Source organism: Neofelis nebulosa, chromosome X, assembly GCF_028018385.1.
Source record: "Neofelis nebulosa isolate mNeoNeb1 chromosome X, mNeoNeb1.pri, whole genome shotgun sequence".
Taxonomy (NCBI): Eukaryota; Metazoa; Chordata; class Mammalia; order Carnivora; family Felidae; genus Neofelis; species Neofelis nebulosa.
The window spans coordinates 17,122,588-18,146,038 of NC_080800.1; the positions used below are offsets into that span (position 1 = coordinate 17,122,588).

At 37.5% G+C, this 1,023,451-nt stretch overlaps 4 protein-coding genes and 3 pseudogenes across 14 annotated transcripts; 2 read left to right on the top strand and 5 right to left on the bottom strand.

Moving 5' to 3' along the window:
- Positions 1 to 4,191: 4,191 nt before the first annotated feature.
- LOC131502771 (uncharacterized) lies at positions 4,192 to 521,718 on the bottom strand. Of its 4 annotated transcripts, none has more exons than XM_058713727.1 (4): positions 521,024 to 521,718; positions 513,992 to 514,081; positions 210,241 to 210,453; positions 4,192 to 4,275 (listed from the first exon to the last, which is right to left on the bottom strand). In XM_058713727.1, the coding sequence occupies exon 1, from the start codon at positions 521,716 to 521,718 to the stop codon at positions 521,044 to 521,046; it is 675 nt and encodes a 224-aa protein (XP_058569710.1). In that variant the 3' UTR covers positions 4,192 to 4,275; positions 210,241 to 210,453; positions 513,992 to 514,081; positions 521,024 to 521,043. The 4 variants fall into 4 exon arrangements, with proteins under 4 accessions (XP_058569710.1, XP_058569711.1, XP_058569709.1 ...); XM_058713728.1 differs by lacking the exon at positions 4,192 to 4,275 and adding an exon at positions 99,539 to 99,648; XM_058713726.1 differs by lacking the exon at positions 4,192 to 4,275 and adding an exon at positions 154,887 to 155,225.
- A 111-nt stretch (positions 521,719 to 521,829) lies between these two features.
- CNKSR2 (connector enhancer of kinase suppressor of Ras 2) lies at positions 521,830 to 821,808 on the top strand. Of its 6 annotated transcripts, XM_058713719.1 has the most exons (22): positions 521,830 to 521,935; positions 589,524 to 589,687; positions 608,121 to 608,323; positions 622,567 to 622,654; positions 650,454 to 650,495; positions 667,829 to 667,948; positions 676,428 to 676,487; positions 679,258 to 679,326; positions 694,067 to 694,213; positions 704,259 to 704,392; positions 709,025 to 709,236; positions 726,615 to 726,704; positions 728,243 to 728,457; positions 752,739 to 752,787; positions 753,209 to 753,381; positions 756,138 to 756,211; positions 756,503 to 756,574; positions 764,259 to 764,326; positions 770,949 to 771,049; positions 774,616 to 775,168; positions 816,102 to 816,298; positions 819,385 to 821,808. In XM_058713719.1, exons 1-22 carry the CDS (start codon positions 521,872 to 521,874, stop codon positions 819,598 to 819,600), a joined length of 3,111 nt encoding a protein of 1,036 aa, XP_058569702.1. In that variant the 5' UTR covers positions 521,830 to 521,871; the 3' UTR covers positions 819,601 to 821,808. The 6 variants fall into 6 exon arrangements, with proteins under 6 accessions (XP_058569702.1, XP_058569704.1, XP_058569705.1 ...); XM_058713721.1 differs by lacking the exon at positions 726,615 to 726,704; XM_058713722.1 differs by lacking the exon at positions 694,067 to 694,213.
- LOC131502773 (ubiquitin-conjugating enzyme E2 variant 2-like) lies at positions 772,762 to 773,338 on the bottom strand (annotated as a pseudogene).
- KLHL34 (kelch like family member 34) lies at positions 812,532 to 826,346 on the bottom strand. Of its 2 annotated transcripts, none has more exons than XR_009257183.1 (2): positions 826,085 to 826,346; positions 812,532 to 813,000 (listed from the first exon to the last, which is right to left on the bottom strand). XR_009257183.1 is itself a non-coding variant. In XM_058713725.1 (2 exons), the coding sequence occupies exon 2, from the start codon at positions 824,891 to 824,893 to the stop codon at positions 822,938 to 822,940; it is 1,956 nt and encodes a 651-aa protein (XP_058569708.1). In that variant the 5' UTR covers positions 824,894 to 825,519; positions 826,085 to 826,345; the 3' UTR covers positions 821,718 to 822,937. The 2 variants fall into 2 exon arrangements, 1 of the variants encoding a protein (XP_058569708.1); XM_058713725.1 differs by lacking the exon at positions 812,532 to 813,000 and adding an exon at positions 821,718 to 825,519 and having other exon boundaries at positions 826,085 to 826,345.
- On the bottom strand, positions 817,809 to 817,919 carry LOC131503250 (5S ribosomal RNA; annotated as a pseudogene).
- Positions 826,347 to 886,024: 59,678 nt separating the features above from the next.
- Positions 886,025 to 941,037, bottom strand: SMPX (small muscle protein X-linked). Of its 2 annotated transcripts, none has more exons than XM_058713087.1 (5): positions 940,825 to 941,037; positions 936,194 to 936,250; positions 924,607 to 924,693; positions 918,321 to 918,465; positions 886,025 to 886,429 (listed from the first exon to the last, which is right to left on the bottom strand). In XM_058713087.1, exons 2-4 carry the CDS (start codon positions 936,230 to 936,232, stop codon positions 918,331 to 918,333), a joined length of 261 nt encoding a protein of 86 aa, XP_058569070.1. In that variant the 5' UTR covers positions 936,233 to 936,250; positions 940,825 to 941,037; the 3' UTR covers positions 886,025 to 886,429; positions 918,321 to 918,330. The 2 variants fall into 2 exon arrangements, with proteins under 2 accessions (XP_058569070.1, XP_058569071.1); XM_058713088.1 differs by lacking the exon at positions 940,825 to 941,037 and adding an exon at positions 936,599 to 936,655.
- Positions 941,038 to 1,020,289: 79,252 nt separating this feature from the next.
- On the top strand, positions 1,020,290 to 1,021,751 carry LOC131502306 (keratin, type II cytoskeletal 8-like; annotated as a pseudogene).
- Positions 1,021,752 to 1,023,451: the final 1,700 nt, after the last annotated feature.

Consider the following 1,023,451-nt stretch of genomic DNA (forward strand, 5'->3'; position numbering starts at 1 on the left):
ACAGATGTCTTTAGGTCTAAAATGAGTCTCTTGGAGACAGTATATAGATGGGTCTTGTCTTTTTTTAATCCATTCTGACATCCTATGTCTTTTGATTGGAGCATTTAGTGATTATTGATAGATTCATTCAGAGTAATTATTGATAGATATGTATTTAGTATCATTTTATTAACTGTTTTGTTGTTGTTTCTGGAGATTTTCTCTGTTCCTGTCCAGTCTTTGTTGTTTTTGGTCTTTCTTTCCCACTCAAAGAGCCCCCTTTTATCATTTCTTTTAGGGCTGGTTTAATGGTTATGCATTTCCTTAACTTCTGTCGGAGAAATGCTTTAGCTCTTGTTATCTTCTGAATTATACCCTTGCTGGATACAGTATTCTTGGTTGCAGAGGTTTCCCATTCAGCATGTTGAGCATATCATGCCACTCCCATCTAGCTTGCCAAATTTCTGTGGAGAGATCTGTAGCTAGCTTTATGGGTCTCCCTTGTAAGTTAGGGACTTCTTTTATCTTGCTGCTTTTAGGATTTTTTTCTTTATTACTATATTTTGCAAATTTAACTATAATATGACTTAGTAGTGGCTTTATATACCCTACATATGAGTCCTTTACCAGATATAAGGTTTGCAAATATTTTTTTACAGTCTGTAGGTCATCTTGTCATTCCCTTAACAAGGTCTTTCACAGAACAAAAGTTTTAAATTTGGAAGTCCAATTTTGATTTGGTTCTTTTATGAATTATGCTTTTAGTGTCATGCCTGAGAACTTCTCACAAAGCCTTAGATCTCAAAGATTCTGTCCTGTGTTATATTCTAAAAGTTTTATAGTTTTAGATTTTATATTTAAGTCAATGAGTTAATTTGAATTAATTTTTGTATAAGGTATGAGATTTAGGTTGAGGTTCACCTTTTTGCCTATAAATATTCAATTATTTCAGCACCATTTGTGACAAGACTATTCTTCCTTCATTGAATGCCATCACAATTTTTCAAAAATTCAATTGGCTATAGTTTTGTGGCACTATTTTTGGTTTTTAAATCCTGTCCCATTGATCTCTGTGATTTATGTGTCTATCCTTTCACCAATATCAACACAGTCTTGATGACTGTAATCAGGTAATGATTCCCAAAATAGGATAGATTGATTCCTCAGTTTATTCTTCAAAATAATTTTTTTAAACTAGTCTATTCCGTCAGTTGTTCCACTTGAATTTTAGAATAATGCTGTCTATACCTACAAATAATGTTATGCTGGGATTTTGACAGGAATTGGTGTTCCACCTGTATATCAATCTGGGAAGAATTGACTTATTTTTTGTCCATTTTGAGTCAGCCATATCATGAACATGGTATGTTTGCCTCTTTATTTGGATCTTTGATTTCTTTCATCAGCATTGTGTAGTTCAGCATACACAAGTCCTGTACATGTTTTGTTAGATTTACACTCATATATTTCCTTTTCTTTAGAGAAATTATAAATTGTTTTATATGTTTTATTTTGCCTTTCACAGTTCACTGCAAGTTGACAGACAGTTAATATACATTAATCTTATATTCTGTGGTTAGGATATTTCTTGTAATTCTCTGCAAATTACTATGTAAACTATCATGTCATCTACAAATAATAAGTTTTATTTCTTTCTTTCAGATATGCATGATATTTATTTCCCTTTCTTATCTTATTGTGTGGGCTAGAAATTCTAGTAACAGGTTGAACAGCAGTCGTGAGAACAGACATCCTTGCCTGTTCCTCATCTTAGAGCAAATTATTCAGTCTTTCAAAATTAAGTATCATTTTAAATGTATACTGTTTTTATTTTGTTATAGATATTTTTTATCGAGATGAGAAAGTTTTCTTCTATAATTAGCTTCCTGAGAGTTTTTATCCTGAATAGGTGTTGAATTTTGTCAAATACTTTTTCTGCGGTTGGTATATTTTTTCTTCTTTAGCCTGTTAGTATGGTTGATTCCATTGACTGTTTTTTGACTACTGAATTAGCCTTGCATCCCTGGAATAAACAATTTGTTATGGCATATAATTATTTTAATGTATTAATAAATACTATTTTTAAATATTTTGTTAAGAATGTTTGCATCTCTATTCATGATGGATATTAGTTTGTAATGGTTTGGGAGGTACTGTCTTTTTTGGCATCAGGTTATTTCTGGCTTCATAAAATGAATTTAGAATTGTCCTCTAGAGATTTCTTTTTAAGGAATTTTAAATTATGAATTCAATTTCCTTAATAGCTTTAATATGTCAAATGACCTATTTCATATGGGGTGAATTGTGACAGTTTAAACTGTTAAAAAATTTGGACCATTTTGTCTAAATTGTCAAATTTATATGAGTAGTGCTTTTTACAGTAGTCCTTTATTATCCTTTTGATGTACATTTCTGAGGTTATTAATTTGTATCTTCCTTCTTTCTTGATCAGTCTTGCTAAAGGTTTGTCAATTTTATTGTTCTTTTCAAAGAATTAGTTTTTTCTTTCATTGTTTTTCTTTATTACTTTTATGTTTTCAATTTCATTGATTTCTGCTCTTATCTTTATTGTCTCTTTCCTTCTACTTGCTTTGGGCTTATTTTGCTCTTATTTTTCTAGTTTCTTGAATTAGTGGCTTAGACTATTGATTTGAGGCTTTTCCTCTTTTATAATGTAAACATTTAGTGCTATAAATTTCCCTGTCAACACTACTACAGCTGCATCTCACAAATTGTGTTATGTTGTATTTTTATTTTCATTTACCTCAAAATATTTTAAAAATTTGTCCTGAGATTTTCATTTTGGAAGCATGGATTATTTAGAAGGGTGCTGTATAACTTCCAAATATTTGGAGATTTTCCTGTCCTTTCTGATTTCTAGTTTGATTCTATTGTGGTCAAAGAAGGCACTCTGAATGGTTTAATTCCTTTAAATGTTTTGAGGTTTGTTTTACAGATCAGAATATATTATATCTTGGTATATGTTCCATGGGCTCTTGTAAAGAATACACATTCAGTTGGTGTTAGATGGAGTGTCTTATAAATGGTAGTGAGATTCTGTTGGTTAATGGTGTTGCTAAGTTCTATAACCTTGATTTTTCTCACTAGTTGTTCTATTAATTTTTGAGAGAGAAGTACTGAAGTTTCTAATTGCATTTGTGGATTTATCTACTTCTTTCAATTCTGTAAATTTTTGCCTCACATATTTTGAAGTTCTATTGTTTGCATATATATTTAGGATTACTATGTTTTCTTGGTGGATTGACCTATTATCATTTTGTAATGTATCTCTGTGTCCCTGGTAATTTTCTTTGCTCTGAAGTTTACTTTAACTGATATTAATGGCCACTTGTGCTTTCTTTTGATTTTATTTGTATGATGTATTTTTCCATCATTTTACATTCAACCTACCTATTTCATTTTATTTGAAGCAAGTTTCTTGTAGATGGCATACAGTTGGGTCATTTTTTAAAGCCCCTCCAATCTGTGTTTTTTAATTGGTATATTTAGATCATTTATAATTAATGTAATTATTGTCATTCTAGGACTTTAGTGTTCCATTTTATTTTGGAGTTTTGTTTTTTTCTTTGTTCTCTCTGTTTTACATTTCTCTGTTTTCTTTTTGCTACTTTTTTGTGGGTTACTTGACCATTTTTTATAATTCCATTTCTATCCATCTAAAGTTTTTCCAGTTTATTTAGTTTTAGTTTATCTCCTTATATAGCTTTTTTACTAGTTGCTTTAGGTATTTATGTATCTGTCTGTGTATCTATCTATCCATCTATCTATCTATGTCTATCTATAGATATATCAATCATCATATATCTATCTAAACTCAGTCTAATGGTATTATGGACTGAATGCTTGTGTCCCTCCAAAATTCATATGGATGGTGGTGGTGACTAATTTGTCACTGAGACTCTAAAGAGACTATGGGAGCAGCTTGGAAACTGAACTTGAGGGCTGAGGCCTAAAACAGGTAGGCAGTACAGGGCTCCCTGTAATGGGACTTTAGGATTACTAGAGCTTGATAATCAGTTTTAAGTGTTCTTTTTTTCTGTATTGTAATTCATTTAGAACATCCTGAAAACTTCATTAGTTTGGAGTCAGCCTTGTGTTTTATTTGTGATACTTAGGAGACTCAGAGGAAGGTGTTATAACTACTTTTTTTTAATCATCCAAAAAGAATTTTCTGTAGCTTAATACTTCCTTACCTTTTAGTTTACCTTATTGTCCATGTTGTTGGTTACAATACAGTAAAACCTTGGATTGTGAGTAACTTGTTCAGCAAGTGTTCTGCAAGATAATCAAACATTTATAATACATTTTAACTTGATAAACAAATTATGTCTTGCAATACATCATTGCAGTAGTATGTGATGCCGAATATCACATGATCACAACTGAGCCAATGGTTCTTCTCTCTCTCACTTGCTGTGGGATTGTGGGTGATCGGCTCCCATGATCAGATGCTTGGTCTCATGCTGCAGTGTTTGACATAAAGCAGTGATTTTTCAGAATGTTGGAAGGTGCCCACAACTGGCACTAGTATATTTTTTGTCACTTCAAAGAACCTATGGGCAGTCCTTGCTTTTCCATACAAGAGTAAGCCTAGGAATGCTTTGCTTCATTCTAGGTCAGGCTGCCTGCAGATAGAGACCCTTTCCTCTGCTGCCTTGTTGCCAGTTACATAAAATAGAGTATATGACAAGAGTTTATTGCTGGTGTACCATAGTCAATATCCGTGCAAGTGTATACAGTGGCCCCCACGCAGAAAAAAATTCCATTAAGCCAACAGATAGCACGTATTCCGTTAGTGATAGTGAAAACTGTTCTACACAATAATCCTCCTCTCTCATCTCCCTCACAGCAGCCATGAAGGTTTTCAAAGGTAAGTGCAGGTTAATTTATTTTTCTTTATATTTTGTATTTTACTTATTATTTTTCATTATATTACAGTACTGTAATCATTTTATATGAATATTTTTGGGGTTACAGAAGGAATCATCTGAGTTTCCATTATGTCTTATGGGGAAATTCACTTTGATACTCAAGTGCTATGGATTACAAACATGTTTCTGGAACAAATCACAAACCAAGGTTTTACTGTACATACTTTATTCAAGAAGGCTTATGGAACTTTATAGCTGTCCATTCTTTGGAGATATATATGCACACATTTTTGGATTATTTTTATAGTCTCCATTAGTTCCTAATCATTAGTGATTTTCTTCTTGGATTATTGAAGGGGAAAATTTTCAATTTTTCCCAGACTGTTATGGTGGAGAGATCACAGGCACTGGATGTAAAAGAACCTGAATCAAATTTGGCTGACTGATCTTTGGCAAATCCATTTGACTTGACATTGACTTTATCTTCTGGCTATTCTCACCTTAAGCATCATTCTCGAACTATTCTCTAAAACATCAATTTGCTGCTTAATGGTGGGCAAATTAGATTTGCCTTTTCAAAGTACAGTTTCGCTGTTTGTGGAAAAGATAAGATTCTAGAGAAAAGGCTTTGAAATAAGGAGGATGTCAGAAAATTCATTCTGTGAGCCTAGAAATCACACTTTAAAAGGCTTTCAGTAAAATAGTCATCTGGTAATAATATATAAACACTCCCTCTAAAGACTTCCTTACAAAGTCTATGAGAAAGTTGAAACAAGAAAAATTCATCTGTGTTTAAAAAATATGAGCCTTAATTGCAAAACCTCTCTCTGCCCTTACTAAAATGTAACACCCTCCAAATAACAGCCATATGAAAGTAAAATGTTTGTTTGTATCAATAGGTGGTTTGGTTTAGAAGCAATATGGCTAAATAATTTCTTTAAAGGCTGCAGTGCCTGGTTTGAAATGTTGGAAATCTTATTTGGGGGGACTCTGCATGGTAATCAGCTCTAAGGATGACATGACATCGTTAATAATGAAGGTATTTAAAATAGGACTTAGGCAAGGCTGACTATTTACAGAGCTGCCTGACTGCTGTGAATCTGCACAGACCTATTTCTGGGCCTTTGTTTGCAATTCATGGTAATTTACACAGTAAATGCCTTAGGATTTGCAAAATGGAACAACAGCCTATATAGATTCAGGGGGCTAAATGGAACTTTTCCTCTTTGACACAAGGAAATCGGTATATGATGAATAGCTGATGGCTGGGTTTTCATGCTCTTGCATGAAATTCAGTTTAATTTCTTTGGGTTTTAAATCAACTCATTGATAATGTGGGAAAATGAATAAAAGAGAACTTATTTACTCTTTAGTAGATGCTATTTAATAGACAAGACTTAACTTATTTGCAATAATGAATTGTTTTCTATGACTATCACATCCACCATTACTGTAGTGCAATATAGTGGAAGCAACACTAAAGTAAGTAAATATGTGCATACAATATAAAAAGGGTACACTTATTGAGCACCACTAGGTGCCTTAGGCATTGTGCTAAGCAATTTATATTCATTATTTTTTTCACCTGTATTCCAGTTCTATTTCCACTTACCAGCAATTCTCCCCTAAGCAAATCATTGAACATCTTTGAAAACATTTTTATTTTGTCTCATCTCTATTGTAGAAACCTTAATAAGTGTCTTGCTTTCTCATTCACTTATCTATTAATGCAACAAATATTTACAGAGTGCCTATTACATACCAGTAGTTGTATTAGGGGCTGAGGCTACAATGACAAATAAGACGTTTTCCCTGCCTAAACAGAGCTTATAGTTTAGTTTCCTAAACATGATGTATGTAGAAATGTATTTTTTCCAACACTTGTTCAAAAAAAAATAAAAATCTTTTAAGGTGGTACATCTAACAAAGTTGTTAATTCGGATCAAATGAAATAATGTACATGAAAAGTACTTGATAAATGATAAAAGGACATAAACCTACTTTGATTGGAAACTGGTCTTAACAGTAAGTCAATAAATTCCTTATGGATAATAAATACTTTCAGGCTGATATTTTAGATTAAACTCTGGAAGAATGTATTTTTTTATTTAATTAACTTGAACTGCAAACTATTGTTGGAATAATTAAAATATGCCTAATACTCATCAAAGACTGATTCTCAGTAAGATTATAATGTGAAGATGATGTTAAAACTGGTCCTCCTTTACAAAACAAACTGGACTTGATTGTCAGGTTAAAGATACCATCCAAATGAAGAAGCTTGTGTTAATTTGAATGAAAGCATCTTTATTCAAATAAAGCTAATAATGCTGAATGTCAAATTCTTTTGAAAGGAACATTTGACTTGGAATAGGTACTACCAAAAATATAAATCGATTGATTGATTCATTCATTGCTTCATTTGATAATAAACTTCCTCACTCCACAAATAATTTGGACCCCAACTAGTGACCTTATATCTTTCACTTTTAATGGCAGGTAAAGGAAGTACATGAAAGCTGGAGGCAGTTAGAAGATATAGCAAAATGAGACCATCTTTTTTTTTCTTTTTTAACAGAAACTAGATCTTCAGTTTTCCTTTGTTTCAGACTTTATTTTGTATTGTTTTTCTTAATTATCACCAATTGGTTGTTTTTCAATTCTTAAATTTTGATTGCTTCTCCTGATGTTTGCTCTTGAGACACAATACTGGGGGAACATGAGTAACCAGTGAATTTTTCTCCAAAGTGAAGTTTTTGCAAATTAGAGCCTTCATATATTGAATTTCCCTTAAGATAAATAAGGCTGACAAGCTCCAACACAAAATAGCTATAAATTAAAGTAGGTAATGGCAAACTGGCTCAAGGGACAAATTTCGCCAATTGCCTATTTTTGTAAATAAAGTTGATTGGAATATGGCCAATCCCACTCATTCGCATAATTTCTATGGCTGCTTTCACACTACAAAGGCAGAGCTGACTAGTTGTAACTAAGATTTCATGGCCTGCAAAACCAAAAATATTTATTATTGAATTTTTACAGAAAAAGATTGTCAACACCTAAGCTAAACAGTTAACTCACTTTAGATATATATGACCGTTTTACAGATGTATACTGGGTATAGCACTTACATAACCATCGTGGTTAATTATATGTTTACATTCTTTTTTTAAAAATTTTTTAACATTTATTTATTATTGAAAGAGAGAGACAGAGCATGAGCAGGGGAGGGGCAGAGAGAGAGGGAGACACAGAATCCGAAGCAGGCTCCAGGCTCTGAGCTGTCAGCACAGAGCCCCATGCGGGGCTTGAACCCACAGACTGTGAGATCATGACCTGAGCCGAAGTTGGACACTTAACCGACTGAGCCACCCAGGCGCCCCTATATGTTTAGATTCTTAAATAAAGTTATTTGTGAGAATTATTTTTAAAATATCTAAGTGGGCATTTTTCCTTCAAAGGCAGAATTCTATCCTCTTCCCTCCCCCAACTTTTTCTACCATTACTAAAGCAGCAGGAGTGCTGGTTATTTAAACATCTTAATTATAGTGCTAAAGAAAGAAGACATGATCATTTCTCCCCCAATTGTTCAGCAAAATCATTGCCTTTTCAACAAGAATACTAAAGGAATAGCTACAGAGTGATATAAAAGAGCTGTTGCATGATATCATCAAATTAAATTATATATTTCATAATTTTAGTATAACTCAACCTAAAGTTTGATATAGAAACCATGCCTTAACTTTGAAAACCCCAAATCTTATAAGGGAAAGGATCATTTTCATTAAGAGAATGTAATTATAAAATTTCCACAATAATCACAAACTATTCTGGCTGAAAAGTACAGCTCTATTCAATGCTTTTTAAAGGAGAAATGTCAGATCTTACTCTTCAGACTATAGCTATTCCAAAGATATTAATTTAATATGGCAAAAGCAGAGTTATTTTAAAAAGTGGGGATGTTATATTTGCCAAGTGAATCAATGAATCATAACACCACTTAGTTTAGGTAATTCACAAAGTAACTGCATCATTTGTTTGCAGGGACATGAAGACTACCTTTGTTCTGAAATATTTTCTGATATATCTCTGAACCTGAGTGTGGGTACACAGGGAGTAGACATTACCCTCAACGAAATGAAACATCCCCTTGACTTTGGTCCACTGTGTTTACTTAGTTATCCTTCCAAATCAATAACTTGTTCCTCTTTGCCTTCTGTACCTATTTGTTTTCCCCCTCTCTTTTCCTAAATGTAGGCATTCCCCAAAGTGCTTCCTCAGCACTTCTTCATAAACAGACACACACAAACACACACACACACACACACACACACACACACACACACACACACAAACTTTTTATTTTGCTATCATCTCAAGCTTAGAGGAAAGTTACAAGAATAGTACAAGGAATTTATAGTTTGCTCTATTTGCTTTATCAGGCTCTCTCCTTGCTTCCTTCTGTCTCTCAACCTTCCTCCCCCACCACCTACCTATATATCTCTATCTCTATCTATCTATCTATCTATCTATCTATCTATCTATCTATCTTTATCTATCTATCTATCTATCTATCTATCTATGTGTATGTATACATATGTAGGTGTGTGCATACTATTTTTTGATCCATTTAATAGCCTTGTACCCCTTCACCTCTAAAAATTTCAGTGTGTATCTTCTAAGAACAAGTACCTTCTCTTACATAACCACACTATAGCTATCAACATCAAGACCTTCAACATTAATCTACAGTCCATATCTAAATTTTATCTATTGTTCCAAAAATGTCCTTTATAGCTATTTTTTTCAGTATAGTATCCCAATCCAGGATCATGCCTTTCATTTAGCCATGGTGTCTCTAATTTCCTTTAATCTGGTATAGTTTTTCAGCATTACTTTTTGTTTCTTTACCTAGACATCTTAAAATAATGTAGGCTAGTTATTTTATAGGAGGTCCCTCAGTTTGCTTTGTCTGATGTTTTCTCAGCAGCTATCATTTTATTCTTTCCCAATCAACCTATCTTCTGGATCTCATCCAATTCCCCAGCTTCAACATCTTCCTGTCTATGTCATTAGTTCTCTTGTCTCCTCTTGTCTTAAAGATATACCATGACTTCTATTTCTGGCAATGCAGAAGAGTAGCTATTTTGGGGAAAAAATAAAGCCCTCAAATGTAAAATGTCTTGATGTGCTGGAATAACATTATTTTAAATGCATAATTGAGCCTACAAAAAAGTTTTAAATGCCCCAGGGGACAAAAATACAATGATAGCCAGAAACTAGGGTGGTAAACTATCTCTGATGATCTGCAGGGTAAGATTTGGGTCTGAACTGAGATTCCTCAAAAATACAGTATATGGGTACATAGAGAAATGGTGAAATAGAATAAAGAATCTACCAGCAAAAGAAAATTACAAAGAAATTTGTTTGCATGACAAATTGATCTGGGTTCTGGATACAAAAACAAAATAAATTTAAACCCCTCTTCCCTGAGAATTGTAGACCCTAGGCTTGCTTCTTGCAGATTTGGGATTCAAATTTAAACAACTTCCATATTTTAAGAAGCCCTAAGTCAATGTAAGAAGTTAAAGTGGTCTTGAGTTTGTCTGGCAGAAGCAAATTCAAATCTTAACAGAAGAGTCACATTCCAGTCCTTACAGGATTCCCTTAGATAAAGACTAATCAAATACGAAGTCATAATCCAAGGTTAGAAAACACATGGAGGAGAAAACCTATCATGAATAAAAATCAGAATTCAACCCTCCAAAAATTCAGATGATAGAATTATTGGTATATACCAATAATACCAAATAGGTAGACCTGAAGTGATTAAAGACTAAGAAGATACAAGTAAGAAACATGACTCAGTGTAAAATATTACCAGGCAGATTTTTAAAAAAAACTAAATAGAACTTTTAAGAATAAAAAAACATAGTCATGAAAGTAAACAAAACCAAATAAACAGATGGTTTAACAGCAGATAAGATATGAAAAAATTATGATTTCAACACAGAGATGTAAACATAGCAAATATAAAAGAGATCAAGAGACATAGAGGACAGAATAAGATCTAACATATTTCTCAACAACAACGGATTAATATCTTTTGTATGCTGAGAGAAAATAACTGTGAAACTACAATTGTAATATATGATACATTATTATTCAAGAATAATGGTGAAATATTTTTCAAAACTGAGAGTTTACCTGCAAAGTTTCATTAAAAGAACTTCTAAACTAGATGCTTTAAGAAGGAAAATGATCCCAGAGAAAGGAATGAATTAAAGATAGTGAACAAAGAAATTGAAAAATATGTGGGTTTAGAAAATCATGCAATAACAGTAACCTTAATTTGAACACATCCTAACTTGCTTAAGTTTGGCATACTCATTTCCTTTTACAGTATCCTGAAATTTCACTAAAGCAAAGACAAAGAAAAATTTTTAAAGGCATGAATTCATTATGGAAGATGGAAAGCAGAGAAGAAAGTATTCACTAATTTAGCAAACCTGAGAGAACCTAGAGCAATCTGATTTGTATCAAGAACTCTGAATGGAGGTATGAGTTACCTCTGGAGTTCAAAAAAAGAGGATTTACTGAAAGTTTGTTTAACAAGCAAAATCTCATATCCCCCTCCTCCTATTACTCAGCCAGGCAACTACCCCTCTGAAAGCAGGGTCTTTTTTTTTTTGTTTTTTTTTTTTTTTGAGAAAGTAAAACAGAGGTTCTGGACCTGCAAACCCAAGAGTATTGTATTTAAAAAGAAGATCAAGTCTAAATTTACATACAAAAAGACATCAGCTTTCGTCTTTCACCTAGAACCAAGAATGCTAACAAGCAGCCTTGTACCATCCAGTCAAGGGTACTGGAAGTTTCTTCTCAGGATTATCTAACCAAGCTGAGAGAAAAGGCCAAAAGATAATGACACAAAGGACTCTTCAAGGAAATGGCTCAGCCAGATTATCCTAGAATGAGTTTAAGCATATTGAAAAGAAATGTATATAACAAGGGGAAAGTTTGGGCTTGAATTTGTAAGTATGTAGACAACTAGGTAAAACACAGTACAGAACAAAAAAGCAAAAACCCTATTATCTTCAGAGAAAACAAAACCTTTTCCAGAAAAGCAAATGTGACCATGGCCTGCTATCTAGCCTCAGATGAATTATTAGCATTTGTGTAGTCATAATAACATAAAGTTGAATATTGGTGTAACATCCTGTCTTTTACAGTGGAAGGACCAAAGAATCACTGAAGCCAAAGAATCAAGAAGTAGCAGTATTTTTCTATTTTTTAATGTTTATTTATTTTTGAGAGGTGGGGGTAGGGGCAGAAAGAGGGAGGCACAGAATCTTAAGCAGGCTCCAGGTTCTGAGCTGTCAGCAAGGAGCCCGACGTGGGCTTGAACTGAAGAACTGTGAGATCATGACCTGGGCCAAAGTCGAAAGCTTAACCAACTGAGCCACCCAAACGCCCCTTTATTTTTTTTTAATGTTTATTTATTTTTGAGAGAGAGAGAGAGTGTGTGCATGTGAGTGAGCGGAGGAGGGGCAGACTGAGGGAGACACAAAATCTGAAGCAGGCTCCATCCAGGCTATGAGCTCTCAGCACAGAGCCCCAAGAAGTAGCAGTATTTTTCAATATTTATTTAGAGATACGGAGGTAAAACTGGGGCACCTGAGTGGTTCAGTGAGTTGGGCAACAGACTTTGGCTCAGTTCATGATTTCACGGTTCCCGGGTTGGAGCGGTGAGTGGGGCCCTGTGCTGACAGCTCAGAGCCTGGAGCCTGCTTCCGATTCTGTGTCTACCTCTCTCTGCCCCTCCCGACTTGTTCTCTCTCTCTCTCTCAAAAAAAAAATAAACACAAAAAAATAGAAAAAAAGAAATACGGAGGTAAAACCAAAAGAACAATTTTTAACAGCACTGAAAAGTAGTCGCTTTGGGGGCTCAGAAAATGATGGGGAGGGATAGGGCATGGCATCGTTTCCCAGGAACTTTATAGGTTTTTTGGACTCTAAGCCATTTTACATGGATAATGTTGATATCAAATAAGACAAATTAGAATATAATAATACAAAACCAATTAATGGCCTAATTTGGATATTAACAAGATAGAAATAAAATACTGGAGAAAATATGTAAGAAGAAGGGGTTGAGTGGAATTCAAATATTCATTATATAGTAGGAGATATTCAGTTTAGTTTTTTTGATGATGTATTTTTTTTAATGTTTATTTATTTTGAGAGAGGGAGAGAGTGAGAGAGAGAGAGAATGAGCACGTGAACAGAGGACAGGCAGAGAAAGGGAGAAAGAGAATCCCAAGCAGGCTCTGCACTGACAGTGCAGATGCACGACTCGATTCCACAAACCATGAGATCATAACCTGAGCTGAAATCAAGAGTTGGATGCTTAACTGACTCAGCCACCCAGGTGTCTCTTTAATGGTGTATTTTTAAATTTTAAGAAATTTGAGATAAAAAGTATAATCTCCATGTCAACAGAAGAGAAAAATTAAATTTACCAAGTGCATAAGTATATTAAAATACATATAAAGATATAAGTATAGATGGGTAAGATAGAGATACAGGAGATATACAAGCACTGCTATCACAAAGTAAGGACTTCTATTACAATATCCAATATTTGAGTCATCTTCCAATTTCTTATTAACCAGTTAATTCTAAATTTTTTTCAGCTGAGACAAAGACTAAGTGGACTATTACTATAATTTTTTTATAATGATAATAATAGCTGTGAGTTGTGATATTTGTTTTAAATTTGCTTCAAAGAAGAATAAGAGACTTTTAAAATAAGTGTGTACAATATGAATATGAGTAAAAATATCCCTAAATTAAGCCATAGGCTCAATCTAGCACCTACTGAGATTAGATTACATTTGAATAAAAAATAGATATCAGATGAACCATGCCCCATATATGCAGCCTCCCACTGAAGGAAAGCAAAGATTTTTGTTGTTATTCTGTCATTAGAAGTTACTGTACAACAAAATCCTATTGAATAGTGGGACTATTTCCAGAATAATTCATCAAATCATCTATTTTAGTTCTAAGATAAATTTTAGAATCATGATGAAAAGTATTGGAAGGGAGTGTTCTATGTATTTTTAATACAGAATCCACCAAAACTGGTATATTTTATGATAGGACCTACTAGCAAGATAGGAAGCCACTTGGGAACTTTTGTTTTCTTTTCTACTTTTGTTTTAATGGATTAAATACAGAAAACAGAAGCTGAAAGAGTAGGTCAAGCAGTACAAAACAAAGAAGTGATTGCATCTGTATTTTATGCCAAGGGTAATGTGAACACAAAACAGTCTCATCATTTCTAATTTGCAAGTTGCCTAAAATATTAGACCAAATTGAACAAATTGTTAGAAGGAAAACAGGATGCATTTCGTAGCATTGTTTTATTTTTTCATTAAGATTCTGACTACATGTCACTCAGTGCTTTTTATAACTGGTATAAGGCTTATCACATAGCAACCATTTGTCCAGTTTTACTTCAACCAGTGGTTCTTAAACCTGATTGTAACACTGGAATTGCCTGGGATACTTTAGAACCTGCTGACACCTGGGCCCCACTCCCACAGATACTGTTGTAATTGGTCTAGAGAGCAATGTGGGCATTGGTTTTTTTTTACTCCCCAGGTGATTCTAATATGTACCAAAGAAATGCTGAGAAACAATGAGTTGGAGGGTCCAACTTAGGCTTCACATAACTTCCAAACCCCTGGGTTTCTAAGTGCTTCATAAAATTAAAAAAGTTCATTTCTTTGGTCAAAATTATTAATGTTAAACAAAAGGTCTCCTTTTTTCCCTTCCTTTAAAGTTAATGAGGCCTGTAACTCCTCTCTCTCTCTCCCTCTTCTTGTTTCCCACCCACTCTACTTTCCCAACCATTTAATATTTGCCATGATCCCAGGCAGTACAAAGAGTGGACACCCAGCCCCACTTTCCACACCATGACTCATCCTAAAAGCAGTTTGCCAAATGGCTCTGGTTTTTGTTTCAGACTTCGTGCAGGGGCATCCACAACCCTGTACAACAATGCTTGTTCTTGCTCTACTCCCCCTCTGTCCCCGCCCAACCTCCTACTCTCTATTTAAAACCATACCAGAAGAAAAACAACGCATTTGTCCCCAACAGTTTGCAAACCAGTCATGCTTTTCTAACATATGCAAGGCTAGCATTCAACAATCCAGGATTCATGAAACTAGTTTCCTAAGCATCTATCAAATAAACTTGGAGATCTCTGAGGACATTCAGAATTTCCTGCCTCCAACTAAGGATGGGATAGGGCTTTCACAATGCTTATTTTAAAAGATTTATAGGACTCCTGTATATTCTCATATCTCTAGGCAGCATATAGAGGCCCCTTTTAGAGTATTTGCTGGGAATTTGCACCAAACTCTCCTATGAGAGCTCTATTTGCCTGTGTTATATATAGAGAGTTATATATTTACTGGTTAACCACAGAGGAAAGCATGATGAGGATTTGGGACAGAGAGATAGAGCTAGATCTACCCAGTGGACCACAGTGAAGATTAATAGCTATTGTAATTTTCATCATTACACTGATAGGTGAACTCTAGCAACCAGAGGGTGACTAAGACACAGTGGATGGTAGTCCCGGCCTGACATGGGAACTAAAAGGAAGAAAAAAGGCTGACAGATGTCTGAAACACAACAAAGAGGAATCCAGCCCTAACAACCTTCTGAGATCCAGGAAGGCCAGCAGGCACTATTGGGTCAATCTCTTGATGACCCTCACTCCACTCCTTGAGAATGAGATGGAGTATGAAATGGTTTAAGGTGGCAGTAGAGTAGAATAGTGTACAGTAGGGTTCTAAGCCTCTAGGGAACTGGACAGGGGCTCTGTAGGAATCATCATTAGTCTGTCTTTTTTTTAAAAATTGAAATATAGTTAACTCAAAATGTTATGTTAGTTTCAGGTATACAACATAGTGATTTGACAAGTCTATACACAATGCTATGCTCATCACAAGTGTAGTTACCGTATCTCAGAATACAATGCTATTACAATACCATTCACTATATTTCCTATGTTGCACACTCTTTATTCCCATAACTTATTTATTCCATAACTAGAAACATGTATCCCCCATACCCCCTCAGTGACTTTGCTCACTTCTCCACTCCCCTCACCTCCAGAAACCATCAGTTTGTTCTGTGTATTTATAGGTTTGTTTCTGCTTTTTGTTTGTTTTGTTTTTTAGATTCCACATATAAGTGAAATCATACAGGGTTTGTCTTTTTCTGTCTGACTTATTTCACTTATATCTAAGTCCATCCATGTTGTCACAGATGGTATGATCTCATCCTTTTTATGGCTGAATGACTATTATTCCATTGTGTATACATATATGTGTGTATATATATATATATATACACACACACATTATTCAATTCTGTATAAATATATGTATGTGTATATATATATACACACACATATATATACACACACACATATATATACACACATATATACACCACTTCTTTTTCTATTCATCTATCGATGGACAGTTGGGTTGCTTCCATATCCTGGTTATTGTAAATAATAGAATAAACACAAGGGTGCATATATCTTTTAGAATTAGTGTTTTCATTTTGGTGTGTGTGTGTGTGTGTGTGGGAATATCCAGTAGTAGAAATACTGGATCATATGGTAGATCTACTTTGAATTTTTTGAAGAGCCTCCATACTGTTTTCCAGAGTGTCTGCACCAATTTACATTCTGACCAACAGTGTACAAGGGTTACTTTTTCTCTACATCCTTACCAATACTTGTTATTTCTTGTGTTTCTGATTCAGGCCATTCTGACAGGGGTGAGGTGGTATTTATTTGCATTTCGCTGATGAATAGTGATAATGAGAATCTTTTCATGGGTCTGTTGGCCATCTGTATGTCTTCTTTGGAAAAATGTCTATTCAGGTCCTCTGCCTACTTTTTAATTGGATTTTGTTTTCAGGGTGTTAACTTGTACAAGTTATTTATATATTTTACATATTAACCCCTTACCAGATATATAATTTGTGAATATCTTCTATTAACATGTCTTCTGTCTCAGTTCAAGATATAGCTATGAGAGAAAAAACATCATGTGAAGGCTCAGAAAATGGTGGAGTAAGAGAACTCAGCTCATTTCTTCCCAAAGATACAACTAGATAACACATCAGAGTAAATAACCCAGAAAATGACCCAAAGGCTGGCAGAACAAACTCCACAACTAATAGTTTTGAAGAGGCCACATCTGTTCAGCGTGCTGCATTGGAAAAATATGCAGCCAAGAATTCTTTATCCAGCAAGGCTGTCACTCAAAATGGAAGGAAAGATAAAGAGTTTCCCAGACAAACTAAAACTAAAGTTCATGACCACTAAACCAGCCCTGCAAGAAGTTTTAAGGGGGATTCTTTGAGTGGAAAAAAGACGAAACAAAACAAAACAAAAAGACCAAAAGCAACAAAGACTAGAAAGGACTAGACAACATCACCAGAAATTTGAACTATACAAGCAACACAATGGCATTACATTCATATCTTTCAGTACTCACTCTAAACGTCAATAGACTAAATGCTCCAATCAAAAGACACGAGGTATCAGAACAGATAAGAAAACAAGACCCATCTATATGCTGCTTACAAGAGACTCATTTTAGACCTAAAGACACCTGCAGATTGAAAGTAGGGGAATGGAGAACCATTTATCATGCTAATGGTCATCAAAAGAAAGCTGGAGTAACCATACTCATATCAGACAAACTAGATTTTAAAATAAATACTGTAACAAGAGATAAAGAAGGGCATTATATCATAATTAAGGGATCTATACACCAAGAAGATCAAACAATTGTAAATATTTATGCCCCCAACGTGACAGAAACCAAATATATAAATCAATAATCACAAACATAAAGAAACTCATTGATAATAATACCATAATAGGAGGGAACTTCAACACCCCAGTTCCAGCAATGGAAAGATCATCTAAACAGAAAATCCACAGGGAAACAATAGCTTTGAGTGACACACTGGACCGGATGGACCTAACAGATATATTTAGGACATTTCATCCTAAAGCAGCAGAATACACATTCTTTTCGAGTGCACATGGAACATTCTCCAGAATAGATCACGTATTGGGACACAAATTGGCCCTCAACAAGTACAAACAGATAGAGATCATACCTTGCATATTTTCAGACCACAAGTTTATGAAACTTGAAATTAACCACAAGAAAAAATGTGGAAAGACCATGAATACTCAGAGATTAAAGAACATCCTACCAAAGAATGAATGGGTTAACCAAGAAATTAAAGAGAAAATTAAAAAGTACATGGAAGCCAATGAAAATGAAAACACCACAGCCCCAAACCTCTGGTATGCAACAAAGGTGGTCATAAGAGGGAAGTATATAACAATCCAGGCCTTTCTAAAGAAGGAAGAAAGGTCTCAGATATACAACCTAAACTTCCCCCCCCCAAAAAAAAAACTGAAAAAAGAACAGCAAATAAATCCCAAAACCAACAGAAGAAGGGAAATACTAAAGATTAGAGCAGAAATCAATGCTATTGAAATAAAAAACAAAACCAAAAAAAAACAAAACAGTACAACAGATCAATGATACTGGGAGCTGGTTCTTTGAAACAATTAGTAAAAGTGATAACTCCATAGCCAGATGGATCACAAAGAAAAAGGAAAGGACCCAAATAAATAAACTCACAAATGAAAGAGGAGAGATCACAATCAACACCACAGAAATACAAACAATAATAAGAGAATAGTATGAACAATTATATGCCAACAAATTGGGCAATCTGGAAGAAATGGGACAAATTCCTACAAACATATAAACGACCAAAACTGAAACAGGAAGTAACAGAAAATTTAAACAGATCCATAACCAGTAAAGAAGTTGCATCAGTAATCAAAAATCTCCCAACAAACAAGAGTCCAGGGTCAGATGGTTTTCCAGGGGAATTCTACCAAACATTTAAAAAAGAGTTAACACCTATTCTTTGAAGCTGTTCAAAACCACAGAAATGGAGAAAAACTTCCAAACTCATTCTACGAGGCCAGCATTACCTTGATTCCAAAACCAGAGAAAGACCCCACTAAAAAGAACCATAGACCAATTTCTCTGATGAACATGGATGCAAAAATTCTCAACAAGATACTAGCAAACCAGATCCAACAATACTTTAAAAGAATTATTCACCATGATCAACTGGGATTTATTCCTGGGCTGCAGGGCTGGTTCAATATCCACAATCAATCATGTGATACATCACATTAATAAAACAAAGCATAAGAACCACATAATCCTCTCAAAAGATGCAGAGAAAGCATTTGACAAAATACAGCATGATTTCTTAATAAAAACCCTCAAGAAAGTAGGGATAGAAGGATCATACCTGAAGATCATAAAAATAATATACAAAAGACCCACTGCTAATATCATCCTCAATGGGGAAAACCTGGGTGTGTTCCCCCTAAGGTCAGGAACACAACAAGGATGTCCACTCTACCACTGTTATTCAACATAGTGTTGGAAGTCCTACCTTCAGCAGTCAGAAAACACAAAGAAATAAAAGGCATCCAAATTGGCAAGAAGGAAGTCAAACTTTCACTCTTCACAGATGACATGATACTCTATGTGGAAAACTCAAAAGACTCCACCAAAAGACACTAGAACTGATACATGAATTCAACAAAGTCACAGGATGTAAAATCAATGTAGAGAAATCATTTCCATTTCTATACACCAACAATGAAGCAGCAGAGAAATCAAGGAATCCATCCTATTTAACAAAAATGCATCAAAACCCATAAAATACCTAGGAATAAACCTAACCAAAGAGCTGAAAAATCTATACACTGAAAACTATAAAAAACTTATGAAAGAAATTGAAGAAGATATTAAAAAATGGGAAAACGTCTTTTCATGTGCCTGTTGGCCATCCAGATGTCTTCTTTAGAGAAGTGTCTATTCATGTTTTCTGCCCATTTCTTCACTGGGTTATTTGTTTTTTGGGTGTGGAGTTTGGTGAGCCCTTTATAGATTTTGGATACTAGCCCTTTGTCCGATATGTCATTTGCAAATATCTTTTCCCATTCCGTTGGTTGCCTTTTAGTTTTCTTGGTTGTTTCCTTTGCTGTGCAGAAGCTTTTTATCTTCATAAGGTCCCAGTAATTCATTTTTGCTTTTAATTCCCTTGCCTTTGGGGATGTGTCGAGTAAGAGATTGCTCAACGTCGCTCCTTATCAGGGAAATGCAAATCAAAACCACACTCAGATACCTCCTCAAGCCAGTCAGAGTGGCCAAAATGAACACATCAGGAGACTATAGATGCTGGAGAGGATGTGGAGAAACGGGAACCCTCTTGCACTGTTGGTGGGAATGCAAATTGGTGCAGCCACTCTGGAAAACAGTGTGAAGGTTCCTCAGAAAATTAAAAATAGACCTACCCTATGACCCAGCGATAGCACTGCTAGGAATTTACCCAAGGGATACAGGAGTCCTGATGCACAGGGGCACTTGTACCCCAATGTTTATAGCAGCACTCTCAACAATAGCCAAATGATGGAAAGACCGTAAATGTCCATCAACTGATGAATGGATCAAGAAATTGTGGTTTATATACACAATGGAGTACTACGTGGCAATGAGAAAGAATGAAATATGGCCCTTTGTAGCAACGTGGATGGAACTGGAGAGTGTGATGCTAAGTGAAATAAGCCATACAGGGAAAGACAGATACCATATGGTTTCACTCTTATGTGGATCCTGAGAAACTTAACAGAAACCCATGGGGGAGGGGAAGGAAAAAAAAAAAGAGGTTAGAGTGGGAGAGAGCCAAAGCATAAGAGACTCTTAAAAACTGAGAACAAACTGAGGGTTGATGGGGGTGGGAGGGAGGGGAGGGTGGGTGATGGGTATTGAGGAGGGCACCTTTTGGGATAAGCACTGGGTGTTGTATGGAAACCAATTTGACAATAAAGTTTATATATTGAAAAAATAAATAAATTTAAAAAATGTGAAAACATCCCATGCTTGTGGACTGGAAGAACAAATATTGTTAAAATGTCGGTACTACCCAAAGCAATCTACATACACAATGCAATCCCTATCAAAATAACACTAGCATTCTTCACAGAGCTAGAACAAACAATCTTAAAATTTGTATGAACCAGAAAAGACCTGAATAGCGAAAGCAATCCTGAAAAATAAAACCAAAGCTGGAGGCATCATAATTCCGGACTTCAAGATGTATTACAAAGCTGTAATCATCAAGACAGTATGGTACTGGCACAAAAACAGATGCTCAGATCAATGAAACAGAATAGAGAACCCAGAATTAGACCCACAAACATATGGCCAATTAATCTTTTACAAAGCAGGAAAGAATCTCCAGTGGAAAAAGACAGTCTTTCAGTAAATGGTGTTGGGAAAACTGGAAAGCGACATGCAGAAGAATGAACCTGGAGCACTTTCTTACACCATATACAAAAATAAACTCAAAATGAATGAAAGACCTAAATGTAAGACAGAAAGGCATCAAAATCCTAGGGAAAAAACAGGCAAAAACCTCTTTGATCTTGGCCACAGCAACTTCTTACTCAACACATCTCTGGAGGCAAGGGAAACAAAAGCAAAAGTGAACTACTGGGACCTCATCAAGATAAAAAGCTTCTGCACAGCAAAACTAAAAGGCAACCCATGGGATAGGAGAAGATATTTGCAAATGACCTATCAGATAAAGGGTTAGTATCCAAAATCTATAAAGAACTTATCAAATCCAACATCCAAAAAATAAATAATCCAGTGAAGAAATAGGCAAAAGACATGAATACACACTTTTCCAAAGACATGCAGATGGCTAACAGACACATGAAAAGATGCTCAACATCACTCATCATCAGGGAAATACAAATCAAAACCACAATGAGATACCACCTCACACCTGTCAGAATGGCTAACATTAACAACTCAGCCAACAACAGATGCTGGTGAAGATTCAGAGGAAGAGGAATATTTTTGCACTGTTGGTGGGAGTGCAAACTGGTACAGCCACTCTGGAAAACAGTATGGAGGTTCCTCAAAAAATTAAAATTGAACTACCCTATGACTCAGCAATTGCATTACTAGGTATTTATCCAAAGGAGACAGGAGTACCTTTTCAAAGGGGCACATGCACCCCAATGTTTATACCAGCACTATCGACAAGAGCCAAAGCATGGTAAGAGCCCAAATGTCCATTGACAGATGAATAGATAAAGAAGATGTGCACACACACACATACACACACACAATGGAATATTACCTGGCGATCAAAAAGAATGAAATCTTGACATTTGCAACAATGTGGATAGAACTAGGATGTAATATGCTAAGTGAAATAAGTCAGAGAAAGGCAAATATCATATGACCTCACTCATATGGAATTTAAGATACAAAACAAATGAATACAGGGGAAAGGAAGCAACAATAAGATAAAAACAGGGAGGCAGACAAGCTCTAAGAGATTCTTAAATACAGAGAACAAACAGGATTGCTGGAGGGGTGTTGGGTGGGGATGGGCTAAACGGGCAAGGGACATTAAGGAGGACACTTGGTGGGATGAGCACTGGGTGTTATATGTAAGTGGTGAATCACTAAATTCTATTCCTGAAAACATTACACTATATGTTAACTAACTTGGATTTAAATTTTAAAAAATAAATAAATAAATATTTAAACAATAACAAAAAGAGAAGGGGCCACATCAAAGAGGGTAGGAAGGGTGGGGATGCAGTGGGGAGCTAAATGGACCACAGTGGGAAGGTAAATGGCCCACAGTGGTCTGTATAAGGGAGGGAGCCATAGGGGCAGAGAGGGAGGAGAAACAGACCCTCAAACTGGGGAACCTACATAGGGAAGAGGAATCCCTATAATATTTAGCTTTGAAACCGAGAGGGGCTGAATTTCATGAGTTCTTACAACCAGTGAGACTTAAAGCCTGGATTTTTAAAAATCAATGGGCTCAGTTCTGGGAGAGCCTAGAGGATGATAAGAAGCTAAGCCTCTGCCCTTTAAGAGACAGCATGACAAACAGGACGTGGACATATAGAATAAAAGCAGCAATTTGAAAAATGCCTGGGATATATTGGGGGGAGGCTTATTTACTCATCTCAGAGCATGTTCTGGAGGGGCAGGGTTCACAGGGAGACTCCCCCAGGAACAAAGGAGCTGGCAGATGCCATTCCACTCTTCTGCCCCGCTGCCAGCACAAACATATGGCCACCTGCAGGAACCAGTATAGAACATTCACTACTTAACTTGCTTATACCAAGTCCCATCCCATGCACTTGGTAAATCTGCCCTTTCTACTCACATTTGTCTCAGTGCCACCACTACTGGTCCACTCCTAGCGAAGGCCAGCACAAACCTTGCCAACACCACATCTCCCAACATGTGCATTTTGCAGGGCCTCAGTCCCCACAATGGTGGTGGTAGTTCCTGTAGGAGCCCTACATGCACCTTGTTAAAATTGCCTGTCCCTCAAAAAAAATTGCCACCCTTCCACAAGTGCTTTTTGGATCTGCCTAGGCCAGCTCCAGTCCCACAAGTGGTGCATGGTCTCATTTTCCAAGCAGACCACTGTGCACCTTGTTAAAACTGGATTCCCAACCCCAGCTGGGAACCAAACACTACTCACAGCTGGCAAATAAACCTGCTTCAGATGACTCGACTGAAGGAAAAGTTGCAGGAACACAACAGCAGGGTGCATGCAACACACATAGGAGACATCCCTGAAAGGCCAGGTTCCAGTGCAGAGAGGACACTGAACTGCAGGACACTATAGGACCTCTTCTTCATAAGGCCTACTATCAAGAGAAGAAGATGTAGCTGACTCTCCTGACACACAGAAATAGACACAAAGAGACAAAATGAGAAGACAGAAGAATATGTCCCAAATGAACAGGACAAAACCAGAGCAAGAGACCTAAGTGAAACGGATATAAGTAATATGGCTGATAGAAAAGTTAGTAATGACCATAAAGATACTCACCAGACTTGAGAAAAGAGTGGAGGACATCAGTAAGACCCTTAACAAAGAGATAATAAAAAAACAACCAATCATAGATGAAGAACACAATAAGTGAAATTAAGAATACACTAGATGGAATAAACAGCAGGCTAGAGGAAGCAGATGAACGATGTAGTGACCTGGAGGACAGAATCATGGAAAGTAATCAAGCTGAGCAGGAGAGAGAGAAAAAAATATGCAAAATGAGACTAAACTTAGGAAACTCAGCAACACCATCGAGTGTAATAACATTTGCAGTATAGGGATCCCAGAAGAAAAAGAGAGAGAAAAGGGGGCAGAAAATTTACTTGAATTGCTTAAAATGTCCTTAACCTGGGGAAGAAAGCAGATATCTAGATCCAGGAGGCAAAGAGTTTCCCACAACAAAATCAACCCAAGGAGGTCCACACATAGTACTTTAAATGGCAAAAAAAGAGTGACAAAGAAAATTTTAAAAGAAGCAAGAAAAAAGAGAATAATTACATGCAAAGGAAACCCAATAAGGCTATCACCAGTTTTTTCACCAGAAACTGTAGGCCAGAAGGGAGTGGAATGATATATTAAAAGTGCTAAAAGGGAAAAACCTACAGCCAAGGATATTCTATCCAGAAAGGCTATCATTCAGAATAGAAGAAGAGATAAAGAGTTTCCCAGACAAAAGCTAAAGTAGTTCATGACCACTAAAATAGCTCTAAAAGAAATGTTAAAGGGGACTCATTAAGTGGAAAGGAAAGGCTGTAAGTAAGAGTAAGAAAAATAGGAAGCACAAAAGCAGTAAAAATAAGCATATCTATAAAAATCAGTCAAGACACTCACAAAATGAAAGGATGTAAAGTATGACACCATATACCTAAAATGTTGGGTTGGAGGGAAAGTGCAGAATGGGTTCAACTTAAATACCAAATTCATATAGACAGATGTATGCAGAAGATGTCATATACAAATTAAATGGTAGCCACAAATCAAAAACCAGTAATGGATGAGCAAAAATTAAATTGAAAGGAATCTAAGTATATCACCAAATAAAGCCAGTCAAGCATAAGAGAAGAGAGCAAGAGAAGAAAGGATAAGCGAAGAGCTACAAAAACAACCACAAAACAAGTAACAAGATGGCAATAAATACATACCTATCAATAATTACTTTGAATGTAAATGGACTAAATTCCTCAGTCAAAAGACATAGGGTGACAGAATGGATAAAAAGCAAGACCCATCTCTATGCTGCCTATAAGAGACTAATTTGAGACCTAAAGACATATGCAGATTGAAAGTGAGGGGGTGGAAAAACATTTATCATGAAAACGAATGTGTTAAGAAAGCCAGGACAGCAATACTTATATCAGGCAAAACAGAATTTAAAATAAAGGATAACAAGAGACAAAGAAGGACACTATATAATAATAAATGGGACAGCTCAACAGGAAGATATAACAATAGTAAATATTTATGCATTCAATATGAAAGCACCCAAATATATAAAATAGTTAATAACCTCCATACAAGGATTAATCTACAGTAATACAATGATAGTATACGACTTTAACATCCCACTTAAATCAATGTATAGATCACGGAAACAGAAAATCAACAAGGAAACAGTGTATTTGACTGACACACTGGACCAGATGGATCTAATAGATATATTCAGAACATTCTATCTTAAAACAGTATAAGACACATCCTTTTCAAGTATATATGGAACATTCTCCAGAATAGATCACGTTAGGTAACAAAACAACTCTCAACAAATTCAAAAAGACTGAAGTCATACCATGCATCTCTTCTGACCACAAAGCTATGAAACTAGAAATCAACCACAGAAAAAAATCTAAAAAGAGCACAAGTTCATGGTGGTTAAATAAAATGCTACTAAACAATGAATGGATCTACAAAGAAATCAAAGAAAAAATAAAAAAATCACAAGTAAACAAATGAAAATGAAAACATAATGGTCCAAAATTTTAAGGATGCAGGAAAAGCTGTTCTAAGAGGGAAGATCATAGCAATACAGGTCTACCTCAAGAAGCAAGGAAAATCTCAAATAAACAACCTAATCTTATACCTAAAGGAGCTAGAAAAAGAAGAACAAAAAAAGCCAAAACCAACAGAAGGAATAAAGATTACAGCAGAAATAAATTAGACAGAAACTAAAAAAAAAAAAAATACAAAAAAACAAAAACCAGAACGTATCAATGAATCCAGGAGCTGATCCTTTGAAAAAATCAACAAAATTGATACACCTCTAGCCAAACTCATCAAAAAATAGAGAGAGAGAGAGAGAGAGAGAGAGAGAGAAGCAGGACTCAAACAAAATCACAAATGAAAGAGGAGAAATAACAACCAACACCATGTAAATTCAAATGATTGTAAGAGAATATTATGAAAAATTACATGCTAACAAATTGGACAACCTAGAAGAAATGGATAAATTCCTAGAAACATATAACCTCCCAAAACTGAATCAGGAAGAAATAGAAAATTCTAACAGACCAGCAATGAAATTGAATCAGTAATCAAAAAACTCCCAACAAAAAAAAAGTCCAGGACCACAAAGCTTTACAGGTAAATTCTATCAAATATTTAAATAAGAGTTAATATATATTCTTCTCAAACTATTCCAAAAACTAGAAGAGGAAGGAAAACTTATTTATTCTATGAGGCCAGAATTATTCTGATACCAAAACCAGATAAAGACACCACTAAAAAAGAGAACTACAGGCCAATATCTCTAATGGACACAGATTCAAAGATCCTCAACAAAATACTAGCAAACCAAACTGAACAATACATAACAAAAATCATTCACCACAATCAGATGGGATTTATCCCTGGGGTGTAAGGGAGGTTCAATATTCACAAACCAATCTATGTGATATGTCACATCAATAAGAGAAAAATAAAAACCATATTATCATTTCAAAAAATGCAGAAAAAGCATTTGTTATAGTACAACATCCATTCATGATAAAAGCCCTCAACAAAGTAGGTTTAGAGGAAATATGCCTCAACATAATGAAGGCCTTATATGAAAAATCCACAGCTAAAATCATCCTTAGGGAAAAATGGAGTTTCTCCCCTAAGGTCAGGAATAAGACAAGGATGTCTACTCTCACCACTTTTATTCAACATAGTACTGCACATCCTAGCTACAGAAATTAGACAATGAAAAGAAATAAAAGGCATCCAAATTAGTAAAGAAAAAGTGAAACTTTCCTATTTGTAAATGACATAATACTATATATAGAAAACCCAAAAGACTCCACTAAAATCTACTAGAACTGATAAAGAATTAAGTAAAGTTGCAGAGTACAAAATCAATGTATAGAAATTGTTGCATTTCTATACACTAGCAATGAGGCATCAGAAAGAGAAATTTAAAAAATCCCATTACCACTGCACCAAAAATAATAAAATAACGAGGAATAAAGTTAACCAAGGAGGTGAAAGACCTGTCCTCTGAAAACTATAAAACACTGATGAAATAAATTGAAGAAAACACAAAGATATGGAAACACATTCCCTGTTTATGGATTGGAAGAACCAATATTGTTAAAACGTCTATGCTACCCAAAACAACCTACAGATGTTGTGCAATCTCTATCAAAATACCAACAGCATTTTTCCTAGAACTGAAATAAACAATCTTAAAATTTGTATGGAACCACAAAAGACCACGAATAGCTAAAGCAATTTTGAAAAAGAAAAACAAAACCGGAGGTGTCATAATTCCAGACTGCAGATAATATTACAGAGCTGTAGTAATCAAAGCAGTGTCATACTCACACAGAAATAGACACAAAGGTCAACAGAACAGAATAGAAACCCCAGAAGAAACTCACAATTATATGGTCAATTAATCCTTAACCAAGGAGGCAAGAATACACAATGGAAAAAAGAGTCTTTTCAAGAAATGGTACTGGGAAATCTGAACAGGTATATGCAAGAAAATGAAAATGGACCACTTTCTTACACCATACACAAAAATAGACTCAAAGTGCTTTAAGGACTTAAATGTGATATCTGAAACCACAGAACTTCTAGAAAAGGGCATAGGCAGTAATTTTTCTGATATCAACCATAACAACATCTTTCTAAAAATGTCTTCTGAGGCAAGAGAAACAAAAGCAAAAATAAACAATTGGGGTGACATCAAAATAAGAAGCTTCTGCACAGTGAAGGAAATAGGCAACAAAAGTAAAAGACAACCTACTGAATGGGAGAAGATATTTGCAAATTACATATCCAATAAAGGGTTAGTATCCAAAATACACAAAGAACTTATCAAACTCAACACCCCAAAAACAAAGAATCCAATTAAAAATGGGAATGAGACATAGATATTTTTTCAAAGAAGACATACAGATGGCCAATAGACACATGAAAAGATGCTCAACATCAGTCATCATTAGGTAAGTGCAAATCAAAATCACAAGGAGATACCACCTCACACCTGTCAGAATGGCTAAAATCAACAACACAAGTAACACAAGGTTTTGTCGAGGATGTGGAGAAACACAAGGTTTTGTTGAGGATGTGGAGAAAAGAGAACCCTGGTGCACTGTTGATGGGAATGCAAACTGGTGCAGCCACTGTGGAAGACAATATGAAGGTTCCTCAAAAAAATTAAAACTAGAACTACCCTACAATCTAGTAATCACACTACTGGGTATTTACCCAAAGCACACTAAAAACACTAATTCAAAGGGGTATATGTACCCCTATGTTTATTGAAGCATTATTTACAATAGCCAAACTATGGAAGCAGCCCAAGTGTCAGTCGATAGAGGATTGTGGTATAATATATACAATGGAATATTACTCAGTCATAAGAAAGAATGAAACCTTGCCATTTACGATGACATGGATAGAGCTAGAGAGTATAATGCTAAGCAAAATAAGCCAGTCAGAGAAAGAAAAATACCATATGATTTCACATATGTGGAGTTTAAGAAATCAAACAAAGGGAAAAAAAGAGACAATCCTAAAAACAGACTCTTAACTATAGAGAACAACTGATTTTTACCAGAGTGGAAGAGGTTGGGGATGAGTGAAATAGGTGAAGGAGATTAAGAATACACCTATCTTGATGAGCACTGAGTAACATATGGAACTGTAGAATCACTATATTGCACACCTGAAACTAATATAACACTGTATGTTAAGTACACTGAAATTAAAAAAATACACACACACACACACACACACACACACACACACACACACACCTAGGAGTACTTGAGAAGTGACTTAACATTTTGAGCCTCAACTTTGTCAACTTTAAATTGGGTGAAGTAATACTTCTCAAATCAAACTTCTCAAGAGCTTGATAAAGATTAAATGGCATGATCAATGTACAGCAATTAAATGGCATTTGTGGGGTGCCTGGGTGGCTCAGTTGGTTAAGTGCCTGACTCTGATTTTGGCTCAGGTCAGGATCCCAGGGATGTGGGATCAAGCCCTGTGCTGGGCTCCGTGCTGGGCTCCATGCTGGGTGTGGAGACTGTTTGGGATTCTCTCTCTATCCCTCTGCCCCTCTCTCCTGCTCACGCTTTCTCTAAAATAAAATAAAGAAATTTAAAAATATACTTAAAAATAGCATTTGTGGTAGATTTTATATAAAAATGGCCTCAACTATCCCTTTCTTTGTATCCATACCCCATTGTAATGTGACTTTGTAGCTCTTTATATTAAGAGATGAAGTCCTCTCTTCACCCTTTGATTCTGGGATGGTCTTGTGACTTGCCTTGGACAATGGAATGTAACATTAGTGTTCTATACCTGGGCCTCAGAAGGCCCTCTTGCTCTCTTGGAATGCTGCTGCTGCCATGTAAATAAGCTCAGGCTAGCTTACTATAGGACAACAAAAATGTGGCCTCATTACCTGGAACATCTGAGAGGACAGCTAGCCACCCCCCCCTCCCAGAGAATAACCACTTAGCCAACTGAAAGTTAACCTTAGATATATCAGGAAAACAGCCAAAGCCAGAAATGCCCAGCTGAGCCCAACCTCTGTTGCAAACCCAAATTTTGAAATAAATAAAAAATTTTCACTTTAAGCCATTGGGGTGGTTTTTATGCAGGAAAGGCTAACTGATATAATACCTGCAACAGATTAAGAGCCTAATGATGATAGCTGCTGTTATTAATAATAATATTAACTGAGTACAAGATGGGAGACTTAGAGTCAAATGAAATTCACAGATGTATATTGTGTGGTCTAAACTGGTGGCTATACATTGTAAGCTTTTAAAATTCATGGTAATATTTTAAAATTGGGAGCCTTTACATCTTTACATAAAAAATTGGGTAATCTAGGTCTCCTTCCTTGGGCAACAACTGCAAGTTCTGAGTAGTTGCTGCCCCTTGAAATGGGGCAATTGTACCCTGGATGCTCCAGTTTTCACCATTTCCCATTGTTTCTAATACACAATTATTCACTCAACAAATATTAGTTCAGTTCCTAATATGTGCCAGACATTGTTCTAGGGTCTAAGGATACATGACAAACAAGAAAACAAGCGTGCTACTTAACCATGGAGTTCATATGTGTGTAGAAGTTCATATGTGTTAAAACACAAAGAAGTCCATAAGTGCTATGGACTTGGCTGGAAGAATGGAGGTTGTATAGTGGCTTGGAAATAGATCAGAGCTAAGTCAAAATTTTTTTTAATGTTTATTTATTTATTTATTTTGAGAGAGAGAGCATAAACAGGGGAGGGGCAGAGAGAGAGAGAGAGAGAGAGAGAGAGAGAGAGAGAGAGAGAGAGAGAGAGAATCGCAAGCAGGCTCTGTGCTGTCAATGCAGAACCCGACCTGGGGCTCAATCCCACAAACCATGAGATCATGACCTGAGCCAAAATCAAGAGCTGGATGCTCAATTGACTGAGCCACCCAGGTATCCCTAAGTCAAGTTTTTCATTATGCCAAAAAAAAGCCAAAAATAAATAAATTTGTTCATTATTTCTACAAGCAAGATAGCTTAGAAAAGAAAGAATAATAACAAATCATTTGCTGAACCAGAGATGGTTTGTTGAGAAGGGTATTGTGGCCTCATCCAAACTTAAAGCAGTGTTTCTCAACTGAGGCTACTGACATTTCAGACCATATAATTGTTTGGTAGGGGTGCAGTCTGTGAATTACATGATATTTAGCAATATCCCTGGCCTCTACTCACTACATGACAGTAACACTCTAGACATTGCCAAATTTCCCCTAGTGGAGAAAATTGCCCCTGATAGAGAACCACTGACATAGAATGAATGAGTAATATGATGGACAAGAGCTGAAAAAGTAAAGGTCCATGTTTTCCATCTGCATTGGTTGGGATAAAGCTAGCTGCTATAACAAATAAACTCTTAAACTTAAATATCATGGAAATCATTTCTTGCTCACAGAACAGTTCAATATGGAATTCCTGGAGAGCAGACAGTATAAATGGCTTTCATGCTCATTTGCATCAATTCAGCAAATGAAGAAAGAATATAAAAAATAGCACATGGGGTGTTTTATGGGTAATGCCAGAGGTTGTGTATATCAATTCTGCTTATATTCTATTGGCTAAGATTCAGTCACATGGTTTCACAGGAAGCTGGAATAAGTTAGTTCTAGTTATGTGCTCAGAAAGAAGAAAGAATTTTGGTAAACAGTTTTCAATTTTCCCCATCATTCTTACACTAGACTATATAGGACACCATATAGAAAACACTTCTATAGAAATTATAAATAGAAATCAATAAACATTGAGTCTTTCACTGTATTCTTCATTTTAAGGAGATTTACTGACCTTCATATTAACAACACACTGCTAATCAAGGTTGTTGGTCCAAGTCAGATGAGACCAATTTAAAGGACAAAATGAAACAAATAAGAGGCACAGCATAGGGAATATAGTCAATGATACAATAGTGTTGTATAATGACAGATGGTTAGTATAGTAAAACCTATAGAGATGTTGAATGACTATGTTGTACACTTGAAACTAATGTAATATTGTGTGTCACTATACTCAAGTTAAAAAATTAAATTAAAAACAAATATATTCATATATACAAATCTCAGAACCAAGCATAAAGACTTCCTTTCTGAAAGCAACAGCATAAAATTAAAGAAGCTAGAAAGGCTATTGACTTATTTATGGAGGGGGATGATAGCATGTTATTGTTGGCCAAGAGGATAACAATGAGATTTCTATATATTACCCTTGGATAAAACGCCTATGTGATGGTTGCATGACTACATACTTATTCTATGACACTTCTACATACAAAAAAAAAAGGCTTCTTTTATCTAAGTCTTGCTGGGAAAAATGACTGTAATGTGAGTAAATTAAAATTCTAACAGCTTTCGCAACACCTTTTGTCCCTTTCTCCGGGTCTCACAGGTGTAGGCCATGCAGAACTGAGAAGCATTCTGTGCAAAAAAAGTATATCAAATGGATGTGCAATTTGAGATGTGAGTACCTGTCCTTTTGCTGTGTTTGATATGGAATCTGTCCCATTTTTATAGCATCTAATTCTCATTACTGTCATTTATATTAAGTATAGAAATGATTTCTCACATGATGATGTTTCTCTTCCTCTCCTCATTCTGGGCTGTGGGGGGGGGTGGGAGCAATAAATATGCTTACTCATTTTCAAATCCCTTTAATTTTGTAATTCACCCATCTCACCAAACTGGAACTAGATTTTTTTAAACAGCTGCTGTGAAATCATTTTAATATCTACAAAATGAGGCTCTGTGCTTTAAAAAAATCACCTTTTCCTGGTTGAGTTGAAGATCTGTTCTTCATGTTGTTTTAATGTTGATGTGCAATCATCCCCTCTAATTTTGTCACACAGTGTGCTCTACAGGAAGCCCCCATTGCAGGAGATTTATGTGATACCTGGTGAGGGATTTATCAGAAACTGGAGAATGTAAATGAGCAGAGGAATTGGTGTTGTCTACCTTTACTTGTTTATTAGAATTTTCTTGAAAGATCTCTTACTTCAAGTTTCCATATTACACAAGAAAAAAAAAAGAATCAGGGGTTTCCTGGATTTTATGATTAAGAAAAATCTATACTGCACTAACTCTTTTTAAAAACCACCCCTTTCCACTCCTAAAGTAGTTTTATAAGTTCAAATACCCTGGATAACAATTTAGCAGAAGTTTTCTTTCTAGTTATACTGCAGGGGCTTCTCTCTGCTTTACTCACCTCTCAAGAATGGCTCCGAGAGAGTCTAACCTGAAAAACTATGATGCAACATCTTAACTATAAAGCTGTAAAGGATAATGCTATCTACCTTTCACTAAGCTCCTACTATAATACACACTTTAGTAGGAACATTATATCTATGGTAATTCTTAGAACAGCCCTCTGAATTTGTTGGTATTATGTGTATTTTAGAGGAGGAAATGGAGGTTCAGTGAAATGAAGAAACTTGGCCAGAATCACACAGTGGTCATTTGGTGTCATAAATCTAGGTTGATCGCCTGCTAAGACCTATGCATTTTTCAGTTGTCCACTAATGAAGAAGCTCCTATCTTTCTTCATTTAAGGATATTTGGAAGTAAGCCATTGAGTAAACCTTGTGTTGTTAATGGGTAGTGCTGAAAATGATGGTGCTTCCAACAGCAGGCTTTTCCTTAAGCAAGGGTTATCTCTAGAGGCTATTGTTGCTCTTTAGGTATTCTACAATGTTATCATTCAAAAATAGCCACCTCCCTGTTTGAATGTCTCTTTGTCTGAAGGAGTAGGGGTCAATTCCCATCCTAGGTTGACATTTTGCAGAATGCTATGAGGAGCTCTTCTACTCAATGCTTTGACCTTAGCTTGCCACTTTTTTTGTTTAAAAAAGGCTCTGAATATTACTCACTTTATTAGTTGATTGATATCTCATTTTTATCTATCTAATGTTTATTAACACTGGACTAAAAGTTAATACCTGCTAATGCACATTCAAAAATGAAACTTTACTTTCTTACTAGCATTTTTAATTCATACAACCAGGGATACCTTATGTTGATCCTGCTATCAACATAATCCTTGTCTATTTCTTTACATTGAAGTCCACCATGGAAATACACCCTCATAATATCAACAACAGACATAATTTGTAAAGAAAAAAATTATTCAGGAGCAGCAAACAATAGTTTCTCTTGTGGGAACAATTTCTTCTTTCCCCTAAATCTTGAATGAGCTGTAGTCAAGCAAATTTCAATTAATTACTATGCAGAAGAGTTAACATAGCAGGCCTATGACTACCATACTTTAAAAGGCTTGCTTGCAAGGTTGGTCCTTGGCTGGCAACAGCGAACTTGGATTATGGGAGTGTTCCTATCACCCTAACTAATAAGAGTGCCTAGATGTGCATAAACTTTATGCAGAATACCTGCTTTCCTTCTGGGAGTCTGATATTTTGGTATGTCCTGGACATAGGGTGCTGATGTGATATTTCTCCAATAAAAACCATGGGTGCTGAGTCTCTAATGAGCTTCCTTGGTAAACAACATTTATATTAACCTGTTTTTAAGCCCATGGAGTCTGTTTTCAAATATGTCCAGTCTACTGATGGTTCCATTGAGGGAATTTTTCACTGATGTTGGTTGATCTTCAGTGGGATTTTCCTGGGCCTTCCTCAGTGGTAGGCAAACTCTGGTTGGTACTGGTGTAGGATCCCAGGCCCAAGATCGTTTTCTGCCATACTCCAGGGGGAACAGATTTTTTTCCATATTTTCCCCAAGTTGTAAGGTTTTGAGGGCAGAGACTGTGCCTAGCTAGTCTTTGCATTTCACATTGCTTAACACACAGCAAGATCTCAGTAAGTGACTGTTGGATAATGAGTAGTTTTATCAGCTACCTATCATGTTTCTAAAATAATGTCAAGAAGAAAAACAGAGGATAATCTGAAGAAAAATAGTCCTATGATCTTAAGAAATGTGTCCTATTGATAGACAAATTAAGAGTACATTAAACATTAAGACCAATTAATTCAGTTTGCCTTGCAAAGTAAGATTTTCTCAATATGTTAGTTCATTGTTAGTGTGGTACTTTGACAAAATATCAGCTGATTATTTCTCCAAGAAGTATAATAGTTACTGATCTTTAAAATTGTGCCTGGAACAGTGGACAATATTTTATACATTACAAAGAGTTTTAGCTAGAATTGAGAGTTCTTAAAATTAGGAATACATCATATTATTGGCTCATTTTCTCAACTACTGTTTCACATTCTCCAAAGGTTTTTTAAGTGCACAAATTCATTTTGCCAAAAGGAATATATATCTCCTTTTAAAGGAGCATATTTTAACCAAATTAATTCCATAAATAGCAGGGCAATTTATAATGCTTCTTTTTATAGATAACATTTTTTCTACCACATAAAATGATTTGCATTTCCAATCTCCTCAGTTATCTTTGGCTTTGTAACAAACGACTCCAAAACTTAGTGGCTTAAAACAACAACAACAATCTATTATTTATGAAGGTTCTGTGTGTTGATTGGGCAGTTCTTTTGCTCTGTGTAGTGTTATCTGAGCTCGGTCATGTGATTGAATTCAGCTGGTACCTGATCTGATCTACAAGGGCCCTGAAGGCTTCTCTCTCATATCTGGGGCTTGCTGCTGATCATCGCCTGTGGTACTTCAGTTTTACCCCATGTGATCTCTCTCTCCACATGGCAGCTTATTCTGTAGGGCCTTGCCACACGTCTTCTATCTCCACCGGGGCAACTAGGTTCTGATGAAACAAAAGTATAAGCTGCCCCCTGGCACAGTAGCACTTTTGCTATATTCTATTGGTCAAAGAAAGTCATTGACCAGCCTATATTCAAAAAACAACAAAACAAACAAAACAAAACAAAACAAAACAAAACAAAACAAAACAAAATGGAAAGCCTGACCCTTGATCTTTATGAGAGGAACAGCATGTAATTACAGGGAAAGGAGAAATTTTCACAAACGTCTTTAGAGAACATCTACCATAATTCACTCTTTAGCCACAATTCACATCCCTTCCTCATGAAAAATACATTGAGCATCCTCAAAAATGCCATACCATTGTAGCATTAGCTCAAAGTCCAGCATCTTATCATCTAAAAAATGTTTAAATATGGACCCTCATGTGTTTTGTGTGTGTGTGTGTGTGTGTACATGCAGATGCTTCAGTATAGTTCCTCTCAAATAAGAAAACTGCAAATTAAAAATATAATTTATTTGTCCCCCATATACTCACTACACAAAAGTGAGACAAGGATAGGAAAAATCACAATATATACCTCCATCCAAAATGGAGGAGATGAAAGGTACAGCAGTCACTGGACCATAGTAATTCTGAAATCCACCCAGTCACATGATGTCAAGGTCCCCTACTCTGGGAAACCTGTAGTTTTTATACTTAATCAAATATTAATGTATTCCATTACAATAAAGCCTACAATTTTTTGCTTAATGGGCTTTCTCTACACTGGACTGTGGTTAAAGTATTATAGGACAATGCCATTATGGGTTTTAAAAGCCCCTTTGTCTAGCTGATAACAAGATTTTTGAGGTACTTGATTAAATGGTTAAGCCTCACTTTTGATTTGATCTTGACCTTGAGGCTATAGACTATTGGTAGCATTCTGATATTCATATTCTCCCTGTGTCCATTTTGAACTGTTTTCTCACTGTTTGGCAGCTCATCTACCATTTGAGAAGACTGTCTTGAGCACTCTATATTACCTTTAAATTCTTATTAAAAACTTCAACAGTTTCTTCTTTAGCTTATCTTTTTCTCACAATATATTATACAGAGCTTAGAGAAGCCAATTGTCATCATTGACATTCTTCCTGGAAATTTAGCCAAATAACACAAGTTCATTAGGTTTCATCCTATCTTCCAAGGTACTGCAGGCAAGCATCTTGCCAAATATTTTGCCAGTGAATAGCCAATTCCCTATTTTCCAGCCTCCAGTAGCAAATTCCTCACTGCTTTTCCACCTTTTACCTTCTGCCAAGTCTCAAAGCCAATGTAACATGTCAGAATTATCTTTCCTTTTTTTTTGTCTCTGCTATTTATTGATAGGTAACAAACCACCCCAAACTTAATGGATTAAAATAATAACAATTTTTTATGTATTATTATTATGTGGATTTAATGGTTCCACATTATGGAACATAAATATTATAAAATAGTGGGATCATACATGTGGTTGCATTGGCTGGGCTTGAAGGTACAAGATGGACTTGCACTTCTGAGGTCTCAATGCTGACTGTCATTTGAGTCCTACTCAGTGTGTCCTCTCTCCATATGGCAGCACATCCTCCTCATTCTGTAGGGTCTTTCCTAATGTTTTGTCTCTCCATCAGGACAGCTTGGACTTCCTTACAGAATGACAGTTGGATTCCAAGAAAGCAAAGGTGAAAGCCATTTTTAAAGGGCTAAGCCTGGAACTGGGAAATTCACCAGTCACTCTACATTTAAGGGAAGGAAAATAGATTCTATGTCTTAATGGGAGGAATAAGAAGAGTATCTACATATAGGTTGGGAAGACATTGCTGGCAACCATGTTTGGAGACTGTCTACACACATTCTTTAGCATGTAGCCAACAAGGAAAGATTTAAGATTTTCAAGTTTTAAGTTCAACTTTAAAAAAACCTGTAAACATATAATGTATTGCTTCTAAGTAGAAGAAAATATATATTTTTATTTATATATTTATAATATTAAAATATAATAGATAATATATAATTATATATATTATATATAATAACATATATAATAGAATAATATACAATATATTATAATATATAAAATATAATATATATATGTATATATAAATGCCTTTAGGTAAATCTTATAATATGCTTAAAATTATTCTTTCAGATGGAGATTTTATTTTATTTTATTTTATTTTATTTTATTTTTGAGACAGAGAGAGACAGCACATGAACAGGGGAGGGGCAGAGAGAGAGGGAGACACAGAATCAGAAGCAGGCTCCAGGCTCTGAGCCATCAGCCCAGAGCCTGAGCGGGGCTCGAACTCAGGGACCGCGAGATCGTGACCTGAGCTGAAGTCGGACGCTTAACCGACTGAGCCACCCAGGCGCCCCAGAGATGGAGATTTTAAATACACAAAGCAGGAAGACATGAAAGTTTGACTTTGACCTTGGAATTCAGTCAATTTCTTGTTTTCAACTTGTGCTTTGACTGTGGCCTTTGGAAAGCGAAATAATCTCTTGCCTTCTTTAACATCAATTGAAGGATTGTAAATTGTCATTACATATACTTAGTGTAATAGTAACAGTAATATAAATAATAACAGTACAATAAGATAGATCATCAGGATTTATTGTTAATTTTTGATATTCACTTACATATAAGCATTCTAGGTATAACATGGAGTTAAAATCTCCTTCTGTACTTTAATTGTTGAAATCCTAACAGTCAATTGTAGCATAAATATGTATTTATTATTGTGGGATTAAAATGCTATAATAATTAAGGATAATGGTGAAAGCCATTAATTTTTATGTACAAGACAGTTATTAAGACCTTTCAAATAGTTAAATTAATAATGAAAAGATGGACAGTTTTTGTATATAGTATTAAAGTGCATGAGGAAAATAACTTAGAAATAACTTTTTTCTTTTTGACTAATAACTTTTTATATAATTTGAATAATAATAAAAGACTGAAGAATACATATTCAATTACATATTAACTCTAAATCTGTGGAATTGTTTGGTATATGAACAATTATAATATCAAATAAAATAATCTTTTAAGAATTTTATTTAAATGTAGTTATTTACTTCTATTTAGGGAGAGTACTTCAAGAAAAAAATCCTGAAATGATTCATCACATCTTTGGAGGATGATTTAAAATTTAATGTCAATTTTGCCACCTCAAATTATCACAAGCAGAAAAAACTAACAGATAAACTAAAAGTTAATTTAATAAATGACTTTTGATTCTATTATGATAAAGTATATAAAGAATATACAGAAGGAAAATGTTAGAAATAAAGTACCCCAAACCTATTTTTTTCTTACCATCAAACTTTAAAATAATAGATTTTTAAAGAATACACTTTAAGAAGACAATCCTTTATAGTTTTAAGTATTCAGAGTCTAAAACTTTTGGGTTTAAACTTTTAAACAAAAAACTTATTTACATTATCCCTATAGAGTGCCAATCACTTCTATGAGTTAAAGAGAAAGGAAATCTGAGCTCCCCAAATTTGGACATTAAAAAAAATCCCAGGTACAAATTTCATCTAGAAAACACATTACTGAAAGAAATTTTTTTCTGAATTATGTTCTATCAATAAGTCTAGTGGTATTATTGAATGTGTAATGTCTGCTGTATTTTGTATCAGACAACTGGTAGTTCAGAAATCAGTAGAAGTCTCTTAAATTTAACAACTTGGTGGATCAAGGATGAATTCAACTGTGCTTCTGCTTTACTTGCTTGTCAAGGGATTTCTAGGTTTTACACAACAACTAACATAACCCATTTTACTGAAAAACTATTTGTAGGATAGAGAATCAGGGTATAAAATTATCATGCAATTGTCTTCATGAATTTAACAAATATAAGGTTATAAATCATTCAGGATCTGCAATCATACAATGTTTTGTCCACTCACTTCACTTGTGTGTTCAGAAAGAAATTATAGGACAGCAGAATAGTGAGATACCTTTAGCATTCTTCAGCAAGTGACAGATTCCTCATCATAAAAGAGATTTTGGAGTGATATGTTACATAGAGTTTCAAGCTATGTTGGAATTGCCTTGTCATGTGTTTTATGTGATGTCCAAATGTAATGGAAGGACCACTACTACGTGCCTAAAAAGGTAGCTTGAATATAAAAATGCCTTAATGCCATACTTTGGAAATAATAGCAACATTGCAGTGCTTAATAAAAACTGATGGTTGCTTGTGGGGAAAGTCATTACGTTACTGGAACCTGTTGGAGACATAACATTGTGTCTTGAGAATGAAAGTATTTCTTATATGATAGCTGATGGAAAGGCACTTCTATGATTCCTCTCTAGTCAAGATGGATATCCTGGAAATGAAATCTAAAATGCAGATGAAAATTCAGGGATGACTTTATCTTGAAAGTTAACTACTTAATTCAAAAGCCAATTATTTTGCCCCATTGCAGATTTAAGGTACAGAGACTTTTTATAAGTTATTGTTTCAAGTAGCAAATGCATGGAAATATTAGAAATAAATAATATAGTGGGGGCATCAACTGCATCTGTGCCTCTAAAAGTATTTAGAAAACTTCTTTAAATAGGGCACAATATTTCCATTTGTGGGATTACTTTAATCCATTAGCACCATCACCATCAACCAAACATCATGACTGGGAGTTAAAAAGGAGAAGTCTTTATCTTATCCATTTACTATTAGAGAGGAAGTAAAGTATGAAAACTTGGTGGCATCATCACCATTAGTATCTTACACTGGCAAAGCTAGCAAAGATGATCTTGTTCCTTTACTACTTCAGTTGAAAGGGAGAGTATTTATTTATTTTTATTTTTTTTATATGAAATTTATTGTCAAATTGGTTTCCATACAACACCCAGTGCTCATCCCAAAAGGTGCCTTCCTCAATACCCATCACCCATCCTCCCCTCTCTCCCACCCCCCATCAACCCTCAGTTTGTTCTCAGTTTTTAACAGTCTCTTATGCTTTGGCTCTCTCCCACTCTAACCTCTTTTTTTTTTCCTTCCCCTCCCCCATGGGTTTCTGTTAAGTCTCTCAGGATCCACATAAGAGTGAAAACATATGGTATCTGTCTTTCTCTGTATGGCTTATTTCACTTAGCATCACACTTTCCAGTTCCATCCACATTGCTACAAAAGGCCATATTTCATTCTTTCTCATTGCCACGTAGTATTCCATTGTGTATATAAACCACAATTTCTTTATCCATTCATCAGTTGATGGACATTTAGGCTCTTTCCATCATTTGGCTATTGTTGAGAGTGCTGCTATAAACATTGGGGTACAAGTGCCCCTATGCATCAGTACTCCTGTATCCCTTGGGTAAATTCCTAGCAGTGCTATTGCTGGGTCATAGGGTAGGTCTATTTTAATTTTCTGAGGAAACTCCACACTGCTTTCCAAAGCGGCTGCACCCGTTTGCATTCCCACCAACAGTGCAAGAGGGTTCCCGTTTCTCCACATCCTCTCCAGCATCTAGAGTCTCCTGATTTGTTCATTTTGGCCACTCTGACTGGCGTGAGGTGATATCTGAGTGTGGTTTTGATTTGTATTTCCCTGATAAGGAGCGACGTTGAACATCTTTTCATGTGCCTGTTGGCCAACCGGATGTCTTCTTTAGAGAAGTGTCTATTCATGTTTTCTGCCCATTTCTTCACTGGGTTATTTGTTTTTCGGGTGTGGAGTTTGGTGAGCTCTTCATAGATTTTGGATACTAGCCCTTTGTCTGATATGTCATTTGCAAATATGTTTTCCCATTCTGTTGGTTGCCTTTTAGTTTTGTTGGTTGTTTCCTTTGCTGTGCAGAAGCTTTTTATCTTCATAAGGTCCCAGTAATTCACTTTTGCTTTTAATTCCCTTGCCTTTGGGGATGTGTCGAGTAAGAGATTGCTACGGCTGAGGTCAGAGAGGTCTTTTCCTGCTTTCTCCTCTAAGGTTTTGATGGTTTCCTGTCTCACATTCAGGTCCTTTATCCATTTTGAGTTTATTTTTGTGAATGGTGTGAGAAAGTGGTCTAGTTTCAACCTTCTGCATGTTGCTGTCCAGTTCTCCCAGCACCATTTGTTAAAGAGACTGTCTTTTTTCCATTGGATGTTCTTTCCTGCTTTGTCAAAGATTAGTTGGCCATATGTGTGTGGGTCTAGTTCTGGGGTTTCTATTCTATTCCATTGGTCTATGTGTCTGTTTTTGTGCCAATACCATGCTGTCTTGATGATGACAGCTTTGTAGTAGAGGCTAAAGTCTGGGATTGTGATGCCTCCTGCTTTGGTCTTCTTCTTCAAAATTACTTTGGCTATTTGGGGCCTTTTGTGGTTCCATATGAATTTTAGGATTGCTTGTTCTAGTTTCGAGAAGAATGCTGGTGCAATTTTGATTGGGATTGCATTGAATGTGTAGATAGCTTTGGGTAGTATTGACATTTTGACAATATTTATTCTTCCAATCCATGAGCAGGGAATGTCTTTCCATTTCTTTAAATCTTCTTCAATTACCTTCATAAGCTTTCTATAGTTTTCAGTATACAGATCTTTTACATCTTTGGTTAGATTTATTCCTAGGTATTTTATGCTTCTTGGTGCAATTGTGAATGGGATCAGTTTCTTTATTTGTCTTTCTGTTGCTTCATTGTTAGTGTATAAGAATGCAACTCATTTCTGTACATTGATTTTGTATCCTGCAACTTTGCTGAATTCATGTATCCGTTCTAGCAGACTCTTGGTGGAGTCTATCGGATTTTCCATGTATAATATCATGTCATCTGCAAAAAGCGAAAGCTTGACTTCATCTTTGCCAATTTTGATGCCTTTGATTTCCTTTTGTTGTCTGATTGCTGATGCTAGAACTTCCAACACTATGTTAAACAACAGCGGTGAGAGTGGGCATCCCTGTCGTGTTCTTGATCTCAGGGAAAAAGCTCTCAGTTTTTCCCCGTTGAGGATGATGTTAGCTGTGGGCTTTTCATAAATGGCTTTTATGATCTTTAAGTATGTTCCTTCTATCCCGACTTTCTCCAGGGTTTTTATTAAGAAAGGGTGCTGGATTTTGTCAAAGGCCTTTTCTGCATCGATTGACAGGATCATATGGTTCTTCTCTTTTTCTTTTTGGTTAATGTGATGTATCACGTTGATTGATTTGCGAATGTTGAACCAGCCCTGCATCCCAGGAATGAATCCCACTTGATCATGGTGAATAATTCTTTTTATATGCCGTTGAATTCGATTTGCTAGTATCTTATTGAGAATTTTTGCATCCATATTCATCAGGGATATTGGCCTGTAGTTCTCTTTTTTTACTGGGTCTCTGTCTGGTTTAGGAATCAAAGTAATACTGGCTTCATAGAATGAGTCTGGAAGTATTCCTTCCCTTTCTATTTCTTGGAATAGCTTGAGAAGGATAGGTATTATCTCTGCTTTAAACGTCTGGTAGAACTCCCCTCGGAAGCCATCTGGTCCTGGACACTTATTTGTTGGGAGATTTTTGATAACCGATTCAATTTCTTCGCTGGTTATGGGTCTGTTCAAGCTTTCTATTTCCTCCTGATTGAGTTTTGGAAGAGTGTGGGTGTTTAGGAATGTGTCCATTTCTTCCAGGTTGTCCAATTTGTTGGCATATAATTTTTCATAGTATTCACTGATAATTGTTTGTATCTCTGAGGGATTGGTTGTAATAATCCTATTTTCATTCATGATTTTATCTATTTGGGTCATCTCCCTTTTCTTTTTGAGAAGCCTGGCTAGAGGTTTATCAATTTTGTTTATTTTTTCAAAAAACCAACTCTTGGTTTCGTTGATCTGCTCTACAGTTTTTTTAGATTCTATATTGTTTATTTCTGCTCTGATCTTTATTATTTCTCTTCTTCTGCTGGGTTTAGGCTGCCTTTGCTGTTCTGCTTCTATTTCCTTTAGGTGTGCTGTTAGATTTTGTATTTGGGATTTTTCTTGTTTCTTGAGATAGGCCTGGATGGCAATGTATTTTCCTCTCAGGACTGCCTTCGCTGCGTCCCAAAGCGTTTGGATTGTTCTATTTTCATTTTCGTTTGTTTCCATATATTTGTTAATTTCTTCTCTAATTGCCTGGTTGACCCACTCATTCTTTAGTAGGGTGTTCTTTAACCTCCATGCTTTTGGAGGTTTTCCAGACTTTTTCCTGTGGTTGATTTCAAGCTTCATAGCATTGTGGTTTGAAAGTATGCATGGTATAATCTCAATTCTTGTAAACTTATGAAGGGCTGTTTTGTGACCCAGTATATGATCTATCTTGGAGAATGTTCCATGTGCACTCGAGAAGAAAGTATATTCTGTTGCTTTGGGATGCAGAGTTCTAAATATATCTGTCAAGTCCATCTGATCCAATGTATCATTCAGGGCCCTTGTTTCTTTATTGACCGTGTGTCTAGATGATCTATCCATTTCTGTAAGTGGGGTGTTAAAGTCCCCTGCAATTACCACATTCTTATCAATAAGGTTGCTTATGTTTATGAGTAATTGTTTTATATATTTGGGGGCTCTGGTATTCGGCGCATAGACATTTATAATTGTTAGCTCTTCCTGATGGATAGACCCTGTAATTATTGTATAATGCCCTTCTTCATCTCTTGTTACAGCCTTTAATTTAAAGTCTAGTTTGTCTGATATAAGTATGGCTACTCCAGCTTTCTTTTGGCTTCCAGTAGCATGATAAATAGCTCTCCATCCCCTCACTCTCAATTTAAAGGTGTCCTCAGATCTAAAATGAGTCTCTTGTAGACAGCAAATAGATGGGTCTTGTTTTTTTATCCATTCTGATACCCTATGTCTTTTGGTTGGCGCATTTAGTCCATTTACATTCAGTGTTATTATAGAAAGATGCGGGTTTAGAGTCATTGTGATGTCTGTATGTTTTATGCTTGTAGTGATGTCTCTGGTACTTTGTCTCACAGGATCCCCCTTAGGATCTCTTGTAGGGCTGGTTTAGTGGTGACAAATTCCTTCAGTTTTTGTTTGTTTGGGAAGACCTTTATCTCTCCTTCTATTCTAAATGACAGACTTGCTGGATAAAGGATTCTCAGCTGCATATTTTTTCTGTTTAGTACACTGAAGATCTCGTGCCAATCCTTTCTGGCCTGCCAAGTTTCAAAAGAGAGATCAGTCACGAGTCTTATAGGTCTCCCTTTATATGTGAGGGCACGTTTATCCCTTGCTGCTTTCAGAATTTTCTCTTTATCCTTGTATTTTGCCAGTTTCACTATGATATGTCGTGCAGAAGATCGATTCAAGTTACATCTGAAGGGAGTTCTCTGTGCCTCTTGGATTTCAATGCCTTTTTCCTTCCCCAGTTCAGGGAAGTTCTCAGCTATAATTTTTTCAAGTACCCCTTCAGCACCTTTCCCTCTCTCTTCCTCCTCTGGGATACCAATTATGCGTATATTATTTCTTTTTAGTGTTATCACTTAGTTCTCTAATTTTCCCCTCATACTCCTGGATTTTTTTTATCTCTCTTTCTCTCAGCTTCCTCTTTTTCCATAACTTTATCTTCTAGTTCACCTATTCTCTCCTCTGCCTCTTCAATCCGAGCTGTCGTCGTTTCCATTTTGTTTTGCATTTCGTTTAAAGCGCTTTTCATCTCCTCGTGACTGTTCCTTAGTCCCTTGATCTCTGTAGCAAGAGATTCTCTGCTGTCCTCTATACTGTTTTCAAGCCCAGCAATTAATTTTATGACTATTATTTTAATTCACTTTCTGTTATATTATTTAAATCCTTTTTGATCAGTTCATTAGCTGTTGTTATTTCCTGGAGATTCTTCTGAGGGGAATTCTTCCGTTTGGTCATTTTGGATAGTCCCTGGAGTGGTGAGGACCTGCAGGGCACTTCCCCTGTGCTGTGGTGTATAACTGGAGTTGGTGGGTGGGGCCACAGTCAGACCTTATGTCTGCTCCCAGCCCACTGCTGGGGCCACAGTCAGACTGGTGTGTGCCTTCTCTTCCCCTCTCCTAGGGGCGGGATTCACTGTGGGGTGGCGTGGCCCATCTGGGCTACTTGCACACTGCCAGGCTTGTGGTGCTGGGGATCTGGCGTATTAGCTGGGGTGGGTAGGCAAGGTGCACGGGGGCAGGAGGGGCAGGCTTAGCTTGCTTCTCCATAGGTGATCCACCTCAGGAGGGGCCCTGTGGCAGCGGGAGGGAGTCAGATCCGCTGCCGGAGGTTTGGCTCCGCAGAAGCACAGAGTTGGTTGTTTGCGCGGAGCAAGCAAGTTCCCTGGCAGGAACTGGTTCCCTTTGGGATTTTGGCTGGGGGATGGGCGGGGGAGATGGCGCTGGTGAGCGCCTTTGTTCCCCGCCAAGCTGAGCTCTGTCGTCCGGGGGCTCGGCAACTCTCCCTCCCTTTGTCCTCCAGCCTTCCCACTTTCTGAGCAGAGCTGTTAACTTATGACCTCCCAGACGCTAAGTCGCGCTTGCTGTCAGAACAGTCTGTCCAGCCCCTCAGCTCTTGCCAGCCAGACTCGGGGGCTCTGCTTGGCCGGGGAGCCGCCCCTCCGCCCCGGCTCCGGGAGAGACTATTTAGTATCATGGGAACAAACCAGTAATAAGCACATTATTGTTCTTGCCCTGTATTATCAAATATTTAAAATATAACCACAAAATTTATGTGGGGGTGTAGTTTACATGTTTGCATAGCAGAGTACCAACAAGGCTGTATTGTTTTTCCTAATTACAATAGTGAAATTTATTCTAAAGGTCAGACTTCACATAGTATTTGCAAACTTCTGGTTATCTTCCCACCCAGAGATAACCACTATTTACAGTTTAGTGTTTATTTATTTTTTTAATAAGGTGCCCTGTCATTGGATATAAACCACTTGCTGAACACTACCAGTTCTATGCCTAGTCCCTATTATCAAATGTGGGCAAGTCAAAGATCATACTGGGGTATGGGGGTGGAAGAGGATTTGGAAGTGACCACCTAGCTGGGACTTGTTCAGTTCAATGAGAATATTTTTTACTTTAAAAAAAATCAACAAAAGTATCAGTGTGAAGCTTTCTAGTGGATGGAGACAGCCACCATGTCAACATCAGTCTGTCCTAGGATCCAACTCATATACAGAACCTGGCTCATCTCCCTTTCCTTCCACCCCTACCTACTTTTATGCTCATCTCTGCCCTGTAGTTGGTCCAAAGCATCTTGTTGCTCAGATTTCCTTCCCTTTTTCTGGACTAGACCAAAAAAGCCAGCACAGCTGCCTGCCTAGGAACCCCATTGGGGCAATACCACCTTCAGGTCTTGGATGCACAAGCTTGAACCAAGTTCTTGGAAGATATTTTTAAAAATTTGTTTTCATTGTATGTGGGATTTAAGAAACAAAACAAGCAAGCAAAGGCAAAAAAGAGAGAGGGAGAAACCAAGAAATAGACTTAACTATAGAGAACTTACAGTTACCAGAAGGGAGTTGGTTGGGGCGGGTGGATGAAATAGGTGATGGAAATTAAGGAGTGCACTTGAGATGAGCACCAGGTGATGTATGGAAGTATTGAATTACTATATCATACATCTGAAACTAATATAATACTGTATGTTAACTATTCTATAATTAAAATAAAAAACTTTATGGGACGCCTGGGTGGCTCAGTTGGTTAAGCATCTGACTACGGTTTAGGTCATGATCTCACGGTTTGTTAGTTGGAGCTAGGTGTCAGGCCCTGTGCTGGCAGCTCAGAGCCTGGAGCCTGCTACAGATTCTGTGTGTGTGTGTCTCTCTCTCTCTGCCTTCTCCCCATCACACACACTCTCTCTCTCCCTCTCTCTCTCTCTCTCTCAGAAATAATAAATAAATATTAAAAAAATAATAAATAAAACAAAAAACTTTATTGGGGCACCTGGGTGGCTCAGTTGGTTAAGTGTCTGATGTCGGCTCAGGTCACAATCTCACAGCTCATGGGTTTGAGACTCTCATATGGCTTTCTGCTACCAGCACAAAGCCTGATTCAGATCCCCTGTCCCCCTTTCTCTCTGCTGCTCCCCTGCCATGCTCACTTTCTCTCTCTCAAAAATAAATAAACGTTAAAAATTTTTTTTAAAAACCTACTTTATTAAAATCTGGTTTTTGGAGTGCCTGGGTAGCTCAGGCGCAGGTGCTTAAGGGTCTGACTCTTGATCTCAGCTCAGGCCATGATCTCATGGTTTGTGGGTTTGAGCCCCACATTGGGCTCTGCGCTGACAGAGTGGAGCCTGTTTGGGGTTCTCTCTCTTCCTCTCTCTGCATTTCCCCCACTCATGCTTTGTCTCTGTCTCTTTCCCTCTCAAAATAAATAAATAAACCTTAAAAAATTCTGGTTTACATCAATCTTGCAGTGATGCAACCTTCCATTTTATGGGATGGAAATTTTTTGACTCTATTTATAGCATTATGGTAGAGTTTGCTGGTAGTCCAATATTTACTAGGAAGTCATCCATTTCCTTTAGATTTTCAGTTTTGTTGCCATGGGCTTCCATATCACCTCTTATAATTTCTTCAGTATTTTCCATTTTTGTTGCTATAATATCCACTATATTCCCAAACTGGCCTTCAAAATCTCCTTTGGGGAATTTATTAAGGACTTCTCAGTGTCCAATAAATAATTGTTTTTGTAAGTGTTATATCACAAAATAAATGAATGTGGACTTAAGTTTCTTATATTATTCTAATGTTGTGCCTTTACTTTTTGCCAATTTAATTTGTCAAAATTCTGGAAGAATATTTAATCCTTTTATCATTATTGTACTCTTTTTATAAAGAACTTGTATTTCTGAGAGATTTTGTTGCCTGTATCTGGCTTCTGTGATATTTGGTGCATATTCTCTCATGAAGCAAAGCTGGTATTGTTATAAAATATCCTTTGTTTTCAAAGTTTAATTCTTTTTTTTTCCTGTAAAGTATTTAAAGTTGTTTATTAGTATTTAATTCTTTGTGTGACATAAGGATGTATGTCATATTTTGTAATCAAAGATGGAAAGATATGATTCATGTCAGAGCTAAAGGTGTTTTAAATTTTCTCTTTCTCAAGGCCTCATCACAATTAGAAGTTTATAAATTATCTGTGTATAATTTGTTACACTCAGTGTAACGCAAAGGAGATGAGCTCATCTTTCTTTGTCAGCACTTATTATAAAACAATATAAAGACAATGCAGCTGAACTAATATTTAACAGATATCTACAGTATTTGCCTGTTTTTGTTTTCTCTTTTTTCTTTTTACCTTTGAACTACCTTCACCTATTTCTCTAGCCTCCCACCTCCTGCTTTTGGCAGCCAACAGTCTGTTCTCTGCATCTTTAAGCTTTTTTTATTTTAGATTCCACACATATGAAAGATCATACAGTTTTTGTCTTTCTCTGACTTCTATCACTTAGCATACTGCTCTTGAAGTCTATCCACATTATCACAAATGGCAAGATTTCATTCTTTGTATGGCTGAAAATTATTCATATATATATAAATGGAATATTATACACACACATACATGTATGTCAAGGGACACTTAGGTTTTTTCATATATTCTCTAATATAAATAACGCTGCAATGAACATAGGGGTGCATATATCGTTTTGAGTTAGTGTTTTTGTTTTTTCTTTGGATGAATACCCAAAAGTGGAATTGCTAGATCATATGGGAATTCTATTTTTAATGTTTTGCGGAACCTCCATACTGTTTTCCATAGTGACTATACCAATTTACATTGCAATCTTCAGTGCACATGAGTTCTCTTTTCTCCAAATCCTTGTCAACACTTGTTATTTTTTTGTTTTTGTTAATAGTGATTCTAACAGGTGTGAAGTGATATCTCATCATGGCTTTGATTTGCATTTCCCTGATGATGAGTGATGTTGAGCATCTTTTCATGTATCTGTTGGTCATCTGTATGTCTTCTTTGGGAGAATGTCTATCCATTTCAGCCCATTCTTTAATCAGATTATTTGATCTTTTGCTATTGAGTTGTATGAGTTCTTTACATATTTTAGATATTAGTGCCTTATCAGATTTATGATTTGCAAGTATTTTATTGCATTTAGTAGGTTGCCTTTTTATTTTGTTGATGGTTTCCTTTGTTGTGCAGAAACTTCTTAGTATGATATACTCTTGCTTATTTTTGTCTTTGTATCTTTTGCTTTTGGTGTCAGATTTAAAAAATCATCACCAAGGAGCTTACCACTAGTAAGGTCACAGGATACAAAATCAATATACAAAAATTTGTTGTATTTCTGTACACAAATAATGAACTATTAGAGAAATAAAGAAAACAATTCCATTTACAATTGTATCAAAAAGAATAAAATACCTATGAATAAATTTAACCAAGGAGGTGAAAGACCTGTATGCTGAAAACTACAGGACATTAATGAAATTGTTGAAGACACAAGTAAATGGAAAGATATTCTCCCCTCATGAATTCAAGGAGTCAATATTGTTCAAATGTCTGTACTACACAAATCAATCTAGAGATTCAATGCAATACCTATCAAAATCCCAACGGCATTTTTCAAAGAAATAGAACAAATAATTGTAAAATTGGTATGGAACCACAGAAGATCCCAAACAGCCAAATCAGTCTTGAAGAACAAAACTGCAGGCATCATACTCCCTAATTAAAACAGTATGGTACTGGCATAAATAGAAAAACACAGAGATCAGTGGAACAGAATAGATAGCCTAGAACTAAATGCATGCACATATGGTCAATTAATTTATGACAAGAGTCAAGAATATACAGTGGGTAAAGAGCAGTCAGTCACTTCAACAAATGGTGTTGGAAAAACTGGACAGCCACATGCAAAAGCAGGAAACTTAACCATTATCTTAGACCGCACACAAAAAATGAACTCAAAATGGATTAAAGAATGTATACCTGAAACCATAAAACTCCTAGAACATAGGTAGTAAGCTCCTTGATACTAAATTTTTAATGATAAAATTATAATTTTATAATTGTAATAATTAACATCTATCCCAGAAGGTAATTCTATGATGATGATATTCAGCTTTAGGTGAATGTTTATTTTAGAATTTGGCATTTGCCATTTTGCAAGATGTATATTTAGGGCATCTCTAGCAAAAGACTAATCATGAAGGTATGGTGAGTTTCTCAGCACAGAATGTAGTCACCAAAGCAGAAAGTGATAAATCAAGGATCCAATCATTGAAAATGAAAATGCAAATCAGAGTGAGCTACTGGAAAAGCTACTACATGTACATACTACACAATGTTGAACACCTGCCAAGAAGTTCCTTAATCAACCTTCCCACAGGCCCAAGTAGATTCAGAGATCAAACAGAAGACACAAAGTATTTGGGGGACTGTATCAATTATCTATAGCTGCATAACAAGCCATCCAAAACATAATGGCTTAAAACAACAATCATCTGATTGACTTAACTCAAGATTCTGTGGGCCAGCAAGTTAGCTTGGGTCAGCCAGGTGACTCTGATTCTAAAGATTGTCTGGTTGTTATCTGTGTGGTCTCTCATCCTCTAGCAGTCTACCTGATTCTTGCTCACATGTTAGCTAGCTGGATTCTAGTTGGTGAACTAAATTCTTTTTCTTGATGGTAGGAGATACCAATTCACATTGTAAAGGGACTGAATACAAGGAGGGGTGAAGAATTTTGGCCATTTTTGTAATCAATCTACAACAGGTCCATTGGCTACAAATGTGAGGACTGGAGGATCTGGAGACAAGGATGGCCAGGTAGGTCTTTATAAGACATCAGCATTTAAATTGTTTCCCAAAGTAGCTGAAATGTTTTAATGAAATCTGTTCATTTTGAGTGGAAAATTACTTCAAAATCATCCTTTAGTTAATGTCTTCAATTGTGAAATTATCTTATTCATGCTTTTGAGGCTCCTCTCATAATTAGTTTATTGGAACATCACAAGTGCTCTGCTGAGAATGTGTTGTTACACTTATTTTCCCTTTGAGGAAACAGAACCCAGAATAGTGGTCCTCAAAGTTTGCATTAGAATCATTTTCACAGGCTGTTAAAAATAGAAGTTTCTGGTTTACACCCTGGACCTGTTCTATTAGTTGACATTTTGTGTTGCAAGCAACAGAAACTGTGTGATATAAGCAAATATCAGATGCATTGGTAAGTCAATAGTAGCTCACAGAGCCAGGAGGAAAGAAGAATAAGGTATAGAAAATGGGCATTCCCAAGGGAGGCTAAGGAGGTATCTGAAGAGGGCACCACTGGGGCCATTGCCAAATACTGTACTCAGGAGTCTACACCACTGCCCCTGGAAATTTTACACACTGGGTACCACCACTGACCCCTCCCTCTTACAACAGCTTCTCTGGAGATAGCGCTGCCACCACTACCAGCCAATGCCACAAGATTTAGTTTTCTATTAACCCAGCTTCATTGTGTTACTTGCTCCAGATTCAACATCTCAAGCAAGAGCATGCGATTGTTGGGAAAACTACCTTCAAAAGAGGCTTGGAAAATGAGTATCTCCTTTTCTCCGCTTCAATTCTAGAAGGTGAGCTCTGTTCCTCCCCAAATTTGTGGGTTAGGGAATTCTTCAAACATAGAAAGGTGGTCTAAATTCTAGAGAGTAAAGAAAAAAGATTAATGTCCATTCTATCTTGTGGATACAAAATTATGGTTGGAAGATATAGCACACATTATTGTGCTTCATTCTTATCCGCTCAGCTCTCACCTTCACATATCATCAAAAGCTGCTTTACTTCAATATTCATTACTCTACCCAAGTACTGCTTGTCTGCCCAATGGCAAGCCAGAGTGCCTATAGTTTATGGCCCCAGCAGTAGTCATTCCACAGAGAATGGACAAGGAGTTAGTAGATTAATACTCCAACTAACTCACACCTCAGCTGAGATAATTCTGAGGCATATTCTTATATTAGCCCCCAGAGTCCCTTAGGAGGATGGAGATACAGTTTCCCACAGTGATGGATGTTGTGGTAACATACTACATATAGGATTTCTTCCTTTTGCTGTCTCACTTGCTGGCTTCTTTACCAACGTTTCCTTCTATCATGCTCCAATCACACCATTTGCACTTACAATTTGGTCTTAGGGTCAGTTTCTGGGGAAACTCAAACTAAAATATGGGTACATGGTATTTGAAAGTTTTAAAAAGTGATTTATATGATCCAAAATGTGTTCTGAAACCAAAACTTTGAGAACCAATTAACCTGACAGATGGAAAGGCTTGCCTAACTTTCCATTAATGGTCAGGATTCTATATCAAATCTTAAAACCAACTCTCTTCCTTTTTAGTTCTTCGGCCAGTTCTCTCATCACTAAATTATATTCATGGCAAAAAAAGTAGACTTTTATTTCCAGATGACTTTATGTGAGGAGGGATTTATGAGGCAACCAACATAACCATGTCCAGATTTCAAGAAATATATAATGTCACTCTTGACTTATTCTTTTTAAAAATATAATAACAGTCGTTCCTCTTTGTTTCTTTTTTTTTTAATGTTTCTGCCTTTGAAAATTCTTTGCATAGAATTAACCTCCAATATTATTGTTTTGATTAACAATTTTATTTCCATTTTAGAAAATCTGAAAGAGACAAATATAAAATGAATTACTCATCAAAGAATGAACCTTTATTTTTAAAAAAAGAACACTTGCTTTGTGATGTTTATAAAGAGAAATGTACTTGTTATTATTGTACCCTAATGTTAGCGGCTTGTCTTTATAAATGGTATTGTACAACAATATTTTTGAAGGGGGAAACAAAGGCAGAATGAAATACACAGTGGTGGCCCACAATGATTTATGAGTAATAGTATAAGAGGAAAAAACCCTATATATTAAATAAAATTGAGATGGAGCCAGAGATAAATAATTAGAAACCAAATGTGAGAAGAAATAACTATGATATATCCTGAGAGTATGGACAGAATATGTTTAGGGTTGTTCTTTTCATACATCAATTAAATAGGGAAAGTAAATTAAAATCTTCAGTAGGAATGAATGACTCAGTTGTTTGGCTTAGTTGTTTCTATTAGATTATATTTTTCTTAAGCTATTTTAACCAACTTCCCAGGGATTTTCATCCATTTGAACCATGTCCTCATTTGCTTATACCGAAGGTTTTCTCAAATGTTCCAGTATGGCACTGGGGCATACATTTCTAATCTTTTATGGGATTGTAACTAGTGTCAGGACCTACCAGTAAATTTGATCTTGGCCTAGAATCATACAATTTCTCAGAACTTTGGTGTTTGCCTTTTAAATGACCATATACATAATAGTTTCCATTTTGCAAAGGTATTGTATGAACCAAATGAGATAATATCTGTTCAAATACTTCATAAAATACCATACACATATTATCATTTATTGTTTTATTATTATTAGCAGTCTTCCTTGGTTGATGTATCAAGTACATGTTTACAGCATGGACTATGGGATCTGAAAGGCCTGGAAAAACCTTGATTCTTACAAGTACTAGCTGTGTTGTCTTGGAAAAATTAAACATCTCTTAGCCTCAGCTTTCTTATCTGGAAAATGGAGATAATAATGTTTTTCTTTGAACATAGGAAGTGCTCAAATAGAAGAGCAGATCAGTGATGATGATGATGATTATGATGATGGTGATGATTTGCCATAACTTAGGGGCTTTTTATGTATTTTTCTACTCTCATTCCCCACTATTTCTTGGATCATTTTTCATAAGTAGTCACATTCAAAGTCAGATAACAATATTCAGGGCCAAAGTATGCACTTAAAGACTTATAAACTATTAGCTTAATATGTTAGCACTGGACATCAGTTTGTACTTCTGCAAGGTTATAAAAAATGGTGGTATCCTCATCTCAAAGTTCCCTATAGTTCATCATTATCAAAAGTATCAGTAAGCTACAGCCATAACAGTGCTGCATAACAAACTGCCCCCAAATCCTGAGATCTACAGTCATTGGTGTGTGTGGTGGTGGGGGGTTCTCTCTTCCAAACATCTCTCATCCACTCTGGACCAGTGGGATAGTTGGTGGCATGTACTTCTTATAGCACTGATAGAGGTGAATTATGTGAGTAGAAATATGTGTGATTTCTTAAGGTCTAATCTCAGACCTGGCACTTCATCATGTCTGCGCCATTACATTGACCAAAGCAAGTCACATGGCTGAGTCCAAAGTCAGGTGGGAAAAGGAAATATAAACTCTTTCTTTAGGGGTGCCTTGTGTGGCTCAGTTGGTTGGGCAACCAACTATTGATTTCAGCTCAGGTCATGATCTCACAGTTTGTGAGTTTGAGATCCACACTGGACTCTGCACTAATAGTGCAGAGCCTGCTTGGGATTGTCTTTCTCCCTCTCTTTATGCCCCCCTCCTCTCTATCTCTCAAAATAAATAAATAAACATTAAAAAAATTGTTCCTTTAGTGAGAGGGATAGCAACATCACATGGCAAAGGAACTGAATGCAGTGAAAAGTAAATAATCAGGGCAATAATGGCAATCAATAATAGTTATAAAAGACTAAACTAAAGTCCTTGAGAAGAGTTCAAGTCTTGTTCATCAATGAACTGGTGTTTCTAAGCATTATACTAGAGCTGAGAATATGCAGCCTAGAACAAAGACCCCTCACCCCATATAAATGAGTTCAATGAAGAGCTATAGAAGATTGTAATTAAAGCCCATATAGGTCTTTGTAGTGAAAGAAGTGGTAGGCACATGTAATAGGTACCAAATACCTATTCATGCTACTAGGTTTTGAGAAAATAGTTTTGTAGAAATCAAGCAAGCAGGGGTACCCCTATGCAATGAGGGGTAAGAGTGGTAAAAAGCTATCATTTTTTTACTTCTTTAGAAAGGACTTGAAATTCTTTCCTATTTATGGGAAATCCCTACATATGAGGACTACCACTGAGTTTTCCTACAACTACAGAAGCCAAAAATGCTAAACACTTTTATAACCTCCTTGGCTGGTAGAGTGTGGCCACACGATTCCCAATCATTTGTACCCTCTCCAGATTCTGAAACTAATGGACAAAGAAGCACGGCCAATAGGTAACTCATTCATGTGCAGACAAAGCTACATCTACTTTCCATGGGTAGCTGTAGTCATAGCTCCAAGCAGTAGTGTAGTGTCCAGAATTGGTGATTTTGGCTATGTAATCCATTGTGCCTGAGTCCTGTGACAGTAATAACTATATCTTCACGGGGCCAATTCTGAAATTTTATTTTGGACATTGATCTTGACTCCAAACTGGGTTCTCCAGCTCTCATGGAAAATTGCGATATCTTTAAATACATTGCTTTGCTGTCTCAATTGGTCAATTTTTTTCTTTCTTGCAGCTAAGACTGACATATCAGAGGGCTAGAGTAGAAATTGATAGAAAAGTCGAAGTCAGTGAAAAGGTAAAGTGAGATCAATAAATGAAAGAAAGATGAGATGGTAAAACCTCAGGCAAGTAATGATTGAGTTGGAAGAACCCTAAGAAACCAATGGGAGAGGAGTTGCAAGTCTTTAGCTTCTACCACAAACCATAACTTATATCAGTTTGGCAGCCTTGGCTGAGCTTTGAATTACTAGGTAATTTTTAAAAATCCCAATGCCATCACATCCCAGATAACTTAGATCAAAATCTCATATAATAGTATTTTTAAAGCTCTCCCAATGACTAAATGTACAGCCAATGTGCATCCAAGGCTGATATAGGATTAGAGGAAGCTAGAACCATAGATGGAGAATAAAACAGGTGCTCCTGTCTGGAGTGAGGAATGAAAAGGAGGAGGCATAACTGATAATGACACAGGATGAACACACTGATTGGATGCATTGAATCATATATGGTGTCTAATACAAATTGCTGACCTCATCATGTCCCATCGTTTTTAATTCTACAGTATATATCCAAACCACTCTTCTTCAAATCCACCTTCTGCCCTCTGGTCCCCCCCTCTCTCTCTTATCATCTCTCATGTGGCCTATTGCTACCACCGTCCAGTTGGCTTTCCTGCCTCCACTCATCCTTAACTCCCATTCATCTAATACAATACTACCAGACTATAATAATCTTTATAAAAGGCAAATCTGATTGTGTTATTATACAGGGTAACCCAGTACAAGAGATTCCCCAAATACTTCCAGATAAAACCCAAACTTTTTAGTATGGTTTAAGAATCTTTATGCTTTGTCGCTACTTAAGTTCCCAGCCTCATCTTCTGCCTCATCCTTGATCTCCAGCCATCCAAGCACTCACTTGTTCCTAAATATATCATCATCTTTCACATCTTCATGCCTCTTTGTTGATATACTTATTCTTTCATTGAATTGGGTGTGAATGTAAGATTATCTTTTATGCATTTGTGGTTTACTATTTAGATTTTTTTAATGTTTATTTATTTTTGAGAGAGAGAGAGAGAGAGACAGAGTAAGAGTGGTGGAGGGTCAGAGAGAGAGGGAGACACAGAAACCAAAGCAGGCTCCAGGCTCTGAGCCATCAGCACAGAACCCGACACAGGGCTCAAGCCCACAAGCCATGAAAACATGACATGAGCTGAAGTCGGACACTTAACCAACTGAGCCACCCAGGTGCCCCACTATTTACATATTTTGATCCATGTAACAGCATTCACTGAAAAGGTTAGAAGTTTCTAGAATGCATAAACTCTGCTTTCTGATCTATAAAAATATTTTCTGATGATTCTGATGTGTTTAACAGTGATGAATTTGATGAAGGAAAATGGTACAATAGATGTTACGTGTTTTAAAAAAGGTCAGGATGAGGGGAAGTTGACTAATTTTTCATGTCCCAGGGAAAATGTGAATGAACCTTTAAGGAATAGAGAAAATGAAATAATTTTTGAAGTTGTAATAATTACATTATTCACTTATTGCCATAAAATGCCAGAATGGGTGATCTTTTATGTCTTCTGAAATAGATTATTTCACCAATGTGATTATTCCACCCATGTTTTTTTCCACTACTAAAATGATGTTCTAGCTCAATGTTTTATTTATGTTAAATCTGAAAACATCAAGTTTAAATAGCTTTGACCAGCAGGCAAGAGGGTTCATATATAATAAATATCTGATTTGGAGTGATATTTTCCAGTTTAAAAGAAATTCAGAGTTTTATTTCTTATAAATCATGAAAGATCCTAGATTCAGCAAAGTTGCCTCATTTCAAATTGTTTGTCTTCACCTATGCACTCAGTCTTCACTATCATTTCCATTTGGTTTCAAAGGAAATTTTTAAGTGCCTATATATGCTAATATTAATTTATGTATTAGAGTAATTAAAATAATTTCTATATGTATGGAATTGGAAAGTGTCATTCTTAACTATTAAAAGTATCTAATTTTTAATATTTAACCCCAGATTTGTATGCAGTTTACTTGCTTAGAACTCTAAGCGCATGTAGGATACAATGACACATGGGGACCAAAAAGTGTAGGGCCACAACTGATCTCTGGTTTGCCAGCTCTATTGTCTATGCCCTAAGTGTCTTGTAATTCCATACTTATAACATTTTTTATTTTAAAGGAGGGTTTTCTCATTTTACAATTCTATTGTTCCAGTGTAGAATACCTAGCCGTAGGTTCAATTAAAACTGATCAATTTAGCACTTCCACATGTGAGGAGGCCTCAGCTGTAAAGTTCTCTCCTGAGAAACAGACCATGCTAAAACCTTGATCTTGTATTTCCCAGCCCCATAAGTGTGAGAAATAAATTTCTGTTGTTCATAAGCTCCTCAGTTTATGATAGTTTCTTACAGCAGCCTGAATGGACTAACACAAAAAGTTGGTACCAAGAAGTGGGGTTGCTATACAATAATAATGAAGCAGCAGAAAGAGAAATTAAGAAAACAATCCTATTTACAATTACACCCCAAAATAATAAGGTACCTAGGAATAAACCTAACTAAAGTGGTTAAAGAAAAAGTATCACAATTCCAGACTTCAAGTTATATTACAAAGCTGTAGTAAACAAAACAGTATGGTACTTGCATAAAAATAGACATGTAGATCAATGGAAAGAATGAAAAACCCAGAAATGAACCTACAACTATATTGTCAATTAATCTTTGACAAAGCAGAAAAGAATATCCAATGGGAAAAGGACAATCTCTTCAACAAATGGTGTTGGGAAAACTGGACAGCAACATGCAAAATAAAGATATTGGACCACTTTCTTACATCATACACAAAACAAATTCAAAATGGATTAAAAACATAAATGTGAGACCCAAAACCATAAAAATCCTAGAAGAGAAAAGGGGCAATAACCTCTTTGACATCAGCTGTAGCAACTTTTTTCTAGACGTGCCTCCTGATGCAAGAGAAAGAGAAGCAAAAATGAACTGTTGGGACAACATCAAAATAAAAAGCTTCTGCATATCAAAAGAAACAATCAATAAAACTAAAAGGCAACATACTAAATGGGAGAAGATATTTGCAAATTATATGTCCAGTAAAGAGTTAGTATCCAAAATATATAAATACTTATAACTCAACACTCAAAAAACAAATAACCCAATTAAAAAATGGGCAGAGGACATGAACAGACTTTTCCCCAAAGAAGACATATATAGATGGCCAACAGACACATGAAAAGATGGTCAGCATCACCCATCATCAGGAAAATGAAAATAAAAACTACAATGAGATATCACCTCACACCTGTCAGAATGGTTAGAATCAAGAACAGAAGAAACAGCAAGTGTTGTTGAGGATGTAGAGAAAAGGAAGCCTGTTGCACTGTTGGTAGGAATGCAAACTGGTACAGCCACTGTGGAAAACATCAAAGAGGTTACTCAAAAACTTAAAAATAGAACTACTCTATGATCCAGCAATCATACTACTGGGTATTTACCCATAGAATACAAAAACACTAATTCAAAGGGATGCATGCACCCCAATGTTTATAGCAGCATTATTTACAACAACAAATTATGGAAGCAGCCCAAGTATGCATTGACTGATGAATGGATAAACATGATGTGATTTTATATATATATATATATATATATATATATATATATATACACACACACACACACACACATATACACACACATATACACACACACACACAATGGAATATTAGTCATAAAAAAGAATGAAGTCTTGCCATTTGCAACAACATGGATAGAGGTAGAGAGTGTAATGCTAAGCAAAGTCAGTAAGAGAAAGACAAATGCCATATGATTTCACTTATATGTGGCATTTAAAAAACAAAACAAGTGAGCACAAGAAGGAAAGAGGAAGAGAGAGAAACCAAGAAACAGACTCTTAACTATAGAGAACAAGCTGATGGGTTACTATAGGGGAGGTGGATGGGGGGGTGAGTGAAATAGTTGATGGGGATAAAGGGGTGCAATTGTCATAATGAGCAATGCGTGATGTATGGAAATGTATACCTGAAACTAATATAACACTCTATGTTAACTATACTGGAATCTAAATTTTTTAAAAAAGAGTCTGCTTCTGCCAGATGCCACCTCACATGAAGGCTCCACTCCCTGAATTCTAGCACCATATACCTGACCACCTCAGGTGCAGGTTTTGCTGTGCCCAGCAAAGCCCCAGGGTATGGCTGTCTCAATCTGGATTTCAAAAGATGGAGCTACACAAGTCTGCAGTCATACAACACTGGCAGAGAGTTACTGTGGGGGCCAGGGTCACCACAGAGAGCCCCCACTAGGGCACAGTGGATCCACGCAGGTGGGGCCACCCTTGAGACCTCAAATCTGTAGAGCCACCTGTGTGATCGCTCCCTGAGAAAGCCACAGGCACCGGACTCCAACACAAGACCAGTATGTGTGCCCAGCAAAACTTGGGTGTGGGGCCAACTAAGAACCCTGGGGGGCCCAACTCCCACCTCCATATATCCAGAAGATAGGAGTGCAGCCTCAATGAACCTTAAAGTTTTGGACTTGTTCAGGACCTGTTACCCCTTTCCTCTTCCCCACTTCTCTCTTGTGTATTTTTTTTTCACTTTAAAAATTATTGAAATATATTTTACACATAATGCTGTGTAAGTTTAAGATATACAACATGTTGATTTGATACATTTATATATATATATATTTTTTTATTTTTATTTTTGGGACAGAGAGAGACAGAGCATGAACGGGGGAGGGGCAGAGAGAGAGGGAGACACAGAATCGGAAACAGGCTCCAGGCTCCGAGCCATCAGCCCAGAGCCTGACGCGGGGCTCGAACTCACGGACCGCGAGATCGTGACCTGGCTGAAGTCGGACGCTTAACCGACTGCGCCACCCAGGCGCCCCTACATTTATATATTTTAATACAATTGGCATTGTGGTGTTAGCATTTAAAAGCTTTCAGAATGAGCTTTCCTAAAATGTGCCACTTTGGCATGTAGATTACTTTTAGCTGAAGTCAATCAAGCCTCAAAAGAATCAACAAGAGGTTTTATTTACCCCTTACCTCTCTAAAATAAATAGCCTGGTCTAAAAAGAAAACTATCACCAGAGATATAACTACAAAAAATATGGGCTAGGTGCGGTAAGCTTTCTGTGTTCCATTGTCCCTGCTTGGCATGGCAAATATTTACCAAACATTTGTTCTTCCCATCTTCCTGTAAATTTGTCATCCTACCTACCCTTTGAAATCCCAGATCTCTACCCACTTCTTCTTAGCTCAGGATGGCATATAAACCTCAATTGCCTCACTGTGTATGGGTCCTATTCTTTTTTTATGGGGCTCTCATACATGTGTAATTCAAATGTTCTCCTATTAGTCCTTTGTCAATTAATAGAATAGCCAAAGGGACCTAAAAATGTAGATGAAAACCTTTTCCTCCACTATAATCTTTATCATATCTTATAATTATTTATTTATTTTTGTGTGTGGTGGGAATACTATTTATCCTTTTTGGAATTGGAGTCGTTATCCTACTCCTATCCCACCTTTGTATTTTGGAAGCACACAGCATGTTTGATTTCACAGGTTCACACCTGGAGAGCAATTTGACTTAAGATGAATAGTCTCAACCATATCTGATTTTGATGATATTTAGTTAAGACTTTAGACTTAGACTCCAGTTGGTGACATGTGAGAAGAACATGAATTTCAGGGGGCCATGAGTGGAGTGCTATGGTGTGAATGTATCTCCTTAAAATTCATATGTTGAAATCTTAATGCTTAATGTCATAGTATTAGGAGGTGAGGCCTTTAGAAGGTGATTAGGTAGTAAGTGTTGCCCTTATAAATGGGATTAGTACCTTTATAAAAGAGGTTTCAGGGACACCTGGGTGACTCAGTCAGTCAAACGTCCAACCTCGGCTCAGGTCATGATCTCATGGTTTGTGGGTTTGAGCCCTGCATTGGGCTCCATGCTGGTGATACAGAGTCTACTTGGGATTCTCTCTCTCTTCCTCTCTGCCCCTCCTCAACTCATTTTTTTCTTTCTCTCAAAATAAATGAATAAACTTTGAAAAAAAAAGAGGCCCCAGAGCGATCCCTTGTCTTTTTTACCATGTGAAGACACAGCAGGAAGTCCCCGGCTATGAACCGGGAAAAGGGATCTCACCAGAATGTAACCATACTGGTATCTTAATCTCAATTTTCCCAACCTCCAGAGCTATGAGAACGAAATTTCTATTGTTTATAAGGTAAAAAGGTAAAACTGACCAAAATAAGAAGTATTAATGCCAGAAAAGGTGTGTGTGTGGGGGGGGTGGGGGGGTGGGGAGGTGGAATTTGACATAGGAAGAGTTTTACATGAAAGGGAATTTAATCATTGCACATTTCTTGGTTCAGATGTGAACACTCTTTACAATGTAATAATTTTTAAAATATAAAATATAAACTTAACTAAAAATTGTGATATAACTAATTGCAAGCAGGAGAGGAGACAATGCATGATGAGAAAGAGATAAAATCCTCATCTATTTCAGAAGGAAGTCAATACCTGTAGGAGGTCTTCTATTGCTACTGCAACAATTTTACCACAAATGCAATAGCTTAAAACAACAAAATTTATTATCTTACAATTCTAAGCTCAAAAGTCCAGTATGGGTCTCAATGAACTAAAATCCAGGTATTAGCAGGCTACATTTCTTTCTAGAGGTACTAGGGAAGAATCCATCTTCTGCTCAAAATTCAGCTTCTTGGAATTATAGAAGCAAGTCTCCTGTTTTCTTACTGGTTGTGAGCTTAAGACTGTTCCCACCTTCCAGAGGTCACCACATTCCTTGGCTCATGGCTGCCTCTCTCTCTTTTCAAAACCAGCAGTGGTGTTTTGGGGAAAATAGAGGGTAGAGGTAGGGGTTCTTTCTCATATCCATCTCTCTGATACCCTCTTCTGCCTTCCTCTTACACTTTGAGAGACTCATGTAATTAGATTGGGCCTACCCAGATCATTCAGGATAATCTCCCAATCTCAAGGTCCTTAACCTTTATGACATCTGCAGAGTCCCTTTTGCCATGTAAAGTAACAAATTCACAGGTTCCAGGAATTAGGACATGATCATCTTTGTGAGTTCATTATTGTGCTTGCCATGATATCTAGTGTCTTACATGGATTAATTTTAAAAATATATATACATATTATTTCCAAAGGAGAAGAAATAGCAAAAAAAAAACTGTAAAAAGTTTGCTTCTATAAAATGTGACTGCCTTGTGTGCTTGTGGGTGGGGACAGGAGGTTTGAAATAAGGTAGTAGTCTTTTTTTGTTAAAAATCCTTTATATTTTCATTTTTTAATGTTTATTTTTCAGAGAGAGAGAGAGAGAGACACAGAGTGTGAGTGGGAGGGGTAGAGAGAGACACACACACAGAATCCAAAGTAAGCTCTAGGCTCTGAGCTGTAAGCACAGAGCCCAATGAGAGGCTCAAACCTGTTAACCACAAGATCATGACTTGAGCTGAAGTTGGACGCTTAACCGACTGAGCCACCCACATGCCCGTGTTAAAAAGCCTCTAAATGCTACTCGACTTGTTAAATCATGTGCAAGTACTACTTTGATAAAAATTAAATGCAATTTTAAAATAAAATAAAGATTTTCCAATAACTGTTTTAGAAAAAAGGAAATCAGGTTTGCAAAGAAGGATGTAGTTTAGGAAAAGTTACTCAACAGCTTCAGTTGTATATACTGTCCTTGCTAAAACTTAGGAAGGTGCAGACTTCTATATTTCTCTATGGTTTGCAGGGAAAATCTGTTTCCTGGTTGTCCGATCTTTTAAACGTAATCATACTTTTGAGTAAAATGGGGTGTTTGGGCCTACATGCCATAAACTAATGTGGATTTCAAAAGAACACACGATTCTTCACTCTTCTGGTGTCCTTAAAGTGAGATTTTTGCAGCTGTTCCTACTAAGACATAGAGTCTGTTTCCTCTCTCTCTGAACCTGTAGGCTTGGGATGACTTCCCACTGGGATGAAGTAGGAATGACAGTGTGTCAATTCTAAGCCCAGTGCCACAAAGGGTCTTGCTTCTGCTCTCCCTCTCAGGCTTAAGTCTGCAAAATAAAAACATACCTAGGCTACACTGCTGAAAGATGAGAGATTACATAGAACAGAGACAAGCCATCACAACTCAGGCCATCTTAGACCAGCAACTCAAGAAAAAAATGCCATTTTTACTCCTGAAATGTTTTTTTTATCAATATTTTATTTCTGATAGCATTCTATTCTTTTGTGAGTTTCTAGAACAATTTTATATACTTTTATGACAGTGCTTTTTCTACCCTCTAGAATCCTGTTTGACTTCCAAAATTGGAAACTCATATTCAAGAGATAGGGATTAAGAGGACCTTTTCCTAGGATAAAGCACAGTATTATGAGGGCAGTAGAAATATAAGAAATGCTTATTTCTATAACCATATAAAGTAGCAACATTTAACTCAAAGAGAAATTGATTTTTCCTTACAATGTGAGGAAGAGTTAAAGAGAGAAAACAGAAAGGTTCTTCCAGTGTTTTTTGTAGTACTTTTTAGAAAATAATATTATTACATTCCTAGAGAAACATAAAGAACAACATAACAGTTGCTTATAATCCTGTTTCCCAGAGGTAGTTAATATTTTAGCACATTTATTTCCATGTTTTGGATATGATTTTGCATAGCTTTAAAATATTTTATAATGCTTTATATGCTTTTTTCCATAAAAATAAATTTTAAGCAGTTTCCTATTAAATTTTTTCTCTAAAATAATTTTAATACACATATAATATTCCATTGGGTCTAGTTTATAACCCAATAAAATTATTATAATTTAGGTTCCCTTGCATTGTAAATTGATATAAATACTATGTTGATGAACATTATTATGCATAACTCCTGAATATATGTTCAGAAAATATGTTTCTAATTATTTTATTAGGATATACACAGAGAAGTAGAATCATCAGGAAAAGAGGAATTAATATTTTTAAGGCTCTTGTAACATATCAAATTGTCCTCCCAAAAAGGTGGCAAAAGTCCCTACTTCTAACTGCAGTGAATGAGAGCTTCTTCACTAGTATTAAGTACATGCTTATTTAAAATTCTGGGATATTTTGAAAGAAAAAAATTACTGCTTTAGTTTACATTTTTATTACCAATACCATTAACTAGTTTTACAAAAAATTATTACTAATTTTCATTTTCATATTGGAAGAATTTCAAAGTATATTTTCTTCATTTATTGAAAGCATTTTAATTCCTGTGAGCTCTTTGTAAATTGAAAATTTTGATCTTTTTTTCTCACATTTCTTGCATATAGTACTCTGGTTTACTGTCTTATTTCTAAATTTGATGAACAGAAGACTTACATTGTTATGTAGGCATATCTATTGCAATTTCTACTTCATTTTTTTTACTTTCAAGTTAGAAAAATTTTATTTATCCCAAGATCAGATAATTATTTGGCTATTTTCTTCTATGCTTTATATGTTTTAATTGGGGAGGGGAGCTTCTGAATATTTAATCAGTGGGTAAATGATAGCTGCTAATAATTATGTGTTTAGGAAAAATGAATCACCCCAGGAGATCTGTAGTAAAGGAATCTTTCTTTCTCCTCTTTTAGGAAATATACACTTATAAAATTGTGATGAAGTTAAAAGATATTTAGTTTAACTTAGTAGAACTTTTTTGTCATACAGTTGGGCTTTTTCTCTCTAATCCAGAGAGATGACCTAGATTCATTATGCTTAACAGAAGCCAGTTGAGAAAAAAGTAAGATCTGTTTCCACATCAGTGATCAGTCTGACCAATGTGAAGAGAAGTTGGGAACACACATACATTCAGGAGGATGGATGGACAATATAGTCTGTAGGAAATTGGCCTTGATGTTTTTTGTCTTAATAAAATCACTTCCTCCTCTTAATTGCTTCCTAATGACTTCCTAATATAACAAATAATTTTATTTGCTCAAAATATCAGCTAAATCCATACTTTATTGCAATATGCTTGGATATCATTGCAATAAAATTTGAGCTAGAGTAAAATAACTTATTAGCAGCTTTGGAGGTTTTATAGAAATTATGTATCTCTACCTACTCCCATCTCTAGAACAGTTTACAGAAGTTTAGATACTATGAATTCAACAAATCTATAATTATTAAAGGGGAAGTACCAAGTAATGAGAAAAAAGGGCTGGGAAGGAGATGAAAAAGACAAGAATGTAGTAACTAAGGTAAAAAAAAGAGTCAAAGGAAGCTATATTTAATAAATTAAGTAACCCTAAACTTTCTGGAAGCCAAGGGAGAAAGAAAAAATATAAGGGTTACAAATATAAGGGTTATCTAACACAGGGAGACACACAAATAACCAAGGGAGACCAATGGTAGCTCAGAACTCTGAGAGAAACTGAACACATAAAGAGGGAACTAAACAGTATAATGAACTCAACCTTCAATAGCAATTTTACAACTATAGAGACCTTCATATGCCCATTTTTACATTGGTTCTATGTAAAAAACGAAAGCATGATGTTAAAAGTGATTTTGTGAAGGCATTTCTTGAAGAATCAGTTGAGAAGATAATATTGAGCAAAGGGAGGATTTACAATGAGGATCTATAGCACAAAGAATGGTTGCAGGTATTGGGGCTAGTTAGTAGAATTGGGATTTGGGAATTCAATCAATTCAGCAGCACATGTACATGTTAGTTGAACATCATGGAAAGAGACATAAAGCCAAGTTGGGGGAGAAGAGAAACGGTAAACTATAGGAAGCCTGTATTTTGGCTGCAGTATCCACTGTCCACCGTGTTCTTTCATGTGGTTCAAGAATCTGCATTATTAATGGGTACCTTTTTACTTCCCACACAATAAAGAGGTAGATTCTCTTTTTCTAGCCAGTGATCAGGATACAGAATTAAATTGAACTTAGATGTAAGAGAAGTTATTTATGAAAATGATCATCTTTTGACAGAGTTGACATTTTTAACTTGGGACCCTCTCTTCTAATTTCCCTGGATTCTTATATAAGCCCACTTCTATCTATTTCTCCCTTATTTTCTGGCAAAATTAGGCACATTTTTTACTAAATATATACAAGAATGAGAGAAAATACATATTCGTAGGTACATGACTTAAATACAATTCTATATTCAATTTGGATAATCTCTTCATATGAATACCTTTTAAGTTTCTTTTTAGGGAAAATTTCAAACACAGAGAAAGTACAGGGAAGGGTATAATGAATCCATTAACTACCCCCTTGCTGCACCAGTTATTGACATTTTTGTCAACTTTATTTCACCTCTCCTATTTCTAACTTTCCCCAACACTATTATAAAATTTTCAAATATAGAGAAAATTAGAAAAAATTGTAAAATGAATCCTCCTATGTCCACTACCTAGAGTCTACATTTTTTCTTATACTTGTTTCATATATATCCTTCCTTTCATCTATCTGTCCACCAATCTCTCTTATAGTTTGATGTATTCCTTTTTTTTTTAACATTTCTTTATTTATTTTGAAGGAGAGAGCATGTGGGAGGGGCAGAGAGAGACAGAGACAGAATCCCAAACAGGCTCTGCACTGACAGTGAACACTGACAGTGCAGAGCCCGATGTCGGGCTCGAACTCATGAACTGTGGGATTCTGACCTGAGATGAAATCAAGAATTGCACGCTTAACCAACTGCATCACCCAGGCACCCCTAGTTTGATGTATTTCTAACTAAGGTGTACACATCAGTATATCTCTCCAAAATACTTCAACTAGCATATTAGTAATAGAGCTTAGCATTTGTTCACAGTTCCTTATTTTGAGGTATATTTTACACACAGTGAAATTCACAAATCTTAAGTTTACCATTTGAAGAGTTTTGACATATGCATACACCCATGTAGCCCAAAATCTTAAGACATAGAACATAAACTTCACCCTAGAAAATTCCCTCATGCCCCCTTTCCAGTCAATTCATGTCTCCACCCTGAATCTAAGAGACAACTACTTTTCTGATGTTTTTCACCTTAGATTAATTTTCCCACTTTTACAACTTCATGTAAATGGGATCGTGTAGTATGTGCTCTTTTGTGTAAGTTTTCTTTTGCTCAGCACTAGGTTTTTGGCATTTATCCGTGTTGTATGTACAAGGAACTTATTTCAATCCCCTTCCTAAAAAAATTTATTTTGATGAACTATTTTAAAGAAACCCCCAACATGATGTCCTTTTGCCCATCAATGCTTCATTTCATCTGAATTCTTGTTTGCACATAAGTGTAGTCTGCCTCCTTTTTTTTTTTTCATTATAATCTTTTCACTTACTTCCTTCTGGGAAGCCACAAGTCACCCAATAGTTTTGCCTGCATAGACTCCATGGTGCTGACATACTTAGGTTACCAGACACTTTCTGATAATAGCATGATTAAGGAAAATTTAACACTTTTTTCTTGCTGTTAACATTTTTTGCTATATTATTCTTTTAAATTTTCCAGAGAACCATTTCTTTTACTTCCCTAGATCTTTCAAAAAACTTTCTGCCAACTTAGTTTTCCCACTCCCATCTCTGTGTGCATCACATCCAAATCACAGCATTATTGCACTCATCTGTGCTCTATAACAGGAACTCTTTTACATGAATGATTCTATTCTCATGGATCCTTTGCTTCTGTCATCCATAGATAGAAAAAAACCACAGCAGTTAGAGTACAGAATCATGGTGGGCTAAAAGTGTAATTTTTACTCTACCTGAGAGCCCCTCCTTTTCCTGAATATTTTGGTAAAACTTCTAAAGATATTGTTTTTTACTTTGTTAATTTGAAATATTTTACTCTCAAATTTCAAGAGATAAGCTTCTGAACTGAACTACCAGCAGTTTAATTGTGGGACTGAGAATGAACAAGGTTAGTCTATGTTCCGCTTCACCACAGATGTCAAGTTAATTAGTAAAAAGCCCAGAAGGAGCAGTTTGGGGATTTGATTTTCATCACCCAATGGAGAGAAAAACATCAGCTACTGAAAGAGTGTTTTCAGTGTGTCTGCACCCTGTTATTCCTCCACTTAAAATTTGACATCCAGAATAAAATGCACCCTCTTGGGGGATAACATGTGGTGGTAAACACATTTGCTTCTTCTTTTGTGAGAAGTAGAAAAATGCAAGTGACTTACTTACTTCTAAAATATACTGGCACCTAAAATTTTAAGCAAAAATAAAATACAAAAATCAAGATTTTATATATTTTTAATGTTTATTTTTAGAGAAATAGAGAGCATGAGCAGGGAAGAGGCAGAGAGAGAGAGAGGGAGAGAGAATCCCAAGCAGGCTCCACGCTGTCACCACAGAGCCTCACATGGGGCTCAAACCCACGAACCATGAAATCATGACCTGAACCAAAGTCAAGAGTCTGACACTTAACTGACTGAGCTACCCGAGCACCCCCAAGATTATATTTTTTAATATCTCTTGTATAATTATATAGTGTATTACATGGTACAATTAATACATACTTTAAGCAAAAAGTAAATAGTATATTCTTTGAAAAATAAAATAGCTTGAACCAACTTACCATAAAACATGTTAAAATGTCTAAACTGGAGACAATTGTAAAAATTAGTGTCCCAGGACTTGGTAGATTTTCCCATCCTCTATTTAGAAATGGCCACAACAGGGTGTGTAATAGCACAAAATTGCTATGATAATGGCATTCCACTTTGGCATAAAAAGAAATGTCTGTTGAAAATAACATTTCTCCTCCCTTTTCCCATGTTTCTATCCTCTTTTCCCACAATGTTTCTGTTCTGTACCTTAACAAATGCTTGTTGAAACAATAAGTATAAATAAGTAAAAACTGTATGGACAGAATAAAAGAATAGAATAATAAAAGCTGGCAACTAACTGGATCTATCATTGAGGGGGTCAACAGACTATGCTTAGGTTCATTATCATTTTTGATGTGTTCAAAATTCATGAAGTATACAGAGTAAATGAGGCTCAGTAATGTAGGCTCGGTAATGTTCACTGATTTGTCCAAGGTCACAGAGCTGTGAGAATCAGAACTCTAACGTTGGTCAACTGAGCTTACAATCTAATTTCCTTCCTCTTATATCAGACATTTCCTTTAAAGATAGAAGACATATACACACACAAGTAATTATGATACCAGAGACAACAGATAATGTATATGCAATATAGAATTCCACACATCATGTTCAGGTAGGATTAACAGTAAGCATCTGGGATGACATTGCATCAGTCCTTTCTTATTGAAGAGATAGGCTGAATTTCTCTCCCATTCCAAAACACTTATGGTTTCTACATTTCTATTTAAATGAAATGTGCAAATGTTTGTGTGTCCTTTATAAACATAACTTCCTGTTGGATTTTAGGAAGATTCTAAAATGACTTAAATGACTTCCTGTGTATTAAATAGCTCATGAAGAGCAAGATCTTGATGAATTATGTGTAATCAAAAACACAAATTCAAGACATGAATTTTAAAACTCCCCTAAGACACACATGCTTCAAAGAAGCAGAAGGTAAGATTAGCTCACTAAAAAATGTTATGGGGTTTTCCCACTTCTTAAATGGTCACAAATCCCATAAAAGTTCAAAGGTCTAACACACAATATTGCCTGTTAGTACATTTTGCCCTCAAGCTCACTTTTGGACACATTTTTAATCCTTTCAAGGCTTTAAGGCAAATGATAGCTAGACATACACTAGAGAGGCTGAGAAGTCTGCATCAAATCCTCCCTTCCACAATCCATGATCTGATGGTTATTGTGGGATATTGGCCTCCAGAAAGTGAGGTCACTGGACTTCTTCAGCCAGTGTCCCGATTTTGTACGTTTCTATATGGAATGGCAAAAGAAACAAGGACACAGTACCACTAACAGAAAAGCAATGTTGTAAGCCTGGAGTTGTGGTCAGAGGAAGTTTGCTTTTATCACCTCAGTCTCCTCAAATCACTACTCACAGTCCTTCTGTGTTCTCTACACCCTCAATGGGGCTATTAAACACCATGAGAAATTAGTTCCCTTCCTATTAGTTCAAACAGTCTTGGCTTAAAGGCCCCTGAAAAACCCTTCCTTCCTCAGCATAACAATGCCCCAGGAACAACCCATCCTTCTCAACTCTCCACATTATTTCTATCAGATGTAGCTGTGGTTCTTCTGCTTCTTCTGTGGACTTCTGTGAAGCTTGTGAGTGCTGGCAGTCACTGTCCTCAAGCCCCTAATCCAAAGCTGGTGCACCAAATATGTAAAGTAAGATCCAATAGTTGGGAAAGAGAGAAATTGGAAACAGTTAAAGTGATGTAGGAAAATGGCAAGATGAGCACAAATGTCAAGATGTGAGTGAGAGGTAAGGAAACAAAGAGGCTTATGTGGAGAGGAGGAGATGACACACTGCCTCCTGAGAAAATGTTCCTTGCTGTATGAATTCTTCAAAGCCTTTGGGGATGCTCAGGAAACATTTACTGAATCACAAACCTCAATGGAAGAATTTTAGAATATTTCTTCCACTTATATTAGGAAAAAATAATCTTGGGTATGAAACTGATCAAGCTTCTTAAGTCAACAGGCCAGCTTTTTGCAACAGACAAGTATACATTGTATATAAGGAGTATGTACTAAAATACATACTTTTATGATAATCAAATTCTAGTATTAGATGTCCACCGTTTTTCTTATAATAAAAATATAATAAAGTTGGTATTTTTCAGACTCCATACTTTCCATATTTTTAATCATCTTTATCAGGTTTAATCATCTTGTGGCCAATATCATTCTCTAGTCATTGTAAAGCCAGACAAAGAGTGAAAATGATATTATATATTTGCTGATCTTTGTAACTGGTAGATTTTGTAGGTGTGAAGATGTCAGTATTTATAGGTTAATTGTTTTAAGGTTGAAGGCATCTCTCTACTTAACATTTTGTATGAGAGGAGAAAACAGGCAAAAACCTCTTTGACCTCAGCTACACAAACTTCTTACTATAGTTATCTCTGGAGGCAAGGGAAACAAAAGCAAAAATGAACTACTGGGACCTCATCAAGATAAAAAAACTTCTGCATAGTGAAGGAAACAAGCAGCAAAACTAAAAGGCAACCGGTGGAATAGGAGAAGATATTTGCAAATGACATATTAGATAAAGGGTTATTATCCACAATCTACAAAGAACTTATCAAACTCAACACCCAAAAAACAAATAATCAAGTGAATAAATGGGTAAAAGACATGAATAGACACTTCTCCAAAGAAGACATCCAGATGGCTAAGAGACACATGAAAAAATGCTCAATATCACCCATCATCAGAGAAATACAAATCAAAACCACTATGAGATATTACCTCACACCTGTCAGAATGGCTAGAATTAACAACTCAGAAAACAACAGATGTTGGTGAGGATGCAGAGAAAGGGGAACCCTTTTGCACTACTGGTAGGAATGCAAAGTGGTGCAACCACTCTGGAAAACAATATAGAGACTCCTCAAAAAATTAAAAATAGAACTACTCTATGATCCGGCAATTGCACTACTACTAGGCATTTATCCAAAGAATACAAAAATGCTGTTTCAAAGAGGCACATGCACCACAATGTTTATAGCAGCACTATCAACAATAGCCAAAGTATGGAAAGGGCCCAAATGTTCACTGACTGATAAACGGATAAAGAAGACGTGGTATATATACACAATGGAATATTACTCAGAGATCAAAAAGAATGAAATCTTACCCTTTGCAACAATGTGGATGGAACTACAGTGTATTATGCTAAGTGAAATAACTTAGAGAAAGACAAATATTATGTGACTTCACTCATATGTGGAATTTAAGAAAAAAGAAACAGATGGACATGGGGAAGGGAAGCAAAAATAAGATCAAAACAGAGAGGGAGATAAACCATAAGAGACTCTTAAATACAGAGAACAAACTGAGGGTTGCTGGAGGGGTGTTGGGTGGGGGGACGGACTAATGGGCAAAGAGCATTAAGGAGGGCACTTTTTGGGATGAGCACCGGGTGTTATAAGTAAGGGATGAATCACTAAATTCCATTCCTGAAATCATTATTGCACCATATGTTAACTAACTTGGATTTAAATTTAAAAATTAAAAAAAAATAATAGCAATTAATACCAATTATAATAAAAAAATTTGTATGACCTCCTGCAATACTACAGTAGAAATTTACATTCTTGATTTTCCTCAGTATTTACAATGAAACTATTATGGTCTTGGAGAAAACCAGTTTGGGCTTCTCATAAACCCGACTTAAATCCAATCAAGATAAGAGGTGCCTGGGTGGCTCAGTTGGTTAAATGTCTGACTTTGGCTCAGGTCATGATCTCATGGCTCATGAGTTTGAGCCTCACATAGGGCACTGTGCTGACAGCTCAGAACCTGGAACCTACTTTTTATTCTGTGTCTCCCTTTCTCTCTGCCTCTCGCCTGCTCGCTCTCTCTCTCTCTCTCTCTCTCAAAAACAAATAAACATTAAAAATAAAACAATGAAAATCATGTCTGTAAAGGTGAAAGGACCAGAGAGGATTGAACACTTACTTACTCTGAGCTAAGTGCTTTCATACAGATTTCCTTGAATTCATAAAGCAATCTCTTCCAGTTAGCTTTATCCTTCTTCACTTGAGAAAACGGAGCCCCACATTGCAAAACAGTCACAGAACCAGTATCTGAAGTTGTATGTCTCTAATTCCAAGATATATTCCTCTTTCACTATAACCTATGATCTTGTTCTATAAAACAGTGTACTATTGGTCTTGTTTAGAAAAGAAATTATACACTACGCCAAAATATTCCTTCTTTTGGATCTGTCCAGCAGAAGGGGAAGATGCAGTGGGTGTGTTCTGTAGCCCTTCACGAATTAACTCCTGTATATACTTCTATGGAAAGTTAAATGGCCATTTAAAGCTTTCAACCATTAACTATTACTTCTAAAATGATTTTTCTTTCATTGTATTTAACATCCCTGCATAAAACGTTAACAATTATACCGTTATTCAGAATTCACATTACAAAGTATATTTATACATAATAAAGTATTGTGACTGAAGATTTTTATCAGTATTTTGATTTTTGGTTATGACTTGTTTTGGCCCCATGGGGTCTCCTTTTATGAGAGCACAATTTGTATTGTTACCCATATTTGGTATTAAATGGTACATAACTTTTGAGGGGTTGCCCTGCAGTAAGGTTTCCACAGAGATTTTATGGAAGAAATAAGCTGCAAGTAAACTGGAATACTTGTAATCCTGAACGTTGCAACCTTAGATTTAAATTAAGCTTGTACTTAATTTAATGACTATATTACTTAATAGTAAATTTTTAAGTAAATTTTACTTAATTTAATTTACTTAATTTAATGACTATAACGGACAACTTAATCATGATAGTGTTGCACTTTAGCTAAAAGTCCAGAAATATAAAAATAAGAAACATCAGGACTTAAGGAATAAATCTAAACTAGTTAGAGAAACTGCCCACTCTATACCATTTTACTCCTAAAATTGCCTTTATATGCATAACAAGTTGTAGATCTTTCTTCTTCTCTAGGGAAACCTACTTTTCTCTAACAACAATTCTACAAAGCTAATTACTGCCACAAAGATGTATAGTGCAGAGAAAGGTATTGATCTTGATAATCCTGAGAAAAATAAAACACTGGAAGTATTTTGTAGAAAACTATTGGTTTGGGTCAATTTTGTGTGAGAACATTGAAATATACATATATGATGCAAACAGGTAAGCATTTCTTGACTGTTTATGTATCAAATACTTTGAAATAGCCAGTTGCCCACTTTTGAGTTGGAAGACATAATATGTCCTTTATGAGACAGAGGGACATTCTGCAAATAAAAAATAATTTCTCAAGTGTTATAGGTGGACATATGGTTGCATTGATCTAAAAATGCTTAACTGAATTAGACATCTAGAAACTGGGAAAATAATTATCCTGGTCAAAGGTTAATATGTTGCACTGCAATACTTGGCACCAAGAAGTACATTCTAATCATTTTTGGTACCACAATTGAGTATCAAGTCCAGTAGTGGGTGTGCAGTTGATTGTATGCCAGTGGCAGGCTGCTGAGATGCTATTTTAGTTGTGGCCAGCTTGCAGTTATTATAATGATTTGACACCTCTGCCCAAATTTAGTGTCAGAAAAGTTGAAATCTCATTTCTGAGGAAGAGTATCTGAGGTATGGGGGTTGTGCTTTCTGAATATGACTTGTTCAATTTAATTTTAGAACAAAAGCCACATAGTTATTCCAGTTGTATCAATTTGATCCAAATGCTTATGAAGCGGTCATATTCAACACACAAAGTTTCTGGCATTTTTTTGTTGTTGTTGTTGATGAGGGGCTCCTTTTGGAAAGTGATGAAGAAAAGATTATATTAGCTTGTACAGATCTTGGATTCTATCACTGGTGATTTTGGGGGGTGCCATTTCATCTTCTTACATTTTCCCTCCTATTTATAAAATAGTGACAATCCACAGTCCTGAAACTTTATAAATTTTCTAAGACACCATCTTCCAGTGTAATTTCTATAGTGTAAACTAGAACCTATCTTACTTGACAAAGTTCCTTTCCCTGAATTTGCGTGTGTGTGTGTGTGTGTGTGTGTGTGTGTGTGTGTGTGTGAGTTGACTACCAAATTAAGACTACAATGTATTTGTCCTTTTCCTCTCCTTTTGGTCCCACAGCATGCACTCTTACATTCCTCCCTGCAGCCACTTTCCACTTAACCTCTCAGGATATTCTTATAAAAATGCAAATCTGATTATATTCTCTTCCCCTACTTTCCAAGCACCAAAGCCCTCCTTCCAAGACAGAGGCTGGGGAGATGGATGGCCTTTGTCTAATAGCTAATTGGAAATTTTCAAGAGGCAATTTCAAGCTTTAACCAGGTCTTTCTGTAGCTAACTGAGTGGTCATTAAGAGGTATATGGCTTAGTAATAGGCCATTTCTTATTCTTGGCAGGCTCAAGCAGGTACAATTTGAGAGAAGGGGATAATAGAAAGGAAATAACACCGCTTTGCATAATTATGTACTGTACTAACTCCATTGTGAAAGATGTGACCTTGTAAATTATGGAAACTTAGGGAATTATATTGCCTTTTCCTTCTTATAGGGCTTGTTTGTACTGTCTCCACCAAACAGCATTTGTCCTCTGAAGACTATAGGTGAGTGTATGTGAGTACACATAAGTATGTCTTCCAACAGTTAACCATTGAGCAATCGGAAAAGTAGAGATTTGTATGCAACTCATGCTGGTGGGAGGAGCTCAAGTTAGAACATAAGAGTGGTGCCAATGCACACCTGGATGTTTCTATGGGATGTAGAATGTCAAAGATTACTATGGATTGTCCTGCAGGACCTTTGATCACAGTTACAGATTTAATAACTCATATTTAGGGAAACTGGTAGGAGCAGAGAGATATATCCTGAGTTGAGAATAAAACATGTGTGCAATGGAAGGCTGTCCTGAAAGGTCAGTAAAGATTTTCAAATGGATATTAGAAGGTTCTCTTGAAAAAGAAGTGAATCTGAGAACATGGGTGTGGAATTTGGACACCCTTCCCCATATACATACTAGGTGCTTTCCCTTTGGGTTATATAGGTAAACATATTTGTTGTGCTCTTTTAGATTTTTTCTTTCCTGCTCCACTATAATTCTCAACCATTAAAGAAATTCTAATATTCATATAGATTTAAGGGGTGGAACTATTGGGATAATTGGACAGAACAAAAGAGGAAAATGTGTTCTTCCTCATTTCTCTTTCACTGGGGCCATTTGAAGGTGCTGCAGCCCATCAGGGAATTCTGCCTAAAGTCCAAGCTTTAACTGTAGTGGAGTGAGCACAAGTGAGGCAGCACAGAGAAGTGGCTTGCAATTTACAACACTGAGGAAACTTGTATGTGGACCAAGTCAGAAGCCAAGTCAGAAAAGCCCTCCCCTCTCTCCAAACTGCAGAGGAAGTAAATGCTTACTAAAGATGTCAACTGCCATTTGCGTTGCTGATTTCGTTACTGTCTGATCAGACTCTTCTAATAGCTTCCTACTGCCCTTAGAAAAATGGACAAAATACTTGGTTGTCTATAAAGCTTTACAAGATGGTGCCCCCACCTTCCTTTCACTCCACCTGTTCTACATGTGCTAAGGCATCATTTTCTCTACGTTAGGACCTTCACACGGACATGCCTTATTTCTCTCCTTTCAGTAAACAAACTCCTTCTTAGTCTTTAGGCCCCAGACTAAAAATAACCTCTTCAGGAAGGTCTTTTTTATGGTCCTCAGATTCTGTTAAATCCCCTAGTTCTGAGCTCCATAATTCTGCTTAATTAAGATCTATCGCAATTAGTCAATGTTTCTCATCTTTGCTAGACTCTAAGCTCCTTGAGACAGCTATTATGTCTGAAGAAATCAAAATATGGCACCCCCAAATATGCTACTTTGGCAAAAGGATTCTTTTGAACGAAGGTAATTAGCTCTCTGCCCTCCCCCTTTCTATCTAAAAGTAGGACATAAATTTTCATTTGTAAAGGTGTATCCATGTCTACTAGGAAGAGAACAACTACAGAGATAACTGGTAGCACCTGAGATAACTCTTACCTGCATAACAAACCTTAACAAACAACCCTTATTTACCATACATTTCCTCCCCAGACCTTCCCATAATTTATCTTCTGCCCTCCCACCAGGAATCCCCAAACCTCTTTTCTTTTTTCTAGCCTAAAATGGTATATAAGCCCCAAATTCTAACACCTTATTGAGCCAAATTTCTTTGTGAGCTCCCATAGATACATATGTAATTAAATATTTTTTTCTCCTGTTAATATGTCTTTCATCAGTTTAATTCATAAGGTCCACTATTCCATTCCTATTTATGTCTTGTTCACTGTCTTGTACCCATCCCTCAGTGTCTAGTCAAGTGCCTAAAATCTAGTAGGTACTCAAAATTATTTGTTAATCAACTGAATTAATCAGAACAACAAACAAAAACATATGTGAAAAATTATAGATTTTATTATTAAAATTTTTTAAATGTTTTATTTATTTTTAAGACAGAGAGAGACAGAGCATGAGTGGGGATGGGGCAGAGAGAGAGGGAGACACAGAATCGGAAGCAGGCTCCAGGCTCCGAGCTCTGTCAGCACAGAGCCTGATGCAGGGCTCAAACTCACGAACTGTGAGATCATGACCTGAGCCGAAGTCGGATGCTTAACCAACTGAGCCACCAAGGCGCCCCTATAGATTTTATTATTTAAAATAACAAAGACTTGGATATATTATACATGTTTAACATTGGAGAAGTGACTAAATTATATGCATATGCTAGAATATTATTTGTTTACAAACCATTTTTAGACTATCGATAAAGATCATTTCAAAGTTTCTTATTTCTGCAAATATATTAAGAGTGTATTAAGTATTAAAAACATAACTGCTTTTCATCCCTTTTCACCATCAAGTACAAATATCAGTGTCAGACTTTTAAAAAGGTTCTGACTTTTTCACCTCACATTCATTTCAAGATATACTACAATATGCAATCGGCCCCCATCACTTTTATCATCTGCAACGTCCTTTGAACTATTTATTCTATTTGATTTCTGCTGAAGTCGATGCCATTGGGCAGTTTTACTTTCAAAACTACCATTGTACAAACTACTACAATAATTCTGGAGGTCAAGGGAGGGGGACTAAATGGAAAGGAGCAGGAGAAAACTTTCTGTGGAGATAGAAATGTTCTTTTTTTTTTTTTTTTTTTTAAATTTTTTTTCAACGTTTTTTATTTATTTTTGGACAGAGAGAGACAGAGCATGAACGGGGGAGGGGCAGAGAGAGAGGGAGACACAGAATCGGAAACAGGCTCCAGGCTCCGAGCCATCAGCCCAGAGCCTGACGCGGGGCTCGAACTCACGGACCGCGAGATCGTGACCTGGCTGAAGTCGGACGCTTAACCGACTGCGCCACCCAGGCGCCCCAGAAATGTTCTTTATCTTGATTTGGGTGATCAAGATAATATTTGTACATTTTACTCTATGTTAATTATACATCAAAAAGTCTTGCCACTATTTGTTTATTTATTGTACATGAATGCTCATAGCAGCTTTATTTTATTTTATTTTAATTTTATTTTAATTCTAGCCTAGTTAACATACATTACCTAGTGCTCCTCATGATAAGGGTGCTCTTAGTATCTTCCATCTATTTCACTCATCCATCCTACCACCTCCCCTCTGATAACTACCAGTTTGTTCTCTAAAGTTAAGACTCTGTTTTTGGTTTGTCTCTTTTTTCTTTGTTTGTTTTTTAAATTCCACAATCCAAGTGTTGATCGAAAGATGAATGGATAAGGATAAAGAAGAAAAGGTGTGTATGTGTGTATACATTGTGTGTGTGTATGTATGTATGCACACTATTACTCAGCCATGAAAAAGAATGAATTCTTGCTATTTGAAACAATATGGATGGATCTAGAAGGAATAATGCTAAATGAAATAAGTTAGTCAGAGAAAGGCAAACACCATATAATTTCACTCACACATGGAAACAAAACAAATACAAATGAATAAAGAAAAAGTGAAACAACAACAACCAAAAAAAACCCAGACACTTTTGTATAGAGAACAAACTGGTGGTTGCCAGAGGGGAAGTAGGTGGTGGTGGGGGGGGGTCAGGGGTGGGGGGGTATAAAATAGGTGAAGAGAATTAAGAGTTCACTTATCTTAGGGGTGCCTGGGTAGCTCAGTCAGTTAAGCATCCAAATTCAGCTCAGGTCATGGTCTCACAGTTCATGGGTTTGAACCCTGTGTGGGGCTCTGTGCTGGCAGCTAAGAGCCTGGAGTCTGCTTTAGATTCTGTGTGTCTCTCTCTCTCTGCCCCTCCCCTGCTGGCACAGGAGCAAATGAATAAATGAATAAATGTAAAAAAAATGAATAAATGTAAAAAAAACCCTTTTTTTAAATTAAAAAAAAAGGAGTTCACTTATCTTTATGAACACTGAGTAATGTATAGAATTGTTGTTACTATATTGTACACCTAGAACTAATATAACATTGTATATTAATTATACTGAAATTTTAAAAATAAAAAAATTTTAAGAAGAAACAATAAGCAAAAATGCAGTGATAAAAAAGTTCACAAAATAGGATTTGATACTCTTGTATACTTTGGATAAATTCCTAGTAGTGCTAGGGGCACATGTACCCCAATGTTTATAGCAGCACTTTCAACAATAGCCAAATTATGGAAAGATTCTAAATGTCCATCAACTGATAAATGGATAAAGAAGATATGGTTTATGTATACAACGGAATACTACTTGGCAATGAGAAAGAACGAAATCCTGCCATTTGCAGCAATGTGGATGGAACTAGAAGGTATTGTGTTAAGTGAAATAAGTCAGTGACAGAAAGATATCATATGCTCTCACTCATATGTGGAACTTGAGAAACTTAACAGAAGACCATGGGGGAAGGGAAGGGGAAAAAGAATAGTTATAAACAGAGAGGGAGGGAGGAAAACCATAAGAGACTCTTAAATACAGAAACAATCTGGGGGTGGGGGAGAGGGGAAAATGGGTGATGGACATTGAGGAGGGCACTTGTTGGGATGAGCACTGGGTATTGTATGTAAGTGATGAACCATGGGAATCTACGCCAAAAACCAAGAGACCACTTTACATACTGTATGTGAGCTAATTTGACAATAAATTATATTAACAAAATAGGACTTGACATAATAAATAGATGTTATTTTAAGATGATATGTGATCATTTATAAACACCAAGGAAAAATAATAAAGCATTCCATTCATTCCTTAAAAATAAAATAAAATTTCCAACTCTGATTTTTTTTCCATTCTCCCTCTTAGTTCTCTAAGTTTTTTTTTTTTTTTTTCGTATAGTAAAGCTCTGTTATTAGATAGAGGCACATTTAGGATTGTTCAGCCTTCTCAATATATAGACTATTTTTCTATTTCTTCTTTTCTTTTAATATTTTTTCATATTTGTTTATTTATTTTGAGAGAGAGAGAGAGAGAGCATGAGCAGGAGAGGGGCAGAGAGAGAGGGAGAGAGCCTCCCAAGCAGGTTTTGTGCTGTTAGTGTTAGAGCCCAACATAGGGCTCCATCTCACAAACTGCAAGATCATGACCTGAGCCCAAATCAGGAGTTGGAGACTTAACTGACTGAGCCATCCAGTGCACTTTTCTTCTTTTCTTTTAAAATATCCACTTTATCCCTGGTAACACTTGTAGTCTGCTTTTTCTTAGAGAAGTCTACTTTGTGTGATGTCAGTATAGCTTCATCAGCTATCCTATGCTTCCTGTCACTTTTTGTTTATTTTTATTTCTTTTCATGGCCAAAAGTCCTAGAAAAGATGCTTTGCTTATCCTATAAGATTTATTGAGCAGTATCCCCTAGTAGCTCTTGTTTTAGATGGTACCATTCAAGTCATTAGAACACCATAGGATTGTTTTTCCCCAGCATTCAATTGAGCTTTCCATTCAGTGCCTCTCTTAGGCTGTGTTGAACCTTAACATGGTGACTACTTTACACCTGAATGATGTTTCATTTCAATAATATAATATTCTAATCAAGATTTAAAGTGAATCTAATAAAAAATGTACATACACAGAACAAACTGATGGTTGATGGGGGTGGGGAAGAGGGGAAAGTGGGTGATGGGCATTGAGGAGAGCACTTGTTGGGATGAGCACTGGGTGCTGTATGTAAGCCAATTTGACAACAAATTATATTTAAATAAATAAATAAATAAATAAATAAATAAATAAAGTACATATGGTTTATGGTGAGATTCAGCACCACAAAATGCACCACAGAATAATCCTCCTTGTTCCTAGTTATTTTGAACAAACAAATGCTATTATGATTTGAGGAGACTGGTGCCCAAGAAAGTGACTCCAAGAGGTCCTAGAGGAAGAAAAGTTTCAACATGCATGCATGCTTTGAATAATGGAGAACAATGTTGTGGATGTTAGGTCACATACTTGAGCGTGGTTTCCTTCTGCTTAGGCTAAGATAGCTTAAAATCAGATCTGTTGTAACATAACTGATGATGTGGCATTATAATACAGTTTGCTCACAACTTATATACTCATTGATGCATAGACACAAGTGAAGGACTCTGAATTGTGATGGCAGCTTTTTATGTGAAAAATCTCTCAGGAATTTAAATGAGAATGCATTATATATTCACAAACTCCAATTGGTGCTAAACATCCTATAACAAACTAAATCTATAAGTCTAGTGACAAGTAAGACACAAGAAGCTGTAGAAGAAATTTTTAAATATGTCCACAGTTGTACAGGTGAAAGAAGAATGGTTAGAAGCATAAGCACTGGAATAAGACAGAAATGTTTTGCAATCTGGTTGTGTGCCCTTAAGTACGTTTCTTAATCGAAGATTCAGTTTTCCTATTTGTAAAATAGAGATAATAATGGTAATCTGATAGATTTTTGGTGAGGATTAAAAGAAATAATCCATTTAAAATACTCAGCACAGTTCCTGACACATGGTAAACATGCAAAAATTTGTAATTTTTTATTATCATCATCCCCTTATTATTATTGTTATTATTATTATTACTGTTACTAGTACTATGTTTTAATGGTCTAATCACCAATGACATCATTAAAGGAACTTTTACTTCCAGGAAAAGGAAAATGAACACAGAAGTAATGTATGAGATGAAAGAAAGAATGCTGAGCAAATAAAATGGTCAATACATAGGTAAAATTAAGCACATATTGATATCAATAGTATATAATTTTCAGAGTTAAAGACAAAAATAGAATTATGTGGTTGTAAGGTCAATAAAAGCATAGGAGTTGTGAGTAGGGAGTGATTAGCATTTAAGCTTTAATGTACTTGAATTATTCGGGAAGATAACATTATTGATTTACTTTAGACTTGATAAATAAGCATATGAAAAATTCTAGGGTAATCACAAAAAGATTAGAAAGAGTATGTTTCCAATCTAGTAGAAGTGAAAAATTGGAATCTGAGAGAATAAAAGCAAAAACTAAAATTCAATCAATGTATAAGGAAGTAAGAAAGAATTTGAAGGCATTATGCCTATGTGTACTACTTCAGCCAGATGGACAAGATACTCAATAAAGGTTACATTTTTTTTTTTGATAGAGTAGGAAAATACTGAATAGGTTGGCTTGTTTCTGAAGTTCAAGAATGAAATGGCTTATATAATCCAAATACCTGGTTCATTTGCAAATTAGAACATGGGCAATGATGTCCTGCTCCACAAGTTCTCCTTGACCTACCCATCTGAATTCAACACATCTTGCTTTGAAGGAATCAGACTAAAGTGAGTTGGATCCAAGTGAATCTGAAGCAGCTAAGAAAGTCTGACTAGGCTTAGACCAGAAAATCTCATACTCTTAGATCCTCTGTATATTAGGAGTTACTCTTAAGATCCTGGCTAGAACCAACTCCTAATTCTACACTACAGAAGATCTAAATTATTTCTTGACAGATTTCCAGGTCTTTACAAGTCAGCAGACAGGTGGTAAGCTAAGATCCCCTAGTTACCCACTAGAATGTAAAACCTATGAGAATGAGAATTTTTGTTTCATTCACTGGCATATTCCCAGTCTATGGATAAGTGTCTGATACATAGTGGGTTCTCAATAAATAGTTTCCCAATTAATAATTTAATAAATGATACAGTTAGCATTCTATGAAAGGTGACACCATGGGATGCTAGAACTAAAAGGATCATAGAGAACATCTTGTCCAACACCAGTAGTTTACTTTACCAAAAAGTTGGCCAACACAGTCTCCCTGGACAACTTCATTCTGTATAATTGTTCCGAGAGCCACATGGACAATGAAACACTTATGTGTTTCTCTAGCACAGGCCAATTTCTGGAGCATCAAACTCATGCATAGAAATGTTATTGATATTTCTAGTTAGATTCCTACAAACACCTAAACACAACATTCCAGTCAGGCTCATTAACTCCTGCTTTTGAGGGTAATGATTATAAAACTGATGTATAGCAGAGTCGATCAACTATACACCAAATAATTTTTTTTCATTTTGGCTTCCAGGGTAGCAGCTGCTCATGCCCCAAAAGTTTGGTTTATTTATATCTTATTTACATTTTAGCCCATATTTCCTAATCTAATTTGTATTCTCCCTAGTCCTAGTGCTTTATTTCTTATTTATTTAACTACTTTTTTCCTGCGTATTTTCTGCAAGCCACTTCAAGTCCTTCATGGTATTCAATAAACTATGAATTAAAAAAAACAAACTTACAATCTCTTCCTGAAAATTTGTTCCCCTTCATGTATTCTCTACTATGGATTTTCCAGGCATCTCGTTTTTCTGGCTCTATCATACGAGCTTCTCCATTGGTCCTCCTGTCTCTCTTGAGTCTTTCTCATACCTGGTTTATATTCCATAAAGTTGCCAGAAAAAGCTTTCTAAAACACATCCTTGGTGATATTCCTTGCCTGTTCTAATCCTTTCATTAATGATCCTCCACTCCCTAGGAATGAAATCTAGATTCCATTGTATGAAAGTCAAGGCCAACCTTTGAAGATATGCCTCTGAATGCAAATTTCTTACATCTGCCAGGAATTCCCCATGCTGTTCCACATCCACATACCTCTACATAAGCTGTCTTCTGTGTTTAAGCACTGCTTTGACTAATCAAGTTCTACAGCCTTCAGGACTCAGTTCAAGAGTAACTAATATCTCTTGGGGAGACTTCCCTAAACCCACTTTATGCTGTTTTTTATAGAACCCATGTACCTTCTATTTTCCTTTCATATAGCTCTTATCCCACAGTTGCACAATTATTTATATCCATCCTTCTCTATTGTTCTATAAGTTCCTCAACCACACTGTTTTCCATTCATAGTTTTCACCCAGAGCACTTAGGGCATTGCCTGGCACATAGGAGGTGATCCATAAATTAATACTGAACACAATAGCCAACATTTATGAAAATATACTATGGAGCAAGCCTTATTCTACTCATAATAACCACAGGAGATATTATTATTAAACCCATTTTGTAGATAAAGAAACTGAAGCAAACATATAAGTAACTTACCCAAGGTCACACAGTAAGTCCTGGGGCCAGGATTCAAACCCTACAATGTGGCTCCAGAGCCACTGTTATTAAATACAATGAGATACCCATATAGTAAATGATTCAAAATGAACAAAACAGAGCTGCAGAGAATTTAAGGGACATCTCTCAAACAAATAATAAATCAGTGGTAGGTATTCTAAGATAGACACATATTAATTTTAAAGATCAATGATGTTGTTGGCTGATAGTTGATAGTAGGCTTCAAGTTCTGACTCTGCCAGAGTAATCAGTAGTTTTGACTGTTGTGTTATTAGCAGACTTCTTCAGGAACTTCACTAAAAATGAAATAAATCTTAATAGAATTTTAGTTTAGGTTTCAATGGAACCCCTAAATGACAGCCACAGGGAAAATGCTTTCTTCAGGTTCCAGGTCTGCACCTGAATTGTGGCAAGTGTGTGATTATACACATTACTTAACCTTCAATGTCTTGAACACATTACAAAATATTTGTGTTGGTTTGGGTCTTTTGAGGAATAGATGCCAAGAAAAGATTAAATGCTCAAGAAATGTATTAGGGGACATGCTTCTGACAGAAAATGGAGGGGCAGCTGGGAGAGACTGGAAGAGTCACTAGACTGCAATGCAGGTCTGAACCCAAGGGAAGGACAGAGTGAAAGAAGGAAGTTTGAGTGGAAGCATCTTAGTCTGCAGTGCAGTTCTAAGAGAGTCTGGCAATACTATAAAGGAGTCCGTGAGCCTAAGTCACCCCTGAGAGGAGTCCTGCATCTTCCAGGAATGTGCTTGCTTTAGTACCCTTGCTGCACTCTGTCATTAGCTGGGGATGGCCCTGCTAAGCTGTCATTGATTGGGAAGTGTGGTTTTGGAGCAGAATGCAAACAGATTTCATAATGCAGCAGCTAGGGCAACAAGGCAATTGAGCTCCACAGAGTAGAAGATCCAAGAGGCATTCTCATGGCCACCACACTATTTCATTAGCCTTCTGTCTTTGAAATCGGCTAAAATCTTTGTTAAGTTTTGCTCTTGAGTTACAAAAGTGACTTACCAGCCTGATTTTTGCAAGGACCACAGGTTTTTAAAATTCTGGTGAAAGGGAAGAATATTATAATACTGTTTTTATTCATAACACATTAAAATCTAAGGAACTGACTTTACAAAGGACAAAAGAACCACTATTTCAGAAATTTAATTTGTGTGTCTTTAAGTAAGTTACTTAATATATTTTATACTATGTTGTTGGATTTCTAATTAAGTGAAATTATTAAACGCAAATTTGCTTCTAACAGTTCCTAAGGTGGAGGAAATAAGTGAAAGAATGGGTGTAGAACATTGGGAACCAGGTGCTTTCACAAATACCAAAGTAAATATTAGCACTCTTCTTCTAAACCAGACTATCTTCTGAGACTTGACTTCATCTTCCTCTCTCTAATTCCATATTTTATTTCTTCACTATATTATTATGTTCTCCACTATATAAATTTGGAGAATGTTTTTAGAAATATAGACAATCAAATCAATCAATATTAAAACAATATAAAATCCCATGATCTAAAGATAATTACTGTTGACATTTTGGTATGATCTAATATTTTCCAATGAAAATACATACATGTAAAAATTATAATCATACTATAATTAGTATTATGTAATATAATTTTCATTTCTCAATTACAAATGTTTTTCTATTGAGTAAATATGGATATGAGTCATCATTTTTGATGGCTGCATGGTATTCATGCTTTGTATTATGTACTCAAAAATATTGGGAGCAATTTCCTATTGTAAAACATTCAGACATTTAGTTTGTTTATGGTTCTTCACTATTAATAAGTAATGCAGTAAAATATCTTTATGTATGTGTCTTTTTAACTTGTCTGATTAGTACTTTAAGATTAATTCCTCAAAATAGAATTGCTGGTTCAAAGAGTATGAAATTGGGGCACCTGGGTGGCTCAGTCGGTTAAGCGTCCAACATCAGCTCAGGTCATGATCTCACAGTTCATGAATTCAAGCCCCGCATCAGGCTCTGTGCTTACAGCTCAGAGCCTGGAGCCTGCTTCAGATTCTATGTCTCTCTCTCTGCACCAGCACCCCCCCCCCCGCATCTGCCTTGCTTGTGCGCTCTCTCTCTCTCTCTCAAAAATAAATAAGCATTAAAAAATTGTTTTTTTTTTTAAAAGAGTGTGAAATTATTTAAGGAAATGTGTTAGGATATAAAACACCTTAAAGTTATGTCTTGAGTGGTGGTCAATATTAGCAAGAAAAAGCTTAGTTTTAACTGTATATTTCCCATTTTTTGAGGAATCCAAAAGATTTAGGCCTGCTTCTTGTCATTCCAAATAATGGTCTCTTTTTCCTTTTTGGTGGCACCAGGGGAGGATTCTGAGAACCTCAAGCAGATATACAACCTCTTCAGGATAGAACTAGAATGCTAGGGAAGAAGAGACATGTAGGAAGTATCAAAGTGACCATAGAAAAAGGGACAAAAGATTGGGGGAACAGAGAAAGAGATGATGAGGTCTCTAAGATGCCATATGAAGTATATTCTGTATATACTGAAAGATAACCTAAAGCAAATGAACATTTTACACATCCTGGACTCTCTGTATGTGTGACCATATAATAGATAAATAGGATTTTTCTTCTAGTGATTGTTCCTGAATAAGCTGCCAAACATTAATAAGCATAACAAAAGTATTACAGATTGTACAAGACACTGGTTATTTGTTCACCAATCCATGTTCTCTTCCTTCTGGTCACATGACTAAACTACTTTTCCCAGAATCCCTTGTAATTGAATTCCGGCCAAAGGAATGTGAGCAGAAGTGATGTATTCTACACCAGCCTGACTCCGAAATCTTCCCATTGTTTTCCATGTTCTCTTCTTTTGTCTGATGCTGGAGCTACATGATAGAAGAAGTCATTGGTCCATTACACTCCCTGTAGATGATGATTTAAAAGGTGTTCTCATACCTACCATAAGAGAAAATGGGGGGACATTCTTGGCAATTCACTAGGTCAGTAGGTGTAAATGAGGGCTGTTCTAGTAGAAAAATGACATAAGGATACTTTCTTCATGGCCCACACTTTAGAAACCTAATGGTTAAGAACATGAGCTTTGTAATGATGATAAATGAGATTGAAGTAGTTTTCAAACTAGTCTCTCTAATTTAAATATCACTGGTTCCTTGGGCAACCTAGTTAACCTCACTAAAATTCAGTTTACTCAATGGTAAAATGGGAATATAACTAATATAACTATTGCAGTTTGTTGTGTGAAGAAAAAAAGCATAAAGCAATTAATATAAAAAGGGCTCAATTAATGATACTGTTAGTATTTTTCTAATTTATCTGAAGAGACCATGTACACTAAAAAATATTGTTCATGCCTTCCAGCTCCAATTTACACAATGCAACCAGCCCATGAGGTGTCAGCATTGCAGATCTGAGGACTGGATAGTGGCAGACAGACCTCTGAATCAGAAATAACTGGGTAGAAGAGTTGACATTTGAACAACAATTAGTAGAGCAACCTCACCTCTATGGGGATAGCATTGTTTAAGGAGAATGATTAGCTCTTTAACAAGACAGGGATGGATAGATTCTCCAAGTTAGGTCAGAATTTTTTCTAGCCTGATATAAAATCCACTAACTGGCATTTTAATAAAACTCTTTCCTCTCCTTCCCATGTCTGAGCGCAAGAGACAGCAATTCTTACACCTACAGAGTATATAAAATGGTTTCAGAGAGTAGGCATTTTTAATCCTCTTGCAACAATACACAGAAACAAAATTAATGGGATTAGATATAACTCTGTACATTAAATTAAGGATACAGGTTATAAACTAGTCAGATATGTCTGAGGGAATTTTTTTTTGCTAATATGCATCATTTCAAAGGAAACACTTAAAACTCTTAATTCTTTTAATTTACAAGTTTTCTTTTGGCAGTAATGTTATAGATAAGCCCACTCTGTAAACATATATCTACCATACTACTAAACCTGACAGATTTTTATAATCATAATTAGCTAAGAATGCCCTTTTTGAACTTGGGTTGATTCCAGCTATTAATTTACTCCCTGGAGAGTAAACCTGCCCAACATTCTCATTACCTGTTCTTGTGAACAAGTAATTTAGCCACTGGCACCCCCAGCACTCTTCTCTACAAGCTTTTGGCCTCTTGTCTCTCAATGATCCAAATGTGTGTCATGATAGAGGAATTTTTTTTTCTCTAATAGATGATTTTTATTAGTCTTTTTACAATATATATATTGAGATATAATTCACATACCACACAGTTCACCCATTTAAAGTGCACAATAAATGATATTTAGTATATTCACAGAGTTGTGCATCTATCACCGCAATCAACTTTAGAACATTTTTATCACTCTAAAAAGAAATCTTGTACCCCTTAGCTATCAGCCTCAATTTCCCCATCTCTCTCAGACCTAGGCAATTACTAACCTACTCTATATATTTATGGATTTTCTGATTATTTACATTTCATACACATGGAATCATACAATATGTGGCCTTTTGTGATTGGCTTCTTTCACTCACTATAAGTATTTTCAAGGTCCATCCATGTGGTAACATGTACAAGTACTTCATTTCTTTTTACTGCTTAATAATAATCTATTGTGTGGATATGCCATATTTTATTTAACCATTCATCAGTTGAGGGACATCTGGGTTGTTTCCACTTTTTGGCTTTTATGAATAATGCTGCTGTGAACATTTGGGTCCAAGCTTTTATGTAAGCATGTTTTCATTTCTCCTGGGTATATACCTAGGACTAGAATTGCTAAGTCATATGGTAACTCTAAGTTTAGCCATTGAAGGAATTGCCAGACTGTTTTCCTAAGTGGCTGAAACATTTTACATTTCAACCAGTGGTATATGAGAGTTCTAATTTCTTCACATCCTTGCCAATGCTTGCTATTAGCTGTCTTTTGGGTTATAGCCAATCTAGTGTGTGTGAAGTGATATCTCATTGTGAATTTAATTTGTATTTCCCTGATGATTAGTGATGTTGAGCATTTTTCCTTGTGCTTATTGGCCATTTGTATACCTTCTTTGGAAAAATGTCTATTCAGATTATTTGCTCATTTTTAGATTGGGTTGTTTGTCTCTTATGATTAAGTTGCAAGATTTTCAAAATATATTCTAAGTTTTTTTATAAGATATATGATTTGCAAATTTTTTTTACCTATCTACTTGTTGCCTTTTCATTTTGTTAATAGTGTCCTTTAAAGCACAAATTATTTTAATTTTGATGATGTCTAATTGTTCTGTGTTTTTCTTTTGTTGCTTGTTTTTGATATTGTACCTTGACTAATCCAAAACCACAAATATTAATACCTGTTTTCCTCTAATAACATTATAGTTTCAGTTATTACAGTTAAATCTTTGACCAATTTTGAGTTAATTTTTATATATGGTAATGAAGTAGAGATCTAACTTCATTATTTTGCATGTGGATATCCGGTTGTCTTGCAACAGGTGTTGAAAAGACTATTGCTTCCCCTAGTGAATTATCTTGACACCCTTGACAAAAATCAGTTAACTATAAGTGTTTATTTATCAACTGTAAATTCTATTCCATTGATCTATCAGTCTATCCTTATGCCAGTACCACATTTTGTTGGTAATTGTCGCTGCATGATAAATTTTGAAATTGGGAACGTGAGTCATTCAACTTTGTTCTTCATTTTTGAGATTGTGACTATTTCGGGTCTCTTTAATTTCCACGTGAATTCTGGGATAAGCTTGTCAAATTCTGCAAAGTTGGCTGGAGTTTTGATAGGGATTGCACTGAGTCTGTAGATCACTTTGGGGAGTATTGCTATCTTAACAATATTGAGTCTTCCAATTCATGAGCATTAAATATCTTTCCATTTGTTTAGATCTTCTTTAATTGCTTTCAACAGTATTTTGTAGTTCTCAGAGTATATGTTTTATATTCCTTTGTTAAATTTATTACTAATTATTTTATTCTTTTTGATGCTGTTATAAATCTAATATTTTGATTTGTGAAAGTTTCACAAAAAGCTATTTCTATGAACTTCAGGTTGAAACTTTAGAAGTAAAAAATTACTACAAACAATAGAAAAATCTCAGTTCTAGCTTACCCCTTACAAAGGGATGCTCAAGCAGAGCAATATGCTGTCACATTTAAGACATGGCACACTGTTCTAGTTGCTAAGAGTATCTCTATCAATTACTGTTTGCAAGGAAGCTTCTATTAATAGGTTGTTTAAAAAACAAACAAACAAACAAACAAAAACAACATGGGGCTCAAACTCATGACCTTGAGATCCAGAGTCTCATGCTCTAACAACTGAGCCAGGCAGGTGTCCCAAGGCAGCTTCTCTTCAGACTTAGGAAGAGATGAGGTTTGCATTGAGCTTCTCAACTCCTCTTTCTTTAGAACCTTATCCACACTTCTCGAGAGTCTCTTAAGTCATGCCAGCTTTCTCGGTATTCCTTTGTTAACCAGTGGACACCAATGTGATCTCCTACTTAGGCTCGCTTTTGTTCACCACAATTCTGAACCCCCCACTACTCATTCTACCAGTTCCCACTTTAAGCTTTCTGTGTGATATTCTTCTTAGCATAGAAAGCAGCGTATTAGAGGGTTAATGTATTGCTTTCCAGAGGTAGTGGAAGACAATGACTAGGGGATAATAGGGGCAGGAGATGTGGCCACGAATGCAGCATCATAGGCCAAGTGATGCAGGAAGACTTCAGTGATAGATGCATTCACACACGCAGAGGGAAGATACAAGAATAAGGTCATGGAAAAATGGCCACAAATAGGAATCAAGGCAGCAATAGTCAATAGGGAAGGCTGAGATGTCATCAAGTGCAGGGGTGAGGGCAGACTAAAAACATAAGTCTTTGAACAAAGGATAGGAGTCAGCAATGGAGCCAGACCTTGAGACACTAGCAAAAGAAATGACTATCAGGTCTAGGCTGCTTCCCTTAGTTACTATCAGTTAAGTTCCTTTCCCTTGAGGTGCTCCTCCAAGTTCTTACAGAACCCAGGCTTCTAGTATCTGTCAGGTTTTGATATGGAAAGCCTAATCAGTAGGCAATATCTATCCCTTTCTCCATCTTTATCACTCTTTTCCTATTAATATCTCTATATATAGCTACATTTATGTATTAATATCTATATCTATGGATAGCAATATTAAGGGATTTATTATAGGAATTTTACCCTATGGACTTATGGAAGCTGTTAAACAGCCCATGTGAAGCTGTTGCTTTTGACTCTCATGCTGGAGTGCAAACTCCCAGGGCCAACATTCAAGAAGGGAAGACAAACGTGAAGTAGGAGAAACAAAGATAAATTAGAACCTGTAAGGCTGAGATGAAACCTACACAGATGAACTGGAACCATGTTGGTCTCTCACCATGACCTTTAAGCCTCCATCTTTGATGATGGGGGTGGGTTGCTTACTCCCATCTCAAGCTAAATCTCAAAGCTAAATACTCAACTGTCCCAGGAGTTGGAAAAGCCATACAAGTCAGGAGCTAGAGAATCTGTGAGCTCAGCTACTGCCTCACATCAACAGGGTGAGGCAGATAAGAGAGAACCTGTGTGGGAGTGGCTGGGTGGCTCAGTTGGTTAAGCATCCAACTTAGGCTCAGGTAATGATCTCATAGTTCATGAGTTCAAGCCCACATCAGGATCTCTGCTTTCAGTGCAGAACCCACTTTGGATCCTCTGTCTCCCTCTCTCTCTGCTCCTCCTCCACTCTCTCTCTCTCAAAAATCATGAAACATTAAAAAGAGAGAGAGAGAACCTGTGTGACCTGCAACAACACCTTGCACACTATACTGATCTTTCAGGATAAGAAGATGGGTCTGCTTCATTTGTATTTTCCTAATCTGATATAAAATGTCTCTTGTGGCCCACCCTAATGCAGAACCACACAGGGAAGGAAATTCTGGAGAGATGTAGTTCCAGCCTAGCTAAGTTGACACTGAACAAATCTACAATTCTTGTCAACACAGATGATTTTCTCAGTGAAGAACTCCTCCTCATTCTTCCAGGAGCATTTGATGTCCCATCTTCAGAAAAGAACCCTCACTCTGTGGAGCTCATGTTCCTGGTACATGAGTAGGAACTGCCTCAAGGCCTTTTGGGGTGAGAATTGTGGTAGCTGGGATCTTAACTAAAGATCTAAGAAGCATTTTCCACTTAATGAGCTACCTTGAAAGACTGAAGAAATATAGCTAAAAGGATGGATTTTTTCAGCCAAATGATATCAAACAGGTATATAACTCATAAAGCTAGACCTTTATGTTCTCATGGATTATGGTACAGTCTCACATGCATTTTAACCACAAGCTGTCCTGTGACATTTGCTCTTAAATAATGGGGAATGAAGCAGGTGAAGAGGGAGAAGGGGTTGCTTGATATTTATAACTGGTCTTATTTAATGGATGTGACCATAGCTCTCTAAATAGGACTAAGAGTGTCTTGTTGAAGAACAAACAGATGTAGAGTGGAGACACTTCCCACACATTACGTTAGACAAATGAATTTCCTTCCTTCAGGCATTGATTTCAGATATCTTTACACTGTAAAAATAAATGCATCCAGAATCATGCATTTAATTTTCTTTATTGTTTTGTTTGTTGTCATCATTAATGAATGAAGGTAGAAAATCACAACAAAAAGAAAAAAAAACTACTGGTTTTGGATGGTTATATACAACCAGTTTAAACTTTGAAGGGATTCTAAGAATGAAAAGATTTATAGGTTAACTTTATAAATTGTCAGTTGTCCTGGGCCAAACATGACTTATGTGTACTGTAAAGGTTTCAGTTTATTTCTTGTTCTGTCTTAAGATTACATTTTCCTTCTAGTAAATATGACACCCTCCCTCCATACACATAAATATATCCCCATCCCCAGTAATTTTAAAAAATAAAAGCAGAGTTTTGCCTTGTTTGGATACTGGTAAATTTTATATGCTTATTTTCAATAAATGATCTGGATAGGTTTTTCCAGTAAACTACAAACCAAACATATTTTGTTTTCTTCAATAGGGAAAAATCTCTTCTTAAACACAACTGAACAAGATCATGATTTATTTATCTAAATCAAAAAAATACATTCTTCACCAAAATCTATAACTTGCATCTTTCTGTGGAGTAAGTAGTTATGATAACTGAATACCTGTATTTTTTCTTTACTTCTTTGCTACATAATTCTCCTTGTTAGGAACCTTTTTGGAACCAGAATGTTCTATATTCTTAATGACTTAGAGAGCCAGAATTATCCTTCTAGTTTCATCCCTGTTGAAATACCATTAGAAAACAACGGTCTAGGGGCGCCTGGGTGGCCCAGTCGGTTAAGCGTCCGACTTCAGCCAGGTCACGATCTCGCGGTCCGTGAGTTCGAGCCCCGCCAGGCTCTGGGCTGATGGCTCGGAGCCTGGAGCCTGTTTCCGATTCTGTGTCTCCCTCTCTCTCTGCCCCTCCCCCGTTCATGCTCTCTCTCTGTCCCAAAAATAAATTAAAAAAAAAAAAAGAAGAAAACAACGGTCTATTGTTACATTTCCACTGCAAATTACACACCTGATATTTCAGGACATTTAAAAATTAAATGAACAGCATGACTCTCAAATAACTATAAAACAATTTGACGTCAATTGACAAAGGCCTATACTTTAGATTCAATAGCTTCCAATCTAAGAGAAAAAGGTGCCAATAGCCATCAAAGAATTAGGTGGAGAAAGATACAACTGAAATTACTGTGGTTTGGGAAAAGACAGGCAATAAGAGTACAGGCCTTCCCTAAAAGTCTCTCATAATTGGGAACTGGGAATATTTTACACAGTGATTGGGATGGTTGTCCCATGCTCATGAAATGTGTCATATTTTAGTAGCCTCACCCAATACCACTTTTGATCCAATTTTGGGGGAGGGGTGTTTGTTTTATTTTGTTTTGTTTTGCAAATCCAGTGTCTGATGAGAAACAGACATGGTTCTTATCTTTAGAAAATACATAGTCTAAAAACTGGGTTAATGGACAGTCAAGGATAGTTAGAATCAGCAAACAAGTCATTAGCCTTTCTAAACTGATGCTAAATTCATACTGACTTTCCTCTATTATTCCCTCCAGGCCTGTGTATTTTCACTCTCCATTGTAAAAAATACTTCTGATTTCATTTTCTTTAGGCCTGAAATAAAGGAGCCTTGGCTGGTTTGTGGGTTTTTCCCCAAGAGCAAAACTTTACTTGTCTATATTACAGTCTTGGATAATCCAAATTATGTCTGTAGGTATGAGATTTCTCATCAGGAAAACGGGGATGGTCTTTGCTTGGACTGTTTCTTTGTATTCTGATGGCCTTGTAAAGAAGAAAGTATTTTCCACATTCAGAGCATAATGTGTAGCTAAGATGTTATAATGTGAGGCTGCATGTGGATGACAAGGCCATTGGGAGTCAGGAACATCTCATGATGAACAAATCTTTGGCCATGGTTTTCTCTAGGTTGATGGTTCTCAACCCTAGCTGCATATTGGGGAACTGCAAAAATTACTAATGCCTGAGTCCTACCATCAATGACTCTGATGTCATTGGTCTAGGGTGTGGCAAGGGCATCAGGATTTCTAAAAAACTCTCAGATGATTCTAATGTGTAGCCAAGGTCAAGAAATAATCGCAGAGTAAGGATTTTTAGATGACTGGTTCCTGCCTACACCTTGTGCTGCTTGTCTGGCATAAATGTAGACATGGAGAGATATCCTCCCAAGGCTTTGTTGGACTCAGCCATAGATCCATAGATGAATCACTGGGATAGGATCTGAAAATTTGCACATGAGTCCTGGATGTGTCATCTTTAAGCTGGGTGATTTGGGAAATTCATAACTTTGCCAATGATAATAACAATAAGAGAGCTAGTATTTATTGTGCAATGACTATGGACTAGTAATTAGACATTGTAAACATGTCTAGTCCCCAGTAACAACCCAAAGTGTGCATTATTATCCCATTTTACAGCAGAAGAAACTAAGGCTTAACCATATTCAGTGACTTACTCTCATTTTTCCTTATTTGCAAAGTGGATATAACAATAACCTGTCATACATAATGATCAGATGAAATAATATACATGGAAGTTCTTTGTAAGCTAAATCATTGTACAGAAATTCAGCAGACATATAGGGATATGGATAAAACATGAGATTTAGCTTCAGATGGATACGGGCTTCTATCCCAGTTCTCTCCCTTTAATAGCATTGCAACCTTAAGCAGTTTACTTAGCATCCTTTTGACTGTGTTTTTAAAACCATACAATGGAGATAATAATACTTCTGTAGGATTGTTGCAGATTACAGATAATTTACTTAAAGAGCAATGCATAGTACCTGGCACTTCAGCTCAATAAAAGCAGCTATTGTTATTTCCAACTGTTTACACCTCTGTAAGATCAGGTGGTTCTTGTTCCCAAACCTAAGATTAATAGTTATTGAATCTGGAACTCATTTTTGTTTTTGTTGTTTGTATTATTGGAATTCTATTTTTTCTATACTCCATTCTGAAATCATTAGGGTTGGGCTTTTGTCTTTGTATATACTCTACCTAAAAACCTGGTCTATCTCTACAGTTAAACAGAGCCTACTGTTTGGTCAATGACTTATTAGTAAGAGAGGACTGATGGTGCATCTCTACCTTCATTGTGGCAGGGCCTGAGAAGTCAGTGCACCTTGGCCATAATCCTCATTGCTTTGGTCAGAGTAACTGCTAGGAGCTTCAGGATTTACATAGAAATTTTCAGACACCAAGTCTCAGCTCCATTCTGCGTGGGAGGATTCAAATTATGTCTAATAGTTATTACAAGGAAATCTGAGCCCTTTCCCCACTTCTGGCTTTAAAAAATGAAATAAACTTTTAAACTGTTTCAACTAATTGAGACAAATTACTTCACCAAAAACATTAAAAAGTTCTAGAAGCCAAAAGGTCAACACTGTAAACTATCCAGTGGATAAGCAACTGTCCCCTCATGTTGCTCTGGGGTGAGGACTCATACACTTCTGCATGATTATTTAAATATTTTCTAACATATACATTAAACAAGAAGAACAAGGAGCATGATGTGTACCTACTCCTGCTTTAAAGAACCACCATGAGATTCTGTTCCTAGCAAAGTGTGACATGACATTTTACACAACTCATATGCTCCTTTGGTTCCATTTCATCATCCAGTATCTCTATACTTACTATAAATGCAACATGTAAAGGATATAGATGCCATGTACAATGTAATCCTTCTCAAGAAGTATGTAATTTATTCAGAAAGACAAGATTTCACATAGAATACAATTCAAAATAGGTACATAATTAAATGATTGCTTGTTTAGTACTAATGAGGTAGAAGTGCTGTTTGAATTTTTATGAATGTGACATCAATATGGGACAGGATGACTTGAGAAGTCTGTGTGGAGATGACAAAATGTGAGATGGATCTTGAAAGAATGGAAACAATTTGGTAACAAGGACAAAACATTCTAGATGACAGGAATTCTATGTATACTACAATAACTATACGACTACTTAGTGTTCCAAGTAAGTGTTTGCTCACTCTTGCTCTTTCTCCTTCCCTCCAACCTTCTCTTATTCTCCTCTTTTTTCCCCTCTCACAGGACAAGGCCAGTTACTAAGCCAAATAAAACTCTGAAGAGAATAAAAACATTGTTAACTATTGCTTCTAAAGGGGTCTGCCCTACTCTGCAGAGATACACTGGCCTTCTAGCAGGTATCTGCCTTCCTCACAAAGATATTTATAACAAAGCAGAGGATAGATAGCTACCATGCTAGGGGTCATGTTACTGTCTATCATAAAACTACTTACCTTGAAGTCTATCATAAAACTACTCATGATGTAGGGTCTCTTAATACTGTACCTTCATATCTTGGTTGTTCCTTGTTTCCTTGTAGGTCAGATAATATGCTAGTTACTGTGCTCTTCTAAGTACTCAGACCACACCTTTAAATGTTCTTACATCAACAGCATGGAAGCTTGTATAGTGACCATTGGCCTCTGCCCTGTGTTCCATTCTGGCCTTGTGCAATCAGTGTAGTCCACTAAATGCATGCAAGCTGTTCCAGCTTGGCGTAAGCACATTGCCTATAACTCTGGCTTTGCTTCTGTGTCCAGAGAACACACACTCTTCCTTTTTACTACATTGACTTCTCTAATCTCTAGTTGTGTCTATTTTCTTGGTCATTCACTTTTCACTCAAAATTGTACCCATGGCTTTTCTGCTACCTCCATACTGGCCATTCTCAAGTTTGGGTCTCCATCCCAAATCTCTTCCTAGTTCCAGATTGTAGAGATGACTGTTGGCTTTATATCTCTATCTATATTCAATTCAACATCAACCTATCCAAATTTATAGTCTTCCCCTCTCCCAAATTTGTTATTCCTTTCATTTACTTTCTCAATCCATACTACCACCATCTGCTTGATTATCTGTATTAAAATTTATTGTGGCTATGAGTGACAGCAACCCAAAGGAATGGAGGCTTAGATAAAACAGAAGTTTATTTTTCTTGCATGTAAATGAGAGTACTTCAGGGCTGAATTGATTCCATTAAGGATTCAGCCTAGAAGTTTTACATACCACTTTCATTTACAGCCACTGGTCAGAACTTGGTTACTTGGCTATAAAAAACTCCTGGGAGTGGTATTAAGCCTACTTCTCCTTAAACTTACCCTATGCTCCAGTCATAGAAAATATGCACTTTCTGGAAGACATGACATTCTGCCCTGTCCATTACCTTTTCCATGTGGTTCCTTTTGCCTAGAATATCCTTCTTTCCTTGTCTTAACAAATAAACACCTACTTCCCTGACCAGTCCCAGTGCAGACTTCACCTGCTTTGTAAGGTCTACTGACTCTCCCAGGCTAGACTGCCTGGCCTCATAGCACCTGCACCAACCTCCATACAAGCACATTGTCTTGGAATTGTATGCTTACATTTCTAGAATGTGAGCTCCAAGGCGGTGCCTTACGTATCTTTGAATCCTTACCCTCCAAGAACAGTGCCTGGGGTTCAATGGATGTTTACTGAATAAGTGAATAAAAAAACCAAATACCAAACTCATTAGGACTGTGTGCCAAGTTAGAGTACATAGACTTTGAATGAAGGCTTGAGGAGCTTTCCTATATATGAAGTGAATAAACAGTATATAGACTCAAAGACAGTTTTTGGAGTTTGATCCTTTTGAATTGCTTTCTGAAACTTAACTGTGCTATGGACAGTTGATACAATTATATAACTGACTTCTCAGTATGGAGTGTTATTATAACATGCTCAAAACTCAGCATAAGGAATGCAGCACAAAAAAGAATAAAAAATGTAATTCTTACCTTGAAGTCTATTGATAAACATCCTGGACAGGAGTCAGACAAGCTCCCTCCTGGTACTGGGTCAGCAACTAGCTTGGACAGGCCAGTTAACTTTTCTGGGTTTCAGTTGCCTGCAAATGAGAGATTTGAAAAAAGATAATGTCTAAGTTCTCCTTAAGCTCAAACATATTATAATTATATAAAGCCATGGTCTGAAAAGAAGGTTGATGTGTTTTGCATTACAGAGCATTGTCTGCCCTCGGTATTTTATTCTGACTTGGGAACATAAACTCTGGATCTCTTAAAAGAAAGATTATGAATGCAGGGGAGTAATGTTCAGGTAAAGATGGTCTTAAAACAGGAGAGCAACAGAGTGGAGGTGGAAAATGAGGTTTGTGACCCAGCCACTCTTTTCTCCCTCTAGCCTCACACTGTCCTATTTATTTTTTAGGGCAAGAGATAAAAAGTAGGTTGGACAGCAAGGGGGATGGGCAAAGGGGCATCCTGCAGTTGCAGTTTCCTTTCATGTTCCCCTTAAACCTGGTGACAGGGTGTAGGAAAAGCTAATTGAGGTGGGATAACTTCTGATGTGCCTGAGGGTCCTAAATCCTTTCATCTCCCCTTTCCTTATGAACCTTTCAAGTATGCATAATGACAAACACCAAGACTGCAATCCTGACAGGAGTGAGCTGAGAATTTTCAGCTAAAATATATGTACTTTCTAGACTCTGGGGCCTAGGGGGTTTTATGAAGGGAGACTGAGGATGTTGGCTGCCTCTCTCTCTTCCAGATGAAAAGGCACCTGCCTTTGGAATTTCTGTGTTGCTGACTTGACAGATATGAAAGTGGAAATACCTGTGATTGAGAAAACAAATGGAGAAGCTGATTTCTCCTAAAAGAGATGGGAACTGAACTCTCTGAGGAATGCACTGTGACGTGGGAGTGTCTGAACCAGTCCCCAGAAGGTTCTAACAGGATTCCCTCCTTCAATAATGTTTTTAAGCCCTGAGGCTCTGTCATACAAGGCTATGTTCTGCTAACTGAGTGTGCTCCTGAGGTGGTTAACAAATAGCTCTGTTCTTTGCTCTTAGCAGGCAGGAGTTTTTAGTTCAGCACTTACCCCTTAGCCTCTCTCCAGAATGTTTGGATTCTTGGTTTTGTTTTGTTTTGTTTTGTTTTGTTTTGTTTGTTTCTGATAGTTTAGGAGGTAGATGAATGGGGTAGTCCTTGAAAAAGACCTCCCAAGGTTCCAGTTTCCTTATGAAGTTGGGGAACTTGTCCATTGTTAAGAGGAGCCATTAGCTCTACCAAATAAGTAGCTATGTCCTTTGTAATGGTCTTTACTGTAGATAATTACCCCTGACCTCCTCACTCCAGACTGTATCAATGCCATATTGTTTGCAAGGTCTTTCTCAAGCCCTAATTTCCTTGCACATGGCACTTGGACAAATGCTGTAGTAAGTAGCAGGGCCAGTGGATATATTCTCACCCTCCCCAGTACCAGTTCTCTCTATGCGGCTCCCAAGAAGGGTGAGTTACCTTCCAAATGCCCTTTATGTTCACCTGGTCATTTTCCCTCTAAGTTTTACATTTTGCTTGATTTATGCATTTATGTATGTATTTATTTATTTATTGGATGGTTACTAAATTTCACATGGCACGAAATGAAAATGGTACAAGAGTATTTGGTTAAAAGTTTCTCTCTTACTCTTGTCCCGCAGCCTACCTGTTCTCCCCTTTAGATGCAACTAATGTTATTAGGTTTTCTGAATCCTTCTAAAGATATTCAATACTTATACAAGCAACTATGTATACAGGCTATTTTTATTTCTTTTTTTAAATGTGTATTTATTTTTGAGAGGGGGGAAGGACGGGTACAGAAGAGCCAAAGCGGGTTCTGTGCCGACACCAGAAAGCCTGATGTGGGGCTTGAACTCATGGACTGTGAGATCATGACCTGAGCTGAAGTCAGATGCTTAATGAACTGTGAGCCACCCAGGTGACGCTATTTTTATGTCTTTATAAACCCGAATGGTAGAATGCTATCCACAGTTGGCTCCTTCTTTGACTGGCTTAAGAGCTTTTTCCATCATTAGTCCATATACACATACCTCATTCTTTTTTTTATGGCTCCACAGTATGACATGGCATGGATGGGACATAATGTATTTAAAAAACACTGCTACAGCAAATAGTATTATTGCAGTTTCCTCATGTCCTGCTAGGGTAAGTTATGTGGTATCTGTCTCCTTCCAGGGGCACTAAGTTTGGTGCTAAACTTCACCATAGCCTGAAGCATGCACAGCCCCTCATCTCTCTGCCATGAGACCCTTAATACCTAGAATTGTTTTCTTTGCTCAGTGAGAAAACTGGATTTCTGACCTCTCAACCTAGACTATTTTATTAGCAATACTACTTTCATATAGTTTCTATTATTATGCTCTAGACTTGGGAAAAATTTGTTTCACCATTTCCAGGCCACTTAAGACTGCAACATGTCACTAGTATGTCATAGCAGATAATGGCCATGTTACCCTAACCCCTAGTGTTATACACATATGTCATCAGGTGACTCTACTGTAGCCAGACACATGTCACAGGTTACAGACAAATCACTGGAGCCCCCAGATTTGTTCTAGGAGTTGAATAATGACATTCTTTAAATATAACAATCCTTATATTGAAATGTGTTTATTAGTTCTTTTACACAATTTAGCAATATATACAGGGCCCAGACTGAGCTTCCTGGTATAGGAATCATCTTCCTTATTCATCTTGTTTCCCTCAGGGCCTACCACAGTGCCTGGCATCTAGTAAGTATTTACCATACACTAAAGTATTTGGGTATTTGGAAAAAATATTATAAAAGATAAATCATGTTGAGTTTTACATAAGGTCCTTGAATATTTTGGGATTTGATCAGAGAAGCAAAACCTTAAGCAATTACATAAAAAGAAAAGATTTATTATAGGAATTTGACCTCATACAATCAAAGGAGTGGATTAAATAGTTTTTGTGTGGCTGTTGCTTCTGCACCAGGCCCTGGATCTGAAGTCAGCAGGATAGGCAGTTGGAGAGAAAAGATGGATTCAAGGACAAGCTAGAACTTGTATGAGTCTAAGTGCCCCCAAGGCTCCAGTTCAGTGGTGCAGTGACAATGGAGAACCTGGCACCCTTCATTACAAAGCTAAACATGGATTTGACACAGTAGTCAGAGAAGCTGAAGATATAGTTGGAGCTCTACAGAACTGATTGCCACCTCAGAAGGCTCATGTATTGGCATAGGAGTTGGAGAAGCTGTAGAGGGTCTGGCAGGAATTAGAGCAGCTGTGGGTCCAGCTGCTGCCCCATACCAACAGGGTGAGCTAGCACATCACCAACAGCATGTGGGAATTACAACAGCATCAGTAATCCTGCACAGTCCTTCCAGGTATAAAAAAAGAATATGGATTTTGATTCACTTCCACCACTCAGATCTTACCCAAAATGTCTCCTGTGGCCCATGTTAACCAAAAACTATGCAGAGAAGGTAATTCTAGGATATGTAGTTGCAGGTTAGCTAAGTTGACAGTACAAATCTACCACAGATCCATCGGTAGTCTTTATTATCTTCTGATATTACCACAAATCATATTCTCTAAAAAGGAACATTCACATACTATAAACTAGCTTCCCAATTTAATCTTCAATATCTATGGAGAGGCAATGAAGAATGCTATATCTTCCTACTGCTCCCTAAAGATAGTATTTTTATCCTCATGGGAAATTCATGATTTTACTGGGAATACAATAAACACTCTGAAAGAATCTACTTTGTAAAAGCAAAGGTATTAATCTCCAGAATATATCATAGAGAGCAGTATAGGCAGGAAAAAAGACAATCATGTTTTTTCAGTAGCTAATTCTTATTAAGTATTTTTCTCAGCCCACTCAAGGTTAAAACAATGTGCATTTGAGCCCCTTTTCTCCCTTTCTTGAGTTAATTTTTATTTTATTCTTAAATTTTCTAAAATCAGCAAAACATCCTAAGAGTAGATTTCAGAGAATCTATTTATGCTTTAAAGTTGAGATATTTTCAGGCCATTCCAAAGTTGTTCAGTTCTACTTACATGCTGTGGGAGATTGAACAATTAGTCCCAATTACTCACTCCTTGTATCACATCTTTGCTTTGTGCCTTTGGAGTTCCTCTGATTATAGGGACAAAGTGTATTTCCTCACTGCTTGACTTAAGTGACTTGCTTTGGCCAATGGCATGTTGGCAGAAACCACAGTGGCCAGTTCTGAGCCTCAACCTTGAGTGACCTTGAATCTCTTACTTGTCCTCTTATAATTCTTCCATCCCATGAAAATAGCTTGTTGGGGGGGGGGTAGAACCGCTCAGATTGGTCCCCAAAAAGAGTGAACATGAAGTGGAGCTGATCTAGGTGACCCAAAGATTTGTAAAAACAAAGGAATGCTGTTTGAGGCCCATGAGTTTTTGGGTGGTCTGTTGCAAAGCATTTTAAAAAATTGTTTTTTAATGTTTATTTATTTTTTAGAGAGATAGAGACAGAGCATCTCTTCCCAGGGGAGGGTCAGAGAGAGAGGGAGACCCAGAATCTGAAGCCGGCTCCAGGCTCTGAGCTGTCAGCCAAAGCCTGATGCAGGGCTCAAACCCATGAGCCATGAGATCATGACCTGAGCTGGCTGGACACTTAACAGACTGAGCCATGCAGGCACCACTGTTACATAGCATTTTTATGGAAGTACTTGTTCTAGTTATCTTTTACTTTGTAATCCCCACTATTACTATAAGACAAAACAAAATTTAGTGGCTTGCAACAGCAACAACCATTTATTTGCTCATAGATTAGCAATTTGGGCAGAGCTCTGCAGGGAAGACTCATCTCTCCTCCATATGGAGCAGCTTGAATGGGGCTGGAACACCCACTTCCAAGAGACTTACTCACATGACTGGCAAGTTAGTACTGGCTGCCAGCTGCAGCTCATTAGGGTCTTTCACATGTACCTCTCCTTAGGTCTGCCAGCTTCCTCACACATGGTGGCTACATTCCAAGAATGAGCATCTCAAGAAACAGAAAGTAAAAGCTGTGAGTTTTTAACGCCTAATCCAGAAATTGGCCCAAGCTATCAAGCATTCCCAGAGCCTATATTCAATGATAGGGGATTTAGACTTTGCTTCTTGAGAAGTATCAAAAAGCTTCAATATTAGTTGGAGCTCTCATGAATGGAATCAGTGCTCTTATTTAAAAAAACACCCCACAGAATTCCCTAGCCCCTTCCACCAGGTTAGAACATGTCAAGAAGTCAGCAGTTTGCAAGCTAGAAGAAGGTCTTAACCATGTTCTAAAATTGCCATAATACATAACTGATATAGATTCCTTTAGACATAAACCCTTCAACCAACAATGGAAAACACATCTTTGAGGGTAAGAAATGAAAAGGATGAAATAAGGAAAACACAGAAAAGGTATGTGAGAAATATTACCTATCTTATACCTTTTTTTCTTAGAAGTTTCCCAGTTTTGAATCTAGCAACAGAGCAAAAGAAGAGACCAGTATTTAAGTGGCCCTCGTGACAATTAGAAACATTAAAAGAATTATGGACTCAAGGAGTTACAGTAGGAATTTGAGAAAACTCCTACTTGAGTAGCCCAAATTGAGAAATTTGGGCTACTGTGAAGTTATGGATAGAAAAAGAACTTTAATCACGTGATTTGACTCTGTCTTTATTCTGCACTGCTTTAGTGTGACCTCGGGAACATTACTTAACCTCTGGGTCTCAGGTCTTTCATCGGTAAAATCAAGTGAACAGGGTGGTATTTGAGATTTCTTCCTGTTCTGACAGTTTATCATTGTCACTTTCTTTATGATTCTGACATCCAGATGATGACCTAAACTTTCTATATTTAACTCCTCAGAATCTATTTTTGCTATATGTCCTCAATAATGAATGGCATTCCTTAATAAAACCAAACCTTACAAGGTCGGCACAATAATGAGCTTCAGAATAATGATGGCTGGGCTGAGTGGGGCAGTCACATTCGTGGCTGAGCACTTAATTCTCCCTACAACTGAAATAAAATGAAAATATTTATTCTTCCTCCACTTCAGCATAGAAGAGGCAGACTAATACTTTCAAAGAGAAGTTTACTAAAAAGTAGGGAAACAAAATAGAAATAATTGCCCCCCAAATAAAAGTAATGTAACAATATCCATTTCTAAATAGAGGAAACAAGCAATAAAGAGTTTTCCTGAGCTTTAAATTATTTTTTAAATTTACATCCAAGTTAGTTAACATATAGTGTAATAATGATTTCAGGAATAGAATTTAGTGATTCATCACTTACTTATAACATGCAGTACTCATCCCAACAAGTGCCCTCCTTAATGCCCCTTAGCTCATCTTCCACCGAACACCCCTCCAACAACCCTCAGTTTGTTCTCTGTATTTAAGAGTCTCTTATGGTTTGTCTCCCTCTCTGTTTTGATCTTATTTTTGTTTCCCTCTGCTTATGTTCATCTGTTTTGTATCTTAAATTCCACATATGAGTGAAATCATATGGTATTTGTCTTTCTCTGACTGAATTATTTCACTTAGCATAGTGACCTCCTTTCCCTATGGATTAAATCTGATAAGACCTGGGTTCAAATCCCAGCTCTGCCATTTATATCTTTAACCTGGGCTAAATTACCTTAGCATATCAAGCCTTAATTTATTCATCTCTAAAATGAGGATAATCATACCTGCTATGGACTGAATGTTTGTATCCCCCAAAATTCATATGTTGAAATCCTAACCCCCAAGGTAATGCTATTTGGAGGGAGGGCCTTTGGGAATTATTTAACTCGTGAGGGCAGAGCTCTCATGAATAGAATTAGTACTCTTATAAAAGAGACCCCCACAAAGCTCACTAGACTCTTCCACCATGTGAGGACATAGCAAGAAATTGACAGTCTGCAATTCAAAAGAGGGCCTTCACTAGAATCTGACTATGCTGACACTTCTGACCTCTAGAACTATGAGAAAAAAATTCTACTGTTTATAAGTCATCCAGTCTGTGATATTTTGTTATAGAAGCTCAAACTGACTAAGCAATATCTATTGCTCACAACTGTTAATATTAGATTAGATAATATAGGCAAAGCAACAGGCTCATAGGTTGACTTGGCTTGGGGTCCATGAAAAGCAGACCCAAATTAAAGTATTCCAGTGCATGTGGTTTTTTGGGGAAGTACAGGGAATATAGCCAGGGAAGTAGGGGCATGAAGGAAGAAAAGGTGGCCAATAAAGAGCATGATTTTTAAGACACATACCAGAGGGGGTGACTAAATCACACTGGGGAAGTTCTAGGAAGTGGTATAAAACACATGCTTCAGATAACCCTACTCAGGAATCAAGGAGGCTGGGATATTTATGCACCCACTTCTGTCAGTTATTGGTTGAGAGCTGCTCCTGGAATTGAGAATTCCCCAGCACTTATGGCTTGCTGTGAAAAAGTAGAGTGGTGCTCTGGAGAAAGCCCTCAGGCAGAAATAAAAATACTGGCAGGTGTAAGTTGTCTAGAGCACATTGATATGTAAGGTTCAGTGAGAATGAGTAGTTTGTGGATAGCATCTGCTGCAAAAGTACTCACCAAATGTTCATTCCTCCTTTTCCCCCAGTTTCTAACTCAAATTGATGGCACCAAGCTCAATTTCCTTTCCTCTAGATTCTTAATTTTATTTTATTATTAGAGAGGCATTTCTGATTCACAACTTAAAACACAACAGTGACTAACACCAATGCATTGAAGTTAGGTATAAAAGCTGCCATCATGGACTCCTTTTCCCTCTTCCCACTTCCTCAGCCCCAGCGCCATAAGCTAGAGACAGCTGAACTTCCATCTGAAGACTGATACCTATAACTTCCCAAAGAGCATTGTTAAGGGAGAGTCCTAATAAATGTCATTAACCAAGCCCAAGTGTTCCATTTTCAATACCAAGAACTGTGGAGTCCACCATGCTTCTCATATGGTCCACTTTATCACCCAGATGCAAATCTCTCTACCCTTTAATTCTCATTTATACTTCCTTAGGTATATTTGTCTTGCTCTTCCTTTGCTGCTCTAGTTGCAACCCTTCCTTCCAAATCATTTAGCTGTATCCTTTGGAGGCACCCAGTAGCCTCTAATTTATCACCTCCTTGCTTTACTAGAAACTTCATTCTTCTTGTCCTATAATTGGGAACACTGTAGTATTTCATTTCTGAATCTCTCCCCAAAATCCTCTAAGCCTGAACTGCATCATCATTGAACTTACCACGAAAGCATGTAGATTGGCACGGCTCTTAATTTCTGGTTTTCAACATTAAAATATGAAGAGAAATAAATGCAAAATTAAACTATTGGGACTCTACCAAAATAAAAAGATTTTGCATAGTGAAGGAAACCATCAACAAAACAAAAAGACAACCCACAAAATGGGAGAAGATATTTGCAAATGACATATCCAATAAAGGGGTAGTATCCAATACTCACAAAGAACTTGTACAACTCCAAAAAAACCCAAAATAAACCAATTTAAAAATGGGCAGAAGATATGAACAGGCTTCTCTTAAAAGAAGACATACACACGGCAAACAGACACATAAAAAGATGCTCAACATCATTCATCATCAGGGAAACACAAATCAAAACTACAGTGAGATATTACCTTACACCTGTCACAATGGTTAAACTCAAAAACACAAGAAACAAGTGTAGGTGAGTATGTGGAGGAAAGAGAATCCTTGTGCACTGTTGGTAGGAAAGAAAACTGGTGTAGCCACTGTGGAAAACAGTATGGAGGCTCCTCAAAAATTTAAAAATAGAATTACCATAGGATCCAGTAATTCAGCTACTGGGTATTTACCCAATGAATAAGAAAACACTAATTCAAAAAGATATATGCATCCCTATGTATCTTACAGTATTATTTACAATAGCCAACATATGGAAGCAACCCAAGTGTCCATTGATAGATGGATAGATAAAGATGTGTTATATACATGCAATGGAATATGAATCAATCATAAAAAAGAATTAAATCTTGCCATTTGCAACAAAGTAGATGGATCTAGAGGGTATAATGCTAAGTGAAAAAAGTCACAGAAAGACAAATATCAGATCATTTCACTCATATGTGGAATTTAAGAAACAAAACAGACAAACATAGAAAAAAGAGACGAACAAAAAAACAAATTCTTGTGTGTAGAGAACAAACTGATGGTGGGTGGTGGATGGTTCAAATAGGTGAAGGGGATTAAAGGCATACTTGTCATGATGAGTACTGAGTAATGTATAGCATTGTTGAATCACTGTATTGTACACCTGAAACTAATATAACACTGTACATTAAATATACTGGAAATGAATACATAAATACATAAATAAAATATCAAATAGATCCTTAGGTCAGGCATCCCTGGTCCATGGCCATTATTTCCAACATTGTCCATACTGCTCAGACTCCTGAGTCTCTCCTGGGCCATCATTCTCAGCAAATGATTTTGTTTCCTACTTCATAGAGAAATTAGAGACCATTAGTGAAGACTTTCTTATGTGTCCTATCATCAAATCAGTTCTCATCCTTTCATTTTTCCTTCTTTTTATGTTGGAAGAGGCTAATGCCTTTGTTCTCCTGTTGTCTGGACCCATCCCTTCCTACCCTACCTTCTCAAGAATCTTGCTATCTTAACTCTCATCTCATCTCATCTCATCTCATCTCATCTCATCTCATCTCATCTTATCTATCTTATCCAAACAAGACTAAATAAGTAAAATTCGCCCTCAACTTCATTGTATAGTAAAGAATTTGGCCTTTTCAAAGAGGATTATGGCCTTTATCCTTGGCTCCTCATGGGTAACCTTTGAACCCTTGGAATTTCCCAAGGGATAAGAGTATCTATGCTATTCAAGGTGGGTCCCTAGGACCATGTGATTTCAGCCCAATCTCCAAGGAAGGGGGAGCTGAAGACAGAGTTCAATTACATGGAAAACCATCCAATCAATTGTATCTACATAAATAAAGTTCTAGTAAACACTCTGAACACTACAGCATGGGTGAGCTTTTCAGGTTGGCAATACTATGTATGTATTTTCACACATCAATACTGGGAGGGTAATGTATCCTGAATACAATGGAAGCTTCACATTTTTTTTAATTTTTTTTTCAATGTTTTTTATTTATTTTTGGGACAGAGAGAGACAGAGCATGAACGGGGGAGGGGCAGAGAGAGAGGGAGACACAGAATCGGAAACAGACTCCAGGCTCCGAGCCATCAGCCCAGAGCCTGACGCGGGGCTCGAACTCACGGACCGCGAGATCATGACCTGGCTGAAGTCGGACGCTTAACTGACTGCGCCACCCAGGCGCCCCGAAGCTTCACATTTTTAATCCTCTCAAACTCTGCCCTACCTGTCTCTTACTTTGATTAGAATTTATGTACTTTCCTTATAATAAACCATAACCATGAGTATAATAGGTTTCAGTGAGTTCTATGTCTTTATAGTGAGTTATTGAAACTGAGGTTGACTTGGGGAAACTCCCAAACTTACAGTTGGTGTTAGAAGTGAATAGGTATAGACTCTCCCCTCTAATTTTGTAGTTAAGCCCTAACTCCTTGTATTTGGGGTCAAAAGTCTTGGACAGACTTGACAGTCTGAAGGACTATGTCCTCAACATTGCAGTTTGCTTACCTATGGCTATTCACATTCCTCTTCCAGATACTATTGGTGTTTCTTTTCCTTTTTATAGTAAATTTTTTTTAAGTTATACACAAAGCCCATCTTCATTGCCTTTCCTATTCATTCATAAACTCACTGCAATTGATTTGTGCTCATATGGTTCTAATATTACTCCCACATAGCTTACCAATGTCCACTTTGTCACTAAATACAACTGACAGTAACTTTCTCCTTTGATATGTCAGGGACATTCACCAGTCTGTCTTTGAATCACTCTTATCTCTTGGCTTCTGTGACACCACAACTCCTGATTTTTTTTAAGTTTATTTATTTACTTTGAGAGAGACATAGACAGCACAAGTTGGTGACAGGAAGAGAGAAAGGGAGAGAGAATCCCAAGTAGGCTCTGCACTGCTAGCACAGATCCTGACTCGGCGCTTGAACTCACAGAACAGAGAGATCATGGCCTGAGCCAAAACCAAGAGTCAAACACTTAACCAACTGAGCCACCCAGGCACCCCTATCCTGATTTCTTTCTTACCCCTGGCCACTATTTCTCACCTTTCTTTTTTGGTAGCTTTTCCTCAACCTACCCCACACATACTGCTATATTCTAGAGACTGCCTTGATGATTTCATGCTCTGGTGATTCCCAATCCTATATCTTAGCCTTAAATTCTCTCCTTAGCTTCATTCAAATATTGACATAATCTACTTGAATTTAAGCTACACTATATTCGTTGCTCTATTCCCAAAATATAGCATAGTGCCTGGCATGTAGTACACATTCAGTAAATAACTGTTGAATGAATGAATAAATTAGTGTATTATGTCTCACAGGCACCTCAAGCTCAATATGTCCATAACTGAACTCAATAGACCCCTAAATCTACATTTCTCCTGGAGTTCCCTGTCTCAAGTAAATGGTTCTGCCATCCTCTCAGTTGCCTCAGGTAGAAATCTTGGGAGTTTTCTCATTCACCTCCATATCCCATCTATCAACAAGCTCTGTCAATTCTTACTTCCTAAAAATCTTTCAAATCCATCTACTTCTTTCTCTCTCAATGGCAATACATTAGTCAAGTCACTATCATCCAACACTAGGACTACTCCAGCAACTTCCAGTGTTCTCCCTGTCTTAGATCTTGTTCTTCCTACTCATTCTTCACACTGCAGCCAGAGTGATGCTTCCAAATACAATGTTGATCATGCCATTCCCAAACATTTACAAGCATTTTTCTATCCTCTACAGAAAGCCCAAATCAATTAATTACAAGGGACCACCCAGATACCACCTTGGCCTTATTTTTAATCCTTCCTTTTACCTTCCCCCTCAATTTATGTTCCAGGCTTACTGAAGTTATTCAAACCCATCACACTCTCTCCACCTCTCACTCAAGGTCTTTGCATATACTGTTCTCTCTCTGGCACAGTCTGCACCCTTGAGGAATAAACAACTTTACCTTTCTGACCCCACTGACCGACTTTTACTTCCACATCCATCTTTCCCTCTTCCCATCCAGGTTTAGGCGATGAAACTCTCTCTTTCCATTCAAAGTCAGTGTCTCCACATCTACTCTTGATTTCAGTTTTTTCTATTTGCTCCAATGTCTTGTTTAATCATTTATTTTTCCTGTCCTATACCTTCAATTTCTCCCTCCCTGATGGCTTTTTCTCTCCTACCTATAAAGAAGTTTGGGTTCCTCCCAACTTAAAGAAGTTCTGCTGATCCTAGATTCCCTCTCTGACAACTGTAATAGTTTTCTGTTCCTCTGAACCAAGCTTCTTGAAAGATCACTATACACTCACTGTCTACATTTACTCACCTTCAATTCACTCCTCACCCTATTGATTCATCACTACTCCTGTGAAATGACTTATACAAAAGCCATCAATGACACCCATGTAATCAAACCAATAGACATTCCTCTATTATGTACCCCTGGACCTCTCTTCTACATTTAACCTGTTGAGCTCAGATTCCTTGCAACTCTAATTGTCTTTTTCTATATGCAGTGATTTTCTCCCAATTAGCCTTTAAATTCAATAAATTATCAACTCCTGCCAAACTGATACCCAGCATACTTTTGAGCCTTTCCTTTCCCCCTCCATCCCTCCATACTGCCACTGCCCTGATTTAATCTTTTACCATTTCTTACATGGACACTACAAGAGCTCTCCAATAGACTTCTTTGCTTCTAGTCTTGCCTAATTAAAAATTTATCCATTCTTCCACCATGGTCAGAAATTCTATCATAACATTTGACTGCATCACTTTTTCTCTAATACCCCAAATATTTCTCCATTTCTTATAAAGTTTAAGTTTCTCAGTATGGCATCTAAAAACTGCCATGACCTAGCCTCTGACTATTCTGCAAGCTTATCCCATCTCTTACTTCACACTTTGTCCTTTAATAGAACTTAATGACTTGTAGACACATACACACAATACTTCCAATCCATGCTGTGCACTTCACAGCTTTGATAACTCTGTTTCCTTTGTCTACAAAGCTTTCCCACCTTTATTGTTTAAAGGCTACTCATCTGAGATCCCATAATATCCTGGAAATGTCCCATATATGATCACTTATCATTATATTAAAATACCTATTGTAATATTTGTCTTTCTACTGGAATATAAGTTCTTTAAGGACAGGGACTCTATCCTCATCAGCTAGCATGTGCCTGATGTGAGCTGAGATTCCAAATTCTTGAGGAGTTGATTATTGGAAAGTCGGTTCTCTGACATTTCAGTTAACTGAATCAGTGACTCTTGCAGTTGGCAGGAACCTTTTGGGTCATTCGGTCAAGCTTCTCTTCACAGGAGACCCCTCTACAATAGGGGCCAAAATAATTAAGTTACATATGATAAAGGAATGCCAGCCTTGGACAGCTCTTATTTCCATACATATGGTCCCTTCTGGTGAGAGTGGAAATTGATACCACTTTTTAAGGAAGCAATTTAGTAACACATATAAATGTTTATATGTGTTTATATTTTTATATGTTTGTTTAAATTTTTATTCTCTTAAGTATTTCTATCTTTGTTCCTAGCAATGTTTCTTTCAAAAATTGCTTCTCAAAAAATTATGCATACATATGGGGAAAATTTATTAGATAATAATTTTCATCATGGAAATATAATAGAGAAAAATTATAGATAGGCAGAAGTTGGAGAATTATTAGGTACATTATGGTGCATTCATGAAATAGAATTTAGTTTATGATGTATTTTTAAGTGAAAATTCAAGATACAAAATATAATATTAACTATACAAAAGTGTTCAGAAAAATTCTCATTTTATCTTCCAAATTTTCTATATATGTATATATTTTTTAATTTTTTTAATGTTTATTTAGTTTTGAGAGAGAGAGCAACAGAGCATGAGTAGGGAGGGGCAGAGAGAGAGGAGACACAGAATATGAAGCAGGTTCCAGGCTCTGAGCTGTCAGCACAGAGCCTGACACGGGGCTCAAACCCATGAACCATGAGATCATGACCTGAGCCAAAGTTGGACACTTAACTGACTGAGCCACTCAGGTGCCCCTATCTTCCAAATGCTCTATAGTAAGCATGGATTATTTTTATTATAAGAAAAGTGGAGGGCGATCAAGATGGTGGAGCAGCATGGAGACCCTCAGCTTGTCTTGTCCCTGAAACACAGATAGATCAGCACCAAACCATTTTGCACAACTAGGAAACTGACCTGAGGATTAACACAACAATCTGCACAACTTGAGTCACAGAGCTCAGAAGGTATGAGGTGCAGAACAGTGAACTGGGGGAGAGAAAAGTCATGGAGGGTAGGGAGCTGGTTTTGTGGAGAAAGGGCAGAGAAAGGAGGACAGTGACATGCATCAGAGGAGTGCAAGAAAAACAGTACCTCAAAAGTAGCTGGAGAGAAAGAGAGAGAAAGATTGAAAACACTCACAGGGGACTGAACAAGAAATCTGTTCACCAAAACCAATGACAGAAAGTAAGGAGAGGGTTTCAATACCACCAGGATTCTATAAACAGTGGAGTGCAGAGTCTGAAATTCTGGAGCTCAGTGCCTGGTGGTGCTCTGGTGAGGAAGCAAGGTGAATCCCCAGGAGCAGGCAGCAGGGTCTAAGGGGTCTGTGTGCCACATGGGGAGAAGCAGTTCCCCTGCTTGGAGAGCATTTGGTAGAGACCATATGGCCTTCCCACAGGCAAAGGTCCCAGTGGACCCTGGAGAGCAGCCACATTTTCTGGTATTAGAAAAAAGACACCAGAGTTCAGTGAAACCTGGCACTGTCTGTGTATTGTGATTTGCCATAATTTCTGAACCTCTGCCTCTGTGTGACCACATGAATGTTTTCTGGGGCAAAGTGGCACCCGGCTATTTCTCAGTGAGACCCTCCCCACCGAGAGTCAGCATGGGTCCAAGCACAGGGGTCTCTGACATGTGGGGTTTGAAACACAACCCCATCTGAGATAAAATTCTGGAGGGAGGTGCCTTCTGGCCAGTGGACAGCTTGGACATGGACAGGGTAGAGGCAGGAAGTGAACAGAGGCCTGAGAAAAAGGAGGGATGCTTGATCACAGGTCGATGAGAGCACAAAGTTCCTGTGCCAGAGACTAGGGAACTACGTGAAGCCATTTCCACCTCTCCCATGCACGTGCATGTGTGCACACAAGCATGCATACCACACAGATCCACCCAGTAAGCTAAGCAGTGCCTCCTAGTGGAGAATGAAGCCATTACACCAAGCCCCACCAGCTGTGCCCTCCAAGCACATACTCTAGAAGACCAGCACAAGTCCTTCCACTTACTTAGTGAACAGATTATAGAGTGCTTCATAGTATCAGTTCTAAGGGAAACTGAATGTAACTTCATCTGGATTTCATTCTGTTTGCTGATTTATTTATTAGTTCACTTTTTTCCTTCTGTTTTCACTTAAATTTTTTTCTTTTTTTCCTTTTCTTTTTCTTGGATACAGAAATAGAAAATTTTATTTTCATTTTCATTTTCATTTCTTTATTCTTAATTTTCAAATTATTTTATTATTTTTTTACTTCATTAAAAAATTTTTATTCTATTTCATTTGCTTTTTTAAATTTCATTTTATTATATACATTTTTTTAATTTTTAAAAATTTTAAACTTTTTTTCCTTCCTTTTCTTTCCTTTTTTTCTCTATTCTATCAAGCTTCTGTCAACAACAAGAAAACACACCTAGGATCTAACTTCCTTTATTTTTTCGCTTTCTCCTTAATATTTTAATTTTTAATTTTATTACTTTTTTTTCTTCCTCCCAAATGAGAAAACAAAGGAATTCACCCCAAAAGAAAGAACAGGAAGAAACAAGAGCCAAGAAATCAACAGAGATAAACAAGATGTCTGAACTAGAATTGAAAGCCATGATATTAAGAACACTAGCTTCAGCTGAAGAAAGCATAGAATCCCTTTCTTCAGAGATACAAGAAGTAAAATCTAGTCAGGATGAAATTAAAAATGGTATAACCGAGATGCAATCTCTAATGGATGCCATGAAAGCAAGGATGGATGAAACAAAGCAGTGAATCAGCAATACAGAAGACAAAATTATTGAGAATAATGAAACAGAAAAAGAGGAAGACAAAGGCAAAAAAGCAATACAAGACTTAAATAACTCAGTGACTTATTAAAAAGGAATAACTTCCAAATCATTTGAGTACCAGTAGATGAAGACAGGCAGAAGATGAAAAAGGTGCAGGTTTATTTGAGCAAATTATAGCAGAAAACCTTCCTGGGGAAGGAAACAGACCTCAAAATCTAAGAAGCACAGAGAACTCCCATTAGATTCACCAAAAATCAACCATCAACAAGGCATATCATAGTCAAATTCACAAAATAAACAGGCAAGGAACAAATATGAAAGCATCAAGGGAAAAAAAGTCCTTAACTTTAAGGGAAGACAGATAAGATTTGTAGCAAACCTATCCACAGAAACTTGGCAGAACAAAAAGGAGTGGCAGGATATATTCAATGTGATGAATCAGAAAAGTATGCAGCCAATAATTCTTTATCAAGCAAGTCTGTCATTCAAAATAGAAGGAAAGATAAAGAGTTGCCCAGACAAACAAAAAATTAAGGGAGTTCATGACCACTAAACCAGCCCTGCAAGAAATTTTAAGGGGGACTCTGAGTGGAGAAAAGATCAAAGCAAACAAACAAACAAAAAAGACCAAAAACAACAAAGACTAGAAAGGATCAGAGAACAACACCAACTCTACAGGCAACACAATGGCACTAACTTTATATATTTCACTATTCACATTAAATGGCAATGGGCTAAACACTCCAATCAAAATACATAGGGTATCAGAATGGGTAAGAAAAAAAGACCCATCTATATGCTGCTTACAAGAGACCAATTTTAGACCTAAAGACAACTGCATATTGAAAGTAGGGGAATGGAGAAATAACTACCATGCTAATGGTCATCAAAAGAAAGCTGGAATAGCCATACTCATATTAGAAAAGTAGATTTTAAAGTAAAGACTGTGACAAGAGGTGAATAAGGTCATTATATAATTAAGGGATATATCTACCAAGAAGATCTAACAATTGTAAATATTTGTGCCCCCAATGTGAAAGAAACCAAATATATAAATCAATTAATCACAAACATAAAGAAACTCATTGATAATAATACCATAATAGTAGGGAACTTCAACACCCCAGTTCCACCAATGGACATATCTAAACAGAAAATCAACATGGAAATATGGCTTTGAATGACACACTGGAATGGATGGACTTAACAGATATATTCAGGACATTTCCTAAAGCAGCAGAATACACATTCTTCTCCAGTGCACATGGAACATTCTCCAGAATAGATCACATACTGGGACACAAATCGGCCCTCAACAAGTACAAAAAGATAGAGATCATACCTTGCATATTTTCAGACCACAAGTCTATGAAACTTGAAATCAACCACAAGAAAAAAATGTGGAAAGACCATGAATACTCAGAGATTAAAGAACATCCTACCAAAGAATGAATGGGTTAACCAAGAGATTAAAGAGGAAATTAAAAAGTACATGGAAGCCAATGAAAATGAAAATGCCACAGCCCCAAAACTCTGGAATGCAGGAAAGGTGGTCATAAGAGAGATGCAGATAGCAATCCAGGCCTTCCTAGAGAAGGAAGAAAGATCTCAAACAAACAACTTAAACTTACACCCAACACAGCTGGAAAACGAACAGCAAATAAAGCCCAAAACCAGGATAAGGAAAATACTAAAGATTAGAACAGAAATCAATGATATCAAAATTAAAAAAAAAAAACAGTAGAACAGATCATTGACATTGGGAGCTGGTTCTTTGAAAGAATTAACAAAATTGATAACTCCTTATCCAGATGTATCAAAAAGAAAAAAGCAAAGGACCCAAATAAATAAAATCACAAATTAAAGAGGAGAGATCACAACCAACACTGAAGAAATACAAACAATAATAAAAGAATATTATGAGCAATTATATGCCAACAAACTGGGCAATCTGAAAGAAGTGGACAAATTCCTACACACATATAAACTACCAAAACGGAAACAGGAAGCAATAGAAAATTTGAACAGACCCATAACCAGTAAATAAATTGAATCAGTAATCAAAAATCTCCCAACAAACAAGAGTCCAGGGCCATATGGCTTTCCAGGGGAATTCTACGAAACATTTAAAAAAGAGTTAATACCTATTATTTTGAAGCTATTCCAAAAAACAGAAATGAATCAAAACTTCCAAAGTCACTCTACAAGGCCAGCATTACCTTGATTCCAAAACCAGGCAAAGACCCCACTAAAAAAGGAGAACTACAGACCACTTTCCCTGATGAACATGGATGCAAAAATTCTCAACAAGATACTAGCAAACTGGATCCAACAATACATTAAAAGAATTATTCACCATGATCAACCGGGATTTAATCCTGGGCTGCAAGGCTGGTTCAATATTCACAAATCAATCAATGTGATACATCACTTCAATAGAAGAAAGGATAAGAACCACATGATCGTCTCATTAGATGCAGAGAAAGCATTTGACAAAATACAACATCCTTTCTTGATAAAAACCCTCAAGACAGTAGGGATAGAAGGAGCATACCTCGAGATCATAAAAGCCATATATGAAAGACCCACTGCTAATATCATGCTCAATGGGGAAAAACAGAGCTTTCCCCCAAGATCAGGAACACAATGAGGATGTCCACTCTCACCACTGTTATTCAACATAGTGTTGGAAGTCCTAGCCTCAGCAATCAGACAACACAAAAAATAAAAGGCATCCAAATCAGCAAGGAGGAAGTCAAATTTTCACTCTTTACAGACAATATGGTACTCTGTGTGGAAAATCCAAAAGACTCCATCAAAAAACTGCTAAAACTGATTCATGAATTCAGCAAAATCACAGGATATAAAACCAATGCACAGAAATCAGTTGCATTTCTATACACCAATAATGAAACAGCAGAAAGAGAAATCAAGGAATCAATTCCATTTACAATTGCACCAAGAAAACCATAAAATACCTTGGAATAAACCTAACCAAAGAGGTGAAAAACCTATAGAAAACTTATGAAAGAAATTGAAGAAGATACAAAAAAATGGGAAAACATTCTATGCTTATGGATTGGAAGAAAAAATATCGTTAAAATGTCAATACTACCCAAAGCAATCTACATATTCAATGCAATCCCTATCAAAATAACACCAGCATTCTTCACAGAGCTAGAACAAACAATCTAAAAATTTGTATGGAACCAGTGAAGACCCAAATAGCCAAAGCAATCTTGAAAAAGAAAAGCAAAGCTGGAGGCATTACAATTAAGGACTTCAAGATGTATTACAAACCTGTAATCATCAAGACAGTATGGTACTGGCACAAGAACAGACACATAGATCAATGGAACAGAATACAGAACCCAGAGGTCAACCTATAAACATATGGCTCACGAATCTTTGACCAAGCAGGAAAAAGTACCCAATAGAAAAAAGACAGTCTCTTCAGCAAATAGGCAAAACTGGACAGAAACATGCAAAAAATGAACCTGGACCACTTTCTTACACCATACACAAAAATAAATTCAAAATGGATGAAAGGCCTAAATGTAAGACAGGAAGCCATCAAAATCCTAGAGCAGAAAACAGGCAACAACTTCTTTGGCCTTGGCCCTAGCATCTTCTTACTTGACATGTCTCCAGAGGCAAGGGAAACAAAAGCAAAAATGAACTATTGGGACCTCATCAAGATAAAAAGCTTCTGCACAGCAAAGGGAACAATTAGCAAAACTAAAAGGCAACTTAAGTAATGGGAAAAGATATTTGCAAATGGCATATAAGATAAAGGGTTAGTATCCAAAGTCTATAGGGAATTTCTCAAACTCCACACCCAAAAAACAAATAATCCAGTGAAGAAATAGGCAAAAGACATGAATAGACACTTTTTCCAAAGAAGACATCCCGATGGCTAACAGACAAATGAAAAGATGCTCAACATCACTCATTATCAGAGAAATACAAATCAAAACCACAATTAGATACCACCTCACATCGGTCAGAATAGCTAAAATTAACAACTCAGGCAACTACAGATGTTGGTGAGGATGTGTAGAAAGGGGTACCCTTTTGAACTGCTGGTGGGAAAGCAAACTGGTACAGCCACTCTGGAAAACAGTATGGAGATTCCTCAAAAAATTAAAAATAGCCCTACCCTACGACCCAGCAATTGTACTACTAAGTATTTATCCAAAGGATACAGGAATGTTGTTTTGAAGGGGAACATTCACCCCAATGTTTACAGCAACACTATGGTAATACCAAGTTATGCAAAGAGCCCAAATGTCCATTGACAGATGAATGGATAAAGAAGATGTGGTGTGTGTGTGTGTATTTTATATATATATTTTATATATTTTTTATAAAATACATACACTCCACATCATATATATATATATATATATATATATATATATATATTTCATCATATGTATACATATACACATATATACATATATATATGGAATACTACTTGGCGATTATAAAGGATGAAATCTTGCCATTTGCAACACTGCTGATAGAACTAGAGTGTATTATGCTAAGCAAAATAAGTCAGTCAGAGAAAGACAAATATATAATTTCATTCATATGTGGAATTTAAGATACAAAATAATGAACATAAGGGAAGAGAAGCAAAAATAAGGTCAAAACAGAGAGGGAGACAAACCATAAGAGACTCTTAAATACAGAGAACAAACTGAGGGTTGTTGGAGGGGTGTGTTGGGTGAGGAGGATGAGCTAAACAGGTGAAGAGCATTAAGGGGGGCACTTGTTGGGATGACTACTGGGTGTTATAAGTAAGTGATGAATCACTAAATTCTATTCCTGAAATCATTATTGCACCATATGTTAACTAACTTGGATTTAAATTTTAAAAAATAAAATAAAAAGAAATTTTAAAAAAAGAAAAATTGAAGGTTTTGTTTTATTTTAAGTTTTGATGTTATTGTTTTTTAATGAACTATTACACTTCTAAGAAAAAAGTCTCTGATCTCTGAATTCTCTGGCTTCTGCTGAGTGCTTCCTTCTTGCTACTGTGTTTCCGCAATTTATCTCCTAAGCACAGCCCAACACACCCAACACAGTTCATGTCTTAAGACCAATGTAGTAGATATGTGTGTTCCTTTTCTTATTCTTGTTTTGTTCATGCCCTTGTCACTCTCACCTCACAGCAATTGAGACTGTACCATCCCCATCCCTTCTTCCACAAATATGCGTATGGTTTTATGCTATCTCTTCCACCTCCCCAGCAGAGCTGTATAAGTTATAGTCTCTGACTTGAAGGTTTTCATATCCCTTGTAAGAAAGTTTGTTATGTATGGTAAGTAAAGCAATAAGGGTGTTCCCAACGTAGGGGAAAAAAAAGAGACTGATACTTTCTCGGGGTATCAGAAAGGCTTCTATGGGCGCAGGATGCCATTGGGACAAGATTTTCTTCCTTAAAAATCACAATTTTACAGTCAATACAGTTATTGAGAATTTAAGAGAACACTTTCCAACCCAACTTCTTATTTTACAAATGAGAACATTAATGGTACTCTGAATTAAAGTGATGTGGTCAAGGGTTCATAATGAATTAGTAACAGATCCTTGACTAGAACTCAGGCCTTATGGCTACCATGACCACACTTTCCAGTGTTCTGCAATTTAGTCAACTAAAGACAGGACAGCTGCTTTCTTAAGCTTTTAGAGCCCTTAGCACAAAGTAAAACAACAAAGCAAAACAAACAGCAATAAAAACAAAGTAGGATCTGCAGGAATGAAAACAAAAATACCCTAGTTTCTGTTTTGGGATAAGATTTAGGAACTCTGAGAACTATTTTGACCCTGAGGTTATTCCCAGTGGGCATATTAGAAAAACGAACAAGAGTCCATTACATTTGACTCCAATAATCTGGGGGGGAAAGTTTGAAAACATTGCCTCCTTTCTTTTCTTTTCTTTTCTTTTTTTTTTTAAATTTAATGATTAATTTTTATTTTTGAGAGAGAGACAGAGAGTATGAGCCAGGGAGGGGCAAAGAGAGAGGGAGACAAAGAATCCAAAGCAGGCTCCAGGCTCTGAGTCTGCAGCACAGAGCCTGACATGGGGCTCCAACTCACCAACGGTGAGATCATGACCCGAGTCAAAGTCTGAGGCTCAACCTATTTGCCACCCAGATGCCCCCTCCTTTCTTTTCTTGAATACTGTTTACTAAAGGAGTTGCTGATTAGAGCTGTTATTTGGGAATGCTGATCAGCTCCAGGCAAGGACTCTGTATTCCAAGCTGACCCTGCTCCACCAGGAACAACAGAGTGAAAAGAGGTATTGAGCACACATTCCCAACTCTTTGCTACCCTCTGGAAAACAGTGTGTTTACTGAGATTGCTATAGAAGGTATTTATCTAATTAGAGAGCATTTCCCCCCTTTTATTAGTAAGCAATTAGACCACACTTTAGTACATTAAGGAGGTTTTGTAAATCCAACTGCAAACGTATAAATTCTGTAATTGTGTAATTGTATATTGGGCACAAAACCACAGAGTTTCTTCTATTTTGGCTTGACCATTTTTTAAAGCAATTTAGGGTTTTCTAAGCTAATGCTTATGTGGTGAGTGTTTTTTAAAGCCTAGGCTAATACATATAATTTAGCCATTCGTTGGTCTTAAACCCAAACCAGAAAATGACACAAAATCCACACAAACATGTATCAACTATTTGTTTGTTCTTCTTCATCTTGAAGCCTGGGAATAATTCTTTTGTTTCACAATGTTTTAAAGTACAATGGTAGCATAGAAACCACAGAATTCCAAATAATTCCAGAAACTCTCATTTAAACATCTGTAGCTCATTTATATGTGATTCAATTTATCTTAATTAAATTATGTTTGTAAGACAGGAGTGGGAAAGAAAAGTAAAGATCATATTAATTTGAATTTTTGCTTCATTAGGTTAGATATGATAATAAGTGGAACTATATTAACAATGCCAACATTTGACCATCTTTTATTTATGAAAATAGTAATTTTCTGTGGTTGAACTTCTATTAGGTATGTTGTCTCCAGTTTTCACAGGGACATAGTAAATACCAAAAATGGAAATTATAATTGATTTACACCCTTAATGAATAATTCATCTACTTATAAAAGGTGTCAAAAGAGTTTATAAGATACACAGATTAACATATATTACTACCATTTTACTACTAGATGCCTGTGGGACCTTGGGCAAAACATTAGGTTTTGGGGACCCTTTGTTTCCTTCTCTGGCAAATGAGTGGATTGTACTAGAATGAGAAAAAAATTTAAATTTTCATAAAATGCATATCACTAATCAAAATTAGGACTGTAAATAACTGTAAATAATTAGGACTGTAAATAAGGCTATTATGTTAAGCAAGTTGAGGTCTATGTCATTATGGAAATATATCATAGTATTACATTTTTATATGTTGTAAGAAATCTTTCAGTGCACTGAATTAGATAATAAAGAACTGATTCACCTATTGATTGAATGAAAATAATTAGCAATACTAATGAGAATAACTACCATTTACTGAGTACATGAGACACACACTTAAGCACAGTTTACATATTATTTCATATTAATTCTTACATCACATACTTGAGCAGTGATGTAGAGATAAATGCTTATCAACTCTTCCAGGGGACAAAAAGCCCTGATTTGTAGTGTTTGCTGATTTACATGGTGTAAATTTCCAGCTACACCATGTAAATTTACATTGGATTTACATTGGTTGATTTCCAGCTACCAACCTGACTTCACTGAACTTGGTGGGGGTGATGGAGGGAGTGGTGGTGGTGGTAAGGGGTGTCCTAGAAGAGAAGTACACTCTTATATACCATGCTGATATTTTCACCATGCTGATAGAGTAGACAAAAATAATCTCAAGAACACAGACCATAATAAAATGTAGTAAGCTATTTAGGAAGTGATGAGTTTGGGGTATTTATTATTTTTGTTTTAATATAATTTTAAGAGTCAGTTTATATAGTTTAATTTTTAATAATGGCTGTGTTTGATAATCAACTCACAAAATTCCTGAACATTTAGCAGTTTTTGTGAACTGAGGGCACTACTGTATGTGAGGTTGATTTCACTACCCACTTTCACTGAAAATAGGGAAGAGTAATATAAAAAGGATTAAAAAATTTGCCCAGGTTATCTATCCATTAGTAAATTCAAATCCCAATTTGCCATACAATAAGCCTTAATTTCTTAATTTTGAGGAAGCTTATACAATGGATTTTACAATATAACTTTGATATAATCCAAGAAATGTGTTTTTGATTATAAATGGAAACTAAGCAAGGCAAAAAGTGAAAGTAGAAAGCAAGATGAGTATTTAAAGCACTACCTTCTAGAAGAGGGCCTGTTGAGAGAAAAGATGTAGGTCATTGGTGACAGGTTTCTGTTTTGTGACATTTTTTAAGGCTAGTAAGAAAGAATTAGTAATTGAAAAAAGAGAAGTCAGAACAGTGAGCAACCAATCTGTTCTAAGATATCATGAAGGGGTACTGAGGTATGAAATTCTTGTGGGAGGGGTTCACCAGTCTGAAATGCTTCAAGGAATGTGGTTTCCTTTACTTGCCTGCACTGGAGTTCCTACAGACTGTGACAGATACCACCATACTTTCCCCCCAATTATTTCAGCCTATTTTCTCCAGATAAGAGAAGGAAAACTCTACATTCATATTGATAGCTTTTTGATCCCTAGGTAATTTCCACTATAGTTTATAAAACAATTTAAACAAATTTTGTTGCTATAGCATTCCATCTATTCAGAAGTTTTAAGTATTTTGATTAGGCAGTACTTCACTGGTACCATTGGCTAAGTACTCTGTGCTGAGTAGGAATGTGCCAAACTTTCACACCTTTCATGAAGACTCGGGTTTACTCCAACACTTAGTTACCAAACACTAAGATCAGGGTCTGCCCAGAGTAAGTGCTATACAATCATTAGTTATTAGCATTCTCATTCTTTTTATTATTATTCAGAACTGCTGGATTTCCGGTGAGCTCCAGGTTCAGGTTGTGGGCAGAATTTTCTCAAAATGCTTCCACCCAGATTCTCTTCATAAGCAATATATTAACCATGGGTTGCCAGAATTTGTTCTTTCCTAGGCTGGTGTGGCCAATGTTAGCAGTTGGTCTTTGGTGCACCTAGAGTTTTGGTGATAGAAATGTTTCATTTACCACTTTTGGGGGCCCTTTGTAAAAGCAACATTTTCCTCCCAAAGAGGTTCAGCTCCAGTTGTCTTATGATTTGGGCTCATAATATATCTGGATGATATTGGGTGATGTTCATTAATGTGAAAATTATGCTCTTGAAATGCAGCCAATGTATCTTTTGACCAGGACTGAGGTGAAATTAACTTCCTCATAAGAGCTGGGAAATGAGTTAGTTGATGGTCAACTCTTGCTTTGCAGTGGCTTCTAAAAGTCATTGAAGGGCTATGTGAACAAATTCATACTGCATCTTTTAGTGTTTACAGAAAACTGTAAGTTAAACTTATGAGTTTCATTACTATTGATAAATGGAAATGGTCTTTTTGTATAATGGATAGTGAGAACAGTGAGCAGTCTAAGGAAATCCTCCTTCTCAGACTTTCTGCGTGAAAGCTAGATCCTTCAGATTTATCTCATACTTTACTATTAAGTCTTACTCTTGCTTCCTGTAATTATATTGGATTCATGCTTATTAATTACTAGATTTGTAACAGCCTTATCAGAAATATCAGCCACCTGCATAACTTTATTTCTTTGAACATCTGTAATTTTTTCACCATCACAGCAGTCATTTCAAAAGAAATCTTTTTTTTTTTTTAACGTTTATTTATTTTTGAGACAGAGAGAGACAGAGCATGAACAGGGGAGGAGCAGAGAGAGAGGGAGACACAGAATCCGAAACAGGCTCCAGGCTCCGAGCTGTCAGCACAGAGCCCGACACGGGGCTCGAACTCACGGACCATGAGATCATTACTTGAGCCGAAGTCGGACGATTAACGGACCAAGCCACACAGGCATCCCTCAAAAGAAATCTTTTAAAAGCTAGTAAAGGACTTCAGATTCATTTGTTATAAATTTCTTATTTTACAGTTGAGGAATCAAAAGTCCAGTGAGGTTAAATGCTTTACCCTAAAACTCAGCACATCAGCATCTTACTAGTTTTGAACTTGCAGTTTTAAATGAATTATAAGTGTTGTGTGGAATATCATCCATTTGTAAAACGAATAAATTTTCTTTAGCAATTTTAACATCCTGAAAAGATGTTTCAAAAGGACATAATACAACATCATTGGAATCAATCATGTTGTCTTGATAGTTAATAAAACTTTAGGTGGTTACCCCTGAAGACACAAGATGAGTAAGGGTGGGGCACCTAATCTGTGTTGCTCAATACAATAGCCACTGAGCACATGTGGATAATTATAATTTTAAATTCAGTAAAAGTAAATAAAATTCAAAATTAATGTCCTCATTCCTACTAGTCACAGTTCAAGTGTTCAATAACCACTGTAACTAGTGACTACAGTATTAGCATAGAATAGAACATTTCTGTCATCCCAGAAAGTCTTATTGGATAGCACTAGAAGGAGGTTTGGACTTCCACTGAGCTAATTTTGTTGGGGGCTTCCAAAGTGGGAAGGTCCTTCCTTCTTGAAGTAGATGTCAATCTTGTCACCAGATAAATCTCTCAGGAAACAGACAAAGGCTTTCTGGAGTGATAATCTACTCAGTTCCTAAACTGTACCCCTCCTCCTTGATAAAAGAGTGAGACTCCATATCCCATGCTCCTGGCCCATCTTACCCCTGCCTGGTTTTGGGAGTGAGGGTGCAGGAATATGCATGAAGAAGAGAAGAGTGAAGATTTAGCATTTTGGAGGCATATCCAAAACTTTCTGAATCTTGTTTAACTTTTAACTTTTTTACTTCCTTTTACCAACAATTCCCAAACCCTCCAATCTCAGGAGATGACAGAGGTGTGGCTTTGATGAGGTCCAGCTACTGTCTGCCCCTTCAAAGTTAGAGGAAGTATTTAGACAGATGCATGGGAAAGAGATGAATGAAGATAGGAAACTCAATCAATCCCTTGCCAAGTTTGCAGTGGTCCTCAGCATGCATAGCCCAGTCAGCTCCAATTATTATGTAGCATGCAATGGAAATTACTAAGAGAGCTGAAAGCTATCAGTAGAAGGGGGAAGGGAAAGGGACAGAAACAGGGAAGGAATATGTTTTGTTTTGCAGAGCCAACAGTTCCAGCCAAGGGGGTGCCCAACTAGGTCTTTCACCTGCTAGCCCCTTACCTGAGCCAGTTTGACCTGGATTAGAACTGGGGACCTGGCAGAAGTCCCCTGAATTGTCCTAAAGTCAGTTTTACCTCACTATAATACTCAGATCTCCTCCTATAGGCAGAGTTTCCCCCATTTTTTGAATATATGATGTATGCACTAGAATGTTGACATGCTAGGCATGCACAATTGAACTGAAGTGCTTATGCAAGCTCCCTGTCTTGCCCCCTAATATACTGAATAAAAGCTTCCTGTACTAACCTTGTGGAGAGAAAGTGCATTGAGAGCTATCTCCCTATCTCTTTACTTGTAACAAGTAATAAAAATTTCTTTGCTTTCAACACTTCCTTGGGTTCTGTTGAATTTGATGCACCCCAAGGAGTGAACCTCTTGAGTTTAGTTGCATAGTGAGCATACAAAAATGGCAAAAAATCGCTTTATAGGGACTCCTTTCCCAGAGGCCCTTTTCATTTTCGGCTCCCCAAGCCTAATGGCCTGAGACTGGGACTTACTGTCAAGACCCCCCCACCCCCACTGCCACACCTTGGCGGTTCCTTGTTCCAAACCAGACAATGGATCCTTCTCCATCCTAAACTGGAAACACCATAGTAGTTCACAATAAATGATTAATGACTGAAAAATGTGCCTTGCCAGAAGAATTTACACCTCCACACCCTTCTCCTTTCCCTCCTCCCACTCCTTGTTTACTGCCCAGTAAAATGAGGGGTTAGAACTAACTGATTTCTAAGTCCTTTCTAAGCTTGTAAGTTTCAAGACCTGTTGCTTCTGGGGGATGCTCTTGCCTTATCACAAAGGAAGTCTTGCCCCTGGGATAATTCCTGGCAGTTTAAGTGTCTTCTTACCTCCATTCACATTTTTCCTCAAACTGTATTCTTATTTACTCCCTCTTTCTTCTTGTTTATGTAAATTCCCAAGTTAGAAGAAGAAAAAGCCCCCCCAGACACTCTCATGGTTTGGATTGTTAAATATAACATACTGGGGGCACCAGGGTGGCTCAGTTGGTTAAGCGTTCAACTTTGGCTAAGGTCATGATCTCACAGTTCATGGGTTCAAGCCCCTCATCGGGCTCTGTGCTGACAGCTCAGAGCTTGAAGCTTGCTTCAGATTCTGTGTCTCCCTCTCTCTCTATTCCCCTCCTCCACTCATGCTCTGTCTCTCTCTTTCTCTAAAAAAAAAAAAGAAACAAAAAACAAAAAACCCCTGAGATCCTGAAAGTACCTGACGGAAGTCATAAAAGATGGAGAAGCTGTCTCCTTGATCATCACCACGCACAAAGTAAACCATGGGTTTGAACAATGTGATTCTTTAGAAACCTCTAGCATAGAGCTTCTTCTTCAGAAAAACACTAAAACCTTAAGTGTTTCTCCTAGATAATAACAGTAGCTGCCATTTACTGAGCAACTATTATACACCAGGCATGACTCTCTATATACACTACCTCATTTATCCCAGTCCTAGTACAATCTCCATTCTGCAGATGCAAAAAAAGTTCACAGTCCTGGTAATTTACACAGAATCAAACAGCTAATATTCTGGAGCCAGAATTAGAATAAGACTTCATCAATTACTACAGTCCATCTATTGTTGAACCAACAATATGTATGGATCCAAACCCAATACTCTTCAAACTTTTTCTAAACACCCTTTAAATAGGAAATTGGGAAGATATAGGAAAGTTATGGTGACAACTAAATTAATGGTAGAAACAAAAATAGGTTACAGGATTTCCTTTCCTTTGCTATTATAAGGGTTTTGTTCTAATGTTCTAATAAAACATTCACTCATTTAGCCAGGGGTAAGGAAAATAGATCCTATTATTTGGTGTTAACTTATTTAAAGTTTTATTTTAAAAATGAGATCAATAAGCACGATTTATAATGAATATTTGACTTTCAGATAATTTTTCTTTGCTTAGCCCTGGATAGAGAATCAGTTTTTCCCCAGAGAAAAGGAAAAAAAAAACCCAAATTAATCAAGAACTAATAGCAACTTCATTTAATGCAGTTTCCATTAGAGTATAAAAAACACTCAAATTCCACACTTTTGAATTTAAATTCAGGAACAGAACATTCTTTCATAAGAACAAATAATATTATATACTTCCGTTCCTATGAAAGCTGAACCTTATGAAGTACAAGATGTGGTAAGAAAAATATTCGAAGAAAAGCAGAGCTGTTTAAGAGACACTATCTCTGACAAGCTGTGAGTGGGCTGTGAGTTCTGGGTTATTTAGCTATATGAGCCTGGACAAACTATAGAGAATTAGAAACTACAGAAAACAGAGGTTTTCTACTCTGAGAGCATCATATTGCTGTTCTGTGCTTCACTCAAATAATTTCTAGGTACCTCAGTTTCCTATTCTGTAAAATGAAGGAAGATGAATAAGAAGTAACCTGATACCATGGAAGGAACACTTGACTTGAAGATTGATATCCTGGATTTGAGCTCCCTTCTCCAATACCCACCCATTGACTTTAGGCAAGTCTATATCTCTTGTTCAGTTTTCACAAATTCTAAATTTGAAATTAAAATTCTGTCCAAATTTTATCACAGAGGTGTTGAGAGAAACTAAGAAAACAATGTATAGGCAAGTACTTTGAAAACAATGAAACATTTCAAGGGAGCAAAGGAATTACAATAATGGTGATGATGATAGTGATGATAATTAAGTACTTTTGCTCTCAAATTCTAGTTGAAAGGGAGAGCTTGCATTTGGAATAAGTGGAAAAGGTTATATTGGTAGAATGAGGGCCAAATTATGGAGACTCATAAATGACAAGGTGTGAGTTTACATGGCTTTTAAAAAGTAGAGTGCAATTGGTAGGATTGCCAAATAAAATATAGAATATTAATTTTTTTACATTTTTTAATGTATATTTATTTTTAAGAGTGAGCGAGCACATGAGCAGGGGTGGGGCAGAGGGCCAGGGAGACACAGAATCCTAAGCAGGCAGTCCTATTCAGTTAAATTTGAACTTCAGATAACCAACAGAAAATTTGTCAGTATAAATATGTCCCAAATATTGCATGGGACATATTTATACTAAAAAATTATCTGTTGTTTATCTGAAATTTAAATTTGATTGGGCATCTTCTATACCTTTTCACTACATAAGGCAACCCTAACAATTGAGGGATTTCTGTGAAGGGTAGCAAGTGATGTATGAAAACAGTGGTTCAGAACTGTTGTAGAAATATGGGGTTGGGGTGGGTGTCTCCCTCTCCCTCTCTGCCCCTCTCCTACTCACGTTCTGTCTCTCTCTCAAAAATAAATAAACATGGGGGGCCTGGGTGGCTCAGTCGGTTGAGTGTCCGACTTCGGCCTAGGTCATGATCTCAAGGCTGCTGAGTTTATATCCCGTGTCAGGCTCTGTGCTGACAACTCGGAGCCTGGAGCCTGCTTTGGATTCTGTGTCTCCCTCTCTCTCTGCCCCTAACCCACTCTCATTGTGTCTCTGTCTCTCTCAAAAATAAATAAACATTAAAAAAATTAATAAAATAAATAAATAAACATTAAAAAATTATTAAAAAAAGAAATATGGGGATCAGGAAGGAGTGGAATCAAAGAGACTGTCTTGATGTGAGTTTCGTTAAACACAGACACTTATGAAAGGAATTTATATGGGAAGTGAGGCTGTGGTAGGGTCCCCTCCCTAAGGAAAGAAAAAAATAACAAACCTCAAGGCAACCTGGCTATATGCTTACATGACAACATCCGTCATAACCTTGTAAGATGAGACCACTTAGTCAGACTACATGTTTGTGTGTTACCAAATAGGAGACACGTAAAAAATATATTAAAAAAACTATGCCACGAGGCATTCGGGGCTCAATTTTTTTGGTATGAACCCAACTGAGTGGTGCCAGCAGGAAGAAAGTTGCTTCCTGGAAGGAAAAGCTTTGGTGTTATGACTTTGTGTGAGAATCCTGCTACAAGGCCAGGAAACTTGGTAAGGAAGAAAGGAAAGTGAAAATCACTCTAAGGGTGTATTATATAAGTCGTTGCTGAAGGCAGTGGGAGCTAGAGTCCACAGGTTTCAATGAAAAGCCTACACAATGCCTCCTAGAAGGGAGGCTAGGACATTTGTCCATTAGCTTCTAGCTCCTATTGATTAAGGGTTGCCCCTGTGGAGTGAAAGGGATCAGAATATTTTGCCCCAAAATATTCTTCTTTGGCATAAGGATTATTTTGAGCTGAAGACAACTGAAAAACAACAGACACAGAAAAAAGTGCTCTACCCTCCCCCATTTGCCCTAAAGCAGGGCATAAATTTCCCTTTGTGAAGGTATTCCCCCTCCCCTCTCTCAACAGGAGGGGCAGAACTATGCTTAATCACTGGAGATGACTCTAGACTCTTACAGTTCCAATGAAGACACCAAGAGGAATCTGTGTAATAAACCTTATTAAAGAAACCATCTTGCATTAATTTTCCCCATACATTTACCTTCCTACAATTTACTGCCCTTAGAAGCTCAAAACCCTTTTATTTACTTACTTATTTTGAGAGAGAAAGAGAGACTGCATACCTGTGTGAGTAGGGGAGGGGCAGAGAGAGAGGGAGAGAGAGAATCCCAAGCAGGCTCTTCACTGTCAGTGTAGAGTCGGATGCAGGGCTTGATCTAACGAACCGTGAGATCATGACCTAAGTCAAGATCAAGAGTCAGATGCTCAACCGACTGAGCCACCCAGGCAATGCTCAAAACCCTTTCCTTTTGTCACTTCTCCAAATTTATGTAACTTTGTTAAAATTGTATATAAGCCTCCAGGTCTCACTGCCTCTTTGGAGTTTTCACTTCCTGCTCTTGTGAGACCCCCACACCATGTAAAAATATTAATATTAAACAAAAATTGTATGACTTTTCTCCCATAAATTTGTCTTTTGTCAATTTAATTTGACAAATTAATTTGACAAATTAGCATCCAGCAAGGCCCTGGATGCAAACTAAAAGGGTAGAGAAAAAAGGTTGTTTCACCAGTACACATCTGGGATGCATACACCCTTGGCATGAACAATTTCTAAAAGCTTCAGAACAATACGGAGGCATTTAGGCATGGAGAAGTTCAGGGCACCTGAGGTGGGATGTGTTGGCAGTAGTCTGATCCTACACTAACTATCCAGCACAGCTGTAACTGAAATAAGAAAAGAATAGAGGGAGTGTGATGCAGCACATCCAGAACATCTACAAAGAGGCCACTGATGCAGTGAAGAAGTGATAAAGTCTTGGACTAGGATAACTTATTCATTTGTTCCAAAAACACTTACTGAGTACCTAGTGTATGGTAAGTGTGTTCTAAACAATAGGAATCCAAAGAATAATACAGTTCCTACAAGGGATTTTCAGTCTAGTAGGGTAAAAAAGTAAAAAATAAATACAGTAGTTAGAATTTAGTGCGCTAAGTATTATCAAAGAGATATATTTAAGTATTATCAAAGTAAGAACAAGTGCCCAGAAAAAGATAGTGAAGGACAGAAATAGATTTTAAGGACTAATCAGTCAAATAAGGTAAATGAGTAACTCTCCCCTGTCTTTCACATCCAGCCTCCAAATGTGAATCCAAGATTTTGAATGAGAGTAACTGAGAAATGATAGAATCAATAGAACTAGGAAGTTAGAAAGATGAGCTTGTTTTATAATGAATGATAATGAAGTTATTTCTTCACTCTATTAAGTTGGAAGTGGTTAGGACCTGCAAAGATATCTTGGAGGTCCTTTAAGATAAAGTGCAGATGTCTGCTTTAAAGGCCAAGGCTGGAAATCATCTGAGAAATTGGTAGGCTTAGAGGACATTGAGAGCCATGGGCAGGGGATGCTCAATAAGTAAAATATTAATGAGAGAATCAGGTCAGTACCAAGGGTGGTGCCTCAGAGAACATCTGTGTACTAGAGATCAAAAGAGATGACATAGAGGCTGAGACAGAGTCAGGCATGTGGCAAGCCAAGGGAGAGTTTCTTTTTTTTTAAAATTTTTAATTTATTTTTGAAGGAGAGAGAGACAGAGTGTGAGTGGGGGAGGGGCAAAGAGAGAGGGAGACACAGAATCTGAAGCAGTCTCCAGGCTCTGAGCTGTCAGCACAGAGTCCGATGCAGGGCTCAAACTCACAAACCACGAGATCATGACCTGAGCTGAAGTCAGACGCTCAACCGACTGAGCCACCCAGGTGCCCCTCAAGGGAGAGTTTCAAGAGGGGGACTGAACAGCAAGAAGTCAAGCAAGGTTAATTGGTCATTCAGTAAACACCAAACTGATTTGATTGTATTGACCATGAATGGACAATAGCTTACTTGCAGTGTATGAATATTTATGGACAATTCAACTATCAGCCTTTGCAAATTAAGCAGAAGGAAGTTAAATGAAAGCAAATACGGCAAAAACACATGATTGCTAACACTAGCATAAGCCATAACCTACCAGAAGTTAAGTAGGTCCAGTGAGTCTCAGGCACATTTTTTTTTTTTTCTGGGCCTGGGACACGTATCCGTTCTTTGAATGGTCCCAGTAATTATGTGTGGTGGGCATTCTCCTGCACCCTCCTGATCCCCCTTAGATGAAAAACTTCTTGCCCCAGCTACTAAGGAACACTAATTGAAGAAATCTTTCAATTGCCTCCTTAGGGACTACCTTAGCTGTAGAGAGTCCCTAGGCCCCAGGTTACAGCCTTCTGAGGGGGCATACATTCCAATGTCTAATGGAAATGGAGGTATAAAGACTTGGCTATCTAAGCCTAACTAGAACCTCTCCATGAGGTCACCCATGACTGTCACTGCCTACTTCACAGCTTTACTTAGCCCAGTTCTGTTTCTTTTTACTCCTTTCCACAAGATACTGCTTAAGAAACCTCCTGTGAAGTAAACTTCAACTCTGAATCTACTTCCATGGGAAACCACCCTGTGGCAATCTACCTTATCAGTTAAGGGCTTGCAAGTAACAGACAACTCCATTTCAACTGGTTTGAACAATACTGTTATCTCACATAACCTGAAGTCCTGAGATGGGGTTGTTCCAGTTAGTTAATCCAGTAACTCACTAAAACTTTCAATCCTTAAGGTTTTTCTCTTTCTGCTCTCTCATTCTCAATATGGTGGCTATGTACCTCAGGCTAGCATTCCTCACAGTCACAGGAATGCATGGCATCACATATAGGTGTGAAAATGCCCTAAAAAAGGAAAAGGACTGATACTTCCCATGGGGAATATTTTTTAAGAACAAGATACCCTTTCTTAGAAGCTCTGTGGCTGACCTCCCCTCAGTCACTGGCAGAACTGGGGCTCACACATTCCTCCAAAATAATCACTGACAAAGAAATGGGATGACCAAGACTTGCAGAAACCAACAAAAACTTGCTCCTGAATCTTCTGAGGGATGGACGTATCCCTGAAAAAAACCAGGGTTACTACATTGCCACATCCTTAGAATGTGTTTATTCAGCATTTTCCTTCCAAGTAACTAATTTTACATAACTTAAAATCTAGGTTAGGTAGCTGGAGGGAAATGTTATTTTTATATAAAGCACCTGGATGGGCCTTCTGTGAACCTTCTAGCAAGGACAAGGAAATTACTTTTTTTTTTTTTTTTGCCAGTGGTAAGATACGTGGTAGTGTTTTCTAAACATCAGTGAGCTTTCTATGCATTAGATATACATGCATTTTTACCAGAGCCTGAGTTCAGCAAAAAGCAGCAGCACCTGACATGCTGCACCAATTTTAGAGAATTTGAAAGGAAGAGTTAAGAAGCACATTTTCAAATAAGCCAGTCAAAAAAGGACAAATACTAAATGATTGTGATTACATAAGATACCTAGAATAGTCAAACTAATAAAGAAGAAATAGAATAGTGGTCGTCAGGGTTTGAGGGTTGCAGGGAACAGGAATTTATTGTTTAATGAGTATAGTTTTAGTTTTGGAAGAAGATAAAAGTTCTGGAGATGCATGGTGTTCATGGTTGCCCAACAATGTTAATGTACTTAATGTCATTGAACTGTATACTTAAAAATGGTTAAAATGGTAAATTTTATCTTATGTGTATTTTACCTCAATTAAAAAAAAAAGAAGCATATTTCCAGAGAACACCTGTTGGAAGAAAACCCAATAGCTGAGGTCTAGAAAAAAAGGTCTTACTAGAAAAACCTTAATCACTGGAACTGCTTTAGCTTATAAACACCTATTGTAAGCATATTTTATTGTGTTGTATTTGTAAAATGGCTTTGAGGATTTTAAATGATTGTGGCTGTTAGCTCATCAGGTAGTAAAATTAAATCTAAACAGATGTTTGATTCAAAATGGTTAATTATTCCTAAATAAAGTCCCATTATTTTAATAATAGACTCCAACCATCCTATTCAGAAGACAAGATGAGCGGCTACTTATTTAAATCTTATTTATGTCCACATTCATGTTATTTTCTGAATTAAGTGAATATAATAACTGTGTTGAGGAAAAAAATGATCAAAATTGGATGAACATACTAATGTATTTTAATAGCTTGACTGGGAGTTTCAGAAACCTCATCCCTAACCAAAGTATGTCACTATAAATGAATTCCAATTTATCTCCTGCTCAGAAAAAAATATTTCACAGAAATATTTTTAGCTACTTAAAGCCAAAAAGGGATGTCCATCTATTGATGTAGAGCAATTTTTTTGCACTAGGGAGAGGCTGTGTTAGATAATTTCTAAAGGCTTTTTCAACTCCATGATTCTGTGATATGATGAATCTTTGAAAATGACTCTCAGAAAGGGAGTAAGTGACATTAACAAAATGGCAGTATAAGAATTTCCAGTGCCCACCCCCTCCCAGCAACATCAATTTAAGCAATTATCCACACACAAAAGTACCTTTACAAAAGCTAAGGATTCCAGGTAAGGTATTAACACACCTAAGTGAAGCATAGACATAAAAAAAGACACATTGAAGAGGGAAGAAGAGATAGATTCCCATTATGCTATCACCCCTCTCCCAAGCACAGGCAGCTAAGCATGGAGAGAGATACCCTCCCATGGGAGAAGAGTAAAATAGATGCCCAGCTTCAACACAGACCTCAGCACCAAACCAGCCCCCATAGACCCATAGACCAGCTCCCGAAAACCAAGGTTTCCAGCTGGCCTCCATGGGCACAGCCTCCAGGCCAGCTACTAAGAAACCAGTTCTCCTCTACTGGCCCCCAGGCACCAAGATACTGGGCCTCAGTGGTCTCCAATGCCTGGTTGGCTCCTTTGGACCCAGGATTCAGGTCTACCCACACAGACTGAGATCCCAGTCATATCACTACAGACTCAGGTGTCAGGTCTCTCCCAGTGAACCCAGCTTCAGGCCCCTGACCTGCTAACCCAGGAACCAGAATGGCCCCTGTGTACCCAAGCACTAGGCCTGCTAGTCTGCTGACTCAGGCACCAGATCTGTCCACCCAGGAACTCCAGCAAGCCCATCCACAGACACCACCAGACAATTCACATAGAATCTCTGAACAGGTTGACTGGGGAAGGGTTTTGCCTGCTGAAGCCAGTGCATAAAAACTGGAAGGGGTTCCTACTTCTTCAAATGTGCAGATACCAATACAAGGTCACAATTATTGTGAATAATCAAGGAAACATGACACCACCAAAGGAAACAAACTCCAATGACTGACCCTAAAGAAATGGAGATCTATGAACTGACAAAGAATTCAGAATAATCCTTTTAAAGAAATTGAGTGAACTACAAGAACACACAGATACACAATCATATGAAATTGGGAAAACAATGCATATACAAAATGAGAAGTTCAAAAAAAGAAATAGAAACCATTAAAACAAACCAAACAGAAATCCTAGAGTTGGAGAATACAATGACCCCTATCTTAACATCATTCAAAAAAATTAACTTGAAATGGATTAAAACATTAAATGTAAGATCTTAAACTTAAATGTAAGTACTAGGAGAAAACATAGAGAAAAAACTTCTTGACATTGGTCTTGGCAATGATTTATTCTACATAATACCAAGAGCATAAGCAACAAAAGCAAAAGTCAACAAGTGGGACTAGGTCAAAGTAAAAGCTTCTTCACAGAAAAAGAAACAATCAACAAAATGATAAGGCAACCTATGGAATGGGAGAAAATATTTGCAAACCATCTATCTGATAAGGGGTTAATATCTAAAATATATGAGAAACTCATACAACTCAATAGCAAAAAACAAACAATCAAATTTTAAAAATGGGTGGAAGACTTGAATAGACATTTTTCCAAAGAAGACATACATGTGGCCAACAGATACATGAAAATATGTTCAATATCATCATCAGTCATCAGGAAATGTCAATAAAAACCACAATGAGATATCACCTTACACCTGTTAGAATGGTTATCATCAAAAAGTCAAAGGATAACAAGTGTTGTCAATGAAGAGGAGAAAAGGGAACCCTTGTGCACTCTTGGTAAGAATGCACATTGGTGCAGCCACTATGGAAAACAGTATGGAAGTACTTCAAAAAATTGAAAAAAAACCAAAACTACCCTATGATCCAGTAATTCCACTCCTAGTTATATATTGAAAGGAAATGAAAACACTATGTTGAAGAGATATTTGCTCTTGTATTATTTATAATAGCCAAGACATGGAAACAACCTATGTGTCCATTGATGGATGAATGGATGAAAACATTTTGTATACATATACAATGGAATATTATTCAGTCATACAAAAGAAGGCAATCATGCCATTTGTGACAACATGGATGGACCTTAAGGGTATTGTGCTAAGTGAAATAAATCAGACAGAGAAATACAAATACTGTATGATCTTATATGTGGAATCTAAAAAAACCTTTTAAAAAAACCCCAAGCTCATAGACAAAGAGATCAGATTTGTGGTTAGCAAAGATAGGGATGGAGGGAACGGGGAATTTGGATAAAGGTGGTGAAAAGGAAGAAAACCTTCAGTTTTAAGTACTACAGATTTAATGTACAACATGGTAACTGTAGAAACAGTGCTGTATGATATATTTGGAAGTTGTTAAGACAGTTAATCCCAAGAATACTCCTCACAAGGAGAAAACTTTTTCCCCCTTTTTTCTATCTATATCAGATGATGGATATTAACTAAATGTGTTGTGGTAATCATTTCATAATATATGTAAGTCAAATCATTATGCTGTACACCTTAAATTTGTACAGTAATGTATATCAATTATATCACCGTAAAACAGCAGAAAAAATAGAACTACCATATGACCTAAAAATTCCACTTCTTGGTATATATTAAATGGAAGTGAAATCACTAATCTCAAAGAAATATCTGCACCCCTATGTTCAGTGGCATTATTCCTAATAGCTAAGACATGGAAACAACCTGTTTATACTGATGGATGAATGAATAAATAAAATTAGTACACACACACACACACACACAAACAATGGAATATTTTTCATCCATAAAAAAGGAAATCCTACCTTTCACAACAACATGGATTGACTTTGAGGGAATTATGCTAAGCGAAATAATTCAGACAACGAACAACAAATACTGTGTGCTCTCAATTATATATGGAATCTAAAAGAGCTGAACTCTTAGACAGTAGAATGGTGGTTGTCAGGGGCTGGGGCATGGGGTAAATATTGGAAATGTTGGTCGAATGGTACAAACTTCCAGCTGCATTGTCTACTTGAATGTTCTTAATCGAGTAGATCTTAAATGTTATCACTACAAAAAATGGTAATTATGTGAGGTGATAGAGGTGTATCAAATTGTCACATTACATATGTTATATGTCAATAATATCTCAGTAAATCTGGAGGAAAAGAAAAATAAAAAGAAAATAGAAAGTAAAAATGCGTGATAAGGTGGTAAATTTTTCATAACAGGCCATTGGGAAAAAAAGAGGCCTGAATCATCATGTTTGTCAATTAAGATGGTATAAATACTCCCAGTATGGTCAATTTTATGCTACTAACGTGATGTCACTGAACAAAGAGTGGAAGGAAAAATGTGCAAAATTGGGTCTCAAAGCTCTGGCCCTAGCACATTACCAATAAACCATCCTATTTGCTCATGGATGGAGCTAACCATCTCTTGGTAATGGGCAAGATGTCTTCTAAGGTAGATTGCCAAATAGCAGAGTGGGTAGGGAGATGGAACATTTCTATATAATAAAGTGTTATGGTTCAGTTGCTTCTATAACAGTGGATGTTATAGAGTGTAGTATTCATATTATGTTGATGAGGAAATCTTTTATGGTGGGCTAAAGATAAATGAAAGTTTGAATAAAGATAGGCCTCAATGATGGACAAATTTTGTCAACCCACCCAAAAAGTGGAATTTAACAGTCCAATATTAGATTTGCAGCTAACTTGATCAGAAACCATTATCCATGTTGTGAATATACATCTCCATTTTTTTTTCTTATTTTAGTTTTTAGTTACAAACAATAATGTAAGATAGTTTATTTTTCTACCATTACATATAGACAGATTTCACTGACAAAGAAAGCAAATATTCTATCCTACTTTTTTTTAAAAAAAGAAAATGACTCTCATCAGCACTGAACTAATAGAGATATACATTTGAAGGAAATTTCAACATCACTATGGTTCATACTAGCAAACCAGTGTTTCTCACATATTCTATAAATTAAGAGGCCACTGTTGTGGGGTCAAATGCCCCTACTAAAGTGAACTGAACTAGTTATTTCCATTTTCCCAGTTAAACTCATAAAATCTGATAGTATGACAGATGCTCCTCAGTATTTTGGGAAGGCAAGAATGAAATATGTAAGTTATTGGGTGCTGTCACAGGCAATTTCTGTAGCAGTAAAGTGAAACACATTGAGACTACTTGAAACATGATCAATATAGGTTCTATCAAGGCCCATCTATATCATTTTAGCACTCAGTGTTCCTGTCAATGGTGTCTTAATTCAAGTACATGGGATTATCTGTCTCAGAATTTCCTCTGGCCACAGGAGCATGCCCAGTCCACACAAGGGGCAGGCCAGAAGTGCCAAGGAATTAACCGTCTTGGGAGCAGCCATCTACCAACAATGATTGAGAGTGGTGAATAAATATCTCAGCTTCCTTTCCCCTTGTGTTGTCCTTTACACTGTCTTCCAGGGGTCCGCAGCATGTTGAGTCCCTGTTTCCTATAGCAGTAATATTAATGCTCAAAAACATACCTCTATTGGCTTCATTCCCTTCTCTGTCTCAATTCTCCACCCCTCTACCAGTGCTTCTTGGGATCACTTACCAAATAAACTACCTGTACTGAAATTCTTTTACTAAGATCTGCTTCTAGGGAAACTTCAACTAGGATGATCAGTAACGGACAAAGGATCTCATAGGAGTCCAAGAACTGGCACTGGAATGAGACAGTCTCATGGCAGATAGGTTTGGCATTGGGATCTTATGATTATTCACTATGAGTTTCCATTATTACATAACACATGTTGCTTTTCTTTATAAGTCTTTTCTCCCCTCTCCTTCAAACTAATTTCTCACCCTCTATTTTGCAGATTTTTTCTTAACTTTGGAGCTCCTACTTATTCATAAATTTGAGTTACTCACAATGTTGACTTACCCATGGCATATCCTGACCCTCCCACTTCTCTCTACTTCATGAATTTTCAGTTTCAGGCTTCACTGTTAATCACAGGAGTCTAATTTCATTTTTCAATTCAAATGGTAGAGAGTGAAAATCTAATATACTTAATCTTTGAGCAGGGCTAATTACAATAGATTACTGATGAGGAGTTAAGTATTATCCAATCCAGAACACCAGATTGCCTCTTCCACTCTGTGAAAGAGGCACTGTTGATAATTAATCCAGGACAGTAGGTACAAACTAGGACTATTCTGGGCAAATTAGGTTGTATGGTCACCTGAGCATATGACACTAATCAATTTATACTGACTTTTCTAGGATTGGTTTCTCAGTGATTGTCACATTAGTTATGACCTTTATGTGTGTACAGGGAGTGTGGGGGGTGACTGGCACATGATCATTCATTAAAGAAACCACTAATTTTCTAAATAAATAAAAATATGGTCACTGTTAAGTTATAGAACATTCATACTATAGGACAATGAGAACTGTTATGGATTATCAATGATTCCCATACTAAGCTTCACCAAAATTATCCACTCTTTGATGCACTATCAGTGCACATTCTAAGGCTCAAAATAACTTGGCCATGAATTCAGCTATGGCCTATTTTGTAGATATGTAAAGCCACTGGTAAAACATCATTCCACAACAGAACACTTAAAATAAGTATTGATGAAGTTAGAGCATGAAATCCTACTGTATCCACTCAGCATTAGGATTTATTAAAATTAATGATCTTGGTAGCCATTGATGTCTCAGATGGAAATTATCAGTTGGGATATAATTGAAATTAAAACATTCAGAACTATATTCACAGGTGTTTCAGATACAATGCATAGAAAGGTAAGTTATTGATATTACAAAGGAAGTAAATAGTTTCTTTCAATATCTTACCACTCTGAAAATTAAGAAGTTTGTTCAACCAATGGTTTACATCAATGTATTACAAAAGATTTATCTTTCTAGGTTGAACTTGTAAAAATAGTTTCTAAAATTATTTCAGAAAGATTTCAGAGAAGATCTATTTCTTTCTATGGAGTTTCAGATACACAAGGTACCTGACCTTTTTTTCTACTACGGGATAATAAAAAGATATAAGCTTTCAATATTCTCTTGGTATGTTGAGCAGTAACTAGATGAGATAGTAGTCAGGAGTCCTAGGTTCAAGTTTCATCTCAGCTACTTTTGTATCTAAATCTCTTTTTTCATCTGAGAAATGAGCAGAATGAGCTAAATCAGACTTTCCAACTGGGGCCTGCTGGTCTACAGAGTTCCATGTGTCACATTCTCTCTTATGTGCTTCAGCTACTTGAGTCTTCCTTTTGGGTCCTTGTACATGTCACTATCACTTCTGCCATAGGACCTTTGCATGAGTTATCATCTGCATTTGAAATGCTCTTTCTTCTACATCCCACCTCCAAACACTTTGCTTGGTGAATTCCTACTCATCATTTTGATGAAGTCAAGCGTTGGTTCCTCAGGGAAACTTTGCACAATCCTCATTTTGGGTCAGATTCCTGTTATTTGTACTTTTATAACCACATTCTATTCCTTATTCACTCAGTTCACTAATTTGTGTGATTATTTTATTAATAAATAAATTATCCAGTAGTTCTAACTCTGTAAGAACAAGTCTATCATAGATTGTATTTTGCAAAGATGGTTGCAATAATATTACCTATCCCACATGGCTTTCTACAATGTGACCTCGTGATTTTTCCATGAAGTGGAATTTAATTCCTCTCTCTGAATTGGGGCAAGCCTATGACTACTTTGTGAATAGAATACATCAGAAGTGACACTTCATGACTTCACAGGCTAAATTATAAAAGGCAATACAATTCCCTCCTTGTTCACTGGAATACTTGCACTTTGAACCATGAAGTACCATGTATAAAGTCCAACTACCCTGAAGCTCCTGTGCTTAAAGAAGCCAAGTACTCCAGTTGGCAGTTCTAATCTTCATATTATTCCAGCCATATGCCAGACATATGAATAAAAAGTCTTTGTTAATTCCAATCTCTAGCAATCAATTTGCCTCTAGCCATTGAGACTTCCTAGTTGAGGTCCCAGACATCAAGAAGCAAAGACAAACTACCCTTCTGGTGGTACTGTCATAATTACTAACCCACAGAATCCATGAGCATAATAAAATGTTTGCTTTAAGCTGCTAAATTTTGAGTGATTTGTTACTCAGCAAGAGGAAATGGAACAGAGGGTTGTGTCTGCCTTTCTTACAGAGGTGTCCCAATTGCCCAACACAATGTCAATGATACCTAGTAGGTGCTCAGTATATATTTACAGAAAGAATAAATAAATGCCCATGCCTTTGAGTTATTCTCCCAACACCTTACAGAAAGTTCTTTTCCCTCCTCTGTTATGAAGTCATATACAGCCTTCAGTGGCCAATCATGGAACTTTTAGTCAACAGTTTTAGTGAGTTCTGTATAAAACTATACATAATATAAAATCTCATGAAAAGCAATGAGCCAAAAACTGTTTGGTTTTTAAGAATTCTTCAATTAACTCATCTCTCTTCATTTCTATTATAATTATTGTTTCATCTTTACTAACAGCTTCTTTATCAGCTTATCCATCTCTTTACCCCTATCAAGGACTTGGAGGTTTTAAAGTGATATTGGCAAAATCACTATCTTTATGTGCTAAGAGCAATGGGAATTTGAATTTATGAATTGACTGTATCAGAAGGAAATTAAGCTGTGGAGACTGGGAGATCCTTACCGCTAATTTATTAAAGGCAAGGTCCAGTGAAGATGCAGAAGGGAGCATCTGAGAAAAAGTAGAAACAGACTTTGCCATGTGGACAGATAATCTTTTAAGCTGCTAGAAGGTGACACATTTAAGGAATTACTGGTAGCTTTCCTTGTATATTATTATATTAAAAAACAAAATAAAATATATCAGTTCTGTCTGATTACATAGTGATACTGTATGAAAAGAGGCTCTAGGACCAAAAATAGGCAACTCAACTGTGGTTTATTAAAAAAAAAAAAAGCCTGTTTTGCAGAAAGAAGAGAGAAAAAACTGAGCTATAACAGCTCTCCAAGAAGTTGTTTGGAGCGGACAAGCCTAACACTAAACAAAGATCTCAGTGAAAATTATCAGCTTCATGAACAGCTTTTACCAGTAAGAAAGGTGTGAAATGTGTCTGCATTTCTGGGTGCCATGTAATATAATTGTAGAGCTACCATACACGGGGAAACTATTCAAGAATGTTAATCTATTACTCACAAAATTAAGTTTCTGCTTTGTACTCCTTGTTTTTTCTTTCTAGATTGTACCTCCCTTTTAGATGAGACACAAAAGTGCTGGACTAGTCTGGTAATTCAGCAGCACACTCAGCATTGATGATCTAATTGTGTTTGCATGTGAGTTTCACATATATTTACATATGAAACATATATGGGCAACTATATGTATATATTATACTATATATTACATTATATATATGTGTATATATATATGTGTGTGTGTGTGTGTGTGTGTATATATATATACACCATAAATACATAATGAGCACCTAGTAGGTATCATTGTCATTATGTCAATGATACCTATTAGGTGCTCAATATATATTTCTGTAATGACTGAATAAATGCCTATGTCTTTAAGTTGCTTGCCCCAACACCTTGCAAAAAAGTACATGTATTTCTCTTTATCTTTAATCATATACACACAGACGCCACACATTTACTCCTTCCTCATTTTGGCAAACTATTCTCAAATATATAAGTTCAAAAATGCACAGATACCACTACAGAAATTAACAGTAGGATTTGCAAAATGTAGAAGGAAGGTAAATATCAAATTCATTTCCAAAGGTGTGTGTGTGTGTGTGTGTGTATGCGTGTGTAGGTTGCCATGCCAGTTATTTGCCTGTTTATTCTCAGATCCATTTCCTGCCCTTTTCTGCCTTTCTCTGTAGAGAAAGGAACCATGTGTCAAGAAAGGAATATGTGTAAAGGAACCACATATTCCAGACTCCATTGTTGACTGGATCCCAAGCATGATAAACCAAGTGGAAGCTCTGATGGAGGACTAGATAGTGGAAGGAAGGGAGAAGGAAGAGAATATCTCACCTTCTTTCTCTGTTTTTGTCAGTGTTTCTTCCATGGCTCCAAGTCCTGATACACAACCTCTCCCTCCCCAGTCCCAGCTTCCCCTGGTCAGACACGCCCTGATTAATTTCCCTTGAACTTCTCTGATTCCTGGGCTCTGGTAATACCACCTCCTCTGTTTTCCTTTCAAACCTTAGATGGGTAGTGGTATTGTGCTGTCACTAATCTCTGGGTTAGCTACCTGTCTCCTGTTTGGTTCCTTAGATCTTTATCATCTTTATGATAAGCTTCCTAGAGTAAGTTCCTCCTGTTTGAAATATTTAGCATAGTTTCCATCTCTTGACAGCTCTCTGATACAGTTCTTGGTATGGGGTAGTCCCAGCCCAGACCCTCAAAATGAGACTCTGTTTGGGGTTAAACACAATTATGACTTCCCTGTGGGTGAAAAATGGGATATCAATAAGTCATGATCCTAGTAGACCATGACATCATTCATAACTTGAATGAAGAAAAATCTTGCTAGTTGTAGTAATATAGGTCAGGCATGTTTATGATGACACAAATTAATATAGATACTTTGTGTTACAAGTTTTAAATGAGCCTTTAACTTGTGCTTCATTAAAACAATTCACAGCTGCTTGCTTTTTTTCTTTTTTAACTCTTCAGTCAAATGCTTTAGGTAAGAGATGATGGCATAGTAAGGGAAAAATTATCATTCTTTTAATAATTTTTGAGGGTTGTTTTTAAGGGCTTATCTCTATTCCCACTCTAACAGAAGACCAAGCCCTTACATCACAAGCATGAGCTGCGGAAGTGCAAGGGAGTAGAAAAAACATGTACTACAGAATCATGAAAGTATTTGCTCAAAACCTCAAATTTCGAAATCATATAGTACTGAGGAAATCTTTTTAGCCCATACATGTTTTTAGAACAGGAATATAGACTGAATAGAAGATTCACAGTCTAAATCCTTTGGAACATCTACTTTTAAGAACTATATCCTATATGTGGTCCTAGAAAGATAAGATAGTTAACAAAACATTCCCTAAATACAAACACATTGATCCAATGAATATATTTGAAATGGAAGAGTTAAATATTTGGAAATCCCTAAAGTTGGCTTTCTTGATCATCTGGAAAAAATGACATCCTTTATATCAGGAATGGGGTGTTCCTATTAATCACTGGGCCTTAGAAACCATCAATTCTGAGTCATGATAAATGACTTCACTCTTACTGAAAAATGACTCACAAACAACTTAGAGCCCAAGAGATTACTTTGTAAGCTATATTAAATCATTTGGGGGCGCCTGGGTGGCTCAGTCGGTTAAGCGTCCAATTTCAGCTCAGGTCATGATCTCACGGCTTGTGGGTTCGAGCCCCGCCTCGGACTCTGTGCTGACAGCTCAGAGCCTGGAGCGTGCTTCAGATTCTGTGTCTCCTTCTCTCTCTGCCCCTCCCCTTCTCACGCTCTGTCTGCTATCTCTCTCTCTCAAAAATAAATAAACATTTAAAAAATTAAAAAAAAATCATTTGGGGGCACCTGGGTGGCTCAGTCAGTTGAACGCCTGACTCATGATTTTGGCTCAGGTCATGATCTCATGGTTCATGAGTTTAAACCTTGCACTGGACTCTGCACTGACAGTGCAGAGCCTGCTTGGGATTCTCTCTCTCCCTTTCTCTTTCTGCTCCTCCCCCACTCGTGCTCTCTCCCTCTCCCGCTCTCTCTCTCTCAAAATAAATAAACTTATAAAAATTCATTTGGCTACTTTTCTTATTTAAAAATCAATACCTATATGAGCCTATAGATAAATACCCTTCCAGAACAGGTGATATCAACAAGTAGTCCATGAAATTCAAATGTTTGTAAGTCACTTTAGTATTACACAGAAGATTTTGTTGTTACTGTGTGGCCTCAAATTTTGTGAAACTGTAACTGCCTCTAATTTTCTTATTCCTCCCTTTGACACTCAGAAATTGACAGAAATTGGAAGAATAACATAAAATATTCCATGAGACCATTTTTAGATTATTCCCTAATTTAATTTAATACAGGCAAAGGATGCCATATAGAGCTTTATTTTCTGTGCTGTAATATATATTTATATGTACAGAACTATTCCAGGTGTTAGATGAGAAGAACAGCAGGAATTACCCATTAATCTACTGTCTTCAAGGTTAATCAGAACAGAAAAATAAAAGGAAACTATCTCCAGGTTTGCCAAAAGGTGAAAAAAACATTTTAAAGTTTAAACTTACATGATGAGATTTACAAATATGAAAAAGACTAATAGGACGCAGTGTTGCCAGAGATGGAGGGAAAAGGACAACTGCTCTTCCAAAGGGCATTTTGAATCAGCAAATCAATTTTTAGAATTTTGTCTTAAGGAAATGATCACATAGGTATAATAGGCCCAAGGATATTAATCAGAGCATTAAATAAAGGAAGGGTAATGAAAACAAAGTTAATATTTATAAATAGGGCACCAGCCAAGTAAAATATGGCAGTGTATGTCTTAGTTTGGTTTCTCTAGACTTGTGTTATCTAAACTGGTAGTCACTAGCCACATGTAACTAATAAAACTTTGATATGTGGCTAGATATACACCCAATGTCAAAGATGCAATATGGAAAAAGAATGTAAAATATCTCATTAATAACTTTTGTTTTGATTTTCTGTTGAAATGAAAATTTTTATGTATTGGGTTAAATAAAACATTGAAATTAATTCCATTTGTTTCTTTTTACTTTTTTAATGTGGCTACTAGAAAATTTTAAATCATATATATGACTCACATTTGTGGCTGAGATAATATTTCTAGGAATTGCACTGCCTAGAAGCAAGGCTTGAGAGAAGAATTTACATACAAGTAATTTATTAAGGAAGAGAATCTAGGAGAAACTAGTAAAAGATCAGGAAAAGCAAGATAGGGAATCAGAGGAAGCCGAGCCAAGATGTCATCAGATGAAGTCTCAGTCTCAGCCTATACTGCAGAGAGCTCTAGAGCATAGATGACATCTCAGAGTTTGTCCAACTTTGAGGGAAAAGAGGTGGGCTTTCATACCTTCGTATCAGTCACATCAATCCTTAGCTATGGGGGCACCATGAAGGTGTGTAAATACTCAGGAATTTCTGTCTCTCTGTGGCTTTGAAGCAGTTCCAGTAGCACAAGGGACACCCTTCTAAAGCTCACAGGTGCAAGTCACTGGAAGCAAAGCATATAGGAACTGGGGGATGGGGACACAGAATAAGTTATAGGGATCTCAAGGGTATAAAAGCAGGCCACTGACAGTATCAGTTACACTTTATACAATGGAATTCTATGCAATAATTTTGTAAATTTAGATTGTAGACATATAAAACACCAGTAACATAGAGTGGTATATTAAAAGCATGTTAGCAAACATATATAGTATGATCCTATGTATAAAATTATATACATATTCATATCTACATAAAAAGATGTTTGCAAGGATCTTCCACCAAAACATTAGTATATTTTAAGTCTGAATTGTGATGTTTCACTGTTATTTTATTTTTTATTTTTATTTGATTATTTTTAAATAACACATATGTTTCATATATTAGAAAAATAATAAAACTATTGAAGGCATTAATAACATGCAAGTGATAAGTAAAGCCTAAGATTTCAGATATAGGAACATTTGAAATTTTAATGGCCTTATGCCTCGATTATCTATCAAATGGAATGCATTTGGTAATGTGATCATGGCTGACATGCATCTGGTATGTACTTGTATGGTCAAATGGCCAGCATCTATTCTGGTTGGCCAATGTGTGCTGTGCTGATCAGTAACTTGATGAAGAGAATCTATAAGACATAAGTGTATATGGTCAAATCAGCCTTGGGTTAACTAGAGGATAAAAAAGGATGCTAGATCAGAGGACTCAAGATTCAGTACAAATTAAATAATATAAACAAACATCTTGAGTGACTACAGAACAAAATATCAACATTTTAAATAAAGATAGGAAGGGCACCTGGGTGGCTCAGTCTGTTAAGTGTCTGACTTCCACTTAGGTTTCGAACTCATGGTTTGTGGGTTTGAGCATCATGTGGGGCTCTGTGCTGACAGCTCAGAGCCTGGAGCCCGCCTCAGATTCTTTGTCTCACTCTCTCTGCCCCTCCCCAACTCACACTCTATCTCTCAAAAATAAACAAACACTAAAAAAAAATTTTAATAAATAATAAATAAAGATAGGATAAATAACAGTGCCTTGCAGAGCTATATTGAAGCCTGAGGCAAAAAGAAAAATCAGTAATACTTTGCTAAAAATGTTTACATTTTGTTAATGGTGAATTGTTGCATGAATTTTGATTTTATAAGGTATTACATTAAAATATTAATTATTTTGACTACTAAGGTTTGTGATGCCCCCATAAATTCTGCACCCTAGGTAAGTGCCTCACTCAACTCATTCACTCACTAGACTCTCCCTAGTCCAGTCCTGACTTGGTATCTCGAAATAACTTTAATCTAACTAATCATTTGTTATGTAAAGCCATCTTCTGCCATGTTACTTTTGAGATTGAGCTGGCAGAATGACATCTTAAAAACTTTGCTGTAAACCTTTCCTTTCATTAATGGTAATCTAACACTGTCTTTACCTAAATTACAAGAAGAAAAGAAAAAATATTTTATGTTTTAATGTTTATTTATTTTTGAGAGAGACAGAGTACAAGCTGGGGAGGGGCAAGGAGCAAGGGAGACACAGAATCTGAAGCAGGCTCCAGGCTCTGAGCTGTCAGCACAAATCCCAATGTGAGACTTGAACTCAAAAAATCGCAAGACCATGACCTGGCCCGAAGTTGGAGGCTTAACCGACTGAGCCACCCAGACACCCCAAGGTAAAAATAGTTTAAATTAAGAAGTCTCTACAGGCATTTGAAAAATTCCATGTATGTTTTGTTATGCTGCTGAGATACAAACCTTTCCAGATCTGTTTGGGAACCACTGACAAAGCAGTAAATAATTGGATTGTGATGAGGAAGTGCTAACATTTATATGTATGTTAATACAAAGAAAACAAAAGTAAAAAAGAAATACAATGGGAAAAATTGTTCAGACAGGCACAAAAATGATTATTAAAAAGGACACTCATAGGTCAGAATTACAGAGAAATAACCTCCAGCAAAGGATCTTTGGCAGAAATTCCAAATTCATTCTTGGCTCCATGGGATCTTGCACGAAGATGAATGGAAAGATGTGCAGGATCTTGTTGCAGTGAATTTTTATATTATTTGCCATTTTGTTTGCTCCCAGATATTTAGGTTCCCTGAGTATGCAGTATGTTGAGAGCATGGAAATATTGTAAATTGGTGACCTCACTCTCTTTCTCATTTACTTTCACATATACCTTTCATAAAACCCTTCTTTAAATAGTTGGCACTATAATGGTAAAAATAGAAATGTTGATACTCAAAGTTATTTCTTGGTGGTAGTTTTCTACTTAAAGATTTGTATTAAGTTTTGTATGCATTCACATGTTTATTCTTTTCCCAATATAGGTATGCCACTATGGTGTTTAATTTTTCCTCCTAACTTTACAGAACTGCATATTTTCTAATTACATTTCTAGTGTCGATCCCAAACCTTACAAGAATCCTTGTACTAAAAAAAATAGTGATTTATACTCTTGTTTAGAAATAAAATCTCAAATAGAGCTGATTAGTCATCTATGAAGCAGTTTAGAATTAATGCTTGATAATTTTCTTAATACCACATAGTTTCTCCACAGGAGAAAATATATATGAAATGTTTGGTTACTTTTGGGATACTTGATTTGTACTGTGAAAATCAGATCTTTAAGGAAATCCTTAAGAATTAATTAGCACTCAAAACCAAAAAATACTGTATGTCTATTTAGGAAAATCAATACAATATGAGTGGTAGGTAATGCTTAAAAATAAATATGTGTGGTAAAATGTACAGGATGACTGACTCTTTTACATGATCATTTTGAAATGGGCTGAAATGAAAAAGAACCTGTACAGCAGGAAATGAGCTCTGTAGCAGATGCTGTTGGTGCTCTGACCATATATCTCCTAGGCACACACTGTTCCAAAATATGTTGAGGGCACTGGAGGGAAAATAAATACCTCAGTATCCTTGCACTTTGTGGGGTAGAAAAGGGAGTAGACAGATCTTAGCTTGTTCTCCATTGTCTGCCAGATTTGCTCAGTGGAACTGAGCCCCATTTTCTAACAGTGACAACATGTTTGATAAAGCTCTCTGCATTGGCTTCCTTCCCTTCCCTGTTTCAATTCCCCCTTTCATACCAGGGCTTCCTGGGATCACCTTCCAAACAAACTACCTGCACTTGAACCCTTGGTGCAGCATCTGCTTTTGGGAGGATTCCAAAGGAAGATAATCTCCATGGAACAAATTAATGAAGAAATGAGTCTAGTAATTAATTCAGATTGATCACTCCATCAACCCCGAAATCCTTGAATTTGATGAAACTTTTCTGGTGTCTTTTACAAAAAAAAAATTAAAAAAAAAAAGAAGTGACAAGTATCTCATTTTGTAGACTTCCTTCCTCTCTTCCCAAAGTGCATCATGCTTGAAAACAACTTTGCATGGGCAGGAGTGTACAATCTTGATGTAAAAATATTAGGCACATAATAAAAAATGAATAATTTTGAACTACTGTCCTCAAAGCCTCTGTATGACGACAGCTTTTATGGCTCAGTGTTGATAAATGACAAATTCAGGCCAACTGTGTACATCCACAGAATAAACTATTGAACAGCTTCAGGGGTAGAATGTTTTTTTACAAATGAAACAGGCCTAGCTGAACAGAATTTGTTCAAAACTCATTAGCAACCTTTAGCATTTCATTTGGACTTCCATACGATTGCTATTGGGGCTACATTAATATTTGAACATCACACTAACAAAACACAGATGCATCAAGGCAGTGGAAAGACAAGATATAAGAAATGTCTTCCACTCTACCCAAATAAATCAGCAGGATAATACTTAGGATCCTACATATATCTGTGTCCTTTTAGAATATACAACAGAGAGACAAATGAGGTATGTTGCCATAAAGAGCAGGGGTCTTTGCATGTCCCAAATTGAATCCTTTGTTCCCATGTTGGAATCTAAATGTCCTGCCCTTTTATAATTGTTTTGTATCATTTGCCACTGGAAAATAGTGTATTATACAGAGGTCAGTCCAGTAGTATTTTAATTCACACCTGAAAATCCCAGACATTCCATATGTGAATGTTCATAGCTATATTCATGATAGCCAAAAAAGTGTACACAACCCAAATGTCCATCAACAGATGAATGGATAAACAAATCATGTTATATACATGCAATGAAATACTATACAATAGAAAATAACAACATAGATGAATCTCAAAAACATGAATTAAGTGAAAGAAGCCAGACACAAAAGGGTATATACTACATGTTCCATTTACATGAAATTCTAGAAAAGGGGAACCCAATCTATAATAGAAAGCCAAAGAGTGGTTGCCTGGAGCCAGGAGAAGATTGACTACAAGGGGACATGAGGGAATTTTTGAGGTGACAAAAATTTTCTGTATCTTGATTGTGTGGTAGTTACATGAGTATAAAAATATGTCAAAAATGCACACTTAAATTGGTACATTTTTGTATGCAAATTAATCCTCAATAAAGTTAATTTGAAACAAAACTTATCTGCATCTTCCTCTACCAGAACTTCAACTAACAAACCAATTACTATCATGTGGATAAGAGACTGAGGACAGTTACATTTTGCCAGGGGTTCAGACAGAATTGATTATCACCTTGCATTATAGGAGCCTAGATGAGCTTGGGACAAGGAAAAAACAAAAACAAAATAAAAAAAATACCCTGATGCCTTAAAGGCATCTCCTAGATGAATTCTAGGAGAGGTAGAAGGGAAATAGGTAGACAGAGAGGAGAAGGAAGGAGTAGAGGAAAACAAAAGCACATTTGATGTACTTCAGAATTTCGTCTGCAAACAATACTATTTCTTTATCATCATCCTGACTTCCCATGCACAAGAGTACCATTTTGGTGGTAGGGGTGTGGTATTGAGGAGGGCAAAAGGTGTTAAAGTATGGGCATGAATCTCTTGGTGATACCTTGAAGTCCGAAACTTGGGGATATACTTTAGTGTGAACCTGATCTAGATCAATGTTTCTCAAACATTAGTGAACATCAGAATCATGTGCAGAGCTAGGAAACATGAAGATGTCTGGTTCCCCACAGAGATCCTGATGCAACAGGTCTGGAGTGGGGCTGAGATTTTAAATTTCTAGCAAGCTTCTGGGTGATGTTGATGCTGCTGGTCAAGTGACTACACTGTGAATAGACTTGATCTAAAGCCCTAGAGGGATTCCAAAGCAAGAATAAAATTCCATACTTAATTATTGCTGAAAAGTTTTTTTCATGGCTAAGGCATGTAGGATCAGAAGTTTTGTAGTATGGAGGACTTACTCCAGAGAGCTCTGAGAGCTCCTTGCTCCAAATTTGGTCAGTTTTCAGTAAGAAATCTTTTAGTTTGTTGATTAGCGGAGACAAATTAACTTTTAAAATAGATTCTGGTCACTTACCATTTCTTTCTTAGAAAACTCACAGTGCCATTTGTAGGTATGTGAAGGTCCCTCTTGTCCTGCAGTCAGGATGCAAGAGCTGATTGTCTGGGCCATTTCAGATGGAAGTTAATGGTTTTGTGGTCCCCAGAATATATAATTAGTAAGTTTCACTATACTGATATTTTTAATGTCAACATCACCAACATCAGATGGGAGATGTCTGCATTGGGTGTCTGCTTCCAGTTAAGATCTTTAATATATGATAAATTAATATATTTCAATCATGTCTGCCTTGCATTCAGTGTATGCTTGGTTGATCAACTATAAAAGATGCCAGGGCTGTTTTGGCACACAATGAGAGACTGAGTCAGATCACAGAAGAAGGCTCACTATTTTTATGGCTCCTTAAATAATTATATTAAACCAGAAAATTTCAGAAAAGGGTAATAAATGAGATTTTTGGTTCTTTTCCATATATGTATGCAAATATTTGGAAAATAGGGGTAAAGGTGTTTGTAGATATCACCACCCTAACACAAACCCTAATAGCATTTAGGTATTTTCTCCCAGTCTTTGGACTATGCATAGAATCATTTAGAGTGGTATAATTATATATTGATTCCTGAAATGTTTTTCACCTTATATATTCTAAGCTTTACTATCTCCGTTTTTATGTAGTCTATTCCAATTATCTACTGCTGCATAGCAAATCACTCTGAAACTTGGTGGTTTAAAACAAGAAGATTAATTTGGATAAAGCATCTTTGATTTGGGCAAGGCTTGGCAAGATAGCTCAACATGGGTTATCCTAGCATTAATGTGGGTATTTCAAACGCTGGGGCTGGAATTATCCAATGACTTGTGCACTTGCATGTCCCTTGACTGATGATGGTTGTTGGCTTAATTAGGGCTGTCAGCAGAACCATATGTGATCTCTCCAATTGCTTGGACTTCCTCAAAAGATGGTTACTAGATTTCAAGGATGAGGTACTCATGAGAGTGAACCAGGTAGAAGCTGTATCATCTTTTATGAGCCAGCTTCAGAAGTCATACAGCATGGCCTCCATCACTTCTTATTCATTAGAAATGAGTCACTAAGTCCAGCCCATATTCAAGGAGAAGGAAATTACACTCCAGCTTTTTTATGGAGCATGGAAGAATTTGCTGATCTATTTTATAAAATGATGGCATAATATTCTATCAAGTTAATATACCAAGCTTAAATATTTCTTCTATAGTTACACATTTAGGTTGTTCCCATTCTTAGACTGTGATTAACATGTTTATTCAGTAGGTCTTCTAGAAGTAATTATATATTGCACTATACCAACTAGTTTCCAAAAGAGAATTTGTGTACACTTGCGAACACTTTTCATTTTGATTTTTAAAGGTCTAACTAGACCTTAACTAAAATAATATTGTTTTAAGAGCTAGGGCTATCTTAATAGGTGATAATCTTATAAAGAGATGAGAAAACAGACTAAGATGGACTGTCAAGGTCAGTGTTCCAAGCTTATTTGGCATTTGCAGGTATAGGGGCTAAACTGGTATGTCCCATGAGATGGGGGTCCAAATGTTGATTGACAAACACAATGTCTCTTCTAGGGTATATGGAAACACAAGCAAATATTTTTTAGGGTCTGTGTCTATATAAACAATTTAATTTAAAAATGTATGACAAAATTCATGGGCCCATTGGATTTGATAATGAATATTTAGAATATTGGGTAGAGAAGAGGCATTTACATATTTGTTTATTGTCCAGTCAAAGCACATAAAGATTCTTTTTAGTGTCTATGTACCTACAATCTCTGCTTGTTCAGATCCAGAAACCATATCCTCATGCTCTTTAATGTCAAATGTGCCATTCCTTAATAATTTCCTATCTCCTACCAGAAGAAATGGGTAATAAAACTGTTATTATTACAGCACCTTGACTCTTCATAAACCCTGTATTGAAATAATATAGATATTGTTTCTGTAATTCCCTAATATCTTGTATTTAATGGTAGTTACATCATTACTCATGATTCTACATCTCCATCATGCTGCTTGTGAATACTGGCTTCCAGTGATTCTCTCAAGTGTTGTTACTGCACTACATTGATGATGACCACACATACAAATCTTACCCAGAATATGCAGGAAAATATGAACAATTCATTTTCTGGTCACAATAAACTTACATTTCAGAATTTTACAGAGTAAATGTAGAACAACTCGTATTTCAGTCATGTATTTTCTTGAACCCCTCATTCCACAATTATTGCATTTCTAAAATATGATCTCTCTCAGTCTTGACTGCATCCCTTCCTACCACACATCAGCACCAATGGGGAGGATAGGGATCTTTTAGCAGAGTGAGAAGAGCAGAAAGAATATTCATTCTGGGTCTGGTCCAGGAGTGGCCCTCCCAGAAAGAAACTGCTGTCCCTGCCAGTTGCAGCCACCACAAGGCATCTTGGAAATTTTCAAGGAAGGTATTATAAAGCATGAGGCCCTTTGTGTAGCCTGGACTTAGGGGCCTGGGGCAGGGTTTCAGTTTTCCCAGGTTTAAGGACAGTTTTGAACACAGCTGTAGATGACAGAAGGAAGTTCATTGTTACAGATCAATGCCTTAGGGGAGAGTTTGGTAGTGGGTGTTACATTGTAGGATAGAAGAGTAGCCAGCATCAGGGCAGTCTTCAAAAGTGATAGGGAAAAAAAGCGCAAAATTTTATTATTAGCAAAAAAAAATTTTTTCATGATGAGTCATATGGAAGTGGACTCTATGAAGAGATTCAGACTAGAAAAGACTCATTGGATTTTAGTTCCATAGTTTTAAAACAGCACTGCAAGTTCTTCTACAGAGTTTTCTTGACAGTCAATTCTCAATCTTATTCTTTCTTAACCTATCAGTAGCATTTGACACAGTTTATTATTGTTTCTACCTGAAACATTTTCTTTCCTTTGCTTCCAGGACATCAATTTCACTTGTTTTTTCTCCCAACTCTCTGGATATTCTTTCTTTCTCTCCTGCTGATTATTCTTTGCCTCATGGAACTCTAATCATCAGATATTCCAGAGCTCGGTCCTTGGACTTAATCTCTTTTCTATTTATGATCACTGTTTTGGTGATCTTACCCAGTTTCATAGGTTTAAATACCACTTAAATGCTCTTGACTCTCACATTCATAATATTCATATATCCATTCCAAATGTCTTCTCTTAACTTCAGCAACACATGTCTCCACTTGGATGCCTAAGAGACATCCCTAACTAATATGTCCAAAACTGAACTCCTTGTATTTGATTCCCCCAACGTGATTTTATTTGATGATGATACCATTACTCCAGCTGCTCAAGAAATAAAAAATTGAGATCATCCTTTACTCCTCTTTTTCTCTTAATAACCAGTGTTGTCCTGGGGCTGGCTTGAGCTGACATATAAGAGCCAACTGTGGAAATCTTTGCCATCTCTGAACTTAGTACCTCCAGCACCTACAAGAGATCCTGACACATAAATATGTGCTCAATAAAAATTGTTCAAATAGACTTTATATAGCACATATGGGGAAATGGGCAGGCCAAGTGGGCAGTGTTCTGTGCTTTTGGGCCCTCAGTGAACCATTCAGCTCCACATTTTACATATTAGCCCCATTTGTTTTACATATTGGGTTGTTCATATAATTCTACTTGTGAAAAAAAAGTTTGTTGCATAAATAATAATAATACAGTTGACCCTTGAATAAAACAGTTTGATTGTGTGGGCCCATTTATATGCAGATATTTTCCCCACAAATATAGTACAGTACTGTAAATATATTTTATATTCTTTATGATTTTAACATTTTCTTATCTCTAGCGTATTTTATTAAAAATACAGTATATAGGGAGGAGGGGCCAACATGGTAGAGAAGTAGGGGGATCTGAATTTCCCTCGTCTCTCAAAGCAGTGTTGAAGCCAAAGGACTTTGAACTCCAAGAGTCTAGGAGGCAAAGAGACAGAGTCGCTTCCAGGGACCCACCAGCACAACCTGATGGGCTATAGGTGCATGATTGCAAATTGGAAGAGATAAAATTAACAGAGGGAAGGGATCCACTTCTGCTGAGAGACAAAGGGAAGAGAAAGCGAGACTGGGGAAGCATAGGACTGTATCTGGACAAGAGAGAAAAACTACAGACCGGGACAGAGAAAGATACAATCTCTAACTGAGGAGCTTTCCCTGGACTGGGGCCAGCAGCCCTGATCACACACCTGGGGAGGAGAGGAGCCAGTCCCAGGCCTGGTGGCTACCTCAGGGGTGCAGTCCACAGTGGGAGAGAGAGATTCCCATCATGGAGTGCTGTGAGAGGAGGGTTTGTATCCACTCAAAAGACAAAGACTGCTTGCACCCACCAGCCAAAGACCATATATCAAGCAGTGTGGATATATAATAATTACAGGTATATAATAATTACAGGGCCTATCCATCAAGAAAAGCTAACAATTACAAATGTTTATTCTCCGAATTTGAAAGCACCAAAATATATAAAACAATTAATCACAAACATTAAGAATCTTATTAGTAAGAATGTGGTAATTGCAGGGGACTTTAATACCCCACTTACAGGATTAGACAGATCATTTAGACAGAAAATCAATAAAGAAACAAAGGCCCCAAATGATACACTTGACCAGATGGACTTGACAGATATATTTAGAACTTTCTATCCTAAAGCAGCAGAACACACATTCTTCTTGAGTGCACATGGAACATTCTCCAAGGTAGATCATATACTGGGTCACAAAACAGCCCTCAATACATACAAAAGAATTGAGATCATACCATGCACACTTTCAGACCACAATGCTATGAAAGTTGAAATCAACCACAGGAAAAAGTTTGAAAAACCTCCAAATGCATGGAGGTTAAAGAACATCCTACTAATGAATGAATGAGTCAACCAGGCAATTAAAGAAGAAATTAAAAAATATATGGAAACAAATGAAAATGAAAACACAACAATCCAAACACTTTGGGATGCAGCGAAGGGAGTCAAGAGGAAAATACATTGCACGCCTGCCCTATCTCAAGAAACAAGAAAAATCCCAAATACAAAACCTAATGACACACCTAAAGGAACCAGAAACAGAACAACAAAGAAACCCCAAATCCAGTAGAAGAGGACAAATAATAAAGACAAGAGTAGAAATAAACAATATAGAATCCACAAAAACAGTAGGACAGATCAATGAAACTTAGAGTTGGTTTTTTGAGAAAATAAACAAAATTGATAAAACCCTAGAAAGACTTCTCAAAAAGAAAAGAGAGAGGACCCAAATCAATAAATTCAGGAATGAAAATGGATTTATCACAACCAGTCCCTCAGAAATACAAGGAATTACCAGAGAATACTATGAAAAATTATATGCCAACAAACAGGACAACCTGGAAGAAATGGACGAATTCCTAGACACCCACACACTACCAAAACTCAAACAGGAAGAAATAGAAAATTTGAACAGACCCATAATTAGTGAAGAAATTTAATCAGTTATCAAAAATCTCCCGACAAGAGTTCTGGACCAGATGGCTTCCCTGGGGAATTCTACCAGACATTTGAAGCAGAGTTAATACCTATCCTTCTCAAGTTGTTTCAAAAAATAGAAATGGAAGGAAAACTTCTGGACTAATTCTATGAAGCCAGCATTACCTTGATTCCCAAACCAGACAGAGACCTAACAAAAAAGCAGAACTAGAGGCCAATATTTCTGATGAACTTGGATGCAAAAATTCTCAATAAGATAGTAGCAAATCGAATTCAACGGCATATAAAAAGAATTATTCACCGTGATCAAGTGGGATTCATTCCTGGGCTGCAGGGCTGTTTCAATGTTCACAAATCAATCAGTGTGATACATCACATTAACAGAAGAAAGGATAAGAACCATATGATCCTGTCAATAGATACAGAAAAAGCATTTGACAAAATACAGCATCCTTTCTTAATAAAAACCCTCAAGATAGAAGGAACATACTTAAACATCATAAAAGCTATATATGAAAAGCCCACAGCTAATATCATCCTCAATAGGGAAAAGCTGAGAGCTTTCCCCCTGAAATCAGGAACACAAAAGGGATGTCCACTCTCACCACTGTTGTTTAACATAGTGTTGGAAGTCCTAGCATCAGTAATCAGACAACAAAATGAAATAAAAGGTATGAAAATTGGCAAAGAAGAAGTAAAACTTCCAGTTTTTGCAGACGACATGATACTCTACATGGAAAACCCAAAAGACTCCATCAAAAGACTCCCAGAACTCATGAATGAAATCAACAAAGTCACAGGGTACAAAATCAATGTACAGAAATTGGTTGCATTTCTATACGCCAATAAAGAAGCAACAGAAAGAGAAATAAAGAAACTGATCCCATTTACAATTGCACCAAGAATGATAATATATCTAGGAATAAATGTAACCAAAGATAAAAGATCTGTATGCTGGAAACTACAGAAAGCTTATGAAGTAAATTGAAGAAAACAAAAAGAAATGGAAAAACATTCCATGCTCATGGATTGGAAAAATATATATTGTTAATGTCAATACTACCCAAAGCAATCTACACATTTAATATGATCCCAATCAAAATTGAACCGGCATTCTTCTCAAAGCTAGAACAAACAATCCTAATATTTGTATGGAACCATAAGAGACCCTGAATAGCCAAAGTAATTTTGAAGAAGATCAAAGTGGGAGGCATCACAATCCCAGACTTTAGCCTCTACTACAAAACTATAATCATCAAGACAGTATGGTATTGGCACAGAAACAGATGCATAGACCAATGGAATAGAGTAGAGAACCCAGAATCGGACCCACAAATGTATGGCCAACTAATCTTTGACAAAGCAGGAAAGAGCATCCAATGGAAAAAAGAGTCTCTTTAGCAAATGGTTCTGGGAGAACTGGACAGCAACATGCAGAAGAATGAAACTAGACCACTTTCTTACATCATTCACAAAAATAACCTCAAAATGGATGAAAGACCTAAATGTGAGACAGGAAACCATCAAAACCCTAGAGGAGAAAGCAGGCAACAACTTCTCTGACCTCAGACGCAGCAATTTCTTACTCAACACATTTCCAAAAGCAAGGGAATTAAAAGCAAAAATGCACTATTGGGACCTCATCAAGATAAAAAGCTTCTGCACTGCAAAGGAAACAATCAACAAAACTAAAAGGTAACTGATGGAATGGGAAAAGATATTTGCAAATGACATATCAGATAAAGGGCTAGTATCCAAAATTTATAAAGAATTTACCAAACTCCACACCCAAAAAACAAATAATCCAGTGAAGAAATGAGCAGAAAACATAAATAGACACTTCTCTAAAGAAGACATCCAGATGGCCAACAGGCACATGAAAAGATGCTCAACATAACTCCTCATGAGGGAAATACAAATCAAAGACACAGTGAGATACCATCTCACGCTGGTCAGAGTGGCTAAAATGAACAAATCAGGAAACTACGGATGCTGGCACAGATGTGGAGAAATGGGAACTCTCTTGCACTGTTGGTAGGAATGCAAACTGGTGCAGCTGCTCTGGAAAACAGTGTGGACATTCCTGAAAAAATTAAAAATAGAACTACCCGGGGTGCCTGAGTGGCTCAGTCGGTTAAGCGTCCGACTTCGGCTCAGGACATGATCTCATGGTCCGTGAGTTCGAGCCCCGCGTCGGGCTCTGTGCTGACAGCTCAGAGCCTGGAGCCTGTTTCGGATTCTGTGTCTCCCTCTCTCTCTGACCCTCCACTGTTCATGCTCTGTCTCTTTCTGTCTCAAAAATAAATAAACGTTAAAAAAAAAAATAGAACTACCCTATGACCCAGCAATAGCACTACTGGGAATTTACCCAAGGGATACAGGAGTGCTGATGCATAGGGACACATGTACCCCAATGTTTATAGCAGCACTTTCAATAATAGACAAATCATGGAAAGAGCCTAAATATCCATCAACTGAGGAACAGATAAAGAAGATGTGATTTATATATACAATGGAATACTACTTAGCAATGAGAAACAACGAAATCATGCCATTTGAGGCAATGTGGATAGAATTGGAAGGTATTATGCTGAGTGAAATAAGTGAACCAGAGAAGGAAAGATGTCCTATATTTTCACTCATATGTGGATTGAGAAACTTAACAGAAGACCATGGGGGAAGGGAAGGGGAAAAAATAGTTACAAACAGAGAGGGAGGGAGGTAACCCAAAAGAGACTCCTAAATACAGAGAACAAACTGAGGGTGGATGGGGAGGTGGGGAAGAGGGGAAAATGGGTGATAGGCATTGAGGAGGGAACCTCCTGAGATGAGCACTGGATGTTGTATGGAAGCCAATTTGACAATAAATTATATTTTTAAAAAACAAAAAAACACAGTATATAATACATATATAATGTATGTGTTAATTGACTGTTTATGTCATTGGTAGGGATTCTGGTCAACAGTAGGCTATTAATAGTCAAGTTTGGGTGGAGCCAAAAGTTATACTGAGTTTTTATACTATAAGGGTGTTGGCATCTCTAAAACCTGTATTGTTTGAAGGTCAAGTGTAACGATAAGGTTTGAAATACACTTTCTAGTCCAGTACTCTCATTTTTCCTGTGTCAGAAACTGAGAATGACAGAAGTAAAATGCTTGCCTAAGGTCTCACAATTCTACCTTTACCTCCTATGCCTACTCTTTCATACAACCAAAATGGAGTGGAAGGAAAGGATTGCATAAAGTTGTGACTTTTTCACTCCACCTGAGTGGGATGAAGAAGCATGTATGGAATGAACATCTTCAAGTAGACACAATTTAGGAATTATATTAATTACATTACTAGGAACACATAAGTACACCGATAGCTTATTGGTAATTAGATGAAGATAAGTGACTTTTCTAATTAAGAAAACTACAGTAATGGGGCACCTGGGTGGCTCAGTCAGTTAAGCGGCCGACTTCAGCTCAGGTCATGATCTCGCGGTCCGTGAGTTCCAGCCCCGCATCGTGCTCTGTGCTGACAGCTCAGAGCCTGGAGCCTGTTTCAGATTCTGTGTCTCCCTCTCTCTGACCCTCCCCCATTCATGCTGTGTCTCCCTCTGTCTCAAAAATAAATAAACGTTACAAAAAAATTAAAAAAAAAAAAAAAGAAAACAATAGTAACAAGACATGGGAAAAACATAACTTTATTAAAAAGTCAAGATTTAAATGAAGTAATATGTAGTATGAAGTAATATGTAGTATGGCGATAACAAATAATATGTAACAAAGTTACACATTCACTAATCAGATAACCCAGGAAGGAAGAAAGGGCCATCTGACTCTCTCAATTCTTGTATAATCTCTTTGGGGTTACATTAAATTATAGTTCTATCCATTTATGCATGGTGTACTTGTTTATCCCTGGAAGTTATTTCCATTTTATGGTTCATTTTAATTATCAGCAGTTCTTCCCCCAAATCATCTCCCAATAAAATCATCTTAAAAGTAGGTTTTGGGGAGCTCCTGGGTGGCTCAGTCACTTGAGTGTAGGACTCTTGATTTTCTCTCAGGTCATGATCCCAAGGTGGTGGGATCAAGCCCCGTGTCATGTTCCGTGCTGAGTGTGGAGCCTGCTTAAGATTTTCTCCCTCTCCCTCTGCTTCTCTCTCCCTCTTGTGCATGGTCTCTCTCTCTCTCTCTCTCTCTCTCTCTCTCTCTCAAATAAAAAGAAAAAAAAACTGGGGTGCCTGGGTGGCTCAGTCAGTTAATCATCTGACTTCAGCTTAGGTCATGATCTCACAGTTTGTGAGTTTGAGCCCCACACCAGGCTCTGTGCTCACAGCTCAGAGCTTTGGATTTGTGTGTCTCCCCTTCTCTCTCTGCCGCTCCCTTGTTCACACTCTCTCTCTTTCTCTCAAAAATGAATAAACATTAAAAAAACTAAATAAAATAAAATAAATTATAAAAGTAGGTTTCAGTAAATTCAATCTTCAAAAAAAGTTATGACTTGGTTTGGTGTCATCTTTTTTTTTTTTTTTTTTTTTTAAATTTTTTTTTTTTTTTTCAACGTTTTTTTTTTTAATTTATTTTTGGGACAGAGAGAGACAGAGCATGAACGGGGGAGGGGCAGAGAGAGAGGGAGACACAGAATTGGAAACAGGCTCCAGGCTCCGAGCCATCAGCCCAGAGCCTGACGCGGGGCTCGAACTCACGGACCGCGAGATCGTGACCTGGCTGAAGTCGGACGCTTAACCGACTGCGCCACCCAGGCGCCCCGGTTTGGTGTCATCTTGATGCTTTTTGTTAGTGGTGTTTTTAAAATTTTTATAAGACAGTTGGCTTTTTAGGTTTTATAAATGTAAACTCATGCATATGAAGTTTCATGAATTTTTCTTTTTTTCAAAATCTAATAAAAATCCACTTTTTCATATTCACAATTTTTACTATTAAAGAAATCACTTAGGGGCGCCTGGGTGGCGCAGTCGGTTAAGCGTCCGACTTCAGCCAGGTCACGATCTCGCGGTCCGTGAGTTCGAGCCCCGCGTCAGGCTCTGGGCCGATGGCTCGGAGCCTGGAGCCTGTTTCCGATTCTGTGTCTCCCTCTCTCTCTGCCCCTCCCCCGTTCATGCTCTGTCTCTCTCTGTCCCAAAAATAAATAAAAAATGTTGAAAAAAAAAAATTTAAAGAAATCACTTAAAAGATATTGCTTTGGGTACCTATGTGGCTCAGTTGGTTGAGCATCTGACTCTTGATTTCAGTTCAGGTCATGATCTTGTGGTCATGGGATCAAGCTCCAAGTGAGGCTTCACACTAAGTGTGGAGCCTGCTTGGGAGTCTCTCTTGCTCTCGCTCTTTGCTTCCTCCCTCCCTCCCCCACTCACATGCTTTCTCGCTTGCTCAATCTCTCTCTCTCTCTCTCTCTCTCTCTCTCTCTCTCTCTCTCTCTGTCTCACCCTCAAAAATAAGTAAAGGGGTGCCTGGGTGGTCCAGTCAGTTAAGCGTCTGACTTTGGCCCAGGTCACGATCTCATGGTTCATGGGGTCGAGCCCCACATCAGACTCTCTGCTGTCAGCACGGAGCCTGCTTCAGATCCTCTGCCCAACCCCCTACTCCTATCCCATTCACATGCACGTGTGCATTCTCTCTCTACAATGAATAAACATTAAAAATAAATAAATAAATATCTTCTTAAATTAAAAAAAGAAAAGAACAGATATTGCTTGTTTAATTCCTTTAGTTTCACTTTAGTTGACTGTCTTCTGGTTATAGTCAATTAAAATTAAAGTTCACAATTTCTATATTTCTATTTAAAATATTAGCAGTGATAGTGCTGGATGGTAGAATTGTTTTTTTTTTAACTTGAGTATAGTTGACACACAGTGTTCTATTAGTATCAGGTGTACAACATAGTGATTCAACATCTCTATACATTACGCTGTGTTCATAAGTGTAGCTGTCAACTGTCACCATACATCGCTATTACAATACCATTAACTATATTCCCTACGCTGTGCCTTTTATTCCCGTGACTTATTCATTCCATAATTAGAAGCCTGTATCTCCTATTTCCCTTCAGAATTGGTTTAACACCTTTTTCATTTCCCCAAATTGTTTTCTAATGAATACCTATTAATTTTATAATCTGACATTTACAAATATTATAATTTTAAATAAGAAAGAACCAATTTGATTAAATCAAATATATGCTCAAATGTGCCCATACATATCAATAAGAAATTAAAATTTAATCTGTTTACCTCTTAAGATTTTTATCTAACAAAGAGGCTCTAGCTTCAGCAATGACCTTTACTTCATTTAAGGATAGACAGTAACAGAAAGGGTGGTTCTTCACAGAAAAGGCTAGAACTTTCCTTTCTTGCCACAAGAGCTAATAAAAACCATAAACTCTCCTGTTTGATGTGATGAGCTCATTCACCTTAATATTAGCAAAATGGAAGAAATTGGGGGAAGTATGCAACAACAGCAGCAGCTATTGCTGCTCCCTCTAACACTGGAAGGAAGCAGTACCATTCTTTGCAGTACCCCTCCCCTCTCTCCTTCCAGTTATTAAGGCCCCAGACTCACCTCTTCTTGAGGTAAAATTATCAGGGCCTTGAACTCAGCAAATTAAGGCTAAAGTGCTACAACATTATTAATCCCAGAGGTATTTACCTCTTACCATTCCCTTCTTTATTTATAATTTACAGTCTGATGACTCCAGGAAGAGGACTCACAATGTAGCATTTCAATAGGGAATCCTTGAGGACTAGAAACTCCAGAGGCTCAAAGGAATGCATTTCCAATGAGGAAATTTCTAGTATGATGGGCTTTGGATAAGGGGACTGTTCTGGGGAACTCATCCCATGTAGGTAGTTGTTGGCCTTCCCAATCAGCAAAACTAACCCTGGAAATATTTCATAAAAATATAAAATCTCCTAGGGGTGCGTGGGTGGCTCAGTTGGTTGGGCATCTGACTTCAGCTAAGGTCATGATCTCGCTGGTCAGAGTTCAAGCCCTGTGTCAGTCTCTGTGCTGAAAGCTCAGAGCCTGGAGACTGTTTCAGATTCATTCTCTCTCTCTCTCTCTCTCTCTCTCTCTCTCTCTCTCTCTCTGTATACACACACACACACACACACACACACACACATATATATATAATAAACATTAAAATAACTTTTAAATATAAAATCTTCTAGATTCATTCCTAAATCATTTTATATCCAAACCAAATATGGAAACAAAATAGTGGAAGATTAAGAGTGGGGCAGCGCTACTTGTGGATATATTGAGGAAGAAGAATGATTGCTTGGTGGATTTTGCTCTGTTTTCTTACAGTGTCTTTCCAAATACGTTTTATGTTTTTTAAAAATGTTTCCAGGGTCAGTTTTGTTGATTGGGAAGGCTAGCAACTACCCATGTGGCATGCACCCCTATGTTTATAGCAGCATTATCAACAATATGCAAATTACATAAGGAGCCCAAATTTCCATTGACTGATGGGTGGGTAAAGGAGATGTGATATATATATATATATATATATATATATATATATATATATATATATACACACACACACACACACACACACACACACACACAATATAATATTAATCATCCATAAAAAAGAATGAAAGCTTGCCATTTGCAATGACATGGATGGAACTAGAGAGTATTATGCAAAGCAAAATAAGCCAGTCAGAGAAAGACAAATACCATATGATTTCACTTATATGTGGAATTTAAGAAACATAACAAATGAACATAGTGGGGAAAGAAAGAGAGGCAAACCAGAAAACAGACTCTTAACTACAGAGAACAAACTGAGGGTTGCTGGAGGGGAGGTGCAGGGGGGCTGGGTTAAATAGGTGATGGGTGTTAAAGAGGGCACTTGTGATGAGCACTGGGTGTTGTATATAAGCAATGAATCACTAAATTCTACACCTGAAACTAATATTACACTGTTAACTAACTGGAATTTAAATAAAAACTTGGGGAAAAAAGGAATGAATCCCATTTCTCTTTTTGCTCTGCTTCTAATCTGGATCCCTTGCGCTTATCTTTAAGGATCATGCAGATCCATGTTTGACCCCTATGGTTATTAATAAAAATTCACCCTCAAGTGTTGGAGGCTGACAGGCAGAGGCAACATACAAATGTATGAGCCTGCAGGCCAACAGGAAACAAAACTTCTCAGTTTGTTAGAAAAGATGTTTGCCTTGTAAAAAAGTTTTGTTTACCATGTGGAATTTGCAGGACCTCAAAATTAGTTATTATTTTTGTTATTTTCTGTCCCACAAATAGCTTTGTAAACAATTTATATTTCTTTCTGAAATTTAACATGGAATTAGTTTGCCTCTCTCAACTAGGACTGAAAAATGTTGAATTATGGGAGGAGAGGAGAAAACAGTATAAATTAGAAGGGCCCAGTGGTCCAGGAGAGATCCCAGGTCTGACTATGTAGCACAGGAATGCAAACCTCAGGTAAAGATTTATTAGCTGGTCCTGCCACAAAGAAGGCCTGAAACTGTTCTACACCAACTCTCATAAACACATATAAGATGAGATATTAACTTATAAAAAATATTTCCTTGGGGTTTAATCTAAGAAATATTTTGAATAATAAATATATCAATTATAATTTGAACACTTATTTTAAGTTTTTAGAAATCTACCAACACTTAATCTTATATTTAATGTTCATAAATGACAATATTTTTAGTTAATATAATTTTCCATGAATTACTAAAGGCAAAGAATTTTTCTTTAATTCAGATTTCTATAGATAAGAAACTTACATGAATTGGCAACTGTTCATTTCATAATAAGAAATGCTTTCATTAAAATGGTTCTGCGAGGCTGCAAGATTCTGAGTCTACAAGTTAAACTGTGTTCAGTACAATGTTAGTGCTATTGTAGTTGGATATTTCTAATTGTTAGATATTTTATTGTAATTTAATTCTAATCTACACACTGTTTATATATGAGATACATAGTAACTCAGAGTTAACCAAAACATCCCAAAATTCTATAATTTTGTCATTTCAAGAATGGCATCATATAGTGTTAACCTTTTGGGATTGTTTTTTTCTTCCACTCAGCCTAATTCCCTGGAAATTTCTCCACTTGTTACCGATAGCTCTCATTCTTTTTTATTGCTAATTGGTATTCCATTGTATGGATATACCAGTTTGTTTAACCATCACCTGTTGGAGGACATCTGCATTGTCTCCAGTTTGGGCTATTTTGAATGAACCTATTATAAACATTTACGTACAGGTTTTTGTGTGAAAATTATTTTTGTTTCTTTGTTATACAAGAGTGTAATTAGTGGGTCATATAGTAAGTTCATGTTTAGTTTTGTAAGAAACCACCATACTTGTTACGAGAGAGGCTGTACCATTTTACATTCCCACCAGCAGTGTATAATTGATCTAGCGTGTCAACATTCCCGTAGCATTTGATGTTATCGGTAGTATTTTAGCAATTCTGATAGGAGTGTAATGATACCTCATTATGATTTGAATTTTCATTTTCTTAATGGTTAATAATGTTAAAATTCATTGCACGTGCTTACTTTTGGCATACCTTCTTCAATGAAATGTCTGTTCCTGCCATGTGCCCATTTTCCACTTGAATTGTTTGTTTTCTCCCTGTTGAGTTTTGAGAGTTCTCTATATATTTTAGATACTTGTCCTTTTTTTTGGAGACAGTGTTTGAAAATATCTTCTCGAAGTCTCTGGCTTATGTTTTCATCCACTTCACCAGTCTTTTGCAGAGAAAATGTTTTCTATTTGGATGAGGTCCAATTTATTAATTTTTCCTTTTATAGATTTTACTTTTGGTATTGATTCTAAAAATTCTCTGCCTAACCCATGGTCTCAAAGATTTTCTATGTTTATTTCTTGAAGTTTGTAGATTTATGCTTACATGTAAGTCCATAACCCATTTGAGTTAATTTTTGCATAAAATATGAGGTCTAGGCTGAAGTTCTTTTTTTCTTTTTTTTGCCTCTGGATAGGGATGCCCAATTGTACCAACATCTTGTTGAAAAGGTCATCCTTCCACTGAATTGCTTTGTCAGAATCAGTAGGGTAGAATAGACATTTTTCCAAAGAAGCTATATGAAAGGCCAACAGGTACATGAAAAGACACTCAACATCACCAGTCACACGAAAAAACACAAGTTAAAACCACAATGAGACATCACCTCATACATGTGAAAATGGCCATAATCAAAAAGAGAAGAGATAACTAAAGCTGATGCAGGTGTGTAGAAAAAGGAACCCTTGTGCATTGTTGGTGGGATTCTGTACTTAGTACAGCCACTAGAGAAAACAGCATGAAGGCTCCACAAAAAAATAAAAAATAAAACTACCCTGTGATCCAGCAATTCCACTTATGGGACTGTATCCAAAGTAAATAAAAATACTAATTTGAAAATATATCTGTACCTTCATGTTGATAGCAGCATTGTTTACAATAGCCAAGACACAGAAACAACCTAAGCGGCCATTGATGGATGAATGAATAAAGAAGGTGGGATATATATATAATATTCCATTGTGTGTGTACACACACAATGGAATATTATTCAGCTATAAAAAATGAGAAAATTCTATTTGTGGCAACATGGATGGGCCTTGAAGGCATTATGCTAAGTGAAATAAGCGAGACACAGAAAGATAAATATTGTATGAACTCACTTATATGTGGAATCTAAAATTAACAAACAAACTCATAGAAAAAGAGATCAGACTTGTGGCTATCAAAGGCAGAAGGTAGAGAGGGGGAAAATGGAGAAAGGTGGTCAAAAGATACAAACTTCCAGTTATAAGATAAATATTAGGAATGTAATGTACAACATGAGTAATATAGCTAACAATGCTGTACAACATATGAAAAAGTTGTTAAGACAGTAAGTCCTAAGAGTTGTCATCACAAGAAGAAAATTTTTTCACCCTTTTTCTTTTCTTCTTTCTTTTTATTGTATGTATATGAGCAGATGAATATCAGTTGAACCTATTGTGGTAATCATTTCACAATATATTTAAACCACACCCTCATGCTGCACACCTTAAAATCATGCAGTGATGTATGTGAATCATTTTTCAGTAAAACTTGAAAAAATCAGTAGAGCATATTTATATGTGTTTATTTCTTGGCTCTTTGTTCTATTCCCTAAATCTATGTGTCCCATCATTCTATTAATGCCACATTGTTTTGATTATTGTAGCTATATAGTAAGTTTTAACATCAGGTGAAGTGACTCTTCCCACTTTGTTATTCATTTTCACAATTTTTAGCTCTTCTAGGTACAGGGATTTCCCTTATAAATTTTACAATAAGCCCATATTTGTCTACAAAAAATGCTGTGGATATTACAGTAAAAATTGCATTAAACCTGCATATCAGTTTAAGAAAAATTGGTATCTTTCCTATGTGGAGTCTTTCAATCCATGAACACAAATGTCTCTCCATTTACTTAGGTTCTCTTTAAATTATTTCATTAGCATCTTGTAATTTTCAGGATACAGATCCTATACTGGTTTTGTTAGATTTATATCTAAATATTTTTTATTAAGCAACTGTAAGTGATATTTTGTTTTTAATTTGTTTCCAATATTTATTCTTAATGTGAAGGGGGTCCACACAGGGAAGCATCAGGTTTGGTCAAGAGGTGTGGTGGTGGAGAGGAAGATATGGGTATGAGCCTTAATTATGGTTTTTACAGAAAGGAACAGATAAGGCAGGGTAAACAGGTTTAGGATTAACTAATTTGAATAATTTCAGTGGGCTCTGGGGTAGAGGGGCTGTCCTTAGCTGACTGGCACCTGGCCCTGGGGTGATTAGGCAGGGGAAGAGTAGCTCTGAATGTGATCCCTCAATAAAGGAGGTCAATGGGTATGGGTTCCTGATTGGTTGGTTTGCACAGGAAAGTTACATTTGCAGGCAAACCATTTACTATATCTAGGAATTGGCTGGCCCTGGGGTGTGGGCAATTCCTCCACAGTCATGAAGTCCCCAAGATGTTAAAGCATCAAATACAGAACCTAGAAAATGTGATTATTACAAAAATTCTCCAGTAATATATTAAATTAAAATGGTGAAAGTGCACATCCTTCCCTTGTTCCTGTATAGAGAGAAAGCATTAAGTTTTTTTGTAGATTTTTTTTAACAAGTTCAGTGAGTGTTGGAGCTTGTCATATACTTTTCTGCAACAATTAATATGATCATATAAATTTTAATACATTGCTTGATTAGATTTACTGATGTTTTATTGAGGACTTTTGCATCTAAGTCCAGAAGAGATATTTGTTTATAGTTTTCTTTTTCTTTTTCTCTTTCTCTTTCTTTCTTTATTTTTTTGGCATGGTGTTTGTACAGTTTTGATGTAAGGGTAATACTAGCCTTGTAAAATGAGTTGCAAAATGTCACCTTCTCTATTCTTTAGAATAAACTGTATAAACAACTGGTGCTGATTCTTCTTTAAATGTTTGGTAGAATTTTCCAGTGAAACCAATCTGGGTCTGGATATTTTTTGTCTTGAAAGAATTAAAATTATAAATTCAGGAAGAAGAGAAGATGGCAGTGGAGTAGAAGGACCTTGTCTCACCTTGTCCCACAAATACAACTAGATAACTATCAAATCATTCTAAACACCCCCAGATATCAACCTGAAGACTTACAGAACAACTCCACAACTAAAGGTAGAAAAGAGGCACCATCAAAGAAGGTATGAAGTGCAGAGAGGAGATTTTGGAGAGAAACAGATCCTGGCGGCTGCAGAGGAAAGGGAGCCATAGTTGTAGAGAAAGATGAGAGAAAGACTAGCACACAGGAAAGAGCATGTGTAAAGCAAATCTCCATAGCATTTGGCTTGGAAAGTGAGAGGGGTCTAATTTCCTAACTTCCTGCAACTAGTGGGACTTAAATCCTGGAGTTTTAAAGGTCATTGGACTTGGCTCACATAAAGCCTAAAGGACATTGGGGCTGCTCTTGGAGAGAAGGCAGGGCAAACAGGCAGCGGACATAAAGCACAGAAACAGTCATTTGAAGAGTGCCTGGGGCACACAGTAGGGAGGTTATTTGTTCATCTTGGAGCATATCCCAGACAGGCAGCATTCATGGAGAGAACCCTCTGGGAACAAAGGAAATGGCAGGCATCATTTTCTCTCCTCCATCCCTCAGCATAAGCACAGGACCACTTGCAGGAATGAGTGCATAGCAGACACTTACTACCTAGCTTCCTTACACCAAGCACCATGCCCCTGAGCTCCAGTGAACCACCATTCCTAGTCATGCTTGTCTTACCCCCCAGTATGGTGGCCCCTCTCCACTAAAAGATGGACCCAAACCCTGCCAACAGTGCATTTCCCAACCCAGGAGTTTTGCAGAATCGTGGTTCTGGCACTGGTGGTGACAGGTCTCATTTCATAAGCAGACCAGAGCACACCTTGTTAAAACTCACCAGATTCAGGCCAGGGACCAAACACTGCCCACAATAGGCAAAGAGAGCCTCTGAAAATGACTGGCCTGAAGGATAAAGTAGCCAGGACACAACAGCAGAGCACACACAGCACACAATGAAGTCACTCCCTGAAGCTCCAGGGCCTGGGAAATAGGGAACAATACATGGCAGGGCACTACAGAACCCTTCTTCAAAACACCATTACCCCCCAAGAACAGGAACTATAGCTGACTTTCTTAACACAGAGAAGCAAGAACAGAGACTTAGACAAAATGAGAAAACAGAAATGTGTCCCAAATGAAAGAACACGACAAGGCCACAGCCAGAGAACTAAATGAAACAGATATAATTAACATGTCTGATAGAGAATTTAAAGTAATGATCATAAAGATGTTACCTGGACTTGGGAAAAAAGTAGAAAGTATTAGTGAGACCCTTAATACAGAGATAAGGACTAGCATAGCAAAAATAAAAGGGCTCAATAAACAAAATGAGAAACATGCTTGATGGAAAAAACAGCAGGCTAGAAGAAGCAGAAGAATGAATAACCTAGAACAAAGTAATAGAAAGTAATCAAGCTGAAAAAAAGAGAGAAAGAAGAATCTCATCAACATGAAAATAGACTTAGGGAATTCAGATATAAATAGACTTAGAGACTTCCCTCTCCCTAATCTGGGGAAGGAAACAGATATCCAGATCCAGGAAACACAAAGAACCCCCCAAAAAAACTTTAAAAAAAAGGCAGATTCACACCAAGACATAATGTAATTAAAGTGGCAAAATATATTGATAAAGAAAAAAAATTAAAACACCAAGACAAAAGAAGACAATAACTTACAAGGAGACTATCAGGGGATTTTTTAGCAGAACCTTTCCAACCCAGAAAGGAGGGGCACTGAATGGGAAAAATCTACAGCCAAGAATACTCTATATAGCAAGGGTATCATTCAGGATAAAAAAAAACAGATAAACAGTTTCCAAGACAAACAAAACTAAAGGAGTTCATGACCACCAAACCAGCCCAGGAAGAAATATTAAAGGGGACTCTTTGAAAAGAAAAAAACAAAAAAGACAGTATGGAGGTAGTAAACACAAAAGCAGTAAAAATGAATATTTCTATAAAAATCAGTCAAGGAATTCAAAAAATAAAAGGACGTTAAATATGACACCATATACCTAAAACATGGGGAGGAGAGGAGTAAAGAATGGGTTCAAACTTAAAAGACCATCAACTTATTACAGACTGCTTTATGCACAAGAGGTTATATACAAACTTAATGGTAACCACAAATCAAAAACCACAAATAAACATGCAAAGAATAAAGAGAAAGAAATCCAAAGATATCACTAAAGAAAACCAGCAAAGCATGAAAGAGAGAAAGACAAGAAAGGATCAGAGGAAATCAGAAACAATCACAAAACAAATAAGAGAATGGCAATAAATAAATAAATAAATAAATATCAATAATTACTTGGAATGAAACTGGACTAAATGCTCCAATCAAAAGATACAGCATGGGGGCGCTTGGGTGGCTCAGTCTGTTAAGCCTCCGACTTCAGCTCAGGTCACGATCTCACGGTCCGTGAGTTCGAGCCCCGCGTCGGGCTCTGGGCTGACGGCTCAGAGCCTGAAGCCTGCTTCCGATTCTGTGTCTCCCTCTCTCTCTGACCCTCCCCCGTTCATGCTCTGTCTCTCTCTGTCTCAAAAATAAATAAACGTTAAAAAAAATTTTTTTTTAAAAATAAAAAAAAAAGATACAGCATGACAGAATGGATAAAAAAGCAAGACCCATCTATATACTGCCTACAAGAGACTCATTATAGACCTAAGACACCTGCAGATTGAAAATGAGGGGATGGGGAAACATCTATAATGCAAATAGATGCCAAAAGAAAGCCAGAGTAGCAATACTTATATTGAACAAAATAGACTTTAAAACAAAATCTATAATAAGAGACAAAGAGGAAAACTATGTAATAATAAAGGGGAAATTACAGCAAAAAGATATAACAATGGCAAATATTTATGCACCCAAGATGGAAGCACTGAAATACATAAAACAGCTAATAACACACATAAAGGAAGTAACCAACAATAATACAATAATACTAGAGGACTTTAACACCCCACTTATAGCAATACACAGATCATCTAAACAGAAAATCAATGAGGAAACAATGCTTTGAATGGCACACTGGAAAAGGTGGATTTAACAGATATATTCAGAACACTTCATCCTAAAACGGCAGAGTACACAATCTTTTCAAGTGAGCATGGGACATTCTCCAGAATAGAACACATATTTAGGCCACAAAACAAGTCACGACAAATTTTAAAAAATCAAAGTCACACATGTATCTTTTCTGACCACAACACTTTGAAACTAGAAGTCAATCACAAGAAAACACCTGGAAGGAACACAAATATATGTAGGTTAAATAACATGATACTAAACAGTGACTGGCTCAACCAAGAAATCAAAGGGGAAATTAAAAAGTACATGGAAACAAATGAAAATGAAAACACAATGGTCCAAAACCTCTGGGATACAGCAAAAGGGGTTCTATGGGGAAAGTTTATAGCAATACAGGCCTTTCTCAAGAAGCAAGAAAAATCTCAAATAAACAACGTAAGCTTACCCCTAAAAGAGTTAGAAAAAGAAGAACAAACAAAACTCCAAACCAGTAAAAGGAAGGAAATAATAAATATTACAGCAGAAATAAATGATACAAAAACTAAAAAAACAATATTACAGATTAAAGAAACAAGGAGCCATTTTTTTCAAAATCAATAAAATCCATAAACTTTTATCCAGGCTTATCAAGAAAAAAAACCAGAAAGGACTTCAGTAAATAAAATCACAAATGAAAGAGGAGAAATAACAACCAACACTACAGAAATACAAACAATTCTAAGAGAATATTATGAAAACCTGTATGTCAACAAATTGGACAAGCTAGAAGAAATGGATAAATTCCTATGAACATATAAACTACCAAAACTGACACAAGAAGCAAGAGAAAATCTGAACAGACCAATAACCATAAAAGAAATTGAATCAGTAATCAAAAAACTCCCAATAAACAAAAGTCCATGACCAGAAAGCTTCATAGATGAAATCCACCAAACATTTAAAGAAGACTTAATACCTACTTTTCTCAAACTATTCCAAAAAAATAGAAATGGGAGGAAAACTTCCAAGTTCATTCTTTGAGACCAATATTACCTTGATACCAAAATCAGATAAAAACACCACACAAAAGAGAACTAAAGGCCAATATTTCTGATGAACATAGATGCAAAAATCCTCAACAAAATATTACCAAACCAAGGGGTGCCTAGAGGGCTCGGTTGATTTTGGCTCAGGTCATGATATCATGGTTTGTGGGTTTTAGTCCTGTTTTGGGCTCTGTGCTGACAGGGGGGCCTGCCTAAGATTCTTTCTCTCTCTCCCTCCCTGCCCCTCGTCTGCTCATGCTCTACCTCTCTCAAAATAAATAAATGAACTTAAAAAAATACTAGCAAACCAAATCCAAAAATACATTAAGAAGATCACTTAGCACAATCAAGTGGGGTTTATTCCTGGGATGCAAGGGTGGTTCAATATTCACAAATTAATCAGTGTGGTACATCACATCAATAAGAGAAAAGATAAAAAGCTGAATAATCATTTCAACAGATGCAGAAAAAGCATTTGACAAAGTACAACATCTATGATAAAAACCATTAACAAAGTAGATTTAGAGGCAATATACCTCAGCACAATAAAAGCCATATATGAAAGACTCACAGCTAACAACATCCTTAAAGGGAAGACTGAGAGCTTGTCCTCTAAGGTCAGGAAGAAGACAAGGATATCCACTCTCACCACTTTTATTCAAATAGTATTAGATGTCCTAGCCAAGCAATCACACAACAAAATGAAATAAAAGGCATCCAAATCATTAAGAAGCAAAACTTTCACTATTTGCAGATGACTTAATACTCTATATAGAAAACCTGAAAGACTCTACCAAAAAATTGCTAAAACTGATAAATAAATTAAATAAAGTTGTAGGATACAAAATCATTGTACAGAAATCTGTTGCATTTCTATACACCAATAATGAAACATCAGAAAGAGAAATTAAGAAAATAACCCCATTTACAATTTCACCCAAAATAATAAAATACCTAGAAATAAACCTAACCAAAGAGATGAAAGACCTGTACTCTAAAAGCTATAAAATATTAATGAAAGAAATTGATGACACAAAGAAATGGAAAGACATACCATGCTCATGGATTGGAAGAACAAATATTGTTAAAATGTCTATACTACTGAAAGCAATCTACACATTTAATTTTTTTTAATGTTTATTTATTTTCGAGACAGAGAGACAGAGCATGAATGGGGGAGGGTCAGAGAGAGGGAGACACAGAATCTGAAACAGGCTCCAGGCTCTGAGTTGCCAGCACAGAGCCTGATGTGGGGCTCGAACTCACGGACAGCGAGATCATGACCTGAGCTGAAGTCAGACGCTTAACCGACTGAGCCACCCAGGCGCCCCAGCAATCTACACATTTAAAGTAACCCCTATCAAAATACCAACAGCATTGTTCACAGAAATGAAACAAACAATCCTAAAATTTGTATGGAACCACAAAAAACACCAAATAGCAAAGCTATCTTGATAAAGAAAGGTAAAGCTGGAGGCATCACAACTCCAGACTTCAAGTTATACTGCAAAGCTGTAGTAATCAAAGCAGTAGGTTACTGGAACAAAAACAGACTCATAGACCAATAGAACAGAATAGGACATTCAGAAATAACCCCACAATTAGATGGTCAATTAATCTGCGACAAAGAAAGAAACAATATCCAACGGGAAAAAGTCTTTTCAACAAGTGCTGTTGGGAAAACTGGACAGCAACATGCAAAAGAATGAAACCAGACCACTTTCTTACACCATACACAAAAATAAATTCAAAATGGATTAAAGACCTAAATGTGAGACCTGAAACCATAAAAATCCTAGAAGAGAACACAGGCAGTCACTTATCTGACATTGGATGTAGCAAATTTTTTCTAGATATGTCTCCTGAGGCAAGGGAAACAAAAGCAAAAATAAACTATTGGGACTACATCAAAATAATATTCTTCTGCACAGTCAAGGAAACAATCAACAAAACTAAAAGGCAGGGTGCCTGGGTGGCTCTGTCAGTTAAGCGTCCAACTCTTGGTTTTGGCTCAGGTCATGATCTTGCAGTTTCATGAGTTTGAGCCCCACATCAGGCTCTGTGCTGGCAGTGTGGAGCCTGCTTGGGATTCTCTCTCTTACTCTCTCTCTGCCACTCATCCACTTGCACTTTCTCTGTCTCTCTCAAAATAAATAAATAAACTTAAAAAAATGTTTTTTAAAAACTAAAGGGCAACCTACAGAATGAGAGAAGATATTTGCAAATGACATATCCAATAGTGGGTTAGTATCCAAAATATATAAAGAACTTACACAACTCAACACTCCAAAAATTAATAATTCAATTAAAAAATGGGCAGGAGACATGATCAGTCATTTTTCCAAAGAAGGCATAGAGATGGCCAACAGACACATGAAAAGATATTCATCATCACTCATCATCAGGGAAATGCAAATAAAAAAAAATACAATGAGATATCATTACCTCACACTTGTCAAAATGGCTAAAATTATAACACAAGGAACAACAGGTGTTGATGAGGATGTGGAGAAAAAGGAACCTTTGTGCACTGCTAGTGGGGATGCAAACTGGTGCAGCCACTCTGGAAAACACTATGGAGGTTTCTCAAAAAGTGAAAAATAGAACTACCCTATGATCCAGCAATCACACTACTAGGTATTCACCCAAGGAATATCAAAACACCAATTCAGAGGGATACATGCACCCTTATGTTTATAGCAGCATTATTTACAATAGCCAAATTATGCAAGCAGCCTAAGTGTCTAGCAATAGATGAATGGATAAAGAAGATGTGGTATATGTGTACAATGGAATAGTATTCCAGAATAAAAAAGAATTAAATCATGCCATTTGCAATGACATGGATGGAGCTAGAGAGTATAAGGCTAAGTGAAATAAGTCAGAGAAAGACAAATACCATATAATTTCATTCATAAATGAAATTTAAGAAACAACAAAGTTGGGGTGCCTGGGTGGCTCAGTCACTTAAGTGTCTGACTCAAGCTCAGGTCATGATCTCATGGTTTGTGAGTTCAAGCCCTGCATCGGGCTCTGTGCTAACAGCTCAGAGCCTGGAGCCTGCTTCGGATTCTGTGTCTCCCCCTCTCTCTGCCCCTCCCCCGCTTATGCTCTGTCTCTGTCTCTGTCTCTATCTCTCTTAAAAATAAGTAAACATTAAAAAATTTTAATTATGTTAAAAAAAGAAACAAAACAAAGGAGAAAAGGGAAAAAGGAGAGAAAGACAGCCAAGGAACAGACACTGAACTATAGAGAACAAACTGATGGTTACCAGAGGAGAAAGGGATGAGGGCATGGTGATACAGGTGATGGGGATTAAGGAGTGCACTTGTCATGATGAACACTGGAAAATGTATGGAATTGTTGAATTACTATATTGTACACCCAAAACTAACATAACACTGTATAGTAACTAACTGGAATGAAAATATAGACTTTAAAAAATAAAAATAAAATATATAACAGGTGAAAAAATAAAACTATGAATTTAGTTTATTTAATGAGTATAGAACTATTCAGATTATTTCATCTTAGTTTATTCTGGTAATTTGTAGTGATTTTTTTTTTTTAGTGATTAACCTATTTTTCCCTAAGTTTTAGAATTTGTTTATGAGTAAAAATTTCTTTGTAGTATTCTCTGCTGAGTCAATAATGATATTAACTGTTTCATTCCTGAAATTGGTGAAGTTTGTCATCTTACTTTTTGTCATTATTTTTTTTTTAATTTTTTTTTCAACGTTTTTTATTTATTTTTGGGACAGAGAGAGACAGAGCATGAACGGGGGAGGGGCAGAGACAGAGAGGGAGACACAGAATCGGAAACAGGCTCCAGGCTCGAGCCGTCAGCCCAGAGCCTGACGCGGGGCTCAAACTCCCGGACCGCGAGATCGTGACCTGGCTGAAGTCGGACGCTTAACCGACTGCGCCACCCAGGCGCCCCACTTTTTGTCATTATTAATCCTCCTGGAGGTTTATCAGTTTTACAGATTTTTTTTTCTAAAAACCAGCTTTTTGTTTCATTCCTTTTTCACTATTCTTTCCCTGTTTTCAAATTCATTGATTTCTGCCTTATATTACTTACTTATGCTTGTTTTGGGTTTATGTTCATGAGATAGGAAGTTAAATTACTGATATGAGACTCTTCCTCTTTTCTGATATGTACATGCAGTGTTATAAATTTCTCTCTCAGCCCTCCTTTAGTTGTGTCCCTCATTTTGATATGTTGTATATTCGTTTGCACTAAGTTCTATGTATTTTTAAATTTTACTTTAATACTTCCTTTTTGATATATGGATTATTTAGAAGTATGAACTTACACAGCCTCATTTCAAATGAATGAAGTTGAAGTCCAGCTGCTCCCTTGGCCCTGCTTACACTTATTGTCACAGGGTGAGGACAAAAGCTCAGCTCCCAGCTGGGCCTCACTGAAACTGTCAGGTGGATGTGTACAATTCCTCACTGATGTTTAGCCAGAGTAGGGCAAGTATTGCTAAGAAGTTTACTGTTGTTAGCACATTTTTTCCCAGTCCTTTGAATAAAGGGAATAGGCTTTTCTTAGAGCTTTTTTTGTCTGTGCCTATTGGTGGGCCTGGGTTGGAGGTTTCTGTATCATCTGAGATATACTTGAAGCGATATGAAAACCCAAAGAACTTCACCACTGTGTCTTTCCATCAGTCCCAAACTCCGTAAGTAGTCTGCCTTCTTTCCACTTTTCGGTGTTTTCCTATGTTTGTTTATTATGTTATATCTAGGGAATTTTTGGTCATGGAACTGGGAACTGGGAAGAATGGGGCTATTCCATCTTGACTGGAAACAGAAGACTATGGTAAGTTTCTTTTTTTATATATTAGAGAGAGAGAGAGAGAACACAAGCAGGAGAGAAGGGGAGAGGGAAAGAGACAGAATATCAAGAAGGCTCCATGCTCAGTGTGGAGCCTGATGCAAGGCTCAACCCCATGGCTCCGAGATCAGGACCTGAGCTGAAATCAAGAGCTGGACACTCAACTAACCCACTGAGCCACCCAGGTGCCCCTATGATAAGTTTTTGATACTAAGAAGAGTTCTCATGCATGGAAAGTTGGGAGCCACTGCTATAGTATATTTCTTGCCAGATATTTTTGCATGTATACATTTTTGTGTATTTCTTGAAAATTTTTATTATACTATATATACTACTTTTAAATGTGCTTTTACTCTTAATATTATACCGGGCACTTTCCCCATTCTATCATAGCCTCCTTGTGAACATAATTTTAATGGTTTATTGAACTATTCTCCTAGTGTTAGTTACATAGATTGTTTCTAGCTTTGTATCATTATAAATAATACTATAATAAACATATATGAGCATAACGCTTTTTTCTAGTTCAGATTATTTGCTTCTATTTTATAAATGAAATTACTATGTTCAAGAATAAACATTTTGAAGTCAATTAGCATAATAGTTTTAATTTTTAGTATATTTTGACATGGGAGGGTACCTTTCTCACCTAAAACCCAGCATTATCTAAAGCCCAATTTAAATGGTCCTTCTGAACTGAGAAAAAAAATATTTTATATGAACTACATTGGAAAAACTGATATGAAATGTAGAAAACTGCCTTAATCCAAGAGAATCATTATGTATTTTTAAAAAATGTGTAGATACTTGAGAACCCTAAGGAAATATGCCTGAGAAGTTCTTTGAAGTAATCCAGATCCTGTAACATATAAAACAATAGCTGGCTGTGTTATTTATGGCGGCTGTTACTGAGGAAACCGAAGCAATGCCTTGTGAAATATGGGTTTGTTAGGATACAAAGCTAGTCTGATGCCATTTCTAGTTCCTAGTCCCCAAGACAACCAAGCATCATAGCTATACAGACATCAACATAGACAGGATTATCTCTGCCCCCAGTTACGGGTTCTGTATTGTTCTCTTGGAAGGTCTCACTACAGCTTGTTCTTTGGCACTTCAGCAGCTTAACCCTGCCTAACTAGTCAACTTTCATCTTTCTTTCAGACTTACACAATAAAAAACACAAAATATTGCTGGAAGAAATTAAAGAACAAACAAATAAATGGAAAGACATCCCATGTTCATGGGTTGAGAGACTTAACATTGTTTAAATACCATATTACCCAAAGGGCTCTATACATATTCAATGTAATCCCTATCAAAATACCAAAGGCACTTTTTTTTTTTGCAGAAATAGAAAAAAATAATTGTAAAATTCATACGGAACTACAAAGAATACCAAAGAGTCAAAACTATCTTGAGAAAAAAGAATAAAGCTGGAGGCATCACATACTATGTTTTCAAAACATATTATAAAGCTACAGTAATCCAAACAATATGGTACTGGCATAAAGACAGACATATTGACCAGTGGAACAGAATAGAGAGCCCCTAAATAAACCCATGCGTATATGGTTAACTGACCTTCAATGAGAATACCAGACTACACAATGGCTAAGAGATAGTCTCTTCAACAAATGGTGTTGGGGAAACTGGATATGCACATAGAAAATAATGAAATTGCACCCTTACCTTATACCTTACACAAAAATCAACTAAAAATGGATTAAAGATTAAAGACTTGAATGTAAGACCTGTAACTGTAAAACTCCTAGATGAAAAAATTGGGGAAAGCTTCATGAAATTGGTTTTGGCAATTATTTCTTTAACATAACACCAAAATCACAAACAACAAAAGCAAAAATAAACAAATAGGACTACATCAAACTGTAAAGCTGTGCAGAAAAGGAAAAAAAAGTTAAGAGTGAAAAGATAATCTATGGAATGGGAGAAGATAATTACAAACAATATATCTGATGAGGTCAATATCCCAAAAATACATAGAACTCTTACAAATCAACAGTAAAAAATACCAAATAACCTGATTAAAAATGGTTAAAGGATTTGATTATACATTTCTCCAAAGAGACATGGCCAACAAGTTTATGTTTAGATGCTCAACATCACTAATCATCAGGGAAATGCAAATAAAAATCACAATGAGATATCACTTCACACCTGTTTGGATGGTGATTATAAGAAAAAAAGAAAAACAGAAAAATAAGAAGTATTAGTAAGGATGTGGAGAAATGCACACTCTTTTGCACTACTGGTGGGAAAGAAAACTGGTGTAGCCACTGATGAAAACAGCATGGAAGTACCTCAAAATACTTAAAGTAAAACTACCATATGATCTAGAAATCTCACTTGTAGTATTTATCCAAAAGAATTGAAAAAAATATCTTGAAGAGATATTTGCATTCCATGTTCATTGCAGCATTATTTACAGCAGCCAAGATGTGAAAATAACTGACATGTCCATTGACAGATGAATGGATAAGTGAAATGTGCCAGTCTTAGAAGGACAAATATTGCATGATTCCATTTATATAAAGGTATCTAAAGTAGTTAAACCTGTAAAGGCAAAAAGTAGAATGGTGGTTGCCAGGGACTAGGAGAAGGGTGAAATAAGGAGTTGTTGGCTGTTCAATGGGTATAGAGTTTCAGTTACGCAAGATGAAAAAGTTCCAGAGATCTGCTGTACAACATGCATATGGTTAGCAATACTGTACTATATACTTTAAAATATATTAAGAAGTTAGATTTCATGCTGTATGTTTTTTTACCACAATAAAAAAATCCTCACCTCTCAGCACTATAGTGCTAAAAAAATCTTGTTTTTTGAAGCATTTCATGCTGATATATTGGCTTACCATCTTTTTACATATAAACATCAAGAGAATTACACAATATTGCTCTCCTGCTACTGAATAAAGCTAACTCACATTGATTGAACATCTACTGCTGTGTTATTTATAAGCTGTCTTATTTAGTTCTCTAAAGGAATCCTTCAAAATCAATATTACTTATGCATTCATTGATTCATTTAACAAATATTTTTGTGTATTTGCTATTTGCCTACATTGTTTACAGCACTGGAGATGCAGCAGTGTGTAAGACAAGCAAATAACCTGACCTCATGAAACTTAGGTTCCAGGGAAGGATACAGAAAATAAATAAATAGTTACACAAATTTTTATAAGTAGATATAAAAGTATGATACAATTTAATATAAAGTAATATAATACAATATAATTCAATATTATGTCAAGCTGTTAAAAGTGTTATGACAAATAATAAAGCAAGATGAAAAAATAGAGTTAGGAGCTTATAAAGGTCAGAGAAGCCACTCTGAGGAGGTAGCATTTATTTTATTTTATGTTATTTTAAATAATTTATTGTCAAGTTAGCTAACATACAGTGTATACAGTATAGTCTTGGTTTCAGGAGTATATTCCAATGATTCATCACTTACATATAACACCTAGTGCTCATCCCAGCAAGTGCCCTCCTTAATGCCCATAAACCGTTTTCCCCACCCCCATCAACCCTCAGTTTGTTTTCTGTATATAAGAGTCTCTTATGGTTTGCCTCCCTCTTTGTTTTTATTTTTTACTGGTTTGGAGTTTTTTTGTTCTTCTTTTTCTACCTCCTTCAGGTGTAAGGTTGGGTTGTTTATTTGAGATTTGTCTTGTTCCGTGAGGTAGGCCTGTAATTCCTATAAACTTCCCTCTTAGAACAGCTTTTGCTGTATCACAATATATTGGATTGTTGTGTTTTCATTTTCATTTGTCTCCATGTATTTTTTAATTTCCCCTTTTATTTCTTGATTGACTCATTCATTGTTTAGTAGCATGTTAGTTAACCTCCTTGTATTTGTGTTCTTTCCAGGTTTTTTCTTCTGGTTGATTTCTAGTTTCATAGCATTGTGGTCAGACAAGGTACTTAGTATGACTTCAATCTTTTTGAATTTTTTGAGACTTGTTTTGTGGCATCATATGTGACCTAGTCTGGAGAATGTTCCATGTACACTTGAGAAAAATGTGCATTTTGCTGTTTTAAGATGGAATCTTCTGAATATATCTATTAGTGTCATCTGGTCCAGTGTATCATTCAAAGCCACTGTTTTCTTGTTAATTTTCAGATTGGATGATGTATCCATTGATGTAAGTGGGGTGTTAAAGTCCCCTGCTGTTATTATATTACTATCAATTACTTCCTTTATGTTTGTTACTCGCTTCTTTATGTATTTAGGTGCTCCCATGTCAGGCACATAAATAATATTTACAACTGTTATATCTTCTTGTTGGATTTCTCCCTTTATGATTATATAGTGCCCTTCTTTGTCTTTGTTATACTCTTTCTTTTAAAGTCTATTCTGTCCTATATTAAGTATTTCTACTCTGGCTTTCTTTTCTTACCCATTTGCAAGATAAATGCTTTTCTATTCCCTCACTCTCAATCTGCATGTGAATTTAGGTCTGAAAAGAGTCTTGTATAGGCAGTATGTAGATGGGTCTTGCATTTTTATTCATTCAATCACCCTGTGACATTTGATTGTAGCATTTAGTCCATTTATATTCAAATTAATTATTGATAGGTGTGTGCTTATTAACATTTTGTTATTTGTTTTCTGGTTGTTTTTGTAGCTCTCTGTTCCCTTTTTCTGCCCCCTTTCTCTCTTCTTCTTGGATCCCAATAATGTGGATATTATTATGCTTGATGATATTGCTGAATTACCTAAACCTCTTTTCATATTTTATTATTATTTTTCTCTCTTTGTTGTTCAGCTTGATGGATTTTCTTTACTCTGTCCTCCAGGTTACTGATCAGTTCTACCGCTTCCTCTAGTCTACTATTTATTCCATCTAGTGTATTTTTAATTTCAGTTACTGAGTTGTTCATCTCTGATTCTTTTTTTATCTTTTTTATCTCTTTGTTGAGGGTCTCACTGAGGTCTCCCACTCTTCTCTCAAGTCTAGTGAGTATATTTATGACCATTAGTTTAAATTCTCTATCAGGCATATTACTCACCTCCATTTCGTTTAGCTGTCTTGTTATTTATTTGGCCTATTTTTTCATTTGGGACATATTCCTCTGTCTCCTCATTTTGTCTAACTCCCTGTGTCCATTACTACGTATCAGGAAAGTCAGCTATGTCTCTTGCTCTTGAAAGTACTGTCCCTATGAAGAAGAGGTCCTATAATGCCCTGCAGTGCAATGCTCCCTGCTCACCAGAACTGATGTTTTGGGGATGTCTCCTATGTGTGTTGCATACACCCTGCTCTTTTGGCTGAGTCACTTTTGCCTGCAACATCTCTCTTTGCCTGTTGTGGGCCTGGTTTGGTCCCCGTATTGTTAGTGGACCCATTTAGGCCCACCTTGGGCTTGAGTGAGTCAGACCAGGTGTTTGCCAGAAATGATGTAGCACAAAACTGCAGCCACTTTCCTTGTGTTGTCTCCTGAGAAGCTTTTGTTGGTGGCTAGGACCTCAAGTTAGATATGATGTCTGCCCCCAGCCCACTGGTGTCACAGTTCGACTGGTGTATGTGTGGTTCCCTTCCCCTCTCCCTGGGGTATAAGTCATTTTGGCTTGGTACTGGCCCCAGTCAGGGCTGCTTGCACACTGCCAGGCTTGTGGTACTTCTTTGGATGGGCTCCCGCCAAGGGTGTATTAGAGGAGGAAGTTCATAGAAGAACATGAGGGCAGGGCACTCAGTGATAGCAAGGTCCATGTTGGCTTGCTAAGGGAGGGGACATGTAATTGCATGGGAAAACTGCTCAGGCTTGGATAGAGGGGGCATTTCAGCAGGATAATGGTGGGGGCAAGGTGTCTTACTAGCAAGCTAGGTGGAGAGTATTAGCACTCTGCTGTTTCCTGCAGGTGTCCATGTATCTTGGCTGGGGTGTTGGGTAGATAGATGGAACTCACCAGCTTTGTTCTTGGAGAAGTCTCCCCAAAATCTCTGCTCCTCCAGCCCATGCTCTGAGATTAGTCAACAAATCTCCCTCCTGCTTACTCCAGGCAGTTTTCAAACTGTTGCTTCTATACTGTATTTCTGTGAGCTATTTGTTGTGCTATCTCTTTAAGGGCAGGGATTTAGTTTCCTATTAACCTCCCAGCTCTCCCAGAGCAGAGCCAGTTGATTTTTAAATTCCAGGTGTTAAGCTCTGCTTATTGTAAGAACTCATGAAATTATGCCTCTCTGGTTTTCTTACAGGTTTCCCATGCCTCGGGTCCTTGGTATGAGGGTCTGGTCCTCTCCCCTCTCTGCATGAGTGGCATTCTTCCCTCCCACAGACAGTCCCATAGATCCATTTAGGTCCTGACCATGTCTCTGCCCTTCCTACCAGTTTCCATATGGTCTATAGTCTCCATTTAGCTGTAGAGAGTCTGTTCTGCCAGTCCTCAGGTCATTTTCCAGGTTATTTACACTGATGTGGGTGTTACCAAGTTATATCTGTGGGACACGTTGAGCTTAGGATCCTCTTACTCTGCCATCTTCCCTGGTAGTCTTAAGTTTTTTCTTTTTTTAAAAAAAAGAAGTTTATTTATTTTGTGTATGTGTGTGAGAGAAAGAGCATGAGCACAGGAGGGGCAGAAATAAAGGGAGAGAGAGAGAGAATCCCAAGCAGGCTCTGAGCCATCAGTACAGAGCCTAAAGCAGGGCTTGATCTCACGAATCGTCAGATGCTTAACTGAGACACCCAGGCGCCCCTTAAATTTTCTTCTTAAAAAAAAGCCAACACTATTTGCTATTCTTATTTCTAGTGTCCTCTTACTAAATGAAGGATACCCTTAGTCATGTCATGAAAAATCCATAATTTTCAATTAAGAGTGAAAGCAAAAACTGTCTACAAATTTTAGGCCTTCAAAGAGTTAGGAAAAGCTGACATGTAATATTTACTGGTGTTTTCCTACTACAAAGTTGATGAGAAAGGAAAATATTACTTGAATATTCTGGCTGTCTTATTTGAGACTCATATTTTTCACAAAATTGCCATCTGGAGTGGAGAATAAAGTTCGTAAGGTGCCTTAACCACCTCAAGATGTGTATCAATAAAAATACAACATTTATGTTTATTTAAAAATTTTCCATGCACATCACTTCATTTACATAGCAAATATGCTAATCTCTTAATGCAATCTGTACAATATCTCATGAGAGTACTATTGAAGACCTTAAGGAATTTAATGGCCTTTTAGGAAACTTAACTTTTTAAGGGACAGATTAGAAAATTAATATTTCTGACCAAGTGTACATTTCCATTTTTTAAAAGAAATATTTGAATGAAACTTAGAATCTAAGATAAATAGGGTAAAACCATTTAAAAATATATTTCAATCATGGTGATTCATGCTAACAGCAAAAATTTTAAATATGTCTGCCCAAGAAAGATCCAGGCAGCTAAAGACTAGTACAAATATATAGATTTCCTTAATGGCAACTAGAAATGTTTCTATGTGATTTCTTTTTGAAGGAAAAATAAATAGGCAACTTTTATGGTTTTGCATATTCTATATAAATTCCCATCTATCAGTGTCAGTCTACTATTTTTACCTTCTTTTGAAGAAAGCTATCATTAAAACTCACAAATATGGACCAAGTTACAAGAAGGCTACAAAAAGACAATTTATTGTTTTCAAATTATAAGTAAAAAAAAAACAGAGAAAATTACCATATAAAAAGGTGCCTATAGGGCTAGAAAAGAAAAAAAAAACAATCCACCTGAAAAGGAAACCAGGAAAATTGCATTTTCCCCATTGAGGATGATATTAGCATTGGGTCTTTCATATATGGCTTTTATAATCTCAAGGTATGCTCCTTCTATCCCTACTTTCTTGAGGGTTTTTATCAAGAAAGGATGCTGTATTTTGTCAAATGCTTTCTCTTCATCTATTGAGAGAATCATATGGTTCTTTTCCTTTCTTTTATTGATGTAATGAACCACATTAATTGTTTAGCAGATATTGAACCAGCCCTGCATCCCAGGTATAAATCCTGCTTGGTCGTGGTGAATAATATTTTTTAATGTATTGTTGGATCCAGTGAGATAATATCTTGTTGAGGATTTTTGTGTCCATGTTCATCAGGGAAATTGGTCTATAGTTCTCCTTTTTAGTGGGGTCTCTGGTTTTGGAATCAAGGTGATGCTGGCTTCATAGAAAGAATTTGGAAGTTTTCCTTCGATTTCTATTTTTGGAACAGTTTCAAGAGAATAGGTGTTAACTCTTCCTTAAATGTTGGTAGAATTCCCCTGGAAAGCCATCTGGCCCTGGGCTCTTCTTTTTTGGCAGACTTTTGATTACTAATTCGATTTCCTTACTGGTTATGGGTCTGTTCAAATTTTCTATTTCTTCCTGTTTCAGTTTTGGTAGTGTATATGTTTCTAGGAATTTGTCCATTTCTTCCAGATTACCCATTTTATTGGCATATAATTGCTCACAATATTCTCTTATTATTGTTTGTATTTCTGCTGTGATCTCTCCTCTTTCATTCTTGATTTTATTTATTTGGGTCTTTTCCTTTTTCTTCTTGATCAAATTGGCTAGTGGTTTATCAATTTTGTTAATTCTTTCAAAGAACCAGCTTCTGGTTTCATTGATCTGTTGTACTGTTTTTTTGGGTTTTGATAGCATTAATTTCTGCTCTAATCTTTGTCATTTTCCGTCTTCTGCTGGTTTTGGGTTTTATTTGCTGTTCTTTTTCCAGCTCCTTAATGCGTAAGGTTAGGTTGTGTATCTGAGATCTTTCTTCCTTCTTTAGTAAGGCTTGGATTGCTATATACTTTCCTCTTATGACTGCCTTTGCTGTGTCCCAGAGGTTTTGGGTTGTGGTGTTATCATTTTAATTGGCTTCCATATACTTTTTAATTTCCTCTTTGACTTCTTGGTTCACCCCTTCATTCTTTAGTAGGATGTTCTTCAGTCTCCAAGTATTTGTTACCTTTCCAAATTTTTTCTTGTGGTTGATTTCGAGTTTCATTACATTGTGGTCTGAAAATATGCACGGTATGATCTCGATCTTTTTGTACTTGTTGAGGGCTGATTTGTGTCCCAGTATATGGTCTATTCTGGAGAATGTTCCATGTGCACTGGAGAAGAATGTATATTCTGCTGCTGTAGGATGACATGTTCTGAATATATCTGTTAAGCTCATCTGGTCCAGTGTGTCATTCAAAGCCATTGTTTCCTTGTTGATTTTCTAATTAGATGATCTGCCCATTGCTGTGAGTGGGGTGCTGAAGTCTCTTACTATTATGGTATTACTATTGATGAGTTTATGTTTGTGATTAATTGATTTATCTATTTGGGTGTTTCCACATTTGGCACATAAATGTTTACAAATGTTAGGTCTTCTTGGTGGATAGACCACTTAAGTGTGATATAATGCCCTTCTTCATCTCTTGATACAGTCTATTTTAAAGTCTAGATTGTCTGATAAAAGTATGGCTACTCTGGCTTTCTTTTGTTGACCATTAGCATGATAGATGGTTCTCCATCCCCTTATTTTCAATCTGAAGGTGTCTTTAGGTCTAAAGTGGGTCTCTTGTAAACAGCATAGAGATGGATCTTGTTATCTTATCCATTCTGTTACCCTATGTCTTCTGATTGGAGCATTGAGTCCATTGATATTTACAATGAGTACTGAAAGATATGAATTTATTGCCATTATGATGCTTGTAGAGTTGGAGTTTCTGGTAGTGTGCTCTGTTCCTTTCTAATCTTGTTGCTTTGGTATATATATACATATATATATTTTTTTTCATCTTTTCTCCCCTCAGATAGTCCCCCTTAAAATTTCTTGCAGGGCTGGTTTAGTGGTCACAAACTTTTCTAATTTTTGTTTGTCTGAGAAACTTTTTATCTCTCCTTCTATTTTGAATGACAGCCTTGCTGGATAAAGAATTCTTGGCTGCAGATTTTTCTGATTCAGCATAGTGAATATATCCCACCACTCCTTTCTGGCCTTCCAAGTTTCTGTGGATAGGTCTATTGCAAACCTGATCTGTCTTTCAGTAGTGGTAATTCCCCTGTAGTATGCCTGCCCCTTCGCAATGTGACCTTGCTGTTCTTTTCACCTAGAGATTCAGTCTGTTTCTTCACCCCCATGAATCTGGGCTGCACTTGGGACTTGCTTTCACCAGTCAAATGTAACAGAAGTGACATTCTGAGTTCCAAAGCCTAGGCCTCAAGAGGTCATATACCTTGCACCTCTCCATCTCAGTCACTACCCTGAAGGAAACCACAGTTTAGCCTACTAGAAGATAAGAGTCCACATGGAGGTTAAGAGACCAGTACCAACCACCAGGCATATGACTGAAGACATCTCAGACCTTCCTGACCAGCCAATCTTCCAGCAGAGCGCCACTTCAGAAATGAGTCCAAGTAAGACCAGCAGAACAACCCAATCAACTCATGGAATCATGAAAAATAACATATCAATGCTGTTTTAAGCCAAAAATAAAAGGAAGTCTTCCATTACTTTCCCTCTTGCTGATATTTTTAGGATAAGATCCAGGATCATTAATTTGGTTTCTGAGGTCCGCCATGACATGGTACTTTATCATATGGGTCATAAAAATTTCCACTAAGAGCCTAGATTCCATATATGATCATTGGAAATGTTTGCCTATTTTCCTTAAGGAAGAGGTGGAAAACATGGGAAGCTGTTTAGGCTGCTGTCACCATTTTATATAATTACAAAACTCAACAAAATAGCTGCCAGTGTGCAAAACAGCTGCCAATGTGCAGAGTCTGAAAAGGGAGCCTATCACACACAGGCTGTTTTCTGGATAATTCACAGAGAGCTATGCTGCGGTATGCAGGGCAGTCTGCAATTTATGTCACAGGCTATTGCCAACAGCTGTCATTGCTAGAATCCATGCCTGCAATCTCACACACACACACACACACACACACACACACACACACACACACATGCACGAGAGAGAGAGAGAGAGAGAGAGAGAGAGATTTTTTATGTTTCCATAGAGAGAGGCTCTTTATTGAATTAATTTTGGTTTAAAGATTGTTTTAGAAAATGTCTTCAAACTAACTTCTTAAAAAAGATCACAAGGTAAAAATTCTACAAATGCCACTCTTCACACTCATAAAACCCTGTTAGCATCCATTTGGACAATTATATTTCCTTTCTGAGATTTCCTTTTCTTATAATATAAAAGTAAGTCCCACATGAAAAGGAAAAGGATAAATTCCCCAGAGAAGAGCCAGAGACCTCATGGATTGTTGGGTGATACTGCTTTCTTCTGCCATCGTTTTCCTTCTTCTCACACAGTTAAACCCAAATCCAGATGTATGCTTGCTTTATGCCACTTCTTGCCAATTTGGGGCTATTAGAAGATAGTTTATTGAATGATGGTTGGGGATAAATACCAGTAATCAAGATCCATCACAAAACTTGGGGATTATCAATAGAGTGATTCACATGAAACAATGTGAGGAATGAAAGAAATGTTTTTCTTCTTTGGAGGTATCTCTGTTTATCTCCCCAGCTTTGTCTCTAGCCACTCCTTCTTTCTCAAATCACTGAACTTCTAGTGCACTAGCTACAATGTACTTCATTGTTTCTTATATGGTGTTAAGAGAAATATCATGAATTGGACCAGGGCAGCTTGAAGCCATAGACAAAACCCCAACCCTGGTTTAAATCCATTGTGTCACCTTTTCATGCCCCTCACCTCACTTTCTGAATATGAATGGAAAAAAGGTATGGAGATGGACTCATTTTAGATTTATGACTATGAGCTACACATGGATCTTCAGTGCTGTCTGGCAGTGCTGTTATACTTTCCTATGATGAAATCATTCTCCCATTATCTAAGATGATTAAGTTACATGGTTGCCTCCTGCTTCAAAACTCCACTTTTTCCCACTCCTCACTTTTAGCTGATGAGTACACTTCTTGTTTCACTGAAAAATCAATTTTAAAAAGTTGTAACTTCCATATCCTTCACCATCACATCTTCCAATCTCATTGCATCTGCACCCATACACTTTGCCTTCTCTCCAATTACAACAGGTAAACTGCCTGGCTTCTATCTTTATGTATTGTCACCCATATCCTTCTCACTACCTGAAGAACAATGCCTCTGTAACTGTCCCTCTTTTCTCCTGCAGCATCTATTTTGCTATCATTTTCATTAGCACACAAGTAAGCTGTAATAGATCCAATCACTAAAAACACTCCCTTGTTCCAATATTTTCAAAACTTCATTACTCCATTTTAATAGCCAAAGTCTTTGAAAATGTTGCCTATACAAACTTCACTTCTTTCCTTCCAACTGTTCCTTGAATCCACTACAACATGATTTTTGTCATCAACACTCCATTGAAATCTGCCTCTTTAAGTCACCTCCACATTTAAATCCAATCCTCATTTTCATATTCCTTGAGCTCTTAGCATCATTTGTCAAAGTTGATCATTCTCTCCCTCATGAAACACTTTCTTCACTTGGCTTCCAGGAACTGGTTTAGGTTCCCTTGATGGCTGCCTCTTCTGAGTCTCCCTTACTATCTTCTTGTTCCATATGTCTATGTATCATAACGCCCACATGTCAGTCCTCATACACCTTCTCTTCTCTATCTACACTCTCTAAATTATTTCATTTTGCTTTAAATACAATTTAATGTCTCCAGCTCCAACCTCCCCTGAATTCCAGCCTTCTATCTCTTACTCATTCTTGGATTTCTATTAAAGATCTCAAAATTAACATGTCCAAAAATGAACCCTAGATTCACTTCTTGCTCCTTCTCCAGTGTTTACCATCTCAGCACATGTTTCCCAACTCAAGAAATGGGACTTCTATAAACTCAATGTTTGTATCTGTTTCCCAAATTCATGTATTGAAATCTTAACCCCCAGTGTTATGGTATCAGAAGGTGGGACCTCTGGGAGGTAATGAAGGGATGAGAGTGGAACCTTCATGAATGAAATTGGTACCCTTATAAAAGAGACCCTGGGAATATCCTTCACCCCTTCTGTCATGTGAGGACATAGCAAGAAGACAGCTACCTATGAAATAAGAAATGGGCCATCACTATTGTTTGGAATTTGAAAAACAAACACTGAATCTGCCAGTGCCTTGATCTCAGACTTACCAGCTTCTAGAACTATGAAAAATAAATTTTTGTTATTTATAGGCCACCAGTCTAGGGTATTCTGTTATAGCAGCCCAAACAGATTAAGACAGGCACCATTATTCATACATTTGCTCAAGTCATGAAAGTTTTAGTCATCTTTTATTCCCTCTCTTACAAACTACATTTAATCTATTAGCCAATCCTATAGATTCTACTCTCACTCATCCCACCACTTCCACCAGTACTCCAGGTCGCAGCCACCATGATCTCTCATATTTTGGATTACTACAGTAGCTTCCAACCTTGTTTTCTACTTTTCACTCTTATCTCTCTATAGTGCATTCTGCTAGAGTTTTTAGAATGACCCTCAAAAAATATGTCATTACTATGTTCAAAACTTTCCAATGGTTTCCCATGACTTTTAGAATAAAACCTAGTCTTTATTGTGGTCTACTGAGCCCTTCACTTTGTGGCCTTTAGCTATTTCTCTGGCCTCATTTCCTACCACTAGCTCTCTTTTTAACCAAACTCAAACCACACACTGACCTCCTGCTCTTCCTCTAGCACAGCAAATATATTCCTACCTCAGGACCTTTGCACTTGACATTCTTTCCTCTCTCAGGAACTATCTTCCCTAATATCTTCACATGACTCACTCTCTCACTTCATTTAGGTCTCTGCTCAAATATATCCTCTACATTGAGGTCTTCCCTGATCACTCTACCTTAAATGCCATCACCCATACTTCTATTCTAATGCACTGATTAATTTCCTTTTCATAACACCACTAGCATCAAAATACATATCCACTAATCAACTTTATTCTGTTTCCTGCTGCATATTCGGTATCCAGAACAGTGATTTAACCTAGTAAGGCCTCAGTAAATACTGTTGAATTTATTAATCAATAACTTCCTGAACAACCTTGAGAAAGAGGACTATCTGATCTTGTCTTAATAGGGTATCAGTCTATGGAGGAAAGGTGAATGAGAATGTCTATTTTCTTTAAATAGTAGGTTCAAATCATAATGGGAAAGTCTAGGCACGAGCAAGGCTTTATTTACAAGGATCGTTGTAAATTAATTATAATATGTACACAACAAAATCTAGAATGTTTGGGAATTCCCAAGAATGCCCAAAATCAGAGAAGTTTTTCTGATTCCTGCTTGATACAACTATCTGAATGTGCCTTGTGGATATGCCATTTCAAACTTAGTTCACAGGACATTATGTATTCCAAACAGTTTCTGATTTGGATTTTAAAACAACATTTCTTTTTCCTAAGTGAAGGAAAGTTTTACCTAGTACTTGAAAATACAGAAGTTCTCACCAATAGGCCAGAAACTTTTTAAATAAAGATTCATCATATTGATTAAGGACTGTTTAAAGATGTTTCATTCTTCTGAGTAGAGCCACTAGGAGTTTCTCTTCAATGTGCTATTTGCTTTGCACCCCAGGAATTTTTTTCCCCACCAGACTAATTGAGGGTTTTTCAACTAAACTCCAATATTGGTGCTCCTTCTTCAATTCACAGGGGGGAAAGTTAGACTAAAAAATGGGAATTTTTCAATCTTATAATTCCATCAATAAATTCTTCTCACACTGACTGCTGGAAATGATAGCAAGTGACATTATTATTAAAGTGGCAGCAAATGCAGACTAGTGGAGTAATTCAGAAATGTTTTATTCACACATGTGATTGTGGTTATATATTTCAATCATAGGCCAAATTTACTTTGAGTAAAACTGCTCCTAGTTCATAAGATTGAGTAATATATGTCAGAATTTCATGGTGTTTCTCAAAGAGCACTATGATTCTCAGATGCTTCACCATCTAAAACAGATTGGCAAACTTCCCTTACAGATAAATAAACTAAAGTTTACCGAGAGTATGCTTTCTCTTCTTATTCAAATTTTTTAGCTTTTGAATTGCTTATGACAACCACATTTTATAGATACGGAAACTGAGGGTTTAGAAGAATAGATTATCTGTTTCAAGTCACAAAGGTGTAAGGGATAGAGAATCCACTGTGCAAACACATATAGATAAAAATCTATACTGAAATAGCAGCTACTTTGTGAGACTGGCTTATAGGTATCAGTACAATGCTGAAGTAGTATACTCAGCACTCTTTTCCTAAACTTAATATTTCAAAAATACAAAAAAGAAAATAATATAATGAATACCTGTGTATCAACTATCTAGTTTATGAAATAAAATATTATAAAAGAATGGAACTTCCTAAATATTCCTTTTCCCATTTCCCCCACCCCAGAATTTAGGTTTATTATTCCCATAGATGCCTTTTGATTGTGATTGTTTTAAATTCTTAAATTCATTTTGGGACAATTGGAATATTTATGATCATTGAATCTTCTCCATAAACATGGTACTTCTCATCATTTCCTTGAGTTTTCTTTAGTCTTGTAATAACAGTTTCTACTTTTTCTCCATTAAGGCTGTACATATCTTTTGTTAGATCTATTAGTGGGTATCTTTTTAAACTGCTGTTGAAAATGGCACCTTTCAAAAGTTACATTTTCTAATTTTTTTTTACTGATGAAATACAATAGATTTTCACATATTTAACTTTTTCCCGCTTTTTAATTTAAATTCCAGTTAGTTAATATTCAGTATAATATTAAGTTTCAAGTGTAGAATTTAGTGATTCAACACTTACATACAAATCCTGGTGCTTATCACAAGAAGCACACTCCTTAATCCCCATCACCTATTTAACCCATCTCCTCCTTTTGGTAACTGTCAGTTTGTTCTCTATAGTTAAGAGTCTGTTTATTGCCTTTCCTCTCTTTTTTTTCCCCCCATGTTTGTATGTTTTGATTCTTACATTCCACATATGAGTTTCACATATTAATCTTATCTTTTTTTAAATTTTTTTTTTCAACGTTTTTTATTTATTTTTGGGACAGAGAGAGACAGAGCATGAACGGGGGAGGGGCAGAGAGAGAGAGGGAGACACAGAATCGGAAACAGGCTCCAGGCTCCGAGCCATCAGCCCAGAGCCTGACGCGGGGCTCGAACTCACAGACCGCGAGATCGTGACCTGGCTGAAGTCGGACGCTTAACCGACTGCGCCACCCAGGCGCCCCAATCTTATCTTTTGTTAATTTGCTGAATTTTCTTATAACTTCTAATAATTTTCTATAGTTTTTCTTGGATCTTCTCTATAGACAATTGCATATTCCATAGATAGTGTTAGTTGAATCCCTTGCTTTACTTTTCTAATACATTTTATTCTAATTTTTTAATTCTTGTCTACCATACTGGACAGAATTTCCAGTGAATGTTGAAATGAAGTAAAACCAATGGTATCCTTGCCTTGATCCTTATTTTTTAAAATAAGGCTGCTATGATGTTTACTATGTAAGTTTTTTTTTATAAACACTATTTTTTTTAGATAGATTGCAAGCACAAAGGGGGAGGGGCAGAGGGAGAAGGAGAGAATTTTAAACAGGCTCCATACCCAGCCCAGAGCCCGACACAGGGCTTAATCTCACAACTGTGAGATCATGACCTTAGCTGAAATAAGAGTTGGATACTTAACCAACAGAGCCACCCAGGTACCCTTAATCAGGTTAAGTAATACTTTTGTATTGTTAGTCTGTAAGAGATTTCTAAGTCATAAACATATACTGAATTCTGTCAAATAATTCTTCTTCTATTGAGATAAAATACATTTTTGTCCTTTATTTGTTTATTGTATTGAATTACATGAATGAATTTTCCTAACAGTAAGCCAACCTTGTGAAACAGGATTTTAAAATGAAACTATTTCAGTCTCAATGTTGGCTGAAGCCCAAAGACAATAAACAACACATTCCAATAGGAGGTGTGAGACCACCATGCTGGTCTTGTAAGGGAGGTAATTTCAAACTGGTTTTGTGACCTTAGCTGACCACCAATTTCCAAAACTGAAAGAAGCTGGAGAAGACAAGAAAAGGTTTGGAAATTAGGAGAGAAATTGGAAGAAAGCTGTAGGCATTCTGTGTATCTAAAGCTCTCTCAGTGAAAGGTCTTGGGAGAAGGGCTTACATTTACTTTAGGCCTAAGGAATGGAGCTTCATTGGAAGCACTTGAAGGTTTGATATGTGCCACCCAGATCCCAGGAGACACAGTATATTGGTTGTCAACTCTGCCTGAGAAATAGGAGGGACAGAAAGGTCTCAGAAAAGGCCATAAAAATATTCCATAATAAAACAAATTGTTTTCTTTAATGTTCATTTATTTATTTTGAGAGAGAGAGAGAGCATGAGTTGGGGGGGGGGGCAGAGAGAGAGAAGAGAGAGAATCCCAAGCAGGCTCCACACTGTCACCACAAGTCCACTACATTAAGGCTCAGTCCCATGAACCATGAGATCACGACCTGGACCAAAATCAAGAGTCAAATATTTAACCAACTGAGCCTCTCAGGCACCCCGAAAACAAATTGGTTTTATTTTTATTTTTTTTTAATTTTTTTTTTCAACATTTTTTATTTATTTTTGGGACAGAGAGAGACAGAGCATGAACGGGGGAGGGGCAGAGAGAGAGGGAGACACAGAATCGGAAACAGGCTCCAGGCTCCGAGCCATCAGCCCAGAGCCTGACGCGGGGCTCGAACTCACGGACCGCAAGATCGTGACCTGGCTGAAGTCGGACGCTTAACTGACTGCGCCACCCAGGCGCCCCAACAAATTGGTTTTAAACATGAGCTAGATTCAGGCAATGTTGATACTGGTTCATGGAAGTATTAATCAAGAAAAAACTTATTTTTCTTCCTCTTCTCACCTATCCCCTCCTCTGGTGCAATTCCAGAGGGATCACAAAACCTCATAAGCAATATGGAGGAAAAGGGTTAGAAGTACTCTATGGAGAAAATTAAGAAGATACTGGCCACATCTCCTTCCTTACTTCTGCTGTCTAGCCCACAGTATGCCTAAGATGAAATGGAGGAAGATATAACTTTAAAGAAATATTGAAGCTTTAATTATGATTGATATTTTAATTAAACTGAGACTCTTCTGTGACAAAACATAACCAAAATGCTCAAGTGTCATGGAACTGCCTGAGCTTTGATCACAACAAAAGAAGATCTAATCCCACAGAGTAGACTTAAAGTGGCAATAGGTGGGGCGCCTGGGTGGCGCAGTCGGTTAAGCGTCCGACTTCAGCCAGGTCACGATCTCGCGGTCCGTGAGTTCGAGCCCCGCGTCAGGCTCTGGGCTGATGGCTCGGAGCCTGGAGCCTGTTTCCGATTCTGTGTCTCCCTCTCTCTCTGCCCCTCCCCCGTTCATGCTCTGTCTCTCTCTGTCCCAAAAATAAATAAAAAACATTAAAAAAAAAATAAAAAAAAAATAAAGTGGCAATAGGGGAATCAAAGTTGTTTTCTGATTATACCCCATGAGTCCCACTTATTCAATTTACTAGTTACACTTTCTTTTTAATTCCAGTATAATTAGCATACAGTGTTATATTAGTTTCAGGTGTACAATATTGTGATTCAATAATTCTATACATTACTCAGTACTTATCACAGTGTACTCTTTAATCTCCACCACCTATTTCACCCATCCCCACACCCACCTCCCCTCTGGTAACCATTTGTTTGTTCTCTATGGTTAAGAGTCTCTTTTTTGGCTTGTCTAATTTTTTCTTTATTTGTTTTGTTCCTTAAATTCCACGTATGAGTGAAATCATATGGTATTTGTCTTTCTCTAAACTAGTTACACTTTTGTGCTTGAGTTAATCCTAACTTGGTTGTATTGCATATTTTAAGACATTAAAATGAAAACATACTAAATGAAATCTTATTGGTAATATTTTTATAATTATTGGAATACTATTGATAATATCTTATTTAGGATCTTTTGTTTGTGTTAACTACTGAGATTAGCCAGAAATTTTCCTTTCTTAAAACGCCCATGTCTATTTTTATTATATTAGCCTCAAAAAAATAATTGAGCATTTCTTCATTTTCTAATAACTGGAAAATCTACAAATTAAAATTCTATGTTCCTTGAATATTTGGTAGAATTCCTCCATTAAATTAGTTTAACCTAGTGTTTTGTGCTCATGTAGAAGTGAATCTTTGGCAACTGACTCAGATTCTTTAGTGATTATGTTTATTCAAGTTCTCTGTTTAGTAAGTTTAAATGTTATATTTTTATAGGGAGTTGCTTGTTTTATCTAAGTTTTCAAGTTTATGATCATATAAGTTGATTATAGAATCTCACATTTTTAATTTCTGATGTATTTAACTTCCAATGTTTTGTGTCATTCTTATTCATAATATTGTTTAATTGTACCTAACCTTTTTTTCATTTTTGATATTTTATTCAAATAAAGTTATAAGAAATGGATATAGAAAGATACCATATACTCTTCACCCAGTCTCCTCTAATGGCAACATCTTGCATAACTATGGTACCATATCACAACCACAATATTGATATTAATAGAATCTGTTTTATTTAGATTTTATTAGTTTTTCATGCACTTACTTGTGAATATATCTATATAGAGATATATATTTGTATTTATTCAGCTCACTGCAATTTTATCACATGTGTAGATCCATGTGTGAAAGCCTTCACTCATGCACCATAAAGTATGAGGTTAGGGATTGATTTTTTTTTTTTTTTGTAAATTCTGTTTATCAATTTGAGGAGGTCTTCTCTATTACTAATTTGCTGAAAGGGTTTTGTTTTTTTCATGTATGATTGTTGGATTTCTGCAAATGCTTTTTCTGCATCAACTGATATAATTTTTGTTCATTAGCTTAATGATATGGTGGATTACCTTGATTGATTTTCAGATATTAAACCAGCCTTTCATACCTGGACTATTTTTGATACCTCATCTAAGTGGAATTATGCAGTATTTTTCCATCTGTGACTGGATAATTATACTTAGCACAGTGTTCTCAAGGTTCATTTATGTTGTTGCACATAACAATATTTTTTAAGCCTGTGTGATATTCCTTTGTATGTATAAATCATATTTTCTGATTTCCTTCATCCATTGATGGATATTTAGGTTGTTTCCACATTATGGTTCTTTTGAATAATGCTATAATAACCACAGGAGTACAAATATCTCTTCAAGATTCTGTTTTCAAATCTTTTGAATAAATACCCCAAAATGTGACAGCTGGATCATATGGTATTTCCATTCCTTTTTGTGTGTGTGTGTGTGTGTGTGTGTGTGTGTGTGTGCAGAATCCCTATAGTGTTTTCCATAAAACCTACATCATTTTTACATTCCCACCAATAATGTATTAGCATTCCAATCTCTCCACATCCTCACTAACATTTCTTATCTTCTATTTTTATTTTTGTTTTTGAAAGTGGCCATCCTAATAGGTATGAGATGGTTTTTCATTGTGATTTTGATTTGCATTTCCCTGAGGATTACTGATGTTGAGCAACTTTACATATAATTGTTATGGTTTCTATAGAGAAATGTCTAATCAAGTTCTTTGCCCATTTTTAAAAAAAAATGTTTATTCGTTTTTGAGAGAGACAGCATTAGCAGGGGAAGGGTAGAGAGAGACAGGAATGGAGGATCTGAAGCAGACTGTGTGCTGACAGCAGCCAGCCCATGGTGGGGCTCGAACTCATGAACTATGAAATCATGACCTGAGCTGAAGTTGGATGCTCAACCAACAGAGTCACCTAGGCATCTTCTTTGCCCATTTTTTAATCAAGCTATTTGGAGTTCCTTTCCCTTCTTTTCTTTATCCTCCTTCCTTCTTTCCTTCTTCTTTCCTTCCTTCCTTTCTTCCTTCCTTCCTTCCTTCCTTCCTTCCTTCCTTCCTTCCTTCCTTCCATTGAGTTATAGGAATTCCTTATAGTTTTTGGATATTAGCATCTTATCACATATTTGCATTATTTTCTCACATTCTATATAGGTTGCCTTTTCATTCTGTTAGTTATTTCCTTTGTTGCAAAGAAATTTGGCTTGATGTAGCCCCACTTGTCTATTTACTCTTTTGTTGCCTATATTTTTGGTATCATATTCAAGAAATCATTGTTAAGACCAATTTCATGAATCTATCCCTTACGGTTCCTTATGGGTGTTTGACAATTTCAGTTTGAGGTCTTACAATCAAATCTTTAATCCATTTTGAGTTGGATTTTGTGTATGGTGTAAGATAAGGGTTCAATTTTATTTTTTTCCATGTGGTGATCCATTTTCTCCAACACCATTTGTTGAACAGACTATCCTTTCCGCATTACATAGTCTTTGCACCCTTGTCAAAGATCAGTTCATCATATGTATGTGGGTTTGTTTCTGGGGTCTCTATTCTGTTCCATTGGTCTGTTTGCCTGTGTGTTTTGTTGATGTTTGTTTATTTTGAGAGGGAGTGTGTGTGTGTGTGTGTGTGTGTGTTCATGCAGTGGGGGAGGTGAAGAGAGAGAGGAGGACAGAGGATGTGAAGTGGGCTCTGCGCTGACAGTGTCGAGTCCGAGGTGGGGCTCAAACTCACAAACCACGGGATCATGACCTGAGCAGAAGTCAGACGCTCAACCAACTGAACTACCTAGTTGCCCCTGTATGTCTCTCTTTAGGCCAATACCATCTTGTTTGGATAACTGTAGCTTTGTAATATGAGTTGAAACCATAATGTATGATGTCTCCAACTTTGTTCTTCTTTCTCAAGATTGTTTTGGCTATTTGGTATCCTTTATGGTTCCATATTAATTTTAGGATTGTTTTCTCTATTTTTGTACAAAAATGCCACTGGTCATTTTATATAGACTTCATTGAATCTTTATATCACTCTGGGTGGTATGGACATTTAACAATATTAAGTCTTCCAATCCATGAACACAAGATATCTTCCCATTTACTTGGGTTTTCTTTAATGTCTTTAAAAAATATTCTGTAGAAATACAAAACTGAGGTTTTTCTGGAGAAGAAATTCTGTCTCAAGACTGGAACATCAATTCCTGCCTGAGTTTCCAGCTTACCAGCCTGCCCTATAGATTTCAGACTTGCCAGCTCCAACAATTGGATGAGCCAATCCCTACAAATAAATCTCAAAAACCCTAATTTTCTCTTCCCTCATTTAACAATTCATGCCATCAACTTCCTAGTCTCATAAAACCACCTCTTCTTCATCATCACTATTAGCAACTTATTTTTTACATAACTTTCCACGTATTAAAGACTGGCTCAGTCTTTACAAATCCCAGTGTCATCATGGATGACCCATCCAACAGCCTATCCTATACATTTCTTGACCCTTCAATTTTAGTGACTTCTATACTTCATATACACACACCCATGGTCATAACTTGAACTATTTGTATCCTCACTTCAAGGAATCTGGGTCACCATAGTAATCAACCCCAAAATTTTCAGTATTGTCAGATATGAATAGGATGGAGATATCTGGCACAATGCCAGAGTAAGCATGGGAGGGAGCAATTGCTACTTTTCAACTTATATCAAAGAAGTAGATAAGTGTTTATACCTAAGGAGGGAATTCATACTGGGAAACTTGGAGACCCAATGTTTTGGGAGACAGAAAACATTTATTTTATTTTATTCTTCCTTTTCCATCTAAACGAGTTATTGCCTCTGTCTTCTCATTTCCAAAACTAATTATTTTCATGTAAATATATTTCCTATTCTTTTTTTCTAGAGGCTTTCCCTTTCATCTGATTGTAAATTCCTGAATGGGACTCCTCTTTCTCCTTTCTGGAAGATTTGCAATTTATATGACATAGCACCCAATTCAACATCATAAAATTACAAATATCACAAAAATTGCACTGAAACTAGGGGGAAGTTCTTTTTTAAAAGTAAGAAAATGCAAGGTCATCAACCACTCTGGGAAATTTTGTTGAAATTCATACTTTCTTGTCGATTATAGTTGACAAGAAGGAAAAGGAGAAAATAATTTGTTTGCTAAAAGGATAAGAAGAAGTAATGGGGCTGGGGACTTGTGTTAAATCCTTAGGAAGAGAAAAAATAAAGAGATAGCACATTGCTTCTAAAAAGGGCCTAGGATAGTGAATAGTCAAAGGCAACTAGACAAACTCAAACTCATTTTGCTTTAAGCAGAAACAAATAAAAGTAATCGCTTATCTTTTCCTCTTCATCCCCAGAGAGTTAGAGAACTTGCAAAGGTAACTAATTCCTCCCCTTTCTAAGAAGTAAAGTGAACATGTGTTTCTAGAAATTTCACAATGACTATTCTTCAGCACCACTTTCAGAAAGCTAAAATAAAAAACACAAGAAACAAGAAGAGTTATTGAGGATGTGGGGGGAAAAAAGGAACCCTCATGCACTGTTTGTAGGAATGCAAACTGGGAAGCAGCCACTGTAGAAAACAGTATGGAGTTCCTCAGAAAGTTAAAAATATAACTACCCTATGAGTCGGTGCTTGCAGAACTAGATATTTACCAAAAGAATATAAAAATACTAATTCAAAGAATACATGCACCCCAATGTTTACAGCACCATTCTCTACAACAGCTAAATTATGGAAATAACCTGTGTCTACTCATTGATGAAGGGATAAAGAAGATTTTGGTGTGTGTGTGTGTGTATGTGTATGTGTATATATATATATGTACATATGTGTGTATGTATATATGTATGTATGTATGTATATATGTGTGTGTATGTATGTACATATATGTGTATGTATATATATATATATATATATATATATATGTATATGGGAATATTACCCATAAAAAAGAAAGAAACCTTGCTATTTGCAAAGACATGGATACACCTAGAGAGTATACTGTTAGGTGAAATAAGTTAGTTAAAGACAAATACCATATGATTTCACTCATGTGGAATTTAAGAAACAAAACAAACAAGGGGAATAAAGAGAGAGAGAGAGGCAAACCAAGAAACAGACTCTTTTTTTTTTGTAACTTTCATGTTTATTTATTTTTGAGAGAGAGAGAGAGACAGACAGACAGACAGACAGAGAGGGAGCAGGAGAGGGGCAGACAGAGAGGGAGACACAGAATCCAAAGCAGACTCCAGGCTTTTAGCTGTCAGCACAGAGCCCGACATGGGGCTCAAACCCACAAACCATGAGACCATGACCTGAGCCAAAGTCAGACGCTTAATGGACTGAGCCACCCAGGCTCTCAAAGAAACAGACTCTTAACTACAGAGAATAGAGTGAGGGTTACCAGAGGGGAGGTGGGTGGGGGGATGAGTGAAACAGGTGATGGGGAGTAAGGAGTGCACTTGAGATGAGTACTGGGTGATATTTGGGGAAGTGTTGAATCACTTTATACGTACAACTGAAACTAATATAACACTGTATGTTAACTGTACTGGAATTAAATTTAAATTAAAAAAATAAAAAAGCATATCAAGTGGATTATGATTTGGACACCAAGGAACTTAGCTCCTGAAATGGATCTATCATTCCTTGAATGTTCTAACTATACAAAACATTTTCTAAGAATGCCCTGGATAAAAGAACCACAGCACAGCTCTCTCATGGCTACAGACTAGGACACTGCACATGCCTCCAAAGCATGTTTGCTTTAAAAGTAGAGTTCAGAAGAATTAAGTTTGTCAATTTCTCCACCCCTTAGGAAATAACAAAATGCTAAGTTAACATGTTAAGCTATCCTTTCTCAGGGTCATTTGGTGGGGGATGGATAATAATACAGTTTCCCAGGCTCTAAACTTTTAAGCTGCCTTTGATACCCTTCTCTCTTCAGCCTCTCCTCAACAAGTCCTTTTACTACTTCTTCCTTTACACCACCCCTTATAATCCTGCCCTTATTTTCCATGTTCACTGCCAGCACCCTGGCTCTGTAACACACTCTCTCAAATCTCTCTAGAAATGTTGTACTAATACCTCAGCAGCCATATTCCTACATTTATTCTTTAGTATTCCTTCCAATTTATTATTCCCACAGAACAGAAATTCACATTTCTAGAAGATATCATGGCAGTCCCACATTCATAAACATTTAATGACTTCCCTTTAAATACAAGGTAAAGTTCATACAAATTGCAAAATGGTTTCTTGACTAACTTCAATAATTTACAAACAGCCTAATATTTTGATTTTCCTTAGCCATACCAGTTATTTTCAAAAGCAAAATAATTCTAATAATATTCTGCCAAAAAACTCTAATTCACACAGAAATATTGGAATTATCTGATTTTCCAATTTTAGGAAACTTAGAGAACTTTAAAAAAATATATGTTTCAAATCTCTCTTTATCAATCTGGCCCTAACACACTTCAATTTTTTTTCACCTGGCATTCCCTCAGTATAGTTTAAATGAGCTAACATATACACAGAGCTTAGAACTGTGCCTGACACACAGAAGTCCTATCCAAGTATTTACTGTAATTACTATATAGTTAGTAACGGGAAGCATGGAGTTTCTGGATGAAGACAGACTTAGGTTTTTGATTCTATGTCTGGACTCACTAGCTAGGTGATCATGGGTTAATCATTTAATCTTTATGGGCCTTGGTTTCTTCTTTTGCAAAATTGAGATAATAATGACTACCATGAAGAATTGTAGAATAAAAGATAATGAAGCCAAAATGCCTAGTATAGGACCTGGTACATAGCAAGCACTCCATAAGGGGAAGTTTTTACTATTATTATTCATTGCTGTACTTTGCTCTCTCCCTTACTTCTCTCTCTTCATTTGAACCCTATTCACCATTTCCTAAGAAACCAGACACAGAAGACTCATCCTTCTTTTCTCCCACTAACCATTTACCAGCACAGCTCATTTGGCTCATGCATGGCAAGCATATTCCATAGTAAGAACTTGATTCCAAATTTGCCAGATATCAAAGCCTTTTTTCAAACAGCTTTACTGAGATATAATTCACATGCTTCAAATTTATCCATGTGAAATATGCAATTCAATGGATTTTAACATAATCATAGTTGCCCATCCATCACCACAATCTTTAGAACATTTTCATTACCCCAAAAAGAAATCCCAGCCCCTCCTTAGTCAACAAACCCCCAGATCCCCCACCCTCCAAAAAGCCTAGGCAACAACTAACCTACTTTCTGTCTCTATAGATTTCCTTATTCTACATATTTCATATAAATGAAATCATATAATATATGATTTTCTGTGACTGGCTTCTTTCATTTAGTATAATGTCTTCAAGGTTTGTCCAAGTTTTGCCATATATTTATATTTCATTTCTATTCATTGCTAAATAATATTTCAGTGTGTGATTATAACATATTTTAAATTGTGCTTCTCATTGCCATGTGCTGCCTCTCAGAAGACACTCTCCAGACCCAAAAGATTTTACATGAATGCCTATACCAGGTGGTTGTCTAGTATATGTCATGTATAAAGGTATTCAAATATTGCCACCCAGCAACACACATCTTCAGGTAAAACTCATCCACAGCCCACTAGTTTGCTGCCTACTCCAATAGGCATAAAAGGTAGTATAATAATATAATCATTAATTAATTTGAGCACTTATTGAATGCTTCATATCTTAGTTTGAGTTCCCCTAGGAATAGCCCTTGAAACAAGAATTTGAGTGAAAATGGTTTTCTTGGGAAATGATCCCAGAAAATACAAATGGGGAATGAAGGATGGAAAGTGAACCAGGGAAGGGAAGACAGCTAATACAAGATAGGTGTTTGAAGTGAGTGGCACTGTTGGCAACTATAGCTTACCTGCACTGAGTAACTCTAGGGGATAATGTAGAACATGGAACTTAGAGTTATACCTACCAAAGGGGGAGAAAGCTGGAGTTTTAATCCATGAACTCCATCAATCAGCCATTAATTGTGGGCTCCTCCAAGAGAGTGCTAATTCTCTATTCTTTTGGCCTGTCAGGTACTGTAGAGCTGAATGGGCTCTGAAGGCCAAAAGAAATCCCTTAAGCAAAAAGATGTAAAATGCTCACAGTTGGAGGTCAGGCTTGTATTCTTGGGAGGAGTAAGGGCTGAGGGGATGTGGGGTGTGTGGACAGTGTCTGCTGTACTTCCTATCTGGACTGCCATACAAAATGAAACAAATATAACAAATACTAATTGAGTTTCTCCCATGTGCCAGACAGTGTTCTGGGCACCAGGGATACAGCTGTGAACAAAAAAGGAAAATCTCTGCCCTCTGGTAATTTATATTCAGGTGATAGAGAAACAGTAAACAACATAAATAAATTACAGAATCTATTGGTAAAGGATGACTACTAGGGTGGGGAGCAGGATAAGGAATCTGGGGAGTGGTCTCCTAAATAAGGTGGTCACTGGAAAAGTGACATGGAGCAGAGCTCAAGGGTCTTGTTCCACCCTCTATGTTCCCCCTGAAAGATGCTTAAGGATAATCACCAAGTTTGAAGGTTTTTAATATCAATTCCAGATCCAACATTCCAGAGGAAGAGCTTTTGTTAGTACTCAAAGACTCTCAGCAATCTTGCCCTCTAAATAAGCTATGAGATGGAGACAGCTAAGAAAACACTAGAAAGGGAAAATGGAAGCCTATTGTGGTGAGTTCTGAAGTTGGAAAGCAAATTCCCCACTCCTAATACCTGCCACCATCCCATGGAGCAAAATGGGCATGTTCACTGCAGCCTCCCAATGGATACTGTGCTCATTTCCAAAGCTTTTCCTGGCACCAGCAGCAAGAACCCACTGAGAGGAAAAATGAGCAGGCACCTCCAAGAAAAGCCTCAGTTAATGGAGAAATTCTTACCACATTTAGAACCAAATAGGAAGGCAGCCTGTCTTCCTCTCTAAAGAACTCTTGCCAGCTAAGGTCATGGCATGTTTCAAATGGTGTGTTTGCTCCTGGCCCTGGGGGAAACAGTGTCATGGCTGATATATCTACTGTGCTGTAATGTATAAATCTGTACAGTGAAACAAACTCCAGGGGGCTCTTGCCTCTAACACCTAATGCAAATTCTTTACCACTCTCTTTTGCCTTCTTTTTCAGTATCATCTCTTGCTGCTCCCCAAGGGGCTGCAGGGTTTGATATGGGAGATGCTGCTGACACACAGGACCATCAACTTTTGGAATATACCACCTCTGTAAAACCTTCCAAGATTATCCTACCGTCCTCCTCCTGGATCTTCTCACACACTTCTGGAGCAAAATCATTAGCCTCTCCCATTCTTTGAAAGATTCTTTATAATAATGTTTAGCGTTTAGCTCATTGTGTTGAAATTAATTTTACACCTCTCTTATAGCAGCTAGACTGTGAATATCGCATCCTTATTATGGCAACCAGAACAGTCTATCCCCTTCCTTCTTACACCAACACTTACTTCTTTCTACCACAAGTCCTTTATTCTTTTGTCCTCTTCACTTCCACCTAACTTGAAAATGCTATGATCATTACTGCCTTATATTATGGCTCACAAGTGATAATTATTGACATTCCATCCTTCTGAATTTTGAACCAATTGATAAACAGATATAGGAATGTAATAGGGGTCAAAATACCAACTTCATTGCTACCAAAACTGCTGTAGGGGCCAATGGCAGTCTGTCCCAAAATGTGGCATTTTGGCATACTGATTATTTTAAATATAAGTTACTTAAAAGACAGCCCATGCAAACACAATCAGACCCGTGTGCACCTGAAATTAGGAAAGAAATTTCCCATGTGAAAGGTACCACACCTGTACCAGGAGGTAAAGAGACATCCTTATCATCATCAGAGATGGGAAATTTAGAGCCAAAAAGTATGTATAAAAAAACCTTGCTACTTTATACTAATTTACTAAGCCAGCCCAATCATTTTTAGGTCTCAATTTCATTTTTGGGCGTGCATGCCCATGTGATAAAACTTTGAGTTATTTTCTCCTGTTAATCTGTCTCATATAAATTTAAATCTGAGATCATTTGGAAGATATTGAGGGTAGAGAAGAATTTTTCCTTCCCTTTAGTTGGCATAGTCAGCAGGATGCTTGACACACTTGCCCTAGACAACGCTGCAACTAAGAGATTCTGGGACATCAGACATACAGTCAACAGAAGAAAAGATTTCCCACCAGGTCAGCCTCCTGTAATCTCTGCCTGCAGAGTTATATGGAGCAAGAGTGGTGGGAATCTTTCTTTCTCTCTCTGAATTTAGATTAGCAAGAGAAGATAATGTGGAACTAGTTCCTTGGGCTTGGAGACTCTTGGTAAAAATTTGGTAGAGTAATTTTTGTTTTCTGACCCATTACTCCCAGAGATGGTCTTTGTTTTTCTTTTTCTCTGTCTTTTGTGCCATTTGTCATAAAAAGGAATTACCATAGGGCAGAATTCAGGTATAGGCTCTATAAGCCTGTTGTTCAAGCCAGACTCCAGACTGGTGAGTTCATAGTTCTCATCAGACCATTGTCTGTTCAGACAAACTTTGCTGTGGGATAATGCACACATGAGGTAAAGGCTATTGCTAAGGGACATCTTGGAAGCCAAAGCTACAAAACTGGTGGGCCTGGATGAAGCATTTAAAAGCTATTAGAGTGTTTGCCACCTAACTCAAAGAGTCCCATATTAGGATAAGTTGGCCACAGAACATGTTAAATTCACACTAGGTCACCTGCCAACCTCAAGAAAACTGTGCAACAAGGTACACTGTAAAGCAACACACCTCCCTATCCCTGAAGCACATCCCTTCTACATATTAGTGTGACTCCAAGAGATGCAAGACTTAGCCTAAGCTGTTAATGTGCATATAAGAAAAACTGAGTGAGGTTTTTCCTTTCATCTTGTTCTGTGTCCTAACAGCTTAGTTTTATGACTAGTGAGAACATTCTCTCTGGTCTCTGCTATTCAGAGGGTGCACTTACCAGGGTGTCCTTGGTGGCCAAATAGACTGGGGATCCAAGACACACATAGTTACAGATAGCACACTCCTTGTCCAGCCGTGCAAACTCTCAGGGGACTAAGTCATAAGAGGCCTCAGCCCACAAGGGGCCTTTGTTGTCTCAACCTTCATTGCTTATCACTGCTGGAAAAAGTGCATTCCAGTAGCACATGCCCAGTGCCACAGATGAGCAGGTCTGTAAAAGAAGGTAGCTCATGATTTCATGCAAGACTGGAGACACTATACTTACTATACTATCCTTGCCACCTGTGCAAAAAAAGGTCTACACTTTCTTAGACTAATTTTGGGAATGAACATTTGAATCATGGGGGCTCATCTATGCCCTCTGTGGATGCCTCTTGAATCTCTGGTTAAAGCATTAAAAGGCCTATTGGTTTGAGTCACTATTAATAGGTACTATTCACAAATAGCCAACAATGGCCAGACAATGGATCCTTTAAATTGGCTATATTTGAAAAAAAAGATTTTATAAAGATCTCTCAGTTGTCTTATTAGAATACTAGCTAGCCTTAGGGACTCCCTTTATAAGATAAAAGAATAAAATTAGACTTAAGACAGGGGAAACTGGGTAGCACAGTCAGTTAAGCATCTAACTCTTGATTTCGACTCTGGTCATGATCTCACCATTCGTGAGATTGAGCCCCACGTTGGGCTCTGCACTGACAGCGCGGAGGCTGCTTGGGATTCTCTCTCTGCCTTTTCTCTGTTTCTCTCAAAATAAAATAAATAAACTAAAAAATACATATTAGACTTAAGACAAATAAATGTCCACATCCACTGAAAATTCCCCTTCTTAAAATCCAGTTCCATCTGCCTGTTTTAACTTCCCTCTCCCTATAAGATTTTCAGAAAGCACTGTGGCCTAATCTTAAGGTTCAACATATCCAGGCTACGCTTGTAAATACTGAAGGCCAAAACTGAATTTAGCAAAAACACCTGAGACAGGCAGTATGGCTCAATTTGCTCTCTAATCAGGCTCTGGCAACTTCAGGCATTTCTATGCAATAACTTTCACAGATGTATCCAAACCCCACCGACACTACAAAGAATTCATATCCCCTGAACAGCAGAGGATCTTTTAAATTATAAAGCCCTTTTTCCTCCACTTTCAAAAGATCTGACCAAATTTAGAGAATAATTGGAGATTAATTGCTATTCACAACCTCATTCACAGAGACCTAGACTAGCTGCTAAGGGGAGTTCTTCCAGCCCAAGATTATATTATGATTATTAGGAAGTTTAGACTGCCCCCTGAAAAACCCCCTTCACAGAGGAAACATGATCAAAATTTCTCTTAGCCTCTCCTACATATGAACTGCAAAAGGTCAGTATTCAGAGAGTAATAGAAGCCAAGGTTGAATTGTGTACCCAGAAAGAAGGCTTTTGTTAAATTCATTATACAGATTTTACAAAGGCATAAATCTTCTGATTCCCATTTTAGTTAAAAATCTCCCTGACATAAAGAAACAAATTTAGTTGAAACTGTGGGTCAGTCCCTTGATATTCAGGCTGTAATCCAGTTTTGGGGGAGGTAATTAAAAACAACTGTCTTTGTTTTACAAGTATCTACAAAACTGGAGAGGCAACTCTAAAATCAAGTCAAAGCCCACCACCCATCTTTATAAATCTTACCTATTACTCTCAAAATGTTTGTGGATATTATAAAAGATCAAAATACTGCAACACAACTGTCTTATATTTAGAAAAAAAATCCTTCCTTCCTTTCTCTGTTCCTTTAAAGTTACAAATCTTACCATATTGTTGAAGTGTAAACACAGCACTTAGTCCACTTGAGACTAAAGAAAAAAAAGGGGGGAGGGGGAAAATACAAACTGCTTTTAAAAAATAGAAACTGCTGAAAGGGCTGTTAAGCCCAGACTCTAGCATCTCTCTGATAACAGGCAGATATGCTCCAAATCTCCACCTTAGAGAAAACTTGGATACTTTCTCAGTAAACCCTTCTACCTCTATCTTCTCTAGGACCTATGAACCGTTCTTTGAAGGCAAACTTTAAGGAAAAGTTTTTCATTAAAAGGAAGAAGAAGAAGAAGAAGAAGAAGAAGAAGAAGAAGAAGAAGGAGGAGGAGGAGGAGGAGGAGGAGGAGGAGGAGGAGGAGGAGGAGGAGAAAAAGAAGAACCAGCAGCAGCAGCAGCAGGCATTTGGAAATTGGGCCTATAATGTACTCTGCACAAATATTAATAAAATAAAAGCTATAAGAGTTTGCTTGCCTCTTGTTTGTATATTTGTATATGTGTCCATGTCTGCTGTAAATGTGAGATATTTTATCTACCTCCAGATGCTAATGCAAAAATTAATTTGTAAAAAAGCTCTGTTTAGTTGGTTTGAAGACAAGCACTTGTAAGGATTGGGCATTCTAAAACTCACAGAAAGACAGAAACTAACCCAAATATTTTACAAGTTCATGTTATCTGGGAAAATATTCACTATTAAAGCTAATTTAAGGTTGTTGGTTTTAATTAAAATAGACATGTCTTTAAGTTATTACATTAAAATTAAAACTTTTATTCTGCCTGTGTTTACTTAAAGTCAAATAAGTTATCTCTGTCACAAATTGTTTAAAATAGTAATAATTGCTTGAAAGGATGACTGACTTTGAGGTGTCTTGAAGTTTTTATGGGTAATCTAAGCATAATTTTTAAGAACAAATAAATAAATGTAAATAACATTAAAAGTTTTTTAAGAACAAATAAATAAATGTAAATAACATTAAAAGTTTTCAGATTGGGGCGCCTGGGTGGCTTGGTCGGTTGGGCGTCCGACTTCGGCTCAGGTCACGATCTCGCGGTCCGTGAGTTCAAGCCCCACGTCGGGCTCTGTGCCGACAGCTCAGAGCCTGGAGCCTGTTTCAGATTCTGTGTCTCCCTCTCTCTGTGACCCTCCCCCGTTCATGCTCTGTCTCTCTCTGTCTCAAAAATAAATAAACATTAAAAAAAAAATTAAAAAAGGGGCGCCTGGGTGGCGCAGTCGGTTAAGCGTCCGACTTCAGCCAAGTCACGATCTCACGGTCCGTGAGTTTGAGCCCCGCGTCAGGCTCTGGGCTGATGGCTCCGAGCCTGGAGCCTGTTTCCGATTCTGTGTCTCCCTCTCTCTCTGCCCCTCCCCCGTTCATGCTCTGTCTCTCTCTGTCCCAAAAATAAAAAACGTTGAAAAAAAAAATTACAAAAAAAAAAAAAGAAATGGTTAGCAAAACATGTTTTGTGTTTTATTGGAAAATTGTACTATGAAGAAACACATGTTTCTAAATTATGAAATGTATTAATAAATTTGCCAATTTAAAAATTCTGGCATAACAGTTCACAGTTGCTTACTATTTAGTTTGGACACAAGAAAATTAAGAATTAAGAATTCTAATAAATGTAATTAAGACTCCTAGAGACAATAAGAGAAACAACTCTGAATACAAGGAAAGTAAGATAAGAAAACATTTTAGAAACAGAAATACATTTTTATTGGGGCACCTGGGTGGCTCAGTCAGTTAATTGCCTGACTTGATTTCAGCTCAGGTCATGATCTCATGGTTCATGTGTTTGAGCCCCTGAGTCTGGCTCTGCACTGACAGTGCAGAGCCTACTTGGGATTTCTCTCTCTCCCTCTCCCTTTCTCTCTCTCTCTCTCTCTCTGCCCTTCCCTGGCTCATGCACATGCATGCTCTCTCTAAAAATAAATAAACTTAAAAAAAAAATACGGGTGCCTGGATGGCTCAGTCATCTGACTTCAGCTCAGGTCATGATATTGCAGTTCATGAGTTTGAGCAATATGTTGAGCTTTGTGTTGACAGCTCAGAGCCTGGAGCCTACTTTGGATTATGTGCCTTCCTCTCTCTCTGCCCCTCCCCTGCTCTCTCTCTCTCAAAAAATAAACATTAAATAAATAAATACATAAATAAATAAATACATTAAATACATTTTTGTTAAGGAAAAGAATTGCCCTAAAGTGAGGCTGGTTACTTAAAGAGGAAAAATTTAGGATAAAATCTGAATGTAAAATATAGAATTATAAAACATTCATAAAAAAAAGAACCTTAAAAAATTAATTTTATGTATGGTTGGTAATGGCTAAGATTAGAATAAATTTATTTAAAATTAGTTTTAATATCAACAGCACGCTGGTGCAAAATTATAGTTTGTTTTTTCTCTGTTAAAAACCAAGGTTTTCTTAGATTCTAATTTCTTTTTTTTATTTTTTTTTTAGCGTTTATTTATTTTTGAGACAGAGACAAAGCATGAACGGGGAAGGGTCAGAGAGAGGGAGACAGAATCTGAAACAGGCTCCAGGCTCTGAGCTGTCAGCACAGAGCCCGACGCGGGGCTCAAACTCACGGACCGCGAGATCATGACCTGGGCCGAAGTCGGCCGCTTAACCAAGTGAGCCACCCAGGCACCCCAGATTCTAATTTCTTAATAAGAAATGGTAAACAAAGTTTTCTCTACCTTTAATGTAATCTGCCTAAAAAACAAAAATCCTATGTTTTCTCTTTATCAAAACATTCATTATTCAAGAAAACTGAAACTTCTTAATACCAAAAGATCCAAGTTTTGTTCACAACTATGTAACCTTTTATCTTTGCCTTTAAAAATCTTCTATTGTCACTTTGGTTAAATAGATAAATAGTGTTTCATAATGATCTGGGATTCAATTTAATCAAATGTTCAAACCTTTTAATATTTTTTTTACATATTTCCCCAAATGAGATTCTAAAATGATATATTTTGACCACAATCTAACTGAAGTGCTCTAGAGACCTCCTGGAACATTTCAAAAATATTGTGAGAAATCAAACTAATTAGGCTTATTTGTTATGTTAAATTACATGGGAAGCATCATCAAATAAGTGATACTAAACACTCTTAAATTATATTTGGGTAGATATATGTTATTAAAATAAGTGTTCTACCTGGGGGCAGACAGTATGAAAAACGCCTGGGGCACACAACAGCGAGATTATTCACTATTCTAGGAGTGCTTCCTAGAGAGGCAGCCTTCAGAGAGACATGCTCTAGAAACAAGGGAGCTGGCTAGTGCCATTTTCCTCCCCCACTCATCTGCTAAGCATAGAGCCACCTAAGGGAAGGAGCTCAGCACTGAAACTAGCAGTTTTACTTGGTTACACTAAGCCCCACCCCTTGGCACTCTGGCAGGACTGCCTTTCTCAGTCAAGTTTGCCTCAGTCCCAGCACAATGAGCCCCTCCCCAAGAAGACCAGCACAAAACCCTGTCCACATCATACCTCCTGACCAGAGTTCTTAAGGGCCTTAGTTCTGGTGGAGATGGTGACAGGTCTCATTTCAGAAGTAGACCAGAGCACACCTAATTAAGACTTGCCACATTCAGGCCAGGAACCAATCATTGCCCACAGCAGGCAAGGAGAGCCTCTGCAGACCACTGGACTGAAGGATAAAGCAGTCAAAATACTATCGTAAAGCACATGCAGCACATGCTGGAGACACTCCCTGAAGTGTGAGGCTCTGGGCACTACTTGACCTCTTCTTCATAAGGCCATTACTTGCAGGAGCAGGAGACATAACTGGCTTTTCTAACACAGAGAAGAAGGCAGACTTAAACAAATGGCAAGATGGAGGAATTTATCCCTAATGAAAGAACAAGATAAGACCAAAGCCAGATATCTAAGTGAAACAGATATAAGTAACATGCCTGCCAGAGAATTTAAAGCAACAATCCTAAGGATACTCATGGGGCTTGAGTAAAGAAGACATCAGTGAGACCCTTACCACAGAGATAAAAGAGTTTAAAAAATCAATCAGAGATGAAGAATGCAATAAACAAAATTGGAAACAGGTTTTATGCAATGAATAGCAGGCTGGAAGAAGCAGAGGAACAAATTAGTGACCTAGAAGGCAAGATAGTGGAAAATAATGAAGCTGAACAAAAGAGATAAAGAAGCATTGTGTAACAAGAGACTAGACTTAGGGAACTCAGTGACTCCATCAAACATAGTAACATTCGTATTATAGGAGTCCCAGAAGAGAGATAAAAGGGTGAACAAAATTTATTTCAAGAAATAATAGCATAAAACTTCCCTAATCTTAAGAAGGAAACATCTATCAAGATCCAGGTGGCACAGAGAAATCCCATCAAAACCAACAAAAGCAGGCCAATACCAAGACATATAATTACATTGAAAAATATAGTGATAAAGGAAAACTCTTAAAAGCAACAAGAAAAAAGAAGTCCTTAATTTACAAGGTTAAACCCCTAAGGCTAACTGGAGATTTCTCAACAGAAACTTGGCAAACCAGAAGGGAGTGGCATGATATATTTAAAGTGCTGAATTGGAAAAATCTGCAGCCAAGTATATTCTATCCAGCAAGCTATCATTCAGAATAGGAGAGATAAAGAGTTTCTCAGACAAAAACGAAAGGAGTTCATGACCACTAAACCAGTCTTATAAGAAATATTAAAGGGAACTTTTTGAGTGCAAAGGCGAGACCAAAAGCAAGAAAGATAAGAAAGGATCAGAGAAAATCTCCAGAACAATGACAGAACAAGTAACAAAATGGCAATAAACATATATCTATCAATAATTACTTTGAATGCAAATGGACTAAATGCTCCAGTCAAAAGACATACGGTGTCATAATGTATATAGAAAAAAGACCAATCTATATGTTGCCTGTAAGAGACTCATTTTAGACCTAAAGACACCTCCAGATTGAAAGTGAGGAGGTGGAGAATGATTTATCATGCTAATGGATGTCAAAAGAAAGTCAGAGTGTCAATAGTTATGTGGAACAAACCAGACTTTTTTGTACTTATATTGTTTTTATCCTGCTTTGGTATCAAGGTAGTACTGGAATCATGGAATGATTTTGAATGTATTCCCTCTATTCTATTGTTTGTAAGACTTTGATAAAGATTGTCATTAATTCTTTTTTTTAATGTTTGGTAGAATTTACCAACGGATCCATATGGTCTTGGGCTTTTTTTGTGCTGGGAGATTTTTGCTCCCTTGTTCAACTTTCATTCTTGTTATTCTTCTAAGATTTCCTTCTTAGATTCAAGATTCACGATGCAACCTTGGTAATTTTTGAGTTTTTAGGAATTATCTGGTTTTTTTCTTTTTTTTTTTTTTTTTTCAACTTTTTTTTTTTGTTTGTTTGTTTTTTTTTTTTTTTTTTTTATTTATTTTTGGGACAGAGAGAGACAGAGCATGAACGGGGGAGGGGCAGAGAGAGAGGGAGACACAGAATCGGAAACAGGCTCCAGGCTCTGAGCCATCAGCTCAGAGCCTGACGCGGGGCTCGAACTCACGGACCACGAGATCGTGACCTGGCTGAAGTCAGACGCTTAACCGACTGCGCCACCCAGGCGCCCCTATCTGGTTTTTTTCTAAGTTATCTGATTTGTTAGTTTATCAATATTTATAGTAATCTGTTATCACACCATGTATTTCTGTGGTTGTTGTATTTTTTTCTCTACCATTCTCATTTTGGTTTTTGAGTCTTTTCTCTTTTTTTTTCTTAGGTAATGTAGTTAAAGCATTGCCAATTTTGTTTATATTTTTGGTCAGAACTTTCAATGTTATGTTATTGTTTATTCTTGTCTCTTTATTTCTAATTTTTCTTTGTTATTTCCTTCCTCTACTAAATTCATCTAAGTTTCTTCTATTTCTAGTTCCTTGTGGTGTAATGTTGTTTATTTGAAGTTCTTTTTTTTAATACAGGCATTTATAGCATAAATTTCACTCTAACATCTGCTTTTGGTGCATCCCATAGGTTTTGGAATATTGTGTTTTCTTTTTATTTTATTTTGAAACATATTTTGATTTACCATTTGTTATCTTCCTTACATTTGGGGAAGGCTTTTTCCTGTACCCCCAGGACAAAAAACTCTCCATCGTGATGTCAAAGGTGCTCCAGTATTGAGGATCTTCCTCCTGACCTAATGCGCTTTCTTTCCACAGAACTCAAGCCATCTCACAATGACTTATTCTCCAAGGAGTTAGTTTAAAGGCAATTTTTTATGTCCACCTCCTATTACCCCTGAAATTGACCCATCAAAATTGAGAAACTTTAAGAAGTTTTACCTTTGGGTTGTCTTCATTGCTCCAAAAAGGCTTCTTCCTTTCTCCCAAAGACTATGTCCATTTCATATATATATGTATATATGTATATATGTATATATATGTGTATATATATATATATATATATATACTATATGTATATATATTTGGACACAACATACACACACACACACACACACACACACACACACACACACACATACAATCAATGCTGAGTCTCTTTCCCAATTAGAAATTTGGTTTCAGGCTCTTTTCAAATTACATGTAAACAAAATATGTTATAAAACATAATCAAGATAAGTTAGATTTTTAAAATAAACTACCTAGTGTTACAACTCTCACTTGCATCACTGTACATAATAATATCTTGGTAGGAGAAAGTACCAAAGGTTGCTTAGAATCCAAATTTTTGTATGCAAAAACAATGTTGGTCTATATTGTATAAGTACTTTGAATTAATAATGGTCCATGTCCTTCCAGAATATTTACCCATCAGGAGAATAGTAGTGAATACAGAACTGTTTTGCCACCTAACATGGTTATCTGGATATAGGAAGTGGCTACTTTTCATTGTCAGCTGTTGTATGGCTCTGTTAATGTGATGTTACTTATTAAATGTCTCTGCTTCACTTCCCACTGCCTTTGCCTGCTCATTCAATGGAGCCTACCAAAGCTGACCAAAAAAAAAAAAAAAAGAAAAGAAGCAGAAGCTACACATACAAGCACATACTCAATCTGCTACAGAGACCTTTTTTCATCATGGTTTCCCAGGAGTTCACTGTCCAATGACAGCCAGTACTAGCAATGTAGATCAAGGAATACCAAATGTGTTAATAGTTCAGCAGGAGGAAAAGAGCCAGGAAGAGCTTCGGAATCATTCTTAACTAAATGTCGTGAAACGAGACAGTCTATAAATTGCTATTGGACCTGCAAAAATAATTTCCAGTTTATAAAGTTTTTGCTAGTCTTCCCCAGTTATCCATATGAACAGTAGTACCTCCTGAAGGTAAGCAATGTCAATGGGCTACAGAAACGAAAGTTTGAAGGCATTCACCTCCTACAATCTCCTGTTACTCTACACACACAGTCTCCCCAAAAGTGCTGTGGTCTTTTACTCACTATACAACATACAAAGTCCAGTTGGGGACATCCATACAAGAAGGTTGTGGTGGGCATAAAAATGTCTTTTCCTTTGCCATGGCTATGGTGAGAATTTCTTTTCCTTACCTTTTACTGTAGGGCAGGGATAAGCAAATTTTTCTCTAAAGGGCCAGAAACTAAAAATTTTAGGCTTTTCAGGCCCTATGAGACCCTTGTTGCATATTTGAAGTGTTTTTTTAAATTTTTAAACAACCTTTTAAAAATGTAAAAATCTTTCCTAGCTCATGAATCTAAAAAAATAAGCCATGGGCCAGAATTGCCTCACTGGCCATGGTTTGCCAACCTCTACTCTAGATGACTAGCTACCTAGTATATTACTTTGCTATTGACACATAATGCTATATAACAAACTACTCCAAAATTCAGTGGTATATAGCAATAAGCATTATTCCTCTTACTCATAGGTCTGTAGATCAACTAGAGTTGCTCTGTTCATTTCTCAGCCTGAAATAATACATGTGTATCCTAATTTTATTTTACCCATAGTCTCTGTTTTTAAAGTAATTTTGATACAAGAGAATATGGCTCTGTTAGAAAAATGCATACTTATTTATAAAGGAAAGTTACTAAAGTTGAGAGATTTCTGTATTGGAAAGGAAACATCATGCTGGCTGTATTTTATCTATATTTGCCATCTGATTTACTTTAAGTGATAAAGTATCTAACATTTATTAGCATATACTATGGGTTAGGGACAATTTTAGCCTTATAAACATATTAACATATTTAATCCTGCTAACTGTTATTCCCAAACTAAGGACACTGCCCGAGATCATACTTCTAGGAAATAGAGGAGTCTGTGAATCACCAGATTATATTGGCTCCCAGAATTTCCTTAAGACCTACAATAATCTTGGCACTTCTGCTGTATAGAATAATAAGACACATAAAAAACAGGAGCCTATATTCAGATTTTAAGTCTTAAAATTATTTTGTTCATAAAACTAACTCTCCTTGGAAGCAAGATAAGTGTTCTTATGAATTAGACTTACCGTGTTCATTACACTCACATCAGTTTATAAAGCCTTTAAACTACTTGAACAAAAGAATAACTGTATAATCATCAGCCATTTTTGTTATGCCAACCAATTAAGTCTTCCAAAGGCTGACTATTTTAGACATGCACATGTGTTGAACATTGAAACACATCTGGCTTTATCCATTTGAATGTAAATGGCTTAAATAAAATTGCTTCTGTGTTTGTATGACAGTGCATGTTGGAGTTAATTTTCTCTGGGATAAACACAGAGTAAACTATGTAAAATGCACCAATCTTAAGTATGCAGCAGGTAATTTTTACTGTATGAGTACACATTCCCCCCACCCCTGCAACCTTCCTTTTCCTCTTCCTATAACTATCACCCAGATCAAGATATAGAACATTTCCATTACCCTCCTTCTTTTTCCCAGTCTACACTCCCATACACATCGACCCCCCCCCCCCCCAGGTAAACAGCATTTGGTCTCCTGTCTTCGTCAAGTAGTTTGCCCCTTCGTGGATTTGATATAAACAAAATCATACATATGTACTCTTTTTATTTGGCTTTTCTCACTCAACATAATCCACATGGGGTTCATCCATGTTGTTATGTGTACTAGTAGCATGTTCTTTTTATTGCTGTGTAGTTTTCCACTGTATAACTATACTACCATTTATCCATTCTTCTGTTAACAAGCATTTGGCTTGTTTCTAGCTTTGGCTATTATGAATAAAGCTCTTATGAATATTCTTATGTATGTCTTTTCATGGACATATGCACTCATTTTTCTTGGGTATGCTGAAAAGTGGAATTGCTGGGTCATAGGATAGATGCATGTTTTGATTTATTAGAGTTTTCCAAACTGATTATGTGGAGTGACATGTTGAAATACCTAAGCAAGATGTGTAACATTGCTTAATGGTAATGCTCTCTTTAATGGTTCATTTGCAAATAAGGTTTTTACATTACACATACATACACAATCATATTAAATCTTCTGATGCAATCTTCTGATGCAAAAAAAATTTTTTTGACAGGGTGATTACTAAGTTTGGCAAATATGCTTGGGTATTCCATCTAATATCTCTTCATTCTCCAATTATGTACCTGATTTGAAACGAACCTCTCAAAAAGTAATTGCATAACACTCACTTTTCTGAGCCCAAGAGCTAAATTCTACTAGAACTTTTCTGTGTGATCCATCAGTCAGGGCACATTTCTGTTCTCTAGAGTCATTATGCAAATGTAAGAGGAGAAACACCAGGAATTTCTAGGAATAATGTATTCCATTTAGTTGGACAGCAAAACTCCTTGCTTTTGCTGAGTTAGACCTGGATGTTCCAAACTGAGGAAAATTTTGAAATTCTCTTATTTCCCCCTGTTGTTCTTCAGAACAGGCTATTTCGATTACGGCCTGCTAGATTAGGAGAAGCAAGAAGTAGACAAAAGTCATGACCTGGGAGGAAATTCATTCTAGAGAGGAAGTGAAGGCTATAGGTGGCAGAGCAACGAGGAAGACCTGACACGATATAAAAAGTTGTGCTAAACTTAGTGGTAACAACTACTATCTAAAATTTTAGATTGTCAGACCCTACTGGAGACCACCTTTACATTTAAGCCATTTGGTTTAGCCTTGGTCCTACTCTTATTTCATCAACTTTCTGTAACTGAAGCACCAGTCTGTTTTAAAATTTTTTTTTCAACGTTTTTTTATTTATTTTTGGGACAGAGAGAGACAGAGCATGAATAGGGGAGGGGCAGAGAGAGAGGGAGACACAGAATCGGAAACAGGCTCCAGGCTCCGAGCCATCAGCCCAGAGCCTGACGCGGGGCTCGAACTCACGGACCGCGAGATCGTGACCTGGCTGAAGTCAGACGCTTAACCGACTGCACCACCCAGGTGCCCCACACCAGTCTGTTTTAAAGTTAAACCCCCATAGGTCACTGTGAGCCACACATGAGTTCGTCCTGAGACAATCACATTCTAGGCTCATTTGAAGACCAGGATCCCTGAGAAACAATGTGGAGGCCTAGATCTATTTTCTCTTTCAGGTTTGGTTTACTAGATAGCTTTAATCCAAGCTTTGTCACTGCTATGAATCCCTCCCCTTCTCCACATTATGCTATGATTGACACAACTTGCAAAACTAAACTTTGCTCAAAAATCACAGGATGGGGCGATTATGAAGCTGAGGAGCGTCAGTTAATTACTCTGAGAAGCTTGGGAAGGCCAAAGATAAATAATAGAAGAGAGATAGCAACAACTAGGAAAACATGCAGATCAGGTCTGGACACATTTCAGAAAAGCAGCTAACCAGGAAAGACACCTTAGCTCAGGTCAGGCTGAAGCTTAGTAAAGCAGGAGTCTCATTCAATAAAATTTGTAATAGTGAGAAAGATCCTGGGAATTTTTATACACAATAATGCTCCCAAAATGTATTATATAATGGCAAAGGGTACTAAAATGTCAATGCCAAAAGAAAGCAAGGCACTGAAGAAGTATCAATGAAGTAGAAGCAAATGTCAAAGCCAAAGATGATAAATATTCATAGCACAGAAGAACAATGACCAGTCTCTCTTGAATGTGTCTGTATATACTTCACTAATTATCTAAAAGCAAATGAAGAAACTACACTCTCTAGTGAGAAGTAAAGACTAGTTCAAGAGAATAATACTCCCTAGATACAAACACAAGTTTTTACCAACCAAGGAGAAAAGTTACTTAAAGTAGGTAAATAATTAACTCTAGGAAATAATAGAATAGTACACGGAGTTTATGTATCTGCTGATTGTTCTTTAATTTAAAGGTTATGTTGAGATGAGCACTGGGTGTTGTATGGAAACCATTTTTACAATAAATTACATATAAAGTAATAATAATAAAATAATTCAAAGGTGAGATATCTTTCTCTTTATCATATCTTATATGGCTGCATATAAGAATTTTAGGTGAGTGGGTGGGAGCGATGGTCTTTAAAAAAAGTGATGCCTAGACCCCACTGCATACCAAGTAAGTGAAACTGGGGATGAAGCCTCAATAGCATCCAATCCAAATATTTGCTTACATATAGTCTGCTTTGTTCGTTAAAGGGTTTGAAGTGCTTCACAATTCTTAAGATAGAATTTAGTCCAACACAAATTTACCTTACTTGGCTTAGTTACTTCCACAATTTAGGCTATATATGGCAGGCATTAAAGTTGAGGCTTCAAAGCACTGATTGAACACAATAAGGAATATACAAATGATTTAGATATTCTTGCTCTCATAAAACTCACATTCTAGTAGAAGGAGAAAAAAAGTGGTTAATAATCATAATCTAATAGTAAATACAACATGTAGCAATGGAAAATGTACTCATGAAGGCAATTCAAAAGATAAAAATATCACAGATACTTCCAGAGATCAGAAAAAGCTCCATAAAAGCAGGTGAATATTCTTTCTAATGAGTGAAAATTTATTGCTTTTAACATAAACAATGTACTCTTAAGATCAACTAACAAAAACAACTAAACCAGTCAATATTTATATGATGGTTAAAGGTGTCAAACTATAAACAACAGGACTAGTTTAGCAGTTAAGACAAGCTATGAACAATATATTTGACATCTGTACATATAGTTTGCTACCCACACCAGGGGTCTCTGATATGCAATCAAATTCCCACATAATTCAAAATATTTTCCAGTAGTTTCCTAGATGATTTAAAATGTCCACCTTTACATTCATCCTTCGTTTTAAAAGCAAGGTTTTTAAAGTAATGGTCTATGAGAAACTATGTCCCACAAAATGTAGAAAATCCATTCCCAGATCTGCCCCACAAGAATATCTAAAGGTAACAAACAAGCAAACAAACAGGTGACCTATAATATAAATGTAAAAGGATAGCTAGTTCCTGACAGGCAGAGAAAGAGGGAGGAGTATTCCAGAATGCAGGAACAGCATAATCAAAAAGTGAAGACAATAAAGTGTGGGGTGTTTTCCAGAAGCAGCAAGTAATACATTTTAGGCAGGTAGAAAGAAGGAAAGAATAGACAGATGATAGTAATAAGAGAAATAATTTCAAATATGGTATATGATAAAATTATGCAGGACTTCTAAAACTAAGAATAAAAATCTGAACTTCATTCTGTAGTAGGGAAGGAGATTTTTTTTTTTTTGAGCAAGGGAAGCCAATCTCAAAGGAGTTCTTTGGAAAACTAATGTGGACATTGATCTATAGAATTCTTTGGAAGAGAAGGAATTTGGTGGTGGGATGAATAGCAAGGAAAAGGCTATTACAAAAACCTAGGTGACTAATAATGCCAAAAATTAGTTTAATGTCAGTAATCATGAAGGAAGAGCAATGGATTTGAGAGTAACTATAAAGGTAGATTTTGCAAAGCAAGGAAACTGTTTACATCGGTTTAGGATAAGGCTGAGGGAGAGGTCAAAACATGAGCTTGTGGTTTTGAACCAAATGAATGATATCATTTATAAGGAAGAAGAATAATAATAACACAATCCAGCATTTATTGAGCACCTATGTATATCAGTCTAAGTGTTTTATATACTCTATCTTATTTAATCCCCTAACAGTCTTTTGAGGATTAAACAAACAAACAACAAAGAGAAATAGACTCATGAATACAGAGACCAAACTAGTAGTTGTTTGGGGGTGGGGGTTGGTGGGTAATAAGCAAAATAAGTGAAGGGGATTAAGAGATACAAACATCCAGGTATAAAATAAATAATTTACAAGAATAAAAGGTACAGCATATGGAATATAGTCAATAATATTTCAGTAACTTTGTGTGGTGACAGATGGTGACTTACTTATTGTGAGCATACTGCAATTTATGTAATTGTTGAATCCCTATGTTGTACACTTGGCACTAATATAGTATTGTGTCAACTGTACTTCAATTAAAAATGTAAATAAATTGGGGTACCTGGGTGGCTCAGTCAGTTAAGCATCTGACTCTTGATTTCAGCTCAGGTCATGATCTCACAGTTTGTGAGATCGAGCCCCACATCTGTCAGCACAGAGCCTGCCTGGGATTCTCTCTTTCTCTCTCTCTCTCAAAATAAATAAATAGTTTTTAAAAATGTAAACAAATATATAGTGAAGATAAATCGAAGTGTAGAGAATTTAAAAATTTGCACAAGATCACCTAGCTAGCAAGTGGTGGGAGAGAATGATATAGGAGATGTATGTAACTAGTTTAGTAAACACTCTGAACTCAAGAGAGTACAAATAGAAAATGACTTTATTTTTCCTATCCACAGACTTAAGGCATTTGTCCAATATCTCATTTTCTACCTCTTTTTGACATGTCAGGCCACTATTAAGTTTTCCAGTCCCTTTCAGTCTTAAGAACAATTCCAATAACTATAAATTGCTCTAGAAACTTAAAAGATATAAATCAAGTCTAGCTAGTATAAATGAGAACTGTAATATAATGTCCAAATCAAACTTCCTCTCTTCCTCCATTTCAGGCCTGATCCATGGTCCCACATCAAGAATTGGGAATACTTGGTCCATTCCTTTTTTCTCTGTTAGCTCTCTTCTTTTCTGCCAAATATCATAGATTACTCTAGCCATTGTCTTGCTTTTGGAAGCAACTAAGTGAGAAGAAAACTACAATCTTTTTGATAATATATTCCCTAAAATCCTACAGGCCAATACCAAACTCTCCTAAGAAATATCCACATGGGTTCCTGAGTGGTTCAGTTGGTTAAGCACCTGACTCTTGATCTCAGCTCAGGTCATGATCTCAGGGTTGTGAGCTCAAGCCCTGCATTAGGATCCATGCTGGGCATGGAGGCTACATAAAGAAAGGAAATATCCACAGAAATATTCTGTGCTATTATAGGCCTATGAGTTTTGCATCTCACTAAGCATCCAGTTGGGAGTGATCTGCCAATCACTGCTTTTTTCCCCCCTGACAACACCACTGTCTTTAGAGTTCTCTCAAAGAAAACCCTGAGATAAGGATTCAAGTCCAAGTAGTTTATTTGGAAGGTGATTCCAGGAAACATTGGCAGGCAAGAAGGTAAGTGAGACCAAGAAAGAAAGGAACCCAAAAAAGGATATATAATTAAGAAAGCTACATCAGTGGGCAACTGGGGCTGGGGAAACTCAGGAGCTGATATAAAACATCAACTTCAAAGTTCTATATGAGATTCAAAGGAGTTGAGGTATTTAATACACAAGTGCCAGAGAGTCATTGAGGGCTGTGTCCTCAATATGTTCAGCTTGCCTTATACTGAGGTAGAGAAACTATCTTCAGCTTCAGAAAAACACATGCAGGTAAAGAGTATCAGATATGTAGTTGAAAACAATCCAGTGCACAAGACAGAGAAAATTCCTGAATGTATCTAACAAGGTCAACAATTTACTAAAATCTTATGAATAGCCTCTTTTATGGAATATCTTTCTTTAGTTTGCTCTCCTCAAATTACTAAGCTTTCTTTATGGGTTTTATGGGGTCATAGGGATGAGGGTCTACATCTGGTTAAATCTTGAGAGTATGTCTGGCATTATCTTGGCCCTGATGTTAGAATAGGGGATATTTAATACCTGTTGTCCTCAGTTTGGGAACTTCAATGGAAATTCAGACAACAGACAAATTTTCAGCCTCCTATTACAGAGCCTTTACCATATAGAAGTAGGAGGAGGACAAGCTTGACAGTGGTCCAAAAGAAGAGAGAATTAAACTACATGTGCAAGAAAGTAGCATTGTTTATCACTGTAAAAAAAAAAAAGAAAAGAAAAGAAAAAAAAACAACCTAAATGTCCACCAATAAAAGAAAGGTTAAAGAACTATTATGTCTCTACTTTTGGGAACATATTAAGTATGTAACACTTTCAGAAAATAAGTCTGATCTATCTGTACTAATTTGGAAAGGCTGCTAAGCAAAACATCAAACATCACATTACAGAATATAGAATAGTTTTAATTATTATATCTATGTATGTATATAACACAACTCATGTACACACATATTTATACTTTGATACACCACACACACACACACACACATATATATATATATAATGTATATATATAATCCACCTCTGTCCCTCTCCCACAATAATTTTCCCTTTCTAAGGAGGATTTTTACTTGTTTGTGTCTCTCAAATTCTGGGTCTTGGTAGCACTGCTCAGAGATAAAAGGAGGAAATACTAACTTAGCATAGATACTTTCATTTGATTCATATGCAGCAGAGTGTGATGCTACCTGGGGAAGAAATAGATGGGCTGTAGTTTCCAAGAGAAAGAGATGTCATGGTGACCTGAGGGAGAGAACTGTTTAAAGAAGAAATTTTGGAAATTTTGCTGTTTGTGTAAGTGTTGACTGGGCTGTTATATCCTAATTCCCATTCTCTATTCAAGAGGTTTTACTAAAAGCATACATTAGAGTTCAATGTTTTAGGAAGTTAAATTTGGATTCTTTTAAATATGGCGTTGCCATGAGATCAGTTTATGGTAGTAGAATAAAGGCCTTGTCTTATTTGTAGGATATATATGTTTTATATATATATATATATATATATATATATATGTATATAAGTACATGACATATGTACATATATACATACATATATGTATACATATACATGACATATATATGTATATGTATAATATATAATATACATTTCATATAATACATATTTCATATATATGAAATGTACATTATATATGAAATACATGTTGTCCCATATTACATATTATAGTATATATTATATAGGGTTTGGGTTACTATAGTACTTTTTATTTATCACATGTACTTTTTCTTTCTTTTTCTTATTATTTTTTTAATATGAAATTTATTGTCAAATTGGTTTCCATACAACACCCAGTGCTCATCCCAACAGGTGACCTCCTCAATGCCCATCACCCACTTTCCCCTACCTCCCACCCCCCACCAACCCTCAGTATATTCTCAGTTTTTAAGAGTCTCTTATGGTTTGGCTCCCTCCCTCTCTAACTTTTTTTTTCCTTCCCCTCCCCCATGGTCTTCTGTTAGGTTTCTCAGGATCCACATAAGAGTGAAAACATATCATATCTGTCTTTCTCTGTATGACTTATTTCACTTTAGCATAACACTGTCCAGTTCCATCCACGTTGCTACAAATGACCAGATTTCATTCTTTCTCATTGCCAAATAGTATTCCATTGTGTATATAAACCACAATTCCTTTATCCATTCATCAATTGATGGACATTTAGGCTCTTTCCCTAATTTGGCTATTGTTGAAAGTGCTGCTATAAACATTGGGGTACAAATGCCCCTATGCATCAGCACTCCTGTATCCCTTGGGTAAATTGCTAGCAGTGCTATTGCTGGGTCATAGGGTAGGTCTATTTTTAATTCTGTGAGGAACCTCCACGCTGTTTCCCAGAGTGGCTGCACCAATTTGCATTCCCACCAACAGTGCAAGAGGGTTCTCATTTCTCCACATCCTCGCCAGCATCTATAGTCTCTTGATTTGTTCATTTTAGCCACTCTGACTGGCATGAGGTGACATCTCAGTGTGGTTTTGATTTGTATTTTCCTGATGAGGAGTGACATTGAGAATCATTTCATGTGCCTGTTGGCCATCTGGATGTCTTCTTTAGAGAAGTGTCTATTCATGTTTTCTGCCCATTTCTTCACGGGATTATTTGTTTTTCGGGTGTGGAGTTTGGTGAGCTCTTTACAGATTTTGTATACTAGCCCTTTGTCTAGTATGTAATTGGCAAATATCTTTTCCCATTCCATCGGTTGCCTTTTAGTTTTGTTGATTGTTTCCTTTGCAGTACAGAAGCTTTTAATCTTGATGAGGTCCCAATAGTTCATTTTTGCTTTTAATTCCCTTGCCTTTGGAGATGTGTCAAGTAAGAAATTGCTGTGGCTGAAGTCACAGAGGTTTTTTTCCTGCTTTCTCCTCTAGGGTTTTCATGGTTTCCTGTCTCACATTCAGGTCCTTTATCCATTTTGAGTTTGTTTTTGTGAATAGTGTAAGAAAGTGGTCTAGTTTCATTATTCTGCATGTTGCTGTACAGTTCTCCCAGCACCATTTGTTAAAGAGACTGTCTTTTTTCCATTGGATGTTCTTTCCTGCTTTGTCAAAGATTAGTTGGCCATACATTTGTGGGTCCCTATTCTACTCCATTGGTTTATGTGTCTGTTTTTGTGCCAATACCATGCAGTCTTGATGATCACAGGTTTGTAGTAGAGGCTAAAGTCTGGGATTGTGATGCCTCCAACTTTGGTTTTCTTCTTCAATATTACTGTGGCTATTCGGGGTCTTTTGTGGTTCCATACAAATTTTAGGATTGCTTCTTCTAACTTTGAGAACAATGCTGGTGCAATTTTGATTGGAATTGCATTGAATGTGTAGGTAGCTTTGGATAGTATTGACATTTTAACAATATTTATTCTTCCAATCCATGAGCATGAAATGTTTTTCCATTTCTTTATATCTTCTTCAATTTCCTTCATAAGCTTTCTATAGTTTCCAGCATACAGATGTTTTACATTTTAGGTTAGGTTTATTACTAAGTATTTTATGATTCTTGGTGCACTTGCGAATGGGATCAGTTTCTTTGCCTTTCTGTTGTTTCATTATTAGTGTATAAGAATGCAACTTATTTTTGTACATTAATTTTGTATCCTGCGACTTTGCTGAATTCATGTATCAGTTCTAGCAGACTTTTGTTGGAGTCTATCAGGTTTTCCATGTATAATAACGTATCATCTGCAAAAAGTGAAAGCTTGAATTCATCTTTGCCAATTTTGATGTCTTTTATTTCCTTTTGGTGTCTGATTGTTGATACTAGAACTTTCAACACTACATTAAACCACAGAGGTGAGAGTGGACATCCCTGTCATTTTCCTGATCTCAGGGGGAAAGCTCTCAGTTTTTCCCCATTGAGGATGATATTAGCTGTGGGCTTTTCATAAACGGCTTTGATGATGTTTAAGTATGTTACTTCTATCCCGACTTTCCCGAGAGTTTTTATTAAGAAAGAATGCTGAATTTTGCCAAATGCTTTTTCTTCATCGATTGACAGGATTATCTTTTCTTTCATTAATGTGATGTATCACGTTGATTGATTTGCGAATGCTGAACAAGCCCTGCAGCCCAGGCATGAATCCCACTTGATCATGGTGAATAATTCTTTTTATAGGCTGTTGAATTCGGTTTGCTAGTATCTTAAAGAGCATTTTTGCATCCATATTCATCAGGATATTGGCCTGTAGTTCTCTATTTTTGCTGGGTCTCTGGTTTGGGAATAAAAGTAATGCTGGCTTCATAGAATGAGTCTGGAAGTTTTCTTTCCCTTTCTATTTTTTGGAAAAGCTTGAGAAGGATAGGTAGTATCTCTGCTTTAAATGTCTGGTAGAACTCCCCAGGGAAGCCATCTGGTCCTGGACACTTATTTGTTGGGAGATTTTTGAAAACTGATTCAATTTCTTTGCTGGATATGGGTCTGTTCAAGTTTTCAATTTCTTCCTGTTTGAATTTTGGAAGTGTGTGGGTGCTTAGGAATTTGTCCATTTTTTCCAGGTTGTCCAGTTTGTTGGCATATGATTTTTTATAGTATTCCCTGATAATTGCTTGTATTTCTGAGGGATTGGTTGCAATAATTCCATTTTCATTCATGATTTTATCTATTTGGGTTATCTCCCTTTTCGTTTTGAGAAGCCTGGCTAGAGGTTTATCAATTTTGTTTATTTTTTCAAAAAAACAACTCTTGGTTTCATTGATCTGCTCTACAGGTTTTTTAGATTCTATATTGTTTACTTCTGCTCTGATCGTTATTATTTCTCTTCTTCTGCTGGGTTTGGCATGTCTTTGCTGTTCTGCTTCTGTTTCCTTTAGGTGTGCTGTTAGATTTTGTATTTGGGATTTCTCTTGTTTCTTGAGATAGGCCTGGATTGCAATGTATTTTCCTCTCAGGACTGCCTTCGCTGCGTCCCAAAGCGTTTGGATTGTTCTATTTTCATTTTCGTTTGTTTCCATATATTTTTTAATTTCTTCTCTAAGTGCCTGGTTGACCCATTCATTCTTTAGTAGGGTGTTCTTTAACCTCCTTGCTTTTGGAGGTTTTCCATACTTATTCCTATGGTTGATTTCAAGTTTCATAGCATTGTGGTCTGAAACTATGCATGGTATGATCTCAATTCTTTTATACTTATGAAGGGGTGTTTTGTGACCCAGTATGTAATCTGTCTTGGAGAATGTTCCATGTGCACTACTCGAGAAGAAAGTATATTCTGTTGCTTTGGGATGCACAGTTCTACATATATCTGTCAAGTCCATCTGATCCAATGTATCATTCAGGGCCCTTGTTTCTTTATTGATCCTGTGTCTAGTTGATCTATCCATTATTGTAAGTGGGGTATAAAGTCCCCTGCACTTACCACGTTCTTATCAATAAGGCTGCTTATGTTCGTGATGAATTGTTTTATATATTTGGGGGCTCCCGTATTCGGTGCATAGACATTTATTATTGTTAGTTCTTCCTGATGGATAGACCTTTTAATTATTATATAATTCCCTTCTTCATCCTTGTTACAGCCTTCAATTTAAATTCTAGTCTGTCTGATATAAGTACGGTACTCCAGCTTTCTTTTGACTTCCAGTAGCATGATAGATAGTTCTCCATCCCCTCACTTTCAATTTGAAGGTGTTCTCAGGTCTAAAATGAGTCTCTTGTAGACAGTGAATAGATGGGTCTTGTTTTTTTTTTATCCATTCTGATACCCTATGCCTTTTGGTTGGACATTTAATCCATTTACATTCAGTGTTATTATAGAAATATATGGGTTTAGAGTCATTGTGATGTCTGTAGGTTTCATGCTTGTAGTGATGTCTCTGGTACTTTGTGGTCCTTGAAACATTTCACTCACAGAATCTCCCTTAGGATCTCTTGCAGGGATGGTTTAGTGGTGACAAATTCCTTCAGTTTTTGTTTGTTTGGGAAGACCTTTATCTCTCCTTCTATGCTGAATGACAGACTTGCTGAATAAAGGATTCTCGGCTGCATATTTTTTTTTCTGTTCATCACATTGAAGATTTCCTGCCATTCCTTTCTGGCCTGCCAAGTTTCAGTAGATAGGTCTGCTACTATTGTTATGTGTCTACCTTTGTAAGTTAGAGCCTGTTTATCCCTAGCTGCTTTCAGAATTTTCTCTTTATCTTTGTATTTTGCCAGTTTCACTATGATATGTCGTGCAGAAAATCAATTCAAGTTACATCTGAAGGGAGTTCTCTGTGCCTCTTGGATTTCAATGCGTTTTTCCTTCCCCAGATCAGGGAAGTTCTTAGCTGTGATTTGTTCAAGTACACCTTCAGCCCCTTTCTCTCCCTCTTCTTCTTCTGTAATTCCTATGATACGGATATTGTTTCGTTTGATTGCATCACTTAGTTCTCTAAAACTCCTCTCATACTCCTGGATTTTTTATCTCTCTTTCTCTCAGCTTCCTCTTTTTCCATAATTTTATCTTCTAATTCACCTATTCTCTCCTCTGCCTCTTCAATTCGTGCTTGGCCGCCTCTGTTTTGTTCTGCACCTCATTTATAGCATTTTTTAGTTCCTCATGACTATTACTTAGTCCCTTGATCTCTGTAGCAATAGATTTTCTGCTGTCCTCTATGCTTTTTTCAAGCCCAGTGACTAATTTTATGACTATTATTCTAAATTCCTGTTCCGTTATATTGCTTAAATTGTTTTTGATCAATTTGTTAGCTGTCGCTACTTCCTGGAGTTTCTTTTGAGGAGAGTTCTTCTGTTTCGTCATTTTGGGTTGTCCCTGCAGTAGCTCCAAACTGCAGGGCACTTCCCCTGTGCTGTCCGGAGTAACTTGTGTTGGTGGGCCCGGCTGCAGTCAGACCTGATATCTGCCCCCAGCCCACCACTGGGGCCACAGTCAGACTGGTGTGTACCTTATCTTCCCCTTTCCCAGGGGCAGTACTCACTGTGGAGTGGTGTGGCCCCTGTGTGGGCTACTTGCACACTGCCAGGCTTGTGGTGCTGCTTCAATGGGATCTGGCCAAGGGCGTATTAACTGGGATGGATCCGCAAGGTGCACAGGGTGGTTGGGGCAGGCTTAGCTTGCTTTGCCATGGGGAGGGGCCCTGCAGCACTGGAAGGGAGGCAGGCCCATTGGAACGATGGCTCCACAGAAGCACAGAGTTGAGTGTTTGGGCGGTGCAAGCAAGTTCAGTGAAGGGAAATGGTTCCCTTTGGAATTTTGGGCTGGGGGATGGGAGAGGGAAATGGCACTTAATCAGCTGAGCTGAGTTCTGTCTTTCGGGGCTCAACAACTCTCCCTCCCGGTGTCCTCTCACCCTCCCCGCTCTCTGAGAGCAGAGCTGTTGACTTTTAACATTCCAGATGTTAAGTCCCGCTGGCTGTCAGAATCACCGAGTCCGGCCCCTCTGCTTTTGCAAGCCATACTTTGGGGGCTCTGCCTTGCTGGGCAGGCTGCCCCTCCACTGCTGCAGCTCTCTTCCACCAGTCCGTGTAGCATGCATCACTTCTCTGCCCTTCCTACCCTCTTCTGTGGGCCTCTTCTCTAGGCTTGGCTCCAGAGAGTCCATTCTGCTAGTCTTCTGGTGGTTTTCTGGGTTATTTAGGCAGATGTGGGTGGAATCTAAGCGATCAGCAGTACAAGGTGAGCCCAGCGTCCTCCTACACTGCCATCTTCCCAGGTCTCCCTATCACATGTATTTTATATGCATACAAAATATCTGTAAAAATCATCTAACAAACTGTTGATAGCCAGAAATAGTTATTTCTGTATAACTAGATTGGGTGGGGATGTTGGATAAGATCTGAAATTTATATTTCGAATTATAGTTTCTTCTATACAATATGAATTTTTCACAAGGCTACATTCCTTTTACAATAAAAAAAAATAAGCAACAAAGAAAACAGAAAAGCATGACCTATTCTGAGATCAACTGGTAGAGCAGTTGTGTGGCTGGATTCTAAGTTCTTGAGATGGGAGGAATGTTTTAAGAGAAGACTAAAAATGGTAAGGTGAAAAGAGATTGTGTACCTTCATCTGCCTCATGAAGGGCTGTGAACTTAACCCTGTTGGTAATAGAGGGCTTTTAGAGGATATTTTACCCTTGTATCATTTCATCAGAGCTGTGATTTCAATAGAGGGTAAAATTTCCCTTCACAATGATTTTCTAACATCATTTTACTTACTACCTTTCCAATTCTTTACTTCTTTCCTTTGTGGCTTATTCTAGGTTTTCTATGTAACTATCTCATAAACACATTAACTTGGGGGTCACTTGAATAAATTATGTGTAGTAAATCCTGTAAAACATATATACATGTTATTTTATTATCATTATCTATAATTATTATTACCATATCATCCAGCCTTAATTCATGTCTTATGTATTTAAATCATAGTTTCCTGATTTATTTCCAGGTTGCCAATTATGTATTCTTTTTTTGGTATCTCTCAGTTTAGTCTTTAATTCCAATGAAATTTGACAGGAAGTGTGGAGATGAGTGAAATAGGTGAAGGGGATTAAGAATTTCAAGTTTCTAACTGTAAAATATATGTGTCAGAATGTAAATTACACCATATTGACACCATAGTCAATAATATTGTAATAATGTTGTATGGTGACACGGTAGCTAGACTTATTGTGGTGATTTCATCATGTATATAAATACTGCATCACCATGTTGTATACCTGAAACTAACATAATATTATATCTCAACTATACTTCAATAAAATTGTTTTCAGTTGTCTGGAGTTTTAAATAACATATCCATCCCCATTTGCTTATTCTTTCAAGGGCTATGCATAGCTCCCCTTTCTGCTTCATGTACTACTATTTATTATTTTTTGTTCTCATCATTTTTTATAAAACAAATGCTCACTTTGTCAGAGGAAGAGGGAATTCCCAAAGATCAGAAGGTGCCCTCTGATATATGCTATCAGAGGCTTGTGCCAGGAGAAAGAGGGGATTCAGAAGAAGAGCAGATTTGTGAGTAGAAGTGAAGTAATTGAAAGTCCTATGTAATGAAATAGGTATTTTCCAATCAACTGAATCTTAGCAAGCCTTCCAGTACCTTCCAAAACTCAGTGAAAAGAGAATATTAGGCATTAATAAATCGAATTCCTAACATATAGCAATAAGTAACCATGTATCTGAGGCCAGAGGAAACAAAAGCAGAGGTAGCTCAATCTGTTTTAAAACATGAATAAACGGGGCGCCTGGGTGGCTCAGTCGGTTGAGTGACCGACTTCAGCTCAGGTCATGATCACGCGGTCTGTGAGTTCAAGCCACATGTCGGGCTCTGTGCTGACAGCTCAGAGCCTGGAGCCTGCTTCTGATTCTGTGTCTCCTTCTCTCCATGCCCCTACCCTGCTTATGCTCTGTCTCTCTCTGTCTCAGAAATAAATTAACATTAAAAAAATTAAAAACAACATGCATAGACTCCTTTTTTTCTATGAGAAGGGGAGACCATTTTAATAAAAACATTAATCAAACTCCCACCCTTTTAAGAAAAGAAAGATCTACAGAAGCCAAGACTTGAGCTACTTAAGAAGAAGCTGTTTTCTCCCCTCTTGAAGGGCTTAATGGGAATTCGTTTCACCTTCAAGTAAATCCGACCTCAGTGCTTACTGCAGGCCAGAGGCTTATCCTAGATAACAATTCAGAGAAGCAAACAAATTTGCTGGATTCCCCTGTTAAGAAATTTTATTCTCCTGGAGAAATCATAGGTGGATTACTTCCAGAGAAACATAAATGATGGCACTGTGGTCCTCATTTGCCTTCCTAGGTAAGGTGAAGCTAGAGACTCCTTGCTGCTTTATTCTGTTGGTTGTACAAATGTTCCTGTTTGAAAGCTAGCAAAGGTTTTTCTATTCAGATTTGCCTGTCATGAAATTTGTTTATGCTCATATCAACTTATTTGAAAGTCTTTTTAGAATTGTCAGTATGGTATTTTACACATTGCTCATGGATATCCATTTCATCTTCAAATGAAATCATGTAGCTCAAGTTTTTAGGGGCACAAAATTTGAACAAGGAGAAGTTAGTATTTAAAACAAAACTGAGTAGAATAAATGCACTGCTTTGTGACTCATGAAGTTGTGTGTGTATGGGGGTGGTTTATGGTATTTTCTGGAAGGCTAGAGATTACAAAACAGATAGTTTAAAAACATATATAAGAAAACTTGTAAGACTTCCATTCTGGGCTGTAGGTGAGATTGTATATAGCATGAATTACCCTCTCTACCAAAACACTAAAATGCTGGATAAAAGAAAGTTCATCGTCATTGTTGTGTTCAAATAAAAGTAGAAGATTAAGGGAGCTCCCCCTTCAAAACAAGTTAAACCAAAATTAGAGGCAGAAGACATGGGTAGGTGGGAAGTGGAGTGCCAAAGCAGCTTTAAACCTTGGGTTTTTGTCAAACCTTGCAAATTTTGAGCTTCTTCCTTTCATAACTGCACGAGGTATGGAAGACAGAACCAGTATCATTCCAAGTGGAGTTTGCAGTAAGTCATCCTGCACATAAAAATGAGGCTACACAGGACCAAACCTAACACATACACAGAATAAGGGTGAATGGAAAATCATACCCCACCACAGAAGGAGACAGAAAACTTGCTTCTCTTGATCCTAATAGAGGACAATAACATGAAATATCCTCTGAGAATTCACAATCATGAGAAAGTTCTCTCTAGAGTTTACAGTTTAAATTCATACTACTTATATGGTCCAAAAAACCTCAAGTGGAAAATTAAGTTTAACATAGTCCAGGTTTAGTACCACTCCCAGCAGACTGCAGAAGCAAATAGAAATTTGTTCTGGAAGACCATGATTTCAATCAAGACATTAAAAATTAGCAAAAATAAATTTCTAAGGAAAATGAGTATCTCAGAGGTAAAAATTACAAAATACATCAGAAATAAAGCACCATGAGCAAGAACCAGAAAAACTAACAGCAATAGAAACAGATGCATAAAACTTGAGACACTAGAATTATCAGGTACAGAAGAGAAAATACTTATGTTTATAAAAATAAAAGAATAGGGTGAAAGCAGACATGAAAATAGTCAACTAGAACTTCTGGGAAGGAAAAACATAATATGGATTTCTCGTAACTTTTCATTTTAAATAATTATATATTCAAAGGAAGTTGCAAAGGTAGTACACAGAGGTCCAACATACCCTTCACCCAATTTCACCCAATGGTACATCTTACATAACTATAGTACAAAGTAAAAAATCAGGAAATTGACCTTGGAATACATTGTGTATACAGTTCTATGTCATTTTATCAAATTAATACATTCTGTAACCACCATGAAAATCAAAATACAGAACTATTCCATTACCACAAAGATCTCCTTTATAATTATATCCATCCATTCAACCTCCACCATCCTTAACCCTTGGAAACCACTTAATCTTGTTTCCTTCTTTATAAAATTGTCATTTCAAAAATGTCATAAAAATGGAATCATACAGTATGTGACCTTTTGAGTTTGGTTTCTTCCAGTAAGCATAATGCTTTTGAGATCCATCCAAGTTGTTGTGTACATCAATGTTTGTTCCTTTTTTATTGCTGAGTAGCATTCAATAGTATGGATATACAACAGTTTGTTAAACGATTCAGTGACTGTAGGACAATTCAGTAGTTTCCTGCTTTTGACTATTGCAAATAAGCTGCCACGAACAATCGTGTACAGGTGTATGTGTGTATGTGTGCATGTGTGTGTGTTGTGTAGATAAAGGTTTTCATTTTTCTAGTGTAAATGCACAGGTCTGTGGTTGCTGGGTCATATGGAACAAGTATGTTTAGTTTTTTTAAGAACCTGCCAAACTGTTTTCCAGAATAGCTGTATCATTTTACATACCCATATTTTCCCACATCCTCACCAATATGTGATGTCATTATTTTGTCATGAAAATGAAAAATAAGCATTTATTTTAGGTTCATTTGCAAACAAATATTATCTTCAATGTGTGTCCAAGTGTGATCAATACCCATGGGAAACAGCACAACAGCAAGATGAAATGGGAAATCCAGATTCTACAGTTAGAAAACCCGAGTTCAAATCCCAGCTCTGTCAATTAGCAGTAACTGAGTAAACTTAATATCATGAATCCACATCTGTTTCTCATCTATAAAATATAAGTTTTCTCTATGCTCAGCAAAGGGAGATTTGAATACTTTATCCTACATTTTACAACACTGTTATAAGGCAAGAATTATAGTTTCCATTTTACAGGGAGATTTCTGACTTCTTTATTTAAACAATAACTTCAATTTACACTCCACACTTCCTTTTGACCATAATCCTTCTTTATTGTTCTCCACAGCACAACTTACCATCTGATATACTATTTATCAACCTGCACGTTTAAATTGAAGTATAATTGAGATACACTATAATAGTTTCAGGTGTATAACAATCATTTGACATTTGTATACACTGCAAAATTATTACCACATTAAGTCTATTTACCATCTGTCACCATACAAATTTACAACACTTTTTCTTTTAATGTGAACCTTTAAAATTTACTTTATTAGCAACTTTCAAGTTTGCAATACAATATTACTGACTATAGTCCCCATGCTGTACATTACATCCTCATGACTTATTTATTTTATAACTGGAAGTTTGTACCTTTCAATCCCCTACATCTGTTTAACCCACTCCTGAACCTTCTTCCTCTGGCAGGCAACTAACAATCTGTTCTTTGTATCTATAAGTTTTGTTCTGTTTTTTTTGTTCATGTTTTATTTTTTAGATTCCAGAAACAAGGAACATCATACAGTATTTTTCTTCCTCTGTCTGATATCATTTAGCAAAATGTTTTTGAGGTCTATTTATGCTATTGCAAATGGCAAGATTTCATTCTTTTTTATAGCTTAGTAGTATTCCAATGTGTGTGTGTGTGTGTGTGTGTGTGTGTGTGTGTGTGTGTACATCTTCTTTATCCATTCAACCATCAAAGTCCATTTAGGTTGTTTACATATCTTGGCTATTGTAACAATGCTGCAATGAACATGGGGGTGCATCCTTTCAAATAAGTGTTTTCATTTTCTTCAAATAAATACCCAGAAGTAGAGTTTCTGAAACATATGATAGTCCTATTTTTAATGTTTTGACGAGCATCCATTCTGTTTTACACAGTGGCTGCTCCAGTTTATATTCCCACCAACAGTACAGAAGCATTCCCTTTTCTCCACATTCTCAGATAACATTTGTTATCTCTTGTCTTTTCGATAATAGCCATTCTAACAAGTGTGAGGTGATATCTGATTGTGGTTTTGATTTGCATTTCCCTGATGATTAATGATGTTGAGCTTATCTATTGGCCATCTGTATGTCTTCTTTGGAAAAATGTCTATTCAGATCGTCTGTACTTTTATTAATCAGATTGATTTTGTTATTATTAAACTGTAGTTCTTTATGTATTTTAGATATTAAGATTTTACCAAATATATGATTTGCCAAGTTTTTCATCCATTCAGTAGGTTGCCTTTTATTTACTTTTATTTTTTAAGAAAGAAGCACAAATGTTCCAAAAGGATGGGAGGGCACAAAGAAGAGGATGTGGATGAGAGGCTTTAGGGTTAGGGGTAAGTGCAGAGTCCCCTGACATGCAGAAGTGGGAAAGATTCAGCACCTAATCAGCCAGTGCTCTCCTCTGGCCTGGGAGCTCCTCTTTCAGAGCTTTAAAATCCTGCAGTGGCCCACTGTGGGCCCATCATGGCCCAGAGCCTAGACCACAGTGGGCAGGAGGTGCCATGTTCACCCAGGGCTGCACTTTAGTAGGTTGCCTTTTAATTTTGTTGATGGTTTCCTTCACTACACAGAAGCTTTTCAGTTTGGTGTAGTCCCATTTGTTCATTTTTGCTTTTGTTGCCATTACTTCTGGAGTAAGATCTAAAAAGATATCACCAAGACCAACATTAAGGAGATTACCACCAATGTTTTCTTCTAGAAGTCTTACGGTTTCTGATCTTACATTAAGTCTTTAATTCATTTTGAGTTAACTTTTGTGTATAGTGTAAGATAGTGGTCCGGTTTCATTCTTTCATATCTGGCTGTCCAGTTTTCCCATCACCATTTATTAAAAAGATTGTCCTCTTCCTATTGTATATTCTTGCCTCATTGGTCATAAATTAATTGACCATATATGAATGGGTTTATTTATGGGCTCTCTATTCTGTTCCACTGATCTATATGTCTGTTTTTATGCCAATACCATACTGTTCTAATTACTATAGCTTTGTAATACAGTTTGAAATCAGGGAATGTGATGTCTCCAGCTTTGCTCTTCTTTCTCAGGATTGCTCTAGCTATTCAGGATCTTTCATGGTTCCATAGAAATTTTAGGATTGTTTCTTCTCTTTCTGTGAAAAATGTCATTGGTGTTTTGATAGGGATTTCAGTGAATCTGTGGATGTCTTTGAGTAATATGGACATTTTAACAGTATTAATCCTTTCAATCCATGAGCATGGAATATATTTACCTTTATCTGTGTCATCCTCCATTTCTTTCAATCAGTGTCTAATAGTTTTCAGTTTACAAGTCTTGTCAACTCCTTGGTTGTATTTATTCTTAGGTATTTCATTATTTTTGATGTAATTGTAAAGGGGATTGTTTTCTAATTTCTATTTCTGATAGTTCATTGCTAGTGCATAAAAAACACAACAGGTTTTTGTATATTGATTTCGTATCCTGTAACTTTATGAATTCACTTTTTAGTTCTAACAGTTTTTTGGTAAAGTCTTTAGGGTTTTCTGTATATATTCTCCTCTCATCTGCAAACAGTGACAGTTTTACTTCTTCACTTTCAGTGTGGATGCCTTTTATTTCTTTTTCTAGGCTAACTTCTCTGGCTAGGACTTCCAATACTATATTAAATAAAAGTGGCAAGAGTGGTCATACTTGTCTTGTTCTTGATCTTAAGGGAAACGTTTTCAGCTTTTTACCATTGATCAAGATGTTAGCTGTATGTTTGTCATATATGACCTTTATAATGTGAAGGTACATTCCCTCTATATGCACTTAATGGAGAGTTTTTTATCACAAATAGAAGCTGCACTTTGTCAAATGCTTTTTCTGCATCTCTTTCTTGAGGTGATCATAGAATTTCATCCTCCATTTTGTTAATGTGGTGTATCATGTTCATTGCTTTTTGGATATTGAACCATTCTTTAACACTGGACTAAACCCCACTTCATTATGGCATATGATCCTTTTAATGTATTATTGAATTAAATTTGGTAATATTTTGTTGATGTTTTTTTCATCCATGTTTATTAGGAATATTGACCTATAATTTTCTTTTCTTGTGGTACCTTTGTCTGGTTTTGGTATCAGGGCAATGCTGCCCTTGTCAAATGAGCTTGGAAGCATTCCCTCTTCTTTAATTTGTAAATGTCTCATAAATAACCCTGAAAATACAGTAGTGGAATACCTATAAATCATGATAACAGTTCAATTAATCCTAAACTTAAAGTGTCATATTCCTCTCAGGATTTCTGAGTCTCCCTTTGACTACCATGTCAGCCTACAGTCTGGGATTAATCAGGGCCTAAATGCAGAGCCAGATGATTAAAACCACAGAGACCTGAACTAATTCTTTTGTAGTAATCTCTTTTAGAGAAAAGAAATCTGTATTATGATTGTGCTCAGAAGGAGAGAGCAGTAGAAGAAAGAGAGAAATATGCTTAATGAAGCCAAGAACAGGGTTAAGAGACAACAATAATCACACTTCAGCTTTGTGAATGGTACTGTGATTGGTGAAGCAATAAATAATATCTAGTCCTGATCCTCATAAAGTATATAATCTAATTAGGAAAATAAGAACTACTAAGTATTTTGAGGGGGATTAAATGATTCCCTATTACATACATAAACTAAAAATAAAAAATATAAGAAAATTCCCAATATACCATCTGATTTTTAACCAGTTGAATATAATTCAGTAAAGTCAGAGGAACTCCAAAGATGGAGCTTTTTTTTTTTTCATTATTGAAGTATAAATGACATACAATGTTATATTAGTTTCAGGGGTACAACATAGTGAGTCAACAATTCTATACATTACTCATTGCTCACCACATCAGGCTCTGCACTGGCAGTGGAGCCTGGTTGGGATTCTCTGTCTACCTCCCTCTCTCTCTTTCTCTCTGTCACTCCCCTGATTGCTCCCTCTCTCTTTCAAAATAAATAAATCATAATTTAAAAAAATTAACACATTTATATTGTTCCGGTAATCTACTAATATTTGAAAGTCAGGATGTTTGGGGATTCTCAAACTCCATAAGAGTAATAAAACTGTCTCCCACTACTGCTACACACATACTTGAGGACTCTTATTATGGTTGCATTGTAACTGTTATTTTAATTTTTTAATGACTAAGGATGGAGATGATTATTTAAATGCTTCAATGTGTCACAATTAAAACTGTCGCCAAAAGCAATGGTTATAAGGGCTATCATGCTCTGTGGAGTAAACACATGGGTTAGCACATGACACTATGAAGGGTTAGATGTCAGTCAAGGTTTGTAGCCATCTGACATATTTTCTTTTGTTGTAATTTAGTTTTCTTTAGTTAGCCAGTGCCACATTTCCAGTTTATTTTGTCTTATAAGTCAGAGTTTATTCTCAAGTCTATATCAGCTATAGTTTCAATAAAAAATACGCTGGGGCACCTGGGTGGCTCAGTCAGTTGAGCGTCTGACTCTTGATTTTGTCTCAGGTCATGATCCCAAGGTTGTGGGATTAAGCCCCACATCAGGCTCCACGCTGAGTGTGGAGACTGCTTAAGATTCCATACTCCTGCTCCTCTCCCCTTCTGACACACTTTCTCTCCAAAATAAATAAAAATAAAAATTAAATAAAAATAAAAATATGCCAAGTCATATCATATTTTGGCTCCAACTAATAACTTTGGTCCAGTGAAGTGCTCTGGAAGATGAATGGAATGACAGAAGTGTCAAGGAATGTACAGACATAAAGAAGGCAGGATGGTTACACACAGAGGTACCAAGACAGGCTCATCTTGACCAGATGGTGATTGCAATTTGGTTAGACACACAGTGGAGAGTGACATGAGAATCAATCAAGAAATCACATTTAGATGTGAGTGATCAGATCCCCTGTGCTGGGCACAAGTCAGAGACATTCAGAAGCTATCATATACAGGAAAGGAAACATAATTATGTAAGAGGAGAATCATTTATTCAAAACAGGGCAGGCCTCAAATTCTATGGCTGACAAAGTGGGGTTTAGTAAATAAATATATTACTATTACAAGGCAAAATGTACTGACTGTATTAAGAAAAATTCAGCCACATTTCCATAAAGATTTATATTTATTTGGTTAAGTCAGAAAAGGGTTCCTCCTATATGTGACCTTGAGATGGGCAGGATGGTAAGGCCTTGAAATTTCTCTTTTTAAGAAAAGTTTTGCAATACATTCCATAATCCTTTACCATTAATACTCTATTTAGAAGTCTAGTGGGAGGTCATGGTTTGAGAAGAAATGGTCAGAGAAATATTCTTTATGACAAAGTTGGTGGAAGCACATTAAGACCTGGAATTTCCAGTAGTCCAATGTTTGGGCAGGCTGTGTAATAATGTAACCATCCTCTATCCTCCCCAAGCCTTAAGTTAAAGAGTGATACAGGCAAAAACCTTCATTCACAGTTGTTTTGAGGAATCAGGAACAGGGTCAGTGGTTCATGGTAGGGTTAGCAAAGAGGGAAGAGACCTATCATTGGAAATAAGACATGAGAATATAGAGTTGTGCTATACAGTACATTAACTACTACCACATGTGGATACTGAACACTCGAATCATAGCTGGTGCCACTTGTTGAAATAATATTTGGACATACTGGGTTTTAAAAGATATTAAAATTAATTTCATTTGTTTCCATTTTGTTTTCATAACATGGCTATAAGAAAATTAAAAATTATATATGTGGCTTTCATTACATTTTTGATGGACAGTATTAGAGAATGTAGAGAAATGTAGGTATTAGAGCAATAGATGACTAGGAGAAACATATGCTTATGTAAGAATTCTTAGAGACGCCGAGAAATGCTAAGTCTCTCACAATATGGGATGTAAACTCAAGTCATTTTATTTAAGTGTTAAATTGAGACTATCCTCCCAAGATTGAGTAATATGGGACTATACAGTTAAGGGAATACATAAATGAAAAATTTTAATCCAATGATTTATTCATATTTTAATAAATTATACCATTTAAAATTTACTAATGAAAATTATAAATAATTTAATTATTTAAAAACCTGTATATTCTCATGAAATATCATGTTGTTCACAAGAAACTTCACTGTTCTAAGTGTAAAGATGTTAAAGATGTTCCCAGTTTTCTCTTTATAGATAGCAAAATTATCCCCTCACATAATATCTCTGTAGGACAGAAATGACAAGAGGCAGTCAATAAAACAGCTTGATAGGTAGAATTGTCCCTGCCTTTCCCCCTACCTTCCTGAAGCAAGAGGTACAAAACTGTATAGTAGAGTTAGCCCTTAGTTCTATAGAAACTAAAAAATCATATGATTGCTGCTTGTGCCTCTGCTTCCTCTCACCTGGATACAGCGGTAAGTAGCATCTGTTAAAAACAATGCCATTCTATCTGGGGAAACTCTGAGAAAGAGGTTGTGAAATGATGTTCCAATGTATCTTCCCTGCAAAATAGCACTGGTTTTTGTATGCAGAGATGAGGAAAAGGGATATAGAACCAACATTGTAACTATAATGTAACTCCCCTCAGAAAAGTTAAAAGAAATGAATGTGGAATTGTGGGATTTTAAGTATGGTGCAAAAGGCTACTCTTATTTACAATTAATCTATGTGAAAACTGATCACTGGATAATGCCTCCAGATTCATTTGGCCCACCTTCAGTACTTCAGATAAAACCACACCCCCTAGGCTGGACAAGTTACTTACAGAAACATCCAATGTAGATTCTAAGATAACCAACTTGCACTACTTGGGAATTCTTTCTTATATCTAACCTTATAGGAAGGTACTGTGCAAAATAATGTATTTTATTTTCTTTGAGCTGTTAGAATGAAAAATGTGCCTTTCAGTAAAAAGAAGTTACTGGAAAGCATGCTCAACACTACAATTAGAGTTCAGAATGCATAGCCCTTGTTTTTTATGGGATTATAACCAAGGTCCTACTAACATCATGCATCTCTCTATCCCTCCTTCTTGTATGATTGTCTTTGACTCTTTTATTTTTTAATCAGTTTCTCTCTCTTCCTCCTCCCAGGACCAAATACTCTCTCATAATCCTCAGTCTCACAAAAATATTTTCCTCTTCTTTGGCAATGAGTAACCATGACACCCATTAACTATCTTAAATGGCAATGATGTCTGTGTGAACTATTTAAATACCACTGGTATTTTTCCAAGAAAGTGACTGTAGCATCCAGTTTGGGTAGCCTCCCCAGGAGACTTGCCCCCTTCTTCCTTTCAAACACTATAGGACTACATGGCTCCTCCATGTGGTTCTTCAGTACTTCAGGGAAGGCTGGCTCCATCCCTAGCTTAGTGGGTGACTGGTCAGTGACTGGACAGTGAGATGTGAAAGGAAATCTTATCTTCTGGTCAGTTGTAGGGGGATACATCCAGGAAATGCTTCTTACAAGAAATAAGAAACATAAGAGCATTTTTATTTTTCTTCCTTTGAACTTAGGTATACAAAAAGGTGATGGTGGAGCTACCACAGCTATTTTACAACTATGAGGGGAAGTACCATAAAGAACATAAAGATAGAATGATAAAATAAATTATTGAACAATTAAAATAATAATAAATAATAATAATAATAATAATAATAATAATAAACTGTGGAGTATCCTACCTCTGGACTTTTTTTTATGTGAAATAATAAACATCCTGTGGCTTAAGTCATACTGAGATGGCTTTTTGGGGATGTGACAATGTAGTACATAACTTTGAAAACTGATGCTGGTTAAGTAACTCTATCTCTGCTTATATGCCATAATGATATTAATAGCTCTTGCTTTCCTCTAGTTTACAAATGGCCTTAGGAAAATCTCTGACTTTGGGTTTAAAATGGATAATCCAATGAATAAATAAAAATTTAGACACTTTTAAGGTAGGGAGAACAAACTGCTCTCTTTCTCTCTCTCATCATAAGTTTTATCATTCATTTTCTCTGCCCAAACATCTTTTCTATTTCCCCCACACTACAGGATTTTAAGTCCATTCTCCTGACTGCTTAATCACTCAGAGGCCTACTTGCCTAGACCCCTGACAGCTGCACCAAATATAGGCTGACCAACATGAGTAGTTGTAGTGGCAGGAACAACTGCTGCAGATGCTTTCCGGGAAATAGAACAAAGAATCAGGGTTGACTATTGGGAAAATTGAAAGCCAAGCTTATATGTAATGTCTGAATTGTATCTATGAAGAAGTCGCTTGTGTTTATAAAGTGTGCGATTCAGAGGGTAATATTTCATTTAAAAATTATCAAGTGCAAACAGAACTCAAAGGTGACTAGTTGAGACTTCTTAATTCTTCTTCAAAATTTGTCCTTAGAGGAACAAGTCACTTGGGCAAGAAAGATTTATAGTTAAGCAATTCCTTAACCTACAGATTTATTTCAATTCAACAAGCCTTAATTGAAAGCCTAGTTAGAGCTCAGCCCTGTACTAGGCAGTTGTCATGAGCATGGAAGATAAGAAAGAATTAATCTCTGCTCTCAAGATGCTTCAACTTCATCTTTAATCTAGCTAAAAATTGCTAAATTGAGGTGTAAATATCGTTCTTTATAAGCAAAAAAGGGTGCTGACTGGGGGACCAGAGAATATATGACAACAGTGGCATTGGAACTATATCATAAAGGATGAGTAAGATCAGTAGGGAAGAATAGAACCCAGGTAGGTAGATTGAGTTGTGCAAAAACCACTCCTGTAATGACAATAGAGCTGCAATTATGTTGTATGGTTTTTATGACTTCGTATTTGGAAGTTAGATAAACAATTAGACTCATTTTTTCATCTTCCTTTCCCTCACTTGCCAGCTGTTAGGATTTCTCCCATCTTTGGCTATTGTTCAGCTCCTCATTCTGAGAGCTGCAATTTCAGTCTTAATGTCTGCTCTTTGTGTGACAGTTCTTGCATAAAACACATTCTCAGTCTCTTCCATAGTATTTATTCTTGAGGTAGGCAGCAGATGGCAGAAGCCAAAGTTGTTTCTCTTTATGGACCATTCAAGATGTGTTGGACATAGATGTTGTGACATATGACTGTTACAGACATTTTACATTGTTTTTACTTCAGTCATTTTCTGGTTTTTAAGAAATAATAGCTATTTTTCCTTATTTATATTTGAACAAAAAAGCAGAAATAACCATCTATTCTCAGTCTTTTCCTAATCAGCTTTTCTAGATTTCAAATATGATGGTATGATTTAACTTAAGAATTTTTTTTTAATGTTTATTTATTTTTGACAGACAGAGCACAAGCAGGGGAGGGGCAGAGAGAGAGAGGGAGACACAGAATCCGAAGCAGTCTCCAGGCTCTGAGCTGTCAGCACAGAGCCCGATGAAGGGCTTGAACTAACAAACTCAGATCAGGACCTGAGCTGAAGTCGGACACTTAACTGACTGGGCCACCCAGATGCCCTGGTTTAACTTTTCCTACAGATTTAATGGCTACATTAAATTGTTCTTTGGCATTTTCTCAGTCTCATCCTCACAGATACTGATTTCTTCTACACATAATATACATATGTTAGGCACTACTGTTTGTTTGGCCGACGAAATACAAAAATGACTTCAGGGAGAGAAAGGACATTAAATACACTTAAGTAATATGATGATAATAAGCACTGGTCTAGATAAGACACAAATTTGGGTTCAAATTTGAGATCCGCTACTTGATAGCAGTGTTATCTTGAGTAAGTCATTGCAACTCTCTACACCTTAATATTCTGATGTTTAAAATAGAGATATCAATACTTAGTTCCTAAAATTACTATACAAATTGCTTAATATAATGTATGTATAGGACTTAACACAATGTCAGGCACCGAATAAATGATTACTACACTTATAATACACAGGATGCTATGCTCGTAATGTGGCCTGGTAAAATTAAGAAAAGCCTCATAGAAGAGACATTATTTATATTAAGACTAGAAGAATAAAGAGGGCTGCCTAGAGGACAGAGACATGAGTTTTCTCAGCAAAAGGAGCAGCATGTGAAAAGGCATGGGAACAAAAAAAATGGCTTCAGGCCATTTGGTGAAATAAAAGTATTTTGGTATGACTAAAACCCAGGATGAATTTAAAAGAACAGGATTCAGGAGAGGGGAGTAGGTAGATGAGGCCAAAGAAATAGGTGAAGGCCAAACACAAAAGCTTTTGTATGCCATTCTAAGATATTCAATAAATGACTGATCAAGAATAACAGAAGATTTTTAAATAGGAGAGTGACATGGTCATATTTTCATTTGGGGTCAAGGTGGTAAATGTTGAGGGGAGTGTAATTATCAGGGAGGATGACAGAAGGAGCAGAATGGCCATTAGAATCTAGCTATTGCAATAATCCAGTAAAGAAACTACAAGGGACTGAACTGAGATAGTTAATAGGGATCTACAAGAGGAGAAGGTTATGAATCAGCAAGGTCATCAAAAGCAGAGTCAATAGGACCTTATGAATTGGTGAGAAGAGAGAAACATATAGAATATCTCTAATCTTTTTAATCTTGAAAACTAGGTGGTTTGGGAGGTCATTAACTTACATTACAATAAGAACTCAGTTTTGAACATGTTGAGCTTGAGGGCTCTGGCACACATGCAAGTAGGAAGATCAATCTGGAAGTCAATAATTCAGAAGAGACAAGTGGACTGAATTTGTGGATTTTAGTGGTCAAATATAAATTAACTATGACTTAATCATGATGGTAATCTGTAATAAAGAGTTCAAATCCATTTTTTAATAATTTATTTTTTTTATTTACATCCAAGTTAGTTAGCATATAGTGCAACACTGATTTTGTTTGCAATCTACTCCTTGTTAAGGAGTAGATTCCTTAATGCCCCTTACCCATTTAGCCCATCCTGCTTCCCACAACCCCTCCAGCAACTCTCTGTTTTTTCTCTATATTTAAGAGTCTCTTATGTTTTGTCCCCTCCCTGTTTTTATACTATTTTTGCTTCCCTTCCCTTATGTTCATCTGTTTTGTATCTTAAAGTCCTATTATGAGTGAAGTCATATGATATTTGTGTTTCTCTGAGTGACTAATTTCACTTAGCATAATACCCTCTAGTTCCATCCACATAGTTGCAAATATCAAGATTTCATTCTTTTCGATTGCCAGGTAATACTGCATTGTATATATATATACCACATACTCTTTATCCATTCATCCGTCGATGCAATTTGGGCTCTTTCCATACTTTGGCTGTTGTTGATAGTACTTTTATACACATTGGGGTGCATGTGTCCCTTCAAAACAGCACACCTGTATCCCTTGGATAAATACCTAGTAGTGCCATTGCTGGGTCGTAGGGTAGTTCTATTTCTAATTTTTTGAGGAACCTCCATACTGTTTTCCAGAGTAGCAGCACCAGTTTGCATTCCCACCAGCAGTGCACAAGAGATCCTCTTTCTCTGCATCCTCACCAACATCTGTTGTTGCCTGAGTTGTTAATGTTAGCCATGCTGACAGGTGTGAGGTGGTATCTCAGTGTGGTTTTGATTTGTATTTCCCTGATGATGAGTGATGTTGAGCATCTTTACATGTGTCTGTTAGCCTTCTGGATGTCTTCTTTGGAGAAGTGTCTATTCATGTCTTCTGCCCATTTCTTCACTGGATTATTTGTTTTTGGGGTGTTGAGTTTGGTAAATTCTTTATAGATTTTAGATACTAACCCTTTATCTGATATGTGATTTGCAAATATCTTCTCCCATTCCATCGGTTGCCTTTCAGTTTTGCTGATTTTTTTCCTTCGCCAGGCAGAAGCTTTTTATTTTGATGAGGTCCCAATAGTTCATTCTTGCTTATGTTTCTCCTGTCTCCAGAGACGTGTTGAGTAAGAAGTACTGTGGCCAAGGTCAAAGAGGTTTTTGTCTGTCTAAGTCCATTTCTGATGTTTGATTGCTGACAGCTTTGAAATCCTGCCACACGCTCTTCCCTTACATCTGAACAAGTTGGTAAAAGGCCTTGATGCTCCCTACTTTGGTGCCAGGGGGAAATTCAAACTATGCAAGCCCCAGCCCATGCAAGGAAACCCTTCAACCCAGCCACACCCACTACCTTACCACAATAAATCCAAAGCCAACCACCCCTCCCTGTTCTTTCAAACCATTTTTGGATCTGCTTGGGAATCCACCTTTATTTCCCCAGAAAGTCTTATTATGTGGATGATAAATCTCTTTCATACACTCTTGGTGTATATGCGGTATCATCAGTCTCAATATCCAAACCAATTATAGGTGACAGGGGTTCCATTACATCTCTCATGTATGATAACAACAGGGCCAAACCTTGTCCATTATTTAAAAGTCCAAAATTGTTGTGTCTTTCTCATAATATGTAGCTTTGGGGTACCTAAGTGATTAAGATCATGGCAATGGAATCACCTAGAAATGGAATCACCTAATGTATATATATGGTTTTATATGTATATTTATATACAGTATGTATATATATAGTTAAAAGAGAAGTGGTCAAGGCATAGAGAACCTTGGAAGAAAACCAGCAATTAAACATGAGGCAGAAGAAGAGAAGTTCATGAAGGAGCCTGAAAAAGACTTGGCTGAAAACTAAGAGAAGGAATTCAAACAAGGAAAGCATTTTCAGAAGGGAAAAGAATTCATCAATATCAAATGTTAAACAGGATTCAAATCAGTTTAGAAAAATATTATGGGTTTAATATATACCAGGAAATGACTGGTAAAAAGAAATTACTGGCTGATTTACAGAACATCTCCATATGGGAAGGAACAACCTGTCCCTTGAAGTTTGGCCATTATTAACATTGGTCCATTTTCCTTTTGGAGAATTGGGTAACTTCCATCAATACAAGCATGTAAGCTGCTCTCAGTTTAATACCCCAGATAAATACGGATATTTGGCTCTCTTCCTAAAAATGATAAAATAACTGAAGAAGTTATTTAAACCATATTTCACTTAAAACTCAAAGATAACAAAGGACAAATAAACACAAAGCATTATGAAACCAGAATATCTGGCTCAGAAGGTATGCCTTGTTGGCCAGAAATCATAGCTTCTTTCCTGTCCTAAATTCTAGTCTATTCCAAGTACTCAGTACAAGCTTAGGATCCACCTAGGTATCTTCACTTAAAAAATTCTAGAGCCAGTAGAACCAGCATAAACTTGCACCAGGTTTGAGAGTTAAGACCTGCTGTAAGAGTGAAGTTTCACGATCTATGTAGGTCCACGAGTTCCAGTTTCATATTATCTTCCATTCTCAAATCAGTATCAGTGGTTGCCTAGAGTTCTAGGTTGAAGAGGATGCTAATGTCACAATGGAGTGTGCTGTGATTTCTGACTTTGACTTTTCCACAGTGAATAGGGATTGTTTCTATCATCTATTGAGTGACCATAACTATATCTTGCAGTACAGGTTGGCTCATAGCTCAACACTTAAAAAGCTAATCTGTTCCCTCTCCTGTTTCACAGCTATGGGATCTGTGTATCCTAGTTTATCACAAAGCTAGTATGTAGTTTCTGGTATTTACACAAAGTTCTGTTTTATACATTCTTGAACTGTGTAAGAAATAGGCAAAATTGTGATGTTGGGTTAAAGTGCAAGTTCAAAGTTGTTTGTCTTTCTTGTTATAATATATAGAAAATGTTTAGTTTTGCAGGTTAGGATCATTGTATATGGAATCAAGTAGACTTTTGTTCAAATCCAAGGTTGACCACACAAAAGCCATGTGATCCTAAGTGACATATTTAACTTACCTGAGATTCGGTCTCTACATATATAAAATAAGAATTAAAAAATACCTATCTCAGAGTTACAAGTGTGTCTCAGTATGTGTGTGTGTGTGTGTGTGTGTGTGTGTGTGCGCGCATGTGCATGCGTGCACTTATGGTTAGTGCAGCACATAGCACAGAAAAACACCTTACAAATGACAAATATTATAACATGAAAAACATAGGTGATAATAGCTAACATTTATTAGACTGACTTTATGTATTAGGAGTCTAAGGTTTGGAGAACACAAGCAAACTTCCTAAGGCTATGCAGTAAACTTACTAAGGTCGTGCAGCTAGGAAGCAGTGGGGTTGAGATTCCCAATTGCATCATTTGATTCCAAGGCACAGAGAATTCCCTTCAAAATGAACAAAAACATGTCAACACCACAACATATCATAGTGAAACTGGCAAAATACAAAGATAAAGACAGAATTCTGAAAGCAGCTAAGGACAAACAGGCCTTAACCCACAAGGGTAGACACATAAAGGTACTTGCAGACCTTTCCACTGAAACTTGGCAGGCCAGAAGGGAGTGGGGCAGGATATATTCTATGTGCTGAATAGGAAAAGTATGCGGCCAAGAATCATTTATCCAGCAAGGCTGTTAATCAGAATAGAAGGAGAGATAAAGACTTTCCCAGACAAACAAAAATTAAAGGAGTTCATGATCACTAAACCAGCCCTGCAAGAAATCCTAAGGGGGACTCTCTGAGTGGAAAGCAGCAAAGACTACAAAGGACCAGAGGCATCACAAGAAACATGAAATCCACAGATAACACAATGGCACCAAACTTATATCTTTCAATAATCAGTCTGAATGTAAATGGACTAAATGCCCCAATCAAAGGACATAAAGCATCAGAATGGATTAAAAAAAATGAGATCCATCTATGTTCTGCCTACAAGAGACATATTTTAGACCTGAGGACACCTACAGATTGAAAGTGAGGGGATGGAGAACCATGTTTCATGCTAATGGATGTCAAAAGAAAGAGAAATCATACTTATATCATACAAACTAGATTTTAAAACAAAGACTGTAACAAGAGATGAAGAAGGGCATTATATCATAATTAAGGGGTCTGTCCATCAAGAAGAGCTAACAGTAGTAAATATTTACACCCCTAACGTGGAAGCACACAAATATATAAATCAATTAATCAGAAACATAATCAAACTTATTGATAATAATACCATAATTGTAAGAGACTTTAATACTCCACATACAACAATGGAAAGTTCATCTAGAAACTCAGTAAGGAAACAACAGCTCCGAATGACACATTGGAGCAGATTGATTTAGCAGATATATTCAGAACACTTCATCCTAAAGCAACAGAATACACATTCTTCTCCAGTGCACATGGAACATTCTCCAAAACAGATCACATACTGGGTCACAAAACAGCCTGCAATAGGTACAAAAAGACTGAGATCATACAATGCATATTTTAGAATACAACACTATGAAATTTGAAATCATCCACAAGAAAAAATTTGGAAAGCCCCCAAATACATGGAGGTTAAAGAACATTATACTAAAGAATGAATGGCTTAACCAGGAAATTAAAGAAGAAAATAAAAAAATACATGGAAACAAATGAAAATGAAAACATGATAGTCCAAACCCTTTGGGATGCAGCAAAGGCAATCCTAAGAGGAAAATACATTGTAATTCAGGCCTATCCCAAGAAGCAAGAAAGGTCCCAAATATACAACCTAACCTTACATCTGAAGGAACTAGAAAAGGAGCAGCAAAGAAAGCCCAAAGCCAGCAGAAGATAAATAATAAAGATTAGAGCAGAAATAAACAATACAGAACCATCCCCCCCCAAACAAAAACCTGTAGAACAGATCAATGAAACTAAGAGCTTGTTTTTTCAAAGAATAAACAAAATCGATAAATCCTAGCCAGATTTCACAAAAAGAAAAGAGAGAGGACCCAAACAGATAAAATCACAACCAACACCACAGAAATACAAACAATTATAAGAGAATACTATGAAAAATTATATGCCAACAAACTAGATAATCTGGAAGAAATGGAAAAATTGCTAGACAATCAATAACCAGCAAAGAAATTAAATAGGTTATCAAAAATCTCCCAAAACATAAGAGTACTGGGCCAGATTAAGAAAATGTGGTATACATATACAATGCAATACTATTTGGTGTTGAAAAAGAATGAAATCTTGCCATTTGCAACAACTTGGATGGAACTGGAGGGTATTATGCTAAGTGAAATAAGTCAGAGAAAGACAGCTATCATATGATTTCACTCATATGTGGAATTTGAGAAACTCAATAGATAAACATAGGGGAAGGGAAGAAAAATAAAATAAAAACAGAGAGGGAGGCAAACCATAACAGACTCTTAAATACAGAGAGCAAAATGAAGGTTGCTGGTGGGGGGTGGTGGTTAAATGGGTGATGGGCATCAAGGTGGGCACTTTTCAGGATAAGCACTGGGTATCATATGTAAGAGATGAATCACTGGGTTCTCTTCCTGAAACCAAGACTACACTGTATGCTAACTAACTTGAAAATAAAAAAAAAGAAAGAAAATAACAGAACATCCCAAACTAGTTTAAACAAAACAAACAAACAAAAAAGGAATTAAAAGAATAAACTGATTCACATAACAAATCCAGAGACAGCCTGATCCAGAGGCAGGGCTGGCTACAAGGCACAGCTGGAGTCAGTGCTCAAAAGTGTCATCAAGATTTGGTTTTTCTCCATCTCACTACCTCAGGCCCCCTATTTTATTCTCTTCAGTCTCAGGCTCCTTGTTGTAGCAGTATAAGGGTAGTAATACAGACTCTACAGCTCCTTATGTTCAAGTAAAGTAGGAAAGAATGAATGTCTTCTCCCCAGAAACCCTGGGAAAGCCTCAGTGGGATCATGGGACCATCAGTGAACCAATCACTGTGTCCTGAGGAAATGCAATGGGTGGATTGACTTTGTTTCAGTCCCTTTGGTCTGCTATAACACAATGCGACAGACTGGGTGGCTTATAAACAACAGAAATTTATTTCTTGCATTTCTGGAAGATGGGAAGTCCAAGACCAAGAGGCCAGCATGGTCATTGTCTGGTAGGCACCATTTTCCTGGTTCATAGCTGGTGCTTTCTGAGTGTCTTCACATGGTGGAAGTGATGAGGGGTCTCTGTGAGGTCTCTTTTTAAGAACACTAACCCCTTTCATGAGGGCTCAACCCTCATGACCTAGACATCTCCCAAAGGCCTCACCTAATACCATTGCATTGGGCATTAACATTTCAACATATGAATTTTCAGGGAACACAAATACTCAGATTATATCAGGCTTAATATTGGCTATATTCTTCACCCTCGTGTTCCATTCAGATTCATGGGCTATAAACAGGAGACAGGTGAATCCCCAAATACCTTCAAAGATAGGATGAATAGATATCCAGCCACCAAAAAATTTTACCCTCACTTCTTTATGCTCTCCCATGAGTATCTTTAATGCACCTCTCCTCCTATAGGGAGGTCATGAGGTAAAGAATATTATCTCTAAATTCAATTTCTGTTAACAGGTATTCTTTAAGGGAAAAAATGCCCAAGTAGCAACTCCCAGAATACATATTGTAGGAGTTGGCTAATAAGACTCTTCTGTATTCTTCTGCCACCTGTCATCTTGGGATCTCTCACCATTCATTATCTGGTAGCAGGCTTGCAGTGTACAGATGGAAAAGTCACCCCAGAGGGAAGAGAGCTGTTATACTCTACCCCCCTTCTGGTTCCACTTCTGTGCAATGCTAATTTAATCGGGCACATGATTCACTCACTCACCTTAAACTCAAGCCAGACCTCATTCTATTTTTAATGTTTTAATTTTATTATTCACCCACAAATGTATCTATCTCAGCTTAGGTATATTTTTAAACAGTCAGAAATATAAGCTAAAGGAAAAGGGCTTCTCTTGTCACTCCTATTCTGTCCTTCCCAGATCATTCCAAATACTTTGTTCTAAGCCATGTATAAGATAAATACTTTGAAAGCATTAAAAGTTACCTTGAAGCCAGTAGTGGAGTGAGTGAGTAGCATACTGATTGGAAATCCAAGTGAACCTCCAAAATGGCCCTTTACAGCAATGACACTGGAAACAAGGGCCAAACAAGAGGGGAAATGAGGAGATTCACATGGGGCCAGGTGGGCATGTTTGAGTTACCATTCAGAAACTGAAAGCCTTTGGTTCCATTATCAGATTTGTTATGATAAATCTCATAGTTTACAATGTAGGTAGAGAAGTGGTAACAAGAGAAAGGAAGGTGGTCAAAGCCCAAGAAAGTTGTAATCACTACCTTTGTCTAATACAAATTCCAAAGCAAGAACCTAGGAAAGCTTTGAAAAATAAGAGAGCTGACTTGCAGGTCTATTTGACTGAGGTCTCCCAAAGCTAATTAAAATTCCTTTAGCCACAATAGTGACTGTGGGTGGGTGAGGGGTTATAATGTACTGCTGCTAATTAACCATTAAAACTTGGTCAATATCTTATGAGTCACCCTATTTCATTTTATAATAACAAATTATATTTGATTCAGTTATAAAGAAATGCTTAGCTGCACCTGTGAAATTCACACTATATAGATAAATGCTTCAATTTTATTTTCAACTTGAAGATAAAGATATGGAAAAAATATGATAATATTATTTGCTGTCACATATTTGCATGGTAAACTGGGTTCTGGTTATCTTTACAGTATTCTGATTTATGGAAGGAAGAGAAGTGAGGCTGTGAAATATGCAAGATAATAGTCATGTCTAGCAGCAAAATTTACATGAGACACCACCATGTAAACAACATTCTGAAAACATCACTCTTCAAAGATAGTCCCCTGCATGATAAATAGTTCTATGCAGAATCAATAATTACTTGAAGCACTAAAAATCATTTTATACATATCCTAAAATTCCATTACAACCTGTGAAATATCCAATAATGAAAGTTGTATTTTAATGTGTTTTACTGTATGCATTATAAATTAGCTAATTAAGGAAGTTATTTTAGGAAGAAAAATATAGTGTGGATTTTTAAGTAACTAATAATTTTTAAACATCTCATTGTAAATTTTCACATCTGATAACAGCAGTGTTTTAGCCTTACTATCTATTCACAACGAAGATATTAAATTTTCCATTCTGTGAAGTTTTCAATAGACATGGAAAATATGATTGAAGAGTTTCAGCATTTAAAGCTGTTATCTATATATCTTCAACATAATGAGAAACATTATTATACAACATTTTTCCCCATTCAATTAAACCAACAGTTATTGAATGCCTGGTATTTGGAAAGCAAATGACTAGGGGCTGTGGGAGATATAAGAGCATTTGGGATGCTTAGAAATTAGTATGAGAAAACAGACAAATGCATAAATAACACTTAAAACAAGGCAATGCTATAATAGAAATGCCATTATTTTAAACTTAAAGCAGAGAAAATAATATTCTTGTATTTAAGTTGAAATGATTTAAATGTTTATTTTTCTAGTTTGTCATTAACACTATCAGACATCCTTCTAGATGATGGACAATATTAATGGCCAACTAGAAAAATACTCTGGAAGCCCTTAAATGAAAAGTAGTATAGTATGATCCAATGGTTCTCAAATGTGAGTATGTATCAGAATCAAAAAGGACTTGCTAAAATACAGATTATTGGGGCCCACTCATGGTTTCTGATCCAGTAGGTCTAGGGTGGAATCCAATAATGTATATTTCTAACAAGTTTCCAGGTGATGTTCATGCTGCTGGTCTGGGGGACCACACATAAGAACCACTGGAGACCTCTAGTGCCAGATCACCCAAGTCTGAGTCCTGGCTCATTATTTATACCTGCATGATACTTGGAGTATGCCCCCATAATCTCATCCAAAAAATCTGCATAATGAAAGCACTGTGGTAGAAACTGCTAGCCAATGACCAAACCTTTGTTCTCTTCTTCCTGGGCCTACACCTACACAACTGTTCCCAGCATCCCTTGATATAAGTTAGGTGTGGATCTGTGACTGAGATTTAGACAAGGAATATGAGCAGAGATGATATGTATCACTTCCAGGCCTGAGTCCCACATAAGTCCTTCATGCCCTTTCCATGACTTCTGGCTTGCCCCAAATGAGCATGGAAAACTTTGAAACTATAAGCTGAACACAGCAGAACTATGAGATAGAAGAAGACTGGGTCTATGAACCAACACCTGGAAGAGAATGGCTCACCAAACAGCAACACCTATTTGGGCTTTACATGAGGGAAAATTTGAGCTATTCTTCCTGGTATCCCTGACAGCTAGCATGCCATATCAGACAGAGTTACTCAATAAATAATTGTTGAACTGATAAAGACAGAAGGAATGGATCAGTCTAACAGCAGACATGATGGGAAGTAATAAGCTCCACAACAATGGAGATATTTAAAGAAGACTAGATGGCTGCCATGAAAAGTTCTATAGAATGTGTTCCTCAATTGGTAGATGGTTATGTAAGATCACCTCCAAGGACCCTTCCAAATACAATATTCTATGATATTATGCCCTAAATTTAAATGAATAGGATGCAACTTTTGAGAGCTATATTTTTGTCTCCAGCTCCATTATGTTCCACTCCTTTTGTTTTCTTCTTTTCCAAATGTTTAATCTTTCCTTGTTAATTAATTAATCAATCAGCATTCACTCAGCATGTAAAATATGCCCAGGCCTATCCACAAGGTACTTGGCATCCAGCAGGGGAGAGTGCTTATGAAACAGCAACACATTTGAAACAATGAGTAAACAATATCAAAGAGATCATTAAATGCTACGATTAGAAGTTGTTGAGGTGTGCCTGGGTGGCTCAGTTCTTTAAGTGTCTGACTCTTGATTTTGGCTCAGGTCATGATCTCACAGTTCCTGGGTTTGAGCCCCAGGTCACAGGGCTCTACATGGACAGTGCAGAGCCTGCCTGGGATTCTCTCTGGATTCTTTCTCTCCCTCTCTCTCTCTGCCCTTTCCTCTAAAAATAAATAAGCATTTTAAAAAAAGTTGTTGAGGGAGTTGCTTCAAGTGTGTTACTATGCATGTTAAAAGCATGTCAGCCACAGACAATTAAAATGCTCAAACTCAGTTTTCTTTTTCTGTAGATAAGCTGTGCAAACGTGGGCAAATCATTTAACCTCGCTTCTCCCTTCTACAAAATAAAAATAACAATTCTGCCCAAATACTAAGGAGCAGGATGAAAAAAAAAGAACTGATTAACAAATTAGAAAGTATGATCTTTTGGAATGCAGTGCTCTATTTTGGAACCTTATGTTTCAATTCATCTTTATTTGCATTACTTGTTTTCTTTCCACATGTAATCAGGATTTTTGTTGTTAGTGATGGTTCACCTAAGAGTCCTTCATTTCACCTGCCTGTAGTACCCAGAAAACTCCATCTTTGATTATGTTAGAAAAGCACAATAGGCCTTTTGTCCTCCACAGCAAGGAATGGGATTAGAGTTCTTCACTTTGAACTTATGCCCCCTTCAGCAGCCAGTTGTTATCACTGTTGTTGACCTGCCACCTGCTTGAGTTCAGGGTGGAGACAACAAACTCAAATGTTTCAGCAGGACTTGTTAGGCCAGCTGCTGCTGACCAAATTGGAGATTATATTTCATGGTTATTTCATGTTCTGGTGGATATACTAAATATCCTTTCATACATAAAGAGATGGCAAAGAAAAGTTACAAAAAGGAACATTTAATGGTTTTCTAAATGAATATAATGTAATAATAATTGAAGTAAAATTAGGCAAGTTTGCCCTGACTAAACTTCTTCCCTGCCAGCTGTAAATGCTGCCTCCAGCTGCACTCTTTTCACGGGAAAACAGTTCAGTGTTGTACATTTTACCAGACTCATTTTAAAACCATTTCCAAAATGTTTTCCTCTAGTTCTGTTTTGAAGATTTTTGCATCTGTGATATACTTCTTAGATATTTTTCTCTAATTAAACCCTTTGAAAAATAAATGAATGAAAAGCTCTATTTCAGCTTTTCCAAAGTTTGACTCTAGTTCAGATGGCCCCTTTGGCCTCTGTGAGCTGTATTTATGAGAGGTCTTTTGTCTGGTAATTGTCTTTTGTATCCCAAACTGGTTACAATGTTATTAGTACAAGAACAGAGAGTAAGAGAAGAAAATTCAGTATCTTGCTGTTCGGTGTTTTTAATCTGGCTATAGGGGAGAGACTTTCCCACAAATGCTGTAAATCAGTGCCTCCTAGATTCTATTATATGTGATTCACTTTAGGATTTTGTTAAAATGCAGACTATTACTTAGGTGTTCTGGGGTAGGGTCTGAGATTCCACATTTCTAACAAGTTCCCCGATAAGCTGATGTCGCTGGTCCAAGGTTCTAAATTTTTAGTCAACTTTCATCTTCTTATTGCCCAGCCACGATACGTTCCATCCGTGTCTCAACAGATCTTGGGAAGATCTGTGATATTCAATTAAGGAAAGAAAACAAATCTATTCTGTATGGCATTCAGAAGTAGAGTAAACAAAATATTATTAGAGGTTGTTTTGTAAAGATCTATTCTGTTAGGGTTGGTACAACTTCTGGGTGAAATCTTTTTCCCAGGATACCAAGAAATATCCTCCACTAAAGTCTGGCTTCCTATTGAATTTAATTACTTGCTCAAGAGTGTAAACATAAACACAATGGTGCCCTTAATCTTTTTAATCCAAGAAGCTGTCTGGCCTTTGTCTCCCAATTTAGGAATCTCTTTCAGCAAATCTACAGATTGCTACAAATGAAAGTACTTAGTGTTTTATAATACTGTTATAATATCTGTTATAATATCCACACTGAAAGAACAGAAGTACTTTTCTCCAATCTCTGCCACTGGTGTCATTAGATGCCCATTTTCACAGATATTATCCAGTACTTTAATAACCATCAGTCATTTCCCAAGCAGATTTAAGTTTATTAATTATGGGTGTGCATTCCACAAGACTATAACCCCAGAGGGCAAGACAGCTACCTAAAAAAAAGAAACCATAATGATAAAAGGGATGTAATAAAGAGTTGATAGAAAATGAAGTTAATGGCTATTTTTCTTATTTACCCTTATTTGCAGATACTGCTCATACCCATCTTTTTTACCAAATGGCATGTAGAAAAGGAAAATTAGAAGAATCAAATACTTCTTCCTACCTATGTTTTCTATTACCTGTATTCTTTCTGCTACTCTTTTATTCTTTCCTTTTGTTTTAGCATAATTATGCAATCAGGTTCTATGTTATTACTAATTTTATAGACCCAACGGCTAGTGCAGTGCTATGACATATAATGGATGCTCAAAATATTTGCTAAGTGAATGAATGAGCATATTACACATATGGTAATTCATTATTTAAACCTTTTTGCACCTTTTCCTGACTCACTAAGAAAAAATACACATTGACATTTAAACACATATGTACACTGTAAAGTTGGAATGAGTAATCTATTTGGTTTTTATTCACAGTAAGGGATAATTTACTTACTCATTTATTTTTATTAATCATCTATTTTTGTTAATTTTCCTAATATTAATTTTGTTAATCAATTATTTTTATTAATTTTCTGAACAATAAGACCAGTGAAATAACTTCTCATACTTAGCAGAATCTCCTAGATATTTTCCCCAGGATGTGGTTTATAAATCAGAAAGAAGTTTTCCTCATTTAAAAATAAAAATCAAATCTCACTTATCTGACTTTGGACCTCTTGGTACTTTGAAACCCTTACTATTTGTGGTAGAAACTATGGTGTGCCATCCTGACTTCCTTTGAAAGAAGGACTTGTTGCCCCAGTTGCTGGCAGTGTTCTTAGCAGGCAACCTTCAGCTGTCAGCCCCTTTGTGGTTGCCTCAGCTGCAAAGAGCAATCTGGCCTAATATCAGTCCCCTAACCTGATGACTCACATCAAATGACCGATCAATGCAGAAATAAAAAGACCTAGCCATCTTGACCCAACTTGAAACAACTCTGAAAGGCCTTCTAATTTTCAGAGCTTTCTATGGGGTCAGCCATGGCTGTTGTTGCAACTAACTTGTACTTCAACCTATCCATATTCCCAACCCTGCTCTCTTCCCCTATTGCCCTAAGGGCACTCCCTAATAAATATTTTGCATGTTAAACTTCATCTCAAAGTCTGCTTCCTGAGGAGCTCAACCTATGATATTATTATTTCCATGCTACTTTTATACATAATACAGAAAATGTTTATAAGAATTCATTGAGAAAAAATTGCTGCATTTTATGCAGTTTATTCTCTGAAAAGACACTTATTCTAGGTCAGAGCTGTTTGACAAAAATCCACATTGTCAAGGTTACTGTTCCCTACAACTTTTTGACTTCATTATTGTGTTGATGACACGGGGGAGTAGACCAGGAGTTACAGTGCCATGGTAATTCCCCTGCAGTGAAAAGAACCAGGGTTAGAGTTGGTGCAATGGTTTCTAAACTGAGTCTCCTCCAACTAGGACATCCTGACATGAACGAAGCATTCAGAAACCTGTGACTTTTGAAGACGAAACTTAGAAATTCTCTCTGGATTGTTAAGTCACCCCATCACCAGTCATTCTGGAGCTCTAGCCTGCTTGCTTTGTAGTTGTCCCTCCCAAATTTATTTCTGTATCTGTTTATGTGATATACAGATAATTTGAGACAGAGATGGGTAAGAAGAGGTCTCCATGGTAAGAGTTTTTTCAGTTGTCTCCATGGTGATCCCTGCATAGCTAATAAATCCACAACTTAATTTCATTGCTTATCTTGAAATTACAAAGAGCTTAAGCTTTAGAATATGTGTGGGAGAAGCCATCAGGGCTCATACCACAATTTGTAAAGCAGGTAGTACCAAGCTTCACTGGAGACTCAGTCTCTCTTTTCTATGTCTTTTTTACCTTCCTTAGGAACCCTAGGTCCTCATATGCTTTGTAGTTTGTTTCCTCCTATTTCTTTCTTTATAAAAAGGAGACTAAGGTATAAATAAGTGATAAAGCAGCATATTACCTTCCTCTGGGAGAATGCTTTTTAAATGTAAACAAGGAGGGGTACCTGGGTGGCTCAGTCAGTTAAGTGAATGAATCTTGGTTTCAGCTCAGGTCATGATCTCACGGTCATGGGATGGACCCCCACGTCAGGCTCTGTGCTGACAGTGCAGAGTCTGCTTGGGATTCTTTCTCTCCCTCTGCCCCTCCCCCACTCACTCTCCTCTCTCTCTAAATAAAGAAACATTAAAAAATAAATGTAAACAAGGAAATGAATATTTAAGAAATTTTATAAAGTGAGAACGTCTGTGAATGGGAGAAAATAGCAAGAGGTTAAGTAACAAAGTCTATGCATTGATTACTCTGTGTTCCATTTTCCCCATCTGTAAAAGGGAAGAGTAATTCCCCATCTGTAAAAGGGAAGAGTAATATTATCTACCTCTGAGGGTCACTGTGTAGATTAAATAAGATGTGACAAGTAAAATGCTTGGAACAGTGTTTCACTTGCTCAGTTACTTCTATTTTTATAATATTGTTTTTTACTCATAAGGACAAATTAGGAAATGTTCCCTTCTGCACCTTTAACCTGAGGTATTAAATTACCAAAGTCTGACCTTTCCCTTTAGGGGGAAGCTGTAAAACCTTGCTATTCAAACAGTGGTCCAAGGACCAGAAGCATCAGCCACATCATAAAGCTTGTTAGAAGTCCATAATCTCAAGCCCCACTCCAGACATACTAAAGCAAAATTTATATTTCAACAATATTTCCAGGTGATTTCTACACACATTAAAATTTGAGGGACCCTGAAGTAGATACAGGGGTCCCAAATAGGGGCTTTGAAATCAAAGAGACTCAAGCTCCAATTTGCTAGCTGTGGGACTGTGAGGAAATTATTTAATTTCTCTGAGTCTGAGGTCCCTCTTGAGTAAAATATGGGATAATCACATCTATTTAGTAAGGCTGTTGTAAGGATTACATATGAAAATATGCAAAGAATTTACTGATGGGCATGCTGGGAAACTACCAAGTGTCTTCTGAACTGTGGCTATAACTACTCTCAAAACAATTGGTAGTTTTTTGAAACATGTAGTTTCAAGCTCCCAAGGACAAAGAACTTGATTTAACTCAGGGCAGGATTGTTCATACATTTATATAATTTTTAAAATACAAAAGGAATATTAGGGATCATCTTAAATAAATAAAAAATGGTTAGGTCTATTTTGTATTTGAAGGCTTGGCTGGTGAAGAAAGGATTTTCCTTCATCTCCCTAAATCTTCCATTGCCTTGCTGTGTAAGATACCATCAGGTTAGACACAAAGGTGATCAGCTGCCCATGACAGGTAGAGAAATACCAGCATTTCTAGTCAAGCGTTTGAGTCTTTTAGACATAATTCTTCCTGCCGGTGAAGGTGACTATCTTGATCATGTCTATGATACTAAAATGTAGTGATCCCCAAAACTCTAAAGACTGGAACCTGAAGTTGTTGAATTTGGATTGGCAAACACAGGTTCTATATTCTTAAATGCATTTCATATTCATCTTATGTTTAAGAGCAATGGCTCAAGCACCAAATCCCCAGGGTTAAAATTTTATCACTCGTAAAATAGAGATTATAGCTCCTCTCTCTAAAGATGTTTAGGAGAATTGAATGAGATAATTGATATTAGCACAGTACGTGGCTTACAGTGAACACTCAATAAAGGTAAGCTCTTGTTGTTGGAATTATCATACTTGCTGCAGCTGCTTTCCCTAGAATCCTGTATTTCATATATCTGACTCCAGCCTATTTTCTTGACCTCAACACTGATTTGGGGGCTACACCTAGCCTCTAACTAGATCTATTGTAATAATTTGGTTGGAAGAATTAGAGTTAATGTCACAACATAACAATGGAAATGTGACATTACTTTGTAGAAGATTTCCACATAGGGGCATTTCCTAGATGACTGGGCATTGGGAGAACTAATTTCAGTGTTGTTGAAATGCTAGTGTAGCCAGGCTGTAAGAGACTGTCAGCCATTTTCAGGCTTTTAATGAGTTCCCCAAGGAGAAGCAGAAGTTACCATCCCAGCAAGCCTTTCCCCATGCCCGTATTCTTTGTCATTCAGTTGTTGGTGCTCTAGAGACTAACATATTGGTACCCTTTGCTGCAGAATACTGAAACAATAAAATGTGACAAATTCTTGATCAACCAGTGCTGGAAATGCAGACTTATTTGGAAATGGAATGGAGTAGATAATGTGAAAACTTGAACTATATATCTACTGGAATTCCTGAAATACAATTCAGTAAGGATTTGAGAGACTTCAGTCACCTGAACCAATCAATTTAAACTGGGCCAAATGACAAGGTTTTGAATGGGCTTCTACAGCCTGATTGAAATATTACTTTGATTGTAATTAGTACTAGACATCAAAGGGAACTCATCAAAGGATTTCTGTGGTTTGGAAAGAAAGCTCCACCCCTCCTGCCTCCGTTTTCCATATTGCAATTCATTAATATTCCACCATACCTCCACAAAATAGTCTATGTATTCTACCTAACAAGAGAACCAACCTCATCTTGGGGGTATGAATCAAAAAGATGAGAAAAAAGGAGTGAAATGTAAAACATGGACTAAAATTCTGAAGAGCTTGTTCAGTCTGGCATAACTAGCTTTAATAAAGTTTATAAGTTTTTAAAAGTATTTATAAGTTTAATTTCAAAGGCATTTTTTGATGACAAAAATAATATATGCTCCTTGCTGGAAAGAGAATAGTATTGAAAAATTTTAACTACTCATAATCAAATCGCCTGAAGTCATCATTTTGATATATATTTTTTTTAATGTGCATTTCCGTATCATCAGTTCTTTTTTTTTTAATATATGAAATTTACTGTCAAATTGGTTTCCATACAACACCAGTGCTCATCCCAAAAGGTGCCCTCCTCAATACCCATCACCCACCCTGCCCTCCCTCCCACCCCCCATCAACCCTCAGTTTGTTCTCAGTTTTTAACAGTCTCTTATGCTTTGGCTCTCTCCCACTCTAACCTCTTTTTTTTTTTTTTTCCTTCCCCTCCCCCATGGGTTTCTGTTACGTTACTCAGGATCCACATAAGAGTGAAACCATATGGTATCTGTCTTTCTCTGTATGGCTTATTTCACTTAGCATCACACTCTCCAGTTCCATCCACGTTGCTACAAAAGGCCATATTTCATTCTTTCTCATTGCCACGTAGTATTCCATTGTGTATATAAACCACAATTTCTTTATCCATTCATCAGTTGATGGACATTTCGGCTCTTTCCATAATTTGGCTATTGTTGAGAGTGCTGCTATAAACATTGGGGTACAAGTGCCCCTATGCATCAGTACTCCTGTATCCCTTGGATAAATTCCTAGCAGTGCTATTGCTGGGTCATAGGGTAGGTCTATTTTTAATTTTCTGAGGAACCTCCACACTGCTTTCCAGAACAGCTGCACCAATTTGCATTCCCACCAACAGTGCAAGAGGGTTCCCGTTTCTCCACATCCTCTCCAGCAACTATAGTCTCCTGATTTCTTCATTTTGGCCACTCTGACTGGCGTGAGGTGATATCTGAGTGTGGTTTTGATTTGTATTTCCCTGATAAGGAGCGACGTTGAACATCTTTTCATGTGCCTGTTGGCCATCCGGATGTCTTCTTTAGAGAAGTGTCTATTCATGTTTTCTGCCCATTTCTTCACTGGGTTATTTGTTTTTCGGGTGTGGAGTTTGATGAGCTCTTTATAGATTTTGGATACTAGCCCTTTGTCCGATATGTCATTTGCAAATATGTTTTCCCATTCTGTTGGTTGCCTTTTAGTTTTGTTGGTTGTTTCCTTTGCTGTGCAGAAGATTTTTATCTTCATAAGGTCCCAGTAATTCACTTTTGCTTTTAATTCCCTTGCCTTTGGGGAGGTGCCGAGTAAGAGATTGCTACGGCTGAGGTCAGAGAGGTCTTTTCCTGCTTTCTCCTCTAAGGTTTTGATGGTTTCCTGTCTCACATTCAGGTCCTTTATCCATTTTGAGTTTATTTTTGTGAATGGTGTGAGAAAGTGGTCTAGTTTCAACCTTCTGCATGTTGCTGTCCAATTCTCCCAGCACCATTTGTTAAAGAGACTGTCTTTTTTCCATTGGATGTTCTTTCCTGCTTTGTCAAAGATGAGTTGGCCATACGTTTGTGGGTCTAGTTCTGGGGTTTCTATTCTATTCCATTGGTCTATGTGTCTGTTTTTATGCCAATACCATGCTGTCTTGATGATGACAGCTTTGTAGTAGAGGCTAAAGTCTGGGATTGGGATGCCTCCTGCTTTGGTCTTCTTCTTCAAAATTACTTTGGCTATTCGGGGCCTTTTGTGGTTCCATATGAATTTTAGGATTGCTTGTTCTAGTTTTGAGAAGAATGCTGGTGCAATTTTGATTGGGATTGCATTGAATGTGTAGATAGCTTTGGGTAGTATTGACATTTTGACAATATTTATTCTTCCAATCCATTAGCAGGGAATGTCTTTCCATTTCTTTATATCTTCTTCAATTACCTGCATAAGCTTTCTATAGTTTTCAGCATACAGATCTTTTACATCTTTGGTTAGATTTATTCCTAGGTATTTTATGCTTCTTGGTGCAATTGTGAATGGGATCAGTTTCTTTATTTGTCTTTCTGTTGCTTCATTGTTAGTGTATAAGAATGCGACTGATTTCTGTACATTGATTTTGTATCCTGCAACTTTGCTGAATTCATGTATCCGTTCTAGCAGATTTTTGGTGGAGTCTATCGGATTTTCCATGTATAATATCATGTCATCTGCAAAAAGCGAAAGCTTGACTTCATCTTTGCCAATTTGGATGCCTTTGATTTCCTTTTGTTGTCTGATTGCTGATGCTAGAACTTCCAGCACTATGTTAAACAACAGCGGTGAGAGTGGGCATCCCTGTCGTGTTCCTGATCTCAGGGGAAAAGCTCTCAGGTTTTCCCCGTTGAGGATGATGTTAGCTGTGGGCTTTTCATAAATGGCTTTTATGATCTTTAAGTATGTTCCTTCTATCCCGACTTTCTCAAGAGTTTTTATTAAGAAAGGGTGCTGGATTTTGTCAAAGGCCTTTTCTGCATCGATTGACAGGATCATATGGTTCTTCTCTTTTTTTTTGTTAATGTGATGTATCACGTTGATCGATTTGCGAATGTTGAACCAGCCCTGCATCCCAGGAATGAATCCCACTTGATCATGGTGAATAATTCTTTTTATATGCCGTTGAATTCGATTTGCTGGTATCTTATTGAGAATTTTTGCATCCATATTCATCAGGGATATTGGCCTGTAGTTCTCTTTTTTTACTGGGTCTCTATCTGGTTTAGGAATCAAAGTAATACTGGCTTCATAGAATGAGTCTGGAAGTTTCCCTTCCCTTTCTATTTCTTGGAATAGCTTGAGAAGGATAGGCATTATCTCTGCTTTAAACGTCTGGTAGAACTCCCCTGGGAAGCCATCTGGTCCTGGACTCTTATTTGTTGGGAGATTTTTGATAACCGATTCAATTTCTGCACTGGTTATGGGTCTGTTCAAGCTTTCTATTTCCTCTTGATTGAGTTTTGGAAGAGTGTGGGTGTTTAGGAATTTGTCCGTGTCTTCCAGGTTGTCCAATTTGTTGGCATATAATTTTTCATAGTATTCCCTGATAATTGTTTGTATCTCTGAGGGATTGGTTGGAATAATTCCATTTTCATTCATGATTTTATCTATTTGGGTCATCTCCCTTTTCTTTTTGAGAAGCCTGGCTAGAGGTTTGTCAATTTTGTTTATTTTTTCAAAAAACCAACTCTTGGTTTCATTGATCTGCTCCACAGTTTTTTTAGATTCTATATTGTTTATTTCTGCTCTGATCTTTATTATTTCTCTTCTTCTGCTGGGTTTAGGCTGCCTTTGCTGTTCTGCTTCTATTTCCTTTAGGTGTGCTGTTAGATTTTGTATTTGGCATTTTTCTTGTTTCTGGAGATAGGCCTGGATTGCAATGTATTTTCCTCTCAGGACTGCCTTCGCTGCGTCCCAAAGCGTTTGGATTGTTCTATTTTCATTTTCGTTTGTTTCCATATATTTTTTAATTTCTTCTCTAATTGCCTGGTTGACCCACTCATTCGTTAGCAGGGTGTACTTTAACCTCCATGCTTTTGGAGGTTTTCCAGACTTTTTCCTGTGGTTGATTTCAAGCTTCATAGCATTGTGGCCTGAAAGTATGCATGGTATAATTTCAATTCCTGTAAACTTATGAAGGGCTGTTTTGTGACCCAGTATATGATCTATCTTGGAGAATGTTCCATGTGCACTCGAGAAGAAAGTATATTCTGTTGCTTTGGGATGCAAAGTTCTAAATATATCTGTCAAGTCCATCTGATCCAATGTATCATTCAGGGCCCTTGTTTCTTTATGGTCTGTGTGTCTAGATGATCTATCCATTTCTGTAAGTGGGGTGTTAAAGTCCCCTGCAATGACCACATTCTTATCAATAAGGTTGCTTATGTTTATGAGTAATTGTTTTATATATCTGGGGGCTCCGGTATTCGGCGCATAGACATTTATAATTCTTAGCTCTTCCTGATGGATAGACCCTGTAATTATTATATAATGCCCTTCTTCATCTCTTGTTACAGCCTTTAATTTAAAGTCTAGTTTGTCTGATATAAGTATGGCTACTCCAGCTTTCTTTTGGCTTCCAGTAGCATGATAAATAGTTCTCCATCCCCTCACTCTCAATCTGAAGGTGTCCTCAGGTCTAAAATGAGTCTCTTGTAGACAGCAAATAGATGGGTCTTGTTTTTTTATCCATTCTGATACCCTATGTCTTTTGGTTGGCGCATTTAATCCATTTACATTCAGTGTTATTATGGAAAGATACGGGTTTAGAGTCATTGTGATGTCTGTATGTTTTATGCTTGTAGTGATGTCTCTGGTACTTTGTCTCACAGGGTCCCCCTTAGGATCTCTTGTAGGGCTGGTTTAGTGGTGACAAATTCCTTCAGTTTTTGTTTGTTTGGGAAGACCTTTATCTCTCCTTCTATTCTAAATGACAGACTTGCTGGATAAAGGATTCTCAGCTGCATATTTTTTCTGTTTAGCACACTGAAGATCTCGTGCCAAGCCTTTCTGGCCTGCCAAGTTTCAAAAGAGAGATCAGTCACGAGTTTTATAGGTCTCCCTTTATATGTGACGGCACGTTTATCCCTTGCTGCTTTCAGAATTTTCTATTTATCCTTGTATTTTGCCAGTTTCACTATGATATGTCATGCAGAAGATCGATTCAAGTTACATCTGAAGGGAGTTCTCTGTGCCTCTTGGATTTCAATGCCTTTTTCCTTCCCCAGTTCAGGGAAGTTCTCAGCTATAATTTTTTCAAGTACCCCTTCAGCACCTTTCCCTCTCTCTTCCTCCTCTGGGATACCAATTATGCGTATATTATTTCTTTTTAGTATATCACTTAGTTCTCTAATTTTTCCCTCATACTCCTGGATTTTTTTTATCTCTCTTTCTCTCAGCTTCCTCTTTTTCCATAACTTTATCTTCTAGTTCACCTATTCTCTCCTCTGCCTCTTCAATCCGAGCTGTCGTCGTTTCCATTTTGTTTTGCATTTCATTTAAAGCGTTTTTCAGCTCCTCGTGACTGTTCCTTAGTCCCTTGATCTCTGTGGCAAGAGATTCTCTGCTGTCCTCTATACTGTTTTCAAGCCCAGCGATTAATTTTATGACTATTATTCTAAATTCACTTTCTGTTATATTATTTAAATCCTTTTTGATCAGTTCATTAGCTGTTGTTATTTCCTGGAGTTTCTTCTGAGGGGAATTCTTCCGTTTGGTCATTTTGGATAGTCCCTGGAGTGGTGAGGACCTGCAGGGCACTTCCCCTGTGCTGTGGTGTATAACTGGAGTTGGTGGGAGGGGCCGCAGTCCGACCTGATGTCTGCCCCCAGCCCACCGCTGGGGCCACGGTCAGACTGGTGTGTGCCTTCTCTTCCCCTCTCCTAGGGGCGGGATTCACTGTGGGGTGGCGTGGCCCGTCTGGGCTACTTGCACACTGCCAGGCTTGTGGTGCTGGGGAGCTGGCGTATTAGCTGGGGTGGGTAGGCAAGGTGCACGGGGGCAGGAGGGGCAGGCTTAGCTCGCTTCTCCTTAGGTGATCCACTTCAGGAGGGGCCCTGTGGCAGCGGGAGGGAGTCAGATCCGCTGCTGGAGGTTTGGCTCCGCAGAAGCACAGAGTTGGGTGTTTGTGCGGAGCGAGCAAGTTCCCTGGCAGGAACTGGTTCTCTTTGGGATTTTGGCTGGGGGATGGGCGGGGGAGATGGCGCTGGCGAGCACCTTTGTTCCCCACCAAGCTGAGCTCTGTCGTCCGAGGGCTCAGCAGCTCTCCCTCCCTTTGTCCTCCAGCCTTCCCGCTTTCTGAGCAGAGGTGTTAACTTATGACCTCCCAGACACTAAGTCGCGCCTGCTGTCGGAACACAGTCCGTCAGGCCCCTCCGCTTTTGCCAGCCAGACTCGGGAGCTCCGCTTGGCCGGCGAGCCACCCCTCCGCCCCGGCTCCCTCCCGCCAGCCTGTGTAGCATGCACCGCCTCTCCGCCCCTCCTACCCTCTTCCGTGGGCCTCTCGTCTGCACTTGGCTCCGGAGACTCGTTCTGCTAATCCTCTGGCGGTTTTCTGGGTTCTTTAGGCAGGTGTAGGTGGAATCTAAGTGATCAGCAGGACGCGCGGTGAGCCCAGCGTCCTCCTACGCCTCCATCTTCCCTCCCTTCCCTCATTTTGATATATTTAATTCTGGACAATTTTCTCTGAATGTTGATATTAGTTCTAATTAACATAACTGGGGTTATTTGGAAATATGATTATTAATAGCTATACAATAATACATTAGGTGCTGCAATTTCAACATCCGTGGGCATTTATTTCCCAAACTTTTGCTATTATAAATAATACTACAAAAGATATCTTCTTTTGTAAAATTTTGCCTGGATGTATGAATGTTTCCTTAGATAGGTTCTTAGAAGTTAAATATTTCAGGGGCACCTGGGTGGCTCAGTTGGTTAAGCGTCTGACTTCAGCTTAGGTGACGATCTCACTGTTCATGGGTTCAAGACCCGCGTTAAGCTCTGTGCTGACAGCTCACAGCCTGAAGCCTGCTTCAGATTCTGTGTCTTCCTCTCTCTCTGTCCCTGCCCCACTTGCACTCTGTCTCCCTCTGTCTCAAAATAAATAAACAGTAAAAAAAAATTTTTTTAAGTTTAATATTTCAGTTAAAGGTTGGGAATATATTTAAGTTTCTCAGTACATTTGCTAAAGTGCTTTTCAAAAGGATTATTTCAATGTATCCTCCCATGAGCAGTGCATGAACATATCATTCTAAGGGCACCAGTGACTACTTGAGTGTTATCTTGGATCATTATTCTCTAATTTCATGTCAAAAATGCTACCTTATTACCTTACCATTTTTTAAGATGTAATTTATCATTTTACACATAAATATGTTGACCATTTTTTTTCTTTTCTTATTTGTTCATAATCATAGCCCATATCTTCTACTAGGCAGTTAGGTTTTTTTTTCTCATGGTTTCATTAGCATCTTTATATGTCAAAACATATTAATTCTCTACTATGTTTTTTGCATTTATATTTTAATTTGTGGTGAATTTTCATTGTTATTATTATACAGAAATTCGGAATTTTCATGCAGTCAAATCTATTAACCTTATCATTTATGACTTTTTTCACATTGCTTTTATTAATGTAAATCTTTCCCCATTTGGAGAACGAGTATTTACCCATATGTCCTCTTAACCAGCAAAACCAGTTTTACTAAATGTAAAAAAGCTTATTTTAAGGAAGAATGTGGTCAGAATGATTTCACTCACCACAACTAAGCAATTTATAAAGCACATGAATTTGGAAGCACTCATGAAATGAATACAGATATCATATTCGGACTTAAATGAAATTACCTCTAAGAAGATTATATAAAGTAGTTGAGAAAAAAAAAGAGTCAAAACCATGTCAGGGAAGACTAATAACTGTTATAAAAGTGAACTTGAAACTAGATGTTTTAGAGAAGTTCCATACTTCTGATTCATTGAAGGAAACACTTTCATATTATCCTTGTTTTCACTGTTAGCTTCATTTGCAACAAATATTTAACAAGTACCCAAATACTCAGATATTGTATTACAGTAGCAACCTTGTCTAATACTGATTGACTTTGCAAAGACCTTGCTTACAACAGAAAAAAAAAAACCATACTTCAAATTAATTGCAATATTACTACTGTAAATTTGTTAACAAATTTTATACCAATAATCCATGTTTCCATAACAAATACACAGATAAAGAACACATAAACTCTTTATAAAATAAACACATAAAAGGAAAAGAGGGGTGGAGAGAGGAGCGGTGGTAAGAAGACAGCTGAGAAATCAGTTGCATTCCTATACACCAATAATGAAGAAACATAAAGAGAAATCAAGGAACCAATTCCATTTACAATTGCACCCAAAGCCACAAAAAACCTAGGAATAAACCTAACCAAAGAGGTGGAAATTCTATAAACTGAAAACTATAGAAAGCTTATGAAAGAAATTGAAGAAGACACAAAAATATAGAAAAATATTCCATGCTCCTTGATTGGAAGAACAAATATTGTTAAAATGTCAATACTACCCAAAGCAATCTACATATTCAATGCAATCTCTATCAAAACAACACAAGCATTCTTCACAGAGCTAGAACAAACAATCCTCAACTTTGTATGGAACCAGAAAAGACCCCAAATAGCAAAAAGCAATCTTGAAAAAGGAAACTAAAGCAGGAGGCATCACAATCCTGGACCTCAAGATGTATTACAAAGCTGTAATCATCAAGACAGTATGGTCCTGGCACAAAAAAACAGACACTCAGATCAATGGAACAAAATAGTAAACCCAGAAATGAATCCACAAACTTATGGCCAACTAATCTTTGACAAAGCAGGAAAGAATATCCAATGGAATAAAGACAGTCTTTTCAGCAAATGGTGCTGGGAAAAGTGGACACCAACATGCAGAGAAATGAACCTGGACCACTTTCTTATACCGTATACAAGAATAAACTCAAAATGGATAATGGACCTAAACATAAGACAGGAAGCCATCAAAATCCTAGAGGAGAAAGCAGGCAAAAACTTCTCTGACCTCAGCCACAGCAACTTCTTATTCAACACGTCTCTGGGAGCAAGGGAAACAAAAGCAAAAATGAACTATTGGGACCTCATCAAAGTAAAAACTTCCACACAGTGAAAAAAACAATCAGAAAAACTAAAAGGCATCCTAAGGAATGGGAATATTTATTTGCAAATGACATATCAGATAAAGGGTTAGTATCAAAAATGTATAAAGAACTTATCAAACTCAACACCCAAAACACAAATAATCCAGTGAAAAAATGGGCAAAAGACATGAATAGACACTTCTCCAAAGAAGACATCCAGATGACTAACAGACACATGAAAAACTGCTCAACATTTTTCACCATCAGGGAAACACAAATTAAAACCACACTGATATTCCACCTTATACCAGTCAGAATGGCTAACATTAACAACTCAGGCAACAACAGATGTTGGCGAGGATGCGGAGAGAGAGGATCTCTTTTGCACTGCTGGTGGGAATGCAAACTGGTGCAGCCACTCTAGAAAACAGTATAGAGGTTCCTCAAAAAGTTAAAAATAGAGCTACCCTATGATCCAGCAATTGCACTACTAGGTATTTATCCAAGGGACACAGGTATGCTGTTTCTAAGGGGCACATGCACCCCAACGTTTATAGAAGCACTATTGACAACAGCCCAACTATGGAAAGAGCCCAAATATCCAGTGATGGATGAATGGATAAAGAAGATGTGGTGTATATATACAATGGAGTATTCCTCAGCAATCAAAAAGAATGAAATCTTGCCATTTGTAACAACATGGATGGAACTAGAGTGTATTATACTAAGCAAAATTAGTCAGCCAGAGAAAGACAAATATCATGACTTGACTCAAATGAGGAATTTAAGATACAAAACAGAAGAACATAAGGAAAGAGAAGCAAAAATAATATAAAAACAGGGAGGGGGACAAAACATAAGAGACTCTTAAATACAGAGAATGAACTGAGGGTTGCTGGAGGGTTTGTGGGTGGAGGGATGGGCTAAATGGGTAAGGGGCATTGGGGAGGACACTTGTTGGGATGAGCACTGGGTGTTATACATAGGGGATGAATCACAGGAATCTACTTCTGAAATCATTATTGCACTATATAGTAACTTGGATCTAAATTTTAAAATTAATTAATTAATTAATTAATTAAAAAAGAAGACAGCTGATAAAAGTCTGAAAATATTTCCACTCAAATTTATTCTTTGAAAAAGTGAAAGTGATGTGTAAGTCTGTGCCCAAATAAAGAAGTCACAACACAAAAAAGCAGAATCTACACTGGAGAGGAGGAGAGAAAAGCACAGGGTGTCAGGAAGTTGCAACAGTCTCTAAAAGTACCTTATCAGTGGGGCGCCTGGGTGGCGCAGTCGGTTAAGCGTCCGACTTCAGCCAGGTCACGATCTCGCGGTCCGTGAGTTCGAGCCCCGCGTCAGGCTCTGGGCTGATGGCTCGGAGCCTGGAGCCTGTTTCCGATTCTGTGTCTCCCTCTCTCTCTGCCCCTCCCCCGTTCATGCTCTGTCTCTGTCCCAAAAATAAATAAAAACCGTTGAAAAAAAAAATTAAAAAAAAAAAAAAAAGTACCTTATCAGTGATAGTTGGTTTGCAAAAGGTTACCTTCAAGGAACTGTTAATCAGAGAATAATGGGGACAACAAAAGGCAATGCTTCTCAACTATTTAGCACATTACTAGCAGTAGATTCTTGTGGTATATATACTACATATATGAATAGTGTGCTGGACAATATGCTCTCAATAAATATATAGTAGACTGCAATAGACTGTACTAATAGCCCCAATTTTTCATGTACCCTTGTATCCATGCCCTATGACAGTGCCCTCTCACACTGACTCTGGGCCTGGCCATGTGACTGCTTTGGACAAAGGAATAGTAACAAACTTGACCTAAGGAGAGGTTTGAAAAGGCATTTGTGTAGTTCTTTTTTAAAAAAAAATTTTTTTTAAACGTTTATTTATTATTGAGAGACAGAGAGACACAGAACATGAGCAGGGGAGGGGCAGAGAGAGGGGGAGACACAGAATCCGAAGCCAGCTCCAGGCTGTGAGCTGTAAGCACAAAGCCCAATGCGGGGCTTGAACTCACAAACTGCAAGATCATGACCTCAGCCGAAATCAGTTGCTCAACCAACTGAGCCACCCAGGCACCCCGCATTTGTGTACTTCTGATTTCATTCTTAGATCCTGTGACTATCAGGAAAACAGGTCCTACCTAGTCTGCTGAAAGATGAGATCACATGGAGCAGAAACAAGTTGTCCTAGACAAAGCCATCCTAGACTAGCCAGCACTAGCCAAACTGTCTGCTGACTACAGGTGCATGACCAAGCTCAACTTCGATCAGATGAGTTTGGCCCAGCTCATGAGAACCTCTTAGCACACCCTAGACTCATGAGAAACAATAAATGGTGGTGTTTTCAGCCTCAAAGTTTTGGTTGACTTGTTCCACATTAATGGCTAACTGATACAACAATTAATAAGAGAGTAGGGGCCTAGGATGTTAAAGGGCAAAAATGTAGTTACCAAAGGCACTTCCATAGAGAAGCGCAGAAGCAGGGTAGGGTTAAGGTAATAAGCCACCACAAGTACCTATGTAACCTCTCCCTAACCTGATTGAAAATTTCAGTTCCATGGGGAGGGCTTCAGAACCTTCTGTCTTCTTTAGGACAGAAGCACAATCAAAATGCATTCAACCAAAAGCTGATTTTCAGGAACAAATTTCTTGACCGTGGGAAACTCAAGGAGGAAACAAATAACTGCTTCAACCTGCAAGTTGCACTGGGACGGTAGATTTGACCTCTGTCTCCAAGGATTTTACAGAAACTTCAGCTAGCACCAAATGAAGTGACACAAGGATCTAACATGTTCCCACAAACACTTTTGTTTTGCTTCTGTCTTCAATGCAAGTTGCTGAATTTGGTTATTAAGAACTCTCTGTGACTTGAATTATGAATGCATTATAGGTTTTCCATCTTGTTTTATATTGGTCTGTAAAGGGAGATGAGATTTCTGGAGCATCATTCCTAATAACATTTGCTATAAAGAGCAATGGCTTTGCACCAGAAGTATGGATCAAAATTATAAGTGACATTTAATAAAACACACATGTTCCTAGGTCTCATCCCTGGTGTGGTAGATGCACTGCTCACACTCCACCTCAAGGAAGGGCTTGCTGCCCAGCTATCAGAAGTAGGGTTGAGAGCCTCCAGCAGTCAGTTCCTTCAGGGTCTGTCTCAGCTGCAGAGAGAACTTTGATTCTAGGTCACATTGTTCCCAGGGCAGCCTTTTTCCAGTGACTGAACAAGGCAGAAGTATACTAGCCATTTCAGCTCAATGGGCACTGAAAGGCCATACTTACTCCAGAGCTCCCTGCTGTGCTGGCTAAGGTTTGCCTGACCTACATTGCAGCTGTACTTCTCCTTCTGCATAATCTCATTTCCTACCCCGTCCTTTTACAGATATCAATCTCTAATAAACATCTTGCACTCAAAACTCCATCTTAGCACCTGATTCTGGAAAACCCAACCTAACACATGGAGAATCTCATTCGGTAGGTCTGGGATGAGCAGGGCTCAAGTATGTACATTATGAAAAAACTCCTTAGGTGACTCAGATATGCACTTCTCTTTTAAAATTTTTGACTTAGAATGTTTCAGAAACCCTGAAGACTGAACACATCTCAGGATTTCTATATAGTCTTAACATATAATTACCTGGGAGAACTTTTCATAGACATAGATTTTTAGATACTGAAAACACTTGAAATTATCCAAACTGTAGCACTAAGAAATAATATAAATTGTTTAAAACATGCAATTTTAGAGCTAAACATGTACCTAGAAACCCAACCTAGTTATTTTGCAAAAGAGAAAACTGAGTCCTCCTTAGGGAATAATGCTGGCACCAGCGCCAAATCCCAGAGCCCTTAGCCTTTTTGCTCTATCATAGGAAGTCTAAAAAGTTCATTTTCAAATATTAGTTTTAATGTCCTCTATTATTACTTCTCCATCAACTCTATTAACTTAATTAAAATAATTTGAGATTTATCTCCTTTCATTTTCTCTTTCCACTCAGAAGTAAAGATGTTAATAAGTGTAAAATGGTACAGATGAGTGTCTTCTAGTGACAAGAAGGAGGAGCAAAAATAGGACTTAGCATTTATATGCAGCCATAAGCTACACAAAGTTTTGGGAGGAAAGGGTTTTAGAGGAAACAGCATGTACAAGGCCCTGAGGCAGGACTAAGTTTGGTATGTTTGGGGAAAAAAAAAGAGGTTTATGTGACTTGAGTGAGGTAAAAGAGGCAGAAAAATAAAGATGATAAGAGAAAGATTAACAAGCCCTGTAATATAGTTATTTGGGTTTACCTCCCTCTCCCACAAGCAATTACTTGCAAGGTCTTTGATAATCACATAGTTTTCTAGAAAGAAATTTCCAATTTCCAGTAGTGGGAGACTTGGTTATTCTCACCTCTCCAGAGGAAAACAATGAAAAATACTGAGTGAAGAGTTTTTAAAAGCCTCTTAAAAATTAAAAATAGCTGACAACAAAAAGAAAATAAATCAGGAATTCAGATGGTTAAGTGAACAAGGAAGCCAATTTTACCCCTGGGGCATTGGATATTTCCCTAAAATACAAATATTTATTCTGATGGTCTCAAAGGAATAGTGGCATAGAGATCAAAGCCCCAGGCTCAGAGAAGATGGGAAGTCTATTCAAGACTTTCCCCACAAAAAGCTATGACCCCAAAGAGATACACCTTCAAGGAAGGGGTATGTGGTGCTTCAGCCTCAAATCATGTCACTTTTGTGGTCCAGGTAACTTAAAAACTAAAAATGAATTAAGGTGAACCTAGAGTGGTAGTAATTCCAGGGATTTGGTAAAAACAAATGCAAGTTCGTTCCAAGAAAGATACATTCATCCTATGATTTCAGTTACTCTTTCCGATAATTTTCGGGCACAATGACTACCAAATGCTCAAGGGCAACCAGGCACTCAAGGTAAAAAGTACACATGGGCAAAACTCAGCAGAATCAATAAACAATAGAAATAGACCCATAATAACTTTATATATTGGAATTATCAAATATAGACTACAAACAATGTTTACTATAAAAATTTTCATAGAATATTTGACACAGGAACAACTATATTTCCATCTTTGTAATCCCCACAACAATTACTATAGTATTTTATACATAAGAGGCATTAAATGAATGGTTGTGGATTTAACTCAATAAATATCTAGCCTTTTCCATGATATCAACTATCACTTCATATTTTCATTCACTCTTATCCAACAAACATTACTCCCTATTCATGGTGGTCCATACACTGTTTTAAGTATGAAGAATACAACAGTAAAAAAATATGTACACAGAGTATTTGTTCTCAGAAATTCTCATATCTAGTATGGAAGACATATAAATAGAGAGCCAATTATAATCTGGTGAGATTAGTAATCCCTCAAGGACTACAACATGACTAGATAATTATATGTACTCACAAGGCTCCCAAGAGTCTTCCAAGTGCAGCTCTCAAAGGTCCTTCTTATTCATCCAAGGATGCAAAAGATTTGTGTAATAAGTCTTTGTTTAGGGAGAGCCCCTAAAAGTTTCCAGCAGATTCTTCTATGATCCCCTAGACACATAACCACACCAGACTCTAAATGGTTACACCAGGTGTAAGGCATGAATAAAAAGTTCCTAGATCAGGAACAAGACAAGGATGCTCACTCTCACCACTCCCATTCAACATAGTACTAGAAGTCCTGGCTAGAGCAACCAGGCAAGAAAAAGAAACAAAACGGATCAGAATCAGAAAGAAGTAAAACTTTCTCTATTTACAGATGACATGATTTTATATAGAGATAATCATAAAGCTCCACCAAACTATTAGATCAACAAATTCAGTCAAGTTTCAGGATACAAAATCATCATTAAAAAGTCTGTAGTATTTCTATACACTAGCAATGAATTATCTGAAAAAGATGTAAAGAAAACAATGCCATTTATAATAGCATCAAAAGCTGAAATACTGACTTCCAGGGAATATGGTGGACTAGGAAGAACCTAAGCCACCATGTCCCATATATACAACTAGATAACCCCACATCAGTGTAAATAACCCAGAAAACAACTGGAAGACTGACAGAACAGACTCCCCACTGCTAAATGTAAAGAAGAGGCCACATCAAGAGGGCAGATATGCGGTCAGGAACTAAATGCACCTGTGGAACTCACCATAGGAGGGAGGGACACTGTCAGCACAGAGAGGGAAGAGAAACAGATTTTCACACCAGGGAATTCACATGGGGAAGACACATCCCCATAACGTTTGAATTTGAAAACCAGAGGGGCCTAATTTCACAAGTTCTTACAATCAGCAGGGCTTAAAACCTGGACTTTAAAAATCAGCAATCTCATGAGAGAGCCAGGAGGGTGAGAGGCAACTAAGTCCCCACCCTTAAAGAGACAGCACAAAAAACAGACCTGCAGAGATAGAGATAGGATAGGCAGTTTGAAAACCAATTGAAGTATTTGGGAAAGGGGAGATTTGTTTACTAATCACAGAGAGTGTGCTTGATGAGGAAGGATCCTTGAGAGACTTCTCCAAGAACAAAGGAGCTAGTGGGTGTATTTTCCTCCCCTGCTCCACAGCCTACTCACACCTGCAGGAACCACTGTTGTGAAACACTCACTACCTAACTTGCTAACTGCACTCTGCCCTAACTTGCTAACTGCACTCTGCCCATCCATTTTCCTGTCACCATGTCCCCTCCAGCCAGGCCACAGCTCCAGGTCCCCTCCCACAGCAAACCTGTGCAAACCTTGCTACCACCTGGCATCCCACCCCTGTGCACTTCTATTGATAAGCTGTCCTCCCACCCAAACTGTCTTGGTCCCAGGTGCTATAGGTCTCCTCCCACCAGAAGAGACCATGCTGGTACCATGTGCTGAACCCCCATGTTCTCCTGCAGTTTGGTGCTACTGAACCTCTGGAAAACACCTGGTCTGACTCAACTTAAGCCCAAGGAAGTCCCAGACTGACCCACTAACACACAGGGACAAAACAGTGCTCACAACAGGCAAATAGAGTTATTGCAGATGACTGGACTAAAGGCAAATGTGGCTCAGGGACAAAAGTAGGGCACCCACAACACATATAGGAGAAACACTTGAAATGCCAGGTTCTGGTGAACAGGGGACATTCACGACAGGGCACTACAGGACCTCTTCTTCATAAGGCCACTGCTTTCAAGAGCAGGAGATGTAGCTGACTTTCCTAAAACACAGAAGTAGACACAGAGGATTAGCAAAAAATGAGAAGACAGAGGAATATGCCCCAAATGAAAGACTAGGACAAAATCATGGCAAGAGAGCTAAACAAAATGGAGAAATGTAATATGCCTTATATAACATTTAAAGTAATGATCATGGGAGGATCCAAGATGGTGGAACAGCATGGAAGTTTTTTTTGCATCTCGCATCCATGAAATACAGCTAGATCAACACTAAACCATCCTACACACCTAGAAAACTGATTTGAAGATTAACACAACAATCTGCACAACCTGAACCACAGAGCTCATCAGGTAAGCAGTGCAGAGAGGTGAACTGGGGGTGAGAGAAGCCATGGAGGGCAGGGAGCTGTTTTTGCTTGCAGAGAGAGGATGGAGATGGGGAGAGTACAGGAAAAACACTCTCCCAAAAAGCAGCTGCAGAGAAAGTGGAAAAGTGGAAATAGCCGCAGGGACTGAACTAAAAAGGGAGAAAGGAGAAAGGAAAGGGTTTAAATTCCATTGAGACTCTATAAACAGGGGGAGCACAGATTCTGAAACTCTGCAGCTCAATAAGTCATGGTGCTCCGGTGGGAAAGGTGAATTCCCCTGGAGCAGAGTGGGGTCTAGGAGTCCTCAGGCCACATGGGGAGAAGCAGTTTCATGGCTAGAAGGACATTTGGTAGAGGCTGTATGGCCACCCAGTCCCAGGAGACCCCAGAGAACAACTACATTCACTGATGCTAAAACAAGGTCATTAAGGGTGAAGCCTGGGGCCAGATGTGTGTCGCGATTTTCCATAATCCCTGAAACACTGCTGCTACCCAATCACATGAACTTTTTCTGGGGCAGGCTGGTACCCAGCTGCAGTCTCTAAGAATCGGCAGCAGCAAAGTCCTGTGAACGTTCCTGGGTGCAGCTGGCCATTGCTCGGTGAGACTCTCCCCCATAGGATATGATTGGGTCAAAGCCGAAGTCCCTCAGAAGTGAGGGGCTGGAAAACACAGCCACATTTGAGATAAAACTCAGAAGGGAGGTGCTGTTTGGCAACCTGACAGCTTGGTCACAGACAGTATAAAAGCGGGGAGTAGACGGAAGCCACAAAGGACAGGTGTGCAACTGCTGATCAGGGAGAACAGAGTTCCAATACTAGAGACTGGGTAGTTGGTTGACTCCATTTTCAGTGCTCCCGTGCGTGTGCATACACACAAGCGCCACAACAATCCACCCCAGTAAGCTAAGAAGTGCCATCAGGTGGAGAATGGAGCTGTTACACTAAGCCCTGCCCAACTGGGCCAACCTCACTCTTCAGGAACACCACAAAACTCTCTGCCTGCTTAGTTTACGGACTATAAAGTACTTCATAGTTTGACTTCTAGGGGAAAAGGATGTAATTTCAAGGGTATTTCAGTCTGTTCTCTGGTCCATCTATTCAATTTCTTTTTTTTCTTTTTCACTTCTTTTCTTTTTCTTGAATACAGAAAGAGAAAAAAATATATTTTTATTTTCAATTTTTATTACAAATATTTTTTCTTTATTTTTGCTACAGTATTTTTTATTTTTGTAAATTTTTCAAATTCTATTTTACTTCCATCATTTCATTTTACTCTATTTAACTGTATTCATTTTCTCAAATTTTCAAACATTTTCCTTTTTTTTCTTGTTTTTTTTCCCTCCCCCTTTTTTTTCCTCCCTTTTTTCTCTAATCTATCAAACTCCTTTCAATAACCAGACCAAACCACATCTGGGATCTAGCATCCTTTATTTGATTTGTGTGTGTGTGTGTGTGTGTGTGTGTGCGCTGTTTTTAATTTTTTAATTCAAAAATTTTTAATTTATTAATTCCTTTTCTTCCTTCAAAATGACAAAACAAAGGAATTCACCCCAAAAGAAAGAGCAGGAAGAAACGACAGCCAGGGATTTAACCAACACAGATACAAGTGAAATGTGTCAACAAGAATTTAGAATCATGATAATAAGGATACTACCTTGAGTCAAAAATAGATTAGAATCCCTCTCTGTGGAGATACGAGAAGTAAAACCTAGTCTGGATGAAATAAAAAATGCTATAACTGAGCTGCAATCTCGAACAGATGCCACGGCGGCAAGGATGGATGAGGCAGAGCAGTGAATCAGCGATATAGAGGACAAACTTAGGCAGAATTATGCAGCAGAAAAAAACAGGGAGACTAAAGCAAAAGAGCACAATTTAGAATTAGAGAAATCAGTGACTCATTAAAAAAGAACAACATCAGGGGTGCCTGGGTAGCTCAGTTGGTTAGGCGTCTGACTTTGGCTCAGGTCATTATCTCAAGGTTTGTGAGTGTGGGCCCTGCGTCAGGCTCTGTGCTGACAGCTCAGAGCCTGGAACCTATTTCAGATTCTGTGTCTTCTTCTCCCTCTGCCCCTCCCCTGCTTGTGCTCAGTCTCTCTCTGTCTCTCATAAATAAATAAATAAATGTAAAAAAAAAAAAAACAACATCAGAATCACAGGGGTCCCAAAAGATGAAGAGAGAGAGAAAGGAGCAGAAGGGTTATGTGAGAAAATCATAGTGGAAAACTTTCCTAACCTGGGGAAAGACATAGACATCAAAATCCAGGAGGCACAGAGGACTCCCATAAGATTCAACAAAAACTGACGATCAACAAGGCATATCATAGTAAAATTCACAAAATACTCAGGCAAGGAAAGAATCATGAAAGCAGCAAGGGAAAAAAAAGTCCTTAACCCACAAGGGAAGACAGATCACGTTTGCACCAGACCTATCCACAGACACTTGGCAGGCGAGAAAGGAGTGGCAGGATATATTCAATGTGCTGAATCAGAAAAATATGCAGCCAAGAATTTTTTATCCAGCAAGGCTGTCATTCAAAATTGAAGGAGAGATTAAAAGTTTCCCAGAAAAACACAAATTAAAGGAGTTCGTGACCCCTAAGCCAGCACTGCAAGAAATTTTAAGGGGGATTCTCTGAGGGGAGAAAAGATGGCAAAAAAGACCAAAAGGAACAAAGAGTAGAAAGGACCAGAGAACACCATCAGAAACTCCAAATATACAAGAAACATAATGGCAATAAACTCATACCTTTCAATACTCACTCTAAACGTCAAAGGACTAAATGCTCCAATCAAAAGACTTCGAGTAACAAAATGGATAAGAAAACAAGATATATCTATATGCTGTTTACAAGAGACCACCTTTACACCTAAAGACACCTTCAGATTGAAAGTAAGGTGATGGAGAACCATCTATCATGCTAATGGTTGCCAAAAGAAAGCTGGAGTGGCCATACTTATATAAGACAATCTAGATTTTAAAATAAAGACTGTAACAAGAGATGAAGAAGGGCATTATATAATAATTAAGGACTCTATCCACCAAGAAGACATAACAATTATAAACATTTATGCTCCAAATGTGAGAGCACCCAATACATAAATCAATTAAACACAAACATAAAGAAACTCATTTATAATAATACCATAATATAAGAGGACATCAACATCCCCACTTACAACAATGGACACATCATCTAAACAGAAAACCAACAAGGAAACAATGGCTTTGAATGACACACTGGACCAGATGGACATAACAGATATATTCAGAACATTTCATCCTAAGGCAACAGAATATACATTCTTCTCCAGTGCACATGGAACGTTCTCCAGAATAGATCACATACTGGGACACAAATCAGCCCTCAACAGGTATAAAAAGACTGAGATCATACCGTGCATATTTTTAGAACACAATGCTATGAAACTCGAAATCAACCACAAGAAAAAATTTGGAAAGATAACAAATATTTGGAGACTAAAGAATATCCTACTAAAGAGTGAATAGGCTCATCAGAAATTAAAAAGGAAATTAAAAATTACATGGAAGCCAAAGAAAATGATAACACCACAGCCCAAAATGTCTGGGACAGAGCAAAGGTGGTCTTAAGAGAGAAGTATATAGCAATCCAGGTCTTCCTAAAGAAGAAATGTCTCAGATACACAACCTAACCGTACACCTCAAAGATCTGGAAAAAGAACATCAACTAAAACCCAAAATCAGAAGAAGACAGGAAATAATAAAGACTAGAGAAGAAATCAATGCTTTAAAAAAAAAAAAAAGCCAACAAAAACCAGTAGAACAGATCAATGAAAACAGGAGGTGTCAATTTGAAAGAATTAAAATTGATAAACCCCTAGCCAGTTTTATCAAAAAGAAAAAGTAAAGGACCCAAATAAATAAAATCAAGAATTAAAGAGGAGAGATCACAACCAGCACTGCAGAAATAAAAACAATAATAAGAGAATATTTTGAGTAATTATACGCCAATAAAATGGACAATCTGGAATAAATGAAAAAATTCCTAGAAACATATAAACTACCAAAACTAAACAGGAAGAAATAGAAAATCTGAACAGACACATAACCAGTAAAGAAATTGAATTACTAATATCAAAAATATCCCAAAAAACAAGAGTCTAGGGCCAGATGGCTTTACAGGGGAATCCAACCAAACATTTAAAGAAGAGTTAACACCTATTCTCTTGAAGCTGTTCCAAGAAATGGAAGGAAAACTTCCAACCTCTTTCTATGAAGCCAGCATTACCATGATTCCTATCCAGACAAAGACCCCACTAAAAAAGAGAACCATAGACCAATTTCCTTGGTTAACATGGATGCAAAAATTCACAACAAGGTACTAGCCCACTGGTTCCAACAATACATTTAAAAAATTATTCACCACGATCAGTGGGATTTATACCCGTGATGCAGGGCTGGTTCAACATCTGCAAAACAATCAATGTGATTCATCACATCAATAAAATAAAGGACAATAACCACATGATCCTCTCAATAGATGAAGAGAAAGCATTTGACAAAATACAGTATCCTTTCTTGATAAAAACCCTCAAGAAAGTAGGTATAGGAGAATCATACCTCAAGATCATAAAAGCCATATATGAAAGACCCACCACTAGTATCATCCTCAATGAAGAAAAATCGAGAGTTTCTAAGGTCAGGAACACGGTAGGGATGTCAACATTCACCATTGTTATTCAACACAGTACGGGAAGTCTTAGCCTCAGCAGTCAGACAACACAAAGGAATAAAAGGCATCCAAATAGGCCAGGAGGAAGTCAAACTTTCATTCTTCACAGATGACATGATTCTCTATATGAAAAACCCAAAAGATTCCACCAAAAAACTGCTAAAACTGATCAAGCAATCAGCAAAGTCACAGGATATCAAATGCATGCACAGAAATTGGTTGCATTACTATACACCAGTAATGAAACAACAGAAAGATCCCATTTACAACTGCACCAAAAACCATAAAATACCTAGCAATAAACCTAACTAAAGAGGTAAAAACTCTCTACACTGAAAACTATAGAAACCTTATGAAAGAAATTGAAGAAAACACACAAAAAATGGGAAAAATATCCCATACTCCTGGATAGGAAGAACAAATACTGTTAAAATGTAAATACTACAAAAAGCAATCTACATATTCAATGAAATCCCTATCAAAATAACACAAGTTTCCTCACAGAGCTAGAACAAGCAATCTAAACTTTGTATGGAACCAGAAAAGACCCTGAATAGCCAAAACAATCTTGAAAAAGAAAACCAAAGCAGGAGGCATCACAATCCCAGACTTCAAGATGTATTACAAGGCTGTAATCATCAAGACAGCATGGTACTCGCACAAAAAAGAGACACTCAGATCGCTGGAACAGAATAGAGAACCCAGAAATGGACTCACAAATGTATGGCCAACTAATCTTTGACAAAGCCATAAAGACTATCCAATGGAATGAAGACAGTCTCTTCAGCAAATGATGCTGGGAAAACTGAACAGCGACCTGCAGAAAAATGAACCTGGGCCACTTTCTTACATCATACACAAGAATAAACTCAAAATGGATGAAGGACCTAAACATAAGACAGGAAGCCATCAAAATCCTAGAGGAGAAGGCAGGCAAAAACCTCTTTGACTTGGGCTGCAGCAACTTCTTACTCAACACGTCTCTGGAGGCAAGGGAAACAAAAGCAAAAATGAACTATTGGGACCTCATCAAGATAAAGAGCTTCTGCACAGTGAAGGAAACAATCAGCAAAACTAAAAGGCAACCAATGGAATGGGAGAAGGTATTTGCAAATGACATATCAGATAAAGGGTTAGTATCCAAAATCTATAAAGAACTTATCAAACTCCACACCCAAAACACAAATAACCCAGTGAAGAAATGGGCAAAAGACATGAATAGACACTTCTGCAAAGAAGACATCCAGATGGCTGACAGACACATGAAAAGATGCTCAACATCACTCATCATCAGGGAAATACAAATCAAAACCACACTGAGATACCACCTCACACCTGTCAGAATGGCTAACATTAACAACTCAGGCAACAACAGATGTTGGTGAGGATGCGGAGAAAGAGGATCTCTTGTGCACTGCTGGTGGGAATGCAAACTGGTACAGCCCCTCTGGAAAACAGTATGGAGGTTCCTCAAAAAATTAAAAATAGAACTACCCTAGGACACAGCAATGCACTACTAGGTATTTATCCAAGGGATACAGGTGTGCTGTTTTGAAGGGGCACATGCACCCAAATGTTTATAGCAACCCTATCAACAATAGCCCAAGTATGGAAAGAGCCCAAATGTCTATCAATGGGTGAATGGATAAAGAAGATGTGGTGTGTGTGTGTGTGTGTGTGTGTGTGTGTGTGTGTGTAATGGAGTATTACTTGGCAATCAAAAAGAATGAAATCTTGCCATTTGCAACTACGTGGATGGAACTAGAGTGTAATATGCTAAGTGAAATTAGCCAGTCAGATAAAGACAAATATCATATGACTTCACTCATATTTGGAATTTAAGATACAAAACAGATGAACGTAAGGAAAGGGAAGTAAAAACAATATAAAAACAGGGAGGGGGACAAAACATAAAAGACTCTTAAATATAGAGAACCAACAGAGGGTTGCTGGATGGGTTGTGGAAGGGGAGATGGTCTAAATGGGTAAGGGGCATTAAGGAATCTACTCCTGAAATCATTGTTGCACCATATGCTAACTAACTTGGATGTAAATTAAACAGTAAATAAATTTTTTAAAAAAGGAATCTACTCCTATAATCATTGTTGCACTCTATGGTAACTTGGATGTAAATTAAAAATAAATAAATTAAGTAATTAAAAAAAGAAGATATTATATACAAACTGAACCATAACCACAAATCAAAAACCAGTGATAGATATGCAAACAATAAAGAGAAAGGAAACCAAATGTATCACAAAGAAGCCAACCATGAGAGAAGTAAATAAGAGAAGAAAGGAACAGAAGAACTACAAAAACAATCAGGCAACAATTAACAAAATGGCAATAAGTTCAAATCTATCAATAATTACTTTGTATGTAAATGGAGTAAATGCTCTAATCAGAAGACCTACGATGACATAATGAATAAAAAAGCAGGTCTTATGTATATGCTGCTTACAGGAGACTCATTTCAGATGTAAAGGTACATTCAGATTGAAACTGAAGGGATGGAGAAGCATTGATCCTGCAAATCGAAGTGAAAAGAAAGCTGGCATAGCAATACATATATCCAACAAAATAAATTTTAAACAAAGAATGAAATAAGAGACAAATAATGACATATATAATCATAAAGGCAACAATCCAACAAGATGTAACTATTTATACACTCAACCTGGGAGCGCCCAAATACATAAAGCAGATGTTAACAAATAAGTAACAGATACTAAAGCAGGTATTAACAAACGAAGTAAATGATAGTGATACAATAATAGTAGGTAACTTTAACACCCCACTTAAATCAATGGATAGGTCATCCAAACACGAAATCAACAAGGAAACAGTGGCTTTGAATGATGCATTGGACCAGATGGCACTAAAACTTATATTCAGAAAATTCCACCCTAAAAGAGCAGAATATACATTCTTTTCAAGTGTACATAGAACATTCTCCAGAATAGATCACTTGTTAGGCCACAGAACAAGTCTCAACAGATTCAAAAGGAGTAAAGTCATATCATGCATCCTTTCAATTCACAATGCTATGGAACTAGAAAGCAACCACATACACAAAAAAATCTGGACAGAACACAAATTATGGAGGTTATATAACATGGTACTAAACAATGAATGAGTCAACCAAGAGATAAAAGGGGAAACCAAAATACACATATAGACAAATGAAAATGAAAACACAATGTCTAAAATCTTTGGGATGCAGCAAAAGCTGTCTTAAGAGGGAACTTTATAGCAATCAAGCCTTATGGCAAGAAGTGAGAAAAAACTCAACAGCCTAACTTCACACCTAAAGGAGCTAGAAAAAGAACAAACAAAACCCCAAAGCAGTAGAAGGAAGAAATAATGATCACAGCAGCAAAAAAACAAAACAAAACAAAAACAAAAACAAAAACAAAAACAAAATGGAATCGAAACCAAAAAACCAATAGAACATATCAGTGAAACCAGGGCATACTTCATTGAAAAGATTAAAAAAATTGATAAAACTTCAGCCAGACTCATCAAAAAAAAAAAGAGAGAGAGAGAGAGAGAGAGAGGGCTCAAATAAATAAAATAAGAAATGAAAGAGGAGAAATAATAACTGACACCACAGAAATACAAAGGATAGTAAAAGAATATTATGAAAAATTATATGCCAACACATTTTTGTACTCAACCTGGGAGCACCCAAATATATAAAGGAAGTAATTGATAGTGATAAAACAACAATAAGTGACCTTAACAACCCACTTAAATCAATGGATAGATCATCCAAACAAAAAGTGAAAAAGAAAACACATCAATCAACATGATATATCACATCAACAAGAGAAAGGATAAAAACTATAAGATCATTTTAATAGATGCAGAAAAACCATTTTACATAGTACAACATCCATTCATGATTAAAACCCTCAACAGAGGTTTAGAGGGAACATACCTAACCATAATAAAGACCTCATATTAAAAAACCCATAGCTTATATCATTCTTAATGGGGAAAACAGGAACAACACAAGGATGTCCATTCCCACCACTTTTATTCAACATAACACTGGAAGTCTTAGCCACAGCAAACAGACAAGAAAAAGGAATAAAAGGCATACAAATTGGTAAGGAAGAAGTACAACCTTCATTATTTGCAGATGACATGATACTATATATAGAAAACCCTAAGACTCAGTCAAAAGATTACTTGAACTGATAAATGAATTCAGAAAGATTGTGGGATACAAAATCAATGTACAGAAATCTGATGCATTTCTACACACTAATAATCAAGCAGAAATAGAAATTAAGAAATAATTCCATTTATTTAAAAAAAAAGAAATAATTCCATTTATAATTGCACAAAAAATAAAATTCCTTGGAATAAACCAAGTATTTTCAAAGTTTATTCCAATAAATAACCAAGGAGGTAAAAGACCTGTACTCTGAAAATATTAAAACACTGATGAAAGAAACTGAAGACTACATAAACAAATGGGATGATAGTCCATGCTCATGATTATAAGAACAAATGATGTTAAAATGTCTACACTACCCAAATCAATCTAAGATTGAATGCAATCCCTGTCAAAATACCAACAGCATTTTTCACAGAACTAGAACAAATAATCCTAAAATTTGTATGGAACCACAAAAGACCCTGAATAGCCAAAGCAATCTTGAAAAAGGAAAACAAAGCTGGAGGTATCACAATCTAGATTTCAAGTTATACCACAAAGCTGGAGTAATCAAAACAGTATGTTACTGGCACAAAAAGAGACACATAGATCAATGGAACAGAATTGAGAACCCAAAAATAAATCCACCATTATAGGGGCACCTGAGTGGCTCAGTCGGTTAAGCATCTGACTTTGGCTCAGGTCATGATCTTGCAGTCTATGAGTTTGAGCCCCATGTCAGGCTCTGTACTGATGGCTTGGAGCCTGCTTTGGATTCTGTGCTTCCTCTCTTCCCCTCCCCCACTCATGCTCCTGTCTCTCTCTCTCTCTCTCAAAAATAAACATTAAAAATTTTTATTAAAAAAACACCATTATAAGCTCAATTAATCTTTCACAAAGTAGGAAAGAATATGCAATGGGAAAAAGACAAAGTCTCCTCAGCAAATTGTGTTGGGAAAACTGAACAGCTATATACAAAAGAATGAAACTCGACCACTTTCTTACACCATACACAAAAATAAAGTCAAAATGGATTAAGGACCTAAATGTCAGGCCTGAAACCATATAAATCCTATAAAGGAGAACAGGCAGTAAATCCTCTGTCTACATAGGCTGTAGTAACATTTTTCTAGATATGACTCCTGAGGCAAGGGAAACAAAAGCAAAAATAAACTATTGGGACTACACCAAAATAAGAAGCTTATGCACAGCAAAGGAAACTATCAATAAAACTAAAAGACAACCTACTGAATGGGAGAAGATACTTGTAAATGACATATCTGATAAAGGGTTATTATACAAAATAAATAAAGAGAGAGAGAGAGTGCAAGCAGGGGAGGGGCAGAGAGAGAGAGGGAGAGAGAGAGAATCCCAAGCAGGCTCCACGCTGTCAGTGCAGAGCCCAATGTGGAGCTTGAACTCATGAACGGTGAGATCATGACCTGAGCTGAAATCAAGGGTCGGATGCTTAACCGACTGAGCCACCCAGGTGCCCCTTATTTTATATTTTTTAAAGATTTTATTTTTAAGTAATCTCTACATCCAACGTGGAGCTCAAACTCACAACCCTGAGATCAAGAGTCATACTCTCCACTGACTGAACCAGCTAGGCACCCCAAGATTGGGCTCATTTTGGATCTGAAAGGCAAGATTTATTCTTATAATAACAAAAGTTACCTTTTAAATTTCTATGTGTTAGGTGCTTTAAGTGTGTTATTTGATTTTGACAATCACCCTGTGAGGTACCTATGTTTTGTATGACTTGTAGACAAGTCACAGACTCAGAGAGGCTACATAAGTTGTCTAATAAGAAATAAGCGCCAGGGGCACCTGGGTGGCTCAGTTGGTTAAGTGTCCAACTTCAGCTCCGGTTATGATCTTGCCGTCTGTGAGTTTGAGCCCCACAGGCTCTGGGCTGACAAATCAGAGCCTGGAGCCTGCTTTCGACTCTGTCTCCCTCTCTCTCTGCCCCCACCCCCTGCTTGCCCCCCCCTCTCAAAACTAATAAACATTTAAAAAAAATTTTTAAAGAAGTAAGCACCAAATTCATATCAACCTAAGTCCACAGACACTCCTCTAAGATTACAGCAGATGTTGTCACATCCCAGTCATATCTCTTCAGCACCTGTCAACTACTCCATGCACATCAATAACATTCTACTGCAAGGACCCATGATTCTCTATCTGCACAGGGCAGACCAGGAAAGCTGGGGACTTAATGTCCCAGAGAACAGTCCCCAGCCAGAAGAGACGACAATGAAAGACAGATGCCCTTGTTTCTTTACCCCTTGGGTAGGACAATTCTGAACTGCATTCCAGAAGTTCCTAATAAGACTCCTATCACAAACCACTTGCATTTAACTCCTTGACTGCAAGTCTACTTCAGGTGCAACCCAGATTAAGACCCTTGCCTTCCCTTTCAGCCTTAGTTCAGAAGTAATCTGTAAAGTTATCTAGCTCAGTCTCCCACTCACTGTCATTTTCTACCATATCATTGACAACCATCAGACTCTGCTTATAAAATTCTAGGAAAATAGTGCTGAGTATCAGCACAACAATCTATATGAAATGAGGATAGTGCTAGGTGTGAGCTAGTTCTTACATTTATTGAGTTGAGCTACTCTTGCATGTAACTTAAAACTTCTCATTGTAGGTCAGTCCTCTAGAGCTAGGGCAAGGCTATTTCCTCTTCCACTTGCCAACCTTTTGCATATTTGAAGCTATCCAGTCTTCCCCCAAATCTTACATATTCTATATTTTCAAAGTTCAATTTTCAATTTAAATCGATTAAAAGAGAACCAAAACTCTCAAAGCAACTTTTAAGAGTTATCTGCCATAGTCCCCTTTCTTAAATCAAGGCTAGATCTAAATCATCAAAGACAGATGGTAAAACTATGTAAATCTGTGCTCAATATAAGTTTTTGCACTTTTTTTCCTGGCCACTGTCCAGAATTATGTCCCCTTTTCCCCCACCCGCAGCTCCATTTCCTAAATATATAGTACAGAAAGAAGGCTAATTGGAATTCATCTATGGAATAGCAATTTGCAGTAAAATATTAAAATTCATTTTTATAGGATTTTCAATTTTAGGGTTTGGCAATGATGAAAAGCACACAGATCCTAGGGAAAAAAAAGAATATGATTGCTATCTAATTCTATGATCTTTCTAAGAGTAGAAAATGTATTTTTTCCTTTGGAAAAAAAACTGTCCAGATTTGAAGAACTCAAAATTAACATGCAACTACTTCTTTCATAAGTGTTAGCATTATCAGCTTTCAGAAAAATGAACTACTCTCCGTCATTATGTACAAATTTACATCATTATGTGAATATCATCTATCCATCTCCTAAGCTTTTTACAACAAATTCATCTTTTATTCATCCTGTGGTTGTGTGCTGGGCATTGTGTGCCATGTCCAAGATAGTCATTTTTGAGAGGAACATCTTAAGAATTTTGCTTTCTTGGCTTTCTGTTAAGGCTTTGTAAAATAGTTGGACTTACCTCATGTAACTGCAGTGTCCATTTCATTAACTTTCCAAGTATGTGTCTCTTAGGCTTATTCTAGCATTCCTCTTCTATTTAAAAATAGGTAAACTGTTAGTTTTTTATTAAACTCAACCCTTACTGGGAATGTGAAGAATGTACTAAAATGTGCCCATTCCTTCTGGGAGATGATGCCTCCTTTCCCTATCATGGACATTAGGTACCTTCTTACTCTCTCCCTTCTTACCTGTTCTTACTAAATTTTCTTCTATGAACCACTCACATCTTGGACATAATAAAAGAAAAAAAAAGCTTTTTACTTGATGTGAATTGGAAGGTCTTATCCACCTACAAATGTATTATAAAAATCAACCCAAAGTTAGTGAAGATATTTGGGAGGCACGAGTGTTCTTCTCCCTGCTCTCAAAATCACCTATGATTAGTCAGACACATACACAGAAAGAAGGTCCTGTTTTATAACCTCTGTGAACACTGGAAACCTCTAAGGATGTTCACAACACCAGTGCCAGACTGACCACATCAGTATTATGGGAATGTTTACAAAACTGAAATATTTGGGATGCACAACTGGAGATTCTGATTCTGTAGTCTGGGTAAAGAATCAAGGGATGGAGAAAAGGAACAAGAATGTGAACAAATAATTGTGATTAACTTCAGGTCCAATCTTTAGTAAGGATATGTGTGTCAAGCTTATGAAATTTCCTCCTTCAAAGCCTGTTCTGTAAGTTCATCTGATTCCATAAAAGGCTGTTCAGAATGCCAGAAGTCTCCTCACTGTAACAAGTATGCCTATTTGAGGGTGGAGGGAGGTAAGGATGAAAGAGAAGTGTGATAATCATCCTGCATCACAGAAAGCCAAGTATAGTGTTTCCCCAACTCAGCTACCATTATAAGTCCAGTGGTTTCATATTTAAACCTAGAATTCATAAAATTAACATAACAATTAAGACCCTAACTATAGTTTTTAATCTTCATTCTCTCCCAAATGGACATTTGTTGAGGTTTCTCTGGAGTGTCATATCAGGTGGATTAGTTATGATGCTTTTGTTATAGGATTTCCCAGATACTCTTGGAAAATGAGCAATAATTGGAAGACTGCAAAAAGTTTTCCACTGGGGATCAAGGAAACTCTTTGCTGTAAGAGAGCTGAAGATTTAGGCCTAGAGGTCTTCAGTCCCTTTCTGTTCCTCAACTCATTCCAGCTCTGCCTGACAGTTCCAACCAGATGTACATAAAGACATCCAACTAGAACCTTCTAATTAGAGACATAGCATGATCCAAGGCCTATTTTTGTGTGTGAAGCACATGCTATCTTGTCTCTAACCCTGCAGAGAATGTTCCCCTGTACTGATGATTAAAATCCCTTTATACTCACAAATGAATTCTGTGGGTAAGCTTCATCATTACCTCCGCCTCTTGGTGCTCTTCTTCCCTTAGTGTTTTCCTCTTTGCACTTCTCTTTTTCTCTTCACCCACTTGTGACTCTGTCTTATTTTTCTGACATTCTTGCTGCCTAATGCTGTCTCCTTCTTCTTCATAGATCTCTCATTCCCCACCCCCACAAACATATCTCACATCTTCATATAACTCATTTTTTTCCCCTTGGTCTTCCAGACTTTCCAAAGGGAATCACTCTCACAGCTGGATGCCCGGCTGTTCTCTCACCTCCAGTTTTCCCTGTGAACATCTAATATAGGAGTGTGTCATAATAATTTCGTTCTGTGTAATTTAGCCATACTATATTTTGTTTAATTAAATCAAAATGCATTTTACACCATCTTTTTATTTTCTAATATTACAAACACAGAGGCAGAAAAATAAACTGCAGTTTCCCTTCATCCAAAAAGAGTCCAGAGATGATAGCATGAAAGATTCAGTCCAATTTAAGTTCTATAGAAAGTACAGTGTAGGCTTGTGGTGTTCTATAAATAACAGTCACATTTTCCAAAGCTGTCCATCGTTTATACAGAGGACCCCAATTAAACTCAAAACAGCTAAAAAAATAAACCTGTCAAAGAAGATGCATTTATAGTGTACCAGGCAGGTTAGACTATGGAATAAGTCAAACTCTAATTTCCTTAAACTCATTGAGTTTTCATGTTTTGGTGAGATCAAGTCCTAAGTAATAAACTCAATTGATTTCACACACTCATACAAACTTTTTATTTTACAGGTGCTTTATAGTATTTTTTTAAATTAATTAATTATTTATTTCTTAATCTGCATCCAATTTAGTTAGCATATAGTGCTATAAAGATTTCAGGAGTAGATTCAAGTGATTCATCCCCTATGTATAACACCCAGTGCTCATCCCAACAAGGGTTTTCCTTAATGCACCTTACCCATTTAGACCATTCCCCCACTCACAACCCCTTCAGAAACCCTCAGTTTGTTACCTGTATTTAATAGTCTCTTATGTTTTGTCCCCCTCCTTGTTTTTATATTATTTTTGCTTCCCTTTCCTTATGTTCATCTGTTTTGTATCTTAAATTCCAAATATGAGTGAAGTCATATGATATTTGTCTTTATCTGACTGGCTAATTTCACTTAGCATATTACACTCTAGTTCCATCCACGTAGTTGCAAATGGCAAGATTTCATTCTTTTTGATTGCCAAGTAATACTCCATTACACACACACACACACACACACACACACACACACACACACCACATCTTCTTTATCCATTCACCCATTGATAGACATTTGGGCTCTTTCCATACTTGGGCTATTGTTGATAGGGTTGCTATAAACATTTGGGTGCATGTGCCCCTTCAAAACAGCACACCTGTATCCCTTGGATAAATACCTAGTAGTGCATTGCTGTGTCCTAGGGTAGTTCTATTTTTAATTTTTTGAGGAACCTCCATACTGTTTTCCAGAGGGGCTGTACCAGTTTGCATTCCCACCAGCAGTGCACAAGAGATCCTCTTTCTCCGCATCCTCACCAACATCTGTTGTTGCCTGAGTTGTTAATGTTAGCCATTCTGACAGGTGTGAGGTGGTATCTCAGTGTGGTTTTGATTTGTATTTCCCTGATGATGAGTGATGTTGAGCATCTTTTCATGTGTCTGTCAGCCATCTGGATGTCTTCTTTGCAGAAGTGTCTATTCATGTCTTTTGCCCATTTCTTCACTGGGTTATTTGTGTTTTGGGTGTGGAGTTTGATAAGTTCTTTATAGATTTTGGATACTAACCCTTTATCTGATATGTCATTTGCAAATACCTTCTCCCATTCCATTGGTTGCCTTTTAGTTTTGCTGATTGTTTCCTTCACTGTGCAGAAGCTCTTTATCTTGATGAGGTCCCAATAGTTCATTTTTGCTTTTGTTTCCCTTGCCTCCAGAGACGTGTTGAGTAAGAAGTTGCTGCAGCCCAAGTCAAAGAGGTTTTTGCCTGCCTTCTCCTCTAGGATTTTGATGGCTTCCTGTCTTATGTTTAGGTCCTTCATCCATTTTGAGTTTATTCTTGTGTATGATGTAAGAAAGTGGCCCAGGTTCATTTTTCTGCAGGTCGCTGTTCAGTTTTCCCAGCATCATTTGCTGAAGAGACTGTCTTCATTCCATTGGATAGTCTTTATGGCTTTGTCAAAGATTAGTTGGCCATACATTTGTGAGTCCATTTCTGGGTTCTCTATTCTGTTCCAGCGATCTGAGTGTCTCTTTTTTGTGCGAGTACCATGCTGTCTTGATGATTACAGCCTTGTAATACATCTTGAAGTCTGGGATTGTGATGCCTCCTGCTTTGGTTTTCTTTTTCAAGATTGTTTTGGCTATTCAGGGTCTTTTCTCGTTCCATACAAAGTTTAGATTGCTTGTTCTAGCTCTGTGCTTGGTAGTAATTTTTTGATGAGATCACCCATTTAGAACAATCACTATAAATAAAATCTCATCTCCCAAACCCTGAAAGTAAAAATCCAACCTATTAACTCTTATTTGATAATTAATACATGAACCTCAACTCCCTATGTTAATCTTTGTTTCTATGTTTCAAAATATTATAGTAGGACCCAGGTCAAAAATAATGTGCTAAGTTTCCAACCCCCAATTCCCTGGTATGTCTAGGTTAGAGTGTGGGGAAGAATGTGGGAGATGACAGCAATGAACACCTAGTGACTCTTGACTTCCATGAGCAACTTTATATTCTGATTTACTGAAAGTAGGTGGTCACAAATAATGGAGAAGAAACGTGGTAGCAGTGACTGGCTGACCTCTCAATGAAGTGCAGCAAAGGCCAACATTAGCCTTAGCAGGCTGGGGTGTTCCTATTTACAGAAATGCCCTGATTTGACATATCAATTCCCAAATTAGTAACCAGTTTTTTGATAAAACTATCCCTTTCTCTAGTTCTAGTATAAGGAGTTAAAAAATTCTTTTGCCTCTCAGCAGAGGCTGAATAAGAAAATTCTGTCTTTTAGTTAACAGGACAAGTTCACTGAGTGATGTTCTGTATAACAGAGTACTTGAATCATTCTTAAACTTCTGAGTATGATTCCTAACTAATATTAGGCATTTACACAAGAACTTGATCCTTCCTTCGAAACACAATCTCCTCCTCTTCCATTTGCTTTCCTGGGTTTGTCACACAAGAATATTGGTAATAAAGAGGTGGAAGTATTAAAATTGAATAGTTTTGTTCCCTAGCATGATACCATCCCTGCTACACCCACTTGCATGCCATCTTTTAAACCAACACTGATATTTCAGGAAAGCATGCTGGACAACCTTCTAAATCTGGTGTTGAATTTGTTTTAAGAGCAGATTTTCCAAAACGACCTCAGAGAAGGGGCTGCCAGTCCTTCCTACCAATTAGTATTTGTGTTCAGAGTCTTGAAAAGAAATTTGCCCATTTTACCAATTAGTTCACACTCATTTGGACACATATCAGACAGGGAGAACAATGTCTTCTAATCCACTATAGTTGAAAGACCAAATGCAGTAAAATGCAATAAAATTCAAGTTGTGAATATTTTGGAACTTGCTGTGCAAATTATTTCTTAGTAGTCATTACAGCAGTTTTCCCCAAAATATTTAGTTGGCAAATATCACAGTCAGTGACACCTGGCCCTCTATGTTCATTTACATCATTTCATTAATTTGTTTCATCTAACTGTGTCTATCCCTTTCATTTTGGTTCTACTAGACTACTGAGCTTTTTCCTGCATTTTATCTAGCTTCCAGACAATCAGCATTAATCCTTTATCCATTCAATCACCTTATTAGGTTCTGGGATGATATCTCTGCCTTCAACTTCCTTTTGAAACACTTACTGCTTTTCTCACTGTTTAAAATTGTGAAAGATTTCTGATATGCACATTTAGCCTGAGGTAGATGAATACAGTTCAGTAAAATAAAACAACAGGGTATGACAGTTCTTTGAAAAAAATAAAGTCCTTTGAAATGAGCTCTCCTAGGAATCTATTAACTCTTCATTCATATCTCTGGAATATTCTATATAAAACATAGTGCACTGCTGATAATAATCTCTGGAATGTTTCATTCTTTAATAAACAAAAATTAAAACTAAAGCTTATTTCTTTATTTTTGAGAGAGAGTGAAAGCATGCATGCTCATGAACAAGCAGGGGAGGGGCAGAGAGAGAGGGAGAAAGAGAATCCCAAGCAGGCTCCATGATGTCAGCACAGAGCCCATATGGGGGCTCGATCTCACAAACCATGAGATCATGACCTGAGCCAAAATCAAGAATGGGATGCTTAACCAACTGAGCCACTGAGGTGCCCCAAAAAACTAAAACTAAAGAAGGAGAGAGATTATCCTACAGAGGTGATATTTGAGAGCATAGCTAACACTTTAATTTCTAGGCACTGACAGGTTGCCTGTATATGGGGCAAGTGGTTTTTAATTCATTCATTTATTCATAATGTTTGAGCCCCAATCTGAGCCATGTACTGTACTGGGCACTGAGGTACACAATTATTAAAGACAACCCTTCACTTAGGTAGTGTCTGTAGCTAGTGCAGAGAGACAAGAAAATAATTATAATACCACATGTTGTTACAAGTTCAGAACAAGCTAAGGACTACGTGCCAGTTTAGGTATTGTGGAAAGGCCTCCTCAAGACTGAAGAAGTAGGAGTAAGGTAGGTAAGAGAGGAAGAATGATATTCCCGGCAAAGGGAACAGTATTTGCAAAGGCATAGATGGTAAAGGATAAATTGTATGTATGGGAGTAAATTTTAGGACAGCCTCCATCCTCTAGGATGCTTAGAATTGCAACTGGTATGCTTGCCTCAGGTTTCCCAAATAATTTACTTATAATATGGACCAGTGTTAAAATTATGTATAACAAACTAGTATACCAAACAGGCTTTTGACTGTTGGCATATACGGATCACATTAAGCTTTATATACTTGACTACTCTCAAGTGGTACTTGTTTGTAGATGCATTTGATAGGAATAGACAAGAAGGTTATTTATCTGATAAACCAGGTTCAAATTATCAACTCAGGGGAAAAACATATATTCTTTAGAAAAATTATTCAGATAAGACCTTTGTCTTAGACCAGCAGTTCTCAAACTCAAATGTATACCAGAATTCCCTGGAGGCCTTGTTAAAATACAGACTGACAGGCCCCAACCCCAGAGTTTTGTTTTATCAGGTCTGGGTAGGGACTGAAAATCTGCATTTCTAATAAGTTCCTAGGTGATGCAGATGCTTGAGGCCCACAACTACACTTAGAGAAACACTTGTCTATAGACTTCGTTGAAGACACTTACAGTCATAGGGCTGAAAATACCAAATCACATGAACTATGTGTTAACCATAAATCAGAGTTTAAAGCTCCCAAAATAACAGATTGCACCCAAGACGTTTTCCAACTGAAGACTTTAAATCTCATTCACTCCCCAGGCCCCCACCTCCTTAGCTTTGTCCTTTGGGCTTCAGGAAGCAATGTGATTTAAATAATTTATTCCCATACTAAAAGCCTTGTTTTTAACAAGGGCTCTCTCTCCTGCACTCTGGTGCTTTCTGAAATATTCTGTTATGTAAGGAACAAATTACTCCCAAATTTAAGCAGATGTCAATGGCTATTACCCTTGTGAAAGCTGCTTGTGAAAGTGTGGAGAGTGATCTTTAATGTTTTCTCTTTCTGGTAAAGGGGAAATCAAGCAAAATAAATGTCAGTCTGAGGGTCCAGATACTTTCAGTTGAATTTAAATAATGAAATAAAATGTCAATATTTTCAGGGAACATTTGTCTTCAAAAAAAAAAAAGGTTTTCTTCACTTCCCAAAACATATATGGCATTTTGGCTAAATGAGCTTGGGTTAATATATCCACTGAGCACATTCACAGAAACCTTCAAGCAAAACCAAGGTTCAGAGTAGCCCCAGGTTTTTTAAATGACAAAATGGCTGCGGTTAAACAAAACATAGGTGGTGAAGCTTCATTTTCACCCAGAAGAGCCTGTTTCCCACTTGCCTTGTTATGAAACCCTACTGGCTGAGGGAGCCTGTGGTACAGTGACTCTGCAGTTATTTTAAGTAGCCATGTGGGAGGAATGGGGAATGGGATGGACACAAGGTTGATAAATTCCCTTACCTACCTCTGGAGGAGAGGAACGCTGGGACCAAGGCCATCTTATTTACCAGGCAAAAAGTGTCATTGATTATATTTGGCCTAGGGAAAGGTGGGGGCAGGATAAAAAGGAAAAAGAGAACACTAAATTGAAAGTATTTATTTCCATTTGTCCATATTTTTTGAAGCAAAACCACATGGTAAGCAATAGAATATTTAAAAAAACATTTTTAATTAACATATCACCATTCATTCATCTTTTTTCCTGTTTCAGTGCTCTTGATAAATTGAGCTGAAATATCTGTGTAGCTCTTTTCATCTGTGCACAATTGGGGCTGTCAGAGGCATGATTCAACAGCAACCTAAGCCAAGCCAAGCCAGAAGCAACAGATTTCATGTTGGGCAACATTTTCTTTTTACCTAGAAAACACTTACATATACTATCTGTGGATCTTTTGGTGAGGTGATTTCTCCTAGGAAACTTGCTCACATCAGAACTTCCCTTAGTCTAGCCACTTGCAGAGGACATCCCTCTTCCTCTCCACTACCCTCATACCAGGTCAGGAGTCTTGAGCTTTGAGCTTTTCTCCAAGCCCCTCCCAGAACATCAGATGAGAGAGGGCAAGAAGAAATGAAAACAAGTGAAATAGCCACCTTCTTAAATGTCAGCACCCTGACACTGAAAACATGTAATTTAAATGTAGCCTCATAAATTTCAGACCCAAGCCATAATACCTAAAGAGTACCATAATACTGTAAATGCCATAAAATGCCTTTTTTAAATGCTTATTAATTAATTAAATGCCTTATTAAAGACAATGCCTTAGATAACAGAGAAGACATTTGTCAAATGCATAACATCAAAAAGAAATGAAGCATATATATGGATTAGTATGAGTGTCCATGCTATAGAGTTTGAGAGAATCTAGCCCCAAATAATGATTTCTGTTTTTTAATATACTGCAAGTTATCCATAACTAATGGCTTTGTAGAATAAATCCTATTGATATGAAACCACAATAACTGTGGCATTTCATAAATTGTAAGGTGCAGTATTTTACACATTTTCATATCTAACAAACCAGGATGCATCTTACAGTAAATAGTATATCATGATTTCACTGGCATTTAAAAAAAATTAGCGGGATCCTGGGAAGATGGTGGCATAAGAGGACGCTGGGCTCACCACGTGTCCTGCTGATCACTTAGATTCCACCTACACCTGCCTAAATAACCCAGAAAACCGCCAGAAGACTAGGAGAACAGAGTCTCCGGAGCCAATTACAGACGAGAGGCCCATGGAAGAGGGTAGGAAGGGCAGGGAGGCGGTGCGCGCTCCACAGACTGGAGGGAGGGAGCTGGGGCGGAGGGGCAGCCCGCCGGCTGAGCAGAGCCCCCGAGTCTGGCTGGCAAAAGCGGAGGGGCCAGATGGAGTGTGTTCCGACAGCAAGTGGGACTTGACATCTGGAAGGTTATAAGCTAACAGCTCTGCTCTGAGAATGGGAGGGCTGGAGGACAACGGGAGGGAGAGTTGTTGAGCCCCGGATGACAGAGCTCAGCTTGGCGGGGAACAAAGGCGCTCGCCAGCACCATCTCCCTCGCCCATCCGCCAGCCAGAATCCCAAAGGGAACCAGTTCCTGCCAGGGAACTTGCTTGCACTGCGCAAACACCCAACACTGTGCTTCTGCGGATCCATCCCTCCACGGGTCTGACTCCCTCCCGCTGCCGCAGGGCCCCTCCCGAAGCGGATCTCTGAAGGAAAAGCGAGCTGAGCCTGCCCCTCCCGCCCCTGTGCACCTTGCCGATCCACCCCAGCTAATATGCCAGGTCCCCAGCACCACAAGCCTGGCAGTGTGCAAGTAGCCCAGACGGGCCACGCCACCCCACAGTGAATCCGGCCCCTAGGAGAGGGGAAGAGAAGGCACACACCAGTCTGACTGTGACCCCAGTGGTGGGCAGGGGGCAGACAACAGGTCTGACTGTGGCCCCATCCACCAATGCACATTATTCAAGACAGCACAGGGGAAGTGCCCCGCAGTCCCGCACCACTCCAGGGACTAGCCAAAATGACCAAACGGAAGAATTCTCCTCAGAAAAACATCCAGGAAATAACAACAGCTAATGAACTGATCAAAAAGGATTTAAACAATATAACAGAAAGTGAATTTAGAATAACAGTCATAAAATTAATCGCTGGGCTTGAAAACAGTATAAAGGACAGCAGAAAATCTCTTGTACAGAGATCAAGGGACTGAGGAACAGCCAGGAGCTAAAAAATGCTATCAATGAACTGCAAAATGAAATGGAGACAACTACGGCTCAGATTGAAGAGGCAGAGGAGAGAATACGTGAACTAGAAGATAAAATTATGGAAAAGAAGGAAGCTGAGAAAAAGAGAGATAAAAAAATCCAGGAGTATGAGTGGAAAATTAGAGAACTAAGTGATGCACTAAAGAGAAATAATATATGCATAATTGGTATTCCAGAGGAGGAAGAGAGAGGGAAAGGTGCTAAAGGTGTACTTGAAGAAATAATAGCTGAGAACTTCGCGGATCTGGGGAAGGAAAAAAGCATTGAAATCCAAGAGGCACAGAGAACTCCCTTCAGACGTAACTTGAATCGATCTTCTGCACGACATATCATAGTGAAACTGGCAAAATACAAGGATAAAGAGAAAATTCTGAAAGCAGCTAGAGATAAACGTGCTCTAACATATAAAGGGAGACCTATAAGACTCGTGACTGATCTCTCTACTGAAACTTGGCAGGCCAGAAAGGAATGGCAGGAGATCTCCAATGTGTTGAACAGAAAAAAATATGCAGCTGAGAATCCTTTATCCAGCAAGTCTGTCATTTAGAATAGAAGGAGAGATAAAAGTTTTCCCAAACAAGCAAAAACTGAGGAATTCGTCACCACTAAACCAGCCCTACAAGAGATCCTAAGGGGGATCCTGTGAGACAAAGTACCAGAGACATCGCTACAAGCATGAAACCTACGCACATCACAATGATTCTAAACCCATATCTTTCTATAATAACACTGAATGTAAATGGACTAAATGCGCCAACCAAAAAACATAGGGTATCAGAATGGATACAAAAACAAGACCGATCTATTTCCTGTCTACAAGAGACTCATTTTAGACCTGAGGACACCTTCAGATTGAGAGTGAGGGGATGGAGAACTATTTATCATGCCACTGGAAGTCAAAAGAAAGCTGGAGTAGCCATACTTATATCAGACAAACTAGACTTTAAATTAAAGGCTGTAACAAGAGATGAAGAAGGGCATTATATAATAGTCACAGGGTCTATCCATCAGGAAGAGCTAACAATTTTAAATGTCTATGCGCCAAATATGGGAGCCCCCAAATACATAAAACAATTACTCACAAACATAAGCAACCTTATTGATAAGAATGTGAAAATTGCAGGGGACTTTAACACTCCACTTACAGAAATGGATAGATCATCTAGACACACGGTCAATAAAGAAACAAGGGCCCTGAATGATACATTGGATCAGATAGATTTGACAGATATATTTAGAACTGTGCATCCCAAAGCAACAGAATATACTTTCTTCTCGAGTGCACATGGAACATTCTCCAAGATAGATCATATACTGGGTCACAAAACAGCCCTTCATAAGTATACAAGAATTGAGATCATATCATGCATACTTTCAGACCACAATGCTATGAAGCTTGAAGTCAACCACAGGAAAAAGTCTGGAAAACCTCCAAAAGCATGGAGGTTAAAGAATACCTTACTAAAGAATGAATGGGTCAACCAGGCAATTCGAGAAGAAATTAAAAAATATATGGAAACAAACGAAAATGAAAATGCAACAATCCAAACGCTTTGGGATGTAGTGAAGGCAGTCCTGAGAGGAAAATACATTGCCATCCAGGCCTATCTCAAGAAACAAGAAAAATCCCAAATACAAAATCTAACAGCACACCTAAAGGAAATAGAAGCAGAACAGCAAAGACACCCCAAACCCAGCAGAAGAAGAGAAATAATAAAGATCAGAGCAGAAATAAACAATATAGAATCTAAAAAAACTGTAGAGCAGATCAACGAAACCAAGAGTTGGTTTTTTGAAAAAATAAACAAAATTGACAAACCTCTAGCCAGGCTTCTCAAAAAGAAAAGGGAGATGACCCAAATAGATAAAATCATGAATGAAAGTGGAATTATTGCGACAAATCCATCAGAGATACAAACACTTATCAGGGAATACTATGAAAAATTATATGCCAACAAACTGGACAACCTGGAAGAAATGGACAAATTCCTAAATACCCACATGCTTCCAAAACTCAATCAGGTGGAAATAGAAAGCTTGAACAGACCCATAACCAGTGAAGAAATTGAATCAGTCATCAAAAATCTCCCAACAAATAAGAGTCCAGGACCAGATGGCTTCCCAGGGGAGTTCTACCAGATGTTTAAAGCAGAGATAATACCTATCCTTCTCAAGCGATTCCAAAATATAGAAAGGAAAGGAAAACTTCCAGACTCATTCTATGAAGCCAGTATTACTTTGATTCCTAAACGAGACAGAGACCCAGTAAAAAAAGAGAACTACAGGCCAATATCCCTGATGAATATCGATGCAAAAATTCTCAATAAGATACTAGCAAATCGAATTCAACGGCATATAAAAAGAATTATTCACCATGATCAAGTGGGATTCATTCTTGGGATGTAGGGCTGGTTCAACATTCGCAAATCAATCAATGTGATACATCACATTAATAAAAGAAAAGAACCATATGATCCTGCCAATCGATGCAGAAAAGGCCTTTGACAAAATCCAGCAAGTTTCTTAATAAAAACCCTCGAGAAAGTAGGGATAGAAGGAACATACTTAAAGATCTTAAAAGCCATTTATGAAAAGCCCACAGCTAACATCATCCTCAACGGGGAAAAACTGAGAGCTTTTCCCCTGAGATCAGGAACACGACAGGGATGCCCACTCTCACTGCTGTTGTTTAACATAGTGTTGGAAGTCCTAACATCAGCAATCAGACAACAAAAGGAAAACAAAGGCATCAAAATTGGCAAAGATGAAGTTAAGCTTTCACTTTTTGCAGATGACATGATATTATACATGGAAAATCCGATAGACTCCACCAGAAGTCTGCTAGAACCGATACATGAATTCAGCAAAGTTGCAGGATACAAAATCAATGTACAGAAATCAGTTGCATTCTTATACACCAATAAGGAAGCAACAGAAAGACAAATAAAGAAACTGATCCCACTCACAATTGCACCAAGAAGCATAAAATACCTAGGAATAAATCTAACCAAAGATGTAAAAGATCTGTATGCTGAAAAGTATAGAAAGCTTATGAAGGAAATTGAAGAAGATATAAAGAAATGGAAAAACATTCCATGCTCATGGATTGGAAGAATAAATATTGTCAAAATGTCAATACTACCCAAAGCTATCTACACATTCAATGCAACCCCAATCAAAATTGCACCAGCATTCTTCTCGAAGCTAGAACAAGCAATCCTAAAATTCATATGGAACCACAAAAGGCCCCGAATAGCCAAAGTAATCTTGAAGAAGACCAAAGCAGGAGGCATCACAATCCCAGACTTTAGCCTTTACTACAAAGCTGTCATCATCAAGACAGCATGGTATTGGCACAAAAACAGACACATAGACCAATGGAATAGAATAGAAACCCCAGAACTAGACCCACAAAAGTATGGCCAACTAATCTTTGACAAAGCAGGAAAGAATATCCAATGGAAAAAAGACAGTCTCTTTAACAAATGGTGCTGGGAGAACTGGACAGCAACATGCAGAAGATTGAAACTAGACCACTTTCTCACACCATTCACAAAAATGAACTCAAAATGGATAAAGGACCTGAATGTGAGACAGGAAACCATCAAAACCTTAGAGGAGAAAGCAGGAAAAGACCTCTCTGACCTCAGCCGTAGCAATCTCTTACTTGACACATCCCCAAAGGCAAGGGAATTAAAAGCAAAAATGAACTACTGGGACGTTATGAAGATAAAAAGCTTCTGCACAGCAAAGGAAACAACCAACAAAATTAAAAGGCAACCAACGGAATGGGAAAAGACATTTGCAAATGACATATCGGACAAAGGGCTAGTATCCAATATCTATAAAGAGCTCACCGGGGCGCCTGGGTGGCGCAGTCGGTTAAGCGTCCGACTTCAGCCAGGTCACGATCTCGCGGTCCGTGAGTTCGAGCCCCGCGTCAGGCTCTGGGCTGATGGCTCGGAGCCTGGAGCCTGTTTCTGACTCTGTGTCTCCCTCTCTCTGCCCCTCCCCCGTTCATGCTCTGTCTCTCTCTGTCCCAAAAATAAATAAAAAACATTGAAAAAAAAAATTAAAAAAAAAAAAAAAAAAAAAGAGCTCACCAAACTCCACACCCGAAAAACAAATAACCCAGTGAAGAAATGGGCAGAAAACATGAATAGACACTTCTCTAAAGAAGACATCCGAATGGTCAACAGGCACATGAAAAGATGTTCAACGTCGCTCCTTATCAGGGAAATACAAATCAAAACCACACTCAGATATCACCTCATGCCAGTCAGAGTGGCCAAAATGAACACATCAGGAGACTATAGATGCTGGAGAGGATGTGGAGAAACAGGAACCCTCTTGCACTGTTGGTGGGAATGCAAACTGGTGCAGCTGCTCTGGAAAACAGTGTGGAGGTTCCTCAGAAAATTAAAAATAGACCTACCCTATGACCCAGCAATAGCACTGCTAGGAATTTATCCAAGGGATACAGGAGTACTGATGCATAGGGGCACTTGTACCCCAATGTTTCTAGCAGCACTCTCAACAATAGCCAAATTAGGGAAAGAGCCTAAATGTCCATCAACTGATGAATGGATAAAGAAATTGTGGTTTATATACACAATGGAGTACTACGTGGCAATGAGAAAGAATGAAATATGGCCGTTTGTAGCAATATGGATGGAACTGGAGAGTGTGATGGTAAGTGAAATAAGCCATACAGAGAAAGACAGATACCATATGGTTTCACTCTTATGTGGATCCTGAGAAACTTAACAGAAACCCATGGGGGAGGGGAAGGGAAAAAAAAGAGGTTAGAGTGGAAGAGAGCCAAAGCCTAAGGTGCATCCCTAAGCACCTTTTGGGATGAGCACTGGGTGTTGTATGGAAACCAATTTGACAATAAACTTCCTATATTGGAAAAAAAAATAAAATAAAAAAATAAAAAAAAATTAGCAGTCCATAAGACAACAATGCAAATTATATTCAATGGTGTCTTTGCTTTGGTGATACTTGTAATTACCTATGATAGGGAAAAACTTTAGCATGAAGCATTTCAACTAACAAATCATATTCTGAGTGAGTTACTATATGTACAAGGCATTGAGTTTAGGTTATGAGAAGGCAAAATTACATAGATTGCATCCCTGGTTTCAGAGTTAACAATATAGTAAGGGAAAGCCACAAACCACTAAATAAGTGCAAAATTTAGTGCTATGAGCACAAAGGAAGGAGAAAATCATCCTAATTAAGGGATCAGAGAAGGCCCATGGAGGAGGTGATTTTTGACACGAGTCTTGAAGGAGAGAAGGCTTCTGTCATGCACATTTGATGCAGGTGAATACAGATGCAGAAGACTGAAGAAGTAGGATCTAGCCCAGAGAAGAGGAGAAAAAAAATCTGCATAGTATGGAAATTGGTCAAGAAATATCAGAGAGTTTGTGATATCAACTGACTAAGGAAACCAACTGGCAAGCCCAGTTTGGGCAGCGGTGATAGTAGAATTCAGATTGTTTGGGACATGTAAGTTTGAGGTATTTATAGGACACTGTAGAATGGAAAAGTGAATGTAAGGAATGGAATAAAGGAGTCAAAACAAATGAATTGAATAGTGTTCACCTAGAATGAGATAAAAGGAATTTCAAGAGTAATTAATCCTTAGGATTACATGACTTTTGCAAACATACTTGAGAGGTTCGAAAAGGTGAGTAAATGAATAAGGGAGTGTACCCAAAGCTGCAGATTGCCCAGGCTGGCTGGATGATCAAGAGAGTAAAGAACTTTGGGGTTCTATTGAGATTTATACAGATGCACACTTGAAATCTAAGCAAGACCATTTACTTTGACATAAAATTTAGTATATTAAAATTTACATGAGCCTCTATCCCTTATTTAACACACAAAATATGTGAAATCCATACTATCATGTTGAAATCCAAAAGAATTCAATGACAGATAATGATGACTCAGAGGAAGAAGCTGTGGTTTTAAACCAAGAAATAATTAGAAGTGATTAGACTAGTGGCCAGAGGCCTAAATAATTAATTTGGTAATTCATCTTTCCTGTTTTCAGACAGACCGCATATCAGGTACTGGCCAAAACATACAAATTTGGATATAGATAAAAATAATCCCAATAAATACAGAATTCTAATTGTATCAATTATCCCTTTTCTAATTTAACAGGGAAAGGAAATTTCTCAAACATTGGTCAAGTTGATACATTCGTTCCCTTCTCCCAATTCAGATCTCTGAAGTCTCAAACTTCCCAATTATTTCTCAAACTTCATTCTAGCTACAAACTACTTCATAATAAATGTTATTCGTAACAATATTTATTTTATTTATTTTTTAAGTAAGCTCTATGCTCAATGTGGGGCTTAAACTCAAGACCCCAAGATAGAGTTGCATGTTCTACTAAATGAGCCAGGCAGGTGCCCTTATTTGTGAAATTAAAAAAAAACAAGGTTTCTCCAGAAAACCATGGTCTTGAGCTTTGTACTTTATGTTCTTTGAAATGTTCTCTTTTGACTTCTAGGGAAGGTGGTGGAGTAGAAGGACCCTACGCTCACCTCTTCCCATGGATACAACTAGGTAACACATCAGTGTAAATAACCCAGAAAACAATCCAAAGACTGGCAGAATAAATTCTCCACAGCTGTATATAGAGAAAAGGCCACATCGAAGTGGGTAGGAAGGGTGGAGTTGCAGTTGGGAGCCAAACAGACCAGTAGGGTGGTCTGTCAAAAGGAGGGATGCTGCAGTTGTGAAAAGAGGTAGAGAAATGGATTATCATACTGAGGAGCCCACATGGGAAGGAAAGACGTATCCCTATAACATCTGGCTTTGAAAAACAGAGGGGTAAAATTTCATAAGTTCTTACGATCAGCAGACTTATAACCTGGAACTTGTCAAATCAGTGGACTCAGCTATGTGAGAGCCAGGAGACTGAGAGGACACTGAGTCCTCGCCCATAAAGAGACAGCACAACAAAAAGCCCACAGAGATACAGCATAGAAGCAGCAGTTTGAAAACTGCTTGGGGTATATGGCAGAGGTGGGGGGCGGGGGAATTTGTTTACTAATCTCAGAGTGTGCTGAAGAGGCAGGGATAAAATCCTGTTTTGTTTTGTTTTGTTTTGTTTTGTTTTGTTTTGTTTTGTTTTGTTTTACATCAGCTCAATCTATATCCTGTCACGTTCTCCACTTGGGCAGGGCCTCCTCTCTGCCCACCTTGTTCTTGAGGTCCCTGGGTCCTAATTCAGTGCTTTGGATACACCAGCTAAGCTTTGTCCCTGAGGAGGCCAATAACCCAAGATTTTTCTGAAGAAAATGATTGAGTCTGTTGCCTGAGAAAGGAAGGTTACTGAGAGCCAAATGTGTGGGACCCCTATATTTGGCATTAGAAGTTTCACAGCCCATACTCTAGCAATATTTTGCCCTTTCCACCCCAACCTTTTTGTTTCTAAGACTTTCTTCTACCCTAGCCTCTGGCAGTTGCATTTATGCTCTTAGTGTCCTACTATCAGTGGAGAAGTGGTGGACCCAGGTTTTGTGGAGCCCTGAAACTTAGATATTTTAGGGACCCTCTTTAACAAAGAAGTTACAAAACCACAAATGCAAAACTAGGCACATGGCCTAAGAAAAGACCTATGTAATCAAGGGGCCCTGAAGCTTAAGTTCTTTTCAGTATATCTGTTAAGCTTATATAATAGGGACTATGGTACTACAGAAAGAGTGTTATATTTGGATTATATTTCTAGCCCCTTATCTATTACTTGCCAGCCTAGAACACTGCCATGGTAAGAGAAGCTAGGGGAAATGGAAGACCCCAGCAACCTAGGCACTCAGGTATCTCCACCAGAACACCATCTTGAGAAGGTTTGTTTGAGAATCTCCTATGACAGTTGATGTGAAGGGACTTAATAAACTGAAGAGTGCTAATAAAAATATGAATTGCAATTTTATTATACTCTAAGAAGTCTGGTTCCAGAGAAGTCTCTCTTTATAGCTCCCTGGCCACGAGACAATACCTCAGAGAAGATAGTGGTAGAAGTTGTGAGCATTGTCCTACCCCCATGGCTGGACCATGATGAGAGTCAAAGTCACCACTCCTTTTTTTCTTGATTTGCACCCCGAATGATCTCTATACTAACCAAATTTTAATTAAAAGGAAGTGGAATAGTAAGATATAATTTTTCACCTATAAAATTAGCATATAGGTGGGAGTATTATAACTTTCTTGGAAGGCAATTTGAGAAGCTGTTAAGAACTGAAAAGATGAACATGGATAAAAATGTTAAGGAAATAACTGGCCAATGAATATTTTGACAGGGTTATTTACCATTCTGAATAATTGGAAACCTAACTGTACAATGTCCAATATTAGGTGAATAAACAAATAAATTATAGTATACTAAAATAATTATAGTGTATTCAGATAATGGGCTAATATGTATCCACTTAAATAATGCTTTAAAATAATCCTTTAAATGAGTAAGTTTATGGGGCGCCTGGGTGGCGCAGTCGGTTAAGCGTCCGACTTCAGCCAGGTCACGATCTCGCGGTCCGTGAGTTCGAGCCCCGCGTCGGGCTCTGGGCTGATGGCTCGGAGCCTGGAGCCTGTTTCCGATTCTGTGTCTCCCTCTCTCTCTGCCCCTCCCCCGTTCATGCTCTGTCTCTCTCTGTCCCAAAAATAAATAAAAAACATTAAAAAAAAATTTATAATATAATGTTATAAAAATTATGCTCAGAGTAAAATCTCAAGGTTGAAAGAAAATATGGTAAAAGGTTAACACTGGTTATCTGTAGGTATTGGGTTTTCAGTAATTGTTACTTCCTTTCTTATTTTATGTATTTTCCAAACTTTCCACAATAGATACATGTCATTATTATAATCAGGAAAAATTTAATTTAAAAACATGAAAAAACTTCACTGAAAATGGAGATACCTATTGCTCATAAGAAGCTTGGTTTCAGATGGACTTCATTACCTGTATCAGTTAACAAGACTAAGACTTTGCTGGCAAGTGCCTGGGATGGGGTTTACTAGAATTTTAAAAAGGTCTCTGTCTGAGGGCAGTAGACAGGAACAGCTTAGTTTTATGACATGGTAAAAGAATGGGCAAATGGAACCTGCTTTTACCAGCCTGTCTGCCTTTGAAATTGTGTGATATTTGTATAACTGCTCATGCTTGGTTGACAGATCAAGGGGCACCCTGCAGATCCTCACATGGCAAGAACTTAGATGGTAATTTCAGGCCACAACAGATGGGAACTGAAAGGACAGAAGGTCATTCAAAATATTAGTTGCTTTATCTCTGTAGAGCAATGAAGAGAGGGAAGAGGTTACAGACCTGCCATAAGATAGTGTACTTGGTTCATTCCAGAATGCTCCTATCAGTAGGTTCAAAGGGCATAGCACACACCAAGGCAGACATTCAATTAAGGCACTCACAAAAGGCCATTGGGACCAAGCACAGAGAATAACAGTCTGGCCAAAAGTTAGAAAAAAAAACATTCAATTGTGGGTTTTCATGTAAATATAACATCAGAAATGGCTCTACAAACACAAAATGTATGTTGGAAAATGCATGTTACACTGTTGTTCTACTTAGCAATTCGGGGCCTTAAATAATTCAGGATGAGATTTAAGTGAAAAACATTTAAAATATTGGTACATAATACTCAACGTGCTCAAATTTGCTACTGAAAATTTCTTTAGAGATGAATTTTCCTTTTTAGGATTAAGATGGTGCCAGATTTTATAGGCAACAAAAAAGTGTTTCAGTGGTGGAGTTAAAGTATGAAAAATGTTTTCCAGATCTTAATAAGATGATTGAGTCTATGAATAGGATACTTTTAAATGAGTAAAAAATGATGAAGTCATAAGATGTGAGTTAAATTTAGAATACATGAAGCCAACTGGGCTTTGAGGATCATGGCTCATATATTTCCCCCTGCCTTTAGCTGAATTTAATGAAGACCTTTGAAATTTTCATACCTCTATCATTCAAAAGGCCTTTCAAAAAATGCTCCATTATAGAAAGGTGACACCACCATAGTCATATAATTAGATTAAGGAGAATAAAAACTGACAAATAGAACTAAGAGAAAAGAGAAGTAAAAATAAATAATTTAAAAGTTTGTAGATCCTTCTTTTTAATTTAGGATAAATTTTAAAAAGTTATTAAAGAAATATAGGCCAGGCTTTTATAAATAAAAATGCTTACTTATATATATTTTAAAATTAACATCTGATGTGTTGACATTTGCTATTTGATCTTCTAAATGGACTTTTCTTTTTTTTAATATAATTTATTGTCAAGTTAGCTGACAAACAGTGTATGCAGTGTGCTCTTGGCTTCAGGAGTAGATTCCATGATACATTGCTTACATACAACACCCAGTGCTCATCCCAACAAGTGCCCTCCTCAATGCCCATAACCCATTTCAAAATGGACTTTTCTTAAGCCTTAATGTGATATATACAGAAAATCTGGACTGTGGCTATATTTTTAGGACTATACTCCACAAATTTGAATGTTGGAACTTACAAACTATACAGAACACTCCCTTGAATAAAGTGATTGTAAAACATTTTTAGACTTGGCCTTGGCTTTTTTGACCACTCAAACACTTTAAGTGACATTTGTTTTAAGTGTGACACAAATACAGAATCTGGACTATGTACCTATGCTGTGAAGTTGAGTAGGGAGAGAGAGAATTTCTAAATATATTCCTTCTTTCAAAGTGTCTGTTTAACGTAGTAAATGTTTGTTTGGGTGCCTACTATGTGCCAAACACTGAAAGATGATGATAAATAAGACAGAGTCTACCCAAGCTGTTCAAAGGTCATGTTGACCTGCCTCACCCCCAAACAAGATATATAAGAAAAATGATGGTCTCCTTTGCTAATCATTGCTTTACTTGATTCTCAACTTAATATGCTCCATGACTCAAACCCATGGCCACAGATGATTAGACCACAGATAAATACATGGCTCAGGGTGGGCCAACCAGTCAAATTCTATTCTAAGCATAGGAATTAAAACTCTAATTAGGGATGGTGGGAACTTGAACAGAAAAGACATGTAAAGTTAGAACTAGAGTCAGTATCTGGGTTATGAAGCCTCTAGAATCAAGCCCAAAATTAATGACCTGACATTGCTTCCAACCAAGACATCCTGACTTCTCAAATCATGCTACTCCCATTAACAGCTATGTCCATTTATATTTATGGGTTTTTACTCACTTTTTCTCCCATTACCTTTTTCTTTCCAAGTAAATCAAAAGTTTTCCATCTTTCAAGAACAACTTTAAGCCCTATTTCTTGGCCATTCTGGACAATTTTTTTTCTCAAAAACTCCAGTACTAGTGGTAATCATAATTACAGTAACGATGGCAATAATAGCCAGCCTTTATTGATCATATACTATGTTGAGGCACTGTTTTAAGCTCTATACACATATCATGTATGTATGTATGTATGTATGTATGTATGTATGTATGTATGTATTTTGAGACTGAGAGAGCATTGTGGCAGGGGCAAAGAGAGAGAGAGAGAGAGAGAGGATCCCAAGCAGGCTTCACACTCTCAACACAGAGCCTGATGTGGGGCTGGAACACACGAAACATGAGATCATGACCTGAGCTGAAATGAAGAGCTGGATGCTTAACTGACTGAGCCACCCATGTGCCCCTATTACTTAATTTATAATAACCTTGCAGGCACTCCTATTACTTAATTTATAATAACCTTGTTCAACTAGTACAATTATTATCACCATATAATACACGAGGAAACTGAGGCAGAGAAAGCAATTTTCCCACTAAAAGATGATGCAGTACCTAAAGGCCACACATTAGATTTTATATATTGTCTCACCTTTACATATAATCTCTCCTTTAATCTTTACATGCAACTCTACTAAATAGGTTTTACTATCCCCCTGTTGAATATGAGAAAACTGAAGCCCATAGAAGTAAATGACATTATTCAAGGTTGCACAGAGAGTATGAAGCAATTCAAAATTAAAATCTAGATTACTTACCTACAATACATTCCTTTGATTCCTAAGCACTAGACTACTTGTAAGATTCTGAGGATCAGGTATACATGTTATCCTTTTGGACACAGTGCCAACAAAAGAATGCAATAAACAGAAACTAAGATACTCTAAAAACATTTGTTCTAATAAGGGACCTAAAAAGAAATACTGGATTAAGTTAGCCAAAACAATAACTGATTTTTTTGCTTATGATGAAAATGAAAATTATACCTTCTTCTGAAACCATAAAGCTCCTAAAAGTTAATTAGCTTTGTGTTAATATTTTGATGCATCTCTGCACTTGTTAATCTAACTGCAAATTATTATTACATCAGCCATTCTGTCTGTGGCAAAATGAAGAAGGATAGCACAGCCCCCAAGGTTGCTTGTCCTTGAAATATTTTCAGCTTGATAGTTTGCTTTTTGTTTCTTGGCTTATTTCAGCCAAGATAGAAAGAAAGGAATGATTATTGTGTGGGTGTTTTTGCCTCATTTCCTTGCAGTAGAACCATATTTCATCCACCTATCAAGGGGTGATAAACCTCAGCTTAGAAAAGGAGGTAAACACAACCCATTTTCAATAGAAAGAAAACAGATCAAGTTATATCTGACATTCAAAGAGCCCAAGGGAGTCTAGTATCCACCAATTAGAACAAAATTGAGTCTAGTTCTTTCTGCAGCTATTCTAAAGAAAGGTTTTGGGGTGAAGTTTTCTGAACCTTCTGTTCTGTTGATGAATGATGGGAAGCCATTGTTGATATCAAGGGATTAGTGGAAATGGAAATGAAGTACTGAGTCTCAAGTTTGAAGGGAACTTGGCAGTCATTTGGGTTTAAGTATCTTCCACAACTGGTCATTGCCTATACTTAAAATCATTCCAGAGAATGCTTGGATTCCAGAGTTGACTCATTCCATCTTTGGGTGGCTCTTGTCATATTGGAGTGAAATGTTTCTTCTTCTCCAGTCTCTCCATAGTAATAAATTATTACTCTAAGTTTTCCATAACTACATTTTATCATTATATTTATTACTGTTTTATACTTATATAAAATAATATCATAGTTGTATCTGCTAACAAGATATTTGACAAGTACTTCCCACACATAGAAAATACTATGTTTATGGAGCCATGATGATAACAGTTCATAAACATTAGTCATTTTATTGTTATTGAGCACTTAGGGGATTTTTGAGGCATAACACTAAGCACATTATAGATACTCATGAAATCCTCACAATGATATTATGAGGCAGATGTCATAATCTCTGTAATGCAGATGAGAAAGTTGAGACTCAAAGAAATTCAGTCTTTCTCAGTCATATAGCTAAATGGTTGAGCCAGGTTTTTTTAGGTCCTAAGTAGGTGCTCAAAAAAAAAAAGTAGTCTGTACCACCTCCCAAATCAAGATACTAACTCTATACAAACTCTATGCAAACTCTTCTGTTTATTGGAGTTACGTCTGTCCACAAGGCTTTACATAGTATCAGATAGATTAATAGCATGTGTATTAAATGCTTCTGTATGTATGTATGTCTAATGGCAGCCAAGTACTTAGAAAAAATAAAAACCTCACGTCACAAAAGCAGATTATTTTGCCAATGCTGCTAGAAATCACTAACTAGGGACATGTCCTCAGTTCACACTTGTCTGCCATATTGGCAGACAAGAATATGTCAGTATTGTATGTCAACTACACATCAATTTAAAAAAGAAAAAGTCATAGCTTTTATGGCTGTGGTGACTATCCTTTGTTTCAGCTCGAGTACATCCCAAATCCTTCTTTTCTACTTTCTCTGTGCTAAGGGGCAGAGAAACATTGATTTGACATGAAGTCAGCGCAATATATCCACCCAGAGTTGCATGTAGCCTCAGCCTTACAAACAGAGAATAATATCTTAAAGTAAAAGAAAATAAGAAAAAGCTCATGTTTCATCTTATAGCACACAAATATACTTTTTTGCTAGATTTTGAAACTCTATTAAATATGTAGTGGTTCATTTTGATGTTGCTTCAGGTATTCTTCCAGCCACTATTGTAATAATCTTGTCTCTACAGGAATCATATGTTTTAGTTTCCAATTCTACAAATCTCTAACCAGTGTCTTAAGTCAATTTTTTAAAATGTGATTACTTATTGTGTTACTGTATTGGATCTCATCTATAAAGTTTGTTTAGTTGTCTACTATGAATGTTTGCTTGAATGAATGTTTGTACTTGAATGTTACGTGTAGCCTACTGAAAACCTTGCAAATTAAGGCCAATTCTTGGCAACAACATTACTCTCCAAGGATCTTGCACACACAAAAATACTGTCCTTTTGAGATTATAGGAAAATTCCACCAATAGTATCTTTAGAGCTAAGGATTGAGCACAGTATCCAAAAGTATGGTCCATCACCATTGTCTAGTCACATCTCACTTTCACGAGGAAGCCTGGATTAGAAAGTTGCTCTTGAGGGGTTTCTGGGTGGTTCAGTTGGTTAAGCATCTGACTCTTGATTTCAGCTCAGGTCATGATCTCACGGTTCACAAGATTAATCCCCACATGAGGCTCTGCACTGACAGTGCTTGCTCTCTCTTTGTCTCTCTCTCTCAAAATAAATAAATAAACATTAAAAGAAAAAAGAAAGTTGCTCCTGAACCACTTCACACCTATGATACTGGCTATAATAAAAACAATAGGAAATAACAAGGGTGGGAAAGGATGTGGAGAAATTGGAACCCTTGTACATTTCTGGCAGAAAAATAAAATGGTGCAGATGCTATTAAAAACAGTTTGGTAGTTCTTCAAAAACCTAAGCAAAAAATTACCATAGGACCCAGCAATTCCACTCCTGTGTATATACTCAATGGAACTGAAAGCAGGGACTAAAAGATATACTTATACACTAATGTTCAGTGCAGCATTATCAACAACAGCCAAGAGGTGGAAACAACCAAATATTCATCAACAGATCAATGGATAAACAAAATGTAGTGTATCCATACAATGGAATATTATTCAGCCTTAAAACATGAAGTACTAACGTATGTTACAGCATGGATGAACTTCAAAAAAATTATGTTCAGCGAAATAAACCAGAAACAAAAGGAAAATGCTGCATGATTCCACTGATATGAGGTATCTAGAATAGGCAAATTCATAGAGGCAGAAAATAGATTAAGATTAACAAGAGCTGGGGAAAGGGGAAAATAGGGAGTTACTGCTTAAAAATTTCAGAGTTTCTGTTTGGAGTAATAAAAAAAAAAACTTTTGGAAATAGTGGCAAAGGTTGCACAACACTGTAAATACATTTAATACTATTTAATTATACATTTAGAAATGGTTAAAAATTCAAGTTTTATGTTATATAGACATTTATCCACAGTTTAAAAATATTGATAATGTAATATACCAAAAACCATTGAATGGGTGAATTATATGTTATGTGAATTATATCTCAATAAAGCTGTTGAAAAAATGCTACTGAATTAGCAATGGTAACTGTGATGACGATGACAAAGATGATAATTCTAATAAAAGCAATAACTACCATTTGGCAAGCATCATGCAAGAGCTTTACAGGATTTTGCCTTACAACAGTTCCTTAAGTTAAATATAATAATATCGTCTCACGTTTCACATGAGGTGCAGGGAGCTCAGGTAGCTGATACAACTTGCTGAGGGTCAAGAGCTGATAGTGGTGTTGCTGGGATTTAAATTCAAGACTGAATCAAAAATTCCTTCTCAAACTACCTTATCAGACCCACATACCTTGAAATTTTGAGTATTTGGTAAAATATATTCCTATAACTCCATTTTTGGGAGGAATAAAAAAGGAGTCCCACTCTTTCATTCTAATAAAAGGAAGGCTAATGCCTTCATGTGGGCATTTCAAACTCCGGAATGTTGCTGATCCTAAGTCACATACATTTCTGAGACAAAATCTGAGTTGGGATGAAAGATATGGGGATGACTATAGGTATGGTAGCCTAATAGGGACTAATTAGGGTGGAAGAATGCTGTTGAAGTTAGGAACTTGGGTTCTGCTGACAAATAGACTTGCATTTCAATCATGTGTCTGCCACCTTCTAGCTGTGTAGTTTTGTGCAAGTCACTAAACCCCTCTGAGACTCAGTTATCTCATCTATAAGATGAAATTAATAACTCTACTTCTTAAGTCTGATGTGAGGATTAAGGACAGTAATTTCTATAAACCATTTGGAACAGCACCTGGCAGAGAATCAACACTCCACACAGGGCACCTCTTAACATTACAGTAGAGGATGGGATGGGAACTTTAGTAAAATGAAGAGGTAGAAAGTGTATTAGTGAAGTAAGACACAGAAATTAGAAGATGGGATAAAGTCAATATAAAAAGAAAAGAAAAGAAAAGAAAAGAAAAGAAAAGAAAAGAAAAGGAGTGTTTTTCTTGTAAGTGTTTTGATCTAAAGAATGGAAAGAAGTTAAAGTCATTCTCCAGAGATACACAGGACTAGAAGAATCTGAAGTTGCCTTCTGAGGATACAAATGAAAACATGGTGGGAGGGCATGCAGTTGGAGAAACTGAAAGGACATGGGGGAGGAGAAAAGGGGCAGAAGCCATAGCTGTAAGGGTAACGTTGTGTGGACACTTAGGACTTTATAGTAACAGTACAAAATTGTCTTACCCCAGCTTCTACACAATGTATATAGTGTATATTGAAGGTAATTTTATAACTTTATCTCCCCCCCAATTTTTAATTTTTAGCAATGAGCTGTAAGTACATGTCATCCCAAACATTAGAGACATAACTAAGAGATATCTGAAGGGTTACCGATATTATTATCATTAATAGTAGAGAGCACCCAGTTTCCAAAGATGATATAGGCCCTCCTCAAGTGGTTCCCATGTCTCCTAGTTATCTAGAGATGAAATGAAGGGGTTTAGGAAGGACACTGGCAAACCCTGTCCTGTCTCACTTTTTGAAATTACAAATATAACATTTACATATGGGAATAAAAATTTAAACCATACAGAGGGAAATAAAAAGAAATTTTACACTTTTTCTCCTTCCCACCTCTGTGCCACTCCCAATCATAATTTCCAATTATATTATGGATTTTGCTATATTTTTATGTTAATCTTAATGATGTTGTTTATTTCCCTTACTATAAATCAGTGGTTCTCAAATTGTTGTGTACATAAAAACTACCTGAAAATCTTTCTGCCTGCTTAAAAAGATTACTGGGCCTCACACTCAAAAGTTCTGGAATATAGCCAAGGAATCTGAATTTATCAAAACTACCCACAGTGTATTTGATTCAGGTAGTTTATGGGATAAACTTTGAAAGAAAGTAAAAATATAAGAAGGGAAAGATTGAGAAGATTGAACCATGCTAAATTCCTGGAAATAAGAAAGGTATGAGGGGATGAACTTACGGAAAAAAATATATATTTCCAAGAACTTACGTTGTCTTTCTCCTTTATGTTACAGAAGATTTATTATTTTATTCCAGTCTTTTTATTCATTTTATAATTTGGGCAATAATATTATGAAACTCTATGTCTCTCTTCTTTGTATTCTGATTACTCTTTTATTTTAGCAGGTGAATTTTATTTTGTATATAGAACTTCTTCTCAAATGTCTCTGAGATAACTCATTAGAATTTTTTAAAAATTCTCTGAGCTGATTCTACTATAGATATATTTGCTCTGTTTATTCATTTTTGTGCTGTTGGCTTTTTCCAAATGTAGGATAATCTTTGGTGTTCTTTAATTGTCCTCCAAAGCCACTTCTTTCTTTTTTTTTTAATTCATGTTAGCTAACATATAGTGTAGTAGTGGCTTTAGGAGTAGAATTCAGTGATTCATCACTTACATATAACACCCAGTGCTCATCCCAACAAGTGATCTCCTGAATACCCATCACACACTTAGCCCATCCCCCCACCCAACTCCCCTCCATCAACTCTCATTTTGTTTTCTGTTTAAAATTCTCTTATGGTTTGCCTCCTTCTCTGTTTTTTTTTTAATTTTTTAACATTTATTTATTATTGAAAGAGACATGCAGAGCATGAGCAGGGGAATGGTAGAGAGAGGGGGAGACACAGAATATGAAGCAGGCTCCAGGCTCTGAGCTGTCAGCACAGAGCCCAATGCGGGGCTTGAACTCACAAACTGCGAGATCATGACCTGAGCCGAAGTCGGTCACTTAAGCGATTGAACCACCCAAGTGCCCCTTCCTCCCTCTCTGTTTTTATCTTATTTTATTTTTCCTTCTCTTCTCCTATGTTCATCTGTTTTGTTTCTTAAATTCCACTTATGAGTGAAATATGTTATTTGTCTTTCTCTCATTGACTTATTTTACTTAGCGTAATATACTCTAGTTCCACCCACATTGTTGCAAATGACAGGATTTCATTCTTTTTTATCAATGAGTAATATTCCATTATATATATAACATATATTATATATATATGTTATATATATAATATATATTATACACACATACACACCACATCTTCTTTATCCATTCATTAGTCGATGGACATTTATACCCTTTCCATAATTCAAATCCACTTATTTGAATAAGAGAGCTAACTAACAACCTTCAGTTGTGATTAGGACACCATTAAATGGCAGCCCTCACTTCAGGGTACAGAAGCAAGGTAGCAGACAGGCAGGCTGCCTGCCAACACTTTATCAAATAAATTTAGGGGTTGATTTTCAGGTAAACTGATTAGATTGTCATTGTATTTAATTCTTTTTTTTTTTTTTTTAATTTTTTTTTTCAACGTTTTTATTTATTTTTTGGGACAGAGAGAGACAGAGCATGAACAGGGGAGGGGCAGAGAGAGAGGGAGACACAGAATCGGAAACAGGCTCCAGGCTCCGAGCCATCAGCCCAGAGCCTGACGCGGGGCTCGAACTCACGGACCGCGAGATCGTGACCTGGCTGAAGTCGGACGCTTAACCGACTGCGCCACCCAGGCGCCCCATAATTCTTAAAGAATTAATTTTCTTTTTGTTCATTTGTACTTGAATTGTTGTTGTTATTCTTCACAGAAATCTTTTAAGCTATTTGTCAATTTTGTGAGAGTCACCTTGATTATGATAGGTTAATATAGAAATTATAATTGGGGGCACCTGGGTGGTTCAGTTGGTTGAGCATCCGACTCTTGATTTTAGTTCAGGTCATGATCCCAAGGTTGTGGGATCAAGCCTCACTCAGCGTGGAGGCTGCTTGGGATTCTCTCTCTCCCTCTGCCCCTCTGCCCTGCTCATGTGCTCTCTCTCTTTCTCTTTCTCTCTAAAAAAAAATAAAAACAAAAATAAGGAAATTATAATTAGAGCACACTTAAAGTACAAGCTATCACAGTATGCTGAATATGAACAGATGAGTGAAGTTCTTTCTTAGTTTGGGGTCCCTCAGAAGCAGAGCCCAAGTAAAGGATTTGAATGCAAATAGTGTATTTGAGAAATGATTATAGAACACTCACTAAGAGAGAGAGGAGATAGCAAAGGGAAGAAAACCAATAAAGCATACATTATCGAGCAACTTACCACTGTGGGTGGCTGGGACATAATCCTGCTAAGTTCTTGGGGACCATGTAGGTTATCTTTTAGGGTTATATACTATACAATTTAGAGTGTCTACTCACTGATACTCTGGTTTTCCATTTCCCCTTCATTTTTGATGCTGAAGGATTTCCTTCACTTACTTGCAATCTCAGCTATGACTTAAAAGATGTTTGTAATAGTTTATCCAGATTTTCTGCTATGTTGTGGGAGAGTTTTCAGTTTATTTAATTTACCATATTGTTTAGTTGTCCCCAAATAGAAATGTTAGGAAAGATAAAAAGTCAGAAAATATGTATTAAAAGATGTAAATATCTTAGAAGAATGCCTAGCATACTGTGAGAGCTCATTAAATGTTAGCAATTGCTAATACTGGAGATAGTAGTAATATAAGTCATAGAAGTAGTGGAAGAAAAAGAGAGAGGGGAAAACTGATGGGGCTATTCTCGATGCTCCTGAGAGGAAGAACAACAAGGTTTGTCCCAATAGTGTTCTATTTCATATTATCCTCACTAAAGTCCCATTCTCTGCACATGTCTCAGTTTCAACATTGAACTTGAAGAACACATATGAATTATGTGAGAAAACATTTTACCTTATTAGAAAATGGTATGAGAACATCTTTGTAGGAAAAAAAGTTATATTCAAAGAGGCTTTGATAAGCTCACTGTGAGGTAGAAATAATTCTTAGATTGCTCAAGTTTCATCAGAAACGAGAGAGGGTCACTGCATAATAAGTAAGAATAACTTTGGAAATTTTCTGTGGGAAAGATCAAGGACATAAGGCCCCTGACTGTCAGAACATCTAAAGAAAGATTTTTGAAAGAATGAAAGCATTAAATGGAGACTTGCTTAAATATCCACTGTGTGTTGTGAATTAAAAACCCTCTCCTAACAGTCCCCTTTGAAATCCTTAATACAACTTTCATTATTCACTAATAATTTTATGTGAATGGAGTTTCAGTTCAGAGGAGCTCAAAAAGAACTACCAAGGGATGGTTATATATCTGAGTTACAATAGCACACCCCTCCTCCTTAGGAGTGGAAACAATAAGATATTCTATGAGCTGCCCCTCCTGACTAAAAGATAAAGCAGAGGGGAAAGGGCATTCTGGGGATAAAGAACAGCATGAGCATCTTCTTGGAACTGGAAGCAGATCAGTGAAGGTACATCCCAGGCTACAGGGTGGTGGTTCAGCAAAGAGGTATGACCAAAAGTGATGGCAGGGAACAGACTACAAAGAGCCTTTAGTGCTGTGCCAAGGGTGTAGAATTTTTAATATAGATGATGGTGATCACTGAATAGTTTTCAAGACCAAAATCTATTCCCATTTAATATTGTGGAAAGATACTTATTGACAGTTTGGGATAATGCTTTGGAGGGAAGTAAGACCAAAGGCAGGCTAGGAAGCTAATGTGGGACTACTGCAGAGCCTCAGCCTAAGGAGAGTGAGAACCTGGATAAAAGAAAGGGCAGCTGAGCTGAAGGTGAAGGGGAGAATTTGAGAGCTACCTATAAAACAGAAATGACTAACGTTGGAACAGCAATGTATTCATTAGGTAGGCTAAGCTGCAGTAAAAAATGGACCTGAATACATATAATAGTTCAAACAACATAAAAGTTAATTTCTTGCTCACATTACTGTACAAGGAAGATGTTCCTTGACAACTGGAGGCTCTCCTTCATTTGGTGATTCAGGAATCTGGGTTCCTTCCATCTTATGGTTCCACTATCCAGTAGAACTTCATGACAGAAGGGAAGAAAGAGTATGAAGGGGGAACATGTTCATTTTAAAAGCTTTGGTCAGAAGATGGCTCATAATACTTCCACACACATTCTATTCACTAGTACTTAGTACCATGGCCACATATTACTGTAATGGAGGCTGGGAAATGTAGTATAGCTCCACACCAAAGAAGAAAAAGAAATGGATTTTGGAAAACATCTAGATGTCTCATCACAATTAGTAAGTAAAATAAAGGATCTTGAAATAATTCCTAATATTCAGATTAGCTAACTGGATGAATGGTGGTAACATTAAAGATTATAGGTTTGCTTGGAAGGTGGGGCAATGAGTTCAGTTTGGAACATGTTGAGTCAGAGATGCCTATGAAATATCTGTGTGGAGATATCCATTGTATCTGTCTATGCATATCCTTAAGGATTAGAGACATACAACATTGACAATTATGCTAATTTACTAAGTTTAATATAAGGTTTAAATGTGCATGCAACATATACATGATTTATTTGAATCAAATCTCTGAAAGCTCTGCCATTGAATCCTTTGTTGGTCTATACTCACAGGCACAGATGGGGAAAGCATAACTTAATATTATTCCAAAGCAGGAAGCAAATTGATTTCCCATGAAAGCTAAACAATATGTTCTATTCAGAACTGAATTATTACACGCTGCACAGCCATCAACAATGAAAAAAAAGAGATTGGGAGCACTGTCCTGGTATGGCTGTGCTTGCTTTCAAATCATGGGGGACAGGCAGAGTTGGGATTCTTTGCTTGTTTATTTTTCATAGATATCTTTTTTTAAATATGCCCCATGCACCTGAGAAAGGTGAAGAGGAGCTATTAAAGTATCTGATTCTTGAGAGTAGTCTCACTTCACTTCAGTTCTGATTCCCTTAAAGTAAATTGCCTCAACGTGAAATCAACTCTCAGGTTCTATAGTAAGCATATTCTCCCTATCTGTAAGCCACCCATTAAGACAAATCTGAGTGTTCTTAGTACAACTTGGTAAATAACTAGGGTTTCAGTGTCCTTGATGATTATCTTGTGGTCTGAAAGCGCTTTATCACCTGCAAGACAGGTTTTTCACTTGAATGATCCCGGTGACTGGATGAATTAAAATAAAATATTTCCATCTCTTTTTTTTTTTACTTTTAAGAAAATAATAACAAAATATATTTGTTATTAATAAACCTGGATAATAATACTTAAGATTTTTTATTCATTTGATGTGTCAAACTTTGTTTCAGTGTTAATTATGTGATAACAGCACAAGGTGGTGAGGTGGAGGCATTAAATGTCCCACAGAAATCATCACAAAACAGGTAGTTAAATAAGTCTATATGTTTCAACATATTCAGTCAGAGTCAGCTGGGGTATATGATTCATTAATAAATGGCTATAAAACGTGCTTAAGAACTGTCCAAAACGTTATCATGTGAAATGTAGAACAATGAGGCAAAAAAACAACTATAAAATAGAAATCTTAGGAAAACCTAGATAAAACAAAATATACCCAAGCAGTCGAGATGGGGGCAGGTGACAGGGAGCGGGAGAGGGAGAGAACATGTATATAATGCTTTTTGCCCTTGGGAGAAAAAACTCTGGCAGTATAATAGTTGGAGTGTTAGAAAAGACCTCAGCACAAACTGCCATAATGATATAAATGAAAATGCCTCTCTTGCTTTTCTTCACAGAACAAATATTTTTCTACTCGTACCAATGAAAACCCCAGACGCTACACAGTCAGCCAATCTGTGTTTACTTCTCCCTGTTATGTAACCTGTCTTTCCCCTAACTCTCATACTCCACAGGGGAGTCAGAGTTCTACAAACAGCCTAAGATGAAATCATCATTATTATGGCTTTTGCATGCCGAGCTGTGGCTTGGTCCCATAATTCCAAGGACTAAACCCATAGAGACGAAAAAGATTAGCAAAGGCTCTTTGCCACTCTAGCTGCAGGAGTCCACTTGGAGGGCTTCTCCACTGACTAACCCCCATGGAAACGCAGTGCCAGATTCTGCATCACTACAAAACACAAGGCTGCATTACATACTTCTTTATGTGGATGCCAGATGGAGCTGCCAGTAGGGGAAAATGACTAGATCTTGAATCTATATTTCTTCTATGATTCGAGGGAAAAAGGAAAACCCTTCACATATCAATTGATAATATGCCCTCAGTCCTTGTACTTCTCCCTCATTGGGAGTTCATTGCTTCAATTAATTTCTATCTCAATTAATATTCACCAAGTATCCACAGTGAGCTAGGCCCAGCTGGGGGTGGGGAACCAAATAAGGATAATCACTCCCTCTTGTCCATATTTCAAGTGTGGAATGTATTCATCAATATGAAAATTTCCAGCACCCCCACTGACCTTGAATAACTGGACTTCACGAACTCTTCAGAAGTAATTATTAAGCCATCTGCCTTATGTAGACATATATGACCCTAGAGGAATTCCAGTACAAGTAAGAAGTACATCTGTCTGATACATCTGCCTTTGTCTGTGCCAAGGACTTTTTTATACAGCTCTCTGTAATAAGATGTTTAGAGGATGTCAACAAAGTACAATCCTAACTATAGAAAAAAAAAGGTACATTTAATTTTTGTTTGCAAAAAAAGAAGAGTAATAATATTGATATTTAGAATGTATTCAGCCAATAGTTTCAGATGAAACTGATTCCCCACCCTCCCCCAGAAAAGGTATAAAGAGATAACCCAGTGTCTTTCCAGTTCTCTATAAAACAAAGCTAAGTTAAAGGATTTCCAAATGTGAAGGGATGACAATTTTCAGTTTCCTTTGCTCTGAAATTTACTGCTTAATATTTCTCACTGGCAGGCACAGGCAGTGGTAGTGCCACATATACTTTTCCAGATAACACAGCAAACCTGAATTAGAACCAGTATGTTAGCTTTAGTGCTATCTATGTATGCAAATAAACTTTTACCTGTATTTTCTATATTTGAAAACTTACACAATGATAGCTAGATGTGAAGATTGGTATATAAGTCCACAATAAGTCTGAGGCATTTTAAGGCTATTCTGAACCATTCTAAATTATTAATTCTGGCTTAAAAGAAGTAATAAAAATTATCCAGTAACCACATGAAATTAATTTTTCTACCTTTCTTACTAATAAAAGAAAAGCTCTCTGGGATCTAGTGTTTGTCTAGTACCTTCCAAAATGTCCATTGTTTATTCTGCTTGTCTCGAATTGAAGGTAAAAGTTTGCATTACCAACAGTCTTTCTTCACAGTTAATAGGCACCTCAATTTATCTTAAATAGCATACAATAGTATTCCATACTGGAGCTGTGCCCACCTTTGTATAATATTCTAGCCCTTCATAGCTTTGGGATAACTAAGTCATTTACTGATATCTGGGGCTTAGAAAGTCAAATGTCCATTTTTGGTAATTTAACTTGTTGATAAACATAATACAGTAAAAGGTCAATTATCTGACATACTCAGAGCCCATTATGGTGTGGTGCCAGTATGGGTTCCTGCAGAAAGAGATGACACACTCAAACAAGATAATTAAGGAGAATTTACGAGTTGAACCATTTACAAATGTGTGGGTAGAGTTTAGGAAAACTAATATGGGATACTGCAATGCCCCCAGGGCTAGCAACATTAGAAACTCTAAGGCCTGAAGAAACAAGGGAAGGGAGCCATTACCAGAAGCTGGGGAGAGTAAGCTATATAGATTCAGCTGTGGCCTTCAGTTAAAGGGAAGCAGTAAACTCCTGGTGAACAGACAGAGAGGGAGCCACAGGATAAACACCCACTCTTATTCTTAACCACCTTTCTATTTCATGCAAGTGCCTACCATTGGCTAAATGGGAAGCAAAAGGGCAAGGGAGCCTAGTGAGGTAGTCTGCAGAGGTCAGCCTCCTCAGGCAAAGAGTGATATAAAGTAATGGGATAAAAAGGGGCACATGTAAGACATTCAGCCTAGAAGCCCTGCCTCATTGTTGGATGTTTTTGGACTCTGCTCTAATGATAAACCCACAATCTTTTTATGTCACATTGTGAAAGGCAAGATTAATATTGCATGTACTGTACCATGAATATAATAATTTAAGTAAACTACATAATAAGTAGTATATTGTAAATGCAATAGTCTGTAGTTATGATGTACTAATAAACTGTTATCTGAAAATTCAGCATCCCAGAGGTATACTGGTTCAATAGCTTGAAAGTAATTACCAGTAACATATGAGAGATGCATGAACTGAAATAATATGTTGTAGGAGATTGATGTGAAGTTCTAAGTCTATACTAACATACTTTGAAAAACTTAAATATATTTGTAATGTAATCTTTAATTTCTTTTTATTTTTCCCAAAGTTTCACTGTATATGTAGTAATTACAACTTGGATTTAATGCATTGTTCATATCAACACAACTGGTTTAGTCCTGAATACAAAAATTCATAATATAACAAAAATGTTCCCTTAACTCTAGATGATGTCATTACCTGAATAATCAAATAAATACTCCACTGGAGATTTTTTTTCTCTGTAGAAATGATTACAAACACTATCTAGATGCAGTATTTCTGTTTCGTTAATGACTTTTGGATTCAACATACTCAACTAAGTCACAATGTTTGGGTTGATTTACTTTTTTTTTTTTTTACTTTTTTTTTAGTGTTTATTTATTTTTTAAGAGAGAGAGATAAGGTGTGAGCGGGAGAGGTGTAGAAAGAGAGGGAGACACAGAATCTCAAGCAGGCTCCAGGCTCCAAGCTGTCAGCAGAGAGCCTGATGCAAGGCTTGAACCCAAAAGCTGTGATGTGAGATCATGACCTGAGCTGAAATTGGCCAACTGAGCCACCCAGGCGCCCCTGAGTTAATTTACTTTTAAACTTTTGTCTTTCTCTTCTACTTCTTGAGGCATTTCTAGGTGAATAATATTTTGAACAACTCATTCACCTTTGGCTCTTCTACTACTGTAAGGCCTTCATTAGTATCAGTTGATTCCCATTTCCTCTTGTAGAAGTGAATGAGGGGTTTCCATCTATAAAAGCCCAGCCATCCCTTGAAATAATGTTTATTATAATAAATCCTTCAGTGTCCTTTGAAGAGTGCTAACTCTTCAAGTACTCCTCAGAGCATTTGGCTGCTAATGTGGTTTTACCCAGGGAGTCTTTAATGGCTGGCCAGGGAACCAGCCCTCTTGACTGATTCACTCTGCCAATCCACCACTGAAATTTCTCACAGCATTCTGTTTGTGTACTGAGGCAAAGTCCAGATGCTAGGTAGCCAGGATTTTGTAGTCCTTCACAGAGTATTTCTCAGCCTTTTTTTGATTACCAACCCTCACCTATGTAGACTTTTTAGATATATTTTCCAAATAACCTCCACACACCATGAAATTTTAATACCACAGATTCACTGTATATCTGTTTATGTACTGTGTAGCCCTTTGGAGGGCCACAAATCATTATAAATCTCCAAGATTTTTTGGCCTGACCAAGAACCAATATGTACCTCCTTGAAAGTGATAATCACCTCTGTTGAGAAGGCATGCCTGACTTAGAGGACTTGGAGGACTTGAAGGACTACTTGGAGACCTCTAAATTACAAGATATTGGTTTACTGGATTTCTACTTTATCTGGAAGTGAAGGATAATGGTGGAAAGGGGATGAAAATAAAAGACTATCATGACTTCGATGTAAGGTCCTAATCAATTAATCAACAAGAGATTTACTGAGTTCTGACTGTGCTGTATAACTATGCAGATATAAAAGATACAGGGTACAGTGCTTTTTTTCTAAAGGTCCCATTCTTTAAATATCTACTCCATATGCACAGTCCATCTTCTGATGTGCCTCATATAGTTGCCATGATTTTCAAACGTAATTGAATTACTACTTCATTCTCTGGAGGGCACTTCTGAAAAATACTTCTCTATATACAGATATGCTTACAAAGATGTGAAAAATTTCAAAAATGCAATGAAAACTCAGCCTTAGTCGTTTTGCTAGAGTCAGGGGAAGGAATGCATGATCAGCTTTCTAACAGGAGCCTCTAGGTTTGGTGCCAACCCAGGAAAAAGTAATTGCTACGCTAGTAATACAATTCCCTTCATTTCCAATTTAGTAGTATAAATATTCCTATTAATGCTTGCTCTGTCACCATAGTAACAATGAAGTCTTCCTGGACCTGAATTGAAAATGAGTAACTAATAGCACTTGGGTACAGAGATATGTCCTAGAAAAGTGATTTCCCAGACACAGGTCAGTTGACCTCCCACATCTGAATCACCTGCAGAGCTTGTCAAAATTACAGATCGAAAGGTTATAGCCAGATTTAGTGGAGAAGAATTTCCAGAAGTGAGGCCCAAGGATCAGCAAAGTATTTTTCAAAAGCACTTCAGTTGATTCTAATTCACAGCCAGGTTTGGAAGGCACTGCAGGATAGTCAAAAGCATTTGCTACAGAAACAAATAAAAAAGGCTAAATAGTGCTCTGATTCAGATTTTGCTGGTCACCAAATTTGTGTTCTTGAGCTAAGCACTTAGAATTCCCTCAACTTTACCCTCTTCTCTGTATGTTTTCCAGTTCCCCCTTATTCTTAGCTTCCTCTCATTCATAAGTCCTTTCAAATTCAAGTTGCCTCAGGGCCTGTCTTAGGCACCTTCTCTTTATATATCTTTCAGCTTCTGCTGTCATTAATAATTTCCTTGCTCTTCCCTTTTGTTTCTTACTCCGAGTACCTGAAGGAAATTAAATTGATTCAATCCACCATTATCATCCCTGATGGACAATGTTCTCATTGGCCACTGGACCACTAGACAGCCTGTAGTTTGGCTGCTTGACAGTTGGACACTCTCCCCAGTCCAGTCAGCTGTGGCCTGAGTTATTGGGATCACATGGTACAGAACAAGGTCATCTCAGTATCTGGAACCACTTAGGGCAGTTTTCCTCAATAAACATTACATTTATGGTCATAGTTGCCAATCAGAGGCACTGACTACAATGGTTCCTTTCTTCTTTAAAATTCTATAATTTTATTAATAAATAATATCCCAGCCAAGCATGTGGATGATGACAGGTGTATACATCTTAATTCAGTGTTATATTCTAAATAAGTCATCTATTTCTTAAATGCCTTTGAGGAACCGTGAGGCACCCATGTTGGTTTTTGATTAGGGGCTGTCCTTGCTGTGTGGCAGTCTTTTTTACTTATTCCTTATTAAATAAAAGGTTATTAAGGTATCACTCATGAATATTTAAAATAATTACAATTACCTCTTTTTCTTTTGCCTCTGAAGAGGGGAATTCCTACACCATCCAAACCTAACTCTTACACATCTGTCATGGATTTCACTTCTTCCTATCAGCTTCAGGACCTGAACTCACGGATTATCCTTAACTGTCTTTATCTTCAACTTTTCTTTTCCCCTACTTCCTTCCTCTCAGTTTATTCCCATGTACACTTCACTCCCATTTTCAAAAGAAATCTTTCTTTAGACCAAAATCTCAATATGGGTGATGAGCCCCTATTTTCTTCTTCCCTGGATTCTGAAAATGAGTGGTTTGCTCTCATGATGCCCCTTCTGAATTTTACAGTCACTCTTTAACCTACTTCTGCCCTAACCATCCATCTGAAATGATTTTGTCCAAAGTGACCACTGCCTGCCTACTTTCTGAGCCCTCTCATTATATTTTTTGTCCTTTTCTTATTTGAAATTTGACACTGCTGATCACTCTTTCCTTCTGAAAACTATCTCTTACCTTGGCTTCCATGACATTATTCTTTTGTGGCTCTCAACTCTTGATATTTTCTTTTATTTTCTTAATGTTTATTTATTTTTGAGAGAGACAGAGACAGAGTGCAGGGGGAGGGGCAGAGAGAGAGGGAGACACAGAATCTGAGGCAGGCTCCAGGCTCTGAGCTGTCAGCACAGAGCCCAACACAGGGCTCGAACTCACAAACCATGAGATCATGACCTGAGCCAAAGTTGGACACTTAACTGATCCATGCAGGCACCCTTTAACTCTCCATTTCTAATGGATCATCTTTATAGACCATTCACATATGAGACACTACCCTTTGACTACCATCTCTATTCATCTCATAGTCTGAACACTGCAAACAGATATTTCAAATTGTTTTCTCTAATATTTTTTTCACTTATATCTATGTCTTGACAAGAATTTAAAGATTCCTTTTGGGACAATGTAGTTAGGGGCAGCGATTGCTTTTCTTGCTTCCTCTTTCCTCCTAAGCACTTATTCTCAGGTCAAATGCATCAACCAGATCTAGCACAAACTTGAAGACAGTTCTTTGGATCCATTCTGAGTACAGTAGATAGTGTGTTTTGCCATCTAGGTCCCTCTTCAGGACTGAAGGGCTCATTCCCGCAGCTTCCGGTAATGCAGCCAAGAAACTGTCCTCAGCTATCAGCCCTCTCCAGAAATTATCCTCAGCTGAAAAGAGCTGCTTCACATAAGGGCATGGGTATTTTCCAGGGGCAACCTGCATCCAATAAGCATAATGGAGAAGTATAAAGATATAGCCCCTATGATGCAGTAGTCTCTGTAGAGTTGGTTGAAGCCTCTTTGGGGACTGTATTTTTTTATTTTTATTTTTTACATTTATTTATTTTTGAGAGACAGAGTGAGACAGAGTACGAGTCGGGGAAGGGCAGAGAGAGAAGGAGACACAGAATGTGAAGTAGGCTCTAGGCTCTGAGCAAACATTCAGCACAGAGCTCGATGCAGGGCTCCAACCCATCAATCTTAAGATCATAACCTGAACTGATGTCGGACACTCAACCTTCAGGGACTGTATTACCACCCAACTTCTCCCTCTGCTTTGGTATGCTTCCTTCCCTGACCCTCCAGGTATTGATATGTATAGCACCCTTCCCCAGTAAATCTCCTGCATGCTAACCTCTCTCTCTTGAGTCTGCCTCACAGGGAGGCCAGCCTGAAACTCTGAGTCACCTAGGTATGCAACCTGATTGTTCACTATGTCAGCTGATCACCACTACATGAATGCATGCACTTTGTATTTCAATATCCTCTATGCTGCCAGGCCTTATAGAAGCCCACCTCTCACTTGGTCCCCCACAATTAAAGCTGTGGATAATAAAATTCAGTGCAGGGGGGATTATGCATGCAGAACACTTTGAAGTCATAAAAGAAACTTGAAAATATTCTTATAACTTAATCAGGAAAACAAATATATATCAATGGCCACCATTGAAAAACACAGTCTCTGATAATATAAAACTTTTAAAAATTACATAAATGATACATATTCATTGTAGAATATTTTAAAATACATATAAGTAATAATTACTGTTTAACATTAAACAGGACTTATAAGCACTGTCAACTTCAGGCTGTTGCATACCTATATGAAAATTCTATTTTCTAATCCCAATGTTATAATGCATTAGTGTTCTTACTGCTTCCAGATACAAAAAGGAGTCTGAGAGATAGTTTGAATGCTTAAATTTTGAGAATTTTGGACAGTTTGATGGTTAATGGAGGATCAACAAGACAAAATATATAAAGCCAGAACAGTCTTATAAAACTCACTGTGTGGTTATCCCAGTTACAGAATACTGTAGTGGACTATTCCTTTTTAAAACTTTACTTAATACAGATCTTTATTTCACTTTACCTTTCTTACCTTTGATATGTTTACTTTCCTAATGCATTTTTTTAAAATATGAAATTTATTGTCAAATTGGTTTCCATACAACACCCAGTGCTCATCCCAAAAGGTGCCCTCCTCAATACCCATCACCCACCCTTCCCTCCCTCCCACTCCCCATCAACCCTCAGTTTGTTCTCAGTTTTTAAGAGTCTCTTATGGTTTGACTCCCTCCCTCTCTAACTTTTTTTTCTCCTTCCCCTCCCCCATGGTCTTCTGTTAAGTTTCTCAGGATCCACATGAGAGTGAAAACATATGGTATCTGTCTTTCTCTGCATGACTTATTTCACTTAGCATAACACTCCCCAGTTCCATCCATGTTGCCACAAAAGGCCAGATTTCATTCTTTCTCATTGCCAGGTAGTATTCCATTGTGTACATAAACCACAATTTCTTTACCCATTCATCAGTTGATGGATACTTAGGCTCTTTCCATAATTTGGCTATTGTTGAAAGTGCTGCTCTAAACATTGGGGTACAAGTGCCCCTATGCATCAGTACTCCTGTATCCCTTGGGTAAATTCCTAGCAGTGCTATTGCTGGGTCATAGGGTAGGTCTATTTTTAATTTTCTGAGGAACCTCCACACTGTTTTCCAGAGTGGCTGCACCAGTTTGCATTCCCACCAACAGTGCAAGAGGGTTCCCGTTTCTCCACATACTGTCCAGCATCTATAGTCTCCTGATTTGTTCATTTTGGCCACTCTGACTGGCATGAGGTGGTATCTGAGTGTGGTTTTGATTTGTATTTCCCTGATAAGGAGCGACATTGAGCATCTTTTCATGTGCCTGTTGGCCCTCCGGATGTCTTCTTTAGAGAAGTGTCTATTCATGTTTTCATCAAGATAGTATAGTAATGGAACAAAAACAGACACATAGATCAGTGGAACAGAATAGAAAACCCAGAAATGGAGTCACAAATGTAAGGCCAAACTAATCTTTGACAAAGCAGTAAAGAATATCCAATGAAATAATACAGGCTCTTTAGCAAATGGTGTTGGGAAAACTGGACAGTGACATGTAGAAAAATGAACCTGGACCACCTTCTTACACCATACACAAAGATAAACTCAAAATGGATGCAAGACTTAAATATAATACAGGAAGCCATCAAAATCCTAGAGGAGAACACAGGCAGCAACCTCCTTTACCTCAGCCACAGCAACTTCTTACTAGACATATCTCTGGAGGCAAGGGAGACAAAAGCAAAAATGAACTATTGGGATCTCATTGTGATTAAAAAGTTTCTGCACAGTGAAGGAAACAATCAACAAAACTAAAAGACAAATGACATAATGGGAGAAGATATTTGCAAATGACATATCTGATAAAGGGTTAGCATCCAAAATCTATAAAGAGCTTATCAAAATCAACACCCTAAAGACAAATAATCCAGTGAAAAACTGGGCAGAGGACATGAATAGACACTTTCCTAAAGAATACATCCAGATGGCTGACACATGAAAAGATGCTTTCCATAGCTTATCATCAGGGAAATACAAATCAAAATCACAATTAGATACTATCTCACACCTATCAGAATGGCTAAAATTAACAACACAAGAAACAACAGGTGTTGGCAAGGATGAAGAGAAAGGAGAACCCTCTTGCACTGCTAGTGGGAATGCAAACCAGTGAAGCCAGTCTAGAGAACAGTATGGAGGTTCCTTAAACAACTAAAAATAGAACTACCCTACAATCTAGAAATGGCACTATTAGGTATCTGCCCAAAGGATACAGAAATACAGAATCGAAGGGGCACATGCACCCCATTGTTTATGGCATCAATGTCAATAATATCCAAAGTAGGGAGAGAGCCCAAATGTCCATTGACTGATGAATGGATAAAGAAGATGTGGCATACATATACATCAAATATCACTCAGCCACCAAAAAGAATGAAATCTTGCATTTGCAATGACATGGATGGAGCTGGAATGTATTATGCTAAGTGAAATAAGTCAATCAGAGAAAGAAAAATACCATATGATTTCACTCATTTGTGGAATTTAACAAGCAAAACAGATGAAGTTATGGGAATGGTAGGGGAAGAGAAGAGGGGTAATCAAACCACAAGAAACTCTTAATGATATAAAACAAACAGGGTTGATGGAGGGAGGTGAGTGAGAGATGGGCTAGATACGTGATGGGTATTAAAGAGGGCACTTATTGGGGTGATCACTGGGTGTGTACTCAAGTGATGAATCACTGAATTCTACTCCTAAAACCAACATTGCACTATATATTAATTGACTAAAATATAAATTAAAAAAGTAAAATTATTGTCTCATTACTGCCTGTGTTAGCTCAGATAGCTATAGATAGATATAGATATAGATATATAGATATAGATATAGATATAGATACAGATATAGATATATAGATATATAGATATATATATATTCAGTCTCAGCACTGCAAATAGGATATACAAGATCATAATAGCTATTTGTCCCTAGGATGCTTACTTCTTTTTGCACTTACCTTTTCTATTCAGTGTCATTGCCTTTTCTTCTAGCACTATATAAATTATAATGTGAAACATCTACCATTCACTGTCAAAACAGTGCCTCCCCTCAGCAGAACAGAAATAACAGCATGCTCACAACCACAGCTAACATAGCCATTAAGAAGCACCAGGAGAAACACTTCGAGCTGGGGATAGAGACAAACAGACTGGAAGTCAACATATCCAAAACGATACCATACGAGAAACTTTATTTATTTATTTATTTATTTATTTATTTATTTATTTACTTTAATATGAAATTTATTGTCAAATTGGTTTCCATACAACACCCAGTGCTCATCCCAAAAGGTGCCCTCCTCAATACCCATCACCCACCCACCCCTCCCTCCCACTCCCTATCAACCCTCAGTTTGTTCTCAGATTTTAAGAGTCTCTTATGTTTTGGCTCCCTCCCTCTCTAACCTTTTTTTTTTTCCTTCCTCACCCCCATGGTCTTCTGTTAAGTTTCTCAGGATCCACATGAGAGTGAAAACATATGGTATCTGTCTTTCTCTGTATGACTTATTTCACTTAGCATAACACTCTCCAGTTCCATCCATGTTGCCACAAAAGGCCAGATTTCATTCTTTCTCATTGCCAGGTAGTATTCCATTGTGTATATAAACCACAATTTCTTTACCCATTCATCAGTTGATGGATACTTAGGCTCTTTCCATAATTTGGCTATTGTTGAAAGTGCTGCTCTAAACATTGGGGTACAAGTGCCCCTATGCATCAGCACTCCTGTATCCCTTGGGTAAATTGCTAGCAGTGCTATTGCTGGGTCATAGGGAGATCTATGTTTAATTTTTTGAGGAACCTCCACACTGTTTTCCAGAGCGGCTGCACCAGTTTGCATTCCCACCAACGGTGTAAGAGGGTTCCCATGAGAAACATTTTTATTTTATTTTTTATTTTTATTTTTTTTTCAACGTTTTTTATTTATTTTTGGGACAGAGAGAGACAGAGCATGAACGGGGGAGGGGCAGAGAGAGAGGGAGACACAGAATCGGAAACAGGCTCCAGGCTCCCAGCCATCAGCCCAGAGCCTGACGCGGGGCTCGAACTCACGGACCGCGAGATCGTGACCTGGCTGAAGTCGGACGCTTAACCGACTGCGCCACCCAGGCGCCCCCCATGAGAAACATTTTTAAAAAATATTTACTTATTTTTGAGAGAGAGCATGCGCACAAGTGGGGGAGGGGCATAGAGAGAGAGAGAGGGAGAGACAGATTCCAGAGCAGGCTCCAAACTCTGAGCTGTTAGTGCAGAGCCCAACGCAGGGCTCAAACTCAAGAACCATGAGATCATGTTCTGAGCTGAAGTCGGATACTTAACTGCCACCCAGGCGTTCCCACATGAGAAACATTTTATAGAATTTGGCTATTAAGCTCTACTCTAGAGAAGGATGTGGAGACAAGACACATTTGATAACTAAACTGAAATATCTAAAGAGGTATTACACATGGAAGCTGGATTTGAGTTGTTCTTTATTACCCCAAGGGTTAGAACTTCAGGGGACCGGATGTGAATCAGTGTAAGGGACAGCCATGCAGTTATATAATAGCTTCACAGTCAAGTGAATAGAATATTTCAAGAAGCATTCTAAAAGAGGTTAACCAAGCAATAGGATGGGATTGTGGAGTAAAATGATTGGGTTCTGAATGTCTGGTTTCTGTGCAGATTCTAGGTATGAGGGAGGATGTTGAGCTAGTAGTTAAGAGGCCTGAGTCACTGTCCTTGCTCACCCACTAACCAGCTGTATAACCACCATTGGGGAACTTAATTTTTCCTCTTTTAATGAGGCAAGAGTATGAGGAGAAGTTGATAGTAAAGGCAATGTCTTGACAGAGTCAACAACAACCCCAAATCAGGTTAGTTTAATACTGATGTCAACCTTATGGTAGCAAATCAATTGAGGCCAACCTAATTTACTAACAATGGGACTCTTACATAGACCAACAAATTTTAGTGGATTTCTTCTCTGGGGAAACAAGAGTGAATGTATAATGCACATATCACCACCATGGAATTAAAAACAGATTTAATCAAAGAGAAAGATTACATGAGAGCTATGGTTGATGCTCAAAGAGAATCAGTTTGCCTTTGAGAGGAATTACCCTTCAAGAGTATCTTTATCTTTGGCTTCTATGTAATATCACTATATTACCTGGAACTAAATACAACAAACATTTTCTTTTTCATTAATTTATTGAATTACTAAATAGTACATAATGAGCAAAGTTAATTGGTCACATATTTCTCACATTCTGAGTCTTTATAAGAGTACAGAGGGGATGCCTGGGTGGCTCAGTCAGATGGGCATCTGACTCTTGGTTTCAGCTCAGGTCATGATCTCGTGGTTTCATGGGTTCAAGCCCCACATCGAGCTCTATGCTAGCAGCTTGGAACCTTCTTGGGATCCTCTCTCTCTCCCTCCCTCTCTCTCTGCCCCTCCCCCACTTGTGCTGTGTCTCTGTCAAAATAAATAAATAAACTTAAAAAAATAAGAGTAAAGAGGAATAGCTTATCACATACTCAACATCCCAGGAACCAGAGAAGTCAGCTGTGTTTGTATTATTATTATAAATATTACAGAAGAGGGAAAATTATTTTTCTTGGTACTTAGACCCAGGACTATGGACAGGAAAGAAGCCTCATTTCCTGTCATACTGTTTCCATCACAATATTAGGAATATAGTCACCCATATCTGCTTTTCAGCTGCTTGGCAGTTTTTAGCAATTGTAATTCAGAAGTGTATCAGGGTTCCTACAGGAAATAGAATTCTACTCAGATAATTCAATTAAGACATTTTCATAAAGGACTGCTTACAGATGTATGAGTAGGGTTGAGGGAAACAACAAGAAAGGTTGAGAAACCAAGAGATGAGTCATAGCTGGAAGCCATTACCAACCCTAGGATTAAAAGGGAAAGGGGAGTAAATAGTGTTACAAAAACCAGTAAGAGCTGGAACCACGAAGGAAGAGACATACAGTAGAAGCTGTAGTCAAGGAGAGACTCAACCACAGCCAGAACCAAGGCATGAAGCCAGGTGGAACAGGGAAGAGATATCCCAACCTCTCTCTCTCTCTTCATGTCCTATAATATTTAGCTGAGCCAATGAAGCAAACTCAGGAATTCAATACATGTTCAAAATTATTTGCTGAACATCTCCTAACTCCTATTTCAGATTTCTTCCCAATAGTAGCATACTCTCATGGGGATGTGGTCTAGAAATGTTTGGTGATGACCACCTAATCTGTAAATATGTCCATATGCCACTTGGAAGAGAAAAACGATGCATGGGGTCACATTTATTAAAATTTAATCTTCATTAGAAAATTAATTCAGCCTCTACTATATAGTGTTGGAGACAAAAATGGTCTCAGAACTCATGGGTCTGGTCTTCTACAAATATTAAAATGTCCAGAGACATGCTCAGCAAAAAGAAGAAAGGATACAGACACTACACACAGATATAAGTTTGACCATATAGACATGTGTATCTAAGGTATGGGTACATGGGCATATGTGTGTGTGCCTTTAGTGAGTATGCATATATGTATACATATATATGTATATATGTTCTGGATACCCTCCACTTCCCTTCCCCAGTTGCCTTCCAAGATTCACTCTCCAGAATTCTCCACCTGCTTTGTATCCTGGGACATGACCTATGTAAATTACATCATTGAGTTTCCTCACCCTCTGGCTTCCTGTTAGGTTCAAACAATGGGAAGAGCACCATCAGAAGATCAAAGGGCAGGAAAAGAGAAAGATATTTATCTCTTTGACTCCTTGTGGGGTCACTATGGCTGGCCACATCCTCAACTAAAAATCACAATTTCTATCATGCAGTTCATCTTTCTCTCCAGATTGCAGTTACTGTTCTCTTCCTTTATCCCTTCAGTGGTGATAGCACCTTGTTGTGACCATCTGTAAATAGTACCTTTACTAAACTCTTTACAGATTACCGAATTTGAATGCCATCTGTTTCCAGCAGAGACTCTGACTAGTACAATATGCCCTGACAACTCACAAGGATTAATAGTGTTCTTGCAGTCTAATACAACATTCTGGGCTTTAAAAAATAATATATTTTGGTAGCAGTCTAGGTCTATTAGACTGTAAGATCTTTAAGAGCAGGGATCATACCATACACATGTTATAACATTTGCAGGCCTAACTAGCTCCTGCCCCATAGCTGACACCCAACAATTATTCTGAGGAATTGAGTTGAACTAAAATACAATACAGCTATTCCTAGGCTATGATCTTGAATGAACAAGATAAACATTATCTTAATCATGACATAAAAATCACATGATCCTAAAGAATGTGGGAAATGTTAAGTTGCTGAACATAATATCCATTCTAATGTCTTCTTCATGCAGAAATAAACGGTGTTTAAGGGTATTATACAGCCTGCTGTGTAATTACATTAATCAGAGAGTGCCTGTTCTGCTGGTTCCTTTGCTGTTGCCATGGTAGCAACCGCATGTTTGCAAGTAGAGAGCACACATAGAACCCATTCTTAATTACACATGTAGCATTACATTTCAGAGAACACAATAAATATGGAGGTCAAGGAGTACGTAGAAAAGAGATATGATGAAAAAATATTTTCTCTCCGGTTTTTCTCTCGATAATTCCTAAGCCCTTTATTAGTATGACTCCCTATTACCCTTTCTCTTTCACTGCAGTAAAAAGGCCTCGGCAGCCACCCACCAAATTATAATCCTCTGCTACTAAAATGATCCAGAACTGTCTCTAAAAAAAATGTCAGTAGGAAATTAAGTCCTATCATAACAAAACTAGAGTGGAGTGAGTGTCCGCTGACAATTTTCAAAAAAAAAGTGACACCATCTTCTTTTTTTGTATCAGAGCAAAGCACCAAAAGCCTCCCTTTCTACAGGGCGCCTGGGTGGCTCAGTCGGTTAAGCGTCAACTTTGGTTCAGGTCATGATTTGTGGGCTGGAGCCCCACTGTGCTGACAGCACAGAGCCTGGAGCCTGCTTGGGACTCTGTGTCTCCATCTTCTCTGCCCCTTCCTCACGTGCACATGTACGCATGCTCTCTCTCTCTCTCTCAAAAATGAATAAATGTTAATTTTTTTGTAAAAAAGCCTCCCTTTCTAAACAGTCTTTATATTACTAAGAGTTCTTAGTTGTGCTTAAACACCTTGCTTGACTGGGCAGTCTGGGTAATAACTTTTGCCCTTTACAAGGATATTGCCAAGATCAATTACTGCACATTTTACAAATAAATCAAAAAGAAAATATCAAGTCTAAAAAGAAATTTTCAATCAAAAGTTTTATATTCAGTCAGGGTTAAATGATACTTTTTCTTTCTCTCCTACTTTTCAGACATTTCTTAAGGAAGATGACACATTCTTTGGAGGAATAAAAGGTAGTCAGTCTTTCCATAATTCTAATTAAGTCTTTGCAAAGAAGAACCATATGCTAATTCAATCTAGTTGAAAAACTTATTTTAAATAGTCCCACAGTTTTTTTAATGTTTATTTATTTATTTTGAGAAAGAGCGAGAGCACATGTGTGTGAACAGGGGAGTGGCAGAGACAGAGAGGGAGAAAGAGAATCCCAAGAAGTTTCTGCACTGTCAGTGCACAGCCTGACATAGGGCTCAATCTCATGGACCATGAGATTATGACCTGAGCCAAAATCAAGAGTCAGATGTCTAGCTAACTCAGCCACCCAGGTGCCCCAGTCCCACAGTTTAATCACATATTTTAGCATTACTTTTGTCCATCAAAAATTAATCTTATAGTGACAAAAAATTGTCATTGTGCAACAATGCATTTCTTTTTGTCTCCTTTTGATCTTTATCTCATCACTGTTGTTCATTTGTTCATTTATCCTTTTTATTAGCATTTTGCTAACTACTTATCATGAACTCAACATTTTCCCAGACTCAAAGGATACTGAAATGAACAGTCCCAACTCTCCAAAATCTCATGTCTAAAGAATGAGACAGATAGGAAGTCAACTTCCAGGCCAGCTGTTTATGGTCTATAAAAGTCTTAGTGGGAACCACTTAGTTCTGTTCTCTCCACTGGTTCATTTGCCAGCAGCTTAGCCTGAGATAGTTTTCATGGAAAGGGTAGAGAAAGAAAAGGACAGAAAGTACATATGTACTCCTGAGGCCTAAGCTTTAAACTGGACCACTGTATCCTGTTGGTCAAGGCAAGTCACAAGTCAAACCCAGATTTAAGGGATAATTATATAGGTTCCACCTCTTGATTAAAGGAGCAGCAAAGTAACAGTGCAAAAAGTAAGTTTGCAGAAAGGAGTAGACAAATGGGGCCATTTTTGCAATAGTACCAAATGTTTGGTAAGACAACAAATCCAACCTAGCAAGAATCAGGAAAAGCTGAATATAGTCTTTTTTTTTTTAAGTTTATTTATTGAGAGAGACAGAGAGAGAGAGAGAGAGAGAGAGAGAGAACCAGTGGGAGAGGTGCGGAGAGAGAAATGGAGACAGAGGACCTGAAGCAAACTCTGTGCTGACAGCAGAGAGTCTGATGCAGGGTTCGAACTCATGAACCATGAGATCATGACCTGAGCCAAAGTTGGATGCTTAGCCAAATGAGTCACCCAGGTGCCCCAAAGGCTGCATATAGTCTTAAAAGATGAGTAGGACTTGCCAAAAAAATATGCATTAAAACACAAATCAATACTTAGTATAAAACAAGGAGTCCAAAACATACAATTAAGGAATATCTTGAATGAAGTGTTTTCTTGTTACACTTCTCACTTAGCTACACTTCTAAAAAGTAAAGTAAGACATTTTCGCCCCTGAGCTTTAGCTAAACTAAACTCTGATCAAAATCAGTTCAGGTCTAAGATTCCCAGAACCACTTCAAGACATACAAATTCTTGTCTGTCAACAACTGGAGAACCACAAAATTGCAGAGACTAGCTTACAGTGAATGCCCCATAAGTATTTCTTTGCTGAATTAATTAATTAAAGAATGAAAGAAATAACTTTCAAAGGCTTTAAAACCTTATTAGGCCAGCGAGGCAGAACCAACAGAGATGTTCCACAATAAGGAGCCCAACCTGAGAAAGCTCTTTATCCCTCTCCCAAGAAAAGAAACTGGACAACCCAACCTTGGGACACTCCATCTTCTCAGGCAGCACCAGCGAAGACCAGTGGGAGTCTCAGTGATCCTAGATAAATTGAACAGAACTGTAAATAACTGTAAAAGCTCTGAAAATTAAATTGTCATTAGAACCGCAGACCACAAAAGTAGACCAAGATCCGTGTGCTAAACCTAAACAGGATGAGTGCCTACTAAAATAAAAGATTTAAATAGGATTCTAGGTTTCCTACCATAATAACAAAATGTGCAGTTAGTGTGTGAAAAATCACCCATAATTCCAAGAAGCAAGAAATCACAACTTAAATGAGAAAAGATATCAACTAACACCAACATCAGAATGAGTCAGACATTGGAATTATCAAAGAAGGATGTTAAAGTAGCCATCAAAAAAAGGCTTTAAAAATCAATTATAATTTCTCTTTTAAAAAATTAAAAAAAGGGAAAACTTCAACTTCAACTTATCAACTTCAAATTCTATTATTCTCACATGAAGAAAAACTAAAAGGATTTCTCATTAGTAAATTTACCCTTACAGAATAGCAAAAGGAATTGTTTCAAACAAAAAGGAAATCATAAAAGAAGGAATATTAGAGCATCAAGAAGAAAGAAAAGTGGAAAGAACAAAAATATGGGTATATAAAATAGATTATCCTCTGCATGCATTTTATAAATCCTCTGCATGATAATAAAAACAAGAATTATAATGCCATCTGATACTCAAGACAATAATATTAAAAAATGGAGGAGCAAATGAAATGCTAAATGGAACAATGCATGGAAGAATGGTTTCATATTTCACTAGAAGTGATAAAATGTTAATACCAGTAGACATCATATATATATATATATATATATATATATATATATATATATATATATATAAATACACACACACACACACTAATACTCATATAAATTACTATAAAAACTAAAAATATATACATTCAAAAATGCTACAAATAAATCAAGATTAAATTCTAAGACATATTCAAGTAACCAACAGGAATGCAGGAAAGAAAAACAAATGCACAAGAACCAGTGAAAACAAATAGAAAAAAAAAATAAAATGTAATACTTAAGCTCTAAAATATCAATAATAACCTTAAATGTAAATGCCCTAAATAAACTGACTGAAATACCAACTGATAGAATAGCTAAAAAGTATGACCCAACTATATGGTATATACAAGAAAATGACTTCAAATTCAACAACACAGGTGGGTTGAAAGTAAAAAGATGGGGAAAGATACACCATGCAAATATCAAAAACAAGCAGAAGTGGCTCTATACATATCAGATAAAGTGGACTTCAAATAAAACTACAAAAAAAAAGAGGGATACTACATAAAGACAAAATGATTAATATACCAGGAAGATAAAATGATACTAAATATGTACATACCAAACAAAAGAGCCTCATAATATATGACGCAAAACTAATAGAGCTGAAAAGAAAAATATACAAATCCAAAATTATAGTTGGGTACACCAAAACTTCCCTTTCAACAACAGATAGAACTAGTATAGAAAATAATCAAGGATATGGAAAATCTGTACAACACATTCAACCAACAGGACCTAATTGACATATATAGAATATTCCATCCAACAACAGCAGAATACTCAATTTTTTCAAGCACCAATATAACATTCAGCAGATATACTATATCCTGGGCCATAAAACAACCCTCAACAAATTTAAAAGAAGTGAAATCATACAGACTATGTTTTTCCACCATATCAGAATCAAGCTAGATAACAGAAAGACAACAGGAAAATACTAAATATATAGAAATTAAACAATACACTTTAAAATAATCCATGGGTCCAAGAGGAAGCCTAAAAATATTTAAAAATAAATAAAATTTAATTCAAATGAAAATACAACACATCAAAATATATGGGATGCAGCTAAAACAGTGCTGTGAGGGGAATTCACAGTATGAAATGCTTAAATTGAAATGAGGAAAAATAGCAAAATAATTAATCTAAGTTCCCACTGCAAAAAACTAGAAAAGGAAGAGCAAACTAAATCTAGTGCACTCCAAAGGAATAAATAAATAAACGTAAGAGCTGAAAATAATGAAGGTGAAAATGGGAAACAAAAGAGAAAATTGAGGTGCCTGGGTGGCTCAGTTGGCTCAGGTCATGATCTCGTGGCTCATGGAATGGAGCCTCATGTTGAGCCCTGACAGTGCAGAGCCTGCGTGGTATTCTCTATCTCCCTCTCTCTCTGCCCCTCCCCACTCACGTGCATACATGCATACTCTCTTTCTCTCTCTCTCAAAATAAATAAATAAACATTAAAAAAAAGAAAATCAATGAAACAGAAAGCTGGTTCTTTGAAAAAAAATCAATAAAACTGATAAACCTGTAGGAAGACTTACGAAAAGAAAAAACACAATCATCAATATCAGGAATAAAATAGAGGCTACCACTAGAGATAATGAAGTCATTAGAATAATAAGAGAATAATACTGTTATGTGCTCCCCCACAAAAGATGTGTTCAAGTCTTAGCACCAAGTATCTCAGAATGAGATGTTTTTTGGAAATAGGATCTTTACAGAGTTAATCAACTAAAATAGGGTCATTAGGATGGACTCTAATCCAATATGAATGATGTCCTTATAAAAAGGACAAATTTGGACATAGAGAGAGATACACATAGAGTACAATGTGAAGAGGCACAAGGAAAATGCCATGTAAAGATAAAATCAGAGATTGGAATTATGCTGCCATAAGACAAGGAACAACTAGGGCTACTAGAAGTAGGAAGAAAGAATCAAGGAGGGATCTCTGTCAGAAGGAGCAGAGGGAGCATGGTCCTGCCCATACTTTGATTTTAGACTTACAAATTTCTGTTTTTCTAAGTCACCTAGCTTGTAATTCTTTATTATGGCAGCCCTAAGAAACTTACAAATACAAACAACAATATGCTCATAGCTGTGACAACTTAGAAGAAAGGAACCAAACCCTACCAAAACTCAATTAAGATGAAAAAGATAATCTGAACGGTCCTGTTCTGGAAACTGAATCTATAATTTAAAAGCTCCTGGGGTCACCTAGATGGCTCAGTCAGTTAAGCGTGAGATCGAGGACCCATATCAGGCTCTGTGCTGACAGAGAGGAGCCTGCTTGGTATTCTCTATCCACCCCCCTCTCTGCCCCTCCCCTGCTCTCTCTCTCTCTGTCTCTCTCTCAAAACACATAAATAAACCCTTAAAAATATAAAATAAAAGGTCCTGCAAAAGAAATCTCCAGGCCCAGATAGTTGCACGGGAGAATTGTGCAAAACACTGGAAAAGATTTAACATTAATTTTACACAAACTCATCCACATAACAGAAGAGGAAGGAACACTTCCCAACTTATTCTGTGACACCAGTACCACTCCTATACCAAAACAAATATAAGACAATACAAAAGAAACTTACAGGAAAACATCTTTTACAAACTTATACATAAAATTCTCAACAATACATATTAGCAAATCAAATCCAAATATGTACAAAATATTTATATACCATAACAAAGTAGAATTTGTTCCAGTTACACAAGGATGATTTAACATTTGAAAATCAATGTAATCCACTTTACAAACAGACTAAATAGGTAATATCGTATCGAATGATACAAGAAAAAAACATTTCACAAAATGCATTTCACAATACTTACTCATGATAAAAAGTCTCAGCAGCTTAAGAATAGAGGGAAATTACCCCAACTTGAAAAAGAGCATCAACACTGGGGTGCCTGGGGTGCTTAGTTGGTTGGGCATCCAACTTCGGTTCACGTTGTGATCTCACAGTTTGTGAGTTCGAGCTGCTTGTTGGGCTCTGTGCTAAAAGCTCAGAGCCTAGAGCCTGTTTCAGATTCAGTGTCTCCCACTCTAACCATCCCCCACTTAGGCTCTGTCTCTCTCTCTCAAAAATAAACAACAAACATTTAAAAAAAATTTTAAAGAGCATCTACACAATAACTCGCTAACATCACACTTCATGGAGAAAGATTAGGTACTTTCTCTCAGAGTTTGGTAACAAGGGAAAAATGTCCATTCTCACCACTCTTATTCAAAATAACTTGAAGTTAGAGTCACTGTAATAGGACTACTACTAATAATAACAATAATAATAATAAACCTACAGTTTGCAAAGGAGAAAATAAAACTGTCCCTATTTGTGGACACATGATTATCTATGAATAGAGATAGGAGATAGGAGATCCCAAGAAATCACCAAAAAAACCCTAGAACTAATAAGGGACTTTGGAAAGGTCACAAAACATCAACACACAAAAAGCAATTGCATTTTTATATACTAACAGTGAACATACAGAATTAAAAACAAAATTAAAAACTTGATATTCTTTACAAACTCTCCAAAGAAAAGTAAATACCTAATTCCACATTTACCAAAACATATACAGGCTTTGTATGCTGAAGATTGCGATATGCTGATGAAAAAAAAAATCAAACATGATCTAAATAAATGGAAGACTGGGGTGCCTGAGTGGCTCAGTTGGTTAAGGGTCAGGCTCTTGACTGAACTCAGGTCAAGATCTCACGGTTTGTGAGCCCGAGCCCTGTGTCAGGCTCCACCACGCTGCTATCACAGAGCCAGCTTGGGATTCTCTCCCTCTCTCTCTGCTCCTCCCTTGCACATGCACTCTCCCTCTCTCTCTCATAATTAATTAATTAATTAATTAAATTAATTAAAAATAAATAGAAAGACATATCATGTATGTATTAGAGGAGTCACCATAGCAAATATGTCAATTCTCTTCAAATTAATTTATAGGTTTAGTATCTAATTCCTATCAAAATTCCAACAATATTTTTGTAGATATAAGATTATTATTCTAAAATTGATATAAAAAATTCAGGCTATGGAATACTTAAAACAATCTTGTAAAAGAAGAATAAAGTGGGAAGAAGCTTACTATATAGATAACATCATCAAAACAATGTGATATGAGCACAGGGATAGACACATAAATCAATGTATAGAATGGATAAACTAGAAAAAGTCCAAATCAGTATGTTTATTTAATTGTTTTTACAAAGGTGCATAAGCAAAACAATTCAAAAGAGGAAAGACACCTTTTTCAACAAATGATACTGGAGCAATTGAACACAAATGAGGGGGGAAAAAAAACCCTTGACTTAATTAGTCTTAACACATAAAAATGTAATTCAAAATGGATAATGTACCTAAATGTAAAACATAAAACTATAAAACTTTCAGGAAAACACATAGGAGAAAATCTTTAGGATCTAGGGCTAGGCAGAGTTCTCATATTTGACACCAAAAAACACAATCCATAGAAGTAGAAACTTGATAAATTTATTCAAATAATCACATGACACCAAGTACATGAAAAAATATTCAACACCATTGATAATTGGGGAAATGCTAATTAAAATCATAATGAGGTATTACTATACACCCATTCATATGACTAAAACCCAGCAATAACACCAAACACTGGTGAGGATGTGGAGAAAGTGGATTACTCACACACTGCTGGTGTAAATGTAAAATGATACAACAACTCTAGAAAACACTTGGCAGTTTCTTTAAAAACTAAACGTGGGGGCGCCTGAGTTGCTCAGTTGGTTAAGCATCTGACTTCGGCTCAGGTCACGATCTCACGGTTTGTGAGTTCGAGCCCCACTTTTGGGCTCTGTGCTGACAGCTCAGAGCCCGGAGCCTGCTTCAGATTCTGTGTCTCCTTCTCTCTCTTCCCCACCCCCACTTGTGCTTTGTCTCTGTCTCTCAAAAAATAAATGTAAAAAAAAAAATTGAAACAAACAAACAAAAACTAAACGTCATTACCACACAAGCCAGCAATTGCACTCTTGGGTATTTATCTCAGAGAAATAAAAACTTTTGTTCACACAAAAACCTATACCCAAGTGTCCATAGCAGCTTTATTCATAATAACCAACAACTGGAAACAATGAAGATGTCTTTCAACAGATAAGTGATTAAACAAACTATTATATATCCATACAATGGACTACTACTCTGCAATAAGAAGGAATGAACTATTGATACACCAAACAACTTGGATACATTTGTAGGGAATTATGCTGAATTTAAAAAGTCAATTTTAAAAGGTTACATGCTATTCATTCAATTAATAACATTTTGAAATGACAAAATTACAGAAATGGAGAAAAGATTAGGTATCAGGATGGGGGCTGGGTGAGATCCTTGTAGTGAATAAACTGTTGTTTTTTTTTTTTTTTCTTAACTGTAGTGGTGGTTCATGAACATGTGATAAAATTATATTGAACTAAATGCACACACACACACGCACGCACACAAGAATGGTGGTAAAACTGGGGAAATCTGAATTAGATTGGTAGATTAAATCAATGTCAATATTTTCTGTGGTACTGTACTATACCTTTTAAAGATGTTATCACATGGGGAAATTGGGTAAAGAGTACACTGGATTCCTCTGTGCTATTCTTACAACTGCATGTGATATACACTTATCTCAATAAAAATTTTCATTAAAAAAAGGCTACCCTGAACTCACTGAGAACAAGTAAGAAGTATTCTAGGCATTCTTAATCCTCCCTTAAACAGAGATCTGTATTTTTGGTATATCTTTAGGACTTTAAAAACCTCTCCTGTGGCCACTTGTGTTTTGCCAGCACCTCCTCTATGAATTAAAATGTACAGAGGTGCCTGGGTGGCTCAGTCAGTTAAGCGCCCGACGTCGGCTCAGGTCATGATCTCAGGGTTCGTGGGTTTGAGCCCTGCATCGGACTCTGTGCTGACAGCTCAGAGCCTGGAGCCTGCTTCAGATTCTGTGTCTCCCTCTATCTCTCAAAAAAAAAAAAAAATAAAATAAATTAAAAAATTTTAAATGTACATAAGGCTTTGAAATACTACAATCTCAAAGCAATAGTAGCAGAAAGAAAAATATCTTCAAATACCACGTCAGAGTGGAAAGTAAAGGGTTTGAATCAAAAGTCCATAGTTTCTCAGCAAAATATCAAAATTTCAAGGAACAGATTAGGTAGCAGTTTTAAGAGAATTTTTTTTCCCAGGATAATTCAATTCATTGATTAGAATTTAGAATAAAAAAGACAAAGAACAAAAGATGAAAAGACTCAGGATCTTTGACTCAAGTGTCAAATCTGCTACTGCCTGTGTGACTTAGGGCACACCAACTCAATCTGTTTGCATCTCAATTTCCTGGTAAAAATTAAGCAATTAGACCAAACCCCAAGTTCCCTTCCAGCTTGAAAATATTCTATGATCCCATGAAATCTGAAATGTTGATGAAAGTTGATAATGTTTCAACCCTTTCCTTCATTAGAATTAATTTAATAAGGTTCTCCATGGTAACTCCCATTGGCAACACAAGCATTCCCTTCAGCTGTGTAAATGATCCCCTTAAGTCCGACATAACTGTTCAGGTTTCCTTACCAAGTCTCTAAGTGCTAATTAACTTTGAAGCAGCTCTCCAATACTGGCTCCATTACAATTCATACCAAACTGCTTCTAACTGCTTCAGATTTTTCTCCTTAACTTTTTTTCCAGACACATGGAGTATAATTTTACTGCTATTTCTATCCGTTTCCTTTAGAGCTCTTTTTCATTCGTTCCACTGAATGAATTTTAAAGTGTAAAGAGACTGGATGGCATATCAATCATACAGCAGCTTCAAGGCTTACCTGCTAATGTTTTGGGGAATCCTGCCCAATAGTCTTCTGGGGCTCAGATCTCACCAGTCTCAAGATAAGTTACCCTTGATACACTGCAAACTGTTTTTCTTATGCAACTCTTGCTTTAATAGACCACTCAGTTCGAGAAAATCTAGGCTAGGAAAATTCTCAGGGGTACTGATCTCTTCTTACCACCTGATACCCACCCCCTTCCAAAAACCTTAAGTACCTTACTGAATCACCAAGTCAGAGCCTATTTTTTCAAGGGACAAACCTGGCTGTTGACCGTAACTCAATGTATGGTGTCTCTATTCATAATGTTGTGAGATGCCTACTATGAAACTGTCTGCTGTATTAGTCAGTGTTTCTACATTAATTCTGCTTAATAAACAAAGACTTTTCCCTATTTCTGAAAAGGTCCTATTCCATTCTTATTTAATGTTTAATTTTTGTGATTATTTGGATTAAGATCATTGTTTTGGAAAGAAAGCATCTTTATTCTATCCGATTCATCCTATATGAGTTTCACCCCAAATTATCTTCCTCTACACCAGCCAAATGTATTATATATGGTAGGTCAAATGTTAAGTACTGGGTAGGAGGGAGGTAAAAAATTAATAATCTCCATTTGAGCTTTCAAGGACTTTAACCTCCTGATTACACCAATGTGCACTCCCTTTTTTTTTTTCAACGTTTTTTATTTATTTTGGGGACAGAGAGAGACAGAGCATGAACGGGGGAGGGGCAGAGAGAGAGAGGGAGACACAGAATCGGAAACAGGCTCCAGGCTCCCAGCCATCAGCCCAGAGCCTGACGCGGGGCTCGAACTCACGGACCGCGAGATCGTGACCTGGCTGAAGTCGGACGCTTAACCGACTGCGCCACCCAGGCGCCCCATGCACTCCCTTTTCTTAACAAGAAAGAGAGAGAAGACAACAGTACTTGTACACATAGCAATGTCATTAGAAGCCCACACACCAGCACATCAATTTCTCACACACTTTTTAGTTCTTAGTATCATGGTATGACATTTTCAGAAACTCAGTAGAACCTTAAAAAATAAGAGTGAAGAGTGTCTGTTAAGTGTCCAAACCCAGCACTTTAAAAAAATGGAACTATATGCCATGAAAATATTGTTGAATAGAATGAGTTGAACTGCTTGGGTCTTTTGTTCAAATTGCCATTGCTTTACTTCTCTGCCTATTTGCTGTTTAATGATTATATATAAACCCAGGCCAAAGACATAAGGTTAAAATAATAATTATTGCCTAGGGGTGGGGAGAGGTTTCAGTTTTGTAATAAAACAAATAATGGGTTTATAAAGATTACCCATATATGTCTTTGTCTGGAATTTATGCCTTAGTCCAATTTATAAGCAAAAATTCTGTCATCTTAACAGACGGCCCTATGTGTAAAAAAACGAAAGAACAGAAAGAATTGGTAGAGTATTACTAGGGTTCCTATATAATGGCATGCTCAGAAAGAAAGAATAAAGAGCAATTATATAAGCTCAGAGACTAAGAAAAGCATCACTGTATTCAGTATATATTAGAATATCTGAAGAGATTAAAAAATCTACACCAATGATTTAAATTAGCTAATCTGGGGAGTGGCTTGGGTACTGGGATTTTTTTTTTTAAAGCTCCCCAGTTGATTCCAAGATACAGCCAAGGTTGAGACCTACTGCACTAAACAAAATGTACAGCTCAGGTCTATTACCAATCATATTTAACTGAGTATTTAAGGTAAGTTATTTGAAAGATATTTTTCTCAAAGAAAAAGGCAATTCTGTCAGTATAACAAAATATTCTTCATAGCTGTAGATAATAATATACAGTTTCTTCCTGACTATTGGTAATAACTCATTTTATCAAGATAATTTTGGTCAAAAAACTATAATTTATAACATATTTCTTTCTATCATTTTTTAAAAATATGACATAGACACATTTAATTAAATGCAATAAAAACAGGTACTTCAAATTGTCAGTGAGTTGCTAAAGTTCCATTATTATGCTATAACTCTATGCATAATTCTAACTGCTAAAACTTCTATGGACATATTTTATGCTTAGAGCTTAGGCAAGGTTAGGAAGGACAGCAAATGGTATCAGGGCTTTCTTCAAACTATTTAGATGACTGACATAATAATAAAGCAATTTTTTACTTTTGTCTCATTACCCAAATTTATGCCAGTTTATTTTTTTTAACGTTTATTTATTTTTGAGACAGAGACAGAGCATGAACAGGGGAGGGTCGGAGAGAGGGAGACACAGAATCTGAAACAGGCTCCAGGCTCTGAGCTGTCAGCACAGAGCCGGACGCGGGGCTCAAACTCACTGACCACGAGATCATGACCTGAGCCGAAGTCGGCCGCTTAACCGACTGAGCCACCCAGGCGCCCCTTGTCAGTTTAAAGATTAGTCATGTTAATAGCTAAGTAAAATCTTCTTCATACAGGATGTCTAAAACAAAGGCCATTCCAAGTGAGGGAATGAAATAGTTGTGATGTATGCAATTCTACTTCAGTTCACCCCTTACTGAGTCACTGAAAGCTACATCACTATAAGTCTATGCTAATAATTTGAATGGTCTGAAACAAGCAGCATCAGCATTGGTTGGGAGTTTTTTAGAAATGCAGACTTTCAGGCCCCTCCCAGAGATAGAGACTCAGAATTTGCTTTAACAGGATCCCCAAATGATGCACACTAAGGTTTACATGACCACTTTGGGTGATTAGTACTCACATGAAAGTTTGCATGACCACATTGCCAAAATTTCTAAATTTATCAAGTTACCAAAAGCATGTTTTAAGGAATAGTGTTGAATTTACCTAATTAATATATTCAATACCTATATTCTTCTTAGCAGCATTTTAAGTAATGTTCAGTTAGTCAAAACCTAAGGGTCATTGAATAGCATAGTCTTCTATGAACCTATTCTTTCAAACAACACATTCACATAAGGAAGATAGATAACTATGAATAAAATGAAGTAGTTTAAATATATTCTCAAATATATCAATAAAGTATACAATCATAAAGGTATTCATTTAATGTATATTCTTAGTCTTTGAAAACAAATCATATTTTTTGGTAAATTGCTAAATTTGGTAAATTTGGAAAATTGGCCATTTGGTGAAATGGTCATTTGACAAATTAAGCTTTAGACTAAATGGTATTTGGTAAATTGATTTTCAGTGATCAGTCTGATTCCAGTGGATAATACCCAGCATGGCAAATCTATAAGTATTTTTTCACTGTGATTTTAAAACCACATGAGTAAGCTTATTGATATTCAGGCAATATTAAGTAGGATTAAGAGCAGACCTGGGTTTGAGCACTCCACCCATTCCCTGTATGATCTTGATTAAATTATTTAATTATAAATTATAATTTATTTAACTATGTAAGACTATGTTTCTCTAGTCCACAGGGCTTTTGTGTAATTAATAATAATACAGAAGTTCCTAGCGTGTATTATTCTCAAGTTTGTATTTAAATTCCAGTTAGTTAGGATACAGGGTAATATTAGTTTCAGTGTGGAATTTAGTGAATCATCACTTACATAAACACCCAGTGCTCCTCACAAAAATTGCCCTCCATAATACCCGTCACCTATTTAACCCATCCCCCCAACACCTCCTGTCCAGTAAACTTCAGTTTATTTTCTATATTTTAAGTATGTTTCCTGGTTAACCTCTCTTGTTTTTTATTCCCCTATGTTCATCTGTTTTGTTTCTTAAATTTCACATATGAAATGATATGGTATTTGCCTTTCTCTGACTGACATATTTCACTTAGCATAATACACTCTAGCTCCATCACCGTCATTGCAAATGACAAGATTACATTTTTTTTTATGCCTGAGTACTATTCCATATATACACGCATCCACACCACCCCTCTTCTTTATCCATTCATCAGTTGATGGACACTTGGGCTCTCTCCAGTTTGGCTAGTGTTGATAATGCTGCTATAAACACTGGAGTGCATGTACCCCTTTGAATCTGTATTTTTGTATCCTTTGGGTAAATACCTAATAGTGCAATTGCTGGATCATAGGGTAGTTCTATTTTTAATGTTATGAGGAACCTCTATACTGTTTTCCACAGTGGCTGCACAAAGTTGCATTCCCAGCAACACCTGTTTTTTTCCTGTGTTGTTGACTTTAGCCATTATGACTGGTGTAATGTGATATCTCATTGTAGTTTTGATGTGTATCTCCCTGATGATGAGTGATGCTGAACATCTTTTCATGTATCTGTTAGCCATCTGGATGTCTTCTTTGGAAAAAAATTCTATTCATGTCTTCTGCCCATTTATTAACTGGATTATTTGAAGTTCTTTATATATTTTGGATACTCTTTACCAGATATGTCACTTGCAAATATCTTCTCCCATTCCATAGGGTGCCTTTTAGTTTTGTTTCCTTCCTTGTGCAGAAGCTTTTTATTTTGATGAAGTCTCAATAGTTTATTTTTGCTTTTGTTTTTCCTGCCTCAGAAGACGTATCTAGAAAGAAATTGCTATAGCCTATGTCAAAGAGGTTACTGCTTGTGTTCTAGAATTTTCCCTAGAATTTTTATGGTTTTAGGTCCCACATTTGGGTATTTCATGCACTTTGAACTTATTTTTGTGTATGGTATAAGAAAGTGGTCCAGTTTCATTATGTTGCATGTTGCTGTCTGGTTTTCCCAACACCATTTGTTGAAGACAATGTCTTTTTTTCACTGGATATTCTTTCCTGCTTTGTCAAAGATTAATTGACCATACAGTTGTGGGTTTCTTCCTGAGTTTTCTATCCTGTTCCATTGATCTATGTGTCTGTTTTTTGCCAGTACCATACTGTCTTGATAACTACAGCTTTGTAATATAACTTGAAGTCCAGAATTCTGATGCGTCCATCTTTGCTTTGCTTTTTCAAGGTTTCTTTGGCAATGCAAAGTCTTTTGTGGTTCCATACAAATTATAGGATTGTTTGTTCTAACCTCTGTGAAAAATGATGGTGTGGGGAATAAGCTTAGGAATTCCCTGAGCCTGCACTGATGGGTTAACAAGGCATAAAGAATTAGAAAGCCAGAGGATGAACACACCTAAGTTTGCGTAAACAAGATTAGGTAAATAAGATTAGATAAACGGGGCAAAAGCCCCCAGTATAGGACAAATGGGGCAAAGGCCCCCAGTATAGGACAAAAGTAAAGGACAATAGCAGAAAGCTGCTTTCACAGGAAGGAAGGACCAAATCAGACAAACAGGTAAATAGGGCTATAGACAGCAACAGGGCAAAGTTGCCCAGAGGGGAGCTAATTAGCAAAAGAAAGATGCCTTGTTGACCCTGAGGTAGCATGCTCTATATTTCTTGTCCCCTAGGACAGTTTAGGTAAAAAGAGGTGGGGCATCGTGTTTGCTGTACACAACGTTCCACCCAGCACCAGAATCTTGTTTTGTATTGACCCAAACTCCTAACACCGCCTATCTCAAAAAACCCCTTTCCCCCATGCCCATGAGTTAATGTTCCCAGTTTCATTGTCTCTCTATGCATGCCCATCACGCTTGTAATCCTTTTGATCCTAATAAAAAAGGAGTAAGGACCCTTACTTGGGCCTCTCTCACATCTTTAATCCTGCGTTCCACTCTCTTGTTGGATAAGAGAGAACATGAGACCTAGAGTCTAGGACAGATGGGTGTTCATCCTATGGTTTTCTAACTCTTTATGCCTTGTTAACCCATCAGTGCAGGCTCAGAGAATTCCTAAACTTATTCCCCACATGATGGTGGTATTTTGATAGGGATGGCATTAAAAGCATAGATTGCTTTGAGTAGTGTAGACATTTTAACAATATTTGTTCTTCCAATCCATGAGCATATGATGTTTTTCCATTTCTTTGTGTTACCTTTAGTTTCTTTCAACAGTGCTTTATTGTTTTCAGAGAATAGATCATCTACCTCTTTGGCTAGGTTTATTCCTAAGTATCTTAAGTTTTTGGTGCAATTGTACATGAGATTGACTCTTTGATTTCTCTTTCTGCTGCTTCATTATTGATGTATAGAAATGCAATAGATTTCTGTACGTTGATTTTGTATCCTGTAACTTTACTACATTCGTATATCAGTTCTAGGAATTTTTTGGTGGAGACTTTTGAGTTTTCTATATAGAGTACCATGTCATCTGCAATTAGTGACAGTTTGACTTCTTCCTTGCCAATTTGGATGCCTTTAATTTCTTTTTGTTGTCTGATTGCTAAGGCTATGACTGTCAATACTATGTTAAATAACACTGGTGAGAGTAGACATCCTTGTCTTGTTCCTGACCATAGAGGAAAAAGCTGTAGCCTTTACAATGCTGTTATGTTTCTTCTATTCCTACTGTGTTCACAGTATTTTTTAATCATGAATGGATGTTATACTTTGTCAAATGCTTCATCTGCCTCTATTGAAAGGATAATATGGTTCTTACCCATTTATTAATGTGGTGTATTATACTGATTGATTTGCAAATATTGAAACACAGTTTGCAGCCCAGGAATAAGTTCCACTGCATTGTGCTGAATGATTCTTTTAATGTGCTGTTGGATTCAATTTGCCAGTATTTTGTTGAGAATTTTGCACTCATGTTCATCAAAGATATTGGCCTGTAGTTCTCTTTTTTAGTGGAGTCTTTCTGGTTTTGGAATCAGGGTAATGCTAACCTCAGAGAATGGATATGGAAGACTTCCTTCCATTTCTATTTTTTGGAATAGTTTCAGAAGAATGGGTATTGACTCTTCTTTAAATGTTTGGTAAAATTCAGCTGTGAAGCCATCTGGCCCTGGACTTCCATTTGTTGGGAGATTTTTGAATATTGAGTCAGTTTCTTTGCTAGTTATCAGTATGTTCAAGTTTTCTATTTCTTCTTTTTTCAGTTATGGTAGTTTATATGTTTCTAGGAATTTATCCATTTCATCCAGATTGTCCAATTTGTTGGCATATAATTTTTCATAATATTCACTTATAAGTGTTTGTATTTCTGTGGTATTGGTTGTTATTTCTCCTCTCTCATTTGTGATTTTGTTTATTTTTGTCCTTTCTCTTTTAAAATCTGGCTGGGGTGGGGGGGGGTAATTTTATTAATTTTTCCAAAGAACCAACTCCTAATTTCATTGATCTGTTTTTTTTTTCTTTTTGTTTCTATATCATTTATTTCTGCTCTAATCTTCATTATTTCCCTTCTTCTGCTGGCTTTAGCTTTCATCTCTTGTTCTTTTTCTAGCTCCTTTAGGTGTAACGTTAGGTTGTTTATTTGAGATTTTTTTGCCCCTTGAGGTAGACCTGTAGTGCTACATATTTCCCTCTTATGACCACCTTTGCTGCATCCCAAAGGTTTTGTTTTTAGTGTTTATTTGTTTATTTATTTTTGAGAGAAAGAGAGAGAGACAGAGTGTGAACAGGGGAGGGGCAAAGAGAGGGAGACATGGAATCTGAAGTAGGCTCCAGGCTCCGAACTATCAGCACAGAGCCTGACATGGGGCTTTAACTCACAAACCGTGAGATCATGACCAAAGCAGAAGTTGGACACTTAACCAACTCAGCCATCCAGGCCCCCCATCCCAAAGATTTTACACTGCTGTGTTTCATTTACATTTGTTTTCATGTATTTTTTATTTCTTCTTTCAATTCCTGATTTCCATTCATTCCTTAGTAGCATGTTTAACTCCATATATGTACTAACCTGATACCGAAGCAGGATAAAAACAATACAAGAAGAAAAAAGACTAGTTTCTACAAGGTAATATTGCTACTCCGACTTTTTTTGACATCCATTTGCATTACCAATGTTCCTTCACCCTCTTGCTTTCAACCTGCAGGTGTTTTTAGGTCTAAAATGAGTCTGTTGGAGGCAGCTTATAGATGGGTCTTGTCTATTTATCCATTCTGACACCCTATGTCTTTTGACTTGAGCATTTAGTCCATTTACATTCAGAGTAATTATTGATAGATACGTACTTATTGCCATTTCATTACTTGTCTTGTTGTTTCTGGAGATTTTCTGTGATTATTTCTTCTCTTTGTCACTTTTGGTTTCTCCTTTGCACTCAAAAGGTCTCCTTTAATATCTTCTACCGGGCTGGTTTATTGGTCATGAACAACTTTTGTTTTTGTTTGTCTGGGAAACTCTCTATCTCTCCTTCCATTTTTGATAGCCTTGCAAAATAGAGTATTCTTGGCTATAGAGTTTTTCCATTCAGTACCTTGAATATATCATACAACACCCTCTGGCTTGACAAGTTTCTGTGGAGACATCCACGGCTAGCCTACAGGTCTTCCCTTGTAAGTTAGGGACTTCTTTGTCTTGTTGCTTTTAGGATTTTTTCTTTATCATTGTATTTCACAAATTTAACTACAATAAGTCCTGGTGTTGGCCTGCTTTTGTTGATTTTGATGAGAGTTCTCTGTGCCTCCTGGATCTGGATGTCTGTTTCCTTCCCCAGATTAGGGAAGTTTTGTGCTATTATGTACTCAAATAAACCTTCTGCCCCCTTGTCTCTCTCTTCTTCTTCTAGGACTCCTATGATATAAATGTTATTACATTTGATGGAATCACTGAGTTCCCTAAGTTGATTCTCATAATCCATAGTTCTTTCCCCCTTTGTCCAGCTTCATTGTTTTCCATTATTTTATATCTATATCACTTATGCATTCCTTTGCTTCTTCCATCATTGTGGTCATTACATCCCGATGGTTTTAAATCTCATTTATTGCATTTTACATTTCTGTTTTTCAACTCTTTTGTCTCTACACTAAGGGTCTCTCTGATATCTTTGATGCTTTTCTCAAGACCACAGAGTATCCTTGTTGCTTTAAATTCTCCATGAGGTATGTTACTTATATCTGTTTCTATTAGATCTCAGGCCAGGACCTCTTTTTGTTCTTTCTTTTGGGATGAATTACTCCATCTTGGCATTTTTTCCAGGTCTCTGTCTTCTTCTCTGCATTAGAGAAGCCTGTTATGTTTCATTTTCCTGAGAGTAATGGCTTTATGAAGAAGAGGTCATATGGTGTCCAGGGCCTGGAGCTTCAGGGACTGTCTCTGATATGTGCTGCATGCACCCTGCTACTATGTTTTGGCTGTGTTATCCCTCAGGTTAGTCTTCTGCAGAGGCTCTCTTTGCCTGCAGTGGGCAGTGTTTGAATCTTACTGAGAGTGTGGTGAATTTTAACTAGGCGTGGTACAGTCTGCTTGTTAAACAAGACCTAATGGTACTTCCACTAGAACCAAAGTCTTGCAGAACTCCATGGTTGGTAGACATGGTGCTTGTGGGGGTTTCTGATGGACTTCTGGAAAAGAGGCCCACAGCGCTGGTCCTTAGGCACACTTGCCTGAGAAAAGCAGTACCAGCAGAGTGTTGGGTGGCAGGACTTGGTGTAAGCAGGTTAGGTAGCCAGTGTTGGGGCTGTGCTATTTAATGAAGTTGATTTACAGTGAGGAGCAAGGGAGGTAAATGTGCCAGCCAGCTCATGTGTCCCCAGAGAAGGGACTCCCATGTTTGCTGCTGTCAGGGAAGCACTCCCAGAAGAGCGAACAATTTCCCCTCCCCTGACCCAGGCATTTTTGAGATTGCTGTTTTCACACTGTCTTACCTGGAGGACAGGTTGCTTGCCTGCCTGGAGCAGCACAGTTCACTTTGGGCTCTTTCCCAGCCTAGCCTGTTGACTTTTAAAATCTCCAAACTTTGGGGCGCCTGGGTGGCTCAGTCGGTTAAGCGGCCGACTTCGGCTCAGGTCACGATCTCGCGGTCCGTGGGTTCGAGCCCGCGTCGGGCTCTGGGCTGATGGCTCAGAGCCTGGAGCCTGCTTCCGATTCTGTGTCTCCCTCTCTCTCTGCCCCTCCCCCGTTCATGCTCTGTCTCTCTCTGTCTCAAAAATAAATAAACGTTAAAAAAAATTTAAAAAAAAAATAAAAAAAGTCTCCAAACTTTAAGGACCTGGTGTGACAGGGACCTTCACTGGTCTTCTGGGGCAAGATCTCATTGTACTGGGACTGATGCAGGTTTGACTGAGAAGGGCAGTAGCCCCAGAGTGTAGGGGCATGGGATTTGGAGCAAAGCATGAAAAACAGCCAGGGTCTGGTTTAGCTGCCCTCAGAGGTGTCTCTGTGCCTATGCTGAGGAATGGGTGAGGGAAATGGTACCTGCTGGCTCTTTGTCTGCAGGGAGGCTTCTCTGAATATTCCACATCTCACAGATGCAGGAAGAGTGAGCAGTCTCTTTCCGTGTGCTATAGGCTATCCTCAGATAATTCAGTCAGTCCTGGGGTTGCTTGCCTGCCTTCTCTTCGGGAGCAGGGCAATGTTCTCAGGGCTCTATCCCAGCCAAGCCCGCAAAACCCTAAAACTCCAGTCTGTGAGCTCCTCTTGGTCACAAAAACTCATTAAAATCAGTCCCTCTCATTTTCCCAGCCAATGGCTTTGGGGAAGTGATCTCCTTATGAACATCCCTGTGCACTCTGCTCTCTCACCTTTGTCCACAAACAGGGCTCCTTCCTCTCTACGGCACCCATAATCTGTTCCTCCCCCAAACCACATCTCTGTACTTCCTACCTTCTGCAATGTGGCTTCTTCTCTCCCTCTAGTTGTTCAATTTGTTGTGTCAGTCCTCACATCAATTGATTGGATACTCAGAATGATTTGATAGTTATGTAGCCATGTTCAAGAGTCAAGGCAAGCCTAGGGTCCTTCTACTATGCCACCACCTTAGCTCCCTTCATGTGTATTAATAATAATAATAATAATAATAATAAGTCCCATATTAATCACCAATTTTTGTTTTAATCATTCTATCATCAAGATATTTTATTTGTTTTTCATATGAAGAAAATAAGCAAAAGTCACACTGTTATTTTTCATTTCCAAATATGGAAAAATGCATGAATATTTGCTTCCCCAGAAAAAAATACTGGCAAAGATGTTTGATGACCTAGGTCTTTTACCTTGTTTTTAATTTATTTGGTTTGTATCGATCCTTGCTCCAGATGAAACATCTCTTTTCAAAGAGACTGTCAGTCATTCTAGAATGTAGAAGACAGTGCTGTTTGCTTTTAGAACCCTCAGTACCCAAAAACAGAATATTCTACAGAATCTTAGCAAACAGAACAATGGGGCCAAAAGGGATAAACAGTTTGAGGCCAATAATGTGACTAAGGTATCATTGGAGTACAAAAAATTCTCAGAAAATTTCCTTGCCTAACTCAAATGTGATAATTTACCAACTCCCATGCATCTTAATAGGGAAGAATTCAAGTATATAAGACATTCAAGTTATCCATAACAGTATATACTATAACCAATTCATTCCCTGTGTTTTTTTTTTTTTTTTTTTTTAAATTTTTTTTTTCAACGTTTTTTATTTATTTTTGGGACAGAGAGAGACAGAGCATGAACGGGGGAGGGGCAGAGAGAGAGGGAGACACAGAATCGGAAACAGGCTCCAGGCTCCGAGCCATCAGCCCAGAGCCCGACGCGGGGCTCGAACTCACGGACCACGAGATCGTGACCTGGCTGAAGTCGGACGCCTAACCGACTGCGCCACCCAGGCGCCCCCCCTGTGTTTTCTTAGATGGGAAAAAAGTGAAGTGAGATTTCCCACCATGTAGAAATAAAATTGTTACCCACCTCCAGAAAGCAAATGATATGTTAAGATCAGCTCTGGTGTTAGTTGCAAATTAAAAGTAAATTATGGAGGGGCGCCTGGGTGGCTCAGTCAGTTAAGCATCTGACTTCAGCTCAGGTCATGATCTCACGGTTGGCGGGTTCGAGCCCCGCATCAGGGTCTGTGCTTACAGCTCAGAGCTTGGAGCCTACTTCAGATTCCCTCCTCTCTGCCCCTCCCCAACTCATGCCGTGTCTCTTTCCAACTCTCTAAAATGAATAAAGGTTAAAAAAATCTTTAAAAATAAAGGTAAATTATGTAGACTCAGTGAACTGGCTGATACTCTGTGTTCACATAATACTTTATATAATATGCTACATCAAAGGCAGAGAAGTAAATTACCAAGTCATGTTTACTCTTTGCTGGGTACTTTACACAAGTTATATCATTTGCCATAGCTCTGTGAAGTAGATGTTATACCACTGATAAGAAATTAAGATTGATAATTCAGCAAAGTTGCAGGATATAAAATCAATGCACAGAAATCAGTTGCAATCCTATACACCAACAATGAAGCGACAGAAAGAGAAATCAAGGAATCGATCTCATTTACAGTTGCACAAAAAAAAAAAAACATAAAATACCTAGGAATAAATCTAACCAAAGAGGTGGAAATCTATGCACTGAAAACTATAGAAAGCTTATGAAAGAAATTGGAGAAGACACAAAAAATGGAAAAATATTCCATGCACCTGGATAGGAAGAACAAATATTGTTAAAGTGTCAATACTACCCAAACCATTCTAAATATTCAATTCAATCCTTATCAAAATAACACCAGCATTCTTCACAGAGCTAGAACAAACAATCCTAAAATTTGTATGGAACCAGAAAAGACACTGAATAGCCAAAGCAATCTTGAAAAAGAAAACCAAAGCAGGAGGCATCACAATCCCGGACTTCAGACTGTATTACAAAGCCATAATCATCAAGACAGTATGGTACTGGCACAAGAACAGACACTAAGATCAATGGAACAGAATAGAGAACCCAGAAATGGATCCACAAACGTATGGCCAACTAATCTTTGACAAATCAGGAAAGAATATCCAATGGAATAAAGACAGTCTCTTCAACAAGTGGTGCTGGGAAATTGGACAGCGACATGCAGAAAAATGAACCTGGACCAAGTTCTTACACCATACACAAGAATAAACTCAAAATGAAGGACCTAAATGTAAAACAGGAAGCCATCAAAAGCCTTGAGGAGAAAGAAGGCCAAAACCTCTTTGACCTTGGCTGCAGCAACTTCTTAGTCAACACGTATCCAGAGGCAAGAGAAGCAAAAGCAAAAATGAACTATTGGGACCTCATCAAAATAAAAAGCTTCTGCACAGCAAAGGAAACAATCAGCAAAACTAAAAGGCAACCAACCGAATGGGAGAAGATACTTGCAAATGACATATCAGATAAATGGTTAGTATCCAAAATGTATAAAGAACTTCTCAAACTCAAAACCCAAAAACCAAATAATCCAGTGAAGAAATGGGCAAAAGACATGAATAGACACTTCTCCAAAGAAGACATCCACATGAGAAACCAACACATGAAAAGATGCTCAACATCACTTGTCATCAGGGAAATACAAATCAAAACCACAATGAGATACCACCTCACACCAATCAGAATGGCTAACATGAACAACTCAGGCAACAAGAGATGCTGGAGACGATGTAGAGAAAGAGGATCTCTTTTGCATTGTTGGTGGGAATGCAAGCTGGTGCAGCCACTCTGGAAAACAGTATGGAGGTTCCTCAAAAAACTAAAAATAGAACTACCCTACAATCCAGCAATTGCACTACTAGGTATTTATCCAAGGGATACAGGTATGCTGTTTCTAAGGGACACATGCACCCCCATGTTTACAGCAGCACTATCCACAATAGCCAAAGTATGGAAAGAGCCCAAATGCTCATTGGTGGATGAATGGATAAAGAAGATGTGATATATATATATATATATATATATATATATATATATATATATACACACACACACACACACACACACACACACACACACAATAGAGTATTACTTGGCAATCAAAAAGAATGAAACCTTGCCATTTGCAACTACGTGGATGGAACTGGAGGGTATTATGCTAAGTGAAATTAGTCAGAGAAAGACAAAAATCACATGACTTCACTCATATGAGGACTTTAAGAGACAAAACAGATGAACATAAGGGAAGGGAAACAAAAATAATATACAAACAGGGAAGGGGACAAAAGAGAAGAGACTCATAAATATGGAGAACAAACTGAGGGTTACTGGAGGGGTTGTGGGAGGGGGGATGGGCTAAATGGGTAAGGGGCACTAAGGAATCTACTGAAATTGTTGCACTATATGCTAACTAATTTGGGTATAAATTTTAAAAAATAAAACATTAAAATAAAAAACTCTATTTGGCTTTATTGGCTTTTTCTCTTTTTATTTTATTTTTAAATTTCCTTTTAAGTTAACAAACCATGCAATATTGGTTTCAGGAGTAGAATTCAATGATTCATCACTTATATACAACACCCAGTCTTCATCACAACAAGTGCCCTCCTTAATATCCATCATCCATCTAGCCCATCTCCCTCCTGCATCCCTCCATCAACCCACAGTTTGTTCTCTATTAATAAGTCTCTCGTGGTTTAGTTTCCCTCTCTTCTCTTCCACCCCATCATTTGTTCATCTGTTTAATTTCTTAAATTCCACAAATGAGTGAAATCATATAGTATCTGTCTTTCTCTGGCTTAATTATTTCACTTAGCATAATGCATCCTAGATCCATCCACGTCATTGCAAATGGCATTAATTTCATTCTTTTTATGGCTGAGTAATATTCCATTGCATACAGATACCACACCTTCTTTATCCATTCATGAGTTTGATGATGAATGATGTTGTGCATCTTTTCATGTTTCTGTCAGCCATCTGGGTGTCTTCTTTGGAAGTCTATTCATGTCCTCTGCCCATTTCTTAACTGGGTTGTTTGTTTTTTGGGTGTTGAGTTTGATAAGTTCTTTACAGATTTTGGGTACGAACCCATTATCAGATATGTAGTTTGCAAATATCTGCTCCCATTCCCTAGGCTGCCTTTTAATTTTTTTAATTGTTTCCTCACTCTGCAGAAGCTTTTATGTTGAAGAAGTCCCAACAGTTCATGTTTGCTTTTATTCCCTTACCTTCATCAATGTGTCTCATAAGAAGTTACTCCTGCTGAGGTTAAAGAGCTTGCTGCCTGTGTTCTCCTCAAGGAATTTGATGGTTTCCTGTCTCACATTTAGGTCTTTCATCCATTTTGAATTTATGTTTGTGTATGGTGTAAGGAAGTGGTCCAGTTTCATTCTTCTCCATGTCTTTGTCCAGTTTTCTCAACACCTTTTTTGAAGAGACCTTTTCCTATTGGATACTCTTTCCTGCTTTGTCAAAGATAGTTGACCACATGGCTGTGGGTCCATTTCTGTTCTTTGTTCTGTTCCATTGATCTATATGTCTTTTTTTGTGTCAGAGCCATACTGTCTTGATGACTACAGGTTTGTAATATAGCTTGAAATCTAGAATCATCATGTGTCCAGTTTTGTTTTTCTTTTTCAGGATTGCTTTGGATATTCAGGGTCTTTCGTGGTTCCATACAAATTTTAGGACTATTCGTTCTAGCTTTCCAAAAAATGCTGGTTGGTATTTTGATAGGGATTGCATTAAATGTGTAGATTTCTTTGGGTAGTATAGACATTTTAACAATGTTTCTTCTTCCAATCCGTGAACATGGAATGCTTTTCCATTATGTTTTGTCCTCTTCAATTTCTTTGATAAGTGTTTTTACAGTTTTCAGAGTAGAGATCTCAAAGGATATTTTTTTAAATGTTTAAAAAAATTCCAACACAGAGTCTGCCCTAACTTAGTCTCTAGCTATCAAATACACAAATAGCTATTTATAGCAAGTTGGGTTGCACCTTAATTCTATGGTACTAATGAAGCTGAAATTTCTTCTCAGAATAATAATAATAATAATAATAATAACTACCATTTATTCAAGGTCCCTTTGAGGGAAGATGCTTTGTCTTCATCATGTCATTTTAATGGCTTATACATCAAATTCTTTTTGTAATATTTTATAGATATTGATTCAGCAAAAGAATTTGATAAAGGTAGTAAGATACAGAAGGTAGGAAGTTTTACAGTCTCAAAATGTGCAGCAGATTCTGTCTTGTACAGTGCCAAGTCAAGGCAGAAGTACAGCTTTATTATGAAGACAAATAATATGTCTACTTGGCAATGTTTTATGTCCATTGACAATTCTCTTCTGACTAAACTGTAAAAATTTTCATGCATTTAATAGATGGGTTTTGCCTGTGATGTATAAAAACCATTAAAAATTTACTTAATCCCTGGTTAGCTGACCCTCCAAAACCATAGCCCTGAGTAAAGTCATTTCTACAGAACAGACAGTCTTGGAATCGAGTGAACAGAGTCACTCTTGTTTATGTCATAATTTTTTAAGCTTGAAGCTGCCACCACATTCCCTTGATGAAATAGCAATCAGCCAGTTCCTGCCAAAAGGAAAAGAATTAGTTGCACGCAGCAACCAACATAGCATTAAACACTGTACATGGTAGAACTGATAGATTTGCCACTCACTGAGTCAGCAAGACGAGCTGCATACCTGGGTTAACAAATTTAAGGTTTTCAAAGTAATGGTTAGAGTTCATGGAGTATAACAAAATGGATACTCTGAAACTGAAGGCAGCTAGAAAGATTTTTCTTTTATTCCCTTTGAAAAAAAATAATTCATAAAAAGGATGACATCGTGTAGAAAAGTTTCTTTTAAGAAAAACATTTATTTCTTTTCAATGGAAAACTTCCTATACTGTGTACTTGTGGAACTTAAATATATTTCCCTTGTGTTTATCCAATTAATGGACATATATACAGGGCCAGCTAAACAAAGCAGACAAGACCTTGTCCTGCCTCTCAAAACCACTGCTCCCACCAACCTAATGAAGGGATTGAAATTGCACTAATTCTCCCTTTGAGTTAAAAAAAAATGTTATCTTCCATGAACCGCCTAACATAACTTTAAAAGGTTAAAATATTAAGTCATTAACAGTCTTTACTCCATAACCCCATATAAATTAATGAGTTAAATGGTTCCAGTAAGATATAGGACATAGAACAACTAATTCTGACAAGAGAAGGTCAATAAAAATATGAAGCCAAGTCCAAGGGCTGCAAGTTAGAACGGTATAATTTAATGGAGAGATTCTGGCAAACAAGGGAAAGCATGAATACCTATATTTCCACTGGCAAAAGAGAGGTATGAACAGGAAGAAAGAAGGAAGATACATGTGAGCTGTGCCTAGATTTCAATTCTGCCTTAGGGAAGTACTGGTAATTTTGTTTGGATGTATCCATACCACTGTATTCTGACTTGCATTTAAACTTTCTTATGTGAAATTTCTGGCCTTTCTAATTTTTCAGTATGACATGCAGAATTAATAATCCATACTTACTTTACAATATGGTTATGAAGGTACCTGGGGAGCTGAGGGTCCAGAAGAGAGATGGCATATAAAATGGTATAGCTGCTGTTTAGGAAGAATAGATGAAGATAACCATTGGCAGTAGAAATCTATTTTCTCCTGTCTTTCAAGGGCATAAATGTGAATGCCCTTAGCTCTTGAGCAAGCCTTTGGGGGTCTCTATAAGCAGTTTTTAGTGGTGAACCACTGGGAACCATGAAAGAGACATCAGATTCAGTTCTTGCTCTTAAAAAGTTGTTCCCATATGGGAATGTAAGCTGGTGCAGCCACTGTGGAAAACAGTATGGAGGTTCCTCAAAAAACTAAAAATAGAACTACCCTACGATTCAGCAATTGCACTACTAGGGATTTATCCAAGGGATACAGGTGTGCTGTTTCAAAGGGGCACATGCACTCCCATGTTTATAGCAGCACTATCCACAATAGTCAAAGTATGGAAAGAGGCCAAATGTTCATTGGTGGATGAATGGATAAAGAAGATGTGGTGTATATATACAATAGAGTATTAATCAGCAATCAAAAAGAATGAAATCTTGCCATTTGCAACTACGTGGATGGAACTGGAGGGTATTATGCTAAGTGAAATTAGTCAGAGAAAGACAAAAATCACATGACTCCACTCATATGAGGACTTTAAGAGACAAAACAGATGAACATAAGGGAAGGGAAACAAAAATAATATACAAACAGGGAGGGGGACAAAACAGAAGATACTCATAAATATGGAGAACAAACTGAGGGTTACTGGAGGGATTGTGGGGGGGAATGGGCTAAATGGGTAAGGGGCACTAAGGAATCTACTGAAATTGTCGCACTATACGCTAACTAATTTGGATGTAAATTTAAAAACAAAAAACAAAAAATAAAATTAAAAAAATTTTAAAAATAAAAAATAGTTGCTCCCACAGAAGACTTTTATATGTCATTACAGATACTCACAGGGCATTTGTCAATTGATTACAGCTATTTTAAACTCCTCTAAAGGGTCCTGTTTGATTCTTTCAGAAAGGTTTACATTCTGTGCTTGGTTTTGAGTAGCTTTCTACTATAGGTGCAATATAAACTGACCTGTTTTAGCCATGGATGCTTTTACTAGGGCACTGGAAAAATACAATAAATTAACTGCTGGTAAAAAGTATGTATGGTGGAAAAAAGTAAAAAGGGTGGAAAGCAAGGGACAATCAGCAATGTACCAAGATTAGGATTAACTGTCTTTTCTCAAAAACCAAAAAATATACAGGTCATGAAACATGATTTTTGCAGAATATCTCCTGTACTTTAGATCAAGTCAACAACTGTTAAATCATTAATTTAAAAGTCAACTACTTAAAGTGAGTGAGGACCCCAAATTTCAAGAAGTTCATAGTGCACAGCCTGTGGCCTCCAGAACAACTGGTCCTCCACAGTGACCACCTATCCTTTGCTTTTCTTTCTAAAAATGTGGGGTTTATGTGGTGAACATGAACTAAGGGTAGAGAATTTGTGAAATATATGGAATTGATAGCTATATATTCCTTCTGTTAATTGTTTTTCAATCTTCTTGAACTAAGAATGTCATTAAGCGTGTTTGGCCATTTCTTTGTCCCATGTAGATTGAAAATTCAGTATTTGCCAGTATAGGGGTTACTGGCCTAGAAAGTTTTGTGAGAAGGGCATTCTGGGTATATTTGTTACCATATGACATTTTTATCCATGTTTTAATTTAGATATCTTAAATCTTTCTGGAGCAAGATAGGGAAGGAAGGAAAGAAAGAAAGAAAAGAATAAAAAGAGAAAGAAGGGGAAAAGAGAAGATGGCGGCGTAGGAGGACGCTGGGCTCACCGCGCATCCTGCTGATCACTTAGATTCCATCTACACCTGCCTAAATAACCCAGAAAACCACCAGAAGACTAGCAGAACGGAGTCTCCGGAGCCAAGCACAGACGAGAGGCCCACGGAAGAGGGTAGGAGGGGTGGAGAGGTGGTGCACGCTGTATGGAATGGCGGGAGGGACCCGGGGTGGAGGGGCAGCCTGCCGGCCAAGCAGAGCCCCCGAGTCTGGCTTGCAAAAGTGGAGGGGCCGGACGGAGTGTGTTCCAACAGCAAGCATGACTTAGCATCTGGGAGGTCGTAAGTTAACAGCTCTGCTCGGAAAGCAGGAAGGCTGGAGGACAAAGGGAGGGAGAGTTGCTGAGCCCCTGGACAACAGAGCTCAGTTTGGCGGGGAACAAGGGTGCTCGCCAGCGCCATCTCGCTCGCCCATCCCCCAGCCAAAATCCCAAAGGGAACCAGTTCCTGCCAGGGAACTTGTTCGTTCCGTGCAAACACCCAACTCTGTGCTTCTGCAGAGCCACCCCTCCGGCAGCAGGTCTGACTCCTTCCTGCTGCCACAGGGCCCCTCCTGAAGTGGATCACCTAAGGAGAAGTGAGCTAAGCCTGCCCCTCCTGCCCCTGTGCACCTTGCCTACCCACCCCAGCTAATACGCCAGATCCCCAGCACCACAAGCCTGGCAGTGTGCAAGTAGCCCAGACGGGCCACGCCACCCCACAGTGAATCCCGCCCCTAGGAGAGGGGAAGAGAAGGCACACACCAGTCTGACTGTGGCCCCAGCCGTGGGCTGGGGGCAGACATCAGGTCTGACTGTGGCCCCACCCACCAACTCCAGTTATACACCACAGCACAGGGGAAGTGCCCTGCAGGTCCGCACCACTCCAGGGACTATCCAAAATGACCAAACAGAAGAATTCCCCTCAAAAGAATCTCCAGGAAATAACAACAGCTAATGAACGGATCAAAAAGGATTTAAATAATATAACAGAAAGTGAATTTAGAATAACAGTCATAAAAGTAATTGCTGGGCTTGAAAACAGTATAGAGAACAGCAGAGAATCTATTGCTACAGAGATCAAGGGACTAAGGAATAGTCAGGAGGAGTTGAAAAACGCTTTAAACGAGATGCAAAATAAAATGGAAACGACGACAGCTCAGATTGAAGAGGCAGAGGAGAGAATAGGTGAACTAGAAGGTAAAATTATGGAAAAAGAGGAAGCTGAGAAAAAGAGAGATAAAAAAAATCCAGGATTATGAGCGGAAAATTAGAGAACTAAGTGATACACTAAAAAGAAATAATATACACATCATTGGTATCCCAGAGGAGGAAGAGAGAGGGAAAGGTGCTAAAGGTGTACTTGAAGAAATAATAGCTGAGAACTTCCCGGATCTGGGGAAGGAAAAAGGCATTGAAATCCAAGAGGCACAGAGAACTCCCTTCAGACGTAACTTGAATTGATCTTCTGCATGACATATCATAGTGAAACTTGCAAAATACAAGGATAAAGAGAAAATTCTGAAAGCAGCAAGGGATAAACGTGCCCTAACATATAAAGGGAGACCTATAAGACTCGTGACTGATCTCTCTTTTGAAACTTGGCAGGCCAGAAAGGATTGGCAGGAGATCTTCAATGTGTTGAACAGAAAAAATATGCAGCCGAGAATGCTTTATCCAGCAAGTCTGTCATTTAGAATAGAAGGAGAGATAAAGGTCTTCCCAAACAAACAAAAACTGAAGGAATTCATCACCACTAAACCAGCCCTACACGAGATCCTAAGGGGGATCCTGTGAGACAAAGAACCTGAGACATCGCTACAAGCATAAAACACAGACATCACAATGACTCTAAACCCGTATCTTTCTATAATAACACTGAAGGTAAACGGATTAAATGCTCCAACCAAAAGACATAGGGTATCAGAATAGATAAAAAAAAACAAGACCCATCTATTTGCTGTCTACAAGAGACTCATTTTAGACCTGAGGACACCTTCAGATTGAGAGTGAGGGGATGGAGAACTATTTATCATGCTACTGGAAGCCAAAAGAAAGCTGGAGTAGCCATACTTATCTCAGACAAACTAGACTTTAAAGGCTGTAACAAGAGATGAAGAAGGGCATTATATAATAATTATAGGGTCTATCCATCAGGAAAAGCTAACATTTATAAATGTCTATGTGCCGAATACCGGAGCCCCCAATTATATAAAGCAATTACTCATAAACATAAGCAACCTTATTGATAAGAATGTGGTCATTGCAGGGGACTTTAACACCCCACTTACAGAAATGGATAGATCATCTAGACACACAGACAATAAAGAAACAAGGGCCCTGAATGATACATTGGATCAGATGGACTTGACAGATATATTTAGAACTCTGCATCCCAAAGCAACAGAATATACTTTCTTCTCGAGTGCACATGGAACATTCTCCAAGATAGATCATATACTAGGTCACAAAACAGCCCTTCATAAGTATACAAGAATTGAAATTATACCATGCATACTTTCAGACCACAATGCTATGAAGCTTGAAATCAACCACAGGAAAAAGTCTGGAAAGCCTCCAAAAGCATGGAGGTTAAAGAACACCCTACTAAAGAATGAGTGGGTCAACCAGGCAATTAGAGAAGAAATTAAAAAATATATGGAAAAAAATGAAAATGAAAATACAACAATCCAAATGCTTCGGGATGCAGCGAAGGCAGTCCTGAGAGGAAAATACATTGCAATCCAGGCCTATCTCAAGAAACAAGAAAAATCCCAAATACAAAATCTAACAGCACACCTAAAGGAAATAGAAGCAGAACAGCAAAGACAGCCTAAACCCAGCAGAAGAAGAAAAATAATAAAGATCAGAGCAGAAATAAACAATATAGAATCTAAAAAAACTGTAGAGCAGATCAACAAAACCAAGAGTTGTTTTTTTGAAAAAATAAACAAAATTGACAAACCTCTAGCCAGGCTTCTCAAAAAGAAAAGGGAGATGACCCAAATAGATAAAATCATGAATGAAAATGGAATGATTACAACCAATCCATCAGAGATACAAGCAATTATCAGGGAATACTATGAAAAATTATATGCCAACAAATTGGACAACCTGGAAGACACGGACAAATTCCTAAACACCCACATTCTTCCAAAACTCAATCAGGAGGAAATAGAAAGCTTGAACAGACCCATAACCAGCGAAGAAATTGAATCGGTTATCAAAAATCTCCCAACAAATAAGAGTCCAGGACCAGATGGCTTCCCAGGGGAGTTCTACCAGACGTTTAAAGCAGAGATAATATCTATCCTTCTCAAGCTATTCCAAGAAATAGAAAGGGTAGGAAAACTTCCAGACTCATTCTATGAAGCCAGTATTACTTTGATTCCTAAACCAGATAGAGACCCAGTAAAAAAAGAGAACTACAGGCCAATATCCCTGATGAATATGGATGCAAAAATTCTCAATAAGATACTAGCAAATCGAATTCAACGGCATATAAAAAGAATTATTCACCATCATCAAGTGGGATTCATTCCTGGGATGCAGGGCTGGTTCAACATTCGCAAATGAAACAACGTGATACATCACATTAATAAAAGAAAAGAACCATATGATTCTGTCAATCAATGCAGAAAAGGCCTTTGACAGAATTCAGCACCCTTTCTTAATAAAAACCCTTGAGAAAGTCGGGATAGAAGGAACATACTTAAACATCATAAAAGCCATTCATGAAAAGCCCACAGCTAACATCATCCTCAAAGGGGAAAAACTGAGAGCTTTTTCCCTGAGATCAGGAACACGACAGGGATGCCCACTCTCACCGCTGTTGTTTAACATAGTGCTGGAAGTTCTAGCATCAGCAATCAGACAACAAAAGGAAATCAAAGGCATCAATATTGGCAAAGATGAAGTCCAGCTTTCACTTTTTGCAGATGACATGATATTATACATGGAAAATCCGATAGACTCCACCAGAAGTCTCCTCGAACTGATACATGAATTCAGCAAAGTTGCAGGATACAAAATCAATGTACAGAAATCAGTTGCATTCTTATACACTAACAATGAAGCAACAGAAAGACAAATAAAGAAACTGATCCCATTCACAATTGCACCAAGAAGCGTAAAATACCTAGGAATAAATCTGACCAAAGATGTAAAAGATCTGTATGCTGAAAACTATAGAAAGCTTATGCAGGTAATTGAAGAAGATATAAAGAAATGGAAAGACATTCCCTGCTCATGGATTGGAAGAATAAATATTGCCAAAATGTCAATACTGCCCAAAGCTATCTACACATTCAATGCAACCCCAATCAAAATTGCACCAGCATTCTTCTCGAAACTAGAACAAGCCATCCTAAAATTCATATGGAACCACAAAAGGCCCTGAATAGCCAAAGTAATTTTGAAGAAGAAGACCAAAGCAGGAGGCATCACAATCCCAGACTTTAGCCTCTACTACAAAGCTGTCATCATCAAGACAGCATGGTATTGGCACAAAAACAGACACATAGACCAATGGAATAGAATAGAAACCCCAGAACTAGACCCACAAACGTATGGCCAACTCATCTTTGACAAAGCAGGAAAGAACATCCAATGGAAAAAAGACAGTCTCTTTAACAAATGGTGCTGGGAGAACTGGACAGCAACATGCAGAAGGCTGAAACTAGACCACTTTCTCACACCATTCACAAAAATAAACTCAAAATGGATAAAGGACATGAATGTGAGACAGGAAACCATCAAAACCCTAGAGGAGAAAGCAGGAAAAGACCTCTCTGACCTCAGCCATAGCAATCTCTTACTCGGCACATCCCCAAAGGCAAGGGAATTAAAAGCAAAAGTGAATTACTGGGACCTTATGACGATAAAAAGCTTCTGCACAGCAAAGGAAACAACCAACAAAACTAAAAGGCAACCAACGGAATGGGAAAACATATTTGCAAATGACATATCGGACAAAGGGCTAGTATCCAAAATCTATAAAGAGCTCACCAAACTCCACACCCGAAAAACAAATAACCCAGTGAAGAAATGGGCAGAAAACATGAATAGACACTTCTCTAAAGAAGACATCCGGATGGCCAACAGGCACATGAAAAGATGCTCAACGTCGCTCCTCATCAAGGAAATACAAATCAAAACCACACTCAGATACGACCTCACGCCAGTCAGAGTGGCCAAAATGAACAAATCAGGAGACTATAGATGCTGGACAGTATGTGGAGAAACGGGAACCCTCTTGCACTGTTGGTGGGAATGCAAACTGGTGCAGCCGCTCTGGAAAACAGTGTGGAGTTTCCTCAGAAAATTAAAAATAGACCTACCCTATGACCGAGCAATAGCACTGCTAGGAATTTACCCAAGGGATACAGGAGTACTGATGCATAGGGGCACTTGTACCCCAATGTTTATAGCAGCACTCTCAACAATAGCCAAATTAGGGAAAGAGCCTAAATGTCCATCAACTGATGAATGGATAAAGAAATTGTGGTTTATATACACAATGGAGTACTACCTGGCAATGAGAAAGAACGAAATATGGCCCTTTGTAGCAACGTGGATGGAACTGGAGAGTGTGATGCTAAGTGAAATAAGCCATACAGAGAAAGACAGATACCATATGTTTTCACTCTTATGTGGATCCTGAGAAACTTAACAGAAACCCATGGGGGAGGGGAAGGAAAAAAATAAAAGAGGTTAGAGTGGGAGAGAGCCAAAGCATAAGAGACTCTTAAAAACTGAGAACAAACTGATGGTTGATGGGGGGTGGGAGGGTGGGGAGGGTGGGTGATGGGTATTGAGGAGGGCACCTTGGGTGGGTATCGGGATGAGCACTGGGTGTTGTATGGAAACCAATTTGACAATAAATTTCATATATTGAAAAAAAAAAAGGAGAAAGAAGAAGAGATGAAATGAAGTTGGTTTACCAGAAGGCTATGGTATTACAGTATAGCCATTTTACCTATTTTTCAATAGTGTAATTTTATCTGGAAAGAGGAAGTTAAACAGAAGAGAGTATCTCCAATGAAAAATAGTGTCTTTAAAGTAAAAACGAAAGTAGATTTCTACTCTCTAATGTTAAAAAGAACTACCCAGTCTTCCATTTCATTTGCAGTTGACTCATGTCTTAGATCAGGGTCCTAGAAGCAAAGCTTATGGTAGAAATTCTTGTGTAAGTGATTTACTGAGGGACCGCTCTCAGAAAGATCCTGTAAAAGAATAAAGGAACCAAGATAGAGCAGACGGAAAGCAAAAGGAAGATGTGGTGTCAGCTGGAGACTAGCTTCAGCTTGATCTCCTGGGGAGTTCCAAAGTTTGATTTTCCCCTCAAGACATGATGGCCAGTCTTTGGTACCTCAGTTTCAATCAGCCATTGCCTGCAGACTGTCCCATGCTCCACAGTAAGGGTGCTAATCTCCCACACAAACCAGTTCCCCTCTCTCAAGACCAGTTGTTTCCAGAGAAGGGTGTAGCTGTGAGCCTTAAGCACCTGACATTCACAGCAGGTAGCAAATGGATGTATCAGTACAGTAAACAGAATGCGAGTGAAGCAGTATCTACTACAAGCCCTTTAACTCTAATACCAGAAAGTTAGATGGCACTAAGATTTTAGACCAATACAAACAGCCTTATCACAGGAATCCTTTTGGACTAAGGCTGATACCTAGTTTCCAGGGCTCTTATTTGAGTCCTTATATGGAAAAACTTATGAGAAGTTTCTAGGAGTTATTATGTGCCATAATGCCATAATATGGCATTTTCTTATTAGCCATACCTCTGCAGTTCATGCTTTGGAAGAAGTTCCTTTCTTTACTTTTATAAAAGTTTTTTTCTTTATTTTATTTTTTGTTTTATCTTATGTTTGTTTTAGTTAGCTAATACACAGTACAATATTGGTTTCAGAAGAGGTTCCTAACTGCAATCCCACAGGTATAATCTTAAAAGTTATGGGGCACCTGGGTGGTTCAGTCAGTTGGGTGTCCGACTTCAGCTCAGGTCATGATCTTACACTTTGGGGGTTCGAGCCCCGCGTCAGGCTCTGTGCTGAAAGCTCAGAGCCTAGAGCCTGTTTCAGATTCTGTGTCTCCCTCTTTCTCTTCCCCTTCCCTGCTTGTATTCTGTCTCTCTCTCTCTCCCAAAAATAACCATTAAAAAATTATAATATAGTTTTGAATCGTTCTCCATAAGCCCTAATAGGAATACTCAATAAGGATATGAAATTATACTTTGAGATCCCTTTTAAACCAAGATATAAGAACAAAAGATTTTGTTGTTTTGTTTTGTTGTCTATCTAATAGATTTTATTCTTGAAATAAGGGCTCTGCATTTAATATCCCTGGTTTGTATCATTTCTGAAAAGCCTTTTAACGATGTTGAAACTAAGATTGCGATTTGATTTCTCTCCCTTAGCCCCTATACTGTCAATTCTGAGTCTTTCAATGAGAGATATATTTCCCCCATTCATTCTTCCCAATGGGCAGCTGTCACTAATCTCATTCTTTCTCTACATTTGTTTTTTCTTATTTACCATATAAAATGTGAATAAGAAAATATTATATATGACTGTGAGGAAGGCATGAGTAAGACAACCTTAATTTACTGAGATGATCCTCCTCCTCAATTCCTAATAGTTTCAGATACCTGTTGCTATGTTTTACTTAATCTTTAATACATTTTAATTAAAAAAAAAAACACTGATAGTACATTTTGGTCTGAAGTGATCCCTCTCCTGAAATGTCAGGTGCTAACTGTAATTCTCTCTTTGAAACAAAACCCCTGAATGTTTAATAATAAAAATGAGAACTAGCTGCTATTTACTCCAAATCAGCTAACCTAGGGAGAGAGGCCTTTTTTCATAAAAGTGGTGTGGTAGACAAACTTCTAAGATGATCCTAAATTATCCCTGCCTCCTCCATACTCTTGTGTAATCCTTTCCTCCTTGAGAGCGGGCTGGACCTAGTGACTCACTACTAATGAAGAGAATATAACAAAAGCAACAGTATGTCACTTCTCATATCAGGTTTCATAAAGATTCTGGCTTCTGTCTAGCTTTCTTTTTCTCATTCTTTTACTTGTTTTCAGAGATGACTGCTGCAATGTTGTGAAATACTCTATTGAGAAGATCATGCGACAAGGAACAAAGGGAGGCCCCTGGCCATCTACCAGTGAGGAACTAAGTCTTCAGTCCAGTGGCCAGTAAGAAACTTAATCCGAGATTGTTGGGAAGATGGCAGAATAGGAGGACCCTAAGCTCACCTCATCCCACAGATACAACTAGATAACTTTCATATCACTGTAAATAACTCAGAAAATTACCTTAAGACTGGCACAACAAACTCCCCAACTAAATGTAGAGAATAAGATGCATCTAAAAAGGTAGGAAGGGTGGAGACACAGTCTAGAGGCAGATGGACCTGTGTGGGCTGTCCACAGGAGGAAGGGATACACCAGGACAGAGAGGGGAGAGAAACAGACTGCCACAGTGGAAAGCCTGCATGGGGAAGATGAATCCCCATAACACTTGGCTTTGAAACCTAGGAAGCCAAATTTCCTGAGTTCTTACAACCAATGGGACTTAAAACCTGGAATTTTAAAAATTAGTAGGCTTGGCTCTGGGAAAGCTTGGAGGTTGAGAGGAAACTGAGCTCTACCCTTCTTAGGCAGCACAAGAAAGAGCCCATAGAGATAGAGCATAAAAGCAGCAGCTTGAAAATGCCTGAAGCATCAAGGAGGGAGAGATTATTCATCTCAGAGCATGTTCTGGAGGGAAAGAGATCCTTAGGAGACTGCTCCAGGAACAAAGGAGCTACAGGCACCATTTCTCTCCCCTGCTCCCCAGCATAAATACATGGGGCCACCTGCAGAAACCAGTGAAGCAACTATACTCCCCATCTAACTTGTTAAGCCTGGCCCCTGCGTGCTTTGGTGGATCCTGCCTGAGGCCTGGTTATAAAGGTCCCTTCCCCCAGAGGACCTGCACACAAACTTTGCAAACATTTCATATCCCACCCCTATGCACCTTTCAAATCACCCTCCTCTAATAGGCTCTTGGCTGGAGCCCTCCATAGGGGGTACCACAAGCTGGGTACTGTGCAATCAGCCTCAACAGTGGCCAGAACCACTCCAGAGAGGCTCCTTCCTTGGAAAGAGGGAAAGATAACCACACACACACACAATGGTCAAACTGTGGACCCAGCAGTGGGCTGAGGGAAGATAGCTGGTCTGCCTGCAGGACCCACCTACCAACAAAAGCTTCTCAGGGAACAACACAGGGAAAGCACATAACAGTTTGGTGCTACTGTATCTTGCACATTCCTAGTCTGACTCAACTCAAGCCTAAGGCAGCCCCACAATGACCCACTAACAAAACAGGGACCAAACACTGCCCACAGCAGGAAAGATAGCCACTGTAGATGACTGAACTGAAAGAAAAAGCAGCTCAGCCCCAATAGCAGGGTGCACAAAACATACATAAGAAACACCTCTGACTGGCAAGTTCCATTTAACAGGGGACAATGCACTGCAGAGCACTACAGAACCTCTTCTTCATTAAGCCACTACATTCAAGAGTAGGAGATATATCTGAATTTCCTAATACAGAGAAAAAGAGACAGAGTTAGACAAAATGAGGAGACAGTGGAGTATGTCCCAAATGAAAGAGGACAAAATTACAAGATACCTAAGCAAAATGGACAAAAATAATATGCCTGGTAGAGAATTTAAAGTAATAATCATAAATATATTCATTGAAAAGAGTGGAAAACTTCAGTAAGACCCTTAACAAAGAGATAGAAAATAACCAAGAGATGAAGAACACAATAAATGAAATTAAAAATACACTAGATAGAATAAATAGTAGACTAGAGGAAACAGAAAAATGGATCAGCAGAGGACAGAATAATGGAAAGTAATCAAACTGATCAGGTGAGAGAAAAAAAATTGTGCCAAATGAGAATAGATTCAGTGAACTCAGTGGCACCATCAAGTGAAATAACATTTGTATTACAGGGATCCAAGAAGGAGAAGAGATAGAACAGAGGGCAGAGAAATTATTTGAAGAAATAATATTTGAAAACTTCCCTAATCTGGGGAAGGAAACAGAAATCCACATACATAAGTCAAAGGGAACCACCAACAAAATCAACCCAAGGAAGTCCACACCATGACACACAGTAATTAAAATGGCAAAAAGTAGTAATAAAAAAGAGATTTTTAGGAAGTAAAAGAAAACAGTTACATACAAGGGAAACTCCATAAGGCCATTAGCTGATTTATCTGCAGAAACTTTACCGATGAAAAGGGAGTAGCATTATATATTCAAAGTACTGAAAAAAAAACTGCAGCCAAGAATACTCTATCCAGCAAGGCTATCAGTCAGAATAGAAAAAGAGTTTCCCAGACCAACAAAAGTTAAAGGAATTCATCACCACTAAATCAGTCCATAAGAAATTTAAAAGGGGAATCCTTGAGTGGAAAGACCATAATTAAGAGTAAGAAAAGTAGGAAGCACAAAGACAATAAAAATAAGTATATCTGCAAAAATCAGTCAAGGGATTCACAAAATAAAAGGATACAAAGGCCTTTCCAATGTAAATTTAGGCAGTTATGGGGGAGGCAGAGAGCTTTTCTTCCATCTGCTGGGTTTTTAATGCTTTTAACTCAAAATAATTTTTATGCCAAAGTGGCACATTTTGAGGTGTCTCATCCTACAACCGTTCACTTACATACATACTCAGGTTCCTTCCTATGACCTTCTTTGTACTCCCGGCTCCCCTAAATCTCCACTGCAAAGCCAAAAGTTTTTGAGCTCCTTTCCTGCAGCTGTAGAAGCACCATTTCCAACTCAGTTCTGCTAGCTCCCTGCCTCCAGTGTCCGCCTCATCCTGGACCCATCTAGGCAGAGACGCTGGGGTATGGGCAAGACCAGAAAGAGCCCAAAGGCAGGCAACAAACCAGAGCCTTCAAAGAGTTTGTTCATTTTGCACTGACATTTCTTGCTGTAGTTGGCAGCAGGAAAACAGAGCAGATCACCTGGATGTCCTCTGGAATTCAGCACTTAATCAGTACCAGTATGGGCCCTTTGTGCCCCTCTGCCTTGTCAGCCCCTCATAGGTGTATCTGCTATAACATCACCTACACCTACTGTCATGGACAATGTTTATTTATCTCCCAAAGAAGAAAATATTCCAGATTGCTGAACCCTGGATTTTCATATTGCAGATGAATTGACCCTCTCTGAACAGACCAGGAACTCCCTTACTCTGAGCCAAGGACGCAGTGTCTTATTGTTTTGTTGTTTTAAGTTGTGGTTAAAAAGAGGTATCACTCACAATTTAATAATAATAATAATAATAATAATAATTATTATTATTATTATTATTATAAGATATATAGTATGATACCATATACCTCAGCACGGAGGGAGGAGTAAATAATGTCTTCAAACGTAAGCAACCATCAACTTCATATAGACTGCTATATGTACAATAGGTTATATACAAACTGAATTGGAACCACAAATCAAAACCAGTAATAGATATGAAAAACTAAAGAGAAAGGAATTCAAGTATATCACTAGAGAAAGCCAACTAATCATGAGAGAAGATAGCAAGGGAAGAAAGGAACAGATAATACTACAAAAACATCCATTAAAAACTGCAATAAATACATACCTATCAATAATTACTTTGATTGTAAATGGACTAAATGCTCCAGTCAGAAGACATTGGGTGACAGAACGGATAAAACTGTAAGAACCATCTATGTGCTGCCTACAAGAGACTCATTTTAGACCTAAAAACATGCAGATTGAGAATGAAGGGATGGGGAAGGATTTATCATACAAGTGGAAGTGAAAAGAAAGCCAGGGTAGCATTACTTATATTCAACAAAAAAGATTTTAAATAAAGATGCAATATGAGATAAAGACAGACACTATGTAATCATAAAGAGAAAAATCCAACAGGAAGATATAACAATTTATTTATGTACCCAACATGGAAGCACCCAAATACATAAAGCAAATAGTAACAAATATAAAGGAAGTAATCGATAGTGATACAATACTAGTAGGTGAATTTAACATCCCACTTAAATCAATGGATAGATCACCCAAACAGAAAATCAACAAGGAAACAGAGGCTTTGAATGAAACCCTGAACCAGATGGCACTAACAGATGTATTCAGAACATTCCATCCTAAAACCACAGAATATACATCCCTTTCAAATGCACATGGAACATTCTCCAGAACAGATCACTGGTTAGGCCCCAGAACAAGTCTCAACTGATTCAAAAAGACTGAAGTCATATCATGCATCTTTTCTGACCAAAATGCTGTGAAACTAGAAATCAATCATGAGAAAAAAAATCTAGAAAGAAAAATATATGGAGGTTAAATAACATGCTACTAAACAATGAAAGAGTCACCCAAGATATCAAAGGGGAAATCAAAAAATACATGGAGACAAATAAAAATGAAAATACATGGTCCAAGATCTCTGGGATGCAGCAAAAGCTGTTCTATAGGGTATGTTTATAGCAATACATACCTACTTCAAAATCAAGAACAATCTCAAACAACCTAGTCTTACACATAAAGGAACTAGAAAAACAGGAACAAATAAAACTACAAACTAGTAGAAGGAAGGAAATAATAAAGATTACAGCAGAAATAAAATAGAAGATAAAAAAATAGAACAGATCAATGAAGCCAAAAGCTGGTATATTAAAAAGATCAACAAAACTGATACATCTTCAGTGAGACTCATAAAAAAAAGGAGACAGAGGACTCAAATAAACAACATCAAAAATGAAAGAGGAGAAGTAACAACTGACACCACAGAAATACAAAGGATTGTAAGAGAATATGTTTAAAAATCATATGTCAACATATTGAACAAAATAGAAGAAATAGATAAATTCCTAGAATCATATAAATTCCCAAAAGTGAATCAGGAAGACATAGAAACTTTGAACAGACCAATTGCCAGCAATGAAATGGAATCAGTCATCAAAATACTCCTAACAAACACAAGTCTGGGTTTCATAGGTGAATTCTACCAAACAGTTAATACACATTCTTCTGAAACTACTCTAAAAAAATAGAAGAGGAAGGAAAACTCCCAAATTCATTCTACAAGGCCAGCATTAACCTGGTACCAAAACTAGAAAAGATGCAAAAAAAGAGAACTACACGCCAATGTCTCTGATTAACATAGATGCAGAAAATCCTCAACAAAATACAATATTAGCAAATAGAATCCAAAAATACATTAAGATAATCACTCACTATGATCAAGTGGGGTTTATTCCCTGGGTGCAAGGGTGGTTCAATATTCACAAATCAATCAACATGATACATCATATCAACAAGAGAAAGGATAAAAACAATAGGATCATTTCAATAGTTGCAGGAAAAGTATTTGACAAAGTACAACATCCATCCATGATAAAAACCCTCAACAAAGTAGGTTTAGAGGGAACATACCTCAATGTAATAAAGGCCATATATGAAATCCCACAGCTAACATCATACTCAATGAGGAAACTTAGAGATTTTTCCCTAAGGTGAGGAATAAGACAAGGATGTCCACTCTCACCACTTTTATTCAACATAGTATTGGAAGTCCTAGCCATAGCAATCAGACAACAAAAAGAAATAAAAGGCATCCAAATTGGTAAGAAAGAAGTAAAACTTTTGCTATTTGCAGAATACATGATAGTATATACAGAAAACCCAAAAGACTTCACCAAAAAACTACCAGAACTGATGAATGAATTCAGAAAAGTCACAGGATATGACCTTTGTTATACCTCTATGCTATTACCTTTCTATTTCTAACATTTATATATACTACTAAAGAAGCAGCAGAAAGAGAAATTAAGAAAACAATCTTATTTACAACTGCACCAAAGATAATAAAATATCTAGGAATAAACTTAACCAAGGAGGTGAAGGAACTGTACTCTGAAAACTATAAGACATTGATAAAAGAAATCGAAGATGACACAAACAAATGGAAAGATCAAGGAACTGGAAGAACAAATATCATTAAAATGTCCATATTACTGAGAGTAACTTACATATTTAATACAATTCCTATCAAAATACCAGCTGCATTTTTCATAGAACTAGAACAAATAATCCTAAAATTTGTATGGAGCCACAAAAGACCCCAAATAGCCAAAGCAATCTTGAAATAGGAAAACAAAGCTGGAAGTATCACAATTTCAGACTTCAAGTTATACTACAAAGCTGTAGTAATCAAAACTGTATGCTACTGGCAAAAAAAAATCAATACACAGATCAATAGAACAGAATACAGAGCCCAAAAATAAACCCACCATTATAAAGTCAATTCATCACAGATGAGGCAGATAAAGACAGTCTCTTTGTTAAAAACTGAGAACAAACTGAGGGTTGATGGGGGGTGGGAGGGAGGGCAGGGTGGGTGATGGGTATTGAGGAGGGCACCTTTTGGGATGAGCACTGGGTGTTGTATGGAAACCAATTTGACAGGAAATTTCATATATTAAAAAATAAATTAAAAAAAAGAGAAAAAAAAAGACAGTCTCTTTAACAAATGGTGTTGTGAAAAATGGACAGCTACATGTAAAAGAATGAAACTGGACCACTTTCTCATATCATACACAAAAATACACTCAGAATGGATTAAAGATCTAACTGTGAGACCTAAAACCATACAAATCATAGCAGAGGGCACAGGCAGTAATTTCTCTGATACTGGCCATAACAACATTTTTCTAGCTATGTCTCCTGAGAGGAGGAAAACAAAAGGAAAGAACAAAAACAAAAACAAAAAAACTATTGGGAATATCTCAAAATAAAAATCTTTTGCATAACGAAGGAAACAATCAATAAACAAAAAGACAATCCACTGAATGGGAGATGATATTTGCAAATGACATATCCAATAATAGGTTAGTATCCAACATATATAAAGAACTTATATGGGCTCCTGGTTGCTCAGTCAGTTAAGTGTCCCACTTTGGCTCAGGGCATGATCTTGTGGTTGCTGATTTTGAGCCTCACACTGGGCTCTCTGCTGTCAACACAGAGCCTGCTTTGGATCCTCTGTCCTTCTCTCTGCCCCTTCCCCACTCATTCTCTCTCTCTTTCTCTCTCAATCTCTCTCTCACAAAATAAATAAATGAACTTTCAAAAAAACTTATAGAACTCAACACCCAAAAAAACCCAAATCCAATTAAAAGTGGGCAGAAGACATGAACAGAGAATTCTCCAAAACAGACATACAGATGACCGACAAATGAAAAGATGCTCAACATCACTAATCATCAGGGAGATGCAAATCAAGACCATAAGGAACTATCACCTCACACCTGTCAGAATGGATGAAATAAAAAACACAAGAATCAATAAGTATTGGTGAGGATGTAGAGAAAAAGGAACCCTGGTGTACTGCTGATGGGAATGCAAACTGGTGTAGCCACTGTGGAAGATAGTATGGAGGTCGCTCAAAAAATTAAAAATGCAAGTACCATAGGATCCAGTAATTCCACTACTAGGTATTTACTGAAAGAATATAAAAACACTAATTCAAAAAGACATGTTCCTGAAACCAATATTGTACTGTATGTTAACTAAGAATCAAATAAATAAAAAAATATATGCACCCCACATATACTCATATATATATATATATATCCATTATATATATATATATATATGTATATATAATATATACTCAGCCATAAAATATGGCTGAATATTACTCAGCCATAAAATAGAACGAAATCTTACCATTTGCAAGAACATTAATGGACCTAAAGGATACAATGCTAAGTAAAATAAGTCAGTCAGAGAACGACAAATACTATTATTTCAAGCGTATACAGAATTGGAGAAACAAAACAGGAAAATAGAGACAAACTAAAACACAGACTCTTAACTATAGAGAACAAAAAGATTGTTACCATAGGGGAAATAGGTGGGAGGGGTGGGTGAAATAGGTGAAGGGGATTAAGAGTACACTTCCTTGATGAGCACCCAGTAATAAATAGAATTGCTGAATCACTATTTTGTGCACTTGAAACTAATTTAAGACTGTATGTTAACTATACTGTTATTAAAATAAAATATAAAAAAACAAAAACAAAAAGAAGTACAAGGAAAAAAAGAACTGAATTCTATCAACAACTATTTTAGCATGCTTGGAAACATGTATCCACCCCCAGTTGAGCCTTAACATAAATTCAGCCCCTGCCAAACACCCTGCTGCAGCCTTGTGAGAGACCCTGAGACAGAAAACCCAGTTAAGTCATGTCCAGATTCCTGACCCACAGAAGCTATCAGATAATAAATGATGTTATCTTAAGGCATGAATTTTTGGACTAATTTGTTATGGAGCAATAGATATTTAACATTAAAGGCTTCAATAGTTTTTTTTTTCTGTTGTAAATTTGTCCCAAATCCTTCCTTCCCTTCTATCCTTAAAATGAAGTGAATAGGTACTTCACAGGTATTTTTGGCAGGTGGTAATATAAATGTTGGCAGTGATTGACTCTCTGGATTTAAATTACCATCACTATTTTCATAAGGATTACAGGAGTTTTATATAAATGTATGAAAAAAGAGCCTAAATTTGATATAGAACATTCCCAAAATGTGAATTGAGAGCTCTTTTCCCTAAAATACAGATAAAGCAGTGTTCTTTTATGCTGTCTTAAATTGTAGTGACTTTTATATTTTTACAAACTTGTGAGCATCAGTGATAAAATATTCATTTTTTTCTCAAAGAAATCCTGATGAAGCCTTAAGCATTTTCACAATGGTAAAAAAATAAAAATCAAATATTGCTGAAAAAGAAACCAAAAGGAATATAAGAGGCTAAAAAGCAGAATAAGTGGAATATTTGCAAGTCTTATATACCAACTATCTTAGTGTCTATCACCATGTGTCAAATATATAAGAGTCCTTGCGATATTTTAAAAATTCTTCTTGAGGGACTTTTAAATGCATGATTCATGGAAGTTAGCTTGATCCTTAATAATGCGAACAGTTTTTTTAAATTGCTTTGGAATTTCTCTAATCCTGGTTTCAGCCATTCAAGAGACAGATTTAGATATAGTCAACAATATCCTCTAGCTTCAAAACTCAGACCTAGCTTCTAGATTATTTATTCCCCTTCCTACACAGTCATTCCAAAATTAAACAAAAGAAAGTGCCTACCCTATAAGAAAAAAATTCCAGAATTGAAAGTACTCTTACATAGGCTCTCTAATCCTGTCCCCTTAGGCTATATTTTTGGTGGCTTTAAAAGGCATATACCTGGGGCACCTGCGTGGCTCAGTTGGTGAAGCATCCGACTTCAGCTCAGGTCATGATCTCACCGTTCCAGAGTTCAAGCCCCACGTTGAGCTCTGTGCTGACAGCTCAGAGCCTGGAGCCTGTTTCAGATTCTGTGTCTCCTTTTCTCTCTCTGCCCCTCCCCCACTCACACTCTGTCTCTCAAAAATAAACATTAAAATTTTTTTTTTAAATAAATAAAAAATAAAAGGCATATACCTTTTCTAGGGACTTTCAAATGGCAAGAAATAGGTTTTATTTGTTAACATCATGACTATTTGAGACAAAATGTCCTACCATAAAATGAAATAACTAAATGGACAGGCATTCTAGTACCATGTTGTACACAGAGTGGGTACATTTTGTTGAAGACTATTATGTCTAGGCACTGAAATTACAAAGATGAATAAGATATTTGAATAGACAGCTATAATGTTAAGTATGTGTGCAAAGGTATGCACAAGTAGTTATACAACACAGAAGAGGAAGTCTTATTAAATGGGAAATAATTATCCAAATAAATATGTGTGTGTGTTGGTTGGGGGTTTGGGGTGGCGGGTTGAGAGAATTCCAGAAAGAGTTGACTGCATGAGCTTTAAGTTTCAAAAGCAAGAAACTATATGGTATGTTCCAGGAATCTACATCAGACTAAATAACAAAAATCTCCTAGCAACACTGGCAAATAATTTTCACTCATTACCAAAGAAGGACTAAAATATTGCACCCAAATCTCCACCCTATATGCCCATACACCCATTAAAGTTGATTATTTATGGTGAAATTCATTATATGAAAAAATATACATAAACCTCATATAATTCAGAGTTTGATAATTTTCAACAACATTTTTATTATATCTATAAAGTCTTGAATTAGAAAGCATCTTCACAATTAATAGATTAATATCTAGACTGAGTCAACCCTATCTGAATGTTCTAATCATGAATAAGGAGCCCTTAGAGGTCCGAACCAGGTAAACATCAGCCACTGAAGAATACTTCAGCAAAGGTTCCTTTTTTATTTCTGGGTGTGATATAGCATTTTCCTTATTCTACCCCCAATATAGCCACTCCTCTCCAAGTACATTTTTCTAAGGCAAATTATACCCAAAAGATATTTCCTTAGCTGTTTAATTATTTCTTTGCACCATTTATTATTTATATCACAGCCTTTCAACTCTTAGGTCATACTTCATAATGTTGTGTTGGGGACAGGCTCTCCCTGGCCCTGTATCTGGCACAGACAATAATTTTATGACAAGAATGGAAGACAGAAGTGAAAGATATAAATGAAATATAATTAAAATACCCCACATTGTTTGTTTATAGTAATCTCCTTGATTATTTATGTATTTTTGTCACTGGCCAAAAATATTAATAGCCAATTTAGTTAAAGAATGGTTGAGCACATTTTTTTTATTATTCATTAACTATCCAGTAATTCATTTTTCTGCTACAGAAAGATTTTATCATTACTTTAAAACATTCTACCTATAGATAGCAACTATGTAGTATTTCAAATGCACTTTCATTAAAAGTACTATTGTAATGTAGAGATTATAGTGATTCTCCAAATTGTTAATAAGACATCCATGTATACTTTAATGACTTATAGTTAATTTAATTACTAGCATATTTCATGGACTGGAAAAAAACAACAGTACCGTTTCTCTCATAAAACTCACAATATTTATTTCCCTTTAAATTGAAGGTGTCAAATGAATATTGATGATCTCTTCAATAACCTATGATGCTTAAGTTTGTAGAAAATAAACTTTGCTAGCCTTATATTTATTTTCCCTTTTGATTTTCAAGAAATTTGGAATTGAATTTATGAAAGCATTGTATCTTACCAGGCTGGAAGCAAAGTAATAATAAAGGTAATGTATTTTAAAGGGGATATTTATTCCCTGCCTGGGATGTAATACTAAAACTACCAATGAAATACTACAACAAAGTATAGTTATATTTAATCAAGTACTACTCTTAGATTTAATTTCTCATTATAAGCTCATTTTTATAGGTAGATGGGAACATTTAGATAAAAAGTGTAATTTTATTCCTTTTTCCATTTGAGTTTTTATAAAAGAGAACTTAAGAATTTACTATAATTCAAGGAAAAAATATTAACAAAATAAGAATGTTTTCTATTTAATTGCAAATTATGTGATCATAAAAATGACAGTATATAGACCAAATACACTTTGGAACTGCCTAATTATGCCCTAAACAAATTAAAAATGTGGCAACACTCTGAAATCTGTACCTTCACATCAGTTTTATAAGGGGCTTCTACTGTATTTGATGGGGATTTACTCAAAAAGGAAATTATAGTTCATCCTTAAGACAAGTATCATTGATCTTACTAGTCTCAGGACAAAGCTTTAACTTACCCTATATATTTGCATGATTAAAATTTCCAAAGTAAGCATAAATTACCATACATTTCTTGGAAGGTCAATTGTACTACTGAATTACTTGGGACTGTACCACGAGTGCATATTTGCATAATTTCTTTCTAAGAAACCTATAGAAATGAAGAAACTAAAAATGAGAAGAAAATTCCATTGAAAATAAGGCAATGAACTCCGATCCACCCTCCCACACAGTCACACAATTCCCTTGTCACTGATTTTGGAGAAATATCTGTCATATACAATAAAATTTGAATCAAATTAAAGGAGGTCTCCAAGATTCATACACTGTATAGGGTGAAGTTATCAGGTCATAAATGAAAGACTGGTGGAGAGTTATACCAAAATCCATGAAGATCTGAGGAATGTTAGCAGGCCATAGTGGAAGCATTCTAGTAGGAGCCAGTTTCCATACAGCAGTATTACGAGACAGACCTAAAGTAAAGCCCAACATGTGTTTAAATATCTTCATTTTTCCATATTCTGCCTTTGAGCTAATCAACATACCATGGAGATGAAGTGGGAGAAAAAAAATTGTAAACAGCAATGTGCTATTCAGGTAAAATATGGTTAAGGCAGAAGGAAACGAGTGACTTTGTAGTCAAAATATACAGTTGTTTAACACAGTTCACTGAGTAAAGGTAAAAAAAAAACATCAAACAAACAACAAAAGAAAGTTTTTGAGCATAAAGTCCTTACACATGAATCAAGAGAAACAAAATTTTTTTTCATCCTGCACCTCCCTCAAATAATAATCTAGAACAGAGAGTAGAAGACTCCAAAAATTTGGTGGGGAACCTTTAAATCACAGCAGCCAACTGTCTGTTCCCTCAGCTCACCAGCACTGCTTTTCAAACAATTGGATGACTATAGTGAAAAATACATACCTCCCAGCTCAAGGTCTGAAAGAATGATTCAAGTAGTGCCTGGGAAACAATGGTAGGATTCAGTCGAATTATCCATTTATTTTTCAGTGACTAAAGTGTTTGGTACTATTGCACCATTATAAAAAAAATAATAAGCTAAAAAGCCATAAAACCTTTTCAAAAGTACTAATAAATACAAACTATACACCAATTAGAGGAATAATTATTCAAGGAAAGTAGAAAAACAGACCAAAATTCTTTTTCACTATTACACGAATAAAAAACTCTTTGAAAGAAGAAATCCTCCAAAAATGTACGAATTAAGATATCAAGACACTAGATTTTTTAAAAGAAACTGATAAACTCAAAGAAAGCAAAAAGAAAAATATCATCATTAAAAACTGAAAATTGCATTACAAATAAATAATCTACAAAAACAAAAATAAATTATGGACAAATGAATTTACCCCAGAAATGAAAGATTGACTTAATATTAGAAAACTGACTAGAAGACTAATATTTAACTATACATTTTCATTTCAATTGATGTAGAAGGCACAGATATTAATATTCAATATCCATTCAAGATAAAACCTCTAAGCCAAAAGTTAAAAGTTCTAAAAGAGAAAGGAACTTAATGTGTTTAAAACAACTATAGCAAATAGGGGCTTCTGGGTGGCTCAGTTGGTTAAACGAACAACTATTGATTTTGGCTCAGATCATGATCTCATGGTTAGTGGGATCAGCCCAGCATCAGGCTCTGCAGTGACAGTGTGGAACCTGCTTTGGATTCTCTCTCTCCCTCTCTCTCTCTGCCCCTCCCCAACTTCCTCTCTCTCTCTCTCTCTCTCTCAAAAATAGGTAAACATTAAAAATAACTATATTAAGTATCATACTAAATGGAAAAACAATAAATCATTTCACACATAGTTAAAAGCAAAAGGAAAATATAAACGAATACCAGAGTAAATTGAGACCAACAACATTCATGCATCAGATAACTGAAAATTTAGAATCTTAATTCTTTTTATACTGATGATCCATAACCTTAATAAAAGTTCAATCAAAATAAAATTAAGTGTTTTTATTTGCAGAACACGACAAGTGTATTCTAAAATTGGTAATGGATAGAAAAGTACTAAGAATAGTCCAAAATCAAAAAACAAACAAAAACTTCTTGAAAACAAAAAACACACTGGAGAATTTGCCCTACCAAATATCAGTAATTTTCATAAATCTAGACTAATTTACATGTTGTAGCATTGGTTCACAGGCAGATACATAAAACAATAGAACAGATCCTCACACACATAAAAACCTATATTTGATAAACTATCATCACAGATTACCAGTAAAAGGAAGTCTTCTTCTTTTTTAATGTTTATTTTTGAGAGACAGAGAGCATAACTGGGGGAGAGTCAGAGAGAGGGACAGAGGATCTGAAGTGGGCTCTGCGCTGACAGCAGTGAGCCTGAGGCAGGGCTCAAACTCATGAACCGTGAGATCATGACCTGAGCCAAAGTTGGATGCTCAACAGACTGAGCCAGCCAGGCACCCACACAAGAATTTTCAATAACTCATGATGGGATAGTTATTCACATAAGAAAAATGAATTTAGATCTCTTATAAAACATAGCACACATAAAAATCACCTCCAGAAATAGTAAATATTTAAGTAAGAAAAAAATTTAACTTTTACAAAAAATTTGGGGATATATCATAACCTTGGGGTAAGGAAGAATTCCTTAAACAACTAAGGAAAAGTAATAAACCATAAAGGAAAAAATAATAAATTTTATTACATCAAAATGAAGGGTTTCTTGCAAATCAAAACCAAAATGAGATATCACCTCACACCTCTAAGGATGTCTAGTTTCAAAAACACAATAAATAACAAATGTTGGTGTGGATGTGGAGAAAAGGGGACGCTGGTACACTGCTGATGGGAATATAAATTGGTACAGCCATTACGGGAAATAGTATGAACGTTTCTCAAAAAATTAAAAATAGAACTACTATAGGTTCTAGAAATTCCGCTTCTACATAAGGAATAAAAATCTAGATTTCAAAGAGATACCTGTACTTCCATGGTCATTGCAACATTATTTCAAGAGCCAAAATGCATAAACAACTCAATGTCCATCAACAGAAAATCGGATAAGGAAATTATGGTATTTACATATACTGGAATGGTTTTCAGCCTTTAAATAGAAAAAAAAATTCCTGCCATTTACAACAACAAGGATGGACCAGAAGTACATTATACAGACACAAAAAAATAAATACTATATAATTATATGTGAAATAACAAATATTTAAACTTACAAAAGTAGAGAGCAGAATGTTGGGTTGCCAGCCTCTCAAGTAGCAATAAATGGGGAGGTGATCATCACAGGGGACCATCAAAGGGGAACAAATTTTCAGTTATGCAAGACAAATAAGTTCTAGAGGGGCCAAGATGGTGGAGCGGCACAGAAATTCTTGGCTTCACTCGTCCCTGAAAGGCAACTAGATCAGCAAAAAAAAACCCCAAAAACAAAAACAAAAAAAACATTTTGCACACCTAGAAAATTGATCTAGGGATTAACACAACAATCTGCATAACCTGAGGTGCAGAACTGGTAAGGTACTCGGCACAGAGAGATGAACTGGGGGAGAGAAGCCACGGAGGGTAGGTAGCTATTTTTCTTTGCAGAGAGAGAAAATAGAGGGGGTAGAGTACAGGAAAAGCACTCCCCACCAGAAGCAGCTGGAGAGAAAGAGAAAGTGGAAGTACCCAGATGCATCTGGATGAGAAAGGGAGAAAGGATAAAGGACAGGGTTTCAATATCATTAGGACCCTATAAACAGGGGAGCGCAGAGTTGGAAACTCCCCAGCTTGATACGTGCCAGTGCTCTGATGGGAAGGGCGAATCCCCAGGATCAGACAGGGAAGTCTGAGGGGTCCTTGGGTCACACAGGGAGGGGCAGTTCCCCTGCTGGGAGGACATTTGGTAGAGGCCGTGTGGTCTCCACATAGGAAAAGGTCCCAGTGGACACTAGAGAAGAGCAACATTTGCTGGTGTTGAAACAAAGACACTAGGGTTCAATGAAACCTGGTGCCAGTTGTGTGTTGTGATTTGCCATAGTCCCCTGAACTGCTGCTGCTACATGACCACACAAACTTTCTGGGGCAGGCTGGTACCTGGACACAGTCTCTGGGCCTCTGAAGTAGTGTGGTTGCGTGAGCATTCCCAGGGGCAAGCTGGAACCCTGCAATTGGTCAATCAGACCCTCCACCAGAGAGTCAGAGTGGGCAACAGCCATAGGGCCCTCAGAAGTGAGGGGTTTGGAAATACAGCCTCATCTGAGATAGAATTCGGGAGAGAGGTGCTGCCTGGCAGTCTGATGGCTTGGTCACAGACAGTATTGAAGGAGGGAATGGAGGGAAGCCAGAGACAAAGGAGTGCCTGATGGCCAGCTGGTGAGAGCATAGAGTTCTGGGTTTTTTTAAATTTTTTAATTTTTTATTTTATTCTTTCTCTTCCTCCAAAACGATGAAAAGAAGGAATTCACCCCAAAAGAAAGAACAGGAAGAAGTGACGGCCAGAGCCTTAACACAGATATAAACAAGATTTTTGAACTACAATTTAGAATCATGATAATAAGAATACTAGGTGGGGTTGAAAAAAGCATAGAATCCCTTTCTGGAGAGATAACAGAAGTAAAATCTAGTCGGGACAATATTAAAAATGTTAAAACTGAGATCCAATCTTGAATGGTTGCCATGGTAGCAAGGATGGATGAAGCAGGGCAGCAAATCAGAGATATAGAAGAAAAATTTCTGGAGAATAATACATAAAAAAGAGGGAAACTAAGGCAAAAGAGCACAATATAAAAATTAGAGAACTCAGTGACTCATTAAAAAGGAATAACATATGAATAATAGGAGTACCAGAAGATGAAGAGAGACAAAAAAGGATGGAAGATTTATGTGAGCAAATCATAGTGGAAAAATTTCCTAACCTGGAGAAAGACAGAGACATCAAAATCCAGGAAGCACAGAGAACTCCTTTTAGATTCAACAAAAATCGACCATCAACAAGGCATATCATAGTCAAATTTACAAAACAGACAAGTAAAGAATTATGAAAGCAGCAAGGGAAAAAAAGTCCTTACCTACAATGGAAGACAGATCAGGTTCTCAGCAGACATATCCACAGAAACTTGGCAGGCCAGAAAGGAGTGGCAGGATATATTCAATGTGCTATTTCTGGAAAATATGCAGACAAGAATTCTTTACCCAGCAAGGCTATCATTCAAAATTGAAGGAGAGATTAAAAGTTTCCCAAACAAAAAGTAAAGGAGTTTGTGACCACTAAACCAGCCCTGCAAGAAATTTTAAGGGGGACTCTGATGGGAGAAAAGACGAAACAAAACAAAATAGACAAAAAGCAATAAACTCTAGAAAGGGCCATAGAACATCACAGAAACTCCAATTCTACAGGCAACATAATGGCAATAAATTCATATCTTTCAGTACTCATTCTAAATATCAATGGACTAAACCCTCCAATCAAAAGACACAGGGTAACAGAAAGGATAAGAAAACAAGATCTATCTATATGCTATTTACAACAGACACATTTTAGACCTAAAGGCACCTTCAGATGGAAAGTAAGGGGATGGAGAACCATCCATAATGGTAATGGTCACACACACACAAAAGCCAGAGTAGCCATATTTATATGAGACAATCTAGATTTTAAAATAAACTATAACAAGAGATGAAAAAAGGCATAATACCATAATTAAGGGGTTTATCCACCAAGATATAACAATTGTAAACATTTATGACCCCAATGTGGCAAAACCAAATATATAAATCAATTAATCACAAACATAAAGAAATTCATTGACAATTATACCATTATAGTAGGGGAAATCAACACCCCACTTACAACAATGGACAGATCATCTAAGCAGAAAATCAACAAGGAAATAATTGCTTTGAATGACACACTGGACCAGATAGACTTAACAGATATATTCAAAACATTCCAACCTTAAGCAGCAGAATACACATTCTTCTTGAGTGCCCATGTAAAATTCTCAAGAAGAGATCACATACTGGGACACAAATCAGTCCTCAACAAATACAATGATCAAGATCATACCATACATATTGTCTAACGACAACATTATGAAACTCAAAATCAACCACAAGAAAAAATTTGGAAAAACAACAAATACTTGAAGATTAATGAACATCCTACTGAAGAATGAAATTATTAACCAAGAAGTTAAAGAGGAAATTAAAAAGTACATGGAAGCCAATGAAATGATAACACCACAACCAAAAATCTCTGGGATGCAGCAAAGGTGCTCATAACAGGGAAGTATATAGCAATCCAGGGTTTCCTAACAAAGGAAGAAAGGTCTCAGATACACAACCTAACCTTCCACCTTAAAAAGCTGGAAAAAGAACAGCAAATAAAGCCCCAAAACAGCAGAATATGGGAAATAAAGATTAGAGCAGAAATCAATGCTATCAAATCCAGAAAAATAGGAGAACAGATAATTGAAACCAGGAGCTGGTTCTTTCAAAGAATTAACAAAATTGATAAACCTCTAGCCAGTTTGACCAAAAAGAAAAAGGAAAGGACCCAAATAAATAAAATCACAAATGCAAGAGGAGAGATCACAAACAACAATGCAGAAATACAAACAATAATAAGAGAATATTATAAGCAATTATATGCCAATAAATTAGGTAATCTGGAAGAAATGGACAATTTCCTAGAAGCACAAACTACCAAAACTAAAACAGGAAGAAATAGAAAATTTGAACAGACCCATAACCAGTAAAGAAATTGAATTAGTAATCAAAAATCTCCCAAAAAACAAGTATCCAGGCCCAGATGGCTTTCCAGGTTAATTCTACCAACCATGTAAAGAAGAGTTAACATGTATTCTTTTGAAGCTGTGCCAAAAAATAGAAATGGAAGAAAAACTTCCAAACTCTTTCTATGAGGCCAGCATTACCTTGATTCCAAAACCAAAGGCCCCACTTAAAAGAAGAACTACAGACCAATTTCCCTGATGAACATGGATGCAAAATTTCTCAACAAGATACTGACCAAAGAGATCCAACAAAACATTAAAAGAATTATTCACAACCATCAAGTGGGATTTATACCTGGGACGCAGGGATGGTTCAATATCCACAAATCAATCAATGTGATATATCACATTAATAAAAGAAAGGACAAGAACCACATGATTCTCTCAATGGATGGAGAGAAAGCATTTGACAAAATATAGCATTCTGGAGGTTGCCAGGGTGGCTCAGGCAGTTAAGTCTCTGACTTTGGCTCAGGTTAGGATCTCATGGTTCATAGGTTCTCGCCCTATATTGGGCTCTGTGCTGACAGCTCAGAGCCTGGAGCTGCTTTGGATTCTGTGTCTCCTTCTCTCTCTGCACCTCCCCCTGTCATGCTCTGTCTCACTCTCACTCTTTCTCAAACATAAACATTAAACAAAAATTGAAAAAAAAACAAAATACAGGATCCTTTCTTGATAAAATCCCTGAAGATGGATAGAAGGATCATATCTCAAGATCATAAAAGCTATACATGGAAGGCCCACCACTAATAACATTCTCAATGAGGAAAAACTAAGATCTTTCCCCCTAAGGTCAGGAACATGACAGGGATGTCCACTCACACCACTATTATTCAACATAGTATTGGAAGTCCTAGTCTCAGCAGTCAGACAACACAAAGAAAGAAGGCAAGGAGGAAGTCAAACATTCATTCTTTGCAAACTGCATGATATTCTATAAGGAAAACCCAAATGATTCCACCAAAAAACTGCTAGAGCTGATTCATGAATTCAGCAAAATCAAAGGATATAAAACCAATGCACAGAAATCAGTTGCATTTCTATACACCAATAATAAAGCAGCAGAAAGAGAAATCAAGGAATCGATCCCATTTACAACTGCACCAAAAACCATAAAATACCTAGAAATAAACCTAACTAAAGAGGCAAAAATCCACAAACTGAAAACTATAGAAAGCTTATGAAAGAAATTGAAGAAAAAACAAAAAAATGGAAAAACATTCCATGCTCATGGATTGGAAGAAAAAATAATGCTAAAATGTCGATAGTACCCAAAGCTATCTACATATTCAATGCAATCCCTATCAAAAAAAAAAAAACACCACCATTTTTCACAGAGATAGGACAAACGATGCTAAAATTTATATGGAACCAGAAAAGACCCCAAATAGCCAAAGCAATCCTGAAAAAGAAAACTAAAGCTGGAGGCATCACAGTTCGGGACTTCAAGCTGTATTACAAAGCTGTAATCATCAAGACAATATGGTACTGGCACAAAAACAAACACTTAGATCAGTGGAAGAGAATGGGGAACCCAGAAATGGACCCACACACATATGGCCAACTAATCTTTGACAAAGCAGGAAAGACTATCCAGTGGAATAAAGACAGTCCCTTCAACAGGTGGTGCTGGGAAAACTAGAGAGCGACATGCAGAAAAATGAACCTGGACCACTTTCTTACACCATACACAAAAATAAACTGAAAGTGGATGAAGGACCTAAACGGTCCTTAATGACAGGAAGCCATTAAAATCCTATAGGAGAAAACAGGCATAAGCCTCTTTGACCTCAGCCGCAGCAACTTCTTACTTGACACGTCTCCAGAGGCAAGGGGATCAAAAGCAAAAATGAACTATTGGAAGCTCATCAAGATAAAAAGCTTCTGCACAGCAAAGGAAACAAGCAGCAAAAGTAAAAGGCAACTGACAGAATGGGATGACATTTGCAAACGACATATCAGATAAAGGGTTAGTATCCAAAATCTATAAAGAACTTAGCAAACTCAACACCCAATAAACAAATAATCCAGCGAAGAAATGGGCAAACGGCATGAAAAGACACTTCTCCAAAGAAGAAATCCAGATGACTAACAGACACATGAAAAATGCTTGACATCATCATCAGGGAAATACAAATAAAAACCACAATGAGATATCACCTCACACCTGTCGGAAAGGCTAAAATGAACTCAGGCAACAACAGATTTTGGCAAGGATGCGGACAAAGAGGAACCCTTTTGTACTACTGGAGAGAATGCAAACTGGTACAGCCACTCTAGAAAACAGTATGGAGGTTCCTCAAAAAAATAAAAATAGAACTATCCTATGACCCAGCAATGGCACTACTAGGATTTATCCAAAGGATACAGGTTTGCTGTTTTGAAGGGGCACATGCGCTCCAATGTTTACAGCAGAGCTATCGACAATAGCCAAATTAGGAAAGAGCCCAAATGTCCATCGACAGATGAATAAAGAAAATGTAGGGGAGTTCCGGAAGATGGCGGCGTAGGAGGACGCTGGGCTCACCGCGCGTCCTGCTGATCACTTAGATTCCACCTACACCTGCCTAAAGAACCCAGAAAACCGCCAGAGGATTAGCAGAACGGAGTCTCCGGAGCCAAGCGCAGACGAGAGGCCCACGGAAGAGGGTAGGAAGGGCGGCGAGGCGGTGCGCGCTCCACGGACTGGCGGGAGGGAGCCGGGGCGGAGGGGCGGCTCGCCGGCCAAGCAGAGCCCCCCGAGTCGGGCTGGCAAAAGCGGAGGGGCCGGACGGACTGTGTTCCGACAGCAAGCGCGACTTAGCGTCTGGGAGGTCAGAAGTTAACAGCTCTGCTCAGAAAGCGGGAAGGCTGGAGGACAAAGGGAGGGAGAGCTGCTGAGCCCCCGGACGGCAGAGCTCAGCTTGGCGGGGAACAAAGGCGCTCGCCAGCGCCATCTCCCCCGCCCATCCCCCAGCCAAAATCCCAAAGAGAACCAGTTCCTGCCAGGGAACTTGCTCGCTCCGCGCAAACACCCAACTCTGTGCTTCTGCGGAGCCAAACCTCCGGCAGCGGATCTGACTCCCTCCCGCTGCCACAGGGCCCCTCCTGAAGTGGATCACCTAAGGAGAAGCGAGCTAAGCCTGCCCCTCCCGCCCCCGTGCACCTTGCCTACCCACCCCAGCTAATACGCCAGCTCCCCAGCACCACAAGCCTGGCAGTGTGCAAGTAGACCAGACGGGCCACACCACCCCACAGTGAATCCCGCCCCTAGGAGAGGGGAAGAGAAGGCACACACCAGTCTGACTGTGGCCCCAGCGGTGGGCTGGGGGCAGACATCAGGTCGGACTGCGGCCCCGCCCACCAACTCCAGTTATACACCACAGCACAGGGGAAGTGCCCTGCGGGTCCTCACCACTCCAGGGACTGTCCAAAATGACCAAACGGAAGAATTCCCCTCAGAAGAATCTCCAGGAAATAACAACAGCTAATGAACTGATCAAAAAGGATTTAAATAATATAACAGAAAGTGAATTTAGAATAATAGTCATAAAATTAATCGCTGGGCTTGAAAACAGTATACAGGACAGCAGAGAATCTCTTGCTACAGAGATCAAGGGACTAAGGCACAGTCACGAGGAGCTGAAAAACGCTTTAAACGAAATGCAAAACAAAATGGAAACCACGACGGCTCGGATTGAAGAGGCAGAGGAGAGAATAGGTGAACTAGAAGATAAAGTTATGGAGAAAGAGGAAGCTGAAAGAAAGAGAGATAAAAAAATCCAGGAGTATGAGGGGAAAATTAGAGAACTAAGTGATACACTAAAAAGAAATAATATACGCATAATTGGTATCCCAGAGGAGGAAGAGAGAGGGAAAGGTGCTGAAGGGGTACTTGAAGAAATTATAGCTGAGAACTTCCCTGAACTGGGGAAGGAAAAAGGCATTGAAATCCAAGAGGCACAGAGAACTCCCTTCAGACGTAACTTGAATCGATCTTCTGCACGACATATCATAGTGAAACTGGCAAAATACAAGGATAAAGAGAAAATTCTGAAAGCAGCAAGGGATAAACGTGCCCTCACATATAAAGGGAGACCTATAAGACTCGTGACTGATCTCTCCTTTGAAACTTGGCAGGCCAGAAAGGCTTGGCACGATATCTTCAGTTTGCTAAACAGAAAAAATATGCAGCCGAGAATCCTTTATCCAGCAAGTCTGTCATTTAGAATAGAAGGAGAGATAAAGGTCTTCCCAAACAAACAAAAACTGAAGGAATTTGTCACCACGAAACCAGCCCTACAAGAGATCCTAAGGGGGATCCTGTGATACAAAGTACCAGAGACATCACTACAAGCATAAAACATACAGACATCACAATGACTCTAAACCCGTATCTTTCTATAATAACACTGAATGTAAATGGATTAAATGCGCCAACCAAAAGACATAGGGTATCAGAATGGATAAAAAAACAAGACCCAACTATTTGCTGTCTACAAGAGACTCATTTGAGATCTGAGGACACCTTTAGATTGAGAGTGAGGGGATGGAGAACTATTTATCATGCTACTGGAAGCCAAAAGAAAGCTGGAGTAGCCATACTTATATCAGACAAACTAGACTTTAAATTAAAGGCTGTAACAAGAGATGAAGAAGGGCATTATATAATAATTACAGGGTCTATCCATCAGGAAGAGCTAACAATTATAAATGTCTATGCGCCAAATACCGGAGCCCCCAGATATATAAAACAGTTACTCATAAACATAAGCAACCTTATTGATAAGAATGTGGTCATTGCAGGGGACTTTAACACACCACTTACAGAAATGGATAGATCATCTAGACACACAGTCAATAAAGAAACAAGGGCCCTGAATGATACATTGGATCAGATGGACTTGACAGATATATTTAGAACTCTGCATCCCAAAGCAACAGAATATACTTTCTTCTCGAGTGCACATGGAACATTCTCCAAGATAGATCATATACTGGGTCACAAAACAGCCCTTCATAAGTTTACAAGAATTGAAATTATACCATGCATACTTTCAGACCACAATGCTATGAAGCTTGAAATCAACCACAGGAAAAAGTCTGGAAAACCTCCAAAAGCATGGAGGTTAAAGAACACCCTACTAACGAATGAGTGGGTCAACCAGGCAATTAGAGAAGAAATTAAAAAATATATGGAAACAAACGAAAATGAAAATAGAACAATCCAAACGCTTTGGGACGCAGCGAAGGCAGTCCTGAGAGGAAAATACACTGCAATCCAGGCCTATCTCAAGAAACAAGAAAAATCCCAAATACAAAATCTAACAGCACACCTAAAGGAAATAGAAGCAGAACAGCAAAGGCAGCCTAAACCCAGCAGAAGAAGAGAAATCATAAAGATCAGAGCAGAAATAAACAATATAGAATCTAAAAAAACTGTAGAGCAGATCAACGAAACCAAGAGTTGGTTTTTTGAAAAAATAAACAAAATTGACAAACCTCTAGCCAGGCTTCTCAAAAAGAAAAGGGAGATGACCCAAATAGATAAAATCATGAATGAAAATGGAATGATTACAACCAATCCCTCAGAGATACAAACAATTATCAGGGAATACTATGAAAAATTATATGCCAACAAATTGGACAACCTGGAAGAAATGGACAAATTCCTAAACACCCACACTCTTCCAAAACTCAATCAGGAGGAAATAGAAAGCTTGAACAGACCCATAACCAGCGAAGAAATTGAATCGGTTATCAAAAATCTCCCAACAAATAAGAGTCCAGGACCAGATGGCTTCCCAGGGGAGTTCTACCAGACGTTTAAAGCAGAGATAATACCTATCCTTCTCAAGCTATTCCAAGAAATAGAAAGGGAAGGAAAACTTCCAGACTCATTCTATGAAGCCAGTATTACTTTGATTCCTAAACCAGACAGAGACCCAGTAAAAAAAGAGAACTACAGGCCAATATCCCTGATGAATATGGATGCAAAAATTCTCAATAAGATACTAGCAAATCGAATTCAACAGCATATAAAAAGAATTATTCACCATGATCAAGTGGGATTCATTCCTGGGATGCAGGGCTGGTTCAACATTCGCAAATCGATCAACGTGATACATCACATTAACAAAAAAAAAGAGAAGAACCATATGATCCTGTCAATCGATGCAGAAAAGGCCTTTGACAAAATCCAGCACCCTTTCTTAATAAAAACCCTTGAGAAAGTCGGGATAGAAGGAACATACTTAAAGATCATAAAAGCCATTTATGAAAAGCCCACAGCTAACATCATCCTCAATGGGGAAAAACTGAGAGCTTTTTCCCTGAGATCAGGAACACGACAGGGATGCCCACTCTCACCGCTGCTGTTTAATATAGTGTTGGAAGTTCTAGCATCAGCAATCAGACAACAAAAGGAAATCAAAGGCATCCAAATTGGCAAAGATGAAGTCAAGCTTTCGCTTTTTGCAATGACATGATATTATACATGGAAAATCCGATAGACTCCACCAAAAGTCTGCTAGAACTGATACATGAATTCAGCAAAGTTGCCGGATACAAAATCAATGTACAGAAATCAGTTGCATTCTTATACACTAACAATGAAGCAACAGAAAGACAAATAAAGAAACTGATCCCATTCACAATTGCACCAAGAAGCATAAAATACCTAGGAATAAATCTAACCAAAGATGTAAAAGATCTGTATGCTGAAAACTATAGAAAGCTTATGCAGGTAATTGAAGAAGATATAAAGAAATGGAAAGACATTCCCTGCTCATGGATTGGAAGAATAAATATTGTCAAAATGTCAATACTACCCAAACCTATCTACACATTCAATGCAATCCCAATCAAAATTGCACCAGCATTCTTCTCGAAACTAGAACAAGCAATCCTAAAATTCATATGGAACCACAAAAGGCCCCGAATAGCCAAAGTAATTTTGAAGAAGAAGACCAAAGCAGGAGGCATCACAATCCCAGACTTTAGCCTCTACTACAAAGCTGTCATCATCAAGACAGCATGGTATTGGCATAAAAACAGACACATAGACCAATGGAATCGAATAGAAACCCCAGAACTAGACCCACAAACGTATGGCCAACTCATTTTTGACAAAGCAGGAAAGAACATCCAATGGAAAAAAGACAGTCTCTTTAACAAATGGTGCTGGGAGAACTGGACAGCAACATGCAGAAGGTTGAAACTAGACCACTTTCTCACACCATTCACAAAAATAAACTCAAAATGGATAAAGGACCTGAATGTGAGACAGGAAACCATCAAAACCTTAGAGGAGAAAGCAGGAAAAGACCTCTCTGACCTCAGCCGTAGCAATCTCTTACTCGGCACATCCCCAAAGGCAAGGGAATTAAAAGCAAAAGTGAATTACTGGGACCTTATGAAGATAAAAAGCTTCTGCACAGCAAAGGAAACAACCAACAAAACTAAAAGGCAACCAACGGAATGGGAAAAGATATTGGCAAATGACACATCGGACAAAGGGCTAGTATCCAAAATCTATAAAGAGCTCATCAAACTCCACACCCGAAAAACAAATAACCCAGTGAAGAAATGGGCAGAAAACATGAATAGACACTTCTCTAAAGAAGACATCCGGATGGCCAACAGGCACATGAAAAGATGTTCAACGTCGCTCCTCATCAGGGAAATACAAATCAAAACCACACTCAGATACCACCTCACGCCAGTCAGAGTGGCCAAAATGAAGAAATCAGGAGACTATAGATGCTGGAGAGGATGTGGAGAGACGGGAACCCTCTTGCACTGTTGGTGGGAATGCAAATTGGTGCAGCCGCTCTGGAAAGCAGTGTGGAGGTTCCTCAGAAAATTAAAAATAGACCTACCCTATGACCCAGCAATAGCACTGCTAGGAATTTATCCAAGGGATACAGGAGTACTGATGCATAGGGGCACTTGTACCCCAATGTTTATAGCAGCACTCTCAACAATCGCCAAATTATGGAAAGAGCCTAAATGTCCATCAACTGATGAATGGATAAAGAAATTGTGGTTTATATACACAATGGAATACTACGTGGCAATGAGAAAGAATGAAATATGGCCTTTTGTAGCAACGTGGATGGAACTGGAGAGTGTGATGCTAAGTGAAATAAGCCATACAGAGAAAGACAGATATCATATGGTTTCACTCTTATGTGGATCCTGAGAAACGTAACAGAAACCCATGGGGGAGGGGAAGGGAAAAAAAAAAAAAAAAAGAGGTTAGAGTGGGAGAGAGCCAAAGCATAAGAGACTGTTAAAAACTGAGAACAAACTGAGGGTTGATGGGGGGTGGGAGGGAGGGCAGGGTGGGTGATGGGTATTGAGGAGGGCACCTTTTGGGATGAGCACTGGGTGTTGTATGGAAACCAATTTGACAGTAAATTTCATATATTAAAAAATAAATAAATAAATAAATAAAAAAAAAAAAAAAAAAAGAAAATGTAGTGTGTGAGTGTGTGTGTGTATGTGTGTGTGTGTGCGCGTATATATATATTTACGTGTGTATATATATATATGTGTGTATATATATATATATATATATATATATATATATATATACATATTTACAATGGAGTATTACTCGTCAGTCAGAAAGAATGAAATCTTGCCATTTGCAACAACGTGGATGGAACTAGAGTGTATTATACTAAACAAAATTAGAGAATGACAAATATCATATGACTTCACTAGTATTTGGAATTTAAGATACAAAATAGATGAACATAAGGGAAGGGAAACAAAAATAATATAAAAACAGGGATGGGGACAAAACATAAGAATGTTTTAATTTCATTTAAGACTCTTAAATATAGAAAACAAACAGGGTTGCTGGAGGGGTTGTGGCTGGGGGGATGGGCTAAATGGGCAAGGGGCATTAAGGAAGACACTTGATGGGATGAACACTGGGTGTTATATGTAGGGGATAAATCACTGGATTCTACTCCTGAAATCATTATTGCACTATATGCTAACTAACTTGGATGTAAATTTAAAATAAATAAATAAATAAATAAATAAATAAATAAATAAATAAAGTGTCTCCCTCAAAATAAATAAATAAATACTTAAGTTCTAGAGATCTACTATAATGCACAGTGCTTATACCTATCAATACTGCATTGGATGCTTAAAATGCAATATAAAAAGTAGATTTTTTGTTAAGCATTCTTTACATACACACAAATATAATAACATAAAAATAATAAATGTGTGGGAGGAAACTTTGGGAGAGGATAGATATATTTAAGGTCTTGATGGTGATAATGGTTTCACAAATCTACAATCTCAGAGACTTGCATACATTAAATATGTACAGTTCTTTATATGTCAATCATATCTCAAATTGGATAAAAAATAAACTATAAAAAATATATGTATGTATACACACACACACACACACACACACACACACACAAAGAACCCTTAAAAAGCAGTAAGCCAATAGAAAAGAGGCAAACATTTTTAAGAGACATTTTACCAGAAGAAAATATGTGTAAACCAGGTCTTCCTCAATTAAACGCAAATGTAAGCCAGAATGATAAACTATTTCAGATCCAACACTGGAAAAAAATGAAATTTATAATACACCAGGGTTTGCAAGAGAAAAGGAGAAAAGACAGTTTTTATACTCTACTAGCTGAAAGGTAAATTACTGTGACCACTCTGAAAAATAACGACATTATCTGGTAAACTAGAAGATATACATACCCTATAATCCAACAATTCTATTCGTACATATATTCAAGACAAAAACTGTAATAAATTTGTATGAGGAAACATACAAAGTTCTTAATTTTATAATAGATAATTAAAATGTTTTACAGTAAAATGAACAAACTGTCGTATACTCATACAATGGAATGAACTACTACCAAGTATATGAACCTGGGTCAATCTAAAAAAAAAAATGTCATTTGCAAATATCTTTTCCCATTCCGTTGGTTGCCTTTTAGTTTTGTTGGTTGTTTCCTTTGCTGTGCAGAAGCTTTTTATCTTCATAAGGTCCCAGTAATTCACTTTTGCTTTTAATTCCCTTGCCTTTGGGGATGTGCCGAGTAAGAGATTGCTACGGCTGAGGTCAGAGAGGTCTTTTCCTGCTTTCTCCTCTAAGGTTTTGATGGTTTCCTGTCTCACATTCAGGTCCTTTATCCATTTTGAGTTTATTTTTGTGAATGGTGTGAGCAAGTGGTCTAGTTTCAACCTTCTGCATGTTGCTGTCCAGTTCTCCCAGCACCATTTGTTAAAGAGACTGTCTTTTTTCCATTGGATGTTCTTTCCTGCTTTGTCAAAAATGAGTTGGCCATACGTTTGTGGGTCTAGTTCTGGGGTTTCTATTCGATTCCATTGGTCTATGTGTCTGTTTTTATGCCAATACCATGCTGTCTTGATGATGACAGCTTTGTAGTAGAGGCTAAAGTCTGGGATTGTGATGCCTCCTACTTTGGTCTTCTTCTTCAAAATTACTTTGGCTATTCGGGGCCTTTTGTGGTTCCATATGAATTTTAGGATTGCTTGTTCTAGTTTCGAGAAGAATGCTGGTGCAATTTTGATTGGGATTGCATTGAATGTGTAGATAGGTTTGGGTAGTATTGACATTTTGACAATATTTATTCTTCCAATCCATGAGCAGGGAATGTCTTTCCATTTCTTTATATCTTCTTCAATTACCTGCATAAGCTTTCTATAGTTTTCAGCATACAGATCTTTTACATCTTTGGTTAGATTTATTCCTAGGTATTTTATGCTTCTTGGTGCAATTGTGAATGGGATCAGTTTCTTTATTTGTCTTTCTGTTGCTTCATTGTTAGTGTATAAGAATGCAACTGATTTCTGTACATTGATTTTGTATCCGGCAACTTTGCTGAATTCATGTATCAGTTCTAGCAGACTTTTGGTGGAGTCTATCGGATTTTCCATGTATAATATCATGTCATCTGCAAAAAGCGAAAGCTTGATGGAATACTACGTGGCAATGAGAAAGAATGAAATATGGCCTTTTGTAGCAACGTGGATGGAACTGGAGAGTGTGATGCTAAGTGAAATAAGCCATACAGAGAAAGACAGATACCATATGGTTTCACTCTTATGTGGATCCTGAGAAACGTAACAGAAACCCATGGGGGAGGGGAAGGGAAAAAAAAAAAAAAAGAGGTTAGAGTGGGAGAGAGCCAAAGCATAAGAGACTGTTAAAAACTGAGAACAAACTGAGGGTTGATGGGGGGTGGGAGGGAGGGCAGGGTGGGTGATGGGTATTGAGGAGGGCACCTTTTGGGATGAGCACTGGGTGTTGTAAGGAAACCAATTTGACAGTAAATTTCATATATTAAAAAAAATAAATAAATAAATAAATAAATAAATAAATAAATAAATAAATAAAAAAAAACTGAGAATAAACTGGGGTTGATGGGAGGTGGGAGGGTGGGTGATGGGCATTGAAGAGGGCACCTGTTGGGATGAGCACTGAGTGTTGTATGGAAACCAATTTGACAACAAATTTCATATTAAAAAAATAAAAAATAAAACACTAAAAAAAAAAAAAATGTCATTGAATGAAGAAAAAACAAGATGTAAAAGGATACACAGTAAGTTATTATTTCTTCAAAGTTCCCAAACCAGTAAAAGTATATATATATATATATTTTTTCAGGATTTCATATATGTATGGTAAAACTACAATGAAAATTAGAATAAAAATCTCACAATTCTTGGTAGTGGTTACTTCTAGGGTGCTAGGGTTAAGAGCGACTCTGTTCAGAAAATGACACAAATAGGGCTCCTAGGTACTGGTAATGATGTTTCATAAGTTGGGAAGTCAGTATATTGATATTCACTTTACCATAATTCTTTAGGACTTTATATATATATATATAGTATATATATATATATATATATATACTATATATATATATAGTATATATTCTTTTACTATTGTAATACATTATGATAAACGTATATTTTTAAAAAGTCTATGGAATTATTTAGAAATGAATTTAATAAGGACTGTCCAGGACCTATATAACAAAACTATAAAACCGTAGAGGGGAGTAAGAAGGACTCAACAAATAGAAAGTCACATTTTTTCCTAGGTAGAAAGGTTCAATAATGAAATATGTTAATTCTGACCTTAAAAATCTAAGTGTTTTATAAAACCTAATCCCAAATTCCAAAAAACTATAAAATACATCTAAAAAAATAATCTTGTGAAAAGAACCAGGAATTTTCTGATTATAAGAATAATTATAAAAAAAAACGTAAGGATGCACTTATCCTGTCAAAATGTCAAACTTAATATATACCTTGGTAATTAAAATAGCATGTTACTGATTAGGAACAGACAAAGAGAAAAAATGAATAAATTGGTTAGGCCTAATATCTATAAAAATTTAGTACATAAAAATGGTGGAATTTCAAGCCTTTAGGGAAAACATCAATTGTCAAAAAATGGAGTTGGAACAAGTTGCCAAGTAGAAAAGAAAAATACATGTTAAAAGCAGTCCTTACACTGAAATAAACTCAACATGAATAAAATATTTTAAAGTAAAATATAAAATATAAAAATATTAGAAGAAATTATACAAGAATTTTCTGATCTTGAGGTGATACTAATATGACACAGAAGAAATAATTTTAAAAAACACTGATTGTGTGACTACACAAAAGTGTGACCACAGGTTTAAAAGAGAAATAAGGAATAGAGCAAAATATTTGTAACATGTATTTTTTAAAAAGTACTTTGGCAAAAAAAAAAATAATAATAGGAATGATAGCCAGTAATAACTGGGTAAAAGACAAGAACAGGTAATTCATCAGAGAAATGGATAATAAAACCACATCAGTAATCAACAAACTAAATTAAAACTTTTATTTCATTTACCAGATTAGCCAAAATTAAAATGTGCAATAATATGCAGTAATGACAAGGGTATGGAGAATCAGGCACTCTCAGACACTGTTGTTAGGAGTATAAATCAGTACATGTGTTTGGGCAGTAATTCAGAATTTTCTATTAAACTGTAAAATATGTATTGTTCATGACTCGGTAGCTCCACTTTTAAAAACTTACTCTATAAAACTCTTGTGCAATTGCACAAAAAAATATATAGAATACATACTGCAGCATTGTTGTGAAAGTGATGATATAATGAACCTACCTGTCCTTTAACAGAAAGGGGTAAATAAGTTACCAAACATCCATATAATGAAGTATTGTGCCACCATAAAAAAGAATGAGGTATAGTTACATATAATGACATGGAAAGCTGTCCAAGATAGATTATAAATTATACCTATATATGCATTACATGCATCTATAAATGCTATGTAATATATACATGCATATATATATGAAGTCATGTTGTTCACATATGCAATAGCTACTTTGCCTCCACTGAGGGAAAACAGAGAGAATCTCAGGGAAACCAAGTCAGAAACAAACAAAAAAATCACTGTGATACAGAAGTTTAGAAAAATCTAACCTCCAGACTTCGGATTATATAAAGTAATAAACATCTTAATTAAGTCAGTTTTAGTCAAATCTCCTACAACTTAGCCAGAAAATGCATAACCATCACAGCTGGGTTATCAACACAACTGTAAATCAGTAACATGATAATTTAAAAGTAACTAATGGAGGGCGCCTAGGTGGCTCAGTTGGTTAAGCGTCTGACTTTGGCTCTGGGCATTATCTCAGGGTTTGTGGGTTCAAGCCGCACATCAGGCTCTGTGCTGACGGGTGAGAGCCTGGAGCCTGCTTCAGATTCTTTGTCTCCCTCTCTCTCTGCCCCTCCCCTGTTCATGTTCTGTCTCTCTCTCTCTGTCAAAGTAAATAAACATTAAAAAAATTAAAAAGTAACTAATGGGATATTTTGGTATTATATACATATGGCCTTTTGAAAGAAAGGAAGTCCATTCTGCCCGAATGAAATATGAACTCTACTTGCATTTTTCATTGTTTCTTTTCATGGGAATAAAATTAAATTAAGACAAATCTCTTAGATTCAGAGATCAGGGAACACAATATATATTATAAATATAAATTTTAAAACGTAAACAGTTATTACTTCTAAAATACATGTAAAAATTACTTGTATTATATTTTGAAAGGGATAAAAACTTTAGAAAGTATTTTTCCTTTAACATTCATTTTGCTTAATACCACATATTAGATTTATTTATATTAGTGATACTTTTAAGTCTATATGTCTTAGCTTGATTTCCCAAAAAAAGCAATCTGACACTAGGGCTTACATGCAGATGATTTATTTTGAGGAAATGGATATGCTGAAATAGAGAAGGAAAGAAAGCCAATCAAAGAGTGCTTTATTGAGCTACCTAATGCTGTTGGTAACTGGGGCTCAAATCCACTGGGAACCCTACTAGGAAACATGCAGAATGCACTGTAGATTTGCATCCCCAAGGCCTTCCTGAGGCTTCACTTACTTCAACTGCAAAGTGAGAATTTTTTCTCTCTGTGAATCCTAAAATCACATACAGCTCTGGTTTGTATTTGTGTATAAACACAAATGCTGCTTTGATTGACCAAAAACAATACAACAAAATTCATTCTGTAAGCATGAGTAATTTTATTCATGTATTTTGAAATATATGCCAAACTCCTAGAATATTGTTGCATATAATAATGCATAATGGGAAATGCAGTCAAAAACAAAACAAAACCTTTAACTTACCAGGGTTTTTTTTTCTATTATAAAACATCTACTATGCCCAGACAGTGCTAGAAAATAAACCCAAATGACTGAAGTAAGAGCTAACAACAGTTGATCCTTTAGTTGAGGATGTTTGGGATGTTTTCACTCTGCCAATAAATATTTCATTATATTTTAATGTAAATTGATTCAGTCATAAAAACTATGTGGAATCAAAAGAAAAGAAAGGAAATAGAAACTGCTATGTCTAAAATAAGAGTTTGTTAGAGTGATTCCACAGAACAGGATAATTTGAAAGAAACTTTATCACAACTAGCATTAAAGTATTTGGAGTGCAGAAGCTTTTTATCTTCATGAGGTCCCAATAGTTCATTTTTGCTTTTAATTCCTTTGCCTTTGGAGATGTTTCAAGTAAGAAATTGCTGCGGCTGAGGTCAGAGAGGTTTTTTCCTGCCTTCTCCTCTAGGGTTTTGATGGTTTCCTGTCTCACTTTCAGGTCCTTTAACCATTTTGAGTTTATTTTTGTGAATGGTGTAAGAAAGTGGTCTAGAAAACAACCAATGGAATGGGAAAAAATATTTGCAAATGACATATTGGACAAAGGGCTAGTATCCAAGATCTGTAAAGAACTCACCAAACTCCACAACTGAAAAACAAATAATCCAGTGAAGAAATGGGCAGAAAACATGAATAGACACTTCTCTAAAGAACACATCCAGATGGCCAACAGGCACATGAAAAGATGCTCAACATCACCCCTCATCAGGGAAATACAAATAAAAACCACACTCAGATACGACCTCACGCCAGAGTGGCTAAAATGAACAAATCAGGAGACTATAGATGCTGGAGAGGATGTGGAGAAACGGGAACCCTCTTGCAATGTTGGTGGGAATGCAAACTGGTGCAGCCACTCTGAAAACACTGTGGAGGTTCCTCCAAAAGTTAAAAATAAATCTACCCTATGACCCAGCAATAGCACTGCTAGCAATTTACCCAAGGGATACAGGAGTGCTGATGCATAGGGGCACTTGTACCCCAATGTTTATAGCAGCACTTCCAACAATAGTCAAATTATGGAAAGAGCCTAAATGTCCATCAACTGATGAATGGATAAAGAAATTGTGGTTTAAATCGCCAAATTATGGAAAGAGCCTAAATGTCCATCAACTGATGAATGGATAAAGAAATTGTGGTTTATATACACAATGGAATACTACGTGGCAATGAGAAAGAATGAAATATGGCCTTTTGTAGCAACGTGGATGGAACTGGAGAGTGTGATGCTAAGTGAAATAAGCCATACAGAGAAAGACAGATACCATATGGTTTCACTCTTATGTGGATCCTGAGAAACGTAACAGAAACCCATGGGGGAGGGGAAGGGAAAAAAAAAAAAAAGAGGTTAGAGTGGGAGAGAGCCAAAGCATAAGAGACTGTTAAAAACTGAGAACAAACTGAGGGTTGATGGGGGGTGGGAGGGAGGGCAGGGTGGGTGATGGGTATTGAGGAGGGCACCTTTTGGGATGAGCACTGGGTGTTGTATGGAAACCAATTTGACAGTAAATTTCATATATTAAAAAATAAATAAATTAATTAATTAATTAAAAAAAAATAAAAATAAAAAAAATAATAAAAAAAATAAATAAATAAAAAAAAAAGAAATTGTGGTTTATATACACAATGGAGTACTATGTGGCAATGAGAAAGAATGAAATATGGCCCTTTGTAGCAACGTGGATAGAACTGGAGAGTGTTATGCTAAGTGAAATAAGTCATACAGAGAAAGGCAGGTGCCATATGTTTTCACTCTTATGTGGAACCTGAGAAACTTAACAGAAGACCGTTGGGGAGGGGAAGGGGGAAAAAGTTACAAACAGAGAGGGAGGGAGCCAAACCATAAGAGACTCTTAAAAACTGAGAACAATCTGAGGGTTGATTGGGGGGGGGGGGGTGGGAGGGAGGTAAGGGTGGGTGATGGACAATGAGGAGGGCACCTGTTGGGATGAGCACTGGGTGTTGTATGGAAACCAATTTGACAATAAATTTCATATTAAAAAAAAGTATTTGGAAGTGTTTATTACAATTGTTTACAACTGGTTTCTTTTTACATATATATGTCACACCATTGTTTATTTCAATCCAGTGTTACATGTTCATCTTAACTTACTTTAATACCACTCTAAATGGGTATTTATTATAATAATATAGGTTAGAGTAATAGTATAATGCCTTCTAAGATGTCTGGGTGGCTCAGTCAGTTGACCATCTGACTCTTGATTTCAGTTCAGGTCATAATCTCTAGGTTCATAAGATTGAGCCCTGTGTGGGGCTCTGAGCTGACATTATGAAGCCTGCTTGGGATTCTCTCTCTCCCTCTTTCTGCCCCTCCCCCACTCACACACACTCACTCTGGCTCTCTCTCTCAAAATATATAAATAAACATTTAAAAAATAGTATAATGCTTTCTAATTTATTAATTCAATTCCTTATCTAAAAATGATAGTTTATTAATATGCTTATGAAAATTCCTTTTCTTAAGAAACAAAATAGTTGATATATTTTCCCTACATTTTTGGCCATTACCTTTATATTTGTAATTAACAATGACTTGAGGGAACATTTAAGAAAATTTTATTTTTATATTTGAATAATGAAAGAAATACACAATGCATAATATAATTTCTCTGGTCAGAATTTATCATATTATCTGATGGCTCTGACTTGGTGTTTTAGGTATGTTAAGATTCAAAAACCATGTTTTATATTTCTGAGATTTTAATTTTTTCTAATAACATTACTCCTATATTTTAATTATTGAAAGAAAATCTGTTATATAATCTCTGTAAAACTACTCAAGCAGATCTGATATACACTCTGTATATGTACACTGTAACTATTCTACTTATCACCAATCATAATCAATTATTTCCCAAGTCACCTTTGAATTTAGTGGATATCTTGTATATTACAGGTAAGGCCTAAGTAGCATGGACAAAAAAGCATTTTATTCTAATATCAACAGTCTTTGCACTGTTCAGGATTTGTTAATATTGCATTAAATTCTCCAATGTGAAAATGTATATACTACTGTGTAGATACTTTTGAAGGTGGGTATAAATCTTCTCTTAAGCAATGAAATGAACCAAAGATTTACATGTTCACTATGGTGAGTCTCACAATATTTTGCCCCTATTAAAGTCCTTTCCCAGTGCTAATCTTTCCTAATCCATAAGGTAACACATAGTACTCTGTGTTTTTCTGTGCTGTTCAAAGGGCCTCATAACTGAACTCACAACAAAACTCAACTATGGCAAAATTATTTTCATTTTTCTGTAGATCTGTGTTTGGAGAAGTGTCACCTAGGAAATTTTGAAAAACAGCACAAGTGTGAAACAAGAGTTTGCATCTCATTATGAACTTGGGATTTTCTATAAATTGTTCCTGACAAATGTTTAGCAGATGAACATTATATATGATGGTTAGGAAGACTCATGATAGGAAAACAGCTGTGCTAGAAACCTCCTAGTCTCTAAACCACTGGAAAAACATAGAAGTGTTTAGAATTTTAGCAACTCACTTTACAGCTTTATACAGATCAACACTTATACAGTCTAGGGTCTGAAAACATGGATACCCTCCCAGAGGTTTCTATTTTTATCATGTAAATTTTTCAACCAGAATAAATTTATGCAATTCTCTAATTTTCTTTTTAATTCTCCTCCCTACCTCAACCCATATTGAATTATCCAATAAACAAATTAAATGTATGCTAGGACACCAATACAAGAGGAACATCCAAAAATCCTTTATGAAAAAATGTGATATTTGATATGTGGACACTCTCCCCCACATTAAAGTAAAATCGGCAAAAAAAAATTTAAAAAGTAAAGCAGAATTGGCAGTTACAACTCAGATGGAATTCCTTCCTTTAGTATTAACATCATTTCTTTTTACTTATTTATGAGGATAGGGCACCATACCCTTCCTTGTTTAGAACCTCTAATTGTTGTCCTCATTTTTAATGTTTTATTATAGATATTTTCAAACATATACCAAAGTAGACACACTAGTATAATGAACCTATCACTCAGCTTCAACAGTCTATAACTCTTGATAATTATTTCATGTGTATTTCTACCCACTCTCATTGTGTATATTTAACTGTGCATATCTAAAATAGACTTTTTGAAAAATTCAAATATTCTAAAAATTATAAAAATAATAAAATGAATACCCATATTTCTTTTGCCAAGATTACCAACTGCTAATATTTTGCCAGATTTGCTTTATCCTTTTCTATATAGTATACAAATATATGTGTAAATATATTCCAATTATTCCTGCTGAGTCATATAAGAGTAAATTCAAATTGCAAATATCATGAACCTTTACCCTGAAAGAATTCAGCATGTATTTCTTGAGAATAGGGATACTTCCTTACATAACTATATTACAATGATCAAAATCAGGAAATGTAACATTGATATAATACTGGTCCACATTCAAATTTCTCCAATTTTCCCAATAATGCCCTCTATAGTAAATATTTTCCATCCTTGATCTAATCCAAGATTGTATTAGGTATCATATCCTTTTAAGCTCCTTTAATGTGAAATAATTCCTTGGTCTTTTTAATTTTTTTTTGTGACACTGACTTTTTGAAAAGTATAGATCAGTTGTTCTGGGAATGTATCTCAATTGTCTTACTGTAGCTCTGACATCAAACATCTTCACTCCTATTCTCTAGGCCTTTGACTTCTTCAGGGTTTGTGGATGCCATAGAGACAGGTGAAGGTGTCTTCACCTAAAATTTCTCTTAAATGTAAAGAAATGAAATGTGTTTGGATTTGTAGGGAAGCAGAAAGGCAACGTGGAAACAGAGGAAATAGGAGTGGACACTGTTAAGAATAAGCTCAAAGTCATTAAGATTCAAACTTAATGTTGTCATTATAAGCTTTTCAACTGCTTCTTTCTGTTACTATTTTTAGAACTTCAGTTGCTCCATAAAGAACATTTTAATAAGCAAGCATGTGTATCTGATGAGATTTGGTGAACAGCTGAGACCAATGCTTATAATACACTAGTTTGCTTTCTACTTGCCCTAGGCTGTCTTGGCCTTTAAAGCCATCCTCCCACTGCAGTCAGAGGAACCTGTTTAAAAATATGCTATGACTACGCCATTCCACTGCTGAAAAATCACAAGTGAGTTAAAGTTCAAGCTACATGGCATGGCATGGCATGGTATGGCACAAAAACTCTTTCATGACCTGATATATCCTAGTCACCATTACAGTTTCTCATATTTCTTTCTGAGCTTCCCAAAACATAATTTGTATATGCCCAGAGATTTGAAACACTATACCACAGAGATCAGTATAGCGCAGTTTCCGAGAGCTTCAACTTTACACCATAGTAAGAAATTGTGGCAAACTATATTTTCCAAAGATGGATGCCAAAATAGATCTTATCCTACACACTCTTCTTAAATGTGAAAGTTGGCAATCCTCCCATCAAGAGATAGGCTCTATGTTACTTCCTCATGAAAGAAACTGAGTGTGTGTGTGGTGGCTGGGGCGGGGGGGGGGGGGCAATGTCTGCATCAGTTCCAACCACAGCATAAAAATGACTTCATCTTTAGAAACTGTCATACCTACAAATTTAGTAAATCCAATACCACTATAATTCTATACCCCTAGTTTTCAATGTGGGAGGTATATACCCCAGGGGATTTGCCAAGCTATTCATGAGAATATGGGGAAAAATATTAGAACTTGGAACTTCTTTCGATGTATTTTTTATTGTCATACATCTTTAATTTATGTTTTATGTTTAAAAAGTATAAAACTATACTATCAGATACTGTAGCCATTAGATGCACATAGTTATTGAACAAGTGAAATGTGGTTTGTCTGAATTAAGATACAAAAACTTTTTTTTTTAATTTTTTTTTTCAACGTTTTTTATTTATTTTTGGGACAGAGAGAGACAGAGCATGAACGGGGGAGGGGCAGAGAGAGAGGGAGACACAGAATCGGAAACAGGCTCCAGGCTCCGAGCCATCAGCCCAGAGCCTGACGCGGGGCTCGAACTCACGGACCGCGAGATCGTGACCTGGCTGAAGTCGGACGCTCAACCGACTGCGCCACCCAGGCGCCCCAAGATACAAAAACTTTAAAATATATACCAGATTTCAAAGACTTAGTATTTAAAAATGTAAAATACCTCATCATAATTTTATATTGATGCCATATTCAAATGATATTTTTGATATATTAGCTTAATTAAAACATCATTAAAATTAATTCAACTTATTTCTTTTTATTTTTTTTAATTTGGCTACTAGAAAATTTGAAATTACATAGGTAGCTGTCATTTTGGCTCATAGTATATTTCTATTTGACAATGCTGACATATAACATAGTTTTATAGTGTAGGGGCTCAGGGTAGGCCACCCCAAAATATGCCACTTTGGTATATTGAGTATTTTGAATTAAAGTTACTTAAGAAACAGCCAATGTGGGAAGAACACTTTGACCTTCCTTTGTCTCCAGAAAGCAGGAAATGAATCTTCCAGGTGAAAGACACTCTCCTATAACAGGAGGTAAATAGACATTTATATCACCCAAGATAGAGAATTCAAAGCCAAGAAGGCTGTATAAACAAACCTTGTTACTTTTACTAATTTACTACCCCAGCCTAAATACTGTTTATACTTCCTTACTATTTGAAGCTCCCAAAGTTAAGGTTTATTTGGCCTCTCAATTCCTCACAGATTTGTTTCTTTGTCTAACGTGTATAAAAACTACATATCTTGGTCACTTCTTGGGTTCTCAATTTCATTATTGGGCCTCCATGTGCACATAATAAAATTTTTTCCCTCTTGTTAATCTGTCACATGTCGATCTAATTCTTAGATCAGCTAGAAGAATGTTGAAGGATAGAAAAAAATTTTTCTCCCCATAATTAGTAATATGATATATATTTTTTAAACTAATAAACCTGTATTGCACAGATACATGTTTACACACTTTGACGATAGGAGTGGGCAATTAGAGATGTTTAGAAAAAGTTGATCTAGGGGGAGGAGTTAAGATGGAGTAGTATTAAGAGGACCCTGAGCTTGTCTCACCCTGGAACACAGCTAGATCAACATCAAATCATTTTAAACACCTAGGAAATCAATCTGAGGATTAAGCGAACAATCTGCATAATTTGAGGGAGAGAATGTAGCAGGTATGTGGTGCAGAGAGGTGAAGCGGGGGAGAGGAGAGCCGCTGTGCCTCAGAGGGGAAAGAGCACTTATCATGGAGAGGAGAAAAAAAGAGGGGGAGAGAGACCAGTGCATCAGGTTTGCACAAGAGAGCACTCTCCCTGAAAGCAGCTAGAAAGAGTGAAAACATGCACACGGTACTGCACAAGAAAACTGTTCCCCAAAAACAATGATGGGGGGAAAAGGAGAGGGTTTCAATACTGCCAGTTTTTTATTAACAGCAGAGCACAGAGTCAGAAGTTTCAGAGGTCAGGGACTAGCAGTGCTCTTGCAAAGAAGCAGAGTGGAACCCTGGGAGAGGGCTTCAAGGTCTGAGGATCCCTGGGTCGCTCAGGGAGAAACACTTCCTCTGCTTGGAGTGCATTTGGTAGAGGTGATACAGCCTCTCTGTGAGCAAAAGACCCAGCGGGTACCATCAAGCTGCTGCATTCTCTCCTATAGGAACAAAGATGCTGAGGACAGCAAACCCCAAACCCCAGTGCTGGCTGTGTTGTGATTTACCATAAACTCGGGAGCTACTGCTGTTGTGCAGTCATACAACCATTTCCTGGGACAAGCCAGTACTAGCCACGAAATGGTGAGAACCTCCCCCAGAGGATCACTGTAAGTGTGAACCATTGGCGTCTCTGAAGTATGGAGTTTTGAAACACAGCGTGAGATAAAACTCTGGAGGGAGGGGTCACCTGGTAGGCTGAGAGCTCTGATACAGATAGGGGGAAGATGGGGAGCTGACAGAAGTGGGAGCCACAGGAGGGGTGACTGAATGACTGTCTATTAGGGTGCAAACTTCCTGCTCTGGAGACTAGAGGACAGGGCCAAAGCCATTTTCACCACTAGCCCAACATGGATGACTCCAGTGAGCTAAATAGTGCCACCAAGTAAAGAATGGTACTGTTACCCCAAGCCCCATTCCCTGTTTCCTATGGGCATACCTCCACTAGGACAAGTTGACCTGAGAATCAGAGTAGTGAGCTACTCTGCCAGAAGACCAGCAAAAATCCACCCATGAGCTACTGCAAACAATTAGCTCTAGGGGAAATAGGATCTAGCTTCATTTGGATTTTTTTGTTTGTTCATTTTTTCTTGCTGTTGCTGCTTGTGTTTTTCTTTTTGTTATTGTTGTTTTCTTTTATTTCTTGGATACAAAAAGAACAAAATTTATTTTATTTTTATTTTTTAATTTTTAGTATTTTTTTCTCTTTTCTCTTTTGTTCTGTCAAGCTTCTATTTTTCTTAAAGTTTATTTATTTATTTGAGACAGAGAGAGAAAGAGTGAGAGCGCATGTGAGAGGCAGAGAGAGAGAATGCCAAGCAGGCTTTACACTGTCAGCATGAAGCCCAATGTGGGGCTCAAACTCACAAACTGTGAGATCCTGACCTGAGCCTAAATAAAAAATCAGATGCTTAACTGACTAAGCCACCCAGGTAACCCTCTATCAAGCTTCTGTTAATAAGCAGACTAAAAGACACCTAAGATCTATCTTCCTTTATTTTACTTTTTAAAAAATTTTATTTAATTCTATTATTATTATTAGGTTTTTTTCCCTCAAAAATGACAAAAGGAAGGAATTCACCTCAAAAAAAATACACACATGCATACACACACACAGGAAGAAAGGACGGCCAGCACTAGGGAGACACTGAGCTTGTTTCATCTCTGAAAAGCAGCTATATCAGCACCAAACCATTTTGAATACCTAGGAAACTGATCTGAGGATTAACACAACAATGTGCATAATTTGAGTCACAGAACTCGGCAGTGGTACATGGTGTGGAGAGGTTAACTGAGGGAGAGAAAAACCAAACCGAGTAGGGAGCTATTTTTGCAGAGAGGACAGAGAAAGAGAAAGGTGGAGAGTGCAAGGAAAGCACTCCCCCAAAAGTACCCGGAGAGAAAGAGAGATAAAGAGTGAAAACACAGGGGACTGAACAAGAAATCTCTTCCCCAAAACCATTGATGGGAGGAAAGGAGAGGGTTTCAATACCACCATGATTCTATAAAGAGTGGAGGGCAGAGTCTGAAGTTCCAGAGCTCAGTGCCTGGTGGTGCTCTGGTGAGGAAACAGGGAGAATTCTCAGGAGCAGACAGCGAGGTCTGAAGGGCCCATGTGCCACCCAGAGAGAAGTGGTTTCCCTGCTTGGAGAGCATTTGATAGAGGCCATATGGCCTTCCCACAGGCAAAGGTCCCAGTGGACCCTGGATACCAGTCATGTTTACTGGTATTGGGACAAAGACACCAGAGTATAGTGAAACCTGGTGCTGGATGTGTGTTGTGGTTTGCCATAATCTCAGAACCTCTGTCACTGCACCATCACAGGAACATTTTCTGAGGCAAGCCAGCACCTGGCCATTGCTCAGCAAGACTCTCCCCCAGAGAGTCAGGGCAGGTTGGTGCTGCTGCAGGGGCCTCTGAAGCGTGGGGTTTTGAAACACAACACATCTGAGATAAAACTCTGGAGGGAGGCGCCAAAGGCAGGCAGACAGTTTGGATATGGACAGGGTAGAGACAGGGAGTAGACACAGGCTTGAGACAAAGGAGGGGTGCTTGATTGTGGGTCGGTGAGAGCATGAAGTTCCTCTGCCAGAGACCAGGGAGGTGGGTGAAGCCATATCCACCTCTCCTGTGCAAGCACATGTGCGCCACACAGATCCACCCCAGTAAGCTAAGCAGTGCTACCTAGTGGAGAATGGAGCCCTTACACCAAGCCCCGCCCAACTATACCCTCAAAGCACATCCCCTAAAAGGCCAGCACAAGTCACTCTACCTACTTAGTATATGGATAATAGAAGGCTTCATAGATTCAGCTCTAGGGGAAACTGAATGTAACTTCATTAAGGTTTCATTCTGTTTGCTAGTTCATTTATTTGTTTGTTTTCTTTGTTTCTGTTTTTTGTTAAATTCTTTTCTTCCTCATTCTTGGGTACAGAAAGAGAAAAATTTATTTTTTTTTTTACTTTATTTTCTAAATTTTATTTTCTATCTCATTTGCTTTATTTCATTTTATTCTATTTTAATATACATATATTTTTAAATTTTTAAATATTTTCTTGTCTCCTTTTTCTTTCCCTTTTTTCTCTATTCTATCAGGCTTCCTTCAACAAGCAGACAAAAACACACCTAGGAGCTAGCTTCCTTTCTTTAATTTTTTTTGCCTTTAATTTTAAATTTTAATTTTTTTCACTCTCCAAAATGACAAAATGAAGGAATTCACCCCAAAAGAAAGAACAGGAAGAAATGACAACCAGGGGTTTAATCCACAGATATATAAGCAAGATGTCTGAAATAAAATTTAGAGCCATGATAATAAGAATACTAGCAGGGGTTGAAAAAAGCATAGAATCCCTTTCTGTGGAGATAAACGAAATAAAATCTAGTCAGGATGAAATTAAAAATGCTATAACTGAGATGCAAACTAGAATGCATGCCATGATGGCAAGGATGGACAAAGCAGAACAGAAAATCAGTGATTTAGAAAACAAAATTATGGAGAATAATGAAGCAGAAAAAAAGAGAGAAACAAAGGCAAAGGATCACAATACAAGACTTAGAAAACTCAGTGACTTATTAAAAAGGAATAACATCCAAATCATAGAAATCCCAGAAGATGAAGAGAGAGAAAAGTGGGCAGAAGATTTATGTGTGAAAATTATATTGGAAAACTTTACTAATCTGGGGAAGGACACAGACACCAAAATCCAAGAAACACAGAGAACTCCTCTGAGATTCAACAAAAACTGACCATCACCGAGACATATCAAAGTCAAATTCACAAAATACACAGACAAGGAAAGAATTATGAAAGCAGCAAGGGAAAAAAGTCCTTAACCTATGAGGGAAGACACATCAGGTTCACAGCAGACCTATCCACAGAAACTTGGCAGGCCAGAAATGAGTGGCAAGATATATTCAACATGCTGAATTGCAAAATATGCAGCCAAGAATTCTTTATCCAGCAAGGCTGCCATTCAAAATAGAAGGAGAGAGAGAGTTTCCCATAAAAACAAAAACTAAAGGAATTCATGACCACTAAAGAAGACTTGCAAGAAATTTTAAAGAGGACCCTTTGAGTGAAGAAAAGACAAAACAAAAAAAGACCAAAAGGGATAAAGACTAAAAAGGACCAGAGAACATCACCAGAAACACCAACTCTACAGGAAACACAATGGCAATAAATACATGTCTTTCCGTACTAACTTTAAATGTCCATGGCCTAAACACTCCAATTAAAAGACAAAGGGTATCAGAATGGATAATAAAACACGACCCATCTATATGCTGCTTATAAGAGACTCATTTTAGACCTTGGATATTGAAAGTTAGGGGATGGAGAACCACCTATCATGCTAATGGTCATCAAAGAAAGCTGGAATATCCATACTTATATCAGACAAACTAGATTATAAAATAAATACAGTAAGAAGAGATGAGGAAGGACATTATATCATAATTAAGGGGTCTATACACCCAAGAAGATCTAACAATTGTAAACATTTATGCCCTCAAGTTGAACACTAAAATAAATAAATCGATTAACCACAAACATAAAGAAACTCATTGATAATAATACCACATAGTAGAGGACTTCAACACCCCAGTTACAGGAATGGACAGATCATCTAACCAGAAAACCAACAAGGAAACAATGGCTTTAAACGATACACTGGACTAGATGGTCTCAACAGATATATTCAGAACATTTCATCCTAAAGCAGAAAAATACACATTCTTCTTGAGTGTACATGGAACAATCTTCAGAACATATCACATACTGGGTCACAAATCAGCTCTCAACAAGTACAAAAACATCAAGACAATACCTTGCATATTTTCAGATAACAACACTGTGAAAGTAGAAGTCGATCACAAGAAAAAAATTGTAAAGACCATGAATACCTGGAGATGAAAGAACATCCTACTGAAAAATGAATGGGTGAACCAATAAAGAGGAAATTAAAAATTACATGGAAGACAATGAAAATGAAAACACCATAGCCCAAAACCTCTGGGATCTAGCAAAGATTATCATAAGAGAAATGTACATAGCAATCCAGACCTTTCTAAACAAGGAAGAAAGGCCTCAAATACACAAGTTAACCCTACACTTTAAAGAGCTGGAAAAAGAACAGCAAATACAGCCCAAAGCCTTTGGAAGAAGGGAAATAATCAAAATTATAGAAGAAATCAATCATACTGAAATTAAAAAAAAAAAAAAAACAGAACAGATCAATGAAACCAGAACCTGGTTCTTTAAAAGAATTAACAAAATTGATAAATCCCTAACCATTTTGATAAAAAGAAAAAGGAAAAGACCCAAATAAATAAAATCATGAATGAAAGGGGAAAGATTACAACCAACACTGCAGAAATACAAACAACAAGAAGAGAATATTATAAGCAATTATATGGCAACAGATTAGGCAATCTGGAAGAAATGGACAATTTCCTAGAAACACAAACTACCAAAACTGAAACAGGAAGAAACAGAAAATTTGAACAGACCCACAACCAGTAAAGAAATTGAATTAGTAATCTATCCCCGGATGGATTTCCAGGGGAATTCTATCAAACATTTAAAGAAGAGTTAACACGGGGCGCCTGGGTGGCGCAGTCGGTTAAGCGTCCGACTTCAGCCAGGTCACGATCTCGCGGTCCGTGAGTTCGAGCCCCACGTCAGGCTCTGGGCTGATGGCTCGGAGCCTGGAGCCTGTTTCCGATACTGTGTCTCCCTCTCTCTCTGCCCCTCCCCCGTTCATGCTCTGTCTCTCTCTGTCCCAAAAATAAATAAATAAAAAACGTTGAAAAAAAAAAAATAAAGAAGAGTTAACACGTATTTTTTTGAAGCTGTGCCAAAAAAATAGAAATGGAAGGAAAACTTCCAAACTCATTCTATGAGGCCAGCATTACCTTGATTCCAAAACCAGACAAAGATTCCACTAAATAGAACTACACACCAATTTCCCTGATGAACATGAATATAAAAATTCTGAACAAGATACTAGAAAACTGGATGCAATAATACATTAAAAGAACTATTCACCACAATCATATGAGATTTATTCCTGGAATGCATGCTGGTTCAATATCCACAAATCAATCAGTGTGACACATCACATTAATACAAGAAAGGATAAGAACCACATAATCCTCTCAATAGGTGTAGAAAAGGCATTTGAGAACACATGGCATCCTTTCTTGATAAAAACCCTCAAGAAATTAGGGATAGAAGGATCATACCTCAAGATCATAAAGGTCATATACCACAGACCCACAGCTAATATCATCCTCAATGGGGAAAACCCGAGAGCTTTCACCCTATGGTCAGGAACATGAGAAGGATGTTCACTGTCACTACTGTTATTCAACATAGTGTTGGAGATCCTACTCTCAGCAATCACACAACACAAAGAAACAAAGGGCATCCAAATAAGCAAGGAGGAAGTCAAATGTTTACTCTTCACAGCAACATGACATTTTGTGTGGAAAACCCCAAGACTCCACCAAAAACCTGCTACAACTGATACATGAATTCAGCAAGATTTCAGGATATAAAATAAGTGTACAGAAATTGGCTGAATTTCTATACATCAATAATAAAGCAGCAGAAAGAGAAATCAAGGAATTGATCCCGTTTACAATTGCACCAAACACCATAAAATACCTAGGAAAAAACTTTACCAAGGAGACGAAAAATCTATACGCTGAAAACTATAGAAAGCTTGTGAAAGAAATTGAAGACACACAAAAAAATGGAAAAACATTCCATGCCCCATTGGAAGAACAAATATTGTTAAAATGTCAATACTACCCAAAGCTATCTACATATTCAGTGCAATCCCTGTCAAAATAACACGAGCATTAACAACACAGGAAACAACAAATGTTGGCGAGGATGCAGAGAAAAAGGAATTCTTTTGCAGTGTTGGTGGAAATGCCAACTGGTGTAGCCACTCTGGAAAACAGTATGGAGGTTCCTCAAAAAATTACAAATGGAACTACCCTATGACCTAGCAATTACACTACTAGGTATTTTTCCAAAGGATACAGGAGTGCTGAATCAAGGGGGCACATGCACCCCCATGTTTATAGCAGCACTACTGACAATAGCCAAAGTATGGAAAGACCCCAAATGTCCATCAACTGATGAACGGATAAAGAAGATGTGGCATACATACACAATGGAATATATTACTCAGTCATCAGAAAGAATCAAATCTAGGGGAGCCTGGGTGGCTCAGTAAAGCATCCGACTCTGGATTTCAGCTCAGGTCATGATCTCACAGTTAATGAGTCCGAGCCCTGCATCAGGCTCCATGCTGGCAGTGTGGAGCCTGCCTGGGTTTCTCTCTCTCCCCACTCTGTCATTCCCCAGCACTCTCACTCTCTCTCTCTCTAAGTAAACATTTAAAAAAAAAACTTAGAAAAATGAAATCTTGCCATTTGAACTATGTGGATGGAACTAGAGTGTATTATAGTAAGTGAAATAAGTCATTCAGAGAAAGACAAATACCATATGATTTCACTCATAGGTGGGATTTAAGATATAAAACATATGAACATAAGGAAAGGGAAGCAAAAATAATATAAAAACAGAGAGGGAGTCAAACTATAAGAGACTCTTAAATAAAGAGAACAAACAGGGTTGCTGGTGGGGTGTTGGATAGAGGAAACAGTTAAAGGGGTGAGGGGCATTAAGGAAGCCACTTGTTGGGATGAGCACTGGGTGTTATATGTAAGTGATGAATCACTAAATTCTACTCCTGAAATTATTATTATACTATATGTTAACTAACTTCAGTTTAAATTTTGAAAAGTGATACTCAGTTTTTAAAAAAAAAATAATAATATTTGTATCATAGGAGTTTAAGAATATGAAGAAAGAGACAAAGGGGCACAAGTTTTGCATTAGTAAATTATAGCTGAAAATTCTTAATATGTAGACGGACACCAACATAAAAATCCAAGAAGCACAGAGAACTGCCATTAAATTCAATAAAGGCCAGGTTTCACCAAGACATAGCATAGTCAAATTCACAAAAGAGACTGACAATGAAAGAATCCTGAAAGCAGCAGGGGAAAAAATTCCTTAACCTACAGGGAAAGAAAGATCAGGTTTGCAACAGATCTGTCCACAGAAACTTGGCAGTCCAGAAAGGAGTGGCAAGATCTATTCAACGTGCTGAATGGGAAAAATATGCAGCCAAGAATACTTCATCCAGCAAGGCTGTCATTCACAATAGGAGAGATAAACAGTTTCCCAGACAAACAAAAACTAAAGGAGTTTGTGACTACTAAGCCAGCCCTGAAAGAAATTTTAAGGGGGACACTTTTAGTGCAGGAAAAAAAAAAACAAAAGCAACAAAGACTAGTAAGGACCAGAGAAGATCACCAGAAACAGAAATAAAATGGCACTAAATTCGTACCTTTCAATAATCACTCAATGTAAATGGGCTAAATGCTCCAATCAAAATACATAAGGTTTCAGAATGGATAGAAAAAAAAAAAAAAAAAACAAGATCCATCTTACATGATGCCTACAAGAGACTCATTTTACACCTAAAGACACCTGCAGATTGAAACTAAGGGGATGGAGAACCATGTACCATGCTAATGGTCATCAAAAGAAAGCCAGAATGTCCATACTTACATAAGATAAACTAGATTTTAAAACAAAGACCGGAACAAGAGATAAAGAAATGCATTATATCATAATTAAGGGGTCTATCGATCAAGAAGATCTAATAGTTGTAAATATTTATGCCCCCAAATTGGTACCACCAAAATATATAAATCAATTAATCACAAACATAAAGAAACTCATTGATAATAAGACAATAATATCAGGGGACATTAACACCCCACTTACAACAATGGACAGATTATCTAAGCAGAAAATGAACAAGGAATCAATGTCTTTGAAAGACACACTGGACCACATGGACTTAACAGGTATATTCAGGACATTTCATCCTAAAACAAGAGAATACACATTCTTCTCAAGTGCACATGGAACATTCTGCAGAACAGATCACATACTGGGTCACAAGTCAGCCCTCAACAAGTACAAAAAGATATAGAACATACCCTGTATATTTTCAGAACAGCACTATGAAAGTTGAAGTCAACCACAAGAAAAAATTTGGAAAGCTCCCAAATACATGGATGTTAAAGAACATCCTACTAAAGAATGAATGGGTTAACTAGGAATTAAAGAAGAAATCAGAAAATACATGGAAGCAAATAAAAATGAAACATGACAGACCAAACACTTTGGGATATAGCAAAAGCAGTCCTAAGAGGAAAGTATACTGAAAATCAGGCCTATCTCAAGAAGCAAGAAAGATCCCAAATATACAAACTAACCTTATACCTAAAGCAGCTAGAAAAGGAGCAGCAAATAAAGCTTAAAGCCAGCAGAAGAAGGGAAAAAATAAAGATTAGAGCAGAAATAATAGATCAAGAGACAAACAAACACCCAGAATAGATCAATGAAATTAAGAGCTGGTTCATTGAAAGAATTAATAAAATTGATAAATCCTTAGCCAGACTAAATGAAAAGAGAAAGGAATGAAACGGATAAAATCATGAATGAAAGAGATCACAATCAACACCACAGAAATAAAAAATATTATAGAGAATACTATGAAAATTTATATGCCAATAAATTGGGTAATCTAGAAAAAATGGACAAATTCCTAGAAACTCACAAACTACCAGGGAACCAGGGTGGCTCAGTCAGTTAAGCTCCCGATTCTTGATTTCAAGTCAGGTCATGATCTCATGGTTCATGAGAGCAATCCCCGCATCAGGAAATCTGCTGATAGCATGAAGCCTGCTTGGGATTCTCTCTCTCCCTCTCTATCTGCTCCTCTGCTGTTCATGCTCTCTCTCTCTCTCAAAATGAATAAACATTTGAAAAAAGAAACTCAAAAACTACCAAAACAGGATAGAAATGTAAAATTTGAAGAGACCCATAACCAGCAAAGAAAATGAATCAGTAATCAAAAATCTATTAACAAAGAGCACTGGGCCAGATGTCTTCCTAGAGGATTTCTATCAGACACTTAAAGAACTGAGTTAATACCTATCTTTTCAAACTGTTCCAGACAATAGAAATAAAAGGAAAACTTCCATACTCCTTCTATGAAGCCAGAATTACTTTGATTCCAAAACCAAAGACCCCACTAAAAAGGAGAATTACAGGCCGATATCCCTGATGAACATGGAGCAAAAATTCTCAACAAAATACTAGCAAATGAATTCAATAGTACATCAAAAGAATTATTCACCATGATCAAATGGGCTTGGTTCTTCCTGGGCTGCAGGGATTTGCTGTTGCTTGCAAATCAATCAACATGATACACCACATTACTAAAAGAAAGAATAAGAACGATATGAACCTTCCAATAGATGCATAAAAAGCATGTGACAAAAAACAATATCATTCTTGATTTAGAAAAAAAAAACCTCAATAAAGTAGGGATAAATGGAGCATACCTCAACATCATAAAAGCCATCTACTAAAGACCCACAACTAATATCATCCTCAATGAGGAAATCTGAGAGCCATTCCCCTCTGGACAGGAACAAGGCAAGGATGCCCACTTTCACCATTATTATTTAACATAGTACTAGAAGTCTTACCCTCAGCTATCAACAAAATTAAGGACAAACAAATCAGCAAGGAAGAAATCAAACTTTCACTATCTGCAAATGACATGAGAGTCTATGCAGAAAAACCAAAAGAATCCACCAAAAAACTTGGTAGAACTAATACATGAATTCAGCAAGGGCACAGGATATAAAATCAATGTGCAGAAATCTGTTCCATTTTGATACACCAATAAAAACCAGCAGAAAAAGAAATCAAGGAATCAATCCCATTTGCAACTGGACCCAAAACAATAAGATACATAGGAATAAACACAACTAAAGAAATAAAACATATACTCTGAAAACTAGAATACTTATGAAAGAAATGGAAGAGAACAGAATGAAATAAAAAAAAAACATTCTGTGCTCATGGACTGGAAGAAGAAACATTGCTAAAATGTCTATACTACCCAAAGCAATTTACATATTTATGCAATCTCTACCGAAATGTCACCAGCATTTTTCACAGAGCTAGAACATATAATCCTAAAACTGTTATGGAATCACAAAAGACCCTGGATAGCCAAAAGTATCCTGAAAAAGAAAAACAAAAAACTGGAGAGATCATGATTCCAGATTTCAAGCTATATTACAAAGCTGTAGTCATTAAGACAGTATGACACCAGCACAAAAAAGAACACATAGATCAATGGAACAGAACAGAAACTCTAGAAATGGACCCACAACTATGCAGTCAACTCATCTTCAACAAAGCAGAAAATAGAATATATAACGGGAAAAAAAAGTCTCTTCAACAAATGGTGTGGGGAAAACTGGATAGCGACATGCAGAAGAATGAACCTGGACCACTTTCTTACACCATACACAAAAATAAATTCAAAATGGATGAAAGACCTAAATGTGAGCCAGGAAACCTTCAAAATCCTAAAGAACACAGGCAGCAACCTCTTTGGTCTCGGCAGGAGCAACTTCTTACTAGACACATCACCAAAGTTAAGGGAAACAAAAGCAAAAATGAACTAGTGAAGCTTCATCAAGATAAAAATATTAATGTGGCGTGCTTCTGCACAGTGAAGGAAACAATCAACAAAAATATAAGGCAGCTTACAGAATGTAAGAAGTAATTTGGAAATGACGTATCAGATAAAGGATTTGTACCCAAAATTTATATAAAGAACTTATCAAACTCAACACCCAAAAAACAAAAACCCAGTTAAGAAATGGGCAGAAGACATGAATAGACACTTTTCCAAAGAAGACATCCAGATGGCTAACAGACACATGAAAAGATGTTCAAAATCACTCGTCATCAGGGAAATATAAATCAAAAACACAATGAGATAACACTCCACGCCTGTCAGAATGGCTAATATTAACAACTTAGGAAACAACAGGTTTTGGCAAGGATGTGGAGAAAGGGGAACTCTCTTGCATTGTTGGTGGGAATGCAAACTGGTGCAGCCAGTCTAGAGAACAGTACATAGGTTCCTCAATAAACTAAAAATACAACTACACTATGATCCCGAAATGGCACTATTAGGTATTTACCAAAAAACCCAGATTCAAAGGGGTACGTGCGCCCCAATGTTTATAGCAGCATTATCAACACTAGCCAAACTATGGAGAGAGCTCAAATATTCATCAACTGATGAATAGATAAAGAAGGTGTGGTATCCGTATACAATGGGACATTACTCAGCCATCAAAAAGAAAGAATTCTTGACATTTGCAATGACATGGATGGAACTAGAAGGTATTACGCTAAATGAAATAAGTGAATCAGAGAAAGAAAAATACTGTATGATTTCACTCATATGTGTAATTTAAGAAAAAAAATTGATGAACCATATGGGGAATGGGACAGGGAGAGAAGAGTAGGCAGCAAACCACAGGAGACTCTTAATGTTAGAGAACAAACTGAGCGTTGATGGAGGGAGGTGGGTGGGAAATGGACTAGATAGGTGATGGGTACACTTGTGATGAGCACGGGGTGTTGTATGTAAGTGATGATTCACTGAATTCTCCTGAAAACCAATATTATACTGTATGTTAACTAAAAATTTTAAAAACTGGTGATCTAGAAAGCCAAATGGGAAATCCATTTTAAGTAATGTAGGACATAAAGTACCAAAAGAACATCCATCTCCATCCTTTTCCCTTTCTTCCTCAAAAATCCCCACCAAAATTCATTATTCTAAAAATCAATACTCACCTCCTAGAAGGGCCCAATTTGCACTACTTTCTATGCTATAGTTTTCTCCAGGTACCTTACTGGCAAAGCTGCAGCATAGGTCTTTCTCACTAACCAGCTATTTCATACAAAAGTTGCTACTCAAGCGACCTCAGCTCAGAAACTAGCTACTTATTACAGGGCTCAAAGCAAAAGGAATGTAGGGTCCCTTATTCAAAAATTAAACATTTCAGGAACATAAAAGCACAGCATTGAACAAAGTGCAAGGCCTTTCTTAGTCCTTGGCCCTGTGCATCTACACAGGTCAGATATCCGTGAAGCTGACTCTGCTTCAGGTCATACACCTTCTCAGAGCTTCCAAGTGTTCTTAGTTCTTTCATTCCCCCTAGATAATCACTGTGAGGTGCTTAGAATTCCCCACCCTAATTTAGCAGGATGATTATAGGTCTTTATAATTATAGCTCCTTAAGACTTGGTTCTCTCATTAAGCTATGAAAACCATATGTCTTCTTATGTCTTCTCTTGATTCTCTCAGACTATCTCTGGATGAAGCATTCCTGGCCACAGCAAAGAGGGACCTTTTACTGTCTTCAGAAGAAATATATCTCATTCCTTTAGCATTCTTGGCAGTTGTTTGATTAAATTTGAAGTAGAATATTTTCCATTTTGACTAAGAGACAATGTTTTATTGATAGTTATTTTTTCACACAATATAAGGCCTAAGTGACCTAAGAAATGTTAAAAGAAATATGGAGGGCTGTCATTGTCACTATTTCAATAAAATATAAGAAATACTATCAAATTTACATATTTTATTATTGTGTGAGATTTCTATCCAATTTAAAATATCATTATTATGCCAGAATGTTGTTTAAGGATGATAAAAGGAAGGTACTAATGTTTCTGTTGAATTTAAAAAAGTGAGTTTTTATTAGAATACAAAGAATTGGTTCTAATTAACTTTGTACAAATAAATCAGAGTAATGATTTCACCACAATATACATTGATATTTTTTCTTCATAAACTGACCTGCAAGAAAGTATGCCTTCTGAAAGTAGAGGAAGGTGAAAACTATGTATCTTATTGTGGAACAGAACAGCAGCTAGTAAATGGATTCAAAGATACAATAAGAGGGCACCATTTCTTTAAACTGAGAGCTGCCATAAATCCCATGACCTAATTTCACTCCAAAGAGAGATAGTTTACTTTTAAATAACTTATGCCCCATACCATGCTTGCTTTCATTTTAAACTTAATTGAGTATGAACTGAATACAAAATAAAATGTGAACTTCTAAGTCAATGTAAAAAACCAAAATACAGTATTATGAAATTTTCATGAAGCTATCTTGTATTTTTGTAATAAAGAATTTGTGTATCTAACAAAGTATATATTTTTCTTCACTTTTTAAAATTTAAATTCAAGATAGTTAACATACAGTGTCGTCTTGGTTTCAGTAGTAGAACGCAGTGATTCATCTCTTACATATGACACTCAGTGCTTATCCCAAAAACTGCCTTCCTTAATGCCCATCACCCACTTAACCTATCCCCACACCGACATCTCCTCCAGCAACCCTCAGTTTGTTCTCTGTACTTGAATCTCTGATGGTTTGCCCCCTTCTGTGGTTTCATCTTATTTTTCCTTCCCTTCCCCTACGTTCATTTGTTGTGTTTCTTAAATTCCACATATGAATGAATTCATATGTCTTTCTCTGAGTTAGTTATTTTGCTTAGCATAATACCCTCCAGTTCCAGTTCCATCCACGTTGTTGCAAATGACACGGTTTCATTCTTTTTGATCGCCAAGTAGTATTCCATTGATACATATGCCACATCTTCTTTATTCATTCAACAGTTGATGGACATTTGGGCTCTTTCCATAATTTGGCTATTGTCAATAGCACTGCTATAAATACTGGGGTGCATGTGCTTCTTCGAATCAGCACTCCTGTATCCTCTGGATAAATACCTAGTAGTGCAATTGCTGGGTCATAGGGTAGTTCCACTTTTAATTTTTTGAGAAAACCTCCATACTGTTTCCCAGAGGGGCTGCACCAGTGTTCATTCCCATCAACAGTGCAAGAGGGTTCCCCTTTCTCAGCATCCTTGCTGCCATCTGTTGTAACCTGAGTTGTTAATTTTTGCCATTCTGACAGGTGTGAGGTGGTATCTCATTGTAGTTTTGATTTGTATTTCCCCAATGATGAGCGATGTTGAGCATTTTTTCATATGTCTGTTCGCCATATGGAAGTTTTCTTTGGAAAAGTGTCTACTCATGCCTTTCACCTATGTCTTCACTAGATTATTTGTTTTTTGGGTGTTGAGCTTGGTAAGTTCTTCAGAGATTTTGGATACTAACCCTTATATGTCATTTGCAAATATCTTCTCCCATTCAGTCAGTTGCCTTTTAGTTTTGCTGATTGTTTCCTTTGCTGTGCAGAAGCCTTTTATCTTGGCGAGGTCCCAATAGTTCATTTTTACTTTTATTTCCCTTGCCTCCAGTGACATGTCAAGTAATAAGTTGCTGTGGCTGAGGTCAAAGAGCTTTATGCCTGTTTTTTCCTGTAGGATTTTGATGGTTTCCTGTCTCACATTCAGGTCTTTCATCCTTCTGAATTTATTATTGTGTATGGTGTAAGAAAGTGGTCCAGGTTCATTCTTGTGCATGTTTCTGTCCAGTTTTCCCAACACCATTTGCTGTAGACTGTCTTTTTTTCTATTGGATCCTCTTTCCTGCTTGGTCAAATATTCACATGCCATACATTTATGGGTCCACTTCTTAGTTCCCTATTCTGTTCCATTGATCTAAGTGTCTGTTTTTGTGCCAATACCATATTGTCTTGATGATTACAGCACTGTAATACAGCTTAAGGTCCAGCATTGTGATGCCTCCAACTTTGGTATTCTTTTTCAACATTACTTTGGCTATTTGGGGTCTTTTCTGTTTATATACACATTTTAGGATAGTTTATTCTAGCTCTGTGAAGAATGCTGGTGGTATTCTGATAGGGTTTGTGATGAATGTCAACACAAAATTTCTAACATTATGTGTGGTCAATTATAATACCAAAAGAATAGAATTTACTTTTATAATGACATGTTACCTAGCAAATACAGTCAGTGTCAAAATTTATTTGCTTTTGGTAAGCATCCTTCTCCCCAGACATATATAAAATAAAGTAGTGGAGATCTTCTAAATTATACTGTAAGGTAAACATATACTAAACGCCCAACTGAAATGTATCCTTACTTTTAGTAACCACTGACTGCCCATTAAGAGCAAGACACTTGTTCATCTCTAAAAAATAATCATAATGCTTGCTCTGCTAACTCACCAACTAAGGACATTCAAATGAGAGAATAATTATTAGAAAAGTTTTAAAATCTATAAGTCACTGTGTAACTGTGTTATATTTGTATATCTTATGTGTTATATTTGTATATCTTATAATCTAAGGATTGCTTTAGTTTGGGGTTTATCTGGAGTCTCTTTTCAGGCAATTACTTCCTTCTTGTAGTTTAGGGATTATTTTTCAACTATGCTGAGACTGTCTTCCAAATGCTACCATAGCATGTTTCTTCACACTATGGACAAGCATGTGGTGAGTATGATCTCAGGCATAACATAAAGCAATTAAGTTTTATGTTATATCTTGATTAACATGACTGCCACTTACAGAAAGCATTATAAATAAAATTCATCTGCATATGCTGCCTAAGTAAACAATCCAACCTAATCACTACAGTTGAACTTTCAAGCTAATGTGAATTAAGTAGAAGAATGGGTCTTAGCAGGCTGTATTTTCTTTGGATAGATGACTCATTTTTCACATGGTGGTTGATTCCTCTGTGACACATGGAAGACAGCAGGTGAATGTGAATGAGAAAGGTCACTTTGTTCAAAGTAACAAAAATTGCTGTGATGTGATTTTCATAACAGTCAATCATATTTATCCATACAAATGTTGACAGTGACAAAGCCAATTCTAAAGTGAAACACTTCTCATTAGATATCTAAGGAAAAGGAAAAAAAAAACCTTCTTTATGAAGATCAATCCAGCATCTTCAGTGGTCATTTAGTTCTCATTCCTATAAATGTATCACAATCATCTTATTTTAGTTATGTATTACAAATGTGGTAAACATGTTTTAGGGGGGAAATCTACTTATCCAAAGGCATTCTATCACAATAGTATAGCTATAATGAAATAAGATAATAACATTCGCTTGATTCAACTACAGCACCCAAAGAATTGGTGCCTGCTACTTATTAAGCATTAGAAAAAATATGTATACAATACAGTCTCTAATTTTATTCTAAATATTCAGCTCTATTCTGAATTCTGATATTATAATTTTTCATCCTAAAATCCAGTTTTAAGGGACAAATTTTTAAAAGACAAAGATCATGGTCCTCACATTAGTACTTCATATCATAAAATCACAAAATACTAATCTGGAAAAAACCACAATGATTTTATTTATTTTATTATATATATATAATATATATAGCTTAAGACACTAAGGCCTAAAGAGCCTTTTATTATATATATATAATATATATAGCTTAAGACACTAAGGCCTAAAGAGTTAAAATGACTAATAGAACAGAGAAGAGCCTAAACCTGGGACTGTGAGATCCTAGTATACATGTTTTTTAATATGAATTAACTTGCTTTTGTTACTTTTGAAAAAATGTTATCAAATTTTTCTTTCTAGGATTTTGGTCATATCATATAGATACTTGATTAAATCCTAAATTATGTTTTTTTTTCTGTCAGTTTCTCTCTGCCTTACACACTAGCACTATCATAACAACAACAAAAAGCTAAGTAATAAAATATTTGATATCCAAATATCACCCTCTTTCTTCCTTGAAATTGCCCTATGACCCATTTCAATTTAGATTTCCTAATATTATTATCTCTGGAGCCTCACCTGAGAAACGGTAAAAGAAAAAAGGCCTGATTAAAGAACAGTGGAGACCTACAAGCACACAAAGGCACTCTCAGTCCTCTCAATAGACTACGTTCCTGAGAAAAAGCCATGAAATGTTGCAATTTCTCCTATGGTTTATACCAGAGCTACACAGGGCATCTATTTAAACCAACTGTTTGGCTGTGTGGTTGTTGTAAGTAGACTAAAGGGTTTCACTGGCAACTATAAATGCCACAATATACCATAGAGCCTCTTTTGGCTACTGCTTCTTAGCTCATGTATCATTTCTACTCCAACAGTCTCTTTCCAACAATTAACATTTAGCAAGTATTTTTTAACATCTTTTGTGTGTCAGGAATTGTGCTGGCACTGAAGACATGGATAAATAAGATAAACCAGGTATCATTTCCATGAAGCTGACATCCTAATCTGGCATGAGAAGAAACAAATAAAGCTAACAACTGGTTGTGATAAAACAGATTTGAGGAAATTTAAAAAGTAATATGATAGTGCCTGAATAACTTCCAAGAGGTAGCTTAAGTTAAATAAAGGGCTCAAGGGAAATCTTCCTAAAAAGGTAATGTTTGAGTTAATCCCTAAAAGGTTAGGAAGTCGAGGTGGCTGACCTGTAGAAAGTGCAGTACCATGACATAAAATGGAAGGAGATACAGGCAGGGCTGATCATGTAAAGATTTAAAGGCTGTTGAAAGAGGTTTCGATTTTATTAGTGCAATAGAAAGTCACTGACAGGGTTATGTAAGGATTGACCTTTTTATAATCTTAAAATATAATACTGGAAGAGACTGTAGTGATTATTTTAACTATTATACAGATGAGGACAGTAAAGCCTGCAGAGTTACAGTGACTAACAGAGTAAGTCAACTGCAGAGCAGAGCCTAAACTTAGGTGTCTAAGCTCTAGAGAAAGGCAAAAAAGGTAAATGTCAGGAAAAAAATAAAGAGGATATTTTTTAATCATTATATAAGAGTAACAAAAAACCATGGGATAAATATGATTTAGGTAATTTCTTCTCAATGAATAAAATGTTCAGACAAAGTAATAGCCCAAAAGCTAAATTTCAAGGTCCAAAAAAATGTATAGCACCTTTTCTGACAAACACAACATGGGACATTTCTGTATTTTTAGGCTATCATCCTCAAAATGTAAAAAAAAACAGTCCAAAAATATCCTAGTTTCTCCCAGTAATCCATTATGACTGTAATTAATAAACTTTGTGCTGTCTACATACATTTTCAGCCATTACCATCTTTTATACCACTTCCAATGTTTGCTACCTATGATATATAACTCAAGAGTGATATTAATAAAATTCTGAAAGTTTTTTTTTAAATTTCTTAATTACTCTTAAACATGTTTTCAAATACCACAACAAATTTATAAAAATAACAATTAGCAGTTAATATTTGTTGAACATTATCACTAAGTGCTGAAGAAAACATTTTTTAAATTATTGACTGTTTCACGTATTCTAAAGAAAACAAAGTTTAATTTAGTAGATACTTGTTTATTTATAAATTTATTTTTCTTTATGCTTTCAGCATGGTAGGTAATCATATTCATTAGTTATTTCTCAAATTATATTTATAACTATGTGTAATACCCTACACATATTTTATTTTGTTTTATTTTATTTTATTTTATTTTATTTTATTTTATTTTTGGTGTCAACTCTTTAAATTCAATTACAATTAACATCCAGTGTTATATTAGCTTCAAGTGTACAATATTAAGATTCAGCAATTTTATACATTTATCAGTGCTTATTCAGATAAGTAATCTTTTGGGGCAGCCGGGTGGCTCAGTCAGTTGGGTGTGTCAGACTCTAGATTTTGGCTTAGGTCATGATCTCACAATTCAGGGACTGAGCCCCGTGTCAGGATCAGTGTTGGCAACACAGGAGCCTGCTTGGGATTCTCTTTCTCTCTCCCTCTGCCCCTCTCCCCTCTCGATCTCTCTTGCTCTCAAGATAAATAAACATTTTTTTAAATAAATGGGAATATGTACAACTCATACATTTGATAATAAAGTTTATGCCATTAGGACAATGAACCAGTCATGCCATGGTTTATATGTTCTCTTTACCTTATTTACATACATTCTGTAGGCTCTGCAATCAATTTATAACCAATTAAGATGGTAATTATTGCAACTGCTTGTTGTTTAGTAAGAAACCAGAAGAAAGTACAATGCTGATTACAGAAGAAAAAGCACTTCTGTGACTCCTTAAATACCAATTAAAGCAGTAAAGTGACTATTAAATCATTATGAAATGTATACTATAAACTTAAAAACAAGTATTTTATCCATTGGTCCTAGTAATGGCAATTCTAGGAAATTATCCCACAGATATAATATACACATATATAAAGATAAATGTAAATGGATTTTCAATGCATAATTTTTATATAAAGAAAAATCATAAAAAATTCAAGTAACCTTCACTATAAAGGAATAGTTAAATAAATAATGGTAGATACACAAAGTGGAATATTGTGCAGTCATTTTAAGAACAGAGACTCTAAAAATGTCCAAGACATATTGTTTTTGAGTTACCAAATGGTATGACTACACACACACACACACACACACACACAAACACACACAGACACACACATATACAACACACACTAAAATTCTCACAGAAAAATATTAAAAGGTTTCTTACTAGATAATAGGATTTTAGGTGATACTCTCTACTATTTAGATTCCTGGCATTTTTGAAGGCTTACTTTTCCCCATAGTCTAGTATGTATTGTTTTTTTTAATCAGAAGTAAAGGTTAAAATACAAATTATCTGAGTAAGAATTACTATGTATTTTTCCTTAAGTAAAGTCTAAGCTCAACCTGAGGCTTGAACTCACAACTCCAAGATCAAGAGTCACATGCTCTACTGAATGAGCCAGCCAGGTTCCCCTAGAGTTACTACATCTTAACAATAAAATATAAGAGTGTATATGTTGAAGGTTAACTTTGGAATGTGTGGATAAAAATCCTATTTACTTAAAAAATATAGATAAAAGAATTAAGAGATAGAATTGAGGAAATCTCAACATAGTGAATAAGAGACTCAAAGCATGTGATAATGAAACTTCAAAATACTAGGCATCAAGCATAATTCCAAAAGCTTCTGGAAAGAAAATATACCACACACGTAAAAGACTAGAAATTAGAATGCCAATGCACCTCTTAAAAGAACACTAGAAGCTAGAAGAACACATTGTCTTCAAAATTCTGAAGAAAATTTATTTCCAGCTTGAAATTCTATATATAACCAATCTAATGTGACAGTTGTATAAAGACATTTTCTGACAGATAAGAACTAAAAATATATACCTTTTGTGTCCTCTTTTTCCAAAAACTACTGGAGGATGTACACCACCAAAAGATAAATAAACCAAGAAGACATGGGTTCTAAGAAAAAAAAAAATCAAATCACTCCTCACAGGAGAGATTTGAAGGAAATTCCCAGGATGATGGTAAAGGGAAGATTTAGGCAGCAAACCCAGAAAGTAACCAATCAGAAAGAGAGAGGACAATGGGTTTCAAGAAGGGATCTCCAAAGGGGGAAAAAAAGCTGATGGTTATCTAATGCATTTGAATAAAGAAAGATTAACAGGTATGTTATTTTTTTAAATTTATTTACACCAATGTGACTTTAAAATTTTGCCTGACAGATTGGAGGGTGATCTGGCTGTAACATACCACCCCACCGATTACCAGGGGTGATTCAGCTGATTTGACTGGCTAGGCTAGACGGGTGTCCTCTTCCTCTTTTAGTACTTCATGTGTGTCCCTCGCAAAGCTGTGTTCTCAAAGAGGATGGAGGACAACCATTCTTCAAAGGTCACTGCATCCCCCTAATTGAACATCCAAAGAATCTCTCAAGTCCATTTGTAAAAGAGTATAAATAAGGTAGTGAAGCTTATAAGACTTCAGATACAAGCAAATGAGGTGCTCTATGTAGCAGTCTCCCTTCAGAAAAAAATGCCTAGTAGGGGAATTACATTGTCAACCAAGTAGCATTTACTTTCCTTCCAAAGGTATTTCTTCAAATGTTTTACTCTATGGTGAAAGATACAGGGATTGAACATGAAAAGTACTTTGGGCTTAGAGTTACCCTCTGCTTTGCTGGTTTGAAACAATGAGTCCTTCACTGACAGAGCTAAGGATCTTCCTGTGGTATTGCTAATTCATTTCTACCATTGAAAATTCAAAAGTGGGTATTTTGCCTTGCCCTTAGAACTGAATGATTATCATGTTCATTGTTTTCAAGTGTATTTGTAAGGGGCAATACTTACAAAGAGAGATGGGATGCCTGATAAACAGTTCTTACTCCACCTAGTGTTTATAAAAATGGCCCTTCAATTCTTAGTTTTAAGAATTTAATTTTAAAATATAAATAGGCATGCCTGGGTGGCTCAACTGTTGAGTGTCTGAGTCTTGATGCTGGCCCAGGTCATGATCTTATGGTTCATGAGATTGAGCCCCCATGTTGGGTCCATACTGAGTATGGAGCCTACTTGGGATTTTCTCTCCCGCTCCCTCTGCCCTCCCTACTCATGCTCTCTCTCTCTTTCTCTCTCTCTCTCTCTCTCTCTCTCTCTCTCAAAATAAATAAACTTGGAACAATAAAATATAAATATATACGTGTATGTTTGTGTGTATACTTAAAACACAGCAATATGACAATCAGTGAATGACAGACACAAATAGTACCCAAATAATCTCCCCTCATAGGTTTTAATCCAAAGGAAAAGGTTATAATACATTATTATAAGCTTGGTGACTATAATAAAAACGCACATGACAAAAGGATTTAACCTAATCTAGTCACACATGCTAAACCTACTGCTATTCACAGCTCTATCTTCTTAAACAACATACCTACTTAAGTAAAAAATACGCTTTGAGTCAGTAAACAGAGTTAGAAGTTTTTTCCACTTTCACTGCCTCGTTTAACCATCAGTGTGTCAGAAATCAAACATATAGATCCTTCAAAAATACAATGCTCGTGCATATTCCTGAGCAATTATGTTTACTTGACATAGATATGTCCTAAGACCCACTGTTTTTCTTATGCATATTCAAAATAATTAATCCAGCCTAGAATTCTATACCTAGCCAATCAAACAAGGAGGTCAGCAAACAAAAAACTTTCTACATGTCTAATTCCCAAAATCCAGATTTGTATGTCTCTGTTGATATCTCATATTTCACAGTTCTGCTGAGTCAACATTTCAATTTGTGGCTATATATTTTGATATTCTATTCATTCAAAAAATATACAATAGAATGAACCTTTATATATAAATATATAATAGAATAACTGACTTTAGGTAGAATTAAGGTACACTGAGAGATGTGCCAATTTTGTGGTGGGTAATATGTAGTCTGATTTATGACAAACCATAAACCAAAAGACTTTAAATAAGCAATAATTAATATAAACAAATATTGATAGTACTGAGCATCTTCTCTGGTTCAGAAGATGCTCATTAAATCCACATCTTAAATCAGTTATGAAAATGAGACATATGATTTGAGAATAAACACTTGAGCTGTCTTTATTCTGAAAACTCAAAAAAAAATTGAGATTTCCTGTCTCAGGATTTTCCATTTCCATCAATGACTTTGATATCCAAGGTAGAACATAGGAAGATAAGAATAATGCTAAGGTAGTTCCCCAAATTAAAGAAATATATAGAACAGTTATTTCTTAGAACAGTTAAACATCATTCCTATAATTATATTATGATAGACACTTTATTTTCATCATAAAGCTATCATCCTACATGAATGAATGTATGGAGTTTCTAGGATAGTCAGATTAAAGACTAGTTCCCCCAATCAACCTCTTAACTAAACAAGAACATCTTTTTTTTTTATTTTTTTTCAATGTTTTTTATTTATTTTTGGGACAGAGAGAGACAGAGCATGAACGGGGGAGGGGCAGACAGAGAGGGAGACACAGAATCGGAAACAGGCTCCAGGCTCCGAGCCATCAGCGCAGAGCCTGACGCGGGGCTCGAACTCACGGACCGCGAGATCGTGACCTGGCTGAAGTCGGACGCTTAACCGACTGCGCCACCCAGGCGCCCCAAGAACATCTTTTTAAGTGCATTGGTAAGCTGATACAAAAGAATTCTGTAGAAGTAAAACAGTGAAACCTGGGGTTTAAGTTAATATTAAAGTCAACCTCATCCTGGAAGTTTCTACTGGATCCTAGACACTATATGCTTTTGCCTTGTTAGCTGCATTAACATGGAAGGGGAACAGGAGATAAAGCTAAGACATTGAAAGTGTGAAGTATAAGAAACCCCTCATAAAGATGGGACCCAAAGGTGGAAGAGTAAATGCCTAAGAAAATCAAATAAAAATTAAACTACATGTACAAGGGACAGAAAAAAAACTTGCTAATCTTGACTGTAATACTGGGTGGAGCAGAGAAAAAGTCTGCCTTGAAAACTCATGCATAACCGTAAACTGGTTACCTCAAAAACCTATAGTCTAAATCCAAATTACCGGCATGGCCAAAAAATACCTTGAGCAAAGAATGCAATTTGAAGTGATTCAGAGATCCTCAATAAAGATGGCAGATGGCAGCATATGAGGATCCTGAGCTCACCTCATCCCAGAGACACACCAAGGCTGCAACTATTTATAGAGTAACTCTAAGAATGACCTGAAGACGACCAGAACAGCTCTTCCACACCTAACAATATAAGGAAAAAACACATCAAGAAGGGTAAGAGGCAAAGAGAAGTGGTCTGATTGGGACTCATTCCCCAGCACAGTGCGGAGACATATGGGAAGATGAGCCCCCATAATGTCTAGCTTTGAAAATAAGTGGGGCTTAACTCCAGGAGAGCCAAAGGGCTACAGAAAACCAAGACTCTGCTCTTCACAGATCCATGCACATTGACTCAATCCAAGACCAGCACACAGCAGCAGTTTGAAAAGCATCTGGGTTGGAGCACGTAGGTGGCTAAGTCAGTTAAGTATCTGACTTGTGGTTTTGGCTCAGATTATGATCTCACAGTTTCGTGAGTTCAAGCCCTGCATTGGGCTCTGCACTGACAGCGTGAGGGCTGCTTGGGATTCTCTCTCCCTCCCTCTCCTTCTGTCCCTCCCCGACTTGCACTGTTTGTATCTTTCTCAAAACAAACAAACAAACTTTGAAAAGCATCCGGACCATACCTAAAGGGCATTTATTGACTAATTTTGTGGCAAGTGCTGGAGGGGAAGGAATCTTTAGGAACTTTATGTGGTAACAGAAGCACTGGCAGGTGCCATTTTACTTGCCCCCTTCTGCCTAACTGTATTGACTCTGGCAGGCACCAGATCTGACACTTTCTATCTACCATAGCACTCAATTTTCCCATCATGGCATTCCCCTGCTGACCACCCCACCAAACACACCTGCCCTGGCAGGCATCCTTACAAAGCAACTCCCACCTCACCATACCTGGTGGGCAGATTTGGCTGGGACTACCCCCCGCTCCAAAGTCATTGCTATACCACCACAACTTGTGAGTAGCCTTGGCTAGAAATAGTACCTCTCCAAAGTGGTTCCTGGGGAATTAGGAGAGGGGGAGAGGCCACCCACTAGGATATCTGCAATAGTAGCAACCAGGACTCACAGCCAGCCATACTTGGGGCTAGACCCACCAACAAGTGATCCTACAGCAGCCACAAACAGGCTTTTCAACCAACTTCACCAAGGTGCCAGACCCACTGAACAGCATATCTACACCAGTTGCATTCCACCACAAGAGGAAGGCAAACACAGCCCACACAGAGAACAACCTTGGAGGGCCTGGTTCTAGTGACAAGGGGAATGGTGCTTCCAAAGCACACAGGACACATTCTAAATAAAACCACTATTTCAAGACCAGGAGATGAAGATCATCAACTCAAAACATAAAAACAAACAGAGAGTCAGGCTAAATGAGGAGACAGAGGAATATCTCTAAATGAAAGACCAAGAAAAAACCTCAGAAAAAAAAAACTAAACAAAATGAAGATAAGCAATCTACCTGATAAAGAGTTCAAAGTAACGGTCATAAAGATGCTCACAAAATTGAGAAAAATGGATGAACAGAGTGAGAACTTCAACAAAGAGATAGAATATATCAAAAAGAAAGTTGAAAAATACAATAACTGAAATGAAAAATATACTACATGGAATCAAAAGCAGAATAAAGGATAGAAAAGAATGGATCAGTGATCTAGAAGACAGTGTAGTGGAAAACATCTAAGCTGAATAGCAAAAAGAAAAAATAATTAAAAAAATGAGGACCACTAAGACAAAATCAAGTATACTAACATTTGTATTACAGAGATTCCATGAGAAAAGAGAAAAAAAGGAGTAGAAAACTTATTTGAATAATGGCTAAAAACTTCCCTAACCTGGGGAAGGAAAGAGACATACAGGTCCAGAAAGCACAGAGAGCCCCATATAAGGTGAACCCAAAAGATAAACAAAGAATCTGAAAAGTAGCCAGAGAAAATGACTACCTATGTACAAAGAAACACGTGTAATATTGTAAGCTTATTTTTCAGCAGAAATTCTATAAGCCAGAAGGATATTCAAAGTGCTAAAGAAAAAAGAAAAAAAAACTACAACCATGAATACTCTACCAAACAAAATGACCATTCAGAATTTAAGGAGAAATAAGGAGTTTCCCAGGCAAACAAAAGTTGAGTTAATCACCACTAAACTGACCTGAGAAATGTTAAATGGATATCTTTAAGCAGAAAACAAAAGGCCATAAATAAAGGTAGGATTGTGATGAAAGAAGAAAATCTCACTATTAAAAGCAAAGACACAGCTAAGATGGTAGATCAACCACTTATAAAGCTAAAATAAAGATTAAAAGAAAAAAGTAGTAATATTAACTATATAATAATTAGTTAAGGAATACACAGAATAAAAAGTTGCAAAACATGAAATTAAATATATAAAATACAGGGATAGTAAAAATGTAGTGCGTCCAGTATGTGTTTGAATATAAGTGACCCTCAGTTTAAACTAGACTGCTATGCAATCTTGAAAAAACAAAAAACAAAACTGGAAAGCATCATGATCCCAGATTTCAAGATATACTACAAAGCTATAGCAATCAAAACAGTATGGCCCTGGCACAAAAAAAAAGACACAAAGATTAACAGAACAGAATAGAGATCCCAAAAGAAGCTCACCATTATAGGGTTAATTTTAGACAAAGCAGGAAAAAATTATGCAATGGGATAAAGATAGTCTCTTTAACACATGGTTTTGGGAAAACAGGTCAGCCACATACAAAAGAATGAAACTGGACCATTTTTTCACACCATACACAAAAATAACTTCAAAATGGATTAAAGACTTAAACGTGAGATCTGAAATAAAATCCCAGAAGACAGCATAGGCATTAATTTCTCTGACATCAGCCACAGCAACATTTTTCTAGATATATCTCTGGAGGCAAGGGAAATAAAAGCAAAAATAAACTATTGGGACTATACCATAATTAAAAGCTTCTAAAAATTGATTGATTAATATAAAGCTTATAATTAATGAAAAATAAATTAATCAATATATAGCTTATGCACAACAAAGGAAATGATCAACAAAATGAAAACCTACTGATTGGGAGATGATATTTGCAAGTGACATATCTAATAAAGGATTAGTGCTGAAAATATATAAATAACTTATATAACCTCACACCAAATAATCCAATTTAAAAATAGGTAGAAAGCACGAACAAACATTTCTCAAAAGAAGATATCCAGATGGCCAATAATAACATAACAAGATGCTCAACATCACTCACTGAAATACATATCAAAACCACAGTGAGATATCACCTCACACATGTCGGAATTGCTAAAATCAACAACACAAGAAACAACAAGTGCTGGTGAGGATATGGAGAAAAAGGAACCCTTGTGCACTGTTGGTGGGAATGCGAATTGGAATAGCCACTATGGAAACCAGTATGGAGGTTCCGAAAAATGATAAAAATAGAACTACCCTCTGATCCAGTAATTGCACTACTGGGTACTTACACAAATACAAAACCACTAATTCAAAGGGTTACATGCACCCCTGTGTTTACTGCAGCATTATTTACAATAGCTAAGATACAAAAGCAACTCAGATGTTCATGGGTAGACGAATGGATAAAGAAGAATAATGGAATATTACTCAGCCATAAAAAAGAAAAGAATAAATTTTGCTGTTTGCAACAACACAAATGGACCTAGAGGATATAATGCTAAGTGAAATACATCAGTCAGAAAAGCAAATACCACATGATTTCACTTATGTAGAATTTAAGAAACAAAGCAAATGAGCAATGGGAAAAAGAGATAAATCAAGAAACAGACTCTTAACTATAGAGAATAAACTGATTGTTACCAAAGGGGAAATGGGTAGGGGGATGAATGAAATAGGTGAAGGGGATTAAGAGTTCACTTATCATGATGAACAATGATTAATGTTTAGAATAGTTGAATCACTATATTTTATCACTATATTTTACACCTAAAACTAATATAACACTGTATGTTAACTATATTGGAATTAAAATTAAAAATAAGTCAATAAATGAAATGAAATAAAATAGAGTGCTATATACATGAGGTGTTATATATGAAGCTCATGATAACTGAGCCAAAAAATATGAAATACAAAATGAATGAATGAAAGAAAGAAAAGAAAAAGAAATTCAAACATAATATCAAAGAATGTCATCAAATTATAATTATTTGATAGAAGTGTAAATGAAAAGAAAGCTAAAAGTAGTAATACTTCTATCAGACAAAGCAACCTTTAAAACGAAGTTTGTAACAAAAGACAAAAGCACTCCACAATGATAAAGGGATTAATCCAATAAGAGAATATAACAATTGTAAACACCTATCCACACAACACAGGAGTATTTAAAATTTTTTAATGTTTATTTATTTTTTTTTCAACTTTTTTTTTTTTAATTTATTTTTGGGACAGAGAGAGAGACAGAGCATGAACGGGGGGAGGGGCAGAGAGAGAGGGAGACACAGAACCGGAAACAGGCTCCAGGCTCCGAGCCATCAGCCCAGAGCCTGACGCGGGGCTCGAACTCACGGACCGTGAGATCGTGACCTGGCTGAAGTCGGCCGCTTAACCGACTGCGCCACCCAGGCGCCCCAATGTTTATTTATTTTTGAGAGAGAGAGAGAGAGTGAGAGAGAGCACAAGAGGTGGAGAGGCACAGAGAGAAGGAGACACAGAATCTGAAGCAGGCTCCAGGCTCCGAGCTGCAAGTACAGAGCCCGACATGGGGCTCAAACTCACAGAGTGCAATATCATGACCTGAGGAGAAATCAGAGGCTTAACTGACTGAGCCACCCAGGTGCCCCACGAGTATTTAAATATATAAAAAATATATTAGCAGATATAAAGGAAGAAACTGAAAGTAATACAATAATAGTAGAGGACTTTAACTTCCCACTTACATCAATGGATAGGTCAAACACACACACACACACACACACACACACACACACACACACACACACGGAAACAGTAGCCTTAAATGAAACATTAGACCAGACAGACTTAACAGATATATATATAACATTCCATCCAAAAACAGCAGAATACACATTCTTCTCAATTGAACATGTAACACTGTCCAGGACAGATCACATTTTAGGCCATAAAACAAGTATCAATAAATTTAGGAAAACTGAAATCGTATCAACATCTTTCCACACTACAATGAGATGAAACTAAAAATCAATTACAAGAAAAATGGCTTGTAAAATACAAACACGTGGAGGCTAAACAACATTTTTCTAAACAACACAATGGGTTAGGGTGCCTGGGTGGCTCAGTTGGTTAAGCATCCAACGCTTAATTTTGGCTCAGGTCATGAACTCATGGTTCATGAGTTCAAGCCCCACATGGGGTTCTGTGCTAATGGCATGGAGCCTGCTTGGGATTCTCTGTCTCCCTCTCTGTCCCACCTCTGCTCTCCCTCCCTCTTTCTCAAAATAAATAATTTTTATAATTAAAAAAATAAATTCATGGGTCCATAAAGAAATCAAAAATGAAATTAAAAAATACTGTAACACAAATGAAAATAGAGACACAATATTCCAATGTCTATGAGAAGCAGTAAAAGCAGTTCTAGGAGGGAAGTTTATAACAACACAGGCTTATCTTAAAAAAGTAAAAACAAACCAAAAAAACCCCTCAAATAATCTAATCTTATACCTAAAAGGGACATAAAAATAAAAACAAAGCCCAGTTAGTAAAAGAAAAGAAATAATAATTATTAGAGCAGAAATAAATGAAAGAGACACTAAAAAACAATAGAAAAGATCAATGAAACAAAGAGCTGTTTCTTTGAAAAGATAAATGAAATTGATAAACTTTTAGCCAGATTGAGCAAGAAAATAAGAAAGAGGACTGAAATAAATAAAATTAAAATGAAGTAAAATATTTACAACTGACACCACTGAAATACAAAGTATAATAGTGACTACTGTAAAAAAATATACACTAATAGACTGGAAGAAAAGGATAAATACTTCAAAGCCATACAATCTTCTAAAACTGAATCAGGAAGAAATAGAAAATCCAAACATATCTATTTCTAGTAATGAAAATGAATGAGTAATCAAAAACCTTCCAGTAAACAAAAGTACAAAACCAGACAACTTCACTTGTGAATTCTATCAAACATTCAAAAAAATTTAAAAGCTATCCTTCTGAAATTCTTCCAAAACTCTAAAGAGCAGCTAATGATTCAAAGCTCATTTTACAAGGCCAGCACTATCCTGATACCAAAACCAGACAAGGACACCAGAAAACAAATGCAGGCCAATATCCCTGATGAACATGGACGCAAAACTCATCAACAAAATATTAGTAAATGGAATTCGCCAATACATTAAAAGGACTGCAGGCCATAATCAGGTGGGATTTATTCCAGGAATGCAAGAAAGATTCAACATCCACAAAATGAACAATGCTATATAGCACATGAATGAATTAAAGGATAAAAATCTTATGATGATTTCAACTGATGCAAAAATAGCATCTGATAAAAAGTCAACATCCAATTATGATAAAAACTCTCAACAAAGTGGGCACAGGGACAATATACCTCAAAATAAAAAAGGCCATATATGACAAACCCACAGCTAACACCATAATTAAACTGAAAAACCTTCCATAAGTTTTTCTCCAACATAAGAACAATATAAGTATGCCAACTCTTGCCACTTTTATTCAACATAGTACTGGAAATCTTTGCCACAGAAAAAAGAAAAGAAAAAAAAACAGAAAAAGAAAAGGCATCAAAATTGGTAAGAAAGAAGTAAAACTGTTAGTATTCCCACATGATGTGATACTATGTATACAAAACCCAAAAGATCTATCAAAACACTATGAGAATAAATGAATTCAGTAAAGTTGCAGAATTAATATACAAAAAACTGATGTATTTCTATGCACTAATAATGAACTATCAGAAAGAAAAATTAAGAAAAGATAGGAGGAGCCAAGATGGCAGAACAGCATGGAAGTTTTTTTTGTGTCTTGTGTCCATGAAATACAGCTAGACCAACACTAAACCATCCTGCACACCTAAAAAACTGACTTCAGGACGAACACAACAATCTGTACAACCTGAACCACAGAACTCAGCAGGTACACGACACAGAGAGGTGAACTAAGGGAGAGAGAAGCCAGGGAGTGCAGGGAGCTCTTTTTGCTTGTGGAGAGAGGACAGAGATGGGGGGGCGGGGTGAGAATGTGGGAAAAGCACCCCCCCAAAAGCAGCTGGAGAGAAAGTGGAGAAGTGGAAATAGCTGCAGTAAATGAACTAAAAAGGGAGAAAGGAGAAAGGAAAGGGTTTAAATTCCATTAAGAATCTATAAACAGGGGGAGCACAGAGTCTGAAATTCTGCAGCTTGATACCTGGCAGTGCTCTGGTGGGAAGGGTGAAACTCCAGGAGCACAGTGAAGTCCGGGGTTCTTTGGGCCACATGGGGAGAGTCGGTTCCCCTGCTGGGAGGACATCTGGTAGAGGCTGTGTGGCTCCCCCAAAGGCAAAGTCCCCACCCAGGAGAACAACCACATTCACTGGTGCTAGAACAAGGTGGCTGGGGGTGAAGCCTGGTGCAAGATGTGTGTTGTGATTTGCCATAATCCCTGAAACGCTGCTGCTACATGATCACGTGAACTTTTTCAGGGGAAGGCTGGCACTCAGCCACAGTCTCCGTGCATCAGCAACAGCACAGTCCCGTGAACATTCCTGGGTGCAGTTGGCACCTGGCCACTGTTTAGTGAGACCCTCCTGCAGAGGGGCAGAATGGGTCAAAGCTGCAATCCCTCAGAAGTAAGGGGTCAGGATAAACAGCCACATCTGAGATAAAACTCAGGAGGGGAGTGCTGCCGGGCGCTTGGTGATAGACAGTGTAAAAGTGGGGAGTGGATGGAAGCCAAAGACAAAGGATGGGTGCGTGATGCTGATCGGGAAGAACAGAGTTCTGATACTAGAGACTGGGTAGCTGAGTGATGCCATTTTCACCACTCCTATATATGTGCATACACACCTACAAGTACCACAACAATCCACCCCAGTAAGTTAAGCAGTGCCATACAGTGGAGAACAGAGCCGTTACACTAAGTCCAACCCAACTAGGCCAACCTCACTCTTCAGGAGCGAGTCTCTCCACCTGCTTAGTTTACAGACTATAAAGCAATTCATAGTTTGACTTCTAAGGTAAAAAGAAGTAATTTCAATCCTACGTCAGTCTGTTCACTGGTCTATCTATTCAATTTTCTTTTTTTTCTGTTTTTCGTTTCTTTTTTCTTGAATACAGAAAGACAAAAAATTTATTTTTATTTTCAATTTTTGTTGAAAATATTTTAATTTTTTCCTACATTATTTTTTAATTTTGTGTAAATTTTTCAATTTCTATTTAACTTCCATCATTTCATTTTATTCTATTTCAGTGCATTCATTTTTTCAAATTTTCAAAGGAATTCTTTTTTTAACCCCCTTTTTTCTCTAAACTATCAAGCCTCTTTCAACAAACTAACCAAAACACACCTAAGATCTAGCATCATTTATATTGTGTGTGTGTGTTGCTTTTATTTTCTTAATTTTAATTAAAGAAATTTTAACTCATTAATTCCTTTCTCCCTTCAAAATGAGGAAACAGAGGAATTCACCCCAAAGGAAGAGCAGGAAGAAATGAAAGCCAAGGACTTAACTAACACAGATACAAGCAATATGTCTAAACCAGAATTTAGAATCATGATTAAAAGAACACTAGCTGGAGTCGAAAATAGATTAGAATCCCTTTCTGAGGAGATAAAAGAAGTAAAAGCTAGTCAGGATGAAATAAAATATGCTATAACTGAGCTGCCATCTCGAATAGGTGCCACAGTGCAAAGTATAGATGAGGCAGAGCAGAGAATAAGCAATATAGAGGACAAACTTATGGAGAATAATGAAGCAGAAAAAAAGAGGGAGACTAAAGTAAAAGAGCATGATGTAAGACTTAGAGAAATCAGTGACTCATTAAAAAGGAACAACATCAGAACCATAGGGTTCCCAGAAGATGAAGAGAGGAAAAGGGGTAGAAGGGTTATGTGAGCAAATCATAGTGGAAAACTGTCCTAACTTGGGGAAAGACACAGACATCAAAATTCAGAAAGCACAGAGGACTCCAATCAGATTCAACAAAAACTGACCATCAACAAGGCATATCATAGTCAAATTAACAAAATATTCAAGCAAGGAGAGAATCATGAAAGAAGCAAGGGAAAAAAGTCTTCAACCTGCAAGGGAAGACAGATCAGGTTTGCAGTAGACCTATCCACAGAAACTTGTCACGCCAGAAAAGAGTGGCAGAATATATTCAATGTGCTGAATCTGAAAAATATTCAGACAAGAATTCTTTATCCAGCAAGTCTGTCATTCAAAATAGAAGGAGAAATAAAAATTTTCCCAGACAAACAAAAATTAAAGGAGTTAGTGATTACTACACCTGCCCTGCAAGAAATTTCAAGGAAGATTGAGGGGAGAAAAAAAAGATAGGTAGATAGATAGATAGATAGATAGAAACAGAAAGAAAAGAAAAGAAAAAGAAAAATACCAAAAGCAAAAAAGACTAGAAAGGATCAGAGAACACCATCAGAAACTCCAACTCTATAAGCAACATAATGGCAATAAATTCATATCTTTCAATACGCATTCTAGATGTCAACTGACCAAATGCTCCAATCAAAAGACAGAGAGTAACAGAATGGATAAGAAAACAAGATCCATCTATATGCTGTTTACAAGAGACCCACTTTAGACCTAAAGACACCTTCATATTGAAAGTAAGGATGTGGAGAACCATCTATCATGCTAATGGTCAATAAAAAAAAAAAAGCTGAAATAGCCATACTTATATCAGACAATCTACAATTTAAAATAAAGACTGTAACAAGAGATGAAGAAGGGAATTATGTCATAATTAAGGGGTCTATCCACCAAAAAGACCTAACAATGGTAAACATTTATGCTCTAAATGGGGGGCATCCAAATATATACATCAATTAATCACAAACATAAAGAAACTCATTGATAATAAAACCATAATACTAGAGGACTTCAAGACCCCACTTACATCAATGGACAGATCATCTTATCAGAAAATCAACAAGGAAACAATGGCTTTGAATGACACACTGGACCAGATGGACTTAACACATATATTCATTGATTTAGGGAAGATGGCGGCATAGGAGGATGCTGGGCTTACTGTGTCCTTCTTATCACTTAGATTCCACCTACACCTGCCTAAATAACCCAGAAAACCGCCAGAAGACTACCAGAACGGAGCCTCTGGAACCAAGTACAGACGAGAGGCCCACGGAGGAGGGTAGGAAGGGCGGAGAGGTGGTGTGCGCTACACGGACTGGCGGGAGGGAGACGGGGCGGAGGGGCAGCCCACTGGCCAAGCAGAGCCCCCCACTCTGGCTTGCAAAAGCAGAGGGGCAGGACGGAGTATGTTCAGACAGCAAGCGGGACTTAATATTGGGAAGGTTATAAGTTAACAGCTCTGCTCGGAGAACGGGAGGGCTAGAGGACAACGGGAGGGAGAGTTGTTGAGCCACGGACCACGGAGCGCACCTTGGCAGGGAAAAAAGGTGCTCGCCAGCACCATCTCCCTCGCCCATCCCCCAGCCAAAACCCAAAGGGAACCAGTTCCTGCCAGGGAACTTGCTTGCGCTGCGCAAACACCCAATGCTGTGCTTCTGCGGATCCATCCCTCCAGCGGGTGTGACTCCCTCCCAGTGCTGCAGGACCCCTCCCGAAGCATATCTCCGAAGGAAAAGTGAGCTGAGCCTACCCCTCCCGCCCCCATCCACCCCAGCTAATACGCCGGATCCCCACCACCACAAGCCAGACAGTGTGCAAATACCCAGATGGGCCACGACACCCCACAGTGAATCCCACCCCTAGGAGAGGGAAAAAGAAGGCACACACCAGTCTGACTGTGGCCCCAGCAGTGGGCTGGGGGCAGACATCAGGTCTGACTGCGGCCCCACCCACTAACGCAAGTTATTCAAGACAGCACAGGGGAAGTGCCCTGCAGTTCCGCACCACTCCAGAGACTATCCAAAATGATGAAATGGAAGAATTCCCCTCAAAAAAACGTCCAGGAAATAACGACAGCTAAGGAACTGATCAAAAACGATTAAACAATATAACAGAAAGTGAACTTAGAATAATAGTCATAAAATTAATCGCTGGGCTTGAAAACAGTATAAAGGACAGCAGAGAATCTACTGCTACAGAGATCAAGGGACTAAGGAACAGCCAGGAGGAGCAAAAAAATGCAATAAATGAGCTGCAAAATAAAATGGAGACGACCACGGCTCGGATTTAAGAGGCAGAAGAGAGAATAAGAGAACTAGAAGATAAAATTATGGAAAAAGAAGAAGCTGAGAAAAAGAGAGATTAAAAAATCCAGGAGTATAAGGGGAAAATTAGAGAACTAAGTGATGCACTAAACAGAAATAATCTATGCATAATTGGTATCCCAGAGGAGGAAGAGAGAGGGAAAGGTGCTGAAGGTGTACTTGAAGAAATAATAGCTGAGAACTTCCCTGATCTGGGGAAGGAAAAAGGCATTGAAATCCAAGAGGCACAGAGAACTCCCTTCAGACGTAACTTGAATCGATCTTCTGCATCACACATCATAGTGAAACTAGCAAAATACAAGGATAAAGAGAAAATTCTGAAAGCACCTAAGGATATATACATATCCTTATAATACATATCTCATATATATAATAATATATAATATATATTACATAATAATAATAGTAATTAATAATAATATATAATGTATACTATACATCTCATATATATGATAATATATCTCATATAACCTATGAGACTCATGACCGATCTCTCTACTGAAACTTGGTAGGCCAGAAAGGAAGGGAAATAGATCTTCAATGTGATGAAAAGAAAAAATATGCAGCCGAGAATCCTTTATCCAGCAAGTCTGTCATTTAGAATAGAAAGAGAGATAAAGGTCTTCCCAAACAAACAAAAACTGAAAGAATTCGTCACCACTAAACCAGCCCTACAAGAGATCCTAAGGGGGATCCTGTGAGACAAAGTACCAGAGACATCACTACAAGCATGAAACGTACAGATATCACAATGACTCTAAACCCGTATCTTTCTATAATAAACACTAAATGTAAATGGACTAAATGTGCCAACCAAAACACATAGGGTAACAGAATGGATAAAAAAACAAGACCCATCTATTTGCTGTCTACAAGAGACTCATTTTAGACCTGATGACACCTTCAGATTGAAAGTGAGGGGATGGAGAACTATTTATCATGCCAATGGAAGTCAAGAGAAGCTGGAGTGGCCATACTTATATCAGACAAACTAGACTTTAAATTAAAGGCTGTAACAAGAGATGAAGAAGGGCATTATATAATAATTACAGGGTCTATCCATCAGGAAGAGCTAACAATTATAAATGTCTATGCGCCGAATACCGGAGCCCCCAAATATATAAAACAATTACTCATAAACATAAGCAACCTTATTGATAAGAATGGGGTCATTGCAGGGGACTTTAACACCCCACTTACAGAAATGGATAGATCATCTAGACACACGGTCAATAAAGAAACAAGGGCCCTGAATGATACATTGGATCAGATGGACTTGACAGATATATTTGGAACTCTGCATCCCAAAGCAACAGAATATACTTGCTTCTCGAGTGCACATGGAACATTCTCCAAGATAGATCATATACTGGGTCACAAAACAGCCCTTCATAAGTATACAAGAATTGAGATCATATCATGCATACTTTCAGACCACAATGCTATGAAGCTTGAAATCAACCACAGGAAAAAGTCTGGAAAACCTCCAAAAGCATGGAGGTTAAAGAACACCCTACTAACGAATGAGTGGGTCAACCAGGCAATTAGAGAAGAAATTAAAAAATATATGGAAACAAACGAAAATGAAAATACAACAATCCAAACGCTTTGGGATGCAGCGAAGGCAGTCCTGAGAGGAAAATACATTGCAATCCAGGCCTATCTCCAGAAACAAGAAAAATCCCAAATACAAAATCTAACAGCACACCTAAAGGAAATAGAAGCAGAACAGCAAAGGCAGCCTAAACCCAGCAGAAGAAGAGAAATAAAAAAGATCAGAGCAGAAATAAACAATATAGAATCTAAAAAAACGGTAGAGCAGATCAACGAAACCAAGAGTTGGTTTTTTGAAAAAATAAACAAAATTGACAAACCTCTAGCCAGGCTTCTCAAAAAGAAAAGGGAGATGACCCAAATAGATAAAATCATGAATGAAAATGGAATTATTCCAACCAATCCCTCAGAGATACAAACAATTATCAGGGAATACTATGAAAAATTATATGCCAACAAATTGGACAACCTGGAAGAAATGGACACATTCCTAAACACCCACACTCTTCCAAAACTCAATCAGGAGGAAATAGAAAGCTTGAACAGACCCATAACCAGCGAAGAAATTGAATCGGTTATCAAAAATCTCCCAACAAATAAGAGTCCAGGACCAGATGGCTTCCCAGGGGAGTTCTACCAGACGTTTAAAGCAGAGATAATACCTATCCTTCTCAAGCTATTCCAAGAAATAGAAAGGGAAGGAAAACTTCCAGACTCATTCTATGAAGCCAGTATTACTTTGATTCCTAAACCAGACAGAGACCCAGGAAAAAAAGAGAACTACAGGCCAATATCCCTGATGAATATGGATGCAAAAATTCTCAATAAGATACTAGCAAATCGAATTCAACAGCATATAAAAAGAATTATTCATCATGATCAAGTGGGATTCATTCCTGGGATGCAGAGCTGGTTCAACATTCGTAAATCAATGTGATACATCACATTAACAAAAAAAAAAGAGAAGAAACATATGATCCTGTCAATCGATGCAGAAAAGGCCTTTGACAAAATCCAGCACCCTTTCTTAATAAAAACGCTGGAGAAAGTCAGGATAGAAGGAACATACTTAAACATCATCAAAGCCATTTATGAAAAGCCCACAGCTAGCATCATCCTCAACGGGGAAAAACTGAGAGCTTTTTCCCTGAGATCAGGAACACGACAGGGATGCCCACTCTCACCACTGTTGTTTAACATAGTGCTGGAAGTTCTAGCATCAGCAATCAGACAACAAAAGGAAATCAAAGGCATCCAAATTGGCAAAGATGAAGTCAAGCTTTCGCTTTTTGCAGATGACATGATATTATACATGGAAAACCTGATAGACTCCACCAAAAGTCTGCTAGAACGGATACATGAATTCAGCAAAGTTGCAGGATACAAAATCAATGTACAGAAATCAGTTGCATTCTTATACACTAACAATGAAGCAACAGAAAGACAAATAAAGAAACTGATCCCATTCACAATTGCACCAAGAAGCATAAAATACCTAGGAATAAATCTAACCAAAGATGTAAAAGATCTGTATGCTGAAAACTATAGAAAGCTTATGAAGGTAATTGAAGAAGATTTAAAGAAATGGAAAGACATTCCCTGCTCGTGGATTGGAAGAATAAATATTGTCAAAATGTCAATACTACCCAAAGCTATCTACACATTCAATACAATCCCAATCAAAATTGCACCAGCATTCTTCTCGAAACTAGAACAAGCAATCCTAAAATTCATATGGAACCACAAAAGGCCCCGAATAGCCAAAGTAATTTTGAAGAAGAAGACCAAAGCAGGAGGCATCCCAATCCCAGACTTTAGCCTCTACTACAAAGCTGTCATCAAGACAGCATGGTATTGGCACAAAAACAGACACACAGATCAATGGAATAGAATAGAAACCCCAGAACTAGACCCACAAACGTATGGCCAACTCATCTTTGACAAAGCAGGAAAGAACATCCAATGGAAAAAAGACAGTCTCTTTAACAAATGGTGCTGGGAGAACTGGACAGCAACATTTCAACAGAAAGTTGAAAGTAGACCACTTTCTCACACCATTCACAAAAATGAACTCAAAATGGATAAAGGACCTGAATGTGAGACAGGAAACCATCAAAACCCCAGAGGAGAAAGCAGGAAAAGACCTCTCTGACCTCAGCCGTAGCAATCTCTTACTCGACACATCCCCAAAGGCAAGGGAATTAAAAGCAAAAGTGAATTACTGGGACCTTATGAAGATAAAAAGCTTCTGCACAGCAAAGGAAACAACCAACAAAACTAAAAGGCAACCAACGGAATGGGAAAAGATATTTGCAAATGACATATCGGACAAAGGGCTAGTATCCAAAATCTATAAAGAGCTCACCAAACTCCACACCCAAAAAACAAATAACCCAGTGAAGAAATGGGCAGAAAACATGAATAGACACTTCTCTAAAGAAGACATCCGGATGGCCAACAGGCACATGAAAAGATGTTCAACGTCGCTCCTTATCAGGGAAATACAAATCAAAACCACACTCAGATATCACCTCACGCCAGTCAGAGTGGCCAAAATGAACAAATCAGGAGACTATAGATGCTGGAGAGGATGTGGAGAAACGGGAACCCTCTTGCACTGTTGGTGGGAATGCAAATTGGTGCAGTCGCTCTGGAAAGCAGTGTGGAGGTTCCTCAGAAAATTAAAAATAGACCTACCCTATGACCCAGCAATAGCACTGCTAGCAATTTACCCAAGGGATACAGGAGTACTGATGCATAGGGGCACTTGTACCCCAATGTTTATAGCAGCACTCTCAACAATAGCCAAATTATGGAAAGAGCCTAAATGTCCATCAACTGATGAATGGATAAAGAAATTGTGGTTTATAGGGGCGCCTGGGTGGTGCAGTTGGTTAAGCGTCCGACTTCAGCCAGGTCACGATCTCGCGGTCCGTGAGTTCAAGCCCCGCGTCAGGCTCTGGGCTGATGGCTCAGAGCCTGGAGCCTGTTTCCGATTCTCTGTCTCCCTCTCTCTCTGCCCCTCCCCCATTCATGCTCTGTCTCTCTCTGTCCCAAAAATAAATAAAAAAAAAAAGTTGAAAAAACAAAAAAGAAATTGTGGTTTATATACACAATGGAATACTACGTGGCAATGAGAAAGAATGAAATATGGCCTTTTGTAGCAACGTGGATGGAACTGGAGAGTGTGATGCTAAGTGAAATAAGCCATACAGAGAAAGACAGATACCATATGGTTTCACTCTTATGTGGATCCTGAGAAACTTAACAGAAACCCATGGGGGAGGGGAAGGAAAAAAAAAAAGAGGTTAGAGTGGGAGAGAGCCAAAGCATAGGAGACTGAAAAACTGAGAGCAAACTGAGGGTTGATGGGGGGTGGGAGGGAGGGGAGGGTGGGTGATGGGTATTGAGGAGGGCACTTTTTGGGATGAGCACTGGGTGTTGTATGGAAACCAATTTGACAATAAATTTCATATATTAATAAAAAAATAAAATAAAATAAAAGAGAAAAAAAAGAATGATTCAGCTCACTAGCAATTAGATTAAACAAAATCTAAGATAAGGTGAAGGAAAATGTGTAAAACCTCAAGAGTGCCATTCTTTCATTACTGGATTCACAAATGGCTTTCCAAGTTTAATATTCATTAAGTTTTTGAAGTAAATTCTCTCTATTCAAACTTCTTAAATCTTTACAAGAAATTGTTCAAATCTGGAGAAGAATCCACAAGAAAGATGGTAACTCTAAAGAAGTAAAAGTCAACGGAAAACTTAGTGCATCTCCATAGAAAAAAGAATGCTTCACTTATTCAAGAATATTGTTCTTTTGCTTTATAAAAACATGCTAAGGCCAGAGGAACCTACACTATTTTTAAAAATTATAATTGACTTAATTATGAGTATGTTAAGCGATGCTAGTATAGAACATACTGTGTAACTTTTGTGTATCTCAGTTTAGTGTTTGTCTTTTCTTTCTGCTACCTATATGGTTGAGTACAAAAAAAAACCCTATAAATTATAAATATACTTTGTTAACGAGAGACATTAATATTCTTGAAAAAAATCATTACAGTCTCATATAATACTGGACCTTACCAACTTTTGTTTGATAGAAATGTGAACAGTTTGATTTGATGAAAGTAGACAAATGAGCATGAAGATAATACTAGAAAAGTAATTTGAAATCAAATTGGAAAAGGCTTGCTGTACAAAGGAATTTGAACTTTACACCGGTTGACAGTGGGAACCACTGGAATTAGGAGTAGGTTTATAAAGTAAGATGATTAAAGCTGTGGGTTTATAAGGATAACGTGGCTGCAGTGTATGGGGAAATTTATGGGAGAGGTAGGGAATGAAGAGAATGGAAGAAGGATGGAGAAAGGGTAGGCTGCTAGGCTACCTTACCTAAAATGTACAGTAATAAGGACCTGAAAGAGGATAACAACAGTGGGAATAGAGACGAGGAAAGAGATGACAATTATATATGCAGTCTTGTATCATCATTACATATACCATGAAGTGGGAAAATAACTTTCTTAAATTATTTGATCTCCTCAGACTTGCTGGACATTGTTTTGTCCAAATTCTCCCAATGTTAACTGAATAAATCTTTCCTATAATGGCAAAAATATATGTTCAGTAACATTAAACAGATGAGTAAGATTATTCTTTGTCTCTGAGAAGCTGGTAGTCTAATAGAAGGAATGTTCTATATGCAATTGAGTAATAAAAAAGAAATGGGAAAAGATGGTATAACAAAATATTTATTCTTTCTGAGGCATATCTTTAAAATTCCATGATGTATTTTTACACTTGTATGCTCATACATGCATTTCTATAGAAGGAAACAAATAACAAATAATGGGTATTATCCCTAAGGAAGAAAACTGGGTGGCTGGTGAAGGGTTATAGAGAGAGCTGATTTTCAACACATGCTTTTTAGTACTATTTAAATTTTGTACCATCTGAATATATTAGCTTTAATTTTTTTTTAATTTTTAAAGAGGCTTTATTTGTAAGTAATCTCTACACCCACTGTGAGGCTCGAACTCATAACCCAAGATCAAGAGTCACATGCTTTACTCACTGAGCCAGCCAAGTGCCACTAAAATATTTTTTAATATATAATTTTCCAAATTCTTTGTTGTAGAAAATTATGAGTACTTGGTAAAACATAACACATTCTATAAATGAGAAGTAGTTATTAAAACAAGTGGTAAGGAGACATAGTTGATTTGGAAGGCAGGTAAGAGAGGAGTATGTTATACTCTGATATACTAGCATAGATATTTAGACTTGGATATCAATCAGGGATTTAAATGCTGAATTTTTTCACATAAAAGGTGGGGGGCTGGTAGTTACTAGAATTAAACTTTGTTCCATTTCCTAAAAATGCCATTTTAAAAAGAGATTTCTTAAAAATCTTATGCATAGCATATATAGAAGAGAAGTAGGATCTTTTAAAAATCTAGTAGTTTAAAATTTTTTTAATTCCAATATAGTGGGCATACAATGTTATATAAGTTTCAGGTGTACAATACAGTGATTCAACACTTCCATACATCACCCTGTGCTCATCACAAGTGTGCTCCTTAATCCCCATCACCTATTTCACCCATCCCCACCTTCCGCCCCTCTGGTAGCCATCATTTTGTTCTCTACAGTTGAGAGTCTGTTTCTTGGTTTGTCTCTCTCTTTTTTCTTTGCTCATTTTGTTTCTTAGATTCCACATATGAGTAAGTCATATGATATATGTCTTTCGTGGGGCGCCTGGGTGCCTCAATCGGTTAAGCGGCCGACTTTGGCTCAGGTCATGATCTCTTGGTCCGTGAGTTCGAGCCCCGCGTCGGGCTCTGTGCTGACAGCTCAGAGCCTGGAGCCTGTTTCAGATTCTGTGTCTCCCTCTCTCTGACCCTTCCCCGTTCATGCTCTGTCTCTCACTGTCTCAAAAATAAATAAAACGTTAAAAAAATTTTTTTTAAAAAGAAAGATATATGTCTTTCTCTGATTGACTTATTTTGCTTAGCATTACACTCCATCTCCATCAATGTCATTGCAAATGGCAATATTCCATTACACTTTGTGGCTGGATAATATTCCATTGTATATGTATTACCACCTCTATATCCATTCATCTATTGATAGACACTTTGTTTGCTTTCATAATTTGGCTACTGTAAATAATGCTGCTATAAACATAGGGGTGCATGTATCCCTCTGAATTAATATTTTTGTATTCTTTGGGTGAATACCCAATAGTGTAACTGCTGGATCATAGGGTAGTTCTATTTTTAACTTTTTAAAGAACCCCCATACTGTTTTGAGCAGTTGCTGCACCAACTCGCATTCCCACCAACAGTGCACAAGGGTTCCTTTTCCTCCAAATCCTCATGAACACTTGTTTCCTGTGTTTTGATGTAGCCATTCTGACAGATGTGAGGTGATATCTCATTGTGGTTTTGATTTGTATTTCCCTGATGATGAGTTATGTTGAGAACCTTTTCATGTGATTGTTAGCCATCTGGATGTCTTCTTTGGAGCAATGTCTGTTCATGTCTTCTGCCTATTTTTTAACTGGATTATTTGATTGTTTGGGTGTTAAGTTGTATAATTTATTTATGCATTTTGGATACTAAACTTTATCAGATGTCATTTGCAAATATCTTCTCCCTTCAGTAGTTTGTCTTTTAGTTTTCTTGATCATTTTCTTCACTATGCAGAAGCTTCTTATTTCGATATAGTCCCAATAGTTTATTTTTGCTTTTGTTTCCTTGCCTAAGGAGACATATATAGAAAAATGCTGCTATGGTCAATGTCAAGGACATTACCACCTCTGCAGTCTTTTAGGATTTTTATGGTTTCAGGTCTCACATTCAGTTTTTAATTAATGGTGAGTTTATGTTTGTGTATGGTGTGAGAAAGTGGTTCAGTTTCATTCTTTTGCATGTAGCTGTCCAGTTTTCCAAACATCATTTGTTGAAGAGACTCTTTTTCCCATTGGATGTTCTTTTATGGTTTGTAAAAGATTAACTGACCATATAATAGTGGGTTTATTTCCGAGTTTTCTATTTCACTCTATGGATCTATGTGTCGTTTTTTGTGCCAGGACTATACTGTTTTGATTACTACAGTTTTATAATATAACTTGAAGTCTGGAATTGTAGTATCTCCAGGTTTGCTATTCTTTTTCTTTTCTTTTTTTTTTTTTTTTTTTTTTTTTTTTTGCTATTCTTTTTCAAAACTGCCTTGACTATTAGGGGTCTTTTGCAGTTCCATGTAATTTTCAGGTTTGTTTTAGTTCTATGAAAAATGCTGTTGGTATTTTGATAGATTTTGCAATAAATTTGTAGACTGCTTTGGGTAGTATAGATATTTAGACATTTGTTCTTCCAATCTATGAGCATGCAATGTCTTTCCATTTCTTTGTGACATCTTCAATTTCTTTCATCAGTGCTTTATAGTTTTCAGAGTACAGGTCTTTCACCTCTTTGATTAAGTTTATTTCTAGGTATCTTATTATTTTTGTTGAAATTTTAAATGGGATTCTTGTCTTAATTTCTCTTTCTTCTGCTTCATTATTAGTGTATAGAAATGCAAATACATTATTAGTGTGTATATTAGTGTATAGAAATGCAACAGATTTCTGCACATTAATTTTTTAATCCTGTGACTTTACTTAATTCATTTATCAGCTCTAATAGTTTTCTTGTAGAGTCTTTCAGGTTTTGTATATATTCCACAAATAGTGAAAGTTTTACTTCTTTTTTTTTACCAATTTGGATGCCTTTTATTTCTTTTTGTTGTCTTATTTCTTCATCAAGGACATCCAGTACTATGTTAAATAAAAGTGGAGAGAGTAAAATACTGATAATTTTGAGATTAACTTTTTTTAAAACAAAGTCCAAGTTCATTGCTTAATGTCATAAAAAAATCACATAACAAATCAAATTGCCTGTTTGATGAAGACAGATTTCTTGACTTTGCGTAAATGATATTATTTAAAGAAGTACCTTTTAACAGAAAGTTGTGATATAAAATAATTTTGTTTTCTTCAAATTAAAACAGAAGAATAGAAAATGAAAAGATTCTGCAATCATTCTGCAAGTTTATTGGCAAAATGAATGAACGTGTGTTTTGGTTGCTCTACAGAGACAACCTGACCTAATTGAAAGTGAAGTGTAATGCCTGCTGACAGAACTGGATAATTATCCTTTAGAAAAAAGAGTGGAATAATTACCCATCTTCTATGTTTCTTCACATAGAATTTATGGTAACTGTTTCAATCCTGGAAAATAATTTATGCCCCATGAAAGTCCAAAGTAGAGACTCATATTAGTAGTTTAATTCAGGGCCTTTATTAGTAAAACAAGCACTTCCTTACCACTACAATCATTGATGAATCTGGAACTTTACTTCATCTAGAAAGGTGATATTACTGCCTTACTATCTGTAAGACATGGACTCTAAGGTGAGTTTTGGTTTTTGGTTATTTGTTTTCATTTTTGGCTTGTGCTTCTAAGTTGTTTTTTTTTATTTGTTTCTGTTCTCCCAGTGGCTGTTTAAAATTTTTCTTACCTATGCACAACCCCTGGCTGTTTTCCTCCTGACCAATGAATTGATTTATCATGATGAGATTGCAGCCAGAAACAAATTGATGCTAAAGAGGGATATAAAAAAATCAATCAACTCTTCCTCCTTACCCTATAACCAAAATAAGACACTGTTCCTGATTATTAGCTCATTCCTCTTTAGTACTCAGGAAAGTTATGAGCTTTGAGAATTAATCTTGTTTATCTTTGTATTCTCAGTTCCTAGATTATGCACTCAATAAATGTTGGTTTGTATAGTGGAAAACCTAAGCTTCACAAAAATGCTATTACCAATGGAGCAATATCAGTTATTTGACCAGGCTGCTAAACCAAGCTCATGGAAAAATACAGAAGTTGAAAATACTTTCTTAATTGAGTTCTCACCCTTGCTATCATTTGGAATGACAGTTTTTCACAAGCTTAATTTCAAAACCAGTATGTGATGCTTTATACTCTAATGTCCAATAAATGAGACCTATAACATAATAAAGTTGTTAAAATGTCAATTATGTTGATGAGTTCAGCTTCACATAAGTAAAACCAACAACCACTCATTCAATTCATTTGATAAACATTTATTGAATCGCATGTTATATACTAAATGTTGCAGATACAAAGATGAATGAGAGATAAACCCAAGTTTTAAAATACTATACAATCTAGTTGATCAAAGAGATTCCTACAATAAAAGTCTTATACAACAGGGTATTAGGGGACGGCAGAGGGAGGGCACCTATTCCAGCTCAGAGGGTTTAGGGAAGGTCTAAGTATAAGAGAATGAGTAGGGAGTAGTCAGGCAGAAACGATGATTAAAGCAAAAACTTAAAAAACATAAAGTACATGGGGTGTAGGGAGAAATATAAACATTTATGTGTCACAGAGGCACAGTGAAGAAAGGCGTGACAAAACATGGCAGAAAAGGCAAGCAGCAGCTGATGTAGAGAACAAAGGCAAAAGGAAGTATAGAAAAAGTTAAATTTTCTTACAACCTGCACCCCATTGACAAGTACTTAAGTAAGACAGGCAGAGTGACCTTGCTCCAGGAACTCAAATGCCTCAATATTAATACTAATACTTTGCTAGAGGCGAAGGCAATCTTAGCTTGACGTTAGCCACATCTACATGATCCTGTAAGTCTTCTTTATCATATAAAAATCCCTTTTGAAACCTCCTTTATCTCCTACCCCTCAAGATACATATTAGTAATCAACTTCCAAACATATGGCCCACTGATAGGCATCTGAAGGGTCTCATGAATACTCTTTTACTAGACAGTAGTAAATAATCTTAACAGTAGCTAGCGCCTCAAAGTCCTGAAAATCATGCTCCCAAATTCCTTAGAGATTTATGCTATCCCTAAACCCTTCCCAATTTATAAGTATATAATCAGTCATTCCTCACAACCCCAGTGCAGCTATTTCTGCCCACAGGTCCTGTCCCTGTGCTTTAATAAAACCACTTTTTTTTTTTTTGCACTGAAGACGTCTCAAGAATTCTTTCTTCACAGTTTGCTCCCAGATTCCAACATTTCACATCAGTAGCTAGATAGCAGAGGGCTGAATTTTCCATATTATGGAAAGTGGAAGTAAATGGAACCCTCAAAAAAAATTTAAGCAAAGCAATGTCAGGGTTAGGTTTGTATTTTAGAGGGATCATTTGAATTGGGATTAGGATGAAGTTGAAAAGTATACTATTGAAGATAGGGAAAGCAGTATTACAATAATACAGGTGAAAGATTGTGATGGCGTAAATTTGGGGGGAAAACGGGGGATGAGTTCCAGAAATATTTAACGGGGTTTGGTGATTGATGGAATGTGAGCTGTGAGGGAGACTTCCAGGTTTCTAATGGGGGCAAATAAGTGATTGTACTACTTGCAAAGGAGTTACAGATGAAAAAAGGGGAGATGGTTTGAGAAAAGGATGAGTATAAATATACATGGTGAATTTGAGATAATGCTAGGGCATCTGATTGGAACTGTATATCAGAAAGTTAAATATGTAATTATCCCCCCATGATCTTTTGGCAGTTGAAACCATGAAAGTAGAGTTGAAGGGTGAGCAGAGAAAGTGTTAAGAGAAGTAGTACCATGGAAGATAACAAGGGAAGAATTTCAAGGAGGAACTTACCCATATGTCAAACACAAAGAGGCCCAAATGGATAGGAACTGAAAATGCTCAGTAATATTTGATAATTACCAGGTTTTCCAGAACATAATGAGAGAATTTTCAGTGGGGATAAAGGCAGAAAACTGACTGCATTAGCTTCATTGAAAAATAATGGGTGAAGAACTAGAGCTGAGTTTAGATTTTTTAGAAGTTTGTATAAGAAAATAAAGAGATAATGGTAGCTCCATTTGCTCTTTTATGAATTGTACTTTTGATGTCATATCTAAGAACTCTGCCTAATCCAAAGTCACAAAGATTATTTTCTTATGTTTTCTTCTAGAAACTGTATAGCTCTAAGTTTTACCTTTAAGTTTATGATACAATATGAGTTCATTTTTCCATAAGGTATGAGATTTAGGTCAAGGTCTATTTTTTATATATAGATGTCCAATTGTTCCAAAACCATTTGTTGAAAGAATTATCCATCCTCAACTGAATGCTTTTACTTTTGTCAAAAATCACTCGGTTGTACCTGTGAGGGTCGAATTCGAACTCTATTCAGTTCCATTGATTTATGTTTCTTTTTGCCAATATCATACTATCTTGATTAGCTTATAAAAGCTATCTTACTAGAAAGTAAGTCTTGAAATCAGATAGTGGTGAATCTTCCAACATTTGTTTTTTTTTTTTTTTTTTTGCAAAACTGTTTTTGGCTATTCTAGTTACTTTGCCTTTCAATATAAATTTTAGAATCAGCCTGTTGATGTCTGCAAAATAAATGCTGGTGTCTCATGGAGATTTTGTTGAATCTAAAGATCAATTGGTAAAGAATTAACAACTTAACACTATCAAGTCTTCAAATCAATGAACATATTGTATGTCTCCATTTATTTAGGTATGATATTGTGACTTCTAATACGGAAAGTATATTTGGTCTTCATTCCCCATTTTTGGCACAGAGCTGCTAAAACCCTTGAAATTCCCTAAGTATTGAGAGTACTTAAGGTGTCTTTTGTTATGTTAATGAGGTGGCTTTGGGAAAGCCCCCTAGACCAACTAAGGATGGGGGCTAGTCAGCAGAGGAACCAACCAAGTGATTAGAGGGTTGAAACTTTCTGTCCCATCTACCACTCCCAACCCTGGGAAGGGAAAGGGGCTACAGACTGAGCTCAATCATCAACAGCCATTGATTTAATCAATTATCCACATGTAACAAAGCCTCCATAAAAACCCAAAAGGCCAGGGTTGAACAACTTCTAGGTTGGTGACATGTGGAGATTTGGGGAGACTGGCATGCTCAGAGAGAGCATGAAAGTTCCATGTCCCGTCCCTATAACCTCCCCTATACATCTCTTCCATCTGGCTATTCTTCAATTATATCCTTTTTTATAATAAAGTGGTAATCTGTTAAGTAAAATGTGTCTCTGAGTTGTGTGAGGTGTTCTAGCAAATTAATTAAATCTAAGGAAGAGGTTGTTGGAACTTAAGATCTATAGCCAAGTGGTTAGAAGCACAGGTTAACACCTGTGCTTGCAACTGGCATCTGAAGCGGGAGAACAGTCTTATGAAACAGAACTCTTAATCTGTGGGATCTTATGTTATCTCTGGGTAGTAGTGTCAGAACTGCATTGAATTATGGAACACCAGCTGGTATCCTGAGAATCTCTTGATGGTGTGAGGAAAAACTCCTGTCCACATATTCCAAGTCAGGATAGAACCCAATTATAAGGTGTCCTTGATTTCATTAGGCTTTTAGTGTTCACCATACAGATTTTACATATATTCTGTGAGATTTAAACATAAGTATTTCAATATTATTGTATTGTTCATTCAATTTTGTACTCTAATTGTTCATTGCTAATATATAAAAATATAACTGATTTTTTAATGTTTATTTAGTTTTGAGAGAAGAATAGACAGAGTTGAGCAGGGGAGGGGTAGAGAGAGGGAGACACAGAATCTAAAGCAAGCTACAGGCTCCAACTGTCAGCACAGAGCCTGATGCGAAGCTCGAACCCGTGAACCATGAGATCATGACCTGAGCCAAAGTCAGATGCTTTATCAACTGAGCCACCCAGGCCCCATAACTGATTTTTTATATTGACCTTGTATCCTTCAACCTTGGTAAAGTCACTTAATAGGTCTTTGAGTGTCTTTGTAAAGCCCTTAAGACTTTCTATATAGACAACATATCATTGGACCATAGTGTTAGCTTTGTTTCTTTCCAGGCTAGAAGTCTTCTTCTTTTTTCTAGACTTACTCTATTGGGTAGGACTTCCAGTATGCTGTTGAATAAGAGTAAGGAGAATAAATGCCTTTGACCTGTTTATTCTTCACCTTATGGAGAAAGATTAGTCTTTCATCATTTAGTATGTTGACTGGGAGTAACAGCCTAAAATATATGAAGTTGACTTTTATTCTCCATCAGCTGAAATTTTTTAAATTATTAATAAACATTAAATTTCGTCAAATACTTTTTGCGGATTACTGAGATATGTTACTTTTCTTCTATAGTCTGTTTATATAGTCAATTACATTGATTTTTTCCAGCTTTATTGAGATATAATTAATATATAACATTAGTAAGGTATACAACATGATTTTAAAAATGTATATACTAAAAAAAGATTACCACAATAAGGTTAGTTAATACATCCATCATCTTACATAGTAACCAGTTTGTTGAAGCACCTGGGTGGCTCAGTTGGTTAAGCGTCTGACTTGATTTCGGGTCAGTTTATGATCACAGAGTTATGGGATTGAGCCCCAGGTCAAGCTCCCTGCTGGTCAGGGAGCCTGCTTAAGATTTCCTCTCTCTCTATCCCTGTACCCCTCTCCATACTCACTCTCTCTCTTTCTAAAATACAAAAGAAAGAATAAATAAAAAATAAAAACAATCACCATTTTGTGTTGTGGTGGTAGTGGCAAGAACATTTATGTCTTTGCTCATATTGTTTGTATTCATACTTCTGACCCTCAATGTTTATTTATTTATTTTGAGAGAGAGAGACAGAGAAACAGAGAGAGAGAGAGATCACCAGCAGGGGAGGGGCAGAGAGAGAGGGAAGGACAGAATCCCAACCAGGCTCCACACTGTAAGAGCAGAACCCAATGCTGGGCTCAGTCCCACAAACAGATAATGACCTGAGCCTAAATGAAGAGTTGGAGCTCAACCGACTGAGCCACACAAGTGCTCCCATACTTTTGACTTTTTGACTTTTAGGAATGAGAGAGGTTTTTTTTTGAGAGTGTTTTATACATTCTAGATATTAGTCCTTTGTCATATATGTGCTTTGCAGATACATTCTCAGAGTCTGTAGCTTTGTCTTTTCATTCTCCTCATATTGTCTTTCACAGATCAGAAGTTTTTAATATTCATGAAACCCAGTTTATCAATTTTACCTTTTATGTATCATACTTTTGGTATCAAATCCAAGAATTCTGTACTTAACCCTGAATCCCAAAGATTTTCTCTGAATTTTTTTTTCTAAAAAAAAAAACATTGGGAGGAGTTAAGATTTCAGAGAAGTAGGGGGACGGGCATTTCCCTTGTCCCTCAAACACATCTGTACTGAAATCAGATCACTTGGGACACCCACGAAATCAATTTTCAGAGTAGCAGAAGGATCTCCACAGGTGGAGAGAAACAAGTCAGTGGTATCATGGTGCGTGTATGTGAATTGGGGGAGATAAAATGGCATAGGCATGGTGGGGAGGGAACCCCTTCTGTAAAGAGACAAAAGGGAAAGACAGAGAGGCTGTGGAATTGCAGTATTGTGTTAGTACAAGAGAAAAATCTCTCTGGATAAGGGACTGGGGAATGAAAAATACAGAGACTTCCATTTTCTAGTTTTCAAACAGCTTAAAGAGCTGAAGATTGGAATTTTCAAGAGTGGGCAACTTTCTCCAGAACAAAGCCACCATGTGCACAACTGAGGGGGAAGAGCTGGCCCAGGGGTGTCGTAGTGATAGCAGGGGCACAATGGGAGAGAAGAGTCCCCTTCCTCGAATACTGTGGAAAGAGAGTTCATTGCCTCCCCAAGGACAAAAGACTCTGGAGGAACCAAAGGCCTTTTATTGGCAAGGCTGAGTGGTACTGCACCAGAACAGGGTCCACATGGTGCAGGACCCTTTAAGACTTCGGGTTTTCAATCCCAGCCAAGTGCTTGGAAGGCTCAGAACTGTGGAGCAGGCCAGGCCAGCCATCCTTGCTATTTTGTGAGGAATGCCTGAACAGCATGGTTTGATAGGATGAGAGACTGGGATGTTGCCATTTTTCTCCCCATAACCAACATGGTGGAAATTCAAGGAGCAGCACAGCAGCCCCCAGGGGAGGCAAGAACTGCTTACACCAAACCCAGCCCTCTGTGCCTGGCAATGGCTTATCTACTGAAGGAAGACTGACCCAATTCTGATGGGTTATCCTCCAGATCGGCACAGCCACCTGTCCCAGGAGCCAACAGACAACCATCTTGTGTTTTTATCTGTTAGTCTGTTAGGTTGTTCAACTTTTTCTTTTCTTTTATTTACTTTTGTTCTCTTCTCTTTTTCTTTCAATACTCTTCTTTTTTCTTTTGGAAACAGGCTCATAGTTTCTGATTTGGTTTTTAGTCAATTTTCATTTTATATATATACATATATATTATATGTGTACATATATTATATATATCAATATATATTTCTTTCTTTGTTCAATCAGGCATTTTTACTCTATTCTTTTTATACCTTTTCTATATCTCCTTCTTTATTTTCATTTCTCTCTCTCTGGATTAAGCCTTAAAGTTCTTCTTGATTCCCTACTTGTTCTTTTCTTCACCCCTTTCATTTTTCTCTTTGTATGGGATCAGCCTCTCCCCTCTTTCCTTTTTTTCCAGGGTTACTTCAACATACAAATCAAAGCATACATGGTGAAAGGTCCACTCTACAACTACAAGCAAGGAGAAGCTCTACAAGGGACTAATGAGTAGGATAGAGCAGCCAAAATACAACAGCAAAGTGTACACAACATACACCAGAAATACTTCCTGAAGTGCCAGGCCCTAGAGAGTCTATGATACCTTTTTTAATATAGTGGTACTCTCAGGTACAGGACACATAGCAAGTTTTTAAAATGCAAAAGACAGAAACTTAGCCAAAATTATAAAATGGAGGAATTCTCCCAAAAAGAAACTCCAAGAAGAAATGAAAGTCAATTACTCAAAACAGATATAAACAATATATCTGAAAAAGAATTTACAATAACAGTCATAAGACTAATAGTGGGGCTTGAAAAAAGCATAGAAGACAGCAGGGAATCTATTGCTGCAGAGATCAAAGACTTAAGAAATAGTTACGATAAATTAAGAAATGCTATAAATGAGATGAAAAATAAACCAGAATAGGGAGAGAAGGTTTATTTGAACAAATTATAGCTGAGAACTTCCGTAATCTGGGGAAGGAAACAGGTATCCAAGTCCAAGAGCAAAGAGAACCCCCTTCAAAATTAACAAAAAAGAGGTCAACACCATGGCATATCATAGTGAAACTGGCAAAATACAAAGGTAAAGAGAGAATTCTGAAGGCAACTAGGAACAAATGGGGGTTAAACTACAGGGGTAGACACATACAGGTAGTAGCAGACCTGTCCATTGAAACTTGGCAGGTCAGAAGGGACTGGAAGGAAATATTCAATGTGCTAAATAGGAAAAATATCAGTCAAGGATCCTTTACCCAGCATGGGTGTCATTCAGAATAAAAGGAGAGATAAAGGCTTTCCCAGACAAACAAAAACTAAAGGAGTTCATGACTACTAAACCAGCCTGGCAGGAGATCCTAAGGGGGACTCTGTAACTGGAAAGCAGCAAAGACTACAAAGGACCAGAGACATCACCACAAAAATGAAACCTATAGATAACAAATTGTACTAACTCCATATTTTTCAATAATCACTCTGAATGTAAATGGACTAAATGCCCCAATCAAAAGACATAGGGTATCAGAATGGATTAAAAAATAAGATCTATCTATATGCTGTCTACAAGAGGCTCATTTTAGACTTGAGGACACCTTTAGATTGCAAGTGAGGGGGGGATGAAGAACCATCTATCATGCTAATGGGTATCAAAAGAAAGCCTAAATACCCAACTTAAATGAGACAAACTAGATTTTAAAACAAGACTATAACAAGAGATGAAGAAGGGAATTATATAAAAATTAAGGAGTATATCCATCAAGAGCTAACTGTAAATATTTATTCCCTAACATGTGGCATAAACATTACACCTAATGAAGCTAGAAATGCAGCAGCAAAGAAAGCCCAAATCCAGCAGAAGAGAAATAATAAAGACTAGAGCAGAAAAAGAAAAAATATATATAGATAAAAAAACAACAGTAGCACAGATCAAGGAATCTAAGAGCTGTTTTTTTGAAACAATACACAAAATTGGTAAACCCCTAGTCAGACTTCTCAAAAAGAAAAGAGAGAGGACCCAAATATATAAAATCACGAATGAAAGAGGAGCAATCATAACCAACACTGCAGAAATACAAACGATTATAAGAGAATACTATGAAAAATTATATGCCAGCAAACTGATCAATCTGAAAGAAATGGACAATGTACTAGACACACAGTACCAAAAATCAAACAGGGGGTGCCTGAGTGGCTCAGTTAGTTGAGCATCTGACTTTGGCTCAGGTCATGATCTTGTGTTTGTGGGTTTGAGCCCCGTGTCAGACCTGTGCTGACAGCTCAAAGCCTGGAGACCGCTTCTGATTCTGTGTCTCCCTCTCTCTATGCCCCTCCCCTGCTTGTGCTCTGTCTCTCAAAAAATTATATGTTAAAAATTTACAAAAAAACCTCAAATGGGAAGAAATAGAAAATTTGAACAGACCCGTAACCAGGAAAGAAATTGTAAGTTATCAAAAATCTCCCAACGAATAAGAGTCCTGGGCCAAATGGCTTCTTAGGGGAATTCTACTAGAGATTTAAAGCAGATTTAATATCTATTCTTCACAAACTGTTCCAAGAAATAGAAACTTCTAGAAGGAAAGCCTCCAGACTCATTCTATGAAGCCAACATTACCTTGATTCCAAAACCAAACAAAGACCCCACTAAAAAGGAGAATTACAAGACAGTATCCCTGATGAACATGGATATAAAAATTCTCAACAAGATACTGGCAAACCAAATCCAACAATATATCAAAAGAATTATTCAGCACGATCAAATGGGATTTATTCCTGGGCTGCAGGGTTGGTTCAATATTCACAAATCAATAAATGTGATACATCACATTAATAGAAGAAAAGATAAGAACCATATGATCCTGTCAATAGATGCAGAAAAAGCATCTGACAAAATACAGCATCCATTTTTTAAATTTTTTAATGTTTATTTTTGAGAGATAGAGAGACAGAGTGCAAACAGGGGATGGGCAGAGAGAGAGAGACAGAATTTGAAGCAGGCTCCAGGCTCTGAGCTGTCAGCAGAAAGCCCGACACGGGACTTGAACCCACGAACCATGAGATCATGACCTGAGCTGAAGTCAGACACTTAACCAATTGAGCCATATAGGCGCCCTAAAATACAGCATATTTTCTTAATAAAAACCCTGAGGAAAGTTGGGATAGAAGGAACATACCTTAACATCATAAACACCATATATGAAAGCCCCACAGCTAAAATCATCCTCAATGGGGAAAAACTGAGAGCTTTCCCCATGAGATCAGGAACACAACAGGGATGTCCACTCTCACCACTGTTGTTCACCATAGTGTTGGAAGTCCTAGCTGCAGCAATCAGAAAACAAAATGAAATAAAAGGCATCCAAATCAGGAAAGAAGTCAAACTTTCACACTTTGCAGATGACATGATATTCTACTTGGAAAACCCAAAAGATTCCACCAAAAAACTGCTAGAGCTGATACAGGAATTCAGCAAAGTTGCAGGATATAATATCAATGTACAGAAATCGGTTGCATTTCTATATACCAATAATGAAGAAACAGAAAGAAATATCAGGGAATCAATCCCATTTATAGTTGCATCAAAAACCATAAAACAGCGGTACCTGGGTGGCTCAGTTGGTTAAGCATCTGACGTCAGCACAGGTAATGATCTCATGATTCATTAGTTCAAGCACTGCATGGGGCTCTACGTTGACAGCTTGGAGACTAGAGCCTGTTTCAGATTCTGTGCCTCCCTCTCTCTCTCTCTCTCTGCCCCACCACTGCTCGCACTCTCTCTCTCTCACATTTTCAAAAATAAACATTAAAAATTAAAAAGAAACATAAAATACCTAGAAATAAACCTAACCAAAGAGGTAAAAGATTTGTATGCTCTAAACTATAGAAAATTTATGAAAGAAATTGAAGAAGATACACATAAATGGAAAAACATTCCATGCTTACGGATCACAAGAACAAATATTGCTAAAATGTCGATACTATCCAAAGCAATCTACACATTCAATGCAATCCCTATCAAAATAACACCAGCATTTTTCAAAGAGCTAAAAAAAAATCCTAAAATTTTTATGGAACCACAAAAGATCCCAAATAGACAAAGAAATGTTGAAAAAGAAAACCAAAGCTGGAGGTATCATAATCCCAGACTTTAGCCTGTATTAGAAAGCTGTAATCATCAAGACAGTATAGTACTGGCACATAGAAACAGACACATAGATCAATGTAATATAATAGAGAACACCACAAATGGACCCACAAATATATGACCAACTAATCGTCAACAAAGCAGGAAAGAGTATCCAATGGAAAAAGACAATCTCTTTAGCAAATGGTGCTGGGAGAACTGAACAGTGACATGCAGAAGAATGAAACTGGACCACTTTCTTACACCATACACAAAACAAATTCAAAATGGATGCAAGACCTAAATGTGAGACAGGAAACCATCAAAATCCTACAGGAGAAAACAGGCAGCAACCTCTTTGACCTAGCCCACAGGAGCTTCTTAGTTGACATGTCTCTGAAGGCAAGGGAAATAAAAGCTAAAATGAGCTATTCGGACCTCATCAAGACAAAAGGCTTCTGCACAAAAAGGAAACAATCAACAAAATAAAAGGTAACTGACAGAATGGGAGAATATATTTGCAAATGACATATTGCATAAAGGGTTAGTATCCAAAATCTATAAAGAACTTTTCAAACACCAAAAAACCAAATAATCCGGTGAAGAAATAAGCAGAAGACATGAATAGACACTTTTCCAAAGAAGACATCCAGATGTAAAAGAGACACATGAAAATAAGCTCAACATCGCTCATCATCAGGGAAATACAAATCAAAACAACATTGAGATAGCACCTTGCACCAGTCAGAGTGGCTAAAATTAACAACTCAGGAAACAACAGATGTTGGCAAGCATGTGGAGAAAGGGGAACCCTCTTGCAGTGTTGGTGGGAATGCAAACTGGCACAGCCAGTAAAACAAAGTGGAGGTTCCTCAAATAATTATAAATAGAATTATCCTATGACCCAGCAATTGCACTACTAAGAATTTATCCAAAGGATAAAAAATGCTGATTCGAAGGGGCAATGCTCCCCCATGTTTATAGCAGTGCCATAAACAATAGCCAAATTATAGAAAGAGCCCAAATGTCCATCAACTGATGAATGGATTAAGAAAATGTGGTATATATACACAATGGAATACTACTTGGCAATGAAAATGAATGAAATCTTGCCATTTGCAACAATCTGGATGGAACTAGAGAGTATTATGCTAAGGAAATAAGTCAGAGAAAGATACATGATTTCACTCATATGTGAATTTAAGAAACTTAACAGATGATCATAGGGGAGGGGTAGGAAAAATAAGATAAAAATAGAGAGGGAGGCAAACCATAAGAGACTCTTAAATACAGAGAACAAATTGAGGGTTGATGGGGGTGGGGAAAATGGGTGATGGACATTAAGGAGCACACTTACATTTAAACACATTGTGAAATGATCACCACAATAAGTCTATTTGCCATCTTTTGTATTTGTCATATAAAAGTTAATATAGTATTATTGATTATATTCCCCGTACTGTATATTGAATCCCCATGACTTATTTATTGTATAACGGGAAGTTTGCACTTGAACCCCTTTTTATGCCCCACAAGCCCCACCACCTCCCCAAGAAACCACTGTTCTCTGTATCTATGAGTCTATGCTTTGTTTTGTCTGTTTGTTAATTCCACATATAAGTGAAATCATGTGGTATTTGTCTTTCTCTGTCTGACTTATTTCACTTAGCATAATACCCTCAAGATCCATCCATGTTGTCACAAATGGCAAGATTTCATTCTTTTTTATGGCTGATTAGTATTCCATTTTATACACATACCATATCTTCTTCAACAGTACATCCATTGATGGACGCTTTGTTGTCTCCATATCTTGGTTATTGTGAATAATGTTACAATGAGCACAGGGGTGCTTATATCTTTTTGAATTAGTGATTTCATTTTCATCAAACGGATACCCAGTAGTGGAATTACAGGATCATATGGTAGTTCTATTTTTAATTTTTGAGGATCCTCCATACATTTTTCCACAGGAGCTGCACCAACAGTGCATTCCCACCAACAGTGCATGACGGTCCCCTTTTCTCCACACACTCACCAACACTTGTTATTTCTTTTTACTTACAGCCATTCTGACAGGTGTGAGATGGTAACTCACTGTGGTTTTGATTTGCATTTTCATGATGATTACTGATGCTGAGCATCTCTTCATGTGTCTGTTGGCCATCTGTATGTCTTCTTTGAAAAAATGTCTGTTCAGATCCTCTGCCCATATTTTAATCAAATTGGGTTTTTTTTTTTGTATCTCGTTTTATGGTTATTTATACATTTTGGAAATTCACCCTTTATTGAATATATGATTTGCAAATATCATCTCCCATTCAGTAGGTTGCCTTTTTGTTTTGATGATGGTTTCCTCCACTGCAAAGAAGCTTTTTATTTTGATGTAGTCCCATTTTTTAATTTTTGCTTTTGTTTCCTTTGCATTTAAAGTCAGATCCAAAACAATCTCTAAGACTTATGTCAAGGAGCTTACTGCTTATGTTTTCTTTTAGGATGTTCATTGTTTCAGGTATCACAATCAAGTCTTTAACCTTCCTTAATTTTTATATGTGGTATAAGATGTGGTCCAGTTTCATTCTTTTGCATGTAGCTGTCCAGTTTTCTCAAAATCATTTATTAAAGAAACTGTCCTTTCCCTGTTGCGTATTCTTGCCTCCTTTGTTGAATATACTATATATACATGGATTTATTTCTGAGCTCTCTGTTTTGATTTATTGATCTATGTGTCTGTTTTTGTGCCACTACCATAATATTTTGATTATTATAGCTTTGCAGTATAGTTTGAAATCAGAGAGTATGATACTTCTGACTTTGTTCTTCTTTCTCAAGACTGGTTTGGCTAATCTTGTCCTTTTATGCTTCCATATAAATTTTAGAATTATTTGCTCTATTTCTGTGAAAAATGACATTGGATTTGTGATAAAGATTGCACTGAAAATGTAGATTGCTTTGCATAGTATGGACTTCTTAATATTAAGTCTTCCAATCCATGAGCATAAAATATCATTACATTTATGTATGTTTTCTTCAGTTTCTTTTACCAGTCTTACAGTTAGTGTATAAGCCTTGCTTGGTTAAATTTATTCCTAGGTATTCTGTTCTCCTTGATGAGACTGTAAATGGTATTATTTTTCTAATTTATTTCTGGTAATTTGTTATTAGTGTATAGAAATGCAAAAGATTTCAGTATATGAATTTTATATCCTGAAATTTTACTTAATTCATTAGTTTTAACAGTTTTTTGTGGTCTTTTTGGTTTTATATATATATATATATATATATATATATAGTGTCATGTCATCTACAAATAGTGACAGTTATACTTCTTTCTTTCCAATTTGATTCCCTTTTATTTATTTCTTCCCTACGTCCTGTGGGTAGGACTTCTAATACTACGCTAAATAAAAGTTGAGAGAGTGGACATCCTTGTCTTATTCCCTATCTTAGATGAAAAGCTTTCACCTTTTCACCATTGAGTGTGATAATAGCTTTGAGTTTGTCACATATGGCCTTTGTTATGTTGACATGCATTTGCTCTTATACCAACTTTGTTGAGAGTTTTTATTATAAATGCATGTTGATTCTGCCAAATGCTTTTTAATTTCAATTGAGATGGTGATATGATTTTTACCTTTCATTTATTGTGGTATGTCATGTTGATTGATTTGCAGATGTTTAATCATTCCTGCACCCCTGAAATAAATCCCACTTGGTCATGGTGTATGATGCTTTTAATGTATAGTTGAATTCGGTTTGCTAATATTTTGTTGAGGATTTCTGCATCCATATTCATCAGAAACATTAGCCTATAATTTCTTTTTCTTTCTTTCTTTCTTTCTTTCTTTCTTTCTTTCTTTCTTTCTTTCTTCCTTGTCCTTGTCCTTGTCCTTGTCCTTGTCCTTGTCTGATTTTGTTACCTGGGTAATGCTGGCCCTATAAAATAAGCTGATATCTTTATATTTAAAATGTGTTTTTTTGTAGACAACATACTCTGTTCTTGTTTTTTGATCCTCTCTGAGAATCTTTGTCTTTTATTTGATACAATCAGACCACTGACATTAAAGTGATTGATATAGTTGGAGTAATATCTAGCATATTCATTGTTTTCTGTTTGTTGCCCTTATTCTTTGTTTCTATTTTTGTCTTCCACCTTTTTTCTGCCTTTTGTAGTATAGTTGGGTCTTATTATTTTATTCACTTTGACAGTCTCATCTTTTAAGTTTTAGTGGTTAAAATATACATTTACAGTTAATCCCAGTACACTCTCAAATAACAGTATACACTTCTCAGGTAGTATGGGTGCCTCGGAGTATAGTATTACTAATTTCTCCCTTTTACATCCCTTATAACATTTCACTTATCCATAAGCTATAACCACCCCATATATTCAGTTTTGGAAATTTCTATTGATTCAGGTTCAAGCTCACTAACTTCTCAGCTATATTCAGTCTACTAATGAATCCACCAAAGGCATTCTTCATTTTTGTGTTTCTAAAATTCCCGTTTGATTCTTTCTTAGTTCCTGTCCATCTACTTAAATTATTTACTTGTTCTTGCATGTACCAACTTTTCTATTACAGCCTTTAGGATATTAATACTTTTCTATCTTAAATTCTCATTTTGATCATTCCAAAATCTCTGCCATATTTGGGTCTGGTTTTGAGGCTTGATTACTCAGAATAATTTTTTGTTTTGTTTTTGTTTTTGTTTCATTTTGCCTTTTTGTATGCCTTGGTGTTTTGTTCCTGTTTTTGATGAGACCCAGGCCTGACGTGTCAGGAAAGGAACTGACGTGAACAGGCTTTTAGTGTGAGGTTTTACACTTATCTGACAAGGAATTAGGCTGTGTTTATTGTGTGCTGTACCTGTAAATATGAGAAACTAAGATGTCCTGTTGCTTCCTTCTGTCTGTCTTCTCTATTGTCTTTGGATTACCCTAGAAATTCCCTCTTAAATACAGCCTGAGCCTTGTAATTCCTTTAAGTTATAATCCCCTATTACTATAGAAGAGCTATGTTGATATGGTGGAAAGATGCAGGGGAAGGAAAAGCATTATATATCCCTATAAATAGATCATCTTTTCCTTGGCCTTTGCCCCTGGGGTGTAACCATGAGAGCTCCGCAGCTTTTTCCCCTTCTTTAAGTGAAACAGGAAGGCTAGAGGGGGGCTGGAGATGGGTATTTCCCTTCTTCCACACTGGTTAGGCTCTGATAAAATCCATGTGTGTTAAGATCTGGTAAAATAGTTTCTCTTAAGACCAAGTGTTAAAACAGAATGCTCTGGGCATATTTCAAAATAATTACTTTTCCCCTTCTTTTGCCAAAAGAGAGGATTTTTCTCCAATGTTTACCCTGTGAATCTGGTGGTGTTCCTGGAAATACAATTCACAGAAGTATGGGTGCCTCCCTAAGGATGAGTCCCTAGTAGTTTTTATCTCTCAAAGTAGTCCATTCTTAGTCTCCAGCAATTTGTCAATTACCCTTTATGCGTTCCTACCAGACTCCAATTGCAGCTTCTGATACTGGTAAGCTTTTATTCTCTATATTCTTTTGTCTCTCTAATTTGAGGGCTTATTATTTGCCCTGTGACTTCAATCTTCTGATAGATATAAGATGTATTGCTGATTTCCAGTCTCTTTAGTATTTTTATTCTAAGGATAGGAATGACAAATTCTAAGATCTATAAGTGTTGGACTTGAAACTGAAAGTGGATTATGGGAATTTTTTAAGCTATTCTGCTGATCTCTTTTAATTGAGGCATATAAACAACTTACATTTAATTATTGATATGTTATAGCTTAAGTTGGCCATTTAATTATTTGTTTTCCGTTTTACATTCCTCTTCTCTTTTCTTACTTCCTAGAGGGGTATATGAACATTTTGAAGGGTTCTTTCCTGATAAATTTATAGTGTTTTTGAATAGATTTCTCTGTATAGTTTTCTTGGCAGTTGCTCTAGGTATTATAATATATGTACATAACATCACAATGTGCTTGTTTCAACATTTTACCACTTTGAGGTAAGTATAGAAACATGACTTCCATTTAGGTCCCTTTACCCTCACCACTTTAAAAATATATTTGTTTAAAGTATGTCTTGTACATATGCTAAGCATTACAGCAGCTGGTGTCATAATTTTTGCTTCATCCTTCAAATATGATTTAAGAAACTCATGAGAAGTAGGATAATCTGTTATATTAACCCTATTTTTACAAATGCAATTTCTTTCTGTTCTGAAGTCCCAAGCCTTCTTCTTTTATCATTGTCTTTCTGATTAGAGAAGTTACTTTAACCATTCCTTGATGGGAGTTTTGCTACCAAATATTTATCTTACTTTTCCATTGTCCCAGAATGTGTTCGTATTGCCCCTTTACTTCTGAAGGATAATTTTTTCAGATATAACCTTGCTCTTGACAATAATTTTTAATTCAGTGCTTGAAAAATGTGCCACTTACTTCTGATCTCCATAATTTCATACTAGAAATCTGCCGAAATACCAATCACTGCTCCTGTTTAATGAAACATTTCTCTCTTGCTGTTTTCAAGATTTTTTTCTTTGTCTTTAGCATTCAGAAGATTAATTATTATGTGTCATAGCATGAAGTTCTTTAGGTTTATTTTATGTGGAACTTGCTCAGCTTCTTGAATCTGTAGGTTTACTTCTTTTGCCAAAGTTGGATTCATTTTCAGCCATTATTCCTTGGAATAATATTTCAGACCAGCTGTCTCTCTCCTCTCTTTTTTATAAGTTTATTTATTTGAGAGAGAGAGAAAGCATGCATGTATGAGTGGGGGAGGGGCAGAGAGAGGGGGAGAGAATGAGAATCCCAAGCAGGCTCTGTGCTATCAGCATGGAGCCCAAGGCAGGGCTCGATCCCACAACCCTGGAATCATGACCTGAGCCGAAATCAAGAGTCAGACACTTAACTGACTGAGCCACTGAGGCACACAATCTCCTTTCCTTTGCGAAGTCTGACAATACAAATGCTGTCTTTTGCTATAGCCCCATAGATCCCTGAGACTGTTCGGTTTTTTTTCTATTTTCTATTTTCTCTCTGATGTTCAGATTGGGTAAATTCTACTGACCTGTAGCCCATTTATTGTACCTGTTTTCCTTACTCCTGACCCACTGATTTGTACATTTTGATTATTATATTTGTAGTTCTATCATTTCTATTTTTTTGTTACAGCTTCTTCTTTGGTGAGTTTGTTTCAATTTTTGAAGAGAACTCATAATTGCTTGTTAACACATTTTTGTGATGCCTACTTTTTAAAATTTTGTCAGATAATTTCACCACCTGATCTGATGTGACTGATATACATCTATTTATTTTTTTCCTCATTAATATTTGATTTTCCTGGTTCTTGCAGTGGTGAATGATTTTTTTATATCCTCAACATATTGAAAATTGTATTATGAGACTATGAACACTATTTAATCTTTATTTTAATCAGGCAGTCCACCTATTGAAGTACATCTCCCATACCTGGTGGAGTGTATGTTTTGCTTTCTGCTGGGTCCTGCCAACTCCACCCTGACAAAAGTGGGGCACTGACTCACACTGCTTCATTGCAGATAAGTGGGGTGTAAGGTCAGCTCCTCCTTCAGTCCTGCTGACACCTTTTCTGTGAAAGTAGGATACTGGAAGGTGGGTGTAGAGGCTCAACTTCCTACTGGGCCCCTTTGGCACTGTTAGTGAGAGAAGAATAGTGCTGACTAGCCTTGCTTAGTAACATATCATTCAGTCTCTGTGCTACTGCGTGAATTTGAAAGTTCAGTTCTTCACTGGCTTTACTGATAAGAGGGGTAGGTGGAAAGTGCAGTGCTTACTAGCCCTGACTTTGACCAACTTAGTCAGTCTCGTTGATCTCAGATAGGGTAGGGGCTCAGCTTTCCACTGAGCTCTGTGACGTGGAGGAGGTGGTAAACCCTAGTAGTGACAAGCCGCACACCCTGCCACCTCATTAAGCCTCAGGACTGCTAAGTATGACTAGATGATCAGCTCACCTCTGAACCACACCGAAACTAGCCTGTTGGGGAAATGTGAGCACTGCCTGCTCTGCCAGGTGGTAGATGGAAGATTCTCTCTCTACTCAGCCCCACCAATAGAATGCTGGTAGGAGAATTAGAGCACCACTCACTTCCACCAGGCAGGGGATGGAAGATCAACTGCCCAAGTGGGCCAATCATTAGTGTCTCTACAAGAAAATCATGTAACTGCTCCCTGTTTCAAATTCCCACTCAGCTTGTTAACACCACCTAGTGGAGAAATCAGAGTGCCACTTGCACCAAGTGGAATACCACTGAAACCACGGGGGACGAAGCGCACTTTTTCTCTTACTGTTTCTCTGGTATAGAGGGGGTATTGCACAAAAGGTCTTCTGTTCTTAGGCCATCCATTTTCTGTACCTTTGGCTAGAGCATAAGAAATGGTTTTTCTTAAATGTTTTGCTTTGTTTTGTTTTGTTTTGTTTTGTTTTGTCTTTGCCTGTTTGGGGAGGTAACAAGGAAACCCAGGGAACTCACCACTGTGTCTTCCCTCAAGTTACAATGTACCTAAGCCGTCACCCTTCTTCTTTCTACCCTTTAGTGTCTCTGTGATTGTACTATATCCAGGTTTTTTAGGTTTAAAAGGGAAGAACCGGAAAGAATGGAGCTACATTATCTTGCTAGAACAAGAAGTCTCCCAAAAAGCTATTTTAAGAAGACAGTGTTTTCTGTTTGTACCTTACTAGAATTTTTTTTTATTTAAAAAATTTTTTTAATGTATATTTATTTTTGAGAGAGAGAGAGAAAAAGAGTGTGAGCGGGGGAGGGGCAGAGAGAGAGGGAGACACAGAATCTGAAGCAGGCTCCAGGCTCTGAGCTGTCAGCACAGAGCCCAATGCAGGGCTCGAACTCACAAACTGTGAGATCATGACCTGAGCCGAAGTCGGATGCCTAACTGAGCCACACAGGCACCCCTAAATTTTTTTTAAACAGGGAATCAATATTTAATTTTACCAAATTCTTTTTATATATTTAGAGGTTAATATGTGTTTCGACCTTTGATTTACTAATTAAGGTTAGGATGGATATTTAGAAAAACTACACATGATGGCATGAACTTTTTTTCTATGAAGGAGGTAAGATGGTGTACTGACAACTAATTTTTAAAATCTAAAAATGGATTTTAAGATTCACCACTTTTGTAGAGAACTTGATATAAGTACTAAAGGCTTTAATATTTGATGTTTTTAAGATAAAAAATTGATGGCTAGAAAGTGCTAAAGAATCTATTGAAGCTAGAGTCTACCAGTGAAGCTGGAAACCTCCCAAACAGAAGTATGTACAAGTTAACTGGGAGCCATTTTAATGGTTATATGTGCAATATATTAGTATGAGAGCAGCTGCTCAGCCAAGTGTCTCCCAAAATTTGTTTCAGTTAACATCAGCATGCTCTTCCTCCATATCTCATCTGACAACTGCTTAAAGTTTTCTTTATTTCACAATGTTTCAGAAATATATAAAAATTATGATAGAGGCAACACTCAACCGTTAATTGGTTCCTATCAAAAGTCCATCCTAATTTCTTGTATGTACAAAATTACAAAATAGAATTTCATTATTGAATATAAGTTATATACCACAAACAGATTGATATTGATCAGCTAGATAGAGTAAATTAAAACACAAATATATGACTTTAAAATCATGCATTAAATAACTAAAATTAAAAACAATATATAAAACCTTGAGGCATAATATTTCCTCTCAGGGATATTTCAGAAACAAAAAGAAATGGACTACACATCCACATCCCAATATGGACGAACCTCAAAAACATTATACTGAATAAAAGACAAGACACAAAAAATGCATACTCTATAATTTCACTTCTATGAAATTCTAGAATGGACAAAACTAACTTATGATGATAGAAATCAGATCATGGTTATTCTGAGGGACATTCACTGAGGTAGGCATAAAACAACTTTCTATGGTTAGGAGAATGTTCTGGGTCTTAATGATAGTATAGGTTATATAAATTTATGCATTTGTCAAAACTGAGCAGTACACACATAGTATTTAGCTAATGTATTTAATTGTACTTCAATAAAAAGCAAAGTCAAGATCTATATATAAGACTAAAAGACTTAGAAAGTGTACTGGCTTCATAAGTTTTCTCCTCCTCCCCATAAAATAAAAGCATTAAATGTTGCAGGGCAAAGAAGAAAGGAAAATTTGAAGAGCAAAAACAAGACAGCCAGGTGTAGTGGAGGACTGTGTCCTTGCCTCTAAGTGCTAATAAGAATCCTGCCTTAAGTGTGAGTATTTGAGAGAATATAAAGAATACTGTGTAGGGGCGCCTGGGTGGTTCAGTTGGTTAAGCGCCTGATTCTTGATTTCAGGTCAGGTTATGTTCACGATTTTGATATTGATCCCTGCTTCCAGCTCTTGCTGACAGCACAGAGCCTGCTTGGGGTTCTTTCTCTCCCTCTCTCTCTGCCCCTCCGCTGGTCACACACACGCACTTGCTCTCTCTCCTTGCTCTTTCATATATTGTTGAAGCTTCCTTCCAGCTTTACATCTATCTTGGAGAGGAGAAGGTGAAACTTGTGAACTTCCTTAAGAAAAATAACAAAAGTAACCAATTTAACCTGCCTGTGACCAAATAAAACTTTCTCAGACAAAATTTTTCTGTTACTAGATAAAATTTTCTGGGAACTTCATTTAGAGGTTACATTTAGTTATATAAATAGTAAAGCTTCCCTATTCATATGTATGTTAAACTTACAGAAAATTTGCAAAAGTAGTACAGAGAACTCCCTCATATCCTTTATCCATCACCTTACTTCCCCTATCACTACCATTTTATATAACCATAGTTTGATTATCACAAACAGGAAATTAACATTGGTACAATATTATTAACTAAAGACTTTATCCAAAATTCACCAAATTTTCCACTAAAGTCTTTCTTTCTGTTCCAGGATCCTATCCAGGATCCCAAACTGCTATCACAACTGAGTTTGCAGCCTGAGAAATATATACCCATTATATAACCACAGATATTCTTCATTTCTCCAGTATCTTTAAACGGAACTGAAAATTTTGGCCAACTATCATAAACACTTTCGCTGATTATATACGTACAAATACCTCAAGTCTTTATATGATAACTATATGGGAAGGAGCAGCTTGCATGGTGATTTCTTCTGTTTCAATGAGCCCATGCATATGGTTTGATTGTGCAAACAACTTTCTAGGAGGCTTGCTTTCTACTTCAATGATTCTTATTTGTTCTGGAAAATCTTTTTTTTAGTTGTTTTAAACATGTATTTTTTTTTTATTTTTGAGAGAGAGAGACTGAGCACTAGTGGGGGAGGGGCAGAGAGAGAGGGAGGCAGAGAATCCTAAGCAGGCTCCAGGCTCTGAGCTGTCATGTCAGCATAGAGCCTGACACAGGGCCTGAATTCACAAACTCTGAGATCATGACCTGAGCTGAAGTCGGATGCTTAACTGACTAAGCCACCCAGGTGCCCCACATTCTGGAAAAATCTTTTATTTATTTTTTTTTAATTTTTTTTAATGTTTTATTTATTTTTGAGACAGAGAGAGACAGAGCACGAGCAGGGGAGGGTCAGAGAGAGAGGGAGACACAGAATCCGAAACAAGCTCCAGGCTCTGAGCTGCCAGCCCAGAGCCTGATGCGGGGCTCGAACTCACGGACCGCAAGATCATGACCTGAGCCGAAGTCGGATGCCCAACTGACTGAGCCACCCAGGCACCCCTGGAAAAATCTTTTATGTATCTCTATAGGTAGTTAAAAATTTTTCTTGAATGACGATGCTATGACAGCAAGATTTTCTTCTGAAATAATCAAACCTTTTGCTCATGATGCTGATGTGTCTGTACATTAACTCTCAGTTATCTTGAACAGCAAAATGTTTTGGCCACGTTTTTTGCCTGGATTTGAGGCATGCAAATTCACTGCATTTAATCACAGATCTATGCAACCGGAAGTGTCTTTACCTGATAAAGCAGCCCATCCCAATTCAAATGATCACTGATGATATTGGTACTCCTCCCAAATTACTTGATGGTAGAGCTTAGCTGCTATCTATATCTGAGGAAATCATTAGATATTGGTGAATAGGGAAACAATAGGTTTTGATTACTCATTTGGTAAAACAAAGGTCATTAAAGCAGAACAATCAAAGTCAAATTGTCATAAATCTCTTAGCTTGAGAATATTTTTCTAATCAGTTTACAGGAAAATTTTTACATAAGTTCTACTCACCTTAAGTTTTTTATTTTCTCTACCAATCTTGATAGATTTCATCAAAAGCCTTCACTGTAGGAAATATCTAAGGTGATGAAGTGTAGCAAAATATGCCACCTCAAAATATGCTTCTTGGTATATTGATTATTTTTAACCTAAAGTGATTAAAGAGGAAAATGCAGGGAAAGGTTTTCTCTGAACTCCCCTAAATTCCTATGAAGATAAATCCTCCAAAGGAACTCAGTTGTCAAATCCCCTCCCCAGAAGTTTTATCAACCAGATAGGACCGACTCATCACAGGAGAAAAAACTAGAAGTCCACACTACACTCATTCAAACTCTGTCACAAATGATCATACCTCTCAACTATTCTCTTAAGGGCCTACCTTCCCTAAAAATCATTTAGTCTCCCCTAAGAAGCCTATGACCTGCCTCCTCTTTCCCTATTAAGATAGTATTTAGTCCTGATCCTAAAGCTACCTCTTTTATTAATTTGCCTTTGGTTATAGGGGTCTCAGCTAAGAGCTCAGAAGGGTAGAGGGAAAATTATTTTTCCTTCCCTACAGTGATAATGGCAGCTATATTAAATCTGCAGAAACCAACTTGTAAGAAGCATAACTAAAGTGTTACCAAATGATTTAATTTTTTAATTCAAAGTGAATGCAAAACACAATTGTATAAATGGCAGGTATCAGTTGGAGTCATCTTTGTCAAATGGATACAAGAAATCTTTGTATGAATATTTGCTTTAGTTTGCTTATTCTGTGATTTACCAAAACAGATAAATTAGTGTTAAAAGATTTTCTATTTTTATATGGCTGCTGAACCAAACTTTGGTAAGATTCCATTAGAACCCAAATATCTTTTTAATACTAAAAATCAGGTACACTGCATGTTATTAGAATACTTTTGATTACACTAAACAGTTTTTTAAAAGAGACTTAATGCCTTTCTATTTGTTACATATTTATGTTTTAATGAACAAAGAAAAATTGGGTAACCAATACTATATTAAAAAGCCATGATAAAAGAGAAACATACTGCATATCAGAAAACAATATCCCTTCCCCCAAAACAAGATCACAATGGGTACCTCATATAATTTCTGAATAGTATTTTTTAAACTAAATATTGGTTTTCATTAATTCCATCATCTTTATTACCTATCTTTCCCTACTAACTACAACTTCATATTCCTGTTCAGGAATATATTTTGTATGTGATCAGTCTTTCTTCTTCCATGAGATTATGCATACCAGAAGCTGTGCCATTAAGGAAGTGAATTTCTACATTTTCTAAGCATGGCACAATATTTTTCTGAGAAAATTACTTACAATAATTCTCTGACTTCTGTCTCCCCATGCCATGTGAGGATTCTGACAATGCTCTGTAGGAACTATAGGTACCTAGGTTGAAATGGGGAAGACCGAACCAGTTTACTTTCAATCAGCCTGAAGAAAGTGTATTTACATATATGGAAAACAAAAGCAAGGTATACCCTTTTAAGACAATTTTGTTTTATGCTGGTATACATTTGAATATGTTCACATTGAATCAGTACTTCAGTAATTCAAACATTTTCCTTTCCACTCTCTTCCTTTCTCTTCAAATCTTTACTCATAATCCTGACAAAAGAAATAGTTTACAGGAGGTGATCAATTATTTACCTTCCTATATACCCACACAGGATAAAATACATAATCACTGAATAATTTATATGTCTCATTTTAAACAAACATAAATTTACTTGATTATTTTGTGCTCTACCTTAAACTTCCATAGAGTAGTATCTTAAACCAAACACGTAGAGTTAAGATATCTAAAATTCTACAGAGTAATATCTTAAAACAAACTTGTAGATTTAAGATAAAATAACATAGGGGGAGGAGCAAAGACAGAGGAACAGCATGGAAGTTTTTTCTGTGTCTTGTGTCCATGAAATACAGCCAGACCAACACTACACCATCCTACACACCTAGAAAACGGATCTGAGGATAACACAACAATCTGCACAACCTGAACCACAGAATTCAGCATTTATGTGGCGCAGAGAGGTGAACTGGGGGAGAGAGAAGCCAGAGGAGGGCAGGGAGCTGCTTTGGTGTGCAGAGACAGGACCAAGACTGGTGGGGGGAAAATACAGGAAAAGGGGGAGAACCCTATCCATGGGGAGAACCGGTTCCCCTATGGGAGGACACCTGGTAGAGGCTGTGTGGATCCCCCAAAGGCAAGGCACCAGTGGACCCAGGAGAACCACATTTGCTGGTGCTGAAACAAGGTAGCTAAGGGTGAAGCCTGGTACCAGATGTGTGTTGTGATTTTCCATAATTCCTGAAACGCTGCTGGTACATGATCACGTGAACTTTTTCTGGACCACAGTCTCTGGGCATTGGCAGCAGCATGGTCCCACAAAAGTTCCTGGGTATGGCCGGCCATTGCTTGGTGAGACCCTCCCGCAGAGATGAAGAACAGGTCAAAGCCGCAGTCCCTTGGAGGTAAGGGGTCAGGAGAAACAGCTGCATCTGAGACAAAACTCAGGAGGGAACTGCTGCCTGGGGATCGGTCACCGACCGTGTGGAAGCGGGATGGAACAAATGCCTAAGACAAAGGATGGGTGTGCGATTGCTGATCAGGGAGAACAGAATTCCAATACTAGAGACTGGGTAGCTGGGTGACGCCATTTTCTCCCTGCCCAAGCGCATACGCACCTAAAGCACCACAACAATCCACCCCAATAAACTAAGCAGCGTCACCCAGTGGAGAATGGAGCCCTTACACTAAGCCCTGCCCAACTGGGCCAACCTCACTCTTAAGAAACACAAGGCTCTCCGCCTACCTAGTTTACGGACTATAAAGTGCTTCATAGTTTGACTTCTAGGGGAAAATGAAGTAATTTCAGTCGTATTTCAGTCTGTTAACTGGTCCATCTATTAAATTTTCTTTCTTTTTTTTTCTTTTTTCTCTTTCGTTTTTCTTTTTTTTTTCAATACAGAAAGAGAAAAAACTCATTTTTATTTTCAATTGTCATTAAAAATATTTTTCTTTAAATTTTTTCTACTATATTTTTTACTTTTGTGTAAATTCTTTCAAATTCTATTTTACTTCCATCATTTCATTTGGGTCTCCTTCAGTGTATTAATTTTTCAAATTGTCAAATGATTTCCTTTTTTTATTTTATTCTTTCTCATTTTTTCTCTAATCTACAAGCCTCTTTCAACACCCAGACCAAAAAACACCTAGGATCTAGCATCATTTATTCGATTTTGTGTGCATGTGTGTTTAATTTTTTAATTTTAATATTTTTTAATTTTAATTTTTTTACCTCATTAATACCTTTTTTCCCTTCAAAAAGACTAAACAAAGGAATTCACTTCAACAGAAAGAGCAGGAAGAAATGACAGCCAGGGACTTAAACAACACAGATATAAGCAAGATGTCTGAACCAGAATTTAGAATGACAATAATAAGAATACTAGCCAGAGATAAAAATAGATTAGAATCCCTTTCTGCAGAAATAAAAGAAGCACAGGCTAGTCAGGATGAAATAAAAAATGCTATAACTGAGCTGCAACCTCAAATGGATGCCACAGTGGCAAGGATGGATGAGGCAGAACAGAGAATCAGCAATATAGAGGACAAACTTATGGAGAATAATGAAGCAGAAAGAGGGAGATTAAGGCAAAGAGCACAATTTAAGAATTAGAGAAATCAGTGACTCATTAAAAAGGAACAACATCAGAATCACAGGGGTCCCTGAAGAGGAACAGAGAGAAATAAGGGTAGAAGGGTTATGTGAGCAAATCATACCAGAAAACTTTCCTAACCTGGAGAAAGACAAAGACATTAAAATTCAGGAAGCACAGAGGACTCCCATTAATACAACAAAAACCGACGATCAACAAGACATATCATAGTCAAATTCGTAAAATACTCAAGCAAGGACAGAATCATGAAAGCAGCAAGGGAAAAAAGGTCCTTAACCTACAAGGGAAGACAGATAAGGTTTGCAGCAGACCTATCCACAGAAACTTGGCAGGCCAGAAAGGAGTGGCAGGGTATATTCAATGGCTGAATCAGAAAAATATGCAGCCAAGACTTCTTTATCCAGCAAGGCTGTCATTCAAAATAGAAGTAGAGATAGAGTCCCAGACAAACAAAAATTTAAAAAGTTTGTGACCACTAAACCAGCCCCGCAAGAAATTTTAAGGGGGACTCTCTGAGGGGAGAAGAGATGAATGAATGAATGAATGAATGAATACATAAATAAATAAATACCAAAAGCAACAAAGGCTAGAAAGGACCAGAACACCACCAGAAACTCCAACTCTACAAGCAACATAATAACATAACGGCATATCTTTCAGTATTCACTCTAAACTTCAGTGGGCTAAATGCTCAATCAAAAGACACAGGGTAACAGAATAGATAAGAAAACAAGATCCATCTATATGCTGTTTACAAGAGATGCACTTTAGACCTAAAGATACCTTCAAATTGAAAGTAAGGCGAAGGAGAACCATCTATCATGCTTATGGTCAACAAAAAAGAGCCAGAGTAGCCATTCTTATATCAGACAATCTAGACTTTAAAATAAAGACTGTATCAAGAGATGCAGAAGGGCATTATATCATAAATAAGGAGTCTATCCACCAAGAAGACCTAACAATTGTAAACATTTATGTGCCAAATGTGGAAACACCAAATATATAAATCAATTAATCACAAACATAAAGAACCTCATTGATAGTAATACCATAATAGTAGGAGACTTCAACACCCCACTCACAGCAATGGACAGTTCATCTAATCAAAAAATCAACAAGGAAACAATGGCTTTGAATGACACACTGGACCAGAAGGACTTAACAGATATATTCAGAACATTTCATCCTAAAGCAGCAGAATATACATCCTTCTCCAGTGCACATGGAACATTCTCCAGAACAGACCACATACTGGGACACAAATCAGCCTTCAACAAGTACAAAAAGATCACAATCATACCGTGCATATTTTCAGACCACAATGCTATGAAACTCGAAATCAACCACAAGAAAAAATTTGGAAAGGTAGCAAATACTTAGAGACTAATGAACATCCTACTAAAGAATGAATTGGCTAACCAAGAAATTAAAGAGGGAATAAAAAGTACATGGAAGCCAATTAAAATGATAACACCACAGCCCAAAACCTTTGGGATGCAGAAAAGGCAGTCATAAGAGGGGAGTATATAGCAATCAGGCCTTCTTAAAGAAGGAAGAAAGGTCTCAGATACACAACCTAACCTTACACCTTAAACAGCTGGAAAAAGAACAGCAAATAAAACCCCCAAACTGGCAGAAGACAGGTAATAATAAAGATTAGAGCAGAAATTAATGCTATCGAAACCAAAAAATAAAAAACAAAACAAAACAAAAAAAACAGTAGAACAGATCAATGAAACCAGAAGCTTGTTCTTTGAAAGAATTAACAAAAATGATAAATCACCAGCCAGTTTGATCAAAAAGAAAAAGGAAAACACCCAAATAAATAAAATCAAGAATGAAAGAGGAAAGATCACAACCAACACAGCAGAAATAAAATCAATAATAAAGGACTATTATGAGCAATTATATGCCAATAAAATGGGCAATCTGGAAGAAGTGGACAAATTTCTAGAAACATATACACTACCAAAACTGAAACAGGAAGAAATAGAAAATTTGAACAGACCATAAACAGTAAAGAAATCGAATTAGTAATCAAAAATCTGCCAAAAAACAAGAGTCCAGCGCCAGATGGCTTTCCAGGGAAATTCTACCAAATATTTAAGGAAGAGTTAACACCTATTCTCTTGAAGCTGTTCCAAAAAAATAGAAATGGAAGGAAAACTTCCAAACTCTTTCTATGAAACCAGCATTACCTTGATTCCAATCCAGACAGAGACCTCACTATAAAGGAGAACTATAGACCAATTTCCCTGATGAACATGGATGCAAAATTCCTCAGTAAGATAATAGCCAACCAGATCCGACAATACATTAAAAAAATTATTCACCACGACCAAGTGGGATTTATACCTGGGATGCAGGGCTGGTTCAGTATCTGCAAACAATCAATGTGATTCATCACATCAATAAAAGAAAGGACAAGAGCCATATGATCCTCTCAATAGATGCAGACAAAGTATTTGACAAAATACAGCATCCTTTCTTGATAAAAACCCTCAAGAAAGTAGGGTCAGAAGGGGGATACCTCGAGATCATAAGAGCCATATTTGAATGACTCAACGCTAATATTATCTTCAATGGGGAAAAACTGAGAGCTTTCCCCCTAAGGTTAGGAACAAGACAGGGATGTCCACTCTCACCACTGTTACTCAACATACTATTGGAAGTCTTAGCCTCTGCAATCAGACAACACAAAGAAATAAAAGGCATCCAAATCGGCCAGGAGGAAGTCAAACATTCACTCTTTGCAGATGACATGATACACTATATGGACAACTCAAAAGATTCCACCAAAAAACTGCTAGAACACATTCATGAATTCAGCAAAGTTGCAGGATATAAAATCAATGCACAGAAATCGGCTGCATTCCTATATGCCAACAATGAAGCAACAGAAAAGAAATCAAGGAATTGATCCCATTTACAATTGCACCAAAAACCATAAAATACCTAGGGATAAATCTAACCAAAGAGGTGAAAAATCTATACACAGAAAACTATAGAAAGCTTATGAAAGAAATTGAAGAAGACACAAAAAAATGGAAAAAGATTCCATGCTCCTGCATAGGAAGAACAAATATTGTTAAAATGTCGATACTACCCAAAGTAATCTACATATTCAATGCAATACTTATCAAAATAACACCAGCACTATTCACAGAGCTATAACAAATAATCCTAAAAATTGTACATAACCAGAAAAGGCCCCAACCCCAAATAGCCAAAGCAATCTTGAAAAAGATAACCAAGGCAGGAGGCATCACAGTCCCTGACTTCAAGCTATACTACAAAGCTGTAATCATCAAGACAGTCTGGTACTGGCACAAAAACAGACACTCCAATCAATGGAACAGAATAGAGAACCCAGGTAGGTTCCGGAAGATGGCGGCGTAGGAGGACGCTGGGCTCACCGCGCGTCCTGCTGATCACTTAGATTCCACCTACACCTGCCTAAAGAACCCAGAAAACCGCCAGAGGATTAGCAGAACGGAGTCTCCGGAGCCAAGCGCAGACGAGAGGCCCACGGAAGAGGGTAGGAAGGGCGGTGAGGCGGTGCGCGCTCCACGGACTGGCGGGAGGGAGCCGGGGCGGAGGGGTGGCTCGCCGGCCAAGCAGAGCCCCCGAGTCGGGCTGGCAAAAGCGGAGGGGCCGGACGGACTGTGTTCCGACAGCAAGCGCGACTTAGCGTCTGGGAGGTCAGAAGTTAACAGCTCTGCTCAGAAAGCGGGAAGGCTGGAGGACAAAGGGAGGGAGAGCTGCTGAGCCCCCGGACGGCAGAGCTCAGCTTGGCGGGGAACAAAGGCGCTTGCCAGCGCCATCTCCCCCGCCCATCCCCCAGCCAAAATCCCAAAGAGAACCAGTTCCTGCCAGGGAACTTGCTCGCTCCGCGCAAACACCCAACTCTGTGCTTCTGCGGAGCCAAACCTCCGGCAGCGGATCTGACTCCCTCCCGCTGCCACAGGGCCCCTCCTGAAGTGGATCACCTAAGGAGAAGTGAGCTAAGCCTGCCCCTCCCGCCCCCGTGCACCTTGCCTACCCACCCCAGCTAATACGCCAGCTCCCCAGCACCACAAGCCTGGCAGTGTGCAAGTAGACCAGACGGGCCACACCACCCCACAGTGAATCCCGCCCCTAGGAGAGGGGAAGAGAAGGCACACACCAGTCTGACTGTGGCCCCAGCGGTGGGCTGGGGGCAGACATCAGGTCGGACTGCGGCCCCACCCACCAACTCCAGTTATACACCACAGCACGGGGGAAGTGCCCTACAGGTCCTCACCGCTCCAGGGACTATCCAAAATGACCAAACGGAAGAATTCCCCTCAGAAGAATCTCCAGGAAATAACAACAGCTAATGAACTGATCAAAAAGGATTTAAATAATATAACAGAAAGTGAATTTAGAATAATAGTCATAAAATTAATCGCTGGGCTTGAAAACAGTATACAGGACAGCAGAGAATCTCTTGCTACAGAGATCAAGGGACTAAGGAACAGTCACGAGGAGCTGAAAAACGCTTTAAACGAAATGCAAAACAAAATGGAAACCACGACGGCTCGGATTGAAGAGGCAGAGGAGAGAATAGGTGAACTAGAAGATAAAGTTATGGAGAAAGAGGAAGCTGAAAGAAAGAGAGATAAAAAAATCCAGGAGTATGAGGGGAAAATTAGAGAACTAAGTGATGCACTAAAAAGAAATAATATACGCATAATTGGTATCCCAGAGGAGGAAGAGAGAGGGAAAGGTGCTGAAGGGGTACTTGAAGAAATTATAGCTGAGAACTTCCCTGAACTGGGGAAGGAAAAAGGCATTGAAATCCAAGAGGCACAGAGAACTCCCTTCAGACGTAACTTGAATCGATCTTCTGCACGACATATCATAGTGAAACTGGCAAAATACAAGGATAAAGAGAAAATTCTGAAAGCAGCAAGGGATAAACGTGCCCTCACATATAAAGGGAGACCTATAAGACTCGTGACTGATCTCTCCTTTGAAACTTGGCAGGCCAGAAAGGCGTGGCACGATATCTTCAGTGTGCTAAACAGAAAAAATATGCAGCCGAGAATCCTTTATCCAGCAAGTCTGTCATTTAGAATAGAAGGAGAGATAAAGGTCTTCCCAAACAAACAAAAACTGAAGGAATTTGTCACCACGAAACCAGCCCTACAAGAGATCCTAAGGGGGATCCTGTGAGACAAAGTACCAGAGACATCACTACAAGCATAAAACATACAGACATCACAATGACTCTAAACCCGTATCTTTCTATAATAACACTGAATGTAAATGGATTAAATGCGCCAACCAAAAGACATAGGGTATCAGAATGGATAAAAAAACAAGACCCAACTATTTGCTGTCTACAAGAGACTCATTTGAGATCTGAGGACACCTTTAGATTGAGAGTGAGGGGATGGAGAACTATTTATCATGCTACTGGAAGCCAAAAGAAAGCTGGAGTAGCCATACTTATATCAGACAAACTAGACTTTAAATTAAAGGCTGTAACAAGAGATGAAGAAGGGCATTATATAATAATTACAGGGTCTATCCATCAGGAAGAGCTAACAATTATAAATGTCTATGCGCCAAATACCGGAGCCCCCAGATATATAAAACAGTTACTCATAAACATAAGCAACCTTATTGATAAGAATGTGGTCATTGCAGGGGACTTTAACACACCACTTACAGAAATGGATAGATCATCTAGACACACAGTCAATAAAGAAACAAGGGCCCTGAATGATACATTGGATCAGATGGACTTGACAGATATATTTAGAACTCTGCATCCCAAAGCAACAGAATATACTTTCTTCTCGAGTGCACATGGAACATTCTCCAAGATAGATCATATACTGGGTCACAAAACAGCCCTTCATAAGTTTACAAGAATTGAAATTATACCATGCATACTTTCAGACCACAATGCTATGAAGCTTGAAATCAACCACAGGAAAAAGTCTGGAAAACCTCCAAAAGCATGGAGGTTAAAGAACACCCTACTAACGAATGAGTGGGTCAACCAGGCAATTAGAGAAGAAATTAAAAAATACATGGAAACAAATGAAAATGAAAATACAACAATCCAAACGCTTTGGGACGCAGCGAAGGCAGTCCTGAGAGGAAAATACATTGCAATCCAGGCCTATCTCAAGAAACAAGAAAAATCCCAAATACAAAATCTAACAGCACACCTAAAGGAAATAGAAGCAGAACAGCAAAGGCAGCCTAAACCCAGCAGAAGAAGAGAAATCATAAAGATCAGAGCAGAAATAAACAATATAGAATCTAAAAAAACTGTAGAGCAGATCAACGAAACCAAGAGTTGGTTTTTTGAAAAAATAAACAAAATTGACAAACCTCTAGCCAGGCTTCTCAAAAAGAAAAGGGAGATGACCCAAATAGATAAAATCATGAATGAAAATGGAATTATTACAACCAATCCCTCAGAGATACAAACAATTATCAGGGAATACTATGAAAAATTATATGCCAACAAATTGGACAACCTGGAAGAAATGGACACATTCCTAAACACCCACACTCTTCCAAAACTCAATCAGGAGGAAATAGAAAGCTTGAACAGACCCATAACCAGCGAAGAAATTGAATCGGTTATCAAAAATCTCCCAACAAATAAGAGTCCAGGACCAGATGGCTTCCCAGGGGAGTTCTACCAGACGTTTAAAGCAGAGATAATACCTATCCTTCTCAAGCTATTCCAAGAAATAGAAAGGGAAGGAAAACTTCCAGACTCATTCTATGAAGCCAGTATTACTTTGATTCCTAAACCAGACAGAGACCCAGTAAAAAAAGAGAACTACAGGCCAATATCCCTGATGAATATGGATGCAAAAATTCTCAATAAGATACTAGCAAATCGAATTCAACAGCATATAAAAAGAATTATTCACCATGATCAAGTGGGATTCATTCCTGGGATGCAGGGCTGGTTCAACATTCGCAAATCGATCAACGTGATACATCACATTAACAAAAAAAAAGAGAAGAACCATATGATCCTGTCAATCGATGCAGAAAAGGCCTTTGACAAAATCCAGCACCCTTTCTTAATAAAAACCCTTGAGAAAGTCGGGATAGAAGGAACATACTTAAAGATCATAAAAGCCATTTATGAAAAGCCCACAGCTAACATCATCCTCAATGGGGAAAAACTGAGAGCTTTTTCCCTGAGATCAGGAACACGACAGGGATGCCCACTCTCACCGCTGCTGTTTAATATAGTGCTGGAAGTTCTAGCATCAGCAATCAGACAACAAAAGGAAATCAAAGGCATCCAAATTGGCAAAGATGAAGTCAAGCTTTCGCTTTTTGCAGATGACATGATATTATACATGGAAAATCCGATAGACTCCACCAAAAGTCTGCTAGAACTGATACATGAATTCAGCAAAGTTGCCGGATACAAAATCAATGTACAGAAATCAGTTGCATTCTTATACACTAACAATGAAGCAACAGAAAGACAAATAAAGAAACTGATCCCATTCACAATTGCACCAAGAAGCATAAAATATCTAGGAATAAATCTAACCAAAGATGTAAAAGATTTGTATGCTGAAAACTATAGAAAGCTTATGCAGGTAATTGAAGAAGATATAAAGAAATGGAAAGACATTCCCTGCTCATGGATTGGAAGAATAAATATTGTCAAAATGTCAATACTACCCAAAGCTATCTACACATTCAATGCAATCCCAATCAAAATTGCACCAGCATTCTTCTCGAAACTAGAACAAGCAATCCTAAAATTCATATGGAACCACAAAAGGCCCCGAATAGCCAAAGTAATTTTGAAGAAGAAGACCAAAGCAGGAGGCATCACAATCCCAGACTTTAGCCTCTACTACAAAGCTGTCATCATCAAGACAGCATGGTATTGGCATAAAAACAGACACATAGACCAATGGAATCGAATAGAAACCCCAGAACTAGACCCACAAACGTATGGCCAACTCATTTTTGACAAAGCAGGAAAGAACATCCAATGGAAAAAAGACAGTCTCTTTAACAAATGGTGCTGGGAGAACTGGACAGCAACATGCAGAAGGTTGAAACTAGACCACTTTCTCACACCATTCACAAAAATAAACTCAAAATGGATAAAGGACCTGAATGTGAGACAGGAAACCATCAAAACCTTAGAGGAGAAAGCAGGAAAAGACCTCTCTGACCTCAGCCGTAGCAATCTCTTACTCGGCACATCCCCAAAGGCAAGGGAATTAAAAGCAAAAGTGAATTACTGGGACCTTATGAAGATAAAAAGCTTCTGCACAGCAAAGGAAACAACCAACAAAACTAAAAGGCAACCAACGGAATGGGAAAAGATATTTGCAAATGACACATCGGACAAAGGGCTAGTATCCAAAATCTATAAAGAGCTCATCAAACTCCACACCCGAAAAACAAATAACCCAGTGAAGAAATGGGCAGAAAACATGAATAGACACTTCTCTAAAGAAGACATCCAGATGGCCAACAGGCACATGAAAAGATGTTCAACGTCGCTCCTCATCAGGGAAATACAAATCAAAACCACACTCAGATACCACCTCACGCCAGTCAGAGTGGCCAAAATGAAGAAATCAGGAGACTATAGATGCTGGAGAGGATGTGGAGAGATGGGAACCCTCTTGCACTGTTGGTGGGAATGCAAATTGGTGCAGCCGCTCTGGAAAGCAGTGTGGAGGTTCCTCAGAAAATTAAAAATAGACCTACCCTATGACCCAGCAATAGCACTGCTAGGAATTTATCCAAGGGATACAGGAGTACTGATGCATAGGGGCACTTGTACCCCAATGTTTATAGCAGCACTCTCAACAATCGCCAAATTATGGAAAGAGCCTAAATGTCCATCAACTGATGAATGGATAAAGAAATTGTGGTTTATATACACAATGGAATACTACGTGGCAATGAGAAAGAATGAAATATGGCCTTTTGTAGCAACGTGGATGGAACTGGAGAGTGTGATGCTAAGTGAAATAAGCCATACAGAGAAAGACAGATACCATATGGTTTCACTCTTATGTGGATCCTGAGAAACGTAACAGAAACCCATGGGGGAGGGGAAGGGAAAAAAAAAAAAAAGAGGTTAGAGTGGGAGAGAGCCAAAGCATAAGAGACTGTTAAAAACTGAGAACAAACTGAGGGTTGATGGGGGGTGGGAGGGAGGGCAGGGTGGGTGATGGGTATTGAGGAGGGCACCTTTTGGGATGAGCACTGGGTGTTGTATGGAAACCAATTTGACAGTAAATTTCATATATTAAAAAAATAAATAAATAAATAAATAAATAAACATTAAAAAGTTAAAAAATAAAAAAAAATAAAAAAAAATAAAAAGAATAGAGAACCCAGAAATGGACCCACAAACGTATGGCCAACTAATCTTTGACAAAGCAGGAAAGAATATCCAATGGAATAAAGACAGTCTCTTCGGCAAGCAGTGCTGGCAAAACAGGATAGCAACATGCAGAAAAATGAACCTGGACCACTTTCTTACACCATACACAAAAATAACCTCAAAATGGATGAAAGACCTAAATGTAAGACAGGAAGCCATCAACATCCTCGAGGAGAAAGCAGGCAAAAACCTCTTTGATCTTGCCCGCAGCAACTTCTTAATACATCTCTGGAGGCAAGGGAAACAAAAGAAAAAATGAACTATTGGGACCTCACCAAAATAAAAAGCTTCTGCACAGCCAAGGAAGCACTCAGCAAAACTAAAAAGCCACCAACAGAATGGAAGAAGATATTTGCAAACAACATATCAGATAAAGGGCTAGTATCCAAAGTCTATAAAGAACTTATCAAACTCAACACCCAAAAAACAAATAATCCAGTGAAGAAAATGGCAATAGACATGAATAGACACTTCTCCAAAGAAGACATCCAGATGGCCAACCGACACATGAAAGAATGCTCAACATCACTCATCATCAGGGAAATACAAATCAAAACCACAGTGAGATACCACCTCATACCTGTTGGAATAACTAACATTAACAACTCAGGCAACAACAGATGTTGGCAAGGATACACAGAAAGAGGATCTCTTTTGCACTGTTGGTAGGAATGCAAGCTGGTGCAGCCACTCTGGAAAACAGTACGTAGGTTCCTCAAAAAATTAAAAATAGAACTACCCTATGACCCAGCAATTGCACTACTGGGTATTTATCCAAGGGATACAGGTGTACTGTTTCTAAGGGACACATGCACCCCAATGTTTATAGCAACACTATCCACAATAGCCAAAGTATGCAATGAGCCCAAATGTCCATTGAGGGATGAATGGATAAAGAAAATGTGGTACATAAAAACAATGGAGTATTACTTGGCAATCAAAAAGAATGAAATCTTGCCATTTACAACTACGTGGATGGAAGTAGAGGGTATTATGCTAAGCGAAATTAGTCACAGAAAGACAAATATCATATGATGTCACTCATATGAGGACTTTAAGACCCAGAACAGATGAGCATAAGGGAAGGGAGGCAAAAATAATTTAAAAACAGGGAGGGGGACAAAACATAAGAGACTCTTAAATATGGAGAACAGAGGGTTATTAGAGGGGTTGTGGAAGGGGAGATAGGCTAAATGGGTAAGAGGCATTACGGAATCTACTCCTGAAATCACTGTTGCACAATATGCTAACTAATTTGGATGTAAATTAAAAAATAAATATTTTTTAAAAAGATAAAATAACACAGGAACTTATATGGAAACATTAGTAAAATGTAGATAAACATATTCCTTTAAGAAACATAACCAAAGAAGTATAACCTATTAGTGTTAAGCCTTGTTATCTTTTGGATGCTAATATAACTCAAAACATTTTTGGAACTTTTAAAAAATTGCCTTCAGTAATTTTATGTGGCATGCTTCTAAAAATGTCCATTTTATAGCTATTTATTTTTTCTTCCTTAACCAAAAATAGTATTAGCTAAATGCAGCATCAACTTCACTGGGCAGACATAGTTTCACATAAATTTTGATTAGTAAAGTTATCCTTAAAGAAAAAAAAAAAGGTTGCCAATTTTGAAGATATTTAGAAGACTGTGCTATGAATTCTATGCAACCTGAAAAAATATTAGCTTATATTTGTATAGTTTATAGTGATTTTGAATATATTTTCTCATTTGAGCTTTATGATAGTTCTGAGAGATGGGAATACCCATTTTGCAGATAAAAATACTGAAGGTTAGTAGAGTTATATGATTTGCCCAACATTACAGAGCATTGAACTTGAAGTTTACACAGGCGGTCCAATTCTTCTCACTCCTAATTTAGCTCTCTTTCTAAATGCATCATATTGCTTTGCAATTCTACATATCCTGGGAAGCTTATGACTATTCTCATAATTTTATATGAAATTTATTCTAATATAAGTTGTAATAACATAATTATGCAGCTGCTCTGAGATAGTTTTGATGAGAACATATACTTCAATAAAAATTAACGTTTCCTACTGAAAACATACTTAACTTTGCCTTTGAATTCACATATTCAGATTAATACCTAAGCAGATGTAAACCTCAAATTGTCATTTCCAAATTTCTGGACATCTGGTACTATAAAAGTCATTGTATTAGAATAACCAATCCTTGATACCAATTTAAAATCTGGACACATTCAAAGGACAATAAACTATAGTTCACTCTTTCTCTTAATGGTCATAATCTACCATGAAATAAACCAAAAACTAAGATTCCTTTGTAGAATATAAAAGTAGCCATTCACCAATGGAAAAAGGCTTGGTAATTATACTGTCATATAGGACTTCTGCTAAAAGTTATTTGCTTGGGAAACAAGAAAGTGCTGTCAGAATCTCATTATCAATTGATTCCAGTTTCTTCTATCACATTCCAAATCCCATGAAAATTGTGCTAACTTATAATAATGACATGGGAAAAAGTTTACCTGCTATAACTAAAAAGATGTGCTGCTTCAGTCAAGCTTAGAAATAATATATTGTTCTAAATATAAGGTTTCTGACTTAGAAGACATATGGTGAATCTTCATGAAGTCAGGGAGAGAGGACGAGTTGTCATGAAATGTGCTCCATTAGAATTGCCAGGGGGACAGACTGTACTTTACTACTAACAAACGTCCCTTTTTAATGTGGTTGTCCCCATATTTTCTTATACACAATTCCTTTACTTTTTCCCTGTGAATATGTGAAATGCTTTCTATTTTGAATTCCCAGAATTTATGTTTCTATTTACTTATAAAAACTCAAAAGGTTGTATACCCATTGCATACAAAAGCAGAATTTGAAAAAAAACATGCTGGAAAGGAGATAACAATTCTGTCCCCGGGGATGGAGAGTGGCTGATTTAGAAAAGGCTCCAAAGAGGAAGTTACATTTCAATAGGGTCTAGATGGCTGAGAAGTGTACTTGAAGAAGAGATGATAAGACACACAAGACTATTTTTTCATGTGGTTAAAACAAAGTGTTCTAGGAAATGACCAGAAAAACTAAATTGGCTATAAACTATTTCGACCACCATGCATGGAATTTCAGTCTTTATGCTCTAGTCAGTCACAGTAGACACTTCTGGTTTTATTTAAAATATTTTTTAAATGCTTGCTACAATAATACATGCACGAGATTTAACAATCAAGTAGGATAGAAGGATTTAAATGAGAAAGCCGTAGTACTTTGCCCCACTCTCCTGTATTCCTATTTTAACTCATTTAAGCTGTTGTTACTATTAATAGATTTGCTAATTTAGGACATTATCCATGGACATTCTTCCAGGGCAAAACAGGATTTAACTAATCTATACCATACCTATACTGTTCATCCATTCCCTCCAATATGATTATTTTCAGCTCATGTGTTGCTTACCATTGTAACTTTAAAGAATATATTTACATGTTTATTTTCTTTACCATCAAATATATAAAATATCCCATCACTCTTTCCCATGTAAGATGAATAAACCAGCACCTCTACTTTTCTCCTTTAGTTTTTTCCCCTCCTTGACATCTACTTTATCTGATATTAATATAGCCACTCCTGCATTTTTTTAATTAACATTTGTTGAAAATATCTTTTTCCATCCTTTTACTTTTCAACCTGCCTGTATTGTTATCTTTGGAGTTTCTGATAGCATATAGTTGGGTTATGTTTTTTCAATCACTCCACATATCTTTTAATTGGTGTACTTAGACCATTTATTTGTTTATTTATTTATTTTTATTTTCTAAGTCAGCTTTTTTTTTAATATATGAAATTTATTGTCAAATTGGTTTCCATACAACACCAAGTGCTCATCCCAAAAGGTGCCCTCCTCAATACCCATCACCCACCCTCCCCTCCCTCCCACCCCCCCCCTCCCTCTCACCCCCCATCAACCCTCAGTTTGTTCTCAGTTTTTCACAGTCTCCTATGCTTTGGCTCTCTCCCACTCTAACCTCTTTTTTTTTTCCTTCCCCTCCCCCATGGGTTTCTGTTAAGTTTCTCAGGATCCACATAAGAGTGAAAACATATGGTATCTATCTTTCTCTGTATGGCTTATTTCACTTAGCATCACACTCTCCAGTTCCATCCACGTTGCTACAAAAGGCCATATTTCATTCTTTCTCATTGCCACGTAGTACTCCATTGTGTATATAAACCACAATTTCTTTATCCATTCATCAGTTGATGGACATTTAGGCTCTTTCCATAATTTGGCTATTGTTGAGAGTGCTGCTATAAACATTGGGGTACAAGTGCCCCTATGCATCAGTACTCCTGTATCCCTTGGGTAAATTGCTAGCAGTGCTATTGCTGGGTCATAGGGTAGGTCTATTTTTAATTTTCTGAGGAAACTCCACACTGCTTTCCAGAGCGGCTGCACCAATTTGCATTCCCACCAACAGTGCAAGAGGGTTCCCGTTTCTCCACATCCTCTCCAGCATCTATAGTCTCCTGATTTGATTTATTTTGGCCACTCTGACTGGCGTGAGGTGATATCTGAGTGTGGTTTTGATTTGTATTTCCCTGATAAGGAGCGACGTTGAACATCTTTTCATGTGCCTGTTGGCCATCTGGATGTCTTCTTTAGAGAAGTGTCTATTCATGTTTTCTGCCCATTTCTTCACTGGGTTATTTGTTTTTTGGGTGTGGAGTTTGGTGAGCTCTTCATAGATTTTGGATACTAGCCCTTTGTCTGATATGTCATTTGCAAATATCTTTTCCCATTCCGTTGGTTGCCTTTTAGTTTTGTTGGTTGTTTCCTTTGCTGTGCAGAAGATTTTTATCTTCATAAGGTCCCAGTAATTCACTTTTGCTTTTAATTCCCTTGCCTTTGGGGATGTGCCGAGTAAGAGATTGCTACGGCTGAGGTCAGAGAGGTCTTTTCCTGCTTTCTTCTCTAAGGTTTTGATGGTTTCCTGTCTCACATTCAGGTCCTTTATCCATTTTGAGTTTATTTTTGTGAAGGGTGTGAGAAAGTGGTCTAGTTTCAACCTTCTGCATGTTGCTGTCCAATTCTCCCAGCACCATTTGTTAAAGAGACTGTCTTTTTTCCATTGGATGTTCTTTCCTGCTTTGTCAAAGATGAGTTGGCCATACGTTTGTGGGTCTAGTTCTGGGGTTTCTATTCTATTCCATTGGTCTATGTGTCTGTTTTTGTGCCAATACCATGCTGTCTTGATGATGACAGCTTTGTAGTAGAGGCTAAAGTCTGGGATTGGGATGCCTCCTGCTTTGGTCTTCTTCTTCAAAATTACTTTGGCTATTCGGGGCCTTTTGTGGTTCCATATGAATTTTAGGATTGCTTGTTCTAGTTTTGAGAAGAATGCTGGTGCAATTTTGATTGGGATTGTATTGAATGTGTAGATAGCTTTGGGTAGTATTGACATTTTGACAATATTTATTCTTCCAATCCATGAGCAGGGAATGTCTTTCCATTTCTTTATATCTTCTTCAATTACCTTCATAAGCTTTCTATAGTTTTCAGCATACAGATCTTTTACATCTTTGGTCAGATTTATTCCTAGGTATTTTATGCTTCTTGGTGCAATTGTGAATGGGATCAGTTTCTTTATTTGTCTTTCTGTTGCTTCATTGTTAGTGTATAAGAATGCAACTGATTTCTGTACATTGATTTTGTATCCTGCAACTTTGCTGAATTCATGTATCAGTTCTAGCAGACTTTTGGTGGAGTCTATCGGATTTTCCATGTATAATATCATGTCATCTGCAAAAAGCGAAAGCTTGACTTCATCTTTGCCAATTTGGATGCCTTTGATTTCCTTTTGTTGTCTGATTGCTGATGCTAGAACTTCCAGCACTATGTTAAACAACAGTGGTGAGAGTGGGCATCCCTGTCGTGTTCCTGATCTCAGGGAAAAAGCTCTCAGTTTTTCCCCGTTGAGGATGATGTTAGCTGTGGGCTTTTCATAAATGGCTTTTATGATCTTTAAGTATGTTCCTTTTATCCCGACTTTCTCAAGGGTTTTTATTAAGAAAGGGTGCTGGATTTTGTCAAAGGCCTTTTCTGCATCGATTGACAGGATCATATGGTTCTTCTCTTTTTTTTTGTTAATGTGATGTATCACGTTGATCGATTTGCGAATGTTGAACCAGCCCTGCATCCCAGGAATGAATCCCACTTGATCATGGTGAATAATTCTTTTTATATGCTGTTGAATTCGATTTGCTAGTATCTTATTGAGAATTTTTGCATCCATATTCATCAGGGATATTGGCCTGTAGTTCTCTTTTTTTACTGGGTCTCTGTCTGGTTTAGGAATCAAAGTAATACTGGCTTCATAGAATGAGTCTGGAAGTTTTCCTTCCCTTTCTATTTCTTGGAATAGCTTGAGAAGGATAGGTATTATCTCTGCTTTAAACGTCTGGTAGAACTCCCCTGGGAAGCCATCTGGTCCTGGACTCTTATTTGTTGGGAGATTTTTGATAACCGATTCAATTTCTTCACTGGTTATGGGTCTGTTCAAGCTTTCTATTTCCTCCTGATTGAGTTTTGGAAGAGTGTGGGTGTTTAGGAATGTGTCCATTTCTTCCAGGTTGTCCAATTTGTTGGCATATAATTTTTCATAGTATTCCCTGATAATTGTTTGTATCTCTGAGGGATTGGTTGTAATAATTCCATTTTCATTCATGATTTTAGACCATTTATATTTAAGGTAATTATTTTGTTGGAACTTAAGTTTGTCATTTTATTTTTTTTCTGTTTGTTCTCTCTGTTTTTCATTTGTTCTTTTTCCTATATTCCTGTGGGTTACGTGAATATTTTTTAGAAATTCATTTTATCAATAGTGTTTTTAAGCATATATCTTTTTTTTTAATTTTTTTCATGTTTATTTATTCTTGAGGGAGAGACACAGAGCGTGAGTGGGGGAGGGGCAGAGAGAGAGGGAGACAGAATCCGAAGCAGGCTCCAGGCTCTGAGCTGTCAGCACAGAGGCCCATGCGGGGCTCGAACCCACAGATCATGAGATCATGACCTGAGCTGAAGTTGGACGTTTAACTGCCTGAGCCACCCAGGCTCCCCTTAAGGGTATATCTTGTACAACTTTTTAGTGGTTGCTCTAGGTATTATATATACATAAGTTATTACAGCGTACTAGTATCATCATTTTACCAGTTAAACTGAAGTTTAAAAACCTTACCTCTCTTTGTATGACTTCACTCTCTTTCATTTATACTATAATAATCATATATATATATATATATATATATATATATATATATATCTCCTATACACACATTGAGAACTATATTAGACAGTGTAATAATTTTTGCTTCAACCATCAGCCATAATTTAAAAAACAAGAGAAGGAAAGTTTATATTATATTGTATTTACCCATATTTTTGCTTAGTGTGTTCTTTCTTCTATCTGGATGTTCCTTCTTTTATCATTTCCTTTCTGTTTAGAGAACTTCCTTTAGTCCTTCTTTTAGGGTGGACTTGCTGACAAAATTTCTTGTCTTTCATTTGAAGATGTGTTGATCTATCCTTCATTCTTGAAGGATATTTTTGCTGAATACAGAATTCTGAATTTTGGGTTGATGGCTCTTTCAGGATGTGAAAAATGTAACATTTCTTTCTGGACTTTACAGTTTCCTCCTTTTTTTGCCTTTTCTAAGAATTTTTTTATTGTGATAAAATAGACATAATGAAATTTACCATTTAACCATTTTTAAGTGTAAAATCCAGTGGCATTAAGTACCTTCACAATGTTGTATAACCATCACCACTACCCATTTCTAAAACATCCATTAAAAAATTGACCCCTCATACTACCCTCCCCCAGCACCTAGTAACCACCATCCTACTTCCTGTCTCTATAAATTTGCCTATTTTAGGTACCTCAAACAGGTAGAATCATAATAGTAGTCCTTTTGTGTCTGACTTATTTCACTTAGCATAGTGTTTTCAAGGTTCATCCAAGTTACAGCATGTGTCAAAACTCCAATCCATTTTTCAAAATTTTCTTTTAATTTTTTTTAAATTTTTAAATGTTTATTTATATTTAAGAGAGAGGGAGAGACAGAGCGCAAATAGCAGAGGGTCAGAGAGAGAAGGAGACAAAATCCTAAGTCGGCTCCAGACTCCGAGCTATCAGCACAGAGCCCAACGCAGGGCTCAAACTCATGAACAGCAAACAGTGTGATCATGACCTGAGCCGAAGTTGTATGCTTAACCAACTGAGTCACCCAGGCGCCCCTAAAATATTTTTTTTAATTTTTATTTTTTTAGAAAGAGAGAGAGAGAGAGAGCAGGAGAGAGGGGCAGAGGGAGAGAGGCAAAATCTTAAGCAGGCTCCGTGCTCAGCATGGAGCCTGATGCGGGGCTCAATCCTACAACCTGGGGATCAAGACCTGAGCCGAAATCAAGAGAGTCAGACACTTAACCAACTGAGCCACCCAAGCACCCCAGAACTCCAATCATTTTTAAGGTTGAATAACATTCCATTGTATGTATATGCCATATTTTGTTTATATATTCATCTGTTGAACATTTGGGTTGTTTCTACCTTTTAACTATTGTGACTAATTTTTCTATGAACATTGGTATACAAGTATCTGATTGAGTCTCTGCTTTAAATTCGTTTGGGTATATACCTAGAAGTAGAATTGCTAAATGATATGACAATTCTATTTTTAATATTTTGAGGAAATGCCAAACCATTTTCCACAGTGGCTGCACCATTTCATATTTGCATCAACAATGCATAAGAGTTTTAATTTCTCCACATCTTCACCAATTTTTTTTTCGTAGTAGCTCACCTAATGAGTGTAAAGTGGTATCTTATTGTGGTTTTCATGTACATTTCCTTAATAATTAATGATGGTGAGAATTTGCTCACTTTTTTAGATGGGTTATTTTGTTGTTGTTGTTTTTAACTTGTAAGAGTTCTTTTTATATTCTGGATATTTCATTATTTTTTAAGATTTTATTTTTAAGATTTTATATTTTAAGATTTTATTTTTTAATCTCCACAACCAACATGGGGCTTGGACTCACAACTTCAAGATCAAGAGTTCTACCAACCGAGCCAGCTAGGCGCCCTTGGATATTAATTCCTGATCAGATACGTGATTTGTAAACATTTTTCCCATTCTATAGGTTGTCTTCTCACTATTTTTATAATGTCCTTTAGTGCACAAAAGTTCTTAATTTATCTATTTTTTCTTTCGTTGCCTGTGCTTTTGTTGTCATACTTAAAAATTCACTGCCAAATTCAATGTCCTGGTGATTGTCTCCAGTGTTTTCTTCTAGGAGTTTTATAGTTTCAGCTCTTACACTTATATCTTTGATGTATTTTGTGTTAGTTTTTATATATGGTATAAGGTAAGTATCCATATTCATTTTCTTGCATGTGAATTTCTGGGGTTTTTGTTGTTGTTACTGTTGTTTTTTAATGTTTCTGTGGGGGAACAAGAACTTGGAGCTTCCAGGTAGCCATTTGGCTGACATCCTTCTGGATCCTATGGTTTCTGATAAGAAATAAGCTATTAAATCATGTTCCCCCTATGAGTAAGGTACTGTTTCTGTCTGGCTGATTTTTTTCTTTGTCTTTAGTTTTCAGGAATTTGACCATGGCATGTCTTGGTGTGGGTTTGTTTGGGTATCCCGTTTGGAGTTCATTCAGCCTCTTGAATTTATAGGTTTATGTCTTTTGTTATATTTGGAAAGTTTTTAGCCATTATTTCTTTGAGTCCTTTTTCAACCCTGCCCTCTTTCCCTTCTCCTACAGGACTTCAATGACATGAATTCTGGATCTATTATTTTTGTACCACAAGTCCCTGAGGGTCTATTCTTTTTTTAAAATCTATATCCTCTTTGTTGTTCAGATTTGGTAATTTTTTTTAATGTTTATTTTTAAGAGAGAAAGTACGGATGCACATGCACAAGCAGGGGAAGGACGAGGGGTCGGGGCAGAGGATCCCAGGAAGGTTCTGTGCTGACAGCACAGAGTCTGACACGGAGCTTAAAGTCTTGAACTTGAGATCACGCCTGGAGCCGAAGTAAAACGCTTAACCAACTGAGCCACCCAGGTGCCCCTAGATTTGGTAATATCTATTATTTCAAAAAGAGAAGAAATAAAACCAGCAATGGAACTCAGACCCAAGGAATGACATGCTGGTGAGTTCTCTGGGTTTTTACATTTTTGCTCATATATTACAGAGCTGAATAACGCAGCACCCTGGAAACCTGGAAGGTGCAAACAAAAAAATCTCAGGAAGAGCCTGCTCTCTAGCTAAGTGACCAGGAAAGGGGCAGCCTAGCAAAGTAGAAAACATCAAAATAATAACCACTCTGCTCCAGCCAAATACAACAGAAAAGATCTGTGACCCTACCCCCACCTATGCCAGCAAAGGCAAAGTAGGGAGCCTACACTTCTACTTTGCTAGGATGTAGCATAGCACTCCAGTGCCCCTGTCATGGTGGTATCAGACAAGGCCAAGTGGGAACTGGAACACTCATCCTTGCCAGGCAGTAATGATCCCCCTTTTACTTCTTTCAAAGTCTTATGTTTGTTTTATACATAATGTCCAGGGTTTTTAGTTGTATTTAGTGGGAATAATAGGGAATGGTACCTCTACTTGATCCTTCTGGAAAAAGAAGTCCCCCTCCTTAATTTACAAATATAAATCAGATCATTTTTCTGACCTGCTTACAAGTCTTAATGTCTTTTTACTGCACTACAAACTAGTTACCACACACTTACAAGATCCTGTTTTCTCCAACCCCATCCTATTTCTCTAGCCTCCTTTATGCCTTTGCTCATTCACTATGTTTCAGCCACAGTAATTTCCTTCTGTTCCTCAATCACCTCAAATTCTTTATTGCCACCTGGACTTCACACATGATTTTACTTCCCCTTGAATGAGCTATTTCTGATCTTTTCCTGCTTATATTATTACATCTTAAGACCGTGCCTAAGAAGTCACCTAGTCAGAAAAGTCTTCTCTGATCACCTTTAGGAGTTTCCTCTCTTCCTCATCTCAATAATTCTCTATCACTATACCTTGTACATATCATATCAGTACTTTTCATAATTTGCATCTGTCTACTTGTATATTGTATATTTCTCACTATGTTACAACTATGTTGTAACTCTTTAGGGCCATGAGCCATATCCATTATATTCACTAGTTTATCCACAAAGCTTAGCCTATTGTACAATGTACAAATTACATTGCCATCTTATAATCTAGAAGGATGCTTATTTATTCATTTGGTATGAATTCATATTTCCATATTATGGAATATACTCAAAATACTTTTGTATGTCTCTGTCATTTTGCTTGCTATATTATATCAAAAATATATACTGGTATGCTTTGGTTTATAGGATTTGAGGACAGCAACCATATTTTACTCATTTTTGTAATAATGCTTAGCACAAAATATATACAGAGTAGATGCTCTTGATGAAAAATCAATAAATGGTACCTTGCATTGTGCTACAAAGTATTTCAAACAGTGCTGAAGAGAAACTAAGGAAAATATTTTCATTAATTAGATCACCAAAATCACTAAGTTTCCTTTCAAAATCAAGAAAATGTCAAAAGTAGTGACAAACTTACGTCTCTCTCTCCTTCAGGATACAGTTCCTGGTCAGTGAAAATAAGTCATTTGTTCCACTTGGTATGAGCATCCTTAATATGCCAATTTTCCTAGAAGTAAATAAGACCCATTTCAGGAAAACAAAGACAAAAATCCATGGAGAAAGAAAGCAATCTTCCTTTCCCACTCCCCACCTTTATGCCTCTGTAGTCTGTCAATTATTAGATAAGGATTAAACAATTTGTCTCCTACCTTAAGTACTTTTTGCATTTAAAAAAATATGATCTATAGGGATGTACCATTTACCTTATAAACAGGACCTATGAACTTATCTAGCACCAATTTTGCCAGTTCACATTTTCCACTAGAAAATAAGACTGATAAATGTTCAGAGGAAAATGGACCTAACATCTTGAATATGAAGGAATTCCCTAAAATCTAGGTGTTTTATAAAAAATAATGTCAAACCTCAGAAGAAAGGGTTTAGATCACGGTTTTGTTTTTATCATGCAACAGTAATAGAGTTTTTTTAAATTAATTATGGGGTTAACTTAGGGAACCCAAATAATTAGGGAAAATGCAGTCTTTCCCAATTTGAAATCAAGTTGCTGCTGCTGCTGCTACTTTACTAGGCCAGAGCTGGACTGCCCTACTTTATTCAGACAGAGGTTCAGCAGAGCTCACTCTTTTGGGGAGTACTTATGGACTTCCTAGATCAGATCTGTGCCAAATGGTCAAGCAGTACCTGAGCAACAGAATGGTGGCAGCTGCTAGGCTGGCTTATCACACTTCCATAGATTCGCTGGGTAAGGTGAAAACAACCCCACATGGATTTAGAAAATGTATTATTTACACAGACAGCAATGCAAGATCAGCATGTCTCAACTCCAAATGTCCCTAGTCTCAGGATGATACCAAACCAGAGGGGCCAGAGGATACAAGTGATGCAGTGCTCTGTCATCAAGGAGCCAACTCTAGGCTACAGCTGAACAGTTCTTTAGTCTGAACTGTTTATACCTGAAGCTGATGCCTCACTGGAACCAGGGTGGCAAATGAGAAATGGACTTGGGATAGCTCTGCACAAGACTCTGTTGCCACGTTCCAAGGAAGATCACCGGGCATTTTGCCAAGACATGTGTCTTAGTGAGGTTGAGTCTTGCCTACATGGCCTGTGTAGAGATGTGCAAGATCGCCAGAATGCCATGGCAAACATGTTCTACAATCTGATGAGGAGAGGAATTCAAACCTCGCTTAGTTTAAAAGATGCTATCATTCTTTAAGTGGCAAAAATATAATCAGATAAGAGTAGAGATCATCATTAGTGTCTGGAATTTCATCAGAAAAGAGAAATGCAAGTGGTGGTGGTAAATTGAAGGATCATTAGCATTCATCGTGGAGCCATCTGAATTAGATATACACATAGGTGGCTATGAGGAAGAAGAAAAATTGACTCAAGAAAAAGTTAATGCCCTATATACCAACCCTCCCCATTTTGACATCCATTTCTTTTGCAGATCTTAATAAGGCAATGAAGGATATCCAAACTGACAAAACCATCAGATTTTTCTCAGTTCTTACTGGAACAACATCATTTTTGCACTTCCCACAGCTTTCCATGCCTTTCTACCTGAAATTCTCTTCTCACTGGGCTATCATGACATTCAATTCTCTTGGTTCTTCTTATAATTCACTTATTTTCTTTTTCTTCTATGGGCTTCCTCCAGGGGCATCTCACACTCTTCCTGTCTCATTCATATTCTTGTTTTAGTAGTGACTCTCAAATCTTTATATTCAGCCCAAACTGAGTTTCACATTTATATACATGAATGCAGAAAATGCCCACTGGAAATCCCTTCTTGGCTGTCCATAGGAATCTCATGTTTAGAATGTCCAATACAAAACTAATTTCTCAGATTACTTCTGCCTCCCAAATCTGCTCCTTCTATTTTAAGTGGAGAAGGAATAATTTATTCAGTCACCCAGTCTAGAATCCTGGGTATCATTCTTGATACTGCTCTTTTCCAAACCTCTCATTTCTAATCAATCACCAAGTTCTGAATATTTATTAAATCCATCCCTTTCTGTCCATACCCACTTCTACTATTCTATTGCTGACCCAAGACATCTATTCACTGGTCTATTGCCACATCCTCCACATTGACCTCCCCCCTCAGTATTGTCCCTCTCAACTCTATGCTCTCCATAGCTGGCAGTCAATATAAAACATAAGTATATAAATACGAGCACTTCATTGCTTAAAATTCTTAAATGGCTCTTTTTAGGTTATATTTTAGTTTGAGTTTCTTCCCCTGATCTGCTGGTGTCTACCTCTCCCAGTCCATCTACTGTCACCTCTTTTCAAATTTAGGCTTCCAGGTATCTCTACATAGTGCTCTGTAACTTTGCTCATACTGTCCTGCCTATAAGGTCTTTTCTGCATTATTGTTTGGCTGTTATCCTTTAAGACTTACAATACTCATTATCTCCTCTATAAAGTCTTCCTCCAAGGAGTTACATACTCCTCAGCACATAGTACTGGGCACATCTATCATTGCACTTATCACATTATCCTATTGAATTAACTGTGAATGTTTCCGTTCCCCTACCAGTCTCTGAGTATATTGGGTTATCTTTGCATGCACAAAATCAAACTAATTTTTCTGATCAAAAGATACAACTTGGGCCAGCACACTGGTAGTGTTTAAACAATTTTTGTTGAATACTTTTATATGCTCTTAATTAATGGCTGCAAAGTATACTAGAAACTTCCCTGATGGGCTAGGGCTTCGTGTGTTTAAAAAAAAAAAAACACCTAGATTTCCTAATCTAGGTGGGCTTTGGGATTTTTATTAGACTATGATTAGTATATCAGGGAATACCTAGAAAGAATCCTTAAAAAACCCTATTGGGATAACCTGAACTCCAGCCATTTTCTCCTTACCTAGAGATGACTGCTGTGAATCTTGGTCTGCAAAGGACAAGGCTTGATTTAATAGTTTACCCTAGTGGCAGAGCAGCAAAGAAAGAATTTTACTAATTTAATTATAGTCTCTGGGTGCTTCTCCCTGATAATCTAAAGGGAGATTTGGCCCAGAGCATCAAGTTTATAGCCCCATTTACATTTCAAGGTCTCTTCCTACTTCAATCTCTGACTATTGGAGGCAGGGGAGATTGTTATCTCCTCAGTTATATCAAAGGCTAGTTATTAGCTATTCATAGCTGTTAGTTGAATTGCACTGCAAGAAAATGAAAACATTGTTCCAAAAATTGTGCTAAGCCTTCTCTAAAGCAAGTTTCATATACTGTTCTTGAAAATAACTTGTATTTTGTTTTATCACTACCAGTCTTAGTAAAGTGCTTAGCTAATTTTTCTGATCAGGGTATACAACTTGTGCCAGCATAGAACACCTGCTTTTGAAATTATAGTAAAGGTCTGGGCAAAACTAAATGGAAAAAAAGGGCTCCTATCCTTTCTTGTATTTTAGGACATGGACTACCCTCATAGCTGCTCTGTGTTGTGACTTCTCACTCATCATTCAAAAATGAAAGATATAAGAGAAAAAAATTATGATAAAATATTACTTATTAAAAAAGAAGTCTAAAAATTAGACAGCTGTAGCAAAAACACAATGTAAACAAACGGGAAAAATCACCAGAAAAGTCTCTACAAGACATTTTCTCTAAATGTTAAATAACTAAAAACATTAAAATATGCCCTGCATGGCAAGTCTGAGGTCTAATGCGGAGCTAGCTTCTTAATAAAAGAAATAGGAAACGATTATTAAGGCCATTATAAGATAACCTAGGTTGGAATGTGTGGAGGTTAGAGATATTCAGCTTGCAGTTCCAGAAGAAGCATCCACATTATTTACTTCTGTCTACAGCCGCAGAGACAAAGGCTTGAAGATCCTTCCAGTGGAAGACTTCCTCCCTATCTGACCCAAACCCTAAGAGTCACATCCATTAAGCACTTAGATTCCAGTCTGAGAACCTTTGTAAATTTCACATCTGAAGTACTTAGACTTATTATATATACTATAAAATCTTAACTGAAAATATTTTGGTCAAGAGATTTTAATTTTTTATTGACATCTAGAAGGAGAAGAATAAAAAGGCAAAACTAGAACAGCTGGATGAAAAGATTATTTTAAATGATTTGTTTTGATATGGTTGCAAACATCTCACAAGTTTTATGTCTCCAATTAATTTAACTTAGTATATTTACCCTCTGCCTGCTTCCAAAAAGAATCCAAGTTTGTTTCCAAAGAATCAGTTTGGCTTTTATATCTACATTGTTGAAATGTATGTGATATCATATAATTTGGACCATTATGTTTTGATGTGTATTTTATGACAACATAGCTTTTCCCCTAATCTTTGGGATTATGTTGTGCATTAAGAGAAGGCAAAGTTAGGCTGCCAAAGTTTGTACATAATCACATTGTATTATACTTACAAACATGGGGCCAGGTATCAACATTTTAAATAATAGGCAAAAGAATATAAAACCTAGTTTATTTGAAAAGCTGTAGAAAGAAAAGTGAAGGAAAGATTTAGCTGAGTCATTCGGAGTTAGGAATAAAAGAGTGAAAGCAGTGATGACTTAATCCATTTTCTTCTCCAAATTAAGGATATTTGAGTGAAAAGCCAGTTATGCTCTGAACTAATTCAATGAAATAATTAATGCCTATTATATTGTCAAAATCAAAGGCAATTCTTTTGATTTTTTGTATGTTTTGTAGAAGTCTTGAGGAGGAGAACTTAGAACATGTAAGGCCTTGGTGAACTCTGTAAGATAGTGTAACTCCATACCAACATTTTTGCTCATTCTTAGTTCTTAGAATTATTTTAGTTATTTCAGGTAATTAGACTAAATAAATTCCTTCCTGTAACATAAATAGGAGAATATGTACAACTTAATTCTGATGTAGGGTCTTCCTTAAAATCCTCTCTTCCTGGAATCTTCTTCGGCACCAATCTTTTCATGAAATACGTATTTTTTAAATTTTACTGCATCCTGGTCTTTGGCATTTGTTTTGATTGATATTTCATTCATTATGCAAACAATATCTCACTCTAAACTTCTTTGCAATATATAGGCTGGTTGCTTGTTAAGCATACCCAATCAGAATATGCAGTTTGGAGTTTCAGTCAAATTTGGTCACTTCCTACATTCTCACAGTTGCTGGTCAGGAACACTTATGGTGACTGACAGACTCCTTTGTAGTTAACTTTCTGATGAGACATATTCAGTTAACATTCAATGGACCTTCTCCTTCCAAAGTACTGTTCCGTCTTATGATACTGACATAAATGTTCTTACTAGTTTTAAAAGCTCCTACTCTGGGGCTTCTGGGTGACTCAGTTAAGTGTCTGATTTCAGCTCAGGTCATGATCTCACAGTCTGCTGTCAGCACAGAGCCTGCTTTGGATTCCTGTCTCCCTCTCTCTCTGCCCCTCACCTGTTTGTTTTCTCTCTCTCAAAAATAAATAAACATTTAAAAAAAATTTTTAAAGTTCATATTCTGGAATCACCTTAACTTGGTATTACAATCATGTACCATGACCTCAAACAAATTACTTACCCTCTTTAAGCCTTATTCATTAATTTTTTTCAACATGTATTGAACAATGTGTAATAAGCTCTGGGAATAGGAAGTGAATGTGATAGCCAAGATTTTCTCATCTGTAAAATGTGACTAATAACAGAGCTGTTTTGAGGATAAAATGTATGTAACATACTTAGCACACTGCTCAATAAAATGTTCATTGTTATTATTAGCAGTATTACTTTAATGAAATTACTTTTAACGTCTCCCTATGACTGTAACCTCTGATTCATGATGGATTTGCATCCATTCCACTTCTGAACATAAAGCTACTCCATAACTTACTGATGCTAAAAATGATCTTTTCTAGAAAATACTGATGCAATGTTGAAACTCAATTGGAACATAAGCACTCCAAAATATCTTGCACACCTGATTAGCTAAAAAAGAATTGTAAATCACAGCTATTATCTGGATTGTGAATGGAAGGTGCTATATCTCTGAACCTAGACTTGTCTAGATAATCTTCTAAATTTCTTCCCATATATTTTTAAGTTTGGATTATTAGAAAAATAAACAAGTGTACAGACAGGCCATCTTAAGTTTTACTTGGTTTATATCATTAGCCTGAAAACATCAAAATATTTTAACTACTGTGGTTTGAGTTCTTTTTGTGTATGTGTGTGTGCAGGGATGGCAACTTAAGTTAGTTGAGAAAAGTGGCAGTTCTGCAGCTCATGCAATAGAACTAGAGAAAATGGGTTACTGCAGGAACTGGCAAAAACAAATGACATTATTGAAATGGTTACATAAATAAAATGAGTTCCTCTTTTACTCAATGGGGCTATTTAAGAATGACAAAGAGAAAACATCTATAATGGTGGTAGAGAGTGTGCATCTATACTTTCTAGGATTATTTGTCATTTACAGTGAAGTCTCATTAGACAAACTGTCTTTTACTAAGGGTTCATAGTAGCCTCCAAACATTTCTGAAGAACATGAGTTTCGAAGAATCATGTTTACAATTTGTTACTCATTTAAATACCAGTGTCACCCTTTGGTTCTTACATAAGATTATCTGAAAACAAAAGGACATCCTCTAAAATAGGTACTGAGCACTCTCGGCTTTGAAGGAGTTGGCCAAAAACCCAACACAGCGCCCTTCAAAAGGCACGTGGGGCCGAACCTGTCTCCGTATCACCACGACCAGCAGTTGCAGGTTCCAGGCTCCACGCCTGACTTCCCAGGCCCGGGGCACCACCAGGGGCGGTCCGACAGCACTGGCCATCCTGCCTCGTCATCGCTGCGTTTCTGGCTGGCGGAGCCGGTCACCGTCCGCAGCATTCCCCGCCTAGGTCTCCGCAGGCGTGCGCGAGGCTCGGGAATCACCTCGGAAGCCCACTCAGCAGTGGGGAGGGCGAGAGCGAGGAAAGCCCGGGCTGTCGTTGTAACCCCCGCGCTTTGGCGGTGTCCCCCACCCCTCGGCAGCGCGGCCACAGGTACCTCCTCAGCCGCCTCAGCCTTCAGCGTTCAACTGGTGGGCGGCCCGTCCCGCAGCCGCCACGTCCGCTCAGAATCCCCTCCGAGCCGCCAGCACCTGACTGACTGACCCAGGGCTGGGACTCGCGCGGACACCGCTGCGCACGCGCTCCTAGCGCGCCTCTGTCCCGGGGCGGCTCGCGGGGCGGGAACACGAAGCTGCTAGCCGCCCGCACCTGCCTGACTGACAGACCTCGGGCTCGGGCCTCGTGCTGGAGCGCGCACGCGCACACGCCTCGCGCGCCTGCCGTCGGCCCCGGGGGCGGGACCGCGCGGCAGCGAGCAGGCGGGGGGCTCGTGGTGCGCGCGCCCCGCACCCGAGGGCTGCGGAGAGATATTTTGGGTGGCAGGAGGCCCCTCGTCATTTCCGCCGGGCAGCTTGTGGTGCTCGGGGCTTCACTCCCGCGCGCGAGGCGAGCGAGCAAGTTGGTTGCGGGCGTGCAGCGGCGGCGGCTCCTTTCCTCACCGTCTCGACCCTCGGCGGTGCAAGGCATGAACTGAAGCCCAGGAAGGACGGAGACCCGAGCGGAGTCGGGGAGCAATAGCAGCAGTCGTCTCTGCGGGGACCAAGCAGAGAGTCTGCACTGAGCCGCGACCCCGGCGCGTTTCTCTCCCCGTCGCCGTTCCCACCGCGCTGTCGGCCGTTTGTTAAGAGACATTGAAGCCGCGAGACCCAACACACAAAAGCCGTCTTCTCGCCACCCGCCCAGCGAGGCAACGGCCAGCAAAGGACCCCACCTGAGGGCGGCTCGGGCTGCCGAGTTCGTTTTGTGTCTGATCTCCGCGCCCCGCGCGGTAGCGACCCCGTGCTCATGGCTCTGATCATGGAACCCGTGAGCAAATGGTCTCCGAGTCAAGTAGTGGACTGGATGAAAGGTAATGCCCGCTGTGCGGAGGGCGAGGCGATTCTAGGGCCGGTGGTCCCGGAGCGCCAGAGGGATGGGGCGCAGATCAGGGCCGAGCACGCCATCGGGGCTTCCACTGGCTGATTTGTGGTGCGCCGAGGCGACGGCGGGGTCCTCCAGGGCAGGGGGGGGCTCGGGATCTCGATCTCCTATTGTCTTCAGTGGTGGCTCCCCAGCCACAGAGGGGCGCGGAGAGCGCCGGGGTTGCCAGCGCTACCCGATAGGAGGTTAGAAGGCGGGCCGCGGAATCCCGGTGCATCTCGCCCGCTTCCCGCTGCCCACGTCGCCCATAGGCTGGGAGGACGTGGCCACCCTTGTCTCTTCCCCTCAGGGAGGAGCCCCCAGGGACCAGCTCCTGTGTTCATTCCTTCCCGGGCCCCTTTGTTCCCGGGAAACCTAACGCCCCCTCAGCGGCTGCCCCTGCCAGGTGCCTTTTCCAGCGCCAACTCTTCCTACAACTTTTAAGCCCATATAATGGGGTCAGGACGCGGCTGCCTGGGTTTGGATCCCGGTAGCTTCCCCAGATTGAGCCGAGGATGCTGGGCGGATGCGCTACTTTGGGGGAGAGGAAAACGTGCTTTCCCCTGGGACAGCATCCGCGGTGGTGTGTTGGCTCCCTCCTGCGCAAACCCCTGCCCACCCCCGCAAACCCTAGCGTCCTTTGCCGCCGCCTCTTCTTCTGACCCGTTGAGGCTTTGGACCTCATGGCTTTTTTATTGGGGCCTCGACGCCAGGTGTAAAGTGATACGCATTCAGGTGCCCCCCCATTTCTTCCATCTTGAAGGCTCACCCCTTTTTTTCCCTGGCAATTTCTAATAACCGGTTGTAGACACTCGCCCTCCTAGTCGCAAACGTGGGCTTTTTCTTTAGTCCCTGGGCTTTCCTGCCACACTATCTCCCTCTGTTGTCTGAGTTAAGGGGCTTGTAGAGGATTGCCCCCTCCCCATGAGCACTTCCTCCCCTCATCACCCAGATTCCTAAATTTTGGGGAATTCTGACGGGGATGGATGGGTTGAAATAAAAGACTCTTGACCACACTTGGGAGATGTTAGAGCTTTGCTTGTGGTTATTCCTAGGCGCAAACTCTAGTCAAGGACCAAGGGATTACTATTTGTAAAAATGCACGTTGCAAAGATGAGGGAGCCCCTTCTGAGGGCTTGCTTAGCCGACTGACTTTCTAAGCTCCGGGTACTTTAGAACGAAAGGTAGGATCATTGGAAGTGATTAAGAACGACAGAGAGAAAGTCAATTTTTTTCCCCCTTTTACGAACCTTTTCAGCCTCTTGCTTATTCTTACGGATTTTCCTTTTTACATTTGTTTTCTTTTTATTCCCTTGCTTGCCCCTTTATTCCTCATTTAGTTTTTTCTTTTCTAATATGTGAAAGTGCTTCGTAACTGCAAAGCACAGTACACTTGAGAGTCTATTGAATTAAGTGGAATTAATTATCGACTGCCCCCCTGTGTGCGGTGCATTGTGCTAGGGTGCCATGGGTGCCGTGACTAAGACAAAGTCCTGCAGTGGCTCATCTTTCCTGTTTCTTCTTTTCATATTTGCTATTGAAATTCTGCTTTCCTAGATTTCCACCAACCCCCACCCCCTTTGGATTGTCAGAGACAAACATCTGCCTTCTCTGTTTTTCAGTCATGGGATAAACAGCCAGGCTAGGCGCAAGAAGCAAGAATGCTTAATTAAAACCTTTTTTTCAATTTGCCTAAAAGGTTACTTTAGTTGGAGTCTATACTGAAATACTCAACAAAAAGCTATCTTGGCTCCATGGGAGTCTGATTACCTTCAGAGACTACCTCTCACAAATTCCCATGATGCTTGTAGTGAGTGATGCATACTCCATCTTCTTTGCCTTCACTCTCCCAGTATAATCTTGCAGTTCTTCTTTATCTACAGTTTAGGTCCACTGAAACAAGTAGAACATGTGATATACATATTCTGACACGCGTTTAGTTTTCCAGAACACTACTCCTTTAAAGATCTCTCCAGCCCTTTAAAAATGTCTCCAGTCTAAAATGAGCATCTTTGAAGTTGGGCTAACATTGTTAGCTGTGATTTTAAATGATTGTCATATGTAAGTTGAATAACTTGTTTTCATACCTGTTGGTGATGCATTTTAGAGCTATTTGAAAAGATCAAGCAAGTAGCCAAGATATAATTTGTGTATTTTTGAACACATTAGACTGGAAGAAAAAACCAGTGTCATTATCTGTATATTTCAAGTCCCAAGCTGCTTACTGCTGAAATTTCTATAATATTCATATAAATTTGATGTAAGATATTATCATAAAATAAGATTTTGAAGAATAGTTGGATGAAATGAACATTTCCTCAAGTTGTAATTACACTGTTACCTTAATTTTTTCTCCCTACCCTTTTCCTCAAATAAGCTTTATAAAACACATTAAAAATATTTTCCCCCTTTTCTCAGGTGCAGTAATGTTTAAAACTCAACTAATTTAGGCTGTAGCTTTGGAATGACTAAACTTCATTTGGTGTTGTATAAGATATTGTGTTACAAAAACAGTAACAAAGAATGAATAGGACTTTTAAACAACTGCAACATTGTAGGAGTTCTTCAAAGCATGCTCCTAATGTGACAGTTTCATCATCCTTAACATTTAAAATATATGGCATATGCTCTCAGCTAGTCACAATCATAAATAGTTTTTTTTTTTTTAGTAAGGTACATGGTTTATGCTCTTTCTAGGGTATTTTTCTCTTTACTAAACAGAAAAGGAGCCATTGAGCATATAAAAATAGCATGGTTGGGGCGCCTGGGTGGCGCAGTCGGTTAAGCGTCCGACTTCAGCCAGGTCACGATCTCGCGGTCCGTGAGTTCGAGCCCCGCGTCAGGCTCTGGGCTGATGGCTCGGAGCCTGGAGCCTGTTTCCGATTCTGTGTCTCCCTCTCTCTCTGCCCCTCCCCCGTTCATGCTCTGTCTCTCTCTGTCCCAAAAATAAATAAAAAACGTTGGAAAAAAAAAATTTAAAAAAAAATAAAAAAATAAAAAAAAATAAAAATAGCATGGCCATATATTCATGCTTCTAGACAATTTATACAAATGGTATAGAAACTCAGCAGAGAGGGAAATGAAGGGGAAAAATGGGCTAATGAGATTATTAAGCTTTGGTAGCATATTTTCAAGATTATTCATGAAGGACCATTTCTACATTGCAATTCATTTTGATATTTTTTATTAAAATATATTTGAGGGAGACAAATATTAAATTTATATATTATGATTAAAGATATAAGGAAACACTTGCATTATTTTTTGCTCACCCCCAACTCCACTATTTGTAAAATCCAATACTCACTGAATTTTCTCCTGATAATAAAAATTTGATGTGGCACACTGTCAATGTTAGTTACTGTAAATATATGAACTCCTCATAAGTCAGTAAAATAAGCAGTTATATTCCAGAAATCTTGATAGTACTTCAGGGAATTTGGAAATAAATAGCCTCAAAATTAATTTTGAAAATTAATTTTAGGGGTGCCTAGGTGGCTCAGGCGGTTAAGCATCCGACTTCAGCTTGGGTCATGATCTCACAGTCCGTGAGTTTGAGCCCTGCGTCAGGCTCTGTGCTGACAGCTCAGAGCCTGGAGCCGGCTTTGGATTCTGTGTCTCTCTCTCTGCCCCTCCCCTACTCATGCTCTATCTCTCTCTGTCTCTCAAAAATGAATAAATGTTAAAAAAAAATTTTAATTCATTTTATAAAAGTATTTTTTGAGAAAATCAAATGTTCATCATTTAGCATTTGAAACAGCCCTTTTTTGTCAATAGGAAATTGCATTCGATCCTCTTATAGTTTTGACAAAATTGTGAAATGTAAGCTTTTTTAGAGTAAAGGCAAAGCCTTTATTGGAAGAAGGTATAGGTTAAAAAGTAGGCCAATAATGGTTTCTAATTTTTGCTCAGTGTTTTACTCTAAAATACATCATATCTCAGTTCTTATCTGTTCACTTGCAGGACCTGTAGAAATACTTCATAATCTGTAGTTGTTTGATTTACTTTTTTGCCAACTGAAATATAGCAAAAATGTCTGAACACTTCAGGCCCCTATTATTAATTTCATTATTAATTTTCCTTGTCTATGTCACACCCAATAATTCAATTTTCTTCTTCTCACACTTTTTCCAACTTTGAAACTCCTTCAGAATATCCATATGACTAAGATATTTTCTGTGACCAGCTCCCTTCATGGCATTTTTTTTTTCCAGTGCTCTTTAATCCCTTTTCTGATCAAACAAAATGCATTATTGTTTTTAGAGTCAATCAACAGGCCCTGCTTTGCTGGTCTCCTCTTATGGTCTCTGTGACTTAACTCTTTCTACTCTTGTAATATGATTCCTAAAACTTTAAATTTTAAGATAGCTTTTTGCAAACCATCCCACAGTTAACTGCTCTGCTCTTTCCTGTTTACTATAAACCATTTTCTTTAAAAACCATTCCCTAACTTCTACTTTCTGTCCTGATGACTCAGCCATCTTGAGGATAGAAAATGAAACACATTATTTTAGGTATAACAAACAAAGATAAAACCAACACTTTGCATACAACCCTACAAAAGAGGAAAATGCAGTGATGAAGTAAGGCCTATTTATTATTATTAAAGTTAAATGCTACAAGGAGAATGTATCTGATAAAGAAATTTTGACAGGCACAATGCTCTCGAGTAGTTCCCCCACCATAGGACCTAGAGCTGAGGTTGAAATTTATTTTAATTAGATAAAGAAAAATGTCAAATTTTTGAGTTAAACTGTATTGAGAGAGAGGAAAAAAATTTCTGGCAGGAACTTGAGAAGTTCATACTGTGCATACAGTGCATATGTAAGAAGAAAATATGTTAAGTGATCGAACTGGTCGTATCACTTTTGAAAAATTAGGTTTTTTTTTCTCAATTGCAGGATGACTACATAGTCAACAACAATCACCTGCTTTGGATTTGACATTTTTTGAAACTGAATACTTGTCATTTCACACAAAGAAGAAACTTACCTTTTCTGTACATAGAGTTTAGTTCACAGGGAACATCATTTTATTTATACTATCTTTAACATTTGTTCTTTAAGGTAACATTCATGATTTAGTGCAGATTAGGAAAAAAAAGAGTATATTTATGTAGGTATATTCTGCTGCTTAGAGATTATTTAAATCAGTACGTCTGCATGGAAGGGGCTTTAATGGATTGTTTTAAATAAATTATTCTCTGCTTTGGTGAAATTAGTCACTTGTAAGGGAAGGCAGTGACATTGACAAGCCTAAGCCAAGACAGAGACTGGTGCCAACTAGAACATTTGCTAAATTTAAAAAACATTTGCATTATGTATACAAGCACCAATGGAAAGACAAGATGATGCTTTTAGTAAGTCGGAGGAATCCATGGGGAAGGTGGGGTTTTAACAACCTTTTACACAATTTATTTAACTAATTTATATTCTTAGATGGATTTAGTCCATATGCAGAGGCACGGCAGGAGACTCTAGAGTTGAAATGAGGTTATTAACCAGAAGGGTTATGTCTAAGTTTGTCTGCTTGAAGGAGAGAGGTGGGCAGTAGAGGGAAAGTGAGGGTGGAGCCATGAGTAGGTGGCACAAAAGTACAAGAACAAATCTGCATTTTACAAAGACAATAAAACTCTCATCATGTCCTGAGTTTAAATAAATACCACATTATAAAACTTTGGCTGCCAAAAATAAGCCCACAAAGAGTGTGTATTGAATTAGTACAGCTGTTTCAAATCTGTTTCTTAGGAATAATTTGGAAATAATGTTTAAGTGAGTTATTTTGAAAATTAATTACATCATTAACATGTTGTTGGATATTTAGAATTTTACTCATCCAAATTCTGATATGAAAAATGAAGATAGACTTAAATATTGCTGTTGTTCTTAAAGCAATGATAAAGTTTCATTTTCATGTATAACAGAGTGATCTCAGATTAGGACTTAAATTTGTTCTTAATAACTTTTAGATTTCTATGTGACTTCACTACAGCACCTCAAAACATAAGGTTTATTGTGAAAGATGAAAAATTAGCTTTTATGAAGAGTGCTAGAAGAATAGATCATCTGTAGTAATTTAAGAAAGGGAAGTGAGAGTAATTTGAAAAAAAATACAGTCTAAAGATTTTTATTTTTTTTATTTTTGTAAATGTTACCCCCTTTTAAAATATTTTATTTACTTTTGAGAGAGAGAGGGAGGGAGAGAGACACACACAAGTCGGCGAAGGGCCGAGACAGACAGAGAGAGAGAGAGAGAGAGAGAGAGGGATGGAGAGAGAGGGAGGGAGACAGAGGATCTAAGGCAAGCTCTGTGCTGACAGCAAAGAGCCCAACGTGGGGTTCAAATTCACGAACTGTGAGATCATGATGTGAGCTGAAGTTGGACGCTCAACAGACTGAGCCACCCAGGCACCCCAAAAGCTTTTTATTTTTTAAGACTTTGCCATAGTTTAGTGTCCGCTAAAGAAAAGCAAATAGTCTTCACTACAGGATCTTTGTGTTGAAGAACACTCATTGAGTGAATTCAGTTTTCATGCATATCATAGCTTTCTGTTCCCCAAAATGGAGCATTTCTGTTGTTGTGGGAACTAAATGATCAAAAGAAGACAAAGAGTTGATTTTTGCTAAGTATTTTAAAACATTGTTTTTGTATTAAAACAAACATAGATATTATATTCATGGTGTAGGGGGTGCCTGGGTAGCTCAATTGGTTGAGCATCTGACTTCTGCTCAGGTCATGATCTAACGGTTGATGAGGTCGAGCCCCGTGTTGGGCTCTGTGCTGACAGCTCAGAGCCTGGAGCCTGCTTCAGATTCTGTCTCCCTCTTTCTCTGCCTCTCCCCCACTTATGCTCTGTCTCTCTCTGTCTCAAAAATAAATAAACATTAAAAAATTTTTAAAAAGTATATTCATGGTGTAGAAAGCAAAGTTGGCATGATTTTAAAGATGAGACCAGAGGCTTTACAGGAATTTAAGCTTGCAGCAAGCTGTTTCAAACCACATTTCCCAGACCTTCCAGGGTTATGAGTATACTTCATTCAGCAATTATGGATACATCAGTGGAAAAGTTTGAGAAGTGCTGGTTTGGGTTTAAGAAAGGTAAAATTAATGTCCTTACTCTTTTTCTCCTATTGCAAGGTACCAAACTCAGTCAAGGTCATGATAATTATAGCATCTTACTTTTTTGTTTGTTTATTTGTGTGTGTGTGTGTGTGTGTGTGTGTGTGTGTGTGTGTGTGTGTGTTTGATCCATAAACCTGTTGTCAGAATAAACTTCTTGGGAATGTTTTCATCTTATCCAATCCTCTCACTTCTCACCCCATCAGCTTAAAAATTTTAATGGCTTCTCGCTGTTTTTAGGATAAAGATCAGAGTCCTTAATATGGCATGTAAGACCATTGAAGGTTGGCTATTGCCTTTGAAGTAAGCCTTATTCCTGGTACTAGTTATACTGGCTTTCAATTTTGTTTGCCTACCACTGAGACTTTGCACTTAATACAGTTTCTCTTGCCTCTTTTCTTCATCCATTTAAATCCTACTCATCCATCAGATACATCTCAAGCCTCCCCTACTACACCACAGAAAAGCTTTCTCCATTGCCACAGTCACATCAAATCCTCAATTGTGTGCTCTCCTGGTACCATTTGTATCTTTGTCCCATATGCCAGTTTTATTTTTACATTAATTTCTATGGTTATTTGTTGAGGGCAGGGACATCATCTTATTTGCATAACAATTCATAAGAAAGTATCTGGTGAAAAGCAGGCACTCAGGAAATGTTTGTCGAGTGAAGAAATACATACGTATTCACAAATTACTGGTCTGTCAGCAAATCTGCTCTCCTAAATGACAATGCATGTAAAGTCCCTTATAATAAGTACTCTAATGAGTACTTCAGTGCCAAGTTGTATACTGTGTTCCAGAATAGAGTGGAAGGGTTGCTTTAATTCATAGTTGTATCACTCTAGCCAATTCATAGTTTAGATTCATTATGGCCTAAATCATAGTTTAGATTCATTTTGTTAAGAAATGTTAATAATTTCAATGAATCTACGACACTTCTGTTTTTAAGCTGTAAATATTATTTGCTGATGTCACTTAATTGGCCAACACAATAGGCAAACATTGCTTAAAAAATTAAAACATACCCCTTAAGAATTTAAATTTATTTTTTATGCAGATTTTCTTTTTTTTTCCAACTTTTTTTTTTTTTTTTTTTTTTTTTTGGGACAGAGAGAGACATAGCATGAACGGGGGAGGGGCAGAGAGAGAGGGAGACACAGAATTGGAAACAGGCTCCGGGCTCTGAGCCATCAGCCCAGAGCCCGACGCAGGGCTCGAACTCACGGACCGCGAGATCGTGACCTGGCTGAAGTCGGACGCTTAACCGACTGCGCCACCCAGGCGCCCCTTATGCAGATTTTCTAACTGTTTCTTCATTTTGGTGTTTTTAAAAGAACTCTATGCATTTCGGAATGCATGGTAGAGTGAAATTGATAAATGCTTTAAGTTTCTCTTATGAGAAGAAAAAATTCATGTAACAAATTAAAATGTATTTTTCTCTTGTGAGAAGAAAATGTCTTTTATTTGTTAATTTGGAGGATAAAAATGGAAAAATTGCTTTTAATTTAATAAGAACCATTATGTTTATTATATTTAATGTTGAATTTATATTATTTATTAATAGGAATAAAACTCAGATATTTAAAAATGCATCTTAAATCAGAATTTTTTATATAATTTTCCTTCCCTCCTGATTTTGGTAGATGAATTTTAACTTTTTAAAGTAAATACAAATTTTGGCTAATTTTTGAAGGTCACTTGTTAAGAACCTATGTAGAGTTATCGTGAAGTGTAACTTTTTGAATATATGTGCCTCATTTGGATTTTTTTGTTAATTACATCTTACTGGATAATCAAATAGAAAGTAATAGGAGAGTCTTCTAATAAAGCAAGCCCTTACCTACAAATTTACAATGGTTACTGTATAAATCAGAGTAAATGAAAAAATTCTTAAACTTTTTTAAATGTTTATTTTTGAGAAACAGAAAGAGAGAAAAGGAGAGAGCATGAGTGGGGGAGGGACAGAGAGACAGGGAGACAGAGGATCCTAAGTGGGTTCTGTGATGACAGCAGAAAGCCCAATGTGGGACTGGAACTCACTAATCATGAGATCATGACCTGAGCCAAAGTTGGACGCTTAACCAACTGAGCCACCCAGCCACTCCAGAATAAGTGAAAATTTTAAGACTTTAACATAGCTTTTTGTATATCTGTTAACTCTTAAGAAACACCACCTTCAGACTTAACCTTTCTAGTTAGCAGTATAAAACAATGTTTTGCAATTGTGCCCTGATTTAAATTGCAAGTAATGTACAATACACTAAATACAAATAAATTGCAAATACAAATTACAATATGATAGAATTTTTTAAACTTTAAAGATGTATTTAATTTCTGATTGGTTTCAATTTACACTACAGTCATTAATTTTTTTATTTAAAAAAATTTTTTTAACCTTTATTATTTTTGAGAGACAGAGAAAGACAAAGTGTGAGTGGGGGAGGGGCCAAGAGAGAAGGAGACACAGAATCCGAAGCAGGTTCCAGGCTCTGAGATCATGACCTGAGACAAAGTCGGACACTCAGTCGACTGAGCCACTCAGGCACCCCCAGTAATTAATTTCTAATAAAAGTTTTCATTAATCTTACTCTTGCAATTTCAGGAAAGAAAGGGTAGTGGGTATTTGCATAAATTTATTGAATTTTAAAATTTACCGAGTACGATAACTGCTATTTTAGTTTTCTATGTTCATCTACTGAATACTTTGTCACAACATAAAATTGTTTTAAAAACTATTAAATAAGCCAAATTCAAAATGGCATTAAGGTATTATAGTTTGCCAAGATGAAAAGATTGTTATATCCACTACTTTTTATTCAGCGGAAACAAAAATACTTCTTTGAAAAGATATATGTGCCCCAATGTTTTTTGCAGCATTATTTACAATAGCTAAGGTATGGAAACAACCTAAGTGTCCATCAATAGGTGAATGGATAAAGAAGAAGTGATACACACACACACACATACACAAACACACAGATGAATATTACTCAGCCTTAAAAAAGAATGAGATCTTGTCATTTATGATAACATGAATGGACCCAGAGGGTATTATGCTAAGTGGAATAAATCAGAGAAAGACAAATATTATATGAATTCACTTATATATGGAATCTAGAAAACAAAAGAACTGACAAAAAACACAAACAGACTCATAAATACAGAGAACAAACTGGTAATTGTTGGAGGGAAGAGTTGGGGGATGAGTAAAACAGGTGAAGGGGATTAAGAGGTACAAACTTTCAGTTATAAAATAAGTAAGTCATGGAGATGAAAAGTACAGCATAAAGAATAAAGTCAATAATACTGTAATAACATTGTATGGTGACACACAATGACTATACTTATAGTGGTGAACATTACATAATATACAGAATTGTTGTATAACTATGTTGTACACTTGAAATTAATATAACATGTCAATTATACTTCAATAATAAAAACTTTTAAAACACATAAAAGCATTACAATAACTAATATCAAGTATAACACAATCTCTTTTATATTTACTTGACATTAATGTTCTTGGAAATTAGTTTCATTAGGTGGGTTACAAAGTCTTCTGATAAGGTGATAGATAAGAAGAAACCACATTGTTAGTTGTTTTTTTTGTTGTTGTTGTTGTTTTTAAAGTGTTGCCCAATACCCTTTTTTTGTTTGTTTGGATTTTTTATTTTATGTCAGCTACATCTGCTATTTTTAAAATGGGCTTGCAACATGTTTTCTCAAATAATATCTACAACAAATCAGTTGAAGACTGGCTTTGATCCTGGATTTTACTTTTTTCAACTTGTTTACCAAAAATTATGAAAATCTATTTTCTAGCAAGTCATTAGATTTATAATGTGATTTATTTTTTAAGTTAAAGAGAGAATCTTTTAGTGTTTATTTTATTTTTGAGAGAGAGAGAGAGAGAGAGAGAGAGCGAGAGAGAGAATCTGAAGCAGGCTCCAGCTGACAGCTCAGAGCCCGACACAGAACTCGAAACCATGAACTGTGAGATCATGATCTGTGCCAAAGCTGAATGCTTAACTGACAGAACCACCCAGGTGCTCCTATAATGTGATTTATTAATAAAAACCTTTAAAATACTGATCTTAAATAATTACACTGAATAATTTCAACATTAGCTGAATTCTTATTATAATTTTGGTATATACTATATATACTATAAATTTAGTATGTTATATATATATACATATATATATATGAGTTTATTTCATGTACTTTTTTTTGCTTTCAACCATATACATTGTTTTCAAAATGTTTGCTAGTCCTGGGATGTTGTGATTTTTTTTCCCTTGGCTGAACAGAAAATTCATATTTTAATTTCATGTAATTCATTTATATATTAACTCTCAAAGCAAACCACTGAGCTGTTAAAAACATATAAAAGAGAAAGTGTTATAGAGTTTTTGTTAATGGTGCTCAAAACAGACATGTAGTTCAGTTGCTGGTTTTCCTTCCCACTTGCCAGAACCTACGTGGATGCTGAGTTCAATGTGGTAAATATCCATTGTGCATGACAGGGCTTAGCTGCTCCTTCCCAGTTTCCCTCCATAGTAGCCTCCATGGTGAGTCTTGTGGCAGTCTCTGTTGACATCACTGTTGTATTAAATCAGTGGCAGAGGTTTTCTTATCTAGAAGACTATTCTTTTCCTTCTACCTGTCAGATCCAGGGTTTTCATTTTGATGTTGAATTGTCACACACAGAGAAGCTTGATCTATTAAATATTTAGGAGTAGATAATTTTTCTTTCTACTTTGTCTCTAGACATAATGCTGTAAGTATATTTATGGTAAAAATATGTTAATTCAGATCTCATCTATTTGGGATTTGTGGTAATTGTAGTAGGTTCTTATTGAAATTTAGTCTTAATATGCGAAGGAAGGGTTTGCTGATCAATCCAATAATGCAAACAAGATTAGAAAAAATTTGACGCTGGGGGATACAGTGTTTTCAAGTACTGTACTTTTCCAGGAGCCATTTCCATACTGGAAATCTGCTAACTAGAAGTGAGTTGTATTTTTAATTAGAATTTCTGCATATTTGGAGTCATGATTTTTAATTTTTTCAGAATATTTTTGTAAACATTCTGTGATACAGCTTGTTTCTTCCTCTCATTCTCCAAAGTTAGGAAGATTTCATGTCTATTTTTAGTAGTAGTCCTTAAAACAAAGAACCATTATTGACACCTTTTTACAGGTAAGGTACAGAGAAGTTAAGGAGCTCAACAGGGATTGTACAACCATTCAGTGATGGAATGAGGTTGGACATCAATTTTTTTCCCCTGTTGGATTGGATTGACACTTTAATAGCTCAAGGACACAATTCAGGTTTGTACATGATTATCTTCAGACTTGACTTTTATTTTTTTTAAGTTTTTGTTTAAATTCCAGTTCATTGGGGTGCCTGGGTAGCTTAGTTGGGTAAGCATCTGACTCTTGATTTCAGTTCAGGTCATGATCTTGTGCTTCATGAGACTGAGCCCCACATGGGGCTCTGCACTGACAACATGAAGCCTCCTTGAGTTCTCTCTCTCTCTCTCTCTGTCCCTCCCCTGCTCTCATGCTCTCTAAAATAAATAAATAAATAAATAAATAAATAAATAAATAAATAAATAAATAAATAAATAAATGCATATATACATACATAAATACATAAATAATAAATAAATAAAATTCCAGTTAAAATGCAGTATAATATTAGTTTCAGGTGTACAATATAGTGATTGAACACTTCCATACCAGACTTGATTTCTAAAAAATTTCCTAAATTTTCCACCCTGTAAAAATTGGTACCATATAGTATACAGTAAAGAGCACTTTGGAATCAGATGCCTGGGTTAGATATATCCAGACTCTATTACTTCCTGGCTGTGTGATTTTTGAGGGAGAATTTAATTGCCAGATTCTCTCATTTTTGTAAAATAGGGGTGATAATATTACCTACCTTGTAAGGTTTGTGGTATACTTAAAATAATGCCTGGTACATAGTAAGTTCATGATAAATGTCAGCTTTTTTTTTTTTGCATTCTGTTGGTAGTCTTCAGAGGCACAACTAATAATAGATAGTATTTATTCAGTACTTACTACATACCATTTACTGTGCTAGATGCTTTCTCTGCATTATTTTATCCCTATTCTAGCCCTGAAAGGTTGGAATTATCCCCGTTTTACAAATGAAGACACTTTAGCTTAGAAACATTGAATGACTTGTTCTATATACTCAATTACTTAGTGTGCACGTGTTCAATAAATATTTTAAAGAATGAATAAATAATAAGTGGAAGAAACAGAATTTGAATTTGAATAGGTTTCTAACTGGTTCCAAAACATATGTTTCCACCTTGGCTTTCTACCAGAGATAGATGTGAAATGAGAGGACTCCTGGGAATACTTTCAAAGATGTGCATGTCCTCTCCATCAGACCTACCTTCTATTGTGTGTGGTAAGATAGACTATGGTTCTTGGGTCCTTTGGCCTCTAGAGGTAGGTGGGTGTGTGTTGAGGTATTTCTGCTTCAAGTAGGACTTTAGCCAGTGACAAAGATAACACATATAATTGTAGTCTTGGTGACATTTTCCTGATTTGACATAAACCTCAGGAGTTTGATTCTCACCTCTGCTTAGTCTAGACCTAGGCAAAAGATCTACTTAAGACCACTACTACTACCCACCCAGTGCTAGATGCTTTGTTCTATATTGCACTGTTAGGTTATAATATGTAAAGTAATTAAAATTTAAATAAAAAATTAAAGTATTGTTAATAAAAATACATGGTGCCTTATAATAGACGTTCATAACAGCTTTACATCATACCAGAAGTAATGGCTTCTGTTATTTTCTTTTGTTCAGCTTTACTTAGCAGTGGTTAGCAATTGCTATCTGCATTTCATTAGTGTGTCTTTGAACAGAAGACTTTAATCACTGCATTCCTATAGCTTTGAAACCCTTACCTGCCTATCAGATAGTAGGTTTTCCCCCCAAATTGTTTTGTTTTGTTTGGAAACTCTTTATCATCAACGAAATTGTGAAATGATATGCTAGCATAGTTAATCGCAAATTAATCATAATTGGTCAAAAGCTACTGTGAAATCAATGTAAAATATGGAGTGGTCAAGTTGAGGTAGAGATGTTTGATCAGTTGAGTACTTATAAAATGGTGATGAAAGGTAAAATTCCATATACATTATATTTTAAAATGATACAAAGGGAAACAAAACAGATCAACATATGGGAAGGAAAAACCAAAGAGGGAAGCAAACCATGAGACTCTTAACCATAGAGAACAAATTGAGGGTTGATGGAGGGGAGATGGGTGGGGGATGGGCTGAACAGGTGATGGGCATTAAGGAGAGCACTTAATAACTGGGTGTTATATGTAAGTGATGAATCACTAAATTCTATTCCTGAAACCAATATTGCACTATATGTTAAGTAGAATTGAAATAAAATTTTGGAAAAATAAAATAAAATGATACACATGGTTTTGCATGTGTGCGATGTGTGTGTGTGTATATATATATACACATACACCTATATATGCACACATATACATATATATACACATATATATACATATGTATGTATATATATATATGTATATATATATTCATTCTAGCATGTATTTAGGAACATAAAGTTGGATTTGTTCAGAGCAAAAACACAAAGATAATATTTCTTATTTTTCTTTGTTTTTCTTTAATGGAATTGAGGTGAGTTTGCTTTAGACTGGAAGTATTAAAATAAGGGAAAACAACTTAAATTGTTCTTTGCTTGTGGAGAGAATAATTTAAAGTTTCTCACTATGAAAGTTACGACAGTACCCAGGACAATAAGCAAAAAAAAGAAAAAAAAAAAAAACTCTGGTAATTACCAGCTGTTTTGAAGTTGCCTTAGTATTATTGTCCATTGGGTATGTAAAGCACCTTTTCTCTTCTAAAGTGCTCATTATCTTTTAAAATACATATGAATTAAGATTAATTTTCTTTGGGGATGTTTGAGAATTTCATTACTTTCCTTGAAATAATTATTGACATTCCATGTTAATAAGCATTCTGGCAGAGATAGACTTTTAAATATGCTAACACCATGAATGTCCATCTGCCCTAATTTTAAGATGTTTCTTATTTAATGTTCAAAGGAAATGGTTTCTAAGTTGGGGATTTTCTTTCACATGAGGCTGCTTTGCCACCTTATTCTTATATTTGTCACCAATACACAAAGAAGTTAAATATATAAGAATAATAGCTATGGATCTAATAACCTTTCTCTCCTAAGTGACACACCAGTAATTAGAAAACAAAAAATTAAAGCTGGTATATATTTCTAAAAAGTAAGGACTTAAAAATATATACATCACACCCATTCACCCCTATAACACGATTATCACACCAAAATTTATTTCTTTATATCATTAAATATCTAGTGGTTCAAATTTCTAGTTTCAGCAATGTTATAAACATTTTTACAGTGTTTTTCTTAAATCAGGAAGAAAATAAAGCGTACACATTGTAGTCTACCTTATTTTTTCCCTACATCAATTCTTTAGGACCCAATACCCTCTGTAGGTACCTTATGTAATGTCTCCTGAAGCAAAACTCATAAATAATATAGCCTAACTATTAGTATAATATTTAAAAATTACTGTAATGACCATATTGTAATAAAAAATAATTTGTAAAAATAAAATAGATTTCTATGTGTAGGTGCTCAATGTAACTATATTAGGAGACATTAACTGATATATTTCCCTACTTATAATGAGCATTTCTGGATTTAAGAGAAGTAGTAAGTTCAGAAGTCATTCCATATAAATACAAGAATATGGAAGAGCAGATGACATGATAGACACTGGACTAAAAGTGATTATTAGGAGAAGTAGTACAAGCTAGGCTTGTTTGATATGTCATCCTATTAATTCCCATTGAGCATTTAAAAGTCATGTGGGAAGGAACCACAGCTTTTGGGAGGAATGGCAGACTCTGGGGCTGGGACAGAATATTTAAGGTGAGCCTGGAGCATCTTTCAGTGCCAGAAAATAAGGAAGTGCTCAAAAACGCAATGAGAGCATGTCGAAGACTTGGGATCCATTCTGAAGGAGGTCTCACTGGTTAAAACTGTAACAATTTGAGCAAGAAAGTAGTATTGAATTATAAGTCAGTATATAAAACAAATATCCATGAATCCATACTGATGTAAATAAACATCTGAATAAATAAAGAAATGAGGGAAAAGAGAAAAATCTCCCATACAGAGAATTCCTTGGACATAAGAGTGTGCTATTTCTAAACTTGTTAACAAAACCTGATTCCTAATACTCCTTTTAATTGTAGTTTCGGAGTCTTGCAAACACTATCTAGGAATGTTAAACAAGGCATGAAAATTTTTGAGCAAATAAATGTTGTAGGTTATAATAATGGATTTTAAGCTGAATATATAAATGCGAGTGTAAATATGTGTACATATTTACTTAGGGCATATATTTGCCTGGGGCAGATATACTGAAATTGAATATAGCTAAATGACCTTTTCTCACTGCTTTTCTGGAAAGAAGTCAACATTTTTCTTTTTGTCATTAAATATTACACCTTGTTTTCATTGTATTATGGGATCGTGTAGTGTGTTAGTAGCTAGGCTTGGAAATGAGGGTGATTGTAACTTAAGGCCTCCTTTGGTCACATATCTAAGAAATTATATTTCAAAATAGAACTACTTTAAAATTTATTTTTGCGAGAGAGAGAGAGAGAGAGAGCTGAGCAGGATAGAGACAGGGAGAGGGAGAATCCCAAGCAGGCTCCGAACTCTCAGTGCAGAGCCTGGTGTGGGGCTCCATCCCACAAACTGTGAGATCATGACCTAAGCTGAAATCAAGAGTTGGACACTTAACCGACTGAGCCACCCAGGAGCCCCCAAAACAGAACTACTTTAATACTTGCACTTTATTCCTGTATCTTTTTGATTAAGCTCTTCCATGTTTCTTAGCTTACTAGTGTGAACATTCTAAAAGGAGCAAGCTCTGGTAATAAGTAGATAAAACTGACCAGGAATTTAATGCATTAACCTGATAACTTTTCTTGCCACAATAATATCGAAATGTTATAATTATCACAGTTTCAACTTACTTGATTCTTTGTTATTAATCCACATCTGTAAAAGCGTGAAGTTCTGCTGATGTTGATGTGAATGTATTAGAATTGTCTTCCTGGATTGCTACTGAATATCTTCTTCTTGTTCCGACTTTATGCTCTATGATTACGAGCCAAGATAAGCCTTAATGTGTTCTCTGTGAAATGCTTCTGCTTTTTGTACAAAGTGGTGTTTCTTAAGCTACGTGCACAGGAATGAAGAGGAGTTTGCTTTGTTTGTCTGCTTTGTTTTAGTAAGGTAAGAATGCTTTGCGTGAAAAAAAAAAATCTTAAAAAAACCAGCCTGTGTAGTTTATACACTAAGTATCAAGGGTTTGAAGCTATCTTTTTTTTCCCAATATATGAAGTTTATTGTCAAATTGGTTTCCATACAACACTCAGTGCTCATCCCAAAAGGTGCCCTCCTCAATACCCATCACCCACCCTCCCCTCCCTCCCACTCCCCATCAACCCTCAGTTTGTTCTCAGTTTTTAAGAGTCTCTTATGCTTTGGCTCTCTTCCACTCTAACCTCTTTTTTTTTCTTCCCCTCCCCCATGGGTTTCTGTTAAGTTTCTCAGGATCCACATAAGAGTGAAACCATATGGTATCTGTCTTTCTCTGTATGACTTATTTCACTTAGCCTAACACTCTCCAGTTCCATCCATGTTGCTACAAAGGGCCATATTTCATTCTTTCTCATTGCCACGTAGTACTCCATTGTGTATATAAACCACAATTTCTTTATCCATTCATCAGTTGATGGACATTTAGGCTCTTTCCATAATTTGGCTATTGTTGAGAGTGCTGCTATAAACATTGGGGTACAAGTGAAGCTGTCTTTAAATATGTGACTGGAAAGGATGTTTTAACTTTCCAAGATTCTTCAATATATATTCCAGGATAGAATCTGTCTCAAGATAGGTGAGCAACATTTGCATTGAAATTATTTTCACAACCTTTCAATGATACTTTTCATAACAAAATGTATAGATTTAGGATGACTACCTATTTCAATAATACAGTCTTATAATAATTAAAACCAATGTTAGAAGCAACTTGTGTCATTTGCATGACTTATGAAATACAGATGGCTTAGAAGTAGACTTGGAAACTTTTTTCAGAGTGCAGATGGACATGAGTTCTTCAGTGAAGTTAATTAAAAATAATCATTGTATAGTAACCATTGTCTTGTAGGTTGCCATGAATTTAGTATTCTATTGTCCCAAATAAAAATGCCAAATGATGCTTTTCAGGGCTGCTGAAAACCTCTTTATCACCTTTATCTTTATCACCTGTACCCATATCAAAAGACTTAGTCTCCTACCTACAATCTTCTCTTCATCTATATTTCATACCCATGGGTAAAAAAAGATTAAAGAGACAAGTATCTAGCAGGAAGCACTTTATGTAAAAGACAATACAAATTGTCTGTAGTATTGAGTTGGAACTGAAAGTCTCTCCAGTTGTAGCCCAGCCTCAGTTCTGTCCTTTATTTGCCTTATGTGTTTTATTTATTTCTTCTCAAGCCCTCAATTTCCTTATTTAAAAATGGGGATAAGGAAAATGTGCTTCATAGGGTATTGTAAAGAACAGTCAGTATGCAGTCCACATAGAAATGGAGTTAGCATGTTGATACTGGCAAATAATAGTTTATTAATAACTGAACATGATTTTAAAATGACCTTTCTGTAAAGGTTATTTTAAGAATTAAATTTCAGTTTAGAAATAAATTACTGGATATAGCTCACATATGTTTGCTTTAAGACATGACATAACAGGGGCGCCTGGGTGGCTCAGTCGGTTAAGCATCTGACTTGAGCTCAGGTCATGATCTTGTGGTTCATGAGTTCAAGCCCCGTGTCGGACTCTGTGCTGATAGCTCAGAGCCTGGAGCCTGCTTCGGATTCTGTGTCCCCCTCTCTTTCTGCCCCTCCCCTGCTCACTCTCTGTCTGTCTCTGTGTCTCAAAAATAAATAACAAAAAAAAAAAAAGAAAAAAGTATTAAAAAAAAGATTTGGCATAACAAAGATTATACTGATTAAAAAATGTATGTGGGGTATGGATTCAGGTAGCTAGTTCTCTAACAGCTTTATTGGAGCATTTCTAACCAGACGAGTTTTTTCTTGAGTCAAATGGTTACTTAGGTAATTCATCCTAATTATTGGAATGGTATATCTTCACTATTCCTGTGAGGGAAGGCAGTACGAAGGCCCCCTAAGGTGTTGCTATTGATTACTGCCATTCCTGCCTAAGTCTGAACCAGTGTAAGCCTCATCTCAGTAGTAGGCTCTGCATGTCATAGTTCCTCATACTTCTCAGCATTATTTAATCAGAAGGTTCCCGATCATTGAAATCTCATTTCACTGACTTTGTCAGAAGATTGGAATATAAGAGTTTTGTCATCACAGGCATATAAATGGTGATCAGTATTATTAAACACTGACTTGTGCAATGAAAATTACAGGCACTTCTGAGCACTAGAGCTCTATTTAAGTGATAAGAATACATTGACTTTTCATAGGAGAAACAGTCAATTGTAAGAAACAAATGAACCAATTCATTTGAGCTTGGATCACTGAAAACTAGAGAGAATCACTGGCAAAACAATGCCTTTTCTTATTCATGTGTCACAAGTAGTATTTGGATTGAGGACAATTGAAAAGCATTAAGAGAACAAATTAGTTCCCATGTTGTATAGAATGGTTGTTGGAAAATGTACTTTCCTGAAGCTAGTATGCTGGCTTTTTTTTTTTTTTTCATTACCAGTAGTTTTTTTTTTTCTCTTTAGCATTTACATTGTGGCCTGCATTTGTGTTTTTCTTGGAAAAATGCTCTATATATCCAACATTGGTGCACTTTGTGTAAATGATGTCAACTCACACATAAAATTTAGTTTAAAGGAATACCAAAAACTATTACTGTTGCAAGTTAGCAAGCAGGCCATTGAGCAGATACCTTCTAAGACTTGGATAAGTCTTTCTTTGCCTGCCTTTGGTAATATTTTTTAAAAATATTTCAGTTGGCTCTAAAGTCCTACATAAAAATAAAAATATGAATTATAAACGCACTCACAAGAGCAAGGAAAACAGAGTAGTAAATGTAAGTTGTAGAGAATCTGTGAAAAACCAGTACGTTTTGTTCTTGATGTTCATTTTTAAATCATACTTGTAGGACACCTGAGTGGTTCAGCTGGTTGAGAATCCAACATTGGCTCAAGTCGTGATCTCATGGCTCGTTAGTTCAAGCCCCACGTTGGGCTCTGCACTGACAGTGAGGCTCCTGCTTGGGATTCTCTCTCTCTCCCTCTTTTTCTGCCCCTCCCCTGCTCATGCTGTCTGTCTCAAAATAAATAAATAAACTTTGAAAAAAATCATACTTGCTAAAATCATGGTTTGTGTAATATAGCAGTGCTTACAGTTAATTGGCATTGAATTTATAGGATAAAATAAAAGTATACCTTTTAAAAATTCAGAAGGTCCAAGTATCTCTAGGGGTAATTAAAATGGATATAAAAAAATAAGGCTCATCATTCATTGCTTCTAAAACAAATATGAGAATGCATTAAAAATTTAAAACCACAGAAATGCAAGAGTTTTAAAGGAGAACATATCACCCAACTTTCTTTTATAGTAAAGAAAACCAGATATTCAAATTATTTTCCGTAGGTAACTGATAGAAGTGGAGCTGTCTCATGATACCATTTTTAAGGCACTCATTTAGTTAAAAACTTACATGGTTTTTTAAAAGTGAGTTATATATAGCTCAGGGCCAACTAAAAACAATCCAAATGATCTTCAAAATTTGAATGAAACAAGAAATGTGGCATATTGTTGACCCGTCATTCAGAAACATATCAACATCAAAAGGATGGAAGAAGCAATAACAACAAAATCATAGTGAAAGATACTTCTCAAAAGCTTTAAAGTCGAATACTGTTACACTGTTATTCTGATTAATATATATATGTATATATATATATATATATATATATATATATATACACGTATATATATGTTTGAAAGATCAGGCCATTGAATTATTTTAATATTTGTTCATAGAGCTTGCTTACTATGATATCCTCCTTTGGACTGTTTTAAATATTCCTTTCTTCCTCTATATAATAGATACTGCATCATTGATGCTGTTCTTTTTTTTTTTATTGATGCTGTTCTTATCTCTTTCCAGCATCCCTATGTTTCAGAGTTAAAATCTTAACAGTTAGCATCTCTGATTTCAATGAATATTTATTTATTTAAAATCTAGAGTAGGGGCACCTAGGTGGCTTAGGCAGTTAAGCGTTTGACTTCAGCTCAGGTCATGATCTCAAGGTTCATGAGTTCAAGCCCCACATCCTGCTGTGTGCTGACAGCTCAGAGCCTGGAGCCTGCTTTGAATTCTGTGTCTCCATCTCTCTCTGCCCCTCCCCCATGCACACTTTGTCTCTCAAAAATGAATAAACGTTAAAAAAATTTTAATATTAAAAAAATAAAATGTAGAGTATAGCAGTGTGATATAAGCATTTATCAGTGATTTGATATGGTATGTAAATTACATGACCATAGTGAGATTTCTGGTAATTATTTGTTAATAAATATATGGATGTCAAATAGGGAGAGGTGACTAAATAAAAGTATTTAACAAAATGGAAGCAAACATATTAATGGATATTTTAAAAACAGTTTAATGGATTTTTCCAAGTTTAATATGTGTGTGGGTTTTATGTGTGCTGTCAAGTATTCAATAAGTAGATAAAAATGGAAAGTACTTTTCCTTTACTGAAATATCATTGTATGTTTTCTATTGTAAATTTCTTTTTTTTAATGTAAATTTCTTTATAATGGCATTTACTGTCATTCAGGAATTACTTTCTTTTACATGTTATTTTTTAGGTATTTGTTGAGATTTGTCTCCTTTAAGAAAGGCAAAATTATATTACTTAATTACTTGAGAATGGAATGTAGCATTATGTACTTTTTCTGATAGCTGGTGTCAAAGATGGAGTAATAATACTTTTCTTGCCACTATAAGAAGTGTGGTCAACTCAGGACAAGCACTGAGTCATACTTCTGGGGTCAGTAGGAAAAGTTTGCTTCATTGGCAGCCACCTGGGCTCTTCATGTTCCATGACAAATGGCAAACTGGCACATGGTGTAACTGAAAAGTTTCTCAAATGTCTGATTCCCCCCCCAAAAAATAATGTTAAGGAGTATAGAAACAGAAGCCTATAACTTACTTTGAACCAGTAGAGTTTAATTCTTAATTTAGTTATGTTAGTTGCAAAAATTTGTAATTGTGTTTTAACTTAGCTAAATTTATATTATAGCTTGATATGGTAAAACTTAAAGCACCTTGTACAGTAAAAAGCTAAAGAATTGAGTCTTGTTTTTATAGTTCTTAATGTGTTAACCAGTCTTATTTTTTTAATTTTTCATTTTCTAGGGGTTTTTTTACTAGTCTTAATAACCTAGACAACACTGCACTGTGACACTTAACATTTTTTATATTTTATATCTAGACTGTTAATATAGCCTAGATAATTGCTGGACTTCTGAAGTATTTATACAAGTATGAAGAATAGTAATACAATATTAGAAAACATAGTTGATTGCCCTGATAAATATCAATAAAATTTTGAATCACAGAAAGTGTCCACCTCCACCTACTCAAACAACCTTAAAGCACAAAAGCTTTTTTGGAGTATATGATTGTCAATATCAGTATGATGAAAATAAGCACCCTATAAGACCAAAACCTTTAAAGGAATGGCTTCTTTTTGAAGGTATATCCTCAAGTTTTACATTGTATTTTTGTTTGTGAAAGTTAATTATATATGCTTCAAATGAAAGGAAATTTGTTTTAGAGACATTTTCCCGTCTATCTTTATAGTCGTACTTGAAACTTGTACTTTGCTAATTGTAACAGGGTTCTTTCTGTATGTTTGGGTAATATTTATATTTATATGTGGATTGTTTAGTATTTCATAGTAAAATATAATGTGTTGCTATATAATTAGGTAGTGTTAAAAAATGTTTTTGATGTTTATTTTTGAGAGACAGAGACAGAGACAGAGCACCAGCGGGGGAGGAGCAGAGAGAGGGAGTAACAAAATCCAAAGCAGGCTCCAGGCTCCAGGCTCCGAACTGTCAGCGCAGAGCCCAAACCAGAGCTCAAACTCAGGAACCATGAGATCATGACCTGAGCCGAAGTTGGACACTCAACCACCTGAGCCACCCAGGCATCCCCATAGTTAGGTATTTTTAAAAGTTGCCCTCCACATTGGAGCCTACACAACCTTTTGACAGTTTGGTAGGGGCACTTAGCTGACTCAGTCAGTGGAGCATGCAACTCTTGATCTCAGGGTTTTGAGTTTGAGCCTCACTTTAGGTGTAGAGTTTACTTAAAAAAAAAAGGGATAGTGCAGTTATTCTTTTCTTTAGGTGATCAGAATGTGCATATTCTAATTCTGAACTTTGTGATAATTTCTATATTGTTTAATCACATCAATTTGAACTGTCAGGCCTGAACACCATGACAGTTGTATAACTAACCACCTCTAGTTATCTACTTGAGTGGTCATTCTTTTACAGAAACCACTCTGGTAGTCACTACATTACAGTGGGGAAAATTTGGGCTTTGAAGCCAAATACACTAGGCCAGCTATACCTAGCTTTAAATTTCAGCTTTGCTGCTTACTTGTTGTATGAATTTGGACATGTAATAACCTCTTGAGTTTCAGTTTTCTCCTTTTTTTTAAAGTTTATTTATTTACTTGTTAACTTATTTATTTATTTATTTATTTTGAGAGAGTGAGCAAGGGAGCATGAACAGGGGAGGAGCAGAGAGAGGAGAGGGAGGATCCCAAACAGGCTCTGTGCTGACAGCACAGGCGCTGACAAGGCAGATGTGGGGCTTGATCCCATGAACCACAAGATCATGACCTGAGCCAAATTCAAAAGTCGCTTAGCCCAGGCGCCCCTCCTTTATAAAATGAGTGAATAACAGCACCTACCTCTTAAAGACTGTTGAGGTTTAAATGAAGTGATCTATATAAAAGCCATATACCTCAGTCATTGGTACTTGGTAAATTCTAAATAAACACTGACTATTATTATTATCACCACCAACAGCACCTATAAAAGAGGGTTGTAGTTGGCCTGATAATGTATGCAAAGGTCATAGTAGGTACTGAAAGGTACTGGTTATTATTTGTTACTGCCAGGTGTCATGCCAGTGGCCTACAAACAATTACTGTAATTGATGATAAATGTAAAGAGATTGTTTTTGAGCCACTCCGATTTAACTTCATTGAAATTACAGAATGAAACTGGAGAAAAATAAAAGACTACCATAGACCTAAAGATTCCATAAGTACTTTTATATTGGAGTCAGAATCAAGAGTCTTCAAAGAATGGACCACCAACTCAGCATGACTTCATATAAAAATTTCTCATTAGGTGGCTCATGTCTTGATATATTGGATAACACTGTTCTAACCACTTAAAAAGCCATACTTCTGAAATGGAGAACTCTACATATTTTCATTTGGCTATAGGAAATATTTTGTTCAGACTTACCAATATCTGAGTTTTAGAAGACTTTAATAATAGCATCTAGCATATCTGTGTAATAAATACTTGTCAAATGAAGGAGGAATTAATGAAATCAATCTACCTATTATAACCCAATTGAAGATAATGATAACATCTACTCTTAAATTTCAGTTTCATATGTAAATTTAGGGACAGGACCAGGAATATTTTTTTCATCTCTTTTTAAGATCTAAGAAAGGGGCACCTGGGTGGATCTGGAAGTTGAGCGTCTGACTTTGGCTCAGGTCATGATCTCACAGTTCATGGGTTTGAGTCCTGCATGGGGCTCTGTGCTAACAGCTCAGAGCCTAGAGCCTGCTTCAGATTCTGTGTCCTCCCTCTCTCTGCTCCTCTCCCACTCGTGCTCTCTCTCTGTCTCTCAACAATAAATAAATGCTAAAAAAAAAAAAAGATCTAAGAAAGATTTTTTTTATTTCAAAAGCAGATATTTCCCCTTTTTATGTTTGTGTAGATTAAACGTTTTATTGAGAGCTTTTCTTCTATGAACTAAAAGTTCAAAGTTTGTTGTCTGAATGAAAAATCAGATCAAAATATATAAAGAAAACATTTTTATTTTTTTAAGTTTTATTTAAGTAATCTCTCCACCCGACATGGGGCTTGAACTCACAAACCATGAAATCATGACCTGAGCGGAAGTCAGACACTTAACCGCCTTAGCTACCCAGGCACCCCAGAAAACATTTTTAAATGAATACATTTTCTTAATTAATTTTGGGCAGATACCTAAATTTGGAAAATTCATTGAAAAGAAAGAGTAGATGAAAGAAACATTTTAAAACTAATATATATTTTATCATTCCTTTCTTCCTTAGGTCTTTACAAGTATTTTGCAGCAGTACAAGAATGCAAATAAGTTTTTAAATCTTTTAGTTCTGCTTTTTAAGAACACCCTAGAATTGAAACATACAGCTATACCTGTTCAAGCTTGTTCCTTTTGGCAAGATGTATCTTTTATGAGCAGTGATTAGTTAAGTTAGGAATTCCATTACAAGCCTGGATGTTATCAATACTAATAGTATTAGAATGAGTATGTTTGGAAAACTTGGTTAAATGATCAGGAAACAGTCAGAAGGCCAGACAGTCCACTAAAAGGATAGTCTTAGAATAGCTGAAAGTTATAAAAGCAGATAGTAAGTAACCTTTTGAGGTTCTATGTGTATGGTCAGAAACATAGGGTTTTAAAACTGGAAATAATATATGTTCCTGTTTATTGATATTTATCTAACTGCAAACATTTAATCAAAATGGTGATGGTATGAGCTCCTAATATCTGGCTCAGAGATAATTCATTTTGACTTTTTTCAAAGCCAGACAAATCACTTGTGGGTTCAGAAAGTGTGTTACAGTTAGAAATCTGTATTCGCTCTTCCTTCATTTTAGTACCTAGAGCTCCTAAAACCCTTGTAATTTCCTAAGCCATGAGAGTGTTAAAGGTGTCTTGTTATGTTAATGAGCTGAATTGGTCCACACCTAAGGATGGGAGCTGGTTGCCAGTGGACCCCCAACCATGTGATTGGAGAGTTGGAACTTTCAGACCCACCCCCCAACTTCTTGGAAGGGGAGAGGGTTTGAGATGAGTTCAACCAATAGTGGCCAGTGTTTTGATCAACCCTGCCTATGTAATGAAGCTTCCATAAAAATCTGAAAGGACAGAGTTTGGAGAACTTTTTTGGGGTTTTAAATTCGTGGAGATTTGGGAAAAGTGGCCAGCTCAGGGATAAGAAGGAAGCTCCGTGCCCTTTCCCCATACTCTGTCCTAGGCGTTTTTTCCATCTGGCTTTTCCTGAGTTGTAATAAAGCAGTAATCTAGTAAGTAAAATGTCTCTATAGTTCTGTGAACCACTGTAGAAAATTAATCAAACCCAAGGATAATGGGGGTCATGGGAATCTCCAATTTATAGACAGTTGATCAGAAGTAGAGGTAACAACCTGGATTTGGGATTGGCATCCTGATTTGCAGGGGATTTTTGGAACATCCAATTTGTAACTGCTCAGCCAGAAGCACCGCTAACAACAAACTGGGTTTGCAGTTAGCCTCTGAAGTAGAAAGTGGTCTTGTGAGACTAAGCCCTTTACATGTGGAAACTGATGCTATCTCTTACACACTCTGGGTAGTGTCAGAATTGAGTTGAATTCTCTGACACCCTGCTGCATTTGAAGAAGTGCTTTTTTTACTCTGATAACAGAAAAAAGGCAAACACATGGCTGCTGCATTCAGTTGTGTAGCTTTTTACTATACTGTATATGGTTGTGCAGGTTTTGCACTGCACAACTGCACAACTTGAATGTCTTCGGCTAAGTAAAGGAAACTTCATAAAATTATTGATTTTGCTTTTCCAGTAAAATTGAGAAAATACAAATAAATCATTTATATTTTAGAATGATTTTGCATAAGTCCATACTTAAATTAGGTAAATGCTTATGCCAAAGGCTATATTTGAATTTTAATGATACTTAACAGATTTAATATTTTTAAAGAAAACAATGTTGGTATAATTTTGTTTTTAATCTAGCAACTAATCTGAAATTTTAATGGAAAATGAACATATAGATTATACTATAACATTTTACAAATAAAAGTACATTTTTTGGTATCCCAGAACATGAAAATAATTGACAGTTAGTTAGCTCTTAAATACTAGAAGATCATGCTAATATAGTAGACAGTGAAATTTTCATATTTATTTAACAATTTAATTTTTTGTGCTTAGTTTATGTTTAGTTTATGATTAGGGCATAATTCTTTTTTTTCTTCTTTTTTAAATGTTTGTTTTTGAGAGAGACAGAGTGTGATCAAGGGAAGGGCAGAGAGAGAAGGAGCACAGAATCAGAAGCAGGTTCCAGGCTCTGAGCTGTCAACACAGATCCCAGTGTAGGGCTTGAACCCACGAACCGTGTGATCATGACCTGAGCCAAAATTGGACACTTAACTGACTGAACCACACAGGCGCCCCTAGGACATAATTCTTAAATTAATCTGTTGAATCCTTAAGCTTATAATTGAGTATATCAATCATCAAACCTATAAACCTCTCAAACCTATAAAGAAAAAGGAGAGGTAGGAAAACACTGAAAAAGAAAAACTGTAAGGGGATTAGTTTTACCAGACATTAAAACATTATAAAGCTCCTATAATAAAAATAGCAGGGTGCTGCCACACGAATAAACAAATATACCAGTGGAATAGAATGGAAAACCTAAACTAGACCCAAACACACAGAAATTTACTATATGTTAAAGGTAAAATTAGATTCATACCTCATACCATTCACAATAATAACTTCCAAATGAATGAAGAATCTAAATGTAAAAGAGGAAAGCATGAAAGTACTAGAAAAAAACCAAGATTTTACCTCAGTCTTCATTTTTAATGAAAATTTCCATATATTAGGAAAATTTTCTCTTAAAATTGGACATTTTCCCCCTCATTTTGCAGATGTCATCCTTGTCAGGTAACAGACATAGTGGAAATCTGTTCTCCTTCAGTATTCTGAATCTTATAACCCAGTACATGTATTTTATTTTTTTAAACATCACTACCAAAACTGAATTCATACTGGTACTAATTTAAAATTAGACTCACTCCCAATGACCAACATAGGTTTGCATACATTAGCAATTCTACACTGTTTTTTTTTTTACATGAACTTTGGTGTCAGCTTTTCTAAAATTTTTTTGAACGTTTATTCATTTCTGAACAACAGAGAGAGACAGAGCACAAGCAGGGGTGGGGCAGAGAGAGAGGGGGACACAGAATCTGAAGCAGGCTCCAGGCTCTGAACTATCAGCACAGAGCCCAATGTGGGGCTTGAACTCAGGAACAAGATCATGACCTGGGCTGAAGTGGGACACTTAGCCGAATGAGCCACCCAGGTGCCCCTGGTGTCAGCTTTTCTAACATAAAATATCAAAGGCAACTCAGAACTCATATTCCATGATGGTGAGACAGGGAATGCATGTTAAATTATGGGACTGTGGCTAATGAGTGTAAAGTTGAATTCTAAAAAGGAGTTAACTGGTGATCAGTACATAAAGGTTTCAGAAGGAGAAAATCGTAGATAAAATTTAGTTGAAATCTGTGTTGAATTTTAAAATAAAGCAGAAGAAATATTCATTATGCAAATATGTATTAAGTGCCTTCTGTGAGCTAAGTTCTGCTCTAGAAATACAAAAATGGTATATGTAGTCCCATAGCTTGTCTTATTAAATATCTAAAATTAAATGTAAAATCATATCCTAAGTAAGGGTCATTATATTGACTCCAGTATATGACTTTCCATTCTTTATGCTGTAAAGAATAAAGCTGCTTAGTTGCTATATTTTACTTAAACCACATGCTGCTTGTCACAACAAAGGTTAAACTGTGGTACATTTTCACTGCCTGTAGAAAATAGCATTATGTAACATACTATTCCACATAGGGTCTTTCTTTTTTTTTTTTTTTTAGACTATTTTTTTAAGTACTCTCTCCACCCAATGTGACACTCAAACTTACAACCCCAAGATTAAGAGTCACTTGCTCCACCAACTGAGCCAGCCAGGCACCCCCCATGTAGGGTCCTTCTTGGTAGCTTCTATATTCATAAATAGAAAACATACAGCAACATGTTCGTAAAGTCAGCTAGATTGCAAGATTAGCTTAATTAGTTAAAGAATCCGTGCACTTAATCACTAACCTTTCACAGAGTCTGCTTTGAAAGAAAAAAAAAAAAAAGACTGATTCTGGGATCAAAATATAACATGCAACAGTTCTAAAAAAAAACCGTTCTCGCTGAAGCTTAGCTTCTTAAAGGACTAAAGGGAGAAAGGGAAGATGAGATTTTTGTCCGAAGCTAGGGCTCATGTGTGTAGTTGAAAAAGTCCCCTAAGTATCTTTCATTAGAAAAATAGTAAATTTTAACGTAGCTGTATCTGTCATTATTTTCCCCTTTTTATGACAGCTCAGTCTTGTATCTTGCTTAGGAAGACCTTTTCCATTCCACTATTCTTAAATCTTTTTCTATATATTATTCCACTACATTCATTTTTTTGAACCTTAATTTAGCTTTTCAATATGAAAAAAAATTTAAAAAGTACAATACATAAAGTAGGGGGTCTGACTTTATATTTTTACCAAATGGATAGCCCTTTGTTCTAACACAACTTGATAGGATAGTCTTTCTTTTCCTCCCATTTATTTTAATTGCCAACTTTATAAGAAATTAAAATGATAAATCTCAATCATGTGAACTAAAATTCATATGGATAGGTCTGTTTATGGGTTCTCATTTTGTTTCATTTATCTGTTTTCTTTCAGTGCAGTTAATGTTGCTTTATAGAACATTTGCTGTCTGAATGGCAGGCTTCCCCCCAACCCATATTTTGGTTAATTTGGGGAAAATTCATATCCCATTTGCTATTGAGTTTTCACATCCAGGAATGTATGTGTTCTCTGTTTACTTGGATCTTATTTTATAGTCTTCAGTGAAATTTGATAGCTTTTTAAAAAATAAATGTCTCCTGCATTACCTGGGTGTCTCAGTCGATTAAGTGTCAACTTTGGCTTAGGTCATGGCTCAGGTCATCATCTTGCAGTTTGAACCCCATATTAGGCTCTCTGCTGTCAGCGCAGAGCCTGCTTCTGGTCCTCTGTCCCCCTCCATCACTGCCCCTCCCTTGCCTGTTCTCTCTCTCTCTCTCTCTCTCTCGATAAATAAACTTAGAAAATGTCTTCTACATTTCTTCTTAAGTTTATTCTTATGTAGCTTATTTTTATTTCTATTGTCAATGGAATTTTTTTCATTATATTTTCTAATTGGTTTTGCTGTGGGTTAGGAAAATTATTGTATACTGGTCTTATATTTGGTCACTTTAATAAACTTGTTGATTAGTCTAATAGTTTTGCAGTTGATTTTCTTGAATTTTCTAAGTAGTTGATAGTTTTTTCTCATACTGTCTGTAACTCTTATTTTTTTTCCTTTTTGTGTTTGGCTAGGGCCACTGCTCAATGTTGAATATTCTTGTCCTTAGAATACTTTTTGAGTTTCATTTTTATATTGATTGTATGATTCTGAATTGTTCTAATTGTGCCTCTGATTTGACAAGGTCTGGTTAATTGATATGTTAAATTTAAGTTTATAAATAAGTTTTCTAATTAAAAAGTATCCCATATATAAATCCTAACAATTGATTTAGAAAAGTTTAAGGAAATGATCATTAATGGTCTCTGACAGTTAAGGAATTTGCTTCCTATCTGCTAGGAAGCAAATTTACGTTGAGGATGATTTATACATATTTTCACTTAGTTTATCAAGTAACTGGCTTTCAGATTTTATGATAAAAATGCAATTTTAGCTGTAAAACAATTCTATTTTGAGTTGATTTCAGTTTATATGTATTGATGGTATCATTAATATTTAAATAATTGAACCATTAGGGCCCCTAACTATGTGCCCCCATTATTATGTGCAAAGTTTCTGAAAACTGTTTTTTGTATTCCTCTGGAAATTCATAAAGCAAGCTTCTGAGAGTAAGGGCAGAACTGAGACCATTGGACCACTCTCTCTATTCTTTTGTTTCAAGGCAAGAAGAAAGAAGACATGGGAGTAGAAGAGTCAGTATTATGTCTTTCTTCAGTTTATAGAATTGGTGATTTCAAGTCCAAGCTTGCAATCTTCTTGAGGTCTTCTAAATATGTGAGGAATATTAATCTTATTGCTAACGTAACACCTGCTTTTAAAAAAGAAAAGTGAGGGGCACCTGGGTGGCTCAGTCGGTTAAGCATCCGACTTCGGCTCAGATCATGATCTCACAGTTCATGGGTTCAAGCCCCGCATCGGCTCTGTGCTGACAGCTCAGAGCCTGGAACCTGCTTCTGTGTCTCCCTCTCTCTTTGCCCCTGCTCATGCTCTGTGTCTCTGTCTCTCAAAAATAAGTAAACATTAAAAAAGATTTTAAATAAAAATAAGAAAAGCGAAGTGTTGTCTGTATTATCCTCCATTTTTTCCCTAATAATCACACTGTGTAAGAACCATAAATTGAAAAGTGTCATTGCTTCTGCTCCTCATTGTAACCCTTTTAGATTTTGTAACTTTACTAGATCATGGTCATAGAGTAACAGTACTCTTTTTCCGTTTGATGGACTCTGCTGAGACTTTTAGTTGTGAAACATGGTTTAGAACTTTATTATTTCTAAAATAAATTTAAGACTTGTAAGATATTTTGAAACAAATGTAAAATTGTAGTTAACATTGTACTCTTAAAAATGATTAGAAGCTTGAAATGTATGATAAATAAATAAATCTTACTTCAGAAGAAATGCCCCTAATTTAGCACCAATATTTAGGTGTTAGTATCTGCCTAAGTTTGAACTAGTTAACCTCAAGGCTGGAATACAGTGTATGTATTGGAGAAAAGATGTCATAGTAAAGCATTGGAGTAGTTGTGATAGACTCACAGTATAAACCATATTTTCCTGCAGAAGACCAATTTCTCCAGATTAGTTCCACTCTGTTTCCTATGGTAGGCTTTTATAATTTTTAGTTTCTTTTTTTCACCACTGCTGTGTTCTTGCAAGATATCACCAACTACATGCCCCTGCTATTCAAGCAGAAATAATTTTGGTTGGTTTTCCTCCTTTTTGACAAAGTTAAAGATTGCCATGAAAAGTAATGAAATCAGCTCTTTTTCTATATAATGCTTTGCTGGGATGACATGACTCAGTTTTGAATAGAAATGCACATTTTCATTTTGAATTCTTTACCCTTTTTTTTGACTTACAGCTCTGGGAGGTCAGGATCAGTGTGCTTTGTTCATAAATAGAGGTGTCCAAAATTTTCACAAGAATTTAAAGTTGTCTTTATCATTATTGAATGAATCACACTCTTCCTAAATGACTTCTAATCTCTGATGCTGTAACTAAAGAGAACATGTTTCCTAGGAGACTGCTGACAATAAAAATTAATTGTAGGTTTTCTTGCGTTGTTATATATTTTAATATATTTCATATTTTCTTTATTCAAATGTGAAATTCTTATTCACTCTAGGTTCCTTCCAAAAACTTTCCATTTCTGGAAAAATACCTTCAATTCAGTAGCCTGCTGTTAAAAGTTATGAATAGTGAACTATTGCCTTTGGGAAAGGAGCAGTTTTGACTCAACTGTAAAATTAAAATAGACAATATTAATCCTACACACTTAGAAATATCTACCAATATTTTCATATCTTTCACTTGGATTATTTGTAGTGCTTATTACACTTTTACTTTTTATATTTATAACATTTGCGAAACAGTGCAGGAAATAGCTCTTAGTTTGTGGCTACTCTAGATGACTTGGTAAGTGCTTAGCTCCTTTCACAGGTTGACATACAGCTGTTGAGAATATAGGCCTGTGATGCAGTCAATGGTAGTATATTTATATACATGCAAATCTTGAATCCCTCAGGATCTTTCCATTGAAATTCACCAATGGAGAGACTTGAGACTGAATTGAAATACAAGCTTGATGAAAGATTGTTTGCACAGCTGCTTTCAGGCATACACCAGAGTCTCATTGGAGTGTGAGTGAATATGCTCTTGTTGGTCCTAGCTCAGAAGTTTTGGGGTAGCACTTTGCATAATATGAAGTCATTACATGTATTGGGTTTTTTGCCCTTGCCCAAACTTCCCCAACCCCCACACTCCTTTTTTCTTTCTTTCTTAGTTGTCTTTCCCTTGAAGAGATAATTGTTTATGCTTTTTGTCTTGTGGAGGTAATTTTTTAAAAACTGTCTTCTCCTATCTAGTGATCTTAAATTACATTGCATGTTAGACAGTTTTTAAATTCTCAGAACTGAGTGAAGATGATGTCCATGTATTTTTTTTTTATAAACCGCTGTCTATGAAACTAGGCTTTTGAACAGTAATTTAATGAAGAGAATCACAAGGACATTAAACTCCATTAACTGTTAGATTGACAACAATATGGATCTAGGATTAAATTATGACTTGGAACTTTGCAAATGTCACCTAAAAGTTAATTCTTAAATTCCTGGCAAGGTCTTGCAATCTGCTAAGAAACAGATGTTATGGAGGTTAATTTGTGACTAGAGAAGCAATGTTGTCTCTTCAGTAAGGAGTGAGTGCAAAATTTTTTTAAAAGTGCGCCTGTCAAATGATTTGACACAGTTTTAGTCAAGGCCCTGGAGCCCTCCCTTGCCCACTTTTTTTCTGATTCATATGCGTGTCTTTAGAACTTTTTTCTCCTTTCTACTTTTCCAGTACTTCTGATTCTGACCCACACAAAGGAATTTGACATCTGGAGGGAACACAGAGAAAGCAATGCCTGCTCATACCCTTTTCCAGTTTGGTGACAGCTATCATAGTGAAGGTGGATTTTACTGAGCAGAGAGGAATTATGAGCAATATTAGAAGATTCTCCCATTTTAGGAGCTCTTTGAGAAATGCTTAATGATAAGGAACATGAGTTTGTATTGTTTGTGGTTTCTTTTCCTTTATTTTTGAAGTACTTCCACCACACACTCTTTTCTAATTGATAACAGTTGTTATGGATGAGACTAATTGTGCTCTTTTAAGCTGATGAATTTTTCCATGGGCTTCACATTTTGGAAAATTAGGAAGTTTTCTAAATGTATATCCTGAAAACATGCAATTAAGGGTTTATTTAAATAAGTATAATTACAATTAGTTTGGAATAGCCTTTTTTCTTTCCACTTAGTTAACATAATATGCCTAGTTTATGGTTTGACAAATTTGTTTTTCTGTGGTTTATAAATTTATAATGAATATTTGTTGATCCTTGGGTATCTTTATAAATGTGTATCCAAATTGGGACTGGTAAGCCCATAATGAATTTGGCTAGATATTTAGCAACATAAACCTACTTGTGTCTATGTGTATTATCAATCATCAGAATTGTTTTGTTTCATCATGACCTCATCACTTGTAGGAAAAAATCAAGTTTCTTTTTGTTTCTGACAAGCATTGCTCTCTGGTAATGCCCATTGTTACTTGGGAGCTTGTTGGAAACACAAATCTCAGGCCCCATGCCAGACCAACTGAATCAAATCTACATTTTAATCAGATCCTCAGGTGTTTCGTGTGCACATGAAACTTGAGAAGCAGTGGAAAACTGGTGTTGTTTTGAATTATAATTATTAGAAACATTTTGAAAACATCTTAGGAATTTTGGGGGAAAAGTCAGCCCCTCCATATAGCCTATTTTCCTAGGTCAAATAAAATTTACATCATAGGCTAATAAAAATTATTTGGCTTTTAATATAACTATATGCTATTACATATTGATTCTGACACGTGAAGAAAAATGAATATAAAATTCAATATCACCACTTATGTTTTTATTAGACAACCTAGAAATGGCTATGGAATAAATGTAGGATTCCTTTTATCTTGAAAATAAATCCTTATGAAAACATCTTAACTTTGTGTTAGAAGGCCAAAATTCATAGCTTTTCATTTTAATATTAAGTAAAACTAAGCGATACAAAAATATTAGGTGGAAAATACATGTTGACTGAAAATTAAATTGGGCCTAGTATTTTAATTTTTTTTCAACGTTTTTTATTTATTTTTGGGACAGAGAGAGACAGAGCATGAACGGGGGAGGGGCAGAGAGAGAGGGAGACACAGAATCGGAAACAGGCTCCAGGCTCCGAGCCATCAGCCCAGAGCCTGACGCGGGGCTCGAACTCACGGACCGCGAGATCGTGACCTGGCTGAAGTCGGACGCGTAACCGACTGCGCCACCCAGGTGCCCTGGGCCTAGTATTTTAGAACCAGTTTTAGGAGACATAAAGATTTTAAAACGCCAAAGGTTTCTTTTTTGCTTGATCCTGTGAAATTATTGGTCAATAATGCTGACATTGTTTTATAGTGGGAAAGTGTGTGTGTGTGTGTGTGTGTGTGTGTGTGTGCGTGTGTGTGTGTGTGTGTGTAACAGGAGGCTCCAAACAATGGATATGAAATGCTGAAAAAGATTTGTCTTGTATTAAGGAACAGTCATAGGAGATGTATTGAAATTAGGTTTAATAGTGGATAGTACCCTTTGTTTTTATAGTCACTTTTATGCTAGTTTTCTTTTGTGGAAGTTATTTCAGTCAGAATTCATGAGTTGCCTGTGTCTGAGTTAAAATTATCTAGTGCAACTTCTAAAAGCAGTTTTTAGCTATTGCCATACCGTTTTTCTAAAATCACCAGTTTAAAAGATGTTTCAACCTTCTTATCACATTTTTCTTTTTTTTAATTAAAAATTATTTAGGTCTATTTATTTATTTTGAGAGAGAGAGAGAACATGAGCAGGGGAGAAGCAGATAGAGAGTGAGAGAAAGAGAAAATCCAAAGTAGACGGTACGGAGCCTGTGCAGAGTTTGAACCCACGAACCTCAAGCTCATTACCTGAGACGAAACCAAAAGTCAGACACTTAACCGACTGAGGCACCAACATGCCCCATCTTCTTACCACATTTTTCTGTTGATTTTGATTTGTTTTTAAGGAGACCATGGATTTAGCTCAACATAACATATGGAATAGGTTCTACTTGTAGGTCTCTTCCTTATCTTCTTTTACCAAGAAAAGAGTAAGAGTGATATAGATTGGCACAGAGGAATAACATGGCCAAAGAAAGTACATGTTTGGGAAATCTTTATGCTTCAGCTCACATAGCTGAAATAGCATACAAAGTGAAGATGCTAAGCAGGAAGATGAGTTCTTACCAAGGATGATCCTTTCTTTTTATTTTATTTTATTATTATTATTTTTTATATAATTCATTGTCAAGTTAGGTAACATAGAGTGTATACAGTGTCCACCTGGCTTCAGGACTACATTCCCATGATTCCTCGCTTACATACAACACCCAGTGCTCATCCCAACAGCTGCCCTTCTCAATGCCCATCACCCATTTTTCCCTCTCCCCCACCCCCCCATCAACCTTCAGTTTGTTCTCTGTATTTAAGAGTCTCTTATGGTTTGCCACCCTCTCTATTTGAAACTGTCTTTCACCTTCCCCCCAGTGCCATGATGTTCTGTTAAGTTTCTCAAGTTCCACATAAGAGTGAAAACATACGATATCTTTCTTTGACTTATTTCACTTAGCATAATGCCGTCCAGTTCCATTCACATTGTTGCAAATGGCAAAATTTCATTCGTTCCAATTGGCAAGTAGTATTCCATTGTATATATAAACCACATCTTCTTTATTAATCAGTTGATGGAGATTTGAACTCTTTCCATAATTTGGCTATTGTTGATAGTGCTATGAACATGGGGTACAGGTGCCCCTTGAATGCACACTCCTGTATCCTTTAGATAAATTCCTAGTAGTGCTATTGCTGCATCATAGGTTAATTCTCTTTTTAATTTTTGGAGGAACCTCCACACTTTTCTTGAGCCGCTGCACCAGTTTGCATTTCCACCAACAGTGCAAGAGGGTTCCCGTTTCTCCATATCCTTGCCAACATCTGATGTTTCCTAAGTTGTTAGTTTTAGCCACTGTGACTGGTGTGAGGTGGTATCTCAATGTGGTTTTGATTTGTATTTCCCTGATGATGTGAGCGATGCTGAGCATCTTTTCATATGTCTGTTGGTCATCTGGATGTCTCCTTTGAAAAAAGTGTCTATTCATGTCTTCTGCCCATTTCTTCACTGGATTATTTGTTTTTCAGGTGTGAGTTTGGTAAGTTCTTTATAGATTTTGGATACTAACCCTTTATCAGATATGTCATTTGCAAATATCTTCTCCCATTCCATCAGTTGCCTTTTAGTTTTGTTGATTGTTTGCTTTGCAGTACAGAAGTTTTTTTCTATCTTGATGAGGTTCCAATAGTTCATTTTTGCTTTTATTTCCCTTCTATCCAGAGACATGTCAAATAAGAAGTTGCTGCAGCTGAGGTCAAAGAGGTTTATGCCTCTTTTCTCCTATAGGATTTTGATGGTTTCCTGTCTCACATTTAGGTCTTTTTGAGTTTATTTTTCTGTATGGTGTAAAAAAGTGGTCCAGGTTCATTCTTCTGCATGTTGCTGTACAGTTCTCCCAGTACCATTTGCTAAAGAGACTGTCTTTTTTTCCATTGATAACTCTTTCTTGGTTTGTCAGATATTAATTGGCTATACATTTGTGAGTCCAGTTCTCAGTTCTGTATCCTATTTTATTGGTCTTTGTGTCTGTTTTTGTGCCAGTGCCATACTGTCTTGATGATTACAGCTTTGTAGTAGAGATTAAAGTCCGGCATTGTGATACCTCCTGCTTTGGGTTTCTTTTTCAACATTACTTTGTTATTTGGGGTCTTTTGTGGTTCCATACAAATTTTTTGTTGGAATACAAAACATATAAACAAACAAACATCCAGACAAATTGTTTGTTCTAGCTCTGTGAAGAATGCAAGTGCGATTTTGATTGGGATTGCATTGAATATGTAGATTGCCATGAGTAGTATTAACATTTTCACAATATTTTTTCTTCCAGTTGATGAGCATGGAATGTTTTTCCATTTCTTTGTGTCTTCTTCTATTTCTGTCATAAGTTTTCTATAGTTTTCAGCATACAGATCTTTTACATATTTGGTTAGGTTTATTCCTAGGTATTTTATGGTTCTTGGTGCAGTTGTAAATGGTATCGATTTCTTAACTTCTCTTTCTGTTGCTTCATTATTGGTGTGTAGAAATGCCACCAATTTCTGTACATTGATTTGTATCCTGAGACTTTGCTGAATTCATTTATCAGTTCTCGCAGCTTTTTGGTGGAGTCTTTCAGGTTTTCCATGTCATGTCATCTGCAAAAAGTGAAAGTTTGGTTTCTTTTTTCCCAATTTGGATGCATTTTATTTCATTTTGTTGTCTGATTACTGAGGCTAGGATTTCCAACACCATATTAACCAACAATGGTGAGAGCGGACATGCTTGACATGTTCCTGATGTCAGGGGGAAGGCTCTCAGTTTTTCCCCATTGAGGATGATACTAGCTGTGGGCTTTTCATAAATGGCTTTTATGATGTTTAAGTATGTTCCTTCTATCCTGACTTTCTTGAGGGTTTTATTAAGAAAGGATGCTGTATTTTGTCAAATGCTTTTTCTGCATCTATTGACAGGATCATATGGTTCTTATCCTTTCTTCTGTTAATGTGATGTATCACATTGACTGATTTGTGAATATTGAACCAGCCCTGCAGCCCAGGAATGAATGCCACTTGGTCGTGCTGAATAATTCTTTTAATATACTGTTAAATTCTATTTTCTAGTATCTTGTTGAGAAATTTATATCCATGTTCATCAGGGATATTGGCCTGTAATTCTCCTTTTTGGTGGGGTCTCTGGCTTGGGAATCAAGGTAATGCTGGCTTCATAGAATGAGTCCAGAGGCTTTCCTTATGCTTCTATTTTTTGGAACAGCTTTAAAAGGATACATATTAACTCTGCTTTAAATGTCTGGTAGAATTCCCCCTGGGAAGCCATCTAGCCCAGGACTCTTATTTGTTGGGAGACTTTTGATAACTGATTCAATATCTTGGCTGGCTATAGGTCTGTTCAAATTTTCTGTTTCTTCCCATTTGAGTTTTGGTAGTGTGTAGAATCTGTCCATTTCTTCTAGGCTGTCCAGTTTGTTGGCATATCATTTCAAATAGTATTCTCTAATAATTGTTTGTATCTCTGTGGTGTTGGTTGTGATCACTCTTCTTTTATTCATGATTTTATCTCTTTGGGTTCTCTTCTTTTTGAGAAGTCTGGCTAGGGGTTTATCAATTTTGTTTATTTTTTCAAAACACCAGCTCTTAGATTCATTGATCTGTTCTACTATGTTTTTAATTCTGTATTGTTTATTTATGCTCTAATCTTTATTATTTCTCTTCTTCTGCTGGCTTTGTGTTTTCTTTACTGTACTGCTTCTAATTCCTTTAGGTGTGCAGTTAGGTTTTGTATTTAGGATTTTTCTTGTTTCTTGAGATAGTCTGGATTGCAATGTATTTTCCTCTTAGGACTGTCTTTGCTGCATCCCAAAGGGTTTGGGCTGTTGTGTTTTTATTTTCATATACTTCCATATATTTTTTAATTTTTTTCTTTAATTGCCTGGTTAACCCATTCTTTCTTTAGTAGGATTCTTTAACCTCCATGCGTTTGGAGGCTTCCCAAGTTTTTTCTTGTGGTTGATGTCAAGTTTTATAGTGGTGTGATCTGAAAATATGTATAGTATGATCTCAGTTTTTTATGTTTATTGAAGGCTGTTTTGTGACCCACTATGTGATCTATCTTGGAGAATGTTCCATGTACACTCGAGAAGAATGTGTATTCTGCTGCTTTTGGATAAAAAGTTCTGAATATATCTGTCAAGTCCATCTGGTCCAGTATATCATTCAAGGCCATTGTTTGTTTATTGATTTTCTGCCTAGATGATCCATCCATTGTTGTAAGTGGAGTATTAAAGTCCCCTGCAATTACCATATTCTTTTCAGTAAGATTGCTTATGTTTGTGATTGATTGATGTGTATATTTCGTTGTTCCAAGTTGGGGTCATCAACATTTACAATTGTTAGCTCTTCTTGATGAATAGACCCCATAATTATGATATAGTGTCCTCCTGCATGTCTTGTTACAGCCTTTAGTTCAAAATCTAGTTTGTCTGATATAAGTATGGCTACTTTTGACTTCCATAATATGATAGATGGTTCTCCATCTCCCCCTCACTTTTAATCTGAAGGTGTCCTCAAGTCTAAAACGAAGTCTCTTGTAGACAGCATATAGATGGATCTTGTTTTTTTATGCATTCTGATACTCTGTATCTTTTGATTGGAGGATTTAGTCCATTTACATTCAGAGTGATTATTGAAAGATATGGAGTCAGTGTCATTGTATTATCTGTAGGTTTCGTTTTTGTGCTGATGTCTCTGGTCCTTTGTAGTCTTTGCAGCATTCCACTCACAGTGCCCCTTAGGATCTCTTGCAGGGCTGGTTTGGTAGTCATGAACTCCTTCACTTTTTGTTTGCCTGGGAAAGCCTTTATCTCTCCTTCTATTCTGAATGACAGCTTTGCTGGATAAAGGATTCTTGGCTGCATTTTTGTCCTATTCAGCATATTGAATCTGTCCTGCCACTCCCTTATGGCAGTTTCAGTGGGCAGGTCTGCTACTACCCTTTGTGTCTCCCCTTGTAGATTAAGGCCCGTTTGTCCTTAGCTTCCTTCAGAATTCTCTCTTTATCTTTGTATTTTGGCAGTTTCAATATGATATGCTGTGATGAAGATCTATTCTTGTTGAATTTGAAGGGAGTTCTCTGTACCTCCTGGATTTGGATGTCTGCTTCCTTCCCTAGATTATGGAACTTCTCAGCTATAATTTGTTCAAGTAAATCTTCTGCCCCTTTTTCTCTCTCTTCTTCTGGAACTCCTATGATACAGATATCATTACATTCCATTGAATCACTTAGTTCTGTAATTCTCCCTCGTAGTCTAGTATTTTTACTAAATAAAATACTAAATTCTAGTATTTTCTTATCTCTCTTTTTCTCAGCTTCATCATTTTCCCTAAGTTTATCTTCTCTTTCACTTATTCTCCTGTCTGCTTCCTCCATCCTTGCTGTCACTGCATCTAGTTTATTTTGTACCTCATTTACAACATTTCTTAATTCGTTGTGACTATTTCTTAGTTCCTTTATCTCTGCAGCAATCGTTTCTCTGTCTTCTACGCTTTTTTCAAGCCAGCTATTAATATTATGTCTATTATTCTAAATTCTTGACCAGATATATTGTTTATATCTGTTTTGAGCAATTTTCTAGCTGTCATTTTTTCCTAGAATTTCTTTTGAGAATTCTTCAATTCCATCATTTTGACTAGTTTTCTGTCCTTTACATGTTTTAATAGCTTGTTACGTGTCCTGCACCTGTGAGCGCTACTATATTAAAAAGGGATCATAGGGATCAAAGAGCCAGGGCCTGGCTCTTCAACATGTGTTTTTGGAGTGTGTTGTGTGCTGTGTTGTGACTCTGGTTGCTTTATCTCCCTACTCATAGTTGTGGTTTGGATCTTCCACCAGGTGTGCTTTGATTTGTTCATTGGAGTAACCCTGGAAAAAATTTAAAATGTGGTGGTGGTGGTGATGGTGGTGGTGGAAGCCTTATCCCATACAAAGACAGAAATGATAGGGACAGGGAAAAAGAAAAGAAAAAAAGTTGGCAGGGCAGAGAATCAGGGAAACTATATGGCTTAATCGAGGAAGTGAGAGGAAAATAAAGAAGGAAATATAGAAGAGGTATAAACGAATAGATTAAAAATGTCCGCTTAACCAAACCAACAACCAGAATAGAGAAGGGAAGAAATAAGAGGAAGAAAAGGAAGAAAAGAAATTATATATATATATGTTTACATATATGTGTGTATATATATATGTATATACATATATATATATTTACTATATATGGTATAGTATATATGTATACTATACTATAGAATTACATATATATGTATACTATAAAATTACATAGTATACATGTATATGTATACTATGTAAAATGACATATATATAGTGTATACTATGTATAGTATAGTATATATGTATACTATATATATATACACACTATATATATGTAAGTATATATGTATGTATATGTGTATATATGTAAATATATGTAAATATATATATATATATATATATATATATATATATAAGAACTGTTCAATAGTAAGAACTGTTCAAGAACCAAATCAGAAAATGCAAAACTGCTGGACCGATATCTGGTGTTGCCTTGGAACTAGTGGCTACACTGGTCTGGAGGAGGGGCCATCTGGTTTGGTCACTGTCAATCTTGCTCTGGTAGATATGCATTTACCAGGCACAGAGGGGTGTGTTTTGGTGTAGGTAGGTCCTGCCTCTACTGTGGGTCTGCTATCCATTCTTTGAAGCCCCGCCTTGTTGGTGATTGGGATAAAAATGGGTCACCCCAGTCCCTCCTTCCTGACCGGGTGTCCCAAACTGCTCTGTTCAGGTCATCCACACAGTGCCTTGGAGGTGCAAGCAGGCTAGTTTGTCCTTTCCACAGTCGCCTGCACCTTCCAGGCACTCAGCTGGGATTCAACCCCCGATGTCTTAAAGGATCTTACTCCACATGCTACAGATCCGGGATAGAGCCACTCCACCCAGCCGACAGAGAGCCTCTGGCTGGTGGGCATCTGTAGGGATTTTGTCCTTGGAGAGGTTGTATACCTTCTTCCCACAGCACTCAAGGAAGGGGACTGTTCTCTCCAACCTCGCCTCTGAGCTCACTACTGAGCTGGGGCTGGCTCCCCCTCCCCCGCCCCCGGTGCGTGTACAGAGAGGCAGGCCCCAGTTTGGAGAAAGACCTGGGTCTTTCTGGATCGTGTTAGAAATTGGTTCTTTCTTGGGGCGCCTGGGTTGCTCAGTCGGTTGAGCGTCCGACTTCGGCTCAGGTCACGATCTCGCGGTCTGTGGGTTCCAGCCCTGTGTCAGGCTCTGTGCTGACAGCTCAGATCCTGGAGCCTGCTTCAGATTCTGTGTCTCCCTCTCTCTCCGCCCCTTCCCTGCTCAGGCTTTGTCTCTCTGTCAAAAATAAATAAACATTAAAAAAATTAAAAAAAAAGAAATTGGTTCTTTCTCCATTTTTTCTGTTTTGTGGTCCATGCTTTTTCTCTGTTCCAAATACAATCCTACACTTCCACAGCCTCTCTTTCTCTTCCTTTTATTTCTCCACAGAAGGGGATCCCTCCCATCTGGGCTTATGCTGCCCTTTTTATCTCTCCCAATTTGCAATCACGTACCTATGGCCCTGTTTTCCCCATGGGCCCCTGCAGATGTTTCTGTGACTCTGTAGCCTGGATTCCTGGAATTCCTAGTCTTCTGGCCTCAATGCTTCTGTGTTTGAGAGATGAGGTAACTTTGGATCCCCCTAATTCTCCACCATATTAACTCTTCCTCCAAAGATGATCCTTTCTATGGAAGAAAGCAAACTGGCCACAAGTGACTGTTCTACACATCAAAACCAGAGGGTTTTTTAGAACACATTTCTGAACACAACCTTTAGTCTTCCTGGCTTTCTTTCAGTGTCTCACACTCTATCTTGTCTCCTACCCCTGTGTCTTTGCTGTTTCCGGAGTCTAATGCTCTTCCCTCCCTCTTTGCCTTATTGATTCCCTCTTTTCTAGACCTCAGTTCTTGCCATACTTCTCCCAGAACACCTACTCTTTTTTTTTTTAATTTTTTTTCAACGTTTTTTATTTATTTTTGGGACAGAGAGAGACAGAACATGAACGGGGGAGGGGCAGAGAGAGAGGGAGACACAGAATCGGAAACAGGCTCCAGGCTCCGAGCCATCAGCCCAGAGCCTGACGCGGGGCTCGAACTCACGGACCGCGAGATCGTGACCTGGCTGAAGTCGGACGCTTAACCGACTGCGCCACCCAGGCACCCCCAGAACACGTACTCTTAATCAGTCCTATTTGGTCAAATCCTCCCATTACAGGCTTTTGGAGCACTATGCACAGGCATCTTTCCTTCCCTTCAGATTACTTGCTTTGGTTACTTGTGTGATTCTTTACTAATTGTACTTTTTTCCCAGTAAACTACTAGCTCATAGAAGGAAGAGACTACATCTGTTTCTGCTCGCCATTTTATTCATACTTCCTAGAATAATGCTTACCTCATAACTAAGCATTTGATAGATATTTGTTGAATGAATGAATAGAAGTTGGTATCAGGAATTGTAAAATCAGTGGTGTAGATATCTTGAATAGGGGACAGGAAGGGAGGGCTTCTGTAGCTCAGCAAGCTAGCTGGTAAGACCTAAGTCACATGGAGGTGTGTACTATGGTAAAAGTATAAGGAATGGACAGTTACTGATTTAGGAAGAAATCACGGGGCACCCAGCTGGCTCAATTGATGGAGCATGTGACTTGATCTCAGGGTCGTGAGTTCAAACCCCACATTGTGTGTGGAGCCCACTTAATTTTTTTTAAAAAATTTAAAAATCTGAAGAAATTAAGGGTACTAAGGGATGACAGGGACTGAATAAGCCAGGATTAGATGTGTCTCCAGAAGAAAGTTGAATCATAAAGTTTTGCTCTTTTCAATTACATGACTCAAGAGTTATCCCCATCACCCAACTCTACTGCCCCTTCTCACTCCCCATGAGAGACAACCTCCTTCTACCCATGGGCATTTCCTCCCTAGAGGAAGGGACTCTGTCCTAGCATTCAGACAAAGATTACTGATTAATCCTTTGTGCTACTGTTCCTTCACAATTTTTCTAGATGGCATTTGGATACAAAATTTCTTTTTTTTTCCCTCTTGGTATATCTGATTTACAGTTTTTTATAAGTTTTAAAATTCCCACCTTGCTGACAAGTTTTTGGCATGTCTTAACGTTCAACAATGTTGTTTAGACATTAGATGAAAAAAATTAAAAAGATGGCAGCTTTATTAATAAGTCCCACTGTGATTAGGCAAAGTATTATTTGTTTTAAGTAGGTTCTATGCCTAATATGGGTCTTGAACTCACTACCCTAAGATCAAGAATTGCATTCTCTACAAACTGAGCCAGACAGACACCCTTAGGCAAATTATTTTTTCATGATGAATTTGTTTGGGTGAGATGTCCTATTCATAAGTTCTGTGTAAGATTTTTTTTTTTGTTCCATGTAAGATGTACTGAATTTAGTAAATCATTGCCTTTGATGATTTCTTTGTAGTCAGTAAAAAGGAAAGTTGTGTTTCTGTCAGAGAAATTTGTTTACCCTTGAACATAGCATTTATAATCATGTATAAAATACTAATTTACATTTGTGATGTTCATATACCCATATACTTCCCCAGATGCCTAAGTCTAAGTAAAATTTGAAAGTAGCAAATTTAGGCTATTAGGTAACTTGTACTTTTCTCATCGTGGTATAATATGTATAATTTACTATTTTTACCATTAAAATTTTAATTATAAAGTACACATAACATCATACTTATTATCAATAATTTTTAAATGTACAATTCAATGATGTTTAAGTGTTTTCACATTGCTGTGCTGCCATCACCATCATCTATCCACAAAACTCTCTTCATCTTCCAAAACTAAAACTCTTTACCCATTAAACAATACCTCCCCATTCCCCCTCGCAACCACCATTCTGCTTTCTGTAGTTGTGAATTCCAGGTACCTCATATAAGGTATTATATAAACTAATTATTATTAGTTTATTTCACTTAGCACAATGACTTCGCAGTTCGTCTATGTTATAGCATATGTCAGAATTTCCTAGTTTTTTAAGACTGAATAATATTTCATTATATATGTACACACACACATACACACTGTATGTTGTTTGTCCATTCGTCTGTCTGTGGACACTTGGGGTGCTTCTTTTTGGCAGTTGTGAATAATGTTACTGTGAACACAGGTGTGCAGGTATCTTTTCAAGACCTTGCTTTTATTTCTTTTGTATATACATCGAGAAGTGAAATTGGTGGTTCATATGGTCATTCTGTTGCAACTTTTTTGTTTTGAGTAACTACCATACTGTTTACCTGGTGGCTGCACCATTTTATATTCCCACTAACACTGTACAAGTGTTCCTTCCAGTCTAGTCACATCTTTGCAAATGCTTGTAATTTTCTGGGTTTGTGTACGTGTGTGTGTTTGCTGTTGTCGTTATTGCTTAGATAGTAGCCATCCTAATGGATGTGAGATGGTATCTTATTGTGATTTAGACTTGTATTTCCCTAGTGATTGGTGGCTTTGAGCATCTTTTCATGTGCTTATTTGTCATCTGTATCTTCTTTGAAGAAGTAACTATTTAATATTTTTGCCATTTTTAGTTGAGTTGCTTGTTTTCATTGCTATTGAAATGAAATTACATGCATTCTTTGTAGTTTCTCAATATTAATACCTTATCAAATTAATGATTTGCACATATTTTCTCCTATTCTGTATATTCCCTTTTTCTCTGTTTATAGTGTCCTTAGCTGGACAAAAGTTTTTAATTTTGATAAAATCCATTTTATCTATTTTTTGTTACCTGTGACTTGTACTTTTTATCTTTGAATTTTTAAAAATTATTTTAATGTTCATTTAGTTTAGAGAGAGACAGAGTGCAAATGGGGGAGGGACAGAGAGAGGAAGATACAGAAGCATGCTTAGGTTCTGAGGTGTCAGCACAGATCCCAGTGTGGGTCTCAAACTCACGAACTGTGAGATTGTGACCTGAACTGAAGTCAGATGCTTAACCAACTGAGCCACCCAGGCACCCCTAACTTGTACTTTTTAAATTCAAAATCTTTAAACATGCCTTTCAAGATAAGAAGTATGACAATAGGACTCTTTAATTTTATTTTATTATTTTTTTAAGTAGACTTAACACCCATTGTGGGGCTTGAACTGATGACCCTGAAATCAAAAGTCACATGCTCCACTGACCAGGCTAGCTGGGTGCCCCAGGAATATTTCATTTCAAATTGCCATTGTATTAAATAAACATATAGTATGTATCTTCAAAACATTTTAGGCACCTTTTGACAAACTACCAATTTTCCAAAGATGATTCAAATACACTGTGCCTCTTTGTTTCTTACCCTTATAAAAGAGAAACACTGCTAGCTATTTTCTCTATAGAATTATAACCTCTGTTAATAAATTGAAACCTCTTTAAAGCCAGTAAACTGTAAATATTTTTGATGATAACGAGTTGTTATTTGGTATACAATACAATATAATTATTGAAAAAAATATTTCAGCATCACTGTAGGAAGTCCAGTATGTGTGTGTTGGGGTGGGGGGGCGGGGTGCCTGGGTGGTTCAGTTGGTTAAACATCAGGTTGTGATCTCATGGTCCTGAGATTGAACTCTGCGCTAAGTGTGGTGCCTGCTTAAGATTCTCTCTCTCTGCCCCTCTCCCCTGCTTGTGTGCATTTCCTCTCTCTTTCTCAAAGAAAAACAGAACAATAACAACAAAAAAAGTAGTCCAATGGGAACATATATTTATTGAAACTGTTTATTGAAGGTAGTGTTCGTTATGTTACACAAGAATTTCTTAAGAAATCTTTCTCTTTTTTTTTTTTTTGGTTTCAGTATAGGAATGGATGAGTTTCTCTGAGAAACTGGCTTACTTTTATCTAATGAATGTTATTAACTATGTATCTACTGCTGTTTTCCTCTTTATCAGCCTCTAGCTAACTCACAACCAGTGTTGTAGCACTTCCCACACTTTCACAAGTGTAATATTTTTCATTGGTATGAATTTCTTGTATTACCATTATTTCTGGCTTCCGGTTTATTACTAATTGTATTTTCCTTTAACCATATTTTTCTCATCTACTTTTAATTTGTGTTACCTTGGTGAATTGTGTGTGGGTGTTTGTGTAAACAACATACTTAAATCCATTTTGAAGCAAAGTGTAATTTAAATAAGTGTTTTGTAAAACATTGTATTTAAAGCTGTAAATGGAAAATGAAAACAATATTTTTGGCATAACATCTTTTGGTATGGTACAGATGATTAGTTTAAGAACAATTCTGAGGTTTGGAAACAACCCTTTTCACCCTTCACCAACTTCCTCTAATTTAGTGTAGGCTGTAAGGGCAGGGATTTGGAGTCAGAAGGACTTGGGTTTAGACCCTGCCTTACTATTTAATAAGCTGTGGGATTCTGGATATGGTCTCTAAAACTGTAAAATCAAGATAACAATATGTAATTCATAAGATTGTTCTAAGGATTAAATGAGAATATTTATACAGTGCTTAAAAAGTTCTTGGCACATGGTGAGCCCAAAAAATAAATGAAAGGTATTACTGTTAATCAGCATCAATTCTTCCATTTGGAAATAATGGAAGATTATTGCCAGCTTAACATTATCTAAAAGAAATTAGGACAGAGTAAATGAGAACACGCCCAGAAGAAAATTGTCCTTCTTTTCTCTTATATTTGGTTTTATTGGGCACCCTCATCAAAAAATTCATACACTATTTGTTATAGAGCAACTGTTTGCTTGTAGGAGGTGGGTGATTTGTGTTGAAGAACGTGGGAAGATGGAAAGAAGAGTTCTCAAGTCAGCATGTATTTCATCGACTTCAGTGACATCTAAAAACTGTTATTCATTGTCTCTCCTTTCATTCATTTGAATGCAACTTCGTATCAGATGTCATCCGGGTATTGTACATTGTGTTCAGTCCATCAGTGTATAGTAGCATGGTTTTCAGTCCTTGGTAGTTTTTTTTTTGTTTGTTTTGTTCTTTGATTTTTTTTATTTTTATGAAATCCAAGTTAGTTAAGATATAGTGTAATAATGGTTTCAGGAGTAGAATTTAGTGATTCTTAACTTACATATAACACCCAGTGCTCATGCCAACAAGTGCCTTCCTTAATGCCCATCAGCATTTAGCCCATCCCCCCACCCACTTTTCTCCAGCAACCCTCAGTTTGTTCTCTGTATTTTGTTTGTTCTCTGTGAGAGTCTCTTATGGTTTGTCTCCCTCTCTATTTTTATCTTATTTTTCCTTCCCTTCCCCTATGTTCATATGTGGTGTTTCTTAAATTCCACATATGAGTGAAATCATATGGTATTTTTCTTTCTCTGACTGACTTATTTTGCTTAGCATAATACATTCTAATTCCATCCATGTTGTTGCAAATGGTGAGATTTGATTATTTTTGATCACTGAGTAATATTCCATTATGTATGTGTGTATATATACACTACATCTTTCTTATCCATTTATCAGCAATGGACACTGGGGCTCTTTCCATACTTTGGCTATTGTTGAAAGTGCTGCTATAGACATTGGGGTGAATGTGCCCCTTCAAAACAGCACACTCCTTTGGATAAATATCTAGTAGTGGCATTGCTGGGTCATAGGGTAGTTCTATTTTTAATTTTTTGAGGAACCTCCATCCTGTTTTCCAGAGCGGCTGTACCAGTTTGCATTCCCACCAACAGTGCAAGAGGGTTCCCCTTTTCCTGCATCCTCACCAACATCTGTTGTTTCCTGAGTTGTTCATTTTAGCCATTCTGACAAGTGTGAGGCGGTATCTCATTGTGGTTTTGATTTGTATTTCCCTGATGATGAGTTATGTTGAGCATTTTTTGATGGGTCTGGATAGCCATCTGGATGTCTGCTTTGGAAAAGTGTTCATATCTTTTGGCAGTTTCTTCACTGAATTATTTTTTTGGGTGTTGAGTTTGATACTTTCTTTATAGATCTGAGATACTAACCTTTTGTCCAACAGTGTCATTTGCAAATATCTTCTCCTAGTCCATCGATTGCCTCTTAGTATTGTTGATTGTTTCCTTTGCTTTGCAGAAGCTTTTTATCTTGATGAGGTCCCAGCAGTTTCTTTCTGTTTTTATTTCCCTTGCCTCTGGAGACATGTCTACTAAGAAGTTGCTGTAGCCGAGGTCAAAGAGGTTGTCACCTGTTTTCTCCTGTAAGATTTTCATGGTTTCCCGTTTCACATCATTAGGTCTTTAATCCATTTCAAATTTATTTTTGTGTATTGTTTTAAAAAAATGGTACACTTTCATTCTTCTGTATGTCACTGTCCAGTTCTCCCAGCACACTTTGCTAACGAGACTGTCTTTTTTCCATTGGATACTCTTTCCTGTTTTATCACTGATTAGTTGGGCATATGTTTGTGGGTCCATTTCTGGGTTCTCTATTCTGTTTCATTGATCTGTGTTTCTGTTTTTGTGCCAATACCACACTGTCTTGATGATTACAGCTTTGTAATACAGCTTGAAGTTCCAAACTGTGATGCCTCCAGCTTTCGTTTTTTTCAACATTACTTTGGCTATTTGGGGTCTTTTCTGGTTCCATACAAATTTTAGAATTGTTTGTACTACCTCTGTGAAAAATGCTGCTGTTATTACGCTAAGCATAGCATTGAATGTGTAGATTGCTTTGGGTACTATCAACTTTTTAACATTTGGTCTTCTAATCCATGAGCATGTAATATTTTTCCATTTCTTTGTGTCTTCTTCAGTTTCTTTCATAAGCTTTCTATAGTTTTCAGCATACAGACCTTTTATCTTTTGGTTAGGTTTATTCCTAAGTATTTTATGGATTTCTGTGTGATTATAAATGGGATCTATTTCTTGATTTCTCTTTCTGCTGCTTCATTATTGGTGTATAGAAATGCAACCGATTTCTGTATTAATTTTATATTCTGAGACCTTTCCGGGGTGCCTGGGTGGCTCAGTCGGTTGAGCGTCCGACTTCAGCTCGGGTTATGATTTCACTGTCTATGAGTTTGAGCCCCACGTCGGTCTCTGTGCTGACAGCTCAGAGCCTGGAGCCTGCTTCAGATTCTGTATCTCCTTCTCTCTCTGCCCTTCCCCTGCTCATGCTCTGTCTCTCTCTCTCTGTCAAAAATAAATAGACATTAAAAAATTCTATTCTGAGACTTTTCTGAATTCATGTACCAGTTCTAGCAGCTTTTTGGTGGAGTTTCTGGTTTTACACATAGAATATCTGTCATCTGCAAAGAGTGAAAGTTTCCCTTCTTTCTTGCCATTTTGGATGCCTTTTATTTTTGTTGTTGTTGTTGTCTGATTCCTGAGGCTAGGACTTCCATCGCTATGTGGAACGACAGTGGTGAGATTGGACATCCCTGTCGTGTTCCTGACCTTAGGAAGAATGCTCTCAGTTTTTCCCCATTGAGGCTGATATTACCGGTGGGCCTTTCATATATGGCCTGTATGATATTGGGGTATGTTCCTTCTATCCCTACTTTCTTGACGGTTTTTGTCAAGAAAGGATGCTATATTTTGTCAGATGCTTTTTCAGCATCTATTGAGAGGATCATGTGGTTCTTATCCTTTCTTTTATTAATGTGATGTATTACTTTGGTGTATCATGATTGATTTGTAGATACTGAACCAGCCCTGCAGCCCAGGAATAAATCCCACTTGATCATGGTGAATAATTCTTGTGATGTATTGTTGGATTCAGTTTGCTAGTATCTTGATGAGAATTTTTGCATACATGTTCATCAGGGAGATTGTAATTCTCCTTTTTTAGTGGGGTCTTTATCTGGTTTATGAGGTTATCTGGCCTCATAGAATGAGTTTGGAAGTTTTCTTCATTTCTATTTTTGGAACAGCTTCAAAAGAATAGGTATTAACTCTTCTTTAAATGTTTAGTAGAATTCCCCTTGGAAGCAATCCAGCTGTTGATTCTTCTTTTTTGGGAGATTTTTCATTACTGATGCAGTTTCTTTATTGGTTATGGAGCTGTTCAAATTTTCTATTTCTTTTTCTTTCAGTTTTGGTAGTTTATATGTTTCTATGAATTTATCTTTTCTTTCACATTGCCCAATTTGTTGCCATATAATTGCTCATAATATTCTTATTATTGATTGTATTTCTGTGGTGTTGGTTGTGATCTCTGTTTCATAAGTGATTTTATTTATTTGGGTCCTTTCCTTTTTCTTTTTGGTAAATCTGGCTAGGGGGTTATCATCAGTTTTGTGTATTCTTTCAAAGAACCAGCTCCTGGTTTTGTTGGTCTGTTCCACTGTTTTTTTTTTATATCATTGATTTCACTCTAATCTTTATTATTTCCCTTCTTCTGGTTTTGGGCTTTATTTGGTGTTCTTTTTCCAGCTCTTTGAGGTGCAAGGTTAAGTTGTGTATTTGAGACTTTCTTCCTTCTTTAGGAATGCGTACCTTACTATATACTTGCCTCTTACAACTGCCTTTGCTGCATCCAGAGGTTTTGGATTGTCATCTTTTCAGTTTCGTTGGCCCCATGTACTTTTTAATTTCCTCTTTAATTTCTTGGTTAACCCATTTATTCTTTAGTAGGCTGTTCTTGAAACTCCAAGTATTTGTGGTATTTCCAAATTTTTTCTTGTAGTTGATTTCAAGCTTCATGGTGTTGTGGTCTGAAAATATGCATGGTATGATCTTGATCATTTGTACCTGTTAAAGGCTGATTTGTGACCCAATATGTGACCTATTCTGGAGAATGTTCCATGTGTACTGGAGAAGAACGTGTATTCTGCTGCTTTAGGATGAAATGTTCTAAATATGTCAGTTAAGTCCATCCGGTCCAGTGTGTCATTCAAAGCCATTGTTTCTTTGTTGATCTTCTGCTTAGATGTTCTCTCCATTGGTATAAGTGGTGTGTTTAACTCCCATACTAATATCTTATTATTATCAATGAGTTTCTTTATGTTTGTGATTAATTGATTTATATATTTTAGTTCTTTCATGTTGGGGGCATAAATATTTACAATTTTTAGGTCTTCTTGGGAGGATAGACCCCTTAATTATGATATGATGCCCTTCTTCATCTCTTGTTATAGTCTTTGTTTTAAAGTATAGTTGTCTGGGCAGCAAAACGTAATAGTTTTTAGCCAGTGGTGCTACAGCCAGATTTTACTGCAATATCTAAAGGGTCAAGTAGTGATTTTGTACCACTATTATTTCAAATTTGAGTATTCTGCCATGGAACCATCCATACCAGGCTGGAACATGACCTATGAAATCTTCAATATTAAGATTTCTTTCTGCTCGGCAGCTTCTTAGGGGAATAATGACAGTTGAGATTTTGACTCTTGTGTTTTTAGAATTCAAATGGCATATCTTTCTGAAATGAATTTTTCAAGATTAATAGTTCATAGTAGGAGTTTCGTGTCTTTAATTTTAGTGTTCTTGTTTTGTAAAAAAAGAAAAAAAATATATCTATCTATATATATATATGACTTTATGCCAGTTTCCCAGTAAGGCTCATATTCTTTTATTCACTACTCAATGATAATGTGTTGTTACAAATACTGTCACATGAGTAAATAAAAGTGAATACTTACTTAGAAGATGGAGAATGTTAAATTATATTTGTGTGATAGGAAGCTTATATATATTCTTTTGGTTATTAGCTTCCATTGCCAATTGTATTTCAAATACATAGGGTTTTCTTCCCCCCACTTCCCAAATTAACTTTTTTAGCTAGTTAGCACCTGAGGAAAAAATACATATTTGTACTACTTCACTATTGTAAATAATTTTATAATAATTAAAAAATAAATCCAATGGCCATATTAGAATATAATTTCAACATATAGCTTATCTAGATAGCTTCCCAGAGGATTTTGAAATTAGATGTAGCTGGGAGGATAACTTTGCTCAGCACAAAATTGAAACATAACCATTGATACCATGCATTTATTTGAACTTAACTGAGAATCTTTTTTTTTCTTCCTATGCCTTATTACTTTTGTGCACTTGAACTTGTGTTAATGCTTTGGGCTATCCAGGCTATCTGATTTCAGTTTGGATCTGATTGTCCATCCTAAATTCAATGTTATTTACCTGGTCTCTTAAAAAATCTTGCTGTTCCTAGTTTGCAAAACAAGATGTAAAAAAAATCTTTATTTTTGCCAAGTTGTCTTTAGCAAAACCTTGCTGAAGTTGGTTGTTTTACAACTTATAAAATGTGAAGAAACAACTAATACAGTTGATTTGTATATTAATAGGAAAATGAAAGTATTTTATGGATACTTTTGGGCAGAATGTGAAAAGGAACTTGGCATGGTGGCCTTTTTGGTGAGGCATTCATATATTGTCTTCTAAAGTGAGTCTGTGCTTAGCTTGTACATAGTTTTTTGAAAGAAATCCCATAATCTTTATTCATTCTCTTACCTTTATATCTCATATGGCACAAGTAAAGGCGGAAGCTAAGGAGGAAGTTTATCACCTTGCTATGCTTGAGTGCCTAAAATGTGGTGACCGGCACCTGAAATAACCTTTTGAATTCCTGATGTCATTTTTATCCCCCTTCAACTTGTCAACCAGCAACTTATTTTTCCTTACAAAACCCAGTAATGTTATGATTGTTGAGAGCAAACTTCATTGTTGTTAGTGCAAAGTGTCACTGCGGTGGTGTATATTTATTTTGTCCAAGTTTGAGTACCTGATTGTACAGTGTAATTTAAGCTGGTGGTTGACACATATTGATTTGCTGTGTGCAAACAATAGTACTATTTTCCTGAAAACTATTCAATAAAAAGGAAAAAAAAAGAGAGAGAGAGAGAGAGAGATAGTTGTCTGATATAAGTATGGCTACTCCGGCTTTCTCTTGACATACATTAGCATGATAGATGGCGCTCCATCTCCTCAGTCTGCAAACCTTCAATCTGCAGGTGTGTTAGGTCTAAAATGAGTGTCTTGCAAGTAGCATATAGATGGGTCTTATTTTTTATACATTCTGATACCTTATGTCTTTTGATTGGAGCATTTAGTTCATTTACATTTAGCGTGATTATTGAAAGATACAAAGGAATTTAGTGTCATTGTGTTGCCTGTATAGTTGGTGTTTCCTGTGATATTCTGTGGTCCTTTCTAGTCTTTGTTGCTTTTGGTCCTTTTTGTTTTGTTTTGTTTTGTTTTCTCCACTGAAAGAGTCCCCCATAAAATTTCTTGCAGTGCTGGTTTAGTGTTTACAAACTCCTTTAGTTTTTGTTTGTCTGGGAAACTCTTTATCTCTCATTCTGATTTGAATGATAGCCTTGCTGGATAAAGAATTCTTGGCTGCATATTTTTCCTATTCAGCACGTTGAATATATCCTACCCTCCTTTCTGGCCTGCCAAATTTCTGTGGACAGATCTGCTGTGAACATGATCTGTCTTCCCTTGTATATGAAAGACTTTTTTCCATTGCTGTTTCTATAATTCTTTCCTTACCTTTGTATTTTGTGCATCTGACTATGATAGGTTTTGGTGATTGTTGGTTTTTGTTGAATCCATTGGGAGTTCTCTGTGCTTCTTGTGTTTTGATGTCTTTGTCCTTCCCCAGATTAGGTATATTTTCAGTCATAATTTGCTCACATAAACTTTCTGCCCCATTTTCTCTCCATCTTCTGGAACTCCTGTGATTTGAATGTTACTCCTTTTTAATAAGTCACTGAGTTCTCTAAGTCTTTTATCATGATCTTTTGCCTTTGTGTCCCTTTTTTTCTGCTTCATTATTTTCCATAATTTTATCTTCTTTCTCACTGAGTTGCTGCTCTGCTTTGTCCACCTTTGCTGTCATGGCATCCGTTCAAGATTGCATCTCAGTTATAGCATTTTTTTATTTTGGACTGACTAGACTGTAGTTCTTTTATCTATGCAGAAAGGGGTTCTCTGGTGTCTTCTATGCTTTTTTCAACCCCAGCTTGTATCCTTATAATCATTTTAAATTCTAGTTCTGACATCTTAATTATATTTGTGTTGATTAAATTCCTGGCTGTCATTTCTTACTGGTCTTTATTTTGGTGTGAATTCCTCCATCTTTTAATTTTGAAGGAAGACAAAGATTAATAAAATAAAATATTAAAATTGAAAAATTAAAAACAAAACAAAGTAAAGGAAGCCAGATCCTAGGTGTGTTTCAGTCTACTTGTTGAGAAATGCTTGATAGAATAGAGAAAAAAGAGAAAGGAAAGGAAAAAAAAGGTTAAAAATGTTTTTAATAAAGAATTTTAAATAATAAAGTAGAATAAAATAAAATATAGTAAAAAAATAAAAATAAGTAAAAAAGAATTTGCTCTTTCTGTATCCAAGAAAGAGAAAGAAAAGAAAGAAAAAGAAAAAACAACTTAAGCAAAAACAAAAGCAAAGAAAATGAACAAATCAATCAGCAAACAGAATGAAACTCAAATGAAGTTACATCCAGTTTCCCCTCGAACTGAAACTTTGAAGCACTCTATAGTCCATAAACTAATAAGCAGGTGGAAAGGGTTTGTACCCATCTTCTGGGGGATGTGCCTGGAGGTCACAAGTGGGCAGGGCTTGGCATAACTGCTCCATTCTCCACTTGGTAGCCCTGCTTGGCTTACTGGGTATGATATCTGTGTGGGGACACATGTGCATGCTACAAGTGAAAATGACTTCACCCTACTTCCTAGTTTCTGGCGCAGGAAGGAACCCTGCACCTTCACAGACCTGCGATCAAGCACCCCTCCCTTGTTTCAGGCCCTCATCCACTCCCTGCCTCGACCCTGTCCTTGTCCAAGCTGTCTGCCTTCCAGGTGGCACCTCACTCCAGGGTTTTATCTCAGATGGAACTATCTTTCAAAACCCCACACTTCAGAGACCCCTGCAGCTGGGGAAGTGTCTCACCGAGCAATGGCTGGGTGTAAGCTTGTCCCAGAAAACATTTGTGTGATTGCACAGTGGCAGAGGCCCCGAGTTTATGGCAAATCACAACACAGAGCCAGTGTCAGGGTTTGTTGTCCTTTGGCATCATTGTTCCATTATCAGTAAACGTGGCTGCTCTCTGGGGTCCGCTGAGCTTTTGCCCTCAGGGAAGCCATATGGTCTCTACCACATGCACTGTAATCAGGGGATCCACTTCTCCTTGTGTGGCACACAGACCCCTCATACCTCGCTGCCTGCTCTTGGGGATTTGACCTATTTCCTCGCCAGAGCACCACTAGACACTGAGCTCCAAACCTTCAGACTCTGCGCTCCACTGTTTATAGAATCCTGGTGGTATTGAAACCCTCTCCTTTCTCCTCATCAATGGTTCTGGGAAATAGATATTTTGTCCAGTCCCCTGCGAGTGTTTTCACTCTTTCTCTCCAGCTACTTTTTTTTTGGGGGGGGGTGCTTTTCTTGTGCGATCCTGATGTACTGCATTCTCCCCCTTTCTCTTTTCTTTCTCTGTCCTCTCTCTGCAAAAATGGCTCCCTACCCTCTACATCTTTTCTCTCCCCCAATTCACCTTTCCACACCACATACCTGCCAAGTTCTCTGGCTCCAGTTATACAGATTGTTGCGTTAATCCTCATATCTATTTCTTAGGTGTTCAGAATGGTTTGATGCTGGTCTAGCTGTGTTTCAGGGATGAAACAAGCTCAGGGTCCCCATACTATTCTGCCATCTTAACACCTCAATCTTCGGTAATTTTAAATACTTTTTCATGTAGGTCTGGAATATTATGATTTTACTAGCCACTGTCCTGTGTTATCCCTTCTTTGTTTTGATAACTGTATGTTTCAGTCGAGCTCAATTTACTCTTTTTTGCAAGCATATAAATCCACTTGATTGTTAAGATATATTTTTTTAGTCTTGAAAAAGTCTGATATAGTCAAAACAGATTGGATTTAAGAATCCTCTGGGACTAGGTTTTCATCCTTGCTCTGCCAGTCGGTTACATACTGTGTAGATTTAGGGAGCTACTTAATCTCACAAAGGTTTTTTTCCTTCATGTCTCAAATTGTTACAACAATAGTCTCTTTGACCCAACATGACACATTTCTATGCACTCTATTTGTGTCATTACAATACTTTCTGGTTAAAGTCACTGATAATCTCCTAATTGTCAAATTCTTGGTAGGCTTTGAATTCTAGTAATCTGACCCATAAGATTTGTTTGTTTGTTTGTTTGTTTGTTGTGTTTTTACCATTGTCCTTTACTGCCAATCTTGAAACATTTTCTTCCATTGGATTCCATGACACTACTTTTCTTCATGTCTTTTTTTCATTCCTCTCTGGCTGCACTTCCTTAGTTTTCTTTGTAGGTTTCTCTGTAACAAGTGTTTCCATTTTGGAGTCTTCTGGTTCAATTCTAAATCCTCTTTTCACTCTATTCCTTTTTCCTATTTAGTCTCAGTAATACTCATGGCTTCCATTTTATACTTGTATACCCATAACTTTTAAATATACTTCTCCAGAGCAGACCTTTATTTTTGACTGACTCCTCAACATTGATACCTGCCTGTCTCAAAAGAACTGTAATCCCAAATGTCCAGAAGAGAGCCAGCTACCCTAAACTACTTCTGTGGTATTTCCATTGTCTGTGAATAATGTCACCATTAATCCATTTCTGTAATTCAGAAATGTAGGTGTCATCTTCCTTCCCATGGTCTCCCCTCCATCACATCTAATCCAGCACCAATTCCTGCATGATTTTATCTTCTTTCCAGTCTTTTCTTCCTTTCCTGCCATCATCCTTGGACGAACAACTACTTTTTGATAATTAGATTATTTCAAATGTCACCCAACCTGGGGTGCCTGGATGGCTCAGTCAGTTAAGCCTCTGACTTCAGCTCAGGTCACAATCTCACGGTTTGTGTGTTAAAGCCCTGCATTGGGTTCTGAGCTGACAGTGTGGAGCCTGTTTGGGATTCTCTCTCTCCCTTTCCATGCCCCTCTCCTGCTTGTGTTCTCCCTAAGTAAATAAATTAACATTTTTAAAAATTTTAAATTAACAAAAAAATGTCATCCAACCTGCCTCTCTCTCTTGGCAGCCTACAATTCATTTATTATACTACAGCTGGAGTAATGCTCACAAAACACTTTTAATGCTGTCTCTTTCAAATCCTTCAGTGCCTTCTCATTGCTTTTAGGGTCATGGTTAGGATTCTGACCATGGACTACAAGATCCTGCATCATGTTGCCTCTGGCCCATCTCTCTAACCCCCTCTTGCTTCATTGTCTTATCTCTGCATTTCGGACACAGAAACTTCTTTCAGTTTTTCAAATGTATGGTGTTTCTTTTTGTAGCACACAATCTTTGCATATGTTGTTTCTGTTGGTTGAATTTTCCACTCCTCCTCCTTTAACCATTTTTAAGCTTGTGGATCATAATATAGTCATCGATCTCTCAAGTAAGCCTTCCATTCTTGACTTGCCACCTCAGTATATGGTTAAGTCTACTTTTTTCTTTCTCATAGCACTGTGTATTTTTTTTCTTTCATGACGATTATCATAGCTTGTGTTTATACATCTATTTTGTCAATCAAATAATTAATGTTTAATGGTCACCTTCAGTATTATATCAACTCCATAAAGTCAATGGCCATGTTAGTTTTTGTTCGGCATTTGATTCCCAGTGCCTAGCACATAGTAATTACCTCTGTAAATATTAAATAAAGGAATGACTGAATATGTATCAGATGCTTGCTCTGCCCATTGCTGTATGGAGGGAGTCAGTGATGCTATCCTTTCGGGGTTCTATAATCTGTTGGGGGTAATAAGATACTAATATAAACATTATAACAAACAGCGTGAGTAATAAATAAATGCCATAAGTGTAAAATCCATAGATATAAAGAGAAGAGAGATCCACCTGATTCAGTGATCAAACCCTGGCATGATTTCAACAATTAAGTATGTAGAATATGTAAATATTATTCTGGGTAATAGGAATAATCACATTAAGGAAATAGTTGAGTTGTTGACTTTGGCTGCAGCATAGGATATATAAATGTGTTAGAGATAATGTTAGAAAAATAGGTTGGGGCCTGAACTTGGAGGTTCTTGAATGTTAGAATGAAAGATGTCCCTTAAGCTTCCTTAAACAAACAAACAAATAAAAAATGATTACCTATTAAGTTGTAAAATGAAAGACTTCACTAATCTCTAGATTTGCAACTAATTCCTTATGCTTGGTCTACCTTTTTTATTAAAGTCACTTTTCTGTTAATAAATTATTATTAGCAAAGACTGTGAAGACTTGCAAAGAAACAAATAGTTTCAGTGTTAGTTACAACCGTCTCTGTAGTGGACTTTTTTTTTATTTTATTTTAGAGCACAAGCTGGGAACAGGGGCTGAAGGAGAGAGAGAGAGAGAGAGAGAGAGAGAGAGAGAGAGAATCTCAAGTAGGCTTGCTCCACATTTAGCACAGAGCCAGACCTAGGGCTCAATTTCATGACCATGGGATCATGACCCGAGCCGAAATCAAGAGTCAGATGCTCAACCAACGGAATCACCCAGGCACCCCTGAAATGGACTATTAATTTGAGGGGGAAAGTGTGATCTTTGAAAAATATTCTATGTGAATTCTTAGGTATCTAATAGCTTTAAGCCTCACTATAAAAGCAGTCAGTCTTTGTGTACTGAACATGTCATCAAAATCATTTTAGACTTTGTTTTTAAAATTAAAATATGAAAGTGCAGAATAATTGTATAAGATTTAGAGTTTACTACTTAAAGAGCATTTAAAAGTTTGTTTGCAAGCTGTCCTGAAAATCACTTTGAGAAAAACTGCTTGTCCAGCTCCTTTACCACGTTTGGGGTACACAACTTTAAAAATTACAAAATTATAAAACCATTCAGACATTGTTTTGTGTGACACACATTTTCAGGTTGCAATCTCAGATTACCGTATATCAGTATTTTAAAACTGAGAAGTTTTAAGCAGCTTGATAGTATGTCCATGGGTTACGTTGTCCTCTTTAGTTGGCCTTCATGTAGTGTATCACTGGATATATTTTAAGTACTTTTTTTGTGAATATTCTGATTTGATATGTCATAACAAAAACTTAATTTTTATGTAGTCAAACATATCTGTCTTTTTTCTTCACTGTTTCTTGCTCTGGTTTGATACAGAACCTAGATTTCTTCTAGTACCTTTTTATTTTGTAACATTGCATCTTTAGTCTGTCTTTTAGGTGGTTAGCAATGTCTCCTGGTTTCAGTGCTGATAAAGTTTTCTTCTTTATTTTTGCTTTCTGTTGGTCTTTTCTAAAGAGGGGAATTTTCAACCAGATATTTCTTTCAAATTCATTTTAAAGTTGCCTGGCATTAAAAATCTACTCTGGTTTAAAATGAAGAACCAGAAACAGATTGCAAGGAGGCTGAATTATTTTTGCAAAATGGAACAATTTCATATTGTTTCCCAGTCTTGATTTTTTTTAGTTTGTATCTTAAAGACAGCATTATATTGTTAGAGAAAAAAATTAGGTCTGAGAAGAGTAGAAATGGCAATGATCAGCAGAGTGGGGCCTGGCCTTATAAGACGTCTTTAGAGACAACAGGCAGTGATTGGTTTTCTAATGCATCAGTCTGCATACCCTGCGTCGTATACAGCTTCTCAGAATTCTGTTTATAGCTTTCAGCTCTGCCAGACAGCAGAGCAAAGCAGTCTTTTCAAAGGTAGTTAAATGCATTAATATGCACGGCCCTAATCTTAGTAGGTGCTTAATATATAGTTGCTGAATACACTGCCAGAAACATTGTTCCCTGGTCTGGGTCTTTTATATCAAATACTATGATAAAATGCCAGAAGGAAAAATTTTTAACTAAATTTTGAGTTTAATAGTATTTGCCAAATGTTTGATAGCCTGTAATTCATTTGTAATTTAATTTTTTTTAATTTACAGAGTAAAATTGAGTTTTTTGGTGTTAGGGTTGTATGAGTTTCAACATATTTATAGAATTATGTAACCAGTACCACAGTCAGGATACAAAACAGTTTCCTCACCCCCAAAAAACTCCCTCCTGCTGCTTCATAGTCATAGCCTCTTTACATTCCCAATCCCTGGCAACTACTGATTTCCTTTCTGTTGCTATAGTTTTGCCTTTTTCAGTATGTACTATAAATGAAATCATTGAGTAACTTCTTTAAGATTTGCAATTTTCACTCAGTGAGATCCTTGAGATCCATCCAAGTATATATCATTTTTTTATTGCTGGGTAGTATTTCAAAGTATGGTTGCCCACATTTTTTATTCTTATTCATGTTGTTTCTCACTTGTTAAAATAGTTACTGCCTTTTTTTATTGGAATTTAGAATTGTTTAGTGGCATAGGTGTTTTTGAGGAAAATTTTTTCTTATTTTCTTTTTGGGTGAACAAAATATAAACTGGAGTATAATTAAAAGAATATCAAGGAGTAAATATACTTCTATTTACTAAGTAAAAGTAATGGGCTGCTCATCTCTGAATTAAATCAAGAATTTATAAGGCTGTATCATCCCAGAACTGTATGGGAATTATTAAACAGATTTTTAACTTTATAGGTTCTAGAGCAAAATTTCATTTTTCTAGAATACTTCAGGAATTTGATTTATTAAATATTCTGGGTATCTTTTAAGTAGTTTGTATATTACATACATAGGTTAGCGAGTTTTCCAATAATTAGAATACAGTAAAGTCATTTAGTGCCAACATGCTGTTGAATATAATTTCATCCTTTTCAGTTGGTTTAGGGAGTACTACAAGATCTTATTTTTTTAATTTTTAAAATTTTTTTAGTTTATTTTTGAGAGAGAGAGACACACACAGAGACAGAGATACAGAGTACAAGTGGGGGAAGGACAGACAGAGAGGAAAACACAGAATCCCAAGCAAGCTCCAGGCTCTGAGCTGTCAGCACAGAGCCTGATGCGGGGCTCGAACTCATGAACCACGAGATCATGACCTGAGCGAAGTCAGAGCTTGAAGTATCACAAAATCTTAAATGGGAATTGTCTTTTGCTGGATCAATTATCATTATATACTACTTGTGCATAGAATAAAAACATGGTAATATGAACTTTCTGGCTGTTTATAATGTATAAAACGCTTTTATTGTCTTGTAGTAGTTGTTGCAATTAATACATGAATGCTAAGTGATAATGATATCCAAGACCTCTCCCTTAAAAAAGCCTTAAAAATTAAACATTTTTGAATTTTAACCTTTTGGCAGGAATAGTCCTTGATATTTTTGAATCGGGAAATGGCTTGATCAAAGAGTGTTTTTAGAGATCTGACAGTGATATACTGAACAGACTGGTGCCAGGGGGAGTAGATGGGCATCAGGGCAGTCTGTACAGCATGAGTAATCTGGTGACAATGAGATCAGAAATGAAAGGGCAGAGCAAGAGCTATTTTGAATGAAGAAATTATGTTTCTCACTAACTGACAAGATAAGAGATTAAATTGGGGAATCTTCTAAGATGGTTCTAAGACTGTAAAAATGGTTGTAGAAATAGATAAATAACTTGCTTATGGAGAATGAGATTGTAAATGAGGCAATTGAGTCTGGTGTGATTTTGGTCATTGGTTATCTTGGGAAAAAAGCAGTGTCAAGTAAAATAAGGGGACTGAAAAGTAGACTAAAGCTAGATGGATCTTCTGCCTCGAATTATCATTCATGTATTTGAGTAAGCAAAAGGAAATCGGACTGATATGTGTTTGTTTTAATTTCCTAACCTTATTTTGCAGAAGGGACAGAATCCTCACAAATCTTCATATGTCAATCTTTATTCTTCACAGTAAATAGTGGCAACAGAACTCTAACAAATGAATTTACATTTTTATTTTTTGCTGTAAATATTAGAGAGTGTTCAGTTTATAGATACGAGCACATATATTACGTATAAAATGGTGTATAAAGTAAAATTTCCTGTAGTAGGAATAGAGTCATCCTCTTAATACCATTTTAAGTGGGTTTTTAATATTTTGAACACTAAATGTAATAATTTACACCTCCCGTATCTACTTCCACAGTATACTGGATTAATTTATTTTACTCAATCTTTTGGAATATCGTTGATTTAGTGGAAATGTGTACATCCTTAAGACATCTCTCAAATGTCATCATTTTGTAAATGTTTCATTATTTTTGGAACATGTTTCTAGATCCATGATTATGTTCATTCCTCTTCCCTAAAGATGATGGAAAGCAGTGTAATTCATTGAAAAAGTCAGAGACACATGTCATAGTAACGATTTCAAGAATTCTTTTTAATGGTTTTAGGGTGTCGTTTTAGACACAGTAATGCATGTAGTTTAATGTTTCAGTTGACAAAAGTGCACAATTTTCTTCACGGTACACTTGTGTGGTTTAGAGTATGGATCAAAATTTATTTTCTGTAGGTTTTCTTAAGAAGAATAGGAATTTTTAAGTAGAGGTTATAAATTTTACTTATAATTATTTTGAAATATGTCAACAAGAAAGAGTAAGTTTGATGGAAAGTGAGTAAATAATTCATGCAACATTAGAGCTTTAAAAAAGGGTAGATAATATTTTTAAAATTTGGTATATATTCTCATTTTATCTAATGAATAAATATTAGAGTATTGAAGACTAGTCATATGATCACTAAAGAATTTCTCATTCTTGAAAATGGGACAGTTCCACTTTAAATAAAATTGTGTATGAGTGAGTGAGGTTTATTTATTGCATGTAGGGGCGCCTGGGTGGCGCAGTCGGTTAAGCGTCCAACTTCAGCCAGGTCACGATCTCGCGGTCCGTGAGTTTGAGCCCCGCATCAGGCTCTGGGCTGATGGCTCGGAGCCTGGAGCCTGTTTCCGATTCTGTGTCTCCCTCTCTCTCTGCCCCTCCCCCGTTCATGCTCTGTCTCTCTCTGTCCCAAAAATAAATAAAAAACATTGAAAAAAAAATTTAATTATTGCATGTATGCTGTATAGATTCTGGAATCATGACATTCAGGCCTGTAGCCCAATATTATAATGTATTGATTTTTGTGGTTTTTGTAGATGGCTTTTGGGGCCATATTTTCTTTCTTTTTTTTCACATATTTTTGTTTGTTTTTACTTTTATTTTTATTTTTTATTTTAATATAATTTATTATCGAATGGGTTTCCATACAACACCCAGTGCTCATCCCAACAAGTGCCCTCCTCCCTGTTTGGGCCATATTTTCTGCATATACAGATTTCAGATGTTGATTTTGGCCTTTCAGTCAAAACAACTCTAAAATTATAAGGTCATTAATTATTTGTAATTCAAGTAAGAAAAAGTGTACATAAAAGTACTTTTTGGTTTATAAATATGCATATTATCACAGAGTGGGATTACTATAATTGTATTATAATATCCTAGCTGTATATTTGTCATATATTTTACATTTTAAATATGGGAGCCAAAATACTATATTATGGAGTAGTATGCCTTGATAGTTAACTTAGGCACCAGTTAATGAGATGTAAGATAAGCCTCTCTCCCTTATTTCTACACTGCCACATATTATGTGACTTGGTCTGTAACCTTAATGATGATGTTGGTGGCATTGGTGCTCTAGGAGGTCTTTTATCATTCCTTTACATAGAAGAATCTAGAAAAATCAACTCAAAATAATAACATTTTGTCTCATATTATTCTGCAATGTATCAAGACATGAGTGCCTCAAAATGCCATGTACCAAATGTTCTTTCTCTCCACTCTTAATTTTAGATTTAGCTCTTATTTAAAATGTTCCGGAGGAAGGCAAACCATAAGAGACTCTTAAAAACTGAGAGTAAACTGAAGGTTGATGGGGGGTGGGAGGGAGGGGAAAGTGGGTGATGGGCATTGAGGAGGGCACCTGTTGGGATGAGCACTGGGTGTTATATGGAAACCAATTTGGCAATAAATTTCATATTTAAAAAAAGTAAAATAAAATGTTCCTGATTTTCCCCAACCAGGTGATATAGCATAAAATTACACATCTGGTTAGTCACTGTGCTCAGTCCTGGGTTTTCATTTAGAAGATACACTGCCAAACTTCAAGGAATTTCCAGGCTATGTATTGGGCACACAGAGATGAGAACAAAATTTAATACAATGTTGACATTTTTGTAATGGAGGTCTGTAGAGTGGGAGATTGGGAAGTATGGAGTCTGTATAGGAAGGCAAGGTCCAGATCAGAAAGGGCCTTGAACACTATATACAGGAGTTCAGATATTATTCTGTCATAAATATGAGGAAACTGAAAAGTTTTGAGGAAAAAAAATGACAAAAATTTTTAGGGGCACCTGGGTTGTTTAATTGGTTAAGAGTCTGACTCTTGGTTTTAGCTCAGCTCCTGGTTTGTGAATTTGAGCCCTGCTGTTAGCACAGAGCCTGCTTGGTATACTCTCTCTCTGCCTCTTTGTGTGCCCCTCCCCTGCTCACACTTCCTCTCTCTCTCTCTCTCTCTCTCTTACTCTCTCTCTCTCTGTCTCTCAAAATAAATAAATAAACTTAAAAATTTTTTAAAGAATTTTTATGTTGGGGAAGATGAATTGGAGGGGATAGTGAGTGACTCAGAAGAAAAACCATAAAACTGGTTTAATCTAGATGGCCGATATTTAATCTAGATGGCCTGATTTAAAATCAAGACCTGTTAGTTTTTGCTAGTTGCCTCATTTTCTTGGTATCTCTTACTTAAAAATCTAGAGAGAAGTAATCTTGTTACTCCAGTTCATCATTTGTTCATCATTTGTATCATATGTATGACATTCATAGGCGATTGATGCTGACCCAATCTGTAGCCAAGCTAATCACTTATGAAGTGCCCTGAGTAATCCTGAAAAATGTATCCACTCTGGATTCCACTTTTGGATTTGGATGAAATCCAATTGTTAGTGGATTAGGGAGTTTATTGCAGGTGTAGGAGGGGAGGTAAGGGGCTTGGCTGTGTAGGGAAGAACAAACTAGTGGGGAACACAGGATCAAAGAAAACAAGGAAAAGTTTTTGTTTTGTTTATTTTGTTTTTTAAGATAGCAGAGGTTCGAATATAGGAGTCATTGGCTAGGAAATGGTTGAAATAAAGAGTGTTTAATTTTTTAATTGTTGAAGTAATGTTAATGTGGCAGAAGATGGGATTTCAGAGCACAGGAAGATCAATCAGTCTTATATAGGAAGAAAGTTACCTCTCCCTCTGCAGTGGAGTTGAAGAAGAAAGGGGGAGTGAGGTGCAGATAAGTTTAGAAGTGGGCACAATCTGCTTACTAGCACACTTTATGAAATAAGCAACAAAAAGAGCTGCTTAAGAAGTGACTTAAAGATTTCCAGTAATTACTGAGTAAAATTCAAATAGGAGCCTAACAACGAGGGATATGATGAAGTGGTTTTTTTTTTTCCTCCTGCAGCCAAGATGTAGGTTGGAAAAAAGTGGACTAGTCCAGAGTTGAAATGGAGTTAACTTGTGACTTGGTAGGAGTTAATGCTTATTATATTTTTTCTATTTGTTTGGCTAAACTGTTTGTTTCATTCTTGTCTTCCATATTTTTTCTTTTGCAGGTCTTGATGATTGTTTGCAGCAGTATATTAAGAACTTCGAGAGGGAGAAGATCAGTGGAGACCAGCTGCTGCGCATTACACATCAGGAACTAGAAGATCTGGGGGTCAGCCGCATTGGCCATCAGGAATTGATCTTGGAAGCAGTTGATCTTCTGTGTGCACTGGTAAGGACATTAACTGGTGGAAAGTGAAACTTGTTTTATTTCATTTAAAATTTTTTCCCTTTTTTTGTTTCTTCCCTTCTTTTTTCTTCTCTATTTAAAAATAATTTAATTTTTTAAAAATTTATAACTCTCCTAATTCTCAACTGACTAGAAGTGGTATTTTCCTCCTTCATTAAATTTGGCATATTATATAGTGCCAAATTACAAATTAAAGAGGTTTATAACCCAACTAGTGACATTACATTTAGTTACTTCAAAACCATATGTTAGAGCTCACCAAGGAAGTGTTGACAGCATCATTTGGGGTATGCAGGTGAATATGATCAGTTATAAAGTCCATTCCCCTCTGAAAGTTTTGATTTAGTGTCACAAATATTAAGAAATCCTATTAGAAACATCATTGTTAAAATAATCAAATTATTTGAATGTTCTAAATGTATACATCCAATAAAAATTGAATATTGTACATTATATGGTTTATTTTGTCAAATTACAAGAGAAATCAATGTCAAAATAATCCTTCAGGAGTCTGATAACACATTATATATTCTGAAAGGAACATTTTTTTTTCCATGTTTTCCATTTTTTTTCCGGTAAGATGACACCGGATTTAATTTTAAATTTTTGTAGATAGTTGCAAGGGGGCTAGAGCTACAGTGAGAAAGAAAACGTGAGTCTTGTAATATAATCATCTGTGATTGACATTTGGCTCAGTTACTGACACTTGTGGGCAAGTAATTTCATCACAACCTTAGTTTTTTATTTAAAATGTTGATAATAACAACTGCCTTTTGGATGTGTTGTGAAAAGCAAATGAGATAGTGTTTATATAGTGCCTAATTCAGTGCCTGGCCCACAGTAGGCATTCAATAAGTAGTTAACTATTAAGATGATAATTAATAAGAAATGAGTAGATAATTCTTAAAAATTCAATTGTCAGTTAATACTCCCAGGACTTGTATGTCAGATGTAAGTTCCTGCCCTCTTGAAGAGCCTTAGGGGTGGAGAGTAGCACACAAATAATCACAATACTATAGTATAATTACCAAAATAAAAGTATAAGCTAAGTATTATGAGGGCACAGAAGAGAAAATAGCTAGCTTTGACTATGATAGATGGGTTCATATTGCAAAAGCATCCTAGAGTAAGATGAGCATGTGTTTGGAAGAATAAGAACAAAGGGCTTTCCATGTAGGTAAAACAACACCTACACAGGCACACACAATAAAGAGCATACCTGGTAGGTTTGAACTGTGGTTAACTTTTTGAGAGGACAAAAATACGTGGGAAACATTGGCAGAAGATTAGGCTATAAAATATAGAATAGGCCCAGACTATAAAGTACCTAAACATCATGGTAAGAGATTTGTACTTTCTTTTGTGGATATTGGAAAACCATGTAGGAATGATCAAATACTTATTTTAAAAAGGTAACTGATGGTAGTGAAAAGGATGGGATGGAGTGGGCATAATCTGAAGACCAGGTGAACTGTTTGGTAATGTGTAAAATACTCTACTTAGGCTACCAATAGGGCTTAAACTAAGGATGTGGAACAGGAATAGAGAAGATGTGGTGAATATGAGGGATGAGATAAAGGGAGTTGAGAAAGATTCCATGCTCTCTGGCTGCAGAGATAGAGTAGGTGATTTTGCAATAATGAAGATGGACAGTAGTATCAAGAATAGTTTTAGCTGGGAATATAAATTGAGTTTTAGATTTGTTGAATTTGAGACATCTCTGAGTTATCCATGAAGAAATACTTATCATATAATTGAACAAATGAATTTGGAGGTTGAGAAGTGGCTGAAGATAGAGATTTAGGAGTCTCTAGGATATAAGGATTGAATCCATAGAGATAGAGCAGATCTACCCAAGGAGGACCTGTAGAATATAATGAACAAAGGACTCAGCTCCACATTTGGACTGGGAAGGAAGAAGAGGAAACTGCAGGGGAGGCTTATGGAGTGGTCAGAAAAGCGGGAAGATAACTTCAAAAGAATTGTCAGAAAAACAATGGGGAGTACTTTTCATTAAGAAACATCAATAATATCAAATTTCACTAAAAGCCATTAGAATAAGCAAGTAAAAACGTGATTGAGGGGTGCCTGGCTGTCTCAGTTGGTAGAGCATGTGACTCTTGATCCTCAGGGTCATGAGCTAAAGCCCCACATTGGGTGTGGAGCCTACTTAAAAAAAAAAAAAAAAAAAAAAAAGACCTGACTGAAAACAGTTTCTAAAAAAGATTACAATGTGAAACCAGATTGATTGAATATTACCTTCCACTTAGACATCTCAGTCTTAACCTTAATTGTCATTTCCTCAAAAAGACATTCTAATTGTTCTCTCACCATTGACTGTTCTAAAATTAGCCCCTTACTGTTATTATTTTAACCTTCATCTCATTTTGTAATTCCATATTTGTCAGTTTAATGTCTGTTTCATCTGCTAGATTGTAAGCTATGTGGCAAAAGTAACTATGCTTATTAAACACCTCGTGTATACCACAGATCCCTGGCAATAGTGGATACTGAATAAATATTTTTTGAAAGTGGCATTGTAAAAGTCTTGAGACATTTTTCACATGATAGTTTGGGGATCTTCTTATTTTCCTATTGCTGAGATCAGAGAAATCAGTTTGGACTTGAGCATGCACTTGCACTCTATCCCTTATCAGAATCAGATCACAGAAATCATGCTGGATATAAAAGATGGTACTCAAGGTAAGGTAAGAGTCCTCCATGGTTTTGCATACTAGTCTCCAAATATGAGTCAGTGTGGCCATGAAGGTGCACTGGAAGTGGCTTGGACATGAGCACACCATCTAACAGTCCTCTATCTGCCATGTCTTTTATAACAGTAAGTAATTGGGTGTGTCAGAGTTCAGGGTGTTACGTCTCATAAGCAGGACTCCACAGATGAACCACTCACGTGCTGAACTTTGCGCTGTCAGTGTGAAGAAGGAAATAAGATTGATGATTACAGTTCTACCCACAAATAGTCTGAACCTACAGGCTTTGGAGTTTGGGTCATTAACAATCTCTGCTGACCTAAACTTACTTAGAAAGATGACATCAGAGGGGCACCTAGGTGGCTCAGTCGGTTTGGCATCTGACTTCGGCTCAAGGTCATGATCTCACGGTCTGTGAGTTTGAGCCCCGCGTCAGGCTCTGTGCTGTCAGTTCAGAGCCTGGAGCCTGCTTCGGATTCTGTGTCTCCCTCTCTCTCTGCCCCTCCCCCACTCATGCTCTGTCTCTATCAAAAAATGAATAAACGTTAAAAAAAATTTAAAAAAAGAAAGATGGCATCAGAGATATATGTTTAGACTATTTCAATGTTCTCACCATGGAGCTGTGGTAAATCTCTTCATATGCTGAGTTTTAATTCCTCCACAATTCTGGGTTTAAGCACTACAGTGTTGCATCATATTCTTGGGGAAAAAACACATTAAATTCATTCTTTCTGTGTTTATTCAGCAATAAATTGGTTACATTCCCCAAGGAGGTCAAATATCAAACTTCCCTTCTACCACTTCCTAATGACTATACATCAGGAAGTTAGAAGTGCAGATACCTTCTAATTTATGCAAACGGATATTTTCCAGTGAATTTAAAGTAAATTTCTAGGCAGTGAATTCTGATTTACTTCTACATACCATTATAAAATTAGGGGATGAGATCCCTCATCAGCAAGCTGAGTTGACTAGACCAGGAGGTGTGCTGTTGGGAATGGGGTATTGTGAAATATCTCTTTGAAACTTTAATGTCTCTACTGGCTTTCTACTTTTTCCTTACATCTACTGGTTTTATTTCTTATTTTAACAATTATATATTCATGATCAAACAGTGATACCATGGGAATTACAAAGATGAAAAAGGCACAGTCCATGCTCCTAAGATGTATACAGTCCAGTAAATAAGACAATAGTCATTAAAAGATAATACAGATTTTTTAAAATCCCAGAGGATTGCAGAAGGAAATAATGAATCCAGGGATCCAGGAAATGTAGGTGGGATTTGCTTTGGGACTTGCAGGATGAGTAGATGTTTGCCAGACAAAAAGTCGGGGAAAAGTTATCTAGGCAGAAGAAATATCATGTAAATACAGAAATGTGAAAGAGTATGAAGTATTCAGAGAAAAATGAGAATTTTGATTTGGCTGGTGCAGAGAGGGAAGTGAAAGGAAGAAAGGCAACTTACATTTTGTATCACATTATAATTTTTCACTTAGTCGGGTTTTTTTGGTTCTTCAGTATGCTTTCTGCCCGGTGCTTACATGCAGAAGATATTAAATTAATGTTATCTTACTGAATGAAGTTCTCTGTCGTTTTCCAGAGAACTGTACATTTTTCTCTTGCCTCTGACTCTGAAGTTTCTGTTCCTAATATAACGAAGACACAAAAAATTCACCAAATTTCTTTGTTTCTTTCAAGCTATGGAATATTTTCATCTGTCTTATTTTAAAGTTAGTACTGATGGGGAATAAATGTTATGGCAGTTGATGAAAATCAAAGGTTTCTTTAGTAACATGTTCATCCATGCAGCATGTATTTATTTAAACACCAGCTATATTGTTTGTACCATGTTATTCTAGAAAGAAGTAAGCTGTTCATGATTTGGAGGTATGTGAACTCTTTCCTGCTGTTATGCTCTCATTTAGTATGCCTCAGTAGAGAGCATTGTATATTAACTGCAAGAGTAAGCATAAATAAAATATATAGCTTAATGTATAGCCCTTAATTTATGCTCTGACAATACACCTTGTTATTGGGAAGTGTAAGTGGATCGTTTATGACAGGATAAGAACAGCTTTCATTTCATTCTTCATTTACTTTTCATATAATAGGTATTTTGCCTGAAAATTTAGATGGCTGCAATTGCTAGGATTTGTTTCTTTGCAACATAATTGCTTTATTCATTCATCTCAAAATAATTCATTTCTAAAAAATGTTCATTAAAGCAATCTTTTTACGACTCACTCATATTTATAAAGCAAAGTATTATAAAACCTAAACACCTGCTATGTGATGCAATCAAATTAAGAGCGCTGAATAAAATAGCATTGACATTGTAAAATATGTGGTGCCAATATTGAATATTTTGTTAAGTGTTTAGAGAATTTGCTACTAGTGAGGATATAGCAAATGTGATCTTCTAAAATGTTAAATATATCCTTCATTTCTTTCTTTCCTGTGCTTTCACATGCATATAATTAAAAGGAAGAACAGTACAAATAGACTGGCTGTGTTAAATCAGTGTAGCCACAATTGTTTCCTGGCAGACTACAAATAAACAAATAGGTAACATATAGGACAAAGAAAATAGCTAACTACATTTCAGGGCTAAGCTTTTGTTTTCGTGATGTAGTCCTTTCTATATCAGTAATAATACATAATTTCCCCATGCATATCCAGTAAAAAGCAAGTCTGTAATGAATAAATCTGCACTTTTTAAAAGTTGAGACAATAGGCAGGAGAGGAAGATGGTGGCAGAGTAGGAGGTTCCTAGCCTTGTCTTGTCCCAAGAACACAACTAGATAACTATTAAATCATCCTAAATACCTCAGAAATTGACCTGAAGATGGACAGAACAAACTCCACAACTAAAGGGAGAGAAGAGACTACTACATCAAAGAACGTAGGAAGTGTGGAGATGTGGTTTAGGTGAGAAACAAATGGCAGTGCTGTAGAGGGGCAGGAGCCCTGGTCATGGAGAAAGGCTGGAGAGAGAGAAGCACATGGGAACACACAAGAAAAACATTTTCCCAAAGGCATTGTCTTGGAAAATAAGAGGGGCTGAATTTCATGACTTCTTGAAAACAGCAGGGCTTAAATCCTGGAGTTTTAAAGGTCAGCAGGCTTGGCTGTGATAGGGTCCAGAGGGCACTCTACTGCTCCTGAAGAAAAGGTAGGCAAACAACCCAGGGGTAGACAGCATGGAAACAATGATCTGAGGAACACCTGGGGTAGACAGGGGAGAAAGTATTCACTCAGAGTGTATCCCTGAGAGGCAGCTTTCACAGAGCTGTCTCCCCAGAAACAAAGGAGCTGGCTGGTACCATTTCCCTTGCCCATCCCTCAATATAAACCCAGAACTACTTGCAGGAAGTAGTGAAGAATGAACATTGGCCGCCTAACTTGCTTATACCAAGCCCTACCCACCCCCTGCATCCTAGTGGGGCTGCCCTCCTCAGTCAAGCTTGCCTCAGTCCCTACACAGTGGGCTCCTACCCCAGAAGACCAGCATAAAACCCTGCCCCCACCATGTTGCCCAACCAGAGAGCCTTGCCAGGCCTCAGTTCTGGTGGAGCTAGTGTCAGGTCTCATTTCACAAGCAGACTAGAGCACACCTAGTTAAAATTTGTCACATTTAGGCCAGGGACCAAACACTGCCCACAGTAGGCAAGAAGAGCCTATGCAGATGACTGGCCTGAGGATAGAGCAACCAAAACACAACAGCAGAGTACATGCACCACACACCAGACACCCCCGGAAGCACCAAGATATGGACACTACTTGACCTCTTCTTCATAAGGCCATTACTTTCAAGGGCAGGAGACATATTGGCTTTTCTAACACAGAGAAGACAGAGACTGAGACAAAAGGCTAAGATGGAGGAATTGATCCCAAAAGAAAGAACAAGATAAGTCCACTGCCAGATATCTAAGTGAAACCAATAAAAGTAACATGCCTGTTGGAGAATTTAAAATAATAATCCTAAGGCAACTCCCTGGGCTTGAGAATAGAAGACATCAGTGAGACCCTTAACACAAAGATAAAAGAGTTAAAAAGAATCAGAGATGAAGAATGCAGTAAACAGGATTGGAAAGAGACCTGATGAAATGAACAGCAGGCTGGAAGAAGCAGAGGAATGAATTAGTGACCGAGACCACAAAATAATAGGAAAGAATGAAACTGAACAAAAGAGAGAAGGATTATGCAACACAAGAATAGATTTAGGGAATCAGTGATTCCATCAAATTTAATAACATTCATATTATAGGAGTCCTAGAAGAAGAAGAGAGAAAAGGGGGCAGAAAATTTACTTGAAGAAATAATAACTGAACTTCCCTAATCTGGATAAGGAAATGGACATCCAGATACAGGAGGCACAGAGAACTCTCATCAAAATCAACAAAAGGAGGCCAACACCAAGATGTATTGTAATTAAATTGCAAAATATAGTGATAAAGAAAAAAATCTTAAAAGTAGCAAGTAAGTCCCTAACTTACAAGGAAACACCCATAAAGGTAGCTGGAAATTTCCTAACAGAAACTTAGGAGGCCAGAAGGCAATGGCATGATGTATTCAAAGTGCTGAATAGGGAAAATCTGCAGCCAAGAATACTCTATCCAGCAAGGCTATCAGAGTAGAAAGAAAAATGAAGAGTTTCCCAGACAAACAAAAACTAAAGGCATTCATGACCACTAAACCAGCCATGCAAGAAATATTAGAGGGGACTCTTTGAGTGAAAAGGAGAGACCAAAAATGACAAAGAAAGGATCAGAGAAAATCTCCAAAAACAATGAGAAAACAGGTAATAAAATGGCACTAAATAGATTTGTATCTACCACTTATTACTTTGAATGTAAGTGAACTGCTCCAATCAAAAGACATAAGGTGTCAAAATGGATAAAAAAACAAGACCTATCTATATGCTGCCTACAAGAGACTCATTTTAGACCTAAAGAAACTTGTAAATTGACATTGAGGGGGCAGAGAACAATTTATTGTACAAATGGATCTCAAAAGAAAGCTGGAGTAGCAATACTTGTATTGAACAAACTAGACTTTAAAACAAGACTGTTAAAAGAGACAAAGAAGGGCACTATATAGTCATCAAGGGGACAAGCCAACAAAAAGATATAATAACAATGTGAGTATTTATGCATCCAAATGGGACCACCTACATATATAAAACAATTAATAACAAACATAAAACAACCTAGTAGATAACACAATAATACTAGGTGATGTTAGCAGCCCATTTATACCAATGGAGAGATCTTCTGAACAGAAAAACAAGGAAACAGTGGCTTTGAATGACACACTGGACTACATAGACTTAATAGATATATTCAGAGCATTCCATCCTAAACCAGCAGAATATACATTCATCTTAATAGGGAACATTCTCCAGAATAGATCACATATAAGATCACAAAATGGATCTCAACAAGTACAAAGAGATTGAAATTGAAATTATACCATGCACCTGTTCTGACCACAACACTGTAAAACTAAAAGTCAACTAGAAAAAAATTTGAAAAGACCACAAATACATGCAGGTTAAACAACATGCTACCAAACAGCAAATGGGTTAACCAGAAAACCAAAGAAAAAATTTAAAACTACATGGAAACATGAAAATGAAAACAAAGGAGTCCAACAAAGCAGTCCTAAGAGGGAAGTATATAGCAATACAAGTGTAGCTCAAGAGGCATGAAAAATCTCAAAGAAACAATCTAACCTTGCACCTAAAGGAGCTAGAAAAAGAACAAAAGATGAAGCCTAAAGCCAGAAGAAGGAAGGAAATCATACAGAATAGAGCCAAAATAAATGACACAGAAACTAAAAAAACAACAGATCAATGAAACCAGGAGCTGGTTCTCTGAAAAACATCAATAAAAATGATAAACCTCTATCCAGACGTATCAAAAAGAAAAAAGACACAAATAAAATCACAAATGAGAGGAGAAATAACAACCAACACCACAGAAATACAATTATAAGAGAATATGATGAGAAACTATATGCCAACAAATTGGACAACTTGGAACAAATGGAAAAATTCCTAGAAACATATAACTACCAAAACTGAAACAGGAAGAAATAGAAAACTTGAACAGACCGATAACCAGCAAGGACACTGTATCAACAATCAAGAAACTCCTAACAAACAGAAGTCCAGGGCCCGATGCTTTACATGTGAAATCTATCAAACATTAAAAGAATAGCTAATACCTTTTCTTCTCAAACTATTCCAAAAGCTAGAAAAGAAAGAAAACTTCCAAATTCATTATATGAGGCCAGCGTTACCCTGATACCAAAACCACACAAGGACTCCACTAAAAAAAGAAACCTATAGGCCAATATCTTTCATGAACATAGTTGCGAAAATTCTCAATAAAATGCTAGCAAATAGAATCCAGCAGTACGATTAAAAAAATCATTCACCATGGTCAAGTGGAATTTATTCTTGGGTTTCTAGGGTGGTTTAATATTTGCAAATCAATCAACCTAATACAGCACATTAATAGAAGAAAGGATAAGAACCCTATGATCATTTCAATAGTTGCAGAAAAAGCATCTGACAAAGTACAACATCCATTCAAGATAAAAATTCAACAATTTCCCTTAGGTTTCAGTTAAGGAGTTCTCTCAGGGTATCCTTCCAGGTTTTGTCCAGAAGATTTTTTATTCTCTAATTCTTGAGTTGCATTTAAAAAGTAATTTGAGTATTATCTTAAATTTTGAAGGCTTCAAAGTATTTTTACTTTGCCTTCATATAACAACTGTATTATCCTTTTTAAATTATTCTGACTTTTTCTAAAAAACTATTTGAAATGTGAGTATTATATATAAAGCGACAAATTAATGTTTTATAGGTGCTAATGGCTATAGAGTGAATGTTACATTACAGGTTGATTGATTAGGTTCCTCTCTTTTTTTTAAATGGACTCTAACTTTATTTTTTTTTGTTTTTTTTGTTTTGTTTTTAATTTTAATTTTAATTTTTTAATATGAAATTTATTCTCAAATTGGTTTCCATACAACACCCAGTGCTCATCCCAACAGGTACCCTACTCAATACCCATCACCTCCCCTCCCTCCTACCTCCCATCAACCCTCAGTTTATTCTCAGTTTTTAACAGTCTTTTATGCTTTGGCTCCCTCCCTCTCAAACTTTTTTCAAACTTTTTTTTTCCTTCCCCTTCCCCATGGCCTACTGTTAAGCTTCTAGGGTCCACATAAGAGTGAAAACATATAGTATCTGTCTTTCTCTGTATGACTTATTTCACTTTAGCATAACACTCTCCAATTCCATCCACTTTGCTACAGATGGCCAGATTTCATTCTTACTCATTGCCAAGTAGTATTCCATTGTGTATATAAACCACAATTTCTTTATCCATTCATCAGTTGATGGACATTTAGGTTCTTTCCATAATTTGGCTATCGTTGAAAGTGCTGCTATAAACATTGGGGTACAAGTGCCCCTATGCATCAGCACTCCTGTATCCCTTAGGTAAATTCCTAGCAGTGCTATTGCTGGGTCGTAGGGTAGATCTATTTTTAATTTTTTGAGGAACCTCCACACTGTTTTCCAGAGTGGATGCACCAGTTTGCATTCCCACCAACAGTGCAAGAGGGTTCCCGTTTCTCCACATCCTCTCCAGCATCTATAGTCTCCTGATTTGTTCATTTTAGCCACTCTGACTGGCATGATGTGGTATCTGAGTGTGGTTTTGATTTCTATTTCCCTGATGAGGAAGCGACGTTGAGCATCTTTTCATGTGCCTGTTGGCCATCTGGATGTCTTCTTTAGAGAAGTGTCTATTCATGTTTTCTGCCCATTTCTTCACTGGATTATTTGTATTTTGGATGTGGAGTTTGGTGACTTCTTTACAGATTTTGGATACTAGCCCTTTGTCTGATATGTCATTTGCAAATATCTTTTCCCATTCTGTAGGTTGCCTTTTAGTTTTGTTGATTGTTTCCTTTGCAGTGCAGAAGCTTTTTATCTTAATGAGATCCCCATAGTTCATTTTTTCTTTTAATTCCCTTGCATTTGGGGATGTGTCAAGTAAGAAATTTCTGCAGCTAAGGTCAGAAAGGCTTTTCTCCTGCTTTCCCCTCTAGGGTTTTGATGGTTTCCTGTCTCACATTCAGATCCTTTATCCATTTTGAGTTTATTTTTGTGAATGGTGTAAGAAAGTGGTCTAGTTTCATTCTTCTGCATGTTGCTGTCCAGTTCTCTCAGCACCATTTGTTAAAGAGACTTTTTTTCCATTGGATATTCTTTCCTGCTTTGTCAAAGATTAGTTGCCATACGTTTGTGGGTCCAATTCTCGAGTCTCTATTCTATTCCATTGGTCCATGTGTCTGTTTTTGTGCCAATACCATGCTGTCTTGATGATGACAGCTTTGTAGTAGAGGCTAAAGTCTGGGATTGTGATGCCTCCTGCTTTGGTCTTCTTTAATATTACTTTGGCTATTCGGGGCCTTTTGTGGTTCCATATGAATTTTAGGATTGCTTGTTCTAGCTTCGAGAAGAATGCTGGTGCAATTTTGATTGGGGTTGCATTGAATGTGAAGATTGCTTTGGGTAGTATTGACATTTTAACAGTATTTATTCTTCCAATCCATGAACAAGGAATGTTCTTCCATTTCTTTGTATCTTCTTCAATTTCCTTCATAAGCTTTCTATAGTTTTCAGCATACAGATCTTTTATATATTTGGTTAGATTTATTCCTAGGTATTTTATGCTTCTTGGTGCAATTGTGAATGAGATCATTTTCTTTATTTGTCTTTCTGTTGCTTCATTATTAGTGTATAAGAAGGCAACTGATTTCTGTACGTTAATTTTGTATCCTGTGATTTTGCTAAATTGATGTATCAGTTCTAGCAGACTTTTGGTGGAGTCTATCGGATTTTCCATGTATAGTATCATGTCATCTGCAAAAAGCGAAAGCTTGACTTCATCATTGCCAATTTTGATGCCTATGATTTCCTTTTGTTGTCTGATTGCTGATACTAGAACTTTCAACACTACATTAAACAACAGCGGTGAGAGTGGACATCCCTGTCGTGTTCCTGATCTCAGGGAAAGCTCTCAGCTTTTCCCCATTGAGGATGATATTCGCTGTGGGCTTTTCATAAATGGCTTTTATGATCTTTAAGTATGTTACTTCTATACCAACTTTCTTGAGGGTTTTTATTAAGAAAGGATGCTGAATTTTGTGAAATGCTTTTTCTGCATCGATTGACAGGATCATATGGTTCTTATCTTTTCTTTCATTAATGTAATGTATCACATTGACTGATTTGTGAATGTTGAACCAGCCCTGCAGCCCAGGAATGAATCCCACTTGATCATTGTGAATAATTATATATGCTGTTGAATTCGATTTGCTATTATGTTATTGAGAATTTTTGCATCCATATTCATCAGGAATATTGGCCTATAGTTCTCTTTTATGCTGGGTCTCTGTCTGGTTTAGGAATCAAAGTAATGCTGGCTTCATAGAATGAGTCTGGAAGTTTTCTTTCCCTTTCTATTTTTGGAACAGCTTGAGAAGGATGGGTATTATCTCTGCTTTAAATGTCTGGTAGAATTCCCCTAGGAAGCTATCTGGTCCTGGACTCTTATTTGTTGGGAGATTTTTGATAACCGATTCAATTTCTTCGCTGGTTATGGGTCTGTTCAAGTTTTCTATTTCTTCCTGTTTGAGTTCCTAGTGTGGGTGCTTAGGAATTTGTCCATTTCTTCCAGGTCATCCAGTTTGTTGGCATATAATTTTTCATAGTATTCCCTGATAATTGCTTGTATTTCTGAGGGATTTATTGTAATAATTCCATTTTCATTCATGATTTTATCTATTTGGGTCATCTCCCTTTTGTTTTTGAGAAGCCTGGCTAGAGGTTTATCAATTTTATTTTTTAGACAATCAACTTTTTGTTTCATTGATCTGCTCTACAGTTTTTTTAGATTCTATATTGTTTATTTCTGCTCTGAACTTTATTATTTCCCTTCTGCTGGGTTTGGGGTGTCTTTGCTGTTCTGCTTCTATTTCCTTTAGGTGTGCTGTTAGATTTTGTATTTGGGATTTTTCTTGTTTCTTGAGATAGGCCTGGGTTGCAATGTATTTTCCTCTCAGGACTGCCTTCGCTGCATCCCAAAGCATTTGGATTGTTATATTTTCATTTTCGTTTGTTTACATATATTTTTAAAATTCTTCTCTAATTACCTGGTTGACCCATTCATTCTTTAGTAGGGTGTTCTTTAACCTCCATGCTTTTGGAGGTTTTCCAGACTTTTTCCTGTGGTTGATTTCAAGTTTCATAGCATTGTGGTCTGAAAGTGTGCATGGTATGATCTCAATTCTTTTATACTTATGAAGGGCTGTTTTGTGACCCAGTACGTGATCTATCTTGGAGAATGTTCCATGTGCACTTGAGAAGAAAGTATATTCTGTTGCTTTGGGATGCACAGTTCTAAATATATCTGTCAAGTCCATCTGATCCAATGTATCATTCAGGGCCCTTATTTCTTTATTGATCCTGTGTCTAGCTGATCTATCCATTGTTGTAAGTGGGGTATTAAAGTCCCCTGCAATTACCACATTCTTGTCAATAAAGTTGCTTATGTTTGTGATGAATTGTTTTATATATTTGGGGGCTCCCATATTCAGTGCATAGACATTTATTATTGTTAGCTCTTCCTGATGGATAGACCCTGTAATTCTTATATAATGCCCTTCTTCATCTCTTGTTACAGCCTTTAAAATCTAGTTTGTCTGATATAAGTATGGCTACTCCAGCTTCCTTTTGACTTCCAGTAGCATGATAGATAGTTCTCCATCCCCTCACTTTCAATCTGAAGGTGTCCTCAGGTCTAAAATGAGTCTCTTGTAGACAGCAGATAGATCGGTCTTGTTTTTTTTATCCATTCTGATACCCTATGTCTTTTGGTTGGAGCATTTAGTCCATTTACATTCAGTGTTATTACGGAAAGATAGGGGTTTAGAGTCATTGTGATGTCTGTAGGTTTCATGCTTGTGGTGATGTCTCTGGTACTTTCTGGTCCTTGAAACATTTCACTCACAGAATCCCCCTTAGGATCTTTTGTAGGGATGGTTTACTAACAATGAATTCCTTCAGTTTTTGTTTGTTCGGAAAACCTTTATCTCTCGTTCTATTCTGAATGACAGACTTGCTGAATAAAGGATTCTCAGCTGCTTTTTTTTTTTCTGTTTGTCACATTGAAGATTTCCTGCCATTCCTTTCTGGCCTTCCAAGTTTCAGTAAATAGGTCTGCTACTATTGTTATGTGTCTACCTTTGTAAGTTAGAGCCTGTTTACCCCTAGCTACTTTCAGAATTCTCTCTTTATCCTTGTATTTTGCCAGTTTCACTATGATGTGTCATGCAGAAGATCGATTCAAGTTATGTCTGAAGGGAGTTCTCTGTGCCTCTTGGATTTCATTGCCTTTTTCTTTCCCCAGATCAGGGAAGTTGTCAACTATGATTTGTTCAAGTACACCTTCAGCCCCTTTCTCTCTCTTCTTCTTCTTCTGGAATTCCTATGATACAGATATTGTTCCATTTGATTGCATCACTTAGTTCTCTAATTCTCCCCTCATACTCCTGGATTTTTTATCTCTCTTTTTCTCAGCTTCCTCTTTTTCCATAATTTTATCTTCTAATTCACCTATTCTCTCTTCTGCCTCTTCAATCTGTGCTATGGCCACCTCCATTTTATTTTGCCCCTCATTTATAGCATTGTTTAGCTCCTCACAAGTATTTCTTAGTCCCTTGATCTCTGTAGCAATAGATTCTCTGCTGTCCTCTATGCTTTTTTCAAGCCCAGTGATTAATTTTATGACTATTATTCTAAATTCTTGTTCCATTATATTGCTTAAGTCGTTTTTGATCAATTCATTAGCTGTCGCTACTTCCTGGAGTTTCTTTTGAGGAGAATTCTTCTGTTTAGTCATTTTGGGTAGTCCCTGCGGTAGTTCCAAACTGCAGGGTACTTCCCCTGTGCTGTTGGGAGTAACTTGTGTTGGTGGGCGGGGCTGCAGTCAGACCCAGTGTCTGCCCCTAGCCCACTGCTGGGGCCACAGTCAGACTGGTGTGTACCTTATCTTCCCCTCTCCCAGGGGCAGGACTCACTGTGGAGTGGTGTGGCCCCTTTCTGGGCTGCTTGCTCACTGCCAGGCTTGTGGTGCTGCTTCCATGAGGTCTGGCCAATGGTGTATTAGCTGGAGTGGATAGGCAAGGTGCACAGGGGTGGTCAGGGCTGGCTTAGCTTGCTTTGCCAAGGGTGGTCCCCTGTGGGAGGGGCCCTGCAGCTCTGAGAGGGAGGCAGGCCCATCGGAGGGATGGCTCCACAGAAGCACAGCATTGGGTATTTGCACAGTGCAAGCAAGTTCAGTGAAGGGAACTGGTTGCCTTTGGAATTTTGGCTGGGTAATGGGAGAGGGACATGGTGCTTGCCAGCTCCTTTGTTCCCCTGCTGAGCTGAGTTCTGTCTTCCGGGGCTCAACACTCTCCCTCCTGGCATCCTCTCACCTTTCCCGCTTTCTGAGAGCAGAGCTATTGACTTTTAACATTCCAGATGTTAAGCCCTGCTGGCTGTTGGAACTCATGGAGTCCAGCCCCTCTGCTTTTGCAAGCCAGACTTCAGGGGCTCTGCCCTGCCGGGCAGGCTGCCCCTGCACCGCCCCAGCTGGCCTCTGCCAGTCTGTGTAGTGCACACTGCCTCTCTGCCCTTCCTACCCTCTTCCGTGGGCCTCTTGTCTACGCTTGGCTCCCAAGGGTGCATTTTGCTAGTCTTCTGGCATTTTTCTGGGTTATTTAGGCAGATGTGGGTGGAATCTAAGCGATCAGCAGGACGCGGTGAGTCCAGCGTCTTCCTACACTGCCATCTTCCCAGGTCTGGACTCTCTTAGACCGTTGGGAGGTGAACTGAGAGCTTGGAAGACCCCCTACCACAGTCCCTGGAGCACAGGCAGGGCCTGATTAGGTTCCTCTCTAACGAACTATTACTATCATTGAGCTTCTCTAAAAAATTATTATAATGTGTTTGTAAACAAATATTTCTTCATGAAAATCATTAATACACAAAAATTAAAAATGAAAATACTTTTCTACTTCAAGGAAAATGCTTTAATACAGGGGAAAACTTCCAAAAATATGTCAGGAAAGCACTTTAGATATATCATTTAAGTTTAATTCATATAGTCTCCAAAGGGCAGCTGGGAATGAGCTTTGAAGGGGACCAGCACATGTCCTTCAACTTGCAGAAGGCCTTGTCCTTCCTCCAAAGAGTGAGCAATGTGCATATTCAGATGTGATTAAAGATCTTTACAAGGGGAGATTATTTGTGATTATCCCTGTGGGCTCTGAATCCAAAATCAAGTGTCCTAATGAGGGAGAGGCAGAGGGATTTGGCACACACAGAAGAGGTGGTCATGTGATCTCAGGAGCAGAGACAGGAGTTATAATGGCCACAAATCAAGGAATGACAACAACTACCAGATGCTGTCAGAGACAAGATTAGAGCCTCCGGAAGAAGCATGGACCTGCCAACATTGTGACTTCAGCCCAGTGATAGTGATTTTGGATTTCTGATCTCCAAAGTTCAAGAAAATAAATTTCTGTTGTCTTAAGCCAAATAAGTGAATAAATAATTCGATATAATTATAAGTTGTTCTTATCTAGCCACTAGAGAATATCCTTAATAACCTTATAAAAAGATTTCCTACTTAATATACTGACACACTGGACAAAATCTCCCAAATGCTTCACAGATAATCCATACTCAGATGCAAGAGAATCTGAAGAGAATGTTGTTTTATTTGTGCAAACAAAACCTTTTTACTTGAGAGAATATTGCAATTCATATTTAGTAGTGAATGTTGAATAGACTGTTTTTTTAAAAAACAAGCCCATGACTCCAAAAGGAATGTTCTTAAATTATTAGCAAAGAACATTCAGACTTGTATCACTATTAAATCTTCACTGGTAACATACATAACTTGGTATTTAATGTTTAAGTGTGCAAACTCCTCTGATACCTCTTTTTTCTCCTCTAAGTTTCTTTTCTTAAATTACTATAGAAGAAATAAATCGAAATTTCATATCAAGTAGGTACCCAGTGCTTGTTGACTTAATAATACAGCTAAATTTATTCTGCCATTTGCTTCCCTTTTTCATACCCCTAGTATTTTATCTCCCATTTTGCTTATGCATCCCCTCACATATAGCCTGGTGACTTGTAGTTCCATTCTGAACTCTGTCTACCCTAAGCTCTGTAAACACAGGGGAGAATCTCTTTGTGCCATATTGTTCTCAACTGTAAAAGGAGCGTAAGTCAAACTTAGAATTTATTTGGGCCTCAGAGGCTATCTAAAATTCTTCGGGTCTTATGATTTTCTATAAGGTAATAAATAACATTTTTTATTTATACGTGACAATAATGTACATGCTGCTGAATAGTTTGATCAAGGTCATCCTTTGGGCAGGTTAACAAGCTATTTTTGGAGATGTTTTACAAGTCACAATTAGCTGTTTTAAAATTTAATTGTAACTGGGGCACCTGAGTGGCTCAGTCGGTTGAGCATCCAACTTTGGCTCAGGTCATGATCTCACAGTTTGTGGGTTCAAGCCCTGTGTCAGGCTCTGTGCTGACAGCTCGGAGCCTGGAGCCTGCTTCGGATTCTGTGTCTCTGTCTCTCTCTGCCCCTCCCCCACTTGTGCTCTGTCTCTATCAAAAATAAATAAAATGTAAAAAAAAAAATTAATTGTAATTCATGAAATCTTTCCCTAAAGTTTATTTGTGGAGGTCTTATAGTATATCCTATTAAATGCAGTAAAAAGAAAAAATGCTTATTTATAAATATTTATTCATATAACTTCTTTCCACATTAATATATAGGCAATATTTATGGTGAAATAATAAATATTACTAGAAATTCAAAGTGAGACCGAGGAAAGTAAGAAAACATACTTAGCAAAAAATCAGTATGACTGCTTTAGATAGGCTTCATATTTGTGAGCTAATGTAACCATGACAAAAATAAAAATAAGTTTAGTTTCATAATTTCTGTTATAAAAAGGAGAAAGTTTATTGGTTTCACTAAGGAATCATTTTTTTCTTGTACCATATTATAGAAGAAATTTTTTATGTGAGTCATGGAGAGGACACAGAATAAAGCTATATTGGATATGATTTATTTCTTGCTTTTTCATTTTATAGTTGAGTTGTGCTTTCTTTACTCACTTTGAGACTACAGAATTTTTAATAGCATCTACATTCATGACTATGCATGTGCTAATAGAATAGATACTAAAGATAATTATTGATAAAAATGAATTTCACAATTAAATGGACTTCGTTTAAAAGAAAAACATTTATGTGTCTTAATGATCTTTCTTTCTTGCATGGCAGAATTCCAAGATATAATGCCCTCATCTTTGCTTGTTCTTATTAGCACCTAACACATTTTGTTGTGATTTGTTTATCTGACATTTCCCCAGATCCTCACTTAACTGTGGGTTCTGCTAGGCCAGGAATACTATCTTAGTCATTTGTAATTCTAAATACTAATTTTGTTACCTGTACATAGTAATGTACTCAGTAAATATTTTAGTGAATGAATGTAATACTGAATTTAAGTTTATTTGTTTTCTCTCTTTTTATAATTCAGAATTATGGCTTGGAAACAGAGAATCTAAAAACCCTTTCTCACAAGTTGAATGCATCTGCCAAAAATCTACAGAATTTTATAACAGGGAGGAGAAGGAGTGGCCATTATGATGGGAGAACCAGCCGAAAGTTGCCAAATGACTTTTTGACTTCAGTTGTGGACCTGATAGGAGCAGCCAAGAGTCTGCTTGCCTGGTTGGACAGGTAAAATCTTCCACATGTTTCATAAGTAATCCTCCTCAGGTACTAGCCTGAATATAACATTATTTCATGTATTCTTGTGAAAGGATTGGACAGGTAGAGGAATATCAAGTGACGAGTGTCTAATTATGATTCACCACAATATAAGGGTATCATCAAATAGACATTAATTGTTTGTAAAGTTTTATATCTACGTAGCCAATTAATAATTAGTCCCTGACACTTTCAGAATACCTTAACTGCTTTATAAGCAAAGTCATTTTCGCCTGTCATAACAAGATTTATAGAACTGTTTTGTCTCCTAATTTTCTTTATTCTTTGAATTAATTGGTCATATTTAAGGAAGTGACCATTAGGATTCTATTTGCTGTTTTAAATAGGTAATTAGACACTGACACTTTCATAGATTGCATTGCATGTCTTCTTACCCTTGCTTTATTCATTCTTTGTTATTACTCACATTGCACAATCTTAGATATCATAAACATAGTTTTAGATTTTTTTTCTAGTTTAGTTTTTATTTGTCTTGGAACACATAAAATAACAAAAGTTTTCATGTTATAAAATGAAAAAGATTAAAATTGAATATGTGATTAAACATTGTAATGGTAAAACAAATTATAATTTAAAAAATTAAGCTCTTTATTTTCATTTTTAGAATTTTGGTGTAAGAGGTATGTACTATGTTATAATGGTTACATAACCAAATTTTAAAATACATTTTATCTCTCATAAGAAACTCCAGCAATATAAAATTTTACCAGAATTCTTTCTTGAGTAAATGTCAGTAAGATATATATTATATATAACATTTTGGCTTTTTAAAAGTATGAGGCCTTATTTTATAAATAAAGTATTTGTATTTTTAAAGTAAAAGTTATATAATTTAACTTTATTCTATATTATCTAAATTTATGTATATTAATAATAACATACAGCATGATGATAACAAATCCAGATCTTAATACTAAGCTCTGTGTTATTAGCTTTTTGACAATTAATTGGTGGACAGCGTGTTTCTTTTGCATTATGACATGATTAAAATTTAATTCTCATCATTGTCTAAACTACATTTATCAACTGATTAAATTGGTTACATTTTAAATATATAAATTCTACAAGTTTCATAATGATCTGTAGGTAAAATATATTTAACATATGGCTTAGTCCTTAAGCAGTGTAATATATTTGTTTCAGAAGGCTTCTCACTAATTAGAAAGTGTAAAGAACACATACTCAATTTTTGTTATATCTTAAACTATCATCTGCTCTATAATTGTGAATTTGCTCGGTCTCAATATTTGTATTTAGTAAATTTCATTATATATATTTTTTACACTGGTACTTGTGAAATATATTAATAAAAAGAATAATTAGAGAATATTGTTACTTTTTTGTGGCAGATATGGCTGTTTATAAAAACATACAAAAAGCTTCTTAAACACTACGATAGTTTCTCACATTTTATTGTATTACATAATTTTTTATGGTAACGTTATTTTTATCATGCAAGAAGATGCTTTTAGTAAATGCCAGTTAAGCTACTAACACATATGAGTGCATACACACATACAAAAAACACATACAAACACATGCATAAAAATCCATGAAGTCAATCAATGGTGTTTTGTGTTTGTTTCATAGAAAGAGAAAACATGATAAAAAGCCTGAAGGAAATAATTTAAATCATCTGTTTGGCTTTCATTGCTGCAAAAGTTTTCACAATGCTTATTTTGTATTCCATCATACCACGATGATTGATTAAATCAAAGACCATTTAACATTTTGACCGTAAAAATGAAATATGTACTTGGAAGGAAAAAAAGACAATATTATGATAACTTTAAAATCATCTGCTAAGACTGTAAATTGAAAAAGGAAACTGAAGTTTATATTTTGAAGATCTTTCACAGAAAAGTTCAGGTCCAGGCTGGCTTGACTATAATGATGATCCTTTAACAAGCTTAAGTTTTAAAGAGGAAAGAAGGAGAAAAAAAATTTTTTGCCATGCTAAGGCACTTGGACTTATGCTGAAGGCCTTGGGAACCTGTTTAGGGTCATTGTGTTTAGACCTGTGGATTTTGATAATTACTAGAACTGTAGTTTTAGGAAAAATTAAAGAAGAGTAAGGGTGGAAGAAGGAAAACTAACTTAAGAGGCTATTTTAGGAATTAATCATGCTGCTGCTACATCGGTTAATCATGTTGATGATTCTGATGCTAATACCTCCAGCCACACTCATTTAATCAAAGCAATCCTAGGAGCGTTGTCTTCATTTCATAGATAGGACAACTAGCACTTATAGAAGTTAAATTCAAAACCAAATGGCAAGTAAGTGGTGGAACCATGATTCAGTCCAGGCATCTGACTACAGAGTTGATCCTGCTCTTTACTGAAGTTTTTAATTAGAGGAACAGCAGTGAAGATGGAATAATGTCAGAGATATTTATGCAGACAAATAAGACTCCTGGACAGGTAAGATCTAGAGACTATGGGAGGCATCTAGGTATCTGACTTGGCTGGCCCAGTTGATGTTGTTGCCATTATCAATGTAGGAGGAACAGGTTATGGTGGAAGATGAATGTTGAATTGAGTGTCAAGCATGATAAATTGTGCAAAGATCTTTAGAGTATTGCTGCTCAGAAAAGATATATGATCAATAGAGATTTGGGAATAGTTAAAATAGAGATGATAAAGTCATGGATATATTAATATGGTGGTTTAAGGAGATTTTTAGAATGGATTCCTTTTATCCTGCTCCATTTGTGTTCCATAACACTTATACCCTTCTAAGACTATATAATTTACTTATATATTATTGTTTCTGTCTGATTATATGATGTATGCTTCAAGAGAGCAGGGATATTCATCTGATTTGTTCACTGCTGTCAGAATTATCTAGAAGAGTTCCTGGCCTGTAGTGGGTGCTCAATAAATATTTTGAGTAAAAGAAGAGAACTGGGATAGGGAGTGAGCTTTGTGAACCAACAACAACTAAAGGTTGAGTAGAAATGCTGCTTGTGGAAAAAAATGAGAAGGCATAACCGAAAAGGTAGGAGAGAATTAAACGAGAGTGGGGTCATGGAAGCCAAGGGAACAAAGAGGTTTTCTTAAATTTTTGTGGGTTTTTTTTTTGAGATTTCAGTATTGGTTTTTTTTTTCCAACTTTATTGAGCTGTAATTGACATATAACTGTGTAAGTTTAAGGTGTACAACATGGTGATTTGATACACATATATATTGTGAAATGATTACTGCAGTAGGATTAGTTAATACATCCATCACCTTTTTTTGTGTGAGTAGTGAGAACATTTAAGATGGAAGTAAAGAGTTTTATGGGGAAAAGGAAGAGGTCTGTAAGATCAAATGCTGCTAAGTGATTAGGTAGGGTAAGGACTGAAAGTGTGTGGTGCATGAGGGAATCAGGATATATGTGTTGTCCAGTTTAGTGGTTTTATTTAGAAGTCATGAAAACTGGAATGCGTGAGTTGGTTATGAGTTAAAAGTGAGAACTCTTCTATGGGGCGCCTGGGTGGGTCAGTTGTTTAAGCTTCAGACTTCAGCTCAAGTCATGATCTCAAGGTTCCTGAGTTTGAGCCCCTCATCAGGCTCTGTGCTGACAGCTCAGAGCCTGCAGCCTGCTTCCGATTCTGTCTCCCTGTCTCTGCCCCTTGCTCACTCACATTCTATTTCTCTCTCTTTCAAAAATAAATAAACGTTAATTTTGTTTTAAAAAAAAGTAAGCGAGATCTCCTCTTTGAAGAAATTTTTCTTTGAAATGGTATGTAGTTTGGAATAGTTTTGTGTAATATTAACTTCCCCTTTTCATAAATTCTTAATCCCTTAGTGGTGCTAGGAAAGAGGAAAGGTAAATGATGAATGGTTACTTCTTTATTTGGGAGCTTAACTTTGCTTCCTCCTCTGCCATGGATTGTATGAATATCTTAACTCTTCCTTGGCTAAATTTCAGAAGGTCCTGAAATCAATTTAAATGTAATAGAACTTTATCTGTAACTATGCCAGGTGAAATGTTTAGGCTGTTTGTTTTCCTGACAAGTAACCCAGACTTTTGTCAGAGATTATTAGTGGGTTTGTATTTAAATTATATTTTTATTCCTTTCAAAGAAAAAAAATGTTTTCTAGGTAGCAACAAGAACACAAGACAACACTTCACATGTCCTCTTGTTTCATTATGTCCTACAAGCTACACAGGAAACAAAACACATATCATTGCTAGAATAGCCACAAGAGCAGTGTTCTAAATTACCATTATTTTGAGTCCCAGCCAAAATGTATCATGAAATAGTGCAGAGGAGTAGAAGGCTGAGAAAGAGTTGAATTTCAGCTCTCCCTCTAGTCCTGGGTAATCTTGAACATTAACTTCTGTTTTTATTTTCTTTCTAGAATAGGATGTAAAACCTGCAGAATTTGAAGTTCTCTTCTAAGCACTAATATTCTATAATTCATTGACCTTGTTGACCAAAGCTATGTGAGCAATATATCCAACTTATTTCCTTCTAAATAATATCAAAGAATGAACACTAACAACATTTGTTAATTACTTATAGAATCATGATTTAACTCCCTGTCTCTTCTCTAAATAAATTTAGTTAATATTTTTAAGTTCTAGAACAAAACTAATCTCTTTATGCTTTCTTTATAAAATGTAAGACTGTGCCTTGTTTATTTTTGTTTGCTTTTGAAGAACATAAAACTTAGGTATTTAATTATAAAATTCCATAGAAATGATGTTGACCAAAAATTCTTAATATTTTGATCTGTTGATGTAGATTTATTTTAATTTAAAGAAACAGTGATATATATTTTTTCATCAATTTTTTTTTTGCATTTGGGGAGAACTTGCATGCACAGCAATATGATATGGGTTTATTACAATTTTTTTTTGTATCACTTTAAGGGGGAAAAAGAAAAAGAAACAATAGGTGAAAATCTTTAATATATTTGTAGATACTGAACTAGATGCTTTCTATATATCAACTCATTGAATTCTCATAAGGCAGGTATCATTATCTCCATTTTACATATGAAACAGTAAGTAATTTGCCTAAAGTCATTCATCTAGCATGAAAATTAAAATTTGAATCTATTTTTGTCTGATACCAAAGTGCTTCTTGTTTCTCATTTGTGATTTTCCTTTGTCATGCTACATCTTCTTTCGAATGTTGACTAATTCTCAGAAACTTTGAGAAAGTTATTCTTAGAAATGCTGCATAAATAAACATTTATTTTCATTTTGGTGTTGCTCTTCAAGTGCTGAACAAGAGTGCAATTTTTCTCTTTTTTTTTGCCTAGATACTTAAAAATCACTATATAGACTTTTTATTGGTATAAAGTGTAGTTCACATTCTACTTTGAAGTCCTCAGTGAGATATCTTTTAAATCATTGAAAACCTTTTGAATGTTTAAGAATTAAAAGTTACAGAAATAATGTTTGCAATTCACAAAAACTTCAATTTCAGTGGAGCTTTCATTCAAATAAAATTCATTTTTAAAAACCAGGTCCTTAAATTTCTTCTTAAAAATTTTTCTTTAATGTTTCTTTATTTTTGAGAGAGAGAGAGAGAGACAGAGCACAAGTATGGGAGGGGCAGACACACACACACACACACACACACACACACACACACACACACGGAATCCCAAGCAGGCTCCAGGCTCTGAGCTATCAGCACAGAGCCCAAAGTGGGACTCGAGCTCAGAACCATGAGATCATGACCTGGGCCGAAGTCTGACACTTAACCTACTGAGCCACCCACGCACCCCTACATTTGTTAAATCATATAAAATCGAATGGTGACAAAATTGCTTTTTTTCTCCCATTTTAAATATTAACTTGAATGAAGCATCAGGCTTTTCCAGAGGAAAAGCTTCAGACATGAATCACATTTGGTAGCTTTACTGTTTATTTTCAATGCATGGTTTACTTGTCTATTTTTAACCTGAATCCCACTGTTCTTCACACCTCATCTTTCCTACAGTTTTATATGGCTTTGCCAAGTCAATCTATACTTGCGGGTTTATGGATTACTGTATGTATCACGATGTACAGTAACATCATTAACAGTATTCTAAGTATTATTTATAGAAAAAGTTTATTTTGCTATTTATATTGAAAGTTTATTATTTTCTCTCATTTTTAGTATTAATATATAATTCTAATGTTTCTAAAATACCTTTCAAGACCATTCTGTTTTGAAGTGATCAATGAGATATCTTTTTATATCATTGAAAACCTTTTAAATGTTTAAAGCGTAAGAGTAGGGTGATAAGGAAAAAATATTTTCTTTGAAATCTTTAGCCTTATCTAAAAAAATAGTTGAACTGATTTCTTTCATGATGGGAAACTATAGGACAAAAATGAATTCTATACCAGGAAAAAAATTATAAAAACCGAACTACCACAAACAGTACCACATACTGTGGCCCATTGTTTGGTCTTCTTTCCTCTCCTGTGCTCACTGCTCTCACTTGGTACTTGTTCCAGAGAGAAGCACTAATGTTAGCACTGCTGCTGTTCACGGACTGCCCCTCAGGCTCAGCAGTGCCAGCCTGAGAAATAGTAAGGCATTCCAGATGTCCTTTTTAACTTCTTAGCTTATTAACTTTCCTTATTGGCTTCTAATTTGCTTAGCATTTCTGAACCATTAATAACTTTTCCATAAATGTAATACTTTTGTTTGAAAAGAACATATAAAGAATACTGTCTTAGAGGGTCATCAACGTTTGCATTTGCAAGAGGTATAAGCATTGTATTATCTATATGATGATTTAAGAGGAACAGTTGTTTAACTTTTAAGTTCTAAATAGGATAGTTCCTGTAGTGGCCATTTATTAATGAGCCAAGAATTTCTTTTTAACTTTCTGGCCTCATGAAGCTTTCCTGCCAGGAATTTAATTTCCTTTACTTGGAGTCACTATGTTCTTTTTTTAAGTAGGCTGAGCTCTAGCTTGTTTTTTTTTCCAGACTGAAGAATAAATTTCTCTCTTTTTTTTTTATGTTTTGTTTATGAACTCATCATGCTCATTTACTCTACAAAGATCTGTTTCTGTATCTCAGATGATCTTTAAGTCATGATGGAGTAATCATCTTTGGTAACTCACAAAGATTGGAACCCTGTCTGTCATTCTTCATTTATTTATGTATGTGTATAGCCAAAAATCATCATACCAAACATTAATATCTTCACAATAAGAATAGTTCTTTAGTATGGTTGTACATGATTTGCCTTTGAAATAAAAACTTTAGGGGAATTCACTAAAAGAGAAAATCAGTGTTTTCTTTGGTTTATGTTTAGAGTTTTTCCCCCAGATTTTTTGACATTTAATCTTGAGCAAGAAGCTTGTGTTACATGAAATGTGAGTGGTCAAGAAAGCGGAAAACGCCTTAGAATTCAGTTTGCTATAGGCATTCTGCCATCAAATAGATTCTTCATTTTATATATTTTAAAGATCACATTTATGGGAAAAACCATGCTGTATTTCATCTTATCACTTTTGAATGAAGTTTTAAAATTTTATTAACAGACTTTGACCTTTTCAAACCTAGGAACCCAAACTCTTTGTACTCATGCCAGAGCATTTTGAATTCTTAATTAAAATGCCAATTTGTATGCTTCAGTGCAGTAAAAATGGCCTTTAGTTATTTTTTAATGATTTTGTCTTAGAAGTGTTATATTTTACATATTTTTTTAAAAATGGTTTTAATGAGGCCTAATTTACGTTCTGTAAAATTCACCTGTTTTAGGTGTACAGTTTAATGAGTTGTAGTAAATTTAGATACACCTATGCAATAAATATCTCTACAATCCATTTTAGAAAACTATCATGAGAATAGATTTTTTAAAGTTGGTTCCTCACAAAGAGGTTAATTTGTTTTTAACTGAGAACATAGATTAATCAATTACATACATTTTTTCCAATTGCATTCTTAATGTCTCTTTATGTTTTAGTAAATTATGATGAAAAATATACTGAGTTTTGGAATATAGATTAGTGGAAGACAGCCCATATTAGGCTGTGCTATATAGAATCACTTAGAAAACAATATGTTAAAACCACTGACAAAAGAAAGACTCATTTAACAAATAGTATTGGGACACTAGGTAAAGTCTTTGGAAAATAATAATAAAACACTACCTTTTGTTTACTAAAGCATTTTAAGTATATAATTTATTTAAGTGGAAAACAAATCCATAAGAAAATTATAGAAAATATAGACAAAAAATAATTGCTAGATGTACAAAGACTTAAGTGTTTTAAATATGGAATAAAATACAAATGAACATACTAATTAACTTCTACATAAAACTGAAAAATGTGTCAAAGTATAAGACAGATGACAAACTGGAAAAAATAAATACTTGCAGCAAACATATGAGAGAAGCAGAGTATTGATGTGTACTATGTGAATATTACATGCATATTTTTAATATCAAAATGGAAGAGATGAGCATATAGACATTTGAAAAAAGAGGAAACAGAAATTGCTGATAAGATGTATGTACCAAACAACAGAGTTTCAGAGTACATGAAGTAAAAATTGATAGAACAAGAAGAAAAAGACAAATCCACAGGTATAATCGGATACTTCCTATCCACTCTCTCAAAATTAATAAAACTACCAGACATAAAGTCAGTAAGAATTAGAAGAACTGAATATCATCACCAAACAACATTATATAATTGACATCTTTAGAGTATTTAATCCAACAAGAGCAGAATACAAATTATTTTTACGTGCCCATTGGCGTATTCTCCAAGATAGACAATATCTGCCTCATAAAGCATACTTAAACACAATTTAAGAGAATTAAAATCCAGTTAGAGTGTATTCTATAACTGTAATGGAATCAAACTAGAAATCAAACTACACACTTCTAAGTAATCCATGGATAAAAGACGAAGTCTCAAGGGAAGTAAAAAAAAATATGTTAAACAATGAGAAGAGAACAAATCATAATTTTTGTGGCACACAGATAAAGCAGTGATGAAAGAGATGTGCATAGGACTGAATGCTTATATCAGAAAAGAGATCTCATCAATCAGCTAAGTTTCCATCTTAAGAGAATAGGAAAGTAATTGCTAATCATTGTGTGTAAATTTTCAGTTAAGCAAGATGAAAAAGTCCTAGAGGTCTTCTATAAAATATTACACCTGTAGTTAACCCGTAGTTTTTATTGTACTTGTGGTTAACAATATTTTCTTGTACATTTAAGGTTTTGTAAAGAGGGTAATCTTGTGTTAAGTATTCTTACAATAAAATAAAAGAAAATGGAAAAATAAGAAAAAAAATAAGCCCAAAGCAAGCAGAAGAGGGTGAGTAATAATGACAAAAGATCAAAAATCATTGAAACTGAAAACAGAAACACAATGGAGAAGTCAGTCAAAATAAAAGGATCATAAAGGAATACTACAAATAATTCTTTATACATAAATTTGACAGCTTAGATTAAATCGACCAATTACAATTCCTTGAAAAACACCAACTATCAAAACTTACCTAAGATCAGATAGATACTCTGAATAATCCTGTAAGTATTAAAGACATTGAATTATACTTAGAAACCTTGTGTGGTGGGGTATAAAAGGTCCAGGCCCAGATGATTTCCATGGTGAACTCTATATATTTAAAGAGGCAATAACACCAATTCTACACAGTCTGTTCCAGAAAAAGGATAAGTAGGTAATCTTCCATCTCAGTTTATGAGATGATCATGATCCTGATCCCAATACTCGATGAAGACCATAAAAAAAAGAAAACTACAGACCAACGTTTCTCATGAATTTACATGTTAACTTGTTAACCTACAAGTTAAAATCCTCCACAAAATATTGGTAAACCAAAGCCAACCATATATAAATAAAATTATACACTGTGACAAAGTGGGATTTATTCCAGGTATACAAGGCTCCTTTAACACTTAAAAATAAATCACTATGGGGATGCTTGGTTGGCTCAGGTAAACACCTGACTCTTGATTTTGGCTCAGGTCATGATCCAAGGGTCGTGGGGTAGAGTCCTGCATTAGAGCCTGCTTAAGATTCTCTCTCTTCTACCTCCCTCGCTCATTCTCTTTCTAAAAATAAATACATAAATGGATTTAAAATTATATCAGTGTAGTCCACCTCATAAGTGGGTTAAAGAATGAAAATCATATGATTGTAACCGTTAATGTATAAAGAGCATTTGGTAATGGTAATTGGTAATTTGGTAATTGGTAATGAATGGGCTTCTCAGAAGTGTAGCAACAGATTGCTAATACCTGAACGTGATATAAAGCATATATAAAAAGGAACAGCTAAACTTCTACTTCCCTTAAGAAACTGAATGGTTTTCTCCTAAGACTGGGAATACGGTAATGCTATCTGCTCTCACCTCTCCTATTTAATAATCTTTTGGAAGTCACATCCAGTGCAGTAGGCAAGAAAAGAAATAAAAGGACTAGAGATTGGAATGAAAAAGCGAAACTTCCCCTATTTGCAGATCATATATATCCCTGTGTAGAAAATTCCAAGCTATCTACAAAACATGTTAGAACTAGTAAGTAAATAGTAAGGTTGTAGGATACAAAGTCCACACACAAAAGTTAATTGTATTCCTACATACTAACAATGAATAACTGGAAACCAAAATTAAAAATGTACAATTTACAGTTGCTCCAAAAGTAGTGAGTTGCCTACATATAAATTTAGCAAAATATCTATGGGATCAGTATGTGAAAACTATAAAACACTGATGTGGAAAATCAAATGACATAAATGAGACACATACTGTATACTGTATTCATAGGTTGGAAGTCTCAGTAAAAATGTCAATTCTCAAGACTCCCTACATATATAAGGAAATTCATATAGAAATTCCCACAGGGGTTTTTTAATAGCCACAGGCTATATGATTCTAAATTTATATTAAAGAGCAAAGAAACAAGAATAGATCATCAATTTTGAAAAATAAATTACTCAATTTTAAGTATTATATAACCATTGTAATCAAAATTGGTATTGGTGACAGGATCAACACGTAGATTTTTGATTGTGGAGAATGGATAGCCTTTCAGCAAATGGTTTTGGAACACTTGGATAGGCATCGGGGCAAAAAGTGAAACTCAAGCCAGACCTCACACATTATATAAAAGTTGACACTAAAATGAATTACAGAGCTAAAGGTAAAACATAGAACTATAAAAATTTCGTTGCAAAATATGACTTTGGGTCAGGTGAAGATTTTCTCAGATATAGCCCTAAAGTTCTAATCCAGAAAAATTATCAAGTTTGACCTCAAATTAAAAACCTGGTGTGCTAAAGTTCCTGTTAAGGGGTTGGAAAGATAAGCTATGGCTCATTCTAGGGACTGAGAAGAAATATTACAGGTCACCTATTCAACAAAGAATTTGTATACAAAATGAGTTAGGAACTCTAAACTCAATAGTAAGAATACCAAAAATCCAAATAGAAAATTGGCTAAGGGCTTAAGGAGACATTTCACTTAAGAGTGACATATATATATGTATATGCACAAATATGCACATGAAGATGTTCAGCATCGCCGATTAGGAAACCATTCAGGAAATACAGATAACTCTTAGATATAAATATATAAATATAAATTAGATATAAATATAATATAAATAGATTTCTAAATAAATATAGAAAAAAACACCTTGGGGGATTAAAGACCTGAATGTAAGACCTTAAACCATAAAAATCCTAGAAAAGAGCAGAGGCACTAATTTCTGTGACATTGGCCATAGCAAGTTCTTTCTAGCTATGCCCCCTGAGGTAAGGGGAAAAAAAGCAAAAATGAACTATTGGGACTACATCAAAATGAAAGGCTTCTACACAGTGAAGGAAACAACAAAACTAAAAGGCAACCTACTGAATGGGAGAAGATATCTGCCAATGACATATCCAACAAAAGGTTAGTATCCAAAATATATAAAGAACTTATAAAACTCAACACCAAAAAAAAAAAAAAAATGAGAAGACATGAACAGACATTTTTCCAAAGATGTCCAGATGGCCAATGATCACATGAAAAATGCTCATCATCACTTACCATCAAGGAAATGCAAATCAAAATTACAATGAGATATCACCTTACATCTCTCAGAATGGCTAAGATCAACAACAGAAGAAACAAAAGGTGTTGGTGAGGATGTGGGAAAAAAGGAACACTCCCACACCCTTGGTGGGAATACAAACTGGTGCAGCCACAGTGGAAACAGTATAGAGGTTTCTCAAAAAATTAAAAATACAATTACCATAGGATCCAGTAATTCCACTACTGAGTATTTACACAAAGAATATGAAAACACTAATTCATAGATAAAGGCACCCCTATGTTTATTGCAGCATTATTTACAATAGCTAAAACATGGAAGCAACCCAAGTGTTCATGGATTTATCCATTCATGGATAAATTTATCCATTTATCTAATGCATAAAGAAGTGGTATATATACACAATGGGATATTATTCAGCCATAAAAAAGAATGAAATTTTGTCATTTGCAACAACATGAATAAACCTGGAGGATATAATGCTAAGTGAAATAAGTCAATCAGAGAAAGACAAATACCATATGATTTCACTTGTATGAAATTTAAGAGTCAAAAAGAAATGAGCAAAGGGGAAAAAAGACAAAGCAAGAAAAGGACTCTTTTTTAATATTTTTTTAATGTTTATTTTTGAGAGAGAAGGAGAGAGAAAGAGAGGGAGAGACAGAGGATGAGCGGGGGATGGGGAGGGGCAGAGAGAGAGACACACACACACACAGAATCTGAAGCGGGCTCCAGGCTCTGAGCTGTCAGCACAAAGCCTGATGCTGGGCTCGAACTTACTGCAAGATCATCACCTGAGCCAAAGTCGGTAGCTTAACTGACTGAGCCACCCAGGTACCCCCAGCAGACTCTTCACTATAGAGAACAAACTGATGGTTACCAAAGGGGAGGTGGGTGGGAGGATTAAGGAGTGCACTTGTCATGATGAGTGGGTGATTAAAATAAAACCAGAAAAAAATGTCTTGGGAAAATAATTACATAGCTAATAGAATGGCCAATATCAAAAATACATAAATGAAATATAAGCTTAAAAATAACCAATAAAGGACTTCTCTCTTATATGAACCCATGTGAGAGTGGGAGGTGCTTGAGTTGTAGTTTCCTAGAAGAAACAAATTTATTGTAACCAGGAAGTGGTTCCATATAAGCCTTCCCAGTAAATTGCCTGAAGAGATATCAAAGAGTAGGCCTAAAGCACTAAGGATTCAATAATTTTACTAAATTTTCACCTCCATACCTTCTTTTATATTACTGACATTTTCTTTTCATTAAACTGGGCCTCCTAAATCCTGTAAGCTTTGGCCTTACAAAACCTCATTGTCATTCACAGATGAGAGAGGTTAAGAAGTAATGGAAAGTCATTGTGAATTCATTTGGTGGCAAAACGCTTGCTTGCTGCTATTTGTTCATAACAGCCTTGTAAATATAAACCTTATATCAGAATATATTTATTATATATGTACCAAGTTGTTTTAAAAAGGCTATGAAGTGACATAAATGATTGGTTTAGTACAAGATAAAACCTAGGTAAGTCGATAGAGGCAGTATATTAGTGTTTAACTCTGTTGACTTGTGGGCTCAGACTTCCTTGGTTTGAATAGCAGTCCTACAACTTACTAGTTGTTACCCTTTTTGTCAGCGTTCTCATCTGTAAAATGGGAATAATAATAGTGCCTATTGATGTAAGAGTTTTTGTGAAAATAACTTAGTACATGTAAAGCATTCAGAACAGTAACTGGCACATAGGTCTTCAGTGCTGGCTGTCAGTGTTAGCCCTGAATCGTGAGTATTTCAAGAAGGTAGTGTATTGAAAATCTTCATTTGAAAGTAAACTAAAATGTTGTCTTTGCCTAAAGTACTCCTTTATTTGGTGTTTTATTGTAGAGGTAGTGTAGAGACCTTCTATATACCGAAGAACCAATAAATATTAAGAACTAAAAAAAGAAATTTGATGGAAAGCAAACATTATGTTTCTTGAATTTAATTGTTCTAAGCCATTTCCTCAATTTTTTTTCTTAAATATGTCTTGAATATTGTTTTTCACTACGTAAACTTCAGAACAACTCATTTCCTATTATTCAAGATCTTAACTTTAGGCATTGCATTTTAGGACTTTTCAAAATCTGTTCCTATTAATCACTATTTTTTTTCCTTTTCCCTTTATAGGTCACCATTTGCTGCTGTCACAGACTATTCAGTTACAAGGAATAATGTCATACAGCTCTGCTTGGAATTAACAACAATTGTGCAACAGGTATTAGCTGGCAACCTTTCCTTCTCTTAATTTATTATCTGTTTCATATTCAAACAATGAATAGTATTCCTTTTAACCAAGAGTTTGTAAGATACTGGTTTGGGAGTTTCTACTTAAAGACAAATGGTTCTAAATAAACCAAATATGTGGTTTGGGAAACTATTCATATATCCCAATAAACAAGCATTTTATTTACCAGAAGATGTAAAAATGTAAAAGTATACTGAACTTCTAGAGAAATCATTATAAGATCATAAGTCTGGTAATCTCACATTTTAGTGGGGAGGACTGTACTGCCTTTCACAAAATTAAATTTCCCCATTTAGATAACAGTCTAAGACTTTTGCTCTAAGACCCTGTTCTTTATTAGTACAATTATTAGTTTCATTTATATGTTGCACATATGAAAAAAATACTCATAATAGCTTTTAACAGTGATCCCTTTATGTGACCTGATTTTATTTTTACTTTGAATATTATCCAAACCAGGGATCCCCAAATCAAATGCCTTTAGGAGTACCGCCACTAATATAAATCAAGCCAGGCACGAGATATGGAGAAATCATAGAGTGATGAATTGACTAGTACATAGTTTATAAAATTTAATTAAATCTAATAATGAAACACATCTGAGAAGTCTGAAGCCTGCAGCCACCATGCTGTGTAAGCCCTGATGGCAGCCTCTTGCTGACGCTGCTTTCTTGGGTGCTGGTATCTGTTAACCTATCCAGTGTTTCAGAAAGAAAGCAGACAATAAAATAAGATGATACAGGAGATTTGGGGGAAAACTGATGATTTAATTTTTTATTCTACTCCCTGTCTTTTATTACCGGGGATAATTATAGGAAGGAGGGTAGCTTTGTGACTTTTAATTGTGGAACACATCAGACATTCATCAATGTTATATCATGGCATTGATAAAGTCAACAACCCTTTGTTACTCAGAGACATGCATGGAGAGAGTGAATATTTTTATGAGCTTTGAGATACCCTAACAGTCTCACTGCATGTCTTTATATTTGATATCAGTAAATGTAATTTCTGAATTTACAAGGTCTCAACTGGATGATGGGGAGAAGAGTGGCATTTTAGGACAAGACTCAGCAAACATTTTGTAGAAGATAGATATTAAGTATTTAAGGTTTTGTAGGCTGTGTAGTGTAGGCAATAAGGGCCTTTTGAAACTACTCAACTCTGCTGTTTTAGTGTAAAAGCAGCGTTAGACAATGTGTAAATGAATGGGTGTGGCTATGTGCCTATAAAACTTGTTTTGCAAAAAAAAAAAAAAAAAAAAAAGCTGCAGATTGAATTTGCCCCTTGGGCCATCTTTTGCTGACAAGTGTTCTAGGGCATTGTTAGTCCAGTGTGGTCTGCGGACCAGCAGCATTATGATCCCAGGGGTAAAAAAGCAATAATATAACCTATGGGTTATTATTCTTACCCATGACATTTTTTTAAAATGTATTTTTTAAAACTCGATTTCTTTTAAAGGCATTAAACTTAACCAAAGATTTGAGATATGGACAACAGTGTGTTAGTTTCTTTCTTTTACTATGAGAGAGAAATTGTCTCTGATTTAGAGATGCATATTACACAGTATTTTTATAGTACTCTTCATAGCCTTTTAATATAGATAGTGCTCATTAGCAATCTATATTAAACAATAATAATAATAATGTAAGAATTATTAACTGCTACATGAGAAGATCTGTGATAACTGTATTATGTGTGTTATTTAAGCTTTTTATTTATACATGAGACCCAAAACAATGAACAGATGGTGAAGTTGAATGTGAGAATTAAGTTTATTTTTCAAGTTTTTATACATGAGAAACTCCTATTGTCAATTCTATGAGAATGCCATCCATCTCATATCATCTTGCCAAGTAACTTCATTTCCAAGCATAATTATGACAGAAAGTGGGAATTTTTCAGTTCTTGTGTCTCCTCCAAACATCTGGACCTGGATAGCCTATTTAAAAGTTTACTTTTGAGTAATTGGCTGACTCTCTGTTGCCTTAAAAACGAAGACTGCAAATCTAAATGACAATTATGATGTTTTCTTGAAAATTTTGAGGAAGAGTACTCAGGTGTATTCATTTTCCCTTAATTAATGCATAATGTTTTCTCACTTCAAAAAGGGATCAACAAAGTGATCTTGAAAAAAATTACCTTTAAGTGTACAGTGAGATCATATATGGAGAGTTTTCTATGTTTAGAACTCACAGGTTCCAAAACATACCTTTGTCATTCTAACCTTCAGATGTTACATTGAGAAGAATGGCTGAAATGATTTTCAGTGAATTAAGATTTCCTGTAGAGAAATTGTCCAGTGGTGGAAGTGCGATTTCTGTCAGATATGACTAACTCCCACCTATTCTGCTATTTTTAAGAACATACCATCTAAATAACAAGTGATTCAGCTTTTGTTCCAGAATGTATGAATACCTGCTATTGGCAACTACTTCATAACAAACATATGCCATTCTGATATTACCCTCAAAGGCTTATTTGTGCTGTCAACGCAACCTTTAACAGATGTACTATGTGGCTCAACATTCTCCTTAGGAATTTACTTTAAGACACTAATGGGTTTAAGTTTTGCTGTTTATAGGTCAGGAAACATGGTAGAGTATAGAGACGTGCTTTCAGAAGTTGAACTTGATGTACATTCTGTCTTGCCCAAATACAGAATTATTGAAAACACTCCAAATAATTGAAATATTCCAAATATACTCAGATGTAGAAGGACCTTCTGTACTTTCCACCCACTGTACACTCTGGTTTAAAGAGGATGCCTTGCCGTTCTTAGGACATTTTGTTCTAACATTACCTGTTTCTATTTTTTAAAGTTCAGTAGCTCTTTTGCCACAGTTCCTTCTACCTCACTCTCATTTTCCTATCACATGTCCTGTTCCACTCATCACCTTTAAGATGCTTCTGAACATGGGGCGCCTGGGTGGCGCAGTCGGTTAAGCGTCCGACTTCAGCCAGGTCACGATCTCGCGGTCCGTGAGTTCGAGCCCCGCGTCAGGCTCTGGGCTGATGGCTCGGAGCCTGGAGCCTGTTTCCGATTCTGTGTCTCCTTCTCTCTCTGCCCCTCCCCCGTTCATGCTCTGTCTCTCTCTGTCCCAAAAATAAATGAAAAACGTTGAAAAAAAAAATTAAAAAAAAAAAAAAAGATGCTTCTGAACAAAAACCTCTATACATAGGTAGTTTTGGTTCTTGCCTTGCCCACTCCTTCCCAACTTGTACCTGACCAGATTACTTAATTCATCTACTTTAACTACATCTTTTCTGTTGTATCTTAAGGGAAATGTTAAGATACCAATTTCTCTTCATAAAATACATCTTCCTGACATCCTGATGTAATTTACTTATAAGTATAGAATCGATCACTTTCAGACTAGTCATCCCAAAGCCCAGCTTTAATTTTGTCACTTTTAGCAATTTTCCTCTAGTTTCCAAATTGATTACAAACTCCTTTCTTTGGAATTCAAGGGCATTCCAAGTATGGTACTACCATAATTTCAGTTTTACCTTCCAGTACTACCATATATCTTAATTGTAGTCTACTTCATGTGGATGACTTACTGTTAGTAAAATAGATTTTGTGTCTCATGGTGTGTGGTCTCCTCAGAACATATCCTATATATCTTTATCTCAGCCTGGTAAAATCATGTTCTATTCTTTAAGGCCTCTAGGAAGTGCCTCATTCATGAAACTTTCACTATATCCCACAGCTCTTTGTACCTTCTTCCTACTTGACCATTTATATTTAATGTAACTATTGATATGGTTGGGATCGTAACTGCCACCTTGCTGTTTGTCTTCTATGTTTACCATATGTTCTTTATTCTTTTTCTTTTCTGTATATGTTTTCATTAGTTATTTTTTATGATTCCATTTTGTCCTGTTTGATGACTCATTAGCTATAATTCTTTGTTGTATGTTGTGTGTGTGTGTGTGTGTGTATACATGCAATGGAATATTGCTAAGCCATAAAAAAAGAATGAAATCTTGCCATTTGCAACAAATGGATGGATCTGGAGGGTATAATGCTAAGTGAAATAAATCACTCAGAGAAAGACAAATACCGTATGGTTTCACTCATATGTGAAATTTAAGAAACAAAATTAACAACAAAAAAAGGGAGACAAACACTCTTAAACAGAGAACAAACTGGTTACCAGAGGGGAGGTGACTGGCAGGGGGAGGGGAGGATGGGTGAAATAGATAATGGGGATTAGAAGTACACTTAGCATGAAAAGAACTGAGTAACATATAGAATTGGTCAATCACTGTATTGTACACCTGAAAATAACATAATGCTGTATGTTAATTATACTGGATTTTTTAAAAGTCCTAATATGAACAACGCAATAAAATTTTAAAAACTATGGCATAATACTAAATACTACTTTACATACCATTTCACATCTTACCTATGAAAGTTATATTCTGCTTTGAATAATAATTATCTGACTTCCATTAGATTATGAACTTCTTAAAGACAAGAATGGTGTCTTGCTGATTTTCATATATAGTAGGTGTGCATTACATACTTGGTAAAATAAATTGACCTGAGATCCAGTTATCCCCTCTGGTTAGCACATGCTCATTTGTACTCTTCCAAGAAAAATTTGGTATTAGATCCTTGAATCGGTACTCATTTTATTTCATCTCCTGTGTAAAAGCTGTCATTCTTTCTCTGCTAGTTATGTAAAGAACCCCAGAGAGGGGTGCCTGGGTGACTCAGTCACTTAAGTGTCCAACTCTTGCTTTTGGCTCAGGTCATGATCTCACTGTTCTGAGATCCAGCCCTGCAACCGGCTCTGTGCACTGACAGTGCAGAGCCTGCTAGGGATTCTCTCCCTCCCTCTCCCTCCTCTCTGCCCCTCCCTTGCTTGTGCTATCTCTCTCTCAAAATAAATAAACTTAGGGGCGCCTGGGGTGGCTCAGGTGGTTAAAGCATCTGACTTTAGCTCAGGTTATGATCTTGGAGTTCATGAGTTCAAGCCCACATTGGGTTATGTGCTGACAGCTCAGAGCCTGGAGCCTGCTTTGGATTCTTTGTCTCCCTCTCTCTGTCCCTCCCCTGCTCGCTTGCTCTCTCTCTCTCTCTCTCTCTCTCTCTCAAAAATAAAATAAACATTAAAAAAATAAAAATAAACTTAAAAAATATTTTTAAAAAAGAACCCCAGAGATATCTTAAGATACCCATCACTTTACATCTTAGTTTATTCACTGAGTTAAAATAAGAGTATTGATCCTCATAACTACTTTCCAAGGTAGAATGAGAGCGAACAAGACCTCTGAAACACTATGCAAATATAGAATGCTAACAAAAAATATCTTTTTTTTTTCAAAAAATATCTTTTGAGGAAACAGTTACAAGCATGATATATTAGTGTTTGTAAATCATCTCTTAAAATAATCTATTATTTTTCTACTGTTAGGTGATGTCATATCTTTGGTACCAAGTTTTTCTGGGCTCTAGTCTGTTACTACCTCTCATAGCAATAGGAATGAGGTTGATAAAATAATGAAATAAAATAGCTAAGTGTTTGTTTCTTGATAATGAAACTATAAGTGGTTTTATTTCATTTTGACTCTACTTTTCTGTATTTTCCAAATTTTCTAAAATGAATTCAAGTTGTCAGAAGAAAAAAAATGTTATATAAAGTAATACTGCTTTGTTTGATAAAAGAGCACAACATAGACAAATACTTATATTTTAAATGACATAGTTTACAGTCAGTGTCCATCAATGGTCTCATTCAGCCATTGTATACACACTAATCACTGCATTCACTTGGAATTGTATGCAGTATCTGAAGATAGGTATTAAACTTAAGCTACCAGTAAAAGAGGCCAATTTGAATAAGCAAAGTGTAGATTTAAAAGAATATATATATCTAGGGCATGCATTTATTGCCAGGCTTTCAAGAAATCTCATCTGAACAGTTATGATGATAGTTATACTTTGAAATATGCTGTACTTCAAATTATTTTTCACTCAACTTTAATTATTTTTATTCCCATTGCAACAAGAGGAGATGATCAATATCTAAAAATAAACTGTCACAAATAGCTTTTTTCCCTTCTTAACACAAAGGGGGTGATACTATGAAGTAAGTGGAAAGTGCTTCTTGGTATTGGCTACTTATATTTAAAGTGGTACTAACATTAGAGGTGAAAAAAATATAAATTTCTTTTAACAAGCTCTATTTGGAGTGATTTATTTAATCCTTTATATCTATTTTACTTATTTACAGTTGTGATGGGGTTAGATAGTTATATTTGAAGTCTTTTAAAGAGATCCCTCCCCCAGTACTTTCCTTTCTACATAAGATTGGTTATCATACCACATTTGAGAAAAAGGAGAAAATAGTTTAAAATCTTAAATAGAAAGAATTCTCAAAGAACTGAAGCCTCATTTAGAGCACTGTCAGCAGAAAAATGAGGCAGGTACCCACACACTTCATGCCAGTACTGAAATAATTGCCATGATGCCTGCCCTAATGGGTCACAGCTTGACCTAAAATTATTCTATTATAACAGTTTTTTATTTTCTACCTCAAACACAAAAATGATTAGATTGTCACTAGTTAAGAAACTGACACAAAAGTATCAGTTTGCAAAGTGAAGCTTTGGTGGAATTCAGAATACTTAAGACAAGAGACAGAGGGTAGGGATAGTGACTATTGGGAGAATTGAGAATTAGGCCTATCGCTTCATGAGCATTTCACCTTGGACAAACCATGTACATTTACTTGTGCCATCTATAAACAGAAATAATTCTATTGTGAGTATCAAATTAGATGTGTTAAAAATTGTTCAAAAATATGAAGTGCAAAACAAAAGTAATGTTTATAAAATTGGTGAGAAATACAGACTTGATAAAAGGAATTTGTTTTAAATAATGAATATACACAGATATTTTTTCTCATTTTAGTGTTCATTTTCTTCAGCTGCAGTGAAATTCAGTGAAATCTGAATTATATGCTGAGAGAAAATTTTCAACATGATGTGAAACATTTTAGATCAGATTTTGAAATGATAATATACCTGAGTGAAAACTTCCTTTTAAAATTCAAGTTCCGGTAATATACTTTTACCTGAAATGTCTCCTCTAAATTGTATATATTAAAATGTCTTGCTGTTTTCTTATGGGTTTACTCATTTCTCAGCCTTTTTAGATCCATTTTCCCTGTCCTTAGATATCACTGGTTTTTTTAATAGTATTTGAAATGTTACTTTAGCTTCCCATTCCCAGCTAAAAGTTGGGTAAAAAAGAGAAAAGATTAGTAGTCTTTCATATGAGATTGTTTAAATTAACTTTTGAAAAGAAAAGAAATGCAGAGTAGAAGGAAATTTTAGAAAAAGTTCTTAAAACATCCTATTTTAAGTATGTAATTGTTACCTACTGCTTAGTCCACACTTTCCTTCCCCACCCTCTAAAATCTGAAGAAATGTCATGTACTGTTCAAAAAATCTTAACTGAGAGAATCATCACCAAGAACTGAAAGTTCATTTAGATATTGAAAGAGTTTATTGAAAGAGATTATGATCTTTGCTTCCATTCATCCCACTGATGTTGTATGCCATAAATATAAACATTTGTATGTAGTATATCCTGCAGTACATTTTTCTACATTTTTTAAAGTAGTATCTTCTTCATAGAAAAATTTGGAGTAATGAAAAGAAAAGCATTGCTTTTAATCCTTCCATCCAAAGAAAATCCTGTTATTTTCCCTTTTTATTTCAGCCTCTTTTCATGTATATACACCTATGTATTTTGAATATAGTTTTTTTCATTTAGTATTATTCCATAATTTTTTTTAATTTTACTGCATTGTCCATATTAGGACTTTAAAAAAAATCCAGTATAATTAACATACAGCATTACGTTATTTTCAGGTGTACAATACAGTGATTGACCAATTCTATATGTTACTCAGTTCTTTTCATGCTGAGTGTACTTCTAATCCCCATTATCTATTTCACTTATCCCTCCCTCCCCCTGCCAATCACCTCCCCTCTGGTAACCACCAGTTTGTTCTCTGTTTAAGAGTGTTTGTCTCTCTTTTTTTTGTTGTTGTTAATTTTGTTTCTTAAATTTCACATATGAGTGAAATCATACGGTATTTGTCTTTCTCTGACTGATTTATTTCACTTAGCATTATACCCTGTAGATCCATCCATGTTGTTGCAAATGGCAAGATTTCATTCTTTTTTATGGCTTAGCAATATTCCATTGCATGTACACACACACACACACACACACACACACACACACCACCTCCTTATGCATTCATCTATCAGTGGGTACTTGGGTTGCTTCCATATCTTGGCTATTGTAAATAATGCTGAAATAAACATAGGGACATAGGGGCACATATATCTTTTTGAATTCATGTTTTTGTATTCCTTAGAACTTTGTTTTTTAAAAAAGTTTATAACATGACAATATTCATTAATTTTTAAAAATACAGAAAACCATAAAGAAAAGTGATTTGACATTTCTATACATGATTAAATGAGCCCCATGGTAAGTCTAGTTGCTATCTGTCACCGTGCAAAGTTGTTACAATATTATTGACTGTATTTCCTATGCTATACACTATATCCCCATGACTTACTGATTTTATAATTGGGAGTTTGTACTTCAAAATCCCCTTCACTTATTTTGCTTGTGTTCCCAACTTTTCCCTGCTCTGGTAACCAACAGTTTGTTTCCTATATCTGTGAGTCTGTTTCTGTTTTGTTTGTTTGCTTCTGTTTTTAGTTTTTATTTTAAGTTTATTTATTTATTTTGAGAGAGAGAGAGCATATGCGTGCGTGAGAGGGGCACAGAGAGGGAGAGACAGAATCCCAAATAGGCTTGGTGCTCTCAGTGTATAGCTCAATGCAGGACTTGAACCCATGAACCATGAGATCATGACCCTAGCTGATACCAAGTCGGACACTCAACTGACTGGGCCACCCAGACACCCCTGTTTGTTTGCTTTTTTAGATTCTACATATAAGAGAAATCATACAGTATTTATCTTTTTCTCTCTGACTTATTTCACTTAACATAATGCCCTCTAGGTCTCTCCATGTTGTTGCAAATGGCAAGATTTCATTCTTTATTATGGCTGAATAATATTTCATTGTATATATACAAAATCCTTATCCACTCATCCATCAATAGACACTTAGTTTGCTTCCTTATCTTAGCTATTGTAAATAATGCTACAATGAAAATAGGGGTACATATATCTCTTTGAATCAGTGTTACCATTTTCTTGGGATAAATACCCAAGAGTGAAGTGGAATTGCTGGATCATATGGTAGTTCTATTTTTAATTTTTTGAGGAACCTCCATAGAGTTTTCCATAGTGGCTGTACCAATTTACATTCCTACCAAAAGTGTATGAGTGTTCCCTTTTCTTCACATCCTCACCAATACTTGTTATTTTTTGTCTTCTCAGTAATAGCCAAATTGACCAGTGTTATTTTATTTTTAAATCTTTATTGAAGAAAATGGAGAAAATATTCTTCAAAGATCAATATTGAAAGTGTTTATTTTTTAATGTTTATTTATCTTGAGAGAGAGAGAGAGAGAGCTGGGGAGAGGCAGAGAGATAGGGAGAGAGAATACCAAGCAGGCTCCATAGTGTCAGTGCAGAGCCCAATGTGGGGTCAGTCTCAGGAATTGTGAATCATGACCTGAACCAAAATCAAGAGTCAGATGCTTAACCAACTGAGCCAACCAGGTGCCCTGAAACTGTTTATTTTTGATGGACAATTCCCTCTAAATTATGTATGTTTGTTTTCTAATCATTTTTCTTACCTGTATACTATTTTATTTTTTTAATGTTCATTTATTTTGAGAGAGAGTACACACATGCAAGCAGGTAGGAGCAGAAAGAGAGCGAAAGAGAGAGTCCCAAGTAGGCTCTGCTCAGCGTGGAGCCCAATGCAGGGCTCATTCTTACAAACCTGAGATCATGAACTGAGCCAAAATCAAGTTTGGATGCTTACCCAACTGACCTACCCAGGCACCTATCCGTTATACTTTTTTCAATACAAATCAATAAAAATAAATTATTTATGAAGTATTTTCTAAATACATTTTTAAATAAAAATTTTCATAACATTGTCTCTCTCTCCCTCTGCTCATCTCCCCTGCTCATGCTCTCTCTCTCTCAAAAATAAAATGTATTAATAAGCATATTTTTTTAATATTTACTTTGGGGAGAATGCAAGTAGGGGAGGGGTGGAGAGCGGGGTACAGAGGCTCCGAAACAGGCTCTGCACTGACAGTCTGACAGCAGCAAGACCAATGTGGGGTTTGAACTCACAAACCACAAGATCATGACCTGAGCCGAAGTTGGATGCTCAGCTGACTGAGCCACCCAGGTGCCCCTGTATAAATAAGCATATTTATATTGAGTGTATTGCCCTTTTTAAAATGTATTACTGCTGGGGCGCCTGGGTGGCTCAGTTGGTTAAGCATCCGACTTCAGCTCAGGTCACGATCTTGCGGTCCATGAGTTCGAGCCCCGCGTCGGGCTCTGGGCTGATGGCTCAGGGCCTGGAGCCTGCTTCCGATTCTGTGTCTCCCTCTCTCTCTGCCCCTCCCCTGTTCATGCTCTGTCTCTCTCTGTCCCAAAAATAAATAAACGTTAAAAAAAAATTTAAAAAAATGTATTACTGCTGTTTAATCCAACCTGTTTTATCTTAATCAGGTTGTTATTTACTCAAGGTAAATGCTTGAGAGAAAAGAAGAGCTTTTCTAGGATTTATTGAATTGGTATTTGTGGTTTAAATTCTTAGACCATATTATCTGTGAATACTAAAAAATTAAAAATAAAGATTGCAGAATTTTGTAAAAATAAATATCCTAGAAGTGATTTTTTTCCTTTGAGAGGTGGGGAGTGGGGACAGTCAGAGAGATAGAGAGAATCTTAAGCAGGCTCCACGCCCAGCACAGAGCCTGACATGGGGCTCCAGCTCACAACTGTGAGATCATGACCTGAGCCGAAACCAAGAGTCAGACGCTTAACCAACTGAGCCACTCAAGAACCCCGATAGCCTAGAAGTGATTTTTAAAATTTCATTAAGGAGAGGTGCCTGGGTGGCTCAGTCGGTTAAGCATCTGACTCTTATAGCTCAGGTCATGATCTCAAGGTCTATGAGATTGAGCCCTGAATTAGGCTCTGTGCTGGCAGTGCAGAGCCTGCTTGGGATTCTCTCTCCCCTCTCTCTCTGCCCCTCCTCCCTGTTCACTCTCTCTCTCTCTTTCAAAATAAATAAACATTTGGGGCACCTGGGTGAGTCAGTTGAGCATCTGACTCTTGATTTCAGCTCAGGTCATGATCTCACACTCATGGGATCAAGCCCTGTGTCAGGTTCTGTGCTGACAGTGCAGACCCTGCTTGATATTCTCTCTTCCCTCTCTACCCCTTCCCTGCTCATGTTTTTTCTCTCTCAAAATAAATAAATGAAAAATTAAAAATAAACATTAAAAAATAATAAAACACAATTTAATTAAAGATTTTTTTAATGTTTATTTTTGAGAGAGAGCACGGGCAGGGGAGGGGCAGAGAGAGATGGGGACAGAGTATCTGAAGCAGGCTCTGAGCTGACAACAGCAAGCCCAATGCAGGGCTCAGACTCACGAACAGCGAAGTCATGACCTGAGCTGAAGTCGGACACTTAACCGACTGAGCCACCCAGTCTCCCTTCATTAAGTATTTACGCAAGGAAACGTGCCCTATAAGTTTTCTGACAATAGCTATTATATTTTGCTTCATTACATTTTATCTGTGTGAATGGTACATCCTTTACCTTCTTGGTGGACGTTTTATATCATTTACATTTTATGACAAAATAGGGTAGTGGGCTTTGATACAAAGTATACCTGAGCTCATCATCTTGGCTCTGCTTTTTGACAGGCTATATGAACTTGGACAAATTGCTTCACATCTCCGATACTCTTTATATGTAAAAGTGCATCATACCTTGTTGGATAATTTTAGGGTTGCAGTGAATTAGTAGAAGATCTAGCCCATCATCTGGCATTTAGTGGAAACTTAATAAATGGCCATTTTACTTACCCTATATGCAAAAGAGCCTTTGGAAACTCTAAACTTAGCTAGTTTTTGCTCTGCAGATACTTAAAGGAGTGTTGCCCTGCTTACTTTTGGTATTGAGTAGCAGTGAAGAAAGACCTATTTCTAGAAGGAGTGCTTTTTTAAAAAGGACTTTGCTTTAATTTAGGATGTTCTTTAGAGTTTAATGCAAATTGATTACTGTGCTTCATATTCTGGAAGATATTTTTACGTAAACTGGAACAAATTTTGATCACCTGTGAACCTGCCATCCCTGTCCAACACATTCAAATTACCTAGAGTTGAAAATGGAGAACTCAAAACATGTAAAGGTAAAATGCCAGTGTGTAATACTCAGTCCTACAGAATGCGTGTTGTAGAAGGGATATTAAGATTCAGGTAGTAAATATATGTAAAGTTCTAAAGTGGGGGGTATAAATTACTGGGGTAGGCACTATATATATATTCTGTGGTTCGTATAGTCAGTATTAAAACCTATGAAAGCCCAACTAGGAGAGTCTCTCATTCATCTCAGACACAACTTTAAATAATATATTTGCTATATTAGGGTTAGTGTTTAAGCCTTCCTGAATGAGACATTCTAGGTGACCTGAAAATTGGACTGGGGCTTTTGAGATTAAAACTGGGACATTTCAGATCAAAAACCAGGACAGATTTTATATGCAAATTTTAAACAATATGTATTATATTACTTAGTATACTTGTTGATGGAAACATAAAAGGTGATTCTGTTTTGTGTTTAAACAGCGTATTTAATTCAGTGTAATTATACTTAATCCTTTGCTTTAGCTGTTTTAGTTGATCATGAAGAAGCAAAACTAGTGTTTTTTTTTAAACCTTCTGTATATAATCCTAATACAGTGAATCATAAGTTATAGCTAAAACTATTAGGCATAGTAGCCAGATAACTTGAGGACTTTTATTCTAAAGACAAATACAAAACTAAAAAAATATAGAATTTGCAAAGCCGAGATTATATTATATATGTATGCCTGTATCTCTTAAAAGACCTAGAAGGTAGTCTTAAAACAAATATAAACACACACCGAAATCCTCATTCTTGATATAAAATATAAAATGTTTATTGGTAGCTGTAAATTTTCTGAAGGCTCAGAACGAAAAGATAATTAAGAGTGATGAAATTACCACATGCTAAGACTTTAGCAAAGCACTATTTAGAACATTGGGACATAATCATTTATTATTCTTCCAGCTTTCTGACATTGGCCTGACTTATGAACAAAAACTTAAAAACTTATGTAAATTATATGAAAATGAATTCTGAAATTGATTCTTTTCAAAGCTTTTTTTTTAAATACCTAGACTATATTATGTGAGCATCCTGCCAAAACACTTTTAAAGATGTAGACCGTATCACTATCACCAATAACAGAAGACGAACTAGGGTTGTGTACTAATCAAATTCTTTTATATGGCAAATAGCAGGCTACTATTTCTCAGACATCTTTTTTCTTCTGTGTATTATATTTTTAAAGTTTATTTATTCATTCTGGGAGAGTGCATGCACGGGAGGAGGGGCAGAGAGAGGGCATTCCAAGCAGACACCATGCTGTGCTGCTAGTGCAGAGCCCAGTGCAGGGCTCCAACCCACAAACCATGAGATCATGATCTGAGCAAAAATCAAGAGTCAAATGCTTAACCCATTGAGCCCTCCTCACCCTACTAAATATCTCACTAGGCTTTCTGTTTCTTCACATTTAAACTTTCTGCACAAAGGATTATATTTTTAAATTTATGTAGTATTTTATACATATACAAAAGAATGCATGTCATATATGTGTGTGTTTGTGTATGTTATGAAGCATAACAATGAATACTCATGAATCTGTCATATAATAAATAGGACATTACCAATATTATTTTAGTTACATTTGTGCTCCTCCCCAATCTCCTCATGCTGCCTCTTCTCAGAGTGTTTGGTTTTTCTCCTTAAAATAGTTTTAGATACTTTTCTAAAACCCTTTTTAATTATGCTTGTCTTTGTAAAAATGGTATCACTGTGCATAATACCTTTTTCACTTGATTTGTGTTTCTGAATTCATTCATGTTTTGCCCAGTTACTGTAGTTCATTCACTTTTACTTCATATAATACTTAATTGTGTCTATATACTCCAATATGTTTATCGCTTTTTGTGACAATGAATGTTTGGACATATACCTACTTTTAAGTATATTACATAGGAGGGTAATTGCTGTGTTGTACAGTATGTACATGCTCATCTTTATAATTGTACCACATCCTGTTCTGAAAGTTTTATTGCTCATTTATGTAATGTACTTTCATTGTCTTTCATTGTCTGAAGTACTGTCTGTTCATCATGCTGTCTTATGATGGAGTTCACCTTTCAAGAAGCTATTAAAATTTTCTCACAAAGACCCTATAAAGACAGAACTTTTACCATTATTGCTATGTTGTGTACATGGAAACGTGTAGAAAGGTGGGTTAGGTGATTCTTAACCCTATAGGTGATAAAATAAACTTCAGAAGAGAGTCCTGATATGTTACCATTTGTATTGTACTGTGATTATTCTCTTTAAAGAATAAAGCCAAAAGTAATGCCAATCCATTTAAGAAAATATTTGCTGTGGGAGACTTAGTGAAGGCAGGTATCTGTATCATGCATCTCTGTGTCTCTAGTGCCTCGAAAATAAATGATTGTTGAAATCATTCATTTTCCCCTTAAAATTTCACCAAAAAGGGGCTACAGATTTTTGATTTAGCTGCTGTAACTCTCTGTGATACTGGTGAAGATCTAAAGAGAGCCAAACAAAAAAAAGAAATGATCCTTCAAAATTGATGAAATCCAGGTATATTGTAAGTATTACAAATATACAATTAGTGCTTTACATTTTAAGGTTGCTCGTTCCTATTTCTTCTATTAATTCTTACAACTACAGGGAGATGAATGGGGGTGGGAAGGAAGAGTGGTGACAGTATCAGTCTTCTCCATGAGACAGGTAATGCCCTAGTGAATTTGAGGAGGGAGAGGTGGGCTGAGGGGTTACTTTGGAGAGGAACAAAGCCTAGGAGGAAAGGGCTGGTGTTGGAACTAGAAAAGGGTACCATTACTGTCTAGTCTGCAAACCCTCCCCAAATAAACCCATGTGTGCATTTCTGACTATCATTAAGCATGCTTTTGTAGCTTAAAAATTCCAATTTTGATTTGATACCAAATATGGAAACCTGAGCCATAAAGGAATATATAATATAATGCTGTGAGACTATGTAATGCTAGAGTGGGAGTTATAAAAGTACCTAAGCTGGAAAAATCAAAAGGTTCGATTAGATACCTTTATGGGTTCTGGTTCTGTAACTATTTTATGAATCTGGCTCCACCTTAGGTGCCATCCCCAAACTTTTTCAATGCCTTTTTGTCTATAGTTGGGCTATTTAGCAGTTACTAATAATATAACTGTGAATTTTTGTTTTAATATCTCACTGTTTTCTATAGCCCTCCTTACCCTACTAAATATGTCACTAGGCTTTCTGTTTCTTCACATTTAAACTTTCTACACAAATATTTTACTGCTGTCTCTCCCCACAAGAATTCTGAACAGCCTTTTAGAAATGAAATGTATACTGCCCTGGGCTCTTCTGTTCACTTTTGTAACCCCTCCCTTAAACCATATCATCTAAATGCTATTCCTTATGATGTTTAAAAATTATTAGCAAGAACAAAGGGTCTATATAAAATTTAATGGGCAGGGAATATTAACATTGATATTTTGAGGTTGGCCAAGTGCTTTTACAACATATTATCAGATTTGTTTCTTACAATAATCCAGTGAAGTAGGTAGACCAGATGTCATTATCTCAATTTTGTAAGTGAGTAAATGAAATTTAAGATAGGGAGAGTGACATTAAGTGTCATGGCCAGGACTTAGATCCATGCTTTGACATTGTAATACTTTCTGCTCATTGCTCTTCAAATTGGCTTTACCTTAGAATGAAGTAATGAGCATTTTGGGGCACCTGGGTGCTTAGTTGGTTGAGTGTCCAGCTTTGACTCAGGTCACAATCTCGCAGTTCGTGAGTTCGGGCCCCGCGTCGGGCTCTGTGCTGACTGCTCAGAGACCAGAGCCTGCTTCGGATTCTGTGTTTCCTTCTCTCTCGCTCCTTCCTTACTTGTGCTCGGTCTCTCTCTCTGTCAAAAATAAACAAACATATAAAAAAAAGAATGAAGTAAGGAGCCTTTTAAACGTACTGATATCTGTGCCCCATAAGACCTACTAAATTAGATTCTTGATGGTGGGGCTTGGCATCAGGAGTTTTTAAATGATGGCTCCATTGATTCTAAAATGGAGCCACTGTATTCATACTTAACTAGTTTATTATGAGATGAGTATGATGTGAGAAGAAAATGTATGTGTTCAAGAACAGTGTTTTCTCAAAAGCAGGGCCATGGACTATGATTCACCTGGGGAAGCTTGTTAAGATGCAGATTGTTCAGACTCCACCACAGGTTGAATGACTGAGTCCTATGGATCAGCAACTATTTATAGGTGATATCAGCCCAGAGGCCACACATTTACAAAGGAAGCTAGTTAAAGTTTTGAATATGTAACTCTAGTTATCAGTTGTTCATAGTCAATCTGTGCCATAAATGCTTATCCAAAAGGATTAAACGTGTTCTTTAAAACATCAAATGTAAGATATTAATGAAAATGGTCATTGGCCATTTGTCATAAGGGGAGAATTGGTATTAGAAACTAATGTGTTGGAAACTAGGGTTAATAAAATAAGGAGGAATAATAATAACATTTTAGCATGTTATGAATCATTCTGCCTTATATGGATTATGTTATCTAATCATCACAAATATAGATTTTCATACTTATAAAAGGTTAAAGCATACCAAAAAAAATAGAGCTACTAGTTGTCGACACTGATTTTTTAAGGCATTTGTCTCTGCTGACAAAATAGTTTTTTTTTTTTCCAAAGCAGTTTTTAATAACCCAGTCCCCTTGGATTGGGTCAGCATGACCAGCAACATCAGATAGGTAATTCAGATGAAATTAGGCCTTAACACAAGTGAAATAATGGATTGAAATTATAACTGGAAGTGGAAGATTGAAGAACTGATCAGAATTAAGTAATTAGGATAAGTGAGCATGAATAAGACTTATAAAATTAGGCAAAAATTATATATAAATTCAAGATGGTAAAAGACTAGGTTTGCATAAAGGTGACAGAATGTTATCTGAGGCTGACTGGCGAATTATATTGTGTGAGGAGTGACATAGCACCTCTGAAAAGTAGCACATTTCCTGAAATGAAGTACAGGATATAAAATTCATGGACTTGGGGAGAGCCACTCAGTCTAGAGCATGAGACTCTTGATCTCAGGGTCATGAGTTCAAGCCCAACGTTGAGCATAGAGCTTACATAAAAAAATTTCATGTAATAGTTATTGCATTAAAGTCTGCTTTGGTTAGGTCTTCATTTGCATGTGTGTTCTATTTTTGCCCCTTGCATTTAGTGGAAGATTGTATCAGTCAAGTTAAGCTAGATTATGCTGCAATAATCAACAACCTGGAAATATTTGTGCTTTTAGTATCATTCATGACCAGTGCTCATGCTCCATGTCAATTCTGGGTTACTATAGCTCTACTCCACATCCTCTTCACTTCAAAGCCCAGAGTAGCCTCTTCTTGAACACTGCTGGTCATCACAGCAGAAAGGAAAGAGAGCATGGTGAACTATGCACTAGTTCTTAATGTTTCTGCATGCCAATGGGACACATCACTTCTGCTTGCATTTCATTGGACAAAGTAATCATATAGCCATGGCTGACTTCGGTGGCTCCAGGATGTTTATTTTTTCTTAAAAAAAAAAAAAGGGAATGTATATTTAGAAATCATAATACAAATCTGGCACAGTAATGAATCTATAAAGAATTCCAGGATAGCATTATACTAGAATTTTAAGGAGAGTACTTTTTTATGTGAACATAAGGAAAGCACAATAAAATTAAATTATGTGGAAAACATTTTTAAAGATCCAAAAAAATATCTTAGTAAAGGTTGAGTTTGAAGAGTTTCTTCTCTCTCCTCAGTGGTGTGTTTATATGCATTGGTTTGTCTCTTAGTATTTTAACTATATTCTACTGCAATAGTGGTGGGAGGGGAAGACCTTTTGAAGTTTTCCAAAGCATAAAATTTTCTTTATAAATCACGCAGTGCTACTACCAGGAAACCCTAAATGGATACTCATTATTTATGATAATGACTTTTGAGGATATACAAAACTAAGCCTAGATGTGGGCTGGTACTGTTGCTCGGACAATTTAGTATTCATTAGGATTTAAATAATTTATTATCGTCAGTGATCTAAAAATATTTATTGAGTGCCTGAGTACAAATGTTATTTTTTCAGATGTTGCATATAATGAAAAGAAATGTTTCCATTTTGTCCAAGTAAATGCATTGTAAATAGATAAAAAGGACTAAAGTATGTAGGCTAAGGAACTTTTAAAATTAATACTTGGAATTTGTTTCAAATATACCATAATTTCCATTTATTTTCTGGCAGCCAAGTGGATGATCTTGAACTGATGAATTAATGTTTAATTTATATTTTCATTTATGATGTGGCATGGTATTTATCTTTGCTTGAACTCCTTAGTTGAATTTGTCATGGGGGAAAAATTGTCTCTTGTCATTTAGACCCTATAGATTTTCTTTCCCTTGTGATATATTAGATGGTCATTATTGCAAGTAACTTGAACATCTGGAATCTATTGTAGCTTTTTATTACAACAAAATGTTAGCTTTATTGTATGAATATAAATTCTTGATATCTTTTACATAATATGAGTCTGTATGCAGAGAAAATCTAATTATTTTTGTTGAAAATATCTCCTGAGATCATGCAGATTAATGTTTAAAACTAAACTCATATTTAAAATTATTTTGAAACTGAAACTCAGTCTATTTTTGTACAAAATGAGAGTGTAAAGAAACTAAATGTACTGTGCTAGTTTGGCAATTAGAAATTCTGTTTTTGAAAAAATGGCTTTAAATGTTTCATTTGTGTATTTAATCTGTAGAGCCAATGTGAAATGTGTATTATGGAATGTGAAAATAGATAATCAATGGAATAAAGTATTCATAACTGATAAATTCAGACAATCTTTATAGAGTGTACAGAACACCTTCAGAAATTAAGGAGACAGTTCCTTTCCTGACAGTCTAATGGGAGAGACTAAGACTAACAAATAAATAACTGGTGGAAACATTAAAAAATGTACAGTTAGTAGTTATCAGATAGGCCTTTCAAAAATATTTGGGTCTTGACTCAAGACATGCAGAATAAACAAACTTAGCTCATAATAGGGATTAGCTCACTGCCTTTTCAGGTTGTCAAAACAAAGTGATTAAAGTTACAGGGATCACAGTCTAACCCTAATGAGTTTTCTGGTCATTTATACCTTGAATTGACATTTTTACTTTTTTTTCCTTTTGACACTTGAATCTTTGCAAGCCTCGGTGGTTTTTGGATTTGTTAAGGAGCCATTTGGATGCTGAAAAAACAGCCTTACTTCTGCCTGCGTTTCCAAGTCTCTGAATGCTAAAAGATTAGTTTCTACACCCATTCAACTATTGGGACAGTAGTATTTCATTGTCAAGTGAAAGGCTAGAATAATTAAAGCCAGATGGGGCTTCATTTTAGATGACCTCTTGGGGCAGAACTGGAGCAGAATTTTGAAGAGCAATATGGTGCAAGGTGCAGAAGAATATGGCTATATTCACTGACAGAAAGACTATAGACAACCTCTAAGGTCATACCCACTCACATTCTCCTCCCATCCCTTGCTTATTGCTCTTTTTATGTTACAACTCGATACCTTATTTGACCTAATGAAAATCTTAGCCAATTCTTTTCAAATGGGTCATTTTAAAATTTCAGTAGATACCATCCTTCATGAATTCTCCTCTTCTCATTCCCAAAACAACAACAAGAAGACTGTTCCAACAAGTTTGTGGTCATTAAGCCAGTCAAAATGTTGAAGGGTTTGCCAGGGATGTACTTGTGGGATGATTATGCTTCTGTCTACCTTGTTTGCCAAGGACATTTATAGCTCTGAAATTAAACAGTAGCATTTTGAAAACACATTTAAGAAGACCAGTGACTCTCTATTCACTATGGATATTCTTTTCACTCAGAGCACCCAGTCAGCTTTTGGTCTTTGATGAATCCAAATTTAGTTTGGACTTTCATCTTCCATCCATTGCAAATCTTTTATCCCTAGCACTGCTTCTCTGTGTCCACAAAGCTAGGTGATGACTACTTTGAATTCCTTTCAATAGCTCTATTCTGTGTATCATCCTACAAAGAGAATTGCTTTCATGATACTATGCTGCTACTGTAAATGTCACAATAGACTGGAATCTGCTCTTGCAAAAGGGAAAAAAGAAAGCGAATCATCTGGTCAATAACTGGGAACTAAATTTCTTCATGTTTTTCTTTTCAGATATTGTTTTTATTGTTATTTCATTGAAATTCTTGTTAAATGGCTTCCCATTTTGTTACTGTTGGATGGACCATAGTATATTTCTCTAGACCTGACCTTCTGACTAGCATGATGACCACTAACTGCATGTGGCAATTGAAATATAAATTTACATTAATTAAAACTAAATAAAATTACAAATCCACTTTCTCCTTTGCACATTTTAATTGCTCAATAGCCACATATGCCTAGAAACTACTAAATTTTAGGCAGCACAGACATAGAACATAATTAGGATAATTCTATTATCACTGTAAGTTTTAATAAATATGTCTCTGTAACATCACTTTCTCCATGTACTCCTGGCTATGCAACTAACCCTTCCTTACTGCTCCTAAATACTAGCATTGTCTGAGCAGTCTTCAGTTATCTTCTCACTATACATTTTCTTTTTTAATGGATTTGTTGTTGTTTTCTTGTACCTTTAACTATCACTTCAGTGTAAATACTCCCAGATCTGACTCTATTTTAGATCCAATTCAGCTTTTTACTTGCTTACTGGACAAATTTGTATAAAATGACCTTTCAGCCACTTCTAATTTCACATGCCCCAAATATAATTATTTTATTCTCCTTAAATATTCTTCTACCATCTCTACTCGGCCATTCATCCATTTGCTCAGGTTTGAGCCCCTGGAGTAATGTTTAACTTTCCTCTCCACATTATTCTCTGTGTCTAATGTATCAGTCACCCAATTCTCATTCCTGGCTACATGTATGATATCCACCTCTCCTCATCTCCCCTTCCACCATCATAACCTCCGTTCAAGCTTTGATTATATATTATATTTTCTATTGAAAGAGCATTCCAACTGATCTTGCTGCCTTCAGTTTTTTTTTCTCTTCCAAATCCACAATTTCTTCCACATTGTTTTCATAAAGCATGTATTTGATCACATAGTTCCCATGCTCAGACATCTTTGAGCGCTTCCTTGTATCAGAGTAAAGTACATACTCCTCCATCTTCCCTAGAGATGAAATGTCTACTTGGTATATTTAGGAAGATACACAGCTTTGCAGAGATTCCTTATCTGAGACATGACGTGAAAGTTTCCTCCACGGGAATGGAAAAAGAACTGTTAGAAAATGAATAAGAAGAGACACCTATTAGAGTTGTTAGCTAGACCAGAGAGTTTGGACTTCACTTCTCCACCCCCTACCCTGATACACTCACTCACCATTTTATCATTGCTCTTTAACACCAGGCATGGCACTATGTAAGCTACCCTGACTTCAGCCCCTCCCAAAATAAAATCACAAGAAATTATCAGTTGATCAAGTTAAGTGCAATCCTGGTGGAATGGGACTTCAAAATAAATTATTACAGAATGACAAAAATTTTATTCCCTTCAAAACAAAACTTCTCCAGGTTAGCATTGGTAGCTCTCCACAATATGACCTCATGTTATTTTCTAGGCTTTCTTTCCTGTTGCATTCATTCCACATATCTTATGCTATAGCCTGGTATGCTTACTTCTGATTATGCCTTGTTAATCATGTTTGCACAGAGTGAAATGGTCTTTCCCTGTGATCCCCTAATAAATTTACAGATTTAAAAGCTATTTAAAGTCAGTAAAATATCTCCTCTAGAAGGTCATTCCAGAGTGAACAAGTTAGAATTTATCTCCTTTTTTATGGGATCTTCTGTTAGCATTTGTCATGTACCTTATATTATTATTTGAATGTTTTCTCCACTAAATAATTAAGTGATGATGGCCAAGGACCAAGTTTAATTTATCTTTGATACCTTAATAGTGCCTGATAGTGAATTGCATTTAGAAGATGTGCAAAAAAAAAAAAAAACCTTTTTTGGTGAATGGAATTGTGACTTGAGTAAATGAATGAGTGAATGAATAAAAGTAACAGTAACTCATGAATTAGTTACTTAAGCATTGAAGACATTTTGATAGTTTAGCAATAGAATATGTGAAGTATTTGGTATGATGGTATCATTATTAAAATTTTGCATAGATGAATCATTTAAATACTACATGTAAGCAAAACAATATTCTTAAATTATTTGTACAAGTATACTATAATATACCAAAAAGAGACATATGAAAATTTATGGCACTTATAGTTCCAAAGTTTTGTGAAATATAATTATATACAGCATTTGAGACATACACTATTTCCCTTCACTCTCTTGCTTTATGTATTCAGTATTAATAACCTGTGACCTGTTCCTATGACTCTAATACACAGTTGATGAGAAATATTACTTTTACTGCACATCTTGACCCCAGGTTGCTTAAAATTGTCTACAAAGTATGGAGTATCAATGATAACATACAGGATAGAAGTGTTTCTTTGTATTTTGTTCAGTATGGCAATTGCATCACTGTTTCACAAAAACTATAACTGATTATGATCCTGTGTGAGTACATAGCTCATCTGTGGGAGACAGTTTCTGTGCACACTTATACTTTTCAAAAAGAAAAAATGATGAAAACTGAATAAACACTCATTATTTTTATGAATATTGTCTTGTTAGGAATTTGATGCATTTAAATGTGCATCACATGGTTTGTAGAAGCATTATATATAAAAGGATAAAGAAGAAATTGCAAGTGTCATTTTGCATGCGTAGTAAAAGACAGCATGAGCTTCTGAAGAGAATTCCTGGGAGTATATAGTGGCATAGCTCTAAATCCAGTTTGAAAATCTAAATTTAATCCTAACCTAAAAATAAGTGGAACGTCAGAGGTGTACCTTTCCTTAGCATGAATAGGTTGTCAAAAATGTGGATTTCTCCATATTCAGTGCTATTTTCTTTGTAAAACGTGGGGTATGATCTTTTGGGAAAATATTTGGCCCTAAGTGTTAATAAAACCATACTTGAGAAGCAAATATTTTAAATTCACATCTGGATGGAAATAAAATAACTTATTAATAAAATTAATCCCCTAAGGTACCTAGGGCTATTTAAATACTTAGCATGATAAAATGAACTCCTTAACATGATAGCTTAACTAAATAAAACACAGTCATTTAGTTTCTATTCTTCTCCCTAATATAAAATAGCAGGTTAATATATACTTTTTTTGTATTGTTCTGTTTTGTTTTTATTATGCTGTGTCCAGCCTTTGTGAAAGCCTTTGGCTTTCAGTAATGAACAGGCCAGTCTGGCTGAAAGAAGGCAGAGATATAAACAAGTAGAAGCAGTTATTCAGAGTAGTAAGTGATTAAAGAAAGAAATAAGTTTAATAGGAGGGAAAAAAGAGAAACCAACCAATAAATTGGGGGAATGTGTAACAAAAGCACAAAGCTCTGAGGAATTGAAAATTGGAATGAGCCAGCAGATACTATTTTTGAATCAGTCTACTGTCTTACAGATTTTATATTTTTGATCATTTTTGGTTTGGCATTCTTCTATCACAGTATTTCCCATAAAATAGATTGTTTTTCACAGTACCATCTTTATCAAAATCATGCTAGGACCCCCACTCCAGGTCTACCCTATCTGTGTATCTGGGGCTGAACCTGGGAATATGCATTTTAACCCACTTTCCAAGTGATTGTTACATGTATACAGAGTAAAATCTGAAAACTACTGCAGTAGTTTAACAGTGTTTGAGTGCAGTTTTATTGCTTTTGCAGTAATGCCTTTATTTTCTTTGCCTAAAAACATACTTTTTCCAAAACCCAATTAAAGCTGCCTTTACTAATTCTTTTTAAGGCAGAGTTAGTTGTTTTCTCCTCTGCTTGCCCAGCCCTATGATCCTGCCTTTATTATAGTAATTGTGAGTGTCCCAAATATGTTAGTACAGATTTAAGCTTTAATAGGTTCACATGTGTGAATATGCTATAAATGTAACACACACATCCTTTGAAAATTTAATTATTTCAATTTCTTTTATAGTCCTTTAGTATTGTTTATTTCAAATAGTTTTTAATTTTAATATTTGTGACAGTTTTTTCGACTGATGTAAAACCTTGGCCGCCTCAGTCACCTGATGTATCTCTTTTAGACTTTGTCTTTTGGAGTCATGTCAGAATTATCACGTATGGATCAGTACTTCATTCTTTGAATAATCTTAAAGCTTGGATTATAGATGTATTTCTTTTAGTCACTGAGGAGCAGCAGCTGATGAAAAATTCTACAAAGTTTGAAATTTGACTTGAGCAGTGTATAGCACAACACAGTGGTCACTTTGCATTTTAATGAGAAATATGTCAATATTTTAAAATTTTAAATAATTGACCTTTGACATGTGGATTTGTATATTTTTGTCGCATTTATGCTTATAAAGTTATTGAAACAAACTTCATGAAGACTTTGGAATTCTACATATTTTAACTTACTTATGTGAATGCCTGTCTCCTTAAACTGTGTTTTTCCAAGTCAGGGGACATGTTTTATTTATCTCTGTATCATGAAGACAGTTGATTAATATTCACCGAAATAAGAGGAAAAGTACATCTATTATGCATTGTCCAATTTGCTTAATATATTCAGTATTACACAAGAATTAGTAAATATATTTGGATGTACTTTATATATTTAATGTTTATTTTTGAGAGAGAGAGAGAGAGAGAGAGAGAGAGAGAGAGAGAGAGAGAGAGAGAGACTGAGCATGAGCAGGGGAGGGGCAGAGAGAGAGGAAGATACAGAATCTGAAGCAGGCTCCAGGCCCTGAGCTGCCAGCAGAGATCCCGACACAGGGCTTGAACCCACAAACCGTGAGATCATGACCTGAGCCAAAGTCAGGTGTTTAACCAACTCTTGATTTCGGCTCAGACTATGTTTTCATGGTTAATGGGATCAAGCCCCGCATCAGGCTCTGCACTGACAACACCGAGTCTGCTTAGGATTCTGTCTTTCTCTGTCTCCACCCCTCCCCTACTCATGCACACACACTCTCTCTCTCTCTCAAAATAAAATTTAAAAAGGACTTTGTAAAGCTAATAAGTGATTTTTTAATTTAGTATCAAATGTATTAATATAAATAAAACTAATATTTAGTTTACTGTTTCCATCCATTGCAACTATTATTTTTTTTAGATTCCCAAATTGCTCCATCTTTGGCCAGTGAAAATCTCTTCATGTTGACTTCTGAGTCCTACTGACACAAACAATCCTTGTATAGTTTGATAGCTTCTTTCTATGTGTGTCACAGTATAATCCAGGCTCATCTTATACATTCATATCCCAGATCTGGAATCCACCATTTTCCTTAACCAAAGGCCCAAGAAATGGTATTTGAAAATCACTAACTGTGAGGAGTTTATTTATTACTCAGTTATGTCTTTTCAGTGGGCCTAAGAAGTACATACACACGTGTGTGCATGATGCATCAAGAGACTCTAGGTTTTACTGACCTTCTTATATATGTATCTGCTTTGTCTCATGCTAAAATTATTTAGGAAACCAAAAATGATAGAATGATAGTAGTATCACATAATTGTTCATTTGCTTTATCCTATGAAATGCAGTAGTTTCAGCAAAACATTAACAGACTAACAATAACTAACCAACAATATGATTGCTGACGATAGTGTAAGATTTTGTTTAATAGTTCTTTTGTTATGTCATACTAGGGATATGCAAGTAAAGTATTATATTTTAAAGAACTTGAAATAGTTATTCTCTGTGTGATTATTGCTGTGTGATCACTGGCAGGATATACATTTAGGTCATATTTACTTTTCTCCTTGAGGAAAATTCCTTTGAAGTCTGAACATTTAATCATATTCTCTGTTTCTGGGAAGGTAGGTAAATAATCAAACTTGTATCCATTATAGCTGAAGCAAGTTGTAGAGGCAGTTTGGGGAAACTGGTCAACTTTCCAACTTTTCCCAAATCATCTCTTACCAATGTAATTGTGTCTGAAATTAATTCTATAAAATTGCAGTCTTCCAAATTCTGATGTAAGTACAGTGCACTTTTCCAACATAAATGCTTTATCTATACCTTTCTTCCTCTGTACACATAATTCATACTTAATTTGTAAAGACATAGATATGGCTATATTTGTAACAAACTTCTTCTTTGGCACAGAAGCCCTGCAGAATTGCAAGACCCAATCCTTAAGTATTTCATTTAGTTTATGAAATGAATCAGACCTATATTTAACCTTAAAACTTTTACACCTGATAAGAATATGTACTACTTCTGACAAGGTATTGTGGTGAAATGGCATTATCAAAAACTATGTTCAACAGTATTCCTTTTTGTTAAAATTAAATTCAGGGAAAGAGATGAAATGGGCTATCATTCCTTAAAATATGCAGTACTGTGAAACATGGATATTTTTTCAAAATTAGATAGCCAAATAATAATTAGTTAACTTTCTATTTTGAAGTAAAGGTAATTAGTTTACATTTTAAAAATAAAGACACAGAACAACAGTAATTCATAGTTAAAATGTATTTATCACTGTATGCCAGATACTGTGCTAAGCCATTCATCCATCTTCTCACTTAATCCTCACAACACCCTTATTGTGTTACTACTAATGTCATGCCCATTTTATGAATTTCTTCAGGAAACTAAGCCATAGAAACAGAAGTTTCTAAGCAAAGATCACTTTGCTATATGTTTGCTCATTGTAAGTCTAACAATTGCAGGTAAAAAAACAATGGTGATTTTTTAAAATAATTTTTTTACAATTTCAAGGATTCAAATTTATGTTAAGAACTATGAACTTGATATGTACCAATTTTATAATATTAAGGATATTTAATAGCTGGAAATAATTGAAAATATAAAATCATTTTTGAGATTAAGATATGACTATAGAAGTAAATATTGGTATTTTTCCTAATGTTCCAATCTATAATAAATTAGTATTTGAAATGTTGGAAATATTTCAACGAAATGTATTTATCAGATGTAAAAGTTTAGATAGAAAATGGTTACAATATTTTTTCTGATGTATATTATTCTGTATTGTATTCTGTGTAAAATTAGAAAATATAGTTAAGCAAATATAAGAATACCTGTGTAACTGACCATCAGAGCTAACCACTATGAATATTTTGGTATATAGCTTTCCAGATTTTATTCACATTCTTATTGCTGGTTTTGCTTGAATTGTCAAGATTTTTTCAAATTGTCGTACATTTCCTAAGAAAGTATTTTAAAAGGAATGCTTGATTTGTTTTGAAAACTAATGCATATGTTTCTTTTTTTAAAGGATTGTACTGTGTATGAAACAGAGAATAAAATTCTTCATGTGGTAAGTTTATTTGGGTTTATTTTCATCTTCATTAGAAAACGGTTCTTTGTTTAACTAGTAATTAAATATAAAGCTGTAGCCTATAAAAAATGAGACCTGTATATTTTATAGGAAAATTACAAAAGAACATAAAAAGTATAAAAGAACAGGTTATATTAGTTAAAATAATTCTTTTGTATCCTAATAGGAAAATATCATATAATATGATAAACATTTTGAGATTGTAGTATATAGAAAGGTTGGAATATAATGAAGAATCTAGAAAAAGAGAGAACTTGAAATCAGAATTTTTTACCATTCATTTGAGAAAGATACCAGAGAAAAGTATTTGGTTGTATAATGGGGTAAACAACCTATCATCATTTGGGTGAAATAATTAATAAAATAATCAATCTGCCTTTGATCAGATTCTATACTCCCCAAACCTCCTTCCAAATTTTAATTTGGCAATATTTGTTGAATCAGTTAATCATTTTGTAGATATTACTAGAAATGGAGTATGAATATACTTTTATAGAAAAGTATCTCCTTTTTTGTTAATGAACAGTTTACTGCTTTTCTTTGTAAATCCGTATCTTGGTTGATGCTCATCTGTCCTGATAACTTCTTCATCTCTGTTAGAAATGAGTGACAACATAAGTAACATTAAAGAAGTTTAGAAATGAATGCTATATATTTACTTTGGCAATTTTGCATTCAAGCTAGTGACAATTTAAAGATCCTGTTTGATGATGATTGAGACTGTGGATGGCATTAACCAAATAGTTCAGCTCAGAAAGCACTTGTATTTTCTTTCTTTTTTTTTTTTACAGTTCTCCTATTCTTTTATTTATTTTTTTTTGTTAACATTGTTTTAAGGTTTTTTTTGAATTCCAGTAGTTAGCATACAGTGTAGTATTAGTTTCAGGTATTATAAAATAGTGATTCAACACTTCCACACATCACCCGCTGCTCATCACAAGTGCACTTCTTAATCCCTATCACCTATTTCACCCATCCCCCTCACCCCTCCCCTCTGGTAACCATCAGTTTGTTCTGTGTAGTTAAGACTCTGTTTCATGGTTTGACTCTCTCTCTTTTTTCCCCTTTGCTGTTTGTTTGGTTTCTTAAATTCCACATATGAGTGAAATCACATGGTATTTGTCTCTTTCCACTTCTCCCTTCCCAGCCTTTTAATGTAAAGATGGGCTAGCCTTTAGTAGAAGGTTATATTCTTGTGTGCTACTTTTCTCACAATAAGAATTCTTTTTTAAAAATAATAAAATAGTATACTATACCACTTGGTATATATGATGCTAGAATACTTTCTTGAAAACAAAATATTCATAAAGTATCTTTCCAGGTTTCCTGTAATGTAGAGGAAATCATGTTAAGTCTAAAGGACTGTCTGAACCCTAATTCTTTTTTTAAAAGTTTTTAATGTTTACTTTTGAGAGAGAGAGAGAAACAGAGTGCAAGTGGAGGAAGGGCAGAGAGAGAGACACACACAGAATCCAAAGCAGGCTCCAGGCTCTGAGCTGTCAGCACAGAGCTGGACATGGGGCTTGAACTCAAGAACTGCGAGATCATGACCTGAGCCACCCAGGCATCCCTGCACCCTAATTCTAACAGTTTGTATCTCAGTGACCTTAGTCAAGTAGTTTGTCTTTGATATTTTTAAGGTAAATTTTAACCATTAAAAAATTTTATTGTTGATTTACACATAACATTATATTAGTTTCAGGTATATAACATAATGATTAGATATTTGTAGGTGACTTGTTCTTAATGTGTAAAATGAGAATATTAATTTCTTCTAAGTACAATTGTTTATAGTCTCATTACCTTCTTTCCAATATTTATTTATGTTTTTTTTTTATTTTCCCTTTTTCTTATTTATATGTACCAGAAAATAAAAAGCCTGAGTTTTGATATAACTTGTTTAGAATCAAATTGTTACTGACTCTGAATGTTCTCCTTGTTCCTATGAGACTTGAGTCAGAGTGCTCATACAAATGAGTAGAGATTACAGTAACTTGAGATAGGCACTAGAACATCAACTGTCTCAGCCCAGACCCATTCCCTATAGCTATATTTTGTCTGGAGGCTAGGGGAGGCATTTATAAAGAGGAAGGATAACTTATCATTTATGAAAATCTGCTCTATCTTGGGAGTTACATAGGCAACACAAGTATCAGAGTATTCTTCAACAGCTGCGCAAACTGAGATAGTTAGGAAAGTTGTGAGGTGTATCTTTTCCTGAAATAGATCTTTATTTAGGGATGAGTGAAGAAAAAGAATGGGAAGGAGAAGGGGAACTGTCCCTCATATGTCAGAAGAAAATCTTTTTCCATGAAATAAGTTTATTAAGAACATCTATTTAATGATCTCAGTAAGAATCAAAAGAATACTGTTTGCATTAAAATAGAATACCATACTATAAAGAAAGTAAGGCCACTATAAACTGAACACAAAATAAACTAAAAAAAAGTCTTTAAAACTGAGAACATGGAAATAGAAATTAAACCATGCTGAAAGCAGTAAAAAGCATACTAATTATTACAGAAAATTGAAACAGTAAGACACAAAATAAACTTTTTTATTGCTCAGATTATTAGTAAATTAATAAAAAGACAAAAAATGAGAGAAGATAATGGCTATAGAGGATAGATTATGGTTAGCCCACCTTCAACTAATTATTAGTTTCTAAAGAAGAAAACAATAGGAAATAATTAAGGATATAATAGAATAATTTAGGAATACAAATTGGGAAAATTGAATTTCTCAACAAATTAAGAAAGTGAATTGGAAAAATCACGATTTCAAGATATTTTCTGTTAATATATTACAGTTTCTATGTCAAGAAGCAAGTACGTTTAACTAGTAAGAAGAGATACATGGGAAGTTTTCACTTCAAAGAAATTAAACTTATATTATATTCAAATGTCTACTCTGAAACCATAACTTCCAGAAGACAATGAAACAAAATCCACAAATCGTTTTTTTCTGTTTACTTTATTTTTTATTTAAATCCAAGGTAGTTAACATATAGTATAATAATGGTTTCAGGAGTGGAATTTAGTGATTCATCACTTAATATAACACCTGGTGCTTACCCTAACAAGTGTCCTCTTTAATGCATGTCACCCATTTAGCCCATCCCCCCACCCAACACTCCTCCAGCAACCCTTAGTTTGTTCTCTGTATTTAAGAGTCTCTTATGGTTTGCCTCCATCTCCGTTTGTATTTTAATTTTCCTTCCCTTCCTGTGTTCATGTGTTTTGTTTCTTAAATTCTACATATGAGTGAAATCATAAATATTTATCTGACTTATTTCACTTAGTGTAATGTATTGTAGTTCCATCCACGATACTGCAAATGGTAAGATTTCATTCTTTTTCATCACCAAGTAATATTCCAGTGTGTGTGTGTGTGTGTGTGTGTGTGTGTGTATACACACACACACAGATACCACATCTTCTTTACCTATTTGTCAGTCGATGGACATTGGGCTCTTTCCATAATCTGGCTATTGTCAATAGTGCTGCTGTAAACCCTGGGGTGTATGTGCCCCTTCAAATCAGCATTTTTGTATCCTTTGGGTAAATACCTAGTAGTGCAATTGCTGGGTCGTAGGGTAGTTCTATTTTTAATTTTTTGAGGAAACTCCATACTGTTTTCCAGAGTGGCTGTGCCAGTTTGCATTCCCACCAGCAGTGCAAAAGTGTTCCCCTTTCCCTGCATCCTCACCAACATCTGTTGTTTCCTGAGTTTTTAATTTTAGCCATTCTGACAGGTTTGAGATGGTATCTCCTTGTGGTTTTGATTTGTATTTCCCTGATGATGAGTGATGTTGAGCATCTTTTCATGTGTCCATTAACCATCTGGATGTCTTCTTAGGAGAAGTGTCTGTTCATGTCTTTTGCCCATTTCTTCACTGGATTATTTTGTTTTTGGGTGCTGAGATTGATAAATTCTTTATAGATTTTGGATACTAACCCCTTATCTGATATGTCATTTGCAAATATCATCTCCCATTCGTTGGTTGCCTTTTAGTTTTGTTGATTGTTTGCTTTGCAGTGCAGAAGCTTTTTATCTTGATGAGGTCCCAAAGGTTTGTGTTTACTTTTGTTTCCCTTGCCTCTGGAGACACATCAAGAAGTTGCTGCAACCTAGGTCAAAGAGTTTACTTCCTGTTTTCTCCTCTAGGATTTTGATCATTTCCTGCCCCACATTCAGGTCTTTCATCCATTTTGAGTTTATTTTTGTGTATGATGTAAGAAAGTGGTCCAGGTTCATTTTTCTGCATGTCGCTGTCCAGTTTTTCCAGCACCGTTTGCTGAAGAGACTGTCTTTATTCCATTGGATATTCTTTCCTGCTTTGTCGAAGATGAGTTAGCCATATGTTTGTGGGTCCATTTCTGGGTTCTGTATTCTGTTCCATTGATCTATATATCTGTTTTTGTGCCAATACCATGCTGTCTTGATGATTACAGCTTTGTAATACAGCTTGAAGTCCCAAACTGTGATGCCTCCAGCTTTGGTTTTCTTTTTCAACATTACTTTGGCTATTTGGGGTCTTTTCTGGTTCCATACAAATTTCAGAACTGTTTGTTCTAGCTCTGTGAAGAATGCTGGTGTTATTTTGATAGGCATTGCATTGAATGTGTAGATTGCTTTGTGTAGTATCTACATTTTAGCAATATTCCGATCCATGTGCATGGAATGTTTTTTCCATTTTGTTTGTGTCTTCTTCAATTTCTTTCATAAGCTTGCTATAGTTTTCAGCATACAGATCATTTACCTCTGTGGTTATGTTTATTCCTAGGTATTTTATGGTTTGGGGTCCTATTGTAAATGGGATCGATTCCTTGATCTCTCTTTTTGCTGTTTCATTATTGGTGTATAGAAATGTAACCAGTTTCTGTATGTTGATTTTATACCCTGCTCCTTTGCTGAATTCATTTATCGGTTCTAGCATTTTTGGGGGGGAAGTCTTTCAGGTTTTCCCCATAGAGTATCATGTCATCTGAAGAGTGAAAGTTTGACTTCTTCCTTGCTGATTTGGATTCCTTTTTTTTTCTTTTTGTTGTCTGATTGAAAATCCATAAGAAAAGTAATGCCCCAAAATGTTTATACCTCAATTATCATTCATGTGTGAGAGCAACAAAAAGATATTTCTAAATCAGCAAGGTCACTAAAGTACCTTGTTGAAAAATGGATTTGAGTAAGTTTACTAAATAAATGAAGCAAAAGTTTCAAATTCTAGAATAGGAAACTTGTGGTAGCAAAGGGCTGGAGATGAAGAACAAAACCAGATGCTATGGTGTCTTAGTCCATTCACAGTACTATAACAAAAATACCCTAGTCTGGGGGGCTTAAACAACACACCTTTCTCACATTTCTGCAGGCTGGGCAGTCCAAGATAAGGGCACCTGCAGATTCGGTGTCTAGTGAGAGCCTGTTTCCTGACTTATAGAGGGTCTTCACATTGATGGAAGGGGTCAGGGAGTCTTCTGGGATCTCTTATAAGGACATTAATCCAATTTAAGAGGGCTCTTCCCTTATGGACCTAGTCACCTCTCAAAAAGGCTCCACTCCCAAAAACCATCACAGTGGGGGTTAGGTTTCAACATAAGAATTTAGGGGGAAGCACAAACACTGAACCTGTCCCAGATAGTGAAGAATAAAAAAATATGAGTGCTGTTTTTTAAATGAGGGTTGTTAAATAAACCAAATAGATAAATATCATTGGATAAATCAGAAAGATAATGCAAATATCATTGCATTTATATATTTCTTAAAGAGACAAGCTCAGCATCCCTAAATTAAATCACAAAGACTACCATTACTTTCCAGTGGCAGTTTTCCTCAGAAAACAAGGAATCCCTGTAACACAGTAATGAAATTCAAACTTTCACCTATCAATTAATAAACACAAATACACACACACACACACACACACACACACACAAATACAGACTAAAAATACTCAAATGCTGGCAAAAAATCTAATGAAATTGAATGGACGTACCTTACCGCTAATCATGTGCACTCATTAAACCTTTTTAAGTTTTAGGCAATTTCAAGACTCAAAAACATTAATGCTAATATTTTTGTAGTATTTATAGTATGCTGCAGGTACTATTTCAAGTGCTAAATATAAGCTAATCATTTGGTCCTCATAACAACCTTGGAAAATACATATTAATACCATCATGTCCATTTTACAGATGAGGAAACTAAAGCATAAAGAGGTTAGTTGACTTTCCCAAAGTGACACAGATGGAAAGGATTTAAGGTAGGATTTAACTCAAGCAGTCTGGCTCTAGAGTCTATATTCCTAAACTATCTTGGGAATCTGGTCTAAAATAAATTATAAAATACAACAGAAAGTATTTAGAGTAGCATTATGTATAATAGTGAAAAACATAAAATAATAGGGTGATGCTTCAGTAAATTATGGTGCAATTACAGGATGAAATATTTATTATTCATAGTTACTGTTTCAAATTATATCTGATTATATAATTTAGGAATAAGTGATATTTATAAATATACATAAAATATGTTCCAATGTTAAAAGTAAGATTCTAAATAATAATGTTAAGTAAAAACCAGATTAAAAATATTATAAACATAACAAATCATCACTGTTGAAACTTTGAAAAAAAATATTCTATATGAATATTTATTGTGTTTGCTTGGTAAGGTAACAGCTGATTTTTTTTTAATTTCAAATATCTTCCCAATTTTCTTCAATTAGTTTGTATTGCTTTTATAATGGAAAATTATACAAGTATGTATTCTATTATATTCATAATTCTGATAGTTTTTTTTTTTTTAATTTTTTTTTCAACGTTTTTTATTTATTTTTGGGACAGAGAGAGACAGAGCACGAACGGGGGAGGGGCAGAGAGAGAGGGAGACACAGAATCGGAAACAGGCTCCAGGCTCCGAGCCATCAGCCCAGAGCCTGACGCGGGGCTCGAACTCACGGACCGCGAGATCGTGACCTGGCTGAAGTCGGACGCTTAACCGACTGCGCCACCCAGGCGCCCCATAATTCTGATAGTTTTAAATGGATAATTTTATGATACACCTGCTAGATTTCTTGATGTTCACTGTTTTTATCTTTGAAACAGGATTTTTTTAATGCTTAAAATTCAAAAGCAGTAGACTCTGAAGACCAAAAGACTTGTTAGAAAAAAGTTGGTTGGTTGGTTGGTTGCAGTGGTATACGGAGATGTCTGTTAATATGAAACATGAGAAGGAGCAAAAGGAAATGACAACTTGGGTTTCCTTTAATTTGTCATTAAGTATAATGGAACTGATGGCACAGTGCAGCCATAAAGGACAGAAAGGAAATGCAGATCATATGTGCACTATGTATCTGCGTGATTGTTGTCTAATGATAAGCAGTAAGGTATTTCCCCTCTGTTGATCTGGTATTTCCCTCTCAGTTAGGCCTTGGCTCTGATTACACATTCTCTGATAGGTTGAAGCCCATCTGTTTTTGCTCTGCACAGATGCTTGTTTTGTACACAGTAAATCAGTTATAAGGAATCTGGAGTTCTCTTGAGTTCCGTACCCTACTTTCTCCTCACTCCCACCTTTCACTACAGTGTTTGAATGTGGAGAGAGGAGCATTCCTGAGAAGCTATTTTAGACCCTGTGCTTCAGCAGACTTAAACTGTGCTTGTCATAGCCCTGCTGCTCTTGTTGATGAGCCTGGAACACTTGCCAGCTTTGATAAACTCATGGAAATCTCAGACCAGGCAAGATCATTAAGTTACATTGTTTAAATCAGATTATACTGAGCTCAAATGCACCTTTTACATTGACCAACTGTGTGGTCTTGTGTATGGCACTTGCTTTGTAGTGGCATTTTATCTCCTATTGCTTTCATAAAAATAATGGGAAGAATAAACACAGTGAATGCCTACTTTATTATGTTAGTGTTAAGATTATCTTTTTTTTATACAGTACTTTACAGTTTATAGGAAGGAAATTCTCATGAATGCTCTCTTCTCTCTTTTCTCTTTTCCCTCTAAGCTATTTTTTTTCTTTACTAATTTAGGTTTGATCATGAATTAGGCTTATTTTGGCATGTTAACTAATTGTTTTATTTCATAAACATTCTGTGTAATTTTTTTCTGTCTTTGCATGTATGAGTTCTTCACTCCTAAACTCCATCTGGACTGAAAGTATTATGCCTTCTCTGATATCTAGTCTTGAGATGGCTAAAACTACACAGAAGCAACAGATCCAAGGGAAGAGCTTGGAGGGGAAAATAAAGAGCTCATTTGAGATTTTTCCCCACTATCTATGTCATATCATTTTTGTAAGCATAGCTTTCTTATGATTTTGTCAAACCTTGAGGATATAGGTACCAGGTAGCAGAATGCCCTATAATAAAATAAAAATGATATTAATATTTTATCTTTAGAGATTTCTTGAAAATAGTGGCACTCAAATGACACCATAAAAATAATTTTACATTGGTTTTCAAAAGGTCCCTAATGCTTTGAAAAGGCAGCTTTGGTAATTATAGCTAGACTCTTCTCTTAAAGCTGTGGTTTGGAGCCATTGCAAATGGAGGGGGTTTTGTTTTGTTTTGTTTTGTTTTTTTGCATGGTTGACATTTTGGTTATAACGGTAGCATTTGGACATGCAAATTTTGAGCCATCTCATTAAAACATGAATTCTAACAGTTTTATAGATGAAAAGAATTAAGATATTTCTTTGTTGTCACAGTTAATGTGACCCTTCTGTCTTGGCCCCCTTCACTGTCATTTTTGTGGTCACCCTGAAGATACATGCTAACACTATTACTGAAATAGGCATTGATTTCTTGAGTGTTCTATTAGATTATCTTCAGGTTTTGACATTTTGATGGTTAATTTCCTTATAAATTATTTTAACTGTAACTTCCACAATCAATGTTTTAAGGAGGAAAGAAGAAATCAGATAGAATATCATGGAGGTAAAAAAAATCTTTGTCTTTTCTGAAACAAAAAGAAAATATGTGTATACACTAAAGGGAATGTGGCCATACATAACAAATTAAGATAATCTGTTTTTAATATGTTTTATTATGATCTGCGTAGACAGTATGTACATCAGTATATTTATATGGTTGTTCTTGCTAACAATACATTTGCTGATCACATTATACATTATAAAATGCTTACGCAGACTGGGTGTGCAATTGTTCTCAGAGAATATTTGTTTTTGTTGAGGAGTCAAGTGAAACAAGAGTTATGTAGTAGAAAGAGTATCAATTTGAGAGTTAAAGAGATTTGGTGTCCTGACCTCATTCTGGCACTTACTAGCTGTGAAGAAACTAAATTAGCCTTTCTCATTAAGTTGGGTTATAGGAGTAAGATCTAAATGCCATAATTCTTTGGTGATAATTCAGAAAATCAGTAGAAAACATTATGGTCACATGAAGTGATAAATTGAAGGGCTATCTTCATCTGAGACCATTCTTTTTATGATCAAAGACACTATGGATGTTTTTGACACTATGAATTTTTTTTAACTACAGTTACAGTCACTGTAAATATCAAGATATCTTCATCAAGGCAATGGGATCAGTCTGGAGGCAGAAATCAAACTATAACTTAAACAACAGAAGCTTAATCTAAATAATTATTAAGCTATCATAGAAAAGTACCTATGTAAAGACACTGTAAAGCTTTCCCTAGAATGAAGGAAGGTGGTATATACAATGAAGGACAGCTGATAGGCAAACACCCTCCCACCAGGCTGAGGTGGATCAGAACTCATTAGAGCCAGAGGGTTGCCTAAGCCAGAGCTGGCCCACAGTTTCCAGGCAAGCAAGAAACAGCCTTCTAGGATATAGGCAACTGTTGCTGGTAGGAGACTCATAGAGAGAGTGGAGTGCTGCTGTGGGTATGAGGCTGAGAGGGCCCCAGGATGATGGTCACTGAGCCCAGGCTGAGACTTTGAGTTCACTGAGGGACTGCATGATCATGGCACCACTGGGTGTTGTCACACACATCCATCACTGATGGACCATGCAGCAGGAACAAGACCAAGCAAAAATGCAGCACAAGGGAACCTGAAAGAGAAGCCTCATTCCCCTTGTCACATTTCTTTGGTGCCCTCTACTGATAAAAGCTTAACATAATGCTTGGTGTAAAGCAGAAATTCTTGACAAGTCCCAGCCATTATCACAGAGCAAGCACTGAAGGGTGAATTTGGAACTGAGAGCCAGTAAAGTCATAACTGGCACAGTGCAATTAGTTCTTTCCTCCAAAAAAAACCACATATGGCAATTTTGAATTTCTCAGCTGTAAGTGAAGACATTACCCTCCAAGTCTCTGCTATTTTTCAATATTTGCCCATAAACTAACACTCTCTCTCTCTCTCTCTCTCTCTCTCTCTCTTTCTCTCTCTGTGTGTATGTATACCTATACCATATGTGTATGTGTGTGTGTGTGTACGTATATATATATATATATACGTACACACACACACACACACACACACAGTGCCTGGATTTTCCAGCATTTCATTTAATTATAATGAACTCCTTCAGTCTTGCTATTTGACTCTAAAGTAAAAGGGCATCCTCTTCCTAATAACCCACTTCTTAGTTGAGCCACTTGCATGTCCAGACCCTTGTTAATTTTGAGCCTGGAAATTTTCACCCTAATGAGTGTTCTCTCAACTATCTGGGGACCCACTGCAAGCCTGTCTGGCTCTATTTCTCGCCCCTGAGAGAGCAGGCAAATACAATGGAGATTTTCCTAGATTAAATACTGGTTTCCAGCTGACTGTTTTCCTGTCAGAAACCAGAGGAGAGTGGAGTGTCTTGTGTCAACTTTAATTCAGACCAGGATGCTTCAGAGATGCAGTTGGAAATAATTTGGAAGTGTCATGGGTCTACTTCTTGCTCATCAAAGCAGGTACACATTTGGGACTGATGTTCTCTCACTGTTGGGTACTGACCTCATCCTTCATAGCCTCATCATTCGTGAATGATGGTTGTTTTAAAGTGTTATTGCCTCTTTTCCATTATCAGGAACACAAGGACAACATGTTTAATGTAAGTGACATTAAGGACAAAGCCAAATAGATTACCTGAAACACCAGGTTGTGAAATCCTTGAATGTAATAGTGGGCATTTGAATCATTAGCAGATACTCAGTGATTGTTGAATGAATGAATGGCTGTATGAAGAGTGGTGGTGGTTTCTTTTCATTCTGTTAGTTGTTTTGTTGTGTTTTTCTCCCCACCATCAGAATTTGAAACCTAAAGGAATTGCAGAGCTTTCTAGGCCTTGTTGGAACAAAGTTCATATTACCTTTATTTATTTGCTCCTACAGTTGTATTCTGAAGCTATTTGAAACTCTTAATCTTCACTGTATATAGATATGATTTTTTACATTGGGTTAAAATTGAAATTTCATTCTATTTGTTTTTTAGGGTTAAAAGATTGTTTCTCATTCAATTCTGTTTACTCATATAAGCAAGAAATTCTTCCTGGGTTGGGGAATATTTACATAGAATAATGCTTTTGAATATCAATTTAAATTCTGTTTGTGGATTTTACTCTTTCAAAGTTACCTCTGATTCTTTACTCCTTGTATCTTATTAGGGAGCCATCATAATTAGAACTACAAAATTGTTAGCTCAACAGAGATATAGGAAGTATTAAGATACTAAGAATACTATATTTCTGAATGAGGCTTATATCATTTAGAGTTCTCACTATTAATATTAGAATAAATGTATACTATTTTGTAAAAACAAAACCTCTTATTCACAAAATACAATGCAGATGTCATCCTAAATTGTCACAGGATTACATGATTTGTAATACTGAATTATACTAATAGACAAACCAAAGTAAAAACATGTTCTGTCCTCCAGACTATTTTAATTACAATATCAGTTATATTAATACTTTTACTGTGTATACACTATCAAAATAAAACTTTTGTTGGGACACCTGGGTGGCTCAGTCAGTTAAGCATCTGACTTTTAATTTCAGCTCAGGTCATGATCTCATGGTTCCTGAAATCGAGTCCCTCACTAGGCTCAGTGCTAACAGTGTGAAACCTGCTTGAGATTCTCTCTCTTCCTCTCTCTCTCTGCTCCTCCCCTGCTCGTGGTCTCTCTATGTCTCAAAATAAATAAAATAAAAAGTTCATAAAAAATAAAAAATAAAACTTTTGCTACTATTTTCCGTTTTATTGATAATAAACCTGAATCATTTAAGCTATTCTTAAATCGTAGCTTTTACATCAATGTTGCCATTTTAAAATGTATATGCATCTGTTTGTTGTTTCCTCATTTTATCTTTGTTTTATATTCTTGTCCCTTGTATATATGTATATACCTGAAAAGTTTCTAGAAATGTCCTTTTGTAAAATCTTTTTTTGGGGGGTGGTAGAATCTCTTGTTAAGCTCATGAGCCTGAAGTTCTTTCTTAATTGAAATGAATTTCTGATTTTTTAACCTAAAGATAGTTCCATTCATTTCCTCCAATACATTCAGAATAACTGACTCCAGCACTTCACTTATCTAGAAAAACAAATAAAAATACTTGAAGTAGCTCAATCATGTCTGAGTATGTTCTGATGGTAACTAATATAGGAAAGACTTCTTTCCTTTCCCTTAGCTTTTCACTATTGTTTGTACTTAGAATACTTTTTGTGTTCCCTTTGTAAAACATAATCACTGAAACTTTACATAGTAATCTAAAAACTATTTGATAAATTCAGTGATAATGAAATAATGCTGTTATTATTAGTTAATATGTTAATGTAAGGGTGCTGTTTTTTTCAATCTCCACAGTGACTAAAATGTTGCTTTTACAACTATTTTAAAACCATTAATTTTATACTAAACCTGCTGTGTTCAGGTGTTTTTTCCACTTTGAACTTTTAGATTTGGGTGAACCAGATGTGTGTGTGTGTGTGTGTGTGTGTGTGTGTGTGCGCAAATGTATATAAAATATAGGATGTATATAGAACGGAATATGAAAACTTCCCATTTCACTCTGAGAACATGCTCTATTAATTCATAGTTGAAATTAATATGAACGGTTGTAGAGAAAAAAGTCACAGTACCATTACTTCTAGCCCATGACCCTCTTTTGTTTTAAAAGGTTCTTAAGTCCTAGCTAGCCCTGTCACCTGCTATTTAGTCACTATTTTTTGTTACCATCATGGGTAGCTCATAACAGAATCCACAAGGTCAGTTATAATATTCATTGCTATCTTAAGTTTCCCTTTAACTTTATTAAAGGCATATTATTTACTAGGTTTAATTTTAGGTTCAAATTTTCTTTCTGTTTTTAGAACTAAAGATAAATAGAATTAAAAATTCTTTGGTATGAATGTTGCAGAAATACCAGAAGAATCCCCTTTATACAGGTGGTTACCAAGTCTTCTTCTAGCTAGGATAGGATTGTTCTGCTGCTGCAAATATGGCTTTACATTTTCCCAGAGAGCTGTGTCTTTCACACTCTCAGATCTACTATTCCTTATCTAAATGGCATTCTAGATTGCAAGAATGCTTGCAGAATTGCCTTGTATTTCATTATAGTATATAGTTTAAAGGTACTATATAACATCCATTTAATACAGACATAGGATTAAGCAATATAAAAAGAAATTGATCAAAAACAAGTTCCAACTTAGGGATTGAAATGAGAGATGTTAAGCATAATGGTTAAGAATTCAAGTCCTTTTTCTTCCAAGGCAATGGACCTTGATCTGTTTATTTAGCCTTGCTTTCTCCTCTGCTATGCTGGCTATAATAATATCTACTTCAGGAAGTTGTTATAAGGATAAATGAGATAATGAATATGAAGTATAATTGACCCTTGGACAATTCACCAAACTGCTATGCAGTTAAAAAAAATCCATGTATAACTTTTGACTCCACAAAACCTTAAGTACTTAATAGCCTACTGTTAACCAGAAGCCTTACCTATAAGACAGTTGATTAACACATATTTCGTATGTTTTATGTATTTATAGTATATTCTTATAATAAATTAAGCTAGAGAAAAGAACATGTCATTAAGGAAATCCTAAGGAAGAGAGAATACATTTACAGGACTGTACTATAAAAATTCTGTGTGTAAGTGGGCCCACGCAGTTCAAACCCATGTCATTCAAATGTCATCTATTTAGCATTGTGCCAGATATGCTATAGGTGCTCTGTAATATTGATGTTCACTTATAATAATAAAAGATGTATTTTTCTTGCTATCTTATAATTTTCTTTTTCTAGAAATTAGGTAACAGTAGATAATGCTGTGTTTTAAAATGTTAACAACATAATATCTCGTGATTTTACTGAATGAGCAAATTTGCTTTTTACAAGAATGTGTCAAATAACTTCCCTGGAACTTTGCCTAGTACTTTTAATGTGGTTTCCTGCAGTGGCTTGATGTATGATGCAGTAATGAGTGTAGAATTAGCATATAAAACCAGGCTTTATACCCCTTCTAATTGGCTTATTAAGTCAAGTGCCAAATACTATAATATAAAGGTTCTAGTACATTATCTCTAAAACAGGCAGCAAGGTTCTAGTGGAGTTTCTTTTCTAAGTCTTTTTATTATTTTTTTCAAGATCTTTAATCTGTTAAATCCTGATGGCTTTTCTGGTAAAGTCATTGTTTTACTCATCTTTTGTATTCCAGCAGACCTTGCACATAGCAAGTATTTGGCAAACAAAATTACTCAAGAAGAGGAATCTGAGAAAATGATTTGCAACTTAATACGGTGGATTTAATTGGTATTTTCTTTTTTGTAAACATGTCTACAGTCTAGTATTTCTGCCTTTCCTTCTTCTACCCCACTTCTAAGTGCTTCCAGTGCCTGAATTGGAGAGCTGCTATTGCTCATTACCAGTGTGTCGTATGAGACCCTGAATGTTGTCATGTACACGTTGAGCCATTTAAATATGTCCATTACTTTCCTATTTATTTATGCATTGGACTTTTAAAATAATTCAATTTGTAGAAATGACAAAGGTTTCTTTTTAGTGTACTGATTTAGTACTGATTTGGATTATATCTCCTTTACATTATCATGCAATCCAAGTATCCTATTTAGAAATGCTTAAGAATTAACAATATTATCACCCCCTTGAGATAAAGAGAAAATAAGAATGAAAATGTAGCCATACATAGGAGGAAAGGAATAGCTAAAAGATATAAATCTGCCCAAAAGTGTTTTCTTTCCTGTAAACATCAACAATTTGAAATGCAGCCAGTTTTTGTATGTTGAGTGCTGCCATTCTGTCCTTTCCCCCATGGCTGCTGATGAGTATTTTCAAGAGGAATTAAAACGCGCACGCACACACACAACTAGGGTGCCAAGATGTGCTACAAACATGTGAGATCTAGTGCAAAATGAAAATGTCAAGTCCCTTGTTCAAGAACAATGGAGAATTCCAAGACCTCAACAGCAGAGCATAATGCTAAGTACAGGCCCCTATGCAATTGCACAGATCAAATACATCAGGCCCTGTAGAATTCCCAATTTCTAAGAAGTGGTCTTCCTCTTGGCACTATGCTTAGCAGCTTTTCAGGGTAAATACCTTCATTGTATCTGAGCATTGAGATTTGAACATCAGAAAGAGTAAAGAGATGTGAACTCTCCCATTATGGCCATGCAGTGTGATCATTGGTCATTGTAAAATGGTCAACAAGGCCATGTAATGAAGAATAATGAGATTATTCATCTCATGAGTAAAGATTAAGCCCTCTGAGGGTAGAGAAAGCAACAGGGGAAAAATAAGCATTTATATAGTGTCTTGTTTCGATTGGAGCCATATTAGGCTCTTTCTTTATACCTTAATCTGATTTGTCATATAGAGCAATTTTTATCACCCCATTTTCTACATGAGGAAATTGAGCCTCAAGGATATAAAATAACTTGCTCACAGTTACACAGCAAGTAACTGGCACTGTGATGATCACCCACATCTATCTTTATATCAAGCCCATGTTCTTTCCATGGGTATTGGTATCTTACCAGCTAATGTCTCTCTTTGGAGGCTGATAGCTTCAATAAAAGTGCAACCTTGAGAAGTAGATGGAAAAAGGAGTGAAATTACAAGGGAAATTTAGTTTGGCAGTTTTTTTGGTATGAGGAAGCTGAACCCAGTGCAGAATGAGAGGCCACGGGCCATGTACAAAGAGTGTAGCAAATAAGAAGAGAGTCATTATTATCTTGACCAGACAAAGAGAACTGTCTCCCTTACAATTGAGTAATGTAGTGGTCACAGAACAAATGTAACATGTTGGAAATGGACAGAAAATGACACCTTGATTGCTGAAAAATAATAGCTCTTCCTACAATAAAGGTAAATAATAATAATAATAATAATAATAAACCAAATGATGGACACCTGGTTCCAGTAAGCACAGTGAGAGTCTGAAGCTTCTAAGGGCTAGCATATTTGAGGAAGTATACTCCAAGCGTCATTCACTTATGTTCCACTCTTCATGATTTTACCATGTCTCACTCTAACATATTTATATCTGTTCTATAGCAGCATGAATAGATTTATCCTAACCTAAAGTATTAGCTCTCTGTCCTCAGTCAAGCCACTCTACTAAGTGCTAAAACTCCTTTGTTCCTCAGTTTATTCAGCTCATATTTACTGAGTACCTTATATGTTGTAAGATCTCTCTACCTGTTGTGGAGGTGTGGGGAAGGGGGAGGAAGAGAAGTCAGAGATGAGTAGGACATGGCTTCTGCCTCAAAGGATTCAGAATGAAGCAATTTTAGAATTTATGCAATTTTAGACTTCATAGAATGCTGAGAAACCAGTATTGAAGAAGTGGCAAACTTTACCTGAACGACATAGGAAATTTATAGAAAGGTAACCTTGAACAGTAAAGTATATACAAATAAGTAGGAGAAGTTCACTGAGCAGACTTGGAACATTCATCTTCTTGGTCATTTACTGGATTGTTTTTAAACTTTTCTGATCATATCATGGGTGGTTTTGAAATTATTGAGTTTAGTTACATCCAGAGGTTGTTATCAAGAAGTTGTGTGGTTATTAAGATTATTTAGGAATAATGATTTGATTTTAGGTCTGATGAATCAAACAAGAGAAACAAAACCATAACTTTCTTGTATTTTGATCTTTAGTTCTTGTATCCATAATTTAGAATATAGGTGTGTTGTGTATGTATTATGTTTTTTTCACCTGAATACCTATTTTATGCAGATTTTATAGAAAAAAAAGTCACCTGCTTATGCTTCTTTAATTTTTTCTTGTAAGAAAGTTATAACAAAAAGTGATTCACGTGTTACATACAACATGTGTTCATCCTAATTTTTTTTCAGTGTAAAACTCTTTCTGGAGTCTGTGACCACATCATATCCCTGTCATCAGATCCTCTGGTTTCACAGTCTGCCCACCTAGAAGTGATTCAGCTGGCAAACATCAAACCAAGTGAAGGGCTGGTAAGAGCTACCATGTTTATCAAAGCCACCATCCATCATTGGATAGCTAATGATGTAGGCAGAGTAGCCTCCAAATATGGGAATCCATAAATTCTAACAAACTTAGAATATTTTGGTATTTTTTTTCCAGAGGTAAATTAAAGTAGTGGGAGTTTGTTGTGAAAAGAAGTTTTATGAAGATAAGTGAAAATGAAAAGGAATTTAAAATGGCAATTTCTAAATTATCCTGTGATAAATTATTTTTTATTACATTCTTTCACTCCCCCCCACCAAAGTTCCTTAGGTTTAAAGGAAGTTTAACAGTTTTATACTAAGAACTACATTGTTACCTGCCCATGCCAGTAGGTGTTTTGTTTGTTTTGCTTTGTTTTGTTCTGGTTTTAATAGGACTCTTTTCTCTTAGGTTGTATAAGCTAAGCAAACCCAATATTGTTTATAACTCACATCCATTCTTTCTTAAAAGAGTGAGTAAGCAGGTGGATTTTGCCAAAACTAGGCTGACATCTAGAGATATATTTTTTTATTATGAAATAATAATCATCTTCTATATTTTATTCACTTGATTAAAAATTATATTGGTTCTAAATTTAACCCAGAGGTTAAATTTCTTTAATGGGCCTCTAGAAATAAAGCATATAAAATTAATATTAATGAGAGAGACAAAAAACAGGAAACTGACTGGAGAACATCTTACCCCCTACACAATTGTAAATTATTAGTTTGGTGCTCCAGTGTTTCTCCTTTCTCCTTGCAGATGAATTTTCATAGGATATAATTATTGATATTTAGAAAATAGAAGTCTTGGAAATAATATAATTCAAGTAATATATTCTTAAAGATCCATAAGCAAGTTTAACTTTTTATGTGGCTTTTATTTAATGCATAATAGTGATTTTTCACTGTGAAGCCATCTATATTATAGAGTGACTTTCCTCCTGATATTTGGCAAATTACTTTTTGATAACTATAGTTTCTCCTGCTTTTGTACCTTTTATCAGTGTTTTCCTAGGAAGATGGAAATCAGTATATCAGAAAGCCAGCAAGTATACCATCATCATAGCCTATAAGTATAGTATCTAAATTTAATTAGTTTTAAGAGTTTATTTTTAATATTTATAAATTTATTTGAAGTAATATTTATGATTTTAAATTCTTACTGTTCCCTTTGGCTATCTTTACACAGTCCAGTTTCATTTAAAGCATCTTTCAACCTGTAGTATTGAAGATTTTCCTTTTTATGTTTCCCTTTTTAGTAGTTATATTTCTTTAAGTTTATTTATTTTGAAAGAGAGAGAGAGAGAGAGAGAGCAGGGAAGGGGCAGCGAGAAAGAATTCCAAGCAGGCTCTGCACTGTCAGCACAGGGCCCGATGTAAGGCTCAAACTCACAAGCTGTGAGATCACCACCTGAGCCAAAACCAAGAGTTGGACGCTAAACCAACTGAGCCACCCAGGCACCCCGTTTTTCAGTAGTTATAAAGAAAGGAAGCTCTCTCAGCATGATTTGTGGAGTGGGAGATTAGGAATTAGTATATATTCTTTTAGACTAGGAGTCAGGACACCTAGTTACAAATCACTTACATAAAATATAGCCGTGAGTGTTATCTTGAGGAGGTGGAGGAGTAAATTTAACCTCCTTGGCCTTGCTATTTTCATGCATAGAATGTTGGAGGAAGAAAGGGAGGGTGGACTAGATCATCTTTAAAGCTCCCTTTAGCTCTATGAGCCTGTGGTTCTAAGGACAGTATTTGGAGAAAAGAGCCTGATTTTTCCCCCCACCAATTTCCCCTGAAATCATGGGGGAAAGTAACCTTGTGAAGTGAGTCAACACAGTGCTAATTAATGGACGTTATGAAATCTTGATTTTTTAAAAATTTTTTAATGTTTTTTTTTTCCGAGAGAGAGAGCGAGCGAGTGAGCAAACAGGTGAGGATCAGAGAGAGAAGGAGACACAGAATCTGAAGCAGTCTCCAGGCTCTGAGCCATCCACCCAGAGCCTAATGTGAGGTCGAACTCACTAACCATGAGATCATGACCTGAGCTGAAGTCGGACGCTTAACTGACTGAGCCACCCAGGTGCCCCAAAATCTTGATTTGTTTTAATGGAAGGTATAGCCCTGGACAGGTCTTTTATTTTTTAAATTTGAAAGAGGTAGATATGGGTCTCCTCTTTGGAACAGTCATAAACTTAAAATGCTAACAACCAGATTCAGTTAGTCTGAGAAAGACTGGAAGAGAAAAAAAAGACGAGTGTTTACCATTTGCCAAGTATTTTCTCACAACTCTGTAGAGTAGGTACTTTCTTATTTTCCAAATGAGAAAATGGAATCACAGATCTTCACCAATTTGCCCTATATCACATAGGTAATAGAGCCAGGGTTTAAGTCCAGGTAAATCTCAATGAAGTACATGTTAGCAAAGCTTGTTCCATTATCCCACATTTAAAGCTGGAATTGCTTAACGGAAGTGTGAGAGAATTAGGAGGGTGACTTTATTTTTTTAAGTTTGTTTATTTATTTATTTTGAAAGCCAGATGGCAGGGCAAGGGGAGCGCCAGTAGGGGAGGGACAGAGAGAGGGAGAGGGACACACAAACCCTAAGATCATGACCTGAGCCAGAGTCAAGAGTCAGAGTCAGACGCTTAACCAACTGAGCCACCCAGGTGCCCCTCAGAGGGTGATTTTAAAACTGGAACCACCTAGGGAAATCATTATTAAAGGACAATTGGCAGCATTTCATTGGGAAAATATTTCCAAAGGAGGAAAAGAAAACCCCAAAATGTTGAATATTAGTAAAAAGTTAAGTAAAAACTATTTCTTGTGATTCATATTAAAGAGATGCCTAAATATAAATTTTATATGATTCATTCAAGGTATCATTTTAAAAATCATTCCCTGGGGCGCCTGGGTGGCTCAGTAGATTGAGCATCTGACTTTGGCTCAGGTCATGATCTCATGGTACATGGGTTTGAGTCACGTGTCGGGTTCTGTGCTGACAGCTCAGAGCCTAGAGCCCGGCCCGCTAAAGATTCTGTCTCCCTCTCTCTCTTTGCCCCTCCCCTGCTCGTACTCTCTCTCTCTCTCTCAAAACTAAATAAACATTAAAAATATTTTTTTTAATTTTTAAAAAAATCATTCACCACATAAACAAGTTTAGTCAGTTACATTTGAAATAAATAGATTTAAGAATTTTGGTAACATTTAGCATGTGCTTAGCCATAAGAAATGTCTAAAAGGTACATAAAGGAGAGAAATAGAAAGAGGTGGGAGAATACCAAGATTTAAAGAAGCTTAATTAGCTTACAACATCTGCAGAAGGTCTTCTGCCAGTTTCAAAACAACATCTTTCATAGGCAAAGGGTAACTGGTTGGTTCTTCCACTGATGAACTAGATAAATTGTTCATCAACTTTACACCTAATTAGTCAAATCCCCTAGGATTTCTTAGTTTTGAGAGTCATAAGCATTATAAGAAATGATGGGAAACATACTTAGTTACGATTAAAACATGAAACTAGCTTCTAAAATGTTTTTAAACAACAATGATTAGCAGAAAATTAAAGGAGGCAAAATGAGAACTATTGCAACATATCAGGACTAGATCAGAACCAAGAGATGAGTTGAACAGAGAAGAAAGGGCTTGGGGGAGCCATCCTTGGGGAAACCATTTGGCCTCAGAGTGTCCTTTTGCTATTAGACACTTGGATTATCCTCAAATATGCCCTACTCCATTGACTTGACTGTGAGGTTGCTCTGGCTCCCATTGGTTGACATTTGCAGACCAAGTGAAGCAAATGTCACTTTGGCAAACTAAGCAGGAGAGAGGGAACTGTTCAAGTCAGCTCTGGAATTAATTAATTGGTTTTAAAAAAAGAAAAAAAGAATAAGGAAGAATGAAGGTTTTGATGAAATGAAAGACCAGATTTGTCTCTGTTCCAGAAATAGAGCCATTTGAATTACATGTCCTCCTACTGTTTGACCCTTAATGAAAGGTGAACAAATGATCAGATGTATTTCTGTGGACTCTTCATTATTTGGAAGATGATTAACTTGAAACTCATCCAAGCAACTTGCTTCTTTTACTTTCTTTGGGCACCTGACTTTTTGGCCATTTTTCTCATTAATACTACCAAAGGGAGATAAAAACTATGAAGTCAGTTTTTATTATTAAAAGATGTTACAACAAATGGCGTATTAGGTTTGAAATGAAAATATTGCATAAAACAATATCTTCATTCTTTGTGGCAGTTTTAAAATGTGCTTTATTTGTATCTTATTGCTTCCATGAAGTTGCTAGAATTAAACTCTGTATACATAACTAGATCCTTCTGTATTTAAGCATTTTAAAAATATTTTGGGGGGCACCTGGGTGGCTCAGTTAGTTAAGCTTCCATCTTCGGCTCAGGTCATGATCTCATGGTTCATGAGTTCAAACCCCGCACTTGGCTCTCTGCTGTCAACACAGAGCCTGCTTCAGATCCTATGTCCCCCTCTCTCTCTGCCCTTCCCCTGATTGTGTGCATTCTCTTTCTCTCAAAAATAAGGAAACATTGAAAAAATCATTAAAAATGAAAAATATATATTTTTATCCTTCTGAACAAATTAACTTTAATATAAACCATGTAACAGTTATATATAATTAATGGTGAGATTTTCTTCCTATAAATAACAGATACCTGCTTTAGCTTATAATTGCCAGTTTTGAAGTTCCTAGTTTGTGTAATAATTGCTCAAAATTTTGTTTCCAGAGGACAACTAGAGTATGTCCATGAATTTTTATTATCTGCATGACTGTACTGCCTTTTCTAAACATTTATCTTAGAATATTAGACTTTCTCTATGCCCTAACCATTAATGAAACTATTTAGAGCTCTTGTCAGACACCTTAATTTGTAATCAGTAATGAACAATATTGAAAGAAGTGTAGAGATAAATATAGTCAACTTCTGCTTACCATTTTCAGACGAAAAGATGAATAAAATAAGTTTGTAAAATGCCCGTTAGTCTTTATAACCACATTGCACATTGTACAGGTGGGCTAAAGAGGTCTTCAGAATACATGTTAAACAGTCAATGGTTGAATTGAATATCTACAATTGCCAAATATTATGTTATAATAAAAGTGAAGGTGCACAACTCTTCTGTTAATAAATCGGTAAGTCAGGAGCCTACTGGCTGAGAATGTCGTCTGGAGTCAGACTGCCTAGGCTTGAAACCTGGCTTCACCACCTTGGACAGACTCCCTAGCTTCTCTGTACCTCAGTTTCCTTATCTCTAAAACAGAAATAATGATAGTTTATACCACATAGGCTATTGTGAAATGAATAGAAAACAATTAAAACAGTCCCTGGCACATGCTAACAAGTAGGTATTTGTGATGATTGTGATAGAGAATGATAAGTTATGACTGTTGTATGTCCAAGTAATATATATTATTTCTTTCACTGTCTTTTCCCACTTTATTCTATCACAATACTTCTATGTAAAAAACCTAAAACAAAATTTAGTGTTTAGCTCTTACAAATATACTTCAGATGCTTTATTAATCTGATGTAATTTTGTTAATGCCGAGAGAAAAATGATGGCAAGGATCTTGTCCTCTTTTAACTTCTATAATAACACCATTAGATATACCTTCCCATAAATAATGAGATAAATATTAACTTAAAAAGTGAGTATGGTATACACTTGCCACCAGTGTAAGGTTGAATATTACCATATGGTCATAGGCAACAACTACTAGCCAATTTCTTAATTAATTTTTAATTGCACTTCTGTTGAGGTTAGTTATTTATTTTAGATGAAGTAATGAACTTTCATTTAAGGAACTAGAGTTCACAGGTAAATACATACCTTTTAAATTATATTCATTTTGTTTCACATTAGTGATCCAGGCTCAGCCATTTTTGGAACAGATATCAACATTTTATTTTTTTTATTTTCTTAATGTTTATTTATTTTTGAGACAGAGAAAGACAGAGTGTGAGCAGGAGAGGGGCAGAGAGAAAGGGAGACACAGAAGCTGAAGCAGGCTTCAGGCTCTGTGCTGATAGCTCAGAGCCTGACGCAGGGCTCAAACTTACAAACCGCGAGATCATGACCTGAGCTGAAGTTGGACACATAACTGACTGAGCCACCCAGGCACCCCTGAACATCTTAGGCAGAAGACATTACTGAAATGACTTATTAATTCAAACCTACTCAGTGTTTTTTTAATGTTTGTTTATTTTGAGAGAGAGAGAGCACCTGGAGTAAAGGGAGAGAGAGAATCCCAAGCAGGCTTCTGCTGTCAGTGCAGAGCCTGACATGGGGCTCAATCTTACAAATTGTGACATCATGGCCTGAGCCTAAATCAAGAGTCAGGCGCCTAACCAACTGAGCTACCCAGGCACCCCCAAACCTACCCAGTTTTTAATAGTACTATCCCATGAACTTTTCTTCTTCTTGTTTTTATTTCTTACTTATTTTCAATGGCAGTACATGTACATTCAGTTATCTAAATATACAATTAACCTAAAGGTATGAGAAATTAACATTATAGTAACTGTCTACATAAGTGCTAGAATAAGTGCTTTTCTGAAAAGATCTTGTTGGTTCTTTTTTTTTAATGTTTATTTATTTTTGAGAGAGGGAGAGACAGAGTGCAAGCTGGGGAGGGGCAGAGAGAGAGAGGGAGACACAGAATCCGAAGCAGGCTCCAGGTTCTGAGCTATCCACCCAGAGCCTGACTCAGGGCTCGAATTCACGAACCATGAGATCATGACCTGAGCCAAAGTCGGACACTCAACCAACTGAGCCATCCAGATGCCCCTATTGGTTCTTTTTAAGTCCATTATATTTTAGACTTCAAGTTCATTAAAACTCGTATTTTTTTTATTTTTGAAATCAATATTTTGAAATGTAAAGCACTTGTATTAGTAAAACTTCATGTAATTATTTTCCCAAAGAGAAAAGTAACAGAATCTTCATTAGAGAGGAAAAAAGGCCATTCACTGAATCATCTTTTTTTTATTTGATTAAATAAAAATATTTTAATATTTAATTTTGTTTTAAGTGTATTTATTTATTTTGAGAGAGGGAGCAGCGGAGGGGCAGAGAGAGAGAGAGGGAGAGAATCCCAAGCAGGCTCTGCACCATCAGCACGGAGCTGGACATGGGGCTCAAACCCACCAACCATGAGATTATGACCCGAGCCAAAACCAAAAGGTGGGCATTTAACTGACTGAGCCACCCAGGTGCCCCCATTTATAATGTGAATATTTTCTTGTGATATTTTTTTCCCTTCAAGTCTATCACTATCCATAATTTAAAGTTTTTGTTTGCTTTTACAGTTTATACAATTTCAAGATACCTAGATAACTTTAAATTGTAATAGAATGTTTCCATATTTAATGTGGTTTTTTTTTTGAGAGAGAGAAAGAGAGTGAGAGAGCATGTGTAAATGAGGGGAGGGGCCGAGAGAGAGGAGAGAGAGAATTCCAAGCAGGCTCTACACAGGGCTCAGTCCCACCAACCATGAGACCATGACCCAAACCAAAATCAAGAGTTTGACACTTAATAGATTGAGCTACCCAGACATCCCTAAAATGGACTTATTTACATGGAAAATGGAGGGCTGCTTGGGTGGCTCAGTCCCTTAAGCATCTGACTTCGGCTCAGGTCATGATCTCGTGGTTCCTGAGTTCAAGCCCCACATCGGGCCATCGGGCTCTGTGCTGACAGCTCAGATTCTATGTCTCCCTCTCTCTCTGTACCTCCCCACCTCACGCTCTCTCTCTCTCTCTCTCTCTCTCTCTCTCTCAAAAATAAACAAACATTAAAAACAATTTTTAATGGAAAATGTAATCTCACCCTCTTTATTTGGAGGAGGATGTGCCACACATTACCTCTTAATTATTGATATAGAAGTGATTGGATATAATTGTTAAAATTTCATCAATAAAAATGAAGGCAGGAAATACAGGGTTCCACAAAAGAGCTGGAGAAAAAAGTTTACATTAACAGTATTCTATTACTCATCTGTCTCTAGTTAGTTGTACTTGAAGTGGCTCTGTAGAAACCTATTTTTTATTGTGTAATTTGTTTCAAGTACAATATGCTAATAACCAGTATTTGAATTTCCCATTATAACTTTTATTTTGCCACAGAACAAATAGTAAGAATCGTTGGGGGAGTGAGCTGTGTTCTTTCTTCAGGATATTGAATTACCATGCTACATTTTATAAGTTTTACAGGCAGTTTACTTAACAAGTAGTTACTTGATTAAGTTGAGTACAGGCTTCTTCAGCCAAACTTTAGAAACCAGAACATTCAGTTAGGAATTTTTTACTACTTTAAAGACATCATTATTGAATAGGGATTCATTGGGCCTGTAGCATTTTGATAGGATAAGTTTTTTTGTGTGTAAATGAGGTTATAATATACTTGAATATTCCAATATTCTAGTCACTTCACTTCTTTTTATGATGCTGTCTTTTTCTTAGGGTATGTATATTAAATCAACATATGATGGGCTCCATGTAATTACTGGAACTACAGAAAATGTAAGTATTGTAACATTTCAGATTTTGGTGTGTGTATTTCTTTTTATTGTTAAACAACTTACTTACCACACATAATTGAGGTTGACTTCTGAGGACATGAACAGATTAGGAGAAAAAACTAAGTAAGACACATTGAGTTAGTAAGTGCTGGTTTGGAGAGAATTTCAGTCATTTCATTTAGTTTAGAATAATTGGTTACTTAGAGTAAATCAGATGTTTTCTGTTTACAGCCAGGTATTTGCCTTTTTTAAGTATTTTCTGGTTTATGACAAGTTATTGTGACATCTGAAAGAATCCACTTCCATCTGTCAAATAGGTTAGTTATGTTAAAAAAATTTTATATAAGAAAGAAGCATCAGATAATTCAGGCTTTCTGAATACTGCATTATAATTCAGCTTAATTCATTGGAGAGACAGCATGGTATAGCTCACCAGTTTTCACAGTGAGGTCCCTCTCTGGATCAGCAGTATCACTCTCCCTTGGCAACTTGTTAGAGATACAAATTCTCACACCCCACCCTAGAACTACTGAATCACAAATTCTGCAGACCACCCTGTTTCTTATTAAAAGAGAGTATGTTTTAACAGGTGATTCTGAGACATGCTCAAATTTGAGAACCTCTGCAAGCCATGGGTCAGAGTCCCTAGACCTAAGTCCCACAATTAGTTCTACATCTTAATGGCAGTGTAATTTTTGGCAAGTCACTTACCCTATCATTGCTTTAGTTTCTTCAGCTGTAAATTGGAAATATTATCTGCACTACATACCTCACTAAGTTGATATGAAAATCAAATAAGCTAATAAATGTGTAAGGCTATGCTGTAAAGAGCTACAGAAATGTGAAATGATCGTGTTGAGCCTGAACACTATCAGTATAATAGATTTGAATAGTGTAATAAATCATTATTCCCATATTTGTTTGTCCCAGATTTCCATCTTACTCTTAAGTAGGTGCTGAGCTATGAATTGTTTTTCTTTTAGAAATTCTGACTAATTGCATATTAATGCTGTGTTCCTTCAAAGACTGAGGCGGAGTTAGTTAATCTCTAATTATTATAGATCTCAATATCTTCCCAGCATTTTCTTTTTTAAAAAAAATCAACATTTTCTTCATCTAATTCACTTATTAATCATTTATTGTTTTTTTTTCTACTCATTTCTCTTGGTTTCTTGAGAATAGTGAAACACATTATATAGATTGCAGTTGGATTCCTGTACTGGTTTCACATTTGGTATTAAATATAAGTTATATGGGATCAAAAATATCAGTTATATGCTTATTGTCAACCATTTAAAAAATTTAAATGCAGTGATATGCTGTAAACTATACTCCTGTCACTGATTGATCATTCTCATTTTTTTGTACATTCCTCTGACCCTTCATTTATTCATTTGTTCTTATAACAAACTTTTGCTTCATGTCTGCTGTGTTCCAGGCAAGGGGCTAAGTATTGAATTTTTAAACTAAACTAGCTTGCTGTTCCTAAAGAATGCAACTAGGGGTTTATGTGTGTAAACAGGTAGTGAAATTTGCATAGACAGACAAAGGAAAGAATCATAAATGCTGCCAAGTAAAACCAGAAAAGGAATCACAGAAATGTTGATGTGGAACTATATCTTGAAGAAATTGATAGGAATTCATCTCTATATTGTCTGAAGTCTATAAAAAAGTTAAACACTATGTATAGCTCATATTAATTACTCAGTAATATTTGATAAATGGGTGAGTGATCACAGAAAGATTGATTTTGTGAGTAGTTCAGATATGAACCATATGTTAATGGCTCATCACTTAATTCTTTATTCTTGAAAGTATTTCATACTTTTTGGTATCCTTAGTCATTTATCATTAGGAGATCTGTGTTGAGTCTTAGTAAAGAGCTGCTCACTAAAGTGGTTAAGTTACTTTGCTTTGCTCTGCCCTAGTTTCTTAATTTTCTCATAGGTAAAATGAGAAGCTTGCACAAAATGATCTCTAGAGTCCCATTTAACACTGAAAGTCTATAATTTATATCATTCCCTTTTTTACTTATCTGTGAAAGAGGTTGGTTCAGTTTCTTTCAATTTTATATACCAACTATCATTTTCTTTTTACACCATGACTAGAGCCATTGGCTTGATGTGTTTCTTCTATACTCTCCTTTAAAAAGATCAGTTATGAGTCAGATAGCACAGGAACTGAGTATAGTTACAACTCTGTTACAGTAATGATTTACAAACTTGTCAGAATTACTGCATCATACTTGTCTGATTTGGTAATAAGCCTACCTTCTAAAGGTGCTATGAAAAAATACATTTTTTTCTTGTTACAATACCATTCTTAGGGTTGAGTTAATATCCTAGATGAACTACCCTTTTAAGAGTTTACTTGTATTATAACTTGAGTAACTGGATTTGTCTGAGATATCATCTTACCTTGAACTCTGGCCTATGACAGATAATTCTTTAGTGAATTTCAAAATTTGTTGAATTGAAGTTAATATTACTTCAAGACTTCTTTGTTTTGAAATAATTGGAAATTGGAAATGAATAAGAAATAAACTGCATATCACTTTTCAAGTAAATTTTAACTTTCAATTATTTTAGTTATCTATAGAATACAAACAATATATTAAACACTTGTAGTCATTTGTATTAGCTTAATTTTTTAAAGAAGATAATTGAAGTCTTGATCTAATTTAAAGATGTGGACTTACTGTAGTATTTTCAGGGAAAGGAAATGACTGATAAAATTTGTGTTTTTTATCATTTCCATTATGTTAAATTTAGTCACCTGCAGATCGGTGCAAGAAAATCCATGCTGGCGATGAAGTGATTCAAGTTAACCATCAGACTGTGGTATGTATAATTACCTTATGAGTCAATGGGAGGAACTAATATAAATATTTGCTAAAGCTTTAAAAGAATACCAATTGAAATAAAACACCTGTTGTGTACAAAATGAGTGAACAGCCTTTCTTAAGATAGCTGAATGAATATTCATATTTGATACAAGGTAAGGCATAGTTTTTTTAAAAACATGGTTTTAATATAAGGCTTGGAAATATTGGTGTTGACTGAGGTTACATATGCATTTCTACATGGGCAGGTATGGGATAACGTTATACACCCCATGAACTGAGATAATAATTTTGGGATAGAAATTAATATAAATGCATACAAATTCAACCTTTTCTTGATAAAACTTTTTAACTTTTACTTTACAAACTATTGAATTACCTAGTAGGTATGTTTTGTAACAGCATACATTCATTCAACTACTTTAACATTGATTTGTTCACTGAAGTGTCTGGTAGAATGGTTTATTTTAAATGTCAATTTTTTTTAATTTTAACATTAATAGCTAAATTGGCTCTTCATTTCCCAGAAGGAGACTACAGTTTTTGTTTTAAAACTGTCGCACTTAACTAAATAAGTTCCTAAAATTTTCTTGCTCTGTGAACCTCATGAATCCATTTCTAGGCTAAGATCTTGACAGCGGCACTTTTGTGTCAGTGTTAGACTTTCAAGGGCCATTTTTCTTAATGTTAGGTTTAGAAAATGAACATCGTGATTTTTCACTTTGGTTTGTTTTCTGCCTCAGTTGATTTACTTACTTCTTCTATATCTGCCAAAATAAAGTGTATTGTTTAAAACAAATGAAGTTAAAATAATAATTATTAATACAATAAGCTTCACTTGGGAAAAAAATGTGTTTTTGTGGTAAATATTTACTTATAGCTCACTAATCCTTTAGAATTAATAATTATTTCTTATTGTACCCTTTAACCAAATTTTTTTTGCCTATTCTAGTCATAGAAGAAACTTTTAAAAAGAAAGGCTATATTTTGGGGATAAGAAGACTGGCGTGAAAAACTCTAATCTTTCTAATTGATACTAATGTCGAGGCAAAAGCCATTTCATTTTTGGCTTTGAGTGAACTGAGAACTTTGTGATATTGTAGAGAGGCTCCTGAACACTGATAATCAAACTTATACTGTTTCTTCAATGAATTCACTAAGTGAATAAAAGTTAATAAAAGTTTAAAAAATTAAACGTATAGGTGTAAGGTTAATACTAATTAATGCAGAATTTTGGTAATCAGCAAACCTTTCCACACTATGACAATTTTGATAATGAGAAAGTTGTCATTACTAGAAACTATACAAAGTGGTCATCCTAACTAAAGTTTCTTGTCCCCTCGACTGAGGATTTGGGCAGTGGGATAAAGCAGGTACTCCAGTAGACAGGCAACTTCTTCCTCTTATAATGTTCATGCTGCCTCCATTCTTGCAATGTGACCTTAACAAACATGACATCTTTTCAATAGTTGGACCAGTATCAAGTTGGTCAATCCTAAGAGAGTAGAAATTAGTCTCTAATGAAAAATAAAATTGTTCAAAGGATACTCTTTGTGGAGCAAAGATTCTGATGTTTACAAATGAATATGAAAGTCTTTAAAGGACTACAAGTGAACTAATAAAATCTATATGGATTGGTAATACGTAAATACTGTGAAAATGTATAAATACATCTTTGCATCACAGGAATATTCTAGAATATTGAAAATGACAGAGAATGATGGTTGGGGAAACTTGCTTCTAGTTTTTGCTCTGAAATTGACTTATGGCTTTAAGCAAATCATAGTAACTAGTTAAGCATCACCTTACCATTTCATAATAATAATAACCATAGCCAACACTTACTGAGTTCTTACAGAGTACCAAGCATCATGCTAAGTACTTCATGTATTTTATGTCACTTACTACTTAAAATAATTATATGAAGAAAGTATTTGTGGAAATTGAGACTCAGAATGTTTAACTCACCTGCAACTCAAAGCTCTCTGACTCCAGGGCCTTCAATTTTGTTACATTCCCTCCCCAAACTCAAATTATAAAAGTATTAAACAAAGGGGAAGAATTCTAAGGATCATGTAAGTAAAACTCAGGATTCAGTGAGAGATTAAGCAGGGGTGAAAGGTAAGAAATTTAACTTTATTGTTAGTTCCTCACTCCTTTCTTTCAGATAGATATGTAAACACGTGTCACAATGCCAGGCACACATTAAGAACTCAATAAAAATTAACTTTCCGGCCTCCCTTCCTCCCTTTTACCTACAACAGCTATTGGACCAATTGGAGTCATATTTCTTGGCAAACTGCTACTAGAGCCTACAAATTGATTCTTGGGGGTAACAGAGACATTCCCTGACAGGAGAATACGTTGAATTCCCTGAAAGTAGACTTCCTTAATAACGTGATCAATTACCAGATTTTCTTCTTTACGTTCAAATGAGAAGCATATTTATGTAAGAATGGTGCATTGTATTAAAGGCAGCCTAGTCTGCCCTCTCTTGCTGTTGCCTCCTTTGTGGTCTATACAATACTTTTAACTTCTTACTAGATAATATACAGAGGTGATAAAATGGAAGTTATCTTGTTTTTGTTACTATAAAATGTTTGGTAGGTAGATAAATTAGTTGAAATAGATATAAATTATTTGTAGTCTACAAAGTCCCCTTCTATCCCTACATTAATTAACAGAGATATTCGGGGTTGGTTATGATTTAATAATTATGTTAAGGTATGACCTAAAACATTGGAAATACTTATTTAATATTATTTTTTAATCCAGTGATTAATTGACCAGTATAGTGAGATATTGCCAATATTGTTCCAAACCAATTTAGACCTAATAATGAAGAGTAATGTTCAATCTTATATTTTGAATGTTATTACCTCAGTTAGTATTTTTATGTAATTCTAAAATTTTCTACTGCTAAAGTTAGTAATGTACAATATAAAATCAGACAACTTTTCTTATTTTAAAACCCATAGAAAAGCAATTTGAAATTTTTCCCTAAGGATCTGAGAAAGTTGAATAACTCACAGATGAATTCAAATACTATTTTTTGAAATTGCTAGTATGGTATATCTTCAAGATGTCCAATTAGGTGTATGTGTTTTCTAGTTTGCTCTTTTTTAAAAAAGTATATTTTCTTATTTGAAATGAAACTGGAAGTTTTATGTCCTTTTTCATATTGCTATATTCTTTATTATAAATGGCTTTTAAGCTTTTCAAATCAACACACTTCTGTGGCTGAGAAACTGTGGCTGCCAGGTAGAAAGAAGAAAAAATCATGAACATCCAAGCAAAGCAGACTGAGTCCTATTGCATGTCTTGCCCGCCAGTGAAGATCCAACTCCTCACAGCTGCTGGAATCTCCCAAGATTTTTTCCACTTCATCTGCCACTACATCCCTCTCTCTGGGAGATACCTCGGCATAGTTTGAACCAGCAACTCTGCCCTCATGATGCACTTTTAACACGTTTTTTTAGCTGATGAGACTATAGTTATTAAATCTATTTGGGCATATTCCTAATGAATCTGTTAAATTTTATGTTAATACTGTTTTTGGTGTGTAAGTGTTTTAAAGATTCTATCCATACTAAAAACAAGTATTTTCTTCTTACAAATATCAGTTAAAGGGAGTGGGGTATGTGGTGGTTGAATCCAGCCTTTGGAAAATTTCCTTTCATTTTGTGTAAATATTCAAACATATTCACTATTATTTTGAAAGGTCTTCTGGAACCTGACTACCTTCTGGCAAGAAATGGTTTAATATATGTGGCTTATAAAGGCTACTGGGATGGAAAGTAACTAGGTTGGGATAGTAAAAAAGATAGACATTAGTAAATAGCTGGGATGTTGGACACTGATTAGTGAGAAATGGAAGATGAATTCTATGAGCTAGTGGTCTTTGTTACCTCCTAAATGGTAAATAATTGCTCAACAAGATTTGCAGATGGTGGCAGTGGGGGCTGGGGGAAGGAGAACATATTAAAGAACTATTGAATCATCTGGAAAGGTCATTCTAACTTCATTTATATAATTCTCAAAGGTGTCTCCCTTATTCTATCTTATTCTCACCTCTAGTCTCTCCTTTTTGACTCTGTCCTCACCCTTTTGTTCCTTCAACCCCATAACAACAGGAGAGTATTGTTTAAAAGGGAAGCCAGCATATTCAGAATGGATGCAGAATGTGGTGGCCCATTAAAGCCAAGCTTTCCCTTCTCCTCGCTCTCACCCTACCACCCAGCCCCTGGACTTCCACAAGGAGTGGCTTAGTCAGTGAAATCAATACCATGGTATTGACTAACACCAGATGTGCTTTCTTTCTCTCTCTCTCTCTCTGTCTCTCTCTCTCTTTTAATTTACCAAATTATTGTCTTTATTTTTTAAGGTTTTTTTTTTCTAATTCCATTTTCTTCTCCTTTCCTTTGCCATCCTCATCACTTCTCACTTGACTGTTTCTCCTCCAGTCTTCACATTGTTCATTTTTTTTATTCTTGCCTATTTTCTTCTATTCTTCCTTCTAAGATGAGAAAGTATTTACCTTATAATTCCTTATGCCCAATATATTAAAAACTGAGACCTCAAATGGTAGTATTTCTGGTGCATCTCATGTCTTATCCCTGTAAACACAAGATGTTGCTGGAATACAGAGATTGAATATATTAGCATGGTTTTTCACATATTGCTAAATGAATGATTATGATAATACCATAAAATAACTCTGTTAGGATTTTAAGGAATTGGTATTCTAAAACAGGACGTGAATGTTATCTTTTCTAAGGGAAAAAAATCATGAAGAGTCATTTACCAAAAATTAAAGGAAACAGTGCATCATGGATTTTAGTTACTCATAGTAATATTTAATTTCAGATCACCTTATATAATAGGTAGTTTATGAGGTTATAATAGATTTTTTCTTCTTTTTGGCATTAAACATTGTAGATTTGATGAGAATGTGTGGAAACTGGTTTCAAAGTTCCACATATTGATTTAAGCTATATATTTTATTTTGCCTAGAGAAATTAATTCATTACTTTATTATCCAACATAATACTTTATGTGTTTTCTATTACCAACTGAAATTTATTATATTAAGTTTTATATAAAGGAGATAATTTGTATGATGCCTTAGTAATGATAACTTCCTGTTAACCAATTTATTTTTTCTGCAGATTTCTACATCCTGACATTTTTTTCTTAGCTTCACCAGGAAAACATAATTGCTTTTGAAAATGGTTACTCCAGTTTGTTTTTATTAGTAGTATACATCTTTGGTTTCAACATACAGTTAATATGATCTCATTATTTTTACATGCAATTTTAAGAGATTTTTTTATAAGTGATTATTTTGTGTTTCAAATGTATCTATTGGCTGATGTTCTTACTTACTAAGCTTACTAAGTGTGCAGCTCACTTGCAAATCAGTATCAATACCTGCAGCCTTTTTCCTACCCCTAGCAAAAAGGCAAAAGTCAGCCAGTCACAATTGCCTCATTCACTGTCTGTCTATAATAGAGGTGGGCAATTAGTAGATAACATTTAAGTGCCTGATAAAGGACAAAATTATCGCATGAAAGGGAAACACATTAGAGTATCACAAAATAGGGAATTCAAGAGATAATGATAATAATCTTAAATTCTTTTTTAGGTTACTTAGTCTTAGGATTCAAATGTAGACTTCATCCACTAAATTAATATTCTGGTCAGCCTGGTGGCTGAAATTTTAGGTAATGTAACAACTGATTACTTTTACACTTCACTCATCTTACTATCCTAATACTGGGCAATAAAGAGTTTTTTTTTAATTGGAACAAATGGCTTAGAGAGTTCACTCTGGCCCCATTTGGAGCTGACATTGAGTTACCTTTTTTGTCTGAGTTATTAGGTTTCTGACAAAATTATTTCTAAAGATAACTACAGCAGTGAAAGTATTTATAGCCATTATGGAAGTTTTTAAACTATATTTTTTATTAATAAAGATTTAAAATGCTGTTTATTTACTTATATCTGCATATATACACATGCTTTGGGGTTTTTTTTGCTACATATAGATAACTATTGCACTGTTTGCTTATATTTTCAAGTAAATGTGTCTTTGTTAAATGTCTAACAGTAAATGATATTATAAACATTATTCATAGCAAAAGTTGTACATTTATAAGCATGTTATTTTTTGAATAGTAGGGGTTTGGTTACTTTTAGTTATATTTTCCATTTGGATTCCTAAATGAAATTTAAGCATGATTTTTCATAAATACACATGTTTTCTTCATTCCTTCTCAAAATTCTTATAAATAGGAGCTATAGATTTTTAGATAACAATGCTCTGTTTCATTCCTTAGTTTCCTTGACTAAGACTCTTTGTTTTAAAAAGCCTATTTCCAACATCTTTACAAGAAGAACAGAAATGGAATATAGGAAGGAATGGCTGATATAATAATTTCTTAATATGTAAACAAAAAATTGTTTAAAATTTAACTCATGTAAATATCTTTTAAAATTTTAGTTAAAAACCTATATTATTCTGGTTCTTTTAAAATATGTTATTGATTTTGGGGAGAATGAGGTTCTGTGGTATTATTCACCCCCAAAGTGAATGTGATTTGCCTTCTTCCTCCATCTTTCCCTAGCAGAGGCTTTCAGATTCACTCAATTTTATGTTAGAATGAAATAAAAATAACATTGGCTTTTATTGAATTTTCTATAGCATATATGAATGTAAACCATTAATCCCCCAAAATAAACCTTTGGCCTTCAGAAACCACAATATTACCAAACACCATATGGAAATGGAAAAGGGGAAAGAGAGCTTTATGCTCAAGATGCTAAACTGTACCCACAGTTTTTAAATAAGCCTGCCACAGAAGCAAAGACACCAGTGACAGAAAGGTTGCAGTTAGTATATGTAATAGATAACAGGAAACTATGCAAGTAACAGGATATGTAAATCAGTCACTCTTGGTGAAAACTATGTGGGTGATTCGTAAAACTTACAGGAAAAAAATGACTGTTTTCTTCCTCTCGCGATCTTCCCCATGAGCCAACCAAGAAATTTTGATGTAGCCCTCAGAACTTGTTGGTTATGGAGAAAAAGCCTCCAGGAAGGTGGTGTGCAGTAGGTAAAACTACTAGTTTATTGTAGTCCTCAAGTTGGCTTTGTGTCTTGGACTACTTGTTCATTTTGTAGCAGTGAGAAATTGTGTTCTCTGTGCTTTCTCCTTAAATATACTACACACATTGTATATATGACTATCTGTGAAATTCACATGAAAATATTAGGTACTAAAACATACATGTAAATCAAATTGTGAGCAACTCAATATGGTCCAAGTTTCACACTAAAATTAAGCCACATAAAAAACAAATGCCTTGACATCATCTTATTTCACTGGATAAGTGACTTGTAAAGTTAAGGAGGACATGAGATGAAGCATGATTCAATGAATAAAGATGTAAAATTGTGGAATTTTTTCCCCTAATAAAAGTCAAACTTTTAATTCCCATATTCCTTCTTTTCAAATGCTTGTTCCCTTTATCTTTTCTCTATATTACCTTTCCTAAACTAATGTTTGTAAAAATAACAATACTAAGGTTTTGTTTAAAGTTACTTCATGGGGCGCCTAGGTGGCTCAGTCGGTTAAGCATCCGACTTCGGCTCAGGTCATGATCTCGCACTTTGTGAGTTCGAGCCCCACGTTGGGCTCTGTGCTGACAGCTCAGAGCCTGGAGCTTGCTTCAGATTTTGTGTCTCCCTCTCTCTCTGCCCCTCCCCTGCTCATGCTCTCTCTCTCTCTCTCTCCCAAAAATAAATAAACATTAAAAACATTTTTAAAGTTACTTCAGTAACTTTTAGTAATGCAAAGGAATAGAACATTATAATAAATATCTCAGCAACAAAATATTTGGTAAAAATAGAGTGTCATCAGTCACAGCATGGTGGATTGTGTATTGAATTAAGTCTATTCAGTGCTTTTAAAAAGAGCAGAACATTTGGTCAGGGATGCCTGGGTGGCTCAGTGGGTTAAAAAGAGCAGAACATTTGGGTATAGCATGGCTGATGTCATCAGACATTCATATAGGCACACCTCAAATCTCTTTGAAATATCCCTTGTGAAGAGGTATAATTTATACATTACAACTTGTGAGTAAGAGTGTGTGTATACACAAGAGCATGTGTAAATGTTAATGAATCTATTACTTTGTCTTGTGAAGGATAATAACTTTAAAAATAGTTTAAGAAATGTCCTATCTCCCTGTCTAGGTATAGAGATGCTTTCTTGTAACTTCAAATACAGCTGTGACAAAGGTAAAGAAGTTCTGGGTTGATAGGCCTAAATTATTCCTTTATGCTTATTTTAACTTTGGCTTCTTGGTATAGAGATTATTTTCATGTGTTGGTCAAATAATTCACCAGGTGTTTGGGAATCAGATAGGCTAGGTCATGTACTAAAGGGATCAGAGACTACTTCTTCCCTCTATGTACCAAGAGGAAAGGAAGCCACTCATCTCTTCAGCACCAAATCCCAAAACCTCTTATACACCTAATCTGGGCAACCCATTGTCCAAGGACCTGCCACTTATGGTGCCCTTCACCCAAGGAACCCCTGGTGTCTGCTAAAGCCTGATCAAAGCAATTACAAGCCCCATCTACAAGAAAGCAGAACCTCTGGCTTTTAACACTTGGGATACCTTAAAGACTCTCTTGGGAAATTTTAATCCTGTTTGTGTTGCATGTAAAATACATTTCAGTGTGCAAGTTGGAGATTACATCTAAACTAGTAAGTGGTAGGACTTGCCATTGCTTAGAGACACTGGCTTGTGCTACCTTGGACAGTCAGGAAGATAATATTAGTAGTTCAACATATGAAAAATATACTATCTATAACTTATAATGATACATAATTTGTATAACATGCATATGGTGGTTTTTAAAAGATTCATTCCAGCCCATAATTAATATGAATGAAATATTCTAATGTTGAGAAAGAGAAACTTGGACTACTTACAACCACTATAAACATTTTACTGATTAAAAAAAAACCTTCTTGAAAGTGTTTCTATAATGTGTATGATAAAGCAGAGCCTTTTTATGACAAATACATACTTTATTCACTTTTACATTTCTTGTCATAATCACATCACTATGACTTTAGGTCTGGAGTATCTAAGATGCAAATGCCATTTTTTTTCAAATGTTCATTTATAAGAAAATTTATTTGGTAATTTGGTGTAAAGAAAGTCTCTTATAACTTAAGTATCATCAAGTATATTCATTTACAGAAAAATTCAATACATCTTGGTTTTACACACAAAACTAAACTCCCATTGGAGTTTCAAGGCACCTTATTGTCTCTGAAACACATTCTCCTGTTACTATATCATGTCACTAGTCTAGTTTTTAACATATATTAAGTGTCTGCCATTTGTAAAGCACCTTATTGATTGCATGTATATCCAGACAAATAAGACTCCAGTTTTATTTAGAAATGTTTAGAATCCAGGTGATTTTAACACATGATGAAGTCTGAGAACCACATGAAAGGGAAATAATAGACAACTATGGCCATATTGACAAAGGAACTATTTTGAGGAGTTGATTCTTTGGTTGGGCCTTCAGAGAAGGGAAGAATACTTTTTCACTGTAGCAGTATTTTGGAGCTGCAAAACTATAGAGACAGAAAGACCAGTTAGGACCCTATTTTAAGTCTAGCAGGCAAAGCAAACCAGAACTAAGGCAGTAAGAAAAGACATTAGTTGCTATGATCTATTCGTTAGGACACATGGATTAAAAAAGGGGGAAGTGGTAATAGGTAACGCCATACTCCAAATTTGAGAGGATGAGGAGGAACTTTTTATTGATGTTGAATGAGGGCAGGGAGATACTGAGTTTGATTTTCAAAATGTTGCATTCTTGAACTACCAGTGGGATATTTAGGGAGTGGGGCATGCTTGCTCTCATAATGCTTTGTGCTTTCGAATCAAACCCACTTGAATATGAATTCGGGCTTTGCCACTTAACCATATTTGTAATAGTAGCTGAGAAAACTTAATCTCTTTTTGCTTCATATTTTTCACATGTGAAATGGGTTTAATAGTTCACCTCATAGAGCTGTTAAGAATTAAAATATAAAAAAGCAATGTAATATAGATATGAAGAATATAGCATAGTGAATTATTGTTGCTTGATTAGTAAGTAGCTATTAGAATGGATGAACTGAACTCTTGCAAGTATGTCACTAGAGTTCTTCGAGGAAGCAGAGATGATTAGATTTGAGAATCATATACACAAAGTTGTTAATGGAATCTCTGGGAAGAGAAGAGATCATTGTAAGAAGACAGCATGCAGTATTAGGGGTCTAACAGCCTAGGGTAAATACCTACATTTATTGGTTGTGAGGAGGAAGAAAAGATGGAGAATGAGCAATCAGAGAATATACCAGCACCTGATCTGTTGTTTCATTTATTTCCATTTTCCTACCCATTCTGTGCATTAGAGTTGGAATGTATCGTGGCTTTAGAAATCTGTTGTAATCATTTAGCCTCTGCAAGAATATTGAAACATTTCTGGTGGTGTTGAGCTCACTATTTCACGAGTTAGCTGATTGTTTTTGGATGTCTTTGATTATTAGAATGTTTTTCTTCATATGTATCCTTAACCCATTATCTCTTAAAATTTAGTACCTTATTTAATTCCTTTCCATATTAGTGGATTAGTCTCTTGTGTTAGCCACCACTAGGATCCCTTCTTCCTTCTTTCAAAGCTCCCTCTATCTCCTGGTACAAAAAGGCTTTCATTGCAGCCAATGTAAAGAATACAATCATTCTTTAAAATTACTTTTATATCTTTACATGGTTTCTTGGGTCTGTCACACAATATGTTAAAACTATAGCCATAAACAAATGTGAAAATGAAAAACTGATCTTGAAAAATGAATAGTTTACTTATTTTCACATGTGTGTACCATTACCTTTAGATCCCAACATGGAGGCTCCAAATTTCTTGAAGTTGTAAATCACATAGTTGCCTCTTTTTATCATACCAACTATAATCTGTCAACCATAAGTATCTCAATAACAGTTAAAGAGAAATAAGTTAATTTCAAGAAATCACTACACTTAATTATATGGCTAAAGATATGTTAGGATATCATAGAACCAAAGCTGGGAATCATTTTCCCCAGAACTGTAGTACCATGTCATCTTTGCCCTTCAATAGAACATGGTACAATGCAATAAATGGGTACAATTGTTAAGAATTGTATGTAGTAGGGGCGCCTGGGTGGCTCAGTCGGTTGAGCATCCGACTTCAGCCCAGGTCATGATCTCGCGGTCCGTGGGTTCGAGTCCCGCGTTGGGCTCTGTGCTGACAGCTCGGTGCCCATAGCCTGTTTCAGATTCTGTGTCTCCCTCTCTCTCTGACCCTCCCCTGTTCATGCTCTGTCTCTCTCTGTCTCAAAAATAAATAAACATAAAATTTAAAAAAAAAGAATTGTATGTAGTAGACAAGATAGAAACTAATGAAGAAATGAACCAAATTAGAGAGTTCCAGGTAGGACTAAGGAAAAGGACTATTTGAATGAGAGATGAAAGATCTAGTTGCAACTAGCAAGCACTGGATGGGACTGATACAGCTATAGCCTACCCATGTTCATAGAAAAAAATGTCACACATAGGCTGTGAATTACTTAGCCAGCTTCATTCCCATTCAGTAAATAACGTATGAACCTGACTTAACACTTAAGTTTATCTACTGAAGTCATTTATTGAATCAAAAATCAACAGATAATATAATTCTTGACTTAGTAAGCACTACTAATAATCTTTTTTGCTAATCATCTGAAAGGATAATTAACAGCAGACGTGATTACCCCATTGCCACCTTTCATTTTTTTAAATAGTGTTGTCTTTCTAGTTCTATACTTTTTGTGGAAATTGTTCCTCCATAACAAACAGTCCTCATTAAGTAATTAATAAAATTCATGATTATATAACTGGAATATTATATTCATGGACTAAGCCCATTTATTTTGTTGATTTTGTTGTTTATAATAATTTGTGTTTATCACTAAAAGTTCAGAAAATAAAAGTATAAAGAAGAAAATGTATATTGCAGTCCTTACTTCCATTTAGCATAACCACTGTTAGCAGTGTTGTATATCTATGTTTTCTATATTTATATAAAATTTTTTTACGAAATAGAGTTGAGTTACATTTGCTATTTTGGAACTTTTTCCCACACAAAAATTTTTATTTCCCTTACTAATGGACATTTACATAATGTACAAATTTTGGTTGGTTTTAACAGTACTGTGACACACATGTTGCACATTTATCTCTGCTTTTATTCAAATCATTTCCTTGTGGTAGTGGAAGTAGAATTGGGAAGCCAGAGGTACATACTTTAATGAGTCTTCATGGATATTTGTTTACTTTTGTTTAAAGTACTACTAATGTTATGTCAGTGAGAATGGGAAGGCTGATTAAAACATAGAAAATTTGTGTTGTATGTAAGTGATTAATCACTGAATTCTACACCTGAAACTAATATTGCTCTGTATGTTAACTAACTGGAATTTAAATAAAAAGTTGGAAAAACACTGAAAAAAATACTAAAATTATATACTTTTCTGCCATTAAATAACATTCAGCTATAAAATTAAACTCTAACCAAGTTATTACTTTCTCATCAATAAACAATTCCAATTTCTCATGGAAAAGCAATTCTGTTTTGGAGAATTGCATATTCAAAAAGAGCATAGAGAAAGTTTAAAAGAACAGGATGAATCAAATTACAGTGAATATTATACAGGAAAACACCATCTAGCCTTAGAAATTTTCAACTAGTCACCATGATCATATCAGAATAAAATGGAAAGAAATTGGTGGATAGAAATGTGTAATTTGTTGTTGAGAATACATATGCTGAAAGGAAAATATGGCCATCATATTCAATGCTTTAGTATAGTTAGTAATTCTTTGAAAAAAATAAATGATAAAATGTGGTTATTATTAAAAAGTTGCTCATAAATTCTTTGTATAAACAGTATGTTTTCTCCATCCAAACTTTGAACTCAAAAATCTGTTCACATATTTTTTGACAAGCAAAATGAACACTTGGATTTGAATTCACTTTGCTTTGACTCTTGGCTTATCAAAATGGCTTATAGAGACACTAGTTGGCTATCAGAGAAATCAGATTCAATGTAATATACCTTTGGGCACATAATAATCCTCACTTACATGTAATGGGAGATATTTGACCAGTTTCATTACTTTAGTTATCTGCATTAATGTGATTTTTTAACTGGCAGCCTCTTATTCGTGTTAGGCAAGTATCATAATGATCATTTTGATTCATATCTGAGACCCCTGAGTTTTTAAGCATTGTAACATCTCACTTCTTTTCTGTCCTTTTTCTCTTCACCATCACTCCATTCAGCTGCAAAAGAGGTTATAATTTAAATGAATGCCCACTCATTAGATAAGCCAGAGTCACCCATTATCCTACAGTGGCTGCCGTCCAGAGTACCTCTTCATCATAGTCTCAGGATCTGTGATTCTTTTGGTGGAAGTGCTTATTCTTTTCAGCTTGATCATTATCTTCCTAGCAAAAAACATGATGAATAACAGGCAAAGGCACCCATTCCCTTACACTTGGGTGCCTAGGAAAAACAACAGTACTGTTCAGACGATTTGCTAAATCCCATTTGTAATCCAGGATAAATTTTGATCCAATGTATTTGTATAACATCCTGGAAATTTCTAATCCATTAAAGTTAGGATAAAAGGTTCTCTCTTTTAAGTGTGAAGTGTGTGTTTTTTTAAATCTTGGAATCATAGCTATTTTTAATATGTTTCTTTAAAGCATAGTTAGAGGATTTCAGTTACCTGATAACTGCGTAACTAGTCCATCTTGAAGCAAACTAAAATTATTCTGTTTAAAAGCTTAAAAGGATGACGAGTGAAGTAATTTAACATGGATAACAGTTGAGCCAGGTTTCAGGACATTTATCAAATACTTCCATTTAATTATACATTATGTTTTGAGGTGATATTCAAGGAGAATGGCTTCATTAAATTCAGCACATTTTAAGTTTATAGGGTTGTTTGGAACACATGTCCAATAGCCGCAGCATGGGAGTAGTGTTACGTTGTCATTTTTTTTATTTTATCCTTATAGCATGGGAAAGGGTTGATTTTACTGATGCTGTCTTCCGTGCATCAGAATGTTGCCTTGGTTTGTCAGTACCAGCTAATGGTAGTATAAAGTCACTCTAATTTAGAGACACTTGTACCACATATCTCTAAAAGATGGTGATGAGAAAGCATGTGGTATAGGTTGTAAGCTCAGGACATTGCCAAGTCTTTGTGGATTTTTAAATTGTACTTATCAGCAGAGCTTGGATCTAGACCTTGCACAGCATTGATAATGACATAATTTCTTTAAACTCTAAATTACTCCATTGGTAGAATACCGTTTTAGTCTCTCCTTTGACATGGTAAATGTCCATTATGTTATCTCATAATAAATAACATGGACTCTAATGCAATAACATGGTTGGTTAACCAATACAAAGATAAAATTTCTTTTGAGTATATATCTCCTTAAAATTGATAGGATGGTACACCAATTATGTGATTTTCTTTTTTTTTTTTTTTTACTAATCTTATTAAAGGGGGAGAACATTAAATCTTTGAATACTGTACCTCAATTTTATTGTAATGATTTTGCTGGTTACCAGGTGGGGTGGCAGTTGAAAAATTTGGTGAATGCACTACGAGAGGACCCGAGTGGTGTTATCTTAACTTTGAAAAAGCGACCTCAGAGCATGCTTACCTCAGCACCAGCTTTACTGAAAAATATGAGATGGAAGCCCCTTGCTCTGCAGGTAATGAAGCTTAATCATAAGTCATACACCATCATTTTAGCCATAGATTATCTCCGTAATGCTTCTTTATTGTGCCTCATCTCAGCAGCATATGGATTAATCTTGTATGCTTTTGAAAATTTGTTTGTGAAATTATCTCTTCACAGCTTATCCTAATAGGCTTAATGTGATGAAATCTGTAAGTTACTCTAACTAAAACCCAAATGATAAAGAACTCTGCCTTAACTTGTAAACATTTAAAGCATAATTACAAAAGAACACAAGTTATTTCAAACCAAAATGTGAATAGAGATGAAAAGAGACGTTTCATTTGTAGATGTAATCTTCTATTTCAAAGTTACACTCGTACACTTTGAAGAAACTAGATGACAGTTTGTAGAATTCTTTTAAATCAGGTCATAAGATAGTAATAGTTATTTCTAAACGGTAGGTAAAGAAAGTTTTATTTAGTAATTAAAATGTACCTACTACATTCCTTCTGACTGATCTTTTTTTTTTCTTTTCCACCCTATAGGGTGGCAAAATAGGGAAATTATTGCTTTAGAATTTCTGCATTTTTCTTCAGCATGAAACCACTCTAAAATATTACTCTGGATGTTGGTAAATGACATTCATTAAGAAGCAGAGTATCTAGGAAGTTATAAAAATATGATTCTGATTAATGAAAGACAAGGAAGTAGTACGTTTCCTTCTGTTTCAGTCAATATAATCTTTAAACACATCATAAAAGAAATTGTCTTTCACAAAACATGCATTTTTAAAATAGGAAACTATTAGCTTTCTTAGAAGTCTAATTTTTTAACAACTTAATTGCCTGTTGAACTAGAACATTGCCAATTGTTCAGACTAAAAAGAAAAGCAATATATGTAAGTGCCATTGCTATCACTGCTTTGTAAATTATTTCTAAGTCCTGTATTAGTGCCTTATACCATTCTTAGATTTTTTTCCCCTAAAATCCTAAATTCTCCATTACACATGAATGGCCTTATAGATTATAATGATTTCTCATTGTTTAAAACTTTACTACTTATTGGGCTCAGTGTTGCATTATATTTAAATAACATAAAATGTTATTAACATTAAACGTTAAAATATTCTAACATTAAGGTGTTTAAATTGTTAATGTTAATATTTAATTTTTCAAATACATACATGTACACTGTATTAATATGTCCAAATATATTTGACTTGCAGTATATGTCTATTATCAAATATTTTTAATGTCATTAAAGTTCAGAGTTTAATGTTTTTTGACTCATTAAATCATAGATAAGCAGAACAGACTTTACCATCATATCATTTTATTTTCTTGCTGTATTATAAGTTGCTTTGTTGTTCCACCTGTAGTTTTCCTATTGACATGTCTTCTTCAAAGATCCTGAGAAGTGGGAACACTGAAGAAGAGTCCCACAATTTCAGCCATTAGGTTTTTTCTCTGTATATGTGTAGTTAAAGTTAACAACTTCTCTCTAATCCCTTCTATTTCACCTTGAACACCAAAAAAGACACTGTTTTCTTGTTGATCCATGGACACTGAGGGACTATCTCTAGGAAACAAATTGATAATTTGGTCCCTTTTTAGATTCTTTTCCACAAACACAAACTGGAGAATTAAGGTAATGACAGTATCCAGTTAGTCACTTTTATATAAAATGCTGAAATAATTGAAAGACCAACATTTCTTTTTTGCTACACATTTGATGTGCATATTCAGTGCTGGAGAACAAAGACTTTAATTTTTTAAATTATCTCACATCATTTTAAAATTATAATTATAATGGGTTATTAACACACTGTTTCTAGGTCCATTCCTAATTGCCAAGAAATATGCCTCACCAGATCACTAATTATATTTATTCCTCATTGTCTGTTCAGTTACTCTCAGTATAAATTTACTGTTTCAGATTGCTGAAGTCAGAAAAAAAGAAAATCAGCATTTCCATAAATGCTTATATGTATCAACATTTTTGTAAATTTGTTATTTCAGCTGAACTTAGTTCAACTGAAATGTATTGTCAAAGCTCAACTCCTTAACGATAAACAATGCTGTTGGGAAAGTGGGGGATTTACTTTCTGTTTCCTTACAAATTGCTTCAGTGGTTGACCTTTTACAGAGCAGAAGGAATAGTATTAGTTTTAAATACTTCGTAGTAGTGGTAACACAACATCTTGGTGTTAAAGAGCAATAGATAAATCCTCTAACATACTCTACCACCACCACCACCAAATATCCCTGAAATTTTGAAGACCTGAAATTGTACCAATACAGAGTTGTTTCTTGATCGTACAGCTTTGGCCTACTCTAAAATACTAAGACACTGGAAGCATAATGGGACCTATCTGGTCAGAATTTTTAAATTGTAGATTAACCAAAGATGGACAAAACCGGATGGTACCAGAATCTGTAGATTAAAAGTAGACTGCCTCCAGAGGAGGAAACGTCAAAGAAATCATGAGATAAGAAGGTCTTACAGGCAGTTTGTGATTCCTTTGTGACTTTGCCTGAGGCCACATATTTTTTCCTAGTGGCTGAGAAAGGACCTGAGGTGAAATAAAATGCTTAATGTAGGAATAACCCTCTATGCAGACATAAGTACCAGTCTTACTGTATTCTTGCTTCTGGTATGTGTACAAATACGTTGGTACTAAAATGCCCATTAACTCACTTAAGTATAAATCTTCAGTGTTCACACCTGAAGAATTGGACCTTAGGTTATTTCTTTTTTCATTGGGCATACTAACATTCTACTAAGAATTATTTAGATATTACAAAAAGAAATAATTTATGTAATTTGTTTAATTTGATATGTCTATTTCAACTTTTTCTTCTCTACCAGGCTTACCTACTAGCATTTTCAAATAAAATATGGCAAAACTTATGTAGTGTGGAAATAGACACTAATACATGTACCTTAAAAAAGAACAACTTTATTCTAATGTAAGGAATAATTATTTTTTAAACTAACAAGGAAATAATTTGTACCTACACAAAATTTAACCTTATCTACCCTAAGGTAGAAGATTGTTATGGAATACTACATTTTAATGAAAGAAGTTTTATTCCTAAAAAATATTTTGAAAGGATAGTAACGTCTATTAATAATCAACTGTAATAATGAATTTAGATTTGGATTTTCTTTTGAAAATTATTTATGAAATAATAGCAAAATAAACAAATAAAAATAAACAAAAGCATACAACTAAACTTCATGCTCACAGAGCAATTTCATGAGTACATTTCATGAAATTTGGCAGCTCTTTTAAAATTCCTGATTTGTCAAACATTTTACAATGGAATTGAAAGACTTAAAGATACCTTAGTCAAATACTATGAACAGATTTAATCTGGAGTTGAATTCTGTTGTCATCTGCACCCATTTATAAATAGTAGAGATGTTTTACCTGAGATAAAATCTTTTATTCTATGAGAGCAAATGAGGGATTCCCTGCTTTCCAATAACTTGTTTTTAAAAACATGTTCTTAGTAGCACTTCTCATGTCCTGGATTTTGGTGAGCTTGGTGATTGCTTATGGTCAAGTTCTTAACAATTTAATGAAAAAAAAAATCCCAGGGAACTCTGGATAAATCTCAAGGTATATTTTTGGTGTTTGTGGTTTCACGTTAGTGTGCATAGGTCACAAGCATGTGTAGGTGGTGTCATTTTCTTCTTACAAGAGATGCATGGGAGAATTAGCTGGATACTACCAAGAATGTTGATTGAAATCATCACTGAGAATCAGCATTTTTAAAACCATTAAAGAACCCAGCTTTTTTGATAGGAATGCATCTCAAATGATCACTATAGTTAGTGTTGGAATTCAACATACTGATAAAGGTTTCATTAAACACATTTTTATAAGAAATAATATCAAGCTGTATTATTAGAATTATGTTCCTAAACTGCATTCTTATCCATAAATCTCATATATCCATGTGGTAGTTTTCTTGTGTGGTTTTGTGCTTTTCATTTAAAATTTTATTGCTTAGCATTACCTTGATGCCATTTTTACAGGATATTTAACTTTGAGCAGAAAAAGAAATGGAAAGTAAATAGTCATAACAGTCGATTTTGTCTATCAACTGGTGTAACACCTGAAGAACACTTAATTGATTGTGTTACATTTCAAATACCTACAGATATGAATAGTTAAACTCATTCTGTAAAAACTGAAACATGAGAAATAATAAAATTTATCTTAATATCAAAGTTATGGGTCAGGGTGACTGAAAAATCCATTACTAACAAAATTTATGTTTCTGAGAGTTTTGTTTTAAAAGCATGTTTCGAAGAGGAAGATAACCAATATTAGGTATGACACTAAAGAAGAAAATAAATCTTAACTGAAAATGTAATTGTGCTGAGAGGCAGAAACAATTATATGTTTTACATGCTCAAATTAGTAAATAGCTGCAAGCAATTGTCACATCAAATTTTTGGTCAGCAGTGTTTAAGCAAATTAATTAAAGTATCTAAACGACATTTGTGTTTTTCAGCCAAATGGTTTCAAGTGTTACACTGACTACAAATGATCACCTAAAATGCAAAAATTATTTTTTATTTTCTTTATTCTTTACTTAATATTCTAAAAATGATGTTTACTGTATCTTGAAAAAATTGGAAGTCCAGTTTTAATGTTGCAGTATTAACTATGCTAATAAGTCTGGACAGCATAAGAGTAAATACAGTCGTAGTAGTCTCAGTACAATGTGCAAAATATGATGACTCAGTGGATAAAGCCATTTTGTAGTGTGACTGTGAAGTCTATATTTCTTGTATATCTTGTATTTTTAAACCTATACAGATATGGTTTCCTGATCACATTAACGGTCAGGAAAAAATGTTTGTTTTTTTGGTGGTCTTATAGGAAAGGAAAGATTACATGCTTATAAAAGAAGACTCAAATCTTTTGTATTTATGAATTTAGATCCTAGAAAAAACTGTGAAAACACAGAGTGTGAGAATTTAAATACATGCATTTCCTTTGCTTAGACTTCCTTCAGATAAGTTACTACTTAAAAAAATTTTCCCAGGGAAAAGTATGCCCCAAATTTTCCAAATTATATCTAACATTTTTTATATGGTCAAGAAACATGTATGCATTGTCTTGCCTCCCAAAATCCAGCATACATTTTCTCTGGAGTGTTTAGATGATTAAGAACAGAGTTGCTAACATAAAACAATATTCTGGTACTTATGTTGGTAATTATAATAAAAATGTGTTTGAACTGAGTAAGGACTTGTGTGAATGTTCTGTGCTAGAATAATGGGGTATTGTGATCCCTCTGAGTCTGTGCTTATTCCCAAGAGTGAATAAAATAAATGGCCAGGTTTTATACTTGATGTAATCATGCATATTTCAATGGGTATGTTCCCCCTGAAAGGCAAAGCAAGCTCTTTGTGATCTTTGCAGTAGTGAATTTTAGAAGTAACCACATAATGTGTAACACACTGTTTTAATCTTTAATGCTGGGGCTGTCTTTATGTCACTGGTATCATTCAAGAATTTCTATAGCTCTATGAAAGCCAGGTCACTTACCAGACAGAAGGACAAGTAAATTAAGATAAGCTTGCCACAAGTTGTTAAAATGAAAAATGTTTCAAGTAAAACCTCAATGTAAAATGTAGTTTAAGTATGGAAGTTCTTTTCTCATAATCTTTAAGACCGTAGGGGTTTCAGAGGTATACCTTCCAGATGTGCTCACTTACCTTACACGTGTTAGAATTGGGGACACAAGGGAAAGACCTGAGCCATCAGAGGATTTAAAATGAGATCTCAGTGATCCCTTACAAAGGCTGAAAACTTTATTTTACATTAATCACAATCTTTCATATGCTTTTTAAACTGAATGAGTAGGGTATTATTACTAAAGTCATCACACATGATTCAGAGGAAGATTTGTGCCGTACCATATTGTAGGATACAATTTGAAAGTATTTTATGTAGTTCAAACTGACAATATGAAAAAATGTATGTATGTCTTACCTAGTAGATTTCTAGTAGTAGTCCTGTTGATGTAGCAAGTTATCAGTAATTGACTTAAGTTTATCAATGTATATTTAAAGAGATGCATATGATCATTTTATTTAGAACCTGGATATTTTCAGAGATGCATGCCTGTGCCCCCACATATCTATCAGAGTTGTTTTAGCAGAGTAATGACGTACATGCAAATGCCTCTTCCCTTCTGGAGCCTCACTGGATCTGTGAAAGGAGAGCTTTAGGTCAGTAGGACCATTTACATATGAAAACTAAATATTTTGGCAAGGCTCTTCCAGGAAATAAACCTGTTTGCATAGAATCCAAAATGGATCCATATCATACTTGATTACATACTGTAGTTGACCAAGTTATACAGAAGCTTCATGCTTACTTGAGTAACAAGATGCAGCCTTAAAATAACCTTGTATTTAAATGATGATAATTCTTAATTCTCTTTCCATATTTTGCCAATATAGATAAAGTAGCAAAGTAGCAAAATGGTAAGATAAAAAATATTACCCTTTATTTCTACTTTTTGCCTTAAATTGGAAATTCTTCTTAGTGCAGTGGTAACTACTCTTCTTTTACAATATTATGAACAAATTATTGAAAGGAAATTTTGTCAAGATGGGAGAAGCTATCTTTCTGCATTTTCATGCTAACATATTTGGATATTTTTCCTGAAACTAAGAAATATGTATATTAAAATTTGAATTGGATGCCGAGAGAAGTCCTTTTTTGATCTGAGGGAAGCTGTATTTGTCACTTTTTGGGTATTTTCACACACTTAAATTGTTATTGGTGGTGGTTGTAATTTTAATGCCACTTGTTACAACTAGGAATTTCTTGCTGGTGATTTCAGCTAATAGCATCATTTATTCTGCGCTTGGTTTAGTCAAATTTTGCCTATCTTTCTAATGCTCTTTAATGCATTTTTTTCATTCTTTTAGTCATTTAATTTTGTATTCTTTCAGTTCTTGTTCAAAGGTAGAAAATTTTTAAGAGATTATAATTTTTTTTTAAAGTTTAGTATTCTTTAATTTTTTTCTACCCCTCATCTCTCCCACCACCGTCACCCGAATATGTAATTACCTCCCTTTAATTTATAAGAAATGTTATTTATCAAGACACAGGAAGAGATTATAATTTTAAATTATCACAAAGACGTCCTCTTCGGTTAAGTAGCTATTGCCATTTTCCCATGAAGTTTCTATTTTACCATGCTTTATTTTCTCACTGCTTAATGTGTATTTTTAAAATAAGATTCTCAAAAACAATGTTTACTTTTTTAGTGTGGATTAGCTTGACAGAAGTAATACAATGAATAGACAAAAATATGCCAAATATATTTAATCTTTACTGTGTGTTTCATTTGGTACAAAGCATTCTGATTATCCAGATGATATCTGCATGATAAACCATTTGAAATGTTTTCTATGATTTATCAGTTAATACAATAACTAGCCAATTGAATTGAACAATAGGATTAACTAATTTCCATTTTCTTTGAAAGAATAAGTTGTGTTTTTTTAACCAATTCAATTTATTGAACCAGCTGGCACAATCAAACCTGTTATCCATTTAAACTTATTTAAGAGTCTTTCTTCTGTGTATTTGCTAATTTAGCTAATCATGCTAACTGATGATATTAATAGCGACTCCTTCCTGAAAATAGAAACCTAGACAAAATAGCAATTTGAAGGAAGCTGACAAGGCTAATATTTAAGTTTACTGGAAGGGGAAAGGCACAAGTACCCTAAATAATCCTGGTAATAATTTGAATAGAATCCTAGTAGTAGTCTAGGCAAAATAAAATATTCTGTTCATATTTACCTCACACTTCACAGCTATTTAAAATATACTTGTAACCACTATTGTTTCTCCTTTGTTCCTTCCATTTTTCCTTTTTTCCTCTTTGTTTGGGGAAGGCAGAGATAGGTACTAACCAAGAAAGATTATCTTTAGTTCTATTGATGGTAAAATAAAAGGAGAGAGAGAAGTCTTCAGAATAGAAATAGTGACCCTAAAACAAAAGAAAAAGAATAAAAATTTGTTAGATTATTTTTTGTTTGTGTTTTTAGAACTTGTTTTTAATTTCACTTGCAGTATTAGAATATTTTAAAATAAAAGATACTAGAGCATTTAAAAAGCATACTGAATATACGTTTTTCTCTCACAGTACATCTGTTAGACAGTTTTGGAAAGTAATGCACTGAATAATGGGTTTTTCTTTATATTTCTATAATATGAAATTTAGTCAGACTTTTTTTATGTCATCTGTATTTAATACCAAGATGTCCTGACGAAAAGCAATTATAGTCATATCACAGTGACTATATATATAGTGTGTCTAAAGACTTATCTAAAGAACCTATCATTAATTCAAAGATTATTGTAGAGGTATCACTAGAAACAATACAATTCTTCATTTCCTCAGGCTTCATGGTGTTCATCCATACAAATGATTCTTGATTGCCTATATAATCTAATAATTTCCCACTGCCAAGATTTTTTTTCTAAAAGACACATATAATTTAAGTGAACACTATTTCAAAATCAGCATAGTTAAACATAAGTCTACTGCATACTTTCAAAACATTTCAAAATTCCTTAACATGTAAAATATCTGACTTTTTTTACATCATAGAAGATAGAATATTGTAGAGTCCCCAAATAAGTTATCAATTTTTTTCCCTTCTCTCTCTCTTTAATTTCTATTTCACATAGATTAAAACTTAACCATCATTTTGGCAGGATGTGTGATTTCAATCTGTTAAGGTGAGCTGTGTAATAAGGAAGGTCAAAAACTGTGAACTGAATCATAAACTATGTAGCCTTCCCCAGTGGCCTACATTGTACATTGTATTTATGCTTGGTTTTTTGAACATTTTGCTTATCTGTACAAAAGCATTGTCACAATATTAAATAGTTGTAATATGCCATTTTGTCCAACAATACATGTTAAAGTAATAGAACTGCGGGTCTATATAGATTTGCTAAAAGTGTTTTCATATTGGCTAAAATGGCAACATCTTGTCATGTGAAGATACAGTTCATTTTGTGATCATTACGTTTGTGTTTGCAATTGCACCAAAATTCTTATTTTTACTGTTATTGTATACATAGCTAATCAGTAAGATCTGTAAGATAAACATGAAAATTTGTGAATTTTAGTCTCACTTTAGAATAATTTTTTGATCCACAAGATCATTTGCAAATGCTGTGAAGCTTAGAATTGGAAGTGGTCTTAAATTAATGCATCCTGATGTATCACTTTATTCAGTATACATGATATCTTAATTTTTAAAAGTATTTAATACTTAAGCAGGCATGAAAATGGAATCTATAGATCTGTATCTAAACATTATTTAAACAGTGACAAATGTGTGTACCTCTGAAGGATGAAACGATTGTGTTCCACTAGTCACCATACTTTTGAAGATGTACCATAAATGACCTTGAGAGGACAGTTCATTGTGTTTATATTTAAAAAAACAAAATACAAAAAAAGAAAGTATTTTCTTGTATTGGCCTTTCATCCTCCATTTTTGTAACCTTTTCTGAGAATGTGTGACATTCTGCTAACTAAAGAGTATGGTGTATCTTTTTGGGAAAAAAAAATGAAATATCTTTCTTGTATATCAGTCAGGATGTGAGTGAGTTAATTCTTTTGAAAGTTCCTCTTTATTATCTTTCTTTCAAAGGTGGGATTCCAACAAAGCAAATTTGATTTAATAAGTTTCTGACTGTAAAACAAATCTTACCATTATGAAACCCTGCATGGTGCTTTTACCTTATAAATAGCTTTTACGTTGTTATGCCGTAGAATAAGGTGAGTTGAGAACTAAGCGAAGCCTCTAAAATAATAAATTACTTGTTTTTGGACATTCAGAGGAATATCGATGTGCTAAATAACGTGCTTCTTGATTTCAGCCAAGTTCAGAAACTTTGCAGAAATAGATAATTTTAAAATGATAACTATATGTCGTTGTTGTTGTTGTTGTTGTTGTTGTTTTGTGTGTTGTTTGTGTGTGTATGTATTTTCTTTTTCATTTTAACCAGCCTCTTATACCTAGAAGTCCCACAAGCAGCGTTGCCACGCCTTCCAGCACCATCAGTACACCAACTAAAAGAGACAGTTCTGCTCTCCAGGATCTCTACATCCCCCCTCCTCCTGCAGAACCATATATTCCCAGGTACAGTACCAACCATCATGTTGCTGTGGGCAACTTCTATCCAGAGACTAACCTAACCGTATGTAAACTGTGAAGTAAATTCTCAGGGAACACCTTGAATATTTTCTTAGATAGGAATTCTGAACACATTCTGGAAAATTGTTGCATTGTAGAGAATGCGTTTTGGTTAATAATAATAACAATAACTAATCTGTATTAAACACTATGCATTAAATATCTCATAAACATGTCATATGATAGAAAACAATAGGAAAGTAATGTTAAATAACAATTAGGATTATTTTAATAAGGAAGGAATAAGCGAGGGTCTTTAGCTAAGAAGCCCCAGGAAATCTCAAGTTATTTTGAAGCATTTCATACATTTTTTTTTCTAAAAGAGAAAGTTACAGATAACTTTTATGCCCTCTTAAATGTATGCAGTGAGGGAACTTTTGGTGGGGGGAAATAGATGATGAGAAGGGAGAATATTGTTTCCCCTAATACTTATGTATCTACAGTTTCTACCTGATCAGTTCATTAATGTTTCTGTCAGGAAGTAGAGACAATTTGCAAGAGAATGAGTTGCCTTTAAAGTCTGTTTTCTAGATTTCTTGAGGCTATATCTCCATTTCATTTCCAGATTTCTATTTGAAATTCCTGGCGGGTGTGAAAGAATACAACTTTGTGCCATAATGCATTCTGTCCAAAAGCGTTCTGATACCCAGCCTCATGGAATACAAAAATTATGGAAAGAGGCCTGCACTAAATGGGGATAATTAGTACCAGTCACAAAGAATTTGGTTCCATTTTTAAATTAGTTGTGCAGTCATTCAAAAACAGTAGATTAAGGTCTCTTATTTTCAAGCCACACTTAATATTAAATTTCTTCAGTATATAAAAGAACTGAAATCCCTTGTGTTAATTAATTTTCATCATTCTTTAGGGCACCTAATGTTTCATTCTCTAAGATATGATGGCACTGACATTTTATGATTTAAATGCTACATGACAACATGGTGTGTCTGCAAATACTATATCGTCTGGTAATAAAACTGTAGTCCATTTTATAAACATTTTAGTTTTTAATTTTGAGAATTAAATGTAGCTGTGGGAACATGGTTTATGAGAAGATTTAACTTACTGAGCTGTCATTTCACAAATCTTTCAAGTATATAATTTATAGTCCTATGTTAAATTTATAATCAGATGTACAGATTCATTTGATATCCTAGTCAAACGCAAGTTGCATTTTAATTGTATTAAGATAGTGTCAGACTTTCTGAATATTCTTGCATGAGGAGCAATAAAAATATGTGTTTTGAATAGTGACTTTTTTGGTTTGTTTTCATTTTAATTGGAAAAACTTTTAATTTCAGTGCAAATGATTATTTAAGAGACCTTATTCCAAGGGCTACATGTACAGATAAACATCAGAAAATTATTTTTATCAAATCTCTGCAGTTTTTTCATGCTTTTTCCTTTTATCTTGAGTAGGGAGGAACTTATGATAAAGAAAATATGTCCTAGACGTAAAATATTTAAAATACGCTTCAGAAGACAAGAATAAAGTAATTGGGTTCTGTCCTCTCAGTGTGGTGGCCTTATGATTACGGCAATGTATTGAGACCAATGAAAAGTTTGAACATGCTATTTAAAAATACTTGAAAATATAAGAAGTTCAAGTATCAACATGGTGGTATTTGTTTTATCAGTATTGCTTCATATTTTTCAGGAAAATTCATAATTAGAGGTGTTATCTCACTTTAATTGATTCTTAGTCTAGTGTATAATTTAATGGAATAGTCTAACTATATTTTGAGTCAAATTATTAGTTATCCAAGTTACACAATAGTTTGATATAGCACAGTCAGAACAATGCATGCATCAGAGTCCCTTTTTACACCAGCCTGTATAAATTATCTGCATTTTCTGGTTTGACTTGAAGTTATGGCCATAAAACTGTTGCAGTTGTCATTCTTTCCATAGATACAGCCGCAGAACTTTTGTCCCATTTTCTCATTTTGATGTTTAATGTGGTTCACCTAATGTAACTCATCTGAACATTCGTTTCTTCATATAGTAAAAAATTTTGTTTATGTAGGATAGGCATTTTAGTGTTAATTTAATTGTAAATAATAAAAGCTTTCTCATCTTAAAACCAAAAAATACATAAAAATGTCAGGGCTAGCTGTCAAGTTACATAGAATTTTTTTTCATGTAATTACCATTCTTTAAACACATTTATTCCAGAAGTACCTTTTTCTCTGAAAGACACTCATGTATGTAGAGTGAGTGAAAATTCATCAGTTTTTTATTATATGTCTTGTGACTATATGCAGTTTCATTATCATAGTATATACTGCATTACATACTTAACCAAATTTCTTTTTCTATGATAAAAATCAAGAATTTGTAGGTCTTTGCACAACTCTGAAGTTTAAGCACTAATTTCTCTCATTAATTTTACTCTGAGCCATTAAATGTAAAGAAAGTCCACTAAAGGAGTGTTCTGACTTTTCACCCATTTCCTTAAATCCTTTTCAGAGTAAAAGTGTAGATTTATTACATACATAACATTAAGAAAAGTTTTCCTTCAATCTGTACAGCAGAACGAATTAATACATTGAGTTATTCAGGGACTCACAATGTAAGTACATACATACAAGCACACATACAGAGATACACACACAAATGGGCACATACTTTATATACGCAATGCATGTATTACTTCATTCTACTGCAAAAATTGTTTTTGGTGCGTACATTTCTTAACTCAGCTTTATTTGTATTTGTTTCATATATACTTGCTTCATAAATCTTCCTTGTTGGTATGAGTCCCTCCTTTCATATCATTACAGAGTAAGTAATACCAGCCCTTCCAATTTTCTGCCACAGGAATATCCATATAAATAGATCATGGTGAGTTAACTAGGGCTGAATCACCTTCTGATCTCAGCTGCATTAACATTCACATCACAGGCCTGATAGAAATGTCTGCCCATTTATAGATAGGCAAAACCTTAATCCAGTGCCACGAGTTCGTTAGGGCTATTTTCAAGCTAATTGCAGTGTCAATAAAATTCTACCTGCATTTTTTTAATATGCTTTCTTCATGTTGCCTAAGACCTAGCTATCCAGTTACAACTTAGCAATAAGCAATACTTTTATTTTTAAAAGTAGAAGAGTGAATCAGCAATGTAAATGACAATCGCAACTTCAGATGAGTTAAATACATGGGACAGCTTGCTGATTCAGTTAGTCTTGACAATAATATTATTCTACTTTTGATATATTTCAAATACTGTGAATGTAGTTCTCATTTGGAGAGACCTAATCTAGACATTTCCATATACCTACGGAAGTGTACTGTACCATAGTATGAAAGTATGAAAGTATAGTGTTCTTGCTGAAACATAACTCATATTTTTGAATTGACATTAGATTTATAAGCTCATCACCATTTTATAAGACATAGTGTAAATTAAAATTTTGTTCTTTTTATCTTTCTTGTTATAATTTACTTTATTGATTTAAGATTTCAGTCTTGGTACTTAACATAAAATTAAAGTTTTTTAGCATTCATGGCACTGTTCAGTGTAGAACTGGAAACAATTAAGAAGTAGTAGGAAATAAAATTAATGACCTTCAAGAGAAGAAAATATTGCATTTACATTCATAGCTGTGTTCTAGAAGACAGGCTTTTCTAACAAAGAGTTCATAGCTAGTCAGTGAAATATCATAAAATAAACAAGGTTCAATTTAGCCCTTCCTAATGGAGTATTTCTACCAAAATACCACTCATAAGGGACCCAATTGCCTGGACTGTGTAATACTGTATGTCAGTAACAGTTTTAGGGATCCCATAAATTATTATATTTTTCTATTTTAGAATACTATAGAAAAAAATCACCTTGCCATCATCTTAAATTCCATATTTTATCAGGTTTCTCTACTCTCTCTTCACAAGAAATGTTGCTGATGTGTGATGAAATTTTGATGTATCCATTTAGAATTAGTTCTGTGAATTTATATCTTTACTATTAAATGAGATGCATAGAGTTTAAATACTCTAAGTAATTCTTTTCAGTAAGGTTTATTTTAAATTAATAACAAGCTGTTTGAAATTCTTACAGTATCAGTTAATATCATGTTAATTTGGTTCTTAAGGCTGCAAATATTGTTACAGAGGTGGTAGTTCTTAAACACGTCTTTGTTTTTAAGCAGTGCTAATGTTACTATGAATCAATTAGTTACAGTGGCAGAAGAAAGCTATATTGTTAGCAATGTTTACCTTATACCTACTGTCTTGAGCCCTAAAAGTAATTTATGTGCCAAGATGATTTTCTTTATATGACATAGTACAGTGAAAATGGACGAGAGCACAAGTTAGAAGATCCATGACCCATGTCTAGCATTGTCCTTTATTAGCTGTGTGACCTTTAGGCAAGTCATTTAACCTCTCTGATCCTCAGCATTTATTTTCTTGCAATATAGCAATAATTAAAAACTGCCCTAGAAGCCTCAAAGAAAGTTTGGAAAGATTAGAGGACACATTGTATGGAAAGGATATGACTACTTTTTTAGACCCTCTCTGCCATTTTACCACCCTAACACTTCCCTACATTCTTCTCCTTTACATTTCCCTATTTTTAGGGATGAAAAAGGAAACCTTCCTTGTGAAGACCTCAGAGGACATATGGTTGGCAAGCCGGTGCATAAGGGATCTGAATCACCAAATTCATTTCTGGATCAGGAATATCGAAAGAGGTTTAATATTGTTGAGGAAGATACTGTCTTATATTGCTATGAATATGAAAAAGGAAGATCCAGTAGTCAAGGAAGACGAGAAAGCACCCCAACTTATGGTAAGAGTTCTTTTCTTACACTGACATAAGAACATATGTCTCATATGAGAACTTCTACTTCTTTTCATAGACTTTTGGGTTATGAAAATTACTTGATTTACTTGATAGCTTTTGAATCTTTATAATTGATCTGTGCCTGTCATGTGCTTCTAATGGAATTACATTGATGTGCTTCTAATGTGCTTCTAATGCAACAATACGAAGCATGACATTAAACAGTATTCTAAAATTTCCAAAGATAGGTAAGAGCAATAAGTGGCATCTTAGCTCTTTAATGATTTATGGAAACCCTTTTTTTTTTTTTTTTTTTTTCAACGTTTTTTATTCATTTTTTTTTTGGGACAGAGAGAGACAGAGCATGAACGGGGGAGGGGCAGAGAGAGAGGGAGACACAGAATCGGAAACAGGCTCCAGGCTCCGAGCCATCAGCCCAGAGCCTGACGCGGGGCTCGAACTCACGGACCGCGAGATCGTGACCTGGCTGAAGTCGGACGCTTAACCGACTGCGCCACCCAGGCGCCCCTATGGAAACCCTTTTGAATCACATGTAATTTTTATCATGTCAGATTTTGCCAAATTGGAATCATTCAAGGATTAATTTTTTTCGATGAATGCTTCCTACTAACATTACTTATATAATAGCTTGCTATGTGTTCTGCACCTGTGAGCACTACTATATTAAAAAGGGGTCATACACTGTCCAGGGCCTGGCCCTTCAGGAGGTGTTTTCAGAATGTGTTGTGTACTCTCTGTTGTGACTGTGGTTGCTTTAGCTCCCTACTTGTAGTGGTGGTTGGGACCTTCCAGGAGGTGTGCTCTGACTTGTTCATTGAAGTAACCCTGGAAAAAATTTTAACATGACTTATATAAAATAAACTCCTTATTCCTCAGGGATTAAAAACTCTTTAGATATACATTCTGGGGAAAATCTCACCTCAATTTTTGTTTTTTCTAAGAAGTTAGAAAATTTGAATGAAGTGGATTCTAACTAGGAAGTACACACCATATTTAAATCAGAGATGGCCTCACAGTTACAATATACCTAGCATTTTTCATCTTTGACTTCTCTTTTTCCATGCATGACCAAGAAAGCAACCTGGTCACACATGCTTTCACTTGATACATTGTATCTGAAAGATTTGCAGATAAGGCTGCCTAAAGTTAAAATAGTAAAGGTATGATCCTATTCCAAGAAAGAATGGACTTATTTGGAACTCTGTGCTCCTCATTTTCTAGTTTTCAAACTAATCAGTTTTAGTGAGGAGCATAGAGAAGGGGAAAGATAGGATCCTTGATGATTAATACAGATGAATAATGGGAGCTGAGCAGAAGGAAGGTTGTTTTAACTTTTTTTTCCACTGGCCCTCCTTACTTGCCCAGCATGGCCATATGCCTCCCTCCTGTGGTCCCAAATGATTAGTCATCATGTACCTTACTACACATGCCTTATTTCCTTACAGCTCTTTGGTAATAATTATATATGAGAAATTTTACTCAAAATGATCCTAAAAAATAGGAACCATACTTACCTTACTTTGTGTTATTCTGTGTACATGTGCTTTTTTTATCATAATAATAAGTAATGATATTTTTTAGCATAGCTCCTCAATTATACCATTCTGGTGGCAATTATTTTGAACTGTCATAATTTGAAGGTATTTGCACCGTTGCTTTCCTCCCCTATTATACTATAAACCTCTGCAGTAGAGAGCAGTGTAGAGGCCTGCCATCTTTGTTATCCCTACCCCTGCTTTATAACATAAGATCTTTATTTTTATTCATTCATACTGCATATTTATTCATTACTGCTTATTGGATAAGCAGTAATGTATATCAACTCTTTTTTTCTGTCTTAGAATTCTCTGGCTATTTTCTGCTTATTTTGAAGTATGACTAGAATGTTTAAAGGGGAAATTATAGTCACCAGATGAAGCTGATTACTGATAGCTTTATAAATAATTGGTTACTTGGTTCTTGAATGGCTATGAATTGTTAGTCTCTTCAGGCTACAATTTAAACCACCTAGTGTCATCATGTTCCACAAATCCTCTCTCCCTATAAAATAAAATACTGTTTAAATTTTAGAAAATTTAGATATCTTACAGATATTTGATATATTTTTATAAACAACTTAGGAGAAAAGAAATGTATATATGCCCAAAAGATTGATACGAAGTAAAAAAAAAAAAAAAAAGTTCTTTTACTTTTGATCCAGAATTTTTTTTAACTTTCCAACATGAAATATAATCTGAACCCTCAGTGGAGATTCTTACAGATATATATCAGTGAAGATATTCTAGCACAGCCTGTAGGTTGCTCCAGATCACTAGCGGTTTAATGTATGAAAACATTTTTAAAATCAGATTGTAAATAATAAATTCTACCTGTCACACACATGAATTTGTGTCCTTAATTTTTCCAAAGATCAATTTTTTTCTTAACTCATTCAGCTAATATTTGTTGTGTACATAAAGTCATCTAGTCACTGGGGATTCAAAGGTGAATAAAACATAAATTTTCCCTGGAAGGCATTCGTAACCTAGAGGGAAGAAACAAATAAGGAGATGTGTTAGAATCACTTTAGGAAAGTAGGAAAATGTGAGCAAAGTAATACCTATAGCCCAGGAGCTGAAAAGTGACATGCTGTTTTAAATGATGAATGGTCATCCTCTATGGTTTCTAAATGTTAGTTATCCACACCAAATACCTGGCAGCTTCTCAAACATAGGTCTGAGATCTGAGGGTTCATATAAATCTCTCAGCCCAGACCCTGATGTTTTCAGTACAAATTACTCCAAAACTTTATAAGCAATTATCAATAACTTCTTTATTTAACCTATAAAGTGGTCCCATTGCATACACTCCCAAGTGTGACAGTATTTACTTAGATTTAAAAAATAATGATAATAAAAATACATGATTCTGCTGAAGTACATTGCAAAAAAACATAGAGTACAAGAAAGTTCATATTTTATATTTTCTGGAAATGACCGTAATTTCATGTGTTAGCACTTGTATGATACCTTCAAATGTAATGAATAAGTCCTTCAGGCTTACAGTGCTCAACTTAGTTCTTAGTCGCAAATACCCTTATCTTGAAGTATGTGAGCTTAGCCACCATTCTTTCCTATTAACTCCCCAGATTACCTGTTTATTCAAGGAGGTTTAGAGTTAACGTTATAAGAGTATAGATAGGATTTTGAGAAGCAAAGAAGAAACATGATTCAGTTACTATTATGTGCTTGTGGTTAAATATGTATATACTTGTCATATTCTCTTAGTGCATTCATATTTTAAAGTTAGATATATAAGGGGCCCCTGGGTGGCTCAGGTTGGTTAAGTGTCTGACTCTTGATTTCCACTCAGGTCATGATCTCATATTTTCTGAAATTCGGGCTCCACCTTGGGCTCTGCTTGCTTGCTCGCTCTCTCTCACACACAAAGTAAATAAATAAACTTTAAAAAATAAGTAATAAAGTTAGATATATAAGACAAAAATATTTAGGGAAACTCTCTTTTTGGACAGTGACAAAGAAAAGATGTAAAGAAAAATGCCTGAAAATATCCTAATTGTGGGCTTTAAAAGACATTTTTAATGAAGGTTCTCATTTTATATCATAGACCTACTAGTTATTGCTAAGAGTGAGTTAAAAAAAAAGAACGATTATTTGCTCTAAGCTATCAGACAAGTATAATATGGATAGAAAGTGGATGGCCCTTCTGGAAATAAGTAAATAATATTTATATATGCCAGGCACTGTTCTAGACATTTAAAAGGCATTGACCCATTTAATCCTTACAATAACCCAGTGAGGTAGTTGCTAATAGAATCTTTATTTTACTGATGGGTTAAGTAACTTACCTAACTAGTAAGTGGTAGAGCCTGGATGAAGTACCCATGGATACTTGTGGACTCTGTTAGTGATACTAGCTAACTAAATGTGATGAAAGTAATTTCCTAAATTATAGAGAAATAATTTTCACAAATTGTATTATTCCTTCCAAATCCAAGCATTTGATTTCAGGCAAGCAGAAGTAGGTCTGATTTTGTATGTGCTGTTTATGCTTGTATATGCTGTTTCATATTTAGTGGCACTAAAGTAAACATGTTTTTACAAAGACATGGCCCTGACAGACCTTAGGAAAAGGTAGCTAAATTGAGGGGTAAAATTAGTAACAATATGTTATGTCCTTTTTAAATCAGAGAAAATAAAATAGGTTTTACTTTGCTAAAAAGATAGATAAGAATAATTTCTGGAAACATGGAGACAGTAGGGGAAGCAGCCTAGATAAGTGGTTACTAGCCTTGGCTGTATCATCAGCCCTACTTGGTAATGCTGTCTTTTATCTAATTACTCTAGTGTGAGCTTGGGGATGTTGGTCTCAATTTTCTCCTTGGTTAAATGAAGATGATAATACCTGCCTCATAGACTTTTTGTGAGAATTTAATGACAGTGCATTGTAAGTTGCCTAGAAAGTGCCTAGCATGTGCTAAGAAGCTTTAGTATTGTGAAGAGAATAGATGTTAAGTATTCTCACCCCACAGAAAAAAAAAGAGTAACTATGTGAAGTGATAGATGTGTTAAAATAACTTGATTGTGGTAATCATTTCAAAATTCTATGTATATCAAATCATCATGTTGTATACCTTAAATATATACTATTTTTATTTGCCAATTATACCTCAATAAAGGTGGAGAAAAAAACAAAATAACTTAAAGATCCCAACAAGTAAATAATAATATCAGACATTTGAAATTATTTGAAGAATAAGATGGGGTGAATAAACAGTTCAATTTTAAAAAGAAACTTTAATGTGAAAATTAAAAGAAGGGAAAAGAGGACAGCATTAAATCACTTTAACTGTTTGGTCTCATCTGCTCATGCTTCAAAGGCAAAGGTTCAAAATTGATGAGATCATTTGCTTGGCAACTTTTCAGAATGGTAATAATCCCCATCAGCTTTCCCTTTCACTCTTCAAGACTCTTTGCCCTTGCTATCCCATCATACCACATTCCTATGCTTAGAAATCTCCTGAAAGGTAGTCACAGTTGGCTGAGGCTCTTTGTGGCTGTGAGTGGTCATATTTTTTAATAATAGGAGGAAAACATATTTTTTACAATAACATCACATAATAGTATTGGCTTGAAGGAATCTAGACCTTTTCTGACTTACTGAGAATCCAGGACCTCACTAAAAAAAACACATGAATGAGTGCAAAGCTGTTATTTTAGAAATGCTCCTCATAAATGTTATTTGTACACATTGTGCATTGACGAAAATTAATTTCTGTAACATACCTGCACGTTTTCCATTCAAGTAGTTGGGACAAGAGAAAACTAACTACCATGTCCCTCTTATCCACATAAATAGCAAATGGCTTGAAATGACTTACAATAGCATTGTGAAGGACCTATGGGCAATAACACTATAAACTATTTTATCAGTGTGAGGAAAAGAAATTATTTGTAGGCTCCAGGGTCTTTTATCATACTTCAACATCATCTTTCTCTTTGTCATAAAACATCATTCCAACTTTTGGCCATTTCAATTATAATTAATAGCACTATTTAAAACATTTCTTGGGCGCCTGGGTGGCTCAGTCGGTTGAGTGTCTGACTCTTGATTTCAGCTCAGATCATGATCTCACGGTCCTGAAATCGAGCCCTGCATCAGGCTCTGGGCTCAGCATGGAGCCTGCTTGGGATTCTCTCTCTCCTGCTCTCTCTGCCCTTCCCCCACTCACATGCACACGCTCACACAATCTCTCTCTCTCTCTCTCTCTCTCTCTCTCTCTCTGTCTCTCTCTCTCTCTCAAAAATAAACAAATATTAAAAAATAATAATGATAAAATAAATAAAAAATTCCTTAAAGGATCATGTAATACACAATACATTCATACTTGTTTATTTCTGAATACAAGTCTGCTCTTTCCTGTGATTCTCAAATGTAAATTGTCTTTCTAATCAGATAAAAGTTCAGCTGTCATTCATCAGCTATGCTAGAAAGAAAAGAAATTGAGATTCTCACCACAGGAAATGTTTGTGTTTAAGTAAAATGTACCACTTCCAAGGTAGAACTAACCAAAGAAATAGAAATTAGTGAATCAAAAATGGAGAAATATGAGATGTATACTCTACTCATAGGAATTCTTACTCCTTTGGACTTAATATAATTCATAAAGACTGCATGTTGATCAGTTTCACAAAATAATTTTCAGTATCACGCTGATGGTGATAAAGGACCATGTAATGGATAGAAAAGTAGTTCAGCAGTATTTTGAGAGAAATAGAAAATTGTCTGTTCCTAATGTAAAAATCAGAGTAATCTGCAAGGAAAGGCACTCTTCCTTAATTTGTGTAATTTTACAAATAGAAATACCAGAGCATGAGTTTTGATGTCATATAGATCTGAATTTGGTAGTACAGATTGGCCTTTTAATAACTGATTGACCTTGAACTTGAGTCTTAGCTTCACTATGTTTTTTCTTTATCTGTAAAATGGGATAGCAACACTACCTGTGGTATTTTTATGAGGATTAAATGAGATAATGTATGTCTAGTACTTAGTACTCTTCTTGCCACGTGGAAAATGCTCAAGAAATAGTATTTAATGCCATAATATATTACTCCTGCTCATAAATAAAAGTATCCCAAAGATTGTCAAGTGCCTTTGGATCAAATTAGCACTTCTTCTTCTCCCTGTGGAGGGATTTAATAAAGGACAACAGGGCTAGAAGTATTTCCTTGGTTTGGTTCCTCTAGCTACCCAATAACTAGCCACTTAAATCCTAGCAATTAAAAGAAATATGAATATGGGGCACCTGGGTGGCTCATTTGGTTAAGCATACGACTCTTGATTTCAGCCAGGTCATGATTTCACCATTCGTGAGATCCAGCCCCGCATCAGGCTCTGCACTGACAGCATAGAGCCTGCTTGGGATTCTCTTTCTCCCTTTCTCTCTGCCTCTCCCCTGCTTGTGCGCGCTCTCTCTCTCTCTCTCTCTCTCTCTCTCTCCCTCTCTCTCTCTCTCCCTCTCTCTCTCTCTCTCTCTCTTTGTCCCGCACACCTCTCTCAAAATAAATAAAACAAACTTTTGAAAATTTTTTTCAAACTAAATATGAAAAGAGTTCGTCTGTTTCTTTTGGTTTGGTTTTGAAAAGCAGAAGGAAGAGTGTTCAAATAGGTAATAACACTAGAAACTGCCCTGATCCAAGCCTTCTTTTAAGTTCCATTATGGAAACCACTAGCTCATACTCTGGGCAGAAGAGCCTGAATATAACCTTACAGCATCAGAATTCTGAAAACAGTTCTGACCCCATACCTTTTTTAAAATTTAAGATTAATTGCTAGGGGAAAAAAGGAGAGCAAAAATAATGTATAAAATAGTTGGAGACTCTTTAAAAAAATGAAACCAGGCAAGAAAAAAAAAAAGCCTGAACAAATTAAATCACTAGGTAATGGATAAAATAGTAAGATTAAGAAAAAGGAACTCTTAACCAAGTTCGAGAGTATCAATATGTGGATAAAATGGAAAGATTAACAAACCAAGTTCACAAAGCCGATGCAACAACTATCAGAGGAAAAAACTAACTCTTCAAATGAATTAATTGACAAAAAGATATGAAGGTGAAATAGTGCTTCCCTTAAAGACAAAATGGGAAGCCAAGAATAGGAACCATCTAACTCAGTGATTTTCAGTTGGGTCAGTATTGCCCTCCAGGGGACATTTGGTAATTTGGGGGGGGGGTCATTTGTAGTTGTCATAATTGGGTGTGGAAATGCTACTGGCATCTAGTGGGTAGAGGCCCAGGATGCTAGTTCACATCCTACAAAGAGCAGGACAGCTCTCAACAATAAAGAATGATCCAGTCCACAATGTCAACAGTGATGCTCTTAAGAAACTCTTAGCAAAAAAATAAAATAAAATAAAAAGAAACCCTTAGCTATTTTAAGAATCAACTGTAGACAGATTTAATACAGAAGCAAGTATATAAGACTAGAAAATCAAAGAGCCCTTGTATGACACAGGGCCAATTGTCTTTTTTTTTTTAATTCAAAAAATCAATGAAATTATTGCCCTGGAAAGATAGACCTACATTTATTCACAATTAGCATATTCTCTGAGCAGAAGTTGTATAATGTTGTGAGTGTCTGGGATGACCTACCCTGCTGTACCATAGAATACCTAATCATGACATTCCCTGGAGCAGGAGGAGTCCCATTGTCCCTAGTTGAAATCGGAATGCATTTTCCCCTATGGAAAAAAAATTTAATAAATGGCAGCAAGGTAAAATTAAATAGAGTGGTTAGTGTTAGCTTTCACATCACAGTGTGGCTTAAGGATCCATCATTTTCCCAAATATGTTCTTTACATCTCTAGTTCTGAAAGAGGATGTTTGTAAAAGAAAGAGGTTATCTGGTTAAATATAATTGAGAAACTCTGAATATTTTATCCCTTTCTTGGCAACTAATAAGTCCACATTAGCATACTAAAGGCTTTGAAGGTCTTCTTGAATTTGGATTAGCTTATTGTTTCCCAAATGTATTTGTACATTGAATCTTTTTTGGTTTGGGTCACAAAATACTCATTAACCTCCCAATGAACTAATGTTTGATAGAGTATATTTTGGAAAATGCTGGAATAGACTTTTATAGCTCCTCTTAAAGACCCATATACTGGGGAACCTGGGTGGCTCAGGCAGTTAGGCGTCTCATGTTATGTTAGGCTCAGGTCATGATCTCCCAGTTTGTGGGTTCAAGCCCGGCATCGGGCTCTGTGCTGACAGCTCAGAGCCTGGAGCCTGCTTCAGGTTCTGTGTCTCCCTTTCTCTCTGCTCCTCCTCCACTTGTGTTCTGTCTCTCATTCTCTCTTTCTCTCTCTCAAAAATAAACATTAAAAAAAATTTTTAAGGGGCGCATAGGTGGCTCAGTTGGTTAAGCGTCTGACTTCGGCTCAGGTCATGATCTCACAGTTCATGAGTTCAAGTCCCATATCAGGCTCTGTGCTGACAGCTCAGAGCCTGGAGCCTGCTTCCGATTCTGTGTCTCCCTCTCTCTGTCCCCCTCCCCCGTTCGTGCTCTGTCTCTCTCTGTCTCTCAAAAATAAATAAACATTGAAAAACATTTAAAAAAAAATTTAAGACCCATACACCAATGATAAAAATCTCTTTGTGTTTTAAGTTCCAAACAGCTGACTTAATAGATAAGCATTTGGAAAAGCCTCTGTTCTTCAGTTGAAGCCTACCCCAGCAGACAAATTGTTGAATGCCATCTTCATTTTTATCTTCCAGAAAAGCCATTTTCTAGAGTAAATCTTATTTTTGATAAAAGTCCGAACTCAAGTAATAAATACTAACTGAAAAGATCAGTGCATGGTGTTCTATACTCCAGGCTCCTTGTAGAATTACTGGTATCACTGCAAAACAATTTACCAAAAATCATAGAGGAAATAGGTCCTCGGGGGTGGGGGGTGGGGGTAGAAAATGTCAACTGTTACATTGAATCTTCTTAAAAAAGAGATAACTAACAATTGTACATTGATCACCTTAATGACTAGAGACATTAGAGCAAATAATTAAGACAATATACAACCACTTATAAGTATACATATGGTAACATAGCATTGTTTTATAAGTCTCTAAGCTTATAAGTCGACACACCTTTTCACAGCAATGTATTTTCCATCTTCGTTTAAGGCAATGGACAGCAAATACAAAGTTACATCCACAGTTTATGTCCTTATCCTCCATTAGCTCTTCACATAGCTTTTAAGAATTTTTTTACAAGACTTACAAACTGGCAGAGAGGACACTTAAACAAAAGCAGTAATCATACATCTCATTAAATTATTTTTGAAGAAAAATGAATCGGATTTTTGTGTAATGAAATGTTCTTGAATTCATCACCAAGGCAATCTCATGTAGTGAAGAGAACACTGATCGGAAGTTAAAAGTATACTCAGTCGGTTAAGCGTCCGACTTCGGCTCAGGTCATGATCTCAGAGCCCCACATCAGGCTCTCTGCGCTGACAGCTCAGAGCCTGGAGCCTGCTTTGGATTCTGTATCTCCCTCTCTCTCTGCACCTCCCCTGCTCACATTCTCTCTCTCTCTCTCTCTCTCTCTCTCTCTCTCTCTCTCAAAAAGAATAAATATTAAAAAAAAAATTTAAGTATATTCATGGGCTGACTCTAATACAGACTACCAGTGAAATCTTGAGTAATTAACTTCGGTGTGTCTTATGATTTTCATTTTTCCCGTTCTTGCTAGTTTCACTGAGTAATATAATCCCAAAGAGAAATATCTTTGAAAGGAATTATAAAGTTATTACAAGATGTCATTCTGGTTTATTTCAAAAGAGAGTCTTCATGTGACGAGTCTTAATCATTGTCTTTTTTACTCTTCATGAAAAAAGTTGACTCTTTTCCATATGTTGATAAAGATTTTCAAGATACTGCTTTACTAAGATTTTTTTTAAGTAGAGTGACTAATATTACACTGTATGTTAACTAACTGGAATTTAAATAGAAACTTGAAACTACAAAAATAAAATAAATGGAATAGTTTTTAATTTGTAGTTGTTTAACTTCAAAATGAATTGTTTTAAACCAAATAATATTTACATACTCATGTCATCTTTCTTATCCACTACTATATTAATTCTGAGCACAGCACAGAGCAAGAAGAGTTTAGCATAGCTCATTTTTTTTACCCACCAGAGGCTTCAGAGGAGGATGCAGAATTCTTTTGCCACTTAAACTATATTTAAACCATCTGAATCCTTCCTAGTCTTCACATACCCTTCTATTGTAGAAGAATTGATTCTATGCACAGTGGCAAACATTTCAACTTAGTACAACCTATCTTTCCAAACTCCAATGTGTATTCCACATGTGCTTTCTTGGTAGAATATTTACAAAAGGTGATTTGGTTCAAAATATAATTAGCCTTGGAATCAAGTGTTAAAAGTTCCATATAATTTTTGAAACACTTCACAATTTTCTCCTTCAATAGTTTTTATGTTAATCCCCATTTAAAGCCTAGATCACTTTTAGAAAGCAATAGGAAAATTTACAAATAAGATGTAGCTTATTCTTTGAAATGAGATTTTAATTGTTTTTGTCCTCCATTAATGAAACTGAAAAGGCTTGAAGTTAATAATTGGGTTTTATTTGATTTAGATTGTTAGAAGGCTTTAAAGCCAATACTTAAATCATCACATTGCAATGTTTACAATCCAACTTTTTCTCAAGCTCTTTTATCCAAAAATGAAACTTAAAACATATGGCCCTAAAGATCAAAGTGCCTGTTTTTACTTATTTTATTAGATCCAGATATATTGCCTTTATTCTTAAAAAAAATTACTGACTTTCCATTCAATTCCTTTTATTCCTCTTTAAATGTGTGATTGTCTACCTTAAATTACCTCGGGATGTTTTCATAGAAATGCAGTCAACCATCTGAAAGTAATTTTTCTGTCTGGTATGTAGGGAGTTTGATGGGTGTATGTGGCATGCTTGTAGCTTAACATTCCTTACTACTCTCATTCTCATCAAAATATTGGCTAAAATAGTCAAAACAGATGTGTTTATGTGTGTATGTATGTATATATATTTTTTCTCCTTAGACTCTAGAGAAAACTTTTTTTGTGAGTGTTAAAGGGTATGTCAGACTTAAGGAGAAATTTCTGTTTAGTCTTTTCTTAAACTCTTTGGTAACTGTTAGAGAGAAGATTGCTTCTAAGGTGCTATTTATCACCCTGAAATTTAATGATTGTAGCATGTTTGAAGAGATAATTTAAAAGATGGGGGGATAAATACAATTGAAAAAGGCAGCAATTCAATAGTATTTCAACAGACAAGATGGGCAGCCTAAAATGGGAATGCTTCTACATATCCAGAGGCAGGACTTCTCTAGTTCTGACGTGATTACCAAACAGCTCTCTAAGGTTTAATATGTTAAAAATGAAGGAGGTTGGTCAGGTTGACATCCCTGGTTAGAAGGAAGCAAGGGAGGGAGGAAGGGAAAAGGAAGGAAAAATGATGGAGGGGAATGGAAAGTTGACAAAGAGAGAAGAGAAGGGAACTATGAAAATAAAAATTGATGATACAGCTCCCACCCTTTTCAGTCCAGTGTGTGCGGAATGTCCCATTTCCCTTTTAACAAGTTATCAGTCAGTAAATATTGAACAGTTACTATGTTTAAGGCACTGTCCTATGGGCTGCAGATACCACAGTAAACAACAGAGAAATTTTCCTTATGAAATTTACATTCTAGAATAGGGGCAGAATTCAAGCAACTGATTTAATAAATACTTATTGGACTATAAATGGCATGCTATGAAGAAAAACTACAACAGAAAATGAGAACAAATACAAAGAAACCCAACCAATAGTAAAGTCAAGGAGAGTATCCCTGAAGAAATAACATTTTTGCTTAGCTCTGAAGGGTGTGGGTGTGAATTTTTAGCAAGAGGAAAGGAACACCAGAGGAGGACAGAGTCCTGGGTGCCATATGAAGATAATTTTACAAAGAAGGGAGTAGTCCTCTGTGTTAAACCTAAGATAGATCAGAAAAGTCAAGGGTCCTAAGAATTGTCTACTGGATTTTGCAACATGAAGGTGCTAGTGACCTTGACAAAATAGCAGTTTTGGTATAGTTTGGGGGGCAAGAGCCTAATCAGAGTAAATTCAAGAAAGACAGAGGAGGAAATTCCACATAAAAGTGAGATCCTACACTATTTGTCTTTCTGTGTCTGGCTTATTTCACTTAGCATAATGTCCTTTGGATTCATTCATGTTATCACAGATTGAAGATTTCCATCTTTTGTATGGCTGAATGATACCCTGTTGAATACATATACCACATTTTCTGTATCCATTCATCCATTAATGGACACTTAGATTGTTTCCATATCTTAGCTATTATGAATAATGCTACAATGAATATGGGAGTTGATATATTTCTTCAAGATACTAATTTCATTTCCTTTGAATATATTCCCAGAAGTAGGGTTGCTGGATCACAAGATAGTTCTGTGTTTTTTTTTGAGGAACCTCAATACTGTTTTCCATTTTAAAGTTGAAATTTGAGAGTAGTCCTCACGTGTTCTCACCACACATATACTACACATATAAATGGTAACCATGTGAGGTGAAGAATGTGTTACCTAGATTTTGGTCATCATTTCATATCATATATGTATATTATATAATCACGTTGCACACCTTAAAAATCATTTTGTATGTATGGCCTTAATATATAACATTTTTATTTGTCAGTCATACCTTAATAAAGCTACGGAAGAAAGAAGGAGAGGAATTAGAGACTGAAAATATAAACAAGGCTTTTAGGAGTTTTTTTTCTGTAAAGGGGAACAGAGAAATGAGGTGGTAGAGTGGTAGTTTGTGGGTGAAGAGAGGTGGCATTTTGGTTTTTCAAAATTGGAGAATTACAGCATGTTTCTTTGCTAATTGGAATCATTGGGTAGAAAGGGAAAAATTGATGCTGCAGGAGAAAGAAACGAACATTGTTCAAGAGATACCTTTGAGTAAATAAGAGAGACTAGGATCCAGTGAACAGTTCAGTAATTTGGAATACCCATAATGTCTAGTATCCTTCCATTCAAGCATTCAAAATACCTGCTCTGGGTCAAAGTAATTGCCAGGAGCACTTATAACAAAGATACCTAAGACCTAGTTTCTGCAAAAAAAGTAGAAAAACCTCTAACAGACAGATATATATAATACAGTTTAATAATATATAATAATACAAATATACCAAAAGCACTAGGAAGGAGCCCAGGACAGTGGGCAGTTAGCTCTGCCAAAGGGCATTGTGGCATTTGCAACAGCACCAAATATGCTTTATTATCTAAGGAAGAAGTTAGTTTATTTTCAAGCAATTCTGTACAGTAGTATTAAAACATAGCAATTCCATTTTAAAACAAGTACTTTAGATCATTATAAAGTACTTCATCCTTGTCAGTGTTCTTAAAATTATATTTAGTGTTCTATTTGTGTTTAATTACAGCTAAATATAGTTAATAATAAAAAAGACTACTTACCTTTAATTTCAGAATAAAATTCAAACAAAATCCAAAAATAATGACTTTTCAACTCTACTACATTTATTAGAATACAGATACACAGTGCACAATTCTCACCTGTCTGTAAATCCAAGTTAAAAAGGTCCAGATGTGCAATAGATATGAAAGCCAAGTAACAAAGTAGTTTAACTGTGTGACACTAGCACAGAGATATCACAAGGCTTATGATAGGGTATCAAATGTACTCTACAGTTAATAAATGTTTTATGCTTAGAGGAGTAAAAAAATTATGAGGAAGTGGTCAGCAAAATTCTTAGATGGGCTCTTTTTTTTTACTATGTTCTTGGCTATAATTATTAATTTTCATCATTAATTAGTAAATGTAAGTGTCATTACCTAAAGAGATGTCTTAAAATTTTTCAGATTATTTTTAGAGATATTATTAATTTATGTACAGTTACATAAAGAATGAGTCAAATGTGTTTAATAAGCCTTTACAAACCATACAAACCTAAAAATACTTTGCATATATTAATAATAGTGTACATTTGATTTAAATCTAACAATGATGTTTATAGTACTCTTTTATTTTTAGCCAGTAGTACTACAGCAACAAGCCGTAAAGTTCTTTTTCCATTTGAACTTTGCTGTCTTGTGAAATTAAAATACTGCTATACATGCAGTAGCAAACATTTCTAAGCTGCACTCAAAGATCTCTGTATTTGGAATTAGAAATAATTTAAGCTATTGTCTCTTTTTCAATTTGCCAAGGACTGATGTTTATGTAAGAATGTTACTTCATTCTCTTATTAAGTCTGTTTCAATACTGCAGCACAATAAAAAAAATTATAAAAGGAGCAATAGTTATAAGAATATGATTTCTTAATTATTAACTAATACTTCTAAAAAATGGTTATTTTTACTTGCATTGCTAAATTCATAGCTTTATAATCAGTAAAAGCAAAAGCCTGATGTCTTACAAAAGTACATTTTAATTAAAATTTTGATGTTTTTTATTTAATTCAATACCTTTTTCTCAATTTTATGTTAGCAATATATAGTATACTTCTATTTAAAAATCACCAAAAAGTGTTTAATCTTCTGCAAAATTTCTCCTGTGGTTAATAATAGAACCAGACATATCAAAGGTTTAATTACATACCTCAATGACTTAGCGTATTGAGAATCTCAGAAGATGACCCAAAATACAACAAATACAATTATGTATTTCATATTCTGTGTGTGAAGTATGTTTCTTCTTGTTTTTGTACATATATATTTGACTTTAAACAACCAATCAATTCTTTGAAAAGTATCAAACTACTTTCAAATAAGATATAGAGCACATAAAACAACTGCTTATTTATTGCATTATTCACATTCTGAAAGATTTTCTTGGTGACATGTAGAAACAGTGTTAGACCTGTTAATTGCTTCAGTTTCAGTGCACATGATGAAATTGAGTTTATTTTAAAAACCAAATTCTGAAGAAATAAGTTGTAGTTTTGAAAACACAGAATTCAGAACATTGAAAATCTGGATAACTGAATATGCCAAGCAGTTGAATAGACATGACAAAGGAGACCTTTCCTAAAACCTTTACACCACGCTGGAAGGACAGAATATATTGACCTGCATCAGCTCTCCCTAAGCTACTCCATGAGAATTTTGGAATCTTAGATGACTGTCTATAAATTCATTTGCATACTTTGAAAAGAAGCCATTAAATAAACACTACATTTTTTTGGCTCATTTATAATTTTATCATATCTAGTTCATTTTCAGATTTTCCAGGAGCTTAGCAAAATATACTACGTAAACTCTATCATTCATTGTACATAATATAAATCCATAAAGTTACATTTTCTGTAGGAACAGAATTAGAAGTCTCCTAATGGAATTTTTTTAAGTACATAGACTGATCATAGTAATTGATCAAGAAATTTAGGTGGGCAAGGAGGGAAATGAAGAGGATATACAGTGACCCAGAGGTGTCGCAAGGTGAGAAGATCAGTAGACTAAGGGGGAGGATATTTGGACTTGGAGTGCTGTAGGGATGCACTAGAAATACAGAAGGTGGTAGTGAAAAGTGGGATACTTGAAGGGATTACAGCCTTGGGAGAGGACAGGATTAAGCATATGACTACAGGAAAGGGAGAAGGAGAGAACCTCGAGAAACTCAGTGACCAGAGTATTGGAGGGTGAATATTGAAGTCCCCAAGAATCATGGCACAAGTTTCAACCCTGGTACTACATACTTCCCAACTGTGTGTCCTTGGACCAGTTACATAACCTGTCTCAATTTCTTCATCTGGTAAAATGAGGGTAAGGATAATATATTTCTCATAAGTATGAGGATTAAACAATTTAATACTTATAAAAGCACCTTAGTATTGATATATGACTTAGTACTGTTGTCATAATCATCAAAATCATTGTTATGATCCAGTCCTGTGTGTGTCTTTGCTTTTCATTTAAAGTGTATTTAGCAATTATTTTATGCCAGGCATTGTGCTCGGTATCCTTTTTAAAGTTTTGTATGATTTTCTTTGGCCCTTTTGTGCTTCAGGAATTTCAAGTTGGTCAAAAATAATACACTGAAGCCTCACCAAAAAGTTATCCTTGAAGTCTGTGCCATGAGTTCTGCTTGCTTAAAGTAAAATGCTGTTTAGTAAGAATATAGACCTAGAGGGGAAGCAGAATAGGCCAAAGCAGTGATTACTTGGATCTGGAAACTAGACTTGTTCACAATAGCAAAAGAGATGCTTGGGGAGAGAGCCAGCTATAGGTCATAAAAGGGAATCTAACCATATTGCTGAAGCATGGTGGTATATCCAGAATGTATTGTGACAGGAGTTGGGGGGCAGACAAGATGGGAAGTTAGCATTGTAGTGTTTCAACATGAAACAGTGGATTAATGTCCTTGCAGGCAGGTTAAACGCAAGGGGCTAGTATCTTGGAGATTGGCTATCAAGATGTAGGCACTTGGGCATTGGAGAACAAGACAGAAGATGAAGTAAAATCTCTAAAATAATGATACTCTTTGTAAAGGACCATGCACTTAAAGTCAAGGGCTCCTAAGAAAGTAAACCTAGGCTATTCTTAATTATTTATAAAAGAATGCCTTAAGATTGCATTATCATCTGGCCAATTACTACAGGCAGTTTCACCTTCTGGCTCAAAACACACATTTTTCATCTACACAAATGCCAACCATAACGTTGCATATGGGTGAGTGTGTTTTGCAGACTGTAGCTAAAAATCAGTGTTAAGTTTGAGCGGACATGGGGAAGAAAAACAATGTGATGTGAATTTTGTTCTCTGTGTTTAGGCAAGCTACGACCTATATCTATGCCAGTGGAATATAATTGGGTGGGGGACTATGAAGATCCAAATAAGATGAAGAGAGATAGTAGAAGAGGTAAGTGTTCTAGAATTTCAGTGTAGGCTGGGTTGTTGGAACAAAAAGCAAATTTAAATGTTCTTTAAATAGGATGTTATGGCTTCAGTGGAAAACTTCATTCTGTCATTGACTTTATGATACACCCAAACCAACTCAGACCAGCATTTGACTATCTTGATATGGTATTAAATAGATATCTTCTCTGAATGTCTCTTAAGGGATTCAGGGTAGATAAGAACACTGTTAAAAAATAAATATCTGATTGTTATTTGAAAGTTACTATTTGGAAAACAAGGTCAGAAGTGTGAAACTGCATAAAAGAGTTAAGTTCAGTGAATAGGAAGAGATTGTAATCAGTCCCCATTGGTCCGCAATGCAAACTCATTACTTTTGTATTAGTAAAATCTTAAAATGAGCATTGACATACATGAGTAAAGCTAATGGAAACTGGGCCAGTGACTCTAATGAAAACCATATAGAAATAGAAAAAAAATGCTTTGCTTTTTTTTCTCTTCTGTTTGCTGTTCAGGGTTATCTTCTTACTTGGGGGTGGGCTACACTTGAAGTATCTACCAAAAGTAAGTTTTTATGTTCATTTGTCCTGCTATTGAGGTGAGCCGTAAAGAGAGCCACTGAAAGTCTCACTACTAAGTGGGATTTGACCAACTGTGGATATGGTAGGCTACTTCTGCTTTCAAAAATAGAGAGTCATAAAGTTGTAGATAAAAAATAAAACAAAACAAAAAAGTATTCATAGAACCTCAGCTCACTAAGCTTCCTTCATAAATATTGAACCCATTTGCCTGTTATTTCTAGCCACTGTACAGAATTTGCCATACAGGGATAACCAAGCACGAATATTTGCTTTATTAGTCTATTCAACACTGGTTTCACGGAGTGAGCGTTTCAGAAATGTTAGTGAATACAGGAACATTGACAGATTCCTTTACATCTATGTATTCATTCCATTTTCCAAACTTTAGTTTCTAACTTCATTTGTTTTATAGAATTAATCAAGAAAAAATAAAAAGAGAAACGCTTATCATACGCCATTTCTGAGTCACTGTTTTGGGAGTTCATATGATAGTGCTATCTTGGGGGGAAAATAAAATGCCTTATGAAGTTCTAAGTGCTGGCTATCAGTGTAAGCATAGATCTTATGAACTGAGTTTCCTGATTCAGAATGTGGGCCTTAAGTTGTCCAAAAATGCTACCTAGTCAGTTAGAAGTCAGTGTTTGTCATCAATTTTAGCAGAATCCCACTGGGGGAACTTGTTAAAAATTGTATGAGCCACACACCCAGAACTACTGATTCAAGCTTCAGTGATTCTCATATAGTTGGTCCAGAGATAAAATCTGGAGAAATAATCTATAGGCTATTTCTGATTGCCCTATGATCCCAAATAATTAAGGTTCTCTATATTCTCACTACGTAGGTATTTTATAAATAATCCAGTTACATTTCTGAAATGACATCTAATAGCACAATTAGGAGAGAATGGTAAATTTGGAATATTTGCATATTTATATTGGTGTATTTATCTGTTTTTATATAGAAAACTCTCTACTCCGATATATGAGCAATGAAAAAATTGCTCAAGAAGAATACATGTTTCAGAGAAACAGCAAGAAGGACACAGGGAAGAAGTCTAAAAAGAAGAGTGATAAGAGTAATAGCCCGACTCACTATTCACTGCTACCTAGTTTGCAAATGGATGCACTGAGACAGGACATCATGGGCACGCCTGTGCCAGAGACCACACTATACCACGTAAGTAAAATTTCAAAGACGCTGTGCTACAGCTTTTATTGGGAGCCTGGCAAATGACTCTTTGGGGGTAAATTCCAGATATTGTGTCTTTATCTCATTGCCAGATTTCCACAAAAGATCCTAAGTTTAGAAAATTTTTAAAAAACCTTGATGGCTTGATTTGTTCTTTAGTTCATCTGTTCGGTGAGTTCATATGTTGTACCAGGTTCAATTTTTTAATATAATCATAGGCTCAAAGTGAAGGAGAATTATAATTAATTAGTTGATTAATCACCTAAAATAATAAATAGTAAATGGATGGCTATCAAGTTCAAATTAAAGATAGGATTTTTAATATATTCATGATTTCTGGGGCGCCTGGGTGGCTCAGTCGGTTAAGTGTCCGACTTCGGCTCAGGTCACGATCTCGCGGTCCATGAGTTCGAGCCCCGCGTCGGGCTCTGGGCTGATGGCTCAGAGCCTGGAGCCTGCTTCCGATTCTGTGTCTCCCTCTCTCTCTGCCCCTCCCCCGTTCATGCTCTGTCTCTCTCTGTCTCAAAAATAAATAAAAAACATTAAAAAATAAAAAAAATAATTAAAAAAATATATATATATATTCATGATTTAATTTAAAAATGAGCATCACGGGATGCCTGGGTGGCTCAGTCGGTTAAAGCATCGACTTCAGCTCAGGTCATGATCTTGCATTTCGTGGGTTCGTGCCCCACATCGGGTTCTGTGCTGACAGCTCAGAGCCTGGAGCCTGCTTCCGATTCTGTGTCTCCCTCTCTCTCTCTGCCCCTCCCCTGCTTGTGCTCTGTCTCTCTCTGTCCCTCAAAAATAAATAAATGTTAAAAAAAAATTTTTTAATGAGCATCTCTTGGGGCACCTGGGTGGCTCAGTCAGTTGAGTCCAACTTCAGCTCAGGTTGTGATCTCATGGTTCGTGGGTTTGAGCCCCGTGTCAGGCTCTGTGCTGACAGCTCATACATAGGCTGCTCATACATAGGTTGCTCAGGATCCTGTGTCTCCCTCTCTCTCTGACCCTCCCCTGCTCATGCTCTCTCTCTGTCTCTCTCTCTCAAAAATAAACATTTAAAATTTTCAAAAACTAAAAAAATAAAAATGAGCATCTCTTACCTATTAGTCTTGGAGCATGGCGCTCAAGGCAAAACTGAGAACACATAGATAGCGCATTATTACATGGAGAGAAAGAAACACCAAGAGTTCTGATGTAAATTGATTGTTGTAATGGGTGGGTACAAGAAGTGTAGGAGGGTTAGGGGAGGGGGGCAGCCTTAGCTTTCTGGGACAGTGAGAAAAGATTTAGAATGGGGAGTGTTTGTGTGAAGAGTGAAAGATAAGTAGCAGTACTATGGGGAGAAGTATATGGAGGTGCACCACATTCTCTTGTGTGAGAATATGGTATGTTCCAGGGACTTCATGATGCTCAGAATTACCAGTTCACTAAAAACAGAGGGAAAGCACATGAGGAGGGGGCAGTAGATGGGCCTAGAGAGGTAGGCAGGACTTAGATCAGGAATTTCAAGATAAAGTACTGAGGCTCTTTCTTGCAGTGAAAAAAAAATTATTGAAGAATTTTGAACTGGGGACTGAAATGATGAGACTGGCTTGTTGGATCCCTCTGTTGCATAGCACTAATGAAGAGGTAGGAGGCCAAAGTCAAAGCCATTATACCCAGGCTAGGTGGATGATGAGAAAGTAGGACAGTAGCAGTGTGGAGACTGAGAATCTTGTTAGCCAGAACATTCAGTTAACAAAATCAACCCATTGTATGCCATTTTCATTAAAACGGAATTTGTTGTGCCAATGTAACTGTAGCTTCTTACTAGGAGCCCTTAAAAAAGACAGATACCATATGGTTTCACTCTTATGTGGATCCTGAGAAACGTAACAGAAACCCATGGGGGAGGGGAAGGGAAAAAAAAAAAAAAAGAGGTTAGAGTGGGAGAGAGCCAAAGCATAAGAGACTGTTAAAAACTGAGAACAAACTGAGGGTTGATGGGGGGTGGGAGGGAGGGCAGGGTGGGTGATGGGTATTGAGGAGGGCACCTTTTGGGATGAGCACTGGGTGTTGTATGGAAACCAATTTGACAGTAAATTTCATATATTAAAAAATAAATAAATAAATAAATAAATAAATAAATAAATAAATAAATAACATGGATTACAAGTTTTTAAGTAATTTCAACAACTCTTCTTGGTGATCAGAATATTAAAAATTTTTAATCTGTCACATGGTAAAAGGTATACCATCTAAGTATATAAAGTGTGAAAGATTTAATCATTTATACTTGAATTACTTTTCTCAGCAAATCTTTTAAATCATCTTCTTACTTATTCTATAGCTCTCTCATAAAACTAGAGTGTAGAAAAATATCTTCATTCATTTGGGTTGAAGTAGGAGAGCAGTTAGCACTCCTAGGTATTCATTCTGTACCCTCTCCAAGCGTCTTCCCCTCTAAGAGAATAGTGCCTGTCTCAAAACCTGCTCCCCTAAGTGACTGACAAATCAAATGATTATATTTGCCACAACCATTCGTAGTCAGTCTGAATCTTAGCTGCATGAAGGGGACCACTTCCGCTCTCACTGTCAGAAATGCTGTCTGAACACCAGGCTCCCTCTAGAATCTAGTGCTCTAATCAAAAATCCTAAACATGAGAGACAGCTGATCTATTCAAGAAGGAAGTTGGTAGTGAGAGATGAGACTCAAAAAGGAAGAAGAGGCCACTTCACCCTGAGCATGTAAACTATTGAAGAGGTTGGATTTATCCTAAAAGCAGCAGTAAGCCATTGAAGGCACATTTAAACACTCTGCCTGTGCCATCCTGTCATGCACATCTGGACAGTAGTATACTGTGAGGGAAGAAAATAGATGAATGTTGTGGATTGTGGTTTTACCTTATGGAATATAGTAAAAAGTGAATCAAACTGGTAATCAGGAATATCCCTGAGTATTGAGTATTGTAAAGGAGTATAAACTGTTACCACTTTTCTGAAGGGCATTATTTAGTTACATGTTATCAAGAGCTAGGTCTAGTAACTTCACTTGTAGAAGATTATTCCAAGAAAGAAATCAGTCTCCTTTTTGCCTCCTACTTTTATTATGTGACCTGAGTCTGTAAGAAGGTATTTCCAAGACAGGTGATATTTATCCCAACTAACTTTTGACAGAGGGATAGCATGTAAGGAATATTGTTAATTATGTCAGGGGGGTGGGGAGCAGGGGAGTCCTGCATTGTAACACTGACCCACTAATCCCGTAGTAGAAGTATTGACACTTTCTAACTCTATTCCTTGTTTTAAAATAATTGCTAGCCCCAAAATGTATGCCTAACCAATGTTCAAATGCCTATAACCAACGTTCAAAGGAGAAAACATTTATTAGTGAGGCTTTCACTAGGCTCTGAGTTCCCTTGAGGACAGTTATCAAGGGAGCTTCCACATTTATTGTCTTTCAAATCTCATAACAACCGCATTTGTAAATGACAAAACTCAAACTCAGAAGGATTATATGATTTACCCAAAACTGTGTTGCAAAAAGTGTGAGCGTAAGGACTGGAACCCAGATCACCTACTCCAGTGATCTTTGCACACTCTACCCTGCTTCTCTGTGCATGGTAGGATTCCTTACACAAATGAATTTATGCTTTAACAACTAATTGAATGAATTTTCAAAAAGTTTAAGAAACATGTGCCTTCATATGTTGATTTTGATAACATTTTCAGTACCTGGATTGATGTGTACTCAGATTTCTCTTTTGCTCTGTGTTCCTATTTTTTATTAACTTCAGAAAAAACATACAGAGGCACTGCTGTTATAAAGCACAAGTAGTTATTTGGCATGATCTATTGCTGAGACTGTGGAGGATTGTAATTAAAATTGCCTGGACCTTGGAGACAAAACAACATACACTTAAATGATTGCTTTTTATATTTCGCAGGAATACTTGGTTGTTTTTGTTTATACACACCTATTTAAAAATTAAAGTATTTTTCCTTATGTTAAATTGTCCTAAAACAGAAGATCAATATCAGTATTTCATCACCTTCATGATGAACCACTGATCTTCATTCTTACAGTTATTCATTTGGATAGCACAGCCATTTTGAATGGAATGGGGCTGAAGTGGAAGCGGACTATGAAACCTGAGTACTGAGTTTCATAGACTACGATCTCTGTTGTAATATAGAACTCCCTGTGCTCTGGATTCAAATTTAGAGAAAATTTTATTGAATTTAATGGCAGGATTATATCAATTTTAAATACCCTTTAAACAATTTAAGAAAAGAATGGTGTGTGTGTGTGTGTGTGTGTGTGTGTGTGTGTGTGTGTGGCAGAGAGGGAAGACGGGGTTCCCTCTAAGAAGAACAAGATTAAAATCCCCAGTGGTCTGTTTTGGAAGGCAGCTCAATAAAAATACACAAAACAAGGCAAATACAGTTTGGTTTTACTGTTTGACTCATTGCGCTTTGCAATTATAGCAGAAATGTTTATTTCATAATAGAGAAGATTGAGACATCTGTGGTATTGTAAAATACACAGACTTTTATTAATTCCATATATTTGTTATCCCAGTTTATATATTTTTCTTAAACTTACTTAAAAGGAAATCACTCACTATGCTCTAACCACCCTGATCATCCACTTTTTGACATGCTGTGCCCTATACTGAAACTGTTTTTACCCCTTTTCCCCCCCCCCCAGCTGACTTCTATCTAAATGTGAAATTACAGAGAGGCTTTGCACGATTACTACTACCCTAAACTAAATCAGCTTCTTCTATTATAATCTCTTAGCACTCTCTATATTTTCTTCAAAACCTTTTTTATGATTTGTAAGTATATGCCTAGTTATGTGATTGTCTGCCAAGTGTCTTTCTCCCTTGTACATAGTAGGGAGGAAATGTCCACATGCATGACAGAAAAGGATAGCTTTCCCATTTTGTTCAGCATTATATTTCAACACCTAATATAGGTATAGTAACTTATAAATGCTCAGTAAGCATGTGATGAATAAATGAATGAATGATTAAATGTGACAATAACTTCATTGCCTGTCTCAGGATATCTCCATTGTTGTCCTCAGCCTGCAAACAGCTACCTCCATGTCCTAGGCCAGCCCTGCTCAGCACAAACAGGCCTTCAGTTGGAATGTATGCATAATGGGAATTCCCAGGAACTTATTACCATAGGCTCAGTGTCCCGTGTGCCAGGGGAGAGTCCTAGGACTCTGAATATCCTCTGTCATGTTTATCTAGTCCACATTACTAAATTCTGCTTTGGTTCTTGCTTCTTATTCATCACTACCATCTTATTATGGAGGTCGCAATATACCTTTCTGCCAAGCATGTTACAGTATTTTTGAAAAGAGTGTAATTTTATTTTACCTACTCACTGATTCTCTGTCTGAAAATGTGGGAGTTGTTAGCTACCAAAGCCCTCATCTGATCTTGAGAGCACAGGAAGAAAAGCCAGACAGCAGTGGGTGTGTGTGTGTGTGTGTGTGTGTGTGTGTGTGTGTGTGAGAGAGAGAGAGAGAGAGAGAGACAGAGACAGAGACAGAGACAGAGACAGAGACAGAGGGACAGAGACAGGGAGTGGGAGAGGGAGAGAGAGAGAGAGAGAGAGAGAAATTGAAATGTAGTGATAAAACCCTTTAGATAAAGAATGATTAGATTCAGGTCTTTTTTTTCCTTAATAAGATATCCATATGACAACTTGTTCTCACATTAACGCTGCTGTACTAAATCCATAAACAAAATAATAATTTATTTTAAATCTACATGTTGACATGCCAGAACAAGTAAAATTTGATTATGGATCCAGACAACGTGCAGGTATACTTTCATAAACTGATTAATTTAAAATAGATTTAGAGTAGGTGTTCAAAAATCTGGATAATCTCTTCATAACATTCCAACATTTATATGGTTTGTCTTAGGATATAACAGCAAACTTTCATTTGTTGTTTTACTTCTGATAATTACTTTTATCCATCCTCTTCAACTTGTGAAGGTATTTTTGGTGGAACTCCTGGAGGAAGGAGGTGGAGAACTGTCAAAAGACTTTTTTTAACTTAACATTATGAAACAGACACTATTCTAAGTAGTTTATAAATCTTAACTTATTTAATCTTCATAACAGCCTTATGAGGAAGGTGCTGGTGTTATTCTCATTTTACAGATTAGGAAACTGAGGCACATGGATTAAATAAATAGCAAGTGGTACAGCTGGAATTTGAACATTAGTACTGTGCCTCTTACCATTCTATATTGCCCCTCAAAAAAAATAAATAACGTAATTTAGCAGAAACTCTACAGCAATTCTAGTAGTATCAACCATGTGTAAAGCTCAATGTAAATACTGTAGAATATGTATTAACTAATAATAATATTGCAACTGCTGCTATTATGAGGGCTAACATTTATTGATTGCTTTCTCAGTTCCTATCTTAAGAATTTATACACATTATCTCATTGAATCCTCAAATTGACCTTGTGAGGTTGCTACTATTTTTATATCTATTTTGCAGAACTGAAACACAGAGTTTACCTTACTTACAGTCACACAGCTAGAAAGTAGCAGACTTAAGATGAGTTCAAGTAGTGTGGCTCCAAAATTCACATTTTTAGGTGAATAACGCCATTTCTACTCATAAGTGTCTTACCATCTTTTAGAGAAGACAGACCTATTATCACAATGATGCAAACTATGCTATATTGTCAAGATATAAACATTTATAATGAAATTTATCTGTATTCATAAAGGTTAGTTTATCTAATCACTACCTTACTTGGCTGCATTGTTTCAGGATCAATGAAACTGAAATAAATTTTGGTGGCTAAAAAGCCATCTCTGACCTAACAGTTGTTTATAACAACCACTTTCTTTGCATTTTTACTTTACTCACTTGGACAGCAGCCATAGTACAGTGTTACATGATGTTTTCTTCACCAGGGTGCATGCAGACATGTTAGATATGCATTATAAACATTAGTGTATTCCCATTTGTATGTTTTCTTTGATTCCCTATGGATGACTTGATTATTTATAGAGTGTTAATGTCATATTAAGAGTAGTTTAGGGCGCCTGGGTGGCTTGGTCGGTTAAGCGTCCGACTTCAGCTCAGGTCATGATCTTACAGCTCCTGGGTTCAAGGTCCACATCAGGCTTGGTGTTGACAGCTCAGAGCCTGCTGCCTGCTTGAGATGCTGTGTCTCCCTCTCTCTCTTTCCTTCCCGCACTCACGCTCTGTCTCTGTCTCTCAAAATTGAATAAACGTTAAAAAAATTGTTTTTAAAGAGTAGTTTTAGCAAAGCCCTGCACAGGAACAACCTGGACTGTGAAAAGCCTTTCCTGTTGGGCCATTTTACCAGAGCAGTGGTTCTTCAAGTATAGGCAATCCTTGGCAAAGGGCTCCTACTGGCTGAGGCTTGATGCAGTGATTCTTATGGGCAAATAACACATTTCACAGACTTTCATTTTCACTTGTGACTGGATATTGCTTACTAGTAACCTACGATATAATTGTAAAAAGTTACAAATTAAATAATCTTAAATAATGTATTGATAGAGTTTGCCGAATATTCTAACTCACTGTTTCTCCAAGAAGCCTGGTATCCATGCAGCTGAGGGTGCAATTGAGCTATTATTGTACAAGCATGAACAAATGTAGACAGTTCAGGTTCCTGCCATTTTCAGGTGGAATGCTATATTGATAATGTCATTAGGATTTGTTTTAAGTTATCTGTAGTTTTTGGTTGCTGTTTCCTTTTCATTATAAACTATCATTAGATTTCATCACTTTTGGTTTTAGTTTGCTTTAGGTTGCTTGCTCTTTTACCTTCTAGCATATGATTCACATTACACACGATTTTCTAAAAATGATACTATGAATCATCCAGACCACATGGTACTTATACAGTCATAAAGTGGGGACAAATGGACCATCGAGTCTGTTGGCCTGTCTTAGGGGGCCACAGTCAAAAACTGTTAAGACCCACTACTTTAGATGGAAGCCAGTCTTTTCGGTTTCATGTTTGAACAAACGTAGGTTTCCTTCTGCTAATTCCTGGTTAGATAATGGCTGTCAGGAAGCACAACACCAAATCTGGCTTAATTAGTGAGGCATCATGCAAAACAGGACACAAAACAAATGAATTAGGAATTATTGAGTTGAAATTTATTAAATTTGAATCTTATTACAAATTCCTTGTTGCCTTTGGAAAAATAAAACCTAAATTCTGAGGCGAAGTCTCTGACTTGTTGTTAAGGTCAATGTTTGGAGATATACCTGCCTTGATCAGAGAGGTTAAAGAAGCCCCATTCTCTCATGTTGTAGACCTATGTCATCCAGCTTTCTAGCCACAGAAAAATTTCCTCAAATTTTGTTGGCAGTAGGCCTTTTTCGCTCCGATAATCATCTCACCCACATTACTTCACCACCATAACTCCTTTAATCAAACATGTCAAGTCTAATAAAATGCCAGGTAAAATTATTTTACCCCTAGAACTCTTTAAAGCCTCTCCTGGTTGAAGGACCATAATCTATATCAAATTATTTTCTTCACTCAGCTCCTAAAATCTATTACCCTCTTGATGGTTTTAGCATCCTCCAATTCCACAAAACTATAGGCCTAGTGATTCGCTGTGTATACACAAATCTCATCCAAAGATTCCTCTTTTGTTTTTAAATATGAAATTTATTGTCATATTGGTTTCCATACAATACCCAGTGCTCATCCCAACCGGTACCCTCCTCAATACCCATCACCCACCCTCCCCTCCGTCCCACCCCCATCAACCCTCAAGTTTGTTCTCAGTTTTTAAGAGTATCTTATGTTTTGGCTCCCTCTCTCTCTAACCTTTTTTTTTTCTTCCCCTCCCCCATGGTCTTCTGGTAAGTTTCTCAGGATCCACATAAGAGTGAAAACATATGGTATCTGTCTTTCTCTGTATGACTTATTTCACTTAGCATAACACTCTCCATTTCCATCCATGTTGCTACAAAAGGCCATATTTCATTCTTTCTCATTGCCACGTAGTATTCCATTGTGTATATAAACCACAATTTCTTTATCCGTTCATCAGTTGATGGACATTTTGGCTCTTTCCATAATTTGGCTATTGTTGAAAGTGCTGCTGTAAACATTGGGGTTCAAGAGCCCCTATATCCTGCACTCCTGTATCCCTTGGGTAAATTCCTAGCAGTGCTATTGCTGGGTCATAGGGTAGATCTATTTTTAATTTTTGGAGAAACCTCCACACTGTTTTCCAGAGTGGCTTTACCAGTTTGCATTCCCACCAACAGTGCAAGAGGGTTCCCGTTTCTCCACATCCTCTCTGGCATCTATAGTCTCCTGATTTGTTCATTTGAGCCACTCTGGCGTGAGGTGATATCTGAGTGTGGTTTTGATTTGTATTTCCCTGATGAGGAGCGACGTTGAGCATCTTTTCATGTGCCTGTTGGCCATCTGGATGTGTTCTTTAGAGAAGTGCCTATTCATGCTTTGTGCCCATTTCTTCACTGGATTATTTGTTTTTCGGGTGTGGAGTTTGGTGAGCTGTTTATAGATTTTGGATACTAGCCCTTTGTCCGATATCCCAGACTACATGTCTGCATCTCTTGGCCCATACCTGGTATGACAATGAAGTTTAAGGCACAGTTGTTGACTACTGTTCCGTTCTAGTTTCTTGAAGGTAACTTTTTGAAAAACAGTGTTAAATTGTTTGCAGCCTTCATGGACTCTTCATTGGCTTTTGGCTCAGGCAGCAACTGGCAGCGGGCCAAAGGTCACTGACTCAACCTAGAATCTCAGTTGTAAACGATATTGCTAAATCTGTTTTTTAACATCTCTGCAAATATCAGACTAAGCCAAGAACAGGATCCTAATAGGCTTGAACCCAAAACCATGTTGAGAAATATATCAGTGTTTCAGTTCCTTTTCTTAATGTGAAAATAATTTTAAATTAACTAGATACAAACTTTCCTCCTATAAGAAAGAGTAGATTAAGTTATCTTCTCGTATTTCCTTTTATTATAAATTTGGAGTGGCCTCAAGAGAGAGTGGTTCTAGTATTTAACCTCCTCCGGATAAAAGAAGAGAATTGTTTTTTCTGAGATTCAGATGGCCAAGAATAATGCTGTACATATATAACATGAGCTTGAAGTCAGCTGTATGAACCTAGACACATTTCTGAACCTCAGTTTCTCATCAGTAAAAAGAGGATAATACTTACCTAACATGACTATTTCACAATTAAATCATATGTTGTGTATAAAGTTTTTTTCACTGCACTGGGTACATAGTAACTATTTTAATGCCATATGGAACAGAAATTAATCTGTATACATTGGAAGGGAATTAACTTCCTGTCAAGCAAATCAGAAAGCTTTCTAGGACTAAAACGTGTGTTTTCTTTGGACATTAATGAGTGTAGCAGTTAGGGTTAAATCAGGGAAGAAGCACTAAGTGACATGGAATAAAGGACTAGATCTTACTCATTTGAGGAGCTGGTTAAGATGCCTCGGCACAGCCAGTGATCATGAAGAAAATCTGGATGTGAAGCCAGGGAGAGCAAGATAAACTAGAACCCATGAGCACAAACTTGAGCCTTGCCTCCAACTTCAACAACAAAGCTGATGCCTTCCACCATGGAGATTCACAGGCTCCCAGTCCAGCACTTCAAGGAGCTGAAGTTGTGGGCTCAGCTGCTGACTCATGCATACAAACAAGCAGCTGAACAGTGACAATGTATGTGAGCCACAGCAGTGACTGACATCCTACACCAACCTTCAGAGCATAAGGGCTGCTGCCTCACTTGTGTTCTCCAAAGTTCACACAAATGTATTTGTGGCCAACCCAAACTAGAACCATATAGAGAAGGGAATTCTGAAAGACATACTTCCAGCTTTGCTAAGGTGGCACAGGAGGAAGCCAGCACACTGAGGTTTCCTTTTCTGTGGCCACTGTATGTGCCTACCAGGTTAAATCTTTGAAAATTGTCTAAGGACAGCCTGTATGAACATCAGTGGTAAAGTGAAAAATTCTAAATTATCATAAATCTGGAATGAACTCAAGGGACAGCCCACCTCTCTGAAGGTATCATCCCTATAGCCCACTGACTTAATCTTCCAAAGCATATACTGGAAAATCCAACTTCAAATTGTCATTTATCTATCTTCAATCAAGAAATTGACTAATAGAAGTAGTAATTAGGATAACATGTCTAATCTACCTGAAGGGGTTTGTACTTAATACAATATGTCTAACAGTTCCTTAAAGAATCTCTTTGCATACTCTGAGGAGGAGTACCACAAGGCTGATACCTGGACCACATTACCTTAGCCACTTGGCGAATCTCCTTCACATAGTTGCATTGCATCCTGTCCTCATTTTGTAATCAGATGACTACCCTAAGAAACAACCATATGAAATCCAATTCTTTGTTTACTATGAAAATATTTTTAAGGATACTGTGTTTTCTACTCCTTTGTGTCCTCCCCTATATATGTTTTTATAATTGGCTAAAAGCATTGGCTCCCTGTGATAACAATGTATGGAAAATATCTGATACAGTATCTGGCACTGCAATAGTACACAAATATTCTTAGTATCTTTCCTTCAACCATACTCCCAAAATGTCCTCACCAGTGGGATGAGAACAAGCCAAACCTAGTCTAGGTACATTTAAGGCAACCAGTCTAGAGAAGTGGCAGCAAACATCAGGCCCTGTAGAAATCTAATTTTTCATATCTGAGCTTGCATAAATTGCTTTCTTTCTCTTACTCAGTCTTCTCACTTACAAGATGAGTGTAACACTGCAGAGAGGACTCTGGAAAATGCCATCTAAATTGATACCATAATGATGATTTGATTCCTGCTGCAAACACAGAATTAAAAAAAAATCCCATCAAGTCTTTCTTTCCCTTCTGTTAGATAAAAACAGTTTTGCTTTCTTAGTCTCAAAATTGTGTCCTACTAGATGGCCTACTAGATGGTTCAGTATGGAAGAGAAGAAACAGTATGATTTACCTTTTCAACTATTTTATTATCATATAGAATGACTTATAAAACTTTCTAAATTTAATTTTTATTTTTACCCAGTAGTCTCTTTGGAAGATTTTCTGATACAAAAAAAAAAAACCTCCAGATCAAGGAAACTGCAGCAAAAGTAGCAGATGTAGAAACACTTGAAGTGGTTGTCTTGGAGAGTTTGTCTAGTCTATAAAAGCAACAATCTCAGAATAAGAGCTCAATAAAAACATACTCTTAGCCATAAAGGTATTTAGATAAAAGCTAGCATTCTTGGAACCCATTACACTGACATGGCAAAAATTTCATGTTGGGAAAATCTTACAATATATCAGAGCAACAAACCTAAAAATAACAGTATCCAGAAAAAGCTGGTTAGTTTCATGTTCTTCTAAGCCAGTAAGTCAATAGCCAGGAAAATTTTTCAATAATTATGATTCAGTAATATCATTGCTGACATCATTATCATGCCGTATACAGTGTCTTCATTTGAGATTCTTAGGCTTTGTGCATCTTCATAGAGGTGACTATTTTTATATTATTTATTTCTCTTTTCTTTTACATATAATTTATTTCCTTGTCACTAAGTAGTCTTCAGAAGGAAAATCTGGTTCTCTCAGTTTTTTCTGATCATAAAGGTTTCTTTGTCACAAAAGATGGGTGAACGTACCCTGATTTCTCTGACACCTAGATGTTTACAGTTTGTTAAATGGAAGTGTCAGGAGCAAGAACTGCCCTAGCTCTGCTTTTCACCTGTTTAGACTATCTCCCTCCATCTTGTGCAAAATCTGTGTTCATTATACACATTAATCAAGCACCCCAAAATAGCTGTATGTAATATGGCTGGCAAGAAGTTATTTCCATACATAGTGGAGCTTTAGCGTAAACTTAAGTGCCTTTCAATGAATAATCTAGCATTAAGTATTAAGAATGACACTGATTATGGGTATACATGATACCTAAAACATCAGTTATTGGATATACATTAGTGACTAAGGAAAAATGGCTATTTTTCCCTTCATTTTAAAGTCAGAATCATGTACAGTTAGTGATCTAAGAGATATTCTAAGAGCATTTGGTCCAAATCCCTAACACTGCAGATGAAGAAATAGAGGTCAAGAATAGTTCAGTGACTTGACTGCAATCATAGAGCTGGAATATGGGCTAGAATATGAAGAACTAGAAGTCTGGTCTCCTGATTCCTACCACATTGTTGCTCCAGTGGTACAAAGCATTCCATTCTTGGTGAAGTATAAATGTTCCAAGTGTGTCACTCCAGCTGGTGTGTTGAGAATAAACTGAAGGGGCTGAGGCAAGTGTGGGCACAGAGAGTGAAGATGTGATCTGGTTGATTCCAGTGAGAGATGACAGTGGCTTACCCCTGGGCTCTGAAGTCGAAGTGCTGAGAAGAGGTTGCACTCTGGATATGTTGTGAAGGGAGAGTGGACAGAATGTGCTGTCAGATTACATATGAAATGCCATAATGCATAGCCTCAGTGTCCTGCACACATAGGTGACTAGTAACTGTTTGATTTCATGCTTTCAACAGATAACTGTATGTCACGTCCTGTGCTAGGAGCTGAGTATAGCATGGTGAGCTAAAGCAGATGGTTTCTGTCTTCATAGAAACTAATGCAGTAGTTAAAAACCACATCTTGAGAAAGTAAACCAAGTAATTTTTAGGCATTGCATAATAATCAGCAGTGTATCAGGTGAAAAATTGCATAACACAATGAATCAGCTGCAAGAGATTTCTCCTGGGTAAAGAATTAGTGGAGAGGCAGGCTTGCCTTATTTGGATCACTGATTTCCTCATCAGTATTGACATGGGGTTTTTTAATTGCACTGAGCTCAATTAACACTGTTAATAGGTTTGAATAAAATGTGATTGCAGTCCCATCCTTGTCTAACTTGGCTGAGCCTTATTACCTTTCTGTACCTTAGTTTCTATCTCGTTTGCAAAATTAAAATGTTAACATGAGCCTTCCTCTCATGAAAATATTATGATTAATGGTCGCCAGAAAAAAAAGAAAAAGCCTGCAAATCTTTATTTTAATCCACAGAGCAATATAACTTGCTAATTAAAATTGACAAAAGCATGAAAATTAGAAATTGATAAAATGTTTCCAGTTTGAATTATCTCCATTAATTTAAAGGTGTTACCCTTAATATCTTTCTGTTATGTAGAATCCTTTCGTTCACATAGCAGTGTATTTATATCACATGTCATGAGAGGTTTTCTTAAGTGAAAGTCATCGTGTCAGAATCAGTTTTTCTTTACTCTCACATTGTTACTATGACTACAGAATACTTACTTGGGAGGCAGGATTGCACAGAGTGCTTAGGAGAACAGGTTTGGGGATTGACAGACCTGGGTTTGAATTTTAACTGCACTATCTCTATGGTCCTGAGCTAGTTGTTTACACAATCTGTGTCTCAATTTTCTCTCCTTTAAAATGAGGTTAATGATAACAACTGTAAAGATTTATTGTAAGGATTAAGATCAATAACTGATGTAGAGTCCCTAATACTATGCCTGACACAGAAGCCTTCAGTAAATGATAATTATTGTGATCCAAGAATGACAGTTCCTGTTTCCCAAGGGCGGTGATTCTTGTTACCCTTCTTAGCTCCTCACCATTAATCACTCTTCTTCCCACCTTACCACCCCATAGGAAAAGTGGAATCACCTTATGGGATCCTGTATAAGATCCTGTATAAGACTCCCTTCACAGTCTGATGTACAGGGTATTCTTTTGATGAAACATAGATTCTGCCCAACCTAATGAGTTTGACCTCTAGATTCCCCTTGCCAATTACTGCCTTTTTATTGTTACTTGACTGATAATTTATTAGCATGCTTAATATTTTTAAAAACACTCTTATTTTTTTTGAGTGCCTGTGGAATCATTTTGAGTCAACATAAGTCGGGTTGGCTTTATTGACGGAACCGAGAGCAACCTCACCCCACTGTACTCAGAGACCTCGTGTGTGAGCAGTGTCTCTTACCCTTTCTGCTCACTTCACAGTTTCCCTCTCAAGCACCAGAATGCGAGGCTACCACCAACAGGAAACGTGTTCAATTCTATGCTGTTATTTCTTGTAAGTGGAAGATTTCTTGATTTAATATTCAGTCCGATTAAAATCTCACCCCACTTCCTTATATTTAGGTCTTTTTTCTGCCAACGGACACTAATGAGAAAGTAAGGCAAAAGACTTTTCTTTGTGAAATATTTAAATCTCAAAGGCTTTGTTATTTAAAAATTAAATAGGTGAAAGTAGCTATCATTTATCCCAAGTGTTTCAAATTGCTAAGCACCTTCTTTTCTTATGTATAAGAAAATAAGCTATTGGTTTGACTAGTCACTGCAGAAATGTTGGAACTTTGCAGAAAATTACAGTAAGAGGAAGTTGCTATATTGCAACAAGAGAGTATTTTGATTGCAAATTTTTCCATAAGTGTGGCAATTTGCAGCTTGAGAAGAATTTAATAGTAGCTGAGCTTTCAAAATGTAACACAGAAACTGTCATTTTCTTCCACAATTAAAATAAGTGCTTCTGAAAGTTTCAGGATAAGAATGACCCAAATTACCCTCCCCCACATTTCCTCATCCAAAAGAGGGGGGAATGGAGTTTGAACAGAACATCTGTGGACAAAATGAAAGATAAATGGTCTTTTCAGGCAAATGTCTGAAAAAGGGATCTTTTATAGCCAAACAGAATACTATTGCATGCATCGCCATGGTTAAGTAGAGGATCAACAATACTTTCATAATGGCCTTTTATTTTAGCACATTCTATTTTTATGGGTAGAATTATGATTTCAACATGTCCATTCATAATTCATCATATAATTATTCGCATATATATCTTTTGACACAGATTTAATGTCTTTTTGCCAGCCACATCTTGAATTCAAATTTAAACTGTTAAGTGCACTAAGACTGTCTCGGTGCAAGTAATGCTAAAGGAGAGTGGATAAAAAGGAATATTTCTTAACCTACCAAAAGAAAGCCTAGTAAAGAATAGACCTATACATGGATTACTGAAGAAAGGATACTTAGCTTGTTTATATCCCCTGCTGAAGGACTTCTTCAGGTTGAAACAATCACTTTAAGACTTTAATTAAGACTACATGGAGGCAGAGGGGGCAACTGACTGGCTCAGTTGAGCGTCTGACTTCAGCTCATGTCATGATCTCGTGGTACATGAGTCGAGCCCCACATGGGCCTGCTTCAGATTCTCTGTCCCTCTCTCTCTCTGTCCCTCCCCTGCTCACGCTCTCTCAAAACTAAATAAGGCTTAAAAAAAAAAGACTACATCCAGGGCACTTGGGTGGCTCAGTTGGTTAAGCATCGGACTCTGGATTTCCACCCAGGTCATGACTCATGGGTTCATGAATTCAAGTCCCACATTGGGCTTTGCACTGGTAGCACAGAGCCTGCTTGGGATTCTCTCTCTTTCATTCCCCTGCTTGTACTCTCTCTCTCTCTCTCAAAATAAATAAATAAGCTTTAAAATAAATACTACATCCTTGCTCTTTACTGATGGTTTGCTCAGCTTCCATTCACTCAACCAGTATTTATTGAGCACTTTCTCTGTACTAGGCCCTGTCCTAGGCAAAAGATAAACAGTGCATAAAATAGAATTCCTCTTTCATGCCATTTACATTTGGAGGGAAGGCTGAGTAATAAACAAGAAATATAAGTATACTTTATCTTTTTAAGTTTATTCATTTATTTTGAGAGAGAGAAAGAGAGAACATTAGCACGGGAGGAGCAGAGAGAAAGAGGGAGAGAAAGAATCCCAAGCAAGCTCCATGCTGTCAGCAAAGAGCCTGATGCAGGGCAGGGCTCAAACTTCTGAAGCAGTGCAGGATCATGACCTGAGTCGAAATCAGGAGTCAGTCGGTTAAGCCACCCAGGTGCCCCTAAGTACTTTAATAATGCTGAGTGCTAAGGAGAAAAATAAAGCAAGGATGGAAAACAGGAAGTATTGAGGGCAATGAGAATAACAATTTTAGATAGGGAAGCATAGGAAGAATTTACTAAAAAGGAAACTTTTGAGTAATGATTTGAAGAAATTAAGAGAATAAGCCACAACAACATCTGGGCAAAGAACATCTCAGACAAAGGCAACAACAAGAGTTAAGGCCCTGAGATGGGATTTTACTTGGCATGCTCTAGGTACAGCAAGTGTGGCTGGAGCAAAGTTAGCAAGAGTAGGGGTAGGAGGCAAAGGGGCCAGGCCATACAGGGTCTTCAAGTTCTTTGCAAGGATTTTGGCATTTGTTCAGAATGGGATGAGAAGCCATTTGAGTTTTGTGTAGAGGAATGACATGACTCAAATCATATTTTAACAGAATCACTCTGGCTCTTTTGTTAAAAATAGAGGGAGAGCAGTAAGGAGATATTTCAATAATCCAAGTAAGGGATGATGGTGGCTTAGACCAGGATGCTACTAGTAGAGGTAGTAAGAAGAAGTCATATTATAAACACATTTAAGACAGAGTTGATATAGCTTGCTGGTGGATTGGCCATGTGATGTAAGAGTTAAGGTGACTTCAAGATTCTGGATGTCAGCCCCCATGAGGGTAGGGGGTATGGAATTGCTGTTTACTAAGGTATAGAAGACTGAGAGAGAAGCAGATTGGTTGACAGATAGTGGATATCATAAAGTCCATTTTGTATACATCAAATCTATTGAGTTAGGACACCTGCAGCTCAGCCAAGAAGTCCCAGCTAATGATATGAAGTCATAAATTACTAAAGATCAGAGTTTGTAGACATTCTTAGGGAGAAAGTTCAAAGAACTTTCACCCAGATGCTCACCACAATAAACAGAAAGTATTAGCAAGGGCATTAAAGAGACTGAATAATAACTTAGGAAATAAGATAAAAATACATTTTTAAGGCAAATAATCTTCACATATGCTTACAGAAGGAATCTATTTTTGGTGGTCAATAAGCATTAATGAGTTTATGCTTTAAATACACACACACACTGTCACACACTCACCCTACTCCAAGCATAAAAAGATATGATCATAGTCAAAAACGAGCTAGTCTCCAAGGACCAGAAAAAAGAACAAAATTGTTCAGTGATAAATAGGAACTAAGGCACATACTTGATAGCCTCTGCGTCCTGAAAGAGGTAGAGATGGCTGTGAGTCTAGCATAATGGGTAACAGAGAACAAATGAACTACAACTATTTCAGGAAATGGAAATTGACTCACTAAGTGAAACCAACTGGAAAAGCAAGCAGAACTTCCTCACCCATGAGTAAGGAGGTTGAATAAAAAAACAGCCACTGACCAGAGCTATGACTTGTACATGGGTGATACTTTCCTAATTATATACAACTTGTGGAAAATCCACAAAAGCCCTTAAAATAAATTTTGAAATAATAACAGGATGATTAAGAACAGTGGATATTCGGGGGACCTGGGTGACTCAGTGAGTTAACCATCTGACTTCAGCTCAGGTCATGATCTTGTGTTTCATGAATTTGAGCCCCACATCAGGCTCTCTGCTGTTGGCATGGAGCCTGTTTCAGATCCTCTGTCCCCCTCTCTCTCTGCCCCTCCTCTGCTTGTTCTCTCCCTCTCAAAATAAATAAAGAAACTTAAAAAAAAAACAGTGGATGTTCAAAAGAGCCAAACTGGGGCGTCTTGGTGGCTCAGTCTATTAAGCATCCGACTTAGCTCAAGTCGTGATCTCGCAGTCTGTGAGTTCAAGCTCCACGTTGGGCTCTGTGCTGACAGCTCAGAGCCTGGAACCTGCTTCAGATTCTGTGTCTCCCTCTCTCTCTCTGCCCCTCCCCCACTCACACTCTGTCTCTCAAAAATGAATAAATGTTAAAAAAAATTTTTTTAGAGAACCAGTACCAACTAGACATCCTGGATATATAAAATATAGCCTGTAAAATAAACACCCTATAAGTGGAATAAACTTTGAATTGGATACAGTAAGTGAGAGAATTGGGAAGTTAGAAGACATCAGAATGAATTTACCTAAAAATCATTGCAGAAATATAAAAGGATAAAAAATATGAAAGATACAAGGATGATAATTGAGAGGTGGCAATATATGTCTTCAGGGGAAAAAAAGACTGGTAAAAAAGACCATTTGAAGACCTAAGACATGAGAATTTTGAGAATTAAAGAAATAATATCTTCAAGTACAATACAATGAATGTGAAATAGGATTAATTAAAAGAAATTATAACATATACACTTCATAGTACAATTGCAGATTATCAGAGAGAAAGAGAAAAATATTTTAAAAGCTACAGAGAGACTAAAGACAAATTGTAACAAATGAGAGAGTAGCTACAATTGTCCTAAGAGTAGCAATAAATGCTAAAATAAATCAAATATATTCAAAGTGGTGATGAAAATTAATTTCAACCCAGCATTCTATGCCCAGCTAAACTATTATTCAAGAGGGAAGGATTTTTATATTTTCAGACATAAAAATCTCAAAGAGTTTCGTACTCACAGTCTGTTATGAAAGAACTTCTAAAGGATATACTTAAGCATGAACCTGGAAGAAGGATGATCTGAAGCTAATAAGAAAAATACAGGGGCGCCTGAGTGGCTCAGTCAGTTGAGCGTCCGACTTCAGCTCAGGTCATGATCTCACGGTCTGTGAGTTCGAGCCCCGTGTCGGGCTCTGTGCTGACAGCTCAGAGCCTGGAGCCTGTTTCGGATTCTGTGTCTCCCCCTCTCTCTGCCCCTCTCCCACTCGCGCTCTGTCTCTGTCTCAAAAATAAATAAAAACAGGGGCGCCTGGGTGGCGCAGTCGGTTAAGCGTCCGACTTCAGCCAGGTCACGATCTCGCGGTCCGTGAGTTCGAGCCCCGCGTCAGGCTCTGGGCTGATGGCTCAGAGCCTGGAGCCTGTTTCCGATTCTGTGTCTCCCTCTCTCTCTGCCCCTCCCCCGTTCATGCTCTGTCTCTCTCTGTCCCAAAAATAAATTTAAAACGTTGAAAAAAAAATTTAAATAAATAAATAAATAAATAAATAAATAAAAACATTTTAAAAATTAAAAAAAAAGAAAAATACAAAAATAAAATATATTATAAATTTTCACTGTCAGGAGAAAAGCATTCATCATCATGAAAGCAAAGATTCCAGGCCTCTCTCACTCTCCCTCTCTTTTTTTAGTTATAATATCTTATATGATCTGCTGTATTAGGCATTATAGTTATGTGTCTGTTCTTAATGTCATGCTTATTTTAAATTTCTCATGATGTCATTAGAAACAAAAAAAGTGATACCAGTGAAATATTTGTCACTCAGAATGAATATTTCCATCAGTTTTACTAGAAAAGACTACACAGGATTATAAATTTGCACCTCAGGAGTGCTTAATCACACTGTTGCTGATAATATGATAAAACCTTCACTGTCAGGAACTTATTTATGCATATGAACAATGAACAGTTTTTAATATAAGTTTGTAAAGACTCTTTTGATTATGAGGCTGTTTCAGGGGTCCCCAAGATCACACACATGTTAAGTTATTCACTAGAAAGACTCATGAGAGTCAACATGTAGTTCTGCCCACAGCGAAGATTTACAGCAGTGACACAGCAAGGATGTATAGTCAGAGCAGCAAAGAAAAAAGACACCTATGAAATCTGGAGAAATCTATGTGCAGGCTTCCTATGCTCTCTCCTTGTGACAGATCATGCAGAGGGCATTCTCACCCAGGCAGCAAAAATGCGGTCACATGTATAGTGTCTCTGCTGAGGGAAGCACATTAAAGACTCAGCACTGAGGGATTGTATTGGGTTGGTCACGTACACATCCTCTGTCTAGCAACTACAAAACTATAGATTCCTGAAAGGAAAACAGGTGCTTAGTCCATGGGTGGGCAAAACCGTCTTATTGCTTAGTGAATCTCATGTCATTTTAGGGAACTGTTTACCAGCCAAGTTCCCAGATGGCACCTGAGGGTCAACCTTGCAAGCAAGCTCTTCTAAGATAGCAGCCTCAAACCTGCTGTATTAACTCTTTTCTGCAGAGACCTATTTCCTTAGCTTTAGTTTTCATTGTTTTTCTCATGACTTTCAAGAGCATATACAGTTGACCCTTGAACAACACGTGTTCACTTATATGTGAGCTGCGTGGGTCCACTTATATGTAGATTTTTTTTCAATAAATAGGAAAAAAATTTAGAGATTTGTGACAATTTGAATAAACTCACAGGCAAACCACATTGCTTAGAAATACTGGAAAAAATAAGAAAAAGGTATTATTGTAAGAATGTAATATATAATACATATACCATACAAACTATGTGTTATTTGTCTATTCACATTATTGATGAGACTTCTGGTCAAGAGTAGGCTATTAGTTAAGTTTGGGGGGAGTCCATAGTTATAGTGCCCCTAACCCCACATTGTTTAAGGGTCTACTGTACTTCAGTTAATTTTTTTACTTTAGAAAATGTCTAATCACTTGGACAAATAATAAAATCTCTCTTAAGATAATTTCATTGTTATATATATATATAATATATACAAAAGACATCTATGGCTTTGTTTATTTGAATGTTGCATAAGTCTATATTGTGTACGTATGAGTTCTTGGGTTTCAACAATATGTACACTGACTAATCACAATCAGTATGCAAATATATTTATGGGGAAAGAAAAGATAATATTATTAAAAAGAAATCCTAGAAAGCATAAAATATGTTTTTGTATAGATTTTAAAATAGACCTCTATGGGGCACCTGGGTGACTCAGTGGGTTGAGCGTCCAACTTCGGCTCAGGTCATGATCTCATGGTTCGGGGGTTCGAGCCCCGCGTTGGGCTCTGTGCTGGCAGCTCAGAGCCTGGAGCCTGCTTCCGATTCTGTGTCTCCCTCTCTCTCTGCTCCTCCGCCACTCATGTTCTGTCCTTCTCTCAAAAATAAATAAACATTAAAAAAATAATAATAAAATAGACCTCCAGGATCTAAGGAATAGCATGCAAAAGGCATAGGAGGTACCTTCTATAACTCAGTTCTTTCAAGCTGTCTTTTGTCCATGTAGCTTCCTAAAAACAAACCATCCCATCTTTGTCATTTTTAAAAATTATCAGCCATAAGATTATAAGAACCACTTGTGGAAACACAAAAAGAAAATAACCAATCAGTAATTTTACAGCTTAACAATTTAGGGGAAATCATGATATGTAAGTTACCTTTACTTAAGCACACTACCCTGAGTTATTATTTTGGAGCAAAGTGCACTCAGGAAAATCAACACAGCATAATGAGTTTTGTCTTTTATGTTTTCTCTGAAAAATTGATTATGAATTTCCATAGCCATGTATCCTGCAAAGTTTTATAAACACTTGCACACACATACCACGTGCATACATGTTTCTATTGCTTTGACACTTGGGTGATTATTTCAGGGTTATGCTGTACATCAGCAAATTATATGCTACTTACCTTTAGGACTGGTATCCACCCATAATACCATATTCATGAGAATTAAGTAAACCATACGCAAAACAAGAAAATTGCTATTGTAAGTAGAATGTTATCTTATGGACAAAGATACCAAACAAGAAAGTATGTCACAGAATACAAATGTGTTGTATAAAACCAAGACAAGTGAATTTTATGTAAGCAAAATCCAGTTACCCCTTACAGGCATACCTTTGTTTTTTGTTTTTTTTTTTTTTTTCTACTTCTCTTGTTTTTTTTTTTAATTAATTAATTAATTTATTTTTTTTTAATATATGAAATTTACTGTCAAATTGGTTTCCATACAACACCCAGTGCTCATCCCAAAAGGTGCCCTCCTCAATACCCATCACCCACCCTGCCCTCCCTCCCACCCCCCATCAACCCTCAGTTTGTTCTCAGTTTTTAACAGTCTCTTATGCTTTGGCTCTCTCCCACTCTAACCTCTTTTTTTTTTTTTCCCTTCCCCTCCCCCATGGGTTTCTGTTACATTTCTCAGGATCCACATAAGAGTGAAACCATATGGTATCTGTCTTTCTCTGTATGGCTTATTTCACTTAGCATCACACTCTCCAGTTCCATCCACGTTGCTACAAAAGGACAGGCATACCTTTGTAAAGAAAAGAAGATTCTAGGTACCTAAAATTCATTTCAAAGGAGTATCTATGAATTGAAATTACACATGTTATCTCTATACTCAGCTAGCTAATCATATAAACACAATTAACCTTATTATACCAGTGAACAACAATGTAGCTTAGCATCTGACTTAGTATCTGACTGGAACCAGTGATTTATAGTCATTGAAAGCTAGACCAGTCAATACAGCCGTGGGTTTTTCTATTAAGACATTAAGCTTTTCTTGTAGTTAGCATGGAGTAGACAGGCAGATTTAACTGATTTAACAGGCAGCTAAACTGACTATTTAGCTAGGCAAGTATGATGGAGAGAGCATGGCTCAAGGGAATGATTGTAATGGTATCTCATGATAACTGAGAAAAAAGAAATAATAAAGTCACAAAAGGGTGGCAAGGTTAATGAAATGGATGCCTCAATGAAAATTTGCTAAAAATTACTGGGTTGGAAATATTGGGCTACATAAAATGTAGGTAATAGAAGCAGTGGTTGGAGTCTGCTTAAGATAACAAACATTGTCAGAAGGATGGGTAGCTGAGGAGAGAAGTAAAGATCATTGGAGATGAGGGACTGAGGAGCCAGGGTACTGACATCACTTACATGAAGATTAGTTACCAGTAATAGCGACAGAAGTAGGTGTGAGAAGAAAATATTGATTCAAGTGCTGCAGTATTTAGCAATTGAGGGGGAGTGCCTAGGAGGATCAGTAGGTGCTGGTGGCTTATGGAAGAGAATGAACTTCAAAATAACAAGTGGTAGTCATATTTGCCTGACTATTTCATAAGACTTTCTGAGAACCAATTGAGATATTGCCTGAGAAAGCACAATAAATCCCTTAAAAAGGGGTAAAAAGTAGTACTGTGTTTATATAAGAGCCCTGAGTTTCATCACTGCTTTATGCCCTGATTTCTCTACCTACAAAAGAAAGACAATGATAATAACCTGTCCTGCTTCATGTGAGATTAGAAAGTTAATTGCCATGATATATATGAATTTGTTTTGAGTCTTTGGAAACAGAAAGTGCTTTCTCTGACCTGGGTTCAGAGTCATTGTTCAACTCTTGAGAGTTCTTAGCAGCATGTTAGCACTGTGGATGGCATCCTGAGTATCAAATAACATTCTTCCATATCTTGGATTTCAGACATTTCAGCAGTCCTCTCTGCAGCACAAATCAAAGAAGAAAAACAAAGGTAAGGAAAGGAAGTGAAATGAAATATATAGCTGCTTATTTTGCACCGTGATAGTCACCAGCATACTTTGCCCATCCTCTCTTGCCTGAGCCCATTGTGGTTTGCAAGAGCACAGCTCCCTAGTAAGAGCTGCCAAGACCAGCTTCTGCTTCAATTGTGATGCTAGGGGTACCTTTTACAATAAATGGTCTCAACAGGGTTTGACACTGGGATTACACAATTCTGATTACATTGCATGTCACTTATCTGGGGGGAGGAAGGTATTAAAGATTCCCATAGTTTTCTCTTCTGATACAATGTAAAAATAAGAATTTTTAAGGTTGTTAAATACCCAGACTTATTTTAATGAGCTATAGATTAATCTTCTACCTTCACACTTGTATAAAATGAAAAGAGCACTTTTACCTACTATTATTTTTAGGTCCTATAGCTGGCAAGAGCAAAAGACGAATTTCTTGCAAAGATCTTGGACGAGGTGACTGTGAAGGTTGGCTTTGGAAAAAGAAAGATGCAAAGAGTTATTTTTCACAGAAATGGAAGAAATATTGGTTTGTCCTTAAGGATGCATCTCTATATTGGTATATTAATGAGGAGGTAAGATAAAATATATTTTTTCTGATCCACTTTCTATCTTTAACCCAAAGAATCACCATTTTGAGACTTAGATTTTAAAATCATATAACCACCTTAATGCTAATTCAGGAGAGTGCCACTAGTTATTTTTTAATCTGCCTTCTTAAAATGATTGCATTTTGGGAGTTCTGGAAAGATAGTTATCTCAATTATTCTAATGTGGCAGCATATATGAAACAGACAAAATTCTGTGTATCTAATTAGAAATATCAAACTAATTCCAACAATAGCTTAACTAAAAGGATTATACATGGAAATTTGAAATAGATTTTTAAATGTCTCACTTTTGTTCAAAGTTTTCTATTTTTTTCTCTTTGTTTTTGGAAGATGTCCTCTAGTAATTTAAGTAAATTAATATTGCATGAACTTATTTGTTTTTCTTAAAGAATATGTGAACTAGAAGACTAGTTGAAAATCTGCAAGTATTCATTTGACCCAATTGAGGGATGGGGATGGGGATGGGGAGTATATATAATATATTTAAATTGTTCTTATGAGTTCCTGTTTCATTTGTAGTAAACAGATCTTTATTCAGAGTAGTTATATTATAACCTACCACCTATCACAACAGAGGCACAAGAGTATACCTTATTCCTTGATATTTTCTTTGACTCTGCATTCATTTTCACTCTTTTGCCATAGCCATCTGTCAGTTCACCTTATTAAGGTTTTTTTAACAATAATTTCTATTGTTAATTTGTTTTCTCAAAAATGTACATAGTTTAATATAGTGTGCTGACTAGTCTTACAGAAATACTATTATGTTAAGGTATTCATCAGTTTGCATTTGAATATTAATTTTTGAAATATAATTTAACAATATAATTATGCTTGCGATTATAACATAAAATATGTAGAGGAGTTATGTTTGTTATGGTTTAGAGAATAGAATTAACCCACCTGAATTACTATGCATCAACTTCCTCATTTGCAAAGAGGGAGAGTAATAATGGAGCCGAGCTCACTGGGCTATCATATGGATGAAAAGAATCAATTCATGTAAAGCCCAATTAGAACAATGCTTGGCATACATTCAATCCTCACTAAACATATGCTATTAGTAATAATTTTCAAATTGATCTCAAATTTCATTTGTAAAATCTCAAATTAATCTTTCGCTGTTTAATACAAATGCCTATATTATATAAAAGGATTTGGTTATTTTCTGCACTTTTGATATTATTTGTGCCAATCACATAATTACCTAAAAAATCTTCTATTTCACTAAGTGTATCTTATTTTAGATATAGAAAACAATTTTACCAAAATTTTCATTTAACATATATCAAATACTTTTTATATGCCAATCAAGTATTATCCAAATATAGCCTTTGTTTCCCTTTATTTTAAGGTCACTTGTAGATTTCTCTGCTGTATGCTATATCATATTCTTTCAAAGTTTAAGTGATTAAAAACTGAGGCCCTTTTTTATTGAACAGTTGCTAAGTTTCGATCAGAGGTATTACTGTGTTAGCCTTGTAAGAAATGAGTGAATAATCTCCTAGTATACACTGTAAGAATAACTTCGTGTGATTTTTTAGGAGAAATCTCTCATCACATCATTATGGGAAGATTGTATCTATCCCCCGAAATATTTTAAATTGTTTCAAATATAGAATTTTTAAGTTAAAAGACATCAAGGTTGACATAACAGAAATCAAAGTTGAAAGAGATTTGAGACTATTGTGTTTATTTACCAAGATTGGAAGAAAAAAATACTCAAATACTAAAAAAATATTGAAAAAGTTATAATACTCTCTTTTTTATAACACATTTCAGTCACTATCAGTAATATCATATTTTTATTAAGTTTTACATTTATACATACACGCACACGAAAAGAATGAGAATTTGTATTTTTTTTTCTTTAAGGTTAGCAAATGGGGGTGTAACCTCACTTGAACTTGTTATATAAGGGGCCATTAACTGATACAGCACAGATCAAAAAGTTTGGGAGAATAAAAGTCTGAGGAGTTTGGTCATGAGCATGAAAAGGACAACAACGAAAGGATTTAGCCAAGGGTAGTCTTAGCCTATTTGGAATAATTTGTATCTAACATAAGATTTTGGATAATTCTCCTATCTTGTTTTTCCATCCCACGTTAGAGAGAGGAAGATTTTAAGGATTTCATTCAATTTTCCAAGTGGAAAATGATCTTTATATATATAGCATGTATACCAAGCTAGATATTTGAAGATAAAATCAACTTATTTCATTTATAAAATCTGGACTATACAACATATTTAATTCAGGTTTGATAAAAGATTTTTTTGGAGACAGAAAAGGAATTGAATTAGTAAACATCCATATATTTTACATCTGAACATTAAAAGTGACAGAAAATTGTGAATGGTGAATGTGGACTGAAGTTATTTTTATACGTTATAAAAGTATATATACATTCTGGTGAGAAAATTACTCATAAATCATGTTTCATTCTGAGAATTTAAATAGTTTTCTATCTTCATTCTAATATAAAAAGGATTTTTCAGAATTTCTGTGTGTATCTTAATTTGTACTATTCTAAATGTTCAAAATATATCTTCAATTTAATGGAATATAACAAGTAAGAGTGGAACTCTAATCTCTAAAATGTCAAATTTAAGACATTAAGTAAAAAGATTTATTAGTTTATATTTTTAAGGCGTAGGTCTATAGTATTATCAGCTTCAAACCTATGTGTATAACACCCTAAACAAGATTGTTGCCTCTTTAGGATGAAAAAGCAGAAGGATTCATCAGTCTGCCCGAATTTAAAATTGACAGAGCCAGTGAATGCCGCAAGAAATAGTGAGTTGATTTTATTTGGGGATAGGGAGAGAAGGGAAGGGTGTTTGTTGTTTTTTTTTTATTTCTAGCTTTTAAATCATAGGTCACTTCTCTAATGCTTTCAAATTGAGGTAAAAACAAAGCAGTTTTATGGGCAGTAAAAATTTTTTACTGATTTCTGTCATCATGGCATAAGCATTATATATGTGAATTCAGGTTAGATGTTGAGGTAATTTTACCTATAAAAATTATTTGGTTCTAACTTATTTTCCAATTTGAAATAAAATAAATATACTTTGTTTCCTTTTGCAGTGCATTCAAAGCATGTCATCCTAAAATCAAAAGCTTTTATTTTGCTGCTGAGCATCTTGATGATATGAACAGGTAAAGTGTTACTAAAATTTCAAAGTACTTAGAAAGTCAGTTAGGCTTATAATTCTAAGTTTTCCATATTAATGCTTAGAGAATAATGTCACTGTGGTACATCAGTTTAAAATAAAATGGACTCAGGGCGTTGCTGCATGTAGCCATACCTAACTTCAGAGAACAGCATTTTAAAAGTCAAAATAAACTTGTTGACTGTTTACCAGGTTTACCAAAAATATGCCTGAATCCATATATAGACCAAAAAAATCCACTGTAAAAAATAGAAGATTTTTTTAAAAGTCCATTTCAAGATATGTCTTCAGGGGCGCCTGGGTGGCTCAGTCGGTTGAGCATCTGGCTTCAGCTCAGGTCATGACCTCACAGTTTGTGAGTTCCAGCCCCACGTTGGGCTCTTGCTGACAGCTTAGAGCCTGGAGCTTGTTTCAAATTCTGTGTCTCCCTCTCTCTCTGCTCCTCTCCCGCTCATGCTCTGTCTCTCTCTCTCCTTCAAAAATAAATAAAAACAGTAAAAAAAAATTTTTAAAGATATGTCTTAAAATGTGTTCCCAGGTAGGGGGAAAAAAAGATACTCACCAAAAAACCTGACTCTTCCAAGTGCTGGGTATTCATGACATAACATCCATCTCAATTATTTAGTCCTAAACAAAGTTAGTATTTCTTTCTGTAACCTTCCTTCTATCACTGAACAAGGTTATACAGCCAAGTGATTAGATGGCTACATGGTTGGGGCGCCTGAGTGTCTCAGTCGGTTAAGTGTCGAACTCTTGATTTCAGCTCAGGTGATGCATGATCTCATGGTTTGTAGGTTCATGCCCTGTGTCAGGCTCCACACCAGCAGGACAGAGCCTACTTGGGATTCTCTCTCTCTTTCAAAATGAATGAATAAACTTTAGATGGTTGGCTACATGGTCATTTGGAGCTGTGGGGGGAAAAATATATGTATGTGTATATATAAATTTCCATCATCTACAACATTCTGCTTCAGATTTCCCACTTTAGCATTTATGAATTTGATTCTTCTTTTTCCTTCCTTTCCCCTCTCTCTTTTCTAGATTTATAGAAATTAGTTTTAAGATTCAGATGTTTCCTTTTTACAGGTCTTTAGCAGGCAGTACATATTACATACATAACTTGCCAACAGTTAGGGAGAGGCAGCACAGCATAGTGATTTAGAGAATAGACTTTGGAACCAGACTGTCCAAATCCCAGATCTCACACTTACTAGCTGTGTGATCCTGGATATAGAACTGGACCTCTTTATGACAGGTATTGACCCCTTGAAAAATGGACATAATAATAATCTCTACCCAAACGACTTTTGTCAGGTGCAAATGAGCACACATAAAGGGCTTACAACAGTCCCTGCTCAATTATAAGTGCTATGTAAATGTTTGCTAGCAATGTATATCCCTTTCATATATTTTGGGCTTTTGCCCCCATTTACCTTTCTTTATGTGTCTCAAAAAAATTAGTATCCAGATATTTTTAAGCACAAAATCGAGCAACTTTATAAATGTACTTGAGCACACTAAATGAACACTTAATATGCTTTTATAAATGATCTTGGTGTTTTGACACTTGGGAGTACAGGCATGGTTTGTCCTAAAGCAAGGATATGAATACAAGGAAATGGCAAACAAAAGTGTTGAGAACACTTGATAAAATGTTTATTATTAATAAGGGAACTGAGTCTTTCTTGTACTTCCCAAAATCTTCTTTTGATGTACATTACCATTCTTGAAATTTCACACTAGGCAATTGGAATTTGGAGAGCTTTTTCTCCTTAATTTGTTCTCAAAATGAAAATGTTTATTCACATGTTCATGGGGTAAGGAGAGGTTGTGATACTCTATTTTTTGTTTTAATAATTTTATAATTCTACTGTTCTAGTTATTCACTATTTTATCACATGTTGAGCACAGTGCCTTTGGTATGAATATGAGGGGTTTACATGATGACCAAGCAAAAAATAAGTGGTAAAAATGAGCATTATCCTATTTTACAAGATGGATACACTAGAATACAACCACCTCTATCTAACAATTAACATGATTTGGGGCGCCTGGGTGGCGCAGTCGGTTGAGCGTCCGACTTCAGCCAGGTCACGATCTCGCGGTCCGTGAGTTCAAGCCCCGCGTCAGGCTCTGGGCTGATGGCTCGGAGCCTGGAGCCTGTTTCCGATTCTGTGTCTCCCTCTTTCTCTGCCCCTCCCCCGTTCATGCTCTGTCTCTCTCTGTCCCAAAAATAAATTGAAAACGTTGAAAAAAAAAAAAAAAAAAAAAAAGAATTAACATGATTTAATTATTCATGAAACATGCTAATCATGGTCTTTTTATGAAGTACGAAACCATGCCTGGTCTCTATTCCCTGCCCTGTGTTAGCAATAACTTCAAAAGTGTGTCATGTCACTGCTCTTCCCTAATAATCCTATAGATGTATCTGATTCAGGATATCAGAGAAGAAGCTAAAGCAGGGGCGCCTGGGTGGCTCAGTCGGTTAAGCGTCCGACTTCAGCTCAGGTCACGATCTCGCGGTCTGCGAGTTCAAGCCCCACGTCGGGCTCTGGGCTGATGGCTCAGAGCCTGGAGCTTGCTTCCGATTCTGTGTCTCCCTCTCTCTGCCCCTCCCCCGTTCATGCTGTGTCTCTCTCTGTCTCAAAAATAAATAAACGTTAAAAAAAATTAAAAAAAAAAAGAAGCTAAAGCAAACCCATTTTGTTGTTTTTGTCGTTTTTGTTGTTTTTTCTAAGCAATGAGTCAAAGTGAAAATGTGAAATTGATCAAATATGTCATCTCCACATCATACATTTAAAAGTGCTGTTTTATGTAAGCCTTGCTATGGTACACTAGAAACTTCAGAATTAAATTGTCCTGAAATACTGAATTTTTTTAAAACTTTAAGTATAATGGACTTTTATATTTTTCTTTTTCTTTTTTTTTTATAATCATATTCTCAATGTCTACTTTCAATAGGCAAGTTCTTAAAAATTACTTGTTAATAGACGGGAGGAACATCAGTGCTGTAAATAAATAGAGGATTAGAGGTTGGGAGAGATCCCCTCCAAAGACTTTGTTCAGGAACCTGATTGTTACTTAACAGCAAGATAATCTGGGTGTTGGTTCATGCTATATATAATATTTTAAAGGAATGTACCTAAGTCTTCAGAGATTTTATATTTATGATATTATAATTATGCTAATCATAGCTATAAGCTTTATCTGGTTATTTCTTAATTTCCAAAAAACTATCATATACATTTTAAAAATATAGTGCAAGTTTTGACAAGAGCTATAAAGTAAATTTAATTACATGTACCTGTATATACCCAAATATACGTATGTATATACATATACCCAGATATATGCATATATATATACATATATATGTATACATATACACACGCGTGAAATATTTAAATCTCACCTTCCATTTTTTGACCAACTGTAAGTTTGATTGTGAGGTAATTTGCAAAAATACTTTGGAGGCCCCCCCCACCATCCATCTGTTTCCTCCTCAGAAATAAGCATTAAAACATGAAAAAAAAAATTTTGCCAGTCTTTGTGAAATCTGTGGGAAGAAAACAAAATATCATGTTTCTCAAGTATTCTGAGACTTATTTACTGAATTCATTTGGCCTATATATTCCTTATTATGTCAGCACTTAGGTCTTTATAATTGTGAGGATTCACTCATTTCTATTTGGTAATTACTTTTTGGACATTTTTCCCGTAGTTCTTACTCATTTTTTTCCTCTCAATACTTTGTTAGTATTACTTCCTCTCAATTCTTTGTTAGTTATTGATAGCTTCATGGGAAGGCTCAATATCCCCTTACCTATATTGTCTTGTTTTAAAACATCAGTGACAGAGTAAGGTGCTGAATGTGGACCTCATATCAAAGCCCTTCCCCATCACTAAATTCAGTGCTTGTATCCCTAACCACCTTTTCTTAAATTAACCGCCCCCCCCATCCTTAACACCTTTGACTTTCTAATTTTTTACGTTGCTATTTTTGTAAATGGCACTTGACACTACTTGACATATGTTTATTTGTATCCCTGTTTATTATCTGTTGCCCTAAGATGTAGTCTCCTGAGAAGGCAGGCACTTTGTTTGGTTTCTCTCTATCCTTGGAGCTTAGAATAACAGTACCTTGCAGACATAGGTTCTCAATAAATATTACTTGACTCAGTTAATGCATATGTATCTGCTGTTTATAATGGCCTATAAATACCAAATTATACTGCAGCAAGTATATAGGTAAGCCTCTTCTAGTTGAGGCCTTGAAGACAAGTTTACCGAAGACAGCACCGATTGTGTAGTGTTCAGCCTTTTGTGCCTATGCACACTGACCTGAGTTTATCCACATACTTTCTGCAGAGTTTTTATCATGAACAGAATTTTTCTTCCTAAAAGTAGGCTAATTTTTCAATTGTTTTATGACATTTAGCAATTCTGGAACTCATTGAAGGCAGGAATTATGTCTTATTCATTTTTGTGCCCCCAAAACATAGCTCATTGTTCAGCATATAGCAGGCACTTAGTAAATTTGTTGAACTGAAAAATCAAAGAAGCCTTTTTTTTAGTTTCCTAATTCATCTCATAAAGACCTCATTGTTCTTTAAACTTCTGACAAAATGAAATTTCAGTGATATTTTTTATAATAGTCAATATGAGGGGTTCTCATCGTTAAGCATTTGCCTTCGGCTCACAGTTGGTGAGTTCAAGTCCCACATTGGGTGAGCTTGAGCCCCGCTTCAGGTGAACACGAGCCACACTTCAGGTGAGCATGATCCCCGCTTCATGTGAGCTCATGCCCCGTTTCAGATGAGCTCCAGTCCCGCTTAGGGTAAAAAAAAAAAAAAAAAGACAAAAAACAAAAAAACACAAGCCCCAAGTGAGTCCCACTTCTCTCTCTCTCTCTCTCTCTCTCAGAAAAAAGGAGGGGTTGGGGCACCTGAGTGGCTCAGTCAGTTAAGCATCAGACTCTTGATCTCAGCTCAGGTCATGATCTCACAGTTACCGGGATCGAGGCCCACATCCTGCTTTGTGCTGACACTGCAGAGCCTGCTTGGAATTCTCTCCCTCTCTTTCTTCCCTTCTCCCCTGCTCACGCTTTCTTTCTCTTTCAAAATAAATGAATCAACATTAAAAAAAGAAGCACTGGGTGTTGTATGTAAGCCAATTTGACAATAAATTATAATAAAAAATAAAAAATAAATAATGTCTAGGTTTATCTATATTAAAAAATAATAGTCAATTTGAGGTACTTCATTAAAATTCACTAATATATGTTCCTGTAGTACTGTTATCATCATTTTCACCCCAAAAGCGCCAGGCACATCTTTCCTAAGAGTGCTAAGATTTGTCTTGTAGTACAAATTCAACCCCATTCTCACTACAAATGACCTATAGACTAAATTTCAATTTTGACCTTTTAACTAAGATTAGAGTCATTTTTTATTTTATTATTTTTTTTTTAATTTTTTTTTTCAACGTTTTTTATTTATTTTTGGGACAGAGAGAGACAGAGCACGAACGGGGGAGGGGCAGAGAGAGAGGGAGACACAGAATCGGAAACAGGCTCCAGGCTCCGAGCCATCAGCCCAGAGCCTGACGCGGGGCTCGAACTCACGGACCGCGAGATCGTGACCTGGCTGAAGTCGGACGCCCAACCGACTGCGCCACCCAGGCGCCCCTAGAGTCATTTTTTAAAGGTTACTCATCATGAAGTTCACTTATTAACTTATAATTTGTAATTTTTTGGAGTGGGTGTACACTATGCTACTGAATTTATTTGTTCAATCTTTATTTTATTTCCTTTATGTCCACTCCCTTCTTCACTTCCCCAAAATACTTGAGGTGATAATTACATTGTAGGCTTTCTCAAAATAAAGTTGGGTTTTAGGTGACTTATTCTTAACATTGAAGTTTAAATTTCCATGGATGTGATTTTGTCAATTAGAGACACAACTTCCCTCCCTTTCCAAGATATTCTAACTATTTGTTGCCCAGTTAATACTACTGGGCATAAATGATGAAATATACGAGTCACTGAAAAAAGCATCATCTTTCATTTGACACAGTAGATAAGCTCTTGGGAGAAAAAATTCTCAAACAATTTTTTCTTAAAAATATATCTTGATCAGATTATTCCACAGTTTAATGATGTTAACTATACTATTGATTCCAAACTTGAGGTAGTTTGGAAGAGGGGTTTTTCCTCAATTTCTGATTTGGGAAATTATTTGTGGATCATACCTCAGAATAAGCTAATGGGAAATTGTCAGGTTAATTTTATTTGATCATCTGGTACAGTATAAAGAGCTGGAATAACTAACACAGGGAGAGACCTGGTGGAACAAAAGATAGAGATTAAAACACTGGAAATAGCATCACTACTGAGAGAGGAAAGAACTAAGATTTATTTTGAAGTTACTATTGTTCATGGAAATAAGTTTTTAAGATCTAAATAGAGGCTAAAATTGTATTTGCTCATTTGGTCTTTAGAAAACAAATTGTATTTAGAGACAAATTTCCAAAGTACTCCCAAGATGTGTGTCCCCCTGGAACATTAAACTTAAATAACTTTCATCAAAACTAATACTTCATAGTGAAATTTATTTTGACCGGCAAGGTCCATAACTTTTTTTCTCATCAGTATATATTATATTAAAAGAGCATTTGTTCTGAAGAAACAAACAGCAGAAATATTTGGACTGCTTCTAAATTTGGAGCAATAGAATTGATAGGGCTCTGATCATCTTAAAACCCTCTATATTACATATATTTACAGGTTTGCTTAAGACTTTTCTATCAAAATATCATCTGTACTGTGGCAGCAATTTATACCACAGCAAATTATACAGCTCATTGAAAGCTCGATGTGTCTAAGAGACTGTTAAAAACTGACAACAAACTGAGGGTTGATGGGGGTGGGAGGGAGGGGAGGGTGGGTCATGGGTATTGAGGAGGGCACCTTTTGGGATGAGCACTGGGTGTTGTATGGAAACCAATTTGACAATAAATTTCATATATTGAAAAAAAAATTAAAGTCTCAAAGAGACTGTCTTGATAAATGTAAAAAAAAAAAAGAAAGCTCGATGTGTCAAGAATAGCAAAGAACACATCTTTTATGTAGAATTATCTCATATATTCTTAAACATTTTAAAATAAACATTTTTATTAAGTTTTAAATTTTAATTCCAGTATAGTTAGCATACAGTGTTACTTTCAGGCATACAGTATAGTGATTCAACAATTCGGCACATTACTCAGGAATCATCACAACAAGTGCCCTCCTTAATCCCCATTACCTATTTTACCCATCCTCCCACTCACCTCCCCTTTAGTAACCATCAGTTTGTTCTCTACAGTTAAGAGTCTGTTCCTTGGTTTGTCTTTCTTTTTACCCATTTCATTCCTTTTGTTTCTTCAATTCCACATAGGAGTGAAATTATATGGTATTTGTCTTTCTCTGACTGACTTACTTCATTTAGCATAATGTACTTTAGCTCCATCCATGCCATTGCACATAGCAAGATTTCATTCTTTTTTATGGCCGAATAATATTCTGTTGTATATATACCACATCTTCTTTATCCTTAAAATAAATATTTTTTAAAAGTAAAATATATGAAATTCAATTGCAGTGTTACTGATTTTAATAGTTGTTTTTTCAGGTGGCTTAACAGAATCAATATGCTGACTGCAGGATATGCAGAAAGAGAGAGGATTAAGCAAGAACAAGGTAAAAGAATTTTTTTTTTACAGTTCTGGGTTTTTGTTTTGTTTTGTTCTGCTGTTATCCTATACAGTGATTCACTACTATCAGTTGAGTGAAAATGCATATATCAGGCTGTGGTTATTTTTCTTTTTTGCACTTTGAATCCAAACCATACCATCTTAAAGGTGAGGTTTAGTAAATCAAACAGATGGGGAATAAATTCTAAAATTTTTGGAGCTGCTGATGTGGAGTTTGTTGCTGTCTCTCTCAGTCTGTTTCCAATGGAGGACAAAAATCTTACAAATTTAAAAATCTGTAATTGGTCCTAAATATCAACTAGAGTCCAGGTCCTTGTTGGTGAGGTTTTTTTTTTTCTGTTTAGTGGTGTCATAGACATTTAAGTGGACTTTTATGCAAAGAGTTCAGATGGATGATTCCTCCTTCCATAAATTATCTCAATTGGTTATGTTCTTCAGTTCTGTTACCCTGTAATTCTGTGATCTTATGGATCTTGCCTCAGTATTGACCTCAGATATACAAAACACAACGTCATTATACAGATTTAAATTTTAATGAAAGCTGTGGTCACCATTCTGAAGTTGCTTTACATTTCCAAAGAGTGTTTATTATATATCCCTTGGAAGCATCAACAGTTTTTGGAAATCTTTTGAGGCTTCCTAAAGCTAAAAGAATTCTACAGATTGATATATATATATACAAACTTATTTCAAGTTGTGTCTCCAGTGGGCATAGACTATTTGTTTATGTGGAAATTCTAAAAACCTTGTGTTCCCTCTCAAAGTAAAACCTCAGCCAAAACTTTTCTAAACATGTAAAAGCTGAAGGTTAGAGATATCTAAAGTAGATATCCAGATCCCAAAACCAATCTGTCAGCAAATGTTTAGGGCAGGGGTTGGGAAACTTTCTGTGAAAAGCCAAATAGTTAATATTTTAGGCTTTGCAGGCCCATAAGATTTCTGTCTAAACTACTCAACTCTGCTGTTACAGTATGAAAGCAGCTGTACACACATGAGGATTCTGACTGGGCTGTAATAAAGCTTTACTTATGGACAGTGAAATGAAATTTCATATCATTTTTTACATTTCAAAAAATTATTCTTCCTTTGATTTTTTTTTACCATTTAAAAATGTAAAAACTGTTCTTGATCTACAGACCATATAAAAATAGGCAGAGAGCCTCATTTGGCCTGCAGGCCACAGAATGGGGATGAGTAAGGCAGTGAAGGGTGAGGACTTAGGGCAGGAAGATTTCAAAGAAATAGCAAACCATGATTCCTGCCAATAGGAATATATCATCTTGTTGAGGATATCAAAGATACACACTTGAGGGGCACCTGGGTGTCTCAGTTGGTTGAGCCTCCAACTCTTGATTTCGGCTTAAGTCATGTTCTCGTGTTCGTGGGTTCGCACCTGGCATCTGGCTCTGCGCTGACAGTTCAGATCCTGCTTGGGATTCTCTCTCTCCCTCTCTGCTCCTCCCCACTCAAGTGCTCTTGTGCACACATGCTCTCTGAAAATAAATGGGTAAACATTTAAAAAAAGATACACACTTGAAATTGCTTAAGAAAAATTGAAGAACAGCAGAAAAAAAATTAAAGAACAACATAAAATCGATCAGTACTAATGGTTGCACAATGTGAAACTGATTTTTTAAAAATTTGCTAAGTGGATGCAAAATTTAAAAAAAAACCTGGGAAAGAGGCAGAATTAATGAGGAAATAACTTGCTAGAGAAGTTGATCAGTAAGGCTGATGTAAAGTCAGCAGTAGAGAGAAAGAGAAGATATTTTATTCAGTATGAAGTGTTTCTGTGTAAGGCCTTCAACTAGCACACTGATTGACTTAAGGTGAAATAGGCGCCCATCCTGCCTGAAATTACACTGAATTCTAGTAGAAAAGATCCTCTTAATATAATACAGAAAATGAAATGTAAGAAAGTACAAATCAAGTTCTGTGGAAATTAAGCTGGAGAGATTGCTTCCAGGAAGGGAGTGGGGAAAGGCTTTATGTTGACTCCATTATTTGAACCTATTCTCACAGGATGAGAATGAAGTAGATAGGAAGTAACAAAAAGGGGCGCCTGGGTGGCTCAGTTGGTTAGGCATCCGACTTCGTCTCAGGTCATGATCTCACAGTTCATGGTTCAATCTCTGCATCAAACCATGAACTCTGCTGTCAGCAGAGCCTGGAGCCTGCTTTGGATTCTGCGTGTCCTCTCTCTGCCCCTCCCCTGCTCGTACTCTCTTTCTGTGTTTCAAAAATAATAATAAATGTCTAAAAAATAGAAAGTGACAAAATAAAACATTCCTGGGAGTGGAAGCAGCATGGATACTTCCACAAATAATGAGGAAACAATCTCCATCAAATCAGGGTGCACAGGTGAATCCCAGCCAGGACTATGGGGTGTCAGGCCAGTTATTAAGCCACATTTGTTCATTGTTAACAGTTTACTTAAGTTTATTTAAACTTTTCGTACTTCAACTTAATTTATAGGCCTAAAATTGTGTTAAGACTACTAAAAAATCTCTTAGCCTTCCTTCTCACATTTTCTAAAGGCATAAAACTGTATTTTATAGGTGCATATAGGTTTGTTTCTGATTTTTTTAAGATGCAAAAATTAAAAGTATAGACAGTATACTGATAGGAAATGAATCTTTGAAAAACTTGGTTTGCATAAAGAAGGAATCTTGAATTCTCAAGCTTAACTTTCTTATTTTGAAGTTTAGCATGGTCTTGATTTTAGTTAATTTTCTTTGTACGTGGTATTATATAGCCATATATCATTATGGATTAAGGAACTGGTAAGTTATACTGTACATACAGGTTCCAATAACTATTCAATGCATGGATTCATGATGCCCTGGTCTGGCATGTGAGTGCATATTTTAGTACCTTCTGCAGTAGTAGACCGTAATTGGCAGAAGCTTATAATAGTTAACAAGTCACATCTCCCTTGCTAGCACGCAACCAGAATATCTGAAATAATTTGGTTTTCCACGTAGAGTGTATATTTCTCAGGCACTCTAACATAGGTCAGAAACATAATAGACTTCCTACCTTCTGCATTAGGTCTCATGGTATTCTATATAGAAAACAACTGTATGCACGTGTCTACTCCACACTTCTGTAGAATTATTTGACATCTTCCGAGTACTGTTCTCAGTACTGAAGTTAAGCTTCATACAAAATATAGGTGGTTGAAGGTTGGGAATATTTCACAAACATGCAAAGGAGTAACTCCAAAACACTGTTTTTATTTAAATATCCATTGCAGCTTCAAAGTGACTTTTTCATTGATTTAAATAAAAGTTTAATGAATTAGTATCTTTAGCTACAGAAGTGTAAAGGATGTGGGCTTCTCTTAAATTATTTGTTGTTGTACTTAGAGAAAATAGGGTTACACTAAATTACATGAAGATCAAAATTTGGCTAATTGCCTGTTAATAATTTTTCTATATTTTTCCACGTGCAAGTCAGACATTCATGACACATATTTTCAGTCACACAATGTCTTCCTAAAGCTTTAATCACATAAAAATGAATGAAATATATTGTATTTTTTGGTAGTTCTAGATGAAGAAGTAATTTTTCTCAAATTATCCTTTTGTTTTTAAATATGAAATTTATTGTCAAATTGGTTTCCATACAACACCCATTGCTCATCCCAACAGGTGCCCTGCTCAATACCCATCACCCACCCTCCCCTCCCCCCCACCCCCCATCAACCCTCAGTTTGTTCTCAGTTTTTAAGAGTCTCTTATGTTTTGGCTCCCTCCCTCTTTAACCTCTTTTTTTCTTCCCCTCCCGCATGGTCTTCTATTAAGTTTCTCAAATTATCCTTTTGTATCAACATGAGAAGAAAGTGGAAATCTTCCTGTTCTATTGATGGCACTATTTATTCATGATTAGTTACATATAAAATTGAATATCACTGCAAGACATTAAAAGTATCCATTTATTTTTGCTAAATGGAAAGCTAAGAAAAATAATTTGCTCATAGAATGAAAATCAAACTCATTTCAGCCTCTTGAGCAAACAATGTGCTTATAATTTTCCACACAAACCCAAAAGAAGCCTGACTGAGTTTTCTATGTAGGTTCTTCTCTGTCATTGCTCTCTCAAAGACCTACAACTTACTGTGAGAAATGAAGTTAATTTACAAAGGGGAATTTCAGTCTTTTATTTGGCAACCCAAATAAGCTATAGATTGATGGTACTTTTTAGTAAACCAAAAATTACATCAAGTAGTGGACTAGAATTCTCCCTAATTTAACTGAGGTGGAAAAGCAGATTCTCCCACATCTGTCACTTGTAGTGATAGCTATAGAGATCTTGATAAAATGGTGACCATCTCCTTCTCAGCATGCTGTTAAGGACCCCTTGAGGTGCTAATTCCTTGAGACCCCCAAGGAATCAGTACAGAGGTCAAGGAGAAATTCAACACAGGTGCCATAGTTTCAGGAAATAGTGGGAAAGGTAAGAGCAAAGTGATCTTGGCAAACCACTGCTTAGGGTTGGGATGGGGTGGTGTTTATTCCATTTACCTCCAGCAATGACTTCCTTATAGTATTTCAAACTCCCACAAAACTGCCTAACCCAGATCCCAGAGCTACAGAATTCACTTTTCATTGCTGGAACTTGCTACGAGGAAAAAAAAAAAAACTGATGTCCAAGAAGATAAACACAAGGCATTTACCTCCTCTGTGATCTGGGTCAGACTGTCCTAGCATGCTACCTATAAATCCACCAAAGAAAATCAGGGGTCCTAATATCGAGTGCTTTCAAGGTGCAAAGCACTTGAATATGTATTACCTTATTTAGTACCCATCCCCACACACACATATACACGACTCTGAAAGTCAGTTATTATTAGCCCCCTTTTACAGATGACAAAACAGACTCTGGTTTAGTAACCATCACAAGAGCACAGAGATGGTAAGTGGTACACCAAGAATTGAACCTCCATCTGCCCAAGTATATAGTTCATGCTTTTGCCACCATTGTTTGTTGTGTATATCGCTGGGCAACTATATCAATTCATATTTGAGAGGAAGCTTAGTATACTAGCTGTCACCAGCATGATCCATTATAAATACCAGACACAAATTTAGATTAAGTAGTTTCTGCTTATCTTTTAGTCAAAGGGAATAATTAAAATAGGAATAGCATTTTCAAGGTTTTTGTATTTTGAGGCCTGAATGTAATAATCTCCACTGCTAAAGAATTTCTTTTCATGATAGCCAGAGTTACAGAACAGCAGGAGGAGGAGGGCTCAAAGCATCATGAATATATGTCAAATTAAACTCTCCCAGTGTGCCATTCAAGAGTCCCAGTGATAGCCCTCCAAGGTTTAGGGCAAGGCTATTTCTTAGCTCAAATCCCAGCTCTACTACTTTCTATTCAGCATATAGTAAGTACTCAATAAATATTAGCTATACTTATTCATAAACACCACAAGGAAAATATATATAATTATTATATAATTTTTATATATAAGAATATATATATAATTCCCGGGTGGAGAGAGGCTCCTATAAAAGTATGTGCAGCATATAGTAAGTACTCAATAAATATTAGCTATACTTATTCATAAGCACCACAAGGAAAATATGTATAAATATTACAGTAAAAGATTCCTGGGTGGAAAGAGGTTCCTGTAAAAGTATGTGCCATAGTTTTTTCACCTAAATCTGATTATCAGTTAAGCCTAATGATGGTTCTTTTGATTTAGATTTTTTAAGAATAAAAATGGGTAATACTTACAGGTTTTTCCTCGTAAATCTTATAAAGAATTAACCCAGAGTTAAGAGTGGTTGCGTTATTAGTGGAACAGGTTCTGATTATTGGTCTTTGTGCTGTATTTTACTTACTCAACTAATTTATGTCTCAAAATTTTTTCCTTTCCCTCTTGCCTGAGCTCTGCCAAGTCTAGCGGCTTACATTTTCTACCCTTTTAAGTAGTTCTAGAAGTTTGGAACTTGCAGCCCACATCAGCAAATTTGCCCTTTTGCATTTGGCAAGAATCAAGATTTGCCATGTGTTTCCAAGTAGAGGTGGGAGTATCGTGTTATAGAGAGTCATGTCAGCATGACTCTGGAAACAGTGATTGTTAGATAACCAGTGAATTGGAGCCAGAAAAGAGAATTGAGAACATTATTTTTGGAGCTGTTTATATCTGTAGAGATCTACAGTTGTATATATATTGCTTTTCTTTGAGTATTCATCTTTAGGGTAAAATGATACACCTTTAAGAGGCATCATGTGTTATTATTCACTAATTCAAGCATCAGAATAACTTGGCCTGGAATCTAAAGCACCCTAAACCTGACTTGACTTCTGCAGTGTCTTTTTCTTAACTCCTTAAAATTATAGCTATGTATAATTGCATGCTTTATTGGAATTAAGTGATTGCACTCTTCCTTCTTCTTGAACACCCAGCTGAAAATAAAAGTTTGTGGGCCTGGAGTAGTGGGTGCTGTGGAGCAGGGTATAGGAGTGGAATTTAAATGTCTTTGTGTTAGCTGGTAGTGTGTGTTCTTGAAAATATGGCTAGAAATATTTAATAGAATGAAAGTATGGCTAGAAATATTTAATAGAATGTTGTATCTGTGTGTGTGAATTTACAGATTACTGGAGTGAGAGTGACAAGGAAGAAGCAGATACTCCATCAACACCCAAACAGGACAGCCCTCCGCCCCCTTACGACACATACCCACGACCTCCCTCTGTAAGTTGCCAACAGGAATGGGCATTATTTAGCATCAGATTCTTTGACCCAAAATATCCCCATGTAGTGAATTGCGCGTCAGACCTCAGGTTCCCTAAGAGGAAAGAACATAAGGAGTCTAAAAACAATAAGGGGAAAAATTTAGTATGCAAAGACTATTTAATCAGGAGAAACAGTCACCACAGATTCCAGGCATAATATCTGCCCAGTTTTATTTTAAAAAATCCTGTTTGTGTCAGAGTAGCCTTCCTGGAAATATCAGCAACAAAAATAAGTTTTCTTAGAAAAAGATATATAAATGGACTTTATGTATCCCACACTAATAAAGTTCATTCCTATATCCTTCAGAAATGACTCATAAAAATTAATATTATATATATATGAAACATATTTTGACAGATAGCTCTTCAGATAGTCATGGGGTCTGGTTTAATGTATGTGTTTATATGGTGCTCCAGACTTCTTAAACCTGTGTAAATGATTCTGTGTATAGCCTGTAGTTTATAATCTTTTAATGGGGTAAACAACTGTCCTAGTTTGCTTGAGACTATCCCACTTTATGCCCATGGCCCATCAGAACTACTAAGAGCATCTCAGTAGTCTCCCAGTTTTGACAATACATTGCATGGTTACAGCGTCATAAGAGTTAATTCTGGCTATCTTGGGACTGAGTCTTCCACATAGGAAATGGAAGCTGAATTTAGGTGACAACAGCACTCAACCTAATTACACCTCCATATTACTCTAGAGGATTTTAAATAAGACGCTACACAAGATGTTGATAAAATTCTAGGCCATTTCTCAACCTTGGCTGTGCATAAGAATCACTTCTGTAACATTTTAGAAATGCAGATGTTCAGACCCTATCCAGACATTAAATCAGAATATCTGAGACTACAAACAGCTCACTAGACTAGACTGTGGGCCTGCTGTATTCATCTACACATCCCCATGGCTTAGCACAGCACTGGCACTTATTTATTAAGTGCTTAATAAATATTTCTGAAATGAATAAATAAATATTTCTGAAATAAATGAATGGGTCCTTTTGACTAATAACTAAAAGGGAAGCCACATTTTTTTTTTGAGGACACGTTCCACATTGTATTTACATTTTAAGACTAACTTTAATCTCAAAATCACATATCCATACACCTATTTCCTTTTTTTGTTGATTTCACTTAAATGCATGGCTTGTCAAACAAAGACTGTAAACAAATATTTACCATGTCTGTTACATGTAACACACAGGAACGGCTTTTAACAGATACTCATCGGCCTCCCCCACGACATTTTTTTATCATAAATACAGGTATCAAAACAATCCTGAACATATTTTTGATACTACTAGTAGTCAGCACCCACACCGCTTCAAAAATTAACACAATTTGTGACAAGATTCATTGTACCTGCTACTTTAGACAATTTCAACTTGAAGCTCTTTCGCTAAGCAAGATGGATAAAGCATGCCATTTCTGTTTTTCCTTCTTGAGATTTTTTTTACTTTTCAGAAACACACATGCTTCCACAGCATCTGACTCTTCTCTCCATGCTTTCATCTTATAAACCTGAATTCTATTTTGAGTACTCCAGGTTTATGCTTAAATGACAGTGCCTTAACAAGAGAAAAAAAATGGTGCTGCATTTTTCCTCCTGTAAGCTGAAAACATAATGGTGTACATATATTAAATATATTCTTACAAATGTCCAGGTCATGTTTACCAGCTGGAATTCTTTTACTTAATGTGTGGGTATTTTGCATTGTGATATTTAATCAAGACATTAACATGAGTAGAAGGCTGTTGATTTAAGACAAGTTTGAGATCCACTAAAATTAATTGTTGTATGTTTGTCCTTCTGGTGGCTGTGGAAGCTTCATATTTTCTTTGGACATCATTAGATGTCTTAGCTCTTGAAGTACAACTTTAATGCTATATGAGTTTTGCCATTTTGCTAACACTGGTATGCTCCGTGCATCCACCATTCCACTGGAATTATTAATTCCATTCATATTAATTTTGGTTACAAATCTAACTGATGGAGGAGCTTCTGGGTATTTAGGTCCACATTCTACTTTCAGGCTATATATTCTGTTTTCATAATTTGTCCTTGGTGGCCCAATAATCATGCCTGTCCACCTTGTAAGTGTCATACTTCATCATCTTCAAGGCCCCAGATAACCGTACCATCGCCTACTCCTTTTTGTCCTTCTTCAAGTTCTTCCAACAAGCGAAAATTATGAGGAACTTTAACTCCTGTGGAGACCGCCATCTTCTCCTGCAGCCCCGGGAAGCCACATTTTTAATAACAGTGTTTGATGTCAATGTCTCTTAGCTAAGAATTGTTCCTAATATGTATGCACATTTCTTTAATAAATGCTGAGTGTAACAGAATGCGAGGATGAGCTATAGAAATGAGATCATGAAGTCAGTGACAAGATACAGCTTATTTCATATTTTCCCTCTTTGCCTAAAACATCAGGGCCTGAATAATTCCTTTTAAATATTTATAAAAGAGGAAGAAAGGGAAACTGCAGCTTCAGGGAACAGCTCTTTAATCATAGCAACTTGTGAATTTCAAGAAGGAAGCTATTTACATTGTTATTAACATGTGGGAAGATAAACTGCCCCCAGAAGATGCCATTTAACTTCTCCTTTACCCAGAGGGGCAGCATGTGCTTTTACCTCAGCCAGGCTTGTCCTGGCCACCACCTGAGCCCCATTTGCCTTGATCACATTTGACAAATTCAACTCCTCCTGCCAGAAAGGAGCCAGGGCTGATCTGTTAGCCCCGAGAGCTAGAGTAAGCCTTGTCCCCAGTAGGGGCACCTGCAAGTCTTTTACAGCATTCACTTGATGCCAGTCCATTTTCTTGGTTGTACTTTGTACTATAATATATACTCCCAAACTTTCAATTCCAAGAATAGAAGTATTCCATTTTTCTTTTGTGTTTATGTACCCTGAGGTGCCCATGCCCAAGGCAGATGCTTATCCCCATCAGAGTATAATCTCACCTTGCCTATATGTTTAACTCTACAAAGTGGCACAAATTGAAAAGACCACAAGAACACCTTTCATTGGGGCCCATAGGAGGATTCATTCACCTATGAAGAAGAGGAGGGGTTCTGTCCGATTATAGGCACCTTCTTTTCACATCCAAAAGTCTCTCTCCTTGCTCTCACCCCCAAACTCCACAAAATCCAGAAATATGAATTTGGCAGCAATTATTCAGGGTTTTAAATTCCTAGAGATTTTTTAAACTTCAGATTTTTCTTAGTTGCTGAATATTTCTTACATAAGCACTCAAATTTTCTTATGCTTCACTGTTGTGCAACTTTGCATGTTAATATGTCAGACTTTTCACGAGAGTCTGGTATAGGTGCATTTCAACACTCCACATCTCAGTCTCTTAAAATATCAGCTGGGCCTAACTTTGAGATGTCTGTAAACTTGACTAGTCATTAACTTGACTGGTAAATGTTAACTGTTAGAAATCTAATGTGTTCCTTGGTAACAGAAGTAGTCTGTTATTTTCTGTGGAGACTGATCAGAGGCTCCTTTCCACAGATGAGTTGTGCCAGTCCTTACGTGGAAGCAAAACACAGCCGGCTCTCTTCCACAGAGACCTCTCAGTCACAGTCCTCCCATGAAGAGTTTCGCCAGGAAGTGACTGGGAGCAGTGCTGTGTCCCCCATTCGCAAGACAGCCAGTCAGCGCCGCTCCTGGCAGGATTTAATTGAGACGCCCCTGACAAGCTCAGGATTACACTATCTTCAGACTCTGCCCCTGGAGGATTCTGTCTTCTCTGACTCCGCGGCCATCTCCCCAGAGCACAGGCGGCAGTCCACCCTTCCAACTCAGAAGTGCCACCTACAGGATCACTATGGGCCGTACCCCTTGGCTGAGAGTGAGAGGATGCAAGTGTTAAATGGAAATGGGGGCAAACCTCGAAGTTTTACTCTGCCTCGAGATAGCGGGTTCAACCACTGCTGTCTGAACGCACCCGTTAGTGCCTGTGACCCGCAGGATGACGTGCAGCCCACAGAGGTGGAGGAAGAGGAGGAGGAGGAGGAGGAGGAGGAGGAAGGGGAGGCAGCAGGGGAAAACATAGGAGACAAAAGTAAGTATGTTGGAGATCCTTAGCCTGTGTACACAGAGTCCTAACCTTTTCAAACTTCTTATTTTAAGAAAATAGAATTTTGTTTCCTTTTTTTTCTTAAAATAATAGTCTTGCTGCACAGGACATTAGGTATCCTTTGCTGTTTTACTTTCAGAAATTGAGTAACATGGGGGGGAGAGAAAGGTGGATAATGAAGCCTATATCCCAGGACACCCAAAGCTAGAGCAAATGCTTTTCTCCAATTACCCATTTTCCTTGTAAGGTTAATGATAGTCATTTCTTTTTCTCCTACCTCTTATCCACTTTCTTCTCCCTTGTATATATCATCCCTTTGGTCCACAGTCATTGCCCCCTGAGTTTGGGTTAAAAAACTAAATGCTTCAAGCACAGTGTTAGCAGAACCTTGGTTGAATACGTAAGTGAACACAGAAACACACACATACGCACACATACATATACAACTTCCCTTTTCACTATTAAAAGATTTAAAGGAAAAATTCAAAAGAATTTTCCAAGAAGAAATTTCAAATAGCATTTCTGTCAACTCCAAATGGCCAAAATTGTTTCTAGAAACCAGTTTGCCAAAAGCATTTATTTATTTTCTTGGTATATATGTTAATTGTAAAACTCAATTGATGTGAATCAACTTTGAAGAGAGACAAAGTCAATTAAGTAATCCTCTGACTTTTTGGCATTAAGAATATGTTTACTAATTCTCAAGTTCTTTATCCAACATGCCTTACCAAGCATCTGTTTATAATTAATGTGATACACCAGTCCAGAAAGCCAGGCTGGTTTAAGGGAAAGGCTAGAACTCAGTTACCTTACTTAGAAAGAAAATCTAGGTTTGTCTGTAAGTCCTAAATGTAAAAATTCCCTCCCCCCTCCAATAAAAAAAAAGTACAGTATTAAAGAAGTAGTATAAAACTGTTTGCATGTCTTTATTCAAAATGAAGTTTGGGCCAGTTAGTGCAGCTGACCCAAGCTAGTGTTGATGAAACCACAGTTTCTGATTTGTTCCCACCAGGGCATTAGACTTCCCTTTTTAAAGGATATAAGCAGACTATAGCCATCCACCCATTTTGTGAGTATACGAGACTTTGATTATGGGATATATTACTGTAAGTTCTTCTTCACAATTGGAAAAACAGTTCAAAGCTCACAGAGGGCCAGCAGGTCAGTATCCTCATGCCCATGTTAAACTTGGCTCATTTAAAATGAGAGTCACTTTGGAGATTATTAGCAAGAAAATACAATAGAATTCCTTTTATGGTCTTCATTGCCTTATTTAAGGGGAATTATATCTTATACCATGAAAATATGAGTTGCTGGTAATAAAAATCATATGTTAAAGCAGTTTCCATGTGAAGTGTATGTTGGCCATAATTTCCATAAGCAGCATTACAAAAGGTATACTGTTGGTGCAGGAAAAGGTAATTACCATCTACTACCTGCCAAGCCCTCCCAACATTCACATTTATCAGAGATTATGGAAGAGACTGGTGAAGAAATATCTAGGAGCCATGTGAAGTCTCTGTAGGACTTCTGGCAAGCATGATAATACATTTTTTAATGTTATGATGATTACCAAAATCAGGATACTGTTTTCTAAAATTTAACTAAAGATGAGTTAGAAACTTCATTTTGACTGTCATCTATGTGCTGCACAACTGCTGTAACTAAGTATGTGAAGTTTGTTCAGTATTCTGCAAACATATTGGGGAAAATACTTTATCTCTGCCATTTTAAGATAAATTGTGTTGAAATTTGCACAACCCTCTGAAATAGAGAATTCTGTTCAGAAAACATATCATCATGGCCACAGGTAGAAGTCATCGATGATATCTTTTTCGCTTAAGCCAGTTACTTCCCAGTTCCCTCTGGCCATCGCAGGAGGGAGTCCCGGAAAGGAGAAGGCGCATCCTAGGGCCTGAAAGGAAAACCCAGGCCCACAGAGCATCTATAGTTAGATGGCTTTCGAGTTTGTTCTTCTACTGTCTCTTTGCTGTTTTCTTGATTGAATTTATTTTTACCTTGTACATGCACTACTAAATTGGTGGGGTTTTCCTTCAGGTTCCCAAATGAGTCAAGTGGGCAATTTTTCGGTACTTTCCATCTCTTTCAGTGGCTCTTTTCTTGTGGAATAACTGTGATAAGGCAGAACAGTCTTAGCAAGTGTGTCTATAAATCTAATATTGCACATGTTGTCTTCACAGTTCAATATTTTGGGGCATTTCATGCTATTTCAGTCAGATCTGCTTCACTAAATGTGGCCATGCACTATATTTCAGGGCCCCATTTCTTTCTGGGCATTTTTCCCCAGATCTTCCGCTTGATGTGTCAATGTTCGTCAAACCATTCTCAGCAGAGCACTGCGTTTCATGGTTGTCTACTAGAAGATGCTTTCTATTTAATAGAATGTCTGCCTTCCTAATGATGGTTTTTCTGCATTACTGTTTTTAATATTTAGGAGTGTACGATTTGATAAACACTTCACTTGAGAAACACCAGCTTTAAAATCCATGTTTTCAAAAGAATCTTTAAGGTCTAGTTAAGGTGTGTCGTGTTCATGGCTGCCCTGGGTTGGCCATTAGGACCTAGTATTCCAGGCTTATTATTCAAATCAAGCTGCTGGGTATTATGTCAACAGAGCAAAAATTATATACACGAAAGAAGCTGTGGCCATCCCACCAGTCTCAGGCTTACGGCATGCCTTCCAGCACGGAGCATTCACTATGCTGCCCACAGGTTGGCAGTCACCTGTGCTTGTTAGAGTCCAGCAGGGATGTATTACTAACTGTCATGCTCGAGGCCAGCATTTGCTTTGACCTACAATAGTGAATTTGCGCTTATCCAGCACAGACCTGCAGAGGACATAAGTTTTGTGTCTCTAGCTACACACGTTTTTTCTCAGCTTACCAAGAAATTAAAGCTAGAAAGTATCAGGCAAGTGGGCAGAAGGAGTAATGGAAGAAAATGTGAAAATATAGCCTATCTTCTGCTTTAAGGATGAAGAATTATGTCATCACCCAAACCCCTGTCTTATCATTTATGTTTACCTTAACTTTATATAATGTGATCTATATTATACAGTGCTTACAAGTTTACAAAGCAATCTAAAAAGCAAAATGTACCTAAATCGGTGATCTAGATGTGTTTTTTTTTTCAATTTCCCTGCTTATGAGGTATAAATGTAGCCTTCTTTAGAGCAGTCTTCAATCTGTGTCTTCTCATGGTTGGACTACTTTTTCTCTTATTTTGAAATTCATTTATTTAACTGAATCATACTATGATTTTTCACAGGCAGAACTCATTTTGGTGTAAAATGGATGGTATTAAAATTACACACATGAGACCTGTCTTGTTTTCCTTTGACTTAAAAGTCAGCTTACATATAAATTATCCTGACCTACTTCACTGGCATTTGGGAGAAGACAAGTAATTTCCTATTATCCCAATTAGCAGTTTCGAAGCTTACTGAGATGTGGGCCTTATAATACCTCAGTTATATCAAATTATAAATTATGTCAGCCTGTGCAACTTCCAAGGAGTATAAATCATTAAAGTGTGGGACAAAATATAAAGATATACTTCATTCTGAAATCAACTGCTGTAACACTAAAATACTGTTTTGGTTAATACAGCTTGAAGTCTACTTGGGATAGATCTCCTTTCTTTGCCATACTAGGCAGTTTAGATGAGGTTTTCAAAAGCTTTATCCTTTAATCCTGCTGATTTCCCTCTTGGCAGTTGTAAGAATACTCTTTACTAGCTATACATTCTTGGTGCCTCCATGTACTCAATGAAGTTATAATGTGCTCTTTTTCATTGTCTTAGAGATAACTTACCAGTATTCTCCCTTAATTTACACATGTATTAGCTTGGTCTTAGGAATGTATAGCAAAACCTACAGCTGTGGGGGATGGGGTTTGTGGGGGTGGAGGTGGAGGGTGGATAAAACCTTGTAGCTACAAGTTTTTATCAGGTTATCTGGCCAAGATATTTACTGATGCTCTCAAAATGAGATTTGCTGAGAAATGGTTTTTAAAGTTATTTTTTTAAATCTAACCTCCTTTGCATAGCATTGGTAAGTTAAGAGTTGTGCAAAGTATGCAGCTCAGTGGCCTAATATCTTAAATTATCTAAGCAGAGAGGATAGATAATGACTGCCAATATAGTGTAGAAGAATATAGATTAATCCTCTTCAATCATTTTAAGGGTCCTAGAGTAATTTCCTGAAGAGTTTCTAAAAGCTATGAATTTTATTTTTTTAAGAACATTCAGGTACAAAGTATGTGGGCAAGGCGAAAATATTCCTAGAATATGAAGTTGTGTTAAAGGATAAAAAGGAGCAAGTTGAAATAAAGAAAAGTGTTACAGCACTTTTTTACTATTTTATTGATTGTCAAGATAAATTATGCACAAAGAATTTAGAAGGGCATAATCATCAATATTATCTTAAATTATAATTCAGGCCTAAAAGAACAGATGGAAAAGATATATAAGCAATGTGAATAAAAAATATGCATTAAGGTCAGAAAAAATAGCAGAGAACCTTAACTTTGTCACTTTTGTGAAGTTTAAGGGCATTATTCTTGGCTGGTTGTGTAACAAGTATATAGAGAGAACACAAAAAATTCTAGAAAGTAGTAAACAAATGTTCTCTTAATACCATATTTTCTGATTTTGAAGAAATACTGTTACCGAGACATAAAACCCTAAAGACTAGATAGAAAGTAGGGTCTAGCTATAATGCTGATACTGATCATAGGTTGGATTTGTAATCATACCTCCCCTCAGTTTTGGCTTAAATGATGAGGAAAAATTATTACCTTAACTTACAGGATGTTCAGAGGTGGGGTTGTTCCAGAGTGAATTTTGTGGCTCTGCAGTGTAAGTCTGTCACTTAACTTTTCTGTAATGCCAGTAGCTCTAAGCATCTCTTCTTATAAGACAGCATCCAGAGAGCCAAAGACCAATATCTAAAGAACCCTATCTGTAGTCCTTTTTCTGTAAGAACAAGGAAAGCCTTTCCTAGATCCTTCCAGCAGACTTAGCTCCATATTTCATTGTCCAAGGTTTCATCATATGCCCAAGTAGCAAGTGAAATGATTATGAATAGTTGAGACTAACCTTGATTTAAGATCATAAAAAACTGTACCAAACTGCTTATCGTTACTATCCACATGAGCCTGTCCACTATTATGTATGTTATATCCTCAAATATATTTGTTCAAGCAGTGTGGCACTCTTTTAATATATATATATATATATATATATATATATATATATATATATATATACATATATATATATACATATATATATGTATATACATATATATATGTATATATATACATATATATATGTATATACATATATATATGTATATACATATATACATATATATATGTATATACATATATATATGCAAACATATACCCCATATCACATCACATCATTTAAGTCTTGGCACTAACGAAATGTTAGATCTATAAAAGGGGATAAATACTATGTAACCGTTGCGGTGCCTGGGTGACTCAGTAGGTTAAGCATCTCTTTTTTTTAATTTTTTAATGTTTATTTATTTTTGAGAGAGAAAGAGCATGAGCAGGTGAGAGGCAGAGACAGAGGGAAACACAGAATCCGAAACAGGCTCCAGGCTCTGAGCTGTCAGCACAGAGCCCGATGCAGGGTTCGAACTCACAAACTGTGAGATCATGACCCAAACCGAAGTCACACGCTTAACTGACTGAACCACCCAGGTGCCCTGTAAGTGTCTGACTCCTGATTTCAGCTCAGGTCATGATCTCTCAGTTCATGAGATCAAGCCCCTGCGTCGGGCTCTGTGCTGACAGCAAAGAACCTCCCTGGGATTCTTCTCTTCCTCTCTCTCTGCCCCTCTTCCACTCGTGTTCACTCTCTCATGCTCGCTTGCTCTCTCTCTCTCAAAATAAATAAACATTAAAAAAATAATAAAATATGGAGGTTCCTCAGAAAATTAAAAATAGACCTACCCTATGACCCAGCAATAGCACTGCTAGGAATATACCCAAGGGATACAGGAGTACTGATGCATAGGGGCACTTGTACCCCAATGTTTCTAGCAGCACTCTCAACAATAGCCAAATTAGGGAAAGAGCCTAAATGTCCATCAACTGATGAATGGATCAAGAAATTGTGGTTTGTATACACAATGGAGTACTACATGGCAATGAGAAAGAACGAAATATGGCCCTTTGTAGCAACGTGGATGGAACTGGAGAGTGTGATGCTAAGTGAAATAAGCCATACAGAGAAAGACAGATACCATATGTTTTCACTTTCATGTGGATCCTGAGAAACTTAACAGAAACCCATGGGGGAGGGGAAGGAAAAAAAAAAGAGGTTAGAGTGGGAGAGAGCCAAAGCATAAGAGACTCTTAAAAACTGAGAACAAACTGAGGGTTGATGGGGGGTAGGAGGGAGGGGAGGGTGGGTGATGGGTATTGAGGAGGGCACCTTTTGCGATGAGCACTGGGTGTTGTATGGAAACCAATTTGACAATAAATTTCATATATTGAAAAAGAAATAATTAAAAAATAAATAAATAAATAATAAAATAAAATAAATATTATGTAGCCCTGAAAATATAGCAAGTTAGATATAATAATTGACATTTGAAATGAATAAGCATATTTTCCTCTAAACACTAAGTGATCGGAACTTAGAATATATATTCTGTGGAGATATTCCTCCTCAGTTTAAATCCTTGCTTTGTGACTCTACCACTTGCAAATGACATGATTTTTTTTTTGCTTTTCTTTTTTTTTCTTTTTTTTTTAATATGAAATTTTTTGTCAAATTGGTTTCCATACAACACCCAGTGCTCATCCCAACAGGTGCCCTCCTCAATGCCCATCACCCACTTTCCCCTCCCCCCCAACCCCCATCAACCCTCAGTTTGTACTCACTATTTAAGAGTCCCTTATGGTTTGCCTCCTTCCCTCTCTGTAACTTTTTTTCCCCTTCCCCTCCCTCCTGGTCTTCTGTTGAGTTTCTCAGGATCCACATATGAGTGAAAACGTATGGTATCTGTCTTTCTCTGCCTGATTTATTTCACTTAGCATAACACTCACCAGTTCCATCCACGTTGCTACAAAGGGCCAGATTTCATTCTTTCTCATTGCCAAGTAGTATTCCATTGGCAAGCGGTATGATTGATGAAGCTATTTAACACCTCTGGTCCTCAATGTCTTCATTGTTACATCAGGTGATAGCAGTACTTGAAGTTAGGTAAGAGTCAAATGAGGTAATACCAGAAAGCACTTAGTTTCCATATCTGACACACTGTAGGTCTTCCAATAAATTTTTTGTAACTATATAATTTATGTAGGTTTTATGCATATTTGGATTTAGGCAGTGAGAGCAATTATAATACTTAAATAGTGAATTAATCCTGGCAAACCTCAATAAATAACATTTACCTGACTACATGCCCTAACTTTGTTCAGTTCTAGCTATTGAGTTGAATCATATGAATTGCTGTTTTTATAGGTCAAAATGATGAAATAGCAGCAATTTTGTACATTTCAACATAATATATTAACTGTATCCTAGGAGCTAAAATAGAAATGTCCCTCACTTTACATTCTTATCACTCACTCACTACTCCTTTCATTTTTGACTTTGGACATTTAAGAATTCCAAATAGCAACAGCCTTCTATATGTTTACTGAAATATGTATTTATAGACCTTGCCAATAAGGTCTCATTTCAAATATTTTCCCCTCAGAGTCCTCCCCTGACAACCCAGTCTGACCCAGATGCCGCTTCACTACCATAGCCACCACCATTCTTTCTCTGCTATGTTACCCCATTTTATATTCTTCACAGCTTTATCACTATGAGTACAATACCAAATATTGCTCACTGATTTATTTTCCATCTCTGCCTAGCAGAATGTAAGTTTGTGAAGAGCAGGGATTTTATTCCTGTTTTGTACACCCAGTGCCTAAAATGATATATGGCCATGGTAGGCTAGACACTGTTGGATGAGTGAATGAATAAGTGAATGAATAAATAATAGCTAACCCCTTTTGTCACCAATGCCTTTCCATTTTAGTATATAACGGTTAAAGCTAAAGTTAATGTTCTATCCATCATGTGACTTAAGACATGAATAAAACCATTGAAAAATTCATTTTGGGTATTTTATAGAGAAGGACAAGACTGCATGTTCAGCATACCCTCTTCATGCTGGACATCACAAAGCTGAGATGCAAATAACTGTAATTACTGCTCTTTTTAGTATGGCTCATTTACAGTCACCTTCTCTCCTACTGAAACCATACTCTTCCTGATTTAGTTGCATTTCAAAGACGAAAGCCATGAGAAAATGACATGAGAGATAACCAGTTCATTGTTGGAAACCAGATCTTCCAGCACCCCTAGGCAATTGTTTTTCCTACCAAAATCTGCTGTCTGTGGAAAGAAGGCTGGCCCCCTTGGTAGATGAAGCCGCCTAGCTTCATCCTGATTCATTTGTAAAATGTGTTGAAATTGCAACTTGTACTTGAGTTAATAACCAATAGCCCTGCATTGGCCAGGAAAATAAACTCAGGAATGTTAATAAGCAATGAAGCCAGATTTAAATGGCAAAAGAATGAATTCTAGATGCTACAGAGTCACACCAGTAGAAGATGTGGCCAGATAAGAGTTGAAGTTCACATAAAAGGATGACGAGCCCTCACCAGTATAGTTAGGACAAGTTATGATTTACACTTTGTTTTACCAAGAAACTTGATTAGGTTCAGCCACTGTTTTACTTGCTAATATTTTCACACATCAGAAAAGCAAACCACGTTTCTTCAGGTCATTATTAGCGTATTGTCAGTTTCTCAGTGGAATAATTTTCTATTTTATTTCATGAGAACCTGTCCTAAGTTCAGTCTCCTTTTACCTTGCCAGAGAAAGCTGAAGATCATCAATGCTTCCCCTTTTTCCTCTCTACATATGAAATCTACCTCATATGGTCACCAACTACTAGAAGATGGTAAATTAATACATAACAGGATTGTTTCATAAAACATAGCTTGGAAGTTTTTAAATTTCCCCATGTTTTTCTTTTATTGTTTTAATTGAAAACTAGTAACTTTCTTATTGCTAAATAAATAAAACAATGGTGAAAGCAAAAAGCTACCCTCTCTCCTTATTCTACAGAATTTCTGTTCAAAGTTAAGGTTTTAAAAATTAATTCTCGGGGCGCCTGGGTGGCGCAGTCGGTTAAGCGTCCGACTTCAGCCAGGTCACGATCTCGCGGTCCGTGAGTTCGAGCCCCGCGTCAGGCTCTGGGCTGATGGCTCGGAGCCTGGAGCCTGTTTCCGACTCTGTGTCTCCCTCTCTCTCTGCCCCTCCCCCGTTCATGCTCTGTCTCTCTCTCTGTCCCAAAAATAAATAAAAAAAAAAACGTTGAAAAAAAAAAATTAATTCTCATATGACTTTGTTTTCTTCATGTATCTTTTTCCTGTCACTCAGTGTGAGTAGGGAGGTAAGGTATGGTTTAGTTGGTTTTCAGTTAGTTTTTCCTCAGAAATTTTTTTGATATGATCATAGTTTACAATATAAGCAACAGTCTTGTGAGATAACTTACCACCTGAGAACCCAGCCCCAACCCCAGCATATATCACCCTAGAAAATGCAGCAATTACCTGTTGACCTTTTCAGAAACAATAGGAGGAGAAGTGTGAGAAGCAAGAAATGATAGTGCCTGTTCATGCACAATTACACCCTCTTATACACACCCACACACTCACTGATCAGAAGCTCCTTGCCTACCTGCCTTATGCCTTGGTGCCATGTGACTTTTGCCCACCCTTCTTTATGAAGGTCTTCCAATAATGTCATCTTATCCCAAAGCTCTGTGCTGAAAACAGCTAAGCCAGAGACAGCTAGCTAAAAATCGTAGCAAGTCTAGCCTCTAAAAGCTAGAATGTAGAACTCAGAGATTGGCTTCAGAACCACTGTGTCTGATGGTCAGAGTTTACCTGTAGCTTTTGGCTTTAAGTTATAAAACGTTAACCCTTCTACTAAACTATCTTCCTTATTTTTTCCAGTGTTCTCATTAGCTGCATTCTTCTGGTGTTTCTTATGTTAGGACATAGGCACATGTTAGTTGGGCTTTAATAGCTCAATCTATTTTATTCTAAAACTTTTCCTTTAATGGAAGAATACTCTTATTGTGTCATTCATAAGAAAACAGTGCCTATTACTATATATTTTAAGTGCAAAAGTGACACCTTGTCATAAAAAAGTATTTTAATATTTAAACCTCATACTTGAGGACTCCTAGAAGGTTTTTACCTCAGGAATGTAATATGACAATTTTATATGCATGTTTTTCTATTACAAGCACAAAGTATGCCAATAAAATGAACCTTCTGAGTTATTTCACAGAATTTCTGAGAAATTGCAGAATACTTGAAAGTAAGAATGACAGTTATTAAATTCGTGGATTAAGTTCAGAGCTACAAATTCTTTAACTTTCTTAGTCATGGATTCTCTAACATTTCAATATCTATATGTAGCTTACTAAAATGTAAACTAAACCTCTATACTGTACTTTTGGTTTGCTGTATCAATGTATAGTCTAATTAGTTCTCAGCATGTATTCATTTATTCATATTCATATATTTGACAGACATTTTTTATTGTTTATTTACTACATACCAGGTACTATGTTAAGAGTCTTTCTTCCATAGCCCTTCCATAAGTGTACTTACAACAAAAATTTATAAATTCTCTTAAAGAAATAAGAAAGATATTCCTTTCTGATAACATGGAACAGAACAAAGAATTTAAAGTATGCAGCATCATTGTTATCTTGTACCAGTCATTTTCCCAAGTAACCAATTAATAATATTATAAAAATGATTCTTTGAGAGATGGCACATCATATTCTGTGCTCATTTTAAGGTACTTATCACTTATGCAAAATTGATAAAACTGGTTAGAATAGATAAAACAGATCACTTTTAAATTTTTTTTTCAACGTTTTTTATTTATTTTTGGGACAGAGAGAGACAGAGCATGAACGGGGGAGGGGCAGAGAGAGAGGGAGACACAGAATCGGAAGCAGGCTCCAGGCTCCGAGCCATCGGCCCAGAGCCTGACGCGGGGCTCGAACTCACGGACCGTGAGATCGTGACCTGGCTGAAGTCGGACGCTTAACCGACTGCGCCACCCAGGCGCCCCAAAACAGATCACTTTTAGAGCTATTTCTGCTTTGGCTCATTCTTTAAACATTATGGTTGGGGGAAAATGTATTCTGGTTACTCAGCTAGTAATGATCAATTTGTACTATCATCAAAGCTATATTAATCTATGGTCAGTATTATACTATACTGACCCTAATACTATACTGGCATAGTATTATACTGACCATAGATTAATATGTCTTTGATAATTGATAAGATGCTTCCTAATTTTACAGCACAACTAACATGGAGTTTAATTTTCGGAAAAATCTAATATTAGCAGAGTGCCTAATACAGAAAATTATGTTGTTTTTTTTTTTTATTTTTTTAACGTTTTATTTATTTTTGAGACAGGGAGAGACAGAGCATGAACAGGGGAGGGTCAGAGAGAGGGAGACACAGAATCTGAAACAGGCTCCAGGCTCCGAGCTGTCAGCACAGAGCCTGACGCGGGGCTCGAACTCATGGACCGCGAGATCATGACCTGAGCCGAAGTCGGCCTCTTAACCAACTGAGCCACCCAGGCGCCTCCTTATGTTGTACTTTTATTGTCCGTTTTAGGGAAATATCAACCTTAGCTTTTTAAACAGTTTTTCACTTAATTCCACATTTATAATCCCTAATCTTCCGTGATGTTGAATCTGATATTTTTATTGTGCAGTTTTCTTGTTTGGTAAATCATTCATAGAATATATTGACTTAATGCCTAAGATCTATTCAATGACCTCCAAACTTTCTCACCCATGACTTTAATGGCTTCTTTAGCTATATTTTTTTCCTTAAATTATTATTGTGGTTGTTCTTGGCCTAATTTAGAGTCTATTCTAACATTATAAAATGGGTATTTTAAAGCAGTCATTCACTTCAGGATTCTCAGTGACAGAAAATAGCCCACAACTTGGTATTCCTGAACTTAAACTTCATACCTTTTTCCTTGAGCATCTCTGCTGTTTTTTCCTTGTTTTTTAACAATGCCAACACACAGGGGTTTTTTCATGCCTTTTCTAAAAAGAACAGGGAGGAGAGCAACTTGGAATCAGTGTGGCTTTAATACAACCCTCTGCCAACTCTGACAGTAAGTCCCACCCCTCACTTTGTACTCTATTGTCTTCTTACACCACATGGAGTTGCTGGGCAGCCATCTCTTGATTTAGCATCCTGGTTTCTAAGAATCTTTTATTAACCTAATTAGAAGGATTTTTGCCCCAGCACTGGAGGTAGGAAAGATGTTTACCATTCCAAAAATAATTCTATACAAATACTAAATATATTTGCTGAATAATTAAGTGAAAAGTTAGGCTTTACTTTGAATGCTTCTTTAAATGTGTAACACCTTTTCTGGGTTGTTGTTGTTTTCTTTTTTTTATTTTTGGTATATATTACAGCGAACAGTATCTCTCTGGTTAATACTGTAGAACCCATTTTAAATGCTTTATATTAAGGTAAATAATTCATTTAATGGAGTTTTTTTTTACTGGCATAGGATATAATATGTGCCATGCTGTATGTAAATATGCATAATAATTAGCCATCTCACCCTAGAACTTAGAGTTTTAAATATTCATTTTCCCACCTAATAGAGAAATACTCTTTATACACTTGAAAAATTATTATTGAGACTCTGCTTGCATATTTTAGGCACTCAGAGCCTACTGCCCCCAGGCAGGGCAATTCATATTGAACAGTTCTAGTTAAAAATTCTCCCTTGTACTGACACAAAAGCTGACTTCCTGTAAGTTTTCCACTCTTGGACCTTGACATTGCAATTTAGAAAACTACACAAGTATTTGAATGGCTGATATGTGGAAGAGGGCTAAGATAGTCTTTGAAGTTTCAGAGGACATAATAGGTGGAAGCTACGGGCGGGGGGGCTTTTCGATTGATATGAGGTGGAAATTTTCCAATGGTTGCATTTGCCCATGAATGGAATATATCTCTTCTAGTCAGTTTAGTGGGTTCCCCATTACTCATTGCTTAAGAGGAGGGTCAGTAACCAACTACCAGTCAGGGCTTCCCAAGCTAGTTGGACACTTGAACCTGATGGCTTCTTCCATCTCTAAAGTTTTATGGTTCTCTTCAACATACTGGCCTTGCTTTTACTCTCACTATAGTGCTGTGTACATTGTACATGTCCAAAACTATACAGTGGAATTTTGTTATCTAACATAGTTGGTGTGTCTCATCTCTGAACTGAATGCACATAATCACCTTAACTTTCTGACACGAGTTCTAGATAACTCACCATTCTGGTTACCTTCATCTGTATACCTTGTTTCCTTTTAGAGTCCCCATGCCAAGTGTATGGGAACTAGTACAGTACTTTATTCAAAAAGATATCATACAAAATTTCATCATATGCAAGGCATGCTGCCCTTGGCTTTCCTCTTATCTCCCAAACTATAGATACCGTCCAGAAAGAAAAGGCCAGCTTAAAATGCTTCATTTTTATTGAAACCATGTTGGTCCTTCTGTTGAAATTAAAAAATGAAACTCCTCCCAATAATACTCTATTATAGAACTTTTCTATGTGTCTATAACAGATTTATCATTTTGTTCTCTGTAGAACCCATGCGGAGTATTGTTTGTTTGGATAAGAGACTCTCTTCAAGCCATAAGTCTCGAGGGATTCTGACAGTGACCCTAAGATAATTTCCAGAAAGTTTGTTCAGTTCCTAAAATCATTCTGCTGGTTCAAAGAGACCACAAGGTGGGTCTTAGTCATCCCTTACGTCAAGAAATACTTCTTTTTAAATTTCCCAGTTTGAAGACTTACTCCATACAGGAAAAACCTAAAATATTTTTGAAGCTGTATGTTTCTACTTTCTTATGTTATTTTTTTTAAAGAAGCTCTATCTTCAGGTTTTTCATAAGCCTCAATGGAACATTTGCCTTCCTGACACTCTTTTTATAAGGAATCAGATTATTTTCTGTTTGTTCATTTCTAGTAGCCTCTTCTTCCATCTTTTATAGAAATCCTCCTTCAACTAAAGCTTAGAAAAATCTCCTTGTAACTATCTTGACTTCAGCTGCATCTCCTTTCCCTATCTTATAGGGACAATTTACATTTGTAGTACTGGAGTTTAATTTTTTTAAACTACTGACTATCAAAAACTAGTATTTGTCTGAAGTTTTAAAATAGTATTTCTTATCATCTAGGATTTATATTTGACTGTGTGTTTTCTCTCTTCACCACTAGAAAAACAAAAAGAAAACCCAAACTGATAGGGCTTCTTCTAGTCCCCTTCACATCTAGAGTGATGCTTACTTCTTCCCTGTGGTTCAGTGTTAGATCCCAAATAGATTTTACTAGTGTCTTTATATTTTTGATTCATGAAATTATCAGAATTTTAATGCATACAGCAATTACTTACATTTATTAATCTCATTTTTAATGCAGCACTCTTATACTTAGTATATTGGTGACAAGCAAAAAAATATTAGAGCTTAAATTATATCATTTTATATTTTGTCATCTTTGGAAGGTTTCATAGATACTGATCCACCAGCTTTTATTCTGCAAATAAAGGGGAAAGTGGATATAAAAATCGGGTGACTTAATTATGACATTTTGCAAGATTTTTAATCCTTTTTTCTTACATCCCTCAATCAGTACCAGAATGTGTCAAGATAGAGTGTTAAAATCATACAGACCCTGGCTGTCTACAAAAGTCAGTAGGAATAAGGAAAGAAGAATGGAGATTTCTACTAACTTATTATTTTAGACCAGTGTCCTATCCCTGGTGAGCCATAGTTCTTGGTCAATTGCATTCACTTTTCCTAAGAATTACCATTTCTATACATAACCCAACTCACATCTACTATGAGTTATAGCCTCAAATTAAAGAAACAAGTTGCATTCACACCTCTTCATCTTAAGCCCTTTTTATAAAATAATAATGGTGGTAAAAATCTATACTATCAGTTTCTGCTCTAAAAAGCCTATGGGGTAAAATTTGAATATTTTTGTTTATTAGATTACTTGCTATAATGTATCCAGTGCTAGATATTTGCTGCCTATATATAAAGGATAAGGCTATTTCTTGAAGGTGATCTTTTATTACAGTTTTTAGGGAATACATGGTAAGATTTTATAACATATGATTTAATGAAAAGTAATGTTGACTTCCATTGTCCATGTTCCTTGAGCTTTTCACAAAAGCCAGTGATACACCTCTCTCAAATGAATAATTAATATAGCTCATGATAAAAATAAAAATAAGCAAACAAACTAGATTTGGCCCTTCAAAAACTGCATGCCTATAGTTCATTGAGCATGCGTGTGTTAAACAAGGTTTATAGCCTGTACCTCATTGTCATGGAACCAAGACTAAACAAATACTGATTAAAACTATTTGCGGGATTTATGGCTTACAAAATACTGTATACTGTTGGAGGAAGAAAGACATGGGTGTCCAAAAATTGATTTCTGATCAACTATAATAAGGAGAATGAAAAAGAGAATGGAATAACTATTCTTCTATAATTCCAGCCAAAATTTAGTAATTCCACCTATTCATTTGAGCTGTGAGTTTATAAATTACTTTCAGGTTTTTAGAGTTTTTTTAAAGAAAGTTTTATTTTTCAAAGGTTTAATTATTTTGAGAGAGAGAGAGAAAGTGAATGCAAGCAGGGGAGGGGCAGAGAGACAAGGAGACAGAGGATCCAAAGCAGGCTTTGTGCTGACAGCAGAGAGCCCGATGCAGGGCTTGAACTCAGGAGCCATTAGATCATGACCTGAACTGAAGTCTGTCCCTTAACCAACTGAGCCACCGGCACCCCAGGTTTTTAGAGTTTAATAAATACACTCCAGCAGTGATAATGAGAGAGCCAAATAACACAAGTGACGCACTATTTAAACATCAGTAATATTTCCGCTGGTGACATCATATCACAGTCTTCAACTTGTGAAATGTGTGAGGAAGTTCTACGCATTACTGATATTCAGAAATATCTTTTTAGTATACTGAGATGATTAACACCAAACCAGGAGCTTTAAGCCAGTTACACTATTTTTACAAAATGCAAAGCTCTTCTATTTTACTCTGTGTCTTAAGTTTAAAAAAGAAAAAGAAAAAAAAAGAAGGAAAAAAGACAATGCAGTTTGTTTTTTTACAGTCAGTCATCAAAAGCCTAATAAAGAGGGCTGGTTAATATCCCAAAGGTGAATCATAAAAGCAGTCATAAACCACATGTTTTTAACACATCATATATCTGACCAATGAGTAAAAACTCAAGAACAGGGGCGCCTGGGTGGCTCAGTTGGTTGGGCGGCCGACTTCGGCTCAGGTCACGATCTCACGGTCCGTGAGTTCGAGCCCCGCATCGGGCTCTGGGCTGATGGCTCAGGGCCTGGAGCCTGCTTCCGATTCTGTGTCTCCCTCTCTCTCTGCCCCTCCCCCGTTCATGCTCTGTCTCTCTGTCTCAAAAATAAATAAACATTTAAAAAAATTAAAAAAAACTCAAGAACACTTTATTATATTTGCAATTGACTTTCACAGAGTTAAAATGATGAGTATTGTGCCTATAAAGTTATAATTCTTAAGGATAAAGAATGGGAGCAATCTGGAAAAGGATTCATATCAGAAAAGGAATAGGTTGCCCTTGAGTTTGCAATCGTGACTTGTTCCATTGGTTTCCAAGTTAAGTACAATTATGATGTATTAATTTATTTGCCTAACCAAGCTTTTATTCTATCCATTGCTCAATTTCTAAAATCAGAGGTTGTTTGTATCTGACATGCTTGGATATTACCCCCAATAGCTCATATTGGGTAGCTCATATTCAGGTAGTTATTGCCCAATTAAATGAAAGTGTGAATGATATTTAATCATTAGGTTTGTGAAACTATGTTATAATTATCTCTAATAAGTGACTGAATCTTTAGAAAAGCCTCTTGAGTGATCCAGTGATATAAGAAATCAGATATTTTTAGTGATTGGAGAATGCTTATTTAGAATTAAGATGATCTCAATCCAGCTTTCAAAGATTATTAAAATAAAAGTACGTTATATTCTAAAAGTTAAAAAGGAATGAACAAATGGGTAAATCACTCAAATCTTTGGGTAAATTTTGGCTACTCTTTTTCTGTTAAATTCTCAATATTTTATGGAAATACTGAGATGAATAGATGTGTAATATGGCATTTTAAAATAGTAACTAATGGTTATGTCATAATTGTATCTATTGTACCTGATCCATGTGGTACCGAAATCTAGTCATTCAAAAAATCTTCTTAAAGAGTAAATTTTAGACATGGCAATAAACCCTTTTCAGGCAGTTTGGCTCCAGGCCCTTATAATATCTCTTTAGTGTAGCAAAGTGATAAGACTTTTTTTGGCAGTAGTTCCTTCTAATCAGCCTCTGTCAACAGAGGACCTTTAGAGAGTGTAGTTGTAGCTATATTTATAATTAAAAATTCATCCTCAGTGAGATTCTGACTCACCTCATCTACTTCTAGTATGAATGACATGTGAATAACTTGACAATCTAGGTCATTCAAAGAAAACACCCTTTGGCAGTGGTTAGACTATCACTTCATATAAGGTCTAGATCATTCTTTCTTGACATAACAGTGCCATAAATAGCAGTCTTTAACCTCAGTGACCTATCTTCCTAAGGTTCTCTCCTCTGCCACATAGTTCACATCAAAGACTTGATGTAGATCTTTTTACTAGAATTGAAAATCTAGTGAGGTAAAGCTTCTTACCAAGTTGTTCAGTACAGCTCTTTATTTAGTGTTCAGCTTACATTTCATATTCTTAGACATTAAATTAAAATGTATTTTAATTATTTAATTCAATTCAAGTGGTATTTATGGAGCAGCCACAATGTTTTGAGTACCCACTCTGCCAAGTGCTGGAAAAACAAAGATTTTTTTGAAATCACATAATCAATGTTTGTCATCTAATGGGAGAGAAAAACATCCATATGTAACAGTATAGCATATTAAGTGTTTTCAAAGATAAACATGTTAAGTTCCACAAAAGCCCTTAAGAAGTCTTGATTATTTCTATCTTGTGAAATCAGACAAGGCTTCAAGGAGGATATAACATCTGAGCTGGATCAGTAAAATTTAACCAAGAGGGAAAAAAAGGGAGGGGTGCATTCTATGTGGTAAAAAAAAAAAAAAGCATCAACAAGGGCAGAAATGGAAAAAAAGAATAATTTATTTTTTTAATTCATTTATTTTGAGAGAGAGAGAGCATAAGCGGGGGAAGGCAGACAGAGAGGGAGAGGGGGGAGAAAAGTAATTTAGAGAATATGTTTCTCAAAAAAACATGATGGAGAGCCTGTGGAGATCTCCTTAGGAAGATGACAAAATCAGATATCAGTTTCAGCAAGGTCACTCTGATGGCAGTGTGGAAGATGTATTGATGTGAGAGAATGCAAGTGATAGGGAGACCAGTTAGAAAATTATTTCAGCAGTTCAGATGAGAGAGACAAATGTGGAGGCAAAAAGGTATCTGCTACTGACTGGAAGATCAACAGGTAGACAGTAAGGCTTGAAGAGTCTAATGGAAGTTTGGAGCACCCCCAATGGGGAATTGGAAATTGAGCTAACCAACCACTAACAACTGATCTGCCAAGTAGTCCTGAATGACCAAAAGTCAGAAATCAAATTTAGAATGGTGCCAGTCAGCTTGGATATACTGTTTTCTCCAGCATTGTTTAGTGGCCAGGCAGGAATATGAAAGAAGATGGTTGATTTCTGTAAAGTGTATGTATAGTACATTTTCAAGAGGATGAAGAAATTGAAGGGTCTAGTCAGAGCGGTCCAGATTGGATAAGGAAGTGAATTCAGGAGAGGGCTGTGTTCTTGAGATCAAAGATTAGACATAATAGAAAAGATAGAAGGAGAGGAAACTGGAATCAAGAAAAACTGTAATACTTCAGAGGTGACATGATTCACCATGACGACAAGTTGAAATGTGTGGTGTTTTAGGATTTTACAGCAAGAACCAACAAAGAGGGCACTTATTTCAAAACAGTCTTCAATATCTCACTTTTATGTTTGCATCTTGAAGAAAAAAAAATACTTAGAATACTTTGCCACATTAGTATCTAAAGTAAGCTATCTAATTGCAAGAGGAAAATACCCATTGATATAGAAAATAAATCCCATTTAATTATTATGATTCATTATGTATTTCAGTTGTTAAGTGAAATATATTCGATGAACATAACTTCTATTATAAGGAAGTGAAAATTGAAGATGTTTTAACTTGCTACCTCAGCTCTAAAGTAAGTCTTGAATTAACCTGCTTCATTCAGGTTTACAGCATCATTAACTGATCAGTCTTTGAATAAAATAATTTTAAAGATGATATCAAGGGCATTCTGAATGGAATGACTGAATTACATGTATTTGCCCTCTACTTTCAATGGTGTCTCAGGAGAACTCTTTTTTCCTTCGTGTGAACTATACTTGTCTGTTGAATGAAAGACATTTTAGGGATTTATCTTTTCTATAAAGGTATGCTACATAGTCTGGACTTGAAATGCAATCTGCAAAGCTAGGCTTGCTCATAAATCTGAATCTTTCATTATTTTCCCATGTAGAGAGAGAAGATATCTTTCCACATGGAAGAAACACTAAAATACAATTGCCTTCCCTGAGGTAAAGCCAATACATCTATAGTGTGGTGCATTTTGTTTAAATCTCCTATGTTTAGTGAACAGTAATCTATCCAAATAATAGCTGATTTAAGTGAGAGCTAACTAGTAGCTGATGTCCTTATATAATATAGCTCATTTAATCCTCACAACAACCCTAAGAAGTAAATATTGTCACTGTCCTCATCTTCTAGATGAGGACACAGTTTAAAGAACATGATCCAGGACTCCCAGCTAGTTAATAGCAGATCTGAGATTCAGACTAAGACATCCTGACAGCAGAGTGAATGCTCTCAACCACTTATTGCCTCCTCAGATTTATCACTTTAATTCAGGTTAAAACTTAGCAAAATGTGTCATGTTTGATCTATATAAAAGAAACTAAATTTTTACATTTTATTACAGCAGGTCAAAATCATTATTAATATGCTCTATCAAGTAAGGCAAAACCTGTGTACCACTTTACCTTTTATTACTAAAAATTGTAATTAGTGTACTTTCCATTTTTAACTTATGAGTATCCCAAAATCATGTACCATGACATATGTAATCAGTGAAACAACTTGACTACACCACTTGAGTCAAAAGTCTTTTTTCATATATTCAAGTTTGACAGGATTCCTTTTACAGCTAATTTGTGCCAAGTTAATATTGGGATATTAGAAAAAAATTGCTACTTGTGAAGAATTAAGTCTTGAGACCAATTTGAAAAGTATTTCATATGGTAGCCAAAGTTTTTATTGCAGTTTTTCCTTCCAGGTTCCTCTTTATCCATCTTCCTTGAAACAATCCAAATATTTCTGCCTTTTTTTAAATCAGCTAATGGATCTTTTTATTTATTTTTGAATCTTTTGGTGGAAGTAGGGAGTGGAAGGAAAGCCACAGATTCAGGGGTACAGTCAGGAGATGCCACTGATTTTCCCAGTTCCTCTTCACAGATGCCAAGTCCGAGGTTTTGTGGGTTGCTTGGTCTTCTCTCGTGATAAAACATTACTTCCTATTCGCTTACGAACCCAGAAAGTCAGCCAAGGAACTATTAACACATGCAATATTCACACTTACATATGTTTCCAACGTCTAATTTCTCACTTTTCCTATACAGTAAGTAGTATCAAATTACCAAATTACCAAATTTGGAAATTACCAAAGCGAACTCTAGTGAAAATCTCACAGTTTCTGCATTTTCTTTTACAATATTGTATGTAGAAGCACTTTACGAAGTGAAAAGCAAACCAGAAATGTGTTAGTATCACAATCCTTGTTATTACTAAGCTAACAAGCTAAATTGATTTGCCTTCAGAATGTTTACACTAAACTGAAGAAGAGTAAAAGTTGTTCAGGGATATTTCTTAGAATTTTTTAAAAAGGAGTTCTAATTAGATTACATGACTTTTTTAAAAACAACAAGGTCTCTATCAAACTCCTAGATGCTATTTAAGAAAACCAAATTCAGAAACTAATGAATAAATTACTACTTGAGAATTGGCTTTTGATTTGACATTTCAGTAGTAACTGATGTGGGTATCTGTAACCCACCTTCCTTAGAAGATTGCCATGGCAACTCCTGAGGTACAGTACCAGTACACTGAAGCTTCAGGCTTTGTCAGTGCTACATACAGAAGCTGCATTTGATTTCAGCTTGTCTGTTTCTATGAGGAGCAATGTACCACAGTTCTTTACACTTCCCAGGTTTACTTTTTCATTACCATGGAGACCAGATCTGCCCACACAACTAAGATCTGAAACCATTCCTAGTATGGCTAAAACTAAGGCCTTGGAAACCAAGGCCTTCTACAATTAAAGTGCATTGTTTTGTTAAAGAAGAGTTCCTGCTTCTGCCTTTGAAGTATATTGATTTTCCACAAAGAGAAAACAGGCCTTCTAGTCCTGTGCTGAAGATTTACAATAAAGAGAAAGAAAATGTCATCATGACACTTTCCTTGGTCAAGTTCTGGTTTTGTGTTTATTTATGGCGTATATTCTGCATAGTCAATTACTAGAGAGTAATGTTTCATTTCAAATTATGTGACAGTTTTACCTAATAGTAGACACACTTAACGTATACTTTTGTGGTGGTCTTAAAATGCTGCTTTTAATTTGAGTGTGGGATTGTGCAAATTTGTTTCTAAATCCAGTGTTGGTGTCTTTTAAATTAGTTTTTCACTTGCTCACAATAAAATATGTGTGAGAAGTCATTCTAGAAATTTGATCATAACTATACATGGATTTAACAAGAAAGGATTGGTGTCATTTATCACTATAAATCCAGTATAACACAGCCAGATAGATCTGGTGAATTATTTCTGGCAGATCATATACACCAGTACAACTGTATCGTAATGTATCCTTTTTTTCAATTTTTCAATTTTGTCTTATTGTGGTAGTAATGTGGTCCTGTGTGTGTGTATGTGTGTTATATACACACCAGTATCACAAAAAGGGCCAAAGTTCTACAGAGTTTTTTGATAATCATATTTGTTAAGGAGATACTAATTACACCATAGCTGCTCCATGCCCTCCACCCAGTGGCACCAGTCAAAAGAGATGGTAAGGGAATCTTAAGTGGAACTTGAGAATCCCAAATTCACCCCTTGATTTGCACATCCTTACAAATTCTTATCCTTTGATTTTTTTTTTTACCCTAGAGAAGGTAGCATGGTCCTTGTTTTCATGTAAATACACTAAATAGGAATTTTTTTAAAGCCTGGCTTCAGTGAAATATGGAATTGTCCTTAATTTTTTCAGGATATTATAAATAAGCTAACATCACAAAGTTGCTATGAATTCATTAATTTATAAATGGAAAACAAATGTATTAGTATAATTAGATTTTTTGTTTTGTTCACTAGCAGGAAGTTAGCAATTTGTTCCTATATTTGAATACAAATTAAGTTGTATGATACAGAGAACCTTCTGACATTTCAAACATTTGTATCTTGCAAAATGAGCTATCATCCTAATGAAGTCCCTGTATGATTCTAGTTTTCTGTAATTACACTGATGAGTGTGGAATTCAACATGAGATGCTAAATGTTAAACACAGATATAGCTGGAAACCTTTTGCAGTAGCTATAAAGTCATTTGTATTTGTCCATAAGAATGCTGAGAGTCAGCATATCTCTAACTCTTTAGTAAAACTTACTTTCTTTAAAAGGAAAGTGCTATACAATTTTTTCAGGAGGGAAAAAATGAAATTCCTATATAATAGGGAATTTTCAGTTTTTTTTGTTTTTTTTTTTTTGAGAGAGAGAGAGAGAAAGAGGGAGAGAATGAGCAGGGGAGGGGCAGAGAGAGAGGGGACAGAGAATCCGAAGCAGGCTCTGTGCTAACAGCAGAGAGCCTGATGTGGGGGCTCGAACTCATGGTTGTAAGATCATGACCTGAGCCAAAGTCGGATGCTTAACCGACTGAGCCACCCAGGTGTTTGCTTCTTTAAGTTTTGTTTTGTCTTGTTTTGTTTTTTGAGAGAGAGAGAGAGAACATAATAGGGCATTTTTGAAAAGTATTCTTCATATGTTCTTAGATTCTATAGTTTTCCATCCCAAATGCACGATGAGTTTGCTGATCCAAAATAATTTCAAGACAACTAAGGTTGAGTTTGAATACTCATTCTAACTTCTGATTTTTTTGCTAAGATGGATGTTTGTGCTTATTTCTTTACATCCACGCTACATTTCTTTTTTTTTTTAATTTTTTTAACACTTTTTTTGAGAGACAGAGAGGAACAGAGCATGAGTGGGGGAGGGGCAGAGAAAGAAGGAGACAAAGAATCCGAAGCAGGCTCCAGGCTCTGAGCTGTCAGCACAGAGCCCGATGTGGGGCTCGAACCCACAAACCGTGAGATCATGACCTGAGCCAAAGTCGGGCGCTTAACCAGGAGTCACCCCCGCGCCCCTATCCATGCTATATTTCTAAGAAACATGATTTGATAGTGATTTTTACCAAAATAATGTTTCTTCTTACCATTTATGCAGTACATTTTGAGTACTTAAATGTCATAATTTCAATATCATAATATGCAGAAGACTTTAACAATGGGGATTTATGATAATAGTTTATGGTGTAATAACTATGGAATGAAAAATAAGAGAGAATATGAAACTATTATTGATTAAGGTGGGAAATTAGATTTGTAATAGATTTGAGGTAAAGAAAAATAGGAATTATGATAAGTAACTGTTAAGATACATTTTTTTTTTTAATGTTTTTGATGTTTATTTTGAGAGCGGGGTGGTAGGGGCAGAGAGAGAGGGAGACACAGAATCCGAAGCAGGCTCCAGGCTCCAAGCTATCAGCACAGAGCCCAATGCGGGGCTCAAACCCACAAGCCATGAGATCATGACGTGAGCTGAAGTCAGACACTTAACCGACTGAGCCACCCAGGCACCCCAAGATACAATTTTCGGTTCTTATCTACGTCCCTTGAATTTTCTCTTTGACCTTTTTTGTCACTTGTTTTGCTGGGAAAGGTATTTTTGGTTATCGTTATTGCTACAAAATTTAGTTGGCAAGGCCCCTAGAGCAGTTTCTTCTTGCCAGTGTTGTTAATGAGGAAATAATCCCAGGTATCAGGTTGGCATGCCAAGGAGGTCAGTAACAAGCCATTTTGAAGTTATTAAAGAGGGAAAGTGAATTTTGTAAATGTTGTAATATTGTAAGCTCACCCAGAAAAAGTAAGTAGAAGTCTATTTCAAGCTTCTACAATCATAAACAATGTTATAGCATGAAAGGAGATAAGGTCTTTAAATATTTATAAATGTTTTTTTTAATGTTTATTTATTTTTGAGAGAGAGAGAGAGACAGACAGAGCGTGAGAGGCGGAGGGGCAGAGAGAGAAGGAGTCACAGAATCCAGGTTATTTAGGCAGTTGTGGGTGGAACCTAAGCGTCCCGCAGGACGCGATGAGCCCAGCGTCCTACTACGCCGCCATCTTCCTCCCTAGATTCCAGGGGTCACAGAATCCGAAGCAGTCTCCAGGCTCTGAGCTGTCAGCACAGAGTCCCACGCGGCTTGAACTCACGGACTGTGAGATCATGACCTGAGCTGAAGTAGGACGCTTAACTGACTGAGCCACCCAGGCGCCCCAGGTCTTTAAATTTTTAACATAAGAATTACTTTTTCTTCCTCTACTCCAAAACGTGCACACAGGCGCCCCCACAACTCTACACATGCTTTGATATACTCTGGTTGAAAAGAATTTATTTTTTTAATGTTTATTTATATTAGAGAGAGAGAGAGAGAGAGAGAGAGAGAGAGAGAGAGAGAGAGAGACTGTGAGCACAAAAGCTGGAGAGGGGCGGGGGGGGGGGGGTGCTGTGGACAGAGAACCTGGTGCGTGGCTCAAACACATGAACCGTGAGATCACGACCTGAGCCAAAGTTGGAAGCTTAACCGAATAAGCCACCCAGGTTACCCCCCCAAAAATTAATATTTTACTCACCTTGGCAGATCAGTACCTCTTTTTCCCCTCACTTAGTCTCAAGGGATGTCATGATACTGGAACTGATAATGATATTTTTTAATAGAAGTAATCCCACCAATATCAAGATGGCAGTACTTTGGGACACCTGAATGGCTCAGTCACTTGAGTGTCCCACTCTTGATTTCGGCTCAGGTCATGATCCCAAGGTGGTGGGATGGAGCCCCACGTTGAACTCTGCACTGAGCATGGAGCATGCTTGGGATTCTCTCTCTTTCTCCTTCTACCCCTCTCCCCTGTTCACGTTCTGCCTCTCTAGAATAAAACAAAGTAAGATAAGATAAAATGAAATATTTTTTAAAACATGGCAACACTTTGAGGATAGTAAATTAGTTTAGTATTAGAATAAGAATAGGGCAGACTCCATAAAGCAAAACTTCACAAAGATCTTTGTTACTAGTAATTTAAAAATATATATGTCTTCATTTATTTTGGATCAAATCTTTAAGAATAAAGTTCTGCCATTGATTGCCTACTTACTAAAGAAGCTTAGGCAACAGTACAATTTGCATAGCATCAAAATTTATCTATCACAATCATGTGTGCTGATCAGAAACTTGGCAGAAGCCATAGAGCAAAGTCCTTTGTTTACTTTGATTAGATTCTGATGGAGTGAACATGCTAAATGTATCTTTATAACCCCCACTCCCCAGGTACAGATACCCTTAATACCCTTACCTTTTATTCCAAAATGTCCAGTTTGGAACATTCAAGTCAAATGTGATGGCAAATCAAATAGGTTGGGTCACAGAAGTATAACTAGTGTTCTGAAGACATGTTTTACTATCTAGTCACATAAGTGGTTCAGGTTTAGATAAGATTGGAACTGCTTTTTAGCGTGTTTATCAGGTAGCAAAGAGAATTTCCTAAAAGGGTTATAAGTACTACAGAAAAACCCACTGAAAGAAATAGACAAGAAACCAATTGAGATATAGTTGGCCCCAGTTTGCCTTTTCATTTTGGCAGACCAGATATAGTAACAGATGAAGTGTTGTCAGTATCATTTACCTGTTCACCCCATTGGCAGTTCTTACCACTGAGCGATTTCATACCAGTTATCATCTGGAGTGAATATGACCTATTTAATTATATCCTTTTACTATAATCATGTAAGGTGGTAGTAGAGGTTGAAAATTCTCATAAATTGGGGCACCTGCCTGGCTCAGTCAGAAGAGCATATGACTCTCGATCTCTGGGTCGTTGAGTTCAAGACCCACATTGGATGTAGAGCTTACTGAAATAAACCATTAAAAAAATTCTCAAATTAAAAATACGTGGCAATGAGAAAAAATGAAATATGGCCTTTTGTAGCAACGTGGATGGAACTGGAGAGTGTGATGCTAAGTGAAATAAGCCATACAGAGAAAGACAGATACCATATGGTTTCACTTTTATGTGGATCCTGAGAAACGTAACAGAAACCCATGGGGGAGGGGAAGGGAAAAAAAAAAAAAGAGGTTAGAGTGGGAGAGAGCCAAAGCATAAGAGACTGTTAAAAACTGAGAACAAACTGAGGGTTGATGGGGGGTGGGAGGGAGGGCAGGGTGGGTGATGGGTATTGAGGAGGGCACCTTTTGGGATGAGCACTGGGTGTTGTATGGAAACCAATTTGACAGTAAATTTCATATATTAAAAAATAAATAAATAAATAAAATTAAAAAAAATATATTTGGTATAAAAAAGTCTATTTCCTATAGTGGGTTCATGTCTCAGACTTCAACTATGTTACCTCTGTAGCTATTACATCTGGAAATGAGAATTTTAGAGATTATTCTAAAATAAATAATTATTTGTTTATTTTTTTGATGTTTATTTATTTTTGAGACAGAGCATGAATGGGGGAAGGTCAGAGAGAGAGGGAGACACAGAATCCGAAGCAGGCTCCAGGCTCTGAGCTGTCAGCACAGAGCCTGACGCGGGGCTCAAACTCACGGACCGTGAGATCATGACCTGAGCCGAAGTTGGACGCTTAACCGACTGAGCCACCCATGAGTCCCAAAAATAAATAATTATTAATCATAAAATAGGTTGCAATAGCAACCCATTCTGCCAATAAGCTGTCGTCCACCCACGTTGCTGTAAAGAAAAATTTGCTAGGAATGGGTGTCTTTTTATTAAGGTTATCTCATGGGAGTTTAACATGATTTTTAAATAATCTCAAAATAATTTTATCTATGAAATATTTTAAAATATGGGTGAATTAGTATAGAATGGTTAAAGAATGACCTCAATATTTTATAGAGTAGGAAAAAAACTTTTCCTCCTCTGTCCTGTTAGATTCTTTTGCCTGGGGCCTGCAAATTAAACTGACTAATGACAGATTAACAGAAGAAAATATACATTTTATTCTATGTTAGCATTTTAATTTTTATCTGCACAGAGGCCTTCAAAGAAAAGAAGTGAAGACAAGACCCAAAGAGGTAGTTAGACGTGGAAGCTTATATACCATTTTAACAAAGGACAGTAAATAGTAGAGAAGTGACAAGATAAAGGAAAGGGGTTGGGGCTTCTGTGAATTGTGGAAAAGTAAACATATGGGGGAAAATAATGGAAGATAGTAAGGTGTGTTTGTGCAAACCATCTTGATGTCAGTTTTCTTTTTTCTCCAGTGATAAGGGTGTTCTTCTCCTGGTATGGAAGAGGAGATGAAGAACACCTTTACAAAGGGAAGTTTATGTCCTGCTTTTAGGCAGATCAGGGAATAGCCAAAGGTCTTTCTGTGTTTACTCCTTCTTAGTTACCTTCAGCTCAAAATAATCCTTATGCCAAAGTGGCATATTTTGGGTTGGCATTTTATGATCCCCTTCATTTTTGAAGTCTATTGTAAGCATCAGAACTCAGCACATACATATATACAGTTATGTTTTAATTGTCTTCTTTAAATGTGCCCTAAATTTTGAGTATTTTTATTTTCTATGTATTCCAATTGTATTTATCAATTAAAATTAATATATCCATACAGTGTTATTAATGTAATTATATATATTATGATTACATATAATATACATTATTAGGACAATTGTATAATTATAGTCATATAATTGAGTCTGTATACATGTATGTGTGTGTATGTATATATATAACATATATGTGTGTGTGTATATATATATATATATATAAATATAATAAAGTAGAACTTTATTTTATTGATAATTCTTAACTATAAAATTTTAAGACAAATGGAGAAAGGTCATACAACTACACCATGAACTTTTTGAAATCAGACTCTCATGTTTGTTTATTTATCCCTAACATTTGATATAGTACACATACCCATACATTTGATAGAGTATACATACCCATAGGCATCCATTAAATCCTCATTAACTAATACGTATCTATAAAAATGAATTCCTCCCATTTTCTATTTTAAAGTCTGATGGTGATATTTAGGACGACAATATAATGTGGTAAAATTCCAGAGTACATCCTTCTGAACTATCTATGGACACTTCATTGAAAATAAACTGGTGGCAAACTAAATTAACATATTAGGTACTTTTGTGACTATTAAATATAAAAGACCTTTTCAGTGATTGCTAATATATGTTACATTTAAAGGGTAGTTTAGATGTGCCTCTATTTCAGATAGTGGTTTTTAATGCAGGTAGAAAAAGCCAAAATAAGTGGTATACTCATAATAACTAATTAAGCCTAAGTGCACTCTAATGTCATAGTATAGCAATAGGTACATTACAATGAGATACTACTTTCATAAGGAAATACTGTCTCCAATGAATTATACACAGAGAGAACTGTGATTTGGCAATTTAGAGGAACATTCTAATTATATGGAAACAGTATTTCCTTATCTGTTTTGCCTGTGGCTAGGTTTATCAAATATTTTATTTTACCTGGAATTGCTATTTAAAGATCTCCATAAGTGCTTTAAGTATAAGAACAAACTGTATTACTTTTTACTACTTATCACTTTATTTTTTTAAAAAAAGAATACTTTGTTGTGAAAATTTTATTTCTTAATCATAAAATAAAGACTTTCCAGTTCCTTTCCCCTATGGTATTAAATAAAAAATAAGCAAAGAAATTTTTTAAAAATCTGATATTCTGTCTTTTTGAACTTAAACCTTTACAAGAAAATAGGCCCTCAAAATTTGGACAGATACTACTTACTCAAGCCACAATGAACAAGTCTCTTGGTTCGAACATTCTGAACCAAGGTGTCAGCCCATTCTTTCCAATACTGACACTGAGAAAAGTATCACTGATTATCAATTCATGGTGTTAGATATTCCTGTTTTTCAAAAAGAAAAACCTAAATCTGAACACACATTTAAAAGGTGAGGCTCCAGATGATAATGTTAAACAGAATTTTTTAAAGCACACAAACCGGTTCTACTCTCCTGAGAACTCTACAGTGTTGTTTGGATGTCTGCAGTTGGTGACCTTTGTTATCTGCTAGCAGTTTAAGACCAGTAGTCAGTAGCTTTGCCCTTAAATTTCCCCTCAATCTCAATGATAATGGAATAGATGGAACCAAATTTTCCCGTAGAACCCAGAAGTAGAAAAGTACTGGGAAGCTGGGAAGCTTAAGCGCTTCTTATTTCCATTTTCACATATTTTCTTCTCTTTCATTCATTAAGGAAACAATTTTTGTCACCTATTTTGAATTCAAACTTAATCATTCTCTCGCAAATGTTTGTGCCTATGTCCTTACCCTATAATCTAATTCTCAGGCATTTGATTCAGGGATCATCTGCTATTCCTAGCAGGTACACTATTAGAAGCCTGATTACATTTCTGAAACTTATGTTTCTAGAATCTCTATTTCTGCTAATTATCTGAATAATCCTTAGGAGATTTTTAAATTTATGAAACAAAAAGGAAAGAAAATATCCTCCTCAGTAATTGCTACATAGATACAATCTGTGAAGAGCTTTGCATAGGAGGTGGATCCAGACTGGAATAAGTCATTTTATACATGACTCAACATGGTATCGCATCTGAGTTCACCTTTCTGATCTCTCAAGGGGTTTAGTAACAGTAAAACAGAATCTGTTTCTTTTTATACAGCTAGGCTGGTGGCCTCACAATTGAAGGTTTCAGTGATGAGTGGAAGTTCAATAAATATTTGTTAAGTAATATATCAAAAAGAGATATTACTGATGTGCTTGAAGCAGCATAGATGCAGGTGTGTTGCTGTTGTTTCAAAGCATAATTGTTTAAAAGCTTGCTAAATAGTGACGTTTATTTTAAGAGCAGGAAGTAGGGAATATTTTCTAAATTTGTCTAATGTTTATTCATTTTGAGAGAGAGAGAGAGAGAGAGAGAGAGAGCAGGGGAGGGGCAGAGAGAGAGGGAGACACAGAATCTGAAGCAGGCTCCAGGCTCAGAGCTGTCAGCACAGAGTCTTACCCGGGGCTCAAACCCATAGACCGCGAGATCATGACCTGAGCCGAAGTTAGACATTTAACTGGCTGAGCCCTCCCAAGAGCCCTGGGGATATTTTTATAGTTAGGATACTGGCCAAAAACAAACAAACAAACAAAAACCAATCAAGAACCATGTAATTTAAGGTTTGTTATTTTTTTTTTTACAAGAACATGTAACTTCCACCTACTCTTTAAAAAACAAGAATAAAACTAGTCTCATTGTAGTAAATTAGTTTTAACTGGTTTGAATATTTTGACTATTTGGGGATAAATGAAGTTGTCAGCTGCAAAGAAGAGTAGAAATAGGGAGAGAGAGAAAGCCCCACAAAAGTACAAAGGGAAAGAAAAGGAAATACTGTTGAGAATCAGAAAGGGACTTGAAAAAGTTAAAGTATGAGATTTACAGAAGTCCAAGATAGGCCTTTGTGGAGCAGTATCATTTATGAAGCGGGTTCATTTTGTATTTTAGAGATTTCATGTAGATTAACCATGTACTAGTCCATCATAACTGATCTGCCTGCCGTTGCTTCTTATACTGGAGATTCAGAATGCACAGATGCACAGTTCATTCAGTGGGCTGGAGTCTGGAAGTATCTTTATAGTTGTTCTGTTTGCCTCAAAAATTAAAATAAGCTATTTGACACTACATAAAATTTAAGTTTTAAAGAATTTATTCAAGCCGTTTTCCAAATCTTCCTGTATTCTCTGTAGACCAAGACATTTGCATCCAGTTCCTCAGCAAAAACCTTAAAATTGTTTGAGCTTTGATATGCAGTGTTATAGTTGTAGAACTTATGACTTACAGACTACTTGTATATGCAGTACAAAATTGCCATTACTCAAATAGCCCTACCAACAGTATAGCCCATCTCTCTGTGCCTGTCCTGAAGCAGGAGGTCACAAACTACACTGGGTACAAGAATCACCAGGGTTGCTTCCTTAAAACACAGATTCTTGAGTTCCATAGTTCCATACCCAGAAATTCTGATACAGTAGATTAGGGGTAGGGCCCAGAAATCTGTGTTTAATAAGCAAATCTCCACCCCTGAGATTTGGTAGCCAATGGTCCTGACCACTGCTAGTTGAATAAACATCTTGCCCTAAGGAGTTATCTTTTATGCTAATATATACTGACTGGGAACTAGCTGTAGCCATTTGTTTTTGTTTTGTTTTGTTTTGTTTTGTTTTGTTTTGTTTTGTTTTGTTTTGTTTTGTTTTAGAGAAGGGAGGGCAGAAGAAAGAAAGAATCCCAAGCCAAGCCCAACATGGGGGCTTGATCCCAACCCTGGGATCATGACTTGAGCCAAAATCAACCGAGTCAGCCAGGTGGTCCTGTAGCCATTTGAAGTAGCCATCCTTCTTCCCCAACCATCCTGCACTGTGGCAAGGTGCTCCCATGAGGTGTTTCCAGTGTCTCGGAGTAGATTTCAGCAATCCTATAGAAACAATGTCACAAATGTAACCAAATGTGACTTAATTACCAGGACTCTGCTTCAGGTTTAGTGTGAACTAAATTTAACTATTAGTTAGGTGCACAAGGAAATTGAACCTGTCATGTAACATTGTTTCTGAGGGGGAAAGAAGGATGTGTTCAAAACAACAACTTAGAAACTGTTTGAATTGCATAGACAAATTAAGAACAGTTTAAATTTGGAAATGACCTTGTTTTCAAGGTTAGATTGCCTCTGATTTTGCTGTTTGCAATTCCATGACCTAACGTAATAAAGTGAAACAAGCCAAAGTTAGTGTTCCAGTACTATAATTTCTACAAATTGCAGTATTGTCTTTTCTTTCATTTGACCTACATGATTACTTAGTTCCAAGGCCCTTTTCTGCAAAAGAAGGGTATGATATGATAAAATAAAAATTAGTTCTTCTGGGGTGCCTGGGTGGCTCAGTCAGTTAAGCATCTGACTCTTGATCTCAGCTCACGTCTTGACCTCAGAGTCATGAGTTCAGGCTCATGCTGGGTGTGAAGCCTACTTAAAAAAAAATAGCTGTATTCTGTTATCTAGATACTGTGCTATGGGCAACATGTCCCCTTCCCATTCTAAGGGTGGTAATAATGAGCAACATGCTTTATCTGTTCCCTCTCCCACTTTGTTCCTTCTTCTTAATATAACTCAAAAAAAAAGGATGCTATAGGATTCTGGAGATAAAAATCTGCCTCAGGCTAGAAAGAAAAAATATTGCTGATTTGTGCCTGATGATAATATTTGGATTCCCCAAAACCCAAAATAAAATGAACTAAAAAAGACTACAGTTTATGTTATCCTTATTGTTCTTATTTTCCCAGGTCACTTAGAAATTTTGGTCTTTTGTTGTTTCTTAATTCCTTGGCATGTGGCTAATGCTCAGGTGTAAAGTCACCATTTCATCGTGTTTACCCTGTTAGAGCTTTTCATTTCTCTCCACTTTGTACTGGTCAGCATGCAGCCTCCTCATTGGAGCCATACTGATGAACACATGTAGCATATATATGAGGGCAGTTAGGTAGAAGGCAGACCAGAAAATTTTTCCTCATGCTTCTTGATTGGATGAATTCGAGGAAAGATCTCATACAGAAATACAGTTGAATTTTCTTGAAAGACTGATCATCTTAAATGTGTATGGAGCATACTTTTACCCTAAACTTTTCTGATTACAATTATATATGTGCATATACAAGTATAGAAGTGGGAAAAGATGTATCTGCGCTGTGTATTATTTTGTATACATAAGATTGGCATTTCCAAATAACCAAACGTAAAAACAAAAATTGTCCCATTTATGGCCAAGTACACGTGCATGCCAACAGAAAGACATGATAGTATTAAAACCATATGCAATTCTAGCCATTTTTTTTCCCTTTTCTCTTCATGGGTATTGCATGATGGTATTTCTAATACAAATACTAATGTGCTTTGGAAATAATAATGGCACTCGCAGGTCTTTCATCATATTGTATCACTGCTTTATCATATTAGGCTAATACACTGCGAGAGTTGGTAGAACCTCTCCATGCCAAATCGGATCCACTTCTGTTGGCACTCAACCCATTGGACTCACAGATTGATAAGCTAATGTTTAGAGAATTTAGATCGGAGAGAGTCGGCACGGCGCAGACTCAACATCAACCTCTTGCAAGCAACTAAAATGGCCTCGTCCTTGCTGTTTATAACAGAAAAATGACTTTTAAAAAAGGTTAGATCATCAAGTGTTTTGGATTGGGGGCCTCCCTAAAGGGATATTAAGAGGGGCAGGCCACTCTTAAGAAGAATGCAAGCTTCCTACACTGGGACTAGCGTAAGATCAAAGCCTATCAAGATGGAGCACAGTGACAGAAAACTGCCGTTTCTATGGGAGAACAGAAGGGGAAGGGTACTGACCGGGGAAGGGCTGTGTGTCGTGACACCTCAGTTGTGTTCTCCTGACACCAGGAAAGGAGAGGGATCAGCTCCGATAACTAGACAACCCTGGCTATTTAACGGACTCTTTGGTGGCCTCTTTAAGACAAAGCGAGGAAGCAAATTCTGTGTATTAAGTGTATTTTGCATTTTTAAAACTTGACGTGCTGTATTGTACTAAATTAAGTGTAATCTATTAAGGCAAGGTATACACAACCTGCTCTGAAATTTACTATGTTTATTCTATTATAAAGTGTATTCAGGTGCAACACAGAGACTGCTTTCGGTGACACTAATGAAGAAAATTCCTCATGCCAGGCTTTATTAGATTCCTCAGCTAAAATCCTAACTTTCTCCTTATTTCTTGGCACTTGTATACAAATGGTGTTGCCTCATAGGACAGGCATGAGCTATTCTTTTTCTGTAAAATTTTCCAAATCTATAGGCTGTGGTTCTCACTTTTGAAAAAGTATTTTGTCTGGATGTCTTTCGAACTAGCTTCAGATATTATTTAATACTATGTAACTGGGTCCCCTATGGCTCAATAATGCTTATTTTTCTTCTGTAGTGGATGTGAAATTTCCTTAATTTAGTTGGATTAAGACACTCTGTAATAATTTCAATGCTAATTAATGGATATTTCATACTGTGCAATGAACAAATAATTTAACATTGTATTTGGAAATGTTTTTTTCCTTCCTGTCACCGCAGTGTGTGGTATTGCATAATGTGAATACCTGTAAAAATATAAATTACTTAAAAATAAAAATATGACCAATCGGTATCAAATCTTTTTAGATAGCTAAATAATTTGCTAAGTATGCTTGATAGTAAATATCTTTCCAAAGAGGAGTAATCTATGCTTCTTTTCCACAAATGGAATTTGTGTTGTGAATAAAATCACATTGATCTGCCTTACACTTGCCTCTGTGCTCTAACCATTTTAATGTGTTTTTTAAGTATATATAAAAATGATGGTTGTGGTATGAAGAAATCCATTGAAAAGCTTTTTGTTGGCATCTAATATTAGTGGGATTTTCTTGGGTTATTCTCTCTGTTTAAGTCATGGTAAATTGTTATGATAAGAAAAATTTTAGTTTTTTCTTGTTAAGGAATATGGTGACTCCACATTGATTTTTTAATATAATCATCTCTTAGCTTTGGTTTTAAACTGTCCCCTTTATGAATTCCCATCTGAGAGCAAGGTACTTTGACCTACATGTCTCTACTAGTTAAATTTTCTATATCCTATGGGCAAATCTATAATCTGTCATTTATGTTTGTGATTGTCCTTCAAAGAACCTTCCTTTTGGATCAATATATCAATGCCAAGGACACCAAGATTTTGCCATCTGTACTATTCATCATAAAAACTACTGTAGTGCCCTGAAAATTTGACCACTGTCATATTTGTGGCAGTAAACCACACAATTTGGCAGAAATTACATGCTTAGAGAATGAAGTGTAGAATAAACTTCAGTTCTGTCTCTTTTGTCACATCTTTTAGGAAGTAAGCTTTCATGTTGTGCAGAAGGGATTGACTGACACTAATATGGGCTATACTTAATTCTGATGAAGCACAAGGTCATTCTTGCAGGAATAGGCTTCACATGTTCTTTAAAAAGAGGATTCACTCGAGCTGTTCTTTTAAAAGAAAGTTTTTTCTCATTTGAAATCATTTTTTTCATCATTATTATTTTGCCTAAAAGAATATAAATTACTTCTAATTATGAAAAGGATGGTGGGGTACAGAGCAACAAGTAAAAGCCAGCTTTTAATATCTTCTGCCTTTTTTTTTCTGATATAACAAACTGCCCTCCCTCCAGTTTTACAATGCTAGACATAACTAGTGGACTTATATAAAAACATGAATTAAGAGATCTAATATTTAATTATAAGACAATTCAAATTACAGTGCAAACTCCTGAATACATAATCATCTTTAGCATAAAACCTAGAAGCATTAAACCTGTCTACCTTGAACCCATTAAACGTTTGTCACCTACATATAAATAAGTTGTTTATTATGGCATGGTAGTAAATTAGTATTCACAGAAAATATTCCCGAGTCTCAATGCAAATATTAATTGCCCTTCTTGACAAGAATAGTACTCCACATACGTGACGCCCTCAGCCTGGAAGCCTCAGAGCACTCTGCGGCTGTACAAGAATGAATGCCTCTCACATCTGACTGGTGACTAATGCTGCTATGTCCAGCCTTCTCTCTCACTTGTGACTTAGCTTTTCCCAGCTTTCTGCATTACCCTGCTGTGTTGCGGAAGGAACAACTGTTTCCACGAGGACATCATTGTCCAATTTTAAAAGAGCACGGTTCCCTTCCAAAACATGTACCAGAACTGATTATCTGTTGTTGGCTTGGTTCTTCAAGAGCCCAGTTGGTATATGCATTTCGTTTTGTTTTATTTTTATTTTTTACTCTCTTACAACATTGCCATTGCACGGTCAGGGAAACGGGGAGAACACCAGCATGAAATTTTAGGTCTCCAAGTCTATATTATGCTCTCCTTAACGTTCACCAAAGAAACATGAAGGAAATTATACAATACACTGTCAGAAAAATTACACAGTCACCTGATGGGGAGTCCTCTTTGGAGTACTTCACTTTAAACGTTGGGTACAAAAGGCACTATGCCAGGTAGAAGAATGGGAAACGCAAAAGAGAAGGAGGTGTATTCTGCTCCGGGAAAGTCACAGTCTGTCTCTGAAGGAGAGTACATGCAGTGCCATTAAGGTTCAGGAAGAAAAAACATTGGAATTTCTCCTCAGGTTTTATAATTCGTCCTTTCGAATTTATTTTCTGTGTCTTTTTTATAACATGCATATCTATTAATATACAGTAATACATATATGTAGGTTATCAACAATAGAAGTGTTTTAACTGGTAAAGATGCACACTGAAAAAAGTTTGGAAACCACTGAGCATGAATGTAGGGAAATACGTCGACCCCAAGACCTTTCAGTGTATGAGAAATGCATTATCATCTGCTAATAAGCCACTCGCAAGAAAGTTCCAACAACGTATTATTTTGCGTTAGCTAATATTTTTCCTTGAACTTTTCTTTATCACCACCTGGAAGTCATGTGCCACCTGAGACCGCCGGACAGTGAGCTGTTGTGATACCACATTCCTAGAGTCACCATATTTCATAGTGTAGTTAGAGTATAAATGAGACAATAGGGGGTCTTCTTTCAACCCTGCCAAGTAGGACACAGCCAGAAATGACCTCCCCAAACACAGAATACAAGTTTAATCCATCAGTGACTTTATTGTGATCCTCAAATCTATCAATGAAATTTTATATCGGAAAGAGGAAATTTATATGTTCACTTTGCTTTTAATAAAAGTGGAAGAGTATGTCATCTGACACAGGATCAATTTGCATATTGTAAAATAACCACAAATAAAATTTGGGAGGGAATTTATTCCTGCCGTAGACCCAGAATTCCTGAGTAATTGGATACAAATTAAAATTCCATTGTAGCAGCTGATACACTTCCTCATTAGGAATTGCAGAAGGTTCCTATGCGCATCCTGTGGTTTGCATGCGGTCTTCTGCATTCTGCCAACTTTCAGAAAACATTCTGTCAAATTGCAAAAGAGCTGGTTTTCCGCCAGTGCTCCAAATGGCTGAACTGGTACACTGAAGGGAAGTCCATTGGGAAGCCGAACTCAACAACTTCTTGCCTCATCTTCGAAAGCAAGCCTCTTCTAGAATAAGAAAAGCCAAAGTTGAAAAAAGAGAAACCAGAAGGGAAGTGAGGAGATGAAGAAGAGGGCAAAACGAGAAGAAAATAAAGGTGCTTTCATATTTTCAGCTGCAACAGTAGCTCCAATTGACTTAATTGCTATTCATCTGAGAAAAAAAAATCAAGGAAACCAATTGAAAATTATAAAAGAAAATAAAGGTCTGTTTTTGTCTTGAATGTTGAGTTCTGTGTTGTTTTGACTGTTGAGCACAGTGAATCAGATTTATAATGTGACTTTGCTCCTCACCCCCGTCCTTTAACAATAAAAGGACTCTTTGTCTGGTCTTAAAATGTTAAGTAATTGGTGGCATTTTGTGGTAGCCTGGCATCTCAATCCCTCATCCTTTCTCATCCCACTGCTCTGTCTTGTGGTGTTGCATATGTGTATGACGTGTATGGACTGGGGGGGAGGGGAGCCTTACTTATCTCTAATAGGAGCCGCACTATTCCCTTAATATACTTGGAAATGTTTCTGTGTTCCGTCTCATTGTGATTCCTTGTTCAAATGTGCTGCCCAAAGATAAATCTATATTCAATTCTTCTTAACAGCTGTCAAACCAGATTCTTCGCAAAATTATGTTGTCCTTTGCTTAAATGCTTTTTCCCCCTTAACAGCAAGAAGGGGGAAAAAAACTTTCCATTTTTATTTATTTAATAGCTGTGTTTGTCACTTTTTAATATGAAATCTTTATTTACCCTTCTTAAAGTAAAACCACATTGAAATTTTACCAAAAAAAATCAGTTCCCTAGCCCAGTATTCCACAAACTTTGAGAACTGGGGAGAAAGAATGCTGGGTAAGAATGTTTTTAAACAAAATATATACGTGCTACAGTATTAGCTACTATGGAAGGTTATTGTATAATAAAAATTTACTCTATAAAATGTAAAAATACTTCTGCCTCCCTTAAATCCTGAAACTCTCATCTGAATCCCTTTTTTTCTTCATATTCTTTCAAAAACTGAAAAACTAATAATACAGTAGGCCACCTGATACATTGACTACTGTAATTCACATAAGTCAGGCCTTCCATCCCCCTTCACTCCAGCTCTACGAAATTACATCTGGCTTTAGATGCAGTCTTGCCCTGAGGCAAAAAGAATGAGGACTACTAATTCCTTAGGGTCCTTTCCTGGCCTGTGATTTTATGAAATGGAATTATGCTGTTCAAATATATCCTGTTTTTACAACTCCCATTTAGTTACTCTGAATGACCTTATGATTTTGTGCCTTCCTGGCTCCAAACCATTCTCAGTCATAATTCCCCATATTACTTTCATCTTGCTCTTAACCCACAAAGCAATTCCCTCCTTTTCACAGTCCTCCACTCACCCATCCCTCGAAATCCTCTAGGTGTTGCAGACATTCAAGGATGAGCCAACAGAGAATTGAAAAGCTGTTGTTTAAAGGGGTGTTTGTATTTTCATAGTTTTAATTTAGGTACATGATTAGGAAGTTAAAAATTCGTTATAGAGGAATTAATGATAGCATGTGCTGATGATAACAAGGAACTTTCTAACGGAAAGACTCAATAACCATACCTACCATTAGTTGCTAACCTCAGCAGTAGCGCCAAAATTTGAGTACAAAACTGAAATGAAGCTATTTTTTAACCCTAAAGGTGATCCTTTCAAGTTAAGGTACTGTGTTTATGGACTTTGGGGGCACTTTAGGTACACTCTCAAACATTTTTTTAGAATGCTCCTTTTTAAGGAATCCTCACAAATTCATCAACACCTACTGTTAAATACACAGTTGAAATGAACACTGGCAAAATTGGCAGTGTAGAATTCTTGTTAAAATCATGGATTCTGGAGCCAGACTACTCAGTTGCAATTCTGGCTCCACCATTTACACTTCCTAAGTATGTCCTTGAGCAAGGTGCTTCCCTGCTGTAAAATGAAAACCAAATACATCTACCTTCAATATTGTGAAAATTAAAAGAGATCATGAATGTTAATCATTTACCCTTCTGCCCGGCACATACAAGTGTTAACTAGTATTGTTATCAATTAGCGATTACAGAGTCCATTTTTTTTAACTAGGTCAGCAAACCTAAAATATTCATATGGACCATGGTAGAATGAACAACATTCCATATTTACTCCTTGAGCCAATATAATTAGTATTCCTCAAATAGGATTCTTTGGCTCTCTATTAAAGGAAATGTGATATAGCCCTAATCCTATCTACCACTCAAAGCAAAATCCGAGTTTATCTTTATCATTGTTGAGAAAGATATGACATCAATATTCAGGCAATTAAAGAAGAGGATGGGAGTTTGATTTATTCAGATAGATCTAAGTTCCTTTCCTGAACCAGTCTCTAATTTTTTTTCTCAAAAGTATTTAATTGAAGTATTGTCCTCCCAGATCTTACAAATGCTATGTAGCTTCTCTTAGTATGTGCCAGATTTTTCCTTACATTTGCACATAAACATATTCTCATATTTCATTTTAATTAAAGCAATATTTTTAATGATAATATATGATAATTTACTGTATTTACAATGTGGCAGGCATTACTATGGCAGTCACATGAAACCTAATGATCTTCTATGGTACATTATTGGAAGATTTTTGTAATCAAATATACTCCAGTGAATGCCATTCCATCTTATGCAGTCTGGAAAAATGTAAAAACCAGCTCATTCAGTATTGCTAAACCAGGAGAGCTCTATTAATCAGCACTTCTGTGCTTCTCAGTATAATGATAAGGGATATTCACTAATGTGTTAAAATATTAAATTATGTGCAGGATTGTTTCTGTGTTGTGTACCTTTTGTACTCTATCTTTGAACTTAATGGACTCAAGATATGTATGGTGATTTGCTATTAAGAGATATTTTGTTAATCAAACATCTTATTATTTGACCATTTTAAAAATTTTACCCAATATAACTAGCAGCTGTGGGTTTGTTTTTTTTTTTAATGTAATAGTGTTTTCCCAATCATTCATTATTCTGTTTCTCAAATGGTTTGGATTTTTTTTAGTAGATTTTTGGAGTATCCGATAAGTGTTCATTACACCAGATTCATTTCTCTCTTTTTTTTGCACATTGCAGGTGAAAGTAGGGAAGAAAAGTTAGGAGATTCATTGCAAGATTTATACAGGGCATTGGAGCAAGCCAGTCTGTCACCACTGGGAGAACATCGCATTTCAACCAAGATGGAATACAAGCTATCATTTATAAAGAGATGTAATGACCCTGTGATGAATGAAAAACTACACAGGCTGAGAATTCTCAAAAGCACTTTAAAGGTAAGATATGAAATGGAAAGAGAAATTCCTTTCAAGATATTCATTCTTGAAGTCAGTGGATTACCAGATACTCTAAATGAAGAAATACTAAATGGGGAGGTGGAGTGGACAGCAAGTAAACAGGAAGAACCTGAAACTGAGCTGTTCCCATAGGGTAATAAGTGCATAAAGAGGAAGTAACCTTAACTTTTCATTATCATATCAAAGCATTGGCTAAATGTTATTTGACTTAATTCTCAGAGAAAACAGGATGTAATTAAATTTTTTTCAAAAATGTGAGGCTGGTGTTATTCCTCAATCTTTCATTTTCCTAAGATAAATATGCCATGTAGTTATTAATATAGTTATTAAAAGAACACAGTAAGCATGCAGAGTGAAATAGTGGGCACCAAAAGGCTTTGAGATATTTGGTGCCTATCTCCTGCAGCACATTTGGAGTGCAGCCACAGTGATTCATGTTCCATATAGAAATTTTATAATTGTTCTGTTTACGCTATCGGTTCCAAGCTCACATGTTACTTTCTTATTCTGCATTTCCATAAGTGCTTACATTATCTCCAGTCTCTTTATTATACCACCCCCATAGTGGGGAGGAGGTAGTGGAGAGAGAGGAGCAGAGAGGCAGGAAATTGAAGGAGGCAGAAAACAGAGCCCCCTCACTGTGAGTGTATATGAGGGGACAGGGCCTGCTGTACAAAAACTCTCCATAAGCAGGCCTTGCGCCCTTGAAAAATCAAAAACAGAAAAGAACTACCACACAAAGTATGTAGTACAGTAATCTCAGGAAACAAAAGGTCAGAGGGCTCCTTTGGGAAATATTTCAGATCCATAGTATACTGCTGAGGTTTTGTGATTTTAAAGCATAGATGAGTACGAAAGAAACAAAATAGAAAATGCATGATTTGAAAAAGTTTCCAGAAGCAAGCAGCCAAGTTTTCAGAGTAAATTAGCTTTCAGTTGGTATTCATGCAAACACTACTGGAAATCCGTGGGACAACTTAATAGCCTTTTGGTAACTAAGAGCAGAATTTTAAAAAGAGCTATAATATTCATAAGAATAATTCTGCTAACCAGCCCTACTCCAAAGAGTAGTACCCCACCTTCCCACCTTATAGAGCACCCCACCCCATTCAGATCCAAACTGTCTAGTTGCGAAAGCAGAGAGGCATTTTGAAGCAGTTCGGGCTGACATATTTTAAAGACCTGCTTCTGTCTTTCTTTCTAAGCACCTCACCCCTGTCTTTTACACTCTGGATTCCCTAAAAACATTTACTTCCAGTAGCAAAGAGTTTGAGTTCCTGCCAGTGTTCAGTTCATTGAGTATTGGTGCATCACTAGGTATGTGACGCTGTGCTCCACTCTCTGGGGTAAAGATGATGAAAAGTCAGTGTAAAGAAATGCCCCTCATTGATAAAACCAAACTAGGAAGCCCTATACTTTTCAGTGTGGGAAATTAACAGAGAATGCAAATCTCCCATTAGGGAAGGATAACTGCCCAAGCAACCTTGGATGTGTGTAGTCCCTGGAATTGTCTCCCATCCAACTACTAACCAGGCCCGACCCTGCTTAGCTTCCGAGATCAGACGAGATCGGGCGCGTTCAGGGTGATATGGCCATAGACTGTGTAGTCCCTGGAATTGTAACAGACCTGCCTCCCCAAGCACAGGACAACTCCCAACATCCTCGGCTGCAGCCCCATTGTCCCCACCTGGAACTAGAACAACTACTTAGGTACCTTGCTATCTTTCCTTCCCAGCTCTCCCTACCCACCTCCTGAAGAACATTCCCTAGACTTCCCTATCTCTTCCTTGAGCCCTTAAAAGACAGGCCTTACGGGGTGCCTGGGGGACTTATGGGACGCCTGGCAGGTGCCTGGGTGACTCAGTTGGTTGAGCTTCTGACTTCGGCTCAAATCATGATCTCATGGTTTGTGGGATAGAGCCCCCGGTCCAGCTTTGTGCTGACAGCGTGGAGCCTGCTTCGGATTCTCTGTCCCCCTCTCTCTCTGTCCCTACCCTGCTTGTGCTCTCTCCCTCTCTAAAATAAACATTTTCCACACTATATGTCAAACTAGAATGTAAATTTTAAAAATAAATAAAATTTAAAACAAATTAGAAAAATATAAATAAATATAAACATTTTATTTTAAATTTTTTAATGTTTATTTTTGAGAAAGAGAGTTGGGGGGAGCAGAGAGAGAGGGAGACACAGAATCTGAAGCAGCCTCCAGGCTCTGAGCTGTCAGTACAGAGTCCAACCCGGGGCTCGAACTCACTAACCTCAAGATCATGACCTGAGCCAAAGTCCAACGCTTTAACCAACTGAGCCACCCAGGTGTTCCAATAAATGCTTGAAAAAAAATTTTTTAAAAGACAAGTCTCAGCTTCTCAGACTGTCTCAACTCCCTCATCTTCCATCCCCCTTCCCACCTGGAAGACTCACTTCTCCCACAGGTGATAGCTGTGCTGTACTGAGTTCTCTCATAATGGAGCTCATTCTTTAGCTGAGAACCAGCCCCAGCTGAGAAGGGAGGGCTACTTTGCATCGCAGACCCCCATTGCTACAGGAAAGCAGTCATGATGTTCATACAACAAGAATTATGTATTTGTAGTGAAAGAAGGGCCATGTCTTCTCTCATGCAAGGATGCAGAGCTAACCATCTGGCAGGAGAGACAGAACAGTGCAAGACTAACTCAAGACAGAATGTGAGAGAAGTCCACTCAGTGGCACTGATAAAGTGTCAGGAGGACATAAATGAGGAAGAAAACCTTTTTTTCCCATTGTTGAAGGAAAGCTTTAAGAAATGAGAGGCATTTGAACCGGCTCTCAAAGAATAAGGAAGGTTTCCATAGGCAGAGACAGGAAACAAGACTGGCCAAGAGTAAAAATTAACCACATACAGTGGGCAATACAGGCATACCTTGGGTGTAGAAAAAAGTACACTAGAACTTGATTATAAATAGCTGGGTTTGAGCAAACCAGAACTGTGTCATATGGGCTTCTTAATATTTACATATTAACTTTTTATTTTAAACTTGAACAAAAGTCTGTACCCAACTTAACTGTTGAATCCTTTTGCTTTTCAGGCCAGAGAAGGGGAAGTAGCCATTATAGATAAAGTCCTAGACAATCCAGACTTGACATCTAAAGAATTCCAACAATGGAAGCAGATGTACCTCGATCTTTTCTTGGATATCTGTCAAAACACCACCTCAAATGACCCATTAAGTATTTCTTCTGAAGTAGATGTAATCACTTCCTCTCTCGCACACACTCACTCATACATTGAAACGCATGTGTAAGTGTATTCTGCCCTCTGGCCATCTGGTACCTTTTGGTACTTTGAATAAGTATATGAGGTAGTTTTATATCAGTGTGTGGGACACTTGACAAGCTATACTTTAATGTTACCAAACTACATGAAACAAACCATATATGGTCATTATACCACTGTCTTTAATGAGCATTTGTATATTTTATATGCAATTAGTGCTCAGCTTATGTTTACCATGTGCAAAATCAACTGTCTTCAATGACTTAAAATTAACTTTTGCAAATAACTCTGAAGACAGGTGGTCTTCAAGTAGTAAAACCACAAAAAGGCAGTTTTCTATATAAGGTCATCTTTTCTCCCTTTAAGTTAATTTTATATAAACAAGACTTCAAAAGTAAATCACATTTTTTCAGGTGCAGACATCCTTGTGGGTGGGAAAGAATTTAAACCTTTTTTATATTTATTAAAATGTTCTAAGAATTTTCTTAAACATTGCACAAAGTTTAATGCTGTAGTTTTATTTTTGTGAAATGTAGATGTGCATACAAGAGTTAAGCAAAATAGAAGAGCATCAACATAAGAAAAGTTCAGGTATCTAATATTCGTCTTAATAGTCTATTAACTTGTGAAAGCTGGTTAATGGAAGTATTATTCCAAATCTATGGGGACACTTAATGGTGTATCAGGGCAAAGCTTTGTAAGATGTTTTTGTAACTAAGACCAAAATTGAAGATAGAGCTGCTTTATTTTCTTGGTTTAAATCTTCCTTTATTTTTGTAGTGATGAAATGCTGATTGTGTACAGAGGAATTTGAGAGTGGATTTTTTTAAAACACAGCTAATTCACCCAGAAAGGCAGCTAAGATAGATATATATGTGTGTGTGTGTGTGTGTATATATATATATATATATATATATATATATATATATATATATATAATTTTAGCCCAAACTCATGTTTTTAAACTCCAGCTCCTAAAACACAAGGTATAAACTGAAATGACTCAACTTTCCAGTTATTTTTCCAATTTTCCCCCTAGTCCATTAATTAAGCTTACATAATTATACTTCAAGCAGGGGAGTAAAATATGTTTAGTTACAGGCTGGTGTGTGTTCTAATATGAAAACAATGTTGAAAAATAAAAATGTGCCTCTCTCCTGAGGAGCAAGAGGATGATGGTTCATTCAGAGATATATTACAATGAATTACATGAAAGAAATAATTTATAGAGGTTCTTCCTAGCTTCATGAATTGTTCTGTAGAGTGGATGAAGTCTACGAAAAAGTACTCTTCACATATTTCCATTTATAAGTATCTCATTTTTGAAAGTGATCACAGCATGATAATGACTGTGCTGCTTTTTAGTGTCTGGCTGCATAACGTACAAGTCACAAGTTGCTGTTTTTTTAGGAGGAGGAAGGGGCCCTCCTTTACTATTCTATATCCTAAATCTACTTCTAATCAGCTTTATACTGTTGCCTGTACAGCTCAGTGAATGTACTTTCATCTCTAAGAGTTCAGATATATGCCAGTGAATATTTTTTGCTGTAGGGGAGGAAGTAAAAACTCCACAGCAGGGATCATTTTCTTTGCTTTTGAAATCAACATTGAATCACTATCGTTTTGCAGACTTTGCACACTGTACAGGAGAGTGGCCTTTCTACAGCACATTTTCAGTAATCCTATATTTAGTCAAAATGGATGAGAAATCATGTATTAATGTTTGTATGGAATTTGGGGTCTAGTGTAATATTTTTATCATTTAAAAAACTATTTGTAAAAACATTTATTTACTGCATGGATATTGACGTACATTAAATTTGTGGAATTTTGTATATGTAAAAAAACAAAAACCTCTTGTCCTAAAATGAAGTGTGTTTGTTACAGGTGTTTAGACTTGTTGATGTTTACTAGACCAAATGTGTACATTCACTTAAAAATATCTGTACCTGATGGATGTGTCATGGATACAGCAGCAAGGTTGTACCCTGTAAACAACGAGTTGATGGAAAGACTAGCTGTGTTGCTACTAAGCAGCTTTTACCTTTGTAAAGTCAGCTCTGTTGTTTTAAATGGTAAAAATTAAACTAATGAATTTTAAAAGACTCGTGACTAGCTTAGCATGAAAGAGACCTTTTAACACTATATTTATCTGTACATTTTATTGCATTAGTTTCAAATCTAGGAGAGAGGCAGCACTGTAAACTGAAGTGAAATAAATTTAGCTCTTAATGAATCCTTACAAAGCACCTACTTTATTCATGCAGAGTTCCTCACCACATTTCTTTGAGACCTAATCACAGAGCCATCTTCCCCCTACCCCCTTCCCTAGTTATCAGTTCTAACTTTGCCACTCCACTGGTGGTATAAGCCAGAAGCAGCAGCTGTTCAGGGTATGCAAGTATGTTTTCTGAGACCCTGCAAAATCAAGCTGGTTTCCCACTTAACTGCCACAAATTGAAAATTTCACATACTCCTCTTTCCTCCTCTGTTGATTCTTGGGAAGTTGGGGGGGGGGGTGCACCACCAAAAATAAGTTATTGTTTTTTGGGGTTGTTTTTTTACAAATATAACCTATGGTATGTCTGCAGAATGAACATTTAAAGATGAAAGAAACAGGTTTGGGTTTTGCTAGATGTGCCGCTTAACCAAAAGAGCCTGATTATTATGGCTCAGGACTGCTGAGATAAAACCAATGAATGGCCTAAAGCCAAGGCAAAAGCAGGCTAGGGATTAAGGATGAGGGACACAAAAACTTAACCTAGTATACTTTTTCCAAAAACAAGTGCTTTCTTAGAGATTTTTTTTTCTCTCTCAGTTCTACATTTATATTAAACCATCAGAACTATAAACATGGTTCTGGATCATAAAATCATAGCTCTCCTTACAGTGATTTCATGCTATTTAATGAAGGCACTTTCCCTTCACTATTTATTCAGATAATGCCATATTTTCGGACTATTTATTACAGCTTTTATAGCTAACAATTTTCTAGGTTTTGTATATAATTTCTTGTACATTTTTGGCCTTGTTTGGCACAAGTAATCAGTCTAGCACCTAAGGAAACACTTTAAGAGGGAAAACAGGGTCATATCTTCTTTGCAAAAGTCCATCTCTAGTCCAGCGTGAGTCTTCCTAGACTTCCAGCTCACTGAAGCCGATTCATATATCCTTCTGTTTTGACTCATCCTGTCTCCCATTCTCAGCTTAAGGGGATATGTTCCTGTTGGGCCAAGCCCTTGTTTGCATATTTAAACTTCAGAAGCCGCCCTGCTCCCAGAGTCCCATTCTTAGGAAAAGCCTACGTATTACTCTGTAAACCTGCTCAAGCGCGACTTTTTCTCTCCTGTCTCCCGGAGACTGCACTAACCCATTAAGCCCAGCATTAAATCTGGCGTTTCTCCGAACCCTCCCTCCCTCTCCTCATCCCCACCCTCAGCCAGCTGCAACACTGCACACTGGAGGCCGTTCCAGGCCCAGGGTAGCGCGCAGCCAATGTCCTCCCAGCGGTCCAGGTCGAGGTCGTAGCCCACCACGTTGCGGGTAGACACCTGCCGCGAATCCCGCCACTTGAGGCCGCCCAGCAGCAGCGCCGTCTCCTCCACAACGGCCAGCCCATAGCAGAAGCGATCATAAGGTAGCGGCCGCAGTCGAGTCCACTGGTCCGTGCCGGGCTCGTAGCGTTCTATCTCAGAGAAGGGCTCATAGCGCCCCAGAAAGGCGAACACCGCGCCTCGCAGCACAGCCATGTGGTGCCCGAAGCGGGCAGTGCTCATGGGCGCCCTCTTGCTCCACGGTCGCTCCCCAGGGCCCAGGGTGTACATGTCCCGGAGGCTGCTCGAGCTGCCCTCGCCTCTCCCCGCCTTACCCCCAGAGATGTACACGATGCCGCGGTCCCCGATGGCCCCCGCGTGGCCATACAACGCCCGCGGCAGCGCCCCGGCAGCCGTCCAGCGGTCCCGGCGAAGGTCGTACATCTCTACCGACGCCAGCGCCTCGCCGTCGGCGCCCAGACCCCCGACGGCCAGGAGTGCCTCGCCCACCGCGCCGCACCAGAAGTGGGCCCGCGCTTCTCGCATAGCGGGCACCGCCGTCCAAGCGTGGAAGCGCGGGTCATAACGGTGCACTTGGGCCGTGACGGCCCGCTGTCCGCCTGCCAGGGGTGAGGAAGCGCCGTCCGAAGGGCTCTCCCCGCCCAGGACGAACAGGAAATTGCCTGCGGTGCACACGCTGTGCCCCAGTAGCGGTGCAGGCAGCCGCGTGAGACTGCGCCAGCGGTGGTTGTACACGTCGAAGGCCACCACGTCTTGGGTGAGCTCCCAATCCTCCTCCTCCTCTTCCAACTCACCTTCCTCCTCCTCCCCCTCCTCCTCCTCCTCGGGCTCCGCCATGGCGCCCCTGCCCCTGGCTACCGGCGGTGGGGCCGCGACCTCCTCGGTCACCGCCTCCCGCGCCCTGCGCCCTCCGACCAACAAGATGCGAGTTTGGGGGCTCCGGACGCTGGTCTGCTCGCCCTGCACGAGCGGCTGGCGGGAGGGCGCAGTGTGGTAGTTGAGGGCCTGGATAATGAGGCCCTTAACCCGGGCGGGCAGCACGAGGCCAGAGCCCGAGTACACGCGCCGCAGCACGTCTGCAGGTACTAGGCCGAAGCGAACGCGCTCAAGCAGCGAGGTGCAGTAGGCCAGGCGTTCGGCCTCAGGCTCCTGCCGCAGCCAGGCCAACGCCAGACCCAGCAGCCAGGTCTCAGGCACCCGCGCCACGTCGGGGGCACCCAACACAGCCTTCAGCGACGTGGGGTTCAGTTCCAGCAGCCCCGCGGGGCCCGCGCCCCGCACCAGCAGCTCCCGCAGGTGGCGCACGATGCAGCGCTCGGCCACGCCTAACGTGTGCGCCAGGCCGAAGCGCGCAGCCACGTTGGCGGCGAAGCAAGAATTCTCTGGAGCCAGCTGGCGCTCCAGGTAGCGACCGCACAGCCCCAATGCTTCGGTGACTTGCAGATAGCTGGCGGCCTCGAGCGTGTCCTCCACCGTGTCCATGGAGAGCGGCAGCCAGGCGGTGTAGATGAAGTCCAGCAGGCGCTGCAGGCCAGCCGCCGACGGCACGTGCAGGTGGATCACGCGCGCCCTGGATTCCCGGGTGTGGCTCTTGAACAGGGCCCTGAAGTAGTCGCTGGAACACGCGAGAAGCGACCTATGGGCCGGGAACTCGCTGCCCTCGGCCTCCAGCGTCACATCGCACAGGAAGCCCTCCGCGCGCAGGGCCTGGTAGCCGGTGAGCAGTGCACCGCCATGAGCTTTACAGTAAGATAGAAAGTAACTCATGATGTCCAGGGTGGAAAGCGGCCTGGCCGGGGCTGGGGGCCGCTGGGCACGGCCAGAGTCATCTCGGGGCACCGCTCCCCTGGGTCCCCCACGCGAGCCGCAGAGCCCCTAGCAGGGGCCCATTTTTGCCTGCTCAGCTTAAAGCCCAGGGCTCCTTCATCCAGGCCTGCAGATAGCCCTGTATCCCTCTCAGAGCAAACCCGGTCGGGGAACGGTTTCCATAAGCTCCTAGCAGCAAAGGGCACGGAGTTTGGATTCTTCCGGAGGGTGCCGGATTTGGTTCCGGCGTCTGCCGAGGCTGCCAGCACGTTGCCCAAAGCCCCCTCCCCGGCCCAGTTTGGGAAGCCCACACCTGCGCGCCAGGGGCCGCAGTGGCCACACACCATCACCTGGAAGGGCTGAGCTGAGGGTGGACTGACTCGGGGTGGGGGTTGCTGGATCTCCGACGGCGCAGATGCAAGGATGTGGCCCGCCTCGGGCGTCCCGGGAGTGCGGAACGAGGGCTCTGGCCTCCCGGGGGTGGACGAGGAGGACGGATTGTGCGGGCACCCGCGAGGGCCGGGGACAACTGGGTACGGGGCGGAGAGGGGGGTGAACTTGTTCCGCGCGGAGGATCAAATCAAAGCCTGGGGGATTAAGAAGGGGGGGCGCAGGTCAGCGCGGCGCGTCGGAGGCATGATTGGGCGCCGTACATAACATGCCGGTAGCTCACAGCGACAGGAATAGCGCGCGGCCTCGGCCTCCCCGGCGTGCCCCGCCCCGCGCCCCGGGCTGCTGGCGGCGAACCCAGGGCCGGGGCGCTGGAGGAAGCGGCCCGGGCCTGGGACTTGACTCCGGTGACCCGACCAGCCGCCGGTCACCAGGGGGTCTCGGGAACTCGGCTAGGGCTGTGGGAAGCGCTCACTGGAAGTGCGCCAGTCTCCCGGGACGCTGTACCCGGTGGTGTCTGGGGGAGAGGCGGACGGCTGGGTCGGAGGAGTGTCGACCCCCTGGTGCCTTTGCGCCTGGGAAAGAAGCCCCTGCTTTGGGAAGGTCCTAATTAATCTGGCAGGGGCGGGGATTAAGCGGCGATTTTGCGCGCTGACACCCAGGAGGCCGCTGAGTTGAGAGCTACTAGCGGGAACCACGCCCGGGGGAATCTGGGGCTCCCTGCCAGGGGCGCTTCGTTACACGCCCCTCACCTGGACTCACCCTTTCGAGATGCTGGGCCTACTCTGCGCCCTTCCCGAGGCGGCCCGCGTCTCCCGGGCTGGTTCGTCTCACATTCTGCGCTGCGGGATTTGCTCCTACCCCCGCTCCCTGACCCCAGCTGAGTTCTCCCTTCCTGTTCTTGGACCCAACACAACCCATCCCTTGGCAAAGTGGACAAGAAGATTGCAGGTGACTTGGATTTTCTGCCTTTGAATGACCACTTCCTTTAAGAAAGTAATTCATTCCAGTTTCTCTCCCTGACTTTCCAGACTCTGATCTGATTACTGCCTGCTACATCTTCAACGCTGTGACGAGATAATGGGCAGTAAGGAAGGTCACAAAGTTCCGTAGAGGCTAGAGTTTCATAGGGCCCCATTTCATGAAGTTATTTATAAGATGCACCCAGCACAGAAATGGTGACTAAAACCACCCAATCTTGAGACATTAGGAAGCATTTCTCCATCTCCTCCATCCTCCTCTTAAATAACTAAATGATTAATATAACTGTTCTTTCTTGCCAATTTGGAGCTTCTGTGTTTTGCTTTCATCTAGAATTGATTTTTCTGTTTTCTAATGCAACCCCTCTGGCAATCTGTTCTAAGTGAACCTTTTGAGAGCATCTGAAATAACTTGCATTTCTGACAGTTGGGATTGTGTTTCATAAAAAAGAAAAAAAATGTCGAATGAAGGATTAAAATGAATCATTTTCTTCCTCTTATGCCATTGTACTTACAACGTCTCCAATTAGAATTCTTGAAGTGCAAAAAAATATTAGTGAAATGATCCTGCTTTCTTTGTCAGAGATGGAACTGCATTATGACTTAAATTAGCCAAATTATAAAATGCAGGCAGAGGCTCAAGTTAAGGGCTTACTTAAACTCCAGAGGCTAAAAATACTCCAATTTGAATTCCTAATGTTATAACTACAGATGGATTCAGGCGGGGTGCTGGGTGTTTTGGGTTTTTTTTTTTTTAAGTACTAAAATTTCTTAGTTCAAAAATAAGATACCAGTTTGGTTCAGTGTGCACAAATGTGAATGGTGAAATTAAATGGACTTAATAGAAATTTGCTAGAAGGGATATTATAGATCATTTAACCAAACTCTCCTTTTCCTCTGCAACTTCCTTGTTTTTCTTTTCAAACAAATGTAGCAAATGAGCCCCAGAGAGAGTACAGTTTGTCTGGGTGACTTGGATATTGAGTTACGGAGTCTGGACGAGAATCCAGGGCTCTCTCCCCACTATATTATGTGACCTCTGTATGATAAAAATAAAATAGTGCAACACAAAGATTACTGAAACCAAATTTCAGAATAGTAAAGTTTAAATACAATTTTTAAACACGTTTTTTTACCCCAGAATCAATCACATCTTGTCAGGTCTGTCCATCATCATGCATTTAGATTGAATGCAAAATGTCACACTTACTTGAAAATAGAGATGCTGTGGAAGACTCTACATCTTGACATCAAAAAGTCAATTGTGCACAATAAGCTTGTGTTCATTGCCTGCCCAATATGCCAACTTAATGTGTTTTGCCATTGGGGATATAAATGAATTGTGTTAATTGAAGAAATTTTCATATTGGGTGTGTTTCCTAGGTTTTCTCTAGAAAATATAACTATCAGTCCATCCAAGAACATTTTTTTCCTTTGAGTAACGTTTGCAGAAAGGGTCAAAATTTTAATTTTTGTGCAATATTAAGTATACTAAAAAACATTTCAGTGTCCTCTTTTTAGTTGTTAGATGTGTGTCTTAAGTTGGGTCCCCTAGAAGCAGGCTCTGCAACCCAACCTGAATGCTTGGTGATGAGCACCTGTGATAGGATATGATCATCATGTTAAAAATGATCTGCTATGAGTGGCCTTCCCCATTTAGACTATAAGCTCCTTGAGGGCAAGGACCGTTTCTTGGTCTTTTTATTTCTAGCCCCTGTCACAGTCTTTGGCATAATTAATGTTGGGTTGAACAGATCTAGGTACCTGGTGGTACCATCAGTGGGAGGAGCAACAGGTTATTAAGAGGAACTTGACAAGAACAATTAGTTCCTTCTCTCTGGCTCTCTTTCTTGCATTCACACAGCTAGGGTTGAAGACACATCCTGGTCAGGCTGTGAGCTAACAACACTAAGAATCAAATGGGTAACCATGGGTGGCCCCTGACTGGACCCGACTCTTCAGAAAAGGCCAGACCACCTCATCCAGCCCCCACTGCAAGCCAACACTGTCCTGCAGCCTGACTCCTTTACCCAGATCAGTCCCACATGGCTCTTGGCATCTAGTCAGACATGCTGCTGCTACTCCTCCCTGGAGGAGGGGCCCCACGTGCCCCAGTAGCTCCGCTGGGTCCCAGTTCACATGGCTGGGCTTCTACTGAAGGCCCAGATATGCACCCCGGCATGCCTGGTGGGATCCTGCAATTTGCTCTGAACCCTTCACCCCTTGTCAGAACTGTGACCTCCTGTCAGCATTCCCTTCCATACACCTGAACCTCCTGTGAGAGAACCTAGAACCGCAGTCCTCCATGCATACACCTTACTTGCCACGTCAGGGTGGCACTGCTGTCAGCCATGGAGCCCCACTTGGCCTGAATCAGTCTTGTCTAGCTCAACCTACATTTCGTAGTCCTCGTTTCTAAAAGAATTGTGTATGTTTTAAAAAAAATCAAAAATTGCAAATATCCACATATAACAGACACAGCATTTCTTTGCAAATGTAATGTGCTTTCTTTGGTAACAGCTTTATTGAGATATGATCCACATACCATATAACTCACTAATTTAAAGTGTACAGTTCAGTGGTTCTTAGCATATTTACAGCTAGGCAACAACACTGGGGTCTAATTTGGGAGCATTTTCATCCCCTCATACAGAAACCCTGTACCCTTTCTGCTGGTAGGAATGCAAACTGGTGCAGCCACTCTGGAAAACAGTATGTAGGTTCCTCAAAAATCAAAACTAGAGCTACTCTACAGCCCAGCAATTGCACTACTAGGTATTTATCCAAAGGATACAGGAGTCCTGTTTGAAAGGGGCACATGCACCCCAATGTTTATAGCAGCTCTTATCGACAGTGGCCTAAGTATGGAAAGAGTCCAAATGTCCATCGACAGATGAATGGATAAAGAATATGTGGTATTTATATATAATAGAGTATTGCTTGGCAATCAGAAAGAATGAAATCTTGCCATTTGCAACAATGTGGATGGAACTAGGGTGTATTATGCTAAATGAAATTAGTCAGAGAAGGACAAATATCATATGACTTCACTCATACGTGGAGTTTAAGATACAAAACAGATGTACATAAGGGAAGGGAAGCAAAAATAATATAAAAACAAGGAGGGAGACAAAACAGAAGAGACTCTTTTTTTATTTTTTTTAATGTTTTTATTTACTTTTGAGAGAGAAACAGAGTGCCAGCAGGGGAGGGGCAGAGAGAGGGAAACACAGAATGGGAAGCAGGCTCCAGGCTCCAAGGTGCCAGCATAGAGCTCGACACAAACGATGACACCATGACCTGAGTCCAAGTCATATTGCTTAACCGACTGAGCCACCCAGGTGCCCCAGAGACTCTTAAATACAGAGAACAAACTGAGAGTTGCTAGAGGGGTTATAGGTGGGGGAATGGGCTAAATGGGCAAGGGGCATTAAGGAGGACACTTGTTGGGATGAGCACTAGGTGTTATACATAGGGGATGAAGCACTGGATTCTACTCCTGAAATCATTATTGCACTATATGCTAACGAACTTGGATGTAAATTTTTTAAAAAATGAAAGGAGGGAAGGAGGAAGGAAGGAAGGAAGGAAGGAAGGAAGGAAGGAAGGAAGGAAGGAAGGAAGGAAGGACCAACCCCTGTGCCCTTTAAACAATCACTTCTCTATGCCACCAAGCAGCCCTGGCCTCAGCCCGAGGGAACCACTTATCTACTTTCTATCTCTGGATATTTCATATAAATGCAGTCATACAACACCTGGTCTTTTGTGACCCATTTCTGTGACTTACCATGTTTTCAAGCTTCATCCGTTGTAGTGCACTTTTGAGGAAGAAAACGATTATGTATAGTAATAACATTGGGAACCTTTTCTCAAAACCACAAAACTCTAAACTGTGCTTGTTTGGTATTTAGGATACTGTTTTTGGCAGGTTAACTCTTTATCATCTATCTTCAGTTCTCCTTTAAGTCCCAATATACTTCCTTCTTACGTAGGGCTTCTGGCAGCCTCCATAGAGAGCCTGTTACTAGAAATAGGCACATTTAAGTTAGCTATCTGTGAAAACATGATCACAAACAATAAAGACATACAGTAGAAAAACACTCCCGTGTCATCTTCCCCCTGTTCCAAGACCACTTTTTGTGCACAGGAAATGTATTTTATCTTTGTGACATGCAGTTCAAGCAAAAGAATTTCAAGGGACGGGGTGTGTGTGTTAATCACATGTGATTTTGGCATTCTGGCCCAGCTGACAGTTTAAGAAGCAGCCTGGCAATGGGGAAGGACTGGGCTTTGGGGTCAGACAGACCTGGGCTTCATTTCCAGATCTGCCCCATGTGACTTTAAGCAAGTGACTTAAATTCTATGAGTGTTGTTTTATTGTTTTTAAAAAGAGGATGATAACTGTACACTCACAGGTCTGTTAAAATTAGATTATGACTGCTCATGATGTAAGTACACACAATAAATGTGCGTTTTTCCTTCTTTTTTCTTCCTTGACTAAAGCTTTCTGAAAACTCCTAATACCAGAGTCTAAGCACACTGGAAGTGTAACTGAGTAGTGGTTCTCAGTGATCTTCCTGCAGTATCACCTAGAAACCTATTAAGAAGTGTAAATTCTCATCCCCCCCCCCAAACCTACTGCATCAGAAGCTCCACTAGTGGGGAGCCCAGTAATATGCTTCTCCAAACCCTTCTTCAAAGTGTGAGAAGCACTGGAATCGAGCATTGTTCTGCTACATCCTGAATTCACCATACTCTGTAACAACTTGTTCTGGGTATGATGTCAGCATTTTCCAAAGAAGAGAAGAGGCACTAGCTCCAAAAGGTCAGAGGTCAGAGACCCAGATGGGAAAAATTAGTGGCCCCGTGTCATATGACTGGTCATATTAACAAAAATAGATTGTGGGCTTATTTGCCTTTCATACTTTACATGATGATAACATTAACAGCAGATCACTGAAGCATGAGATGATGACTTGGTAAGCAATCCAGTTTCTCAAACTCTTGACTGAATACTCAAATGAGAAGCCCTGAGTTCCCATCTGGAGCCACATTTTAAGATGCCTCAGATGGATCAGGTAATGTCCAAAGAGGCCAGCTAGAAGGAGGGGAGGGTCTGGAAACATTCTTTCTCTCAAACAGGGATCAGGTAAAGGAGGTGAAGATTTTAGGCTAAAACAAAAGAATCTTTTGGAGGTTAAATGATCTTTGTTGTCAACTTTCTCAAAGGAAGGAGGGACATAGGTGGTGGTCTTGTGGCTACAGACCTAGGACCAGTAAGAAGAAGTTACAAAGAGATATTGGGCCACACAGCATAAATGGGAACCTTCTAGCAATTTAGAACTTTGAAAAAAAATGTAGAAGTAGAAGTAGAACATACCAGGCCATTAGAAGAGTTACCTGAGCCTTGGAGAAGATAGGGAACTCGTCCAAAGTGACACAGCAGACCTTGTCAGAGCCCCACCCATGCACATCCATCCCAGTCACTTTTACTCCCCAGCAACCAGCACCTGGGTCCCTGGGTGGGCAGCACCCCCCACCCCAGGCTGCTGGAGCCCACCTTGCCACTGCACCTGAACAAAAGAAAAAGTACCGAAAAATTTACACCTCCTGAGGGCCACCCTTGACAGCTCCCTTTCCAGGTGTGACCCACAGTTTCTAGAGATCCCGCATGGGATTGAGCCAAAGCCACCTTCTGTGGGATCCTGCGTGGTGACTTCCTTCTCTTCCCAGTCTCGCCTGCCTACCTATTTTTTCCAGGAATACCTCCTAATAAATGACTTTCACAGGAGTCCTCATCTCAGAACGAACCCCTGCCTCTGGGAAACCCAACGCAAGATATATAAGTGGGAAATTTCTTTTTTTTTTTTTTTAAATTTTTTTCAACGTTTTTTATTTATTTTTGGGACAGAGAGAGACAGAGCATGAGCGGGGGAGGGTCAGAGAGAGAGGGAGACACAGATCAGAAACAGGCTCCGAGCCATCAGCCCAGAGCCCGACGCGGGGCTCGAACTCACAGACTGCAAGATCGTGACCTGGCTGAAGTCGGACGCTTAACCGACTGCGCCACCCAGGCGCCCTAAGTGGGAAATTTCTCAGAAGGTGGTGGCACATATTATATCCACAAAGAGCCATCTGTCATCCACTTGCAGCCATGTACAGAGCACGACAGATGTGCTGTGTGAATAGATGTGTGTCCGGTGGCACAGAAGGCCTGGGAGTCAGGACAGCCTGATGCTGGGGCTGGGCACCTCCACCTCTACCCAGGTGGGCTTTTAGGGATCTTGTGGGGAACTGAGTGAACTCCAGGGTCCTTTCAAAGCCAGCACACCACACTTCGGAATCACTGGGCCCTGAAGTTTCATCTGCAGGTGCCATTTAAATGTGAGTTTTACCTGACATCTTTATTCTGTAGGATTGATTCAGTTCTTCCGTATCATGCCCCCCCTCCTCAGGCCAGCTGCTGCCTACAAGCCTCACCACCTCCAGCTTCCATCTGCATCGCATGTACCTTAAAGCTATGCCCAGCTTTTTCCTTCTAATACTTCTCTCTCTCCTTCCTACATGGGATGGCCTCATGTCTATTCTTTCACTCTACAACAGCTCACACCTGAGGTCCCACTTTCATCCATGTTTGTGCATGTGGCTTGCCACACTTGGCTGCCACTGAGCTTTGCAACTGACTTGGTTTCCAAAGGGGCAGTTGATGACTCTGGTAACTTTCTCAGTAAGAGAGATACAAACCATCCGCGGTTCTGACCATGTGGTTGCAGACCATCAGAATCTCAGAGCTTGTTAAAATGCAGGCTTCTGGACTACATGCTAGACCAACTGGATCATAATCCCCAGGCACAGAGCAAGGGTGTCAGCCTTGTAATAAGCTTCCTGGGTGTTTCTCACACACTCTGAGGCAGCACTACTCACAGTGTGGTCAGCCAACCCGCAGCACAGCCTCACCTGGAAACCTGTCAAAGATGCATATTCTCAGGCCTTGTCCCAGACCCCCAGAATCAGAAACTTGGGAGGTGGAGTCCAGCCATGTGTTTTTTATCAAGACCTCCAGGACATTCCAGTGCACACTAAGATTTGAGAAGCATTGCTCTCAAGTTCAAGAACCATGTAGAATTTTCAGTTCGTTTATTCAAAGATATTGGGGCACCTGAGTGGCTCAGTCGGGTAAGCGTCTGACTCTTGATTTAGGCTCAGGTCATGATCTCACAGTCATGAGATCAAGCCCCACGATGGGCTCCACACTGAGAGGGATCCTGCTTAAGATTCTCTCCTTCCCACTGTGGGGCACCTGGGTGGCTCAGTCAGTTAAGCATCTGACTTCGGCTCAGGTCATGATCTCCCAGTTCACGAGTTCGAACCCCACATCCGGCTGTGTGCTGACAGCTCAGAGCTTGGAGTCTGCTTCAGGTGGTATCTGTCTCTCTCTCTGTCTCTCTCTCTCTCTCTCTCTCTGTTCCTCCCCTGCTCGTGCTCTGTCTCTGTCTCTCAAAGATAAACATTAAAAAAATTATTTAAAAAAAGATTCTCTTCTTCCCTTTCCCTTTACTCCTCCCTTGCTTGTGCTCTCTTTCTCTCTCAAAAAAAAATAAAAATAAATTCAAAAAAAAGAAAACATTTAAAAAAATATCTATTATGTTCCAGATATGCTAGGCACTGATGGCACAATGATGAGAGAATGAGTCAGAAGTCCTGCGCTAAAAAAACTTAAGCCTTAATGGATTCCATGTCATGTTGGTGCTTCAATATGTCTTCTAGATTGCCAAGAATATTCAGCCTTCTTTGTCCCTTTCACTAGGTCTTTGCCTGACCTACTTCATTTGGCAATAAGCCGTCTAAGTAGGAGAATCTAGTGCCAGCTCCCAAGTGACTGTTGCTGAGGTGCAGACTTGGGCTGGCTGAGGGGTTTCCCAGAAGAAGATGGAACATCCTGTGTCAGCTGATCGCACCCTGCACCAGGTCTGCAATCGGCCCACAATGAAGTGGGTTGGCTTTTAGCATCTGACCCCAGAGAGCCAGCTGTCAACCACTTACAGCTGTGTACAGATACCCAAGCCCATGACTTGATGGACCTTCTTCAGAAAGATGAAACAACATTCTTTTTTTGTTTGTTTTTTAATATTTTTGAGAGAGCACAAGTGGGGTAGGGATGGAGAAAGGGGGACAGAGGATTCGAAGTAGGTTCTGCACTGACAGTAGCGAGCCTGACATGGGGCTTGAACTCACAAACCGAGAAATCGTGACCTGAGCCCACAAAACGAGAAATCGTGACCTGAGCTCAACCGACTGAGCCACCCAGGTACCCCTAAACCACATTTTGACATTAACATCAGGGTCTCTTATGCATCTTTCAAAATGGCTGCATGGTTCAAGGCGCCTAGGTGGCCCAGTTGGTTAAGCGTCCAACTTCTGTTCAGGTCTTGATCCCACGGCTCGTGAGTTCAAGCCCTGCATCAGGCTCTGTGTTGACAGCTCACAGATTCTGTCTTGCTCTCTCTCTGCCCCTCTCCCATTCATGCTCTGTCTCTCTCTGTCTCTCAACAATAAATAAACATTAACAAAAATTTTTAAATGGCTGCAGAGTACAAACCAAGTCATATAATGGAAAGTGGCTCAGATATGTCATTTGAGCATAACCAGAAATAAAATCATGGAATACCTTTGGGGTGTTAGTAAGTTTCTCCAATCACCCATGCCTGTTAAAGGAGTTGCAAAGCTTGGGACATCAGATGCTTTTTTGTTAACTAACACTGCTCTATAGAGGTATTGTACTCTTTCCTGAACTTTTCCTGTATCTGACACATGGCCAACATGTCAGCTGCACCAATTACTTCTGCTATTTTCAGAACCTTTCTCTAATGATGCTGGTCAGTGACTAATACAGAAAAATTCTGCACAAGATCTTGCCAACAGGAGGGAGTTTACCAGATAGTTTGCTCTCAAGTGCTTATAAACTTCTTAAAGGTATTCATAATCTTAACAGCCTCAAAATCTTGTGGCATTTGTCCATTTGTTAAGGAAAATTTAGGGGGCGCCTGGGTGGCTCAGTTGGTTAAGCGGCCGACTTCGGCTCTGGTCATGATCTTGCAATTCGTGGGTTTGAGCCCCCTGTAGGGCTCTGTGTTGACAGCTCAGAGCCTGGAGCCTGCTTCAGATTCTGTGTCTCCTTCTCTCTCTGCCCCTCCCCTACTCATTCTCATTCTCTCTCTCTCTCTCTCTCTCTCTCTCTCTCTCTCTCTCTCAAAAATAAACAAAAACACTTTTTAAATTTTTGAAAAAAGAAAAATTCTGCAAAAGTATCTACTAAGAGTTACCTATACAATGATGGGCATTAAACAGTAACTAAACAAGTGACTGTTCTCTGAGCAATGTTCAATTCTTTCACTCAGGAAGTTTCAGTTTGAATTCCAAGCAGGAGACATTTCCCACTAGAGCAATCAGATCTGCCCTGCCCTCTCACCCTAGAAAGGGCATATTACCATCAGAATTATGAGGGCACAGGGTAAGAGCAGTGTCTCCAGAACCTGCCCACTGTAGAAGGTCCATGCACCACCATATGCAACTAATGTAACCCTGGCCTCAGCCTCCTTCAGGAGTTCAGTAAAAATGGCACCAGCCTTCTCCCTGCAAATGGCAGAAAACCCAGTATTGCCCCAGTAATTCTGAAGAAACTCAAAGGACTTACATCTCTCCTAGTAACTCTTTGCTCCAATTCCTGCTTCTGCTGATGCCTCCATATCATTCATGTTTTGCCTCTTGGGGTTGTTCCCTGTTCTCTACTCTGTGCTCACCCACCAATGGAACACAGTCACTAAGCCTTTATTCTCCCCCTTTACTTCTCATACAACCTGTGAGAGTCTATAAAAACTTTTACTGAAGACTTGAGTATGACAGGCACAGAGAAACAGCAAAGCATAGAGTAGCAGATAAAATCCATACTTAGTCCAGTTTTTAAAATTTCCCACCTGTCAGTTCATCCTCTCCAGGGGCCATTACGCTGTGTAGGGCCCGGTCTCCTTCCCTTCTCCTCTTCTTCCCTGCCCCCACCACACCCCTGTCTCCCAGACTTGTTTTAGAAATCCAAAATGCGTGTCATTTCATTGTTGAGAACACTTCAGATTTCTGTTTTCTCTAGGCACTTTGTCCTGGCCAGACCTGATTATGGGGTGTGTGTGTGTGTGTGTGTGTGTGTGTGTGTGTGTGTGTGTTTATTAAAGTATACATAATGCAAAATTTACCATTTTAACCATTTTTAAGTATACAGTTCAGTGGCATTAAGTACATTCACATTGTTGTGCAATTATCACCACTGTCCATCTCCAGAACTTTTTCATCATGTCACACAAACTCTGTATACATTAAACACTGACTCCCCAATTGCCTTTCCCCCTACCCCCTTCCAACCACTATTCTACCTTCCATCTCTACAAGTGTGACTATTCCAGGTACCTCATATAAGCAGAGTCATAAAATATTTTATGTCATACATACATACATAAAAGTCATAAAAACTTTTATGTCTGACTTAGGATAATGTCATCAAGGTTCATCAATTGTGTAGAGTGTGTCAGAATTCCCTTCCTTTGTATGGATGAATAGTTTTCTACTGTATGTATAGAGCACATTTTGTTTGTCCGTTCATCTGTTCATGGACATTTGGGTTGTTTCCCCCTTTTGGCTTTTATGAATATGCTGCTGTAAACACAGATGTATAAATATCTCTCACAGTCTCTGCTTTTAATTCTTTTGTGTATATATCCAGAAGAGGGATTGCTGGATCATATGGTTATTCTGTTTAATTTTTTAAGGAACTGCCATACTGTTTTCCACAGCAACTATATACCATTTTACATTTCCACCAGCAGTGCATGAGTTTCCCCACGTGCTTGCCAACACTTGTTTTCTTGTTTTTTGTTTGTGTTTTTGTTTTTCTAGCCACCATCCTAATGGGTGTGAGGCAGTATCTCATTGTAGTTTTGATTTGCATTTTTCTAATGATTAGTGTTGTTGAGCATCTTTTCACATGCTTATTGGGCCTCTGCATATCTTCTTTGGAGAGATGTCTTTCCAAGTCCTTTGCCTATTTTTGAATTGGTTTGTTTGGGTTTTTGTTGTTAAATTGTAGGAGCTATTTATATTTTCTAGATATTAATCCCTCTTCAGATAAATTATTAGCAAATATTCCCTTCCATTCTGTGGATTGCTTTTTCACTCTGTTAACAGTGTCCTTTGATGCATACAAGTTTTCAATTTTGATGAAGTCCAGTTTATTTTTTCTTCTGTTGTTTGTGCTTTTGGTGTCATATCCAAGAAATCACTGCCAAATCTAAATTCATTAAGACTTTCCCCTATGTTTTCTTCTAAGAGTTTTATAGTTTTAGCTCTTACATTTAGGTCTTTGATCTATTTTGAGTTAATTTTTATATATAAGGTAAGAGTCCAACTTCATTCTTTTGCATGTGCACATCCAGCTTTCCCAGAACCATGTGTTGGAAATACTGTCTATTCTCCATTGGATGGTTTTGGCACCCTTGTCAAAAATCATTTGACCATATATACATGCAAGGGTGTATTTCTGGGCTCTCTATTCTATTCTGGTTGTCTATATGACTGTTTTATGTTTTTATTACTAGTACGTTTTAGAGTCAAGAATTTCAAGTCCTCCCAACTTTGTTCTTTTTCAAGATTATTTTGGCTATTTGGGGTCCCTTGAAATTTTATGTGAATAATAGGATGAAGTTTTCTGTGTCTACAAGAAACATCATTGGGATTTTGGTAGGGATTGCACTGAATCCTTAGATGGCTTTGGGTAGTATAGCCATTTTAACATTAAGTCTTCTAATCCATGAACACGGTATGTCTTTCCATATACTTGTGTCTTCTTTAAATTCCTTTTGGCAGTGTTTTCTAGTTTTTTCAGTGTACATGTCTTTCTCCATCTTGGTTAAGTTAGTTCCTAAGTATTTTATTATATGTGAGGCTATTGTAAATGAAAATGCTTTTTTAACTCCCTTTTTTTGGACTGTTTGTTGTTAGTGTATAGAAAAGCAACTGATTTTGGCCTGTTAATTTTGTATTCTAAAACTTTGCTGTACGCATTTATTGGTTCTGTGTGTGTGTGTGTGTGTGTGTGTGTGTGTGTGTAATCTTTGGGCTTTCCACGCATAAGATCATGTCATCTTTAAGCAGAGACAATTTTGCTTCATTTTCTTTTTCTTGCCTAATTGCTCTGACTATAACTTCCAATTTCATGTTGAATAGTGAATTCAGGAGTCCCTGTTTTGTTCCATGACTATGTCTTCAGCCTTCCCTTTCATATGCAGAGAAACCTTTAAGGCATTTTTATACACATGTCCCTGACTGACAGAACCTGCACTGTGCAGAGGAGATGTGACAGTCTGGCAGAAAGTAAACACCAGGGAAATTTTGGAAATGGTCTAAATTTTGAATACACTCCTGTGCTTAGAAGTGATTTTGTAGGAAGTGTGCCCAGAAAAAATTACTAAAGTAGAGGTGAAGAGGGCCTGGGAATGGAAGGACACCAAACAAGGATGCAGCAGCCAGCAAATCCCTCAAAGGATAACTTGGGTTTGATCCTGAGGAATCCCTGGGACAATAGAGGTCATACCTCAGAATTGTCCCCATTGAAAGCACAGGAACTGGAGTGTTGATACTTCTGGATATCAGTCACTGGTCAAGGACCAAGTGCTCCTGGGGACACTTCCAGCTCTCTCTTTGCACAGGCAAAGCAAGGGCCAGCAGCCAAAGACAGTCCTCCAGCAAGGAGATGCAGTTGCTACTGTTGGGAATGAAACACAAAAATGGTGAAGGAAGGCAAGTGATATGCATGGAGCACTGACTGCATCTACTATGCCCATGTTAAACTAACAGGTCAGCAACATCTACTAATATATAGGGAGGCTCTGAGAACTCAGCATTCCCATCCCAGGAGAGCACTGGATGGATGGTGTATCCATGGTCCCAGCAATACCAGCTATTGATGACATTGTGAGGATCAGACACACCTTACCCAGATAATGCTTAATGTCAAATACTGGGAAGACTGGTTGCCCATTAAGCAATGAACAGATTTGTCCTCAGGGGCTGCATGGCTAAGCACTGGTGACCCAAAGACACTGCTTGATGCCCAAAGATCAGTAAAGCGACACATCACAGGCCCAAATTGACAGGTGTTGTGAGGGAGGTTGGAACACACTCACTTTTGCTCCCTCTCTGTCCACCTACTAGTGCAGTGGTCAGCCAGCATCCCCCATCCCCTACTCTTCAGGAGGACATTATAGAGCAATGTTACTGAAGGATGATGGCAAACTCTTGGCACACTCCTCTCCAAATAAGATTTCTGAGGGTGACTGCGTAAATCTGCCCTTCTCCTTTTGTCTCACCCCCATCTGTCCCTATTTCCCTCATTGATATTTCTTATTCCTCTGAGTCTAGCAACCAGTTGTGACTCCATAAGCAACTCACCTCTCTGTGCTTTTTTACCTACAAATAGAGACAACGTTTAATGTAGTGTTAAAAGGGTGCTCTGGAGCCATTGTGCCCAGGTTCAAATCGTGGCTCTACCTTTCTCAAGTCATTTAGTATGAGACAATTTATGAGGCTTCCCAGTTTCAGCTTTCTCATTCTGGAAGTGTGGAAGTACACAGAACAGGGATAAGGAGTGTGTTAATTCATAGCAGCACTTGGTACATTATAAATAATAAACATAGATACTCTCCCTTAATACATTACGGAAATACACATAGCTCTAGAAAAATGACTCACTCAGGAGTTTTCATATATATTGTTCATGCAACCTCAGTGTAAGTATACAAACATCTTACCGAAAAGCATAGAGTGACTCTTGTACTAAGGTATTTTAATAGCCAGGATTGATGGTACAATATATTAACTTACTAAGCAACCATTCATTAGTAATATATGCTTCTGTAGGAAGGAAAAATCACTAAATGGGAGGGATCAGTAAGTTCATGTCCTGTAATGAGATTTTGCCCAGGATCCCTCCATAACACTCCAAGGCACTCAAGCTTACATAGGCACAGAGTCAGACCTGGGACCCAGGTTTCCAGAGCCCCCTAGAATAATATTCTGCAATGTGATGGGAAGTGCTGCAACACAAAAACAGCAGCATGTGAGGTCTTCCTTGTAGTCATGTTCTCAGATCAAAATAAACAGCATGAAGGGATTTCACAAAATATTTCTTTCAGCTGCAAACCTCGAAGGAATGAGCTTGTGTGACATAGATGTTTAATAGTAAATAAACATTGAATAGTTTCACAAATTGACATTGTAAACAGAGTACATCATATAAGCCTGTGACCGTTAATTGGAGGGTGCACCCCAAGCCATGGTGGCCTGGTAATGACACTCTGAGTCAGTGTTCAGATTAAGGGTTGTGCAGATCAGCCATCTTCCTATGCTTAAGGTTATGAAGCCACGTGTCTTAAAATTGACCCACTGCATAATAATATAAATACTGTTAGCATTTTTCTAACTTACACACATTTTCCCCTTAAATAAACTATGTTGTTAATTTTCCCCATCTCTGTTCAAAGATATAGAAATTTCAAATTTTTTGCCAAAACAAAGGAAGCAAAAGTACCTCAAGTCCTTCCATTCAGTAACAACCACTGCTGTCATTGGGGGTTGTTACTGAATGGAACATATTCATATTCATGTAGGCTTAGGATAAATAATTTTGCACGAGTGAGATCACACCATGTGCTATTTTGAGGCCAGCTTTTTCACTTAATTACATGTTGTGGGGATATTCTCAAGCAAATGTATATGGGTCTACATACGCTTTCTAATATTTGTGTAGTATTGTTTATATGAATGTAGCAGTTTAACAAATTCTCTTCTAATAGATATTTACGTTACCTCCTTGTTTTCATTCTTATAAACTAAGCTGTAGGGAACGTCCTTATACAAAACTCTTTGAATTGCTGTGTGATTACTTCCTTGGGATAAAGTCCACAAATGTAATTCCTAGATTAGAAAGAATGCATTTTTTTAAATACAATTTATTATCAAGTTCGCTAAAATACAGTCTATACAGTGTGATCTTCTTGGTTTGGGGGGTAGATTACGATGATTCATCGCTTACATACAACACCCAGTGCTCATCCCAGAAAGTGCCCTCCTCAGTGCCCATCACCCATTTTGCCTTCTCTCCCACTCCGCCCAATCAACCTTCAGTTTGTTCTCTGTATTTAAGAGTCTCTTATGGTTTGCCTCCCTCCCTATCTATTTATAACTATTTTTCCCCTTCCCTTCCCCCATGGTCTTCTGTTAAGTTTCTCAAGTTCCACATATGAGTGAACATATATGATATCTGTCTTTCTCTGACTGACTTATTTCACTTAGCATAATACCCTCCAGTTCCATCCACGTTGCTGCAAATGGCAGGATTTCAAAAGAATGCATTTTTTAAAAGGAGGCATGTATATAAGTACTTGCATATGCAAATATAAGTCTGGGAGGGTGTGAGCCAGAATACGATCAGTAATCATAACTGAGTAAACTAGGTAATTTTGTTCTCATCTATATATTTAATTTTATAGGGCTATAGATATTTTTTCTCCTCTGTTTTTAATATTCATAGAGCTGTCAGCTAAAACCTAGGTAAGACTATAGAGAAGTACTTGGGATAATCACAGGAATATGGATGATATATGGATAGATAGATAGATAGATCACAGGAATATGGATGACATATGGATGGATGGATGGATGGATGGATGGATAAATAGATAGATAGATAGATAGATGTGGAAGACGGGTAATGATGAGCCAACATAAGAATAATTGATGTTCTAGAAATAGAGAAGCCCGCTAATGAAAGAAGGTATGCTCATCAGTATTATACAAGAAAATCTCCCTAAAATAAAGAAATAAATGAACTTGCTGATTGAAATGTAACATTTCATTCCAGCAAAATGTGTTGCAGAACATTCAACAATAAGACATTTCCTTTTTAAGCTTTTGAACTTTGAATTAAAAAAAATTCAAGTGTTCAGGAAGAAAATGAAAATAGCTACAAGGGGTAAATAATAATCAGGCTGCCTCAGACTTACTCATACCCACTACTCAATAATTCTATATCTAGGAACTTAGTCTAAGGAAATAATTAGATGAGTTTCAAGATCTATGGGGTGTCTGGGTGGCTCAGTCAGTTAAACATCCGACTTTGGCTCAGGTCATGATCTCACAGTTCATGAGTTGGAGCCCCGTGCTGGGCTCTGTGCTGACAGCTCGGAGCCTGGGGCCTGCTTTGGATTCTGTGTCTCCCTCTCTCTCTGCCCCTCCCCACTCACACTCTGTCTCTCTTTCTCTCAAAAATAAACATTTAAAATAAATTCAAGATCTACATAAAAGGATATTTAATACATTATTTATAAACATTTTTTCAAATATATGAAATTCAAGAAAGATTTAAATGCTAGAATACTAGGCAACCTTTAAAGACTACTTAATGACATGGGGAAATGCCCGTACTATGATTGTCAAGTGAAAGAATCATGTTACAAAAGAGTAATCACAGTATTACTCTAAATCTGTGCACATGTGGAGGAAAAAAAAATGCTGGAAGGATGTACATGAAAACGAGAAGAGCAGTTATATCTAGCAGAGTATTACAGGGATATTTCTACATTTACGAAGCAATACAAGTATTGCTTTTATACTGGGGAGAAAATGATAAATTTTATTTAATAAATTATACAAAAGATGTTACTGGTAACAAATCAGCAAGATTTATAATGTAGTATAGAGTTATAAGATTTGGGGCCAGTTTCTCTGACTAGACTTTTGGAAAACTCAGCCAATCCTATTCGTGAGCAATTAGCCTGGGGATGTGTTGATAAAAGAAATAAAGTTTTGAACACTTCAAGTCCTGAACCTGCTCATGGTCACCATTAACCATCTTTACTTGGATTACAAATCAGAAGAAATGTCAGTCGGGCTATAAATTTAAGCAGGCTACATTAGATGGGAACATAGAGCATCTCTGTATGCTTTGATAGGCACCATTTGCTTCATGGTATGAATAAATGTATCTGTAAAATGGGCCTCTGAAAAAAATCTAGTATCTGACTGTTGTCAGAACACACATCAATGGTGACGCATGGTATGCATAAAAAAAGCATTTATTGAGAGACAATGTATAAAAGAGTAGAAAGCATGTGCAGTCCTCCCAAAGTGGCATTATCCCACTGCTACCATGGCCAATGTTCCAATAGAGAGGGCCCTCCTCTCCCTGTGATGCTCTACATGTAGGGTCAGGAACTGTGTAACATCATGAACATTTCCTCTGGCCTTTGTAGAAAAAGGAAGCCTCCAAACCCAGTAACTGGTAGCAGCCTGTCCTTTCCTTGAGCTCACTAGACCTGCTGAGCCAGATTGTCCCTCAACTCCCATTAGTAGGGAGGAAATTAGGCCCCAGAGCCACCCAGATGAGTCTTACATCACTGTTGTTTGATGCATTTAGAGCTAAGACCAAGTTCCTCAAAACTGCTAGATACCTGGATTGCCACAACAAATTTCCTCCACCAAATAGGAAATAAGAGCTATTCCTCTATTTGGACACTCGTCATCCATCACGTGGAAACCCAAGATTTCTGACAAGGCCTTGCCCAAATGACAGCCTGTCCAAAGTCCACCATTCCATTCACAGCTGGAAATGATTTTTTGTCCCAACATTCTGGTTGGATGACACCAGTGATGGCTTCTGAGACTCGTTACAGCTCCTTGGTGGCCTCTCCTGGTGATATTTTAAATTTCAGAACAGTTTTAGTCATTTAGTCAGTCCTTGGTCTGTTATGAATCTACTGTTTCTTTTATTTGAGTCTTAGGAATTTCTTCCATAGTGCAGCAACATGTTAAACTGGAAGTAAGCAAAAGGGGCTCTCTCTCAACATTGTTATGCCCTAAAATCTATTGAAGACAAAAGCCCTTCCTCAGCTCTTAGTGACCTTCCAAAAATACTGCAGAGTTGGGTTTTTTCTTCTCACAAATTTCCTTTTATGATAAGCTTAACATTTCTGCAAAGAAAATGTTACAATACCAGAAACTTGTAAGTTGACATTTACTTAGTTTTTACAAGAGGAATATTTAAAATTTACACAAGGCTTACATCTGAACATCTTCAAGTTTTGTAGGTATAAATCTCAAAGGGTAACTCTAAAACAAAACTTAAGGCCACTGCATTTGCACAGGTAAACAGAAACGTATCCACATGACTGTTTCTAGATCAATATGCTTAAATCCTTGGAAATTTGCTGGGTTATGACCCCAGGTAGCCATCTGCTTGCTAGGGGAAGCCTATCGAGTGAGCTATGTACTCAGAGTGATTCATCGATGAGAAACAACACGTATGAGCAGTTAATTATTTATATCCCCATGCCATAAAACATACCCATAGACTCCCTCTGGAATTTCGCATGAATACTTTAAAGGAGGCTGAACTATGGATTCATTCCCAGCCTTTCATCATGAGGATCATTTTGCAAAGTAACAACATTTTACAACCCCTCAGTTAATAGTGGCCCAGCTCTTCACAGTTGTCCTTTGGGAGAAAAAGAGACCAAAAGCTCCCCTGTTCTCAGCCAGAAACAACTGTTTTTGAAAATCTAAAAACAGAATGAGAAAGTATAAAGGAGAAAATTGTTCACATTTACACATCCAGAATAAAATGTTAATATCGTGGCATGTTTGGCTTCCACAGTTTCCTCCTCTCTTACCTCCTGCCACAACCTTCTTTCTCTCTGTCTTATTTTCTCTTTTTTAAAGAAAAACCAGCCTTTTTTTAATTAAAAGATTTTTTTAACATTTATTAATGTTTTTGAGAGAGAGACACACACACACAGAGTATGAGGGGAGAGGGGCAGAGAGAGAGAGGGAGACACAGAATCCGAAGCAGGCTCCGAGCTGTCAGCACAGAGCCTGACGTGGGGCTCAAACACATGAACCATGAGATCATGACCTGAGCCGAAGTCAGATGTTTAACCAACTGAGCCACCCAGGTGCCCCAAAAAACTAGCCTTCTTTTGTCAACACGAAACATACTTATTTTGAGGTTCACAGTCCCCCACAAAACACCATCCAAAAGCAGTTATCACTGATAGTAAGAAGGTTCCAGGTGACTACTAGCCTCATGCAAAAAGATAGATAAGTAGATAGACACAGAGAGCCTTTTTTTATTTTACTTTTTTTTACTTTTTATTTTTTAAAATTTACATCCAAATTAGCATATAGTGAAACAATGATTTCAGGAGTATATTCCTTAATACCCCTTACCCATTTAGCCCATCCCCCCTCCCAAAACCCCTCCAGCAACCCTCAGTTTGTTCTCCATATTTATGGGTCTCTTCTGTTTTGTCCCCCTCCCTATTTTTATATTATTTTTGTTTCCCTTCCCTTATGTTCATCTGTTTCGTCTCTTAAAGTCCTCATATGATTTTTGTCTTTCTCTGACTAATTTCACTTAGCATAATACCCTCCAGTTCCATCCACATAGTTGCAAATGGCAAGATTTCATTCCTTTTGATTGCTGAGTAATACTCCATAGTATAGGTATATCACATCTTCTTTATCCAGTCATCCATCAGTGGACATTGGGGCTCTTTCCATACTTGGGCTATTGTGGATAGTGCTGCTATAAACATGGGGGTGCATGTATCCCTTCGAAACAGCACACCTGTATCCCATGGATAAATGCCTAGTAGTGCAATTGCTGGGTCGTAGGGTAGTTCTATTTTTAGTTTTTTAAATTTTTTTTTAACATTTATTTATTTTTGAGACAGAGAGAGACAGAGTATGAACAGGGGAGGGGCAGAGAGAGAGGGAGACACAGAATCTGAAATGGGCTCCAGGCTCTGAGCTGTCAGCACAGAGCCCGACACGGGGCTCGAACCCACGGACCGTGAGATCATGACCTGAGCCGAAGTCGGACACTTAACCGACTGAGCCACCCAGGTGCCCCTCTATTTTTAGTTTTTTGAGGAACCTCCCATACTGTTTTCCAGAGTGGCTGCACCAGCTTGCACTGCCACCAACAATGCAAAAGAGATCCTCTTTCTCCGCATCCTTACCAACATCTGTTGTTGCCTGAGTTGTTAATGTTAACCATTCTGACAGGTGTGAGGTGGTATCTCATTGTGGTTTTGATTTCTATTTCCCTGATGATGAGTGATGTTGAGCATTTTTTCATGTGTCAGTTAGCCTCTGGATGTCTTCCTTGGAGAAGTGTCTATTCATGTCTTTCACCCATTTCTTCACTGTATTATTTGTTTTTTGGGTGTTGAGTTTGAGAAGTTCTTTATAAATTCTGGATACTAACCCTTTATCTGATATGTCATTTGCAGATATTTCCTCCCATTCTGTCAGTTGCCTTTTTGCTGATTGTTTCTTTTGCTGTGCAGAAGATTTTGATTTTGATGAGGTCCCAGTAGTTCATTTTTGCTTTTGTTTCCCTTGCCTCTGGAGACGTGTTGAGTAAGAAGTTGCTGCAGGCAAGATCAAAGAGGTTTTTGCCTGATTTCTCCTCGAGGATGTTGATGGCTTTCTGTCTGTCTTACATTGAGGTCTTTCATCCATTTCGAGTTTTTTTTTGTGTATGGTGTAAGAAAGTGGTCCAGGTTCATTCTTCTGCATGTCGTTGTCCAGTTTTCCCAGCACCATTTGGTGAAGAGACTGTCTTTATTCCATTGGCTATTCTTTCCTGCTTTGTCAAAGATTAGTTGCCCATATGTTTGTGGGTCCATTTCTGGGTTCTCTATTCTGTTCCATTGATCTGAGTGTCTGTTCTTGTGCCAGCACCATACTGTCTTGATGATTACAGCTTTGTAGTATAGCTTGAAGTCTGGGATTGTGATACCTCCTGCTTTGGTTTTCTTTCTCAAGATTGCTTTGGCTATTCAGGGTCTTTTCTGGTTCCATACAAATTTTAGGATTATTTGTTCTAGCTCTGTGAAGAATGCTGGTGTTACTTTGATAGGGATTACATTGAATATGTAGATTGCTTTGGGTAGTATCAACATTTTAACATTTGTTCTTCCTATCCAGGAGCATGGAATCTTTTTCCATTTTTTTGTGTCTTCTTCAATTTCTTTCATAAGCTTTCTGTAGTTTTCAGTGTAGATTTTTCACCTCTTTGGTTAGATTTATTCCTAGGTATTTTATGGGTTTTGGTGCAACTGTAAATGGGATCGATTCCTTGATTTCTCTTTCCGTTGCTTCATTGTTGGTGTATAGGAATGCAACCGATTTCTGTGCATTGATTTTATATCCTGCAACTTTGCTGAATTCATGAATCAGTTCTAGCAGTTTTTTGGTGGAATCTTTTGGGTTTTCCATATAGAGTATCATGTCATCTGTGAAGAGTGAAAGTTTGACCTCCTCCTGGCCGATTTGGATGCCTTTTATTTCTTTGTGTTGTCTGATTGCAGAGGCTAAGACTTCCAATACTATGTTGAATAACAGTGGTGAGAGTGGACATCCCTGTCTTGTTCCTGACCTTAGGGGGAAACCTCTCAGTTTTTCCCCATTGAGGATGATATTAGCGTTGGGTCATTCATATATGGCTTTTATGATCTCAAGGTATGTTCCTTCTATCCCTACTTTTTTGAGGGTTTATATCAAGAAAGGATGCTGGTATTTTGTCAAATGCTTTCTCAGCATCTATTGAGAGGATCATATGGTTCTTGTCCTTTCTTTTACTGATGTGATGAATCATGTTGTTTTGCGGATATTGAACCAGCCCTGCATCCCAGGTATAAATCCCACTTGGTCGTGGTGAATAATTTTTTTAATGTGTTGTTGGATCCGGTTGGCTAATATCTTGTTGAGGATTTTTGCATCTATGGTCATCAGGGAAATTGGTCTATAGTTCTACTTTTTAGTGGGGTCTCTGTCTAGTTTTGGAATCAAGGTAATGCTGGCTTCATAGAAAGAGTTTGGAAGTTTTCCTTCCATTTCTATTTCTTGGAACAGTTTCAAGAGAATAGGTGTTAACTCTTCCTTAAATGTTTGGTAGAATTCCCCTGGAAAGCAATCTGGCCCTGGACTCTTGTTTTTTGGCATATTTTTTATTACAAATTCGATTTCCTTACTGGTTATGGGTCTGTTCAAATTTTCTATTTCTTCCTGTTTCAGTTTTGGTAGTGTATATGTTTCTAGGAATTTGTCCATTTCTTCCAGATTCCCCATTTTATTGGCATATAATTGCTCATAATATTCTTTTATTATTTGTATTTCTGCAGTGTTGGTTGTGATCTCTCCTCTTTCATTCTTGATTTTATTCATTTGGGTCCTTTCCTTTTTCTTCTTGATCAAACTGGCTAGTGGTTTATCAATTTTGTTAATTCTTTTAAAGAACCAGCTTCTGGTTTCATTGATCTGTTCTGCTGTTTTTTTGGTTTCGACAGCATTAATTTCTGCTCTAATCTTTATTATTTCCTGTCTTCTGCTGGTTTGGGGTTTTATTTGCTGTTCTTTTTCCAGCTCCTTAAGGTGTAAGGTTAGGTTGTGTATCTGAGATCTTTCTTCCTTCTTCAGGAAGGCCTGGATTGCTATATACTTTCCTCTTATGACCACCTTTGCTGCGTCCCAGAGGTTTTGGGTTGTGGTGATTTCATGTTCATTGACTTCCATATACTTTTTAATTTCCTCTTTAAGTGTTTGGTTAGCCCATTCATTCCTTAGTAGGATGTTCTTCAGTCTCCAAGTATTTGTTACCTTTCCAAATTTTTTCTTGTGGTTGATTTCGAGTTTCATAGCGTTGTGGTCTGAAAATATGTACAGTATGATCTCGATCTTTCCGTACTTACTTAGGGCTGATTAGTGTCCCAGTATATGGTCTATTCTGGAGAATGTAACATGTGCACTGGAGAAGAATGTATATTCTGCTGCTTTACGATGAAATATTCTGAATATATCTGTTAAGTCCATCTGGTCCAGTGTGTCATTCAAAGCCATTGTTTCTGACACAGAGGCTTTTTAAGAGAATGCTGTTATTTCAAATAAGAGTAAAATAGTTAAATGCTATTTTAATTTCTTATTTTTTTTGTTAAAGAAAAACTAGCTTTCTTTTGTGAACACAATACATACTTTGCTTGAAGAATTCAAACAGTTTAGGAAAGCACATTCCATCATATAATGGCATATGCACACAAAACATTAGGTAGCCAATGTTTTAAATGTTTAAAGGTTCTAACATTTACATCGTTGGTCCATGGTTCCAGAGAGCTTTAAGAGTGTTCCGGTGATATTTGAGAAAATTGGTTGCAGCTTTTGGATGGGCTGTGAATACATTGTTCTTGCCATTTAAAATAATAGAGTATAAGCTTCCTTTATCTGAACATTTGCTATCCCACGTGTTTTCAGGAATGGATTAGATGCAGATAGCAAGGGAGGTCTGCATTCACAAAATTAATGTAGAGAGACTGAGAGGCATCTGCCAAGAATTCCTTCACAGCAGTAAAGAGTCTGTCTGGTTGAAAAACTGCCCTTTTCTTGCCTCATTTGTAACTGCCTCATGACAGAACATGTACATGAGCCAAAGGGGGAAATCGTGGGGTGGTGGTATGAAATACTTTGGGAAATACGTGAAGATTTTTTAGGATTATAAGAAAAAAACAGTTCAAGGAAACCCCAAGGGAAAACTCAAGGCTGTATGGAATAGCAGCTCAGATTCTCACTCCAAAAAATAACAATGCAGAGAGAATGACAGTCTGCAACCAGAACTGATGTGAACCAGATTCTTCAAATAACCTATTTTTGCAGGTTACCACCAGCCACAGCCAGTTAAGGACAGGTCTAAAGAAAACTCCTGTCCTGGTGGAGCACACTTGGCTTCGTTCAAGTGAAGACTCCATTAACCAAGTCTGTACTCAAGCCTTGACATTTCTCACAACAGTCATGAAGAATTCCACTGATTATGTAAAGTTCAAAAGGAGTCAAACAGCATACAGTGATCCAAGAGAAAATTTCTTGTGGAGACAGGTGATCCAGAAAATCAGCTTTACCCTTCTGCTTCAAATATAAACATAGGTCAAAACACACACATTTTCCTTAACTCTGAGAAAATCTCTGTAAGAATAACTTACAAATGCCTATCCAGTACAGGTAAATTACATCTGGCTTGAAATACTCACAAAAGGACCCCAGGCATGTAACACCAAACAGAATCAAAGAATTTCAGCAAGAATAATGCTTTTGATTAGGCATTTATATACCATGGTCAAGGCATTTATTCCGTGACCACATTTGTAAGCCTAAATGATTTCAGAATTCACTCAGCATGTATTGAGTTACTAGAGGGAACCAGTGGTAACTTTAAAGTGGAAATTATACTGTTCAGCAAACCTTGATTGCATCGATAGCTATAAGGAATGAGGTAATATGATGCAATACTCATTTTATCTCTGCCTGAAAAGTTTGTCTGTTCTAGGAATTCTGGAAGTGGGCCAAGATTAGTCCTGTTGTAACAATTGAGGCCATATGTTTTCATATTGATAGATTGCTATATTTTCACTAGATATCTACAATGGAAGCACTTGATTCTGTAAAATTAACATGTGAAAGTATATATTCTATAAAGCAACTTCTCATTTCTTGATACAGTATGCAATCACCATTTTGTTCTATTTAAATAAACCTAACTCTATTCATAGGCACAGAATTTTTCTGTCTGCAGACTTAATCCTCCAATTATTTACTTTATTTAGAATATCTTCTATTTTGGGGGCACCTGAGTAGCTCAGGTTAAGTGTCCAACTTTGGCTCAGGTCATGATACCACAGTTTGTGAGTTCGAACCCCGCATTGGGCTCTCTGCTGTCAACACAGAGCTGCTTCAGATCCTCTGTCCCCCCTCTCTCTCTTCCCCTCCCCCACTCACACAAGTGCTCTATCTCTCTCCAGAAAAATAAATAAAACATTTTAAGAAAAGAATATGTTCTATTTTTTTTTCTTTTGAAAACAGGTACATCTCTTTCAAGTCCTTTTAAGTTTTATATCTTAAAACCTTCCCACACTAAAGTTAGCTCTCCTGGTTTGTTGACAAAAACTTACTGAGCTCTCACCATATGGTAGACACTGAGTTGTTCTCCCAGATGGGCCAGAAAATCCCAAGATTGGCTAGATCAGAGGGAGAGAGATAGTTTAGCAAGCAAGAGCCACAGAATGTAATGGTCCCCAGATCCAAGCAGCATAGGGTCTCTGCAAGCCCTTGCAAAAGGCACTTATCTCTGTAAAGTCCAGGATTTTTTTCTGATGTCCCAGAGTGTTACTAGTATCCTTTTTTTTTTTTTTTTTGATAGAGAACACACAAGTGAGCACAAGCAGGGGAGAGGGGGCAAAGGAATAGAGAGAGAAGTGAAAATCTTAAGTACTCTCCACACTCAGCACTGAGTCTCATGCAGAGCTTGATCCCACAACCCTGGGATCATGACCTGAGCCAAAATCAAGACTCAGATGCTAAACTGGGCTACCCAGGAACCCCGCTAGTATCCATTCTAAAGACAAGACATCAAATACCCAACATTCTGAGGTCAAGGAATTTTCATAGGTTAGGGAAAGCCATCTTAGGGCTTGCCAATGGGGAATTAGTTCAGACCCATCCTATCCCCCAAGTCTGCATAATTCTACCAAGAGTGGAACATGTTGAAGGCCTTTGGGTTAGTGCAGCATTCCATAAAAGAGGCTATTTTCTCTTCTCTGAATCTGTTGAAGCAAAAAGAATCACTAGTACACAAGTGTTGGCAGGAAAGGTCAACTGACATTTCATCTCCAATTGGATACTGGCTTAGCCATTGGACTTGTCATTTAGTCCCTGCTTCCTTGAACAATGGCAAAGAGAACAGGCAAAAGGTGACAGGGCTAAGAAAGGAGCTGGCAACATACTTGCTTGCCTACCCACCATTTCAGAGGGGAGGATTTGGGAGCTTCCTATGGATTTAGTGGACACCTTGCAAGGTATCTGGGCTTGAGCAGTGTTGCTGGTCTCTTCCACCAAAGGGGTATGCTGCAGAAAGAGGCCAAAGGGTAGACTGTCTTTGTTGTGGTAAAGGGTGGGAATCAAAGTGGTCCTGGTGAAGGCTGGTTTCCCAGGACAGGAAAGAATGCAGTGGGGAAGACTTACCCAGGTGTTGTGAAGGAGCCATATATGTGCTCCATGAGACTCAGGTAGCAAGGAGTCTGCTGAAACAGGTGTCTATTGTTGTGTGTTAGTGTTGGTCAGAGGAGGGGAGAAAAACAAAGAAGAGTAGTGTCAACTTAATCAGTACAGAAAGGGACATTTAGCTCTTTTCTTTTGCCTTTCCTCTGCCCTAACGCATGCAGAAGTTAGTCTTTGTAACAGGGAGGAAAGGAATGTATGTAAACAGACCATGCATCATCCCCCACTTCAAGCCTGACATAAGGGTAGAAGAATCAGATGAATGTTCAGTTGACCTTGAGATTGAAATTTCAGAGTGAAGAGGACTGAATATTTGAGCTGAATGGGAATTGTTCCAATAAGCAAAAGTGGTCAAGATGTTTTCAAGGACCTGCTACCTGGTGGAGAAGGGGGAGGTAGTAATTGGACAAAAACCAAGCACACAGACTGAGAGTCCTCAACAAACCAGTTGCATCTGTTTAGAGGGCAAGGGAAGGCTTATCAGTGGAAGTGGTACCTTGTGATAAATGTTAGTGCTGCTTATGGATAATTACGCTTTTCATCATTCTTGGCACCTGGAAAGATTTTACATTTCTGTCCCCTTAATGTTAGGCAGGGCCTTGGCTTTGTGACTGTTCTGCCAGTGGGTTGTTAATGCAAGTGACATGTGTCACTTCTAGGCCAGAGAAATCCTTTGTTGGTGTGAGACCAGCTCTTCTTTCTCCCTGTTATGGTGAGTGTGGAAACCTATGCTGATATGAGGGTACAGTCCTCAGCCAGCCTGAGGAGGAAAGCTGCCCTGGAGAGGGGGCTAGGCCTGCAAAGGACCTTGTGTGAGAGAAAAACAAACACTTGTTATCTTAAGCAACTGAGATTGAGTGTTTCTCACTGTGGCACAAGATAGCCTATCCTGGCCAATACACAAGTTAACTGAGACCTAACAGACAAAAAGTAGTCAGCCATTGGAAGGAGGACGTGGGCAAAGTGTTGCCAGCAGTGAGAATAGTATGTGTGAAGTCTAGGAAGGGAGAGAAACAATGGTACATTCTGTGACCTGAAGGAAGTACAGAAAGGTAACGGATGGTGGGATGAGTAGTTTGGAGAGATGAGGTGCCAGGAACCAGATTGTGAAGGACCTTGTCAGGCATATGTAAGAGTTTGTGCAATTTTAAGATCATGATTTCTGTAAGGACCAGGCTATAATCTATCTTCTCCAATGAACCCACTGTGGAGTTAAGTGCTATAGAAGGCTTTGCTTCCAAATTGAATCCTAACTTTCAGTTCTTTCCTAGATGAAATTTTACTCCCCTTAGAAGTAAAATTTTCTTTAGGGTTCAGAAAGGGTATCAGATATTTGCAAACTGGACATTAATTTGAAAAATAAAGTGGTTGGCCTACACAGGGACTTTTTTTTTTAGTTTATTATTTATTTTGAGAGAGAGAGAGTGCAAGCAGGGGAGGGGCAGAGAGAGAGGGAGAGAGAGAAAATCCCAAGCAGGCTTCATATTGTCAGCAGCGCAGGTCATGACCTGAGCCCAAATCAAGAGTCAGATGTTTAAATGACTGAGCCACCCAGGTGCCCCAGGCCTACTTAGAGACTTTATGAACATTTATCAAATGAATGAAAGCACGAATAAATAGAAGGCTGTTTTGATACAGCCACTAAATTGAATGCATCTCCTGGTTTCACAAATATAAGTAGAGAAATCTCCATTATTTTGATATTGATTAATGCCTCCAACAGTGTGCTTATTAAAACATGGCCCACATGCTATATACATGCTCCAATAATTCATGCAGTTTATAAAAGATTAATAAAGTCTATCATATCAATGTACCCATAATTTTGCATAATTCTGTTGAGTCATGCTTCTCACAAGAGTTGATATTCATAGTTTCATCAAATTCTATACACTGTTGGTCTTCATAGCTTGGTTTGTGAAATTGCCTCATCTTCTAAACAGATATCAATGAGCAATCTTTATCCCTTGACCTTGGAAGTACTGCTCAAACCCACAAAAGTTAAAAGTAGAGAACTGGCCTTTTAAGTACCACGAGCACCAGATGCAGGGGGAAAAACATTAGGCCCGTGGCTGAGAAATTTTGTATACATTTAAAACTAAAAACTGGAAAGGAAAAAATGTCAAAAGAGTGATTATTATACAAAGTTCTACTATGCAAGTTATTTATGGTGTTTTTTCTAAAACTCCTGACCCTGGAATCAATTTGTAAATCAGTTGGAAACCAAGTTTATCCTGAATGCAACCCATATATCCTCATTCAGAGCCAGCTGGGACTTTCCCATTGTTGTGCAGTCATCCTCCCATGGGTTTCTTAGCTGGGTATGGAAAAGGGAAGAAGGGAATTGTTCCTTCTCATTTGCCTCCTGCCCAGGACAGATTTTAAGAGACATTATCTCCATGGTTCAAACCAGTTAGTTATCCATACCAATTTGTTGTGCTTTTTTAAAAATTATTATGGAAGAATTTAAATTATGTACCAGACAGAATAGAGTAATAAACACCCACGTACCCAACCACCTTAGCTTCACTCATTACCAAATCATGGCTGATCTTGTCTCATCTGTATACCCATTCAGATCTTCTTTCCCATAAAATTTTGAACTTCCACTTTGTAAGTATTTCACAAAGGTAAGACCTTATCTTTGGATAAGAAATCACTACTCTTCCTCCCAGTTCTCTCAGATGGTCACAACAGAAAGTTACCCAACGGAGCTACCTAGAGTCCACTCTTTTCTTGCTGCCCCGAGGCATATATCTTGTCATACTGCCCATGTATCCCATCTCAGGAACTCTCCTCTTACTGCCAGGCAGGAAAATGATAGCCCACATGCATCATTCAGCCAGCCACAGCTCTTTTTGGGTCCGTGGCAGAATCATCAGGGACCCAAATGCTTTTCATAAACTGGAAGTTTTTGCTTATTTCTTTCCCTAAGTATATTTCTTTTATTGATTTTTGGTTTAATCCACTTTGGTCTGAGAGCTTACTTTATACAATTTCAGTCTTTGACTTAATTGAGACTCATTTATGCTCCAGAACGTTGGTCTGTTTTGGTTAATGTTTCATGAGATTTCTCTAGGCATGCTACAAATGTCAATTAGATCATGGGGATTGATAGTATGTTTAAATTTTTTATGTCTCTACTGATTTTTTTTTTCTTACTTGTTCTAGCAATTAATGAGAAAGTTTAAGTTCATACAAATAAGATTGTTGATCTGGGTGTACTTTTAGTTCTGTGAAGTTTTTCTTTTTATATTTTGGAACTATGTTATTAGAAGTACATTCACATTTAGGATCACTGTGCCTTCCTGTTGAGCTGACTGTTTTTCATTATGGTCATCCTCTTTATCTCTAGTAATACTTCTTTCCCTAAAGTCTACTTCAGCATTAATATAGTTAGAGAGTTTTCTTTTCAGTATGTCTTTCCCATATTTTTTTTTATTTTTTCTGTGCCCTGATATTTTGTTTGTCTTTGTCTTGTCATTAAAGTGTTTATTCCATTTACATTTAATGTAATTATGATATAGTTCGGTTTAAGTCTACCAAGTTGCCTCTATTCCCAACCTCTCTCATTGCCCCAGATCTTGGCAAAAGGCCTGTTGGAGAAAACTGTCTAGATGTTTGGGGCTTCTCTTGATTTCAGTCAGTTGTGCCAGCCCACACAACTGTTAGAAATTTCCCTGGTTTCTTTTTACCCCATGATGTCTCTCTGCATATGGTAAGTTTGTTCCTCAGTACTTGCCCACATTTGGTAAATGGCTCTGGAGGGGATGGCAGTTGCATTTCTCTGCTTACTTAGGAATGGTTCTTTCCTCTTTGGAAATTTATTTAATGAAAAAAAAAAAACAAAAACAAAAGGAACAGAGAATAAGTGAAATGTGAGGCCCTGTAAAGTAGTCCAAAATTCCATATATCCTATATCTATAGTCACAAATTGTTTAACATCCTGCCACATTTGCTTAATCTTTTTCCAGAACACTCAAGTAATTGAAGATATCATAGTATGTTACCTCTAAATGCTTCAGCATTCATCTACTAAATACATTCTCCTGCATACTGACAACACAATTGTCACATCGAAGAAATGTAATGTTGCTACTATAATATTATCTAGTATACATTTCATAACTTCTCCAATTGTCTCCAAAATATTATTTGTACTTTTTTTTTCAGACTGTGTGTGTGGGTGCATGCACAAGCAGAGGAGGGGCAGAAAGAGAGGGGGAGAGAGAGAATCTTAAGCAGGCACCATACCCAGTGAGGAGCCCAATGCAGGGCTCAGTCTCACAACCATGAGATCATGACCTGAACTGAAATCAAGAGTCAGACACTTAACCGACTGAGCCACCCAGGTGCCCCATTTGTATTTTTTTTAATAAAAAAATTGTATATGGCTGTTATGCATGTGGCTGTTGTGGATTTTTTTAGTCTCCTTTAATCCAGAACAGTCTCTCCATGTTTATTTATCTTTCATGACTACTGACATTCTGGATTTGTCTAATTATTTCCTCACTCTTAGGTATAGATCATGTTTTTGATCAGAATACTACATAAGTGATACTGTGTCCTTCCCACTGCATCATATCAGGAGGAACATGGTATCAGTTTGTCCCATTACTGGAGGTGCTAGATTTGATCATTTGTTTAAGGTGGGGTCTACCAGATCTCTCAACTGTAAAGATATCTTTTGTACCTTTGAAATTAATCAGTAATCTATAAGGTGACATTTTGAGATTATATGAATATCTTGTTATCCAACAGCATCTCACTCATTGGTTTTAGTATCCACTGATGATTTGCATAAATCAATAACTACCTTGTTGATTGTGAAATGGAGATTTTTGAATTCTATCATTTCTTCTACATGTCTAAGCTGACATTCTCTTGAAGAGCTATTCCTCCTCCCACCTTTTATATATAGTATTACTGCAGAATCATTGATTTCCTTGTTATAATCCATTACTATCATTAGTCTTTGTGGTCCTTAAATTATCCCAAATTTGGCTTTCCAGCCAATGCCTGTGCCCCTTTGATGCATCCCCACTGTTCCTTGAGCACTTCCTTGCTTTCTGCACCACAGGATGCTCCAGGCTCACATTGTACCTTCCCTGCCCCATGCCTGGAATCAGCCATTTCTCCAAGGAGGGTGGTGGTCTTCATGTGGTGTCCAACAGTCAGTGATACATAGGATGTCCAAATGCAGTGGCAGTTCTAATGATGTTTATGTGGTTTCAGTACTGGGGTGTGATTTGTGCATCTTTCTTGGCTGCATAGCCTCCTAAGCCTTATTTTCTGTCCCTACTGAGGATGTTATGAGCCACTTGATACCATTTTATCATTCCTTGTTCATTTAAATGAGCCAGAGTGTCTGTTGCTTATAGCCAAGAACCTTGATTGATACAAGCACCAAATGATTCACATAATAAGACTGAATTCCCTGTTCTCTGGGTGGCAGTAGATAATCCGGAGCCTGTGAAAAAGTGTGATGTTGTAAGGGCTCATAAGAGTAGATTGGATAAAAATGAATTTAATAGCACTTTTCAGTTCCATAGCACTTTAAGCATCATCTTTAATACCCTTGACATGTTTGAGAGCTGTATTATTTTCCTCATTTGAAAGATGGTAATTTGAAGTAAATGTTGTAAGAACATGTATTAAAACTGAACTGCTTGAAGATAAAAGGTGTGCTGAAAACTCAAGCAAAAAAAAAAAATAGAAAAATATACCCAAATATGGGGGGTTTTTTGGTAGTCACTTCAAGAAGCCAAATCAACAAAAGCATCCAAATGCTACTATCTAAAGCTAGGATCTCTTAATTGTCCCTGAGGGGCCATTTATCTGCAAAGAATTTTATATTAAATTCATGAAGATATACCAGTAATCATTAAAAGGGACTATACTGAGAATACAGTAAGACCCTGGAATAAAAAGAAATGGGATGTAAATTACTGAGATATAACATGAATTTTAAATGGTGGTTGTTTTTCACAGCCAATTGAATTAAAAATCTTATCTACATTAACTTCACTCTCTCTTTGTAAATCCCCCATAACTACTCTTGACATCCTCATATGCTTTTTCTTGACTCAGTGATTCTCCATGAGGGTGAACTGACTGGAGGAAGCATGTAGTAGTACATACTATTCCAGGTGTATTAGTTATTGCTTGCTGTGTAGCAAATTACCCCATGTCTTGGTGTCTTAAAACAGTAGCAAATTCCCCCATGTCTTGGTGTCTTAAAACAATACATGTTTATAAAGTCTCAGTTTCTGTAAATCAGGAATCTAGGCATGGCTTAGTTGGGTCCTTTGCTTCATGGTCTTTGATGAGGCTTTGATCAAGGTATTGGCCAAGGGTCCTCAGTCTCATCCGAATTTTCACCCTCTTTACAAGCTCTTCATGTGGTGTCCAACAGTCAGTGATACATTCTGTTAGCAATATTCTGTTATCTGCTGGCTATTGGATGAGGCTTCTCTCAGCTTCTCCCACATGACCACTTACTTCATCAAAACATATAAACTGAGGGGCGCCTGGGTGGCGCAGTCGGTTAAGCGTCCGACTTCAGCCAGGTCACGATCTCGCGGTCCGTGAGTTCGAGCCCCGCGTCGGGCTCCGGGCTGATGGCTCGGAGCCTGGAGCCTGTTTCCGATTCTGTGTCTCCCTCTCTCTCTGCCCCTCCCCCGTTCATGCTCTGTCTCTCTCTGTCCCAAAAATAAATAAAAAAAAAAAAAAAAAAACATTGAAAAAAAAAAAACATATAAACTGAGAAGTCAGTAGACAGAGTCTGTTGCGAGACAGAAGTCACAATCATTTGTAACCTAATCATGGAAGAGACATCCTATCACCTTTGCCATATTTTTTTGGTAGAAGCAGGTGACAGGTCCCATCCTCACTCATGGAGAGAGAATTGCACAAAGGAGGGCGGGGATCATTGGGGGCCATCGTAGAAGGCAGACTCCCACACCAGGGACACTGTTCTGAATGTAGTATTGGGGCAGCCCTTCAAAAATGGCCATTCCCAGTGAGATGGAAAACAAATCTTGGGCTTACTGTGATCCATGGTATCCCTGAACCATTCTTTCCTGACTTTCTAAAACATAAGCACTTTGGGGAAACTGTGATTGCTGAACATTCTTGTTTATTTTTTAGCATAGATAGTTCTTAAAACATACATTTTAACAAGTTAATCATCATTTAACAAGGACTTTAGGGACTAAATTTTATTCAACCCAAGACCATATGTGCAGGGAGGCAGGGGAAGGATAGAGGGATGCCCTGTATTTTTGCTGCATGTAAATATAAAATACTCATCAGTGTAAAAATATTGTTACTCATCCTCCTGGGATTCCTTCCCACTATCCCACCACCCCTGCTGTGCTTTCTACTTACATATTTTCCTGTTACCTAGCACTTGCCTATAATTTCCTCTGATGAAGGGCTTTGTACCTCACTCATCAGGAATCTCCTTTGTTAAGCAAATTGCTTGCTTTTACCCTTTGAAATATTCCACACACTTTTCCTAAGCTGTATTTTTCTTCTTATGATCCTATTTTTCCTTAAAAAGATAAGCCCCACAGTTGTGAGTAATGGAAGGTGCCAGAAGAAAAGGACGCTGGGACCTCCAAAATCTGGAAGGATGCTTTATCTGGTTGGTTGAGAAACACAAGATACAGGAGAGAATTGGAAGGGGAATAAGTTCCCCTTCATCCTAAGGAAATTGTTCCCACTCGACCACCAGCCTATGAGGGGCTAGTGGTAGTGGTGCTGAGGTGACTGATACTGGTGACTTTAGTGACACACTGAAGATGTAGGAAGCACAGGACTTGGTGCAGGAGCACCAGGAACATCGAAAACCCTCAAAGGAGTTTGGGAAGGGTCAGGTGCAGGACTTCCCAACTATTCTTCCATGACAGGGTAGGATGTGAAGGCTCTAAACTGCCAATGAGAAAAGAATAATATACCTGCTTTTGTACCACGAATGAAGCCATCAGCAAAATGAAAAGGCAACCTGCTGAATGGGAGAAGATGCTTGCAAACAGTATGTCCAATAAGGGATTGATATCCAAAATATATAAAGAATTCCTACAACTCAATAAAAAAAACCCTAAACAGCCTGTTTTAAAAATGGGCAAAGGACCTGAATAGATATTTTTCCAAAGAAGTCATAGAGATGGCCAACAGACACATGAAAAAGATGCTCAACATCACTAATCACCAGGGAAATGCAAATCAAAACCACAATGAGATACCACCTCACACCCATGAAATGGCTTTTATCAAAATGAAAAGAAATAAGTGTTGGTGAGGATGTAGGCAAAAGGGTATCCTTGTGCACTGTTGGTAGGAATGTAAATTGGTGTAACCACCATGGAAAACAGTATGGAGGTTTCTCAAAAAATTAAAAATAGAACCTCCATACAATCCAGTAATACCACTACTTGGTACGTATCTAAAGGAAATGAAAACACCATTCTGGAGAGATACATGCACCCTATGTTTATTGCAGCATTATTCACAATAGCTAAGACATGGAAGCAACCTAAGCATCCATCAAAAATGAATGGATACAGGGGCGCCTGGGTGGCTCAGTCGGTTAAGCTGCCGACTTCGGCTCAGGTCATGATCTCGCGGTCCGTGAGTTCGAGCCCCGCGTCAGGCTCTGTGCTGACAGCTCAGAGCCTGGAGCCGGTTTCGGATTCTGTGTCTCCCTCTCTCTGACCCTCCCCTGTTCATTCTCTGTCTCTCTCTGTCTCAAAAATAAATAAACATTAAAAAAAATTTAAAAAAAATGAATGGATACAGAAGTTGTGATACATATATTCAATGGAATATTACCCATAAAAAAGAATAAGATCTTGCCATTGGTGACAACATGGATGGACCTAGAGGATACAGTGCTGAGTGAAATAAGTCAGAGAAAGACAGATACAATATGATTTCACTTACATGTAGAACCTAAAAAACAAAACAAATGAACAAACAAAACAGATCCAGACTCAGATACAGAGAACAAACTGGCAGTTGCTAGAGGGGAAGGTGGTGGCAGGACTGATGAAATAGGTGAAGGGAATTAAAAGGTACAAACTTCCAGTTACAGAATAAGTCAAGGGGATGTAGTGTACAGCATAGGGAATATACTCAATACTGTATTCCAAAGTACTGGAATAACTTTGGTAATAGTAACTAGTAACTATTGATGTGATCATTTTGTGATGTATAAAAATTTTGAATCAATATATTGTACACCTGAAACTAATATGTGCTTGGCCCTTGAACAACGTGGGTATGAACTGCATGGGTCCACTTATATACAGATTTTTTTGATAAAGGGTAGTACTGTAAATGTATTGTCTCTTACTTTGTCATAAAAATATAGTGTATAATGCATATAACATAAAAATATGCATTAATTAACTGTTACTCTTTTCACTAAGACTTCCAGTCAGTTGTAAGCCATTAGTAGTTAGGTTTTGGGGAGTGAAAAGTTATATGCAGATTTTCAACTGCACAAGGGTCAGCACCCTGCATTGTTCAAGGATCAACTGTATATTGTATGTCAATTATAATTCAGTTTAAAAATGTTTTTAAGGGACACCTGGGTGGTTCAGTCAAACATCTGACTCTTGATCTCAGCTTAGGTCTTGATCTCAGAGTCATGAGTTCAAGCCCCACATTGGGCTCTATGCTGGGCATGAAGACTACTTAAAATAAAATAAAATAAATGTTTTTTTAAAAAGAATACAATGTCCCAACACTGGAAAGTGGGGGGAGAGAGGTGTGAGGTGGTGTGAAAACATGAGCATCCTCATTGTTCATAGCAGGAAGTCTAAAATTGGAACAGGTAGTTAAAAATTTCCAACTTCAGGGGCACCTGGGTGGCTCAGTCGGTTAAGCATCTGGCTTCAGCTCAAGTCATGATCTCGTGATTCATGAGTTCGAGCCCCTCATCAGGCTCTGTGCTGACAGCTCAGAGCCCAGAGCCTGCTTTGAATTGTGTCTCCTCTCTCTGCCCCTCCCCCACTCGCACTGTGTCTCTCAAAAATAAATAAACCTTAAAAAAAATTCCAGGTTCAACCACTTAATATTTTAGAATCTTCTTTCTTAAACTCAGGAGTCTGTTAGGAAATAATATCTGGTGAGGAAGAGATATTGATTAGGAATTCTTTAGTTTCGCTTCAGTTGCTTTTTTTCTGTGATATTCAAGTAAAACTAAAAGTAACATTTTAATCAAAATACGATTTAACTATTTCATTCTTATTTTAATTAAGAAATAGCATCCTCTTTAAAGCCTCCGTGTCTGTGTCTATCTATATACTTCTGTATCTTTTTGCATGAGCCTAAGCACTTATCTGGAATCTTCCTAATATCAGTGATAATTGGTTTTGGATAGTGTTTTGTGGGAACTGTCAACTTCCCTAACTTTGTGCTTTTCTAAACTTTTTGAATTCTCTAAGCATGTATTGGGGCACCTGGGTGGCTCAGTCGGTTAAGCATCCAACTTTAGCTCAGGTCATGATTTCATGGTCCGTAAGTTTGGGCCTCACATCGGGCTCTGTGCTGACAGTTCAGAGCCTGGGACCTGCTTGGTATTCTGTGTTTCCTTCTCTCTCTGGCCCTCCTCCACTTGTTCTCTCTCTCTCTCTCTCTCTCTCTCTCTCTCTCTCTCTCTCTCTCTCAAAAATAAATAAACATTAAAAAATAATAAATAAATGACGAATAAATAAAATAAGCACATATTGTGTTGACAAAAGAAGGCTAGTTTTTCTTTTGAAAAAAGAAAAAATAGGGGTGCTGGGTGGCTCAGCTGGTTAAGCATCCCACTTCGACTCAAGTCATGATCTCACGGTTCGTGGGTTTGAGCCCCATGCCGGGCTCTGTGCTGACAGCTTGGAGTCTAAAGCTTGCTTTGGATTGTGTGTCTCCCTCTCTCTCTACCCCTCCCCACTTGTGTTCCGTCTGTCTCTCAAAGGTGAATAAATGTTAAAAAAAATTTTAAAGAAAAACTAAGGACAGAAAGAGGGTAGGAAGGAAGAGGCAGAGAGAGAAGAGAGAGGGGAGGAAATTCTGAGAGCAAACATGCCAAGATATTAGCAGTATATTCTGGATGCGTAAATGTGGGCATTTTTTATTTTCTCTGTTATGCTTTCTGGTTTTTTGTTTTTTTTTACATTTTCTCATAATTGACATACAGTATTACTGTTGAACAACATGGGGATTAGAGGCGCCGACCCCTTGCACAGTCAAAAATCCTCATATAGCGTTTGGCTCCCCAAAAACCTTACTGATAGACTCCTATTGACTGGAACCCTTACCAATCACATAAATAGTTTATCACATATTTTGCATGTCGTATATATTATATCCTGTATTCTAACAACAAAGTAAGGTAGAGGGAAAAATGCATTTTTCGTTTGATTTTGAAACAAAACCAATGAACAGAAGAACAGAAACAGGCTCATATTTTTTCAACTTTTGGTGTATGTCAGAATCATCTGGGGAGTTTGCTGAAGCACACAATCATGTGACCCAGAATTTCAGATTCAGGAGACTGAGTTGGGACCCAAGAATTAGCACTTGTAACAAGATTTCTGGTGATACTGTTGCAGCCTGCATGTAGAGTATATATGAATTTCATCCTTCTTCCACATTCAGTGAACATTGCTGAAATATAGATAACCAGGGTGGAAATAATATCTTTAAGATGCTTTAAATAACCAATGAAAATTACACTTAGTAAAATGAAATAAAAGGGCAATTTTCTAATGATGGTTATTGGCCAATGGAAGAGTTGCCTCAGCAGAGTCTGGTGGCCAGAGGAAGGAAATGGACGCTTCAGTCAGGTTGGCATTTGGGGGTTAGTAAAAGAGTCAGCGGAGCTGTAGAGGCCTCACATCTTAGAAGTCCAAATACAAGGAACTCAGGGTTAGCTTTCTCTGGCATGTGAGACTCCTGAAGTGGGTGTGACTTTAAGCCGTAGTCTGAAGTTGTAGATGTAACAACGTGAAGGGAACAAAAGTTCTCCAAGTGGCCATCTGTTCATATTCTCTTTGCTTAAGGTTATGTAGCTCTAGACAGCATGAGACGGGCCTCTCATTGCATTTTTGGAGCACGGTGCTTACTTTGGTATCGTGCACACACTCACTGCAGCATTGGTTTTGTGGATGTGAGCTACAATTTCTTTTGAAGATTCAGCATTTGGATCCTCTTTTTCCCTTTCCTCTGATTGCTGATGAACATGAAGCTGAATGAATACTACTTTGTGAGAAAACATTTTTCATTTAATGATTGGGAACACTCACCCTCTGGATGTTGATGGTACACATTTAAACAACATCTATCAGGCGGTGGCCGAGATAGGACTGCAACACATTCTACAGCCTCTTACCTGGACTCACTTGCAAGGTAAACAGGCTTTCTGGAACTTGCTTACTGATTTGCAATAGCAAGTTTTTGATTCAGACAATAAATCTGGAATAAACATTTTTGTAAGTCATTTTAGTGAGTAGTTGGATAGTGAGAGTTCAGATAATGAGGGATACCTGGGTGAATCAAACCTTTACATGTGGCAGGCCTAAGCCTGGGTGCTGGGTATATAGTAATCAACACAATAAATATGGTACTGCCCTCGTGGTCTTATAGCTAGTGAGAGAGCGAGACAATAAAGCAGCAAAGGAATAAAATGTATACCCCTGCAAAGCGTGATAAAGACCAAGAGGAAAATAACAGGATGCTATTAGAGATAATAATGTAGGGATGGGGAAGGGGTGGGGTGCCCTTCTGAGAAGGTAATATTTTTTGTTTTGTTTTTATGGAACATTTTGTTTTGAGTTTTCTATGGAAATGTTTAAAGTGCAAAAAAGTACCAAGAAGAAAATAACAGCCACCCACATTTCCACCATCCAGAAATAACCTCGTAGCACTTCAGCATTGTTACTTGCAATTAAAGCTTGTGAAAGATCTCCTTTGCTGCTGGGGGGAGAGCAGTGGATTCAGTGGAGAACTCGGGGTGGCCTGGCTTGAGCTCCTGACTGTGGCTAAGGAGAAAGGGGGCTTGGGGATGAATGAGTAAGTGGCTGAGGAAGATGGAAGCAAATAGGATGGACCTCACGTGTTTGGTGTAGTCAAATGGGCGATAATGACGTCATGAAGGATCCAGGAATAGGGTGTGTGAAATAGGCTGGAGGTGGGTAAAGGAAACCAAAAATGCAGTAATTTTGAAGTTTCACATGAAACACCTAAATGGAGCTGTCAAGTAGGCCACTGGAGAAAAGATTCTGGGGCACAGAAGAGAGAAGATATTTATTAGAGATGTTGTATACAGATGCTATTTAAAGCAGGGGGGATGGAAGAGATCACCTGGGAAGAAAGTTTAGAGAGAAAAGAAACAGGGTCAGGACTGAACCTCAAGAAAAACCAACATGAAAATGGAAGCAAGGAATAGCAACTGGGCTAAAAGAATGAAAATGACTAACCATGAGGGTAGGAGGAAAACCTGATGAGTTCTATGGTAGGTAGAACAGTGGCCACAAAACATCCATGTCCTAACCCCTGCAGCCTGTGAAGCTTTACCTCAAATCGCCAAAGGGACTTTGAAGATGGAATTAAGGTTCTGGACCTTAGATGGGAGCACATCCTGGATTCCCAATGTCATCACACAGGTCCTTGAAGTGGAAGAGGGAGATGATGGTGGAGGAAGAGGCTAGAGACAGTCAAAGTATAGAGAGACTTGATCCACCATTGCTGGCTTGGAAGATGGAGAAAGGGGCCATGAGCCAAGGTACTTGGGCAGCCTCTAGAAGCTGGCAGCTGCCCTCAGCTGCCAGCCCATGAGGATGTGGCACCCTTGGTCCTATAGCCACCGGGAACTGAATTCTTCAGATTCTTCCCCAGAGCTTCTGGAAAGGAACCAAGCCAACACCTCAGTTTTAGCCTGAAGGAACCTGTGCCAGACTCCTGACCTCCAAAACTGTAAGATAATACATCGTGTTGTTTTAAGCCTCTAAGTTTGTGGTAAATTGTTACAGCATTTCGTGCTCAAACAGTATTATCTATTATTATTATACTCTTTGAGACTGTCTTTTTAACTCATGAAAGTAGTGATTCTATTTCAGTAGGTGTGGGTAAGGTGAGAATTGCTTCTCTCATCTGTGGCCTGGGGGAGCCCTTAGAAAGTTCACCAAAGTATCCATACCAGAGGGCATCAGAGGCAGTGGCTGGTGAGTCTCCCATTAGGTCAGCCTGTCTTAATTGGTCTCTCAGTTCCCAGCCAATGGCACAGGGATGCCACGTGCACACTGCACAAGGTATGATGGTGTCTCACTCCCTCAGTTCTATTCAGGCCATCTGTAGTTTGCCATCAGAGTCCCTACCCTGTGCCCCCACTAATGCCGCCTCCTCAGAGAAGCAGAGAGGACTTGCATACAAAGTAACACAAGTGTCAAGACACTTTGTGCTCCCTGCCTAAATGTCAGGCTTTGAGAACTGTGCCTTCCCTATTGTTCTCCCAATGTGGGTAATGTCCTATTTCCTGACAGCTGGAATCTGCTCATCTGTTACAGCCACCCAGGGACAACCTGCAGCCCGCTGTCTTAGAGCAGTGCTTCTCAACGTTGGCTGCACATTAAAAGCAGCTGGGAAGTTTTTTGAAAATACTGATTTTTGGGCCCCGTTCCTTTTTTCTTTAATGTTTTTTTTTTGTTTGTTTGTTTTGACAAAGAGAGACATTGTGTACCTAAGCAGGGTAGGGGCAGAGAGAGGAGGACAGAGGACCAGAAGTGGGCTCTGTGCTGACAGCAATGAGCCTGATGGGGGGCTCCAACTCACAAACTGCAAGATCATGACCTGAGCCGAAGTTGGATGGTCAACCAACTGAGCCAGGTGTTGGGCCCCATTCTAAATCAAGTGAACCAGGATCTTTGGGTGTGGTGCCTGGGCATAGGTACTTTTTGAAAGCTCTCTGGGTGATTCCAAAGCCAAGTGCTGTTGGAGAAGCACTGCCATATAGCATTTCCCTTTGGCTGCTGAGAGAGGGAGGCACTCCTTATACCCAGGCATCTGTTAAAGTCTGAGGTCCACAGAGCTGATGGACAGAGTACCCACATTGCAGAGATCTTCCATAGAAGCCAGGAAGAGACATTCAAAGACAGACGTCTCCAGGTCAGAGTGGAGAACTCAGGTACAGCTACCTTGACTGGTGATACTGTGCTCTGGCTCATCTGGGAGATTGGAAGGGGCTAAGGCTTGAGAGACAAAGATATTTCACTCTTTTTCATAAGCTTTATTCAGGATGCTCATTTTTTTTTTTTTTTTTTTTGGCTAAGCCATAAAATTTCCATCAGTTCTAGTTTCACAGTGTGGCAGACAAAATGATCTCCATAGGTCTTAGTCAGCTTGGGCTGCTGTAACAAAACACCACAGACTGGATGGCTTAAACAACAGACATTTATTTCTCATAGTTCTGGAGGTTGGGGAGCCCAAGATCAAGGTGCCAGCCAATTTAGTCCCTGGTGAGAACTCTCTTCCAAGCTTACAGATGGCTGTGTTTTTGCTGTGTCCTCATATGACCAAGAGAGTAAGCTCTGGGGCCTCCTCTCCATCTGTGAGCACTAATCCCATCATGGGGGCTCTACCCTCATGACCTCATCTCAACCTATTTACCTCCCAAAAGCCTCCCTTCCTAATACTGTCACAGTAGGCCTTAAGGGCTTGAACACATTAACTCTGAGGGAACACATTTCAGTCCATAGCACCATATTTCCATACAATTTCTTGACAGTCTATAAATTAAAATGATCAGTGTCCTGTAGATATTTCCAGCAACCCAAGTAGCCAGAGCTTAATAAAAGTGGTAGGAAGCTATATATTTAGAATCTTTGGCTAAGACTGACAGAGGATTGCTGTGGTAGGCAGAATGACTCACCCCTCCCAAAGATGTCCACACCCTCATCTCTGGAAGCCATGACTACCTGGCAAAAGGGGCTGTACAAGTGTAGTTGAGGCTACAGGCCTTAAAATAGATTATCCTGGGTTATTGAGGCAGTTCCAATCTCATCACATAAATCCTTAAAAGCAGAGAACCTTCTCTGGCTGGTGGCAGAAAAGACACTGCAAGAGGGGAAGTAGGAGAGACCTGAAGCAGGAGAGAGACTCTGTGCCCCATCAACACAATGAAAATGGAAGAGGCAACATGATAAGGATGTGATGGCCTACAGGAGCCAAGAGAGGTTCTCAGGTGACAGCCAGCAAGGACATGGAGACCTCAATACTCTAACTACAAGCAACTGAATTCTGCCAACAGCATATTCTTCTCCAGAACTTCCAAAAAAGAGCTCAGGCTACCTGGCCTTTTGACCTCAGCCTTGACACCTAGAACAGGGGAAGCAGGGGACCCCACCCAGATTTCTGACCTACAGAATTATGAGGTGATAAATTCATATGGTTTCAAACTACTAATTTGCAGTGATTCTTTAAAAAGCAACAACAGAAACCTAATGTAACTGCAAGACACATTTTGAACTATTGCCCTGCCAATAAACAACCTAAGTGAGTGTGGAGCACAAACTGCACGCTGACAGATGCAAAACCGGGCAAGCTTTGGTGGTCAATTTACCCCTTGAACATTTAGCCTGACTGTTGACTAGCCAAAGATGAGTTGTGATGATGGCAACTTGGATGAGGTTCCTATCTACAAAGTCCTCAGAACATAGTAAAGGGAAATGCTGATAGGTGTCGGAACTTATTATGCTCAGCCAGGCCTCTTGTGAAAATAAGATGCAGAGGTGTGAAGATTGCAAAAAAAAAAATGTTCAAAATGCATGATTTGGAAAAGAGGTTTGACTATCATCAAGACAATTTTCCCCTGTAATAGACCTAGGAGAACGGTAGGGACTTCTGAGCAATCTATCTTGGTCATTTTCCATGGATGTTATGTTAAGCAGCCAAATGCACCTGCAGCCTTTATGTTTTTCTCAATTTCCCAGCAACAGATTTCTAGCACCTAGCCAAGGGTGTCATTAGGAAATGCCTGTATTTTAGAATCATAGCATGATCCTTTAAAAGGCTTCCTTCTGGGCATATTTTATTAACTCCAACAACAAAAACCAACTCTACTTACCTTAAGCAGAAAATTAATTTATTGCAGTAATTTATTGAATAGCTCACAGAATTAACAGGAAGGTTGGAGAATTGGCTCTGAAAATGGGCCGGAAACAAAGGAAGCCAGGCAGTTGGATCCACTGCTAAAATTATATCATGGCAAGAGTGGATTAACAAAACCACCTCTGAGCCACCAATGCTGTTACCCCTGACTCTGTCACCTCTGGATACTGGCGACTGTGACTGTAGCTGCTAAGAATTCTAAACTGTTCCCTGTTTCTGCTTCCATATCTGAAATCCCAAGTGGAAGGATTTAATTTTTCTCAGCTTAGATAATAGGGAAAAATAAAACTTTCCAGCTACCAAGGGTCAGTACAAGCACATATTTTAGTTTCCTTAGTAGGAGGCAGGACTGTTCTTCCCTCTAAAATTTAGACTGTGTGCCATTCCTCACCCATAAAAAAGGAGCAAGGTGGAGACTCATCTACACATTCGTCTAAAAAATACACACACACACACACACACACACACACACACACACACATTCCCCCTTCAAATAATGCAAGCTACTCTATTCCCAAAGAATTTCCTAGTATTTCCTCGGTTACTTCTTCTGTACCCCTGCCCACGGCATCCAAGGGATATCTATTTCTGATATAATCCCTTATCAGCCACCAGCCCACTCTATGTGCAGCAGCAGAGCAAAGGAAGAGGAAAGAAAGTGCAGTCACTTAAAATGTGTAAATATATACTTGGCGCAGTGATGAAAAGAATCTGGAAGAGGCTCTTGTCCTTGTTTCTGATCATGAGGTATTTAGGTATTTAGGACTTCCCTCCTCCATTACTCCCTCATATTCCCATAACCCTCAACCCCACTACAGCTGACTGCAGCAGTATGCTGGTAAGCGTTTAACAATCAGCTCTCCATTATAAATTGTACTGACACAAAGGATGTTTAGCACAATAATAAATAAAATAATAATAAAATACACAATGCTCTTTATTGAAAATTCCATATTGGCAGTTGATTGTCAAAGCTTAGGTTTTTTGGAGTGTCTCATTGGGGTTCTTTTGCCAACCTGTGGTTGCAGTTCAACCATGATTAGACAAAACTAGACTACAAATAAAGGCATGATGACTACTCCAACTCGGCCAAGAAGTTGCTCAAGTCATTAATAAGTGTATTTCTGACATGGATATTGGTTGATAATTCTGTTTGCATTAACAGGGAAGATGGCAGGGAAAAATAAAGATATATGACAGAATTGTATTTGTTCATCAGTGACATGAGCAACTGCTTTACTGAATCAAGTAACTTTTGAAATATTAGATGACTGTTTCCTCAGATTTTTGTGATATGATATATATCAGTCATCAGGGATTTTAAAGTATGTTTCTAAGAGTTAAAAAATATTTTTTAGATTGGGGCACCTGGGTGGCTCAGTCAGTTAAGCGTCTGGCTTCAGCTCAGCTCATGATCTCACAATTCATGGGTTCGAGCCCCGCATCTGGCTCTGTGCTGTCAGAGTCTGGAGTCTGCTTTGATTCTGTCTCTCCCCCCTCTCTGCTCCTCCCCTGCTCACATTCTGCTCTCTCTCAAAAATAAATAAACATAATTTTTTAATGTTTTTTAGATTAAGTTATCATTAGTTATTTGTACACAATTGATCAAAATGACATAAATATAAATATTGATAATCATAAAACACAAAAAAGCAAATTTTAATGGAAATTACATTTCTCAGTAATATGGGAGGGGATGATTTTTAGAAACTAGTTCATGTATCTGTGGATAAATATGAATGAGGCAGGGCTCAGCAGCAATTGAACAGTTTATTTCTGTTTTTTCATTGTTAGAGATGTAAGTCCTGAGAAGTCTTGCTCATATAAATAAGTATACAAGAATGGAATAGTTTGCCCCTCAATTTGTTGAACTCTTTCCAAGTATGTGCTAAAGTGACATAGTAATCTTGCAACATATGTTATTTTCAGTGAGGTATCAGCTCCTAGCTCGTAGGTTTTTCAGTTTTGTTGAAAGCAAAGAATTAGAACTGTATGATTTAGGAAATAAATTGTCATCTACTCTTTGCATCATTTACATTCTCCATTTCAGAGAGTATACTAAAAATACATTACTGTGACTTACAACACAACTCTTAACATTACTTGTTGCCCTTTCTCCAACAGTCATCTTGTTTAGCCTTTATACTCAGAAAAGTTTAGCAAATCCTTTTAGCTATTTGTTGTTACAGTATTATTTATAAAGTATTTTTATATTGCCACATGCCTTATTTTATTTTTTAATATATTTTTTCATTTTCTTAATTAATTTTTTAAACATTTACATCCAAGTTAGCATACAGTGCAATAATGATTTCAGGAGTAGATTCCAGTGATTCATCACCTACGTGTAACCCCCAGTGCTCATCCCAACAAGTGTCCTCCTTAATGCCTGTTGTCCAATTAGCCCATCCTCCCACCCACAACCCCTCCAGCAACCCTGTTTTCTGTATTTAAGAGTTTCTTATGTTTGTCCCCCTCCCTGTTTTTGTATTAGTTTTGCTTCCCCTCCCTTATGTTCATCTGTTTTGTATCTTAAATTCCACATATGAGTGAAGTCATATGATATTTCTCTTTCTCTGACTGACTGATTTTGCCTAGCATAATATACTCTGGTTCGAGCCACATTGTTGGAAATGGCAAGACTTTATTCTTTTTGATTCCCAAGTAATATTCCATTGTATAAATATACCACATCTTCTTTTTCCATTCATCAGTAGATGGACATTTGGACTCTTTCCATACTTTAGCTATTGTCAATAACACTGCTATAAACATTGGGGTGCACGTGCCCCTTCAAAACAGCACTCTTGTATCCTTTGGATAAATACCTACTAGTGCAATTGTTGGGTCACAGGATAGTTCTTTTTTTTAATTTTTTGAGGAACCACCATACTGTTTTCCAGAGTGGCTGTACCAGTTTGCATTCCCACCAGCAGTGCAGAAGGCTTCCTCTTTTGCTGCATCCTCGCCAACATCTGTTGTTGCCTGAGTTGTCTGTTTTAGCCATTCTAACAGGTGGGAGGTGGTATCTCATTGTGGTTTTGATTTCTGTTTCCCTGATGATGAGTGATGTCGAGCATTTTTTCATGTCTCTGTTAGCATCTGGAAGTTTTCTTTGGATAATTGTCTATTCATGTCTTTTGCCCATTTCTTCACTGGATTATTTGGTTTTTGGGTGTTGAGTTTGGTAAGTTCTTTATAGATTTTGGATACTAACTCTTTATCTGATATGTCATTTGCAAATGTCTTCTCCCACTCCGTTGGTTGCCTTTTAGTTTTGCTGATTGTTTTCTTTGCTGTGCAGAAGCTTTTTATTTTGATGAGGTCTCAGTAGTTCATTTATGCTTTTATTTCCCTTCCTCTCCAGAGACATATCAAGTAAGAAGTTGCTGTGGCCAAGGTCAAAAATATTTTTGCCTGCTTTCTCCTCTAGGATTTTGATGGCTTCCTGTCTTATATTTAGGTCTTTCATCCATTTTGAGCTTATTTTTGTGTATGGTGTAAGAAAGTGGTACAGGTTCATTTTTCTGCATGTCACTGTCCAGTTTTCCCAACACCATTTGTTGAAGAGACTGTCTTTTTTCCATTGGATATTCCTTCCTGCTTTGTCAAAGATTAGTTGGCCATACATTTGTGGGTCCATTTTTAGATTCTCTATTCTGTTCCATTGATCTATTTGTCTGTTTTTGTGCCAGTACCATACTGTCTTAATCATTACAGCTTTGAATACAGCTTGAAGTCCAAAATTGTGATGTATATTGCCACGTGCTTTAATTATATTTTCATTCAGGGGCGCCTGGGTGGCTCAGCCAGTTAAGTGTCCGACTTCGGCTCAGGTCATGAGCTCACGGTCTGTGAGTTCAAGTCCCACATAGGGCTCTGTACTGACATCTCAGAGCCTGGAACCTGCTTCAGATCTCTGTCTCCCTCTCTACCCCTCCCCTGCTCATGCTCTGTCTTGGTGTCTCTCTCTCTCAAAAATAAATAAACATTAATTTTTTTTAAAAAAAATTATATTTTCATCCAAAGCTTGGAACCACAGCTTTAGATTGAATCATTCAAGGTTTGGAAAATGTCTTCCATTTCATCTGTATGGGAAAGCCCATTTTCATTGTCAGACCAGTTCATCAAGTCATATTTGCCTCTTTTTCCATGTGACATCTCACACTGACTTTGGCTTCTCACAGTGTGGTGGTCTCAAGGTAGTTGGTCTTCTTCCAGGGAGGCTGTCTTCCAAGAAGTGGGAAGCAGGAAGTGTGCAGCCAGTTAAGGGTTACACATAAGACTGGTATGGCTTCACTTCTGCCCTGTTCTATTGATCATAACAGCCTCAGACCCCACCCAGATTCAAGAGGGTAGAGAAATAGACTCTATCTCTCATTGGGGAAGTATCAAGGCCACATTTCAGAAGGCTGTTGGATGGGAGATTCTGTATCCATCCTTGGAAAAAACAGTCTGCCACAGCCTGTTTCTGAGAATGTATTTCATCCATACTTAGGAACTGAGGAAACAACCTGGGGATGGATTCCTATAGGCATTACCATGAGGTGGACTCCTGTCCAACATCCATTTATATTCTGACTATTCTGACTAATGGGCCACAGTAACTTCCAGGGTCCTTAGGAATTAGGGCTGTCTTAGAGCCAATGTCCAATAATCCATTAGACATATATGTGTTTCCCTTTTTCCAGTGCACATTTACTATGGTAAACAATACAGTTTCTCTGATGAGGGCCAGAAGAAAGACCCAAGAGGTTCTGGGGAGGTCTCTGCAGGTTCCTTGCTTCATTCAAGGAGCTCTATTCTGGGAGTTGAGTGGCTCAAGTTTTAGAATTAGATGAGAGGGGGCACCTGGGTGGCTCAGTCAGGTAGGTGTCCAACTCTTGATTTTGGTTCAGGTCATGATCTCAGGGTTCCTGAGTTCAAGCCCCATGTCAGGCTCTGTGCTGACAGTGCGGAACCTGCTTGGGATTCTCTCTCCTCTCTCTCTGCCCCTCCCCTGCTCTCTCTCTCTCTCTCTCACTCTCAAAATAAATAAATAAGCATTTAAACAAAGAATTGGATGAGACACCTCAACCAGATATTTTTAGTTTTTGGCACATGCCTAACTCCTTATCTGGTTTTGTTGTTGTTTTAAAAGTTAAATAGGGCCTTAGACTACCCAGGATCTTCATATCTGGAAATCCCATGATTAGTCCTTTACTGCCAAAGATCCTCGTGGCTCATAATCTTCTGCTTCCCACTCTGGTAGCCATGATCATCTTGATTCTGGTGGTGAAGAAGTGTCCCCTGGCCTTTGTTACTCTGATGTATTTCTAACACATTGATATCAGGAAGCCCATTTCTACATTATCATATCCTGTCAGTAATTCTGGCCTACAGAGAAGAAGCTCTACCATCACAAATTTATTTCTTAAAGCCATGGGTGGGGGGGGGAATCTTCTGGGGGTTCTCAAGTGACATCATTAGTGGAAGCACATAAATGAATCAATGTAAACATTACTATGTCTGTAAGTCTTTAGAATCCTTGCAAATGAATTTCTTGGATCTGTATCATTTAAGGTAAGCCACAACTGACTACAGGTTTCAGTGAAGCAGCCAAGTCAACTCTTAGAAATATTTTCAGCCTCTCAAGCTAGCCTACTAGATCCAAAATCTCTGGGAAGTGGACCCATGTTGATTAATTCAGCCCAATATAAAGTTGTGCTTTTCCATTTTTGGTCTAATACCCTCATTTCTACATTTTCCCCAGATTTTTGCTGATTATAAGTGAACATCCTGCAATTATTTTGGTGTATAAGCCTTCTTGTTCTGGAGTGACTTGATGATTGGCTACCAGAACTTGCTGGTCTGACTCTAGTGGTGGGGGGCGTAGAGAGTAAGAATTGGCTTTCTATTGAATTGCTTCCTTTAGGAAGTTAGGAGACAGATACCACATAGTAATTTTGGGTAAAGTTTAAAGTATTACTAACTAGTAATAGGAGATTAGGTACTAAATACTTTGGACAACTGTAAAGAATACAGGAATAGTTGATATAGGGAGCAGCCACTACGTCTAGGCTAAGGCAGAACACCTAAGGAAGGAACAAATATGAAAGAAGCCTTATCAACCAAGGCTGAGATTCAGACCTTGGTAGAGAGAGTAAGGCAGTAGTCCTGGAATGCAGATGAGTTCGCTGTGGTGCCACAGAATAGCTATGGCAAGCTGGAAACCAACTCCTGGAGCATCAGTGAAACTCATCAGGAAGCTCCCTGTTGAGATGCTGGTAGCACTTGCCAGGAAACCGCCAGTGGGGGTGCACAGACGCTTACTGGATGGCGAGTCCCCTGCGCATCTTGCACCTACCTCCCTGGTTGCCACATGCTGAAGATGCAAGGGAAAGCACACCAGCATCAGGAGAGGCCCCTTCCTCCTACTGTGCCCTTGTAGGTCGTGTCTACTGCCAACACTTAACATCATGCAAGAGGGCAAAGGAGAAATGTCTCCCAGGTCTGGCTCTGGTAGGCAATGAGTGGATAAATGGATAGCTGGCATAGGAATGACCTCACCAAACAAAGGACTGCCCTCAACAATCCCTTGATGTTCACTGGACCTACAGCCATTGATCCTGCCATCTTTCATATTTTCATATTTTCCCTTCTGATCCTCATTGCCCCCCCTTTTTTAGCTTTATTTCTTTGGTCAACTGTTTCATTTCCCTGCCCTGGTTAAACCCAACTCTATGAAAGATGGAAGTAAAAATAAAAACAGCCACCATTTGTGAGGGATGAACAGGAAGTAATGTCCTCTGGAGAAAGGCAGGTTTTCCTTACAACATGCCCAGTGCTCTGGGTTTGTTGAAAGAAGAGATTGAAGACAGAGTGGGTTTTGATGATTACCAGCTAGGGGTTGCAGAGAGGACTTTAAAGGAGGTAGGGAGGGCTGGGAGGTGGAAACTGAATGGGGATATACAGAGCCCTGTGGGACTCTAGCAGAGAATAGAAGGGTGACATGTTAGTCTGGGCTTCTTGTAATGAAGGAAAGGAATTTAGGACACAATGAGACTAGTCCTGGTGGTCTTAAGGAGGCTGATGGTGAAGGGGTGAGTATTAGGGGAAGGTGGGAGAGATGAGAACCTACAGATGCTTGCCTCTTCTCTCCTGCCAGGAGGAAAATGATCCCACCTCTTGGGCGAGGGCTTCACTTGTGATGCTGCCAGTGGTGATGTGGCTGTTCAAGGGGGAATGAGTCTTCAATGAAGACATTATTCCAAGTGACCATGCATGTTTAATTTGCTGGTTTTCCAAAGTTCTACCCCTTAACACTGTCTTTAGAGCCAACTGGGAAAAATAACTCATTCCCAATAGCTTCTGTTTCTCTAAGGCTATTTGTCACATCTCATGCCCAGATAGAAATTTCTGTATGAGTCAAGGTTTATGACTGCACATAGTAGATGCTGACCCATCACTGGCAGGATATCGGATAATTCACATATTCAGTGGGAGTGCTGGAGAAACTTGATTGGAAGGAGAATAGGAGAGAAAAGAGTGAGTGTGTCACCAAATTATGCCACAGAAAAGTTTGGTTAGGACACCAGTGTACCTTACTGAGCCATGCCTCAGGCACTGCTGCCATCAGACTGGGGAGGCCACTTCCATCGATCTGGAATGAAATCTAAATAAATTCTGAACAGTCCGCTGCTCCTTTTGCCATTCTAAAATGGCCTGCCTACCTTAATGCATGTGCCCAAGCTCTGGCTCTCCATGGAGACAAGTATCTGTCCTTTCTGTACAGGCAGGCAGGGAAAGATACAGAATGACAGAACCTCTGAATGTTAAGAAGTGAGCACATTGGCTGGTCAAACAGGAAATCTACTCCAGCAAATAACTCACACGTTCCCATATTCATCTCCATGGAAGAATCGTCATTATGCTTGTCAAAATAAGGATCAACGCGAGTAACAAAAAGCTCAAAGTACAAGTAAGTGGTTCTGTTTCTTTCCCTCAGAAATGGAGGCAGTCCAAGAGGAGTGTGGTGGCTCTATGGGCCCCTGCCCACACAGCTTCCAGCACCTAGCCCGGGAGAGCTGCTCCCACTCCCACCATTACATCTGCATCTCAGCTACAAGGAAGGAGGAGCAGGGAAGAAAGAAGTAGCTGACCTCTCCCTTCAGGGATACTTACGAGGAATTATAAACACTGCTTTTGCTTAATGACCCTTAGCCAGAATTTCATCTCGGGGCTCCTGTGAGCTGCAAAAGTGATGGCTGTGCAGGTGAAGTTCAGAGGTTTTATTGCTGAGGAAGACAGGGAAGAATGAATCTTGAGGGACACCTACCGCTCTCAGCCACTCTCAAGGCATTTTTACATTAGGCAGCTGGGAAACTGCCCTCTTGCTCTTTTGGACTCCCATCACCCTGACTCACTGTGGCATGGAAGCCACTGGGTAGAAAGGACTTGCTTGCCACCCTTCAACCTCAAGGCTTTTCAGAACCTCATCTGATCTGCTCAGCCACATTTCCACCACCAGTGCTTTCACTTACTATTCCTCCTGGATGCTGTTATCTCATTTGCCATTTTCACTGCAAAGCCTAGCAGCCCACTAGATCATCAATACCGATTACACATTACGTTCAAGTCATCTTTCTCTCTCTAGCTCTTTTTATTACTTTATTCAAGGGTGCTTTCCTATTGAACTGACACTTAAGCCCCAAGTCGTGTACAGTTTTGCAATGACACATAAACAAGAATGACAAAAAGTCAAGGGTGCTTTGGGGCCATGGGGTTTAACCATGAGGATATTTTTTTGCAGCTTTCAAAAAATTCTAGGAGATGAAACTGTTTTTACAGAAAAGAGAAATCTGGGTCTGATTAACTATTTTTCTAGGGACACATCTATCTATTTTAAAAAACATGCCTTCACAGTTACAGTAATTTTGTATGTTAATTGTATATGGAGAGCAAATAAGATTAATTATGTAGTAATTATCTATATTTATATAGATATACTTACTTACATATGTATTTATATAGATATATGCCTTCCTGGCTTTATCTCTAGATCCTTATGATGAAAATGTAGTTTGACAAATATGCAGGAGGGGGGAGGGGGATAGTTGTGAAATTGAGATAAGATGTCCTATAGAATTTCTATTTTTAAAATTATTTGCATCATCAATACTGTTTCAAAATGGTTACCCTTGTAGGAAAAAAAAAAAAGAGAAAAGGATCCCTATCCATGTGTTTGACCCTTCACTCATCTGTAGTGGGAAAATAGCAGGAATGATTCACTTTCTGAATTAATCTGAATTAAAGTAATGTTGTATATTTTAGCCAGTCACATCTTCAGTAGAAAATGTGTCTGTGATCTTCAATAATATTTTTTTAAATTTTTTCCATTTGTACGTAGAAGTTGTAACCGGCCCTGTGCCTCACCTCTTGGCTTGTACATTTCAGCACACATGACTCAGCTTCCAACCTGCCAATCACCGCATTCCTTTGTCTGGGGCTTTCCCTGACCTGCGCATGCGCTTTGCCTGCTGGTGGGGCAGGCAGCCCTCAATTAACAATGGATGGGGGTTGGTGCATAAATACCCCAGCTCCCTCATTTGAACTGGAGCGAATATTCTCTTCAGACTTCCAGAGCTTCCCCTGTAGAATTAGGCTTCAGTTACTCATAGTTATAACTGCCTTCCCAGCCTCCCTCTTGAGCTGCCTTCCCGGCCTTATCTCACCTCACCAGAGCGCTATTGGCATCCCCTTCCCTATCGAAACAAGTTACCTTCACTTGAATCCTTGTCTCAGAGTCTGCTACTAAGGAAAGAAACAAAGAGCAAACCAAAAAAAAAAAAATGCTTATTTATGTGCTTACTACCCTGAACATTTGCCTAAATCATAACTTCTGATTTAGGTAAAAGAATCTGGATTATGGGGGGTTTAAATTAAATCCAAATGTTTGGATCATGACTTAAATCACTAGTTATATAGATTCATTTTAAATCATTGTTGGTAATTTCTCCCTGTAATTTAGCTCTCCATTTGCTCATCAGATACGGCCCTCACTGTCACCCTCAAACAGAGTCTTTGCAACTCTTCTTTGTAAGTGTCTGGGTGAGGGACTCCATAATACAGCGTTCTTTCCTCCAGTAGTGCCTGGCTCTGTGCTGGATTAAGACACATTGCCTATTGATTTGGCCGTAGTTTTAGTTTTGAAAACACATGCAGCATTGTAAGTGACCATTACCCTAATAGAGCAGCCAGGATTTCAGTGCAAATCAATATGAGTTCAGAGACCATGCTCCTATGTGCAGAACTGTGGAGCTGGTCCAGGAAAGCAGGAGAGCTGCTCAGAGCTGCTCTGTGGGCTGTGGCTGTGTTAATCTCACTGGAGGAAGGAGAGCAAATAAGGGATTAAGAAAGGGCCAGTGCCTGAGTCACCCCAGGGCAGTTCCAGGTCACATGTACAAGACTATGTGACATTTAGATGTCTCGGGTCACCTCAAGCCAGATTATCTTTTAGTCCTTGCTTGGCTCCCCACACGCACTTGGAAGCTCTCATGCATCCTCCTTGCCCTTCAGAAAAAAAATAGATGATGAGTGTTCGATTGTGTACAAAACAGATAGGCTTCCCCAGCTCAGCCAGACCCCTGGGAAGCCACAGAATCTTCTTCAGTGACCTGACTACCAGGCTCTAGAAGCAAATGCTCTCTCTCTTGGTCTCTCATGTCCTTTTTCTCATTCTCTGTCTCTCCCTCCTTCCCTCCTACACACCTTTCTCTTTACTACTTCTTAAGCAGCAAGAAAGCTCTGAAGTTTAAAAGCACATCCTTTGGACATGTCTTTGGGTAAAGTCATGTGACTCCAGGCTGCCCCTCAGACATTCTTTGCAGCTCCCAGCTCTCTCACCCACCCTCCTTGCATTTGGGTCTCTCAGTACATCAGTTATCAGGTTGAATGGGTCAAGTCTCCTGAGGAAGAATCAGTTGTCCTAAAAATCTGATTCCCAGAACCATAGCAAGTGATTTCAGCTTATTTACTGGGATCAAAAGTTGGCAAATAACCATGATGTCTGAGGACAAGAGACTGTTACATAATCATCCTTTGGCAGAGACAATGAGGTCACATGTTTGCCTGTCTAATCACTGATCGGGGACATGTTTGATTGCAGATAATGTGCTCGCTGGCCCACAACTTAATTACTGAGTGTCTGAATCAACGAAGCTTTCAGATGTAGGTCTTGCCTAATGGTGCATCTGTTAGAGATCATTGCCTTTGCTCAGCCTCTAAACAAAAGGTCTGGGGGATACAATGGGTCATTGCCAGCACTGTTCTCGATGACCTCTCATTGAAAAGCATGCCAGTTCCCACAGTTTATTTTCCAAGCCAGCAATAGGCATTATTGTTTATACCCAGGGCCAAATGGAAGGAATGACTCCGGGGTGGCAGATATTGGTAAAGCCTCTGGTGGAAGCACACTCTCCAAGGAAATTAATGCCACAGTCATTTCAGTATATCTGCAGGCAGAGTCCCCCTATCCAGATGGGAAGTTTCCAGAGCACAGAGAGGAGAGAGTTCCTTTCCCAGCTGGTAAAGAAAATATATTGGGAAAAGTCTGGGGAAATAAGCAATAAGCAAAGTAGGGCCAAAATGTTGACTCTGTGGTTTGGTGTCCCAGCAGTTGACCAGGATCTAACTGCAGAGTTTGGAGACCAGTGGGTCTCACTAAGGGACATCCCTCCTGGCTTTTTCCTCCTTCTAGATTTCCCACTCCATGTGTGTAGGGTTTACCTGGATTACAAATGGCGCCCCCTTCCCCCTCCTTGGCCATCATTATCATAACCACAATGCCTGGCAATGACTTAAAGATTTGGAAAAAAATAAATTTGGGGTGGGGGGGTTTTGGTGTTTTTTGTTTGTTTGCAATTTAAGGAGTCTTGGTCTGTGCACAATTATGTAATCACTAGGCCCATTTCCTTGCCTGCAAATGTAAGTAAATGCAGCATGCCATGTTAAAGAGATTATAATAAAGTTGGATTCACTCAGATTTTAGAATGCCAACCAAACGCCTAATTTCCAATACTGAGCAGAAATATCCATGCCCTCATGGGTGTTGAGCCCCCTAGGAGTTGAGATCTTTTCTTTAGTTTTTTCAAATGTTTATCACCTCCCACTTAATTCAGGAAAGCTCATCTCAGGCTGGGTGAGGAGGGTGAGGATTGCGTGAACCCAGGAATCTTTCTCTGTGTGGTCAGAGCCAGAAGGCACAGTATAAAATAAAACCAAAAACAAAAAAAGAAAAAAATGGGGCACCTGGGTGGCTCAGTCGGTTAAGCGTCTGACTTGGGCTCAGGACATGATCTCATGGTAGGTTTGAGCCCCGTGTCCAGCTCTGTGCTGAGAGCTCAGACCCAGGAGCCCGCTTCGGATTCTGTGTCTCCCCCTCTCTCTGCCCCTCCCTGACTCACGCTCTCTCTCTCTCTCTCTCTCAAAAATAAATAAAAAAATTAAAAAAATGTTTTAAACCCCTGTAAGTACAAAACCTCCCCTGCCTTTTAAAAAATGTTTTAATGTTTATTTATGAGAGACAGAGACATAGCACAAGTGGGAGAGAGGCAGAGAGAGACACAGAATCCGAAGCAGGCTCCAGGCTCTGAGCTGTCAGTGCAGAGTCTGACGTGGGGTTCGAACTCATAAGCAGAGTGATCATGACCTGAGCCAAAGTTGGAAGCTTAACTGACTGAGCCACCCAGGTACCCCTTTTTTCCCACTTGACTAAAGCCTGCCATGAGCTGTAAGGCAGTGTGGCTTGTGTGAGTGCATGGATTGAACTGTGTGTTTCAGAATGTTTCTGAACAAATTCCTCCAGGACCCTGTTTTGTCTAGTGCACCATAGATGCATGAGCAATATTTAAAAGGAGGAATAGTTTCTGGAGAAGCCTAGAATTCTCATTTTGTATGTCTAGAGACTATAAGCAACCCATACTGGGATAAATTCCTGCCTGCATATCCCCCTTCACCCCAGGCACCATTGTTCCACCCAACTCAAGATCACATATGAAAATTAGATTTTAGAGTGCAGACCTTCTTTTGCTTTGCAACTCATCTGCAGGCATCTGAAGCCCAAGAGGAAAGCCCCCTTACCCTGTGGAATCCATGTCTTGAATGTATCCTCACCGAACCAGGGAAAGAGCTGGTCATAAAAAAGAGCCTTGTTATCTAATGGTGCAGTCTCTCCTAGTCAAGGGTGGAACTGAATTATTTTGCACAGAAGTCAAATGTTATGAGAGTGATTTTTCTCCTTTAATAAACAAGTATGGGGTTGAGGGATATGAGGCCAAGTGCATCCCAGAATCTGAAAATGATTACTTAATTGAGGTTGTTTTTCTTTCTCTGAAGAACACCTTTAGGTGATTGTGTTGTTACCACTGTATTCTTATTTTACAGCTGAATTCCCTCTTTTATAATCAGTGTATATATATTTTTTGACAGTATGATTTGCCTTCAGTGCAGAATCTAATCAGATTTGGTCATTTGCTTTGAGCAGAAAATGAACTCAGTGCATAAACTTGAAGGGTTTTGTTCACCTAGCAACATGCTAGTAGAGGTCATGTTCTCCCCAAGTGGTTGTTCTGTGTGGGGCTTGTTGACTGAATACACAGTTGTGTCTGAATGGGATGATAATATATCCTCTCCTTTAGAGAAATTTCATTAATGGTATATGAGGCAAGGAACTAGCTGTGGACCACATCGATGCCTACATTCAGAGAGAGGTTAAAATCCCAAAGGAACATCAATTACCAGGTTAAATGCTGTTTCTATCTCAAGTTGATTACAAAGCCCTGGGATAATGCCACACACCCTCCAGGGGAACCAGTTGTAATTGATCAACCTGTGGTCCTTGAATCCAGATGAGCCCTCTTCTCATTCCTCATGAAACCTTCCCATGTCTTATCTCAGAGCGGGGAGCCCTGATTCTAGGTCAGCCCAAGAATGTAAGTGTGGTAGCTTCATGGGATGGTACATCCAGATTAGTACTGTTCCTTATCAAAAATGAGAGGCTTTTTGTAAATCCTCTGTTCTAGTTAGAAATAAGGGATTCATTTGAGTCATTATCATCCCCCATACCCTGGGCCTAACTTTTAAAATTCTACTACTGGGGCGCCTGGGTGGCGCAGTCGGTTAAGCGTCCGACTTCAGCCGGGTCACGATCTCGCGGTCCGTGAGTTCCAGCCCCGCGTCAGGCTCTGGGCCGATGGCTCGGAGCCTGGAGCCTGTTTCCGATTCTGTGTCTCCCTCTCTCTCTGCCCCTCCCCCGTTCATGCTCTGTCTCTCTCTGTCCCAAAAATAAATAAAAAACGTTGAAAAAAAAATTTAAAAAAAAAAATAAAATTCTACTACTGTCATTCATCTACTCAGGAAGTAACCTTGGAAGCAAAGCTAATTACCTTCCAATCTGTGCTCTTAAAATATAAAGATCCTAAAAAATGATTTGTTGAGAGGATTTTGGAGAGCCTTGCGTGTCCCAGATGGCTTCTGCTCCAAAGGAGATGGTTTTCAGGTGTCTCACACAGTCCTGAACCCTGTGGGGTTTTCTCTTTCATCATTCAAACACAGTATTGAAGTATCAGAAAATCCCATATGGGGATGGAGTGGGGAGAGGGGATGTGAGAGAGGGTTTCTAGCAAGGTGATATTCTGGGAGAATGTGCACTCCTCCCAGCACTTAGCTTAGAGCCTGCCACAAAGAGTAGGCAGCCAGGCAGTGTGGGCAGGGCTACCGAGATCACACTGGGGCATCCCCACCTATTAGCAGAACACCTGACATTTGTACCATGTAGAGTGCTGGCACTGAAAATGCTATTCTACCTTATGCTTTACTTTAATTGCTCAAACTGATGTCATGTCTGGTTTTGTTCTCTCTCCTAATGAACCTTCAACTACTTGTATCTTGTTTCTTCCACATGGAAAAGTTGCATAATAATTGGTTGTTTACAAACAAGATATATAAGGCTCTTCCAAATATGAATTGTTAAAGAGCCATTTAGCATGAGGCTTGTGAATATTTTTAAATACCTTCATTGAAAGTAAATGCTGTCTTTTCTTATATGTGCTGTCCAATGAATGATAGAATGTGGAACTTGCTAAATCCCAAATACAGTGAATTTGAGCCTTAACAAAATAAAACACATAGTAAATTAAAAGCTGTCAACAAATCCATTGAATTTGATGACTCTGGTCTGTATTATGCTACGCATTTGACTTGGGAGACTGCAGGAAAGTATGAAGACAATTTTTATAACATACAACCAGAATGTAATTTTGAAACAAACATGGATCATTTATATATAAACAAAGGGAATACTGAGGCTAAAAAAAAAAAAAAAACCCTTCCCAACTACCCTAATTAGGAAGGAGTGGAATTGCCCAAGGCAACACAATGCCACATTATTTAGGACCTGTTCTGCTAACAGGATTAAGCTCGCAGGTTTTGTTCTGACTGATAGTCTCCTCCTATGCATCTATATTAGACTTAGATCACCAGGCTAAACCACAGCCCAGAGACGGGTGCCTTTTCAGGAAAACCTAAACTCATCAGGCCCTCCTGAATCTATAGCCAGTCATGTGTTTGTGCACAATTGTCCTGCTTTTAGAAACTGATCTCTAAGAAACAGGAAAGCTAAAGACTAATTTTTGCTTGGGATGTTTAGAAGAACATCTGATTTTTTTTTTTTTAATGGGAGGCACTGAAGCGAGGAAAATTTCATGATGCTGGGGTCTCTGTATACCCGGTAGGTGACACACTTGCCTTTAAAACATTGTGGTTTCCAGAACCTGGTTCCTCAAACCTTCACACTGATGTTGCCCCGGTATCTGTGAAGATCAGAAGGCTCTGGAGGGACATGAGTAACTCTTTGGTTTATGATGGTGTTGACCACTGATTAAGTTTCATAGGGACTATCTTAGCAGCAGGAGATAGGTTTCATCTTTCTTTGGACAACTAAGATATGACCTGCCCCTTCTCTTTTGTTCTGATCCTTCTGCTTTATTTTGTTGTGCCTTTTAATGAACTCTTTCCCTCCTGAACAAAGGGAATTTCTGAGCCTCTATGGAAGTAAAATGCATTCAACATAAAGGTCATCCTTGGAGGAGGAATATCAACAATGCCCAGTTCCTAGGGCAGTATTTAACTTCATTTGCAGTGATCAGTCAGCCATAATTTTACCCATGGTACCTGGTTACTCAGAAGAAGAAACCCCCTCTTAAGCAATGTGGGATTTGGTTGGTTCTTATATCTCATTTCTCTCCATGTGGCAGAATATGTAGCTATCTGAAAGTATGAAAATTAATTTAGTCTAGATTCACATTTTACATTTACTCAAGTATTTGAACTCATAAAAAGTTTATTGATATAATTGAGGACGTGAAGAACTAAAATACATTCCCCAAACTGACCAAAATAGTGTGTGAAGTAGTTTAGAGAACTTCCGATGGAAATCATTGTTATTCATATTGCCCTATCCCTCTCAGTAAATCCTGCTCTTCCTTAAAACCACACCATCCAGTTGGTGAATTCTTGAGCTGATTTGCTCTGCAAGGTGCCAAACATGAAGATAAAGTAAGAAGTGCAGCCAACTAGAAGGAAGAGATATAAGTGTACAAAGAAGACATTTCTGCTAGAGTCTCAGGCATTCAGGAGGTTCATAATCTTCATACAAATATATAAAATCTTTTCATGAGCTATTTTCATTTGAATCCATTCTCTTTCTCTTCAATTCTTCACATCAAACCTGCAAAATAAAAACCAAAGGAAGAGTTAGTTTTGTTTTCATGGTTATATTTAGGGATAACTTGAAAATCAATATGTTAGGTACAAGTCAAGATTGAAGACCTTATTTTCACTTGGAAACTTCATCTCTTGATTCCATGAATGTAAAATGAACTATGAGTAGAAGCTGTGACGATCAACTTTAGCTCTAGTGATTTAAGTAATTCCAAACTAAATTAGGATGGCTTACCTCTGAAATGATTAGAATATAAGGCTAACCTTACATTTATGACTTGAAGACCTTTGGTCTCTGTGGGAAATTTGCAATCGTGGATCCAATTTTACACCCCTACCTACTTCCATTGCCATGTAACCTTTTTGTTTCCTACTATTGTGGGTGGGGTATAATTCCTCATGTCTGAGTTTGGCTGTGAGACTTGCTTCAACCAACACAATGAGGCAGAATGGTCTGCCAGTTATGACCCTGGGCCTCAAGAGGTATCACATGTTTTTGTTAACTCTCTTGCATGTCTGCCATTGGCCTGCCTACTTATCCCAGGAAAAGGATAAGAAACACGTGCAGTTGAGACACCCCAGCTAACATGCCCCAACAAAGCCCCATCTAGCACAGAGCCCCAGCTAATAGAGGTGCATAAGTGATCCCAACCTAAATGAGCCACAAACATATGAGCCAGTATAATGAATGATTTTGTTCTAACCCATTGGATTTTGGTGGGTGCAGCAATAGATCATGGATGTGGTGCCATTTCTTTTAAAATCTCTTGTAATGTAGAGATCTTTGGACATTATTTACACATTTGTTTTTCATTATTCCTGGGTGTCATACCTTGTGATTTTATGTGAATAGGTCGCATCTTTTTTAACAAATAAAATGCTACTTTTTTTTTTAATTGTCAATCGCTGGAGAAAGAAAACTCCACAAACAAGGCTCTGCCACTGCTGTGACAGACACTATGGCTTGGTGCTCTCGCTTTCTCTCTCTCTTTCTCTTTCTCTTTTTTTTAATTTTTAAAAATGTTTTATTTATCTTTGAGAGAGTGTGTGTGAGCAGGGGAGGGAAATAAAGAGGTGGGGACAGAGGATCTGAAGGAGGCTCTGTGCTGACAGCAGAGAACCCGATACTGGGCTCAGACTCACAAACTATGAGATCATGACCTGAGTCAAAGTCGGAAGCTCAACCAACTGAGCCACCCAGTCACCCACCGGCTTGTCTCTCTCTGTATCCATTCTCAACTACCTTCACCCTTGTTTTTTCTCTACTACAAAGGCTGATAGGCAAATACTCTACCTCTCAGTCTCTCTTAAAACTAGAGGCAGCTATGGGACCCAGTCATGGACAATGAGCCCTGAGGAGAATTCTATAGCAGAGGTCTATTTTTTTTCTTTTCAAATTTTTATTTAAATTCTAGTTAGCTAACATACAGTGGAATGGATTCAATGATGAATTCAATGATGCATCACTTACATACAATACCCAGTGCTCATCACAAGTGCCCTCCTTAGTATGCATCACCCATATAACCCATCTCCACCCCCCCCAACCTCTCTCCATCAACCCTCAATTTGTTCTCTATCATTAAGAGACTCTTAGGGTTTGTTTCTCTCCGTCTTTCCCCCCCCCCCATACATTCATCTGTTTTGTTTCTTAAATTCCACATATGAGTGAAATCATATGGCTGACTTATTTTGCTTAGCATAATACTCTCTAGCTCCATCCATGTTGCAAATGGCAAGATTTCATTGTTTTTAATGGCTGAGTAATATTCCATTTTATATATATATAATGCACGCACACACCCCACATCTTCTTTATCCATTCATCAGTCAGTGGACATTTGGGCTTTCTGCACAGTTCGGCTATTGTTGAAAATGCTGCTATAAACATCAGGGTTCATGTACCCCTTCGAATCTGTAGTTTTGTATCCTTTGGATAAATACCTAGTAGTGCAATTGCTGGATTGTAGGGTAGATCTACTTTAACTTTTTGAGGACCCTCCACACTGTTCTCCAGAGTGGCTGTACCAGTTTGCATTCCCACCAGCAGTGCAAGAGGGTATCTCTTTCTCCTGTAGCAGAGGCCTTTTAGAAAGCTTTGCTTTCTGGTGTTTTTTCTTAGAGCCTGTCATGTCATTTAACGCTTATAGCATCACCGTGATGCACTCTCTGTTTACATGGGCACCCCTTGTTCTATTGTGCTTCACTTTATTGCACTTTGCTGATACTGCATTGTTTACAAATTGAAGGTTTGTGGCAACCCTACGCTGAGCAGGTCTATCAGCACCATTTTTCCAACAGTGTTTGCTCACTTCGTGTCTCTGTCTCACTTTGGTAATTCTCACAATACTTCGGGCTTTTTCATTATTATATTTGTTATGGTGATCTGTGACCAATGACCTTTGATGATACTATCGTAATTGTTTTGGGGTGCCACATACTGTTCCCATGTAGGATGGCAAACCTAATGTTGGGTGTGTTCTGATTGCTGCACTGACTGGTTGTTCCCCCATCTCTCTCCTCGGGCCTCCCTATTCCCTAAGACATGGCAATATTGAAATTAGGCCAGTTAATAACCCTACAGTGGCCTCTAACTGTTAAAGGGAAGGGAAGAGTCATGTGATGCAGCAGTCTTCACTGTTGTCTTACTTTAAGAAATTGCCACAGCCACCCCAACCTTCGGTAGCCCTGCCCTGATCTGTCAGCAGCCCTCAACACGGAGGCAAGACCAGCAAAAAGATGGTGACACTGAAAGTTCAGATGATGGTTAGCAGTTTTTTAGTAATAATGTGTTTTATTTAAGGCAGGTATGTCATTTTTTATATATATAACATTGCTCACTTAATAGACTACAGAATAGTGTAAACATTACTTTTATAAGCACTGGGAAACCAAAAAATTCATTTCAGTCGCTTTATTGCAGTGGTCTGGAACCAAAGCCACAATGTCTCCAAGGTATGCCTATACTCGTTGTCCAGATGAAATACAGAGAGGTCAGAAGTCAAAAGTAGCTCAAAGTCTCATAGCTGGTGAATAGAAAAGCTGGGATTCGAACTCAGGTGTTTTGACCCCAGAGCTGTTTCCACTCCACTAACAGGGAAGGTTTGGATAATTCTCAGACCAGAGGGAAAGATGGGAAAAGATGGATAATTATAAAACAGAAAACATTATCAATAGCAGTTGGCATAGGCTCTCATATTTCTTTAGCATTTTTTTTTTAGAAACTCCTGTTTTCTGTCCAAGCCAGTCACCAAGAGGAAGCAAGATACCAACCCCTTCCCAACCCAGGAGTTCTAGCTGAAATTCATTTTGTTGGCCAGCAAAACTCCCAGCCTCATCTGGGCCTTCCAGCCAGTCTGTATCTAACCCCTTTCCCTCACACGCCCCACACTCTGAGTTTGCTGGACCCTCACTGCTTCTGTAATGTGAGAAGAGCTGTCAGGCCTCACCCTCTGTGCTTATAACTTTTGACTAAAGTCCCTCCCCGTGACTCTCCGCATTAACACGCTGCACTGTAATTATCTGTTATATGCGCCCTCTCTCCTCTCATGTCGTTCCCACGTAGCTGTCCTGCCACCAGGCTGTGACCTCTAGGAGCGTATGAACATGTCCTATTCATTTTTACATCCCACTGCCTATCATGGCCCCTGACACAGAGCAGGGGGCCTGCTGACTGACCAGTGGGACCACTGGGGAAGTGAGAGCAGGAAGAGAACTGGAGTTGGAGTTACAGCCAATGCCACCTTCTTCAGTGCGAGGCCGCAGGAAAGAGTGAGGGGGGACACACTAAACCAGAAGTGTTGATTTGATGTGCTACATCCCCATGGTGCTGTCACATCTGCCCTCAGCCCCAGTGTGGTACACTCAAGCCATGTGATTACTGTGCTGACCGTGCTGGGTGACATATGGCCAGTCTTTCTGGCTAAGTGAGAGGCCCATGACAATCTGCCCTTGAAGCTGAGACATTCCTCCAGCTTCTCTGAGCAGCATGGAAGGGGTGATGAGTCATAGCAAATTGTCACTGAAGCATGTTCCGTGAGGTGTGATTTCTCTCCAAGAAGTGTCCAGACTGTGAAGTGCCATCTGCAACCCAGAAATGGGAACCATTTCTGTAACAGACTCGATATGAACTTTGACCATCACATACATGTCCCAGGTGCCTGAAATTATGGCTGTACTTCTCAGTATAGGATGAGCCATTTGCAATGATCCTTCAGTGAGTATTTAAAAGCCCTAAGGCACCCCTCATGACTGGGTTCAGCTGGTAGACCTCTGTCTTTGGGACAGTTTTGGAAACATAGGGAAATGTTGACCCAGTTTTCCCAAATAACACTTGGCCCTGTAAGATGGCCATATGATATAGAGAAACAAATGTCTGGAGTTCTTTATGCAACACTATTCTCAGGTGAACTGTGCTCTTCCCCTTCACTTAGTGTGCCTGCAAGCCATGGGAAGCATGGGGAACCTGGTGGAAGAAGGGCCCCTATGCCCAAACCATCGGCCTGTGCTTCATAGGGGAATGGAGAAGGAGCTGATGGCGGTGGTGTCCTTTTTGACCTCCTATTATGTGCCACTTTACACAATTAGTTCATTTAATCTACAGTGTGAACTTGATTCTTCCTTGTAGAAGGAGCCAGGCAGGAGGCAGCAGATAGAGCAGAGAGGAGTTATGGCAGCTGTCCTTCTGCAGACCACCCTGTCCTCTCCCACCCCCCAGCTTTCCCTCTCCCTCCCAGGTCCCAGTGGAATCCAAGAGGACCCAGCAATCCTGGACACAGGACACTGCTCATAGCTGAGGTCACATATGGTTCTGCCAGCACTGCAAAGCCTCCAAAGGACCAGAGTCTCCATCCTTAGCCTTCTGGGCCTCAGTGTGTTCTTGGGGTACCTGTCGGTTACCAGAATACAAGAATGCAGGAATTCAGAGACCTGGGGTCAGGGCTCAATTTTAGAAATGGGAACAATGGGAAAGGATCCAGAGCTAAAATTGCCCATGCTGCAAAGCACACTTGTTTGTCGAGTTGTTGGAATGCAAGTGTGTTGGGCGGTATCCCAGGCCACACTGCTTTGCTGCCTAGACAACAGCTGTCAGCTATTCTCCTGTGTCCTGTTCTCCTACAGGGGACACTTGTGAGAATGATGGGGAATATGAGGCATTCTGCTGAACAGTCACTCGCCAGGTATCCCACACTCCTTTTGTACTTAAATCAAAAAGACACAGAGTCACCACTTCTAGTTTATATTTGGGAAAGACCTACCTTGGCTGGTACAGGGGTGCTACACCAAATACCTTCCTTGTGTCACCTTAAGTCTGGGCTGAGGAGCATGTGATGTTTACACGTTGCCATGACCCATTTATAGCTCTGTTAGTCATAGTGGCTGTGGCCCCTCATACATCATTTATGAAACGGAGTCCACTCAACACTTGTCTGCATTTAGTCCTTTAACCACACACTCAGTGCCTGTGCAATGATTACTTCCTCCTGCGTGGTGCTAAATCATAGAGCCATAAACACAGTGACACTCAAAAGTAGTCAAGAAAAAGGTGTATCTCACATTCTGTCTGGTTCCATGTGCAGGGGGTAGCCATGCACCCAGAGAAAACTAGCTGAAGCTTTGGAATTGGTCAGAGGGCATTGGCAGGGCCCTCCAGAGTTAATGAAGCACATTCACACACACTGTATCATGTAAATGACAGCACGGAGAGGAGGCAGTGCAAGCTATAATCATGGCTCCTACAGAACCTCCCACACCAGGGTCAGGAAAACAAGAGGAAGTGCACAGCCTGGAATTGCACTCAAGTGAACTCCAAACCCACAGTTCTCATTAAAAGAAACAAAACTCTAAATAAAAACTTTAAAAACTTTTTTCTTAAACCATGAAACATCCACCCAAATTGGCTTTTGTGCATCATGAAGCTTTTGGTGGATAAAGTGAAAATTGAAATCTTTCTACCAATAGCTATTAGAAGCAGGGAATATGAGAAAAAGCACAAAGAGTAGGACATTTTTTTTTTAATTCTGCACCTAAAATCCAGATACAAATAGTGTTCTGTGCTTGACATGGAAAGTTTGAGTAAGGAAAAGGCAAATTGCATGTCCAGGTCAAATCTCATTAAAACAAGCTCAGAAGGTTTTATTTTAATCCTATTGTGCTGCGAATTTGTTGTATTAGGTAATCAAGCCAGAGTCGAGGGCCTGGGACAGCAGCTGAGACAACAATGAATTTGGGGAGATCTTAGTGGAGAAAAGGGCATCATCCAAGACTAGTCACCACTGACAGCTCCTGGTTTTGTGGTCAATTTCTCTCCATCTACCAGAGCACAGACCTCCCTATTTCAAAAGGAGCCAGTGACTTCACTGGAGAAAGCTGACCCAAGACTTCCCACACAAAACAGAACTCACAAACATCAAAGGTAGACAAAGTGATAAAACAAAATGGAGTAGACTACTGTCTCATCCAAGAGATTCTCCAAGTTTCCAAAGATGGCGAAACCCTTCTGTGTTGTTCAGGCCTGAGCATTCAAGGCCTATAGACAATGGTGCTTACATCAGAAATATCCAGCATCCTCTTAGAAGTATCTGGCAACTGCCTGTAGCAGTCACAGGTTCTGCAACATCCAAATGGTAAACCAATTTCTTGACATAAAGTTAACAGAATCTGTAAAATAAATATAGGCCTCTCTGTCTCTCACCCATAAGGCATCCTGGAAAACACATTGCCATTGAGATCACCTTAGAGCTGACTGACTTTGTTTGTTTTTACAGTAACAATGATGGTACCAAGAGGTCCAAAGATTCAGTATTCAAATAAAAATATGGCTTTTGATGTACCATCAGGCAAAGAGAGAACTACAAAGCTTTAAAACTATTTTTGAAGATGAACAGAACTAGAATTTTAGTATTGCTTCTCATTTTAGAAATTAGGAAGTTAAAATCCAGATACATTGACTTGCTTGTCTAAGGTCACACAACTAGTTAATGGCCAGTCCAGGATTTAAAACCTTTCTGGAGCTCTTTCCCCTATGCTAGCTAACCCCTTTTTCAAAACCTATATAAAATGGGCACAAGTAATCTGTACATATTGACAGTATCCGAGTCGCCTTGCCTGTCTGTGGTGTATCAGTAATTTGACTTAAACATTCTTGTACTTGTTCTAATGGACACCAAAATTTAACTTAAAAATATTTCTTGCCTTCTCAGAATTTAGCAGTATTTCTTTCTAATATTTTTTGTAGAGTAAACGCACAAATCTTAAGTGAACAACTTGATGAATTTTTTAATTTATGTACATAGCATGTATGGCTTTTATTTTTACATAGATTTTATTTTTTTAATTTAAATTTAAGTTAATAATATATAGTATATATAGCTTTTAAATACTACTGTATATGCCAGCATATCCTCAAGGGTTGGTTGGTTGGTTGGTTGGTTGGTGGGTTTGAGAAATAGCAGCTCCAAGAGACAATGAAGTTTCACTTTTGAAAGAAAAGGAGGGGAGGGAAAAAAAAAGAAACTTTCCATGGTCAGATAAATGGAGAAATACTGGGTTAAACAAAGATAAACCATTTTCTAAGTTTTAGGGCTCCTTGGAGCTTTATTTTTTTAATGTTTGTTTATCTCTGAGACAGAGAGAGACAGAGCACGAACGGGGGAGGGGCAGAGAGAGAGGGATACACAGAGTCAGAAGCAGGGTCCAGGCTCTGAGCTGTCAGCACAGAGCCCGACATGGAGCTTGAACCCACAAACAGTGAGATTATGACCTGAGCCAAAGTCGAAGGCTTAACCACCTGAGCCACCCAGGCACCCCTAGGGCTCCTCAGAGCTCTAAATATACAGATGCATATTGTGTGTTTTGGATTATGGGGATGACACCATGTAGCATTTTCAAAATTTACCTTATTACTGAACCATTTTTCCAGTTTTCTACTATTTGTATTCTTTTTTCATTAATTATTCATTATATAACAAATAGTGTCTGTAGTATTTCATCAGGTGGATTCACCAAAGTTTACTTAATCATAATCCTGTTAATGGGCATTTGTGTTTTTAATCAATTTTGCTATTGTAAATGAATAAAACTTTTCCCACATGAACATCTTCTTTAGGATGCCTTCCATCAAGGCCCAACTGGGTTGGGGGAGATAGAAATTCAGTGGCTGGAACTTTTCCATTTAGTAAGCCCCACACCCTGTGTAGGCTAGCGGAGTGCCTTCTCTACAGAAGACACTATCTATTGAGGGAATGAGCAAGGGCCTGTTCCATGATCATTTTCCCATCCACCTTTGTGAATATTGTAAAAAGAAAATTGGTAACTCTTTCCATTGAGCATCCCTTTGATTACTAGTCAGGCTGCACATTTTCTCATGCTTCTCTAATTATACATCCACTTTTGTGAATTGTGAGTTCATTTCCTTTATCTATTAAGGTGTTAGTGTTTTGCTTCCCAATTTTCACGGGCTCTTTATATAATTGCACATTTCATGCAAAACAATTTTCCTGATAGAGTTTGCTGTTTAATGTTTGGAATTTTTTCAAGTACAGACATTTTTTTAAATTAGCAAGAGTTTGAGATATGATTCTGATGGCTTTTCTTTTTTTAATTAAAGGGGTTTAAAAAAAATTTTTTAGTATACTTGACATGCAATGTTACAGTAGCCTCAGGTGTACAACATGTGATTTGATAAGTTTACACATTATGCTGTGCTCACCGCAAGTGTACCTGCCATCTGTCACCATACAACACCATTACAATATCACTGACTATATGGCTTTTACGTCTTTAAAAAGCTATCTGGGGAAGCTTAAGCCAATGCCTTCATTTTTCCTCCAAATCATTCCAACCATGATTTCAAGTTAGTTACGGCCAAATCCTACATTTTTAACGTTTATTTTTTTTTTAATTTTTTTTCAACGTTTTTTATTTATTTTTGGGACAGAGAGAGACAGAGCATGAATGGGGGAGGGGCAGAGAGAGAGGGAGACACAGAATCGGAAACAGGCTCCAGGCTCCGAGCCATCAGCCCAGAGCCTGACGCGGGGCTCGAACTCACGGACCGCGAGATCGTGACCTGGCTGAAGTCGGACGCTTAACCGACTGCGCCACCCAGGCGCCCCTTTAATGTTTATTTTTGAGAGAGAGAGAGACAGACAGACAGACAGACAAAGCGTGAGCAGGTCAGGAGCAGAGAGAGAGGGAGACACAGAATCGGAAGCAGACTCCAGGCTCTGAGCTTTCAGCACAGAGCCCAATATGGGGCTCGAATCCACGAACCACAAGATCATGACCTGAGCTGAAGTTGGACGCTTAACCGACAGAGCCACCCAGATGCCGCAAATTGACCTTTCAAAACTATCATCAAAGGACCTTCATTTTATCATCTGAAAAGTGATAATAAGTCAAAAAAGAAGGATGTTCATGGAAAGGAAAGAAGCATCACTCTGGAGATGTGAGGACTTGCTTACAGGCTTTTTACAGGAGTAATTTACAGGAGTAATTTTACTCCCAAAATTGTAGGGCAGGTTGTTCTTAAACTATCCACAACAAGAAACATAAACTTGGCTGCACATTAGAATCACCTGGAGAGTTTTAAAAAATCCCAAGGCCCAGGCTGCCCCAGACCAATGACTTCAGAGTCTCTGGGGGTGAGATCAGTATTTTTTAAAGCTCCCCAAGGCCTCTTACATGCAGGTAGGGTTGACAACCACTGGCCTAGAAGGGCTTCTCAGACTTTAATGCCCATAGGAAGCACCTAGGGATCTTGTTAAACTGCAGATTCTGACTCAGGAGCTCTGGGGTAGAGCCTAGGTTGTGCATTTCTAGCAACCTTCCAAGAGATGCTATTGCATTTGGTCCGTGGACCACACTTTGAGAATCAAGGGCCTAGAGGAGTCATTCACAGTGTGTGGGGTGGTATTTTGCTCCTCCCCATGGACATTTGGCAATATTTAGAGACATTTTGGTTATTACAACCAGGAGGAGGGGATGCCACTGGTATCTGGTGGGTAGAGGCCAGGGATGCTGTAAGCATCCTATAGGGCCTGGGACAGCCCACACCCCCAAAGAATTATCCAGCACAAATGTGAACATTGCTGAGGTTGAGAAATGCTTCTGTGAAAGAAAATGATCCCAAACTGAGCTGGGACAGCTGTGTGCTCTAGTGTGATGAATGGTCCCTTCTGGGGCATTTGTGATAAAACATATGAATGATTTTCTGATCAACTTTGATTAGATTAATGGCCCCTTCTTGGAAATTAGATTTACCTGCCTCACTAAATTAGCCTTGTAGCAGAGTTTAATGACAACATCTACCTTGTCTAACAATGTTACCTAACCACATTTTTTTCCTATTCCAAGTTTTTGAACTCACTTTTTGAAGCCTCTTTTAGCAACTTTTTGTTGTTTTATTGAATCATAGTTGACACCCAGCATTACATTAGTTTCAGGTGTACAACATAGTGATTCAGCAAGTCTGTATGATATGCTGTGCTCACAAGTATAGCTACTGTCTTTCACCACGTATTATTATTACAGTATCATTGAATGTGTTCCCTTGTGCTGCACCTTTCGTCTCCATGACTTATACATTCCATAATTGGAAGCCTGTATCTCTCATTCCCCCTTTTTAAAAGCAACTTTGAGTTTGATGAGCTCTTTATAGCTTTTGGATACTAGCCCTTTGTCCGATGTGTCATTTGCAAATATCTTTTCCCATTCCGTTGGTTGCCTTTTAGTTTTGTTGGTTGTTGGTTTATATACACAATGGAATACTACGTGGCAATGAGAAAGAATGAAATATGGCCTTTTGTAGCAACGTGGATGGAACTGGAGAGTGTGATGCTAAGTGAAATAAGCCATACAGAGAAAGACAGATACCATATGGTTTCACTCTTATGTGGATCCTGAGAAACGTAACAGAAACCCATGGGGGAGGGGAAGAAAAAAAAAAAAGAAAAGAGGTTAGAGTGGGAGAGAGCCAAAGCATAAGAGACTGTTAAAAACTGAGAACAAACTGAGGGTTGATGGGGGGTGGGAGGGAGGGCAGGGTGGGTGATGGGTATTGAGGAGGGCACCTTTTGGGATGAGCACTGGGTGTTGTATGGAAACCAATTTGACAGTAAATTTCATATATTAAAAAATAAATAAATAAATAAATAAATAAATAAATAAAAAAATAAAAGCAACTTTGAAATAAAGCGTTCACGTATACTTGCAATCAATTCACCAGAGAAAATGCTTTAACAGCCTTTGCCTTGCCAGCCTCCAAACTGGTTCCCAGATGGGACCCTGTCTATATGTTCAACTAATGTTTACTGAGCACCTAGTGTGGAAACATTTTAACGCAGACTCTGCCTTCAGATCCCAGCTCTCCTGCTTCCCAGCTGTGCTACCTTGGGCAAGTGTTCTTTTGAAGTACAGGAAACTAACAGTATGAAGCTTGTAGGGTTGTTGGGAGCATTACTTAATAAAGCATTTACCAGAGTGCCTCCCATATAGCAAAAAACAAAAACAAAAACAAAAACAAAACACAACTTACAAGTCCCACAAAAAGCTTATGTCAACACATCCCTTCCTCCACCTCTGCCTTCCAAGCAAGATTCAGTATTTGTCATCTTGGCTTGAACCTGTTTGTGGTGTTGACAGCTGGTGGAGGTCTAAAGGGCTGGAGTGTAGAAATGAAAGGAGTAAACTGACTCAAAATTATACGAAAAAAAGAAGGGCTGGGGCAACCAGTGGATAGCTGGGTTTTAGGTAAATAATGAGATATTTGGGGTAAGAAGTCTCCGGGGTGAAGGAATCTTGGGCTGATAATGAATCAAGAGACTTTTGGGGTAGTGTTACTATGTGTTTTACAATGTAAATCTTTCTTAGATGAAGATTTGCATTCATTTTTGAGGCCGTTTTTGGAAATCAATTTAGGTTTCTTTTGGATGTGGCTTGGTGGTTAAATGGTCTTAAATGCCTGGCTTAAGTTTGGTTACATCATATGTCAGAAAATGTATTAGGCACTGTGGGCACACTAGTGGACAAGTGACAAGTTACCCCCTTCAAGGAATTGAACATCTAGAACGAAAGTCAGACAATAAAATAAATGACAGCTGCTGTGGGTGCTGTTGTGGGTGCTATCCCGTTAAGAGGCCATGGACATTCCAGAAAGTGTATTTAAACTGAGACTGCATGAGGGGTGGGAGTGAACCAGCTAATGGGTAGGGGAGGAGAGAAAGACTTGCAAAGAAAATTCTCAGCATGTGTAAAAGACCTCGTGTCAGCGTGGCACCTCCATGGACTGGGAGAAGTTCACTAGGGTTAGAGAAGGAATGCCCTGAAGGGGCAGAAATGCAAGATGGGGAAAAATTGGTGAGTGTGAGCCAGTTAATGCAGGCTCCTGGGGTAATGGGGAGCCACTGAAGGATGTTCAGCAGGGCAATGACATTATCACTTTTGTTTTTGAAAGGTCTTGACTGCAGGGCTCTGGCAACTACAAACAAGTGAGAAAAGGCTTTGAGAAGGGAAGTGCACAGGTCACTTTGACAGCTGTGGGCCATTAATGCTCCAGTTGTTCAGTGAGGTCACCTGTGTGACAGCAACAAGAATAGTGGATGAATGGAGTTTGCATACCTTCTTTCAAGGTGAAGAGAGGGATCAAACATATCAGAACCTCCTACCAATTGTCCAAGGGCTCTCTCCTGAGGATTGAGAAAGGAGGCCCTTCAGTATGCGCAAATGCCCAAGAGCTCCTCAGTAAAGCACTTCAGCTCCAGATATCAGACTTCCATCAAGGGCTTAGGAAAATTCCCATGGGCCACACAAGCATTTCTTAGAGAACTAGATAGGAAACAAATAGCAAGTGACCACAGACTGCTGGGCGGGCAGTGGGAACTCATACTGAGCTCTCACCTGTCGGTTCACAGTATTTTGTGGGCAAGGAAGAATCTGAACTTAAATAGAGCAGAAATGGACAGTCTCTCCAATCCCATGGCTTAATTTATTGAATAGGGGAAATAAGCCTTGGGAGGGAGACAGATCCGCTTCTAACGATTTAACCATTAATACACCCTGCTATAAATGGAACTCAGGAGAGAAGGTAGCGTGGCAGAGGGCAAACGAGTGGGCCCCATTAGACAAAATAGGTCAAGCAGGGAGAAAGCCGTCGTGTCTCCTGACAATTACATTGATCAGAGATGACAGGCCTTGTCGGTTTTTAACTGACTGAAAAGGGATAGAGAATAAGGAAGAGGTTTCTTTCTTATTGCTGCCTTTCTTAGGAGATGGCTATTTCAAAGAGGATCCTGAAGAGAAAAGAACTGATAATATTGATCAGTTCTGAGTCTTGCGGTTAAAAATCTTTGTGTGTGTATGTGTGTTTTCAGAAACATAAGTTTTTACAGAAAAAAATTCTGTGATTTTCCTAGGGAGTCCTTGTGGCCAGATCACTGTCTTTTATCTGGGATTAGTGAAACCCAAACTCCTAAGGAGGGTGGCCTTGCCAATGCTTTGATTTTTGGTGATACTCTGATTTTTTTTCTTATTTATTGTCTTCTTTTTTCTTGTTTTCACCCTCAGAAATCAAAAGAAAGAGCAGGAAAACCATCACAATATGGGAACAAGCTGAGGAGAGAGAAGAGCATGCAAAAAGGTAAAATTTATCCCTCAAACACTGGATTCTCTTCTGGATTTGTCTTCCCTTAGAGGTTCTGCTTTTTTCTCCCTCCTTCTATAGCACTTCCTCCCCAATGACCCAACGAAATGAAGAAAAACCTTTCCTGAGTGCTCAGAGTATGCACTTTGCTTACACATTGTCTGGTTTCTGAAGGCTTCTTCTGTTAAAAAAACATCAGGGAAACTGGCTTCACATTTGGAAATAATCTTTCTAATCTTCCCAAAGATAAACAACATTTGGTGTTTTAAATAAATACAAGAAAGTGTGGGTGGTGAGGCTCACTGGGGTTGAAAGAAAAACAAATATTGAAATGTTTAGGCTATGTGACTTTGGGCAAACCTCACTTCTCTGGACCTCAGTGTTCTGTGTTTTTTTTTTTTAAAGGTGATATTGTAGGCATCCTCCCAGATGGCTCCCAGTGAGTCTTGCCTTCTGGTATTCATACCCGTGTATAGTCCCCTTCACACCAAATAGGGCTAACTTGGGTAATCAGGAGAACATTACAGAAATTACAGACTGTAACTTCTAAGGCTAGCTCATAAAAGCCACTGCATGTTGTACTTTTGCTCCCTCTTGGATCACTTGCTCTGGGAGAAGCCAGCCACCATATTGTGAGGGCACCCAAGTAGCCTAGTGGTGAGGTCCACATGGGAAGGCACCAACGCCTCCTGATAACAGTCAGCACCCATTAACCACTGGCATGAATGCACTGTCTTGAAAGTGGATCTTTCAGCCTTAGTCAAGGCTTTAGATGACTGTAGTCCCAGCTGACGTCTTGACTGTAACTGCACGAGGGACCCCAGGCTGGAACCACCCAGCTCAGTCACTGCTGAATTCTTGACCCACAGAAACTCTGAGATAATATTTATTATTGTTTTAAGCTGCTGGGTTTGGGGAAATTTGTTACACAGCAATAGGTAAGACAGTTGTTCAACAGCCAAATGATGGAAAGAGCCAAAATGTCCATCAACTGATGAATGGATAAAGAAGATGTGGTATATAGATACAATAGAATCTTACTCAGCTATAAAAAAGGAATGAAATCTTGCCATTTGCAATGATGTGGGTGGAACTAGAGAGGATTATGCTAAGTGAAAAAAGCCAGAAAAAGACAAATACCATATGGTTTCACTCATATGTGGAATTTAAGAAACAAGACAAACAAACACGGGAAAAAAGAGAGGCAAACCAAGAAATACTCTCTTAATTATAAGGAACAAACTGATGGCTACCAGAGGGGAGGTGGGTGGGGGTATGGGTGAAATAGGTGATGTGGATTAAGGAGGGCACTTGTCGAGATGAGCGCTGGATGTTGTATATAAGTGTTGAATCACTAAATTCTACACCTGAAACTATTACACTGTATGTTCATGAACTTGAATTTAAATAAAAACTTTATATAAAATTTAAATTAAAAACTGGAATTTAAATAAAGAATATATATATACGTATATATACACACATATATACATATATATATACACACACATATATATACATATATGTATATATATATACGTATATATGTATGTGTGTGTATATATGTATATATGTGTGTGTATATATATATGTGTGTGTGTGTATATATATATGTGTGTGTGTATATATATATATATATATTTTTTTTTTTTTTTTTTTACAATTGCTATAAGCCAAGCCCAGCTCTTATATTTTATGTGTCAATAAATAGGTGTTACTGGTCGGAATCATGAAAAAAATGGCATTTATGTCAAAAACCAGTTCCTTAGCCACAGGGTAGGAACATATTGCTTTGGGCATTTCTGAAATGGTGGATAGCCAGACATTAGAGATCTGGCATCCTGAGAACTCATGGATTCAACTTTGCAGGAGCAGGCCAACATAGTTGACTGATCTTGAACCAAAGCTTACAGTGCAACACTTCAGCACTCAGCAGTTAGTACTTTGCATATCATACTAAAAATATAACCCACTTATATTATGTTTATACCCAAAGGTAGAACTAGTTAAAAGAAACTCCAATGGAATGGGACTTACTTGGACTCTCAATGAGTCACTCCAAAGGGTGCGACTGGAATTATTTGGAGGGGACAACAGCCCTGACAGTTTTTAGAGTGAGGTGGATTGGGATAGAGATAAAAAGTTGCTGAGTTCGTTGTTAAACCCAAGTCACTCTCCAGGGTAGGGGACATATCTGGAAAACAGGGAGTATAGAGAGGACCTACTGGACTTGGTTGGACTAAGTGACACGGATGGTCCCCTACCTATTAGAGTATGACTTTACGTATTGCTAGCTAAATACATCACAACACTGACAAGGCACAGCATACTCACTAGTGGGGACCAGAGAGTCTTCAGCCCCTACTAAGCTCAATATGGCTATTGTTCTGGACTCCTCTGGCATTCTGGATAACAATATCTCTTCCCCATGTGCTATCCCAAACAGAGGCTGTGGCTCACTATTGGACCACCCTATGAATAAGTGTATATCTATGCTACATGGCTTTTCAAGAATGCTTAGCTATTTCCCACATTTAGGGACTTTCATACCAGCAACGTTGACATTCAACCAAAGGAACACTTTTCTAAGCAAGAAACATTTCAGTTTGGTTTGTCCTGGGAGGAATGATAAACATTCTCTAACTCAGTCCTTCTGACCCAAACTGCGTGTTATACTCATCTTAGGATCTTGTGAAACATACCCCTCCCTCAAAGAATTATTTGGTCAGAGGTGGGTCTCAGGTAAGTCCTGGTGATCCGAGTGTGCAGTCTGCACCTACAACCACAGGTCTAGCTGTATCCAGCAATTCACTGCTGCCTGACTCCAAGACTATGATAACTAGAATAAAAACAAAGTGATTCCCACCGAAAGCTCAAGGCCGGACAACTCCGTTGTTCAGAAACTGGCTTCAGTTCTTATGCCACAATATTTGGGAAAAGCTATGCAACTGCCAATCAATCAGCCAAGTAGCTGTGATCCCGGTCCTGTCTTGTATTAGACTTGAAAAATGTTCAAATTTAGAACCTCTTTTGTGTTTTCCTTCCAGTTCCTAGATATCCATAACAGTATGCTTGAATAAAGAGTATCAAATCCGGCTTTTTTGTCTCTGCATATATTTGAAACATGGCAAGGCCTTCCTGAGAAATATTTCTACAGAGATTAGAAAAATGATTTTTCTTCTTTCTTCCAAATCATTGCATCCAGGGATCTCTTTGTGTATTTCTTACAACTGCGTGTGAATCTAGAATGATTTCAAAATAAAAAGTTTAAAAAGAAAACCAGGTGGTAAAGTGTATTTGGCCTATGGGCCCTAGTTTGCCAACCCTTGGATTGTAACAGTGTCAGAACTTAATAAACAATTACATAAATTAATGTTGAATCAGTAAGGTTAAGTGACTAGCAGGTAAGTTGATGCCACTGGCAGAATTCCTCATCTGTTATATTAGGAATGTCCTTCTTAAGTTACACAGCACATTTCACCTCTATGGAGCTTACCCTATCTGCCACATGGAGAGTTAGCATGGGGTAATGGGTTGAGATTCAGACATCCTGGGGTGCCTGGGTGGCTCAGTTGGTTAAGCCTCCAACTTCGGCTAAGGTCATGATCTCACTGTTTGTGGGTTCAAGCCCCATGTCGGGCTCTGTGCTGACAGCTCAGAGCCTGGAGCCTGCTTCGGAATCTGTGTCTCCCTCTCTCTCTCTACTACTCCCCTGCTTGCACTCTCTCTCTCAAAAGTAAATTTAAAAAAAAAATTAAAAAAAAAGTCAGACGACCTGGATTTGAATCCTGTATGCCCCATTGTGTAGTTGTGCCACCTTGGGGGAAGTCACATAACCTGTCTGTGCCTCAGGTTTGTCACCTGTAAAATGGAGCTCTTATGTGTACTAACTCATACTAGAATCACAAGGTAAAATACTTGGCACAGTGCCTGACCCTTGGAAGCACTTTTCTAAGCATGAATGATTGTTGCTTCATTGATTCTTTGTGTATCTGAATTTCGGCAAGGACGTTTGACCAAATTGCTCACTATACGTTTGGATACTAGCTGTAAAACTGTGGACCAGATGATAGGTTAGTTAGGGGATTTTGAATGTCCAGACCTAAACAATCTAGATTGATGCCTCTGTGTCAGTGGTTCACAAAGTATGGTCCCCAAACCAGCAGCAGCAGCCCTTGGAAACTTGTCAGAAATGCAGATTCTCAGGAAGCCCTCCACCTGATGCCGATATGCGAGAAAGTTTGAGAACCACTGCTATAGGCCAATCTCAAAGGTTTCTATTGCCACAGTCCACAGGATGCTGTCCTTGGTGCTGCCTCATCCCCACTCTCCTCAGGATCTCAGTTAAAGATAGGGACAGGCTTGCCTCTGCCGTTGGCACATCAGACATGCGAAACCAGCCTGGAGGAATAGCTGCACTCTGGCTGCTAGAATATGGACCTGAAATGACATCATTCGGCTGGCAGTGCCAGCCAAAATTCACAAAGTTGTTTTGATTTTTAATAGAGATAGCTTTATTTTTACTTGACACAAGTTTCTAACTCAAGTTTCTTGGCATTTTAACTCCTTCATGTTCAATGAAGTTGCCAGTGGATGTGGGTATCCAGGCACTGTGTTTCTTGTTAGCACTGTGGCCAGGGCTGCAAGACCGTAGCAGGCTGACCCTGGGTACAGGAGCAAAGTCCCACCTGCCACCTCTTGACATGTCATAATTTGATCACCTCATTAGAAAGGGTGCCGCCCAGGAGGGAAAAGTGAGTCTGACGTCAGTTGTGAAAGAATGGTAGTGAGATGGTGAGGAGGTTCAGGGGTCATACTATAATGCAGTTGCGTTTCCCATCTGTGCTGGTCTCCAAACACTGCCTCAGCTATTTTGTCTTATCTGGGCCATGATCTCTTCTACCCCTGTACAGGGAGTTCCTGCCAGCCAGGGGCTCTGAAACCAGCTGGGTTGGTGGTATGGCCTGTTCCTGGCAATGGAAGCAGGTCTATAATTGGCCCATAATTGAATTGGATTTGGCTCAGAATGACTCCCAGGCTTTCTCCCCTGACAGATAACCAGCAGTAAACTTCATCTGTGATTCTACAGGGAATCCAGTATGCCGTTTCTTGGCTGTTGGTGACAATGAAGAGGTTTCCAGGAGAGTTTACCTTCAGGGTGATGATTTGGGGGTTTCTTAAAGGGAGGTCTTTCCCTGGGGCATTTGTTTGCCACCCAGTCTTCCTGAAATGAAGACATTTCAACCCAATTTTCAAATCTGGGATCATGTGTGTGTGTGTGTGTGTGTGTGTGTGTGTGTGTGTGCTGTATGTTTATATGTGTATAAAGGATACAATTTGGGGTGCCTGGCTGGCTCAGTCAGTAGACCATGTGACTCTTGATTTCAGGGTCATGAGTTCAAGTCCCACACTGGACATGCAGCCTACTTAAAATAAATAAAATAAAGGATTAAAATACGATTTTCTAAAATTAGGCAGCAAGAAAACAGTAAATAGAGATGAAAGTTGAGATAGTACATTTCCTTTGACATATAGCTATAGATAGAAGTGGGTAGATTAATCCTGGCTTTCTTTTTGTGTCAGTGAGAAAAATCCTCCTGTTCAGTTGTGGCCCATGCATGGGTCTTTGATGCCTGCTACAGACTATGTCATGATCCTACTTTTCTAATTAAAAGAGGTCACACCCATTTTCTACAGATGCACTTATCTAGGCTTAACTTAATAATTAGTCTTAAAATGAACTTTCTCTGGAAGGAGATGATGATATATCCCACAATCCTCTATGCTGTATGAAGTTGGAAGTCACATAAGAATGAACTGCAAATTTGGGGCACCTGGGTGGCTCAGTCGCTAAGTGTCTGACTGTTGATTTTGCTTTAGGTCATGACCTCACAGTTCATGAGTTCGAGCCCCACATCAGGCTCTGTGCTGAGAATGTGGAGACTGCTTGGGATTCTCTCTCTCCGCCCTGACCCTGCGCATGCTCTTGCTCTCACTGTCTCTCTATTTCTATCTCTCATAATAAATAAATAAACTAAAAAAAAATGAACTGCAAATTCAATGCCCTGCCTGTCTTATGGAACTGTTGTGAGCCTCAAAAGACAACACAGAAGTAATTTGGAATTCTTAAAATCAGGTGCAAGGGCTTGTTAATATTATTGCTACTATCAGCCTCTCGTTAAAAGATGTGAGTTAGTTTTTGTCTTAAAACTCCAAATAAGCCTCTGTTTCCTCATTGCCTGGCTCATGATACCCCCTTAAGCGGCCACTCACAGTGTCTAAGCTGCCATGTTGTTTGACGCCTGTGTGTATTAATGACTGCCTACCCATTTCACTCTTATTGCAAAGTAGACATTACTTAATGATCAAGTTAAGTAACATCAGAAAGAGGGAGAGAACACTCCTGGAGAGTAATAATAGGTGTAAGTTGGATATGAATGGGGCATGAGCCAGGACAGAATGTCATAGAGAAGACACCTCTGGGTATTCAGATTGACAAGGATCTTGTTTTAGTTTCTAGACCAGACTCCAATAGTACATAGTCTGTGCACAGAAGATTACTAAAAAGATGATATGCCTCTTTTTGCCATCAAGCCCCTTCTAAACGCTCAGTAAAATGGTGTCTCAAATGCATTGTTTCGCTTTTCCTTGATAGTAGTGTGGCAGCTTGACCTTCTAAATATTTCGTAAACGATTGCCTTCAGAGAAAAGTCTGAAATTACAAACCGGATGTATCTGCTACTTAAAAATGGTCAGGGGTGGAAATCCCTTGAAGTCTCCATAACAAAATGAAAGTGCTCAAATGAAATGTTTGTAATGTTGCTGTCGAGACAAGGGCTCTGGATACTGGAGCAGCTGCCAGTTTTGAAAAATGGGACCGCAGTGCCTCCTCCAGGAGAACGAGCATACTTACACCTTAGAAATCAGCTCACGAACTGGCTCAAGCTCAAATGATGTAAGGTGGGTGGCAACTGAGAAAGAGATCCTTTCAGATGCTTACAAGTGCTGCAGTGAGCTCATCTTAGTCACAGACAGTTAATGGGGTTTCATTTTCAGTGATATTTTTCATATTCCCCAGGCAAAAGATGCAGAGCTATTCTTTAGAGATTATTTCATTTAAAAACCAACCAACTGACCCCCGCCTTTGGTAGAAAGGGTCAGAGGATGGAGGGCATAAGCAAGACATGGAGACCACAAAGGGAATGAACACTTTCTGGATGCTGTTTCATGCCAGGTCACCATCTGAGTCAATTCAGTGTCTTTATGGTTCCCTCTCAAGATAGGTATTACCACTCCTATTTATAGATGTGGCTCACAGTGACCAGGAACTTGCCCAAAGTAACAGAATTACTACGCGATATGGCTGGAAGCGGAGCGCAGATGTACCTACTCTAGCACAGCCAGTGCCTTCAATTAAGTTCTTTCTGATGCTAACATGCTATCATCAGTAATAATAGCTACCACTATGCTGAGGACTGTATACACACTGTGGAGTTCAGTGTTCCTCAGCCTCGGCATTAATGACATTTCCTGTGGGGAGCTGTCCTATGCACTGTGACAAATTCAGTGGCATCACTGGCCTCTACCCACTAGATGCCAACAGTATCTACCCTGAGGGGTGACAACCAAAAATTTCTCCAAACATTGCTAAATATCCCGTAGGGTAGGGAGCAAAATCGCCCCTCTGAGCTAGGTATTTTTGTCATTTTTCAGAAAAAGAAACAGAGCAATTATGCCAAATCACAGACCAAGGGAATTGCAAAGCCAGGGCATGAACCTACACCTGAATCACCTCTAAAGTGTACGCCCTTCCACCTTCTTTCAGTAGAATATCTGTTTTCCAGCATCCTGTCTAGAATCTTCGTCACCTATATTCAAAGGCTGTGTCTTGTCTCGTCCTTCCTGCTGTAGCCATTATGTGCTAATGTCGCCTCTCACATCCTAACCTGACTGGACTGGGAGTGCCTGGAGGGGTACGTTCCTGTATCACCTGCCTCTAACATAGTGCCCAGCATGTAGTAGGTGTGCAGATGTTCACTAACTCACTGAGTAAATTATTACAGTGCTTTAATCCTTCGCATTCAAATCCAGTTGATGCTATTACCTTGCATTATGAAGAAAAAGGTTCATTCAGCTGAATCAAATTCCAAGTAGCTCATGTACAAAATGATTAGAAGATGAAAAATAATGGAGTCTGAATAAATGGATGTGTGAACACTCAGAATTTAATAAACCTGTTTGGTAAGTTCACAGGAATTAATCACTGCATCTGAACCTCAAAGGCAGTCGTGATACCTGTCATCTGTGTCCAAAATTGAGGGTGAAGCAAGAGCTAGGCAGTGCAACATGTGTATTACTTGTTAAGGATTAGGCCGTGCCTCCTACATGTCAGGGCAGGTCTTCTGGGATGGCAGGAAGTGCCACTGTCCTTTCTGCAGAAGGCATCCAATGACTTTTGAGCAAGAGGACATGCTTGCTTTCTGCTATTTTTCCAGCAGTCGAGATGAATTATTCTGAGCACCCTTTCTGCCACCTGCCTGGACAAAAGCAACTCCAATCTGTCGACTGCTTAATAGAAATCTCCCTCAGTGAGAAGCCAGTTGACCGACCCTGCCTGGGATTAAAGCAGCGACAACCTCGCCATCTGCATAAAGCCCTAAACCAGAGAGTGTGGAGTGATCCACAGGGAGCGGTGGCAAGGGACTATGAGTTCAATGTGCAAGTCTTGATTCACTCCTCATGATTCCTTCTCCTTCTCAAATGCCACAATGTGTGGAGGGGTTTAAAATGAGCAGTGTTGTCACAATGCAGCCAAGCCCAATTAGACAGCCTGGAATTCACTTCCCCAGTTTTCTGTGTGGGCTGCACACAGCATGAGAGGGAACGAGAGAAAAGACTTCACGGGTAGGAGCCGGCTGCCTCATGATGACACGGAGATGCCTGCCAAGCCCTCTCTCATCTCCGTGGCAAAGGCGTCCTCTGCAGAGGCCTCATGCTCCTTCTTCTGGTGCAGCTTTGTCAGCACTGAGCCCTGTCCACATTGTCCCCAGCCGCTATCAACTGCTCGTCCACCCCCTTCTTTCCTTCCTTCCCTTCTCTTCCTTTGCCTTTCTTTCAGTCCTTTTCTCTGTTATGCTCTCTCTGATATTTACCCTTCCTCTTTTTCAAGACCTTTAAAAAAAGCCAATTATTTATGCTTCATGCATTGTTCTCCCCATTCAACTGAACCCATCTAGACACTGATTCGTGTTGGAGTCTACAACACTGATATCCTCAGCACCAGGCACATGCTTGATGCTTAATGAATGCACACATGAAGGAAGTAAGGAATTAGGAAACGAAAGGATGAATGAACAAACCAACATGTCACAATTATAGTGTCACCTCTTTGTGAAGGTGACAGTTTCTGCAGTCTCTTTAGCCTTTGCTTGTTTTACTCCAAACTAACACAAGGAAAGATTTGCAAAGCCCGGATGATAGGACTGAGAACATTTTAAAACAATGCAGTGGGTGATAGTGATTAGAAGGAGTGGCTGTGAGTATGGCAGATAACAGTTTACATCTCACCTCTGTGACTTACAACCAGGGTGACCCTGGTCAAATTTGTAAAGTCTCTTAGCCTTCTTTCCCCCATAAGGGAACGGGCATGATAGTATATACCCCATGTAGTCAGCACGAGGAGTGAATGAAATATGTGAAGCATAAGACATGCCATTGGGCATCTCCTGAACACATACTAAATGGTAGTGCTAACAAGGACAATACAAATGATGACATTGATGTTGGTGCTGACGATTGCAAATGCTTAACATTAATATTTTAAAAGACTTGATGAACTGCTAAGATAACCTACTGCTTTCTGATACATTTAAGATAAAAACCTACAAAAAGTAGTTGTGTTTAAGGCCCAATATTACAACTCAGGAATATTCCATATATACCATATATCATAAATATATTTAGTGTAGCAGCTGACAAAATAATCCTACTTAAGAGGGTTTTATCCCTAAGTCCCTGATTAATGTAAAGAGATTATAAATATTAGGCAATTAATTATTTTTATTAATGTTTTAATTTCTTTAAAATACAATGCACTGATTGTTCGAAAGGTAAGTTTGCAAAAAGTTGGTCCTGGCATCAACCTTTAAACTAGGTAAATCAGGGTTACTTACTCTCAGCATTCCTAACATTTGGGACTAGATAATTCTTTGTTTTGTAGGGGGAGGGCTGTCCTTGACCTTATGAGACATTTCCTAGCATCCCTGGGGTCTTCCCACTAGATGACAGTACCAGCCATACCTCCCTCCAGTTGTGGCAACTCAAGCTGTCTGCAGACCCTGCTGCCCTGCACCAGTCCCCAAACTACTGAGACAGGGTAATGAGTTCCATTGTGTTGCAAAGAGGGCAAGTGGTGTCAGTTGTAACTGTCCTTTATCCCATGGAAATCTACATGCCAGTGTCCAGGGTTCTACAGATCTGGGTCCTGAGTCACCTCCATCTTCTACCAAGCTGACTGGAGCATTTGTGCTTCTCTGGTCTCAGGTCTAGTCCCTGAACACTATCGCCAGTTCCAACTCCTTCCCACCAGCTCACCTGCTCAGCCCTCCAGATCTCTGTTTTAATAGAAACCATCCAGGGGCGCCTGGGTGGCTCAGTTGGCTAAGTGTCCGACTTCAGCTCAGGTCACGATCTTGCAGTTCGTGGGTTTGAGCCCCGTGTCGGGCTCTGTGCTGACAGCTCAGAGCCTAGAGCCTGTTTCAGATTCTGTGTCTCCCTCTCTCTCTGACCCTCCCCCGTTCATGCTCTATCTCTCTCTGTCTCAAAAATAAATAAACGTTTAAAAAATTTTTTTATATAAAAAAAAATAGAAACCGTCCAGATAGCTTCTGTGTGTTTGCTGTGGAGAGGCTCTTAAAGCAACTGCCACAATCAGCTCAAAGGCTCCTTACTTTCACCCTCAAGAGCACTTTACACCCACACAAGTTGTACCAGGGCCTAGAACAATAGCTCTGCTGGTCAGAAAAACAAATGAATAAAACCTTGAGGCAGTTCAGAACCATGGCAAAACTCATCTTTATCCTAACCAAGTGGAGAGAAAAAAAAGAGCATCACAAATCAAAAGAAACATGACTTCACTGGGGAGTGAAAAATCTCAGGATAAAGCCATTTTCTTAAAAAAAAAAAAAAAGTGATAGAGCTTCTGTAACTGAGTTGAAGTGGGGAACATTTTAAAATTGAAGACAAAAATTTCTGGCAAACAACAGAAAAGATATTTGGATAAGTCTTTTTTCTTTTTTTAAATTTAGTTATCTGGAAAACAATAAACCAATCCTTTGTCTTCTGGAAAAGGGAAAAGGTTATGAATCATGATAAGCCAAACAGCGTGAGAAATAAATCATCTTAATTCTGAAGGCCACAAAGCAACATAAAGAATACTCTTCCAAGAAAATGTAGAGTGGAAAAAGTAAAAGGAGAACCAGTTGTATTGTATTGTATCCAATATGTAAACTCAGCGGAAAAGACTGGAAGGGTAGCTATCCAAATGAGTCTTATGGTAAAATGGTGATCTTATGAGTGATTATTTTTTATTTCCCACCTTCTATTTTGTTGTTATGGTATCTATACAAATTGATTTTTAACACTTACAATTATATCTTACCATTTGAAAGGAAGGATATTTCCATTTACATATCAGTTTAATCATCTGCCATGATTGATATCAATTAAGTTTAAGAGAATAAAGAGCATATTTCCCAAATATGGAACTGCTAATATTGATTTGATTGGTTGCTAAGTGATTTAAGATCTTCTTTAATGTGTTTACAACTATAAATTTCCCTCTAAGCACTGCTTTTCCTGCATCCCACAAGTTTGGTTTATTGTATTTTTTGTTTGTTTTTCTCCAAGTATTTTCTAATTTCCCTTGTGATTTCTTCTTTGACTCATTGGTTATTCAGGAGTGCTTATTTAAGTTCCACACATATGAATTTCCCAAACTTCTTCTGTTACCAATTTCTAATTTCATCCCATTTCTAATTTCAACATATTTGACATGATTTCAATCCTTTTAAACTTATTGAGACTTGCTTTATGGCCTAACTTGTGGCCAGTCCTAGACAATGTGCCATGTGCACTGGAGAAGAATGTATTTTTCTGTTGTTGGGTGGAGTGTTCTATAGATGTCAATTAGATCTAGTTGGTTATAGTATCATTCAAGTCTTCTATTTCTGCTGTTTGGAGGTAGGGCCTTTTAGAGGTGAGTAGGTCATGAGGGCAGTGGAGCCCTCTTGAATGAGATTAGTGCCTTTATAAAAGAGACCCCAGGGGCGCCTGGATGGCGCAGTCGGTTAAGCGTCCGACTTCAGCCAGGTCACGATCTCGCGGTCCGTGAGTTCGAGCCCCGCGTCAGGCTCTGGGCTGATGGCTCGGAGCCTGGAGGCTGTTTCCGATTCTGTGTCTCCCTCTCTCTCTGCCCCTCCCCCGTTCATGCTCTGTCTCTCTCTGTCCCAAAAATAAATAAAAAACGTTGAAAAAAAAATTTTTTAAAAATAAATAAATAAATAGATAAAAATAAAAGAGACCCCAGAGAGCTCCCTGATCCCTTCCACTATGCAAGGATACAGTGAGAAAATAGCCATCTATAAACCAGGAAGCAGGGTCTCACCCGACAATGAATCTGTCGGCATCTCAATCTTAGACTTCCCCACCTCCAGAGCTCTGAAAAATAAATCCCTGTTTATGAGCCCCCCCCCCCAAGTCTATGGTATTCTGTTACAGCAGCCCCAGAAGACTAAAACAATTTCCTTGTTATTTTTCTGTCTCTTTCTTCCATCCATTGTTGAAAATAGGGTCTTGGTCTCCTTTTATTATTGTTGAATTATCCATTTCTCCCTTCAATTTTGTCAGTTTTTGTGCCATGTATTTTGGGGGTCTAGTGCTAAATGTACTCTTCATCAAATGTCTACGTACGTCAATTTGCCCTCCTGCCAGCAGTCTCAAAATTAACCCTTGAATCAGCATGATCAACGGTGATGCATAATACTTAACATTTAAGAGTAATGAACACCTTATGCTAGCAGAAATGGCATCTCATAAATATGTCTTATCTGGACCTAGATGGTCTTAGAAAAGTAAAACCGAATAACTCTTGATAATTAAATGATTTTCTTCTGGTTTTACAAGGTTTTCTCCCCTTTGAAGACTATGAACCAAAACTGATGTCTTCCTTCATTTTTCAGTTTCCCAGAGGAATAATGTTATAATCTGAATTAAAGTCAAATTTCTGAGCCCTTAAGTGATCGTGGTCAACACTGTTGCTTTCAGACCTTGGAAGGAAGGCTAGTCTTTTAAGTAGTAATCTCCCTGATAATAAAAGGATGTGGGAAGTTTACAAGAACGCATTTCTAGGGACCCGCAGACTTGCTATGGTCAGAGCACCTGTGACATTCTACAGACATGCCTTGTGTGTGCATGATCTATCAGGTGCCCCCTAGCCTTTGAGAAGCTATAAACAAGAAAACCAATACATCATTTTGGTAACTATTGCGACCACACAAACAGAAGATGCCAGGGGTGGGACAGAGTGCTGGAAGAAGGCACATCTCCTCTATCAGGCATCATAATAGTTCTTTTCACATACACAAAATCCAGAAGCAAGGCTGGTTGACTGATGTGGGGTATGGGATTGAGGCTAACTTGAGATCATGGTGGTATGTATGGCTACGTAGGCATTGCAGATCATTTGAACTCACTCTGACAGCCCTACCACAGTGTTTCTCAGAGTACGGTCCAGTGCCCACTGGTTGACCTCAGAAGTCTTCCTGATGCAAAAGCACAAGTGCTTTCCTCAGTCCTTAACAGCAAATGGGGATTTGGCCCTTAGATTTTCACTTATATGCATGTCCAAAAGATATTAAGTGGGTTATTAAGAATCACTAAAATGTTGCCTCTTTCTGAAACCCTGGTTTAGTACCTAATCATGAAGTCTGCTGCCACACAACATGTGGCCATGCTGCACTGTCCAACACAGAGAAGAATTCCTGCAGCTTCTTCAGAACGACAGTTTCTTTCTAGTGCTTCATCGGTCCCAGGACTTTCAATTGCTGCCCTTTGTGTTCATTAACATAATTGTAGACCCAAGGCTTTACCTTTATTAATCATTTTTATTTGATATTTATTTTGTTCCTCTCCAATTCTTTGTTATCACTGAGTTCTTTTATTGCTGGAAAAAGAGAAGAGATGGTATGGGCTGGTTGTGGGATCTTATTTTGCTCTGCTCCAGAAGTTTAAGAATATTGCCCTAGAGGAACTGTTTGTTTTCACTAGATTTATCTATTAATGGTGTTCTGGGCATTCCATATGTCCAGAGGCTAATTCTGAGCCTCTGTTAAACTATTCCATTTTCAGCACCTCCTTCAAATTGTTCCTGACCCAAAATCATCATGAGTTCTCCCTCTCATAAATCATAACATAACTGCCTACTTAGGGGGTCATAAACAGCTGTTGGATATCTTGAATCACTGAACTGTTGTCTAATTCTTTAATTGCTGCCTTTTACCTTTTAGAGTATTTTATTTTATCTTTCCACCAAGACTGAAGTATCCTGAGACCAGGGGACCAAGGTTGCTATCTATATATCTTAGCACAGAATGAAGAAAATGGCCATGGTACAGAGGTTCTTTACTGGGCATCTGTGGTCTGATCTGAGGATTGAGAGGGAGAAGAAATGGACACAGAGCGTTGGACACCAGCCCTAAGCCATCCTCCAGGTGGTGGCTTCTGACTATGGACATGGGGGATTCCTGATCAAGCAGCAAACAACAAGCATGGGAGTATTGGAGGGCTCTTGGTTTTCAGACATTGCCGCTGGTCCTGTCTCTTCCTCTGGCTCCTGGGCTTGCTTAAATTACCATCTGGCCACCTTAACTCACAGCCAGGAGAATCCTGAGAGGTACGTGACTGAACACCCTACCCTGCCCTATACCCCACGACTATACCAACCTGGATTGGGGTCCCATTTGGGACAGTACTGTGTCTCTTGGTCTTGACTCAGTACATACTGTCCCTGTGTTGCCTGGCTCTGGTTCCTGATTGGGTCCAGGCCCTAAGTCCTTTGCCAAAAGCCATTCCTGGTCCTCAACTGGCTAGTTACCGGCCTTTCTGGTTCCTATCCTGTAATGTTTTTAACCAATTTCTGTGAAAAATTCTAGCCATGGCATAGGACATGGAAAGAATCTGAAATCCTACTTAAAAGGAGGCATTGATCTCAGCTGGAAGGAGATGCCAGTCTATCTTACATGTCTAAAATATTGTAATAGTTATAACCTGGACTTTGAGCCTTGAGTCTCGTGGTGTTCACAGTGTTTGATGCTATGGACTTATTCACTCAAACTTCAAACAACAATCTGTTTGATCGAATCATTGAATTGGACATGGTGAGGATAGGTAACAAAATGGTGGCCCAAGAAGGAGGAAATCAATCCAACCAGTGAGGGGCTAAATGATGGCTGGTCCAGGATATTTACTCCTTATAAGTCCACTGAATCAATCAATATTTTAAAAAAATGCTCTCCCTCTGTGACCACAAACCATGACCATGGAAGTCTCAAAATCTGACGTATTTACAGGAGAAGAATTGATAAGTCAAAAGCAAACCAACTTAATACCTCTCCTACAAGAAATAAAGATCATTCCTTGGCAATGTCCTCATTTAGAATTCAGATCAATTATTCTGACAATGTAGGTTCTCACATTCCTGTAAGAATAAGGAAAAATAGGCCTCTCTGAGTGGTTTTGCATTATTAGAATTGCTTCGTGAGAGAATAATCATTAAAGTCTTCTCTAGGAAAAATGAAGTAACAAAAATTTGTCCTGGATGTTTGGGTAACTTCTTGATATTTGATTGAGTTGATATTGTTCCCTATTACAGTACCCACAGATGCAAGGCTGCAGAATCATTGCCAGATAATAGTACAAGATCGTCTCTGAGCTAATTTTATTTCATGTTATTTTTATTTCTAATTTTTTTAATATTTATTTATTTTTGAGAGAGAGAGAGCGCGCAAGTGGGGGAGGGTCAGAGAGAGAGGGAGACACAGAATCTGAAGCAGGCTCCAGGCCCTGAGCTGTCAGCACAGGGCCTGATGTGGGGCTCAAACTCATGAACCATGCGATCATGACCTGAGCCGAAGTTGGACACTCAACCGACTCAGCCACCCAGGCGCCCCTTCTCTGAGCTAATTTTAAAACAGCATTCTTTTGAATCTTCGAAACCAGGTTCTTCTGAAACTGTAACTGGGGTTAAATTTAGGTCTACATGGATTTCATAAAACCAAAACCCTTTAAAGTTTACATTAAAGATTCATGTATGTAACTGGCCTTGGTTGGATGATGATGATAAATATTACAAAACATTAGTTTCCCTTCCCCGGGCTTTCTTACAAGAAGGTCCTGCAGCTTTGTCCCAAGCATATTGGAGTATTTCATCTCCACCTGGCTATATAAGCAGGACTGAGTGTAATGATGTTCGCCATCAACTTGTGTCATTCTGTCATAAATAATGACAAGTGTGTGTAGCCACACTTTGGGTCAAATCTGCTCATGTAACTTTGTTCCCAACCAGGTTCCTGGGATTCATTCTAGAGTCATAGAGTCCACTGTATTTTATTTTTACTCCTTTGTTCTTTTATGTAAGCATGCTGAAAACACTAGATAGTGTTCTTTTATTTTAACTCAAAACAACTCCTCCTTCTCTGTACTATAAAGTAATCGTTTCCCCAGAACTAACTTGCAAATGTCATTGTAAGTCAGCATAAACATGACACAAGTAACATTGCCATTACACATGGGATTACCCCAGAGAACATTCTGTTCTCTGTTATGTCTACAGGAGAAGACACAGCAGGGCCTCAGTGCTGTGCCTGTACCTACATGGTCAGAGGACCTCACCCTGGCACCCACAGGGAGTATGCCATCCTTCATAAGGTGCAGTGGGAGGAAGAGGTGAGGCAGGAGAACAAGTAAGTGACAGCACTAACTTTGAAGTCACACCTCTTCTTTACGGTGCATGAAAGAGGGGGAAAATCAGTCTTTCTAGAAGCTCCATCTCAAGAATGAGGGCAGTAAGTGGGTATCAATAAGGCTCAACAGAAACAATGGATATGATGCTCTTCACACAGTAAATGGCACATGGTATGTGATTAATAAATGTTTCTAGTGCTCAGGACATGATAGCTGCTCAGTAAATATTGGTTGAATAAATGAGTGACTTGATAAACAAACAAATGAATGAATGGGCAGTCAGCCATAGAAAAATACCTGTTTTATCATACCTGAAACTAATACAACATGGTATATTAATTATACTTGAATTAGAAAAAAATAAAATAAAAATAAATTTCTCTGTAGAAGTAAAAAAAAATACCTGTTTTATGTTATCAATATAGATTCCTCTCTTCTAAACTTAAACTTCTGCTTAAGGAATGGAACAAACTGTGCACAGCAGGACTCAGTAATGTTAGACAAAGTAGATTTGCTCTCAGGCTTTCACAGGAGAGTTGGAAAGGAAGGCCAGGCCAGTTCCATACGCCCCCTGGTGGCAGAATTCGCAGGTGGGTCCGCATGTGTCGGGTCTGCAGATGGAGGGCAGGGCGGAGCCCTCACCAGAGGGTCATCATTGAGCAGATCCAGTTAAAATGAAAATAAGGTCACAGGCCCTGCCTGCACTGCCTCTTCGGGAGGATGGCAGGTACAGTTTTGCGCCTACCCTTCCCTCATGCACATTTTGAGTCATCACTGGGTCCTCTTGGTCCGCTTTGCACACATCTGGGTTACTGGTTTCAAGGCCTAAACTGGTCTCTGCCCCCTTCACACTTCCAGACCTCCTCAGCACCTTGCTCTTCTTATCCCCTCCTCAGGACTTGCTCGTTACGCTTTGTGGCATCTGGGTGGGGAAACTGAGGCATGGAATGAGGGAGGGCTACCTGGACTCCACAATCAAAAGCTCCTCAAGGCCTCCTCCCAAGCATCCCTCCTCCCCCAACCTTGTCCTCCCCCAGCTAAGAAAGGGGTTAGCAGGGAGACATCGTCAATGGCCACAAAGCTTTGCTTTCCCAGAAAACCTCTGCACAATAAAAACCACTCTAAACTGAAGGACCTGACGCTTAATCAATGCTTCTGGAATTCCAGACTCCTGTGGAAAACTTCCTTCATCCATTTTACAGTGGTCTTTTTAAGAGGAAGGAAATAATTTTTCACTCACCTTCTTTCAACTACTGCTCAGCTTTGGGGACATACTTCAGTTCACTTTTAATATTCTGGATCTCTGATAGGTTGACCGCAGGTCCTGGAAATTTCTTCACTCCTGGAATTGGCTTCTTCTCCTCATCCAAGGTGGGAGGAGCACCCTGAAGAGAAAAAAAGAGAAAGAGATCAGCTCACTGAAAAAGGCATTTGGTCTCTCTGTCAAAGGGTAATTCTAGCCGCATTCCTGTGCTGTTGAGACACCCTCAGAGTCCCAAGAAGATCTCCTGAAGTCTGTGGAGGAATATGGAATAAAGTTAGAAGAAGAAAACAAGTAACTTCCACATGACTTAGAAAACACAAGAGTACTGTTCAATGTCTGATAACTAACAAAAATTATGACTAGTTAGGATTTGTGTTTCCAAGAGAAGCACCTTACGAGATCAAATTTAATTTCGTATCTTAGGATCCTAATATGCCTGAACAGCAGAGATTTGTAGAACGTTTGTGCATGGCTCTAGCAATGACTTCGTCCAGGAGTTTAACATTTTTTTTGTTTGGGGTGCAGTAGCTGTCAGCCTTTGTTCCAACAACGTCTCCTGGAAGCATAAACAAACTGACACTGACATAAGCAAAACCTTCTCGAATGTGGGTGGGACAGTATGGGGCAAGAGGAGGCCCACTTCTCTCTTCCTGCTTTGGGAACTATTTTAAATTCCTTATTATTTGATGTTTTTATATTGTTGCAGCTTTAAGGCAGGACCACATTCTATACTTTTCTTTGTGGCTCCTCCAGAGCCTGGTATAGACGACATGCTTGCCGATTTTTGTTTAGTTCGTTAATCCCAAGAATGTACCATAATGACAAATATATGCCTCTGTGTACATACACCAAACATACATATTAACAGTGACTAAAACAATAAGATCAGTTGCTGTGTGTGGCTCCTAGAACTCCAAAGTCATTACTGCAGTAGAAATTGCTTGTTAGCTAGACGCCTATGCTAGACATGGGGAGCATATTCTCCAGCCCTGGAAGGAAGGTGTTGGAGGAACATTTGATCACTATGGCAGCCATGAGAGCATGCCTGTCGGATCAGCTTTCTGCCAGGAGGGTAATTCAATAACAGTCCCAGCTGCCTCACCCTGCAACCCGCCTGCTGCACCACGCTGAGGTCACACTTCCCACGGCTTCTCGTGGCCAATGACTGAGTGCCACAGGATCCTAAGGCCAGCCCATTCCTGGGAGACAAGACTCTTGAGGAGGAACTTCGGCTATAGAATTTTCCTTAGAACAGCAGTGAGATCTAAGAGGTTTCGCTCCAACTCTCTGTCCCACTCTTCTTCACCCACATCATGGTCTAACCACCTTCCCATTTTTCCTTACAAATGGTTTCCCTAGTAAATATTTTCCACATCTCAGCCCACCATTGTCTGCTCCTTGGAGGACCCACTGTTACATGGTCACAATGTGGGACTGGCAGGGCTTCATCTGCTCAGCCAACAACTGAATGAATGATACAGTTCTAGGGAAAAGGAGTAAAAAAATGCACATTTGCCTCTGGTTCAAGCCCTAAGCCCATACTTGTTGCCAACCTAATCAGGCAGCGATGTGACTTGGGTATTAAAGCTAATGCTGTTCTTTGCCCCCATCTGGCTCCTACATCTAGTTCTCAAATTGTCTAGAACCTAAAGGGAAAGGGAAGAGACTGTTTAAGATTCCCAACCTCAAACCAATTATTTTGTAGGCATATCCTTTATAGAATTGCCTATTTGAGGGGTAAGTACAAATATAAAACATTGTACATCTACTGTTCTTCTATGAAGGGCTGATGGTTTTTTTCCTATAGTCATTTTCTTTGAACCTTGGCACAGTACTGATGAAATAGCTAAGATGTAACCCACACAAAATGATAAAGTAATTCAGTGTAGACTGTGCCTGTTGTAAATATCTGGCAAATAGTGTTTCCTCAGGCTGATGTACACAGTCATAGAATCAGCTTCCTTTTGTCATGCGCACACATTCACCATTTATAAATGGCGATTTAGAAGCAATAATCAAAGCTATTAAACATCCACCTGGAGGACCATGTATTCCAAAATGTTCTTTCCTAGACTTTTGGAAAGAGATTTTAAACAAGGCTATAAAATGGGGTTTTTTAATATGTGCAGCAGTGAAATGAAAAATGTTTCCTCACTTATGAATGTTCTGATGGTGGTTAGGTGGGTAGATCTTAATAAAGAAGCATGAAGAAGAAAACTGTTTCCAATTCTTTCTGTTAAGTTCCTGGGTATGTCACCTTCACTGTGTTTGTAATATCAAAATGTGCTCTGTTGGCACATTTAATATGTAAAGCCAATGTGTATAGTTATGTCTATGTGCAAAGACTTATGTGAACATACACAGAAAAAAAGGATGATAATATTTAATATTAGTCACTTTCAAGTTATTAAAACCTCAGTGCACTGTGTTTTTTTAATAAGGTAAGACTTTCGGCACTTGATTTGGTATGGTCACATATAATAGAAATTATAAGTGGATATATTCAATAAGTAGATATGACATTGACTCAGGAAGGGGTTAATGGTGGTACATATTCTTAACTGAATCTTCTCTCATCTTTTAAAAAATTGGGAATCGATTCCATTTCTTCTATAAATTTATTGTAAGAATTATAATAAATAAAGACATGAACAAGCAGGGTTCCAGATGGCTCCATCTGGCTAATATGTGGTACTTTTTTTTCTTCTGTACGTAGATATTTGAACTAAGAAGGGACATGAAAGATATTCTTTGACTGAGATAAAGAGAGCTTGAGAGAAGGTTTATCAGCCCCTGCACCTTTACCAGTGTCAGGAATGGCTGTTGTCAAGGGAAATGTTCCCCTGGGGTGGGGGGGTTATAGAGTATTTGTAAAATTTGGCAAAATGGTGAACCATTTTCCAGCTATCTTGCCTTCATCTCCCTCTTTACTACCACTCTATTGAGTTTTCCCCTAACCTCATCTCTGTGGGGCAATACAGTCTGATGTGCTCATTCATGCTTAGACACTGAGGACTTAGTAATAACAGCAAACACAATGATAGCTATTCTAAGTTACATATGCTAACTCATTTAATCCTCACACCAACCCTATACATTTGCTATTACTATTATCCCTGTTTTATAGTTGAGGAAACTGAGGCCTAAGGCCAGGAGGGAAGGAGTAAGAAAATTGCCCATAGTCTCATGGCTAGGAAGTGTGAGACCAGAATTAAGTAGTGTGTTTGCATCTTGTAAAGGGACAAGATGGAGAGGGAAATAATTAACAGAAAGTCACAACATGCTATTTTCTGGCTTAATAATGATGGAATTACAGTCAAAAGAGAGATTTGGGAAGCAGAGTGGAGGCTTGTCAGTACCCTTCAAATCGCTTTAAATAAGCAGCTGCCTTGTCTTACCCAAAAGATTGGCCTTGTTTATTAGGATTTGGCTGCAAGGCCTCTGTGTCAGGCACATGCCAAACTCTGGCTGGGCTGGGCAGACAGAGGGTGTACTCCAGCTCTGTGAGCAAAGCAAAGGGCTCCCAGAGACCATAGGTGGGCTAGAGACCCAGCCAGCACTCACAGGCCTTGTCAGAGGGCCAAAGGCTGGTCCTGGCTTCCTACTGGGATACAACCTCTTCACGCATGAGATGGGGGAGCTACTGGCTGTGATAGAGGTGGCCTGTTGTGTTCAGGGATGGTATGTTATGATCTCCATTTTATACAGTGCTTATCTTAATGCAAGGCTAGGCAACAAATCCCAAAACTAGGTAAGTAAGCATTTCCAGGTTTGCAAATTAGGTAATTTTTTAAAAGTGTGGTTGTTTATTTATTTATCTATTTATCTGTGTATGTATGTATGTATGTATGTATGTATGTATGTATGTATGTATTTATTAAGAGAGAGAGAACACATGTGTATGCACAGGGCAGTTAGAGAATCCCAAGCAGGCTCCATGCTGTCAGCGTGGAGCGTAACTCGGGATTCCATCCCATGAACCATGAGATCGTGACCTGAGCTGAAATCAAGAGTGGGACACTCAACCAACTGAACCACCAGGCGCCCCTGTATAGGTTATTTTTAATTCAGATTCCATTTTTGCCTTCAAACTATATGACAAAAGGTGGCAAACCCACAAAATCCTACTTAACTCACCTTGTAGCCAAGCCAAGCTGCCTAACTGCTCCCCTTGCAATGTTGTTTCCATGAGAAACTTACTCTAAGGTGCAGCCCAGGCCTTGAGTCATCAGATCCTCCCCTTACCTAAGATCCCACAGGTCCTGAGAGCTCATTTCTGCTCATACAGTAATGGAATACCATTCTCAGCTCCACCCTCCCAGCCCATGAGCTGGGATATAGCCCATGAGAAAGATATACCTCAGTTCCAGAAACACTTCTGGAGTCTCTGGATCTCTGTGGATACCTCACTCCCTCCATCCTGTGAAGAATATTAATTAGCCATTTGTACATGTGGCTGGTCATAAAGTAAGTGTTCACAAACAGGCTGTATCAGTTCTTGTCTATTTTAGAATGTGCTGGAACCATAAGACTGGGGACAAGAGTGAGAGCAAAATGTTTTCCCAACCCCCTAACTGGGACACTTGTGAGGAGGAAAGTACCAATTGTACAGAGAACTGAAGGTCATCTGTACCATAGGGGAAGATGAGATGCAAACCTCCAAAACCACTGTTACATACATCAGTTTGGTGAGGAAAAGGGTCAAGCCACCTTCTGAATGACTGCCATGGTAGTGACAGACACGGTTTAGGGAAACACAGGAAGAAAACCTAATTACAGATACATGCAAGTGTGGGAAGAGTTCTGCTGCCCTCTCTTCAACCTCTCCATGCCTTTTTCTTACAATATGCAAAAGAATAGGCCTAGGAGTCCTTCAGGAAAATTGGATAATTAGATCAAATGATGAACAATCATTTATTGAATGGTTGGTAGGCTGTGCTGTGTCCATTATGTCACCGACTCCTCTCAGCAACCCTCTGAGGAAAAGAGTGGATCGTATTTGGCAGACATAGGCTCAGAAATACTTGACCAAAGTCCCGGAGGGAGAGCCCATGATTATGAGTTAACTGGATAGCCGAGTCAGTAGCATCAGAGTTTGAGATTATGTACCATAAGAACAGGGTAGTGCTGGGTTTTTTTCAACTTGTAGTTCAAACTTTTTATTCATCAAAGGTGACCTAGTGGCTGAAATTCCAGAACTTGGTGATATCACTCAAATACTCCCATCTCCTTCTTTGAAAACTTACCTTTCTAATGATAGGAGGCTGGAGCTACTAACTCGGGACCATATCAGGAATTATATATGGGGGGCGGGGGGAGGGGGAGGAGAAAGGTTAGATGAGGGACAACCAAAGTTTTATTAGGAAACTTTGAAATGGTGATAGGTGTTCTTTGGGGGCAAATACCAAAAAGGTCACCTACAAAAGTTCAAAAATAAGTCTTTTTAGAAAGATAAAATACAGTTGGGTATGCCCTATGGCTTTGTTGAATTCCACTTTCCTTGTCTTCTGCTAAGACATGCTCCAAAACCTGCATTTTTTTTTCAGAATTAGACCTTCCAAATTTCATCAGAAAAGTCACAGTTGGAGAAGAAATACAGACCTTGAGGAAGGTACCCTTCTCTATTTAATGCACTTGTTATGAATTTTAGCCTTCATTTCAGCCAAGTGGGCATGTAAACTCAGAGGAAAGGTAAAGAATTAGAGGGAGGAAAAAAAAAAGACAAATTGAAAGACTCCCTTGCAAAGTCCTCTTTTCAAAGGAAATACACAGAGATTGGGACTTTTTGTTTGAATCACAAGTAATTTAATGTGCTTATTACCTACGCTCCCACTGGGGTTTGTCACTCATCAGAAGCTGTACTAAATACATCTTGCTCGGTTCAGAATAAGTTCCAAGTGAGACCTTACTGAGCTAGTGACTGTTGCCAGACCAAAAGCATGTGAGAGGCTATGCTCCCCCCACCACACACACACACACACACACACACACACAATCAACAAACAACGTGTTAAATTCAGCATCTTCAAGTAACTGTGCCAAGCCCTTAAAGGGCTAAAGAGAAGTAAGGAGCAGTGTGTTCCATGGCTAAGTGAGCAAGAGGCTCAAAGAAATGTATGTACTTTGTGATGACTCCTTGACCCACATCCATTCATGCCTCCCTTGTCCTGGAGAGCTGACACTCGCCTTGCCTTTGCCCCACTCTAGTCAGGAGTCTGGAGGAGAAAGACAGGGCTGAGCTCTGCCACTAAGTTTTCCTCACCTCCTCCGTTTCTGGAGTACACTCTTTTCTTCTGGGGGGTTGCCCAGCTCCCGGCCGAAAGGCTCCCATGGGGATGTTGATATTTGCCTAAAAGAAAAAAGCAGGGAAGATTTAACTCAAAAAAAAAAAAGTAGGAACTTGCATTGACACTTGGAGACCGTAATCACTGTGATAAAAACGCATCCAAAAAGTACATCTTTAAATCTTTTTTCCTCAAGAAAATTGTAATAATGACAGTACAAAAATATGCAAAGGGAAATTTGACTTCCATTTATTACAGATTTCTGGTACTCATCTTTAGGTCTGTGCAGTGATTTCACAATTCCCTAATGGATAGAATTTCAAGACAGTTTGTTCTGGCTGTTGCCCTCCTGTGGCACTTCACATTTTCCTCTCCCTCATATGAAAAAGGAACACATAATGATAGGAAAGGAGGAAACAGAATCCTCAGAAGCCATCCCACCTTAGCCCCTCCTTAAGGTTCCTTCAGATTCACCCTAGGAGGGGTGCACTCACACCTCCTAAACTCCTTCCTCCTTTCTGCAATGTCCTATGGCTTTCCTGGCACTTCTGTGGTCTCTGTGATTGACACTCCTCTACCTTCTCCCCAGCACACCACTGTGTGGGTCAGCACATAAGGAGAGTGCTGGAAAGCCAAGTTCCCTGGTATCACACTTCAGAGATTCTTGTCCTTCATTAAGATAACACGCTAATCTCCATCCCCAGTAAACATAAAACATCTTCTAGTAAACATGAAATAGGCTAAATGTTAAATTATGTGAGGAATGTATACTGACACAGTAATTTGAATCTGGGGTAAAGAATTTGTAAATTTGAATTTTATCCATATTTCATCTGATATCAAAAGGCAAGAATGTTTAATGCAGACCAACCAGGAGCATCACTCACATAAAACAAGCATTAAAACTTCTTTTTTAAGGTAGAACCTAATTTTTTCCACTTAAGATAAAGTGTTGCCTTACGAATAACTGGATACGTGGACTTGAAAAGTTGAAATTGCACTTTGATGTTATGCATCAAAGTGATGCCTGAGCGAAGGAAACAAAATATTTTACTACCTTATGATACAGTTTGGACAATTTGGGTACCATATCCAACAAAATTACTAGAAAGTGTGGTAAGGTCCATTTGGAAATGCCTGATGTGAGCTCTGTTACTAGGGGAATGTTCAACTCAAGACACAGGAAATATACAGGGTCCATGTTCAGGGAACATGGCAGATCTGTGTTCTCCCAAGAGAAGGAAGTGACGTTTTCCCCCTAGGGTCTTTAAAACTTCCTTTTGTACTAGAATAATGCTGATCCCACAGAAAGGAAACAGATCCAAAGGTTTGTGGTGGGTATCAAGAGAGGTAAATCACCATTCCTAGGGCCACCAAGCCAAGAAGTATTTTTGATCAGTGTGTACTATATATGTCAAAATATAAGTGCAACACAATCTTAGAGGAAGCCATTTTGGAAAGCCTAAGGCTGAAACTTCTATGCTATTCCTCTGTTTATTGGAAATATCAGTGGCCTAGAGTGGGAGGAGGGAGGGGCATATGACAAGGGGGAAAATATGTCTTATGCAGTGGCAAATGTGGTAGCATACTTCATGAATTCCAAGATGCACCTCTTTTAATACCTCCAAAATCAAAATGTGTCTTATAACCAATGGTTTCTTAAATATCTAATTGGCATATTTGTTTTCTTTTTTAGCAGGACATAAAATAATGGTATTTTACAATTGATAGTGTCTTAGATCAGATGAAATATCATTAGGGTCCTGAAATAAGATCTAAACAATTTAAGACCTGAAGAAGTTTATCCACATTGAACCAATATCTATCTCCGTTTCTACAGTTTGAATGAAAAAAGGGAAAAGTCAATATAGGGACTTTTGGGGAGAAGGTTAACCGGTTAAAAGTTTTATTATATCATCACTACCCTCACCCATTTATTGAGTATCTACAGAGGGTGTCTTCCTAATAGTGAGTTGAAGTTAACATAGTTTCTGAAAGACTTGATTGCTGAACTAACCTATTTAATGAAGTGTGTATACTCTACAGTAGGTTGTAGTTTTCACTAAAGGAACACATAAAGGTCATCCAGGGTAATGTATTTGGTAAAGCACATGCTATGGGAAACCACCTTTTCCTGCTTAGAGTTTAATTTTAGCAACGCATGTAGCCTCTCCATGGTAAACAGGTGGCTTATGCTAGTGAAAAGAGCCCACTGCAAGGAGTTGTTACAGATTCTCTGTACTTGAAAAAGTGACAACTGTTCTGGGTCTCATCTTTCCCATTCATAATATGAACATTAGGCTTCATCAGTGGTTTTCAAACCTTTCAGCTATGGAACCCTTCCTTCAAGTAAAGTATTGTGAGAACATCTAAAATGCAAACTAGGTGGAGGTAGAGCTGCTCTAAGGTAGTAGGGAGCCCAGAACCCGATCTGATTCCCCCAAACTCTGGGCCATGACAGGTTCTTTCAAACGTGTTGGGCCCAATCTGACAACCCTTGAAAGAGATCATCCCTAAGTGGATGAGTACTGACATGTATTTCAAACGTTTGCTCTTCCCATTGTTAAGTCGTCTGTCATTTACTTTAAACTAGCATAGACCATGTGATATTTTATATGTTCAGTTTGGTTTAAACTACAGATCTAGAGAATTCTATTGCTCTGAGAGTTCATCTTCATAGGGTGGTGGTTGGATGGTAAAATATCACTAAGACCACATTCCCATGATTGCTACCCCAAGTCTTTCTGTTAGTCATATGTCCACCAACACCTGAGGTTTTGATGTTTGAAGAAATGTCAGAAATAAGTGGCATGAGCTTTACAAATGGCTCTTACTGATGAAATTAGAAGTTAGGGTATGTAGATTGGTTAAAATATTTTAGAGACAGTCCCCACCCTGCTGAACAGAATGTAAGAACCTGATAGCCTGTAGATTGCATCTTTAGAGACAGAGCTCAACGAGTGATCCCTAAATGGCTTGTCTCAAGCCATCAATAATGAGGATTTCCAACATGAGTCTTTTATGTGAGGTGACAGTCACTTGGAGTACGTAAAGCGAAAAGAGCTAAGGCTTCGTGGAGCTCACAGAAAGCCTGCCTGGATGGTTTCATGCCTGCTTGCTAATGAATGTGTGTTTAACAAATGCCCATACATGTGGCAGAGTTGGGCCTGAGACTGGCCTTCACCTTAACCTGGTGTGATGTTAGGGACAGTAACCCCTCACCGCATGCACCGTTCACTACACGCTATTTTAGCCACCCCCAAGCCCCGATTCAGCCTAGGTCCTACATCCTCACAACAAACTTCTGAGGTTCAGACTATCACCTTTGTTTCACTGATGAAGAAACTGAGCCTCAAAGACGTTAGAGGATTTGCTCAAGGTCACACAAACAGTCTGAGGAAAAGCCAGGATTCCAAATCAGAGCCACCTCACCTTAGGGACAGACAGTTTCACTCTCTCAAGCCCTGTCTGAAGAGCTCTTTTTACTTGGCCAGAATGAGCTCTAACCACTCTAAAATTCTCTAAACTGGTACAAAAATTGCAGGCTTCCACTTTGAAAATGGCCATGGAAAACGGGCGTGCAAAATGGATAATTCAAAAATAGGTGTCAAAGAAAGGCCACATTGAAAAATGAGCCATTAACTTGCTGACTTGATGCTTTTTAATCTTTAAGGCATCACTCAAAAAACCAGGAACCTAAATGGGTTTTTTGACAGCAGATATAGACAGCATCCAAAGCAGCCCAAGAATGCGTCAATTATCCAGTCATGAACATACACCTGAAGGGAGTGTCAGAAGAGTGCTTTGTAAATGATTAGAGATGTTTCATTAATGTAATTGTAGGGTGGTGATATTTGAGTGACAAATTATACACTGAATTATAGCCATGAGAAAAATTCCTTGTAACTTGAATTTGATAGAAATATGTAGACCTTAGCTCTCTTTTTCATTTCATCAGCCAGAGAATTGTGTGATATTCTTGTTTTTCACCGACTCATTCTGTTTCAACACAAATAAAATACTTTCTCAAGGATTAATTTTTCCATCTGCAAGTTGGGTATGGTATTTGCTATTCAAAATGGATTTCTAATATGAGGTACATTTTTGTGAAAGCAAATGGAGTTTGTCCAAGTCATTGATGTTAGACTTTCTGTATGTTGAGTTGACTCCATATCATTGATGTTACTAGACTTTGTTTATTCTATAAGGGTTGGACTTCCTTCTCTATACAGATTCTGTATAAATGCAAAGGAAGCAGGCTTTTGTTTTTCCTTTTGTAACACATTCTCTTGCATTTCTTTTCCCTCATTAACGTTTGTTCATCCTACACATTTTTAAATATGCCCCCCGATACAGCAAGCCTAGCGCATCGCTTTCCCAAACTATACATAATTTGTTACATCCTTGAAGTTTGGAATGGAAAAAAATCTACTAGATCATCTCTTGCCAGAACAGGATACAGTTCCCTGATAATAGACCTATCTGATGTGAAATGAATACTACACTTGATCTCACCAGGTGAAGAAAAGTAGAAAGAATTCCCTGTAAGTTAATTCCACTACTCCCTTAATTATTTGTACTGTTTTCCTGCTTGGCTCCAGGTTTTGAGCCTGAGGATTCTGGAAACAGTATTCCCTCCACAGCCACTCATATGTGACTTACAATGGAGTGACATCTTCTTTCCTCAGAGGGTTGGATTTTGATAGCTGCCTGACACTGGGTATTGACAATCCCTATCCACTTTGCTTTCCATAGCCATTGTTCTGCTATCTACCCCTCTCTGTTGGTCCCCACTCTGTTTCTCCTTTTAGTGCTGAAGCTTTTGGAGTTTCCTCTCACTGCATATTTGTTTCAGATGACCACTACTGATTCTATCTTTAGTTTTCAAAGGTCTCTAGCCACTCCTGCCAGAATCTATAGCCACCCCACCACGTCATCCTCCCAGGGCACAGGCAGAGGAAACCCCACAGGGCTGCATTTTGCAGTATTTCTTTCTGCACTTTCCTATTCTTAGTGTCCTGGGCCTCTCTGAATGGAGCAGGATATGACATTTTGAGATTTCTAGCATGTTCATAGAATCAAAAAGAATGAAATCTTGCCATTTGCAACTATGTGGATGGAACTGGAGGGTATTATGCTAAATGAAATGAGTCAGTCCAAGAAAGACAAAAATCATATGACTTCACTCATATGAGGACTTTAAGAGACAAAACAGATGAACATAAGGGAAGGAAAACAAAAATAATATAAAAACAGGGAGGGGGGACAAAACAGAAGAGACTCATAAATATGGAGAACAAGCAGAGGGTTACTGGAGGGGGTATGGGAGGGGTGATGGGCTAAATGGGTAAGGGGCATTAAGGAATCTACTCCTGAAATCAATGTTGCACTATATGCTAGCTAATTTGGATATAAATTTTAAAAAATAAAATTTAAAAAATAATAAAATTTAAAAAATAAAAGCAAAAAAAAAAAAAAGAAATAGTAGATCCATGATCAAAGAAAAGGCCTTGATTATACATTAGAACAAGTGGCAAATGAAGGTTCATTTTTACTTTTAAATTTAAATAAAATATTAAAGGAAGATATGTATCATTATATTATTTGTATCTTTAACCACTGTATTTGATTAATGGACAAAATATGGGTGGTTATAGTTTACTCCCTTGTGCCAAGGACACATACTTTTTAATACTAGAAATACTTTTTAGTATTTAGTATTTAGTATTTAGAAATACCGTAATACTTTTTAAACTAGAAATCCTAGTCAGGAAACAGAGTCCCTGACACCTGACTGTAAAGACTTTTGTTGGGTTGTTTTTTTCTTCCATGAAGCCTTTATTCCCTGGGAAATGAGGAGTGAAAGATCAATGATAACCAGTGGTGAAGGTAAAAAAATATTAAAGCTTGGGGCATCATGATATTCTGTTCTACACATGGGTTGGGTAGCAACAGACAAGTTCCCATAAGAAGCCACACACTCACTAATGATGCAGCATTCATATAATCATTCCTTTAAAATATATAATAAAAGAGTTAGGTTTTGTTTCACAAGCAGCTTAGTTAAGTCAATTAAGCAGAGAGGTGGTAATGCAGTGGCCATGGCTGTTTTTACTTTGAGACCATGTGTGTCACCGAGTCACTTTGTACTTTTCACTCCTAGCCAACTAATGTTTAAGATGACTTTAATCAGGGTATGCTATTAGCTTCTTCCCTAAAATGCTGACACTATTTCTGAATGTCACTTGAGCTCTTTAAAAGGCAGGACCTGGCATCCATAAAATGGCAATTGTCCCCTGAGGTAGCCTTGGTACTTAACGATTACCCTTTAGATGGTCCCACTCACCCCTCCATTCTCACTCTCTGTGCCACGGTTGGGGTGGTAAGTAATGAGACAAGAGCATGTTGCAGAGAGCTTCCACACATGGGCTTTGGGATCACATGACTTGAGTTCAGGTCCTGACTCTCCTACTTACAAGCTGCGTGATCCTGTGTGAGTTCTTTCACTTCTCTAAACCTTCCATGATAATCCATGGGGATCTCACTGTACTATGCCAAGTATATAGTAAACCCTTAATAAACTGTGACTATTATTATCATCCTAATAAGAAACCTTAGAAGTTATTCTCAGGAAGTTCATAGACTATTAGAAGCTGCACAGAGGCTGGGAGTCCATATAATGCAACACCCTCCTTTTGCATATCATGAGGACCGGGGGGTGGGGGGTGGTGAAGTCACAGAGCAGAGCTACAAGTAGGGCACAGGACTCTTTTCCATTCAACCATGAAGCTCTCTGATCTCATGAGAAAGGACACATAAAACTCAGCTCACTTTGATCAATGGTGGAGATAAAAGCCAGTGACGACCCAGAGAACATTGGCTCTGGGTGAGCTGAGGCCCATGGTGATTTCCAAAGGGAGTGTGTTCAGGAGGAAGGGGAAGGACAGGCAGGTGCTGCCAGTGGCCAGTGTCACTTGGTCTCATTAGAGAGACTTGCTGAGCAGATCACCGATAGGACTGGATTTCCCACCAGCTCTAGCTTTCCCCACCTGTCATCTCAAATTCTTTCATCTGAAGGGACCAGGCCCACTATGCTGAGTGTGCTGATGTTACCTTGGTTGCAACTCCATCCCCATCAACAATGGGGTTTAACAAGCAGCCTGGAGAGTAAATAACCAAGGTCAGCAAACTATGGCCCATGGACCAAATCCAACCTGCCACCTGTTTTTATAAATAAAGTTGCATTGGCACACAGCCACACTCAATTCATTTATGTAATGCCTATATCTGCTTTTGTGCTATAATGGCAGAGTTGGGTAGTCAGAACAGAGACCCAATGATGTGCAAATCCTGAAGTATTTACTAGTTTGCCCTTTATAGAAAACATTTGCCAACATCTGGGATACAGCCTTATAGCTGCTTAGGAGACAGAGGCCCTGTCCAGGCAAAGGAAGGATCAACTGACTCCTGCAGGATATTTTTATGTCCCTGGCATAAATGTGATTGCATTAATACAACTGAAAAGAAATGAAGACTTATATAGAATCCCCTTATAATTCAAAGCCACCTTTTCAATGTGGATATGAAAAGACAACTGTCCATGTCCTCAGAGGTTAGGCCTAGTTCTGGCCTCCCTTATTAATCTGGGGCATGGGGGAGATGGAACCAGCTGAAAAGAAACCAAGGCTATTCCATGCACTACTTAGAGAGTTAAAAGAGACTTCTCTTGGGGCACCTGGGTAGCTCCATCGGTTGAACATCCAACTTCAGCTCAGGTCCTGATTTCATGGTTCATGGGTTCAAGCCCCACATTGGGCTTTGCACTGACAATGCAGAGCCTGCTTCAGATTCTCTGTCTCCCTCACTCTCTGACCCTCCCCCCCCTCTCAAAAATAAACATTAAAAAAATTAAAAGGAGAGATATCTTTTAAGGAATTGTGTGCTATAAACCAGGGCCTTGCTATTCATTATTTTATTCATTATAACAATCCATAACATGTCTGATGCACACAGATGCAATAGTTCAACTATCTAAATGCCCACCTGTTGTAAGTATAGCTGACAGTGGCTTAAATTGCTCAATCCAGACAAAATAGAGATCTAAGACATTATTTTTTAGAAGTTTGTGCTGCAAAATACTATCCTGCAAAATACTCATTTAAAAGGTCCAGTATATTTAGGGATTCCTGGGTGGCTCAGTTGGTTGAGCATCGGACTCTTGATTTTGGCTCAGGTCATGATTTCATGGTTCATGAGATTGAGCCCCACATTAGGCTTTGCACTGACAGCATGGAGCCTGCTTGGGATTCTCTCTCTCCCTCTCTCTGCCTCTCCCCCACTCATGCTTTTTCTCTAAATAAATAAACATTTTAAAAATATAATAAAAAATTAAAGGTCCAATATGTAGAAAACTTTGCATACATCATCATTTTCTTGGAAATACATGAAGCCATTACCAAGTTATGGACTCTGAAAAATTCTGCAGTAAAGATCCTATTCAACTTTGCTTAATGTAGTATTTCCCAAACATTTTATCATGGAATCCTTTAATTAACAAAAAGCATCCCATAAAACTAGTATTCTAAGAGACAGACTTTGGGAACTGTTGAACTAGATGATGGTGGTGATATGATGATGATAATGATGATGATGATGATTGATGATAATGGCTAATATTGATTAAGCAGATACTGGCCTGAGTATTTACATGTATTAATTCACTTAACTCTCTGAGCAAACTATGAGACCAGTACTGTTATTAATTCCCCACTTGATAGATAAGGAAACCAAGGCACAAAGAGGATGAACAACTTGCCCAAAGTCACACAGCTAGTAAGGCCTGGAGATTATGAGCTCCTCAAAGAGAGGAATCGGATATCAGTTCATCTCTGCATGGCCTGCACTTTGCACAGTGCCTGTCACAAATTGTATACCCAGGAAATGACAGTTGAATTGGAAATAAGATCCTGATAAAAAGGAGAAGCAGAGCACCAGGGTGGCTCAGTCGGTTGAGTGTCTTACTCTTGATTTCAATTCAGGTCATGATCCCAGGGTTGTAGGATCAAGCCCCACATTGGGCTCCACACTGAGCATGGAGCCTGCTTAAGATTCTCTCTCTCTCTCTCTCTCTCTCTCTCTCTCTCTCTCTCTCTCTCTCTCCCCCTCTCTCCTCCACTCGCACTGTCTCTCCCTCTAAAATTAAAAAAAAAAAAAAACTTCAAGGGGTGCCTGGGTGCCTCAGCTGGTTAAGTATCCAACTTCAGCTTGGTCATGATCTCGAGGTTTGTGAGTTCAAGCCCTACATCAGGCTCTGCACTGACAGCTCAGAGCCAGGAGCCTTCTTCACATTCTGTGTCTCCCTCTCTCTCTCTCTGCCCCTCCCCTGCTCGCACTCTCTTTCTGTCTCTCAAAAATAATAAATAAGTGTTAAAATTTTTTTAAATTTAAAATAAAAAAGAAGAAGCAACTAGAATGTGTTGATTAGAACATTTAAGATCTTTAAGTGGTATTTAAACAATAAAAGCATTCCCTCATCATTTGGGGTTTCTATTTGTTCCAGACAGGACTGTACCCTAAATAATGTTACTATAAACTGTTTTACATAGTGTAACCATTTTCGTATTTTATTTAATAGACCCTACTTTAGGTTAATGCAGAAATTATAGAAAAGTATCAGATAGTGCAGATCCTATTTAGCCACAAGAAATAATATTTCATTTGAAGGTGCCTTAAATTAGTCTTTTTGAGTGGCATAAAGTATATTGAAAGAGGCAATATCACATCCATAAGAAATCATTCTATTGCCTTTGTTGGTAGAGTGGATGGAATTTTTTAAATGCAGTAAAATAACAGCTACTGAGAATAGTCAATAGCAGCTTTTTAAATATTACAGACCTAAAAATATATCAAGGTCAAAATTAGTAGATAAAATACTGGTGAATTTTCAGTGTAGATGTGAGGGAAGCTAGAAAGCACTAAGGAAGAAAAATCAACACACTTTTAGCTTTAAAAGGAAGAGAAGCAAAGACAGCCTGAGAGAAGACTATGTTTTTCTGTCCTGCAAAATAAAAAGGAAAATTTTTTTAGCACTTAGGGAGCTTTAAATGTGCTGTTTAGCACTTTGGGAGCTTTAAATGCAGTGGTTAAATGGTATTATTTCTCATCACGTTAACATAGAGCATTCCTGAATGATAATTATTATGATAATTGTCACTTAATGAGGGCTTACTATGCTGTTTTAAGCAACTTGTATGTGTAGCTCTAGGACATGAGGACATGATAATAACAATTATCCCCATTTTACAGATGTGGAAACAAAGGCAGAGAGATGAAGTAGTTTTCCCATGATTCCACACTGGTATGGATTAAGGATTCAAACTCCTGTAAAGAAGATTCAAAGGCTCCAGGATGCCCACAGATCTGGGAGGCAAAATAAATTCAAGGTATGTCAGACACTCACTAGGTGGACACAACAGGGCTAAACGTGGCAATGCGGAGTCGGATCCTTGCCAATAGGCTCTTTCTTGGTAGTCTGTTCTATGACTGGTTTCCAGAGGTTGTAATACATCTTTCCACTTAAGAAGCCCATCCACTTAAGACTGTGCATTAGTCATGACAGGTGAAGATTTGTCCCCCCACCCACCTCGTGTACCACCAGTGTGTGCTAGGATTTCTAACCCCACAATCTGGCCACATGCACACCCTTCCACAATATGGTCAATTGCTTATGTTTATGCTGTGACAGTGCATCAGACCCCAAATATTCAGGAACTATGCCTCATGTCCTGTGGGATTCAGAAAAGTCCAGGAAAAAAAAAAAGTTTAAAAGCTCCTTTAGAGAAAGCACAGATGACTCCATGTTGATGGAAGAGAAAGATGGAAATTTATACTAAAGCAGTGTGCCCAGCATCACAGTGTGGGAGCCATTTGAGAGTTAAACCCAGAAACCTCAAAAAAATAAAAAATTAAGTATTGAGTAAAAACAATATTGAAAGTTACCTTCGTAATTGTATTTGTGTTCCAAAATGCCTATTTCCCCCTCCCCTTTTGGGGGTGACTCTTAAGTCAGTGGAAACAACCAAAGAATTTGTTTGCTGGGAAGACAGGAGGAGACATAATAGCATACAGACTTTACAAGATAAATACCCAAACCTTGGGAATAACACTTGACAGGAAAGGATATATTCTAAACACATGGGTCAGCAAATTTAATTGGATATAAAAATGGAAATTGATTTTTGTTAATGGCTATCATGAGCATGTCAAAAACATATAGATTGAAAACCGTCCAAAAAATAAACACTGCATTTTTTTGTAGGCAATCATTTGATTCTTAGTTATAACTTTGATTGTCTTACAATTGAGCACAATTGAGCAAAAATAGCTTCTCCCTCCTCAGTCGTACCTTACCAGCCTTATATCCTGTCTCATTTGTGCCCTATGAGTCGCGCTTTTCTTGAAGTTAATTACCAAGTTAGGGGTGAACAATCACAAAAGGTCTGAGTTATTAAGCAAACAGGCTAGGCATCACAGAGCTGATGTTAAAACAGAAATATGCCTACTTACCTGGATGGCTCTGACATTGGAAACTGGCTGTTTCGACATATTTACGGGGTCTTATCCCTAAAAAAACAAGTGAGAAACTGTTAAAGGTGGCGGCATTGAGATTCTCAGTCTTGATAAATTAGAACTTAACTCATGATTCAACTGGGCAGTCACCCCTTTCACTGGCCATATATTCTTTCCGTCTCAGTTTCCGAAGTTACTGAGAGACTCTCCTTCCTAATGCCTCGGGGAGAGGGAACACTAGAGCGCCCGGATAAATCATTCAGGAGGAGAAATGCTGAGATGCCTTGCCCCTGATCGAATGATAGGCAATGAGAAACTTGAAAGGCGCTATCATCTCCTTCCCTGCCCTCCTGCCCCCACTGCCAAGAGCAGCAAAGCAAAGAGGTTGTGGGAAAAAAACACCTTTGTTTGGGGCCTCAGAAGCTCTCCGCCTGAAACTGAACTTGTGATCTGAATGAGCTGTTGCCGGGGCTGTGTGTCAGTCCACTGGGAGCTCCTCCTCTCCACGAACACCCAAATAGAAATGGCCTCAACTATGTTCTCACTCCTGTGGTGCCCTCGGCTCACTGTGCACATTGTCTGTGTTCACTGTGCACGGCCCTGGGAGACGCTGTGAGGATGGGGCCACCTCTCCCCACACAGTGTGTAGACCCCAGGCTCTGTAAACACAGGCAGCCATAAACCTCACCTGTCTTCTTTTTTTTTTTTTTAATGTTTTTTCATGTTAATTTACTTATATTGGGGGGGGCGGGGAGAGCACGAGCAGAGTAGGGGAAGAGAGAGGGGGAGAGAGAGGATCCCAAGCAGACTCCGCACTGACAGGGCAGAGCCCGATGGAGGGCTCAGTCCCATGAACCTCGAGATCATGACCAATGCCGAAATTAAGAGTCAGACTGAGCCACCCAGGTGGCCGTGTCGTCTCTTCTCTTTCGAAATAGCCTCAGAAGGCAAATAGGACTTACATGACTATGTCATTTCCCCAAGATGTAGCAGTGCTTCCTTCCCAAAGGACTTGTGCTTTCTTTCAGATCAGGAGACCTGGCTTAGAGCACAGTGACTAGTGGCCAAGGTTTTCCTGGCGCTAGGGGGACAGAGAACAGCCCAGCTCTGGCATGTTATCACAAGTCTAAGTAGTGTCATAGCTAGGTCTATTAAATGTTGACAGGCCCAGTGGAAAAAGGTGAAAATTGAGTGAATGAAAAACATACTGCTACTTAAACCCAAAGTATAAAATGGGTTGAGTGACATTCCTCTACTGACTGGTGTAAATGCATGTGCTAACCTGTGAATAAATGAACACAGACAGCAGCGTGGGCATTTGCTACAAGTTCTGTGCAACCTGGCCTGTGTCACTCAACATTTATAGGCCCCTATCCTCTTCCTCAAATTTTACCTGATTCACAGGCTGTGGTGAGAATCAAAATGACATAATGTTCCCCAAACTACCGCGTGAACACTTAAGCTTGATGCAAATATTTATTGTTTTATTGCCACTGTCCACAGCTAGTGACTTTTCTGTACTTTCCTGATCTACAGCTTCAAGTATGGAGAAAGAATTGGTGGGGGTGCCTCGGTGGCTCAGTTGGTTGAGTGTCCGACTCTTGATCTCAGTTCAGGTCCTGATCTCACAGTTGGTGAGATTGAGCCCTACGTCGGGCTCTGCACTGACAGTGTGGAGCCTGCTTGGGATTCTCTCTCCTCTCTGTCTGCCCCTCCTCCACTCATGCTCTCTCTCTCCCTCTCAACATAAGTAAACATTTTTTAAAAAGAATTGTGGGGCGCCTGGCTGGCTCAGTCGGTTGGGCGCGCGACTTCAGCTCAGGTCACGATCTCGCGGTCCGTGAGTTTGAGCCCCGCATCGGGCTCTGTGCTGACCTCTCAGAGCCTGGAGCCTGTTTCAGATTCTGTGTCTCCCTCTCTCTCTGACCCTCCCCCGTTCATGCTCTGTCTCTCTCTGTCTCAAAAATAAATAAACGTTAAAAAAAAATTAAAAAAAAATTGATGTGGGGCGCCTGGGTGGTTCAGTCAGTTGAGCATCCAACTTCGGCTCAGGTCATGATCTCACACTCCATGAGTTTGAGCCCCACATCGGGCTCTGTGCTGACAGCTCAGAGCCTGGAGCCTGCCTCAGATTCTGTGTCCCTCTCTCTCTCTCTCTGCCCCTCCCCCGCTCATGCTCTCTCTCTGTCTCAAAAATAAATAATAAAAACATTTTTAAAAAATTTTAAAAAAAGGAATTGATGTAGTGATGCCTCCACCACTTGTAAAGAAAAAAGAGCTGAGAACTCTGAAAAACATGTTCTTTTAGATTTTCAAAGTCTTAGGTTCTATTACACGAAGTCAAACAGTTACATAATTTTTAAAATCTCGAATCCAAATATAAGTCTTTGGAGTCACATACATGAAAACAATGAGATTTTTTAAAGTTTCACCTGAATGTTTTGGTAATACATAGATATATGGCCTCTATCCGGAAGAGTCTAGTTAGAATCATTTTCATTTTGGTTAAAAAATTAAAAAGTAACAAGAAATTGAACAATTAGGAATGCATTTTTCTCTATGACATGTTTCATATAGATTTCTGTCTTTCCTACAGTGTCAAAGATTCAATGAAGGCTTTTTAATTTTTGGATCTAGGATACATAGTTCAATTTCAAAAAGAAAAGCTTAGTAGTTTAATATTTAATGTCTCTATTCCTCAAAAGCTATTAGAAGTCATGCAAAGCAATAGTTCTCACAGGACTTTAAACATCTCCGTATATAGTTTTCTCTGTGTGTACAGCTACAGTCTAACCAATATCACTTGAAACTTTTAAAAAGTTACTGTACATTGATTTGAAACATGAGAAGTAGGAAATTTCTTTTGTTATTACAATAGCATGTTGAAATGTAAAAAAAATTAGGCAATGAATGATTGTATTATTTATATGACATTGATTTTTTTTTAAATTAGGCTGATTTTGTTTTTTTTTTTTTCACTAAACTATCGGATTGCTTTGTTTCTTGTGGACCTCTGAGGCTAAAAGATAGATCTACCTTGGGCCTTGTCTCCTATATAGCCTCTGTATAATCTCATTTACATATGAATTCCTTCTTAACATATATGTCAATCTGCAGTAGAAACATCTTTAGAAAATTGGTCAGATCCCAGCTCTCATTCCTTGGAAACAGGCTATATAACATTTGTGTAAATCAGTCCTGCAAGCCGTTCCCGCTGTCCTCATTATTTGCAGAGAAATCAGGGCAAAGCACGCTGATGAATAAAAATAGACAGTGTTCCCTGGCTGTTTCCCTGGCCCTGCATTCACCTCCGTTAGGGATGCAGTGTAGAATGCACCTTCCTTCTTTATCTGCACGCCTCGTCTCACCAACAAAAAAGAAAGCTATGCCTTAGACACACAACTCTACTCACAGCTGGCCCCAGCTTTTCATCCAAAGAGGTACTCTTTAAAGCACTCTATTACTGTGTCTCCTGGTTCTGGCTAAAATTTGGGAACACGGAAAGTTTGACAAGACATATTGACTTTTACAAAGCCTATACTATAATGGAAATGCTTGCCAGCTTAGCACAGTTGGGTTTTCCTGGAAGATCTGCAAGTCAGTGGGGGAACTTTAACGGTCTGTATGCTGAGTCATATACAATATACCTCTGCTGATGTTTTGATTGGGCAGCACCTAATATCTGACTTCTAAATAAGACTCTTACACTTACTAAAAATTTGTCAACATTAATATCACTGATTTAATAAAAAGGGATTCAGAGTAAAATAAATCAATATCTGGATAGAAGGGGCTTTGTTTGTTCTTTTTCAAAGTCTACTAAATGGCTGAAGCTCACTCTCACAGGGAATTATCTTCTGTCCCGCAGCTAAAAATAATCCTTGAGAAGAGTGTAGAAAGATGTTCAGCTGTATGAACTGACTAACTCCTTATTCACTTTGCCTGAAATATGCCGAGAGGCAAGAGACACTCTCATCGTTGCCATGTCTCAGAACCTGGTGCCCACAGAGACAGACAAGTGCTGCCCTCCACCCTGCTGGGCATCGGGAACACCTGACCAAAGTGGCGCTTTCAAAAAGATGCCTTTGGAATGTTAATAGATCCGTACGTTGATAGAACTTTATCACTGGGGCCAAGCCCGGTGCTTAGGGAGAGGGGCAAAGCATTTTAAACTTGTACTGTGCGACAACTCCGGCAATCATTTGCATTTAGGTAAATCAGAGAGCTAGCATTACAGGTTTCCTCTGCTGCAAATTCTCTTGATTATTTCTAGGCTTACAGCCTGAATCACTCTGCAGCTGACTGACTGTAACCCTGGCCATAAGAATGAAAATGACATGATGTTCAGGATCACAGTCATCCTATCTGAACTGTGGAAATTTTTGTAATGGCACCACCAGTGAAAACTAGTTTTAGTTCAATATTCTTTCAAATAGCTCCCTCCCACACACACACACACACAACTTATAAAACAGGATCAGCAACAATACCACTGAACAGTGAATTTACACAGAAGCTACATCCACTAGTCACAAGCCTACAAAGTTCTAAGTAGTCACTTCAAGTTAGGTATCAAGGAAATCTTCTTCAGAAATCCCCAGCTCCCTGAGCTGGGTCCTCTTGCTTACCTGCTTTATGTATTTGTTTACTGCCTAAGGAAAGTCCCAAGCAGCCAGATGCAAGAATACAAGGCTCCTCAGAAGGTGGAAGGGACGCCTGGTGTCCTCTGAGCTGTGATCTCAATTACGATGCTTCGCATGTGGCTGAAATAGCTCAAGTGTTCGGTGCCTCACTCAGTACTGAGAGCTGCTCCCCGCTCGGGGCTAGAGGGAAACTCGGTTTCAGGCTAAGTGTTAAAGAGAATTCCTGTCATAGCTCACAGTTGTTCTTCCTAAATATAGAGTTTGATACAAACCATATACTGGCTTCCTCCGAAAGGCTTGACCGTGCTGAAAGCAGGGCTCAAATGTCAGCCGGAAGGTGGCTACGGAATCTTACTGCCCTCCTAATCTTCCAGAAGATGCTGGCAGCACTTTCTCACATGTTCTGAGGGGACACAGTGAAGTTCAAAAAGTAGGAAAAGTTTCTATCTTTAGCATTATCACCCAGAAGCCAGAAGATGAGGGGTGTTCAATAAAAATAAAAATTAGAGAGAAGCAGCATGGCACCAAGCTGCCTATCAGGGGCACAGACATGCAGCAGTGTTTAAGTCCTAGCTTGGTCACTGAGGAGCTGTTAAATTTCTTTCATGATCAGTACTCAATAAATGGCCACTAAATGATGATAATTATAATATTATGTTGAACTATAAGACATCACCCTTTCTGGGGTGCCTGGGTGGCTCAGTCCGTTAAGCATCCAACTTTGGCTCAGGTCATGATCTCACAGTCTGTGAGTTCGAGCCCTGTGTCAGGATCTGTGCTGACAGCTCAGAGCCTGGAACCTACTTCAAATTCTGTGTCTTCCTGTCTGCCCCTCCCCTGCTCATGTTCTCTCTCTCTCTCTCTCTCTCTCTCTCTCTCTCTCTCAAAAATAAATAAACATTAAAAATTTAAAAAAAAGACATCACCCTTTCTGTAGGTCATAAACGGTCCCAGATCAATCAACTCAGATTTGGTGCCAAGGCTGAGTCCTTGCCTTCTGTGCTCTACAGCCTCTACTGGTGACAATGACTTTGATCACAGACCATACGAGACAACAGCACAAAACAAAACAAAGAGGAAATATCTGTTTTAAATATGACAGGGGACAGGACCAGGTAGGAGGCAAAATACATTTTAAACAGAACACTGCCAAATCCTAAGACACATGCTCATTATTTTCATTTTGTATGGTTTTGGGGGTTGAGGGGGATTGGATTTTCTTTCTCGTGCTCATCATTTTAACGCTTTTTTTTTCACTTTTAAATGTTTTTTATTTATTTTTGGAGAGAGAGTAAGCAGGGGAGGGGCAGAGAGAGAGAGGAGGACAGAGGATCTGAAGCAGTCTCCTCGCCAACAGCTGACAGCAGGGATGCCAATGCAGGGCTTGAACCCACGAACCACAAGACCATGACCTGAGCCAAAGTCTAAAGTTCAACTGACTGAGCCACTCAGACGCCCCAACACTACTTTTATTAATCCATTGATTTACTTTGTTTCTTCAGTCTCTGGAACTTTACACAGAGGCTCCCTTCAGTAGAAGGATCAAACAGAGCAAGCACACTTATAATTCATCCACTATATGAAGGTATGAGTCCCTGGCAGTGTAGTCAGCCAATGAGCTACCGCCAGCCACCATCCCCGCCCAGTTCTCTCATTATGTGAGGAAAAGAAGGTCCTGTTCATATGAGCCCCTGAAGTCACATTTCTGTTCCCTGCAGCTGAATGCATTCCACATGGAAGAAACTAGCTTGTTTTCAGGTTGGTAAAAAGAAAACAAACTTTCTGTAGCTAGAAGGCCAGCAGATAATTGCAGTTCATGTCAGTTTGCAGCTCACCTTTCCATTCCATTCATGTGCTGTTTAAAAGAATCTTTAAACTTCACTTTAAGCATCATGCTTTGAGATCATGTGGCACAAAAAGTGAGTTATTTATCACTGGAGAACAGAATACACTCAGCACCTTACTATTTCTCTACATGTTTGGCTACTCTTATGTGTCTAGAGCTCTTCACCAAACAGTAGGTTGCATCACTCCTTGGACAAACAAAACAGTGAGCCATTCTTGACCCCTTGCCTTGCAGTTGGTACATCAATTCTGCCACAGTCCTTTTGCCTTCAGTGACCCCTCAGTAGCCAGTGGTGTTATATATTTCAAGGAAAGTTCTCTCAGCAGCAGTGTCTTGTACACAGGCCTGGCCCGACTTGGGCATGGCTGCTTCTGTGGAAGAACTGAAGCGAGCTGCATTATCAGCACTCCTTTGGTCATAAGTGACAGAAACCCAAAGTGAACCAGTTTCAGCCAAGAGGGGGTGTGGCAGATACTGCTGATGCCTTTCTCAATATCACCTGTGCCCTCCTGAACTTCCCTATAGCTGTAGACATTTCCCAGTACGCTGTCAGCTTCACACCTCAAAAGCCTGAATCTCTCTGCCTCTCTGCATTAGGGCTCTCTCTGTCTCCAAGACAGGTTTCCTGGGTGTGCTGCAGGCATGACCTATAGTGCCAGGGAGCAGACACCCTAGGGACAAACCTCAAGTAATGGGGATGGTGGTAAATGCTCCACCTCCCTGTCTTCCGATGGAATGATTCCTCAGTGTGATCTACAGTTTCCCAGAGGTCCCCAGCAGAATTACCCGTACTTAAAGACTGTTTCTTTTCTCTCTCCTTTCATTTGTATCTTCCCAGTAAGAAATAGACTCATGTTGTGCCCATCCACTTGGTAATTGTCACTCACCAATCCAGTTACGTGTTACTGTGTGCCTGGGGCTTCTTCTGTTATATAGGTTCCTTAAACTGACAAAGTGACAACAGTAGTAGAAATTTCAAGGGGCTGTGGTAAGAGGTCAAAGATAAGTATTTGGCTTCTTGGTGCTTCTGGGAGACCACACCTGGGAGGGCTCTTTAGTTCACTGCTATACCCCCCTCGGGAAAGAACCTCATCCACAGGTGTGAACCCCAATGATAGGTGACCTTGCCCCTGGCCAGAAGTTGAGTGACTCAGGGTGGGGGCAATTAGAACCCTGAGATTTTAAAGGTTCTTTTTAATGCTTATTTATTTTTGAAAGAGAATGCAATCAGGGGAGGTGCAGAGAAAGAAGGAGACAGAGTATCTGAAGCAGACTCGGATACTGACAGCAGGGAGTCTAACATGGGGCTCGAACCCATGAAGTGTGACATCATGACCTGAGCTGAAGTTAGACACTCAACTGATTGAGCCCCCCAGGAACCCCAGAACCCTGACATTTTAAAAACTAGAGTTGGAGAAATAGATTTGGCACTCTCCTAGGAGGTCTGAATTCTTGGTTCTGGTTATTTCTGAGGGTCCCCTCCACCCCTGCCACAATATGAAACTCCAGTGAACCTCTTTGTCTTGATTTTGATTGTCTCAAATCCAGACACAGAGACAAGGCTGCAAGTAATGGAATACCTGAGTAGCAGTGGTTCAATCAGTAAAGTCATTTAGTCATCTCACAAGTCTAGAAACCTGAAGGGAGGTAGTTCCAGATTGGTTCAGAAATTTTATGAAGTTGAAAAACCCCAGGCAATTTCTAGTTCTTTAATCTGCCACTCTCAACAAGTCAGCTTTTCATCTTCATGCTTCTTACCTCATGTTCTCAAAATGGCTGCCACAGCTCCAAGAATCAGGATCTTCCACTAACATCCAAACAAGAAGGAAAAGCAGGGATGGTGGAAAAAAAGAGCTTTCCTCTTCTCAAGAAACTCTCCCAGAAGCCCCAGCAGATTTCCCCTTAAATTTGGTTAGCTGTAATTATATCTCATGGTTGCAAAGGAGAAATAAGAAAATCTCCATTTTATAAATGACACCTTTATAAAAAAACACCTTGAAAAAGGTAAAGTCATATGACTAAGAAGTGTCTGAGTCAGAACCGTAATCTAGGTCTTCAGCCTCCAAATTCCAGAGGTTTTTTCATGTTCCTCTATGCAAGCCAACAGAAAGAGCCAGGCTGCTCATACCATTGCCCCATCCCTGAATGTCCTCATGGATAAGACTCTTATCATGTGCCCCAAATTACAGGCTTCTTTCGGGGTCCTCTTTCCTCAGTTCTGCTCTATTGTAGGTCTGCCTATAGTTTGAGCAAAGAGTAAAATAAATCATATTATGAAATTTTTAAATGAGTTAGTTAATAAATATTTGTACCATTATGTATAAAGATGTGACCCCAAAAAACTTTGTATGCTGACAGGAAGAAGAAAAATTGATAAATGAAAAATGATTAACTGGGAAGAATTATGAAAAAGAAAGTAGCTGTGATCTATGAAAACACTTTATTTTCCCATAACATTTACTTCTATGTTAAATTTTAATTTTTGACACTGTAACTATGAACAAAGCAATGCTTGGCTTTTTTAATATTTATTTATTTATTCATTCATTCATTCATTCATTCATTTATTTATTTTGAGTGAGAGAGAGAGAGAGAGAGAGCGAGCAGGGGAGGGCCAGAGAAAGAGGGAGACAGAGGATCCCAAGCAGGCTCCACACTGTTAGCAAAGAGCCTCCTACGGGGCTCGAACTCACAATCCATGAGATCATGACCTAAGCCTAAACCAAGAGTCAGATGCTTAACTGACTGAGCCACCCTCGATGCTTGTTTTTAATCCAGGAGAGCAGGTGACAAGGTTTGTCCCCTGGGGTGCATACTATGTGATAACTTCTTCCCTCTATGATTTCTTGAGCCACTTGTCTCCTTAACCCCGGTCCTTCACAGTGACACAGCAGCCATGTTTATGACTCTTCCCTTGGAATGTAGCTTACTTCCGTGAGTAGCCACAGAGAGGAAAAACAGTTTTTCCAAAAAGAAGTAATGTGCCGAGTTATAACTCTACCCACATGAAAAAATCTTTTACATAATTATGCAGAACAGTTTAGCATCTCCTTGTCTGCAAACTCCTCATTTCAAAAAGGGACCTTCATTTCATCTTTGTATAGCTCAACAGCTTTTTCCCCCCAAAGTATTTTCCTTGCAGATATAAAAGAGCTATCTAGCCTTGGAAGTGAAATTCAGACCCCCAACTCCAAAAACATGGTGCCTGTTTCTCTGTCCTCAGAGAAAATGCTGGCATCCACCTCTCAGTCACTCCCAGCTGGGAGAATAAGATTTCATTCATTTATTCATACATTCATCCATCACTTATTTTATTAAGTGCTTACTATGATTAGGGCACTGTGCTAGATGTTGAGGGTTTAAAAATGAGTAAGATATAGTTCTGTTCACTATGGTCTGGTGGAGGAGACAATAAATAACAAGGTGGTTATTGGATTTGTGTGCTGTATTCAAACTGCTATGGGAATTCACAGGACGGTGCCCCTAACTCTCCCATGGTGCTGAGGGCTTCACAGAGAAGGATATGTTTCAGCCCAATGTCCAGAGCTTATACTAAATGCCAGCACCGTTCTTTCCCCACTGTCACTGGGGAGAAAAGAGTGAATAAGCCTATGTTCCTGCCATCAGTACTTACACTGGGGAAAAGAGGGTACAGACCAAGCTAAGTAAACAAATAACAAAGTAATTATATATCCTATTAAGTGATATGAAAACAGACAAAAGGCTGAGTTAGAGAATAAGTTGGGGGAGGTGTGGCAGGAGCAGCATCTCTCCAAGAAGTCAGATTTATAGAGCAAGAAAAGAACATTTCAGAGGGAACTGCATGTGCAAAGGCCCTGGGATGGGAAAAGACATTCTCAGGACTCAAAAACAAAAACAAAAACAAAAACAATGCAGCCCCAACACAGTGAAGAAAAGCATGAGACAAGGTGAGAAAGAGAGGCAGAAACTAGCAGGGACTTCATTGGCTGTTTTGGCAAGAAATGCTGATCTTCTTCTAAATGTAGTAGGAACATTTAGAAGGTTTTAAGCAGTGGAGTTGCCTGATTTCAGCTTTGATGCGCTCCCTCTCACTGTCATGTGGAAAGTGGACTGTACTAAAACGAGCAGAGAAGAAGGGAGAACCATTAAAAGGCTAGAGATGATGGTGCCTGAACAAAGGCATTGACAGTGAAGATAAAGACCAGAAGAGAGGTTTGAAATGTATTTTACTAATAGAGTCAAAAGTAATCTTGCTAACTGATTGGATGTGGGAGGACAAAAAAGCGAAATGTGGTGCTTTGGGGGTGGGAGTGAAGTAATGAGACACATCTGAAGTGCTGGACGTAGAGTCTGACACATAGTAAGCTCTTAGATGGGCCATGAAGAATTAGAAATCCAGTGGTGGCATCAGAGGGAAGCGTTTCCACAGACTGTGGGGGCTGGTTCCAAACCCAGATCACTGCAGGTTGTGGCACCAATGAAGAGTTGAGGCTGCGAGTGGACCCATCTCTTCTAGATCTGTGACTAAGAATGGAGAAAAAGGATCGTAGTTGGGTTTGGAGATTTCCAATATGGAGAGAATTTGAGGGAGCCTGTATCTTATAACAGTCAGAACAACATTTAAACATATTTAGAAGCCAGAGTGACAGGGATGATAAAGGTCAAAAGGAGGTCACTGATGAGTGAAGTCCAGAGGAGAAGATGAAATCTTGCCCATAGAGGCAGGAACACATGTTCTTTCCTCTGAGGAGGAAATAAGCTGATCCCAAAAAAGGTGGTAAGAGGGTCTGTGGGGTTGAGAAGGAGGAACGGGGAAAACGGAGGCCACCTGACAGCCTGCCTCACCTTTCTAAAAGTCTTGAACAAGAAACCAGTCATAGAGAACAGGGAAGAGCTGAAAGTAGCACCCAGCAGTGTTGAGGATCCAGCTGAGGTTGGAAACCTTGCTGCCTTGGACATGGCTACTTTGTCAACAAGGTGACTGCTCTGTGGGGGTATTAGTTCTAAAGGACACATGTCTTCAGTTGGGTTCCTCCAGAAGCAAATCTGGATGTGAGGATTTGTGTACAAGTGATTAATGAAGAAAATGTTTCCAGGAAAAACTGGGAAACAAAGATGAGATCTCAGTTCCCATAGAAGGTATCGTCCTTTTGATCTGGAGTGTAAGAACTTATTCCATAGAGTTGTTCTAACCCAGGCAAAGGAGTGGGGCTGTCATACTCCTGTACCTGTCTGTCATTGCTTCAGGGCTGCCCAGGGGAACAAATTTCCAGGGCTTTTGGCTCTCCTTACCAGCTGTAGAGGCCTGCTCCATAGGCCGGAGGGCAGGCCTCAAAAAGAGCATTGAGGTGTTGGAAGCAAATGCCTGGTGAAGCCAAGAGCAGACAACAAATGGGGAAACAGGATCTGAGGGGGTCTGGGCTGGGTTCCATCATTATCTGCCCAACACAGCCGTCCTTTATGGCACATAGGCCTCAGCAAAGTTGAGCAAAGTCTGACTACATTGGCATCTTGTATCTAAAAAGCCAAGTTTATTTAAAACAATCTTACAGGGGCGCCTGGGTGACTGAGTCAGTTGAGCGTCCAACACTTGATTTCGGCTCAGGTCATGATCTCACGGTTTGTGTGATCAGGCCCCCTGTCAGGCTCTGTGCTGATGGCGTGAGCCTTCTTGGGATTCTGTCTCCCCCTCTCTGTCCCTCCCCTTCTTGTGTTCTCTCTCTCAAAATAAATAAAAACTTTAAAAGAAACCATCGTACAAAGTTATATTATTGCAATGTTGAACACTTCTGTTTCTTAGCGGTCATTTTCTATGAGTGTTAAAATAGACTATTTTTGCAGAGCTTTGGCTGCCCATAAATGTATTTAGAAATGTATTTTCTGGAATTGTCATATGAGACCTCTATAACCTAGCTCTTTTTCAAATATGAGGTAACTCTACTCCCTTTGGTGTTACATGGTAGATGGAGGAGGGTCCTCCTCCAGGGTCTGAGGCAGTAACAGTAGTCACCTGACACAGTACCAGAGATCTGGAATGTAACAGAAACTTCACTGCAGCCTGTGTGCCCTTAAACAAAATTTTTATCCAACTGGAATTGCACCCAAGGTCATGATCTTTAAAACTGGGGAGAATCACAGTTGCACCATATACTGTTCAGGGCAGTTTCCCAGTCTCCTTTCCTTCCTGTCCTACAAAACTGGGCTTTTCTAACCTAGATCTTGGAACATAAATAAGACAATATACTTGTAAACAACTGGGTCCTCCTAGAAAGAAAAAGGAGTAAACCCCTGACTTACTGCATGTTGCAGAGGCAGTGCTGTGAATTCAGCACTCTGTCTTCTCTTCCCAGCACATAGGACACTATATTTTCCAGGCCCACTCATTTGGATGGGGCCATGTAACTGAGTTCTGGCCAATAGGATGTGGGCCCAATTACTACAAGCCCACAGTATTCAATGGTCTGTGCACCAGTGCCCATTTGCAGATTGTTGCAAGTTTGCAATAAGCTAATACAGAAATTTTAAAGTAAGTAATTAGGGACTTTTATAGCAATTTGACATTACCACTATATCTAACCAGCATTTCTTTTTCCTAGTAATTCATTTTTGTTGCATTTTTATAAAAGCATTGGTCTGTGATTGATTTAAAAATTTAATCCTGAGAAGGTTTAAGAAGCACTACTCTAAGCCATTCCAAGCCTGGCCTTTATTTTTTTTATTTTTTAACATTTATTTATTATTGAGAGACAGAGAGACACAGAGCATGAGCAGGGGAGGGGTAGAGAGAGGGGGAGACACAGAATCTGAAGGAGGCTGTCAGCACAGAGCCCGATGTGGGGCTCGAACCCACAAACCATGAGATCATGATCTGAGCCGAAGTCTGTTGCTCAACCAACTGAGCCACCCAGGCGCCCCCCAAGCCTGGCCTTTAAAAGCATCCTGTGCAATCCAGACCTGTCTCCCCCATCTATAGCAATCTTAGAAGCCACTGCTCCTGGATGTCATAGCTGCAAACTGCAGAAGGATCACTAGACCCACATGAGACTCTGACATGAATGACAAATGAATGTTCACCACGTAAGTCTACAGACATTCAGGCTTGTAACTGGCATGGCCTAGGGTCATTTAACTTATACAAGGGATTATTGCCATCTTTCTGGGAGTTGGGCCAGCTGGGGCTGGAGGCCCTATTTCCAGAATGGGTGTTTGGCTCCCATGTCTGGCGCCCTTCAGCAGGGATGGCTAGAAGGTAAGTCAGCTGGGGCTGACACCCAGAATGCCTACATGTGGCCTCTCTAGGATGGTGCCCTCAGGGTACTTGTCTTCTTACGTGGAGATTCAGAGTTCCAAGAGCAAGTGATCTAGTTAAAAGAACAGAGGCCACATGACCTTTTACGTCTTGCCTTGGAAGTCACATAGCATCACTCCTGCTGTACTCTGTGGCCGAAGTAGTCACAAGCCTGCACAGATTCAAGGGAAGAGGACATGGACCTCCCTTGCTATGGGAGGAATGCCGTAAAATTTCTGGCCATATTTTAGTTATTTTTTTAAGGCTGAAATCCTTTATTTTTTTAAATATAATTTATTGTCAAGTTAGCTAATATACAATGTATACAGTGTGCTCTTAGCTTCAGGAGTAGATTCCCATGATTCATCGCTTATATACAACACCCAGTGCTCATCCCAACAAGTGCCCCCGTCAGTACCCATCTGGCCATATTTTAAAACCACCTCACCAGGATTATGATTTGTGGTTCTGGTTCCATATTATCTTATATTCCTTTCAAGCCATCTGATCCAGAGCCTTACCCATAGCAGGCATCCACTAGGTGTATATTGATGATAGGAGAGGGGGAAGCCAGGAGTATTGCTACTGTTTTGAGGATAACTGAGTATGTGGTTGTGGGAATTTGAGTTTGCAATAATTCACGGATTCAAAGAGTCACATTTTTTACATTTTAACATCTCTAAAATTGACACTTGTTACAATTTATGACATCTTAAAAATAATTTTTAGCACTTCTTTTTCTTTCTTAGGGTACATTAGATGACTGTGTACCATCCACCCAGTAGCTTATCAGTTGAAATACAATAAATGCCAGGGACTTAATATCTACAAGATGGAGCCTTAGCTAATAAGAAGCAATGAAAGGAAAGTAAATGATGGGAAAATGCCTGCTGCCGCTGAGCTAAAACTGATAAGCCGACAAAAGAGGCCTGATGGACAGCTTGTGGTCAGTGCAATAAGACATTCCTAACATAGTAAGGAACCCAGAAGGACATCATGTCCAAACTCTTGCCCAATAGCTGCCCCCCCACCACAGTTGCTCCAAATGTCCTCAGTGTCTAGACATCCCCCCCACACACATACCCCATGCCATAACAGAAAATGCCATAAGCCTTGGAAAGGGGCAGTTGAAGTTCATATCTGGGCTCTGCCATTTCCTCTCTTTGAATTTCTATTTCTTCATCTGAAAAATGGGTATCTATAATAACACCTACCACCAAGTGAGCCAGTAGAAATAAAGCACAGGACCAGGCACATAGTACGTGACCCATCAATGTTATTTTCCTTCTCTTTTCCTTCACTAAACTCTCCCATTGTTTCAAACTTGTCTATTTTCTTGAAGCCTTGAGATAATCCTCTTTGTTACTTTGTAGGCCTTGAGTCTCTGCTTTCTTAAACAAAATTATTGAGAATGTTCTCAGACTATTTCATATTCCAAGGTCCTAATCCCAAGTCTGAAGAATCTGACACAATGGCCCCATTTTAACTTTAGGAATATTGCCATCAAGTCACCCATGTCTCGACCTCCCACTCTTTCTGAAGGTTTTCCCAGCTGTTTCACTAAGCCATTCATTCTTTTTTTTTCCAATATATGAAATTTATTGTCAAATTAGTTTCCATACAACACCCAGTGCTCATCTCAAAAGGTGCCCTCCTCAATACCCATCACCCACCCTCCCCTCCCTCCCACCTCCCATCAACCCTCAGTTTGTTCTCAGTTTTTAACAGTCTCTTATGCTTTGGCTCTCTCCCACTCTAACCTCTTTTTTTTTTTTCCTTCCCCTCCCCCATGGGTTTCTGTTACGTTTCTCAGGATCCACGTAAGAGTGAAACCATATGGTGTCTTTCTCTGTATGGCTTATTTCACTTAGCATCACACTCTCCAGTTCCATCCACGTTGCTACAAAGGACCATGCTTCGTTCTTTCTCATTGCCATGTAGTACTCCATTGTGTATATAAACCACAATTTCTTTATCCATTCATCAGTTGATGGACATTTACGGTCTTTCCATCATTTGGCTGTTGTTGAGAGTGCTGCTATAAACATTGGGGTACAAGTGCCCCTATGCATCAGCACTCCTGTATTCCTTGGGTAAATTCCTAGCAGTGCTATTGCTGGGTCATAGGGTAGGTCTATTCTTAATTTTTTGAGGAACCTCCACACTGTTTTCCAGAGTGGCTGCACCAATCTGCATTCCCACCAACAGTGCAAGAGGGTTCCCGTTTCTCCACATCCTCTCCAGCATCTATAGTCTCCTGATTTGTTCATTTTGGCCACTCTGACTGGCATGAGGTGATATCTGAGTGTGGTTTTGATTTGTATTTCCCTGATAAGGAGCGACATTGAGCATCTTTTCATGTGCCTGTTGGCCATCCAGATGTCTTCTTTAGAGAAGTGTCTATTCATGTTTTCTGCCCATTTCTTCACTGGGTTATTTGTTTTTCGGGTGTTGTTGGTTGTTTCCTTTGCTGTGCAGAAGCTTTTTCTCTTCATAAGGTCCCAGTAATTCATTTTTGCTTTTAATTCCGTTGCCTTTGGGGATGTGTTGAGTAAGAGATTGCTAAGGCTGAGGTCAGATTACTAAGCCATTCAAACCAGGGGGAAAGAAGGCACATGGGTGGCTCAGTTGGTTAAGCATCCAACTTCAGCTCAGGTCATGATCTCACAGTTCATGAGTTCGAGCCCCACATCAGGCTCTGTGCTGACAGCTCAGAGCCTGGAGCCTGCTTCAGATTCTGTGTCTCCCTGTCTCTCTGCTCCTCCCCATCTCTCTCTCTCTCTCTTTCTCTCTCTCTCTCTCACTCACTTACTCTTGCTTTCAAAAATAAATAAACATTTTTTTTAAAAGCAGGGGGGAAAGAACATATAAAAGAGGCTCCCAATTCAGAGGAAGAAAACAGGCTAAATTCACTCATTTGTTCATTCAGTCATTCAACAAATATCTTTTGAGCATCTACCATGTGCCATAAACTGCACTAAGCCATGAAAATAAAGCGCTGAACAAGACAGGCATCCTTATAGTGTTCACAGTCTATGAAAAAGACAATAAATACAAAGTCACTACAAAGAGGAGTGGCTTCACTCAAGGCAGAGAAACCTAATCTAACTGGAGAATCAGAAAAGGAATCTGTATTAAAAGCAGACCCTGGGAGAAATTGGGTGCAGGTAGTTGCTTTGGGAAGCCATCCCTAGGAACAGGAACAAGGGAGCAGGGAGAATGAGATGAAAAGATTTTTGTAAAATCCAATGAAAGGTACCATAATGAGCAACTTGCCTTTGTGGGCAACTGAGGCTCAGTCCTGGTGGGGACCCTTTAAGAAACCCGTGGGGAACACACCTCAGGGTTACCCCACCAGAGGACAGGAAGCTACAGGTATTTGCCCACTGGCTCTGTCTCCCATTCCTTGAGGGCTGCCCCCAGGAGCATTAATGCACATACTTCTGAGTTGTATCAACATCAGTGTTTCTTGGCCAGGCACTACTGACATTTGTTCTTTGTTGTGTGTGCAGGGGGTGGGTCCTAGACATTGTAGGTTGTTCAGCAGCATCCCTGGCCTCTACCCACTGGATGCCTGTAGCATTCATACACACACACCAAAGTGTGACAACCAAAAATCTCTCCAGATACTGCCAAGTGTCCCCTGGTCTACATGCAGCTGAGCGAAGCTCCAGTGCCAGAACATTCCCTTAGTTCGAGGAAGAAAAGGATGCTGGAGATGAGAGGTAAGCTGTGGGGACATGGGGCTGAGTATCAACAGTAGCCACTGCAACTTCCCCCAGGAAGTGACAGTGGTTAAGCTGTGACTTGGAAGAATGAGTAGGAATTCCCCCTCAAAACTGGAAAACAAGACTGGAAGCACACTTGTTTTGTTGATGATGGAACCCCCAGTGACATGTAGTAGGAGCTCAATTCAAACTTAGGCTGCTTCACATCAAAAGAAATGTGAAGAAACATAACCTAGGTGAGCAAAGGGACAGAGTTCCATGAAAACCTTCTGTCTTAAATATACCACCCTCACTCGCAGAGGGCACAGCCGCATAGGCACAGGGCTTAGCAAATGGAACATGCTTGGCTGACTTTCAGTCCCACTTGCCCCCTTGTTTACCCCCGTGTATATCCAGGAGCCCTGCCATAGGCCCCACCCTGCACCCACCCCTCCTTCCTTCATACCTCCAAATCAGCATGTACAAAAGTCTGTGGTGTGTGGGGAAGAGGCTGTAGTGTATAATGGAAGAGGGTTGTCACAACACACAGCTTAATAAACAACTTTAAGCTATTGTCCTGATTTCTTTGGCTCCTCCTGCTGTGAGCATCACTAGCTACCTTTCTCCCCAGGCCTGCATTCTGCCATGTTGCTCTCTCTGACCTGCTCTCAAGTCTCTTTGTAGTTGTCTCTACCTGTGGCTCTGTCTGCACTTGTCTCTCTTCGCTTTTTGTCTCTCAGTCAGTCTCTGTCTCCCCCTCCCCAACTTTTGATCATTCCTTCCAATTTTTTGTCTCCCCCTTTATTATGTTCTCCCTCCATCATGGCATCCCACCCAGGGCCATTTGTCCTCCATTAAAAGGTTTGGAGGGGGGCGCCTGGGTGGCTCAGTTGGTTAAGCATTGGACTTCAGCTCAGGTCATGATCTCATGGTTCATGAGTTTGAGCCCCTTGTTGAGCCCCGCGTTGGGCTCCACACTGGCAGTGCAGAGCCTGCTTGGGATTCTCACTCTGTCCTCTCTAACTGCCCTTCCTCTCCTCATGTTTTCTCTCTCCCTCTGAAAATAAATAACCTTTTAAAAACATTTTTTTAAAAAGGGTTGGGTTAGAGGGGTGCCTGGATGGCTCAGTCAGTTGAGCGTCTGACTCTTGGTTTCGGCTTAGGTCATGATCTCATGGTTTTGTGGGTTCAAGCCCCACATCAGGCTCTGTGCTAGCAGCGTGGAGCTTGCTTGGGTTTCTCTCTCTCTCCCTTCTCTCTCTGCCCCTCCCCCACTTGTGCTATCTCTGTCTCTCTCAAAATAAATAAACTTAAAAAAATATTTTTAAAGGTTTGGAGAGGCAACTCTAATCCCTGAAACAAACATGCTCATTTGCTGTGTCCCTCTCACCCCATTTCCTACTCCACAGGTGGAAAGGTGTGGCCTTCTGCATTTAGAAGGGCCAAGAGTCAATGTAGGTTTAGGCTTTGAAAAGAAGGCTGGCTTTTTAGGTGAACCTGGATGAGGTGAAGGAAGTTTCTGTGATGCCCATGAGTTGGCAGTTTGGTTGGAAGCCACAACTCCATGATGTAATAGAGCCTAGTTTGCCTCCTGTGTGCATCTGTTTCCTTGAGGACCATATCAGGAGGTGGGGTGGGGGAGATAACGACTAGTAAAAGATTAATCTGGATATTCCTAAGTTCCGTGTAAGAACTTTCTTTTAAGTTTGTATTTTTAAAATCACCTCAGAACTAGGCAGAAGAAGAATAACTGTAAAGTTTCTAAGGGAGGCATCTGCTTGTCATGCTAAACCAAATGGTTTTAGAGCAGTAAGCCAGAGGGTTAGAAAAAAACATCCACAGTTAGATCATGCCAAGTCTTAGAGAATCTGCTATGCACCAAATACAATTCTAGGTGCTGTAGGTACTTCAGCAGACAAAACAGGAATCCCTGCCCTCTTGGATCTTATATTCTAGGAAGAACCTCCAGCTCCAAGCCTGGGCAAGTCAGTGAATAATGAGGTAGGGAATTCTGGGCTGGGGCCACTATGGAAAAAGCATGTTTGGGGGCAGAAAACAAAGTTTGGCTTGGACAATGTTAAGTTTGTGATGCCTATTAAATCTCTAAATGGAGACATAAAAGAAGTTGGACATCCAAATACAGAGTTCAGGAAAGAAGTCCAGGCTGTGATCCAAATCTGGGGATCACCATTGCAGAGGTAGTATTTAACACCAGGTGGTTAGATGAGATTTCCCAGAGAAGGAGTGTAACTAGAGCAGAGATAGGGTCAAAGTGCTGAACCCTGGAGCATGACAACATTTAGAAGTGCAGGGGAGACTGAGGATTGGGGAAGGGATGGGGGCTAGTGTTTCATAGGCCCAGCACTTCCATTTTGCAAGGTGGAAAGAGTTCTGTGGATGGAGGGAAGTGATGGCAGCACAAAAATGTGAATGTACTTAATGTTACTGAGGTATAGCCTTAACAATGGTTCATATGGGGGGGCATGTGACTGGCTCAGTCAGTGGAGCATCTGACTCTTGATCCCAAGGTCATGAGTTCAAGCCCCACGTTAGGTGTAGAGATCACTTAAATAAATTTTTAAAAAGTTTTGAAAACTTTAAAAAATGGTTAATGTGGTAAATTTTATGTCATATCTATTTTACTACAACTTTTAAAAAAGGAAGAGAGAGAGAGAGAAACGGGTACAAAAGCCCAAATGAAAGAAGTGTTTCCAGAAGGCAGGAGGAGTCAATCAAGTCAAATACTGCTGAGAAATCAACAAAGAGTTAACCCTTGGTTTTGGCAATGTGGAGAGTGGCAGTGACTTTGAGAACAAAGCAGGTGGAGGTAAATGCTTGCTTGAAGTAGGCTCAAAGGCATCAGGAGGATGAGTTAGGCAACATGGAGAAGGTGGCTAACTCCTCAGGCAGCAGAAAAATGGGGACAGTGGCCATAGAAGGAGTCTTATTTTAACACAAAAGATAACACATCAGAGTTCAAGGCTGAGGTTGAAATGGTCCCACAGAGAGAGAAAGACTGATGAAACAGGAAAGAGAGGGGACACTTTTTGCAGTGGGTCTAAGCCCTGAGCAGCTCCAAACGGTGGGGACCTGATTTACAAGGTGGCGGCGCTGGCCTCTGTAGGCGCAAAGACAGCTGACTGGTTTGACAAGAGGGGATGAGGCATGGGATTCGGAGGCAAGCAGGTTGCTTTGCTTGCCAGGGGGATGTGCTTTTCTGATGGAGAATAACTTTGCACTGAAATAAGAAACAGGTTGGCAGCTAAGAGTGAGGACTAAGGAAGAAGTATGGGAATTTCAAGAAGGTTTAAAATAGCCCTCTTAGAGAGAGAGAGGGAATTGCCCTGGAAAACATAGTTGGGCTGTGAGGTAGCTCTTGGGGCCCAATTAAGGTCATAAATTTCAAGTGAGACCAGGATCACTTTTCGTCTGAAGATATATTATTTTCATTAATATTTTCTTACTAGTGTGTAATTTCAGTTTTGATTTCCTCTTTTATTCGTGTATTATATACATGAATTTTAAAAATTTGTTTAATGTTTATTCACTTTTGAGGGAGAGAGAGAGCATAAGCAGAGGAGAGGCAGAGAGAGAGAGAGAGAGAGAGAGAGAAAGAGAGAGAAAGAGAGAGAAAGAGAGAGAAAGAGAGAGAAACATAGAATGTGAAGCAGGCTCCAGGCTCTGAGCAGTCAGCACAGAGCCCAATGTGGGGCTGGAAGTCATGAACCACAAGATATGACCTGAGCCAAAGTAGACGCTTAACCGACTGAGCTACCCAGGTGCCCCATACACGTGCATTTTTTACATATTTCTAAGAAGTTAGGAGTATTTTTAATACAAATATAAGCCACTAAAGTATATCAATCATGAATCTCTAAGTACTGACAACATTTTATCAAAATATAGAAAGCAGAGACTATTTTAAATACACAAAAGTTCTGACAAAACACCTCTTTGGAATTGGAGAAAATGTTAAAATGGATTAAAAAAGACTTTAAAAATGTTAAAAATGGATACAAAAGACTGTAGTATTACAGTTATTAAACCCAACTGTCTATATATCTATACTATATATACTATATCTATATCTATACTATATAAACTACATATACTATATCTATATATCTATACTATATATAGTATAGATATGTAGACAGACTAGAGAGAGAGCGACGTACATGATTATACATGTTACACACACACATACATTTTTTTAAATTTTTTTAATGTTTATTTATTTTTGAGAGACAGAGTGATTGGGGAGGGGCAGAGAGAGAGAGAGATGCCGAATCCGAAGCAGGGTCTAGGCTCCAAGCTGTCAGCACAGAGCCCGATGCAGGGCCCAAACCCACGAACTGCGAGATCATGACCTGAGGCAAAGTCAGACGCTTAACCAACTGAGCCACCCAGGTGCCCTCACACACATAAATTTTTGTAAATTCTATATTCATTTCTTACTGCAATGAAATATTTTAAAAAGTGTTAAGGTACACGAGACCAATAAAACCTGAAATCCCCACATTTAGTACTTGCATATTCCAAGTATGACCCAGATGCTAAAAAAACAGAAGTTAACAACAACAAGAAAACACTAAAACTATTAGGAAAACTCTGAAATACTCTGCAAATAACTCAGGGGCTGAAGAATAAATGAAAATTACAAGTACAACCCATTTATAAATTAACCACATTGAAAGCAATGCACATTCACAGGAAAATTCATAGCCCTAAAGCTCTGCTTCTTGATGCAAGAAGCTACAAAATAATGTGGCTGTATTTTTCAATCACCATGAAGGCAAAAAATAATAAGGCTTACTGAAGTAATGAGGAAACTTCTGCAGGGTATATCTTCTTATTTGGATGATACTTTTGAGAGCCAATTTAGTAAGCTCAAATACTTCTTGCTTAGGAACAAATGACTCAAAGTGGAGGCCAGTAGCAGTCAACACTTGGTCCAAAACCATCACCATAACATCTCATCCTGTCCAGTCTCTTGTATCTCAAGGACATGGCCAGACTAAGAGAGCATCCTGCCTTGTTTCCAAGGTCTGGAGAATAACAAAATAAGGGATTCTGTCTTTCCCTTCTTTGTCTATGCCCATATGAATAGTCCTTCTTTCATTTTTAACTGTCTGGTGATGGATGCTCAATTAGGTTCATCCACACAGGCAGGTTAGATATGAGGAAGAAAAGCCTCTGACTCCACCCTAATTCTTTGGATCAACTGAAATATCTTTAGGAATACAAATAACACAAATATGGAAGATTGCAAATGTACAAGAGTCACAGGAACAGTTGCCTTGAAGGGTAAAATGCATCACTGAGTCAGAGAAAATGAAGTAAGTAGAGAAGTACAATACATGCATTGAGTTCACAGGAAATGCACTGAGTTGATTCAACACATACTGCCAGGCACTGGAGAACAAGATCTGACACCTGTCTTCAAGGATCTCACAACTGATAGAGGCTCTCATACAATGTTGATCAAAGCTGTCCTCCTTAGTGGTGAGAAAAGAATTGAAATCTAGAGTGATCTAGTGAAAAATGTATGTGGAATTATTTGAAAAGTTATAAAGCACCAAATTCTATAGTATTATTTCTACTATTTATTACCTAATCATAATGGTCTCCTTAATAGATAAATAGGAGAAGTTGGCAAAGTAAGTCCTGCTGGCTGTGTTTGTAAACAAAGGTTTATTGGACCACAGCCACGCCCATTCATTTACATACTGTCTATGGATGCTTTCCCCTACAAAGGCAGAGTAGAGTAGTTGTAACAGAAATGACATGGCCCAACAGGAGTCCCAATGTTTACAGCAGTAATATCATTGCTACTCAGCAATGAAAAAAGAATGAAATCTTGTGTTTGCAACAATGTGGATGGAACTAGAGGGTATTATGCTAAGCAAAATAAGTCAGTCAGAGAAACACAAATATATTATTTCATTCATAGGTGGAATTTGAGAAATTCAACAGATGAACCTAAGGGAAGTGAAGGAAAAATAAGGTAAAAACAGAGAGGGAGGCAAACCATAAGAATCTATTCTGATACAGAGAACAAACTGAGGGATGCTGGAGGGGAGGTAGTTGGGGACATGGGTTAAATGGGTGATGGGCATTAAGGAGGGCATTTTTGGGGATGAGCACTGGGTGTCATATGTAAGAGATGAATTACTGGGTTCTACTCCGAAAGCCAAGACTACACTGTATGTTAACTAACTTGAATTTAAATTTAAAAAATGGTGCATCCCACAAAGCCTAAAATATTTACTATCTGCCTTTTACAGCATAAGTTTGCTGACTTCTGATACATAGTATCAATCACATGTTCCCTGGGTTACTCATTTCTTCTAAATCTTCTTTCTTTTCCCTGTGGGAAATAACTGTATTTGCTTTCTTATGTGAAAATGACCACCTTCATTCATACAAATTCTTTATAATCATGTGAAAAACATGGGATGGTATGTTCTCAACTGTTCCAAAAATACATACAATTATATTTATGTAGTAATACATTTAACACAGAATTATAATTGTTTGTTTCTATCTTAATTATTAGAAATAAAATTTTGCTTTTACAAATGAAAAAATGTATTCTACAATGTGGTAACTTGCTTTTTTCTGGTTTTTTTAAATGAGAGCTTTTTTCCCCCTTAAATTGTGAGTCTGTCTTGTAGAAGAAATAATTGCTTTGTGTTAAGGTGACTTGCTTTATTCTGTTTTATTATTGCCAAGCAACCTCATCTTAAATCCCAAAGTTCTAACTTCTTTTAATAGACATAGAGGTGTTAGATAATACCAATAGTTCCAAGAATTTATATTAAGCTCTTACAAAGCGTATTATGAATGTAGCCCACATGAACACTGAAATATAACTCTGGGACAGCTGCATTAACCCAAGGTTGGTTTCAGTTACCACTTAATCTTTGAATGTAGAAAATATCCAGCAGTGAAAAACTCTTTGGGAAACTAACATATCAGGGGAGCCTGGGTGGCTCAGTCAGCTGAGCGTCTGACTCTTGGTTTCAGCCCAGGTCATGATCTTGTGGTTCGTGAGATCAAGGCCTGTGTTGGACTCCTTGCTGGTGGTGTGGAGCCTGCTTGGGATTCTTCCTCTCCCTCTCTCTCTGCCCCTCCCCTGCTCATGCTTAGTCAGTCAGTCTCTCTCTCTCTCTTTCTCTCTCTCTCTCTCTCAGAATAGATAAATAAACTTAAAAAAAAAAGAAACTAACATATCAGTTGGCATTGGATTAGTCCCACATAGGCCTTGGTGATCATCAAAACCCTGCAGCCACAGCCATGTGACCTAACGAAGATAGCATCATGAACTTTCTTCTTCCCTGCCGAGTAGTACTTTTTATGTATTCTAAAAACTATCACTCCACCTAGAATCAACAGGTTTTCTTTCTGTCCCTTGACATTTGAAGTAGTTTTAGGAAAAAAACCTTCAGCTTATTTTTGAACTAGAACTTAGGCCCTGAAAAAAGTAAGAACTAGGTAAATTTTAGTTTTGAAAACCTCAACGATAGTGATACTTAATATTCACAGTCTTCTTCATTACTGCCATTTGGACATATCACTCCTGTAGTCTATCACTTCTCTTCCAATAGTTTGTTCTACTCACCATCCATTGAGTGTTTTGGGGAGTGTTAGATCACCTGCTGCAGTGGCTGATATTGTCCCAAAATAGAAGCAAAAAGCAGCCTAGGCCAAGCAAGGCCTTAGACAGAAACATATGCATTAACATGAGAATATTTTGGAAAGAAGATAAGGGGAATGTCCTCAGGATAAAGGAAGGAAGAATCCTGCTTATTTAGAGAAAGATGCTAGAAATATTCTTGCTAATTTTGAATATATTTTATGTCCACACTTTCTTTATCTGAAGATTTACCCATTAGCAATCTACTTCTGGGGCATAGCCAAGCTTTAAAACCATGATTGGTGCTTTTCCCATTAATAGATGTTATGCATTGATTTGTGTCCCCTCAAAATTCATATGTTGAACTATTAACTCAGAATGTGACTTAATTTAGAAAGAGAATCATTGAAAATGTAATCAGTTAAGATGAGGTCTTACTACAAGAGTATAGTGAGCCCCGAATCCAATATGACTGGTGTCCTTATTAAAAGGAGAGATTTGGACACAAACACGCACACAGGGAGAACGCCATGTGAAAATGAAGGCAGAGATCTGGGTAATGTATCTACCAGCCAAAAAAAAAAAACAAAAGAAAACACAAAGGTTGCCACCCAACCAGCAGAAGCTAGAGGAGAGGCACAGAACAGAGTCTCCCTCACAGCCCTCAGAAGGAACCACCCTGCCAACACCTTGATCTCCAACTTCTAGCCTCCAGAACTAGAAGACAATAAATCCCTGTTGTTTAAGCCCCCGGGTTTGTGTACATTGTTCTGGCAGCTCTAGCAAATGAACGGAGTCCCCATCAGATTCTCAGACAGCATCTACGTATCTGTAACAGCATGGCTCCGAGATCACAGGGCACTCCCTCTCACTTTATTTCTTCTGTAGACCACTTTGGAGAAAACTCAAGTCAACTGTACATAAGTTAGTGTTACTATATATGGTAATGGTTAGTTCACTTTTCCATTCCTCTATTAAAGAAGCCATTTCCCAGCTTACTAATTTTTTACTCCTGGTTTCCAAACTAAAGTTCTTTGGCAAATTAAAAACAATGCATACATTCTTCCCTTGTCCCTCATTGGATTAGAACGAATGTAATATCAGGAAAAAAGACAGTAGTTTTAAAACACAAATAGCCAGAATACTCACTGAATGCTTTTCTAAATCAGTTTATGCATAATCACCTCTGGTACATGATCTTAATTTCCTTCATTATTTTTCTCCTGATGAACAGTAACTATACAAGGCCCCACCAACTCTCTACATTTAAAGAGTTACTTTTCACTGAGCCAAACAAATCTCAAATATGAATTATTCAAATTCTCTCTTTAAAAGTAAAATTAAGGTAATAAAAGAATCCTCACAAAAGCATAATAGTCAACTTTGTGAGAAAAAATGGTTTGCAGACTTCAGCTATGATCAAGTTCGTAAGACATGAATAAAGTGGAAAAGAATGTACACATAATAAGGCCAAAACATATCTAATGTTTCTATATTGAATGTGGTTAAGTGTTTTATTCCACTGCATAATCTTTAAGGTAGGTAGTACTGTTATTTTTCCCATTTTAGAATTGTAGAAACTGAGATACCAAGAAACTAAGTTAATTGCCTGAGCTAGCTTGGTGGCGCAGCAGTGATGCTCTGGCAGCCTGACTCCCCAGTGCACACACCAACCTCTCTGTGACACAGCCTCCCAACATTCTGGCACATACGCATTTATATTTTGTCTCTCTGTTTCTGCATGTGGGAAGTTGGAGGCAATATTTGTTTCCAAGACAAAAGCCTGTAGTCATTTAAAGACACTGGGGGTCCAGAATTGGGGGAATTGATTTTTAATGCTCTTAGAAGCAATTAATTATCATATGTTCTAATTGTAGGTCCACCACCTTTTTTAATTCTTGCTATAATTCTGAGAGGTAGGAGTTATTTGCTTTTTAAAAAAAGACGAGGAATCCATAAGGAAAGATTTTGTACATATGTCACATTAATAAGATCAGGTACCAAGGAAATCTATGGCATAAGTAGGAGAGACTCATTGCTTTTCAAAGCGACTGATAAGCTTTTAGGCAAAGGCACTGATTATATAAAAATAGAGTAATCCTTGTCCCAAATCCGAGGCAAAATTATGAAGCCCGTGAAACTGAGGTTCTGTGTCCTGATGCCTCTTGTTTTTTGTTCCTGTCTTCAATAAAACTGGCCTTAGGAAGGAAGAGAGGGAGAGAGGGGGAGAAGACGAATCCAGGTCTTAATTTGTGTTCCCTGGAGGCAGAGCCTGTGATGGGACTCCTGGTCTCAGGGTTGTGGTGGGGGTGCTGTGGGAGAGAAGGGCTGGGAGGGAAACAGGATAGGAAAGGTAGATGTTTTGCAAGAATGTGGTCTCAGCTGGAGACCAACTTTTTAGCCTGATGCAGTAAAGGGCTGTGGAGCTAAAAATGGCAAAACAGCAATAAGGGGCAGCATTGGCACCCCCATGTCTTTCCTGGGGGATTTGAGATGGGAGAATCTACATTGAACCAAGGGCAACTCTGGAGAAGGAGCACCCAAACTCACAGGAGCTGGAGGGCTAATGCACTGACTAGTAAAAGAGATCTGGGTAGAACACCAACAGCATTCACTAGACTTAAAGAACTTGTCCTCCAAGTTCCTTTTCAGATGTCATTTCCACCAAGAAGCCACCCTGAACCTCCAGTGTGGGTCTGAGAGAATACCCCATTTTTTTAAGTCTGCCTTCATACAGCAAGACCAGACTTTCATGCATTTTCCTTGGACTCTAGCAAGCCAACAGGCTTGTCATAATAAAAGTACTGGATTTCTACAACTACACCCAAATAACATGGGGGTTAAGGGCACCTGCCCCTCACGCAGTCAAAACTCCAAGTATAACTTTTGACTCCTCAAAAACATAACTACTAGGAGTGTACCGTTCACCAAAAGCCTTACTGATAATATAAGCAGTCAATTAACACATATTTTGTTATATGTAGTATATACTGTATTCTTACGTTACAGTAAGCAAGAGAGAAGAAAATGTCAAAATCATAAGGAAGAGAAAATACATTTACAGTAGTGTACTGTAAAAAAATTCACATATAAGTGGGCCCACGGAGTTCAAATCCATGTTGTTCAAGGGTCAACTGTAATACAAAATCGGAAGGAGGTCTAGCTGTATCTGGTACATCAAAGATATCCTCCCCAGTGGCATGAAGATTTGTCTCCCTGTCTTTCCCCTATCTTTTGTTAGTCTGCTTTCTACAGTGGCCTTCCTCAACCTCCATTACTTTTTTCTCTTCTTCTGTTCTTTATTGCCTCCTGTGACTCCATCCAAGGCTACAAGTAGAGTATATCATGGACTTCATTTTCTGACATTGTGCAGGGCCAACTTCAAAATGACAGACCACAAGATGGGGCTGTGGGCTAAGGGTCCCACCTCAAACAAGGCAGCCATGCTTTGATCTACTGTATATAATTGGCCTTCCACATGAGCTATTGTTCGAAGATAGGGCTTAATAGCTTTACAGAGATTCAAAACCACTGGTCTACACCATAGCTGGAATTTATAGTGTTTCATTTGCGCAAGTTGAATCCTTCTGGAGACCCTGGATTCTTACTTTTCTGCCATGGACCCTTGTGCGTCTAGTAAACCCTATGGGTCCCTTCTCAGAATAATGCTTTTAATGCATAAAATAAAACACATAGTACTACAAAGCTAATCAATTATATCAAAATATTAAAGATAAATCTGTTATATACATGCTGATTTATTAATGCGTTCACTGATAAAATCTAGAGGTAGTTCCATTAACTATCATAATTTCCAACTGATGAGCATAAAGTGTTTCAACAACTGCAATAATTATAATGTCCTTGGAAAATACCTGTTCCACTGGTGATAAAGTTACAGATCAATGCCTAATATTGCTGCGGTTCATTGCCTATATTCGTAATAGAGATAAATACTAAATTTCAGTTAGAAGATCATGAAAAGAAAGAAGTCTTAAGCCCCTAAATTAACTCCAGGTTAAGAAGCGCTGGCATAGGTAGAATTTAGAAGATGAGTATCATGTCAGTCTTACAAACTGCTAGGTAGCTTGTACAAACACACATATACACAGAACATAAGAGACATTTCTGTGCTGCATTTCGTCAAGTTGAATGCCATGACCAGTGACTTGGCTCCCAGGAAGCCCCAAGGTCATCTTTCAGGGTCTAGTTCATCTTACAGCCCTTGGAAACAAGGTCAGACACTAGACAGATGCCCAGAATGTCCTTGAAAATTAAAAGTAAAACATTTTCATGAACATGTACATTTATAAAATCCCCACAAATTTGGAATATGAAAATTTAGTGATAGAAAATCACCTGCCAACACAGTGTGAACTACGTGGTTTGCGAGATGTTAATTGCAATTGGCACTTGGGGGCCTGGTGTAAGATGTGTTGTTATTTATCTCCAGAGTTGTTTCTGACCTGCTTTCTCCCTGACCACCCCACAAGAAAAAAAGGAAGAAAAAAACTTTGAATTTGTTCTAAGTGTTTTCCTGAGTACTTTTAATTAAACCATTTTGAAGGATAATGTGCTTTCATAAAAATTGTAATGGCACTTTATGTCAGCGAGCAATTATGACCTAGATTGAACAAATTTGGACTTGACTCATTTTTCTATTAATATAGTAATAATCCCTCATGAATATTCATAATTCCTTCATTCTTACTGTTTTTACACATCTCCCTTAGATGAAATAGCTTAAAATTTGCACTTTATCATGGAGAAAATAAGCATAGTTAATTTCAAACAAGTAATGTAAATTTTTACCACACTTGGGTTAGTTTTCTTCATTGATTTTTGTGTAAACATATTTAATTCTCAAATGAACCTCAAGTCAAACAAGTCTCAATTTTTTTTATTTTTAGGGTTTTTTTTAAGTTTATTTTTTTATTTATTTTGAGAGAGAGAGAGAGAAAGCCGGGGAGGGACAGAGAGAGAGAGAGAGAGAGAGAGAGAATCCCAAGCAGGCTCCACACTCTTAGTGCAGAGCCCAGTGCAGGGCTCAAACCCACAAACCGCGAGATCATGACCTGAGCCAAAATCAAGAGTCAGACACTTAACTGACTGAGCCACTCAAGCACCCCAAAGGAGTCTTAATTCTTGAAGACTATCTTTTTTTTTTTTTAATTTTTTTTTCAACGTTTTTTATTTATTTTTGGGACAGAGAGAGACAGAGCATGAACGGGGGAGGGGCAGAGAGAGAGGGAGACACAGAATCGGAAACAGGCTCCAGGCTCCGAGCCAACAGCCCAGAGCCTGACGCGGGGCTCGAACTCACGGACCGCGAGATCGTGACCTGGCTGAAGTCGGACGCTTAACCGACTGCGCCACCCAGGCGCCCCTCTTGAAGACTATCTAACACAACATGTTCTTTTTTCCCACTCCCATACTATCTCTCTTCTCTAATAAAAGAATTGTTTATTCATTCCTTAGCTACTCATATGTTCTAAACTTCAATTTATTTGTTCAACAAATTTTTATTGAGATTCTCCTCTCTGACAGGCAGTGAATTAGACCTGGGAATGCAACAATAAATCAGACATGTTCTGATCCCCGAGGGTTTCACAGTGAGAAAGACAGATAAACCTAACCAGACTGCTAGTACAATAGAAACAGGAACTGAATGCTGTGGAGGTACTGAGGAACTCACCATTAATCTGCATAAGGGATTAAGGTAAAACTTCAAAGAGATAATGATTTTTGGATTGGGTTCTGAAGGATGAGTAGGAGTTTTCCAGGTGGAGAAGCCTGGAAAAAGACACTCCAGTTCTGAGATATAGAATGTTTAGAAAACAAAATTTTGTTAAAAATTTAAAAAGCAAACCTAAATATATCAAACCAAAAATTGAATGATAAGGATACATATGAACTGCATGAAAACAGTGGACTCTAAGAATAGGAGAAAAAAAAATGGGGAAAGAGATTTCAAGTTTAGCTATAATACCTCTTCTATATAAAACCTAAATTTGGGGCACCTGAGTGGCTCAGTCAGTTAAGCCTCCAACTCATGATTTCAGCTCAGGTCATGATCTCACAGTTGTGAGATTGAGCCTCACATCAGGTTCTGTGCTGGGCATGGAGCCTGCTTAAGATTCTCTCTCTCCCCCTCCCTGTGCTCCTCCCCTGCTCACTTACAAATGCTGTCTCTCTTAATTAATTAATTAATTTGATGGGATGTTAGTAATTAGCAAATTTTTGTTCGTGGGTACAAAAGTATTCATTATATTGGTCTCCATACTCTTCCATATTTCTAAAAAACTGTCAAAATTAAAAAATAAGTAAATAATGAAAAAATACAAAAGACATTAATTTAAAATGGAGAAGGTTAAGGTAGCTAATAAATTCAAATAGAAGAAAGACAGAGATAATCTTTTATCCATTCCTTATAAGGAAATATTCCCCAACTCATAAATTGCAGATCTGCCAGGAGTTCCTAACATTTTACTTGGTCCACCTCCAAACCATTTGCCAACACAATGCCTCCCCTCTCTGAACCCCCACCCCTACACCTCCAATTTCCACCTCCAGAATCAAGAATGTTAAAATTAAAATGTATAAAAATAGATACCAACGTAAATACAATGACATATCAGGGAAGTAAAGTATTATATTAAATTGCTAATGAGCTGGTGATTAAATCAGGGAGGTCATATTACACAGGTAAAATTACAGAACAAGACTGAAATGAAAATAATTTCATTTCAGTGGATAATCTGATTCAAATTCTTTTCTAGGGTTCTTTTATGCCATTCTTTCAGTCAAAGACTGCCCGATACTTCTCTCTATCATCTCTAACTTGTGCTGTAGAAAGCTATTTTGACTCATATACCCAGTGATACTTCATGTACCTTTGATTGATATTCTGTTTTTTATCATGCAAGTAAGATTTCACCCTTACAACGATTCAAACACAATGAATATTCTCATAATTTGTCCTCCAGGGTGTAGTTTGGCTATAAATAATTGTATTTCCTCAAATTCCAGTCACTTCCTAACTTTTATTGTCACTCTCCCAGTGTCAGAACAATTCCCAAACTCATTTTTGATGAAAGTTCCTCTGGCTAGATCCATTAGGTATGTCTTCCATGAATGTGTTTGTTATATACCTATAAAACAATGTTCATATTTCAAAACCAATATCAAATCAATATGAATTTGGTATAAATCTATAAACATTTTTCAAACACATAATTTCACAGAACACTCCACCTGTGGAAGGAATACAAAGAGAAATAACTTCTGTCCTCCTAAAAATCATGTTCCATATGAGGAAACCAACATGTAAATAAATACTTAGGATGTTTTGGGATGAGCACTATACTGTTACTGAGGTTTACACAAAGCATTGTGACAGCAATGAGGAAAGGGGGATTAATTTGGCTCTGCAAGGTGTCTTTACAGAGGAGGTGATATTTGAGCTAGGTATTGAAGGAAAGTCAGCCACATGTAAAATATGATAAAGGTATGAGGAGAATAAAGGCTAGAGCTTGAGGACAAACAGTTGGGAAAGTGACATGATCAAGTATGTGTTTTGCAAACACACTAGTGTTTAGACCACCAGTATGTACTTCATATTTGCCCAGGAGGGAGACTCTCATCGCCTTAAATGTCAAATGAGAATGCCAGAGAGAAAAGAAGAAATATGAGGAAAGAGAAAATATGAGGTATCCTGGTACGAAGTAAGACATTGAGAAAAAAAAAAAAAGAAAGCTGAGAAAGAACAGACTAGATGCAGACACTAAAGAAGTTGTAAACGTGCTAAACCTGAAGCTGATTACCAGTGGTTGTGAGCAAGAGTATGGTGTGGCTTAACTCTGCTGTGTACTAGCCAGATTTCCAACTCTCAGTACCTGTAGTCCTTGGCTTCAGAGACTTGTCTGGCTACTACTGCCCATTTTGCCTAGAGGCTAGAAGTGGCAGGGAACTAAGACCCCCCTGGGAGAAGTCCTCAACCAAAGACTGGCAATAATTGGTAGATACAGTCCCTAGCTCCCCTCCTCCATGGATGGCATAACTCTGAGGTATGTGTTTACCTTTTTAACCAAATGAAGCTCTAGTTGCCCAGAGCTGACACCCTTGATAATGCATCCTTTATTGTCTGCCTTCCCCATTCCCAAAGTGAAATTTCCTAGGATCACCTCCCAAAGAAATGACTTGTATTTTAATTGTCATTCCATATGTTGATTAGAAATAAAGTACATGTGAGAGCACAAATGAGAATGGAAAAGTGAAAGGTTGAAAAGTGAACATGAAAAATAAAATAAAAGGAAGGAAAGACAAAAAGGAAACTTGTTAAGTCCTAGAATAGATGAAACAGAAGAATCCAACCACAGATCCCTTAAAATCAGAGGATTTAAATTTTGGCTGCATGTTAAAATCACCTGAGATCAAAAACAAAGAAACCATTCTTTTTTATGGCTGAGTAATATTCCATTGTATATATATACCACATCTTTATCCATTCATCTATTCATGGACACTTAGGTTGTTTCCATTCCTTGACTATTGTAAATAATGCTGTACTAAACAGAGGGGTGTGTATATCTTTTCAAATTACTGTTTTCATTTTCTTTGGGTAAATATTCAGAAGTGGAATTATTATATTGTATGGTACTTCTATTTTTCATTTTTTGAGGAACCTCCATATTATTTTCCATAGTAGCTGTATCAATTTACATTGTCACCAACAGTCACAAGGTTTCCCTTTTCTCCACATCCTTGCCAACACCTGTTGTTTCTTGTGTCATTAATTTTAGCCATTCTGACCAGTGTGACATGATATCTCATTGTAGTTTTGATTTGTATTTCCCTATGATTAGTGAGGTAGAGCATCTTTTCATGTGCCTGTTGGTCATCTGGATGTCTTCTTTGGAAAAATGTCTGTTCAGCTCCTCTGCCCATGTTTTAATCAAATTATTTTGTTTTGTTTTGGTTTTTTTTTGGTGTTGTATCAGTTCTTTATATATTTTGAATATTAACCCCTTCTCAGATACATAATTTGTAAATATTTTCCTCCATTTAGTATGTTGTCTTGTTTTTTTGATTGTTTCCTTTGCTGTGTCAAAGCTTTTTAGTTTGAAGTAGTACCAATTGTTTATTTTTGGTTTTGTTTCTTTTGCCTGATACAGAATCATACAGCTAAGGTTGATGTATAAGAGATTACTGCCTATTTTTTCTTTTAGGAGTTTTGTGGTTCAGGTCTTTCATTTAGGTCTTTAATCCATTTTGAGTTTATTTTTGTGTATGATATAAGAAAGTGGTCCTCTTTTATGCTTTTGTGTGTACCTGTCTAGTTTTCCCAGAACGATTTATTGAAGACAGTATTTTCCCCATTGTATATTCTTGCCTCTTTTGCCATAGACTGATTGACCATATGAGCATATGTTTATGTCTGGGCTCTCTATTCTGTTCCATTGTTCCATATGTCTGTTTTTTGTTTTTTGTTTTTGTTTTTTGGTGTGTTTTTTTTTTGCCAGTACCATATTGTTTTGATTACTACAGCTTTGTAGTATGTCCTGAAATCTTGGGTTGTGATACTTCCAGCTTTGCCATTTGCCACAATATGAATGGACCTAGAGAGTAGTATGCTAAGTGCAATAAGCCAGACAAAGACAAATACCATATGATCTCACTTATATGTGGAATCTAAACAGCAAAACAAACAACAACAACAAAAGAGAGAGAAACAGACTCATAAATATAGAGAACTAACTGGTGGTTGCCAAAGGATGGGAGGGGGGATGGGCCAAATGGGTGAAGGGGATTAAGAGGTTCAAACTTCATTGTAAAATAAATAAGTCACAGGGATGAAAAGTACAGCATAAGGAATATAGTCAATAATACTGTAATATACTTACCGTAGTGAGCATTTCTTAATGTGTATAATTGTTGAATCACTATTTGTACACCTGAAACTAGTCTAATATGCTTAAATTATGCTTCAATTGCTTCAATTAATATGCTTCAACTATGCTTCAATTTAAAATTAAAAAAAAAAACAGTACCGAGTTTCCACACAGAAATTCTGATTTAACTGATCTGGATTTGGTTTGAGGTATCTGATTTTTATAAAAATTTCCCATATGATTCAAATGGGCAGTAGGCTGAGAACCACCACCTTGAAGGGACAAAGACACTGCTGAAGAGGTAATAGGGACACAATCATTGTAAAATACAAAGTCAATCTCATGACTCTTATGCCCCTCCAACCCCTACTTTGTGCTACTCTGATAATTGGTATCCTTGTGATCAGGGGAATAGGTAGAAATGCATACTTGTAAGAGCAAGTGACTGAAAATGAATGGAAAAGGAAGAAGAAACAAAAGGAAATCTAGCTGAGTACTGAACAAAGATCTGGAGGGGTACCTGGCTGGCTCAGTCAGTTAAGTGTCTGACTTTGGCTCAGGTCATGATCTCACTGTTCATGAGTTCAAGCTCCATGTCCAGCTCTGTGCTGATGGCTTGGAGCCTGGACCTGCTTCAGATTCTGTGTCTCCCTGTCTCTCTGTCCCTCCCCCACTCGTGCTCTCTCTCTCTCTCTCTCTCTCACACACACACACACACACACAAACACACACACACACAAATAAATAAATAAATATGTAAAAAAATTTAATAAAAAAAAGTAAAAAAAGATCTGAATTGCTCTTGAAGTCTTTGGAATTAGACTCAACACTTTTTTAATGAGCATTTGGTCGATAAGGTCTGCAAGAGGAAGGAACAGAACAAATGTGCCTAAGAGAGAACATATGGCTGGATCTGGGAATTCCTTTTACCTCATTGGGGATAAACCCAACAGACTAGATGACACTTATTCATGATCTCTATTGCCCTGACTTGGGGTGGAATATAATTTTCTATTTGATTTTGGACAAGCTCTTAAGGAAAATAATGACACTGCTCCATGTTTGTTGAGGACTGGGTTGGCATGGAGACTCAGTATGGGAATAGATTGAGGATCCGCTCCAAGAATCATCATTGAGTGAGCCAAAGGTTCTTACTTCAATGAATGGGATGAAAATAAACACTGCAATAAATGGAAGTCTCCTAAATTTCATCTTCTCAAGGAAAACAAAAATTAGTGGTATAGATGACATATTAGCAACCCCCCTTAAAGAAACCTATAGCAAATTTAGAGCTAGAAAAAAAATTAAGTTTACCTTCATTCATCAGCTGTTCTTCATTTATATCATTTAATTACCATTTTAAAAAATAACTGGTCGTGAATGACACTGTATGGTGCAATGGTAAGAGTTGGACTTTGAAGTCAAACACACCTGCATATAAATTTCAGGTTACTAGGTGTGTATTCTGATGTTGACTTCATTGGGTTGTTGCCAGGATTAAATGAGATAAAGATATACAGATATTGTGCCTGGTGCATAGCTAGTGCTCAATAAAATTAATCAGCAGTTACAGTAGTAGCACTAGTAATAGAAGTATTAATACTAATTAATAACCTTTCTGAACATCACTTTCTTCATCTGTAAAGTGAGAAAAAAAAGACTCACCTTGTAAGGGTTTTGAAAATAAACATGCAAATGAAATAATTTATTTGAGGAGTTCCGGAAGATGGCGGCGTAGGAGGACGCTGGGCTCACCGCGCGTCCTGCTGATCACTTAGATTCCACCTACACCTGCCTAAAGAACCCAGAAAACCGCCAGAGGATGAGCAGAACGGAGTCTCCGGAGCCAAGCGCAGACGAGAGGCCCACAGAAGAGGGTAGGAAGGGCGGCGAGGCGGTGCGCGCTCCACGGACTGGCGGGAGGGAGCCAGGGCGGAGGGGCGGCTCGCCGGCCAAGCAGAGCCCCCGAGTCGGGCTGGCAAAAGCGGAGGGGCCGGACGGACTGTGCTCCGACAGCAAGCGCGACTTAGCATCTGGGAGGTCAGAAGTTAACAGCTCTGCTCAGAAAGCAGGAAGGCTGGAGGACAAAGGGAGGGAGAGCTGCTGAGCCCCCGGACGGCAGAGCTCAGCTTGGCGGGGAACAAAGGCGCTCGCCAGCGCCATCTCCCCCGCCCATCCCCCAGCCAAAATCCCAAAGAGAACCAGTTCCTGCCAGGGAACTTGCTCGCTCCGCGCAAACACCCAACTCTGTGCTTCTGTGGAGCCAAACCTCCGGCAGCGGATCTGACTCCCTCCCGCTGCCACAGGGCCCCTCCTGAAGTGGATCACCTAAGGAGAAGCGAGCTAAGCCTGCCCCTCCCGCCCCCGTGCACCTTGCCTACCCACCCCAGCTAATACGCCAGCTCCCCAGCACCACAAGCCTGGCAGTGTGCAAGTAGACCAGACGGGCCACACCACCCCACAGTGAATCCCGCCCCTAGGAGAGGGGAAGAGAAGGCACACACCAGTCTGACTGTGGCCCCAGCGGTGGGCTGGGGGCAGACATCAGGTCGGACTGCGGCCCCGCCCACCAACTCCAGTTATACACCACAGCACGGGGGAAGTGCCCTGCGGGTCCTCACCACTCCAGGGACTGTCCAAAATGACCAAACGGAAGAATTCCCCTCAGAAGAATCTCCAGGAAATAACAACAGCTAATGAACTGATCAAAAAGGATTTAAATAATATAACAGAAAGTGAATTTAGAATAATAGTCATAAAATTAATCGCTGGGCTTGAAAACAGTATACAGGACAGCAGAGAATCTCTTGCCACAGAGATCAAGGGACTAAGGAATAGTCACGAGGAGCTGAAAAACGCTTTAAATGAAATGCAAAACAAAATGGAAACCACGACGGCTCGGATTGAAGAGGCAGAGGAGAGAATAGGTGAACTAGAAGATAAAGTTATGGAGAAAGAGGAAGCTGAAAGAAAGAGAGATAAAAAAATCCAGGAGTATGAGGGGAAAATTAGAGAACTAAGTGATACACTAAAAAGAAATAATATACGCATAATTGGTATTCCAGAGGAGGAAGAGAGAGGGAAAGGTGCTGAAGGGGTACTTGAAGAAATTATAGCTGAGAACTTCCCTGAACTGGGGAAGGAAAAAGGCATTGAAATCCAAGAGGCACAGAGAACTCCCTTCAGACGTAACTTGAATCGATCTTCTGCACGACATATCATAGTGAAACTGGCAAAATACAAGGATAAAGAGAAAATTCTGAAAGCAGCAAGGGATAAACATGCCCTCACATATAAAGGGAGACCTATAAGACTCGTGACTGATCTCTCCTTTGAAACTTGGCAGGCCAGAAAGGCTTGGCACGATATCTTCAGTGTGCTAAACAGAAAAAATATGCAGCCAAGAATCCTTTATCCAGCAAGTCTGTCATTTAGAATAGAAGGAGAGATAAAGGTCTTCCCAAACAAACAAAAACTGAAGGAATTTGTCACCACGAAACCAGCCCTACAAGAGATCCTAAGGGGGATCCTGTGAGACAAAGTACCAGAGACATCACTACAAGCATAAAACATACAGACATCACAATGACTCTAAACCCGTATCTTTCTATAATAACACTGAATGTAAATGGATTAAATGCACCAACCAAAAGACATAGGGTATCAGAATGGATAAAAAAACAAGACCCATCTATTTGCTGTCTACAAGAGACTCATTTTAGAGCTGAGGACACCTTTAGATTGAGAGTGAGGGGATGGAGAACTATTTATCATGCTACTGGAAGCCAAAAGAAAGCTGGAGTAGCCATACTTAGACAAACTAGACTTTAAATTAAAGGCTGTAACAAGAGATGAAGAAGGGCATTATATAATAATTACAGGGTCTATCCATCAGGAAGAGCTAACAATTATAAATGTCTATGCGCCAAATACCGAAGCCCCCAGATATATAAAACAGTTACTCATAAACATAAGCAACCTTATTGATAAGAATGTGGTCATTGCAGGGGACTTTAACACACCACTTACAGAAATGGATAGATCATCTAGACACACAGTCAATAAAGAAACAAGGGCCCTGAATGATACATTGGATCAGATGGACTTGACAGATATATTTAGAACTCTGCATCCCAAAGCAACAGAATATACTTTCTTCTCGAGTGCACATGGAACATTCTCCAAGATAGATCATATACTGGGTCACAAAACAGCCCTTCATAAGTTTACAAGAATTGAAATTATACCATGCATACTTTCAGACCACAATGCTATGAAGCTTGAAATCAACCATAGGAAAAAGTCTGGAAAACCTCCAAAAGCATGGAGGTTAAAGAACACCCTACTAACGAATGAGTGGGTCAACCAGGCAATTAGAGAAGAAATTAAAAAATATATGGAAACAAACGAAAATGAAAATACAACAATCCAAACACTTTGGGACGCAGCGAAGGCAGTCCTGAGAGGAAAATACATTGCAATCCAGGCCTATCTCAAGAAACAAGAAAAATCCCAAATACAAAATCTAACAGCACACCTAAAGGAAATAGAGGCAGAACAGCAAAGGCAGCCTAAACCCAGCAGAAGAAGAGAAATCATAAAGATCAGAGCAGAAATAAACAATATAGAATCTAAAAAAACTGTAGAGCAGATCAACGAAACTAAGAGTTGGTTTTTTGAAAAAATAAACAAAATTGACAAACCTCTAGCCAGGCTTCTCAAAAAGAAAAGGGAGATGACCCAAATAGATAAAATCATGAATGAAAATGGAATTATTACAACCAATCCCTCAGAGATACAAACAATTATCAGGGAATACTATGAAAAATTATATGCCAACAAATTGGACAACCTGGAAGAAATGGACAAATTCCTAAACACCCACACTCTTCCAAAACTCAATCAGGAGGAAATAGAAAGCTTGAACAGACCCATAACCAGCGAAGAAATTGAATCGGTTATCAAAAATCTCCCAACAAATAAGAGTCCAGGACCAGATGGCTTCCCAGGGGAGTTCTACCAGACGTTTAAAGCAGAGATAATACCTATCCTTCTCAAGCTATTCCAAGAAATAGAAAGGGAAGGAAAACTTCCAGACTCATTCTATGAAGCCAGTATTACTTTGATTCCTAAACCAGACAGAGACCCAGTAAAAAAAGAGAACTACAGGCCAATATCCCTGATGAATATGGATGCAAAAATTCTCAATAAGATACTAGCAAATCGAATTCAACAGCATATAAAAAGAATTATTCACCATGATCAAGTGGGATTCATTCCTGGGATGCAGGGCTGGTTCAACATTCGCAAATCGATCAACGTGATACATCACATTAACAAAAAAAAAGAGAAGAACCATATGATCCTGTCAATCGATGCAGAAAAGGCCTTTGACAAAATCCAGCACCCTTTCTTAATAAAAACCCTTGAGAAAGTCGGGATAGAAGGAACATACTTAAAGATCATAAAAGCCATTTATGAAAAGCCCACAGCTAACATCATCCTCAATGGGGAAAAACTGAGAGCTTTTTCCCTGAGATCAGGAACACGACAGGGATGCCCACTCTCACCGCTGCTGTTTAATATAGTGCTGGAAGTTCTAGCATCAGCAATCAGACAACAAAAGGAAATCAAAGGCATCCAAATTGGCAAAGATGAAGTCAAGCTTTCGCTTTTTGCAGATGACATGATATTATACATGGAAAATCCGATAGACTCCACCAAAAGTCTGCTAGAACTGATACATGAATTCAGCAAAGTTGCCGGATACAAAATCAATGTACAGAAATCAGTTGCATTCTTATACACTAACAATGAAGCAACAGAAAGACAAATAAAGAAACTGATCCCATTCACAATTGCACCAAGAAGCATAAAATACCTAGGAATAAATCTAACCAAAGATGTAAAAGATCTGTATGCTGAAAACTATAGAAAGCTTATGCAGGTAATTGAAGAAGATATAAAGAAATGGAAAGACATTCCCTGCTCATGGATTGGAAGAATAAATATTGTCAAAATGTCAATACTACCCAAAGCTATCTACACATTCAATGCAATCCCAATCAAAATTGCACCAGCATTCTTCTCGAAACTAGAACAAGCAATCCTAAAATTCATATGGAACCACAAAAGGCCCCGAATAGCCAAAGTAATTTTGAAGAAGAAGACCAAAGCAGGAGGCATCACAATCCCAGACTTTAGCCTCTACTACAAAGCTGTCATCATCAAGACAGCATGGTATTGGCATAAAAACAGACACATAGACCAATGGAATCGAATAGAAACCCCAGAACTAGACCCACAAACGTATGGCCAACTCATTTTTGACAAAGCAGGAAAGAACATACAATGGAAAAAAGACAGTCTCTTTAACAAATGGTGCTGGGAGAACTGGACAGCAACATGCAGAAGGTTGAAACTAGACCACTTTCTCACACCATTCACAAAAATAAACTCAAAATGGATAAAGGACCTGAATGTGAGACAGGAAACCATCAAAACCTTAGAGGAGAAAGCAGGAAAAGACCTCTCTGACCTCAGCCGTAGCAATCTCTTACTCGGCACATCCCCAAAGGCAAGGGAATTAAAAGCAAAAGTGAATTACTGGGACCTTATGAAGATAAAAAGCTTCTGCACAGCAAAGGAAACAACCAACAAAACTAAAAGGCAACCAACGGAATGGGAAAAGATATTTGCAAATGACACATCGGACAAAGGGCTAGTATCCAAAATCTATAAAGAGCTCATCAAACTCCACACCCAAAAAACAAATAACCCAGTGAAGAAATGGGCAGAAAACATGAATAGACACTTCTCTAAAGAAGACATCCGGATGGCCAACAGGCACATGAAAAGATGTTCAACGTCGCTCCTCATCAGGGAAATACAAATCAAAACCACACTCAGATACCACCTCACGCCAGTCAGAGTGGCCAAAATGAAGAAATCAGGAGACTATAGATGCTGGAGAGGATGTGGAGAGACGGGAACCCTCTTGCACTGTTGGTGGGAATGCAAATTGGTGCAGCCGCTCTGGAAAGCAGTGTGGAGGTTCCTCAAAAAATTAAAAATAGACCTACCCTATGACCCAGCAATAGCACTGCTAGGAATTTATCCAAGGGATACAGGAGTACTGATGCATAGGGGCACTTGTACCCCAATGTTTATAGCAGCACTCTCAACAATCGCCAAATTATGGAAAGAGCCTAAATGTCCATCAACTGATGAATGGATAAAGAAATTGTGGTTTATATACACAATGGAATACTACGTGGCAATGAGAAAGAATGAAATATGGCCTTTTGTAGCAACGTGGATGGAACTGGAGAGTGTGATGCTAAGTGAAATAAGCCATACAGAGAAAGACAGATACCATATGGTTTCACTCTTATGTGGATCCTGAGAAACGTAACAGAAACCCATGGGGGAGGGGAAGGGAAAAAAAAAAAAGAGGTTAGAGTGGGAGAGAGCCAAAGCATAAGAGACTGTTAAAAACTGAGAACAAACTGAGGGTTGATGGGGGGTGGGAGGGAGGGCAGGGTGGGTGATGGGTATTGAGGAGGGCACCTTTTGGGATGAGCACTGGGTGTTGTATGGAAACCAATTTGACAGTAAATTTCATATATTAAAAAATAAATTAATTAAAAAAAAAATAAAAAAAAAAAAGAAATAATTTATTTAAAATACCCAGGCCAGCATCTGGCTCAAAGTAGATATTCAATTAATATTGTCATTGGTGAGCTATTCTTTGCCCAAGACTTCATGATGTTTCCTTACTGATCCCTGCCTCCACTCATCAGACATGTCCTCAGAATCTCTGCATGTCAGATATTTGACCAATGGGCCATAGTTATTTTTCTACCATGTGGCATGTGACATGCAATTAGAAATGTATATCATCCTAATAATACAGCAGATAAGAAAGTCAGTTTGGTTTGGTCTGCACTCTGAGTTCTCTGTCCCTGATTCCTTTGGTACTCTTTCCCCTCACTGGCACTCTTTAGCTGTTGCCAACCCCCTTTAAGTCACTGCTTAAACATAAGTATTTTTATCTGAGGAAAGGAAGCAGGATTATTTCTTAAGACAAAGTCCCCAGCAAAATACAGCACCATTTCTTAATAAAAACCCTCAAGAAAGTTGGGATAGAAGGAACATACCTTAACATCATAAAAGCCATATATGAAAAGCCCACAGTTAATATCACCCTCAATGGGGAAAAACTGAGAGCTTTCCCCCTGAGATCAGGAACACGACAGGGATGTCCACTCTCACCACTGTTGTTTAACATAGTGTTGGAAGTGCTAGCACCAGCAATCAGACAACAAAAGGAAATCAAAGGCATCAAAATTGGCAATGATTAAGTCAAGCTTTCACTTTTTGCAGATGACATGACATTATACAGGGAAAACCTGATAGACTCCACCAAAAGTCTGCTAAAACTGATACATGAATTTAGCAAAGTCTCAGGATATAAAATCAATATACAGAAATCAGTTGCATTTCTATACACCAATAATGAAGCAACAGAAAGAGAAATCAAGAAATCGATCCCATTTACGATTGCACCAAGAACCATAAAATACCTAGGAATAAACCTAACCAAGATGTAATAGATCTGTATGCTGAAAACTATAGAAAACTTATGAAAGAAGTTGAATAAGACACAAAGAAATGGAAATACACTCCATGCTCATGGATTGGAAGAATAAATATTGCTAAAATGTCAATACTATCCAAAGCAATCTACACATCCAATGCAATCCCAATCAAAATTGCACCAGCATTCTTTTCAGAGCTAGAACAAACAATCATAAAATTTGAATGGAACCACAAAAGACCCTGAATAGCCAAAGTGATGCTGAAAAAGAAAACCAAAGCGGGAGGCATCACAATCCCGGACTTTAGCCTCTACTATAAAGCTGTAATCAGCAAGACAGTATGGTATTGGCACAAAAACAGGCCAATGGAATAAAATAGACCAATTGGAATTGGACCAATGGAATAAAATAGAGAACCCAGAATTGGATCCACAAATGTATGGCCAACTAATCTTTGACAAAGCAGGAAAGAGTATCCAATGGAAAAAAGACAGTATCTTTAACAAATGGTGCTGAGAGAACTGGACAGCAACATGCAGAAGAATGAACCTGGGCCACTTTTTTACACTGTACACAAAAATAAACTCAAAATGGATGAAAGACCTAAACGTGAGACAGGAAACCATCAAAACCCTAGAGGAGAAAACAGGCAACAACCTCTTTGACCTGAGCTGCAGCAAACTCTTACTTGCTACATGTCTGAAGGCAAAGGAAATAAAAGCAAAAATGAAGTATTGGAACCTCATCAAGATAAAAAGTTTCTACACTGCAAAGGAAACAATCAACAAACTGAAAGGCAACTGATGGAATGGAAGAATATATTTGCAAATGACAGATTAGATAAAGGCTTAGTATCCAAAATCTATAAAGAACTTACCAAACTCCACACCCAAAAAACAAATAATCCTGTAAAGAGATGGGCAGAAGACATGAGTAGACACTCTGCCACAGAAGACATCCAGATGGCCAACAGACACATGAAAAGATGCTCAGCATCACTCACATCATCAGGGAAATACAAATTAAAACCACATTGGGGTACCATCTCACACCAGTCAGAGTAGGTAAAATTAACAACTCAGGAAACAACAGATGTTGGTGAGGATATGGAGAAATGGGAACCCTCTTGCACTGTTGGTGGGAATGCAAACTGGTGCAGCCACTCTAGAAAACAGTCTGGAGGTTCCTCAAAAAATTAAAAATAGAATTATCCTATGACACAGCAATAGCACTACTAGGAATTTATCAAAAGGACACAGGAGTGCTGATTCATAGGGGCACATGTATCCCAATGTCCATAGTAGCACCATCATGGAAAGATTCACTAATTATGGAAAGAGCCCAAATGTTCGTCAACTGATGAATGGATAAAGAAGATGTGGTTTATATATACAATGGAATACTACTTGGCAATGAGAAAGAATGAAATCTTGCCATTTGCAAAAGTGTGGATGGAACTGGAGGGTATTATGCTAAGTGAAACAAGTCAGGCAAAGTAAGATATCATATGTTTTCACTCATATGTGGAATTTGAGAAACTTAACAGAAGACCATGGGGGAAGGAAACAGGGAAAAATAGTTTCAAACAGAGAGGAAGGCAAACCGTAAGAGACTCTTAAATACAGAGAACACACTGATGGTTGGTTGGATGGGAGAGAGGGGAAAATGGGTGATGAGCATTGAGGAGGACACTTGTTGGGATGAGTACTGGGTGTTGTATATAAGCGATAAATCATGGGGATCTACTCCTGAACCCAAGAGCACACTGTATACACTGTATGTTAGCTAACTTGACAAAAAATTGTATGTAATAAATAAATACATAAATTAATTTAAAAAGACAAAATCCTTAGGGTAGTCACATTAGGAGACCTAGTTAGTCTTTTTGCTTGGACATGGAAGTAACAGCCCAAAAAACAGGTACAACAGGGAAGAACCAAACTCCTGGTCCCCTGAAACACAGGATGAGCCACGTGGTATCAGGCAGCTGGTGAAAAATGGAGACCGCTTCTTGTTTTGTAGCTTATTTATAAAGCCCAAGTAACCTCCATCTTGTTGAAGGGGACCTTGAATCTTTGTAATAGAACTGATCCCAGCTTTGATTAAATACCTTTACTGTGAATTTATAAAGCACCTGAATTTATAAAATGTGGCTGTTGCAAAGCCAAATTGTGCAGAGAAATCTGACTCATGATGACAAACCCAACAGAAGAAACAATCATTTCCTATTCCACTCAGGTTGCTGAGGTTGCTATCTTTTTCATTTATCTTAAATTTCTTTTGGCTTTAATGCTAATTGTTTCAAATAAGGAGTGAATATAGAATAAACATGGCCTTTTTTTAAATTAGCTATTAAATCCTATAGGACTAACGTTTCCATTTTCCATTTCCTGTCTTCTGTCCCAGTTAAACACAATTATGAAATGATGTACAGCTTGATTCAATCAGCTCACTCAAAAGATATATATATATATATCTTTTTTTCTGGATAGTAAACTAAAATATATTCATTGTGAAGGAAATGTAGAAACTCCACAAAGGCCAAAGAAGAAAGAAAAGTCTCTCACTGCCCCACCAGAGAAATAAACAGTATTAATATGTTGGTGAAGACTACTCCTACACTTTCATATGCATTTGTATGTTTTATCCAATCAGGACGATAATATACATATTGCTTTTATGATCACACTGTAAAGTCATTCAATTTCTTTCTCCATATGATTTTTAATGACTGTATAGTTTTTTCCAAGTGGTTAATTTAGATAACCAATCTCTAATTGTTGACCATTTGGGTTGTTTTGAGGTATTTTCACTATTTTAACACTTCAGGGAACATTCCTGTACACACATTTGGGCACAACCATGATTATTTCTCAAGGATAAATTCCTAGGAGGAAAGTTTCTGTACAAATGGCATGTTTATTTTAAAAGGTAATTTTTTTTTTACTTTGTAGAACCATCACAACTACAACAAAATGACGATTCTTGTAATTATTTTTCAAGTGACTGATTTGCCAAGTAGTCAGTAAGTTCTAACATTTTAGCTTCCAGTCTCTACCTCTCTCACTGTCTTTCATGTCTGAAGGAAATGTAAAAATCTTTTGTCAAGAACATGTGTCTATGTTTTTAGTTTGGGAAACATGGTGGCCATAACCACATGCCATGAAAGTAAAATGTTCAGTAAAGTCCCATATATTTGCACATCTAACACAGAGTCAAAGCTCAAAAACTTCTTCTTGAATAAATGAATGAAGGAATGGTTATCTGGTAAGGTTACATCAATTTGCATCCCCACTAATGAGAGGAACTTACACCTTATAACTTCAGTCAGCCAACTTTTGGGCAAAAATTCTATGTATTCCATGTATGCTCAATTGTTTAAGAAAATATATTTTAATTAAGCAATAAAGCTATCTAAAGGAATCACTCAGTCTCACCAAAGTTAAAAAGCATGAGATGTTAATTTATATACTCTATGTTTCATTCTAGAACAGCACTGACCAACAGAAATATGATGTAAGCCACTTATATAATTTTAAAATTTTTAGTAGCCACATTAAAAACAAATAAAAAGAGCTGATTGGAATTAATTTTAATAATATATTTTATTTGATCCAGTATGTCTAAAATATTATCACTTCAACATGTAGTAAATAAATATAGAAAATGTTAAAATTTTACATTCTCTTCTTCATACTAAGTCTTCAAAATCTAGCGTTTTATACTTATAGCACACCACAACTCAGACACTAAATTTTCATCATAAATACTTGACCCATGTTTAGATTTCATAACATTTACAGTTGTTCCATACCCAAAGTGTTCCAAATACTCGCAACTCAAGTTGTTCCAAATATACTACAAAGTTTTCCAAAAACTAAATCAAGTATCAGTTTTTTTATTTTAATTTAAATAAAACAAAAATCAGTTCCTCAGTAGTCATTTTTCAAATGCTCAGTAGCCAAACATGGCTACTGGCTGCTATACTGGACAGCATTGCAGAGGCCAGCCCTTTAAATGAGTATGGCCTATTAGCATTTAACAAGTTATCATATAAATTAGATCTTATTATCCCTGTTTTCAGATAAGGACATGGAGGCTCTGAGATGTTATCTTTTGTGTAAGATCACACAGCTAGGAATTCGTTAAGATTCAAATCTAGGCATGTAGACCCCAGAGGCTGAATCCTTTCCCCCATCCCACCAGCTGGAAAAATAGCAAAATGGAACATCTGTGTTAGGTGTGCAAATATCTAGGACTTTCCAAGACACTTTGCTTTCATGGCATATGGTTATGGCTACCATGTTACCCAAATTAAAAACATAGACACATGGTTCTGACAAAAGATTTTTGCACCTCTTTCAGGTATGAAGACAGTGAGAGAGACATAGTTTGGAAATGAAAATATTGGAATTTGATGACATTTCAATAGTTTGTGGCAGTTGTTTACAACTTCTTTTAAGCAGCAGAACCCTTTTGTCCCTGAGATCTTAGATAGAACCCCAATATATAAAATCAACAAATGTGAAGCTGCCCTATGAAATCATAGGTAAGGGCCCCCAGAGGATCAACAGCCACTCCACATGCCCCCTGTCACTCCCTCCCCTTACCATAGCAGCCCCTGAGGCAACACCCCAGAACCTTAGGACCCCATGAAATGGCATTTATAAACAACTTTCAGAAAGGAATTCTGCTTTCAGAAAGATAGAGTGGGTGTACTTTGCCCTATTTCACCCACTAAGTAAAGCTTAAAACTGTTGGACATTATATATAAAACAAATATAAGGAGACTCAGAAAAGTAGAGAAGAAGGTAGACAAGCTAGTGATCTTGAGGCCTGAAAAACAACATGGTGGTGAGTTCCTGGTTTTTTGCTTTTGGTTTTTGCTTCAACTATATCAATTTAGGTACTGGGGAATCTGGCAAACTGGAACTCCAATGGGCATGAACCAAAAGAAGCCCCCAAGGAAAGCCTACCTTCTCTAGCCAAAGAAAGGATCCCAAAATGGACAACCAAGAAGGACAGAAAACTTTTAGACAATAACCACTCTACCCCAGATAAACACCAGAGAAAACACTGCAGCCTCCATGCCCATCTTCATCAGCAAAGGCCAAGTGGGAAATCCATACTTCTACACTCGCCAGGCTGTAAACAAGGACCACAAGTCCCCCAACAGGCTGTTATCAGAGAAGGCCAAATGAGGAGCCAGGACTTTCATCTCTGCTGGGCAGTAAAAAGGCTCACCAACCTTCTGGTGTCAGTGGAGACCATGTGGGGAACCTGGACTTCCACTTCTACCTGTCAGTAATGAGGCACCACCCCTTCCCCATTGGAGTTGTGTCAAAGCGGGCCTAGCAAAGAGTTAAGGCTTTTACCACCACCCAGTGGTAATGAGGCCTCCCACCCATGATGTCAGTGGAATGTATGTGGGGAGCAGTAAAGAGGCATTCTTGTTCCTCCCAGCCAGGGTGGTATTGGCAGAGGCCCGGTGGGAAAGGAACATAACTCCCACCTCAACAGTAATGAGGAGGCCTCTCCACCCAGGTGTGAATGGAAGCCAAAGGAGAAACTGGATCTCTACCCCCACCTAGCAGTAACAAGGCAGCACACCTCTCTTCTCCCTGCCAGAGTGATATCAAAAGAGGTCAGCTAAAACAGAAACTTCAAATAAGATCCACCATTTCATTACATAATACCAAACATATCCAAGTTTCAACAGAGAAACCTGTCACACCTGTCACACCAAGAACCAGAAAATCTCAACTTGAAAAAGACAGTCAACAGACACCATCACTGAAATGACATAGATGTTAGGATTATCTGACAAGGATTTTTTTTAAGTTTATTTATTTATTTTGATAGTGGAGTAGGGGCAAAGAAAGAGGGCAAGAGAGAGAATCTCAAGCAGGCTCCGCACTGACAGCACAGAGTCTGATACGGGGCTCAAACCCACAAAGCCATGAGATCATGACCTGAGCCTAAACCAAGAGTCGAACGCTTCACCAACTGAGCCACCCAGGCACCCCTGACAAGGATTTTAAGCCAGCCATAATAAAAATCATTCAATGAACAATTATGAACATGCTTTAAATGAATGAAAAATTAGAAAGTGTCAGCAAAGTAAGAGAAGACATAAAGAAGAAACAAATGGAAATTTTAGAAGTGAAAATACACTAACCAATATTAAAAATTCACTGGATGAGCTCAACAGCAGAATGTAAAAGATGTACAAGAGAACTGGTGAACTGGAAGACAGAATGGTAAAAAAAAATTACCCAATCTGAACAGCAGAGAGAAAGTCTACTAAAAAAAATTAATGATAGAACCCGAGGAACCTGTGGGACTATAACAAATAATCTAATATTCATATCATCAGAGTCTAAAAAGGGAGGAGAAAAGTCAGGCTTAAGAAATATTTGAAGAAATAATGGCTAAAACTTTTCCAAATTTAGCAAGACACAAGCAGATTCAAGAAGCTGAGCAAACCCCAAATGGGAATTTCACACAAAGACACATCATAGTCAAACTTCTGAAAATAAAAGACAATGGAAAAATCATGAAAATAGCCAAGAAAGAAATGACACATTACCTACAGGGGTAAAACAATTCAAATGACAGAAAATTTCTCATAAAAAACTGGGCAGGTCAAAAGATTTCTCAAGTGCTGGAGAAAAAAATGAACTGCCAATCCAGAATTCTACATCCAATGAAAATAAACTTCAAGAATAAAGGAAGAAATGTCAATACTACCCAAAGCTATCTACACATTCAATGCAATCCCAATCAAAATTGCACCAGCATTCTTCTCGAAACTAGAACAAGCAATCCTAAAATTCATATGGAACCACAAAAGTCCCCGAATAGCCAAAGTAATTTTGAAGAAGAAGACCAAAGCAGGAGGCATCACAATCCCAGACTTTAGCCTCTACTACAAAGCTGTCATCATCAAGACAGCATGGTATTGGCATAAAAACATAGACCAATGGAATAGAATAGAAACCCCAGAACTAGACCCACAAACGTATGGCCAACTCATCTTTGACAAAGCAGGAAAGAACATCCAATGGAAAAAAGACAGTCTCTTTAACAAATGGTGCTGGGAGAACTGGACAGCAACATGCAGAAGGTTGAAACTAGACCACTTTCTCACACCATTCACAAAAATAAACTCAAAATGGATAAAGGACCTGAATGTGAGACAGGAAACCATCAAAACCTTAGAGGAGAAAGCAGGAAAAGACCTCTCTGACCTCAGCCGTAGCAATCTCTTACTCGACACATCCCCAAAGGCAAGGGAATTAAAAGCAAAAGTGAATTACTGGGACCTTATGAAGATAAAAAGCTTCTGCACAGCAAAGGAAACAACCAACAAAACTAAAAGGCAACCAACGGAATGGGAAAAGATATTTGCAAATGACACATCGGACAAAGGGCTAGTATCCAAAATCTATAAAGAGCTCATCAAACTCCACACCCGAAAAACAAATAACCCAGTGAAGAAATGGGCAGAAAACATGAATAGACACTTCTCTAAAGAAGACATCCGGATGGCCAACAGGCACATGAAAAGATGTTCAACGTCGCTCCTTATCAGGGAAATACAAATCAAAACCACACTCAGATACCACCTCACGCCAGTCAGAGTGGCCAAAATGAAGAAATCAGGAGACTATAGATGCTGGAGAGGATGTGGAGAAACAGGAACCCTCTTGCACTGTTGGTGGGAATGCAAATTGGTGCAGCCGCTCTGGAAAGCAGTGTGGAGGTTCCTCAGAAAATTAAAAATAGACCTACCCTATGACCCAGCAATAGCACTGCTAGGAATTTATCCAAGGGATACAGGAGTACTGATGCATAGGGGCACTTGTACCCCAATGTTTATAGCAGCACTCTCAACAATAGCCAAATTATGGAAAGAGCCTAAATGTCCATCAACTGATGAATGGATAAAGAAATTGTGGTTTATATACACAATGGAATACTACGTGGCAATGAGAAAAAATGAAATATGGCCTTTTGTAGCAACGTGGATGGAACTGGAGAGTGTGATGCTAAGTGAAATAAGCCATACAGAGAAAGACAGATACCATATGGTTTCACTCTTATGTGGATCCTGAGAAACGTAACAGAAACCCATGGGGGAGGGGAAGGAAAAAAAAAAAAAGAGGTTAGAGTGGGAGAGAGCCAAAGCATAAGAGACTGTTAAAAACTGAGAACAAACTGAGGGTCGATGGGGGGTGGGAGGGAGGGCAGGGTGGGTGATGGGTATTGAGGAGGGCACCTTTTGGGATGAGCACTGGGTGTTGTATGGAAACCAATTTGACAGTAAATTTCATATATTAAAAAATAAAAAAATTAGGGGCGCCTGGGTGGCGCAGTCGGTTAAGCGTCCGACTTCAGCCAGGTCACGATCTCACGGTCCGTGAGTTCGAGCCCCGCGTCAGGCTCTGGGCTGATGGCTCGGAGCCTGGAGCCTGTTTCCGATTCTGTGTCTCTCTCTCTCTCTCTGCCCCTCCCCCATTCATGCTCTGTCTCTCTCTGTCCCCAAAATAAATAAAAAAACGTTGAAAAAAAAAATTTAAAAAAATAAAAAATTAAAAAATTAAAAAAAAAGAATAAAGGAAGAAATAAAGATATTCTCAGATCAAGGAAAACAAAAGAGAATGTGTCACTAGCAGACCCATGCTAAAATAACGATGAAAGGAAATTCTCTAAACAGAAAGGAAATGATAAAATGAATCTTGGAACATCAGGGAGGAAGTAAGAATAATTGAAAGGATAAAAATATGGGTAAATAAAATAGACCTTTCTTCTTCTCTTGAGTTTTCCAAGCTTTGTGTGACAGTTGAACCAAAAATTATAATGCTGTCTGGTGCAGTTCTCAATGTGTGTAGAAGAAATATTTAAGACAATTATATTATAAATGGAAGAGGGTAAAGGGAGTTAAAGAGAAGTAAGATTTCTATACTTCACACAGACTGGTGAAATGTTGATACTAGCAGACTATAATAAGTTATGTATATGTAATGTACATATTAAAGCAACCATTTAAAAAGTTATTCAGAGAGATATACTATGAAACACAATACATCAAACACAAATAAATCACAAAAACATAAATAACTCAAAATGGAATTCTAAAGAATATTCAAGTAACCCACAGGAAAACAGGAAAAAACAAAACAGAGTAAACAGAACAAAAAATAGTGACAATACCAACTTCTTTCAAGGGTGTAGAGTAAGTGGATCTCTCTTACACTGCTGGTACGAATGAAAAACTGTACAGCCCTGCTAGAAAATACTTCCACAGTTTCTTAAAAAACTAAACATATATTTACCTTATGACCCAGCAATCTCACTCCTGGGCATTTATCATAGAGAAATGGAGACTTAAAACTACACAAAAACCTGTGTATGATTTTTCATAGCAGCTTTATTTGTAATAACCAAAACCCAGAAACAATTAAAATGTTCTAAATAGGTGACTGGTTAAACTGTGGTACCTCCATACCATGGAATACTACTTAGCAATAAAAAGAAACAAACTCTCAATATACACAACAATTTGGGGCGCCTGGGTGGCTCAGTTGGTTAAGCATCCGACTTCGGCTCAGGTTATGATCTCACGGTTTATGAGTTTGAGCCCCGTATTGGGCTCTGTGCTGACGGCTCAGACCTTGGAACCTGCTTCAGATTCTGTGCCTCCCTCTCTCTCTTCCCCTCCCCTGCTCATGCTCTGTCTTTCAAAAATAAATAAATGTTAATACACACACACACACACACACACACACACACACACACACCAATTTGGATGGATCTCAAGGGCACTATGCTGAGTGAAAAAGGCGATCTCAAAAGGTCACAGTCTGTATGATTCCATTTATGTAACATTCTCAAGATGACAAAAGGATAGAGATGGGAAACAGCTTAGTGATTGCCAAGGGTTAGGATGGGGTGGGGAGCGTGGTGAGTAGAACCATATAGGGATAGTATGGGGGAAATCTTTGAGGTGATGGAACAGTTCTGTATCTTGATTGTGGTTCTTCCAGTTGATCATTATTTCAAAATAAAAAGTAGAAAAAAAAACAGATGTCAGACTGAACCATTATCAAATGGTGGAAAGAATGTGGAGTAACTGTAACTTTCATGTGCCTTGTAGAGGAGTATAAATTGATATAATCACTTTGGTAAACAGTTTGGCCATTCCTACTAAAGCTAAGTGTGTGTGTGTGTGTGTGTGTGTGTGTGTGTGTGTGTGTGTGTGTTTACTCTCAGAGTAAACCTTTTGGCTTGAGATAAACACACACACACACACACACACACACACACAGATACCTTTTAGTTTGACAACTCCACCCCTCAATATATATTCAAGTGAAATGAGATCATATGTCCACCAAAAGATGTGTAAAAGAATGCTCATGGTACTTTTATTCATAATATCCCCAAATTAGAAATAATTCAAATATCCATGAACATTAAAATGGATGAGCAAACTGAATTATATTCATACAATGGAAATGAGACAGTCATAAAAAGAACAGACTACTGTTACACACAACCACATAGAGGAATGTTAGAGACATTTTGCTATGAAAAGAAGCCAGACACAAAAGAACACACATTGTATGATTCTATTCAGCTGAAATTCAAGAACTAACAGAACGCAACTGATACAGATGGTAGAGGTCAGAACATTGATTATCTCAGGAGATGGGTATGGTTATTGACTTAGAGAGGGCATGAAGGAACCTTCTCAGGCTATGGAAATGATCTATATCTTATTCTGGGTGGGGTCTACATGGGTGTATACCTTTGTAGAAATTCATCAAGCTGTACACTTAAGATCGTAGCACTTTAGTTTATGCAAGGAAAACCTCAATAAAAAGTAGCAAACAAACAAGAAATGACAAACCAAATCACTAGTATTGGGAGACTGTTCTGCAGTGTCCAGGCTATTGAGTCACTGTGAATGGGGCCTAAAGCAAGGAGCTGTGTGTGATGGACACAGACACACCTTCCTGTGCTTTGGGGCCTGTAGCATGGAATGCCCTTCCCACCTCTGCCACCTCCCCTAGTGGAATCACATAAGCCCCAAATCTGGTGTCTCTGACTCTTCAACCCAAGCAGTGGTTATGTTTTAGTACATTTACGTACCTTTTTAAAAATGTTTATTTATTCTGAGAGATAGAGCATTGTGTGGTGGGGAGACGCAGAGAGAGAGGGAGAGAGAGAATCCCAGGCAGGCTCCACACTGTCAGCACAGAGCCTGACACAGGGCTCAGCCTCATGAACCATGAGATCATGACCTGAGCCAAAACCAAGTCAGACACTTGACCAACTGAGCCACCCAGGTGCCCCAATTTACTTACCTTTACTAAAGAAGTTATCATACCTTGAGTAAAAATCTGCAAATATTTGCAGAGAGATATGTGGCACAGTGCTTAACCATGTGGGCTGTGGAATCAGATTATATTGCCTGGGTTTGAATTCTTATTCTGTCACCTACTAACCTTACTGTGGGCAAGACTTAAATTCTGTAGCTTTTCACTTTCCACCTTACAGTGGGTATGATATCCAGTAAACTCCAAATTAAAGATAGGTGAAATAGGTGTAATATGCCAGTCTCTCACTCTTAGGGACAAGAAGCAAATCTGATTCATTCCTGTGTCCCTAACAATCCAATGCTTGCCACACAGCAAATGACCAGGATAGCCTAATGGTTAAAAGAAAAGACCTGGAGCCACAGAGACTTGGGCTAACATAGTACTAGAAGTCTTAGCCTCAGCAATTAGACAACAAAGAGAAATAAAAGGCATCCAAATCAGCAAGGAAGAAATAAAACTTTCCGTATTCAAAGATGACATGATAGTCTATATAGAAAACCCAAAGACTCCACCAAAAAATTGCTAGAACTGATACACAAATTCTGCAAAGTCGCAGGATACAAAATCAATGTACAGAAATCTGTTGCATTTGTATACACCAATAATGAAGCAGCAGAAAGAGAAATCAAGGAATTGATCCCATTCACAATTAGACCAAAACCACAGGATCCCTAGGAATAAACCTAACCAAAGAAGCAGAAGATCTGTACTTTGAAAACTCTAGAACACGTAGGAAAGAAATTGAAGAGGACACAAAGAAATGGAAAGACATTCCATGCTCACAGATTGGAAGAACAATGTTAAAATGTCTATAGTACCCAAAGCAATCTACACATATAATGCAATCCCTATCAAAATACCACCAGCATTTTTCACAGACCTCAAACAAATAATCCTAAAAGTGGTATGGAACCACAAAAGACCCCAAATATCCAAAGTAATCCTAAAAAAAAAAGAAAGAAAATCAAGAAGAATCATGATTCCAGACTTCAAGCTATATTACAAAGTCAACAAGAGAGTATGGTCCTGGCACAAAAACAGACACACAGATCAAGGGAACAGAATAGAAAACACAGAAATGGACCCATAACTGTATGACCAACTCATCTTTGACAAAGCAGGAAAGAATATCCAATGGAAAAAAGATAGTCTCTTCAAGAAATGGTGATGGGAGTGGGGGCTCCTGGGTGGCTCAGTTAGTTGAGCGCTGATTTTGGCTCAGGTCATAATCTCACAATTGGTGAGTTTGAGCCCTGCGTCAAGCTCTGTGCTGACAGCTCAGAGCCTGGAGCGTACTTTGGATCCTGTGTCTCCCTCTTTCCCTGCCCCTCTCCCTGTTCATGCTTTGTCTCTCTCTATCTCAAAAATAAAATAAACAAAAAAATTTTTTTAATGTTGTTGGAAAAACTGGATGGCAAAATGCAGTAGAATGAAACTGGACCACTTTCTTACACCATACACAAAAATAAATTCAAAATGGATGAAATACCTAGATGTGAGACAGGAAGCCATCAAATCCTAGAGGAGAACACAGGCAGCAACCTCTTTGACCTCGGCCATAGCAACTTCTTACTAGACACATTGCCAAAGGCAAGAGAAACAAAAGCAAATATGAACTGTTGGGACTTCATGAAGATAAAAAGCTTCTGCACAGTGAAAGAAACAATCAACAAAACTAAAAGGTAGCCTACAGAATGAGAGAAGACACCTACAAATGATATATCTGATAAAGAGCTAGTATCCAAAATCTATAAAGAACTGATCAAACTCAACACCCAAATAACAAATAATCCAGTAGAGAGGGGCAGAAAACATGAATAGACATTTTTACAAAGAAGACATTTACATAGCTAATGGACACATTAAAGGTGCTCAACATCACTCATCATCAGGGAAATACAAATCAAAACCACAGTGAGATACCACCTCACACCTGTCAGAATGACTAAAATTAACACAAGAAACAACAGGTGTTGGTGAGGATGCGGAGAAAGCATCTGTTGGTGGGAATGCAAAGTGGTGCAGCCAATCTGTAGAACAGTTTGGAGGTTCCTCGAAAAGCTAAAAATAAAACTACCCTACAATCCAGAAACTGTACTACTAGGTATTTACCCAAAGGAAACAAAAATACAGATTTGAAGGGACACATGCACCTCGATGTTTACAGCAGCATTATCAACAATAGACAACCTATGGAAAGAGCCCATATTTCCATCGATTGATGAATGGATAAAGAATATGTGGTGTGTGTGTGTGTGTGTGTGTGTGTGTGTATAATATATATGTGTGTATAATACACACACACACAATGGCATATTACTTAGCTATCAAAAAAATGAAATCTTGCCACTTTCAACGACGTGGATAGAGCTAAAGTGTATTATGCTAAGCAAAATAAGATACATACCACATGATTTCACTCATATGTGGAATTTAAGAAACAAAACAGACGAACATATGGGAAGGGAAAAAAAAGAGGGAAACAAACCATAAGAGAGTCTTAATGATAGAGAACAAACTGAGGGTTGATGGAGGGATGTGGGAGGAGGGGGATAGGCTGGATGGGTGATGGATATTAAGGAGGGCACTTGTGATGAGCACTGGGTGCTGTAGGTAAGTGATGAATCACTGCTGAATTCTACTCCTGAAACCAACATTGCACCATATGTTAACTAACTAGAATTTAAATAAAAATTCGAAAAGAAAAAAAAGCCAGCTCTACCACTTACCAGCTGTGTGGCTTTGGGCATATAACTAAACCTGTCCTTTTTTAAAGCTTTTTTTAATGTTTATTTATTTTTGAGATAGAGAGAGAGAGCTAACACAAGTCGGGGAGGGGCAGAAAGAGGGAGACAGAGGATCTGAAGCAGGCCTCACGCTGTGAGCAGAGAGCCCCATGCGGGGCTCGAACCCACAAACTGTGAGATCATGAACTGAGCTGAAACCAAGAGTTGGATGCTTAACTAAGACACCCAGGTGCCCATAAATCTCTCTGATATCAATCTCCTTCTCATTGATTATAAAATAAGAGAACAAAATGACAATTCATAGAAAATGCTCAGCACAGTATCTAGTGCATAGTAGAAGCTCAAAAATATTAACCTTAAAATAAATATTTAACTGAATTGAACCATCACGAGATTGTAGTTGAATCTACAGTATGAACAACTATACTTCTCTGAGTAATCTGAACCTAAAGTCTGTGTGGGTTTAGAAGAAAATATTTGCCCGCAGAGTATCCATCATAGCTGAAATGGATAATGTATTATTAAGGGGAGAGAAACTTCTTTTACTTCAGATTCGGCCTCTGTGGGGAGAGGAGATGTAAAGTGTCCCTTCCACTGGAGCAAGATGGGTGGGCCAGAAGGAGGGGGACAAAGAGCTGTCCTTTCCATCCCCTCCTTGTGGATACAGGCAAACTACTGGAGGCTAGTGTGTGGCACTGGGCCCACTGAGGGTTATTGATTTGTTCTTTCCAGGAAGAAATGCACATTAGTCATTTTTTAATAGGCTGTCTTGTTCTGGAAGGCAACTCCTGTGACTTTGAAATAATGCACTTGTGTGGTTTAGGTATTGCTTGCTTTGGAGGGAAGGTATGCTGTTTTGATTAAGTGGGTACACAGGAGACCTCTGTTCTCGGTCCCATGATTAATGGAGGAAATGTCCTTAGTCCTGTTCTCTGCCTGTTCCTTGCTTGACTCTTATGTATCCCATCTCCCCAGAGCTCGTTATGACAAATAACTTGTTCTATGGTGCTCTCTTTTCCCATTCAGTCAAGTGTGTCATTCTACATGGGGAGTTGAAAAGTTCCTAGTCCAGTATCACTTGCCTGGCACTGGTCACTTTCCTAAACACTTCTGCATCACCATATTATTTTGTCCTCACGACAAAAACCCAGTGAGGTCACATACTGACCTGTTCCACTGCCAAGGAAAGTAAGGCACAGGCAGTAGAAAATGGAGGACAGAAAGAATGAGAGATAGCCACCCTGAAGAAGGAGGAGCCATGGAGACATTTAGGACCTACTTGATCATTTATTACATAGTCATACTGTATAGCAGATGGTGCTTTTTCTACTAAGAAAAATAGATATATTGAACACTAGGAATGTCAGATACTTAAAAACACTTTTCCCAAAATGCACTGGCACAACTTTATAGAATAGGGATTCCAAAAAATTGTACTAAATATAATTTCCTATATCTGTGAGTTTATTCATTAATTATCTCTATAAATACCTACTGCATGCCTCTTCAGTATAAGACACACTGGAGAAATGGACAAATGAAGAAAACCATGTGACCTCAAGAAGATTATCATACACAGTAGAGGAGATTTTAAGGTACATAAATAAAACCGAGTATGGCAAGTGACTTTAGGTTTTCAGAGGAGGGAGAGGCCTATGAAAGTAGCAAGCAGTCCTGGGGAGCTTTTCATAAAAGGCAGTGTGAGCCTTTATGAAAGGCTGTGAGGAGTTCAGAATTGCATGCATGAAGAGGGTATGAGACCCCACCAGAGAAAGGAGCTGCCATAAATGAACGCATCAGAAGCCGGAAAGCACAGGCCTTTCTCCAAGTGTCAGAATGACTACAGCTGGGCCTGTTACTAGTGAGGCGTATTTTAGAATGCTTCAGAGAAGGAACATGAAGTAACTTCTCCATAATGTGGGTTCTGCCCACTTGGTTTATGCGTTGTGCAAATTCAGAGCAGCGTTTGTGTGCTTTCTGAAAGCACTGGTGCAATTCTCTGCAGCAGGGATGTGGCAGAGGAAACTCTCCTAATCATATATGGATGCTAGTTTTAGTATAAATTAGTCCCAGTGAAGCTCACAAATAGGGCCTGATTGGACTTTGCACCTTCTGACTCTAGAAATTATTTGGTCTAGAAGGCTGCTTTGAAAACCACCTGGGGTTTCCAGCCAAGCAGGTTTTGTACCCTCCAAGATGTGTGTTGCCTTGTTTGGTGAGCCTGAATGTGGATAGCTGTACAGTTCTGGGCTGACAGCTCACCTACTCTGGATTTGTCCCAGGCAGCTGTTCTCCTGGCTGTATTTGCTAGATGACCTTTTCTATTGTTGCTTCTACTCGAAGGATAAACCTGGAAATGAGGTGTAAACTCCCTTCCCAGCAGGCTGTAGGACCGGGGGATTAGGATGCCACCTGGTCTGTGCCCTCACAGAATTACTGACCTCAGTGGCCTGGAATGACCTCTGCAGTTATTTTTAAGCCAAGTAGTTGAAAATTAGTCATCACCTAGAATTTAGTATGTGTTTCTTGGCTTCCTAACAGAACACTGTGCTCAGTACATATGTAATATATTTACCCTTGGATGCAACATATAATAAAATAGTGCTGTTTTGTAATAGTTACTCATATTATAGTCCAGGATGATGGATCATCTTGAGTTTTAGATGCTCACTTTGGTCTCAAAAGGAAATTGATTCAAAGATCTTTTCCCACAGGTGTGCTTGGGTCAGGATGGGCCCTTATCTAGATGCCCTCCCTCACAAACCAAGATCCAACAGGGTTTTATCCTATATCAGCAAGAGGGATACAAGAGGTCTTCTAGCTTAGGGGGAGTGTCCACAGGATCAAGACTTGTTAATTTCCAGGTCCTATATTGCCTTCAGGATGACTAGTTTGGCCCCGACCCCTACTCTGCCCAGCTACTTGGCTCCTGTGGATTCTTTGGTTCTTTACTACAAAGTCACTATTTGACACTCTGTCTCTTGCCTTCCTGGCTAGTCAGTCTCTCTGGTTGTCAGCTCTGTTATACCTTCCCTGGAGCTCCTACAGTCTTTCCACAAAGGGACCATTTACCCAGCTCCTGACCCCTGGTTCTGTCTTCACCATGGACCTAACTAAATCTCAGCATCTTATAGGAGAACCACATGGCCCATTTCTTCCCAACCTTTTTTTCTCCTTCATATGGTTCTGATCCTTGCCTCAGCCCTGTAGACATGGCTACATGTCTTATCTTTGCAAACCTCCACTGCCTGTGTTGGTAAATGACACCATGTCTACATGTAAAATCTTTATGACTCAGCATCCCCACTCCTAGGTATCTATCTAAAAGAACTGATGGGGGGTGGCACCTGGGTGGCTCAGTCAGTTAAGTGTCCAACTCTTGATTTCAGCTTGGGTCATGATCTCATGGATCATGAGTTCAAGCCCTACATTGGGCTCTGCACTAACAGCGTAGAACTTGCTTGGGATTCTCTCTGTCTCCCTTTCTCTCTCTGCCCCTTCTCTCTCTCTCTCTCTCTCTCTCTCTCTCTCTCTCTCTCTCTCTCTCTCTCTGTCTCTCAAAAATAAATAAAAACATTTTATAAAAATAATAAATAAATAAATAAATAACTGATGGGGCGCCTGGTGACTCACTCAGTTAAGCATCCGAGTCTTGATTTCAGCTCAGGTCATGATCTTGCATGCAGTTCGTGTGTTCCAGCCCTGCATTGGGCTCTGCTCTGACAGCACGGAGCCTACTTGGGATTCCCTGCCTCCCTCTCTCTTTGCACCTCCCCCACTTGTGCACATGCATGTATGCATGTACACATACTCTCTCTCTCAAAATAAATAAACATTAAAAAATCAAAAAACAGAAGAACTGAAAGTAGGGACTTCAACAGATTTCTATACGTGAATGATCACAGCAGCACTATTCACAACAACCAAAAAGTAGGAACAACTCAAGTGTCCATGGACAGATGAATGAATAAACAAAATGTAGTCTATACATACAATGTAATATTATTCACCCATAAAAAAGAAAGAAGTTCTGACGTGTTATAACATGGATGAACTTTGAAAACACTATGGTGAGTGAAAGAAGCCAGACACAAAGGAAAAATATATTGTATGATCGCACCTATATGAAATATCTAGAATAGGCATATTCATAGATATAGGAAGTAGAGGGGTGCCTGGGTGTAGTTCAGTCAGTTAAACATCCAACTCTTGATCTCGGCTCAGGTCATGATCTCATGGTTTGTGAATTCAAGCCCTATGTCACCCTCTGCACTAATAGTGTGGAACCTGCTTGGTATTCTATCTCTCCCTCTCTCTACCCCTCCTCTGCTAACTCACACACACACATGTTTTTTTTCTCTCTCTCTCTTTCTCTCTCTCTCTCAAATAAATAAACTTTAAAAAAAAAAAAGAAAGAAAGAAAGAGCGGGGCACCCAGGTGTTGGGTTAAGCACCTGACTTCGGCTCGGGTCATGATCTCATGGTTCATGACTTAAAGCCCCACATCAGGCTCCATGCTGTTAGCACAGAGCCCACATTGGATCCTCCATCCCCCTCTCTCTCTCTGTCCATCTCTCTCTCTCTCTCTCTCTCTCTCTCTCTCTCTGTCTCTCAAAAATAAATAAATAAATAAACTTTAAAAAATAAAAGAAAAAGAAATAGGAAGCAGAATAGAGGTTACCAGGGTTGGGGGAAGAGGGAATGAGGAGCTGTTGTTTAATGGGTATAGTTTATACTGGGGATGATGAAAAGTTTTGGTGATGGGTACACAGGATTGTGAATGTTATTAATGCCAATGAAATGTACACTTAAAAATGATTAACATGACAAATACTATGCACATTTTACCACAACTTTAAAAACTATTTTTAAAAAAGTCTCTATTAGCAGCCCAGTATGAGTTACCCCAAAAGGGCTTTCTTCTTTTGGTGCCCTGCACCCACTTTGCCTCTCAGTACATTTGTGGAGAGTAGTTGGCACATAGAAGTGCACAGATATGAAAAACAGATGAGCTTAACTAAGGATAGAATTGACCATATACTAAAGGCCTCGCCATTTCCAGCAGAGTTTATTCAGCAGGACTGCCACAGCCTTGCAGAGTTACAAAGACAAATGTACTCATAAGGGAAAGAGTCAAGGCCTACATCTCTTAAGAGAGCAGAGAAGAGTGGCAGAGTAAATTTAAAAGGAGAGGAGGTACCTTGCATATCCCAGAAAGCAGGAACACAGAGTTCACAGCCCCACTCTCATTCTTCAAGCTTCCTTCTGTATCAGCACAATCATAGGAGAAACCTTGTCCCTGAACAGCCATTCTGTTCCTGGCACCATTGCTTCCCCAAGAGGGCAGTGTCTCTGGAATTTGTCCAAGAGCAAAATGGATTTTTAGGGATCAAAGACTTAATTCACATAAAAAGCAAGGTTTACAGCTGGGAAGAATTACTATGTAGTGCTTTTTTCCTCTCCTTTCTGTAATTTATTTCTGGCGTGTTAGAAAGCCCTAGGGAAAAATTAATGTGATTTGTTCAAAATTAAGACTGGCTCCAGTGAAATTTTCATTATACTCCCCAAACCTCAAAATTAAAAAGACACCATGAGTACTTATAAAAATGTCCCTCAGTGCTCTAAATAATTTCTTTAAGGTGTACTCTGTAATTTTTATTGTGTCCCTGAGTTTAAAATTCACTTCCTAAAATATGTGAATGGCAGTATCAGGCAAAGGATGGACACTCCATTTTGTACACAGAAAACAGAAACCTAGGAATGAACAGTAGCAGCCTGCTTTGATTTGTTTGTGGGAGAGGCGGGACTAGAGCCAAAACCTCCTAATTCTTAAAATCCAGGCCTCTTTTCAGAAATACTGTTCTGAACAGATACAATGCAGGGATTAAGATCAGGTTTCTTGGCTAAGGTCAAAATGACAAGTCAGCAGCATGAAAAATTCTGAGGAGTGAGGGATAAAGCACCCTGAACTCAAAATCTTCAGGATGGAGAGGAGCAGTTTCTAGACCTTAACTTTCCAAGCTGTGTGGGTCCCAGCCAGTGTGGGCCTAGCTACAAGACATGATGGGATATTGCCTCAGCCAAAGGCCTATCAGGGAAGCATGAGTAAGGCAGAACTGGGCAGGACTGGGACTAAGGGATCTGACCTTGCCTTGGGTGGCCTGTAGTTTAAATCAAAATGTTCTAAATAATAGGGAAGCCTTAGGTCTAGAAGGGCATCAACACAGTGAATGGGACACCATGGCAGGAATATCTGAGTAGATTCTGCATGTGAGAACAGGTAAGCAGGGCATCCTTGGGTCTCAGCCAGTGGCTGAAGATAGTCAACTCCAGCACCTTGGAGAGAGAGATAAATGTAAAAGCTGGTAAAGCTATCAAAGCCTGGTCAAACAAGGGCCTGCCTCCTGGCCAAAGGGTACACAAATCAGGAGAAAAGACAGCAGTTCAGGTACACAAACTAGACACACAGGGTGAGAGTTAAAGCATAATTTGGAAATACTTCTAGCTATAAGTAACAGAAAAACAGCTAACAGTGGCTTAAACCTTAAGAGCATTTATTGTTTAAGCAGTCCCAAAATTTGTTCAGGAGCTCAACAAGGACATAGAGGTTTCAGGTTTTTTCCATCCTTCCCTTCTACCATTCCTCAGCAGATTGGCCTTTCTGCCCTTGGCCTTGCTACCCAATGGTCACAAAATGGTTGCCACAGCTATAAGCATTATGTCCTCAAATAACTGTCCCCAGAGGCAGAAAGTAGGGGAATATATTTCTCAGAAGAGTTCTCCTTATGTCTCATTGGCCAGAGCTGTATCACATGACTACCTACAAAACCATGTAGTATTTGAGTATGCACTTCTACAGTGTGAGGTAGGAAAAGGAAAAAGAGGAACAGTTATAGGATAACCAGCCAACAGTACCTGCCACAGTGTGGCAGAGAGGCTTCAGGTTGATGGGATATGCTGGGGCCCAGGGTCTCCCCACCAAGCATCCCAGACACCAGACCCCGATTTCCTAGTAAGGATGGGGCTACTAATACTCTTGTTCAGATGGCACAGGGCCTGTATGAGACTAAATCTTTGGTTCAAGGTCTTTAGCACAGACATATGTTTTGGAACAATCCCCTTAACCTAAAACTGTGTGTGTAAAATACCCTCTTCATATAAGATATAATGGCAAAGTCCATCATTTATGCCCTTCCAGGAGCCTGGCTGCTGCCACCAATTCTCTGTCCATCTTTACACCCATGTCAGGAACTGCCAAGCCTGCCCTGCCCCCACCTGGTGGCAAAGTGTAGTGAAACTGCCCCCTAAGACTCTGGCCTCCTTGGGTGGCCTTTGGGAAGCCAGGACCTCAAATTAGTGCCTATAATAGGCTTTCTAGATGTCTTGGCAACTGAGTGTTCTTTTATTTTATTTATTTATTTATTTTTAATATATGAAATTTATGTCAAATTGGTTTCCATACAACACCCAGTGCTCATCCGAAAAGATGCCCTCTTCAATACCCATCACCCACCCTCCCCTCCCTCCCACCCCCCATCAACCCTCGGCAACTGAGTGTTCTGATAAACCAGATGGACCCTCTCCTGGCAGATGTAATTCCAAATCACAGCAACTGTAACCAGAGGCAATGATGGCTAATTAGTGACAGCTAACACTTATGTAGCATTTACTATGAGCCAGGAACAGTATGTTCTATCCCCTTTATATGCCCAAACTCATTTAACCCTCATAACAACCCTGTGAGTAGGTAGTTATCATCATACCCATTTTATACATGAGGAAACTGAGGCACAGAGAGGTTAAGGAACTCACTCAAGGTCACACAGTTAATAAATGGCAGAGCCAGGATTTGCAGTAGCACAGCCTAGCCCCAGAATCCATGCTCTTAACCACTACACTGCCTCTTATCCAAGTAAACTTTGCAGTGCTTTGAACCAAACATTGCAAAAATGCAGCTCACAGAGACAGTAGGAAGCATATGGATGAAGAAAGAATGCTGGGCACTGTCATTCATTCATTCATCTTCCCCCAGGGTCTGGTGACTTTACCCAGTACTATTGTGGTAGGTTGTGGTGGCACCCACTGGGCAGTGAGGGCCACTCCATCTCGACAGTGGCACACTGTGTTAGTGAGAAACCTAAGTGGGGGTGCCTGGGTGGCTCAGTTTAAGCGTCCAGCTCTTGATTTTGGCTCAGATCATGATCTCACAGTTTGTGAATTCGAGCCCTGTGTCGAGCTCTGTGCTGACAGCATGGAGCCTGCTTGGGATTCTCCCTCTCTCCCTCTCTCTGTCCCTCTCCTGCTCGTGCACTGTCTCTCAAAATAAATAAATAAATAAATAAACTTAAAAAAGAAAACAAGAAACCTAAATGGAGAGCATCTAATCCAAATATTTGTGTAAAGAGCAGTCTCTGTAGCTAGGCTACTCTGGGCCAGGCAAGATCAGACACAGCCTCTGTTAGAATGTAGTTGTCACTTGGGTTATACTTAACATTCCCACATAATAGAGTCTTTGTGAACTTTTTATGATACATAAACAAAACATCTTGTTTCTCATGCAGTTACTTCAAAGAGATTTTATGGCTGCCTGCCTAATGCTGACATGAAATTGCTTTTGTCTTAACTGCCAGAGTCATGAGGTAACAATATTTGAAACACAAAGCTTGCTCCTGTTTTAATTGCTTTGTGACTTTTTTTTATCCATGAAGTACCAAATGTAAAATTCATTTTAAAAAGGTTTGTTTATATATACAGATTTCCTCCAGGGCTCCTTTTTAAAGGGCACTCACAACTTTATAAAATATATAAAATTTGAGTTAAAATATGCAGACTGTTTCATGACCTTGGGTTTGGGGGTTGCAATGATGAAAGTCAATCACCCTCTGACTTTGGCAGAACCTTTAGGTAACTCGGCCTCTGTTGAAGGGAATACCAAAATTCTAAATGCTCAAAAATAATATTTCACCTAAATCGGGTGTTTGGGATTTGCTTCTAGATAATGTGTTAATTATAGGGCAAGTATATAATATTTTCAACCAAAGTGTGACTCCCTAATGACATCATCTACTTCTGGAGCCACCATTACCTCACCTTAAGCTGATTCACTTTAATTACACGATGGGTGACATTAATGACATAATGTGAGAAATAATCACCAATGAATACCCTAATTCAGCCTCTTCATTTAAACATTGGTTATGAAAAAATAAGCTATATAGAATGAGGACTTTGTTTTGCACTGCTAAAGTGGAAACTGAAATTTAATATTTAGGATACAGTCCAAAAGCCACCATCTTAAAAGTTCCTTCTGCCTCTGATTAGGGATCTTCTTGTGAGAGGGTCAGCCACATGGAATGGTACCAAGTAAGAACCTTCTAAGGGTCAGTTACAGAGCTAACTCTTAGGATTGGCCCTAAGCAAATGTATGAAGGTCAGGAAATTTTGCCTGTCTGCAGCCCCTTTTCTTGGCTTGGCCCCCTTCCCCTCACTCTCCCACATCTCTCTCTTGCTTTCTCTCTAGTGGAGGAAGGGATAATCAGGGAAGGCCTCAACATCACTGTCTTGACTAAACTCTTGGCTCTTATGTTCCAGTTATCCAGGTTGATTAGATCTATGTTCCAATTATCCATGTTGCTCAGGCAACCCAGACTCAGAGGAAACGAATTTGTAGCAGCATTCTAAAGTAATAGCTTTCAGGAGAAAGGCAGTTTTCAGGCTGACCAGTGGATAATACATTCCCTCACTTGCAAGACAGCCTGCTTACAAGGCAGAAGAAAACTGCAATAGTCAGAATAGCTAAGTTAGCCTGTGGTAACAAACAGCTCCAAAACTCAGTGGCTTACAACCAGCAAAAAATATTGCTCATTCACACCAGATGTCTAGCACAGCTCTGCTCCTTGCCATATTCACGCAGACTGTTGAGGCAGAAGGAAAAGAGAAATCATGAGCCACAGGGAAGGGGTACTGAAGAGAAAGAAAAAAAGGGACTATTTGGGGGAACAGTAATACAATCTGCCACAAGTACATGAAATATCTCAGAAGACCCCTAAGCTTAGAGTCAAAAAATGGAGTTCCCCTTCCAGCTCTGCTGCCTAACAAACTCTTGACCTTGGACAACTCACTTCACCCCTCTGAGCTTCATTTTACAATTAGGAAAATAAGGAGACTGAATTCCATAACTCTCAAGGTAGCTTCCAGCTTGGAGACTTGAGGTTCCTGATTGCTAAAATAGGGATCCTTTTACCAGCCAGAGCCTTCAGTACTCTGCCAGAGTTTTTCTCTAAAAACTCTAAACTTTTCTGACTCTATCAGAAGGTACCTTATTTGAGCTATAAAAAGCCTGATGTCCCAACTGGGAGTCCATTTCTGAACCCCAGAACACAGAAAATGATTCATGTGATCTGTTCTCAATTCTCCCAAGGAGAACTAAGAACAAGTACCATTCTAGATGTACACGAAAGAAGTTAATTCATTACATACAATGGATGCAAATGTGCACCAGGGTCTAATTCCCTCTTGGAACTCTCTTCTGATTATCACCTGGGTCTGTTCTTTGGATTTGAAGGAGCTCAGCTCAAGCTTCCCCAAATCTTGTGTGAAATTCAATGCTGTCCCCAAATGTCTGCAAATAGCTAGGAGCTCATGACTTCCTGACTTCTTCTTAGTAGAAAGTCTAGGTCTTGCGGAGTCTCACTCATACATTTCTCCCTATTCTGTCATCTCATCTCTGTCCAGGTGAGAAAGGCCTTTTCCTTCATCTAGTTGAGGGAAATTAGCTACCCCCAAAGCAAAAGAACTCTATGTTACATGTCCCAACAGTTAAAAACCCAACAAACAAAATAGATCCTTAATGCTTCATTCCCTCAACGTTAAATCTCTTGGTTCTTAGTGAATACTGCAGTTCTCTTTTTTTTAAGATTTTACATTTTGGGGCGCCTGGGTGGCGCAGTCGGTTAAGCGTCCGACTTCAGCCAGGTCACGATCTCGTGGTCCATGAGTTCGAGCCCCGCGTCAGGCTCTGGGCTGATGGCTCGGAGCCTGGAGCCTGTTTCCGATTCTGTGTCTCCCTCTCTCTCTGCCCCTCCCCCGTTCATGCTCTGTCTCTCTCTGTCCCAAAAATAAATAAAAAACGTTGAAAAAAAAATTAAAAAAAAAAAAAAAAGATTTTACATTTTAAGCAATCTCTATGCCCCAATGTGGGGCTCGAACTAATAACCCCAGATCAAGAGTCACATGCTCTATCAACAGAGCCAAAAAGACATCGCTGCAATTCTCTTTCTTTTTTAAGTAGTCACCTGAATCTTTTCCCCAGTGAACGCTCATTCTGTTTACTTTGACTCCCTTTTCAAAATGTGTACTTGAATTGCTTTTCAAAATTGCATAAATTTTTTTATGAATACAAGAGTCTCCATTCCCTGTGGATCCCAACACAGTTGCTGGAAGGGTAGGGGCATTGTCTTGGACACACACATAAATAAGAGAAGTGGTAGAGCTGATGTATTGAGAACCGAGCCAAAGTGACACGTGACTCTGGCTTGTAGGTGCTCTCCTCCTTTCTCCTTACATGAGTATTTTTAGTAAATGTCAGGTGTTGCTATTTCAAAAACTTTTGAGACTGTGGTCTCATTTCCACATCAGTTTCAACAGAAAACATTCCAAAAAGGCCTAAGTTTATAGTAAATACTGACTACTGGATGACCTTGTTCTCAAAGTTATCCACCTGCTCACTGCCAGGAATTTCTCATGAACTCAGCCTATGGCCCAATGCCCAATGCCTTGCCCACTCTTGCTCTCAGCTTCATGTCCACCCTGGGCCTTGCTTCCTCACTCACTCTGTATTTCTTCTTCTCCTTTCTCCTGTCTTCACTCACTCCAGGAATTCTCATCCATCCTTCTGTAGGCAATTTTGCCAGTACCTGTGTTGTCTCCTTTTGCTCTGTCCATGTGCTTCGTCTTCCATCCCCCAAGCAGCCTCTCAAAGGATTTGAGGCCCTTCCCTAAATTCTGGTAGCAGCTGATATAATCAAATGTTCACCCTTCTGTGCTGCCTTAATACTGCAGGTTGGGTTTGATCAACCTTAGTAACCATGTCTCCAGGTTTCCTATCAGTGATCTTAGCCTCCCAGTATCTGGGAACTGGGCTTCCTGTCTATTTTGGTTCTCTCTTGTTGCATACAACATACTCCATAAACCTAGGGGCTTAAACAACCATTTACTTCTTTTTCACCAGTCCCTTGATTGACTGAGCTCAGCTGGGTGATTCTCCTACTCCACATGACATCAGCTAGGATTGTAGTCATCTGGGGCCTAGCTGAACTGGAACATTCAGGATGGCATACTCACATGGCTGGCAGCAAATTCTGGTTGTTTGCAGGGATGTCAACTGGGGCTATTGACCACTGTACCTCAGTTCTCCTTTATGTGGCCTTGCCATGTGGCTCGAGCTTCTCATACCATGGTGACTGGGTTATGGGAGGAACTGTGTCAGGAATGCACAATGCAAGAGGAAGAAGCATAAGCTGGTAGTTCTATGAATGACTGGACTCAGAATTCCCAGAATGTCAGCATGAAGCCCGTGTCAAGGCAAGCCCAAATTCACAGGGAGGGAAAAGAAGCTCTACCCTGATGTAGAGAGTGGCATGTGTGTAAAGGCAGGGGGGAAGATATTATCGGGGCCATCTTTGGAGACTAGCTAGCACACTGTCTACTACTCCCAGGCACTCAGTGCCCACTTCCCCAATACATGCTGTCAGATCACTGTGATAACTAGATTTTGTAAAATCTTCTACTTATCTGATATAGCCCTACCATACTGACATTTCAAATCTTGGGCTATCCAAAGATAGTCATATTCTATTAGTCCTTTCCTTGTAAACCTTTTGGTTTGAAATTTTCTTTGCAAAGCTCCTAGAATTTTTTTGCTACTCCTGCTCTTATATTTAGACCCTTGACTATATCATTTAGGATCCAATCTGGAAAGCAGAGCCCAAACTAGTTATTTTATAGAGTAATTTAATACAGGGATTTAGTAAAGCAGGTTACTGGAGACCTGGAAACATAAAATGGGAACAATGAGGTAACACAAACACAATTAACTTCAAGAAATAGCCGGCTGAAGAAACAAAGGGAAGAAGTCAGTTCCCAGAGTCTACAGGCCCAGAGGAGGGGTCCCACGGAGCTGGGACTCAGACTGGAGGGGTGGAGGGTGCTGGGATGGCTGGTTCCTCAGAAGCATGGGAAGATGCCACTGTTGACAAAGTGTGGAGTGTAGTTGCTCGCTCATGCTGGCCACAGGAAGGAGCAGTCTCTCTCCAGCGCCCCTACAGCAGAGCCTAGCAGGGACAGCTGGCAAAACAAATGTTTACAGAGTCCCCCACCCCAGCATCACAAAAAGCATGGAATTGAGGAACAATGGCTTAATAACCTGCACTCTGCTTTACTGTGAGTGGCAGGGGTTTTATTGAGTTATTTTATTTCCATGAATGATGTTTATAATATCATTTATGGAGATTAGTGGCGGGGGGGGGGTGGAGTACAGGAATTGCTACAGGAATGAAAATGTACTTTAATCTACACCCCTGGGGCAGTTAGTGAACCCTGAAGGGCTCTCATCAGTGAACCACATTCCAGGGTAGCTATGTGAATCTGAATATTCCCTAGGGCTTTTATATTAACTCAACAGATGTTAGAAATAATTGCTCATTGCTGAAATGAGTGGTGTTGGAGGTATATGAGGGGTCAGAAAGACTATATGAGCCTCATGACTCTTACATAAATAAGAAAATAAGAATCTACTAAACCGAGCTGCCTAACGTGTACATACACCATTCTATTTGATCTGGTGTCCGCTCCTTTCAAAAAGGACAGTGGGGCCTGATCTCATTAAAAGGCCTGGTCATCTGTCTTCAGAACAGTGCTGGGTCTGCCTTGGCTTAAACATTTGGGACCAGGTGCTTGTCAGAATGCCTAAGGAACCGAGAGTGAGGTCACTGAACTCACAGTAACAATTTGTCTGTTTGGTGACTGTTCACTCTAAGTACTTGTATGTTTAGCAAAATTAGGTTTGCTTTTACAGTGATATTCACCTGGTTGTGGGGGAGGAGATCTATAACTCTCATCTGTCTCTGATCACTAAGTATTTCCTTATAGTAACCAAAAGCCCTGATGATGACTGAACAGTCACACTGGTTCAGGTTCCTTTACAAGAACTCTAACAGTTCTTGGTGGTGGTAGCAGCAATACCCATGAGAGAACCCCAAGGAGGTCAGATTTAGGTGAGTCAGAGAACCATGGTCAGCAGATCATCCATCTGTGAAAGTTCTCCCGGGACCTCTTCCTGGAACCCTGGAAATGTGTACATTGAGAAGCCATTTCTTCACCTTGTAATCCACAATCTTCCAGTCCTCCAGATCCAGGAACAGCCCCTCCCTCTAGCCTCAGCCATTTCTCCCTCACTTCCACTCCTCACCCAGGCCCTATCCTGCTGGGCTCCTCTCTCTGGCCACTAAAACAATTCCCACCTGCACTTTGAGAGGTTCACTGTCCTGTGAATAATGAACTGGGAAGAGGGGAAGTCTCCAAGGCCACTGTGAAGTTCAAGCAGCTGCCCTGAGAATTTCATGACAACTTTTGAAATAATTGGGAGATAAAGTGTCACAAGACAAAGGATGGGAGATGTTTTGGAAAAGATTAATCATACAATCTAGAGTTCTCCACATCTCTGCTTGGACATGTGAAGTGTTTCCACAGTCTCTTTATAACCACCTCCTACTGCTCCCAAACACACACGAACCCACTCTTCCAAAGAGATTACTGATCTCATCTGGGAAACAATTCAGTGTTGCCAGTCACACCCTTAAATTAGCTAAGAAAAAAATCATGCTATATTTATAAAGGACCAAGCTTTATATAAGAAGAAATTCAGAAAATAGAAAAAATAAATAAATGCATGGGTCTGTACTGTAACCTAGGATGATTTGGGCCCTTTGGGGGAAACTATTTGGCAGCTTTGGTTATGATTTCTGTTCTACTGTTTGGCCAGGATGGGATTTTTCAAGGCATTCATGCAGCTCATTAAATATGTTATTATGTTGGCTTATGTATCTCTTTCAATTTAAGAACTCAGCCCTTAGAAAACATTTGCCTGAAATGAATCCAAGTAGTTTAAACCTCAGAAGCAAATCCATTTTGACTAATAAAATACTAATTCTCTAAATAAGCAAGACGGTTTTTCTTAAATGAGAATCTAATTGTGAAATCCTATATCCTTAAATTTAGCAAATTACTAACATAGACATTTCTAAGCCTATGCGACTTGGATCAGATTTCTCATCATCAGAAAAAGGAATAATTTCTCTATCATCAGAATTTGAAATGAGCTGCAAGAACACAGACCTCAGCTGGCAATCACCTCTCGAAGTAAACAAACCCATATGCTGGGACCTGGAAGATTTGGGTCTTCCATGACTTCCACCATCCTCCCTATGTACACCCAACACCCACCAGCCAATCACTTTCAGATCCTTAATTGGCCTCTTTGCCCTTCATTGGGGACTAGGAATAGCTCCTGTCCTTAATGAAATTTTCTTCCTCCAATTCCAGAGACAAAGCATTAGTGCACATATTTTCATGTAGAACAGGTAGTCAGGTGTGACTGATCTACTCTCCCAGCCCTCAAGCCAGAATTGCATAAATTGACACACTCTAAAAGAGAAAATTAGCATGTAACATCTGGGTCTCTTCACTCAGAAATGCATCAATTAAGAATTAGTCTTCTGGCTCTAAACAAATAACTTAGAGCAGTGTATCTTAAAAAGGCAGATCCCACCATTCCCTCCTAGGGAAGATGCTTTGTCCCTTGGCATACAGTCGGCCACAAGAGCTGATCAATATTCTGGCTGCATCCTTTGAACTGTTGCAAACATTATCAGCCCAGTTCTATCTTTTTATTACAGCCACAGGACAAAGTCTTTCTTCAAACTAGTAGAGTCACCTATAGGCTGCCTTGCAATTTAGTATGTAGATGGCAAAAGTCTAACAAAGGGGAGATTTGTGGAATGAAAATAAGCAGCAGAGACCAGAGACGAATTTGAAAAAATGAAAATGCCATATACACATTTCATTACCTTGAGTCTTTTGGACAATACGTATACCTTAGACTTTTCAGAATAAATTACTTTGAGCAGACCCTCAAGCCAAATTGTATTCTCAGTTGTTTGTTCTCACTTAGGTATACATTCGTTGACTAAAAACAAAATGACTACTTACTATATGCAAGGCGCTAAGTGTATTAGTTGCTGGGGACAGGTTCATGATATAGTTACAGTTTCCAACCTCGTGAAGGTCCTAGTCAATCATGGGACACAGTCAATTACATAAGAAAAAGCAATGTCTTGTGGTAAAGGTTCTGATAAAATCAAGTGCTGGAGCTTTGGCAATGCAGGCAAGGAGTAACTAGTTCATCCTACAGGAGGTACCATTTACACTGGCAGCCAGGAGAGGTGAATCCCCTGTGGTGAGTGGGAGCAGGGAGGTAGGGGTGAGAAAGAGAAACAGAAGAGTGCCATCAGGAGAAGGCAGTAGCATGGATGAAGCCTTGCAAGTGAGATACATCATGCCCTATTATTGCACCTGATCATCCCCTGATCATCAAAAGACTGAGGAGAATGCAGTGAGAGAAGTGGAGAAGCTGCAAGAGAAGAAGATGGAAAAGTAAGAAAACAGATTGTGAAGCATTTACAACTGGACCCAAAAGTCAAAGGAAAGTGAGGTTGATTGGATTGTTGCTCCCAGTTCTTCACTTCCTTCATGTTATAGAGAAAGGACTAAAAAAAAAAAAATCACAAATGAGAGAGGAAAGATCACAACCAACAGCACGAAATTACAAACAATTATAAGAGAATTTTATGAAAAGTTATTTGCCAATAAACTGGGCAATCTGGAAGAAATGGACAAATTCCTAGAAACATATAAAATACCCACATTGAAACAGGAATAGAAAATTTTAACAGAACCATAATCAGCAAAGAAGTTGAATCAGTAATCAAAAATCTCCCAACAAACAAAAGTCCAGGACCAGATGGCTTCCCAAGGGAATTCTACTAACATTTAAAGAAGAATTGAGGGGCACCTGGGTGGCTCAGGAGGTTAAGCCTCCGACTTTGGCTCAGGTCATGATCTCTTGGTTTGTGGGTTCAAGCCCTTCATCAGGCTTTATGCTGACAGCTCAGAGCCTGGAGCCTGCTTCTGACTCCATGTCTCCCTCTCTCTGCCCCTCCCCTGCTCACACTCTGTCTCTTTCTCAAAAATAAACATTTTTTAAAAAATAAGAACTGATAACCAGGACACCTGGGTGCCTCGGTCAGTTAAGCGTCTTTTTTTTTTTTTTTAAGATCGATTGACTGATTGATTGATTGAAAGGGAGTGCAAACGAGGAAGGAACAGAGAGAAAAGGAAAGAGAGAGAATTCCAAACAGACTCCACACGGTCAGTATGGAGCCCAATGTGAGGTTTGAACCCACAAACCAAACTGTGAGATCATGACCTAAGCCAAAATCAAGTGTTGGATGCTCAACTGCCTGAGCCACTCTGGCACCCCTAGCAACCAACACTTGATTTTGGTTCAGTAATGACCTCACTGTTAGTGATATTGAGCTGCATTGGACTGTACACTGACAGGGCAGAGGCTGCTTAGGATTCTCTCTCTCTCCCTCTCTCTCTCTGCTCCTCCCCCACTCAGGCACATGCATGCACACACACGCACGCAGGCTATCTCTCTCTCAAAATACATAAACTTTTTTTAAAAAAAGAAGAGTTAATATCTGTTCTTCTCCAACTGTACCCAAAAAAATAGAAATGGAAGGAAAACTTCCAAACCCTTTCTACGAGGCCAGCATTACTATGACTCCAAAACCAGACAAAGACCTCACTAAAAAAAGGAGAATTACAGGCCAATCTCCCTGGTGAACATGGGAGGCAGAAATTCTCAACAAGAGACTAGCAAATCCAACCCAACAATACATTAAAAGAATCATTTACCATGATCAAGTGGGACTTATTCCTGGGCTGCAAGAGTGGTTCAGTATTTACAAATCAATCAACGTGATACACCACATGAAAAAAAGAAAGGATAAGAACCATATGATCATCTCAATAGATGCAGAAAAAGCATTTGAAAAAGTACAGCATCCATTCTTGATAAAAACCGTCAACAAAGTAGGGATAAAGGCCATATACAAAAGACCCACAGCTAGCATCATCCTCAATGGGGAAAAACTGAGAGCTTTTCCTCTACAGTCAGGAAGAAGACAGGGATGACCACTCTCAGTGTTGTTATTTAATATAGAACTGGAAGTCTTAGCTTCAGCAATCAGACGACAAAAAGAAATAAAAGGCATTCAAACCAGCAAGGAAGAAATAAAACTTTCAGTATTCAAAGATGACATGATAGTCTATATAGAAAATCCAAAAGACTCACCAAAAAAAATGCTAGAACTGGATACATAAATTCAACAAAGTCACAGGATACAAAATCAATGTACAGAAATCTCTTGCATTTCTAAACACCAATAATGAAGCAGCAGAAAGAGAAATCAAGGAATTGATCCCATTTACAATTGCACCAAAAAACATAGGATCCCTAGGAATAAACCTAACCAAAGAGGCAGAAGATCTGTGCTCTGAAAACTCTAGAACACGTAAGAAAGAAATTAAGGAGGGCACAAAGAAATGGAAATACATTCCATTCTCATGGATTGGAAGAACAAACATTGTTAAAATGTCTATACTAGCCAAAGCAATCTACACGTACAATGCAATCCCTATCAAAATACCACCAGCATTTTTCACAGAGCTAGAACAAACAATCCTAAAGTTGGTATGGAACCACAAAAGACCCCAAATAGCCAAAGAAATCCTGAAAAAGAAAAGCAAAGCTGGAGGCATCACAATTCCAGACTTCAAGCTATATTATAAAGCTATAGTCATCAAGACAGTGTGGTCCTGGCACAAAAACAAACACATAGATCAATGGAACAGAACAGAAAACCCAGAAATGACCCACAACTATATGGCCAACTCATCTTTGACAAAGCAGAAAAGAATATCCAATGGAAAAAAAACCAGTCACTTCAACAAATGGTGTTGGGAAAACTGGATGGCAACATGCAGAAGAATGAAAATGGATCACTTTCTTACACCATACACAAAAATAAATTCAAAATGGATGAAATACCTACATGTGAGACAGGAAACCATCAAAATCCTAGAGAAGAAGGAACATAGGCAGCAACTTCTTACTAGACACATCACTGGAAACAATCACTCTTTATCCTTTCATTAGTTGATGGACATTTGGGCTCCTTCCATAGGTTGGCTATTGTTGACAATGCTGCTATGAACACTGAGGTGCATGTACCCCTTTAAATCTGTATTTTTGTATCCTTTGGGTAAATACCTCCTAGTGCAATTGCTGGATCATAGAATAGTTCCATTTTTAACTTTTTGAGGAATCTCCATACTGTTTTCTACAGTGGTTGCACCAGTTTGCATTCCCACCAACAGTACAAGAGGGTTCCAATTTCTCCGCATCCTCACCAACACCTGTTGTTTCTTATGTTGTTAATTTTAGGCATTCTGACAGGTGTGAGGTGGTATCTCATCATGGTTTTGACTTGTATTTCCCTGATGATGAGTGATGTTGAGTATCTTTTCAAGTGTCTATTGGCCATCTGGATGTCATCTTTGGAAAAATGTCTGTTCAGGTCCTCCATTTTTAATCACATTGTTTGGTTGTGTGGTTTTGGTTGGTTTGTTTGTTTGTTTCTGGTTTGAGTTATATAAATTCTTTATATATTTTGGATATTAAACCCTTATCAGATATATCATTTGGAAATATCTCCTCCCATTCAGTACGTTGCTTTTTTGTTTTGTTGATGGTTTCCTTTACTGTGCAAAAGCTTTTTAATGCTTTTTATTTTGATGTAGTCCCAGTAATTTATTTTTGCTTTTATTTCTCTTACCTTAGGAGACATATCTAGAAAAATGTTGCTATGGCCGATGTCAAAGAAATTACTACCTGTGTTTTCTTTTCTTTTCTTTTTTTTTTTTAAAGATTTTAAAAAGGGTCACCTCAATGCCTTGGTCAGTTGGGTGTCCTGCTCTTGATTTCAGCTCAGGTCCTGATCTCACAGTTCGTGGGTTTGAGCCCTGTGTTAGGCTCTGTGCTGACAGTGTGGAGCCTGCTTGGAATTCTCTCTCTCCCTCTCTCTCTGCCCCTCCCTCTGCTCACATGCATGCACTCTCTCTCAAAATAAATAAAACATATTTTTAAATATTTAAAGATTTAAAAAATGTAAGTAATCTCTGCACTCACCATGGGGCTCAAACTCACAACCCCAAGATCAAGAGTCATATGCTTTACTAACTTAGCCAGACAGGTGTCCCCTTCCTGTGTTTTCTTCTAGGATTTATATGGTTTCAGGTCTCACATTTAGGTCTTAATTTTGAGCTTATTTTTGTGTGTGGTTTTAATAAGTGGTCTAGTTTCATTCTTTTACATGTAGCCACCCAGTTTTCCCAGCACCCTTTAGTGAAGAGACTATCTTTTCCCCACAATGAAATCAGGTTTTATTAGCCTGACATAATTTCAGCATTTGAGGCATCAGGCATTTTGGATATTTGTTGACGCTTCTCTCCCTAGGACAGTGCACAGAAAGGCACTACCCATGTTTACCTAGCGCACCCTGCTTTTTTCTATGGCTCCATTACTGACCAGTTCTTGTTTTTGATTGACACTTGGGTTTCCAAAAAGCTGTTTAAGACAATTCCCTACCTCAAAGCCATGTAGCTCTCCCACGTGGAATGTTTAAATCCAGAAAGGTTAAATAGGCCAATGCAGTTTTTAAAAACAATCTGCAAGTGAAGTAATAATGCTAAATAAATTAAAATTTGGATGGCTCTTCTTATAAAGCCAATTGTAGTACTACAGTGCTGACACACTGATTTTCATTTAGGGTTTTACCTCCATGACAAAGCATTAGGGAAAATGTCACAGCTGTCTGTTTGAACAATCTTTAGTCTTCCAAATGAACCACAAATTAATAAATAATTCTGTTAGTGATGTATTCACCCTTACATCTCCTCCAACTTACCCCTAATTGACTAAGCAGTTTCAAGATAAAATTGCATGGTACTGAATAAAATGTAAGCATAAGCATGTAAATAATATCACCATAGATCACCATTCTTGTCAAACTTAGCCTGTCTACATTTACCCATGCATTTACTGCTCTACAGTTTACTGGAACAGAGTAGCAGCTTTCAATAGGCAGTTGCTTTAGAATCACCTGATAGGGTGGGAATGGCAGTATCTTGCAACTTTCTACATTCTAACTGGAACGGGAAGTCCTTTCATATTTACTTAAAACCCTTGATTGGCTTATTAGTATTTCTGCTACAATTGGTACATGATTTCCAGCATAAATTGTTGCTTCTCTTTTGAGGTATCTGTACTCCTTAGATGTCTGGTTATTTTGGCCTATGAACTGATATTCCCATGGAGGTACTGGCTGCTTGACCTCATATCTACAGGTAATGGCTGAAGGCCAGCCCCTAATCTGGGTCAACTCCAGAGTTCAAGGGAAGCAGCAAGAGGGAGTACTCCCTATATGCAAGTTCTTACGCAAGGTTCTAACTATATTATATGCTAGGGATAGGGTGGCAAAAGAGTCACCTGTTCACTCTCACCCTATTGAGCGAATTCTCAGACTAGGGGTACACCTTTGAACCCTTAGAGTAGTGGCACTTGGAGAAGGCAGTCACTATGCAGGGAGCAGGGTGATTGCCTAAGGTTAGACAGTCCATCTTGTCTCAGCCATTCAGCACCCCAGGAACACCTGGTCTCTGTTTAACTTACTTCCACAGTCCCCTACAATCATGGTTTTGTCTCACTTGATTGTGCCCCTCATGAGAAGTCCTGCATTTGCTATTTCCAGGAGCCCTGAAAATGTTCCAGTCTGCAACTATTTCTTAAACTAATTTCCTAGTTTGGGGCTGTCAGACCATAGAATATAAATTCAGACTGAAAACTACCCTGAGGAAAGTCGATGATTATTTATTCCCATGGATATATTTGTAAGTACATATGTGTGTGCGTGGGGGGTGGGGTATGTGTATTCTCCACCCCCACCCCCACTCAAAGCTCAGACAAGGGTAGACAAGCTTCTTTGTTTCTACCTCAGCTGACAGATGGCTTTGCTTTCTACTCCACTGTGGCCCTCTCAGAGTCCCAAGTTTATACAAGGTTCTTAGTTCTAGTTCCCCATTTTGTCTGGTCCCAGACCCTTTTCTCTGGACCTGAAAAGTTGTTAAAACCAACTTGGTTGCAAAGGTAGGAGTTCTGTCTTCCTCTTCTGGGGGAAACAGTGTCAGCAGCTGCTTACCATGTGAAACTATAGGTCTAGCTCTGATTTTGGCCTTGAAGTATTTTCCTTACTATGCATTTAAAATGATACTTGCCTTCTACAGGTGCTTGGGTGGCTCAGTTGGTTAAGTGTCTGACTCTTGGTTTTGGCTCAGGTCATGATCTCACAGTTCATGAGATCGACCCCCCATGTCAGGCTCCACATTGCACTTAGTATTCTCTCTCCCCCTATCTGCCCCTCCCCTGCTTTTGCTCTCTCTCTCTCAAAATAAATAAATAAACATTAAAAAATAAAAATGGTTAAAAAATGATACTTGCCTTCTAAAAAATAATAGACTTTAAGAAGGGGAGGCACGGGGCACCTGGGTGATTCAGTCAGTTAAGCGTCCAGCTTTGGCTAAGGTCATGATCTCACGGTTCATGAGTTCAAGCCCCACGTCAGGCTCTGTGCTGACAGTGCAAAGCCTGCTTGGGATTCTCTCTCCCACTCTTTCTGCTCTTTCCCCATTTGCTCTCTCTCTCTCTCTCTCTCTCTCTCTCTTTCTCTCTCAAAGTAAATAAACTTTAAAAAATAAAATAAAATAAAATAAAATAAAATAAAAATAAAGGGGCGGGGCTGGCTGGCTTAGTCAGAAGAGCATGTGATTCTTGATCTCAGAGTTACGAGTTTGAGCCCCACGTTGGGTGTAGTAGAGATTACTGAAAAAATAAACTTTTTAAAAATGTTTACTTATTTATTTTGAGAGAGAGAGAAAGAGAGGGAGAAAGAGAATCCCAAGCAGGTTCTGCGCTGTCAGTGCAGAGCCTGATGCAGGGCTCAATCTCATGAATTGTGACATCATGACCTGAGCAGAAATCAAGAGTTGGACACTTAACCGACTGAGCCACCCAGATGCCCCCCAAAAATAAATAAACTTTTAAAAAAAGATACTTGCCTTATTTTATCCAGCACTTCTAGGTGTTCTATAGAAGAAGGGCTTTCAGATTATCCAAACTGCCACATGACCCAAAAGGGAGGTTCTATGGGAGGCTAAAAAACATATAAACACAAACATGTCCATGCTTCAGCCTCAGAGAGTCCCAGCCTTGCATCCAGCCAGGGCCCAGGACCAGGAGTATTCTGTTTTTTGTTTAGTCTTAAATTTTTTTTAATGTTTATTTATTTATTTTTTTTTTAATTTTTTTTCAACGTTTTTTATTTATTTTTGGGACAGAGAGAGACAGAGCATGAATGGGGGAGGGGCAGAGAGAGAGGGAGACACAGAATCGGAAACAGGCTCCAGGCTCTGAGCCATCAGCCCAGAGCCTGACGCGGGGCTCGAACTCACGGACCGCGAGATCGTGACCTGGCTGAAGTCGGACGCTTAACCGACTGCGCCACCCAGGCGCCCAATGTTTATTTATTTTTGAAAGAGAGAGAGACAGAGACAGAGCACGAGTGGGGGAGGGGCAGAAACAGAGACTGAATCTGAAACAGGCTCCAGGCTCTGAGCTGTCAGCACAGAGCCCAATTCAGGCCTCAAACTCGGGAATGGTGAGATCATGACCTGAGCCGAAGTCGTACACTAACTGACTGAGCCACCCAGGCAGCCCAGGACCAGGGGTATTTTGAAGATGCACCATCCTCCAAGTGATTCTGATAGGTGTCTCCCCTTAAAAACCACTGGAACAGAAAATAATAAGCCTGTATCATTATAGCATGTAAGGAGACTGTTAACATTTTGCTGGAAAATAATCTCTGCCTATTTTTCAAAGGAAATGAAACCTTTATTGCATCTACAAAGATAAAATGCTTTTGCTACAGATGACTGCCTTTTGATGGTTAGTTCATTTTATAACTAATGGGATGCAGAAGAGTTTGCTGGAATTATGTATTATTATAGTGGACAATTCCGTTTTCTGAAGGGATAATAAAAAATAGATGCTTGCATAATGTTTCCTGCATGAAAACTTTGCTTGGCCAAAATTTTGCTGAGTTCTGAAAACATTTAAAAATTTTGCATCATTTGCTTTGGCCTGTCCATATGCTAAAAACCAGTATCAGAGATTTTGACCTTTGGCAGTTTTGTAGTTGAATAGATAATAATTCAGCAATTTTTAATTGTGTCACTGATAAGATACCTGAATAATGAAAAATTTTCAGTGCCAAGTACAACTATCTAGTTTGCAGTTCTCACCAAAACCCATTAAATCCAAATGGATAAAATTTCCATTGTGAATACTGTACATATTATACAAGATTTGTCCAGAACGTACAAGCTAAATTTTTAAAGTCACCTATCAGAATTATAATTACTATTGACACAACATTTGCTTTGTGTAAAGGTGATAAAAATAGAAAGTTTTAAAATTAGCTTTCTGAAAATTTCTCAGTTATCAAAAAAATATTAGAAAATAAATGGAGGGGCACCTGGTTGGCTCAGTTGGTAGAGCATATGGCTCTTGATCTTAGGGTTGTGAGTTTGAGCTCCACCTTAGGTGTAGAGATTACTTTAAAAAAAATAAAATCTTGGGCTGCCTGGGTGGCTTAGTTGGTTAAGCGTCCAACTTTGGATCAGGTTATGATCTCAAAGTTCGTGGGTTTGAGCCCCACATCAGCTCTGTGCTGACAGCTCAGAGCCTGGAGCCTGCTTCAGATTCTGTGTCTCCCTCTCTCTCTGCCCCTGCCCCACTCATGCTCTGTGTCCCTCCTGCCCTTCCTCCCTCCCTCTCTCCCTCTCTCAAAAATAAACATTAAAAAATCAATAAATTAATAAAATCTTTTTTTAATTTTATTTTTTTTAAATTTATATCCAAATTAGTTATCATATAGTGAAACAATGATTTCAGGAGTAGATCCCTTAATGCCCCTTACCCATTTATCCCATCCCCCCTCCCACAACCCCTCCAGTAACCCTCAGTTTGTTCTCCATATTTATGAGTCTCTTCTGTTTTGTCCCCCTCCATGTTTTTATATTATTTTTGTTTCCCTTCCCTTATGTTCATCTGTTTTGTCTCTTAAAGTCCTCATATGAGTGAAGTCATATGATTTTTGTCTTTCTCTCACTGACTAATTTCACTTAGCATAATACCCTCCAGTTCCATCCACGTAGTTGCAAATGACAAGATTTCATTCTTTTTGATTGCTGTGTAATACTCCATTGTGTGTGTGTGTGTGTGTGTGTGTGTGTGTGTGTGTGTGTGTGTATATATATATATATCACATGTTCTTTATCCATTCATCCATCGATGGACATTTGGGCTTTTTCCATACTTTGGCTATTGTGGATAGTGCTGCTATAAACATGGGGGTGCATGTGTCCCTTCGAAACAGCACACCTGTATCCCATGGATAAATGCCTAGTAGTGCAATTTCTGGGTCGTAGGGTAGTTCTATTTTTAGTTTTTTGAGGAACCTCCATACTGTTTTCCAGAGTGGCTGCACCAGCTTGCATTCCCATAAAATCTTTTTTGAAAACAAAAAAAAGAATTTTCTTCTCAGTTATTTTGACAACCCTCATTATAATATCTAAGTGTCTCCTTGCCCAACTTGAAGCAATCAAAAGTCCATATTCTGTATACCATGATAGTTTTTTTTTTAAAGATTTTATTTTTAAGTAATCTCTATACCCAATGTGGGGCTCAAACTCACACCACCAAAATCAAGAGTCACGCACTCTACTGACTGAGCCAGGCAGGTACCTCCTGATAAGTTTTATATGAGGTATCTCATTTATTTCTTGCAAAAACCCCCTGCTCATACTATCCACATTTTATAAATGAGAAATGAAGTAATGTGTAAGATTGCACAATTGATAGGTGGTAGAGTATTGATTTGAACCTAGAGCTTGTATGTTTAAGAAAACTGCACTGTCTCTCAAAGTAAAAAAACTAAAAAGCGTCCACATAGAAGCAGCATCTTGTGTCCTTCTCGAACCTCTGTCACGTACAGCCTAATTGCCTCCAGTCCAGCCTCCACCATGTCCATCAGAATGACCCAGACCTCTGACAAGGTGTCCACCTCCAGCCCCCGGGGCCGTCAGCAGCCACTCATACATGAGTGCACCTGGCGCCTGCATCAACTCTTCAGCCTTCTCCTGTATGAGCAGCAATAGCAGCTTCTGGGGTGGCCTGGGCGCCAGCATGTGTATGGTCGGGGGCTACAGCAGGGCCAGGGTTATGGGGCACATCATGCCTGTCTCCGTGAACCAGAGCCTACTGAGCCTCCTTAAGCTGGAGGTAGACCCTGACATCCAGGCTGTGAGCACCCAGGAGAAGGAGCAGAACAAGACCCTCAACAAGTTTGCCTCCTTCATCGGCAAGGTGAGGCACTTGGAGCAGAGCAAAATTCCGGAGACCAAGTGGAGCCTCCTGCAGCAGCAGAAAACAGCTCGGAGCAACACGGACAACATGTTCAAGAGCGACATCAACAACCCTGGGCGGCAACTGGACACATTGGGCCAGGAGAAGCTGAAGCCAGAGGTAAAGCTTGGCAACATGCAGGGACTGGTGGAGGACTTCAAGAATAAGTACAAGGAGATCAAAGAGTGTGCAGACATGGAGAATGAATTTGTCCTAATCAAGAAGGATGCAGACAAAGCTTACACGAACAAGGTAGACCTGGAGTCTCACCTGGAAGGGCTCACCAACAAGATTACTTTCTTAAGGCAGCTGTATGAAGAGGAGATTCGTGAGCTACAGTTTCAGATCTCAGACACGTCCATGGTCCTGTCCACAGACAATAGCTGTTCCCTGAAACTGGAAAGCATTATCGCCACGGTCAAGGTTCAATATGAGGACATCGCCAACCACAGACCAGCTGAGGCCTAGACCACATATCAGATCAAGTATGAGGAGCTGCAGATATTGGCTGAGAAGCACAGGGATGACTGCCATCATACAAAGACGGAGATTTCCAAGATGAGCCAGAATATCAGTCAACTCCAGGCTGAGATTGGGGGCCTCAAAGGCCAGAGGGCTTCCCTGGAGGCCTCCATTGCTGATGCAGAGCAGCATGGGGAGCTGGTGATTAAGGACACTAATGCCAAGCTGGCCAAGCTGGAGGCTCCCCTGCAGCAAGGCAAGCAGGATATGGTGTGGCAATTGTGGGAGTACCACAAGCCCATGAATGTTAAGCGGGACCTGGAGATCGGGATCACCACCTATACTGCAAGCTGCTGGAGGGCAAGGAGAGCCAGCTGGAGTGTGGGATGCAGAACATAACTACTCAGGTGGGCTGAGCTCAGCCTATGGGGGCCTTAGAAGCCCTGGCCTCAACTACAGCCTGGGCTTTTTCCAGTCCAGCTTCAGATGTGGAAGAGCTCCAGTTTCCTCATCCAAGTCAGCTCCTCCAAGGCCGTGGTTGTGAAGATCAAGACCCATGATAGGAAGCTGATGTACAAATCATCTGATGTCCTGTCCAAATGAACAGTCACTGTAGTCCCTCCCACCCACCCACCCCACTCCTGAGGCTGCCATAGAGCCTTTGGGGGAAGAAGCTGTGCATGGGGAGCATCAGGAATAGGAGACCCACTAAGGCTCACCCTGGGCCTCAGCCTACCCTTGGGGTAGTCTGCTGCCCTGGGTACTCCCTCTTGCCCATGCCCCCAGCTAAAATCCAATCCCAAATAAAGCCTCAGATGGCTCTTCCAACCCCCCTAAATTTTTTTAAATAAATGAATACATAAAATAAAAACCTAAAAAGCAAAAACACACAAATGGGAAACAAACTTAAAGAACAACCTAGGATCACAATGTTTAACATCAAGTTTCATTGGCTTGACCCTTCCAAATATATGCTAAATCCAACAACCTCTCACCCCCACTGCCTCTCACTGGGACACTGCCATCAGGGACCTCAGTGGTTCACAGAGCACAGTGTGGTCTTGGGATCAGCAGCATGAGCATCACCTGGGAACTGGTTAGAAATGCAGATTCTCTACCCCCTCTGCCACCCGAGACCTGATTATTCAGAAACTCTGGGGGATGGGAGTGGTGAGCTGTGTTTTAACAAGTTCTCCAGAGGCCTCTAGTACATAGTCAAGTTTAACGACTGGCCTAACAGAAAGATGCAGTAGTCTGTTCTTCTGACAGTTCTGCCAACTTTAGCCAGTCTTTACTGAACCATCCGTCTTTTAAGAGCTACTCTTCTGTCTTTACTGAATAAAAATTTACCTTCAAGACCACAGTGATCTTCTTCAGTTCTTCTCAAGTATGTGCTTACTTCAACAGCTGAACTAAATCTGCACAAATCCAAAACGTCAGACCTCCTGTGACCCTGAGAATTTCCGAGGCTTCATGTACCAGTCTATGCACAGAATTCTTTTTTTCTTAAGTTTATTTACTTACTTTGAGAGAGAGAGAGACAGAAACAGAGAGAGCGCGTGCACATGCGCACAAGTTGGGGAGGGGCAGAGAGAAAGGGAGAGAGAAAATCTGAATCAGGCTCCATGCTGTCAGCACAGAGCCCAACATGGGGCTCGATCTTACAAACTGTGAGATCATGACTTGGGCCAAAATCAAGAGTGAGATGCTTAACTGAGCCACCCAAGTGCCCCTGCACAGAATTCTTTATACTGAAGCAGAGTTTAACAATGAAAATAGTTAAAAAGGACTTCTATTCTCTGCTTGTGCCCCTCAATGAACATTAAAGGTGACTACAATTAAAGGACCAAAACTTTCAACTCCTTGTATGTCAATAATATCTCAACACAGCTTGAAGAAATGTTTTAAATATCAAGTCTGGCAAGGATATGGAGCAACTAGAACTCTCTCACATTGCTGGTAGGAATGTACATTGGTACATCCACCTTGGAAAAATATTTAACAACAAAGACTAAAGACACAGGTATGTCCATTCTATGACCCAGTAATTCCATACATGGACATACACCCAACATAAGTGAGTGATTATATCTACCAGCACATACATATATACAAGAATTGTCATAGCATTTATAATAGACAAACACTGGAATCACTCAAATGTCTGTCAAGTATACAACAGATAAATAATTTGTGGAATACTGCAAATAAACTGATTTTAATTAAAAAAAAATGAGGGGTGCCTGGGTGGCTCAGTTGGTTAAGCGGCCAACTTCAGTTGAGGTCATGTTCTCATGGTTTGT

What these genes read in the sequence shown, in the direction of transcription:
- KLHL34 (XM_058713725.1), bottom strand. Translation starts at nt 824,893, where the DNA reads ATGAGTTACTTTCTATCTTACTGTAAAGCTCATGGCGGTGCACTGCTC.
- SMPX (XM_058713087.1), bottom strand. Translation starts at nt 936,232, where the DNA reads ATGTCGAAACAGCCAGTTTCCAATGTCAGAGCCATCCAG. An exon ending in CCAATGTCAGAGCCATCCAG is followed by an intron (nt 924,694 to 936,193) that starts GTAAGTAGGCAT and finishes TTTTTCTTTTAG; the next exon opens with GCAAATATCAACATCCCCAT. An exon ending in GTACTCCAGAAACGGAGGAG is followed by an intron (nt 918,466 to 924,606) that starts GTGAGGAAAACT and finishes TTTTCTCTTCAG; the next exon opens with GGTGCTCCTCCCACCTTGGA.
- CNKSR2 (XM_058713719.1), top strand. Translation starts at nt 521,872, where the DNA reads ATGGCTCTGATCATGGAACCCGTGAGCAAATGGTCTCCGAGTCAAGTA. An exon ending in TTACTGGAACTACAGAAAAT is followed by an intron (nt 676,488 to 679,257) that starts GTAAGTATTGTA and finishes TGTTAAATTTAG; the next exon opens with TCACCTGCAGATCGGTGCAA. An exon ending in TTCTCAAAAGCACTTTAAAG is followed by an intron (nt 816,299 to 819,384) that starts GTAAGATATGAA and finishes TTTGCTTTTCAG; the next exon opens with GCCAGAGAAGGGGAAGTAGC.
- LOC131502771 (XM_058713727.1), bottom strand. Translation starts at nt 521,718, where the DNA reads ATGTCTCTTAACAAACGGCCGACAGCGCGGTGGGAACGGCGACGGGGA.